The sequence below is a fragment of the Stegodyphus dumicola genome, chromosome 5 (assembly GCF_044657685.1).
Source record: "Stegodyphus dumicola isolate Sdum_Otavi_A_Nest chromosome 5, ASM4465768v1".
Lineage (NCBI taxonomy): Eukaryota > Metazoa > Arthropoda > Arachnida > Araneae > Eresidae > Stegodyphus > Stegodyphus dumicola.
The window spans coordinates 162,062,518-163,215,950 of NC_140772.1; the positions used below are offsets into that span (position 1 = coordinate 162,062,518).

The 1,153,433-nt window shown below is 32.9% G+C and overlaps 5 protein-coding genes, 5 long non-coding RNA genes and 2 other non-coding genes across 23 annotated transcripts; 6 read left to right on the forward strand and 6 right to left on the reverse strand.

Moving 5' to 3' along the window:
• The first annotated feature begins 31,141 nt into the window (after positions 1 to 31,141).
• Positions 31,142 to 54,493, forward strand: LOC118184863 (uncharacterized). Its single transcript, XR_004757497.1, has 3 exons — positions 31,142 to 31,300; positions 36,877 to 36,959; positions 54,291 to 54,493. It is a non-coding gene; the product is annotated as an uncharacterized LOC118184863 (long non-coding RNA).
• Positions 54,494 to 87,854: 33,361 nt separating this feature from the next.
• Positions 87,855 to 157,639, reverse strand: Rab5 (RAS oncogene family member Rab5). Of its 2 annotated transcripts, XM_035354590.2 has the most exons (7): positions 157,474 to 157,639; positions 144,029 to 144,165; positions 139,761 to 139,931; positions 116,763 to 116,914; positions 116,524 to 116,646; positions 101,204 to 101,297; positions 87,855 to 89,466 (listed from the first exon to the last, which is right to left on the reverse strand). In XM_035354590.2, exons 3-7 carry the CDS (start codon positions 139,921 to 139,923, stop codon positions 89,348 to 89,350), a joined length of 651 nt encoding a protein of 216 aa, XP_035210481.2. In that variant the 5' UTR covers positions 139,924 to 139,931; positions 144,029 to 144,165; positions 157,474 to 157,639; the 3' UTR covers positions 87,855 to 89,347. The 2 variants fall into 2 exon arrangements, with proteins under 2 accessions (XP_035210481.2, XP_035210480.2); XM_035354589.2 differs by lacking the exon at positions 144,029 to 144,165 and having other exon boundaries at positions 157,474 to 157,636.
• A 293-nt stretch (positions 157,640 to 157,932) lies between these two features.
• Positions 157,933 to 252,702, forward strand: LOC118184865 (EF-hand domain-containing family member B-like). Of its 3 annotated transcripts, none has more exons than XM_085817323.1 (10): positions 157,933 to 158,242; positions 161,465 to 161,633; positions 180,222 to 180,306; positions 188,778 to 188,942; positions 196,632 to 196,812; positions 213,844 to 214,036; positions 219,301 to 219,405; positions 225,221 to 225,405; positions 244,045 to 244,151; positions 247,865 to 252,702. In XM_085817323.1, the coding sequence occupies exons 1-10, from the start codon at positions 158,216 to 158,218 to the stop codon at positions 247,968 to 247,970; spliced, it is 1,323 nt and encodes a 440-aa protein (XP_085673449.1). In that variant the 5' UTR covers positions 157,933 to 158,215; the 3' UTR covers positions 247,971 to 252,702. The 3 variants fall into 3 exon arrangements, with proteins under 3 accessions (XP_085673449.1, XP_085673450.1, XP_085673448.1); XM_085817322.1 differs by having other exon boundaries at positions 157,934 to 158,242; positions 196,629 to 196,812; XM_085817324.1 differs by lacking the exon at positions 244,045 to 244,151 and having other exon boundaries at positions 196,629 to 196,812.
• A 340-nt stretch (positions 252,703 to 253,042) lies between these two features.
• On the reverse strand, positions 253,043 to 952,279 carry by (focal adhesion protein tensin). 8 transcript variants are annotated; one of them, XM_085817318.1, is made up of 35 exons: positions 951,930 to 952,279; positions 650,111 to 650,216; positions 600,791 to 600,828; positions 415,809 to 415,850; positions 343,839 to 343,885; positions 340,212 to 340,273; positions 340,004 to 340,101; positions 339,820 to 339,870; positions 335,083 to 335,205; positions 329,144 to 329,208; positions 328,872 to 328,955; positions 326,994 to 327,106; positions 326,841 to 326,901; positions 323,476 to 323,678; positions 323,199 to 323,264; positions 320,527 to 320,637; positions 318,227 to 318,256; positions 315,252 to 315,410; positions 308,103 to 308,598; positions 304,079 to 304,304; positions 299,598 to 299,758; positions 298,531 to 298,799; positions 296,781 to 296,908; positions 291,741 to 291,876; positions 285,941 to 285,986; positions 285,545 to 285,634; positions 280,651 to 280,796; positions 276,672 to 276,758; positions 276,234 to 276,359; positions 271,738 to 271,830; positions 266,568 to 266,645; positions 258,090 to 258,152; positions 254,970 to 255,138; positions 254,612 to 254,722; positions 253,043 to 254,526 (listed from the first exon to the last, which is right to left on the reverse strand). In XM_085817318.1, the coding sequence occupies exons 1-35, from the start codon at positions 951,984 to 951,986 to the stop codon at positions 254,367 to 254,369; spliced, it is 4,101 nt and encodes a 1,366-aa protein (XP_085673444.1). In that variant the 5' UTR covers positions 951,987 to 952,279; the 3' UTR covers positions 253,043 to 254,366. The 8 variants fall into 8 exon arrangements, with proteins under 8 accessions (XP_085673444.1, XP_085673443.1, XP_085673445.1 ...); XM_085817317.1 differs by having other exon boundaries at positions 315,252 to 315,422; XM_085817319.1 differs by lacking the exon at positions 951,930 to 952,279 and adding an exon at positions 762,300 to 762,440 and having other exon boundaries at positions 315,252 to 315,422.
• On the forward strand, positions 528,727 to 548,644 carry LOC118189611 (uncharacterized). Its single transcript, XR_004758292.2, has 3 exons — positions 528,727 to 528,953; positions 529,779 to 529,882; positions 544,407 to 548,644. It is a non-coding gene; the product is annotated as an uncharacterized LOC118189611 (long non-coding RNA).
• On the forward strand, positions 762,430 to 826,174 carry LOC146997308 (uncharacterized). Its single transcript, XR_015041317.1, has 2 exons — positions 762,430 to 762,566; positions 825,659 to 826,174. It is a non-coding gene; the product is annotated as an uncharacterized LOC146997308 (long non-coding RNA).
• Positions 848,532 to 848,613, forward strand: TRNAL-UAG (transfer RNA leucine (anticodon UAG)). Its single transcript has one exon. It is a non-coding gene; the product is annotated as a tRNA-Leu (tRNA).
• LOC118197407 (uncharacterized) lies at positions 924,099 to 930,540 on the reverse strand. The gene is made up of 3 exons (XR_015041018.1): positions 930,470 to 930,540; positions 928,804 to 928,884; positions 924,099 to 924,493 (listed from the first exon to the last, which is right to left on the reverse strand). It is a non-coding gene; the product is annotated as an uncharacterized LOC118197407 (long non-coding RNA).
• Positions 952,280 to 1,056,858: 104,579 nt separating the features above from the next.
• On the reverse strand, positions 1,056,859 to 1,065,740 carry LOC146997309 (zinc finger Y-chromosomal protein 1-like). Of its 2 annotated transcripts, XM_085817326.1 has the most exons (3): positions 1,064,101 to 1,065,740; positions 1,058,282 to 1,058,553; positions 1,056,859 to 1,057,295 (listed from the first exon to the last, which is right to left on the reverse strand). In XM_085817326.1, the coding sequence occupies exons 1-2, from the start codon at positions 1,064,237 to 1,064,239 to the stop codon at positions 1,058,306 to 1,058,308; spliced, it is 387 nt and encodes a 128-aa protein (XP_085673452.1). In that variant the 5' UTR covers positions 1,064,240 to 1,065,740; the 3' UTR covers positions 1,056,859 to 1,057,295; positions 1,058,282 to 1,058,305. The 2 variants fall into 2 exon arrangements, with proteins under 2 accessions (XP_085673452.1, XP_085673451.1); XM_085817325.1 differs by having other exon boundaries at positions 1,056,859 to 1,058,553.
• A 4,081-nt stretch (positions 1,065,741 to 1,069,821) lies between these two features.
• On the reverse strand, positions 1,069,822 to 1,083,691 carry LOC146997310 (uncharacterized). Its single transcript, XR_015041318.1, has 3 exons — positions 1,083,208 to 1,083,691; positions 1,073,653 to 1,073,891; positions 1,069,822 to 1,070,276 (listed from the first exon to the last, which is right to left on the reverse strand). It is a non-coding gene; the product is annotated as an uncharacterized LOC146997310 (long non-coding RNA).
• Positions 1,083,692 to 1,109,174: 25,483 nt separating this feature from the next.
• TRNAT-GGU (transfer RNA threonine (anticodon GGU)) lies at positions 1,109,175 to 1,109,249 on the forward strand. Its single transcript has one exon. It is a non-coding gene; the product is annotated as a tRNA-Thr (tRNA).
• A 14,635-nt stretch (positions 1,109,250 to 1,123,884) lies between these two features.
• Positions 1,123,885 to 1,143,982, reverse strand: LOC118184057 (zinc finger protein ZIPIC-like). Its single transcript, XM_085817327.1, has 4 exons — positions 1,143,613 to 1,143,982; positions 1,142,367 to 1,142,498; positions 1,132,286 to 1,132,531; positions 1,123,885 to 1,128,093 (listed from the first exon to the last, which is right to left on the reverse strand). Exons 2-3 carry the CDS (start codon positions 1,142,392 to 1,142,394, stop codon positions 1,132,320 to 1,132,322), a joined length of 240 nt encoding a protein of 79 aa, XP_085673453.1. The 5' UTR covers positions 1,142,395 to 1,142,498; positions 1,143,613 to 1,143,982; the 3' UTR covers positions 1,123,885 to 1,128,093; positions 1,132,286 to 1,132,319.
• Between the last annotated feature and the right edge of the window lie 9,451 nt (positions 1,143,983 to 1,153,433).

A 1,153,433-nucleotide genomic window follows, 5' to 3' on the forward strand; every position in this document is an offset into this window, starting at 1 on the left:
ACTCATCCCAAAGAGATTCCAAGTGTTTCAAGACAGCCTTGTGAGGATCCAGCCCTTCCCGTATGGAATGATTACATGGACTTACAAAATTTGATGGAACAGGAAGAAGAAGAAAATAATCATACGGATGGGTGGGTCAAAGACTGTTTAGATCAGTTAACCTCGAATGAAATTGAACTGTTATGGAATTGCATTTCTGAAATCACATCAGAAATGGGATAAAAACCAAAACAAAAAAAAACATTTTTTTTAACAACAAATGGGAGGAGGGTCATGATGTCAATAAAAAAATATTATATAGAGTCCAGTCTTGGTGGTTCACTTCAGTTTTCCAGCATGAGGTGATCCTCGTTTCCCGAAATATGGATCCCATTCCAAGAGAGATTGTGTAGAGCCTTCACTTCACTTCTTTTTTTTATATACCAAGATGAGAGGGTCCCCAAAGGGCTACCCATGTCCAAAGAGAGAAAGTGTAGAGCATTCATTTCAGTTTTTTTTTTCAAGTTTAGGGAAGGGAGGTCTCAAAATGACACCCCCCATTTTCAAAGAGAGATGGTGTAGAGCGTTCATTTCTGTTTTTTCCAAAGTTAGGGAGTTTTCAAATGGCTACCCATTTCAGAGAGAGAGAGATGGTGTAGAGCGTTCATTTCTGTTTTTTCCAAAGTTAGGGAGTTTTCAAATGGCTACCCATTTCAGAGAGAGAGAGAAGGTGTAGAGCGTTCATTTCAGTTTTCCAAGGTTAGGATGGTGGTGGAGAATCATCCAAAATGGCTACTTATCTCAAAGAGAGAGAGAGAGAAGACGTAGAGCGTTCATTTCAGTTTTCCAACTTTAGAAGGTCCCAAAATACCTTCTGAATTCAAAGAGAGATCGTGTAGAGCGTTCATTTCCAGTTCTCCAAGATCAGAAGAAGAGGGTCCGCTTTTCCCAAAATGGCTTTCCGCATTCAGAGACAGCGGGTTGCAGACTTCAGTTTTATCCCTCCCCAAGAATAGAGGGTCCCAAAATGGCTTCCCATTTCAAATAGAGAGGGAGAGGCGTTTATTTCCGTTCTCCAAGATAGGGTCGTCTGCTTTTTCCCAAAATGGCTTCCCAATTCAAAGAGAGAGAGAGAGAGAGAGAGAGAGAAAGGGTGTGTAGAGCGGTCATGTTCATTCTCCAAGATAGGGTCGTCAGCTTTTTCTCAAAATGGCATCTCCCCATTCAAAAAGAGATCGTGACCAATTTTTTCCAGTTTTTTTTAAGATGGGGGGGGAGATTAAAACCTAGGACGGAATAACACGACACACAGAGAGAAAGAGAAAAAAACGCCATCTTGTCATTTTCTGATAGAGTACCGGTGTTCGAATACTTTTGTGACCGACTGTATATGTAGTGGCCTATATAATGTATATAATGTATATGCATATTATTAAAGACTTAATTTTCTTTTTTAACTGTATTTGCTAAATTTACTGCAATTTCTAGGACTGCCTTCCGCATTATTTCCATGACAATCTCATTAAAGCCGCGAGGCTGGTGCCGGACAAGCAATTACGATAATGGTAATGGTGAGGGGGAGTTATTTAGTAGGAGAAGCGAGAAGAATGTTTCCCAGCAACAGAACATTCAGAATCAAAATCGGTGCTGCTTACTCTACCACCAGAGTAATCAATGCTGGTGTCCCACAGGGTCGGCACTTTCGCCGTACGTTTTTAATATTTATACACAAGACATCCCTAAAGACCCTTCTGTTCATCTTGCACTCTTTGCTGATGACACCGCCATACTTACTAAAGCCTGCTCAGTTATCGCCGTAAGAAGCCAACTCCAAAGCTATCTCATAAAACTGGAAAAATGGCTTACCCTTTGGAGGATTAAAATTAACACTAATAAAACTAGGGCAATAATTTTTCGTAAAGGAAACATGAAATACTATCCTCCACCCCCTGAAATATTTGACGAAGAAAGAGACTGGATTAATGAAACCAAATACCTTGGAGTCACCCTTGACCAAAAACTTACCTTCAGAACCCATTTCCGGTCCGTAGTACAAAAAAAAATCGCCACAGCTACTATGCGACCTCTTCTTGACAGAAAAAGCAACTTATCTACTACAAACAAATTAATTCTATATAGCTGCATACTGCTCCCAGCTCTCCTGTATGCAGCACCAATCTGGGGACATGTAGCTAAAACCATATTACACAATTACAAATTCTACAAAATTAAAATTCTACGAGAAATTATCATTGCCCCTTGGTATATTCCCAACATCTATATTCACAGAGACCTTCGAATCGAACTTATTCAAGAGTATATTAAACGATTAGCGGTCAAATTCTTTTATTCAGTACAAACCCACAGTAATAGACTTATTAGCACTTTCAGACACTCCCCGCGTCCCAGAGAAAATCATCGTTACCCTTGTGACATCCTTCCCACATAAGAATCACAACCTTAATTGACTCATTCACACAAAACTGACTCCATCCGCGGCTACATCTTATAACGACACTGAACTTGACACCCCCCTTTTTTCGCCGCCGCTAGTGCGGACCTCACTCTCTTTCATCCACCTCTCTTACTCTCCTTTCACCCTTTTCTTTCTCCCCCCACCCGATCTTTATTAGAAGCCGAATAAAAAGATGTTTCTACATCTTGACACTCGAGAATAAAACACGATCTCTGTGTGTGTGAAAAGAATGTTCTTCACGTGATACAGAGTAAAAGGAACAAGCGCCTGGCCCCAGCCACCACCCCTGTTCTTATTGGTTGCCGTTTATGACGTCAGGCTGAAAAGATTCCATTATCTGTTTCGTTTGAGTTGTGTCAAGGGGAACTTATAACTACTTTGGATTTGGTTCTCTCCTGTGTTAATGTGAATTTGTGCAATTTAACAGAATATTTGCAATTAAAAGGCACCTAACAGTATAAGAAAATATGTCGGCACGTTTTATATAAATTGTTTAATCATGTTAATGGAATAGATAAAACTTTATAATGCGTAAATAGTGTTTGGCTAAGCAATCTGTATTCAATGCAATTCATAGCGCTATACTGATATTAAGAAATGTATTTTATAATTTCATATAAAAGAAGACCATTAACAAGATTTGCTTCGTCAGGAATGTCAAGAAATAGCACTTAACCCTTACTGTGTAAATAATGTCTGCCGCAGTTTTCATGAATTAGCGGTTTATTTTGAAGAAAAGTGTTTTTAAAAGTGATATAAATGTAAAAATTAGTTATTTCTTTATAAAAATGAACTGTTTGATAATTAAATAACCTTCCTTTCATTTATTGCTTGTTATATAGAGATTGTTTGGTATCAAAATTGTTCGTAGTCAGATTAATTTTTTACTTTCTAATCCTAAGCATTAATTTCTCCTCATTTATGGTTAAAAATAAGATAAAGTGATAAGATACTTTTAAATCGTAAAATACTTATAATATCGTTTATTTGACTTTGTCAATTGGAGTTATCATTTTGTTTTTTTATGTATTATTGTTTTGTTTCTTAACTTTTATATCTTATAAAAAGTGTTTATTGTCAAATGACCAAAATACTGCTAAACGGTTATCGACTGCACATCGAATTGCACCTTTTTTCTAATACTATGTACAGTCGGTCACAAAAGTATTCGAACACCGGTACCCATCCAGAAAATTTACTTTTCCGTTGAGAAACAAAATTGTCTCCAGAGTCCATCTTGGTTCGATAGAAAAAAAAAACAAAAGGATGGCTCATGTCCAAAATTGGCTAGCTGTATGAAACAAAATACAACATGACCTATCTGGGTGAGATGGGAAACAAAATGGCTGCTCACGTGATCCATTATTGCGCTCAGAGAAAACGCAAAGTGTGGCTGCGGCTCGTCTCGGTTCGCGAAGAGTGAAAACCCAAAACGGTCTGCAGTGTCTATCTTTGTTGGATGAGAAAACAAAAGGATGGCTCATGTCCAATTTATTTAGGTGTGGGAAAAAATATAACGTGACCTATCTGGGTGAGATGTCTCCAGCGATCCAGTATACACTTTTTCCCCATCTGCAATAGGTGACATCTATAAACAATTTCATTGAAATCTCCTCGAAATATAAGAAACAGCTAGCTCGTGAAATTGTAAGGTATTCCCAAAGAATTCCACTTCTTGAAGAAGGAAAAACATCCTAGATGCAGATGAGGTAGAGAGAGAGAGAAAAAGCATGTTGCACTATGGAGAGCCCGCACGGTTCTGAACAGAAAACGTGGAATGCTTTTATAGAAAAGAGTTGAAAGTGAAAGTAAAAGCCGATTGGAAATTTTTCAATTGGTTACCGACTGGGAAAAAATTTTCAGAGCTCAAAAAAAAATTCTGAGATGTAAAAAAAAAAAAAAAAAAAAAAAAAAAAAAAAAAAAAAAAAAACACTTTTTGAGACATGATAAAAATTAACCCTACCCCCCTTTTGTGTGGGAATATTGTCTCACTGTTTCTAAAAATAGACCATGACTCATTCTAGGAATTATATGTTTTAAAAAGGATGAGTTTAAAGTTTATAAGATAAGATAAGTTTTTAAAAAGGATATGTTTTAAAAAGTCTTTGGGTTTCTCCATTCCAAAGTAAACAAAGTGAAGACATCAAATTAATAGAAAAAAAAGGAAGAGTTTTTTTTTTTTTTTTTTTTTTTTTTTTTTTTTTTTTTTTTTTGGCTCTGGAAATATTTTTCCAATTCAACAGCCAAGAAATATTTCCAGCCAATACAATTTCATTTTTACTTTCACTTTCAATTCATTTCTTAGATCTATAAGAACATTTCATTTTTCTGTTCAGATCAGTGTGGGTTGTTCAAGATGCAGCAACTCTACTCCATCCCACAACCAGGAAAAAAAGATGTTCTTTCATGAGATGTTCTTTTGGCTTTCGAAAACAATGATGACATGATGATTGTAATGCATTTCGGTTCTCATGTCCCATGCTTGAACTCAGAATTATTTCCAGAACTCTGAGAATTTTTCCTAGTCAGCTCGATAACCCAACTTTCGTATATTTATTTTTTAAGCCACTCGAGTTTCGACTTCCCATCCGTGTGTGCTGTGCATTCAACCTGGAGACACATTCCCTGAGCTCTAAGAAAATGTTTCCCAGTAGACTCAATCCCTGAAATGGATTAAAAAAATTCTTTCATACATTTTTAAAGCTCAAGATTGTTAGGTGTCATGGAAACAACCTTTTTTTTCCCTGAACTCTAAGAAAAGGTTTCCCAGCCCACTCAATCGCTGAAATGGATTAAAAATAAATTCTTTCATACATTTTTAAAGCTCAAGAGTGTTAGCTGTCATGGAAAGAGCCTTTTTTTTCCCTGAGCTCTAAGAAAATGTTTCCCAGTAGACTCAATCGCTGAAATGGATTAAAAATAAATTCTTTCATACATTTTTTAAACCTCAAGAGTGTTAGCTGTCATGGAAAGAGCCTTTTTTTTACCTGAGCTCTAAGAAAATGTTTCCCAGTAGACTCAATCGCTGAAATGGATTAAAAATAAATTCTTTCATACATTTTTAAACCTCAAGAGTGTTAGCTGTCATGGAAAGAGCCTTTTTTTTCCCTGAGTTCTGAGAAAATATTTTCCAGTAGACTCAATCGCTGAAATGGATTAAAAACAAATTCTTTCATACATTTTTAAAGCTCAAGCGTGTTAGCTGTCATGCAAAGGGCCTTTTTTTTTCCCCAGCCCACTCAATCGCTGAAATGGATTAAAAATAAATTCTTTCATACATTTTTTAAACCTCAAGAGTGTTAGCTGTCATGGAAAGGGCTTTTTTTTACCTGAGCTCTAAGAAAATGTTTCCCAGCAGACTCAATCGCTGAAATGGATTAAAAACAAATTATTTCATACATTTTTTAAACCTCAAGTGTGTTAGCTGTCATGGAAAGAGCCTTTTTTTTACCTGAGCTCTAAGAAAATGTTTCCCAGTAGACTCAATCGCTGAAATGGATTAAAAATAAATTCTTTCATACATTTTTAAAGCTCAAGAGTGTTAGCTGTCATGGAAAGAGCCTTTTTTTTCCCTGAGTTCTGAGAAAATATTTCCCAGTCGACTCAATCGCTAAAATGGATTAAAAATAACTTCTTTTATACATTTTTAAAGCTCAAGCGTGTTAGCTGTCATAGAAAGGGCCTTTTTTTTCCAGCCCACTCAATCGCTGAAATGGATTAAAAATAACTTCTTTCATACATTTTTAAAGCTCAAACGTGTTAGCTGTCATAGAGCTGCAGATGAGGTAGAGAGAGAAAAAGCATGCTGCACCATGGAGAGCCCGCACGGTTCTGAACAGAAAACGTGGAATGCTTTTATAGAAAAGAGTTGAAAGTGAAAGTAAAAGCCGATTGGAAATTTTTCACTTGGTTGCCGACTGGGAAAAAATTTTCAGACCTCAGAAAAAAAAAAAACTTTTTGTTAATTTTTATCATGTCTTCTAGACATGATAAAAATTAACCCTACCCCCCTTTTGTGTGGGAATGTTGTCTCACTGTTTCTAAAAATAGACCATGACTCATTCTAGGAATTATATGTTTTAGAAAGGATGAGTCATAGTCTTTGGGTTTCTCCATTCCAAAGTAAATAAAGTGAAAACATCAAGTTAATAGAAAAAAAGGAAAAGACATTTTCCCATTCAACAGCCAAGAAATATTTCCAGCCAATACAATTTCATTTTTACTTTCACTTTCAGTTCATTTCTTATATCTATAAAAACATTTCATATTTCTGTTCAGATCAGTGTGGGTTGTTCAAGACGCAGCAACTCTACTCCATCCCACAACCAGGAAAAAAAGATGTTCTTTCATGAGGAATTCTTTTGGCTTTCGAAAACAATGATGACATGATGATTGTAATACATTTCTGTTCTCATGTCCCATGCTTGAACTCAGAACTATTTCCAGAGCTCTGAGAATTTTTCCTAGTCCACTCGATGACCCAAATTTCGTATATTTATTTAAGCTACTCGAGTTTCGACTACCCATCCGTGAGTGCTGTGCATTCAACCTGGACACACATTCCCTGAGCTCTAAGAAAATTTTCCGAGCCCACTCAATCGCTGAAATGGATTTAAAATAAATTGTTTCATACATTTTTAAAGCTCAAGAGTGTTAGGTGTCATGGAAAGAGCCTTGTTTTTAACTGAGCTCTAAGAAAATGTTTCCCAGTCGCCTCAATCGCTAAAATGGATTAAAAATAAATTCTTTCATACATTTTTAAAGCTCAAGAGTGTTAGGTATCATGGAAAGAGCTTTTTCTTTCCACAGCCCACTCAATCGCTGAAATAGATTTAAAATAAATTGTTTCATACATTTTTAAAGCTCAAGCGTGTTAGCTGTCATGGATGAAATGGATTTAAAATAAATTGTTTCATACATTTTTAAACCTCAAGCGTGTTAGCTGTCATGGAAAGAACCTTTTTTCCCCAGCCCACTCAATCGCTGAAATGGATTAAAAATAAATTCTTTCATACATGTTTAAAGCTCAAGCGTGTTAGCTGTCATGGAAAGAGCCTTTTCTTCCCAGCCCACTCAATCGCTGAAACGGATCAAAAATAAATTCTTTCATACATTTGTTTAAACCTCAAGACTGTTAGCTGTCATGAAAACTGAAATTTATGTCACGGTTTGTGTGTCACACTATCAGGTTAAATGTTTCTTCTAACCTTCTTCGGAAACATACAAGGACCTGACTAAGAACAGAGAGCTTACTAAAGCTATGTTCACTAATTGTAGTAAGTAGACAGGATACAGACGAAGGGTATACAAAACCCTTTATTTTTTTCTTTATATACAATGACTTCCGTACTTCGGAATACAATGACCCTCCACTCGGGGTCTAACGTAAAAGATATCAAAATAAAACTAAACTCTAATTTAACTTTAGAATAATACACGTGTAAGATTGGCCTTATAATAACAGGAAGCGTATGTAGCACAGAGACTGTGAACACTACAATACGTTTAATTTATCAAGAGGATTAAAACCTCTGGCCTGGAAGGCAAATAGCAACTGCGTAACTTCTAAGGTAAGCGGCCTGCTTCGAACTCACTGCTTCCTCTCTTTCGCTTGGCAAAAAGGCCACACTTAAATACTTGGCGTTCGCCAGACAAACTTTGCATAAAATCCTTAACGCTTATAATTCTGGCCGGAAGTAGAAAATAAGAAGTGATAGTAAAGATTTAAAATAAAATAAACGTTATTAAAACTTAAGATCCTTACATACTTCCCGCCAGATTTAATTAGTTTGAAACTGAGGTCTAAAACGACCTTGTTGAAAACTTTTAGCTCTAGAATGTAACGCGAGGCCAACCTTTTACAATCATAACTTCGTTAGAAACTAGAAAATTTAAAAGAAAGAAATTTGTTACAATAGCAGCTCCCAGGATCTACAACAATCTTTTTTTTTTTCATCTGTACTGCATCTAAACAGGAGCTTTATTCAATTCTGGTTCCTTCCAGAGATCTGGAAGGAAAACTAGTTTAATGAAATGTTACAGAATGACATTGCAAATAACATATAGAATATACTTCTCTTAACATTCTTATTTCATTCATGACTATTTTAATTATCTCTCCCCTTGCTCTCTGACATGTGTTGTAAAAGAACACCAAACACGAATGTGTTTATGTCTATGTGTTCAACACTTCCTCCTACAATCAAAACACTAACGTGTTAAAATTCAACATAACGAGACCTCTTAACACACCCTACTTTCAACTCTAAACCCTGAGGTACTATTCTAAAAGTGGCTAACTCTAAAGTGTAGCGTCAGAGAGCCTAACTACATCATTCAACCTTTAACATATATTCGCCATGATTTAGTCTTTACAGTCACACGAATAACAAATTTTTAACATTACTTTCACTTTTACCATATCACGGTATTTCTTAACATTTAAAATAACAGAACACATGTATATAAGAACATATCAACATGCCGTTAATTTTACACATTTGAAAACATACATTAGTAGTACATTGTTAACTTCTATTCTTTTCAAAGCAAGTGCCAATTCTTTCTACATTGAAATACTACATTTCAAAAAGTCTTTCAGACTAAAACTTCTTTCTTGCTAGAATGTTTTAAATAAAATTTATACAATAACTTTTTACAATATTTAAGTCTTTACACAACGCTATTATATATCAACTTTAGTTTTACGCACGAGTAATTTAAAAACATAATACGAAAATCGGTCACAACTCATTTCTCGCCCTTTTGGCGATAAAGGTACACCTCGCATGAGGTAAAACTTCTTGAAATCTGCCACTTGCAGTAAGAATGAAAGATTAACTTAAGTTTGCAAAGTAACATAAAATTTTACTTATCTTTGTAATATTCGGACATCCTTTTCTGGGCCCAGTCTTTAAAGGTACTGCAGACCGTAGCCTGGTTTATCCTCCTTCTTGTACGGGCTCGCCCTTCAGTGCTTTCCTCTGGAAGCTTCCGTTTTTCACCAGTACGGCCACCCTTGAACATCTTCCTTTTCTCCTCTGCTTGTGGTCTTGGCCGTTTAAAGGCAGCTGGTCTTGGCGGAACCGGGAAACTTCTGTCGTGATCCTGCTTGGACCTCGTTGTTGGCCGTTCAAATTTTTCTTGTACTTTTTCCTCCGCCGCTGATGGCCCTTCCGCAGTTCGGCGACTTTTGCTGCGGAGAGTTCTGTCGGATGAGTCGATCCTCCGTTTTAAAGCCGGGTTATAGTTGCCGTCCTTTCTCCTGGTCCTCTTCACATACGTCGTCCTTCTCCCTTCTTCATTCTGGGGGTGTTCGTGAACTCTGTTTTCTGGACGGTGGAACGGCTTCTTTTTCTTTTTACCTTCAATTTTTCCGCGGGGCAATTTTCTTTTCACTTGCTTCTGTCTCTCATTGGCTTGCCCTTGTACTTGTCGTTTTCCCACCTCTGGAACTTGTACCTGCGGTGTCTGCCGTGCCGGATCCTGCAAAAGGTCTGAAAAGATTTGCATTTTATTACGATGGAAGTAGGGCTTAATTTGATCAATATTTGCGGAACAAGTTTCACCATTTCTGGCCTTTAACACTACAACAGCGTGAGTTATTTTTTCTATAACATATGGTCCTTCAAATCGTGGAAAAAATTTGGCAGTTTTATCTTCTGGTGCTGAAGAAAGTGAATGCTTAATTTTTAAAACTTCATCCCCTACTTTATAAGTTACTCCCCGTCGTTTCAACTCATAATACAGTTTTTGTTTTCTTTGTGCTACTTCAGTATTCTTCTTTGCTTCCTTAATTAGTTTTTCTATATCACCCATTTTAAATTCTGGGGCTCTTTGTTGCACATAAAATAATTTATCTAACGGTGTTATAATCTTTCTGCGTAGAAATAACTTAGCAGGAGTTTTGCCCGTTGTATCATGTTTTGCGGTCCTAAGGGCGAAAGCAAATTCATTGACATAGTTATCCCAGCTTTTATGAAAATTTTTAACATAACTACGGATAATTTTCACTATATTTCTGTTGACCCGTTCCGCTATATTTGATTGCGGCCGATACGGGACCATTTTTAAATGACGTATGCCCAGTTTTTGGCACATGTCTTCAAATATATTACTTACAAATTGAGGACCATTATCCGATATAACTTTTAGGGGCGCCCCGTATTTTAAAATATATTTATTTAAAATAGAATCAGTAACTAATTTCGCGGAGGCTCGTTTTAAGGGAACAATTTCGGTCCATTTACTAAAATGATCAACCATAACAAGGAGATAACGACTTTTATTTAACTGACTTTTTGGGAAAGGGCCCAATAAATCGATGCCAATTATTTCATTTGGAAACTCGGATTTAATACTATTTAGAAACCCGGCCGGGCGGAAATTAATATAATTAACGGCTTGACATGTTGGGCAGGACTGGACATACGCCCTTGTTAACTTTTGCAGTTCAGGAAAGTAGACTGCCTCGCGTACGCGTTGGATAGTTTTTCGAATACCAGCATGAGAAGCTAAAGGGCTGTCATGGAGCTCTTGCAGGATATTTAATCTAAGACTAGCTGGGATAACAGGTCGAAATTCGTTGTTGGAATTCGTAGTTTTTGTATAAAATAATAGACCATCTATTAGTTCGTAATGGGCCGCCCTATTTCTTATCGCCACAATATCTTGGTGGCTAAAATTTTCAGGATCCTTCAAATACTCATAAATACTTCCAAACTCAGGATCCTTACCCAGTTCTGTTATTACAGTTTCTCGGGAATTTATTGTACACGCTGTAAGCATTGCAACTTTTACGGTATTACCCTGTTCGTCTAATTTAATTCGTGATAGGGCATCTGCTACGATATTTTCCTTTCCGGGGGTATGCTTGATTACCAGATTATATTCTTGCAGCTTGAGTGCCCATCTTATTAACCTTGGGGATAAATTTTTCCCTGAGTACAATCTAGTTACCGCCGCATGATCAGAATATACTGTTATCGGCGCCTTTCCAAAATAGACTCGGAACTTTTGCACTGCTAACAGAACTGCAAGTGCCTCTCTCTCGGTCGCGGAATAGTTTCTTTGTGTTTGATTTAAAGTTCGGCTAAAAAATGCCACGGGCTGCTGATTTTGCGAAAGTACCGCTCCTACCGCATAATCCGAAGCATCCGCTGAAATTTCTAAATTTTCATCCTTTTCAGGAAATTTCAACACAGGGGCTTGCGTTAATGCTTGTTTTAATTTTTCGAAAGCACTATTGGCTTCGGCCGTCCACGAGAATCTTGCCTTTTTCCTTTTTAATTTTAACAATGGCTCAGCAATAGCCGCAAAATCTTTTATAAAGGACCTATAATATGAACAAAGTCCTAGAAAAGAAGAGAGCTTCTTTGCCGTGTTTGGAGTCGGATACTTTTGTACAGCGATTATTTTTGATTCATCTGTCTCGATCCCTTTTTGCGATATTTTGTAACCTAAATATTTTAATTCAGGGGCTGCAAATTTGCACTTTTCGACATTAACTTTTAGACCGGCCTCCTTTAATAAAGAAAACGCCTGTCTTAAATCCTGTACATGTTGGTCTAGATTATCACTAGTAATAATGATATCGTCTAAATAGATAAATGTGGACGTTCCAAGAACAGGTCTTAACACAATGTCCATGCATCGCTGAAATGTTGCTGGGGCCCCTGAAAGGCCAAACGGCATACGCTAAAATGCATAAGTGCCAGACTTGGTTATAAAAGCAGTCTTAGGCACGTCCTCAGGCCTGACCCCTATTTGAAAATAACCATTCGTTAAGTCTAAAGTCGTCATAAATTTGGTTGATTTTATGTTCCTTAAAATTTCTTCTATGATCGGTAACGGATATACCGGATATTTCGTTATGGAATTTAATTTACGGTAATCAATAGCGAATCTCCACCTTTTTGGATGCTCCAAAGGATAATCATTATTTTTCTTACATAAAACCACCGGGCTAGCATACTACTTGAGATGGGCGTTATGATCTTTTTACGTAGCATATCGGTTATATGCCATTCTGTAATTTTTTCCTTATTCTTATCATACCGGTATGGTTTTTGACGAACTGGCAATGCATCTCCGGTGTCAATACTATGGTTAGTAACCTGAGTAAATCCTGGAATATCACTAAATAAGGAAGCAAATTCACTTACCACTTGTCGGATTCTATCTTGCTCGTCATTAGGCAGGTGGTCAAGATTTAACCTTGGCGGTTCAACCTTTTCTACACGCACTGGTTTCATTGTCAGCCTAAGGGACGCTTCATTAAAATCCAGTGTAGCTTGTGCGTCTGAAAGAAAGTCTATTCCTAGGATTAAATGTGCTTGCAAATTCCTTACTATAAAAAACATCACCTTTACTTGTTCGTCCTTGATACGGATATATAAAGGTACTTTACCTACGCACTTACATTCTTTTCCTTGCGCCGCTAATACTGTCGTATTATCCGCATTATATATGCGGTATTTGCGAAAATACTTTCTAAAAAAGACTTCTGCCACACAGGAACACTGCGCGCCGGTATCCAGGAGTGCGGTGGCCGGGATATTATTTACCAACACTTCAATCTTCGGAAGAGTCAAATTTTTCACCATTACTGTAATTAACTTGAAGGAAGAGGGGTTTTCGTGGCCTTCGGATTTCCGCACCCTCTCGTCAGCAGAAATCCGTTTTAGTTTAAATTGTTTTTCCTTTCCGTGCTTTCCTTCTTTTTCCCCTGGCCTTGAGACTTTTTTCCTGGGTTGCTATTGAACTGTCGACGTTCGCCGGCTGTTTTTGAATGCTCGGGTTTCCTTGCCCACTGATTCGCTTTTTCTCCGTAGCCGTATGCTTGAGTTTGCTGTAGTCTTGGCGTACCAAATTGGTTTCGCTGTTGATATTGGCGTCTTCTCTCGACGTCCGACGTTCTTCTACTTTCAAACTGGATTGCTAGCTCAAATAACATTTACAGTGTAGTCGGATTTCTTAATTCAATAAAGTCTTGCACTTGGGGTAGTAACCTCGGCAAAATCACTTGAATTATTTCAGGAGCCGGACGGTTTCCATACAAGAGCTTGAAAACGTGAATTTTTCTTAAAATAAAGCTCGACAGGTTTTCGATTCTTTGTTGATATATGCTAAAAAGTTCCGTTTCTAATTTCGCACGATCCCTTACAACAGGGAAGGCTTTTAGTAGGGCAGTCTTGAAAGTTTCATAAGTATAGGTGGGACTTCCTGCTTGACCCAAGAGACTTCTGCCGATACATTTGAACCAGTTAAGCGCTTGGCCCCTCAAAGCGCTGGTAGCTAAGGTAACTTTTTGAAACTCGTGCACGGGGTAGAGCATGAAGTGGTCATCCAATTTTTCCAAAAAACTGGTTACCGGTGAGTTTCCATTAAACGTTGCTTCTGGTTTCATCGAAGCGCGCATGGTCTGGACGATGTACCCAAATCCTTCCAGGGCGGCAGCTGGCATTTCTGGATTCTGAGCCGTTTCTGCAGGCAGCACAGGTTCTTCTTGAAATTCGGCCATGTTTATTCTTCGTCGGGCGCCACTATCAGGTTCAATGTTTCTTCTAACCTTCTTCGGAAACATACAAGGACCTGACTAAGAACAGAGAGCTTACTAAAGCTATGTTCACTAATTGTAGTAAGTAGACAGGATACAGACGAAGGGTATACAAAACCCTTTATTTTTTTCTTTATATACAATGACTTCCGTACTTCGGAATACAATGACCCTCCACTCGGGTTCTAACGTAAAAGATATGAAAATAAAACTAAACTCTAATTTAACTTTAGAATAATACACGTGTAAGATTGGCCTTATAATAACAGGAAGCGTATGTAGCACAGAGACTGTGAACACTACAATACGTTTAATTTATCAAGAGGATTAAAACCTCTGGCCTGGAAGGCAAATAGCAACTGCGTAACTTCTAAGGTAAGCGGCCTGCTTCGAACTCACTGCTTCCTCTCTTTCGCTTGGCAAAAAGGCCACACTTAAATACTTGGCGTTCGCCAGACAAACTTTGCATAAAATTCTTAACGCTTATAATTCTGGCCGGAAGTAGAAAATAAGAAGTGATAGTAAAGATTTAAAATAAAATAAACGTTAGTAAAACTTAAGATCCTTACAACACGTCGTCAACGGTATGATTTGAGGTGAAAATTGAAAACCCGGTATGAAAAATCTCTTTAACTTCACTTTAGAAGAAGGTGTGGGATAGAGAGATTCCGTCATGGGAAAATGTCTTTCAATGTCTTTCAATGTCCGTCATGGGAAAATGTCATCTCCTTTCAAATAGGATTGAAGGATTTTTCTTAAACTATGTTGAAATCTTGATGCATAAAAACCACGGATGGGAAATTGGATGATCCATGGATGGATCATCCAATTTCGCTAGACCCTGATAAACGGTTGCTGATAAAATCCAAAAGAGGGGTCCTAGCTTTTCAAATGGGAAACATTTTCCCCTAAAAGGAGGAATGATTTCTATTCTCTGAGAAGTCAAAAATTGGAAAAAAGCTTGTGTTCACAGAAGCTCTTTCTAGAAGAGTGGTCCTGGGTCCAGATGATGTAGAGAGAGAAAAAGCATGCTGCACCTTGGACAGCCCGCACAGTTCTGAACAGAAAACGTAGAATACTTTTATAGAAAAGTGTTGAAAGTGAAAGTAAAAGGCCAATCGTCTTGGCTGTAGAATTTTCACTTGATTGCCGACTGGGAAAAATTTTTCAAAGCTGAGAAAAAAAAATTTGAGATGTAAAAAAAAAAAAAAAAACATTTTTGTTAATTTTTATCATGCCTTCTAGACATGACAAAAATTAACCCTACCCCCCTTTTGTGTGGGAATGTTGTCTCACTGTTTCTAAAAATAGACCATGTATACCAATATACTACAAACGGACTTGAACGCGTGTTCTCAGTATGTAGCTATTCAAATTTGAAGGTAAAATTAAAAAAAAAGACATCTTTTTGGGGAAAAGGGAGTAAATTTGTATAGGAATATACTACAAACGGAATTTAAGGCCTGTTTTCAGTATATAGCTATACAAATTGGAAGGAAAAAAAAAACGGGAGGGAAGGCAGTGAATTTGTATAGGAATTTACTACAAACGGACTTTAAAGCCTGTTTTCAGCATATAGCTATACAAATTGGAAGGTAAAAAAAAATTAAAAAAAAGACATCTTTTTTTTTCGGGAAATTAAGTGAATTTGTATAGGAATATACTACAAACGGAATTTAAGGCCTGTTTTCAGTATATAGCTATACAAATTGGAAGGTAAAAAAATATAAAAAAAAGACATCTTTTTTTTTCGGGGGGGGAAGGCAGTGAATTTGTATAGGAATATACTACAAACGGACTTTAAAGCCTGTTTTCAGCATATAGCTATACAAATTGGAAGGTAAAAAAAAATAAAAAAAAGACATCTTTTTTTTTCGGGGGGGGGAGGCAGTGAATTTGTATAGGAATATACTAGAAACGGACTTTAAAGCCTGTTTTCAGCATATAGCTATACAAATTGGAAGGTAAAAAAAAATAAAAAAAAGACATCTTTTTTTTTTCGGGAAATTAAGTGAATTTGTATAGGAATATACTACAAACTGACTTTAATGCCTGTTTTCAGTATATAGCTATACAAATTGGGAGGTAAAAAAAAATAAAAAAAAAGATATCTTTTTTGGGAGAAAAGGAGTAAATTTGTATAGGAATATACTACAAGAACATCAAGAAAAGAACATCATGGGTCCAAGAATTGAAAGTGAAAGTCCAAACACGAAATGTTAACGACTGGGAAGAAAATTTTCAAAGCTAAAAAAAGTTTAAAAAAAAAAAAAAAAAAACTTTCTTTTTCTTTCTTAATTTGATGTCTTCATTCTTTTGACCTTGTAGAAATAAAAAAAGTGAAGACATCAAATTAAGAAAGAAAAAAGGAAGGTTTTTTTTTTTTTTTTTTTTTAATGTGTGAAAATTTTTCCAGACCTCTGAGAATTTTTCCCAGTCGGTTTCTAGAAGCAACTCGTTAATGTATTTAAACCACTCGAGTTTCAGTTTCAGATCACTCTGTGCTGTGCACTCAACGTGGATACACGCTTCTCACTCTCCTGGGAAGAGCTTCTGTGAAGGTATGTGAACATTTTTTTCTTACTCTTTTGTATTTCATAGACTACAAATATTTATTGAGTCACCCATTTTATTGAAATGTATTCTTATTTCCTTTCAATACTTTGAGGTAGGGTAATATTTTTCCCCGTGCTACTGTTTTTGCTTTTCAAGGCTAGAAATGTTTTACTCAATACCTGTTTTTATAGAAAACATGCTATTATTTCGTATACTGATATATTTTGTGAAACTTTAACAAATCCTTTTCAACAAAGCAAGATCATGTGATCCACAGCTGGCTAGACCCGTCAGTGTAATCGGATCACGATTGTTCCATCATATACTGATATATTTTGTGAAACTTTAACAAATTCCTTTCAAGAAGCCAAGATCTCGTGATCCACAGCTGGCTAGACCCGTCAGTGTAATCGGATCACGATTGTTCCATCATATACTGATATATTTTGTGAAACTTTAACAAATTCCTTTCAAGAAGCCAAGATCTCGTGATCCACAGCTGGCTAGACCCGTCAGTGTAATTGGATCACGATTGTTCCATCATATACTGATATATTTTGTGAAACTTCTTTAACAAATTTCTTTCAAGAAGCCAAGATCTCGTGATCCACAGCTGACTCCATTAGTCAGGAAAAACGGATCACGATTTTATCAATCGTATACTGATATATTTTGTGAAACTTTAACAAATCCCTTTCAAGAGGGCAAGATCTCGTGATCCATAGCTGGCTAGAGCAGTCAGGATCAATGGATCACGATGATTCCCTCGTATACTGATATATTTTGTGAAACTTTAACAAGGCAAGATCTCGTGATCCACAGCTGGTTAGACTAGTCAGGATTAACGGATCACGATTTTATCAATCGTATACTGATATATTTTGTGAAACTTCTTTAACAAATCCTTTTCAAGAAGCCAAGATCTCGTGATCCACAGCTGGCTAGAGCAGTCAGTATAATCGGATCACGACTGTTCCCTCGTATACTGATATATTTTGTGAAATTTTAACGAATGACTTTCAAGAAGGGAAGATCTCGTGATCCAGAACTGACTCAATCAGTCAGGATTAACGGATCACGATTGTTCTATTGTATACTGATATATTTTGTGAAACTTCTTTAACAAATGATTTTCAAGAAGGCAAGATCTCGTGATCCACAGCTGACTAGACTTGTCAGAATTAACGGATCACGATTGTTCCATTATATACTGATATATTTTGTGAAACTTCTTTAACAAATGACTTTCAAGAAGGCAAGATCTCGTGATCCACAGCTGACTAGACCCGTTAGAATTAACGGATCACGATAGTTCCATTGTATACTAATATATTTTGTGAAACTTTAACAAATCCTTTTCAAAAAAGGCAAGGTCTTGTGATCCACAGCTGACTCCATCAGTCAGGATAACGGATCACGATGGTTCCATCTTATACTGATATATATTTTGTGAAATGTTAACAAATGACTTTCAAGAAGGCAAGATCATATGATTCAATAGAATTGTTCAATCGTATACTGGCATATTCTGATAAAACAACAGAATGATCCAATTTTGAATACGATCCCAATATGTTTTTATAAAATCCATTTCATATTTTGTAAAACGTGAACGACTGACTTTCAAGCTGGCTGCATGGGTGTTTTTTTTTCGTGGTTTTTCCCCATGTGTAACGTGAATACGAGCCAGTTTCCCTTCCAAAGTCCTCCACGAAGGCATTTCTTAAGGCAAATAGCCCTCAAATGCTTTACCGTTCTCCGAATCGACTTGAGCTCTCTCCAACTTCCACGGTGTCATTTGAACGATCGAGTCGGCTGTTGGAAAAAAATGTCTGACAGCTGAAAACAATATCTCCACACACCTTCACAAAACCTCTTTCCAGGAGGAAGAAGCGCGTCTTCAGCTCCAGTGCACAGCACAGACTGATTTAAAGCTGAAACGCGAGTGGTTTAAATAGATGAGAACCCTCTATAGAAATAATTTGAATATATCTGGTTTTGTGAATCAAGCCGACTGAGAAAAAAAATTCTCAGAGCTCAGAAAAAAATTCTGAGATGTAAAAAAAAAAAAAAAAAATCTTTTTGTTAATTTTTATCATGTCTTCTAGACATGATAAAAATTAACTCCCTTCTCTTTTTGTCTGGGAATGTTGTCTCACTCTTTCTAAGAATAGACTATGACTCATTCTTGTGGAATTCTATTGGGATTTTACTTTCGATTGGGTTTTGAATTTGTTTCAATTCCCCAGTTATCTATAAAAGCATTCCGCGTTTCACTTCAGATCCGTGTGGGCTGTGGAAGAGGCAACACGTCTCTCTCTTTACCCAATCTCATGATATTCTTTAAGAATTTCTTAGCCATTTGTCAAAGAAGAGGACTATAATTGAAGAATTTATGAATTTGGGAACATGTCACCCCTGGCAAATCTAAAATCTTGGAAGTGGATACTGGAAAGCCCCGCTCTGATTTTTTACATCTCAGAATTTTTTTTCTGAGCTCTGAAAATATTTTCCCAGCCGATCTCATTTCGCTTTTCGACTTTCACTTTCAACTCTTCTCTTTTCTATAAAAGTATTTCGAGTTTCTGTTCAGAACACTGTGGGCTGTTGAAAAGGCAACACATCTCCCTCTCTACATTAATCGGGAATCCAAGATGTTCTTAAGAAGAATTCTTTGAGAATCTCTTAACCTTTCTGAACTTTAGACGAGCTAGCTGGATGTTTCTTCATTTCTTTTTCAAGTATGGGTTCAAAGGATTCTTTTAAATAGTTGCAAGACGTTGTATTATTTTCTGTTGATCATGAATCTATTAAAAAATTTCAATGCCTAATTTTAGGGCTACCTATACCCGGCATGATTCATATGTTTTACTCTACGTTTTAGATGAGACCCTCTCTTAAAAACATGATTTTCCTATTCAAGGTTGAAATGAGTTTCTAAAAGCATGATTCTTTTAAAAAAACATGTGTGTTTGTGTAGGTGTGGTGGGACGGTTAGATTTCTTCTCTTACGAGATAGTCATCTCCACCCTCTCGTGGTCGCTGAAATCTCGTGATGGCTCAAGTGAAAAGGGTTCGTTTATTTTGACTCACAACCACGTTATATTTTTTTGGATATCTCCTCCAACGACTCGTGGAACTCTTTTCCCTGAAATCAGGTATGTTTAGCAGTGCACGCCCTCTGAAGTGAAGCTCGGAATACTTTGACAAATCCTGTCGAGTGGATTATGAAACCATTTTTAAAGGACCTCAGAGAAACACCCATGAAGACGATACCAACGTGTCGTTTTTCAGAAAGCATGAAGGTGGTTCATGGTGAGAGATAAGATGGTAAAATAGTTTTTTTCTTAGAAAGTTGAAAAAATGGAGAGTAGTAAGACACAGTCTCTTTTTTTCGAAACTGAGTAGGAGGGTCATTTTGAGATGAGCTGGAAAATATTTTCTGAGAGATTTGAAAAAAAATTTTAAAAATAAAAAAATATATATATTATATAATATATATATTATATAATATATATTATAAATACTTTTTGTTCATTTTTATCATGTCTTCAGACATAATAAAAATGAACGACATCTCTCTTTTTTCTTTGAAACCTCTTTCAACCTATCTCGTCCTGTTTCTCAAGTAACATTTCTTTCCTGAAAAGGTAATTTCTTTAGAAACCTAAGACAACTCTTTTCCTGAAAAGCTAATTTCTTTAGACACGTAAGACAACAGGTAGAGACATCCTTCGAACCAAAAAGAGAGTAGAGATCTTTTTGAATAATGTCGAATAGACAAAAGACGAGTAGCCATTTCCGTTCTGTGCTTTTTCCTAGGGACTATCCACAAAAGGTTCCTCTTTTGTTCACGACCCGTGGTTAACCCATGAATTAAACACATAGGCTTGAAGCTTTCTAACAACTCTACCTCCACGGTGCAGTTTGAAAGGAAGGTGACCCACCCATCACCCCAGCTATGAAATGAAACATCAAAACAGTGCACACGTTCTAGAATAAGAACCCTTGTAGACATTTGGGGGCTCTACAGCACAGACTCAACAGAAACAAAACGATTAAAACTTTCATAGATTCCAGAGAGTGGATGCTTAAAAATAAGGTGATGTCTCGTCAATCAAATCAGCTGTAAATAAATGTCTAAGAGCTGTCAAGAATGGATGGCCTACCTTCACAAAAGCTCTTTCTAGGAAGGAAAAGTATGTATCCAAGCAGAATACACAGCACAGACTGATGTTAAGTCGAAACTGGAGTGATTTCAATACACAAGTATGAATTCGTTCTAATAACCCTTTAGATAGGTCTTGTTTGACTCATCGAGTCGAGGGGGAAAACATTGACGTGTTGCTTTTCCAACAGCCCACACTGTTCTGAACAGAAACGTAGAATGCTTTTATAGATAAGAGAAGAATTGAAAGTGAAAGTAAAAAAACGAAATCAGATTGACTGGGAAAATTTCTGAGCCGAGAAAAAATTCTGAGTAAAAAAAAAAAAAAAAAATCTTCTTTTTTCTTTATTAATTTGATGTCTTCACTTTTTGACATTCTACAAGGTCAAAATAATTTTTCCATAATTTTTCCTGAGCTCTGACCGATCCCATTTCGTTTTTTGACTTTCACTTTCAATTCTTCTCTTTTCTATAAAAGTATTCCACGTTTTTGTTCAGAACAGTGTGGGCTGTTGAAAACGTAACATGTCTCCCTCTCTCTTTACCCAAATCTGGAACCCATGATGATCTTAAGAAGAATTCTTTAAGAATCTCTTACCATTTCTGAATCTTAGACAAGCTGAATGTTTCTTTTTCATATTTCGAAGCTATTGATGGATCAAAGAAGAAGATTTCAATGGAATGATTTCATCGTTCTAGGATAGAATATTTTTCGAAATCTCTTCCTACTTTCGTCTACACAGAAATGCTTTCAACGAAAGTTAGGTCCTCTTTTACATTTACTTTTTAAATAGTTGTTCAAAGATATTTTCGTTCTACTGATTCAGGTTTCCCGCGCTTCACGCTACCCATCCTCACCCATTCCTAAAGGATCTCAGAGAAAATTGAAAGGGAGATCGCGAAAAAGAAATACCCTCCAGTGAACACAGTTCCAACGACAGTGGATAGATTTTTTCGGTCCTTCCAGAGATATCCCCGGTGACCGATAGGTTGTTCAGCCACATGGGTGTCACGAAAAGGCACACCATGCCTGTTTCCCTCCCTAAAATGTTTCTTCGGAAAAGGGAAAGTTTTTTTCCCACCCCTTTGGAGATTCCTTTTCCGAATCGATACCCAAACCCATCGGCCAGAAAAATAAATTTTTTTAAGAATTTGCCGTTTCTGAAATATATTACAGATATACGTATTCATTCTAATATTGTTAACAAATTGAATGAACTAGTCTGTAAACTCTAAATTTCTTAACTGATTCCAACAACATGAGACTTAAGTGTTATTTCATCAATCTTTTAAATACTATTTGTGTCTCGTCAAATCCTTTTTATTTGAGATGGATCATTGCTAAACAAAATGGTTGAAATAGCATGATAAGAAGGAAACGAAACACGTGTTAGCAAATATTTACGTGACATAAATATTATCTAATTATTTCCACGGATCCAGCTAACTCAAACTGCCTATGTATAAATTGTTTTGGGGAGTTAAACTCATATTGTCACAGGCTTTAGCTAAATACACAATGTATTAGAAATTCCTTAGAAACTTTAAAAAATATAGTTGTAAGAGGTTAGAAGAAAGAAATAATAATACGGTTCTTCCAAGCTACTTTACGTAAGATTCACGAAGCATTGTAAGAAACAATAAATAACCTCGTAAAATACATGTATGCATAATTTATTAAAAATATTACAATGAATACGTATCTTATATTGGGTTTCAAGAGTAGAAAGGTTCTTAAAAAAATTTATTTTTCTGGCTTTGAACAACTATTTAAAAAGTAAATGTAAAAGAGGACCTAACTTTCGTTGAAAGCATTTCTGTGTAGACGAAAGTAGGAAGAGATTTCGAAAAAATATTCTATCCTAGAACGATGAAGTCATTCCATTGAAATCTTCTTCTTTGATCCATCAATAGCTTCGAAATACGAAAAAGAAACATTCAGCTTGTCTAAGATTCAGGAATCGTAAGAGATTCTTAAAGAATTCTTCTTAAGATCATCATGGGTTCCGGATTTGGGTAAAGAGAGAGGGAGACATGTTACCATTTCAACAGCCCACACTGTTCTGAACAAAAACGTGGAATACTTTTATAGAAAAGAGAAGAATTGAAAGTGAAAGTCAAAAAACGAAATGGGATCGGCTGGGAAAAAATTTTTCAGAGCTCAGGAAAAATTATGAGATTAAAAAAAAAAAAAAAAAAAAAAAACTCTTCCTTTTTCTTTATTAATTTGATGTCTTCACTCTTTTGACCTTGTAGAATGTCAAAAAGTGAAGACATCAAATTAATAAAAAAAAGGAAGATTTTTTTTTGATTCAGAATTTTTTCTCGGCTCAGAAATTTTCCCAGCCGATCTGATTTCGTTTTTTTACTTTCACTTTCAATTCTTCTCTTATCTATAAAAGCATTCTACGTTTCTGTTCAGAACAGTGTGGGCTGTTGGAAAAGCAACACGTCAATGTTTTCCCCCTCGACTCGATGAGTCAAGCAAGACCTATCTAAAGGGTTATTAGAACGAATTCATACTTGTGTATTGAAATCACTCCAGTTTCGACTTAACATCAGTCTGTGCTGTGTATTCTGCTTGGATACATACTTTTCCTTCCTAGAAAGAGCTTTTGTGAAGGTAGGCCATCCATTCTTCACAGCTCTTAGACATTTATTTACAGCTGATTTGATCGACGAGACATCACCTTATTTTTAAGCATCCACTCTCTGGGATCTATGAAAGTTTTTATCGTTTTGTTTCTGTTGAGTCTGTGCTGTAGAGCCCCCAAATGTCTACAAGGGTTCTTATTCTAGAACGTGTGCACTGTTTTGTCGTTTCATTTCATAGCTGGAGTGATGGGTGGGTCATCTTCCTTTCAAACTGCACCGTGGAGGTAGAGATGTTAGAAAGTTTCGAGCCTACGTGTTTAATTCATGGGTTAACCACGGGTCGTGAACAAAAGAGGAACCTTTTGTGGATCGTCCCTAAGAAAAAGCACAGAACGGAAATGGCTACTCGTCTTTTGTCTATTCGACATTATTCAAAAAGATCTCTACTCTCTTTTTGGTTCGAAGGATGTCTCTACCTGTTGTCTTACGTGTCTAAAGAAATTAGCTTTTCAGGAAAAGAGTTGTCTTAGGTTTCTAAAGAAATTACCTTTTCAGGAAAGAAATGTTACTTGAGAAACAGGACGAGATAGGTTGAAAGAGGTTTCAAAGAAAAAAGAGAGATTTCGTTCATTTTTATTATGTCTGAAGACATGATAAAAATGAACAAAAAGTATTTATAATATATATTATATAATATATATATTATATAATATATATATTTTTTTATTTTTAAAATTTTTTTTCAAATCTCTCAGAAAATATTTTCCAGCTCATCTCAAAATGACCCTCCTACTCAGTTTCGAAAAAAAGAGACTGTGTCTTACTACTCTCCATTTTTTCAACTTTCTAAGAAAAAAACTATTTTACCATCTTATCTCTCACCATGAACCACCTTCATGCTTTCTGAAAAACGACACGTTGGTATCGTCTTCATGGGTGTTTCTCTGAGGTCCTTTAAAAATGGTTTCATAATCCACTCGACAGGATTTGTCAAAGTATTCCGAGCTTCACTTCAGAGGGCGTGCACTGCTAAACATACCTGATTTCAGGGAAAAGAGTTCCACGAGTCGTTGGAGGAGATATCCAAAAAAATATAACGTGGTTGTGAGTCAAAATAAACGAACCCTTTTCACTTGAGCCATCACGAGATTTCAGCGACCACGAGAGGGTGGAGATGACTATCTCGTAAGAGAAGAAATCTAACCGTCCCACCACACCTACACAAACACACATGTTTTTTTAAAAGAATCATGCTTTTAGAAACTCATTTCAACCTTGAATAGGAAAATCATGTTTTTAAGAGAGGGTCTCATCTAAAACGTAGAGTAAAACATATGAATCATGCCGGGTATAGGTAGCCATAAAATTAGACATTGAAATTTTTTAATAGATTCATGATCAACAGAAAATAATACAACGTCTTGCAAATATTTAAAGAATCTTTTGAACCCATACTTGAAAAAGAAATGAAGAAACATCCAGCTAGCTCGTCTAAAGTTCAGAAAGGTTAAGAGATTCTCAAAGAATTCTTCTTAAGAACATCTTGGATTCCCGATAAATGTAGAGAGGGAGATGTGTTGCCTTTTCAACAGCCCACAGTGTTCTGAACAGAAACTCGAAATACTTTTATAGAAAAGAGAAGAGTTGAAAGTGAAAGTCGAAAAGCGAAATGAGATCGGCTGGGAAAATATTTTCAGAGCTCAGAAAAAAATTCTGAGATGTAAAAAAAAAAAAAAAAAAAAAACTTTTGTTAATTTTTATCATGTCTTCTAGACATGATAAAAATTACCTCATCCCCCTTTTATCTGGGAATGTTGTCTTACCGTTTCTAAAAATAGACCAGAACCCAATCTTTTCTTGGAATTCTATTCTTTAGAAAGAATGAGTCATTGTCTATTTTTAGAAAGTGGGAGACAACATTCCCAGACAAAAAGAGAAGGGAGTTAATTTTTATCATGTCTAGAAGACATGATAAAAATTAACAAAAAGATTGTTTTTTTTTTTTTTTTTTTTTTTTTTTTTTCATTTCAAAATTTTTTTCTGAGCTCTGAGAAATTTTTCCTAGCCGATCCCATTTCGTTTTTCGACTTTCACTTTCAACTCTTCACTTTTCTATAAAAGCATTCCGCGTTTCTGTTCAGAACAGTGCGCGCTGTTGATGAGGCAACATGTCTCTCTCTACCCAAATCTGGAACCCTAGTCACGAGAGAATATGAGACTAGAAAAATAGTTTAGCTTATTGATTTAAAAAATGTTCCATGCTAGAACTCAGAATTATAATCAGAGCGGGGCTTTCCAGTATCCACTTCCAAGATTTTAGATTTGCCAGGGGTGACATGTTCCCAAATTCATAAATTCTTCAATTATAGTCCCCTTCTTTGACAAATGGCTAAGAAATTCTTAAAGAATATCATGAGATTGGGTAAAGAGAGAGACGTGTTGTCTCTTCCACAGCCCACACGGATCTGAAGTGAAACAGGAATGCTTTTATAGATAACTGGGCAATTGAAACAAATTCAAAACCCAATCGAAAGTAAAATCCCAACAGAATTCCACAAGAATGAGTCATAGTCTATACTTAGAAAGAGTGAGACAACATTCCCAGACAAAAACAGAAGGGAGTTAATTTTTATCATGTCTAGAAGACATGATAAAAATTAACAAAAAGATTGTTTTTTTTTTTTTTTTTTTTTTTTACATCTCAGAATTTTTTTCTGAGCTCTGAGAATTTTTTTTCCCAGTCGGCTTGATTCACAAAACCAGATATATTCAAATTATTTCTATAGAGGGTTCTCATCTATTTAAACCACTCGCGTTTCAGCTTTAAATCAGTCTGTGCTGTGCACTGGAGCTGAATACACGCTTCTTCCTCCTGGAAAGAGGTTTTGTGAAGGTGTGTGGAGATATTGTTTTCAGCTGTCAGACATTTTTTCCAACAGCCGACTCGATCGTTCAAATGACACCGTGGATGTTGGAGAGAGCTCAAGTCGATTCGGAGAACGGTAAAGCATTTGAGGGCTATTTGCCTTAAGAAATGCCTTCGTGGAGGACTTTGGAAGGGAAACTGGCTCGTATTCACGTTACACATGGGGAAAAACCACGAAAAAAAACACCCATGCAGCCAGCTTGAAAGTCAGTCGTTCACGTTTTACAAAATATGAAATGGATTTTATAAAAACATATTGGGATCGTATTCAAAATTGGATCATTCTGTTGTTTTATTAGAATATGCCAGTATACGATTGAACAATTCTATTGAATCACATGATCTTGCCTTCTTGAAAGTCATTTGTTAACGTTTCACAAAATATATATCAGTATAAGATGGAACCATCGTGATCCGTTATCCTGACTGATGGAGTCAGCTGTGGATCACAAGACCTTGCCTTTTTTGAAAAGGATTTGTTAAAGTTTCACAAAATATATTAGTATACAATGGAACTATCGTGATCCGTTAATTCTGACGGGTCTAGTCAGCTGTGGATCACGAGATCTTGCCTTCTTGAAAGTCATTTGTTAAAGAAGTTTCACAAAATATATCAGTATATAATGGAACAATCGTGATCCGTTAATTCTGACAAGTCTAGTCAGCTGTGGATCACGAGATCTTGCCTTCTTGAAAATCATTTGTTAAAGAAGTTTCACAAAATATATCAGTATACAATAGAACAATCGTGATCCGTTAATCCTGACTGATTGAGTCAGTTCTGGATCACGAGATCTTCCCTTCTTGAAAGTCATTCGTTAAAATTTCACAAAATATATCAGTATACGAGGGAACAGTCGTGATCCGATTATACTGACTGCTCTAGCCAGCTGTGGATCACGAGATCTTGGCTTCTTGAAAAGGATTTGTTAAAGAAGTTTCACAAAATATATCAGTATACGATTGATAAAATCGTGATCCGTTAATCCTGACTAGTCTAACCAGCTGTGGATCACGAGATCTTGCCTTGTTAAAGTTTCACAAAATATATCAGTATACGAGGGAATCATCGTGATCCATTGATCCTGACTGCTCTAGCCAGCTATGGATCACGAGATCTTGCCCTGTTGAAAGGGATTTGTTAAAGTTTCACAAAATATATCAGTATACGATTGATAAAATCGTGATCCGTTTTTCCTGACTAATGGAGTCAGCTGTGGATCACGAGATCTTGGCTTCTTGAAAGGAATTTGTTAAAGTTTCACAAAATATATCAGTATATGATGGAACAATCGTGATCCGATGACACTGAAGGGTCTAGCCAGCTGTGGATCACGAGATCTTGGCTTCTTGAAAGGAATTTTTTAAAGTTTCACAAAATATATCAGTATAGGATGGAACAATCGTGATCCAATTACACTGACGGGTCTAGCCAGCTGTGGATCACGAGATCTTGGCTTCTTGAAAGGAATTTGTTAAACTTTCACAAAATATATCAGTATATGATGGAACAATCGTGATCCGATTACACTGACGGGTCTAGCCAGCTGTGAATCACATGATCTTGCTTTGTTGAAAAGGATTTGTTAAAGTTTCACAAAATATATCAGTATACGAAATAATAGCATGTTTTCTATAAAAACAGCTATTGAGTAAAACATTTCTAGCCTTGAAAAGCAAAAACAGTAGCACGGGGGAAAATATTACCCTACCTCAAAGTATTGAAAGGAAATAAGAATACATTTCAATAAAATGGGTGACTCAATAAATATTTGTAGTCTATGAAATACAAAAGAGTAAGAAAAAAATGTTCACATACCTTCACAGAAGCTCTTCCCAGGAGAGTGAGAAGCGTGTATCCACGTTGAGTGCAAAGCACAGAGTGATCTGAAACTGAAACGCGAGTGGTTTAAATACATTAACGAGTTGCTTCTAGAAACCGGCTGGGAAAAATTCTCAGAGCTCTGAAAAAATTTTCACACATTAAAAAAAAAAAAAAGAAAAGAAAAGAAAAAAAAACTTTCCTTTTTTCTTTCTTTATTTGATGTCTTCACTTTTTTTATTTCTACAAGGTCATAAGAATGAAGACATCAAATTAAGAAAGAAAAAGGAAGTTTTTTTTTTTTTTTTTTTTTTTTTTTTTTTTTTTTAATCTTTTTTCAGCTTTGAAAATTTTCTTCCCAGTCGTTAACATTTCGTTTTTGGACTTTCACTTTCAATTCTTGGACCCATGATGTTCTTTTCTTGATGTTCTTGTAGTATATTCCTATACAAATTCACTCCTTTTCTCCAAAATAGATATCTTTTTTTTTATTTTTTTTTACCTTCCAATTTGTATAGCTATATACTGAAAACAGGCATTAAAGTCAGTTTGTAGTATATTCCTATACAAATTCACTTAATTTCCCGAAAAAAAAACATGTCTTTTTTTTATTTTTTTTTACCTTTCAATTTGTATAGCTATATGCTGAAAACAGGCTTTAAAGTCCGTTTGTAGTATATTCCTATACAAATTCACTGCCTTCCCCCCCCCGAAAAAAAAAGATGTCTTTTATTTATTTTTTTTACCTTCCAATTTGTATAGCTATATGCTGAAAACAGGCTTTAAAATCCGTTTGTAGTATATTCCTATACAAATTCACTGCCTTCTCCCCCCCGAAAAAAAAAAAGATGTCTTTTTTTTATTTTTTTTACCTTCCAATTTGTATAGCTATATGCTGAAAACATGCTTTAAAGTCCGTTTGTAGTATATTCCTATACAAATTCACTGCCTTCCCCCCCGAAAAAAAAGATGTCTTTTTTTTAATTTTTTTTACCTTCCAATTTGTATAGCTATATGCTGAAAACAGGCTTTAAAGTCCGTTTGTAGTATATTCCTATACAAATTCACTGCCTCCCCCCCCGAAAATTATTTTTTTTTACCTTCCAATTTGTATAGCTATATACTGAAAACAGGCCTCAAATTCCGTTTGTAGTATATTCCTATACAAATTTACTCCCTTTTCCCCAAAAAGATGTCTTTTTTTAATTTTACCTTCAAATTTGTATAGCTACATACTGAGAACAGGCGTTCAAGTCCGTTTGTAGTATATTGGTATACATGGTCTATTTTTAGAAACAGTGAGACAACATTCCCACACAAAAGGGGGTAGGGTTAATTTTTATCATGTCTAGAAGACATGATAAAAATTAACAAAAAGTGGTTTTTTTTTTTTTTTTTTTTTTTTTTTTTTTTTTTTTTTTTTTTTACATCTCAAATTTTTTTTTCTGAGCTTTGAAAAATTTTTCCCAGTCGGCAACCAAGTGAAAAATTTCCAATCGGCTTTTACTTTCACTTTCAACTCTTTTCTATAAAAGCATTCCACGTTTTCTGTTCAGAACCGTGCGGGCTCTCCATAGTGCAACATGCTTTTTCTTTCTCTCTCTACCTCATCTGCATCTAGGATGTTTTTCCTTCTTCAAGAAGTGGAATTCTTTGGGAATACCTTACAATTTCACGAGCTAGCTGTTTCTTATATTTCGAGGAGATTTCAATGAAATTGTTTATAGATGTCACCTATTGCAGATGGGGAAAAAGTCTATACTGGATCGCTGGAGACATCTCACCCAGATAGGTCACGTTATATTTTTTCCCACACCTAAATAAATTGGACATGAGCCATCCTTTTGTTTTCTCATCCAACAAAGATAGACACTGCAGACCGTTTTGGGTTTTCACTCTTCGCGAACCGAGACGAGCCGCAGCGACACTTTGCGTTTTCTGTGAGCGCAATAATGGATCACGTGAGCAGCCATTTTGTTTCCCATCTCACCCAGATAGGTCATGTTGTATTTTGTTTCATACACCTAGCCAATTTTGGACATGAACCATCCTTTTGTTTTTTTTTCTATCGAACCAAGATGGACTCTGGAGACAATTTTGTTTCTCAACGGAAAAGTAATTTTTCTGAATGGGTACCGGTGTTCGAATACTTTTGTGACCGACTGTATATTAACAATATATTTCTGAAGCTGCTTTTTATTTTTGTAATTTTTTCGCAAATATAACAAATTATTCCATTGCTTCGCCTGTTTCAGCGCTAAAATACCTCGAGCTCAAGCTTTTGGCGCACAAAAATGCTGCAGAGAATTCTTTTCGTCACTGTATGACATCAGAAGTCGTGTCCAATAAGAGCTTGGGGTGGTGGCTGGCGCCAGGCGCTTGTGTAAAAGGAGGCGCTGCTTTCTAAAACTCAAATTCTCTATATGTTCTTAGTTAGTCTGCGAATAACATGCTCCCCATACGCTAGAGAAATTAAATGATAAAAAAACGAGATGTACAGCAAAGCTACCTAAACTACTAAAGTAAAGCTGACTAAAGTAGCGTCGGTGCCTAAGGAAGGATTCGATCTTAACTTTTGTGAAAAAATTTAAATATTTTAGTAATGGATATGAGGGCTGAAAATTCAATTTTCTTAAAATCTGGGTGGAGAATTTGAAGAAATACTATATAGAAACGTCTCCTTTATTTCACACATGAACAACCATCCTACCATTCATCCCTGGGAGAAGAGAAAAATTCGTACACGTATTCAAATGCAGTTCAAAACAATTTAAATTAAAAGTGCAGTGTTAAAAATTTGAAATTGTTTGGCCATATTATATATAACCTATTATTATATTTCAACTGTAAAGGAGCAGTTAAATTTAAAATGCATAGTATATCTGCCATATGCAAACTAATATATTTCAATGTCTTTAGGCAAAAACTGGTAATGATAGAGAACTAAAATCTCCTCGAAATTTTCTTCTAAAATATACTTCTATTTAATAATGTAAATACATTAGCTGAATATTTCGCAAATGTTTCCCTTGGCGGAAATTTCAGTTTTAACTGTGACCATGAAATGGTTATAAAGCAATCGTAACCCCACAAATCAATTACTCCGTTCGTTTCGTGTGAGCGGTAGTGGCATTTGTCTAATCTCTCTCAATCTTCCCGTTTTTCCTTCCGTTTAACTTTGCATTTACTCTAAAATTAATAAGTTATAATGCGAGCTAAGGTAAATATTATTAGTTTTTCATATTTCTTTATTTTATTATTATTATAATGATTTTTGTGAAATAGATGTTCTATGGTTGCCTTATTTTTTTAAAAATCTTTAGTCTTAATATTTTATTCTATATTCTTAATATAGACATTCTTAATAAATTATATTCTTAATAACATTTCTTATTGTGACAATATTGTTTACAATAAGAAAAACGTTCTTTTCTGAATAAATTTACTTCAGTAACTTCACCACGTGGTCGCTATCCTTATATCGAAAGATATATCTAAATGAACTGTTATTCTAATTCTGTATTAGAAGTCATATTTGCATGACTGTATTACTTCAAATAAAACCCATGTTTTCTGTATTTCTTAAAACTGTCTATCAGACAATGCGACTCATGGTACTGGAATCGCGTATGAAATGTGGTAATTACTTAATTATAATGTGTGAATTTGCATACAAGGTGTATTGGTAGTATATTGCATTCTTTTGTTTTCTACTTTGATTTTTTAGGACAGTTACCGAAGAGGTACGTATAACGATCCAGACGTTTGTTCCTTAATATGTAACAGAATTCTAGATGAAAGTTACTATTTATTGTAGCAAGTTTAAAGCAAACTGAATGTTTGCTTTAAACATTCTGTATTGTTAACCCGGCGGAAGTCGCACCAAGAAAAGTTACTAGAGTGGGCGCGTGGGGTATCACATACCCCAATGTTTAAAATACAATAAAAATAGTATTATTTAGTTTTAATACTTTTTTTTTGTTGTTGTTGTTGTTCTCGTGTATTATAAATAAGTGAATAATAATTGGGTTTCAAAACATTAATTTCCGAAATAATCTTAGAGTTAAAATTAAGATAAATGAAAATAATAAGCATCATGCCTCTAAGTTTCATTGCATCTCTAATACACATTGCTTATTTTATTTCTTCACACTTTGAACGAAATACATTCATGTGTTCTTGGCACAGAATGTTTTCACATTTTAAACATTACACTCACGTTCATCTGTCCTTGGCGCGAGGGCAAAAAATTTAACACATCTTTCATACTTAGTTGTCTCGAATTTCATGTATTCGTTTTAATTCTTCATCAAAACTTCTGCTTTTTGTTTTGCATGCATTATGTCAATTTCGTGGAAAAGTATTAATCTGTGATCTTTGTTCAATACTTTTTTCATTAATTGTAATGCTAAGTCCTTCAAAAACAGACTTCTGTTTCTTGTTGGTGGATTAGCAGTTGAATGTAATATAATTCAAGCATTTAGTCATACTATTAAAACATAATTCGTGACGTTTTATTTTCTCCAATAGTATCTTTAGTATGATCGTTATATAATGTTGAAAGCATAAGAACAGTTTTTCCTTTTTTAGGAACATCAGGAATTAATGTTTTATCTTTTTCAAAACCAAAACATTGTAGAAAATATTCTTAGTTTCATCTTCAATTTCCGAAATGCAATCTTCATCGCTTTCAAATATTTCTAATAAATCTCGCATGCGTTGCATTTCCAGTTCATAGGGACTCATTCTTTTTATCATAACGCAGTTAAAAATTTTTAAGAATTGAATGTCAAGTACTTTGAAATAACTTGCGAGTAGAAATATTTACTTGTTGCGCTCTAGAAATAAATTTCTGAACTAAATATTCAGTCAGAAAAACACTTATACGAACAGGCGCGTGGGGTGTGTCATGCCCCAGTTCCAACAAAATAACGATAAATCTTTTTCTGAAACACACAGGCAAAGAAAAAGTTCTGAAAGTCAACCACAACTAGAAACTCAGCTACTGAAAGCAGCACAGAATTTCAGTTTCACAAGTTAGGAATATTCCACTTTTATGTAGGGTTGGGGTATGATACACCCCACGCGCCTTCCCACGGGTTAATAACTGCTTCAGCATATTTCATTTTTAGTAATTTTATACCTTGCATATGCACACATAGTATGTAAAACTATATTAATGTTTTGAAAAATGTGTACTCTTAAAAGAGTAATGCAGCCATTTAAAAAAAATACATTAGTCTGTCTGAAATTAAAATCGGAACAGTTTTAAATGTAACTCTTGTATATATTCAGTTAGTATTTGATATTTTGTGTTGCAACTGTGATTCCGGTAGTCATCTGCAATCTCTGAAAGGTGATGAGATAATGATCAATTCATAATCTGTCCTGTATAGAAATATAGCTTTAATTAATTAGCAAGTGCATGAAAAGAACTAATTTGCATTTAAACTCTGGTAGAAATCATTTTAAAATATAGGTTGTGTTTATTGTCTTGCAATTCTAATGTTACGTGAAAAGGAATGAATCTGGAATTGCATTTTTTAAAATGAATTTAAAGATAGCTTGCAGAGATAATGCTTGTTCAAGCCTAGAATAATTATGCATCTAATATAATATGTATCAAGGTATACATTTATTAATGCAAGCCCTGTTGGCCAATATTGCTGATTTATTCAAACTGTAAATGAAATTAAAAATAGCTATCGGGATTCAGCGAATATGAGATTGCACTGTTATGGTATATTTGGTTAAGATAGTAAGATATTTATAAAATTTTATATCCAGAAAGCATAAACAAAAGGGTGGTAAGTTTTGTTATGTGTTTCACCCATCTAATGGTAGGACACTACAATTATAACCCATCAGAATGGGCAAAATTCCTGAAAAAAATTCATAAGGTAACAAACAGGTTTGGTAGTGGAAGTATTGAAGCTTGTATCCATGTTACACATGGGAAACCCATAAAAATGTACTTGCAGCCAGCCTATTTATTTGAAATCAGTTCCAGGTCAAACTTTCATTGCTAAGCGACTTTACAACTTTGTCATTGATGGACCCACCGTGTTAAGGAAATTTTTTTTCATTTGTAGCAGTGTGCAATTGAAGCGTATATTATCTGGAATATCTAAGTTTGCCAATCTTCCAGTAAAGAAAATTCGTTGTATGTAGAACATATTTTGGATTATGGTAACTTGGCAAAATTTTGGCGACCAACTCTGCTACAGCAAACCTCTATTTTTTTTTTCCGCCGCCATTTTGTCTTCATGAAGTAAAGAGACATGTTTCTTTTTATTTACTGAACACTTTTTCCAACAATCTACTAGCCAAATTACACTTATACTAGAAATTTTATCTAACAAAACTGCTTAATCATGACAAATATTCACTGCAAAATTGGGAAAAAGTGCACAATCGCAAACTCCTTGCACGTTTTTCACAATAACACATACACATAAACCATGTACACGTCGACTTATTTTTACTTATAAAAACATCCCACAATTGCACAAAAATGGCATTGCGCACACTCTTCGCTATATCCATGTACACTGCTTTTTTCTCATAAATTACAAAAATTTCACGAAAATGCATGAAAATACTCAACGTATACTACTCAAACATATTCCAAAATACTACAAACATATAACTCATAAAATCACGATCATTAAAATATAATTAAATTAAAAAACTACTTAAAATATAAGTAAGCACATACATTAAATTAATAAAAATTAGATTACAATCCTAATTACTTTAAATCATTGCTAATAACAATTTTCAAATAATACCATTTTAATTTATTTACTCCTTACATTTAGAACAATGCATAAAAATATCCTCAAATGATTAAAAATACTAACTTACCTGATCTTCTTCAGAATCTTCATTATGTCGCTGCAGTACTACTGCTAATTTCTAAATCCTAAATCCAGTAGTCAACTGGAAGGCTATTCACCAAGTAATAAGAAATTAATAAAATTTCACCTATATTAAAACTACTTTCAGCAAACCATGTACTTTTCCTTACACTCCTTTTCACAAAATGTCCATTTTCACCATATTTCTTGCACTGCCATTTAAACTTGTAATATCCTTCCTTTCACACAATCTCAACTTATTATTATCATCATCAGATAAACACATTAAAAATTTATAATTCACTTTACATAGCACCATGCAATCCGAAAATTAATCAGCACTATTTCACACAACACACAGTGAAGGTTTTCCAAATTAACCACCTTTTCCGATTAAAGAACTGTAATTCGTCCATTAATGTCCAGTTTCGCACAAAACAGAATATAGCTAAATACGAAATTTCCAGATTTCCCCCCCTTGTCCGATTAAACAACTGTATTTCGTCCATTAATGTCACCTGACATATCTCATGATCTCTCATTTCCCTCACATAAAATAATGCGTAATCGGAGCTGAGTGCTCACATTATTACCAAAGTCCTAGGTAGTAACCTTTATCGCCTCCAAAATGTTGCCAAACTACCAGTTACCATATTCCAAAGATCAGCCCATATTTCTTATAAATTTTAGTGCTAGAAATATACTTGTTTTATAGGCTTTAGTGGAAAAAAATATTGATCTTATTTAATTCATTTGTAGCAGTAGCTTACTGAATCAAATTCTTTTATTTTTCTGTGTAAGCAAGCCTGAATTGTGAAAACCTTTGTTGGTGATGTACAAATGTCTATTTGGGTAATCTTGAGGTTTCTTTCACATGTAAAATTAGAGATGTCTGAAACTATCATACATCTGCAAAGAATCCTTTTGGTGACAGTGTATTTAAATGAAAAGCATTTAGTGCATAGTGTTATAATAATGCGTGTATGTTAGAGAAATTCCTCTTGCTAACAAACACCAGGGTCCACTATGGAGGCTGGTAAAATAAATCAAGAAGAAACCCCCTTTGGCAGGTTTCCATTGACTTGCTTTGTTAGTGTAAAAAAGGAAGTTATGTCAAAAAAATATCCACATCATGAAGTTGTCCTTATAGTGCTGTAATGTTACTTTTTAATTAACCAAGAAACCTGTTAACTTTTTAAACAAGATTTTTTTTTCTACCTTAGGAGCTCAGTAATATTACAGTAGGCTTAATTTAGATGAAAATTGCCTGATTAACCCTTTGACAGGAAAGTTGTGTGTATGTTTAGACATTGTCAAGTAGCCTGAATGGCTGCGTTTTTCTGCCTGATGCCTTCCTGCATCACATTAGTAAATGGTTGCTTTTGGGACTTGAATGACATGGCAGTCATTGTTTTAAAGCAACTAGTGTCTTATTTGAACCTTCCCTCTCCTTTGTTTAGCATCAACGTTTAGCTAATGATGCTAGCAGTTGTCCTTATGGGAAACTGCACAACTCCAAGATAAAAAATCACTTAATTAGGTTATTGTTAGTGCAGTAATGTTCTATTTAGCAGGGGAGGAAATCTATTTGAATAGAAATTCATTAGTAACACAGATGTCCCAGATATTTGAGAGAACAGAATTTGGCCTCTCAGTGCAAAAGAATCTTTTTTTAAACAATATTGATTGCAAAAATACGTAACTTATTTTTAAACAATGCAGAATTAAATAGAATTGTAAGGATGGTATAATAAAATAGACCATTCAAATATCTTGGAAGTTGACAAAATGTGAAGCATTTGTTAAGATGCATGTTGGAAGGATATGTCAACTTTATTATATGAATACTGCATAGGGTAAATTTTTTTTGGCAATAGATTTTATTATAAGCAAATAGCCCTACTCTTAAGATTTATTTAAAATTTTTTATCTCTAGTGGAGAAAGAAGAGAATGCGAAGGCTAAAGCGTAAAAGGAGGAAGATGCGTGAAAGGTCTAAGTAGATGGCTACCTAAAATAGGTAATTTGATTTTTCTATATTGTGTCTATATAAAATAATATTTCTTGATATTTAAAAATTTGAACAAAGTAAAGCTGCTTATAATCTATTGCATCCTCTGGGGATACTCAGATAACTGGCACTTAGCGAGGTTCCAGAAATCTCATTTGCCAATTTGGCAATAGTTGCCAAACAGTGGGAAGAGTGTTCAGGTTGCTAGCTCAGATGTTAACTAAGATAGGGAAAACAGATATTTTCTTTTCTGTATGTAGGTACTTTGCATTGGGTGTCATGACTTAGCAAATAAATCTTTGTGCTGATGATCACATGACTTTGTCAGTAGATGTTTTGAATTTGCTGTTAATTATTTTCTTAAATTAATTACACCTGTAATTAGAATAAGATAATTTCTCGGAAGGATTTTTTTGATGCCAAGAGGGAAATGACGTCAAAAGGCGCTTTCCAAAATTTCTCTCCTGAGCTGGACATAAGGGAGAAACCGGTGCTAGGCGAAAATCGCCTGAGGCTAAATACAATAATGCGTTTGCGTTAAAAAGGTATCGCCTGAGGCTAAATACAATAATGTGTTTGCGTTAAAAAGGTAAACAATGTACATAAAACTAATTTAGTTGTTGATATGGTAAAGTTAATCTACATACATTTTTTCACCTTACTATTTTAGATGAAGATATATATAACTCCAACATTATTACCCTTAATACTTCTCTTTTTTAATTCTGACCATTAATTTCTACACTTATCTATAATAATAGTTAAATATGTTTGAAAACATGTTATTCATTTAAATGCAGTAAAGATTATGCAAATGGAATATTTATCACGAAAGTAACGTTAAAAATTTTAAAAGATAAAATATACATCAATATATTATTTGGAGATACTCAGATAACTCGATGACATTTTATTTTGATGAACTAAACCGCTCGTTATAGATTTACTTTTACTCTATATTAAAATAAACTTATGTTAGCATTTTATGTAGAATAAATATCTTATATAAAATTATCCATTCACATTATATTACCAACAAATTTATAATAAAATATATGAATGAATGAATGCAAAAATAGGTACAAGAATTTTAACTTACCCCATTGCAGTTGTGCATAACGTATTGTATATCCTTTTATTATACTTTTGTTGATATTTGTAGTTGTTCTAAAAAACAGTTTCTTGAAATATTAACATCTGAGGTTCATGTTTTGAAATAATTAATCCAAATCACTTTGTTGTACACTTATGAAATGTTCACACTGCATGCAACACAAATCTAGTAGTTATAATCCCTGTTTTGCATTATCCTCCTCATATCAGGTCACACACTCAGAGTCGTACTTAACATTCTTAAAAACTGGCTTCAGCATCTGTTTAAAATATTCCATAATTAAAAAGGTGGGGATAAATAGATTCCATTTCCACATCACGTTAGAAGTAGGTTTGCACTTGCTTTAAAAAACAGAAACTGTAAAATACTCTTAAAGAAGCATGCTAAATATTTCAATTGTTACTTTGAAGTATTAATTTCAGTTTTAAGGAAATGAAAGTTGAATTATAATCATGAAGAAATTGGTTATTGCGAAGCATGACATGCATAACAAATTAAGCAATATGATACATTAAATATTAAAATTTTTGAAAGTAATTATGTCTGTACATCAAGTGCAAACCTACATCAGGAGGTAGGAATCGTGATGCGTTTTTTTTTTTTATGGAGGTGTCGCCAAGAGCCATAATCCTCCGAACCTGAAAAATTCAAAAACCAAGGGAGGCAAAAAATGTTTTTTTAAGTATAACAGTCAAGATATTGTTGCGTGCGTACGGGTTCGTTATGAAATGAATGCACAAGTCCGATGAAAAATGAACAAAAATTTATTATTATCACAACAAAAATGCTTAAATATTCTCAAATTATCATGCAGTATTACAATATCTCAGTAGTTATCTTTTAACTACTCAAATATCCAATAGAACGTAATTCAAAACAGCTAAAGAACGCGAATTCGCTACAATCAACGAGCAGTTTTCTAAATAACAACAAACTAAGCAACTACTACAAACTGAGATGTTTTCCTCCTTTTATAAGATTTTAAAATCACGTGCTAGAATTTTCAGTACTTTCTCGAAATCAAAAAGAGATATTTATTTATTTAATGCGCGCGCTCTTGTATTTTCAATTTCCGGCTTAGCTTTCTTTTAATATTCGTCACGCGCTGTACTGCGCGAGAAATAAAACCATTTAATTTGTAATTGAACTAACATTAGCCTTTTTAAATACCAAATTCTTAACAATATAAAAATGAAATCACTGTTACAAGAAAAATAAGATACATAATAAAGAAATGATATACAAATAGGGTATTTACATATTTTTAGAATTTTGATCAGAATTTTAAAAAAAATCACACGTGGACTGTTGTGCCTCTGATCTCATAAAGAGCTAAGCTTTCTAAGTGCAAAGCCATCACAACAGATGGAATCTGGAAAGTTATGGACGAGGAATAAAAATCAATACCCATGGAAATATTATGAAAAGCCCTTCTTTCGGAGAAATCATGGACATTTTCTGGGCAGGCTTGCCGGAAAAAAAGCTATCATATTGAACATATAAAAAAAATACTCTTTACATTTTAAACATAATTAAATGGCCTCCAAATTGTTCTAAAAATGTGTAAATGCCTTCTTTTGTATATATTTACATTTAGTGCTTCCCAAAAATACTTAGGAAATAAATTACATTTTCGAACCTGTAATTCTGCTGTATTTATTTATGAAAGGGCTGCAGGATTTTTAATTTCCATACTCTGAAATGCAATTGAAAAACATGCACTTATTACTTTTTTTTGCAAAGCTCTTTCTATATATATATGTACAGGGCGTAACAGAATTTATATCACAAGTTTAAGGGATGACAGAACATGGCAAACTTAATAATTTTCAGTATACATTGTCAAATGTCATCACAGGAACACAATAGTATGGAGGATGAAAGATTTTCGTATTGATGGTTATTTACAAGAATTATTAAAATTAAAAATGGTCAACTGCAATATATAAATCATAACACTGAAGAAGTGTCTGGCATAGACTTTAAAAGATGCCCACATCAAGTACTCTTGAATTAACACCAATTGTGCTGATACATTTTTCAAGAGAATCAATGTATGTCTCTTAAAAGAAATCCGTCATAGTTGTGGTGCATGTATCACCATGCAGTTGCTACTTGTACTTTTGAACAGCTGTTGTTAATACCAAATGCTATTTTTAGTAATTATCTGCTTTTAAAAAGCTGTCTGACTTCTGCATTTACATTGCATTGTGTTATGCAAACTGTCTTTTTTGCCATGGTTTATCAGCCTTTAAAGCTGTCATATTTATTGCTAAATGTAAGCCGATAATAATAAAAATGCTATATCTTATTGTTTACTTTTTATGATGCATTTTAGAAAAAGAATCAAGTTCTTAAAATAAATTAAAATGAAAAATTGCTTATTCTTACCCCACATATCATCACCATCTTCAATAAACTGCATTTCATCATCTTGACGAGCAGCTTTTTTTGGTGGCATTAAATCTTCAATATCCTCACTTTGTACTGTTGGCTCATTTATAAATTTCAACTCTAAACCATTTTTTCCACTGTTGGGCTCATTTATAAATTTCAACTCTAAACCATTTTTTCCATAGACAGGATATACAATTTTAATATCTTGTAGGAACTGGTAATTTTTTTCGTCCGGATATTGAAATTGCTTCAAACGAAAACGCTTGTAATAATGAAGGGCCATATACTGTCTCAGACTTTGATCATTGCGTCTATTAACAATTGTTCTTTTAAAAATTGTTTTCATTTTCTAACTGATTTATCGTATTGAATTTATCCTTTTTAGCTACAAATTCACCTGTAATGGAAATATGTCAATAAGCTTTTGTGTAGATTCTTGAGGAAATTATTTAACATTAGAAAATTTCTTCATAAACATATTTTTTTAACAAGCTGACTGTAACCGATTAACCAATCACATGACCTGTAAAATAAGTATTCACAAATTGTTAATTTATTAACATATTCAGATATGAAAACAAAGTGATTTAATTATCTTTGCTGTGATTTGTTGTCTTGTGAACAGCTCCAGAGAACATGCTTTCTATATTTTTATACTGTTTAGCTGAATCTGTACAAATGACTGAAGTTTCTGGATGAACATGATGCTTTATATATGTCCATATATCTCGCTTGCTTTTCCCATTAACTCTAAAAAAACAGCCCTTTGTCTTCTCGACAATATATTCCTTAAAACAGTTATTGTCATGTTTTTGGTAACCCACCCACTGTTAAACTTATGCTTGATAAGAAATGTCTCATCAACTAAAATGGTTTTACCTGCAAGGCAAATAAAAGGTAAATGAAACATATCACAATTTTGCAATAAAATGGTGTCTGCCAGGCGAGCAAACTGTTTTCATAATCTTCACCATGTGTACATCGAGTATAAGCCAGTTTCCCTCAAAACGTCCTTCACAATGGCATTCCTCCTTTTACACAGATAGCCCTTTTGACTTTAATATGTTAAAATGTCTTAGCGTAACTTAACCTGCAGCTTTCATCCACATGAATTCTCCTGCATAACTAGGCAAGCAACTTTCCACCAACCAATTCCCAGCTCAGTTACATCTTGAACAGTCGATAACATTTCCATTATACGATTTCTATCATCTGCAATTTGAAGCATTGCAACTGGAATATTTGCTGTTCTTCGGCAAACTGAAAATTAAATAAAAATGTTTATTATATTTTAACAATTGGCATCTTTCTGGAACTATTATTTCGGAACATCTGCAGTATTCTAAAGAAAGCATCACTGCAGTGTATTGTTAGCAGTGCATCTGTAAGTATTGGCTAATACATAAGTATCCTGAAATATAACTAATTATTATTTACATTATAGGAATGCAATAAAGGGCTATTTGCCTAAAAGGAGAGGTGCCTTCATGGAGTACTTTTTAGGGGAACTTACTTGTATTCATGTTACACATGGTGAAAACTGTGAATACTCTTGGGAGTGAAGCCAGCCTGTTTGCTAGGATCTTCATTACGGTTAAACTACGAGTATTCAGTCATTTTATCACTCAACATGTAAGGGACTTAAAATATAAGGTAAATGCATATCTCCTTAAAAGTTGAATTAAATACACTCATGTCCAAAATTATGTTTACATGCATAAATTCACGGATTTCTCAGAGACTATGACTTAAAATTTAATGAATTTTCGTGGAATCATACATAACATGATGACACATAAATGCAAAAGAAAAAATTGAAGATCTCCTCATATGATATAAAATTGTAGCATGAAACAATAAAAATGGTAATAAAGTATGACAAAGAGAGTTAAGAAAAAAAGGAATGATTCAGAAAAAGAATTAAGTCTTACAAATTTAATATGGAATATGATCTCCCCTGACTTGTACACACATATCACAACGTGTTTTAAGGCTGGAAATAACGTTGTTAACCACAGTTTGGGGAATTAATCTCCACTCTTACAGCAATGCCGTCTTCAGAGCATTTACATTTCTAGGAGGAGGATGTATATGTGCAATTGCTCTTCCAAGGTAGTCCCATAAGTTCTCTATCGGGTTAAGGTCAGGAGAGTTTGGTGGCCAAGGTATTCGCTTAATGTCTTCACTTTCAAGGAATTCATCGAGGTTTGCTCAATGTGGACGGGCATTATCATCCATAAATAAAAAGTCAGGTCCATATGCACCCCTGAAAAGTCTTACATAAGGATCTAAGACCTCATCTCGATATATCTGGCCTGTCACATATCCGCTGCTGAACACGTGTAGGGGCGTACGTCCATCGATCATTATTCCACCCCATACCATCACACGTCCACTGCCGAAACGGTCACGTTCCACAATGTTCGAGGGATCATTTCGTGTTCCTGACTCCCTCCAGATGTAAACACGTTTAGAATCACCAGTTAAACTAAACCGCGACTCATCAGTAAAGAGAACATGGGACTATTGATGTTCAGTCCAGTTTTGATGTTCTTTACACCAATTAAAGCGATCCCTCTTTTTCTGTGAAGACAGTAAAACACATACCCTTGGCTTTCTGGCATAAAGGCCTTTTCCATTAAGCCTTCTGTATATTGTTTGCCGTGATGCAACAGTTCCAGTGGCGGCTGCAAGCTCTGAACTTAACTGGCGAGCAGTAGCCTGTTTCTGTTACGACGGGCAGTTAATGCCAGATACCGATCTTCAGAAGCAGTTGTCATTCGTTTCCGATCTTGTCCAGGCCTCCTTACAACACTTCATCATTTTGAAACTGTTTCCATAGCTTAGAGACTGTCTGTCTTGAAATATTCAGACATGTGGCTGTTTCCATGATTGACTGCCCTGCTTCTAAACGGCCGATAATTCGCCACTTTACAGATTCTTCCAAATGATACTTCGAAGCCATAACAAACCGCTTTGAGTCCCTACACACTGAAATCAAACGCTATGTTGAAGAAATTCACTCAAATATTCAGTTTGCGCAAAGCGCTTGATTTACCCTTGGATGACGTAATGCCTAGATTTGCATATCACAAACTGTTTGATTACTTTTGATTGGATAATGCTAATTAGGCTTGGTTTTCAAACATTCCCTGCAAATACGGATCACATTGATTCAATATTTCATTGAATATCATCATTTTTGGGTATGTAAAGATAATTTTGGACATGAGTGTACATGGCTCAGTTAATTTGTGAGACAAAATAAATACAGGAAAAAATTAAGAATCCTTTACCTGCTCCACCAAGTTGTGTACTGTGATGAGAAGCAGAACGGGGTTAACCATTCCTGGACACTTGCCTCTATTCCTGTTGCTGCAAATCCATCTCCAGCCAAGTTTTGCTTTTTTCCTGGAATTGGCATTCATCTTATGACCACATTTTGGGCAAGGTGGGGCCTCCTCTTATTTCGGAAGCAAGCCAGCTTCTGTTGCTAAAATAATTGCCTTTTCTTCATCATTAATCAATGACATTCCTGTCATGTTGAAGTATTTCAATTTCTGCATTAATGATGAAGTAGCCATAGCAAAGGAAAAATAGAACCTAACAAAATGAAATTAAATAAATCAAATAAAATATTAAATTAAATGTATTATTTTTAAATTAAAAAAGATGTTAAATTTAAGCTAACAATATATCAAACTAAAACACTGATAACATACAGGAATAAAGGCTTAGGTACAGGGGAAAAAATGCAGAAATAAATATTAATAACTTCTGAAATATGAAAAAATTACAAATATTCCTAAGTTACAGAAATAAAAATTAGTAATTCAAATATGCAAATATTAATAGATGCAAATAGATAAAAATTTAATTGAAAAAATACTTGCTTTGGCAGGTGATTCCTTTTGAAGTGATGCACACAGAGCACTCAACCAAAATGATGTAGGTTCAGAGTTGTGAGAGGTCAAAATTCGCGGGCTTTTGCGCCTACGTCATTTCGTGAAAAATCGATTCCATGTTAATAATCGATATTTTGTAGAAAAATTAGTTTGATCAAAATTACTTGCATAAACAGTAAAAATGTATATAAACGTATTTTATATTTTTATTAACATAATTTTGCATTGATAAAGTAGCAGATATTTTTTTCAATAATAAAAGTTTTTGCAAAAATTAAATTTGATAGATGACTGTGTGAAAAAAGTGTTTTAATATGTGTGTCTTTAATGTTGTTTATAAATGAACTGAATGAAAAGGTTATCTGAATTTTGTAACTAAATCGGCAATAAATTGGATACCACTGTGGCGAAATCATTCGTGTTAATGAAGCCTTAATGCAAATACTGTACTAACCCGAAGACTGATTTTTTTGTCTGTGTGATTCTATTATCTAAAAAATGTAAACAAATATTAATCTTATTGGGGTAAGAGCAATGTTTAACATTTCCTATGTTCAAGACATGCACAACCACAAAGCGAATCCAGTGCAGCTTAACTGTAACCCTTCATTGAAATAATCTTGACTTAACCAACAGAGCAGGTGTCTGTCTCTCTCTCCCCTTCCTTTTTTTTTAATTTTCGCGTTTTTTTACAGGTTTTTCAAAAACCAGCATCTTTTGAATTTATTAGCACGGAAGCAGAACTTTTTCCCCTTCCTCTTGAAACAAGAAAATAGTTTTAATGTAGGTAAACAAAGAAATGTAATCCTGAATTGCATACTGCAGGGAAACAAGATTTCTAACATATTTCAGGAATATATTTTGGTTATGTATTTGTTGCAAATACGGTGATGCAAAAATTTCAATATGTATATTCATTACCATTAAAAACTAACATGAGTAACAACACAGCAGAAAAAACTATGAAGATAAATCGTATTCAAAGGTTTAAAGATATAAATTTAATTAACTTTTATTTGTTTATCTAAGAAAGAATTTTGCTCATGTTTTGTTTAATAGTTTAAATTTTTTACTGATACACCGAACTTTAATCCGCAAAATCCTCTATGTAAAGAAATCGGTGAAATATACTTGACATAGAAAAGTAGCAGAATATTGTTTCTTTAATATTTTACATTAACTTATTAGCATTTCAAAGTCATAAGTTTTTTTATTTTGATATAAACTTGATTAGAAGGGATTAAAAAATTGCTTGTATGATACAGAGTGTCTGGCAGCAAGATAGTAGTAAAACTGTTGCACCCTAGTAGTTCGTCTTGGAGTTCCGACTAACCCAACTTGTGCAAATAACCCGCGAGTGCTTTTCTTATTCTAAATAATTCGTGTTAGGAGTACAATTAATTTATTTAGAAATTAATTCCAGTTTGTTATGGCATAACATATACTTAAATATAAGTAAATAGTTTTAAAAAATGTGCCAATGCGAAGATAAGTTAGGAAAAGACCATATGTTATCTACTTTGTTTTATTAAGGTAATTAATTTATAAGGTCATTAAGTTTTTTAGAAAATAATTTATAAGGTAATTAAACGACAACTGGGAGCCCGTCTCCTGAACTTCGTTTCTGGGATAAACCACAATTCATATTTAATTTAATAATAATTATGAATGAAATATAATTAATCATATTTAATTTCTTAATTATGAATGAAATATAATTAATCATATTTAATTTATTAATTATTAATAAAATATAATTAATCATAATTATGAATTGATTATTTAATTTTTAAGTCATTAATAATTTTAATAGTAATCTAAAATTTTGTTAAGTTCTTTATTTGTTCTAACAAAATAATTAAATAGCGAATGATCACATGTAACAACAAACAGCTTATGAGCGTATTCACCACGTCTACTGACAAAGTCAAGTGATCAGCACGAAGATTCATCTGCACATGACAGTCGAAGTATAGTGCGTAAGAAAATATCCCTTCTCTTTTCCCTCTCTCCCTAGCTTAGTGAAGGTTTAAGCTTGCAACCTGAACTGTCCGCCCACTGTTTGGCACCTATCGCTCAAATAGGTGAACACGATTTCTGGAAGTTCGCAAAGTGCCGGTTATCTGAGTATCCCTGAAAATTTTAGTTTAAGACAAGAAAATTATAAAATATGCTCCTTTTCCAAACTTATGGCTCACATTATTCCATGTGTATTATCCCTATCAATTAAGGTTATCCTATTCTATTTGATTGGTCTCTCAGAAATTTAAACAATTGTAGAATGTTGTGAAAAGCTTGTTACAAATCTTATTTCCCTGCAGTTATGCAGTTCAGAATTATTTTTTGTTTACCTACATGAAAACCATTTTCAAACTTGAACAAAAAAATAATAAAATTAACTCTCTTAACTTTATTAAGTGTAATTATGTGCATATAAGAATCCGAAATGTCAAATGTGAACTAGACTGGATGATAATTAGATGTCTAGGAATACATTTCGAGGATGTTATATTTTGGAAATACAAGCATATTTAATTTTTTAAAACTTTCATCTTTAACTTGTGATATATATTGCATTTTTGTGATCACTACTGCATTTATATAAAGGTTTTCAAACATATATAACCATTATTATAGATAATTGTTCAAGTTAATGTTAAGTATTAACAAAAGTATTGGAGTTATATATATCATAATCTAAAATACTAAGATTTAAAAAAAGTACGTAGGTTTACTTTAATCAAAGCAATGACTAAATTTTTTCCATGTGTATGGTTTCGCTTCTTGGCGCAAACACTACACTTTGCCTTACGTAATTTTCGGCCCAATATTAAGCTATAGAGGAAATTTTTAAAAAGCACCTTTTGATGCCATTTCCCCCTCAAATCAAAAAATTCCTCCTGATGATGTGGCAATTTATCACAAATCAAGATGGATAAAATTGTGTAAAGTGCTGCCTAGCGAAGATTTCCCCAAATTTTTGGTTGGATCCTAGCAGAGCCCACACCCTTGGCACGAATGCTTTTGGTTATGGCATGTATCGATGTGGATAAAGTCAAGGGAGTGTGCAGTGCTAATTTTTTGCAATTATTATTATTTTTTAAGTAAAACTAAGTTGATGTGCACATGGATACAGAGTTTGTGCAATTCTTTGACTTGTTATTTTGAAGTTTTCGATTTTGAGAAATGCACGAAGCAGTGTGCACTTTACCAGCTTGTTGCCAAGGGTGTAAGCTCTCCTAGGATTTTTCCATTTACTTCATAAAACTTTCAAGAGTTAGTGTATATTGTAGGTAAATAAGTATGGCCTCTAAGCCATATTACTTCATTATATAAAAACAACTTATTTCCGAAATAATGCAATTTGAATAAGAATACAGTCTTGGATAAGCAGGACTTGGCGCATTTTTTTCCACCATTTTGAATTGTGAAAAGTCACCAAATCTTCTAAAGGAATTTTTTAAGACTCCAAGAAGGAAATGGCATTAAAAAATGTAACTTAATGTTACATCATCTGGAAAGCTGAGTCGTGCCAATAGCTGATTGGTTGCCGTGAGATGACATCATGTTTACTTCAGGTAGGTATAAGTATCTCGCATCGCTCTGGCTTATTCCTTCTGGTTCCTGTTTGTTTGCTCCTTGGTGTGCCATTGCAGCACCATTGTATCATTAATAGTGTAATATTCTTTAAAGGAAAAACCCTTGGGAGTAATGAATAGTCAACTAAGTGTAATTTGACAATGATAATGTTACACTCTTTAAGTTTCTGGTGTGGATTAAATTTATTTATTGTACTTTTATATATATTGTTACTAAATTGGTTAAGTTGAAAACTTTTGTCTTCTATGTCTGCACAATATATAATCTTAGGGAGCTTCTATTGCTATTTCTGCTAGATGTTTTTATAACTTTAAACTTTGCTTATGCATAAAAAAATGCTTTTAAAAAATTCCTGCTTCAGTTTAGTATTGGGGTAAAAGCTCTGCTGGATGAAAAATTACGCGAGGCAAAGTGTACATTGAGGAGACTTGATATGATTGAGTAAATCTATGTACTTTTTTCATCATAGTATCTTAGATTATGATATATGCAACTCCAGCTTTACTTTCATACTTCTCTTTTTTATTCTTCATTAATTTGAACAGTTATCCATAATAAGAGTTATATATTTGAAAACATTCTTTATCTAAATACAGTAATGATCACGCAAGTGCCATATATGCATGTATTTCCACAATGGTATTATATCCTCTAAATGTATGTCTATTCGGTCATCATCTAGTCCGGTTTATGTTTGACATTTCGGATTCTTTGATGCATATATTTCATTTAATAAGGTTGGAGGTAATAGACTTTTTTTCTGAAGTGTGAAAATAGTTTTAATGTAGATAAACAAAGGTAATTCTTAATTAAATAGCTGTAGGAAAACAAGATTTGTAACAAGTGCTTCTATGGCTTTTAACGATGTTATGCAACTGCTTAAATTTCGGAAAGGGACTGATCAAATAGAATAGGATAAGGCTAACTGAATTTGTCTATTTATTCTTGCATTATAACTTGTCTGTTTGAATTTATATTACATTCTGATAAAAGTATATTTTAGGGTACCCCTTGGCGATTTTTGGCGGTACATGGATACCGATTTTGTGCAATTCTTTGGCTCGTTATTTTAGCTTGCGAAGCGAAAATCGCCGCTACACAAAGCAAAAATAACAAGACAAACAATTGCACAAACTCTCTATCCATGTACACATTGACCTATTTTCACTTAAAAAAAAAGTCCTCGAATTGCGCAAAAATGGCATTGTGTACTCTTTTAATTTTATCCATGTACACATTGACCTATTTTTACTTAAAAAAAATCCCAGAATTGCACAAACTTGCATCGCGCACTCCCTTTACTTTGTCTATGTACACATCGATATATTTTCACTTAAAAAGTCAAAGTAGCACCAAATTTTACAATATAGGCAAACAAAAAATACAATCTCAAAATACATTTTAAACCAAACAATAAAATAACATAAAAAAGGAAAAACATGTTATACATTTAAGTACTACCAAAAGCGAATGTTCACTTACCATGATTTTCGAGTTCTTCGTACACCCAGAGCCATGTAAAAATCAAAATACCAGTCATACTCAAATGACTTTTTCAAACCAGGTACTTTTTCTAATCAAATGCTTAACATAGTGACCATCTAAACTTTTTTACCTACAAACCCATCTAAACTGTTTTTACGTTCGACTAGACTCTTATCCTTCTTATATACAGGACACCTGTAATGGCTACTAAGTAAACCTTCATTGACACACCAGTCAATTAAAGCTCTTTTCCTCCCTCTAAATTGAACAGAAACTTTATATTAATCTTACTACATTCGGCCATTTTACCGTCTAAAGAATCAAACAACACACCACAAAAACGCTTAACATCCCATGATTCAAAATTTCCCAGAATCATACACCCGATTACGTCACAATAGGGTTTACATAACATTCAACTACTCAGACTACCATAAATGAAACAACTTGGCGATAAATCAAACAACTTTGCCATAATACAAGGGGTAGTCTACATTCTATACTATTAAACATGAACATGAGTAACACATCTGAGAAATCTAGATATAAATCTTATTCAAGGATTTGAATATATAATCAAGAATTGTTTACTTGCTTTTTGTGAAAAAAGAAACTTTTGCTCATGTTTTGGATAATGGTTTAGATTTTTTAGTCCCATATCGCACACGCATTTGTTTCGCCCGAACAACTGTTTCGGGCAATTTTTTTCTGCCTGATTATCTGAGTATCCCTAATAACATAAGTTAGTCATAAGATAAACTCTAGTAATCTGTTGATGTATTCAAGGTGTATACTTTTCAGTGAAAATAACAAAATCTGCAATAGTTTGTATAGAAGACTGACATGGAGATTTATTAAGATATAATTTAGGTAAATTGATTTTGTGTCTTAAATAAAAATAAAGTTAAAAGGATTGCTCGATATGTGAAAATTCTCAAATGCATACCTAGTAAGTGCAAAACTAATTTATTTTCCCACTTGTGAGAAAATATTTGCAGTTCAGGAGCATGTCCCTGAGCTTTAAGTTAAAAGCTGCACTTGGGGCAGTAATCATCCTTAAAAAAATCTTGTAAAGAAGGGGGACCTGCAACGTAGTTGCCCTAAAAATCTATAAAACATAAGTTGCTGTTTTGCCAAATCATGTACATGCATTAGGCAATATTCTAATTTTTGTTAAGTATGCATGAATGTGGTAGTCAATTATATTTTGCTTCTGTTTTTAAAGGTTTAAAAATAATTTGGAGAATTTATGTAGAGCTAGGCAGAATTGTAACTGAATAGAATTTTATTTTGTATTTGGGAACTAGGTTTTCAATAGCTATTAACTCAAAGGTTTTGCAGACATGAGCAATTTCATGCGAATTTTCAGATTAATTCTCTGTACAAAATGTAATCAGTATTCTAAGAAAATTTTATGTAAGTGCAGTACAAAGTCCATACCCTCAAACCACTGGGATTAAAAAGAAATATCCTACCTTTTCCCACTGAATTTAGGAATTGAGAGTATAACAAAAAATAAGCAAGTGTGCTAGAAAAAGTTTTTTTTTTTTCCCTGAACAGATTTCTGCATGTCACTTTATTGGCCTGGAAGTTGTGCTATAGCTAGTGACAATACATTGACATTATATACCGGTTATCATAAATTAAGGAAAATCACAAAAATAATGATAACTCCTTCAAAATAAGCCAAACCATGTAAAATTTGAATATGCTGCCAAGTAAGAGTAGCCGAGTAAACTGCAATATGCTTTTGGAATACGTCATCTGCGAGGAGCATAAAAGTCGCATGTCTGAGAGCAAGCCCACATATTTCACTGTGACATTAGAAATCTGAGATAGCCAATTCATAACAATGACCTCCAGGCATCATTTGCCTGCAGAACTGCGATGGAAAGCCATTGGGAGACAAGCAGGACAAACAGAAGTGGCTAGGTGGTTAAATGCAAGTCCTTCTGTGGTTCTATGAACCACAGATTCGGCTTGTAGGAGGTGCAGCCAAGGATGGCCAACTGCTACGAGTGCCGATGACCGACATGTGCACGCAGGAATAGAACCGCTACTCCGACTCTTCTTGGATCCTCTCTTGCTGCAGCCACTGGAAGGTTCATGCCAACGTCAACTGTGCGTAGAAGGCTTCATAAAGGTTGTATGCGAGGTGACCAGCCATTTGTGTGCCGCTCACGTCACACCATAGGAGGGACCGTTTTCAGTGGGCATGACAACATCCACTGGATGCCTGATCAATGGAGGATGTTTCTCTTTATGGATGAGTCCAGGTTTAGTCTAGAAAGCGATAGTAGACGTTATTTGATATGGAGAGAACCTAGAATCCATTATCATCCGTCAAACATTCGTGAAAGAAATGCATACGGAAGGAGCAGTGTCTGTGTTTGGGGTGGCATCTCTTTGGATGGATGCACAGACCTCTGTCTTTCCAAGGGGGACGGTTAATGCTCAGATTTATAGAGATGACATCCTTGATGTTTATGTGCGCCCATATGCCAGGACAATAGGTGATGCTTTCCTGTTACAGGACGACAACGCAAGACCACACAGTTCTCGTATCGTAGATGATTATCTTCAACAGGAAACAATTATGCGCATAGTGGCCAACTCGATCCCCGGACTTCAATCCTATCAAGCAGGTTTGGGATGCTTTAGGAAGACATCTAGCTGCTCTCAATCCGCCCCCTCACACCTTTGTTGCACTTGCAACTGCTTTGCAAGAGCAATGGCTCTCGCTTCCTATGGAACCGATAGACCGCATAATTGAAAGCATCACACATTGCTGTATGTTCTGTATTGCTTCTAGAGGCGATCGTATTTCATATTGAAGGTACTTTTCCTATAGCAAACTGATACCTTTGATTTGTTTATTTTATACATGTGCTGATTTCTATACTATCATATTTGTCTGGAAATTTCTTATACAGTCAAAAGTCTTTAATCCGGGCTCGTCGGGAGTTCGGCGATAGGAACTATAAGCTGAAGAAAATAAAAACATCTGCGCAGAAGATAAGGATAGTGCTGGCAGATCAACTACCAATTCATTGTGCTCCCCTCCCCCCCGGCAGAGCAGCGTGAAATCGATAAACAGATTTCGGAATGGTTAGAGAAACAAAGGATATGCCTTTATCCATTTTTTGCAGCAATTTCACTTTTTGTTTGATGGACATCGAAACATACTTTCGCTTTGTAGATCCTTTGGCAGCTCCAGCATTGGAAATTCTATTTGACATAATCGAAAGTTCACGCCTACTTTTATAAAATTGCTCTAACAGTCTGCAAAAAATAAGCCGGATCCAATTCGAAGATTAAGGAACTATGCAATCTGCAACATTAACTGAAATAGATAATTTTAGCTTATACCGTCCATTGTACATTAAATGCGCATGCATAAACGCTTATGCGAATGCTTGAACGCTTAATGTGTTGACGCATACGCAGAAAGTCTGTAGCTTTGAGGTCCGGATTATGGGTGTCTGGATTAACGACTTTTGACTGTATTTGATACCTTACTATGTGTTGTATATTGTGGATAAGTTTCATTAAATTTTACATGTAACTTTTCAGTAATCGTGATTTTTCCTTAATATATGATAACCAGTATATTTATCCTGCCGGCGATCACACTTTCAGCCTGTGGGGGTTAGCGTATTTTCTCCTAAACAATAAGTGTCACTTCTACCTGTCATCATTTTACAAGATTTAAATTTGATTCGGAATTTCTGAAGTCCTAATGATTCTCCTCCCTCATACCTGATTTTTCAGACTTCTCTGTATTTTTCGAAGATGAAATGTTTCTTGGTTAGTTATGGAATTTCTTATTGTAAGGCATCTAAAGTACTTTTTTTTTTTTTTTTGGCTGTGTTTATTATATATGTCAGGCTCGGTATTCTAAATAATTATAGCTTTTCTTGTAATGAAGCTGAAGTTTTAAGTATCTTAATGAATTGCCATATATATATCTGACATAAATTACTGGAATTACTGACATTGAGCTTAAAAAAAACTTAACCCAGGTTAAAAAAAAATAGTGTCTAAGATATTTCAGACGTTTCATATAAGAGTTTTTCATATTAGCTGATCAAGAAACTTAACAAAATTGCCAGTTAACAAGAATTTGAGGATACATAATGTAGCAATTATATATTGTGCACATATGAGGGATAATTTTTGCTTTGTATTTCGTCTTGTAATCAAAAATTGTAAAAACATGTTTTTAATGCATACTGCCATACGAACAAATAGCTATATATATAATAGCAAAAAATTGATAGTCAGCATTTAAATGTTGCTGTTATAATTTTATCCTGTTTATATAACTGGTCATTTTAGCATTGAATTAGTGGTCTGTACTTGTCATATTTCATATGGTATATGAACAATTGACTAACAAAAGTATGTTTCAGATTTTTAAAACCCGAATTTCGGCTCCCTTTGCTTGATGCAGCAGTATATGTAAATCCCCCCTTTTTAGTGAAGGTTACCCGAGTTTTGTCTTTGAAATTAATTCTGATAGTGGTTCACTAACAAAATTTGATAATATAGGTGTATGCTGCACATTCTTAGTCATTGCATATGCTGTCCTTTTGGCTGCTGATGCAGAAGTTAATATACCAATTTGATATTTTTTAGTTGGCAGTAATAAAAATTTGAAGTAATCTGTACTTCCTTCTGGACTTATTATTGCTAAACAAGGGAGAAGCTATTTAAATTAATACCTAGTAAAAGCTGCCAAAATTTTATTAGAGTTCTTGCATTTTAATATTGTTATTTATGAAATTCACTGCTTCATAGTGGAATCATTTTGTTTGAAATAATTTAATTATATTTCAGGTGAATCTTTGCCAGAGACATTCATGACACTGATATGAAGACTTCTTAGTTGGATGTGTGTGATGGTGAACCTGGCATTTTTTTTCCTTGGACTTTCCACCCGTTTGGAATTTTAAATACGAGACTCCGTTACTTTTTACAAGGCTTGTAATTAACATCTCTTGAAGTTTAATAAAGAGTTCTCATGAATGTTTTATTACATATTTTGAAGATATGATGTAATCTATTTCTATAATATATATTTCACTGAAGCTTGCAGAAAATATGTGGTCAGTCTAACCTTAACATCCCATAAAACAAAGTATGTTTGACAAGAAAATAATATATTTCATTAGTCTTGCCAGTTTGTTTTGGACATTGTACTGTAAAATTTTGGTATTTTTCAGTGAGGGCTGGATACAAAAGAATATTTTGTTTTTGACTTTTAAAATACCAGACATTTGACTGTTGGCAATCATTCTGTTTTTTTGGAATAATAGGCAAATCTGCTAAATATGCCATCATTAAGGGTGAAATAAGTGAAATGATATGTTAAGGAATTATTTTCTTAAAAATCTGATATTTCATTGATAATAGTGTATCATAAGGATTCCAAGTTTTGTAATAAGTCTTACTGAAATTATTCATTGGAACAATTTTGGCATTTTCTTTGGAATTGTTTTTACCCCCTGCTTTATTGGTTGCAGTGAAATTAAGATGTGTGTCTGAGAGTCAAAGAAATTGGTATTTTCCTCATAAAAAGTACTTAAACTCTGCAGAGTAGTATTCAGATGTAGTTCTAAAATAATGATCCAGCTTCTTTGTAAACTAGTAGCAAGAAGTGTTAAAATATGAAGTTTAATGTTGAATGAAGGCAGAGAATTATGATGCGATTACCCAAGTATATGTAATATTTATATATAAAATGCTTTTGCCATTTATTTTAAATGTAGTTTCAAAATTTTTACAAAAAGACTTGAGTATCATTTATTGTAAAAGAAAATTGTCTTCTGTGAAATGTAATAATCTTAACTTTAACTATATATCTTAATTTTATTAATCTTGAAAAATATTCAGTAAACATTGATTTCAAAGAAAAGAAAGCTGTTATTCATATTTAAGTAAATGTTTCTTGTAATAAAATATTGGTATAGCTCTAAATTGTTTGCATAAGAAATAAATATGTACACATAAGGTAGTTTCTAAATTCAGCGTTTAGTAGACCAGGAATGTTAAGTAAAGACAGCAAGTCTTTCTTAAAATTCAACATATTACATGAAGATGAAACTTATATTGGAGAAAAGAAAGATCGAAATAAATTATACTCCTATGTAGTGCTTGCATTCTTATTTAAGATATTCGGAACTGAAGAGGAAAGGATGACACTCAGAAAGCTGCAAATGAAAAGTGTGTTGTAGTTTGGTCAGAATAATCCTACTCAGTTTGTTTTTTGTGGAATTTTGTTTATTAAGCAAGTTAACAGCACAGGATAAGATTGAACAGCATGCAAATGCATAAATAAGTTTTAATCCAAATTTAATTTTGTAGAATTGTTTTGAAATATAGTGTGTAGAGAGAATTAAATGATTTGAAATCACCATCTATATAATCATATTTTTATAATTATTTCGTCTTTTTCTTGGCTGGCTTGTTTATGTGTAAAGTAGTCTTAAAGCGTAAATTTGATTATTCTCTGTATGTTATATTACACATATAAATTAAATGAAAAGTTTATCCAATCAAATTTATTTGTTCCAAATTTCAATTTAATGGCTTATAGAGAAAGTTGCATTCACTGCAAAGGATTAAAATGAAGTAATTTTTCTGTAAAAAGAAAAGGTAAACACTGTTTTTATGGAAAAAAATGTAAATATGTTTTCGATTTGTAGTTGCATACTGAAATGATGTCAATTTTTATCTTATTTTTAAACAATTTTGAATTAACCCCTTGGGTACATTTGATGACATCATGTACTTGTTTTGCTTAAGTTATGGATAGTGAATCTCAATCGTCATTCAAACTAGGACAAAATTAAACATGTACATTTCGGTACATGTTTAATTTTGTCTTGTTCTTGTTCATGGCAAAAGTGATTTGTTTGAGTTATAAGAGCAATTTTCTCTGGTGAATGTTGTGGAAAGTCAACAGAAGAATTTTTTTCAAATAAATCTGTACCCTAAGTACCTTAATATTAATATGCTTGTAACTAAAACATAACTGTATTAAAGTTTATATGCCCTGTGAATAACAGCTTCCATTTACATTCATTCTGTAAAAAGTTTTCTTAGGAAATGAGGCTATAATTCTTTAGATATGTCTTTACATGAAATATATAAAATATTCAAGGGATGATAGAAAAATTTAAGTTTTCTGGTAATTCTAGTAATTTTTCCAAGCATTTAGTGATTAAATTCATTACTCTTCTTTTTATTTATTTTTCTTATTGACACTATTATCTTAACAATTATCATTTGAAGATTGTTGGTCTTTGATGCTGCCAAATTAATATGTAAATTTTATTGCCGTCCATTTCATATTTTTGAATTGTTTCATGCAACGAGGTAATTTATTAGACATGTAGATATATCGTTACATGAAGGGTTACTAGTTTCTATGTAGAGAGCACATTTTAAAACTAGAATTGAAAGCAACTATAAAATGATTCATGATTAAATAAAAGAAAAAATGTTTCAAAAAGCTAACGATGTACCGAAATTCGCTGAGTTTATAAAAAAGGTCTTTGTGTTGTTGTGAGCAAGCATCAAATTTTTGACCACTCATCTGTGACTATCGTTCTGGGTAAAAATGATGGAACAAGTAGAAGTTACTTCCAACAGTAATTTAATATTCAGTAAACGAATACTCTGTGTTTGACGTATTTGATATCGACATACCTACAGAGCTTGTTATACATGAAATAGCAAAGATTCTTAATAATTGAGAATTTGAATTTGTAAAAATTGTACTTTATCTAGGTTCCTATTGCTTACGGTCTTATATACAGTTGAAGCATATGTTATAGAATATACAATAATTAACTACTACTACCTCATCTATAAATTTTGGCTTATGTTTTTGTTCTTTTTTGCTGAATGCCAACAATGAATCTTATTAAGAAATATATCCTTTAGTTTTTTGGGGGGGGAGGTAAATGTGTAGAATGCAGTGTTTTCTGCTTGTATTGTTGTGTATGTTAGCAATGCTAATTTAAGGCTACATTTTAACTAAATAGTTGTTTCATTCATATGGATGATTTGAAAGGCGTCCAAAAACTTTTTGTTTGCAATTCTTTACGTTTTCTGGTATTTGCATCAGAGCATTACTTCTGATTTGAAACAATGTTTCAGGCATCAAAAAGATTTGAGAGAAAGGACCTGTATGTCACGGAAGAAATTGGTGCAACATTATCTCAAAAGATCAGTCACAGTAATAAAACTGAAAGAAATTATTTTGCAGAGTAAGCAGCAGTTGGACGATCTATAGTTAGTTACAAAATTTTTTGGTAATGACTGTTAGTGAACGGAGACGAAAACAAAACATGAAGATAGGCAAAAACAAATATGATGAATGGGAAAAGAAAGCGCAAACTGGAATTGGTCCAGATTCATGCGAAACAGCCGTTGGCAGTTGAGTCTCAAAACTCTTGTTACTATCTCCGGATCTAAAAAAAAATTTAATTTATTAAAATTGTAGATTAGACAATTTCATTGTGACATTTAAAGACTTGCTACCCTTTTGGAGTAAATCTGAAATTAAATTTCAGTACTTTATTCAAGCTACTGTAATTGTATCCAGCCTACAAGAAGTTGTAGAAGTCCTGCCAACAGGAGCTAATTACACCAAGGCAGTTGTGATAGTTTCAAAACTCTGTTTGAAAGGGATGAACGTTTAGTAGATGTTTTATATTAAAGTTGATAGTTTCATTAATAAAAACATGAAAAAATTTCAGTGACATTTCTGTATGATAAACTCAAAACATATTTTAGAAGCACAGGGAGTGACTACTGTTGAATGTGCTTTGATACTTTTTATCCTATGGTTGAATCTTGTTTTCAAGAAGAGTTCCTAAAAGCATGGAACAGAAGTGCTTTTTCCACAACCTCAACTTATACTGACTCATATTAGTCAACTTAAACTAAAGAATAGTTGACTAATATGATGTCCTTTTTTTATGCTGAGACTGAAGGGAAGAAAGAATAAATTTAGCTATGTTTGGTGTGGTTTATGTTAAAGTGAAAATAGTCAATCTTTTAAGAAAAGAGAGAGTATTTGACAACAGGAAGTACCTACAGCTTCAAAGTATGTGAAGAAAGCATCGGACTGTTTTTCTGCTCGAAAGATGAGTTTAGCTTAGAAGCAGAATATTTTAAGGTAATGCTGCTTTGCTTGCCTGATAGCTGGACATCCAGTTCATAAGTGCAAAGTGTTTCTGAAATGTGTAGTATGTGGTAAAAACGTGCCACTTATGTGTGATACTCTATGCTTAGTATAAGAAATCAAGCAAGAGTTATTAAAGGGGTCGAGTTCTGAAAAAGTGTATACATTCTTTATTTAGAAGAACTGATGCTGAAAAATCTGAACACGCATGTTATATAATCAGAATAAGGTATCCACAAAATGGCAACTTGTAACGTGGAAGCTTTGGGGCAGCCCACTATATGTGATATTAGACTTGTTAGTTCAGGTCCATGGATCAAAAAGCTTCAAGAAATGAAGATATTGATATAACTTTTATGTGGATAATTTCTTGAATAGCGTCAGAAACATCAAAAATTTGTAAACAGAAGATTACCTTTTTTTTTTTGCTCTAATTTTTAAAGTCCTAAAAATGGTTACTTTTTTCAACAACTTTTCCAATTTCCAAGTGAAGAAGAGTACGAAATAAAGGTAGACAAAAATATTAAAAAAAAAAAAAAAAAAATTTTTTTCGTTGGGAGGGGCATATCTTATATTACCACACCATGTCCTGTGTCGCTTCTGCACTGAGTATTTGTATGGATAAGAAATAAAGACGTGTATGTATACATTATGAAATATTCTTCATTAATAAACATAGTTGCAGATATATATATAATAAAGCTGATAAAAATATCTTGTTGATTTTCAAATAGTTTTTAATGCAGTTCATATTCTGTATTCATTAGTTTAATGTGTTTCTAAATTTTTTTAGATTTTAGAAAATTTGTCAAGTAAAACAATTTTTACATTAATATGTGAAAAATTGCTAAAGAAATCCCATATGTTTAGTATGCAGTCAAAAGTCGTTAATCTGGACTCGTCGGGACTTCGGCGATTTCGGATTATAGATCATCAGTTTAAATCTCGTAAGATGGCATGCAGAAATTCTAAAATTTAAAATATGAAACCATAATTTATGAAATAAAGAACAATTATGATCTAAAGGATATCAAAATTTACAAAAAAAAGCTTAATATTTATTTGTTTACTTTATTAAACATTTCTTTCAATGTAAGTTGTTTAAGTTGCTTCGTTTTATGTGATAATACTCTCTTTAATTCTATAAACAGACACAAAGTTCCGCTGTTCAAGTCCCGTAATTGCTGTGTCGAGAATACTGACTAACTTGTCAATTAAAATTTTTTCGTTTTCACTAACCTCTCTGTCACCCACCTTCATGTCTTTATCCATTTTTTGTTTGATGGACATGGAAACATACTTTCATTTTGTAGATCCTTTGGAAGCTCCAGCATCGGAAATTCTGTTTGACATAATCGAAAGTTAAAGTTTACTTTTATAAAATTGCTCTTACAATCTGCAAAACATAATAAGCCGGATCCAATTTGAAGATTAAGGAACAATGCAATCATCAACATTAACTGAAATAGATAATTTTAGCTTATACCAGCCATTATACATAAAACGCGCACGCGAAAACGTATTCTGCACTTGCGCACAAGTATAATATAAGATGTAAACATAGGTCTCCTGTTGGATAATATAAGAAAGTCACACTTTCTGGTATTACTATTATTTTTTATTATTTGTAGGACCTTAATAATTAAACACTGTGTAGAGAGTAAAAAGCATAATGCAGAAACTTGTTGAAAAATTAACATGTACAGTAAGACCTTGTTTAACGCTGTTTCGGTTTAGCGCTCTTTTATTTCAACCCGGGGATTCCACGAAATCGCTTGCAGCATATGGGGATTCCCCGAAATATTATGCAGCGATAGGTTTCAAATACGTATCCGAAAGAGTGTACTTGTATTTCTTGTTTGGTGTGGTATTGTACAGACATATTTTGAAGGCGTAAGTGTGGAAGATGTCGAAGAAATAATTTAAGAAGCAGCGGCTAGTCTTTCTAATGATGACCTCAAGGAATTAACTGAACAAGAAGAAAACAAAAATGTTGACAGCAGTGATTCAGAAGAGCAAAAAGAACTTTTGATGGCGTTTGTAAAAAGGAGTTTGTCTACCATAACTGAAATAATGGATCAATTCATTGAAAATGATCCGAATTTTGACAGGAGCTCAAAAGTAAGGCGTGGTGTTAGAGATGCTCTATCCGTTTATGAAGAACTTTTAAGAGAACAGCGTAAAAGAAAAAGGCAAACAACATTAGATGCTTTTGTCACAAAAAGGCAGAACACTGAAAACGCGGAAGGCTAACTAAATATGACTGACTTAGAATTTTACTTATTTATTTTTTTTAAGAATATTCGTTTTGTTATTTTTGTTTTTATTTTTGCAAGAAATAATAATGTGGTATTAATTTGGGCTTTAAGAAATAAATGTTTGGTTTTATTTTTATTAAAAAAAAATACTTTTTAAATTTAATACCTAACCAATTTCCTAGCCATCTTCCCCTAACCCCAATATTTACATGTAAAGATAGACTCGTTTAGCGCTGTTTCGCATTACGCTCTACTTTGATGGAACGTATCCCCCGCATTAAGCGGGGTCTTACTGTATATCGCTTTGCCCAAGTGTTATGGTCAGAATCCCATTCTGTATAATATATGCATTTGACATTATTAGGTATTGCTAATTAAATTAACATTTAAATACTTCAATGGAATATTAAGAAAATGAGAAAAATTATGAATACTACTTACTATATGATATGAATTTTTTAAAAGTGAGCTAATTAATAAACAAAGAGCAAAATATATAGTTCCATATTCTTTATGCTGAAGTCTACTTCATGCTTATTATATTATCATTAGTTATGAGGGCAGAATATTTGTGGTCTTCACCTTGCAAAATCATGAGGAAAATTTTGATAATATAGGAAAATTTCATATAATGACCAGTAGCTGAACTGAATGAAATGAGTATTTTAAATTCACTAGAAATTTAGGGTCGTGTAATGTTTAAATATTTCAAGTTTTGGAAGAAACTATTTAAAATGTCTTCTTTTTTGGCGATGGGTTGCTTTAACTGCTTTTGGGCTACAGATTTCAACTATATAATCTCATAAATAGCATTTAAAGATTAATTTTTTAACCCAGGCAGATCATATTTCCTCATATGAAATTATTGTTCAAAATTTATTCACTGCCTTACTTATTCATTACACACAATATATTCATATACTAATTAATCATATATTAATATAATATTCAAATACTAATAATTAAATCCTTAAAATATTCCTCTATTAAAAGGAAAAACATTTTAAAATGTCCAATTGAGCAGTATTTGTTTTACTCAAAATATGTCACTATTGTATTATTTTTCAAATTCATTATTAATACACGAATTAAGTAAACTCAAGTATTATTTAGAATCGAGGATTAGTGATATGGGATGTTTAGAATGTTCAGGGTTTTATGGAAAAGTACTACTGAATGGTAAAAAGGTTTATTAAAATTCAAATACAGTGATTCAATGATGTAATATATACACATATAATTAATATGCACAACAAACAATTATTGTATGAAATGCATGACAGAGCAAGAATGAAAACATACATGAATTTACAATAACATGAGCTGCAAAATAAACAGAATACAAGAAAACTCACATAAATTTATAATATGAAACAATTAAGTAACAATATTACTCAGATTTTTCCTTATAGTTCCTTATATCTTCATTTTTATTGCTCTTTTAATATCTTGTGTTGGTGGTTGGCCTGCACGCATTCTTTAAGCGATAATCTCTGTGGCACTTCATCAAACCCTAAATTGTTGAAACAAACATTACCAAATGCTAACTTGTAATGACATTAATACATGCATCATAACAAATACACAATGAATATTAAGAAAATGTTAATGTACCAATATTTCTTGTTTCAGTAGTATCAATTCTTGAAATATCATAAAAGAGGAATTAGACATTTTCGATTAAACATTCAATTATACATCTATCAATTTCAGTGTTATAGTGTGGCACCAGGGTAACTATGCGAGACACACTAATCCCCTCGAAGATTTCAGATTTACAAAATAATTTTGGCAGTAACTTGTAAAGGCTAAAAAAATATTATCAAAAAGATACAATTCTTAAGTAATTACGTATATTTTGCAGAAATACTTTGGAACTGTTTGAGCTGGTATTCGTGAGAATCCTTCAGTAATTTTTTGAATGCAGAATAGTTTAACTGAGAATCAACAGAATGCAGTCAAATGATATCCCTAAGTATTATTTCATTTCACTTTCTAATGCATGCATAATAGCATTAATTAAAAATTTAATAAAAACATGAAAAATAATTACATGAAGCAAGATCTCTAAAATTGCGTATAATTAAAATATAGTTTAATATCTGCAATACATTTTTAACTCATATTTTCATAAATTTAACTTTACAATCTAAGACTAATTACAATAAAGCATACTTTATGACACAAGAATATGAACTTCCAGATAATGTGTATCATTTAGTCTGAGATTAAAAACTATGCTAGGAAACATTCTGGAAAACCATATTTAATAGGTTTTAAACTATTTTACTTTCCTAGATAATCTCATCAAAATTATTAAATATTCATCAATCTTTTGATCGTCAGTTTCTGTTACCTGCCAGCGAGGTAGAATGTATTCACCAAGACACAAAGCATATGTATTACATACATGTAAAATATAGAAAATACAATGGCTTTGCTGTGCGCGAGCATGCAACCTATAATTAACTTACTGCAGTTTCAGGATTTTATCCTAAACGAGTACTTTCGAGAACATTCTGGCTCTATATAACCACTAGTACACATACTGAATACGTGCCATTTTTCGTCAGACTGCTTTCTTCTACCGCTGCTACAAGACCTTGCAGCTGCTCCTCCCATCTTGTTCTTTCTTTTGTTAAAAGAAAAAGACATATGACAGATATGACATAAAGTCTAAATTCAATGTTACTTAGTTTAAATCAATATTGAATATATAATTTTGAGAATTTCATCTAAAGGCAAAATGATCTGCTGAGAGAATTGAATAAAGATGTGGGATGAAAAAGCTAAATCCTTCTTTGTCGTCATTTTGCAACCTTCTATTCAGCCATAACAATTCCCGGCCTATGATGTAGTTATATTGTCAAGTTTTGGTCATTCCTGTGCCTTTCCTGTTAGAGCAATTTTATAAAAGTAAGCTTGAACTTTCGATTATGTCAAAAAGAATCTCCGATTCTGGAGCCGCCAAAGGATCTACAAAGTGAAAGCGTGTTTCGATGTCCATCAAACAAAATGTGGAATTGCTGCAAAAAATGGATAAAGGCATATTCTTTGTGTCTAACCATTCTGAAATCTTTTTATCAATTTCACGCTGCTCTGCGGGGGAAGGGAACGTCGTGGTGTGCAATGAACTGGAAGTTGACCTGTCAGCACTATCCTTATCTTCAGGGCAGATGTTTTTATTTTATTCGGCTTATAATTCCTTACTAAATGTAGTATTTCATCTCGATGTACTCCATCTTTGATATGATTTAAATCAAATTCATTGTCATTATAAATATCACGAATACACATCAAATAGTTTTCTGGTAGCAATTTTCTAATTTTGACTATGCGTAATGTATGCTTTACGGATGCGCGTGTTGAAAGAAATGTTTAATAAAGTAAACAAATAAATATTAAGGTTTTTTCTGTAAGTTTTGATACCTTTTAGATCATAATTGCTCTTTATTTCATAAATTACTGTTTCATATTTTTAATTTCTGCATGCCATCTTACCAGATTTAAATTGATCTATAATCCGGAATCGCCGAACTCCCGACGAGTCTGGATTAAAGACTTTTGACTGTATTAATATAAGCTACATAATATAATATACTACGATTGATTTGTCACAGTAATTAGAATAAAAGTCTGAAATATTGCCGTGTCTTGCAAAATATCAACTAAATCTACACTGGTGTGCAAAAATTAAGGACAAAGTCGAAAAATTGGCATATCAGCTGAACGAAGAGGCAGAGCGGACAGAAAGACCAATCAGGAGATTAAGTAAGGTGATGTACGGTAGCACATGCGCAGATATGTAGGTAGACGTAATGGGGGAGTGTCTGAGTAGTATAAAGCATGTTGTCGGTGTAAGATCAGTATTTCTGGCAAAGAGATTTCATGCCGTATAGCAGTAAAAATCACACAGAGTTGCTGTCTCAGCGAGAAATGGCGAATAATCAATCTGTTAGACACCATCTGGATGCTTTTACCCGAGGTGGAATCATTGGGAAGTTGGAGGAAGGCCGCAGTGTGACAAGTGTGGCTGCAGAGTTCGGAATTGCTCACAGCATCGTTTCACGACTTTGGAGACAATTTCAAACTAGGAACAGCTATCCAGGGATTTAGTAGTGGTCGTCCACAAGGAACCACACCCGCAGATGACCAGTATATTGCCTTACAGGCCAGAAGAGACAGCGGGAGAAATTGCTAGACACACGACACAGGCGACTGGACGACCGATATCGCGTTTTACTGTGGCCAGAAGACTGCACGGTGGTGGTCTTTTTCCACTACGCCCTGTAAGGTGTGACCTCTAACGCCTGCCCATAGGAGAAGGTGTTCTATGTGGTGCCGGGAACACCGGAATTGGAGAGACAATGAATGGGGACGAGTACTCTTTACAAATGAGAGCAGATTCAGTCTGAGTAGCGATTCTCATCAGATACTCCTCTGGAGAGAGCGGGGAAGCCGCAATCATCCCTCGAACACAGGTATGGAGGTGGTGTTCTCGTTTGGGGAGGCATCATGCTTGGTAGTTGTACAGACCTTGACATCTTCGACAGAGGTTCAGTCAACGGGACCCGTTATTGTAACGAGATTCTTCTTCCATATGTGCATCTTTTTAGAGGCGCTATGGGTCCGCAGTTCCTTTTCATGGACGACAATGCACCCATGTCATCGCACGGTAGCTGCCGAACAGCTCTTAGAGAGTGAGGATATTGAACGTATGGATTGGTCGGCACGATCTCTGGATCCTCAATCCCATCGAGCATGTATGGGATTTTCTAAGCAGACGCTTGGCAGCTTGTACCTTACCACCAGTAACGATTCCGGAGCTTCGATTGGCGCTGCAAGACGAATGGGCAGCAATGCCTCAACAACTCATTGACACCCTCATTCTCAGCATGGGCAGATGCTGTGAAACCTGCCTAGTAGTCAGGGGAGATCATATCCCCTATTAAAGACCGGATGTTTCTTGCTGGACACCCATCACAGGGATGTTTCGGCCTTCAGTCGCATTGCGCTCCATGCTACTCTTTCAATAAAGCTTCTTTTTATCCCTCTGATTTCTCTTTTAGTAAGTGTTGCTTACATTACTCATGTCCTTACGTATTGGGGATCTTACAGTATTAATTGTGTTGATTTGGAAAGCTTTTGTACAAAGTTATATTGAAAAAAACGTCTCGTCCCTAATTTTTGCACACCAGTGTATACACAGAATTTTCCATTAAAAATTTCCTGATAATCATTATATATACTGCTCTTTGTATAATGTACTGAACTGTAAAGCTCCAGGTATACAAAACATTTCAAGACACTCGATATTTATTCTTTTGCAGAAGCAGACTGTTTATTTTCAATATATATAATAATAAGCAAAGATGATACGTGACAAATCTTTCAGTTCTATAATTTTTATATCTAATATTCAGTGCACTATTATGCTAATGAGCAATCTTTATTCTCAAATCCTTGCATTATATGTTGGTGATTATGGGTGGTCTATTATTCATCTGTTTTCTTATCCGTCATGGCGACTACACTAAGTCTGTTAATCAAAGCTCAAATGTATGCCTGTCTCCTATAATTTTAAAGAAATATTTAAAGGAAAGATAGGTTAAATTACATAATTATACATACTTTGCCTGTGTGTTTACAGTCAGACAACTAAAATGCTTGAAAATGTCCAAGTGGGATTTGAATGGCTTCAATAACATATACTGGAAAATTAAATAAAAGTATTATAAAAATATTGCGCGGCTTAAATAATAGTTGTGTAATAAAAGAACATTTTAGGTATGATATTAACTAATTAATTTTTTTTTATCTCTTTGACCTTTAAAATGAAGAGGTAATGTTTCTAGTTGATATTATGTGAAAACCTGAAAAGCAAAAAAAAAAAAAAAAAAAACTACACTAATTCTAAAAATGTTTCCAAAGTTCACACATCTGCAAGAAACTAATAAGGTCAACAATGCTTGATTAACTGAATTTGTTGGCAGATGATGATTCAAATCTGAATATAAAAGACATGTAAACAGTATAAAAGCATACCAAATTTATATCAGTGTACGAGTCATCATATGTGTAAATGAGTGCATACTATAAAATTAAGTACAAGTCTTACTCTGAACTACTTAGTATGCTTATACACTAATTTTTGCATTTTCTTAATTCATATTTTTAATTAGCATTATTACAAAATTAAATAATATCTGTAATAATTGTAACTGAAACAACTGTATTTGAAATTTCACCTCTTTCATAATAACCACAATTGCCTAGTACATATTCATTAGCAAAGCATACACTTAAGTGCTTCACAGTATTATTAACAGTAAGGATGCTATCACACGTCGGTTTGTTTTGGAAGAACAACTGTTTGGAACAATTTTTCTGCTTTGTCACAACAGCCAATTATCATAGATCACTTTGGGGTTAACATGGGAAACGTTCCCCATTACAAACAAGCTGATAGCTGATTGATTGAAAACGAACAAATTGAAATTTTTTTAGAAAGGAAGGAAAAAGTCGCATGTCTTTCTTTCAATAGTAAACCAGGCAGAAAAATTGTCCGAAACAAGTTGTTCATGTGAAACAAATGCCGTGTGATAAGGGTCTCAGACATCATTACTTACATCTAACATTTCACTTCCAGAAACAAGAGTCAAAATTTTTCAGCTGCCATTCACTGTACCAATGCCTGAAATTAAAAAAAAAATCATTTTATAAAAATCTTTGAAAGGATGATTCAAGTATTGAAAAATCTTAGATCATAACTTGATCATACACACAAAATATATTATTTTTTATACCAATAAAATAATATGTTGTTCAGTGCTAGGAGAGGGTCAATGGTTGTGAAATCACATCATAATAATAAGAGAATTTATAAAAAAAAATGAAATAAGGGGTTTTATGAAGAACTAATTTGCAATAATATATAGAACACATGAAAACAAGCCAAGCATACTTTACATTAAAGTGCAATGTTATGTAATCATTGATGAAAATTACATACATCAAAATATACTTTATTGGTGACTTTACTATTACTTTAGGATTATTAAAAATCATCAATTCCTACATGCTGTACAATCATCTGCCTTTTAAAAATAGAACATGTTACATTTAATATTTCAACAGGTTTTTCTATTCAATAGATATTTGATAATATAAGGAGTTAAGTAAATTTGAACTAATTATATTTTATTTTTACCAATTCTTTACAGTTATATCACAATTCATTACATTACGAGCTCATTACATTATTTTATATCATGTTAACTTCAACCAAAACATTTCAACACATTTGGAAATAAAAGGCTCGAAAAGTACCTTGCATCAGTTTTAGCTGTAATAAAATTACGCTGTACATACTAATAACTTTCTTCTTGAAGTTTCTCGAAAATGATGTTTCTTTTCGAAAAAATTAAAACAGTAAGGAAACAAATTATTTCTTAAAACATCTTTCTTAATGATTCTTAATAATTCTTTTCTTAATACAAATTTAGGAAATGTTAATGAACTGTATATGTGTTAAAATACAATATATCATATATTGCACATATAACATATCAAATTTACTGAAATAGGAAAATATATACATACCTGAAAGCAATCTTGCAATAGCATTTGGTTTGAAGCTCGCGCTATCCACTGAAGCATCTGCATTTACGCTGATTTCCTTTACCCATTTTTTGCACTCTTCAATCGAATTTAAACTTGATCGTATCGTTCAACTTTCCAGTTGTTGGAGAAGTACAGGAAAAAAATCTAATTTTACACAGTAATTACTTTACATTGCACATATACTCTACGAAGACTTAAATGCCGGATTTGTTTACAATCAGATGGCGGTACATCTACCACATACTGTATTTATCCTCTTTTCAAATCGCGCCAAGATAATAATTACGCCAAATTCTGCGACATTCGTTTAACACCGTTCAACTCAATGTGCGGTCTGCCATTACGCATCCGTCTCTGAATGGTACGGTGTATGACTGTTATGAAACATTTACCACCTTCATGTTCACTGGAACCATACAGCGCAATGTTTTTCATCTGTGCTTCATGAGCAGTCAATAGCAGAAAAAATTGTTTTTTAACTATATTTCCAAGAAACCAGTGAGCTAATGTTCAGGACCGCTATACTACTAATTCGAATGTAATAAGAACACACATCTTCGCACATTTCGTGGCAAAAGACGAACTACTTCCCACTCGCACTATGATCAAGCAGAAAGTGTAATTGTTGCGAAAAACATATACAGACATATCCATCTCAAAATAAAGAAGTATGACATTGGAAAAAGTGATATTTTTGTGGCTTCTGACATCTCAGAAATACAGAAAAATATTTGCTATGCTTAAAGTCACAATCAGAATTGATGATTAAATGGATGAAAACAGCGTTGCAGCTAGGGAACGCCATTGACAGGTCCTACATAAATAATAGCTCAAATTACAGCAAGGAAATAGATTTAAAAAGTGAATATTCGACAGATTGGTTAACCAAATTTCAAATTTAATATCAAAACTTTTGTAATTACAGTCAAAAGTCGTTAATTCGGACACCCATAATCCGGACTTCAAAACTACAAACTTTCTGCGCATGCGTCAAAACGCCTGTGCGTAAGACCTTTACGGCTGCGAATATAGGCATGCGCGTTTATGTATAACGGACGGTATAAACTAAGCTAAAATTATCTAATTCAGTTAATGCTGCAGCGTTGTTCCTTAATCTTCAAATTGGATCCGGCTTATTATTTTTTGCAGACTGTTAGAGCAATTTTATAAAAGTAAGCTTGAACTTTCGATTATGTCAAATAGAATTTCCGATATATATTTACTAATATGTAAAAGATCTACGAAGCGAAAGTATGTTTTGAAATCCGAAATCTCTTTATCAATTTCACGCTGCTCTGCGGCAGGGGGGGGAGGAACGTCGCGACGAGCAATGAACTGGAAGTTGATCTGTCAGCACTATCCTTATCTTCAGGGCAGATGTTTTTATTTTATTTGGCTTGTAATTCCTTACTAAATGCAGTATTTCATCTCGATGTACTCCATCTTTGATATGATTTAAATCAAGTTCCTTGTCATTATAATTCGCTTCTGATAGTGAAGAAAGTGACACAGAGGTTGTTGAAAACGAAAAAATTTTGATTGACAAATTAGTCGGTATTTTCGACATAGCATTTATAGGACTTGAACAGTGACTTTGTAACTAAACAAGAAACTATGTCTGTTTAATAGAATTAAATAGAAAGTATTGTCACATGAAATGAAGCAACTTACATTGAAAGAAATGTTTAATAAAGTAAACAAATATTAAGCTTTTTATTTTTGTAAATTTTGATACCCTTTAGATCATAATTGTTCTTTATTTCATAAATTACGGTTTCATATTTTTAATTTTGTAATTTCTGCATGCCATCTTACCAGATTTAAACAGATAATCTATAATCTGGAATCGCCGAAGTCCCGACGAGTCCGGATTAACGACTTTTGACTGTAGTATGAATAAAACACATTTGCAATTAGGATACAGTATTATTAAACCTAATCTAATATTTAACTTAAAATCTTTTTATCAAGCAATTTCTACCATTAAATTATAAAAATTTCTTGAAACACTTTTATTTTACACTTATTAAAGTCATGTATATTTTATAGAAGATTAGTAACTTTTTATTAAAATTTTATAAATAGTTGGCTTTATACTGATTCTTTGAAGCTTCATTTCGTCATGTACTTGCTCAATCTCAATCCAAAGGTTTATGCAGAGTTTTAATTTAGCATACGTGAGAAGTAAAATAATAGTCAGCATGACTAATAGAACCTTGGTTCTTGAGTCGCTGAACACTGGTAGTTTGGTCCGAGGTTCGAATTCCGCGAACGGGCTGGCTGCATGGGCGTTTTCCCCATGTGTGATGTGTATACGAGACAGTTTTCCTTGAAAAGTCCTCCATGAAGGCAGATAGCCCTCGAAGCTTTGCCGTAATTAACGTAACCGAACAGAACAGATGTAAACATCTGACATTGATTAAATTTTGTTAAAGTTGAAAGTTATCTGCATTTTGTCTGACCCAATTGGTGTCATAGCTTCCTGGAGTTGTAACCCAGTCAGTATACAGTGTTTAATAGGAAATTTTATCTTGTGACTGTAGTTAGTTCGACATAATTAAATTAGATACTCTTAGTCATCACAGATTTACAATGCCACTATTAAATTAAAAAAATTTGTTAAAAAAGCACTATGAAAATGACAATCTAATAACATTTCAGTTTCAAACACATACAAATGACATTGATTCTTAAATGATATTAGGGCATTAAAAGCTACAAAATATTTATGTTTTGTAGCAACAATACACAACAAAATATTTTTGCATCTTTTTAATTTGAAGCCTTCCCAGAATTTGGCTAATTTGTATCAATTTTCTATTAAAGTATGTTAATAAAAATAAAAATAATATAATATATAGTTTAGATAAGTTCGGCAACAGTGAGTGTTGTCGTCATCAGGAGATCGTGCTTCGCGATACTGTCGTTCAAAAAAAAGCTATAGTTTGTAATTCCAATAGAAGCATCGTATTTTTGCTCTGCTATTCGTTTTTCTCTTTATTTTTAGAAATACCTTTTTAGGTTATGTATTTGTAAGAAATACTTTTTTAGGTTATAGGTCAAGCAAACTCCCATATTGCGTCAAATGTTTTGAGTTGATGTTTTCTCGAAGAAACGGAACTCGTTAAGCCTAATCAAGTAAGTGTTTTGTTTTCGTTATAGCAATCGAAAGTTGTTTAGAAATCAAAGTATGGAATTATCTAAGGTCCAAGTAAAGCCTTTATTAGGTGAAAGCGATTGGCTTATATGGAAATACAGGATAAAATTTGTTTTAAATTATCATCCTGGTGCTTTAGAAATTGTAGAAGGAACTATAGTGAAACCAGAAATTCTTCCTGTAGATGCTCCGATTACTCAACAAGAGAAATATAATGAAGCTGTTAAGAAGTTTCAAAATGAAAACACTAGTGTTATGATGGTATTAACGAATTCCATGACGGAAGAAACTCTGCAAAAAGTTATGAGATTTCAGACTGCTAGAGAAGTGTGGTTGGAATTACATAAGTTATTTGAAGCATCATCAGAAAATCAATTGTATAATATATGCATGCAATTTTTTCAATTCAAGTGGAATGAAAATGATAATATGGCGGCTCATCTTTCCAAATTAAAAAACTTATGCAATGAGTTGAATTCAGGACTTGAAAAGAAAAATGAAAATAAGTTACCTGACATGCTACTCAATTGCAAGATTTTAGATGTCTTACCAGAACAATACCATTTGTTTAAGTCAAGTTGGTTACTCTTGGGTGAAGACAAAAGAACAGTTGATGAGTTAACAGCACAGCTTTGCTCTCATGAAAGAGAATTTAAAAGTCATGAGAAAGGCAATACAAATGAACAAGTGGCATTAGTAATGTCAAAATCTGAAAAACAAAAGCAATATAAAAAAGACAAATTCAGAAGAAAACCAAGAAAAGAAGATATTTGCAATTATTGCAAAAAGAAAGGACACTGGGTAAAAGATTGTAAACAGTAGATTGCTGATGGAAGACCACCCAAGAATAGGTTAACGAAAACCAATGAAGGAAATACAGGCAGTGTAATACTGATGTCCATTGACGAAGAGGCTAAGACTGATCAAACATCTTTCTGGATTGATAGTGGAGCTACAAGACATATCATGAATTGTTTCACATACTTTATTGACTTTATGAAGTTTGATAGTCCCTGTAGCATCAAGGCTGCTAGAAAAGAAACTTTAGTTGCTCTTGGTAAAGGTACAGTATGTGTCAAAACAACTATTGGTAATAAAATCCAAAGAATTTACCTTAAAGATATTTGGTATGTCCCTGAGATAAACAGAAATTTATTTTCTTTACTTGCTGCTCAAGATAGAAATCCGAATAGTAAATTTATTTCAACAGTTACAGAATGCTGGTTAAAGGTTAATGGTCAAGTAGTGCTTTTTGGAACTCGCAAAGTATATGGTACTTTATACAAGGCAGCTATCGAACCTATTATGCCTGATAAAATTATAGAAGTTCATGCTGCTGAAGCAGACAATTCCTTGTTATATCATTAGAGATGGGGACATCAAGATAAACGTCACATTAAGAACATGCTTGAGAAAGAATTAGGAATTAAAATCCCATTTGAAAGAAAATTGTGTGAACCATGCATTTTTGGCAAAGCACACCGTTTACCATTTGGCATAAGAAAGCCAACCAGGAAGTCTGGTGAATTAATTTCAGCTGATGTCTGTGGACCTTTTGATGAATCTTTCCAGAAGAAAAGATACTTAGTTTTCTTTAAAGATAGCTACACAATGTTTCGTTATGGGTATTTTATCAAGGAAAAATCTGCTGTTGTAAATATGTTACAACACATGCTTGCACACGCTAAAATTTTAGGACATTCAGTCAAAGAATTTCTCAGCGATAATGGAGGCGAGTTTGACAATGACAAAGTGCGTGCTATTTTGCATTCTGAAGGTATAACTCAAAGACTAACAGCACCTTATTCTCCTGAACAAAATGGCTCTAGTGAAAGAGACATACGTACAATAATCGAAATGGCAAGAACATTTAAGTACTCAAATTCTGAAGCTCATTTTCCTGCAGCAATATGGGCTGAACTAGTCAACACTGCCATATATGTACTAAACAGAACTGGCAAATCATCAGTAGAAGGCATGAGTCCTTATGAGCTATGGTTTAAAAAGAAACCTCGAATTAAGCATCTTCGTATAGTAGGATCTGTGTGTTATGCCCATATTCCTAAACAAAGAAGAAGGAAAATGGATAATAAGGCTACAAAAGCTTATTTAATTGGTTATGATGGAGACGAAAGATACCGACTATGGATCAAAGAAACCAATAGTGTGATCTGTTCACGGGATGTTATATTTAACGAAAAGCTCACAAATTGTGAAGAAAGGGTGCAGTTACCTATTCAAGATCAAGATAGCCTAATTTCGGGCTCTGAACATCAACAAAATTCAGAAAAAGATAAGTCAGAAAAGTTTCTTTGTGAAGAAGACAATTCAGAAAAAGAATACAACAAAGAAATATCTGGAAATATATCAGAAGAACATTCTGAAAGAGAAGAATGTGAAGATATTAATTTGCAAAATAATGCACAGTCAAGATTCCTAAGAGATAGAGCTGACTTGAGAAAGCCAAAGTGTTTTGAAGATTATATAATGATAAGTGAAGCTTTTATTATTGATTCTGAAGAACCTGAATCTTATGAAGAAGCGATCAACTGTAAGCAAAGTGTTAATAGGAAAGAAGCTATGGATTCAGAGATGAAATCATTGATAGAGAATGAAACATGGAGTTTAGAAAAATTACCAAAAGATGCTAAAGCTATACCATGCAAGTGGGTTTATAAGATCAAAAGGAATCCTGATGGATCTATTGATAAATTCAAGGCTAGACTTGTTGCCAAAGGATGTCCTCAACGTTTTGGAGTTGATTATGATCAAACGTTTAGTCCAGTAACAAAGTTAGGAACTATTCGTTCAGTTTTGAGCATCGCAGCCAATGAGAAAATGCATCTTTCTCAGTTTGATGTCGGTTCAGCATTCTTATATGGAAAACTTGAAGAATCTATATACATGCAGCAACCAGAAGGATATAGTGACGGTTCGAAGAAAGTCTGTAAGTTGAAACGCAGTTTGTATGGACTCAAACAATCATCACGCTGCTGGAATAAATATTTTGGAGATTTTGTGTCACAGCTGGGCTTCAAGACAAGTGAAGCTGATCCATGCTTATATATAAGAAACAATAACGGCAAGAAGCTAATCGTATGTTTATATGTAGATGATGGTTTAGTAGCATCAACAGATCTACAAGAATCTGAAAAATTTCTCAGAGAATTGAAGTCGAGATTCAGAATCACAACTAAACCAGCAATATACTTTCTTGGACTTGAAATTAAACATCTTGAAGATGGAAGTATTAAAATTAGTCAGCAAGCTTATGCAAGAAAAATTCTTCAAAAATTTGGAATGGAAGATTGCAAGCCAGTGTCAACTCCTATCCTGAAGGAAGGTCTAGCTGAAAAGAAAAAGGAAGATAAATCAAACAGAGAAATTTTTCCTTATAGAGAAGCTGTAGGAGCGTTAATGTATCTTATGTTAGGCACAAGACCAGATTTAGCTTACTGTGTTGGCATTCTATCACGTTACCTAGAAAATCCTTCGAAAGATGATTGGAAAAAAGTGAAACGTGTATTCAGATACATAGCAGGTTCTCTAACTAAAGGTGTTACATACAAGAATAAATACAAACCAGGAATTCTAGAATGCTATAGTGATGCAGATTTTGGAGGCTGTCAACAGGAAAATCAACGAGTGGAGTAGTGATATTATATAGTGGTGGAGCTATATCATGGATTAGCCAAAGGCAATCAGTTGTTGCAACTTCGACGACTGAAGCAGAAGTAATTGCAGCTAGTGAATGTTCTAGAGAAGTAATTTGGTTAAAGCGACTATTTAGTGATGTAACCAAGTTACGTGAAACTCCAGTAATTCAAGTAGACAACGCCGCTGCAGTGAGACTGTCACAAAACCCGGAGTTTCATCGACGCACAAAACACATTGATATCAAGCACTTTTTCATACGAGAGAAAGTTCTAGAAAACGAAATCATTGTGCAGCAGGTACCTACAGAGGCGCAAGTTGTTGACATAATGACTAAACCTTTATTTAAACCGAGACTGTTAATTCTTTGTGATAAGATGGGACTGAAGATGTGACTTTTTTTTTTTTTTTTTAAATTTATTATTATTATTTTTTTCTTACAAGGGGAAGTATTAAAGTATGTTAATAAAAATAATAATAATATAATATATAGTTTAGATAAGTTCTGGCAACAGTGAGTGTTGTCGTCATCAGGAGATCGTGCTTCGCGATACTGTCGTTCAAAAAAAAGCTATAGTTTGTAATTCCAATAGAAGCATCGTATTTTTGCTCTGCTATTCGTTTCTCTCTTTATTTTTAGAAATACCTTTTTAGGTTATGTATTTGTAAGAAATACTTTTTTATTTTCTTCTCTATAAGCATCTAACAGTTAGATATTTGTTTCAATACAAAAACCAACGTTCCCTCTAGTTTTTGCTTCATCGCCTAACTTAATCGTCAATCATCGCCTAATCGTCAATCTTTCGACAGTGGATCAATGAGGTTTTACTTATGGATAAAGGATTAAATAAATCTCTTTTTTATTTAAACAGAACTTAGAATATTCTTATGCTAACAAAATCAAGTACAGCTCGTGCTAAACAGGAAGTCAAATTGAAACTAAAAATGTGGACTGCACAATTTAATTTTAATCTAAGCAGGCTCAGTAGTAGCAAATTCAATTGTAGGCAGCAATAACTCAAAGAGCAGTCATTAGAAATTATCAGAGCTTGCAGGAATTAATGCGGCGTGCAAGCGGAGGCCAGAAACACAGTGTCCAAAAACCAAAGATTCAATACTATCTGACTTACAATCCAAAAATCAAAGTTTTAATACTATCTATCTGACTGATTTGCTTTCTGATGAGGAAACGGAAGAAATTATAGTAAAGGCTGAAATTGTAAACAACTGTTTAATTTACATAATAATAACTGTACATAACTTTCCGTTACTTTCTTCATTTTAGAATTTTTCGATTAATGATTTCTGTAACTCTAAAATGCTACATGCATTTTGAATATATAGTAGAAGCTGCTAATTTTATTTCTTTAGTAATATGAACATTTAGAACTAATATGAAATGATATATGGTCAGGGCCGGCTACAAAGCCACAGTAGCAGAATTTTTAGAATTTAGTGATGCACTGAGCTACAAAATTTAGAAATGGCAAACTTTTAGAGTTTAAGACACTCACTGCAACAGAATTTAGGACTCACTGAGACTGCATCAGGTGGGAAAATGCTTAGTACCAGCCCTGTGTATGATGCATTGAGATATTTAAGATGAATCTTTTAAATAGTCTGTTTTCAGTTTTTTATTAACCGGCGGGAAAGTGCGTGGGGTGTATCATACCCAAACCCTACATAAAAGTGGAATATTCCTAACTTGTGAAACTGAAATTCTGTGCTGCTTTCAGTAGCTGAGTTTCTAGTTGTGGTTGACGTTCAGAACCGCTTTTTCTTTGCCTGTGTGTTTCATAAAAAGATTTATCGGTATTTTGTTGGAACTGGGGTATGACACACCCCAAGCGCCTGCCCGCGTAAGTGTTTTTCTGACTGAATATATAGTTCAGAAATTTATTTCTAGAGTGTAACAGTAAATATTTCTACTCACACGCGATTTTAAAGTACTTGGCATTAAATTCTTAAAAATTTCTAACTGCATTATGGTAAAAAGAATGACTCCATATGAATTGGAGATGCAACGTCTGTGAGATTTATTAGAAATATTTGAAAGCGATGAAGATTGCATTTCGGAACCTTTCCTGATGTTCCTAAAAAAGAAATAAAACTGTTCTTATGTTTTCAGCATTATACAACGAACATACTATAGATGATACTATTGGAGAAAATAAAACGTCAGGAATTATATGTTTTTATAATATGACTAAACGAGCAGTGGATATGGGGAATGAAATGTCAGCCAATTACTCAATTCCCAGAATAACAAGGAGGTGGCCAATGGTAATTTTCTTTCCTGCACTGAATGTTGATGTAATAAATACTTGAATTATATTATTCAACTGCTAATCCACCAACCAGAAATAGAAGTGTTTTTGAAGGACTTTAATGAAATTAACTTTAATTACAATTAATGAAAAAAAAGTATTGAACAAAGATCAGAGATTAATACTTTACCAAGAAACTGACGTACTGCATGCAAAACAAAAGCAGAAGTTTCGACGAACAATTGAAACGAATACATGAGATTCCAAACAACTAAGTATGAAAGATGTGATACATTTTTTGCCCTCGCGCCAAGGACAGAAGAACGTGAATGCAATGTTTAAAATGTGAAAACATTCTGTGCCAAGAACACATGAATGTATTTTGTTCAAAGTGCGAAGAAATAAAATAAGCAATGTGTATTAGAGATGCAATGAAACTTAGAGGCAGGATGTTTATTTTTTTATTATTTTCATTTATCTTAATTTTAACTCTAAGATTATTTTGGAAATAAATTTTTTGAAACCCAATTATTATTCACGTATTTATAATACACGAGAAAAAGAAAAACAGCTTTAAAACTAAATAAAACTATTTTTATCGTATTTTAAATATTGGAGTATGTGATACCCCACGCACCCACTCTAGTAACTTTACTTGGTGCTACTTCCGCCGGGTTAATAGAGAAATTCCTCTCTATGTATGCCTGCCCTAGTTATACAACACAAACTTTAATGAACAGAATTATTTACAATTACAGAAATTGCAGTTACATTGTTTCGTACCGAGAACAGAAGTATCGTTGCTTAATGACTGCGTAGGTCAAGAGTGAAACTCTCTTCCTCGATGCCTAGACGATCTCCACTCGCGCTTGCGCAGCGTTGCCACAAAAGTTCAGAGAAAGAAATTTTTCAAACTCTAACACTCCCCGTCTATTGGATTTTTCATCTAATATTTCTATCACTTATAAATAAATCTGAGAACTCGGGAAGATTAATTGACGGCAATTTTACTTTACAGTTGCTAGAGGACGGACTACTTTTAACATTTGCAATTACACTCAAAATACAATAGTAGTATTAATTGCGATAAGATTAGAAGCATTTTTGATATTTTCCATGCTAGTGTCTAGTGAAAAGAAGAGAAAATAAAGGGAAGATAAGCATATTAAGAAAGATTTCTAGAATCAGAAGTCAAACATTCACATATTGGTCTTGCAAAAGTTCTCCAAAAAGAAAAACTTTCTTAAAATATATCCATTATATGTTAATACTATGAAGATATTTTTCATTTTGTCACATTTTTTGGAATCTTCTAGAATCATGGGTCTGTAAATCTTGCCTTCAAAAGAATGCACATCCCCAAAAGCAAAATGTTTAAGAGCTGTTCATTAGATAAGATAAAGTAACCCATTCAAAAGATAACCATATTTATCAGTGAATTGCCAAAAACATTGCTCCAAAATGCTCACAATGGCAGCTGTAAAAACAGACAAAAATTACATATGATTAAAATGAAGGACCTTCTGCAGATTTTGGCTGAAATTAAGAGTCAAAAATCGATTCTAAAAAAAAACCTAAGGACGCTTAAAGACCATACAAAGCCTGATTAATTAATCTACGGTGAAATTTGCAGCTTGGTTTTAAAAGCAGAAAATATCCTTACTAATACTGAAGAAAGTAATAAGAAGATATTGACTGATAGTTGGAATTCTCGACACGGCAATTGCAGGAATTCAACGACCAAACTCTCTGCAACTGAACAAGAAATTACAGATGATGTTTACACATTTTTAAAACGATTTCGTTAAAGAAGCCAAAAAAAAAAAAAAAAAAAAAAAAGTTTTGGAATAAAAAAATTTTTGGAGCCTATTACTTTAAATGAGAAATTCTGTACACTACTTTTATTCTTCTTCCAAAATATTGCAAGTAAGCTGTATATTGAAGGATACGTTTTTGCACTTTCTGAAGAAAAATATTACTATCCTAAATTTCAAAAACATTGTGAAATGCATAGTATTAAAACGTAAGTGAAAAATAAGGAACATTATTAATCAGAAAGGGATAACCTGTCAACTGTTATGTCTACACAGAAAGAAGACTCCAAATGAATACCTGAAAAAGGTATATATGATAACGAGAAAAATCTCGCGAGGCAGAAATCAACTGCAATGTCTTTAAATATATCTGGGGCAACAATAAATAAAATAATAACCAAAATTTACAAATTTTAGCTAAAAAATACAATATTCACCAGCTTCTGCCAAGCATGTACTTACTTAAATGACTACTACAACAACAACAACAAAAAAAAAAAAAAAAAAAAAAAAAAAAAATTATTTATTATTGAAAACAAACAGAAAAAATGTGCAAACCTGGTTGTTAATGCAAAGATAGTTTGAGGAAGGGTTTATGACTATCACAGAATTCTCTTCTGGTGAGAGATGGAAAATAAGAATGGGGTGGGGAATATTGAAATCAACTCAACATCTATCAAGAGTAAATTTTACATCCGCTGTATACAAGAGGAATTCCATTTCTTTATCCCAGTGACTTTCAGGAGTGAAATTTCATTAAGAGAAAGCAACAAGTCATACTCTGAAATGCACCACTGCATTCCTTGAAAAAATGAAAATTGATACAGATATTGCATATATATATTTTCAACATATTTCTGCAAAGTCCCTCAAGGTTTCACCTATAGGCTATCGTGCTTTTGTCCCTTGAAAAGAGCTCCACCTAAGCACAAACCCATCATGATTGATGGACTCCAGAAAGTAATACAAATCAATATCCCTGAAAATTTTACAAAAAGAAGCCCTTCCATTATGGAAATCCAAATGCAGGCTTTTAGTTGATAAAAAAAGGTTATATCAAAAAAAAAAAAAAAAAAAAAAAAAAAAAAAAAAAAAAAAAAACCCTACATTTTAAGCATTAATTATACGGCCCCAGATCATTTTAAAAATGTGTAAACACTATGCTAAACAATATAATTGATTCGTTGGCATTTATTTTAAAATAAAAACATCTTAGTATGTCATGATGTATAAAAACTGCAAAGCGACATTTAACTGAAAGAAAAATTTGAAAATGTTTCATTACTGGAGTTTTACAAAGATTACCTACCCCTAGATAAATATCCTAATTTTTACAATCATACTTTATTAATATCTTCAGTTTTTGACAGTACCTATATTTGTGAAGAATTATTTTCAAAAATGAAGCATACAAAAAACAAAAATAGGACAAAGATCTTGAAAGAGCATTGCAATCTCGACTATTGAACCCGATATCGATTTTCTTGCCCAGCAAAAGCAAATTCATCCATCCCATTAATTTGAATTTTTTCCATCTTTATGAAATCCAAACAATTGAAACAAAACTTTTAAAAGAAAGCTTAATATTTGTTTACTTTATTAAACATTTCTTTAAGTTGCTTTTTTTGTGCTAATATTTTCACTTTAATTCTATAGACAAACATAATTTCTTGTTCAGTTACAAAGTTCCATTGTTCTTGTTCAAGTCCTGTAATTGCTGTGTCAAGCATTCTGACTAAGTTGTCAATCGAAATTTTTTCATTTTCAACAATCTCTCTAATCAATAGCGGTATTTTCTGGATATAGAACAGATTTCACCATCCCTTAATTGATTAATGATTGGGGTTTCATCCCAATAAAAATGTTCTGTTATATCATCTTTATTTATTACCGCTTCTCTACATTTCTTTACGAATTCCATTACCTGGAAAATTTCACCTTTGGTTTGCAATATCCGAAAACCTTCAAATTTGCGGCTATCATCTTCATCATCCTACCATGAAATATGGTAGCTGGCCATAAATTATGCCAAGCACTTTTTAAAGTATCTGGACACACATACTCCCGCAGTCTTGCGATGCACCACACAGCACATTTTACACTTAAATATTAAAAAAACTCTCCAATAGTCATGCCATTATTCAAGAAATTTTACATGGATTTTAAAAATGCTTCTTGATATTTGCATTTCAGCATGTGCACTATTCTGATATCTGTAGGCTGAATGGTGTACATACAGTTTGGAGAAAAGAATAATATGGATACATATCTTTCACTACATATACATTCAGGGCAAATTTTGCGTCATTAGGTAAACCAACCGAATTCAAATGTTGCAGAGCCTCAGGTATGATATGATTTTCAAACCATTCATTCATTAACACTTGTCATCCACATGTTTTATTTGTTTGAAATATAATGAAGAAAATCTTTATTCCTTTCAATGCTCGAGGTCGTGTACTTTTCCAATTACGAAACGTTTACATTCGTGCAGCATCTGAACATGCTAAAATTGTTACAGGGTTCGTACACATTTCCTTACATGAAAATTAAGGACTTTTAAGGACCATCAAAGAAAAAATTAAGGACCTATCAGCAAACAAAAAAATGAATAGAATAAAGCAATTATCTATACAACCGACTTCATGCTTGTAATTTCACTTTAAGAAACTAACAGAAGTGTGTATTATGCACTATTATTAAATTCACTTTAATACTTACCATAAAACAATTTTGAAAATCAAACTAACTCCCTACAAGTTATTGGAATCCTCCAAAAATTCCTCTTCTCTTTTCTTATGTCATATACGAGGGTTGGAACTTTAATAGTAGCAACTATTTATTTACAAGGAATACAAAAGTGATTCATGTCACATTGTGTACAACCCGTTTCCAACTATGTGGAAGTCGCAGAATACCTGTAGCAGCGCCTGTTTTGTTGATAGTTTGAATGGACCGGCCTACTGCCGCAAGAGTCTCAGGAACAGTTTGGAAGCGAGTGCTACAAAGTGGTTCCTTGATCTTAGGAATTAAGTCATAGTCACAAGGGCTTAGATCTGGGGAATATGGTGGATGGTAAACCACTTCCCAGCCCCATCGCTTGAACAAATCAGTCACAGCTTGCGCTGCGTGCAGCCGAGCATTGTCATGCAAAATGAGAGGAGCGTTCTGCAGAAAGTGTCGCCGTTTTTTTCTCAAAGCTGGTCGGAGATTGTGCTCCAAAAATGAGCAGTAATACTGTGCAGTGACAGTCTGCTGTGGGAAAACGGTATGCGTTAGGATGATTCTCACCATAACTTTCACATTGCTGGGGTTCTGCCGAAATTTCGAACGTCATGGTGAGCCGTGATAACGCCATTCGTTTGATTGGCGTTTCAGTTCTGGCTGGTACGATCGGGCCCAAGTCTTATCCAGCGTAAAAAAGCGTAAATGATAGGGCATAAAAAAGCATCTCCTTCGCGCTCATAGCACTCCAGGTGGGTTCGGGCAGCATCGTCTCGTAGCCATTTCTGCATTTCCGTCAATTGATGTGGAACCCATCGTGAAGCAATCTTTCTCATGGACAGGCGTTCCTTCAGAATGTGCAGCACAGTCGTATGCACTAATCCTGTTTGTCCGGCCAGGTGATGAATCGTTTGGTGGCGATCACTGTCCATTAGTGCGGCAACAGCTTGCACATCTGCATCGCTGACACTCGGACGACCTGGCCGCAGCATGTCTGCCACGTTTTGGCGTCCTTCATTGAATGCTTTCACCCATCTTGCTACGGTTCTGTAAGGCAATGCAGATTCCCCGCAAGCCTCTTGAAGCCCTTGATGACACTGTCATGCTGTACGACCTCTGGCACATTCAATTTTTATCCAACATCGTTGTTCTTGTTTTGAAAACACCCTGACAACTCTTACTTTAGACCACGGGCTAATACAAGTATTCGTTCTTCGCGTCACTCCGCATGCACGTGACGTAGGTAGGACGAGTCTTTTTGCTGAGAGGTAAAGTAGATATGTAGTTCACGTGTAGTATACGCGATATTCTTTGGTTTTGTTGCGTAGCATTTTTTAGCTGTGTTGCCACTATTCAAGTTCCAACCCTCGTACAGTTGATTTTCCCATGCCATACTCTTTAAGCCATTTTTTGCAGCAATTCTACTTTTTCTTTAATGAACATCAAAACATGTTATCACTTTGTAGATCCTGTTGCAGCTCCAGAATTATTTTGGCATAATCAAAAGTTCAAAAAATGCTGTAATAATAACCACCTGCAAAAAATAATGAGCTGGATCAATTCAGAAGGTTAAAGAACCGCACAATCCACTATATTAACTGAAATTCCTTGGAATCGGTAAAGTATAATTTTAGCGTAGCTTAATAGTGTCCGCTATACATTATTGGTTATGTATCATGAGACTGGCGATAGAAGACGAGGTTGTTCCGCTAAATTTTGTCGTTTCTATCATGCACTGAGACAATTAAGCCTAAATTTTATTAGTTTAATTAGTTATTATACTTATGTCTATTTCTTGCACATGCTTAAGGGTTATCAGAGTCCTGAATAAATAAATCTTCACATATACTTAAGGCTTATCGAGTGATGGATTTATGTATAAGCTACACAAGCTATAGCTTAGAGCCTCCCCAAAAAATTAAAATATTTAACAGACTTATAAAGGGCCCCATACCTCAAATAGCTTAGGGCCTTATCAAGTCTAAATCTGGCTGGCATTAGATATTTGACCACCTAATGCAGTCTCTGCAGGTCCTAAATTCTACTACCAAGTGCTTCCCTAAGTTCTAAATTTTTGCCGCCCCAAAAATTTCGCGTTCCAGCGCTCTCCCCAAATTCTAAAAATTTTGTCATCCTTTAATTTTGTTGCTTTGCACTTCTCTAAATTCCAAAAATTTTGTCTTCCCTAAATTCGGCAATACAACATATTAACATTGGCGCCGGTTCTGGGTTTATGTGAAAACAAATCAGTTATTTTTAATTCAAATAGCACAAAATGTAATCTTTTGATTTATGAGTATCACGAATAAAATCTATTTTTAGTATATAAAAAGAAATTTTAATTAAATTTTTCCTCGTCAACATTTCTTAGAGCATTTAATCCTCACCAAGTGTAATATCAACATAAAAGTTACCATACTCTTTACTTTTCAGTTAAAAATATATAAAAAAATGTTTAGGCATTGCTGCATGTGTCGTGCTGATAAACATGCAGTGATGGACATCAGTTCTAGGACTCTTTACGTGTTGTATGAAATTGGGACTTCTAACACAGTTTACAATATTGTGCTTGCGATACTTTTTTACAAACTTCAAATCAATGAAATATGTTCATTAATCCGAAAAAATTAAGCTACCATTACCAGATTAAAAAAAAATCTCTACAAACTCATATAATATCACACAGCCCTCATGAACAGCATTTGTAGATCACATTATCAGGCTAAGTTTTTTTTTTTTTTTTTTTTTAATTTACTGTTAATTTAGGTATTAAATATATACTGTCATTTGTATCATGTTGGACAACCTGAAACAACTATTTATAGTCAATATCAAATGTTTCTAATATATCATGTATATTACAAAAATAAAGACAGTCAGCTAAACTCAGTTTTCATTTACAGTTGTTCCACTAGCAATCTGATAAATTATGGATAACTTATTCACACCATATAGGATACTGTTAAAGACATAACTTAAAATGTTAATAAAATTTTAGTTAGCAAATCAATAGCAGCAGATGGGTAAATTATTTTCTTCAAGTTTATAGAAAATGATGAAATATCTTTCCTTTAGAAGTTTGTGTCAACTTCTAAATGATGTGTTTTACAGTACATAATTAAGGAAGTTTTTCTCTCATACTGCAAAGTTAATTAAAAGTGGTTGTATTCTCAATTTAACTCCATTAAAAACTTAAGAGCTGAATATTTGTTTATATTTTATAGTATTTCTCAATACTATAAAATATAAAGGTTAATGAATTAAATTTCTACCTTATTTCGAAAATCCTTCCAAAATAAATTATCACCCATAAAAACTATGGAATTAGGCTGCTTTTGCTTACCAGAATGCGATCTAATCAGATTAAAGGCAACATTCACCAATGGTGAATACTAAAAAATCCAAGATATCCTCACATTAATTTTTAATGTCATACATGTCTTTTCTGTGTGTATATATGTTATCCTGACTTACCTATGGAAACTGCAGGGGGTTCCTTGTGTTCTATGTCTTTGATGTTGCTCTTTATCAAGTAATTTTTACATCATCCTGCACGTATTTTGCTTACTTTTATATATATTTATTCATATTAATATTAGTAAAAAATGGACAAATATATATCAGTTCTTGTAGGAAATGTAACTACACATGGGAAGAACATACAAGACAGCTAATAAATCAAGGAAGACATTCTTTGGATGTTAATGACAACCAAAGAATGTCTAAGCACGGAAGTGGTATTCGATTGGTCATTCAATATTTAATCATTGTGCATTGATAAAAAAGAATATGAAGGAATAAATTTTATTAATAAAACCATCTGAATTCCAGATACTGTACATGAAAGAAAATGCATACTGTGAAGCTGCATTAAGACTTATGTATTTTACAGTATTGTAGAATTTGAAGTTATTAATTTTTGAGTTGTATAATATTTCAAATAAGAATTTATTATTATCAGCATCAAACTATGCATCAGTGTCAATGCAAAAAAATTACCCAAAAGGCAACAGTAATGTCACAAATGATCTCTGTGAAAACAAGATGTGAAAAATATATTGAAAATCTAATGTTCACACACTGTATGAAGATATATAACAGTTTCATCTTTTCCTATTCTACAAGTTAAATTTCCTGTATTAACATATTTTTCTGTAATAAAAAAATAACCATTCCGCACTCTGAAAAATTCTCAGTGTAAGCTTAATGCAATTCAAACGAAAAATTATTATGTTAAGACATACAAGAAGTTTCATAACTGATGGTAGCAGCTATTTTCAGATATCACAAGGAAACCCTTAAACATAATTCACACCTTGCACAAAAAAGGAAGGGGGCTGTTCTATATATACCACAAGAGATTTAACTTGAATTTCTCATGTCTCAAATGCACGACTTAGGATATATACGAGATTTATATGAAGCATTCTTCTAACATAGTTTTCTGATATAAAATCAGACTTTTTCTGAAGTGACTATTTTTCCCTCATATCTTGATTCTACGACTCAAATTATGCCAACATGCACAAGTAGATTTAAAAAAATTAGCTCCTCAGTATGAATTGAATTTAGTATATATTTACTGCAATTTTTTTTTTTTATTAAACATGATTTCTTCTTTTACAATTCGAAATTTAGGTTAATTTTAAATTAAATTTGCAATTATTTTCTGATTTGTTTTTAAAATTTGTATTTTTAATTTATTTTTTAAAAGTTTTTTTTTTTTTTTTTGATTATAACCTAGAAATTTTTTACTATCACCTTAAAGTATTTCTAGGCGTACCCGAAAAAAAATTTGAGTTTTCATTTAAAATTTTTCAAGATGTAAATGAATTTATATAATGGTGCATTTTGAAACTTGGCATATTTGTTATAAGCAATAATAATGCCAAATGTCGTATAAACACTAAAGAATGAACGATAAACTCTTTTCCCCGCCCGCGCACAATGATAAAGTGTACTGGAAAATAGGTTACTATAAAAGAATTACGCTTGGTGCAAACTCAAAAAAGTGCACCAAAATAAATTTTTAAATTTCTTGGTAAGTTTACTGATCAAATTTTATATTTACTAATTTTACCAAAATAAAAAAATTTACATTTAGTAAAATTACCAAAATTTAATATTTAGGCATAATTTTAGGCCATAGAGTTTAAATATGAAAAAAAAATAGGTATGTTATTTAAAGAAAAGTCTGATTTTGTGTCAAAATATATGTTAGGATAAATATTAGATTTATATAAAGCATTTTTGTAAGTCCTTTTGAGACATGAAAAATGCAAGTTAAACTTCGTCAATCAGCCCAGTAGAACGAGAGATACAGACTTGTCTCCCCTTTTTTTTCTGTACAAGTGTACAACATATCAACAATTCCTACCAAAATTACTTTCAAAAATTGATGTTTTTGTCAAACTAAATAATGCATTCTGTATGACATCTCATTAATTCTCCTAATAAGTCCACAAATTATACATCAATTGTTTCAAGCTTTGTTACATGGCAAAAAAGAATGTATGTTTATAATATGAAGTAAAACTGCCTGATTTCTAACATCAAGCTCAACCTGAATCAAATAAAGACTTATAAACATTCTTTCACGCTTTTAATATAGGCCTCTTCCTTTTTAATAGTTACACTGCTGGTAACTGCATTTATGAATATGTTTCATGTTATGTCCAAAGTGTTTATCAGCAAAATAATACGCCTACAATGCAAATATTTTATAACTTTAATAATTCCATACAACATGAAGAGAGGTACATAAATAAAACCCAAAACATTTTGATTAGCATAATCCAAATAATTTAATAAGTAGCTATAGTGAAAAATAATTCACAAATGCAAGAATCAAAGGGATAAATTTAGATGATTACAAATTTAAGTCGAATAGATTTTTTTTTTTTTTTTTTAACTGGTTTTCTCTCGCAAAGCTAATAAACTTTGCATAACTGCTAATTGTTGAAAAACTAGCCCTACTAACTATTTCAAAGATATTTGTCCATATTAAAAAATGGTCCACTAAAGAAAATAAAACACAGGGCATCATCCCCTTTTATATCAAAAATGAGTTTACAGCATATTTATAATTGTGAGTATTTAGAATAATCTAAAAGTGGTGAACTGTTATCGTTTAAAACAAAAATTACTAAAATGATTTTCAGATGTTCTGCACTTAAATACAAATTAAAAATCTTAATGTATATTAATGAAAAGAGAGAAATGTCTTTTTGAGTTTTTTTTTAATGAGCCTTTACTGAGTTACATCATGAATTGCATAGCATGCTTCAAAATGCAACACACATTTTTTAAACTTGCATGAAAAATCTATGGAATGTCTTGAGAAACAAAAGCTTCACATTTTTATTTTAACAGGAAAGTGACCATACAAGGCATGAATTATACTAAATTTTTTATTACTCTTGTAAATATAGAATACTATGATTGCATATTTGAACCAGCCAAATGAATACTGGATACATATAAAATAGGCAATATTTTTTCCAACAAAACAATTCCATACAGATCAATTAGATATATATTTTTAAATATTCTTTTTCAGTGCCAAATAGAATACAAATAATGTTATTAGTATAATTTTATAGTAATATAACAAAATAACAATATAGACATAATACAGACATTCAGGGTCTACTTAAGAAAACAATGCCCTCATATAATGATTTATATTCTGAAATATTTAATTTTATAATAGCATTATGACATGAATTTTTCAGGTGACATGCAACTACACCCCATTCGTCACATACAGTGTAACTGATAGTAAAAAATTTTTCTCCTTTTGCAAAAAGTAACTAGTCAAATCAAAATATATTTATAACATAAATATCAGCAAAATTTTCCACAACACTATATAACATTGCTCAGCAGTTTAACTTGACAATTCCACTTTAAAAAAAATCATTCATGCTGGCCAACTGAGATTACAGGACTTTCATTTACTCACATAGAGGTGTGTGGACATGTTCCTCATTGTTCTTTTTGCTATTTTCTAGAATAAGAACATGACAACACACAAGATGCTATGAAAGAATCAGTCTCAGTATACCTTTAGAACATTTTGTCAATGGCCAAAAAACTTCAGATAAGTGTTATATATATACAAATTGTCCAATGTACATTACTTTTGAATTTTTCAAAATGAGGAGAATGGTTGTTGGATTGCTGCCAAAATTTCAGACCAGCCTATGATTTGCAGCATCCTCCGCCAGACTGCTGTTGATTCTCACTCAGGTCTACACCTCTCCTTCCATCACTTGCACCTCCATTACCTGAAGTTTGGTCATTTTTAGGTAATTTCTTTGCTGCAAAGAACAGATTTAGTTCATTTAAGGCCATATAATATATATATATATGTGTGTGTGTGTGTGTGTGCAAAAAAATAAAGAATATGTAAAAGATTAAATTAGCAGCGTAAATTAATTTCCCTTCTCTATTCTAAAAATAGCGACATCTATTTGCACTGCGTCATTTCGAGAAAACTTTATGTCATGTGACTCATGTAATTCTAGTGATGTAAATTGAACTAAAACTCAAGCGGCCAATAATAAATTTACAGCAATATTAACTATCCAAACAAAATGCTTTGAGAACCAAAACTAACTCAGTTTGACTTAAGATTTCATCCTGAACATTACGCACTTTTTTCCTATGCTTTGCCTTAGCTGGACTGCAGTCTGTCAGCTTCTTTTCTGCTGTAAATCTATAAAAAGTGTAAGCCTTTTGGAACAGGCTCATTTAATGTGCTGACTTGTGTGTAGCCGTAAAATGCTGCTGAAAATAAAACTGAAGATTTAATCTGCCTTCGCCTCCAATTTCCTAGTCATTATGAATCAACACTTCTACGCCATCCTAATTCCTGCTTCTGAATTTATTACATATATATAACGAAAAGTAAATCATATATATGAAAGTACTTATAAGGGTTACATTAAACATTCTGGCAACTCCATTACTAACACAAAAGAAAAATATGTCAAAAAGAGATGCCCTGACTTTTTTAAAGCAACCCCCCCATCAGTTGTGATCAAACCGTTAGTATTCCTCCTTCCTTCTGATTTGATGATAATGTTTTCATGAACCTTGCATAGATATATAAACTACGAATTAAAACATTTGAAGGATGCTAATAATAAATCAATCTTATTTGAAAACAATTCTTTGGCATAAATACGAAAATAATTTTGCCAAAGAATTTTGTATGAAAATAATTTTGCCAAATTTTGGTTTACACTTGAATATTCATAGTAATGAGCTTGGTGCACTTGTTTACTTAAGAGTAGAGTTTTTTTTTTAAACTTTTTGCAGAGTGGATTTTTCTTCTTTTTGATTTCATAAACATTAACGTAAGCTAATTGCTTTGATCACGCATCTTCAGCTTTCCAATAGCTACTAGTAGTGTTTTTTTATGTGCATGAAAACTGTTGAAATTTTCTTTTATACATAATGGAGTTTGTGAATAAATGGTACATTGAAGATGCTCTTTTCAAAAATGGAGGGCATACGTGAAAATACGAAAAAGAAATGACCTGTTGCAAGGCTGTTAATAATTGAACTGCTAACAAGTTAATAACTAATTTACAAATCATGTTCTGCAAAAGGATTGAAATAATCAAGGAAATAAATGAATTGAAAGGCTTAAATTCGGATTCTAAAATTAAGCTCCCTCAAGTCAAGAATATCAACATAAGGCTACTATATGGCAAGGGAGCAACGATTTTTGAAACAGACATCGGAATATTTTAGAACTGTAACTTATTAAAAGAATGTTACATCTAGGGAAATCTCCATACTTGTAAATCAAACTTACTAAGGATATGAATGGTTGCACTTTCAGAACCAAAACACAAAATATAATTTATAATAGCAGTGGACTGAGAATAACTAAAATATTGCTTGATTGCTTACTTAACAGTAACACGTTAGCTGCCATTTGTGGTTTCACTTTAAGTAATTAGAATTATGATACACCAAATGGAAATATTGAAAAAACTTCTTAATACTCAGAAACAAGGCATTCCAAAATACAGTTTTGTCAACAACTAGATACAAATGCATATTTTGTAATAAAAAAAAGGACCCTACAAAATTACAAATGTACAGAATTAAAAACTAGAGAGTGACATTAATTTTTTAAACATATTAGAAGGCATTTACTGTGTTTTCAACATTTAAGAAACTGCTCAAAATTGGATTTAATACAGGGTGATACTCTTAGAACCGATCTATTTCCCTGGGGTGTAGTTTTTTCTAAAAAGTATTCAACTTTAATGAGTTTTGCCGCAAAAGATTCAGGAAGGATGAAAATTTAAAAATTTGAAAACATCACTGACGACACATTGCAGAGTGTTGTAGCCAAGATGGAGCAGCGAATTCAATTTTGCCTGTGGTAGAAGGGTGGTCATTTTCAATACCTACTGTAGAGTAAGTGATTATAAACCTTTACCACATGGCAATCAGAGTTCCCAACAATGTTTTATAGGTGCAAGCCATCCTTCCTTGTATAGCATTTGGTGGTTTTCGTTATGTCTTCTTTATTCAGCGTTGCACGTCAAAAAACAGTATGGACTACTAAATTTTCTTCATTCCTGAATCTTTTGCCACAAACTGCATTAAAATAAGATACTTTTCAATAAAACTATAGCCCAATGAAATAGATCAGTTCTAAAAGAATCACCTGGCATTATGCTTCAAATAGTTCATGCTGTGCCTGAAAGTGTATTATGACCAAATGGAATTCAAATTCAGATACTTAAAAGAAACAACATAAATCAAATGACTTAATCAACTTTAAACTGCCATACTGCGATTCTTCCTTAAAGGTTTTTAAGTGGGATTCTAATAAGAGATTTTCTGTTTTAATGCTCAAGGCATTATAGCTTTTATCCTGTAAAATGATCACATACAGCACTGTGGCTTTGAAAGCTGCTTCTAAAAATTTTTTTTATCCAGCTGGACCTCTTGCTCCGTGATTCAAGCAAAAATTCTATTTTAAGATTTATGTCTTACAGATATCAAATGGGATAAAATTATCCCTTCATAATTACAGGACAGATGGAGTAAATGGTATATGCAACTATGTGATTTGCTGAATATTCACACAACTTCGTGTTTAATGATATTAATGAAATGTCTCAAGCATTAGATAAATGGTACAGGCAATTATGTGATTTGTGGACTACCCAAGTATCTCGCTATTTTTTTGTTGTATTAATGAAACAATGTCTGAAGTATTGAAATTATACAGTTTTACTGTTTTTTTTTATTCATCTCAGTGCTTAATGGAGCAGCTGTGTATCTGAAATTCTAGAGCTTTGAATGTTCCAAAGTAACTGCCAAGAGCACAGACGTTCCCCTTCCCAAAAATTTTTACCAAGACTCAAAATCATCGCTTGGAGTTTTAGGTTACCCGATCGATAACTACAGTTTCTTTTCCTTAAGCATAAATTTATTTGCAGACAAATTCTCTTACTGTACTTCATTGGATAAAGAACTTACACCGATAGATAATGAAAATTTAAAATAAAAAATCACTAAATATGTGGTATCACTTGCCTTCAATGAGACAAACCTACCAACGAAATCATGTCGCGTTTCCATGAGGGAACTTTCAAAAGACTAAATGTGGTGGACACAGATATATCAAGGTGAAATAATTTGCATCTAAATTGAGCGAACTCTGCAACATATCTAATGATACTACTGAAGAGAAGCTTGCAACTCAAGTTCCAAGCAGTATTCAACACTTACAATCCATGTTATAGAAAAAAACTTTAGTGGCCTAGGTAAACTTTTAAGAGTAATGTCAAACATATTTAGATTCATAAACTAAGACTTGAATTAGCACAACTGGCCTTGCAACTAAAAATGAAACATTTAATACTATGTGTTATTAGATTAAGTTATCCAAGTTATCACAAAGTGATTTTTTTTGGGGGGGGCAAAAAAGTTAAATGTAAAAATCCATTATATAACATTTAAAATTATTTGGGTTAAATCAAGCAAGTAATGAAAATGACTGCAGAGAATTAGAAGTACATCAGTAAAATCGTCATTAGACATAGATGAGATTCAACTTACAATATTACCACACAGTTAATTTTTTTCATCATGAAAAAATAGATGGAATAGATGATAATGGCATAGATGAAACTAACATAAGTAACAGAAACTTTTTTATACCTTTTAAAAGCTTAAAGTTTTATAAAATCTTTATTTCTATGACTACAGATTTTGAAAATACTTTTTTGTGGAAGAACTACAAATAGGCATGCATGCAAATGCAGTTTGGCGAGTTACGTAAATGATTAAACTCGTAGCAACAATCAGCACTGTAAAGTGATACAACGAGTGTTTGAAATGCGCAGCTGGTAGAATGTAAAAGGGCACGTTTGGTGAGTAACAAGCATTTACCACCATGCCGACAGGTATATAAAATTCGGTATACAAAACTGCAACGAAAAATGCCTCTAAGATTGTTTTTATTGGAAATACTGCGACAGGGAGAACGAAATGTCTAAGAAAATATACTTACCAAACAATGATGTCATAATTACCAAATAATGATCATAACGGAAATACCAAATTATTTACATCATGAAAAAAGTTTTTTACCCTCCAATCTGTATCAAGGTAAAAAATAAATCAGAGTTTCTGGAAAACATTCTTTCAGATGACCATTCTAGTCAAAGCGAAAACTTTGTGATTATAAAAAAAATTCACCACCAAAGACTGCATTTATTTGTTAGCAAAATCATGGAATTCTGTTTCCCATTAGTAAATGTCTAGTGTAATGTATGGCCATCTTCTCTGTTTATTGAAACTGAGAGTGATGACTGTGAATTTTCAGGTTTTAGGGTCAGTGCATCAAGGGTTAAAGCAAGAGAATTACTTTTATGCTTGAAAGAAAGAATAAACAAGGAGGCTTTGCAAGAAGATATCATTGAATGTGTGTGTTCAGATGAGCCAACACTGGTGTATCAGATGACGGATGATGAAATCACTGGCTCTGTTTTGAACTCGTCACAGCAAGAAAACAATTATGAAACCAACATTGATAGTGAATTTCACAGGAGTGAGAATATATCTTTTTATGAGGGTTTGAAACATGAAGAAAGATACCTAAAATTTTTAAAACAACAGAGCAAGAAATCATGACTCTATACAATAATAATAATAATAAAAGCATTCTAAAATTTTAAAACAAACCTCTACCATAAAAATGTTTGAATCATTAAAAAAAATTAAATATATTATGCTTTATTAATATCCCTTTTTTTCATATACTTAATGCTTTTAAATATCCCTGTAATCTTACTAATATAAATGAATAAAATAGGATATAATAAGTTAATGCAATAATGTATATGTACATTATTGTAATAATGTATATAATAATTTAATTAAATGTATTTAATATGCCTTATTTATTTTGCACTTTTAGTCTGATTATGATTTATCTTTTCTGTCCTGAAATTTGCACAACCTCTGGTTCCAAGCATGATGAAAGCATTCGGAACTTTTACTGATTATTTATACTGAACCGAATTTTCTTGGTGGCAAAGCATTTTTCTTCAGTGACATTTTGGGAAGTTTTGCAGTTTCTTGTCTGAATTTTTTTTAAACACTTAGAAAACAAATCCTTTGCAACAACAAATTGCATATTTTGTTTTCATCTTTCAGTGTACTGATTCTCTTGAGCTGCAGAGTATGAACCTATCACTTAAAAACACGGCACAAAACTATGACAAAGAAAAATTATACTCCATGGTGTAGTGATTCGGTGCTCCAAGTTGATGCCACACATGACAAGATGCTGGTAAACATCAAAGCTTACAGTTACTGATGATCTGTAAAGAATACAGAACATCATCAACATTTGCAATGATTTTACATAAGTGTTGCCTGGACTTCTTTAGATTTAGTGGTTGAGAAGGAAGCCAAAATAGCTATGATAACAAAGTTTCATATGGATATGGTCCCAAGGGGCCTTAATTAGGATCCAAATGGATTACACAACCTGTAATATAACATCTCTAGGTCATTAAGTAACTACGAACCTCCCAAATGAGAACTGTAGAAAGTGATTCTGCTCACTAAAAAGTGAAGATGTAATATACACTATCAAAAAAAGGATTAACAAAATCAAAAAAGCAGCATAATCTTTTAAGATGGGCTTGCCACATTAAAAGCAGCAATTATTTAAGTAAGTTATAACATCTAAAAAAAGAAAACAGTTAACCCTTCTCTTGAAGGGATCTAGCTAGTATTAAATAGTATCTACCAAGATGAGCAAAACCAAAAAACTTTTCCAAGAAATGTCAGGTCAATGGTTGTCCTTGAAGATGTCAAAGTACTTTGATTTTGTCTGTTACCTTTTCTTCACTACAGTATTTAAACATTTAATTAATACTGAACAAGCAAGCATAGATTAGAAAATTTTCTGTCAATGATACCAGATACTCATAGCTGTCTTTCAAGAGTTTCGTGCTCACCACTGTTCTAGCGGTAAAATTGCCGAAAAAAGATATTTCAACATCTTTTCAAATAACAATTTTTGTGACTTTCCCTTGCATAACGTGAAACAAGCCAGTTTCCCTTGAAATGTCCTTTACTAATGCATTTATTTCTTAAGGGTCTGGTAGGGTTACCAAAATCCCATTGAATATATTTGTTGCCCCCCCAAAAGGCCTAGTATAACCAATAAATATCTTTTCTGTCCTGAAATTTGCACAACCTCTGGTCCCAAGCATTGAGAAAAGCATTCGGAACTTTTACTGATTATTTATACTGAACCGAATTTTCTTGGTGGCAAAACATTTTTCTTCAGTGACATTTTGGGAAGTTTTGCAGTTTCTTGTCTGAATTTTTTTTAAACACTTAGAAAACAAATCCTTTGCCACAACAAATTGCATATTTTGTTTTAATCTTTCAGTGTACTGATTCTCTTGAGCTGCAGAGTATGAACCTATCACTTAAAAACACGGCACAAAACTATGACAAGGAAAAATTATACTCCATGGTGTAGTGATTCGGTGCTCCAAGTTGATGCCACACATGACAAGATGCTGGTAAACATCAAAGCTTACAGTTACTGATGATCTGTAAAGAATACAGAACATCATCAACATTTGCAATGATTTTACATAAGTGTTGCCTGGACTTCTTTAGATTTAGTGGTTGAGAAGGAAGCCAAAATAGCTATGATAACAAAGTTTCATATGGATATGGTCCCAAGGGGCCTTAATTAGGATCCAAATGGATTACACAACCTGTAATATAACATCTCTAGGTCATTAAGTAACTACGAACCTCCCAAATGAGAACTGTAGAAAGTGATTCTGCTCACTAAAAAGTGAAGATGTAATATACACTATCAAAAGAAGGATTAACAAAATCAAAAAAGCCACATAATCTTTTAAGATGGGCTTGCCACATTAAAAGCAGCAATTATTTAAGTAAGTTATAACATCTAAAAAAAGAAAACAGTTAACCCTTCTCTTGAAGGGATCTAGCTAGTATCAAATAGTAATAAAAGTAATAAATAGTAATTACAAATAGTAATAAAAGGATTAACAAAATCAAAAAAGCCACATAATCTTTTAAGATGGGCTTGCCACATTAAAAGCAGCAATTATTTAAGTAAGTTATAACATCTAAAAAAAGAAAACAGTTAACCCTTCTCTTGAAGGGATCTAGCTAGTATCAAATAGTATCTACCAAGATGAGCAAAACCAAAAAACTTTTCCAAGAAATGTCAGGTCAATGGTTGTCCTTGAAGATGTCAAAGTACTTTGATTTTGTCTGTTACCTTTTCTTCACTACAGTATTTAAACATTTAATTAATACTGAACAAGCAAGCATAGATTAGAAAATTTTCTGTCAATGATAGCAGATACTCATAGCTGTCTTTTCAAGAGTTTCGTGCTCACCACTGTTCTAGCGGTAAATTGCCGAAAAATGATATTTCAATATCTTTTCAAATAGCAATTTTTGTGACTTTCCCTTGCATAACGTGAAACAAGCCAGTTTCCCTTGAAATGTCCTTTACTAATGCATTTATTTCTTAAGGGTCTGGTAGGGTTACCAAAATCCCATTGAATATATTTGTTGCCCCCCAAAAGGCCTAGTATAACCAATATCTTTACTACTTGATATTTGATATTTGAAGTACAAATGTTGCTGTCTTGTGCATATAATATGGAGCAACGGCTGCCAGAGCATTCTCCGAATGAGGGAGAGCACACGGAGAGGAATTCGAGGTTCTCCCACCCCTCTCCCCTTCCACCAATCCACACGAGAGGACTTTTGGCTCACCGCATATTAAAGTGTCACCATGCCACAGCAACACTATTAAATTTACAAACATCCATGTCTTTTCCGGGACCGTAGCAGGCTTCCTTAACCACTATACCAGGGGTGGCCAATTTTTTGCGAGCCGCAATTAACTATGGTAAATAAAAGGTATGCAAAAAAAAGTATTTAATTTTTTTTACAGAAATTATATTTATTGTAAACATAAATAAAAGTACAAAATATGCATACTGAATTTAAAAATTAAACACATTTATTTTACTTCTTTTGATAATTCTTTAAAATTTGGTGAATAATTAGTGACAGCAATTCTCAGTAACTCTTTAAGATGCTGGTTAGTTAATAATGATTGGTGTTTGGATTTTATGAATTTTAAAGTGGAATTAAATGATTCTCATGAGTACGTTGTTCCAAATATTTAAATAATCCAACAAGCAGCTTTTTTTAATTCAGATTCGATTCTGGTACAAATTTCCAAAATTCAGTAATCACCGTCGACTTATATTATAATTGTAGAGCTTGATCTTCTTGCATCTCTATTAATTCTAATTCTCCAGATGCTTTTTGGGTCATAATTATATTGGAAATGGAAAACTCACCTTGAATTATGTTAATTTCAAATGGATTCAAAAAAAAAAAAAAAAAAAAAAAAAAAACTAGAGACGATTTAAAATATTTCAAATCTTGAAATCTATTTTGGAATTCCACCTGGCTTTTTTATACACTTGTTGAGTTTTCTTGTTTAATATTGGAACAAACAAATATATTTATTTTGAGGAAAAAGATAAAATGTTTTATTTTTTATGTCCTTTTGAAAAAGTTGTAATTTAGTTTGAAAACTAAATATACACCGTGAGAGGTCAGATATTATTTTATCTTTCCCCGGCAATTGTAAATTCATTGTTTGCAAATGTTCCATGATATCAGTCAAAAACATTAAGTTTTGTAACCACTTATCATCATCTAATTCTGAATAGGTTATTTCCTTTTCTTTTAGAAATGCAGTTATCAAACAAATCTACAAATCGATTTAATACGTTGTAGCTAGATATCCACCTAACAATGGAATAGAATAATGACATTTGGAAGTTCTTCCTCTTTTAATTCTTCAAGGAAATTTTTGAATTGTCGATGATTTTTTGCATTGGTGCGAATGCAATTTACAATGTGTAACACTGTTTTCATAACATCAGGATATTTTAAATATTTTGTAACGAGATGATGTTCTCGGTGAATTATGCAGTGAATAGGTATGAATTGTGGAATTTCAGAATCATCTCTTAAACGCCAAATAAGACCAATTTTTTCTTACTCAGCATTGCCGGAGCTCCATCGGCACATCAAAAGATTTTATTAAGGATTCTAATGCATTTTTAATATTGACACCGCGGGTTAACTCCGGGCAAGTGCTACTAAATCTAATAATTCTTCTTTAACAATGAAGCCAGGTGAAACAAAATGTATGAAAACTGCCAATTGCGGAAGATCTGCGATATCAGTCGATTCGTCAAGGGCTAAGCTGAATGCAATACAGTTCTTCAAAACATTTTTAAAATTATATTCAAGAGATGTGTTCATTGCAGTTATGCGTCGTTCTGTTGTGTTTCTCGAGATGGGAATTTGCAAAACAACTTTGTGCAATGCCGCATTATTTGGATCTAAAACTTTAAGTACATCTTCCAAGTTTTTTTAAATAAACTCTCCATATGGGCGTTTTGCACGAGCAATGTTCCAAGCATTAACAAAATTGGCTTCAGCCACATTATTGCTAAAGGTCATCAAAATTGACTGTTATGTATTTAAAGTTGATTTTAAAGAAGTAAGCTTCTCCACAAAATACATCCCTCAAGAATTCCAAGTCCCACCCACTACCATAAATTACTTCACCCAAGTCTTACCGACTGATATTATTCAAAGCCCCTACTGCCGCTAAGAATTTTCGGACACCCTACACTTCCGAGTCAGACACGAAGAGAACACTTTGCCAACTCCCCCACTAGAAAGAATGTAAGTTACTTAATACCTTTCTGGCCTTTATATCTTCATGTACATTCACTGATTTTATTTATATTACTATTATTTTTATATTATTTTTATATTTTCTTTGATTTGTTTTTACAAAGTTTGCATTATTTATCTTTTTTATAATCTTCTATGTTTATTTCAACTTTACTTTGAATTCGATTTCATAATGACAATTTCCAATGTTTAATTTCTACAAATAATATAATACTCAAATGCGTAACGATGAAAGTGTCGGGGACGGTTACTCGAGTTTTACAGGATTTCTCTACAGTAATTGATTTTTACTCCAAATTGAATTGACTAAAATGCTTCATGAGAATAAGTTCTTTGAGTATCAGCATTAGTTCATAATTCCTACTATTCGCGGAAATATTTGGCCTGACTAGAATTGCCGGTTTGGCTTTAACTTATAACTCGAGTAAAGACGAAACACTTTCGTATTTACGTATTTTTATGAATTATTGTTCAATGAACGGGAGTTGGTTTGTTCCCCTTGAAAAGTCAACTAATTTCCGATCAATGACAATGATTACATGTTTTAATTTTTCCTTTTACAATTGAAATATTATTCTTCGTGATGATTTAACTCCAGTCCCCGTTAAAACATTATTAACATTTTGCTTTCAAATTACTTCAAAACATCTTTCAAAATATAACTTACCAGTATGGATGCACACTTTTAAAATAATTCTACTTTAATTAAACTTAGGAGATAATATAATCAATTAATCAATACTGTTTAGGAAATAAATTATTATATATATATATATATATATATTATTTTTGTTCTCTGTTGTTATATTTTTAAAATAATAAAGAACTGTTTAAAGAACTGGAAATATATAAATTTAGAAATACAAGTTTTATGTTATTAAAACAATAACACGTGTTACATACTACGAAATAAATTATAGTTAACTTATCCAAAATTTCAGATTACAAATTATATCCATAGCAAGAATGATACAAATTGTTTCCTTCAAAGCACAATGTCAACTGCCCATTGCAGCGAAAGTTTACAAATTCAAAATCGGTCTGGAGTCGGTTGATCACATAGATCGCAGATAGTCATTCATCGAGAAGCAATCGGCCGATGAGTTATATCATTCTTAACTTGGATGGAAATGAAATTTGTTACAATGTTGCGCTTACTCTTGCACATTTGTTGCCAGACATTTTGAAACACATACAGAACGATAAAATTTTTTAAAAATATAATAACACAACAACGAAAAGGGAACTCAGGTACATTTATTGAGAGCCACAAATAATCCTTCAAAGAGCCGCAGGCTAGCCATCCCTGCACTATACTGTTTGAGCGACTGAAGTACAAATAAATTAGTTAAAAGATGGACACAAGTCTTTAAAAATAAATAACTTAAAAAACTGCACAGCAATTCAAAAGACGAGTTTAATTTTTTAAGCCCCCCAAAAGAATTAAAAATAACAAAAGCATGATTAAAAACCAATCAGCATTTCTAAATGACTTGCATTAAGTTACACAGTTTACCTGGATTAGCCAAAAAGTGAAGTAGATAGATTTAAAAATATTTTTTAAAGTAAGAGAAGTTAGAAAAAATAGTAAAAAAATTTTTCGCAAATTTCTTTTAAAGGTTCTGCTAATAGTTACAGATATAAAGCACATGCGTCAAACTGACGAGGTGCTAATGTACATAAATATGATAATAAAATAAGAACTTTTACCAATAGCAAGGAAAATGTCGTTGACATTCATGGCTGTTTTTGCAGAAGTTTCCATAAAAAGTAGTCCGTTTTCATCAGCATACGCCTGAGCTTCCTACATAATAATAATAATTCATGAACTCATACATTATTTATTGAACTTTAATTCACTCTGTCACAATAATTACATTTGTTACATATTTATATACCATAATTCAAAACCGGATTTCAGAGGTTAAATTTCCCAATTTCTAACTTGCAAGCCCCCCTTTTTTAAAAAAAATAATAAAGGTATGATTAACCAATTACATAAAGAGGCAGATAATTTTTACTAGGTTTTTAAAGTTGTATACCGAAGCAATATTTTGAATGACATTTTGGAAAATTTTTTTACAGAAAATCAAACTTCTCGTTTACTGCATGAAAATATAAAACTTCTACACTAAGATTAAAATTTATACTGGAAATTAGCCTCATCTACAATCTACCAAGCAGCATTTTTGGCTCATACAAAATTGTCAAAGCTTTCTAGAAATGAACACTTTTGTTACGCCGCAAAAATGCTAAGCTTTGCTTTTATGTATACTTTTTATAACTCCTGCAAAACACGATTTTATTTCTGCTCAAAAGAAAAATATTTTCTGCAAACAAACATCTTTAAATTAGAATGCATTCATACTTTCATAAAATACACTGTAAAAAAGTACTGCTGCTTGCAGTTAAGCACGTATGATTTTGCAATCCATATTTTCAGGCAATAAGCAATTTTTTTTACTTCCTGAAGTACATATTTGGTTGATTTTTCAATCTGTGGGTGGGGTTGCCTGGCTAGATGAACATAATTATTTAAATTAGAGGGCATATATAGAAACACCTATTACGAGCAGGCAATCCAGTTTAAGAAAACAGAATCAAGAAAAACAAGTTATGTTATTAAAAAAAACGTCAGCCAGTCGGCGACATATATTCTTAGTCTTGTAATATGTTGACATATCATGTTCATGCATTCAAAGGGTGCCAGAAGCTTGGTTAGAAGCAAAAGAGTATCTGCCTTTAATTATTTAAAATTTAATAAGAACACTTTCATTTGTTAGTGACTACGAATTTATCAAGAATAAATGGCAAAGTTAAACTTGATATTCCACCTGTTAAGTTAGAATACAGCACCACCTATTGGACAGAGAGAGAAACTCTCACTTGGCCATCTGGATTCGGCAGAGCAACATACCAGAGCATGTATTAGATCTGAATTTAGTTAATTACTGTAAATAAATTAGTTAGTTCTTTTGCTATACAGTTCACTCATTAGTTTAGAATCATAATATATGGTCAGCAGAACCGGAGAAATGAACAAAATACTGGCATTAGATAGAACTAAAACTTCGTTAAAAGCGAAACTAGGTTAGAAAATGTAGTGAAGGAATATGATGATAGTTCGAATAAGAATGAAATTCAAATAAAGTATCAATCACTTCAAAGCATTCAAATAGATATTAGAAACTTAAGGAATAGACATTTCGAAAGCGTTAATGAAGAAGATGTCACAGCTATTGATGAAGAAATAGAAAGAACTGAAGTACTAAAGGTAAGAATTACGGAAATTCTATCATCTATCGCTCGTTCTGAAAATGAAAATGATTGTAGTAAATTTGATCCTAAAGTACAAGTATGTTTGCCAGAATTACAAATTCCTAAATTTTCTGGTAAATATACCGAATGGAATAATTTTAAGCTTCAATTCGAAAACATCATAGTGAATAACACTCAACTGACAGAAGTTCAGAAACTCTACTATTTAAAGGCTGCATTAACGGATGAAGCAAAAAATCTTGAAACTGTTGATGATACTTTTAATTCTCTATTTAAAGCTCTTCCAAGATAGGTATGAAAATAAAAGAATATTAATTGAGACGCATATAAAGTCAATCATGTATTTACGTATTTTAACATTCGAATCGTCTAAAGGTATAAGATATGTAATAGATAATGTTACTAAAAACATTAGGGCTTTGAATGTTTTAAAATAAGAGAAAAATAATTTATCCGATATTCTGTTATTAAATATTGTACTTCAGAAACTAGATTTTGAAACGCGCAAACAATTTGAACTAAGCATTAATGCTACGGAAGCTCCTACGTTTGATGAATTAATTTCATTTTTAGAGAAAAGATGTCAGTTATTGGATAACATTGACCGTAGTACTAATAAAGTGAAATATCCGTTAGAAAAAAGTTCGAAATCAAAGGTTCTGATGGTTAAAAACGATAGTGTTTCGATTTGTGTTATATGTAAAAATAACAATCATCCGCTGCATAAATGTGATTCATTTTTAAAACTAAATCCAAATCAAAGATATGAAATAGTTAAAAGCCATAAACTGTGTCTAAACTGTCTCAGTAATGAACATTTAATCGCAAAATGCAATTCTAAGTTCAGATGTTCGGAATGCCATAAAAAACACCATTCATCAATACATCCCCTGCTCAGAAATGGCTCCATCTAACATAAATTAGACAAAACAAAAACAGGAGTGACAAAATTAAATTATAAACAAGAAATGAAATTATAAACAAGAACGCAGATGTCTCTAATAAAAATCAATCAAGTCGTCTTTTGACAGGCAGAAAAAACATCTTATTGGTGACTGCAATAATATATGTTTGCAATTCCGAAGGAAAAAGAATCCCAGTTTGCACAATACTTGATAAGGGCAATTAATGCGAACGTTATAAATATTAATTATCAACTAGATGTACAGATTTCGAATAAGGATTTAACATATGTAAGATCAGTTAATTGTTTAGTTATTTCTAAAATAACCAGTGTAGCTCCATCAAGGAGTTTAGATGTGCAGTCATTAAATATTCCCATTGATATTGAATTAGCGGATCCGCAATTTGGAACACCTAACAAAATAGATATGTTATTACGAGCCGAATTGTTCTTTGAGATTTTAAAACAAGGAAAATTTCAATTAGAAAATCAACCGTTGATATTCCAAGAAACAGTTTTTGGATATATCGCGTCTGGTGCATGCAAGAGTAACTCGGAAGTAAATTATTGCGGTTTAGTTCTATATAGTGAAAAAAGAGTCAAGAAATTTTGCAGAGATTTTGGGAAGTTGAATCCATTGAAAATATCAAGGATGCTTTGAGTGAAGATGAAAAATACTGTGAAGAACATTTCAGGCGTACTCACTATAGACAAAATGACGGAAGTAGTTCAATTACCCATAACGGAAGGTGTAGAATTAGGAGAATCAAAAACGCAGGCTGAGAAAAGATTGCATCAAGTGTGGAATCGACTAGAAAGTGATTCGAATATGAAAACATTATATAAGAATTTTATCACGGAATATAAGGATCTAAATCACATGGAAGAAGTTCAGGAAATTGAAACATCGACTTGCAATTATTTCAGTCATCATGGAGTTTATCGGCCAGAGAAAACCTCTACCAAGCTTCGCGTTGTGTTTAATGCATCAGTGGCTACTAGCAATGGAAAATCACTGAATTCAATATTAATGAAGGGGTGAATACCTCAAAAAATTTATTTTCTATTATTAGATTTCGAAAGTACAACTATGCATTAGGAGCTGATGTTCAGAAGATGTACAGACAAATACTTATTGAACCATCTCAACGAAACCTGCAGTTGATCTTGTGGAAAGAATCAGTTGGTAGTCCTGTGCAGACTTATCGTCTAAGGACTGTAACATACGGAACAGCAAGTGCACCATTCCTTGCAACAAGGGTCCTGAAGCAGTTAGCAATGGATGAAGCAACTGACTTTCCTCATGCCTCAAGAGCCATACTGAAGGACTGTTACGTGGACAACATTATCACTGGCGCTAATATGCTGCAAGAAGCCAAGGAGTTGCAGACACAGTTAACCCATCTTCTAGAACATGGTGGAATGCAGTTACACAAATGGTGTTCAAATAATGCAGAATTATTGAAGAATAAAGAAAGTGCAACTCAGGATTACACCTTTCAAGTTACGGATAAGCCTCAGATTACAAAGGCCTTAGGAATGTCAAGGAATACGTCTACAGACTGTTTTTCTTACGATTTAAAGATACTTTGAAGAAACAGGAACGAAAAGAGATGTCTTATCAACAATAGGTCGCCTCTTTGATCCATTAGGTTTAATTGGACCTGTTATGACAAAAGCTAAAACATTTCTACAAAAACTTTGGCTTCTAAAATTAAATTGGAATACACCTCTTCCTAAAAATTACTTTGAGGAATGGAAAAAATTTCTGCATAGTCTAAAAATAGTCAACGGTTATCGCATCCCCAGATTTGTTCTAACCAATGGATTACAGCAAATAGAAATTATAGGATTCTGTCATGCTAGTCAGAAAGCCTACGGTGCTGCAATTTATGTGAAATGTATGCCATCTTAAATGAATGTTCATCAAGACTTCTGTGCAGCAAGTCTCGTGTGTCACCTCTGAAGTCAATTACCATTCCTCGTTTGAAACTTTGTGGTGCAGTTCTGTTGGTAAAACTAATGAAAAGAATATTAGAGGCCATTCAGCTGCCTACAGTCAAGGTTTATTACTTCACCGATTCGTCAATAGTGTTATCATGGATTAAGAAGGAACCTTATCAGCTAAAGACATTTGTTGCTAATAGAGTATCTGTTATTCGAAGCATGACTGCTGTTCATGAGTGGTAGTTTAGCACTCACAATAATCCAGCTGATTTGATATCACATGCAGCTGAACCTAAAGATCTTTTTCATAATGATTTATGGTGGTATGGACCAACTTTCTTGACTAAGGAGAGGTTTTTGACTAATCCTCGTGAAGTAATTTCATCTGATATGGATGATGTGGAATACGTCAAAGAACTCAAACTTAAGGATAATGACTTAGTTAATTTAAATGTGAACTCTAATTCCCTTATTTAAGATCATGTTAAATATTTACATCTTGATGCTCAAGCGCTATTGCATCAGGTTCGTAGTAAATTTTGGGTTATTAATGGTCGAGATATAGCTCGAAAGGTTGTACATGAATGTGTAACATGTTTTAAGGTTGAACCAGTTGTATGTGAACAACTTATGGGAAATTTACCTGGTGAGAGAGTTAACCCAGGATTTGTATTTAATACTTGTGGACTCGATTTTTCTGGTCTATTCCTCATTAAGTATAAAAATCAGAGAAAAGGTAATTATTCAAAAGTGTACGTTGCTATATTCATATGTTTAGCTACTAAAGCAATATATTTAGAGGTAGTAACTGATTTAACCACAGATTCATTACTTGCTACGATTAAAAGATTTATTGCTAGACGTGGAAAATGTAATACCATAATGTCAGATAACGGTACTAATATGGTTGGTGCAAAATCAGAACTAAATTGCATAGAATAAAAAAAATTGCATAGCTAAGTCCTTAATTCTAATTCTGACATAGCAGATTTCTTAACATCTGAAGATATAAATTGGAAACTGATTCCACCTAGAGTGCCAAATTTTGGCGGTTTATGGGAAGCAGGTATTAAGTCATTCAAATATCATCTTCAGCGTACAATTGGCAGTTATAAATTAAATTTAGAAGAATTTTGGACTGTTGTCACACAGATTGAAGGTATTCTCAATTCTCGTCCAATTTACCTTTATCAATAGATGCAAATGACTTTGAAGCCTTAACGTCGGGTCATTTTTTAATTGGACGTTCAATTACTTCATATCCTGAACCAGATTTGTCTCATCTTACAGATATTAGACTTTCTAAATGGCAAGTTATTATCAAATTCATTCAGGTTATTTGGAAACGTTTGCAAACTGATTATATAAACATATACTATGATTATAAAATAATGAGTGGACTGTATAGCAAAAGAACTAACTAATTTATTTACAGTATTAACTAAATTCAGATCTAATACATGCTCTGGCATGTTGCTTAGCCGAATTTAGATGGCCAAGTGAGAGTTTCTCTCCCTGTCCAATAGGTGACGCTGTATTCTAACTTAACATGGCGCCGCCCGTTGAAATTATAAATTTCAACATGTAAATTACAAACAAACATACAATTTAACATTCTAAAAATAACTAATTCTACAATGCAATATGAAAGCTAATAGATAATCTTTCACCATCTATATCCTGAATACCTGAAAAAAAAAAAAAAATATGCTTCTGGCCCAAAACTTAACAACATGCTGTCATTGTGGCAAAGTTAAATTTGACACTCCACCTAATGTTTGCTCTTATAATTCTGCATATGCCAAACCAAGGGTTCTCAACACTTTTTGCCCCATGCACACTTTTCAAATTGCCAGTTCACCAAATTGGGATTTTCCCATCGACCTGCAAACGCTTACAAAAATGCTCAAAGCCTTTTGAGCCAACATAAAAGCAATTTCCGAAATAAACATTCTAAACACATTAAATTTATTAAATAAAAACATAAAAAATAAGAAAGGTTTCAGGTGTTAAATTACGTCCAAAGGGGCTTTTTTGAATGTTTTATGTGTTACCTTTATTTACTAAATACCATGTTCCTCGCACTTAAACCATAAAATTCAGTTCAACAGCATTACCGCAAAACAATTTTAAAACGAGAATATCTTTACAATTTCCTATGCACAATTCCGCGCACTGGAGATAAAAAGTTCCCCCCTCCCTGTATTGCCGTTGCTGGCTTTTAAATCATTGAGTTTGTTATTCAAAAATTCGTTAAAGTTTTACAAAATATGAAATTGATAATAAAACTAATTCCAAATTTCAAATTTGGTCTTCCACATGCCCATATTCGTAGGAGGATTACGTCACTCAAAATTTGATGGCTCTGTGTACCGTTGTTTTATCACAACGTGAGAAACATACATGTATTTATGCAGATTCTTATTTACTTAATTTTTTTAAATATAATACGGAGCAATAATATTTGGCGGCAACAATTTGAAAAGTGATACAGTCTTTTAAAAGTTTTCAACGTAAAACGCCAAAATGAAAATTTGCCCTGAAGGAACCCCTTTGGACTAATAATAATAATAATAAAATGTAAGTATACTAATACAGTCAAAAGTCGTTAATCCGGACTTGTCGGGACTTCGGCGATTCCGGATTATCGATTTTTCCGGATTATAGATCATCAGTTTAAATCTCGTAAGATGGCATGCTGAAATTCTAAAATTAAAAATATGAAACCGTAATTTATGAAATAAAGAACAATTATGATCTAAAGAGTATCAAAATTTACAAAAAAAAAAAAAAAAAAAAAAAAAAAAAAGCTTAATATTTATTTGTTTACTTTATTAAACATTTCTTTCAATGTAAGTTGTTTAAGTTTTGCTTCGTTTCATGTGATAATACTTTCTCTTTAATTCTATTAAACAGACATAATTTCTTGTTCAGTTACAAAGTTCCGCTGTTCAAGTCCTATAATTGCTGTGTCTAGTCAATCGAAATGTTTTCGTTTTCACTAACCTCTGTCACTTTCTTCCCTATCGGAAGCCTGGTAAGGAATTATAAGCCAAATAAAATAAAAACATCTGCCCTGAAGATAAGGATAGTACTGACAGATCAACTTCCAATTCATTAGGCGCCGAGCGCCAGCGTGAAATTGATAAACAGATTTCGGATTTCAAAACATACTTTCGCTTTAGATCCTTTATATATTTACAAATATATATCCGAAATTCTATTTGATATAATCGAAAGTTTAAGCTTACTTTTATAAAATTGCTCTTACAGTCTGCAAAAAATAATAAGCCGGATCCAATTCGAAAATTAAGGAACAACGCAATCATCAACATTAACTGAAATAGATAATTAGATAATTTTAGCTTATACGTCCATTATATATAAAACGCGCACGCGAAAACGTATTCTGCACTTGCGCGCATATGCATGTGTCAACGCGGCGCATGCGCAGAAAGTTTTTAGTTTTGAGGTCCGGATTATAGATCATTCCGAATTATGGGTGTCCGAATTAACGACTTTTGACTGTACATAATAAATAGAATCAAAAAGTAAAAACTTTTTTTTTTTTAATAATTACACACTGAATTATTCTAACCACATATATTATTATAAACCATTTCGGCCGCCAAAAATCCGTGATAGCTTTTAAACAGTACACACATGCACTCTCCGTCACATAAATGCGTTTAAATATGAATCCAAGTGTTTTTGTGGTAGTTCTGCAGTGTTATTTATTTCTTCATTTTGACAACCTCCACAATTGTTTTATACTTTGTGTATGCGTACCAGTTTCAGGATCCACAAAATTATATCAGCGATTCACTTTAAAGTGTTGGAATCTCGCTGCTTCCAATTTATCAGTTTTTGTAACTTTACCACAAGTCTGAGAAAACTGCAGTTCCTTCTGCAATGTTGTTCAGCCACTAGAGTTACTGCATTTCGATTGGGAACCTTTATCATGAAATACTCATTGGTCTCTCGGCAGAGTCCCCCAAATATCCATTGTTTTGGAAGAATATGACCGACCTGGTTTTTGCACTTTGTAAAAAGGCTCTCGCCCATTTCTACAATTTTGTTTGGACCTGATTGTTTAGTATCATGTTGTAGAAGGCTACAAGTGCACACTTCCCTCATTTAATTGTTCCAATCAACAATTGTCTTTCCTGTTAAATCTAGCTATTTTCTCCTCATTCAATCGATGTTAACTTTTGTGACCAGTAGTTAATAAATCAGAGGGCAGCCAGAAACGGGAGTTGTAAGCCTCCCAACCACGTGCCTTTTCGAATAGCTACTTGTTTATCGCACTACCATTGCTTATCACTTTTGATATACAATGTCATATCGTGGCCATTGATTCCATATTCTTGAAAATATGCCACTACACTCTCTTTGGTGCTAGGCAAATCCCTAATTCGAATAATTTTGTAGCAGATTTAAAAAAAAAAAAAAAAAAAAAAAAAAGAGCAGTAATTTTAACATGCTAAAGAAAGCTAACTTGCATAGTCAAGTATTACACAGTTATTTGTGGTTATTGGCATAGAAGCTACCTTTTGGCGATAATACGGGGTTTGGTGAAAATAATCGATGGGATAATCCCAAAATACTGAGAAAACTATTTTTGTTTTGGAAACCATGATATGCAATGTGCTTCAAACCACACACTAAATTAAATCGGATATTATTTGAAAGGCATCACACAGGGTTCATAGCCACATTTTAGTTAAAAAAATAAGCACCTATAAGCACTTTTCAAGAAAAAAAATAAGCACCTGCCTAATTACATCATACACAACTGCATAACCTTAAAAATTAGACTTGTAATTTAAAATATGAGAAATGAAGTACTTATTAACAGAGAATAAGCATTACCTCAACCATGGAAAATAATTAGTCCAAAGGGATTTCAGTCCCGAAGGACTATTGCTTTCGTTTTGGCATTTTGCGTCGGACTCATAAACGTCGGTTCACTTTTCAAACTGTTGCCACAAAATGTTAGAGTCCTGCATTATATTTGAAGAAATTAAATAATGAAAAATCTGCATAAATGATTGTCTATTTCTCGCATTGTGATAAAACAATGGTACATAGAGCCATCGAATTTTGAATGACGAAATCCTACTGCGAATATGGGCATCTGAAATCCCAAATTTGGAATTTGTTTTATTATAGATTTTATATTTTGTAAAACTTTAACGAATTTTTGATTTACAAACTCAATGCTTTAAAAGTGAGAAATGGCAACGTTATATAGAAAAAAAATACTTTTATCTCCAGCTCGCGAGACTGTGTATATCGGAAATTCTAAAGATATGCTTAATTTAACATTATTTTGCGATATTGCTCTTGAACTGAATTTTATGGTTTAAGTGCAAAGAACATGATATTTAATAAATAAAGGTAACACTCAAAACGTTAAAAAAACGCCCCTTTGGACGTAATTTAAAATCTGAAAAATTTCAGTTTTTTTTTTTTTTTTTTTTAATTTTTAAATAATAGTTCAGTTTACAATGAGAGAAAAAAAAACTATGAAGAACTTAACTATATTACAAGATTTAATGATGAAATTTCAGTTCAAAATAGAGAAAATAAATAATAATAAGGCATATTTATTGTATTCGCTTGGAACCTACCTAATAATAAATACAATTTATTTTTCCACTCATATTGATATTTAAATAATTTAAATCTAAATTCTGAACATTTTCTAAATTTTCATTGTAATTCTGTAACATTTCTGTAATCAGAAGACAGAAATTTGCTTCATGCAGTCATCTTTAACAGTAAAAGCTTAACTAACCCGCATACTTGGAAATTGGCGAATATTCGGACAGTCGAGCGTTAACTTGAAGGAGCGGAGTGGGGGGGTAGACTGTAGCCGCTCATTAGATTTTTCCACTAAATAAATGCTTTTGACATTTCAATATGTGCATCATATAAAAATAAACCAACGGAACTAAAAAATATTCCGCTTGACAAGCACAGTAAAACTCTTTTAAGTGCTCATAAACAAATCTCGGACTGAACATCAAAATTAATTGTCTCTGCAAAATATCGCAAACATTATTGCGCAATACGTGCGCCGTAATTCTTCCCTACGTGATATTACGCACTCGGAATCAACAACTGCCGGTATTGGGAGAAAAAAGAACTAAATAACTGGGGTGTTTTTCATTCAAATTTTCAACAGATGGCGTTAAATTTCCGGAATAGAATCATTCTTCGCTTGGGTTGGTAGACCGCAGAACTTTTAGTCCTATTCAATCCAGATTGGAAAGTGATCCCCCCCGAAAAAAAAGTCCGTTGCTTGTTTTGCAGCGAACTGTAACAGTTTCAATATTCAAGATTTTGCGGAGAAAGGGGAGACCTCCCAACCTTCGTACTGTATAATTTATTGGCCAAAAAAAATGAAATTATTTTGACTATTCGATTACTTTCCCTTTATTTAAGCCATTCCAAATATTATTCCTTAGAAAGCTAATCTGTGTTAAATCACAACCATTAATTGGAAGTTTACTATACTTCAGCAGTTACTGCAACTATGTTATTATAAACATTCATACATATGCTCATAATATAAGCATAATGATCACAATAAACACGAATATGAACTGACCAAGCAGAACGAGAATGCAAATTTTTAAGATATTGATAGAAATTCAAACGTGTGTAGTATTTGGGTGGGAGGAAAGGAATGCCGAATGTAGCGGAATTTTCTACTGCTTTCGCAATTCTTTGACCAATAGAACAACGGGCACTTGTGTGTACTCTTCGTGCACAAAGTTTAAAAAATAATAAAAAAAAAAGGACTGAAGAAAGGGGGGCACTTTAAAGAAAAAGTAAGCACCTATAAGGGCCTTTATATTTTATTTTCAAATATAAGGACTTATAAGGACCGCTACGAACCCTGTCATATATACCCAGATGAGAATAAGTGCTTAGAATTTCAGCATTCTGTTGCATCATATATACAAAAATAACTTTTCCTCTCTTCCCTTTCTCAAATAATGTTTAGGTAAGCAAAGACACAGGAACAAGTAAACTGCATTTCTGGACATTAAAAAGCAGGCAGTTCAACCCTTAGTATAAAGAATCTGATTCAGCATTCATATTACTTGAAACCAATTACATTTCATTAAAAAGATAATACAGTTACATTTTTTTAAATATCACTACAGGATGGAAAAATGTATACAGTCAAAAGTCGTTAACCCAAACTCATCAGGACTTCGGCGATTTGGGATTATAGATCATCAGTTTAAATCTGGTAAGATGGCATGCAGAAATTACAAAATTAAAAATATGAAACCGTAATTTATAAAATAAAGAACAAATATGATCTAAAGGGTATCAAAATTTACAAAAAGAAAAAGCTTAATATTTGTTTACTTTATTAAACATTTCTTTAAATGTAAGTTGTTTAAGTTGCTTCGTTTTATGCGATAATACTTTCGCTTTAATTCTATTAAACAGACATAATTTCTTGTTTAGTTACAAAGTCACTGTTCAAGTCCTATAAATGCTATGTCGAAAATACCGACTAATTTGTCAATCAAAATTTTTTCGTTTTCAACAACCTCTGTGTCACTTTCTTCACTATCAGAAGCGAATTATAATGTCAAGGAACTTGATTTAAATCATATCAAAGATGGAGTACATCGAGATGAAATACTGCATTTAGTAAGGAATTACAAGCCAAATAAAATAAAAACATCTGCCCTGAAGATAAGGATAGTGCTGACAGATCAACTTCCAGTTCATTGCTCGTCGCGACGTTCCTCCCCCCCGGCCGCAGAGCAGCGCGAAATTGATAAACAGATTTTGGATTTTGAAACATACTTTCACTTTGTAGATCCTTTACATATTAGAAAATTTATATGAAAAAATCTATTTGACATAATCGAAAGTTCAAGCTTACTTTTATAAAATTGCTCTAACGGTCTGCAAAAAATAATAAGCCGGATCCAATTTGAAGATTAAGGAACAACGCAATCTGCAACATTAACTGAATTAGATCATTTTAGCTTAGGTTATACTGTCCGTTATACATTAAACGCACATGTATAAACGTATTATGCACATGCGCACACGCATATTCGCAGCCGTAAAGGTCTTACATGCACGCGTAAATGCCAACGCGACGCATGCACAGAAAGTTTGTAGCTTTGAGGTCCGGATTATGGGCGTCTGAATTAACGACTTTTGACTGTACTTAATTTTTATAGATAGCAGAAACACAACCATACGGTGGCAATGGTATTTATTTCATGCCTATGTGGTATGCTGATGAATAGATGAAAGCATGAAAAGACATTTAAGAGACTGACATTGTTCATAGATGACAGAATTCTGCACAAAAGATGTGTGAGAAGTTATATTTGTACTATGTTATAGAGTTTCATAAGAGCAATAAGTGTTGGAACTCCAGCAAAAAAATCTGAGACATGCATTTGGAATACAACAAAACCTTGGTGCAGGATTTTAATTCATTTCTGAGGGCTGGTCACACACCAATATAAATTTGTCCTATAGGAATTAATTAAAAGACTAAACTGTTCTTGGGCCATAGATGATTGCTTATGTAAAATTTGCAACAGTACTTTTGTGCACAAGCTAATTTTTTCAATTAATGTTAAGAAAGTAGCTCTTTAAATACTCTTTTCCAGGTTCAAAAACATTTTCCCAAGCCTTTACCCCCTTTTCCCCAAAGAAAAAAAAAAAAAAAAAAACACTACCAGAATTGCCTTATGTCTTGTCTGCTCCCTTAATGACATATTAATTTTTAATCTAAAGTCAAGACATTTAAAATATGCTCATGTATTTATCAGTTTAATTTTATTCATCATAATAGATTTACCATAATATCTGGACACAACAAACCCCCCCCCCCAAAAAAAAAAAAAAAAAAAAAAAAAAAAAAAAAAAAAAAAAATTTTCAAATAATAGTCAAAATTTTATCACTGATTGTTTGAAGGCTTCCTTATGTCTCCTTTTTTTTTTTTTTTTCCCGGGGGGGGGGGGAAGTCGCTGCATATCATTTTGCAGAAAACTGTGTTGCCCTATAATAGAAAATACGCCACTGAAAATTATAGCACGAAATTAAACTTCTGAAGTTCTTTTGTGAAAGGAAAAACAAACATACTTCTTAAAGGTATCCCAAGCTACAGTAAAGCAAATTTTTAAATAGTAAGATACAGTCCCTAGCATCACATTTCACCTGGGAAACACAATACAGTACAAAGTTCGTAATCCGGACTCGTTGGGACTTCGGCGATTCCGGATTAGAGGTTTTTTCCAGATTATAGATCATCAATTTAAACCTGGCCAGATGGCATGTAGAAATCATACTATTAAAAATATGAAACCGTAATTTATGAAATAAAAAGCAATTATGATCTAAAGGGTATAAAATTTTACACACACACACACACAAAAAAAAAAAAAAAAAAAAAAAAGAGAGAGAGAGAGAGCTTCATATTTATTTGTTAACTTCTTTAAACATTTCTTTCAACACGCGCATGCGTAAAGCATATGCGCGTAATGTATGTGCATTCTTTACACACATGCGTTAGTTTGTGGCTTTGAGGTCTGGATTATAGATCATTCCGATAATGGATGTCCGGATTACGGACTTTGTACTGTATTTTTTTTACCCTTGTGGAAACAATTTTATTTAATTTAACCCATTTACCTACATAAAAAAGGGGGGGAATTAATATTTGATTTTACTGCAGCCACATGAAGGAGAATGGACACCATAGATGGAAAACGAGAAAAATGTAATCGTTCGGATGAGAAAACTCTTTTCATAAAAACATAATGTAACTGTCTTTCTGGGGCATTTTCTTGTTTCTTTTCTTTGGTTGAGACCATGACTCGACTTTCTTGAGATTCCCGGTGTGTCTGTTTCATCTAAATGTGTCCAATATGATTTGTTATCACCTATGTTTTACTGTCTAGGGCCAAGTATCACACTGTCAATGAAAATGCTCTGCTGTTGCTTGACGCTGCTTTGTCAGCGAATATCATTGCATGATGTTTTGTTCAAACTTCTTTCATCTGGTGAAACAACTGATGATGAACTAGTAATGTGAGCAATTCACCAAACTCAATTTGAAAATTCAAACTTAATGTCTGGTTTTAGCTATTCAAAAGGGTGCCTGCATGCTGCAAAAGATGTAAAAATTGAGTTTCTGTGGCAGATATCAAAAGCTTCTAAGAAGAAGGAATTCTACAGCTTGTATAACACCAGAAGACATTTGTAACAAATAAGAGCATTTATACCACATATAAAAAAAAATCTTGATTTCTTTCAGACATTATGACCTTTTTTTTTTTTTTTTTTTATTTTTTTTTTTTAATACAACGTGAACTGATTACCAATTTTAGGTCCTTGAAATGATTCCCCCCTCAGAGTATCTGATCTACTTTGATTCATTCAATAACATTTACAGCTACTTTATGCTTAACAAAAGGACAAATGTATATGCAACGCTGAATTTCTCTCTATGTATCATAAATTCTGCTATTCTATTACAACAAAATTATAACAGATAGTAAATTTTTTAAAACTTCCTTTATCATTTTAACAGAATTTCTCCCTCCCCTACTTGTTTTGTTCAATTTTAAATGAAATACTAAATCTTCATACTAAACAATACATAAAAATCTCCTAATCTCCTAGAATAATTTAAATGCAGTTTTGCTTTGCTGGAAAGCAACTCTGAGACCAAGGTTAAAATATTAAATATATTTCCTCCCCCTTTCAGATGGTAAAATTTCTCAATTATTATCAAAAGTTCTCAAAATAACAGCTGCCAGCTCACCATTGGCGACGAAGAAATTGCAGCTGGCAAGGTGGAAGTGATAACCTCAGAAATGTGCTATTAATACTACTTACCTCATGTTCAACTGCCCTTTTTGCTGTTAGATCAGCTTTATTACCAGCTAATGCAATGACAATATTTGGACTTGCCTGACGCTGAAGTTCTTTAACCCAAGTTTTAGCCCTGCTAAAAGTATCCTAAAACAGAAAAGTTTCATAAGTAACTAATAAAATGAAAAAGCATAAAAATTAATATGTGAAGAAAAATTATATTTTTGGAACATTTAAAAACAGAAGCTTTAAAAGTTTTATACCTGATTAGTTATGTCATATACAACAATAGCAGCCTGAGCTCCTCTATAATACATAGGAGCCAAGCTATGATACCTTTCCTGACCTGCAGTGTCCCAAATTTCAAATTTCACTGTAGTGTCATCCAAGCACACAGTTTGTGTCAGGAATGCAGCTAAGGAGTAAAAATGATAAATGAGTTCATAATTAAAAATATGACAGGTGACTCCAGGATACAGTTTAAGAAGTTAAAAAAGCTATGCAGCAAATTATATTTTAGGACAGCATTAATTATAATAATTTGAGACAAACATATTTATCACATTAATATTTAAAGTCAATGAATAAAATCCATACACAGGTTAATTTATAAATAGATTCTATAAAACTACCGATAGGTGTTTATAATACTGAAAATTTTACTTCACAGATAAGAATACAATTCAGAGCTATCATCCCTCAAAAAAACAAGGAAACTTTTAATAAAACATCAGAATACGTTTAAATGAATCTTTAAACAATATTACTAAGCTTTTTAACATAGAAATGTGTAATGAAAGCAAGAAAATTAATATTAAAACACATATTCAGACATGTCATAGTTCAGTTTTTGATTCACTCGATAGCTAAATATATACATCAAGTTTATAATTTTTGCATGGACTTGCGACAAATATTTTATTTAGTAGCACAGCTTACCTGAAGATGATTTTACAGATATTTCTATAATAGATGATGAAATATAATTTTGTGAGAAATTGTAAAAAGGACAAACCTTGACAGCAAACTATAGAAATATATATATTTTTAAACAAAAGATTTCTATAAAACAAACTTTTTCTTAAAAATCATAAAAAAATTAACAGGGTTCGTACACATTTCCTTACATGAAAATTAAGGACTTTTAAGGACCATCAAAAAAAAAAATTAAGGACCTATAAGCAAACAAAAAAATGAATAGAATAAAGCAATTATCCATACAACCGACTTCATGCTTGTAATTTCACTTTAAGAAACTAACAAAAGTGTGTATTATGCACTATTATTAAATTCAATTTAATACTTACCATAAAACAATTTTGAAAATTAAACTAACTCCCTACAAGTTATGAAGTAGATAACATTAAATTAGGGACATAATTTCTTTAAAAACATGTATAAGTGTATCTTACACTAATAACAGTCACTATTTTAGAGATTTACATGATTATTATTTAACTTATTTGATATTTATTTAAACACAGTCAACTACTATTATAATCACAATGTAAGAATATTTTGCAGATTAAAATAACTGATTTGTAAACATACAACTTATTTCCTTGGTTTTTTGAAAGATACTAGAATAATAAACTGTACAATAAAAGATACAAAACATTTGTGCTTTTTTTAAACCTGAAATCTTTTCAGCTATTTTAACATCTAATTTATTTATGTCTATTTCCTTTTCTTTAACTATTCTTCTAAGTTCATTTGCTTTGATAAACAAATCAATGTTTCTGCTGGTCTCAGCTTCATCTGCTATAGCATCTACTTCTTCATTAACATCTTTAATGTCCCTTTGAAGAAATTTGTTCTTCTGCTTCATATAATCCAATTTCTTCCTCAATAATATTTCTTTTCCTCTTTGAATTTTCAGATTTAGTTAAAGATTTTTGTTCTTCTAAATACTGAACTTTTAAATAACAAACTCCACTTCTTGCAGAAGCTGCTGCTGATCTCATTTCTTTATTAATTTCGATATTAAGAACACCTCCAGAAAATTTTATGTAATCAAATACTGTGCATTGAAAAATATATGATGAGTCACTTAAATTTTCAATTTCAATTGCTTTATTTACAGAGAAGCCCCTTTCCACAGAGGCCTGTTCATAAGACAAGATAAGATTACTTGTCACAGTGAATACTTGAATAGTGAAAATATACATTTTTTACTATATATATATATATATAATTTATTTCCTAAGCAATATTGATTAATTGATTATATTATCTCCTAAGTTTAATTAAAGTAGAATTATTTTAAAAGAGTGAATCCATACTGGTAAGTTATATTTTGAAAGATATATATATATATATATATATACAGTACAAAGTCCGAGATCTGGACATGCAATATCTGGAATGATCTAAAATCCGGACCTCAAAGCCACGACCAACCAATTTTTAGGGCTTTTTTGAAGGGAAGGGGTATGCTTTACGCACGCGCATTAGATTTTTTTCCTCATCATAAAAAAAATGCCGGAAATCCCGATTCTTAATCTCAGTTTGGCGCTAAATAAAATATCTCATTATTGAAGAAATAATTATTTTAGTATAAATTTGTGTGATTAGTAACTTGACTCCATAGCTGCGTATCTGCTTGGCATAATCTCAAACCGAAACATTTGTTAATTTTACACCAACTAATATTTTATATCCTTGATGCCGAAATCGCGAATCATTATTTATTGTATTTTGCTTTCATCACCGCATGTTTATCAACGGATGACAACTTGAGTGATGAATCGTGCAGCGACGCCAAATAATAGAGTATTATCCAATTACAGATTTAAGTTTAATGCGCTAAAATGTTGACAAGGGGAGATTTAGCAGAAATTTCTTTCCTTCTGATAAAAATAGATTTTGTTAATGATACTCATAGGACAAACGATTATATTTAGTACTATTTGAATTAAGAATAACTGATTTGTTATTCACATAAAGCCAGAACCAGCACCAGAGCTCGCATGGCCGCACCAGCCGGCAGAATTATAAAGTTAAACAGAAGTTTTTCATTGCGATGACAATGCCCAATCATCAATCAATTAACGGAGGGCGAAATCTGTAGTATGGTTCTAAATCCAGAAAATACAGCTACCGATAGTGAAGAAAGTAACAGAGAGGTTACTGAACGAGAAAAAATTTTGATTGACAAGTTATTTGGAATTCTCGACACAGCAATTACAGGACTTGAACAATGGAACTTAATAACTGAACAAGAAATTATATGTCTATAGTATTAGTCTAAAGTATTAGCAGAGAAAACAAATCAAACAACTCACATTGAAAGAAATGTTTAATAAAGTAAACATATAAATATTAAGCTCTTTTCTTCTGTAAATTTTGATACCCTTTAAATCATAAATGCTTCATTATTTCATAAATCACGATTTTGTATTTTCAATTTTATAATTTCTACGTGCCATCTTAGTAGATTTAAAATGATCTAATATCCAGAAAAATCTCAAATCTGGGATCGCCGAAGTCCCGACGAGTCCAGACCTCGGACTTTGTACTGTATATATATAATACGGAATGTATATTTTCAGTTAAACTTCTACCCAATAACTTTAGTAATTCATGAAAGTTAATTTTGCGTCTAGTTAATTCATGAAAATTAGTTTCAATTAGTTGTTTTCAGCTTTAAAAATATTAAAAAAATTTTAATTAGTTATTTTCAACTAATAATTGTATCGCCATTAGCAAAAATTATGCATTACTATCAACAACATAGGTTTAAACCAAATACTTAATTGTCTATTGAAGCTTCAAAACGTATTTCCGAACTTCACATTTTCTCGGCTAGCGTTACCGAATTTGCCCTTGGCGACCTAAAATCGAAATGGAGCCAACAGATTTCCCGCGAAATCGATAACAGACCCTCTGCAGAAATAAACTCATAATCCCGATATCCCATACATATAGTATGTGCAAAAGAGAATAAACTTCGTAGAAGGTGATAAAAAATTAATTTATGGCTTAATTCAAACAAACACAGAAATTAAGGTAGGGAAAACCATGTAAAAACAAATTGAAATGATAAAGCGAAACTTAGCTTTCATGTGAATTTTCAGCGCTGACTCTCCCATTCTAGAAATTTCAATTTGTTTCAGACAAAGACCACATTTAAGGATTGCCATCCATCAATATCCAGTCTTTGTAGTCAGCTTGATGAAGCCACAGTTTATTGAAAATGCACTTTCCAGGCATCTTGTTCCTATTGGCGTCGGAAGGGTTGTGGCCTTCCAGGTTGGGATTGCTCTAATTTTGGCAAATATTTTCAGAACCCCCCCTTTTTTTTCTCGAGCACCTTCATCATCACTTTCGCCTCTTAAAGAACTTCCGGCTTTGCGCTTTCGTCACAATCTGCCTAAATTTATGGATAACACCTGTTTCGAAAGATTGGGTGAATAGCCAATCAGACACCGATACTTTCGTTCGAGTAGCTAATTGTTTTTTTTTTATCGTTTGCAACGCAAATCCGCCAACATATTAGTTAAGAGCCATGTAATTTTAATTCCATATTCATGAGAAATCGTAATTCACACTTAGAATGGCAATCATTAGAAATGATAAGAAATGTCAAATGAGCAAAATTAAGGACCGTTTATTCATTTTGGCCAAAATTAAGGACTTTTAAGGACCAAAAATCATTTTTGAAAAAAATAAGGACTTTTAAGGACCGTACGAACCCCGAATTAACACATTAAAAGGAGAACAATAATTTATCTTATAGTTTTAAGTAAATCTCTTCACAATGTTCTGCTGCAATTCTATAACATGAATAATACATACATGGGTTTTCCTTGATAAATGCGAAAGAGTTAATGGTTTACACTTTTGATAACACAATTTAATTATTAGGTTTTTGTCATTTGGGTGCCAATGCTTTTATTATTCATGATATAAAATTGTAGATTAATTTTGTAAAGAAAATTATTTTATCTCTTGTTCTTATTAAACAATACGATAAACATTTTTAATGTTAGTTCAATAATTATTTTATGAAATTTAAATAAAAGCTCATTTTCTCAACAGACGTGAAAGATGGCGGAGATTACCTCTTATCAGTGTTTTATTTAGAAAAATCACTACAGAACATTTTTAATGTGAACCTTTGTATATTTTATATTCTCTATTGTTATTACACTTTCTTTCAGCCTTTTTGCCCCATTCCATACAAGCTATTTGCCTTATAGTTTTCAGCCATTTCATTTTAAAACTGAAGGTTTTCATGTCAAAAAATATAATAACTGGCAAAGCAAGACTGGATCAGAGTTGCAGGTGTTATCTAGAATCACTTCAATTCATGAAAATTGCGGCTCGCGCCAGAGTATGTGTGACTGCACCAGACAGCAAAACGTTTAGAATTTAGGAAGGAACTGGAAAGCAGAATCTGCTCCGGATGGTAAAAGGTCTAGTGCCAGTCCTGTTTTAAAGTAAGTAAACTGTTCAGTAAAGAAACTATTTGCCTTTTTCCATACCAATAACACAGCATTTAATTTCCTTCATGATTTCTAGAAATGAAACTCCTGTTAAAGCACCTTTAATTATCTTGAAATTTGGATCACAGATTATTTAACTATGGCAAAAGACAACAAAACTATCTCCTTTCTAGAGTTATTAATGAAGTATGCCTTATTAGAGAGCTTAGTATTACAAAACGATGCAGCAAAACAACGAAAATTTCACACAAAAATATAACCTTCAGTTAATTTAAAAAAATTTTGTGAAAAATTGTGCTAACTGATGAGCCTCTTAAAAGTCTGAAGGAATCTAAAAACTGAATTCTTATATCTTCAGCACAGCTAGTTTTCCCCCTTCTCCTTTTAATTATCTGCATTTGTCACTTTTAGTTTAGGATAATTACTACCAGCATTTTTTCAGTTGCACAGATTTTTGGTCAGCTATTTATATTTGCCTCGATTCAGAAACTCTCCTCTATAATAAAAAATATTTTTTAGCATCTAAAATAACTGAAGCATATAATATTTTCTTCCTCAGATAGAGCACATTCAGAAAAACGATGAGCTCAAAGATGTTTCATGCAGATAGGTTTAACCCTCCAGGCGGCAAGGCCGTATATATGCGTTCGAAAATAATGGCTCTCGAAGCGGCAAGGCAGCATATATGCGTCCAAATATTTTGGTCCTCATGGCGGCAAGGCAGCATATATACGTAAACTTAAATTTTGGCCTGAAACTGCAAAGCAGCATATATACGGCCTGTCTCAGAGTGCCCTCCCCTCTCTGCGGTAATTGAGGAGAGGAAACTATCTATTCGCTAGGGGCAAATGGGTTTTATCGTTAAGTTTTGAATAACAGCTTGGAATAAATAGCTCGTTCAAAACTTCCAGCTGTTCTGTGCTTATACCAGCTATAGTAAACTTAAATGTTTATGTTTGTAAAGAGAATTTTCATTTTCCAGCCTAATTATTCTCCAAATTTTAGATGCAGTTTGGCAAAATGTAATTGGAATTAAAATTAAAATTGCAAGAAACTGCAACAATATTTTGAAATATGTGATTTCAATTATATTGCAATTGTACTTAGCTTCGCAATTACAATTAGAAAGTAAGTACTTTTTAAATGCAACAATAATGTATGTAATTGCATTTTAATTCTTAAGTCTTACAATGACAATGCAATGATAATCACAAACATTATAATTATATAATCTAATTACAATTACAAATTTTATTGCATCTAATCACAACTACGGTAATATTAGCTAATTACAACGTAATTTTAACTGCAATTGCAGTAGGTAATTATATCTACATAATTAGGAAAGTAATTGTCTCTGATAATTAGAATTACTTAACATAGTGAAATTATGATCATAATTGTAATTCTAAGTGTAGTATGCAATTGTAATAAAATTATGCAATTACTAAGTAGTTATAGTTAAAAAGTAGCTGTTTTTTTTTTAATTACAATTACAATTTACGTAATTTCATTTAAATTACAATTACTCTATATTTGTGAAATCCAATTTCATATTCAATGCAACTGCAAACATATAATCTAATTACAATTACACTGTCATTGTAACTCCAGTAAGTAATTATAATAATGTAATTAGGATAGCAATTGTTTCTGATAAAAGCAGTTACGTAGCCCAGGAAAATCATGATCTTAATTGCAAATGTAATTGCAGAATGCAATTGAAAACACATAGTAATTGGAATAATATTATGCAATTATCTTGTAATTACAATGTAACAGTTTTTAATTATATACAATTTACTCAAATGCATTTTAATTATAATTGCATTTTAATTGTGAAATCTAATTGAGTAAACGGTATAACTGTAATTATATTATCTAATAAAAATTACAATGCAATTGTAATAACCTCTTAATTAAAATTGTGCAGCAGATGATTGTAACTATTTCATCAGAAAAACAACTGTCCCTTATAATTTCAGTGACATAGGCAAAGGAAATAGTGATAATATTTGAAAATTACAGTCAATAATATTATATTCGAAATGTTTCTGCATTTTGGATAATGAGTTTTTAAATAATACAACGGGATAATCACCTATGAGAAAAATATTAATATTTTCTGTCATGTCTTCTGAATCATCTTACATATATTGTAGTTTGTGGTACCAGCATAAATAGGAGTTTATTTAAAGGAAATATTTTATATAGACAGAAATGCACATAACGTTAGTAAGCAAATATGTATGTTTATGATCTTCGATATACATGTGAACTTAAATTACAAGATTAAGGGAAAGCAAGCAAAGAGTTTATGCCAATGCAAAAGGGATGTTTCCACAAATGATTTGCTACGGGACGCTTGTCCAACCTATTGCTTTAGCTGGTAAAAAAGGATTCTGATCAACAATCAGTATGCTTAATTGCTGTGTGTATTAGACATTTTACTAAATCCATTTATTATGAATTACCGCCCAGACAGTAAAGCGGTTCGTGACTCTGGTTGCCGTACCGAAGAGCCTGGGTTCGAATCCCGAATAGGGCATGAATGTAATTTGTTCGTCCTCTTCATAGGTGGCAACGGTGGCCAACGTATTAGTTCCCTCCCTAATAACGTGACCGGCCTTAGTAGTGATCAATGTCTATAAACGGCTACTCCCTGCCATTGGAAAAAAAAATTACGAATTGGTCTTTTATTCAACATAACACACATTTTCCATAAATAGTTAAAATGCATTATTCAGTTACAAGTGAAAGTACTTGCCTGAACTATTTTCCATCATTGTTTCACGTAAGAACAAATAAAAGTACAATTTTCTTGTGCACCTGTGATTGTCATATTATTTGGATTACGGTAAAGACTGCAAAGATGCTTCTATGGAGGACTTTCTAAGGGAAACTGGCTCATGTTCACATCATCCGTTAATAAAAGCAGGAAAAGATCTTTATTTAATTGAATGCAACGAAACGTTTAAGAAGAATGATGTACTCATAGAGAACTTTCTAAAATAAAATGATTTGTATTCATGTTACACATAAGGAAATCCACGGAGCTATCTAAACATTTAGATTGTTTGCCAAAATGGGCATCCGATTTGAACTTGTAGTATTCAAAAGACGACTTATTACTCTGCTGAGTGAAAAATCTAATTGCTTTTGAAGTTATATTGTAATTCGAACAATCATTGTATTACAATTATTATTATTATTATTTTTTTTTTACCAATGGCAGATTGGGAACAGTTACAGTGCAACACAGTCCATTAGTCTATACAAGGCCAGAAGTTGCAGTCACTTTATTATGGAGGCATCTAATATGTGGGCCACCATCGCCTCCTATGAAAGGACAAACAGTTAAAACCATGCCTTCTCCGGGATTCGAACCCAGGCCCTTCGGTATCGCAGTCTGGCTTCCCTAACCACTATACCATCTGGGCGGCACAATTACAGTTATAACTGCATTAGTTGTAGTTTTAACTACAAAGAATTACCAGCTTTTCTCAGTCAATAACAGATAGCTTAAACTTTAAAGATAAATGGAAGGTCTTATAATTTGTCGAATGCCAATATTCTAAGAAAGTGTAGTCTCCAGGATGGTCGAAGTTTAATTACAGTCTTACATTTCGCATACTCGCAGCACTTGCCCAAAGGCTGTTCCAAGATTATTTCTGTTCACCTCATTCATTAATTTTGGAGACAGAATCATGTCTAGAGACATTTTTTTCTGAGGACAGTATTTTATATAATAGAAAAAAAAAAAAAATAATAATGCGTCTCCCTCAAGGTGCAACGAGTACTGATAAATTTAATTGAAATTACAATTACAATTGTAGTTAATACAAATACAATGTTACTTTAACGGTTAGAATTACATTATAGTTCCTAATGGCAAAAATATCAAATGAGTGTTATAGATTAGTATACTTATCACAATATTAAACTTTTAATACCGTTTTATTTTATTTAGCTTATCACAATATTGAGCTTTTTAACACCATCGGTACTGAAAAAATGTTTTACTACTGTCATGAAATGTATATTCGATAACAGTTTCTCATTGATTTTTTTCTTATATATTTTTCTGCACAATTCATAAATGTTTGCAATGGAAATAATTCTGAGGCTTTTATAATACTTCTAAATTTTCATGAAATAAAGTTCCATTAAGGTTTACTTGAAGAAGACTCTCAATGCAAGCACTCGAAAAGAAGTTATGCTACATTTACATATTATGAAATGGTTGAATGTACAGTATTTACTTGTAACAGCGGTGCTCAATATATCGCGTTTTCTGAAAGAATGCATATGTTGCCTAAAATCGAATTTAAATCACTATAATCAGAATAATTGGCTAAAGTATTAAATTGTAATTTTTACAGCATCAATCGAATTAGTGGATTTATTGAAGATAAAAATGTGTTGATATTGACAAGCTATATTAGTTTTTGTACTATAATGAATGCTAGCTAGTAGCTATATGAATATAATGAATGTACTATAATGAATGCTACCTAGTAGCTACTCTAGCTAATAGCTAGAGTAAAACTCAGGATATGGTAACATTAAATAAATAAATAAATAAAATTTAAAAAAAAAAAAGAAGAAGAAGAAGAAGCAGAAAACAAAAGCGAAAAGGAACTGAATACATTCAGAAAGAGAAGGCTTACTATGGTGAAACATTAGAAACGTGTAGACAAAGTGTTAATACTTATATGTGAGAAAATACTAAGGACAAATTAAAATACATCATAACTACGTTTGGTGCTTCCTATATTATTTGTATCAATATTAATATAAGTACCGAAAAATACTTAAAAAATAGGTATTTTCGAAAATTTAAAGGAACAAAATTGCAGTCTGAAAATTTATAGCAGCGGAACTTTTGAAGTAATTTGATGCCTTCTGAAGGTCGCCATGAACATAACAATTTATAACTGTCAGCTTTTACAACTTGGAATCAGATAAACTCTATTGTTTGGTAAACCGGACTGTCTAGTAATGTTTTCGGTACTGTCTAGTTTCCGGGAATGGCGATGTATGCAAGCTTTTTACTTTTTCTGCCCTAAGAATAAACAGCTCATAGGGGAATTCTGAACGGAAAGCAAATCATCACTTACGGATAGAAGAATGTTCTAAGAACTACGGGATAAATTTATAATGGGAATAAAAGAATGAAAGAAATCGGAAACTCTTTTCTAGTAATCATTTTACTCCTCGAAAGTTGGTTTCAGTATCACCTTTTTAAGGAAATGACACATGAAATGGATTTCAGAAACTGAATCTCGAAATCATCAATAACTATCCAATATTCTGCATTTGTAAATATTTATTTAATTTGCATTTCAACCAAATGTTGAAAACAAAGCGGAAAAAAATCTCCTTGCAAAAGGAGGAAAAAAAAGATTCCCTTTCTTTTACAGTGATATTCCATTAAATTATATCAGAAAATCATATCACTGTTGGATGCAATAAATACTAATTTCAGACATGTTACCTGTTTATGTTGTTAACTCTCTTTTGCAACTGAACACTGGTAGTTTTGCCTAAGTTTGAATTCCGGCGAATGCGTTCGTTGCTTGGTATTTTGGTGAATTTTAGGTTGAATATACCAAACCAGTTTCCCTGAAAAAGTCATCTACAAACGCATCCTTTTCCTCAAGCAGGTGCCCATCGTATGCTGCCTGACGAATATGCAAGAATTTTTCTTCTTTTACACAGCTTTCATAATCACATATTACCCACCAGCGGCCGAGCAGTAAAGACGCTGAACACTGGTAGTCCGGTCCGTGGTTCGAATCCTGCGAACGGCCTGGCTGCATGGTCGTTTTCGTGGTTTTCCCCATGTGTAACGTGTATACGAGCCAGTTTCCCTTAGAAAGGCCTCCACGAAGGCATCCCTCCATTTAGGCAGATAACCCTCGTGTACTTTGCCTTGAATAGTACCATACCAATAATACCATAATCACATATTATATTATTGAACATTTTTAATTTGCAAAACTATAAGTTATGGAAAACTCTATGACATATTTATTTAGATTAATAAAAAGATAAAAATTAAATGCGTCATCGGCATCATTTTGTTAGTAATATCATTATATAATCTATTGTATTTTTTTTTTTAGTGTACTGGGGAATCAAAGAAAATTTCTCAAAAGTATCATCATGTTTTCGTAAACTGATATATAGTGTTAAATTATTATATTAAATTTCAGTTTATTATAGCAGAAATCGTAAATAGCTGCACTATGTATAGCTCTTGCTTCACTGAGCTTTCGGAAGTTAATCTGCGTCCATCCGCATAATCGAGAAGCAGGTCGATTTGTTTCTCAGTGCAATTGCTGTGGGATCTTAATTCTACTGACCGATGTTCTATAAATTTAAAATATTTTGCCCTGCCTAAATTCTGTAGCTCTCTACATTCTAAAACTTTTGCCGTTGTCAAGTGCCAAATTCTTAGAATTTCGCCATCCCTAAATTTTCTTGTTCGATACCTCTTTAAATTCTAAGAATTTTTCAGCCATTAATCTGCCTCCTGGCCAGACGTGTTTTTCGATGCCACATATGTCACTGAAAAAGTTGAAAAATCGGAATTTTAAAAGCAAACTTCCTACTTTTCATCAAATAAATTTTATCGATTAGCAGTGCTATGGAAGCATTAAAACATTTATGTAATAAATACACAAATACTTCAGAAACATTTTTTTCTCTCTAATGAAGAAAGGCCTGTCTCTGACTACCTGCGAATTTGATTAAGTTTTATCCAAAATCTACGTCAAAGCGTTTCTTTTTGGCCTAATATTAAATTTTACATTGGCATGTTCCTGTCCCTGCTTGATGTTGACAAGATTTATTCAAAACTGACTGTTCTTATTTTTTATTTTAAAACAAACAATTTAAATGGAAATCCTCAGCTTGCTTTTATTTATTTAACTAATAACATTTGATAATGTGAATTGAGATCTCTAAGTAATTTGCGTATTTGAAAACAAAAAAATTTTAAACACCAATTTTGAAGCTTTTGTTTTGGTTTGCTTTATTTTTCCTTCAAAGCAAGGGAGAGCTATCTGCCTAAAGGGAGGAATGCCTCCATGGAGGACATTCTAAGAAAAACTTACTCGCGCCCACATTATGCACAGAGAAAACCACAAAAATTCCACTTTGAAAGGTAAAAGTGTCTAATTTTTTAGAGCGCGATTTTCCTAACAATGAATTTTAGCAATTTAATACAAGTGCTATATTTAATTAAGAATTAAAACAATGTTCTTTTGTGATTTATGTAAGGTAACTCTTTCTGTCAAAAATAATCATATGAAAATGCACCGAATTTCAGTACCATGTAATTTAGTTCGGAAACTGAGAGGTATCTGTGACATCTTGTCTATATGTAGAAAATTTTTAATAAGGTTATTATGACTGAAATTTGTTTCAAAATATTCAATCAACCAATAAATGCGATGAAGGTAAACTCCCCTTTTATAAATATGAAACAAGATAAACGAAATAAATTTGTGGTAAAATGAATTACAAACATTATGTCGAAATGACTGACATTGAGCATGTGTTTGTTATTTTAATAGTAATTTAATTATCAATTAGATATAGCTTTCAATAGGAATTAGGTATTTTAAGCCTCTTATAAATTTTTTCTTAGCGTTAAAGCTCGATAACATGAATCAAAAACAGAAAATTAGTTAAACTACACTGTCTCACTAGTCGTAAGATTATATTACTGAAATATGCATATAAAAACAAATTAACATTCTATAAACGTACATTAAAATACCGAAACGCAATAAAAATTAATAACATTTATACTTAAAAAGCAACAAAGCCGGGCTCATGTGAATCACTAGAAGAGGCGCCAAATTGGCTATGCGAATTCGAAAATTACTTTAATTATTAGGGGAAATAAGCTTCGTCAAACTTAAATCAATAAAACAAACCAAAAAAATTGCAAGGAAACCTGGAAATTAATGCAATATGCATTTCAGTGTTATTTCTTATTTATCAAAAACGAATTTTTTAATGTTTTCATTTGAAAATTATAAATAATTGGCTACATTATTTCTCTGAATTTATAAAACTACGATTAAAAAATACTTTAAGAATTATGGTATAATTATGCTATAAGAGTTAGGACATTTTGATTTAATACAATTACTTTTCCTTAATACAAGTGTAGCTATTTTTATATTTATATGGACGCGCATTGACCTTTCTGCCTCAGGTGAAAAAATATCTTGGCACGGCTCTGATAAGCAATTAAGATTAGAAATATGCACAAAATTAGTAACAATGCAATACAAAACTTCCTTTTCTGTTTTGGATTTTCAGAAAAAAATATCTTTTTTCGTCTAACCAAAGCATGGACACAAAACGTGTTCCTTCCTCCGTAAGGGCAAAAGCAGCCCATCTGCTTAATCGCCTCTAGGCGGTAATGAAAGGACAGTAGGAAGCCATCACTTAAGTGAAACGACTTGTTGATCGCCCTACAAGGAGGGGGGAAGAAAATCTAACAAAGGCCGTTTTCAGGACAAATTTGGTTCACTCCAAGTGAAAAAAAAAAATTGTAAACATGGTTAATTTTTACTGCAGTTTTCGAGACGTAAATAGATTTGAATGCGAGCCGCCCGGTGGGTTAAAGGGTCCAAGTTAATTCTATTGCATATTAGGCATATGGCAATGCTATTGGTATATTTATTTATATTATTTTATTTTGTCTCAACTCGAATATCAAAAGCCTTCATTTGAAATTATATAGGATTTTTAAAAAAAAAAAAAAAAGGTTTCAGTCATATAAGGCAATGCATTTTAGATTGTTATGATATCCTGCCGAACATGAAATTTGGTGGTGATGTTGCCAATCATTCCAGTAGATGTTTAAATGAAAAAAACTGTTTGGTTAGATAATAAAGATATACAAATTACAGACATAGCATGTAAAAAAAAAAATTTAATCGCTTATCATAATTTTTCACATTACATAGCCGTTGCTTATCTGTTTCAAAGTTCATTTGATGACCAGATCCTGTATACGGTACTGCTCTGTTATTGGGACCGGATTCAGATATTACCAAAAACTGATGATCTGATGAAAAATTCGAAACAAAAATTACTGCCAAATAATATGCTTTAGTTGAAGAAAAAATCCAAGGAGAAAAATAACAGATATTCGTAAAATTAGAAAGATTAATGCAGAGGAATGAAACTTCGGATATCATTTAAAATGTCTGAAACAATTTGCCTTTTAAGATGCTGCCGCTGCCACATAAGTCTCAAAAAAGAAAATCTAGGTGGTTATGGTCAGTGCGGTGTTAGGCCGTGTTCAGATGAGGGCATAAGGGGTTAAAGCCGAACTGCACTGCCAAGGCAACCAGTCTGTGCTACGTCACATAAAGTTTCAAGTTTTCAACTTTACGCCGAGTTTGGGATAAGCGCCGACCAGAGCAAAGGTAAAACTAAGCGGCTTTCTTTAGATGATTTCGCTGTCACTCAAAGCCGATTTTTTTTTTTTTTTTTTTTAAATATGGAGCGCATTGTATCCAAATGAGTTGTAATTATATCCGAACAAAACAATGAGTTGATCTCACAAGAAATCTACGATGATGACATGCATTTTTTAATGAGTTTTCACAATAAATTGAAAAATATGGATGAAACACGTAAATCGAAAGTTAAGCATAGGATCATGCATGCTGTGTATGATCCTGTAGATGATTGATTCCATCCATTATTTTTGTTTTATTGTAAAAATTCTTTAAAAAATGCATGCTTGCTCTTATTATTATTATTTTTTTTTTGTGTAAATTATTATTACTTTCTGTTTATTATTTTTGTATAAATTATTACTATCATTTTCTTCCTGTTTAATTATTTTTGTATTTAAGAATACATTTATTGAAAAAGCTGGAAATACTGTATTGCTATTTCTTCCTTCAAATGCTGATTTTCTTTCTAAACTTCATGAATTAATTTTAATAAAATATCAAACCAATATCAAGAATCTACTGTTTTTTTCAGTAAGAATATAACTTGGAAAAAAAAATATTTTCACCTTTTTAAGATTAGTCACAATAGTCAATTCAAAGGTGTAAGCTTTGTATAAGTAATAAAAGATTAATCCTTTGAGAAAATGCTCTTATGAATTCCAAGAAGGAAAAAATGTACTGAAATAGCCTTAAAACAACAGTCAACAGATTAGAGTTTTGTCTCCTGTTGATGTTCTGTTCTGTTTTTTAATTACGTTCTCCATGAAAGGAATTTACTTTTCATGAAACTGAATAGAACATATAATTCATAACATGGACTATAATTTAATAGTATTTGTTATTATTATCCACTCTTTATTACTATCATTTGAATGGAATTTTGATCATTAAATTCATGCTATTTCTCTGGTAGAAATTCCTGGATAAGGTATGAATGTTTATAATTTTGTTGTATTTGAAGACTTGGGTACCTAAAATTTGTCAATGTGAAATTACTTTTGAGGTATTGGTCATAAATAGAAATGACAGCATATGTTGAAATTAAACTCTTTTTGGTGCTTTAATGAGCATGCCTGCTAGTGAGTGAAGAATTGTCATAATCTGTCAGCAAATGAAAAATCATTAAAAGTTTCTGACAACAAACGTGGATGAAACACATCTATGACATCTCACAGCAGAGCTGAGTTTAATTTGAATTACTCATATGATGTAAACATACCAGTTTGCAGAATTATCCACAAAAACTCCTGAAAGTTAGTGTTTACTATATACTGTAGTCTCTTGAGTGTAATCCCAGGGCTGGGTCATCCCTTTGAGAAGAACGATGCCGACACGAACCCCTCTTGGGGAGCATACGGGATGTTATGTGACGTCACTAGGTTCGTCCCGTCGTCGACTGACCAGAGCATCAGTGCGAAAGATTGAATCTTTAGTTCTTGGATTCTCTTTCTTTAGCCTTGTTACTTTCAGAGAAAGAGTTTTTTTTTTTTTTTTTTACTTGAAAGTTATAACTGATGATACTTTTAAAGGGATTTTGTATTTAGAAAGTTCTTGTAATGAGAAACCATTGAAAAAATGGTATCGTGTGCCGTTGCTACTTGTAGCAATACATATCATAATACGAAAGAAACTAGCGTGGTATTTCATAGATTTCCTTACAAAAATATTCAGTTAACGAAAGAATGGTTGCATAGGTGTCGAAGAGCGGATATTATTAACACAAAGAGTGCTCGAACATGCAGCAATCACTTCACTGAATCTGATTATGAGGATGATATGAAAAATAGGTTGCTAGGATTACCGACAAAAAAGATACTGAAGTCAACTGCTTGTATTCCTGACTTGGTTATTTATCAGAATACACCAAGGCAGCAAAGGCAACAAAAAAGAAAAAATTTACAAAGTGCGTTTGAAAGAATTCAGAATTTAAGTCCTAAAAAGGCATGTCTGGAACTTCAAAACGATAACAATAATAGCTATGAGAAGCTCACTGAAAATAATATTACTCAGCAATGTTGTAACTGTTCCAACCTCCAGAAAAATGTGAATGATTTAATCACAAAATTATCAGCTCTTGAGAATAAGGTTTCTGTTTTACAGACTGAGAAAAAGCAGCATTTAAAAACTATCTCCCAGCAAAGAAAAAGATTTAAAAGGAACAGAAAACTAATATTAGAAGAAGTTCAGAAACTGAGGAAAGACATTAAAAAAGTGAATCACGGAAATGAAAAACTACGAAAAATGAAAACGTATATTCAAAACATATTTACCGAAACTCAAATAAATGCATTAATGAAAAAAAGCGAATTAAATGGTCTCCAGACGATATTTCAAAAAGCATAGTAATCAGATCGTTATCCGTAAAGTCATATGACTTCTGGAAAGAAAAAAAAATGGGTATTCCGCTTCCAAGTGCAAGTACATTGAAAAGATGGTGCTCAAGATTCAGTTGCATTCCCGGCATTTTAAATGACGTACTGTTATTGATAAAAAAAAAAAAAAAAAAAAACTTGCCAAAATGCAACTGACGAAGAAAGATTATGCGTATTAAGTTTCGATGAAATTCATATAGCTTCAAGACTCTGTTATGATTCAAAATTAGATCAGATATTAGGTCCTTTTACAAAGACTCAATTTGTATTGGTTCGAGGACTCATTTCGCAATGGAAACAGCCCATTTATTTTGAGTTTGATCGTCAAATGAAGGAAAATCTTCTGTCTTCCATTTTGTTTGCACTTGAATCGTCAGGGCTTCGAGTCAAAGCAATTGTATCTGACATGGGAGGTAGTCAGACCCTTTGGAAAGAATTACAAATTTCAACAAATAAATCTTTCTTTTACAGTCCTAAGTTCAGCACCAAAATATGGGTTTTCGCTGATATGCCGCATTGCATAAAGCTTTTGAGAAACCATTTTCTTGATAAAGGTTTATGTTCGGAAATGGTACAATTATAAACAAAGACGTTATATATGAAGCACTCAATAAAGATAATGGAGAAATTAAACTGTGCTATAAACTGAAAACTCAATTTTTATCTGTAAAAGGGAACGAGAGACAGAAAGTAGCACCAGCAAAAGCATTATTTTCCTCCACAACGGCTAAAGCAATTATGCATTTGACTGGTAATGCTGCAACAAGTAATTGTTTTTTAATGGTTGATGATTTTTTTGACATTATGAATAGTAGTGTACCATTACCCCCTAGCAATAAGCCTTTAAAAGCTGCTTTCGACCTATCAAGCTATTATGAAGTACAAAAATAAAAATTAAATGAGATCAAGCAAATAATTTTTGATCTCAGAGTATGCGGAAAGCAGACAATGCTACCTTTTCAGAAAGGTATTATCATATCGATAAATTCGCTTTTCGGTTTGACGACGTAAAATCTATAAATGTGATATGTATTTTAACATCAAGACTGACTCAAGATGTATTAGAAAGCTTGTTCAGCCAGATTCGAGGTCTAGAGCGTTTTAATGACCATCCGTCTCCATCAGACGTAATAATTCACCTGAAAAGGTTGCTATTGGCAAACAAATTGCCTAAATTGTCGTTAAAGACAAATGCTAATTACTGTGAAGATGTGAAGAAAGTGGAAGCATATTTGACAAAAGAGCTGTTAGAAACAGCTTTTTCTTCAAATGAAAAAGCACAAATGTTTGAGTCTTCCTTATACAAAGATGATTTAATTAATTACGAAGACATCTATGATGAATGTACGTCACTTCCTTGGGAAACCGAAATTTATGATTCAATGAAAGATATATCTGCATATGAACACGAATCGCTCGCTTATGTGGCAGGTTATATTGCATATCGTGTGAAAGATAAAGATCCTACTTTGGGTGAAATATAAAAAAAATTCGTAGATATTCCTAACGACTCAAATTGGATAGTTTTATTATCTAAAGCAGGATTAACTGTACCATCACCAGTTTGGATGGAAACGATGATGAAAATGGAAAATGTTTTCCGTTCTTTTCGAAAAGGTAGAGGTGTAATTCAGAATCTCATTTCTTAACTTGAGAAACGTTTTTCCTCCGTGGATAAGAGTTCAATTCGTTTATTTTGCCTTTTACGAACATTTATAAGGGTTCGGCGCTTGAATAGGAATACAACCCTTGTATCGGCAAGAAAAGCTGACCAGAAAGCAAATAAATGGATGAAGAGTAATAGAGGATTATCAAACCAAACTATATAAGAAAAAAAAATCATGTAAGTTAATTCATATTATTCCTACCAAAAATAATAATTTGAATCATTACTTTGTTTATTATTCACTTAATTTGTGACCTAATTTATGCAAGTTTCAGATAATTATTTGGACTACTATATAAAATATTATATATTATTACATACTAATTTAGACTGCTAAATTTTACTATATTAAATAAACAATGAAATTCTGCATAAGCATAAATTAGTATCAGAGCATATACTTTTAAAATGTAAGAATACATGCTATTATTCCAAAATATATAAATACTATTTTAAAACATTTTCATTATTTTTTGGGTAATTGACGTTAATAATACTGATACTGATATTCCATAATAATGCTTTCATAATAGACATTGCAAAAGCTTACAAAATTCTACTACTCATTATCAACGCTAATTGAAAAGCAAAAATGGAAGAAGTGAAATTTGTTTCGTTTTAATGTGTTATGAAATCTAGTATTAGCATTAACTAATTTTTAATTAGATAGATGTGTAATGTCTTTAGCATGTATTCTCAAAATGTATTTGCATATTTTTATTTAATATTTCTATAATACAAATTACTTTGCGACTAACTTATATTTTAACGCAAAAAGAATTCTTCGTAAATGTAGAAATTTACGTATGTTATCGGTGGGTTACTATTTACATACATTTAAAAAGATGATTATGAAAAAGAATTACTACATTTAGAGTACACTCGACCTAAAAATTAGTTATGTTTACGCATATGTGTTAATTAAAAAATAGTTATGTTTATGCATGTTTTACTTACGTTTTACACATATTAGAGTTTAATTTGGTATGACATAAATACATTTCTAGTTCATCTAAATGCATGTATATTGCAATTTCATGAGCTAAAATCTCGGCTCATATTGGTTATTAAACTATTTTTCAAAGCGTTTTGATTCTCAAGCAAATGCTTAAGAAACTGGACAGCAGAACTCACCAAGCGAGCCCATCTACGTCATCAGTCTCTTCTTTCGGTTTCAGCCGCGAAAAGCTGATGAGCTAGCCCTTTAGCCCTGGTGTAATCCCCCCTTTTTTTTTCAGAAAAAGCATATGAAGTTCAGGGGTGTGGCTTATACATGCAAAATGATTAGAATTAGATGTATAGAAACAGCTGGCAACACAGCAAAATGTATTTAATGATTGAGCATAAAATACATTGTTGGGTGAACGTTTCATATTGCACTAGTTGTGGTTGCTGGTTATGGTGACCGGTTGTGGGATACTAATACTAGTGATAATTGATACTGGTAGTACAGCCAACTACTGTAGTGATCGACAGCGAATAAGGAGTGCTAAGCACAGAAACATGTTCCTTTTGATTGAAAATTTAAAAAATGCATGTTAAGTACTGTTTTTCGCTTAACTAATTTCACACCTGCAAAATGGAAAAATATTATATACAGGCTATCTGTCACTTATCCTAAAAAAAAAAAAAAAAAAAAAAAAATTTTTTAATTAGGCATATTTAAAGTATTGTATTTCTCCTAAGAGAAATTATATACAAAAATTGAAGAAGGTTTTATATATATAAATATGCATGTGCATGTTTATAGTATAGAGTACAATGCAGAAATATTCCATACTGCTTTGCACAGAAATACGTGCCAACCAAGTATTGGTCATTCCAAAAAAATATCTCTACACCACTTTGTTCTTACCTTCTTCCATTGCCTCTTGGCTTATAAGAAGGGCAGATAATAGAGCATTCTGTTGAACCAGTAAAACTTTGTGGTGAGCTGAAAAAGCCATGACACAAAATAACGAAAACAAGCAGAGCGAGCGCAGGAAATCAATCGAGCTGGAAAACAGCATGCGAAAGGTGTAGACACATCTACGCATGCGCAACTTCAGCTTCTCTCATTGGCCACAGCTTAGAGCCATGTCTCGCAGGTGTGAACGGAACTCCCGTATTTTATGCCCTTATGACTATGCTTCTATGCCGCTGTCTGAACGCAGTCCATTTCACACCACCTCATAACTTTTCTACAGTTTTACAGGGTTGCCACTCAAACAAGAGAATGAAATTCCCCAACTTTTCCAGATGCGTTTCAAGAAAAGCCCAAGCTATCCGCGTATACACTGTGCTGAAGGTAAATTAATTATGGTACCACTTCAAAACACAAAAATTTTGCCATTTGCATATAATCCCCAAAGCATTACTTTTATATCTATAATAGTAGTTTTCTCCACTGAGGATTGAATTAGGATCTGCCCAATCGGGATTTAAAAATGTCTTTTCTGCAGACATTTTGCAGCTAAAGGAAGAAAGAAATCTATTTTATGATATTTTTAAATAAATTCAAGTACTTATATTTATTAAGCAGCATACATAGGTAAAAAATACGCGCCCTTAATTTCGCGATGGTATGTCATATTACTGCTAGAATTAGTTTCACAAGTATGCAGCGAAAACTGCCTGAAATTTGAAAGCATTATTAACTAATAATAAATAAATTTAATAGGAAGAAGACACATTAAATGATACGAATAACATTAAAATAAAGTTAATTACTTAAGGATTGAATTGCAAAAATCGACGGTATTTTGGCAAATATATATAAAATGATTAGCCTAGGTGACTGATTATTATTATTATTTTTTTTTTTTTTTTTTTACAGCAAAATGACAAATAAGGTATTTAAAAAAGAAGAAAAGGTTTAAAAGAATTTGTTTTATATGAGAATGGAAAAAATTTACTTTTGTTCAACATGAGCCGCACATGCAAATGTCTGGATTTTCAAGATTCTTAGAAACTTGCTTTGCCTCTCCAAATGATAATGTGAAAACGGTGCTGAGAAAACTGAATCTAGGTCAGCTATCCGAATGACGGTCAATGCAATACACGATTTGCCAAGGTGGGTGATCGCTCCTAACGCTGGTGTAAAACTTGCTTCTTTGGGGATCGCAGTACGAAATTCCCTGATTTTTTCGGTCAATTTTTGAATTCTCTGACATTTCCTTGTTTTCCAGGTAGTGTGGCAACCCTTGTTCAAGTATGACAATTAGTATCGGGATCGATAAAATTACATTTACGGTTAACACATAAACGTTGAAATACAGATTTTTACATCTCCATTCCACTGCTTCCTTTAACTGAAGTAGAACTTTATTTTATAGCTTCTGTGTACTCTCTTCCAGATGGAACAGTTCCTCATTCCTGAAGAAATTGTATGGAAGATTTTGAACTATTAGGGAAGTCCCAGATTTCCAAATCCATGATAAAGATAAGAATAACTGTTACAATCTTTAGAATTTGTATTCTTGTTGCCAGTTGCTTTTTTTTTTTTTTTTTTTCTTTCAAATGCACTCCTTTTTTACATTGTAACAATTTTCAAAGTAAACATTCGTGACTTCACATGAATCAATCTCTTGGCGAGTTTAGAAAAACATTTGGGCGACAACTCTGTTCCCAATAACAGAACTGAACCCAAAATACTTCACTTCACGCAGTCCCAAATCTTAAGCTTCTTTCTTTTTTTTTTTAAATGTGAAGGGCAAATTCCTTCCATTACAAAAATTAAACTGACTGACTGAGAATTAATCAAGTTTACACTTTAAGGAAAACAAACTTATGATTGAGTTGGGATGTACTGTTTATCCATTGCTGGCACTAAATATACTGTTTGGCGACAACATGTATGTGTTAATAGTAATATGAGCTCTAAAATGGCATTATAAATCTATCATTTATTAAATCTTTTTGAGTGGAACCCCCCTTCTTTCAAAGTTCTAAAATATTGCGGTTATTTGAGCTTCCTGGTTAGCTGAATAGCAGACAGTTGGGTTTTTATTGTAACGAAATTATATAACTAATTTGAATTTCCATGCTGCTTTAAATTTTACAATTTAAAACATTTTTTAAATTGCAAAGCCATAATATTTCATAAACAATATTAATAACAAATATTTCACCAGAATAATATGAAGAGATATGCTGGAAATTGATTAATGACTCACCCAAATAATTCTGAAAAATTCATGAATTATGTACTAAATAATCAACAAATCTATTAAAAAAACTTAATGTACAAATATTTGGTCTTGCATTTAAACTCATCATTTCTAATAAAAATAATACAACTTACCACCAATTGTACTTTCTTGATATTCATGAAACTGCCCCTTTACAAATCTTAAGACTAAGCTAGATTTGCCTACAGCTGATTCGCCAAGCAACACAAGCTTGAACTGACAAATTTTGCCTTGTGACGAATTATTAGGTCTTTGAGCTCCACCCCGACTTGCCATCACAGGGTCTATCAGAAAACAAATGTTTAGAACATGAAACAGTAAAATATGCAATAAAACATTAAATAAATGCATAAAGGGCTACAGTCTACAAAAGATTTTATATATATTTTTACTTTCATTTTTATTTTCATTAAAAAGTCAAAAGCATAAACTGAACTTATTTTAAACATAGATAGCTAGTTGACCTAGTTCTGGAAGCCTTAATAATCATCATATATTAAATACTTACCTAATTATTCACAAATTTTTTAGAAAAAGAATGTTTTTTCGATGTTTACAAGCATTAAAAGGGCAGAAGCTTTTGTTGTAATGAAAATACATCACCATCTACAACTCGTAGTAAATAAAAATTTTGGAATTACTGGCCAAAACAGTTACAATTTATTAAAAACCTGAATTCTAGTTATGTTTCCCAGTCAGTCATATAATAAAATGTAGTAAACAGTGGTCTCAAAACTCGTACTTTTTTGCGGGCTGATTGCCTGAAACTGAAAGCAGCAGATAAATTTTTGGGGGGTACTTTCTGATTATCTGTATCCTTACTGAAAACTAGCAAACTTATTGGTGACTAAGAGCATTCTCAAACTTACTGGCAACTAAGTTTTTGACAATTAAATCATGAAATGAACAGTCATTTTTAAAATGGTGGCTTACTAAGAATTCCATACAACAGTCAATCAGTAAAATTAAAAAACATCAGTAATAGAAACTCATTTTGAAGAAATCCTATTTTGCACTATGCAGTTATCTAAAGAGACACACTATGCACATATCTAGTATTCCTTTTTGCACTGTTATTCTCCCCATGTGCACCACTTTAAAAAAAAATCAGAGAATTGCAAAAATTTGGGACTGCACACTGGCAAAAAAAGAAGTGCTATGTGGATATATGGGCTGCTCTACCACATACACACTTTTTGGTTACATTGAAATTACCATAACTATTTTACATCATGAATACTTTGCTGCGACTTTTTGATGGATATGGACAATCACAAAATATATTATATGAAATATTTTTTAAATATAACGAAACTTTATTTTTAAGAAATTAATAGTCAAAATATGATAAACATTTTATCTCACAAAAGTCTTTGTACGCTTCAAAAAAAAAAAAATCTTGATATATAAGTAAATATTTCATTTTTCGTCAAATTAATATTTAGTAGAATATCCTTTAGCATCCACAACAGCTTTTAAACATCTGGGAATAATTTTACTAGTTTTTTTTTTTTTTTTTTGTAATTTCTATATCAATGCTCATCCATTCTTCCGTCATGACTGTTTCGATTTTGCTTTTCGTTTTGATGTCGTGTTTTCATACTCTAACCTCCAGTTCTTTCCAGATGTGTTCTACGAGGTTTAAATCTAGCAAATGAGGGGGTGTTTCAAAACCTGTGGACAATTATAGAGACACCATAGGCGAATACTGAGAGCCATATGCCTAGAATCGTTATCATGATTAAAAATAAAGTAGTTTCCAATACCCAAATTTTGGGCTGATAATTTTAAATTGTCTCTTAAAATATTTAAATAAAAAGAATAATTCATTATGCCATCAATAAGTACCAAATTATCTAGTCCTGATGCTGCCATGCACCCCCACACAAGAGCACCTCCACTGCCATGCTTAACTGTTCCCACCAAGTTCTTAGAATGAAGTTCCTCATTTTTCTTCTCCGTTATTCGACCATCGGAACCAAAAATGTTAAATTTGCTTTTGTGAGAAAATACATTATTCCAGTACGTTTCAGGTGTATTTATCATTGATTTTGCGAATTAAAGTCAAAGCTTTCCGTTTTTCTCACCAACAAAAAAATTTTTACTGGCAGAACGCCCATGTAATCCAGCTTCTCTGAGAACTCGTCGAACAGTTTCAGGTGAAACTGAAGTAGACAACTTTGCATTAAATTCTGCAGAAACTTTTAAGGTACTCAAACGTGGGTTTTTTTACAAATTTTCTAGTAATAAATCTCTCATTACGTTTAGTTAACTTTCTAGGTCGACCTTTTCTTACCTTGTTTTCAATCCAATTTTTTTCTTTAAAGCGGTTTATCACATACTGCCCTGTAGAATGGAATAAATTAACTAATTTAGCGATATTTTGAATTGATTTACCACTACTATGTTGAAAAATTATCAATTTTCGAATGCTGTTTGCAATTTCTTTACGACTGCAACCCATTTTTCAATAATAAATAGATTATGAATTAAACAATAAAAAATTAAAGAAAAGATTTCTTAAATGCCACCACAATGCAAAAATTAAAAAAGCAGCGAACGATAATTCTAATTTTGATTTTATCCAAAAATATTTCGGTGTACGAACACTTTTGCGAGATAAAACGTTTGTCATTTTTTTATTAATTTCTTAAAAATAAAGTTCCGCTATATTTAAAAAATATTTCATGCAATTTGTTATGAATAGATTATAGTTCTTATTATTAAAATCTCATTCATAAAGTTTACTTTTAATTAATGGATAGAACCCTACTTCAATGAAAATATAAGTGTACAAACACTTTTGGGAGCCACTGTTCTTTGGCTAAGGTGTTGTTATATTATATTGTTGTTCACTATATTGTTGTTATTTGGCTAAGGTGGTTTGTGTGCGCGATTGTCGTGTTTCGGTGGCTATTTATTTTTTTTCTCATATAAGTGACATTACCCGAGGCTCCATTGAGCATTTGTCATGCCAAAACGAAAGTCAAAATTCAACAAGGAGTTACTAGGCGAATTTCCTTTCATAAAGAAGATTAGAAGCAACATTGATAGTGACGTGAGGTGCGACAAATGTGGATCACATTTCTCCGTCGATTACAGCGGGCGTGGAGATATGACGCATTTGAATACAGATTGTCCCAAAAACGTCAGCATCGTCAGGTACAATTACGAACTATTTTTCAAGATCTGAGTTAAGCTGAAAGGAAGCTCGGTTGACTGCTACAGAAGGCACCTTTGCGTACCACACGATTTATCACAATCATAACTTTAGGTCGGTGGAATGTACTTCCAAATTAATGAAAAAGTGTTTTAGTAAAAAATTCACTTGCACGTGAACAAAATGTGAAGCTATTACCACAAATGTTCTGCATCCATATGTAATGAAAAAAGTCAAGGCAGAATTAAATGTCTCGAATTTTGTGACAGTGTCTACAGACGCATCAAACCATAAGGATGTCAAGCTATTTCCTGTAATAGTGAGATATTTTGTGTCACTGTCAGGTATGAAGGTTAAAATCCTAGACATGCAATCTCTTTCTGTAAAAACAGCACAGACGATTTGCAATTTTCTTGTAAACGCATTACAACGCCATGGTCTGACAAAAAAGGTCATTGGCTTCTGCGCAGACAATAACATGAATTTTGGGGGGATTAAAAAGAAGAGGTAGAAACAATGTTTTAGCAATATTACAAGATGCCCTCGAGAGGCAACTGCTAGGTATTGTTTCTGCTGCTCATATTGTTCACAATGCAATCCAAACAACAGGGGATTGCTTGCAAATTTATATGAAAGAAATTGTTATGAAAATTTATTATTATTTCTATATCTACATTGTTCATGTTGAGGCATTCAAAGAATTTTGCGACTTTGCCTGTGTAAAGTACCAGCACATTTTAGGATATGGGAAAACTAAATGTTTATCACTGATGCCTGCAGTAGAGAGAGTGTTAAAATTGTTTCCTGCACTTTCTTGTCAGAAGGGAAGTGCCCCACCCTATTGAGAATGCCTGTGCTGAATTGTGGTTTTATTTCGTACATAATATCGCTGCGCGTTTCAAGTGGCAATTCTGCACTTTGAAGCACATACTGTAACAGCATATTTTCACCTTTCAGGGGGGGATGCCCTCTCCCACCACCCAAATTTGCATCCCTGCGTCCCGCTTTGCCCTCCGGAAAATCTGGTCACCTTATTTACTTAGAATACTTAAATGGCTGGTTATGTCAAGAAATGCTAAATCTCTTACCTCTTGTATCATTATATAGTTCTTTGACGGTTTTATTTATTTATTATTTTTTTTTCATATTGGGAAAACTTTGATTTCACCTATTTAAAAAAAAATACAGTTTTAATACAGCTCCTTGGTTTAACCATCTTACCTCATCATAATAACTTATTTCACTTTCAGTTTCTTCAAGAAATGCAACATACAGTCAAAAGTCGTTAATCCGGACTCGTTGGGACTTCGGCGATTCCGGATTACACTTTTTCCGGATGATAGATCATCAGTTTAAATCTGGTAAGATGGCATGCAGAAATTATAAAATTAAAAATATGAAACCGTAATTTATGAAATAAAGAACAATTAATATCTAAAGGGTACCAAATTTACAAAAAAAAAAAAAAAAAAACTTAATATTTATTTGTTTACTTTATTAAACATTTCTTTCAATGTCAGTTGTTTAAGTTGCTTCGTTTTATGTGATAATACTTTCTCTTTAATTCTATGAACAGACATAATTTCTTCTTCAGTTACAAAGTTCCACTGTTGAGGTCCTATACTTGCTGTGTCGAGAATACTGACTAATTTGTCAATTGAAATTTTTTTGTTTTCAATAACCTCTGTGTCACTTTCTTCACTATCGGAAGCGAATTATAATGATGAGGAATTTGATTTAAATCATATCAAAGACGGAGTACATTGAGATAAAATACTACTAAATGTAGTATTTCATCTCAATGTACTCCATCTACTAAATGTAAGGAATTATAAGCCAAATAAAATAAAAACATCTGCCCTGAAGATAAGGATAGTGCTGACAGATCAACTTCCAATACGTTGCACGCCACAGCGTCTCCCCCCCCCAGCCGCAGAGCAGCGTGAAATTGATAAACAGATTTCTGAATGGTTAGATAAACAAAGGATTATGCCTTTATCCATTTTTTGCAGCAATTCCACTTTTCGTTTTGCTATATATGAAACATACTTTCGCTTTGTAGATCATTTACTTATTAGTACAGTCAAAAGTCGTTAATTCGGACACCCATAATTCGGAATAATCTATAATCCGGACATCAAAACTAAAAACTTTCTGCGCATGCGCTGCGTTGACACATGCGCAGAGGCGTTCACTCGTGCGCGTAAGACCTTTTACGACTGCGCATATGAGTGTGCGCAAGTGCAGAATACGTTTTCGCGTGCGCATTTTATGTATAATGGACGTATAAGCTAAATAATTATCTATTTCAGTTAATGTTGATGATTGCGTTGTTCCTTAGTTTTCGAATTGCATCCGGCTTATTATTTTTTGCAGACTGTAAGAGCAATTTTATAAAAGTAAGCTTAAACTTTCGATTATATCAAATAGAATTTCCGATATATATTTGTTAATATGTAAAGGATCTAAAGCGAAAGTATGTTTTGAAATCCGAAATCTGTTTATCAATTTCACGCTGCTCGGCGCGTAATGAATTGGAAGTTGATTTGTCAGCACTATCCTTATCTTCAGCGCAGATGTTTTTATTTTATTTGGCTTATAATTCCTTACCAAATGTAGTATTTCATCTTCGGATAGCGAAGAAATGTGACAGAGGTTATTGAAAACAAAAAAATTTCGATTGACAAATTAGTCGGTGTTCTCGACACAGCAATTATAGGACTTGAACGGCGGAACTTTGTAACTGAACAAGAAATTATGTCTGTTTAATAGAATTAAAGAGAAAGTATTATCACATGAAACGAAGCAAAACTTAAACAACTTACATTGAAAGAAATGTTTAATAAAGTAAACAAATAAATATTAAGCTTTTTCTTTTTGCAAATTTTGATACCCTTTAGATCATAATTGTTCTTTATTTCATAAATTACGGTTTCATATTTTTAATTTTAGAATTTCTGCATGCCATCTTACGAGATTTAAACTAATGATCTATAATCCGGAAAAATCGATAATCCGGAATCGCCGAAGTCCCGACGAGTCCGGATTAACGACTTTTGACTGTAAATATAAATCGGAAATTTTATTTGACATAATCGAAAGTTCAAGCTTACTTTTATAAAATTGCTCTAACAGTCTGCAAAAAATAATAAGGCAGATCCAATTCGAAGATTAAGGAACAACGCAATCTGCAACATTAACTGAATTAAATAATTTTAGCTTAGCTTATACCGTCCGTTATACATTAAATGCGCATATTCACAGCCGTAAAGGTCTTACGTGCATGCACAGAAAGTTTGTAGCTTTGAGGTCTGGATTATAGATCATTCCGGATTATGGGTGTCCGAATTAACGAATTTTCACTGTGTTCTTTGATGATACAGATTCATCCATAGATAAAGTTTACTATTTCCATGACATCACATACCAGTAAACTTATGGCACAAAATGCTTCTTGATGAATAATACAGATATAGTGCTTGATTTATACATGCACAGTGCAAATATTATACTGAAATATTTCTCCTTTCACTATATTTCTTAATTTCTCTGCCATTTCATTTTTTACCAACCATAACAGCTACACTACCCTGAAAATTCAATCCCAATTTTATCTGTTACAGTTTTTAATTCAAAAACATATAACTTTTACTAGTTTTCCCTTTCATAGGAAATGGTTCCATAAATTCAATTGCTTCAAATTCATCAGAAACACCTTGTACAGAAATGGAAGATGTGCTATATATGCAGTGTGATGTGCTCATCAACTATTTTTAAGAATGCTACAAAATCTACATATATTTTTAAACCAACATCATAAATAGCTGGCAATTTCATTAATACATTCCATTACCATGTTGCCTGGCAAACTCGTATTACAAAAGCACTGTCAAAAAGTTCAGCAGACTCAATCAATCTTTAAGGGATTTGCCACCAGTGAATGGCTTTAATCATGCTGCACTGAAGCACATGAGATCAAAACTTTCATGAAGCTGTTTAGCTAAATTTGTTTCAGGAAAAATAATATATATTAGATTTTTAGAAATGGTAGGGAAAAAATCCAAATGCACAAATACCTACTGTAAAATATTTATTTTTTAAGCGGCTATAAAGTTCTTCTAACAGCTGTCAGGAATGCAATTTTTGAAGCAATGAAGCAACCAGCAACACAAAGGCCTTTCTCTTTTTGGCCATTTTGTACATATGGCTTCCACAATGGTGTATAATATCATTTGTTGTCAGTTTTCTCAGGTGCAGGTCAAGATAAAACACCATAAATTCAATGTAAGAATGTAACAGATTTGTTTTCACTTCATGTTGACTTAAACTGTCATAACTTTGAAAGAAATGATTTCACAAATCACATTACTTGGGTTTGCTGTATCCTTTGGCGATAAATGCTGCAGTTAGCCAATCACTGGTAAAACTGAAATGCACCATTAATTTTATTTAGTTTATAAAAATTTTAGGTTAAAATGTATTTAAGGTTGACCCTTGGCGAAAATTGGTGATTGGCCAGCAAGGCATAATTTCAAGATGGCCACTATATAAAACCAAAATAACAAGTCAAGAACTGCATAAATAAAACAACTTGGCAATAATCTAAGGGGCACCCTAAAATATAAGCCAGCCAAATTTTACCATTATGCTGTCCTGTAACAAAAAAGAACTGAATTTTTAATTAAATTTTTTTTGTTCAAGTTTAATCTGTTGAAGGGTGGGAGGAATTCCAATTTCTGCTCTTAGTAGTCCATTCAGGCAAATGTATTACCTCCAGTGTTCAAATGGTATTTTTAAAACACGTTATATGAAATTTCAAAGTGCAGCTTATACAGTAAGGAATTTTAATAATGTTTACTTTTATTGTGAAAAGCATGCAATACTGCTTTACTAGTTTTCTTATCTGTTAAGAATTATATCTCAGATATAGATAATTTGGGACAATAAACCTTTTAATGGTGCTTTCCCATCTTTGTCATGCTGATAACCAACTACTGTAGAATCCAGCAGCATTGCCAAACTAGTTTTAACTCTTTGCTTACTATCTCCCAGATGATAACGAAAGCCTTCATAAAGATAATCCACTGCTTTAAAAAAAACACATTTGAAACGTACCTTCCTTTTAATAGTAAACCTAGCACTTAAGTTCTAAAGAACATTTGACTACCTGAAAATCGTATTTAATAAAACCTCAAGTAAAAATTACCCAGACTTCTGGCAGATATCAATGCACATATTTATTGAAATAATCCCTATATATAACTAACCATAAACCCTTCCTTCCTATCATTTTTACATTACAATAAAATTTATATAGTGAAAAATAAACTTATCATTAGATACTGTTTCATTGTAAAATACCTGTTATTGCATTTAGTTTTTTTTACAACTTTATGATCATTTTGATGCCTTCTTCCTAGCTGTTTTAATATTTCAGATGTTTATGGTACAGAAAAAAAGATATATACCTAATTCATTATGCAAAATAATTGGTTATAAAAATACTATCCCTCATAGAAACTCATTTCTACAATAATTTACTAGTTAGTCAAATTATTTTTACGTCAATGAAGCTAGGTTGTCCTAATAATTTATGCAATGAAAAGCATCAAATATAAAATTCAACAATTTCTCAAAGTGTCAAATCATTTTTTTTCTGCTGACTAGCACATACCTGCCAACCTCTAAAGATAAAAATTCAGATTTCTCCAAAATTCAGAAGAACACGAAGAATTAATATCATGCTTTGATATTAAAAAAATAACAATTTATACAAATAGAAAAAAGAAAATTGTACTTACATTAGTAAATCTCAATTAAGTAGTAACTAAAAAATTTATTAGGAAACATAAAACAAGAACTTAATGTTACACAAAAAAATTATTGCAATGAATTAAGAGTGCATTTTTTGGCTTTAGCCAAAAATTCTTTGGAAAATTTCCTGTCATAACAATTAGTTTCCTCATAACATTTAGCAATTAAAATGTTTTCTAGAGTTTTTGGTGAAATTGAAGAACGAAACACAGTTTTGTTTTTCTTCACAACACTGAAGACTCTCTCGCACTCAGCATTACTGTGTAGAATTACGAGAATAGCACATAAAACTCTTGCTAGTCTATCATATTTTGGTGTTCCATCAGCTCTTTTTATTCTTTTTAAGGTACCAACGAGGACATTAAGTCTTATCTTCTCCAGAACTGGCAAAGTCTTCAAACTGTGCAGCAGAAAATTGGTTCTGTAGTTCACCTAAAGCATCATTATGGCATTCATTTTCTTTAATTGTTAACAAAAATGGAAATTTATCAATAAAAAAATGAATCTTTTCAAAAGATGAATTTTCACTTTGTTTGAAATTTGCCACTTCAGCATTTAAAAGAACTTCATTTTGCAAAGGAAAATTCCTTACAATGTAATCACAGGCTGAAGAAAAGTACTTTCTAACACATTAAAAAAATTCTTTTTTCTTATGATCTTTCAAAGAATTTACAAGTTCCCTGGTTTGATTTCCAATTATAAGATCATTGTCATCCTTTTGATTTGTCAAACTATTATACGCAACACGAATCAACACACTGTTTTTCACAACTGACGGTTTTACAAACTTAGTATAAAGTTCTTTCCAAAGATCATTAAGAATTTGGATAAGCAGGGGAGATTTTGGCGAAGCTGATTGTAGAAGGGTATTTACACTTTCAAAAATCTTAATGGTACTTAACACAAAACTACAATATGCTTTGTTCAAATCCGAAGAAAGAAGATAGAAAATCCTTTCCTCCCGGCTAATAGAAGACTGTTTCTTCTTCCCTGTTTCTTTACAACAACTGCAGTTTTATATTGGGATGTTAAGTTGTTTCAACTCATTAATTACCAAGAAGGCAATATTTTCCCCCATAGCGTCTCCACTTAACAATGGAAGATGCAAAAGATGAGTTTTCATTTCATTAGAAACATCACAGAAATATGTGACAATGATGGGGTAAAGCTTCCAATCGCTGCCATCGACTGACACCAAAAATGCTGAATTCTGGAATGCAGCTATCGTTTTACTTTGTGCATCGCAAGCAATTTCGTTCACAATAGAAGATGTTTTCATGCGAGCACAAGCATATTTCTGAGCAATCTTGGAGTCGGGAAATATCCGTCTGAAAAGTTGACCGGCATGATCGGCAGCGCTTAGCGGCACGTTGTGTTCGATGAGGAATGCAGTAAACAAACACTCTGCCAAAATGACATCAACATCCAAATTCTTACAAATTTTGAGGGGGGAAAAAAAAAAAAAAAAAAAAAAACCAATCCACTTTCTTTGACGTTGTTGAAGCCGAAGCATTAACTTCATGCTTTTTAGACTTAACATGCTTCACAATGTCGCTTCTTCCACCGTGACTTATTATGAAGTCACACACGCACACGTTGCAAAATGCATAGTTATTTCCTTTGAAGGATTCTTTAATTGTTGGAAATTCGGCTTTGTAGGCAGGCTGAAAATATTCAGAATACGGTTTTTTTTTAACTCATTTCGTAACAACGACGTATAAAGAAAATTCGTAGCACGTGCAAACAACAAAAACAAAACAAAAAAAAAAAAAATGCAACAATCATGCTAAAAAAATAATCTGGTGCCCACAAAGAAAAGAGTGGGAGAAACAAGTTCAGCACATTGGATTGGCTGGTTAAGCGGTGAGTTGGGAGAAACCGCAGGTTACTGGATTCGAAGTAGTCGGTAGTTGGCGGTAAAACACGATGCAATTGGCGAAAAATTCTAAAATTTCGACAAAAATCACTAAAAACACTTGAAAAAGGAAAAAAATTGTAAAAAATTGATTACGATCGTAAAATCGCAAAGACAAATGCATTTTCGTAAAAATTATGAAAAATTCGTAAAAGTTGGCAGGTATGCTAGCATTACCTCATTGATTCAACATTTTGGCCTTAAAAACGTAAGAATGAAAAGTAGATACATGGTACAATTATTTCTTTTAAATAGCTGGTGATTTTTGCTTGACACAATCTCGTTAAACATTTTCATGGTAAGGAGAGCAAACTTTTTTATACCTCTCAAAAAGTGTCATCTTTCTTCTTTTGAGTCAATCTCCATTACAAAATTAGACAGTTCCTATGCATTTTTTAAAAATTTGTTTAACTTCTTGTATGTTAACCCTTTGCGGTTGTATATCCACTCTCAGCCACCACAGTCTTTTTTACTGTTCTGGTCATATGTCTGTTCTCAGCCACCACAGCAAGGAACTATATAAATCGTATACTGTATGCATTTATATATCAGTTTACACTTTTCCTATACAAACCTCAATGCCTAAAGAACCTATTCAAGAACCAATACGGTGCTCCATCGATTGGAGATAACGTAATCTAAACAAAAGTTATGACCCAGCACACGAAATCAACAACGTTCGACGATACCTTGTAGAATTCCAAAGAATATTTTATAAATTGTATTTAACAGTAATTAGACATTCTCTCTTTTTAAAAAATTCCAAAATAATTCCCCGAAATGGCAAAAAGAAAGTTACCGCAAGAAGTGTTCAGTGAAACTGACAATAGCAATGAAGAGTTTAATTTTAGCCTCTTGAATACTGACTGATAGAGAAAGTGATAACGATTGCAGTGACTCTGATAGTGACATAGTTCTCATGAAGAGACAAGTAAGGCAGTTAATATCCAGCAACAGTGAAACAGAAGAAATGACAATAGTAATATAAACGAATTTACTACTTGGGAGAGACGTTACGTACACAGATCAGCCATAATCAAAAACTAATTTTTGAACGGAATCAAAGAAAAATATCACACGAAAGAGAATTATAAAACAGAATTTTTATACAAAAACATATCACTAGATGAGTGTACTGAATAAAGATATATCTTATAGTTCACAAAAGAATTACTAAATCTTGTTTATCCATCGTAACCTTGCGTGTTATGTATCCCTGCTCTATCGACGGAAATTAATTCCGACCAGTATGATACCCATCTCCAAATTTAATTTGACCACAAAGAGTTAAAGGCTCTTCATCTTCTTCACTATTGTTGCTCTCTCCATCATCCAAATCTTCATGTATCATTTTAAACTATTTCTTTTTCCTTCGTCTATACTTAAAAATCCTTCACTACCTATTGCTTTTGTAATCTATATAATTTTCTTGGCTTCATTCTCAATTAACAAAACTCCTTTAAAATTATTATCTTTTAGCCAGTGCTGATGCCAGCAGGCATTCAAGGTTGACATATTTAATTCTCCCCAAGCAGATTTAATCATTTCTATGTAATGTTACTTCCAAAATGACATTGGTATCTTAAACTTTCCTTTGTTTAGTGCTTTTTGCAGAGAAATAAAAAATGCCTAGCATAATAGGCTTTGAACGTTTTTATGATTCTTTGATTCATTAGGGGAATTAAGGAAGTGGTGTTGGGTGGAAGGAATACAATCTCTACATTTAGATGCAATTCTTAAGCACTGTATAGGAACATTACCGAGAAGTAGAACTTTAAAAGCTAAAGTTTTGTTGTTCTAAGTAATGTTTAACTTCTTTCGTGAATGAATTTTCAAACCAGTCAATAAAAAAGAACTATTGCAATGCAGCTAACATTCTGCAGCGTACTGCATAAAATTGAAATTCTACTGCTGGACAAATTAAACGGAGACAATTACAATAATGCGGATATGTAAAATCTCATTCGGTAGAGGTTTACTGGATTTTAACATTTTCTATTCAAATGCACTTACCAGTTTTATCAAGTTTGGATATATACACACATCACACATATAACATATGATGAAAATTCTGATATAACGATGGGGGAACACGATCACAGAGAGATGAAGTTTAAAGCATAAGACGATAGGAATCATAGCCAATTTAATACCTTTTATTTTTCGAAAAAATAATGCTCAACACAGCTAAATCGGCATGCGATATGCTCATTCTTAAAAAAAATTGCACATTTTTAAAGTAAACAAGAAAAAAAAAGTGACAGTAAACTGCAAGGATAGATAAGCAAAAAAGAAATATGCAGATATACTTCAGAGGTTAGATAGATTTTTGGTTTGATTTCATTCTTGTTAGTTAATTCAGTCTGTAATTTTAACATCATTACGTTCTGAAGTGTTAATAAGTATATACATAATAAGCATTACATAAGAATCACAAAACAAGGATTAAATTTAAAATGATACAGTTTAGGTTGATTTTGTTACTATTTTTAGAATAAAAAGAAAATAACCAAATTAAAGAAAAACTTTAAGGGACTATTACAAATTATGATTTAATTTTAAATATAATATACAACTTATAATTAATAAACATGGGCAATGATCGATCTCATTATTTATTTTCAGGAAAGGTGGTACATGCATGCAAGAATAATTTTCAATTAATGAAAATCCTTTAAAATTACTGTCCTTCAAATAATTGTTTCCCCATAGTTATGCATTTCTAAGAGCACACGTAGAGGTCTTGCATGCTTTGGGGCAAAGGCAGCTTGTGAGATAAGATTGAACTCAGCGTGCTATTTCTTGGGACGTTTAAATATAGTTGTCCTTTTATGTGCTTCTTCAAGTGAGGGAAAGGGAAATAATTGACAGAGGTCAGATCTGGTAAATTGAGGGTGGAGAAGGAAAACAACCTCCTTATGAATGAGCAACTTCTGCCTGATTATGGCAGTTATAGGAACACTTGTTAATGTGCAGCAGACACCACGACCCATTTCCGTTACACTGGGAATGCATACATTTAATCTCACGTTCACAGAGCTGGCTGCATTCAGCATTTTGCCCTCTGGGAAGGTATTCTTTATGAATGATCCCTCCAACATCAAAAAAGCTAATCAGCATTGTCTTGATAGATGACTTCTTGCACCTAACCTTTCTTTTGGTGACCCTAGGCCTTCTGCTTTGCTTCTAGGTCTTATCTTAAGATACTACTACTTATCCTTAATTATCCACTAAAAAAAGGTACAATCACAATTCAGCTTGCTGATAAAGTCTCTGCATGCCTTCATTCTGTCTTGTTTCTGAACAGAAACCAAATCATGAGGCACTAACCATACATACAGTTTACACTTACTTATTTTTTCAGTTACAAATGAATAAGCAGTCTATGACACTCCTGTATATTTAGCCAACATTTGAAGTCCATTAATAATTTTATCCCGAGCTGGGAATTTTGATATTTCTGTCTGTAATGGCATGACAGGCCTATTTGCCATTGCAAATCCTTCATGTTGTCCCAGCAGCGGCTGAACCCACTCATACATACATTTTTTCGATGAAGCACCATGTGGTGAAGCACGTGGTGACATTCCCTTAGTTTTTAACAAGCTAAAACAGACTTTACATTTGTACATTTTCCCATTTCACCTGAAACAATCTAACTGCACTAACCTTAATTCCACAATCCAAACTGCACATCAATTATGTGGCTTTGCAAACGATGACCAACAGACCTCAAGCTTCACTAGCCTGACTGTCAACCAGTAGTACTAGCTACACTACACACCAGCAACTCATTCACTGCTTATTAGCAAACTAATCTAAATTTCCTAAAAAATGCAGAAACTACTGAAAAACTGGAAATGATTAAGAGATTTTACTTTTCAGAAAAAACTGGAAATTATACCCGTTTCTTGCACATAAGCCAAAAATTTGAAATCCACACATTAAATATCTCACAAAGTAACTTTTAAAGTAAGTAAATTTAATGGACACTCATAAATAATGAAATATCCTACAAATCATTTGTTTAATTTACTAAACAACCATATATCATTAAGATCATGTCAATTGGCTTTTTGGATAACAGCAAAGTATACCAGACCTATTCACTCAATCAATGCTTTCACAGATTTTTTAAAGGGAAACGGCTTTATTTATGGGGAAAACCAATGAAAATCCCCATGTGTGTTAGTCCAAATTTAAACTGTCAATGTTCAAGAAACTTAATGCTTGGCTACTGATAGGCCAAACAGGTTTGAAGTAAAAAAACACATTTTTTTATGAGTGATAAAATAAATCTGAAGCTCCTCTAATTTATATATATAAGATATGCCAAGAAATAAAATCATTGACAAACAAGGAGAAAATTTTAATTACTTTGGCACACCTTAGATTACCAAAAGGGTGTATAAATAAGTCATATACATGACCATAATTTCATATTTGCTACATTTCTACAATTATTAATTAGCTAACTGACCCAAAAGTGGGATATCTTAACAATTAATATAATAATGATTCCATAAAAATACATGGCTCTAAAACTTCAAGCTGTTTCCCTGAATGCACGTAATTTAACTTAAAATTACTGGTAGCCAAACTTTAATTAAGTAAATATAGGCACAACAGAAAAATCCAAAAGCAGACTAGCAAAAGGGAAATAAAACAAATTGATATACACCTACAACAAAATTTACCTAAGGTAAAACTGAACTTCAAATTTAGTTTTAGAACTTGCACATAAAACTGCAATTAAGTGAAAAATTTTAAGACTGAAATTCAAAATCTGCTCTTAAGTACTAAAAAAGGTTCTGGTAAAAGAGTGATAGTCTTCTGCCTCATAACAAATGATTCGAGATTACATATTCAAAAAAATACTAATATATTTACTATTTATGCATTTAAATTTCTTTTTTGTGTAAATGTTTACTTATGACTCATTTTTGTCTACTTTCACAAGCTCTTTGTAAAGCAGTTTCTTAAAAGAGAAAATGACTTTTTTCCTAAACAAGCAGCAATGGTATTCTACATTTAAGAAATTATTATTATTTTAAAAATGTAAAATACTGTACTTGATTTCACTCTATGTTACAACTGTATCAGTATAAGACTTATTTTGAAAAAGTTGAATTCATATAAAAAATTAACTATGCAGTGAATCATAACACCTTTGTGTACAGCCCCTAGTGATTATCTATCTTTAGAAGCAAGTGTTCAACAAGCGGAACAAACCGTAACACCTGACTGGTTATGACCTATAAAATTTTACTGAAAGGAATCGATTTGTTATGATTTTTATTCTTTTTCTGGACAGCACATGTACTCCAGCCAAAAATGCCTTAATAAGTTTGATATGACATTTCAGAAGTAAGAGCACAGGCTAATTGTGGTAAATTTTACAACAGATTTCTCCCTTTAAAAAATTTCTTCTTATTATTCCAAATTTACATACTTTTAGGAAATTGGATTCCTCACTTTGCAAACAAAATATTGTACAATTTTAATGTCATAACAGATGAAAAAGAAGATTTAAAAGCCATATTACATACAAAAATATTCATTTAAAGGACCATAGTAATACAAATTTAAACACCTGTATCACATCTTTCAAAATAACATTAGAGTTATTAATTCAACTTAGTATAAACATGAAATAAAACCATTGCATAACTCTAGCTTCTATAATTAAAAATTCTTTGCAAAATTCAGTACATTTCAGATGAAACAAAGGTAACCCAAATAAGCTCTTATTAATATATAGATGGGAAGATTTAACTATTCTTAGTTGAGATATTTGATATATATTTAATATTACTTTCTTAGTAATAATTAACGTTTCTAGCTCATTACCAAGAAGATTTCACTAGTTTATTTAGTTATAGCATTTCGTTTATACGGATTTAGTGATTACTTCCATTGCTCACTGTTGCAGAGATTTAACTTACCTATTTAAAATATCAAATAAATATTTAATACTTTTTTTAACAACGATACAATAGTTCTTTTTACATTGCTTACTGTTTCTTCTAAGTTGCAGAAATAATGTTTATATTCACAAAAAACAGTTGGCAGTTCAAACAACTTCTGTATACTTTAGAGATAAGACACAACAGACACCTTCTAATCGCTTATTTATATATTATCAAAATTAAAAAAATAATAATAAAATAAATAACACCTTACAAGGAATTATCTAATCCACACAGTACCTTTACTTTTTAACAACTGTGTACTTAATTTTATTAACATAAAAAATCTAGATAACTCAAACTTGCTTCAGAGTAAATTAAAATTTAAAGTAAAAAAAAAAAAAAAAAAAACTAGCACAACTAATACAGCTGATTTAAAAGATTTAACTCAATCAATAATGCTTTATTAGTTTTAAACACAAACACTCGCCCACAAAGTTTAGTCACAACATAGATTAACGAACTGTTAACATATTGATTTGACTATTTTTAATAACAAAGGAATATATGCTTTACATATTTCATCAGTTGTTTTATACAAATATAATGAGAACATTTTTTTTTCACCAATTTATTTTGGGCGTATTCATTCAAGTGCGACGGTAGCCTTAATTAAATTAGTAAGTTCGCGCTTTATCTCATTCATATAACGTAATTAAGTAAAATCTACTATACGATGAACCTTAATAACAAATGATATTTAAGAATTATTTTTCTCTAACAGTATACATTGCACAACTTTCAGTGAATTAGGCTTAATAGATAGATTTTTTCCAATACGTAGTTGCATCAATTAATTCTCAATTTTAATAATGGCCCATTTATTATCATATACAAAATAGACTACTCTCCTGATTAAACAATGACTTGAATACTTATTAATATAAATAAACAAATCGTCAGAAGAGTTAAAAAGAAAGTAACCCTAATTTTCTAGTAAGGAGGCAATGAATACTATACATACTAACCTTTAGTACAGGACTAGTAAAGCGTTTATGAAATAACTGCACACACAAAATCTTAAAAAAAAAAAATCAATTCCAAACGCTATAAAAAAAAGGAATCCACGGTTTTGTTCAAAGAAATTATTCTCGTAAATAACCTACGTCATTTGCAGAAAATCACAAGCTGAGAGTTCAGACATGAACCACCCTCAGCTCAATAATACCACATTACTACGTGATTTGACAAAATCTAAATCCGCCATTACGCTAACACCAAAATATAAAACTTTTATATTGTATATCAATAATAATAAATTAATCTAAAATGCAAATAATTTACAGCTGTCTTTTTAAGTTTATGAGCTGCTTAAATGATTTACTTTCGGAATTTTCACATTAAAATTTAGATATCCAAAGAGGGTACTATATTTCCACTTTTCTGCTGCACTATAGAAATCAGCTGTGTTTTGAGTTTGGTAAGGGATACATTATAGTTTCTTTTATTAAATACTGTCTAGTTTATTGAGTAAAAAATATTAAATTTCATTAAGAAGAAGTGTATTAAAGAGTTTCACGGCCCTTACATCACGAGATGATATTTTATTATTCTTAGCGGTTATTTTGAATGACATTGCAGTGACGTCGAGTTACTCTCTTTAATTTTAATCATTTAAATAAATCTTTATAGCATTGCTATGATTCCGTTAGACATATAATTTAATGAGTATTTTTTGGATTATATTGCACAGTACTTGATAATTTATAAATGGAAAGACGTTTTCTGTCAACGAGAGTGAGTTAAATCCTATTTTACTTTAGAGTTTAAATAAAAATAAGTTTTTATTTTTATCGGATCTTTTTCATGAGCGGGTATTTTAACATTTAGTCAAAATGTACTTGAATTAGCATGTGTGTGTTTTTAAGTTGAATTGCATATTGTGATACTTTAGTGTTTAATTTGATAATTGAAATACATCTTATGTGTTAATATAGGTATTCACTCTTTAACAAATAAATAGCTTAGCTGTTTGTCGTTACTTTACCAGCTCCTGTATCCAGTTTTATTTTTACGTGTCATTTGTGAATATCATGGAGTTAGACTATGTATTAATTTTATGTGGCAACGAATTTCAGAAACTTTTTTTATCTATTATATTTTTCATTGTGAGTTATTCTTCTGCCAAAAATGTGAGAAAAATAGAATGAACTATAAAAAGTTATTTTAAACATTTCAATATCACTTGTTTCATTGTTACATTATTTAGAGGTAAAAACATTTTTATAACAAAAGCAAATGATCGTGGTGTATTGTTAGGTAAAAATAGAGTAATGTGTACAGTGGCATAGCTAGGGTGGTGCAAGGGGGGGGACATCTGTTCCTGGGTACAACATCAAGGGGGTGACAAATTGATGTAATGAAATTTTAGAAGGAAATGTTCATTATTGGTACATAAAAAGGGACCCAAAATCTTTCAGTTGTTCCCGGGAGCTGAAAACCCTAACTACGGCTCTGGCTGTGAAATAAACCTCTCTAAGGAGATGTCTCCAAATAATAAATTTTTTCCAAATTTTTTCATAAATTGCATCAATTAAAATTATTTTGTATTGAGTTATTAAACATTTATAGGCTATCAGAAAAAGAAAAATCGAAGGTTTCTGAAAATCACTTAAAAAAAGGTCATTACATCTTGTTATGAATTAAATATTATGGGATTTTAGTTTTTTTTTTTCAAAATTTACAACTTTTTTAAAAAATAATTACTTGTGTGTTGAAATAATAATGCTACTTTTTTTTAATCATGCATTTACCTTTTTTACTGTAATTAATGACCAATATTCATCATAGAATTTAAATGAAAATAAAATATTAAAAAATGAAATGGAACTTTGAAATAATAGTGCTACTTGTTTTAATCATACATTTACCTTTTTTACTGTAATTAATGACCAATATTCATCATAGAATGTAAATGAAAATAAAATATTAAAAAATGAAATGGGACTTGGTTGTATATGAGTGGCACCTAGTGCTACCTTATAGTAATACCATCTATGATAACATTCTAGGATACTTCATTATTAAAATGGCCATATTTAAATAAATCCTGTGGTTGCTGATATTCCTTATGATGTGCATGTCAGGTAACAGTTTGTGAATTTTTTTTTTAAACTTTTCCTTTATTGTAAATTATTATATCTTTGTTTTTCATATCTGTCTCTATGTCTTATGTATATTTTCAGAACAAACTAAAAAAAAATGTATCTACTTCCTTGATTACGTGATCTTGCATTTAATCACCAAGATTGGCAAATTTAATTGCTTCATCTGTATCATGACAATTTCAAGTGTTGTTAAATATTTATTTCATGATAAGGAAATACAAAAACAATTTGTTTATGATCAGTATCAAAGCTTGTATTTTATTTTGTGCTGCCTTTTAATTTAACAGTAATTTTACACCACATGCATTTCTTTGTAAAATTACTGTAGTGAAAATGTTTTGATGAGAAAAATCTGATATTATATTTATCTAATTGTTGCTATACTAATAATACATATCTTTAATTTTTCTAAGATTAGAAATGAAGATTCTAATTTTAGATTAATTAGAATTTTCTAATTTTAGAATTGAAGCCCTATAGAAGGCAATCAAGAAGGAGGGAAAATATAAATAATTAAAATAACCAAAAAAATAATGAATTAAGGAATTATTAAAATAATAAAGTATTTAAACTGAAATAAAATTAAATGGAATGTAAAGAGATTAATAAAAAAATATCAGACCTCGTGTTGTTTGGTATGTTGGCTGGAATTACAGTTACATTCATTTCTAAGAAATAGCTCAGCTATCCTCCAGCTGAATGCAAGTCCTGAGTATATGGTATAATATACCAGTTTAAGGGATGCTTTATAGAAGAACCATTCTTTTTTTCAGAGCACATTAAAAAAAATAAAAAGAATGAGAACAGAGATAATGCTAGAAACAATATGAGAATATGGATGAAAATTTGGACAAATGTAGCTTCAAAATCAAAGAGGGAGAAGTCCACCACTTTCTGATGCCTTACCAATATAATTTTAGTCAAACAGAATGCAGCAAGAGAAAAATTTGCCCTGAATCTGACCCCATAAAAATGTGAGAATAAACGTAAGGCTCCTCTGTGCAAGTGACAATTTTCATCCTCCTTGTTTGGTTATATCGTTCAAAAAGTCTGCAGGAGCTCTGCATTGTAAAGCAACTAGAGTTGTTTGTGCACAACTTGGGTGATTACTTTTAATGCTTTCAGGAATATAAAATTTATCTTTCATAAATTTACTCTTCTTTGTGGAGAATGAGCTTTTGATGTGTTGGTGGGGAATTCAGTGCTGTTCTGTTAGTGGGACCAAATAGAAATGCATATATGGATGTATGTGTTCATGTATGTATAAGTACATACATATGTATGTGTGTGTATACAACCACTTATATTCATACATATATTTCTGAATTCAGTCCCAATAATAGAAGAGTACCCAATTTTCTTTTCATAAAAGTTTCAACCTCTGTCCATGGTTTCTGTCTGAAGGAAAGACAGGTGTGCATTCAGAAGTTAAAATTGACTTTTAAGGCACATTTATTGTTAAGATAAAATTTGTCTGCTGAAATTGTGGTTCACTTAGATGAAATAATTGGCAGAGTTCTGTTATTTTAGGGTTTTGTCACACTCTATCTTGAATTATGATTTATCTAAAAAATTGAGAACGCCTTGAGTACACCTTAAACTCTGTAAGTTTATATCAATAATTTGTGCACAGAAGTTATGTAGTAACGAGTTCTTTCATTCATGAAGTGTGCTTAAATAGAATCCTTTCTTAATAGCAGCAATAGAAAAAGTAATCATACAAACATACATACATTATTAAGAATTTAGAACAACTTGAACATTATAAATGTTTTATTTATTACCTTAGAGGTTTATGTTAAACATATTTTTGAAAGTTTATAAATGAACAGTGTTTATTTTTTATCCACAGGTTTCAGCTTTATTGAATTCACCTGTTTTGCCAAAATTTGCTCAAGTTCAAGAAGATTGTTTAGAAAATGTGTATAAAACAAAACAATTAGGTCCATTGGGTAGAGCACCTTCACCTAAAATTCCTGCCAAAGTTGTTAAGTCATTCTTTGGAAGGTCTAGTGAAAAGGGTATGTAATACATTTTTTGAATTCTTTTAAACAGGCAAAAGAGTTGAAATATAGAACCAAGCTGTTAGTTCATTCCGTTGCTTCTGATATTGTATTTTTATTTACAGCATGCTTAATTTAAAATAAAAAACCTTCCTTTCAGGTAAATAATCTTGCCATAAACACTTAAACAAATTGACTTTTATGCTTAGTAAAGAATTCATATGAGAAAATCCACATTTGCTGTTTATTTAATTATGGTAATTATTATCAATTCCATTTGTAATCTAAAGATGCATAAACTGTTTTATTAATAGGGTTTTAAAGCTAAAAATAAATTATAAATAATTATTACCTATCTGTTGTAAAGATGGTAGAATATTCCCTTAATTAGCTTTATGACCTTGAATTCATGCTGTGTACTAACAGTGTCTGATTAAGCTGGCCACTTAATTAAACAAATCCAGGAGGTCAAGTAGCCAGATGGCTACTATGACTACTAGAATGTGACCTGAAATTTCAGCATCGCAAATAATCTTTACATGGCAATGCTGATGTGCTTTCAAAAAGATCCTGTATGGAAAAATGCAATCACTGCATATAATATGCTCTTGGTCATCAATATTTTGTGAAAGAACTGTTTCGATCACTTCTTTGCTGACATTTTTATCAAGAATAAAGTCATAGGAGTGATCTCGGTGTTCAACCTTTTTTCCACTTCAAAGCAGGAATGTGTCTGCATGATAGCAGAACAAAATATCTGTGTTCCTAAGTGAATCGAGGTGCATGAAGAAAGTCAGCTGATCAATACAAAGCAGTTTATTCTGAATTTCAATATGCCTGATTTGTCAAAAATTAAAAATTCTTATGTATTAACACAACCACCTTGATACCGTCTGGTGATATTTTATAGATGAAAGAGCGGAAATTACTTATCAATGATTTTCATGTCTTTTTTTAAAAACATATTCCCAAACTATTGATATTTATCGTAAGTCTTCACTGACATTATCAGTGTATGAAAAGGAAACATACTGTAAAAATATTAAATACAAATTTTAATTATTAAATAAGGATTATATAATGGATTAAAAAATAAAATACGTAGATTTTTCACACAAACTTTCTTCAATTTTTTTTACGATGTTCTCCGGTTTTCACTTAAATCAGAGAATTGCACAAACACGGCATTGCAGATCAGTTACCTACTAAATCCATCTTATCGTTCTTCTCATCAATTGATTTTGAGACAAAATACTGCATTCCTGCAGAAATTTTAATGCAGTTTCTTCTATTGTTGGCAAAGTCCACTTGTGATGTTTTAAAATTAAAATGAAGGCAAAAAGTATCACAATTTATCTATAAAAACAATTGGACACTGCAATACAACCACTGCTTGCTTGATGACGTTACTTGACTGAAGGATTGGGCGCATGGTTGCCTGAGAAATGGGTATGTGCATTGTTGCCAGAGTTTGGTGCATTCTGAAAATTTGGTGACTTCTATTAAGGCGGTTGTGATAATACGAAAGTGCTAAATTACAAAGGATAAATATTTCCATTGTTTTTTTAAGATCAGATGGCACCTAAAAACAATTTTATTGACTCCAAAATGTAGAATAGCAGACCTTTAAAATGCTGTTTAAAACTTTAACATTGTTTAAATTGTTTTAGATTAATTTAATGTTGTGCTAATGATTTGACTTCAGATTATTTATTTCTGCTTTATCTACAGCATTGGCGTATTAACACTGCAAATGTTAGCAATAATGTAACTTAGTTTTATTATAACTTTAGTATGGCTGTGAAAATAATTTTCATTAATTGCGCATTTTTGTGTATTCATTTACAATCTTGAAAAATATGCAAAATTTAGCAAATTGACTCGATCCTAAATTCTTTTTTAAAATTTTAAATTATTTTAGAACTTATTTCATATACTGGGATAATGTTCCTTCTGATTTTAAGTAAGTAACTCTTTGATAGAAAGTCATATTTTGTCAGTGCAGAGTAAAAATTGTATTGTTTACTTCTTTACTCAATATCTCTCACTTATTGCCACCTCTTTTGCTCAATATCTCTTTATATGGCTGCCTGTAATTTTCAGACTCTTACCATCTCTAGGCATCATTTGTGCAGATTTATCTCTGTATTGTCTGCTGTCAGCTACTTCTGCTCCCCAATGTTCAAATTAGATTTCTATAGAAAGAAATTGTAGAACTTAATTGAACTTTCTCATATAATATTAATTTCTTCATAAAACAGTTATATGAAGCCATTTAATAATGTAATATTTTAACTATGCTTTGCAAACGTCTGACATCAGGATGTCAGAAGATTATGTAAAAGTTCTAAATAAATATGCATAAAAAATAAACTTAATGCTAGTAGAACAGATATGCATACGCTATACCAGCTGATGAATGCTAGCAGATTGAAATTATTCACATGCCACTGGCTAATGTTTGCTGTGAAATGAAGTCATGTTAAAATGAGGGTTGCTATTTATATTTCTAGCCTAATAATGAAAAAACAAATGTTAATGATCAAAATTGATTTTATTGTTTTTCAAAATATTCCCCATGTATATCAATACACTTCAGCATGCATTTGAACCAATTTTCGAAACACTTTTTCCAGTCTGATTAAGATAACTCTGAAACATGCATTTTGAATGCATCAACCACTTCTTCGGGTGTTGCAAATCGCTGACCATGTAATCTATTTTTGATGTGTGGGTAAAAAAAAGTCATTGGGAGCCAAATTGGCTGTGTGGTGGATGATCTAAAAATTCAATATTTTGGCCTTCAAGAATTCATTTGTTTGACTCGATGTGGGAAAGCTTGCCTTGTCATGGTGAAAAATGATTTGCCTCTTATGCTTTTTTCGAATTTATACAATGACTTCTGGCAAACAAATGGTCATGTACCATTCGGAAATAACCATCCTGCATTGCTGTAATGTCATTTTCGCCACATGATCGGTAATACCAAAGAAAGAGGCAACCGTTTTCTTCGATGTGCTTCTTCCATGAACAACTTTTGCTTTATTTGGCTCATCTTGGAAGATCTATACAGTCAACTGCTATTTTGCTTTGTGCTTATATGCATAGATCCATGATTGGTCTCCTGTGTAGATGTTATACACAGCCTTTGATGAACATTAAACATATTTTTCCAACATTTCTTTGCACTAATCGACACAAGCCTTCTTTTGAGCATTTGTCAGATTATGTGGGATCCAACGCTAACAAATCTTTTTTATGGCCAAATGTTTCTCAAACTGATATATGCATAATATAAAGAAATTACATCAAGATTTTAACTGATGTGAGCTATTATTATAAAGTCATAAATCTGGACATAAATTATGAATTTCTTATGTTTAATTGCTCAGAATCTGCACTGGTACCTTTATTGTATGTGCATAAATGCATATTGTGTCTATGCTGCGGTTTCTCAGGTCTTATGTTTAAAAATACTGCAGTGAAAAAAAATTGTGTAAGTATTACAAACATATTGTAATAAAAAATTTTTATTTCTAAGAATGAAGGAATTTCTAAAAATTTCTTTGAGTTTATTAGCTGAAGAAAATATTTTGTAGAGCATGATTTTCTTTCTCTCTCTTTTTTTTTAACTCAGAAATTTTTTCGCTCTATAATCTGTTTTATTTTTGTAATAATTTGTATGATTATATATGTAAGGCTATATTGTCCATGTATATGTCATTTTACGTTATGTGTTTTCAGAATGGTGTTTCACTATTTTTCATTTTTGACATGACTTGACTGGCATGTTTCGGAAAATGATTCAAATCCTGTATGGTATTGCTCTGCATTTGCCTAATTACAGGTCCGCGCCAACAATAGGCACAAGGTCGTGCAGGGCATGACGGCCCCGAGTCAAAAAGGCGCCGGGCAATCATTAACACTAGCAGTTCGTCTTCCTGCCTGTCTGAACAGGAAAATTCTTGTTCGATTTGAATGCTCCTCCAGGAGTTGAGTCATGTAAAACCTGGGAAGCTACTGATTAGGATTTGTACCTAGGCAGTCTCGGCCACGGTTGTTTAAAATCGGTCTGCATAGGACTAAAGTCATCACTGGTGATGGTTGTTTCAGGCTCGGCAGGGACCGTATAGTACTGTCTTGTCCATTTCGTTGGTTGTGGGGAAGCTTTATAATATGATATTCATGGTTGTCCGGGATGAAACATCCCTGTCGATAGAGTTGGCAAATTCAGTATGCCTTTAAACTGCTTTAGATTTCCAATGGGTGTCTGGAGCCTCAAAACTGCGTATTCATATCCTTCCTTGGTTTCCACTGGGGTAGCCTGAAGCCGACATCTGTATATTATGACGTAGTGTGAGCAGGTTAGATTGGTGGCCTGGTCTGTCTGACAGAGTTTAAGTAACTTTGTTCTGCTGTCCGGGGCTCCTGTTGATGGCAATTCTTTTACCAGGATGGAGACGTGGAATGTGTGTTACTGAGTTTTCCTGTCTACTCAGTTCGTCAGTTCGATGGATAGGTTAGTGACCTCTTGGATTGCCTCTTGGGGTTGAGGCGTTTAACTGTGTTAAGGCACCCTCAAGCTTGCCAGGTCTGAGTATCCCTTCCTCGTAGCATACTGTTTTATTTGACCGAAAGTTATAATCAGGGCAGGAGTTCATATCTGGTGTTCTCTTCTGTCTTATTTGATCATAAAAATACTTGATGCTGATGCATGTGTAAAGGTAGACGCATTCGACAAATTGCTTAAGCCTTATTTTGTGTCTGCTGTTGCAATCGTAGTAATTTGTACAACATTTGTCTTTTTTGTGATTGCTTGTTGTTATTGTTTTCTTACATTAAAAAAAGGTAAGTGCAGTTACATATTATGTTAAACTTATGTTAACTTTGATGTGCATTTCCGCTACGCATGCGCATAAAGCCAGTAAAGCGTTTACCCATGTGCGGCCTCTGATAGTGAAGAAAGTTACATTAAAAGAAATGTTTAATAAAGTAAACAATAAATATTATGCTTTTTTTTGTAAATTTTGATACCCTTTAGGTCATAATTGCTCTTTATTTCATAAGTTATGGTTTCCTATTTTTAATTGTATATTTTCTGCATGCCATCTTACCAGGTTTAAATTGATGTTCTTTAATCTGGAATCGGTGAAGTGCCGACGAGTCCGGATTACGGACTTTGTACTGTATATCTTAAACACTTAAATCATTGCTTGGAAAATGTATGAACTATTAGATCAATACCAAATAATTCAAGGAGGTGGTGGTACGCTTTTGTTTATTAAAACAAATCAAATATAAAGTACGTATTTAAGACGTAATGAAATAATGAAACATTTTCCTTCCATTTTCCATATAGCTAAAAATCAGAAAATGGCCAATTTTTGATTTCCGAATACCTTGTGCAGTTTTATTTCACTTCAAATTTCAAATAAGCATATTTTAAATTTAAAAAAAAAATAGAGTAATTGTGCTCAAATCATCGCTTTTGTGAATTAAAAAGCTAACCTAAGTTTACCATAATAGGTAACTGCACTTACCTTTTTTTTTAGTGTAGAATAACAATAACAAGCAATCTCTAAAATAAAATCACAAAAAAGATAAATGTTGCACAAATAACTACAATATCAATGGTAGACACAAAATAAAGACTAAGCAATTTGTGGATCACGTCTAAGTCGCCCCCCTGTACCTTGCATACGCATCAGCATAGCCTATTTTCGTTCATATATGTTTACAAGATCAGCTCAACTTATGTCAAAAACTGTAAAAAGCGTTAACTGATAAAAATCAAAGCAATATAAATAGTACAGATCTTATGCACGAACTTCAGTTTTCGCAAGCTTTTGGAGGAAATGTAGCATCGCCGGTTAAAACTCTAAGCTATATCGTTGTCAACAACATAGCGGTGTGCAGAAAAGAATTTTGAATATGTCCATAGATATTAGCCCTAGAGCATTTCTTGTGCCCTGTTGTAATCACTGTTTGAACCTTGTTGTAAATTATGCTGCGAACAACAATTTATTCAGTGCAAATATATTAGATATGTATATTAATTTGCTTTTAATTTTAAGATAATAAATAGTGTTCAGCAATATATTTGGTATCCAATGCATTTAGTATATTATTCGCTTGCAGTTCTACTTTTTTTATAACTTGTTGTTGATTAATGCTCACTTGTCTGACCTACAGTCAGCCCAAGCCCACGAAATTCATCATGGCAAGATACGCTTATCGTTGGCAACAGGCAACAGCTTTGAGCACTTTACAGGTGCCAGAGCGATTTAGCTCAGTTTCACTTCCAATTTTGATGGAGAGTACTCTGGGGGGGGCAGGTCCAAGCATTTCCCACTGCTTTTCTTCTACCACCAACCTTTTGAGAGGAGTTTAGCCTCGCATATTTACAGTGCTCCCATGCCGCATGGACAATATACATTTACAAACATCCATGCCTTCTCCGGGATTCGAACCGGGCCCTTCAGCATGGCAGTCAGCAATGCTAACCACTATACCAGTTGGGCATCTTTTGATAGCTTAATTATATGTAGAATTCTTCAATAAATATGTTTGAGTGTGGGTTTTAACAAAGCACAAAATGTTTGCATATTTAGACAAAAGTTAATTTTATTTCTTTTTCATATTATTATGTTAATAATGCTTCATTTTAAATGTTAACCATAAGCAATGTCCTTTTAATATCATCACTACAAAAAGGCATAGACATTCTTTGATAAAGGCACTCACTAGGCATTTGTACGACGGTGGCGATTAGGTTTGGCACGGGCCTGCCTAACTCTTACATTATCACTTTCTGTTGTGTTTTATAGCATCGGTATGAACAAGTTTGGAAAAGTCTGTTAAAAATCTTATTGCTGATTACAAATTATAAATTTACTAACAATATTATAAACCAGTTGAAACTGCAATTGCAAAAAGTTAAGTATATCTTCACTGTGTATCTTTTTTGCTTTAAATTATTGTGTATTTCTATAATACATATTCACAACTATATAATCATTTTAAATGTTTGCTTTCAAATTTGATTAAAAATTACAGTATTTTAAATAAATCTGGAAACTCAGCTAGATTTTCATTGTCTTGAGTATGGCCTCAGTTAGTCATATATTAAATTTTCTGATGCTGTTTTTTAATAACAATATTCCTTTTTCTTAGCATTCTGTTATAAGCAAGCTTTTAAACCTCTATTTATCTGATATCTAAAAAGGAAAGACTCATACATGAATCATATTTAAAATTTTAAAGCCTACATTAATTTAACGAAAACAGTTATTTGATTTAGATCAATACTAGTTAGCAGTGTATGATAGTATAATCAGAAAGTGGCATTACGCTTTCATTGACTAACACTGAGGATGTATTTCATCATTTATGTAGTTGCTTGTTATAAAAGTCGTAAGTCATTTTTAAAAAAAAAATTGATATATACCTTTTTATTATTTATGATTTTTTAATAATGTGAAGCTTATATGTGTAATGTATGTTTGATATATTAAATTTTTAATTTATCTGTTTTATCACATATGTTTTGCCGTGTGTAAAGAAAATGTACAGTAGCAGAATGTTGCAAAATTATTGCTTATAAATTCATTTCTTTTATAAATCAGCATTTTCAGTACTGTATATAAATATTTGAAACAGAAGTAGGTAAAAAATAGTACTTTATATTGTTTTATTTCTTTTAAAGCATGGCAAAGAGCGTGTTTAATTTTGATAGATAAAAATATTAAAAACATATCATATAATTTTTAAAATATCAGTCTTTTTTTTAAGCTGTGTTGACTGTTTTAACTGGAAGCATTGTAACATTTTGTTGTTTATGTAGTATCTGTCAAGTAAAACATTTTAATTGCTATAGATACTATTAAAAACTTCACTGTTTGTGTTATGGGAAAAGGATTCCTACAAAATTCTTTGTTCATTTCAAACAAAATATTTATTTCAAAATTTGCTAGTTAAAAATAAGCTGTATTATCTCATAGATACATTGCAAGAGTATCTTAGATTTTAATATAGTGATTGAAATATGTTATTCAGTTATATATTTAAGGGGGAAATTTTCCCTTCGGAACACAAATTACATTTTCTATTTGATTATTTAAATTTAAAATTTCTGCAAGCATGTATTCTCAATTCTGGTGTACACCTTGCACAGAAAAAGGTTGGCAGCTCTATACCTTCCATTCTACTTAACCGATTGTCAAAATTTAACTTGCATTTTCCATATCTAAAAAGCACGACTTAGGATATATATTAGATTTATATATAGCATTGTTCTAACATAGGTATTTTGACACAAAATCCGACTTTTTCTCAAATAACATACCATTTTTTTCCATATTTTGATTCTGTGAATCAAATTATGCCAAAGTGCCTGTTTTAATCATATTAATAATTATTGATCTATCTTATATCTCCCCTCTTTTGGGAAACTCATAGGAATCAATGCATTACATAATTATCATATTTGGATGGTCGATATACATTACAACCACTTCTTGTTTTATATACACAATCACAATTAATATTATTGCTATTATTTTGATGGTGAGGATCATTATGTATTTTTGGATGTTCACTACTTATATTTTCCTCATTCTCATTACATAGATCATAATAGTCTAATGTCACTAAATTCTGATTTTTAGTTTTTCTTAAATGGAATTTATTCCATCTAATTACCTTATTATCTTTTGTTCTAATCCAATATGATCTAGGAGTTGAATGCTTTTTTTAAAACTATAGCAGGCATTTATTTTCCCATCTTAACATTACCTTTTCCCCAGCAATAAATTCAGGTCTTTCTCTTGCATGCTTATCATAATAGATTTTAGCCTGTTTCTGCTTACTCCTCACCTTTTCTCTATATTGATCTTTTACAGTTGGTTTCAATTCTGTTTGTGTAATTGGTAATCGTGTTCTTAAATTCCTACTTAATAGCATTTGACTTGGTGATAAATTTATACCTGAAATTGGAGTATTTCTATATTCCAGTAAAGCTTCATTTAATTTATCTAATCCTACTTTTCTAAATAAACTCTTAGCTATACCTACCAACCTTTCTGCAAATCCATTGGATTTAGGATATCGAGGACTGCTAGTGATTATTTCAAATCCCCAATCCCTTGCGAAACTCTTCATTTTCCAACTATTAAATGGTACGTTATCACAAATTAAAGGTTTGGGTATTCCATGTGTTGCAAATATCGATTTCAATTTACTAGTAACTTCCACTGCACTTTTATTTTTTAGAGGAATTATGTCTACCCATTAAGTAACAGCCTATTACTAGATAACTTTTCCCTGCACGTTCAAACACTTCTGAATTATTAATAATTAATAATAAATTGATCTTTAGATGGAGGTAAAACAATCGTATACTGATCCAACTTACCTTTAATTGATATTCCAACCTTATTTATAAACTGAATTAAATTAAGTTTAACACATGCATCAATTCCTAATAATGGACGTATATGCTTGCTAGAAACAATTAAAAACTCTAGAGTATGATCCACACCATCTGAGGAACATTGTAACATTAATGACCCATCAGGTTTAACCTTGGACCCCCCAAATGCTTCTAATACAACATTACACTTGTTTAAAATAAGATTAGAGTTCTTAGCACTCAGTATTTCGTAAGTTTTCACAGGCAAAACATTCACTTCAGACCCTGTGTTCAACTTAAAAGTCACAGTTGTCCCTTCAACAATTAAAGTTTTAGTCCACTCTTTTGTAGATGATGTTGAGCACACACTTTTAGTTCTTTGAACATTTATGGAATTCACGAAGAATTCATTATCAGATTCCCTATATGCATCTGCGTTATCATGCTGAGAAACATTTTGGACGTGCTTCAGTCTGCACATAGTCGAAAAGTGATTTAGTTTGCCACGATTAAAGCATTTTTTCCCATATGCCGGACACTGTCCATTAACGTGATGTCTGTTGCATTTTTTACATAAAGATGTCTCAGTATTTGAAGTGTCATCACTCCATCCTCTGTGCTTCCTCACTGCTAAGGCTGCATTGGCTCCTCCTGTCCGATGTTGCTTCACATTTTCTCTAGTTACGCTGTCAACATTGTGTTCTCTTAATGTTTGAGCACGAGCTTTGCTCAATTCAGCTGCTTTCCCTAATTCAATTGCTTTTTCCAAACTCAGATTATTTTCTTGCAGCATCCTCTCCTGTAAACTGGCATCTGATACTCCAAGGACAATGCAATCACATATGACAGAGTCACACTGCTCACCAAATTCGCATGATTTTACAAGTTTTTTCAGGTCAGTTACGAAACAATCAAAAAGTTCCCCTTCTTGTTTTCTCTTATTGAATAAAAATCTCTCCACCACAACATTTGTTCTAGGTGTCGTGAAAGCTTCAAACCTCTCAAGCACTTTTTCATAGTTATCCTGATCTCCTGTTGAAAGATTGAACGTGTTGAACACTTCAACTGCTTCCTCACCAGCGGCATTTAAAAATAAAGCAACTTTCACATCTGAATCTTTTGAAGCATTTCCTGAAGCTTTCATATAAATCTGGAACAGCTGCTTGAATCTGCGCCAGTTTTCAGCCACATTGCCGTCCAAACTTAGGCCTCGCGGTGGGTGACAAAATTCCATCTTGCGTCTGCTGAGAGGAAAAACAACCAAGGGGATTGATTGCCTGGCAATTAGTTGTAATACTATTCCATGCAACTACGCCATGTTTTAATCATATTAATAATTATTGATCTATACTTAAGTTCATTACAACACTTTCACATAGCACATTGTTTATTCCACACGAACATTAACTGACAATTACTTCACTTCAGTTTGACCAGCAACTAGTGTGTTGCCACATATATGTAACAGTGCCAAGTTTTGTAAAAATCGCATGATTAGTTTTAAAAAAATTAGCTCTCAAAATTTTAGCTCCTCCACGTTAATTGAATTTGTTATATTATTTGATTCTTCTTTTCACATTTTCAAGTTTAGATTAATTTCAGGTAACATATGCCCATTTTTATGATTTATTTTTAAAATTTGTATGTTTAAATAATTTTTATAAATTTTTTGAAAAAAAATTTTAAACATAACCTATAAATTTTTACCATCATCTTAAAGTAGATGTATTTCTAAACATACCTGCAAAAAATGAGAGTTTTTTTTATCCAAAATTTCCTAAGATATACATGAATTCACATATTGGCACTTTATGAAATTTGGCATATTTGTTATAAGCGATAATAACGCCAAATGTGGTTTATACACTTTTTTAAAATTATTTGAAAGTATGAGTGATGACCTTTTTTCCGCTTTTGTACATTGAGAAAAAGAAAAGGAAAATAGGTTGCTGTAGATTAAGAGATTTGCCAAATGAATTATTCTTGGCGCAAAATGAGAAAAAATTTTTTAATTTCTTCATAAATTTTTCACCAAAAATTACAAAATTTAATATCTAGGCATAATTTGAGTCGTAGAATCGAACTATGGAAAAATATTGGTATATTATTTCAGAAAAAGTCCAATTTTGTGTCAAAATACCTATATTAGAACTATATGTAAATGGAACAAGTGGATAGGAGAGCCATTCACGCCCTCACACCCTCAGGTAGAATGAAGCGGCCCTCTATTTCACAAGTGTGCGAATGGATAAAAAGATCTTGGGAGGACATAAAGGCTGAAGTAATTGTTAAGTCCTTTAAGAAGTGCAGAATCAGTAATACTCTTGACGGAACAGAAGGCGATGCATTATTTGAAGAAGGTGAAACTAGAGATGACGGAAACAGTAGTGATGACGATAATCTCGTTTTCGATGATGATGATAGTGAAAAGGATTTTTATGGTTTTGAAAGTTATTAAAGTCTAATTTCATGATAGGCAACGTTTTCCTTGAATCTGTGTGTTTTGTTGTTTCTGCGTTATTTTGTATTATGTTTGATTGCTTCCCGTTCATTCATTTATTCATAATTGAAATTTACATATCATGTTCAAAATAGCTTGCTGTTTGTTAATTTTCCTTAATAAAAATATGTTTGGTAATTGCATTCAATAATTGTTTATTTGCCTTTTACGAAACGTGAGAACTAAAAGAAACCACATTTTAAGTTATTGTGGTATTGAAGCTTTTTTTTCTTGTGTGTGGCTTTCTAAATAAGGGCGCGTCTTATATGCCATCAAATACGGTAACATAAGAACTTTTTAATAGCTTTTTCTTTCATTTTTCCCACCTTTGTGTTGTAAGTGTAAAATATATGTTTTTCAAAAAAAATTGTTTGTAGTTTAGTGTTAATCACTGAACACTTATAGGGAGTTTTAGAGAGTCACTTTTACCAGGTACCGTTTTTTCTTACAATAATGTGAAAAAGGGAGTTGATATATCTGACCAAATGTGTTCCTATTATAAATGTTTACGGAAAACGGTAAAATGGTATCAAAAAGTTGCCATGGAGCTAATATGTGAGACCTCTTTAGTAAATGCGTGGTACATCCACAAAGAGTGGGGAACCAAGCTTTACCAAATTTTAAAATTTAGAGAAAAAAAATTATTGATTATCTATTGAAGAGTGTTGAGAATCCTCCTAGTGAAGAATTAATAGTAAGTAGACGGAAAAAACATTTTTTAAGTTCAAACCAAGGATCTGCGAGGAAGATGAGGAAAAGATGTAAAGAGTGTTACCAACGCTTAACAAACTTAAAAGGTACACAGTATGCCGCAAACAAAACAAAAAAGTAATGACCTTTTGTAGCAGTTGTCCAGATAAGCTGGCACTTTGTTTAAAATGTTTTAAAAAATTGCATTGGTATCATAAGTAGTAGTTATATCTAATGTATTTATTAAATTATAAGTTATGTATTTTGTGCTAAAAGTTTGATTATAAGGTATAAATGTTAATGTATAATGTTAAATCAATAAAATTGCATTTTGTACTACTTATTTTTTTATATACAAACATGGCCCATCAGTGATGCGCCGTCTCAAGGAACAATGTAGCATGGGCCACCGGTGGGTCATGCCGCCGTCAACGTGTTAATAAGAGCTCTAGTATGTGAGCAAAATCGTTAATGAAAACTCTAAGCCCCAAAATGATGCCAATTTTTTTGCCTGCTTAGGTGGTGGATAATTTTTTTATACCTGCTGTTTTCGAGTCTTCTGTTTCTGTTCCCTTCTCAAAATATCTCATATCCCAGATATCGGATTTCTCTGGCTACAAATTTATATTTGTCCATATTCCCATGAAACCTGCTTCTTTCAGAAGTGAAAAAACTTCATCTAAATTCTGAATATGTTCATCAATAAGCTCGCTTGTGAATATAATGCCATCTAAACGAATAAGTGTTGATTTTCTGAGGATGGGTCTTGGAATTATGACATTCTTTAAAACATTGCAGAGGCTCCACATAGCCAAACAACATTCTAAGGAAAGCATAAACCTCTGATTTCATAATAAACGATGTTTTTGGCATGTCGGCGAGTTTCACACATATTTGAAATATCCAATTATGAGAACTAGAATCTTCATGTATTTTGAGAATTTAATTTTTCTTCATATTTCCTCAGTTACTGGCAAGTGCAGATATTTTGTTATACTGTTTAGTTTTCTGGAGTCAATAAGGAAATGACATGCTTTAAAATTAGTGTGTGGCAGATGGCTTTCTTCTGGCATAATATTGTATAGCTAGCTTAGGGACTATTTATGGTGATTATAATTTTGTTTTTTAGCATGTCTGTAATATGTTTTCTATCATTTCGTTCTTTAACTTTGTTGTAGCAGTAGTGTTTTGCTCTACAAGGATGGTTGTTTTTAGTTTATCAAGTATCTGAGCATATGTGTCAAGCAGGGATATTATCAAATAAATCTGAAAATTTCTGATCAACTGCTCTAACTTGATTTTTTTTCTTTTGAATTCAGCTCCAGTAGGTCAAAGATCGGCGACTCTGTTTCTTTTTCAACTAGCTTATTCGTCTCTAGTTGTATTTTATCTTCTTGAAAATTAGTTTTTACACCAGCAGATTTTAGAAAATCCAACCCCAGTATTAGGTTTGTTTGTAAGTTTCTCACAATGCAGAAACCACCTTCTGGTGTTCATTTTTAAGCCATCACATCTGAAGTTATTCTGCATATACATTCACAGTGTTTCCCTTGTACCACTTTCACCTTAGTTCCTGCTACATCAAATAATCTATACCTCCTAAAAGTTATCCTGAAAGGTTTTTCACCTTTTTTCAAAAAGGTAAAAAAAGATTTTTTCAAAAAGTTTTTTTTTTTTTTTTTTTTTTTTTTTTTTTTCAAAAACTACTTTGTGCCCACGTGCCCAATAAAACATTTGAAGGTATGACATTTAACACAATTTAAATAATATTGAGAGAACTTTTTAATTATTGGAAGCTTTTCTCATATTAAAAAGTCTAATTACCATTGTTGTGAAGCTGAATATGAATGTGAAATTTTGTGGTAATCTACTGCTTTGTTCTAGATATGTTCGAGCCTACCAGCGGCTGAGTGTTGAAGTCTCTGAATGCTGGTTGATCAACCTGAGTTTGATTCCAGGTGAATGGGCTAGCTGCATGAACATTCTATTTAATTTGGTAGAGCCCTTTTCATTTCTTTGGAGTGATTGTCCTTTCTGACTCACGGCACCTCAGTGTAGTCTAAAGATTTCTTTTTAACTTCCACTGCTTTTCTGTATTGAGATTTATCTTAGTGCAATCAGTGAATGAAAAATTTTCTTTTTTACCAAATTGTCTCTTGCTATCAAACCTAGGACCTCCTTCAACTACAGGTTTTAAAAAAATACCACTAAATAATAGGCATACTTCCTGACATCCACAGACTTTCAAAGTTCACCACTAGCTCCAAAAATGCTTCTAACATACTAGAGTTTCTTAGCTGCAGAAAACCCTGAATCTATTGCAGCAACTTAGGTAATATTACCTGAATAATTTCGATACCGATTTTTTTTTTTTTCCCCATACACCAAATTACCACATATACTTTTCTAAGAACTCATCTGCTTTAGTCTAAAAATGACCATAAAGTTCAAACTGTAACTTCACCCTGTGTTTCACCACAGGGAATGCTTTTAAAAGGACAGTTTTTAATACTTGAAACTTTTAATTTTCACTCTCTGGCTCACCTAATAAATACTTTTTATGGCTTCACTAGCTCAGGACCTGACCTCGAAGCGCTACGGTGTAGATGTGATCACCTTTTGTAACTCTCCAATAGAGTATGTAAAAAATGCGTTTCTAAATGTTCCAAAGAGGTCAACATTGAAGTTCTCCTGTTGAAAGTGCTGGGCAGCTTCATCAATACGTGCGTAGTGTCTTAAATAAAGCCACAACCTTCTGTTGGAGTCTTAGTGGGGGCAGGATAAAAATGCTTTATCTTGCAACATAGATCATGCAAAGTTGGGCACCAGATGCAAGACTGATATTGTAATTAGGAACTAGATTTAAAGTCTTGCACACTCTATTATGTAGATAGCGAGTTATTGGTACATCTTAAACAACTCACAAAAACAGAAGATGGTTTTAATAAACTTTTTTGTTATTTTAATTTTAAAATTTATATAAAAGCGTAATCTTTGTATTTCCATCGCAGAAATTCGGCAAACATTATGGTGCATAATTCAAACACTGGCTAGCAGGAATACTAAGGCCAGGTTATTACCTTTAAGCAGAACTGGTGGAAAATAATAACAGCAAGATGTTATTGTTAGAAGCTGTTTTAAATTAAAGCATCAAAAACCTTAGCTTAAAGAAAACATGTGAAGCTAATTTGCATTCCCATGAGGAATAGAAAAGGAAAAGTTACTGGAAGGACTTGGATCATAATAACTGGATAATTAACATTAGATAAAGATATTTTACACAGGTATTTTTTTAACTTAGAGTAAAGTGTTTTTAATATTGTAAAAATTTCAAACTAGTACAAATGTTTTTAATTAATATACTAAGATATATCTGTTTCTTCTTTATGTTATTCTTATAGACTTCAGGACAGTGTTTTTGAGTTTTTTTATTCCAACTTGTTTTTTCTCATGGCATGTACATTTTATAGATCCATCCACTGTAACCATATGTTAGGTGTATCATGACTTAGCAGGCTATGCACTACAAAGCATCACCACCACTCCTTGGGCTGAGCTTCTCATTATTTCTCATAGTGATGGAAAGAAGATATTGATATGGTGTACAGACAGCTCTTTGCAGAATGTAGATTTTAAGACAACCCTTATGTACCTTCATACATGTGGAAGTTTGAAAGTTAGTGATCATACTCAGCTGACATTGTAGTTGGTAGCAAAATTCATAGTTTATTCATAGTAAAATATTTTCATAGTTTTTCCCATGTGTAACAAGTCAGTTTTCCCTTAGAAAGCTGTCCTTTAAGGCATGCCTTCCCTTAGGATAGCCCCTTAGTCAGATATCCTATGGTCTTTTGACATAATTAAATAAGCCAAACCTAGATGCATTAGTGCAGAGGGTACTGAGCTGGCAGATATTTTGCAAAGTTTGCCGTTGAAAACATAATTTTCCTATATCTTTGATAGATGTCCAAAATATCATTAAGCAGAAAGTATTATCAAATTAGTAGCAGCACTGGAACACTTGAAAAATTTATAATAAGCTAAGGGGCATAAAACCTAGTTTGAAAATGAATGGCTGAGTATGTAACATAGTTGAATATTGGTAGTTAAACCTTAGTTTAAATCATGGGAGATGAGCTGGTTGCATGGATGGTTTGGGGTTTTTCTCATTTATAACATAAATACAAACCAATATCCTTTAGAATGACCTCCACAAAAGCTTTTTCTGGTCTTAGGCTTTTCTGTTTGACCTTTTAAATCGGAAACTGAAGAGAAAATATTGTTTTAACTTGCTTAAGCCGCTAACAACTGTGGAATGCTAGAATTACCATGTGAAGAAAAATGGGTCTTGCTTAATAACTGCAGAATTAAAGTTTCATTTTTGAATAGGTAACACAAGCAATCTGTAGCATTTTGTGGAAGAGAGGAGGGGGAAAATGCACAATTTTATTTAAATAAGATCCAGTTGTAAATCTATTCTAAACAACTGATATTCTCAAGCTGTGTGATGTATGATGTTACTTTTAGTCATATACCCTGTGCATACTAATTTTCACCTTTTTGGATAATTCCTTGTTCTTCAGATTCTCCATTAAGTCTAACATATGTTTTGGCTTTACTCATTTAATAGTTGAGCTTACGTATCTTCCAAATATTTGTGAGATTTTTTTTTCCCTCCAGTAGCTAATCAAACTTATTACTTCATTGTCATTTAGTCAATTTATTATATACAGTCCAGTCATATTAATGTTACTACCAACCAAACACCAGAATAACTACTTTTCACAGTGCTGACTGCTGCAAGAACGCAGGAAGAGAGTCAGTGAGATTCCGGAAGACACTTGTGGGAATGTGTAGCCATGCTGATTTAAGTGTCATGGCCAGCTACACTAACTTGTGTAGCTGAGGATCCATGGCACAAATAACTCGGTCAAGGTGGTACCATAGATTCTTGATTAGGTTTAAGCCCAGAGCATTTGGCAACTAGGGGAGTACAGTAAACTCATTCTGGTGCTCTTTGAACCATGACATATCCTGCAAGCTATTTGGACCCTTCTGGCAGTTGTTGCTGGATGTTATTTTTCAGATGTTTCATGCTATATCTGCCAACTTCCATCTGTCTGATAGAGCATAACTTGAGATTCTTCAGAAAAAGCCACCAGTCTCCATTCAGTGGGCATCCACTTGCAGTATCAATTTATAAATTCCAACCTTTGTTGCTGATCAACAACAGCCAGCATAGGTGCATTAACCAGGCATCTGTTGTGGAGACTCATATACATCAATTATTCGCTAAACTGTTGCTGAAGGCACCCTGTTGGTAGCCCCTTGGTTCATATGGATAGCTGGTTAGTGCACAGATTCACATCTATTCACCTGAATGCATCTCTGCAGCTATCATTCACCTGTGTCATCTATGGCTTGTGGTGTACCACATCGCTGGTTTTGGATAATGCCTTTTTGCCATACACCACATACTTTTACCACAGCAACACATAAACAGTTCACAAAATTAGCCCCTGTTTCAAAAATGTTTCCAAACTTGGCCTAGAAGCCAATGATTAAGCCCTTCTTGATATCCGATAAATCACTATATTTCTGCATTGCACCAACAACTACTCTCTCTAACACCCTTTATATACCTTTCACTGCTAGTGCTGCCACCTGCTTTCTGTGTTATTTCAGGTTGGTGCCGAAAGTAGGTGGTTACATTTATGTGACTTGACTATGTATATGTCATATAGAGAATGATGCATCATTTACATTTTCTCAATACTTTAGTTTTAGAAGAAAATTTAGTATAATAAAATATCCAATGAGTATTTATTATAAAAAGTGCAATGTATATATTTGTCTACTATTTTAAATCCATAATATATATAAGATTTACAAACAATTACAGATTTTTAATGTATATAATTTAAATCCATGATGATACTATAGGATGGATGACAGATGTTAGCCCCTGTACATTATCGTTTTGAATAATAAATGTTCTCTTCAACAGGTGATTCAGCTGAGCAGTGTATGTCTCCATCTAATGAAATATATTTTCAGTCTGAGTATTCAAAAGCTTTTAATCCATTTTGTAAGTAAGTATTAATTCATTTTAAATACTTTCACAAAGTTGTACTAATCTTAATTCTGTCATAAATTACGTGTAATAGGGAGTGTATTTGAATATGTATTATATACACCATCAAAGTTTTTAATTTCAGAATGTTCTATGCATATGTATGTATTCTTGTAGTTTCAGAGATTATGCAAACATAACTATATATACATATATTTATATATATATATAGTTATTTAATTTAGCCATTCCTGTTATATATATATATATAACAGGAATGGCTAAACCTCTCATCTTTAAGAATCACATTTCAAAAGTCAGGAAAGCTGAAGAATCTCAGTTAAATTTACCGAAAGTTACAACTAGATATTTGTATCATATTAAATGCTGTAAAATAGTTTTTGAGTAGAAAGAAATGTTTCAAATAATTTAACTGTGATATGGTATTTTGTATTTAATGTGTTTATTCAATATAAAACATAGCATTTTCTTCAAGATTCCCCAAATTGTTTCCTTGATTCTAATAGGCAACTGATTTTAATGGGAATAAGTTGGAGAAGAAGATTTAACAGTCCTTATAATTATATAATGGGTAATTTGAAAAGTTCTATATTTCTCAAATTGAAGTACATTTTCTTTTTTCTTACCTCTGATAAGGAATGACCTTGATTGAAAACGATGTTTAAAGATGTTCTTTTCTGCTTATTTTAAAGAAGGAAAAAAATGCTAGGCATGTTGCTTATTGGACTTTTTGATGGACTTTTTTGATGTGTAACTTGAGAAGTTTTAGGTATGGAAATTTTAGCTTTGAAGAATAAATAAAAGATATAGCTAATAAAAGAATCTATCACCAAGAATTCAAGTTCTACAGTTCAGGAACTATCAGACAGAGTAAATGTTTCAAAAAGTGTGATACAGGATCATTTGAAAAAGATTTGGTATATAAGCTGCTACAATGTATGGGTATTCCATACTTTAACAGAGCAAAATACTTGAAGTTTTGGCAAGTGATTTTTTGCTGAGAAGAAAGAAAGAAGCTCCTTATTTGAAATGACTCATTACTGGAGATGAGAAGTGGATACTATACAATAACGTTATAAGAAAAAGATCACAGGGTAACCAAAAGAACCTCCTTTAGTAACATCGAGAAGGGGATTGCATCCCCAAAAAGTAATACATTGCATATGATGGAACTGCAAAGAAATTTTATAATTGAATGAAAATATGAATTGCTGTCACCAAATCATAGTTTGTGAAAAATACCATTCCCAAATGGCAGTTTTTAAAGCAGAATCAAAGCCAAGAGCCCAGAACTGGCTAATAAGCAGAAACAACCTGTCTGTCAACCAAACTGTCACATGTCTGTTTTATTTCCTTCCCAGGGGATTGCACAGGAGTTAATAAATTTAAATCGGCAAATCCACTTTTCAAGTGCATTATTCTTCAGACGAATGAAAAGCTATATACATTGTGATACTCGTTTGATTTCAGTCTATTTCTCCTCAGAGAAGAAAATGCTTGAGTTTCCATCTAAAAAAAAAATTCAGTTGCATTATGCAATGATTTCAAATCTATATTTCATAGAAACTTACTTTCCTAACTAGAAGAAAGAAGAATTATACACTTATATTTATATGAAACCATATTAATGACATAAAAATGGGGATTCATTATAAGCAAATATTTAGTTTTCAAAATTCATTTCACTGCTTTTAAAATGATGTACTTTATATATTATTATATATGCAGATTAGCATAGCATATATATTTGCATATAAACCTAAAGTGTGTTTTTTTCCTTCAAAAATTTACCCAAAATTCAAAACCTGTTTATAAGCTGTAATGAAAAAAAGTTCCTGTAACATTTAAACTTGTAATGAGGGCAAAAATGTTGCCAAGCAGATAAAATGGATGGAATATTTTCCAATCAAATTGCTGTAAAGTAAAACGCCAGACACCAACAAAGGTAGTTTTAATTCTATTTGAAGTTAGTACATTTTTTTCCATTCATTTATTTGTCTTGTATATTATTTGCTGTTTCTGCTCCAGTCTTATTTTTGGTAACATTTTATTTGACTGAAAGATTAGTGAGAAGAACAATTCCTGTACTACAGCTAAATTTAAACTATGGGTGGTAGTGTTTAGAGAAAATTCCAACAGTATGGCTACTCTCATTTTTCTGTGAATTAAACCCAAGTTTGAGAGTAGAGAAAAAAAACAACAGCAATACAAACAATTTCTAAAATAAAACAACTAATTTTCATAAGACGAATAACTCATTTAAAATATTTGTTTTTGGAAACTTAAGGAGTATAAACTAAAGAAATGGCATGGTGCTGTATTGGTGATTTATCATTCACCCCTGATCATCTTAAAAGTTCCCATGTTTTTTGCAAGATTAGCAGATCTGTATATAGGCCGAGCCCCATAATTTAGCTTTAGATAAAGTTCCAAAAATTCTTGGCTTATTCATGGAATATGCTATATGGAGTTACAGCTCTTGAACTTTCTCGAATTCTAACATGTGGCTACTGCAATCAGGAAATACAGTCAAAAGTCGTTAATCCGGACTCGTCGGGACTTCGGCGATTCCGGATTATCGATTTTTCCGGATTATAGATCATCAGTTTAAATCTCGTAAGATGGCATGCAGAAATTCTAAAATTAAAAATATGAAACCGTAATTTATGAAATAAAGAACAATTATGATCTAAAGGGTATCAAAATTTGCAAAAAGAAAAAGCTTAATATTTATTTGTTTACTTTATTAAACATTTCTTTCAATGTAAGTTGTTTAAGTTTTGCTTCGTTTCATGTGATAATACTTTCTCTTTAATTCTATTAAACAGACATAATTTCTTGTTTAGTTACAAAGTTCCGCTGTTCAAGTCCTATAATTGCTGTGTCGAGAACACAGACTAATTTGTCAATTGAAATTTTTTCGTTTTCAATAACCTCTGTTACTTTCTTCGCTATCGAAAGCGAATTATAATGACGAGGAACTTGTTTTAAATCATATCAAAGACGGAGCATATCGAGATGAAATACTGCATTTGGTAAGGAATTATAAGCCAAATAAAATAAAAACATCTGCGCTGAAGATAAGGATAGTGCTGACAGATCAACTTCCAATTCATTACGCGCCCGCCGCGGCAATCCCCCCGCCGAGCAGCGTGAAATTGATAAACAGATTTCGGATTTCAAAACATACTTTCGCTTTAGATCCTTTACATATTAACAAATATATATCGGAAATTATATTTGATATAATCGAAAGTTTAAGCTTACTTTTATAAAATTGCTCTTACAGTCTGCAAAAAATAATAAGCCGGATCCAATTCGAAAATTAAGGAACAACGCAATCATCAACATTAACTGAAATAGATAATTAGATAATTTTAGCTTATACGTCCATTATAATAAAACGCACACGCGAAAACGTATTCTGCACTTGCGCACACTCATATGCGCAGTCGTAAAGGGTCTTACGCGCACGCGTAAACGCCTATGCGCATGTGTCAACGCGGCGCATGCGCAGAAAGTTTTTAGTTTTGAGGTCCGGATTATAGATCATTCCGAATTAACGACTTTTGACTGTATAGCTGCACCTGCTTTATAGAATCATAATGCTATTTGAAAGGAAGGTAAGATATTAGATGTCATGCTTTTTTTTATCAAAGCAAGCAATGAACCGTAAGTTTGAAAGACATGAATTTTATTCATAGCTGAGAGACTATAAACATGAATTTGATGCTGGTAACTCATACCTAGTAATTAAGATAAAATAACGTGCTGAACAAGCATTAATTCAAAAGTCAAACAACAAAAATCAGCTTTATATTTGCAAATTTTCACTGGGCAGATTCAAAAAAATGATTCTGTTCTAGTTAACGACCCTAATTCCAATCAATCTTTGCCTTCAGCCTTTAAAGAAATTATGTTTTAGTTCTTGTTTCATCAATAGATGGTGCCAGTACCTTAACTCCTGTCCAGCCATTCTTATCTTATCTAATCACTATATCTTAATTTCATTCGTTTGTACTTTGGCAGCTGAAGATGATGTTCGGTAAAACCATCGAAACTAATCCTTGAAAATTTGCAAATGCTGGTTTTTGTTGCCTGACTTCTAAATTAATGTACCTAGTGGTTGAATTACCTTTCAAAGTTCCTTATCCTTTTCTCATGTGCAATGTAAATATAGGTCACTTTGCCATGAAAACCTTTCTACTGATGCAACAAACAATGCCCTTTAACAAATGCCATATTGTGTTCTTCATTAAGTGAATTTTTTAAAAATAAAGGTAGAAACACTAATATTTTAAGTAGATTAAACTTAAGTTGCAGATTTTTTTTCTGGTTAATTTCAGTTGTAGAATCAGAATTGCCCTCCTATATTGTGTTAATGGTTAGAAATTTGAATTGTGCATGCATGTTGTATCGATGGTTGACGATTGCTATGAGAAGACAGACTAGATATTGATCTGTTCATTTCACCATGTTGTAACTTATTTTCACATTGATAAGCAGGAACATTGTATAGTTTATAAATCTTTTTTTTTTTTTTTTTTTTTTTTTTTCAAATCTGATAAAGATTTTGGGATTTTGATAAATTGATTTTAAGGGAACTGATAAACAGCAGATATTTGGGAGGAACTGTGTGTGCGAAACTTCGACATATCAGTAAAATTTCTGAGCATGTATTGAATTATGTTCTTATTTGGATACTGTGTATACTGATGCTTCATTAAAAAAATCTGTGCTATTGTTAAAATAGGTTTTATATCAAAGAAGCAACTTTTCAGAAAATGTAGATACAAAATAATGTTTTAACCATGTTGCATTGTTAAGCTATCTGTGTATACAAACTTTCAGACAACAGTTTTCATCAAAGCGCAAATGAACCTGTGTAGAAAAAAAAAAGTATCATTTTGTAACTGGAGTCCAACTGAACCCATACACTTTTTTAAGCTCATGCATTAAGTACAAATGTTTTACAAAATTTATCACTTTATGACCAACTTCATAGCTTAGCTAATAGCCCCTTATTATTATGGCTGCCATTATTCAGTGGCACCAAAATAAAGTATCAGTATTAATTTATGAGGTTTTACTTCATTTGAAACCGATAACCTTATCAGTTATGAAGCAAATCATCACTAGATCTGATATAACTACACATCATAAAGTGTTCATAACCTTTTAATTAAACAGAGATTTGAACATAATTCTTGCACTTAATATCAACCTATAGCTTATAGTGATGGAACTAAATGAGAACAGTCAAAATCAAATTTAAACATGTAGTAGCCAAAGATTACACAATTTAAATTGTAGTCAAAGACTACACAATTTAAATCGTCCTGGCTTGGTAATTCTAACCAAAACTTTAAAATCAATTTATTGGTAGTGAATAACACAAAGCCAGCAGGGTTAATAAGTCTGTGTGGAGTCAATCGAGTTGTCAGTTGGGCAGCGATTGCCGAGTGGGTCGTCGAGTGCATTGAAAGAGTCTGTTACTGTATCGTGGTTTTTGCATCATTGAGAGAGTGTGTTGAGCTCCAGGAATGATTGAACCAAGAAGTCAGGAGCTGTGCTTTGTGTGTCGTCAAGCGCATCAAGAGTTGTCGCGTGGAGAGTCTCGAGAGTACAGGGAGTTCCGAGAACGACCGAGCAGAGTCGGGAGCTGTACTCTGGTGCTTTGCAGTGAAGCTGTCTTCATCGTGTTAGCCTGATAACCTGGAGGCTGTATCACTGATTGTTCCAGCGAGTTTATAGTAGAACTTTGATGACTGTAAATGTGATATTCGAGCTGTCTTGAATAATACTGGCCAATAAAGGGTGTTTTGATACTCCATCGAGTGCTGTTCTCATTATTCCCTCCAAATCCGCACGAACCCATACCGTAATGAACATCATGAGGAGGAAAATAACGCAACAGTAACCTCACCAATAATCATGTTCTGTATAGTGATCATGTTCACAGAAGATAAAAATTGTTTGAAGGTTTATGAAGGTTTTATTGTAACATATGAGGAACTAAAGGAAAAAAAACCTCAACTAATTGTATGGTTTGTTTGAAATAATAAAATTATGGTTCAACAAAGTATTTATTTCATTTAAAACACCAATACAGTTTTTCTTGCTCTGATTTTGAAAAGCCTTTCCACAGCTTTTCTACCATGATCTTATTATTACAGTACAAAGTCTTTAACCCTTTCAGGACGGGCGTCCCATATACGCATTCCCTAAGAACGTCTCTTACAGCCGGGCGTCCCATCCACGCATCAGTAAAGATCGCGTTCAGAGGACGGGTGATGCGTATACGCATTTTAAGGTGGAACATTTTTCTGAAAGCCACTAGATGGCATCCTGTGTCCATTACTTTTGAAATGAACACATGAGTTTGATATATTCTGCTTGACTTTGGTATTTTACTCATAAGCAGTTCGAGCGTGGGGGGGGGGGGTGGAGGGAAAGCGTAAACAGAGGTGGGCTCTTTAAATCGCTGCGTGCTAATGAAAACATTCTCGTATCTGATTTATATCAAATTCCTTTTTTTCTTCTATTTTTTCCTCTACTATGTACGTTCTTTTAGGGTTACTGTGCGGAGGTTTTTTACGTTTTGCATTGCCTTCAGATATATTACTGTTCCTTCTTTTTTTATTTAGGAAAGCCTCACCTCCAGTCTATTATGGCGGGAAGGCGCTATTTGTCAGAGGAAGAATACCCTCATATGGTTAGTGAACCATTTTCTAACACAAATGAGAGTACTGATTCATTTTCTAAAGAGTTAAAAAGTGGTACTTTTTCTAAGAGTTACAAAGTGATACTTCTCTGTGCTTTGAGATTTACCACACTCGTTTTCATTTTAAATTTTGCTACTTGTTACTGTAAATAATCTTTAGTGTGTTCTTTTTATTAATTTTAAACTTTATTGATGGATTTTATCAATTAAAACTTTGGAATAATTTGAATAGCGCTTCCGAAAATTATTTTAGAAGATAAGCAATTTTTTAAGTATATTTTCATGTAAAATAAAGAAAAAATGTTTTAAGGGCTAATTTTAACATATATAAGAGCTCAAGTAATAATCTAAAATGATACCAAAAATTACAATGCTACAAAATTAGGCTTAGTGATGCAAAACCTCCGTCCTGTATGGTGACTGCCTTTGATTCTCTTCCGTCCCACACGAGCGTCTTAAACAAAGGTGCGCCATTGCGAAAAGGTTAATCCAGACTCGTCGGGACTTCGGCGATTCCGGATTAGGGGTTTTCCGGATTATCGATCATCAATTTAAATCTGGTAAGATGGCATGCAGAAATTATAAAATTAAAAGTATGAAACCGTAATTTATGAAATAAAGAGCAATTATGATCTAAAGGGTATCAAAATTTACAAAAAAAAAAGCTTAATATTTATTTGTTTACTTTATTTATTAAACATTTCTTTCAATGTAAGTTGTTTAAGTTGCTTCGTTTTATGTGCACTTTTTATGTTTACTTTCTCTAATTCTATAAACAGACATAATTTCTTGTTCAGTTACAAAGTTCTGCTGTTCAAGTCCTGTAATTGCTGTGCCGAGAATACCGACTGACTTGTCAATCAAAATTTTTTTGTTTTCACTAACCTCTTTGTCGCTTTCTTCATGTCTTTAACCATTTTTTGCAGCAATTCCACTTTTTGTTTGATGGACATCGAAACATGCTTTCACTTTGTAGATCCTTTGGCAGCTCAAGAATCGGAAACTCTTTTTGACATAATCAAAAGTTCAAGCTTACTTTTTATAAAATTGTTCTAATAGTCAGCAAAAAATAGTAAGCCAGATCCAATTAGCAGATTAAGGAACAACGCAATTTGCAACATTAACTGAAATAGATAATTAGATAATTTTAGCCTAGCTTATACCGTTCGTTGTACATTAAACGTGCATGCATAAACGTTACGCATGCGCAGAATGTTTGTAGCTTTGAGGTCCGGATTATAGATCATTCCAGATTATGGACGTCCGGATTAAAGACTTTGTACTGTATTATTCAAATCTGTCATGCATGAAGCTTTTTTAGTTTTAGACAAGCTTGCTAAACTATGATTTATAACATAATAATGGAAATTTTAAGCAGGATTTTTTTTTTTTTTTTTTTTTTTTTTTTTTTTTTTTTTTTTTTTTATATTTAGTATAAAATGAGGTAAATAAGGTAATTAATCATTAAAGCAAACAGTCATTTTGATAATGCTGAACTGGTTAAGAATGAGCTGCAGTAGTTTTTACCCAACTTACTACAGTAATTATTTCTACTATTAGTTTTAAAATGTCAGATGCATAATTAATTTTTAGTTTAATTTAAAAATGACTATAGTTTAGATATTATAATAACACTGCTGCTATGCAGTAAAGCTTATTATCTTTTGTTATAACTGATAAACGCAGGTAGGTGCCTATCACTTATAACTGTGTAACTGCATTTTCAATTTTGATAAATATTTCAGATGCCATAATGCAGAAGTTGCTCCTGCTGGTATAAAATTAAAAACTCCTGACAATAATGGCAATCATATGAAAGAAATTTTTACTATGAAGACTAGAGGAGAATCTGCAATCATTATTCCCATATCTAAGACATGGAAACTTAATCCTGATGCTGAATGCAATTTGTGAGATTTGTTTCCTTGCTTTTTTATAATAGAATTTTACTTTATTAAAATTTGTGTTTTTAAAAACATGCTAAATAATTTTGTTAAGTCTTTCCTGTCTATTTTTTCGTTTAGTTTTTACTTTTCCTAAAGATATCAGTGTATATTTTAGAAATGAAAGTGTGTTTTATATATTCATATCTTTAAAAATAACATATTTCTAATTTATTTCAAGTCTGTTTTGTAAGACTGTGTAAGCATAAGTTATGTCTCATTACTAAAGTTTGAGAAAAGTGTCAGAAGTTTAACTTAATTTGTGATCTCTAGTATTTTTCAATGTACTCTAAGCAAAAATTAGTTGGCACATGTAATTTAAATATGTAATAAATTAATGGATAAAACTGATTTGCATGCTGTTAAGAAAGCCCAAATGTCATGGTACAAAAATGTTATTAGAAGTAGATTTTAAAAAAATTGTATTACCTAATAAACAAACCATCCAACATCTGAATCTACTTTACCAAGAGTACAAAATGAAATATGATTTATTATAAACCAATTAACAATCAATGTTTCTTTTGATTTGTTTTCTTTTCATGTTAATAAGATATCTCTTTTCTGTTTTTATCTCAAAAAAGCTCATAAATTCTGCACTACACCTGAATTATAAAAAGCTGAAAATAAATACTTTCAAGAGTTTGCAAAGAATGGTACATACCATAAGATTTTTTTTAAAAAAAAACTTCATTATCAGTGCAAAGGACATGCCACAGGTACAGTAATGCTGCAACTCATTCACTGTTGTGGGTATAGGCCAAATGTTATGGCAACAGTTATGTATGGTAAATAACATAAATTCTCCACAAGTAATTAAGAGTAAATGCAACTAACCCAATTGCTAAAAAATACTAGAATTATCCCCCATATGACTTGACATTCGATAACATTAAAACAGTTTTACTTACTTGTATAATGCCATTTTAGTTTACATATGAACACGCACTGAGCATACTTTTACCATTTTGCTAATTTTATTTATTAGTAGCTACTATATTAATTTCTTGATTATATATATGTTTATCATAGTTACACTAAAATGTTCATTCACATTCTGATTGTTCTTTACCATATGACATCATAGACCTGAGCATGTGTAACGCTAAGGAATCCTATTTCACCTTCATCAAGAATTACAAAGACACTAAAATTATATTAAAAGATTTGCTCTTTAAAGCATATATGTTAGTTTCTCCACACACGAAGAAGCTGCTCGACATTACACCTGAAGCATTTCACACACAGCACCTGGCAAAGATAGATAATGCTGGCCAAAAACATCGGAAGGAAGACATGTTTCCACAAAATAAAGCTGTTTTCATGGAATTGCAGTTAATCTCTGTCAGTTTTGTCAGATTGCGATTAAACACATTATAGCCTGGGGAACTCCCGCATCATCTTTTTGTAGAAAGATTGGAATTTGAAGACTATGCTATACACACTCGCAACGTGTGAAGAAGAAATAAAAATGGCAGTGAGGATGAGGCAAGAAGCCCCGTCCCTACCAGTGTGCTATGAAATAATGCACCACAAAACTGGTTCGGTCAAACTTTATGCTCTCACACTGAGCAATGAAGATTATTTCAGTGAAATCGCAGTGTAAAAACTTGCTTTTACATTCACAAACAAAAGAGATAAATTAGCCTAAAGTGATATTAAGATAATAGCTACATGAAGAACATATGTATATAGTATCCACCATTTATTAAACTCACTGGTTAATAAAATCATCTGCCTTTTACATTTAAATTTCCAGGAACCAAATCAAATATAAATCAATGTTTATTAAACTCATCTTCGTCACATATAAAACTTGAAATGGCAAATAATAATTTAATTCTTCAGTTCCAGAAAAGGCTACTGGTATCTACCAAAGCTTCTTGTAGCTCATTCATTTTACTTATTGTGGGTTGTGGCTTATTTATCATTCAATTACATAGTGCAACAATAAAAATGGATTTGAATAAAATTTTTCTATGCCCGTATTCCTGAACCTGTAAGAGTCCTTGGACTTGTAAGAAATTTTTTTATAGCTCATTGTTCTCACTCAAAATTTCCTTATCTTAAGGTTAACAACACCGTTATAAATGAGTGAGTGTTATTTCTCAAATACCAGCAGATAAGAAGTTGATGTTTTTTCCCTTCAAAATCTTCCCTTTGGATCACACAGAAGGTTCACACATTCAAAGTCTTCCCATTGGAATACACACACAAATTATTTTTAAAAAGTTCATTAATTGCCTTCTAGCATTACCATACATTAAACAGCTTTTGAATGGAGAGGGAGTTATGAGTGATAATTATAGGCTGAAGAAAAAGCAAAGAAAATGTTGGCCATACCTGTAATCATTAAGTGGCAAATCAAATCAACATACAAAATGCAAACTTTCTGCTGGCTAGAAACGTGGTTTTTGAAGTTGTATAAATCATTGGAAGAAGAATTTTTTAAATTTGTTTTGTGCTTAACTTGTAACATTCTAAAAATGCTTAAGTGAAAAGTCTTAAAAGAATAAAAGCATAAAAGAAAAGGATAAACTGTTAGAAGATCTTGATGGGCTTGATAAGTACAGCTAGGAAAAAATTGCATTTAGACTGTGAATTTCGCAAACATTATGTAGTAGACTTAAACAATGAATTATAATTGATGAACTAATAAAAAATAATGTTTCAAAGAATTGCAAAAAAGACAAAATCATGAGACATTGAAATTCCTTTTAAAGAATTGTTTCTAATCGTGAAAATAGAAAATGCTCCTATTTTTAGAGCTACTACGAAAGTTCACTACAAAAGCTCTGGAATTCACCGAAATGCTAGGAGAGAATTTTGTATTAACTGACAGATGTCTTACAGGATGGAAAGAGAAAATATCTAACATTTTTCATGCGAAATTGCATGGTGAGAAGTATGAGGCAGCTCATTATGTGGTCGATAACTAGATAAAAATATTGTTACATTATTTTCTTCTTCTTGACGTTCGTATGGGTTCATACTGATTTGAAGTGATTAATGATGACAGCTCTTGATGAAATATCAAAACACAATTTATTAGCCAGTATTATTCATGACAACTCCAATAACATTTTTACAGTGGTCAAAGAACTACTATAAACATGCTGTAACAATCAGCGTCACAGCCTTCAGGCTATAACGGTAAAGACAGCTTCACGGCAAAGCACCAGAGTACAGCTCTGTTTGGTCGTTCTTGGAACTCTACGTACTCTCGAAACTCTCCATGCTACAACTCGCAATGCACTCGACGATACACAAGAGTACAGCTCTCAACTCAGCACACTCTAAGACAATGCACTAACTCCCGATATGCTAAAAGACTCTCTCGATGCACTCGACGACAACTTGGCGCTAGACTTGAGACAGCCACTCAATGACCGACTATCAACTCGCTAGACGAGGCACCAACTCTCCGCATACCAGCAGGGTTCATATAGCTTTTTGCTTGTGTTCGAGAACATTCGGGGCTAAACCAGTAAGAATTTGTTCCAGAAGGTTCTCCATCAATCTATGGCATATCGCCAAATGTGGCAACCCTAAACCTGCTTTGTGGAGAAGCTATCCTACACGCCTGGACATATCGTAACACTGCCCCCTCCCAAGGACTGCATGTCCCGGACAGTATAACCTTTGGTCAGAAGCATAATTCGATGCAAACAAAAAGTAATAAAACAAACAAATAACATAACTAAAGCAAGAAATGAACACATAACAATTTTAAATTGTACAAATTAAAGTTCAGAATAGATTTCAGTCTTTTCATTAATTTATACCCTGGTCAAATACTTTTCCACTGCAATTCTCAGATGTTTTCCTGTTTTTTAGGTCACAGTTTGAAGATTCAGTCCTTTCAGACTTTTCATCCATTGGAAAATCTAAAACAGTTCGTTCACCACTCTGTAGTTCATTCACAGCATGCATACAGTTTATTTTCTCGATATTTTTAGCAGAAGCTGCATGCTTATTTACCTCTATCCTGAAAGTCAGTTCCAATGTTTGCACTAGGGTCATGAATAGAATCCGATCCTTTACAAGCGGAAGTTTCCAGGTTTAGAATAAAGTCCTTGTCTGCACAACCTGCCCTATGAGGCACACACATAGTGTGCGAAGTGGGTGAATTTTCTTGTAATACTGGAGCACTCTGTGTAAGTTGTACATCAGCTTCTTCCATCTCAGCATCACATGAACTTTCAGATGGTTCACTACTTGCTAACTGCGACTTCGTTACTTCACTATTAGTTTCTACCAACTTAATAGTTGCATTTTCACTTTCTTCCGCCTCTATTTCAGGCACTTGAGAATCCAGAACTTTATTTCCCTGAATTATTTCTTCATCTCTTTTTCAGAAGCTTTACAAGCACTTCTTTTATTTCTTCATCTTTACAAAAAGTGTTGTCACTTTCTTTAATCTCGTTAGACGGTCCATCCTTCATTTCTCCATCCCTTGATTCTTCATATGCCACTTCTGTCCACATATTCTTTTATTTCCACATCGTCTTTTATGGCTCCACTTTCATCCATTGGAGTTGCTCTGGCACCTTTTCTTGGCCAGCTTTTATCTCTTCTCGTCCGGTCTTCATCTCTTCCGGTCCAGCTTTTATCTCATCATATCCAGCTTTCATCTTAGCATATCCAGCTTTCAACTCTTCCTGTCCGGCTTTCATCTCTTTCAGTTTGACTTTAATCTTGGCTAAAAAGTCCATCAAAGTCTTCGTGTCCTCCACTATGGCTTCTGTAGGTGGTGGAGGAAACGAAGGCGGGTCACTGGTATTCACTCCCAGATCCCACTTCTGACACCAGTTGTTATGTTATTTTCTTCCTCTTGACACTTCTGACACCAAGTTTTACGTTATTTTCTTCCTCTTGGCATTCGTACGGGTTCATGCAGATTTGGAGTGAATAACGATACACCAGAGTACAGCTCTTGACTCGGCACACTTTAAGACAAAACTAGACGATGCACTAACTCGCAATACTCTCTTGATGCACTCGGCGCTAGACTTCAAGACACTCGCTCAATGACTGACTCTCAACTCGCTAGACAAGGCACTGACTAACTCTCCACGTACCAGCAGGTTTTATATAGCTTTTGGCTTGTGTTCAAGAACATTCTCGGCTAAACCAGTAAGAAATCGCTCCAAAAGGTTCTTCATCCATCTATGGCATATTGCCAAATGTGGCAACCTGCCTTCCCTTGCCATTTTCTGGCAACCCTAAACATGCTTTGCAGGGAAGCTATCCTACCGCACTTAGACATTTTGTAACAATATATTTTACTTTAACTGCTAATTGAATTAAATTTATGATACAGATGAATCTGGAATGTATTACAGAAAATTTCCAAAACACACATTAATATTTTATAATGAACCAGCAAATGGTTTAAGAAACTAAAGGAACACGTTTCGGTGTTACTTTCATGCAGTATGGACCCAACAGTTAAGAAGACAGCACTGGATATTGACAAAAAGAGAAAACCTTGATGTTTGAAAGCAATCAGGAATTTACCTCTAATTTAACCTAGCAACAAGTACTCATTCACGACAAGTAGTAGTTTTACAGATTTTCTTTTGAAATTAGACAGCAAAGTGAAGAATGAAAAAAAAATAACATTGCTAATTAGATATTACACCTCTGATCTCTTTCTAGACAATGATATCTCCTTCCTGCAAGTACATTCAACTATTTAGCTTTTAGACCAGGAAGCTTGCAAATGTCATTATGTGAAAGATGTGAAAAAATAGTTAACTGAGCTGAATCTCGTGAAAATGCTGAAAGTCATACATATTATAGCCAATGCGGGGGGCCAATTTCTTAAAACGCAGATAAAACTTTTTTTTTTTTTTTTTAATTTGGCTTTTATGTAGAAGCTTCAGACAAATTGCAAGTTACAGCTGATATTTCAGACATGAGTGCTGAAAGTTACGAAGATTCATCTTTAGAATAAGTGGCGAATTGATGACAGTAATGATTCAGTATGTGTAAAACCGACTATGGTATTATAGAAAATGTTAAAAAAACTGCGGAAACTGATAATGAAAGTAGTACCCGATGGCACAGATGTTGAAATGTACTATTGAAATACTTCAAAGTCACAATGATGATGCAATAAGAAGTGGTGATGGAAGAATTAATATTGCTTTTTATTTCTCATTAACACTCATTTGTAAGACAATAACCTAACTTTTAAGAAGTAAATCCGTGCCAATATGTTTTAAAATATAATTCTGATGTGAGCAGAAGTATCAGACTTGTTAGGAAGAAGTGAAAAGTGATGTAATCTAAGACAGAGGCTTTTTGAGGAAGAAAAAGATTCTGATTTGAAAATTTTGACTTTCATTTCCAAATTAACTGCATCATCCAGCAAAAAGGAAGGAAATGGGAAATTTCCAAATTAAAATAAAGGGTTATTACTAATTTAAGCTAGAATTTTAACTTGTACATTTTTTTATCTTGCACGCGTATACATTGGGGTTCTAAAACAGCAGTTGCATCAATAAAAATTTTATATCGTTAATTAAATACATTCAAGATAATCTATATTGCATATACAAATCTGCAAAGGAGGAAATCTGTGCAAGGCCACATATTAGTAATGAACTTGCCTTCAATCTCCTGCATGTTTAGAAGGCTATTCTTAAAGTACAACAAACCAAACCTTAAAAGAAACTATAGTAACTTAAACATAAGAAGATGCAGCCCAGCAATAAAGGAAGGAAAACAAATGAATTGACATGCAATTTGGATTCTGGTTGAAGAAATATGCAGGTTATCTGTAAAAACTTAACTTATATTAAACACCTAACCTAGTTTTAGAGTGTGTGGCTTAATGATATCTGTCCGTTTTTTTAAATAGTTTTGATCCATCTGTTTTATAAATAACTTAAAAATGTAAAGCCATTGCTTAGTCTAGAAAATAAATGTTGTGGCAAATATAAATTAAAGAATAAAAGGAACAAAGCATTGTTATATAAATTTTATTAGTATGATAATTTCAATTCATTTCGTTTGCTCACAGAATTGTACTCTATTTATTGTAAAAGAATTAATTAAAGAAATTGGAAAGATTGATGAAAAAACATTGTGTAATTCGTTGTAAAAATTAGACACTTAATGTTACTTAGTACAATTTTCATGCATTTTAGTTTTCCTGTAATAAAATATGGTACAGAGTGATAAGCTGAAAATATGCTGAATTCTGTTGTTATCCTTTTTACGACTAATATCATTTTTCTTAGTACTTGTGTGTTTGTCAAGCACAAGTGATAAATTGTACCCGACTAACACATACCAGCCACAAGCCATATCAACCAACCAACCAAACATATGCTCTTACAAACACCAATGATGTTGGAAATTCAAGTTATTAATTTAGTAACTCTAATAAAAACAAGTAAATTTATTAAATAGACTAAAGTTATTGTAAACTGGAAAAACACTGGCTCATAAAAAACCTTTATTAATTTTCTTTTGAAATTATTTTGAAGGACATAAAGATTTTTGACTTCTTTCTAATTAAATAATAACTAAACAGTGATGTCATGTTGCTTAAATAAAATCATTTCATGCAAGAGTAACACACTGTTATATTATATTCTTTGTTTTGAAGAGTAAAAATCTTGTGATATTTATATTTTGTAGCAGATATAAGCAGCAACAGTCTGCAGGTCATGATAGTATTCATCATGGGAGTAAATATGGTAACTGTGATCTAAAATGTGACATGGAAGAAAAAAAAATTATCCATCTTTTATGTAGTTTACTTAAAGGGAATACTGCAAGTGATTCTGAAGATCATTTATGTGGATTAAAAGGCTGCTTCCAGGTAAATTTCACCATTATAATTAAACACAAAATTTGTTAAAATAAGCTTCAAATCTGAATATATATTAATTCAGAAAAATTGCATGTTTAATATATTATATTGCAAAGTTCTGTGTCAATGCAACCTTAGTTTGGTTTAGATTTTGAATAAAACTCTATTGATTTTGAGAATAATTATACACAAATCCCTCTTCTTCAACTTTTTTGACCTGTGTCTGATATTTAGATAAAAGGGCTAGTCTTCAAAGCATTCATTAATGGACTAAATAAACAGAACCTATCTGAATTTAAATTAGGCAACATTTAAGCTTAATAAGGTATTAATTCTTGAGGAAAATAATGTCTGCAAATTTTGAATTTGACTGGATTATTCTTGTTCCATTGAAGAAGAGACATTTGTGTCAAAATCAGGTTGGTATGTATAAATACGCAACTTAAATCTAATTTTGCATTCGCTATTCTAAAACTCAATATTCAAATCAAATAATAAAGAAATTTTGCTTACCTGTCAGATGCAGCATTGATCTCACATTCTGTCATTTTATCCAAATTTTATTGATGACACAAATAAATACATTTACAATAAAGAGACACATATATTTTTATTTTGACTTTTGCAACTTAATGTACTTTCTTTTTTCATTTCTCACAGTCAGCAATGTTCTAAACAACTCAAAAAAAAATTCAGGTGCACACAGTGCCATCTGATGCAATACAGTTTCTATAGCATGCTTTTTATATCTGCGAAATCATTGAAATTTTAAAAGGCAAGAAATGTTTTTTAATTCATATGATCTGTAATTTTTGTATTATTAATTCAAGCTTTTATTATTATTATTATTATTATTATTATTATTATTATTATTATTAGTTTCATGAATCATGAGTTTGAATCACAGTATTCATGATGTAAGAGATTTTGTGTGAAAAATCCCTAGTTGTACAATTACAAGGGTGTCATAGTTGTATTGACTTTATTTTTTTTTTTTTTTTTTTTTTTTGTGTGTGTTTTACAATATCATTTAATGTTGTTAGATCATATAAATATCACTGGAATGATGAATCACAGTAGGTCCTCCTATAATAGTACAGTAGAGGTCTCAGACACCATGCTTACCGAATGCACTATCCAAATTCCATGCCTTGAAGTGCTAAGTGAATTAAGCTCATAATCTCCCAGTAGTATTAACTTTCTATGGCTAATCTGATGATGAAAATCATAGATTGGGAGGTTTTTAAATATAATCTGGATGATTTCAATGCCAGTGCAACACTTAGCTCCATAGCTGACATAGAATGCAATTCTATCTTCTTCATATCAAAATTAACAATGACTTTGAATGTGCTGTATATATCAAGTTTAAAAGAAATAACAGCAAATTTCCAAACTACATTCTGGGTGCAATAAAAGATAAAAACAAAATCATCAAATTGTGGGGCCCACCAGCGGCCGAGCGGTAAAGTCGCTGAACACTGGTAGTTCGGTCCGAGGTTCGAATCCCGCGAACGGGCTGGCTGCATGGGCGTTTTCGTGGTTTTCCCCATGTGTAACGTGTATACGAGCCAGTTTCCCTTAAAAAGTCCTCCACGAAGGCATCCCTCCCCTTAGGCAGATAGCCTTCGTGTGCTTTGCCATAATTCAATACACACTGTAAGGATCTTAAGTTTTACTAACGTTTATTTTATTTTAAATCTTTACTATCACTTCTTATTTTCTACTTCCGGCCAGAATTATAAGCGTTAACGTATTTATGCAAAGTTTGTCTGGCGAACGCCAAGTACTTAAGTTGTGGCTTTTTACCAAGCGAAAGAGAGAGGAAGCAGTTAGTCGAAGCAGGCCGCTTACCTCAGAAGTTTTACTCAGTTGCTGGTTGCCTTCCAGGCCAGAGGTTTAATCCTCTTGATAACTTTAAACCTATTGTAGTGTTCACAGTTCTCTGTACTACATACGGTAAATTTCACCATTATAAAATTAATATAAGGCCAATCCTATTAATTAGTTCCTATTAATATAAGGCCAATCTTCCACGTTTATTATTTTAAAGTTAAATTAGAGTTTAGTTTTATTTTTATATTTTTACATTTAGACCACAAGTAGTGGGTCTTTGTATTCCGAAGTACGGAAGTTATTGTAAATAGAGAAAAATAAAGGGTTTTGTATACCCTTCTTGTGTATCCTGTCTACTTCCCACAGTTATTGAACATAGCTTTAGTAAGCTCTCTGTTCCGAGTCAGGTCCTTGCATGTTCCCGAAGAAAGTAAGACGGAACATAGAACCTGATAGTGGTGCCCAACGAAGAAGAATAACCATGGCCGAGTTTCAAGAAGAACCTGTGCTGCCTGCAGAAGCGGCTCAGAATCCAGAAATGCCAGCTGCCACCCTGGAAGGATTTGGTTACATCGTCCAGACCATGCGCGCTTCGATGAAACCAGAAGCAACATTTAATGGAAACTCACCGGTAACCAGTTTTTTGGAAAAATTGGATGACCACTTCATGCTCTACCCCGTGCACGAATTTCAAAAAGTTACCTTAGCTACCAGCGCTTTGAGGGGCCAAGCGCTTAACTGGTTCAAGTGTATAGGCAGAAGTCTCTTGGGTCAAGCAGGAAGTCCCACCTGTACTTACGAAAATTTGAAGACTGCCCTACTAAAAGCCTTCCCTGTCGTAAGGGATCGTGCGCAATTAGAAACGGAACTTTTCAGCATATATCAACAAAGAATCGAAAATCTCTCAAGCTTTATTTTAAGAAAAATTCACGTCTTCAAACTCTTGTATGGAAACCGTCCGGATCCTGAGATAATTCAAGTGATTTTGCCGAGGTTACTTCCCCAAGTGCAAGACTTTATTGAATTAAGAAATCCGACTACACTGGAAAAGTTATTTGAGCTAGCAGTCCAGTTTGAAAGTAGAAGAACGGCGGACATTGAAAGAAGATGCCAATATCAACAGCAAAACCAATTTGGTGCGCCAAGACTACAGCAAACTCAAGCACACGGCTACGGAAGCAAAGCGAATCAGTGGGCAAGGAAACCCGAGCATTCAAAAACAGCCGGCGAACGTCGACAGTTCAATAGCAATCCAGAAAAAAAGTCTCAAGGCCAGTGGAAAAAGAAGGAAAGCACGGAAATGAAAAATAATTTAAACTAAAACGGATTTCTGCTGACAGGAGGGTGCGGAAATCCGAAGGCCACGAAAACCCCTCTTCCTTCAAGTTAAATACAGTAATGGTGAAAAATTTGACTCTTCCGAAGATTGAAGTGTTGGTGAATAATATCCCAGCCACCGCACTCCTGGATACAGGCGCACAGTGTTCCTGTGTGGCAGAAGATTTTTTTAGGAAGTATTTTCGGAAATACCGCATATATAATTCGGATAATACGACAGTGTTAGCGGCGCAAGGAGAAAAATGTAAGTGTATAGGTAAATTACCGCTGTATGTCCGTATCAAGGACGAACAAGTAAAGGTGATGTTTTTCATAGTAAAGAATCTGCAAGCACATATTATTTTAGGAATAGATTTTCTTTCAGAGGCACAAGCAACACTGGATTTTAATGAAGCGTCCCTTAAGCTGACGATGAAACCAGTTCGTGGAGAAAAGGCTGAACCGCCGATGTTAAATCTTGACCACCTGCCTAATGACGAGCAGCGAAGAATCCGACAAGTGGTAAGTGAATTTGCTTCGTTATTTAGTGATATTCCAGGATTTACTCAGGTTACTAACCATAGTATTGACACCAGAGATTCAATGCCAGTTCGCCACAAAGCATACCGGTATGATAAGAATAAGGAAAAAATGATAGAATGGCATATCACCGATATGCTACGTAAAAAGATCATAACGCCCATCTCAAGTAGTTATGCTAGCCTGGTGGTTTTATGTAAGAAAAATAATGACTATCCTTTGACACATCCAAAAAGGTGGAGATTCGCAATTGACTACCGTAAATTAAACTCCATAACTAAATATCCGGTATATCCGTTACCTATTATTGAAGAAATTCTAAGGAGCATAACATCCACCAAATATATGACGACTTTAGACTTAACGACTGGTTATTTTCAAATAGGGGTTAGGCCTGAGGACGTGCCTAAGACTGCTTTTATAACCAAGTCTGGCACTTATGCATTTTTGCGTATGCCGTTTGGCCTTTCAGGGGCACCGGCAACATTTCAGCGATGTATGGACATTGTGTTAAGACTTGTTCTTGGAAAGTCCACATTTATCTATTTAAATGATATCATTATTACTAATGATAATCTCGACCAACATGTACAGGATTTAAGACAGGTGTTTTCTTTATTAAATGAGGCCGGTCTAAAAGTTAATGTCAAAAAGTGCAAATTTGCAGCCCCTGAATTAAAACATTTAGGTTACAAAATATCTCATAAAGGAATCGAGACAGACGAATCGAAAATAATCGCTGTACAAAAGTATCCGACTCCGAACACGGCAAAGAAGCTCTCTTCTTTTCTAGGACTTTGTTCATATTATAGGTCCTTTATAAAAGATTTTGCAGCTATTTCTGAGCCATTGTTAAAATTAAAAAGGAAAAAGGCAAGATTCTCGTGGACGGCCGAAGCCAATAGTGCTTTCGAAAAATTAAAACAAGCATTAACGCAAGCCCCTGTGTTGAAATTTCCTGAAAAGGATGAGACTTTAGAAATTTCAGCGGATGCTTCGGATTATGCGGTAGGAGCGGTACTTTCGCAAAATCAGCAGCCCGTGGCATTTTTTAGCCGAACTTTAAATCAAACACAAAGAAACTATTCCGCGACCGAGAGAGAGGCACTTGCAGTTCTGTTAGCAGTGCAAAAGTTCCGAGTCTATTTTGGAAAGGCGCCAATAACAGTGTACTCTGATCATGCGGCGGTAACTAGATTGTACTCAGGGAAAAATTTATCCCCAAGGTTAATAAGATGGGCACTCAAGCTACAAGAATATAATCTGGTAATCAAGCATACCCCCGGAAAGGAAAATATCGTAGCAGATGCCCTATCCAGAATTAAAATAGATGAAGAAGGTAATACCGTAAAAGTGGCAATGCTCACAGCATGTACAATAAATTCCCGAGAAAGTGTAATAACCGAACTGGGTAAGGATCCTGAGTTTGGAAGCATTTATGAGTATTTAAAGGATCCTGAAAATTTTAGCCACCAAGATATTGTGGCGATAAGAAATAGGGGGGCCCATTACGAACTAATAGATGGTCTATTATTTTATACAAAAACTATGAATTCCAACAACGAATTTCGACCTGTTATCCCAGCTAGTCTTAGATTAAATATCCTGCAGGAGCTCCATGACAGCCCTTTAGCTTCTCATGCTGGTATTCGAAAAACTATCCAACGCGTACGCGAGGCAGTCTATTTTCCTGAACTGCAAAAGTTAACAAGGGCGTATGTCCAGTCCTGCCCAACATGTCAAGCAGTTAATTATATTAATTTAAGCCCGGCCGGGTTTCTAAATAGTGTTAAATCCGAATTTCCAAATGAAATAATTGGCATCGATTTATTGGGCCCTTTCCCAAAAAGTCAGTTAAATAAAAGTCGCTATCTCCTTGTTGTGGTTGATCATTTTAGTAAGTGGACCGAAATTGTTCCCTTAAAACGAGCCTCCGCGAAATTAGTTATTGATTCTATTTTAAATAAATATATTTTAAAATACGGGGCGCCCCTAAAAGTTATATCGGATAATGGTCCTCAATTTGTAAGTAATGTATTTGAAGACATGTGCCAAAAACTGGGCATACGTCATTTAAAAATGGTCCCGTATCGGCCGCAATCAAATATAGCGGAACGGGTCAATAGAAATAGAGTGAAAATTATCTGTAGTTATGTTAAAAATTTTCATAAAAGCTGGGATAACTATGTCAATGAATTTGCTTTCGCCCTTAGGACCGCAAAACATGATACAACGGGCAAAACTCCTGCTGAGTTATTTTTAGGCAGAAAGATTATAACGCCGTTAGATAAATTATTTTATGTGCAACAAAGAGCCCCAGAATTTAAAATGGGTAATATAGAAAAACTAATTAAAGAAGCAAAAAAGAATACGGAAGTAGCACAGAGAAAACAAAAACTGTATTACGACTTGAAACGACGGGGAGTAACTTATAAAGTAGGGGATGAAGTATTAAAAATTAAGCATTCACTTTCTTCAGCACCAGAAGATAAAACTGCCAAATTTTTTCCACGATTTGAAGGACCATATGTCATAGAAAAAATAACTCACGCTGTAGTAGTGTTAAAAGATAGAAATGGTGAAACCTGCTCCGCAAACATTGATCAAATCAAACCCTACTATGATCCTAATAAAATGCAAATATTTACAGATCTTTTGCAGGATCCGGCACGGCAGACACCGCAGGCACAAGCTCCAGAGGTGGAACAACGACAAGTACAAGGGCAAGCCATTAAGAGGCAGGAGCAAGTGAAAAGAAAGTTTCCCCACGGGAAAAATGAAGGTAACAAGAAAAAGAAGCCGTTCCACCGTCCAGAAAAGAGAGCTCACGAATACCCCCAGAATGAAGAAGGGAGAAGGACGACATATGCAAAGAGAGCTAGGAGAAATGACGGCAACTATAACCCGGCTCTAAAACGGAAGATCTACTCATCCGACAGGACTCACCGCAGCAAATGTCGCCGAACTGCGGAAGGGCCACCAGCGGCGGAGGAAAAGTTACAAGGAAAATTTGAACGGCCAGCAACGAGGTCCAAGCAGGAACACGAAAGAAGTTTCCCGGTTCCGCCAAGACCAGCTGCCATCAAACGACCAAGACCACAGGCAGAGGCGAAAAAGAAGGTATTCAAGGGTGACCGAACTGGAAAAAAAAAGAAAGCTTCTAGAGGAAGGCACTGAAGGGCGAGCCCACACACGAAGGAGGATAAATCAAACAACAATCTACGCTACTTTCCAGGACCGGGCTCAGAAAAGAATGTCCGAATATCACAAAGATAAGTAAAATTTTATGTTACTTTGCAAACTTAAGTTAATCTTTCATTCTTACTGCAAGTGGCAGATTTCAAGAAGTTTTACCTCATGCGAGGTCTACCTTTATCGCCAAAAGGGCGAGAAATGAGTTGTTACCGATTTTGGTATTATGTTTTTCAATTACTCGCGCGTAAAACTAAAGTTGATGTATAATAGCAATGTGTAAATACTTAAATATTGTAAAAAGTTATTGTATAAATTTTATTTAAAACATTCAGGCAAGAAAGAAGTTTTAGTCTGAAAGACTTTTTGAAATGTATTATTTCAATGTAGAAGAATTGGCACTTGCTTAGAAAAGAATAGAAGTTAACAATGTACTACTAATGTATGTTTTCAAATGCATAAAATTAACGGCATTTTAATATGTTCCTATATACAATGTGAACTGTTATTTCAAATGTTAAGAAATACTGTGATATGGTAAAAGTGAAAGTAATGTTAAAGTTTTTTTTTTATTCGTGTGACTGTAAAAAGACTAAATCTTGGTGAATATGTGTTAAAGGTTGAATGAATGTAGTTAGGCTCTCTGATGCTACACTTCAGAGTTAGCCACTTTCAGAATAGTACCTCAGGGTATCAGGTTCAATGTTTCTTCTAACCTTCTTCGGAAACATACAATGACCTGACTAGAACAGAGAGCTTACTAAAGCTATGTTCACTAATTGTAGTAAGTAGACAGGATACAGACGAAGGGTATACAAAACCCTTTATTTTTCTTTATATACAATGACTTCCGTACTTCGGAATACAATGACCCTCCACTCGGGGTCTAACGTAAAAGGTATTAAAATAAAACTAAACTCAAATTTAACTTTAGAATAATACACGTGTAAGATTGGCCTTATAATAACAGGAAGCGTATGTAGCACAGAGACTGTGAACACTACAATACGTTTAATTTATCAAGAGGATTAAAACCTCTGGCCTGGAAGGCAAATAGCAACTGCGTAACTTCTAAGGTAAGCGGCCTGCTTCGAACTCACTGCTTCCTCTCTCACTCTTGGCAAAAAGGCCACACTTAAATACTTGGCGTTCGCCAGACAACTTTGCATAAACTCCTTCACGCTTATAATTCTGGCCGGAAGTAGAAAATAAGAAGTGATAGTAAAGATTTAAAATAAAATAAACGTTAGTAAAACTTAAGATCCTTACATACTTCCCGCCAGAGTTAATTAGTTTGAAACTGAGGTCTAAAACGACCTTGTTGAAAACTTTTAGCTCTAGAAACTAACGCGAGGCCAACCTTTTACAATCATAACTTAGCTAGAAACTAGAAAATTTAAAAGAAAGAAATTTGTTACAATAGCAGCTCCCGGGATATACAACAATCTTTTTTTTTTTCATCTGTACTGCATCTAAACAGGAGCTTTATTCAATTCTGGTTCCTTCCAGAGATCTGGAAGGAAAACTAGTTTAATGAAATGTTACAGAATGACATTGCAAATAACATATAGAATATACTTCTCTTAACATTCTTATTTCATTCATGACTATTTTAATTATCTCTCCCCTTGCTCTCTGACATGTGTTGTAAAAGAACACCAAACACGAATGTGTTTATGTCTATGTGTTCAACACTTCCTCCTACAATCAAAACACTAACGTGTTAAAATTCAACATAACGAGACCTCTTAACACACCCTACTTTCAACTCTAAACCCTGAGGTACTATTCTAAATGTGGCTAACTCTAAAGTGTAGCGTCAGAGAGCCTAACTACATCATTCAACCTTTACCACATATTTACCATGATTTAATCTTTACAGTCACACGAATAACAAATTTTTATCATTACTTTCACTTTTACCATATCACGGTATTTCTTAACATTTAAAATAACAGAACACATGTATATAAGAACATATCAACATGCCGTTAATTTTACACATTTGAAAACATACATTAGTAGTACATTGTTAACTTCTATTCTTTTCAAAGCAAGTGCCAATTCTTTCTACATTGAAATAATACTACATTTCAAAAAGTCTTTCAGACTAAAACTTCTCTCTTGCTAGAATGTTTTAAATAAAATTTATACAATAACTTTTTTTACAATATTTAAGTTCTTACACAACGCTATTATACATCAACTTTAGTTTTACGCGCGAGTAATTGAAAAACATAATACCAAAATCGGTCACAACTCATTTCTCGCCCTTTCGGCGATAAAGGTAGACCTCGCATGAGGTAAAACTTCTTGAAATCTGCCACTTGCAGTAAGAATGAAAGATTAACTCAAGTTTGCAAAATAACATAAAATTTTACTTATCTTTGTAATATTCAGACATCCTTTTCTGGGCCCAGTCTTTAAAGGTATAGCAGATAGTGGCTTGGTTGATCCTCCTTCTTGTACGGGCTCACCCTTCAGTGCTTTCCTCTGGAAGCTTCCGTTTTTCACCACTACGGCCACCCTTGAACATCTTCCTTTTGTCCTCTGCTTGTGGTCTTGGCCGTTTGAAGGCAGCTGGTCTTGGTGGAACCGGGAAACTTCTGTCGAGATCCTGCTTGGACCTCGTTGTTGGCCGTTCAAATTTTTCTTGTACTTTTTCCTCCGCCGCTGATGGCCCTTCCGCAGTTCGGCGACTTTTGCTGCGGACAGTTCTGTCGGATGAGTCAATCTTCCGTTTCAAAGCCGGGTTATAGTTGCCGTCATTTCTCCTGGTCCTCTTCACATACGTCGTCCTTCTCCCTTCTTCATTCTGGGGGTGTTTGTGAACTCTGTTTTCTGGACGGTGGAACGGCTTCTTTTTCTTTTTACCTTCAATTTTTCCGCGGGGCAATTTTCTTTTCACTTGCTTCTGTCTCTCATTGGCTTGCCCTTGTACTTGTCGTTTTCCCACCTCTGGAACTTGTACCTGCGGTGTCTGCCGTACCGGATCCTGCAAAAGATCTGAAAAGATTTTCATTTTATTACGATCGAAGTAGGGTTTAATTTGATCAATATTTGCGGAACAGGTTTCACCATTTCTTGCCTTTAACACTACAACAGCGTGAGTTATTTTTTCTATAACTTATGGTCCTTCAAATCGTGGAAAAAATTTGGCAGTTTTATCTTCTGGTGCTGAAGAAAGTGAATGCTTAATTTTTAAAACTTCATCCCCTACTTTATAAGTTACTCCCCGTCGTTTCAAGTCATAATACAGTTTTTGTTTTCTTTGTGCTACTTCAGTATTCTTCTTTGCTTCCTTAATTAGTTTTTCTATATCACCCATTTTAAATTCTGGGGCTCTTTGTTGCACATAAAATAATTTATCTAACGGTGTTATAATCTTTCTGCCTAGAAATAACTTAGCAGGAGTTTTGCCCGTTGTATCATGTTTTGCGGTCCTAAGGGCGAAAGCAAATTCATTGACATAGTTATCCCAGCTTTTATGAAAATTTTTAACATAACTACGGATAATTTTCACTATATTGCTGTTGACCCGTTCCGCTATATTTGATTGCGGCCGATACGGGACCATTTTTAAATGACGTATGCCCAGTTTTTGGCACATGTCTTCAAATATATTACTTACAAATTGAGGACCATTATCCGATATAACTTTTAGGGGCGCCCCGTATTTTAAAATACATTTATTTAAAATAGAATCAGTAACTAATTTCGCGGAGGCTCGTTTTAAGGGAACAATTTCGGTCCATTTACTAAAATGATCAACCATAACAAGGAGATAGCGACTTTTATTTAACTGACTTTTTGGGAAAGGGCCCAATAAATCGATGCCGATTATTTCATTTGGAAATTCGGATTTAATACTATTTAGAAACCCGGCCGGGCGGAAATTAATATAATTAACGGCTTGACATGTTGGGCAGGACTGGACATACGCCCTTGTTAACTTTTGCAGTTCAGGAAAGTAGACTGCCTCGCGTACGCGTTGAGTAGTTTTTCGAATACCAGCATGAGAAGCTAAAGGGCTGTCATGGAGCTCTTGCAGGATATTTAATCTAAGACTAGCTGGGATAACAGGTCGAAATTCGTTGTTGGAATTCGTAGTTTTTGTGTAGAATAATAGACCATCTATTAGTTCGTAATGGGCCGCCCTATTTCTTATCGCCACAATATCTTGGTGGCTAAAATTTTCAGGATCCTTCAAATACTCATAAATACTTCCAAACTCAGGATCCTTACCTAGTTCAGTTATTACAGTTTCTCGGGAATTTATTGTACACGCTGTCAGCATTGCAACTTTTACGGTATTACCCTGTTCGTCTAATTTAATTCGTGATAGGGCATCTGCTACGATATTTTCCTTTCCGGGGGTATGCTTGATTACCAGATTATATTCTTGCAGCTTGAGTGCCCATCTTATTAACCTTGGGGATAAATTTTTCCCTGAGTACAATCTAGTTACCGCCGCATGATCAGAGTACACTGTTATGGGCGCCTTTCCAAAATAGACTCAGAACTTTTGCACTGCTAACAGAACTGCAAGTGCCTCTCTCTCGGTCGCGGAATAGTTTCTTTGTGTTTGATTTAAAGTTCGGCTAAAAAATGCCACGGGCTGCTGATTTTGCGAAAGTACCGCTCCTACCGCATAATCCGAAGCATCCGCTGAAATTTCTAAATTTTCATCCTTTTCAGGAAATTTCAACACAGGGGCTTGCGTTAATGCTTGTTTTAATTTTTCGAAAGCACTATTGGCTTCGGCCGTCCACGAGAATCTTGCCTTTTTCCTTTTTAATTTTAACAATGGCTCAGCGATAGCCGCAAAATCTTTTATAAAGGACCTATAATATGAACAAAGTCCTAGAAAAGAAGAGAGCTTCTTTGTCGTGTTTGGAGTCGGATACTTTTGTACAGCGATTATTTTCGATTCATCTGTCTCGATCCCTTTTTGCGATATTTTGTAACCTAAATATTTTAATTCAGGGGCTGCAAATTTGCACTTTTCGACATTAACTTTTAGACCGGCCTCATTTAATAAAGAAAACACCTGTCTTAAATCCTGTATATGTTGGTCGAGATTATCACTAGTAATAATGATATCGTCTAAATAGATAAATGTGGACTTTCCAAGAACAGGTCTTAACACAATGTCCATGCATCGCTGAAATGTTGCTGGGGCGCCTGAAAGGCCAAACGGCATACACAAAAATGCATAAGTGCCAGACTTGGTTATAAAAGCAGTCTTAGGCACGTCCTCAGGCCTGACCCCTATTTGAAAATAACCATTCGTTAAGTCTAAAGTCGTCATAAATTTGGTTGATTTTATGTTCCTTAAAATTTCTTCTATAATCGGTAACGGATATACCGGATATTTCGTTATGGAATTTAATTTACAGTAATCAATAGCGAATCTCCACCTTTTTGGATGCTCCAAAGGATAATCATTATTTTTCTTACATAAAACCACCGGACTAGCATAACTACTTGAGATGGGCGTTATGATCTTTTTACGTAGCATATCGGTAATATGCCATTCTATAATTTTTTCCTTATTTTTATCATACCGGTATGTCAATACTATGGTTAGTAACCTGAGTAAATCCTGGAATATCACTAAATAAGGAAGCAAATTCACTTACCGCTTGTCGGATTCTATCTTGCTCGTCATTAGGCAGGTGGTCAAGATTTAACCTTGGCGGTTCAACCTTTTCTACACGCACTGGTTTCATCGTCAGCTTAAGGGAAGCTTCATTAAAATCCAGTGTAGCTTGTGCGTCTGAAAGAAAGTCTATTCCTAGGATTAAATGTGCTTGCAAATTCTTTACTATAAAAAACATCACCTTTACTTGTTCATCCTTGATACGGATGTACAAAGGTACTTTACCTATGCACTTACATTGTTCTCCTTGCGCCGCTAATACTGTTGTATTATCCGCATTATATATGCGGTATTTGTGAAAATACTTTCTAAAAAAGACTTCTGCCACACAGGAACACTGCGCGCCGGTATCCAGGAGTGCGGTGGCCGGGATATTATTTACCAAGACTTCAATCTTCGGAAGAGTTAAATTTTTCACCATTACTGTATTTAAATTGTAGGAAGAGGGGTTTTCGTGGCCTTCGGATTTCCGCACCCTCTCGTCAGCAGAAATCCGTTTTAGTTTAAATTATTTTTCCTTTCGGTGCTTTCCTTCTTTCTCCACTGGCCTTGAGACTTTTTTCCTGGGTTGCTATTGAACTGTCGACGTTCGCCGGCTGTTTTTGGATGCTCAGGTTTCCTTGCCCACTGATTCGCTTTTTCTCCGTAGCCATGTGCTTGAGTTTGCTGTAGTCTTGGCGTACCAAATTGGTTTCGCTGTTGATATTGGCGTCTTCTTTCGACGTCTGCCGTTCTTCTACTTTCAAACTCGATTGCTAGCTCAAATAATTTTTCCAGTGTAGTCGGATTTCTCAATTCAATAAAGTCTTGCACTTGGGGTAGTAACCTCGGCAAAATCACTTGAATTATTTCAAGATCCGGACGGTTTCCATACAAGAGCTTGAAAACGTGAATTTTTCTTAAAATAAAGCTTGAGAGGTTTTCCATTCTTTGTTGATATATACTGAAAAGTTCTGTTTCTAATTTCGCACGATCCCTTACAACAGGGAAGGCTTTTAGTAGGGCAGTCTTCAAATTTTCGTAAGTATAGGTGGGACTTCCTGCTTGACCCAAGAGACTTCTGCCGATACATTTGAACCAGTTAAGCGCTTGGCCCCTCAAAGCGCTGGTAGCTAAGGTAACTTTCTGAAACTCGTGCACGGGGTAGAGCATGAAGTGGTCATCCAATTTTTCCAAAAAACTGGTTACCGGTGAGTTTCCGTTAAATGTTGCTTCTGGTTTCATCGAAGCGCACATGGTCTGGATGATGTACCCAAATCCTTCCAGGGCGGCAGCTGGCATTTCTGGATTCTGAGCCGTTTCTGCAGGCAGCACAGGTTCTTCTTGAAACTCGGCCATGGTTATTCTTCGTCGGGCGCCACTATCAGGTTCAATGTTTCTTCTAACCTTCTTCGGAAACATACAATGACCTGACTAGAACAGAGAGCTTACTAAAGCTATGTTCACTAATTGTAGTAAGTAGACAGGATACAGACGAAGGGTATACAAAACACTTTATTTTTCTTTATATACAATGACTTCCGTACTTCGGAATACAATGACCCTCCACTCGGGGTCTAACGTAAAAGATATTAAAATAAAACTAAACTCAAATTTAACTTTAGAATAATACATGTGTAAGATTGGCCTTATAATAACAGGAAGCGTATGTAGCACAGAGACTGTGAACACTACAATACGTTTAATTTATCAAGAGGATTAAAACCTCTGGCCTGGAAGGCAAATAGCAACTGCGTAACTTCTAAGGTAAGCGGCCTGCTTCGAACTCACTGCTTCCTCTCTCACTCTTGGCAAAAAGGCCACACTTAAATACTTGGCGTTCGCCAGACAACTTTGCATAAACTCCTTCACGCTTATAATTCTGGTCGGAAGTAGAAAATAAGAAGTGATAGTAAAGATTTAAAATAAAATAAACGTTAGTAAAACTTAAGATCCTTACAAGGAAGGGTGTGTTACGAGGTCTTGGTATGTTGAATTTTTAACACGTTAGTGCTTTGATTGTAGGAGGAAGTGTTGAACACATAGACATAAACACATTCGTGTTTGGTGTTCTTTTACAACACATGTCAGAGAGCACGGGGAGCGATAATTAAAATAGTCATGAATGAAATAAGAATGTTAAGAGAAATATAATTATACATGTTACTTGCCATTTCATTGTGTAACATTTCATTAAACTAGTTTTCCTTCCAGATCTCTGGAAGGAACCAGATTTGAATAAAAGCTCCTGTTTAGATGCAGTACAGATGAAAAAATTGCGTGTCCTGGGAGCTGCTGTTGTAAAAACAAATTTCTTTCTTTTAAATTTCTAGTTTCTAGCGAAAAATGTTTGTAAAAGATTGGCCTCGCGTTAGATTCTAGAACTAAAAGTTTTCAACAATGTCGTTTTAGACCTCAGTTTCAAACTAATTAACTCTGGCGGGAAATATGTAAGGATCTTAAGTTTTACTAACGTTTATTTTATTTTAAATCTTTACTATCACTTCTTATTTTCTACTTCCGGCCAGAATTATAAGCATTAACGTATTTATGCAAGGTTTGTCTGGCGAACGCCAAGTACTTAAGTTGTGGCTTTTTGCCAAGCGAAAGAGAGAGGAAGCAGTTAGTCGAAGCAGGCCGCTTACCTCAGGAGTTTTACTCAGTTGCTGGTTGCCTTCCAGGCCAGAGGTTTAATCCTCTTGATAACTTTAAACGTATTGTAGTGGTCACAGTTCTCTGTACTACATACGGCTTCCTGTTAATATAAGGCCAATCTTCCAGGTTTATTATTTTAAAGTTAAATTAGAGTTTAGTTTTTTTTTTTTTTTATATATTTTTACGTTTAGACCACAAGTAGTGGGTCTTTGTATTCCGAAGTACGGAAGTTATTGTAAATAGAGAAAAATAATGGGTTTTCTATACCCTTCTTGTGTATCCTGTCTACTTCCCAAAGTTATTGAACATAGCTTTAGTAAGCTCTCTGTTCCGAGTCAGGTCCTTGCATGTTCCCGAAGAAAGTAAGACGGAACATAGAACCTGATAACACCACCATCAAATTGTGGAATGCAGCCAAACCCATTCATAAAAGTCTTCTCAATAGTGAAGCTCATGAAATTAATTACCTCATAAATGACGTTTCACATCATTTAATTTGGCAGGTCTTCAATGTTATCTTTTTCTTTTATTTTATTATCTCATGCAAGTGCAAATTATGGAAATCCCTTTATAATTACATTACTGTTTTTTTTTTTTCCTTCTTGTTTTCCATCAAGGCTGTTAAATTCATTTGCTCATTCTTGCATCCTTATTATATACAAATATAAGTTATCCTAAGGCATCCTAACAAATTCTGTCTCCAGTTTCCCTTTTTTGTCTTATTATTTTTCCCTAATTTTTAAGAAATCGGAAAATTCTTAAAGATCTGTTTCTAAAATGCTTTTTCTTCTTTCATGCATCTTATTTTGATTATGTTAATGCTTGTATTATTTTTTTTTTGTGTGTGTACACTGTTACCAATTGGTCGCGGACACTTAACCGACACGAGTTAGCCGACAGGACATTTAACTGACAATGAGTCTCACTGTTCCCAACGCCTTCAGATTTCTGATACTTTCATATTTTATTACTACTTTGCTCAACACATCATGCTATAATCATTCCTGTACAAAGTCGTTTGGCTCCTCCCACTAATGTAATTTCCTTTCCCTGTCAAAAGCAGAGCGATTCGCCCTAATCCTCGCCACACGAGAACTACCTTTTTTTCTGAAATGCTATTTATATGTTGGGCATCGTCAGGCTTCCTTTATACATTGGGCATCGTCAGGTTATTTATACATTGGGCATCGTCAGGTCCATCCAGGCTTCCTCAAGAGCCTGGATTTCCCAACCATTCCAGAGTTCTAAAACTGTTTTCATATTGCAGAAACTGTATCTTGAAATATTCACACATCCCACTGTTTCCATTATTGTCTGCCCTGCTTCTAAATGGTTAATGATTTGTCACATCACATGTTCTGATTCACATCATATTCACGTCACGCATTCACACTCTGAAATATCATTTCAAATGATACTTCAGAGACTTAACAAACCCTTTTGAGCCCTTACATACTGAAATCAAATGTTGTATAGCAAAAATTAATTCAGATATTACTTTTGCACAAAACACTTAATTCACTATCAGTTGATGTAAAATCTTAATTTGTGTATCAAAAAACAAGTTAATCATTTATGATTGGATAATGCTCAACTTTCATGCATTCTCTTCAAAAATTTATTACATCAGTGCATATTTCATAAAATATAATTATTTCTGGATATGATTTTATTCATTATTTTTGGAAGATCAATGATGAGTGTATTTTCCATGTGGTAAAAAATTATTTTCCCTTTTTTAGCCTACTTTAAAAAATTTACTGCTTGTATTAATAATTAAAAATAAGCTTAATTGCTTAATTTAACCAAGTAAAATTACTAAATAAGGTTTTATAAAAACATTTTCTTTTTAATTACAGAATCAAAATAGAATTACAGTTTCTGATATACAGAAAATATGCAGTAAATTTGGCATTTCAGTTCCATTGCATGTGCTTGAAAAACTAATAGAGAAGAGTGGCATTACATTTAAAGATGGAATTAGAAGCTGTGATGCATCTGCATTTGTTGCTAACTGGAAGGACATAATAAATGAAAAACATAACTTTAAAAGTACTTTTTTTATTAAATAGTTTTTACATTTTTCATATTCTCAACATTTAGAACATATCACATTTCTTTTAATTAATATTCTGACAGAAAATGAAAAGAACAGCTATAAAAACTCATGTAACTTGAGTGATTGTGCAAACAAAGAACTTTATACAAGATTTTTATTTTGTCATGCTTGGCATATTTTTAAAAATGCAGAACTGCCCATTTCTTCAAAATAAATTTCATTAAGAACATAGCAAATGTGATATAAAGTGGGGTAAGGAAAATTTGGTGTTACAGCTTTTTAGAGATCCATAGAAAAATTTAATAAGATGTGCCATCGTCCTTGACTGAAATGCAAGTTTGCGGAGATTTTCCATGTTATGTATTAGATTGTCCAGATGTTCCTGCAGTAACATGTGTATTCATGGTGAGTAGCAACTTGAAGCTTCTAGTAAGTGTTACGTGGCAAAAAGTTGCCATCTTAGTATGTTCCCTGCATGTTTGTTCTATTGGATATACTTCTGGAGAATATATAAAGTTGCCATCTTAGTATGTCTCCTGCATGTTGGATGTACTTCTGGAGAATATATGGATTCCTTCATCCTCAAGATAATTGATCACTAGTGCAGCATAATGGAAACAATGAGCGTTATCCTTCATGAGGAGGAAATTATTACCAATTCCACTCCTGAACAACTTGTCATTAGGCTCAAAAACCTCATCTCTGTATATTTAAGCATTGTTGTGATTGCTGCTGTTGTGACTTATCTGAGAGTAACATCAGAACAAACCCACGGATCATGGCAAGGAGTGCCTGTTGTTGGTAAGAAAGAGCCTTGAGCACTATACATGTGACGCTAGGCCTATTCTTAGTTCACCCCTAATTTTGATGGTGAGCACTTTAGGGAGAAGGTCCAAGGGTCTACCACCAACCTCTCGAGAGGACTTTTGGCTCGCCACATATTTAGAGGGCCCCCATCCCACACGGACACTATACATTTACAGACATCTGTGCCTTCTCTGGGATTCCAATTGAAGCCCTTTGGTATGGCAGTGAGTGTTGCTGGATCAATAGCCTGCTTGGGTGACCATATTTAAGCATTCATAGCTGTATTGGTAAAAATATGTATGTGACCATTCAAAATGCTGGTCACTCATACTATGATTCCACTGCCTTCATACCAATGCTTTAATATGAATATTTTCAGCCTTATTGCATATGTTTTGTTGCTGGAGATCGTAACATGTTTGGAATCCCTCTCCAAATTAAAACGAGAATCATCAGTAAGTAAATTCATGTTTCCAGTTCATGGTGCTGCAATCATGATCTCTGCAGCATTGCAACCGAGTGCATTTCACAGCCTGGGGTTAGTGGAGTACAAGTCACATGTTTCCATGTATACAGCCCTCTTTTGCATAGCCTGTCACTCATGTTATATGTGGGTAGTCAATTTCCTGTAGCTGTAGTGAATTAGCTTGACATCTGAGCTGACCTTAGTTGTCTGTTTCTTTTCACAGTTGTTGCAAATAACGGTTCCAAGAGTTCGCTGTGGCTTGTTTTTGAACTTTACCTGGTTGTCTGCATGCATCACTAATATCTTTAATTAATTTCCAGATTCTTGACAGAACACTTTCGAGTTCCTTTAGGTTTTTAAAGGACTTGTGTCAGAGGCTGTCCTGCTTCCATTCTCCCAGTTGCATGCTGTTTCTCTCAATCTGTCTTCTCAATGGCATGTTCCAGCTTCCACATGCAAAAGTGTTATCCAACTACTCATGTGATCCTGAAATTGGAGTCTGAATAGTTCATTTGCAATCTTTTCTACATGTATCGAAAGGAGAAAACTTGCATATTTTTATGCAGCAAATGGGAATGCCATTGGACTACATTATGTTGAACTACCAACCAAATACCTTTCGTTGGACTTAATAAAATTAACACATTTTTTTTTTTTTTTTTATATATAATTGTTCCTTTAATTTTTCTAGCCAGTGTATTTGCTATATTTTCTTAATTTACTAACTCATAGTATATAGCAAAAGTAGAATATTTCAGTCATCAGGTTTAAGAATAAAGAAATTTGAATTTAATTCTTTATTTATACAACCTTTTAAAAAAAAAAAACTGTAATTTTAAATAAGAGGCTTTTAAAAATTTCTAATTACTTTTTCACTTAATTTCATTTGCTAGCTCAATTTGATCATCAGCTAGAGAAATCAAAATTATATCTGTGTCTTTTATAAAAAGTTACCATCATGTATATCTTTATTGCTTTACTGTGGATTAAGAACTTGCATTTGAAAATTGGTATCTTCAGCAGAATATTCTGTAGATGGTCAGAAGGTAATATGAAAATATACGAAAAAGTGATTTAACAAAATGAATTTTATCATATTAAATTTTTTCTATTCCTGGGTACCAATTTCCCTTAGAAAGTCCTCCAGGAAGGCATCCCTCCCTTTAGGCAGATAACCCTCGTGTGCTTTGCCATAATTGAATAATCCTAATCCTATTCCTGGGTAATAAATATATTTTCTGCTCTAGTTTATCTAAATTTTATCAGCAGAATTTCTTCATGAATTTTCAGCTGTAAGAGTTTTTTTTTTTTTTTTAATTTATTTTTAATCTTTATTTTTTAAATCTTAATTTCCAAACTTGAGAAAATCAAGCAAATTAGCAGCTTTCTATATTGCTAAAAAATTTTCCTTTTTTAACTTTTTTGAAATGAGTTAATTTAAAAACAAATCTTTTATGTAATTATTCTGATTGGATCAGTTAATTATAAATGTTACTTGCTATTTTCATGAGTATTATTATTCTAGTTTGTAAATTGTTGATCTCCACTTTCCTCTTAAAACCATGTAGAAAAAAGAAAAGTGTTTTTGCCTGCTTTTACTACTTGTTTTTTAATGAAATGTCTAAAATTTCAGTTCATTTTCATCTGCAGAATGCTTGTTTTCTGCTGCTAATTTTAATATGCAAATAAGGCTCCCTTTGAAACAAGTTATTAGCACTTGAATTTCTTTTATATGTAATTTTCAGTTGTGCATGTTTCATCTTTTGGTACGCAGTTGGAGCTAAATATTTTCCCATCAAATTCCATTGTTTTGCCTGCCAAATGCCATTAATTTTTTTAGTCCAAAGGGGCTTTGTTCCTGAAGGACTATTGTTTTCGTTTTGCATCGAATCACTATAAACGGCGTATCACTTTTCAAATTGTTGCCACCAAATGTTAGAGTCCTGCATTATATTTGAAGAAATTACATAGTTTATAATTAGGTTGTTTAAATTTGAATGATTAGTAAAACAGAAATTTTTCTTGCACTCCTTTATTTAGTTTTTAGTTTGCTTCTGTAACTTGAATCTTTAGTATCACTCTGTTTTATTCCTTCTTGTTGAAATTTAATTTGGTGAGAACAAGATTTTTGGCATAATATGAAACTTGATTCCTTACCAAAAGCTGCAATTACATGCTGCAAGTTAAACATAAACTTTAAAAGTGTTTTCATTGAGCTTAACAAAACCGATGAACAGGGTATGTCAATCTATGACATGTGAGGAATAAACGTAACAACTTGATGAAAGTGGGAGTTGGATAGCAGATGATTAACTTGACTGGTATGTTGACAGACACTTGGCTGCTATAATTTCAAGTTATACTTCATGGAATATTTGGCTACATTCCTATTTCCACTGTAATTTTTAATAGCTCCTTTCCATGTTAGGATTCTGTACATCATATCGCTTCACCACACTCAAGAGAATCACAGCTGTTGACCAGGTTAATTATAGGACGTCGGGTGGGTACAGTGTTTTCACAGGCATGCACACACCTTCTTGGCTTGTATCGTGGGACTATATAAAGCGTCGAACTTCGCAAATCTTCAGCAATGCACAGCCATGGAAGAAATGCAAATTTCCAAACACTGAATTTAGCAGTGGTGATTTTGTTCATTTTTTTAAGTGTTTATTGAATGTCAGTGATACATTTAATTCTTAATTCTATTCTTTAACATTTCATTTCAAAAACCTTCTCTTATTTTTTAATTGCTCTTTTGTGGATAACTGATGCATACTGCATCTTATATGAATGTATGTTCATGTTGAATATCAGTCAGTCATCTGCATGAGTTAATGACATTTATTTCTGTGTTCTTCTTAACAATTACTTTCATTGCTTTATATCTCATTTTGTAAAGGAAGAATTACTAATGTTTTTTTTAACTTCTAGCATCTATTTTTTTATTCATACAAATTTTTTGTAATTTTATCTCAGTATAATTTTGCTGAGTATAATTGAGAATTCATAATTAATTTAGAAATACAGTATGTTAATTCCTATACTTGTGATTTGTGCCATTTATGCTACATTAGCATCATTACTAGAGGTGGTTTTCTTTCTACCATGTAAGAACGGTGGGAAAATGACTGAGATCTATTTTTGAATAGTTATATTCAGTGCTTTATTTGTAATTTTTTTCTTTCTAGTAGCCACAGATTTTTTTATTTCTAGCATTTAGTAGTTGATCTTATGGTTTTCCCTCCCTTGTTATTAAAAATTGCCAAAACTTGTTTTATTTTCATTGTCAAAGTCAAATGCATAAAAACTTCAGTCTTGCATGTTAAACTGCTGTGTGATTAGGCTAATGCCATTAATTTTTTATGCGTGCACACATTTGCTTTTTTATTGATAATGAAATAAAAACCTTTTCATAGTCCTTAAGAGTGTTCAGAAAATGAGAAAGGGTAAATTGTTTTATTTAAAGTAAATCTTTCTTGTAGAATCCAAAAGCATTATTTTTTTAATATTATTTTTATTTCTTTCCTAGCTATACACAGTAGGACCATGCCAAATTAGACAAGTAATTATTTAAGTTTAAGAATGTAAAGTAATTTTAAATGTAGATGTAGACATTCTTAAATTTTAAGTGTTGTTGTAATTATTTCTTCAAATAAACTTAAATACTTAATGCTGAAATATATATAACAAGTCTTTTTATATCTTAAAGTAGTAGAGCATAATATTCGGTTTATTTTCAAAAATACATGTATATAACACATTTTAACTTCAGCACCTGCCTTAAATTTTCTATTATATATATTATTGAAAAATTCTGTTCCTTTACATGCTTCCTTATAATAACATTCATAATTAAAGACATCATATTTGTTTTCACAAACATATTCTATCATACTAGATACTGTGATAACTGCTAGTTGCATATATGGAAATAAAATGTTGTTATATAGTGTTAATAATTAATAACTCTTTTAATTTTAGATCTCAAGAATATGTGTAATAGCTGTCAGATAATGAATTCTAATCAAGATATGATAGACCATTTTAAAACTTCTGCATCTGCTATTGGTGATCACATAGCATCAGGTCTATTTTATTTATTTAAATTAAAATTTGCTCAGTTAAAACTTAAATACAGTTTTAAAACTTTTGTAATATTTGTAGTTAAGTTGATTATCATATGTCTGGTGAGTGAGTGCACCGCTATGATGGCTTCCGACCACGGACATGAACCAAACGGAATTATATACCATCACGGCGGGGAAGACTCCAGAGTAACAAGGTTGAATATTATATACGAATGACAGTTTTTACATATTTTTAACTGCAAGGCACTAAGCATTATTCTGGTTATCTGCTTTAAGTTCTGAACATTTGAAACATTATAATATTATCCACGGTTGTTTCTGCTTAGGCAGTGTCCTGAGATTTTCTCTATTTTATCAAGAGCTATTCTGTTTTAAAGTGTGTTAATCGTCCACATTGCCCAGGCACAGTCCGCTGGTTTCTTCAAGTGCCAGGTTTTTGTATGTACACAATGGAAGTAATAATGGTCCGTGTCACCTTCCTCTCCGCATTCGCAGAAAGGAGTATCCCTAAGTCTGAATCTGTTCAAGTATACTGGGAATGGTCCATGACCTGTCAAGAACTGTGTTAGGCTAGCACAGGGGGTCTTTATTTCCATGTTAACTTTTGGCAGTAAGCGAAATGTCCTTCGTCCTACCTCTGCCTCTGTCCATCTACTTTGCCAATTTTGTAGCAGACTTGTCAAAGTTGTTCGCTTAATATGAGACCAAGGAAGTTTAGTTGGTCTTTCTCATACAGTGTGCACAAGCATTCCTCATTGAACATGGAAATGTGTAGTAGAATTTTATGGTAATTAATGAGTTATTATAATCTGAAACTTAACTTCCTCTTTCTGTAGTTCTCACCAGAATGCAAATTATTTGTCAAGTAAACTGCTCAAAACAATTAAAGGATATTGTAAGTTTTATATAAAATAAAGATATAAGCGAAATTTTTTTTACCGAAAATGGAAGAAGAGAATCACAAATGCAAACTTTTCTGATTTTCAAACTGTGGAGTATGCTAATTTTGAGTTCGACGTCAGAAACGTCGCTTCAGCGACAGCGAATGAAATTTGACTTTCAACTGAATAAAAGACAATGAAGACAAGGATGATCGGCATTCAGTGACTGCTTTGTTTCGATGAGTACGATGTCTCAGCGAAGTCATTTAACCGATTCAGAAGCTTGGAGAGTTGTTGGTAGGTTAGAAGGGGGCCAAACTCAAGCGCAGTCCATTGGAGTGTCACAAAGTGCGATTTCCAGGATCTGGAACCGTTTTTTGGAAACTGGAAGTGCAGGCCGAAGACCAGGGCAAGGTCGTAGATGGGCAGCAACGCCCAATGAAGATCGTTATTTAGTGTTAACAGCTCAGAGACATCGAAATATGAATGCTACTCTTCTCCAACTACACCTTCGCTCGGCTACTGGCACCACGGTTTCAACTCAGACTGTCCGAAATCGACTCTATGGTGTAGGTCTGTATGCTCGCCGACCGATGTTATGTGTTAGACTAACATCATGGCATCGTTGCGACAGCAGGGAGTGGGCAACAGAGCATGTGAACTGGAGGAGAAATGAATGAAGCAATGTTCTTTTTTCTGACGAGTCCCGTTTTTCTGTTCATTCTGTTAATAGGTGTATTTTCATCTGGAGGGACCGTGGCAGTAGGAATAATCCTGTGTTCGTACACGAAAGTGTCAGATTTGGCGGTGGGGGAATGTTGGTGTATGGTGGCATCTCCATTGACGGGCGCACAGACCTCTACTTATTCAAGATGGAAGATGGACCTCTGACTAGTCGCTGATATAGGGATGAGATCCTCAGACCTATTGTAGACCCTTACGCTGCAGCAATCAGAGATGACTTTATTTTAATGGACGAAAACTGCAGGCCACATCGTGCTAACCTGGTGGAGGATTTCCTTTTCGAGGAAGGAATCGTACGAATGGAATAGCCAGCGTGTTCTCCAGACATGAATCCAATAGAGCACGTTTGGGATGCTCTAGGAATCCGAGTTGCTGGCTGCCAACCACCTCCCATAAACTCTCCAAGAACTGGAAAGAGCTCTTCTGGAAGAGTGGGACAGAATACCCCAACTCATGATTAATAGCCTCATTGACTGCATTCCTCAAAGGTGTTTAACGTTGCTGGCTGGCTGTCAGTGGAAACCATACCCCCTACTGAAAATTATTTCCTTTGAAGAAAACACCTTTTCTTATTCTTTTTTTCTCATATGAACAAATTGTGTTTTTTTCTTTTGTACACAAACGTGCAATAAAATGCATTTTTTTCTGCCAAACATGTGTAATTTATTCTCATATAACCTACTACGTCTGTCGACCATGTATCAATCAGCTAAAACGTTTTCCAGCCACAAGATCCACCTAAAACCGCAATATCCTTTAATTGTTTTGAGCAGTGTATTTAAGTCAAAGGTTTCAATGTTTTGGAGTTGGAGTTTCTGTCAGCCTTGCTTGCAGTTATATGCTGTTGCCACTCTGCTAAATTTATTCAGGCTTCATCCATTTTGCTAGCTAATATGTGCCATTAATTACTTGAGCTAGCTTAAGTGGATTATTTTGCATGTATCCTCAGATTACATTACTTGAATTAAACTTTATCTTATTTTAAATGCCTGCAAGCAGTGAAGTTTTATGTGTAACTGAAATGGTGTCTTCTGTTCATTTAAAGAGCTCAATAAAAAGCTTGTTTTAATTTTTATAGTACTTTATTTAAATTAGAGTGGCAACTCAGTTGTTAGTCTAGTAGAACATTAAGTTAAATTTCTAGACATAGCAGAACTGCACATCTAGCACCCAACTGTTTCTCACAAACTGTCTGGTGACAATGCAGCTGCTAGCCTGCCCATCCCAATTCCTACATTAGGATTAGTCTTTGTTGCATACATCAATGAAACTATCCACTTGTTTTTACAGCAAAAGTTTGTTTTTCATATTTATAGCTTGTAGAGACATTATGATGAAAAATAGCTGGAGAGATGAAAAATAGCAAACACCTTTGCAGGGAATCGAACCACGGACCTCTGAAGTACCGGCTCACTGTGCTGACCACTACACCACGAAGGCACGTTAATAAGGCGGAAGAACTACCTTATATACTCCCCCTTTTAAAGGGTGACTAGGGTTTTAGAGAATCCTGGGTGAGGGGAATCATCCTCCAACACCCTTTTAGTTTGGGCGCCACTGTAGAGACATTAGGTATTTTTGGAACCAAGCAAGATAAAAAATATGCAACGCCTTCGCTGGGAATCGAACTATGGGCCTCTGGAATACGCGCCCAGCGTGGCGCATAATGAATTGGAAGTTGATCTGTCAGCACTATCCTTATCCTCAGGGCAGATGTTTTTATTTTATTTGGCCTATAATTCCTTACTAAATGTAGTATTTCATCTCGATGTACTCCGCCTTTGATATGATTTAAATCAAATTCCTCGTCATTATAATTCGTTTCCGATTGTGGAGAAAGTGACACAGAGGTTATTAAAAACGAAAAAATTTCGATTGACAAATTAGTCGGTATTCTCGGTACAGCAATTATAGGACTTGAACAGCGGAACTTTGTAACTGAACAAGAAATTATGTCTGTTTATAGAATTAAAGAGAAAGTATTATCACATAAAACGAAGCAACTTAAACAACGTACATTGAAAGAAACGTTTAATGAAGTAAACAAATAAATATTAAGCTTTTTTTTTTTTGTAAATTTTGATACCCTTTAGATCATAATTGTTCTTTATTTCATAAATTACGGTTTCATATTTTTAATTGTATAATTTCTGCATGCCATCTTACCAGATTTAAACTGATGATCTATAATCCAGAAAAATCGATAATCCGGAATCGCTGAAGTCCCGACTAGTCCGGATTAACGACTTTTGACTGTATTAGTTAAAAATATTTCACTTTGAACATTCAAATGATCCTGAATAGAATCTCATCAGATGCTTTGTTGGACACAGGGGTGTAAAGAAGTAGCTTTTTGGTTGAAATTTTTTTTAAAAAAAATAGAAAATGTAGGTTTTTTAATGTGGCAGGAACAGAGGTGATAACAAGGAAGAGATGAATATGTAGGAAAAGCGACTTTGAATGCGCAAGTTAAAAATGAGCTGTATGAATTATTTTTAAGGGTGAACTAAAGAGTATATCAGAAAACTAAGCAGTGTAACAAAATATCTGGTTTACCACTTTCCAGTAATTGAGGATATCATAAGAAAAATCCACAGAATACATGATGACACTGGACCTCACATCTGGATATTATCAGGTATGTGTGAAATTGGGGTGCTCACCAAAAACTGCACTTTTTACGAAATCAAAAGTTCATGTGTTCTTAGAATGTTGTTTGCCCTATGCAGGGTTCCACTACATAGGGAATAGATATACCTTTGAGGTCTTACATGGTAAATTAACAATGGCATACCTAGATGACATAAGTAACACAACCGATGACCATATTAAGGATTTGTGTGAAATTTTTATTTGCTTCTATGGGAAGCAGGTTTAAAAGTGAATGATGCAAAATGTAAATTTGCAGCCCCCCAAAATAATTCAATACTTGGGCAGATATATCTGATATCTGAATGGGAACTAGAAACATAAGATTCAAAAACTGCAACAATAAAAAATTATCTAGCACCTAACACGGCGAAGAAACTCGCATCATTTTTTGGGCTTATGCACCTATCAGAACATTCATTAAAGAATTTGTTGATATAGCTCCTTTGGTAATTTTAAAAAAGAAAAAAGGGTAGATTCACTTGGTCAGTAGAAGCAAACATAGCTTTTGAAAAATTTAAAGTGGCGTTACTCCAAGCCCCAATCATGAAATTTTCTGAAACATATGGCAAGATACAAATCACCACCAGATACACCTGATTTTATGGTAGGAGCCATGTTTATGCAAGACAAACCAGTGCCAAGCGGGTATATGTGGGAATATAAACCATCGGGACTCAAATAAGCCTTAAGGATATGCGGGAAAAAGACTTCGCGTCCATCAGCGGCTGAGTAGTAAAGTCTTTGAGCATTGATAGTTTGGTCTGAGGTTCGAATCACAAACAGGTTGGTTGCATGTGCATTTTCATGGTTTTCCTTGTGTGTAACATGGATTCCCTTAAAAATCCCTCTATGAAGGCATCTTTCTACTTAGGCAGATAGCCCTTGAGTGATTTGCCATAATCAAATAAGCCACTCCATTGCGATGACAATGCTCCAAACACCAGTCAGCAAACGGATGGTGAAATGTGTAATTATGGCTCTAAAGTGAGAAAATATCACTACCAATTGTGAAGAAGGTGGCACAGGAGTTGCTGAGAACAAAAAAAATTTTGATCTATTATTTAGTGGGAATTCTTGGCACAGTATTTACAGGGCTTAAACTTTGTAACTGAACAAAACATTATGCTTACCTATAAAATTAAAGAGAAAGAATTAGAGGGAAAAAAAGAAATGTTTAATGAAGAAAACAAATATTGAGACATTTTGGGGGGTAAATTTTGATTTTCTTAAGGTCATAAATGCTTCATTATTTCATAAACAACTATTTCAGATTTTTAATTTTATAATTTCTATATATCATCTTACTAGATTTAAACTAATGATCTAAAATCCAGAATCGCCAAAGTCAAACGAGTCCGAATCGCGGATTTTGTATTGTACTGCTTTGTAGAATAAATGTTTAAAATGTTCTTGCTAGTTCATAAAATTTCGATTAATTTTCAAAATACATTTTAATAGGAGTATATATGCATAAAATATTGGGAAAAACTGAAAAATGGATTTATGATTAAATTCAATGTGGTAAATTTTTTTTAGTGCACAGAAAACCTGCAGGACTCCCAACTATACGAAATGACATGAAAAGACCTAAATCTAGAAATATTACTGATTTAAAGGATTATGGTGACATAAAGAGTTGTACAAGAACTATACAACCCTCTATATTTGAAAAGCATGCTGTATCTGATGAGGATCTAGGAGCATTAAAATACAAGCAAGAGGTGATTTTTTTTTTTTTTTTTTTTTTTTTTTTTTTTTATGTTCTTATTGCCATATATGCAGAAAAAGCTTTTATAGGTAACTATTAGAAATTCAGTGATTGCTCTTTAAAAATCGTTTAGCCAGCCTCTGCAAATGTGCAATTTTAATACAAAGTAATGTTAAAAAGGTCCATATGTTCTGTAATAAAATATTACACAGTGAATGGATTAAATTTAATACCTATTAATCTCTAAACAATATTATAAATGCATCCATTTCATCTTATCTAAAGCCCAATAAATACTAGTACATTGAAGGCAGCTTGGAATTTTATATTTTATGATTCATATAAGTGGTGACAAATTTATGGCTCTCAATCCATATGGAACACAAATTGAAAACAATATTCATTGTGCTGTGTTAGTGCCACTCTTATTAATCCATATTGTAAGAAATATTTCAGCAAATTGTTTTAGCAGCATGTTCCATAACAACTGTAACATGTACTGAAGAGCCAAAATATTATGACCACCTACCGAATACTGCATTGCGCGACCTTTGGCCTACAAAATAGGTGCAACTCGCCTTGGCGTGGATGTCACAAGTTCTTGGACGAGGACTTTAGACAGGTTGTACCAAATGTCTAAGCAGTGGTCACGAAAGTCGAGATATTCTGACAGTGGTAGTGTTTGTGCTCTGAGCTGCAGCTGCATGAAATTCCAAACATGCTCTATCAGGTTAAGATCCGGTGAGTTAGGTGGCCAGGATATTAATTAAAATTCATCCTTATGCTCTTTAAGCCTTTCTAACACAGTTTGAGCCTAGTGACATGGAACATTGTCCATTTGGGAAGACAGGTGCCATGTAAGGGCGCAACTCCGCTGTTACGTTCAGTTAGTCCGCAGCTTTCATATTCTGTTCTACTACAACTAAAGGTTCCAGAGCCATGCAGAGAACATCCCCCAAAGCATAATACTGCCTCCACCAGCCCTTGTATGACCTGTGCAGGGAGAGCAACTGTTGGCCTGGAAGATGGTGCAGCCTGACACAACCATCAACGTGATGAATGAGAAATCGCAATTTACTCGACCAAGGCAACTGCCTTTCACGTGACCATGGCCCAGTCTCGATGTTCCCGGGCCCACTGCAGGCATAGTTGACTGTGACAGTAGGTCAACAGAGGCACATGAGTGGGGCGTCTGCTGCGCAGACTCATATCCAGCAGTGTCCACAGAAATGTGTGTTCTGAAGCACTTGCACTTGAGCCTGCATTATATTAGGCTGTCAGTTGAGCCTCTGTCTGGTACCGATTTTGATGTACCAAGTGGTATAGTCTCTAACATAATTTTTCTTATGACGATGCATGGACGTCCAACACCTTGGCGTCTACTGCTGCGTTCACGATCATTTACCAACTTAACATAAATATTAACAATGGCAGATTGTGAATGAACTACCAGTCATGCAGTTTTAGAGATACTTGTTCCGAGTCTTCAGGCAATTTCAGCCTGCCCTCTATCAAATTTGCTTAGATCAGCAGCTTTTCCCATCACTTGCAAAAATCAGTGCAAGAATGATTCCTTACATTCTCCAGCAGGAGTTAAATACCATTCCCACTTAATCATGTGCTCTGCACGTCAACCAGAGGAGTTCATTGAAAAATGTGGGGCTAAGTCATAATATTTTGTTTCGTCAGTGTATGTGGTATAAAATTGATTATCACCTTAATATATATCGACTTAAACAGTTACGTGTATAGAATAGCTGATAAACAGATATCCATCTTTTCCATATTTAGTGAGATGTGAGATTCCCCCCCCCCCAAGTAGGTTAACAGACCATCTCCTTCCTTTAGAAAATATCGTGCACTATGTGAGATTCTTGTCGGATCTTTTTAGAGTGGGTCTTCGCTTAATTATAGTAATCCACAGTATCTGTGAATAAGTAAGCCATACATGAATCTTGATTCATACACATGAGTACAGAAATTGAACTGTTCTCTGAATTGTGTAATCTTTAGTTTTAATACTATAAGTTCTTACCTGTCGTCCATCATGGCCAGAAAAGTATTTCAAGATCTTAACCCATTTTCTAGATGTTTCGTGGAAAACATTTATTGCCTATCAACATCAGATCATTAATTTTGAAATTTTGGACTTCTTTCGAGCTGTGCATTGTGTGTGCTGATCTCAGGTTCATAACATATTCACTTCTCCACATCTTCCACAATAAATTTAGTAAGTTTTCTCTATAATAAAACATTTCAATAAAATATCCTTGTTTGAAAAATCTCAATTGCTCAGTTTTACATAAGGTAAATTTGAATTTTCTGCCAAGGAAGAAATTTGCAGGTGGTAAGGGAAATTGTTCTTTTGGCTTTGTATAGGTTATACGTTAAAGGTTTCTAATTTATGACTCCCTAAGTTATGACTTTGATCAGAATTGTCTCTAATTCTTTTACGGTCAATGAAGATCTTCCAATTGCTTTCATCAAACTTTTTTATTGATGCGATCATCTTTTCATAAAAGCCACCCCACCATGCTCCTCTTTCAAGAATGTATTTTCATTTGATTTGGTGGGATGAAAATAATTGCTTTATATCAAGGTGATTAATCGGTCTCTGTATCTGGTGTAAGTCCAGCTCGTTTGAATGTTTTAGCATTATTCGTGTAGATGATGGAACCCAAACCTCTTCTTTTTCTCTCTTTTTGATATATAAAATTTGAAAGCGAGTATGTCTCGAACTAATTATAAATATATTGCTCGCGTCACAGTACAGGTAAAAAAAGTATATAAAATTTACTATCACTGTTTTTCACAAAGAGCAGACCAGCAAAGTCCATTTCCGTTATCCCAAAAGGTGGCGATTCTGCAATTATATCAGCTGGCAATGGTGCTGTAACTTGCATTCCTGGATGAGCATTATAACGTTTACACATTATGTATCCTTTTATAGCAAACTTTATGTACTGTCTTCCTCTTATAATCCAAAATCTTTCTCGAGTTAGGACTAGCGTATCGGAAATTCCTGCATGGTATGCCTTCTCATGAGCATCATTGATTATAAGTTCTGGGAATCTGTGCTTTACAGGCAGTAGCATTAGATGTTTTTTATAAAACTTCATATTTGATTCTTATAATCTCCCACCAACTACAATAATTTCTTTCTTATCTAAAGCTGGATTCAAATTTTAAACCTTTGATTCTTTAAAAATAAATTTTCCTTCTTTCAGAAAGTTTTCCTTCCATATTTCCTTGAATCAATAGATTTCTGTGTCGGAAATTTCACTTAATTCAGCTTGATTTTTGTCTTCCTTGTTTTTGCTTCTCACTTTAAATATGAATCTCTTAATATAGGCTGTTATTCTGTACAGTTTTGTATCTGAACGAAATTTGTTCAAATCTAGGAGATAATATTTCTCTTTCTTGTTTTCGTCAAATGTGGCATTCACTGATATTGTAAACTTTGATCTTCTTTCTTCCATAGTCAAAAGAACAATTTCAGCTTTACTGTGACCATGTTCAATTTGTTTTAACTATTTGAGCCTTTTTTCATTTTTATCAAAATCTGCTGCTGTGCACCCTCATGATATTACACCTGCTGAATTATTTCGACTGCTGCAATGTCTCCAATTTGATGAATCAGATATTTCTTGAATTTCACTAACTCTGTTCACGATAGAAGACTTCCATTGTTTGGTATTTCCGCAGATCCAGCTGAGAGCTGCTGTGGAATCTGTCCAAAAGAAGTAATTATCCCTTGTTTTAAAAATGGGTTTAAGAAGTTGAATATTCTTGCATCAGTCAGTGTTGCCATCAGCTCTAGCCATGCGAAATTTAACCTCTTTACTGGTGCTACCCTTAATTTAGATGTACAAAGGTAATTTCAAAATTTTCATTTGAGGTTTTGTAGCACACATATGCGATGGCTCCGTATGTGAATTCACTAGCGTCGACAAAAATATGTCATTCGAATTCGGTGAAATCTGTTTTGAAATAGCATCTAGGTATTAATAAAGCTTCCAGTTTAGAAATGTTCCTACACCAGTTCTCCCATTTAAGTTTCAAATCCTTTATTAGATATTCATCTCATCCTACACCTCTCACCCATAATTCTTGAAATATAATTACAAATGTTATAATTAATCCCAAAGGGTCATAAATTTTAAATGCTAATTTCAAAACGCTTCTTTTTGTGTTCTGTATATCCTCTAACAATGGCAAAATAAAGTAAATTTTGAAACTAAATTATGTGTTTCAGTGTTCCGTACAATGCCCAATACTTTCAGTGGCACTGTGCAATTTTTAGAAATTGAATGATTTTTCAAATCCTGTATCATTCTAGATTTTTAGAAGCTCCTTTGAATTCATTCGCCATTTTCTCAGATTCATAGCTGCTTCTGATAAGATGAATTTTGCATCTGTAGATCACTTTCGAGCTTCATATACAGAATCTGCTCCAACCAACAAATGATCGGTATATAAATATTCATTTAAGATCCTATATGCTTCTTAATTTAGGTCCTTGTATTTACTTATGTGGTATTTTATTGTCGCTGCTGAGAGGAAAGGGCTAAAAATCACTTCAAATGTGACTCTCGTGATTCGGTAAATTTTCTGTTCCCCGGAAGCCAACTCATCAAACCATAAAAATCTCTGATAATCCCGATCTGCTTCTACAGAAATTTGTAAGAAAACCTTTTCAATATCAGCCTCAAATGCAATTTTATTCAGAAATTTAGAAGTAGTGCCAAAATGCTAGAATACAAATTTGGTCCTTTTAATTTTAATTTCATTCTAAGACAAGCTGTTTAGCTCTTTGAACAAAGCATCATAAACTCATCTTAATTTTCTAGTTTCACTATCTTTCTTAATAAAAGGATGATAAGGCATATAATACATTTTATTTTGAAATACTTCTGTTTCAGCATTTATTTCCTTTATGATACCTTCAACTATTCATTTATGATCCTTTTATATTCTTCATAAAGAGATAAATTTCTCTTAAACATGTTCTTTAAACTGCGTTATCTTCGTTTTGTAATATTAAAATTATCGTTTAAGTTTGGCTCCTCTTTAAATAGTAATCTAACTTTGTATCTTTTATCACTAAATTTTATTTCTGTAAATATTTACAAGCTATCAATCTGCCAAAACCTCTTCAGTTCTTTGTTTATTTGACACTCATTGAATCCATCATTAATACTCTCTTGTTTATTTTCGTAGCTATGGATGAATGCTCCATTGCTGCACAAATATTACCAGCATTTTTTCATTATGGCAAACATTACATGCTTGACCTTGAACACATATTCCGAACAAAGCCTTTACAGCGACTAAATTACTGTTTATCTTTTCACATCTACCCAAATTTATTTCCCAGAAGTATGCCACCCCTGTCAAAACTTAAGAAGTTTAGTGCTGTCAGCAAAATATACTAGGTCAGATTAATCATAGCAGCAGTTTAACATTTTCTGTACCAATTTATCATGCGTACAAACATTGCATATGCATTTGTAATTTTCTCTGTGATTAACATTTCAAGTTTTATTTTTGTCTTAGGGTCATTACATTTTGTAATTGGATTCTTGTTACTCCTAATCATTTTCCCCTTCCTCCCTAATCATTTTCCAAATGTATAAACAATTAAATTATTTCCTTATAATTGGAATTATAAGGAAAATCTCATCTCGTCTTATAACTAATCGGCTAATCATTTCAGGATAAGCACATTGAAGCATTATCAAATAATAACCTGATGATTTTCTATCTATGTAAAGAGTTACAATTCTCACAGGGTATGTTAAGTAATAGAACTGAATTTGAGTCATATACTTGCTTGCAATGTGATACAGACGAAATTATCGTTCAGGGTTTATTTTCTTTTATTTTAACACTTACATTGGGTTCAGGTCCGTGCAGACAATAGGTGCAGGGTCGTGCTCTGCATGATGGCACCGAGTCAAAAAGGCGCTAGGCGATCATTAAAACAAACAGTCCATCTCGCTGCCAGTCTGAACAGAAATATTCTTGTCTTATTTGAACGTGTTTTTGTGTTGTCTTATTGATACTCAAGACATCAAAAAGGAACCTATGAACTTTCAAACCCTTTAAAATAATTCTATAAACTCCTAAGAATGTGCTAATTGAACTTATGTACTTAATATCTTTATGAACTCAAATCCTTATGAACATGTTCTTTAAACTTATGAACTGTTCATAAACACTTATGAACTCATAAAAACTTTAAATTCATCTCCGCAGCTATTACAGAACTTTCTAATTTTATGTATATATATCAGAATTTTTCTCATAACTCATAAATATCTAAATATAAATATACTCATAAATATCTCAATATATAATTTTCTCATAAATATATACATAATTTCATTTAATGTATATATTTATGTATAATGATTTAATGTATATATTCAAATTTCATATATTGTATAGATTATAAAATTTAAATAAACATGGTCTTATTGAGTGAGCAATAAAGCTGAATGTCTTCATGAGGGCACAGCTGCCCACCCAGTGGTATCTTGCCACCTGTCTTATTTGAACGCCGTTCCAGAAATCGACTCAGTTAAAACCTGGAAAGCTGCTGATTAGGATCTATACCTAGGCAGTCTCGGCCATGGGTGTTTAAAATCAGTCTCCATAGGACTGGAGTCAAGGCTGGCGATGGCTATTTCAGGCTCGGCAGGGACCATATGGTACTGTTTGGTTCGTTCCATTCATTGTGGTGGAGCTGCGTAATCAGATATTGAAGGTTGTCCAGAGCAAAACACCACCGTCGGTGGAGTTGGAGAATTAAGCGAGTCTTTAAACTGCTTGAGGTTTCCAATGCCTCAAAGCTACATATCCATATCCTTCCTTGGTTTCTCCCTGAGGGCACCTAAAGTTGATGTCTGTATACCGTGACGTAGTGTTAGCAGACCGGATAGGTGGTCCAGACTCTCTGACAGTGTTTAAGTGACTTCATTCTGCTGTCCAGGATTGGGTCCAACTGTTGATGGCAGATGTTTTTACCATCCCTCCAGGACGTGGACATGGAATGTGAGTTGCCGAGTATTCCTGTCGACTCAGTCTTAGCTCGTCAGCTCGATCGATAGGTTAGCGTCCTCTTGGATTGTCTTTGGGGTTGGCACGTTTAACTGTGTTAAGTCAGCCTCGAGCTTGCCATGTCTGAGTGCCCCTTAAGTGTAGACGTATTCGACAAATTGCTTAATCCTTATTTTGTGTCTACTGCTGCAATTGTAATAATTTGTGCAACACTTATCTTTTTTGTTATTGCTTGTTGTTATTCTACATAAAAAAAAAGGTATGACCAGTTATATATTATGTTAAACTTAGGTTAACTTTTTTACTTGGAAAAGCAACGATTTGAGCATAATTACTTGAAAACTGTTTACCTCCCATGTTTGAACCATTGTCGTATTCCTGGCCGCATAAATTACTAATATATCTAAATCATTTTCTTCTAAAGTTTTTAATAAGACTGTTGTTCATCCGTCACCGGTCGTATCTGTTGTAACGCAAAATACTAAAAACCTTTCTTCAATACTTATGTCTGTATTTTCTAAATTATGATACCTCATACAAATTGATATCTGCTCTTGATAGCTGGCATCGAGGGTACAATCAAGTAAAATAAAAAAAAAAAGTACTTTCCTTGTTTGACCTTATTTAAAATAATTTGCCTTATATTATCCTCTGTTAAGCTAGATGTTTCATTTTGAATTTTATCTCCAATTTAATAAGGCATATTTTTTTAGTTTGAATTTTATTAATCTACAAAGAACTGATAGGGTCAGATTTTGTGATAATTTCTGTACACTGTCTTACATTACAATGTTTTTCGAATAATTTGCTACTGGAATCCAATTGCATAGATCATATTTCAGTAACATCATGCCAATGCTTAGTCTCTTTTTTTAATAAATTTTGAAATTCCGAATCAACAGGTTTATTCTTTCTTAATCATTCTAAGAAATCGAACCAAAGATGCAGATTTTGGAAATGCGTTAAATTTACATTGATTTTTGTCTTTCGGAAAACTGGAACTGGATACCAGGTTTTCATCATATCCAGGATCATTTTCTATTGAGGCTTGACCTTGGGATTTTAATTATAGACTTAAACATAATCCAGAATGATCAGGCACGACAAATGCGTGTATACTACAGAAATTGTAGATTAACTAGTGTTTCTTCTGTTTCTTTGACCTGCTGTATTGAAGTTAAAGGTAATTCTTGGCTGAAAATGCTTTCTAATTCCTTTTTATTATTAAGTTCTTTTGGTAATTTCAGTGGTAGCTGACACGTTGATGGACAGCTAGTACTAGTAGCGTCAGCTTCGTTATTCTCTGAATTTTGCAAAAACTGAGTAATTTTAAAGTTCTGGTTCATTAAGTCTTCCTCACACTTTCTTTTTCTTCATTAAATTTTGATACCCAGACAGTTTTTTCTGTTTTTCTTCCGACATCTAGGTGAAGATGAAAACAGAAGAAGTAAAACTAAAGTAGAAAATAACTATTATAAGAACTATTGCGTAAAACACTTCTTCAAAGCACTCGGAAAGTCACTGTTTGAAATATTTAGCCTTACTTCTGAAAAACTGAGTATATCTTAAACCATTGCTTGGAAAATATGTGACCTGATAGATCAATACCAATCAATTCAAGGAGATGGTGGCAATCTTTTGTTTAAAGTAAATAAATCAAATTTAAAGTATCTATTTAATACTGAATGAAGTAATGAAACATATTCCTTCAGTTTTCCATATCGCTAAAAATCGGAAAGTGGCCAATTTTTTACCTTGAGTATCTTTACTTCACTTTAAATCTCAAATTGGTATATTTTAAATTCAGTGGTACTTCATAAATATGTCAATCCTTTCTTCTGGAAAGATAATAATTTTTAGTTTAATAAACAAATGGTTCATGTAAAAAAACAGGCTCACCAGCGGCCGAGTGGTAAAGACGCTGAACACTGGTAGTTCGGTCCGAGGTTTGAATCCCGCGAACGAGCTGCCTGCGTGGGTGTTCTCGTGGTTTTCTCCATGTGTAACGTGTATACGAACCAGTTTCCCTTAGAAAGACCTCCACGAAGACATCCCTCCCTTTAGGCAGATAACCCTGTGCTTTACCGTAATTGAATAATCCAATCCAATCCATGTAAAAAAAAAACATTTTTCGAGTAATTATGCTCAAATTGCCACTTTTCTGAATTAAAAAGCTATCCTAAATTTAACATAATTTGTAACTTCACTTACATTTTTCTATGTAGAATAACAATAACAAGCAATCACAAAAAAAAAAAAAAAAAAATCACAAAAAAAAAAAAAAAAATTACAAAAAAGATAAATGTTGCACAAATTACTACAGTTGCAACAGTAGACACAAAATAAGGACTAAGCAATTTGTGGATCATGTCTATGGCACCCCTATACCCTTACAAATGCATCGGCATCACGCATTTTCATTCATATATATTTGCAAGATCAGCTGAACTTATGTCAAAAACTGCAAAAAGCATTAATTGATAAAAATCAAAGTGGTATGAGTAGTACAGATCTTATGCATGAACTGCAATTTTTGCAAGCTTTTGAAGGAAATGTAGCATCACCGGTTGAAACTGTAAACTATATCACTGTCGACAACATAGTGGTGTGCAGAAAAGAATTTCGAATATGTTCATAGATATCAGCCCTAGAGCATTTCTTGTGCCCTGTTGTGATCACAGTTTGAACCTTGTCGTAAATTACGCTGCGAACAACAATTTATTCAGTGCACATTTATTAAATATGTATATTAATTTATTTTTAATTTTTAGATAATAGTGTTCAGCAATATACACTGCTCGACATTAAAAATGCAACACCAAGAAGGAGTGGTCAGAAAGTGACGAAATTTGGAAAAAAGAGACAGCAAGCAGCAATAAGTGAATGCATGAAGAAACACGTCTAGGCATAGAGTCAATAAGAGTGTGGATGGTGTCCTGAGGGATGGCTCTCCATTTCCTTTCAACCATTTGCTACAGTTCATCTTTTGAACGAGGCAGGGGCAGAGTCTGCAAACGGCGTCCAATCACATCCCACACATGTTTGATTGGTGACAGGTCAGAAGAGTACGGTGGCCGGAGAAGCATCTGTATACCTTGCAGAGCATGTTGGCAGATGCGAGCACTGTGTAGGCGTGTGTTGTCTGCTGAAATATTGCATTAGGCAGTCTTTGAAGGTAGGGGATTGCCACCGGCTGCAGTACATTATCCAAGTATCATTGGGCCATCATAGTGCTCTGAATACGAACTAGAGGTGACCTGGAATCGTAGGCAATAGCACCCCAAACTATTATGCCACGTTGTCGCACGGTGGGGCGTTCTACAGTTACTGCCGGATTAGATCTGTCTCCACGTTGACGCCACGCACGTATGCGGCGACTGTCACTGGATAAACAGAAGCATGACTCATCCGAGAACATGGCGCTTCGCCATTCTGTCATCCACATCGCTCCAGTCCAGCACCATTCTAAACATTGGCGTCTATGCTGTGGGGTCAATGGCAGTCTTCTTAACGGGTGTCGTGAGTGCAGGCCACGTTCAACCAATCGACGGGAAATGGTTCTGGTTGACACGGGAAAATCCAGGGTATCTTGCACATGCTGCAGAATCGCGGTACAAGTAACTTAAAGGACTGCCACAGCTTGTTGGCGGATGTGTCGATCTACGTGTGCTGACGTCACTCTGGCTGCACCTGCACCCCTCCTTCTTCAAGCACTTCCTTGTTCCAACCATGTTCACCATAGCCGATGCACCGTGCTCACATCCATGTGGGAATCAGCTGCGATTTGATGTAAAGACCAACCCGCCCTTCTCAGTCCGATCACCATAACACTCGTATAATCGTCTATCCGCTGGAAGTGCCTTCGTTGACGGCGGCCTGGCATTCTCTCTTGTTACGCGTATCCTCCGGGATGAAAATGAACTTTCTTCGATAATTTGTCTGGCAGAAATAATGACATGAATATTGCCCATTCTGCACATTCCTTCCCTTAAATCTTACTTCACGCACATCGGAGAGCTGCATATTTCACATCATTCGCATAACTCAGTTACGTGTGTCTACTCTAAAATTTGCATAAATTTCTGACCACTCCTTTTTGGTATTGTTTTTTTAGTGTCTAGCAGTGTATTTGGTATCTAATGCGTTTAGTATATTATTTCGCTTTGCTTGCAGTGCTATTTTTTTATAACTTGTTGTTGACTAATGCTCACTTGTCTGACCTAAAGTCAGCCCAAGCCCACCAAATTCCTCGAAGCAAAGAGCTCAAGATACAACTGTCGTTCACAACAACCTTGAGCACCTTACAGGTAAACAAAATATGTGTAAGAGTCTAATAATCAGACTGGATCGAAAGTAAAGTAATAAACAGAGGAGCGTTATTCCACACAACGTCTATTGACGAACACCAAAGACGAACTGATACATATACATAATTATGACATCACAGTTTCTTTTTACAAACAAACAATACCGCCATCTGTTGGCAATCTAAGGATACATAATCATAAACTTAACAACAGGTGACAGTGTGATTTAGCCCAGGTTCGCTCCCATTTGACGGTGAGCACCTGGGGGGACGGGTCCGAGTGTCTCATACCCCTCTTCGCCTACCACTAACCTCTCGAAAGGACTTTCAGCTCAACACATATTTAGAGTGCCCCCATGCCGCACAGACACTATACATTTACAAGCATCCATGCCTTCTCCGGCATTCGAACCGGGCCCTTCAGCATGGCAGTCAGCAACGCTAACCACTATACTGATTGGGAAGCTTTTTATAACTTAATTATATGTAGAATTCTTCAATAAATATGTTTGAGTGTGGATTTTAACAAAGTGCAAAATGTCTAAATATTTAGACAAATTAAAAGATAAAATGCATTTTTTCGTTTTTTATGTTATTAGATTAATAATGCTTCATTTTAAGCGTTAACCGTTACCAATTAACCTTTAATGTCGACACTGCATAAAGGTGCTCATTAGACATTTGCACGATTAGGTTTGGCCTGATTGGGTGAACTTTCAGTTTGTTTATTCTTGAAGCAGATGCTCTCATGATTATTATTCGGATTACATTTTCTACATGGATTTAGTTTTCATCTACAGTTAACACTCAAATGTGATTTTTTGTAGCACTTAAAATGTCTTTCGGCTTCTAACTTGTTTTGTTTATGCGCCGCCGAACGAACATTCCGTTTCCAATTTTAAGATTTCAACTAATTCTAAAACATCCGATTTTGATTTTCTTTTCCTGTTGTATTCTAAAGCTATCTCTTCTGGAATCAATTTCATTAAAATTGGCTTAACTTAATAGTTTTTCAACATCACTACCCAAATGACTGTGTAAATCTCGCTTAACTATTAATTGTTCAGGTAATTCATCTAAAAATTTGGATACTGATAGAGGATTTTATATAGCATTTTCGATTTATTAAACAAGGAAAAGCTAGCTAATTACTTAAGCTAATTAATTAAGTAATTAAATAGATAAAGAATGCATTGTTATTTTTTTCTTTTTAAGAAATCCCAATTCAAGCTCCATAATTAAATAATAAAAATTCTCACTTACCCTTCAAAACGAAAGCTTACTGGTCTTACTACATTGGGTGCCAAAAATGTTAGATTCCTTTTGAGATGTTCGTAGAGTGTGTTTTGTCCTAAATAGTAATGCACAGTAACCATGAATAAGTGAGTATGTATGAAGCTTGATTCACACACGCAAAATAAAAGATTTATTTGAGACAAGCAATTCCTGTCGTGACAGGCCATCAACTTCTTTTCCACTAATCAAAACAGAATATTTTATTTCTGAATCAGGACTGATTCAGAACTGAATTCAATCAAGACTGAATCAGGACTGATTCAGAAATGAATGAATGTATGTATGCATCAACGTACATATGTGTGAATATACACACACATATATATTTGCTTATACGCATATATACATTCATGAATCCGATTCCAATAACAAAAAAATATGCACTTCTTTTGCCAAATTTTATGCGAAAGCCATTTGGGAAACAATTATAACTACGATAATGCTATTTATAAATAAGAATGAAATAATTTCAGATGGCAGATACTTTTAAAATTCTTTTTGTCTTAAAAATATGGGAAAAAATCTAATAAAATAATAAAAATATTTTTATTAATGATGTTAGAATATTTCAATATTTCCTTTGCATTGTTAGTAAACATTACATTACTGATTTGAAAAATTTAAAGATGGAACATGTTAATTACTGAACTCACAATTTCGGTGCTACCATTTTCTTTTTGCTGGTGCTTTTACTACTGTGGTGATGGTATTTTATATGTAAAAATATATGTATGTATAAACATAATTAACATGTCCATAAAGAAATACAGCTTCAGATTGTATTTAATATTGGCTAAACAAAATATATTACATAGCCTGCAGAGCTAGCATATATCTTAATTTGGCCCTCATGTGGGCAGAACTTTGCTACCACTTATTAATATTAAACGTACAATTATTTATACTAATATAATACACTAATATATTTCTGAGTTGCTAGTGTAATTTCTTCAAGTAAAGGGTTTATTTCCGTAAATAACCCGTTAGCAACAGTGCATTTTTGGTCATTAAGCCAAAGAACGTCTATGTACGTATTCTTTGTTTAAGCTCGTCATAGGTAATGGTTTTAGCAGATTGCAAAACGAAATTAGCCCTTCTGAGCAAATTGTGCTTTTGGGCTAAACAAAACGTAGGAGTGAGTGTAAGTGGACTGGGTGGACTTTTTAAGCTCAGTGAGAGCTTAAAAAAAAAACTTAAGAAACCTTTTTGGGCGACCATTAAAATCTTAAAGGTTTCGGAGTTTTTTAATGGCCCTTAAAAAGCCCCTCTTTTCTCAAAAACCTGTGCCATTAAGTAAATTGCTGGAGACATATTATCCTAAAAGGATATAATCTTTAACTGCATTTAAAGTTTCTGTGAATGAATCTTACCCTTATATTTAACGACATGCCGAAATATGTGTTTGAGTACGTGATTAGCTAGCTTTTCCTTAATGAAGACCACTTTTTTAAAAATTATTTTTCCGAGGCCACCTGTAAGAATAAATATGGCTGTCATTAATCAATCTTGTTATTTCTTTGCCATGTGCTTCTTAATCAACGGCATTAGAATCTGCTGATCTATTGTTTGGTGAGAACAAATTTTCATTGAAAAGAATATCCTTTCTGAGATGCACCACTGCAGACAAGCATCTGTCTCCGATAACTTCTTAATTGAACGAAAATAATTTATGGTTAAAATTTCAAAAAAGACAGCATAGAAATCAGACTAAATAATAGTGAATCAGCGAAGAATAGATTGCACGTGCAAAGGCGAACAGTGAGTTTGATATTTCACCGTGCACAATTAGTTATAAATAGCAATCAATGTTAAGGGGGAAAAAAAAAAAAGGTTGCTACCTCCGAACAAGCGAATTTGTTCAGTTACCTGGGTTTGAAATATTATCGCCATTTTTGGTGGTGTTTATATTTTTAACGGATTCTATGTGAAAGTGTTTCCAAAATCTTAATTGTTTTTAGGCATAACAGATTAGTTTGCATTTAAAGAAATTTGTTAAAAAATATAGATTGAGAAAAAAAGATCCGAAACTTTCAGATTTTATGTTACCCCCAAACAAGTGTCTTATTCATTTACAGACACATATGGATGCTGTCTGAAAAGTTTCAGACCTAACAAAGAAAAAAGATATTTTTCTCCAAAGGTACCTTTTTTTTTTTTTTCAAAATAGTCTCCTTGTAAGTTTATATATTTCTTTCAGCAATGCTCCCACCCTTTTAACCCGTCCAAATTTAATATGTGGAATGTTTCTGTGTAATATCCCCTTATTTGACGAAAATCATTGTCCTCCAAGTACTTCTTTTAGCTTAAGGAACAAAAAAAAAGTCACTTGTGACTGGGTCTGGCAAATAGGATGGGGGTCAAGCAGTTCAAATCGTAATTCATGGATTTTCGCTATTGCAACTGCTGAGGTGTGCGATGGAGCACTTTCTTGGTGAAACAAGTTTTATTTTTCTTTTGCAAATGTGGCCATTTTTCCATAATTTCTGCCTTCTGCTTGTCAAGTAGCATTGCATAATATGCTCCAGTTATGATTTCTCCTTTTTAAGGTAATCTATTGAGATAATCCCATCACTTTCCCAGCAGAAGCAACAGTTTTTGCCATTTTTGGAGCCGATTCTTCCTTTGCGGTCTAATGTTTTGATTGTGTTTTTGTTTCCGGGCTGTAATAATAAATTCAAGTTTCATCTACGGTGATTAATAGTTGAAAATACTCCTATTTATTGCGCCAACAGAACGGTGAAAATTTTCATTCGGACACGTTTTTGGTCCAAAGTGAGCAAACACGGCTCCCAGCGTGCAGCCAGGTTGTGCATAACTAAGTCTTGGTTCAATACGTGGCAGACACGTTCTTTGGACATAAGCAGCCGTTGTCTCAGCTATCTCTCTGACCTTAATTCGATGGTCATCGGCAGCATTTGGTGGATTTTAGCAATGCAGTTTTTGGCCATTCTGAACATTCATCGTCATCCAAGCTGGTATGCCCACATTTAAATTTAGCTGCCCAAAATTTCACAGTAGTAAATGATGGTGCAGAGCCCAAGTACACTGTGTCTGACTCTCTTTAATCTGAGTAGGCTTATTACCTTAAAAACAGACAGCTTGAGGCTCACCAGCCCTGAACACTGGTATTTCAGTCCGAGGTTCAAATCTCGTAAATGGGCTGGCTGCATGGTTTTTCCCATGTGTAATTTATTAAAACAAGCCAGCTTCCCTTAGAGAGTACTCCTCGAAGGAATCCCTCCCTTCTGTGTAGTGCCTTAGGGTGGAATACGTAAATAACAATGACAGCACGATACTCGATTTTTTCCATTTTTGCAAAAACGGTCAGGTCACATCAGCTCAGAAAAATAATTGTAAAAAAAAAAAAAAAAAAATCGTTCCAATAACTAAAATTTTTATTGGTAGTTATCAAGTGATTATCAAATCCCTTCCCCCTTTTTAGTTGATTTGAGTTGCCATCTACATACTGAGATCAGAAACTTTTCAGACAGCCCTCGCATACGTTTCGAGAGCATTTGGGCTAGAAATATTTAAAAACATCATATCTTTTGAATTTCCGATAAGACAGTCTTGCATGCTGGAAATAAAAATGTTTTATTTCCTACAGTGTTGCCACTACTTGCTTTGAAATTGTTGAGTTTTTTAATCAAAAATTCGTTCAAGTTATACAAAATATGAAATAGACAATTAAACAAAACTCGAAATTCCGAATTCGGGCTTGCAGGCACCGATGTTCAGGTGGAGGACTGTGTTATTCAAAATTTGATTACTCTAGGTACCTTTTTTTCCACAATGTAAGAAACATATACATTCATGTAGATTCTTCATTCTTTGAACATGATACAGGGCGATAACATTTGGGGGCAACAATTTGAAAAGTGATTCAATGTTTTTAGTGATAATACGCAAAGTACCGTTTCCAGACTAATAGCCTTTCTGGGCTAACAGTATTCAAAAATTATATACAGTCAAAAGTCGTTAATTCGGACACCCATAATCCGAAATGATCTATAATCCGGACCTCAAAGCTACAAACTTTCTGCGCATGCGTCGCGTTCACGCACGCGCATAGGCGTTTACGAGTGCGCGTAAGACCTTTACGGCTGACAATATATGTGTGCGCATGCGCGTTTAATGTGTAACGGACGGTATAAAAAAAGCTAAAATTATCTAATTCAATTAATGTTGCAGATTGCGTTGTTCCTTAATCTTCGAATTGGATCCAGCTTATTATTTTTTGCAGACTGTTAGAGCAATTTTATAAAAGTAAGCTTGAACTTTCGATTATGTCAAATAGAATTTCCGATATATATTTATTAATACGTAAAGGATCTACAAAGTGAATGTATGTTTCGAAATCCGAAATCTGTTTATCAATTTCACGCCGCGGCGCGCAGTGATTTGGAAGTTGATCTGTCAGCACTGTCCTTATCTTCAGGGCAGATGTTTTTATTTTATTTGGCTTATAATTCCTTACTAAATGTAGTATTTCATCTCGATGTACTCCGTCTTTGATATGATTTAAATCAAGTTCCTCATCATTATAATTCGCTTCCGATAGCGAAGAAAGTGACCCAGAGGTTATTGAAAACGAAAAAATTTCGATTGGCAAATTAGTCGGTATTCTCAACACAGCAATTATAGGACTTCAACAGCAGAACTTTGTAACTAAACAAGAAATTATGTCTGTTTAATAGAATTAAAGAGAAAGTATTATCACATGAAACGAAGCAACTTAAACAACTTACATTGAAAGAAATGTTTAATAAAGTAAACAAAAAAATATTAAGCTTTTTCTTTTTGTAAATTTTGATATCCATTAGATCATAATTGTTCTTTATTTCATAAATTACGGTTTCATATTTTTAATTTTGTAATTTCTGCATGCCATCTTACCAGATTTAAACTGATGATCTATAATCCGAAAAAATCGATAATCCGGAATCGCCGAAGTCCCGAAGAGTTCGGATTAACGACTTTTGACTGTATTAATAGTATTTCAATTTTTACTTCTTTGCACGATTTGTACAAAGTAAAGAAAATATTGCAGTCGCAAAAATTTGAGGGATCTCGTATTTCAGCAAAAATATCTATTTCAGTTACTCTCGAAACCATCTGAACGATGTTTTTGCTTAACATCTGCATGCACGGACAGAAAAGGGGCTGTTTTTGCTAAAAAGGATTGTGTAATGGATTCAGAAGTTTTTTTTTTACGTCCGACTTTATCAGTGAGCTCACTTTTTTTTAATACTTATATGCTGGTAAAGTGTCTATTTTTTACTTTAAAAGTGATTGAATTATGTGGTGTTTAAGCTCCGGTTAAGGTTTTATGCCTTTAAGTTAATCTGCATGCAAAAGTTGTAGAATTATCAACAATTTAAAAGTTTAAGTGGTGAGTTAAGAACGAACCACCATTTATTTGCATTTGAAACTTGGTAGAATAGTGAATGAAGAAAGTTTCTGCATTTTCAATGTCTTTTTGCCAAGTGGGACCAAAAGCAAACTTTTAGTTTTGTGCACCGAAAAATCTGCCTTTGTGCTTGTTTTTGTGTAGTCACTCTAATTTTAATCACGAAAAAAATTTTTTAACACGATTTTTATTATTTGTTTTTCTGTATTTTTTACAATTTGTAATGAACATGTTTTGAGTTTTTATGTATTTTTGTTCTGCCGTGAAGTGAGAAGTGAATTAGTTGGATAAAAATATATATATCCAATGAAATTCAAGGAAATAAGTTTAAATGAAAATGCAGCAAAAAATGTGTATAATTTAATAAGCCATACAAGGAAGTCATGTGGTGTCCACATCAGATTTCTGTAAACTGTTCATCACTAAAAATCCATTTTCAGTGTTTCATTTTGATAAATAAAACATTTTATGAAAATTTGGAGGTTTTGTGAAGGTTAAGTAAATTTTGTAATAAATAGCATATAAAAATGCATAGAATTCTTAACTGATATTAAGTACAGAAAATGTTTTTCTCACAGATTAAGAAAATTCTTATCAGAAGTGGAATATCATTTAATGAAAATATATTTGAACTGGTTTGGGAAGCTGTCAAGCAGCAAGACAAAGCTAGTATTGGACGAATTTGGTACGCACTGAAATATTTGTGCTTAAAACAAAATAAGCTTTAATATGTATAAACTATTTTCAACTACTAAATAAATATATTTTTTATTTGCTTCACTATTTCTTTTTTATCTGATAGCTTTGTGCGCTATTAAAGCAGTGGTAGTATAAACAAGCAATAAGTTCATTCATATATAAAACAATGTTAAAAAACAACAGACAGCATGATGGTATATTTGAAGATATCTAGTTCCTTCCCCACTTTCTTAAAATTAGAAGTTCACTACTTATAATCCCAATTTAATATGAAGATATGTAACTTTTTATCTTTTCTCTGGATAAAAGATAAAAATCTTTCTAGTTGTGTGATAATATTTTTCAGTCTATTATTTTGCTTAGTGTAATGCTATTCTTACTAAGTAGAGCAAAATCTAAACGAAAAAAAACTTATCAAAAGTTAAATAAAGCATCTACAGAGTTGCCAACTCTCCCAATTTAGAGAGGAGACTCCCGATTTTCTACTGCTCTCCTGCCAACCCGATTTACAATATATTTCTCCTGACTTTTTCTTATTCTTTAAATTTCTCACGATTTTTATGGAACTTGGCTTAATATTTTGTTATATGAACAAAAAAAAGAGTGATTTTGGATGCCTAAAAGCAATTGAATTTCCTCTAGATTATATCTAAAACAAAAACTTGCGAATTAGATAACTTCTGCTTTGTGAGTGAGAGCATATACGTATCCAGAAACATCATTCTCCAATGGATATCGTGCTCCACTGCGTGTCACCTGACATATGTTAACCAACGAGGACAAAGCAAGCTGTTATTTGGATGTTCTTCAGTTATTTCGCTTATTTTGTTCTTAGTTGTGCGCAAATACACGTGCCTTCAGAAAATAGTTTTAGAAATTATCATCTTTTGTTATGTCTGCGAGAAAGGTGAAATACTCGTGTACATTTCAAAAATCGTACACAGTGACTTTTCTTCCATTATTTCCTCAGGGAAATGTAATAAATTTGCGATTTTTCTATTTCGCATGGTGGAAGGGCGGATGTTCTCAAACATGTGCGTACACAAAAACACAAAGACAACATAAGTTGTTTTGAAAAAAAAAAAAAAAAAACGAAAAATTAAATTTTTCTTCAGAAACAAAGGACCAAAAAGTTATTAATGCAGAATGTCTGTTCTCTGTCTTTTTACTGGAGCACAACCTGCCACTGAATGCATCGGATCATGCTGCAGCTTTATTTAGAAAAATGTTTCCCGATAGTGAAATCGCTAAGCAATACTCAAGTGCAAGAACCAAAACAGGTGCAATTGTTAAAGAAATGGATTTGAAAAATAAATCTTCAGTTATTGATAGCATTAAAATAGCTCCGTTCTCCTCTCTACGGATGGAAGCAATAATACTGTTTCAAAACTGTATCCAATTAGTGTTTCTTTTTTTTAATCCAGAGTCTTCAGAAAATAAGTGCAGTTTACTTTCTGTCCCCACTTTAGAAGGACATTTGACTTACTGTAGCACAGCTAATTATTAAAACTTTAAAAGAAAATGTAGTCCCTCTGGATAATTGCTTAGCACTTGGTGCCAATAATGCACCAGTATTGGTAGGCTTGGAGACTGGTGTTGCACGCATCTTAAGAAAGGAAAATTCAGATTTGCAGATTATGAGGTGCACCTGTCACCTCTTAAATTTAGCAGCTGAAAAAGGGGCAGCTTCTTTAGCAATAAATGTGGATGAACACATTGTTGATATTTACTATTATCTTGAAAGAAGTTCTAAAAGGAAGGAAAAATTGAAACATTTCCAACAGCAGTTTACAATTAGAAAACTTGGATGAAGTTATAAAATCAGCTAAGATTGACACCCAGTGGAGTTTAATTGGAAAACTGAAAGATGCTGATGGAATTTTAAAATATAGTGAACTGTCTAGAATTATGTTGGCCATCTCGACAGTTCCCCATAGTAATGCAGAGTGTGAGAGGATTTTCAGTGTTGTTTCGAAAATGAGGACTTAAATCTAGATCTAAAATTAGTGATGACACATTAGAAAAACTTTTATTAGCGAAAGCAGGCCTACGTGGCAATTGCTATGAACAAAATTATGAAGTTTCTTTCTTAAAGAAAGCAAAATCTGCCACTGTTTATAACATTTGTACGAAAACTGATTAAAGTTTTTTTTTTCCTTCGTTTTCTTAAACGATGCAAGTAATAAAAATGTTTTTCATGTGTAAGGTATTTTTGCCTTGCTTGCATTTAAGAATTAGTTACTATTTAAAGTTAATTCATTATTAAAAACTATATTTTCATTATTTAAAAAGTCTTTTTAACATTGTGAAAAATCTCCTGATTTTTGAGTGTCATAGGTTGGCAAGTATGCATCTATAAATATACTGTTATGGTGTGAATGAAAAACATTATGATTACCTCCTTTATTGATAGGATGTATATGAGTGTGCATGGTGTTTATGCTTTGATTTTTTAATAGTACAACTTTTTTTTTTTCATTCCTCTGAAACGTGTAATTTTTCCTACTTTGGGTAAGGAAAAATTATGACTATTTGTAAAATTTAAAAAAAAAAAAAAAAAAAAAAAAAAAAGGTTTTTGAACTGGTAAATTTGTCCATTTTGTGATAATGCTGTGTCCATTTGTGATAATGTCCATTTTGTGATGTCCTTATGTAATAAATACTACATTTAAGCAATCGTCAAACTCAAGATATTGTTAAAAACAGAAATTAAAACATAAAATTTCAGCTTTAACAAGAAGGAAATTATTTGTATATTTTCCATTTTATTCACAATAAGACAGTGCAAATGTCAATTTTCTGACACATTTTTATTACTTAATTCAACCATAAATACCATGCTTTATCTTGCTCCTACTGAAAGCTTTCATGATAATGAAATGAAATGAAATATGGGAAATGCATTTGAAATATATCTGCACTTACATTTTCCTAAGAATGCAAAAACTAGCAAATTATGATTCATATGTTAGTGTTGGAACCTTTATCCTAGAGATGCCAATTCTCCAAGTTGAGGTGGGAGACTCCTGCTTTTTTAATGTATTCCTACCAAATCAGTTTACAATGTTTCAGTTCTCTTATGAACATGAAGTACTGTGGCCATTCATCTGTTTAATACTGGCCAGAACTCAAAGCTAACAGCTGATTTTTATGTTCTCTTGTAACTAAATGGTGAGAAAAACTCTTTTAACTAAATGGTAATGTGTTTCAAGAACTGGTTTACAAATTTGCAGTTATTTTAGTTATATCTGTGAAAACAAATAAAATGTACGATTACTAAAATCCTATGTGGATAATTTAATATATTATTTCATCATTTGTGATGCATGCCATTTGTAGTCATTTTTTGATTTCATGCAGTAAAACAGCCACCACTCTTACTAAACAGGCCTGGGCAAACATTTTAGCTCAGATGCCAGATTAGAGAAAAAATATGATACTTTGAAAACCAATCTGCCACTTTTTTCCAGTAGTTGTATAAAAACTAAAATATTATAAAAGTAATAATAAATTTCATGGATGCGTATTTTTGTACCAATTACATAAATGAATAAGTGATTGTATTTTTATATTAATTTGGATAACATTTAAAATTCGTTCCTTTTTAAAATTCTCTCTGTATATTTTTATCATTCAAATATTTTAGGATTAATCTTCAGTTGAGATAAAAGAAAATTGACAAGAAGTTTCTTATTGCAGCACTGAAGCAAAGAAAGTGTATGTAAAGAAGGAAAGGCTCCATAGACGTAATGTAAACCAGTTTGTCTTCTACGCAAGAGGGACAATTCGTCAAGGGATTTGGTAACGGAACCTGTTGGCAAGAATTTCCCGCTTTGTGATGTACCTGGCTGAGATTTTTCATCTCTGCCACGTGTACAGGAAATTGAGGAAGACGGGTTAAGATGGAATCGTTCTTTGACTTTTCGTGATAATTTAAACTCGAATTTTCATGCTTTTTTGTTTTACTAGTTGAACTTGTATTATCCATATCGCACTTTGATGTCTGTTTTATATCTGTCAATATGTAGGGGAAAAAATTGAGTTACACAGCTTTAATACTCTTGATAAGCGTGACCATCAAACCCTCTTTGAACTTCCATATCAGCTTCAAGCTTTGGCGCTTTTTGGCGACAGATATTTCATGCATGCGCAGTTGTGTTCCTTTTCGTTTGGAGGGAGCCACTCCTGCTGCTGTGAAGCTTTCCTTCTTAACAATACATATTCTTCGACTGAAGCAAGCTACCATACTTAACTGATTATCCGCGATTCCAGCGCTCTGATACGCCACCTAGTGGCTAAAAGGTGGAAACATTAAAAATCGGTATTTACATTTGACAATACTACGTAGTTTGTGAAACGTGTTGTGATCAAAAAGTAATTAAACGTTTATTTTTTACTGTTGTGGGCATTATGTGTTCAGTCGTTTTTACCACTTGTAGGACAAATCTAAAGAAAATGCTTGTAATATCATGTAATCAAAAGTTAACTACATGTTATGTGTCGGGATTGCTTTCTCAAGTACTGAGGGGTAGGTACTTTTTTTAATGTTTGGTCACGATATTATTCATTGCATGTATTTTCTATAATACATATACAATACTAATATTTCTATTACAAGTGTCTTTTTTTTTAAGTGCTTTGCTTGTTGATATTCTCAAAATTGCATCTGACAATTAGTACTATTATGTATATAATAGATATAAGTACAATAGACGAATATAATAGATCAATATATTTTTAGTATATAATGATTCAATAACATTTTTATGGGGGGGGGGAAAAAGGCACTTTTGACTGCACAGATTTTCTGGAAATCCCAAGTTAAACACATATGAAATCATTTGTTTACAATCAGTGAATGTTAAAATCAGCTACCTGTCGCAATACAATAAAACAGTGACTCAATTTCCTACAACAGCAAGCAGTTCTTCCTTTACATGAACAAGAATTTTTTTTAATGTCCTTTGATTTCATGCGATCAGGACGGTTTAAATAGGAAGCCAAAATTTGTAAACTGGATTTTTCAAGTAAAATTCCGTGCATAACCAAATAATCCGCTTTTTAAAATTCTCTCTGCTTTAGTAAAACACCGAGAATTTACGCCTCCTTGAACAAAATGAAAAGTTTCAGAAAAGCTAAGCAACTCCATTTTTGAGTGTATGAAGTCAGATCACAAATCAAAATACTGGTTTTTATCCTCCACATTAATGTGTGAAAGCGCCATCTATAGGTGAATTGAATCGCAGATCACCTTTATACTGTTGCGAAATAAATACTTCTCCAACTGAAAATTACCTTATTTTGTTGTTGAGAAAATTCTTCTGATAGTAAGTAGCAATTTTTCACTCTTAGATTATGTGCAAGGTAGTGTAGTGAATGCTTGTGTGTTTTTATTTGCTGCAAAATGAGAAAGGCTGAAGTGCAGTACAGTACCACTTTTGCCAAAACCTTGACAAAAATCAAACATTTGTTGCATTTAGTAGAATGTCAGGCTTTTGTACAAATATAGCAAGCTTTTATCATCAAAAACTTTCTGCAAAGGAAATTCATCAAGCCTCCAACAATTATGCCACAAGTCTCGCACAAATTTGAGATGTATTCGTGATGTAAAGCAGTATGTTGTCAAAATAATTCTGTGGCAGCACATGATGTCGCCAGTGGCCAAAAAGTATCAATCAAAGTCTCATTGTTTTTTTAAGCAAATACAGATCACCGGGTATATATGGAGATCAGCAGCACAAAAGGAAGGACTTCTTGGAAAAAGTGTTTTATTTTTGTTGTTTCTTACTTTTAAAATTTTTTTTGATTGGTTGCCCTTGTATGCAGTTCTTAGCATGCCATCATCTTGTAAATGGCTCTTCCCTTTCATGTGTTAGCTTGGTAAAAAGTTAACTGACAACAAGTTCATGATTTTTTGGTGGGGGTGCAGAAGATTAGAAAGTACTGCAAAATCCTGAAGGACTTAATGACATATGGGGATTATAACTGCTACATTGTGAGAACTAGTGCTAACTGGTGAGTTGTGGATTCATAGGTACAGTTTTATAATTAGAAATAGTCACCATCCCTAAGACTAACAAAACATAATTTAAAGCCAGTTAAATCATTTTCTTCAACTTCTAGGCAGTGATGCATCGTAAATACGTAAAACAAGGCCAAAGCATTACAAAAGAGTACTAAATGAATATATTTACTATATTGTGCAATGCAAATTACTGGATCTGTAGGCTGCAAAATCTTTGTAGCTGCACTACGTATTCTTCTCAGATAATTCATGCTTTTTTTGTTAAATATAGTAATTGTATGGTTTTTAGATTCCTAATAAAGCTCCTTTTGATTTCTAGTTGTACATAGACTCAAATTAGACATATACAGTACAAAGTCCGTAATCCAGACTCGTCGGGATTTCAGTGATTACGGATTAGGGGATTTTCCGTATTATAGATCATCAATTTAAATCTGGTAAGAGGGCATGCAGAAATTATACTATTAAAAATATCAAACTGTAATTTATGAACTAAAGAGCAATTATGATCTAAAGTGTATCAAAATTTACCAAAAAAAAAAAAAAAAAAAAAAAGCTTAATATTTATTTGTTTACTTTAGTAAACATTTCTTTCAATGTAAGTTGTTCAAGTTGCTTCGTTTTTTCTGCTAATACTTTCTCTTTAATTCTGTAAACAAACATAATTTCTTGTTCAGTTACAAAGTCCCACTGTTCAAGTCTTGTAATTGCTGTGTTGAGAATACCGACTAACTTGTCAATTGAAATTTTTTCGTTTTCAATAACATTCTCTGTTACTTTCTTCACGATCGAAGCGCGCATGGGTAAACGCTTTATGTGAATGCGTAGCGAACGCATAAGTTTGTGACTTTGAGGTCCGGATTAACCGGACGTCGGATTGGCCAGACTAATAATAAAAAGATTTATACATCATAATAGCCTCACCTGTATTCTGTTCACAAAAATGTCTCCAGGATTTACTCTAAAGAATACACATTTCAAAGGAGTCTGAGGAGTTTTTTCAGATATTCGGATGATTAATAGGTGTAGGTGGGGGGGGGGGGAATCTGCCCCCAGGCACAGCAGCCAAGAGGTGCAAACTGATGTTATGGAATTTTAGAATGAAATGTATTTCCATTCTTGGCACAAAATCTTCAGCTGTCCTTAGGAGCTCAAAACCCTAGCTACGATTCTGTCAATGAACTGTCTTTACCAGCTAAAGATCAGATACTTTTTTTAACTGACATAGTATTCTCTTAATGAACAGATATTTGAAATATACTTATAATACTTCTTAAGAATTTGTTCAGTAAATGGCATTGGGGCTGGTTGCATTGGCATTTTTGTGGTTTTCCCCATTTGTAATATGGATACAAAACAATTTCCTATAGAAAGTCTCAATGAAGATATCCATTTCCTTAGGGACATTTCCATTTATTGTATTATGGTATTTTCATTTATTGTATTGCTTGCATTCAATAAATGCCTTCAAGTAATACTTTTATATTTTAATAAATTTATTCTTTTATCAGATTTTTAATGCAGAATGCCTAAACATAATGAAAATGGATTTTAATTAAAGCTCATTAAAGACTTCTAAATATTTTGTCCTATCTCAGTCTGATTACATAAAATGCAACCATTGAATTAAAGTTGTGTAAACTTTCTTGTCTAATTTTCCAGCATGTTTAAACAAAGTGTTCAAATCAATAGAAAATAATAACCTGTATTTTGAATTTCTTCTTATGCTGCAAATATATGTATAAAGTAATGTTTGCAAAATGTATTCAGAATAAACACACTGGCCAAATTGTTCATAATGGTTAATAATTCGTATATGTCAGCTTAGAATGTGCCATATAAAATAATTTACTGCATATTGATTTAATGACTATTTACAGTATTTTAGTAAGATTTCTTAAAGTGGACATTAAAAACTCGAACATTAAAAAATGAAAAGAACTAGGACGTTTTTTTAAATCTAGTTTGTATTATGTATGCATCACCTTAATAGTAAAGGTATGCATGCATAAGCATTCTGATGAAAAGAATAATACTGAATAATTAAACTTTATGAAAAAAGTAATATTGAATAATTAAACTAAAACTGCATTTTTTTGGAAGGAAGCAAGTAAAAACTTCCGTTCTTTGAATGCACTTCTTTTATTTTAACAAAGTTCATTTAAACTGACAGGAATTTTTCTGTTTGTGTAAATTGACTTTTTTTTAAAGCCAGTTTTTAAAAGCAAAATTGCATTTTCAACTTTAGATACTCGCATTCTTTCTTCAAACTGATTGTTCAGATTAATACTTATGATGAAGTGTAATCGTGGATGGATAATATAGTGCTTGCAGTATTTCTAGTTTTGATACATTTTTTTACCCAAATTTAGATCTCTGGATTAGTTTTTAAAAATTTAAACAGCTCTCTTATGTTATTATAAATCTAGAATATATTTAGTTTAAAATATTCAAATGAGTTTTTTTGCCCATTTTAAATTTTGTTTTGAATAAAATTTTAATAATACTAAAATCCTGTAATATCTTGTATTCATTAATTACCTTTCCCCCCATCTGTATTTTAATATACTGTAAGAGAGAACATAAAGTAAAAGATACACTTCTTTTAATTAGATTTCTTAAAAAATTTGGAGAATTTAATTAATAAAAGACTGTTATCACTGGAATATCTTTAAATGAGAATGATATAGTATATTACAGAGAAGATTTACTACTAGGAATATACAATAAAAATTTAGATTAATTAAATGCTGTAATTGATCTGTTTCTAAAATGGTAATGATTTCAGTTTTTCACATGGATTAATGCATAAATAAGACTGTTACTCATAATTCTTTTTAAATGAACAAATATTTAGTAGCTGCAGTTTTTAATGTCATTAGTAAATGTTTAAAATAAACACTAGATTCAATGAATAACAATGATAATGTTGACACTAAAATATTTTCCATCAACAACATACAGTTAGATACAAGGAAAGCAACTTCAAATTTAACCACAATCAAATTCTTACAGACAAAAAAGAATTTTCCATTCAACAAATACCCTGAACAACAATGATGACATTGCCTTTTAAACAATTTTTTCATGAACAGTTTTAAAAAAAAATGACTTGGCGAGAATTTTGCAACACCAAAGAATGTTTTAGATAAACAACAAAAGATAAAAAACAAAATTAATTAACAGAACCAAAATATATTAAAATACACGATGCATTTTATTTTTTGGTAAGTTTCAAATGAATTAAATTATAGAAACACTTTTAGGGGAGAAAATACGCACCCTAAACTACATGCTGCTTTATTTACTTATTTAAATTCCCCCCCCCTAAATTTACTTTTAATTTTTCACTTCTCTGACCTCACTACAAATTCTGATGAAATTACACGTACAGAAAATCACTGATAATTTACAATTTGGTAACAATTATTGATATTATTTTTTGTACAACTAACATACATAAAAAAACTCTGATAATGTACAGTTCAAATTGTTCCCCTCCCCAACTATATTTTCAAACATCTCAATTTCCAAAACACACAAATTGCTGCACGACAGTAGCCATAAAAGCTCTTAAATGTACAAAATTCACTCTCACACAAAATTAGAAAACGGAAGTACAGAATTATTAATATGAATGAATTTTCAACAACTGATTGAACCTTCAAAGAAATTCTTTCCTTATCCAATACTGTTGAATCATTAATGCTTCTAAGTAAATATATTTTTTATTAATTTTTGTCCAAAATACTATTTTAAAAATTGTCTTGCTAATTCTCTTAGAAATACAAAAATACAGCATATTTACTTTTAAAATACTGTTAATGTACTTTTAATCTTTTTATTTTAGAAATTTAAATATACATTTTATCTACAAAGTAATGTGATTTTCAGATACAGCTGCCATCATGAAAAGTAAGATGTTTAAATGTGTTAACATTTATTTATAAAGCAGCATCCCAAAACAGTTGACTAAAAATAAAATTAGTACATGTTCATATCATAATAAGCCTTATTAACTGAATACTTAATAAATTCCCTGTGCAACACTGGTTAAAAATTGTGCCTTACGAAGCATTTATATTCAATCAACTTTTACAAAAGCCTGTAAATAGCTTTGAAAAATGTCCAAATATTATTTCACAAATGCAGAATGAACTTATTCAGCATATTAATTCAAACCATTTGAGATGTCTGCTGAGAACCAGTCATCATGACTTTGGTTACAAAATTGACAATTGCACTTGCTGGCTGTTCAGGTTCCAGTTCGGCAAAAAGGTGGCATTGGTTGTCAGTCAAACTAGTAGGTTTACGAGCAACAAATCCAAACATACGGCTGAAGATGAGGAGGAAAGAAGTTATTAATTTTTTATCTCAGATGCTAAAATGGTTAATTCAGAAATTTAGTTTTAGTTTCTTACCAAGTATTTATTGGGACACCATCTTCATTTGTTTGAGTCCATTTTCTGTCTTCTAAATCTAATCCACAATGACTGATAGTATTCACTGGGTAATGGCGTCTGAAGAATAACCTATGAATACATAATATAATAATAGTAAATGTCTGTATAAATTTTAGCTTTCATATACAGTTTAAGTATTTATGAAGTTCTGATTTCTGTATATCCACTTTTAGAAGTTTTAATAGCTGATAGGTACTTCATGAACTTAAAAATGATCCTGAATTTTCTACGCAATAACAAAATTAGCAAAATACCCATACTGACCACTAAATTTAGAGTTTAATTTGTTTCAATTAATGTTTGTTTGTATACTTACTTTCTTGTATTATCTGTTAATGTAATTCCTTGCTCAGAAACTTTAAAATGTACAGGAACTGCTGTAGGTAAAGGCTTCACAGCTAAGGTTTCAGTCAAAGCTTTCTTTACTGCTTGTGGCCCTGTGAGAGATTCCATCTCAACACTGTTTAAGTAAAGGACACTGCAAGCTGTTCAAAAAGATGAAACAATTATTAATAATGATAAATAAGTAATTTTACAAGTGATAATTTTTTTACTAATGCAAAACCCAATAAACACTAAGAGATATAAAAACAATTAATTATTAACAATGATAAGTAATTTTACATATCAATTTTTACTAATGCAAAAATCCAATAAACACTAAGAGTTAATGCAGCACAATGACACTTTTAGGAACAAATAAGTATTCAGTTTAAATACTATGCTATGTGAGAATATAGAGACCTGTGTCCTAAGTTTCATAATGTTGAAACACAGATGCTATTAAAGTAAAATCTTTCTATAAAAATATACTTCTACCAGTGCTGATAATATTTATGCTTCTACCAGATTACTGTTGGACCTCATTCTTTGAAACAGATTTCAGTTCAACTGGCGTTTTCTTTTTTGGCTCTTCCACTTGTTCTTGTAACTGGAATGTTGACTCTCAAGTTAACCTAGGAGCTCAGAAAACAGAAACTTTTCATTTTAAGTCAGAAGAATACAATAAATGTGGAAAAGTAAAGAATTTCTGATTTGGTAACGAATTTTTAAACCACATATCCCCTATAGTACATTATTCAGTTCCAGGTATTGCACTTTAGTCAAAGTAGATACTGAAGACAAACAATGTCCCTGATGTCAAAAATATCTCAATGCTTTAATTTCTGAATCTTCTTATTTGGGAATTTGTAGATTATTCGATAATTACTGGAACACAAAAGATACTTGACAATCTCCAAAAATGAGACAAATTCCAGATAGTAAATCTGCTTCAATATTCTGTAGGTTTCTATTAGACATATGTCCATCTTCAAGAAGGACTTACTTTGCATAAAATGCCATTTCTTACACATCACTCAATCATTAAACATTCAATTTGGAATAGCCATGCATTTGAAGAATCACATGACATAATGAAACTACAACTCGGAGAAGCCGTATCAGGCTAAAATTTAGTCGCATTTAAGATCCCCAAAGACCCAGCAATTTCAGTTTTGTTGTGCATTGCATTAAAAATGATGCTTTTGTGATTTAATAATTTTTTCAGGCAGTATTTAATAAAAATGGGAACTTCCTGGGCCTTTCTTTTTTGAAGGATAAACTATATAACTGGAGAGTGTCCTTTCTTCAGATGTTGCTGAACTAATTAGTGTCACTGCTGCTGAATCAGAGAACTCTGTCCTTCAGTTAGATGAGTTTCCTGCATTTTCACTGTTATATTAGGGCATATCTGAAAGCACAGCTACCCACTCATTAGACTGGTCATGATGGAGAAGTTATACTAAAATGATCTTTTAAGTCTCCAGATATCATCCCTTATAATTTTTATGGGGTTATGTATAGGATCTTGTACTATAGTATGTCCCATCTCTTCCACATGATGCTTTGGTTAATTCAAAAGAATTATAGAAATAACACTCTTAGAAAACATGCTGGGTCATGTTATCCAATAAACTATATTTATTGCATTGACATTTGTCAAATCACACATGCTTCCCACACAAAGTGTTTGAAAAGAGAGTGCTACTGAAAAAACTCACAACTTCACTCTTTAGAATGATGTACTTTGTCATTTTGTACTCATTTGGTTAGAATACATTTTTAAAAAATGTCCCAAACTTTTGTTACATGCACTGCTGGACTATATTTAGAATTTTTTTATAAGATGACAGATCCAACCACATACTGCAAATCAGTAAACTAAAAGGCATTTAAGAAAACTTTTATCATTTCAAAAGCTATTTTGGAACTACTCTTATATGCGCCCTCAAGTCGCCAAATGCAGCGACTCCACGGTGCCATATTACTATTTAAATTTTTTGTCTATATTTCTAACTTTAAGTCTAAAATGTCTCCATGTTTTGAATGCACAATTTAAGCTAAAAATCCAAAACAAAAAATTTAGATAGCAAAAACGTAAAGTTTCTAACCAAAAATATTTGACAAGAATCAATGTACACAGCAATATGTTTTAACTTTAAGAAACATCTACGAATTGCACAATCTAGACTACGAACTACGCATACCTTGCTTTAATAAATTAACAAGAATACATTTCAAAGAATACCATGTACACAGTATCCTGTTTAAAGTTAAAAAAAAAAATCTAGGCATTGCGCACAAATCAACAAAATAAACTAAAATTACAAACAATTCAAAAACAAAAATAAGAACAGAAATTCATAGTAAAAAAAAAAAAAAAAAATGAACAATGAATGCATTTTACAAAATAAAATACACTTACCATAATTATTATTGCATAATAATACATTCGTTAATAAAATTTCTCCCGTCACACAACATCTGTGAACAAAGGTGTCACCATTTTGCTATATCACGTCTTTCCGTGATTCAAAATTTTGAAAGTAATGATAAATACTTCCTCCAAAGTTAACTTACTACACGAAAACCACGATCCAAATCTTAAACTCCACTGACAGCCACATACTTTACCAGCAAGCATTTGACTGCAAATCCACACAAGAACTATCAGAAATGCCCTTCTTCGTCCAAGTTTTCAAAGCAGCTCCGCATTTCGCACTCCGTTTTAAAAGTACCACAGAAATTCCAAAAATACACTTTGATCCTCATAAACACACCCATGAACAAAAGACTCATTCACAACTCCAACATCGTACCTTTTAATACTACGAGTAAATTTACTTTCCACACAATCTAAAATACGTGACTGAAACCTCACCACGTCTATCATTGCAACATAGGCCATTTCAAAACATGCACGACACTGCAGCAAAAGAGTTAAGTTCCAACGTCAAAAGGGTTGCCATATAAATAGCATCGTTCACCAAACCATCCAACAGCACGGAATCGCGCCAAAAACCAATATCGCCACATTTGGTGATCTTAGGGCGCATATAAGAGTAGAGCCGCTATTTTTAATAATCACAAAGCATTAAATATTATGCAGTCTTACCAGCTCCTTGTGCTAGAAGTGTATCATTGTTGGTGTTCTGTGGTTCAGGCCCAGCAACTAGATCTGGAAGAAATGACAGATCTAAATGAATAACTTTCTTAAATATATAATTTAATTAATAAAACCTACATTTTTAGCATGTTCACTGCCGATCGCTTGCTAGTGCCCTGATGTAGTAGTATCATCTAATGGCCACATGTATCATGCCGTATTGTTATATTGTACAGTCAAAAGTCGTTATTCGGACACCCATAATCCGGACCTCAAAGCTAAAATCTTTCTGCGCATGCGCCGCGTTGAAGCACGCGCAAAATACGTTTTCGCGTGCGCGTTTAATGTATAACGGACGGTATAAGCTAAAATTATCTAATTATCTATTTCAGTTAATGTTGATGATTGCGTTGTTCCTTAATCTTCGAATTGGATCCGGCTTATTATTTTTTGCAGACTGTAAGAGCAATTTTATAAAAGTAAGCTTGAACTTTCGATTATGTCAAATAGAATTTCCGATGCTGGAGCTCCCAAAGGATCTACAAAACGAAAGTATGTTTCGATGTCCATCAAACAAAAAGTGGAATTGCTACAAAAAATGGATAAAGACATATCCTTTGTTTATCTCACCGTTCCGAAATCTGTTTATCAATTTCACGCTGTTCTGCGCGGGGGGGGGACGTCGCGGCACGCAATGAACTGGAAGTTGATCTGTCAACACTATCCTTATCTTCAGGGCAGATGTTTTTATTTTATTCGGCTTATAATTCCTTACTAAATGTAGTATTTTATCTCGATGTACTCCGTCTTTGATATTATTTAAATCAAATTCCTCGTCATTATAAATATCACGAATACAAATCAAATAGTTTTCTGGTTGCAATTTTCTAATTTCGGCTATGCGTAATGTATGCGCTTTACGCATGCGCGTGTTGAAAGAAATGTTTAATAAAGTAAACAAATAAATATTAAGCTTTTTTTTTTTTTTTTTTTTTTTGTTAATTTTGATACCCTTTAGATCATAATTACTCATTATTTTATAAATTACGGTTTCATATTTTTAATTTTATAATTTCTGCATGCCACCTTACCAGATTTAAACTGATGATCTAAATCCGGAAAAATCAATAATCCGGAATCGCCGAAGTCCCGACGAGTCCGGATTAAAGACTTTTGACTGTACCATGCCAAGGCATGGTACGATAAGCTTCAGATACCTACTCTGGCAGTGAATATGTTAAATTAGCATGCACACTCATTACATATTAATTTGTCACTCTAGATATGATTTTCTGCTTGCAATTTCACATTAATATTTTTATAGTTCATGTTTAGTTTTATTCCAAACAATTTTCAGCACAACACGATTCACAAATCAGCGCAATATTATACATATTATATTTTCTCACAGATTTTTTAGTAAATGTTTATGATCACCTGGATAATGAGTGATGGCCACACAAAAGATTTAGAATCAAGACTTTATTATTCATCTTAATAAAATACATGATGTAAGAAGTAATACTAATATGACAGTAAAATTAATCAAGATCTGCCGCAGACAAGTAAATTACAAGCTCTAATTCTACATTATCTTATGAAACTTTTAATTATTATTATTATCTGACTTGGGAAAAATAAGTGTGCATCATCAAAATCATCTAAATTAACTTAAAATTAATCAATCATCTAAATTAAAGTGTGAATATGTCATTCATTACTATATATCTTAGTGGTTAAACGGAAATGAAATTTTTAATGTATATCCCAAAATATTCAATCCTGCATGTTCCTACATGTGTCAAGACAATGGGTAAAAATTTCTTTTCTATATGATATCTGGAACAGGATTTAAAGCTTCAACAGGAAAACATTTCAGAACAGAATTCAGTTGCAGTACCAGTTCACAAGTAATTTTATTTGTTACTTTGCTTCTTTTACAGCTGCATTAAATTTATTTTAAGAACTGATGTTTTAGATGGCATAATCTGGACGCCTATTCTACGATCACGGGATATCTATCACTTCTATAGACGCGCGCGCTTACCCGGGACAATTCCAAGAAACGAGATTCTAGTAGCACGGCTTTAAGCGGCAGGCTTCCAAGAAATGTTTCGTCTAGCTAGGAGGAACCTGTTCCGGCTACGAGCAACATTTGAAAACTTTCCCAAAATGTTCCGGCTGGAGACGTGTTCCTCGAACGTTCAACCAATCAGACAAAAGGTCAGCTTCTGAAGGATCACGGGTAACTTTCAATATGGCGATGGCTCTCACTGTGAAGTGATGGACGGTGGAAATAGAGGCCGATTTAATTATTGCTGTTTTGTTGTAATACAACTGCCTGAGTCATTTTTTAAATAATTATATATTCGTGGAAATTTCAGAGTTGACAGTATTTTACGACGTTCTTGCAGTTCGGATTTGTTTACAAATTGTTCGTCGCCAAATTTGTCGTATTTCGTGCTGATCGTGTATTATCACTGTTATATAATAGAATTTTATTTCTTAAATTTAAGTTGAATAATTTTTTAAAATCCGTTTGTATATGCGCGGCTTTTCTCCTAATTACTTATCTTTGAAATTGTTAATTGCATAATCAGTGATACATTTTAAACAGCATAAAAGATGTATAAAAAAAGAAAAGCATAGCTTATGTAATAATAAGAATACTCATTAAATTTGTCTATTATTTTCATGTTATTAATGAAATACTTTTTGGATTATAAATACATTAGAAACTATACTTTTATTGTAAATGCTACATATTGAAACATTGGAAATTTATGGATTTATTATTATGCATGATGAAAAACATTTGTATATACATTCATTAATATAAATCTTATTCATTACATTAATACTAATAAATATATATTAACAACTTCTAAACCATCGCATCTTTCTATCTGTATGTAAATATATGACTTATTAGATGTGTATATATATATATATGTATGTATGAATACAAAAATGAACATTGCCAAGAAGTTTATTTGAAGTTGCTTTTAATTCAGATAACGATTATGTAATTGGCAGCAACTATAGTTATCAGTTCTTTGCAAATTATTATGGGTATGTAATAATCAGTTGAAAAATAATTGATGAGTATTTGAGTACTAAAGAGTGTACACATTTTGTTATTGGGTAAATTCATAATTATATCATACGTATGATCTACATAATAAAAACATGACTAATAAATAATAAGAAATGTAACAGCTGTGCATTTATAACATTTGATTACTTAAAACAGTGCACAAATGATTATCACCTTCATGTCTGTTTACATAATGAATTGCACTTTCCAATTAAGTGCACGGGCCTACTAGTGGCCGAAGCGTTGTTGAACACTGGTAGTTCTGTCTCAGGTTAGAATGCCGCGAACGGGCTGGCTACATGACGTTTCCTTGGTTTGCCCCATTTGTAACTGGTATACGAGCCAGGTTTAAAAAATCTTCTACAAAGAGATCTCTCGATGCTTTGCGGTAATCACATAAAACAAACTGAGCCCACCAGCGGCCGAGCGGTAAAGTCGCTGAACACTGGTAGTTCGGTCCGAGGTTCGAATCACGCGAACGGGCTGGCTGCATGGCGCTTTCGTGGTTTTCTCCATGTGTAACGTGTATACGAGCCAGTTTCCCTTAGAAAGTCCTCCACGAAGGCATCCCTTCCCTTAGGCAGATAGCTCTAGTGTGCTTCGCTGTAATCTCAATAAATCAAACCATAAAACAAACTCATGATGTGAACACCTAATTTCTAGAGTTTGTATAATTAATGTGTTTTAGGTATATTACCGAGTGTTCTATGGGACAGTAAACAACTCGCACATGTTTGATTACTCATGTATTCATATGCTTTATTTGATCTTCATTTTGCTGAATAGTATCTGCTGGCTTTGAGGAGGTAAATATCAGCCATATAGATTTTTGTCATAGAAGGTCTTTTTTTTTTTTTTTTTTTTTTTTTTTTGTCTGTTTGTTTGAATGGACAGAACAGTAATTATGAGCCATAAAGTTAGTCAGAAAATACTTTCACCAGGTCACAAATTTTCCAGTGAGCCATCAAATTTTCATTGAAATGCAGACAACAGAAAATACACATAAGCGATGTGTGATAGACTTATCCAGCACATATTTTTAAACTATTCTTAGTGTATACAGAATTTGGCTATTACTGATGTAATTGATTGCTATAACCAGAAGTGTGTTTATCTGTTACATGAAGTGCCAGAATGGAAATCAAAGTGATTAACTTGATAGCAATCACCTTTCTATTATCTTCCATTACTAACAATAAAGTTTAAAACGAAAAGCATGTGAGCGGTACAAAACAACACGAAGAAGCGAATGTCACTTGAAAGGAAACGTCACTTTCGCCAATATGAGCGATAACTGATTCTTGTTTGGCTTTCAGCCTGTTTACCAATTGAAGATGGTAACCCTATTTCGCCAAAGGCCATTTCTCAGAACTGTTGCTGCAAACATTTTGTTCTGGCAAAAAACAGCTAATGTGATAACGCTTTAACTCACACACTGCATTTGTAGTTCGAAAAAATTGCACAAAACAATATTATGACCAACATTTTCCTTCACATAACACAGCAGCATATTCTGCTGCGTTATGTGAAGGAAAATTCCGTTTTTTAAGGGGAAACATAACGCAGGAATTTAGAGCTAAGAAATAAAGAGTGATATGGGATACCACGAAAGCAACGTTAAATAGATAAAAGTAAATGAATTAAGCTTACTTCAAACCCTTTTAGAAATAAACAATTTTAATCATTAAGTTCCCCCCCCATGCTTACATTAAAACTGTTTTCCCGCAATTTATTTTATAGTTACTATTGGAAAAATATTTCTTTAAATAAGAAATTAGAAAGAAATTATTTCTTTCTTAATATTTCTTCCCCCCTTTTTTTTAAATTTTCTTTTTCTATGAAAATTATTTCTTTCAGGAAAAGAAATAAAATTCATTCGCTATTACAGTATGGCCGATTGCTGCTGCGTTCAACTATCACACATGCATCAAAATGCTTTATTTTAAATAATTTATTCTATAATTAACATGAAAGAAAATATTTTTTCAATATAAAATATATAACCAAAATTAAACTAATCTATCCTGTATGTGTGATTAATTCGTTTTGCAATTTTTGTCACACAATTACTAATACCTTTTTTTTTAATATTACATTGCTGTTATTTGAATTTTTTATATATATAAGAACTGCTCAGTTTAAATATTCTTCCTTCTGAAAAGATTTTATTCTGTGAAAATAATTAAAAGATAGTAATATTTTCACAGTGCAAGTACTAAAGTAAAAATAATCAGTGTAGGTCTCCTGCAGTTGGAAGTCCTTGTCAAATCAGCATTTCGACACATTTTAAATAGAATACTACTAATAATCAATATCTCTTTTACAATATAAAAATGAGAATGCTATGAACAATATATTTTTTTTTAATTTGCAAAGAAACAATTATTTTTTAATACTATAATAGGTTACAAAAGTACTATTCCATGAACAAACCCTCAGTCTTATAACATTGTTACTTTATAGCATAATACAATAATAATGCAGTATAATTCTGCTAACAAGCCCACCAGCCGCCTAGCAGTAGAGTGGCTGAACGCAGGTAGTTTGGTCCGAGGTTTGAATCCTGGGAACGAGCCGGCCGGTGTTTTCGTATCTTTCCACATGTGTAACTTGTATACGAGCCAGTTCCTCTTAGAAAGTCTCACTTAGAAACCAGTTTTAAAACGCAATAAAATTACACACACACACACACCAAAAAATAAATAAATAAATATGAAAGCCTTCAGATTTTATATTCAGACTTCCAAAGGGCCATTTTTTTAACATTTTGCGTGTTATCTTTATTTATTAAATATAATTTTTTTTCGCACTTAAACCATAAAATTCAATTCAACAGCAATATCATATAATTTAAAAAAAGCATATCTTTAGAATTTCCGATACATAGTCTCCCGCGCTAGAGATGAAAATGTTTTCTTCCGTACAATGTTGCCATTGCTCGCTTTGAAATCATTGGGTTTCTTAATCAAAAACTCATAAATGTTTTACAAAATATGAAATAGATAAAACAAAATTCTCAGTTCCAAATTTGGGCCTCCAGATGCCTATATTAGGATGGAGGATTACATTATTCAGAATTTCATGGCTCTAGGTACCATTGTTTTATCACAGGGCGAGAAACATTCATACATTCTGCAGATTCCTCATTATTTAATTTCTTTAAATATAATCATTGCCACCAAGTGTGGAAAAGTGAAACGCCACAAAATGGAAAAACGAAATTAATAGCCCCTCTGGGCTAAAATTTATTTTTAAAAGTATCACACTAGTAGTAGTACAGCTACTGAAAAAGATATTATAAAGCTATTTTATAGTTTTATAATTTTTTTTTTTTAATTTTATTTTACAGTAGTGTAAATTTCGCATAATAATGAACGACATTCCTTTTTGTGCTCACAGTATTATTCGTAAGGTATTCAACTGTTAGATTTTAAAGTAAACGTAATTCTTGCTGTACATAAATCGAGTAGAAGCTTATCGGATGTCTATATTTGTATTAAATGAAGAAAGTTTATGTGCTTGATAAACTTATTATCTTCTATATTTTTAAAGCATACAATTACAATTTATATCTATAATTTCAGGAATAGTATAACCTTTCTTTCAGTAGAAATTGCGTTCTTGTTTTCTGAATGTGGCTCCAAATACTCTCTCATTTCATCGCAAATTAAAATAACTATAAATTTTCGCCACCGATTCAGAGATCTACAACCGTATTCTTCGTTTAAATATGAAAAAATCAGCAGCGAAAACACATACAAAGCCATTGTCTACTTAGTACGTCAACTGCACAACCCTGATTGACGACGCGGCAACACTTTTTCACGCGCTTTCGACAACTTCTGTACTCAGAGAATATAGGCTGTCAGGCAGACCTGTTTTTTACTAGTAGCGACATCTAGTGGCCCACAACTTGCTGTTGACTCTCGTAGCGTAGAATAACCGTCCTGATAAGACAATCATTTTTCTCTATCAGTTACTTAGATTATTTAATTACATAATGCATGCACACCCTTTCATCGTATCATCAACCCTCTTTCCATCTGAATTTAAAAAAAGGACCAAAATTAAATTTTAATGTTAGAAATTCATACCAATATATATTATAACATATATTCATAACAGTAAATATCATGTTCAGTATGTCTTTCAGAATTTTGACAGCAATGAACATAGGTGGGGGGGACAGTAGATATGTTTGTGTATAAACCCATATGAAAAACCTTAGAACTTCAAAGATTTGAAAGCTCTATTTTAAATCTTATATGTGAAGCAAGATTTTCTGTTTCAGCCCTTTGCAAAAAGATGCAAACAAAATAGGGAGAAAATTTTCTTTAAAGATACACAACTCGTTTCATTGGTACTTTCAAAGCGGAAGAATCGTTAGGCCAAAAAGTATGGTCAGCAAACATCTTTTGTGTTCATGGCATTCCTAAAGAAAAGAAAGAAAGATCCAAGGTCATTTGCCACTTCCCCTCCCCCCTCTGCATATAATCCTATGGAAGTGAATATGCACAAAAAATGAGTTCGCAAGAGTTGAGACTATGTTATTTTGCAAGTAACTTCGCTTTCAGTTTGGTTACTATAATATGAATTACAAATGACTTGAAATTGCCAAAAAATGCCTTAAAAACTATAAAAGAGGAAAACAGTATTAAAAAAAACCAAAATTCAAATAAAAAATCTGGGCTTTGCTCATAACCTATGAACTCACCAAACTTTGACCGCAGAGTAAAGTCTAATCAATTCCAGAAAATTTTGTGTCTTCTCATCTGAATATTTGCATTCAAAGATAAATAATAAAATAACGGCGAACTACAGTTCATATGAAGAAAAGACAGAATATAAATTCAATTCACAAATTGGAGGGAAAATCAGCATTAATTTAATGGGATACTTTTCAGGGCCAGCGAGATACTTTATAAAAATGAGCAATTCGTAAACTGAAGGTTCGTAAAATTGTGATTCAACCGTTATAAGTTACTGCATTCAATACACTGTAGATGAGTTTTACCTGTCAAATTGATATACAGCACTTATAATTTTATTTCATTATATAAAATATACAGACTGATGTTTGAGGAAAGAAATACAAAGCATGAGTCAATTTCTATGTGTAATACGAAGATTTTAGATGAATTATATCTATTCTTTTAGTAATTTAAGTATAAAATTACTACTGCATACTGTCATCTTTAGGCCTAAATTCCCCCACCAAATTTTCAGCAGAGTTTCTTAAAGAAAAATCTTTCTAAAACATTATTGATATGATCACTTTAATATATAAATTTTCAGGTGAGTTTTCTGTCTAAAACTATAATTTGGAACTTTAAATGCTTGAGTATAACCATTTTAACTGCTTACTGTTCATGGAATGCATGAAATCTTACCTTCCTCAGGAAGCACCAACTTGCAAGGCAAAGCTAATGGTGTGATTGAATGCTGGTAAACTAAAGCAGACAGGCTTCCTGAAAAGCGAGTACACATTAAAATATATTATTTACAATTTAAATTTAACAAACATTCTCTATTCGTAAAAAGCAAACTTAAAGTTAATTAAATGTTAAATAAAATTGAATTACAAATACATGATTAATTATTGCTGCGAACTAATCTACAGTATCATTTAAATTCTGAAAGCATATGCAAATCAAGTGCAAGTATCAAAATCTATGAAAAAATATATAATTCCAAAAACATTTTTAATCCTAAAAATTTATAAAAATGCATAAGTGAATAATTGTTGAGCAGGCAGGAGACAGACTTATCAAAGGAAGGTTGCCTCCAAACCTAACTTTTCAATTATTCATGTTTCATCATCCATGTAGGCAAGGGCAAAAGCAAAATTCAAAATCAAAAGTAAAACCAAATGCTGTGAATTACTAAAAAGAAATTTAAACAAGTGGAATTTTGAGAAATTAGCAAGTAAAGACAAGAATAAAATTTAAAAAATGTCAATTAAGAATAAAAAAAACCCACTGTAATTTAGAGACTCTTGCCTACAGAAAACTTCACTGACATGAATTATGAAAATAAATCAAAAAGAAACTTAATAATATTTATAAATAATACAATATTCAGAATTCGTACACATTTCTGCACATGGAAATTAAGTACTTTTAAGGACCATTAATGAAAAAATTAAGGACCTATGAGTAAATAGCAAATTTATAAATTCAATTAAAAATATTATCTATGCCTGAACTTCACTTTTGTCATACCATCCAAAAAATAAAATATATCCGTAAGTATGCTACATTATTATTAAACATAACTTAGTTAACATTAATTACTAATAAGTTTGAGAATAACTTTATGAAATTTATCAAATATCATTACATATTTTACACTTATAATAGTTCGGCATATTTGAAGGAAGATAAGTGACATTTTATTTACGTTTTACTAATAGTTTCATACTGATTTTTTTAATGTCTCATTTTGTCACATACTTGCTCAGTCTGGAGGTTTGGTAAATAAGAGGTAGGTTTTATGTCAAGCGGGATAGGTTAAAATGAGAAGTAAAATCATAATCAGAATGATTTATAACAAAAGACTGGCTGCTGTGACCACTGCTCCTTGTCTACAGAGAGACCTGCTGATCAGAACAAAACTGAAAGACTTGATGTGCGCACAGTTGGCATGTTTTGAAAGTTAGTTGGGCTCTGTCTGATGCAGTTACTGTCGTAGCTTCATGTAGAGTTCCAGGGGTTGTAACCCACTTAATATACTTTAAGGTTTCAATAAGCCACTAAAGCACCAGAGGTGATACTAAGTTGCTTTGTATTATTTCAGGTCTCGCTAGATATGAAGAATAAGTTTTATATGAATTTTTACATTTTTGTGTTTTATCTTGTACTATGATAAGGTTTAATGAAAGGCAATAACTCGCTTTAATATATGATAGATATTTTTAAGGGTAAGCAGTTAGTTATAAATAATTAAATTAGGTAGTTAGATAACCTTAATCATTATGGATTTACATGACCACTATTAAATTTTACTTATTTAAGAATATTTCTTAAAAAGCCCTATTAAAATCACAATCCAATAAAATTTCACAGTTTAAAATACTTGCAATTTATGCCATTGATATAAGAATAATTATACATTAAAAGCTACAAAAGATTTATGTTTTATAGCAACAACCCTCAACAAAACATTTATACGTCTTTTTAATTTGAAGCCTGCCCAGACATTTTGGCTAATTTACATAGATTTCCTTCTCTTTAAGCATCTTTTCTAAGAATTAGAAATTTCTCTCAATATGCAAACTATTGTTCTCACTAGTTTCTGCGTGCTTTATCTCCTAACTTGTCAACCTCTCCACAATGTACCTATGAGGGTTTATTTGATCTGGTAAAAGTTAGATAGTCCAAAACCCCCCGATAGATGTGAAGTAAATTATTGCTATGTCTAAAAGTAACTACAAAGGTTTAAATAAGCCTCTTATTTAAAAAGAACTTAAAGGCATGGTCTTATGCTAACAAAATCAATTGCAACTTGTGGTGATGTTATTAAACAAGAACGGTCAAATTCAAACAAAAATGTGGACCAGTGGTCAAAGACTATACAATTTAATTTTAATTTAAGCTGGCTCAGTAACTCTATTGTCATAACAAATTCAAATGTCAGCAGTAATAATGCAGAAAAAAATTACAAATTATCAGAGCTGGCAGGAACTAATGCAGTGACCAAGCGGAGATTAAAAATACATTTTCTGCCTCGCGCACCAAAATCCTCAGTCTAAAAACTGTCTAAGTGATTTGCATTCTGGGGAGGAAATAGAAATGGGAAATTATAGTAAAGGCTGAAATTATAAACAAGTGAGTAATTTACATAATAATATCTGTATATATATTTGAAGAATAATTTTCTTTCTCTGTATGTATTTGTTTTTTTTATTCAACACGCATCCTTTTCATTTTAGAATTTTTGAATTTCTGTTATTCCAAAAAAACTAGATGCATTTAGAATGTATAGAAAAAGCTGCTAATTTTATTTCTTTAGTAATACGAGCATTCAGAAGAAATATGAAATATATATGGTAAAGGCCGGTTACAGAGCTGGTGTGGCAGAATTTTAGAATTTAGTGACACACCGAGCAAAAAATCTAGACATGGCAAAACTTTTAGAATTTAGAGCAGGCACTGGAAGCAGAATTTTGAAAGGCACTAGTCAGCAAAATTTTGGATCTACAGAGATAAGTTTAATGTTCCACATGACTCCACCAGGTGAGGCAATGCCTAGCGTCAAACCTATGTATGATGCATTAAGACATACTAGATTAATCTTTTAAAACTGCCAGCTTCAAATTTCCTTATTAATCAAAAAATTCCTTTCTATAATGCCTCTCCATGTGATACTATTAGAAGCATTTTCAATATTTTCCATGCTTGTATCTAGTGAAAAGTAGAGAAAATAAAGGGAAGACGAACACGCTAAGAAAAAGATTCTAGTACCAGAAGTAAAACATTCAAATATTATGTTTTTCATTGTTCTTCTAGATGTTCTCCAAAAAGTAAGAACTTCATTGCAAACTTTCTGTGAAATACACCCATTACATGTTAATACCTTTGTGATATCTTTCATTTTGTCACATTTTTCTAGAATCGTGGGTCTATAAAAATCTTGCTTTCAAACCCTTGTAAACTTTCCAACTTGCATCCTTCTTCAAGTTGTAATGTCTAATGTCCCGAAGCAAAATTACCCCTACTAATTTTGTAACAGCAAACAGCCAGAAATATTTAAAAAAAAAAAAAAAAAAAACAGGATAAATGTGCAAAATTAATTTTATAGAGAAAACTGATGCATAAGAATTCTGAATATTCTGAGACAATAACATGAGAAAACTCTTATCATGGGAAAATTAAAAAGAAGATAACTTTAATTAATTACACAGCTATTTTAATTTTGCTAAGAAATGTTTCATAAATTGTGCTTTATAGTATTATAACTTGTTTATTTTTCAGATTCAAAATATAATAAGTGATCAGATATAATAAGTGATATAATATAAATGATAAGTTTTCAGATATAATAAGTGGTCAAAATAGAACTTTATAATATGACAACAAAAAATAAAAATGTTACATTTTAATGTTAATTTTTAAACATAATTTGGTACTATTCGGGCTGTAAAAAATCGCCAAACTATTGTTGATGCCAATGCTGCCAAAAATAATTGCGGCAAGAAAGGAAGTATAATAGTAAATAACTATTTAAGATTAATGTTTTAATTTAGATGAAAGGTTAATTTTATATGAAAAAGGCTAAACATGACTGAATGGAAGTATAATAGTAAATAACTATTTCAGATCATTATTATAATTTACATAAAAATTGCTAAACATAACTGAATGGATGCCTTCATCGCTATTTCGCTACCGACTCATCGCTAAAGCATAATTTCATCTCGTTGGTTGTTCTAACGTAATTTTCTATACTGAATGATGCCTTTTCTTTGAAAATATTCTCGGTAAAGTGCAGAATCGCTCACTTATTTGTATGCCGCTTTTTAGAAGGGTAAAAACAATTGGATTTTTGTTAATTTTCTTTTACTTTTTAAGTGAAAATAGGTCGATGTGTACATAGATAAAGTCAAGGGTGGGCGCAGTGCCATTTTTGTGCAATTCTAGAATTTTTTTCAAGTGAAAATAGGTCGATGTGCACATGAATACCGAGTACGTGCAATTCTTAAAAACGCGTCAAGCAGTGAGTGATTCTGCACTTTACCAAAATTCTATTGCCGACTTTTCGTCAGGGCAATTCCCAAATTGTTAAATCCATAGAATATCAAAAAAGGATTTAAAAAAAAAAAAAAAAAAAAGATTTAAAAATTAAACTAGTATTTCAATGGCGTCTTAAGAAATATAGAACTATATAAACTTACGCAATCTGAAATCAGCGCGTACGCTAGATTTGGCGCGCTGTTAAATGGGCGCGTTTACTAGATTTGGCGCTTTTGCGCATACATTTTCGCTGCAATTTTTTTACGGCCCTCGAAACCGAACAGTACCTATAATTTCAATATATTACCATTATTTTAATGAAATTTATGAATGTTACAATGTTTGAAAAAAAATCATAGAAAATTCCCTGGTCTTGGAATTAAAAATTTACTATAGAAATTGATCTTAAAAATCGCCAAAATGTTGATAAATTGCCAAATTTATAGCCGTTCAATAAAAGAATTCACATCTCCAAAAGAGAAAAGTTGTTTAAGATCTCTTCATTAGAAAAAGTGAAATAATTTCTAAATGCTTATGTTTCATTTCTTGCTCAAAAACTAGAGTATCCCACATTTACATTAGAAATAGGAACAAATTATAACCCATTCAAAAGATAACCATATTTATCAATGAATCGCCAAAAATATACCTCCAAAATGCTAATTCACACTAAAAAAATGGCAGTCGTAAAAACTGACAGAAATTTCACATGATTAAAATTAAGGACCTTCTGCCGATTTTGGCCGAAATTAAGGACTTTTAAGGACCGTACGAACTCTGAATATTGTTCTCTTTTAATGGGGGAAAAAGGATAAACTAAACAACTTACCAAACACAGGCTCATTGGGACATCCCTTCAAACGAACTCCTTTGGATGTTGGTTCAATCAAGAAGTGTCTCACAAGTTCATTAGACATATCTCCTGCGTAAAAATTTTCAGTGTGATTTATATTTGATTACATGTTAAAAACACTACAACTGATGACAAAATTATGCATTTGAGTTTTAAATAGTATATACCAGGGATGGGCAAACCTTTTTCAGTCGCGGGCCAAGATAAATTTTTCTAAAATTTTAAAAACATACAAGTATTGCAATTTAAATATGTTAATGAGATGAATGAAATCACGATTTTATTTTTAAAAGTTCCTTATAATGATGAAATCTCGATTTCATTTTTAAAAGTTCCTTATAATAAGGTTCGAAGTAAGATATACTGATTCTAATGAAGAAGGCTAAATGCTCATCTGTCAGTCTACTTCTGAAATAATTCTTTCCGAGGTTCATAGTTGAAAACACTTGCTCACAAGTATAAGATGAAGCAGATTTTCTGGGTGTGAGATGAGATATTAAATTTGGGAAGTTTACTTTCGATAATGATTTGTAAAACTCTAACTTTGGCATGTTTAGAAGCAACTGCTTGAAATGATTGTTAGAATGTAACTCAGTTAATTCAAGCTGCAAAAGCTGCAAGTATGACCTCACTGCTTCACAATGTACGTTGAAGGGCATGGTAAAAATATCATATTCTGTTTGAATGGCACTGAAATCTTGAAATCTACGTTCGAACTCAAAATGCAGTTTTTTCAAGCTATCTTCATAATTCTTAAGCTTCTCTTCATTTACTATTTGAATTTAACCTCAGGAAATGAGATCAGCCGTTCTTAGCTAGCTGCCCAGCAAACAGATTAAGTTTTAGTTTAAAAGCTTTGAGATGGGGGCAGATATCGTCGATAAATTGATTTTTCCCTTGCATCTCAAGTTGCTCATATGACAAAGATGTGTAAAAAATGCAAAATCCCAAAGCCATTCTGTATCTTCTAGCATTTCGCACTTTGTCTCATACAAGATTGACACAGTTTTGTCTTTCAGCTGCCAAACTCGCTCGAAAATGCATCCTGCACTAAGCCACCTTACTTTCTTGTAATAAAGTACATCAGATTATTCAGATTGCACGGACTGAAGAAAATCTTGAAATTGCCTGTGAGTAAGCTCACGAGAACGAATAGTATTTACAAGCTTCATGACTGCATCAAGCACGGGTTTCATATTCAATGCATATTTACACATAGCATCTTGATGTATAACACAATGTAGAAAAACAACATTGTTCCTGTGACAGTTTTAATTAAAGAGTCCAAGAAATCCAGATTTTTTTTTTTTTTTTTTTTTGTCATATTTGGTGTTCCATCGGTCTTAATATTACATATATTTGTTATAGGCACTTTCAAAATTAAAAGCTCTTCCTGAAATTAACGAAAAATATCACTTCCCGTTGTAGTTCCCTTTAAAGAACGGATGCACGCCAGTTCCTCGGTAATTTCAAAGTTTTCATCAACACCTCTTAAGTAATACCAATTCCCAGCAGTATCATTGATATCAGTGCTTTCATCCATAGCTGTGGAACAAAATTTAAACTGGCCAATCTTTAATTGTGATATCAAACTTTTACCGATGTCTTCGATTCTAGAAGTCACCATTTTTCGAGATAAGCTTACAATCTCAAAATTACTTTTCTTGTATGGACATAAAACATCACAAACTTGGAGCATACATTGTTTAACAAACTCCGCTGAGAGCTTTATTATTTTCTGCAATATTGTATGCTACAATGTTACTTGCATGTGTAGCTGCTTCTTGGATACTGTTTACTTTCTTGAACAAATTTTGTCGGCCTGATAATTTTTTATAAAGACTTTCTGCATTTTGTTTTCTTTCATATTCGGACTGCTTCGTAATTTGAATTTTTATGCTTAGATGTGAAATGATGGGAAATATTCTTTGAAGACTGCTACAGCTTCATTGCAGATGAGACACAGTGATTTATCTTTTACAACTGTAAAAAAATATTTCAAAGTCCATTGACCAATAAAAGCACGGCACTCTGAATCAACTTTACGTTTTTAGTAGCCATTTTGGGATTGAAATATTTTACCAATAACCAATACAAGCACTGGCTACGCTATACTTTTAATAATTTCACTATTCACAATGATGCTATATGTCCGCAATCTTTCCATTACGCAATCAATAATATTAGAATGCGCGTCAAAAGAAAAAAACGCTGGCTGGAGTCTTAAAATGTGCAGTCTGCCTTATGTGAGGTCTAATTCACATTGGATTTCCATATGTCTGCTCCCGAGAAAGAGAAAGCATTTGCTAGTGCCAAACTACAGCTATAACTAACAAAGGACTTCCTCTTTTAACACTTTACCGATTGAAAGCTGTCTGTGCTTGCTATTCCAGTCGATTTATGTTTTGTAGAACAAAATTAGAGAAAGTAAAAAAATCATCAGTCCTTTGAAAAAAAAGGAAGGAGAAAAATGATATTTAAACAAAGTAGAAAAGGACATGGATATATAATATATAAATATATATTTCTTTTAATTTGCCTCTATCTACGAGCTGTATAGAACTTTCCGTTGGGCCACAGTTGGCTCGTGGGCCGTAGTTTGCCCATCCCTGGTATATCCAGTTATATGCAATTTAATTAGCACCAATATACTATAATTTGATTTATTTAAAATTGTATTTATTTTATTATTGCATTAATTCCTCTTCTTTCAACATTATTAACCTTTGAGAAGTTTCTTGCCAAGAAATTAACATTTATTAATGATTCCACTATATTTCACACATTTAATCCTTAAAAATGTCTCAATACAGCATACATACGGATAGAATACAAGACAGTTCAGATATTTTTAAAAAATATATTTTACATTAATAGTATTACAAAATGTACAGGCGCAGTAAGATGGCTTCCCCGCAAAGCAGTTTTAGGGTTGCCATAAAATGGCAAGGGAAGGCATGGTTGCCACATTTGGCGACAAAATTGGTGATATACCATGGACAGATGGAGAACCTTCTAGAACGAATTCTTACCGGTTTAACCCAGTATGTTCTCGAACACAAGCCGAAAGCTATATAATCCCTGCTGGCTCGCAGTCAGCTAGTGTGTGTGCCTCGTCGCAAGTGCGATTTAGTATCGAGTTGGTGTCTCTCGTCTAGCGAGTCAATCGAGTTAACAGCCGGGCAGCGAGTGCCCAGTGGGTCGTCGAGTTCACCGAAGGTGTCTCTTAGTGTATCACGGTTAGTGCATCGTCAAGAGAGCGTGTTGAGCTCTGGGAACGACTGAACTGAAAAGTCAGGAGCCGTGCTCTGTGTGTCGTTGAGTGCATCGTGAGTTGTAGCGTGGAGAGTCTCGTGAGTACATGGAGTTCCAAAAAAGACCGAGCAGAGTCGGGAGCTGTACTCTAGTGCTTTGCAGTGAAGCTGTCTCCGCAGTGATAGCCTGATAACCTGAAGGCTGTGTCGCTGATCGTGTCAGTGTGTTTATAGTAGTTCATCGATGACTGTAAAACATGTTTTGGAACTGTCCTAATAATACTGGCAAATAAAAGTGTGTTTCGATACTTCATAAAGTGTCGTCGTTATTCACTCCAAATCTACAAATCCCGTATGAAAGTGAAGGAAGAAAATAACATGACAATAGTTAGGTTTTTACTTTCTTGAATTCTCATCAGTTATTAAAAATTTTCATTAAATTTCAAATTAAAATTCTTAAGGTTTGTTATCCGACTTCAAAATAGTATTTTCACTAATGATAAGACATTACTGGAATATTGTTAAGCTCACACAGGCTATATGCCTCAGTAAAACACTTTCAACAGAAAATAGGCTCATATTCACATTACACATGGTACAAACCATACATAAAGCCAGCCAGTTCACCTGGGTTTGAATTCAGTATGAACTACTGGCATCAACAATCTTATGTGCTTGACCACCGAGGAGGCAATGGTAAGTGATGATACACTTTTTAACACCAAGTTTCAAAGAGAATACAATGCTGTATTGCTTTCCAATAACTTATGACACAGATTTACATCCATAAATAATCCATCAAAAATTGAAAATCTTTACCTCAATGCTGATTGGAAATTTAGCTTTTATAATCCTTCACAAAGCTTCAAAGTTCTAACAATTTTTTTTTTTTTTTTTTTTTTTTTTTTTTTTTAATCGAAGAGTTTCACATCATCTATATATTTCACACATTGTTATTTTAAATTCTTTATTACTCTTTGTACATTTACTCTATGTTCATTACATTTACTGTTAGAATAATCTTCTTCTTTATTACTCTTTGTATATTTACTCTATGTTCATTACGTTTACTGTTAGAATAATCTTCTTACAAAATTTGTAATTACAGAATCTCTTAGTTTTTTTTTTTTTTCCCCCCAATGGAATAATAAAGTATCTTAATAAATATGTTACATAAAATTTTTTAGTGATATTCAAGAGATTTTAGCTGCTAATTACCTGATTTATTCTGCACATTGGGTGGAGGAGTAGCTACTTTCAAGGCTAAACCATAAGCACCAGGGAAAGAGTTGCTATCTCTCACAACAAAGGTTCCAGGAGGTTTGTCTTTTAAGATGCTTATAGCTTAAAAAAATTAAAACTTATAACATTTAATTTCAAATAATGAGGAACACAGAACTTTAAATAAAATACTTAATGATAAAAGTATTCAATAAAACAAACTATTATTATTTCTAAACTTTTCATATTCATAAAGGAGTTCACAGATTTTTTAATTCAAAATTGTAGCTCATAAAACATTTTAATACTTTATTTTTAAACTGGTATAATAAGTAAAAATTTATGAGGAGACAAGGCAATCAAAATCTTTGCAATGAACACAAGAAAAATAGACATATTCTTACAGGTTTTATATATTTATAGTAAGTAACCTACCTTCTTCTCTAGATATGTTTGGCTTGTACCAGAATTTCGAAGTATCTTTTACAAACATAGGATGATGGTGTATTACTTCTGAAGGTTCTGAAATTATTAAATGTTACCTTTATTATTTTAAAAAAAGGATGTTGAGAGAATATTTTTATACATATGCTAGTCTTGTGATCATGCATGCAGTATAATAAATTCTTTGCCAAAATAAAACAATTTTTTGGAGAGGGAAAAAATAGAATAGAACTGGTTACAAAAGTTACAGCCCTACGGAAAATAACTGTACATGCTCATATTTTCCCCCACTTTACTGCCATGTATAAGGTTTAGCAGAAAACTAAACATTACTTTTCTACCATTTGATATTTTATAGGGATACATATGAACTCAAAATATGGCGTCCTTAAAACTGAAAATAATACTAACCATACCTTTAATTGATTTTGTAAAGTTCTACTAATTTTCATTTTGAATGTATGGGATTTACTAAACTTCATCAAAATTTACTTTTTGTTACTGAAAAATATATATTTTCAGTCTGCATGCACATAGCAGTTACATATTCAAATACAAGATCATCGTAATTAAACTCAGCAGCTGTAACTAAAATGCGGATTGACTCAAAACTTTGTAGACATACAATTCAAAGGTTGCACTGAAAGATTATGGGGGGGTTAAAAATGTTTCACCAGGGGGCACATTACAGCTAAAATGTTTGAAAAGGCATGCAATAAATAACTGTGGGCTATTTTAACATTGTAAAGCATTATGGGACTTAAAACATTTTCATATTTTCAAGCATTATAACAGTCAAAGAATGATAATTGTGGCCCTTGAAGGTGAAGAAGAAAATCTGATTTGCATGAGCAGATTGATTGGGCATGAGTTCTGAATATAAAAAAAAAGATCAACTAAGTAACATTCTTCACCTCATTCTCTTTTTTTTTAAACTACGCATTTCACCTGTATCCTGTATTTTCTGCATTTGTTTCAGCAGAAGTGTTAAAAAATTTTCCGACTTCACCAGGTACAGGTAAGAGTATTGAGAACACCAGAAACTTCATTAAAGATCAAACAGGTATAGTTCCTAATCACTAAGTTCTTTAGAGGGAAGTTCCGACTTCAACAAGAAAACGGTGAGAAATTTTCAAATGCCCATATCAAATGACCCAAAAGGGCCAATGAATAACTTACAGCAAAAAATACGAATTGGCTCTCACAGTCACACGACTCTACTTCAACAGTTTCAACACATTAGATTACTTGTTTTCCCTTCCTAAAGGTAGTAGTTTTTCTTGTCTCTCAAAATATGTTTTACACACATTCTGAAGTGATAGTGATTCCGTGATAGGCCTGACAGAACTGAAATCCTTTTTGCATGATGGCTTCTAAAACTCCAAAAATACTGCAGACCTAAATAAGCTAGAAAACAAATTAAATAGAAACTTTCTCCTTGAGGAAGCCACACTTGTTATCCAACTCCAACAGGAAAAATGATCAGATAAATCTCTTACGGAATGCTCCTTTAATAACACAAATGCCAGATTCTGATGCTATGCAAAATAAAAACTAAAAAAGCACCACCTGCAAGTGTAAATGTGATGGGGAGAAAAATTCGCCAAATAGCAACACTGACTTCTCTAGCCAAACCAAGTTCCGTATACTTCAGCAAGACCAAACACTTGATGATGAAAACACAGCAGAAATGACAAATGGTACAAGTTTTAGTAGCCTAAAAATATGCAGGGAGGATCCCTCCTTTGGTTACTATGCAACCAACTTTAAATTGAAGGAACTCTGAAAAGAGATAAAAGAAAAACCTTGAGTCAAACAGATGGAAAGCAAGAATAAGGATGAAAACCTGAAAGTCAAAATTTTTAGTGTTTCAAGACGAAAGAGAAAAGATACCATTTTATACACATCTCTTAAATCCTGATAAATACATCAGAGTTGTTATCAAAGGTCTCTAAGAATATCCTGGCAGATGAAATCAAAACTGAAATGGAAATCCCGTGTTATTAAATGCAGACAGCTTGAGCACATGCCCAGTACAGTCCCTGTTAACTTGCCTGAATTTTTGTGGGAAATTCCACGTACTAAACAGGGAAAGAAAAACTACCATACTCAATTTATTTTAGACATGCAAGTGTCTTGTTGCTTACAAAAGTTGACAGATCCTACACAATGTTTCAACTGTCAGCACTATGGCCATATTCAATGCACTTGCCACAGTAAATCAAAATGTGTTCATTGAACATAAATCTTCTGAATGTATCATGAATCGCTGCCAATTGAGTGTCATATAAGCTAGAGCAATTTTGCTCATCACATTTAAAATTCTGTTGTTGTAAATACTACTCTCAGCAATAACTCAGTTATTGGTACACCTTTCATTTTATTAAATATCAAAATTCAGAATGCCTTTAACAATCCAAAATTTGGATTGGCATAATTTCATGGGCAGTTTACACCAACCATGGTATGTGTGTGTGTGTGGAAAAGGCCATTAAAAAATATCTGCTAAGTATATCCTTTGTATTGGTCAGCATGTTGGCAGTAGCAAAGACTGCCCAAAATGGTCGGGAAATTTATAAAAATATCGAAGGAGTCAAAATCACCCATGCCATGAAGAAGATTGAAAATTCGACGGGCTCAATCCTTTCACAGCACCAACTAATTTGCATTCATGTAACAACAAATCATTTGCAACCACTGTTAACTGCACCAAAAAGGGGGGGGGGAATTCAGGAAAAAAAAACAGAATAAAATATAAATGAATCAGGATATTCTTAGTTAGTTTAAAAATTTAATTCACAAACTAGGAAATTTGTATGAAAAGCATCAAATGCAACAATGATAAAATAGATTTAGCTCTTGCAACAGCAGAATTACCACAGGTCCTGGGTTGGATCCCTGGGCTGAGCAAGGTTGACTCAGCCTTTCATCCCTGGAATGGGTCGATAAAATGAGTACGAAGTTCGCTAGGAGACTAAACACTGGGGGTCCTGCGACAAACTGACCACTTGTCCAGGCAAAGATGCGCAAGCACCCTGGAGCCCACAGTCTAGAAAGCAGACATCAGGGCACTTGCCGGCCATGGCTCTCTTAGGGCTGTTTGTGCTGCTGAGTTTAGTTTAGTTTAGCAGCACAATTGCTGACATCATGTGACTATGTATAATACACCTAATACTAATAATAGAAATAACATGCTGCATATTACATATGCTAAATTTGCCTTTTTTAACTGCAACAGCATCAAAAATCAGGTTCTTCAAATGAAACGATACATCTCCAAAAATAATCTGGACATGTTTATGCTACAAGAAACACATCTCAGACTGACTGACTCATTTGAAATAGCTCACTATGACATCCACATCTACCACTTTTATGTAGGATGGTGGCCCTCCACATTTATGGCAGCATTTTACTAATAACAAGAGTGATTAGCTGTTCATTTTCCACACCTTAGGCAGCCTGTTTCATGATCTTACTGTAAAAGATTTTTGGTTATGGGGTTATTTAAACAACATGGAATTTGGCTGATATGAAGGAATCTTTATTGTTGCATGTGAGAAAGTTCACTGATGATCAGCTGTTGAACAACACTGTTCAATGCACATTTTACATCTTAATGAATGGGCTCACACTGAACAATATGCTTCACAATGCTAAATAATGTGCAAGTAATAAACAATGCTTTCATTGGAATTCGTAGCTTGTTTGCATTTTGATATAATGCACCCCTAGGAGAATTTTTTTTTTTTTTTTTTTTTTTTTTTTGTTTTGTTTTGTTCTCTCCCCCCAGGAATCTTTTAGTGGATATGTATTTTAGTTACAGGCCAAATTTAATTATGATCACATTGTAGATATTTACAGTTTCTATAACTTTGTTTTACAATAATGCAAGCCAAATAATTATAGTTGTAACAACATCTGAATATCAAAAGGCAAACACAGTTTAAAATTTAAAAATACAACTTGCCAGTAAGTGAAACCATGCTAGAAGGCCTTGACTGTCCATAATATACTGTTGGTGAACTCTGACCATTAGTGCTGCTGGCACGAATTATACCAGGTGTATCATGATGCACATTTTGTACTGCTGCAGGAGATGGACTGCGATCCTTCCTAAATTATTATTAAATCATTTAAATTATTCTAAAAATTAAATGGCACAAATAAACATAAAAATTTTAAAACTACTATATAGGTTAAAAAGTTTCTTCTTTTTTTATTTTACCTTTTTTAAATTTTTTTACCTTTTTTTTATTTTACCTTTTTTAAAACTTCTGCATTATATGAACATTTTCTGTCATTAACTATAACAAACATAATCATTTACAGGTAAAATCAATTTTAGTAAATCAGATTTTTTTTTTTTTTTTTTTTTTGCCAGACTGCAGCAGCATGCAGTCTGACATCTGTTTTGTGGGGTATTATGATAGCCTGTGATAAACTGTAAAACTTAAAAAGTATGTCAGCTGAAGTAGTTAAGAAATGGTGATCTAATGAGTATAAATGACTATCACATTCTCTTACATCTCTCATAACTTAATGTTTAATAAATTAAAGCAGCAGTAATACCAGTAATGCTTAAGTGTGTTTGTGATTTTCCTAACTTTTAAAGATGCAATTACACTGTAAATGTGTGTAAGCAGCACCTATATGTATGCTATAAATGCTCGCAAATGCCTAACTATTATTTTTCATGCAAATTAATTGCCAGTTTGACTTACAACAGGTTTCTGAAGAACACTTTACTTTCCAGAGAGCAAAGGGATCTGTATTATCAACAGCATGTGCTGAAAGGAATGGCTTTCTGCATTGTTATTTTATATTTGCTTCATTCTTTTAATCAATTATAAGATATCTGTATCATGCTTGATAAAACATGAGCCTTCAACCATTATTCAGATCATTATTGAGTATTCAGATTGAAAATCTAGGGTTCCACTGATTTAAACTGAATTCTTTACAGAACTACTCTTTTATTACAGAATTACATTTTTGTACAAAACTAACATCAGAAATGTTACAACAGAACAGAAACTATAAGGGTTGCCCAAGTGAAAAGTGGACAAGTTGAAGAAAAATAATACCTTTATTGTAATTCAAAAGAAATCGCCATGGGCATTGAAACACAGGTCCCAGCGTTGTGGCAGCAGCTTGATGCCGTTGCTGTAGCAAGATTACGGTTGATTCCTGAGAAAGTCCTGCACGGCTTCCTTCACTCCATCATCTGAATGGAAATGTTTACCCTGTAAGGCTCTCTTAAGTGGCCCAAAGATGTGAAAGTCACAGGGTGACATGTCCGGACTGTACCGGAGGGGTGCTCTAAAACCTCCCAACAGAATGTGTTTAAACCTTAAAGGTCCTCTGGGTTTCCTGGGAGACGTATGGGCGGGCATTGTCATGCAGAAGGATGACTCCTTGTGTGAGAAGGCTCGGCCATTTGTTTTTTTTTTTTTTTTTTTGCCTGTCGCAGTTTTGTCAGAGTACTGCAATATTGTGTGGAATTGATAGTGCTCCCTTGGGGCAGGACAACTGAAGAAAAATGAAAGCATCACTTTCCATGCAGTTATCACTGCTTTCGATTTCCATGGTGGAGGAGATGAGCTGTGCTTCCATTGCATACTCATTTTCTTGGATTCGGGTGTGTAGTGGTGGCACCAGGTCTCGTTGCCCGCAACGATACGATCCAGAAATGTGGGATTCTCCTCATAATGGATCAAGTGCTGGAGACAGAAGCCCATTCGTTGTTTCTGATGATCAAGGGTCAGGTACCCATGCTGCACACACTTTGCTGTACCCCAGATGTTTGTGGATAATGGTGTTAGCCGTTCCTTTACTCAGGTTGAGTTCGTGACTGATTTCACGGGTCATAACCCTTCGATTAGCTTGGATCATTTCATTAACGGAGGCAATGGAATCATTGGTGATCACTTTGTTTGTTTGGCCCGGTCTCGGCAGATCCGATGTCGTTTCACAGGATGTCGCCCTTCACGGAAACTTTTGCATCATTTGTTTACAGCTGTACAACCTAAATAGTGGTCGCCATACATTGTCACCATTCTTCGATAGATGTCCACATTACGCTCACCTTCCGCAACCAGAAACCATACTACCGTGTGTTGTTCTGATCTGGATGCATCCATGGATAGCACGACTTTACTTTCGCACAATTTAATCTCCTACAAACAGGTTTCACGGGTAAACGCCATCTGAGATGGCGTTTAACCGTGAAATAACAGGTTTAACAGTATAACATAATAACAGGTTTAACGGCGTTTAACCGTTAAACCTGTTTGTAGGTGTGTAGTGGTGGCACCAGGTCTCGTGTGGCAACGAGACCTGGTGCCACCACTACACACCCGAATCCAAGAAAACGAGTATGCAATGGAAGCACAGCTCATCTCCTCCACCATGGAAATCGAAAGCAGTGATAACTGCATGGAAAGTGATGCTTTCATTTTTCTTCAGTTGTCCTGCCCCAAGGGAGCACTATCAATTCCACACAATATTGCAGTACTCTGACGAAACTGCGACAGGCAAAAAAAAAAAAAAAAAAAAACAAATGGCCGAGCCTTCTCACACAAGGAGTCATCCTTCTGCATGACAATGCCCGCCCACACGTCTCCCAGGAAACCCAGAGGACCTTTAAGGTTTAAACACATTCTGTTGGGAGGTTTTAGAGCACCCCTCCGGTACAGTCCGGACATGTCACCCTGTGACTTTCACATCTTTGGGCCACTTAAGAGAGCCTTACAGGGTAAACATTTCCATTCAGATGCTGGAGTGAAGGGCATACATCATACCGCCCTTTATATACATGTGCAGTGGTCCTGCTATCGATGCATTCATTCTGATGTTATCGCACGTGTCCACTTTTCATTTGGGAAACCCTTATATCATCAGAAATATCTCATTTAGCATATCTTGATCAGAATGTTGAGAGCAGGGGAAGAGAGTAACTTATTAATGAAGAGAGACTACTCTGTGAGAACTACTATCAAAAGAGATTAAATTAGTAAAATTTCGTGTGAATAATTTTAAAAAATTCTATCAATGCAGACAATGCAAATCAGAACATTCTAATATCATTTGTTATTAAGTGCACTTAGTATATGTGTAAATATTGCTATCAACGGTAAACATAAAAGTTCTTAAGACCAAGTAACTACAAGTGATATCATTCTTGCCATAAAACAAATTACATTTCAAAAATTAAAAATATCACATTTAACCTCTTCGTGCCGAATGTCACGTCTACGTGCCAGCAACGAACACACTCACCTCCCAGCCGACACGCAGGCATGCCAGAGCATTTTCCCATTCACTACCGACTGTCACGTATTTGTGCCAGTGTCCTGGAACGTTGTAAAAACTATAATTTCTGCCACAAGATGGCACTGTATGTCCATATGGTTTCAGATACATGTACATTAGACCTTCTACTCGAAATGAGAGAAGCATGACTCACATACACGTGTTTTTGATTATATAAACAAAAGGGGAAATAAATGTTTCCGAATGGCGTGCTTTATGATGTCTCTTTAAATCACACTTTATTCGCACGTGGTAGTTGTTTATTTAAGTAGAGAAGTTTTATTTGCACTAAAACATTGGGTATTTCGGTTTGCAGTTCAGTTTTTAGAAAATAATTAGATCTTGTTAGACGTGAATTCTTTCTGTTTTTACTGTTGCAATGTCGAAGCGTCAAAAATGTTTAACAGAGCATGAAATAGCAGAAATGATGCAAAATATTTCAGATATTGATTCTGAAATTCAGATATTCTGATACTGATTCTGAAAGATTAACTGAAAGACATTTTCCAAAACTTTGTTCAGAAGAGACTGATAAGAAAATTGGAAGACGATGCTTCGTTTGTTCACATTCCTGGAAAAATCCTCCAAAATGGCAAATGAGTTATTATGAGTGCAAGGAATGTAACGTAGGACTGTGTGTAGATCCCTGTTTTCAAATTTTTCACACGAAAAGAGAATTTTAAGTAATATATTTAGTTTTCAGATGTATAATGTTAAAAGTCATCAAATGGTGAGTAATGAAAATAAAATGTGTAAAATATGCATTTAAACAAGAAATAAGGTAATTAAAGTATATAACATAAAAATAAAGCATAAGCCGTTTAAATACTCTATAGAGCATTATTAAACAATGCGTTGATACTTCGGAAATTTCATGGATTTACGCTTAGTAGCAAAAAAGCCCCCAGCCCTGGACAAGACGCTCGCGTAAGACACTGCCGGCCTCCGCGATAAGCGCACGTTTGCGCTATCCGGCTCGAAGGGGTTAAACTTTGTTTTTAAAAACCCATTTATATTTTAACATGGTAAATCATAAAAGGAGTACATAATTTTCATCATAAAGATGTGCTCATATCAATGAAATAAGAGTACTGTAAAATTTTATTATATAATTATCATAATTTAACAAACTGTGCAGTTTAAATAGTAATCTAAGTCTGCTAAAATGTTAAAAGATTTCAAATATACTGATGTATAGTAGTAAACAATTTAAGAAAATTAAAGACTTCAGCAGAAAATTTAAATTTTCAATTAGTTGATCTCCGAACACACTTCCTAGGTTCACAGTTCTAAAATTATTCACTTGATCAACAAACAGTACTTTCCCGTAGCACATTTCTCATTTGAAAAAAATTATGTCTGCCTTTGTCCGGGAGGGGTAAAGATAAGATAGAAATTTTTCAAAGATACTGACAAGATCTGTTTTAGTTTCAAGAATAGCAAAGAAAATTATTTCTGATGCTTGTCACAAAAACTTGAAAAATGCATTAAAAAATACTGATGAAAAGTTAAAATATTTCAAGCATGCATCATGAAAAAACTTCACTTACTTCCAATCACTTTCATATAAACAAGACCATCTGCGACAATTCAGAAAACTGGAAGAATCTCTCAGAGCTAATCTGTAGCTGGGAGAGAAGCTAGTTTCCAGAAAGTGTTAGTATGTTAGAAAAGTTAGGGGAGTGACAAACAAAGTTAAGCAAAAACAGAAACACAAAGACAATTCAAATCTATGTTAAGCATATGACAATCAAAATTAGGTTTTATTCTTTAGAAATGATAGTTCAGAAGCACTTCAGAAATCTCTATTTTCTGTTGTATTATTAATTCCACAGCTGTATTAATTTTTGTAGTTCTACCAGATAATGCAGTGGACGGAAAAGGGTAAAAATACAGGAAATATTTTGAAAAGTAATTAAAATAATTAAGCATCATAAGGCAATTACCGTGACATTGAAGGACTTTTGGGAGGCAAAGCAGAGCTTGTGCTATCTGGAACAAAAAAAAAAAAAAAAAAAAAATCATATAATAATTATTTTAGCCACTTAATGTTTCAAATTAAATAAAACCTGAAATTAATACAGCAACGCATCTCTTAACACTGCGCTATTATCCTGTCTACACATTTGTCACTTTAGGTGATACACAAGTGCATCTGCTGAAAACTTATGCATGAAAGTTAAAAAAGTAACACTTGTTAAAGCAAGCTGAATATGCAATGAAGATTTAATTAAGATTTATTAATTCATTGACTGAAGTTGATATAATAAGGAAAAAGAACTAAAAGAGAATTTAAGAAAATAAATTAAGTGTTGAAAAGCAGGAGGGGGCACACTGACTGACTACTCTCAGCTCAGTTTCAAATGCAATATGTGCGATTTTATGATAATATACAGTTCTGCTATAAGTATTCATATTTACATAAGGTATTCCACACAGCAAAATAAAAGTCTGCATATAAATAAAATAATTACGTCTTTTGATCGTGTACAACTACATAAGACATAAAACATATTTTTTGCTTTAAGCCTTGCATATCTCATTCAATGTGTTCTCCAATAGCAGTCTTACTAAACACATGATGCAAATAAACTCCACATGATTGCAATAACATTAACTTACTAAAGTGCAGTACGCTATCAATTTACAAGGTGGAATTCTTTGAATATCATGACATCTTTCATTTTCTTACTTTATGCTTATCAAAAGCTTATGGAGCTTTTGAAAAATTCTTCATTTATGTATTAGTTTCTGCAGCTACTTCTAAAAATCTACCAAATCACACTCAGTCTGCATCTCTCTGATAGCCGATTGGCAGTATTCTTTGTCTAAAAATGCCATACTCACACAAAGAAGAAAAATCCACTGTATACCCAAAGAAAGGTCTAAAGATTTCAGCCACTGATTATTCGCTATGAAATCTCTAATGTAAATGGCAATCCTTTGTGTCGGTGGTCTCAAACTCAAATTAGGCCAAGAAGAAGGATGGGTTGTTTTAAAATGAATGAGAGTGATATAATGTGTATGAGCAAGATACATGTATTTTGCACCATATACGTATATCCCTAATGTATGGATACCACACCTTTATAATTCAATTTTAGGATTGATGCACATGAGATTTTACTTTCAAAATTTATAATACTTTACATAACATTTAGTTTTAAAATGTCTCAAACATGGTTTAGTATAAAATTTATTTCAATAATATTCAATTCTATTTTTATAGTGTTTTTCTTTATACTAACTTTTTATTTCTTAAATTACTATTCTCTCTTTCTTTCCCTGGCTAAAATTATGACTCTCATTTTTTTGGTTATTCCCTCTTCCCCCCCCCGTTTTCTTTACATGTCTAGTTACTTACAGATCTGTGTAAAAACACAGAAAAAGAAATAATAATGCAAAGGAAAAGAAATTCAGATTAATATTTATTTTCAATCTGAAATCTAAAGGTTGGTACCTGCAAGAAATCTCCATTGGCTGCACTTCAAAATTCAAATGTATTGATAACTAAGTGTTAAAATTTTGAAATTAAAGTGTATTTCAAATTACTCTACTATGTTCATTAACCACTAGATAACTTATTTTTAATTTAAATTAAAAATAAAATTTAATTTAAATTAAAAATAAACAAATTACAAAAGATTTCAGCCACTGATTATTCGCTATGAAAAGTTGGAGTTTAAAGTTGGAAAAATCTTGAGTATGGCAACCATCCTTTTTTCTTTTTTTTTTGTTTATTAAATTTTTCTTTGATACACAAAGAAAAAATACACATTTTTGTATGTAATAATTACAAATTTCTTTATTTCTTGCTACAATTAAGCACTGGATGGCATTTCGATTCTGCTAAAGTTTCTAGCCTTCAAAAAAATTTCTTGAAACTGTCTGCTTCACAGATTGTAGATGCTCACTGGTCATTCATGTTTTTTTCTCAGACATTAATTTTCAACTACAAGAAACACTGTTCACATAAATGTACTCCTGAACAAAGTGATAATTTACACTGCAGAAATTCATAACTGAGGGTATTTACATTTTGATCAGTATGAATAAAATTTAACCATATATGTATCTTTGAATATTGTTACAAATTTTGTACTTATGTAAATAATTTTAATGAAATTATAGTTTTTTTTTAGGGAGGGTTTATAATGTAACATGAAAAGTGAAATCTTGTCAGAAAAGTAGCAGGGGCAAACATCGAGTAAATGGCTACCTCGCCAAATTAAGAACATATCGCTAAGCTGGCAATGATTTTGACGACTAATTGTCGCCGAATTTGGTGAGAAACCGCCAAAAGACGCCAAACTTGGTGATATTTTAGTCCAGTCCCTGCATAACTGTAATAGGTATTGTAATTGGTCTTATATGTAGCTCTAACCATATCCAGCCCTCATATGCTTTCCAGTAATTTCGAGAAGTGGAAGGTACTAGCAATTTCTCGGTGGCTGTGGAAAAACTATACTATAAGAACGAGAAGAGCATTAGTTTTTCTGAGTTGTTTAATTCAGCGTGAGTTTGGAGTGTTGAGATACCTTCATGTCAGCTTCGCTCTTTAGATGCACTGCATTTTGTTTTACGTTCTTAGTAATTTGTAGTGTAACTACTGATTGAACACTTATGATACTGACTGTAAAGAGCTGTGTGAGTATTCTTGTGGAAAATTCTAGAACTGTGAAGTATCAAGCTATCATTGGTTCTATGTGCATTCATTCTATTACAAACCTGTATGCACACAACAATATTATTTGAAATGTACTGTAATTAATTAGTTCCATTTTTAGATTTTGTTATGCATTACTCTTTTAATGGTAATGAAATTAATGTAAAATTGGATTCCAAATTATTAAAATCTCTAAATATGTCTTCAAATTCTTGTAGTAATAATGACATTTTTCTTGCATATTCTTGAGATTTTTCATTTCAAATAATAGAGCAGGATTTAAGATGTAAAAAATTCAATAAACATTTTGATTGCTGTTGTGTTCTCCCAAACTGCAATTTAGCTTTAAGAGCTTTAATACATACATATCAGCATTAAGTTTATTCTTTATCAGCTTTAATACAAACATACATGTCAATGTTAGGTTTATTCCTTAGTTTTAGTTCTTTACTGAAAATATTTAAATGGCTGGCTAAGTAAATAAGAAATACTCTATTATTCATGTATCATTATGTAGCTCTTCAATCATTTAAAATTTATAAATTTATTTTTTGTGTGTATCATGAAAATTTCAATTTCATTCATAAGTCAAGGTCCATTTTAATACATTCTAAACTTTACCGCCTCTCCTCATAATATTAATTATTTCTCTATATTCACTTTCAGTTTTTTTGAAATAATGCAACAAATTCTTAATGACTCAGAGCTTATCCACAGATAAAGTTTACTGTTTTATAACATTATATATCTGAAAGTTTTGGCATCAAGTGCTTTGTGAGGAATAATGCAATGTAAGAGCAAAAATTATTTTGAAAATTTTCTTTTATTTTTTAATCTTTCTTCTATTTTGTAATTTTACTGCTTCCCCCCTTTTTTCAATTACTAACCATAGCAGTTGCACTATCAATAGCAAATCATACAATTTTATCCCAATTTTATTTATATTTATCTGTTTATAGTTTTTATTTCAGAAAAAATATTCTGTGTATCAGTTTTTTATTTCAGAATTATTTCCATTCATATTTATTACTTGAAATTCAGCACCACCATCTTGTTCTAAACGGTGAGTTGCACTATAGCTATGCCTGTATGCTCATCAACAGCCATTAGGATTGCTGCAAAATCTATACTTTTTTCATCTAACAGATATAAATTACTTGTGATTTCATTAATACATTCCCCTACTGTATTGGTTGACAAACTAATATTTTTAAATAATTGTTGTTTGTCAGAATAAAGAAACTCAGCAGACATTATCAAATAATCTGAGGAACACAATCAGAAAATGGTATTAATCGTTTTGCAATGATGTGCGCGAGAGCAAAATCTGCATGAATTGCACTAGATTTATTTGCTGTGTCAGAAACTGTAACTTTTCTTCTCTCAGTTTCTTATCCAGGATATCAAGCTTTGATTTATCAGTTTCGTAATGCTGACATAAATTGTATTCTTTTGGCCTGATATTCCCTTATTAGATATAAAACATAACAATTTTAAAGCACACAACATTATAAAAATACTCTTTTTTCTCATTTATTTTGAAAAGATGTCTTCGTCCTCTTTTTACCCTTTATCAAAAACCTTGCCTGCAGTTTAAGCTTTTAACTAAGATCTTTTCAAATTTTAATTCAGTCTGATGACTTTTCATATCAAAACAAAACTCAAGAGTTATGCAAAACTCGTCTAACTTCCTTTATGCATTAAAGGTTCTTTATCTTCTTCACTATCTTTGTTTCCACCATTGGCTTTTGTTAGAGATTGTGACAGTTTGATTGTAACTGAACTTTTACTACGTTCCAACTATTCATTCAATTGCATTATTTTATGTACCTAAACATTGGATTTATATTAATTATAAAAAAAATGCCACCAACATTAAAAACGATGACATTTATGTTTGTTATCTAGTCTTGCTGATAAAGGGAAATGACTATTTGGATTGTTTTCCCTTATCCACCTTTCTAAAAGTTTGATTAATAATTGAGGTTTTCATTAATTTTTTAAACTATTATTATACATTAAATCAAGTATTTGAAGAAAATTTTTTACTACTCTGTTGTTCAGAAACTTTAAATATATTTAAATGCTGCAGAAGATGCATGGTGAAAAAGATGAATGATGATGATGGATGCATTTTTACTCAGATATAATTTCGTTGAATAAAGAACACATCAAAGCAATATTAGTGCAGATATACAATTACAGAAATATAAAGATGCATGCAATATTTCCATGATTACAAGTACACATATTTATGTAATAATTGCCAATAGAGATTGTATATTACAGGTTAGTACAACAAAAGTAGGCATAAGAAAATCTAGCATTACGGTACTGATGTTAGACCAAAACACTGATGAAGTTTCTTTAATTCTCAACAAAAGAGTATAGTATTGCCTTATTATTACAAGTTAATTAAATGCTTCAATTTTATTACAATTAAAGATAAAAGAACTCAGCTTCATTTAGTTGTTATGTAATTATTTGCCTCAGCTACATTATGTAAGAATCATATGATTAAAACTTAAATTGATATTTTTCAGAAGAAATTGTTATAATTATATAAGTTCTCCCTTCTGTTTTAAAATAAGTTCTTATAACTCTATTAATACATAAATATACACATATCTAATGAGAACTGTAGTTATATGTTTTGAGGAAATGTAATATTATTTAATATAAATAGAAGATAAATCATAGTCATTGTATCTGAAATTAGATGAAGAGCCAATTATGAAACTTTTATTGTTTAATGCATTGTTAATAGTTATGAATAGCTCAAATCTTCATGGGAAAATCTTCATGGGAAAATCTTCATCTGAAAGATTTTAAAACACAATGTATCAGAGGAAAAATCAATACAAGAACAAAACAACAGTATTTATGATTATCGAATTATATGCGTAACTTAAAAAGAAACTGACAGGTAGAATACTTAGTTGAGAATGAACTCTTAATGTTATTTTTCAGAATACAAATTCATTTAGGTATAGTATTACAGTACTTTCCTCTGGATCTATAATCTGCACTACTAGATTACAAATGCATACTCAGTAAAATAAATTAACACCTTAATTTACCTTGATTTTGATATGGTGTTCCAGGTGGGACAGGAAAGGCTGGTGTTACTGGCCTGTCCATTCTAGACGGACTGCTAGGAGGGCTGGAACCAATGACTGAAGGCGACCAGGAAGCAACATCACTAACGTAAGTTGTCTGAAAACAGTAATATATTCAGTTTTAATTATAAGTTTATAATTAAAAACAAACAATATTTCAGATAACTAAGAAATACATTTATATATTTTAACCAGTTTCACGCATTCGATTATGAAACTTTTAGTTCTCCAACACATGTTTCTTGTAAATAAATACAATTTGAATATATGTTATTTTCCAGAAAATTTAAAGGAAAAAAAAAAAAAAAAAAACTATGTTACCCTTCTTTTTTTTAAATTTTATTCATGAATTTAAGACATTTTAGATTTTACAATATTTACATAATTCATAAAAATTTAGCAAACTAAATTTTGTAATAATAATAATAAAGGCGATGCACTGTGTCTATGGATCAAACTAAATTTTGTAATAATAATAATAAAGGCGATGCACTGTGTCTATGGATGATCACAACCTCACTTCTCATTGTTTTATTAGTATTTTAATTAAAAATCGAATCTATCTATTTATTAAGGTACTACGTACATTGAGCAATATTATTTATTGGACATCATCAATAATTGATAAATATGTAAGAATGTGACAGATAATACATAAAAGTCAACTACATTATTCGAAAGAAATCTAAAGTAGCTCACTAAATGCAATTAATGTAACATGTTTCATCTCTTATTAAACCAGTTAAGTTATACATACAAAATAATAATGAAAATTCAATTCCAGTGAAATAGCAAAAGAAGAATAAAAACAAACAAAGTAGTGAATAAACCACTGCAACTAATGATAAGCAAACATAACATTATTTTAAAAAATTAAAGGATCATAAAAAAAAGAGATATTTTTTACATTTCTTATGATATCTTCATCAGGTGTTAATGCCTGAGAAATGTAAAAACCTTAGTTAGTCTGTTTCTGAGTTAATTCATGAGCAATTAAAACTTAGTGAGGTCTAATAATTTAAAATTATTTGGATAAAAACTTAAATTGTTCATTAGTCAGCCAGCTCTAATAGGCTATGAGTGTGAAAAATAAAACTTAGCTAAATACTTTCTGAAGTACAGAAAAACAAAAGAAACAGTTAAATTTCTAAAAATATACATAAAGCACTAACCATGCCAAACTTGAAAAATAAAAATCACAGAAAGCAAGTACTAGTAGCTGAAGCTTTTTTGTGATATATGAATGCAGTTTGAAGTATAATTTATTAAAAATAACAAAAGTTTGCAACAACAATCAGAAGGTAAAATCTAAAAATGATGATAAATTGTATAGGTAATAAGCTGAATAATACTATCTCTTAAGCAAATGTTGAAATGTTCTCCATTTGCTAAACCACCAAAATCCTCATTTAAAGGACAAATTTAAAACAAGAATACGTCAGACATACTGTACAAGTTAAAAGAAGTAAAACTTTTAAGCAAATCATGAAATTAGAAATGTTATAAGCTCATTGATTTTGAAAAAACTAAGAAAAATTAGTAGTGTTTTATCACAACAGAATTAAAATGTAACAAGGTTAAGCAAATTAAAGAATTTTTTTAAAAATTATTAAAAGAAGTAACACAAATTTAGAAACAAGCGTTAACTACTATATATAAGTTTTATACACTATTTTTTTCCCATTTTTATTCTTCTGTTGATTTTCAATGGAATGCAAATTTAAGTTTTTACATTTCTACTAAATTACAGAAGCTTTCAGTCATATACAGCTTAGTTGCCAGTTTTTTTAAGACCTTATTACCTATCAGTTACCAATTTCTTTTCTGTTTACACACATATAATGGAATGATGTGGAGAATAGCTGTAATAGATTGGCAATGATTCTTTACATTGTTTTGACTTGCAGAGGCTTTGCTGCACAGTTAGAAGGATGACACAAAATGATGATGATGCCATAATTTTCACACACAATTTTATTACTTAATAACTAATTCTTATGACACATAATATTGTTCCATACATATCGTCATTATGGATATGCTATGCACTCCGAAATTTTATATGGATTATATTTTTTAGGTCACTAGCTAGCAGAGGCTAAGTGACACGTCTAAGTGGCAGCAAGCAAAGTACAAAAGAAGTGTACAACAGCAAAGCACTAAATATATAGTAATATTTAATCTGACTGGCTACAAGCTATCACACTGCATCTTCATTACATAAGACATATGGATTAATTTTCAGATGATACACTTTAGACTTCATCTTAGTGTTTTTATGACAGGAAGGGCACATAACTAAATTAAAAACAAGAAATAAAAGGATTAATGATAAAATTAGTAGTTTACTTTATATATATGATAAAAACAAACTTCAAAGTAATGATGAGCAGAATTTTTGATGGCGTAGAAGTGTTGATCCATAATGAATAGGAAATTGAAGGCGAAGCCAGATTAAATCTTCATTTTTTATTTTAGCATCATGTTGCGACCACAATTAAGTATGCACAAAGGTTACATTTTTGACAAATTTGCAGTAAAAAAGAAGGAGCAGACAGACTGCAGTTCAGATAGGCCAAAGCGCAAAACAATTGCGTTATGCTCAGGCTGAAATCTTAATTCAGACTGAATTAGTTTTGGTTCTCAATGCATTTTGATTGGATAGTTAATATTGCTATAAAATTACTATTGGCTGCTTGAGTTTTAGTTCCATTTACATTACCAGAATTATGTAAGAGTCATATGACATGGATTAATCTAGATATGACACAGTGCAAACAGAGGTTACTATTTTTAGAACAGAAAAATTTTAGAACAGAAAAGAAAACTAATTTATGCTGCTAATTTAATCTTTTACATATTCTTTATTTTTCTTACATATGTATAGATACATTCCTGCTCAAAAAGTAAGTAACAAAGGCAAAAATGAAATAAAAGATATGTGTGCTACTGATCCAAGATGTTGGTGTGGCATTGCTAGACTACATAATAAAAAATAAAGGAAAGGACACACAAAAACATATGTATTAGGCCCATCACATCGTAAAAGACGAAATGGATCAGAAGAATGTGAAAGGGAAACAGGTATGATACCCTCTAGCTGAAATGCATGCTTGATAGTGGCGAGACAAGCTGTCAATAGTGTCATTGATGGCTTGTTCTGGCAGTAGCGCCCATTCCTGTAATAATGCATGTTGGAGCTCATGGAGAGTGCCTATCGGCACACTGCAACCTGCTTTCCATCATCCCAACATGTCCGAAACATGCTCTATTAAATTGAGTTCCGGTGGTTTAACAAGCTATAGCAGATGTGAAATGGTTTCACTCTCACTAGATCACTCCATACCAATTATCCTCTACGCATCTGAGTGTTATCGTCCAAAAATATCCCATCAGTACCCACTGAAACAATAAAAGGACGCACAAATGGTTGTAGAATTTTGTTGCAATATCGGATGGCTGTGATTAGAAAGTCCAGAAATCACTTAGAGGTTGGTGTGGCTGTTTGCTGTTATCCCAGCCCATACTAGTAAGCCCATACTCTGTAATTATCTCTTTGGATGATGTTTGATGCTCAATAGTGTGTCTATGGCTCTCACCATATCACTGCCCTTCAAAAATCGTTCTGGATGCTAAATCGAAGACTCATCCGTAAAGTGTATATGGTCTCACTGGCTCTGGTGGTCCAAATGCGATGTTCGAGGGCCCAATTCAACTGCACTCTGATATACGATGTACACAAAAGAATACAAACCACAGGTAATCAGGCATACAATCCACCTTCATACATGTGGACACGGCATAGTTTTGCGAGATATGGGCCTTCCTACTGTAGGAGAAAAATGCGACAACCAGCTATCACACTGTTAGTGATTTAGAGCATCTTGCATATAGCAACAGGAAGAGATTACTTGCTGTTGTGGTAATCTTTCGGCATCCAGACCCACATATTCCACAGAAGTTTTGATGCTTTTGATAACAATGCCATAGTCTACTGATTATAATATTATGCAAATTCAGCTCTCTCTTGCAACAGCTTGTCTTGCACCAGCTTGAATCATTCCAATAGCTATACAGTGAATTTTACTGTGTATATGCTGTCTCTGGGTCATGCTTTCTGTTTTGGCTATCTTGAATTGCATGCAGTTATTGCTGCTTGTGAACTGACACATAGGTCTGTCATGCCCCTTTTTAAGGCGTTGTGGTTGACTGCAGGATGTCTTTGGGTCATGCTTTTCGCTTTGGCTATTTTGAATTGCATGCAATTATCACTGCTTGTGAACTGACACAAACCAGTTCCAGTTCCAATGTTAAGCCACGAGTAGCTTGCAGATTTGCTCACTTTGTTCCGGCTGTCATCACATAAGGTGCTACTAGGAGCGACGCAGTGGGTTGAATGCTCAGGGTGGGTCCAGAGGACAAACTAGGGGGTGGAAGGGGCATGACCAATAGTCATGTGTAATGCGGCAAGGCATCGGGTTGGCTGTCCAAAACTAAGTATCTAAAATAAACTGACACATAGGTCTGGCAGGGCCCTTTTTAAGGCATTGTGGTTGTGACTACAGGATTGCATTTTATGCTAATTTTGGTTGTCTATTTGCTTTTGGCAATGCAACTTCTTAGCATTTGCTGTATATTTTTGAGTACTAATGTATGTATATATATAAGAGGAATAACTGTCACTGGTCACTGATCATACCATCATATGTACGGCAAAAGAAAAACTAGACATTCAATTAAATCTAAGTACCTTATAACAAGTTTGGTTAAGCTTCTCTTGGCTGATATTTTAGATTGACAAATGACATATAAAGTGTCAACAGTTTGGCTACATTTACATCTATGAAATAATAACTTATCTCTTCTATTTCTATATTAATTTAACAAAATCCACATTAATTTAATTAGTAATTTCCATATTAATTCCACATTAATAAAATAATGAGGATTATACAGAAAATACTTCCAGTAATTTCATTTTGAATCTCATAAATATACTACCTTATTGGGTGTTGACTGTGAATATAATAATGGTGAACTGCGGGCTTCATGTGGGCTATTTGCAGAGCTCTGTGAAGATACTGACATGGCTTGAAGGGACTGCTCAAGTTTATCAAGCTTCACACTTCCTACAGAGCATCAAATAAAAATATAGTAACAACATAATAAAATTCTCGATGATAATAATAATAATAAAGCCTTTTTTTATATTTACTATTATTAAAAATTTTGAATATTCAAAAAATTTTCCCAATTCCCTGTTCTTAATTCTGGAAGAAGTAAAAGGAATTATTGAAATTCCATCAAATTCTTTTATATTTAGTTTAAATTAGCTATTAATTATTTATGAAAGAAAAATCTGATCACCAAATACTCTTCAAATCCTATTTGCTTAAAAAATAAATAATGGCATTATCACATTTTTTACACTTATTTTCTCAATCTCATGTTACATGTGCAAACATTTATATTTTAATCTTCCATTAAGTGGATTGAAAATAATTTCAAAACTTGGAAAGACAAAGAGTTTGTATAAAATATTTTAGTACAATAAATATATTTCATGTAATGCTGTAAATCTCCATGTCCAATATAGTATGGCACCCACAAACAACCTCATAAATCATGGGTTACAAAACCCGAATTGGCTAACACCTTAGACATTAGTAATGAATGACTTTTATGCCTGCTTTTAGATGATGCCCAACCCTAAATTTTTCATTGATTGTACACTACTAATAAAATTGAAGCACAGCATACCTCTCTTTCTCCATCATCAACATTTTCAAAAGATTGTTTATCTAAAGATTTTATCTTATTCAGCAAACAAATAAATGCCCATGTTTTATTTAAGGATTTTAAATTAAATCCAGCAGTAGGGTTGTTGGTTTTACTATGCTCTGCACCATCCCACAGGAACTTATTCATCCGCTAAAAATTGTTGATTTTTAAAACAGCATGATATAACAGATTTTACAGACTAATGAGAGTTAGAAAGATTATTTACTTCATTGGAGATGATCCCTATTGAATAAATTATGATCTTAATGCCTTCCATAGAACTAGAAGTATTACACCTAGATATGTAATTTGTCCAGCCCTTAATAGAATGCAATGGTGGGCCACTTGTTTGGTGCCTCTACATTTAAGAGACCATTGCTTCTGGCCTTAGTACTGGCCAATGCCCAGAAATGGCTACAGCCCACCATTGGGCTGGGGGGCAATAACTATACTACACAGTAATGAAAAAAATTATATTCACATTAATTTCAATTTATCTGAATGAAATATTAATTACATTAACATAACTCCACAGGTAGCTTTTTACATGCTTAATCTATACATTCAGCTAAATTTTACTGATTGAATACTAAATTTTACTGATTACTCTCAAATGAAATACAAGCTTATGAACAGAAATCATTATTACTAACTAAATATTTTATTAACAACTAAAAGTGATTTTTGACTCTTGTCTAAGATATTTTCAACTAATACTGAAACACAACAACTTAATAAATTACATTAGTCACTATTACATTACTCACTATTCAAAAATTAATTCATGCAAAATTACATTCTCACTATTCAAAAATTAATTCATGCAAAATTACATTCTCACTATTCAAAAATTAATTCATGCAAAATTACATTACTCACTATTCGTACTTTGCATGAATGTATTATCTAAGTGCTACTCACTTAAAATTTGTATGAATAAATATCACAGAATACTGAAAATTTCCAGTACCTTGATCAGGGGTTTCATTAATTTTACTGCCAGGAGTACCAAGCAAACTCAACAAGCCTGGGTCAGTCGATTCCGATTTTGGCGGAGAGATATTCCCATAAATTGTAGAGGATGCAATTACATTATGTGGTGAAGTTTGATTATTTGCAATCTGTTCTTTAGCCAATTGATGTGCTTTTTTTGTTGAAACAAATGGCCTTTCACGATCATATGAAGTATCAGATTTTTGCCTCGTAAGAGTTTTGCTTTGGGTTTGAAACTGAGGGTACCTGAAATCAAATTCAAAATAAAAACAGTACTTTACAGGAAAAGTTAAGCTAAAAATAAAATGAAGTCATCAAGTTGCAGGTTATATATATATATAAGTACATTTAAGTGGACTGGCAGTACTAGAACTAACATGATGAATATGTAGATAATGTGTTCAACATACAGCACATAATGCCATACTGTAAAGGATTTTGAGTTTTTATAAAGTTTCTAGCATAAGGTACATTATACAGCAGGTAATGCCATACTGTAAAGAATTTTGAGTTTTTATAAAGTTTTTAGCCTAAGGTACATTAGGCTTACAATAAATCTTATGAAAGATATATGGGAATTCATGCCCACCAATGAGTAGCTAAGGTTGCTGAATACTGGAAATTTGACCCAGATATGAATATGGTTGGACAAATGATTGCTTTGATATTTTTCTGCTTTTTTCCATATGCAATATAATAAACATATAATCCTTATGTGCTTTATCATATTTAATTAACAAATAATCCTTGTGTGCTTTGTCATATTTAATTAAACAAACATATGTTACCACAATTCACTTAAACAAAATAAACTAATAAAATGAAAATAACAGATAGTATTTTTAAGGCAATTTTATTGTCTATGACATATTTAAGATCTGTAATTTTGCCCCATTTAAATTTAATTATTGATATCTACACGTATGCATACGGTCTGTTTCAGTACATATGCACAATTTTGATAATTTTACTAACAACTTTATAAAATCAAGTAATAGTTTTACTTCTCAAATCTAAAGGAAACATCAAGTTTTAAGCACTTACCTGTAACGTGTCACATCTTTACTGCTGCTTCTTTGTGGAAGCAGTGGTGAAGAAGGAGCACTAGTATTTCTATACACTGAAGGTTTAACTGGGGCAGTAGAGGTTGCTGATCCATGCCCATTATATGTATTAACATGTAGAGGCAATGTATAACTGAGACCCTAAATTACATAAAATATGTTGATAAGATAAAAACACATAAGATGGAACATAAAAATATATAGCATATTACTAAGTAGGTTATTGCCATATTTTCATAAGTCACATGTGCCTATAATCCACATTCTTAATTTTTACCTCTAATTTTGAAAAAAAAAATTCTTGAGGATAAGCTGTGGATAGCCTGTCTATTATCTACAATATTATTTTTTAGATGAAACAGCAGCTAAAATGAAAACAGTACTTATCAAAAATTCTTATTATTTTCAAAAGATACAGGAAGATGTTTCTGTGTTTAGTACCTCTTATTCACTGTCACTGTCAGTAACTAGAGTAGATGCCTGCCACATCTCTATCACTATTGTGGGTACCGGTATTCCACAGCATGTCAACCTTAGAATCGTCTAGAGCACTGAATACTCCACACTTCAAACCTTTAACCTTTTCTTTTATTGTTCCAGCTCAACACTTTCCAAGATCGCCAGAATCATTCACCACACTGTATACTTATTTGATTCTTCCTTTTCGTGGAAAATCATGGTTTCCTGTACACATCCAATTATTACAAAGACTCTAGAATGAAGTTTTAAAGGAGCAATTCCAGGGGCTGGAGCATGGAAGTTAGGTTTCCAGAAACCACAGCTACAGCAGCTTTTAAACTCATTTATTTTCTCCTTCACTCGAGAAGTTTAGTGACTTCGAAAGCTGTCCCAAACTAGCAAGCTTTTATATTTCAGCAAACTATCAGATCTTCTACTCCAAACTGCATTTTTTTTTAGCCCACCCACAGTGCACTGCTCTTCTCACCATCTGCAGTCTTAATCCTTACTGCATATGAGCCTCTTGGTGCAGCTATACTAAACATAGGTATGCCTCAGTAAATGCGTGTTTGATTCACATTAACAATTTCAGACAAGATATAACCATTAGCTTGTCGCCTGTGAATAATGTACCTCCAAAATTTCATTGTCAAAGTCTGCTGGAAGATATTGTGCAACTCTTGTCCTATGATGCAGTGACAAACCATTTCTTTGCATAGATTGTTGTGCACAATATCTGCACTTGCCCGAATTCATGGCTTATCTCCATCTGATCAGCTTCTTCATAAGCTTGAATATCATATCAACAGTTACACTATAACTAGAACTTTTTTTCTTAGTTACATATGATAAAGCATTATCTTACTGTGGATAGGAACTTAGCTGCTTTTCAATGAAACATCTCTTGCTGCTTGCTCCTTGAAGTTCATTCTTCTGCTTTTTCCACTGTCGCCTGTTAAATTCATCTACATTAAAATTATATGCTGCAGTTTAGCTCCCGTTTTCTTCAGATTCAGTTAATACATCAGTGGCCTAGCTAGGGTGGGGCGAGGGGAGACATCTGTCCCCAGGCGCAGCATTCAAGGGTCGCCAAATTGATGTTATGAAATTTTAGAATGAAATGTTTTTCATTCTTGGCACAGAGAAAGGGGCGCAAAATCTTCAGCTGTCCTCGGGCGCTGAAAACCCTAGCTACGCCTCTGAAATACATTTTTAGTTTAAAATGTGTGTTGTAGCTAAATAATTTGCCTGGCATTTTCCTTTGAACAATCTGCAACCATAACTAGTACAATTATATGTATCATTCACACAACAACAATGAAGTTTATACTAAACAGTTAAGTACATGCTGCTGTACTGCGACATATTTGTATGAACCTATTTCTCCTTATTGACTAAATTTTCCGATTGTAATGCCCAATGAATGATTGAGGGTTCTTTTCATCCGTTTTTTGGTGTCAAACATCAAATAAACTTGTACCTCTTTTTCAAGGTTTTTATTCAGAGTATTACAACACGCTATAGCCTTCATATATATTTCGCAAATCTGTTGTAAAGTTTTTTTGGGGGGGCTTGTTTGTTTTTAATTTTAAAACCAATTAATTTATTCCAAGTGATCCGTTTTGCTGTTTTTCCCTGCATTTCGCTGGCATCCTCGCTCTCCACCTCAGGGTGCCAGTGCCTCACACTGATATACATTTCAAACTTATTCTTCCATAACACAGAGGGCATTAATATATTTCATCCATTGCATGAAAAGTACAAGCAGGCTTTGAGAATCTGAATTGTTTTCCTGAAAGATTGACTTTTATTGATACACTTAAAGGTTAATCTTTTAGGAAAACAATTTGATGAACAACTGGTGATTATTCGAAAAGTCATTTCATTATGAAAAATGTGCAAAATTCAATGGAAAATATCATGGAATTAAAAAAGATTTTGTAGCCTAAGACTTCTACCAAATATTTCACTACTGAGGTTCTTATATTTGAGGTTACCAGATAGGAAATGTAATATAGGTATAAATAAAATTACATAATATAATTATAAATCAGTCAGGTTCAGACAATATTGTTACCTAAGGATAAAATTTCTTATGGATTGTTTGTTACATTATATTCTACATACGGCAATTTTCATCTTTAATTAAGTTTGTCTTCTGTAACACTTACTTAAATTTAAAAAAGAATCTTTTGGTGACGGTTAGGGAGTACCAGTAATAAAAGATAGCAATATCATATTACTGTTACGTTTAACTTCCCCAGTAAAACATAGCCCTTTTTAAAGGTCATTCAAAGTTATTATTTTGAGTTTAGAGTAAAGCTTAGTTTAGTATGTAGCCATAACTAAATTATACTAAAGGTGAAAAACGGTATTTATGTAACGTAACCATCTGAGTACTCAAATTTGCTTATAAGTACATGCCAAATCCTGGCAACCATGTTGTAACAGCTCTTTCCTTTTAGCAAGCAACATTTCCATTCTCTTACATGTTCTTTTTCTTGTATTTGAACAGCTTTTATACAAAAACCGTGAATTTTTTGGTGTCAATCTCAGTTTTAAAATATATGCTTGTGGGATTAGCCTGCAGTGGAAGAAATTGCTCAGTAATTCCTGCAAGAATACAGTATTTTGCCATAAAACTAACTTAAAGAGAGCAATTGCTTTTAATTCTTTCATACAGTGATAGTCAAGAATTATCCACCAGAATGAAAGAGACAAAAATTTGCTTATAAGTAAGCTTATTGACTGTTTTCAGCATATATATGATTATAATTCCATATAAGGACATATATACATAATACCTATAATTAAAATGTAAAATATGTATGTATGTAATAAATTTTTTTTTGCAATTATATGACATAGTTTACTTTCTTATGTAAAAAGTCTTCCAATTGAGCCAAGGTGGTTGTGCTTATATGAAAGTACCTGAAAACAATCAGGGAAAAAAATATTAAAGTTGAAAATTTATTTGATTTAATGGGAATTTTTACTTCTCTTATATTTGATGTTTTCAAACAAAACTGATATTTGCAGATATTGAGAAAATAATAAAATTTGTAGAAATTCACACTGAGAAATATTACACTGATTACGATAAATTTACAGCAATGCGTGTATTTTTTTATGTAATTATAGAAACTCTTTGTCCACGAAATGTATGTTTCAGAAATGAGGAGGAGGGAAAAACATTACTCAGTATTACTTTTTAAAAGTTAAAGAATCATATACAACACTTTTAAGCACTATGATCTGTATCCTCCTCCTCCTCCCAAAAATGTTCATATTCAGCTAGACTTTTACAAATAGAAACCATACAGAGCAGGGGAAAAGTTAACAGTAATAAAAAATTCTGCTTAGCGTGAGAAATTAACATCACTTTTGAATTCTACATTTTGAAAGTTTCATTTATCAAAATTTTCATCTCATGAAAATATGAGTAATCACTTTTTCTACAGTTCAATTCAAATGAGTATTTTCCAAACGTGAAATTATAATCAAAAATTTTTATGATATTTATGATATATGTTTTTATGATATATAGTTTAATATAGTGTAGCATGTATTTAAGATTATGATACCAGATGCTTAACAGAAACAAAAAAAATTTCTAAGTGTTTTTAAATTGAACCATACAACAGAAATTCACACTCCTGTTGAGAATACAAATTATACTTATAAATATTTTTAAGCCTCACTACTATTTAGTTCATTAAAATTATTCCCATTATCAGTAGTTTAACTACAAATACTATACGTATATTTTTTCTTGTTATAGTCTTCCCTTCCCCAAGAAATATTTCATTTCCTAAATAATTACAAGGTATCTGATGCTAGCAAGAATAGTAATTTTATATTCCTAAAAACTTCAGACATTTATTAAATATATGTCATGCAAGCTGATAGGTTATCTGCTTTAATTTTGTGGTTTAAGTCCACATTTTATACGAAACACTTGCACGATGAACATTATATTTTCAAAATACATTTCTAGAATACCTTGGGAGGTGATGTCTCCCTTGAAGAAGAAGAAAAGTCTAGTCCAAGACTAACATCATCAACAGAATCTCCATTAGTTAATGTTTTCTTCTGAGTTTGTCGGAGCTCTTCCAATAATAACTGCTCTTTGTGATGTCTTTCTTCCCATCCTCTACCTTCTCTACGAGCTTTCAACTTATCTTGCTGTCTTTGAAGCCAGGAGCCAGAATTATAGTCTCCTTTATACCTGAAGAAATTAAATATCACAAAAATTCAATGAAATATTAAAAGAGCTGATCATTTATATCAGAAGAAAACTAATAACAAAAATTATTACATTAAATATTATTCAGCTGATTAAAAATTATAAAATAAACACTGTCAAATAATTTTATGATTCTGTCTCTCAAATTCCCCATAAACTCAATAAATACAAATGCTCACATTTACAGTTTAGAACACCAAATATTGTTAATTAAAGGAAAAAGTTTCTTTTTACCCCTTTTTTAACATGATTACATGACGAAAAAACAATACTGTATATGTTTTTACAGAAATTATATTATCATTGACATACATTTGCATTAATAATTTCCATCAGTTTAATGTATATGCAAAAAACTGAAGCATGTACATAAATATACGTACATAAAGTAAGAAACACACAAAAATAAAAAAATACATTTAAAAAAAAGTTGACATATCGCACAAGTAGTTTTTAAAAAATTAACTCTCAAAATTTTAGCTCCTCAGTGTTATTTGGTATATATTTTATTAATGTGTCTTTTTATTATTATTAAACTTACTTGAATCCTTTTTTCACAGTTCGAATTTTAGTTCAATCCAAATAAAATTCATGTTTGAATTATAACCTACAAAAGTTTTACCATTACCTTAAAGTAAACGTGTTTCCAAGCATACCTGCAAAAAGCTGAAGATTTTTGGTTAAAAACTTCTTAAGATATATGTGAATTTACATGCTGGTGAATTTGAAATGTGGCATCTTTGATTTCAGCAATAATGACACCAAATTTGGTTTACGGATCTAAAAAATAACAACTATGATTAAAGAATATAAACAAAATGATTTGAAAAGATTTTCAAAGCACCTTTTCTTCCATTCGTGCACAATGAGAGGAAAAGAAAAATAGGTTACCATAAATTCAGAATTTCGTCATTATTCTTGACATAAACTGAAAAAAGTCCGCCAAGATAAATTTCGGAATTTCTCGATAAGTTAATCATTAAATTTTACAAAACTTAATAACCTAGAATTACTTTACAAAACTTAGGCATAATTTGACTCAGTCGAAATATGGAAAAAAATCAGTATGTGATATCTGAAAAACCGTGATTTTGTTTAAAAATTCTATGTTTCACGTGATTTCATATTAGAACAATGTTATATATAAATATAATATATATACAGGGTGTTTCATAGATCATGGAACAAACGTGGAGGGGTGGTGGAGCATACTAAAACATGCATTTTTTGTATAGGAATGTAGGGTCTAAAGTGACGGGTTAAGGAAGGAATGCAAAAAAAAATGACACGAGAGGAAAATGCGTTTATGTACAAAATCAATGCAATGTGCTTCTTTGCAGCAATACAGTATTCACAATAAATGTTCAAAAAAGGGAACACTAACAGTAATAGGAACTACAGCTGTGACTGGGTGGCAATGCAGCAGTAGAGGGCGGTAGTGAGCCGGACAAATCACGATCCGATGCTTCAGAGGATCATTCACAACTCTGATGTCGAGCATGATGGGTGAGTTTATGCACAGGGAAAAAGCTGATATGCATCTCATGTATGGTGCTGCTAATGGGAACGGCAGAGCAGCGCTACGGTTGTACCAGGAACGGTTTCCAACCAGGCATATGCCGAAGCACACAATGTTCGAGCGGTTGCATCGGTCTCTGCGTGAAAAACGGGTCATTTGAAGCCACCTCTGACACCAGGAGTGAAAGAAATGCACGACACCTTGCATTGAAGAATCTATCTTGAACATTGTGCATGAATCACCTCAGACAAGTACAAGAGCTATTGCACGTCGTCTGCAGCTAAGTCATTCCACAGTTTGGAGGATATTGCGTGAAAATGGTTTGCACCCACACCATTTGCAGAGAGTCCAAGCATTGCAAGAAAGAGATTACCCTCTTCAAGTTCATTTCTGTCATTGGTTCTTGCAGCAGTGTGTGGCGCAGGCAGGTTTCCCATCGGATGTGCTATTCACGTACAAGGCAACTTTCTCATAGAACGGCATCTTCAATAGCCACAACATGCACATGTGGTTAACTCATAATCCACATGCACATCCACATGCATTCCAAACCCGCTTCTTGGTGAATGTGTGGGCGGGTATTGTTAACGACTACCTCACAGGCCCATACCTTTTACCTGCACGTACAAATGGCTTATGTTATCCTATTTTTCTGCAAGGGGTGTTACCGGAATTGCTGCAGGATGCTCCAGCTATCGTTCGTGATTGCATGTGGTTCCAGCATGATGGTGGACCAGCCGATAACCACGTGCTAGTCCGTAACTACTTGGATGGGACATTTCCAGGCCGTGTTGGACCCGTTCAATGGCCACCCTGTTTGCCAGATTTATCCAGCTTGGAATTTTTTATGGGGCCATCTGAAGAGCATCATTTACAAGACTCCTGTTGACTCACTGGAGACTGGAGAACATCATTGCACGGTTATCCATTGCGGCTGCAAGTGTGCGCGAAATGCCTGCCATTTATCAAAATGTTTGTCAAACCCTTCTGCGACATTACTAAGCATGTATTACTTCTGGTGGTCGCAATTTTGAACATTTATCGTGAATACTGTATCGCTACAAAGAAGCACTTTGCGTTGATTTTGTACATAAACACATTTTCCTCTTGTGTCCTTTTTTTTTTGCGTTCCTACCTTAACTTGTCATTTTAGACCCTACATTCCTATACAAAAAATGCATATTTTAGTACACTTCACCACCCCTACAAGTTTGTCCCATGACCTATGAAACACCCTGCATATCCTTAAGTCGTGCTTTCCAAACATGAAAAACGCATGTTAAGTTTTATCAGTGGACCCATTACAGAACAGGAGATACAGAACTATTTTACTTCCTCCCCCAGAGTGTACTTTTTTAAACAATTAATGTTTATTGTTGCTGCATTACTCTAATTTGCAATCAAGATTTATACACATCACTTACAACAACACTAAACCTGACAGCTATGAAAATTCATCCTGATTGCTGTTCTTATGAAAAGCAAATTTGATTAATGCAAAAACATGCACCCCAAACAGTTTTATTATCTCCTGATATAGAAATAAATATCATTTATTTAAAAAGAATGTAATATGTTTTTTTTTAACCAAGATTATTAAACACATAAAGTTTATATATTTTCTGAAGTTAGATTACAGCCTTCATGATTTATAAAAATAAATGCTGCTTCTGATCTGTATAATAATCCAGTCTTACGAAACATTGCATGATTATCACATTTTGCTAATTAAGCATAAATCAGGAATGGCCCAATTGATCAGACATTTCGCTGCATCATCACCGAGAATTTTACACAGGCAGGGACCAAATTACACCCTACACAAAGGGAAAACTGCACTCCAATTTTGAATGAGACCACCAAAGTCTTATCGAAAGAAAAAGTAATTCTACTTATGAATCCTAAAATACAACTCAGGATTTACATTTATTAATGAAGAACAGCTTTTAGTTCTAGTAAATTTAAATCAGACTAAAAAATTTCTTTGATTTTTTTTTTGAAATTTTATTTTGAATGGTTATACTAGGATATTGTGGTAGATAATTACTTTAAATATTACTGAGCAGATAGGAAACTATCAGTGAAAACAAGGTTTTTTTTTTTTTTTTTTTTTTTTTTTTTTTTGTAATTTTTACAGTCAATTTACTATTAAGAATAAGAATTCACTTTGTATTTTTTGTAGTTTTAACACTATTAATGAATCATTACCTAACTTTTTTTTTTTTAGATCTCAGCATGCAGAATCAGCATAAATCACATACCTGTCTTGAAATCCAAGGGGTTGACTGCCATCCGATAAAAGTCTTCTTCGTTCAACAACAGGACTCTGCATTCCATATGTAAATGGTGATGGAGATTTCCTTGCATGGTAAGGTATGTTTTCATCATCATCAAAAATGACTTCTCGTTTATGTGAATAGTAAACAGTGTCAGGCTTAACAGAGCTTGGACTGATTATTTGCTTATTTCCATTAACACTTATTATGCTAGTTGGTAAAGTAGAATTTCTTGGGACTGAATAATCGCTGGTTTGCACTGTAGTTGTAATGCTAGAAAAATTTTTAGTTTTCGGTGATTGAGGTGCTAGAGAGGAAGTAAAAGGTCTTAAACTACTGTAGACAGGTGTATCCGGTATGGACTGAATTTCTTTCAACATTCCATGTACTAACTCATCTAATTCTGCTTGTTCATCTTTAAAATTTGAATATGGTGTACTTCGAGAAGCTGACTGTTCTGAAGGGTTGTGACTATCTATATCTAAAAATTTTAAAAAAAAGTTTAAAATAAATATTATATAATTATTTTGGTATATTAATTTCATTTTCGTTTTCTAATATACTTATCCAAAAATTTCAAATCCTTAATCCCCACTTATGAAATTAAACTGTATACAGAATAATACGGCTATTTGAAATCAAGCTAATATACATACCAAAAAGTTACAAATTTAAAAACATCATACTTGTGTTTTATTTCATGCTTAAATGACTTTACTCTTTTCCCAAAGAAAATTTTCTACATTTGAACAGCATTTTCCAATACATAGAAAGATCAATGAAAAGCTTCAAAAAATTTATAACTATAATGAACTAAATATTCTTACAGGCTAAACTGAGAGTTCTAAAGTTATGATGCAGTTAATAAATTTTCAGTACTTCCTTTTTGTAGCGACCTTGGCAAATGGCATTAGCATTTCAGGTTTAAGAAACTGTGATTTATTACCAAATTTCATAGAACAAAACTGTGATTTATCGCCAAATATCATGAAAACAAAACTGACTAAACAGTGACCAATGCAAACTGCAAATCAGATATTCATTCAATATCTACACAACATGACCTATTTAATATATACATACAAAACAATTTAATATAAATTTGCATTTATATTTCATTTAATATAATTTTGTAGTCAATTTATTATTTAAAAAAAAAAAAAAAAAAAGATGCATACAGTGTGATTAAAAAATATCTGGCAAAAGTATATAAGAAGACTGAATAAGGAGATTTTGGAATGGTGTAGAAACCACTGTGGTATCTACATGATCCTTGTTGTTCATATCACATTAAATGATCTCACTGTATAAATCAAAGCTTTAACCAGACATAATATACAATAAAAATTAATCTTTATTTTATTATTAGATATGCATACTGCTCTCAAAAACTTCTTCTTAGGTTTGCCGTATTTATCAACAGACACATGGGCACAAGATGCTTTCCCTATCGCTATCACCACAGAGTTCCACACCCCCCCCCCAGTTCTTTGATGACAACTCAAATTATGAAATTCATCAGATTATGAAATAATTCAGAGAATCCGTGCTGTCGAGCCCTCCCCCCTTTAATAACAAAATTAGGATATAAAATTAGAAAAATCAAAATGGGATTCAACATATGACAAGGTAATAATGCACATAAATAAAAATGAAATACTAATAAATATTTAATTTCATTCGATTAAATATTTCATTTCGAAAAAGCAAATTTCAAAAAAAATTTCAATTCTAACGTAAGAAGCAAGTTTCTGTAGAAGTGAACCTCTCTTCCTGATATTGTGCCAGTTAGTGTATTATAAGTTCGTTTGCTCAGATTTATTCTGTTGTACTGTCTTTAAGTTTCTGTCTAGTTTCAGGTCAAGCAAATCAGAATTCGAAAGCAAATAAGATGGTTTTACATGATCTATAGAAACAGCAGACAAGGGCATTTATTTAAATTGTGAAAGTTTTGTCCATTCTGGTAAAGACTTTATGCGGACCTGAGTACGGCTGGCGGAGCAGTGGCTTTACTCGATCGGTATGTAAGTATACATGTGTACACAATATTAAGTTAGAACTTATGTAATATTTATCTTGACAATGCGCAGATGTCACTATTGGGTGCATTTCTATGCTGGAGATTGGTGATGAATTGAGTGTGACATGGAGATATCTTAGATGGAGTTATCCTATATCACTAGGCAGCCTGACAGTTGTGCCGTACACCAGTTTTGCAGAAGATGTCTGCAGATCCTCCTTAACGGTGGTCTGTATACCAAGCAGAACAACTAGGAAGTGTTTCAGTTCCGTTATTGGTCTCATAAGCCTTGAGAAAGGATTTTAAATGCCAGTGAAATCGTTCAACAGTGCCACTTGACACTGGATGATAGGCTGTCATTGTGATTCTGTTTGTACTCAAAATGAAGGTAAACTCCGCAAATATTGTGGATCGCATTTGAAAACTTTGGTCTGATGTTATGACTGATGGGCAGCCAAATCGAGATATCTGTGAGCTGAAAATAGCTCTGCAAATAGTTTCCGTTCTTATAGCAGGGACAGGTGTGGCTTCAGACCATCTGGAAAATCTACCTATTAGAGTCAAAAGGTACATGTTGCCTTTTGATAGAGGTAACAGGCCTACAATATCCATGTGGATTTCTGAAAATCATAGTGTATCTTTCCGATCCTCATTGTCCATATCACATTAAATATTCTTGCTGCATTAATCAAAATCTTAACCAGACATAATACGCAATAAAAATTCATCTTTATTTCAGGGACAGATATGCATACCATTCCTGGACAGCCAGTCTCTATTCTCCCTCTGTGCTTCTTTAAAAACTTATCCTTAGGACAGCCGTATTTATTGGCAAACAAAAAAAGATAGATAAAAAAGGTAGATAAAAGTGTTCTGCTGCCATAAATCAGTATTCCCCATGCAGCTTTCAGGCTGTATGCATCACTACATGAACATAGTTCACTGATGTCCAATTTATCAAAGAGACTGTGGACAGAAATGGAAGAACTGCAGAAATGGAAGAAAGCATTGATAAAATGCGTTTCAGTGAGTTCTATGTTCATGTAGTGATGCATACCACTTGAGATTCACAATAGAAATGACAATTTACACCACCAAAATGTTTACATAACATAATTTCTGTGCACATGTTCCACTACAAAATCTACTTGGTTCAGTCACCTCTATCTGCCTTTACATTTTTACTGGCTATTTTTGAATCAATCTTCTATAAGCACATCCAAAATTTATCTTTAAAAGACACTTTCTGGTAGTAACAATTCATTGAATACGCTTCATAATGTATACAGTTTTATGGTTGATGTGATTGATGTCTGAAAAGTAATTCTGCTAGGTACGACTGTATGTGACAGAGTATGCCTTTTTCTTCTGCCATTTCATTAATCCCCACTTGCGTTCTGCTTTCTGGATATAACATATTTTTCAATCAAAGGCAGATTAAAAACAGTAAGCATATTAAATATTTAGCAATGAAAACTAATATATTTTAAAGAAGATAATTTTCAATAGCTGAAGAAATGTAAACCATATGTACATGTGTAAATCAGTAACTGTTTTGTTCTTCCCAAGGTAGAAAGTCACTAATTTCTTTTTCTTGAAAAGACCATGAAAATATGAAAGTACCAAATTATCTAAGTGCAAAAATCTCACATATTTGTTTAATAAACCAATATAAAGAATACTTCTGTAAGTAAATTATAAAGTGTGATAAATTAAATGTTAATATATTAAAACAGGTTTTAATATTGTGTGCGTACAGGTTTGTAGTGAATTAAATGCACACAGAACCAAAGATAAACTTGATAAAATTTATTGCTCCAAAAGAAACATTTTACAGTTCTGGAACTTTAAAATGTTTCTTTTGGAGCAATAAATTTTATCAAGCTATCTTCGGCTCTGTGTGCATTTAATTCAATGGCACAATGGCTTTGGTTGCATTCACAATGACACAATGTCTTTGGTTCTGTGTGCACAAAAGTACTCATACAGCTCTTCTCATTATGACAGAGCAAAATCAACAGTTAGAACTTCAAACCGCGGCAAACTAAACCTTCGCTGGCATTCTGCCAAAATACTTGGAATCGTCTAGATTGGGTGTTCATTACATATTACAGTGTGAGAAGTCATATGAGGATTCTCTCTTCCCCAGGAGGTGAATTTACTACCTAAACATGGAATATCGAAGGAGCCTGTCATCAACTGACTTTTGTGCATTTGGTTCACATGTGCAGAAATAAATGCTAGGATTCATGCTGATGAGCAATCTGGAAACCTAGAACATCATGGACAATGAATACTTCAAAACTTTTTTTAACTTCCTTGTTTTGAAAATAAGATGACTAAAAAATCATAGAAATATAGTTTTAGTGGAAGTTTTCTTTTTGTAACATTAAAATAAAAAAATGGTCAACAGGTTTCCATCCAATTTGAGATGGATCTTCCCAGGGTCTTTTATACAAGAATTTTTTTCTCTTTTTTCTAAAATAAATTTCATGTCTCCAACGCCAACATGTATAATAATGCAGAGATTTTAGTGCAAAAATAAAAACGAAATGTAATAATTATTTATTATGTTTAATTAAATAATTAATAATAATTTATTACTGTATAATTATTATAACTAATTACTACAATTTTTTTAAGTATGTAATAATGCACATACATTTTAGCTCAGAGATAAAAAATATTAATTATAATATAATAATAATTATTTGCTGTCATAAAATTATTAACATCAGTTATTATAACTTTATTAATAAAAAATGAAATTTAATAATTAATTTTAAATTGTACAAAAAATATAACAATTGTATAATTATAATGAAAATTATTATAAAATAATTGTTATAAATTAGCTTTATATCAAACATAATAATAAAATTATGTATAGGCAGCAAAATTAAGTTTAAAAAATTCTCATATTTTTTGCTAATATATAAATAAATAGAAAATTAATAAATGCACAAAATTATAAACAGTGTAATTAAACAATATCATGATTATTTAAAAATAATTTTCTGCCTCCTTAAGTCCTTTTTGAATGCTGTGAGAAATGGAAAAATTCCTTATATGATGCACGTCCATCTTCTCTATTTCATGAATAAGTAAATCCGAATGGCGCATGTGTGTTTGCAGTCATGGTTGCGGCTAAGGCGGTCAAACTATACTAAGGATGTTAAACACAACACAATGTAAAACGCATCTATATAGACAGAAGCTCGCACGGACATTTTTCAATACACCAAAGTTAAATCTAAACTGAGAACTGATGCACTCTCCAGTTTTATATAATTTTTCCCCAGCTGACGAAAAGTTTCCAGTACCTTCCATTTCTCGGAATTACTAGAAGGCATATATGGTTGCAGTTACATACAGGGTTTGTCCGGAAAGTAGTAGAACTGATTTTTTTTTTTTTTAATTTATTCACAATTTTGACACATTGATTTAGTTTTTAAAATATGCCCATTCTGCATCAACACAGCATTTTCAGTAACTCTGGCAATCACTGAAAGCTCCCTGGAATGCTTTTCAGCTCCCTCATAACGGCCTCTTGAATGGTCTGGACTGAGCCGTGTTGCTGTCCTTTCATGACCTTTTTCAGTCAGGAAAAGAGGAAGAAATCTGAAGGTATAGTCTGAAGGGCTGTACATGTACTTCAGAAAACGAGTTGCCTGTGTCCATCCAGCTATCGCTGGATCAAGGAGGCTCCCCAGTTACTCTATAGCCCAGATGTTGCTGCTTCAGACTTTTTCCTCTTCTCTGAAAAAGTTCATGAAAGGATGGCACCATGGCTCGGTCCAGGGAATTCAAGAAGCCGTTACGAGAGAGCTGAAGAGCATTTCAGGGATGTATCAGTGATTGGCAGAGTCGCTGGAAATGCTGTGTTGATGCAGAAGAGGGAAATTTTGAAAACTATTAAGTCGATATCTCAAAACTGTGAATAAACTTTTTTTTAAAAAAATTCAGTCCTACTACATTCCGGACAAACACTGGATACAATTAAAGTTATATAGGCATTTAGGCCAATTACAGTTATACAAGAGCTGGACCAATGTGCGACCAAGTTTAGCGGCATTTGGCGTTTTATAGCAAAATTTGGCGATAACAATTAGTCGCCAAAAACTGTCATCAGCTAGGCAAAGTCTCGCCAGTTTAGCGACATAGAAATTTACTTTAATATCGAACAGACTTGCCCCGGCAATCTTATTTTTCCAGGAAAGTTTTGTATTTCTTGAGGCTATTCATGTTATATTATACAAATTTGTAACACTACACAAACGTTTCATGGTACGTAAAACCGCTGTTCTCAGAGGCAATATAATGTGCTTCAAAACACACCTCTTTTCAATCCTTAATTAGTCAAATGAATTAGCTGTATATATCACAGCAATAAGGTGCTGGGAATCTTTTTATTACATCACTGACAAACAGAGGTAAAAGAAATCACAAATTTAAATTGACTACATTTCAGACTATTAATTCAGACTATGGAAAACTATCACACATATTCTGCATAAATGTTTCTCCCTCTCTCTCTCTCCATGTGAAATCCAACTCGTAAGTGATTTAAAAGCATTTTCTTTCCATTCCATACACCTGTTACTTAAGTTTCTCATACACATTTTAACTGTATTTTTAAAACTAAATTATCAAATATGCTTAGTAGAAATTCACCATCATTAAATCACTTTTCAAAGGATTTTCTTTCAGTACAGTAAATTTAAAGGGGAGAAGAGAAAGCTCAGGTTTTTAACCAAATGGTCCAAATAATAATAAAACATGGCTATTCATTAAATAATAATAAAATAATCATTTAACATTCCTTCATTTACAAATATAAAGTATGTGGGTGGCTTCATGGGTATTAGATGATTGAAATCAAGCATTGATATTAATTCATTTCTCTTTTATTTCTACTAATGTCTGCAAATATAGATGTGTAAAAATTAAACATTTATATCGGTCTAGTCTAAGAATTTTTTCACATGCTTTAATCTTCCAGACAAAGTACTACACAATATCACAAGAAACATTAGTATATGAAAACCATGCAGGAGAAAAAAATTGACATGCAATTACAATAAGCAAATTCAAATATTAGTACAGCAACTCACCAACATTACGAATACCAGAACTAGATGAAATTCCTGAATCAATACTATGAGGTCCTTCCACATCAGTAAAAGTTTCTCTATTCATGTGTGGGTGAATCAGTACATCAGTGTATTTCTTCTTAGAGACAGTAGCATATAGACTACCGTCCAAAGGCCCTTCTGTGTAAAGAACTACTATAAATAAATCTTTGTTCCCACATTTCACTGTTTGAGATACTTCAATATTTTGGGGAAAAAAATGAAGATTCCATACTTCAAGTATTAAATCAAGTATGACAGAATATTCTAAATCTTAATTTAAGCTAAGAATGACCCTTATAGATTAACTATTATGGTAATGGTTTTTAAATATATTAAAAACGATGAAATCATACACTGATGAGTATTTTAATGAAATTACCTTTTTATCTACAAATTTACATATTTATGCACAAAAATATGCTTACATCAGTGGCATAGCTAGGGGTGAGAAAGCGGGAACAGCAGTCCCTGAGTTCAGCATCCACAGGGCACTAAACTGATGTTTTCAATTGCACTTTGGCAAATTGGAAAAGGTACAAAATCATCAGTTGTCCTAAGTGAAAACCTTAGTTATGCCTCTGGCTGACATCAACAGCATAAATATGAATTTTCTATTCTTAAAATATGTAAACTATAGACAACTGCCTACATAATTATCAAAAATATTCTGTAATATATAATTATCAGTTTAATTAAATAAGAACTGCCTTTTTCTTATTTGACATGCCTTTTTTAAAAATTAGACAGCATTTAGCTTTCTAACGACAGTTAGGAACATGTATTTCATATCTGATCACCAATTATATTCTATAAATTATATTCCTCACCAATTATATTCCTGTATAATTCTATAAATGAGAAAATTCCAAACAAATTAAAACAGCAAATTTTAAGTAATGCTAATTACATGTTATCATGTAAAATTATTTAGCTAGCTGAAATGTTAATACATAATACAAATAATAATTTCTATGTATTTGAGGATAAAACTTTATACAGTAAACTCTTGACGAGCATAGATTTACAAAATGCATTTTTTCACACATACAATATCTTAATTATTTCATTCATATGGAAGAATGACATCAGATATGGAAGAAGTCAAAGAATTAATCAAGAAATGACAAACGAAGAATGGGATGATCTTATAATACCAGCAACTTGCATAAAGCAACAGTAGTGAAGAAGGTAAAACACCTTTATCTTACAAGAAATTAAATGAATTGTTAATTAATATCATAAGAACTGTCTGATTTTGCAATGCTAGATTGACCCAAATGAATAAAGAAGAGAGCACTTTAGAAGAAGCATTGGAAAATCATGTACTGTTTTCTGGAAAACTTTAAAAAAAAAAAAAAAAAGTTGTGCAGTTAAGAGTGCTGAGTTAACCTGGAAGAAAAATTATCCGCTTTTTAAAAAAATAATTTCATCAGGGACCTATTTAATAATACTACAAATAACAAATAATTACTTAATACTACTAGGAATAAAAATGTTTCTTTTTCCCTTTTAAATTACAATATTCCAGTTTGTTTAAATTATACATATTATAGCATACAAATTAAACAGGAGAAGAAGACAATTTATATACATACCTTCATTTACAGTTATAAAATTAACCAAAAATATGACCTCCTTTAGCACAGATGACCTCTAGAATGCAGTTAGGCATTGACTGTACTAGCATTCTGCCTATAATTTTACTTCTTTATTATGAAAACCATACTTTTATAGTATTCTTAATCATGTACTTTTGTCATACAATTTATTTTACTAAGATATCTTCCAGGTTTTCTAGGGAATTTAATTTTAGTGAATTTTTAGGCCAATGTAGCATAACAATTTTATTTTCCAGCATGAACCTTCCGACAGATTTTGAACTAAAACGTGGTCATGTTGAAATGTCCCTGCACAGGTTTTTGACAATGGCACCATTCTATGTTTTAAATTTTCTAGATACTTCAATGAATTTATCATTCCGTCAACAGGAATTAGATTTCCAGTGCCATCTGCAGTGAAAAAAACTCGAAAAAATTTTTGTTTTTGAGAGCATTTTATGGTTTGGTAATGTAAGGGTCTTATTAATTAACTCCTGCTTCATTTAACAATGTTACATGTGTGTAACCCCGAATAAATAAATGAGCCTCATCGCTGAAAAAGACGTTTTTCCAGTCATTTTGTGGACCAAAATTTGTATTTTTTGGCCCATAGTCCTTGTTTTGCTTTATTTCATGTGAAGGGGAAAAAAAAAATTTTTTTTAAACACTTTCTCGCCTTTCCACCACCAGTGAGAAGTCTATGCTGCACATTTGAAAGATGAAACGATGTAATAATTCTAATTTATTGCCCAAACCAGTTTTAAATAGTCAAAAGCAAACATCCAGATGACATTAAGGCAGATAAACTGCTTTGAGGGACTTGGTGCCAGATGGCAACCAACCATAACTTTTGTGGAAAAAATCTTTGTTGCAATTAATTTTCACATTATAGTATTTTCTTAATTTGAATCATATTTGATGCATTTTTTCCATAAAAAGCTTTGTAGAATGTGAGTTCCCTGTGCATGCAATGCATTAATGGCATAACCTTCACATTCAGCAAGGGTTTAGTGTACATTAAACTGAATACCAAATTGATACACAAAGCAAAAATGAACTGCGTTAACCATATTTTTTTAAAAGCATGCAATGACTTAATAATATTGTATATTACAAAACATAATTGCTAGTATAAAAAGAACACTCATGATCATATATAACCACCAAATTTCAGCACAGTTTTAAAGGAAAAGAAAATACCAAAAGGGAAAATTTCATAGCAATACATGCAATTTGTATGCAAAACTTCACACATGCATGAATCCAAATATATTCTGCATTATAGAAGTAATTAAAAATTATATCAGTAATATAGGAAAACTGTAATTTTAAAAGAAAATGCGGTTTATTACTCACCATTGAAACCACCATCAAGAAAACCAACATCTAAAAAAAAAAAATATATATATATATATATATATGTTAGCTTTTGAATTTCTCAATAGTATTTCTATGTTCATCAAAACAGTAATAAACATCAATTTGTTACATACTCTCATCAGTATTTTATATATTCATTTCGCTTTTCAAAGCTAATAAAAGTCTATAAAGATATCAAAATGATAATATGAAGATGATTTTCAATGTTAGAGGAAATGAAGATTTTGAAAAATATGATAGAATATTTTTATTAGCATAATAACAAGAAATTAATTTATAAAACCCAAACCAGGACATAAAACTAAGTAAGTGACAAAGTAAGATAACAGCAATAAAGCAATATAGTACATGACAAAGCAGCAGAAGAAAATGGAAATACTGGATTCAAAGAGGAGGAACAGATTTTACATCCTTGTCAATTTGTTACTTCTCGCATAAAACATGTCACACATTCCCCGATGGGCAAAATATTGAAGTTTGTGATATCAAATAATTTTTTGCAAGCAACTTTTATTAACCAACACAAACAAAAGCAACAACCAATGTCCTACTACGTCCGTTTTTACTAATCTACAACTTTGGAATAACTCATAAGAGATCAAGTCTGGGAGGCCATCAAAACACAACACACAGTCATCTTAATGCATGTTGATCAATCAAGTGAACAGAAATAGTCATGTCCAAATAGCATATTGTGCATGACTAAATGAATACATTTTTTCTTTTTCCTCCTATTAGATGATATACGTCAAAATTTTTGCTCTGTAGTACAAAATAATTTCCAAGCATAGAAAAATCTACTCCTTTATGGATCATGAATGAAAATTTTGATAAGCACTTCCATTTTAAAATTTATTTCAATATTTACTAAATATAAATCTGTATTTATTTTTATTTATTTATTTATTATGGGAGGCTACTGTTTACTTTCTATAACAATTTACTGTTTATACAGTTATGTAGAATCTACAGTGAAGGATTATTTTGGTAATTATGTACCACATTTAGTCACTTATTTATTTTTAAATGGGAATACTAAACTTGGTTGTAATATTTTTCACCTAATTACAATTTAAAAATAGCATTTTAGTGGCCACATCTAAGAAATAAATAAAACATCTAAGAAATAAATATGGAACACATGCTACAGCGTTACCCTCACGTTAAACCTATTTTGATGCATAAATACTGTTTTCTCACAAAAATGTTTTAGAATCTGTTTCGATGCATAATACAGTTTTCTCATAAAAATGCATTTTACAGTCATCAAATTATTTTATGCTTTTACAATACATTCAATCTTTGCACATTTTGATGGTAATTTTGTTATTGAAATAGTGCCTCCTTTTCATTTTTTAATTATTTTTTATTTTTTTAAACTTCTGATAAGCAACGAAATAAATTCGGAAGTACAAAGAATTCTGAAATGTGACTGTGACAAGGACTAATTTTTAAAAATATTTTTTAGTTAATGGAAATAAGGATTTTAGCTCTGTTCAGAGAATGAAACTAACAAAGATATAAAGTTGAGAAAGATTTATAAAAGTTTACCCAGTTTCAATTTTGCAAGTATTGACAGCATTAAAGTACAGATTACAAGCCAGTTTGTTCTTTTGATATACTTTTTTTAGCTTATTTATGATGATCTTGAACATCCTATCTTTTAAACAAAATGAATATTCTGCTGTTAAAAACATATATTAATTTAAGAGAAAATGGCATTCATGAACTCACCATAATCTAATTTCATTGAAAGTGAGATTCTGCTCTATTAATGTTCCAAAAAACATTATGGTATGCAACTTCAGAAAACACTTCACAGAAGGATTTCCTTTCCTTTTCTTTTTTTTTTTTTTTAATATATTCCTTAATGTGTCATATAATTTAATATGTATGTGATATTAATTGTTATATACTTATATTTTTAATTACTTCACATTGTGTGCAGCAATGGTTAAAAATTTCAACTAAAGCAATTTAAGTTCTACTAAAAATATATGAAACTCAAATATCAAAAGAATTACCATCAAATGTTCTGTAGTGTTATTGAATATGAGTGCCATTTAAAAAGCAATGGGGAAAAAACAGTATTTCTGAATAGTACTGATTTTAACCTTCCAGTTATTAAATTAATAACACATTTTAAATACGAAACAAAAATAGTTCTTTTAAAATACAGAGAAATCAAAAACACCAGTGTAAACAGAGAGAAATCATGGAAGCTGAACACTATTTCTTTAATAACAAAATCACCTGTGCAGGCTAAAACTACTTACCATCTATATTGTCTTCTGGATTTATATCAAAATTTTCATAAGAATCACATCTAACAAGAGGGTCATTTGCACTTTCTACAGGCATAGTAGAATCCTGAACAGATCCATTCCCTTGATGAGAAAGGTTCAATTTGAAATTAAAAAGTATTAATTTTATTATTGCAAGAATTTATTAATGATGCTATTTTGTTAGCTTCAATTCTTTTTCCACTTTCTTTAACCAAATAAGTACAGAATTAAAAAGGCTACTTGAAAAATTAAACATGAAAAAAGCAGATTTCATAAAAGTGTTGCATGCTTACCATTATTAAAATACATAACAATTTAAAATTCTATTTAAAAAATATCTAAAAATTAATTTTTGTAAAGAGCCATACAGAGAGGAAAAAAGGAAGGAGTAGGCACAGGAAAGTCAAATAGGGCCAAAGGCATGAAGCACTGTCTTGGTCACGTCCTTGACTCTGTGAAAAGAATGTCTATGATCTAGTCATTGTCAGGTTGGAAGAGAGCCACTGCAATGGCAGGACAAGGCAGGAGATTTCCAAGATCCAGCTGTTTGTTCGGGCAGTGCCTACACTCTATGTATACCCTGGTGCCATCAGGCCGGATCTTCATGCCTCTCAGGTCTGAGTCTTGCGATTGAGACATCTTGGGTGCACTTTAACTCAAGCATTGAAAATTTAGGAATAGGCAGAAAGCATCCACCTTGCGACAGCATTAGCATCAGTAAGTGTGGTGGACAAGATGGCAGGTTCGAAAATTCTGGCTTTCTTTACGAGAGAGTCAGCTTGCTTGTTCCCCTCTATGTGTGTGAACATAGAACATAGATAGGCTAGGATCCACTGAAAGATGCATGATTTCTTCTCTTCTGCAATTAAATACAAAAGTGTATTCATGTCTTGGGAGAGTTTTTGTCTTGCCATTTTGAATGGCCTCAAGTACAAATTTGTAGTCTAAGAAAACAATGATGCCATCAAAGAAAGCAGGTGTCACAAATGTGAGATAGATGTTCAAGGCCTCTCTAACAAGTTCGCTCGTGAAATTGGAAGCAATCTTCCCTACTAAAACTTTCGGTTTGAAGGTGCTGTTATCCGGATAGATAAAAAAGCTGCTGGCTCTTCCTCTATGGCAATCCGAGTTGGAAGAGCCATCAGTGTAAATCATGACCAGTTGTGGTTTCATGAGCTTCGATATAGTCTCTATATAGTCTTCAATATAGTTGATATAGCTTCGATATAGTCTACTTTCTTTTGATAGTTTCTTGCGATTAATTTTTTGAGCATGGTTTCAACCGATCCTAATTAATTTTGACAGAAGAGGGTGGCCTGACAGGGAACATGGACCCCTGCGGAATCTCAAAATATGTATGTTCCAGATTTATTTCTTGCCTGAAGTCTCTGTCATACTAAAGCATGGATTATCTTTTCAGCCTGTTCTTTGCTGTCCAAGTCTGGCAGGTGACATCTGAGATGTTTTCATCAGCACTGCTCATGATTTTGTTTGTAAATTTCAGAGGGGTAAGTTTTCTTCTGTTTTCCAGCATGGTTAATCCACATTCGGTCTCAGCCTTTAAGTTGTTTGTGGAAGAGACAACTCCAATAAGAATCTTGGAGGCTCTGAATTGGACACAATCGATCTTTTCCTTTGCTGAAGAAGATGCCAGAGCCCAAATAGGTGCAGCGTATTCCAAGATCATAATTATAATGTAGTCAAGTACAATTAACTAAAAGTGTAATGGTGCCCACCAGCGGCCGAGCGGTAACGTCGCTGAACACTAGTAGTTCGGTCCGAGGTTTGAATCCCGCGAACGGGCTGGTTCCATGGGTGTTTTCGTGGTTTTCCCCATGTGTAACGTATATACGAGCCAGTTCCCTTAGAAAGTCCTTGATGAAAGCATTCCTCCCTTAAGGCAGATAGCCCTCGAGTGCTTTGCCGTAATCTAATAGTCTTCTAATCATCTTCTTCTAAAAGAATAATGGCGAAAACATTCTGAAAAATTATGAAGTTGCTTGTATAGTACTTAACACCAACTTATTTCATGCTTTATTCACTTATCCCTACTTGTTCCAATCATCATTTTTTACTTAATTGTTTTAGTGTATTTTAATGAGGGGGAAAAGAAACTTATGACTCAATACTTTAAATTTTGTTAATACTTAATTTAGGGTAATAAAAATGACTAATGATTTGATTTCTAATTAGTACGGAATTAAATTATATGACTCCTTTATTGAATCTGGAACTGGTAATTAAATGCTTTTTGTTGAGAAAAGGGCAAGATTCTAATGCATTAAAATTTTATTATTTTATGTTTACTATATTTGTATTAGTATAAAATTTTAAAGAGTAAAACCTTCAAAATATTATAAATTCTTCTAATTTTTATCAGATGCATATTTTAATGCAAACAGTAATGATGTCAAATAATCTAAACTGGAAAACATGTGTCCAATTTTTGAAATAATTACTAATTACACATGTATTACAAAAAGATCATCATCTTATTCTGCATGTATTATATCACTATTCATTTATGCTCAACATTAATACAATAATATTCAACAATAGAGGAACCAACTGAATGAATATCTTAATTAATTAATATGGAAAAATAACTTCTATAAAGTACTGTTAAACAGTCTTTTATTTCCATATCAAACTTAATAAAATACCTCGAAAGTCTTCTCGCTGATATGAAAAAAGAAGTTCAACTTTTCCAGTGGTAGGAAATCGAGAATCTAAACAAAAAATAAATATAAATTTTAGGTTCTCGCAATAATAATAACATACTAACGCTAAAGCATTTATATTTTTAAAACTATGCTTAAAATTGTAACATAATAAGAAAACGATATACTAAAAATTCAAAATAAGACAGAGAAACTGTACAAAGGAAGAATCAGAAGAATGTAATAAATGATTTTTTAAAATATATCTTTAATTATTTACCTGAACATGCACTATCTAGTTCACTTTTATCAAATGTCATATGATCTGATTCAACCGTACAAGTGTGAAACTGGAGTTGAAAAATTGTATATCTGGCAAGTGGCCTATTACTTTTATGATAACATTTTATAAATACATCTCCTCTAATCTGCAATCCTGAATCGAAGGAGACAATAATTTTTTTTGATTTCTCAGATGCTGAGCTGAAAAGAAACAACCAATCTATATTTAAAATTGCACTGTGATAATGAAAGTTCTGAGTATTTTTTTAAATTATGCAAATGCAAAAAAAATTATATTGTAAACAAAAAGCATACAATAGTTATTTTTCTTGATTTCTGTGAGGAAACTCATTCATTCGAAATCATTTTTGCAAAACTACATACATTTAAATACATACATTTAAATTAAAATTTCTCTTGTATTGCATTTATATCTGTATTGATTGGAATTATTACGAAAATTACTTTTGCTCAACATGAACGTATAGTCTTCTTCACAGAAGCACAAGCCAAGTATTACAGTACATACTCAGAGCTGGATCTTTATTTAATAATTGCAACAAATTTACAGGAACAAAAATCATATGGGGAAAAAAAAAGTTTCATGTTAATTTGCTGTAATTTTTATTAGACAGCACCCTACTGTAATTAGTTTACTACCATAAACACTTATCAAAACAAATCACATTGCCTCTACCTGAACTTCCATGTGCATAAAATCACCTAGTAGGACTTTTAATGTGTACATATCAGTTATTCACTGGAAAGACAATATTTAAGAAGGTAAAACCATAAAATAAGTTTAATTAAATTTATATACATATTTAAAAATATTAAGACTTTATACTGTTGCTCATTTCTTTCAATCATATTCCCCATCCAAGTTCACTAGTAGTACAGCAGTAAAGTCACTGAACACTGGTAATTCAGGCTGGGTTCGATTCTAGACAAATAGGCTGGCTGCACGGGCCATATTGTACACAGATTTTCCCATACGTAATGTGGATATGAACCAGTTTTCCTTAGAAAGTCTTTCTTAAAAGCATCCCTCCCCCTAAGCAGATAGCTTCTGCATGCCATAATTAAATAAGTCAAACCAACCCTCACCCCTCTAAAAAAATAGCTATTAACATATTCTATAATTTGCACAATACAATATCTTGGCAAATTGTAATAAGTGTGAAAGAAAACAGCATCAACTAGGAACTTTTGATTGAATTTTAAAACAACTATATGAGACAGCGATTCATTATATGTCCTAAGAATTAATTCACTTAGAATTGAAGATATTCCTGACCACAAAATTCCTCTCCAGTCAATTGCAGTTGCTCAGTCCAATGGAAGCGGACAATGATTTGTCATATGTAAATGTCAAACAAAGTAGCAAAATATGAAATGTCTTATGAAAAAGAAATGAAATGTTATTCAAAATGTCAATTTAAACCTACCATGTTGCAACAATTCACTACTTTAATTCTACTTTCTTACCTTTTATATAAAAATTTTGCATTCTTTGATAAGAAAGGCATGAATTTTGTTTTGTGCAACTTTTTTTTTACATATTTTGAATGGCACTCTTTCATTATTTTTTCAAAAGAACACTTAAACTTTTGAATAATCCACATCATTTATAGCTTTATCTTGACCTTTTTCATACTTTGCCTAAATAAGCATTTATCATTTTATAAAATGCCAGGGTATTATATACAACACCTAGGGAAAATGTATAATAATTCTCATACTTCATACTTTGCCTAGAAATGCCTTGGTTCTTTAGAATACCAGCATATATATATATAGTACAAAGTCTGTAATTCGGACGTCCATAATCCGGACCTCAAAGCTTCAAACTTTATGCGCATGCGTAAACGCATAATGCGCATATGTGTTTACGCATGCGCATAATGCACCCCCCATGTATAATGGACGGTATAATCTATGCTAAAATTATCAAAGGCATTTCAGTTAATAATGCAGATTGCGCTGTTCCTTAATCTTCTAATTGGATTCGGCTTATTATTTTTTGCAGACTGTTAGAACAATTTTATAAAAATTAAGCTTGAACTTTCGATTATGTCAAAAAGAGTTTCCAATTCTGGAACTGCCAAAGGATCTACAAAGCGAAAACATGTTTCAATGTCCATTAAACAAAAAGTGGAATTACTGCAAAAAATGGATAAAGGCCTACCCGTCTCAAAATTATGGGAGAAATATGGCACTGGACAGTCCACTATATATGACACATGAAAAAGGAACTTTTTGAATTTTTTGTGGAAGTATCTTAAGCAATTTACATTGAAAGAGATGTTTAATAAAGTAAACAGATAAATACTAAGCCTTTTTTGTAAATTTTGATACCCTTTAGATCATAATTGTTCTTTATTTCATAAATTATGATTTCATATTTTTAACTGTATAATTTCTGCATGCCATCTTACCAGATTTAAATTGATTATCTATAATCTGGAATCACCAAAGTCCTGATGAGTCCGGATTACGGACTTTTTACTGTATATATATGTATGTTACTGGCAATGTATGAAATATATATAGAGAGAGAAAGAGTATGTGTGTGTGTGTGCACATGAGATCTATGTCTCAGTCTAATATCTGACAATAATAATTTTACCTGAAGATAAGACCAAAATTATTCAAACTTCTAATACTCATGTTAATACTGTGGGTATGCTTTCAGAAATGATGACCTTAAGAAAGAACTGCCCTATGTACAATTATAATCAAATCAAAGTACCTGGATGCAAAGAATGTTACACAATTCTACAAAAATATGCCACTATTATTGTTTAAAAAATACTGTTCTCTGAATTTAAAAAAAAAAAAAAAAAAAAAAAAAAAAAACCACTTTTAGCAACTTGTGGTAAGAATGTTTACTGTATATGGGTTTTTGATACCAGCATAAACTTAACTGTTTGACTTAAACTATTAGATTATTTGGGTTATGGTAAAGCACACGAGTTGTCTAATGGAAGGGACTCATGCAGGGCTTTCTAAGGGAAAATGGCTCATATCCATGTTACACATAGAAAAAGCAGAAAAATTCCCATTCACGCAGCCATTTTGCCAGGACTTGAGTGGGGTTGAATTACCAGTATTGAGAAACTGTACCACTTCGTTGCTGGTAGACTTGCAGTTAAGCTAGTTAAGCATCATGTGTAACATTATTACAAGTCAATTTCCCATAGAAATTTCTCCATGTAGATCTTTTTTTACCTGAAGACAAAATGCTCAAGTGCTTTGTCACAATCATATTTGAGAATCCAAACCTGATAACAAATCATCTTTAAAAGGTAGAATTCTAATTACTTTCATATTTACATTTTCAATTAATATAAGAAAACTTACTAAACACCAGATGTGTATATCTGTTGCATTCCTTGATATATCTTTAAAAAAGGCCTACATCCTAAGGAAGTAAGATAATGAATCACAATTTGCAAAATTATACAAAGTACTTAATTTTATATGTAACACAGAACACAACAGAGACTTACATACCTCCTCTAGAATCAAAATTTGGCACACCATGTACAATAAGTCGATGAAGGTAAAGAGGATTGCTATTCATTCTTATTGCACCAGACAACAAACCTGTGAAATAATTAACATACCTAAAAAGAATTTAAAAAAAATATTAGTATATTTTCTTCATCAAATAAAATGTATTATTATATTTTATAACTTAAAAAAACTAATTTCTTTTGAAAAGACTCTTAGGTAAAGATAAGATGCTAAGCAAAAGCTAATTCCAAACATTAAAAAAAAGGGGGGGAGTAGAAGAAGTTCCATTAAATAGCAATTTATCATTCAACGGATAAAACAAGAATAATCCAAATAAATTTAAGTTATAAAACAAATTAATGTAATGCATATAAAAAGCATTAAACATTTCACAGCATACACAAAAATGAAAACTCAACTTTATCACTGATTACTACATATGTATTACACATATTTCCAGTTGCTAGTAAAATTAGATTTATATTTTATACTGTACACTGCACTATTGGCATAAAGTAAAATAAATATAAACCAAGTTTACACTCTAAAAATTTATTATAATACAAAATAAATGCTGTTTCTTAAAAAGTTCTAATTAAATAACTTATACATAGTTTGTTTTTATGGATGAAAATTTTTTAAAAATTTATTAATCATGCTATGGAAAATTAATTTTAATTCAAACTGGTAAAATGTGTTGCAACAGAAAAGGCCCTTACACTTTTCTTCAAATCATTCTTGAAAAGATCAAAAGTCTACTATATCACAAATTTAGAACTTACAATTTACATTCCCTCAAGATATATAATAAAAATCACTAAATTTTTTGGGGAAAAAAGGACGAGGGGGGAAGAAGCAGAAGAAAATATTTGATGAACTCATGCATAAAATATCAACCCTAAAATACTTGAATTTAATCCAAATATTTGTTTAAAAAAATTTGAAACAAAAATAATAATAACTAGTCTAATACTAACTTGTTAATAAAATAAAAATGAAATGTGATTACTTATGTGTAAATCTTTGTAGCCAAGGCACAGGATTCTAAAAATTGTCCTACTTTACTTCTTTGATTATGTTTTATACACAATACATTTTATATATATACATGTATTTCATTATATACGTGTGTGTAATGAAATTGGAAGAAACTTGTAGTAGTAACTTTGTGTGATATGAGGCTGCATAAATCAGGAACTTGGAGATGTGGCCGAATTCAGTTATTTCCTTTTTATTAATGGCTGGCATGCATTTTATTTAATCCAACACAAATGAAATTGGCACTACTGGATTAAGATTCAATCTCATTCCTGGATGCACAATACAGATCAGATGATGTATCACTCTTCCGAATTACAGGAAGTAAAGATTATAAAAGTTATTGCTTTGCTACTTTTAGAATGATGAGCGGAGCATGTTCAAATTTTAAAAAGAATTTAAAGGGGTAGGTACTGTTAATTTATTATTCAACACAATGATTGAACTTAATTGGAACCAATTGGCAACAGATCTTTAAATTCATAAATTTTAAATTAAACACATCCTTGCTTCAAAGGATACACTTTGCACCATTTTGCTGCACTCTACAGCAAGTTACGTGTGATTGTGAAAAAATATTTCTGTAGTATTTTTCCTGTTCAAAATAAAAATTAATGTTTTAATGATCAAGCCAGTTGTGAGTTTCTGTCCAGTCATCTATGCAGTTTTTCTTGAGTATGACTAAAGAGTGAAATGCTTTTATCTTCGGCAGAAACTACATCATATACATACTTCTAAAAGTATATACTATATTAAGCATAAGGGGAGGAAAAGATATAGTATGCTTCTAAAGGAAAAACCACAAACAACAATAAAATACATAGAATTGTACATTACCTTTGCTGAGAAGGCTGCATTGAATTTGCTAATTTATCTTCAAAGAACTGTTTCATTGCAAACCTGTCAAGAGCCTGGTCCGCACTGAAATTAAAGAAGGCACATGCTACACCTCAAAACTCTAGTGATATCATTACAAATATTTAATAGTAGTCTAAAAACCTTTAGGAAAATAAATATTTCATGAAAGAAAACAATATAATGATAAAAAAAATTATGAAATAGATTAATTCCAGTGAGTCAAAATCCTGCTGCAATGCAAATTTCCTTACCTGGCGCAAATGTTACTATAATGCATATAAGCTGCAATCACAATACCAGCTCGGCCTTTATCACCCTAAAAAAATTTTTTTAATTTGTAATTATGAAAGATAATTTTTAATTAAATAATTATAAGTATTTTTAAAAATGGAAAATAAAATAGAACTTTCTTAATTATTAATTCAGATCACATAAATACTAGTGGATAACCAAAATGAATACAAAGCACCATAAACACTGCTCCATTATCTGAATTAATCCTCTACTGTGGCTCTAGTGACCACTTCTCCAAAAAACCAGTAGTTCTAAGATTGAATGTCATCTCTCTAAATTGATCATCTCCACAAAAGATCAAAATCATCTGGAATTTTGGGAGATCATCTCACAAGAAGTTCTGGGCAAGCCTGATATCATAGCAAAATGAACATGAACTAAATTATGATCACGGTGACATTCATAAGGCAGAATTCCTTGTTAAGTGATAAGCATTTCAGTTTTATTTTTGCTTTTGCTACAGAAACCAAAATTGGAATGTCGAAGGGTGGCCCTTTTAAACTTTCGCAGTTTATTAAAAAAATACAATCTCCAAAATACGGTTTCAAGTATTGTAAATGCTGTTGAAAACTTTTCTTACAATTCCTGCTAGACGTGAAAAGAGTTTTCTAAATAAAAATCATTTTAGAAGTATTTATCAACTATAAATATTTATTTTGCATTTAAGAAATCTTTTCATACTGTCTATACTAGAGCGTTTGGAGCAATCAAGTAGACTCAATAATGACACCGATGATTTTGCAAGCAAAATAATAATTTAGAATGTTGGAATAAAAAAATTTTCTTAAAAATTTCATGTAGTTTAAATTTATTTCTCTATATGTCATCTTGATATTTTTTAGTTATTTGTTTGTACATAAAGATGGGTGGCAAATTCATCGGCACTTTCCTTGCAGCAACCATTGCTGTCAACATCTTTGCACAGCAGTGTCTGTACGTTGCATATGGGGGCCTATTGCTCCGAATGACCACCCAGCTTCACGCAACCCTACAATGCGACCACGTTCGAAGTCGTTTAGTTGTCTGTAAGGTCTTCGATATCGTCGTAATGGCATCTTTAGTTGCTTCTTTACGGAATTACAATGGCAGCAACAAAAAAAATACAATTTTCCGCCTCTGTGACTGGTTTTATACTTTGCTAATTGCGCTATGATCGCATTTCCTGTTCATTTGCCTTGAAACTTTGATCATTTGCATGTTCGATCAAGATGTTTTTGCATACCAAATTTCGTCACGATCGCAAAAGTCCTTGGAGCATCGATTTTTTTGCAAAAGACTGTATAAGTTGTGAGTACAAACATTTGACGTAGTTTTTCAGTAAGTATGCAAGAACTTACTCTTGAAGATAAAGTATATTTCAAAACGTGCTTTTAAGTCCTTGAAGCATCGATTTTTTTTTTGCAAAAGAGCGTAAAGTTGTGAGTACAAACATTTGACGTAGTTTTTCAGTAACTATGCAAGAACTTACTCTTGAAGATAAAGTATATTTCAAAACGTGCTTTTGGCATCGCCATATAGTACACATATTCCTTATATATTCATAGTTCCAATTCCTAAAACCCTCTTTTTTTATTTACGAGATCGTCCTCTTTAAAATTCTCCCCATGGTTTAATTTCTAAAATTAGAAGTGCCGAAGTCCTATGGAACGGCACCAGAAAGATGAACAAAAATAAATAACTAAAGTAATTAATAAATTAGTAAAATAATTTATAATTAAATCATTAAAATTCAATAAAATGTAAAGTGATAAAAAATGTTGGAAGAGAAGCACAACTAGACAAACTTATTTTGGCATAGTTTTTGAACAAATCTCTATTGATTTCAAAGGTGATCAGACTGACATCCCTTTTCTTCAGAAGCAAAAAGAATCCTCCTTACTTACACCAAAAACAGATTGCTGTATTGTAAAATTTTGAGATAAATAAAAATTTTATACATTATGAAATTTATAATAAATAGCATTAAATAACAAAATACTGGATATCATTTTATTTGGGGCTGCGGTTGAATTACAATTTCACTCAAAAACTAAAATATACCGGAGGCAGATTCTGGCCGAATTTTAGCCACGAATATGCTATAATGTACTATTTCAAGAATAACAGACATGAAGAGGATTCTTTTTCCAGTACACCAATGAAAAAGTTAAAAATGGTTAAAGCTTCCCTAATGAGAACAGAGAGGTTGCTATAAATAAAGTTGAAGGAAATTTTAACAACAGAGGCTATATAAATATGAAAACGAAAATAGTTGAACACTTCTCTGAGCAGGATTATCTGCCGATGTAATTCTAGATCTTAAGTATCCATCTGAGGTTTAGCTAAGAACAAGTACAGCTTAACTACAAGTGACAATTTTCGTTCCCCCATATGTGGTTACATCTTTTCAAAAGTTTGTCTTTCAGTTGAAAGTATCTAGGTCTGTAAGAGCAGGGTGATCACTTCTAGCACTTTCGTACAAAATCCTTTATCTTGGACAAATTAAATAGTTACATTTATTCCCTCCCCCCCTCCAGGGGCTTAGATAGAGTTTCCAGTACCCGGGGACAACTAAAGAATTTGCGCCCCTTTCTGTGTGCCAAAAATGGAAAATATTTCATTAAAAAATTTCGTAGCATCAATTTGGCGCCCCTTTGCTGCGCCCGGGGACAGATGTCCCCCCTTGTCCAACCCTAGCTACGCCACTGGCCCCCTCCCATATTATCTTATTTAGATTTAGTTTTTTGGAGCTGCACAGTGTTGGTCTCCTTATTTTTTGTGAGTACCTTTCACATTTGCTTAGCATTCAGACATTAGCAATTTCATTGTAAATGCTCCATTTTGTCTTGTATTTTACAATTTTTTGGCCACTTGTCAAACATTCTAATTTTTTTTATCTCTAACTTTATAATCTTATGTTAATGCATTTTTACTTTTTTCATGTTCGTACATTTTTGTAATTGTGAAATTAGTTCTGCTCAAGGGAAGTTCACATTCGCTGAAATAATCACATTGAAATCATCACGTTAAGGAAGGAATTTCCCAGGTTCAGCCCTAGCCACTGAAATTGTTATTTCTTTTATGATTTATCTCGGCAGATGGCACCACCAGCAATGTATACTCCACCAATGAAATAGAAACTTGTCGAAAACCATAACATTTCCAAGAACAGGAGCGACTTATCCTGTTGAATGCCATGAAAATCGTCAAAATTTCCCCGCTCTTAGTATCAAACCTAATGCTGATCTGTCGTCTTCACCCTACTCCCAGATATAGCTCACGATGCCGCCATTACAGATCACAGCGCCAAGATCGACTGTCAGCCACTTTACACCGGCAAATTTCGTTCTACAGCCATAGCTTTTACGTTGCTTGTAATTCAAAATTCCTCATGCTATCATAATAAATCCTTTACGAAATGCTATCATTGATCGAAAAATAATTTCACGCAAAATACGAACAGTGCAAAATAGACCAGAAGTTGATACTTCACGGGACTGGACAGACATTCAAGTATTACAACATGACTTACATTGACCAGATGAAATAAAATTTTTCCGAAAATGCTCATGAATTACAGATCACATCAGCAGGTGAACGGTAAAGTCGCTGAAAACCTTACCCGGGTTCGATTCTGGGCAAAAGGTTGGCTGCATGGGCATTTTCATGGTTTTTCCCATATCTCATAGAAAGGTCCTCCAAAAAGGCATTCCTTCTCTAAGGTGGATAGCCCTCGAGTACTTTGCCATATAACAAAACCAAGCTGATCATCACAGAGAATTAAATAAGCGACCTCTACAATTTAAATTTTTTTCACTCCTTAAAACGATGTCAAGAATTTGAAAGCTATCATAAAAGGCCTGCGCAGTAACATCGACAAGATTACAATGCAAGATCTTCAGAACAGGAATTTTCCTTTAATTAAAGTTCGCCAATTCACCAGGAACCAAGACGACGAAATCCTGAAGTCGTCAAATTTCATCACAGAGCTAGTTACGTTTAAAATCAGTAACACGTTTTCCCTGAAAGTTTTTAGAGTCATTAAGTTAATTGGAAGCCAGAGAGATGAAAAATATGCAACCGCCTTCGCCGGGAATCGAACCACGGAGTCTGGAATACCGACCCAGCGTGCTACCACGAAGGCACGCTGGAGAAGTGGGAGAAATACCTTATATACTCCCCTTTTTAAAGGGCGAATAGGGTTTTAGGGGACCTAGTCGCCAAATCCTGGGTGTGGAGAATCATCATCTACAACCCTTTTAGTTCGGGCGCCACTTGTAGAGTCATTAGGTTAATTGGAAGCCAGAGAGATGAAAAATATGCAACCGCCTTCGCCGGGAAGCGAACCACGGACCTCTGGAATACTGGCCCAGCGTGCTACCGTTACACCACGAACGCACGCTAGAGAAGTGGGAGAAATACCTTATAAGTTAAAGTTTAAAAATTCAAACCAAAGCCTCGAATTATGGCTAGAGACGAAATTTCCTCCAATTATCGATAAGGACATTCGCGAGATACGTGCTACAATGAAGATAGATGTGTAAAATGTGCAAAAAGCACAGAGCCTTTAGAACTGTGATCTCGAAAAGGAAGAAAAACCCAAGCTATGCATATATCCAATGCAAAATCAGTTATATATATCTCGAAATTAAATAATAATGTAACTGTCAAATACCTCCCAACAGTTCAAGGAATACACACACACCAAAGCAGTTCAAAATAAAAACAGCAGTTATCTTTTCTGCGGCGAAGCCGAACATATCAAAGAATTTTTAAACATGGCAAAAGATAGAAAATTAAAGACAATAGCTCTGCAACTGAAAGAAATTTTTAGAAAATTGAAAGAAACAATGGACGTTTCCGAAAAACTAGATCGTCAGGTCTAAGCCATCATAACTGAATTAAACTGACAGTTAAGTTTAGTCCTCACGTAAACCAGCTCAAATAGTTTCTCAATTATTTTTCTTTACATTCAAATACGCGATTTTGCGTTAATTCACTCCAGATAAGACGTATCTTGTGATTTATAGAAAGAAAACTGCATGATGCCCAGCGAACAGTAAGGAGCTTCAAGAAGAGAACAGGTTATCGAAACGGGACTACCGTTTTCATAACCTGATCTGTTTTTCTTGAAATGACTGATGTGTCTGCTTATAAGCATCTCACATTCTGGGATGGACTTTAATATTAAAGATTGAATATGATAGCTTTCTTGGATGCTTATCATGGAATAGATAAACGTCATTTATAGCCGCGCAACCCTACTTAAGGCTAAAAAAGTTTTTCAAGAATAGGTGTTGTAATGAATACTACATTACGTACAAATATTCTTAAATTCCTTGACACATGTTTATCAGTATGAACTTAACAATACAACTTTCCTAACAGTTACACTGTTGATAACATTACAAATATCGTATCTGGATCCCAGACCACAACAGTGGGTCAAAGTCTTCATGCTGACGATTTTCAGAAAATTTTCAGAAGTCCGATCTTTAAAATTTTACAGTCTCACCAGTCTCAAAGTGATGGTAACTTTATCTGAAAGCTCTCAAACAGGTTACTAGCAAGAATAGGTGATTATCACAGTATTTGATTTAGATTGTGGCTGTAAATGGATTCAAATGAATTTTTTTTGTTTCTAAAACATAAGTGTGGTTTCTTCGAAAATAATACAGTTTCCTGATATATTAACTGTTCGTCGAACTTCCCCATGCACTGCTTGATTTGGCACAATAAATCACTTTTATTGCTCATCTATACGATAATTCAGAGAACTTGACGTAGGTATTTAAAATCTTATACACGAGTTGCTTTACATGCATTTGATTACATTAGTATATCACTTGAAGCTGAAATACGACAAGGCAGTACACAATAAATATAATTGTAATAAAGGAATTAGGAGTCAAATTACCTTAGAATGTATAACAGCAATATTTTGCGGATCGCTATTAATCCACGAGTCGATAGATTTACAAATACTACAAAGCCTTTCCAGTGGTGGTGCAAGATTTTGCGGCCATCCAAATTCCAAAACCTATTTTTTAAATATAAAGAGTTAAAATAATTGCCAATGTAGTATAACTGTTCAAAATTATTCACCATCTCTGTCGCACTGCTACAGATTCTTATTAAACGATTACGTTATATAATAATATTAAAATATTGCATTCTAGAAACAAACAAAATACAGTGAAGCTTCGGTTCACGAATTTAATTTGTTCCTAAAGGCCGTTCGCCATCCGAAAAGTTCGTAAAACGAAACTATTTTTCCCAAGGGAATTAATATCAACTTGTCCTTGGAGTACACATGGTTACTCCAAGGTCCTTGGAGTACACATGGTTACACACATGGTTACTCCATTAATATCAACTTGTCCTTGGAGTACACATGGTCCTTGGAGTACACATGGTTATTTAAATTTTAAAACAATACTTTGTACGTAAGTTCATAACATAAAAGCAAATCATTAAATCTATGTCAAGAAAAATGAACGCAACATTAAACAGATAAACAGACAGAAACTTAGTTTAATTTTACTATACGAAAGGAAGTGAGCGGCATAAGTGGAAAGTGATGAAGAAGAGGAAGGAAAGAGATATTACTGTTTATATTAGCGGGTACTTTTCCATAAAAACACCAGTTAACTTCCTTCAGCATCTTCCTAACATTAGTTGTCTTCCTAGAGCATCAGCTTTCATTTTTCTCTTTTTCTTAGCCCCACTTGACTGTGCTTGAGATACACTGGGCCTCCATTTGACTCAAAATTTGCCTAGTGAGATTTGTTTTAAAATGTTTCTAGAGTGTGACTGAAAATACATATACTGTCGCTAGTTGCTGTTTTATAATGATGTTCGTCAAATGAAAACTTTGCATCTGGGTCCAAATGCACAAATTTCGCGATTCGAAGAACTAAAACAACCACCCAGTTTTAAATCTTGATCTGAACACATTTCTTTCATAATCGTCTTTTGTTGCTGTTTCTAAAAATGCTGCAGATCTAATTTTTTCTGTTCATTTTTATGGTCCTCTAGTAACTCCTCCACATGTTCATCCTTAATTTACAAGCCCAGTTCTACAGATTTCCCAGACTATCGTAAATAACAAAAACTGCCAAAGAGTCAAAGCTCTCAAAGTCTCTGCCTGTAATATTTACTATCTCTTCATAATTTCCTTCAGGCCGAATTCATGGTCCTGTAAAGAGGTTATCACACATGGTCCCTGCTAGACACAAACATCCCTGCTAGACGGGACGTTTCTGAGAAACGAGATTCTGGTAGACTGGTTTAAACAGGAAAACTCCTAGAAAAAAAAAAGCCTCGCCTAGCTACGGAAACCGTTTTGCGGCTACGCGGGATTTTTTCAAACCTCACCGGAAATGTCTCGGCTGGACCTCAGTCCCGGATAGAGACAACCAATCAGACGAAAGTTCTGCTTCTGAAGACTCACGTGATCCCAATCTGAGCAATAACCGCGATTAGTGTTTGGCGTTCAAGTAACCTTTGTAGTAAGTGAAAATGGTAACCTAGCTACGTAGTGAAAATGGTAACCTAGCTTTCCTGGAATTGTGTGGGTTCTGAGAATTATCCCTTTCGACGTCAAGTCCTGCGTAGCCGAAACATAATGTGATTGGGACTTAAGTCACTTGCTGCCACGCTTTCTTAATGAGAATTAAACATCGGAAAATATTAAAACGATCTTTCAAGAAGTCATTAATTATGTAGCATACAGAAACACCAATGAAAATAACATGCTGACGACTCAGATGTTCGTAACTGCAGACAATGAAGCATTTTCTCCGTTCACCCAGGCTTTCCAGGGCCGATGCTATTCGCACCAACATTAACCACGCATGCGCATTGAGTTGTCAAAGACGGGTTTCTACCTTGGCGTAGTTTATCATTTTTTAAGCGTTGGCAACTTTCAAAAGTTTAGAAAGGAAAATGGGTTCCTTTTCTTATAAAAAGAAGGAACACATTTTCTTTTATTAAAGTATATATATAAAAGGACCAATTTTTATGTTCGGAATGTTTATCCTTTTCCTGAACGGTTTGAATAGTTTAAATGACTTATTTGAAGGGAGGGGGGCAAAATCATGTTGACATTTTTTGTACTTCTTAAAATACATTTAGCTTTAAAGATGTGTTTTGCTCAATCAAGCTTTTAATTCATTCCTCTTTGAAAAATTTCGTTCCATAAAAGATACTAAAAATTAGACAGCGGATTTCTGTGTAGAATATTTAGACATGATATAAATTAAAAGCGATTATATGAACTATTAAATGAATTATTCTGTAGGCCTGCTTATTTTTTTTTATGGAAATATTTGGCATTTTCAGGACACAAAAAGTGCTCCAAAGAACTTTGAAACATTTGTACAAACACATTAATCAATTAAATTTAAATACATAATGGGATGTAATTTAAAAGACAGAAATAATTTAATGTAAGAGATTCAGATTTAAAAATTTGCACACTCAAATGATTTATCAGATTTTGTAAGGTTTATTTCATAAATAATTTTGATTTTGAAATATGGCATTTGAACCCATAAACCTGTGCGCAGTGGCTAATCGCACCGACGGTGCGAATAGCTAACAGGCTATTCACACCACCTACGTTCGCGCATGCGCACAAGCACCCCAGGTACAAGGCAGGCGGTAGTGAGAGCGAAGGTTGTTAACCCTAACTCAGCAATAGAAAGGGTTGTTAATAGTTCACCAGCAACAGAATAATTTGCTAGTAATAATTATCAGTTACAAAGACGAAGTCAATCTATATACATGATAATGTTCAGGAAATTATTAGATAAAATAGGGATTTAATGATGGTTCTAATTGCAAGCGAAGACGAGTAATTAGTTAAAAAATCTTTAGTGTATTGACAAAAAGGCTACAGAAATTACTTAAATTCTTTTATTTAACAGAGGAATTTTTATGCAAACTTAGACCCTATTCTTATAGCACAGGACTGCCAGAATTTATTATTCAATAAGAAAACTTACTGAAAATGATAATATTCTTATATATTCATCACTTTTTCAGTATCCACACAGGTTTATAGGTTCAAATGCCATATTTCAAAATCAAAGTTATTTATGAAATAAAATCTTACAAAATCTGATAAATCATTTGAGTGTGCAAATTTTTAAATCTAAAAAATCTCTTACATTAAATTATTTCTGTTTTTTAAATTACATCCCATTATGTATTTAAATTTAATTGATTAATGTGTTTGTACAAATGTTTCAAAGTTCTTTGGAGCACTTTTTGTGTCCTTAAAAATGCCAAATATTTCCATAAAAAAAAATAAGCAGGCCTACAGAATAATTCATTTAATAGTTCATATAATCGCTTTTAATTTATTTCATGTCTAAATATTCTACACAGAAATCCGCTGTCTAATTTTTAGTATCTTTTATGGAACGAAATTTTTCAAAGAGGAATGAATTAAAAGCTTGATTGAGCAAAACACATCTTTAAAGCTAAATGTATTTTAAGAAGTACAAAAAATGTCAACACGATTTTGCCCCCTCCCTTCAAATAAGTCATTTAAACTATTCAAACCGTTCAGGAAAAGGATAAACATTCCGAACATAAAAATTGGTCCTTTTATATATATACTTTAATAAAAGAAAATGTGTTCCTTCTTATTATAAGAAAAGGAACCCATTTTCCTTTCTAAACTTTTGAAAGTCGCCAACGCTTAAAAAATGATAAACCACGCCAAGGTAGAAACCCGTCTTTGACAACTCAATACGCATGCGTGGTTAATGCTGGTGCGAATAGTTTAAGCAGCTAATCGCACCGGTGGTGCGAATAGCATCGGCCTAAACCTGTGTGGGTACCGAAAAACTGATGAATATATAAGAATATTATCATTTTCAGTAAGTTTTCTTATTGAATAATAAATTCTGACAGTCCTATGCTATAAGAATAGGGTCTAAGTTTGTTCCTCTGTTAAATAAAAGAATTTAAGTAATTTCTGTAGCCTTTTTGTCAGTACTCTAAGGATTTTTTAACTAATTACTCGTGCTCGCTTGCAATTAGAACCATAATAAAATCCCTATTTTATCTAATCATTTCCTGAACATTATCATGTATATAGATTGACTTCGTCTTTGTAACTGATAATTATTACTTGCAAATTTATTCTCTTGCTGGTGAACTATTAACAACTCTTTCTATTGCTGAGTTAGGGTTAACAACCTTCGCTCTCACTACCGCCTGCCTTATGGAAATCAGCGTAAAATGCTCGTACCTGGGCTGCTTGTGCGCATGCGCGAACGTAGGTGGTGTGAATAGCCTGTTAGCTATTCGCACCGTCGGTGCGATTAGCCACTACGGGCTTTCCAGATACTAAAGCGTTCATCATTCGAGGCGTTTTCTGTGCAGATAATTTATTCGTGAGCCGAATTAGTCGCGATGAAGCGTTGGTGATCCGATATTCCACTGCATTTACGCATATAAAATTGTTTGCACTTCATGTTACATTGTTCACAGCAATACGTTATTAAAAGATTTAATATCATTTAAAAACAACTAAAAAACTCTTTTACGATTTAGTAATTATTACATTAGTTTAGCAAATAACAACATGCTACTCAATCGGAACAATATGATGTATAATAGCTTATAAAAATTTTCTTACTCTGTTATTGAATTTAGCCAAGTCATACCGCTTCTCTGACAAGTTAAACACCTAAAACAGGAAGAATTATACACTGCATTTTTCTGTAAAGCAAAGTTTGTGGAAAATTTTTTTTAATATGAACAATTAATCTAAATCAACAGAAAAATCATTTAATGTTAACTGAAAGAACTAAGTTACTTACCATATAATTTGTTCCATGTTTTGTACGTAACATACGTGTCACATCTTTCAGATTACTTTTGTATGTTGTATCTGGCTCTGTTCTTGGAAATACAATCACTGAAACAATAGATAAAACAATTATTTTCGAATATAGATGGTGGTACGATATAAACAGTTGATAAATACTCACAAACTGATCATCGCATTACCAAACTTAAAACACTTACCAATAATTCTTTCCGTAACGTACGTTATATCCATGGCGAATGTTGGGTGCCTATCTAAACTCCTACGAGCAAGACGGGAGAAAGCAGATATTATTATCTTAAATACAGTAAAATCAAAAATAATAAGCAGAACATACGGAAGGGAATCATTCGAATGCAAAACATAAAATTAGAATTTTCCAAAGCAAAACGATTCCACTTCTCTTATTCTAGCCTTTGAAAAATTAACATTACTTAACATTATGTATAAATATTTCTAAGACTTTTCGTACCAGTAGAATTATAGCATTCGAAATTAACACCAACACTTTTAAAAACGACACCATCAAAAAGAATATTTCGAGCACTGAAACTACACTTTGCAAATAAATACATCAACAGACTGATCATCTACGGTATCTGTGATATTGTTTTACTAGGCTTATTGAAAATATTGTTAAATACGTCAATAAAATTTTCCTTCTTGCAATTCTCTGAAACAAGCAACCCCAGGAGACTAATTAACGGCAATAAGACAGTCAGCAATTCTGATTATATCCCATTGCGTAAAATATGTCATAAACCTCTTCAACATTTTCAAAAACTACCAATACTTCATTGAGATATTCTTGGAGAAAAAGGCTTTTCGCATGGCAAATAAAAAAACTACATACATTGCACGAGCTATTTAAATGAAATGGAGAAAAGAAATACACTGGTGTGCAAAAATTAAGGACGAGACGGTTTTTCCAATATAACTTTGTACAAAAGATTTCCAAATCAACCCATTTAATACCGTAAGATCCCCAATACGTAAGAACATGAGTAATGTAAGCAACACTTACTAAAAGAGAAATCAGAGGGATAAAAAGAAGCTTTATTGAAAAAGTAGCATGGAGCGCAATGCGACTGAAGGCCGAAACATCCCTGTGATGGGTGTCCAGCAAGAAACATCCGATCTTTAATAGGGGATACGATCTCCCCTGACTGCTAGGCAGGTTTCACAGCGTCTGCCCATGCTGAGAATGAGGGTGTCAATGAGTTGTTGAGGCATTGCTGCCCATTCGTCTTGCAGCGCCAATCGAAACTCCGGAATCGTTACTGGTGGTAAGGTACGAGCTGCCAAGCGTCTGCCTAGAAAATTCCATACATGCTCGATGGGATTGAGATCCGGAGATCGTGCCGGCCAATCCATACGTTCAATATCCTCACTCTCTAAGAGCTGTTCGGCAGCTATGTGCGATGACATGGTGCATTGTCGTCCATGAAAAGGAACTGCGGACCCATAGCGCCTCTAAAAAGACGCACATATGGAAGAAGATTCTCGTTACAATAACGGGTCCCGTTGACTGAACCTGCGTCGAAGATGTGAAGGTCTGTACGACTACCAAGCATGATGCCTCCCCAAACGAGAACACCGCCACCTCCATACCTGTCCCTTTCAATGATGTTCGAGGGATGATTGCGGCTTCCCCGCTCTCTCCAGATGAGTATGCGATGAGAATCGCTACTCAGATTGAATCTGCTCTCATCTGTAAAGAGTACTCGTCCCCATTCATTGTCTCTCCAATTCCGGTGTTCCCGGCACCACAGAGAACGCCTTCTCCGATGGGCAGGCGTTAGAGGTACACACCTTACAGGGCGTCGTACAAACAGACCACCACCGTGCAGTCTTCTGGCCACGGTAAAACGCGATATCGGTCGCCGAGTCGCCTGTTTCGTGTGTCTAGCGATTTCTCCCGCTGTCTGCCGCCTGTTTCTTCTGGACTGTAAGGCAATATACCGGTCATCTGCGGGTGTGGTTCCTTGTGGACGACCACTACTAAACCCCCGGATAGCTAGCTGTTCCTGTAGTTTGAAATTGTCTCCAAAGTCGTGAAACGATGCTGTGAGCAATTCCGAACTCTGCAGCCTCACTTGTCACACTGCGGCCTTCCTCCAACTTCCCAATGATTCGACCTCGGGTAAAAGCATCCAGATGTCGTCTAACAGATTGATTATTCACCATTTCTCGCTGAGGCAGCAACTCGGTGTGATTTTAACTGCTATACGGCGTGCAATCTCTTTGCCAGAAATACTGATCTTACACCGACAACATGCTTTATACTACTCAGACACTCCCCCATTACGTCTACCTGCATATCTGCGCATGTGCTACCGTACATCACCTTACTTAATCTCCTGATTGGTCTTTCTGTCCGCTCTGCCTCTTCGTTCAGCTGATATGCTAAATTTTCGACTTCGTCCTTAATTTTTGCACACCAGTGTTTACTGTCCATAAACGAAAGAAGGGATGTGGAAGATATTTCTGGCAATTTTATTTTCAACCTTATAACCATTAGATGTTTCTGATAATAATTTTTTAAAGATGGTTTAACACTGAATGATACAGCGGATAGTGGAAGGTAATCAATTTGACCTCTTGATAGAAAAACGACTCCCAGTTTGAAAAAGAAGTGTGAATGGATCAGGAAGTTATAGACATAAAGTTTACCTAAAATAACTAAGAAATTTTAAGAAAAACGGAACGTCTAGTGATGGGCGGTTTTTAATCCAGCAAGATGCTGCGCGAAATGCTGTGGGTTCCCCATGTTTAAGTAAATACGCACACAGCATTTTTACGCATACATCATCTGAAAAAACGTTTTGAATCGAAGGTACGTATAAATTATTTGCGTTACCATTTCTTTGGATTATACACCTGGCAATACAGTAACTCTTCAAACATCCGAGTAACCGAATTATTAGCGTCCTTCCCGGAAATCGGTTCTTTACAAGTTGCAATAAGTTTCTTTTTATTATTTTTATTATATTACAGTCATTTTCAATTTCTAATTAGCATGAACTATGGAGAAAGAAGATAAAAATGTGCAAGAGGTGGTGCTGAGTTTCACTAACACTTACTATATAAGAGGGCTGTCTGAAAAGTTCCCGTCCTAGATTGTGTAGACGGCAACCGAAGTGTGTGTGTGTGTGGGGGGGGGAATTTGTTTGGGCATTACTTGATAACTACCAATCAAAATTTCAGCTATTTCGAACGCGAATATTTTGTTTGACAATTACCTTTGTCAGTTGATGTGACCGTTTTTGCAAAAATGAAAAAAAAACGAGTATCATGTTGTCATTACATACTTGTTTTTAAAAGGAAATCAGATATCTTTACAAAATTCTACGCGCAATATAAAATGATGTAAACTATAAAAAGGTTTTTAAGTCTTGGAAAGTTTCATTTCCAAGCCAAGCAAAATTCAACCCCCCTCCAAAAAAAAAGTTTTTTTTTTTTTGTTTTGTTTTGTTTTTAAGCAATTTTTTAATGTGGTGTGCTCAAACAGAAAGTAACAAATGTAACGTATTTATAGTATTATATTTGTGATTTGTAACAGTTTCGCGAATATATATTTTTTTCCTTCAATTACAGGTCGAAAAAAATTACAGGTCGAAAATCCAATGTTTGTCAAAATTCTTTTTTAAACGGTCACGAATTTACGATCAACTAAACATATTTACATTCCTGCATAACTGAACATATTAATAAATATAACATTTATTATATAATATAATATATTTATAAATAACAAGTAAAATATACGTTATATACGAGGTTAAATTTAAAAAAAAAAAAAAAAAAAAAAAAAAAAAACATCTTACCTTGATCGTCTGATCTTATCCGGAGATCGAACTAAAGCCGGACTTTTCTAAAATGAATAAAAATTACTATTGAGATCCAACACTAAACTAACATGTGCGTATAATAAGAAGTAATACAACAATGCAATATAATGAATATAACGTTATAAAATCTAATATTTTAAGTTGCTTGCATCATCATTTTAGTCGGCACTCTTTTGTTTCAATCATAAATTGTGTATTGTATTATTTCTACATGAAAGTTCCAGCTCAATCTGCATTATAATGAAAATATTTTCTATAATAAAAATTTGAAAGGCTGTTATTGAACATTTACTTTGTGGAACTATTTCCGTCAATTTCTTTACAAAAATTTTTTATTGGACACTCAAAAGACACTGGACATATTAACAACTTGAGGACTTTAAAAATTATATTTATTATTTAGTTTTAATTAGAAATTATACTGTTGTTGTAATACTTGTAAATTATATGTTAAGTATTTTAAAATCTGTGTATGAGGAAGGTCATGAACATGACGGGGCATAAGAAAGCCTGCAGACTATGTCCTTACGATACCTCGTATGATAAACTTTCTCTTGCTTCGTTAATATATTAATGCTTCTCTGCCATCCTGCTCTCCCAATCTTTCTTTTGAAGGGGGGATATATAATATATAACAAAACACGATAGCTGCCTTAAAAATAATTGGCGACCTCAAAGTTAATTAGTTTAGTTTTTCCCCCTAAATTCATCTGTTCTCCTAAATTCGAGATCTTAACATGTTGCATAACGTCGCTTGAAAGAGGTAACTAAAACTAAAATTAGCCGATCATAGCTTAGAATACTTTCTGCAAATATCCAGAATAAATAACTAATAACTGCGTAGTCTCCCTCTCTTTAGTCTCTTCGCCTGCCTGCTAGCTATTCGCCATTAATTAAACTGTAATTGCATATCTAAAATTATGGGGTGCTTAGTTAAGAAATTCTCATCATTCAAGAATAAATTATGTTTAACTATCAAGCTGGCCATGCTTCTAAAATTCCAATCTGATCATCCATTACGCCATAATGTCAAGTCACGCAGCAGTCATAACGCAGCAGTGTTTTCGGCCATAACTAAACATGAATTATTTTCATCTTCCTCCAAAAGTACAACAACACCATATATATATTATACAACATATTGTTGCGTGCGTACGGTTTCGTTATGAAATGAATGCACAAGTCCGATGAAAAAAATGAACAAAAATTTATTATTATCACAACAAAAATGCTTAAATTTTCTCAAATTATCACGCAGTATTACAATATCTCACAGTAGTTTTCTTTTAACTACTCAAATGTCCAATAGAATGTAATTCAAAACAGCTAAAGAACGCGAATCCGCGAATTCGTTACAATCAACAACAGTAGTTTTCTAAACAACAACAAACTAAGCAACTCTACTAACTGAGATGTTTTCCTCCTTTTATAAGATTTTAAAATCACGCGCTAGAATTTTCCAGCACTTTCTCGAAATCAAAAAGAGATATTTTTTTATTTAACGCACGCGCTCTTGTATTTTTAATTTTTCCGGGTTAGCTTTCTTTTAATATTCGTCACGCGCTGCACTGCGCGAGAAATAAAACCATTTAATTTATAAGTGAACTAACATTAGCTTTTTAAATACCAAATTCGTAACACTGCCCCCTTCCCAAGGACTGTACGTCCCGGGCAGTACAATCCCTGGACAGGAAGCTAAACTTACAACTGTGACATAAATGCATTAATAAGCATTACATTACAATAATAAACAACATGAACAATAAATGCAATAAATAAAACAAATCAAATGCTATCAAATACAAATCAAATACAAAATGCAAATCAAATACTAAATACAAATCAAATACAAAATACACATTTAAAAACATAAAGGACCATGGTCTGATACTATTTACAATTATTTACATTACGTACTATGGCCATAGTAATGAGCTAACCTGTCGTAATGAACGACTTTAGGTTTACAGTTCGAAGACTTACGGATCCGAACCACGACGTCATTCAGCCTGTTTAGGACTCTGTACGGGCCATCCCAAGGTGACTGTAATTTCGGACAGAGTCCCTTCCGTCGAGTCGGATTCCACAACCACACCTTGTCTCCTTCGTGGAATTGATGTTCAGTAGCTCTTGTGTTGTATCGGGTTTTCATCTTCTCCGTCGCCAAGTTGACTCGCTCTCGTGCAAAGTTGTGCATCACTTCAAACCGGGCCTGGAGATCTTGACTATATTCCTCAGACAAAGAAGGAGCATCCGGAGGGCGGCCAAACAGTAGATCACAAGGCAGACGAAGATCACGACCGAAGAGCATCTGTGATGGAGAATAGCCGGTAGTCTCGTGGACAGCACTGCGGTAAGCCAGTAAAAAGAGTGGTAATTTCTTGTCCCAATCCTGTTGGTTTCTGGAAACCACTAATGAGAGGTTATTAAGGATGGTTCGATTGAACCTCTCTACCATGCCGTCCGACTGGGGATGCAATGGCATCGTTTGAGTTTTGTCAATGCCGAATAGTTTGCATAGTTCTTTGATTACTGCCGAGGCAAAATTCCTTCCCTGATCGGAATGTAACTGAAGAGGCACTCCAAACCTGGAAATCCAGTGCTGTATCATTACGTCAGCTACTGTGACAGCCTCTTGATCAGGAAATAGGATAAGCTTCAGGCCACTTGGTGAAGTAATGAATGACAACGAGTATGTATTTGTTGCCATCAGCAGTTCGTGGCAGAGGTCCCAGGATATCAAAGGCGATACGTTTAAACGGCGCACCTACGTTGTAACGTTGCAGCTTGCCTCGGCTGCGTTTCCTCGGTCCTTTCCGACCTGCACAGGCATCGCAAGATCGGCACCACTTTTGCACGTCATCCTTTGCATTATTCCAGTAAAAGCGCTCACGAACTCTCTGTAAGGTCTTCATAATTCCAAAGTGACCTCCTGTAGGGCTGTTGTGTTGTTCTTTAAAGACATCAGGAATCCGGGATCTTAGAAGTATCAGTTGCCATCGGAACGTCTTCCCATCATCCGATTCGAATTTCCGGTATAAGACGCCGTTTTGAATGTGAAGTGAATCCCAGAGTGCCCAGTATTGTTTTGTTGTAGGACTACAGATAGAAATGTCCTGCCAAGTAGGTTTTCTGTTTGATGACTCCATTAAATCAATTATGGGTTTAATGTCGCGGTCTTCCAGCTGGTCTTTCCTGACTTCATCATCACTCCACGGATCTCGATCAGCCGATGTTGATGTTGTAATTTGTCTTGCGACCGGAGTCAGCAGCTCGTATTTCGCTTGGAGCAATATCGGCAGCTTTCTGGGCAAGGTCTTCTTCTAGACAGGGCGTCGGCGTTCCCGTGTGATGATCCCTTTCGATGACGGATAGTGATGTCATATTCTTGGAGTTTCTGTATCCACCTGGCTATTTGACCCTCAGGATTCTTGAAATTTAAAAGCCAGGCCAATGAGGCATGGTCCGTGCGGAGGAGGAATTTTCTGCCGTATAGATAATGGTGGAAATGTTCTACAGCTTTGACTATAGCGAGCAATTCTTTCCTGGTGACACAGCAATTCCTCTCCGGTTTAGACAGGCATTTGCTCCAGTACGCTATTACACGTTCTTGGCCGTCTATTTCTTGGGACAAAACCGCACCGACACTTTCATTGCTCGCGTCCGTGTCGAGAATAAATGGTCTGTCGAGCTGAGGATACGTCAGGATTGGAGCAGATGTTAAAGCTTCCTTTAAGTTGTTAAATGCTTCTTCGCATTCTTTTGTCCACAAGAACGTTTGCTTGCTCTCTGTCAGCTTGTGAAGGGGTCTTGCGATGGAAGAAAAAACCTTCACGAATCTCCTATAGTAGGTGCAAAGCCCTAGGAAGATTCTCAGCTGATGGATATTTTCGGGACGTTTCCAAGATTTAACCTCTGATACCTTTTCAGGATCCGTGCGTACACCTTCTGCAGAGATGATATGTCCCAGGTAAGTCACTTCCTTTCGGAACAATTTGCATTTAGCGAGACTCAGCTTCAGATTGGCTTCTTTCAGTTTCTGAAGCACCTTCCTAAGATTTTCTAAATGTTCTTCAAAACTCTTTCCGACGATGATGATGTCGTCCAGACATATCAGGCAGACTTCGTAAGAAAGGCCTTTCAAAACAGTCTCCATAAGACGTTCGAATGTTGCCGGCGCATTACACAGTCCAAACGGCATCACTTTGAACTGCCAAAGTCCTTGTCCCGTAGTAAATGCCGTCTTTTCTCGGTCATCAGGATGGATTTCTACCTGCCAATACCCACTCTTTAAATCAAGTGTTGAGAACCACTTGCTTCCAGAAAGAGTGTCTAGAATATCATCAATTCTAGGAAGAGGGTAACTGTCTTTCTTCGTAACCTCATTCAACCGGCGATAGTCAACGCAAAATCTTGTTGAGCCGTCTTTCTTTCTGACGAGAACGATGGGAGATGCCCATGGACTCGCTGAAGGCTCGATGACATCGCCTTCTTCCATATCTTTTAACAGTGTTCGCACCTCTTCCTGTTTAGCAAACGGTAGACGTCTTGGATGTTGCTTGATCGGGGGATGATCGCCGGTATCTATTCTATGTTGCGCCAAACTAGTTCGACCCACGTCAGAAGACGAGCGGGAGAAAACAACTTGAAGATCTTTAATGACGCGATCGGCAGCATTTTTCTCTTTATCGTTTAATTGTGCATTCTGCAATAACTCCGATGTAATGCTCTCTGAGGACACGGATTCTGGGATGTTACTCTTTCTTTCAACGCTGGTTACTGGGGTACATGTTGCAACCACTTCACCTTTCTTAATAACTCTCGACTTTTCAGTTACATTGGCGACTCTCACCGGGATAACCGTTCTGGATAGGTCGACGAGTGTTGAGGCTACTAGTACTCCTTTTGGGCTATTACAGTTATTGGGATATTCTATGATGCCGTAGCGGAAATTTCTGTTTCCGGTTATGGATCCAGGAAGTAAAATTTCTGTTCTTGCCGGTATTGTGATATTGTCTTGTGCTATGATTTTATGGACAGATTTAACTTCTTCATCATTAACTAGAAATAACACTATGTCCTCAGATGTAGAATGCAATTCGTTATTTTTAAAGTTCAAGGAAAAATTGTATTTCCTTAGAAAGTCCAATCCGAGTATGCAAGAATCAGTGATCTCTGCTACATATGCCGTGTGATGGTAAGCGGCACTTCCAAACGTGATGTTAACATTTACTTTTCCGTCGATGTCGATCTTCTCACCGAACACAGTCTGGAGGGTAACGCAGGGCGGCGTCCAGATAAGTTTGTTTCCTAGTTGTTGAGCCAAATCTTTTCGGATGATGGTGACGTTGGCTCCTGTATCTATAGTCATATTGCACGGAACTCCATTAATATGTCCTATTATGAAAAGTCCATTACTGCCGCCTCTCACTGCAGAAATCTGAAGCGCTTTAAACGGGGGCTTTTCATTATCTGGCAAGCTCCGCCCCGCGAGATGGCCACTAATTAGTTTCCCTGCTGCTTGTTAGAAGCGGTCTTAACATCCGTACCCTGGGGTGTTTTGCAGTTTCGTCGTATGTGTCCTTCAGCACTGCAGTTCCAGCACTTAACGGTCGGTTTCTTCTTACCAATATTCCATCTCAAGGCGTTCAGTTGTCTAGTTAAATCGTCTAGACGAGCGATGACTTGATCCCCTGGTTCCTGGACTTGAGCAGCTCTGACTGGGTGGCGGTCTCGACGAGTGGCTTGCTGGGCTGCCTCAAATTTCATGGCGTACACTAGAGCACTTTTTAAATCTTTTACATCCGCCATTCGTAGAGCTTTCTGTATTTCAGTATCTCGGATGCCGTCGATAAAGTATTGCAAGAACAGGATTTCCCTTGTTTCTGTCGGGCATTCCGAAAAGGCGAGATGGGACAGCCTTTCAACATCCGTGGCGAGCTCCTGAAGTGTTTCGGTAGGCTTCTGTTGACGAGATTTTAACTGGAGCATGCTGTAGTCTTTTAAACACTTCTCCCCAAAGCGCAACTCCAAGGCGCCGGACAGAGCTTCGAAATCTAACCTTTTGTTTTCGGGAAGAGTCTGAAGGCGCTGCGTCGGCTCTTAAAGAAGCGGCGAGATGACAGGCCTTAGCTTGGGAATCCCATCCATTCGCATCCGCCACGATAGAAAATTGTGTCTTATACACTTGCCAGGAGGTCTTCCCATCATATGTGGATAGCTTCAGAGGTGGACGAGCAGGCATTGGTAAAAATTTAAAATCATCACTCCTGCTCCCTGCCGACGCTACGAATTTCTTTAAAGTATTCATTTCTTTTGCAAATGCAGAAACTCTCTCATCAATTTGTTGTTCGATTTGGTGTTGGACGGCACAAACTCTTCCTTCAATTCGTTCCTCCACAGCAGAAAGTCTCCCTTCTATATGTTCTTTTACAGAAGAAACTCTTTCTTCTATTTCTTCTTTCACCGAAGAAACTCTTTCTTCAAATTGATCTTTTACGGAAGAAACTTTTTCTTCAATTTGTCCAACTGTATTTTCAACTGCGTCAATTCTGCCTTCCATAGCTTCAAATTTATTTTCTATTATGCAAGTAATTTCTCTTTTCATTTCTTCTTGACCAGCTTGAATGGCTTTCATTTCGTTCCTTAACGGAGTTGACGGCCCCTTCCATCTTTCCTTGGCTAAATTTCATCTCTTCTTTCATTTCTTCTTTAAACGAGGCAAAGGCTGATATCAACTGCCTTAAGTGCTCTTCCATCGCTCTTGTTATTGGCATTCAAACCCCACTCCTGACACCAAAAATTGTTGCGTGCGTACGGGTTCGTTATGAACTGAATGCACAAGTTCGATGAAAAAAATGAACAAAAATTTATTATTATCACAACAAAAATGTTTAAATTTTCTCAAATTATCACGCAGTATTACAATATCTCACAGTAATTTTCTTTTAACTACTCAAATGTCCAATAGAACGTAATTCAAAACAGCTAAAGAACGCTAATCCGCGAATTCGCTACAATCAACAACAGTAGTTTTCTAAACAACAACAAACTAAGCAACTCTACTAACTGAGATGTTTTCCTCCTTTTATAAGATTTTAAAATCACGCGCTAGAATTTTCCCGTACTTTCTCGAAATCAAAAAGAGATATTTTTTTATTTAACGCACGCGCTCTTGTATTTTTAATTTTCCGGCTTAGCTTTCTTTTAATATTCGTCACGCGCTGCACTGCGCGAGAAATAAAACCATTTAATTTATAAGTGAACTAACATTAGCCTTTTTAAATACCAAATTCGTAACAATATATATATTACGCATTGCAACAACACTAAATTTGACATGGCCAGATAAGGGCTTTTAAATCGGGTAAGGGCAACTGGTGTATATACGAAAAATCCTTTTTGAATCCATTTTACAATCTATTTTGAAATGCAGTCCTTTATTCCTACCGTACGAACAAACATCACTGGGGGGGGAGGATATTTCCTTTTGAAATTTGATAACCGAAAGTTTTCGCGATTATATTACTTCCTTTAGTTCGGACAAGGAGGGGTAAAAATAATATTTTTATGAACTGCATCTCTACTTCTTTTAAGTATTTAATGTGTAAACTAAAAACAGACAGATTATATCTGAAAGAACAATTCGCGTTTTTCCGAACGGCAACAGACAAAGTGAAACAACGCAAAATCGCGTTTCCAGATTCTGAGATTATAAATGAATCAAATAATTGCCTAGGTTATAGGGTATAAATAAATACGAAAGAAAAGAATTTTCACAATCAAATGAAAATTTTCATTAAAATTAGTGAATTCTCAAAAATTGCGGTGATGACACGAGACGAGGCTAAGAAGGACCATTCTTGAATATTAGCATTTTTTGAGGAAGCTGATAATGGAGCTTTTTTAACAGCACAATGACAGCCTTTGGAATTTCTGTGGTCATTTATTTACTCCTTATACACATTTATAATTTACATAAAAATGCGAAAGTGGTAAAATTCATAATCACTGATAGAATCTATTATTTAGTTCTTGAGAGAAAAATTCAGGAAGCATAGGCGGAGCATTTTTCTCTCTTTCAATAACCAGCCGCCTAAAATAGCTATTATAAAAAAGAAGAAAATATATAATAATTTTAATGAATTCAGCTAATGTAATTTCCCAGGTCCTTAATTCGTTAATAAATAGCAAAATAAATTTGAAGGAAAAATTAAACATTATCTTAAGCTTTGCTGAACAACAATGCACTGCCATGTGGAAGATAAAAATAATTCAGGCAGTGAAAACACAAAGCGTTTTGTCGAGTGGCAACACACTTCTTTTATATCGCTGACTTTGTTTATTCAATTTTAAATATAAATATCTTACGGTTGGCAAACTGACAACACAAGACGTTTAAATCTTCGAACCTGGATGGCTGGTTTTTCGCTGTGTTTCCCATGCATAATGTGAATACATGCAAGTTTCCATCAGAAAATTTTTCACCAAAGCAGCCCTCCTCTTAGACAGATATCCATCGCGTCTTCGCCATTTTCAAATAATCTAACTAAGCGAAAATATTAAAAGGGACAGAACATTGCAATTTTATTTTCGAGGAGCTCTTTGTTTTTACATTAATTGTGAAATTAATAGGCTTGCGAAATATCGCAGATCCCAAGATCCTTATGAATTTTGCTATTTTTCACAAACTTTAAGCAATTAGTAATTTGTTCTAGTGAATTAATTTGAAGAATTTCAGTAAAGTATTTCGGTTATGTAGGTGAATGCTGCTACTAACAACAAAAACATTAAAATTTAGACTTAATCTCACTTTAAAATTTTCAGCATTTCATAATTCTGTTTTAAGGAGAATGTCAAACTAAAGGATGGGAGCTACCATTCTACGCACTCAGTTTAAGTGCCTTAAAAATACATTTTTAAGTTTCTATGAAAGCTGAAGGTATTTGCGCCACTTACACGAAATCGCTTCTACTCCGATAGTAGCGCTAATATTAGAGGCCACTAAGAACGTGACAAAGCAAACACTGGGGGTTGTTGCTCCTCTTCAACACTAAACGAAAGGTCACTCTGCGAAAATGAATATGTCAGATGACGTGCTTTTTAAAACATACAACACAATTACCTTGATCGCCGAGACAGTCAACGCGTGGTAAATGATGCAGAAAATAATTCGTATCACGATATTTTGCTTCACTTCTCTTAACACGAGATTATTTTTGTTGCTCAGACGAAGTCGTGATCACCGTGAGGAAATATCGTGATTATGATACGGATCGAATTTTTTTTTTCATATATTATACAAAATACATAAGAACTAGTATCTCGACATTGCCCACGATTCAAATACTTTTATCTTCAAGATAATTAAGCTTCCAAATATTTGAGGACATATGCAAAAAATTTATGGTTTTTTTTTTTTTTTTTTTTTTTTTTTTTTATTTATTTTTTTTTGAAATAAAATCTCTAACCTAGTCTTTTGATTTTCTAATAGCTGTAATTACGAAAATCGTCAAATATTCAAAAACATACCCAATAATTTTACTATTGGAGGCATAAATTTCTGTCTCTGTAACCAATGCCCGTATATTAGAGAGATAAATTTCTGTCAACCTATACCATTTTGGATTAAAGACAAAGATTTATTTTCTAGAGAAATGCCATAGTATCCCAAACAAAGCACTTAGTTGCTTAGTTGCTGCGGTGTCACACTGACGTCCTAATGTTACGTTTTCGTGGCATTACGTTTGTGAAAACGATACAACGTCATAGAGCTACAAAGTCACTGTGATGTGGATCTCTGTGACGGATGTCACGTATACGTCACAGCAAACATTTAATGTGACTAGAGGAATATTCTCAATCTTCCCCACCCTGACTTTTCTTGACCTTGCTCACGTTAATTCTTTAATGAGAGGTATCCCTGCGCTATGACTTTGCCCTACCCCTATTCTTGGTTAAATGTTTTAACAAACCTTTAAAAATACCATGCTGGCCACCGTAAATGCAACACCCTGAAGGAAGCATGCAAATAACACGAAATTTACAACCTGTATTAGCGGAGGTGAGACATGCAAATGATTAGAATTTCAGCGCAGACGCACATCACGCGCGCCTGTGGCGCCACTTCAAAGCTCTATTTAAGGCTTGGAGTTTTTGGTAAATGTGTTTTTCTTGTGGGTTTTTTCAAAAAAAAAAAAAAAAAATTTCCCTCGTAATAAACAGCGATCATCTTTTGATCAAGTATCCGAGTTCGACAGAGGAAGGATAGTGGCTTACCGACAGTGTGGATTATCTTTCAGGAAAATCGGTAGTCGTGTTGGACGAAACCAAACAACTGTAATGCGGATATGTGACCGTTGGATGCGGGAGAGTACGATGGACCGACGTGTTCGATCGCATCCACCTCAGTGCACCACTTCACGTGATGACAGGAACATTATGCGCACGGCAGTGACGGATCGCTCAGTCACATCACGAACCCTAGCACAGCACATTTAGTCTGTATCGCATCATCCAGTGTCTGCGCGTACCCATTCGACGCCGTTTACAGCAGAGTGGTCTGTCCGCAAGACGTCTATTGCTTCGTTTATTCTTGACGCAGAACCACAGACGTTTCCGCTGCCAATGGTGCGATGAAAGAAGGATGTGGACGGCAGAATGGAATGAAATTGTCTTTACTAACGAGTCACGCTTCTGTCTGCAACACCACGATGGTCGGATTTGAGTCTGGAGACACCGTGGAGAGAGGATGTTGAACAGCTGCGTTATGCAGCGCCACACTGGTCCTGCACCGTGTATTATGGTATGGGGCGGTATTGGATATCACTTTCGCACTCCTCTAATACGCACTGCCGGTACTTTAAACAGCCAGCTCTACATCTGTGAGATTTTGGAGCCAGTTGTCCTTCCTTACCTTCAGAGCTTGCCCACAGCCATATTTCAAAAGGATAATGCGCGACCACACATGGCACGCATTGTCCAAGGGTTCTTCGTCAATCGCCAGATTAAATTACTTTCCTGGCCGGCTCGCTCTCCGGATCTTTCGCTGATAGAAAACATGTGGTCCATGATTGCTGAACGATTGACCCAGATTACATCCCAAGCTGCCACACCAGATCAACTTTGGCAACGTGTGGAAGCTGCTTGGTCTGCTGTACCCCAAGAACACATCCAAAATCTCTTTGAATCAATGCCGAGGCGTGTGGCAGCGGTGATCTCCAACAATGGCGACTACTTTCGGCTACTGATTCTGGAAGTAACCACACTTCACAGAAGTCTATAAATTTAATCATTTGATACTTGGTCAACATGTTATCTACTAAATAAATTTTGTTGTGATATCTCTTGTCTTTCTTGGTGTTGCAATTAGGGTGGCCAGTAGTGTAAATTAGTGTTTTATGCTAATAGTCTCCGTTTCAGTTACTTCGTTTTTATTTAAAATTCTGGTAGTTTCTATAGCGTGTTTTTATTTAGGGTAACACTAAGAAGACGTGGAACTATATTCTGCGATGGATGCATACACATCATAGTGTTATAAGAGAGGCTTATTAAAGAGTCTATGTATAGCTTTCACATCATAGTTGTTATCAAGAGAGGCTTATTAAAGAGTCTATGTATAGCTTTTTTTTTTTTTTTTTTTTTTAGTCCAAAGGGATTTCAGTCCCGAAGGACAATTGCTTTCGTTTTGGCATTTTGCGTCGGACTCATAAACGTCGGTTCACTTTTCAAACTGTTGCCACAAAATGTTAGAGTCCTGCATTATATATGAAGAAATTAAATAATGAAAAATCTGCATAAATGATTGTTTATTTCTCGCATTGTGATAAAACAATGGTACATAGAGCCATCGAATTTTGAATGACGAAATCCTACTGCGAATATGGGCATCTGAAATCCCAAATTTGGAATTTGTTTTATTATAGATTTTATATTTTGTAAAACTTTAACGAATTTTTGATTTACAAACTCAATGCTTTAAAAGCGAGAAATGGCAACGTTATATAGAAAAAAAATACTTTTATCTCCAGCTCGCGAGACTGTGTATATCGGAAATTCTAAAGATATGCTTAATTTAACATTATTTTGCGATATTGCTCTTGAACTGAATTTTATGGTTTAAGTGCAAAGAACATGATATTTAATAAATAAAGGTAACACTCAAAACGTTAAAAAAACGCCCCTTTGGACGTAATTTAAAATCTGAAAAATTTCAGATTTTTTTTTTTTTTTTTTAAAGGATTTTCGCCACTATTTTTTACTTCTGTTCCTTCCGCTAGTCGAAAACCACGACGCTGCTAAATTTTCAGGCAAGCATTGTTTACTGTACATTGACGTTAATAATACCAGTAATAATTAATATATAATAATAAGAGCGTAATTTAAAAGCTATGAACAAAAAGAAATAATGAATTGACAATCGATTTACTTTCATTTGCATTACCAAGAGTGCAGAAGCAAGGGCATCAGCAACAGTTAACTCCGCTTATGCCTCACTGCTTAAATTTTAATTTACTGAATTTTAATTTAGGGAGTCAATTTTATTTGGTAGATAGAATTCGAATTTGGTTTAATATTAAAAGATAATGGGAAAAAGGAACTTATTTTATGCATTTTATTGCAGTACTTTGCATCGTGCTCTGCTGTTTTTCAAAATTAATTGAGTAAATTAATTAATTAATTAATTCCTCGTATGGTACCTTAAATCACATTACAAACGATGCCATACTTCCATAATCAAGTTCTAGTTCTATATAATGAGTTTTTTTAATTATTATAATTTTAAAAATGGCATATTACTTTTCATATAACGTATTTAAGCTGTGTTGTTCAAATAACCCAGTTTCTTTATTAAGATATTCAATTAGAGAAAAATCATTTCTTAGTTTAGGTTTGCCGCATTCAAACAAACAAACAAATTTCTATGGGAAATTTGCTTATAGCAGAAAACGTCGAAGTATTTGAAAACTCTGATAATTAGGCTGCCTTTTACAGTAGGACAAAGAAATATTTCTTTTAACGTAATAGAAGGAGTTTCATATTTTCCTGATTATTTTACTTTTTATTTTAACAACAGATGTAAATTTATGTAGTTGAAAAATGAAATAATTTCTTGTACGGTAAATAATATAAAATACGCCTTTTTTTTTCCGATAAAATTATGTAGTGGAATTACTTTTATTTTTATCAATAAGGAGAATTTCCACTTCAACTAAAAAAAAATGAAATTAAGATTATGGCGTAGATTCTCGTAAAATGAAAGTGTTTCTATGTTTACTGTGCTATAAGTCAATAAAAATTAAGTTTTACGTTAAAGAAATTATTATCTATTTCTCTTCAATTAAAATTTTACTAAGAAAATGTTTCTTTAATTGCTGTCTAGCAATTAAATAATAAAATCAGTGCAAAAATCTGTATTAATGCCTTTTTACAATTTGAAACCACTTCTGATTTGAATAAAAAAAAAGTCAAATGAATACGTTAAAGAAAAGTTCACCTTTCCAGCATAGCCATGCAATCAGATTTTAATATCTCAAACAAATGCCATAATTGCTTCTTATTTACGTTCTAATCCTTATTAATGCAGTATTTGCGCCCCATTATTGGCAAGTGCTTGACACACCAAAAAACGGTGCGGCTCTCTTAACAACTGAAAAACTATGCATTGCAAAATATAATACTTTCATATTATTTAAATCCCAGCAAAAAGCTGAAATCATATAAAAAAATGAAATTAATTTAGGATAATATAGATAAAGCCAGGTAACTGGGACTTTTCTTTGTTTTCATACTTAAGTTAAACGAGAACAGCAGCATGAATGCATATATCTCACGTTACCTCATCGATACTTCAAAACATATTTCCGAATCCTACTCTTTGCTTCGTAAAATCATGTTAAAATAATTCCAAATGCCAAAGTTCAAAAATGTTTCTGATTTCATTAATTATTTGCAGAAATTTGTAGACAGCAAAGAAGCTTCCTTAATTTTTTCGCGCTTTTGCAAAAAACATGCATATCTGGTTTATTTTTTGACGCTAATTGCTTCATTATTAATGATAATTTTAAAATTTAACTTTTTAATATTTAAAATTTTTAATTATATAATAATTAAAAATTAATTATTATATAATAATTATTACTGCTATCATTCACGTCAATATACATTAATTGTTTATTCATGTTGTGTTGATTAAAATATAGATCTTATGCAGTTCATCACAGAACAGCTGAGTTTCATTCAGTTTAACGCGTGAGCTACTAATAGTATTTAAGCACTGCGATGAAGGTTACAGTACAGTTTTTACATAGTCTCAGAAGTGATAATACAGTTTTCTGTTATTCAGCTTTGGTAAGAATAACTGTTTCATGAACTGGAATTATTAATTCATGCAAATTTGCTATGTTTTTGCGCAATAAACTGAGTAAAACTGTACTCAATTTAAATTTTAACTATTAAGAGAGCAGCAAAATGTGTTTAGGAAATGCAGAAATTTTAAAATACGTGATTAAAATTAATCAGCTAATGAAACAAATTATACGGTATTTTTATATTTAACACAATTACTTAAATATACTGGAGCTCTGTGTAAGAAAGATATTTTAAATTTATAGTTTAGTATAACTGATAAAACTGTAATTTGTAAATGGAGAAATAATGATCAAAGAAAACGCCCGTTTTATATAACTAAATATAAATTTTCTGTAAGTTAGTTTCCACAGCCACGTTTTCGATCCACTGAATTTTGTACCCCACACTATTTGTTGAGTATTACAGATTAAGCAACAAATCGCTAATTTGAAAACTGTTATTGCATTGAAAGATTGTGTGGATTTAGAAAAACGAAATATTTCATTACACAAGAAAATATTCAAACAGGTAAATGCCATATAAATGTAGTCCTAAATGGGTTTTTCTTTCATCTAATTTTCTTCAAATCTAATAATTAAGTGCTCTGTCTGGAAGAAAAAGCAATTAAGGAAGAGAGAAATGGAGAAGAAAAAATAATAAAAGCCAAACAATTTTTAAAAAAATATTGCAAGCCAAATAGAATTTTTTGTTTTTGGAAATATTTCTATTTATAAAAGAAAAAAAGAAAATTAAGAAATATAGATAAGTTCTTATTAAACTATAAAAAAGAACTCGGATGTTTTTAAATAGCAAATTCTAAAGAAAGAATGGATTAAGACACAATAACACACCGAATAAATACTATTTCAGAAGTCAAACAACAAAAATCAGCGTTATATTTACAAAATTTTCACAGGACTAGTTTCGATGGTTTTATTGAACCGCCATCCTCAGCTGCAAAACCGCAAATGAACAAGATAGGAAAAAATGATTAGATAAGAAAGCCTGGACAAAAATAAGCAAGTGGCGCCATCTGTTGGTGAAACCAGAACTAAAACATAATTTCTTTAAAGGCCGAAGGCAAAATTGGATTGGAATTAGGATCGTTAACTAGAACAGAAAGATTTTTATGAATGTGAAATGCCTCTAGAAAATCCAGTTCTCCAATGGAAGATGTTTTTTGAATAATTTTGGCAGCAAAAAAATTGAAAGTATGATTTTCGGACCAACAATGTTGCGCAACAGAAGACTTCTATGTTTCCTTTTTTCTAACATATACCTCATGTTCCTTGACGCGAAATTTTAAGGCTATCTTAGTTTGGCCAATGTAAATTAAGCCACACTGGCAAGGAATCCTATAAATACCCCAGGAATTCATATCCGGAATGGGGTCCTTAGGTATGGAACTCGGAAGTTTATTGATGGAAGAATAAACAACCCGAAAGTTAATTTCTGCAAAATATGTGCAACTTTATTGCTAATTGATGGAAAGAAGGGAATGACAACAGAGCTTTTATAATCTAAAACAAGAGTGTGCCTTTTAGTGTGTTGAGATGAGAGTTTTTTAACTGCTTGATTAATAATGTTGGGAAAAGCCCCTGTCAATAGCTATTGCTTTTAAATAATTTAGTTCTTCATCAAGGGCTAGTTTAGAGGAGCAAACTTGAAGAGCACGGAAAACATAGGTATAAAATGAAGCTAACTTTTGTTTAGTCGGATGACATGATTTAAAGTGTGGAGGAAGGCAAACCGATGAAGGTTTACGGTAAACCGTAGTACTGAAGTTGGATGTATTACGTGTGACCAGAATGTCGAGAAACGGAAGAGAATTGCAAGTCTCAAGTTCAAAAGTGAACTGAATAGCAGGATCAATAGAATTCATTGTTGAAAGAACTTTATTTAAATCATCTTTATTACCTTCAAATAGGGTAAAAGTATCGTCTACGTAGCGGAACCATGCCGGGAAGTTTAAAGTTTCAAACAATTTTGATTCATAATAATGCATGTAGATATCAGCCAGGATGGGACTGAGAGGGCTTCCCATGGCCAATCCCTCAGTTTGCTTGTAATATTTTTTTTTGGAAAACAAAATGTGTTTGTTTCAAACAGAGTGAGAGAAATTAGCTCATCAATTTCGATGCAAGAGAAATGAAATTCGCGAAGTCTGGTTTCTATACATCTTAATGCACCCTCCACTGGGACATAAACCATGAGTAAATTACTAGGAGAAATGTTTTTAAGAAACAAACTCTATTTCTTTTTTCTTGTCTTTTTTACAAACTCTATTGATTTTTTTATGGTGTAAATGTTATTGTCTAATAGAGTGGAAAATGTAGAAACCAAATATTTAGCTAATGGATACGAGGCAGTACCTAAATTTGATACAATAGGGCGGAAAGAAATACCACTTTTATGAATTTTGGGAAGAGCATATAATCTGGCACAATTCGCAACAGATGGGATAAGTTTTAAAGTTGCTTGAAATGATTTGCAAAGATTTGATCGCAGTTCTTATTTTTGACAAGTCGGAAGGTGAAGGATCTTTAGGGAAGTTTGCTCCTCTAAACTAGCCCTTGATGAAGAACTAAATTATTTAAAAGCAATAGCTATTGACAGGGGCTTTTCCCAACATTATTAATCAAGCAGTTAAAAAATTCTCATCTCAACACACTAAAAGGCACACTCTTGTTTTAGATTATAAAAAACTCTGTTGTCATTCCCTTCTTTCCATCAATTAGCAATAAAGTTGCACATATTTTGCAGAAATTTAACTTTCGGGTTGTTTATTCTCCCATCAATAAAATTCCGAGTTCCAGGGGTATTTATAGGATTCCTTGCCAGTGTGGTTTAATTTGCATTGGCCAAACTAAGATAGCCTTAAAATTTCGCGTCAAGGAACATGAGGCATATGTTAGAAAAAAGGAAACACAGAAGTCTTCTGTTGCGCAACATTGTTGGTACGAAAATCACACTTTCAATTTTTCTGCTGCCAAAATTATTCAAAAAACATCTTCCATTGGAGAACTGGATTTTCTAGAGCCATTTCACTTTCATAAAAATCTTTCTGTTTTAGTTAACGATCCTAATTCCAATCCAAATTTGTCTTCGGCCTTTAAAGAAATTATGTTTTAGTTCTGGTTTCACCAACAGATGGCGCCACTTGCTTATTTTTGTCCAGGCTTTCTTATCTTATCTAGTCATTTTTTCCTATCTTGTTCATTTGCGGTTTTGCAGCTGAGGATGGCGGTTCGGTAAAACCATCGAAACTAGTCTTGTGAAAATTTTGTAAATATAACGCTGATTTTTGTTGTTTGACTTCTAAAAAAGCATGGATTATTAAATTATGGCAAAGCACACGAGGCCTATCTGCCTAAAGGGAGGGATGCCTTAATGGAGGACTTTCTAAGGGAAACTGGCTCGTATACACGTTACACATGGGAAAAACCACGTAAACACCCATGCAGCCAGCCCGTTCGCGAAATTCGAACCTCGGACCGAACTACCGGTGTTCAGCGTCTTTACCACTCGGCCACTGGTGGGCCAATTCTAATGAAAGAAAGCAAAGTTATATAGCTTCCTCACAGGTAATACTCAAAAGTATTTGCAATGTAATACGCTTAGATAATGATCATATGATTCCTTTTGGATAATATAAAAAACGTTCCACATTTGCACGTACACTACGTTTTATACAGATATGTAATAAATCATAAATGGGTTACAGCTATAAAACTTTTAACGGGATGAGACAATTTCACATAATTATTTTGAATATTTTCATTAATTTAAAAATTTTGAATATTATGAAAATATTTTATCTTGAAGAATATAACTTATTAGTGAAATGATAAAGCATCTTTGTAGTTATCTCTTTTACTGAATGACCTCTCTGAAATAGGAGTTCTGTGACATTACATTAATCATTTAAAAGTAATTCAATGTTGCGTAACATACATTCACACCTTCAGTTATATTACATTCATGCCACTTTATAACATTACATCTATGTCACCGTAGGACATTATATCAAAGTCGCAACGTTACGTTCGTAAGGTATCGTTTTAGTTCTTTGACCAGTTCTTTTATTTTAATCAGCTTTCTTAGCCTCATTTCCATTTTACCGCCTGAACGTACATTCCGAGCTCGCATGATATTCATATGAGGTAGAAAGAAAAGAGTATTTAAAGGAAGTTTCCAGAAAGTAGAATTACAGCGTGTTCTGCCTGCTGAAGGCCACGTTGCTAACCTGATTCATTCTCTTGCTAGCAGTATTCTGCGGCGTTGCGTTGTTCTCATTATTAGGCTTGCTATGCCGCCCTTAGGTCAGAGAAAACTTGTGTGCTACTCTGATTGTGCGGCCGTTAGGCTTAAAAACTTAAGTTTTGTTAGCTTTACTTAATTCATTACCTTTAACTTAAGCTGTACCTGTTGGCCTTTGCAAGCAAGAGTGGTGGCATCTGTTAATTTTTATTTGAGTCAAATAACAGAATCCTTTACACCAGCGGTTTTCAACCTTTTGACTAACACGTACCATCTATACAAAAACTGAAAAACTTTACTACCCCCACTACATTTTACAATGATTTTTCCCCCCTCAAGTTTCTTAATGAAATAGTCCAAAAAAAAAAAAAAAGATATCTTGCCATTTGCACAACCTACTGGCTATCTGTATTAAATATGCACACATAAAAAAATTGTGATTAAAAAACTAAATATTGATTAACATTTTAAGTATCAAAATTTAAGTTATAATACTTGAATTCTAAAACTTAATGCAAAATTTGGGCCTATTTAAGAGATAGCAATTTCTTTGCCTAGTCTTATTTCAGTTAATTTTAACGGTAAATTAGGAACAACTTTTAATTTTGCTCTGTATTTGTTTTTCAAATATAGCATGGATGAAAATCCCTGGTCACACAAATAGGCTGTGCAAAAAGACAATAAAAATTTAACAGCTTTATTCGAAATGTCTTTAAATTATATTTTTCGATTCAGACAAAAGTCAACAAGTTTGTATTTTTGAAATCTCCTGATAAGAGTTCGATTACAGGCAATTTTTATCAATCCTTCTTTTTCCAACAAAACCTGATTCCTAACCCAATTTTCGTTTTCATAATCCTCGGGAAAATACATGTTCTGTGAATGAAAAACAATGATTTAAGGTCAGATGCTAATTCTTCTTTTATTTTCACATTATTCTCGGCTAGAAAACTTTCTAAAAGCGGTAAAACGCTTAAAATATTATTATACAATTCTTTGATTATTCGCTCGAGGTTTTATATCATTGCATGCATTGACAATAAAACCATGCAGGTAACACGTGAGAGCAGGTTCGGAAATTGCATGGCGTCGTAGACAAACAAGTATACTAAAACTATACAGCGAAATGTAATTATTTTAAATTTTAGTGACAAAAACTAATTTCTGAAATATCCCCCGCTACATATGCATATAAATGATTCTGAAGTATAGCTTGAAATTTTAAGAAACAAGAGAAATATTCAGAAATGCAACTCTGAAGTTAATTTTAAGAACTGCGAGAACCATACGCAAGTCGACAATGAATTTTTCCAAATTTCCAGCACCAGCTTCTAGGCAAACAGAAATTGAATCTGCATGAATGTGAGGACATAGCAGAACTCATCACAAAATCAAGTTTCAGTTACACTTCGACTGACAGCAGCTCCAACAGGCACTTAACGGGACGTATTGCTGAATGCGAATAGCGCTAAAAGGTGCCACGCTAATAGATGTTAATAACACCTTTAGGAGCATATCATTAGTTACAACAAAATTCACAAAATAGCTTAGCATTATCAAATAAAGGAATGCGATAAATGTCTGGCAAAAACGTGTTTTGATGGCTGAAAAAAAAAAAAAAAAAGGGGGGGGGACTCTCTTGAATGTCAATCTATTTCTTCAAAATAATCATGGAGGTAGGAAAGGGAGGAGGGGCCATTCCGTGCTAGAAGTGAAGCACTGCTTTGAAGCAGATTCTTTGGCTTGGGTCACCAGACAGGGTGTTCTTTGTTTACATTCAGAAGCTCACTTGACAAGATTCTGATAGTATTTCGACACACGGCAGTTCCATAGAAATCGAAAAAGGGACACTCTCGAATGAAACATTCATAGTGTGATGGGTAATAGCAATTTGTATAGTTTACTGACATTTACGCAAAAATCACATCTTGGTTATTTTTCGATAACTAACAACAGCGATTTTGATTATGAATTTGTTTTATAAAATTCTAAGCTGTTGCACTACAAAAATATAAATTTTTAAGAAAATTGCTAAAAGAGATCTGCCAAAATTTATTTTCTAGAAGATTTGAAAAGTTTGAAACTTGATGGCTAAATGTAAATATAAAATTATGTATGTTAAAATATTTGTAATTAGGCACATAGGTCAGATTAAGCTTTTATTAAATAGAGTAACGCATGCAAGGGCTATCTGCCTAAAGAGAGAGATGCCATCGTGGAGGAATTTTGAAGAAAAACTGACCTTTGAGTGGGTATTAAAAATAATACTTATAATTTTCATTCAAATTATATTCATATATATTTTTTATGTAAAACTTTCGTGTGTATGCTAAATTAGTGTAAATTACTTTACACGAAAAATATAGTGAATGCACAGAAATTAAAGATTTGCACATGCCGGAAATGATAAATGGGAAATATGTATGGGTATTTATGCATGTGCTTGCAAAAAGCATGTATCTGCCTTTGACAAAATACTTAAATATTCATTAAATTATTTATAAATGTATTTGAAATGAAGCATTTATTCACTTATAAACAACTGTGAAAGTACTGTGAAGAAATCTAATGATTAAATGTATTTAATTTATAATGATTATAAATGTTATCTAAATATATAATAACCTTAATATTGAATTGTAAACATAAATTGAAATCCTGTTGACAAATACGTTATAAAACTATTTAAGCAAGAATTGTTCGTATTGGAAAGCAATCTGTTAAAAGGTATTGTAAAGCAAATGCTATGAGATGCGCACTTAAGAACGTAATAAAGAGTTTTGGAATATGTATTGTTGAAATGAAGGGTAAAAAAAAAAAAAATCTGATAAGTATAATTTAAAGAATTATTCCCTTTACATTTTATAATAACTCAGTTACGAGTTTTAAATAATACTTAAAAAAAAAAAAAAAACTTATTTTATTCCCTTTCAGAAATGTTCAGAGAAAGTCAAATACTATTTAATACCTATTTAATTATTAGGAATTAGCGAAATACTTATTTAAAGTATTTCGCTAATTCCTAATAATTCTCTAATTTAAAATGAACCGAATAGAGCATTAATTAGAAATTGACTTACATTTTTCGATTTAAAAGAAGCCAAAAAATCATGTCATATTTAAGAAAGTATTTTAGGAAGAAGCTCTATAAATAGAAAAGAAATAATGCATAATTTTAATATTAATAATACAATAAACTTTGATCTTAATTTTTGTACCTTAACCGAATAAAATCGAATTACCTTAATTTTTTTTTTCTAATGTAATTAACGAAAACATGTGAAAATATTTCATTCAAATTAAACCATTCTGAGAAAACTGTCCTGTGAAAAGTATAGCATTTAATTCCGTTCAGAATGAAATGTTGTTCAAAAATACGTTGTTTTCACATACTTAGGACTCTGAAGTGTTGTAGAAAAAGAAAATATAGACATTTATATGTATATTTGCGACGTAATTACAAAATATTTACACCCGAACGCGTCAAATCCCATAGAACTCAATGGTAAATGACCCAATGTTTTGGTCACCACGTAGGGATCGCCGGTGCTTCAGAGCAGGGTACGGAGAAACTTGTTTAGGGCGACTCCATCTTACTTCCTACCTCCATGAAAATAATCTAGGGGGGAAGGGAGTGGGTGTTAGACTTCATTGAGTGGTCACAGGAGTTTAAATAATGTCTCTGCTACATAGTGAGACATTAAAGAAATTGTGAATGAAACCAGTTTAATCAACAGACAATTCCTTACATGCTTTTGTCTTTGCGTCTAATATTATCTCCGAAAATCTGGATTTTATTCGACTCTGTAAAAGCTCTTTCTTTATTACATTGGTCTGGGTTTTATTCCATTTTTAAAAATAAATAAATTTAGAAAAAAAATTTAAATTTAAAAAATCTTAAAGGTTTCAGATTTTAAAATTACGTCCAAATAGGCGGGTTTTTTTTACCGTTTTGTGTGGTACCTTTATTTATTAAATATCATGTTCTTTGCACTTAAACCATAAAATTCAGTTCAACAGCAATGTCACAAAATAATTTTAAAATGAACATAGCTTTAGAATTTCCGATAAACAGTTCCGCGCGCTGATGAAAAAAAGACTTCCCCCCCCCGTAAAGTGTTGCCATTGCTCGCTTTTAAATCGTTGAGTTTGTTAATCAAAAATTCGTTAAAGTTTTACAAAATAGGAAATCGATCATAAAACAAATTCCAAATTTCAAATTCGGGCTTTCAGATGCCCATATTCGCAGTAGGATTACGTCATTCAAAATTGGATGGCTCTAGGTACCATTGTTTTATCACAATGAGAGAAACATACATACATTTACGCAGATTCTTCACTGTTTAATTTCTTCAAATATAATACAAGGCGATATTTGGTGGCAACGATTTGTAAAGTGATCAGCCTTTTAACATTTTCAACGCAAAATCGCAAAACGAAAACAACAGTCCTTCAGGTACAAGCCCCTTTGGACTAAAAATTAAAGAATGACAACGGTGTATAAAAAGACATCACTTTTAGCATGTACAGTTAAGTTACTATTCTGTACTATTTTTTACTTGTAATAAATAATGACAACTTGTCTAACAACAAAGAATGTTATTCTGTTCTCTACTACAAAGTTTCTACCTGGGCCACAACGATGAAATACGAGCGTGGAAAAATCGATGTACTTCAAAATAAAATTCTGAGTCATGGAAAGTTTTCAAGACAAACCTTCAGACCACTTTTTTCGACAGCAAAGAGCTGCTCATTAAACGACGTGAAAACTTTATCGAGGTACAAGGAGATCATATTGAAAAATAAACTAAAATCTTTCTATTTCTTTTAAACAGCATTTTTGTAAGGTCCCAAAACCCTTTGGCTCTACCTGCGTATATTTGCCGCGTTCTCCGCGGAAATGCTAGAAGTACTTCCAAAAACATGATCGGGTGAGATTGAGAGATGATTGTTTGCAGAAAATTCGGCTGTCACAGCTACAGTGATGAATCTAATAATTTAGAAGCTTTGCATTCAAAAATTGACAAATATTTAAATTCCAGTTGGATTGATAAGTCATATTTTAAAAAGTAATCTTTGAAATGCTCGAATTGTTCCTGGTTTTTTACAGTAAAATTCGTGCTGATATGTGTCCAAGTAGTTAACACTGGCATCTAGTCCTGGTACACTTCATCGCGAACGGGGTTGGCTGTATATATATTAGGACTTTTCCCATGTGTAACTTGAATACGAGACAGTTCCTTTGGCATATTCTCTATGAAAGCATCCTTCCTAAAGACTTTTTACTTGTAATAAATAATGACAACTTGTCTAATAACAAAGGATGCTACTACTCTGTTCTCTACTACGTAGTTTCTACCTGGGAAACAACGCTGAAATCTGAACATCGAAAAATCGACGTACTTCAGAATAAAATTCGGAGTTATGGAACGTTTTGAAGACAAAACTTCAGATCACTTTTTCAACAGCAAAGAGCTGCTCATTAAACGACGTGTAAACATGCTTCATTGTAATCGATTAATTAAAGAAGTAGTCTTTAAAATTCGTGTATCTTCTATCAGATGAATGAGTTTTTCAAGGACTTATTTGAATTTGAGCAGAATACCATGTTAAGAGTATTACGTATAATAGTAGCAACAATTCATTAAGAGGGCATTCAATTAAGAGTATTATGTATAATAGTAGCAAAATTATTATTAATGGCCCAACTTTTAAATTTTTAATTATTTGTCTTGCATTTGTTGTATATCTATTGAATGTGCACGGACATATATCAGTTACATACAAACAATGAAAAATACATATAAGCTTAAAAACAGCTGATTCTGAAATAAATCTTTCTTAGGATAAAGAGCTGTTTTAATTTAGATTAAATTAACTGCATTATCTGTTAGAAAATAATTGTACTCAATCCCCAGTTAGCGGACCTGTCTAAGAGAGACTCTTATAGAGTCATTAGGATTTTTGAAGCAGGAAACGTGAAAAATGAGCAATGCCCTCGCCAGGACTTGAATCTGGATATCTCCAATACGCGCCGAGTATGCTACCATTACAGCACGAAGGCATGCAGAAAGGAAGGAGAAAATGCCTTATATACTCCCCCTTTTAAAGGGCAACTGTGGATTAGAGGACCCGATCGTCAAATCCTGGTAGTGAAGAATCATCACGCGCCACCTTTCTGTTCGGACGCCACTGTAGAATCATTACGTTATTTTAAAATAGACGGAAAAAATGTGCGATGACATCGCCGGGACTCGAACCTGGACCATTCGAATACGCGCAAGTGTGGTATTACTATTACTTTACACCACGAAGGCATGCTGGAAAGAGGAAGAAAATTCCTTATAATCTTTAGAAAGAAACATGTACTTTTCAGAGTATACACAAAACCTGGAAATGAATCTTACCTTTCTAAGACATCCACATAATTCCAAATAACTTATACATTTGCATTTAGCTTATTTTTTATAGCTATCAAAATAAGCTAAACGTAACTGCCGCTTTCATAATGAATTCTAAAACATCCTCCAATTTCATCTCACCTTAAATCTAACTAATTAGCTAAAACTCAACTTACCAATTTGGCATCATAATTCTGACTTGAGTAAAAAACGAAACACCTTCCCATTTATTAATTATTGTTGATTAAGGGGGAGTTGGTTTGTTCCTCTTGAAAAGTCAACCAATTTTCGATCAATGACAGTAATTACTTGATTTATCGATTAATTTTTCTTCCATTTCAACTTTTTCATTTTCAATATTTTCCATTCAAACTTTTTCATGATGCAAATTGAAATTCCTTTAAAATTTTTTTTTCTAAATTCAATTTTCAATGCTTCAATTAACTTCATTCTACTATCCTTATCTCAGGAGATAATATACTCAATAACCCATTAGTAAATAAATTATTATTTTATTACTTTGCAGCTTTTGCGCAAGTATAATGAAATCTATTTTGATTTCTTAACGTATTTAATTCAATCTTTGATATATTAGAACAATGCTCCTAATTTTTCACCCCGCATTGTATATTAATCTTAATTGTACATTTGTTACATTTTTATTTCCTTCAAAGTAGCGATACCGTGGTTGTTTTTTTTTTTTTTTTTTTTTTTTTTTTTTTTTTTTTTTTTTTTTTTTGATGGATCCAATTCGAAGATTAAGAAACAACGCAATCTGCAACATTAACTGAATTAGATAATTTTAGCTTAGCTTATACCGTCCGTTATACATTAAACGCGCATGCGAAAACGTATTTTGGGCATGCGCACACGCATATTCGCAGCCTTAAAAGTCTTATGCGCATGCGTTAACGCGACGCATGCGCAGAAAGTTTGTAGCTTTGAGGTCCGGATTATAGATCATTCCGGATTATGGGTGTCCGAATTAACGACTTTTGACTGTATTCGCTTTGTCGGGAATGAAATGGTACTAAGTCATTCACATTTTATCTTCTCAAGCTCATCTAACAGAGCAGAACCTCACCAGAGTAATAAATCTCAGGGAAATAAAACACTCAAGTGTGTGTAGGGGGACCGTACCATTTTTGATATAAAATTATCTATTTTTTTAATTCCCCACATCATCTACCGTGCATTTATTCAGTAGTTAAACAATAGCTGTAAGAATACAAAATGCGTATTATCATTTTTACATATATGAATGTTTTATCTTGACGTTTAGTTTGTCATTACGTTTTTCTAAAGCGGGAGACATGAAAACTGTGCAATGAAACCCCGGATTGGAACACCGGACTTCCCGATTGCCAGACAAACGTGCTATCCATTTACACCACAAAGGCACGCAGTAAGGAGTGAGGAAATACCTTAAAAGTTAAAACCAAATGATAAAGGGTAATACAACAGGTAAAATAATAATTTATTTTTTAGAGCTTTTTCTAAAATACTCTTTAGTATTTTTTTAACTGCTTTATAGTGTTTTATCTTTTTTTCATAATTGTTATGTGTTCTACTTGTCATAAAACAAAAGTACCGGCATGTTTTGAGACTTCTGTTTGCTGCTCAGTAAACAAATATGCTGTTTTCTTACTGGCATTTAAATAATAATTTGCAAGATAAAATTTACCTTCGTTTAAGATAAGACAAAACCTTGATTAATAGTTCTACTGTTTCAAGCAAGTAATATTCTAGTGTACGTATTTTTTTACAACATTTCCATTCATAGTTTTTTAATGTAGGATTATCTTTAACTCCGATTATTGATACTCATGCAAAAAGGAACATATCTTATCTAGTTATTCTCAATATTAATGCTCAGTTGAAAAATGGGAGGATCTATTTACACATATAAACCTGCCAGACTCCAAAGCAGTTTCTAATTTAAAATCATGATGAAAAAGCACAAAGTGACATAATACAGATGTGAAGTATTAATAGGTGCTTCATGGCAATTAATGGCATTCGACTGAGTAAAAAGTGTTCGCTGAATAGCAAAAGACCACCGAAGATGAAAGTGACATATCTCCCAAAAGGAAGGGGGGGGGCAAGGCATTTAAGGACAGATAGCAAATGACCTTAGTATTCACTGTTACTCACTGAAAAAGACAACAGGCCACCCAAGCAGTATGAAACAGCAAAATAACAACGTCAAGAGCTTCAGAAAATTTAAGATATTCATTATAAAATATGTGTAAATCTTAATAGTGAAACCTTACCTTTTTTTCGCACATATGAATGAGCAAAAAATTTAAGATATTAGGAGAACTTATGGGAACAGATATACGTAAAATTTAAAATACCGTTTTTAAAATATATCAAGAAAATCTCTACAAATCTACCAATCAGAAAAATAACTAACTGATTTGAATAATTAATATCAGATATCAAACACGTGTGCATCAGACTATCCAGTACCTTGTAAAAATAGTGAATCAAATCTGTCTTATACACGCGTATTGATAAGAATGTAGAATTAAAAGGTGGATGAGCCACGAACGAAATAATTTGCGCGGGTACAATGTTGGAGTATGTCCACAGGAGCGACTTTATTCGAATCCGTGTCTGAAATCAAAAGACTGATGCCATGGATCCAAATGTAGTCTCAGTCGCTTAGGCTAAAATATTTAAACAAAACAAAACAAAACAAAAAATACGAATTGTGCTTGACAAGGCATGAAACCAACCTGGTACTATGTAGTGAATAATTAATATCTCAGTGGCATTAGAATTTTCGAACTACGTGTTGACAATGCATACTCTACAATGCTATAGTTCTTTCCATATGCAATGATTTCTTCTGAATGAAAATTTATCATTCTTAGGGGGTTTATCTGCTGCAGAACAGATACTAATGCTAAACTTTCTAAATAATTTTCAGTCCCCCCAATCTCATTTATCAAACCAAATACTTGAGAATTATTTTCAAAATAATAACGAGAAGACAAAAGCTTCTAAGTTCTGTTCTAAAATTATAAGTGACAATTAAACCAAGATCGTTCCTTTGTAAAATACTACGAAACCATGCCGACTAAACAGAGTTCTTAACCTTACGGGGCTCGAACAACTGCCCTCTGAGTGTAAGTGGATTCACGCATTACAATTTCGCGTTCTTCAAAACTCAGGTATAATATTCGTGATAATGCAGGACAGTGAAGTAAAATCCCACGATATCAATGCACAACTGAATTAATATCAAGGGCGAGTTGAAATAACGTCAGCGATTAGAAACATTATTGAATAAAACTACACTACAGCAATAGGAAACTTAACAGTACACAAAACTGTAACTGAAAAACAATATTTGAATTCGAATTATGAAAGTATAATTCGAGTACTCTGAGACGCACATCCCACATCAAAATGAAGCCTAACGTCTTGCTACACTTCAAGACTAATCTTTCCAACAGCAACGCAAATATATCATTTCAGGCGAAATGTAAATTTTGCACAGCCTCAATAAAGTAATAAAAATAAATCTCTGCAATGGAACTCTAAGACACACCCTTCGACCGATCTATCCATCAAAAAGTTGACTGTTCAAAAGGAACAAAATTTCATGATGCATGTTTTAGCAGTGTCTATCTTGATGAAAGACAACATACGATCTGTCGCTCAAAAGATGCAGCAACAGTCATATTTCTAACGCACAGTTCCGGTTACGGTTTTTTTCTCCAATATGAAAATCAAAGCATTAAATCGTTTGATTTTTTGTTTCAAATATAGCCTGCCGCATTTCCTATCACCAATCATTTTTTCTTTTGAAATCACAAATCGCACATGATATTCTGAATCATTGCGTATATGTTACTCTTCAATTTTCGCGAATATTCATTATTGCAGTGTTTTTTATCACGTCAAAATATGAGAAAATTTTATGACAACTCAACAGCACGGTAATCTGAAACAATTTAGTCATATAAATAGGTTTCATGTTTTAAAAAGTCATAAGTTTTACAAAATTAAATTATTAAACGTTTGAAGTTATTATTACAGAATTAATCTACGATTCATTATGAAATGAACTAATTAACTGCGAGAAATATATATGTTTCGATTTCCTCGTTCTTTTGAATATTTTTGCTGACTCAAAAGTTAATGAAAATACTTAAAATGCTTTACTTACTAAAGCTGTCTTAAAAAGTGAGCTGTTAACAACAGCCATGTGAATAAATAAACTAAGAAACAAAAAGAGTATCTTTTATGTTTGACCAAGCATGAAGGCCTGTACTCGCAGCAGTTGGAACGTGTGCATCAGGCACTGATGCATAAAGAGCCAGCAATGGTGAATCTTAAGGGTGTACTCCTTTCCCATGACAATGCGAGGTCGCATGTGGCTCGGGAGGTTAGGGACACTATCCAGCGACTGGACTGGCAGAAACTACTCCCATCCACCATACTCCCCAGACCTCGCGCCGACAGATTACTACCTTTTCCATTCCCTGGACAACCACCTTCGTAGAAAATCCTTCAACAACCAGCCAGACCTCGAAAAGGCCCTCACGGACTTATTTCCGTCCAAGACTCCTGAGTTTTACCGCGATGGCATCGCACAGCTAGCCACTCGTTGGCAAAAGGCACTGGATGCCAATTACTTTGAGGATTAGCGGTGATTATTATTTGTTTAATGATTTTTTTCTCTCTGACTGTCCAAAACGGCACGAACGATTTTGGTTACCTTGTATGAAAATAGATGACTGACTTCTCGTCGTACGGTAGTGAAACATCATTTGATTTTAGAATGACGAATTTTTTGGCATGTATCTTCATAACTGATGTACTAGGGATGCTAAACGCGCTCCACCATTTTACATATGTCTCAAACAGCAGAGAATAGCTAGCAGAAACTAAGCGAAACGTTGCCAGCAGGAAGGCGAAATGGAGAAAGAAGGATGCGTAATTGATTGCGGTATTTTTATAAGCTTGGAAAGTCTTTGTTTTAGTTCTGGATAGCGTTCGGGCAAAAGCTTACAGAAATGTGGATACTTCAGGGAAAGCGGAAATGCCTTGAAATGGTTGTTCTTTAATAAAAAATTAGTATTTTAAAAAGCTATTGTCGATTTGTTCAAGTTAAGTTTAATTTGGTTATAAATTTTCCTTCATATCTTGCCTTTGTTCAAACTTGAGAGCGGTAGTATGTATCGATTAATGGAGAAGCTTTACAGCAAATTTAAGACTAATCCTGAAAGTTTGCTCAAAGACAAAATCCACCTGAATTACTGAAAGGGGGGATAGTAATCATAATTAAGCACTGCTGAAGCCAGCACGCTTCAGCTTGACGCATGTTTATAGGCTACATGCCAATGAACTTTATCTTATCAATTGATTACACGTTTTATACTTTTTTTTTAACTTTTAAGGGGAGAAATTGAAGTACTTAAATTATGCAATCTTAATGTAAATGAATCAAAGAGGTGTATCAATCAAATGAGGAATTAAGGGGCTATTACTAATTTAAATTATAATTTTGATTTGCATATTTTTTATCTTACATATTTATGCATATAAGTTTAGCATTGCTGATTGCAATAGAAAAGGGAGATGCCTAGCTTGATATTATAAACAGTCCCATATACAAAATTTCAACATTGTACGGCTATGCGAGATACATACATATGTGTACGTACGTACGTTCGAAAGTACAGACGTCAAGGGAAAAATTCCTTTTGAATCCATTTTGCAATTCTTTTTGGTAAAAAGAATCCTTTATTCTGCACAGATGCCATGTAAAATAATCGTGCAAACTGATTCCAGAACGGTCAAAATGGATATTTCCGTTGAAATATGATACCCGAAATTTTCGCGATAACAATGCTTCCTTTAAACTCCGCGCAAGGAAATAAAAAAGAGACTCCCAGAATCATCATGGAATTAACAACACGACTAACAAATTCTCAAGTTATACAATAAGTAAAACGATTTTATAAAATTTAATTTTAAGATTAACTAACAGAAGATTTTAGTTCATTTTTTTGCACTTGAAGAGCGAGAGATACAATTAATGATTTTAAAAATAACACCCCGAATGTCAACCAAAATTGAAATTTTATGAAAGTTAATTTACGAAGAAAGGAAACATATAAAGCACACTAATGAAATCTTACGATCTGAGCCCGTTAAAAACAACCATAGCTGAACACGGTTAACCTCATATTAAATTAAAATTTACAATAATAAGCAGAAATACATGCAGTTCTTCAACATTATCACTTGTTTACTTTTAAAAAATAGTATTAAAGTTTTTTTTTATTCTGAACAACAGTTGACTGATCATCAGCATGAATGCTGTTAAGTCTCAGTTGGCAAAACTTCTCGTGTTTTACAAAAAGAGGCTTGCTTACGCAAGTACGTTATAGCACTAACAAAATAAATAAACAAATGTACAACAGCACCGCAAAGGTGGAAATAATTTTTTTTTTTAAATTTTAAATAAAAGAAAAAAAATTAAAATCTGAAAGCTTTCAGATTTTATATTACGCCCAGAGGGGAGTTTTTTCATTTACACACATATACACGTTTTGAGAGCATTTCGGTTAACGCCCCTTTTGGGCTAAAAATATATAAAAAGAGCATATCTTAGAAGCGTTGAAATTTTTACTTAAAAATTCGTTAAAATTTTACAAAATATGAAACAGATAACAAAACAAGTTCGGGCCCATATTCGGATGGAGGACTACATTATTCAAAATTTGATGGCTCTAGGTACCGTCGTTTTTTCAAAATGCGAGAAACATACATACATTCATGCACATTCTTCATTATTTAATTTCTTTAAATATAATGCAGAGCGATAATATTTGGCGACAGCAATCTGAAAAGTGATTCAACGCTTTTGGGCTAAACATAAAAAGAAATTTTACATGAAAAGAAAAACTTAAAAAATAAATAAATAAAATAAAAAACGCAATAACCTAAACTGAGAGTGAAATACCGAAAAACAGAAATTTCATCTAGTCTGTAAAAGACAACGATGATTAAAATTGCGCTATTCTTCGCAACAGAGCTTTGGCACAGTATCAACAGTTTTCCCTCCGAAACTCTTCCAATGACAAAGCAATCTCCCGCCCCCGATTTTTAATGTAAATAACACTTAACACCTGGTTTCCTTATGTTACTGTCCTCGACAACTTTAATAAAGGTAATTTACCCTTCACCTTATTTTTCTTTATATTTAGAAGTTAAAAGTTTTAAGACGAAAAATTTGTTTTTCAGTACCTATAGCTATAAATTTATTGTTTCACAAGTAAATACCAAGAGAAATATTAATATTAAATAGGTTATTAATAATAAAAAAATCTGAAAGTAGCAAAAAGAAATAAAACGGTAAAATTTGGTATTAGAGGTTTTTTTTTTTTTTTTTTAAGGCAGTTACATCTTTTGTATCCTTTCCGTTATGGCCCAAACTACACCAGTTCTTATTAGATAGCGAAATGCAGCACTGATTGAATTTTATTTGATTTTCATATAAAGTCATGGCAAGACCTCGTAATAAGACAAAAGACATAACAGGACTTATCGACATTGTTGCCTACTGATTATCTTTAAATTAAAGGTGTTGTTCTTTTCTTTTATAAATTTGGTTTATATGATTACGGCAAAGCACGCTAGGGCTGTCTGCTTAAGGGAGGCGATGCCTTTGGGGAAGATTTCCTTGGGAAAATCGGCTAGTATCTACTTTACACATTGAGAAAACCGTAAAAACGTCCATGCAGCCAGCCCGCTCGCCTGTAGTCGAGCCCAGGTCGAACTATCAGTGTTCAGCGACTTTACCGCTCGGCTCTAGTGAACCTTTTCTCTGATAAAAATATTCTCCTTCTTGAAGTACTGTGAAATAAAAATTTTAAAGTGTATCGTTTATTTTAGTTCTTTGTCAGCTGAAATTACCAGCCTAACAGACGTATTTCTGATATTTAGAAAGATTTTATAACCATCTTGTATGCAATGGAAAAGATCTAATCTTTCAATCTTACTAATTTGCCAAGCAACTCCTATAAAAATGGCATCATTTAAACACGTAGTAGTTCCAAGATGGTAATACGGAAAACTATTCTTAAAACTTTAAAAAAAAAAAAAAAAAAAAAAAAAAAAAACTCTAGAGCTGGTGTTCTTTCCGTTATTATTTCTGGATGAACCAATAAAATCTTACCACAGTTTCTACATATTTATATTTAAGTCTGATTTTACTCGGTCGCGTTGAATTATGTTATTATGTTAAACGTCCTATATACATATTTTTTTTTTCTAAGAGAGGGAAAACCTTTCTTCCTGGAACACAAAAAACTCTGGGAGATATTATATATATATATAAACCACAAGAGTGGATAATAGTTTTTATATTTTACTTCAGTTAATACATTTTTCTAACTTAATGGCTCTTTAGGAGAAAAAAATTCCATTAGGCTTTAGTTTTTTCACTTCCAATGAACATGAGACAATTTTATTGCCCTATACAACCTTCTTCAGGCAGGACAATCTTTAAAGAATTTTTTTTTTTTTAAATATTCTTTTTGTACTAACTGCTGCTATACATTAAAGAGGCAGCGACATACGGCCATGAGATCGACCGGTGTACGATCCAGAGATCAAAATGGCTTACCATAAGCTGTCTAGCTATAAATAAATCTGTGAAATGTGCGGTCAAGTTGGTAAATTCTGCTTTGGTAAAAGCACATTAAATGTGCCGTTTCTCGTATAACGCAAAAGAAGATAGCTTAAGTAAAATTATTTTGGGTCTCGAAAGTATTAAAGTACGAATTTTGCCTTCAAAGTATTAAAAAACTTCGTTACCAATAATGTTAAATCCTCATTAGAATTCTTTTCACATTCAAGATTTTATGAATTAACTGAGCGTTAATATAACCCCTGTTACATTAGCAGTTTGATTAAATTACATTTTATGATAAATAGAAGCTGTATATCGCATTATTCTCTATGTGCACAACGGTAATTAATCCCACCACAATTAATATTTTCCCTTCCATAATCTGTTTCTTTTTTCCTTTACCACATTCCTAAAAGTTTTTTTAAGATTGACTTCATAGATATTTATTTTCCATTACGCAGCACTTTAATTATTTTTTTTAACATATTGATTACACTGGTGGTTTATCCTATGATTATCCCAGGTGTATAGAGATAACCTGTTCCCATTTAAACTAAATATTTTTATGAATTTTCGAATTTTTTCCCCTCACAAGTATATTCCAAGAATTGATAAATACTTTATAATGCTGAAGGCTGAGTTCATTTTGCTTTAAATGAAACTGACTAGCAAAAAAAAAAAAAAATATTATGTACTTAAGAGGAAATATTTCGCTTGTACTTTTGTTTGCTTGTTTGTTTATTTATTATTATTATGAACATCGCTAAATGCATTCTTCTAAAGAATATATGCAATATCGGATGGCAAAATATGTCATTGTCTAAACATTAACTCTTTCTTATTAAGCAATCCAGATTTTTTACGAGTTTTACAGTTTCTTTCTGAAAACTCTTCAAACTTTATTTTTAGATTGTTGAGATTCGCAGTCAGCTTCCTCACTGACAGCCTCAAAAATCCAAGAATCCTACTACTGCTAACTCAGTAGCAAACACAGAGCTCGAACTGCCACTTCCATAACAGCTAACATTCTAATAATAAAGTGCTCCGTGGCACAAAGCACACTTTATAAATGCTCACCCCTCGACATGGTAAAAAAAAAAAAAAAAAAAAAAAAAAAATTCAAAACGGTAAAATAACCTGCAAAGAACCCCCGAAAGGAATTTCCTCCAATGATAAACGATGCACTATCTTCTACAGTTAAAAGCCAAACTGGGGTGGTCCGCCGATAGCACATTCGTTATTGAAAAGCGTTTCAACACAGAGAGTTTCATTCACTAGTTAGTATTTATGGGGTGCTATCTTATATTCGACGGTTTGTATGGTGCTTTGCTGTTTGAGAAGCGGCTTTTGTCCCAGGATTAGCCCTCTCCAAGCAACCCTCACCGCGTATGATAACAAAATATTACTTTTTTCCGAGAGGGTAAGCTTCATTTGAAGCACAAAATTCCATTACAGATCCAGTACTCGAGAAAGTAATGCAAACAAACGCTTCCCAAATAGCGAGATGCATATTCTGCTGTATTTTTTTGGGGGGACGGGCAACTGTACCATGTAACGACGCCAATCAGGAATCCCTTTGATTCTTATTTAAAAAAATTGTTCGGTTGAAACTATATTTTTAAATCTTTCAGAGGTATCAATCACCCCAAGGTCTATTATAAAATAAAATAGAAACCTTGAGTATTCCCGTGGGAAGAAAGTATCTGAAAAAAGTTTGTGCAGATATGTAAACTGAAAAGCTTTTTTATATGTGTTTTTTAAAAGTGTAAAGGGAAAACACTATACCAAATTAAAAGAATAAATATACAATATAGATTAAAAAAAACTGTTGTTAACATGATTAAAGACCGCTACACACTGTTACGATAAACAAGCTGTTTCACAGAATAAACTATAAAGGATGACGGAACACAGCAAAACAAATTCTTCGTTGCAGAATGCATGGTCGCCCGTCAGGCGGTTAGCCACTGGAGGAAGTTTCTCCTTTTCCCTCACACGCTATCTTTCGCGAAACCAAAGCACTTTCAGGCATTCGTACAAAGGCAAAATGATTTTTCAGCGTGGCGCGTACAAATGCGGTGGTTTTCGAATGCATCCCTCATTATTCTTTTTATACTGATTCTTCTTCTTTACATTTTGCACCTTTCCATGTATTTTGTTTTGTATGTGCTTTCCGGCTTTGTTTTTCATTTATTTACTTTTATATATTCAACATTTTATATATTTATATATATATTTCGAATGCATAATGATCTTGGAATTCTCTCAAACCATCTATCGGGCTTCGGGCTAAGACAAAATGTTCTCTTTCTCTTACACCATCCTCCATCTTCACTGAGCACCAGACTTAACGTCATGTTTTCAGTGACCTTATTTCTACTGAGTTGGGAAAGTAGCCGCGCGATACTCTCGGTTACATCGGCAAGTTCATGGTTCAGACACTTTAGCAGAAGCTAATTGCTAACTCAGCGGTCGCTCTCTTCGACACAGTCTCGGCAAAGTTCTCATATATGATATGAATATTCGGCTATTCCCGACGAATGCTTAAGAAGTGTTGGGCAAAAAATAAGTAAATACACTTTGCTAGTTGGCTCACCATTTCCCTGCATTTAATTATACATATATTTATTCATTCTGTTAGCATAAACAAGGATATATACTTTTTAAATTATTTCGGTGATTTCTATGTTTATATCCATTTAATGGAAAGCAAAACTTCCTTCCATTTGTGAGTACAGACTCCGCAGATATAATTTATTTTTACAATAATATATTAAAACGGAAAAATAATATAATTAATATATTAAAACGGGAAAATCCTGAATACCTTACATGACTAAGGACTCAAGGTTAATGAAAGAAATAAATTTAATTCATAACAAAAATAACTGCCGCTGGTCTTCGAACCCGTGGTAGTAGCTGCGTGGGAGAAGAGAAATGGAGGAAAAAACATGGCGCCCTGAAACTCCGTTGTAAAAAATAAAGCGATTCAAAAAGTTCCCAGCTTTAAAACATTGACGTATACAATATACCGCAGTAAGCATATGCAAAGAATAGCAAGATCTCATACATGAGTTTCCAGTTTAACCACATGCAGTTCCTTTCCTTTTCCTAATTTTTTAATAGTCTTTTTTTTAAGTTACTGATGCTTTTATAAAAGAGATTAAAATAATGACTTTTAATAATTAAGTTGCACAAATTTCAAATTCTATTAACTGTTAAGCGCAGCAATTATTTCTTCATATATTTTCAGATTCTGAATGCTTAAGTTTCCTTCTTGCTTTTTCATTAAAATTTTATTACTTAATTCAAAATTATGAAATATAGAGTTAAAATTATTTCTCATTTTTTCTTGCGCTCTCGAATTATTATGCGAGTATGTGCATTTTAATTTTAAACTTTTGGAAGTCTCTAAACATATGTCTGCGATATTACCATCCTGGGATAATTTGCAGGTACTTCGTTTTTTACCACGATATTTTACACGAAGTTTTAATCTGCGAAGTTTTCAAACCGCTTTATTTTCTACGAACGATAATTTAAGAACTGTAATGTTTTCTTCGTTGCTTTTTTTACACATCCACGATATTTTGTAAGATATTTTCCCCTTGCGTTGTTTTCTCCGGCATGTTTTCACGGATACCAAACCGGTATGCTTCCGCAGCGAAGTAAGCACAGTCTCTTTTCACGGTTCCTATCCTTCGGAAAAGAAGAAATTGGTCATCCTTAGGCACATCTGCCACATAGCGAGGGTACGATAGTTATCCAGCGAGCATTCTCTTCTACTTCTCTACAGAACTGCGCGGAAGATCAGGTTCACCAATGGTCGTAAAAGTATAGTCCTGCTGCATTAAAGAAAGAGCTCCGCCCCAGTTTTGAGGAAGAATACTCCTGGGGGGGCGTCCGAAAACCTCTCACACTCCTACTCTACCACTAACCTCTCGAGAGGATTTTCGGCTCTGCGTGTATTTTGAGGGCCCCTTACCGTATGGACATTATACACTTACAATCATCCATACCTTCTCCGGGATAAGGAGAAACAGAATCAAAGCAGCTTGTCTGAAAGCCTGACGAAAAGGAGAAAGGAGAAAAATTAACATTTTTTTCACTCATTTAAAAAATTCATTTAAATTTTTTTAATTATGTTCAATACTTATTTAAAAATTTTTAAGCATGAAATATTAGCATGACAAGTATTTTAATCAAGAAATATTAGCATGACAAAATCTTATTTTCAGTGAAATAACTACGATGCGGATATGAACAATATTAAAAAACAATAATACGTCTAGGCAATTATACATTGACTACCAATAAGTATTTGGACACCTATGCAAATGAAGACATCTGTGGTCCTAAGGTACGTCACGGACTCCGATGGTGTATAGCGTGTAGGAAACAGCATCGGCTTTAGTCGCATGCAAGATGCCTCGCAGTTCGGAGCTCTCTGATTTCCAGAAAGGTATAATTATCGGGTATCACAAATGTGGCCGATCCTTAAGGCACATATCTAGCGATATGAAGTGCCCAAAATCGACAGTGGCCTATGTGATTAAGAAGTGGAAGGTGAGCGGTGATTGTTGGAATGTGCCCCGAGTCGGCAGACCAACGAAACTGGGAGATAGAGACCGACGAGTGCTGTCCCTCATCCGCGAGGAGTTTCAACAGGAATCCGGGAGTATTGTTTCAATGAATACCATCCGTAAGGAAGCACATCTGCTTGGTTTTCATGGTCGTGCTGCTGCCCATAAGCCTTTGATCACAAAGTCCAACCGCGCTGCTCGGTTAATGTGGTGCAAAGCACATCGAAATTGGACCGTCGATCAGTGGAAACGGGTTCTTTGGAGTGAAGAATCAAGGTTCACCCTTTACCGTTCGGATGGCAGGGTCTGGGTCTGGCGTGTACCTGGAGAACGTCTCCTGCCAGAATGCATTGTGCCAATAGTCAAGTTCGGCGGAGGTGGAATTATGGTCTGGGAGTGTTTCTCCTGGTATCCGCTGGGACCCTTGGTCCCCATTCATGGTAAGCTCAACTCCGATGCCTACTACACTATTTTGGATGACAATGTGCTTCCTACGTTGTGGCAGTTTTACGGGTCGGACCCCTGTTACTTTCAGGACGACAATGCCAGTTGTCATGTTTCGACGTTAACCAAGGCTTGGTATGGTGCCAATGGAGTTCATCGAATGGACTGGCCTGCCCTGAACCCTATCCAGAACCTCTGGGACGAGTTGCATCGCCGAATTCAGGGCTGCAATACCCGTGCAAAATCGGTGAAGGAACTTCTATGTCTTGTCCAAACCGAGTGGAAGAAAATATCACTAGCTGTCATACAAAGACTTGTGGAAAGTATGCCCCGGAGGGTCAACGCTGTAATAACCTCTCGTGGAGGCTCTACCAACTATTGATTTTGAATAAAGTTAGTTTTTCTTTTCTATCACAGGTGTCCAGATACTTATTGGTAGTCAGTGTATTTTAAGATCGCAGCTTTTTTCCTTAGGCACGTCGCACATCCATTACATTTATAACGAACGATGAAGAGCTAAGATATCACAAACTACAATAGAATCAAGTATAGACGTCAAGTTCTTTAAGTTTATATGAGTGTTCTGCGGGATTTCTATCAGCTTAAGAAAAGGAGGAATATGAATAATGTTTCGAGCATATTCTGCTTAAATTTAAGTACAGTCATTCCTGTGCAGAAAAACTAAATGTTATTACCTACTTAAACATTATCCCTTCATAATAACACTATTTCGCTTCAAAGTGCATTATTTCAGTGGTGAGCCTTTCCACATTAAACCACTGCAGGTATATGCAGATTATTCCTAGCAAGTAATTTATCCGAACTCTAGTTAACTAGGAAGAACTCTTCTAACTAATATTTGGGCTCCAGTTTTCCAAGCATCACATTTATATGAACTGATATTTAATGTCTGAAATAAGTAAAGACATTCTTCCTGTTCTCTAAGCTGAGGGTATTGCATTCTATTCGCAGCGAGTGCACAGGCAAGTTTCTAAGATTGCTAAAGCCCCCCCCCCAACAAAAAAAAAAAAAAAAAAAAAGACTGCACAGTATATATTCGAAAATAAAATGCGGTAAATAACTTAATTTGGCTGAATGGCTGTCGCTCCCCCTCCTTTCCCAACTGCTCTTTATTATTATTCTTAAGGGAGAATGTAAGAAATTTAACGTATTCCAATCGCGTATTCTTCAGATGGTAACTGTCAAATTATCAATGCAACCAGCTACGTACTGGAAGATGCAGGTCTTAGATGTAATTCCCAGCAACCTCACGGTTTTTTTTTTTTTTTTTTTTTTTTTTTTTTTAAAGTCCAAAGGGGCTTTGTCCCTGAAGGACTATTGTTTTCGTTTTGCGACTTTGCGTCGGACTCATAAACGTCGGTTCACTTTTCAAACTGTTGCCACAAAATGTTAAGAGTCCTGCATTATATTTGAAGAAATTAAATAATGAAAAATCTGCATAAATGATTGTCTATTTCTCGCATTGTGATAAAACAATGGTACATAGAGCCATCGAATTTTGAATGACGAAATCCTACTGCGAATATGGGCATCTGAAATCCCAAATTTGGAATTTGTTTTATTATAGATTTTATATTTTGTAAAACTTTAACGAATTTTTGATTTACAAACTCAATGCTTTAAAAGCCAGAAATGGCAACGTTATATAGAAAAAAAAAATACTTTTATCTCCAGCTCGCGAGACTGTATATCGGAAATTCTAAAGATATGCTTAATTTAACATTATTTTGCGATATTGCTCTTGAACTGAATTTTATGGTTTAAGTGCAAAGAACATGATATTTAATAAATAAAGGTAACACTCAAAACGTTAAAAAAACGCCCCTTTGGACGTAATTTAAAATCTGAAACGTTTCAGATTTTTTTTTTTTTTCCCTTTTTTTTTTTTTTTTTCTTTTCAAACTCGAGGGCAAGACTTATGCCCCCAGAACCTAAAGACTAATTTTGCCAGGATCAGGGCTTACATATAACAAGAAATTAACTCTATACAAAATACTGTGATAAAGGAAGAATAGATAGGGCTTAAATTGAATTGATGCCCATGGTAGCCCAGCTCCGGCATTTCTCAGTTTAATAATCAAATCATTATTTAAACTGAATCCCCAAATAAGGTGAGCTCGGATATTTTTATTACTTCAATATTTAGCCATTAATTTGTTATTTTTTCCCACTTTATTAAAGTATTCATCATTTATTATTTAATTTACTCATTTTTATTTACGTGTCCTAATGTCCTTCCATATGGATCCGACGCTTTTCATTTTAGAAATCAAGTCCTAAAAACAGATGAATCAAGAAGTTAATATTTTAAAATCAAATTTTACTTTTGACATGGTTGTAACGTGTAAAACGATTACGTAACTTTAAAACTAACAATTAATTTTTTAAAATACATGAAAGAGTCTTTCGATTTTATCGAAAATCTTCTACGTATAAGGTCAGATGATGGGAATGGCTGAAATGGAGCTTTAATGCTAATAAACCTCAACTCTTACAAAATTTTCTTAGTTTAAAGTTCTTTTTAAAGTGTGATAAGTTTCGTAACCAACTCTTGGTATTCAACAACTCTATTTTTAAAAATATAGCAGTAATCGAGGTGAAAAGATGATTTCGATTAGCAATGAATATTTTCACACAAATGAACGGTTCGGGAAGTCGTTTAAGCTCTTACAATAATTAACAAAATACTCCGAAGATAACAAAAACTGCATCCCCCAGAAATTCAAACGGACAATTTGAAAAAGAAACAGGCAGCAAAAGATCCTTTGTGGTTAAAAAAAGTTTCAACTGATTCATTTGCCAAAGGCCGCTTCTACATAAACAAACATGGAACCATCCCGTAAGTCAATTCACGATTCGTTCGGGCGGAGGAAGGATGAAAAAAATACGACGCGGGGATTTTTATCTCTGACCGCAATCTACAAGATCCTTAAAGCCGCTAAAAAGATCCCAAAGCCAGATAGTCACGGTTGTAGTTAGGGAGACTACAGAGAGTAATCGATGTAGAAATGTCAAACAGAAAGATTACCACTGGGACACTGTCCGGCAAAAAAATTGGGTACCACTCGAAATTTCTAAGTTTTCCCACTAAAACATTGAAACGACGTTATCACTTCCTTTAACGTATTTAATCAGGAAAACGGATACTAAATTTTGGATTGTAAAAAATAAATTGGCCATAAACGTAAATGATAAGAATATCTTTTGATATAGATAAGCATTTTTCTTTTTCCTACATCTACATTAGCTTAGTCACATATCAAAGTTCTTTTTCCACCTTAAAAGACATAATCTGTTAATTTTGGAACTAACAGGAGGCTTTAAACATTAGACTAACAGGAACCTCTTAATAGTATCTTTGTTTCATAAAATATAAGCTATGTATGTAAAATTAATATGTAAATAAGATACGATGTAAAGGGAGAAATACACATTTTTTTTTTTTTTTTTCCTTTTTTTAAATAAAGCAATTCTTTACATTGCATTTTTACTTCCTTGTACGAAGTAAAAAGGAAGTATTGTAATCGCGAAAAGTTTCAGGCAGCATATTTCAACGAAAATATCCATTTTGACCGCTATCGAAAAGCAATTTAACGATGTTTTTGCGTGATATCTGTACGTAAGAACAAAATAAAAGACTCGTTTCCTCCAAAAAAAATTATAAAACTGCTTTAAAATTAATTCTGAAGAGAATTTTTCGTGGCGTCTGTACGAACGTACATAACGTTGAAATTTTTTATATAGGACTGCTATAACATGTAGATGTGCACCTCGTATTTTGGTTGCAATCGGCCGCACCAAACGTATATAAATACTATATTTATATATATATCCACTCTGTTACTCGGCACAGTGATCTCAGTTTCTTTACTCTTATATGTTTGTAAATTGTACATTTTTTGCTTTAAAAATGATTGAATTATGTTGTTCTTATCTTCCGGTTAAGGTTTTTATGCCTTTCGTAATTCTGGAAGCAATATTTTTAGAATTATCAACAATTTTAAAGTTGTTTAAGTGCCGCTAAGCCTTTATTTTCATGGCGGCCATTGATTGTTTACATTTGAAGCTGCATTTTAAACAGCAAACTAGTGGATTTGTTGCCAATCTAGAGAAACTTAGCTTTGCAACAACAAAGATAACGCCTTCATTTATTATTGCCAATTAAATCATGCTTAATCCTTTCTGGAATTTTTTCGAGGAAATAATTGTTTAAGATTTATTTCGTAATTTTTAATATAGATATTTTGAGTTGATATGTATTTTTGCCTTCTCGGGAAGTGAGAACTGAATTAATTGAATGAGAAATACTCAATCGTCTGCGAAAAACTGTTTCTTTTTTGTTTTGTTTGCTTATTTCTTTTATACATCATTCTAGCTTTATTATAGCATTTGAATAGAACATGTGGCAACGATTAGATAATTCTATTCTTTAAATGATATAAATTTTGTGCATTATGAGTTATAATATGAACGAAATATAGTACTGTTAAGTGAATCTAGCGCCAGAGTGTCGCTATGGTAAATACATACTAGAGTGAATTTTAAAGAAGGCACTTATTCTATTGTGGTTTATGCGGTGTCGGCGAAGTATATTTAATTCAATCCAATAAGTTTAAATGAAATGCAAGAAAAAATGCGTATAATTTAATATTCCGTACAAGGAAGTCATGTGGTGTACACATCAGATTTTTTTTTTTTTCACATCGTACTGGAACTTTTGCCGAAACATTTTATTCTTTTGATATTTTCACTTACTTAATGTCAACACATTCATGGCGGAAAGGATTTCTTGCTTTTAATTATATAACGAACTGTAATAGGTATAATTATTTGACATGGAAATTCATTCGGTAGTAAATTTCAAGATTTCTTCAATAAGAGTTCGGGATTTCATCAACAGGATTTCCGATAATACAGGTGTATCCTATATTTAATTAAATGAATATTTAATTACTCTGAATTACTGACTGCAATTAAAAGTGTTTTGAAGGTCCCTTTAACATTCATTAAATACCTTTAGATTTCTTCTCATAGGACACCTTGAATCAATTGCTCATGTTAACCATCACAGAACAAATACAAGTACTGCAGAATAATATTAGAACAAAATTTGAAGCCATAAAAACAAAATTTTGCATGCTAAAATTATGCAAAGGTCTCACGTTAGAGTCAGAATATTTTTAAAGTAATTAATGAATTAAATAATAAAAAAAAGTACTTTATGGCTTCTTCTGCTTTACCTCAGAGCCAGACTTCAGAGATACTTTACTTTAGACGGATTATGGAAGCCTTATTTCTTCAACTGATAAGTATGTTTCAGGGCTGAGAGTTCACAAAATAAGAGGGATAATTACAACAATAACCGAAAAATTCATTTGAAAAATGGATCTTAACATAAATAATCCACTTCGACGTATGTAAAGATACCGACTCAACCTGGATGTTCTTGATCTGTAGGTGGGCTAATGCCGACATTTCCGTTACCTGCAGATAAAATTCGATTGCAAACGTCACCACAACAAGTGTTTCAAAACTGCAATTAAAAACAGTAAGCCTTTCACAGAATTTAAAATGAATAACAGGAAACAGTTTTAGATGACTGAAATATTACACAGTTGCCGCAATAAATATGAAATAGCAGTAAAATATGCTTTATCAAATAATTAATAAAGAACATTTGTTAGGTTTTAGAAGGTTTAAGGTTTTAGAAATTACACAATGATTACTGTGAGGTTTTAAGAAAACAAGAACAAACTCTGGGGACGTTTTGGGGAAAAAACAGGGGCGGTACTCAGTTAAAATAGGTCGAGAAGTTAACCATTCCAAGTAGGTCACCGAACTCTCAATGAAAATTTAGCTCTCAGAGAAGATTTAAAAGAATCTGGTCAAGAACAAAGACCTGTTATATTTTGTGAAAGGGATCTATATTAACTCGCAAATATTGACAACAGAATTACCATATTGCTGAACTATAAAATCGCATTAAAGCTTTTCTATTTCGCACAAAATTAATATTGAAAAAGTATAATAATTATTTATGAGTTCATACTTCAAATGCTAGTTCACCGGAAAGGAGATCATATTCACTTCTTTTTCCACCTTCCTGCATAAAATGTCTTTTTATAAAAGCAATTATTTCAAGAAAAAGTTCAATCTTTAAAATTAAAGAATTTAATTTTTCAGTTACTCACTACGTATCTTTGCTAGCGAACAAAAACATATCAGTTAACTCTTAACTATCTTTGAAGCAACGGAAAGATTCTCTCATGAAACAAGTCCCCTCTTATCATCTCTGGTGGCGAAACAGGAATTTTCACTAGCAGACAGCAGTTCTACGAACTTAATTTACTTCTGGATTAACAGCGTATAGGTTTAAAAACTTCTTCAATAATCATACAAAATTTTATAATTTCAATCTTTTATTATTCACGCACAGAGTATAAGAAAAGGTGACGCTTAAAAATATTACAAGGGAACAAAGTAACTGAAAAGTTATAATTTAAAATGGCAATTAATGTTTCACAAATTTAATTTTAATCGACAATTTTTCACTTTTTGATACTGAGAGTATATGATCTATATTCTGTAAATTTTGGACACTGGACATACATAACTGTATTGTCTAAATCTGGACCCTGTATATATATATAAATACACATACACACACATATATATATAAGATAAAACTTGTAAAGCAAACTTCTAATTTTAATTAGCAATAGTCCCTTTATTCTGCATTTTAATTTAGGTACTTCCCCTTTTGGACCTAAGTTTCGGTAACTGTTTGTAACATACGAATCTACATTGCGTCAATTTAGAATTAATCCACATCATAAGAGCTTACGTAACCCGCAATGCAAAATATCTTTTATCCAATCGCATATCATATTTTCTATTAAAGAACCGAAACTTTTAACATTCTCCCGCGCCTCAGCTGAATACATAGTAATCCTTCTGCTTTGCTTGGAGCATGCAATCTGCTTACCTCTCTATCATCCATTGCGTGTCTTAGGAGGGATGTAAATTTTAAAGGATGCTATGAAGATCGTGTGCAGATTGTGCTCTGGATGACGTGTGAATCAGTTTATGCATCGAAATAATAGCTACTTTACTACTAACAGTGTTACTTTATTTCTTGTTATTCAGTAGAGAAATTAAGTCAGTAGAGAAGACTACGTCTTCTGCAAGCGTTGCATCATGCTCTATATACACAATAAACTATCTCTAATCCAATACAGCTACTTCCACCAAACCTATTGCATATATATGCAGTATGTTATATTACTGGTTAATAGTATGTATGTTAATGGTAATGCTTATGTTATCTGGTAGCGAAATTATTAAAGCTGGAAAATTGCTATATTATTAAAGATGTGAAAATACATTTTAAAAATATTTCCAGCTTTAATATTTAAATTAACAATTTCGCATTTCACAATTAATTAACATATAACAATATCAATACCCTAAACAATTTTTCCTAGGACGGGATATTCTTATTGATAAAATATTTTTAAAAAATTCTTATAAAGATTTATTAAAATTTTAATACTTTATTCCAGCTTAAGCGCAGGAATTAATTATTTTTCTACTTTTTTTTAAAATACGACCTACAAATATAGCTCAGAAGGAGACAATAAAGTTCTATTAAATATAAAAATACATCCAAATCTATATGCAGATAAGGGAAATGATTATTACCTAATAACTGTATTGAAATTAGTATCACAATAGCAGTTTCCATTATTAAATATTGAAGAATCTTTACGTATATATATGTATTTAGGTTCTTTGCATTGCAGAAAAACGATGGCGTTTACGGCTACTATATTTTCAACATATTGTAGTCCTCCATCCTACATATATATGCACGTCGAAGCCTGAATTTTGTTTTGCGAATTTCGTTTTACATTTATTTAATGCCTCGTGTGGTGTGAAATTATTAAAATTTCACAAACTCAGTGATTTAAAAGCAATATGTTGTCACTCGGTAAAGCATAAAATATTTATACTTGAAATTTTATTAGAAAGTTTAGCTGTGTGCTGCCAATCGGCAAAGTGTACGATATTTGGCTTTCAGATGCAATCAAGAAACTTAGCAATTTAAAAAAAAAATGCGTCCGGAATAAAATATTTTTACTTCTACGAGCCAGTGTGTTATTCGGAAAAGTTTAAGTTATTTAATTTTTCTTTTCAGACAAAATCTGTCTGTTCCTGATTAGCAAACTAAGAGATTTTAGAGCTATAACTGCTATTTTTCATCTTTAGGATTATTAATTAGTACATGAACCAGTAAAATTAAACTAGCTTGACTCATTTTAAATCAGTATATATTTTATCTTTTTTTATAATAATAACTAATGTTTTGGGTGGCGCTCGGCTGTCCACCCAATAAAAATAAAAACGCCGTAAAAAATAAAAACGGGAAAAAATGATTCCTCATTAGTAATAAAGTGGAAACATTAGTAATAAATGTAATTCAGATAACCGAAATCTTCCTGTTAACAATCTTGCATGAAATAATAATAAAAATCGAAGTAAATAACTGAAGTCATCCAATTTGTAAATAAATCTACATTTAAAAAATGAGTTTTTTTATCACTCATTTTTATCACATTTGAAGGAAATGCGATTCAACAGTTCTTATATTAATTCAAAGTCAATATACTCGTTAGAAAATGCTTTCTAAGCTCCTGGGTGGGGATGTTTTCAACCCGGTAATGTAAAACTTTTGTATTCTGAATTAGCGTCATCATTATGATATTGCATGGTCTTATATTTTCCGAAAAAGATGTTATCAATTTAATCCTTAAATCTCAATGAATTTTTAGTTTCACGAACTGATCAATAATGCTACGGTGTGCAATAACGATATCGCTTCCACGGTCTTCTTCAACAGTTAATAAAAAATTATTTCACAGGAATAATTCTTAACCCGTCATTTATGCAACGAATACAATTAAGACATCTTTTTTAAACAGATAAATTCATATTTTGTAGAACCGTGAAAATATTCTTCGCAAGATTCTAAGCGTTTACTAAAAATGTTCAAATAATGACAAAAAATATTCCTGATTAAATTTTCAAAAAGTCGACAAAAATGGAAGGAGGGGGCAAAAAATCGAATGTAATGAATAATTATTGCAGATTGCTCGAAGCACAAAGTATGTGCAAGTATGACCTTTATAATTATGCACCTGCCACGAAACTCCGTTGGTCAATTATTTGCATTTAAATCTAATTGATTCCCTTGATTAGGTTTCCTACTTCAAAAATTGCGCCTTTGCCATATTATGATATAATTGATTGATTACATACCTAATCGCATACGCTTCTTCTCTACGAAACTCCTTTTTGATAGGATTTGCTATTTATAAAGGGAATCGTCCAAATAGCAATTTAACGTATTTTCCGGTCGCTTTTAACAAAGTAGCATTTCTCCGAACTAATAAGAAAAGAGATATACAGTCGCTTCAATTATAAAGCAGCGGGCATTGTTCCTCTTTTTTATTCGAAGACGATTATTCGCTAATATTTGTAATATACTTGCGGTAAATTAGATAATGTTTCCATTCTCTCTTAATTTAAAGAATTATGATTGAAAATAAACTGTAAGTCATTTACTACGACAGTAATTATCTTTTCCCCTTCTTTAGAAAAAACTAATAAGATTTCGCAATTTTAATAACAACTGCAGCTAATGAAGCCGTTGAAAAATTTCACCCCCTTTACGAGACCAAGAGAGATTCGGAGCTCTTATAAAGAAGACACACAGCTTACACAGTGACATTTACAATGCAAGAAATCGCTGTAGATGTTTTACAATATAACTTCTTATGGTAAATCTTCGGTGGCGTAGCTAGGGTGGGGCAAGGGGGGATATCTGTCCCCGGGCGCAGCATACAAGGGGCGCCAAACTGATGCTACGAAATTTTTAATGAAATGTTTTCCATTCTTGGCACATAGAAAGGGGCGCAAATTCTTCAGTTGTCCCCGGGCGCTAGGAACTCTAACTACGCCCCTGTAAATCTTAATGACTAAATGACATAAAAATATTTGGCTTGCACTTTGAACTGGTTCAGCAGTAAGTAAAGTGTTACATTAGTTCCTACAGAAAAAAAAAAAAAAAAGAAAAAAAAAAAAAATAGAACGTAACACTGATTCAAGACTTTTAATGCATAGCATAGTTTATGAGGATTGTTTAAAATATTTATATCCTAACCAAAATCTCCTTACTTATTACATATTTTAAGACTTTTTAAGTTATTAATTTTCACTTTATTTGATAACAAGTTCTTTCGGAAAAGATACTCGAAATGTGAAGTATGTAATACTCACAAGTCATTATTTTACAATCACTTATAAGCACAAACAAACATAATGCTTTCTTTTACTATATAAAACTTCAACATTTCTAAAGCATAAAAATAACATTTAAAAAATTGCAGTTTATTGATATCTGAAACTTCAGTATACTATTAGGATTACATTTATTTAGAGATTAGGGTCGAGAAAGCAAATTCTTAATGAAACTTATAAATTTTGTTCAACAGCAATTTACGGGACCCAATACTATCAAAGATCTTTTTATAGATTTTTGCAATTTTAAATTATCTACCACTAGTAAGTACAATAAATATTACTGCTCAACTTCCTACATCCGAACTATGACAATATTCAGTTCAACAAAATTTTCAGAAAATGTCAACAACAATTTCCAGCTACTAAAGTTCAAATCTCACCAGCTTTCAAGTATCAAAAACCTCTTAGCAAATTGCTGATTAACCACCATGATTTAGCTTCTGCAGCCCATTGATACTGCAAAGAACTTCAATATAAAGACTACGTAGACAATTTTCATAAACATATCGTTACTGGCAATTTAACAATAGTTAAAAACCAGTTTTTAAGAAATTTAATGAAAAAAAGCACAAAATTTCGACTTGTACTGAAAATTGGCAAAAATCTATGTTTTAGAAGTTTCGAAAAAAATCGACGAGTTCATAGTTAAAACTAGTTCCAAATTCTACCTTTAAGGCTTGGAAACATGAAGTGTTAGAAGAAGTGAAGCAAAGAATTCAAAGGATTGAATTTAACAGCAATTTACCATGGAATTTTCTCAATCCTCTGATACAAAATTTGAAGCAAAAATTGACAAAGCCAGTAATAATTTCAGCCTTATTTGAAAATTTTTTTATGTCTCACTAGTTGATACTGAACTGAATAATGCCATTACTTACAAACTTACCAATACACAAGAAAATGTCATAGCAAAAAAGCTTAAAGCAATTCATAAGAAACTACAAATTACACAACCATCTAACTGCAATGGATTAGCCAATCTTTATGCTCTTCCAAAATTCTATCATCATTCACATTTAGATTTATAGCAAATGGTACAAATAATTATAAAACGAATATAGTTACATATTTGCAATTAAGCTTAAAAAAATCTGTATTTTAATTCATCAACTAGTTAATAAGCAGCACAACTACTGTTGTATTATTTATAATAACGCTCCAGTTCGCAACAAAGTTTAAAAGTTTAGAAATCAAGAACATTAACTGCTATCACTTGGAAACTTTTATACTTCTATACCATTGGACGAAATTTATACTAGTTTAAATGCAACTCCCATAAGTTTTTCCTGACATGCTTAGCATCCTCTGAATTGAAAGATGGAAAACTTACCTGCAATGCGCGTTATTTAATAATTACATTAAATTCAATAATAAAAGTTTTCAGCAGGTGAAAGGAATTCCAATGGGAGCGAACAGTTCTACACAAATATTTAACCTATTTCTTTTTGCTAATGAATATAAATTCCAACTTAGTTTGAGTAAGACTGAATTAAAGTTATTTTCAAATACATTCAGATACATTGATGATATTACAACTTTCAATAATAATTCTGCTTTTGAACAATTCAAAATTTACCCAGATAGTTTAACAGTTAATAGTTAACACTTAATAGTTTAACACTTAATAGTTAATACGAATCAAGATAATATTGAATACTAAACCTGCTCATAATTAAACAAAACGAAATTAAATTATATGACAAAAGGAGGACATTCCAGTTTGAAACTATTAAACTAATTAAATGGAACTCTAATATCTCTAAAAAAGTAATAGGTAACATTTTTCATAGCCAAATAATTAGAATTAAAAATATACGTACTGAAATAGAAGATTTAAAGGAAGAAATAATAAAACTAATTAATGTTTAAGTTAATAACCAGGTTCCAAAACATTTTATTAAATCCTATATTAAAAAACAGGCATTAACGTTTTTTTTTTTTAACTCTTTATGGTATGATAATTACCTTAACTAGAGGGTAATGGAGGATTTTGAGAATTAAAGGATTACTTGCAAATATAATTTTGTATAAATGTATGTTTTATCAATACTGGATTCTTTCCTTTTACTAATGAATGGTCAACTCTTTTCAAAAGTCTCATTTATAGCACGAATTGAGTGAAGATTTTTATCTAATTGTTCTAATTTCCTTACCTTTGGCCAGTATTTAGATGAAGTCTTGATTGAACTTGTAACTTCAGTTTTAAATAATGCAGTCTAGCACAAAAAAGTTTCTTACAATAATTCTCTATTTTAATTCGTAATTTTCTAATTCAAATTCTAATTAAATTGATTTAATCAAAATTCGAATTTTTATTTTTACTAAAAATTTATTCACAAACCATTTTTTCAAAAACATTTTTACATCTTTAGAAGTTTGCAACATCTAGTTTCACAAACAGTAACAGTTCATTTTTTTAAAAATTTTTTTACACTTTTTAACATGACTCAAAGTTAGCAATATTTTTGCACACAAGACAAGCATTGAAAATTTAAAGTATAGGTTTTTTACAATGGCTCTCACAGGTAGCAGCTTTACACTCAACTTTATATTGCATTAGAGCCATCTATTTTTACAGTTAGCAGTAATAAACTACTCAACTCAACTAGTTTAGCAAATGCTTGTAAAACTCAGAAATTCAAATATGTAGATCTAGGTACGTTAAACTAAAACTTCCTATTTACTGACCTTTTTATTTTTATATTTTGATAGTTGTATATAATTTATTTTAAGTTTACATGCATAATTCGTGGTGGGGAAGTTTCCAGAAGAGTTTCTAAATTACCTTGGTTTTCTAAAAAATTTGGTTTTCTACTCTTAACTGACTTTTAACTAATTTTAACTCTAGTCATTTACTTGCTATTTTATCAAAATTACACTGTTTAAATTTATTTTTTAGTAATTCACAACATTTGGTTTTACTTTTGGTTTTGAATTTTACCCTTGCCTATATGGATGAAGAAACACAAATTGAGTAATTGAAGAGTTAGGTTAGGAGGCAACTTCCCCTTGATAAGTGTGTCTCCTGCCTGCTCAACAATTATTCACTTATACAATTTTTTTGCAATAATAAATTTAATTTTTTGAAATAATACATTTTGTCATGGTTTTAGATACCATGCTCCTAGAATTTAAATGATATTATAAATTAGCTCACAGCAATAATAATTATTTTTATTTCTTTGCAATTTAAATTTCTTTATTAAATTTTAATTTTATATCTGCTTTACACGAATAGAGAATATTTGTTAAATTCAAAATATCAAAATATATTAAGACACAATAACACGCCGAAAAAATACTAATTCAAAAGTCAAACAACAAAAATCAGCGTTATATTTACAAAATTTTCACAGGACTAGTTTCGATGGTTTTACCGAACCACCATCCTCAGCTGCAAAACCGCAAATGAACAAGATAGGAAATAATGATTAAGAGATAAAATTCCGAGTTCCATACTCAAGGACCCCATTCCGGATATGAATTCCTGGGGTATTTATAGGATTCCTTGCCAGTGTGGTTTAATTTACATTGGCCAAACTAAGAGAGCCTTAAAATTTCGCGTCAAGGAACATAAGGCATATGTTAGAAAATAGGAAACACAGAAGTCTTCTGTTGCTCAACATTGTTGGTCCGAAAATCACACTTTCAATTTTTCTGCTGCCAAAATTATTCAAAAAACATCTTCCATTGGAAAACTGGATTTTGTAGAGGCATTTCACATTCATAAAAATCTTTCTGTTCTAGTTAACGATCCTAATTCCAATCCAAATTTGTCTTCGGCCTTTAAAGAAATTATGTTTTAGTTCTGGTTTCACCAACAGATGGCGCCCCTTGCTTATTCTTGTCCAGGTTTTCTTATCTTATCTAATCATTATTTCCTAACTTGTTCATTTGCGGTTTTGCAGCTGAGGATGGTGGTTCGGTAAAACCATCGAAACTAGTCCTGTGAAAATTTTGTAAATATAACGCTGATTTTTGTTGTTTGACTTCTGAATTAAAATATATATTAAAAAATAAATTACCGTTTAAAAAATACCTCCATACATAACTGCAGTCTACACATTACTACAAAATTTCATTATCAGCATTCGATTTTATTTTGGTTGTTGACGACAATATACAGAAGAAAAGATTTTACAACTGACACAGCATTATAAATTATTATCGATATCGTATTACTGCACGAGTGATACGGTACTAATATTACGAAACGGTACAAATTTATATTTGGTTCAAAATATAATAAAGAAGTATACATAAAAAATAGCTTTCTATTAAATTCACTTTTTTATGTTGATGAACAAAGTACTTTTATAACAGCGAAGGTAAATAAAAGATTCTATGCACCGCCGACTGGCAAGAACTCTTTACGTTTACTTACTGAAACTCTTATGTTTCAGTAAAAGACTCTACAGCTGATAAAGAATAGAAAAACCGCAAATGAACTTGGAGAATTAAAGAAAAAAAAAAAAAAAAAAAAAAAAACAGAGAGAAAAGAAAAAAAAAATGGGGAAGAAGAAAAAAAGATTTTTAACGTCATTAAATTAAGAGGAGCTGAAGCATCCTAAAATATTTGCACTTTGATGAACTTATTTTTTGCATGCATATTAAAAAAAGTAATGACAGCTAACATAGAAAACATAAAGAGTTTGCGATTCTCCTCCCAAATGGGGGGGGGGAAATTCCGTGTTACATTCGAGTGAAGCTACCGCTACCACTCCATGCAACGCCCCTGTCACATCGACAAGAAAAAGTACAGGAACTTTGAGAGCCTGTCACCTGACATCCACCAAAGGAAAAGGGTGTTAACGCATTGAAAGTAATTGCAAAGTATACACGGAAAGAGGAAGGAGAGTGCTGTTTAATATAAGCCAGTCACGTAAACAAACACCAGTCATCGTTCTATTCTACTCACTATTCCTCATTTTAATTGCTTTTATAAAACTATCCGAAGCTGTTAGACACTACGAAAATCAATTCCATACTACAACAAACATACGGAGAAAAAAATCTACAAAAAATCTAAATTCTTAAAAATAAATAAATAAATAAAAATAAACAACTCTAGAAGATATCTATTTCCTTCAACAGCTTAAATGGTGACATATATGCAGTCTGTCCTAAAAGTTTATAGACTCAAGACTGTATTACGTGTTTTCGAAAAATGGAAAGGAACACAATCATCAAATAAAAATCTGCTTATTTACATGACATGCGACTTGCACTCCAGTAAATATTGAATTAAAATAGCAATTTGTGTTTTAGAAAAAATAAATATACAGAAGAATATGCATCCCAAAAGTTTAACATTTTTAACAACTCGTGATCAATTTCAAATTACTTATCACTTGAAAGTCGCCCCATTATTCCATATGACGTCGAATATGCGGTCCTCCATCGAGAGAACTAAGTTTTGAAACCACACCATGCGCTCTCGATGGATGGTTCGGACATTTGAAGTTTCACCTTATTTAAAAATTGTAATAAACCTTAAAAAAATTTTAACGGCGGCCAGCAGCTACGCTGCCAAATACCTGGCACCTTTGTTGAGGGTTCTTATATGTTTGGCTGAAAATGCTTTTTCTCCTTTTTCCGTGTCTAATGTCAACAACCAATTTCATTTAGAAAACGTTCCACAATAGAATTAGTCCAAAGCATTAAACCCTTGCAAATTTTTGTCATAATTAAACATTTACCTAAGGGACCAATTAATTTTTTAATGACAAGAAATATTTTAATATTATCGTTTAATTAATAATATCCTTTTCCTTTTTTTAATAACACACAAATTTTTTTAATAGCATCCTTTTTAATTATACTCTTAATTAAAAAGCTATTCATACGATAAATAAATTTAATAAAGAAAACTAAATGAGAGATCAAAACTTAATGAAGAAAAAAATGCCACGCATTTCTTATACATTCGGGATGAGAGTAATTAACATTAATACACAAAGATTACACGCTTTATTTTGATATAAGTCAATCCCTATTAATGTTACGGCATTGTTAGTATTATGTATTAACAATGACTATTTAAATTATCAAATTACTGAAACAGACATTCGAAAGAAAATAAACGTTAAAAGGTACTTTTGGAAACACAGGTACACTAAAAATGTTTTGAATTACCTAAAAAATTATACAAAACAAAAATAACATTGGATATGACATTTCAAGAACATACGAAAAGTGACCACTAATGAGTCATAATGTTCAAATTTTCTGTAAATAGGAAAAATGCACAACTGAAAAATACCGTTAACAACTCACCAAAATGTCTACTAAACAAAGCCCAAAAATTATAAATAAATAATAAAAATGGGGATTTTCAGATTAGAAAATGAGGGTTAGAGAGTGATAATAGCAATAAACATAAACTTTTATTATTTTACTATTTTTCTACCGAATTACTACTATAGAATAGTATCTATTAGATACTATGTAAAGACTATAGAAATATTTTTTTACTTATGTAGGGCATCTTTAGAACAGAAGATGAGAGAACATTAGATCAATATGCAACCAGAAAAGGCTAGAGAAAAGTTTTTCATTACATGCAGTATGTTCCTAGAAAAGACAGAAAAAATACAACCGGGAATTAATACTAAATAGTTTATCAACATTTTAATGAAGTAAAAGATATTGCTAGTCTTGGACAAATGCAACTATCTGTGGTTATCCAACACGCTTCTTCGACTTTCTACTTTTAGGCGTAAAATGTTATAAACACGTTTCCTCTAGCCAAAAATTCATTAAAACATGTAGCTTAAAAAATAGCTGCGAAAATGGCTCTTTCAGAAGCTTGAATAAAGTTTCCTAATTACCAAATTCCAGAGATAAATAATACTAACCAATCTACTTCCTCTTTTTTCCATTAAGTTATAAGATATTCTCTCCATCCCTTCGTGGTGTAACTGGAAGCACGCTCAGGAAGTTAGGAGTTTGAATCCCGGCCAGTGCTCTGCGAATTTCTTCAATTTTCTTACTTGGAAAAAATTCTTATCACTGTACAAAGTTACCATACAAGAAAATAAACTGACATTTCTTACCACAACAGAACTAATCTAATTAAAGAATGTTTTATCCCCCCCCTTTTTTTCCTCTTTCGACATATTTTTTAAACTCTTCCTTTTAAACTCGACTATCTGAGGAATAATTTACACGAAAGTCAAATGCATCTATACATTTAAATCAGAATTCTTCAAACACCTCTAACAAAAATCTCAATTTCTGGAACTGCTCACACTTCATGTAGATAGGACATCCATTATCAGGATGCAAAACCGTTACCTCCCATTCGCAAGGAACTCATTCATTGCACCCTACAAGGAACAGGAAAAATTTTCGATTGCTGTAATTTTGCTTCTGTTGCGCACGTACTGAATCAAACCCATTGATATATTCCTGCCTTGCTAAGATCAGTTTCACAACAAAACGCCTGGTCAATTATAGCAGCACTTGAAAAAGATGTATAGGTAATTAAGGCGGGAATCGCTACGCAAGTAAACAAAACCACGTGGTTTCAAGCAGTACCGATACATGGAACCAGTGGATGCGAAGACATCGGGAGTGTTTGATGTTAAAATCTTTTATGTTGCGGCGTTTTCTATGCGTTAAAAAAGGCACCGATATCTTCGGCGTGGGTTCAGGAAATTCATTAATCTTCAGTGATAAGATAAATCGCATAGGAAGTGAGGAGATATTTATTTTTTAAATACGAATTAACATATTATATAGCATTTATGAAAATGCAACAGCTTCAACTTCAGCATTAAAAATCTAAAGTAAAAAGCACTGCCATGCTTAAATCTTGGGAAATCTCACCTTCATTTTAAAAGATGAAGCAGGATACAACATATACTTATAAAACTACAAAATGGGACAGTTTACAAAAAGTAAAAAGCAACGTTCTTACTATCCATAAAATTACTAATAACGATCTCAAAGACAAGAAGAAAAAGACGATGAATTTCACATTTCTGTAACTAATCTTAATCTGAAAGAATGGAATTCGTTGACAGCAAACTAATAAAGAAATTACAGTCCAGAATTACAGAAATTTCTTTAAAAATCACTACTTTCTCGGGGAAAATATAATAAAAATCTTTAAAAAGAAATGAGCTCTTTGTTTCGGTTTCAGAATAAAAAGTGTTCATTTAACTTCTCAGTATCAGTTACCTGCACTTAAAACATGGACACGACAATGTAAACTGAAATTTTTATCCACATAAGAAGTTCACTATTCATAAAACTGTTAAAATAAAATAAATATTGATATCCAAATAAAATAGCAAATGATATTACACTACGATGATTAATATAGAAATGTTGCGTATTTTAAGTTTCCTATGTATGAGGGTAACTACATATCTACAAAAAGAGAATAAAGAACTACCTAATTTTTCACGAAAACTACGAATTTTCTCGCTAAGCAAAATACAATTTTGGCATTCAAGCAGAATTGCAAAAAAAAAAAAAAAAAAAAAAGATGCATATGTTAATCAGAAGCCAATGCGGTACAATGAATAAAATTATAATGCAAAAAACCAATATAATATATTAATGAAGTTGATGAAGCCACTTCTTGTATTAATTTTTTTTTAATTTATCTTCCGCAAATGTTTTTAGTTAAAAACATACTTCTTGTAGCAACTGAATATATTGGTTAAATGACAAACAATAACGTTGTAGCATCACAATCCAAGCCAACAGGAAAGTGTCCTCTGAACAATGAATGAAATGGCTGATAAAAAGTTGCTCAGCCACACGTGCGAGGGCATAAAAATGCTCGGAAATAAAAGAAAGGGGGGTGGGTGAAACACGGGTGTTGTCATCAAATACTGCCCACGCTATACTTACTGCCTTCAGGATACACTATAGCACAGCACTTTTTTTAAAAGTTTTATTTTGCTTAAAAAAGTCATTGACTTGATTTTTTTTCTCCAAGTAGTCGAGGTAGTACCAAGCATTCCACTCGCCTGGAAATTTCTGACTTCATGGCAAGGTCACAAGTAAACAAGGAATTCCGAATTCTAGCCTACCTCCTTTAAAACCTTTATTCTTCTTAGATCGTAAGTTCTTCTTGGAAAAATTAGCTGAAATGATTACTGAAGCATGACAGTACCTGTAAGTGCTGACTTGCAGATATGTTTCAATTTGCAGATTAGAATTAATTTCTTTACATTCTTTCGTGAGATGATGAAAGAACGATATGTGACGATAAGAGAAATACCACCTTTTTCTTTTTAGTATCTGCTTCTCTGCAGAACTCCAAACGAAATCCGAATGATCTTTCAATACTACCGAATACAAATTATATCATTAGGCCTTTATTTCAACAAACGGAACTTCAAATACTTAATTGGGGGGGAAAAGGAATATAAACAAAAATCATTATTACTTAAGAAGAAATTACTCGTATGCCTTATACAATAAAAATACATAACTAGGCTTCTGATTGAGGAAAAGATTTAATTAATTAAATTTACTTACTTATTTGTAATAATTGCAAAATTATAACATTTCACGTTCACTGTACAAAAATGCAGATCATTAAATGATAGGTATATTAAAAGTACAGTTTATAGAATTATGAACATAAAAAGAAAACTATTAACGATAGTTGAAGACCATCTACATAAAGCAAAAAAGTAACTGTAGCTTTAACAAGCAACGCATATTAAACACAAAACACTTCAGTACTAATATTATCAATGCCAAATGAAGTGTTACAGCATGAATAAGACATCCAGATGTAAAAAATATATACAATATAAAGTCCGAGATCTGGACTAGTTGGGACTTCGGCGATACGGGATTTGGGATTTTTCTGGATATTAGCTCATCAGTTTCAATCTAGTTAAGATGGCATGTAGAACTTATAAAATCAAAAACACGAAATCGTGATTTATGAAATAATGAAGGATTTGTGATCTAAAAAATATCAAAATTAAAAAAAAAAAGAGAGAGAGTCAATATTTATATGTTTCCTTTATTAAACACTTCTTTCAATGTATTAAGTTTTTTGTGCTAATACGTTTTCTACAGACAGATACAATTTCTTGTTCCTTGTTCAGTTACCAAGTTCCATTGTTAAACTCCTGCAATTGCTGTGTCGAGAAACTTGCCAATCGAGATTTTTTTCTCTTTTAATAACTTCTCTTTAACTTTCTTCTTTATCGGTAGCGGTATTTTCTGAATCTAGACCCATACTACATATTTCGCAGTCCGTTAATTGATTGATGATTCGGACATTGTCATTGCAATGAAAAACTTATGATAACTCCTCATTTTCCTTAAATTCTGCTGCTTAGTGCGGCCATACGAGCTCTGGCGCAGGTTCTGGCTTTATGTGAATAACAAATCAGTTATTCTGAATTCAAATAGCACTAACTGTAAATCTTTGGCCTATGAGTATCATTAACAAAATTTATTTTTAGCATATGGAAAGAAATTTTTGTTAAATCTTTCCTCGTCGTTTCTTAGCGCATTTAGCTTAAATCTGTAATCGGATAATACTCTTTGTTATTCAATTCCTAAATATTAAAAAAAATTGTTTAAGCATCGATGCATGAGTCATCACTCAAGTTGTCATTTGTTGATAATATGCAGTGATGAAAGCAAAGTATAATGATTCAGGATGATAATATGCAGTGATGAAAGCAAAATATAATGATTCAGGAAGATTGGCGTCAAGGATATAAATTATTAGTTGGTGTGAAACAACAATATTCCTAGAATGTTTCGGTTTGAGATGTATGCCAAGCAGATACGCAGCTACGGAGTCAAATTATTGATCGAACAAATTTATGGTAAAATGATTATTTCTTCAATATTGCGGTATTGTATTTAGTGCCGAAGTAAGATTAAGAATCAGAGCTCTCCGCATGTTTTATTATGAGGGTGGGAAAATTAAATGCGCATGTGTAAAGCGTTCCCCCCCCCCCAAAAAAAAAATGGTCAGTGGTGTCTTTGAAGTCCGGGTTTTACATCATTCCGGATATCGGACGTCCGGGTCTCGGACTTTGTACTGTATTAGAAATGCAAAAAGTACTACTCGACTTGTTATACTAAGAGTTATTTACAAAAAGACGCTAAAATGATTTAATATTTAATTGAAATAGTAAATTTGAACTAATTATTAAATATTGGCAGATGCGGGGAATTACAAAAGAAAATTTTTCAACACATGAAATTTTCTATAACTTCGGTACAGAAAAATTACACACTTTCAAGAATTTAGATGTAAAATAGCATTTAAAAGCTGAATCATAAATTTTACTTACGCGAAGAATAATAACTTGGACAGTTTGCACAATTTTGTAACTATCTGAAAGAAAGAACCACCTAACGTACAAATTGTTAAAACTGTTTAAAAAGAAAGTTATTGTCTATTACTAAAAGCAGATATTTCTGGGAGAAAAATGATCAAACTAATGCAAGCCCTTTTTTGATAGGGTTGTAAAAATTTACAACACATGTATAAATTCACACACATTACAACATGCAGCAAAATTAAACTATTTAAATAAAACTTCTTTTATCGCTTTCATAGAGTGCACTATTTATATATGTAGATTATCTGCATTCTTAGTACATTCTGCTAGAAAAATCGTCTTAAGAAAAGTTACTAGAAGCCTCTCTAGAAAGTTAAGCATCAAAAGATCGATCTAAAAACCACCATCAGGTCTAGACCAGAGTTTCTAAAACTGTGGGTGGCGAGCCTAGGGGGTCGCGGGACCTGCAGCAGGGGTCGCCAAAAATTTAAGCAGTTTTGATATTTCTTTAACTCATTATAATAATTTTACAATTACCAAAGATTTTTACACAATGTATCTGAAAATAAATAAAGCTAAGACAATACAGACAAAGAAAAAAACGAAAACGTTTCGACGCATCCTTTTTAGAATATAAACGTTATTTTACTTTCTTTGCTCGCGCTGTCATTTCGTCTGTTACTTATTTAAAATTTTCACATTGTTCTGTCTTAAAATTCGAAATTAAAGTTAACGAACTAAAACTGCAATAGTATATTACAGTACAAGTGAAAAAATTGACGGTTTCACTCATGCGTGTGTCGGATTTACGCAATGCTTATGGGGTCCCACAAAATTTTCGTAAATATTATGGGCTCCAGGAGTCGCGGAGAAAAGTCTCAGTGATAAAAAGGAGTCGCGACTGAAAAAAGTTTAAGAAGTCCTGGTCTAGACAGTTACAAATGAATAGAAAACACCTCAACCACTGTCGCAAAGGAGGCTTATCCTTTGCTACTCGAGTCTCTTTACTAGTTAGAGATCAATCGACAAGTCATCATTAACCATGGTTAATGATTTTAAAATTGTTAAACACCAATCCACGTGTCAAAAGGCGTCGCTATGTAAGGTAATACCGCTAACTACGATATTATAAAAAAAAAAAAAAACATATATTAAACGACAAAAGTGTCACTGAAACGTTAAGAAACGCTTAGAAAGCTAAATTCAAAAATGTGAAACTTGTGAGACATTTAAATTCTACGCATACAGCCAATGACAGCATATTTTAATTATCATGAAATTTCTCAAAGAAGTTTAACTTCGATAACTGAATCAAAAGAAGATAATCAATTTCTTTTTCCCAGAATGAATCAGAAATTTCGTAAACAATAGCACACTGTAGTAAAGATAATGAATGATTTCTTTTAATAAGAATGATGCATTGTATACATTTATCTGCGAATGAAACTGATAGTAATTTTCAAAAAGAATTGACAGAGAGGACATTTCCGAAATGTTAAACGGCAATAATTAAAGACATTTAAAAAGAGATGAGAATTATATTATAATTTTATGTCAAAGAACTCTAATCAAGAAAAAAAGGTTCCCAACTAAAATATAACATCGCATCATAGAAATTTTTCGACTTACCGCATCGTAGAAAATAAACAGTGAAACAATAGTTTCACTTTTTACCCTCCCTCTTTTATTTTACTATAATAAAGCAGGTAGCTAACCCGTGTTAATTCGTCATAATATTAAGATTCCATAATAATGGCACGCGACATCATTCTGCTTTTATTCAGAGAAACATCTGACTTTAAAAATATAGATTTAAATTCGAACGACTCATCTATCAAGTCCATCTATCTATGAGAACTACGGCCATCAAACCAAATAAAAAAAAGAGAAACTTTTTTCGAGATATTCAGAGCGCAATTACTTTCCTCTTTTACTTTCGAGGTCCCATGCAGGATATCAAACGTTCTTTTTAAAGCGCTGTAACAGATACAAGGCTGGGAAGAAATGGGGAGTATACAGGCTACTATAATATCAGGGTATTAGCAAAAAGCCCCATTTAAACCCCTAAATTTTGACACACCCTCAACACAGCGTAAGGTCAAGAGTTCCAAAAGGTTATCTTCGGGGTCTTTTCATTTTTATCTTCGTGCGGAGTTGAAACCGCTTTCATTTTTTTATTCTTTCTCCAAAATAAGCAGTTCAAAATCCTCCGCAGTATTTTTACATAAGAAGGAGCAAAGCACAATGGGTGTTTTACTTCAAACAAAGAAAATACGGTACTTTTCCGTTTCGCCGGCGCAAATCTCGCCAAGCAGACTTTATTGGCGACAACATACAGTATATACACATAAAAAATATTAAAAAAATGTTAGTTCTAAGAATTCCTTTTTCGAAGGCATAAACATTTTAATATCGCTTAAAATTTTATAAAAAGCCAATAAATAAAGACAATAAATTTGTAAAAAGCATTAATTTAAGAATTTACTATGCTTTCATGGTTCAACATCCTGATTCGCCGGTTTATATCACGTGACACCAAGCGATCTCATCTCACGTAAACTACTCTACAAAAATCTAATGCTCTCAGTAATTATCTACATTAATTTCAAGTTAAATCTTAATTTGGAACACAAGTTTAAATGCAAGAAATATTTCAATTCGTACGAATAGCTTACTTAGAAATTATGTAAAACTGCAGTGCTTTACTTTGCTAATGCATTCTCGTTAGAATTGATGAATTTAACACTTGACTTTACCTTTTCTATATTTTCGGCTTCGGGTTAAGCGCTGTGATTGCATCCTGATTGACTTAATTACCGAAAATGGCCTTAGACATAAAACTGAACTATCTGATAAAAATTCTATGTAATTATATGCCAGTATTTGAAAGAAACAATCAATCTAATAAGAAAAAGCTGCGACTTGTTTTGAAAATGAGGCTTAAAAGGTTACCAGTGGGAATATTCCGTTTGGCATCGGTTGTACCATTATTGGCGACTTTATCGCTTGCGCCGGCAAAACGGAAAAGTACCGAAAATACTTATTTCGGAATCAATATCAATTCAGAAGACATTCTCCGCCCTTTCGCAAAATATATAAGCATTGTAATGACAGCCTTTAACAGATAGGTCAGTACAAAACAAACAGTGCTTACAGTGCTTTCTTAGAAATTAATCAGAGCTAATATTTAATTTTAGTATGAAAAAAAGAAGAATTATTCTATTTCTTGCATCGTCTTGCTGGTATGGCAAGCCGCAATATTTTTAATAATACTTTTTGGCAATTTCATTCTTTATATAGAAATACATAGTAGTTTATGATGAAACAAGTGATCTCGAAATATTGCATGCAAATAAACCAGAACTGTGAATCTATGTTGTCAAGGGACGACTTCCGTAGTTACAACGACTGCTATATCGCCATACAGCAACTCAAGATCGCTGATTATTTTAACACATGATTCATTTCGGATGAACGAGGTTCTACAGTATGTTGACCGAGTCATAAATAAATAAATAAAAAGTTATCTGATAGAAGTTTTTTACGACACAAAGAAAGAACATAATAACAATAAATACCAAAACTGCATACAAGTAAACATACGAGGTTTTTTTTTTATTCTTGCAAATATAATCAATACAAAGATATTATATACCTTCACATATGTGGATGTGAAATCTATCAACATGGCATAAGGCTACATGGGTAAAAATTTCTACACTTTTATTCCGATACTTAAAGCATGACACATATAATAAAGATGAATTAAAAACAAATGCAGCGAGAAAAGAAAGAATAATATACTCAAAATCAATTTCCTTAACTAAGTAATAGGTGATTAATAAAAGTTGCCACCGTAAAATAAGCAAAAGCAATTAAATCTAGCTGGTATACTACGAGGTATCTTTCGGTTCTATCATTCACATTGTAATAATGCAGAACACATTTTAACAACAGTTGTATAAAGAGAATTAAAAAAAAAAAAAATCTGAAATGTTTCAGATTTTAAATTTCGTCCAAAGGGGCGTTTTTTAACATTTTGTGTGTTACCTTTCTTTATTAAATATCATGTTCCTCGCACTTAAACCATAAGATCCAGTGCAACAGCAATATCGCAAAATAGTTTTAAAACGAGCATATCTTTAGAATTTCCGATACAGAGACTCACGCGCTGGAGATAAAAATGTTTTTTCTGCACAACGTTGCCATTGCTCGCTTTGAAATCCTTGAGTTTGTTAATCAAAAATTCGTCAAAGTTTTAAAAAATAGGAAATCGATCATAAAACAAATTTCAAATTTCAAATTTGGTCTTCCACATGCTCATATTCGTTGGAGGATTACGTTATTCAAAATTCGATGATTCTATGTACCGTTGTTTTATCACAATACGAGAAATATATATACATTTATGCAGATGTTTCATTATTTAATTTCTTCAAATATAATGCAGGACTCTAACATTTTGTGGCAACAGTTTGAAAAGTGAACCGACATTTATGAGTCCGACGCAAAATGCCAAAACGAAACTAATAGTCCTTCGGGATTCAAATCCCTTTGGACTAAAAATAAAAAGTGAAATCAACTTGTTATCCAATGAGAAAGGATGTTTTAAGGGCCCCGTTAATTTTATTTCCCAAGGTTTCCCCCCCCCCCCGCCTAAATCAGCGTCCCTAAACAATGCAAGGTGTACGGCACTTGATGACCTCCAAAATAAATTTTAAAAAATAATAATGAATATAAAATATACTAAAATAAAAAAAGAACAAAATATATTGTATTACACACATACGAGTTAACTACAAGTGAACACTTTTATATTCCTTAATGACAATTATTTCAAATGATAGAGACCAATGATGCATATAATGAATTACAGTTTTGAAACGAAAAGCACTAAAAATAAAACTATCTTTTTTTTATAAATGGTAAATAACATTGAATAGTAATAACAGTATACAGCGTAAATAGCTGTAAGGTTCACTTTAATATCACAACCCGTTATTTTATGCTAACTTCCTTTCCTATCAAGCATTGTTTCATTTCCCTGCCAGAAAGCAAATTTCCAGTGCGCGAAATATTCATATCAGGTAGAAAGCAGGAAGTATTCAAAGGAAGATTTTCGAGGGTGCAATCGAAGCGTGTTCTGCCTGCTTGAGGACCACATTGCTCACTTTGATTCTCTAGCAATTAGGATTCTGCGGCGTTGACTTATTCTTGCCATTAGGTTTGTTTATGCCGACTTCGGTCAGAGCCAAATTGCGCACTAGTTAATCTGCGAAACCGTTAGACCAGACTTTAATTTAACTTTAGTTTATCATTTATTTTTTTATTTAAAGCCAAAAGTGTTGGCTTCTGTAAACACGATTTGGTGCCATCTGTTAAACTTTATTTGGATTAATAAAAGGGTCATTTACATCCTTTCCCTGTGGTCTTACAAGACATAGCAATAATTCGCCACTTGTCTTTCAGAGCTCTGGTCTAGTGTATGTTCCCTAAGAAGACCAAAATTCTAATATAAAAGGTTTTTCATTGATTTTTCTTGCATTTTTAACAACCTCACTTTTAACACATATCAAATATCAAATTTTTAAGAGATACTCTCCTGACTGAGGGAAGTTTTTTAGCAACTATTGAAAAATAATTCTATGCTCCTAGTTATTTCTTTTATTGCATATTCACCAGTTTATGAGTAGACAACTCTGGCATTTTGTCCTGACATGATTTATGGAAAACGAGTTGGTTGAAAATATTTTTCACACTTTTTCCTATGTGTAGCTTGAAATACGGGACTTAAAATATCCTCCACGAAAGCATCCCACCTAAACTTAGCTTAACTATAAGTGATTAACAATCTACGAAATACTCACTCTCTTATGTCTTGCAGTCAAATAAATTTTTATTATACTCGGCTTGGCGTTCTGCTGAAGCTCAATCAAGTAAGCCCTTGAGCTTCAGCAGAACGCCAAGCTAACATATAGGTTTTTTTTTTTTTTTTTTTTTTTTTTTTTTTTGAAAAATGACCTACTTAAGCTCTCTTGAAATTGAAGATAAAATATTATATGACAGCTACCTCTAATTTATTGTAACTACGGTCAAAAGAACGGCTGTCGGATAATATTTTTATATGTTATCTGTCTCATCATAGCCCTGCAAAATAAGCAGTTTTAAAACTAATAAGACTTAATGATGCTTTAATTTACCCCCCCCCCCCCCTATCAATCAGATCAGAGGACTTCAATGCGTTAAATTTCGCGAATAAGCACTTGTTACTATTTTTTATTCGCAGCAATAAACAGGTTTGCCACTAACTGATTCTGATATTTAACTTCAGTTTTTTTTTTCTTTGGGGGGGGGGAGGAAGTAAGATCGTATTCATTTGTTTCTCTTTCTTCCCAGTTCGGTCTTTCCGAAACAGCATTTTTTAAATTCCTTACGCAAGAAACATATTTTTTTAAATATACTCTTTATATATTGTATAACAATTTGTCATAAGTCGTAAATTAAATATAGATACAAGATAAAACTTTAAAACAGGCGTGTCGTTCAACAGTAGTAAAAGCCTGATTATACCAAGGATTCTCAATCATTTCTTGCACCGATCCTTTTTAAAATGATGATTTTCTTTATCGACATCCTTACATTTTTCTTTCTAATACACAGCAACCATAATCATCATACAAATTATTGCATATAGTAACTTAATTAACCTAAGAATATGAACTAAAAAAAGTTTTAAAAAAACACAATAACTGTTAGATGTTATTGTGTTTTAATATTTTTTATTTTATAAATATACACAAGTTTTTAGACAGAAAATCGCAGATTCTAATTGCACAAAATTTTATTTAATAAATATGATGGCTGCGTTAATATAATGGTAGAGGTGGGGTTTTTTTTAATATTTGGCATGAAATTTAATTTAGTCACCTCGTTTAAAAATATTTAAACTTGTTTCTTGTTTTCCGTAGCAAATTATTGACTAAAGCGTATTTCCGGTAGGTAAGAAAAGGGAAAAGTAATTAATGTTGGTTTGGCAACCGCTTTTTTTTTTGGGGGGGGGGGGATATTTTTCTCTGTTGAGTTTTTAAGTCCCAAGCTTAGTGTATTCATGTGTTTTGAAAAGGATTTGAGCTTGAACATCCTCCTTCAGTGTACTCAACTAAGATCGAATACATCTTAAGTCAGCGATTCTATGAGCTACGCTGTCACGTTGTAAATTCGAATGTCTTGGAAGCAATTTCAGATACGGTTTTATATATCACAATATATCTTGCGAGGAACCTCTGAGGTCTTCGTATTTTTGGGCTGTGTTTTCTTGTGTTCCTGCGTTTTCCTTTCCTTACTTTGCACTTACTGCACAAAAGAGCATTTATTAAAAAAAATATTATTAATTTTTTTAAATCATTAGATTTTCTTTTATGTATTTTTGCCTTATGTTTATTTTATATGACTTCATGATATAACTTTATGAACAATTAATTATCAATTTTTAATACATATTTCTTTGAGGGGGGAATCTATAGAATCTTGATATATGCCGATCAGTTGCCGGTGCATATTGGGTAATCGACTCTCATTTGGCACCGTGATTAACAATGACCCCTTTTAAAGTTTCGACTCCTAGTCGGTCAATACCAAGTTCGTTAGGAACCCTGAGATAATACAACGCATTTCATTTTCAAGCATTCTCATTTAGTCTCTCGATACATTTATGCGTCAGGTCTGCTGCAACGAACTGTGGGCATTGTTTACTCCGTGCTCATTTAGAGGACTTTGAAAAGCTTGTTACCACGGAATAAGAGCTCTTATTCGAATTAAAGTAAAGTAATAAAAAATTACTAATGTCGGCACAGTGCTTCTTATGCAGTTTAGTTTATACTAGTATAAACAAGATTAAGTTAACATTAGTACATTAGTTCCAACAGTAAATTTTAACGTTTAGAAAGCAGTACGCATATTGCAGTAATGTGAAACCTCAGCATTTTTACAATTAATTAATTAATTTTTCTTTCAGTCTAACAGAACAGTTTATAACACACAATTCTTTCGATATTTCTTGATGTGTTGCAAAGTTGGAAGTCAAAATCTTTTTAATTAATTTCTTTTTAAAAATGATTTTTTAAATTTTCGTAGCTAATCTGACGTTCTTTCTAGCTGTTCACCTGAGGCTACTGCCTCACTTGTCTCATGAGAACCGTAATAAATAATAATTGTAATCATTAGTATCTTTTTATTATTGTTACCTATATAATAAATTATCTAAATAATAACTTAGTTATTATATTGCTAATAATTAAAAAAAAATCTCAATATTTCTTTTAAGTTCCTTGAAAATATTAACTACGGAAATTTAAAAAAATTAAATTAAAAATATGCTAATTAACAGGATTTTGGAGATTTAATTTTAGATTTTTTGACATTCAGTATATGAATTCAGTAAAGGAAAGCATTTGAAACAGATAAGAGTATTTTTGAATTAGTAAACGATAAAAAATTTACGGAAATTTTCCTTTGCCTTATTAATTATTAGTTTTCCTTAGTTACATGCTAATGAATAAACAGTATATAAAAAAAGTGAAATTCTAACTACAACAGAAATTCGGAGAGCTAACTATTAAAAAAAGGCCAAACCTGAATAATTTGTAATAAATTAGCACAGGAGTTACTGCAGCAGCCATTTTAATTACTATACCTGCCAACACTTTACGAGGAAAGTTTAGGGAATGGCAATTAATCTTAATACTGGATTAATTAAATTTATTTTATTCCGAATTTAGCATATAAATTTACTACACACAGAATGCAGAGAAAGAAATTAATTCTAAAGTGATATGAAGTTTTTGCTTCACCATTTTTTGAAATAACAGTGCGATGAACTGCAGATATTACTTTTAGAAAATTTACGAAGTTTGACGAAATTCTTATGCAATAAATACGCAATTTTGATTTGTCTCTTTCTAGTCCAATTCTTATTTTAAAACGAATTATATTTGAAATACTTTCCCATAATATAAATAAACGGACATTACGATCCGGATTTTCAAAGCACTTATTTTTCCGTGCTCTATTTGCGAATGAAATACTGCCCAACCGCGTTCCAACGCTTCAATTTCTACGCTTCACGTAAGCGATTTATTTTTAGGGTGTGACAAATCCCTTCGCCGCATGCACAAAAAAAAAAAAAAAAAAAAAAAAGCACTGCCGAAAAACAAAAATTAAAAATAATAATAAAAAAGGAAATAAATGCTGATAGTGCCCACACAGTTTGGCCCCGTATAACCTACATACACACACTCTTAAAGCGAAAGGAGTCGCTAAATTTTGAAGATCCGGAGCCTACGCGTAGGTGATGAGTTGCAGATTGCCTCGGGAAGAGCATTTTTGTGTTTGTTTTTTAAGCAATGACGCTTTAGTTAAAACCGTAACGGTCTCAAGATTCATTGGCGTGGAAAAAAGCATCATTATTTGTGTCACATGAAAAATTATGAAGAAAAATTTTGTTCACAGACATACATGTAGATCTTATCGTAATGAATTTTGTAAAACAAATCCTTGAAGCAAACAGACATAATTTGCTTACTGTCAAGAACTGTAAGTTAAATTTCCGATATCCAAGTTAACAGCATTTTAAGCAACCCCTTCGAGCCGGGTAGCGAAAACGCGCGCTTATCCGTTGTTGAGGCCGGCAGTGTCTTACGCGAACGTCTCTCCAGGGCCGGGGGCTTTTTTGCTACTAAGCCTAAATCCATGAAATTTCCGAAGTATCAACGCATTGTTTAATAATGCTCTATAGAGTATTTAAACGGCTTATGCTTTTATTTTTATATATATACTTTAATTACCTTATTTCTTGTTTAAATGCATATTTTACACATTTTATTTTAATTACTCACCATTTGATGAATTTTAACATTATACATCTGAAAACTAAATATGTTACTTAAAATTTTCTTTTCGTATGAAAAATTTGAAAACAGGGATCTACACACAGTCCTACGTTACATTCCTTGCACTCGTAATAACTCATTTGCCGTTTTGGAGGATTTTTCCGGGAATGTGAACAAACGAAGCATCGCCGTCTCATTTTCTTATCAGTCTCTTCTGAACAAAGTTTTGGAAAATGTCTTTCAGTTAATCTTTCAGAATCAATATCAGAATATCAGAATTTCAGAATCAATATCTGAAATATTTTGCATCATTTCTGCTATTTCATGCTCTGTTAAACATTTTCGACGCTTCGACATCGCAACGGTAAAAACAAAGAATTCACGTCTAACAAGATCTAATTATTTTCTAAAAACTGAACTGCAAACCGAAATACCCAACGCTTTAGAGCAAATAAAACTTCTCTACTTACAGTAAACAACTACCACGTGCGAATAAAGTGCGATTTAAAGAGACGTCATAAATCACGCCATTCGGAAACATTTATTTCCCCGTTTGTTTATATAATCAAAAACACGTGTATGTGAGTCATGCTTCTCTCATTTCGAGTAGAAGGTCTAATTTACATGTATCTGAAACCATATGGACATACAGTGCCATCTTGTGGCAGAAATTATAGTTTGAAAAACGTTCCAAAGTACTGTCACAAATACGTGACAGTCGGTAGAGAATGGAACAATCCTCTGGCACGCCTGCGTGTCGGCCGGTAGGTAAGTGCGTTCGTTGCTGGCACGTATACGTGACAGTCGGCGCGAAGGGGTTAAGCAATGCATGCAATTAATTTATTTTATTTACCTGGAAGAATTTCAGTCGTCTCTCACAAATTAAATTTCCCCTATAACTACGCTCTTATCTTATCACCATTTACTTATTCAGGTAGGTCATTTATTAAGGCAAAGCAATCACACGCTATCTGCCCCATTTATTCTCTAGACTGAAAGTTAACACAATGAACATCATGTTCAGTAAGTGCGAATGACGCGGAATTTCTGTCTATGTTGTTTCGGTCACAAAATTATACAATACAACATTAACTAAATAAGTAAGTTAATTATCTAAAATTGCTGTTACTTTCAAAGAAGTAACAATTTTCTTTCGAAAGTTATTTTACATCAGTAGCTGTTTTAGCTTAGAAGGTCACACTGCGGGGCAAAATGTCTGCTGATTGGTGTTCATAAGCAACCGGCGAACGGGCTTGCACGGGCGTTTTCTTTCCCCCCCCCGTGGTTTTCACTATGTGTAACGTGTATACGAAGCAGCAAAGTTTCCACTGACCATCCCTCCCTTTCCGTATAAGGGCTCAACAAGGGATCACATAAAAAAATACTTCGAACAAAAGCAATATTGATTCACATATATTCATGTTCACATTGCGCTTCTGCTTATTAATTAGTCCAAAAGGGCATTCGCACACAAGGGCCACACGTACAATAAAAAATGTTAGAGATTATTATTTAGTATTTCTTTATGACAGTATGAACTTTCTAACGATTATTTTGAAATACAAGTAGCTTTACGAATTACGTAAGTACTACAAAAAAAAAAAAAAAAAAAAAAAAAAAAAAAAGGAAGGAAGGAAAAATATGAAAAGCATATTTCTTCTTTTTTTAGCAAGGAAGACAAATTGAACGAATTTTACATACCAGTTCATAGTTTGATGTTGGAGCTTCACAACCAGCTACCACCTAGGAAAAAGAAAATAGATTACTCAAAAATTCCTGTTACACAAATTAAAATAAAATAACAACATTATATTAAACTGTAGACATAAAGAACACCTTAAAAACGAACGAAACTTCTTGTAAGGATTCAAAATAAGCTTCAGATTATTCTATTAAAGAGTATCTCGGACAACTTATCTTTGAATTTATCAAGAGAAGAAGCCAAAAAAAAAAGTACTCGATGAGTTTTTATCTCTCGCAAGCACCTATGATAGGCCGTTGCGAACGAGAATTGTTTATGTTATTATTTTACAACAGTGAAGTTTTACAATACTTTAAATGCAGTGCATGCTCTTTCCATATAATTTGATAGAGATGAATCTCATCGTTGCCCTGGATGGCACCGGTCTTTTTATAAAATTTAAATATTTTGTAGTTTAAAAAAAATTTTTTTTACCATAGTGTTTACAGTTTGCTGAAGTGAAAGACTTAGCTTTTTACAAAACTGATTGGTTACAGTTATGTTTTTGATCACCAGTTAAGCATATTTTTTTAAGAATGGATCTTGAGTGTTTAGAAAACAGTAGTTGAGAAATGTAAAGCGTATTTATTTCCATTAGTAACACGAATGTTACAAAGAATTTTATATAGAATCAAAATAATTTTAGGAATGCCATGCATATTTCAGGATTTTGAAACTTGGCTCACAACACTGTGATGCCACTGGGTATAAAAATCTTCAAACCTTCTTAATTGTTGCTAGAACATGTGGTTTGCTACACTGCGGTCTAAACAGTCACACTACTATAATTTTCATATATTTACGTAGGGGTGGAAAATTTTTGTATTTAACAGTGCTGTTTCTACATGAAATTTTGCAGTCAAAACCGAATGAGACATAGAAATAACACTACTCCAATCGAATGAAGCATTAAGTCATTATAATTCTAAATTAAAGATATCCCAGATACATCTAAATAAGACTTTGATATCAAAAGATATATATCGACAGGGAGAGGGCCAGTGTTCCCCCCTTAACGCACACAGAATCAGTATCGCAATAAAATGCTTCAGAAATTTACACAATAGTAAAGACGCATTACAATATTCATTATTTGAAATTTCCAGATTAATCTTAAGACATTATACAGAAGTAAATAAAAGAAACCATTATTCAGATACAAAACACGCACAACGTACGCACACTGCGTTTGGGTGTGCGCGTAAAATAATAACAAAATATATTAAAGTATAATTAAAAAAATCTGAAAGGCTTTAGATTTTAAATTACGTCCAAAGGGACATTTTTTAACATTTTGTGTGTTAAATTTATTTATTAAATATCCCGTTCTACGCACTTAAACCATAAAATTCAATTCAACAGAAATATCACAAAATAGTTTTAAAATAAGCATATCTTTAGAATTTCCGATATAGAGACTCGCGCACTGGAGATAAAAATGTTTTTTTCTGCTCAACGTTGCCATTGCTCGCTTTGAAATCCTTGAGTTTGTTAATCAAAAATTCGTAAAAGTTTTATAAAATAGGAAATCGGTCATAAAACAAATTCCAAATTTCAAATTTGGTCTTCATGCCCATATTCGCAAGAGGATTACGTCATTCAAAATTCGATGGCTCTTTGTACCGTTGTTTTATCACAATGCGAGAAATATACATACATTTATGCAAATTTTTCATTATTTCATTTCTTCAAATATAATGCAGGACTCTAACATTTGGTGGCAACAGTGTGAAAAGTGATTCACCGTTTGCAGTGAATCGACTCAAAATCGAAAAGCGAAAACAATAGTCCTTCAGGGACAAAGCGCCTTTGGACTAAAAGTGCATAAATAAATAAAAATCGGCAAATAACGCAAGTTACCTACAGCCAGTCCACTCGGTCGCTGTTCGATATATTAGTGCTCTGCTGCTTCAGCCACTTCGGAACTTTTTCCAAACTTAAAAGAATAAAACGACATGGTTCCCGAAAAATGCATAGCTTTTTTATTAGATTTTCAACGAATGCCACTGATATCCTTCGAAATCTTTAAAAAATGTTGAAAAGATATCAGGCTCTCTTGAACTATCTTCTCACCCAGAAAATGCGCTCATAAATATATAAGCTCATAATTACAGCCACGTAAAATGTGTTACAAAACTTTTATCATCAGAAGTAAAAATTTTCTAACTTAAAGTGTCTGACTTTCCTTGAAATGCAAAAAATGAAGCTTTCGCTATTCTATTACAAACTCTACAAATTAATGCAATTAGAAAGTAATGTGTTTTAAATGACAATATACATCACTCGTCTTATCCTTGAGCGAAACAGGAATACCAGCGTCTTCGGTCATGGTCTCTGACACTTTGAATTATAGATCTCTTAACGTTATCTTACACCTGGAGTCTTAGCACGTCTAACAATCAGTACAAAGACTATCTGTTACAGACTGTCTACTACCATAATTTACATACTCCAGACTCTCTAATGTACATGGGAACATTTAGTTGTGCAATGCTTTTAAATGCTTGTTTCTTAAAAGTATTTTTTTAATTGCTTTGTTTTTGTTCGAAATATATAAAGTTTAGAATTTTTTTTAACGTTGAAGAGATAAATAAACGATTTTAAGAAAAAGTTATGTTAAATTTTAAATTTGCAGAATAACATCACTAGGAAATCGGATAATGGATAAGATAATTTTAAAGATGCTGTCGTTTACTCAGACATTTGCTTAAAAACTTCTTAATTTAGTTTTACTAAATACTACCACAAATCTAAGATGCGAATAAATATGTTATTATCTGAATTACAGATAATTTATCTCTTGTTAAATTAAAAATTTATGAGCAGTTATCGCTTATTTTAAGAACAATCAAAATGATTTTTTCCCCAGTTTTGAGCCTACCAATTGCAAACTGAATGAAGACAACTATGAACATTTAAAGCAGCTCTGAGATGAAGAAAGGTTCAGTACCAACGAGTTAACAGGTTGGCTGCACTAAGTTCTCATTGTTTTACCACACCGAAACTAGAATATGATCCATTTACCCCTAAAATGATTTTCACAAATGCATCTTTCCCAAATCAGGCAGACTTTGTCCTATTCGATAATCTAATTTAAGTCATATGATACAAAGACGACCTTTTAAAATCCTCCATTCTCCCAAAATTTATTAATGGTAAAGTAAGCGACGATTGCATCTGAGGAAGAATGCTTTTGTTGAAAACACTTTCCGGAAATATGTTCATAATTGTATTATAAGGAAAAGTCTCTCCCTCCCCTCCAAATAAATCTCTAAATCTGTAGTTAGCATATTCTCTGCAAGGAAGGGGGAAAAGAGAAAGAAAAAGAAACAAAAGATCATCTACTATTTAAAAATTCAAATAATTAAAAATTAAATTATAAGAGACTCTTAAACCTGAAAAGAGGAGGGGGCGACTTGTGAGGTTAATATTTAAACTTCAGCATTTAGTAGATTAAATTATAAGCATTGACACTATAAAATTTTCCTTCGTAGAAGCTGGCTAGAAATTTCGGATATTCTTTCAAATTAATACTTACTACAAAAATTAAAAAAAAACGGTATTTTATGATATTTTTAAGCAATGGTAACTCTTTTCACTTTTTATTTCTTTAAAACTAAGTAAGCAATGTATGTCTCTGCTGTTTCCTGATGACTAATTACTACTACTAAAATGACACAACACGCACGATCAGAAGAAAGAATTTTTAGTATGCCAATTCTGACAGAGTGGAACTTTATCATATCCAAATATTTTAAAAACTAACTGAAAATTTATCAAATATTTTGACAGAAAACAATTTTTCCTCTTCTACATTTATATTTGTGAAGCAGGGGAACTGTCAACTGTATTAAAAACTCAAAACTAATGATCGACAGGGAAAAAATGTTTAAACGTCATCTAATTTAAGTAAAAAAGTAAAATCATGGGAGATCAATAATAAATTTCTTAATTTCGTGATGTTGGAAAAGTTCTTACAAGGATTCGTACAGTCTTATCCTGTGATCTCATATAAACTCGATCAAAAAAATATGGGATTTTATGAAAAGAATTTTGAAAGATATTTGGCAGGAGACGGAGCATTTTAATAGAACTCGGACGAGTATATGTGGAAGAAAAAAGTATTGAATCCCTTTAAAATATAAAAACAGTATTTCATTAACTACTGACAAACAGCTCAGTATGCTTAGCTTCTAAATTTTTAATCTTTTTAAATATTTTATGCTGAAATATAATTCTTATTCCATGCATCAAATATTTCAGTGTTTCAGAGGGACAATAAAAACAAAATCTGATGTGTACAACATATGACTTCCTTGTACGGAATATTAAATTATAGGCATTTTTTCCTGCCTTTCATTTAAATTTATTTCCTCGTATTTCATTTGGAGATATATTTCTCATTCAAATAATTCAGATCGGACTTCGCGGCGAGGCCAAAATACATAAAAACTCAAAATATCTTCATTAAAACGTGAAAAATGTAAAAATAAACATAAAATACCGAATATACTTAAAGCAATTAAAAAAACATTTGTTACAATTAAAGTTACAATTTACATGCAAAAACAAACAATTATTCGGCCAGCAGGCAAGAAGGCAGATTTTTCGGTGCACAAAACTAAAAGTTTCCCAACTCGGCAAACTTTTGGCCCCACTTAAAAAGAGACACTCAAGGTTCAAATGTAAACAAATATAGCTGCTATGGTGTTCCGCCCCCCTTAAATTAGCCCACTACGCTTAACAACTTTTAAATTGTTGATAATTCTACAATTACTACATGCAGATTAACTAAAGGCATAAAAACCTTAACCGGAAGATATGAGCAACGTAATTCAATCATTCTTAAAGCAAAAAATGCCCAACTTGCCAACATATAAGAATAAAAATTCTAAGCTCACTGAGCTGAGTAACAGAGTGGAGTGCGGCCGATTGCAATCAAAAAGGGGGGAGCACAACTACATGTTATAACAGACCTATATATAAAATTTCAACGTCCTAAGATTACTCGTTTTTGAGTTCTGCGATATGCGTACGTTCGTATGTACGTACAGACACCATGAAAAAAATCTCTTCTGAATCCATTTTAAATCAGTTTTATAATTCCCGTTTGGGGAAAAAGTGTCCTTCATTCTGTCCTTAGGTACAGATGTCAAGCAAAGACATCGTTAAATTGCATTCGATGGCTGTCAAAATGGATATTTTCGTTGAAATATGTAACCCGGAATTTTTCGCGATTACAATACTTCCTTTACTTCGTACAAGGAAGTAAAAAGCGAGTTAATATTAATAATTTTTGAAAAATTAAAGTGGCCCTAGTTCTGCACTGACGATCACGCTCACGAGAAACAAAATAAATACTTAAAATCGTTATTCGTAAATAGGATGAGAAAGTGAAGAAAAAAATTATTTTTATTTGATTTACATTACATTGGTTACCTTTAGTGGATTGCTATGTTTATATTTCTCTTTTAACATTTTCAGTCGTTTGAGGCTGATTTAAGTAAATATACTTGCTTATATGATTTACGGAAAAGAGTTGCACTAGGTTCACTAAAACCCCTCGGTCTAATTCATTTCTCTCTTTTGTCTCTTTCTACACATGATAGCACACGCTTATTGAGCATATGTAAACAAGAAACTCATCTTTTTTCAACAAACTTTTCTAAAGCCAATCAAAACTCTAACTGTAACGTGTATAAATAGCTTTAAAGCATTAAAATACTAATTCGATTCTTAGTTTATAACACAGCATTCGTTGAAATAGTAATTTGATAATGTTGTTACACAAACCGTTTACTGATTGATAATCTATGCTTTTGACAATCATTTTGCTTAAAAAAATTCATGGTTTTTGTCAAGGTATCATTATGCAATAATAACAGAAAACAGAAGTGACTGTTAATGAACGTCATTAAGTATGAAAAGAAAGCTAAAGAAATATTCGGCCGAATCGTTCCATGCTAAATTCAACTGGAAAGATAACTTAAGATATTTTATTTAATCACTTTTCTATGAAAATACATGCATACAGCCTGAATTATTAGAACACAGTTTAGAATGTCAACTGCAAACAAGTTTTGAAACGAATTTCATCGTACAGAAGATAACAGCTTCCCATGTTTGAAAGCGAAAAAAGAATGATGATGATCTCTAAAAGTCTATTTCCGTTTTGAAGAAAAGCAGAGAACTAGGACCAAAAGACAAAACAGGAAAACTGGACAGAAGCCAAAAAAGCACCGACAGAGACAATCTAAACATCATGGTGCCGTTTGTTTTCAACCATTGTACAAAAATCACTTCATAAATAAAACCTCAGCCTTAACAAAAGGTACAATTTAATAAAGAAACACAGCAAACGCGACAACAATAAGGAAAACCATATAAGGAGAACACAGCGTCATTACACAGTGATGTTTTCTTCTCTCATGTTCAAATTCATAAATAAATAAATCACTAGTATTTTTCTTAATTAAATTAACATGAATATTCTTCCTAACAATATATATATGTACAAACAATAAAAGAAATTATGCTGCAGATCTGATAGCATTTTTCTAACTAATAACATTTATAGTTTATTTTGGAGGGATGGATCCGCAGTTTCGAATATAATAAAAGTCATCGCCTAAAATTTTATGATACTGGAAAGACGCGCCAACAACAAACCGCATTATTTAGATTACAGCAAAGGTGTGGTGTGGTGTATTTAATTATGGCAAAGCACACTAGGGCTATCTGCCTAAGGGGAGGGATGCCTTTCGTGGAGGACTTTCTAAGGGAAACTGGCTCGTATACACGTTACACATGGGGAAAACCACGAAAACGCCCATGCAGCCAGCCCGTTCGCGGGATTCGAACCTCGGACCGAACTACCAGTATTCAGCGTCTTTACCGCTCAGCCGCTGGTGGGCGATTACAGCAAAGGACTAGATAGCAATATGCTTAGGAAGAGGGATGCCGTCGTGTGAAATTTTCTTCGGAAAATTGCGTTATTACATTATATATCTAGTTCGTTCGGCATGTTTTAAACTCGCGTCGAATATCAGTAGTCAGTAGTTTTACGAGTCGGCCGCCTACAGAGGAAACGTGACTTCAAGTTTTATATATAATGTTCATCATGTATTTACTTTCTATGTATTACACAGCATTACAGAGTCTCAAATATCCGACTTTTCGTTTTATCCAACATATCATGAAAATAGTAAAAATAACTTTTCACATTAATTATGTCTTTCATAATTAATAACAATATTTCATTTATATTTCTTATTATCATCATCCCATAATGATCATCATCAATATTTATTATTTCTTTTCTTCTTTTTATTATTATTATCCAGGTACGCTTCGTGGATAATTAATTACCCCGGCAATCCCACCAGATACAAAACATGATCCTTTTTGTTAGTCAAATTGGACTTTGCGACCCTGCCAAGGGGCTCATGGGGCGCACACCAGCCCCCTTTTTTCTGTTTGTGCTGTTGAAGTCAATCTGCTTTTCATCACAAGTGACGATACGGTCCAGAATTTTGTCCTTGATATTCGGGCACATTAGTGCACGCCCGAACACGTCTGCCTTTATCTGCTTGAGTCAGCACATGCGGCACCCAACTATTGAACTTGTACGTGAACTTTATGGGATGCATATCGCGACTAATGGACATGACACTAACGTCTAAATCCTTAGGAAGCTCTCGAGTGGTTGTATTCTTCTTCCACAAGTTCTCGAAGGCGTGCCTTGTCAACAGAACATCAACGAAACCTGCCGGAGCGCTCTGCTTCTTGAATGCGATAATCATTGTTTTCGAACTTTCAATTTCAAACCTTCAAGAGTGTCATAGGATACAACATTAGTACCTTATGCTGTGCACGTGATTTGGTGACATTTTGCAACAGAACTGGAAATAAATGATGATTCTAATCTGGTAGCGTGATAGTTCCATTTCAGACACCTTGTCCTTAATGATAACGATATTTCTTTTACAAATTTCAAAGCACAGTGTTCTAAAGCAAGTGTCTGCCACAAATCGTTTGACAAAATATAATTAATCACGCCAACGCGAACTGTTTGCGCAGACGATATTTGCGATGGCGGGAAACTTTCGTTAAATCCGATATCTCAGAATTCACGCTGTTAATGGGATTACAAAGACTTTGAATAACTAGCTGCCTTTAGGAAAATTCTGTGACAGAAAGTTGTCGCTTTAAGAATCTGCATATCAACGTGACTGCGTTCATTGGCTATTTAAGAAGCTGTTCATGAAAATGACTATTCCTACAATTAGTTTGTCTTTAAAAATGTGGTTTTAGAAGAGCTTTAAGTTTGGCTTCAAAGCTAATGTAAAATACTCGCGGCTACAGATGGATAAAATACCTGCCAATGTGTTTTATAGAATTCATCTACTATGTACTGCGTCAGTAGTACATACAGTTGCTGCTGCTGTCATCAACATTTTTATTCATTCTAACATTTTGGCGCCCAAGAGCAGACTTTAAATGATCTAACTTGGATTTAACTTAGAACTTTAATGAACTAACAAGAGAAGATTTCAAATGATCTAAACATCAACTCCACAATACCTCAGCGAATGTATAGTCTGATATTTCTAAATTCTGAATTAGTTTCAGAACTTTTTTAACAAATTCAGAAACGAAAGCCATTTGAATCCATATCTTTATGAACTAGAATTTCCTGTACTTGAGTTATCATAATTTTCATTGAGAAAAGCAAAAATATGCTATAAATATATACAGAGTGCTCACTAAGTCCGGTAGTCTTTAACTGCTGAACGGCTGCAGCTATAGTCATAAAAGTGATGTCAACGTAAAGTGGCTATGCGCTACCAGATGAGATAGCTTACAACGCCACGTGGTGGAAAACGGCGGAGTTAGCGTCCCTATCTCGAAAACGACACGAGATAGGAAGGAAAAGTGAATTACAAAGTTGTAGAGCATCGCCGATTGTTTTAAACGCTCATTTGTTTGTTCGCGATTTCCTACACTGTGACGTCACGAAACGACCTTAGAAAGACAATTAACTATATTTTCGACGTTCAAACTTCTCTGTCAGCTGAAACGCACATATGGACCCTTGTGTTAGAACTTCATGTTGCACGCGTTGTAGCATACCGCGTGACACAATTACACAAGCATCTGTAATACGTCGTTAAAGGTCCTGCAATGTTTGCAGAGGGGTCGCATACATCTGCTGTTTGACTTATCCCCACAGGAAAAGGTCCATTGGAGTCAGGTCAGGAGAACGTGGAGGCCGCTCTTTGAAACCACCATATTCAGATTATTCGTTCTCCGAATTCCAGCCATCAGGTACTGCTTCATATGTGACGTCTTGAGCGCAGGCGCGCCGTCATGTTGGAACCATCCGTTCCGGAGTTGAAGCAATGGCAGGTTCTCAACAAAATTGGGTATTCTGTCTTGCAGAAGTTCTAATTATCGTGCGGCCGTTAATGCACCGTGCGTAAAATATTGGACCGATTAGCTTGTTATAAATTCCACACCAAACTTTAATCGAAAACCGAAATTGATACTGAACGTCGCCAGAACATGATGAATTTTCCAGTGCCCAGTAATGGTTGTTCTGCCTACTGTACATTTCATTCCGCGAAAAGTATGCCTCATTCGTCCACACTACAGCTGCCAAGAATGTTAGTTGGACCTATATCTGATTCATGACGAAGTTGCAACATGCGAAAAGTCTATCGGCATCCCCGTGCAGTAATGCTTGATTAGGTGCTAGCTGGTATGGATGAGCACCTAATTCATTTAGGACTTTCCAACGTGACATTTTGAAAGGCCACAGTTTTCACTTATCTCTGTTGTGCTGTTGTTTGGATATGTGAGGCGTATGATAAGACATCTTCCGGCTGTACTTTCCGTCCTACCTCAGCTGGTCTGCCGAATCAAAGTCGGCTAGTCACGCAGTACACGTTTTACAACTTGTTTACAACGTTTTACAACTAGTTGACGCAGGCCGTCATGTAGCGCGCGGAGTATAATGCCAGGCTTCTTGATAAAGAATATTCTATTTCATACTCCTTTGACGTGTCAACTACTGCTTAATCACTTCCGCTACGACTAAACTCCACAGTTGCGGTGCCGTGCGCTACAATATAACAAGCGGTAAAGTGTTTCATTTACGCCGCTCCGCGTCTCCGAGTGCAATCCAGAGCTGTAACTCGAGAAATAAACAATCTCCTTGTTAGGCGACGTGTGTACCACGTTATTTTCATTTTTGCGATAAATGCCTATCGACGTGGTGTTCACGTCGCTCGCGGTTTGAGACAAGAACATATCGACGTACATGGCACGTCTTTTTAGCGCAAGTGGTTAAAGCAAGTAGAAAAATTAGAGAGTAAAAAAAAAAATTTGCTGTTGCTCCCTCAACCCGCCAATAAGAACCCTCAGTTTCTGAATGAACAATCTTCAACAAAGCTGCAAAAACAATTTTCTCTTGTATGTCAGATGCTTCTTCGGCCACTTTAACGACTGACGTATCCGACAGCTACCTCTCATTATTTCCTTTTCTGAATATGCGCAAAGTACGTCTCAAAGCATCTACTACGTATTTAGTCCAGGTAATTAACTAAATACGTATTTTACTAAATAATCACACACAGTTGGGCGATCTAATTTATGGAATGGAATAAATCAGACATTTGGCTTTTAAATACATTTCCTCGTATTTTCAAAATTTTTGCTCCCCTCCATTTCTTACTTAAAAACTACCGAGAGCTCTAGCCACTTAATGCTGTATGGGTCTGGGGTGAGTAAACTTGTCTTCTATCTAAAACAGCCCTGAGAATAAATTTTTCTGAGTTATTAAATCCATAAGAAAAGAGGGTTAAGATAGAAACAAATTTGTGGCTACCAAAAAGAACACTGATAAAGCTATAAGACAAATTGAATATTACGAACTTTCGCAGAAGCATTGTAAGTGCAATAATAATAATTAAAGCTTCACTGTTTAAGTTGCCCGCCTTACGCTTCGTCGATGAATTTATATTCGTCAGTCAATGAATTTATACCTGTTGTGGCGAGATGCAAATAAAAAATCTGATGTATACACCGCATGACTTCCTCGCGTATGGAGTACTAAATTATACGCTTTTTACCCTGCCTTTCATTTAAACTTATTTACTTGAATTTCATTAGAGATATATTTCTCATTCAGTTCTCGCTTCGCGACAAGGCAAAAATACATAAAAACTCAAAATATCTATAGTAAAAATTAAAAGATATAGAAAGACATAAAACACCAAATATAGTTAAAACTTTTTTCCAACTACAGTTTCTACGCAAAAACAAGCAATTCAGCCAGCGGGCAAAAAGGCGAATTTTTCGGCGCACAAAACTGAAAGTTGACTTTTGGTCTCATTCGGCAAAAGGCGTAGAAACTGACTTAATTTTTTGTGGACGCTATGCTGAGTCTATACATGGGATAATTTAATAACGTAAAATAATAATTCCAGAATGGATTAAGCATAATTTAATTCGCAAAATAATGAAAGAAGACATTGCTCTGTTGTTGCGAAGCTTAGTTTCTCTAGATTGGCAACAAATCCACTATTCTGGCTAAGTTTCAAATGTCAACAAATATGGCTGCTGCGGTAAAAAAAAATCCAACTTAGCCTCACTTAAACAACTTTTAAAATTGTTGATAATTCTAGAACTATAACATGCAGGTTAACTAAAGGCATAAAAACCTGAATCGCTTAAAACATGGCAGCAAAGATGGGATGAAGACTCTACAGGACGTTCGACTTATGCCTTTTTTCCACAAATTTCTCTCTCTCGTATACAATCAGATCACATTTTAAATCATGGTAAATTTCCGCAATATATGTAAAGAAGATAAGTTTGACAGTTACCACCGCGATATCGCGCATCGCGCGACGTTTCCGCCTCAGTCAGATAGAGCCACATGGGCACATAACGTAGCAAGGTCATAACAGATGAGATCCACGCTAATAAAGTAGCAGGGGGGTGACTTAGGACATGCAGTAAGATTGCAACGATATTTATAGTAAAATTTTGCATTACTTTGACTGGCTAAAACTTATAGGCAATGCAGAAGTTTCAAGATGACATAATGCGGAATACGTTTTCAGATATGGCGCAGTTTACAGAAGTTATTACTAAAGAAAAAGTATCCAAATTAAAAATGAGCAATTAAGAAGTATTTTAAATTATAATTTTAATTTGCATTTTTTATTTTACATATATATATTGAAAACCCTACTTTTAACTACTGAAAATATGTACTCATAGGCAAGGAAAATTATAAATCTGAGTTGAATAAACCCTCAGACTCCGCAGAGAAGATTTCACATAAATAATCTCGCAACGAAGTATTTATACTAACATCACATTCTTGGGAACTACGTGGCGATGGATCTATACTAACATTTTGGGATACATTCTTGCAATTCTCACATCTACACATTCTTGAGAACTACAACATCACATTCTTGGGAACTACGTGGCGATGGGTCCATACTAACATTTTGGGATACATTCTTGCAATTCTCACATCTACACATTCTTGAGAACTACAACCATCATATTCTTGTACTCGCGAATGACCTATATTAACACCACATTCTTGGAAACTAAATGAATATCACATTCTTGTACGCATGCACATTTTCACGATTCAAACTAAGATGACTTATTCTTTTCATATTAAGGATCACTCACTACTACCTAGGTATTTTACGTGAGCTATTTTCACCTTAACTGTTCATTGGAGCGGTGGCATGTTTCCCAATACACGGGAATTACTTTAACGTTCTTCCAATTTTTCATGATTCGACCACGACCAGATTCCATGGTTTCGGACTTAAAAAGGTACAATTTGTGCATCATTTGCATGGGAAGCACTTATACGTATTTTGTTGAGAATGCTTGAAAAATTTCCTGTCTATAAGTCGCAAAACGGAGGTAAAAAAATATTAAGGCTACAATTATTAAAAAAAAAATCTGACTTTACTAAGCTTATAAATGTAAAGGTATTACCAATCTAGTGTTGATATATGAAAGAGTTCACAATATTTATATATAAATAAATAAAAGCCCCAGACAATGAATATTAATAAACCAAACACTGTTCCATCAAACAACTGAAAACATAACGAATGATATACGAAGCATTCTCCTCCAGACCATAAGACAGAAATCATTCTCAAAAAGAATTCCTAAAATAAATAACATGAAACAAAAGAGCTCCATATGAATTTATAATATAATGTTAGAGACTGACGAAGAAGCCGGTGTTAGAAAATTATTACAGCTTTTATGCAAAGCAGGAGATGGGTCTATCTGACCTTAAACCTTCAGGAATAACGCAGAACGTGCAAGAAATAAGCAAACGAGCACGAAAATAGAAGCCAGCTTGAATGCAGAATGCAGCCGAATAAAAAGACAAGATGGTAGTGTTGTTCTTTACAACCTACGAATAAAGTATAACTTTTAGTATCGCTGTAGAGTTTCACAGCGATCTGACCGGCTCTTTCAAAAATGAAACTAGTGTGGTTTTTCTTGATTACTCATATAGAGATCTGATTATAGAAACAGAAGTAAAAAATTAAACTATTAAATTGTAAAAAAACTGCCCCAAATCTTCTGTTAAGAAGCAAAAATTATATCTATCATTTATTTTACGATAGAACTGCCTCGAAATAGTAGAGGGTCCGGCAGGAAATACCTGCCATTTTATTATCCTACAGTAGCAATACATAGGGAATGTAAAGGACGAGAATAGTAATGCTAAATAATAAGATGCCATTTTATGTTTTATGATGTGTTTATTTTTTGAAAATCACACCTGTGAGATAGCCACCTTCCTTTACGATGCACTGACGGAGTCTACGAACTAAACTGTTCATTACCTTTCACCAGCATTTGATAAGATCTTCATATCACAAACAGAATTCATAAACGCTAGCAATAGACGAAAGTCCAGCTGCTTTCATTTTTCAAAAGAATTCATCTCCTTGAAAGTATGACATAAAGAGAAAATTACGTAAGGCACAGGAGTTTTCCAGAACCATCAAAATAAAAGAAGCTTTCGATATCACATTGATTGAGAAGGAGGTATCAAATTTCTCAGTTACTGAGTAATTGCTTTAACATTCTCCTATTTAGTAATTAGAGGCGGGATTGGAAAACAGGTTCCTAACTCAACACAAAATCATAAAAAAGTAACATGTGCTCGAAATGGCAACGCATCAAAAAGTAAGGCGGAAGGAAAATAAAATATTCCCATGATACCATAATAATGAAACAATGTAAAACGTTTTCCATTAATCATTCTAAAAATAATTCTGAAAATCGAAATACATTATTTGTTGAGCCAGAAATATGTTTTATTAATTACAGTAAGCGTAAAAATGTTTGTAAAATATCAATTTCAAGCAGTAACACTTAGTGTAATATATACAATACTTTCATATTATTTAATTTAGAAAACCAGTAATGAGTTTTATTTTAGTTCATGATTCGTACTTTAGTCTAAAGATACCGTTATTTAAAATTTTAATCAATGAAAAATCCTACCACAGACTTATATTCTTCAAAATTAATGGCCGCATCCGCCTGATCGAACGAACTAGTAATCTGAACAGCGACCAGCTGAATAAAAACAAAAAGTTCTGAAAGGGTTCAGATTTTAATGGTCGCCCAAAAGGGCTTGTTAACGTTTTTTTTTTTACGTTCTCGCTGAGGTCGTATAGCCTACAAGTAGTCTGCTGCTGCACTCACTCCTACTAATCCATTTCTTTTTGTCTCTTTAGCTTTATTCACCATTTTCTTCGCTTTACGCCATATAAAATGCAACAGCAAAATCATAAAAACTTTAAAAGCAGCATACGTTTAGAATTCCCAATGCAGAGTTAATATTGTTGCGTGAGTACGGGTTCGCTATGAATTGAATGCACAAGTCCGATGGAAAATGAACAAAATTTATTATTATCACAACAAATAAAACAAAATGCTTAAAATTTCCTCATATATTCGTTCAGCATTACAATATCTCACAGTAGTTATCTTTTAACTACTCAAATGTTCAACAGAACTTAATTCAAAACAGCTAGAGAAAGCTAATCCGTGAATTCGCTACAGTCAACAAGAGCAGTTTTCTAAACAAACTCTTTAAATAACTAACTGAATTGATGTCTATGTCTATGTCGTAACACAATTCAGAGGCAATCGCCATAGTGCGGCCATTACCAATATATTATAAGTAGGGTGTCTTTAATGATGAGTTGAATCCAGTAAGATGGAATGTACTTTTTGCACCTAGTTCAGAGTCTCTAGAAGAGAAGTAAACGTGGCTCCACGATGTAAGGATGCTTGTCTTGACAGAAGCTGCGAATTAATCTTGATCTGCAAAGTTCAAAATAATCTCGATGGCCTGAAAAGCTAGACAAAGTTTCTGCATATTTGATTTAGCTGATTTAATTATCTGAGCTATTGTGGTTATTGATTTCATGAGATAAAAGGTTTTATGATCTTTGAAAATGTTAATGTTTTCTGCTAAATTTTCCTGCAGTTTTTCTGCTTAACTTTGTCACTGTAAAGGTTTTTAGGCATTTCTTGATTAGTTTGGCCTGAAGCTTGAATGAATTCGGGGAAGTCATCTTTAGTGGGAATTTCTTGTGGTTTTTCAATCTTCTCTAAATGATTGAATCTTTTTCTGTATACCTTACAACCACGATAAGAAGAAACGCGATTTTCGTGACAGTAAATGCAAGTTGGTTTTTCATCTGGTTTTAATTTACAGGTATTGGATCTGTGATTTTGTCCGGACTTACAGCACCTGACCTTTTCCTGGCAATTATAACGTTGAATTTGGGCGTTTTCTGGGCTGATATTTTTATATTACGATTTTGAATCGGAAAATATTGTTTAATTGATGAATTTTCTCTCCTGCAGAATTTCTTTTTAGTTCAAGGGAAAATATAGGTAAACGGATAATTTGGTCTTCTGTTTTCTTCGTGAATTGCTTTACTTTAATTATAGGGAAGCTACTGCGTTCTAAATCTGAGTGACTTGCTTGCTCTGTGTTGGATCTTGGGGTATTCTTAAGTATAACTTTAATTGAAGAGGCTGAGGAAATTTGGTACGTATGAAAACTAATCTGTGCTTTCTGGAATTTATCAACTGTAGCTTTATAATCGGCTTCGGTGGTAAGTGCAAAGGAAAATCTATCTGGCTTTGATTATAACTTCAAATTCGTTTTTACATATTTCTCTGAGCATTTTGTCTATTTCAGGCCAATCAACATCGTTTTCTGGAATGACTAATGGGGGAATTTTCGTTTTATTTTCTGAGTTATTCTGTGCTGTAGTCGTCTGCGTTTCATCTGTAACTTCCACAGCTTCGTTATTTTCGTTAAGAGTTTCAAATCTGTTATTTTGCGGAATATCTGGTGGTGGAATAGACTTGGAATTTTTTGCTGTTTTCTTTGGAGTTTGTTAATCCTTCTGATTTATTGTTTTATCATCTGTTTTAGAATTTGCGAGCTTCGGGGTGTTCTGAATACTTGCTAAAATGAACTGATTTTGTTGAATTTCTTTTTGTAACTTTGAACGCATTTCTATCGCTGGTGGGGAGCTCAATGTCTTCATAGACTCAATACAGTTTAATTTATCGGCGATTTCGTTTTCTAATTTGAGTGAGAGATTTTTTGGGTTAGTCGGAAGCTGAGTATTAAGATATTCTTGCAAGATAGCTTCTGTTAAATTAGGAAAAAGTTTTCTGTGTTTGTCAACTACTGCTGCAAAATTGGTTTGAATTTCTTAGTATTATCGGCTATTTTCTTAGGACTTCCTACGGTTTTCTTTTCTTTTCTCTGGGATTTGCTTTTCTTAGTAGAAATTAGAGTAGCAATTTTACTTTGAAGCGCCGGGTCATCTGAAGCAATTACAGGCATCTTTTTGGATGTAGTCCATTTCCTTGAATATTTCGAATAAGTAGATTTCATTATCGCTATCATAATCGCTGAAAGTAGCATGCCAAGGAATTTTGCCCCTATCAGGTGCTTCGCTATTACTGGCTATATCCGAGGAGAACAAGCAAAAATGATATTTACCAAAAATCAAAAAGAGCAGTCGTCGTCGCAAGAGAGAAACTACCTCATGATGACTTTTTCTCGTTCATTTTTTAACTCAGAATCTCATATTATAACTCAGAATGCGTGCCATTTTTTAACTCAGAATGCAGAAAATTTTTCATATTATGTCCTATTATAACCAACTGAATTGATAGGTTTTCCTCCTTTTCAAAAGCTTTTTAAATCACCCGCGAGATTGTTCTAACAATTTCTCGAAATCAAAAAGAGATATTTATTTATTAAATGTTAAAATGCACGCGCTCCAGTATTTTTAATTTTTCGGCTTTGCTTTCTCTTAATATTCATCATGCGCTGCGCTGCGAGGGGAATAAAACAATTTAATTTATAATTCTACTAACATTAGCTATTTAAATACCAAATCCGTAACAATATTTTCTAATTCATCATATCAATTTTCAGTTTTCGTAGTCAGATGGCTTGCAAAACTTTTTTTTTCTCCTTATTATTAACGTTTTGTATGCTAAAATTATTAATTAAATATCATTTTCCTCCCTTACATCCCATAAAATGCATTTTAACAGCAAAACAACAAAATAATTAAAAACTGTATATCTTTAGAATTTCCGATATAATCTCTCTCGCTGGAGATAAAAATGTTTTATTCCGTATAGTGTTGCCACTGCTCGCTCTCGAATCGTTTAATTTGTTTAAAAAATTTTAAGTTTTATAAACTATGAAATATAAAATTCGAAATTCAAAATTCGAGCTTCAAAATTTCGTCGTCTTTTTACAATGCGAGGAACATGAAGATTCTGCATTATTTAATTTCTTTAAATATAATATTGGGCGATATTAATTGATGGCAACAATTTGAAAAGTGATTCGCCGTTTATAGTGGACGACACAAAATAATTTTTCGAGACTAATAGTCCATTCGGGCTAATGCGTTTTTGGGCTAACTATACAAAGCTTTTTCTTTCTACCATTGACTAATAACACATTTTGTGTTAGTATGAAAGAGCTGCATGCTCTATTTTTCCATATATGATAGCTCACAATTTAATACAAAATTTAGACAAAATTGGTGAAAAACAAGGTTGTCAAGCCCCTTTGTTAACAAACAGGTTTAAATTCTTACAAATATAAAAATCTCATATAAAACTTAATCGCTTCCAGATGTTTGATGCATATCCGCGTATACGTTACGTCAGCTGTCAGAAAAGAATTCATCTATTTGATAACAAGAACAAAAGAGAAAGGCACATTAATACTACAATCCATAAATACATCCACACACACACAAAAAAAAAAAAAAAAAAGTGTTAAGGTGAACGTAAGTAGTACTAGAAACTATAACTGTACCGCAATTACATCAGTATATGAGCATCTAATACTTAGAAAACTACACCTACACTTAATAAAGATAACTCATCACAAATGCTTATCCAATTCAGAAAATAACTGAGTCAATAAATTACTATACAAAAAGATGCCGCATCTCTAACAAGAGAATACAACACAATGCAACTGTTGAACGCTTGACATCAGCACATGTGTATGCATTATACACTTTCCCCCTTCATTCACATTCATCACGGCTTTCACTTTCGTTTCTCATCACTCATGAAGAGGGAAAGAAAGATGAAGAATAAAAAAATTAAAAAAAAAAAAAAAAAGAAGAAGAAGAAGAAGAAAAATAAATTCAAGGGACAGATAGGCAGATATAAAGGGCTAAGTGTCAAAAGGCAAACATCTGGGAAAACAGGCTAATAATGCGGAGGGGTCCACTCAAGAACGGCAAAAGTTCATGGTTACGGTTAAGCTGAAAAGAGCCAAGGAAACGATGGTATCGCGTTTCATTGTTACGAATGACGCAGACATATTTCATGTCAAACTTTCCCAGAAACAGCATAAGCAGTTTTTATTCGTTTAGTCAGCTTGTCATAATGAAGTCGATTTGAGACAAAGACGCCCGAATTCTTTTGTAGAATAAAATTAAACATAAACTACTCGGAGAAGTATTCGCCCTTTTCGAAAATTACATCAGTAACTAAAATGCAGAACTTTTTATAAATATTGCCATGGAGATCGTTCACCAAGAAAAGCCCTACTTTTGGGTAGCGTTTCGCACCCGGCTGAATCTTGCGAAGGGGCTAGCTGCATGGACCTTTCCGTGGTTTCCCCCATGTGTAACGTGTATACGAGCCAGTTTCCCTTAGAAAGACCTCCACGAAGGCATCCCCTCCCTTAGGCAGATAGCCCTCGATGCTTTGCCGTAATCATATAAACCAAATAAATCGAATCCCGGCTAAGGCATGGAAATTTTGTAATTGTTATGCGTTGCGGAATGGACGCATTTCAAATGTATTTACAGGAAAAGTTCTGTCGTGTGGCAAAGCGAAAGGGTACTGGAATTTCATACCCCATCCCCTTGTGTATTCTCAAATAAAATTGAAGTGCAGCTTAGCATGAAGTCGTTCTGCGCAAGTAATGCTTAGCGCTTCTTGTTCATCCGTAGTATGTCCGCAACTACTTACGAGACCGTCTATACGCAGCATTATGCTTGTAAATGGGCTAAGTAACAGCATTAATTAATTAGGAGCTACATCCAACAACAATAAATCATTTTTTACTCACCACAAAATACAATAAATATATAGAATTTTTAAAATTTTATTTCTCGAATTCAACAAATTTCCAAAATTTTATTTGTTTTATTCAACGAATTAGCGGACTGGTTGGTTGGCTGATTATGGTAATGCACACAAGGAGTATCTATCTCATTACGGTGTATTCGAAACGCATTTTCCTTTCTTGTCGTAAACAACCATCTATTTCGCAGAGTATTTTGCGCTCTGAAATATAAAACAGCAAAAGCGCTATGAGAAGACAATCTTTCATACTTAAATGGTAAGCAAGATTTTTTAACTCGAATGCATATTTTGCATTATCGAAATGCATATTTTCAGCTGCTAATCTTCTAAATGCATATTTTTAACTGGACTGCATATTTTGCATTATCGAAATGAAACTTTTTAGCTGTTAATCTTCTAAATGCATATTTTTAACTCGACTGCATATTTTGCATTATCGAAATGCATATTGTTGGTGTTAATTTTCAAAATGCACATATTTAGCAGTTAATCTGCATTATCGAAATGCATATTGTTGGTGTTAATTTTCAAAATGCACATATTTAGCAGTTAATCTCACTGACTAAAATTCTATTCATGATCCTTCCAATGAATGATACTTCCACTGAATGAGAACTTGTTCATCCTGAAGATAACAATGTTTTTTCGTTTTTATTTCTTAACTGCTATTGTTTAATAATACGCTTACCAAGGCTTAACTGGAGAAACTGGCTTTGCGGACAACTTTTTAAAAGGAAATTAGCTCGTGTCTATGTTACACAAGAGGAAAATTACGAAAATACCCTGACATCGATTATGTATTGCGGGAAATTAAGCACTTGAGCACACCGATCATTTGCGGGAAGGACGGGCAATGGAAAAACTTAAAAAACTTAACACCACGACTCATGAAGTGTGCCAGATTTTTAAAAAAAAAAAAAAAAAAAATTATGAAGAGGCACTGCCCAGAATATACTTCACAAAATACAGAAATAAATTAAACTCAATCATTCAATGCTAGAAAAAATTTTTTAAAAAATGCAGCATGCAGTCAATTTCTATTGATACGTTACCACAATCAAAAACCAAAATGGTTCATACAGCAGCAAAAAGATGTGTAATTAAAGGAAATATTACGCTCTTATGAACTCGCAAATACAAACACAGCAAGAACTTTAAGCAGCACCTTTATTAAGAATAGCAAAGACATATACGTAGGTCTTTACATGTAATACAGCTTTGTGATAGAAAATGGCTCTGTTCTACCATTAATGCCTAGCAAAATCTTCCCCACAATACAGTAATGCCACAATGTTGTACTTGTATTACTAACGGTAAAGTCCTAGTGCCCTGTTAATTCGCTTCTATCCGAACGAAAGGGTTAAAGAAGCGTACAAGTACATAACTGACATTACAAAACAATAATTTCTTTATTTCCTTTTTTGTTCGTCAACTAAGTGTTTTTTTATTAATTTATTAATAATCAGCGAGAACAATGAAGCATTGACTTCAAATCACTTGTTAAAAAAAGTGCTCACACTACGATTTATAATATAAAAAGGATCTTGAGAAATATTGCACAATATGAAATTTATCCAGAAAAGATATTAAGATACGCTTGAAGAATTTCTCGCAAAAGAAAATTTTTGCACAACACTCATTGAATCGAAAGCTTTCTCCCTCGGTAACTTTCAATAAAGTTTGTGATGATTTTCAGTTACTCTTGCAAAAACACTCGCTGCCCTTGGAGTTTTGGGACTGAGTGAGAAGATAAGTGATTGTTTCATTTATAAAACTATATACATAACAAAAGTAGAACTCTCAAATTATTTCACCCAGAAATACTAAAGTCATAAACATTCTGCCAGAGAAACAAAAAATAAGCAACTAGTATCGTGTAAAGTGAATAAATTCTGATTGCTTAATTTAATTTCTTCAACATTTTGTGCATTAGTATAATACATTTTCTGTTTAACAATTAATATACGTAGTTACGCTTCCAATTAAGACATCGAACTGAAGGGCTATTAAAAGTGAAGTGCTCATTATGTTACGATTTACTTTTGAATATTCAGAGGTTACACTTTTGAACGCAGTATCAATGGATTTCGGAATCAGTTGAAACATTTCCAGCCTACATACTAGTGAAATGGCTCACCAGTGGTCAAACGGTAAATTCCGTTAAATATTGGTAGTGCGGTCCGAGATTCTGAGTCCTAGTGAACGGGCTAGCTGCACTTGCGTTTTCGTGTTTTTTTACCGTGTGTTACGAGGATAAGAGCCAGTTTTCTTTAAAAGCATGTAATAAAATACTAGAGGGAAAAAGTGATCTGACACTTTTCGTGTACCTATTATTTGGGAAAGAAGTCCAAGGAAGAATCTGGGAAGTCCAAGGAAGATTTCTTAACAGTTCTCTAGAGACATAAAGGTACTCATGAATTCAATTAAAGATTTGCAGATAGCGATAAAATAAATGGCAATAATGCACTATTTAATAATTCAAGCTGCCACTGAAAACAGCCATCACCCAAGGTACAACTGAAACTCAGTGATTTTCAGGTTTCTTTAACAAAAACAGAAAAACAACTACACTTCTTGAAATTTATTTCCAATTAACATTATCATAAATCACACGCTTTTAATGGAGAAAATGACGTGAATATTTGGAAGCTCTTAGTTGTATAAAAGTGCATTCCGTAACACAACCGCTACAGAACGCTGTCTAATACACTGCTTTTAAACTACACACACTGCGGTTTGAACATGGTCCATGGGTTTGAAACAGCAGAAATTAATGTGAATATATATGAGCTTTGTTGGCGCCCGGCTCTCTCCTTCTCTGAATTGTTTGTCTATTGATGCATGTATAACATATATGTTTTTAAGTTGATGTAATACAGTATTCTATAATTTACTTATGAATTCCTCCGAATATTACACAATTGATGATTGATTATCTGTTTCCATCATTACCGTTCTTCCACGATTTTGTTTGCAGACGACCATGTTCGTCTTTCGTTTGAGCTGCGCGTAAGCTAATAGACCCATGGCTACGAAATTTGGTACATAGGTGCATTTAGACAAGAGCCAATGCACCTCGAAGCGATTTTTTCGAAATTCGAATTCGATTTTTTTAAATTTTTTTATTTTATGTTTTGTGACGAAATCGCGTCATTTTGACATAATGGGCTATAGGAAAGCGAGATTTTACTCTACACACTCCATTTTCACATCGTCATGAAACGTAAACACTTATCTATTTTACGAACTTAAAATATATTTCGTGTTTCAATAAATCGATTGAATACGAATTTATTTAACAAAGGGAGCTTATCACCTTTTCAACGGGATTTTTTTCTAAAAAAATTTATTTTTAAAAATGTACAGTTTATTTTTCTTTGATTTTTGGACACGTTAAACATTCATCCTTGCGATTGCTTTTACAAAAAGAATTTTGGAAAAATGATAATATTTTGTATTTTAAAAATTTTTTTTTAAATGAAGCTTCCAAGTACACTTCTCACATCTCACATCTTTAAAAATGTGATGTTGGCAACAATTTTCCTGTCTTATTGTTGTTGATAGATTTTTGATCAAATCGCATCATTTTGAATAGTTTCATTCTTTTAGAAATATGGGTTTGGCAAAAATTTTTTATCGTATTTCTTATGTCACTGTGTTTAAGAGATTGGCATATTTCATTGTCATTTATATATATATATATAATACATTTTTATTGATTTTTTTTTGATAAAGTTGTTCTGCAGAGTAAAATTCTGCGCGGAATGTTATGTTTTTTGAGTTGCTTTCATGTTATTTTTGCTTATTGCACTGTTTGTAAGGTATTGAAAAGTTTTGCATGATTTTTTCCTTCAATGGGAAGTTTTTTAATTTTTTTATTACGATAATTAATATTTGTATTAAGGGATATAGCTTAATATTAAAAATTGAAAGATATAGAAAAATATAAAACACCAAATACAGTTTCAACAATTAAAAAACAATTTTTACGATTAAAATTACAATTTCTATAACTTTATTTCTTGTGGACGCTATGCTGAGTCAATATGTACGATAATTTAGTAACTTCAATGATAATTCCAGAATGGACTAAGCATGATTTAATTGCAATAATAAAAGAAGACGCTACTTTGTTGTTGAAAAACTTAGTTTCTCTAGAATGGCAACAAACCCACTATTCTGGCTAAGTACCAAATGTAAACAAATAGCTGCTATGGTTAAAAAATTAGGCCTAGCCTCCCTTAAACAACTTTTAAATTGTTGATAATTGTAGAACTATAACATGCAGGTTAACCAGAGGCTTTAAATCTTAACAGGAAGATAAGAAAACACAATTCAATCCTTTTTAATGCAAAAAATGCACAATTTAACAACATATAATAATAATAAAAAACTAAGCTCACTGAGCCGAGTAACAGAGTGGGTATATAGATACATATATATTTATATACTTTTGGTGCGTCCGATTGTAACCAAAAAGGGAGGTGCACAACTACATGTTATAGCAATCCTATATACAAAATTTCAACGTTCTGAGGCTACTTGTTTTGGAGTTAAGCAAGATGCATATATACATACATACATACATACAGATGCCACGAAAAAAATCTCTTTTGAATCCATTTAAAATCATCAGATTTATATTTCGTTTCGGGGGGAATAGTCCTTTATTCTGTCATTACGTACAGATGTCACGCAAAAACACTTTTAAAAATTAAATTCGATAGCGGTCAAAATGGATATTTTCGTTGACATATGGTTATAGTTTTTCAGGAATTTTCCGTGATTACAATACTTTTACTTTACGCAAGGAAGATAAAAAAAAAGTCAACAGAAAGTTAGAAAAATACTAATATATATTATTAGCAATAATAAATAAGCAACGGCTTGTTGTTCATCTACAGCCAGGAGGAATTAATTTCGGCAGTATATAAAAGAAAACAGTGAATATAAATTAATTTTCTTTTTCTGGATCCATTCACCAAAACTACTGGTTGATTTCTTTTATCAGAAATGTGAGGTTTCATTCGTAGCGGTGACGTATACTTTCTTGAGAGTTACTCAGAAATGTTATTTATTTATTCTTTTCTTTTTTTTTTACAAGTTCTCATATCCGGAATACTTCCATAAGTTGTTAGAGGACTCTGGTTAAGTGGCGACCTCAATTACTTCATATGCTTTAACCACGTTCGGATATTAAGAGATGACAGAGGTTAAATGCTATTTCGCTGTGAGAATATGAATGATTATCAGTGTTCAAATTGCCTGTGTATGCGATTTATGATGTAATTTATGATTCTTTTCGTAAAAGAATACTGAAAATCTCAACCAAACAACACAAGGAAAAAAAGTACTAAAAGGCTACTATCATAGTTCAACATTTCAGAAAACCACAGTCCATTAAAGCGTCTTATCATTTTTAAGTTTCAGAAGTGTTTATACCTTTACACTTTTCAGAAAACAATTTATAAATCAGGTTCAGCAAAAGATAAATAAATAAAAAATTACACATTGTTTCTCTTATTTATGAATTTTTCTGCTTGTCAGAGTAAGATAACAAGATTTCTTGAATTTATTTTCGAAGTATGTTACTATACTGAAATGACGCAAATGATCGAATAACCGATATCTGCTATTCATAAAGCAGAAATGTGAATTCTCAGAGAAAAAAATATCAATAAAATGTTCGGAGATTTTGATTTGCACTCTATTGCTATGAATATTTCCTAACTTAAAAAAAAGAGGAAGAACGTTTACATCTGATACGGTGACAAGTCACTGATACGGTATCAATCCTGGAGAAAGCACTCCTGATTTTTTCATTCTTGTTTCGAAAAGTCTGAGAAATATTATACTCTTCGAGAATTCTGGCTGTAAAAGTATGGAAATTTTTGTACTTAACTTTAAAAAGTATAATGAATATTACTAATTACAGCGTTTTCGCACTGGGGACCACATATAACTAAATAAGGAAATTTGTATTTACAAATGAATCCCGGCTCTCCGGCTAAAACTATTTCAATTAAAATCCTACACTGTTTGGAGACACCATTAATATTCAGAACAATATTAGAATATTAAGTTCTTATATGTATATGTTATGTTTATATATATGTTGTATATGTTCTTCTACGAATTTCTGGCTGTAGAGCATATTACTTACATAATTTTTACTTTATCACTGACTTATTTGAACCTGCAGCCATACCGCTATTTTATAAGAAATGGCATTAGAATGAATAATATTTTAGGAAAATCATAAATAGAATATATATTATGCGCAAATATGTGATGTGAAAAAAATGGGGGGGGAGGAGGAGGAGAGATAATTTGTTCCCGTTCTTATCGCTTTGTACCAAAAAAAAAAAAGAACAAATATATTGTCGTAAATAAGTATGCCGCTTACTATCAGCAAATTTATTTATTTTTTAATTATTATTATTCACCAAACGGGAGTTTAAACAAATCCTTTTTTAAAGGAACACTTGAGTCATTATTTCTTCAAAATTAAAGAGGGTAAAAGATCTGCAAAGAAACCACTTTAATGAGACTATACAAAAAACCATTCTAAAATTATCCCAACTTGGCTTCTACTATTGCTACGATACGAGAATTTTTCATGATCAAAATGGAATACCTACAGAATAATTATTCTCAGATGCTAAGTATACTCAGATAATATATGTGTTATAAGAGTTATACATAGTTAGAAAATTTAGAGTTCAACCTAACAGCGGAATAAGAATGTAGCTCTTCCTCCGTTCAGTATTATGGTAACATATGAAAAGTGAATAACTAATATTTGATATAGTAATATTCTGGTTCATCAAATTACAATTCGAGCTTTGAGCAAGTACTAAATTTTTATTCTTCATTATCATGATGATATTTTGTTTGCTATTATAAAGGATTCAGCCTCTCATCATCCTTTTCTGGGAGGTCTGTTACTATCCCCTATTTGTTTTGGATGACTCAAGCTTGTCTTGGAAGTCAAGTCTCCAAAGAGTTCTTTCTATGTACTTCTGGTGGAACTTCTATATATTTCTATGTGCTTATTTTTTAGGGTGGAAGGGGGGTTAAAATACTTGGTTTAAACTTGTTGACACAACTTCAGTGAATATTTTGTATCGTGCAAACTTTAATAGTCTCTTAGAAACTTCATTTCAGTAGCTTGCATTTCTTTCTGATGTTTTGTCTAAGTCATCTTCATTCCCAAAGGAAAAAAATTGCGTTGCTGAAATTTTATTGACAAAAGAGAACAACGCTCCTTGAGCACACAGAAAGCTTTTGTTTGATTTCGCCAATAACAGTATACAGACTCAAACTTTTGTCTGAACACTTACGTTGTATACTTTTATTTCCACAAAATTTTCCGCTTCATTCATTCCGTTCTTTGTCCAAACGTGACAAGGCATCGTCCTGCCAGGTTATAACAATTTATCGAGGTAATGACAAGCATGAAATAGTACTGCTTTCGAAAACTTTTCGAATGTCAGTTGCGAAACACATTAACTATATACATATACTACGCTATTTTTCATCAGTCTTCCTGAAGAAGGGGGTTGAAGCCCAGCCGAGATCGAACTTCCTGACAAATTCAATAGGGAATAATTTCGACTGTAATTTAATACCTTCTTTCTACTCTAAAAAGCAATTACTGATTAAAAACAGGCCTTTAACAATGAAATTAAAAAATTTAAAGGGGGGAGGAGAAATGGCTTTTTTTATGACCTACGCAACGTTCCTTCTTAACTGCGTATAAGCGGCCACGCACTGTTTATTTGTTTCTCTATTTATTTTCGTGTGTTTTTGCGAAACATATTTCTATTACTACGTACACAATCGACAGCAGGGTGTACAACCCATTAACTATTAATAATCAAATAAATAATGTATCACACAGTTATACTTTTATACCATAACAACCCTACTTTGCAACGAAGAGCTATATGAGAAGGTAAGAGCAAGATTCCCAACAAAATTCAACTTTTAACTTCCCTCATTCATTAAGCAGAGCAAATAAACAAAATAAACTAGTTATCGATTTTGTTTATTTGCTCTGCTTAATGAATGAGGGAAGTTAAAAGTTGAATTTTGTTGGGAATCTTGCTCTTACCTTCTCATATAGCTCTTCGTTGCAAAGTAGGGTTGTTATGGTATAAAAGTATAACTGTGTGATACATTATTTATTTGATTATTAATAGTTAATGGGTTGTACACCCTGCTGTCGATTGTGTACGTAGTAATAGAAATATGTTTCGCAAAAATAAACTAGTTATCGATTTCGATATAAGCAAATCAATAATTTTATTAACTTAATGTAAATGTAATTTAATTATTAAGAAAGCATGAAAATTTTATTAATCTTATTTATTACAGTGAAAAAAATTATGGAAATATACATAGGAAATAAGCACCTAAAACATTCAAAATGTAGCTAAAGTTTTTAAAAAATGCCATATTCTGGGGAAAAAGTTTTCACGCTTTATAGCTAATTTTAATTAAGGAAAAAATTTTAAATTAAAAATATTTATAGCACTCACTGCTAATAAATATTACTCTTTCGGTGTTTTGACACAATACCGAGAATCTTTGGGGAAACAATTTAAATAATATATTTATTTAATATAATATGTGCAACGACAAAATTTAAGAACTTCTTAACTACTAACTAATTACACTACAAGTTTGAAAATCCAGACGTCCAATATCTCCGGAATGATCCTTGATCACCAACAATCGCCTTTTTATCAGGAAAGGGGGGGGAATTTTTTGGCTGTACGCACGCGCATCTGATATTTTTTCATTATAAAATTTGTGGAGAGGCCTGATTCTTAATTTCACTTTCACTTATCACAATTTTTAATTCACGGCATTAAATAAAATACTTTTATACAGCAATAACAATCACTTATTTGTATAAACTAGCATGATCATTAAATTAACTCCTTTTTGTTTAGCATACATCTCAAACCGAAACATGCTACATCGAAAAATCGTCGATTTTAAACTTAAAGAATAATTTACATCGCTGACATCTATCTGGCGATTCGTTATAATTTTTTGCTTTCATCATCGCATGGCAGTTTGAGAAATGACTTACGCAACGATGTCTAAACAATTAAAAAAAATATAAATGAACACCAAAAAGCATTGCAACCTTTTATATCCACATTATAACGCTTGGCGATGATTACAAGCTTCAGATAATTGCGCTGCGAGGTGTCGTTGCGTGTGCGTTGACGAAGAGAAATTTAACAGGACTTTCTTTACGTATGCAAAAATTATATTTTATAATTGATATTCATAGGCCAAATGATTAGATTTCGTGCTCTTTGAATTAATAACTGATTTGCTGTTAAAATCAGCCACACAAACGTGCGTGTGAATTTATTTATTCGGGATTCAGATAAGCCTTAGGCATATACGTACAGACGTTACGTATAATATGTATAGACGTTAAGTATAATAAATAACTAAACTAATGTAATCCCGGCCTTATTTCTTCAGCGCGCGATAGAGGCAAGTGAAAATTTAGCGAACAACACGTTTCTATTGGCCAATCTCATTATACTTGTACTTCGTAAATAATGTATAGCAGAATCTAGCTAAGCTTTATCGCAAAAAAACGGCGAAATTTTCCAAGTAAGGGTATTTGTGAAGAAATGTGGAAAAAATGGTAATAAATGAAGATAATATAACATACGTTTTTCATTGCTATGACAATGCTCCAATAATCAATCAACTTAGGGATGGCAAAATCTCTAGTACGGTTCTAAATCCAGAAAATATGGATACTTATACTGAAGAAAATGACAGAGAGGTTGTTAAGACAGAAAAAATTTTGTTTAACAGTTTAGTGGAACGGTTATTTAGAGGACTTAAACAATGGAACTTTGCAAACGAATAAGAAATACCGATCTACAGAATTAAAGAAAACGTTTAAGCACAAAAAATGAAGCAACTTAAAAAAAAAACTTGCATTGAAAAAATTTTTAATAAAGCAAACGAAACATTATCGATGTTTCTTTGTAAATATTTATATCATAAATACTTCTTATTTCAAAAGTCACTATTTCACGTTTTAACTTAATAATTTCTTCATTTCATTTTATTAGATTTTTAACTGATGAGCTAAATCTAAAGTGATATGAAAAAAATTCCAAATCAGGAATCGCCGGAAAAAGGTCCCAACGAGTCCGAATCTCGGACTTTGCACTGGGCAAATTAAACCTCTAAATATAAAGGTAATAGAACAATTACATTGGTAAAATGAGAAGTGAACAGCAGCTCAGCCAAATCAGAAGAAAGCTACTAGTTTGATAAAATTGCATCAGAAGTGGATATTTTCTGCGAGAAATATAAAGAATACTTTTTATTACGTTCCATACTTTTATTCCACATTCAGTATAAAGCCTATATAAAACGAGAATTTTAAGAAAACAGTGTGAAATAAATCATCTTCTGGCTAACGCAGGTACCGATTTATATGTTCAATAAAAGATTTTATCGACTATTAGAAAATTATTAATAAAATACAAACGTTTAGTTTTAAAGAAGAGTTTTGGCACATATCACTTTAACACCTCAAATCGGTCAATTTGACCAATGGGCATCTTTACGTTCTAATTTTGGCAATACTGACTGAGGAAAGGAACTGAGAGAGTTTGCAAACTTTACATTACACCAGTATATAATATGGCAATGTTTGGTAACAACAAGTTCTCTGCTTTTGTAAAAGTTTCAAAAGTGTAATACATTTTTATTATCAGTCATGTTTAATAATCTTTGTTTGTTAATTTAAAAGTCCTTAAATTTTTTATTCCCTTACGATATTTTTTAAATAGTAAAATAGGTAAAAAAAACATTAAGAATGCATACACGGTCAAAATAAGCGCGTGTGTACCTTTGGGTTACAACGAACATGTGTGTTCTTACAAGTGTTAATGCTTTTAGGTTAAGTTTTTTTTTTACGATCCAAAGCGACTAGCATTATATATATATAGGTATTGGAAAAAAAGTAAGATTTATTGATTTGGACGGTTTAACACGATTTGCATGTTATCTTGTTCAAGATCACACCATAAAATTCAACATCTAATAATTACTCATCTAAACTCTATATCTTGCATGTTAAATGATCATATAACATATGCGTGTAAGAAAAATAAAGAATATGTAAAAGGTTAATTTAGCAGCGTAAATTAATTTCCCTTCTCTATTCTAAAAATAGCAACATCTATTTGCACTGCGTCATTTCGAGAAAAATCTATGTCATATGACTCTTACGTAATTCTGGTGATGTAATTTGAACTAAAACTCAAGAAGCCAATAATAATTTTATAGCAATATTAACTATCCAATCAAAATGCTTTGAGAACCACAACTAAGTTAGTTTGACTTCAGATTTCATCCTGAACAATACGCACTTTCTTTCTACGCTTTTTAGCTGGACTGCAGTCTGTCTGCTTCTTCTTTTTTGCTGCAAATCTTGGAACACACACATTTAATGTGCCGACATACGCAACATGCTGCTGAAAATAAAACTGATCTGCCTTCGCCTCCAATTTCTTAGTCATTGTGGATCAACACTTCTACGCCATCAAAATTCCTGCTCTTCAGTTACTTCTGACTTTGTTTTTATTACATATATATATATATATTAAATAAAATACATTTATAGAATCAGTAAGATTAGTAGTTAAGATATCCATTATATTTTATGTACTTGAATTCTAAATGACCGATCCTTTTTTGTGAATAGTAATATATAACCCCCAACAAAAGGAAACTTTTAAGTACTTAAAACCAAATTCTTAAAGTATTTAAAACGGATCATAACAAAAAAGTTATGTTTAAATTAAAGACTAGAGGACAAACAAGATTAAAAAAAGGTTTGGTTAGTGAGGCTATACATCAAACTGTTGCGTGGCACCAAAAATAACTCAATGTTTTTCTACAAGATTTACATTTTTATGATCAAATTAAGATATGGCTGTCGTCAGGTGATGCTCTAAGCAATTAGATTTTTTTTCTTTTCGAAAAGGCCATCAGATACAGTTGAGGGAAATTCCAAATATAACTTTAAATAACAGTTTATCAATTGTCAGTTTGTTTACATTTTTTCCTCTATTACTTTTGCAATAGTATTTCCCGGTTTGATTCATTAACACGTGAAATAAACGTTAACTTTTAGCAGAAATTATTCTTTCATATTTAGAGGAGATATTAACAGGAATTTTTTTTTAAAATCTTATTTAAGGTGCGCGTGTATGTAGGCACAGTTATTTTTATTCTGACAGGACGTAATTTTGACTTTGACGCACGCAACATTCAAAGTCTTATTAACAGGATGTTCCTGAAACTAACGCATGAAAACCATTTCAGTTACTTGCATTCCTTAAATTATAATGCTAAATAAAGCAGACGCCTTATTATTCGAGGTATGGGGAAGTTTATTTCCGATAAAAGGAACAGCCATTTCGTGTTAAAAACGGATGATGGTGAAGTATTACTTTTCAAGCTGCATTCATGCCTCTTTTGAGTATATGATACATAAAGAGAGGAAAATATGAATGTTTTTATTCGCATGTTACATCATATTTATGATTCTAATACAGGCAAGTCTAAGAATAAAATGGTTTTTAAGGTAATATGAATAATTTCTATCGTTTAAAAATTAATAATTACATAAAATATTTTAAAAAGTGCTGATCATTTTGAGCTTTCTTACAAACATATTTTAGAAGCTATTGTGTTACAGCAACTACTTGCTTATCTGATGCATTGTTCCGCGTCAGCCTTACCATAAAAATTGACACGTGTATAAATTTCTTGCTTATTAAGTACGCCAAATTTATATTTCGACAATATTAAGATCGTGAGTGTGACAATCTCATATGATACTCAGTGCGCTCGACTTAGTATTCTCAGAAATGCATTTATGAATCACAACGAAACAGTATATTTCACTTACAAATTATTTAAACCTATTTCATTCAGATAATGAGCAGCATCGGTTAATCAGGTTTTGTAAGATTACACAGACCTATCAATACACCTTATTTGATAAAAATTTTCATGAAAAATTTGATTTCTGAATCGATGTTTTGTATGAAATATTTTATATTATACATGCATATCCATAAGAATGTATTTAAGATCTGATTTGTGAAAAAAATGTTCACACAGTTCATGCAGCTGACAATTTAATAGTTAACTCTTTCTCTCCTTCTCTTCGCCCAAATCGTACATTTTACAACATTTATATTAAAATAACTTTCTATTGTTTAAAATAATTAACAATAATACTCGTAATAACAAAATCAGCATGGCTTAAAAGAAAAAGTCTAAAAATATGTACATTGGAAGTACACATTACATAATTCTTTACATGGTAGCCCTATTATATTTGACAGATTATGTGAGAACTTGCTCCTCTGAAACTGCTTAAGGAATTTTTCTCTTAGAAAAAAAAATTACCATGAGGTACCATTTTGTTTTATCCAACATTCTCTTCCACTTCATCTCAGATTTCAAACAAACTCTTTTAATGCCATGGTCGGGTACGCGCAAAAGAAAAACACTCGGAATTAAAGAACGCAAACAGATAACTTAGAAATATAGGTATGCAATATTTTAAATCCTAGTTCTCACTGTAAGTGGGGAAAAAATTCTGTTTATTGTCTAAATTCACTCGTTGAAAAGGTCCAGGATGAAAAATCTTTGAACACATGTACGTTGCAAACACTGTACTAGCTACAAGAATCAAGAAATGTATATGGAATCAGTCAAAATGAAAGTGTTACTGACTCAAAACCATCAAAATTTAGATCAAGGGAAATAAAAATCACTTTTTTCAAGTATGTTTCCACTGTCTCGTCTCATATGTTTAAGAGCTTATTTTATTATGCTAAACATCATAATGATACAAAGAAAACGCCTGTTTTCAGTAGCATAAAATGCATTAATTCCTTTAATAAATATTATTGCTGAAACATAAAACAAGTTGTTTCTTAAATTAAAGTAACCAGATAATTATTTCAACAATAAGCAATCCATCGTATTAAATTCGCTGAATTTTAGTTATGTTACTTATATTTACAGATCGTTTCGGAAGGATGTCAAAAACGTTTAACTTACAACTTCATCAAAGCTTAAATCCGCCTTATATGAACCTGTAAGCGTATTTCTTTGCATTATATTTCAACCTCAATGATATTCTAAAGCTTCAAAACTTAAAGGGATTTTGTTTTAAAACGTGGTATTAATTGTTGCCTACTGAACGAAGTATTAAAAAAAAAAAAGAATTTTATACGCATAATTAGAAATTCTACAGCTCTGGAATGAAGAATGAAAATTAGTATATTTATGGTACGTCATTAGTTACTCAGAATTTTAATAATTTAAAAAAATCACCAAATTAATCATCTCTCTCGAACTCTGAAATAATGTATTAGACACATAATTTTAATAATAAGATCTACCCAGTTCACATATACAAGAATTCACGAATAATTAATTAACACAAGCCACATTAAATACTGACGGAGATAATTTTCATACTTTAATGAAGGCAAATCCAGGATAATTTATCAATTATGTTAAATAAAATGTTTTTACAATTTGTGATATTCTTTTCTTCCACTAGAAGATTCAGTTTTAAACATCTTAGTGTGTTTCAAAACATTACGCCGCCTCTTGGCGAACTAAACCCATCCAATACTAAGAAGGTAAAAAAAAAATGAAAAACAAGGAGGGGGCGGAAAAGTTCGAATGCTAATTACTATAGCAATTGAAAAGTCTGGCGAAAAGAGAAGGGCAAAATGTCCACGAAACGCATATCTCCTAACGAAGCTAGATAATACTTATTTATGTACTATATATGTGTGTGTGTCTTTTTTTTTTTTTTTTTTTTTTTTTTTGTTACTTAAATCCAAAAACCTTGACCACATTCCTCAACCTCCTTTAGAACCAGCAATCCGCTTCAAAGAAATAATTGGCGAACAGTGTGCCCAGAAACGAAACTACTGCAGAGCATGAAATCGAGGTGGAGGAAAAAATATGAAAAAGCCACTTCAGAAATTTGGTGGTCCTCGCTTAGCTTGTTAGTGAAATACTTTGATTTGTTACGACATGCTTCAAGCGCCTGGCAGGCTGGACCATTTTCATAGTACATTGGTCTTTCCTAACGTTAAAAAATAACGTGCTCTCGCTTTCGCAATGGTAATTGGCCAGATGACTTTTGAGCTGATACAAGCAGGATATGGCCCCCTCTTTTCTTACGGGAAAAAATGAGCTGCGGGTACATAAAAGCAAATAAACTGACAAAAGAGCACGCATGACCATGAAACAATTAACAGACATACTCTATTTAATACGCTGGTGTATTTAGTTTACAATTTCGTGTTTAACTGAGAAAACCGGCTTCCACGCGGCCTTGTACTAAGATTTGGGTGTGCTCAATTAAATAAAGGAGGGAGGGGCAAGGGGTGTGTAAACTAATTGGCTAAAGAGGCTGGGGAAACACACAACGAACACAAAAGATACTGCGTGCATGCACTATATTACAAAATGTTCTGCTGTTCACGATCAAGATATTTATTATTACTTCATTAGAGTTTACAATCCATCACATAATAGTTAGTGTGTCACTTGGTATATTTATTTTTTCCCTCATACTACATCCCACGCCAACGCTAAGAAGCACAGACATGAGTTCTGTACACTACGAAAATCAAGCATTACCATGATCTATCTCGTACCATTGGCAACAAAGTCAACGCTTCTCTTCTTACAAATTTTCGACTCCATATAGTACTCAGCAGCATACAGCATAACAAATTATCTAAAATAATACTTGTCGCCTAACAGCTGAATAAATTGTTCCAGCTTTTATATATGACGGATTTGCTTTGATTATCAATAACCTCAATTAGTCACACTGAAAATTAAAAATTGATAAAATCATCAAATTAATTCATCCTTTACTGCACTCGTTCCTTTACAGAACTATCAAAACTTAGATAATTATTTCCATCCCAAATAGTTATCACTAATTGTTCTCAAGATATTCGTCCTGCATTTACGTTCGATGCAGGATGAATATCTTCAGATAAAATCGTCACATCAGTGAACCCTGAACGTCAAAATATAATGATGGCCAATTTCTGCACGCACGAGAGCAATTTCATATGTGTGTTGGCGACGTTGATCACATGACATTTTACATAAGATTACGTAATATGTCCTGGAATAATTTAAACGAGTTAATGCAATAGAATAACTACTATTGAAGCTACTTCTGCCAACAATTTTTAGAAAGGACAATATACGAGTATAAGATGAAATTAAAAATCACATGCATTAAAAAAATAAAAAATGACGTTGTAGAGACATCAGATTATTTCGAAGCAGGAGAAATGAAAAATGAGCAATGCCTTCGCCGGAACTCGAACCATGGGCCTCTCGAATTCGCGCCCAGCATGCAGACAACTACACTACGAAGGCATGCTAAGAAGGCGGGAGAAATACCTCATAACGTTTCAAATACAAATTTTCCCTGCAATTAAATTTCAAGAGTTATAAATTAATAAGTGCTCATCCAATGCAACAAGTTCATAGACAGTTTTCAGTTGCACGTAATTAGATAAGTGAACCTGAACTGTATGCCTGTAGGTATTAGAATATAATACATTAGGAAGTCCTTTATCAATAGTAATAGCAATAAATTTTATTAACTTTTTAGTCGCAAGTTTTTGTGAATTATTTCAATTCCATTTTCTTGAAATAACATAGGATGAATGAAATCTGTATTTCATCAAATGTTTTATACTTAGGATTACCATAATATGTTAATGCTCAAACCGAGAAAATTCTGAGAAAATACACCAGAAAATCAAATCTGCTAGGATAAGCACCTATGATTGAAAAGAATAAATAGAAAAGATAACTGAACATACCTTATTACGAAGCTATTAGCATTTATACTAGTGTGGACTTGCTTTAAAAATTCTTCTGTTACTTTAAATGACATAGAAAAGCTCACCGCAATTTAGTTCAACTGTTAACTTTGTACCTTAGAAAAGCTTTAGTTCAGTCACTCTACTCTCTTTCTTCAGAGAGCATACGATATTCATTTCCACTTGGCATGCTGAAAAGGTATTCTATTTTTGAATATGACTGGGGAAAGAAATAATTTTTTCCTTCGAAATGACTGAAAAGATGTATTTGTTTTAATTCACAATTTAAATTTTTTTTCAAATTTAATAATTAGCAGATCAAAAAGCTTTTCAATCACTACTTCATCAAAAAGCTGATCCATATTTATTGTATTACTTGGTTTTAATAATAGCTCCACTAATTTTTACTTCCTTGTACGAAGTAAAAGGAAGTATTGCAATCGCGAAAAGTTTCAGGAGCATATTTCAACGAAAATATCCATTTTAACAGCTATCGAATGCAATTTAACGATGCTTTTGTGTGACATCTGTACGTAAGGACAGAATAAAAGACTTCTTTTCCTCCAAAAGAAGTATAAAACTGCTTTAAAATGAATTCTGAAGAGAATTTTTCGTGGCGTCTCTACGTACATACGTACGTATCTCGCATAACTCAAAAAAGAGTAGCCTTAGAACATTGAAATTTCGTATATAGGACTGCTATAACATGTAGATGTGCGCCTCATATTATGGTTGCAATCGGCAGCACCAAACGTATATAAATATATTTACATACTTATCCACTCTGTTACCCGGTTCAGTGATCTCTTATATGTTTGTAAATTGTCTTATACGTTTGTCTCTCTTTACTTTTATATGTTTGTAAATTGTGCATTTTTTGCTTTAAAAATGAATAAATTTTGTTGTTCCTATCTTCTGGTTAAGGTTTTTCTACCTTTAGTAAATCTGCAAGTAATATTTGTACAATTATCAACAATTTAAAAGCTGTTTAAGTGCGGTTAAGCCTAATTTTTAAATAACATGACAGACATATTTGTTTACATTTGAGACAATAAAATAGTAGATTTCTTGCCAATCTAGAGAGACTAAGCTTCTCAACAACAAAGATAACGCCTTCATTTATTATTGCGAATTAAATCATGCTTAATCCTTTCTGGAATTTTTTCGAGGATATAAGTGTTTAAGATTTACTTCGTAATTTTTAATATAGATATTTTGAGTTTTTATATATTTTTGCCTTGTCGCGAAGTGAGAACTGAATTAATTGAATGAGAAATCGTCTGTAAAAAAACTGTTTCTTTTTTGTTTTGTTTGCTTAATTTCTTTTATACATTGTTCTAGATTTATTATAGTATTTGAATAGAACATGTGGCAACGATTAGACAATTCTTCAAATGATATAAATTTTCTGCATTCTGAATTATAATATGAACGAAATATAACGCTGTTAAGTGAACCTAGCGCCAGAGTGTTGCTATGGTAAACAAATATAATGAATTTTAAAGAGTGCATTTATTCTGTTGTGGTTTATGTGCTATCAACGAAGTTCAATCCAATAAGTTTAAATGAAATGCAAGAAAAAATGCGTATAATTTAATATCAGTACAAGGAAGTCATGTGGTGTACACATCAGATTTTTTTTCATATGCTGCTTAAATTTCAGAGCATGTTAATTCACTGTTTATCGAAATAAAAGATTTTGCTCCATAAAAACTGTTTTCCAAAATTAAATGTAAGAAAGATACCTCCCATAAAATGTGTAAATTCTTGTAGAATTTCCATTATTTTCATGCACTCTAAAACTTTTTTTTCTTCTTGAGTACGGTTCGCTCTTAATTTTTCAATTTCACTGACACTATCGGTCGCACTCGCTTTTGTTGCACCCATAATCATGAGAGCTGTATTAAATAATCTGAGTTGATCTTAAACAAATCACAACATTATTATAAGAACCATCACTTTTAATAATGATTAATCATCACTGAACAATGTTCTTGTGAAATAAAATAAGATTTCAATCATTTATAGATTCAAGTATTTTGTCTATAGCTGGTATTTATAGATTCAAGTATTCTATAGCTGGTATTTATAGATTCAAGTATTTTGTCTATAGCTGGAATAATTAAAGAAAACTGGTGTTATTATGTTAAAGAACTTTTTTATATACTACACCTACAAATTCACAGACCTCTTTTAGTTTAAGGACTCGAATTATATAAATGAGGAAAAATACGATGTCTATACTTCATAGATTTGAGTGTTTTGTCAATAGCTGTACTTAATGAATTAAAATAGGTGCTGTCATGTTAAAGAACCTTTTTATACCCCACACTTAGACATTCACATACCTTTTTTAGTTTAACGACTAGAACCGTATAAATATGGAAATGTGCACAAAATTTTGACTACTATATCTTCTGTTTGAATAGGCAGAATATCAACTGCAGTTTGATGGCAGTTGTGCACGATCTGAGTATCGCTACCAATGCCAACAATATTTCTTCGTGGTTCCTTCTTCAATCTATTGTCAATACTGTTTTCTCTTCTTACGTTTTTTGGCTATATTATTAGCCTTCATAAATGACATTGAATAGTTTGTCAGCAATCTGCAATTTCACTGAGAACTAACCTAAAATTTGAAAGTTTAACTTTTAACGCCGCTATCTGATATATAAAAAATTACCACACAACAGTTCGCAGTTTTAATTTCTTTCTTGTTAGAAGAATCTATTGAAAAATCTCACAAAATTTGTTTTATTTATGTTCACAAAACTGCTGAAACAAGAGTGGCTCAATCACATTAACAAGATAGCTTATCACTTTGTTCTGGCGGCCCACCAGCGGCCGAGCGGTAAAATCGCTGAACACTGGTAGTTCGGTCCGAGGTTCAAATCCCGCGAACGGGCTGGCTGCATGGGCGTTTTCGTGGTTTTCCCCATGTGTAACGTGTATACGAGCCAGTTCCCCTTAGAAAGTCCTCCACGAAGGCATCCCTCCCCTTAGGCAGATAGCCCTAGTGTGCTTTGCCGTATTCTCAATACACCAATACACTTTGTTCTGGCTAGTCTGGATTTTGCTTCAAAGAGCTTAGAAATCAATTAAATGAACTAGCTTAAATGGCTGGCTTAAAGATGAGATTGTGACATAAAATGGAAAAGCTGCTTCTTTGGCTTTTTGAAGATTATTAAGAATTCATTGTCACTTAAATCGGTACTTTTAAAATATGATAATATATAACTATTTCAGAAAGTTCCGTTGCTGCTACTAGGCTTACCTCTTATTTCGGACATTTTAATTGATTTGTTAAGTCCGAAAGCTCATAATGAGCTACTGAAAATTCTGAAATACACAGTTCACATTTCACTTTAAACGTTTTTTAACTCTTCAGTAAACAAACGGCATTTTTGGATATGAAATTAATTAAATGTACAGTACAAAATAATCGCAAATGGCAACTCGCAACTCTTCAGTAAACACAGTTCCTTTTCGGCAATTTGGAACTTAATTAAATGTACAGTAAAAAGTCATGGCAAATGCCAGCTCGCAGTTTGAGTTCAACTAAAATAGGACATGACCAGTGTAACAATGAACGCCACTATTAAAAACTGCTATTCGCAACAGTGAACGCGGATAGTGTTAAGAACAATCTCTATTTTTATATTCGGAACTTTAGAAACTATATCCAGGACAAAATGACAAACTGGCTAGAACGTAGGAACCGTACCATCAAACCAAGACAATCGCGGCTAAAGCGAGGCATTTGGTAAACCTATTAACAAATAATATGTTTAATAATGATCTGAAATTTGATCAATAAAAAAATCTCCTCCAACCCACAATGGCGATTGTTTGATGTCGAAATTTACTCGTAAATCACTGGAAATCAGTGTATAAAAATTAAATAACAGTTGATACAACAGCAATGACTGCCTACGGGAAAAAAAGATTAAAAATTGTATTCGAAGTAGATAAACCCAACAAGAGGTTATTTATCCACATTTCCTTCACTAAGAGAACTGACAACAATGAAAAATATTATCGATTTTATATACCCCTCGTCAATGCATACATACTAGAAAGAATAGAAAGCTCTTTTTATTATTTAACAATACAACACTACGCTTCAAAATAAAAGCTACCAACTTCATAACATCGGAATTTACAAAAGAAACGAACCACAGGCTCTCTCTCACGGCTGATGAGCAAAACTTGCTAACGAGTCGCACCGATTACGCTATCCAACTTCATGCATCATTTCCATAGCTACACGACCGTTAAGTTTCCCATGCCAGAACACGCACAGATCTGAATGCTACCGCACTCAATATAAATAAAAAATTTAGCAGGTTTGTATGAGTTCGAATGGATTTAATTTTCCGTTACACATTTTATCTTCGGTTTCTGTATCAATATTTCAATCACCACGGGCTTTGGATACGTCGAACTTCTCACGCTTTTCATCATCATCAGATACTTCAAAATAGACTTAAAACCCAATTACGAAACGGAGCAGTTTCCTAGAACACATTTATTGCTCCAAGGCGTGGAAACTTTGTTAAGAATGAAAGCATTTGCTCATAAGTAAAAATCTCATTAACTTTATCATAAAGTTATATTTGGAAATGAATAATAAAAATACATTTTTTCCTTTCATTTAATTTTAGATGTCTAAGAATTTTTATTACGACACAGAATTATTGATTTTGTAAGATTTTATCTCGTGATTAGAACATACTGTAATATCATTCTGAAATAGTCTCACTTTCACTTTCTGTAGCATAATCCCACTGATCATTCAAATTAAATAGAAGCTGCAAGGCTCAAATCCACGAATTCCAGTTCCGATTTCGACGATGACCACACCGTCCGTACAACAGAAATACTACATAATGATCTCGTACCATTATACGGTGTTATAGTACAGTTCTGATTTCCGTTGCTCAAAAATATTAACCATGGAGATGAGCCCGGGTCTTTATTTCATACGTATTTAAAAATATATTTTTAGTTGAGGAGCTTTCTATAAAATAATTTTGGGTGTGGCAGGTTTAAGTTTATTACGTCACACTGTCACTGTCTAAGCTTGTGAGAGAGTATAATTGAACCCCGGAATACGTGGGGCGGAACTGCGCAGTTCCGCTTATATGCAATTGTTTTAAATAAATGCATTAGATATATTTTGGAGATTTACTTCAATCTGAAAATTTCAAAAAGACAAACTAATCTAAAATAAGATAAGCATAAAATCAATTAAAATTTAGGAATTACAAAATCGCTTAAATTGTATGCAAATACTAATCTACTGTATCACTTGCAAGCTGAAAAAAATACATATTTTTAATGAAAAGATAAAATATGCCAAGATTTAAGGACATGAATACTTGCAAATTTTACACGGCTTTAACTAATACACAGAAAGAGGTAAGAATAAATTTATTTGCATACAATTAACTACACTAATATATTACGCGCTGCTGGAATAATTTTCAAGTAATTCATTCTGTAAACATTGCTTTGAGTATTGGAACAATTCTCTAGCATGTCTTGTTCTTAATATTACTGTAAAGCAGGGATGTCAAACTCATAGGTACACTTGGGCCAAACAAACAAGGTTTAACTTTAGGCGGGCCGGGGAAAAAAAAAAAAAAATCAATATTCATAGAAACGTAGATTTATTTCGAATAATACAATAATAAACATATATATATATATATATATATATATATATATATAGAAAAGAACAAGAAAATTTTAATGTTTACGTCCTGATACTTGACATCTCTTCCCTGCTATTATCTTTTCTATTTCGGGAGAAATTTTGTTTGCAGTGATAACTTTCAACGCTGACCCAAGGTGAGCATCATTAATACGGTTTCTAATAGGAGACTTATTACCTTTCATGACTGAAAATAACTGCTCGCACCGATAAGTGCTACCAAACATGAAAATAATTTCATATGCGAATTTTCGAGTATTTTCAAACCTGGCTGGTAAATATTTGTAAAATTCAGGCACGCCAACTTCAATGAATTTTGCTTTCAAATTTGAGTTGCACTTAATCTCGATCACCTCCATTTGCATATGGCTGGGTACTGAGTCAATACTTATTGAGAAAATCGAAGAAAAAAAAATTGTCTTCGAGGGAACTAAAATCATTAAACCTCGTTTCAAATTCAGTTGTTAAATTTGCAATTTTTTCTGCGTATTTTTGATACGAACAAGTATCATCTAAACTTGATTTATTCATGCTGCACGTTGGGAAGTGCGTCAAATCTTCATTTTTAAGTTGTTTTTCCCAAAGAACTAGTTGACATTTGAATGCTTTAATTATGTCAAACATGTTCGTAATGATATGATCTTTTCCTTGTAACGATAAATTTAAATCGGTTAAGTGTTTGGTTATATCAACCATGAAAAATAAATCTTGTATCCATATTGGATCGTAAAACAAACTTACGTCTTGATTTTTCGTTTTTAAAAACTGACATATTTCTTCTTTCAAATCCCAGAAATGTTTGAGAATCTTTGAGCAAGATAACCAACGTACCTCGGTATAGTAGGACAAACCCGAATATTCACTAACTCACTTAAGAAAGCAGTGAATTGACGCTGATTTAAACCTCGATATCTTATAAAATTTATAACTTTTTTTTATATATGACAAAACATTCTCCATATTTATTACTTTCGTGCATAGAACTTCTTGATGTATAATACAATGCATATGATGAATGTTTGAACCGTGAATTTCACTAAGTTTTTTTCTTAGTAATGCTACGAAGCCCTTGTTTTTCCCGGTCATTGATGGAGCGCCATCTGTAGCTACAGAATTTAATTTTGCCAAAGGTAGATTGTATTTCTGCAGAAGTCCAAAAACACAAGTAAATATATCTTCTCCTGTGGCCAGCCAGGTAACCCGGACCATTATGTCATCTTCTGCCCACTAACACGAGAGTGGCACATGCCGTTTTACAACACAGATCCAGCCTATAAAAGAAATATGGTAGAAGAATCTCGTTACAATAACGGGTCCCGTTGACTGAACCTACGTCGAAGATGTGAAGGTCTGTACGACTACCAAGCATGATGCCTCCCCAAACGAGAACACCGCCACCTCCATACCTGTCCCGTTCAATGATGTTCGAGGGATGATTGCGGCTTCCCCGCTCTCTCCAGATGAGTATGCGATGAGAATCGCTACTCAGACTGAATCTGCTCTCATCTGTACAGAGTACTCGTCCCTATTCATTGTCTCTCCAATTCCGGTGTTCCCGGCACCACAGAGAACGCCTTCTCCGATGGGCAGGCGTTAGAGGTACACACCGTACAGGGCGTAGTGCAAACAGACCACCACCGTGCAGTCTTCTGGCCACGGTAAAACGCGATATCGGTCGTCCAGTCGCCTGTGTCGTGTGTCTAGCGATTTCTCCCGTAGTCTGCCGCCTGTTTCTTCTGGCCTGTAAGACAATATACCGGTCATCTGCGGGTGTGGTTCCTCGTGGACGACCACTACTAAACCCCCGGATAGCTGTTCCTGTAGTTTGAAATTGTCTCCAAAGTCGTGAAACGATGCTGTGAGCAATTCCGAACTCTGCAGCCACACTTGTCACACTGCGGCCTTCCTCCAACTTCCCAATGATTCGACCTCGGGTAAAAGCATCCAGATGTCGTCTAACAGATTGATTATTCGCCATTTCTCGCTGAGGCAACAACTCGGTGTGATTTTAACTGCTATACGGCGTGCAATCTCTTTGCCAGAAATACTGATGTTACACCGACAACATGCTTTATACTACTCAGACACTCCCCCATTACGTCTACCTGCATATCTGCGCATGTGCTACCGTACATCACCTTACTTAATCTCCTGATTGGTCTTTCTGTCCGCTCTGCCTTTTCGTTCAGCTGATATGCTAATTTTTCGACTTCGTCCTTAATTTTTGCACACCAGTGTATTATGGACAGACTGCAAGCAATAGGCCAGGACTTGTGTGATTCGGCTTAACCACAACTCTATCCTTTCCACATAACCAACCTTTATATCCAATGTACCTATGGCAATGTGCTTATGTATCGTGCCTTCATTAATTGTCACTTATTCTTACCTATGTTATTAATTGTCATTCATTATTTCATTAATCACCAGTGCATCTCCAATAATTGTTGCATACCATTACTTTAGTTTTAACTATCTAGATCAGTGCACTTTTGTATCCAATGCACATCATTCGTTTAAATGTACCATCCCTGTCTATGTATGTAAAGCCATGTAGAATAACACAGGATTTTGTGTTATGACTAATCGTCATATATCGTTTTACTGTACAAGTACCATTTTCAGTGCATCATTTGTAGAAATGTATCAGTATCTAAGCGTATCATTTCTACTAATAATCTATATTGCCATGTAGGATAACACACGAGTATATATAATCATTAATTGTCATTTTTCGCATTAATACACAATTCAGTGTATCAGTTTTATTATTGTATAGGTGTTAAAGGTTTCATTTCTAATAATGTATACATAGCCATGTAGGATAATTTATGTTCATGTATTTTTATTAATCGTCATCTTTCATATTTATCCACAAGTACCATCTTCAGTGTGTCGTTTCTAGTGTTTAAGTGTAGCACTTCTACTAATGTATGTATAGCCACGTAGGACGATACGCGATTATGTGTATATACTAACTGTCATCTCTCGCAATGATACACAAGCATTACACTCAGTGCAACATTTCTGTCAACTTACAGGTGCTTAAAATGTCTTATTTCTATTCATGTATGCATAGCGCAGTAGGATAATACATGATTATGTGTTATCATTACTCGTCATCTTTCGTATTAATGTGAAAATATCATTGTCAGTGTACCATTTCTATTAATGTATAAATGCATCATTTAACATGTTACAAATGTATATTAATGTGTAAGTGTATCATTTCTATTACTGTATGTATAGCCACTTAGGATGATACACGATTACGTGTTACCATTATTCTTCATCTATCGTATAATGTATAAGTGCCATTTTCAGTATTTCATTTCCTTAATGTATAAGTGTATCATTTGTACTAATATATATGTATAGCCAAGTAATGTAATACACGAATATGTGTAACCATTAATTGTCATCGTTCACAGTGATACACAATTTTCATTCTCGGTGTATCTTTCTGTCAACGTGGTTATGTATCGTGTTTCTGTAGGTGTGTATGTATCATTTTTATTGATGTGTGTATAGCCCAGTAGAATAATGTATGATTATGTGTTTTCATTTATCACCATCATTCGTATGTGTTTATGCATATCATTTCTAGTAGTTTATGTATAGTCATAAAGGATGACACACGATTACGTGTATTCATTGTCATATTCTGCATTATTGCGCCAGTTGCGTCAGTGTTTCATTTCTTTTAAATGTATAAGTGTTTATTGTTTGCCTATCTCATTAAACACTTAGACCAATATACATATGTATCCAATGTACCTGTGTATGAAACTTTTTATTAATTGTATACTGAAGCATATATATGCACACGCCCTTGTTTGGCCACGTCAATACCACATATTCTCCATTAATATATTCCCGATGCAGCCCTCTCAGGAAGTCGCCAGGGTTGAGTTGTTGTAAATAAATGCGAGTACCGGACGACACCCGATTTGTCATATTAAGCCGTCCGGGTGTCCGGGCCCTGCATTCACCTGTCACCTGTGGTAGTACCAGGCATCGGTATTAGTTCCAGTAATTCCTCAAAAATGTTAAAATTCTTGTCACAAGAACGAAGAAACACTGCTAATTGAGCTTTGCCACTAATGCCCGTGCTCTCGTCACAGGCAATGGAGAAACTTTCGAAACTAGATGATTTTGCTTTGATCTGATCACTTAAATTCGCGGCTAAATCAGTAAATCTTTCAGAAACTGTATTTCGAGACAATGAAATTGATTGAAAAGCCTTCACATTTCCAGGACAAACAATTTCTCCAGCTTTCATTAGGCATTCCTTGATGAAATCGCCGTCAGTAAAAAGCTTCGAATGTTTAGCTATCAACTCGGTAAAGACGTAGCTTGCATGTACCGCCGCTTCACTTTCTTGCAATACTTTACTAAACATGGACTATTGCTTTTTCACTCCTAACTTGAGCTTTTTCAACTTTTCTCTCATTAATCATTTGTAATTGTTATATTTCGATTTGTGCTGTTCGTAATGACGTTTAATATTATATAACTTTGGTACATTCATAGTATTATTACAGATCAAGCAGATTATTTTATCTTTTATTTCACAGCAAAAATATTCCCATTTTACTTGGAATATTCTATGTTCGTCAGCGATTTTTCGTTTAATTTTACTACCACTTGGTTTTGATATAGACATACTGAATACAAAGGGCTGGAATAAATACGGTTAACGTTAAAAAGTTACCAAAAATTTATTCTTTCCACAAGAGATAAATCAAAATGCTGAAATATTTCTTCAAAAATATTCTAACAATATTACAAAATGTCAAACGTTCAGCAAAAATCAATTCAAAACATAGAAACTAATTCTATCTCACAGCGAAATCGCTACAAATCAATCACAGTGTTAAGTAAACAAACAGTTCGCTAGAACTACAGCTACTACTGAGATGAGTTGTTTGTTCTCGTCTTTTATAAGCTTTATAATTAATTTCTCGAATATACTGGAAACATCTATAAATATCTGGATTTTTGTGGACGGCAACAGCAATTACGAGATATTTATTTATTAGGTATTAAATGCACGCTCTGTTCTATTTTTAACCTTCCAACGCAGCTGTCTTTTCAAAAATCGTCTGCGTTGCTAAGGCAACATGAAGCAAATCTAATTACAATTCTAAATAAAAAAAACTAAATAAATAAATAACTATGAAATCCGTAACAATATGAATTAAGTAATAATTAATAATAAAGCAAAGTGCATGCACATGCATGTATATATATCATCAATATATCGTACAAAACTATGATTGGAAAACTGAGACCATGAGTTCGGCCACATTCGGCTATGGAGGATGCGTACAAGTTCTGCGTGCACGTTAGCTGAACGCAAGCTACTCACACGCATTTGTAATTTAAGTAGCGTGTGTGTCAGCTCGCTGTGAGTAATCTAACAACACTGAATAAATTATCGTTAATTACTTCGCAGTAAACATTTCATTTTTTTCTTCGTCGATATGTTATTTTATTATTATATATTATTATTTGCCGATATATTTTATCTTTTATTTCACAGCATTTGCCGATATATTGGCCGGGCCGCAAAAATATTTGTTGTGGGTCGCATGCGGCCCGCGGGCCGCGAGTTTGACATCCTTGCTGTAAACAATTAATATACTGTATTTCTTTGTTTTAAGCTTGAATGGTTCTTCTCTCAAAATATATATTGAGCACGCGAATTTAAAAAACGAAGTAAATATTGTGAAACACAGGAAGATCTAGTGAAATAATCATGCAAACTCTGCGCAAGAAGCATGAGAAAATTATCTGCATATGAAGGGGAAAATGAACAGCATAATATGTACGAGCTGCATGGAGGTGATCTCTGTTAATACAGATATTTATGAGTAGAAATATAATGCTTTAAGTCACACATTGATATGACGTTTGTAATGATTTATTACAATATAAAATAAGCCACAGTGAAACAACATTCATTAAATTTACTTCGCTGCTTTATTATCAATACATAATCATTGTGTCCATAAACTAAAAATTTAGCATATTTTATTTTAAGAATACTACATATAACACATGGATTCTCAATCAGGCGAAATTCCCCCCTAGAGGGAACTTCACAGTTTAAAGGGAGAATGCTGTTAGTCTTTTAGTTACCTGTTAAGTATTTAGTTCTAGTTTACAAATATAAAAAACTTCTTTGATTCAAGTTTTGGTATTTATCAACACTTTCTATGCTTTTATTGTTTATAAATATATTTTTCGAATATAAATATATTTTTCGGAAATGATCAGCTATGATGACAGGGGTGTATGGGGCAAAAAAGTTTGAGAACCATTGATATGACAGATGTTACAGGCAAAATATGTATTTAATCTACAGTCTTCATATTATGGGTACGACCTCTTATCAACATCAGACTATTAATAGTAATTAAAGTTTTAAAAAATAAAAATTTTCATCAGATTTGGATTTGAGTATGCTGGCGCTCTTTTTTACTTCCTCGCGTAACTCAAGGGTCAACTATCCTCTATTTTATCCTGTTTATATTCCATAACGATTACGATACAAAAACAATGAATCCTCACCAACACACGGTTCCGTATGATTTATTCTTGTCTCCATATTATACAATATCTATGTCTATTTACGTTCTCAGAAATACTGGCTATTCTCAGAGGTAATCGCCACAAGAGAGTTAAAAGATATAGCGTTTAAGATTTTTTTAAAAAAATAAATTGCAAACACTGTCAATTTACGTTCCACATTTTTCAGAATCTTATTGTCTATCATATCAGTATTAAATCGGCTGACGCTGAAAGGAGAAAAAATTATTTATTTTTAGTGTAGTAGTACAATTTGCTTTGTTAGGATTCTAAAGTTTTTATGACAAACGTACTATATGCAACGTACAATTTTTTTTAGCATTTCTCTCTTAGGCTGCACCGGAAGTACTACTAGTTCTCTCTATATTTCAGAATTTACTATGTATTAAAAGTGCTGTACAAAAACAGCAATAAAGATGTTATATAAACAGTACAGAAAAGTGATAACATATCAGAACAACATACATGATAAAGGACTATTGTATAATATTTATGTCCTCTTAGCAGTGTGAAATTATTATTGTTACAGCATGAACAGTCTAAGCTGCATGAACTGTTATTAAATTTCTGCTTAATTAATACAAAATTTTCCTAGTTTTGCTTTTATCCACACAGCAGGGTCCTTATAATAATAGAATGTTTAAAAAAAGGCCGCTTTTTTTATATTAACACCAACTTTACAATAAATAATTTCTTCATGCAGTGTTAATAGTAAATAATTTGCTGGTTCTAAATTCTCCGGCTAATTTTACTTCAAAAAACTGGCCAAATAAATTGATGCTTTCCTGACATAGCCGATGCTTCCTGGCCAGACAAACTGAGGTCAGACACTATCAATACTTTACATATAAATGAGATATTATCATTCTTTCTAGCGGTCCATACTAACAACCCATCGTTGTCCATCCTGTTTAGCCATTAAAAAGTATAGGAGTTTCACTTTATACTGTCATCTTTCAAATAAAAATATTCACAATACAGGTAGGAATACGCTACTGGTATTTCTCAATACAGGTAGAAATACGCTACTGGTATTTCACAATAGAGGTAGGAATACGCTACTGGTATACAGGTAGGAATACGCTACTGGTAATTTCAATTTCTGATTTTCTGCAAGATTTTTTATTCTTCTGGTCATCCCTTGGTCAAATAGAACAAATATTGTTTCAAATAGAACATGTTTCAAATAGAACAAATATTGCATTTTACAGTGTTCTTCAAATAGAACAAATATTGCATTTTACAGTGTTCTATCATTTCTTGGTTATTATGCTACAATGTCAGATTGTCATTGCAGCCTTATCCTTAACTGCCTATTTTCATATGCACAAAAGACAAAATTCACGGTAAACATGCAATATATCATATAGTACCGTTTAATATTTTATTTGATGGAACGTATTAATGCACGAAATTCAGCAATTAATTAAATGCTGTGCGTTTGCATGTTACCCGAATATCGTTTTATTTACAGAGCTCGCTATTAACAGCACTCTGAATGCATTGTCCACGGGTAGGTAGCTGTACTTATTGACATAACAATCACAATCTTTTATGGCAGAGGTTCTCAACTTTTTGTCTAACGCGTACCATCTAAACAAAAATTTAAAAACTTGAGTACCGCTGCTACATTTTACAATGATTATTTTTCAATTTCTCAATAAAAATATTTTAAAAAATATTTTGCCTGGTTAGAAAGTGGTTACCATCTTGATTTTCAAAATTTAAATTATACTTTAATTCTAAAAAAAATGTGGGCCCGTTTAAGAGAAATCAATTCCTTTATGTCTGATCTTATTCTTATTTCACTTACCTTTAACCGTAAATTACGATCAACTTTTAATTTTGTTCTGTATTTATTTTTCAAGAAAGAAAATCCTTCTTCACAGCTATGTTGCACAAAAAGGCAATAAAAATTTAATAGCCTTATTTGAAATGCCTTTAAATTCTTTTTTTCGGTTCAGCCAAAAGTTAACAAGTACGTTATTTTTAAAATCTTCAGTTAGAGTTCAATCACAGAAAATTTCTATCAATTTTTTTTTTTTTTTTTTTTTCCTTACGAGATTTTTGAATTTAATAGTTAAAAATTCTTTGTTTCTTTGAGTACCATCTACTTTTTCTCTTGGGTACCACCAGTTGAAAATCACTGCTTTGTGGTGCATTTTAATCGATGCGATACTTCTGCTTGCCATTTTCATAAAATGAATTGCAAAGGCGAGCCTCCCTCCTTTCTCCTTGACATGAAATTTACGTTCTTCGGGTGAGAAGAAAGGAATGCGAAAGACGACAAGAGGATAAGGGCCTCTCATTTAAAAGGGCACGGGTCTTTTCGGTATCTCTTGTCGCGACTGTAAATCAACAACTGGTCAGGAGTTTGGCCATTTGTTCTCCCGCCGAAAATGAGAAAAAATGAAGTAGCTTGTAAAATGTTCGGGAAAGCTCAGATAAAGCGAGGGTAAATTTGATAATGGGGATATGCAGTGCGGAGGGGCTAAAAAAGGGAGATTCCCCTTCTGTCTATGGTGCGGTTACAGTAAAGCAACTGTTTCTGACATATGGGTAACATAATACAGATCGCTACTCTACCCTTATTCTAGAGCAGCGGTTTTCAACCTGTCGTACGCGTACCTATCGGGGTACGGAATGACACAATCAAGGGTACGCGAAAAAATTATCAGTAAAGGTGGAAAATAACGAAGTGTTATAGTAAGTGCTGATGAAAATCAAAATATCCAGGAAATTAAAATTTGACTTGATAAATTTGACTTGATAAAATTTGACTTTAAAATAAAAATCAAACTAACGATGTGAATCTTACCATTAAAAACGTGTTTAAAAGCAAAAGCAATATAAGTTGTGAGTAATCCCGTTCATATTATTAGATTCCGTTAGCAATTCCCTTCCTTATTTTGTCACAACGTGCTGTGTATGGTGACTGCATTTTCAGCATTTAGTGAATAATCAAATTAATTATGTAGCTCTCTTTCTTTAAATTGTGATATGCAACCAGTTTGAGGGTCGAGATTTGTTTTAAATTCGTGATCTTTCAAAGTTGCGAACTGTAAAATATTATTTACATAAATTATTGATAAATAGTTAAGAAGCAGATATTTGCATAGAACAGAAAGGTAATCGTGGCAAATAGTTCCGATTTGATGTATGCGCCAAGTAAATTCTGAGAGACCAACCATTTCAAACGAGCTTGAAAACTCACAATGATGAATGTCTTCAAGGACTTGAATAACTATCCGATATTTAAAACTGGATTCAAAGCATCTGATAAAACTGATTCTATGCTCAATATGCTTAAACATTTATATTTCTGTGCATCATGCATTGAAAAAGAAAATGACACCTAAATATTCGAGACACTTCGCAAATTCTTGTCAGAAAAGTAGCAACCGAGGACAATCGGATTTCAGATCTTATCAATGAAAATTCCCTTAAAGCAACTTAAAAATTCACATTCTACTACGAAGAACTTATACTTTTCTGATTTAATTCATTCAGTTTACTAATTTTATGGAATCAAAATAAAAGCATTGAAGGTGTGTATACTATTACGAAAATATTGAAGGAGTGTTAAAAAAAAAGGGGGGGGGGGGTTAGAGAAAGAAAAAAAAGGTAGAGAACGCTACTCTACAGGAAGAAATACTACATGGAGCACTTGAAATGCGTATTAAAATACATGGTTCCTTTTTCTTTACATGTGTTTCGAATCTTTACAAAGATAAGTATAATTTCTGAAATGTTTTATTATTACATCAGTAATCACAATTTTTTTGTTTACTGAGATACCTAAAAATACACAGGCAGAATAACTGGGAGGGTGAGAAGCGAGCGATTTCATACAAGATTATATTTTCTGAATTAGCTTAATAACTGAATAACCATATCAATAACATATAATTTAAACATTAAAAGAAATAACCTTTTGGAGAGCAAATACTTAAAAAATATCAAACGCATCAATTTTAGAGAATCAAACAACGAAAAGAGTAATATCCATCCATTGCTATGCCTATTTTCAACATTTTTTAGTACATTAAAAAGTTGGTTATAAATAACTGGAGAAATACTTTAATACATAAAGTTATTAGTATGCTATGATAATGTAATAAAATAGAATAACGTTATTATCAGATTATAAAACCGGTAACATCTGTACTGAACACCCTCTTTCTCGGAACAACAAAATCATTTGGAACCCAGGGTGCTTACAGAAGATTCACTTTTCCAGTCTGAAGGTTCACTTAGACAAATCTGTTCACAATCTAAAGTACGTCCTAGACTATGCGGGACAGTTCTTGCACTTCGATGTAGTACACCGCTTTAGAAGAAAGAGGAGGTCTCAGAAAATATTACACACATTGTAAATCTTCAACGACTACGCACTCTGTAAATCTTCAGCGGCCATTTCAGAATTTGAAAAGTATTTGTAGAACATAAACAAGCACTGGTACTGAACATCACTGACAGGTGACTGCCTTAACAGACGACCTGTACTGCTTGCTCCTCGCTGGCTTTGAAAAAAAATCTGTCACGAATCTTATATCACACGTTAATTTTATAGTTTAAATTAAGCTTCTAACTACAAACAATTACCATGCTCTTTTTATATGAATTAGAGTTTCAGCATTAATTACTGATAAAGGTGTACACTTTTAATTACACGACTTACTAAACAGAGCATTCAAATAAAGACATGCCAAAATTCGTCTATCTTTTATGAATGACAACAATTTCATAGGCAAAATCGAATGCCCATTATGTCAAAATTATTTGGCCGTCATATTCCTGTATTCGCAAAAAATTTGAAAATTGAAGATACAAATAAATGGTTTGCGAAAGGCATCCCGAAATCTAACAAAGACTAAATAATCATGCAAAGAACAAAAGAACCAACGGAGCAATGGGATTTGAAATTAATTCCTAATAACACAAGCTAACTGAGATTTCATAAATTCTCTAAAATATCACTTTCTGTTTTTCAAGAACTTATACATAACTCGAAAGCGTTGCTCAAATCCAAGCTTATTACGAGACAAGACTCAAAAAGCTTTCCCGTGACCGCAACTTTTAAAGATAATAAGGCCAATAATTTTGATATAAAAAACAGTCTAATTTACTTTACTTTCAATGTAAGAATTAAGTTTATTACGAGACAAGACTCAAAAAGCTTTCCCGTGACCGCAACTTTTAAAGATAATAAGGCCAAAAATTTTGATATAAAAAACAGTCTAATTTACTTTACTTTCAATGTAAGAATTAATTAACAAAAATCTAAATATTTTACTTTCTGAATACATTTCATGCTATTGAATTGCGTCAGTATACATACATATTTCTTTCAGTCTCTGAAAACTAATAAAAGTAATGAATGTTGCATGAAATCAGACAAGCAAAGCACAATATCCAAATATACAAAACATAATGAATGTTATTCATCATTCCATATGGAAAGACACGCATCCTTACGTCATCAAAACAACGTATGAATTATACAATCGAATTTCAACAAGGTGAAAATACATCGCAGAAAGCTGCAAGGACCAAACTTCAGTTATTTTTCGACCCATATAATTATTACATTTTTTAAAAGAAATTAAAAAAAAAGTAACTTTTTAGGGATATTAAAGTTTTTAGGGATATTAAAGTATTTTAGGGATATTATAGTTCCTTTGTTCATATCACAGATGAAACAGATGTAACTCGCCTTCAAGAAAAAAAAAAAAAAAAAAAACGCTACGACTCTCCCAAGCTCGAGATTATTTTTTAGTGGCTTTTATCAAATTTCAGCTTACAAGGAAGAGAATCAGTTTAAATAAGTATTTAAAAATACGGGTTTTAAAATACACATGTAACAAAATTAATAGTTCTGTACAGGTTTCATTTATAGTGCATTTAAAACAGGAATATTTCTAATGTGTTACAACTTCGGTAACTCGAAATAAAATTCCATATTTTTTTCAAAAAGCGAAAATGAACATAGAAATACATAATCCGAAACATATGTTAACTTTCTAGGCAAGTCAAATTTTAGATTAATCGATTTTTCTCCTTTGATTCTTCCCTTTTTGGCTAGTGAAAATTCTACTGTATAATTGCTTTGATGGATGCGTGTCTGGTGTACGACGCAACAACGACGGGGAAAAGAAAAAGTTCGTACAAGATTATCAAATTTTGATCTCATACGCATTACCTTTATCCCACTGACCTCTGATCATCTCTCACTGACCTTTAGTCCGCATTACTTTCTTCGAAGCGAAGATGAGGAACAAAGAAATTATTGTTCTTTAAAAAATATCCATATTGACTATTTCGAAGATGACCGACATCAGAGTGCTGATAGATAAATACCACACATTCGACAACTATTAACAGTGTAAAGTCTTCAAATTCAGGAGGATGCGCCAGTTTTCAAACCTTTCTAAAACCGATTTCCATCACAAGAGGCACAACAGGCAATAAACAGAAAAAACTCTTACGCTGTCAAGCAAATGTAATTTTTAATTTTGGGTAATAATACTATGGCCTGTTAAAAAAAGACTTCAAAGAAAAAAAAAAGGCTAACAAATATAAATGTCTATTATTAGGAAAACACACGGAGGAAGGAAAAGACAAAGAGAATATCTGGAATAATTTTTCACGCAGATGTTTTTAATAGTGCTGAACAAACTCCCCAGTTGGCTTCTCGTGTAATGCTGGAAGAAATGAGCCCAATAACAAGCCGAGTGGCTAATGCTACTGAGTAACAGTATTTTGATCCGGGTTAAAATCCTGGCAAATAATCTCGTCACTCGGGTCTTTCCGTGGTTTTTTCCATATGTTAATGTAAATGCGAACCAGTCTTCAAAAAGAAGGTACAAGGCGCTCATATGCTTCCCTGCATCCACATAGCAATAAACACGCAGGATAAAGCATAATAAGCTGAAACAAAACTGTAACGGAAGTACGGGATGACACCTCTAAAGGGTTTTTTTGATAACACTGCTGAAACATGAAGTGTTCCGCACTTGAAAAAGTAGAAACGCCTATCGACTTTAATTTGAGCTATCAAAATTCGAATAAACTGATGAAAACTACCGAAGGAGAATTTTACTGAAGTTTGAACATTCGCTGTGCCCGTGGCAGTTTACTTTGTCGTTATTCAACTGACTCAAAAGCACGCCATAGCAAGTGATCTACGCATATCTAAATAAGTGATGAATACTTTCATGGTTGATTTTAAGTAGAAAACTGGATCAGAATCCAATGCATCTAGCTCATTAACGCGCAACTGAACCTATACAGAATTATCAGTGCATTCGTTATCCTCACTTTGCCCATTCGTTTAGTGCTTACGGCTAACTGAACAATTTTGAATTTAGCGTACAGAATTCAAAATTGAGTTCTCTTTAACAATGAAATATTTTTTGTAATGATTATGTGCAACAATATAATTTCGTTTAGATATTTTGTATTTTCGGTATATGTTTGGCACAGAAATTATTTCAAAACTGTCACTATCAGAAGTCCGTCACATGATTCTTTCTTATTATTTAACAGAGACTGAAATTAATTTTTTTTTTTTTTTTTAGAATTTTGAGAACAAAAATCGAAGTTCACGATATTAAAGGAATATTTAATTTCATCACGTCTCAAGGGGGGAACATTTTGAAGTTTAATAATAAAACGCGCATTTGTTCTCACTTGACCCTCCTTCGCACAATTAGAGGATAACAAGAATTCATCATTTTAAACTGACAAATTGGGAGCCTCACAGTAAAAGAGAGACTAGAGAGGGGGCTGCAAGAAACAGACTTGCTCAGTACGTTTCTTTAAAACCAGCAGGCCAAAAAGAAAGGGGGAAAATAGGAGGAGGGGAAAAAAGAGAAATTCTTTCAGTTTCCTCACACAACGCAAAACAATTTATCATTTAGCCATGCAACGATTAATGACCATTGCAAGAGCTGCCAGAGGTTCTCTTTTGTTTGGAATATTCTTCCTCAGACAGCTATGACAATGTTAAGGATGATTTTGGTAAGTTGATGATTCGACACAAAGCATTTGCCGCAGTAGGCGGTGCTTTACTCATTCAGCGACATCTGGAAGTTTAAAGCCGCTTTACGTTATGGACAGAAGTAATAATTAATTACGTTTCAATACTACACTTTATGTAACTTATTATGACAAATAAATTCCATTTCAGATGCTCAGTAATATAATCAAGAGCTGTCTTCCACCTTTAATGCAAGGATACTGGTTTACGAAAAACGGAATAAATTCGTCTTCATACAGATTTGCCTCTCAAAATTTAAGAGCTGGCTTACTTATACTTAACTCAACAATCTATAAAATTCTTCTAGGAAATGATAACTAGACCTTATACCCACACCCTTATACGCATAACAGAGTATCTAAAGGCTCGAAAGATAAATAAATAATTTTCCAACAGTTCAGTAAAACCATTTATTCAGTTCAATAATGGAATCAGTATGCTTTCATATTACGAAATCGCTGCACGCTTTCAAATTACGAAAATGCAGGTCACGTGACATCTTAGTAAAAATGTTCAATAGAGTATTTTAGGACAGCCCTAAGAGACTGCCAAGAAACATTTTTCGCAACTCAATTAATCAAACATACGGATTTCATACTATCAAAATTTCCCGAGCCATCATTATATCAGGGTTTTGGGAGTCATATATAAATCAGCACTTATAAATGACTATAAGACTGCTATGCAAGTTCAGTTTTCTAATGCGGATTTCTGAAAACCGCATTACATAAAACGAAAAGATACATCATGTACGAGTTTCAGATTCCTTAAGATTCGTGAAATTCTAGCTCACAAAAATCAATTTTTAGAAAGTTTTGAAGAACAAACGGCGATAAATTCATGTTTTTCTCTGTCTCCTACAGGGAATATAAAGTTTAAATCACTAAACTTCTAAGATAAATCTTGTGGAGCATGTGCACTAGTATTATTTTCTTGGAGCAAATTTTACTTCTGTAAGTTACAGAACTGGCTTATATATAAATACTATATACACACAGAAATATTCATAATGTAAGAAGGGGTTTACTAACTACGATATTTCTTTCTTTTTTGTGGGGGGGGGGGCAGGGAATGTGCAAAATTTTTTACTTTGTGCATTTACACTAAAAGGGACTTAGTGATCAAAACTGTTGCAATCAGAAAGTCTACTTTATGTGGTTCACTTCTTTAACTGGAATAAATCTAAGAGTAAGAATTCAAATATATTATTTAGTGATGTAATTTTCTTGCAAAACCTTGTACAAGAATACTATAAACAAGAATATGGTTTCGAACACCCTCATCTCAGAGAAGACGTAACTACCAGTCAGATATACGAGGGTCACTCTGAAATTTTTTACATACAACTTGTAGAGTCATTAGGTTTATTTCGGAAGCAGGAGAGATGAAAAATATGCAACGCCTTCGACGAGAATGGAACCACGGACCTCTCAATAACGCGCTGAGCGTGCAGACCACCACACCACGATGGCACGCCAAGAAGGCGGGAGAAATACCTTATAAGCTAAACAGTTAATCTTGGGAGTGTTCAAAGTAGCTCCCTCCAACATTAATGCACTTTAGTTGGCGAATTTTCCAAAGATAAAATACTTCAAGTCTTCCTTTTTTGGGAATTGATGAATACAGAGACATCAATCTCATCTTCGGAATGGAAACAACAGCCACCTATTATAGATTAAAAAATAGCAAAAAAATCACACACAGCAAGATCGGGAAAATAGGACGAATATTCCATCACTTAAATGTAAGAAATTTATACGTCAATTTTGTTGAATGAAAAGATGTATTATCATGCTTTCCCTAATTTTCCCTTCTAGAAGAATTTGTATGGGATCGTGGTGAAACAGTCCCCTTAATTTGATGGCTTTTATTAGTCTTGTACTCCTGAAGAAAACAGCATACATTACTTTTTTCTATTCTTGTTGTCTTTTCACCATTGCTATTTAAGGTATTCTTCAATGAACTATACTTTACGTTTTTGAAGTTTTGTAACACCAAAAAATGGTATGTGCATCTCGTCAGCAGTTAATATTTTAGAAATAATTCGATATCCAGTATCACTAAGCAATTATATTATAGGGTTTCTTTAATGATTCTGATACGCTCTGCGTTTTGGTACTTTGTTAATGTATGAAAGGACCCAACAACGAACAAACGTTTTCACAAGCAGTTCTTCATGGATAAAAGTACAGCTCCGATCCAGTGTTAAATTACTTCTGTATCACTTAGTCGGTTCAGGGATTATCACTTATTAACATTTTTCGACACATTATGCCCGACGCATTCCTGGGACTACAGCTGACATATGTTTGCAGAGTTATTAGTTTATTTTGAAGAGTACATCAAAAATAAGCAGTGCCTTCACCGAAACTCGAACCTACACCTTTCGAGTACGCGTCAATATGCTGCCAATTACACCACGAAGGCATGCGGAAAGGAGGGAGAAAATACCCCTTTTAAAGGGCGATTAGGGATTATGGGACCCAATCGCCAAATCCTGCTGGTGCCGAGTTATTGTGCACCACCTTTTTGTTTGGGAGCCATTTTTAGATTCATTAAATTTACTTTGAAGCAGGAGTACATGAAAAATGAGCAGTGTTCTCTCCGGGTCTCGAACCTGGACTTCTCGATTACACGTCGAGTGTGCTAGTTCCTCGCTTCTTTTGCATCAGCGTTTCTCAAATTGTTGCATCAAGATATTTAGCATATATAGCGTCTTTCTGTTGCTTAATACATCAAAATGCTCTATCGGCAATTTTTAAACCGTCGCTGACTTTGTATGGGCCGTATGCGCGTCCATTACCAAAGCTGTCGAAGGAAAACAGCGAGAGGATTGCATGCACAGTTTCCCGTAGAACATACGTAACTAGATTAATCGAAATTAAAAAAATCAGTATTATAATGCATACATTTCCCATTAATGTAATAATTATATATATAATTCTCATTTATGTGTATCCATTAAAAATATGCAGTGGCTGCACATACAGGTACATAACTGCAATAAAACATCATTTCGGCTGGATTCTCTTCCTACCCATTTTTTTCCTTTATATTTCCAAAATTTTCAAGTTCAATTACAAAACAAGTTATGACCGGTAAATAAACCTGTGTTACTTAATGATTTTAACAAGCCATATACTTTTTATATGACTTTTATTCATCGGCTCTGTGATACTAATTTAAATCAAATTTTATTCTACATCGAAAAAACAACTAAATCATCAAACAATCATTTGGTTACGTTATTCGTTCATGCAGTGAGTGTAATACAAAAGACAATCAAATACACATTCAAGTTTCGTGATTTTTTTCCCTTCTTTAACTCGTTACATTCCTGCCTCATTTTACACTTATAATTTACATCACTTATATACCGAGAAATTTTTATTGAGCAGAAAAACAGTAAAAAATTATGAACATTATTTTGATTGTTCTTTACTTCGTTGCTTTTCTTTAGAGACTAATTTAATGTCATATTCACTGGGCCATAATACAAAATATTAGCGCTTGAGCTGTAAGATAAGTATTCGAAATACGCAATTTACCCAACAGCTATCTGTTTAATAGTGATTTTTTTAATGCACACTGTACATGAAATAGCACATTTTCGAACGCGAACATAAATTATCCTAATGCAGTATTGTACTGAATAATAAAACTACATCGTTACACAAAAATCTATAATAAGTGCTTTTGCTTCAGTTTTTACGTTTATAATTAATTCATTCGAAAAAAGAGGTGTAGTGCCGTATGAAAAAAAGGCCTTCGCAGAAGGATTTCTTGAATAATCTTTGGTCATGTTTAAATGAAAATACACATACTGCCAGCAAAGAGGGAACCCGAATCCTACCAAAGTTTAAACGATAAGTAACCTCCCCCCTCCCAAATTTTTCGTGTAACAGTGCGGTATAGAAGTTACCAGCGCGACAATCTTCATTCGAGACTAAATATGTACAATGTCATCAAGAAGGAATACATACATACCTGTCACAAATTTACATCTGCGTGTGCGTAAAATCCAAAATCACACGCAGTTTTACAAAAACCAGGACGCATTCGTGCACTTAAAACGAACGTAATTTGTCTCAGGATGGAGCAGCTAAAAAGTTGAGCGTTCTTTACATATACTCATTTGACCAAAAAACTCAAACAAAATATCAATTTTAGATTGATCAAACATCGTAGATCTTTGAAGAACATTTGATCAAATATCAGTTAAGGGTGATTGTAAATAAGATGAATTTAAAATATCAAGAATCTAAGTTTCAAATATCAATCTTAGATCACAAAAAAATTCTATCGGTTCCTTCTCTTTAAGAAGATAAATAGTCGACGCTATATAACCAATGTGAATTTAAGGCAGATTTCTACATGAAATCGTATCTAACCGTAGCATCGTTTTCTTCGGTATTTATTCCTTCTATTATTCAGTTTAATCGTTTTAGAGAAGCAAGCAGTTTACTTAGCGGCATAGTGCACTCAATGCTCTTCCGAAAATTATTTTCCGCACAGGTCATTTTCCAAGCTCTTTAGAATGTATAAATATTCAGTGGTTTTATTCAATCATTAAATCACTGAGGGCGTACTCTTAATAATCTGGTAAAATATTAGCATCAATTCCAAAGAAAATTCTCTTCTTCTATGGACTAAATCATACAAGAAGTATAAAAAATAAACACGTGTATTAAATCTAATAAATAATATAATAAAATCAACATATGTATTAAACATAACGAAACGTTTTATAATTAAAAATGAATATAAAAATTCTTAAATTTGAATGCAAAATTTTCTTATCTCGCATACAAAATTCCCTTCAAAATTTATGATTTGGTTCCTATGCATTAAAAAAAGTTTATATAATCAAACGACATTAATACTTAGTTAACACTTTTACACAATATTAATCTTAACTAATTACTCCGCATTGCTTTACGTTTATTAATACTTCATCTTATTATTTTGCTGTACTCTCACTTCTACTTTCGTTGTTTCCAACCAGGATGCAAATTATAACGTGTAAAAGAACAGAGAAAGTTAGGAGAGAGAACTTGGCTGTCTCACTATCATTTTCATCTAGCTTTTAAAATAGTTGAAACTGCTTTGCCTTTGCCAGCCGTGCTTGTCCGCGCGAGTAGAGGGTCTGAGCCAAAATTTACAGGCCGACTTTGTCTTGTACATTTTATAATCTAATATACTTGAGTTTAAAGTTTGTTTTGTGTTAATCCCACAAATAACACAACCTTTCTTTACTACACGAGCTGTTACGCTGAAGATCTAATTAAAAGACCTTATTGGAAGATTTCGGATGGAGCGATACGTCGCCTATGATTAAGGAGTCAGAATTTCACATACTTATATTCCATGGTCTATAAATGAAAAAAACAATTTCCCTCACGATGTCAACTTATTCAATAGAATATTACTTTCCGCTTTTTAACGTTAAAAATAAATGTTACTACATTAAAAAAATATCATTCGCAAGTTTTCTCCAAGCTCACAACAAATATCATATTAAAGAGGGGAGGCAAAAAAACACTACTAAACTCACCTTTCTTCTGTGACATGAGCACCGACAGTTCGGAGAAGCATCTCGTGTAGAATTCAAAGGTACATACGCTCGACCTGTTGATTTCTTTCGCTTGAAACATCCCATGACTCCAAGTTTATAAAGGCGTAAAAATTTACAAAAATGCTAATGAGTCTTTACACGAAATTATTCTGCAGATCAATTTTGTACATATCTGCCATAATTTACATCCAAGTTCAGCAGTTTTAGACTAGAAAGTGATGTAACATCTGACGATCGATTTTGAGACTTAGTTATCCTTCTCAGAAGGCACAGTATGTTTAAAACTCGTAGCTTTTGTACTATACTTGTTTAAATTATTCATGTTCATTCCACAGAATATTATGTTCATGGTTTTATTAGGACGAACAATACCTAAAAAGCACTTTTCTTATCGAATACGAAATCACAGCAATATTAAAAGATTCAAAACAAAAGATATATTAAAAGATTCAAAACAAAAGATTTTTCATCAAGTTATTATCTTTAGCGATATTTTACTCTCGCAAATCTTATTACATAGGAGAAAGGAATCCAGCCGATACAAAAACAAAAATATTAATGGGCAGTAAATTAAATTAACAAGAGATTCTCTACGGTTGTTTAAACCAAAATTTCTTTTCTTCGTAATAAGATGCCAAAAATTAAAGCTTGGATTTCAAATTTCCTCCCTGTTTTAATAACTAAAAATAATTATACAAAGGATCACTGTGATTACAATGTTTTTTTTTTTTTTTTTTTTCTTTTGGAATATGATAAAAGATGGAAACAAAACTGAAAACAATTAATTTTGCTACTCAGAGCAGTTACAAGTTGTTGAATATTCACGTTAATAAAAGCAACGTTCAGGCAAATGAAAGAAGAGGCACAATAATTAATGAATGATTGTTAATGTAAGCATATGCCTCAGGATCTGTGAACAGCAAACAGTTCTCTCAAATATCCGCGCCGGAGCTACAGAGCAGTTTTCGCAGAACATCCCTCGCACCCACGTTTGCACAGGGTCAGAATATCAGCATCGCAACTGCCGTTCCTCTACTCATCATTCCTCTTCATCTCTCGACACCATTATCCATGTGCAGATATATCCTTTTTTAACCCTCGGCAAGCCGTCACCAAACGAAGACAATTCAAAAAAACAGAACGGTGCGCTATTCATTTCGAATGAACGACAGCAATCCAGTATCTGACTGATTTCTTGCGCGGGAAAAAGAAAAACACACACGACTGTCTTACTGTGTCCGGCGCGGGAGCATGCGCGCAGCGGTTTGCGGAACTCTCTTCTCGTGCGTCTGCTTCTCTCTTCTTTCGGTGGACTCCCCCCCCCACTCTCCTCCCTTACCTCCATTCCGTCAAGGTCAAAGTTAAAAGAATTGGATCGTTTACTTCTTTTTATGAGTATGCTTTTATGAGGAGTATGCTGCTTATTCTGAGGAAAAAATATCAGGTATATTTTGATAATTTTTCCGATCTTTTCGTGCGCTAGTGAAGCCAAACGTAAAGGCAATCATGTACACGTGGTATCAATTACAGTCTCTTTTTTGATCACATATTTCTACACGTAGCTTCAAAATTACTAACTCCTTCCCCGCCTTTCCTTTCAAACCCATCAATAAACAATTGCCGATGAAGTTCAAGGAAATCCATTGCCAAAGTTGGCGTTACAGCGCTTTGGTGATTGTTCAAGCATTGAATCTGTAGCCAACTGACGGAAATTTATATGAAAAAAAAATTATATATATATATATATATATATGTATATATAAGAGTAAGCAAGATATAACCTCCTAGAAACACTGTTGATTTCGAAGAGTTAGGGAAGGAGAGCAAAAATATTCTGCAAAATTTTCGCAAAATAGTTAGTTTCTTGAAAATGAAAGTTTCCGTTCCTGTCCTCTTTGCTCGTAGGAGAAGGAAGACCGCTCCTTCTCTCTTTCTGGACGCTACTTTCTCATTTATCGGCTTGGTTCTAACTTAATTACAAATAAAATAACACCAATTTTAAATAACTTTATGACTGCACGCTTAGGATTATTGTTCAGATATTGATGCCTGAAAAATTTACACCACTATTTACTAAATTTAGAACAATTTGTTAACTCTAGTCCATTAAAAATTTTAATTTAATATTTAAAAACCAAATCTTAAGTACACAGAGGAAACTATATGTTATAATTTTCACTGTTGGTCTCCCAAAAGTATACAAATCCATCAAACCTTCATAATATATTTTATTTATCTAACTTTTTAAAAAACCCACAATTTAAGCAAATGGTACACGTAAAAGTAGATCATAAATATACTAATTTATAAAGTCATTTATATATTATATAAGTCATGTCTTTTATTATAAGTCATGCGTTCTCTGACTTATAACAAAAGTATCTGTCTATAAAATTCTGTCTATTCCAGTATTTTATAATATGGAGCACAACTATGGTACTTTATAATAGGTTTCTAAAATACCATCAGGATACTTGTCAGTAAAGAGAAATCTAAAATTTAAATTTAAAATATTCAGCATGAAAATTCTAAAACCTAAAAATGGTTTCATAATCAATAAACAACTCAATGGCTGCATGAATACACCAGGAGATGAAAGTATTACCATGACTGCCAGTAAATCTGTTTTGATAAATTAACCGCTGAGATCTCATAATATAAAATAAAAAAATTACATTTCGAAAATTTAAAATGCATTTAATTATCTAAAAAAATTAAGAGGAAAAATTAGATACACTTTAATGCTTTTGAAGGAAGTTAAGAGACTGAATTATTTTCATGTTCCAATAAGGTGATGCTACGAACAGCGAAAATAATAATCTGGCCGCAATGACTTGCTTCTTTAAATCAGTATTACATTTCTAAAATTTAAATAATCCTTACACATTTCTAACATAATAAATATTTATTTGCCTTATAAAATAAAACACGGCTCATTGAAAATATCTGTAAACTGTACGTAGGCTTAAATGTTTAAAAGTTAACTTCCTGATCCGGAAGTTGTACTCAAAAGTACAGATGATTAATGGGCAGCATGAGCTTTAATTATGATGATAAATCATACACCCTACAGCAGATTATAGTAAGTTCAAAAAGTACTTCATCATCTCTAGTATGATCTGGCTGGCGCACAGCCTTAAGTTTAATTTGCAGAGTACCGGGCATTATAGAATAGCTCTTAAGGCAATTATAGGCTAAAAAAAAAAAAAAAAAAGGAAGACAACAGTTGCAGAAAGAGATGATTATCATTTCAAAAGTAATTCAGGGTAATTTGGACTATCATTCATACATGAATTCATTCAAAATATTATTTATACTCCGAAAATCTTTGAAGAAAAAGAAGAAACTGGAGATAAGAGTGAGCAGTTTCTCGACAGCCGTTTAAAGTTACAATCTCACCATAAGGCCATTGTTAAAATTTTGTTATGAGTTGATGCAATAATACATATCTTTTAGAAAGCATCTGCATTGCTACTCTCAGATACTGAGTTTGGCAGATTTTTTCATTCCAAATATTTTATCCTATCTGTATATGGCGGCAAAATATATTCATTTCGGAAAAACATAAAACAAGCAAACAAAATGTTCATAGTAACGGCTCATATGGTAATGAAATAAATAACTGACTGGTACATCTGAAAATACATTATCAAGGTTGATCTGAAAATACATTATCAAGGTTGATCCACAGCGCTTGAACGGTAAAATCCTGAATACAAGTAGTTAGACTCGGCCTCAAACACCAGCGAACAGGCTAGCTCTCAGTGGTTTTTTTGCATATGTGAAGTGAATACGAGCAATTTTCCTTCATAAGTCTTCTATGAAGGCATCCTTTTCCTTAGGCTGAAAACCATCGCGTGCTTTGCCACAGTCTATTACATCAGGGGTCTCTAAACCACGACCCGCGGACTGGATCCTGCCTGCCAGCGCTATCAGAGACCATCAGAGCGCTATCAGCGCATGACCGCCAAACGTTTTTTAAATAATATTTAAAATAAACTCTGTAACACACACATTAACTGCTTTTACATCCATCAATCTATAAATACATTGGCTATCATGCATGTTCTTTATAAAGCATATCATAAGCATTATGCAGTTTCAAAATTTATAATGAGTAAAATACAGTAACACTCTATTAAAAATTTCTTATTGTTTAACTTACGAGAATAAAGATTTCCATGTTATCTTATAAGGTATTTCTCCTGACTTCCTAGTGTAGTAAAGGGGTATTCCAATGGTCCGTGTTTCGATTCCCGGCGAAGGCGTTTGCTCATTTTTCGTCTTGCCTTCTTCCAAAAAATACCTAATGTATCTACAATCTTTATCTAATTTCCTATTCGTATTCTAGGTTTGTTCATAGTAATTTCCAGGAGCGATTTTGCTTTCATCTTAATTTTTTTCTGCATATTTTATGACTTATTTTAATTTTGAAGTTTCTCTCCCACATAAAACTTGCTCAAAATATGAAATACCTACTACCGAAAATTTGCACTGACAAAAACGTAAACAAAATGTGTTAATTGATTTTTACAAGGGGAAGGTAAAACCATTTAAAAGGAACGTTACATTGAAAAACGAAGAAATCTGTGATATTCGCGGACAAGAATATTAGTAAAGGTTTAAACAGTTTTAAGAAATTTTTGGTAGATGAAACTTCATGAGTCTTAAAAACAAATCTCTTCGTATTATTTATTACATCAATACTGATCCAATCGCAAAAATCTTGTTTAAAAACATGTGCATGCTATTCACCATAATTATATCACCACAGTATGATGAATTGGGTCTTCAAAGCTTCGTGAAAGAGCCAATACGGCCCGCGGGCTAAAATGTTTGGGGATCCTTGCATTACATTATTAAGTTCCCCCTCCTTTAAGAATTATCTTTGCTTCACAGGATATTTAAATACATATAATGAAGTCTATTAGTTTTTTTTAAATCTGATTATCAAATTTCTTTGGGTCTCCTATCTTGGTTAAAATAGACAGGAGTCTACTAGGAAAGTAATAATTCTTTAGGGCACATATTTCAAAAGCCTCTGTGTTCTTTATACCTTACACTATATTCATTATTATTGCAGGCGAGTACCATTTACGTTCTTAAAGTTAATTAGTAGCTGAATATACTCAGTAATGAACATGATACATGCAAAACGTATGTTTTTATAAAAAAACAATTATTGCTTAAATGTATATGTTGTCTGACTAACACAAAAGATATGCAAACAAAAGTGATCATAAAAAATTTTTTCACTATTTTATATAATATTTATTTTAGATATCAAAATGTTCACTATCATTCCTGGACTGTAACGCATGATCTGCAGATCAGGATGACGTTTTTATTCATAAGCGATTGTCAAGAAATTTTCAATAAGCTGAATCCTGTATTTTGATATTACAGTAACTGAAAACACAGTAACTGAAAACCCGGCCTTCGCCGGGAATCGAAACACGGACCTTCGGACCATTGGAATACCGGTTTTTTAAAATCCCAAATCCTCTGTAAAAACACATCGCCTTCCTTCGTGGTGTAATTAACTGGTTCGCATTAACTGGTCGCACTGGTTCGTGGTGTAATTAACTGGTCAGATTTTGGTCGCATGTCCGATTAGCATTGGGAGGCACGGGGTTCGATTCCTGACAAGTGTTAACTCATTTTCATGTTTCTTGAGGGAGGAGAGAAAACCTTCAATGTCTCTAGAGACTTGACTAAAATGCAGCGAACGATAACTTTTTATTATCTGGATGTGGTACTGGGTCTCGTCTCTTTTCCCCAAACGTATTTCAAGTGAAGGAGAATATAAGAAATTATTGGCTTTCTCTTCATGTGTGCTCTCGTGGTGCAAGTGGTAGTACACCATGACCACGTGTTGCAATTGATTCATGATAGTAAATTAGTCTCGAAACTCGTTTTCGAGATTACGATTTTAAAATACCAATAAAATAGACTAATGGTACATTTTATAAAAATAAAAAATATCCTTCTTATGATCAAACAGCTCGGCTCATCGGTGGCCTGAGTGGTTAAGACCGCAGAGTACTAGCTGTTCATTCCCAGGTGAACGAGCTGCATGGGTGCTTTTTGTGCTTTTCCCATGAGTAACTTGAATTCGAGCGAGTTTCTGTAAAGTCCTCCATGAAGGAATCCCACCATTTAACATATAGATAGCCCTTGATTGTTTTGCCATGCATGAATACTCTAACCATCAAGGAGGTTGGGAAAAACAGCACGTGAGAAAATGTTGGCTAACAAAACAGGTCACATTTATTCTTAAAAAGAGTTTACTGGTGCAAAAAATTCATATACATTAACTAATAGCGTATGCGATGAGAATGAGATGATAAAATTGACAACAGCAGAGAAGATTTATTTTTATATCGTAAATTCTCGCTCAAACCAGACTCGTAACTCCATAGCGGCAGTCATAAAGTAGTTCAGATTTTGGTACCCCCACATGAAAACAAAAATACGCAATAAATCACAGTGTATCGGCAAATAAAGGAAATACGATATGACGTCATGGCCCTTTAATGTTGACAGTCTCTTCGTCACCCCCTGGGAGGTAAGGATATGGCTTCAAGCTGCTTCCGCAAAAGCCCGCCGCTCTCATAACGTCTCCTCATGCATCCCTAACAGGGTTCCCCAATATAAACGGAACTTCGGTGGGACGCTATGACATCATGCATTCTGAAACGTCAATTCGCTGGCAGGATGAACGGCAATTCACATAATATTTGCCAATTACATGGGGGAAAGAGGATTTCTCCGAGTCACGGCCAATGACCTATTTTTATGAAATGATCAATTACTTTAAAAAGAATCCCAATGATTCCCTAGGGAGAGGGTATGAGATGAAATAATCAGTTAAACGTGAGCCGGAGGACTAAGAGATAATTATGTCCGAACATAATGCCTGGAGTTAATCAAAACAACGAGAACTAATATCAACGACTGTTTTAGATAATTAAAATGGATGCCGTCATCTCTTCGACAGAAGTATAGTTAGTACTCCGAATATGCAAGCTGATTGGAATTTAACAAATATTGTAATATATATCTCAATAAAACTGTGGAATTTAGTTTTAATATGGTCGAATAAAGCAATCTCTATGTAAGCGAAGATCAATTTAAGACGTGTTCTGGCACCATTTTTTAATCAGTTTATTTATTTATTTATCAAGAAACACATTCTGGAATAATAAACACTCTTTTAATGTAAAATTCTAGCGATGTGATTTCAAATTAGTATTTAATACCGGGACCAAATGCATGATTAAAATTTAAAACGCCAATTTGAACACATTTTACATTACAAGCTTTATGTTCTCAGAATGTAATATAAATATTTGGGGAATTTTGCGAACAGCCCACCAACAAACATATCCAAGTCAATTTTCACACATATTGTTGATAATAAAAATCTGATGCGGACAAGACATGACTTGTACGGCCTATTAAATTACGCACATTTTGGCTGCACTTCATTTAAACTTATTTCCTTGAAGTATTCTAACTTAATTAACCGATCCCTCAAGGCAAGTTGAAAATGGCATCAAAAACTTCACATTTTTAAATTAAACAGCTTTTGTCGTACGGGAGTCAAACTTCTTATAAATTTATTTTTCATAAAGATCCTTTTAATACCCTTGTATTTGTATTTTATTATAGAGATAAGTGAAATTTTTATCAGATTCCATAATTTTGAACCAGAGTGTCACTTTTTCATGTTAAAACTATCCACCTAAAAGTAAAGAACTTTTTCCTCATTGAATGGCAATAGTTTAATATTACTTTATTGTTCAAACAGCTAACAACTTAACAGAGTTTAAATTTATAAATTGGGGACACGAACTAGAAATCTTACGATTTTTTAACGAACTTCAAGGAGTTTATATTTCAAAACTAAATAAAATAAACCATGTACAGAGTTAGAAGCAACAATGGCTTCTTCGAATAAATGGAATGTAGCTTCGTTTAGATACATGATTACGAAAAGGACACGGTTAGTAGGAAACAGAATTTCATTAGAACAGGCCTTCATTTATTTACGGATTTACATTCATTAAGCATTTCTTGTGAAACTATCCACGATTGCAGATGACTACGAAGGTCTTAGTCAGCATAAAAAATAATGATATTCAATACTGTTAATTTATGTTCTCAAAAATACTAGTTATTTTCAGAGTTAAAAAGACAGTCGCCATGTGATATTCCACAGCACATGGTACCTCTGCAAGCGCGCACACATACCTAATCGCTTTATTATCCTTTAGTTGCAAAACTTCGCAAAAAAAGTTCTCAAGAAATAAACAGTTTGCTCATTTCAGTGCATGCCTAGGAAAGTTCTCACATGATACGAAAAATCTATGAAATCAAATTAGTAAAAAGTGTTGGAAAAGATAAGATCGGACGAAAATAACAGCAAACCTTAGTTTCCATATCTCCTCAGAGGATGGGGAGAGAAGAAAATTCGGCCTGACGTACGCATGATTTATTTTCATGTTTATTGACACTGTCAAACACGTGCTGAATGACTACGACTGCAAAAATTCTGCTATTATTCGGCTTATGTGGGAATGGTGTGCACGTGCAATATCCTGCATCGACAGTTAGCTAAGTCAGATAGGATGAAAAGTAAACAATCATGGCTGAACCATTTCGAAATGCTATGAAGGTCCGTATTTTTTTATGTTCATATTCCCCATATTTAAAACTGTATTTGGTTAGGCCATTTATTACTTTTGAGCATTTTGCAAGATATTACAAATATCGATATCACAAAGCTGTCCGATAAGATTTTACAAATGGTTTTAAAATATTACATGTGCCATTAAAAAAGTAGTCTAAGAAAAGTAATGAGAGTAAGCGCGGAAAGTGGGTGTTTTCGCAGAAACATTAACCTATCATCTCAGTGAAACGATAGAAAAATTAACCTAGTGTTAACAGAAAATTAACCCACCGAGAGAAAAATTAACCTATCGTATCAGTTCTCATGATAGCAAATAATTCAGATTATAACTATCATGTATATTATAGCGAAAATATACAGTAATAAATTTATAGCAATAATGAACTACTGAAAAAAATCTATTATAAAATACAGAAATTGTATCGTATTAACCCGAATACAAGACGATGTTTTCCTGCTTAGAATGTTCTTTTGTAAACCACACATGAGCAAGTCAGTATTTAATAAATAAATCAAACTAATTTACTACTCATCCAGTCATCCTTCAACTTTTACGATAAAAGAAACACATTTGCTTAGTTTCCGTTTAAGTTACGGCATTTAGACCATTTAATTATGAATTTCTTCGATACATCCTGCTCATACATGAGATGCGGCCTTCAACACAAGCAACTTTTCTTTCTACATGAGGCCTACCAACGACGAAGCGGTAACATCGCTGAACCACGGTAGTTCAAGCTAATGCTGGAGAGCGAGCGAACTTGCTTCAAGGGAGGTTTCGTCTTTTTTCCAAGTATAACGTTAATATGAGTCAAACTCTCATAGAAAATCTTTCACAAAGGCAGACAGCCCTCGAATACTTCGTCGAACTCTAAATAATTCTAAATCCCTTTCCCTGCGAAATATTTACAAAAATTCAGAAATGTCTTTAACTCGACCTAGATCTTACACACAAAACTGGCAGATGATGAACTACAAACGGTCAACGTGATGTACATGTTTTATATACTTGATGACTTAGATAAAATATGTTAACTGGATAAATTAAAGGAAATCTGAGTTAATCTTAAGGTCACTTCGAATACAGAACTTAGTTAAAAATCAGGAATTAAAAATGAATTAATCCCAAAATTAAAGATAGTAAGAGAGGAAAGCCAAAATGATGTTATGTTGCAAATGAAAAACGTTTTCTGGAATGTAATTTTAAATAGAAAAAACATAGCTCTAAAATGAAAGCTAGTTCTACAAGTTACTATAAACAACTCTTGCTGGCACTACTGTCAACTTAATAAAAGTTGAAGAAATTTTCAGAAGCTTACACGATTTCTCTCTGTACCAATAACAAAACAAAAAACAATGGAATTATTGCGCATAAAACTATTTGGCAGATAAAAACACATCTCAGATTACATAACGTTATCCATATCTGGCAAAGACTTAACATAAAAAAAACACTGAAAAATTATTTAAAAATACAAGTTTATTTTTTTCTTGCAAGACTCATTTCAAAGTAACGACTTATAAAGTTGAAATGGCAGAATAGTTCAATTTACGAGTTTGGCCATCATCCAAATCAAACACAAAACATTTTGAGTAAATACTACACGATTCAGGAAATAAAAGTAGTCTCTTGAGTGTAATCCACAGCCAAGTGAAATAAAAGACTCGAAGGAATAACTTGTCTTTCCAGCTTCAGGTCATTGCTGTTTAAAAGCAAAAATAAGAAATGAAGGGCCATGGGGACATCATTTCTAATTTTTAAAATTGTCGTCTACATTTCATGCATGGTACCCAGAGGACAATCGTCTCTAAAAGCAGAAAAGTCTCCCAAAAGTAATTTTTACTTAACTAAAAGTTGAATATCATAAATATACTTGAATTATTAATCAATAAAGCTACTGAAATCAGCATGCAAGTGAGATCCAACCGATGCATTTATGAAATTAAAATGAATAAATATAGCGTCTGAGGGAAGGTTTCTCTTTCTAACTTATAGGTGAACCGATGTTTTCGCTTTAAATGAGGAACATTAACTACATACAGATGGGCGACATATTCTTCTAATAAATATACACTTGTCTCGTAATATCTAAAAAAGATTTTTCCTCCGTTTTTAAATAGATATTAACATAAAATGATACTTTTAACATTTTTTCTGACTTTATCCAAGTGCAATATGCAATGGAAAAAAAAGTATTTTAACAGTAGTAAGTAACCTAAAGGTTATGATGGTTATTATTCTCACCAAATGTCACTACCTATTTTGTACGGAAATAGTCCTCTGCAACTCCTTTCAATAGATATTTAATCTGAAAGCCTGCAGATAACATGAAAATCCGCGAGTTCCGTGTTCGTAAAGCGATGCATACTGCTCGGAATTGGCACGGGGAACGACAATTTATGCCATGCACACGTTCTTGCCTACCGTTCAACAATGCACAGTATCACCTCAGCGTCCGATTTCAAAACGCATTCCATGATAAAATTTGCTTGTTTCGGTTTCCTCTATCTCTGGTAGCATTTACATTTCTGCCAGCTATTTTTTAATTAGCCTATATTATTAAAGAACATAATTAATAATTATGAATTATTATAAAAATTATTATGAATGGATGACAAATTCAAGTTCTGTGCGATCCCTCCAACCCGCATGAACTAGATTTTAATTAGTATAGTGTAACAAGAAGAACATAAATAATTAATTATTAAAGGACATTATTAATCTTTACGAATTATCATAAAAATTGCTATGAAAGGATGACAATAAATTCAAATTTAATGCTCCCTCTAACCCGCATAAACTAGATTTTAATTAGTACAGTCTAACATTCATAAATTAACGACAAAAAGAATTATTTGAAAAAAATTTCATGAAAGTTTTAACTGACATTAATTATCAATACAATAATGAACTAATAGAGTCACGACATTGCATGTTCTTAGGTATGCACTTTTCTTCCCAGTTGATCCATTTATTTTAACACAACACTAATGAGGAGTATTTGCGGTTGAGCAGTATGTAAATATTATGTAAATCCTACAACACTTCATTGAAATTACACAATTTAATAAAACGATGAGTTAGAAATTTTTATTCTTAAAAGTTCCAAATCTTGAAGGGTGAGCTTCAGAAATAAATATAAAAAAAGACAAAATTATCATTCCATCAGAACAGCATTTTGTACAAATCGTAGAAAAATAACCGTTAATACTATACATTAAAGTAGTACTTCGCAATCGAAAAAGTGAACGAAAATCGTAGAGTGAAAAAATTTAAGGAAAACAATTAGGGGTTTCAGATTAACTCTGCTCACAAGTGAGACCGTGCTCGCTCAATCGAATCCACGCCAAGCAAGAAAAACGCCCCCAGCTGCATGACTGCTTTAACATAGAAGGGAGGGTATAGAAAGAATGGTAAAGGCAGAGGAAAATAAAATGGCATTTTTTAACGGAAATTAAATTTGCAGTTAAACCGGGATATATCCTGTACTCATCAAAGCGAAACAAATACGCGGATTGCTACAAAGAAATAATTCACTTTGAAGATAAGCAAACAATGCATTAGCTACTATAAAAATGATAGTCACATTATCGCAAAAAGAAAAGGAAAATGATACGCAGACGCCATGATTCTTCCAATAAATTTTAAAAATAAAAGGATTATTAGGTTGAATTATCAGTAACTAAAGCTAGAAAATAAATCCTTCGAAATTAAGTTCATAAACATATTGCACCTTGGATGTTATCAAAACATTTTTCAATTTCACGCCAGTTTCTCGGTTTTATGGTATTGACTCCCACCATATGAGCGGCCCACCACCGGTCGAGCGGAACTCTGGTAGTTCGGTCCGAGATCAAATCCCGCGAACGGGCTGGCTGCACGGGCGTTTTCGTGGTTTCCGCCATGTGTAACTCGTATACGAGCCAGTTTTGAAAGTCTTCCACAAAAGCATCTCTACCCGTAGAGGTTTGATTACCGTATACCACAAGAAAAATTTAAGAAAAGTCGACAGTTTATTAATCAAAAAATCCGACGTAGTAAGCGCAAACCATGTCTTAAATGACAGCAAGCTTTAAAGTGCCGCTTGTGAACAAAATCCAGTCTATTGTTCTAATAAGTAGAAAAGTCTGTAATACAAATTTTTGGATTATAATTTATTAGGTATATTTGGATATGTGTAATTTTTCGTTATTTATATCAATATAATCAAATGTCTGCGCTTTTTATTATAAACTCTTACTTGATTGGGCAGTTGAATAACAATTTAATTGGATTTTAATTTTTAAAAAAATCAGTGTTCATAAAATATTTAAAATAAATACTTTAAAACGAATACCAGAGCATTAATTTTCTTATGTGTTATTTCTATACTATCAACAAATCTAAATTCATTTTGATCTGAGACATATCGCCTCGTGATATTTCGACATCAGAAAACTATGCTTCCTAGTTTTTGGAATTAAAAGCTAAAGTGCGACTACCTTGCTTTCCGGGACCAGTAAGAAGGTAAAGCAATGGGTGTTTTCGATTTTTCTATTTATTCGCGCGGCTCGTCGTCATCAACAGTGCAAGAGAATAACAAATGCATTTTTTGGCAGCATGACTGCCTTACAATACCTTTTAAGGAAACGTTCTGGAAATAAAATGCTGTCATTCTTTTCGGTGGTCTAATATAAATAAATAGCATGTCTAGCTATGTAATAGAAATAATGTTAATATATGCAGCATAATTTTAGATGAAACTCTTATTACTGTGATTTTATGCTCTATTAAGAGTTCCAAGTAAACTGACCCATTCGGTTTATCATATATAATCAAAATCTAAAAATATGTTATTCTCAAGCTTGATTGTATATGCATCGTACACGCATACGTGAGTTTTAAATACGTTTTGGATTATATTATATTTGTTTTACGAAAATCAGTTCAGAGCGTCAAGTAAAGAGCTATATAGTTGTAATATTATGTTAAGTTATCTAACAGTTAAATTTTGAGTTAAACTTCCTTTCCTATCATTTCTGAATTTCAACTTCCGGTCAGAAAGTATTTTTAGAATCCAGTTTGAATGCAAATTGAGGAAGAGCGGTACTTAACCGCGAAGTTCTACTGTCTTAGAGAGAACCAGGGATTCTGGCTAGCACGCGTCCGCCTTTTTAGGCTACTCTCTCTTAAGCTATTATTACGCTCGGTCGTACTTTAGGCCCTTGATAGCTTCGCAGTCAATTAGCGTTAAGGGGCCAACTCCGTTAAAAGTTTGATAGCTTCGGCTATATCTTTTTAACTAAGATTAGTTTAGTTTAGCTCTTTAGTCTCTCAAGTTCAAGCCCGAGTGTCGGCTTTATTGTGCAACTCCAAGACGGGTAGATAAGGTATTTCTCCCGCTTTCCTAGCGTGCCTTCGTGGTGCAATGGTCTGCACGCTGGGTCGGTATTCCAGAGGTCCGTGGTTCGATTCCCGGCGAAGGCGTTTGCTCATTTTTCATCTTGCCTGCTTCCAAAAAATACCTAATGTCTCTTACATAGTAAAAATAGCAAAAACGTGTTGTGGAGACCCTAATTCATGCTTATTCACTGAAAACTTACTATTAAATTTTTGGACCGATAAACATTACCTCCCTCACCTATGTAATATAATTTGATGAAAGGTAAATAACAAAATAAAAAATGAAACTTTCTTTGTTTCAGAAAAGGAGCTAATCGGTTATTCTCGAAAATAAGTGATTGCTATATGCGGACTATAGCCGATACAAGAGGACATAATAACTACGGTGGATGAACTACGGTGGATGAACTACGGTGGATGAACGAAAAAATGAGTCTGCTTCTCATTGTAACTCATTTTCTTAAGAATTCCTTTCATATGATGATCTCTTTTCCTGTTCTTTTCTTTTCATTTTCTTAAAAATTTGTACATTATTCTAATTTTACGCTTGGTAATATTAGCTGCATATCTGTGTTAAATATTAAACCCACACACTTTGTAGTGGCACATAATGTGCCAATTCAACTTAAATCAAATACAATTTTATATGCTTGAGAATTTCCAGTATAATAAAGAATGTACCACATTATTTAAAACCTCATTCTCAAGCCATTTATAGAAAAATATAATAATAATAATAATTAAAAAAAAACCACGTTAATTTTCAGTGAGAATGGGCCGTTGATGAAATAAATATAGCTAGCTATTCAAATTCACCACTACTGTGTGAACCATTCTCGCTTCAGACCAATGTAACCAAGTACGGAAAATAGGGACAAAAATGCTGTTTATGCAATTCTGTGTGTGTGTGTGTTTCGGACTACAAGTCACCTATCAAGCCCGCTTTTTAATTAAGCTTTACACGTGTAAAGCAAGGGCAAAGGGTTGCCTCACGCTTTTCATAATTTGACTCATTTTTTTCCCCTAGCTTACACACCTAAATGAATTAAAAAAGAAAATTTTTTGTCATCCTTTGAAAGAGCGGCAGTACCTGTTTGCTTATATTCTTTATTGCTCTGTCGCCATCGGAAGATCAGGCTGAATTCCAGAATCCGCTACATCTATATGTATGAGATACAGAAACGGTATACTATGCTGTTTAAAATACTATGCATTACTTAGTAGTGCAATACGTGATGTAATGAAAAATGTACCTTATTCAGCATTAGCAATATCTGTAGTGTCTAGCCATCAATTAATAGTACTTATTACGTGAATATACGTTTTTAGTATATATATCTGCAGTTTCACGTTTCTGCAATAAATCTTGGAACGTATTACGGACGAATAAAAAGACAGCGTTGTTTTATCACAATGTATATTATATCAGTGCTCCGCAACCTTTTCTCACCTGCGACGCACAAAAAAGTCTTTCTGGAATTTCGTGGCACACCAAAGAGTTCCGAGTTATCAAGGAAGTGCCGAAAAAATTCAAATGCTGACACACTTACAATCACTCACACAACCACACAACAGTGAAATATATAAAAACATTTAAAATAGACATTATTAAGGGGAAAAATGTCATTGTGTATTAAATACATGATAAAAAATTGCAAAATGTCAAATACATGTATTTGATTGCGGCACACCTATATCCTACTCATGTCACACCGGTTGCGAAGCACTGTATTATATGTTTTATCACCTACAGTATTTTATTCTCAGTGAAGAACATAAAAGGATTTTCGTAGCATGGTACAAAAACTTTTACGGAAAATAAACCGTGATTGCAGTATGCTGAAAAAACGCATACGAATTTCAGTTCTTCCCCCCCCAATATATGTTATCTTAAGATTAATTTAAAAACTTTTTTTGCATCATTATATGGCAATATCTTGTATTCTTGTCAAGATTCTGCAGCCGATGGTGGTACTTGCACAGGTGTTCCAAGCACGTACATCCCTCAGTATTTCCCCCTATATGTACGTGAAACTGCGTTGAAGGAAAGGTTTACAGCATCACGATGTCATCCCATGTGACAGGTAAAACGACAAAACACGCTAATAGACAGCACAGGGAGGGATGGGAAACATCTCTGTTTCTGCTAGAGTTTCGACTGCAGGAAGAGGATACACATTTTTCTCGACTAATAGGAATTCCGCTTGAAAATGCTGGGGATCTTTTCCTGCGGAAGTTGTCGAAAAGTGAAGGTGTTAAGGGCTGGCTGGTGCCAAACCGAAGACGTCTGCGCTGATTAGATACAGCCAGTGTTACTCACCAGGGGGATCTACTCGAGCTAATGAATTTTTTTACAATTTTCCATTCTTTTGAAACACTACAGCCACAATGTTTGCGTCTTTTGAAACTCATTTCTTTTAAAACTCATTACTTTTAAACTCGCAGAACACCAGCGGAATGATTTGGAAGACAAAAAATTCCTATAAATAAAAATTTTAAATATTAATAGCGAAAAGAAAATTTTATTTGAGCAAGATATTTCAGCAACGCGTTCAATCCTCTTTTCTGTTTATAGCTGTCACAGAAGTTATATAATCTTTCCAATTGTATGCGCTAAATGATTTTCTCTTCACATAAAAGAACACAGCTCCCCTTTTTTATGGCTTACTGCATTGAGAGTGGGAAAAAATTCTTTTTTTGATTTTTCGAAGTCGATGTTCCAGTTACGAAAGACAAGGTTAGGACCCCTTTATTAGGTGGGAGGCAACACCACAAATCTAAAAAAATACAAAAAAAAAAAAAAAAAAAAAAAATAAGCGGTACGGTTGGGAGGGTTATCAGTCGTAATCGAAAAGGGGCATGCTCTTCGAGTCTCGTTTCCCAGTTTAATGTGCGAGAAATAAAACTCAATGGATATGTGATGATGGATTTCAAAGCCGTCAGCAGCCCCGAAACTTGACATACGTCTGGTTTTTCCACCTTCGCAGGTCATAAAAAAGTATCATCTCAGTGCTACCATTACAAGTCTTCCTCCCACATTATCATTCTGAAAAACCCTCACTATGCTTAGTTTCTACGCAATTTTTCACTTCATTTTTTAGCTCTTGTGGGAGATAAAAAGAAATTCAGTACTTGGAAGTATTTCTGACACTTCAGCAAAGCGAGATTGAGCTTAGAGAGCCTTTTTAAGGATAAGCAGCTCCTCGCTTCAGAGAAACAAGGCTTTTGTTGGAGAGGAAAGTGCAAACAGGTGATATCGGCGGTCAAATTTTACTTTTAGGAGAAATGTCGCAATAAACTACACTTGCACTTTTTCTTGCAGATATTAGACTGAATTTCGCTTATAATTTACACATTTAAAAGATAAGGCAATATCAAAAGTCTTGAATTTCGCGTTCAATCCCTCACGAAACAAATAGCTCCGAGGAATATTTTGAGCTTGAAAACATATTTCGAAAGAAATGAAATTACTTAACTGTAGTAGAAAGAAAAACAACATTCATTTTTTTCATATTTTTTAAACGATACCTAGCAGATGTTCCTATGTTTCCAAGACAATTTTGAGCTAAACCAAGTTTGTTATTACGAATCGAGATGCATAATATATGATATTAGAAAAAAGGCTTAGTTTGTTAACAACTACAATTATAATTTGAAATATAAATTAAAGATGCTATGCATTATCAAATTTTAACAGTCTAAAAATTTATTGTTAGCAACACCGGTGAAAGTTAAATGAAAGATTTTTCCATTTTTTTTAATGGCGATATTTGGTCTGGGTCGTACGGATTCTAAGTAAAGTAATGATCCCCAAAATTCCAAATCCGACGCAGTCGTTACCAATGTTAGTAAGGTAAATACTATGATGGTGAGTACTACATAAATAAGATGTCCTTATTGCTCTTTCCAAGCTGCAAGAATAGACCTCATGAAAAATAGGTGGGTGCGTTGCGCTTGTTGGTAATCATACACCTTTAGCCTGACTTTACACCACTGAGTAGACAGGTGAACAGGTGACAGCAGGTCCGGAGCAGGGCGGCTAACATAGACTGATCGGATGTTGTCCGGATCCCGCAACTGTCTACAGCAGCACTTCCTGGTGCTTACAAGGGCCGCATCGGAAGTTTATTGAATTTAAATTCTACATAGCCATTCACATAGTACTTAATAAATTCTAATGGACATAATAATACATTAACGCACATGATAGATTAATTACAATAAAAAATTTAAATATGATACAGATTATATGAAATAACTGAACATTATACAAAGCACAATACAAAATTACTTCATAACAAAATTTACTGTTGCAATACATTAAATTAAATGCAGAATACAGGAACACACAAATCAGCATGACACAGGTCCCGCCCTAGTGCCTCTAGATTTTCCATTATATTTTTTGGTTGCTTAAAGGGCGGCTAGCTGCTTGATGAAGAAGTACAGAGTAGTGGGGACAGCTATCCATAAAAAAAGACTGAATAAGCAGCGGTCATAAATGCACATTTCAACCCACATGTTCAGTCAGTACCTCTTCTAATGCTGAAGTCGGTGCATTGAGGATAAGAATAAGCGAAGTGCTACAGATTACGAGAGACCATACAGTGAAGATACAGATATAATCGTAGCAATGTTACGCTGATATATACAATGTTAGACATGAAATCAGGTGATCAAAGAAATTGCTTTATTAGGATGCATAGCGCATAACAGTTCTCGAATAATATACTCGGTATTAGAGCTGTAGTGATACAGTGCGTTGCTGTGACGGTCCACCTGCCCTATTGGCTTAAGACATGCAGCATCCTTCAGGAAGTCTTAATTTCTGGCAGAAACAAATTTAATATACTTTTACAGCCTAGGGTATCAGAGTACGGATCTCAGCTGTGCAATAAAGGTTGCCCAGGGTTGAGGAACTTGCAGTAACAATATGAATTTGATCAGCGCCATCACGGTCTCGTTTGTGAATACTTAGAAACTTATTAAGAGGATTTTAAATTAATTTTTCCCCGATCTCTCAAGACAACAGATTGTAAATTCTCCGTTAAGTAAAGACATTAAGCTCACAAACGTTCATCTTATCTAAACTTGAAAATCGGACTGAATAAGTGAAAGTTGCCTACTCAAAGCACATAGTGATCGGGGGGGGGGGTTCGAATACACCATAAAAAGTAATAACTGTATTTCAAAACAATTGCAATAAACAAAACCTTTCTCCGAATTAAATAAGGTTGTGGAACTCTAAAAGAAAATTTCGTAACTATTATCACTGCGATGTTCCTAAATTTAACTTGCTGGAAATATGAATGTGCACAAAATGTGCAACAAAACGATAAAAGCAACTGCCAGAATAGAAATTTGCTAAAACAAATAACAAGACATAGGGCGCCAGGATTTCACCATTGTTTGTACTTATATAGTTTCACCACACTAACTATAGAGCTCCGCCCTAATTTCGATGGAGAACAAACCAGAAGGGGATACAAAAATATCCGTCCCTCTTCCCCTACCACGAAACCACTCTAAATGGTTTTCGGCTCGCCACTATTTTAAGCGCCTCCATGTCGCCCAGACACTGTGTTTTACTGAGCATTTTAAAAATAATCATAGACAAGGTGAAAGTTCTTTAAATTTTTACAAAAATAATTTTAATAAAAATGCGCTCCAAAAGAAAAGTATTTTTAATTGCTTTATTGTTCCCAAAATTATTTATGAAATCGGTGTTTGGGGCTGACATGTAGAGGAGGTAATGAAGAAAAAGCAAAAGTTGGATTGCGAAGTAACTAAGCCTGTTTCTGAAGAGCTGGATGCTGGCAGTAAAAAAAACTTTTTGCACGATCTCCACTGAGGTGGCCTATATTTTTGGGTGGCATTCCGCCCTTCTGTTTACAATACAGATACCTCCAGAGGAATAATAACTGTTTACACTGCAACTCCTATGGTGGCGGCAGGCACTTCGTGCAGGAATGGATGTGTGTTGACCGCAGAGCAAGGGAGAAGTATGGATGATTCACAACAGAAAATTTTGGTTGAAACAAAGTTAGTAAAAGAAGATTAAAGATTTGCTATGGAAATTAGAAATAAAATTAAAGAGGCTACTGGGATTTAAATTTTAACATGTGGATGAGCTTGCATGATTGTATTTATGTACATTGTGATGTTTTTTTTTATTATTTAATAAACCATTTTTCTTTTTAGTTCATTTGTTTGGTGGTATTTTGGTGTGACTGGATCTGATAAATGCCTTATCATTCATCAGTCGTTTTTTATTACTTTGTTTTATTTCCTTATCTCAAACTTTTTGTTATTCGGTCCTGGGGTTGGTTTCCCAGGTATTAGAGAATATTAATTTATTAGAAGTTTAACTGTAGTTTGTTTAGGATGCGGCCGGATCGCTGGTTGCCTTCGTTTGTTACATGGGTTTCTGCCCTGTAAGCTATGTGGCCGGGAAATTCCAGACAGGTCAGCTGGGACTTTGCCCCTTTACTTTAATTTACCGATCAGGGTGGCGAATAATAATAATATGAGAAATGCGCCGTAGCCATTGGCAGAGGGTTTTTTAATGTCTGGAGGCGTGAAATTGCAGAGACTAGTATTACCGTTGATAGCGCGAACAACAAAGTTTGTAACTGAGATCAAAGCAGTAGCTAGTGTTTTCAGTACCCTGGGACAACTGAAGGTTTCGTGCTCTTTTCTGTTTGCCAAAAGTTATCAGGATTTAATGTTCTGTGCCTACTTTTGGCAAACATAATGGTGCTAGTATCAATGTCCTGACCTCGAACAGTGAGCTGAATGCAGCTATGTTCTTAAGAGTGCTAGAAGAATTACAACGTAAGAAGGGTGTAAAAGACCCTTTTATTGAAATCACTATTTACAGCAACTCCCAACTCGGGAGTGATAACAGAACAAACAATAATCGCGCTTGGGTCTTGAACAATCAAGCAAGTGAAAAGTAAAACTTCAGTAGACATTTAAATAGTTGTTGTCACAGAGCTTAAACGCGAGATTGGCCTATTTATGGTGCGTAGCAAGCCTTTGCTAAGTATTAACGCACTTAAATCACTTCCATCAGTATTTGAGGAACAGCACTAAGGCGTAAGAATTTAAATACTAACTATTCTGGCGAACGTCCACCGAGCCGACGTGGTCTGAGACTAAAAGCTCTCTCACATTTGAGAAGTTTCTCACTAACCTTAAATACCGAAACTTGGCTCCAAAACAAATTAGCATTAGCATAATAGTTTCTTTGTGAAACTTTTAAATAAATCAAGTGTTACGAAGTCAAAAGCTGATGCATAATAAATGCATTTTATAATAATCATAAATTTGTGTTTCTTAATTTTATTCAGAAACTTCTTATAAATTATGCTGTCCTTCGATTTGCACTTTTCTAATTAATTCTTTTATTTTCCTTTATTCTTATAAGATGAAAAATACATATACTGTACGAATTTGTTAAGTCTAACATTAAATAAATCACAAATGCAGGCAATATCGTACAAGTTTCGAGTTTCTGCTAGCACGTTACCATGTATCATATAGCCTATATGTTGCGTACGTATTTTTCTAGCCCTTTCCCTACTCTTCACTTATTTCCTACAAAATGTACAATACGTTCACCAGTAGAAATGTATAATAAGTTATGTGAGTAAAGATTACGGAAATGCATTACTCTGCTTAGCGTATAAGCTACTCTGCCTTGTTAATCCAAATTACTGTTATGGTATACAGATAATAATTCAGTAGATTTGAATATTCGAATGAGATCTCGTAAGCAAATTATTTTTTAATGGAAGGGAATAGAACAGGGTTTTCAAATGAGTGCAATCAAGATTTTTAAAATTAGAACTGACTTCACTCAATCTAAATTATAGCCGCATTTTTTTTACAAATACCAACATTATCCTTTATGGTTCCAGTCCCCCAAAAGACAGCGAAACCCTTAATACATTGCACTCTAAATAATTTTAATTGCATTATTCCGTTAAACAGGATAAATATACTATTTATGTAGTGATAGCGAATACACAGGAGACGAACATGTTGCACTTCTTTCTTTTTGGGATCGTGTTAACCTTGAAAAAATGCTTCAAAAAAAGGCAAGGTCATTTCATTTTGCACCAAAGGCCAAGGCGTGAAAACACCTAGCGATATATTAAACACCGATAAGCAATCACTTGCCAAGACCGTGACATTCGAATATTTGGCAAGCAGGTGTTGCTCCAGCAGCAACACCCATTTGCATAACATGAATTTTAAATAGGTTGTCTTACAATAGAAATGGGAGAGACTCATGGGATAGTTATTGTGTGACTGGCGCCACTCGTCTGTTTAAAAATTTAAAAAAGCTTCTGAAATATGAAAAAAAAAAAAAAAAAAAAAAAACATTCGTGATCCTTAATGCGAAAATATTTTGTAACGAAAGCTTTTAGCAAGCTCCTTTAAATTATAAAGTCCTACATTTTATACAAATATATCACGGACTATTTGCCCCTCAATTGCTTAAATGTTTCTGGAGTAACAAAGGCGCAGAAAACAATACCAATAAAGCAAATTCTTATTTGCATTACAAAATATATGCAGTAAAAATTAAGATAACTGGACTAATATCACTTTAATTCAAACTAGCTATTAAAAAAATTCTGTCGTAAATTTTACTGCCAATAAAGTAGCATAAGCAGCTCGCTATCTTGTATTAAGACAGTAGTGTCCAGACATCCCTACTCTTGAAAATAATTTCATTCCCTACTCTTGGCAATAATTTGAAAAGCGTTTATAATAATTCGATGCAAAATGCCGTTTCAGGACTAATAGCCCCTGTGGGCTAACAATAAACTGCATAAAATCGTGACCTCTTAGAATCAGATTCTGCATAGTCTGAGAGAAGAAAATCATCATGAGTCCATCCTGTTGGCCATTGAAGCAGTAGCTGTCTTTAGGATCAGCACTGATAAGATTTGATGAAACAGCATGCATAGGCACTAGAATTTTAATGAAAGATTAACGCTGTACTGACGACGGGTTTAAAATGAGGAAGATTGGATGTGTAAAATGGCGTACTCATTGAAATGCAAAATGAAAGAGATAAATGGAATTTATCGTTGTTAGGGAAGTATGTCACATTTTGATGAAAATGACTGTCTTCTTTTAAGAGAAAATTTATGTACTGACTGGAAAGCAAGGAAAATTAAGATAATGATTGCATTCCTCTTATGAAAACCTTCTTAGAAGAAGAAAACATTGAGATACAAGGAAAAGGTACCGAAAAAATGTTTAAGCCCATCTCGAAGTTTTAAAAGACTCGTCTGAACCCTATTTTCCCACAGTTCCAAGAGATGGTGCTTGAATGATTTTGAATGGATACTGAATATGAAACCTCTCCTGAATGAAAACCTCTCCAGCTTAACTGAGTACGCGGTCCTTATAAATCTGAAATCTCACAACAAATTTAAAATTTAAGTCTACAGGAGTTTGGGCTGCATATAAGATGAATTCAAAATCTTGTCTGAGAAAGCAGAATTAGTGCTGTCTTTCTCAGCTGCACATCCCCGCAAAGCAGGATTCTCTGCCAATACAGATACTAAAACAGTAAACAGAATCCGTGTAATAAGAATTTCAAATGACAAATATTGAATGAATATGTATTTTAATTGAATTCACATAATGATTCACTTGAAGGAACAGAATTTATTGAGCATAAAGAATTTAACGACCTTGATGAAGCTTACAGCAATAATATAAAATACCTGTTGTCTAGTGAAATTTATTATAAAAAAGGCTCTGCAAGCTAAAATGTGTGGAAAACGATGCACAAACATGATCAGAATGTAAAGGCTGCTGATGAACAAAAAGGGTTTCCGAAGATCATAATATCTGGAAATTCTCAGTCTTGATCACGCCGTCAAGAGGAAACGTTCCTTTTTTGTTGTTACATATTTCTCACGCCAGGCTGGCTGTGTTCCTATGCTCAGTGGCAGGTGAGATGTTAAACATACATAATGTGGAAGGCCTAGTAGTCTAATTATATATCCTCATAATCATTTAATTATTGTTTATTTGTTGTTAATAAATTCCATGTTATTTGGAAGATAGTTCTTGCAGCATTAGCGACACGGAAGCATCATATGCATTATATGTCCAAATAATACTCCAAAACCACTCAATAAAAAACGCTATGTAAACTTATTGTCTGTAAATGTATCTTGATGTTTCCAGTGTTGCACTATTTGAATGGGGTACGGATACAACTTTAAACCAAAACGAGCAAAACCTTAGTCACGGAACGAACAGATCTCGTGACAGTTTCGGGAACTCACTCCACGTGTATTTGAGCCCCAGCTGTAGCAAACACACTTACCCAGTTACCTTTTACAGTTTGATGGTTTCAATCCACTCTCAGCACAGACTCATTTCCTAAATTCTTCAAAAGATATTATTATCAAACAGCATCATAAATAATTCTGCTATTTCGACAGAATAACGTCATTAGAAACCTGAGTTTCTTCTTATCTGAAAGCATAGTGATCAAGGCAGAAACTTTCACAACTAAATCATCTTTTTTGTATAGAAAACGTAGATATGATTCTAATTTTGCAAAACTTTCAGCTGAAATCTACCAAATGATGACGAACATTTTATCACCTTTCTTCTCTTTCTTCTCTCCGAAATATCTCTTCCTTAATCTACATAAATACACATTCCAAATTTCTTCAAAATTTCTTGACCAGGATAGGCTTTAAAAGGCTATAAGATGGACCAGTTAATTATAGGCTATGAATAGGGCTTATTTCTAAGTTATTGAATAATAATAATAAATGCAAAATATTTAAAACAATCGAATCAAACAATCAAAATCAAAGAATCGAATTATATTTCTCATACTACACACACTGTGATAAAAAAATATTTGAACTTATTTCTCCAAGTAGACGAGAAAATGCGAGTTATGGTGAGGCGGTTATATTCGTGACTAATACTATTAAGTTTTACTAACAATTAAGCTGAAGTTAAACACCGCCTTATTTTAGTTCATGTCCCATATACATCAGATAGGTTAATAGCAACATATGCCTATTCACGGGAACGCCGCGTATTGCTTCGAAGAAGCTTAGCACCAGTTGTATCTGGATTATGGCAGGGGCCTACCTGCCTAAAGGAAACGATGCAAGGGAACTTCCTAAGATACTTTCTTCGTAGAAGATTATCTAAGAGAAACTTGCTCTTATTCATATAAAACCATAAAAAACTTCTATGCAGGCATTTCATTCGCCGGGAATTGAATCCGAGTCATATTACCAATGTTAAGACGTCTTACTACTTGCTTACTCCTGCTTCCAGTGCGAGTTAGTAAATTATTTTTAAGTGCTTAGTACTAGGAAAACGATTAACCACGAGCGGGACTTAAAGCGAAACTTATTTTTGCACTATAATCGTAAGCAAAAGAAGTCACCTCACATTTGTTAACTCATCATCGATAACGACTGAGTTTTGTGCTGAATGTATTCATTTTAGTAGTAACCCACCAAACCACTAAATACTGTTATTTCGTTTTAATCTACCTATGTCGGAAGTTAGACAATGATTAAGGCAGTAACTCGTCAACATCTTAAGAACAGGTTAGCTTGAAAGCACTGACGGGATAGCAATTACTGGGAAAAATTGTATAATAATTAAAATTTTAGTTATAATATTACAAACCCACAATTAAAGCTAAATTATCAGAAATGGAAACTTTAATTCCCGTCCATAACTGTCAGTACATACATATAATGCTTACTGAAGCCACATGAATACAAGCCATATTATTAAAATGAATAAAATTTCTATATTTAAAATCGATACACATTTTATTTATCAAAACTATAACGGAGACAAATGAATTCCAATATATTATTTCAGTAACTAAGAATTTCTATAATACACATAAGAATAAAATAAAAATTTTAATTGCATTAATCAATATAAAATTTTATTCATGAATTATTTTCGTTTAGAAAGCCCAGAAATTTTTTTTTATTGTTTTTATCATTAAAATCAAACGTACAACTCTAAATATTTTACTACACATTCGTCCAATTTTTAATATTTTGTTCCCAAAATTTGATTTTAATACATTGTAAAGACATTAGGATTTTTTTGGAAACAGGAGACAATAAAAATGAGCAACGCTTTCACCAGGAATCAAAACACAGACCTCTGGAATACGCGCCCAGAGTGCAGACCACTACACTACGAAGGCATGCTAAGAAGGAGGGAGAAATACCTTATATACTCCTCCTTTTAATGGGCGACTGGGGTTTTTAGGGCACCCAGTCGCCAAATCCTGGGTGTGGAGAATCATCATCCACCACCCTTTTAGTTCGGGCGCCACTGTAGAGACACTGTAGGATTTTTTTGGAAGCAGGAGACTTGAAAAACGAGCAACACCCTCGCCGGGAATCGAACCATGGCCTCTGGAATACGCGCCCAGAGTGCAGACCAATACGCTACGAAGGTATGCCAAGAAGGCGGGAGAAATACCTAATAACATATAAAACTTTAATAGTTCTAGTGCCCATATTAGAGCCTGACAGATATAAGGGAGTCCACAACTGTGAGGAATATGGAAGTTCTTAAGTGGAACATCGAAGTATACTGAATTGAATCGAAGAATAATAGTATATCGTAGCAACTACCTTCTAAAGACGACCATCTCTGAACCTGCTCAGAACCTGGAACCATGGATTGTTTTCTTAGGCACATTTCATTGTATTTTTTTTAATAGGAAATTTGTCTTTATCGTCTGAACTTAGTCTATTAAAATTTAATGAAACAGGAAAAATTAATTTTTCTCCATTTTTTGTAACTTTAATTGATTAAACATATAAATAATGAATGGGCAGGTTTTATTCAAGTTCTTGTCGAGAATTTCAAACGAGCCTTAGGTGGAAAATACCATTCCATTAGTTTTTAAAACAGTACTTTCAAAAGCAGCTCCCAAAACAAAGTATTAAGGAAAACGTTTTTATAATCAACTTCGGCCTCAGCAGTCGTAAAAAAAGGGGCGCGACGTTTGATAGCGCACATATATATTTTTTTAAATTGGCGCATATTCAAATTCACTATACATTCGAAATCAGAAACAGAAGTCAATACTATGCTGATTAAATCAGTATGTCCGGTAATTTTCCATATTATCCAATAGACCAGGAATTCTTAACCGGGGTTGGTATTCGACTCTCTGGGGATCTATAAAATAATAAAGGGGACCCATGATAATCAAGGGGATAACTGAATATGCACCGGCAAAATTTTTTTGATCGGCATAATCAAGATCTATTGATTATAAAAATATTAATAATAGTGACAATTAATTGCTTATTGATACAGTAAGCTACATCATACAGTAAGGAAAATTCATATAAAATAAATATGAGAGGGGAAATATACGAATGCAATTACTCATTATTGAAAGGAATTGCATTTCCTCAAAAGATATATTGTTACATACAAGGTACTTGTAAAATTTAAATGAAGATTTGAATATTCTCTTTTAAAGAAATTGAAAATTTGGATGTGCTAGCAGGGCTTATAGAACCGTTGAACTGTGATTGCTCTGAAGAGGAATATTCAAGCATAACTTTTATTCAAAACACATTGGGAATGGTGGTAAGTTTTAGAATTTTAAAGTCATACGACAGAAATGTCCCAAAACAAAAGTTGTTACCGAACCAATATTACACGCTTTTCTCTCCTCTTATTTAGTAGAAGCAGGCTTTGGTCAAGTCAATAATTTGCTAAGGAAAGCAAACAGGTTGAATATTTTCAAACACGGTGATTTAAGAACAAGGTTAAGCAGTTTTATGCAAAATATTAAAAAACTGAATACATCAAACGCAGACATCACATTAAATAAAATCAAATTTTTGTGCAATAAGAATCTGTGGATTTGTTTTTGAAAACTTGTTTATATTTAGAGAAATAATAAAGCATAAAATGTAATAAAACATTTTCAACAACTTTTACTTATATTCTTAGTTGTTATTTTTAAGTTATTTATGCGCAATTATTTGTATTATGATTATGTTGCATACTGTAATATTACAAAAAACGTAAAGGGGTCGAACCATGCTTTTAGGTAAAAAAAAGAAAGAATGAAAACCATGCTTTTAGATGGTAGGGTCTTTAGGGCTCTATGTAGGAAAGAAGGTGTTCATAAAAATCTTTGCAACAGACGCTTGCATGGAGTAAAATAATTTTTAAAAAAATATTTACCATTAACTTTTGTATATACACATTTATCTTGGTAAATTTCGGAGACATAGCCTTAAAACTACGATGGAAAAAAAATGTGCGATTTTGAAAAGTAATAAATGGGTAGATTAACTTTTCTCATCTGGGATCTCTTTTCACAACGACAACCAGGAAACGTGAGTGTCAAATAAAAATGATCCAGCTGTCAAACTTCCTTTTTCAACAAGTATTCGAGATATTAATACACAGTTTCTTTATTTGCGATATAGTTTCGCGCTAACTCTACTCACTTCGTATTCAACAGAATTAGTCCCCTCTTTTTTCTCTCATCAAGTGACCGAAATAGCATTTTTTTTCCGAACATAAAATTCTCCATAGATAAAATTGGCGACGACGGGAACTTTCTTTTCCCCTCCCCCCATCTTCACGCGTTCATTTTTTATTATTATTCTTAATTCTTGTGTCATCGCGATTTCAAAATGGCTGCTAGAAGAATGTAGCTTATTTCGTAGGTGGAGTTCGATTTCCGCCCAGGTTGTGACGTCACTGATATTAAAGCTTCATATATATAAACAAAAGAGAGATAACGCAATGTCAACAAACAGGCGGGGCCTATTTTCATGATCTTAACAGCGCTGGTGCTTGAGACTTTGTAATCTCAATGAGCGCGACGCGTTCTTAAAAATATTCTCTGAAATTAAAATACACGAAAACTTCTTATAGCTAGAGAACTGTAGAAATATGAGTGGAAACGTGTATTATTTTGACGCTATGCCAAATACAATGCTCTCGGAAAAAGGGATGGTATAAATGTCTATGAAACGTTGAAACATTAAAAATTCTATGATCAGATAAATTATTAAAATGTGTAAAGTGTAAAAATTAATATAAAATATTCATACTAATTTTAAACTAGTGATTTATCGAACTATATGTAACGTACTTTCGCAGTTACAAAAATTAAATAGATAAATTAATGTTTAATTAGATAACATAAATTAAAAATTTTTTGCCCCAAGCTTAGCAATAATCTTAGATTTGGAAATTCGTGCGAGAACGATTGGCAACAGCTGTTAAGAAATGAAATTTTTTTTAACAAGCCGAGTGCATTATTAACGCTAGCGTACTGTTACGAACGTAACACGATGTGAAAAATAGAAATACTTGCCAACATATGTTTCTACCGTTAAAATATTTTATTATAAATTATGACAAAACTAACAAAGAAATGCTTCTATTGCTTTTATATCTCTTAGCTTGCTAAGCAGTTACAACTTAATAGACATAGCGAATTTTTGACTTAGCAAAAACCTTCATTCTATAAAACTACTGCGTCAGTTCTTCTAAGAAAATATTCCGAAAAAAATTAAAAACTGCAAGCATGAATTTGAACTCATAAAGAGAATTTGACCGATCCAATCATTCACATTTGCAGCTTCCCCATTGGGAAGAAAATTGAAATACTTTCTTACTGCCAGTGGTATGAATGAATGTATATTTCATATGAGATGTTTGAATGTCTGAAATTCTCGAGTTCCCTACTCGGACAAATAAATAAATACAGTCATTAAATTTTCGCCCTCTAAGATTTTCATCCGTTTCGGAAGCCTAGGAGGCAGACAGAACGCCCGGTGTTAGCTTTTTGTTGTCTCCCTCGTATGAAAAACCAGCTAAAAAAGAGATGCGCTTCAAGATATGGTACACTAATGCGCTGTTTTGATATTTTTAGAACACCCAAAGGAACTTGAGAAAAAACTCCACACAGTCTTTTTGTATGTGCACACTTTCCTTGAATTCCATTTATTGCTGGACAGGGCGCAAACTTCCAAATAAATGGAAGGAAAGTTAATAAGGGAAAATTAAAAAAATTTCCCAATCTTTTCACCTTAACACAATTTATGCTGAAGAATGTTTTATTTTGTGATTCACAGACGAATCACACATTCGGTTTTTATGTCTAGTCTTTCTTTTATAAAGCGTGATACCCGATTTCTCAGCCTTGAAAGTGGCCCCACAGAAGGCTTCTTGATGTTTGAAGGTTGTCAACTTTAAAAGACTTATGTTCGTATGCAGTAGACAGTTTTACAAAATAATTTTAGAGGCATGAATTAATTCTGCCTTAAAGAAAAAGTTGTGCTCTTGAGCGAGCGATTGCTTCAATAGGATAACAAGTTAACATATCATTTACCCATTGGCGACAGCTAGTCTGTTGCTACTGTTAAGATATGTAGTGGCCTTTAGGGTGAACTATACGCGATTTATTCTGAAAGCGACAATTCTTATAAAGAATCTGTACCATAAATGATATTAATTTCTAGAAAGCTCATAAAATTTTTCTGTACAGGAGGGTATTAATTTACACAAAGACAATGTGTCTCACCATACGATTGTGGTAATGTAAATTCAAAGATCCTTGTTCAAAACACTAAAATGCAAACTGCTGAAATTTAGCAATATAGTTTTATTATTAACATATTTATTTTTTATAACACATACAGCTGTGTTTCCACCACAGTCAAATGTTCTTTGTGCTTGTATCTATTTATCTATAGTTTTCATGGTTTTCAAATCTATAGTTTTCATAGTTTTTATTATTAGCTTGTAATTATCATTATGTTTTTCTTTTATTGCTTTGTAATTTAATACACATTTCTTTATTGCTTATAAGAAATAAAATGCTCTTTACAAATTGCAATTTGTAAGCTTTTATTTGAACTCAAATAATGATTTTGCATTGCTCGGCTAACTGAATTAGCCACTGTTGCTTAATATTACACCACTGCTATTTCAAATCACTGAATGTCAACTGCAGAATTTTGCTAATTGAAAGTTTTTTTTATTGATGAAGGTCATACTTTTAAGCCAATCCTTAAGAAATGTTCAAAGAAAGATCAAAAATCAAAAAAGATCAAAAAGTTTTCGGATTAGTTTGTAGTGTGCCCACAAACGACAGCACAAGGTTGTGCTAGCAGCTATAATAACCATCAATTTTGACAAGACAGTATGCCAAGAAACATCGCTGTGTTAACATCGTGGAGGTTTTTGATCAAGTTCGGGTGATAGTCTGGGATTAAATCATGCACAGAAAGGTGGAACAAGGAGCCATGAATTTATTTGTTTGTATGTCACGAATTTTTAACATGTTACGGAGAACGTCCAGAACTATGAATTTCTCAGTAATTGTTAGACATGATTTGAGACCCAGCTAATGTTATAAAGCCATAAGAACACAACAGTAAAAAGCTTTAACATCGCTGATAATCAAAAACAAGTAACTCCCGTTCAATAATTGATTTCGTTCAATAAACTGTATAGAGTGTGAGATGAATTTACTAATGTTTTTGTGATATAGATGTTATAGACCTGATCCTTCAGGTCATCAAATGTCAATCATTTGAATTTTTCCTTCGGGAATATGTTAAGGATGTTATTTATGTACCTAATACTTTCGTGCACAAAGCTGCATGATGTCATGCTACGAAGATATAAATATTGGAGAAAATACAATTATTGTCTTTGCAAGGTTAGTTTAAATAAAGTATGTGACATAGAAATTTCTTTCCATTTCATGATTTCATTTAAGTTGAAAGGCTGGCTTCGGCTCATCACGCATTTCCCCATCAATCTATGTTTGTAAATATTATAAATAAAACCATTCAAAATCGGGTTCATCATTTTGAATGATTCCGTATTTTTCTAAGACTAAGTGGCCTCGATAGCTGGAAGAACTATTCACTTTCTGTTTCGTAAAGCGCTCACGCACTTTAATAATTATTTCGTAAACCATTTAAGGACAAAGTACCTTTCACGTATCTTTCTATGACAGATACAAATTCGCTATTTGTGTTTTATCAAAAGCTATTACTTTCGAACAGTTTTATAAGAACGAAATGAACTAGAAATAATCACAACTGCTACCTATAACTGCTTCCTCCTCTTCACAATTATCACTCTTAGCTAAGATAAAACTACATGAACGCATTTGCAGCAAGTGCCCACGCCTTTTCTTCCCTTTCCGAGGGCCTCCTCTTTCATTTTCGAGTCTTCATCGTAGATGTCAAAAGCGCTATAGCTAATGAGTTTTGGTATAGTGACCGACCACCACCACTTCTTGGTGGATACACTTAAAATGTTTTCGTTTTAGTTGAGCAATTTATCACTCTTACGATGCTCAAATAGAGGCCTGGTTCAAAAGGAACCAAAAAAGGAAGTCTCTTATTTAATAGTTGCTTTAAATATATGTGGTTCATTTTATCGGAAAATCTTTGTAAAATATAGGACATACGATTAAACAATGCGGCGGGAAGGGTAACACTTTAACTGCAAGAAAAATTAAAAAGAGAAAAAAAAATGGCGTAAAATCGAATACAACCTAAGACTACATAAACTTTCTATATAAACCAAAGGGAATAAGATATTCATTATAAGCATGTTATGCTCCTGTTATCTTTTGGTTATCCTGTTACTTATCCATTATTTATATCCCGTTATTAATCTATTCATTACGATTTGTCTACAAATATTTTGAATGCATGACAGGAAAATTACAGTAACAAAATTAGATATGTAGCAACGCAGATTTAAAGTTATGTTTTTATTACGAGGAACACTAAATAGTGCATTAAACTTGAGAGCGAAAATTAAATGTGAAATCAATATTTGAAACGTAAAAAAGTAAATAAATGCTCTTTAAATCGTGTCCACTAAAATGCAAATGCTACATACATTTTTGCTTGAGGGGCTATGTTCTGATTATTTAATTGATACTTTTAACTTGTTACATATATATAGCAGATAAAACAGGTGGCTAACCATGGTCTCGAAAATTATTCATCGTGAACGTAACGTCAAATTCTGCTGTAAACTCTCAAAAACATAATCTTTAAGCAAAGCTATCAAAAAGAGTATCCAGACCTAATTAACAAAAACATTTACCCTACCTCTATGGATATCGTTTTCGAGAAAACATCCACATGCTTGAGTTAGCTTTCATTTTCATAAAAAATATGACGTGGACGCTAATGTTATTACATGACTTCCTTGACCTATGGCCTATTCATTTATACATACATATTTTTGCTGCATTTCATTGAAACTTCTTTCCTCGAATTTTATTAGAGATATGTATTTCTCATTCACTCAATTCAGTTCTCACTTCGCGGTAAGGCAATATTACATAAAAACTCAAAACATCTTCATTAAAAATACAGAAAAACATAAAATACCTAAACAGTTAAAAAACAAATTTTATAATTAAAAATACAGTTTCTACGCGAAAAGAAGCAATTCGGCCAGCGGGAAAGAACACAGATTTTTTTCGGAGCATGAAACTGAAAGTTTACTTTTGGTCCCAGTCGGCAAAAGTCACAGAATTTGGTATACAAATAGACTTAATTCACTATTCTACTAAGAGTTTCAAATGTAAACAAATGCTGGCCTCATTAGGCTTAGTACCACTTAAACAACTTTTAAAGTGTTGATAATTCTACAACTATTGCATGCATATTAATTGAAGGCATAAAAACATTAACCGGAACATAAAAACAATATAATTTAATCACTTTTAGAGCAAAAAAAGCACAATTTACCAACATAAAAGAATAAGAAAAGTTCAGCTCATCGACATGAGTAACAAAGTGGGTATATAATATATACGACTGGTGCGGACGATTGTAACCAAAATATAAAAATATAAATACAAATATAAAATACAAAAATATAAATAACAACTATACATTATAGCAGTTCCATATACAAAATTTCAACGTTCTGAGACTACTCTTTTTTGAGCTATGCGAAATACAAGATGTACCTGCAAACATCACGAAAAAAATCTCTTCTGATTCCATTTTTAATCCCATTGTACAAACTGTTTTGGAAGAGAGAGTCATTTATTCTGACCTTAAAAACATCGTTCAAATGGATACTTTCGTTGAAATGCGATACCCGAAATGTTTCGCGATTACAATATTTTCTTTAGACCACCAATGGCCGAGCAGTAAAGTCCCTGAACACTGTCAGTTCGGTCCGAGGTCCGAATCCCGCGAACAGGCGTTTTCGTATTTTTCCCTATCTGTAATGTATTAATACGAGCCAGTTTTCCTTAGAAAGTCCTCAATGAAGGCATTCCTTCCCTCCGTTAGGGCGGAACACGTAAATAATAATAAAAGAATTTCTTTACTTCGTACAAGGAAATAAAAAATATAGCAAGGTATGTTGCAAAGGAAACACATATTTAACTAACTTATGTGGAAAGGTTGTAGGGATTTATATTTATTTTTAAGCAACAAGTTAAGTATTAATTTTAAGCTCTATAAGTCTTTATTCCCTAATTGTCAATGACAGAATATTTAAATTTGGTAGCGCGCGTGAAGGAATGCAAATTTCACCTTGGGAAGAGAGAGTTTAAAAGCCGAGGTTCAGTAGGAAATTTTAGGCTATTGCCGTCGCCTCTATTGTCTAAGCTTCTGCTCCCGAAGTTATTTCGGGTTTTCGTGGCATAACAGCATTTACCTCCTGCCACTAATTCCGATGCAGGTTTAACCCTTTCGGTTCATTTGACAAGTGAGACTCGTCATCTGCTTACTTGGGCGAAGTTACGGTGGACGAGTCTGACTCGTCCACCATAATCAGTGTTGTAACTAAAATGCTGTTTCAAAAATATATTTATATCACCAATATAAGTACATTCCAAATAAAATATATTACTTTCACATAGTAATCCACACAGAGACAAATTAAATCCGTTCCATGGGCAAAAATCTTCAAATAATTCAGTACTCAAAGAGTTAAAATGCACGAATTATCTCAGCCCTGTAGTTTAGTTCTACTACTTGTGCTTATCTTCAAATTTTTAATTTAGTTCTGTGATTTCAGTTACCGCCCAAGAAGAGGCGTAGTGTGTTAGCATCGAGTTGACGCATTGTAAATTTTAAAGAGTGTAAGGGTACTTTTAACGCTTCTTCTGTGCAGTTACTACTCTTCCAGTTCTCACTTAGAAGCCAAGTGAACCGTACAAGGTAGCATTGAGCATCTACAAAATTACAACTTTTTAATTACAAAAATGCCTAGTTTAGTTTGTTAAAATCGTATCTTAATACCTCGTTTTTATTTACTAATGAAATTTTTGAAATAATACCAAGTTTAGAAAAGTGCTTTGAAATAATTCTGTGACTCTGATGGTCTCATACAATTATATCCGATAGCTTTCAGTATTAATTTAAAATCCTCTCAAGTAAGATGAATGTAGACAAGAAATCATGAACAAAGAAAATTACAGTATAAACTGCTATAGAGCTATAGTTCAGATACGTTTCACGAAATGATGAAAAAAAATGCCTAACTAAAAAGGACTCAAGGTACTGTAACATCACAACACGCTCCATGCAGTAAACAGATCATCAGTTGGTCTTTTAATATTTATTACATGGTTTTCATTTACACATATTAATATTGTTAAGGATTTCGTATTTAATTAGCTATTTTTACTAGAATTATAATTAAAATTGTTCTATATCCCCGTGCAATGCAACACGAGACTTATTTTAAGAGAAAGCTTCGCCGGAAAAGTAAAAATACAGGAGCACGCGCATTTAACGTTTAATAAATAAATATCTCGTAATTGTACTCTTTTGCTTTCCAGAATCCTCGAGAAAACATAAATTACGAAAACTTTCTCGTGACATTAAAAACTTTTAAAAAGCTCGAGAGAAACATCTCAGTTCATCTGTTTACTCAGTTGTTGTTGCTTACTTAGATGCTGTAATTTTGAGATCGGACTATCTCTCTCTGCGCTTTGGATTGCGTTCTATTTAACGTTTTAGTAGTTTAAAATATAACTTCTGTGTGATAACGTGATATTGTACGAATATCTTTGAGGAAAAACCTAGCGTTTTGTTACATTTCTTGTGATAAGAATAAATTTTATTATAACCTTTTATCGGACTTGTGCATTCAATCTATTACAAACCCGTACGCACGTAACAATATTTACATTTGTCCTATTATTAGGTGTAACAACCTTCACAGAAATTGTATTGTACAATGAAACGCGGTTCCCTTCTTGTTCCTACATTACATAACTTTCCCTGTCAATACAACTTTGAACCCAAACTTTTTTTTGTGAACATTCACTCTGCTGTGCAAAGCAACGCCATCTACTTTATCTTACAACAACGGTAATTAGCTGAATACAACGGCAGTCGCTAGTTTACTTGCGTCTGTAAAAGAGTTTTCTCCGCAAGTCAGATTAAAATGCTGAAAGGCTATCTAAGTATATTGCCAAAATGAAAATTCAAATTATAGTTACTCATTCCCCTAACAAAGCAGAAATAATGGAAGTGTTTTTCAACTACGATTATTATAAACATCCTTATAAACATAAACCCAAACTCCATTTTAAAGGAATACTGCTTAGATAGTGATGATGGCTTCTCAGTAGATAACTTTTTGAACCTCATTTCTGAAACCGCTATTGTTCAAAGATTTGTTAACAAAATGATGTTCACTGTAAAAAAACCACGTATATTTTCTTTTGCAAGTCGACAAATATTGACACAAACTGCAAAATTTGCATGTTGAAATGTATACACATAACTAAATTTTACCCTAATAAAAAGTGAGCTTTCATATTATTATGACATTTAATTCATTGTGAGTATTAAAGAAAACTAAGATTATATTACTTATTTCGTAATACGTGGAAAAGAGATACTCGGCTGTTCCCCCACAAACGTATAAAGCTGATATTAAGCGCTAAGGAATATTTCAGTGCTTTATATCGCCTTTGGCATTTTCTCTCATTCATGAATTATTTATTCTCCATCCCTTCAATACCAGAATTTTGTTTTAATATAAATTATCATTTATTATGTCTACCAAATATAGTATGCAATTATATAACCAATTTTTTAATTATTAAGTCGCAAGACTTAAGACTAGGAATAGATTGTTCAGCTAATAACGTCAAATAATTCGATGATTTTCAAAATTATTGTATGCATGCGACCAATGTCAAGTTTCCGTATGAAAGAGTTACACTGAAACTTCACTTCATATGTAAACTTTATGTTAATCTCACGTGAGCTTTTAAGAATTCTCTTCAGCACTTTAAAAAAAATGACATTGCATAGTTTATCTTCACAGTGACATACAAAACTATACACAGTTTTTCAACTATTATCTAAACATCTATATTAGTACTAAGGGTTATAACCAAATCTTCATCTGATGTATCTCGATTTATTTTCCAGTTGCCACTTTCAGTATTTGAAAAATGGGATGTTTTGGAGCACTATATAGTTTTTATTTCAATCAATGTTTAACGTATGTATAGATTAACATCATAATGCTCGTCCAATGGGATTTGTCTTTGCAAACAATTGGTATCTTTACAAAATTAGCAAACCATTATTTACAGGCTATTAATGACACACGAGAGAATTCGCAGTATAAGGTCTATCTTCTCACTTAGAAGCCAGTTCAAGAGAGCAAAATAAAGACTTTAAAAAAGTAAGTAAAAAAACTCAGACAAGGTTGCTAAATATGCGATTTCTGTATAAATTGCCTGACAATCATATGTCAGTTTGGCATTTAGCATCGTTCTTTCCACTCGGACATCTGCAGCACTTAGAGTGTACCATTAGTCAAACTGACAAAATAATGGAACCATACTAGACAGGATAACAAGATATTTTTACCCATCCATTGCATTACTTCCACGTAAGAATCTAGTCTTGAAAGAAGCAATAACTTTCATCAAGAAATAAATAATTAATCAAAAAACAGACGATCAAGTGCATACGAAACTGTCTACGCTCTTATCAGCTGGCCAGCTAACATTAAACAACAGGAATGTTATTTTATATAGTTCATATATTTAATCGTTTATTTCAAACGTATATATGCTGTAGAACACACGGTGAAGCAAACTGCACAGTGATTTTTAATAGCGCAGCAAAATAGACATCCTGCATCAATGCGCAACACGTTGCAGCATTCTTTTGTTAATTAGAGGCCATTTTGTTTTACTCAATATGCAGAGTTGGACTGCTGAGTAACACACCTCTGCCATTGAAACTTGTTTCAAGTACAAAAATTCTATAATTTCAAGAATAAAAATCTATGGTTTCTTATAAGAAAGCAAGCAAATTTTCAAACATACTGTGCCGTCATATTGGAACTGACAGGTTGAATTAATTTGACCGTTAGCAACACTCCTAACAAAAGATTACGAAGTGTAATGTGCAACTTAAACACCGCTAAGGATGATAATATTTCTCGCATTGTGATAAAACAACGGTATATAGAGCCATCGAATTTTGAACGACGTAAGTCTCCTACGAATATGGGCATGTGGAAGCCCAAATTTGAAATTTGGAATTTTTTTATTATCGATTTCATATTTTGTAAAACTTTAACGAATTTTTGATTAACAAACTCAAGGATTTCAAAGTGAGCAATGTACAGAAAAAACATTTTTATCTCCAGCGTTGTACAGAAAAAAACATTTTTATCTCCAGCATTGTACAGAAAAAAACATCTTTATCTCCAGCGCGCGAGTCTCTGTATCGGAAATTCTAAGGATATGCTTATTTTAAAACCATTTTGCGATATTGCTGTTGAACTGAATTTTATGGTTTAAAAGGGAAGAACATGATATTTCATAAATAAATGTAACACACAAAATGTTAAAAAAAGTCCCTTTCGACGTAATTTAAAATCTGAAACCATTCAGATTTTTTTGTTATTAATATTTGATATAGGAGATAAAAACAGGTGTTCTTTCGCTTATGGCATGTTTCCTTGGTTGCTTGCTTAACTATGGCAAATCACGGTAGAGATGTCAGCCAAAGAGAAGGGATGCCTTCGTACAGGACTTCCTAAAGAAAACTGCCTTACAGTTAGTTGTCTTACATATCGAGAAAGCTGCAAAACATCCAAACGGTCAGATGGTTTGGCAGGATCTTCTTATGGTATGACTTTATTAATACGCTATCAACGCTGCTGCATCCTGCGTTTTTATTAGAAATAAAGGCACTTCTTCCCGTGATTCTTTAGTTTGCGCAGTATCTTGTAAAAGTATGGAGAGTATATTTTCCACTTCTACAATAACTATTGCATTGTTTTTCTGATAAATTATTAAAAATTCTAAAATCTCCTGATGTTTTAAGATTACATGATCTTTTGAAACTTACTAAGATTTTTAAGTCAATTCCGAGAATGATTTTGACACATGTATTTAAGTTTTTCTAGCAGTTTTAATGATAGTGTAATTTATGTTTCACAGAACTCATAAATAACATATGCACATGCAACGGCATTAAATTACAACATTAATTAAATTAGGTAAAACCTTTTCTATTTCCTCATACACAAAAGTTCATGAAGAGATAGAGATATTTTCAAAAATTTTTTTTTCTGAAAAATGTGAAGTTTTAAAATTTATATTTAACTATCGCCTTTACATAAATCGAATTAATTTTGTTAAAAAATTATAATTCAGAGATTTCAAAATATTAGATCACATTCAAAATTAAATCATTTACCTTTTCGTTCATAAAATTGAAACTTTTGTTTATATTTTTATTTGTCATTGAATGTGCATTTCAAGTTATCATGCTTGAATATATTCAGAGACTCATCATCAGTCAGTGGCCACATGGATAAGACATTGAGCATTGATAGTTCGTCCCAGGTTCTGTTTCCGGCGAAAAAGGTTTTCGTGAGTTTCCTTTAGAAAATCCTCCACGATAGTATGCCTCCAAAGACAGATAGCCCTCGCGTGCTATTCGAAATTCAATTATCAACTAATCAAGAAAGAATTTTCATAATACTTTTAAACATAAAGATGCTAAGAGCGATTTGTAAATTAGTAAATGCATCTAAGAACTTAGCATCAAGGAAGAATGCTTAAAGAATTTAGAAAAATTAATTTGAACATGTAAAAAGTTTCTTGAATATATATTTTTCCGTGAATAATTGCTTGAAAGCTTACCTCTCAACATAAATACTTTTCGACCTCAAAGAACTCAATACATCTTGGAGAATTCTACAGCAACCAAAAAGGTGGGGGGTATTTCAAATATACGGAAAATAAATTATACCATTTTATTATTTTTTTTACATTAGCAGGAAAGCCAAGTTTGGAAAAAAAGTAAAACTTATCAACACTTCTAAATGTGGGTGGCAGAAAGGAAATTACATGTATAGAAAATTTACTGAATATTAATAAACATAATCTAATCCATAAAAATATTTAAAAGTGCATAAAAAGAAAAAATACTCTATTAAATTATTATAAAACTTTTTAGTATACTATTAACACATATTCTAATAGATTTTTTTTTCCTTGGGTTATACCTGCTTACATCAACAGTCTCATTTTTGGTTTAACTTGATTTAAGAATTGTACCTATTGTGAATGAAATGAAAATAGTAACATCTGAAGCATATATTTCCTAATTTATTCAGTTAGAAAAACAAAATGTCTCAGTACTTGGGCATACAGTTTTGACACAAATAAAGAAAAAAATTAAATACCCAAAGAATATCCAAAACATTTTCTCACATAAAAAAAGCAAATATATCTTTAACATAAAAAGTACCAAAATACAGAATGAATATTGAAATTGTGAAAAAAAAATACAAGAATAAAGCATTAAATAACAATTATTTCAGTAAAACAGATAGAGAGTTATAGGGTTATCATTATTTTAATTATTCAGTTATTATGATTTAGACCTTTATATTTAACTTCTCCCTTTCCATTCCCTCACTGGAAATGTAAATCAGTTAGAGAATATTCATGCTTACGTTTTCTTGGATTTAAGACACAGCGTGTTTCTGCCTCTGAAATTACTTAGTTTACCCAGTTACTTAGTTTTGCCAGCTCTGATTCAGATTGTAATTATTCGGCCTTGTGTTATAGTTCCCGTCATTTAAATTGTTATGCCGGTTGAATTTCTGAGCCAACTTACTATTATAGTTAAATTGCGTAAGTCTTGACTACTTACATTTGCACTTTAAATACATTATATTTACAACTTACATTTTAAATTTTGAATTTGACCATTTTTTTAAGTTGAATTACCACAAGGGGTGGCTGGTTATGTCCTCACGAGGCGTGCATTTTATGTTCAAGTTTTGATTTTAAAATTAAATAAAAGGTTTGTTTTACACCTTTTCAAGGCTCTGTAGTTCATTTCAGACACAACGATAATTCGCTTAATGTTTATTAGAGGTTTGATGCTATTAGTTTATGCTCCAAAAGAAAGTCAAACTCTAAAATTATCATCGAATCACTGTTTCACGAAACGCAGTATTTTACAAAAATGGTAAACGCACAAAATGGAATCACTGTTTCGCAAAACGCAGTATTTTACGAAAACAGCATCAGTTTAAACAAACAAAATTAATGGTTTCGGGGGGGGGGGAATTCATAACGTCGTACTCCTCAAAAATAATAAACATATGAATAAAAGTAAAAAGGAAGTTTTCAAAAAAAGAGTTGATGAATGGGAGTTATTTTAGTTTTCTCAACCCACGCATGCGTTCTACAAAGTTGAAGAGTTGAATCACTACTAATCTTATCCTTCTCTAGGGCAAAAAGAATTAGATTGTTAGAAACACAGGACTATCCAAAAATAGTTAATATTTATTTTTTTTATTTTTTATTTTTTAGATCAGAAAAATTTGACAGAGATAAAAAAACTTCAGGTACAGTGTATCCGAAGCGTCAAGCTAGAAAACATATTTATCATCGTTTTCAAAAGAACCGAAGATTTCTACGCAATAAAGCCGTCGAGGAGGCTATTTTGATTGTCATAGATAATCCATGATTTAGTAAAATCGGTCTTTTTAGGACGGTTCGTGTCGTTAAACCGACAGAACATGCAAGCTCATGTTTGCTGAACAAGACTGATAAAAATCAGCTAAACGTAGCTTTAAGAACCGCATTGTGGATTCTCCTCAAACATTAGAATACTTATTGCACATTAAAGAGAAATTAAAGAAAAATCATCATTATATCAGATCTGCAAAGCTTTCTGGATCTTTTTTAACATGATGGTTCTAAGAACCAGTTCTTATTTCGTTAGAGTAAGAAAGGAAATGTACGCATAAAATAAGGAAACTGCAAGTCATCAGAATTATAATGATAATTTGTAACTGAACAGTATTTTACAAGCAGAATGTAGAAACTAATTGCAAAAGTTAATTTTACATAACTATTTTTTAGATCTCTTTCTTAGAGTAAATCAGAAAATTTCATTCGTTTCGAAGAACAAACACAAAATTTATTTAAAGCGAACAAATCAAATTATAAAATAAACATAATCTTTAAAAGATATAACACTAGTTTCTTACCTGCTAAAAAGACAATCAAATACTTATTTTCATGTTTACCCTGGTTACTAGAAATTACAAAATAGTCATGTAAAATAACCTTAGTTCTTCACAGTTGCCAGCAAAATCATATTTCGTAAATGTTAAAGAACTGTGTACACAGGACCTTTTTTTTTACCACTGATTCACAGAATACGGAAAAGCTCCGCTAAATGGAAGTTATTTACGTGAATAAAGCAACTCACAAATAGATTTGAGATTACTCAAAAGGCGCATAAAATGAAATTCTACATCGAAGTATTTTCCTTCTCAACTGAAACATCTAACTCGAGAATAAGTAAAGTTGAAGAAAATACCATTTTACACCACTATATTCACTATATTCTAAATACCACTATATTCATTAGTAAATGAATTTATCTTGCTCACGTTGCAAAAATTCATAAAACGCATGTTCAGTTAATCTTGCTCATAAAATCCCAAAATATAATATTCCTCTTTCAATATACTACTTAGGCCCACCAGCAGCTTAGCGGTAAAAGCCACAGAACAGTGGTAGTTTGGTCCGAGGTTCCAGTGCTACCGAACGTGATAGCTGCATGGGCGTTTTCGTAGTTTTGCCCATATTTAATGTGGATACGAGCTGGTTTCCCTTAAACAAACCTTCACATTCCTCCCTTTCCGTGTAGTGCCTAAGGGTGCACGTAAAAAGGAAAAAAAAAAAGAGAGAAGCTTCTTAATGTATGATTAAGTATTAGATGTAACTAATGTCATATTCAAAATTAGAAGAAAATATCACGTGAACTACAAAGAAAATCATCAGGCGCTTATAGTAATTAAAAGTACAGAGAATTATCACACTTCCCTGTACGTGATTTCGAGTTGAAGGTAATTATCAGGTCCAGCTACAAAATGAAAGATTCGTGGTTCGAATCCCGGCGAAAGTACTGTTGGATTTTCATGTTTCCTGCTTTCAAAAACCTAATGGTTTCAATAAAATTATTGCAGTGATAGTCAAGTCATATACTCTATCACTACTGTAAAGTATTAAAGATTTTAATAAATCTATTTGTAAATTTTATTATTTTACCTATCGTGAGTAAGAATAAAACATCAAATCTCACTATCAAAAGGAAAAATATCCAGTGAAATTCGCATACAAAATTTAATCTATTAATTCTTCACTAAGGCTTTTCAAGATGAACTTATTTCTTCGCTAATTTCTGCGTCGTCATAATAAATCAATAATTTTATTAAATATATATATATTACTTTACTTTTAGAGGCAAAACAGACTTTCGTCTCATTTAAATATTTTAAGCATTGGAGTGACGTTTCATATTATAACTAAAATCAAAATAGACTTTCAATTTCTGTCTTTACCGCAGAACACGGCTTAATCAACACGGTGGTGAAGTAAGTAAGCTGAGAAAAAAAAAATATTTTATCAACCAATTCATTTACTTTTTACCACTCTCTCGAAGAAGATACATATTGAGACGCCGGTAGTTGCAAAATGAAAAGACATTGCATTCTAAGGCAAGAGCTTCATTTTTAACACATTGAGCGCCATGTCAGCCATTTGTGGCTGACACTAGACTTTCCGTTTAGGCCGCGTCAGCCATATTAGACTTTCCGTTTAGGCCGTGTCGACCGCCGCTGGCTGACAGCGTGTAGCATGATATATAACTATACAATTTACACTGTTTTATGGAATTACAGAAAAATTATTTAAAATTTACTTAATTTTGATTCATTACAGGAATAATGGATTTCATTGAAACACGGTAAGCATAAAAACGGTTCTCCATTACAGCTACTACAAAATGTGACAACTGTCTTAGTCTTTTTTTCTGGCCATTACTCTACCAGCTTCAGTTGTATTTTTATCATAACATAATTTACAATATTTCCGTAATCCAAAGGCTTTTCCCGGTTTTCTTTGGAGTTTATGTTGTCGTTTTTTAGATATTCTTGCACTTCTGTTCGATGGAATACCTTTCACAACTTGTAAGGGATAGCGCTAATTCTTTCCGGACTTCAGTAATGCTAATTTTCTGCTTCGTAATATCTTTGCATAGAATGTAACTATTTAGAAAACAGACTTAGCGCGTAACGTGTTGAATGAATGCCTATAGGAATCACGTTCCAAACGTAAACTATCTTCTACTGCGATAGGAATCGCTGGCCCTACAATACCAGCGCTTTTAAGCGGCGCGCGTGGCCTTCACGGGATTGCCTAAGAAATACGCTTGGCGCTCAACGTGTTAAAAATCTCTTTTTAAACATGTAAATAAATTTAGGTTCTTAATGAGCATTTTATGTACATGATGATGTCATTTTGCAATTTTTTTCTACACTTATACTTCTATAATAAATTTGTAAATTTCGGTTTAATTACCTAACGAAACAAAATATTTATATATTACGCACAAGAAAAGCAATTATCGTCATTATTTTCAAAGAACTAAGAGTAATTACACTTTTAAAAACGCTTAGCATGACGTTTCCTTAAATCAGTGTCTTAGAGTAAATATATATTTTGTGAAATTCAACTGTAATAGAGACAGTTTTATTTTACTTCCGTTCACAATATGTACTAACAACAAATGGAAGGCTCGCCCTTTCAGTCTTCCTTAAAGCTCTATATGCTACAGTAATAGTTATTTTTAATATAAGTGACTGGCTTAGTGGCATTAATTTTTTTCCATACGGTCAATACGAAATGCTTCTTCCAGATAACAAAAATTGTTGATCTATGTTTCATTTAACGTTATACAGTGATTCAACGAAGTTTTTGAGCATTTGCAGCTGCTAAAAATGATACATTTCTTATGGTAATTGCTTTACATTTATGCCATGAATCAAGTGGAGCGGTATCGTTAGAAGTGGTATATTATGATAAAAATTCCAATTAGACCACGTGCGCCACTTAATTCCAATACAGATCATGATGTAGTGATTCACATTACAAGAGACTGATTAAAGCCTAATGCGCAGTTTCACTTACAGGGCTGCCATTGAAGTCGTAGATTAATAACATACAGTGTGATGGATGGGAATAGAATGACATCTGGAAGATACCAAGAAGACTGAGCCGGTATAGTATACTCGAGGAGCAGGTTTAAAGTTAACCACAAAATAAACAGGACTGTCATCTTTTATTGATTAGCTATCACGATATTTTGCAGTCTTTCAAGAAGAAAAGTCAATTTTTTTTTTATTAAGTAAACGGCCTTCTAAATTTTGCTCTGTTACTGTTTGCAAGAATCTATCTATGTATGCAGAATATACTGTTTCTTTGAGTTTGGAGAAGTTTCACAATAAAATTTCTTCACGATATAGGAAAAAAACACATTACACTTATGGGTTCATGGGTAAGATATCACGTAACTTCGGTTTATTAGTATTTTACTGCCATATGATTACAAACAAAAGGCCTATATGTAACTATTAGCCCAGTACTAGGAATTAAATTTCACCACAAAGCAACCAATGAAGAACTTACAGTATTATAATTTCGAACATATATATTCCATAAATTAATTGAAAATAATTTTTTCAAGATTTCTATGCAAATAAACTGCAAAGAAAACTATAGAAAATATGTCCTTTAGGTAATAAATGTAATAACTACTGTGAAACTGATTGATTATTTAGGAATCAAAATAACATAGAATTTTTAATTAGAATGAATGGCAGCAACTTTTCTTTGATAACTAACACAGGCTGCAATTTCAGAAGCAATAAGATTTCGCGAAGTCACATGGAACCAACGTTTCACTGCCTAAATCTGGCATGATTACTGATTTGCTAATATGCATAGAAAGTATCATGAGAAGCAATAGGTATTCTCAACGTCGCAAAGGTAAAGGATGGAAATACCTGATGAATTCTGATACGACACGGCAACGACTGGATTGCAAATAGGTGAAAGAACTCTACCAAGGTTACTTAATACTCCTGAAGATAACGCACAAAATAAAAACAGATTTCAGATTTGTTTATGATAAAGGAATGACGAAGGAATATTACATTAGTGAAATTGAAATGCATTTTTCATGCAAATTGCTTGCATGTATTTTGATTCAAGAAAATAACATGGGTAATTTCTAATGATAAATGTTTCGAAGAAACAAATCGTGATAAATATTCAGCAGAACCTGATAAATTTGCTAGTATTTATTTTTAATATTCCTAAACTTATACAGTACTTAGCTACATATTCAGTCGTAATCAATACATTAACCATCTCTTAAATCTTTATACTTTATTTTTGTAATCGAAATGTGTATACATATAATATTATACCTAAAATGAAGGCTATTATATTTTATTTGTTACATATATTTTGATGACTGATGTGTTGTATGAATAAGATTTGTTCAAGGAAGAAAAGAGATTCTTACCTCCATGGTTAGTGCGACTTTGCCCAGTTCTGTCCTAATTTTGAATGAGAATACCCCCGGAGGACATATCCAAAAGTTCCCCCCTCTTCTTTTGCTCCAAAGTCTGTCGCAAGGGTCTCGGATGGTCGTGTTTAAGCATCCAAGACGAAAATATATTATAAATTTAGAAACATCCAAGCCTTCTTCTAGATTGATTGAACTGGGCGCAACGATAAAACAGATAGCATCGCTAACCACAATACAGAATAGAGCGGCGATAAACTCTGTACACATCAGTTTGCATTTCTGAGTAGAAAAAGTAATGATTCAGTTGCTTCGTAGAAGTTACTTTTGCCCTTAAATTTTTCTTTTATCTTTCCACTTCACTTTGAATTTTGTCTAAACAACAAAATTACTACTCTGCATTTCCGACTTCGTTTTACTGGATTTGCTACCTCCCGTAATATATATATATATAGCTGCATACATAGCATTTGGATTAAAAATTCGATAGTAAGTTCTCAGTGAATACGCACAGATAGATTACGGTCCCCACAACACGTTTTTAGTTTTTTAGAATGATGTCTGGCTGTCTGTGTGTGAGGTGGGGGTAAAGATTTTTTCGTCAGTAACAGCTCTTATATGAAATTTCCAAAAATTTCGATTTTCAGTGTTTAAGCATTCATATAAAACGTTTGCTGGATTTGAGGGAAAATCGCACAAACGGAAGTGGTACTTTACTTGAAGCCCATAAGTTTTTAATGGAATAATCGAATATGATACTTACTTGAAACTCATATAAAAGTTTTTAATGAAAAAACTATATTAAAATATAATCCAAAACTTTAAAATTTTGGTATTTAAAACTTTTATATCAATGGTAACAACGTATCAGATTTTGGCTAAAACAAATACAACGGAAGTGGTACTGAAATTGAAGCTCAATAAACTTTTATAAAAAAATATATAAGACAATCCAAAACTTCTCAAATTTGGTATTTAAAACAGGTATGTGATTGAGAACAACGTATTACATTTACAAGCATTAAATGAATTCTTTGAACTATGGTAAAGGCAACGAGAATAAACTGATTGTGAAGATGAACTCTTGTTATGGAGCAATTATGTTAGCCTCAATTCTCAATTTTGTATCCATTTAACTCTTGTGTCGAATCACTTTTCAAGTAAAAGGATGCTGTCACCAAATGTTATCGCTATATATTATTTTAAAGAAATAATGTAACAAATATAAATACTACGCGATATAAAAAGAAATGTATGGCAACACTTAACACACTATCGGGAATTCTACAGATTTGGTTTTTTAAAAATTTTTATGATTTTTAAGTCACTGATTTGTGAATCTTACTGCATGACCTGAGCATATAGTACGATTAATGTGATATTTCCAAATCAAGACAGGAAAACTGATGTGCAAAGGTGACAGGTGACGGAGGACGGGGACATTGGTGTCTAACAAAGGTAAGTAGGTATATGTCCCACGCCCTGATGTGTACATGAGCACGTACATGTAAGATTTGTACATGAGCACGTACAGTTAGATACTTTTGTCCATTGTATCGGAGAATAGAACAATAAAAAAATAGAAGTGTTTATCATTAACACTGTTTGTTAATAAACAAATAACATTTTATTTACCAACGATCAATGGGAAGTGATAGTTTACTTAAACTCATTGCTATTCTGTCGATTCTATCTTAACATGGAACTGGCGACAGGCCATGTGCTGCCCACATCAGAACGGAAAAGACAAACTGAAAAATTACATTTAACTGAAAAGTGAATTATTCCCTCTTTCAATATAAGCAATCTGTGCAAACTTCACATTAATTTTTTTAACCATTTATTCTCGTCCTCCCTCACTTGACACCATTTTAAAACAGAAGTATAGTAAATAGAACATTACGCATTGGTGTATTAGGGAACTTTCGCATTAAAAGTATAGTTTTCTGAAAAATAGATAATCATAATGGTAATACAATCGTCAAACAATTTTTGCTGTGGTTAGTTTTTGTTATTATAAATAAGACAAATAAAAACTTTTGCAATTTCTATTTATTCAAAAAACATAATTACCGAAAAGACGAACAAAATACAGAACTAAAGCTAGCAATTTAGACCTAAGCGATTTAAAAAGTTTCTCGTTAAAGCTAAAATTTAAAAACTTAGAACTTTTATTACTGAGAGTCAGCTTGAATCCCTGAAAAGTCTATACTGGATTATTTAGGTTATAGTAAAGCACACGATGCCTTCGAGGAGGACTTTCAAAACGAAATTAAATACCTTCTTTGAATGGAAAAGACAAGAAAACTCTCATTCAATAATCCAATTGGTTATGATTTAAACCAGAGTCGAACTACCGTCAATTTTATCACTTGGGCTGATGGGCCTAAGTTGTCTGTAAATAGTTTAAAACACTTTTTCTAGAGTATAGTGCTAACGTTTTTTTTTTTTTTTTCTAGAGTATAGTGCTACCGCATTATATGACCTGATACGTACGGGTTTACGTTTACTGCAGGATAGTTTCGAAACTTTTACATTTTTATTTAAAACATCGCAAGGAATTCATAATTAATGTCCCTCACAAAAACCATCTATGTAGCACAGACAACTTAAGAATTTCGCATTTAACGCCTTTAATTAAAAGATGATGGTCTGGGTTTCAAATATACACATGCTATATCCAAGCGGAAGCGCGCGCGCACACACAGAGAAAGGCGGGGAAGAGCATATTTACAAATTTCTGCGTTACGTCAATTTTACAGTTTCGTATTATAAAATCCGGAAGACTTGCTGAAACGTTATAACTAATATTTAATAATAATAAGATTCTGTCTCGAATTTTAACACATGGAAATATTTTAAGAAAATTAACACCACCTTTTCTCTTCCGACACACCTAAACTGTAACAATGATGGACTGAGTATCGGAGATGGAAACACTTCTCTTAATCTTATTGCTTTGGGAAATTATTTCGAAACACCTCTTTTTATCAACGGAATTTCACAATCGCTGTCTTATTAATCATTTTCCCCATCATCTCTGAAGGGGGTCGTCACTCCCAGAAAAACAACTCAAAATACTTAATGTAAATAAATAAAAAGATCAAAAAGAGGCCCAAAGGACGATACCATCGAGAACATCACTCATAGCAGATGGGTGTTACTTTACTAAAAAAATGTAGAAAAAAACTTCACCCTCCAGTTCCTGAGTTGCGAAGCGAACTTTTCGCTCCATTTTCTTTTCTAATTCTTTTAACTTCATACAGAGGAAAATTCTTTGGGTGTGGCACTAAAACTAATTTTTATGATATTCAAAGGCTTTGTTATTCGATTCGATACGGTGCGCGAATGTTTAGTTAACACCCACCTGCTCCAATGAACACCTTTTTCTCGCAGAAGGCCGGGTAAGTGATTTTTATTTTTATTTATTAATGCATTTATTCATAATGTATAATACGTGATTTTGCGATACATAATTATACGCTGTCAGATGAGTATTAGGGCTAGTTTATCTCATACCATGCGCGTGTGAAAAGATAATACATTATGAGGATTCGTGAGAGTAACACAGGGGTTACAGAAGTGGAAAAAAAAATAAATTGACATAAGAAGAAATGTGCGAAGTGATATCACAAGATAAGTAGATAAAATAATAAGAACACTTGTGAAATGGGCAAATAATAACCGAACTTTGGCTATCTATAATCTCTTTGTCTTAATTCCTTCTGTATATCGGTGGGCGGCTAGGGGGGGGGAACATTTCCAGCATTAAATGGTATATTTTCCTTAGCTTCCTCTCCCCTCCGAAGCATTTTTTTTTTTTTTTTCCGAAACCCTTGCTATTCCGAGTTTCCTATTCTTCTATTATAGCAATGAATAACCAATTTAATATACACCGGTTTTTACCGAAACACTGAGTAAACCAAAGTGAAAACCAAAGGCTTGCCTGTCCGTAATCCCCTGGTACTTTGCCGATGGGCATAATTCTTAGTGCACATCGGCACCGCAACCAAGAAAATGACACTGAGTACAAACCAATAGGCCTTTATTCCTCTTGTGGCACTGAGTACACTGTTGTTTACATTTTACGTAGCATTTGTGTCTCAGTATTAAGTTAAGTATTTCTATTCTTTTCAAATTCTTTCACCCAGATAATGAAATCTTCACTTAATCTAACTTTGCATTGAAAATTTTCACAAAGAATTCACTATGTTTTAATTATTTTTTAGAAAACACTGGAAAGGGCGGGGAATTCAACCACTCTTCTTAGGTGGCCGCAGACCCGCAACATGGGTTCCTGGCCGGAGCCCTATCCCAGGCTAACAAGATATGTGTAAGTAATAAATGTAGCATGAAAATATAACTTATATTCAACCACTCCGCGACTCCACTTTAAGCCTAACAAAGGTCATGTGACACAACAAAAAATACTACTAGAAGTCCATTGGTCCGTTACAGAAGCTCCTCCCACGGTTGCGATACAGATGTGAAATTACGAATTATGCTGTCGGTGGACCTACTTATTTGCTCGTTTGTTAATATTCTAAAAGGTAAGACATTCATAGCCAGAAACGGTGTTCTCGAGACTAGCATATGCTACAAGAAAAATTACGAAAAGGCTCAACCTTGAGTATAATTATAGCTGCCAACCTATAAATAAAATTATTGTTTCTTACAGATGTTCATACAGTTTGTCTATCCCCTGCAGAATTTAATTTTATATGGAAAGCCAAAAAACAAAATTATACATCTCTGATTATTTAACAGCATTTTATGCCGTTTTCTTTTCGCAATAGCATCCCAGATTCTAAATTTGGATAGCAAAAGGTTTTTAAAGATTTAAATAAGATTTAAATATTAAAATATAAATTATGTAATTAAAAACCTACATATCTTGTATGCCTCCGTACTAAATACGACGAATATGAATAATCAAAATAGTAAGAAGGCTATACAACAAGTACAAAAAATCATATGTTAAGCATCACCCAGTAATTGCAAGTGAAAGAGAAAATCATATTTATGCCGTTCATAGATACAATGACATTTTTCAACATAAATTTTGTACCTTACTCACAAAATGCACCAAATCTCAAACTTTCCAAATTTCGATCAGCATAGAAAATTGTTTACCTGTAAAAGAAAATAAAGAGGTATTAATTTTCTTTACTCTTACACAGTAGATTCAAGTACAACAAGCAAATGGATATTAACAAAGTAGTATAAAAGTCCCCACCCCTGAATAAAAACTTTACACGGAAACAACTTAGACTAGTGAAGGCAAGCTTATACTTAAGAATAACAATCGAATTTTGATAAAATGAAACTGAAAGTGACGAAGCAGGAGGGTTGGATACTCAGAAATTCCGTTTATTGAGGCCCGCTAGCGACCGAGCGGTAAAGTCGCTGAACACTGGTAGTTCGGTCCGAGGTTCGAATCCCGCGAACGGGCTGGCTGCATGGGTGCTTTCGTGGTTTTCCCCATGTGTAACGTGTATACGAGCCAATTTCCCTTAGAAAGTCCTCCACGAAAGGCATCCCTCCCCTTTGACAGATAGCCCTAGTGTGCTTTGCCATAATTAAATACACCACACCACACTACACCGTTTATTGAGACGAAAACTAACATTAATTTCGAATTCTACATTACCTAAAATTCGATTTCTCGAAGTTTTGGAAATCAATCTGTCCCAAGCAATTTCTCTGATAAGGTAAATTTAATTAATTACAAATAGTTTATTTTTTTGTTAATTTTTGTTAAAAAGTGTAGCAATTTGTTAATTATAAAGTGAGATACAATATAGCCTACTAACAATTACGTATTAACTTTTAGTTATTTACCAAATTTCTTTCGATATGCAGTACAAATTTATGACTCCATTTTACTAACATTTTATGATTTTGTTCCTCGCATTTTTAAACGAAGTGAATACTTTATTAAAAAATAGTGAATGTTAAGAAATTTATTCGTTTGGTTTATTTAGATTACGGCAAAGCACTCGACGGCTATATGACTAAGAGAAGGATGCCTAGTGGAGGACTTTCTATGGGAAATTGGCTCGTAGTCACGTTACGCGACTGGACAACCAGGAAAGCTCACATGTAGTGCACCCGTGTGACTGCATGACCGTGATTTAAACTAGGAGTGAGCTCCTGGTGTTCCTCGACTTCCACCGCTCGAAAAAGAAAATTATTGAATGTTTTCCCTTATAGGGCTTCAAGTAGTATTTTTCTTTTTTATCTACAAAGATATGAGCCCCAATTTACAGTTAGAAAACATACTTTAAGCATCAGTTCATTTCGAGTGTCACAAAATTTAATAAATGTAAAAGATTTCTCTCCTAGGTTGGTTATTTAGTCCAATAAATAAAGAACGAAATCGAATGACACTTAAACAACTTTTTATCGACAACAACAAAAAAACTTTTGAAAACAAGAACACTATTAAAAGAGATTCGAGCAGCAGACTTAATTTAACAGATCTGTAGAAAATTCTTTGAAGCATGTTTTTTCATATAGGAAAGGATCCAATTATGTTTTTTCCCTTTTTCGTGCTTATGAGTTCTGTTCAGATTTCACTCTTAATGTAAATCTCAGAGGCAAATACCATTCGTACTTATATTCTTGTTAGTCTGTATATTTTAATTCAGCAGCCGGTCACCAGCAGCCTCGGCCTAGGCTCAAATCCCGGCTAACGGCTAGCTGAATATGAGCTTTTGTAGTTTTCCATAATATGTAACATGAATACGAGCCAGCTTTTCTTAGGAAATCTTATGCGAAGGCACGTCTTCCTAGGCAAATAGCCCATGTGTGCTTTCCAATAATCTAATTCAATTCATTCAAATTAGTGTTTAAAATTTTTAATATCTTACATTAATTGTTTGCTAAATTTTCAAATTAATTAATGTTATACTAGTTTGCATAACTTTTTTTTAAAATTAAAAAACACTTCATGCGCCACAGTATTACAAAATGATTGCGTAAACAAGTAAACCGTGAAACAAAATAAAGCATATAGACGCAAAAATATACACACATAAATGTATAACTTACAAATATATAAAATACTCCAAAGAAATTTTAATATTATTAACAAAGTATCAGAAAGAGAAAAAAAAGCCCATTTTTTCCCCTAGACAAAATTCAAACATTTCAAGTTTTCTTTAAAAGCACTTAAAAGGGTATTAAATACAACAACCAACAGTCACTATTCCAAATCCGTCCACATATTACAGTGGATGAAAAACAGAGTCTGAAAAGATAAACTCTTTATAATTGGTTAAACAATGAACCGTTTCATAATTTTTCTAAAAATACTTATTTTCATTTATCTATAATACAGATCACATCGCCTCTTCGTATATCGCGAATTTCGTTGGATTGGATTTATGGAATTATTCGACTATGGCAAAGCATTCTATAGGGCTTATTACCGGAAGAGAGGGATGCTTTCATGGAGACCTATCTAAAAGAAACTAACTAGTACTTACATTACATGGGGGGGGGGAATCTCGAACATTCTCATACAGCCAGCTTTTTTATCTGGATCTGAACAAGATCAAACTACCAGTGTTCAGCGGTCTTGCACTCGGTCACTAATGGGCCGCAGTAGCAACTTATAGAATAAGAATAACGAAACTGAAGCAGAATAACGAAAAACTTAAGTTCTACTAAGAGTTTTTATTTTATTTGTTATATTACTTTAAATAATTACTTTAAAGCTTGGTTCGATTCATGTAAATAATGTAATTTTAATTTTATTCGCTTCTTGTTAGCTATTTCTTCTATGAAATTAATCAAAATTATTTATTCTGACATACAAAAGAATATAACATTAGTTGCTTTCCAATTTTGCACTTGCTACTGTTTCATTACAAATATTTCCAAATATTCTCTACTATTAAATAATGAAGAATCTGTATATATGTATATACGTATTGAGGAACAAAGACAGCATCTAGAGCCAACTAAATTTTAAACTCATATAGTCCTTCAACCGAACGTGTACCGAATACTGAATTTGTCTGATTTACTTCGTATTTTGTGAGAATTTAATAACATTTTGTTTGATTAAAATATTCGACGATTTAAAAGAAATGTTTTGCTATTCTGGGCAAAGCATTAATATTTATGATTCAAATTTAATCATAAAACTCAGTGATTTAACAGAAATGTGTTGTCACAGCCCGAAATAAAATGTTTCTATCTTCCTAATGTGTTGCCATTCCGCAAAGTGTAAAATATTTAATTTTTAAACTTTAACCCGACTGCTACTAATTAACAAACTGATTAAAAAAATAAACGCAATTTGACATCTCTATTATTAATAATTATTAACTGGACTCGCGAAGTTACACTAGCTTGACTCATTGAAATTATTCAGATTTTTTTAATTAAATATTTGAGGTGGCTATCCGAACAAAAGGCTAATATATTAAATTTATCTCAATGATAAAGTAATTTCAAATTAATTTTTAAGTTCCTATTAAAAAAAATTCGGGAAATAAAAATATTTGGTCAGAAATTTGAATGGCAAATGAGTAAGTTTTAAAATACAAATAAAACTTTTAGTCTAATCATTCAGATTCCGGCTTAATATCCACTATATTGCTCACCAGCGGCCGAGCGGTAAAAGTCACTGAACACTGGTGGTTCGGTCCGCAATTCGTGTCCCCGCGAATGCTGTTTTGCGTTTTCGTGGCTTTCTCCATTTTCAACATGGATAACAGCCAGTTTTCCTTAAAAATTGCTTCACGGGATATCCCTCCCTTTTCGATGCACTAATTTGGGGGGAGCATCCGAAAGTTATTATTATCTGGTATCTTTCCAGCGGAACATTTTTATAACGAGGAATATTCACTGATATGCAGAACGGGGTAACAAAATCCAATTTATGACAAGCGAACTAAAAAAGGGGGGAAATCCAGCATCTATTTACGATTAATAAGGGTAAATTGTTACAGATTTAGACATTTACAGTACGTTAATTAAATAAGTGTCGTTGATTCTTGAATTTAACGCACACTGTACAATTTACATATTACGAACATACATTGTACATATTACAAACCGAACTTTGCTGAAATCTAAATCAGCTTGACATCAGAAAAATGTTTTGCTTATCTTTTCAAATAAAAATAGTTTTGACCTAATAAAAATCAATATTTAAATAAAATTAAAAAAATAAGACGTATACCTGCAAATTAATTCGGTTTACATTAGAGTTTCTCAAAATTTTTTTAGCCGGAATGTCTTTTATAAATTAGCATTCTTGCCCCTTCGAAAACAATTTTTTTAGCATATGTTACTACTAGTATAATTATATTTTTAAAATACATTTAATTCATTAAAATTTATTAAATTACATTATTTATTAAAATACATACAAGTTCAATTAATTTTATTCAGTATTAAGTAATTAAGCTAATCAAAGAATTCGTTTTTAATAATTCAAAGCTATTAGCTGCACTGCGATGGAAGCTATTAGAGTTTCAAAGATTAGAGATATTAGAGATTCAAAGATATTAGAGTTTGCAAACATTTTGAAAGTTCTCTTGCCTCTTTATTTTATTAATTAAAAATTAAATGAATGATGGCATTCGCGTTGATGACATGGATGAGCATGCCGATTCGATACTTATTTATTAAGGAGATTTTTTGCAGATGAAAAGGTAGAAGTTACTTTTAAGTTCCAAACTGGTAATTTTCGCGTTTTTTTTTTTTTTTTTTTTCGGGGGGGGGGGGTTGTTTGTTTGTTTGTTTTGTTCTGTTTTTTAAATTCAGAAACTTTTATAAATCGGCAAACATTATAAAAACGTGAGATGAAAACATACTTTAGCAATTTAAAATATAAATTTTAGTTATTAAATAAGGATAACGTTATACATTAAAAAATAAAAAGCTTATATTTGTCTTCAGATTTTTCAATAATTTGTTTTTGCACTAATCTTCTCCCCAAGTACACGGCTATCTGTTTTCGTTTAAAAAAATATCAGAAAATTGCAGAAACTCGGCATCGCGCAAACTTCGGCAAAAATAGGTAATCTATCAAACGCATTTCCTCGTTATTCCCTTTCGAGATTTTGTGGCAAAACTCAGTATACTTGCAGAAATTTTACCGCAGTTTCTTTCAATGCTGAAAAATTTCGCAAGTTAAGTTTAATGCAAAAAATATCATGGTTTGTTTATAAAAGCGGTTAGAACTTAGAATACAACAAAAAAGACCGCACCGCATAAGAAAATGGCGACGCTGCTTGACTGAAGGATTATTATGAGCATTGTTGCCTGAAACGTAAATACCACTAATTCTTGCACGACTGCTCTGTGGTTGTGTATATGCTGGTAAATTTAAATCTGAGATAGGACACGCATCAAGTCGATTTCAGCACTTTTGTTTTTATTTGAGTTGGTGATGAAACTCTTTTTCTCACACAGATACGTAGAAGCAAATTGAATTATAATTTTAAAAGCACAGTTGTACAGTATATTCAGTTTCCACTGATAATGAGTCCAGCGGCGCCAGATGTGCAGCGAAATGATGGCGAGAAGCACCACAATCATAGTGCTTTAAATTCCTCTTTTGTTGTTAAGACTACAGTGTTAAATCCATACGTTGAGTAATAGGTGAAGAATTTCACAAAATTTCGATCATAAATTCTGTATAAGAGATTCATCATATAAAATACCTAGAAGCACTTTTTATTATTTACGTTAATTCCATAAAAGTTACTAAATTTATTGATATCGGAAAAAGTATCAAAATATCATTAAAAAGTACATACTGTTTGTTCATAAAAGTTAGGTTTTAATTTACCAAGGTACGCTATGTTATTATAATGTGGAAGCTAATGAAGAATTTTATATCATGGGGATTGGCAACAGTTTCGTTTATGATACATGATACGGTCTTAGAGGAATTAATATCCTTTATAGGTTACAAAATCGAGAAGGGGGTAGGTAGAAATTTAGTTCGGATGATAATTATTTTTATAAGATAAATTACTAAAACATATTGCAAGTTTTCTTGTTTTGGGAAAAATAATTCGTCAAAGAAGTGTTCTGAATATTTTCATCATCAATGAATTAAATCTCTACTATGAATTATGAACTATTAACATCAGTTCATACATAAATTCTGTGCTAGATCAGATAATATGCTCCCCTATTATACCCCCGTGTGAATGCATATACTTAAAGATATCTTGATACAGGATATACCCTCGAAAATTCGATGACAGCTTTCTTTCCTTTTCTAATCCATTAATAAGTTCATTATCAATGCAGAAATCTTCAGCGTTCTCACATTTCAGATTTCCTAGCGGCCCAAACGAGAAGCGATGTTGAGTTGTTTGTATGCTGGAGTAATGTTTTACAAGTGTAATTGAAGACTATCGCGGTCCTCGTATCTATTATCGATGTCCGTTGCGATAATCGCGTGATGGCATTTCTGGTTTCAACAACATAATTTTTCCCTTCTGTTTAAAGAGAAGTCACGGGACTAATGACTAATATCTGTGTGAAATCTAATCTAACAGTTGTGATGATTGGGAAAGCTTTAGATCTAAAGAGAAATATTTTTTTTCCATAATTGGTGAATGGGAAACAATAATAAGAGGGGATTTCTGATGATAATAATATATATTGTTGCAAGAATTTGAATAAAGTTACTACAGTATACTTTTCCATTACAGCAAAAGCAATGAAAAAGGAACACTTGTGAAGGTTACATAAGGTTAGGATATTTACGATAAGTCCTCTACGATAAGTATTTGAGGACTTCAAAGCAGGGATACCAGAGAAGAGCTTTATTTAAAACGAAATAAGAGTACGGGAGTAAATAAGAGTACGAGAAATAAGAGTAAGAAAATAATTTTGGAATACGTTTTCATTATAAAAGCTCTGGATCTAGGTCACTACTATTTTACCAAATCAAACGACATGAAAGAGCAGTAAAAAAATCTTGAGATATGTGAAGTATTTCTTCGAAATACAATAAAAGGATGAATCAGATAATGTCAAAGACCGCAACTGTATGTGCCTAAGAAGAAGAATACATTCTTGTAGGGCCCAGGAGCGCCTGAGCCGTAAAGTCGCTGAACGCTGGTAGTTCGGTCTGACCCGCTAACGGGCTGGCGGCATGAGCGTTTTCGTGGTTTTCCTCATGTGTCACGTGTATATGAACCAGTTTTCCTTAGGAAGTCCTTCATGAACCCATCCCTCACCCTAGGCAGATAGCCCTCGAGTGCTTTGCCATAACCAAATACATCAAAACCAAACCAAACCTTCGTGAAAGTTTTTAAGAGGGAGGAACGGTCAGATGTTTTGTAACCTAAGTAATTTTCGGAAATGGCCGAACATATTCCTCATTTAGCCATTAACAGAACGTTAATCAGAGTGCACCACAGGGCGTGATCGAATTACACTCACAAGATGGGGGAAATTCTAACCCAATTTTGAAAAAGAATACTCAAGGAAAGGATCCGAGGATCGCCTTTCACGAAATTCTTGAGAGGACTTGCGGCTTAATAGTATTTTAAGTGACTTCAAACCGCAAAGACACTTTACCTTTACAAACATCCATACCATCTCCGAAATTCGAATCCAGGATTAATGCTACGACTGCCGATTTCTTTACCATCATGCAAGCAGGACGACTTGAAACCGGCTAAGATACATGTCACGTATAGGAAAACGCCGAAAACACCCAACCGATTCGCCAGGATTTGAACCCAGATTGAATAGTCAGTGCTCAGTGATTTTGCCGCTTGACCGCTGGTGGACCAAAATAAGAAAAAAATGAAGTCTTTACATTTGTTTGAAAGCAAAATTTCTATCCGAATTTTCATAACATGAAAGAAGTATAAATTCATTCTGATTCTTGCTATTTAATATTCCACTGACTAACTTATGATGGGAATAGATCCTGCAACTATGGGAATGACTTGCACATGAAATTAATTTTCAGGAGGAGAGATAATTTAGAGCTTAACTGCTATTTGCTTGCAAATCAAAAGATTCAATTGTAGCAGATTACATGCACGCGAGATTAAAATTCGCTAAATTAATTTCTAGTGGTACCTATTTCTGAAAGTAACCAGTCTTTCTGAGAAATCAAATAAACACAGGTAATAAATATCATTCACCCCCGTTAATACAACTATCTCCACAGAAGATTTTCAAACTCTACATGTTGGACCTCGGGTTATCGTCTTTAAAAAGGATTCATTGTAATTCGGAAAAAAAAATTACATTAACATACTGAGAAACATCCCAAGACGACTATCTCTTCAGACTTTTACTGAAAGTGCCTACTATTTCTGATAACATAAATGAACACTGGTATTAAACACTACCAATAATGATATCTTTCCACAATTTTGATCTTCGAAGAAAAGCAGCACTGTAGAAATATTTTACATAAACTACTTTTTCTTTTTAACTTTGTAGTTAAAGCACTCCAATTAAAATAAAAAATATAAATCTTCCCGATATTCAGAGTTGCCAGGATATATACACGTAAAATTCGTTATTTAATATCCCCCCCGCAAATGTTATAGCAATGTAGGAGGATGTCTTCGTGAATAACGTTTTAAAGGAAAACTTCCTGTTAAACTTCCTGTGTGTTACGTGAGGGGTGACGAAAATACCATACAATCAACCATTTTAGTACCGCTAGTAAAGTCGGAATGAAACCATGAGTATTCAGTGATCTTATCGACTCGGCAATTTATGGGCGTTTAACACATGTTAAAGCAAAATTATTCCGTAAACTACAATTTATGGTCTGTTTGATAGATTACACCAGTTAACAAGTGTTCTGCCGTACGGATAAAATTAAGCGTCTTAAGTCAAATTTTATGCATTTGTGAAGATTATGAATACGAAAATATTCTGCCACCTTCCATTTTATAAAAATACTTAACACAATTCCTTAAAATTAGTGCTCTCCTCTAGTCACGAGTCACGTACAGTCATGTTAATCGCACAGGTACTTCGTTTTATTTTCATTCATAAATCAATCGGCAAATTAGGTATTAAGCTGCCAAATTAGACAGAATTTTCGAAATTTCTCAACAAAAATCTCTCTTCAAAATTTCGTCCTTTTTATCACAACGAAAGCGATCCACTCATGGATTTTAAATTGCATTACAAAACTACTCTATTTTGTAGCCAATAAACATGGGAAGTTTCATACACATAAAAGGGATTTGTTAGAAGAAAAGCAAATTATTTATTGGGAAATCTATGCTATCAACACATTCTTGAAGAATGGAGGTTGTTTAGAGATTCATCTAAATGTGGCCTTAAAGCAGAATTAATGCACATCTGGAATACAAAACCCTCAACACCTGTGGCTCATGCCATAGTAACGTATGAATTCTGTCTATTGTTGAAATAATTCTTTATAAATTGTATGGCTTGTAGATACATTTGGTATTTTTTGGAAGCAGACAAGATGAAAAATATGCAGCGCCTTCGCCGGGAATTAAACCGCGGACCTCTCAATTACGCGCTGAGCGTGCAGACCACTACACGACTGGCTGAGCGTGCAAAAGGCTGGATGCCAAGTATTTTGTACAATAAGAAATAGAAGACGATTCTCACTTCTTTAAAAAGGCAGGACATAATTACATTATGTTCCATTATGGAATTCGGCAAAGGTTGTAGAGTCATCAGGTTAACTGGAAGCAGAAAAGATGAAAAATATGCAACCGCCTTCGCCGGGAATCGAACCACGGACCTCTGGATTACCGGCCCAGCGTGCTACCGTTAAACCAAGAAAGCATGCTTGGAAAGCGGGAGAAATACCTTATAAGGTACTGTTACCATTTTTACATATCAAATGAAATCTAACCTCAAAACTTTAAAAGTATGAACAAGAATGGAAAAGATTTTTGCATATTTTAGATAACCATTTCCAAGCAAGTGTGAAGAAATATTCGTTGAACTCCAGATTTCATGATTCTTGAAAAATAAAACTTCAGTAAGAAGTTGAAATATGAAGCACTATGGGGCCTAAGACGTTTGGTGTAACCGTACCTGAATTTGTTTGGGCAATAATGAAGCAGAAAATTATCGACAACTCCAGAATTATAACCATAAGGGAGAGGAGACAGAATGTATTTGAAAATTTACATGCTACCGTTACAGATATTTATTTCCTTGAGAATTTAAGAGTTGTAAATCACAGAGAACAAGCAAATTTCCAAATGCGTAGAAAGAAATAACTAGAAGTGTGAATAAGATTTCTCATTTTTAGAAATTTCTTATACTATCTGCACGTTTCTAGATTATCTGCATTAGTACATACATTGTATGCTAATAATTCTGTAATTTTTTATAATATAGGTCAACAATTCCATCTATTATTTCGTCTGTACCAAATAAATCTGTATTTATTAAAAATTATTCAGTGAATTATTTTGTAAAGTACTGCAAATAAAAAATAATAGTATCACATTAAATGAAGTAGAAAGTTTTTAAATTTTAGGTATAATGCTATAAATGTTCGATGGGTATTTCTCTTGTTATATAACAGGTATCCAATAGGTACGCCATTTTTGCCCACACGCATCGTAACGTGGATGGTCATCAAAGCAGCTGTAATATGGTCTTGGAGCTCCAAAATTGCATTACAGCATCTTACATGTTACAAGGAAATGTTTGTCATAAAATTAAACACCGAATAAGGAGAAATTTTTTTAAAAAGTGAGAATTTACAAAAGAAATTATTATAAAACTTATATTTGTAATAGGATAAAATCGTTAGCATTCCGTAGCCACAGCACCAGGCTTTGAATACAATTCATTTAATACCTATGGATCTTCAAAATTCGAAATAATTAACTGCTTAAACTAATTAAAGGTTTAACTGCTTTAATGAGCTTGTTCTTCATTTGAAAATTAGTATAAAGTAATACTTTTATTTAAAATACTGAACGTAGCAAGTGTTGTCCGTGAAAGAAAATTACATTTAAACTTGAAACAGAAAGAAAGGAAACCTATAACTATGTGCACACTTAATTTAAACTTGGCACGTCAATACATAACATTAAAATAAACCAAGACAGCCAATTTTAACTTTTTTTGTATAGAGATAAAGCATTCTGATAAGACGAAGAAATTTCTCATTATCTTGACGACTATTCGAAAACGCGCAAGTTAATGAATGGTCGCGAATTTCTACGCCCTAACCCAGGACTTACAAGCACGAAATTCGTGCTCCGGTAGGCAATCGTGATACAATAATCAAATTCTTTGTCTGATAAATAGGCGGTACAGGAAACAGACGTAGATACTTGTTATTATCATTTTATAGGGATTTATATACTTATTTTAAGAAAGCATTATCTAAAATGAAAGTTTTTGCCTTGTCATTTACATTGATCGATTGGTTGATGATTACGTTGATCGATGAGGGAACATATCAATATGAAATTTACAAAACCATCATAACCGTGTATAAAAAGAAGAATTCATAATAAAATAATATATTTCCTTATATTTCATTCCTTTCTCTTTGCTTTTCCATTAATATATTGCCACAATAAAATTTGTCCTCTTCCAAACAAGCGTTTTTTAAAATTATTTTTATAATTAAAGACAACATTCACAGATTTCTACTTTGAATAATATAAAAAATACTAACTGAATTTCAAAATAGATCTTATGTAAATAGCAGTTAATCAGATTTTATGACAATGCAAAGATCATCCTATCAGATTTGCATTCATTTGAGCTCAAAAAGATTAAATGTAAAAACGAGGTAAAAATCAACTTTAAATTTTTCAATCTGGATTGATTTAAAATTAAAAAAACTTTGCATTTTCAAAATAATAATCTTTCCATTAAGGAAAGAATACTCCTTCTCGCAGAAAAGAGATATAAATTATCTCGAGTAAACGCAGAACCTTTTATTTGAGTCCAGTGCCAATCCAGGGTTTGAAATGTCTTATTTTAAAATTCAAGGATGCACGTTTCTCTAAATCCTCATTAATTAGCACTCCCCTTTATTGGTCCACTTCAAGGTGGCGTACGGTCAATGGATTCGCTCTCTGTCAATGGCTAGAGTTTAGTACGGCAAATGTCTACAGTCCCTCTTTACACTCTTCAAATGAAAATACAGAAGGACTCTGGCCGCCCAAACCGAAACCTACTGAATAATTCTATGCAACTATCCAAATTGATCTGAAACTATACATTTGATCATGCCTGATTGCTTTGAACTGTATTATTGTGGTGTTGCTGTGGTTTAAATTACTTGCCACAACATCATATCAAGGTCCATGAATTCATGAGAACTGAAACATTCCAGAATTAAATCTTGATTAGATTAAATTTGGTTTTTAAGGCAGTCAATGCACAAAAGAATACGTGAAGGAATGGCCTGCCAAGAGCTACATATGGGAAACAAAAGATAAACCTTGCATCCAAAAATGACATGGATGCAGTGATCAGCTGGTCGTTCAGTCCACAGCCGCTAGACCATTGCGGAATCTAGCTAGTAAAGTCTGGGCCTCTCGGCTGCTAGTTTAAAATAGGGTGGCACTAGCTTGTTCGCAAGCATACTAATTACGATCAGGGGTCCAGGATGAACTGATCTCAAACCTGAGCTTAAAATGAAGAGAAGAAATTATATGGTGCATCCTTAAGGCTACCCTCCTTAGGCCACTTTATTTCCATAGATGTCTACACGCGATGGTAACCATTAAAAAAAAAAAAAAAAAAAAAAAAAAAAAAAAAAAACCTATGGATTTTAATTTTTGGACAATGTTCATAGTAGTCACTGTATTCAGATAAATGCTGAATCATCCACCACTGAGATAGATGCTACGGCTGTCGCTCAAATCCAGACATCTTTGTGGAGATTAGTAGTCACGCAGTTTATGCTTTCATCGATATCTATCAACTTAGATAAAAAAAGTAGTAATTGAAGTTTCTCTTACTAATTTTAATAACATCAATCACCTTCTGGATGAAAATTCCACTACTTAAAATAGCTCTATCACCCCTACTTCCGTCAATATCATTCTGTACTGAGTTATTACGTACTGCATAAGGTGGTCTAAAATGGAACAAGCACCCAAGGAGAAAATTATAGCGAAGAAAAAAGGCATAGGGTGCAGGTTTGGTAGAGTCGATAGCGCAGTGAAAATGAAGGTCAGGCTTTCGACGTCGACAAAGCCTAAAGTGCAAACTGCCACGTCAATCTCGGACAATTCAAGGAAATCTAACATAAAATTCAGTGATTAGCTTTTCCAGCAGTGGAAGACGTAGTTGAGGCAACTCGGTGACAAGCGAATACCAATCAGATCTACAGATTCCGTGACGCCAGAAGATGGGAGGCAACAATACGAGAACAGCACTAGGCAGTCTTCCAAAGAAAGACGCACCGAGTACCCAAGTACCCCGTGGAAGGAAAACGTCAGTCCAAGAGGCACGCCAGGGGGGGGGATGCTCGCCGGAGTCGAAGGTTTAAGCCAAAGCTTACAGGCAGATTTTTGTCGTTTGAATATCATATTAAGGTTATTTTAACTCTAGTGTTCTGTTCATCCCGCAAGCAGCAGAGGTCTTCTGAGATTACCCGACTTGTGTAAATTTGTTATACTGAAAAACTGATAAAGAAACTTTGCTTTAAACCTTTTCCTGTGATCGGTATTATTTCACTGAAAGATTCTATGACGAGGTGATGAGTTGTCTGGATGCCTTTATGAATCCAGAATTTGACGTTTCAGATAAATTCCGTACAACCTTATTAATTTTTTTACTTATCTCTGAAACTTTATAACACTTAATTTGCCCTATCTTACTCACTTTATATCACATTTTCGATGATCCTATTTAATTTTTTTTTCCAGGAACAGGCAGTTATGCACTTTGAAGATATGTCAAGCATGAAGAAGTAATTGTCAGCTCTGATATCCCATGCCTTGCCACAAAGAATTTCGAAATCCACAAGAACTTCTGAACCTATGATGATGAGTAGCAAATGATCCATATAAGTGCAGGCATACATTCAAAATCGAAACTTCTACCGTAAACGACTAAAACGAAAGTCTGAAATCAAAACAGCTCAAAGCTGCAAGATGCAGGAATTTGAAAACATTACACATAATTAGAAATTACTGTTGTTAAAATGGTTGACTTTTCTTTACAGAGTAAACTAACTATACTGTAAATATCTCTGCTTGTCAAACGCTTTCCTAACAGAAGCTGTGCTTAAGATAAAATTATATAAACAGAGAAAAATTTCTAGTCCTCCGCATTCAAGTATTTATCTCTGTTGTTTGAACACGGGAAAGTTTAAAAATGAATCGACAATAAAAATATATACTTAGCAATTCCACTAAATAATGCGCTTGACAAAATTCAGTACGGAAAATTACATCTGAATTATGCTTAATTATTATACAGTGGAAAGAAGCTTGGCTTGTGGGAAGTACGGAAATGCAGCTCATTTTATGAAAGAATGTAAACTGACCGAGAGTGTGTGAAAAATAAATGAACAAAATGTAATTGAAAAAAAGAAAATTCTTGAATAGCTATGCAACAGAAATTATGAGGATTGTGAATGAAAACAAGACTATCATAGGAATAGGACTTTAAATATTTTAATCTTTTATTTATTTATTTCATTATTATTATTATTATTATTTATTTTTTTTAATTATTTTATTTATTTATTTATTTTTTGTTGTTGTTTGTCTGCGTCGGGTGTGCTGCGTTAACCATAAGGCCGATTATTGTCGGCCAGGAGAGTTGCAGTATACTCGTAAACTAAACTAAACTAAACAGTGGCAAGAAGAAAAGCGGCTAATCAACTCTGATTTCATAAAAGCATACATTTTATGCATCGATACTACTGCATTCATTAAACAAATTAGTTTCAGTACCAAATAATAGTAGATGCACAAAACTAATAGGAGATATCTTCTTAAATATCTATCACAACGAAAATTTCCAAAACAAGGGCATATCCAAATAAAATATCATCTACATTTCAAAGACATCAAAAGTACATTAAAATTTGAGAACAGCACAGCATACAGTCAGATCTCCAAATTCAAATGCACCGCATACGTTTTTCTATTCTTAGCAAAAAGAGTGCACAATCATTTGAATACGAATATCTCCACTACAAAAGGCACAGTGCAATCATGCGTTCGCCACGCTTCTTGCGATCACCGCGATCTGTAATTTCAATATCCGGGGATATATTTGCCTAATACTCCTTAAAGATGCAATAAGCAAGCGTAACATCGGACACGAACTGAGATAATTTTCTGTTATAGACTCAATCCACACAGAAGAGACAACTATCAGAGACAACAATAGAATATAAATGAACATTTCTCAGGAAGTGAAAAAGCAGACATCATCATGAAAGGAAGGGCGACTGCCTTTAGAATTTAAGGTCGTCAAGATTTAACGAGGTATATGATGAATGACTAGTATCAAGGCACAATGTGACAATGGAAATTCACAACAATGGTGATGTCACGTTCAGATGAGGCTCAAGAAAAATACGTAATACGCATCAAATGGCTCTTTTTCTGAGTAAATATATGAAAAAAAGCTCTTGTCAGAAAGGTACTTAAATGTGCAGAAAGCTTTCAACGCAAAAGCAACATTAAAATGTTAAACTTAATTTACAATCGTTAACATTATTAGTAATAGAGGAGTCTTCAGTGGTAGCCTAATATTTGACAACAAAGTGACAAGATCTTTAAAAAGAGAATACAGTATACTACCAACTTTTATACAGACTATCAAATTTCATGCATATTGCATGTAATATTTTTTTCTCAAAAGAAAAAATCAGTAATTTTACTTTGTTTTTGATAACAATTAAATATTTGTCGAATTTATTGCATATTTTTCGAAGTGCTATTTTTATCATTTTATTCAAACTACCTTTGGTCGAGGAAGTCCAATAAAGATTCAACAGAAGTTATTGGCTTTCGAGACTAATGAAATAGTCAGTATCTTCTTCGCTTGTAGTTACAGTATCACTCTGTGCCTAATTTTTCTTGTGACGCGCTAAACGATATCCAGAAGCACTGAAAAGCCCGGTCAATCGAATCGCTATCGAACCATTCCCCGTTTTTCCCGATCATTTTCAAAGCATCTTCGATTTTTTGGCAAGAAATTTCAGGTACTACCCCGACTTCTTAGGAATTTAATAACTATCCGATTCCTATATTAAGAAGAATCTTGATGATCGAACTCGCACTTGTTTTTTACACACTCTCGCATACCGTTGAGTGTGCAAGATTGGGCACCTCCAAGCACGGATAATCCGCAAACCGGATGATAGAGAGTATACTGTATAAGGAAATTGTAGCGTACTTCTCCGGAATAAAGTACGGCAATATTATTGAAATATTATTGATCTTTACATCTTCCACGAATAATAAAAACAAACAATTGATAGGCAAGAAGGTAGATTAACGAGTATTAACTTAAGCGTCTTCAGAGTAGCTGATCTATAAATTACACCTTCACTCATTCAATTATCCAAAGACAATTTACGAAAACAGCCATAATCATACACAAGTTTCCCGCTCCAGCACAAATTACAAGAGTAATTTTATAGCTTTACCTAACCTAGATTTCAGTCCCCCATTCTTTTAAGATCTTCGAAGAACATAAACACAAACTTCTGTGAATCAAAAAATAAAAAACTAAGCTTCCAATTTTTGCTTTTCCTTCTAACTTCTTTCTCCGTCTTCCCTCCCCTTAAACAACCGAGTCAGAATAGCCGTCTGATGCAGACTGATGTCTATTTTCATCCTGCTTTTCGGGATATTTGCCAAAAACCACCTCGCCCGAAGAACACATGAACTACCATTTTTTAACTTTCGTCTCCCCCCCCCCCACAGTACACCAGCGTTAACACCAGTTTCAAGCACTTTTTTGGAACAATTTTACTTTTTTCTCACAAAGTTTAACCTTTTGTTTTTGGATACGAAGATGAATTGCTAGTGTCTTTGTCTTCTTTCGGAAAGATGTTTCAGAGTTGATGCTGTCGGTAGAGATGCTAAATACTAAACTTGCTGATAAAGAAAAGAAACTTGAAAATAAAGAAACTTGCTGATTCTGCTCTGGAAGCTGGGAACAAAATGCATATCGGCTTCAAATTTTGTTTTTTAAATTAAGTGTAATGGTTCACATTGGAAAAAGTGTATTAAAAGAATTATTTTAACTATTGTCTAAAGATTAATTTTAGATATCTCTAGGGCAAAGTGTTAATTTTAGATATCTCTAGGGCAAAGTGTATGACGGCACAATCTTTCAAATGTAATATAGTCGATTCCTGATGTCAGACTTCAAATAATTGCAACTCAGAATGAACAGACTGTGGTAATCATATAACAGGCAATTTACACAGACAAAAACTTTACTAATTGTTTTGAACGAGAATTTGCAATGAAACCTTTACCTGAAATATACTTAATTTATCACAGAACACTTTCAATGAACATACTTCGGCATCTTTCTTTATGACTTATGCTGCATCCTTTACAATTGCACTGGTACGGCGCCAACTACGCTTCTCGTCTGATTAAACTTTCAGAGCACAAATGTGAAACACAAAATCAATTGAAAAATTAAGTTTAACACTCTCTGAATTACAGGCAAGAATACTAAACATCCAGGACATGTTTGTTTCATCCACCAGCGACTGGGGCTAGGTTGAGCCACTGTACAATCGCATTTCAATAAAGATTCACACTAGAAGCTAGCTTCAGCGCCGTACTACAAGGCGAATAAATTCGACAGAACATAAATTACAGAATATTGATATTTCATACTCAATCAATTTTTACAACTTGTAAAAAACATTCATATATAAAACATTTTTTAAAGAAAAATTCTGACGAGATTAACTGTGTGACAAATCATAAAAGAAGAGAGGGGTAAAGTTAGACTGTATTCTATACAAATAAAACCCTTTTTCTCTTTTATGTGCTCTGAACTACATTAAGTTTAAAATAAACAGATTGCACATTTTGATTTTGTACACTGAAGATGAATATGGCAATTAAGCCACTCATGTTCAAAGACAGACGACCAGGGCTTAATTTCTAAAAGTAAAAGTGCCGGAGCCCTATGGAAGACTGTCAGGAAAGAGTAACAAGAGTAAATAAATAAATAAAATGACTATTAAAATCATTAATAATTAAAAAATTAAATAGTTAATGAGTATCAAATTAATTAATAATTATTGAATTGGTATTAAAAATTAATATTAATTAATTATTATTCAGTTTATAATTATTTAATTAATGCATACTCAATTTATTAAAATAATTAAACTATAAAAATTAAATGAAATGTAAAGAGATAAATAAAAATTTAATAAGCGATTTTTTTGTATAATTTTATTGCTAAAAGTAGAATTTTCTAGATGAAATTTCTACTGAAATAATTGTTCAGTTACATAAAAAAAGTGCCGGGCCTTCTGATTTAGGGCTCCGATGCTCTCCGACTATAATTAGAATATGTGCCAAAAACTAAGAAGTACCGCAGCCGAACTCTGGTGGGCTCCGGCGCAATTTAAGCTCTGCAGACGACTGAAAAAAATGTTTGATGCTATGACACGAAAAGCAAACATTTTGCTCCTAGTGCAAATATTAGCATAATCGTAAATTGTCTAGATAATAATTGAAGTATAACATATATTTAATTCTTATATCTTTTTAATGTATTCTGCGAATGAATTTAGTTATTAATTATGTGATTTCACGAGAAATAAGTTTGCATCTCATCGAGATGTTAGTTTAAATATGGGATAATATTCGCTGAACCAGTTCGGCGACCATCTGAGAACTTAATGAACTACAAAATTATACCCTTAAAACGGTCATTTTATTGAATTAATTTAACAGTTTTTATGGTATTTCACTATTAGTTAATGTAATACCGGTAACTAATTTTACATTTTCATTTTAAGCACTTCAGATCCCACAAAGGAATGTATTAAGTATATCAAGAGTAAGTATAAGATATAATTTGTTATTCAGGGATATTACTGCTAGCTTTTGTAAACATCCCACTCTAGATCAGTAGTTTAACACAAGATATTTAACACTAGAATTAAGATTCTGTAAAAATGGCGACTTTTAAATTTGAGAAAGCTAAGTGCACCTTATAAGCATAATAGTATTTATAGCTGGTACTACTAGTACTCAAACAGTATGCAGGAAACTTGGTAGGGACGATAAATACAGTGAAAACTTTCATTTCCCATAGGCAACTAGGCCTGGAAGAGATCGAAATTTACACAAACATTGACACTAAGCTGATCTCGGAAGACATTAGAGATAAACATAACTACGATAATCAATCTCTAAGATGAGTCGGTCCACCACTAGCTGAGTAGATTATTAAACGCTGGTAGTTTGACCTTGACCTGAGTTCAAATTTTGGTAATCGTATGGTTGCATGGAAGTTTTCCCCATAGCTAACATAAATACATCCTCAGTTTCCTTCAGACATTACTTTACGAAGGCATCTTATTCTTTAGCCAGATAAACCTAGCATGCGTTTTCGTAAGCCAATAAATCTAATTCAATCTAAAGATCTCCTCTACAAAAGACTTACTTCTCCGAAAATGGAGGTCTCCTTAGAAAAGCTTCAATGTCAAATTAGTTATGATTGTTATCCCGCCCTTTCAAAAGCAATGGCTATGGCCGATATAAGGTTATTATTATTTTAATTAACCAGTTATTATGATTTAGAGTTATACTATAACTTTTTTACCAGAAATGTTAATCACTTGTATTTATGCTGACGTTTTCAGATGGTAAGACACAGCGTGTTTCTGCCTCTCGAGGCCACGTTCCTAGTTTACGACAACTCAGATAAGATTGAAATTATTCGGCTCTGCGTTACAGCTTCCATCATTTAAACTGTACATCGGTGAGAAGTTCTGAGCCAAATTACTATCTGAAATCAGTTGTGTAGTCTTTGACTACTAGACTCAGTTTAACTCTTGAATTTGACTGTTACTTTAAGTTACATCGCCACAAGTGGTAGTTGATCTTGTTAAGCACGAGAAATGCGTTTCAATGCAAATTCTGATTTAATAGAAAGTTTGTTTGTTTGTTTGTTTTAAACATTTTTAAGATTCTGCGATTCTTTTTGGACACAGCAATAATTCCCTTAACGTCTGTCAGGAGTTGGGTACTAGTTTACGCTACCAAATCAAGTCAGCCTGTAATATCCTAGCTAAAATATATTTCCTTAGAAGCTAGAATACTGAAGAACTATATAGCGACTATTTGCTGAGTTCTTGCAGTGTAATTAACAACTCCGGAGAAGAGTCAAATTACCCTTTATTCCATCACAAATTCCATCTCGGGCGTGCTTCTCAGAATCTGGCTTTAACTCAAAATATAAACTAATCAATACTAAATAAAATGAATCAGCCGAAGGTTCATAGAATCAACTCGTGGAGTTGGCCCTTATTCAAGGATCACTGACGTAGACTAGCAGGCACGTATTAGGTACGGTCGTAGAATAGCAAGCTTAAACAAACTGCAACAACGCGGCCGAAGGACAGAACACGCTGCCCTACTGAAGTAACCGCGACTTCAGCTTAAATACTCGTTTCTACCTTATTTGCGTAAATCGCAATCCTGAAAACTGATTCTGGCATGGAACTGTAAATAGAAAATTCGAAAGCATGGGAAAGACTTATTCCAAAATAAAAAATAACTATTAGAAAATTAAAGTAAAACCATACAAATCTATACAAATTACGTTCAGATAGGTAAAACGCACGTTACTCTTTTGTAGTTCTAATATCCAAAATCAGTATTCAAGCGATTGTGGTATATTGTTTCAAAAGAATATAGTAAAGTTAAATTTAATTTAAAGGTTATTGTTTTTTACGAATAGAGAATGTTTGTTAAATATATAAAAAAGTAAAGTAATTTCCGATTAATAGCGATAATTACTTGCTTTTAATTTAATTTCTTTTTCAAAGTTTGAAATTTTGTTATTCATGATTTAATTCAAATCCCCGTAACACATTTTTAATCATTTACATTCAAGTTCCTGCATACAATTTTCGGAATTAAACTTCCTGCCTATGGGATCACTCTTTTTTGATACTTCTACTAAATTTATATTAGGAGATAATGTAATCAATATTTCTTTAGTAAATAAATTATTATTATCTTACTTTGCAGCTATTGCGCAAGTAGCAAGTATTAGAAAAACTTGTTTTCGAACTAAGTGAATTTAAAATTATACAACATTATATATATATAAACATGACTATCCAGTAATACGCGGTGTTTTTCACGTCACGTACCTTAACCAGATGCATGATGTCGAACGTTATGATAATTTCCTTGCAGAACGAAATAAATGGGAATGATTTTAACGCAGTTTGTTAAGGAGTAAAGGGCATTCTTTCTCGCTCTCTCAATATATATATATATATATATATATATATATATATATATATATATATATGTAATAATAAAATCACAAAGAAAAGCCGGAGCAGTGTCGATGCGCGCTTAGATCCATATTCAAGAAGAATTTTGACTACGTAGTATGCTAATAATGTTAACTTGGTAATATCTAAAGAACTTGGCAGTCGAGGCAGTTTTACTTCCATTTATATTTCCAATTGATATTTGTGGCCACAATCACTTGTCGTACCTTTCCACAGAAGATTTAAATTTTTGATATTGTTGAGATAGAAAGCAAGCCAGCGAAATTACATCTTAGCACAGTACAGAGCAAAGCTGAGGTGCGTAGTTATGCAAGATGGAAGCACGCGAAGAGAAAAGTTTTGGTTTGCAATTTGGTTATTGGTCAAGAGTCATCTGCATTAAGGGTTACGTAAGACCGCATGATTAATTTGAATGACACAGTTTAGACTTAAGCGCTATTTTTAGGACAGATAGATGAAGTTCCCAAATGAAATAGAAAATAAAAGAGGTTATAGTGAATTAAATAGAAAATAAAAGAGGTTATAGTGAATTAAATAGAAAATAAAAGAGGTTATAGTGAATTAAATAGAAAATAAAAGAGGTTATAGTGAATTAAATTTAGAAGTTTACTTTCATATTTTTTTTATCTTACATATATACGTACGATTTTTCTTTATATTCCTAGAAGATAATCTACAGACCCATTGAGAGTAATCTGAAATAAAAATGTGATACAATTCCTATATGAACGAGTTCTTTTTTACATCAACTGTTTAGTTTGAGTAAGGTTACAAGAGTTATCAACAGCAATTTTTTACAATAATGATAGCATTTATCCCACATAATCGTTAAGATGGAGAATAAAAAATCATTACATTTAATAGTTAAAGCACGCGGTTTGAATTTAATTGTTATCTACCAATTCAGATCGTCTGGAAAAAGACACCGCAACCCTTTAAAGCTAAAATGTCTAAACATAATTTGCTGCAGTAAATAAACAACTACTCAGTGTAATTATTATACATGATAGCTGTTTGATCGAGTGTGTCCTGTTCTCATAGACCGAATCACTTAACACGCCATTTGATGCAAATTATTATACAACTAATGGATGGTAAACACCATTCATTTCATCTTTTATACTTACTATTCATCTCTCGACACTTTGGAGACGCAAATGTTACTGTGGCAAAGCATTAGTGCCACAAGAGAACGACACCAGCTGATCTGTAGTCAACATTTAAACCTGTCACATGTAATCAACCTCTTCCATCTACTGTAATTGGTTTAGAATAATAAATAGGGCGGCACCTTTTCCATCCGAGGAAAAGGTCTCATGCGAGGGAGAAAATTAGATTGCAAATGGGTATTTAAAACCACCCAAGTCGAGTTCAGCTGGATGCAATTCGTCATTGTCAAATAATGCTTACCAACAAGTCAGTAAAATTATTTATCAAATCAGGAAATGGTAATTTTAATTATTCATTCATATAAATTTATTATTTAAGATCCGAATAAGAACTATTATAATTTGATCCTTTCCAGTGATCTATAAAGATTAGTTTGTAATTTATTAGGGCTATTACCACAAAAGGGAAATGAGAAACCATATAACAGTTTATGTCTTCCTACCCAACATTATGCCGTAAGATTTATGCATAACGGTACGGAGTTTATGCCAGCATAAACTTCACACCCAACATTATGCCGTTATTTTTATCTTCACAGCAGATCAAATTCCTTGAAATTTATTTCAGTAGTTTCAAACTGGAGCCTGCAGATTCCATGCGGCACCCCGATGCTATTATACACGTCCTGCGACTACATTTCGCATAAATTAATTTTAACATTATTATGATACTAATTGTTATGAGAATGATGTGAAGAAAACATTCTCGTTTAAATTTGTATGATCTGGAGTCCAATTTTACATTACTTTCATTACTATGGAGGGGAAAAAGACAGGTTTCAGATTTTAAATTACGTCCAAAAGGGGCGTTTTTTTTTTAACACTTTGTGTGCTACCTTTATTTATTAAATATCATATTCTTCGCACTTAAAACCATAAAATTCAGTTCAAGAGCAATATTTCAAAATAATTTTAAAATGAGCATATCTTTAGAATTTCAGATACGTAGTCTCGCGCGCTGGAGATTTTTTTCCCCCTGTACAACGTTGGTATTGCTCGCTTTGAAATCCTCGAGGTTGTTAATTAAAAATTCGTTACAGTTTTACAAAATATTAAATCAATAATAAAACAAACTCCAAACTTCAAATTTGGGCTTTATTCTCGGGAGAATTACGTTATTCAAAATTTGATGGCTTTATGTACTGTTGTTTTATCACAATGCGAGAAACAGACATGCATTTATGCAGCTTCTTCATTATTTAATTTCTTTAAATGTAATACAGGTCGACAATATTTGGTGGCAACAATTTGGAAAGTGAAACAACGCAAAATGCCAAAACAAAATTAATAGTCCTTCCAGGAAAATTGCCCCTTTGGACTAAACAAACCGTGAATAATGTCCCAGAGAAACTAGAAATGAGGTTAATTAATTAACAGTGTGACATAAATCTTGTTTAAAGATCTGAAGATAGAGAGTTCATTATTTTGTTTCGCACCTGTCAAAAGAGGGAATTCTTGCAAGAAGAATAATCGCTTTGTTTGAGAGTACATTTACATGTGAATAGTGTTTTCCGCAGTTGAAAATTAAAAAGTCTACGAAAGGAATCAAATTGACCGCCAGTTCGTAATAAAATTAGTTTCTAGTAATCGAAACACCATGAGTCGTTGTAACTGAAAATTGTAGTAAGAAATAAAGAAGTTTATAATTAAATACATATGAATTAAATTATATATTTTTTCTGCATTCGACAAACAAAAGTTTAGTTAAATTACAATAAGCTGTCATTATTAATTTTCAAGTTTCGCGCAACTGAAAAGATTTCGTAATTTTTTTATTTTTAGTAAGTTATTTAGTGGTTAATTTAACACATTAAAATAATTTTAATTAAATTTCATTCTGAAAATTAAAAAACTTTTCATTATGTTCAAAACATATTCGCCCGTCAGTTGCTATCGTGCATTTGGCCCGCATGCAATTTGACATTGGCAATTTATGCCTTATATAATGAAGTGACTGCATGGACCATATCTGTCCAAGAACTCCCAAGAAAAGGTTAATTATTGAACACAAGCAATATTTTAATAAAAAAGCAGGATTTTCTCCAAACTGGATTCTGTTTTATCAGAGTAAGCAACAGAATACATTATTTCTACAGAATTTCGATTCTCTACGAAGGTAAAAACTCTTCCAAATCTATAAAAGCCTTCATATTTATCAATACTAACTTGTAAAATAGACCAACTTGAGAGCTAATATCTAATTAGTTTTCTAGTTACACCTCTTCGACATAATATGCATTCCAACTTCTATGATTAAAAACTATTTTTATATCAAAAAGTGCGATTTCGAAGTTCACATTTTTTAACATTCTAACCCTGAAATATTATCTAGTAACATTAACGATTCCATAACTTGTTATTTCGTATAAAAAAGTAAAAAATTTTGCTTTTACATACATGGTTTACAGAACTGTTGTTACTGCAGTAAGCAGTATGCCCCAAAATTGCAAATTTTCAAAATAAAATACCGCTGCATAAAAAAAAAAACTGCAAAATACCTTACGTAGCATCACGAAATGTAAGTGTGCTGTATCAAATGTAACTAAAATTTATCAAATCCATTATATTCTTTTCTTCTCTTGAAAAGTTTTGTTTTTTATACGATTTTACAGTAACAAAAAATATACAGTTTGATATATACAGTAGTTACAGATGCACTTGTTATGTACATCTGTAACTATTACTGTAACTATGACTGTATATTTTGGTTCAATAAACGTCCGCCATGAGAGCTCCTGCTTGGTTAAATCCTTAGGTCGGGAGCTCTCATGGTGGTGATCAGATCAGTAACAACAAATATACTTACGTCGTTCATATTTAAGGGAATTAATATATTTTCTCGCATTTCTCAAAGCATAACGAGCAGAATTTAATGAAAATAGAATATGGATTTTTTGGAAGGGGATAATAGGAATAGTGCCTTGAGTAATAATTTAATATTCACTTATGTTTCTAGAAGTTTAACTCTCTGTATTATTACTGTATTTGAATGACGCGCAATACATGTTTGTAAATTTCTGTGAAGTCTGTAAAGTGTTGTCTTTGTAAAGTTTATCTGTAATGTGTACTTCAAGCACCTCAGCGAATTTTCAGTAAGGATGCCATGCAATAAATGAAAGTGCAAAGCTGGACAGCTGCCGGTAAGTAAAATAATCTGAGGCGCACGAATCGTGAAAATCTTTAGCCCTGCCGTTGACGAACAGAATTATTATTTTTTTCGTAACTTGGACTTCAGAGAGAGGTGGAAAGTTCTCCGACCCATCAAATAAATTGTGAACAACATACAACTGCTTTTTATATACGCCACTGTTCCAGCGCCACATACTGTAGGATTACGCTATTTGACACCAGGCTATTACATTATTATTTTACCGCATAATTTCCTGTTTTAGTTCAGTACTTTTTTAGGAAATTCACAAAACTGGTTTTCATTCTCTTAATTTTAAATACCGTTTTGCAAAGTAAAGCGGTTGCACAATATAAGACGACGTCACAGGGAATATCGCGGAGATGAGGCTTCAGAATCCCAAAAGATGTCAAAAACAAAGCATGTCACAGATGTCAAAGACAAAGCATGTCAAAGACACGCTGAGTGATCAGCACACTTTAGTCCTCAGAGTTACCTATCTCTTGGTATTCACTGAATCAAAAACTAAATAAACGCTCGGTCACCAGATCTTGGTTGTGCATCGTTGGAAATCCAGATAGGAACTCAACACCCTATTACTAAATTACCTGCAAACAAAATAAAGCATACATGTATGTACTGGGGGGGGGAGATACCGTATGAACTTTTTCTGATATAAAAATTGCCATATGCCTGATAAATATTCAGTAAGCTGTAATACCCCGTTGCCGTATATCAGATATCTCGAGCCTCATCCGAATGAACTGAAATTAAAAATCCTGTTCAATATAACATGAAATGTTTAAAATTAGAGCCCATTATTCAGAGATAAATTCAATTTTAATGCTTGAAAAAAAATTTAAGCCCTTTCTGTTTTCAGCTGTCTAAATTAAGAATGAGTATCACTAAGATTTCATTCTCATTTTCAGTATTATAATCTAACAGATTAACATTCAATATTTTATTAAAAAATGACTTTACATTTTTAATAAAATACTGATTATTACATTACACGATTATATCTAAAACTATACATTACATTATACGATTTTATCTAAAACCATGATTTAGTCTTTTAGGCATATTTATTAGTGGGTTAAGTTACGATGATAAGTGTATTAGATGCCTTTCAGACTTGAGATGTTTTAAACTGACGGATGTGAGCGGACATAACCATATTCATAGGTCCGATGGTAAATGTATAGGAAAATTAGTTTAATATGTTATGGAAAAAACATTCGAATAATTTATTTTTGAAAAGCTATAAACAATAGCGGGTTCATTTACGATTTATCTATCTTATTCGATCTTATGTTAACATTTTAATGACAACAAATATATTTTCAAACTGCAGTTCTGTTACAAATGTAGAAACGTCCACGTTGGAAGCACATGATCTCCCGCCCAAGAGTTTTAGTAGGCGACTCTGGTCATCGCCTACCAAAACTCAGGCGTGATATCACTTTAAAGTTATTGAAAATTGTGTCTCGCCTCGTATTTGTTGTGATAATCAAATCATATTTTCGCACACCTAAATAAAAATATTTCCTCTTTAGGATACTTTTGATGCATTAGCTGTGTACCTCAGACAAAAACCTGAGGAAACATGGCTGCAGGCCAGGCGTAGGCGACGCGAAAGTCTACATGTGAAAGTAACGGACATAAATAGAGGTTTCTGTACACTTGAGGGATTTCAGAAAAAAGCACAGGGTCTTTCACTAGTGTTTCCTGTTTTGATTTGTCTTGGGGAGTTGCCAGAACTTTCATGCATGAGCCAGAGTATTGCGAAAATCAATGTCTAACCCCAATACACAACACGGTGAGTAAGCTTTTAAAGAGTGACGAATAAATACGGAAATGATATTCAAAATCCGTTTTTATAAAAGTATTGTCATAATTTATATCGATCAAAGTAAAATAAAAAACAGTATTAGCGAAAATACTAAAGAACAGTTGCTCAATTCAGTTAATGGAATACAGCACTACTTATTGGTATTTCCGTTTTATCACATGATGGCTAAACTTAAATTATAAATATTCAAGTGAAGTTATCAAAATGTTTTTAATTTGGATATTCAGATGCAAAAATGCAAACTTATGATAAATATTTTATATTTGCCATTAACCCGATAATTATTTCGTGAATGAATGCTCCTGATTATGCTATAAGGTACTATTTTCCTCTTCCTTTCCTCATGTCTTCGTGGTGTAATTGGAAGTATACTCGACGCGTATTCGAGGCCTGGAGAGGACACTGCACATTTTCCCCGTCTCATGCTCGGGGGAGGGGGGAAATCTTATGCTTCTACAACGCTTAAATATTATTTTCTCCGCATCTATATGAGAATTACATTGTTTTGGAAGATTTAAAACGATTATAGTATTATTAAGTAATTAATTGGGTTGGTGGATTGATTTTAAATTGCGCAAAGTAATGAAAGATATCTTCTAAGGATAGGCTGTCTTCGTGAAGGACTTTCTAAGGCTAATTGACATTTTAGAAATATTTTAAATTTTTAACTTAATTTAGAAAGGTAAATTTAGTTTACGCGTATGCCTTTGATAATTAGGAAAATAAAAGCTACTTTTCTCAACATTTAAACAAGCTTTATTTTGTTTAATTAATAGACTAAATAAAAGTTGTCAGGATTCCTGGAGCGAGATTTCTAGAAAAATTCCCTATGACCTCGCCCAGAACTGGACTCAGATCTTCAGTGCTTCAGACCACTATGCTGCCACAACACATGGAAGGAATGTCTTTCATTCCTCATATTTCCCTGTCCACGCACATACATATAAAGGGGCTGGTGGAAACAGGAGACCCTCTCCGTCGACAATTACAAACTGATGATGCATTATTGGTCACCCTCTTTTAGATCGAGTTCTATTCTAGAGGCGTTAAGAAGCGAAACAAATTCAAACATTTTAAAATCATTCACTAAGCCAAGTCACGAGAAGGTTAGATCTGGAGATCTTGGCGGTCATTCCCGCTGGAAAGAGCGACTAAGGACATGGTCATCGTCAAATGTTTATCGCAGCAGGAGCTAGCCAGGACCTGCTGCGTGTGTAAAGGCGCTCTATTCTGCATTAATTTTGCATAATGAAGCACTCGTCTCTGTCGCAATTCTTGGTACTGTGTCTTAAAGGACAACGATACTGTGTCTTAAAATTGCAAAATAACGCTCGACTGTTATAGAAGCAGTTCAAAATGCACTAATGTGAACTTCAAAGAAAACGAAGCCTATAATGAATGATGTCGTCAACCTGCACTAGACTGTCGTCATTTGGCCGAAGCAAAGAGGTTTACACAATCGCGAGTGGCATTTCTCTCACCTAGATGCCGCAGGTTTGTGCATTTACACTTTCATTACGTTAAAGGTGAGCTTCGTCGAACCACAAGATCTCTTGACTTCCACCCCATGTTTTCGGCCATCTACTGAAAAGCCTAATATGCAAATTCACAACATCTCTCGAAATTAGTTGGTTTCAGTTCCTATATGTATTGGATTTTTTAGAATACCTCTTGAAAATGATCATGAGGAGTCGTCGTACAGTCTCGTCCGAGTGCCAATTCTCCAATACTACTACAACACCAGCTGCCGGTCGACATGTAACTATTTTGACAGTAAAATGTTTTCTAATTAAAACAAAGCTCATGTCTTTCTATGAAAACCTTATCCTGCTACCATCACTACTTTTCGAATAATTTAATTTTCAGTTTTTCTGTTACTTTCAGATCACCCTCCACTTTGCTTTTGTCCACAGTTCAATCACTTTCCTTCCTAACTAACCAAACATTTACACTTCATGAATATTTTGCTATTTATCAGCATTTATTATAACATTTTGCTGTTCTTCGCCATTACTGATAATTTCTTAATGAAGTACCCCCACACGTAGGCATACCACAAGTTGGGACCCATTGGATTAACACAGGTTAAAAACAGTAATGCATAAGTAATTATAATTTGTATATAGGCTTTCGTGAGACATAATAACATTTTGGACTTTTTCTCCTTTTACTGCAATAGCGATAGCAAGCTACATCGTTAGTCTTAATGTTCCTATATAAATCTCTTACCTCCGCCACAACGCTTGATGTTAGTTTTCCACGTTTTTATTGCTGTTGGTAGGTGTATATGACTTTTATTGCAATTTCAATAAATTATCTATCGAAAAACGGCCAGTAAAATACCCGATAAACCCTTTTTAAGCATACTGAAACTCTAAAGGCCTTAGTTCGAAAGTGTAAAAGTTAAACTATGCGCAGAAAGGAACTATAACACATTCAGAACAAAAGATAATACTTTGAAATTTCAAATGCGTGTATCTTTTAAATTTCAAATGCGTGTTAAAGACATATATCTTTCTCACAGCTTTAACTGATTAAGAATTAAATTAAAAATGACTTCAGCTCCAGTAGCCACATTTAAACTTTCATTTGCCGTATGTGGCTAATGGCTGTTGCAATGCTAATAGACAGCACATTAATATACAACTTATTTTTCGCACATTTCTGCCTCTTTTTTTTTTTATTAATCGGAACAGAGATGCCAGTATTTATTGTGGCAGAGTACTCTGACTGACACACAAAATCATGATTAAAGCACTAATTTTATCGCGGACGGGAGGGGTGGGGAAGGAGGCGAAATCCACGGGGTGGTCGTAGAGTAAGCATAATGAAAACTAGTGAAATAAATATTATATACATTTTTTAACCGAAATTTACATTTATAAACCAATCAAATTCTTGAATTGTACTCATTATTTTAAACAAACATTACCATTTCAATGAACAATATTTTTATATATTATAATTGTACACATACAGATTTTCTTCGTTAAGTAACACGTTTTAAAAGCAGAGTAGGTAGACATGAAAATTATTGCATTGACAACTTTAGCTGCGCTAAACGAACAGCTAGCTGTGCTAAACGGAATTACCGAAATTTAGGTAACTTCGTTTATCTAAATTTAGGTGACTTTGAGATATGCCCTTCTTCTCGCATTCCAAAATTTCTTTCAGAAAAACTTAGCGTTTAAAATCCTGATTTGGATTTTTAACAGAATTAATTTGTAATTCATTTTGTAAAAATTCTAATAGACATCAACATAAAAATGATTTAAATAAAAATATTAGCTATTATAATAGAAATTAAAATATAATAGGTAAAAAATGCGAAATGAATCGCTTTATGGCATATTTGCGGAAAAATCTGGTATCTTGAATTAGAAAAAAACTGCCTAAATTCGTACTTTCGTACAGCTGGAATAATGCGAGAGATTTAATATTTGAAAATTTAGCACTTGTGTTCAAAGTAATTTAGAATTTTCTCAGTAAACATAAAATAAGAAGACTTCAAAAGAAATAATTAAAAAATGGAATAATGAACTTTCCTGCTGTATTGAATTACGTAAATATAATTATTAATAAAGCCCTAATTTTCTTGCTCTAATGCATCGCGATCCCTGTTTGATGCAACAGATTCAAAGATGTCATCATTTTCCGCATCTTCCCAGATTAAATTTTAACGAGAACCATGCACGAAATTAAAACCCTTTTTCTTACAACTTTCCTCAACCACATCCGTTTACCTTTCTCAGACACCCATCTTTATTCTCCATTAAATTGTCTCCTCTAATCTATCTAATTCCGTATTACCCATCTGAGAAATTTTTAAAAGTTAAGCTTTTCTCCCAAAATAAATTGTAGAAATAAAAGTGCAAAATACAGGCGGTAGCGAAAAGCACGTGCAGAAATAAATATTCGTATCTCAGCCGGCCTCTGCAGAAAATTAGGAATGTCGTATTAAGCTAAAAATTATTCAAATACACTGACATGTTTGCAAAGTTTTGTAATATTTCTCCAGGAATCTCTCTGTTATAGAGGCGTATTAAGTAAGGTTTTCGAGCGCGCGGTTGCGTAATTATGTAATAGCCTAATAAAAGTACTTTCTAAATTAAAATAAATAAGAAATAATTTATCGTAAAAAATTAAAATTTACTTTGTACTAACCATAATTTGAAGCTACTACAGGCAATGCATTTTCAAAGAATTTTAAAATTTCCGATTTCTTCTGAAAGATATTTTGTTTGCTAAAAATTGTTAGAAATCGTATTGTAAATAGATGGTTTACTCATTAACACAACTCCAAAACTGTATGTTATTCATATCTTTATTTATATGAGCCTCAGAGCATACAGTTTCCGCCTTAGCCTGCTTTATTTACACATCCATTAATCTTTATTTCTACGGACGTTTTGGTACTAAAAATAATTTTTTCGTGGAAGAAATCTAAAATTACTTATATTACTCACTTACAACAGACGCTGTTGACAGCAAAATTTCTGTTTCCTAGTATTCAATCTCATAATTTGTTAAAAAGAGGATCGCAATTAAGATCACCTTTTTTTTTTTTTTTTTTTTTCTTTTCAGAATCGAGTTTGTAAGGTGAATGAATGGAGCTATTTTAATTTAATTCCTTATTTATTTTACACTTAACAGAACTGGAAATATAAGCGTAACTTCGTAACCATTTAATGCGCCTCGGTGAAACTGCAAGATATAAGAAACGTCACTTGCAGAAAGAACCTGTATAATAGCATTATAATGACCATTTTCAACAATCTCCTTTGCAAGATACACACAGCCAGATTTATTACTCTGTTCTACTGTTTACCGGGTCCCCAACAAGTACTTTTCTCTAAAATTAAAAAAAAAAAAAAAACTCTTTGACTAAAAATGTCTACGCAATCTAAAAAAACTGTCCGATAATCGTAGAACATAAAATACTACATAGTCGAGTATTAAAATCATAAAAAAAGTGCTCAATCACTGAATGCAGGTATATCAGAGTGCGTATACACAAGGCAAGAAACATATGAGAAGCATTGCTCACCTACTCCCGTTAGATCTAGCGTGATTACGCAGTTTGCGGTATAAATGAGAATACTGTAAGATCCACTTGACAATCTGTAAAGTATTTTCGACTTCTTTACCGCATGACTTCGTGGTATAATTGGCAGCTGGTCCAGCTAGCAAATGGGAGGTCCAAATTTCGAATCCAAGTGACAGCGTCTTTGATTTTTCCTATATCCAGTCTTATAAAAATGCTTAAAAACCCTACAGTGGCGCTCGAACTAAAATACGGTTAACGATAACACGTTACCACCAGGATTTACCGACTGACTCCCCGCCTCCTCTACCCTTTAATGCAGGATTAATGCAGGGTATTTTCTCCTTCCTTTTACCGTTTGTTACCATTGGAAGTACATTCGGCTAGAAAATGGAAGGTCCGAAGTTCGAAACTCGGGCGAAGACATTGCTCATCTTTCATATTTAATACTTAAACCTAACGACTCTAGAAACCAGTTCAGAGTGAGTTTGATAGTTTCTCTCATTGGCGTAATAGAAGTGGAATGACCATATAATAGAATCACTGGACATGGTTATAGAAACGACGACAAACTCAAGCCTGGTCTACATAGACTATCTTTCAGTATGATAATAGGTCGCAACTTAAGAATGTTCCAAGGCATTGTCTCCGCAGAGACACAACCCTCGTTATTTTGTCAGATAAGACTTTTCTTCAATCGAATATATATGGGGCCGGTTATAACCATTTTATAACGTGTATGAACTTACTAAAAATTACACACTATTCTTTTATTACTCAGTAAGTTCATTGCCAATATGAACCAGTACGCCAGTATTCTGAAATTTTCCAGAATCCAGCATCAGGCCATACCGGACTAAATATCCTCACTTACTTTGTCGCCAAAGGAAATGTCCAGGATATTCATAGATAGCACTGCTCGGCTTATGTTTTCTAAATAAACAGACAGATTGCTATCCAGTTTCAATTACTTCTTCATATTTATCTTATCATTGCTCTTGTACTGTTTTATCGTGATCAAAGAATTTTTAAAGGTGCACAGATCTTCTACTCTTTTTAATCACAACATATATATTGAAGTAAGTCTGAAAATATGGTATAAATAATAAAATCTGAAAATACAATCTATAGTAATGAAATGGTGATTAAGATTACTAGTCAAGAAATGAAAATATCTAATGCTATTATTAAAATAATGCCTGTACGATGTATCCAATTATTATCGATTTTTAATTTTTTTAAAAATTAGAGCTCGAAAGAAATGGCAACACTTTGTTACAAACATCATAAAACTTTCATTATGAATTTATTTATCGTACATATTCATAGTAGAGGTAGAAAATAATGTAAATAAAATCAAATTCTGACTTTCTCTAAAAATTATTCCGTGGCATATTTCTTGTAGTTTTTAATTAAATACAAAAAACGGATCAATAGAAACATCCAGAGTCTATATTAACAAAACTCAAAAATCTTCCCCGTTTTTAAAGGTCGTGACAATACAGAGAGCAGGGTGACAAAACAGATACTGATATCAACAACGAAAACGTAATAACATCACTAACGGCAAAGCACATAAAAGATACGACGCTGAATAACTCTATTAAAATTTTGGAACGAAACAGAAGTACTCATTGTAGCATTTTTAATTCCACATTGAATCTTTAATATTCTATTTCTGTGCTCACGTCTTAATGTTACAGCATTTAGTAACTTTAAGACTTGGCAAGTATGGCCACTCATCCGTTTAACAGCGTCGTCTAAAATTTCAGCTGGAATTTAATGCCTAGATAAAATAATTTATATTCAAGAAGAGGAAATGAAGATTAATGAGAGAAATGAATGACAATTAGCAACATGCTAATGCACAATTCGGGCGAAAGGCCAAGTAGTAATAAGATCTAAAAGAAAAAAACTAAAAATTCCACGGAAAGATTATAAACATTGTTTAAGGTAAACTTCAGAAGTTGATTTCTATACTAATTATGTATATCCTATAGTAATAAAGTACATTCTCTAATATTATATATTATTAGGTTCTAGTACGTACATTATATCGTAATCATACCTTAACTACGCGATCAGCGATTCTATGACTGTGAAAATGTGTTTTTAATCTTTAGATAAAATTGGTTCATTATCATAAAAATATTTTCCAATGGATTCTTCAATAGATTCCCTCGCCCCTGCTTTTAAGCTCAAAATCATTTTATATAAAATTTCATATATAGCCTGGCACTAATTCTGAACGAAACTGTATATCATCCTTAAAAATTAAAATCTAAACACAATGAACACTCTTAACACGGTAATATATAAATAACTTCGTTTATCTGCCTAGATCAAATTCTGAAGTTAAATATCGAGGTTATAATTATGGCAATAATAAAAAAAGCAATACTATCATCAGATAAGGGGGAGATTTCTTTATAACAGAAAAATCTAGTTAATTTAAAAATTTTGAGAAATCTTTTTTTTTTTTTTTTTTTTTTTTTTTTTAATAGCTTTTGGACTGATGTAAGTTAAGAACATCTAATAATATTATCTAGAATAACACTTTGGAAGCATATACATTTGTGAAAAAGTTATTCCTAACGAACTCATTATGACTAATTAAATTTTCAAATATTAAACCCAGTTTTAGTAACATTTTCCGAATGAAAAAAATTATTGCTTTAAAAACCCATATTTCATTAAATATAATTTGTAAATTAGAATGATTTTGTTGTTTTCTGTGCTTTGCAAGTTTTATTCTTGTGAATGAATTATGTGTTCTACAGTTCCTTAAAGTTTTCAAAGCTTGTTCATTAAAAGTATCAAAATGCAGCTAAACTTCCGCGATGAAAGTAAAACTGAGAAACACTAGCATAAGGTGATGTAAGAGGATTGGACTGGATAATTTAGATATTGTCTTTTCAAACTTTTAAAATTTTGTTCCGCATAAATAAGAATAAAAAATATACCTACCATCATGTACCAATACATTTACAACTTTATATTCATTTGAATCATTTTGGCAAACATTGTTCCACCAAAAATAATAATTGACCATTAAAGGTACATGTGGATTGCGGGAAAAAAAGAGAAAGAAAAAAAAAGACGGTTCTATATCTTCCGTTCTACTGGCCCGATTGACGAAATTCTACTTGCTTTTTCATGTCTCTAAAGTGCGACTCAGGATATGTATTAGATTTATATTTAGCATTGTTTTAATATAGGTATTTTGACACAAAATCGGACTTTTTCTGAAATGACAATCTTTTTCCATATTTAGATTCTACGACTCAAATTATGCCAAACTGCCAAATTTTGTGAAAATCGCACGAGTAGTTTTAGCAAAATTTTAGCTCCTGTATGCTAATTGAATTTGATGTATATTTATTTAATATCTCTTTTTTTCTAACGTACTTGATTCCTTCTTCCAGAATTCGAAATTTAGGCTTGATCCAAATATAATTCGCGAGTTTTTTATTCAAAATTTCCTAAGGTATATGTGAATTTACATCTTAGCGCGTTTTGAAATTTGGCGTATTTAATATAAGCGATAATAATGAAAATATGGTTTATTCAAAATTTCCTAAGGTATATGTGAATTTACATCTTAGCGCGTTTTGAAATTTGGCGTATTTAATATAAGCGATAATAATGAAAATGTGGTTTACTCACTTTATTAAGATTATTTAAAAGAATGAACGTTCCTCTCGTGCATCAATCAAAAATAAGGAAAGTAGGTTACTATAAATTATGAATTCCACCAAGTGAATTATTCTTGGCGCAAACTGAAAAAAATCTGCCAAGATAAATTTTTAAATTTCTCCGTAAATTTCTCACCAAAAATCACAAAATTTAACATCTAGGCATAATCTGAGACGTATGATCGAAACATGGAAAAAAATTGATATGTTATTTCATAAAAAGGTCCGATTTTGTGTCAAAGTACCTATGTTAGAATAATGCTATATAAAAATCTAATATATATCCTAAGTCGCGCTTTCGAGACATGAAAAACGCAGTTTGAATTTCATCAATCGGCCCATTAGAACGGAAGATACAGAACTGTCCTCCCCCCCCCCCTCGCGGTGTATCTGCCTTGAAAAACCCTAAATTAGATTAGGGCAAAACACGTGAGGATATCTACGCAAGAGCATGGGCTTTTGTAGATAGTTGATGTAGCACATAGAATTGTGCTCACTTCATCAAGTGCCCAGCATGTACGTGTTGGAAAAGTTCACATAACAATGTTCATCACTGATGCCGCTACATATGTTCCAATTTATAATATGACATATGCTTTCATATAAATTCTACCAAGTTAAGTAATAAATTACTTGATTTTAAAAAAAAAACTTAAAGTAAAAATACAAATAAAATTAAGCATACATTTAAATAAATTTAAGCAGAGAGGAAAAAATGTTTTCCTTTCTGCATGTAACAAAGATAACACACATTTAGTTTAAATACTGCATACACTAATTACAAAAGCATTTTATTAACATATAAGATAAATAACATATGATAATTTACGTAAAAATGCTATTGAGTATTCGAAATTTAAGAAACAAATTTATATGAAGGTGACTGCAATTTATTTTCTTTGGCATTACGATTTCCACTTAGTCTTTCGCGTTATTGTCACTATCAGAAAAGAATTAACCAGTGATACAGTTTTTTGGTACGTGAAAAACAATTATCGAGATGTTTTCTTTTAATTAACGCCAACAAATGTTTATAAAGTTATTGCCTTTCATTCAGCTAGTTTTGAAATAATGATGTGACAGGCATAGCTAACAAACGATGACTTTCCCCTCACACGACAAATTTAGAGAACTATTCGACCAGTCACGCAGGTTATAGTGTACAGATTTACGAGTTATCATAACTTACCGGCAGAGTTACTAATATATCAAGTAAAATTTATACTGATCGCTTTTTCACACAGGATGAGGCGATAGAAAAGGAACCCTAAAAAAGCATTCATCAACCCTGCCACTTAACCTGGATATATATATATATCTTCTACAACTAGAGAAAAGAAGGAATAACATTCGATATTCAGTATTCCTCCAACTCCCTGCTGCTTCGCCAAACACCAAACGCTGCCTTCTAGGCTGGACGACTGTGACACTCTAGAAAGCTGTATTGTAACTAATAGCTTCTCCCGAAAGATTGATAGCATCCATAACTCAAGATATTCGTTATAAGTTTACAGCAAAAAGGAAGGGAATTCAAGACACCATATATAAAAAAGGTCACTGTGAAGCTATCAGCACGGCTGACAAAATTCAACGAATGTACGCTGGGCTGGCCATCTGTCCAAACGTGATGACAAGTTCGTTTATTACAACATAACCTTTTTTCATTGGGTTTACGGTGAGAAGGGAAAAATGCGATTCGAGACTTTGTCGCTGGAACACCTATTGTGAAAGAATATGTAGTGAGGATGGGGTGTAAGATTCGTGGTTGGTGTAAGTTGGATACGCTCGAAAGGATCGGTGATGTAAATTTCAGGTACTGCATGATGTATGGAAAATACAGGTTCTTGTAAATGGAAGAAAAGAATTTCATTCACTCACGAATTTAAAAATTTCAAAGTACAGAAAGATCATTTTCAGGAAACATCGCGAATCAAATATCGTATTATCAAGTTTATTAAGAAGTCATAAAAACATCCATAAATTTACAGCACAATCAAAACAGAGAAAAACTACACTAAAAGAAGTAAGCTAATAATTAAAAGTAATTACAATAAATATAAGTAATCGAAATTTACGTTATAGTAATAATCATGTCACTGCGACTTAATTTTCAATAACTTTACGACGGAAATATCGGTATTTTAGTATTTCATCTAACAGAAACTAATGTGTTTCTCACCGTACTTCAGTGGGTTTAATTAAACTCACTAGATGTATGGTTTTTGAAGAACAAAAAGATAACGTTAAGCCACCAAATAAGAATCATTTAGCTATCAAATTAAATAGCTAAAAGAGGTTGAACATTTCAGTGCAATAATTCAGCCACTATTAAAATGAGAAGAAAATAAGCGGAAAAAAAAATTTAACTCTTTCCATTTATATAAAATACTTAAATGCGCCGGATTACAGGCTGGAGCGTTCGCAATGATAATAGAGCTTTTTTCTGAGATGTGACAAAATTAAAGTAACACTAAGTCACCATTCAAGAAATTAAATAAATAAGATTTTTATAAAAATAATAATTTAAAAGAATTTTAAAGCTTTCAGATTTTATATTACGCCCAAAGGGTATTTTTTTTAACGTTTTGTATGTTATCTTTATTTATTAAATATCACGTTCTAACACTTAAACCATAAAATTCAATTCAACAGCATTATCACAAAACAATTTTAAAAGAGCATATTTTTAGAATTTCCGATACACAGCCTGGCACGCTGGAGATAAATTTTTTAACAGTACTGCCATTGCTCACTTTGAAATCGTTGAGTTTGCTAATCAAAAATTCGGTAAAATTTTACAAAATATGAAATAGATAATAAAACAAATTCCAAATTTGGGCTTTCAGATGCCCATATTCGAGTGGAGAACTACATTATTAAAAATTTGATGGCTCTAGGTACCGTTGTTTTTTCACAATGCGAAAAACATGCATACATTCATGCAAATTATTCATTACTTAATTTCTTTAAATATAATTCAAGACGATAATGTTTGGAGGCAACACATTGAAGAGTAATCCTGAACTCTATAGTGATTCAACACAAAATCTCGTTTTGAGACTAATAGCCCTTCTGGGCGAACGCTCATTTGGGCTAATAAAAAATAAATACAGATGGGAAGTACATTATGAAATAATATAATGCAGTAAAAGATTACGAATGAATTACAAATAATTGAAAAATAATTCCATCATACAAATAGATCGATTAAGCCGACGTTATAAATGAATCGGTACGCTGTTTTGTCTTGAAATGAAAGAGGATATAAAATTCACATAAACAGAAACTTTCAGAAAACTGAACTCATTTTATAAAAAATTTTAAAAATCTGAAAGGTTAATTACGTCTAAAAGAACGAATACGAAATTTTACATTACGTCTAAAAGGACGTTTTCTTAACCTGTGTTACCTTTGTTTATTAAATATTATGTTCTTCGCACTTAAACCAAAATTTCAGTTCAATAGCGATGTCGCAAAATAGTTTTAAAATGAGCCTATCTTCAGAATTTCCGATACACAGTTCCGCGCGCTGGAGATTAAAAGGTCCTCCCCCCGTAGATTGTTGCCACTGCTCGCTTTCAAATCGTTGAGTTTGTTACTCATAAATTCGTTAAAGTTTTACAAAATATGAAATCGATAATAAAACAAATTCCACACGCCCATATTCGCAGTAGGATTACGTCATTCAAAATTCGATGGCTCCATATACCGTTGTTTTATCACAATGCGAGAAATATACATAGATTTATGCAGATTTTTCATTATTTAATTTCTTCAAATATAATGAGGGACTCTATTTGGAGACAACAGTTTGAAAAGTAAAACGGACATTTATAGTGATTCAACGCAAAATCGCAAAACGAAAACAATAGTCCTTCCGAGACAAAGCCCTTTCGGACTAACAAGTCAAACAAATTAACAAGCCCAAAAACCACCGAGCTGTAAAAGACGCTGAACGATAATAGTTGAGTTCGGAATTAGTCTCGGCGAACGGGCTCGCTACATGGGTACTTTCGTGTTTGTACCCCATGTGTAACATGGATCGGGCCATCCCTCCCTTTCCGTGTACTGCCTAATGGCGGAGCATGTAATAAATAAATCAAAACGTAATAAAAATAGTAATTACAATTTTTTTTTTTTTTTTTTTTTTTGTAGTGATATTTTCTAATAAAATCTTTTTTGCTTCCTTGTAAACACAAAAAGTAGGCAATGCACTTTATGAATTCTTTTTTTTTTTGGGGGGGGGGGAAACACTTTCTTCAATAATGCTAGTAACTTAATCTATGACTTAAGGCCTGGTGGCGCAGTGGCTAGCGCACTGCGCAGCAGCAACATCACAGGTCCGGGTTTCGAACCCCGGGCTGGGGAAGGTCGACTCAGTCTTTCAACCCTTGATTCCCATCCCTCGGGTCGATAAAATGAGCACCAAGTTCGCTTGGGGGCTAAACAATGGGGGTCCTGCGACAAGCTGACCACGTGTTCAGGGCATATGCTTACGCACCTCGGGGCCCATGGTCATTACACCTCTGCATCCCCACCTCCAGAATAATTTTAAAGTGGGGGAGGGGAGATTAAGATTACGAATTCTAACAATTTTTTTAATCTGATTAGCAAAAGGTGCGAATTACATCCAAATACTATAATGATGCGTTAGAACGTGGTGTCTTCAACTATCCTTTCAGCAAAATAATTATAAGCATAATTGCAATACCTAAATTTTAATAATAATAAATAACAGGCACGACAGAGATTGATTTTAAAAATTAACTGTTTGGCGATGTTATTACTTATTTCTTCACTGTAAGTCATTCGATATGAGTATTTTAAACTCACAACTACTAAAATTACACTAAAATTAGCGTATGCGGAACCCCTATGGAAGTTCCACACATGCTTCTCCACCGCACACATAAAAAAAAAAAAAAAAAAAAGACTGTAGGATAACACTATACGTTCTTTTAAGTGGGCGTGAGTAGATGATTGCATCGCACAGTTACATCTTCGTCCCTTGCAACCATGTAAAATCTGAAGAAATACTGCACAGGACTACGATTTGGGAAATTTTTTGATTCTGCAGCCCCTGAAATTGCCGTCAGTTGCTGACGAATCAAACTCGTTTTGCTCTCATTGCTTGAGAGCATTAATGAAATGTAAGCAAAATATATAATTATAAAATGGAACAGAATCCTCATACACACATGCTTCGATGTGGCTAATAATTTTGTTCTTCTGTGGAAGCAGTTGTCTTAAGGCGCTCAGTATCAACATTTATTTACGCTCTCGAAGATGCTAATCACTTTCAGAGGTTATCATCTCATGGAGTAGGTTGCCACAACAGAGTTCAGCTCTACTCCTTATTCAAAACGCGGGGAGAACAGAAAGTTATGTCTAGAAATTAGTTCTAATTATTCGCATTTTTCTTCGTAGAAAGGATTCCAATAGCACTTATATCATTATCACGAAACATTATTGAAGACGATTTCACCATTTTTTCAGAAATTTGAGCGTTCTTAGGGAAACCACGTGCTGGTCAGACAAAAATCAGCTTTAATTTCGATTCCAACAAATAAAAAAATACTAATTCAGAAGTCAAACAACAAAAATCAGCGTTATATTTACAAAATTTTCACAGATACATTTCACAGATATATATTTACAAATTTCATTTTTTGCGGTTTTGCAGCTGAGGATGGTGGTTCGGTAAAACCATCGAAACTAGTCCTGTGAAAATTTTGTAAATATAACGCTGATTTTTGTTGTTTGACTTCTGAATTAGTATTTATTCGGCGTGTTGTTGTGTCTTAATTAAATAAAAAAATATATGTCAGAATTTTTAAAAGCATGTTTAATACGAACAATGTGAGTGAAGATCTTTAACTAATTCTGAATATCAAGATTTTACGTGATAACTATCTTAAGATTTGGTTTCGATTTCATTTACTTGGATACTGCGGTGATTAAAATTTTAATGGATATCGCAATTAAAAACCTATAAAAACCTATCTCAAGAAAGTATACAGTAACATATCAAAATCACTGAACAGCTATTTTGTTAAAACAAAATAATAATCATGGCGATATTTAAAATAAACTGAGGACATCTATTAAAAATTTTAGATAGATTTACATATTTCAGTCATTTTTTTTTTAAATGTTAACTTATTTACGAAGCAAAAATTTAATAACTGCTCACACTAATTAAAAAAAAAGTAAATTTTATTCTATTGCAGTTTATGCATTTTAGTGAATCATTTCAGTTAAATTCACGTATGAATTGAAAATTTGAGATGATTTATGATTGATTCTCCCAGTCCAAATTCGAAGACACTAGTAACTGCTTCACATCAACATATAATTTATGCATTTTCTGTTTTCGCTTTAAATATTAAACGCATTAATGTTTTGAAAATTTATCAGCAGCTTTATAATTAGTTTTAATTTAGAAAACATTGCTTCATATTTTAAGTACATACTCATCCTATAGAAGTCATAATATCATACCTTTTAAACTAATAATTTTAAATATAAAATTCACACACACACAAAAAGTCTCAGACCAGCCTATATTCAAAATACGTTTCTCCCCCATTTCCGATCTATTTTTACATTTTACATTGGTATGTTTCGCTTTGATAGAGAATAATTATAATATTCATAAAATTATAATAATCATATTAAAAACAGTAGCATTCACTTAACAAACAAACATTTTTCTACGAAATGTACCGTACACCTACAGAAAACAAAACACTTTTTTTTTTCAAACAAATACCTATTCAAATGAGATACAAGAGATTACACACCTTTTCTTGCGTCTCCTATTTGCACGAATAAACGTCCAGTAAAATGCACAAAATAATATTTCTTCTGACAGCTTTCTCTGTTCTATAATCACACAATCCAATTTCAGTTAGGTAGCACGTGCGTAGTTCACGAAAAATCGGACCATTGGCGTCGTATTTAAAAAGCTTCCAACAACTACTTAGCGTCTGTAGTGAGAGGGTTCGGTAGCGTACAAGTTGCTCTTGCCTTGTTACCTAGATAGAACAGTTGCTCTTCCCAGGATGTTGCTAAAAATAGCTACTCCGCTCTACATATATGGGAGGGGAGGTACGATGGGAAGTTAAAATTTTTTTAATGTGCCTATTTTTTTTCACCTTTACTTTTTTTAAAAAAGGGATACGGAGAGGTGAGTTGAGTCACGTGGTGGCCACGCGACCGGAAGCGGATGTAGGGAATTTTTCTTCGGGGGATTTCTTCTTTTCCTGTTGGGTGTTAGGGAGTATTCAGCAGCATCTTTCATCCAGCGAAAAGACGACATTCGTCTCTCAGATGCTGTTTAACCTGAAAAAAAGACGTATTTGTAACTATTCTCGATACCCAAGCCCGATTTTGTAACCTTTGAATTAAATGTATAAATTCCTTCTGCAAGTATCTTGATGTAAAAGACAATCATGCTTTTATATGGGAAAGTAAATTAAAATGGAATAAAAGACGCTTAAAATCGGTCTACGATATAATCATTCTATACTTTGGTTTATAAATAGATTTTAAATAACAAAAGCATAAATATGATGTGTAAATATAAATATGGTGTTTAAGATATATATTAGGAATACTAGCAGACTGCCTGCAGAAAAAATCAAGAATTAAAAAAAAAAAAAAAAAAAATATATTTACTGTGCCTTATGTTTATTAGGTGCATGGATTTCCATGAACTACGTAGACGTTTCCTAAAACATAAAGACATATTCAGAAAATTACGCAGTAATTCAAAATTCACGGAAATAACTATTTTACGGCAAATCACGCAATGAATCAATTAAGTCGCTCGCAAGATTTCAAATTCCCAAATCTTGTGCCTTCGAGATTAATTTCCAAACGCTTTCTAAGAGCATGAGCATGCAGGGGAGTTTTTGATTGCCAGTATACTTCTCCCGCTTTGTGGGGCTGCAGTAAATCTACCCGTTGTAATCACCTGACGTTGATGACCTTCCCTAAAAGTGACCAGTACTTTTTAGCACATATTATAACTATCACATCTCTACGACGACTAACCCTGAATAATCATCTTAGAGAGAATTTATTGAATACAGTTTACCCTCTATAGTTTCCCTTCAAGTGAGATATTTCAGGTATTGTCGCGGTAATTCTTTATCATTTAAACCGTTCCGAGAAGAAATAATCGTTAGCAAAACCGGCAATAAATTGATAAATTCAGTTTCGAATCCCTGAGTACGCATAGACTTTTGAAATCATAATGCTTTTGTATGAGGACTTTTAAAATATTTCAAGCCGACAGTCCTCTCGAAATCTTGATGATAAGAGACCCTCGGATTCCATCCTGTAGCAATATTTTAGAGCTGCGTATAGATTTAATTTTCTCATCTTCAGTATCCGAAAGCTAAGACCGAAAACAGGCAGTTTATTTCCTTTTTGGGTGATCATTTTTGAGATCATTTTTGGGGCACTCCAATTTAAACATTAACATCGGCATAAACCACAGGGTATAAATACGTTTTCTTTTTAATACAGGAAGGAGGGAACTATTCTTGTAACCAAAATAACAGTTTTTTTTTTTTTTTTTTCTAAAGTATAAAATAGCCAAATTCAAGCAAAAGGTTGAAACCTAGCTTTAAATCATCGAACGTCAATAAAACCGAAAATCAAATTAAAATTATAAAAAGGTAATGTAATCCATGTTGAACTATTTCTCTACATTGATGCTATAATTTTGCTGTAATCGATACATTGATGATTTTGTCGGCTGTAAAATTATACATCACAGTTTTCGTTTAAATAAAATGAGAAAAAACTGATTTCATGTTGTTTACGATTGTTTGTTTGATATAATTTTTGTAAATGTTCTATTCAATGCGAACTTTTATTTACAGAGAAAAATTAACATCTGTCAGATCTCTGTCCTAGAGACCTTACCTAACCATAGGTAAGTACCTATGTTCACTGAAATCTATTTTGGAGAAAATCTTTAAAGACTTAGGTTCATTGATGTATTATTTCAATTCAAATTTGTGCTACACTAAAACCTTCCTGAAAATGTATGAAATTCCACACATGAGCACATGAAAGTCTTCCATCAAGTATAAAAAATATCTTAATTTTAAATGAATGCTTGCCATTCTGTGAAGAGTGGCACCATTTTCGCCAAAACCTCCCAGTTGCCACTTCAGTTAAAAATGGAAATTTGAAAGATTTTACTCTAAAAATGTTACAAAATAATATCTATACGTGCAAAAATGGACCTTTTAATTTTTAATAAAGACAAACCTAACCATAAGATATCCACGAGAAGAAGAGGAGTGCTATTGAAAATTGCTTCATTTCCAATTACGAAAATTTTGATACACAGTATACCATTGGAAAAACCCTTTTATCTTGTTTTGATCTTCTTTTGTTTATCAAATATATGAGATACGATAAAGTCAGTAATTCATTTTGCTTTTTGCTTTTCTAACCTTAGGAAGTGAAGTCTTGCTCATTTGCAGCCACGCCTTAACTATATCACAGTCACACTTTGCTGCAAGTCAAATAACATTATCATTATTTACCCTCAGCTGGATATTCACACCACTGCAATTTCTAATATTCGATATCAGAGACTAGAAATTAAACCTGAGATAAATCTGTCAACACTCATATTCCATTCTTATCTGTTTTAATACCCATTTTTCTAAAACGGGCAAGAATATCAAGCAGAGAATGGACGTTTCGCACCAATAACGTTGGCTTTCTCTTTTGATTTTTTTCCCCCACCCAAGGTGTCATCCTGACATTAAACCACAGGTGTCACGACACAGAAAGCACCTCCCAAACCGTGAAGACTTACTCATTCACTTTGTTCGAAGCCTTGGAACGATTTTAGAGAGAGAGGAATGGGATGGGTAGGAGGACGCCGAGAAAGCTTCAGAAAATCTCGCACTGCACCTATCCAGTAGAAATGCTGCCAAATTTTATATTTCGGGTTTCTGGCAGACAGATTTCACTACTCGTGAAACAGTACTGACTTTTAGAAAAAAAGGGGTTATATGATTTAATGTATCTTCATCTCGAAGCGCTGTGACATGATGGAACGGTTGCGCGTGTCAAACGATAGGTGTTACAAAAACTTTTTTTTTTTTTTTTTTTTGTCTAGTTTAAATCGTTTCATATATATCAGCAAGGTTGTACTCAAGTTTTGAACTTTTAATCCACCCAAATGTGAAATTATGTTATAGAATTTTTGCTAATTTTAATGTCCGAGGCCAAGACAAATCAGCTGGTTGTACTCTTTCCCCTCCCCAGCGTCTTTATATTTCAACCACCAAAAAGTAGACAAAAGAATTTAAAGTAAATTTATGCATCAAGAACACACACACACACACAAAATCTGCGTCATTGAAAAATTTAAGCAAATCTCAAAAAGTACCAAATAAAACTTATGCTATTATCTAATTATAAAGTTTTGGATCGTTTAATTGATATCAGTGTAATTCAGGGTTCTTTGTATTCAGGGAAAAACAAAATCTCCTTCTATTTCATGCTATAATAAATATTATTATGACACTAAATGACTTCAAACTGAAAAATGAACGTCATAGGAAATAAATTAGAAAATAAACTGCGAATAGCGTTAAATTAGATTTGAAGTAAATAGATAAATAAAACCTGTATTTCGATACAGCAAAAAATATAAAACAATTGAAAGTTTTTTTTTTTTTTTTTTTTTTTTGCGGGGGGGGGAGACGAGGAGGACTGAGAATCTTGCATTCAATTTTCTACTTTTAAAGTTTCGAAGTAACATGATAGGCGAGACAAGACAAAAGGTCTCTAAGTCAGCGCAACCTGCGTGTCTAAACTTTAAATACGTATGTACTTAATTAAATAAGACTAAAGTCTAAATAACACTTGTTTAGCAAAAACGTACGTAATATAGAGTACAGTTTTCATACATATCAATAAAAAATAGTACCAAAATAAATGTGCTGCATGAAACACAGTTACAGTTATTTCGACAGCTATGGCTCTATAAAATTTTCATCTAATAACACAGTTCCTAATTATAAAGTGGAAAAAAAGAAATCATAAAAAATATCAGATTTCGAGGCAAAATAAAACACAGTGAGCGCAATGTTTATATAAACTTAGAACAACTGTGTTGCTTGCGAACAAAACCAAGTGTAATTTCGAAAAATTGCACATCATTTTATATGTTTTAGAGCCACGTTTAGAGCATTTAATGTGAACTATTTTGCTTTGATACATATTATTCTTTAAACTAGTCTTAATATAGATGCAAGCAGAATATAGCGTTTTCAGATATAAATTTCAAAATTTTCTGTTATACATTTCAAATGCAAATTGATTGCAAGAATAAATGCGTAAAATTAAACAAGGAAAATGCCGAACCGCGTAGCTTTGAATTCACATAAGCCAAGTATTACTGTACTGAAAACATATATGTAATTTATATTAATAATGAAAGCAAAACCAAAATAAGGAAAAAAGGTATATAAAAAGATATTAGTCAGAAAGTTTCAGAGGTACGTAAAAGGACTATAAGAACCAGATTTCATTTTTTTTTGTGGGGGGGAGGCAGCAATTTTTTAAAGCATTTCATTATAAATATTATTATTAAAGAGGTATATGTTTATTTGTAAAAGAGCATTACTAAAAAGTATTAATAATGAACACAGAGGCTCATCTACACGGTTTTTTTTTACGGTGCATTTATTATTTCTAGCGCACCATGAAAAAAATAAAATAAAAACAAAAATAAGAGGCCGAGCGGAACAGTCGCTGAACACTGGTAGTTCTGTCCGAGGTTCAAATCCCGCGAACGAGCTGGCTGCATGGGCATTTTCGTGATTTTTTCCATGTGTAACGTGTATACGAGCCAGTTTGCCTTAGAACAGTGTGAGTCAGATTCTTTTAGAAAGCTCCATCCTTCCATTTCTGCAGATAGCCATTGTACGGTTTGTGCCCATGGGCATACAGATAAATAAACAGATGTTATATAAGCAGATTCATTCAGATAAACAAACAAATATAGATTAGTGGTAGGTATCCTTAGATTAGGCATTTGGCGATTTTTCTTCCAAATGACAGCACCTTGGACGATTTAAAAAAAGAAAAAAAATCTCTTAGAATAGCAAGAAAGCACATTTTTTAAAAGTAATTTATTGACCTCTGATGCTCTCTTTTCTGATAATTCATTCATTCACTTTTAGAAAAATCTATTAAAACAATCCAAATTTTATTCGTGTAATATATCACTAAACGAAGAATCAACTCTAGGACAGAGGTTGTGAATTTTTTTCGCAAAAATATACTATGATTACTTGTTTACATTGTAAAATATTTGTTTACTTTTGATTAATAAAAGATTGAAAGTAAATTTCATGTAAAAGAAATTCGTAAATGTCTGTCGCTCGGGATTACTAAATCAGTATAAATTTACTTCACCGTTTTTGGTTAATCACAGTTTGGTAATAAATTTAATCATTTTTAGGTGATAGTTTCTTAACCATTTTGACAAACACTATAGAACCTACCCCAAACTTGAAAAATACATATATACATTTATTTAAATTTAGATTATTTTTCAACATGCTTTACATATTAAACAACAAAAAGTAAAGGAAACGTTAGTAAATACCAAAACTTGAATAAAAGTAGTTTTTTATATTCTTGTTTATGAATATAAAAAACTACTTTTATTCAAGAAACTAAACTAAGTTCAATTCAATTATCTTAATTCGAGAAACTATTGAAACTAAATGCTTAACAGTTAAATAAAAAACTGTCTACATTCTCTCCCCACCTGAAAGTATGAAATTGTCCCCCTCCTCAGGTGGACAATTTAGGTGCTATGAAAAGATCATGCAAGTATTGAGAACCAAACCGTGAAAAGTAATGTATACAACAAATTTCTGAATTTTAAATTCTCTTTCACAAATAATCACAACAAAAATTAAATGATTATGTATGTGACACAAAGTGCAAGAAACAAATATCAAACCCCGTGTACCTTAAATGTACAGATTCTAAACAAATAGCCTCATATGTTTCAAAACAATCAATTTACACCCATATTCATGTATTTAAATAACATTATTTGAAAAAAAGAAGTAAAAATAAAAATGATTTATTGCAAAATTTATGTTTGCTCACCATATTTAAATAAAAAATTACAGCGTGTTTTTATTTCAGCTGCACAAAGCTTTTATGAAAACAAAGCATTAGAATATAATCAACTACTAAGACGAATACCTAATCACTTCCACTTATTTGGGGGCGCTGTTATTAAAACAATTACACATATTTTTCGACGGTTTCATTACAGCGTCTCAAGGTCTAAGAAATTATAACTCACAAAGAAATAAGATGAAAATAAGTTAATAAATAAAAGCACTATTTCATCATCTGGATCGTTTCATCTCACTGGTTAATGGAGACTGAACAATTTTGGCAGGCAAGGTTACAGTGAGGGCGTGTGTAAATTTTTTTTTAAATCTTGTATTATTATTGTTAATATTATTTAATTCGTTCCCCCCCCTTTTTTTTTCTCTTTCAATTTCGCCAGTTTACCTTTAATCGCTAAAGAGTTCTTTCGCTCTGACACAAAGGCTGCGGTCGCAGTTAGATGGAAACGCCGCTGCGCATATTAATGATGCTGATGCGACGGTAAAGGTATAATCATAGCACAGATAATCATATATAGCTTTGATAACCAACCTGCTGAATGAATGTTATTACACATCAGCCCTATAGAGTCCCGTCGATATGTATGTAAATAAGATGTATTTTAACAAGTGTGAACAGAATAATATTAACATGTACGAGTGAGAATGTTTCCCACAGCTATGCTGATAAAATAGCTGCCGAAAAAATTGAAGGAAGGATAATATACTGTTTCACGCAATCATAAAGGTAATGTTAAAATTGCTTTTCCAAGAGTGATGAAATATAACATCTGTCTGCATCAATGTAATGAAATCCATAAGGACCTTACAACAGAACTATAATTTTTAGTGACAGATCAATTAATTTGTAACATTAAACCAGGAAAATTCAGATGGACTGGTATCACAACACATATAAACGAACGCAGTAAGTACAGGAATGCTTCAGTTCAAACACTTTTGGGAGGAAACCAGATCAATCGTACTATTATAAAATGAAATAAACGAAGACAAAATTTGCCTTTATTTATGAATAATGAAATGAAACTTTAACCAATATTTTATTTTATTGTTTGGTCACTAATGCAACAACAAACGGAGAAAGTAAGCAAATAAAATAATTTATTTAATTATTTATTTTAATTAACATCGGTTTACTTATTTTAATTGCTATGATTTACTTTACCTCATTTTATTATTGTGCATAATGAATTTTCTTGAAACCAGGTTAGCTCATTCTTACAGCTGTGTGCTGCGCAAAGGCAAGAAATGCATGCACAAAACTTTACTAATTTGTAATATTCAACTTTTTCACAGTTTCCATATGAAATAAAAAGTTTCAGCCCATTTAAAAAACTACCGCTTTCCTTTATTCCGGAGCGAATTATTCAATTTAATATTTCACTTGGCAGAAAAATTTTATTCTGAATAAGGATGACAACGCCATTTGTCTCACGAAATGCATTGATTATTGTTTTAAAAAAGCAAGCAAAAACTAAATTTGCCAGCTATTGAAGTCCAATAAGCACTCGAAGATTTCCATTGCTTAACATCCTTCTTCAGGTCACTTCTGACCAATTTTTTCTTTAAAATTGAGAATTTGGCATTATTCACGATAGCATGAAGATGATTCGTTTCAAAGAACAACGGTTGCTTTTAAAATATGATGAAACACGAAAAGTATTTGCTTAGCCTGATGACTTCCATTACTATATCGCTGACAAAACACTGTTTTTGATGGTAAATATGTCTGGAATTTGGAGGGAGGAAAAACTAAGTAGAATTAATCACGATTATGTGTATGTTTGGAATTACGTTATAAATATATGAATAAAACTCCTTAAAGCCGCCAAGTAAGCCATATTAAGGAAGAAAAGTTTGTCATAATACAAACGATGAAAAAGAAGATTGCGCAAATAGAATTGCTGGGCATTCTTCTCCCTAAGCCATATATAGCCAAACATTTGTATTCTAAACTCAAGGACGCATATAAACTCATGTCAGATATAGAGTTCATATTAGGAGAAGGAAAAATAGAAGGCCAAATGCATCTATCATGTTTGAAAACTTACACAACAAACTAAACAAGTTTGTAATTGATTCTAATATAAATGCTGTGGGGTTGGCTAATTTAATCGTATGATAATATATATCCAGGATAAACATATATATTGATAATAATAGTAAGAATAAATAAATAAAATCTTTTTAAGACAAATGTTAAATGAGATGCTTATTTTTCGCCTCAGAAGAAATGAAGACTGAGTAAGATAAAAACAAATATGGTAGTGATTAAAAGGCGGATTTTTATCTGATCCGAATCCTCCCTCCTCCTTCTCTGCTATACTCTAAGGTTCACATTGATCAAAGTGATGGTTCAATCATAAGATGTGATTAAAAGTCTCGAGGGACATCCTTATCTAAACAACTTTATTGATTTCTTCAGCCTTCCCCGACAGTAACTCTAAAATGAAGATTTAGCGATTGTGCGACTTGCTCGTAAGCGAAAAAAATCTCAAACCGAACCGGTTCACATTTTATTGGATTTAACCCCTGTAAGATATTCGGTTTGACAGCAGGTGGGGCCGACGCATGAGGTTCGAAAATCATCTCCTTTTTTTTTAACCCCCCCATTCTTCTTCTTTTGTTTGTTTAACTATTTGCATACTTTTTTTTCATTATATCCGAAACAGCACGCAGTGGATCGAGTTTATTTCATATATATCTAGTTTCCTTATACTGTGTGGTCACGTCTGTTATAGGAAGGGCTTTGATTATGTACTCCATTTCTTTCGAGTGCATTTTCCAATCGTATTAGAACTTCAACTGCAGATATACAGAGGATTAATTCAGAAAAAAAATTAACAAAAATATTTTAATACAAGTATATATCACATGTCTTTCACTGTAGATAATACAGAGGATTAATTCAGAAAAAAAATGACAAAAATATTTTAATATATATCAAGTGTCTTTCACTGTGGAGAATACAGAGGATTAATTCAGGGGGGAGGATAACAAAAAAAAAAAAAAAAAAATTTACCCGACATCACGTAACTGATTTCCTCAGTTATTCTGGTATATTCTTTAATGTAGCGTTCGACAATATTCGAACACACGACCATTTTAAGTAAGTATTATTAAATACTTTGCTATTCTGCACCTTATATTGAAAATAATTTCTTTTACACACAATCCCAGTATTTTACTTTCACATAGAAGTAAATTTTGATACTTTGTGTATACATATATATGTATATGTGTGTGTGTGTGTGATGAAACTGATATTACTACATGTAATGTTGATGCCGTAGAACGAAACAAATATTCACCTTTATTTCAATTGACATTTGCAGCCAGATTTTACATTACATTTTTGATTTCATTTATTTAAGAACATTTACATTTTTGATACCGTTGCGATAGGAAGAGAGCAAAACGAAACAGCGTCTTAACGGGAAGAGAGGTAGAAGCTTGAGTGCGCAATTATCTAGTATGGAAGTTCACCTAGAGAAGGTTTTGGTTGCTCATTAAAAGAAATGTTTCAGTTCTCGAAATTTTGAGTTCAGGTTTCGAATTAACTATGTTATCAGCATTATGCATGTGACATAAACTGATCTAGAAATGACGCAGTCCAGAAAAATTATCACTATCGTTAGAATAGAGAAGTGGAATTAAGAGCTATTGCTAGTTTAAATTATAATTTTGATATTAACATATTTGTTTTCTTACACATACATACATATATATGTGTAATGATTTTAAAGTGCGTAGATGAAAGTACTGGAACTTTAAAATCTTACGATACTGCGTAGATGACCGAGAAGACCGTAGTGGCTTGAAGGTGGTAGAGTGGAAAGCATGACGACGCAATTTAGCACAAAGTATCTTGAAAAATCACAATATTTATTTCTTATACGTATATCAAATCATCCTTTTTTCAGACAAGATGTTTCCTAATTATATTTGAATAGAGAAGTTGCATTTTGAAGTACGACGCCATCTTAAGCATTTAAGCGACAACAGCATGGACGAAAAGCGTCTTGCCAGTAGGAGAGCTTATGCGAAAAAGGGCAGAGTATCACACAACAGAGGAAGAAGCGTGGGAGTGGGAAAGTTTCATTTCAGAGTTTTGGTTTACAATTAATTTGATTGGACAAGAGGCATCTGCATTTAAACGTTACGTAAAATAGAAAAATCTGGAACCTGTCAGAAGAGATGTTAATTTTGAGGTCGCCAATTTGTTTTTTAAAACAGCTATCATATTTTGTTATATCTTACATATATATTTATATGTGATAGTTTAGCAGTCTGGCACATGAGTGAAGAAGCTTGGCATCAGAGTCCGGGCATCGTTTGGCTGAGTGAAATACAGTAGAAATGATGACACAGAAGGATTTCACTTTTTACTATTCCATATCTTTATTTCAATTTTCACCGCATATCATTTTTACTTTAGATGAAATTCTTCAAATTACATATTCAATAGTGATTTAAACTAAGTAAGGTTAAATTTAGACTTTCTGCGTCATAACTATTCTAACAAAGGAAAGATGGGTTAAGCAGCAGCAAACGGTTGTAGCGCAGGAGGAGAGAAGCAGTCTAATGCAAAATGGCGCGACTTCGTTATTTATAGAAGCGGTTACGTAATAGGCTTGAATGTTCTGGAAAATACTGGTTTAGGGGGAAGATCCTGAATTTCAGAAAGTTAATTAAAGGTTGCTGGTTCGCATAGAGCAAAGCCGTCCTATTTTTTATATTTTACATATATATATGATATTTTGGCAGTCGTGAAACTCGGCATAAAAGTTCAGGCATGGCTTTTTGCATAGTGGTAAGGAGGATATCGAAAGACGACACAAATCGATTAAGCTTTTAATTGCCCATTTTTATTTACTTCAGTTAGCAGATCATTTTCCTTTTAGATGACACTCTTTAAATTACATATCCATAGTGGTTTTAACTAAGTATGATTGAATTTAAACTTTATGCGTCATAACTAATTCTAACAGAGGAAGAAAAGATGGACAGGGCAGCGTGAAGTCTTGTAGCAACGAGATTAGGAAGCGATCTGACTGAAAAATGGCGCGTACTTAATATTTATAGTAGCGATTACGTAATAGGCTAGCAAATTCTAAAAGGCACTGGTCTAGGGGAAAGATCCTGAATCCTGAATTGCAGAAAGTTAATTAAAGGTTCGTGTTCGCGTAGAGCAAAGCCATCGTATTTTTTTATATTTTACATCTCCCCCCCCCCACACACACTCAAAGACAAGATGCCCGGTGTACAAAACATTAGCAGATTAGTGAAGCAGGAAGTATGAGGAAAGACATGAAGAAACATCCAGGACATAGCTTACAAGCTTTAACTATGTCCTGTCATAAATCATGACCTTTTCTCATATAATTGTAAAGTTTTTGAATTATACAATTGTACAATGATTTATAAACATATAACTAAATTTTATATAGAAGAATAATAATAAATAAATTAAAAGCATAAAAGTCCTGAAATTTTCTCAAAATGTCCATTAAACAGTCCTTTCATTCAATGCCTCATTCCAATTAATCATGCGATCTTACGTAACCGTTAATGCAGATGCCCCTTAACCGATCACCAAATTGCAAACCAAAACGGTACTCTTCTGTTTTGAAGGCCGTAAAAAAATTGCAGCGAAAATGTATGCGCAAAAGCGCCAAATCTAGCAAACGCGCTCATTTAACAGCGCGTCAAACCTAGCGTACGCGCTGGTTTCAGATTGCGTAAGTTTATATAGTTCTATATTTCTTAAGACGCCATTGAAATACTAATTTAATTTTTAAATCCTTTTTTGATTTGAAATCCTTTTTTGATATTCTATGGATTTAACAATTTGGGAATTGCCCATGATGAAAAGTCGGCAATAGAATTTTGGGTAAAGTGCAGAATCACTCACTGCTTGACGCGTTTTTAAGAATTGCACATACTCGGTACCCATGTGCACATCGACCTATTTTCACTTTAAAAAAAAATACCAGAATTGCACAAAAATGGCACTGCGCACCACCTTGACTTTATCTATGTACACATGGACCTATTTTCATTTAAAAAGTAAAATAAAATTGAGAAAAATCCAATTTTTTTTTACCCTTGTAAAAAGAGGCAAACAAATAAGTGAGCGGTTCTGCACTTCTGAATTCCGATTCTGAATATTTTCAAAGAAAAGGCATCATTCATTATAGAAAATTACGTTTGAACAACCAACGGGATGAAATTATGCTTTAGCGATAAGTCGGTAGCGAAGTAGCGATGCAGGCATCCATTCAGTTATGTTTAGCAAATTTTATATAAATTATAATAATGATCTGAAATAGTTATTTACGCTTATGCTTCCATTCAGTCATGTTTAGCTTTTTTCATATAAATTATAATAATACAAAAGTATTATATGAAATTAACCTTTCATCTAATTTAAAACATCAATCTTAGATAGTTATTTACTATTATACTTCCTTTCTTGTCGCAATTATTAGGGTTGCCGCAATTATTTTTGGTAGCATTGGCATCAACAATAGTTTGGCGATTTTTTACGACCCTCGAAACCAAGGAGTTGCTCGAAACCGAATAGTACCACCAAAACTTTTCTCTCTTCGCCTGCTTCCATCTTGCATAACTACGCACTTCAGCTTTTGCTCTCTACTCTGTTAAGAAGTTTATTTTAAAAAAAAAAGATGGACAGGGCACGCAGAGTCTTGTAGCAGCGAGATTAGGAAGCAATCTGACTGAAAAATGACGCGTACTCAGTATTTATAATAGCCGTTACGTAATAGGCTAGCAAATTCTAGAAGGTTCTGGTCTAGGGGGAAGATCGTGAATTGCAGAAAGTTAATTAAAGGTTGTGTGTTCGCGTTGAGCAAAGCCATCGTAATTTTTTTTTTTATTATATTTTACATATACATATAGTATATATGTAATGCAAACCTTGTAATGTTATATGTAAAGCAAACTTCTGATTTTAATTGGCAATAATCCCTTTTATTCTTCATTTTAATTAGGGTATTTCCCCTTTCTGTCCTAAAAATACTAAGTATTTGCGATACATCCATCTAGACTGCTTCATTTTCAAATTAATTCATATCACACAATCTTACATAATGCTGCAATGCAGGTACGTTTTAAACAGTCAACGAATAATATTTCATCTGAAGTCAAAACATTTTTCGAAACCAACACCTTTTGAAACTCTCAGGTTTCCTTCTGAAAGCATCGAAATTCCTCCCTTACTTTCTTCCATCTAACATGTAACGAATTACTCCTCTGTATCATCCATTTTCTTACGATGTACTAAGCTTATGGAGGACAAAATAATACGAATACCTGTGAAATAATGGAAAATCTTTATTAATAGGGGGTTGGACCACCCTTTGACTGAAGTACAGATTAAATGCGACGTGGGATAGATGCATAAAGATCATGGACACTATTTAAAGGAATATTAAACCATTCCTCCTGCAGAGCGGTCTCTAATTCCGACATTTCGGATGGAGGTGGAAATCGGGAACGAAGTTTGGACTCCAAATATCCCCTTAAATGTTCAATAATATTCAAGTCCAGAGACTGGGGGAAGGGCAAGTGAGATGTTTAATTGCATCGTCATGCTCTTCGAACCATTTTTGAATACACCTAGCAGTGTGAATAGGGGCGTTGTCGTCTTGAAAAAGCGGTCGCTTCCCAGGGAATACAGTATGGATAAAAGGATGGAAACGATCCCCTAGAATGCTTAGATAGTGATTGGATGTGATCCTCCTATGCAGAATAACAAGTGGCCCAAGACCGCGCCAAGATATCGCACGTCATACCATGCATCACCCATGCTTCACAGTCGGGAAGAGGTAGTCAGGATGAACGCTTCTTTGCGCATTCTCCAGACATAAACGCGTCCGGTCATCTGAAATAGGGTGAATGACGATTCATCTGACCATATTACCATGCCACTGCTGTGGGGACCAGCCTTTGTAATCTCCACACCACTGGCGTCGCTTGAAAGCATTAGTTGCTGTCACCAAGGGTTTACGAATTGCCACTCTGCCATAAATGTTCGCAGCATGAAGTTCCCCTTTGACAGTTTTTGTTGAAACGGGGTCCTGGAGATGATTGTTCATTTCGGATGTTATCTCGGATAAGGATTGCTTGTGCTTCCGGGCTACTATGCGCTTCAAGACCCGTCTATCCCTATCAGCCAGCTTTGACTTTCGGCCACTGTTGTGCTTTGAAGACGTCGTCTTACTCTCTTTCGTGTACGCTGTCATAACGGCTGATACCCTACTACTTGCACACCCCACAAGGTTTGCTGTTTCCGTAATCGATGCTCCACTTAAACGCGCTCCAACTATCATTCCTCTTTGGAACTCTGACAGGTCTGACATTTCAACTTCTCACAGACAGTTCGATGGAAGAATGCAGCCCAGGTGACTGGTGTTGAGAGACTGATACCTTTCTCTTCACGGCTCAACTAGGTGGCAGACTTCTGTTGCAGGTGGCGCGGCTGTACTGCAGGTGTGAAATACGTCATACTTTTCATAGGTGTTCGCATTATCAAGTTCCATCACTCTATCTACAGAATACACCTCGCCAGGCTATAACATATATAAATTCAAAATAAAGTAATTAAAACTAAATTAAAAAGCCTAAAACTTGCGCAGATTTAATAAGTGCTGCACAGTAAATTTTTTACTCTGCAGCACTTATTAAATCTGTTAAATATACGATGAATATTTGTTTTCGAAAAAAGAGTAAAAATTTTTGAAATCACTATTTAAAATACTATTTTAATTCTAAAAATTTTTTTATTCATGGTTTTAAATTCAATTTGTATACGGAAAGTTTTCTTATTATAAATTATTATGAATTATTAGTGTATGTATATAATGCAAAATAAATTTTAAATTTTTGCAGAAAAATTTAATACATTCAAAAATAATATATCTAGCGCTAAAGCAGCTTAAAACTTATATTGTATGTTAATATATTCAAAAATATAAAAGTTACTGACATAGTTAAGAATAGGCGCACTCACCGCGCCATTTACTCCAATGCTTGCTTAAAAACTGTTTGCCAATGAAAATAACGAAATATTAGACTAGTCATGATTGCAAATATCCTCCGTTTTCTTCTCAAAATAATTACTTATATATAAAAGAATGTGAAATACACAGAAGATGATTTTGTTTTTCATTTCTGTTGATCCCACGGGAGAAAAAATATTTTCAAGTTGTTTTCATTTTGCAATAAAATGGTATCCACGATAAACAGACGCTGTAGCGAGTCAACGATACGTAAGATCTTTCATTTCTATTCAATATTATAAAAGTGCATTACTCAATACAGTGTAAATTAATCACGAAAAATATATTTTTATTTCGATATTTCAACAATATTTTACAACAAAAGTTATTTTATACCGCATAGGTCACAAATAAAATACTAACTTTTCTAACACTCTATAATCGGCCGACTGTAAAGCGTCCAGCTCCACTTCATTAATCTGTTTCTATTAATCTTTTAAGGAATCTATAAGATGCAACTAAGCGATGTATAAATAACCAATCTAAATCAGAAACCTAATGGAAAATACAATCAACCTAAAGTTCGAGCTAATTTTTGTTTTCAAATTCACACAAAATTTTCTCGCTATAGTTGCACTGAGTATTGTCTGTAGATGATAGCGGCAACCATTTATAGAGTATTTATTATGACTAAAATTATAAATTACTAATTTCCCTAATTTGACAGAAATTAAAATTAATAAGGCTTTCTGTCTACCTAATATTTTAATTCTGTTCCACCTAAGAATCTCTAAGGTAGATAGAGAATAGACATTAAGTTGTCATGACTTTTAGTCTGTTTACAGAAAAGAAGCAACTGTTATACCTAAGCAATGTTAGAGAAGTTAATAAAGAACAGACATGTATAGTTATACTCCTTCCTCCCCCCCAAATGATGTTTAAAATCTAGACATTTTCCAAATGCTATGTGATGACGTGTTTTGACGTGTTTCGGATATCTAATGAAATGTTGCTGCATTAAATAAGATGAATTATATGATGCTTGTTTTGTATTTTATTAGCTGTTACTAATTGCTTTCTAATAATATGCCATGCTTTCATCAAAATTAATTTAAAAGCTTCTTAAAAGATATGCTGTATTGATTTATCTTTCTGTATTATTTAAAACAATGAAAAATGGAAAAGCACATATAAAAATTGATAGGAAAGTTAATTTTAAACGGTCTCAGAGAAGCGGTACAGATAATGAGAATTTTACTTTATTCGAGAAAGCTTGAAATTAATAAAGTCCCTTCCCCAGATATATAAATGTAGGGTGGTTGAAAAGGCCTTACAGTAGAAATGGAATAAATAGTACATAAACAAAAACGCAACCGTATTATTTTAGAGGTACAAAAGAATAAAAGTGAAAGAATAAAATAAGGTAATATAGCATGTTTACAACAAATACATACGCTTTCTACTTCATAGGAAATACTCATAGTTCATTCTTTCTGCTGCAATATATTTCTAAAGCTCTGAGTTTCACAAAACCTTTGATATAAACCCGAAATGTCTGATAATGAAGCGTGCATTTCGTTGGCAACCGTTCGCGATACAATCGCAACTGAGCTCGCCCACTTCTACTCGCTGCCTCATAAACGGTGTTAGCCATTTCAGTATGGTTAACATCAAAGAGGCTGGAAAGACAACACTCACACTGCTTACAGAAATTTCTAGCAAACAACATCCTTTTAACACAAGCATGTGGTGTTTGTTGCTACACATTCCAATGTGAAAATGATTCATTTGGGGGTTTCTGACTTAATTTTAAAATGTGTGTATGATTTTTGGACTGCTCAGTACGTACTGCACAGCTTCAATTATCCATACTCCGACTATACGAATCACTGATTATCCGAATCGCTTTCAGAATTTTTCAGAATCAACCGAAGAGGAGAAGGAAAAGGAGAAATAGGAAAAGGGAAGAGACAGGAGAAGCTGATGTGTCATTTGAGGAATTTTTTTCTTTTGAAAATTCCTGGATGTTCAGAAGTTAGTGATGAGGATATAGCAGAATGAATGGTGTGTGATTCGTCAGACCCTGTGTTTCAAATTCTAAATGATGATGAACTTATTGAAAGTGTGAGAGAAGAAAGTGTCGAGGAAGAAGATGACCTTAATATTGAAGCTGAAGCAGACACAAGATCATCAGCTTGTGAAGCGTTTGCCGGCGTTGAAACTGCGTTGAAGTGGATGGAGAGTCAGCCCGAGTGTGACCACATGCAACTTCCGCTTGTAAAGCGGATGCGAGACTTGGCTGCCCGAAAACGGACGAAGAAAGTCAAACAGCTTACTTTGACCGAGCTGTTCAGCAAGCACTGACTTTCAGCACTTGTAAGTACTGTACAGTACGCTATATTACATGTAGATAAAAGTGATGCCTTTTTATTTGAATTAATTAAAACCTCTTTTTCTTTAAAAATAGTTTTTTCTACTATTTTCAACATACAGTAATTAATTAAAGTATACATAGATCCTTTTTTTCGGAAAAAATCCAATTATCCGAATTTTTGATTATCCGAATGGGGTCAGGTTATAAGGTATTTCTACCGCCTTCTTGGCATGCCTTCATGGTGTGGTGGTCTGCACGCTGGGCGCGTATTCCAGAGGTCCGTGGTTCGATTTCCGGCGAACCGTTGCATATTTTTCATCTCTCTCGCTTCGAAATAACTAAATATCTCTACAAGGTCCCAATGAATTCGGATAATTGGAGTTCTACTATATAACTTAAAAAAGCTAAAAATGAAAATTATTAATAAATCTGTTTCACCTAAAATATACATGTTATAAATTTACAAACAAAATATGAAAGCGTGAAAAAGCAGTTCAGATATAAACGCATTATTGTCGATGATAGTTTTTAAAAAAATTATATCCAGTATATTTTATGTCAATAAACACTGCTCTATCAGATTCACTTCATTTGCGGCAATAGGTTCACTGCCCCGATTTCAACTTCCGCAGTGACACGCAGTAGATCAAATTTCAACAGTGCGTTGATTTACTGAATTCAGATGGCTTCAGACTACGTATCGCTGATAGTGAGAATGACATTACATTAGAATCACAGTCTTCACTCGCAAAGGAACAGAAATATAACACACATCAAACGCTTTCATTATTCTACATTAAAAAATCTAAATCGCCATTTGGACATTTATTTTATCTTCATTTATTTATGTTGCTTTAAAGACCATACGGCGTCTAAACTGTGCTACTCCATGCACCAATTCCCGTGCATCCATAGGTTTAAAATCTACTCTTTCTACTGAAGATACTTTGCTTTAAAATCGTGAATTCTTTATAATACCGGGGGGGGAGGGGGAAATGCGGCTGACGGCAGAAACTGATGAAACATTGCTACAGGCACCACCTTTAACGGATATTTCACATTGTAACAGTGTAACAGCACAGCTGCAGGAATAGCTTGCATGCATTTTAACAGTATTTTGATATCTCTCACTGGCAACACAGCAACAAAATCGTTAATAAATTTTCTGCACTTTGAATAATCGCTTTGAAGAGATGGTCTCACTTCTGTTCATAAATCTCAGTATTACTTTTATTTATGCTCCTAAAATACTAGGCATAAAACTAAGTTTAGGCTATTTGAATACGGCAAAGTATACCAGGCCTATCTGCCTAAGATGCCTACATGTAGCGCTTTCTAACGGGAAACTGGCTATATTCACGTTATGGGAATATCACATCTAGTGACATATGAAGCTAGAACAGTGGTTCTCAAATCTGTTTTGTACCATGCATCACTTTCACTACCTATATGTTCATTTAGAATGTTTTTAACGGCATAACAGGAAGCAGCTGAAGTCAAGCTGACCTCATTCCCCTTCCCTGAAGATATGAAGTCCCCTCTCGTTAAGAACTCCTATGCTAGGACTTTCTAAAGGAAACTGGCTCGTATACACGCTACACACGGGGTAAACCAGGAAAACGTTCATGCAGCCACCTCGTTCGCCTGGAATCAAAACCAGCTCTGAACTACCACAGTTCAGCGACTTTACCGCTCGGCCACTGCTAAACCTTCTACTAATGGATGGTTCTTAGATAAAACATATTTCGTTTAAACCTATGTCCCGGCTAGCTATGCAAAATTTTTGAAACTGAAAATATCTCGCTGTAGCTTTGACCCCTGTACGATTGCTCCAAAGAACTAGTTTTCACATACCAATCAAACATCCCCAAAACGCAAAATTCAAGGAAATGTTTCTTTCGACGCGCTGTTGAGGGTAGCTTGCAAATACCGATTTTACTCACGTAGAAAACCCACTATGCAGCCATCCCGATCGCCTAGGATCGAACCGAAGGTAAACTAGTCTTACCGGTCTTAACCCTTCATTCATTGGTGCGGGCCATCAAATTTTGAAGACAGAGTCCCAATAGGTCGCTGGGGTTTTTTTTTTTTTTTTATATCCCCTTGGTAATTATTAAAATTATTAAGGGACGTTAGGGCTATTAGTCTCAAAACGGCATTTTGCGTCATTTCACGTTCTGCGTTCATTCACTTTTCAAACCGTTGCCACCAAATATTATCGACACATATTATATTTAAAGAAACTAAATAATGTAGAATTTACATGAATGCATGACTGTTTCTCACATTGGGAAAAAAAAACAACGGTATGTAGAGCCATCAAATTTTGAATAACTTTATTATCTATTTCGAATTTTGTAAAACTTTAACGCATTTTTGATTGACTAACTCAACGATTCCAAAGCGAGCAATGGCAACACTGTACAGGAAAAAAGATTTTTATCTCCAGCGCACGAGACTGTGTATCGGAAATTCTAAAGATATGCTGTTTTTAAATATTTTGTGATATTGCCGATGAATTAAGTTTTATATGGCTTAAGTGCGAAGAACATGATATTTAATAAAGTTAATATACAAAATAATAAAGTTAACACACAAAAAGACGCTCTTTTGGGCGTTTTTTCAGCGTTTAAGCGTTTTTTTATAAAATCTGAAAGCTTAAAGATTCTCTTTTCTTCCTTTTTTTCTCCCCCTCTTTTTTTTTCCAAATATATTATTGAAATGATAAATCATATGTATCAGATTTCCAAAAAAACAATTCTCGTTTTACCAAGTGACGCAGTTTTTCAGAGTATATTAATTATTACCTTAATAAAACTATATTTTGATGATGAAATTCTTTTATAAGATACAGAAAAATTTGCTATGTTGTTAAAATTTTCAGATCAAAAAGCACAGCTAGTTAAAGTAAAATTTAGGGACAGGGCCAGGAGGTACTGACAGGGCGGACTCCAGAGTAGATGCGGCCGCATCGAGAAAAGTAGCGAGCTTCAAAATTTAGAGATGCAAAATTTTTAGAATTTAGAGGAGATTTTGGGCACCAGAATTTAACAGGGGCAAAAGTTTCAGAATTTATGAGGTACTAAAAAAAATACTAGTGCTTACTAGCAGGCAGCAGAAGTTTGGATCAGCAAAGAACCCACTAGACGGCAAAATACTAGTGTTTGCCTTGACTACAGAAAAATCCTCCTTTTTCACAATAATTTAAAAAAGTTCCTCCTCCGCTTATGTTGAGTAGCAAATTAATAGTGCGAAATTTAGCATGAATAAATACTGAACATGCTATCCAAGTACAAATTAAGAAATTCATTCAGAATTAAACTACAAAATAAGTGATGTACAACTTTTAAAATTGGAAGAAATGAAAACTTTTTCTAATAATACTTTCTTTCTTTTCTTTTTCTTTCTTTCTTTTTTTTTTTTCTTTTTTTTTTTTTTTCCCCCATCATATTATTTTGTACATATATATGCTTCTGAACACAACTTCTGTTCTGCCGAACTAATTCTTTTACTCGAACTACCCAGAAAATGATAATGGTCTAGTCTCGTGGCGCCATCTATACCTTACAAACAGAATTAAGTTGTAAAAAAAAAAAAAAAAATGCAGATTTTCTCCTCTTTCTCTCATTTTGTCTTCCTTTCCTCCCGTTTTGGGGGACAGGTAATTTGTACTTTTAGAGATTTTATTACATTTCTATATAAAAATAAATAATGGATAAATTTAATGCATAGTACTTTTTCATTTAACACACTATTTTTAAAAAGCACATCAGATTTCGTTATACAGATTCCAGTTTATAAAAAAAAAAACATACAAAAATTAGTGTGAAAAATTTGGATTTAAAAATCTTTTATATAAATGTGTAAAATGCCTTACTCTATCAATTTTTTTAAACTTTAGATTGACTGGTTTTACCAAGATTTTTCCACAACACAGATGAAATATTTCACGAACTAATTTAATGTTTCAGCAATTTATGTTGTCTAAACAATAATCAAGGAAATTTTCGGGATCTCTTCAGTTTCCTCCCTTTTCTCTTTAAAGCAAGTGGATGTAATTTCTTTATTTAAAATGAACAAATAAAAAATCCTAAAGCTTTTACATTACACCGAAAGGGACTTTTTTTAAGTTTTGTGTGTTACCTTTATTTATTAAATATCATGTTCTTCGCACTTAAACCATAAAATTCAATTCAACAGCAATATCGCAAAATAATTTTAAAATGAGCATATCTTTAGAATTTCCGATACAGAGTCTCGCGCGCTGAAGATAAAGATGTTTTATTCCGTACAGTGTTGCCCTCGCTCCCTTTGAAATTGTTGAGTTTCTTAGTCAAAAACTCATAAATGCTTTATAAAATATGAAATAGGTAATAAAACAAATTCCAAATTTGGGCTTCCAGATGCCCATATTCGGGTGGAGACGTAAGTTATTCAAAATTTGATGGCTCTAGGTACCATTGTTTTATCACAATGTGAGAAACATATATAAATGTATGCATATTCTTCATTATTTAATTTATTTAAATATAACACAGGGCGATAATATTTGGTGGCAACAATCTGGAAAGTAATTCGCCGTTTATAGTGAATCGACGCAAAATGCCAAAACGAAATTAATAGCCCTTCTGGGCTAACGTCTTTTGGGCTAAAAAGGTGGGGGACAGCTGTAATTTTTAACTAAAAATGGTGGAAAAATATAGATCACAAATAATAATAAATTAAGGGAAAAGAAAATTAATTAATTGTAGAACAAGTTACCCAGATTTTTACAAGCTAAGATATGAATTAGGTCATTGCTTCTAAATGTTAAAATAAATTTATTATCATTAATATAAGAATTATTCATTAAAAACTGTCTTAATTTCAATATATATTTCAACGCTAGGTAAAAATATGTATATAACATATAACTTTTTCTAGTTACATTTCAGGACTTTTTTTTTTTTTTATTTTTTTTTATTTTTTACATTTGCAGACATTGCTTGTGTTTAATAAAACAGTTTTTACTCCATTAATAAAATTATAACCACTTAAAGAGCATTTAATACGCATAAAAGCCTAGACAGTTATTAGATTAAGAAATTGCACAGTTATTAGTTTCCAAACGATTATCAGCAATTTTAGTACAAAAAGAAAGCTGACATAGAAACATATGAAATTTTAGAGAAAGCTAACTATCCGGGGATATCGCTTCTATATATTTGTTTCCTGATACATAGTTTAATGTAAAAATAATGCTGCTTTCTAGATTTCTTATAGCTTTAGAAATTCCATACATAGTATATTCACAGATAATATGGTGACTAACCTAACAAAAATATTGTCATTATATTATGCCAAGCAATTCTATCATCTGTAGTGCTTAAATTCAGTGAAGCCCGAAGGAATCCAACTACAGTATTTTATTCATCAGTTTTCTTAATTGTCTTAATAATTATAATTAGTAAGTAAAATTTATGAATTATTAATTATTAATATTAATAATTATATTTAATAAGTAAAATTCTCCTTATTTTGAATACTAGATCCCAATATAGATGCAACTTCAAGCTCTTTAAAAATTATTACTAAACCAGAAAGTCGTTGCTGAGTTTTTGTACAAAGTGTACGTACAGAGTTTAAATTGAGACAGAGACCCACTCCGGTAATACTCAAGTTTAAAACTAAATCGTAGTTCTAGCCGGAAGGCAATGCAGCTTTAAGTAAGAGTCCTTCTTTTATGAAACTCAGCGGCATTTCCAGCAGAAAATTCTTCTTTTCTCCTAAAATTTGAGTAATAAATACGTCGTACAAATCGATTCTAACTTCATAATACATGCCTCTCTTTCCCTGGGAAAGAAACCCTCGGACGGAGGTTGAGACTATTAAAGAAAGAAAAGCCTCACGTTACATGCCAAAACCTTATTCTCTAGGAATGAGTTTATGAGAGCCTGTTTCAGAATGGGTAAAATTTTCGTTCAAGAATGTATTAGAAGTGATCACCCTGGTTGTACCGTCGTATCTGCTCATTCGGTATCGACGGTTACAGTTATTTGTGATTTACAACAGAACGGGGAATGAGAACCGTTACTTATATTCCTAAATGTGCTGCAAGTTACAAGAATCTTAACATAGTGAAATACTAATATAAACGGCTGAAAACGTCCAACACGCTAGTGAAATCCCACGGAAAAAAACGTCTATTGACTTTCTGGAAAGATGTAACCAAATATGGGGGATGAAAATGGTTATTTTATACAGAACCTTACATTTGTTCTTAGCGTACAGATCAATACTCGATATCAGTTGAATATTTTACCCCTGAAACATTTTGCTTGACAGCTAGGACTATATCAGCAGGGGATCGTGGCCAGAAAGTGTTGGACTCTTCTTTCTGTTTTCATAACTACTTTTCTTCATGAAAATTTCTTTCCATATTCTCATACTGTTTCTAACGCTCTGACTACTCTCATTAGTGAGGCTTTAACTGTTTCACCGTTTTTCATAGGTCCATGTGAAAAAAGAATGATCTTTATTTCTTTCAGCCCTTGAACTAACAACAATATACTATGTATTTAGGATTAAAATGAGAAGAGCCCGGCTCCACTATTTCTTAGTTTTTGAGTGAAATTGTAATTCCAGTTGTAAACCAGAACGATGTCCAGTATTTATTATATTATTTAACATTTTTTATCATTGATATAAAAATTTAGAAATTTCACATTTCATTGAATTTAAGTTATTTAATTATTAATTATTTTCTTTTATTCATCATCAATTTTTTATTGTTTATTTATTTTTGTTCCTTTTTCCTGACAGCCTTCCATGGAGAACCAGCATTTCTAATTGTAAAAATTAAGTCTTGTGTACGTTAATTGAGAAAACTCTGTCGGAATTTGATACCGATGTTAATAATACTGCGATCATTCTCGGAGCAATAAATGTAATGCATTTGGAAAACTATTTTCTGGGTTATTTTGACATACGTGCAATACATATAATGAAAGGTTGCCGCCTTCCCCAACACACTTTGCTATTTTGTGTAATTCACTAAACAAATTTCTTCCATCAGCACATTTAGAATTATTATGTTTAATACTTTTTAGTACATAACATCAGCCTTTATTTAACAGCTCTGCTGAAATAATTTTTATGATTCATATAAAAAGTGAAGCCAACTTTCACTCATTATTCAGCAAATATTATTGCGGTATCAATAAAAAATAATTCTATTTTAAATTTTTACTTTAAATAGTTATATTATTTGAGTCTGCACTTTTGTCAAACCAGTTATCTGCTGCAATTAAAAAATTAAAACCATTAAGCTATATTATCTCTCTTTAGGCGCCTCGTGAATCTTGGCATTACATATGTGGTTCCCAAAGGCGGTCTCGTGCTCAGATTTTTCCTGTATTAATATATACATTTCTAAGTTACACGTTTTCTCTTCGAAGGGGCAATAGTGCATCTCTGCGACACTTATCCAAAGAATTTACTAGCTTACTGGAATTCGCTGATGTAATCTCTGTGAAATCTCGGCACCTGGTATTCATAAAAAGTAAGTGAGTCATCATTTGTTGATTTTTCGTGGCAAAGTCGACCGACTTCCGGGTAATGAACACAATGTCTTTTTAACTCACCACCAGAAAGAATACGCAACTTTTTCGGGAAAGACCTTGACTGGCGAAGCCGGCACGAGTGCGCTAAGATAAAGAAAAGCTATGCAAATATAAACAATGTTAGAGGTTTCGCAGGTGTGCTTTCAGCGGTTTTTCCAGTATTTGGATTTCGCGGTCAGTAGAGTATTGCGCAGTTAGACAGCACCAAATTCCGTTGCTTTTTATAGTTACTATTTAAACCGGGAACATCACTTTTATTTTCCATCGTCAGAACTTTTAGCTATGTACAGTTATTCTCTTCTAAACCAAAACGACCTATTCATAATGGGCTCACCAAACTATAAAGTGCGGTTAAAAATTCCGGCAGCGTCTTTTCCAGTGATCTATGTGATTAATTAGTAAATCTTGCAGTAAAATGAATGAAGCTGCCAGCTTTACTATACTGAACGTTTACTAGTACGCTATACATAATGTATTTTTCCCTTAAAAATCACAGCATTTGATCTTTAACTTCCTGCTGCATTACAACTGGCAAATAGATTATAGTGGACCTTTTCATGTTTACCACTTCTGAAAATGATTTTGAACATCTCCTCTTTACGACAACCACTTCCACAGAAGATCAAATCATATACACCTTTAATAAACGTCTTAGACAAAGTTCACTATATTTTTTTCGTTAATACTCAGTAACATTTCTCCCCCCCCTTGCAGGCCCAATAGAGGTCGATGAGTAAGACTGCTGAATGCTGGTAATTTGGCCTGGATTCAAATGCCACTGCACGGACTGGCTGCATCGATGTTTTCGTAGAATTCTCTATCTGTAATGTAAACACAAGACGGTTTCCTTCAGAAACCCAGCCACAAAAGCATCTTTTTCTTTAGGCACACAGCTCTAGTACGCTTTACCGTAATCCAAACGTTTCTCTTGCATCCATTTCATCAATTTTGGAATATATAAAAAACCATATTTACAAATAATGGCAATATAAATTTATTTGTGTAAAAGGCCATTTTTTTACAATTAAAGTAATTTTTAGCGTTGCTAGCTTTCATTTTCAATTCCTGTCACTGTCCAAGCTTTCACTGTGCTTTCAATGATTTAAAAACAATTTCGTATCTTTGGCAGTTTCAATATCTTTCTTCTACAGGTACGTAACATTTGAAATTATCAATGAAATGTATGTTTATGGATTGTTGTTGAGTGTGTGCGCATGCGTATTTTTTAATATCATAAATAAACCTATAGTGCCAATTTTTATTGATGCTAAAATTTAAGAAAAAAAAAGATTAGAGATTGAATTTAGTACACATTCTACATATTTTGAATTCATAATCTGAACTTATATAATTCAGAATATTTCTGCTACTTTATATCAGTTTTGAATTTGAAAATCGCTTCTGAAACGACAGATTCTGTATGATATTCATTTGAGATATAACTTTTAAAAGATGAACTACTACACGTTTAATGAAATTAAAATGCATATTATTTGGATTTTAGAAATGCAGTACTAATTTCATTATTCTCAACTCATTTTATCATTACAGAGCTAGAAATCATATAATTTTTTCAAGGATATTTTTTGACCAAGCTTCAAAGATATTTTTAACCAAGCTTTACCCTTTATTGTTCTAAAATGCTAATACGAATGTTAACACATAAAAGATAAATACTTACCTTAATTTCACATTCTTTATGGCAGGCATACTTGCAGGCTGTAAAAGATAAAATGCATATTAGCAACAATGTCTTTAATAACATATTGATAAATATGCTGTTTGACACATAACACATGCATGATACATAACACAAAACCAGTGGCAAGTCCAGGGGTGTGCTATGGGGCTGCAGTCTCACTAAGAGCTAAACCAGAAATATTGATTTTTGTTAATCACTTCGTTCTTAATCTCCTTAAAAAAAAGGTGGCAACATTGCTTTGTGGCTAGAGAAGCTCGAAATTTTTCCCGCCTTTGTAGTCATTCCATTCCACTCGCTGACGCGGTCCAAAATATTTCTTAGCTAGCTAATAGTGTTTTTATTAAATTACATAAGGTACAATAGTGTCCTCTGCCTTTAACGAAACTACGTCCCACAAGATGAGTGGAGAAGTATGATTTTCGTTGAGCTTCAGGATCTATATTTTGAGCTCCCGCCCCGTTCAATGAAGACCACTGCAGGGAGCCCTTCTGGATACTGTATGCCAGATTTCTTAAACTTTTTTCAGTCGCGACTCCTTTTTATCATTAAGATTTTTTCGCAATCCCAAGGACCCCATAATGTTTACAAAAGTTTTGTGAGACCCAACAAGTATTGCGCAAATCCGACACACGCGTGAGTGAAACTGTCAATTTTTTCCCTTGTACCGTAATATACTATTGCAGTTAATTATTTCATTAAGTTTAATTTCTAATTTTAAGACATAGAACAATGTAAAAGTTTTAAATAATTAACAGACGAAATGACAGAGTCACGTGCAAAGCAAGGAAAATAAACGTTTATATTATAAAAAGAATGTATGGAAACGTTTTCGTTTTTTCCTTTGTCTGTATTGTGTTATCTTTATCTATTTTAAGATACAATGCGTATTTGGTAATTGTAAAATTATTATAATAAGTTAAAAAATATCAAAGCTGCTAAAATTTTTGACGACCCCCTGCTGCAGGTCGGTAATTCGATGTGCATGTCAGCCGAGGTAAAGGCGAGGGTGCTGCATAATTTTTTGTAAGTATTTTTGGTGGCATTCTGCGATCCATTTGACATGATTGTTACGTTCCTTAAGACGGTAGATAATTTTTACAGAAGATTTCGTCCCACCGCGTTCTGATTCTACGGTTTGTTTAAGGTCATGATGTTGAAGAGTTATGAGTTGCAATATACGGAAGTCAGGCTGATGATGTCTTTGTTCTGACCAGACTTTTCCCTTTTTATTGTGTTAAGTGTGTTGGCTACATTTTCGATATCTTTTATGATATATGCCACTGTGATGCCTCCTTTGTTTTATTTGTCGGATTGCTTGCACATTAATGCCACTACTGGGTAAGGGAAATTCTTCAGCCACTCTCTTTTAACTTATTACTGAAAATTACCTGCTGTGGGTAAGTGAGCAGCGTGGGATTAAATTTTATGGATGTGGCTTCTGCTTGGGAATAGGTTTTGACGCCTGGAGGAGGTGGAAACGGAGTGTTTTCAGCGACGTGTTCCGCTACTAGAGTGTCAGTATTTATTGTCACGTCTTTTGCAGGATATGCTATACAGGCTTGCTTTATGGTGCTTTGCAGCTCTTATTAATGTGTACAGCGCTTTCTTTAGCTCTTCCCTAACGCTACTTGGGAGAAGATGTCTTCCAGAGCTTTTTATATGTGCGATTTCCAGGCAGGTTTCGACGAGATTATCCATCAATGCGCAACAGTCTTCTTCTTGCCGCTCATTGGGTTCGCTTGTTAGTTCATTATGACCGCTGGAATTATAGGAATTATTATCAAGTTCTTTGTTTAAGTCAATAACGAATAAATTCTCTACGTCAAAGTTGTTCTTATTATATTAGTGATTGAGCTTACTGTTGATCAATTTGAGGAGTTATTGGATTTATTTCCTGATTCTTGTAGAGATTCTATAACACAGGTATTGTTTAGAAATGGAATATCTATGATGATTTTTGCATGATTTCTTGATATACTAACGGAAGACTTCTTAGATTCCCTAGATTTTGGCAATAGTGTTATTTAGTAGTAAAATTTTAAAATCCAAAAGTGTTGTTATAGTTGAAATAACTTTAATCGAGTTTCCACACAGAATGATTCTTTCGATGTCGGATAAACAAGCATCAAATTAGCATAAAAGAAGCTATTAACAGAAAGAATTAGGTTCTTTCCAATGAACTAATTGCTACGGTAATATTTCATAGGCCTTCTACCTTTTGCTATTGTTTGCAGGTGCCAAGAATTCAAGAGTTAGTCTATTGTTGTAAATAAATATTAAATACAATTTGATGGATAACTACGTGCTGATGAGATATTACTGTTGAGTTTTTGTAAATTTAATATTTGTATTTATTAAGATGTTATATTAATTTCATTTGAAAAATGCTTATAATAAATTATTTTACAGCATATACAGTTATTGCAGATATTATGTTTCAAAGCATGTACTGTTTCTCAATACTGTAGATAATAGCGGATGATATTATACTATTTTAAATTTAAAAATATTGCAAATTCTAAAGGTTTAAAAGTTACAAAGCTATATGAAGTTATTGATATGTTCAATAAATTTTACATCAGAATTACGAGAAAAATTTACGCAGTCGTTTATTTCAAAATATATTTTAGCATTAAATAGCTATTTCCAAAGATTATTATGACTAAGGTCCAAACCTTGTTATTTCTATTGTTAATTGCTATTGTCAATGAATTTAAATTTTATAGAACTGGATGCTCTTTACATTAGAGACCGAGTTGAGTCAAAATATTCCTCTTTACGTTGAAATAAAATTTATAATAAATCGCTTTTCTACTGCATTTATTAAATGTTGTAAAATTTAATAAATGTAAATATATTAAATATAGACATGCAAGATGGAGTTCAATGAAGCGCTAATTGTGCAGAAAATAATCAGGAATACAACAGGGGAAAATTGACTAACCGTTCTGGCAATTACGAATATATATTATTATAATATAGACATAAATGTTAATGAAGCGCTCAATAGGTTAGGCAAAAACAGCCATCGTATGAAAATTACCTTATAATTTGTTGTCATTTTCTAACCTATTCAGTTCAATGTTAATATATTTTGTTGTAACATTTAATAACAGAAAAATCAGGTCTTTAAAATATCACTTAGATTTATATGACTTTACAATAACATATTAAGAAAAAAACCTTCGTTCGCTCTAGTAAAATTTTTATAACCTCAGCCCCCTGACCAAAATCCTGGATTCGCCACTACATATAATAAAATAAAAAGATGAATGCAAGCACGATGAAAACTGGTGTATGCAATTTACATAAATAAGAAAAAAACAACATTTTTATAAGTATTTTGCTCAAATACAGCCATTTAAGAAAAAAATTACTATAATAATAAAAGAAGTTAGTATCTTTCAACAGAACTCTTGTCTCAGATGGAAATAGTTTAGATCAAATGTTCCGAACAGGGTTGGTATTGACCCTTTAGGCGTCGATGAAATTTTAAATGGGTTCAATGATGATAAATCGGTCGACTGGGGGATCAATAGCCGAACATACACCGGCAATTGATCAGCATAATAAAGATCCCATTCACAGCAAAGCAAAATATTAATTAAATTAATAACTATTTGTTTACTGATATAAAGCTGTATCATACAAGAAATAATATAAAATATATATAACAAAAAAAAATCTAACATGATTTGAAAATCAATACTATTTTTAAAAAATATAAAAAACTTTTATGCGAGTGCAATATAAAAAATTAAAAAGCGAATACAGGACAACGCAACTAAAAAAGAAGAATGAAAAATGAAGCTCACAAAAAAAAAAAAAAAAAAAAAAAAAAAAAAAAAAAAAAAAAAAAAAACACCAACAGATTGAATATTTTAAGTGACAACAGATTGAATATTTAAGATTTTTAAAAATCAAACTAAGCAATTTTATGTTAAACATCAAAAAATAAAATTGAACCAACACATCAAGCGCTGCCATTACACTAATCAAAATCTAACTTTTGTTCGATTAAAATGTGTGATTTTGTTTCTGAAAAGTTGTTTACATTTGTAAAATTAAGAATTATAATACAAAAATAATTAAACATATATCTAATAAACCACTTTTTTCAAATTTTTTATTCACATTCTTAATCTTATATCTAACTTACGTTACTCATGAGTATTTATATTACAATTTTGTTGTATACTGAATATTATAGAGAAATATGTAGCAGTGTCCATGAAGAAAACCATTCCTTTAAAAGGGGTCGATGCAAGAAAAAGATAAGAATCCTTGGTTTAAATATAAGGAGGTGGATACAGACAGCTTCTTAAGTCTATAACGTCCCATAGTTATACTACTATCGCATACAAACCTTACTATGTGATCCTAGTCTTTCCAATTTTGGAAAGTGAAGCTTTACTACGAATATACGATATTTTTATTTATTATTCTGTTTATTACATATGTTATTTTTATTTATCTTTACTGCGCTGCATGTTTACCACATCAAATTCTTGTTTTTAATTTTAATTTAAGCTTTACGGGTTAATCTGTATGATTTTATAAGTTCTTCTGGAGGCCTGGTAACACTGACAAGTGTTGCCCGCAAAAAATTAATGATACTTGTCTTTTCGCGTGTTACAACTTCAGTTTACAAAGAAAATTTTACTTTCGTAAAGCAGGGCAAACCTGTATAATAAGCCTGAAAATTCTCTCTTAAAAAATACTTATTTCTGTTAATATTATTTTCCCTTAAATAATGCTGAATTTACGTGTGTCAAGTTGATTTTAGGTACCATTGGACGTGCATATACATTTAAACAGATAAATAAATAACAGCATGCGTCAATTATTTGAAAAAGGTGTATACGAAAGTATACTCTCAAAATCATACGGAGGAAAGACGTATGCATACAGAGGCTGTTCACACATTTTTTTCGACGATGTATATTGTATTCACAAAACTAAATTACATAAAATTCTTGTGTTTTAAGTGTTCTATTTGACATCCCTTATTCTGAACTATTTTTCGACACCGCAATTTCCAGGACAATAATGCCTTTTGAAGTGGCAGAAGAGGTATTCTATCCCATTCCTCCCGAACAGCTTTCCAGAGTCCTGTTAGGGTTTTGGGACAACGTTTGGATAATGCAGTTTTTAAAAGTCCGAAAGCACAAAAATCCATAGGTGACACATCGGGAGATTTAGTAGGGATATCAGATTAGTAGCCTTGATACCAGTTTTTTGTTCCATTTCTTTTAGGAAATTTACAGTGGATTTTGATGTGTGACTGCTAGCTTTGTCCTGATGGAGTCTCACAGATTGGTGGCACTGTGGGTAAAGCGATGGTATTTCATTCAGAAAAATTGGAGATAAAATATGTTTCTGATAGTATTTGGAGTTAATCTTGACATTTTTTTGCACTCTCTTTATTTTTAACTTGCCATTATAAGAAAAACCAGCAACAATCATGAATCCCTTAGAAAAACTTTCTTTCGATTCTTTGAACCATGTGCTTAAATTTTTTTCTCCCTTTTATGATAATAAATGTCTCTTTTCTTGTTACGATCATTTAAATACAGCCATGCTTCATCCATTGTGACAATTGTTTTCAATTTTTCTTTGGATAAGTGTTTCTCATATAGAATTCTGCAGTGTGTCCTGCGTTGAGCAATATGCTTTGGAAGAAGACGATGCACATTGCGTTTTTTCGCTTTCTTAAGATTTAAATCAACGTTTATCATTTTTTTTGCAGTGGATACCGAACATTTTAATGATTTTGCAACTGTGCTTTGACTAGGGAGATTTTCTTTTAACATTAAACAACGTACCTTTGCAATAGTCGAAGATGTCCGTTTTTTCCTTGGATACTTGTTTGGAATTTTTGTCCCACTTCAGGCTCCAATTTGACGTTTTTTTCCTTTCTTGTTGATAATATTACCTATCGACGCTTTAGATATCACAAAACCATGACTCTCACATCGTTTTTGGATAACGGAGTATGCATATTTCTCTTCGGAAAGAGCGTAAATGTAGCCTTCGAACCACTGCTTTGTTAAATTCGCCATTTTGAATAAAAACAAAACTTTCAAGCCACAGACGATAATTTTGACTTTCAAAAACATAGTACAATTGCAATTACTTCTTTTGCAGCAAACGAGTTTTTATTAGCGCTTACCAAAATCGTCTAAAAAATGTGCGAACAGCCTCTGTAAATTTCGATCATTAACATCACAGTCACATGTAAGTGAAAAAGCTTTAAAGAAAAACAATAAATAAAAAATATTCGCGCAAGTGAAAGAGATTATAAACCCCTTCCATTTCTTTCTCCTTAAAAAAAAAAAAAAAAAACACCACATGACAAATATATTTTGTGTTCATTGCCTGCCTATTTGTCACTCTTTACGCCCTCCCTAAAGCCGTGACAAATCTACTTGACCTTTCGCAAGGAAAACTCAGCTACTTCACTGAATTTTAATGAGGATTTAAAGGCATAAACATATGCGGCCTCTTTCATTAGACATATATCGAATAATATGAATTTTATATTCTTACCATGGATTTCTGATCTGATAAAAATTGAGCTCAAAACACACTACGTGCCTATCAATTTCGCATATGATAAAGCCCCATTCAACCGACTGGGGTGAAGTAGTGTTGGACAAAATTATTTTCGGATAACCCATGGCCGTCTCCGTGACAAAGAAAGAAAAAAAAAAAAAAGAGAGAGAGATAGATAGGCTCAAGTGCGTACAGGTAATTTTCGACAGCAATGTCGCTATTACCAAGACTGGGAGAACGATCAGACAATGGAGCTGAACAACAAGGGTAAGCGCCTAATTCTCAATAAAAAATAAGAAACTAATAAAAGAAACGAAATTACAATAAACAACATAATTATTTAAATACAATTTAGTTAACGTAGTGATGACCAACTGGTGACCGGCAGACCGCAAATTTCTTAAATATGAATTAATTACTTTATGTCAGTGCTGGCCAACTTTTAAGCCACGGCGTCACATTCTGCGATCTAACCAAAATTAACATAATTTATTTAACATTTTTAGGTTACCGTTATGCCAGTTTTATACCAGAGAAAACAGAGGAGAAGCCGCAAACCCGATTCGCCCAGAATTCGCTAGCAAGTGAATTATCAGAGAAAATGGAAACAGTCTTACTCCTGACTTTTCAAGGCTAAGATTGCCAAAAATTCCTAAATAAATTTCTGCATGCCACCCACGGGTCGGCAAACCATACACAACAAACAAGATAATATGCTGCAATATGGTGTTGAAATCTTAGAATAAGTTTCAATATGTCATCTAGCGGTCGGAAACAGAAAATTGAATAAGGACGAAGAGGAAGTTCTACAGGCTAATTTGCCCAAGCTGAAGTAGTAATTCTGGCGGCATGCAATAAAAAAAAAAAAGAAAGAAAAAAAAAAAGAAAAAATCCGGCTTGATTTAGAGGCCGCATCACACTAATGGCACAATTACTGGTTTTTTTCACACGTTTAAACAATCTTCAGTTATGGAAACAAAAGAGGTCTAATAATTTATGCTTGCACTCGACTCCTCTTGAAGAGCAAGGGTCTGAAACCGTCGGACCCAAAGCAATTGGATATGACACGCAAACATGAATTATGTACCTGTTGCAAATTGTGATAACTCTTTCAAATAGCTTTCGCTTGATTAATCATTAAGCAACTTACCTTAATTTAAACAAAAATAAACTAATTATGACAATTTGCCAAGTGGGTTTAACGGTTGCCAAGTTTTAAGAAAAAATTTGCCAAATGGGATCCAAGTCTTATCTTTCTCATGAAATCTTCCTCGTATTTATTAAATTTTTCTTCGACACATGAATAAAAATACGTATATTTGCATGTAAATAATTATGCAAGTCTTTATAAGATTATCTTCATAAATTATATTCAGGTGCAATCGGTTTTGTTTCTTATTAATTTTCAACTGTGATAAAGAGCTGTTCATATATACATGCATTTCCAACCAAAACGATTGTTCTTGGTGCAAAAATTCGTTAATAATACTATTTTTTGATAAATACGAACAAAAATTAATAAAACACATGCATTACGACCAGCAGATCGCGAAAGATCAAATGTGTCGTAAGAATGTGCAAAGGAAACGTCAAGCTAATAACGGGTATTATACCCTCTAGCTGAAGTGCATGCTTGACAACGATAAGGCAAGCTGCCAATAGTGTCGTTGATCGCTTGTTGTGGCAGTAGTGTCCATTCCTGTAGTAATGCATGTAGGAGCTCGTGAAGGGTGCCTAGCGGCATGCTGCGACCTGCTATCCGTCGTTCCAACATGTCTCACACATGTTCTATGGGATTCAGGTACAGTGATCCGGCAGGCCGCACCAGATATGGAATGGTTTCACTCTCCAGATAACTCCGCACCACTCGAGCTCTATGCGGGCGGGCGTTATCTCCATTAATATCGCGCTGGTACGCTTTGTAGAGATAAGAGGACGCACAAGAGGGTGTAGAATTTCATCGCGATATCGGACGGTATCACGTAATGGTCGGTGTGGCCATTTGTTTCTATCCTTGCCCATGCAAGTAAGCCTTTTCCTCCATGATGGTCTCCTTCGACGTTGTTTGGTGCCCAATAACGTGTCTGCGGCTCTCGCTATATGATTGCTCTTCGGAAACCTTTCTAGATTTTAAACTGAGATTCATTGTACACAGCACGCGGCTCAGTGTTCTGGTGTCCAACTGCGATGTTCACGGGCCCAATTCAACCGTGCTCTGATGGACGCAAACCACAGGTCATCAGGCGTACAGTACACCTTCATGCAGTTGTCGCGACACAGTTTGGTGAGATATAGGCCGCCCTGCAGCAACAGAGAGATGCGACGCCAGCTGCCATGTCGTTAGTGATCTATGGCGTCTTGCATATAACAACAGGAAGCGATCGTCTGCTGTTGTGGTAATTCTTCGACGTCCAGACCCACGTCTTCTTCAGAGGTTTTTATCCCTTTAGTAACGATTCTAAAGCCTGTTGATGACACTACGATGCACATTCTTCAGAGGTTTTGATCCCTTTAGTAACGATTCTCCAGCCTGTTGATGACACTACGATGCACATTCAGCTCTATCGCAACAGCGAATTGTCTTACATAAGCAACATTCCGACAGCTCTACAACGCATTTCAACTTGAAGATGCTGTCTTCGGCTCAAGCTTTCCGCTTTGGATATCTCGGATTACACGAAACTATCGCTGCCTAACTGATCCATAGATATAGCATACCTCTCTTAAGGCGCTGTGATGTGACTGCAGGATTGCGTTTTATGCTAATTTTTAGTTGCCTATTTACGTTCGGCAATGCAACCTCTATCTCGAAAATTGTATGTTTTAATTCCTTTTTTTTACACTGGTACCTTTATTTTTAGCGTTTGTTGCTTATTTTTTTAGCACGATTGTACAAAACTGAAATGTCTTCGTGGGCTACACAAAACTGCTTCGGGCCAGTATTCCAAATTGCATGCTATTAAACTGGCAGCCAAATGAGCCTGTGACAAACACTTTCACGGCAAAAAACAGTTATACTTTATTAGGTTTATTGAAATGGCGATCAATACAGGCAGCCTGATAATTTAGCTTACCGCCTGCAAGTGACGGCACATCAAAATATGTACTTGGGTATGATATAAGCACCTTACTCTCTGCCAGCAAAGGAACGACTGTGCTTCAATGGATTAAAGAACAGGTCAGCCACATAAGCATCGAAACTGCTGATAAGACGCAAGTATTCCTGAAATATAAATTCCAAACCAGCCACATCTTTTAAGCTTTGTTTCAGAGAAAAAGGTAGGACTGACTCTTATCCCAATCATTTCTGTATATACATGTGCACAAGGAAGCAGAAAGTTACAGTGGCACAGCTAGACAATTTGGGTCCTTAGGCAAATTTAATATATATATATACTTAGAAACTAAATATCATATTAGCATAGATAATTATGTATTGAAAATACATTTTAGTCAGATAATTAAGTATTATTTAATGTTTTTAAGCAATCCAAGACTTTTTTAGTAATAAAAAAATTCAATAGCAAGAAAACCACAGAGAAACAATCTTAATAAACATAACTATCTAAAAAGAAAAAATACGAATTAAATTACATTCGAAATAATAAATGGATTTATGATACATAATCACAACAGTCTATTGCATGCATTTGTTGTGGTAAGAGAATCTATTATACTTTTTGGGCCCATTTTATTTGCTCTTCATGTTCGATGATAAGAAGCGAAAGCTAATTTAACGCGTTTGTCCAGTAGTATTTTTTCTATAATCTTTAATGGTTTTTAGCTTTGAAATCTATATTCTTCTGCAATGACAGTTACAGTCGCTTAAAAAAAAAGTAAGAAAATTATTACATTATACAGAAATAGCTTTACAGCGGACGGTATTTTTAACATTAAGTTCCCAAAGTCTTGAATGGGCATGTTTTCGTTAAATTCATTTTTACACAAGTGTAGTGCGTTTCTAAATTGTAGACAATATTTCAGAATAAATATCTACTAAACTTATATTTCTGTATTAGTTCACATATCTTAGCACGGGTTAAAGCCTGAGTAAAATCTTTAAGGCCAGTAAAAATTTTTGAGAAAATGGAAACATTTAAACTGAGGAATTAAAATACCATTTGATTGATAATTATTGAGCTTAAAAAATTAAAAAAAGTAGAAAAATTAACTTGCAAATATTTTATTATTAGAAAATATTACAGAACACACAGATGAATATTTGAGTCTGAGTAAAAACTTTAAAGGCCAACATAGAAAATAACATATACGAAAAAAAGTAAAAATTCTTAGAAGGTTGTGTAGGAGCCATTTCTTCGAATTACTTCAAATATTCTTGTTTTCATGGATGAAACGAGTTTTTGATAAAGGGTGGGGTCGGTTTTATACTATTCATCTTCGATAGTAGATTTCAGCTCTGTTGATGTAAAATGTCTCTTATTTGCATAAACTCTTCTTGCTAAGTCACCCCAAAGGTTCTCGATTGGGTTGAGGTCAGGTGATATAGCTGGCCATTTCACAGTTTCAACATTGTTGACTTGGAACGAATTTTTTGTGCTGTTACTCGAACGGATCGATGCATTGTCTTGGTGATATTTCCAATTTTCTCCAGCAAGACATTCAGCATATGGCAAAAGATGATTTGTTAGGACATTTTGGTATCCTTGTGAATTCATTCTACCTGAAACGAATGCAATTGAGCCCACACCATTGTAAGCAAAACAGCCCCAAGTCATGACAGACCCTCCACCTAATTGGCGCTTGGAGAATATTTCTTTTTCATTTCTTATATCAAGTCAGTAGAAATTCCAGCCATCTGGTCCATCCAAATTCCATTTTATGTTTCGTCAGAAAAAATAATTTCTATCCATTGTTGTCCCAGGTCATGACTTTCTGGCCAAAGTTCAAACGCTCTATTTTGTATCTCTGCAGTAACTGCGGCTTAGTCAATTTTGCTGTATAAGTGAACCTTCCAGATCTTCTAATTGTGTTATAAATCGTTTTTTGACAAACTTTTAAACCTGTCGTCGGAATCAGTTTCCTGGTTGAGTACTTTCCAGTAGATACAAGTTGGCAAACTCTTCTTTCATCTCGCGAAGACAAAGCTTTAGGTCTTCCCCCAGTATTCTTTTTACCATAATTGTCTTTCAATTTAAAAAAATTGTTGACTACAGTCTTTGATCTTCCTATCTTTATCGCAATAGCACGACTACTCATTCCTGTTGAAGACAAAGCTTCAATCTCTCCTCTTTCACGATCAGTTAACTTCTTACCCTTCGCCATCTTCACAAAGATCACCAATACTTCGAAGAAATGTATGACAAATATGAAAATTGCAGCGTTGTCACAAGCTAGTAGTTGCAATGGTAATTACAGGATTATATTATATTTATTTTTAAAAAAATGACTGGTGGCCTTAAAGTTTTTACTCAGGCAGAAATACTAACTTTGTAAATAACCACATGTTTCTCATAATTATATATTTACAAATTATGTTTATAGCATTTATTTCTTATCAATGAACTTTAATAATTAATATTATTTGAATCCCTTTTATTTCATTTTACATTTTCTCAAAAATTTTTACTGGCCTTAAAGTTTTTACTCAGGCTGTATAAAAAGAGGTTCCAAAAAAACCAAATCGATCTTTCGCTTTGTCATACCAATAAATCTATTATTTATTTGCGCTAAAATAACGTCTAAAAAGTAATAAATACACTCACTTTGAAATATTTTTCATATGACTAAAATTTATGATTTGTCAAAAATTCATCAAAATGATATTTCGTCTCATTTTGCCTCTTGGTTAGAAATTCCGAAGTTATATACGATTTCAGGGCCATTTGTTTTTATTCTGCTAAAATAAATTCAAATTCGTTTCGTGTTTTCTTTGTCATCATGATAACTATTATTTATTCCTTAAAGAGTATAACATTTTATTTATTTTTCGTCAATATTTTAGAATAATTTATGTATGTTTAAATAAAAATTGCGCAGCTTCATCTAGATCAGTGACGGGCAAACTTCTGTGAAAGCGGACCAAAAAGTAAAGAAAAAAAAAAAAAAAATTCAGCACGCCAGTATAATTTATTCTGAAAGTTTAAATATTAATGAATGAAACTCCAACTAAATTTTAAAAAGTCCCTTAAATTCAGGTTCGAATTCCAATGTACTAATTTTGAGAACTGATGTTAAATGATCATCTGTCAGTCTATTTCTAACAGAATTCTTCCTAAGGTTCATAGTAGAAAACATTTTTTTAAATATATAAGATGAAGCAAAAAACATAGCACTAATTTTCGAAGCGTGATATATTAAATTTAGGAAACTTGCTTTCAATAACTATTTGTTATCGAAAATTTGAGAAATTAAAAGATCTAATTTTGGGAACACTAAGAAATAACTGCTTAAGAGGATCTATAGCTTGTAACTGGGGGATATTGAACTTAACCTCGGGAAGCGTAATGGCAAACCGCACATTGAGTTGAACAGTGTTAAACGAATGTCGCATACTGCATGCCCAGAAACAAATTTGGCGTAATTATTATGTTGGCGCGATTTGAAAAGAGGATAAATACGGTATGTGGTAGATGTACCGCCATCTGATTGTAAACAAATCCGGCGTTTAAGTCTTCGTAGAGTATATGTGCAATGTAAAGTAATTACTGTGTAAAATTAGATTTTTTTCCTGTACTGCTCCAACAACTGGAAAGTTGAACGATACGATCAAGTTTAAATTGAAGAATGCACAAAATGGGTAAAGGAAGTCAGCGTAAATGCGGATGCTCCAGTGGATAGCGCGAGCTTCAAACCAAATGCTATTGCGAGATTGCTTTCAGGTATGTATATATTTTCCCATTTCAATAAATTTGATATGTTATAAGTGCAATATGTGATATATTGTATTTTAACACATATACAGTTCATTAACATTTTTTAACATTTCCTAAATTTCTATATGATGTAGCATTAAGAAAGATGTTTTAAGAAATTTGTTTCCTTACTGTTTTAATTTTTTCGAAAAGAAACATCATTTTCGAGAAACTTCAAGAAGAAAGTTATTAGCGTAATTTTATTACAGCTAAAACTGACGCAAGGTACTTGAGTCTTTTATCTCAAAATGTGCTGAAATGTTTTGGTTGAAGTTAATATAAAATAATGTAATGAACTCGTAATGTAATGAATTGTGGTATAACTGTAAAGAATTGGTAAAAATAAAATATAATTAGCTCAAATTTACTTAACTCCTTATATTATCAAATATCTATTGAATAGAAAAACCTGTTGAAATATTAAATGTAACAAGTTCTATTTTTAAAAGGCAGATGATTGTACAGCATCTAGGAATTGATGATGATTTTTAATAATCCTAAAGTAATAGTAAAGTCAACAATAAAGTATATTTTGATGTATGTAATTTTCATCAATGATTACATAACATTGCACTTTAATATAAAGTATGCTTGGATTGTTTTCATGTATGCTATATATTATTGCAAATTAGTTCTTCATAAAATTGTATATTTCTGCTGTGGAAAAGTATGTATGCTGTAAAGATCGTGACTTGTAAAGATCATGACTTGTGAAGATCGTGACTTAAAGAGAACGTGAAATATAAATAATAGGACAAGAACTTGCATTTTACGGTGTGGCAACAAGAAGAGGATTCGAAAGATTTTTATATATATTTTGTTTTAGAGAGTTTAAGATTTTTTAATATTTTAATAGTTGTAAGAGTTTTAACTGCAGTAGTTAACAGTTTAAAATTTTGATAGTTTAGAGCTGCAGTATTTATTTTTTTTTGGTTCTGTTTTAAAATTTAAATAAAAGTATTTTGTTTATTCTGAAAAATTAGCTTTATTCTTCCTACAAGATTCAATATTCATTATATTGAAATGAGGAAAGGATTTTTACTGGCGCAGTCGACAGGATCGGAGTTTCCCCGCATATAATTACGAACCAAAATAACTCAGGTGAGAGCTCAATTTACCTTGGAAACGTAAAATAGTTAATTAAGATTATGAAAAGTTAATTATTGTTTCCGTCATGGAATCTTAGTTTATTTACTTGTCAAAGTAATGAATACGCCAGTGTTCAAATGTAATTTTCAAAGTAATGAATACGCCAGTGTTCAAATGTAATTTTCAAAGTAATGAATACGCCAGTGTTCAAATGTAATTTTCAAAGTAATGAATACGCCAGTGTTCAAATGTAATTTCGTTTGACTCGCCAGAGTAGGTGAACAACACATTAAGTATTGATTCTACTGATTGATTTTCGTGTCGAATAAAATTAAATTCATTGTGAATTATATTTAAATAGAAAAAGAAAAGAAAAAAAATAGCTTTTCATAAAACTAAGAGTCTATTGGCTGAATAAAATCGAGACATGGCTTTTATGGGACGTGGGAAAAAAGAGGATTTGCTGGCTTTAGCTGCTGAATTAGAAATTGAAGTAGATCCAAGTATGAAAATCGTGGCGATAAAAAATGAAATAATTCAAAGTGATACATATGATGAAGCATTTGCTAAAGAAGTGTTTTTAACGATTATTGAAGAGAGGAAAAGAAAAGAAGAGGAACAGCGAAGAAAGGAGAAAGAAGAGATTGAGGAACAGCGAAGAAAGGAAAAAGAAGAGATTGAGGAACAGCGAAGAAAGGAGAAAGAAGAGATTGAGGAACAGCGAAGAAAGGAAAAAGAAGAGATTGAGGAACAGCGAAGAAAGGAGAAAGAAGAGCTTGAGGAAAGGCGAAGGAAAGAAGAATTAGAAGCACAGCAGAAAAGAGAGCAAATGGAGTTTGAATTGAGGAAACTCGAAATTGAATCTCGTGTTCGACTAACACAAACTCCACCAACAAATGAAAATGGACATCATAATTTTGATTTAATTAAGCTTATTCCCAAATTCAATTTAAGACACGATGATATTGTGATTTATTTATCCTTATTTGAAAGACAAGCTAAAAGGACAAAGATTAATCCTAAAGATTGGGTTTCATGTTTATTGACTTTAATGCCATCTGAAATCATTCAATTAATTGGTAGGGAATCTGAAGAAAATTTTGAAGATTATGAGTACATTAAGGCCATTTTATTGAAGAGATTTAAATTAAATCCTGAAAGCTTTAGAAAAAAATTTGTGATGCACCAAAAGAGCGCTGAAAAATCATGGAGAGATTTTTGCTACGAAATTACAAGTTATTTTGAAGAATGGATCAATGGTCTTGAAATCACAAATTTTGCCGCGTTAAAAGACTTGATTATTACTGACCAAATTAAGAAAAGAGTACCCTATGAAGTAAGAGACCATCTTCTTGACGACTGGGCGAAGTTCGTTTCTCCAACCAAGTTAGCTGATAAACTTGACGAATATGACAGTGTTCGTAATATCTCAAAACGGACTGGTGGTAATCCATCAACAGACAGAACTAATGAAAAATGGCAACCTCGTTCTCTTCAGAAATAAATCGCTGTCTGCTGAGAAAACGCCAAGAGTGTGCCCATCCCGTAAGAGTGAGGAACCACAAAAGCCTAGTTTCAAACTAACTTGCTATAATTGTGGAAAAGAAGGTCATACATCTAAGTTATGTACCAAAAATCGGATACCAAGAAGTGCTTCTGTAACAGCACAAAACAACTTAATACAAACACAAGCACCCCTTACAGAAAAAGAAAAACCAGAAGTGCTAACTGCCAAGATCTCTATTCCTGTCTCAAAATCAGTAGACGTATCTAGAAACATAGATGAATTAAAACTGGTCAAAGTTAAATGTGGAGATATTATTCTAAATGGAATCGTAGACACGGGAGCACAAATTTCAGTAGTCCGTGAGAAATTGGTTGACAACATACCTTGCGAAGGAGAAAGTAAAATAGAGATATCTTCTGCTTTTGGTGAAAACGAAATTACTCCACTAAAGATTTTCCAGATGAAAATTGACGATGATTTTCACGGTAGTGTCCATTAAGTGTGCTGTTTCAAAAAAGCTAGTTACCGACTTGCTATTGAGTTCTTCAGCTTATGAAACACTCTGTGGAAATATCGAACTGTGGAACTGTGATCGTCATTGGGATGCATCCCCCTTAGAGTACAAAGAGACAGATGATAAACCCTCACCAGTTGAAGACATTACTACAAATTTGGCTGTTGTTAATCAGATTTCCCAAGAAAACATAGAGTCTCTGAAAACAACGAACAAGGTAAGACTAGAATTCAAGACACATCAAGAACAAGACGAAACTCTGAAAAAATGCTTTGAATGGGCAAATAAAAATCAAAATTCATATACTTTCGATGATGGCATATTACTTCATTCCGAATATATCTGTGGTGAAAACATTAAGCAAGTTGTATTACCTTTAGAAAAAAGAAGGGAAGTCCTAAGAATGGCACATGAAATCCCTCTTGCCGGCCACCTCGGTGAGAAAAAGACAATTCAACGAATCAAGTACTCATTCTTTTGGCCTACTATTAAGCAAGATGTTAAAAAATTCTGTGAAAGTTGTAAAGAATGCCAATTGAGGAGAACAGTTACGTACAAAGATCGAATCCCAATTCAACCTATTGTTAGGCCGGAAACACCCTTTGAAGTATGGAGCGTGGATTGTATCGGGCCATTAGAACCTCCATCCAGGAGAGGTCATCGGTTTGTGATATGTGCAGTTGATCTATGCACCAGATGGGCAGAAGCCACCCCCGTCAAAGACATAAGTGCGAAAACAACATGCAACGTTTTGATGAGGTTTTTTACTCAAACTGGATTTCCAAAAGTGATTTGTTCCGACCAGGGAACTAATTTCACAGCCAAACTCACCCGAGCCTTTGAGAACTTACTTGGTGTATCTCCACGATTCTCCACTCCAGGGCACCCCGAGAGTATGGGTGCTGTCGAGCGTTGGAATAGAACCTTAAAAGAGATGATGAACAAAAATATCCAAGAACATGGCAGAAACTGGGATTTGAATCTTCCCTATCTCCTGTTTGCCTACAGAGAAGTGCCACATAGCACCACTGGTTTGTCTCCCTTCCAGATGGTATATGGAAGAATACCACCAGGACCATTATCTTTGCTGAAAGAAATATGGACAGGTGAACGTAGCATTCCAGTTACAGCTTCCCGTTCAATTGAAAATTATCTACAAGACCTTTTAGAAAAATTAAGAAAAGCTCATGACATTGCATCAGCAAATTCCAAAATATCTCAAGAAGAGTACACTTCAAGATACAATTTACGTTCTCAAGAAAAGACTTTCAATGTTGGGGACAAAGTCCTCGTGTTAATGCCATCATCATCACATAAATTGCTCAACACGTGGCAAGGACCAGCTACCGTGATCAAACTTACCAGGCCACACTCTGCCAAAATCGAAATGGAAAACGGAAGTATTAGGGAACTCCATATAAATAAGTTAAGGCCATATATTGCTCGTGTAGATCACGTTGGTATCATTTTTGACCAAGATGAAGAGTTTGGAGATATCCACTATGCACCAGCAGATCTTATGAATAAATCTGCTGATGATATCTGGACCCATTTACAAAATTCGAAAGGTGACTTAAAATATTACCAACGGGAAGGACTATTTAAAGTACTAAAATCTTATGTAGATGTTTTCAGTAGCAAACCTGGTCAAGCCAATGTTGATGGTCATGACATCAAGGTTACAGAAGGATGTAATCCGAAAAGATTGAGGCCCTACCGTGTTCCTGTTTCACTTCAAGAGGAAGTCGATCGTCAAGTTAAAGAACTGTTAGAATGGGATCTTATAGAACCCAGTGACAGTAACTGGGCACATCCTATAGTATGTGTTGCAAAAAAGAATGGCGGCGTTAGACTGTGCATAGACTTCAGGCTTTTAAATAGCTTCACAATTCCGGACGCCTATCCGATGAAGATTGCTAAAGATTTACTATTCGAAATAGGGAAAGCCAAATTCATAACAGTTCTCGATTTAACCAAGGGATATTGGCAAATTCCTATGAAAGAAGAAGCTAAACCCTACATAGCATTTATCACTCATTCCGGCCATTACCAATGGAAAGTTCTCCCTTTCGGTTTGAAAAATGCTGGAAGTACCTTCCAAAAATCGATGGATAAGGTGCTTGCAAACCATAAGAACTACTGCCGTTCATATATTGATGATGTGGCAATATTTTCTGAAACTTGGGATGGCCACCTCTATCACATCGACCAAGTGTTTCAGAGACTGAGAAGCGCAGGTCTAACCGCAAATGTAGAAAAGTGTGATTTCGGAAAGAGCCACGTGAAGTTTCTAGGACATGTAATAGGTTCTGGCACTCACTCTCCAGATCCTGAGAAAGTAGAAGTCATCAGAAATCTGTCTAAGCCTACCACTAAAAAAGAAGTCAGGAGTCTTTTAGGGCTAGCAAGCTACTATAGGGATTATATCCCAAATTTTTCTGAGATTGTTTTACCTCTAACAAACCTTACAAAGAAGAGTGTTCCAAATAATATTCCATGGGACTCTGAAAAAGAAGCAGCTTTTAACAAACTTAAAGAAGAGTTGATTAAAATGCCATCTCTGCATACTCCGGACATCAGCAAGCCCTTTCAACTCTATACGGATGCATCTGCTTTCGCAATTGGAGCGTGTTTAGCTCAAAACGACGAACATGGCAAAGAAATGCCCATAGCATTTTTCAGCAAGAAATTAACGCTCTGTCAACAACGATGGTCAACCATCGAACGAGAAGCATTTTGTGTCATCGAAGCCTTGAAAAAATTTGACACATGGATTTTCGGTGCCAAAGTGCAGATTGTGTCTGATCACAATCCCCTCACCTACTTGACCCAAAGCGCCCCTCATGGTGCTAAACTGTCTCGTTGGGCCTTAGCGTTACAACGGTATAACATGACTGTGACATACCGCAAAGGAAGTTCACATGGGAATGCTGATGCTTTGTCAAGGTTAGCTGTTAACTCTTTCTCTCTCAATGAACTCTGAGCAACATTGTCTCTACGGTGACGAATGTGCTTCTTGTGGGGAGACTTGTAAAGATCGTGACTTGTAAAGATCATGACTTGTGAAGATCGTGACTTAAAGAGAACGTGAAATATAAATAATAGGACAAGAACTTGCATTTTACGGTGTGGCAACAAGAAGAGGATTCGAAAGATTTTTATATATATTTTGTTTTAGAGAGTTTAAGATTTTTTAATATTTTAATAGTTGTAAGAGTTTTAACTGCAGTAGTTAACAGTTTAAAATTTTGATAGTTTAGAGCTGCAGTATTTATTTTTTTTTTTTTGGTTCTGTTTTAAAATTTAAATAAAAGTATTTTGTTTATTCTGAAAAATTAGCTTTATTCTTCCTACAAGATTCAATATTCATTATATTGAAATGAGGAAAGGATTTTTACTTATGCAATCATGCAAGTTGTAGGAAAACATGTACGTGTACTGCACATGTACCAGGAAGACAAGATAACAATTATGAATGCCAATCATCATTTGCTGACTGTATCTGTCAAGCTGACTACACAGACTATAGTAGCCAAAGATAAGTTGTAGAAAGTGTGTTTCAGAGTTGAATGTATGAATTAAAGTTAGTAGGATAATTATTCTTAACTAAATAATAAAATTTAAATAAAACCCCTTATTTCAATTTTTATAAATTCTCTTATTATTATGATGTGATTTCACAACCATTGACCCTCTCCTATTGTTAAATAATTCATTCAGCACTGAACAACATATTATTTTATTGGTATAAAAAATAATATATTTTGTGTGTATGACCAAGTTATGATCTAAGATTTTTCAATACTTGAATCATCCTTTTAAAGATTTTTATAAAATGATTTTTTTTTTAATTTCAGGCATTGGCACAGTGAATGGTAGCTGAAAAATTTTGACCCTTGTTTCTGGAAGTGAAATGTTAGATGTAAGTAATGATGTCTGAGACCCTTATCACACGGCATTTGTTTCACATGAACAACTTGTTTCGGACAATTTTTCTGCCTGGTTTATTATTGAAAGAAAGACATGCAACGTTTTCCTTCCTTTCTAAAAAAATTGCAAATTGTTCGTTTTCAATCAATCAGCTATCAGCTTGTTTGTAATGGGGAACCAGTTTCCCATGTTAACCCCAAAGTGATCTATGATAATTGGCTGTTGTGACAAAGCAGAAAAATTGTGCCAAACAGTTATTCTTCCGAAACAAACTGACGTGTGATAATATCCTTACTGTTAATAATACTGTGAAGCACTTAATTGTATGCTTTGCTAGTGAATATGTACTAGGCAATTGTGGTTATTATGAAAGAGGTGAAATTTCAAATACAATTGTTTCAGTTACAATTATTACAGATATTATTTAATTTTGTAATAATGCTAATTAAAAATATGAATTAAGAAAATGCAAAAATTGGTGTATAAGCATACTAAATAGTTCAGAGTAAGACTTGTACTTAATTTATAGTATTCACTCATTCACCCATATGATGACTCAAACACTGATATAAATTTGATATGCTTTTATACTGTTTACATGTCTTCTATATTCAGATTTGAATCATCATCTGCCAACAAATTCAGTTAATCAGGCATTGTTGACCTTATTAGTTTCTTGCAGATGTGTGAACTTTGGAAACATTTTTAGATTTAGTGTAGTTTTTGTTTGCTTTTCAGGTTTTCACATAATATCAACTAGAAACATTACCTCTTCATTTTAAAGGTCAAAGAGATAAAATAAAAAAAATTAATTAGTTAATATCAAACCTAAAATGTTCTTTTATTACACAACTATTATTTAAGCCATCCAAATGGGCGCAGTATTTTTATAATACTTTTATTTAATTTTCCAGTATATGTTATTGAAGCCATTCAAATCCCACTTGGGTATTTTCAAGCATATTAGTTGTTGAATATTATGTCTGACTTTAAACACACAGGCAAAGTATGTATAATTATTATGTAATTTAACCTATCTTTCCTTCAAATATTTCTTTAAAATTACACGAGACAGGCATACATTTGAGCTTTGATTAACAGACTTAGTGTAGTCGCCATGACGGATAAGAAAACAGATGAATAATAGACCACCCATAATCACAAACATATAATGCAAGGATTTGAGAATAAAGATTGCTTATTAGCATAATAGTGCACTGAATATTAGATATAAAAATTATAGAACTGAAAGATTTGTCACGTATCATCTTTGCTTATTATTATATATATTGAAAATAAACAGTTTGCTTCTGCAACAGAATAAATATCGAGTGTCTTGAAATGTTTTGTATACCTGAAGCTTTACAGTTCAGTACATTATACAAAGAGCAGTATATATAATGATTATCAGGTCTGCACAGAAATTTTTAATGGAAAATTCTTGTGTATAGATTTAGTTGATATTTCTTATCTTGTGTACAGATTTAGTTGATATTTTGCAAGACATGGCAATATTTCAGACTTTTATTCTAATTACTGTGACAAAACAATCATTAGAAAATTATACACATATGAAAATTATTAATATTACATTATGTAGCTTATATTAATAATTTTCATACGTGTATATGTAATATTTTGGCAGGCACAGGAATGACCAAAGCTTGACAATATAACTACATCATAGGCCAGGCATTGTTATGGCTGGATAGAAGGTTGCAAAATGACGACAAAAAAGGATTTAGCTTTTTAGATCTCACATCTTTATTCAATTCTCTCAGCAGATCATTTTGCCTTTAGATGAAATTCTCAAAATTACATATTCAATATTGATTTAAACTAAGTAATTTAGACTTTACGTCATATCTGCTTTAACAAAGGAAAGAACAAGATGGGAGGAGCAGCTGCAAGGTCTTGTAGCAGCGGTAGAAGAAAGCAGTCTGACGAAAAATGGCACGTATTCAGTATGTGTTGTAAGGATCTTAAGTTTTACTAACGTTTATTTTATTTTAAATCTTTACTATCACTTCTTATTTTCTACTTCCGGCCAGAATTATAAGCGTGAAGGAGTTTATGCAAAGTTGTCTGGCGAACGCCAAGTATTTAAGTGTGGCCTTTTTGCCAAGCAGAAGAGAGGAAGCCGTGAGTTCGAAGCAGGCCGCTTACCTTAGAAGTTACGCAGTTGCTACTTTGCCTTCCAGGCCAGAGGTTTTAATCCTCTTGATAAATTAAACGTATTGTAGTGTTCACAGTCTCTGTGCTACATACGCTTTCTGTTATTATAAGGCCAATCTTATTCTAAAGTTAAATTAGAGTTTAGTTTTATTTTGATATCTTTTAAGTTAGACCCCGAGTGGAGGGTCATTGTATTCCGAAGTACGGAAGTCATTGTATATAAAGAAAAAAATAAAGGGTTTTGTATACCCTTCGTCTGTATCCTGTCTACTTACTACAATTAGTGAACATAGCTTTAGTAAGCTCTCTGTTCTAGTCAGGTCATTGTATGTTTCCGAAGAAGGTTAGAAGAAACATTGAACCTGATAGTGTACTAGCGGTTATATAACATGCCAGAATGTTTTCGAAAGTACTGGTCTAGGATAAGATCCTGAAACTGCAGTAAGTTAATTATAGGTTGCATGCTCGCGCACAGCAAAGCCACTGTATTTTCTATATTTTACATGTATATAATACATATTCTTTGTGTCTTGGTGAATACATTCTACCTCGCTGGCAGGTAACAGAAACTGACGATCAAAAGATTGATGAATATTTAATAATTTTGATGAGATTATCTAGGAAAGTAAAATAGTTTAAAACCTATTAAATATGGTTTTCCAGAATGTTTCCTAGCATAGTTTTTAATCTCAGACTAAATGATACACATTATCTGGAAGTTCATATTCTTGTGTCATAAAGTATGCTTTATTGTAATTAGTCTTAGATTGTAAAGTTAAATTTATGAAAATATGATGAGTTAAAAATGCATTGCAGATATTAAACTAGATTTTTATATGCAATTTTGAAATTTTAGAGATCTTGCTTCATCTAATTATTTTTAATGTTTTTATTAAATTCTTAATTAATGCTATTATGCATGCATTAGAAAGTGAAATGAAATAATACTTAGGGATATCATTTGGCTGCATTCTGTTGTTTCTCGGTTAAACTATTCTGCATTCAAAAAATTACTCAAGGATTCTCACGAATACCAGCTCAAACAGTTCCAAAGTATTTCTGCAAAATATACGTAATTACTTAAGAATTGTATCTTTTTGATAATATTATTTAGCCTTTACAAGTTACTGCCAAAATTATTTTGTAAATCGGAAATCTTCGAGGGGATTAGTGTGTCTCGCATAGTTACCCTGGTGCCACACTATAACACTGAAATTGATAGATGTATAATTGAATGTTTAATCAAAAATGTCTAATTCCTCTTTTATGATATTTCAATAATTGATACTACTGAAACAAGAAATATTGGTACATTAACATTTTCTTAATATTCATTGTGTATTTGTTATGATGCATGTATTGATGTCATTACAAGTTAGCATTTGATAATGTTTGTTTCAACAATTTAGGGTTTGATGAAGTGCCACAGAGATTATCGCTTAAAGAATGCGTGCAGGCCAACCACCAACACAAGATATTAAAAGAGCAATGAAAATGAAGATTTAACTATAAAGAAAAATCTGACTAATATTATTACTCATAACACTTAATTGTTTCATATTATTGTAAATTTATGCGAGTTTTCCTGTATTCTGTTTATTTTGCAACTTATGTTATTGTAAATTCATGTATGTTTTCATTCTTGCTCTGTCATGCATTTCATACTAATCGTTTGTTGTGCATATTAATTATATGTGTATATTACATCATTGAATTACTTTATTTGAATTTTAATAAACCTTTTTACCATTCAGTAGTACTTTTCCATAAAACCCTGAACATTCTAAACATCCCATATCACTAATCCTCAATTCTAAATAATACTTGAGTTTACTTAATTCATGTATTAATAACAAATTTGAAAAATAATACAATAGTGACATATTTTGAGGTAAAATAAATACTGCTCAATTGGACATTTTAAAATGTTTTTCCTTTTAATAGAGGAACATTTTTTAAGGATTTAATTATTAGTATTTGAATATTGTATTAATATATGATTAATTAGTATATGAATATATTGTGTGTAATGAATAAGTAAGGCAGTGAATAAATTTTAAACAATAATTTCATATGAAGAAATATGATCTGCCTGGGTTAAAAAATTAATCTTTAAATCCTATTTATGAGATTATATGGCTGAAATCTGTAGCCCAAAAGCAGTTAAAGCAACCCACCCCCCAAAAAGAAGACATTTGAAATAGTTTCTTCCAAAACTTGAAATATTTAAACATTACACGACCCTAAATTTCTAGTGAATTTAAAATACTCATTTCATTCAGTTCAGCTACTGGCCATTATATGAAATTTTCCTATATTATTAAAATGTTCCTCATGATTTTGCAAGGTGAAGACCACAAATGTTCTGCCCTCATAACTAATGATGATATAATAAGCATGAAGTAGACTTCAGCGTAAGGAATATGGAACTATATATTTTGCTCTTTGTTTATTAATTAGCTCACTTTTAAAAAATTCATATCATATAGTAAGTAGTATTCATAATTTTTCTCATTTTCTTAATATTTCATTGAAGCATTTAAATGTTAATTTAATTAGCAATACCTTAATGTCAAATGCATATATTATTATACAGAATGGGATTCTGACCATAACACTCGGGCAAAGTGATATACATGTTAATTTTTCAACAAGTTTCTGCGTTATGCTTTTTACTTTCAACACAATCTTTAATTTTTAATTATTATTTTTTATTATTTGTAGGACCTTAGGTCCTACAAATAATAAAAAATAATAGTAATACCAGAAAGTGTGACTTCTTATATTATCCAACAGGAGACCTATGTTCACATCTTATATTTTGAATTTACGGTTTTCTTTTGTAGATGACAGACAGCATATATTCAAAAGAAATTAACATGCTGCTGGATATATGCATGTGTTTTTCATATTTACAGCTGTTGCATGTGATGTTATGTAATCGGGTAAAAAATGAAAGAATTAAGTTTATTGACACCAAAACAAATGCATACTTCGATATAAAGGCTGCATAAAAATGAAAATGGCTAAATTAAAATAGTGAATTGAGGTTGTAGAGTTCTCATTTATTTTTATTAACGAGCTATTTTATGATAATTAGCTTTTCTTTCTTCCTTTCCCTTTTCCTGCCAGAATGCTAATTTTGAGTGTATTCAAATGAGGTGAGTTCATTTAGTTACTTTTGATTTACGCCATAAATGCTGGCTGATTCTGTATGAACAAGCTGTGCACTCTGTTAATTTGTCCGAGTCTATAAAAGGGTTTTTTTACACCTATTCCAAACCTCTGTTGTAATTTCCAAAACATAACGAGAAGTTGCTTAAGTTTTCCAGAGTTCTCACACAGTATATATTACCAAAGTGGGTGAAACTCGTATAAGGTGTAAGAAAGACCAAAAGGAGATTTATTAAATCAAGAAAAGTTATCGGTGGAAAAGGCATTTAATCTTAATAATGAAAAATCGAATTTTACACCAAATATTCAGACTTTTGTAACTGTTTTATATTTAATTAGCGAGAGTTAAAAATAAAAATTACCTTTATATTCATAACATAGGTTACATTCTGTTAATTTCCCATAAATAAACATAAAGAATACATTGACAAAATCATTGTACTAAGCTATTTTGGTAAAATAAAATCTACTATTTTCATTGTACTTCAAATTTAGGTTGTTTTCATGAAATTCTTTTATTAAACATTAACTTATACTTGATAATCAATTTTCAAGTTCGAAAATAAGTTAACTGTAATTGCATTTGTTTTATGATCAAATATTTTAATTTGGCATTTGAGCATTTCTTTTTCTGTTTGACATCTCTGCTCTGTTAAGGTTATAACCAGTTAAATTGTTACTGTGTCTCTGAAAAATCAACAGCATTCTTAAACACCATTTTAAAAATATTTCTGTGTGTAGTATTTTATCAGTAGAATTTTTCCTAAATAAATACAGAAGTTGTTATGAAAACATTTGAGAGTACATGTCTTGAAAGAGAAACAGTATTCGTAGTGTTTAGTCAATTATGATATATTAACAGCTATCATAACTTTGCATGTATGTTGTATGCATTATACATATATATATATGCATAAAGACCCAATTTTGGCAATAAGTAGAGCTGTTACAAAATAATCATGAAGTCTAAAGGAACGTACTCGTCACACATACTGGGGGGGGGGAATCAAATTTATGTACGTATTTGCCACTCTTAAAGAATTTTTGGAGGGAATTACAAATGTACCAATTTCTTATTAATATATAATCATTTGATTCAGAAGTCAAACAACAAAAATCAGCGTTAATTCACACAAAATTTTCACAGGACTAGTTTCGATGGTTTTACCGAACCATCCTCTTCAGCTGCAAAACCGCAAATGAACAAGATAGGAAATAATGTTTAGATAAGATAAGAAAGCCTGGACAAGAATAAGCAAGTGGCGCCATCTGTTGGCGAAACCAGAACTAAAACTGGTTCGGTAAAACCATCGAAACTAGTCCTGTGAAAATTTTGTGTGAATTAACGCTGATTTTTGTTGTTTGACTTCTGAATCAGTATTTATTCGGCGTGTTATTGTGTCTTAATATAATCATTTGTTAATATTAAAGAAAAATTTTTTTCTTAACTTAACTAAGCCAGCTAAGTCATAGACCGAAATATGTGTTTCTGCAGATATTCAGAACTTTCGGAACTACGAATACATTTACAGTTACAAAATATGTAAAATATATTTCTTTTAAATGCTTGGAATATTCGGAAAAATATCTAAATTCAAATAAATGGTAAAATACGTTTCACTTGCAGATTCTTTGTTATTTATTTGATTATATCACCATTAATAAGAATGTTCACCCCCCCCAGAATAAAAAATATATTGTTTATGTACTGAAGTCTTGGTTTGTTTCCCTTGACAAGTCAATCTATCATCAATGACAATAGCTACCTTTTAAATACTTTTTATTTTGGCACTTAAAATGTTTGCATTTCAAAATAATATTTCCATGCAGCTTTTAAATAATTTTTAATGCAACAGAAATCTAAATAACTTCAAATGCTGGCTAAAATTCATTCCAATAATTCATCGCTTTAAATTTCTGTTCCTTGCAGATGATACAGGAAAAACCTTTTCTAATAATATATTTCTAATTCTACCAGGAATTATTGATAAATAACCCGATGAAAAAATTGATACAGGCATAGATGGATGAGATGTAAATAATTATTGCGAAATAATGTGAAGCAGTGTTTGCATTCAAAATGTAAGATGTTATACTTATGAAATTCTGCACTTCACTTTGGAACTGTACGAATTTTCGCTCAGAAAAAGACTGAAATTCAGGATATATTAGTTACACTTTTAAGGAATAAAAACAATTCAGAATTTACCATACGTTACATTCGTACATACGCAAAGAAACACGGACATACGTAAAAAATATAGCAAGTGTTTGCAAATAACATTGAAGAAATTTTACAATTCCTTAATGCTGTTTATTTAATTCTTTTAAATAAGAAATAAAAGCGCGAATATACGTTAACAAACTAAGCGGGAAAATCCAGTTTACATTACTGAGAATTACAACATGTAAACAAATTACATCTAAATAACGAATTATTAAGCACAATATATGGTAACAATTATTAAATGCACTGTTAGACAAATTAAAATGAAACATATATTAGAAAAATAAGCAAGTGCAATCGGTATGAACGTTAAAATAACTAATAAACAAAGTTCCACAACATTGCAGTTGTACACATCACTCGACCACACTCGACAGCCATGGAGATCACGAACAAAGAATCTCTAAGGAGATACAGAATACTTACAGAGTCTTTGTCACGAATGAGCTAGCGTAGGGTTGCTTTTAGTCGCCAATATTTCTTCCCGCGCCAAAGGAACACCATCAAGCATGCGCAGTAAGCGAAATTCGCTTAACACTGTTCAACTCAATGTGCGGTCTGCCATTACGCCCTCGGCGTATGACACAAATCGTTCTTGGCTAACTGCACAGCAAACAGATCATGTTTTAGTTTAAAATCTTTGAGATGGTTCTTCGTCGATAAACAGGTTTTTCCCTTGCTTCTTGACATTTAAATTGTTCATATGACTGTAAGATATATTCTAATTTTATAACAGTTATTTTAATTTAGCTCACCTTTCCTATCTCTTCTATCTTCAGCTTGCAATTCCTTACCAGAATGAGTTTTTAGAATCGCGTTAAATCCAAATGAGAAGTAGAAAGTATTTAAGTCAAAGTTACACTGACTTCGAGAGAGAGAGTTAGGATTCCTACATAGTGCGTGTTTGCCTTTTGGCTACGTCTCTCTAACTGTTACTACGCTCGGCCGTATTACGTGCTTTTTGATAGCTTCGCTGGCTAATTTAAGTATTACGGGCCAACTAGTTTAGAATTGTATTAGCTTTGGCTAAATCTCTTTAGTTAGTCATTAGTTAATTCTTATTTCTTATATTTTGAGTTTAAGCCCAAGTAGAGGCTTTGTTGTACGTTCTGAGAAAGAGGCCAACTGTAAATCTTTATTTTGAGCAAATAAAGAGTAATTAGCCCTTCCTGAATTGACATTTCTGTTCTTGGACTCAAGCGATTATTCGCCTAGTAGTTAGTTCACTAGGTTCCTCAACACTTAATTTAGTAGAATAAAAGGAAGGACCACTACATGACAAAGAATGTCAGTGAAAATTACAACCCATTCTGTATCTTCCAGTATATCATACTCCACAGAGCACTGTGTTTCATGGAAGAATGACATAATGTCGTCTTTCAGCTGCCACACTCGTTCGAAAACATATCTTGCGCTAAGCCACCTTACTTTCGTGGAATATAGCACACCAGATTATTCGTATTGCATAGACTGAAGAAAATCTCGAAACTGCCTGTGAGTTAAGTCTACGAGATCGAATAGTATTTACAAGCCTCGCGATTGCATGAAACAGAGGTTTCATGTTCAGTGCAGATTTACACCAGGCCATCAAAATGTATAACGGAGTGTAGAAAGACAAAACTGTTCCAGAGATAGTTTTGATTAAAGAGTCAAAGCAATCCAGATATTTTTCCATGTCATACTGTCTACTACATCACTCATAATATTACAGATATTTGTTACATGTACTTCCAAAGTTGAAAGGCCCTTCCATAAATTTACGAAAACTATCAGATCCCACTGTAGTTCTCTTTAACGACCGTACGCATGCCAGTTCCTCGGTAGTTTCAAAATTCCAATCGACATCTCATAAATCCTAGTAGTTAAGCAGTATCACTTATATAGCGCTTTCATCCATACCTATGAAGGGAATTTAAACTGGCCAGCCTTAATCTCAGGTTTTTTTATTGATGGCGTCGACTCTAGAAGTCATCGTTTTTCGAGATAGGCTTACTGTCTCAAAATCCTTCTTCTAGCCTGGAATAAAATATTACAAACTTGGAGCATGCAACGAACTCCCCATCACTGACAGCTTTATTATTTTTAGCAATGTGGTATGCTACAATGTAAGTTGCATGTGTAGCTGCTTCTTGGATACTGTTTACTTAAAACAAGTTTGTCGATCTGATAAGTCTTTGCAACGATTTTCTGTTCTTTTTTTTTTTGGGGGGGGGAGGGGTTGTTTTGTTTTCTCTCATATTCGGACATTGCTTGATAATTAGAAATCTTATACTTTGAAGTGAAGTGATGGAAAATATTATATTCTTTGAAGACGGCTACAGCTTCATTGCAGATGAGACACACTGATTTAGCCTTTGCAACTGTAAAAAAAATAATTCCAGATTCATTTATCTTTAAAAGCACGACACTGAACCAATTTTAAGTTTTTAGCAGACATTTTGGGGTTGAAATATTTTACGAATATCCACAATAACTCAAACAAGCACCGGCAACACTATAACTGACATGCGACATGCGACGGAGAACGTGGGCACCATGCCTCTACCATTGAGGTTAATTGGTATAGCGCCACGTTCACCTATATCTAACACTATTATGTTTAAGACACTGTTATTGCAATGCACACATACATTTTACACATACATTTTGCTTATATACATTACGTTACACATTAGAACCTTTTAAAAGCACTATCATTAATTTATAAAACGCTCTTGCTTTTACATCTACTTGTTTGCACACTATAACTGACACAACACTACACAGAACATGGGCAACGGATAAACTATTCCCACTGCCCCAACTGTCTTTTCATTTTGAAAAGGTCTTTGTGTCTGGCGGGTTACGGCAGCGCTTATTCATTAACCCTATCTTTTTTGAAGAACATAGGTCCTGCGATTCTAGTTACCTGTACTGTGAATGGCAAACAGTATGAATCTCTTTCGCCAGATCAAAGCTGTTCTTTAGTAGCAAGATCATTCCAGCACTTACCAGCGTGGATGTGTGGGTATGCAAGATAGCGTTCCTCCGCGCATTGTAAGGTAAGTGAAGCAGCTGCTAACTATATCCATTTCGGGAATAACATAATTATCAGCCGTCATTTTCTAACAGCCTGGCCGTGATCATCTTGTAAGGACTTTAGTTTTACACTAACCAGTTTTGTTCAGTTAACTGTCCCTTCTATTTTTTCTCATTTTCATTTCCTGCCAGAATGATATCGCAGTTTCGTGCGTTACGCAAAGTAGGGTAGAAATATACTATTTAAGCTGGAGCTTGAGTTACTTCAGACAGAGCGTGTTCTGCCTTTCTACCACATTGTTTCGCTGATATTTAAGCTTGCTATTTCATGTCCGTGCATATTAATAGCCGGTTTGTCTACGTCGGTGGTAGGGCAAAAAGCCAACTCGCGTTAATCATCTCTGCGCAGCTTCGGCTGATTACTTAACCTAGGCTTAGTTTTAATTTTATATTTCGATTTTGAGTTACAGCCAAAGCATTGGCTAAGTTCTGTAAGCACCAGAATATCGTAGGTTGTCCGAGGGAGATGGACTTCCCTTGGTCAACACTTGAGGACGTACAGTGTTTGATTTTGTGCGCTGACTTATTAAGTGATTTATTAAGCGTTGAGAATTTTATAACTCTAAGGTATTTGAAGTCTGCCTGGGTTGACCGAGGGCAGTGGCGCTCTGTCGGATGACCTGTGGAGGTTGGGGCATTAATATACCATTTTAAGACGGCCTTGAGCTTGCCGGGTATGGAAGCCCCCTCCTCCGGTCAACTGCACGCATCAGAAGTCCTGACTGTAAATTATTGAGTTGAATAAAAGAGTCTTTTCACCCTTCGTACATTGATACGTTTTGAAAGTAGCGAATAGCTGTTTCACAGTTCAAGTAAAGATCTAGCCAACAAGTAAAGGTATTTTAGCCAGGATCTTACAACCTGACCTTGAGACTTCGGGCTTTTGGAGTTTCACCTGAAAACTTTTGTTTACAGTGATGCGATTGTGAACTTAGCTGAACTGAAAAACGCATTGCATTCACAACATCAGCACGGTTTCACGCCGATCTGTCATAGAACATGCTGTTTTGGGATTTCAAAACGTGCAGAAAATGTTGACAGCATCCTGGGCATTCGTTAAGCAAGTCTCCAGAAAATTAAAACCGAATTACTTACTTCTTTTTATACGATTTTTGTCCTAGAGACAATTAAAAATCTGTTTTCTGATAAAATTGCAGACAAACTCCCACGGCTTCACGTATATTCAGGCCATTTTGACCAGTGGTTCTTTTTTTAAAATTTTCTGAAAGGCTTATAATCGCCATGTATATATGTAAATGCAGACATCCTTAGTTGCCACCAAGACGCATACTCACGTTACCTTTTATAGTGTTTCCTTTTTACAATCACAACTTTCTTTATACGGCTGCACTTTGCCCTGATACTGGAACTTTTTCTTGAGGTACAACATAAATATTTGATTTAATTTCACAATCATCAATTCGTCTGGAAACTTTAAAATAACCAATAGGTATTATTTTATTATTACCAAAGACTACTAGAATCAAATCGGAAGAATTAATACGAGGTGAACCAATTATTTCATAATTTTTTCCGTTGCTAGGCAGGTTAAGAATTATCGCGTTGTCTAGAAATAGCACGACAAACACTTACAAAGGTTTAAACAACCTTTATATTAAGCTGAATATTTAACAAAACAGTGTACGGCACGTGCTACAGATAACCCCGTTTTGTGGAGAAGAACTCTCTCCCTCTAAGATCCAAAAATTTCAGCTCAAGTACATTAAAAGCTAATTTGAACTCTGGTGAGGAATACGAAAACTAGATATAAAAGTAAACATCAAAATCATATTAACTGGTTAGTTTAAGATAAGAACTTTACATCTTGCTTAAAAACATATACACGTTAACAAGAAATATGTAAAGTATTAATCAGACCTTAATAGTCTGATACTTAAAACTCCTTGGGCTATCTTTTAAATTATGCACTATCTGTTCCCTTCTTTTCTACTTGGTGTACTGAGAGAACTATTACTATGCCATAATTACTTTTGTCTTCAATTAGATATGGCATGATACCTAAAACTCGTTCCTCGAGGCTTCAAGGTAAGCAGACAATTTTAAATTTATTCTTTTCTTTTCCTAAACTTTTAATTTGTTATGTACTGCAGCAGATATAAGAATATTTACGACAGAATTTTAACTTTAATTTGCAGTAGCCTTTTAAGTTTTAATTTTACACTCATGTCCATAAATTAAGGATAATTCGGAGTCACGCGGAAATCGAACTCTAAAATAAATATATCACCTGTAAAATCACTACACACATCTTCAAGAATCATATGCAAATTTCAGGAAGTAACCAGATGACACCGATGGTACGTCACAATGACAAGAATGTAAGAGAGTGATATATATAAGGAATACAGGCAAAGAAGTAAAATTGTTCGCAGGCGCTTTATAAGCATTTCAGTGCAATAACCGAATAATTATGACACAAAGGACGCATTTGGATGATTTTTTACGTGGTAGAATTATCGGCCGTCTGGAATGTGGGCGTACCCAGCTGGAAGTATCAGACGAACTTGGAATTGCCCAAAGTGTCATCTCCAGGGTTTGGCAACGATTTCAAAATGATGGTAATGTGAGTAGACGTTACAGCACAGGTCGCCCCAGAGTTACAACGCCGAATGAGGACCGGTATTTGGCAGTTACTGCCAAAAGAAACAGGCGGAACACAGCCTCAGACCTGTCTCGTCAGCTCTCTTCAGCCACTGGTACGACAATTTCAAGGCAGACCGTGTACAGACACTTAGGGCAGATTCGTCTATATGCTCGTAGACCTGTCAGATGCGTTCCACTTACTGCAACTCACTGTTGCCAGCGGTTAGCCTGGAGTAGACAGCATGCATTGTGGACACCGCAACAGTGGGCTTGTGTGATTTTTTCCGACGAGTCCAGGTTTAGTTTGCAGTCTGATTCTCGCCGGACTTTCATATGGAAAGCTCCAGGTATCCGTTACCACCAAGAAAACATCATTGAACGACACCGTTACGGTGGTGCAGGAGTGCTCGTTTGGGGTGGAATTATTCTGGGTTCCAGAACTGACCTGCATGTTCAAATTGTAACCATGACAAGCCAAATCTATCGGGACGTCATTCTGGAACAACATGTACGTTTGTTTCGGGGCGCCATGGGCGCACAATTTGTGTTTATGGATGACTCACCGTGATTTGTGACTCACCGTGCAAACATCGTAAGCGAATGCGTTCAATCGGAGGATATCACCCGTATGAACTGCCCAGCATTCTCACCAGACTTGAATCCAGTAGAGCACGTGTGGGACATGCTTGGCCGACGAGTAGCAGCCCGTCAACCTCCTCCTACATGTCTACCGGAACTTCGGAGAGCATTGCTTTTTGAATGGTGTAATATCCCCCAAGATTAGATCGGTAATTTGATACTCAGCATGCCTAGGCGTTGTACGGACTATACTGCATCGTCTGGGAGACATACAACGTATTAAAAATCATATCAACCATGTAATATTGTTTTTTTTTTTGTATATAGGTTTTTTTTGTGTGTAATTTGCTCCAGGGAGAAAAAATCACTAATTTTTTTAATAATATCAAACATATAGCATCTATTTTTGCTCTTTACCTTTTGTTTAATAAATAAGCTTTACAAATAACTCAAATTTGTTTTGCTTCTAACTCTTCCTTTGCCTGATTTTGCATTATCCTTAATTTATGGACATGAGTGTAATTTGATAAGTTTCCTTTTCTATCCTGGAAACAGTAATATGCTTATAATAAATCTCTTCAAACTGCATCATTAAGTTCAACCCGTTCATATGATTCTTATGTAACGCTCATGACTCATGTACTTACAAAACGCAAGATTTCAAATCTTTCAGACAGTAATAATATTAAAATTTAAAAACTGAAATCTTAATTGAGCATTAGAAATAAAAGGAAACTATTAAGTTCGCTAATATTCATATTGTAATCTACGTTCTCTTTTCTCACTTGGCGGTATCCTGCTGACGTCATGTCTGCCATTTATGTTCTATTGTGATTTCCATATCTCTAAGTATAAAAATCTGCGCGTATGTTCCTTTACTGTGTCATTATTACAAATAAATCTCTCTTATTTGAAAATGAATCCTTATCATATGATTCTCATGCAATGCTTGTATATAACGCATATACTTAGAGAACGCTTCAGCCAATAATAATAACAAAATCTGCAAACTATTACTTTAATGAAGAATTAGGAATAAAGAAAAACCATAATTGTACTGTTCTTAAACTAACCTTGAAAGTGAAATCCACGCATTCTCTTATCGCTTGCTGCTTTGCTAACACGCCACTTATCTTAATTGAATTTTGTTAAAAAAATGCAAAAAAGCATAAATGTAATTATTCAAAATGGCTGCGCAAGATTCCGCCTTTAAGGCTGCATATTTTAAGTTCAAAACTATTTTGTCAAAAATAAAGAAGGTATTCAATCAGCTATAAGTGCTGCTACCATTTTTATGCACCAAGCTCCATTATCATTTGTTTACATTATTATCGAAAAGCATTTTTACCACATACACTTACATGTGTGTATCTTGGCGCACGTGCGTGCGTGCACTTTTTAAAGGCTATAAATTTGTTTTGCAAATTCGACATTTTTCCAAAATATCTGACAGCTGGAACAAAACACGAAAAGCAACCAAATATGATTAAACAGGCAAAAATGATTAAAAGCTGATGTAAAATTCCAATATATGTATGGTAAAAAAAAAAAAAAAAAAAAAAAAAAAAAAAAAAACTGGACGCATTTAGATTTTATATTACGGTCAGAGGGGCGTTTTTTTAACGTTTTGCGTGTTAACTTTATTTCTTCGAACTTAAGCGATAAAATTCAATTCAACAGCACTATCACAATATAATTTAAAAACAGCATATCTTTAGAATTTCCCATACACACTCTCTCGCGCTGGAGATTAAAATGTCTTTTTTTCGTGCAGTGTTGCCATTGCTTCGTTTCAAATCGTTGAGTTTGTTAATCAAAAATTCGTTAGTTTTACGAAATATAAAATGGATATTTAAAAAAAAAAAAAAAAAAAAAAAAAAACATTCCGGTATCCGGTAGACAGTTTGGAGATAAAAGTGTTTTTTTCCCTACAGTGTTGTCACTGCTCCCTTAATGTTGAGTTTCTTAATCTAAAATGTTTGGGCTTCCAGATGCCTATATTCGAGTTGAGGACAACGTTATTCAAAATTTGATGTCTCTAGGTGCCTTTGGTTTTTCACAATGCGAGAAACATACATACATTCATGCAGGTTCTTCATTATTTAACTTCTTTAAATATAATGCAGGGCTCTAATACTCGTATTTGATGGCACAATTTGAAAAGTGATTCAGACTTTTATAGTGAACCAATGCAAAATGCCAAAAAGAAATTAATAGCCCTTCTGGTGAAATTGTCCCTTTGGGCTAAAAAAACTACAAAGATTTGGACTTCTGCTGAAAATGCTCCCCATCAAAACGCTATTCGCAGCCTTATTTTTATATTTTGTCTTGTTTAAGAATCATTTTGAAATCAGGCATATTTTAATGAGAATAGGACCACCCGTGGGCCGGTCATTAAACTGGTGGTTTTGACGATAATTTCGCTCCCAAAGCTGAATGGGCTAGCTTCTTAGGGTTTCACGCTATTTCGCCCCTCCTCAAATGTAAACATGGTTTAATTACCACTGAAAATTACCCCAAGAAAATACCCATCTGCCTAGGCAGATAACATTCATATATTTCATCATAATTAACAGAATCAAATCTAATCTAATTAAAAATCATTTTCGAAATTTATGTACTAAGGAGTGCATTTACAATTTTAATCCATCCAAATAATTCTGATACGGAAATAAAATCTACATTATTGTATTTAGCATTATAAATACAGCGTAAATATAAAGCACGACTTTAATTAAATTCATACAGTTGTAATTTTGAAATTACAATAATTGTGCGAAAAACATTTCATTTATCATAACTGCAATAAAAAAAGTCAATAAAACTTCACCACGGGAATCCAAGTGTAATTTGGACGAATAGTTTTACTTGGATCATTTTACCTCAGAAAGAACTTAGTGCATTTTTACTGCAGGGGGGGGGGCAGAGGAACATGCCATTTTACAATAAGATTTATAGCCAACTCAAAAAGGCATGTGATCTTTTTTTACTTTCTTGTACGAAGTAAAAAAGAAGTATTGTAATCGCGAAAAGTTTCAGGCAGCATATTTCAACGAAAATATCCCATTTTGACCTCTTTCAAATGCAATTTAACGATGTATATCCGTGATATATGTATGTAAGGACAGAATAAAACACTCTTTTCCTCCAAAAAAAATTATAAAACTGCTTTAAAATTAATTCTGAAGAGAATTTTTCGCAGCGTCGAACGTATGTACGTACGTACGTATCTCGCATAACTCAAAAACGAATAGCCTCAGAACGCTGAAATTTTGCACATAGGACTGCTATAACATGTAGATGTGCACCTCGTATTTTGGTTGCAATCGGCCGCACCAAACGTATATAAATATATTTATATATATATCCACTCTGTTACCCGGCTCAGTGATCTCAGTTTCTTTACTCTTATATGTTTGTAAATTGTACATTTTTTGCTTTAAAAATGATTGAATTATGTTGTTTTTATCTTCCGGTTAAGGTTTTTATGCCTTTAGTAAATCTCTATGCAATATTTTTAGAATTATCAACAATTTTAAAGTTGATTAAGTGTCACTAAGCCTAATCCTTTTCTTGATGGGGGCCATTGTTTGTTTACATTTGAAACAGCAGACTAGTGGATTTGTTGCGAATCTAGAGAAACGTAGCTTCGCAACAACAAAGATAACGCCTTCATTTATTATTATTGCCAATTAAATCATGTTTAATCCTTTCTGGAATTTTTTCGAGGAAATAAGTGTTTTAAGATTTACTTCGTAATTTTTAATATAGATATTTTGAGTTTTTATGTATTTTTGCCTTGTCGCGAAGTGAAAACTGAATTAATTGAATGAGAAATACTCAATCGTCTGTGAAAAACTGTTTCTTTTTTGTTTTGTTTGCTTAATTTCTTTTATACATCGTTCCAGCTTTGTTATAGTATTTGAATAGAACATGTGGCAACGATTAGATAATTCTTTAAATGATATAAATTTTTTACATTCTGAGTTATAATATGAACGAAATATAATAGTGTTAAGTGAACCTAGTTCCAGAGTGTCGCTATGGTAAACAAAGTTGAATTTTAAAAGAATGCATTTATTCTGTTGTGGTTTATGCGGTGTCGGCGAAGTAGGTTTGATTCAATCTAATAAGTTTAAATGAAATGCAAGAAAAAATGCGTATAATTTAATATTCCGTACAAGGAAGTCATGTGGTGTACACATCAGATTTTTTATTTCTAAGAAATGCATAGCGTATGAGAAAATCGACCATTAAAAATTTTTTTTTCTTTACTTCTTCTTCTTGTTAATAACATTTCTCAACAAGTATCGAAACGTTTTACTGTTGGTGTTATCAATAAAAATACTTTTCAATTAAAACTTCTAACTTCATTTTCTATGTATAATATCTTTTACCGAAATGAAATCCCAAATAAAATTTTGAAGTAATATAGAGTCACTCGTCACATATTTCTTTTTTTTTTTTTTTTTAATTTTATTTTATTCAAACATAATTTTTTAAGTAAATAAGAAAGGAATTAATTTTATTATATTCGGCTGCTTTGTATTATTTCAGCAACAATCTTTTCCTGGAAAATTCTTTATAATTCTTGTTTCATTTGTACCATTACAGACACATACAAATAAACACAGCTTATTAAAAAAATCAATTTCACTCTGCCCCTTCTTACTAGAAACATGTAACAGGAGCTATTTCTGCTTATTGAAAAAGTCAATTTTTAGATCGAGTCGCATTTTCCACGCTCCAGGAAAGTTTACGTCACCTCTCAGGCGTTAAGCTAGAATTAAAAGGATTAAATTGCAAGGTTCTCTCCCCCCTTCCTTCTGAGGAACAGAAAATACTTCTTTTCAAAAAATATTTATCTTCATTGAAATGGTGAAAAACGTCTAGCAATAACAAGGCTTTTAAAAGTAATAATAGTTCTTTCAGCTTACTACTGACAAGTCTAGCTACGCCATTGATGGCTACGGCATTTTTAATTACATTTACAACCTTAACATTAATTTGCTATGGTACACCTTTCTTGCATTTTACAACGGATGTATCTCTTTCATAATAACATGAATTTACACACATTTTGTCACATAACCGGCGGATGTTTACTAATTTGGGGGTACAGATCACGAAAATGACATTAAAACAGTTCGATTGGCTTTTGTTTCGGTGTAAAACGAGAAGAGACGGGTGTTTAGCTATCAGAGTATGACTACGAAAAGAAGAACTATTGAGCGCCTGGCAATGAAACTGTAACTCGGCAACATTTGTGAAAATAATGCATAAAGTAATCATTTAAAAAAATTATGACTAATAAAAGTAATTTAATCCATGGGTGTAAACAGCGCAAAGCCAAAGAGCATAACTACCCAAAATATGTAAAATCAGTACTGAAAACATGAAAAATTGCAGTACAACGAAAAAAAAAATATATTTTATAATTTGCGAAGTGGCATACTCTAGGCCATTTATGTGACTGATTTTAATTGAAGATAAAAATTTCTGGGTAACGTATTTAGCTGAAAACCGTGATTCTCACAGTAAGAAATCTACAAAAGTTATGTTGAGTTCTCAAAATACGGATAAAACATTGCTTATAGACGTTAAAATATAACACGAATTTTGTTGTAAATTTTTAACAAGATTATAAAATAAGCTGTATATTCGTGTTAAAGAGGAGAAATTCAGTAAGCAAAAGTTTATTTAATTTTTTTAATTTCAGTTTTTCCTACTTTTCAAATACAAGCAAAACAATGGTTATGGATGTTTAATCGTAACATGAATTTTGCTGTAACTTCTAAACAAGATTCAATCTTAAAGTATTTATTAATGCTCAAGATGCCGAATTTAGTAAGTAAAAGGCTTATTCCATCTCAAATGTAGAACAACGTAATTTATATCATGTTAAATCATAATTTTTTAACTGATAAAATTAAATGCAGAATTTCATCATTCAATTAGAGCTCAATTATTATGTTCGAGTTATTATTTTCATAAGAGAAAGCAGTTATCAAAATGCTTAAATTTTTAATTTTAAAATATTTTGAGAGTATTCATACAGCCAGCCACTGCAGAGTTTTGGATAAGAGGAACAAAATATTATTATAGCATTTGCTATCTTACACTTCTTTATAGTTTATTATTATAATAATAAACTATAAAGAAGTGTAAGTTCTAGGAAGAACTTAATTTCTTATGAGAAACAAAGTCTAACTTTTCTTATTTTATTATGAAAAGGATCATACAAAACTGTATTGCATATAGTTTCTTTCTTCTTCGTGATCATGTATTTCTTAAGAAGAATGTCTTCAACAAAAGTTAATAAACTAAGAAGAATATGCCTACAAAAATATTCAAAAACATACATACCATTTCTTAATCCCGCCATTTCGGCCAAAATATTTCTATATTAAAAAACAGGTGGCTGAGTTACATTTTAGCTTGATTTTCACATGGTGGAACGGGATATGAATGCCGGTTTTTAAGTTTCAGGTTTTCAAAGACTCATTGCGTTTCATTGGTCAACAAAGAAGCAAAATAATTAATTAGGTTTGAAATTAGTTTGCAACTACATAATTTACATATCACATCATTAAATCATCACAAATTTAATAGACTTTACAAGCAAAATTTTAATGGCCGAATAAGCTTAGATGAGTTCTTCAATTTATATTGTCGTCAGTTCACCAAATAAATGTACGAACACCATCTGAAAGCCGATAGACGATTTTCTTCTAACCTCTGTAAAGCTTAACCTACTAGACCTGTGCCCTGATATTAACACGTTTAATTCATATCAGACAACAACGAATGAATTACCAACAAATTGGAGCGCATGAGCGCCACCCTCTGGCGTAGAATTCAAAAATCCCACACCCCTCCGCTACAAGGGCTCTGAATATCCTTTCTAGAACCGGTTTATCTGAGAAGGCACCAATATTTCATTGAGATGGATGATAACGGTACGCTTATTTAAAAGAAATAGAATTCCTGACATATTATAGATCTGATGAAATGGTAGGTTTTCGGAAATTTATTTGTTAACATTCTCGGAGGGCGTCTTTTCAGCGCAAAGATTAAAGCGAAATAATACAGAAGGTAAGAAAGAGATTCCACTTATTTTCCGTGTTCTTTTATTGATAAACTTCAACATAAAAGCTCATTATTTAATATTTTTTATACATTACAGAAACCAGTTAGTTGATGAATAGTTTGAAAAAACGAAATCTAAAGAAATTTTTCAGTAACTGGGAAAAAAAAAAGATTTTCGACGAAAAACAGTTTCGAAAACGAAATATTATGTATAATTTTGAACGGGAAAGAATATTATGTTAGACAGAAAAAATTACAACAGCAATAGACTGCACAATGGAACTCTGTTATAATAACAAATTAAGACTTTTCTAAATGAGAAATTCCGAAAATAAAACATAAAATTATAGGTGCAGAATTCCACGTAAATTAAGATAAAACATACAATAATGGCTGCTATCAGATTCAAAATAAATTTTATATACCTTTTTTAATCACATATAAATTTTTAAATAATTTTTATCACTACTTCAAATTTCTCAAGGTGCACAGCTGAGTGTGCAAACAATTACTGTGCTTCTACAGTTAAGGATCATGCCAAGTCACAGTAAGTACAGAGTCAAAGTAGTCTTATAATTCCCACTAACATAGTCATGCTTCGTAATCTTACAATTTCTTCAGTGGCCGAGCGGTAGTTCCAACCTGGTCGCTGAACACTGGTAGTTCCAACCTGGTCGCTGAACACTGGTAGTTCTAACCTGGATTCGATTCCAGGCGAACGGTTTGGCTGCATGGCGTTTTCGTGGTTTTTCAAGTGCGTAACGTATATACAAGCCAGTTTCTCTTATAAAGTCCTCCACGAAGGCATCCCTCCCTTTAGGCAGATAATCCTAGCGTGCTCCGCCGTAATCTCAATAAACCAACTAAATTTATAAGTCCTTCTGATAAACTAATAACCAAATCCGATATAAAGGCTACAATTATACATAATTTAAAGGCTAGAGTAATACGATACTATCTGGTAAAAGCAATAGTATTTTCAGGAGCAAATACGAGACTTATAATAATAACCAAATCCGATATAAAGGCTACAATTATACATAATTTAAAGGCTAGAGTAATACGATACTATCTGGTAAAAGCAATAGTATTTTCAGGAGCAAATACGAGACTTATAATAATAACCAAATCCGATATAAAGGCTACAATTATACATAATTTAAAGGCTAGAGTAATACGATACTATCTGGTAAAAGCAATAGTATTTTCAGGAGCAAATACGAGACTTATAATAATAACCAAATCCGATATAAAGGCTACAATTATACATAATTTAAAGGCTAGAGTAATACGATACTATCTGGTAAAAGCAATAGTATTTTCAGGAGCAAATACGAGACTTATAATAATAACCAAATCCGATATAAAGGCTACAATTATACATAATTTAAAGGCTAGAGTAATACGATACTATCTGGTAAAAGCAATAGTATTTTCAGGAGCAAATACGAGACTTTTAACCTTCAGTTTGTCAATTTTTGCAGAAATATTTTTTTATTTCTCTCAGTGCAGGTAATGAAATACCAGCCAGTGTCTCTTAAAAAATCTTCCGTGTGCTTTTCCAAGACTATCTGGTTTGAGGCACATTCATATTTCTGTAACACAGTGTTCTGTGATTCGCCAATGATTCAACAGGTTTTGAATCTACACCATTTGTAAATTTGTCCCTAGGCGACGCTGTTATAGTAGCGAGGGATTCAAAATCTCTTTACACTGCAACCCAGTGTTTTGGTTTCACACAACTGAGCATTTCATAAAATACAGTTGTATATACAGTTTTCAGGGCGCCAACTAAAAAATCAAAAGGAGAAAAGGATGGAAAGTCTCATTCAGAAGAACTATAACCAAAAGGAAAATTTTAAGGACTTTTTTTTCTTTTTAAAAAAAATCTTAAGAGGTCTTATGTGCAAGATCAAAAGAAAAATATATAGTTTAGCAAACTAAATGTTATTCGCATTTCGATACTTTTACGGGAAAATACAGAAATTAATAAAATTAAAACATTACTTTCGACTAGATAATAGTATTCACACATAATTGCATGCGTGAATACGAAAACAATTACTAAATAAAATCTTATTTCATAGTCTGGTTAACTATGTCACGGATTTTGCTTTTATCTGATCTCTCTAAGTAGAAGAAAACATTCTACTAGCTAGCTCGTATTCACGTTACATTGCTTTCGTGGAAGACTTTCTAAGGAAAGCTACATACACATAGCACATTACACATAGGAAGAACACGAAAAATCATCAATTATGCAGCCAGTCCGTTTACCTAGGTTCGAACCCACGACGAATTACTAGTATTCAGCAATGTTTAATCCCTCGGCCACTAGTGGAACTAGTTTCCGAATATATAACATGAATTATACCTGTTTACCTTATAAAGTCACTCTCAAATGTAGATAGCCCTTATGTTTTTCTACAATCGATTAAACAGTGAGCCATTATTATCTAACTGAATTAGATAGTGATGTCTAACTGCATTAGATACTTAGCTTCTTTCAAGATAGCAATGAATTTGCCAAACTACGGTTTTCTATGATCGCGGAATCCCTATGCAGTATCCATAAAATTGCTCATACATGAAAACGGCTTGGAAATTTGACTTCCATGATAGCACAGTGCTGAATACTTTAGACTAGCTTACCTTAGCATAATGATGTCCTGAAAGTTCGAGAAGGAGAAAAATTAATGAACACTGGCATAAGCAAAATACGATGTTTCGCTCATTGCACAAGCGATGCCATGTTCAGTATTTAATGTTTGTGAATATTGCTGATAAAAGATAAAATAAGAAATAAGGCTGTTAAAGAAGAACAGTTATTAATCCTACACTACTTTCACATACAAGTTTCAAGACGTTACGTGGACTTTACTGAACCTGACGGATATTTAAAGTTCGTTTTAGTTTCGCAAAAGCATTTTGCGAAGCCTGTTGAGACCTCTTCAAACAACAGAATTGAAAGACGCAAAACGTGGTTATTATATACATGCTTCTGTTATTTTGGTTTCATGCACCTTCCAGTCGATAAAGAGGAACGAAGTTTCATTTTATAAAATAACAGATGAAATCAACAAGGCCAGACGTCAAGACTACTACGAAGGGTCACCAACTGCAGCAAAGTAGCGTCAAGAGAAACAGTCAAATCAGATAGTATACTAATAATAATTATGCACGACCAAAAATCAATCTTTTTAGATTCAGGTATAAATTTTGTACTATTCTTGAACAGCAACTCAAAACTTAGACTTTAAGAGGTCTCATTAAGCAATGCTGTGTTCAGATGTGTTCGTAGAGTGGTGTAGATAAACAGTAAGTAAGTAGATAATAATTCCAGAGTGCAGCTGTTTGTACCCTTACCCCGAACAGGTATTTGAATCAATCGCAGATATAGAAGAAAACGAAAGAACCTTTTTCGGGAAAGATGTCGGATGCAAAAAAAAATAATATTTTAGTAAAGTTATTTCAGTTAATCAAATTGCTGAAACACGTGTAATATATTCAAAAGGCTTTACACAGACACATATTTTGCTTTATATGTAAGCAGTCTGTTAATACATCTTGTTTAAAGTACGAAAGATTATTTGTTTAAAGCATTCGGAGAAAATGAAAGCTACCTAAAATGTCTGCAAATTATAAGTCAACGAAATGAGCACTGCGAAAGAATGACACAAAAACTAAAATGTCTTCTAGACTTTAACGTTAAAAGAAAGAAAATATTAATTCCAAAACATTCTCATTCTGAGGTTTAAAAAAGCAACACATTCCACATAGCAGTGTGATTTTTTAAAATTCATGTTATGACGATTAAGGATGTCTAACTGCTTAATTAACTACATGCTACCTCTATGTGTTGGCAAGTTACCGATTTTCCTTAATCCCAGCTGTGAGGACGAGAAAAATAATACGACACAAATTTTATTACTTCTGGCGTTTAGCAAGCTGCTGGAACTTTATAGTATACTAGCTGGGTTACAAATGCAATAACTCTATGCGAAATTTATATTAACTGGATCGGGCAGACAAAGAGCAACTAATTTTTAAAACTTACAACACGGGCCAAAGTCAGGCGTTCACGTCTATTCTGATCAGTGACTCTCTCTCTCTAGGCAAGCAGCACTGGCGGCAATAGCCAGACTAATTAATCATACCGTCTAGAATGATTTTCTTTCTCCTTTACCTACGCCACTAGCATAGAGTCTGGCATAAACCTCTGGGACTGAGCAAGTACACATGACGAAACAAGATATGAAGGAAAGAATGAACATAAAACTAACTGTTATAATGCGATTGTTTACAGCTTCTTTTTATGAAATGTAAACTTCAGTTATAAGTGAAGAGGTATTATTCCCCATTTTATCGATCTTTTATCAATATTTAAGTTTTGTGATTCAATAAAGTTATGCACTTGAATCAATCAGATATATTATGAAATATCCAGTTATTTTTCAAAACAACTGAATTTCAAATTTCCGTTGCAACATATGAATGATAGTAGTAACGATCACTTCAAACTACTCTCTTTTGCGCTATCCTAATCAAATTACACTTATTTTACAGTAATTTTTAGATACAGAGAATATACTAAATAAAATAAGAAGGCAATTATAGCGTATATATCATGCTGATCCTCTTTACTCAAAAATATATGCTCATATCCGCATCTCAAAGCAAGTTTTTTCAGCCACAACAATCCTTAAAAGGTTAAGAAAAGTAAAAATGTGTATTTTCTCCAAAAACTTGCTAAATAAAAAAACAAAAAAATCTTTATTTATTTTTTTTTTATATGTCACATCAAATCTTTATTAAAAGGGTATGGAAATTTCCTTTCATGATCTAAACGCTTACATCAAATAGTAAAGATCAAGAAATTTGGCATTAGAATTTTATTCTAAATTTACACATACTCAATAAACACGGAAGAAAAAGTTACTACGAACCATAGTAAATGTCATATTTTCAACAAATTTGACCCTCTCCTTTTATGGCAAATACAGCACAACACGTACTTAATTTATATTTAGTCAGCTAACACTTTCTGATGTGTCAGAACTAAAAAAACGAAAGTTATGGCATCCAAAAAAGTGCTCTAAATCTTATAATTTACAACGGCAGCCAAAGATAACCAAGATATAACATACAGCTCAAAGAGCGGTGCGATAATATAGCGTTACTATTTGGATGCTCCGCTCTTCTCCTCGTTAAGAGTCATTTAGAGAAACTTCTTAATATCTTTCTGTCTCTTAGGTTCACTGGGTCAGAATAACATACTTGAATGAAAAGCATAAAAGCAGCGTTGTAGTAACTTGGCGGCATTTTTGGACAAAATATGACGAAGAATGCCATCTTGTATCATCTTTTTTCACTCCTCATCTAGGATGTTACTAGCTCTATAATTTTCTTATCTCGGATATAGTTGTTTTTCTGGGAAATAAGCGTTGCGGTAAACGGCAGGCGCCAATAACCGCACGCTTCTACAAATCTCAGTTATACAAGCATTAGTCTTGGTAAAATGGGTGATACTACAAGGAAAAGAGATAAGGATTATTTATTTCTGGGCAAAACTGCATTCTTGATGCTGCTTGAACTTTAGCAATTGCTTGCTGAACTAATTTTCCACTAAGTTCTTCATGATAGAGTCCCACTGAATTTCGATAAATTTATTGCAATAATTAATAATAGGATATTTAAAAGGACTAACGGATGCTATTCAGCTCAGATGCTTATCAGATAAATACAGTAAAACTTTCCTAAAACAACATCATGCGATGGCAAAATTGAGAGATTATATTCAACACTTACAGACGTACTCTAGCAGATTCCCTAATTAACCGGAATAGCACGAGAGATGACGTCCTCGATTAACCGAAAATCATGGTTAATACGACAGCATTCGGAGGAGGGGCAGGAAAGAGAAATAATACATATTATAATAATTAACAACAAAAAATACTATGAACAATTTATTTGCATTTTAGGTAGTATAATTTGGAAAATAAATCCACTTGATTATGAAAATTACAACAGCATTTAAAACAAGAAAACACTTTAAAAATATTTTTGTTTACCGTTCTTTTGTTTACACTCTTGTCGACAGGAGTCAATGGGAGACAGAAAATAAAGCCCGTACGTTGAATTTATTTTTACGAATTACCACTTTATTTTTAACGGATGACTCAACAATGCTTTTATATTCAAGATTATAAGATTATATACAAATAAATTACGAACTGATGAGGACGAAAATAATTTCTAAATACTGTGATATCATATGCTTTCACTGCTATTATTCGACATATTTTCTTTTCTTATTTATAGTTCCTATGCATATCTTGCTTTATTCGAAAGGTTTGTGAGAGTAATTTTTTCATTATTTGGAAATCAACAAACTTAAAAATTTTCAGACAAAGTCGGGGAAATCCCCAATCCGTTACTCGAGAGCTGACTGTATATCTAATGTGTCCATGATTCTCGAATCTGAAGGAAGTGAACAAGATGATTACACATACAAACAAAGCAGCAAACACCCTCGCCAGAAAACCAAAAGACTACTTCTACGAATAAGAGTAAATAAGAGGGAAAAAATTGACTAACGGTTAGGCCTACAATAACATATTTCGTTTCATGAGCGTTTATAAACAAACTTGAACAAACATGTTCGCTTGCGTATAAATAGATTTAAAAAAATCAAGAATTCTCTTGAAGCATACCAGTTAGTTGGATGACATCATAATAATGTAAAACGGTGTAAAACTATCATCCATTATAATTATTACATCATTACCAAATAATTACATTGTTAGAAATTTTCTCCTTCCTTACGGGATGTAATTCGAAGCACATCCGGCTAGCAATCCAGGAAAGAGCATAGTCGACTTTTCATTTTCCTGCTCCGGAAATAACAATGTTATAACAATTAACGCTTCAAATTGAATTCCCCCCTCTGAGCTCAAAGAATGGCAAAAGAGCACTTTAGTCTTCTAAATTTTTAATGCGGGTGTCATTCCATACCATAAATATCCTTACCATAAATATGTATGATTTCTCTATATTTTTCTGCCACTTTAATACTGTAAACACGATATCTAAATCACATATCCTTGCATTCTTGAATTTAGTTTTCAAAAAGTACAGAACTACCACATCTGTCTCTTGTTCGAAACCACTTTTCGTATGAGAAAGCTAGAAATTCATTCGTCAGTATTTATAATTCTACATGTCATGTATAAAGGCTCAGTATCATTACTTTCTTACAACAATGTAAGCGTTAAGAAACCGCATTCAATGCAACCAAAAACAAGTACTTAACTGTATGAAATATTTTGCGGCTTTGATTTTAATAAGAAAACAGTACCCGAATAGAGTAAATTTAGGCAAAAGTGCACAACGGCTACCTGCCTAACCTCCTTCCCACTTTTGATTGAATGCATCCTAGTGGATAGAATCTGGAGTTCTCCGATCATTAACTCTGCAGAAGACTTTCCGATCGACGTTCCTATTTCGCAAAATCTTATCACCAGAAACGTTCCTGTCTTGCCGAGTATATGGAATCCGGGCTCGAACGTGCATTCAAACTCCTCTAAATGGGTTTAGTTTAGGGCAAGTACACAGTAATATTCAGTGTTAAAGCATATTACGATATAGGCAAAATAGTTTCCAAACAAATAAGTTTCATTTCTTTTGGATATTCACTACTTTATTCTTCAGCTGGTTAGCCGGATTATGCGAAAGCACGCAGAGCTGTCGAAATGATATTTGATAACATTTTTAATTAAATGCATTTTTTATTATTTTAAAAGCAAAGATATATTAAAAGAAAATAAAATATTAGAACAAAAAATTTAATCATTATTAGGGGGCAAGATATACGAACACTAATGCACTAGAAATGCAGGCTTACCTTTACAAGAACTTCCATGGAAATCGATCGGCAGTTTGCAGTGATCGCAGTACCTAGATTTTCGAAAACTTTTCGAACGAAACAAGTGCGATGAGTCTTCGGGTTTCTGGAAGAAAAGAAAAACTTATATAGTTAAAAAAAGAAAATTTTTTATTATCAAAATAACAGAACAGAGAAATGATCAATTTCAAGAAAGCGAAATATATTTATTTCTTATAATATTACAGTTAGAAATAGTGTCCTTAATCCTTCGTCTCCACGGTTAATATCTCCATTTGTTTGAGTATATGAAAGTGTTTCACAGATAAAGTGCATCAAACGAGTGGTTAACTAACGATTATTCTTTCGTATTTTCAAATCCCATTAAATATTGAAGGGGGACTAACTTTCATTTAGATGTGATCCCTTCTAGTGTAATCTTTTTCTACTAAACTCAAGATTTGTGATCATTTACAGCTAATCTAATTCATTTATTTTGATCATGGAGGTAGGAAAGGGAGGAGGGGCCAACCCGCGCTAAAAGTGAAGCACTGCTTTGAAGCTTGGGTCACCAGATGGGGTGTTCTTTGTTTACATTCAAAGAAGCTCGCTTGACAAGATTCTGATAGTATTTCGACACACGAGAGTTCCATAGAAATCGAAAAAGGGACACTTTCGCATGAAAGAAACATTCATAGTGTGATGGATAATAGCAATTTGTATAGTTTAGTGACATTTATGCAAAAATTGGGTTTTTTTTTTTCGATAACTAACAACAGTGATTTTGATTATGAATTTGTTTTATAAAATTATGAGCTGTTGCACTACAAAAATATAGATTTTAAGAAAAATTAAAGAATGAAAAATACCTTACGGTACATTTAAAATTGTATACGTCTTTCGATACCCTTGATAGAGTATTCGCTACTTTTATTTTATTTTCCAAACGTCAAAATGTTTTAAATAAAACAAATTTTTTTCACATCCATATATTATTGTAACATGTACCTTTTAAAATTTCTTAGAGGAGAGGCTTTACTGCAGCTCATTTTAAACCCATCGTTTTAATTTTATACATCTGAAAAATAATCACTTTGGGCTTACACGTTTTATAAATATAAAATTATGTATGTTAAAATATTTGTAATTAGACACATAGGTCAGATTAAGTTTTTATTAAATAGAGTAACGCATGCAAGGGCTATCTGCCTAAAGAGAGAGATGCCATCGTGGAGTAATTTTGAAGAAAAACTGACGTTTGAGTGGGTATCAAAAATAATACTTACAATTTTGATTCAAATTATATTCATATATATTTTTTATGTAAAATTTTTGGGTGTATGCTAAATTAGTGTAAATTACTTTACACGAAAAATATAGTGAATGCACAGAAATTAAAGATTTGCACATGCCGGAAATGAAAAATAGGAAATATGTATGGGTATTTATGCATGTGCTTGCAAAAAGCATGTATCTGCCTTTGACAAAATACTTAAATATTGATTAAATTATTTATAAATGTATTTGAAATGAAGAATTTATTCACTTATAAACAACTGTGAAAGTACTGTGAAGAAATCTAATTATTAAATGTATCTAATTTATAATGATTATAAATGTTATCTAAATATATAATAACCTTAATATTGAATTGTAAACATAAATTGAAATCCTGTTGACAAATACGTTATAAAACTATTTAAGCAAGAATTGTTCGTATTGGAAAGCAATCTGTTAAAAGGTATTGTAAAGCAAATGCTATGAGATGCGCACTTAAGAACGTAATAAAGAGTTTTGGAATATGTATTGTTGAAATGAAGGGTAAAAAAAAATTGATAAGTATAATTAAAAGAATTATTCCCCTTACATTTTATAATAACTCAGTTACAAGTTTTAAATAATACTTAAAAAAAAAAAAAAAAAAAAAACTTATTTTATTCCCCTTCAGAAATGTTCAGAGAAAGTCAAGTACTATTTAATACCTATTTAATTATTCAAGTTTCGACTCCATCTTACTTCCTACCTTCATGATTTTAATATCCCTTCATATTTTTTCCTTGAACATAGAAACGGTCTTCTAAACGGTATCTTCAAATATATGCGCATAGAGAAGAATATTCATGGCAATGCTTTTGCGAATTATCAAAGAATTCGAAAATGACATGCAAAACCCTAATAGGGTTCTGTTGCATTTGAAATAAGCGTTACGGTTTATAACAAAGTTATTTTCGTTATATTTATAAGGTAAGGAAAAATTGCAAAAAATTCTCCACCTTCGAAATTTCCATGAGTGAAAAATTGATCTTTTCCTAAAACAAACACTAACGACGCAAATTCAACAAGGCAGAACAATTTTTAAAAAGTCCAATAATTTTCTGGTCAGCGTAATATTTTTTTTGGTAGTAGAGGGCATGAATTAAGTTTTGGCATTCAAGGATAAAATAAATCATGAAAAAGAAATATTTATGATGTTCATCAACGCCTTCGTATTCCTTCCAACACCTTCGAAGTCGAATTAAAAAAAAAAAATTACTCCTTTTTTAAATAATGCCCCTCATCTTGATGAATGCATGGAAAAACAATACAAGGCACGATATATATTGCTTAAAGTCACCCGCCCCCTTTTTTTTCTCTTTTGTTACCAATACCACCTGCGCACGTTCAAATCGAGCGGCGTCAATTGCTCGGGTTACGTAAAAATTCACGACCAATAGTTGCAGACACGTAAGACACCAAATTTGGAAAATGGCCTTCGAAAGATCTCCATGAGAGTAAATAAAACAAACATCAAAGAGAAAATTTGCAAGAAAAAAGAAACAATAAAATATCGCTGCAAGCTACAGAACTGGTTCTTCTTTGCCTTGCCACCGCACTCTTAAGAGCTCTGTTTCGAGATGAATTGATTGTTATTGACAGTGACAGTGGAACTATATCTTACTCATCAAGTACAAAAGCAGTAAATATACAGCGGGTAGAAAGGACACGAGAATAAATTGTTTCATATGTCGCGAAATGTGAACAAATTCTGTTTTTAGAGATGCTTTTGAGGTTACTAAGAATGTGTTAAATGTATACTTAGATGTATATAGATGGAAGAATATATCGCTGACATTTCATTTTCATTCGGAATAAGATATTCTGAACACGAAGATTAAGATCTTGTAATATCTAACGTAAATTAGCCTGTCTTGCTGGGTGGTGGGAAATGTGCAAAGACAAAAGCAATAATAATAGCATTAACAATAGCCGCTAAAAATATGAGGAATATAAGAAAAATTTCACATTATAGTCTAATACATCTCAAAGTAAGATTTCCCACTAAAAATGTTAAAGAAAAAAAAAAAAAAAAAAAAGAAGAAGCCTCTGTATAACTCAAAAAACGAGCAGCCTCAGAAAGTTGAAATTTTGTATATAGGACATTTAACGATGTTTTTGCGTGATATCTGTACGTAAGGACAGAATAAAAGACTCGTTTTCTCGAAAAAAATTATAAAACTGCTTTAAAATTAATTCTGAAGTGAATTTTTCGTGGCGTCTATACGAACGTATGTACGTACGTACGCATCTCGCATAACTCGAAAACGAGTAGCCTCAGAACGTTGAAATTTTGTATATAGGACTGCTATAACATGTAGATGTGCACCTCGTATTTTGGTTGCAATCGGCCGCACCAAACGTATATAAATACTATATTTATATATATATCCACTCTTTTACTCGGCACAGTGATCTCAGTTTCTTTACTCTTATATGTTTGTAAATTGTACATTTTTTGCTTTAAAAATGATTGAATTATGATGTTCTTATCTTCCGGTTAAGGTTTTTATGCCTTTCGTAATTCTGGAAGCAATATTTGTACAATTATCAACAATTTAAAAGCTGTTTAAGTGCGGTTAAGTTTTAAATAACATGGCAGACATATTTGTTTACATTTGAAACAGCAGAATTGTAGATTTGTTGCCAATCTAGAGAGACTAAGCTTCGCAACAACAAAAATAACACCTTCATTTATTATTGCGAATTAAATCATGCTTAATTTTTTCTGGAATTGTTTCGAGGAAATAAGTGTTCAAGATTTACTTTGTAATTTTTAATACAGATATTTTGAAGCTGAAGATGATGGTTCGGTAAAACCATCGAAACTAGTCCTGTGAAAATTTTGTGAATTATCGCTGATTTTTGTTGTTTGACTTCTGAATCAGTATTTATTCGGCGTGTTATTGTGTCTTAATTATAGAAGCCCCAAACAGGCTTACATTTTGCTTTATTTTTTGCTTTCTTTTTTGCACGTGGTGTGGCCGCCATTTTGTGATTGTAGGAGTTTCGGTGAGTACATTTTTGTAATTTTCAAGTTATGTTTATGTTTTGTACATTTGGATATTGTGCTTTGCTTGTCTGATTTCATGCATTTTGCTTACAAACATTTTGTTTTCTATTCATTTCAGTGAGGGATTTTTCTGCTATTTTGTGTGTACTTTATTATTGCTCAGTTAATTTAGTTTGATTTTCTGCATTGTTTATCATGCCTTCATCCGTTAATCGTTTCACTAAATTACGCCTGAAACGGCAAAAATTCCTGAATCATCTTGACTTTTTACTTAAATGTAAATGTAAAAAATTGATCCCCAATTTTATTCAAATCAAATCTAATCAAAAACCTTCGAGTCGTGTTTCAAGAATTCTGTTGAGTTGCAAACTTGCCTTACTTCGGTCCGTGATAAGGGATACACGTCAACAATTGTCCAAAATTGAACATGAACTCTATAAGCTTCATCTGGAACTCGCTAAAACATATCCAAAATTCACTGCCCTTGAACAAAAGTCTTGGTCTAGAACGGAGAATGCAGTTAACCGTCATAAAAACACCCTTAAGTTAAATTCGAAAAACTTCTTTTACAGTCTTCCAGTTCAAGTAGTTCAAAAAATCTTCCCATTGTAAACATCAAGCCAATAGTTAATATTTCTAATGTTAGTCTTTCAGAAGAACAAGAGAGAATTCTAAAATATAATTTTAACTTCTCACAAACCTGTAAACCCTCGATTCCAAAGATTTTGGCTCCTATCGAAAAAGCTTTCAAGTTCAGTAAAGTTTCAGATTCACAGAAAGAAATGATTAGGCATCTTATCGCTCATAATGTGAAATTCAATAATAAACCTTTGAAACCAAATCTAACTGCGAGAGAAAGAGCTACAATGCGCGAGATTCATTCTAACCCGGATATTGTCATTTCAAAGGCCGACAAAGGTGGCCAGATAGTCGTCATGGATAAGAACACTTACATCGATGGTGTCACTAAACTCTTAAACGAAGGACCATATAATCCGATCCCTAAAGATCCTTCACCTTCGGACTTATCCAAAATAAAAACTGCGATCAAATCTTCGCAAATCATTTCAAGCAACTTAAAACATTCGCTTATCCCATCTGTTGCGAATTGTGCCAGATTATATGCTCTTCCCAAAATTCATAAAAGTGGTATTCCTTTCCGCCCTATTGTATCAAATTTAGGTACTGCCTCGTATCCATTAGCTAAATATTTAGTTTCTAGATTTTCCACTCTATTAGACAATAACATTTACACCATAAAAAATTCAATAGAGTTTGTAAAAAAGGTTAAAAACATTTCTCCTAGTAATTTACTCATGGTTTCTTTTGATGTAAAATCATTATTCACCAATGTCCCAGTGGAGGGTGCATTAAGATGTCTAGAAACCAGACTTCGCGAATTTCATTTCTCTTGCATCGAAATTGATGAGCTAATTTCTCTCACTCAACTCTGTTTGAAACAAACACATTTTGTTTTCCAAAATAAATATTACAAGCAAACTGAGGGATTAGCCATGGGAAGCCCCCTCAGTCCCATCCTGGCTGATATCTACATGCATTATTATGAATCAAAATTGTTTGAAACTTTAAACTTCCCGGCATGGTTCCGCTACGTAGACGATACTTTTACTACCCTGTTTGAAGGTAATAAATGTGATTTAAATAGAGTTCTTTCAACAATGAATTCTATTGATCCTGCTATTCAGTTCACTTTTGAACTTGAGACTTGCAATTCTCTTCCGTTTCTCGACATTCTGGTCACACGTAACACATCCAACTTCAGTACTACAGTTTACCGTAAACCCTTCATCGGTTTGCCTTCCACCACACTTTAAATCATGTCATCCGACTAAACAAAAGTTAGCTTCATTTTATTCCTATGTTTTCCGTGCTCTTCAAGTTTGCTCCTCCAAACTAGCCCTTGATGAAGAACTAAATTATTTAAAAGCAATAGCTATTGACAGGGGCTTTTCACCCAACATTATTAATCAAGCAGTTAAAAAATTCTCATCTCAACACACTAAAAGCTACACTCTTATTTTAGGAGATTATAAAAATTCTGTTGTCATTCCCTTCTTTCCATCAATTAGCTATAAAGTTGCACATATTTTGCAGAAATTTAACTTTCGGGTTGTTTACTCTCCCATCAATAAAATTCCAACTTCTATACTCAAGGACCCCATTCCGGATATGAATTCCTGGGGTATTTATAGGATTCCTTGCCAGTGCGGTTTAATTTACATTGGCCAAACTAAGAGAGCCTTAAAATTTCGCGTCAAAGAACATATGGCATATGTTAGAAAAAAGGAAACACAGAAGTCTTCTGTTGCTCAACATTGTTGGTCCGAAAATCACACTTTCAATTTTTCTGCTGCCAAAATTATTCAAAAAACATCTTCCATTAGAGAACTGGATTTTCTAGAGGTATTTCACATTCATAAAAATCTTTCTGTTCTAGTTAACGATCCTAATTCCAATCCAAATTTGCCTTCGACTTTTAGAGAAATTATGTTTTAGTTCTTGTTTCGCCAACAGATGGCGCCACTTGCTTATTCTTGTCCAGGCTTTCTTATCTTATCTAAACATTATTTCCTATCTTGTTCATTTGCGGTTTTGCAGCTGAAGATGATGGTTCGGTAAAACCATCGAAACTAGTCCTGTGAAAATTTTGTGAATTAACGCTGATTTTTGTTGTTTGACTTCTGAATCACAGATATTTTGAGTTTTTATGTATTTTTGCCTTGTCGCGAAGTGAGAACTAAATTAATTGAATGAAAAATACTCAATCGTCTGTGAAAAACTGTTTCTTTTCTGTTTTCTTTGCTTAATTTCTTTCATACATCGTTCTACCTTTATTATAGTTTTTGAATAGAACATGTGGCAACGATAAAATAATTCTTCAAATGATATAAATTTTGTGCATTCAGAGTGTCGTTATAGTATCAGGTTCAATGTTTCTTCTAACCTTCTTCGGGAACATACAAGGACCTGACTAGGAACAGAGAGCTTACTAAAGCTATGTTCACTAATTGTAGTAAGTAGACAGGATACAGACGAAGGGTATACAAAACCCTTTATTTTTCTTTATATACAATGACTTCCGTACTTCGGAATACAATGACCCTCCACTCGGGGTCTAACGTAAAAGATATCAAAATAAAACTAAACTCTAATTTAACTTTAGAATAATACACGTGGAAGATTGGCCTTATAATAACAGGAAGCGTATGTAGCACAGAGACTGTGAACACTACAATACGTTTAATTTATCAAGAGGATTAAAACCTCTGGCCTGGAAGGCGAATAGCAACTGCGTAACTTCTAAGGTAAGCGGCCTGCTTCGAACTCACTGCTTCCTCTCTTTCGCTTGGCAAAAAGGCCACACTTAAATACTTGGCGTTCGCCAGACAAACTTTGCATAAAATCCTTAACGCTTATAATTCTGGCCGGAAGTAGAAAATAAGAAGTGATAGTAAAGATTTAAAATAAAATAAACGTTAGTAAAACTTAAGATCCTTACAATAGTAAACAAAAATAGTGAATTTTAATGAGTGCATTTATTCTATTGTGGTTTATGCGCTGTCGACGAAGTATGTTTAATTCAATCCAATCAATTTAAATGAAATTCAAGAAAAAAATGCGTATAATTTAATATTCCGTACAAGGAAGTCATGTGTACGCATCAGTTTTTTTTTTTTTCTTCGGTAAATGCATTTTGTAACATCGTTCTGTGCAATCATCTAAATTCGATTTCCGTATGACGTTTTGGAAAATCTGTAACACTATCTCTTCGCTTAGAATCCATTGTAGTCTCTCAAAACAAACCTCCCTTTTTTATATAAATTTTCTGACCACACTATTTTTTTGACAGACCTGTGGCCCGTGAATCTTTGTGAATTTATTGATGTGGCTCTCGGGCGTGAAAGGTTGAAGACCCTTATTGTAAGGTATTAGAAAGACATTTTATTAATCGCAGTTATGGTACAAAACAACGCTTGTTGCGCAATGTTCTTAAGAAATACGGATAAAATAACTGTTAAATGATTTACTTTGTTACTAAGATGAGCAACGTATTTTTATAATATCGAAAATAAATATATCTTACACATCATCTACCGACAACAACATGCTCTAATGTTTTTGATCTTAAATTGAAATGCAGAAAATAAAATTAAAAAAAAAAAAAAAAAACCTAGGAAAGAAAACACTGCTTTACATTATTATCGGCTAATTTATGTTTTGTGCTTTATAGAATAATCTCCCTCTATATATATAAAGAAGAAAGATTGCGTGTTTTGTTTTCCACTAATAACTCAGTCACTACTATAGGTATCGTCACCAAACTTTCTACAGCTCTTTTCTGGGTCCTGAAAAAAGTCGACGTCCACCTTTTTTTTCAAAAAAAAAAAAAAAAAAAAAAAAAAAATCAAAGATATTAATTAAAAACTCAGCTAAACGATCATATTCGCCCTCACTTTTCTGAGCGGTAACAGTCTCGCAAGCTGAAGATGAAAATCTATCTCCTTTATTTCGAAAGTTGTTGCCACTGCTCGCTTTCAGATCGTAGAGTTTGTGAATAAAAAAATTTTAAGTTTTACAATGAAATAAAAATAGCATTGACAAACATTAAATACATTATTTCCGATTCCAAAAATTCGTGAGGAGCCATTTCGACTGCGTTGGATTTCAATCAGCCGAGATATTAATGAAAAACTTTGCAAACACTAATTTTCGCACTCATTTTTTCGACTGGCAACAGTCTCGCGCGTTGGAAATAAAAGTGCTTTACTTCGAAAAGTGTTGCTACTGCTCCGCTTTCAGATCGTAGAGTTTGTTAATCAAAAATGTGCTAGAAAGCAGAAAATCATTAAAAACTGCGTGCCATTGTTGCTGATATAATGAGAGAGACTAGCTTATTTTTCTATCGAATTTTTTATGTGGGTTCCAACCGCATCAGACTCAAAATTGTATAACTATGAATCGTATTTTTTGCATCGTTATTAGAGACGGATTACAGCGGTATCGTTCTCTCTGTCGGTAGATACATCACTCTCAATCTAACTTAAGTGCCATTGGGTACTTCCGCTAGTAAATAATAATTAATAATTTTATATAAATTATGCAATTTATTCGTTAAAAATAAATTGCTATAATCGTAAAATAGATTAAATGTACAGCTACTACCCACTGACTTTGAATGAAGTACAAAATTAATATGAACAATGACATGTTATTCTATCTTCCTTGTTGCCCTTGTTTCAAGTGCTAATTTAATCTACATACCGAATGTGTAAATTTATTCCAAAAATTTAATTGCTTAAAAATCCAGGTAAATTGTTAAGAGCATTTTTTCATTGTTAATTATAATATGCTTTATTCTGTTTCCAGTGTTATACTAGCAGATTAAAAGTATTCTGAGATAGCTACGGACAGCGCTCCCGATATTACTCCGATTAATCTGAAGTCTAGTCGGATCGCACTAAATTTTAACCTCATAGATTAAATTTAGTGCTGTTATTAATAGCAGAGTGCGAAGTTTCTTTCTTACGATTTTTAAGAAAGAATTTAAAAAAAATATGCAATGAAACATACATATTATTATAGAATGACACCCCTAAACTCATACTTTTAAAGTTACTTTATCCTTGTTTAAAACTTTTACTACATCGTCTTTTATTTAAAACTTATTACCACATTAACTGCATGAAAGCGTATAAAAATGGATTATATTTTATACGCCTATCTTTCGATGCCTTACCTAATTCTCCTATTGCTGGAATTATTGCATACCATTACATTAAAACAAATTTACTTCATTAACGGTCTCAGAAAACTGCCGTGAATTTTTTAAATTCCCGCGAAAAATCTCTGAAATAAATATATTGGAATCTCGTAAAAACAGTCTAATTTTCATTTAAAATTCAAACTGTTTTCTTGATAATTCTATGGGGGAATAAAACATAACTTTAGGACATTTCTCGACGTAATACAATTTCAATGCGACGGCCGTCTTAAAAATATTTATTCAAGAAAGAAAATTAACATAAAAATCTTAACAGAGACATCCATCAAACTGTAAGCATAACTTTTATCTTTCCGCCTGATTCACATGTACATCCTTATTTAAAAGCCACACCTACAACATAAAAATAAAAAAGTAAAATTTCGCTGTTAAAAAAATTTCTCACATGGTTCTCTTTTATCTCTTTACATACAACATATTTATCTTCCACAGTAATCTTCCGAACCATAACAAGGAAAATTTTTAATTTTTATTCATGACACGTACTAGGAACACGGTCAACTGGCACCATAAATCGATTTAAAACCTTAACTTCTACGAGCCAAATATTTATTCGAATGTTAATTAGCAGAAAGAAGAAACTGGAAAGCCTCTCGATAAAACATTAGGTTGGTAACTATGATCATTCACAAGCCATCTGTATACCTGACTGGAATTTTGCTAGGATCATTACTTGATTTCCAGCAGCAGACGCAACCTTAGACCTTGACCAAATTCCACAGAAGATCAACTAATTCGTGCACACACAATCGTCCCACACAATGAACTATTAACTCATTGCAAAGCTTAAGCTTAGACCCCCTTTCCGTTAACTGAACTATTACGTAGCCATTACATATTAAACTATCATATTTAAACATATTTGACATTCTTCTTGAACTAGTAGAGATCTCAACGATGTTAATATGATATCTGTATTCCAACCATTTTGAACAGAAAGATTAATAGGTGACACGAAACCCCAGCGCCAATCGAATAGTAAGCAGCAAGCTAGTTAGCTTTGCCAACATGACGCAGAGAGCTTACAATCGCCATCAACAGCTGATTAAAAATGACTTTTATTCCACCGTAAATTCTCATTTCTCAAACGTTTAGCCCTAGAAGAACCTTTGAAGTATTTTGTAGATCGAATGGATCCCAGTATAAAATACTATAACTATAGGTCATAGTATACTGCATTAAAAACATTACGTCTACAGTTTACATAACATATTAATAAGCTGTACTTACATAATCGGAAGACAAAAGTTTCGTGAGATTTCAGGTGTAAATGAAATGTTAGTTGATTTAGCCGACTACTTTCTAGTCAGTAATGTACTGGTGATATCAATTAATTAGCGCCTAAAATCAATCAATACATACGTGTGAACATATACTACCATCTGCTGCTCAAACTGCGATAAGTTAATAAGCACAGTGCTAAGGTGATTTCTTGTACGATGAGTTAGTTCTACTAAAATTGAAAAGATAAAGTAAATTTCATTGATCACTAAAAAAAATTCTCAATTTCTTGTTTTGATACTTTTGGTAAATGGCATCCTGCTCGTTATTTATCCAAATATTTTTAGTAAGTTTTACCTCTTAAAATTTCAAATCCTTGCAAAACTTCTTAATAGTGTTTGTTCTACTGTAATTTTACTTATTAAATAAGCTATAAAACGAAAAATGTCTGCAATATTTTCAATAAAATGTTACGTATAAAAATAATTAAATATTAACTAAAAGTAATAAATTTAATGAATAGGCTACAGAATTACACATTTTTGTTAAGAACTTTTAACTAAAATATAATAAATATTTTAAAGCAATTTGTACACGAATGGTTATTTAGATGCACTTATACAAATGTTCACAGACAGTTAAAAGTTTCAAGAAAAATTTCATTTACATGCATCTTTTTTCTTCTTCATCTGTTCCGACAATATCAATCATTTTTAAGTTTATTTGTAACCAAACCATTCTACAAATCACTGCACAACTGTCTGGTAATATTTTTTTCCCTTTACTTCGGAATACGGGTGGGAAAAAAGAAAGAGTTTGTAACTTGAAAATGTTAGATTATCATCTAGTATTTCAAAGAAAATTTACTATTCTAAATATAAACAAATAAATAATAATATAAACATTTTCGATAAAGTAAATATTTTTACATAGTCCTTTTCGAACCGCTAAATTCAGTATTTACAAATTTATTTACGTTTGAAACTTAATATTCTTAAAACTGTGTTTGTTGAGATATAAGTGATGATTCGCTACATTTTAGAAAACATATATATTAGTTTTGAAGCAATTCTTCAACACTAAAACTAACATTATAGTAATATAAAACTGACAATCTTTTGTTAAATAACATAAAACTGACACACTTTTTCGGTTGTTGCTAACACAAATATATATATTTTTTTTAATAAAATGATATAATTCTAGGTTTATGCTCCTGTGCCAGTAACAACGTTACGATACAATAAAAAAATTAAGAAGTCGCTTTACTCCGATTTTTAAGATGCTCCTTCATTTTGCGAAAACTTAACAGCATCTCAGCAATTATTTTTATTATTATTACCCTCCGCCGTTTCTTTCTTGTTCATAAAATTTCTTGGAAACAGCTTCAGCTTCAGTATCTGTAATTGACGGATCTGCTGTTTTCTGCAAATCCGTTTCAGCACAATTTACACTTTTTCTAAATTTAAAAGTGCATCTGCTTCAGTATCATTTCTATCTCCTTTTACGATAATTTAGTTTCCTTCTTCTGCAGTTTCAGCATTATATGTATTTTCGTTTTCAGATGATGGTTTCATTAAAAGAATGTTTCCTTCAGAGATAATCTGCTTAACTGTCCGCGTTGCAGTATAAATTGATACTAGTATTGAAAACTGCATCATTTTATTTTGTTCTATGGAAAGTTTGGAAGAGCATTACTTGTCACGTTGTCTATAAATATTTTAAAAATTCCTTTAAAAATCGAACTTTTTTAATCGAACTGTATCTGGAAGATCTCCTTTTTCACAAATCTCTTGCTATCCAAGCATTTTTTGCTAGTTCCTTAATTTGAGTACAGAATATTGTTGGTAAATTATTAAAAAACTTTAACTTGTTCAGCACTTGCTATATTCTAATGCTGAGCCTATGGTAACATCCGAAGCACTTGTAGACAATGACAGAGATAATTCGGAATTAGGAAACTACGAAGAGGCTCCATACACTAAATCTTCTTTGCATTTCTCAAATTGTTTTTATCTTCTTCGCTACATCGCATTTTTCGCTTATCTTTTTTCTCAACACTGATGAGCTTCAAGTTTTTAAAAACCTTTTTACTAATTATTTAATTTGTAATCAGTGTCTAATACATTTAAAAATTTTGACATAATTTTTGGAAACTAAAAGTACGAGAGAACTCGTATCTGATCACTTTGGTAATACACTTAGCATTGAATAGAGAAAAGATTTAACTGCTAGGGTTGAAAATTTTTTTCTTCCGTATCCTTACGCTCAAAACTTTCAGAAAATTGAAGTGAAGCGGAAGTGGTATTTACATTTTAAGGCATGAAATTCGTCTAGTGAAACCAATAGCATCCTTTCGCTTATGTTTTAAAAAAGGCTACTTCAAATTCGAAATATATACAGATAATAAATACTATACGTAAAAAAACCTACCTGTAAAGAGTTTTCACTTTTTATCTATAATGAACTGCTCTCAGTAACATTTACTGCTGACTAATATTAACCAGAAAAGATCTAGAAAGAATTACGTCTATAAATACTTTAACAAAATCACCAAATTATACCAACGTTTCAAAAATTAAATACGAATTATTTTAATAAAATGACTGAGATAAACGCGTCCTCAAAATGCAGCTACTCATTCTACGGTAATTGATTTGAAATGGTTTAAGCATTATATGTTCATGACATCAGCTGAAATTGTATTTGTAGGTAGCCCCTAAAGAAAACGGTTACAGCGAAGAGAATACAATAATTAGACAGTCCATGAGGTTAGCAGTGACATAAATAACCTAATGAAGGCTAACTTATTTAAACTGGCGTCTGTCCTCAGAAAAAAGCATACGCAGCAGTTTTTGACTTCCCATACTCCCGATGCTGAGAACCTATTAAAGATTCGTAACGCACTAAAATGGCTCGTTTAGAATGGCGCTAGGGTTTAAATAAATTGTCTCTCATCATAAGTATCTACTGAAAATTTAACAGTTCTTTTCTTAAATTATTACTTATATTTTTCTCCTGTTGCTGAGCTTTAAGAAATTAGACAGGCAGTTTCACAAAATCGTATTTTTAGAATATAGTTATATCAGATCGAAATACCCTGCCATAATATGCAAATAAACAATGAAATGTTTCGAAATTCGTTAATAAAAATAATGATAATAGTTTCAACGATTTATGAAACACATAGGAATTATATGTTGCAACGAAATTCATTTTCGAGAAATGAGAACGCACTACGAGACATAAAAACTGCCTTATTATTACTGGCTGGGAAAGTAAATTGTTTAAAAAAAGTTATTTTATCTTAGAAATCTTTGTTATGAATCAAATTTGACTACTTAGCATAAGAAAAACATGTCCAGGAAAATACATGACAAGGTTAAAAGCTAACTAATTTATTACAGAGATTATCAGTTATCACCACATTCCGAACATTTTGTAATTTCAATGCCATTTGAAACATTCTCGTTTATTTAATGAAAATTCTTCCTCATCATTGAATCTGTCGTAATGTATCATGTGATTCGCTTAATTCTGTAGCTGCCTATTTCAGTTAAAGAATTTTATAACATGCGATATTTTATTTTATACTGCGCTCAGACACATTTCAGACAAATACAATGTAGAGAAGAGGATGAAAACATATGCCAATAAACAAGAATTATCTTAAAAATACACTGTTTCTTTTCTATTCAGATAATAATGAAAGATAAGCTGCAGTAATTATAACAAAAATTTTATTATCATCTTGACATTTCTCGCACAAATAACAGTAGTAATATGAAACATCGGTTCTTGTTACATTTTATATATGCTTTATCTCTTAGTGTTCGTAAACTGCAAGCCATTTAAAATATGGTAAATCAAGACAGAAGGGAAACATGCGAAAGTAAAACTTACAATAGCAAAGACATAACCTTGTGTTTGCCTATGATTTTAGTCAAGACTATCGATTTCGACAACAAACAAACGACAGTAGAATTTAAAGAAGTTCGAGTAGTTATCATCAGCTATCAGATGGAAAAATTCAAGAAAATTTAAAAAAAAAACCCTCTATATTAACATTCCTTTTCTCTTTGATTTGCGTGCGAAACAGAAAATACCTCGCATAACCCTCGTGCCCAGAAACTGACTAAGGCAAGATCATACGGGGCAGTTGCCCCATGCCCCCACATGAGAGGGAGCCCCCAAATTAAATAGGAAGTTTATTATTATAAAAATTTAAATGTCTCCTTAAAATTCGGTTCTTGATTAATGAAGTAGTGAAGCAGAGGGGGCCCCAAAGAAGTCTTTGCCTCGGGCCCACATTATGCTAAGTCGGGCCCTGCACGTGTCTGAATATTTGTCCAGAATTTTAAAAGAAATCTGTTTGGATTCAAAAAAATAGACAAAAAATGAATAACGTGATTCTGGCGCAAAAGTTGCCAGTTAATAATGGTAACTTGATAAAATATGAAAAATCATGCAGACGAGTCATCAAAGCACGTTTCCTAGACCCTGCAATATTTATCGCCTGTTTCAACGCACAATCACTTTTTGAAGGTCCTGTATAATGAATCTTTCCCTTTCTGTCTCTTTGAGCGTAACCTAATATTCGCAATTAAGCACCTTATTAAGCATCTTATAAAATGGAAAACTGCTTCATGGTGATCTAAACTTGCTATATATAAAAACATATCATAAATTTATCTTATTTTAAACCACGCAACCTTCTTTTAAGTTACAGACTTTAGTATAAATTATACAAATTACGCGAGTAAATATGTGTTAAAACAGTTAAGAAATTTTTTGTGCATTAAAAATTCCACGTTACCTTCATCAAAACTAATATTATTTTTGGATTTAAAATTCGTAGAGTAAGATAATAATATAAGTGGGAATAAATTATTTTATTCGATTTCTTTTCATAAAATGGCAGCCCTTTGAAGAACGCATTTATAAAAATTGCATTACTATTGCAAAAAAGACCATAAGCTTTAAAAACTCTTGCAAATGTTTGCCTTACAAATTTACAACCCTTACAAATTTTGAATTGCGATCTTGAATGCTGTCGCAAATCTTTTCTTGATGACATTTGAAGTAAGAGATTAAAATTATTCGCTTACGGCAGTGTTAAATGTTCCAATCCAGAACGCGGGAAGAAAAAGGTAAGAATAAAACATACTAGGTGTGCAGTCTAAGCTACAAATCAAACCCGAAAACAAAACGATGAAAAAAATACCGCTCCAAAGATGACCACGAAAACAATTTGACTGCTTCGATTTTTCTGATAAAGAGAAGCTGAATGCCTATAATCATCATCTGCAATCGTGATACGGCTATTTAAAAAGGTCGTCATATTAAATGTGCCCTAAACTGCATTCAACAGCTGTCAACAATAAAACCCAGCTTCTGATTGATGATTTGTGCCGACGATCTTTCAGTCAGGTGGAAGATAGCTTCTTGATTTCCTTTAATAAGTCAATTTTTATGCTTTATTTGCACAAAGAAAGAAAGTCACCCTTAAGTTAAATTTTTTTTATTCACATAAATGATACAAACTATTATGAAATGATATAAAATAATTTTCCACGTTTTTATTTTATTTAATTTTATTTTTAAATTTAAATAAATGTATACCAGTCAAATTATGCTCGCACGTGTAGCATTCGCCGTAGTTAACTACTTCAGCTACTGATTTATATAAGATTCTACAATGCCATTTCCTATACATTTTGGACAAGCTCGTAACTGATGTATTTCCTGAAAGAAATCACTACTTTGAAAACCCTCCAATAATTTATTGATTATTATTACAGATCCATGAATATCCTCTTTTTACTTCCTTGTACGAAGTAAAAAGGAAGTAGCGAAAAGTTTCAGGCAGCATATTTCAACGAAAATATCCATTTTGACCGCTATCGAATGCAATTTAACGATGTTTTTGCGTGATATCTGTACGTAAGGACAGAATAAAAGACTCTTTTCCTCCAAAAAAATTATAAAACTGCTTTAAAATTAATTCTGAAGAGAATTTTTCGCGGCGTCTGTAGGAACGTATGTACGTACGTACGTATCTCGCATAACTCAAAAACGAGTAGCCTCAGAACGTTGAAATTTTGTATATAGGACTGCTATAACATGTAGATGTGCACCTCGTATTTTGGTTGCAATCGGTCGCACCAAACGTATATAAATATATTTATATATATATCCACTCTGTTACCCGGCTCAGTGATCTCAGTTTCTTTACTCTTATATGTTTGTAAATTGTACATTTTTTTGCTTTAAAAATGATTGAATTATGTTATTTTTATCTTCCGGTTAAGGTTTTTATGCCTTTAGTAAATCTCTATGCAACATTTTTAGAATTATCAACAATTTTAAAGTTGTTTAAGTGCCGCTAAGCCTAATCCTTTTCTTGATGGGGACCATTGTTTGTTTACATTTGAAACAGCAGACTAGTGGATTTGTTGCGAATCTAGAGAAACGTAGCTTCGCAACAACAAAGATAACGCCTTCATTTATTATTGCCAATTAAATCATGTTTAATCCTTTCTAGATTTTTTTCGAGGAAATAAGTGTTTAAGATTTACTTCGTAATTTTTAATATAGATATTTTGAGTTTTTATGTATTTTTGCCTTCTCGCGAAGTGAAAACTGAATTAATTGAGTCAGAAATACTCAATCGTCTGTGAAAAACTGTTTCTTTTTTGTTTTGTTTGCTTAATTTCTTTTATACATCGTTCTAGCTTTATTATAGTATTTGAATAGAACATGTGGCAACGATTAGATAATTCTATTCTTTAAATGATATAAATTTTGTGCATTATGAGTTATAATATGAACGAAATATAATACTGTTAAGTGAATCTAGCGCCAGAGTGTCGCTATGGTAAACAAATACTAGAGTGAATTTTAAAGAATGCATTTATTCTATTGTGGTTTATGCGTTGTCGGCGAAGTAGATTTAATTCAATCCAATAAGTTTCAACGAAATGCAAGAAAAAATGCGTATAATTTAATATTCCGTACAAGGAAGTCATGTGGTGTACACATCAGATTTTTTTATCTTTGGGTGAACGTATTTACGGTATTCAACAGTGCACTGAAGAATTTTAGATCATCGGTTAATTATCATTGTCTGAAAGTACAGGACAACATACAATACTTGACTGTTTCGAAGTTTGATCTGTAATTATGATTTCTGGTGAACTGGCTGTTTTTTTTCCCACAAGTAACATGACGAGTCAATTTATCTTAGACAATCCTCCGCAAAGGTATTCTGCCCTTATACAGATAGGCCTCCTGTACTTTGTTATAATCCACCATCAAACAAAAATATGATGTTTTTCCTTAATATTTCTACATGCCAATTAATTTAAAAGCCATTGCATTCAGTTAATATTTTCAAGCTAAAATTTTTAAAATTATTATTCGTATTACTAATTTATTACCAATTAGTTAGGCGAAAATATAGTTATAAAGAGGATGGGATTCTATAAATACTTTTTGACATATTTTCACAATGTAATAACTATGTCTAACTTTAAACATAATCTTCCATTTATGAATTTATTTGTATTCTATATTCATAACTCTAATTTCTATTATGTCATTAAATGATTATAAAGAGTCTTTTCATAGTGATCATTTTCTTAGATGAACATTTCTGAAAATGACAAATATCTGACGAAGTAGTTCAGTAATAATAATGAACATTGCTAATAAACATGTTCACTACATAGAAGATTAAATGCATATGGAATCGCCGATGATCGTATTTGTAATCTCAACAAATATTATTTCTTTGCTGAAACATATTACTTAAAAAACTAGATTGTAATTAACGACAAAAATTTAGTTAGTTTGTAAAAATGAAAAAAAATTAAGCAATTTAAAAAAGTTTTTTGTATATATTTTAAACTGAGCTAAAACAAATATTGAAAATGATAAAGTTCATAAAACATCAACAGTCTGTTTTTATTATAAAGATAATTAAAAAAACATATTCATTTGTCCATGTGAATTTTCTCAGCTTACATTCGAGAAATCCTTTAATAAAGCCTTTTGTTTTATGGGGCTCTCGGACACTTTACGAGGCTCAGCAAAACAACGTTTGCAGGTTTCTTCCCTCTCTTTTTGATGGGAAAGGAACAAGAAGCATAAACATGTCATGGCTAAGTGAGCATTAGGAAGACAATGAGTTTCAATTTTGACACAAAAAGTAATAAAAAGCAGATACAAAATCAAAATCCGGTTGAACAGCGTGTTATGTCTCTGAGATCCGTTGTGATTTATATGCGATTCTTTCAAGGCATTTTCCTTTTGACTACTACATGCTGTAAATCCCTACACCGGGTGAGAACTTAACTTTGTTTCATATAACGGCAAACGTGATCGCAATTCGAAAGTTCAGTTTAATTGACATCGCAAAAAAAGAGCTTCTACACTAATTGCTGAACTTCTGGGTGTTCCCATCATGATAGTAAATTGAATTCGAGCGAGGCTTTTTCTTGAAGAGCTATCTGCAAAACGAAAATAAAGCAGATGTTTCGTAATTAGGCTCAGCCTATTTTAAAAATAATTTTTCATTGCTAATAAGCTGCCGTACCTCTACAACTTCCTTCTCACGTCAGCAGAACAAAAAGCAATTAAGAACAAAATCCATCATCAGCTTGAACTTTACTAAAGCAGCAGGATGTCCGACTGTGTGAAGTGAGAAATACAGTACAGAAAATTTCATTTCACTTTCACACATATTGATTGCAGGAATCAATTTGCTGCATCAGAATTCATTTTAATGTCAAAAATATGTCACATAGTCACATGCGCTTAACAGAAGCGATAAAAAAGACCTTTGATGATTTACTTTATAAAGTTCGAGTCGTTTTGGTAGCATAAACTAAGTCCAAACTCCTAACAGACCAGAAGCGTATTATTGCTGCGTCTGTAGTTAACGCCAGATTCTCAAAGGTTTAAATAAACCATTTTATTAAATCAGAACTTAGAACATAAAATGCAGACCTCGTGCGTACAAACCAGCAACCACCTGTGGTGGTGAAATTTAAGTAACAGACTAATTCAAATTTAAAACTAAGACTAGGCCAAAAGCTGCATAACTGATTTAAATCGAAGTTGGCTCAAACTTCTCACCGATGTAACAATTTAAATATCGACAACTATGATGTAAGCTGAAGAATACAATCTTATCTGAGCTAACTAATCTAATAACGTGGCTTCGAGAGGCAGAAACACGCTCTGCGTTACAGCCGAAAATTGCACGTTATATACTCTCGAACTATTTTACATTCTGGTACGGAAACAAAAGAAAGAGGTGATAGTACTGATCTAAATCCTAAAATAACTAGTTACTTAAAGTAATAGGAACATTAAAACTCATCTGGAAAATTTTCTTCCATTACTCTTTTCGGTAAGCCCCCAGAAAAGGCCGAATAATTAGGACTGCTGAAGGCGGGTAATTCGAACTGGACTCGAACCTAGACGTACAGGCTGGCAGCATATTTGGTTTTCCCAATATGTAACGTGGATACCAGTCGATTTCGCTTATAAAGTCCTCCACAAAGACATTTTCCTTTAAAGGTAGATAGTTCTCGTGTGCCTACTCTTTCCGATGTTTTATCGGACACAACTGGAGTTACCATTCATTTCTATTAAGATGGCAAAAGATAATGAGTAGGACGCAAAACTTTAAAAATGCAAACTGTCATGTCAAATTTGGAAAGTATACACACGCACAAATAAAAGAAAGACAGCGCACTTTCTGCATATATGATTTACTCTGAATTCTGCATATGGATCATCAGACAATGCAAGCAAAGCTAATTTTAAAAATTTATTCGTTTGTTAAAATTATTCTAGGAGGCTGCGTTAAAAAATGGTAATTTAAATAATAAAAATGCATCGAAACCTAATCCTTTAATTTCCCTTTAAAAGTCAAATCAGGCTTTAAGAGTTTTTATTGCAGTCAATATATATTTGGAATTTCATTTAATAACCACTATGTAAGCATAGCTCTACATCTGTCACTATTCTTACTTACAACCTACAGAATGACTAGTCTAGCGATGACGTATAGGAAGTAGTTATTTTCATATCGGTCTCCTGCGAACCTATTTTCATCTTATTGCTAATTTATTACTAATTTACTCCCTTTTTTGTATTTATACAGTTATCCCAATTTGTAATGAAACGCTGTGCCACTCGCGTATTTCATTTCCTTTACCAGATGTGCCTTAAAACCGTAATGTCTTAGTTTAGCCTAAACTGAATGGTACATAGAACACAAGATATCAAAGAAATACTATATACATTACCCTATATTTATTAAATAGAGTAAATAAAATCAATCTTACATCAACTTAGTCAGCGTGTAAATATTCTATTATGTGCTCCTGTTTTCTAAGAAAACTTTTACTAAATATGCTCTCTATGACTTTTTCTAGAATTATTGCATTTTCAATACTCTATTTTACATTTTCTATGCATTCTAGGGACCTTTTCTTTACAAAAAAAAAAAAAAAAATTGCATTGTTATAAATGCAAACTTTGATTACATTTTCTATGTAATTAAAATTACAAATAATGATAAAAGATTTAGATTCAGTACATTCATATGTTCAAATGAATGAATTTTTTGGAGGTGACCGTATATAATGGAATCAAATTAAAACAGACAAAAAAAGGGGGGAAGGAAGCGTTCACGTAGGAATTATCGACAGTAATGGCCCAGGTGGAATAGCGACACATGTAGGATATTAGATGAATATGCATTCAGACTAACATGGAAACATCATATAGCTTCTATATATTTAAAACGTTAAAATATATATAATGTAATTCTATAAATATGTTTAATGTTTTTAGTCAGATTGTAACATCGTGTATTCTTTGGCATCATAAAATGTAGCGACGATGAAAAACTGTTTAGTTCGTTATCACTAAGTCTTTGCAAGTAGTACAAAATCAGGAGAAAGTTATATAGAACCCTTCATTCATCCAAATAAAGTTTAACAGTCGGCACCAACTGGTGCTTACAGAAGCCAACACTTTGGTTTAAATCAAATGGTAATGGTTAACATAAAATTGATGAAGTATAGCCTAACGACTTCTCAGTTTATCTAGCGCGGAAGTTCACTAAGACCGAAGTCGGCGTAAATAAGCCTAATGGGAAAAATAACTCAACGCTGCATGATTCTAAACGCTAGAAAGTTAGCAACGTGGCCTTCAATCAGGCAGAACACGCTCTGATTTCAGCCTTCCAAACTTTCCTTTAAATACTTCCTTCTTCCTACCTAGTTTGAATATCGCGCGTGCTGAAGTTTACATTCTGGCAGGAAAATAAGATTTGATAGGAAAGGTACTTTATCTTAAAATAACTGTTTAGAAAATTAAATGATACTTACTCTACAAGATATATCATGAATTAAATGAAAAACCGATTAATGAATTAAATGAAAAATAAAGGATAAAAAAAATAACAAATTTAGCTTATAAATGCTCTTTAAATACAGAACTTCATCAGCAGTTCCCCAAACTCGTGCCCCTCAGAGGGTTCAGCATCGTTTTCCTCCAACTTTTGTCACACACAATTCAATAGCATAATCAAAAAAATTTTAACAGCAGCATACGTCTAGAATTCCCGATATAGTGACAATTGTTGGGATACACTGTTCTATTGTTCTTTTTTTAACCCGGTCTTTTCTCAGATCATCGTTTCAATGTTAAGTTTTTTTAATAAGACGACTTACATAACCTTTTATGTTGTTTTACTACTAACTTTACCTGTTTTTAACTTTATTTATTAAAAAACACGTTCTTTACACTTTCCGCAGAAATAATTTAGCAGCAAAATATTTAAAAACAACACAGCTTAAGAATTTCCGGTAGAGTGTTAAAGTGCTGTCACACTTCCTTTTTTTCTTTTTTTCGCTATATTATATCTTTAAAAACTAGCTCTCTAAAATAGTTATCATAAAAAAGAAAAAATATATAATGATTTCAATGCATTCAGCTAACATAATTTTATAAAAATATTTAATATTTCTAATTAGACATCTCAAGATTTTAATGCATTTTTATTTTAATCAATCGTATTAAAAAGTAGAAAAATATTCTTAAGACCTGTGTTTATTGCATTTGAGTCGCTTAGTTTGTTACTCAGTAACTTTTTAGATTAAAGTTGAAGGTTAAATATCGTAGACTTTATTCAATGGCAACATGCTGGCGCGCGGAAGATAAATGTATTTTATTTCCGGCAATGGCAACACATTACTATCAGATAGCCGAGATTGTTAATTAAAATTGAAAGATAAATATCTTACATTTTTCCGGATTAAATTTGTTAGGGTGAACAAAACTGAAATCAGATTTTAACGCCCGCCCAAAAGCGTGTTTTAAGGTTTTTTTGTGCTCTCCATGAGCTTGCATTCTACCAGTCTGCCGTTGCACTCACTCCAGCTCTGCTAACCTTTTCTTCATTTATTTGTTTTCCTAGCTGTACTATTAAGCATCGTTTTCTTCGCACGTACACATACAGTTCAACAATAAAATCGCATAATTTTTAAAATCTGCATAGTAGTATATGTTTAGAATTCCCGACAGTGTTGCTATTTATATTTCGAACAGTGTTGCCACTACTTGCTTTCAAATTCTTGAGATTGTTAATAAAAAATTCATTAAAGTTTTAAAAAATACGAAAGAAATAATAAAACGAATTCGAAATTCAAACTTCCGTCTTCCAGGTGCACATGTTGGAGTGGAGGAGTACGCTATTCAAAATTTGAGGGCTCTAGGTACCGTAGTTTTTCACAGTGCCAGGAACATACTTACATACATGCATATTCTTCATTACTTAATTCCTTTAAAATTAATACAGGCAGTAACATTTGGTGGCATCAATTTGAAAAGTGATACGTCCCTTATAGTGAACCGGCGCAAAATCCCTTTTCGAGACTAATAAATAAATAAATAAATAAAAAATCCGAAAGCTTTTCAGATTTTACATTACACCGAAAGGGACTTTCTTTAACGTTTTGTGTTTTACCTTTATTTATTAAATATCCTGTTCTTCGCACTTAAACCATAAAATTCAATTCAACAGCAATATCCTAAAATAATTTTTAAATGAGCATATCTTTAGAATTTTCGATACACGGTTTCGCAGGCTGGAGATATTTTTTTCCCTGTACAGTGTTGGCATTGCTCGCTTTGAAATCGTTGAGTTTGTTAACCAAAAATTCCTTAAATGTTACAAAATATAAGATCGATAATAAAACAAATTTCAAATTAGGACTTCCAGATGCCATATTCGGTGGAGACGTACGTTATTCAAACGTGATGGCTCTAGGTACCGATGTTTCATCACAAATATACACACATTTATGCAGATTCTTCATTATTTAATTTCTTTAAATATAACACAGGGCGATAATATTTGGTGGCAACAATATGAAAAGTGAAACGGACATTTAAAGTTTTCAACGCAAAATGCCAAAGCGAAATTAACAATGTTTCTGGGCTAAAGCCTTTTTGGGCTAAAAAGATAATTTTTTAAAGCTAAAATTAATTTTTGGGCTAATAAAAAAAAAAAAAATCCGAAATTCAAAATTCGTACTGTTCGGATGGAGGACTACATGTATTCAAAATCTGATGGCTCTAGGTGTCGTTGTTTTTCCACAGGGCGAGATACATACATACTGTATATATACACAGATTCTGCATTATTTAATTTCTTTAAAAATAATACCTGCGGATAACATTTGGTGGCAACAATCTGAAAAGTGATTCGGACAATAAGTATGTTTAATAGATTAATACACCTCTGGTGCTTAAAAAATAAATAAATAAATAAATAAATAAAAATTTAAAAAAATATATATATATTTATCTTTTTCAGGTACCTTCAAAATTTCAACGAATATCTGAGTTCCTCTTTTCCGATATAGTGTTAACTTTTGCATTAATTTTTTCGAATGTTTAGTTTCTCACTAAGATGACGTGCAAAACTTCTTTTTACTTTTTAAAGTTCATTTATTAAACATCGCTTCCTTTGCACTTGTGCCACATAAAATTCGATAGCAAAAATCATAAAATATGTAAAAACAGCATATATTTAGAATTCCAAACAGAGTATTAAGTGTTGCCATACTTCTTTTTATATTTGCTAGTTTATTTCGTCAAAAATAATATGTGGCGATGGCATTAGGTGGCAACCTCCTTTTATTTGAAAAGTGATACCGGTAAAAAGGTGAGGATCGAAAGTGAAAAATAACGTTAAGTGCCCACTCATAAACTAATCTAAAAAAAGAGATAGAATATTTATACCTAAATTCAAGTTTTCATGTAATCAAGTACGTTTTCTTTTGTTTTTCTTTTTTTCTTCTTTCTTTTTTCCTTTTTTTTTTTTTTTTTTAAATCTTTTGATAGAATAAAATATTTTTTCCTTTAGTTTTCTTTTGAGCAATTTTAAATTGACTTATTTATCGCATATAACTATTTTATAATTAACAGTGTTTAATAACAAATTAAGCCAAAAACATAGTTGAGTGCTTACTGCTGTCTCAAGGTCAATCCTTATAAAGCTTGCATGCTTATTTTGTTTTGGATGTTAATAATTCAAGGGGAGTAAAACTTTTAATTTTCTCACACCTTATTAATTAACACTGAACTGATTTACAAGCAAAATAACTCGTAAAATAGGTTCGAGTCTTTACTAGATAAAGGCTCTCCAGCTTTAAATTGCAATTGCCTATAATAAAAAGGATTAAAAAATAATTCATCAGAAAGCAAAGTAATCAGTTCCTTCTTTTCCCTATGGCGCCAGATCTGTCAAATGCTGAGGCTGATTGATGATCTGTGGACATTATTAACATACAAATATTATATACTCTATTTTGCACATATGCAGGTATAATGCAAATATACGACAAGCCGCTTAAGTTGTAATCAGATGGAATTTATTAAGCAAGGGCAGGGAATAGCTCCATCAATTATGCATTCTAAAGAGCAAATTAGCATTTTATCTATTAAATATAAAAAATCTGATGTGTACACCACATGACTTCCTTGTACGGAATATTAAATTATACACATTTTTTCCTGCATTTAATTTAAACTTATTGAATTGAATTACTAAATCTACTTTGTCGATACGCATAAACCACAATAGAATAAGTGCACTGTTTAAAATTCACTATATTTACCACAGCGACACTCTGGAGCTAGATTCATTTAGCAGCGTTACGTTTCATTCATTTTATAACTCAGAATGCTGAAAATTTAAATCATTCTAAAGAATTATCTAATCGTTGCCATATGTTCTGTTCAAATACTACAATAAATCTAAAACGATGTATAAAAGAAATTAAACAAATAAAAAAGAAACAGTTTTTCACAGACGATTCAGTGCCTAATGCGCATGCGCTACTCGTGAACATTCTCCTCTGTCCGAGACAGACTGGCGACAATATTTGCTGCTAATACCGAACACTTTTATTTCCTCGAATGTCATTAGAGATATACTTCTCATTAAATTAATCAAATTCTCAGTTCGCGAGCCGAAGTGATAACTTTAACGTATCATTTATCTAAACCAATTTCTGAATCATATCTTTTTAAATCTATCTTTTCACTAAAATAGTTTCAGAACCGTTAAAACAGTTATAATATCACGCAATGCTTTTTTTCTTGTATTGTTTCAGATTTACATTAAAATTCCTCGCTTCAAAACAAACGTTCCTTGAAGCTCATCCAATGTCCAATACAATGCGTATTGATATAACTGAAAATCTAAATCTATTCTTCATCTAAAGGTAATATGCATTTTAAAATGGATTGGAGTGGCGGCATTTAAAAGAAATAATATTATTCGTGTCTAAATAATAAAAAACGCGATTTTAATTTTTTTTTTTCAGTTTCTTAAATAATCTGTGCAAAAATCACCATTAAGAGACCTTTGTGAAAACTGCATTGATTAAAACTGAACATTGACGTAAAATTCAGTTGTTATTGCAATAAAACAACTGAATTTATTTAATGGAATGTTTATATAATTAAATTATACTAGTAAAAGTAATTTTTAACGTGACTATAAGATTAAGATACAAGAGACTATAAGATGTAAATAATATTTTTATGAAAGAGACAGCGTTTTAATCTATAACTAATGGGGGATTATTTGATTATTACCATATTATATGTGGTTTATTTAACGAAAGCTTTCACTTAATACAAACATTTTTTCAAATTAATTTCTTTGGATGGCATAAACAAAGAATGTCTCAATAATCAAGGTTCTGCTACACATCTAATGACTAATTACCAGAAAAAGTAATATGATTTAGTATTACATAAAAAAACATTTTTTGCACAGCAATCTGAGAAAAAAAAATCGGCGCCATTAAAATCTGAAACACCTATTCAAAGACTTCTCTTTGCATTTCACGTTCAACAAAACAATGTTGGAAACTTGAGAGATCACAGTCCACGTTGTGACCTCTACCACTTAAATAGATTTCGGAGCACGCGAGGAAAAGAGTTGTGGAACGTGATATGCCCTGAAACCGTTTACTCGGTGATGGATTGCAGTGTCTGTTCCTGTTAGGATGTTGCATGCAACTCCGTACGATCACTGTGTTGTTGTTTTCGGTTTTATTTTTAGTATGACATATATTATTATACTTTTTTTCTCTCTTTCAGCTGCATCTTCCTAGAATTCGCTCCCCCACTCGTTTTTACTTAAGAAAACACGTAATGATTTACCATCTAGGGTGGTTATCGTAGTTTAATGCTTTTTTTGTGTAATTATTGTAATCTGATGATAAATATTTTGTAGTAAAAAATACACACGTTGTTATTCATATCAAAATTTGACTAAAACTATTTAATTCTTACTTTTTATTGACTTATTAGGCAACTGACAAATAATCTGATAATAATAATTGACAACTGAGAAATAATTAATGGCTTAGAAAAAAAACTTCTCTGAGAGTTATAAAGAGTTTCAGATAAATTAGAGGATTTATCAAAAATTTCAATAATTTAGCACGAAGTCAATTTAAGATTTAAAAAAATAACAGCTTTCTCCCTATTTGCATATATTCTAAACATAAACAGCATAATTCTGCAAAATGTATGATTGTACAGCTCAATTACTTTTATTTATAATTATTTTAATTTGCTAGTCTTTTATTTTTAAAAAAAAAATATAATTATTAATATTTCCTTCGCGTGTCCTCGCCAGTTTGTGAATCAGATACGGTGAAGAAGAGTGTATTTCAACTGAAGTAACGAAAAGTTTAGTTAGAGAGTGGTTTCGCAAGTTGTTATTTCTACAAGCTGTTGAACTTTGAATCTCGGCTTCGCAATTTTTCCGCCAAATTGTTATCTCCCCCGTGTAGTTTTCTGAATTAACCTAGTAGTTTTAATTGAATTGTGTAGTCTTGCACCTTTGAATTCAGTTGTCACATTATATTTTAAGTTCTCACTGCAAGTGGTCTGTGTTTGTAAGTATGGAAGTTCGTGCCTTCTGTAGACTAGCGTGTTCAAGAAAAGGGTCTTTTTTACAGCCTTCTTATATTGTATTCATGGTCGATACTTTGCGAGAAGACGCAACATAGACCTTTTTTTTTTAAGTAGATCTAGTTACAGCGTATGTTAGCTAAGAATACTAGATCCAACAGTATAAGCCTTAAATTAATGTGATCTTTAAGAACTGAACTCAGGTCATTTCTTACTTCCTTAAACGTAATAGGACTACACTACGTTTCGCAGAATATTACTGAGTTTAAAAAGTTTCTTAACAGAATAAATCTAAGCCCTTTTACTATGGGATGAAAACAGTTCATATTCCTAAAAATTCATTCTGTAATGATACTCTTTTCTACATATTCTAGAAAACTTGCTTTTAAATCTAAAATGCATAAATTTATTGCACAGACATACTGCATAGTCTATTTCTAATTTTGATTTTTTATTAAACAAAAATGTTAATACCCATGCATGATACTGTTTATATGATTTATTTGCATTAAAATGAATATAATACCTTTGAATAGTCGTTCTAAATTGGACTGCATATTGAAATATCCTTTAAATGAGCTAGTCATACATTTTTCCTATATCTACGGCTTAACATTTTTTCGTTCCGTAGAACTTTTATTATTCGCTCGTTACAAATTGTTTTGCAGCGCGATATTTTGCAGAAATTTTGTAGTCTTTGTTGCAATAAAAATTTATCTCCAAAACATAAAACTGCTGATGTAGGGAAATTTAGAAGAAACACCGCTCTTTTAAAATTTCAGTAATGAATGAATTCATTTGATGTCATTAAAATATTATCATTAGATGCATTCATCACTGATAGCTTAAACGGGCACTGTTGCATTTAAAGATTTTAGAGTTAAATCAATTTAAATAACTCATTTAACTAATTCGAATAATTGTAGATAAAAAGTTAAAAAAATTCTTAACCACTAATTCCCATTCCCTATTTAGAGAAGAAGAAAGGTAAGATTAAAGAAAATTTTAATAAAATGCATAAAAACATATATAAATTGTTTTATTTAATAAAATGCAAATAAAACAATTTAATAAATGCATATAAACAAATGTACTACTAAAATACAAACATAAACATATTATTGTGGGATGGCATCGTTCATTATAATCAGATGACGCGACAAGCTGTGAAAAATAAATTTTTACTTTTCCGATGATAGAAGGCAGACGATTCCGCCATTAAGACGATGACGCGATTAAAAGATGTTTGAATGTAAAGATGATTCCTTCTCTTCATCTGTAAATAATCTCACCTATTTCCTTCTACGTATGTAATTACTTTGTAGTTTGTTGCAACTTTTCATGTTTCATTAAATATTCAAGTTATTTGTAAATCGGACTAGTTTATTATCCCCTAGACAGCCACCTAAGAAGTAAGTTTACAAACATCATATTCCTAGACAGTAAGTACCGATTCTACATTATAAATAAAATTTTAACACGAAAATAGGTAGGGAAAAAAAAAAGAACAGTTGTAAAGTAGCTAAAACGTAAGAAAATATTATTGTTACGAATTTTGCATACATGTAAATAGTTTTAGTGAAATTAAATTTCAAACAGTAGTATCTCTTGTAGAATGTAACATGAAAGAATGTGAAACTTCGCCGGAAATATAAGATTACAGAGGCAAGTTTTTAACACAGAAGTAAATGGCTAGCTGAAACTGAGTATTGTTTTGGCGACTAATTTTTGTCGAGAAATCACCAAAATGTCGCCAGATATTCGCCAAGGCTAGCGACGATTTTTTTTTCTTTTGAAATTTCTCGCCAAATCTGGAGACAAAAATTAGTCGCTAAAACAATCGCCATCTCTTTTGGCGAGATTTACCTTCATGTTAAACGGACTTGCCCCTGTAACCTTATTTTTCCAGAGAAGCTTCACATTCTTGAAGCCTTTCATGCTACATTAGACAAGAGACAATTTATAAGACTACAGTTTTACATATAATTTCACTAAAATTATCTACATATATACAAAAATGGCAACATTATCAAATGAAAGCTTAAAGCATACTCATTAATGTTTTTCAAGTTCTCAAAACAATAATATATATTGTTGCATTTCGTAATTAAATTAAAATATTTGCGACGAGTCTTTTCGTTTTAAGTTAAAAAATAAATTTAGGGGAAAAATAATGAAATAATAATTCGAGGTATTCACAGCAAGACACCTCTTTCAATTTACTAAAAATCTAAAATCACAGTTTGGGAGGGGGTGAGAAATTTTAAAGAGTCAAACAATTTTGTTCGTCAACACCAGTTATGGAATTTATGATTATTTAATAAAAAGATTTTCAACAAGAATAAAGACAGTGTATTTCCTATTTATATTGGAAATGCGTAATTAGAGCAAGCAAAAAATAAAAAACATGAATCATTTCGGGAATTAAATAAAGCATGCAAGTTATACTTTCTTCAGAAAGGGAAAGTCTTTTTTTTTTTTCTATTATTATCCAAAACAGATTCCAAGAGAAACCATTTAATCACGTGGCTTAGTATCAAGCACTCTAAATGCAATCTAATATGATTAAATCTTGAACTACTTAAACTTCTGCTGCTTGAGGAGTCAATGCTGCATGCTTGTCACACGACGCAACTTTAAATACTCGTTAGTAACTTTAGAGTAGCTATTTAGTCATGACTTGCAGCAGAAGTTGTCATACTTTCTGCTTTGACGTTTCGCTTTTATTGCAGAAAATCCTTTGTGATTTAAAAAAAAAAATTACTTTTAAAGAAAAGCATATAAGTCAACCTTCAATATCTCCACATTTTACATAGATTTCCTCGGAATATCGAGAGAAAAAAAAAAAAAAATCTTTGCATTTCCAGCTTTTATTCAACGAAATTTTCAGAGCTGTTTTACAGCATTTTCTTTACTTGCTTTCCACCCTTTACCAAAACTCACAAAATAAATATATATTTGTAATGTTTTTGAAGCATAGAAGAGGAATCAGCTTGCAGTCTTTGTGGTTTACGGTTAAGGCTTACAGATGAAGATAACAAAATATGAACTTGACGAATTCACGGTTTTTGTTTCCACGCATATAAAATCATCTCAGTAGATATTTATCCAATCTTAATGAAATCCGATACACTTCTGTGATTCAATAATAATGAAATATAATAAACTGCTATGTACATTGGTTCCTTAAAATGAGACGCAGGCATTTTAGACGGGGAAGCAAAGCGGTGAAATAGTATTAGCAATGTAGTAAAAGCTAGCAGAAGAATGACGCAGTTAGCTCCCCGAGGTATTTATACCAAAGTGGATGCGATTCTAGAGACAAACTATGATTGGCTAATATTAGTTTCAAGTACCGTTAGAAAGATCTCGAATTTGGGAGAACAAATGAATTTAGGGAGAGATCACTAAATATACAATGTTAATTTTGAGATCGCCAATTATTTTTTAAAGCAGCTATCGTATTTTGTTATATCTTATATATCTAGAAATATATATATATATTTCTAGATGATTTTTAACGCGTTTTATAAATTAAATAACAAAAAATGTAGGTAATGTTGATAAATATCATAATTTGAATAAAAGAATCTTTTAATATCCATACACTAAAACTAAAACTTAACAGCTAAATAAAAAGTTGAGAGCATTCCCCTCCTGAAACTATCAAAATCCCCCCAATGTAGAACTGCCCTTTGGTTGAGAAACCTTGATCTAGAATTTCCTGAAATTATGGAAAATCTCAATATTCTAAAAAAATTTTAAAGTTAGAAAATCACCTTAAAAGGAAAAAAACTGAATTGACCTAAAAAAGGTAACACAAAGTTATGTTTATGTTAACCATTACCAAAAAAAAAAAAGTTTTACAGTTTTTTAATTCCTCTTCTAATTAGACTCCACTTCTTTTAAATTACCGAGAGTTTTTATAAAAACAGTTTATTTTAATTTCAATGTTAAATAAGTCCTCTATACGGACACAAAAATTCCACAAATGGAGCTCTTCTTTTTCTCCTTTATTATGCTCTGCTTACATGATCAAATTATATATACTGAGCAAGCTATATATAATTTGAAATTCTGCAGCTTTGTGAAATTTTATTCTATATAATTCTAAGTAATAACAAGTAGATCAAGCTGCATTCACGTTTACGTTTCAGGAAAACTCTGCTTTTATTCAAAACAACTGCTAATAGCATTTAATAACATTTCGATCCATGAATGTTCGCGAAAACTCATATCGCATTTAAAAAATTGAATTTAAATGTTATAATTTGAAATTTCGTTCCTATATTTTTCAGTACTATTTTGATTACTTCATTTTAAATAACCGAATTATTGTTCCTTACCAAGAGTATATAGTTTACATGACTACTGAGAAAAAGAATTTTCAAACTTCCAAATTTAAAAAAAAAAAAAAAAAAAGTCAATTCTTAGATGCACGACCTTTAAAAAAAATTTCAGGTATTTAACGAATCTTTCCTCACAATCAGAAACTCTGCATTTCAAAAACATTTGAGTATCAAGATTCGAGATTTTCTTGCGCATTTCGAGATTTTTCGCGAAGGGATTCTCGAATACAATCGATAAAACAAGTGACCAGGAGCACAACATCAATCTTGATTGGTATTCTGTTGAGAATTCATTTCGCACTAATTGAACGAAGGGACGGATAGAACCTATAGATGGCAACTTGCCCAATTAAATGTGCCAATCACTTCTTCCTAAAGCTATGATTAATGGGCATTGTAACCGGTAATTACGTTCCAGTTCCCTATAGGAAGACACAGATGTACGGAAAGTACATCTGTAACCGCCGGGAAAGGGATAAAATCTGGAAAGAAAATGCATATTTTATTCTTACAAGGTTATTCCCCCCCAAAGAATACAGCACTATAATACTTCAGACGCATTAAATAACAGTATAACTTTCATTTCAATACAGTCAGAAGAAAACAACCTCGCTTACAGAATTCAAATTGTTCGGACTCGGAAGAAGACATAATTAAAGGCAAACAAAAATATTACTATCATGGAAACAAAAATGCAAAAATAGTAGGCATATAATGCTGAATATACGATTGTTTATGTAAGTATCGTTTGCTTCATTTTATTGTTGCAAACAGCGTAAATTCCTTTTGTTTTTCTTCCTTTAGTTTTGAACTTTATGTGTGGCAACAAGATAATTGATTGATAGAATTGTGTTTGTGACAGCCATGTAGAATGGCTCGCTTATTTTGTATCAATTATTTCGCATCGCTGACAAGTGTAATAAAATAAAAGTGTAGGAATACAGTCCATTTGTTGATTGATTATTGTTTGTGAAACGTATTAAGTTTAAGAACATTTATTGTTGGTCAAAAGTCTAGCCGGAGGGCTAGTGAAGATAGTGACTGTTCTAAGTGTATTCTAACAACGCAAACATGCATATGGTTGGTGAAAATTATCCACTTTGTGAGGTAAGTGTGTAAGGATCTTAAGTTTTACTAACGTTTATTTTATTTTAAATCTTTACTATCACTTCTTATTTTCTACTTCCGGCCAGAATTATAAGCGTGAAGGTTTTTATGCAAAGTTTGTCTGGCGAACGCCAAGTATTTAAGTGTGGCCTTTTTGCCAAGCGAGAGAGAGGAAGCAGTGAGTTCGAAGCAGGCCGCTTACCTTAGAAGTTACGCAGTTGCTATTTGCCTTCCAGGCCAGAGGTTTTAATCCTCTTGATAAATTAAACGTATTGTAGTGTTCACAGTCTCTGTGCTACATACGCTTCCTGTTATTATAAGGCCAATCTTACACGTGTATTATTCTAAAGTTAAATTAGAGTTTAGTTTTATTTTGATATCTTTTACGTTAGACCCCGAGTGGAGGGTCATTGTATTCCGAAGTACGGAAGTCATTGTATATAAAGAAAAATAAAGGGTTTTGTATACCCTTCGTCTGTATCCTGTCTACTTACTACAATTAGTGAACATAGCTTTAGTAAGCTCTCTGTTCCTGGTCAGGTCATTGTATGTTTCCGAAGAAGGTTAGAAGAAACATTGAACCTGATAGTGGCGCCCGACGAAGAATAACCATGGCCGAATTTCAAGAAGAACCTGTGCTGCCTGCAGAAACGGCTCAGAATCCAGAAATGCCAGCTGCCGCGCTGGAAGGATTTGGGTACATCGTCCAGACCATGCGCGCTTCGATGAAACCAGAAGCAACGTTTAATGGAAACTCACCGGTAACCAGTTTTTTGGAAAAATTGGATGACCACTTCATGCTCTACCCCGTGCACGAGTTTCAAAAAGTTACCTTAGCTACCAGCGCTTTGAGGGGCCAAGCGCTTAACTGGTTCAAATGTATCGGCAGAAGTCTCTTGGGTGAAGCAGGAAGTCCCACCTATACTTATGAAAATTTCAAGATTGCCCTACTAAAAGCCTTCCCTGTTGTAAGGGATCGTGCGAAATTAGAAACGGAACTTTTTAGCATATATCAACAAAGAATCGAAAACCTGTCGAGCTTTATTTTAAGAAAAATTCACGTTTTCAAGCTCTTGTATGGAAACCCTCCGGATCCTGAAATAATTCAAGTGATTTTGCCGAGGTTACTACCCCAAGTGCAAGACTTTATTGAATTAAGAAATCCCACTACACTGGAAAAGTTATTTGAGCTAGCAATCCAGTTTGAAAGTAGAAGAACGGCGGACGTCGAAAGAAGACGCCAATATCAACAGCGAAACCAATTTGGTACGCCAAGACTACAACAAACTCAAGCATACGGCTACGGAGAAAAAGCGAATGAGTGGGCAAGGAAACCCGAGCATTCAAAAACAGCCGGCGAACGTCGACAGTTCAATAGCAACCCAGGAAAAAAGTCTCAAGGCCAGGGGAAAAAGAAGGAAAGCACGGAAAGGAAAAATAATTTAAACTAAAACGGATTTCTGCTGACGAGAGGGTGCGGAAATCCGAAGGCCACGAAAACCCCTCTTCCTTCAAGTTAAATACAGTAATGGTGAAAATTTGACTCTTCCGAAGATTGAAGTGTTGGTAAATAATATCCCGGCCACCGCACTCCTGGATACCGGCGCGCAGTGTTCCTGTGTGGCAGAAGTTTTTTTTAGAAAGTATTTTCGCAAATACCGCATATATAATGCGGATAATACGACAGTATTAGCGGCGCAAGGAAAAGAATGTAAGTGCGTAGGTAAAGTACCTTTATATATCCGTATCAAGGACGAACAAGTAAAGGTGATGTTTTTTATAGTAAAGAATTTGCAAGCACATTTAATCCTAGGAATAGACTTTCTTTCAGACGCACAAGCTACACTGGATTTTAATGAAGCGTCCCTTAGGCTGACAATGAAACCAGTGCGTGTAGAAAAGGTTGAACCGCCAAGGTTAAATCTTGACCACCTGCCTAATGACGAGCAAGATAGAATCCGACAAGTGGTAAGTGAATTTGCTTCCTTATTTAGTGATATTCCAGGATTTACTCAGGTTACTAACCATAGTATTGACACCGGAGATGCATTGCCGGTTCGTCAAAAACCATACCGGTATGATAAAAATAAGGAAAAAATTATAGAATGGCATATTACCGATATGCTACGTAAAAAGATCATAACGCCCATCTCAAGTAGTTATGCTAGCCCGGTGGTTTTATGTAAGAAAAATAATGATTATCCTTTGGAGCATCCAAAAAGGTGGAGATTCGCTATTGATTACCGTAAATTAAATTACATAACGAAATATCCGGTATATCCGTTACCGATCATAGAAGAAATTTTAAGGAACATAAAATCAACCAAATTTATGACGACTTTAGACTTAACGAATGGTTATTTTCAAATAGGGGTCAGGCCTGAGGACGTGCCTAAGACTGCTTTTATAACCAAGTCTGGCACTTATGCATTTTTGCGTATGCCGTTTGGCCTTTCTGGGGCCCCAGCAACATTTCAGCGATGCATGGACATTGTGTTAAGACCTGTTCTTGGAAAGTCCACATTTATCTATTTAGACGATATCATATCATTATTACTAGTGATAATCTCGACCAACATATACAGGATTTAAGACAGGTGTTTTCTTTATTAAATGAGGCCGGTCTAAAAGTTAATGTCGAAAAGTGCAAATTTGCAGCCCCTGAATTAAAATATTTAGGTTACAAAATATCGCAAAAAGGGATCGAGACAGATGAATCAAAAATAATCGCTGTACAAAAGTATCCGACTCCAAACACGGCAAAGAAGCTCTCTTCTTTTCTAGGACTTTGTTCATATTATAGGTCCTTTATAAAAGATTTTGCGGCTATCGCTGAGCCATTGTTAAAATTAAAAAGGAAAAAGGCAAGATTCTCGTGGACGGCCGAAGCCAATAGTGCTTTCGAAAAATTAAAACAAGCATTAACGCAAGCCCCTGTGTTGAAATTTCCTGAAAAGGATGAAAATTTAGAAATTTCAGCGGATGCTTCGGATTATGCGGTAGGAGCGGTACTTTCGCAAAATCAGCAGCCCGTGGCATTTTTTAGCCGAACTTTAAATCAAACACAAAGAAACTATTCCGCGACCGAGAGAGAGGCACTTGCAGTTCTGTTAGCAGTGCAAAAGTTCCGAGTCTATTTTGGAAAGGCGCCGATAACAGTATATTCTGATCATGCGGCGGTAACTAGATTGTACTCAGGGAAAAATTTATCCCCAAGGTTAATAAGATGGGCACTCAAGCTGCAAGAATATAATCTGGTAATCAAGCATACCCCCGGAAAGGAAAATATCGTAGCAGATGCCCTATCACGAATTAAATTAGACGAACAGGGTAATACCGTAAAAGTTGCAATGCTGACAGCGTGTACAATAAATTCCCGAGAAACTGTAATAACCGAACTGGGTAAGGATCCTGAGTTTGGAAGTATTTATGAGTATTTGAAGGATCCTGAAAATTTTAGCCACCAAGATATTGTGGCGATAAGAAATAGGGCGGCCCATTACGAACTAATAGATGGTCTATTATTCTACACAAAAACTACGAATTCCAACAACGAATTTCGACCTGTTATCCCAGCTCGTCTTAGATTAAATATCCTGCAAGAGCTCCATGACAGCCCTTTAGCTTCTCATGCTGGTATTCGAAAAACTATCCAACGCGTACGCGAGGCAGTCTACTTTCCTGAACTGCAAAAGTTAACAAGGGCGTATGTCCAGTCCTGCCCAACATGTCAAGCCGTTAATTATATTAATTTCCGCCCGGCTGGGTTTCTAAATAGTATTAAATCCGAATTTCCAAATGAAATAATTGGCATCGATTTATTGGGCCCTTTCCCAAAAAGTCAGTTAATAAAAGTCGCTATCTCCTTGTTATGGTTGATCATTTTAGTAAATGGACCGAAATTGTTCCCTTAAAACGAGCCTCCGCGAAATTAGTTACTGATTCTATTTTAAATAAATATATTTTAAAATACGGGGCGCCCCTAAAAGTTATATCGGATAATGGTCCTCAATTTCTAAGTAATATATTTGAAGACATGTGCCAAAAACTGGGCATACGTCATTTAAAAATGGTCCCGTATCGGCCGCAATCAAATATAGCGGAACGGGTCAACAGAAATATAGTGAAAATTATCCGTAGTTATGTTAAAAATTTTCATAAAAGCTGGGATAACTATGTCAATGAATTTGCTTTCGCCCTTAGGACCGCAAAACATGATACAACGGGAAAAACTCCTGCTGAGTTATTTCTAGGCAGAAAGATTATAACACCGTTAGATAAATTATTTTATGTGCAACAAAGAGCCCCAGAATTTAAAATGGGTGATATAGAAAAACTAATAAAAGAAGCAAAAAAGAATACGGAAGTAGCACAAAGAAAACAGAAGTTATATTACGATCTGAAACGACGGGGAGTAACTTATAAAGTAGGGGATGAAGTACTAAAAATTAAGCATTCACTTTCTTCAGCACCAGAAGATAAAACTGCCAAATTTTTTCCACGATTTGAAGGACCATATGTTATAGAAAAAATAACTCACGCTGTTGTAGTGTTAAAGGCCAGAAATGGTGAAACTTGTTCCGCAAATATTGATCAAATTAAGCCCTACTTCGATCGTAATAAAATGCAAATCTTTTCAGATCTTTTGCAGGATCCGGCACGGCAGACACCGCAGGTACAAGTTCCAGAGGTGGGAAAACGACAAGTACAAGGGCAAGCCAATGAGAGACAGAAGCAAGTGAAAAGAAAATTGCCCCGCGGAAAAATTGAAGGTAAAAAGAAAAAGAAGCCGTTCCACCGTCCAGAAAACAGAGTTCACGAACACCCCCAGAATGAAGAAGGGAGAAGGACGACGTATGTGAAGAGGACCAGGAGAAAGGACGGCAACTATAACCCGGCTTTAAAACGGAGGATCGACTCATCCGACAGAACTCTCCGCAGCAAAAGTCGCCGAACTGCGGAAGGGCCATCAGCGGCGGAGGAAAAAGTACAAGAAAAATTTGAACGGCCAACAACGAGGTCCAAGCAGGATCACGACAGAAGTTTCCCGGTTCCGCCAAGACCAGCTGCCTTCAAACGGCCAAGACCACAAGCAGAGGGGAAAAGGAAGGTGTTCAAGGGTGGCCGTACTGGTGAAAAACGGAAGCTTCCAGAGGAAAGCACTGAAGGGCGAGCCCGTACAAGAAGGAAGATAAACCAGGCTACGGTCTGCAGTACCTTTAAAGACTGGGCCCAGAAAAGGATGTCCGAATATTACAAAGATAAGTAAAATTTTATGTTACGTTGCAAACTTAAGTTAATCTTTCATTCTTACTGCAAGTGGCAGATTTCAAGAAGTTTTACCTCATGCGAGGTCTACCTTTATCGCCAAAAGGGCGAGAAATGAGTTGTGACCGATTTTCTTATTATGTTTTTCAATTACTCGCGCGTAAAACTAAAGTTGATGTATAATAGCGTTGTGTAAAGACTTAAATATTGTAAAAAGTTATTGTATAAATTTTATTTAAAACATTCTAGCAAGAAAGAAGTTTTAGTCTGAAAGACTTTTTGAAATGTAGTATTATTTCAATGTAGAAAGAATTGGCACTTGCTTTGAAAAGAATAGAAGTTAACAATGTACTACTAATGTACGTTTTCAAATGTGTAAAATTAACGGCATGTTGATATGTTCTTATATACATGTGTTCTGTTATTTTAAATGTTAAGAAATACCGTGATATGGTAAAAGTGAAAGTAATGTTAAAAATTTGTTATTCGTGTGACTGTAAAGACTAAATCATGGCGAATATATGTTAAAGGTTGAATGATGTAGTTAGGCTCTCTGACGCTACACTTTAGAGTTAGCCACTTTTAGAATAGTACCTCAGGGTTTAGAGTTGAAAGTAGGGTGTGTTAAGAGGTCTCGTTATGTTGAATTTTAACACGTTAGTGTTTTGATTGTAGGAGGAAGTGTTGAACACATAGACATAAACACATTCGTGTTTGGTGTTCTTTTACAACACATGTCAGAGAGCAAGGGGAGAGATAATTAAAATAGTCATGAATGAAATAAGAATGTTAAGAGAAGTATATTCTATATGTTATTTGCAATGTCATTGTGTAACATTTCATTAAACTAGTTTTCCTTCCAGATCTCTGGAAGGAACCAGAATTGAATAAAGCTCCTGTTTAGATGCAGTACAGATGAAAAAAAAAAAAAAAAAAAAAAGATTGTTGTAGATCCTGGGAGCTGCTATTGTAACAAATTTCTTTCTTTTAAATTTTCTAGTTTCTAACGAAGTTATGATTGTAAAAGGTTGGCCTCGCGTTATATTCTAGAGCTAAAAGTTTTCAACAAGATCGTTTTAGACCTCAGTTTCAAACTAATTAACTCTGGCGGGAAGTATGTAAGGATCTTAAGTTTTACTAACGTTTATTTTATTTTAAATCTTTACTATCACTTCTTATTTTCTACTTCCGGCCAGAATTATAAGCGTGAAGGTTTTTATGCAAAGTTTGTCTGGCGAACGCCAAGTATTTAAGTGTGGCCTTTTTGCCAAGCGAGAGAGAGGAAGCAGTGAGTTCGAAGCAGGCCGCTTACCTTAGAAGTTACGCAGTTGCTATTTGCCTTCCAGGCCAGAGGTTTTAATCCTCTTGATAAATTAAACGTATTGTAGTGTTCACAGTCTCTGTGCTACATACGCTTCCTGTTATTATAAGGCCAATCTTACACGTGTATTATTCTAAAGTTAAATTTGAGTTTAGTTTTATTTTGATATCTTTTACGTTAGACCCCGAGTGGAGGGTCACTGTATTCCGAAGTACGGAAGTCATTGTATATAAAGAAAAATAAAGGGTTTTGTATACCCTTCGTCTGTATCCTGTCTACTTACTACAATTAGTGAACATAGCTTTAGTAAGCTCTCTGTTCCTAGTCAGGTCATTGTATATTTCCGAAGAAGGTTAGAAGAAACATTGAACCTGATAAGTGGATTTTGAACAAAAATTCGTTTAATTTGTTGTTAAATTTTAAGAACAATGTTGTAATACAACAGAGAATTCGATTTCATTTTAATAACAGTGTTAAGTGATTTAAGAAAAATTTCTGTTTTTGAACTGATCAATTATGAGTGAACTTATAACTTTTAAAACAAAAAGAGCGGTCTTAAGCAGGAGTGTTACTAATTATGTAAAGAAAATTGAAACTATTTTAACTGCAGATGAAATTAATTTAATAGAACTAGAGGAATGTGTCGAATTATTGACACAAAAAGAAACTGAGTTAAGGAAGCTTGATTCTGAAATCGAAAGTTTAATTACAGATACTAAAGAATTAGAAAACGAAATAGATAATGTTCAGGAGTACACAGATAAAATTTATTTGTGGAAATTTAAAGGTGAAAAAATATTAAAAAATCAAAATAATAAAAATAATTCTAATGGTGTAATTTCAGAACAGGTTCTTGACAATATTAAATTACCCAAGTTAACATTACCGACTTTTGGTGGTAATATTACAGAATGGATAGCTTTTAAAGATCTTTTCAGTGCTTGTGTAAGAAATAATACAAATTTATCTAATGCTCAAAAACTGCAGTATTTGAAGGCTTCGTTGAAAGGTGAAGCATATCGCATTATTCAAACCATTCAAATTTCGGATTGTAATTTTGAAATAGCATGGAATCTGTTAGACGAAAGATAATCAAATAAGAGAGAACAAATTTTTGCATATATTAAACGTTTTTTAAGTTTACCAACTATTCAAAATGAATCAGCATTTGCTATTTTAAATTTAGTTGACAATATTAATGAAGTAATTCGTTCTTTAGAAGTATTGAATCAAACCATTGATAATTTTGGTGACACTTTAATGACTTATTTAATTTTGCAAAAATTAGACCCTTCTACAAAATTATGGTGGGAACGTCAGTTAAGATCTAATGAAATTCCAAAACTTACGACTTTAATTGAATTCCTAAAAAACTATGCAAGAACACTTCAAAATAGCAAATCAACAAGTAATAAGGTACCTAAATTTGTGTTTCAAAAAAAGAATAATGTTCTGGTTGCTACTTTGGGTTGTGGTTATTGTAAAGAAGATCATAGTTTAGCCAAATGTTCGAAATTTCTAAATTTATCGGTTCAGCAAAGGATAGATTTTGTAAAATCTAATCGTTACTGTTTTAATTGTTTATCTAATATGCACTTGCTCAAAAAATGCAAGAGTTTAAATACATGTCAACATTGCTTTAAGAAGCATCACAGTATTTTGCACATTGTAAATAATTCAAAGAATAAAACTCAGTTAAACAGTATATCTCCGCTTACGCAATCTATCATTAAAAGAGATGAATTAACGAGTCCTAAGGACGTTTCAGCCACAGTTTGTGCCTCTCATTATGATTCGAATGCAAAAGGTAATCAAACCAGTCACATTTTATTGTGTACTGCTTTAATAAAAGTTCAAAATTCTAAGCAACAATTTGTGAAGTGTAGATGTTTATGTGACACTGGATTTCAGAGATCATTTATTTCAAGGGATTGTGTGAAGAAATTAGGATTACGAGTGAAAGATAATTCCATTTCTGTATCATGTTTAGGAAACTTTAATACTATAAGTAATGGGGAAGTCGATTTAGTATTCACTTCTCATTTTAAAAGTGATATTCGTGTATCAACATCAGCGTTTGTACTGGACAAGGTGACAGATAACATTTTCTATGTATCTTTGCCATCAATCATCTTCGATTACTTCAGTGATTTACAATTAGCTGATCCATTATTTTACAAGTCACAACCAGTTGACATTTTATTTGGAGTAAATGTATTTCTGCATTTAATGACGGGAGAAATTGTCAAACGTGGTCCTGATCTACCATTTGCTCTAAATTCGAGGTTGGGATGGATAATTTCGGGTACTACAAATTTTGAATCTACAAATTTTGAGCCAGTATATGTAAATCATTTGAATACAAACACAGATGAGTTAGTAAATTCTTTCTGGGAGTTAGAAACGTTTCCAAATGTACAACCTTTAACAAATGAAGAAAAACTTTGTGAAGATCATTTTAAAAACTCGCATTTTAGAGACACATCAGGTCGATATTCAGTTGCATTACCATTCAAACATAATAGAGATATTCTAGGTGACTCCCGTGAAGTGGCGTACAGAAGATTTCAATACTTGGAGAAGAGACTGTTATCTATGAAAGAAATTTACAACCAGTATATTCAGTTTATGAAAGAGTACTTTTCACTAGAACACGTAGAATTAGTGCCAGACACAGATTATGAATTAGAGAAAAACACTATTATATCCCACATCACTTCGTGTTGAAGGACTCTAGCTTAACAATAAAACTGAGAGTTGTTTTCGATGCGAGCGCTAAAACAACCACAGGTGTTTCTTTAAATGATACGCTAATGACAGGCCCAAAAATACAAGATGACTTAATTTGTATTTTACTAAGATTTAGACTTCATAACATTGCAATAACCGCTGATATTAAAATGATGTACAGACAGATAAAGGTTCATGAAAAAGATAGAGATTTTCAAAGAATATTATGGAGAGATAGCCCGTATAAGCAAATACAAGTTTGTCGTTTGAAAACAGTTACATATGGAACTGCAGCTGCTCCATATCTTGCAACCAAAGTTTTGAGTCAGTTAGCGATTGATGAAGGATTGAACTTTCCAAAGGCAAAGAATATAGTTTTAAGAGATTTTTATGTTGATGATATGTTAACTGGTGTAAAAGATAGTTCGGAAGGTATTGCATTGATAGACGAATTGCAACATCTGCTAAAAAGTGGTGGCTTTGAGCTTCACAAATGGTCGACAAGTGAACCGTCGTTGTTAAAAACCTCTGGCTTAACAAACACAGATAGTGACAATATTCATCGTGTAATAGAAGACAAACCATTGAAAGTTCTGGGATTGGAATGGCATCCGGACAATGATGAATTCAAATGTAATGTCGGTGTAATAGAGTATCAAAGTGTTCCGACTAAAAGAATTATTTTGTCATTCGTAGCAAAACTATTCGATCCATTGGGGTGGATAGCTCCGTTTGTAATTCTCGCTAAAATGATCCTTCAGCAATTGTGGAAATTACAGTTATCATGGGATGATCCTGTAACAGAAGAGATTGATCGAAATTGGAGAAATCTATGTAGAGAAGTTAAACTTTTGAATTATATAAATATACCTAGTAAAATTCTGCTACCTGATTATTTTCGATGTGAACTTCACGGATTTTGTGATGCGTCTGAAAGAGGTTATGCAGTAGTTATTTATATCAAAACTTTCAATAACTCTGACATTAATGTTAAACTCGTAACAGCTAAAACTCGTGTAGCACCATTAAAATCTATTACGATTCCAAGACTGGAATTATGTGCAGCAGTGTTATTGGCACGCTTGATTCAGTCTGTAAAAGCTGCATTAGTTATAAATTTTGATTTAGTGCAAGCTTGGAGTGATTCACAAATCGTGTTGTCATGGCTAAGGTCAGATCCTAAAAAATGGCAAGTATTCGTATCCAATAAAGTTTCTGAAATACAATCCATCTTACCACCTGAGAACTGGAGTCATGTTGATGGAAAGGAAAATCCAGCTGATTGTGCTTCACGTGGATTATTTCCTGCAGAATTATTATCTCATCAATTGTGGTGGAATGGTCCTTCTTGGTTAAAGTGCAGTGAGATTGCCTTGTCTAAAAATATTCTTATAGATGAAGAGGCATTACCAGATGCACGTAAAACAGTCTCATTTGTAGTTTCTGAACCTGTACAGGAACTTGCTATTATATCAAATATATCTTCATTTCCAAAGTTACAACGCATATTTGCTTGGATATTAAGATTCATATCGAATTCTAAAGTAGCATATCTAGAAAGAAATACGTCTTATTTTTTATCTAGTAATGAAATTCAAGCAGCAACTTTCTGTATTGTCCGAATAATACAGCGATTTCACTTTTTTAAAGAAATTCAATGTTTGGAGTTGGGAAAGGACTTACCTACAAACAGCAACCTCCTTAGCTTGTGTCCAATTTTAGATGACAACAAAGTGTTACGTGTAGGAGGAAGACTGAAAAATGCGCAATTATCAGAAAATGAAAAACATCCAATCTTATTACCTTCAAAACACAATCTGACAGAAATCATAATTAGACACTTTCATGTCAAATATCTGCATGCAGCACCGGAACTTCTTCTATCTTTAATTAGCCAGCAATTTTGGATCATAGCTGCTAGATCTGCTATCCGAAAAGTAGTAAGATCTTGTATCACGTGTTGCAAAATTAGAGCTAAAACTGCAAGTCAAATAATGGCTGATTTACCGGAATCTAGAGTAACACAATCGCGACCATTTCATCGAACTGGAATAGATTTTTCTGGACCGTTCATGATTAAACATCGTGCAGGACGTGGACAAAAATCATTTAAATATTACGTATGCTTATTTGTGTGTTTTGTAATTAAGGCAGTACATCTTGAAGTGGTAGAAGATTTGTCAACAAAGGCATTTTGAAGTGCATTGAAAGGATTTATTGCAAGAAGAGGGAAACCATTTGAGATTTATAGTGACTGCGGTACTAACTTTAAAGGTGCAGACAAAGAAATCAGAAAATGTTTTTTGCAATGTAAGCAAAATCAAGAAATTCACAAATTTTTGTCTTTAGAGGAAATAAAATGGATATTCAACCCGCCATCATCTCCCCATTTTGGTGGACTATGGGAATCGGCAGTAAAGTCAATGAAATTACATCTAAAAAGGACTGTTGGTGATACTGTGCTGACCTATCCAGAATTTCAGACCTTGATAGCGCAGGTTGAGGCTTGTCTCAACTCTAAGCCATTGTGTCCAACTTCGGCTGATCCAAATGATTTTCCTGGTCATTTCCTAATAGGAACGTCTTTAACTGCCATACCTGAACCAGACCTAAATTATAGTTCCTTCAATCACATTGACAGATGGCATGTGAGACAGTTTATTTTTCAGCACTTCTGGAAAAGATGGAGTCGAGAATACCTGTCTCAGCTTAAACAAAGACCTAAATGGCAAAAATGTCAAAACAATTTAGAAGTCAATGACTTAGTCCTCATCAAAGAAGACAACCTTCCGCCTCTTAAATGGAGGTTAGGGAGAATAATTGCTGTTCATCCGGGCTCAGATCAAAGAGTCAGAGTTGCTAGTATTAAAACTGGTCATGGTGTCATTAAACGACCAGTCGTGAAATTGTGTCCTCTTCCTATTCAGACTAAAAAACCATGAACTGCTTCGCATATAATATTTTGTATTATTTTTCTTATGTTTATCTTTATTACAGACTAAGAAGTTTCAAAATGCTCCAACTGTTGAAATCCCAATCCCCTGGGATTTCAACGAGGGCCAGGATGTTTATGTGAGTATCGTTTGCTTCATTTTATTGTTGCAAACAGCGTAAATTCCTTTTGTTTTTCTTCCTTTAGTTTTGAACTTTATGTGTGGCAACAAGATAATTGATTGATAGAATTGTGTTTGTGACAGCCATGTAGAAGGGCTCGCTTATTTTGTATCAATTATTTCGCATCGCTGACAAGTGTAATAAAATAAAAGTGTAGGAATACAGTCCATTTGTTGATTGATTATTGTTTGTGAAACGTATTAAGTTTAAGAACAACGATTCTCAAACACAGCATATTTTAAACTTGACCGAAGACGGACCTAGCTGTAATAGGGAAAGCGCACTACGTTTTCAACCCCTTAAAGCAGAACAAAACATTACCTTCTAAACAATCAGATGAATTTGTTTGAACTAGGTCAAAAAGCAAGTTTCAAGCGCAATTGACTAGTTAATTAAAATCAATGTATATACTTGGACAGGTCAAGCGTTTAACACGAACAATTTTTCAAACATGTGCTACTACCTTTAATTGCAATTTAGGTCTTCAATAATTTATTCATATTCTTAATAATTCTTAACAATATTCTTAATAATTGCATGGAATAGTTGCAGAACTATCAACAATTTAAAATGCCACCATACCTAACGAAAAGCCATGTGTTTACATTTGAAAACTCTTAGTGAATTAAATCAGTTTCTGCACCTTCAATGTCTTTTTGCCGAGTAGGACCAAAAGGAAACTCAGTTTTGTGCACCGAAAATTTTGCCTTCTTATCCGCTTGCCGAATTGCTTGTTTTTACGTAGAAACTCTAATTTTAATTGTAAAAATGTTTTTTTTAACTGTTTTAACTGTATTTGGTGTTTTATGTTTACTGTATTTTACAGTTTTTAATAAATATGTTTTGAGTTTCATGTATTTTTGCCTTGCCACGAAGTGAGAACTGAATTAATTGAATAAGAAATATATCTATAATGAAATTCCAGGAAATAAGTTTCAATGAAATGCAGCAAAAATGGGTATAATTTAATAGGCCATACAAAAGAGTCGTGTGGTGTTCACGTCAGATTTTTTAATAATAATTATGTAACTATATTTTGACACATAATAAGAACATATAAATTTACAGGAAAACCAAGAAAAATCCCTGGTGCGAGAGAGATGTGCACTAATTTGTGCATCGGCTAAATATTGGAAGATCTATTTGTTTTAATTATTTATTTAGACGGACAATAAAAAATAATAATAAATAAAAACAAAATGGTCTAAGAAAGTAAAATCGTGATGAACTGTAATATTCGGATATCACTTTTCCGTAAATACCACTAGATTAACAGTGTTTTTCAATTATTTTTACTTAAAGGAATCTTAGAAATATTTTTATATTTTCTCAGGAAACGCCTAAAATGAGTTAACATTATTTCGATCAGTAAGCTGCTTGTATCATATAACAGAATATTAATTATTAGAACTGTATGGGTGGATAATCATGCTATTTTTATACTCATTTTTTCAAAATCGTTCAATGAGCTTACACCTTTCATATAATTTTTCCCTTTAAACACAAAGTACTACGAGTATATTAACGCTAAAACATTTTAGATGTGAAGGTAGATGGAATTTTTAACCTCTAGGTCAAGGGTTTTCAACCGGTGGTACGCAAGAGAAAAATAGGCGGTACGCAAAGAAGCAAAGTATTTTTAACTATTAAATTCAAAAATTAAACCCCCAGCATCCTGATTTAGTTTTTTCTCTAGCACTCGTAAATTGATGCGATCTGAGCTTTATTCAAGAGTGGTGGTGTTAGTAGTACTTTGTAGTGGTGGTATTAAAGGTTTTCAATTTTTGTTTAGATGCTACGCATTAGTCAAAAGGTTGAGAATCACTGCATCTAGATCATATTTCCATCATACTTCCATATAAAGCACACAAGCTTTCGACAAAAGTGTATATTTTACATGACAGAACATACTGTTCTGCATTAAAAAATTTTTATTCTGCTTATAACTGCTAGGAGCATTTCTTACGGACTCACATTGCTGATTTCAATTATGACATTTATTTTTCACTATCACCTACGGCAAAGAATTAAAGTCACTTCTGTAAAAATTTCTCTTACAGCCCTAATCCTTTTTTGCTCGTAACAATTTAACTATGAGCCGGGCAGACGGTACAGTGGTTAGGGAAGCCGACCGTAGTACCAAAGGTTCCGCGTTCGAATCCCGGAGAAGGCATGGATGCAAATTGTCTGTCCCTTTATAGGAGTCGAAAATGAATAGTAATGTGTCATATTGTCTAACGATGGCCGCCTATTACCTTCATGATAAAACGAGCACCAATTCTGGCCTTAGTAGTGGCGAAAGCCTAAAAATGGCTAATGCCTGCCATTAAAATAAAAACCCAATTTTACATGAAGCTGAAATAAATAAATTATCTCGTTATTTTTCTGTGTATTAAAGCTTCCAATGCCATATTTTTCTATCGTTCAGTGTATTATTTTCCCATACAGGGAAATTTTAATGATGTCCTTTGCTCTACCTGTCATAGAACACAGGGAAGTATATTCTCAGTCCTAGCCGTCCAGACAGTACAGTGGTTAGGAGAGCCGATAGATTTCTATAATTAATTACAATGGGAGATTTGTAAATTAAGTCTATCATAAAATCATTGGTTTTTAACAACAACTTACAATTTTAACAGCAAAATTTACTTTAATAAATGCTTAAAAATGCCGTTTTCCTTGTGTCTGTGTGCGGAAGAATGGCTCTAAACAGTAATCGGTGATGAAATAATTTTAAAGCCACGTTTGAAGTAAATAATATTAGAACTGTACACAGTTTCCTTGAGTTCGTTGATTGATGCATTTTGCTGCGAAATACTGAAAATTATATAATGTTCATATTTTTCATTTATATAATAAAGCTAAAAGAAATTCGTAATGAGCTTTTTCCATGAATATAGACAGTTACGGTTAACTCATCTTTTCTCAAATTAATATCTTTCTTTCTTTGATGACGTAAATTACTAATGAGATAAAATAAGTAATATGAACCGAAAGGTAAAAAACGAGTTAATTTTTAACCCCCACCTTAACGAGTTATAAACTAATCTCATTTCGCAATGCCACTACTGAGACATCTAGCGGAAATTACATGTAAATTGCTCACTAGTTTTAGCGATCGATGCTTTCTAGTACTGGCAGTAGCACTACGCGGTACGCCATATTAAAAAAAAGGTATAATATCCTGCAATCATAACTATAGCCAAAATCACCAAATTAGCGGTAAGATAAAAAAACACGCCTATGTAGATTTGGAAAAAAAAAAAAAAAAAAAAGAAGTGTAGATAAATTTCCTTCTGGTTATTGCACCTATGCAGTGACACGAATCGGCGGAGCAACCAGTTTGCATCGGCCTAACCGATTATGCAAGTATGTCAGGCGCTAAATGCGAACCGAAGGATGGGTCGCTCAATGGAATAAATACCCTTGCACGTAAAAGGAGATTTATCCAAGTAATGCGGTGTATAAAAGAGGGCAAAGGAGAGAAAATTAAGGCGGTATTCGAGAAAGATGTGAAACCGTAGGAACAAAGCAATTAAGAAATGAGGGAAAATATATTCTTTATTCGAATACAGTTGAATTTTGCGAATGTAGAAATCTGTAGTTGTAAACACAGAATGGCATCATAAAGATTTTCATCTCCAACTGGAATGTTGCAAAATTATTTGGCTTTGCATTTCACAAATGATAATTTCACTAAATGTTAGAGAAGCAGGATCTATTTCTAGTTTACGTTACATTTTCATTACATAAAAATATTTTAATAGAACTTTATACTACAAAATTTACTGATATATATGTGTAACTTAAGGGGAGAAAGGCACACAAATGTTTTTCTTTTTTCCATTTTCAAGCAATAAATGAAGTTACGTCTCCGATTATCTGAAATAATAAGGATGGTGATACCTCAGATAACTGAAAACACGAATAAAATAATAAATCGTAGACATTTCGGATGAAATATTATACATACAAGATACATTAAACACAGAACAATGCACGTTCACTAAGGTATATACAACATACATGAAACTGTTTTGAAATTAAAAATATACACATCAGATTCTTTTCCATTTAGGAAAAGCAGTGAATTCGTGCAATTTTGATACATCCAACTAATAATTTTAAAGGACATTTGCATCATCGCTTTAACTAAAGGTAATTTTGTATTTCACAAGAGAAAAATCGTTCGCACGTAGGCTAACAATGAGTTTTAAGAATAAAATTACATATTATAGTTACCTTTAAATAGGATGCTCTATCTCACTCTAGGGGATGGGGAAGAGGTATAAGTTAACAAAAATAGATTACAAAAATAGATCAAGCCCGTTTTGTCATTCTGAATTTTAATAAAAATCTTTATGATTCTTTGTGTTTTACAGCGGTTCTTCGATTTTCTTTTGAGTCAATGCCTCACAATCGGCATTAAAATATTGGCAAATATAGCATTTTATGGCTGCTGTTTGCTATAGCACTCACAGCAAAACTTTTATGAACTATAAAATACCTTATGTGAACACCACATGACTTCCTAGTACCTCCTATTAAATTATACACATTTTTTTCGCTACATTTCCTTTAAACTTATTTCATTCAATCAATTCAGTTCTCATTTCGCGGCAAGGAAAAAATACATAAAAACTCAAAACATCTTTATTAAAATTGCTAAAATACAGAAAAACTTAAAACAAATAAAATTCAAAGCAGTTAAAGAAAAAACACTTTTTACAATTAAAATTAAAGTTTCTACGAAAAATAAATAAATGAAATTAAGGGGAGAAAGCAATTCAGCCAACGGGCAGAAAGACCAAATTTTCTGTGCACAAAATTGAAAGTTAACTTTCGGTCTCATTGCAAAAAAAGACACTGAAGTTGTAGAGTCATTAGGTTAATTGGAAGCAGAAAAGATAAATAATATGCAACCGCCTTCGCCGGGAATCGAACCACGGACCTCTAGAATACCGGCCCAGCGTGCTACCGTTACACCACGAAGGCACGCTAGGGAAGTGGGAGAAATACCTTATAAAGTTAGTGCTCCAACTGACTTAATTCACTATCGCACTAAGAGTTTCAAATGCAAATAAATAGCGACCACGTTAGGCCTAGCGCCACTTATAAAATTGTCCACAACTATTGCATGGAGATTAACTAAAGGCATAAAAACCTTAACCGGAACATGAAAAATATAATTCAACCACCTTTTAAAGCAAAAAATGTACAATTTATTAATATATAAGAATAAAAATACTGAGCTCACCAAGCCGAATAACACAGTGGTAATATATGGTGGCTTGGCGCATGCGGTCAAGAGCAGGAGACTGACGTTAATTACGGGAGGGGAAAGTAAACGGCTGTGTCAGGGATCATAAGGGGAGATATATTAAAAAAAGTGTTTTTAGGTCTCATTCAGTATCAGTATATCATTAACGTAATTAATGAAAGCCATTTGAAACCAAAATAGGATTTGCATTAGTAAATTATAGTTAAGAATAATGGACTCCATTGTTCTGGTTATTACTAGAATAATTTAAAGATTAAATCCGATAGTATCTTAAGATGTTTTTGCAGTTGGAAAAACAAGAATATAACTCATTTTGATTCACCTTTCTTTTCTTTACGAATGACGAATATCTGTTTGCCATACACGTGATCAAATAGGGAATAAGTGTTTAATCCGTAAGATTATAAGTACTGATTAACATTTCCTATAACTACTTCTAATTGAGGCTTTCTAAGAGCAACCCCCTTAATTTTGACTCGCAGCTTTTAATTTTAGACTAAAATATGAGCATAGAATCTACCTTTAAACAATGGGATTTTTTTTTAAACACTGTGGCATGAGAGTGCCTAGTAATAATAGTTTTAGCGTCGCTAAGAATCATTTTCTGGATTCTCATATTGATTTTTTTCCAAGAGATATTAAAAGCTGCAATTGACGAGTATGAGCAATGCATAATACATACATATATAACATAAGCATACTATAAAGAAAAATGAACCCCCAACAAAAGCTGATCGACTGCTATTGAACTCTAAAGAGGGGTTTATCAGAGGGAAAATGGCAATTAAAATCAATTAAAATTCCATTTAATTGATTTTAATTATTTATTTACTGTATCGATTTATTACTTATTGTAATGGATTGGAATATTTGAATATGAATTAGCTGAATATTTAAGAAAAATATTATGACTGCGAGAATAGGAAAAAAACATTTTTTGAATATTTACTTTCTTATAGAATGCAGATGAATTCATTTTTACTCAAAGAAAATCAAAATTTAGTAGCTAATTAATCTGTCTTGTATCGAGCACTTTAGTTCAGTGATCTGTATTAATGTGCGCTTTTTTTAAAAAAATTTAAATCATTCAAGAATAATTAGAAAAGGGTATAATTCTCTTCTTACCCTTAAATTCTTCAATAAAAAACTGCATTTTCAGCTATAACCAAGTGAAATAATTTTCTAAATATAATTCAAAGCATGAAAAATAAGGTACATAAACAGCTTGGAAATGGAACTAGCATTGAACTTCTCTTTAAGAAATATGGTGAAGCTTAACAAAAAGTCTACGAAGTGAAGGAATTCCGTAGAATATTTTCTAACTCTTTATGATTAAATTGCACTCAATTATACTTTATAAACGACATGTAAATACTATTTAATGTATATGTGAGGATGTGTGTGTGTATGTGTGTGTGTGTGGCTCACTAGCGGCTGAGCTGTAAAGTCGTTGAACTCTGGTAGGTCGATCCGGGGTTCGAATCCTGATCGACGGGGATGGCTGTATTGGCGTTTTCGAGGTTTTCCCCACGTGTAACGTGCATAAGAGTCAGTTTTGCTTAGAAAGTTCTCCACGAGGCGCCCTTACCCTTAGGCAAATAACCGTCGAAGGCTTTGCTATAATCAAACAAACCAGACCAAACAACATATATATAAATAAGTAGCTTAAAAAACTGCTATACTTTATGTATACTTATAAAGTAGTATTTAAATATATATAATGATTAAAAGAAAGGAAAAGTCGGATCTTAACTGATTGCATATAATGTAATCCCTATGAAGGCCCTAACAATTCTTTCTTACTTAAAGTCGTAACCCAAAAAGAGAACAAATTAAACTTCAGATACGTATACAATACTGAATCTAATACAAAAAATACAAAATATAAAAATAAATTATATATGTACGAAACCTAACTAACTATTTATATTGATATTACGTAAATATACGTATGGTAATGAACATTGTATAATAAAGATATTTTATACCTTGTTCTATATTTGGTTCCATTTATATATACCTATACATAGATATATATAATTTAAGGATTCCATTTAAGGATTATAGTAGTAGTTAATACTACTACATATAAAACACAAAAGTGCATCAATAATGTATTTTTCAGTATTATTTAACTTCATTCTTAAGAATTTTCTGCAGTCTAGTTTGCGTTTTATTCATAAGTCTCAAATAAAAACAATTATTGTTTATATGTCATTAGAAAATTAACCAAAAAGCAGCGACCACAATGTAATTGAGAAACAGTCCTTAGCCGTGAAAAGGTTGAAAGCCATTCGGTTATGACTATTATCTCACATACTCAGCTACTTCGCATACATGGAACATAGCATTCGAAATGAAAAACTCAATATTTACTTCAAATTCATTCGTGTGACAAATATCTGTCTTTCTACACCTATGGCTTTAAAAAAAGATGTTATTTATCTTACAGTTTATCGCTAAGTAATACATTTTCATTCTACAAAATTGCATTCATTCGAAGAATTCAATTTGTATTTTCCCCTGTATAAAACTGAATGTAGAGAAGTTAGATGTTTAAACGACCCCCACATTTTCTCAAGACCACGAGCAAGATAATTCCCTCCTTTTCAGCCCCCCCCCCGTGAAAAAAGAGGTTCTAAATTTACGACCTGACCGCATATGAGGTGATTTCGTAATATATATATACTGGCCTGTTTCAACGAAAAAGGGAGGTTCACAACTCCTTGTTATATCTATCAGTCTCATACACAAATTTTCAACGTTCTACGGCAATTTATTTTTTAATTATACGATGTATATCTCGCATAATTCGGTACGTACATTCCGCTTTGGAGAAAAGGGTCTATTGTTATAACGGTAAGTACAGATGTCAAGCAAAAAAAGCATTCAAATAGATTTGAGAGCGGCCAAAATGGGTATTTTCGTTGAAATTTTGTTGGTACCCGAAATTTTTCGCGATGACAATGCTTCCTTTACTCCGTACAAGGAAGTAAAAAGGTATTTTACCATATTTTTAGGTTTTTTACGGACGATACGAAGCCACGAATAATCGGTATTTCGTTACATTACAGGAAAATTAAAATGAAAAGATGCATGAATTTTGTAACTGAAATTGACTACTGATTTCATATAAAATTTTTAAAACGTCTATGAATCAGCGTAGCTGGAGTTCTGCACTCAGAAATCCCAAGTTAGCGAGTAGAAATTTCAAGGTATAGTATCGAATAATCCTTTTCTGTGAACGAACAAGCAAAATAATTTATATATAATAGACAACTAATGAATCCCTTTACAGACTGATCAGATTTGAAAATTAAATTCTAAGTAAATTAAATTAAAGTCGATCTTGAGCTAATTGTTAATACTATCAGCAACCATTTTATCGCTTTTATGCTAGTCAATAAATGGCACGTAATGTATCACTACTTTTTACACACATCGAACAGTCAAGAACACTTTATAAGTATTATATTGATTATGTGAGTCTAAGTGAAATGCACCTCATACATGCACAGCAAATTCATAACAGCAAGTTGGAATGCATTCTGCTTCCCATGAAACAGAATCACAGACGAGGTACCTCTTACATAATTTACATAATATATAATCTTGAAATTCCTGAATACAGCTGAATCGCAACATTCTGAAGGAAAGCTACAGATTAAAGAAACTTAGGTTGGTTAGAAATTGGTCAGATATGCAAGTGATCATAAATTTCAGGAGTGAGAGCACATACCTTGAATAAAAATACGAATGTTTACTTTGCGAGAAATACCTTCAAATAAATGACTAAATATCTAGAAGAGCGGTGGTCCGTGATAACATTTTGCTGGTCCGCAGAAAAATTGGGACATTTTATGAAGATTCAATTCAAGAAATGACGAGTAACAAAACCTATTATTGGAATATGGATTATACTTTTTTTTTAAATTTTAGCTACTACTTTTAGCGAAAATCCTTCTGAATTTACCGACTTTTTAGCTACTTTTGAAGCTGTATTTAGCGACATTTGAAAGTGAGAGTTGGCATCCATGGATATGCTACTGTTATCAATATTAGTGCGAACTGGAATTCTCTTTCCTTTTTAATTACAAACATATGCTATTGTAGTCGTTAATAACACAGTTTTTCTCCGTGTCAATAGGCAACTTGATGAATTTTTTATGAGAACCATCTGCATTCTTATTTATAACTGCATCACTGGAAGTTTCCGCTTTTGTTTTGTCTAACTGTTGATCGATGGCGCCATTGCGAGTAAGAGATGATTATTATATTTACAATAATTAAAAATTGGCGGCATAACACTATCAATTTATTGATATTGCTTTGCTTTTGCCGATCTGTTCTTGCTTTTTGTGAAGTTCCTTTTCAGTGACATGGAACTGTGAAGCTTTCTGTACAAGAAGGTAAGATTTTTGTACTTTTCATGTAATTTTTCAGTGTGAACGAAATATGTGTAGTTTGCTGATTATTATTGCAAAACGTATTTACCTTTTTTTAAAATTCATATTAGTGGTCTGCCAAATATACAATTATATATGTAGTGGTCCGTGAAGTTATAAGGGTTGACGACCGCTGATCTAGAACGTACTGTGCCATGCAATATCTGGTCCAGCAAACTAATCAGAGTTGCGATATGCTCAGACTGAAACTGACGTCTAATAAAATTCCATACATATTCTAGCAGTGATTATCCGGGACATACAAAAATGCATCAACTTCAGTGTCACTACAGCGCACAGCCACTTGCAAGGGTACGTTATCCTGTTAGTTTCTTCTTAAATATATGGTTATACTTCAAGATTCACAATCAAATGAATGTAGGGCCGCAAGACAAATTGCTTGAAATATTCATGTGTAAATGAAATGCCACTCCACATCATTAATGCTCACTATTCGTCCACTGATATATAGTTCGATTATCACATCACTATTAGAGTGCTGCCCTGGATGCCTCCAGACCATTCTTCGACATCAGTTTGCCAAAGGCTAATCAGACTCTTCAATAAGGAAAATTTATCTCCATTTAAATGTTCAATATCATCTATACTTGAACTAGTGTCAGCATAGGACGCGCTATCCTGTAATTAAACACGCTGACTCCTGGTCGTCAAGCGCGGAATTCTGTATCATGCAAATGATGTCTGATGTTTTGTACAGGCAATTTTTCATCCGATTACTTCCAAATAACTGCTCTAATTCAAATTCTGCTTGCAAATGAATCTTGCACAATCCTCTGTCTAATGCAACTCTCAGTTCTTTCAATAACGTATCGATGAACTTCACTGTATTCGTTAATGATCCACTATCCCATTTAAACAGCTCTGAACTGCATTTGCATTTTTTCGCAAATGACTGATATGGAAAGTCGTTTCTTACAATTTCAGAAATCTACATAATTCTGCGTAGTTTCTTTCATGATGTTTCGGTTTAACTATTCAAGAATATTTAAAATCAGACCGCAAACGTTCCAGAAAGAAATAGGACTATTTTTTATATTCTGTTTCTATGCTATTCGTTTAGAACAGTAGTTTGATTATCTAGCATTTAAGCGAACACTTCAGACTTAGAAATATATATTCATGTCACTGAACAAAAATAATGCACAATAAAAACGTGCCGAAGAAACGCCTTGCTCTTCTATAGTATTATAATAATTAGTGTAAATATAGTGAACCTCAATAAAATGACCACCCAACGTTCTAGACAATTTTAATCTTCTGTAGAGGTGATCTTAAAAACTTCACTAATACTCAATGCCGCAATTATAATGAAACCCCTCATTGTGACCACCTCCGAAAATAATCCTTATTTTTTAAGACATGAATATATATATACATATCAAACACACCTCAGACAAACAATCGTTTAGAATTTAGGTTCGTCTTAGGCAGATTTCAATGCATTTAATTATGGTTGCAAAAATACGTGAGAGATTTCACTGATTAGTTTTGCATTTTGTAACTTTTTTTTCCCTTTATGTGCCGATGTGTGTTTCAGTATACCTGTTTCATTTAACAAAAAGTTTTTATAAAGGATAAACTTGAGTTTTATATATCTTACATTTATTTTTAAGAGTCAATTATTGAGTCTGAAACAGAACTAAACATGACATTAAGATACAGTGAAAAATAAATAATAATGAGAAGCTTTAGTTTAAAAAAATCTCAAGTTCTAACATTAAGTTCTGCGTTAGACATTTAACGATTACTGAGATCTCGTAAAACGTCGTAAAACTTCCAACCATTAACAAAAGCAAAGTATCAAACATAACAAAGATATCTTAACAGAACAAGCACTTAAAAAGTTCGCTTCATTTTAAATGCAAACCATTGTCTAACGAAAGGTGAGGAGGGTGGATAAGCTGTCATCTCACGAAGAGTTTTGCTTTTTAAACCAGTTTAACTTGTCTTTTAATGTCAAAACTTCAATAAAACTTAGATAAGCTCCCCACCTCTCTCACGGTCACGGCTATAAGTAGTATATGATCATACAGCAGTAACGACAGACCAATCAGGAAGAAACAGACACATAAATTTGTTCATTCTTCCACTTAAGACTAGTTTCTACACGTAAAATACTACAATGACTCTTTCTTCTGTAAGACAAAAAATATTGATGTTAAAGTTATTTTATGCCTACTGTCATGTAGAAACAAAACACAGACAAGAGCCCTTCTGTAAAATTTTGCTTACACATTCCTCAGGATCTTTTAAAAGCGTTGCTTGTTAGGAACAAAGCTTCTGAAAACTAAACTAAGAAACATTCAGGAATAATTAGTCTAAATTTCTGCTCATATAAATCTACATCATTTTATTGTATTCAAAATGCATTTGTATAAGAATGCAACGTACGATTTTCACTGAAAAAAAATTGGTTGAAAATATTCGTTAACTTGCCTAGTAACAAAATGAAAATATTTTAGTTATTATGACATTTTAGTTTTGATTATTTATGATTACTGTAAGTACATTCAAGCTATACCATTTTAAAAGTTTATATGGCTTGATTTACGGTTTACTCCATGACTATCTGCGTAAGGAGAGGGACGTCTTCATGCAGCATTTTCTAAGGAAAACCGGGCTGTATCTACGTTACACAAGGCGAAAGCCTCGAAAGCGCACATGTCGGTTCGCTTGGAATCGAACTCAGCTCTAATTACCAGTATTCAGCGACTTTATACTACTCAACCGCTGGTGGGCCAAAACTTTATGTGACAATGAACATTGTTAACATTATATGCGAAAAACAAGAACGTGGAAAATGAAGCACATGACGAAACATCTGTACTTGTCAGAGTGCAGTACCAGTGTTGAGGCACCAACATATCTGGATCTGCCAGAGTGAGTTAAAATAAATAAATAAATAATAATTTTGGAATGAACATTTATTTTTTTTTCGGTTTATATTCAAACTTCTCTTTATTATTAACATTGTCGTTACACATCACGTCGAATTAATACTGTAATCTCTTCGTTACTACTCGCGGAACCGGAAAGAAGTTGGCAGATTAATGTCATATGTATACATTTTTATTCATTATATTAGTTATCGAAATTAATATATACATAAGTAACTATTTAACAGGAACTGGTACTGTACAATTGGCGAAAAACGATGAAAACATAGATTTTTCAGTTTTTTGACAAATATATACTTCAACAACTTTACTAAACCGAGAAGAAATTTTAAAACCATCTGACGATATAAATGGCATAATCATAGTAGAAGAGGAACGTAGTTCTTTAATAGCGACCGTAACTACCAGCAGACTATACAGTTTGTTTGATTCTGAATACTGAATAAAGTTGCATTAAATATTTTTCTGCATTTTTTTTTTTTTTTTTTTAAATTTCCAGATTGTTTTTTCCTCTTTAGCTCAGCAAATATTTCTGTGTGTATTATCAGTCAACTTTGATATGCCTAGTCAGAAATGGAAATTATTGGTGATGGACATGAACAGAAAACGAAGGCCTAATGTAAATGATTAAGTTCTTGGCTGCACTTGCTGAAAATCGTGCTGAAATAAACACTAGATTTTTTAATTAATTAAGAGGATGTACAAGTTGTTAAGCAAAGTGAACAAGTTGTTAAGGAAAGGAAATCACGTATTCTACTAGGCAGTTTTGAATGAGAAGATTCTCTTTTAGTTAAAATTTCAATTACTTTGAAAAATATTATATTAGTTTTAAATATATTAGTTTTAAAATATTGTTGCGTGCGTACGGGTTCGTTACGAAATGAATGCACAAGTCCGATGAAAAATGAACAAAAATTTATTATTATCACAACAAAAATGCTTAAATTTTCTCAAATTATCATGCAGTATTACAATATCTCACGGTAGTAATCTTTTAACTACTCAAATGTCCAATAGAACGTAATTCAAAACAGCTAAAGAAAGCTAATCCGCGAATTCGCTACAATCAACAAGAGCAGTTTTCTAAACAACAACAAACTAAGCAACTACCACAAACTGAGATGTTTTCCTCCTTTTATAAGATTTTAAAATCACGCACTAGAATTTTCCAGCACTTTCTCGAAATCAAAAAGAGATATTTATTTATTTAACGCACGCGCTCTTGTATTTTTAATTTTTCCGGGTTAGCTTTCTTTTAATATTCGTCACGCGCTGCACTGCGCGAGAAATAAAACCATTTAATTTATAATTGAACTAACATTAGCTTTTTAAATACCAAATTCGTAACAATATTAATTAACATCGTATTAATATTATTAATATAGATTACAAATGTTTTAGTAGAAATATTATAATTTATTTATGCATTAAAATTGTTCTGAATGTGCTTTACAAAACCAAAGGAGATACAGAAAAATAATATTTACATTTTATGATTTTTCTTGCAACATTTCTGGTCAGATAAGATTTTACATAAAAAGTTATAATTCTCACTAATATTGCATAATAATTCTACTAATGCGTTTATTTTAAGAAAGATATATATGTAATAAATTCAGGAGCAGGAATTTTGATTACGTAGAAGTGTTGATCCATAATGACTAGGAAATTGGAGGCGAAGGCAGATTAAATCTTCAGTTTTATTTTCAGCAACATGTTACGGCTACACACAAGTCGGCATATTAAATGTGCCTGTTCCAAAAAGCTTACATTTTTAACAGACTTTATAGCAAGAAAGCAGCAGCAGCAGAAAGACAGCAGTCTAGATAAGCCAAAGCTTGGAAAGCAAGTGCGTAATGTTCAGGATGAAATCTTAAGTTAAACTGAGTTACTAACAAAAATCAGCGTTATATTCACAAAATTTTTCACAGGACTAGTTTCGATGGTTTTACCGAACCATCATCTTCAGCTGCAAAACCGCAAATGAATCATTCATTTGCGGAAAAATTTTGTGAATATAACGCTGATTTTTGTTGTTTGACTTCTGGTTTAGTATTTATTCGGCGTGTTATTGTGTCTTAATTAAATTGAGTTAGTTTTGGTTCTCAAAGCATTTTGATTGGATAGTTAATATCGCTGTAAAATTATTATTGGCTGCTTGAGTTTTAGTTCAGTTTGCATCACCAGAATTACGTAAGAGTCAGAGGACATAGATTTTTCTCGAAATGACGCAGTGCAAACAGATGTTGCTATTTTTAGAATAGAGAAGGGAAATTAATTTACGCTGCTAATATAATAATTCACGCTAATTTTTCTTACACATATACGTATATATATAATTAAAATACATTGAAATGGTTCATCGGCTAATTCTGGATACAGAAAAGCAAAGATTTTTGTGGAAGAGAGATTTCAATGTTCATCCCTGATGAAGTGATGAGTTTGATTGAATTCCTCTTCTGTTTTTGTTCATTTTTCTTTAAATTTTATTCATTTTTTGAAATGAGGTTTTGCTTGTTTGAAATGTTTTGGTTTTAACATTTTTAAATTCGTTGTTGCAGTTATATGATTATTTGAAATTTATTAATTATGAATTTTGTCAAATATTAGTTCTAAATTTCTTACTTTGTCTTTAATCATATACTATATATAGTGTTACGAAATGTCCAGGCGCGGTGAGATAGCTTCCCCGCAAAGCAATTTTAGGGTTGCCATAAAATGGGAAGAGAAGGTAGGGTTGCCACATATGGCGAGAAATCGCCCATTTGGCGACACAATTAGCGATATGCCATGGACGGATGGAGAATCTTCTGGAACGAATTCTTACCGGTTTAGCCCAGAATGTTCTCGAACACAAGCCGAAAGCTATATAAACCCTGTTGGCCCGCAGTCAGTGAGTGTCCCTCGTCGAATGAGAGTGCGAGTGAGTGCCTCTAATCTAGTCCGTGCGGAGCCAGCGACAACCGGCCAGCGAGTGCCGAGTGGGTCGTCGAGTGCATCGAAGAATCTCTTAGTGTATCGCGGTTAGTGCATCGTCGAGCGAGCGTGTTGAGCTCCGGGAACAGCTGAACCGAACAGTCGGGAGCTGTGCTCTGTGTGTCGTCGAGTGTAGCGTGAAGAGTTTCGAGAGTACGTGGAGATCCGAGAACGACCGAGCAGAGTCAGAAGCTGTACTGTGGTGCTTTGCAGTGAAGTTGTCTCCACCGTGATAGCCTGACAGTGTGAAGGCTGTGTCGCTTATTGTTCCAGCGTTTTTATAGTACATCTTCGACGACTGTAAAAGTGTTTTGGAGCTGTCCTGATTAATACCGGCCAATAAAGTGTGTTTCGATATTTCATTAAGTGCTGTCGTCCTTATTTACTCCAAATCCACACGAACCCCGTACGAACGTGAAGAAGGAAAATAATGTAACAACTGGTATCAGAAGAAAAAGGTAACTATATATATATATATATATATATTTGCACAGAAGAGGAAAGTTTAAAATAGCTAATGCTTTAAAGTGCATTTGATACTGCAGTTCCAGAGTAAAAAATTTACATCAAGTATAAATAATAATATAATACTAAAGCAGTAAAAGTTATCGTGAAAAAAACAATAAAAACTACAAAACGATATAAAATTCAAATACAAAAAGGGATTAGAAAAGACAAAAAAATTTTGAAATAAAAAATGTTCCTATTTTGTACACAGACAATAAAAAAATTTCAAAGACAAAAAAATTATACACAAAGAATTGCAATAAATTGTAAACTAGCTCAATTCGAGGTTTCACACGGACTTATCAAGAGAAATGCGTGAGAAAACTGGAATCTAGCTAATACCATAGGCCGTTTCGTCAAACGAAAACTATTGAGACAGAAAGCGGAAGTTCATTAATAGAATATTTATATGTGTGTATACACTGAAGTAAATAAAAACTTTTAATAATTGAAAATGTTTCAGTGATTATTTTAAGAAATAAAATTTTTTAATCTGTGGTTTTTGTTTCCAGTTTTCCGAAAAATCCTCTTATTTAAAGCAACAAAACTATACAAATATCTATTAAATTGTTTGATGTTATTTTAATTGCATGTATATTATTATGTAATAGAATCAAACATGAGTTTTGCTCTATATTAAAAAAAGTATTGGACATGAAAATATAATTGCAATTATGTTTTTTCAACCACATATAAAACTTTAAATTCATATATTTGCATATATATGAGTGAACATTTTAGTTTTTCTCAAAAACTAATTCATTAACTGCAAAATCGATTCTTAAAGTTATCAAGAACATTCTAATAGACACAATAAAAACATCTTAGCGCATTAATATTGCAAATAAAACAAGAAAGGTACCTTAATTGTTCACTTTTTAAAAATTTTAAATTGAAAAAAAAATTGTCAGAGTTTATTAAAAAAATAAGTTTGTCTGAACAGCAACATTTAATAACATTAATGTTAAAAGAAAATTAATAAATAAAAATGTATTTTTAAAAAAAATAAGTTTGTCTAAACAACAACATTTAATAATGTTAAAAGAAAATAAAAAATAAAAAGTTATTAATAAAACAAAATTATTAAATAAAAAATGATTCAAAAGGTACCAAATGTCCTTAATTTACAGATCCGATATATCATTCACGCTCTATAACGGTAGATTTCAAAAGATCAAACACGCCTTGATGGAACACAATGAAGGTACTTTTGGTAAGTAGGCAATAAGAACTTACCTGAAAAATTTGAAATTTTAAATGCTATTTCAACATGCACTAGACTGTACAATGTTGCATTAACCAACTAAGTATTATGCATTAACCATAAGTTTCTTATCAAATCATTCATAAACGCTGCTCCAAGTTGCATATATGTAAGATTGGTTTTCTTTCCCAAAGAAAAATAGAAGATGGAAATTATATCTTAGATACAACACTTAAACAGGTATTTAAATTCGTTAATTTATCTTACAGCTTGCTAACGATATGCATATGAAAGATGGTCTACATAGTTTTTGTCTGTATTATTAATCATTATCATTGATTAAGACATTATACATAGGGCAATCCATTAATAAAATAATCTGAAAACAAAAGGAATATACTACACAATATTAGTCAATAATGAACTGTAAACTTGCTACTATTTATTAAGACACCCTTCGTATGATTCACGCAACTTTAAAAAAAATTGAATATGTAAATTCTAGTCCGGATATTTTTGCCGTTCCTTTAAAATATACATAAATAACATCAAATGAATGTAAACACGCCCGCCCACATATAAATTTTAATAGAACCATTTGCAAGCGGTACTGCAATCTACAAAAATACTTCATCAACAAACACATCTCCTTTTATCAAAAGCTGGTCCAAAATGAGTATTATTCTAACCAGAGCAGTTTTGAAATGTAAATGCCAGCAATAAATCACGGCTTAAAATGCACTTTTAAAAACTGCATAAAGGAACGCTGATAAAACATACTTCACTTAAGAGTTGTTATCGTTGTAGAATTTTTTTTACCATTTTGAGCGACATGACAAGTATGACCAATATGACCATGACGCATTTCGGGAACTGTTCATCTTATTTCTTTAGCTGTGAAGTACCGTGTGTTAAAAAAAAAAAAGAACATAAAGAAAAGATAAAGACAAGTGCGATATATGGCGTTGCAAACAATTTTTCTCACTATTTGCTATCAAAGAACTGCACATAATAATACTGTTTACTTAAATGCACATAGATATAGATTTCTTTTATACTGCAATTTTCATTTTTTATTTTTTTTTAAATTTCAAAATTAAAATTAGTTTTTAGATGAAAGGATTACATAAAGCAACTTTGAACAAAACTGTTATATATCAGCTTTGTTATACATGGATATTACAATATAATGAAGCTGAGAAACAAAGTTAACCGAAATCATTATATTTTTCTCACGGTAACACGTTTTATCGGGTTAGATATAAAGAAAGGTAGGTTTTAATGTAGAAATAATACACAAAATTCTTGATTGGAAGTTTCCATGATAATAGCATTTGAAATTCGTTACTAATTTAAACAGAATTCATATTTGAAATAGTTTTTTTTTACTTGTATCTTCTGAAACAGACATATACAGTTACTCGTAATCCCACAAATTAATAATAATTTATTATTAAATAAACTGTTCGTCAATACAACAGAACAGAATACAAACAAAACAATAATATAAGCTGATAGAATAATACTGAAAAACATGATACTTTATGTTTAATCCTCTTTATAGAAATAGTCTGATAAAAAATTTAAAGATTCTTAAAATATTTACTCCCCCCCCCCTCAAAAAAAAAAAAACATTAATTGCACTCTTTGGCTGTTCTCTCAGTACTCTGTCCTTAGTGTGGGGGGGATAGAAATGCAATTTTATCATCATAGCAAAACATTTTCTAAATTAAATTTATGTTGTTTTTGTTGTTGTGACTATCTCACTTGTTGGCTCAGGCAAACTCGATAAGGTTCGCTGTTACGGGTGCCCGCGTGTAGACGCTATCCCGGCATAATGATTCCCGATTTTCGTTTCTTTGAGTGTTCTAACAGTTTATGAAACACACCGAAGAAAATGAAAGTTCAGGGAGAACAGTTCCGCCCCCAGATTCTAATGGACAGTACCCCGTGGGGACGGGTCTGAGGGTTTCCTATCCCTCTTCCCCTACCACCAACCTCTCGAGAGGACTTTCGGCCTGCCGCATATTTAGAGTGCCCTCCATGCCGCACAGACACTAATTTGCAAACATCCATGCCTTCTTCGGGATTCAAATTCGTTTTCTTCATTACGGCAATCAGTGTCACCAACCACCATTACGGTTGGGAGGAGAATTTAATTAATACATATATAAGGGAAAAAATATCTTTCCTCAGTAAACATTGACTCTCTCTCTCTGTCTATATATATACATATATATATATATATGTGTGTGTGTAAGATATCAAACGTTTTCTTCGCATTCGTTCCAGCTAAACTTAGCTGGAACGATCTTATAAATTCTTAATTTCAATTGCATACATCCCCTCTTCAAGGTTTTACACTGCACCATATTACATCACGCTTTCCCAGCAGTCATAGCAATGCGCAATCTTTGGCCCAACCCTGCTCAGGATTAAAAAAAAAGCCTTTCCGACCTCATAAATACTACTGCAATTATTACGCATCACTTTTTTGCCTGCTTGCCCTGCCTAGGAAAATAATGTCTCTTACTAATCTTCTTTTTCTATTATTTAAAATACAAATTGCGTATATAGAAACAGTGAGGCGAATTTAGCAGTTCTAGTGTTGTACCAATTGTAGCAAAAATGTATTTCTGAAGACTTGTTCCTGTTCAAAATCAAAATGATCTTTAAACGATCAAGACAGTTGTGATTTTACCTCCAGTCATATATACGCAGCAGTTTTCTCGGCTGTGACTAAAAAGTGATTGTTTTCAAAGTTCTATCGACGGACCAACGAAATTATTACACACACGCACAGATAATATATATTCAGATATGATATAAAAACTGAAAAATTAAATAATTATTCATTTGTGTTTTTATTTCTTAGTTAAAAATTTTCAGTAGTATGATTTTAAAATCAGATTATATTTTTTTCAGGCCGATTTCCACTACTGTTTACTGTTTGAGAAAACTGATATTACCTCATGCTAAGTACTTAACTAACTAGTTTTTAATATCATACATTTGTTAGGAAGTATAAGGAACAATATAGTTTATTACCTCTCAAATTATTTTATCATTAATTTTTGGAAATGGATCTAAATGAAAACATATATGCGGAAACGTATAAGCATATAAAATACATATTTTATGCATGTTATTGCGAGTAGATAAGAATATAAAACTTTTCACATTGTAATAAATGTAACAGTAAAAGAAAAGAAAAGTATATTTCACTTGTTCAGTAATTAAGAATCTTTCTATGGAATGAATTAGTTTGAAACTTAAGAAATGAATGCTATAAATAAATAAAAGGAAATTCCGATAAAGAATTTCCTATGCTAGCAATAAGTGAACTCTAAAAAATATAATTTTCGTTTTTAAAGATCTCTGTGTCCTTATTTCCGATCATTCCACCAAAAAAGTAGAGGAAAAAAAATTGTTAGAAAGTGTTGGCGTAACCGAAGCAACCAACGCAATTTCTTCCCACCATCTCGGGTTCTGTGCTGACTGCAATTTGCATGTTTTTCTCCACACTTCGTATTGGATAACTGGGTTAGCGGTCACATGTTTTATTCATCTGGTTATCGAAAGTGATGTCAATTTTATTGTGGCGAATTCTCACTGTCGTGCAAGGTCGAAATATTGCGCCATAATGGTAGCTATCAGCCGTGCTCGGTTGCAAGAAGAGCCGCAGTATTCTACGGCCACTTTTCGCCATTCAAGGCAATGCTTTTAGTATGCGTTACTTCGTTTCTCTTCCATTCATCTTTTTAAAAATAAACCGTCTCTTGTGATTGCAATTGTTTTGAAATATTTTTTGGATTGCATTGTATGTCTTTCTTGAAAAGCCTGCGCGATAATAAAGAGTTTTTAAGAAATTCACCAGCCACTGTCAGTGTTACTGTCCCGACTTTAAACTATTAATTTCATCAGAAAAATGTTCATATTGAACTTCTTTTATCAAATATAATTCTGCGGCAAAAAGTTCTTCCGCTATCAAGGGTCCGGTTTTCTTGTCAGTTTTATTTTTCAGATTGCGAATAAACCTAAATATCCATGCAGTTACTCTAATAGCTCTAATTAATTTACTATAATTTTCAAGATTCAACAGAGAATTAGATTTTTCTGCAATAGACGGTAGTATTGTCGTGTCATTTATACACTTTTTGCGCTCTAATTCAGCATCAGAAAACTCCGTTGTCACGATAAATTCACTAGGCCAAGCACTCACTGATTCAACTAACCAGTCTGGTCTAGACTGCCATAATCTTGAAGACAACAAATATTCGGCTGAACATCCTCGAGATAAAATGTCCGCTGGATTGGACTTCCCATTACAATGTCTCCAGTTATTTGGGCAGGTTAAAGATTGTATTTCAGATACTCGATTTTTTACAAACATTTTCCATCGTTCAGGAGCACTATGAATCCAGTGAACCACTATCATACTGTCAGTCCACAGATAAATATTTTCTTCATGAATTGAAAACAGCTCTTTTAAATGTTTAGCAAGTCTTGCTGATGTTAATGCTCCTAGCAACTCTAACCTTGGAAGTGTGAGTTTTTGTTTTATTGGCGCAATTCTAGATTTTGCCATAATGAATGCTACCTGTCCTTCTTCAACTGACCTAAAATATGCAACTGAACCATACGCTTTAATAGATGCATCACAAAATAAATGAAGTTCGATATCCTTATTTTGATTCAATTTGCCGGAGAAATATTCTCGAGAAATTTCAAATTTCTTTAACTTTTCAATTTCACCGCTCCACTCGAACCACAACTGCTTACATTCAGTTGGAACTTCATCGTCAAATTCTAAACCCAACTGACAAAGGTTTTGCATAATCAATTTTGCACGTAATACAAATGGCGCCAAGAAACCTAATGGATCGAAAATAGTAGCAGTCACCTTTAATATATTTCTTTTTGTGGTTTTTCTACAACTATTTAATGTTTCGCACAAGTTGTCTATGTTCAAGGAAATTACATCTTTACTCGTACACCTGTTAAGCCCTAATACTTTTAAAGAACTATTTAGTTCATTTTCTGATTTAATTATTCCACAATCATCCCAAAGTTTCTTTAGTTTCTCGGAATTTGTATTAAATTGACGCAAATTCATTCCGGCATCTTTAAGCACGCAATAGGCTCCAGTACTTAACTTAAAAGCCTGTTCCACAGAATCTGCACCATAGAAAACATCATCTACGTAGATCGAACAGTTCAACATCTCAAAAATATCTGGATTTTCTAACTCTATTTTCTTTATATGCTTTTTTATAGTGCACGCCAGAATGAAAGGGCTACATGATACACCGAGAGGAACGCGAGTCATTCTATAATGTTTCAAATTGTAATTATTATCAAAGTATAAAAACCGTAATACATCTCTATCAATTTCAGAGATTCCAATCTGGAGAAAGGCCTTTTCAATGTCTGCTGAGAACGCACGTTTGTATTGTCTGAACCGCAATATCAAGTCCAAAACAGAAGGATTCAATTAAGACACAATAACACGCCGAATAAATACTAATTCAGAAATCAAACAACAAAAATCAGTGTTATATTTACAAAATTTTCACAGGACTAGTTTCGATGGTTTTACCGAACCGCCATCCTCAGCTGCAAAACCGCAAATGAACAAGATAGGAAATAATGATTAGATAAGAAAGCCTGGACAAGAATAAGCAAGTGGCGCCATCTGTTGGTGAAACCAGAACTAAAACATAATTTCTTTAAAGGCCGAAGACAAAGTTGGATTGGAATTAGGATCGTTAACTAGATCAGAAAGATTTTTATGAATGTGAAATGCCTCTAGAAAATCCAGTTCTCCAATGGAAGATGTTTTTTGAATAACTTTGGCAGCAGAAAAAATTGAAAGTGTGATTTTCGGACCAACAATGAGAGGGCTTCCCATGGCTAATCCCTCAGTTTGCTTGTAATATTTTTTTTTTTTGGAAAACAAAATGTGTTTGTTTCAAACAGAGTGAGAGAAATTAGCTCATCAATTTCGATGCAAGAGAAATGAAATTCGCGAAGTCTGGTTTCTAGACATCTTAATGCACCCTCCACTGGGACATTGGTGAATAATGATTTTACATCAAAAGAAACCATGAGTAAATTACTAGGAGAAATGCTTTTAACCTTTTTTACAAACTCTATTGATTTTTTTATGATGTAAATGTTATTGTCTAATAGAGTTGAAGGGAAGCCCCCCAGTCCCATCCTGGCTGATATCTACATGCATTATTATGAATCAAAATTGTTTGAAACTTTAAACTTCCCGGCATGGTTCCGCTACGTAGACGATACTTTTACCCTGTTTGAAGGTAATAAAGATGATTTAAATAAAGTTCTTTCAACAATGAATTCTATTGATCTTGCTATTCAGTTCACTTTTGAACTTGAGACTTGCAATTCTCTTCCGTTTCTCGACATTCTGGTCACACGTAATACATCCAACTTCAGTACTACGGTTTACCGTAAACCTTCATCGGTTTGCCTTCCGCCACACTTTAAATCATGTCATCCGACTAAACAAAAGTTAGCTTCATTTTATACCTATGTTTTCCGTGCTCTTCAAGTTTGCTCCTCTAAACTAGCCCTTGATGAAGAACTAAATTATTTAAAAGCAATAGCTATTGACAGGGGCTTTTCCCAACATTATTAATCAAGCAGTTAAAAAATTCTCATCTCAACACACTAAAAGGCACACTCTTGTTTTAGATTATAAAAAACTCTGTTGTCATTCCCTTCTTTCCATCAATTAGCAATAAAGTTGAACATATTTTGCAGAAATTAACTTTCGGGTTGTTTATTCTTCCATCAATAAAATTCCGAGTTCCATACTCAAAGACCCCATTCCGGATATGAATTCCTGGGGTATTTATAGGATCCCTTGCCAGTGTGGTTTAATTTACATTGGCCAAACTAAGAGAGCCTTAAAGTTTCGCGTTAAGAAACATGAGGCATATGTTAGAAAAAAGGAAACACAGAAGTCTTCTGTTGCTCAACATTGTTGGTCCGAAAATCACACTTTCAATTTTTCTGCTGCCAAAATTATTCAAAAAACATCTTCCATTGGAGAACTGGATTTTCTAGAGGTATTTCACATTCATAAAAATCTTTCTGTTCTAGTTAACGATCCTAATTCTAATCCAACTTTGTCTTCGGCCTTTAAAGAAATTATCTTTTAGTTCTGGTTTCACCAACAGATGGCGCCACTTGCTTATTCTTTTCCAGGCTTTCTTATCTTATCTAATCATTATTTCCTATCTTGTTCATTTGCGGTTTTGCAGCTGAGGATGGTGGTTCGGTAAAACCATTGAAACTAGTCCTGTGAAAATTTTGTAAATATAACGCTGATTTTTGTTGTTTGACTTCTGAATTAGAAGGAATCAAATTTGGGCCAGGTATCAAACAATTGTTCAGATATACCCCATTACACTTCGAAGAAGCGTCAAACACGATACGGACTTTAGTTTTTGATACATTTTTTTCTTACAACTGGAGCATGTGGCATGTAAAACACTTTACTACTATCACAACTTTCAATTTCGCACTCTTCAATTATTTCATTTTTTAACTGTTCGTTTATTATGCTATCATAATTCGCCCTAAGACATTCATCACTTTTTAGTTTATTAACCAAAGATACTAGACGTCGCTTGGAATTTTCTAAATTATTACCCAAGTTTGCATGATGTGATTTCCATAACAAACGAGCTACATATCTACCATTAGTAAAATGCAATTCTTTTTCAAATTTCTCAATGACTGATTTATCGTCAGGATTCTCGTTCTCCTCTAAACCCAAATGGTCTAGACTCCAAAACCTTCGCAAACAGTCATTAACTGAATTATTATCTTCCTTCAAGCAATGAGAAGCACCAGTTGTAAAAATACAGGCACTAGACTGATCACCTTCTAAAGATCCAACTAAGGACCAGACAAATATAGAAGACACCGCAAATAATTTATTAGTTACTCTTTTCTTTTCGCCTGTTTGCACTTCCCAACATGAATCAGATCCTAACAATATTTTTATTTCAGCTGCTTCACCACTATCGGCTAATTTTAGATTTTCTGATTTTAATATTTCTAAAATGTTTTTGGAGGGAATTTTTATGATCGCTTCAGAAATTGTATCCGTAACAAGAGCTTCAATAGTGATGGAGTCATTAGGGAAATGCATACTTTTCAGGGTAATTTGAACAACATTATATTCTATTAGTCTACCTTGGCTATACCCAAATGAATAAATATATAACCTTTCTTTCCTTAAAGTCCTTAATTTTAGTTCTTTAGCCAAATCAGATCTAATATATGATCTCTGTGATCCACCATCAATTAAGATTTTTACTATTTGGCTTCTAGTATTATCTGTATCTGAAGCGTTAACAGTGCAAGTTTGCAAATATACACCTTTATCAGCAGTTTCAGAAACAGTCTCAGAGTTAAACGACAGGGCTGCAAGTACATTCTGCTTAGAATCTGATACTGTAACTACTTTCTGTTTAACATCTGAAACTGCTTCCACTTTAGGAAGAATATTTTTACAAAATAGCTTATTATGATTTAAACCATTACACAACTCACAAGGTTGAAGTTTCATTTTACATCTGGAAGCTACATGACCTCTCTTAAAACATCTGTAACAACGTCCATGGTATTTTAATATCGCTCTTTTTTGCTCACTTGTTTTCTCACATGTTCCTACATCATGTGTATTTTGATTACAATAGAAACAATACGGCTTAGTCACTGTAGCTAACGCCGAAGCAGTAGGAACGCTTGCCCCTTTTAAGTAATTATTTTTATTCTGCTTAACACCGTAATTTGTGTATCTTTTCTTTGAGTTTATTATTAAATTAGAAGCTTCCCGACTCTCAACTTCCAATCTAATGAATTCGAGAAGTTCTGTTAGGCTATATTGCTGTTTAGAGTTTCTTTTTCTATTAAACTCCAGATTCATATCATCTGGTAAAAGTTTTAAAATAACAGGTCCTAAAAGGGTTCCGTAAGCTTCCGACACAATACCCAATGAATTTAAGCTTCTTATATTGATTTCACAGGAATCGTATAGTGTTCTTAGTGCTTTCACATTGGACGAACTTCTAACCGGTTCAAGATTCAAGAGTTTATTCATGTCCGAAGATATTACCAAATCTGTTCGTCCAAATCTTTCTTTAATTAAACTTATAGAAGCGTCATAATTTTCATTAGATAGTGCAAACCCGGATACTGCACTTAAAGCAGGTCCTGCGAGTAAGGATTTAAGATAGGTAAACTTCTCGACCTTTGTTAACTCATTATTATTACCAATAGCATTTTCAAAGGAATTATAAAATTCCAAAAATAAACTAGGATCACCATAATATTTAGGAATTGAAATTTTAGGTAATCGAATGTTAGTTTTGTTTTCGACCTTTACGGCAGCAGTATGGTTACCAGGCGATTCACTTTCAATGCTCTTTATCTGAGAATTTAAATTAAGTTTCTTTTTAGCCCTAAAAATACATAAACTTATTTTTTCATCATACTCTAACAGTATTACATTCTTTCTCAATTTCAGACTCATCCCCTTTAAAACAATCCAATATTTTTTCATTAATTTCTTTTAACGCAGACTGTTTAGAAGTAAGTAAAAACACATTTTCTACTACCAAATTCTTATCCCAAATGTCTTTTTTAATTTCAGGTTCTACAACATTTATTAGTTTAGAAATAGCTTGTCTCAGGACTTTTCTAGCAGATTTCAATTTAATAATATCGTCTGCCATAATAACAACAAAAGTAATTTTTATTCTCTTACCTAGTGCAGGTTTCAAATGGTATAATCCAAATTTAGGAACTCACTTTCCTGGTGAAGCACATTCAAAAGTATTCTGAACGTTAATCTTGCCACGTTCAGTGCAAAGGAATAATTTTTCAGTAACACGAAAAACACCGCATTCTAAATAAAAAAAATTGTTCGTGCCACACGTTGGGCGCCAAAAAATATAAAATATTATATTAACTGTCAAGAATTGCAAGATATCTTAGTTCAAAAAAACACTAATTCTAATCACACATAACATCAAGATACATGAACACTACAAATCAGGTTTCTAAACTCCTAAGTTTATTCATGTCTAACACACATTCAACTGGCGGTGCCAGATCCAAGAACAAGAAGTATATATACATCATGAAAGATTTACGCCCTCTTTGGCGATTAATATATTTCCACATAAAATTTCTTACAGTGATGGTTGTAGCACGTATGAATACTTTTCGATCTCTTCTTAAATATATGCATACAGTCTTTATATTAGTTTAAGAACACTGCATATCGTAAGAAAAAAGAATAACTACAGCTTTGATTTATTTTCTACAATTCAATTACAGTTCCTGTAGTTTTTTAGTATAGGGAGCGGAATAATGACATTATATGCCATCGAAAAATTACAACATCAACTGAATTTATTTTATATATTTATTATGATGCATGTATCCTAATATCGCACACGTAAACAGAGATAATAATTAAACTGATTTAAAAATAAGATACTATGTGAATGTTGTGTTTGGAATGTGTGTAGTGTTATCACAGACTGATTGTAATCAAAACCATTAGTTAAAGCAACTCAAGTTAAAAATATAAACGCATAAAACTGACTTTACCATAACTTAAAAAGGTGACAACCGAAAGCTCTTCACAGTATCTATGAAATGGAGAAGTTTTAAACTCTTTGTCAAACTCATTTTTTTTAATGTAAGATCGATTTTTAATTTAAGAGAGCCTAATCTTAAACTCGTGCATTCAGTTTGATTTTTACTTAAATTTCTCTCAGTTTTTCTAGCTTTCATATAAGCGTTTTAATAATACTATACAAATTCAAGTCCACATAAAACCACACAACTACGCAAGTCTTAATTTACTTTAACCCATATATTTAAGAGTATTTTTAACATTTACAATACATAAGATTAGAAATATTATATTAAATGAAATAATTACAATATATTAAATTAGAAAATTCAGCTTGCATCAAGACACACAAGTTGTTTACAATTTCTTAGCATTTCCTCAAATCAGTCCCCTTTTTTCTAAACTAAATTTAGAATGAATATGCAATTTAAATTCCGAGCTTTGCTACTTAAGCAACTGAAATAATATCATTTAAATATCACGCGGGTAAGAAATTTACATTCTGGCAGGAAAATGGAAATAAGGAGAATAGGAAAACTGATTAACATAAAATAACTGGTTAAAGAACTAAAACGATACCTTACACAATGTTCGTAAATCAAAAAAAAAAAAAAATTTAATGCGTTGTCAGTTATATCTTCAGCTGTTATTTCTCTTGCTGAAATCCAAAAAGAAGTAGTATGCATTTTCATAAAGAGACTTTCAAGTACAAATCATTCGAAAACGATTTTAAGATTAAAAGAGAAAATTCCTTTCTTCCTTCATTCACTGATGAATTTAAGCTTTCTAAATATTTACTTTTCTAGCAGCATTTATTATAATTCTTTGCTGTTTTCCACCATTGGTCATAATTTGTTCGCATATCTCTGATTAAGCCGTCATGTGCTCGCAGTGGTACCGCGTGCCGCAGGCTGAGACCGCTGCTCTAATGGTATAATATAAAGAATTCATTTTAAAATACTTCAAGTTAATTAGATTCTGCGAATGGAAACTTCGAGGTAATTGTCAGATAAAGTCAAATATATAGCTATAATTTAGAGTTAAGAGCGCTGTTAACTTAATTACAGTTTAAAAAATTTTTACATTGGAATACAAACATCACATTTTCTCCTACTGAGAAGATTAAAATTAGTTGTGGAGATTTTACATTCTACTGAACATAAATATAGTATTTATTTCTCCCCCTCACGTAATTTTCCTTTCAGTTTTTTCAACATATGATTCAAAAGCTTATGATTTATGGTAACAATGTAAAATGCATGCACAAACAGGAAAGTATTTTATGTACGTAAAAAAAAGTGTTATTGAAATTGATAAGTTTTTTTAAATGCATAATATATTAGTGTGTCTTTATGCGTGCATTTTAATGTATTTAATGCTTATCATTTAAGCCGCCTCTTCAGAAACAGAATACACGGCGTGGTTTGCTCCAGCCGATTTACAAGTGATAAAGTTAGTAGGAAAAGGTAGAAAAATACGCCAGTAAATATGGTATATGCAATGCGTAAGTTACGTTAGTAGCATTGCATTCGAAAAAATATACACCACTGCTTTGGCAAAAAATAAGCAGAACAAAAACCGATACAGGAAAAAAGATATATTCTTGAGCAAACGAAAGAAGAAATATTTTTTCAGTGTTTACCTCTTTCATCACGCAGAGTAGCTGAAGCTTTTCAGCTATAAACACAGTGCGTATACAAAGTTTTGAGGCTGATTTCATAAAATGTTGAGCTATGAAGAGAACAACTGTTTAACCTTCCGTATTTAGTCTCTCTGATGTTATATTTCTTGGCACGTTTTATATAACTTCTGGTTTGCGTATTAAAAGTCAACTCTTGGAACCCTCTTCGGGCTCATAATCACAGCTTTTTGAATTTTTAAAATACTCTTCAAATGGTGCCCTTTAAGATGAGAGTTTACTTCTGAAAACACACAGTAAACTGCAACTGTGTAGTGACAATTTAGTTTGCAACTGTCAACTTGCCAACAGCTGGGAGATGCAAAGAAAACTTTTCAGTCTGTTCAACTGCGAAATCTGTAATGGCAAGTATCAACTGCGTAAAATCAAACTGATAGTAAGAACATTCAAATTTCTTTCCGTAAACAGATAATATTTTAATGGAAGTAAACTGAGATGAATTTCTAACCATTGCCACAAGCTACCGTCTCTTACACAAGTTTCTCGAAAAATTTCAGTCCTAAAACTTTGTAGACTGTGCATTCAGTTTTCTTTTTTAAAATCTGGTAATATGGAGAAAAAAACTGTTATTTTGAAAAATTATAAAGCTTATTTATAATCACGGGGCGGCTGTAAAGGACAACTTGCAAACATGATTTACAAATTTACATATGACTACAAACTTAAATCTGCGTCTCAGTAGCCCAAACAAAGAATTCAGAAAAAACTTTAAGCCAAAAAGCTCAGTTCTCAATATATATACGCTACGTTCATTTATTGAATTGAAAGCGTCAAGCACACAATGCTAAGAAAAATTGGTATCTTCATAGGGAACTTTCTCAAAAAAATGGCCCATATTTACTTGGGAAAACCACAAAAATAATCATCTGATCAGTTCTTTCGTCGAGATCTGAGCCCAAGTCGAATTACGTTTGTTCAGCAATTTTATCGACTTGGCCAATACTGGAATTTTCCCACCCCTCTAGAAGGTGTGAGAAATTAAAAGGTAAACTGACGCAGAAAAATCTGGTCAGTTTATCTATGATACTTTTTTGATTTAAGAGAAATAAAAATATTTTAATCATGTTACATCAACTACTTTCATCTGCACTGTAAAACGGCTAAGCCTTACATTCAAACTTTAAACCAGTGGCATTTAGAGACATCTTAAAATTTGACACCAGGTTATACCGTAACTCACATTAACTAAGAGCAAACATTCAGCACTTTTCTCCTCAAAGTTAAATATACAGGATGGCATTTTATTGGATGTCAAAGATGACAAAATGTGTCTGGAAAAATTTAATTTTCCATTTAAAGTATTTGAACAAAGAAAAAATTACAGTACAAAATACTTTTTTTGTAATATTGGGCTAAAATATTTAAGAGATTCCACCAAAGGTACTGAAGAATGGATTATTTTATTTAGATAAAATATACCAGGGGAACTAGCTTAAACTCTACACCATTTTACAAAAAGCACCCCAGCTGTTCCCTCAATTCAGAATTTAGCGAAATTTATTCAGGTATCAGTCAGTTTGGAGGATCAGAATGCAAATTTTAATTTTTTCGAATGAACATGAATGACATCTTTTTAACCCTTTGATGATCTCACAAACCATATTATGTCCCACAAAAGACTAATTAATCTTTTAATCACCCTTTCTCTTCATTAGTTTGATGTATTTTTATCTAATCGGTAAATTACATCGCTTGCAACAAAGCTACTGTTATTACTAATTTCTGTCATCCTTCATCGCCAGCCTACATCAAAGAGAGGTTTGTAAACTCCGACTACTTCCTGCATTTGGAATTCCGCTCGCTTCTACAATCATTACAACCACGCGCTTATATGAAGAGGTGGTGGGAAAGAACACACACCTGTTATTCCAGTCAGGCTCCGAAGCGTGGTCGTCACCTACATACTGAACGATTGGGACACATTCTTCATCGTCTCCTACCCACGCCATGCTATTGACCATGTGCTCCATTCTGACAATTTGTGCAACGAAAGGCTCCTATTTTAAATGCTTACTTACGACTTCGCATCTCATTAGAAGACATACATTTCGAACTTAACAAAAATAAAATCGCTTAAATATAAAACTAACAATACTAATCATTTATGAAAGGTATGCAAATGAAAAAGTAGCGTACCACACGGTTGTCGTATTTAGCGATGTGGAAATTTAGATTGCTTCAGTTTTACATTTGTCAAGTGTAACGAATATTGCTACCAACTACAGAGATGTAATGCTGTTTGCTCCACAAGCGGCCAAGCAGTAAAATCGCTGAAAACTGGTAGTTCTGTCTGGGACTTGAATTCCAGCGAATGGGCAGGCTGCATGTGCATTTACGTGGTTTTAATCATGCGCTACGCGTATATGAGACAGTTTCCCTTAGAATGCCCTCCGCGAAGACATCCCTCCCCTTAGGCAGATAGCCCTCGAGTGCTTTGCCATAATCAAATAACCCAAAGGTATAATAATGCCGTCGAGGGCTGAAAAAGAAATCATGGATGTATTTGGAGGGTTGGCGTCAGAAAGCTGAAAGGGCAAAGACAATGGCATTTCAGATTTGTAATCTTATCAGTGAAAAAGTAAAAAACGTTAATACCTCCCTTTGTGAATAATCTACGAGAATCCATGATTGAATAAAACATTCGCAGTTGGCAATTAAAAGCAAAGACTCTTTTAGTGCATAGCAAAACTTGTTCTCCTGCTGCTAAAATTAGAACGACTTTCCGAAGACGTTTTCATGGAAGAAAGCAGACTCTCTTACAATCAATCAACAGACTCTCTTACAATCCTGATCTATCACCTTGGGACGCTTTTGCATTCGCCGCACTGTAGAAACGCCAATGTGGAATTTCAAGTAGAACGATAATCTCAGTCTCTTACCATTATGCTTTCAGAAAATGAAAGTACTTATATATATGTGTGTATAATTTATATATATTTTAATTATGAAAATGGAACAAAATTGCAGAAATACATCCATAAATTTGCTACCTGAGATCTCCCAGTTTAACAAATTTATTCTCTCTAATTATATTACAGTCACTTTAAAATTCTGCTTATTATGAAAATACATTTATATACGCTTACATACGTTTATACATATACTATTCGTCAAAAGAACGTTTTAGTTAATATTAAGCAATCAAAGGGCATGTGTAATAAGCTGCTTTCCTTCTTTTTAATATCGTTTAGAATGACTATCAAAGTTAGGTTGCTAAAACTATTATTTTTCCTTAGACCGCATGCCGTGTCAATACGCCTACTTTTAACACATTTACAGCCTTAAATCATTATCCTTCCAAGCTCTGGCATTTGTTGAGGAAAAATCGAAAACAAATTTCGCTCGGATTGGGAAAAATCTGTCTAGGATCGCAGTTGCGTCATGCATAAAACAGCACAAGCAAAAGCAGTAAGAAAATATATTTCGCAGTTATTTCTCAGTCAGTACTCCGAACAGTAGTTTCCGGGGTATATAGATCTTAAAGAATCCAAAAATGTAATTCATTTTCTTCAATAGTTGTTCACGAATAAATCTGATGCATTCAATTTTGATAAAAGAGGTTTACTGGTAAGCCTGCCAGTAAGTATTTTGTACTAGCATTTTGGATGAAGCAAATTTTCTTTATATTAATGAATCACTTTAAAGCGAGGTTTTCAGAACTTATATTACTTGTGATACATTTTACCAGATGAAAGAGCTTGCCACCTCCTAATCTGAATAACAACATAATTAGCTCAAAATTGCAACATGTAAGATTACGAGGTTTATTTAAAAAAATGAAATGGAACAAAATTGGAATGCAGAAGATTTACGAAGTTTATTAAAAATGGTGATGTACATGTTAAAAACAAATACAACAAAAAATTAAGTTAGAAAACAGACAACTTTGAGATATTTTTATAAATATGAGCAAATATAAAAAGTAAATAATATAATTTGCACAAATAAAAGCTCAGTTATCTGATTATGTATAAAAAAACACTTCTTTAATGCTTGTGCTGTCCCAAATAGGCCTCTGGTCTTTGCTTTCAGAACCTTTCTACTAAAAATTACTTAGACACGAATCTTTTACAGATTAATAAAAGACAAAACAACATATCATTTGCAATTATCATTTGCATGTATCATTTTTCAGATTGCCAGGGCTGTCTTCTTCGTCCATGGGACTATTTGAATAGGCTTTATCACAGACACGAAAAATACAATAATATATCATTAAAATGGAAAAGGTTAAACATTTATTATAATATATCATTAAAAATGGAAAAGGTTAAACATTTATTATATCATTTGCATATATCATTTTTCAGATTTCAGACATCTTATTTATTTTGGACAAAAAAAAAAAAAAAAGTATATCGGCAGATATTCATTTGCGAAAACAAAAAAAAAAAAAAAAAAAAAAAAAAAAAAGGATATAAGCTTAATTTTGGGATTTATATTCTTTAAGGCAACGACAAGGAACATTATAAAAAAAATGTGGCCTACATTTATGAAACATTACTGCGGTTAGCCTAGAGAACAGTATATTATGTCAATTAACTGTCTTAAAACCATACTAGAATATCAGTTAAATTATTGCTAATAAACTGAATACAGCTTATTATCTTTTGAAAATGCAGTTTATAATAAGTTAGGTTATTTGAATAAAGCAGAGGCTATCTGCCTAAGGGAAGGGATGCTTTCGCGGAAAACTTTGTAAGGGAAACAGGCTTATATTCCTATCACACATGGTGAAAAACACAAAAACTTACCATGCAGCCAGCACGTTCCCCTGGGTTTGAATTCGAGACCAACTGCTAGTATGAAAAACTTTTAACTGCTTGGCCACTGGTGGAGCTTGAAAAAGCACGAATATTTTGAAGTTTTTTTTAACAGGAAACTTCATACTTGCAGTGAAGCATATACCATTATTTATGTTTATCATTACGTTCTCAGAAGCACTGGTCACTTTCAGAGGTGTTCGTCTCATACAGATGATCACCGTGAGAAATTTAACAGTATATATCAAGTAAAAACAATAGCTTAAATTTTTCCATATTAAATACTAATCATTGTGTCAATTACAGCAATGCTATAACTATTTAAGAAACAAATTTCATATATAAACATACGCTTTTTTTATAAATAATGTATTTCAGTTAATCGTCTTTTACACGCAAACAATTCTAATTTGCTTACATTCTACTCAAGACAAGAGATATATTTATATAGCAAATCTCTAGAAAAGACACCTTCGCCATTTAAAGCGTACATCTTCTATCACCCAGTCGCACCATTCCAAACATACAAAGAAAGAGCATTCAAGCTTATAAAATTAATAAAATTATTACACTTATACATAAGTATACTGTTTTTAATTACACTGAGTTCTGAAAATACATTTGTGAGGTGGGAAAGAAAGTGGTATGCAAGATCTTACATTTACTCAAATTAAATACGAACGGACTTCCGTTTCAACGAGACAATAGTGACCGCCGTTTCTGCGTGTGTGGGATGGAACCATTAATCTAATAAAACTAACGGAAATAGGTGCTTGAATCCAAATTCCTTCTATTTGACAATTCAAATTTTTCAGACTGTTATTCTATGAGATCTGAACTACTAACATTGACAAAGATTTGTCTAGTCTGAATGACAATTTAAACCTTTAAAATAATCATAAGTTCGACGCAGTTATTTTTATTTATTTATTTTATTATGTATATGATAGTCTTGGAAAGAATCTTACGCGAGTGCCTGCCATTCCAGATTTTACAGAATAAGTTGTATATTTTTAAAGCAGGAAAGCCGGCGGCACTAACTGAAGACGATTTTAATTTTAAAAATTAGGAAGTGGGTAAAAGGCTAGGATTTCTTCTCGCTGGATGACACTCTTATCGAATTTTAAAGTAATAGCAAATAATGATACTAGACTATTTGCATTTGGGATTTGATGAAAACTATGCATACTGTGATGTATTAAAAAGAAGCACGTATTAAAAAAGGGATACGTATTAGGAATTATTATTCGCAGCAATAAAATCATTAAATATAAGCATACACACATAAACTACGAAATTTCGTAAAGATTATAACGTTGCTGATGACCTGCATCGAAACAAAATAAAGCGCAATAAATGTCTCAAAGTACTAATTATTTGTAATTTTGCCTAACGGTTTGGAGCACGTTCTAAGTTTCTGCATTTTTTAGAATAGGTGATCTTTCCCACTTCTAATACACCTATTTTTAGTTAAAAAACATCTAAAAAGTCTGATTTCTTATCTTTACGCTGCAAGCCCAGAATGTTTATTATACGATGAGTGTCCACTTGTCAGTACATTTATTTCACTAAATATATCTTTTACCGGCTAATAAAATTTTACAAAACGAAATTTTCATGTTCACATCAGCATTCTTGGAATGAAAGATTAGTATCACCACACCTATTCTATTAGCAAAAGTCACAGATATAACGTATTATTATAACTCTTCCTTGTTACGTTGATTAATTGAATCTGAAAGTAGCTCTGATTCATATATCCCCGAACAGAGCCCCTACCAACCTAAGGCAATATATAATTCTATTGTTACTATTACGGGAATAAGCCCCGAGTTTCAGGGTGCACTGCTCTCAATGAAACTAACCCACTAAGAGAGGCCTCGTCAGGGAAGAAAGATAGTAGCACATATTTTTATGTTGATCGTTTCCCGCCCTGAAATTCTCGGATAAGCAGATATTAAAAGTTCGCGTAGATCAGAATTGGCGCCAGAGCTGCTAGTAGAACAGAAATAAAATTCCCTACGCAATTTTCTATTTTCCCCTTTACTGAAACAATTTCCCTCAAACTAGTAGTTTTATATATTCAAACTTTATATACATGTAAGAAAAATAAAGACTATGTAAAAAATTAAATTAGCAGCGTAAATTAATTTCCCTTCTCAATTCTAAAAATAGTAACCCCTCTCTGCAATGCGTCATATCGAGAAAAATCTATGTCATATGATTCTTACGTAATTCTGGTGATGTAAATGTAACTAAAACTCAACCAGCCAATAGTAATTTTACAGAAATATTAACTGTCCAATCAAAATGCTTTGTAAACCAAAACTAACTCAGTCTGACTTGAGATTTCATCCTGAACATTACGCACTTGCTTTCCACGCTTTGGCATAGCTAGACTGCTGTCTGTCTGCTAATGCTTTCTTGCTACAAAGTTATCAAAAATGTAAGCCTTTTGGAAGAGTCACATTTAATGTGCCGACTTGTGTGTAGCCGCAATATGTTGATGAAAATAAAACTAAAGATTTAATCTGCCTTCGCCTCGAATTCCCTAGTCATTATGGATCAACACTTCTACGTCATCAAAATTCCTGAATATATTACATACATATATATTAAATTTCCTTTTAATATAGTATTTGTAATACCACAGGACTCGATTATCAAGAAATGTTAAGGAAAAGGAAGAATAATTTTAACAAATATAAACAAATATAACAAATATAAGTGTTATAAAATTCTTATATAATTGGTGGTGATATTTCGTTTTCATTTTGTTTAATTTTGAGAAGTGAAATCTCAGAAATAAATGAAAAGCTCTTGAAAGATGAGAATCTAGAAACATCATTAAAAGAGCACACTAAAAATACCCAAAAATTCCTAACTCATCTTTCTGGACAATTTTGTAATCCTGCTTTTTTTTAACATTTTTGCAACACGGAAATGCGAGCTATCATATTCATAAACGCGAGGTAAGAAGTAGAAAACTGAAGTAATTATTAACCAATCTAAGTTGCTGACATTGAGCAAATGAGGACATGTGCTTTATTTTCATCTACAGCAAATATTTCATGAAGCAAGTTTCCGCAAACATTCGCTTACACAAGTATGGTGAAATACAGTTTTGTTCACTTAAATGAGCTGAAAAATCTTCGTATTCCTTCATCGTTTACCCTGAATGTTCCGTAAATATTTTCCAGACCACCGATTCTGTTTCGAGATTCACTAAAATTTTCCCACCACAATACTCACAAGAAAATTATTTATTAGAGATAATATATAAAATCATAAAATCCACACTGAATTTTTAAGCAACTTTTTGGGGAGGAGGAGAGCATAAATTTACAATAGTTTTAGCCACACAGGGAAATAACTGAATATGCTTGATCTCACGGGTCTTCTTATCTCCTATAGAAAAGAATCTGCAAGAAGCTAGGTATTGCTAAGGTAGCTTTTTTTTAAAAAAATAGGCATTTTTCACTTCGGCGTACTCCGCAGCAACATGGACATACTTCAACAATCCGTAAAGATCTGACTTTAAAATGGAACTCGAAATGGGGACATGAACAGTACTATTATTCTACCCATACTGGTATCTACTGCATTAATATTATACTGAAGGTTAGTCAGCCCTCCCTGTGTGCCCTTCCAGTTGTACATTTAAAATTCAGGATTACTTATTTCTATTTCTTAGCCTCTTGATCATTTTAAATTGTACGAATCTTATTCGCTTTAAATTGTTTTTCCAGATCTTTAAAATTCTTCTCGATCATACAAATGTTCCACAGTACATCAAGAAGAAGTAATCATCGTTTCTTGCATTATATTTACTATAATGAGTAATCAAGAAATATATTTGCATCTGTCAACTGTACTCGTGGACAAAACGTTACTCTTTTCGATAAAACGAAGTATTAATTAATAACACATATTTTTCATCACTAAAGGAATTGTTAGTTAAAAACGAAATTATTCCTGAAGCAATAAAAATATTTTTTTTTAATTTTCTTATTTGATTTTATTTAATACACTACATAAGCCTTTTGATTTTTTAATGTTTTTAAATAAGAAATATGAACTAATTGACTTTTATTGAATGAACAAAACATTGCTTGAAGAAAAAATTCTTGATTTTCAGTCTTCTTCTTCATGCCCATACTATGATACTACGATTTATAGTCATACTAAGATATAATTAACAAACGTAAAATAATATAAAACAGGTGGTAATGGAATAGATATGGAACAAAATATCACGTTATGTTTGCTCAAAATTAAGCGGAATGTGTCTACCAGACCTCTTTTATTTTTAAAAAATAAGTTACCTGTGTCTACCAGACCACTTTTATTTTTAAAATATAAGTTACCTGTGTCTACCAGACCTCTTTTATTTTTAAAATATAAGGTATCTCATCAAAAGAGCCGGATTTAATGTATCCAAGAATGTGCTTTATGTTTAGAAAACAGAAAATATTTTTACATATCTACAACATATTCCGACTGCACTCATTATAAGAATTGGAAGTTAAGTGCAAACTGTTAGGAAGCTTCGTGCAATATTGAGATAAAAGTGCATCTAATGAAACAACAGTTCGCAAAGTGATAACGAGCTCAAGACACAGACTTGATAGCTGACATTAAATCATCACACTCTCGATCCAGAAGGTCTATTGTTAACACTACTATTGGGCATGACAGTGTTATTGCAAGTCTTGAAAAAATCCGAACTTAAAGAGAAACAACAAAAGAACTTAAAGAGGAAACTGAACGTATCGTTAGACATCGCGATTAGCAGATACATGAAAACGTTGTAGAGACATCAGGTTATTTCGAAGAAGGAAAAATGAGCAATGCCATCGCAGGGACACGTCGCGCGTGCTGACCGCTACACCACGAAAGCATTCTAAGAAGGAGGAAGAAATACCTTATATACTCCCCCAGGGTTCATAGCCACATTTTAGTTAAAAAAATAAGCACCTATAAGCACTTTTCAAGCACATTTTAAGAAAAAAAATAAGCACCTGTCTAATTACATCATACACAACTGCATAACCTTAAAGATTAGAATTGTAATTTAAAATATGAGAAATGAAGTACTTATTAAGAGAGAATAAGCATTACCTCAACCATGGAAAATAATTACTTTTTTTTTTTTTTTTTTTTTTTTAATAATAGTTCAATTTACAGAACTAGTTTACAATGAGAGAAAAAAAAACTATGAAGAACAAAACTATATTACAAGATTTAATGATGAAATTTCAGTTCAAAATAGAGAAAATAAATAATAATAAGGCATATTTATTGTATTCGTTTGGAACCTAATAATAAATACAATTTATTTTTCCACTCATATTGATATTTAAATAATTTAAATCTAAATTCTGAACATTTTCTAAATTTTCATTGTATATCAGTTTTCTCTTAACAGAAATTTCAAGCAAAGTAATTTAAGTAAAAAAGAGGAACATTTCTGAAATCAGAAGACAGAAATTTGCTTCATGCAGCCATCTTTAACAGTAAAAGCTTAACTAACCCGCATACTTGTAATTGGCGAATATTCGGACAGTCGAGCGTAACTTAAAGGAGCGGAGGGGGGGGGTAGACTGTAGCCGCTCTTTAGATTTTTCCGCTAATAAATGCTTTTGACATTTCAATATGTGCATCATATAAAAATAAACCAACGGAACTAAAAAATATTCTGCTTAGCAAGCACAGTAAAACTCTTTCAGTTAGTAAGTAAGTGTTCATAAACAAATCTCGGACTGAACATCAAAATTAATTATCTCTGCAAAATATTGCAAACGTTATTGCGCAATACGTGCGTCGTAATTCTTCCCTACGTGGTATTACGCAATCGGAATCAACAACTGCCGGTATTGGGAGAATAAAGAACTAAATAACTGGGGTGTTTTTCATTCTAATTTTCAACAGACGGCGTTAAATTTCCGGAATAGAATCATTCTTCGCTTGGGTTGGTAGACCGCAGAACTTTTAGTCCTATTCAATCCAGATTGGAAAGTAACCAAAAAAAAAAAAAAAAAAAAGTCCGTTGCTTGTTTTGCAGCGAACTGTAACAGTTTCAATATTCAAGATTTTGCGGAGAAAGGGGAGACCTCCCAACCTTCGTGCTGTATAATATATTGGCCAAAAAAATGAAATTATTTTGACTATTCGATTACTTTCCCTTTATTTAAGCCATTCCGAATATTATTCCTTAGAAAGCTAATCAGTGTTAAAACACAACCATTTTTGAAACTTTACTATATTTCAGCAGTTACTGAAACAATGTTATTATAAACATTCATACATATGATCATAATATAAGCATAACGATCATAATATAAGCATAACGATCATAATAAACACGAATATGAACTGACCAAGCAAAACGAGAATGCAAATTTTTAAGATCTTGATAGAAATTCAAACGTGTATAGTATTTGGGTGGGAGGAAAAGAATGCCGAATGTAGCGGAATTTTCTACTGCTTTCGCAATTCTTTGACCAATAGAACGACGGGCACCTGTCTGTACTCTTCGTGCACACCAAAGGTTATGTTAATGCAGAGAAAGGGGGAAAAGCTATTTCCGGGAGTATGACTCACCATCTGACATTCCATATTAGGAAGAAAAGTTGTTTATTTAGTTTCGGCTTTGGTACGGGGAAAAAAACCACTAAAAGCAAAAAATAAGCACTAAAAACAAAAAATAAGGACTTTAAAGAAAAAGTAAGCACCTATAAGGGCCTTTATATTTTATTTTCAAATATAAGGACTTATAAGCACTTATAAGGACCGCTACGAACCCTGCTTCCCCTTTTAAAGGGCGACTGGAGATTAGGGGACCCAATCGCCAAATCCTGGTGATGAAGAATCATCATTCGTTCGGGACGAATTATTATCGCAAACTCAGTTATGCCAGATAATAATATGCATTTTTATGTTATAAATCAGATTAAAATGTACAAAAATATTATATATTATTAGAAACTGAGTTAATTGATTTCAAACCGCTTATCTTTATCTTGTTAATCAGTAACAGATAGATTAAATTTGAATGTTATATATCTTACGCTTTGCCTGATGATAACACACTGGCGAATGGACGCTAAAAATGATTGAAGAGACAGTTTTTATTTAAATGATTTTCAATTCTGCTTTTAAATTCACATACCACAAACCCACTTTGTAGTTACAAATTTTCTTTGAATCACTGAAAAACATAACACAATGCGACTTTACTAAAAATTCCATTATTAAATCCTACTTTGAAGGAGTTGCAATTGAAGAATGACTATTTAAAAACATCTAGAAAGTTACAAAGTTCTTCAATAAAACGTTGTCTTTCTTATCGCGCAGCAGTGCGAAATATATTGCTACTAAATATTTATATACGATTATTCTCACAAATTGAACAGAAGTTACTCTTTCGTAAACTTTTCACGAATCAGTTATTAGCAGAGATTTCCATACAGGTGGCATTCTCACGATCACCTGGTTCGAACCTTTGCACTTCTGGATTATTTAAGTTTTTCCTTAAAGTCTAATACCGACTGAATGTGACTAAATTTATATTTAAGTTTTCATGAAAGCGACTATACGTTCTGACAAAAGTAAAATTAAACTTTTTCTCCAAAAAAGATATGTAAAATGCTATTGCTTCACACATTATAATTATATAGGTCATAAATAAAATAAAATATGTAAATTACTAAAAGACTTAATTCAGAGCTACCTGTTTTGGAGCAACTAAATCGGAGTACTTATGTACAGGAAAATAAAACTGTATTCATGTTACTTGGCGAGAAAACCCATAAATCCGGCAAGAGCAATTCATTCCATCGAATACTTAAATCCAGACTAAATTAACTGTAAGTTTCATCTATCAAAGCTTATAAAATCTGATTGCGATAAGACGACCAGTCGAGGGTTGGACGACTGAAGTTATCTGCCTCGAGTAGAAAACGACAGGAGGAGAAATTTTTTATATAATATATTAAACAGCAATGTACTTTTAATGTTAAACATCAAGGTGGACGCAGTTTTGAAATTTTTCTCACATACTGAAATCTATTAGTACGGCTCTGATTCGAGGTTATGCATCCTGTTATTTATTGTTAATCAAGTCAAATGCGAAATGTTCCATATAGTTTTCATTTCAACACTTCAAAAATTCACTCGATAATTAAAAATCACTATTACAAGTAGGGTGATTATTCTCTGTCTTCTTTTGAGCTCAATTATCAGCAGATGCATCATTTTCTATATTGCAAATCAAAGGGATTTCTTTTACGCTTTCAATTTTAATAGTTCTGCTGCAGTTTACTCATTTTTTTAATGAATGCCCTGTATGAAAGTCTTCTTAGAATAAAAGAGTTTTAATGATAAGTCTTTTCCATTATTAATATTCAAAATCATTTTTTTCGCTTCCACTTCATTTTCTTATTTGCTAAATCACAAAGTATAAAGATTTATCTTTTGTTAGAAGAGCAGGGAGGTAGAAATATGTCAATACATGCCTCTGAAATTTTCAATACATTGATTCTAAAATGGTCCTTATCACTGTTTTATAAAAAAAAACCTTCTTAAATCACTTAAAATTTTTAACAGTTATTTATTAGGAAGTGCAAGTTAAACATATGAAAATCACTTTTTTCCCGCTTTTTATCTGAATATTTTTCTTGTAAATATCTATAAATTCTAACCCTTTTTTAAGCAAAATTTTTCAACAAAACTTCGGTTGCATTCCTGTTTTGAATACTAAGATTATAAGGCAGTTTCTCCTTCCTTTCTGCATGCCTTTGTGGTGTAATAGTAGCACACTCGACGGGTATACGAAAGGTTCAGCTTCGAGTCCTGGTGACGGCACTGTTCATTTTTCATGGCTTTTACATCAAAAATAAACCTAATGACTCTACCAGATAACTACATAAAATACCTACAACATATACAAATTTAAATACAACTGATTTCTAGATATCCGGTTAAATGAAATCATAGTCCACTCGTATATTATTAAAAAAAAAGACCTACATAATCTGAATTATTATTCTCTAGCTCAAATTCGTACTTATTGTAATGCAAGTGACAGAATTTTATTTTATCCTATTTTACGAGTAGTTTAATAAAGATCGATTAAAAAAAAATATTTTTACTTGTGTGAAGCAAAAATCTAAAACATCTTCTCTTGGAAAAACACTGGAATTATAAGTAACATAGATTAAAATTTTCTTGAGTGGAAAGGTAACTGACAGAACGTCATCGCTTACGTTGTTTTGCATATATGATGTTCGATTAGCTAGTTTTAATGCACATCTAAATAGCACAATCAGTATATTAATGAAAAATCAGTGAATATTCCAGGAATAATCTTCCATTTTAAAAGCTCTTTGCGTTAGCATACAGAAAGGAACACGATGAAATAGAGATGAAAATTGTTTCTATAAATAAGTATAGCACAGCTAACCTAGAAATATAGGCATAGAGGAAAGATTTAAAGGCAGAAACAGTATATCCCTTAAAAATAGAAAAGAAGTTACGTCTAATTTTAAACACAAACAGAAGGTTCGGAGACAAATTTTGATTCTTAACTTTCAGCGAAGAACACAGAACGCAGAAAAACAGCAGTACAACTAAAAAGAAAAGTGAAACTCAGATTTCGGAAAAAGGTTGCAAAGAGATATTTTCAAAAACGAGGGGAAGGGACATCGAAGACACTTGTTTCCTGAGAACCTGTCCTGAGTTTTCCTCTAAATGTCTAAATAATTTTCGTTTTTTTAAATTGTCTAAATATTTTTTTTTTTTCGAATCATTTCCAATTATCACAACGTGGATACAAAATACACATTTAAACACTATTAACTATTTCTTTTTAATTAACAAAGTTATACAGTTATAATAATATCATGAAATTGTGAAAAGAAAAAAACCCTTGCGAGGACACCAATTTTTGCATTAGAACCTCATCTAATAACTGAGAAACAAATTCTGCAGCATGATAAAAGTAATTATTTCCCTAGGTACACAGGAAGTCAGGACAGGATTCATATAAATAAAATTCCTTAGATTTCGCACTTAATGAAAGAAAAACAGTGCACATATTACATTTTAAAAATATTTTTGGGTTAGATTAGATAAGTAGAATATGGTAAAGCAGACGAACGTTATCTGCCTATGGAAAGATGGATAGCTTCGTGGAGTACTTTTTAAGGAAAGCTGGCTCATATTCAGGTTACATATACGGAAAACCACACAAGACAATCATGCAGCCAGCTCATTCGTTTGGAATCAAAACTCCCAGCATTCAGCGAAGTAATACATACGCACTCAATAAAAATCGTATTTAGAATTTTGATCTTTTCACGGGCTGACAATTTCAGATATAAGTACATTACATTCAGTCATGTGGATAAAGACAATGACAGGCAGATACAAAATGCTCATATTTACGAGGGACATATAATGAAGAGGAAAACTAATTTGGCACAGTCAAAATTTTACTATCTTTCTAAAGAACACTGCCTTTGCTAAACCTACAATAACGTCGAAGTTTCATTGTACTATTGACATATTTTTTAACTTCTCCAAAAGAGAAAAAAAAATTAATAATGGAACACCTTCATAAATCCTATCTCCTCATAACGATGCCGGCATCTTTCAGCAACTCAAGCAGCACCATTCAATAATAAAGATGTCTGAATTTTTACGAAGGTCAATTTCTAATAATAATTTCAGTAAGGTTTTTATGTCAAGCAGCTGTTGCAAGAGTTATTTTCTGGTGGTTGCTGGCCGATTCGACAACTTTACGATGAGGCACAATTATATAAAGTCCTTATGGGCACTTTATTACAATATATTGCATATTTATCATCAAGCAATTAATTTAAACTCGATATTTTCAAAATTCAATGGGTACAGTAGCCTTTCACCTATCTATATTACCCAATCGTTCCTTTTTGCACTTTCAGTATAATAAGTCCATAATTCTCTGTACAATAGTCAATGAATTCTTTCACATAGGTTTTTATATTAAACGATTCAGCCCGACAGCTACTTAATGTAAATAAATCTACGTCAGAGATACATATCAACGTCAAGTTAAGCAAATTATCAATTTATGTTGGCGTTGAATTTATGATGCCCTAGAAAGGATTCAAAAATATGTAAATAATCGAGATAAACTGAAAATGTGGAGCCACGTTTAGTTCTAAAATTCGTTTGTTTTTCGGTAGAGCAGAATTGCTCCTTAAAGACTGAATCTATCGAAACTGATAAACTTTTTTACAAAAACTAACGTTAATCTCAGGTGGTTTCTCTGTAGTCTTAAATCGCTTAAGTCTTCTCAGCACAATAAAGGTGAGATATTACGTTTAACTGCTTAATATACATCTTATTTTTAGTGCTTTCTTCGAAAAACGCCAGATGTAATAAGAAGAATCAGTTTCCAGTGATAATAAAGTTATAGTGATTTATCTGAGAGATAAAACATTATATACGAGTTATTACTTCATGAAATCATTACAGTTTTACACAAAAAATGGCAGGCAAAAATAGCGTAACCAATAAGTTTAAAATATCGGAAACAGAAAGGCAGCAACCAACACACTTTATGATGCGCAAAAGTATCATGAAAATTGATGTTTTTCAGAAAAAAAAACATTTTTGAGGAATTCCAGATATTTATTTCACAATTATTAGCTGTAATAGGTCATTGGCCGTAGTATAAGATTCTCTTGGGTTAAAATTACAACTGTTAATAAATATTACTTTCCTGATTAATAATGTTAATGTTTAACCGTAAACCTTTTAGTTCTTGTCCACTTGCTTGTGTTTATTCAAAAGGCTAGCCAAAGGAAGTTTGTTAGAAGAACTAATAAAGTATGTTATGGAAACCTTGTAGAGACATTAGGGTTTTTTTGGAAGCAGGAGAAATGAAAAATTTGCAACGCCTTCGCCGGGAATCGAACCACGGACCTCTCGATTACGCGCTGAGGGTGCAGACCACCACTCCACGAAGGCATGCCAAGAAGACGGGAGAAATACCTTATAACCCAATCAGAGAATAATACGAAGGTAGTCAAAATTAGGTGCTATTGTCTTCATTGCTTTTCTGTATGCTTCACAATTTTTCTCACGTTACCTTTCATATAACTGACTACTTTTAGAAAAGATAAATTAGCATACTTAATGCAGGTAAAATATAAATACAATGACTATTATACCGACACATTGCGATGTATAGCATATACACGCTAGTCTCTACTTTTACTTAAAGGAGCAGGTGTACAAACACTTGACAGTAACATGAAGACCCCCAGAAAACGAATAGTCTGTGTATTTCGAATGGAACAAAATATTTTGAAATATATATTTGTGTTGATACGCATTTCTGTCTTGTATTCTTAAAAAGTAACGGTAATTATGAATAGCAAATATAATGAATTGGCTACTTTAAATATTTATTACTTTTTGCTTTTTGAATGGTGTGATGTGCATTTTATGTGGGATGACTATTTAATGCGACGCAACATTTAATATACCAACTAATAACAGAGGATATTTATATACTTTTAGAACGATTTCGATATAAAGGTGGGAAAGCAAGTGTTTTGGCAATAGTTCATTATTTCAAATGAAAAATATCGTCTGCTATTTTTAAATTTATTTTTGTTTGAAAATATTGCATGTAAACAAGTGTGGATTGAGGGATGTGTTTTTTCGCTTTTCGTAGAGAAATATTCCTATTCCATAATTCAGAAACGTTGTAAAATTCCTGGTATTAAAGTTCCTCAATGCAAAATAAGGAACATTATTAATCAGAAAAGGAAAAACCATCAAATTACTACTTCTACATGGAAAGAAAATTCTAATCAAATACCCGAAAAAAGGTACGTATTCGTTCTAATGTTCCTTATTAAGTTAAATCAGTGGTAGCAAGTGAGAATCTGTCGATGCTGAAATCAAAGTATTTAAATACATCTGTAGCAAAAATAAATAAAATGAAAAACCAAGATTTACAACTTAAGCTACAAACATGGTGCTCACCATCTTTTGCCGAGGCATGTGGTTCAACGCAGAACAGTTTGCAGAACCCTGCATAAAAATTATTTAGCAGGAGATAAATGGAAATCCATTGCGATTTTTGATGAAGCACGAGTTTACCTGAATGACTGAAACAAAAGTCTATTTATTATCGAAAACAAAGAGGAAAATATGTACAAATCTTGTTCCGTCAATGCAAAGGAAAATTCAGTAAAGGATTTCTCGCAGGATTCCCTATCAATGTTAAATTAAAAATATGAAAAGTGAGGAGAAAAAAAAACTGTTAAAATCAACTAAAAGTACAATCAAGAGAAAGCTTTACATCCAATATTTATAGAAGAAATTCTATTTCTTTATCTTAGTGATTTTCAAAGAGTAAAATTCCATCAAAACAAAGCAACTAGTTATACTTCGAAAAGTACCACCGCATTCCTTGAAAAAATAAAGACTGCTACAGGTATTGCATATATACCTTTTCAACATATTCCTGCGAAATCCTGTGATTTTTTTCACTAATTAGTGTGCCCTTGGTCTCTTGAAAAGCGTAAAGCGGAAAGACCACCACGATTGATGGAATCTGGAAAGTAGTGAAAGAGGAATGAAAATTAATACCCTTGGGAAATTTTACAAAAAATCCTTCTATCATAGAAATCACAATGCAGTTGTACATTTCAGAAAAAACAGACTATCAGGTTAAAAAAAGTACTGTTTGCATTTTAAACATTAATTAAACGCCCTTGAAATCTTTTTAAAAATGTGTATATATCTAGGAAGATTTCAGTATTTTGCAGTACAATCACAGCCGAAGAGAAAAATATGAAAACAATTTCAGATATTTCCATTACCAAAGACAGAGAGTATTACATAAAAAGTCAGTTTTCTTTTTTTTCACGTTACAATTATTATATTCAAATAATTTATCTACAGAGGTACATAAGCTTTTGTAAATCTACACCTTCTTCATAATTTAGTTATGAGGCTTCAAGTTTGAATAATAATCCAAGAATTAGCCTAAGGAACTTAAGAAACTTACTGCAATATAATGTGCTTTCGAAGAAGGAAACTGGGTTATATATCTCTGGAAATACTCTGATCCTACACATTTGTAGCTAGTTCGAAAAAATGGTGGAATTTTACTGTTATTATTGTAGACATAATCTGCCTTATCTAACACAAAATTTCGAAAATCTGGATTACACGGAGTGTGAGTCAATTCGGATTTTCAAGCACTACTTCTACAATTCAGCTTTTAATGTGAAGTAAAAGGAGGAGAAGAAAAGGAAAAGCAGTAAATTTTAGCATTTTTTCAATTAAATAATAAAACAGGAGCTTCATTTTTGGAAGCAAGTAATTTTAAATAGAAATAAAATGAATACCTGGTACAGAGACAAACGTAAAAATTTCAGTCACTAAAAAGTGAAAAACTTAAACTGTATTTTAAGAGTGAACAATGTAAAATAAAATTACTGAACATAAATTAGAGAAAAAAAATTAAAATTTTATTTGGTTATAATTAAAGTTACCCTACTTAGACCTACATCGAGCCCGTTCTCATGTCCCGGCAGTGTCGAAACCTTAGATGATAAAATTAGCTTACTGTAGTACTATAGTAGAAGAGTCCTTAGTATTAAAGCCAAGAGATGTTAATACTATTCTGCAATTTCTAAAATTCAAAGGGGTTATTAGAAATAGTTTTTGAATGAATATTAGTATATATTGTGACAGAAAGTGTGAAAATAAAATACAGTATACTACAATACATTGCAGCTAATGTTTCTGTAAGAAATGAATGTGAGTATGAATTAATTAATGAATGCATGTCAGGATTATAAACAGAACTTAATGCAGTACAATGCAAACATTTTTTTTTTTTTTTTTTTCTGAAAGCAGTAATGAAAGCTTGTTAGTAATACAATATAACACAAATAATGTTTAATAAAATTTTTAGATGTTGTACGAAATATTATATTCGTATTTTAAATATTCAGGCAAAATAACGCGAATCTTTTATGATCAATAAATTTGCACAAAAGGCCGATACTAGAAGTGAATGTATTGTTGCGTTTTTTTTTTTTTTTTTTTTTTTTTTTTTTTAAGGTTTTGCGGATTTAGAGTGATTGATGACAACACTTGATGAAGTATGAAAACACACTTTATTAAGCAGCATTACTAAGGACAGTTCCAAAAGCACATTCACAGTCTTCGAAACCTACGACAAGCACGCTGAACAATCAGCGACAAAGCCTTCAGGCTATAACGGTGAAGAAGGCTTCACTGCAAAGCACCGGAGTACCGCTCCCGACTCTGTTCGGTCCTTGCCGGAACGTACTCGTGAGACTCTCCATGTTTTATCTCGCGGTAGACTCGATGATGCACTCGCGATACTCCGACAACCAACTCGCTAGACTAGGCACTGACTGACTGACTCGCTAGACTCTCACTCACTGACTATTCACTCCGCGTTGACCCAGGGTTTATATAGCTTTTCGGCTGCCTTCGAGAACATTCTGATCCAAACCGGTAAGAATTCGTTCTAGAAGGTTCTCCAGTCATCTACGGCATATCGCCAAATGGGCGATTTCTCGCCAAATATGACATCCCTGCCATTTTTGGCAACCCTAAACCTGCTTTGCGGGGAAGCTATCCCACCGCGTCTGGACATTTCGTAAGAGTATGTATCAACAATGTCGCAACAAGTATTAGTGCAGTAAAATGCAATGGCAGAGCATTCTCGCACAGTGTAGCAGGTCGTATGGCTTGGTTCTTGACCGGCATGGAGCGGTCCTGGCGCTTCGTGGGAAACCCGGTTCTGGATATGGTGGCATATTGGAACTACGCCAGCTCAACGATTTGTATTAGGTTGTCCCTGTATTTAATACTGTCTTGTGTATCCGTGTATCATATGCTATAAGAAGAAAGCACTAAAATAAACATGTATTTAGGAAATTCAAAATAAAAAATAATAACAACCTTTCCTTTGTCAAGGACCACAGAAATGAAAGAGGCCACAGGGTTTGCAAGCCACTAGTTGGTCATCGCTGTCTTAGAATACTACTGCACTTTAGTTACCTGCATAGAAACAAATTTAAAACTAACTTATATATGATGTTCTCACAAATGATTTCCTTGGCATGCTATCTCCTAAGCTTAGGGCACTCGTAATTCGTGTTTAAACAAGTTGCAGGATTTCTGAACACTATAAATGAAGCATACGAAGTACAGTATAAAAACGACATGATTTCTGATATGATCATTTATCTATATAAGATACATTTCCTTATTTTCTTCTGTCAGCAGCTTTTGATGACTAACTCATCCTGTCAGCGTTGATAAATACTCCTATCGTAAATGAGGGAATATGTTTCATTGCGTGCAACTTCCCCTCTCAGACGAATAGGTTAAAAAAAATTGAAAAACAACTTAAAAAATTGTAACTCAGATAAAAAAAAACGTTTCTTTTCCTTATCAGTACATTTCTGACGACATTCTAAGTCGATAAAACTGAGATGAGCTACATTCGTCGCAGTCAGTCAAACAGATAATAGACGTGAAAAAAATCCCGGATGTGAAGAATAATTACGTACTTATAATGGCAGAAAACATTCCAAACGATATTCATTAAAAAATACAAAAGCTGCACTGATATCTGACTTCGCACGTCATATTTTTTAAAAAATGCAGAAGTTGTATATTACTGACTCATTTGAATGATTCACCATTCGAATATGTCGTCTGCACGTGCCATACAAGCTAAGTTTTTTGCGATTGAAGCACCGACAGCCCCCTTGGGAAAAAAATGTTGATCTAACGTCATTAAGATTCCGCACAGTTTGAGTAGAAATGCTCAAGATAACGGTACATACAAAAAAGGACAGTCCAGTATGCTCTGAGAACTGTAGCAGATGGTATCATATCGTTAGCTCGCGTCATTAAAACCACCTGGAACACATGTGCAACTTGAAATATTAAAAATGAAATCTAATTTTAAAGTCTTTAGCACACAACAACACCATGTGGCCTCTTTCAGCTACAGTTCCTAACGTTATAAATCATTTATTTGTGCTACCGAGTTCCAAAATGATAGATATCACGATATCATGAGAATAAATTAGCAGATAAGAGAGAGATGTTCTCATGTAAGTTGCGTTGTTTGTCCAACATTTAAAGTACAGGCTGTTACCAGACTTTTCGCGCGATTATAGAAATGGGTGACATGACTATGTAAGTTTTTCGGATGCTGAATTAATGACTTTCATAACAACAATAAGAGTTTTCTAAAGCATGCCCAACGTTGTTGCATTCACACAAATACATAATTTGGGCAATTTTAAATAAAATCAAAAATGCCATTAGAATTCTAATTCTTGAAAACAGCATTCACCTATAACTTAACCTTTTAACAATCTCTATTTCCATCCACAGAAATACTGCACGATTACATTGCGTGTTAGCTCGCGTTTTATTTGGGTCTCGCACTTCTTTGGTGGCGAATCACGAGTAGCATTTTAGGCATTTACTGGATTCTTAAGCATTTATCGATATTTGAAATAGTTTTGTGTATCTAGTTTTTTAAACTTTCCTCTGGAATAGAAATGAAATTCGGAATGCTTGATGACACATGTCCTTATCTAGCATGTTTATCTATATGCAAATTTTGAGTAGATCTGTTTGCATGTTCTAAAAGAAATTCAGACAACATACTTTATTTTGCTGCCAAATTATCATGTCTGAGCAAGAAGTTGTCTATTCAAATATTTAAGCAAAATTTAGATATTTAAGAATTATGTTAATTTTATTAACAGTTAAATTTTAAGTTAAAGTTCCTTTCCTGTCAAATTCTTAACTTCAACTTACTACTTCCTGCCAGAACGTAGTTTTGGAATTTGCTGAATATTTAATGAGAAGGAGCGGTATTTAAATCACGAAGTTACTTACCGAGAGAGAAACAGAGTTTCTGAACTACGCGCGTCTGCCTTTTTGGCCGCTCTCTCTCTCAAAAGCTGTTATACGCTCGGCCGTACTCAGGCCCTTGCTAAGCTTCGTAGTAAAATAGGTTAAGGGGCCAACTCTCATTGTACCTTCATAGCTTTGGCTATACTTAGTTAGTTAATCTTAGTTTTAGTTTAATTCTTAGTATTTTAAGTTCAAGTCCAAAGTGCGGACTTTATTTGTTCACTCCCAGGCGGAGTTTTGTTAAATCTTATGGAAATAATAAAGGGTTATTTACCCTTCTCTCTTGTTGTTTCCTGTCTTCGAACTCTAGCGATTATTCGCTTATCAGTTCCTAGGTTCCTCACTTCCAACATTAACTTAGAATTTCAAGTGAGGGACCTTACATTCTTTTCCCAAAATTTCTCTTACCTCAACTTCTAAATTACGAGAACATATTTCGCCTTATTATTACGCTTGATTCACTACCAAATTATATTTAAAATTGCTCAAATGCTCAAAATGTATCTTTACATACTATGTTGCAAAAAGATGTATAAGGAGGTATTTCATGTTGATGTATGTAACGTGAATAATCTCTTAAAACCCATGGTTCCAGATGATTTTGATCTAATATGAAGGTGAGTTTGATGATTATTGATGATTGCAGTAATCGATTTCTAGAATGGATTTGCCTTGTTCAGAGTTCTAGAAATCTCTTACACGAAGGCGTTATCAGTCACATTTGTATTAACAATATTACGAATTAAGTACAAAGATAAGAAGCGAATAATGCAGGGAGGGAAGACTTGAAACATTTTTATCTTATAACTAATTTTTTAAGAGTGTATGCGTGATACAAAACAACAACAAAAAAATGAATGTATTAAAGTTTAAAAAAAACACACATTATAAGTTCTGTTTAATAATTTCAGAAGCACTTACACCTGTATTCATCCAGCTTGTCTTTATATTTTGTTTAAGCACTTCTTTTTCTAAAACAGTTTGAACTTCAAAAAGTAAAGATCTTATTTATATTCAGATCTTATTTAGATTCCAACTGTTTAACTTTGTTTAAAAAAATCGAGTGCTTTTTTTTTTTTTTTGGAGGAACTGCCGAGATTTATTCACTTTATCCCTCCATTAAATTTTCTTCCGCGTTTTTATAGACAGTAGCATTTCAAAAATATTTTCCTACTAGTGAGTTTCACCCTGAAGCTCATAGCTGTTTCAGGGTCATTTTAATATCAAACCTAATGTTTTTAATCTAGCTCTTAAGATTTTGTTTTCACTGCGGATCAAAATTTATTGTTTGTACTTTCATGCAACATTTAATTAATAACATTTTCTAAAACATTTATTTATTATATTTTTACCCGCACTTCTCCGTGCTCTTTTTTACGCATTCAACTGCTTATGCCAAATATATTTTCTTAATTAGTTCGTTTACATATTAGTAATGTGTAAATATATTGTCTGTTATAATACTCATTGTAAGACACAGAAATTCAGGTTTAGAGGATTCACAAACTGCAAGATCAAAAGTAAGTGTCCTACTAGGTTTATTAAGACAAGAAAACAACAGATGAATATTAAATAAATTCCAGGGTGGCAAAGGCGCCACTTGAATGTGTTACCAGCTACGCAGAAAGGAAATAAAAAGGATAAGTTACATACGAATTCAATAAACCATTTAACAATGACTGTTGTGCACGAACAGCAGAATCATGCTTATATGACAAATCCTGCCGTGTTGAAAAACTATAAATTTAGTGATTTAAAAATAATTTACGAATAATTTAGAATTAAATAATTTAGAAATAACTTAATTCCTATTTTTGATTAAAAAAATAAGAATATGAGATATATAGTAAATACAAAGCATTTTGGCTTAATTCAGAAATTAGATATTTTGATGGTCGCTTTGATATACACTTAATGTCATCTTACGGAATAATACTGAGGTGAGCGTATACGGATGGCGGTCTTCCCGAAAGAGTTCACTGCCTTTACGAAAATAAGAAGACAAACAGGAACGGCTCGCGAGACAAAAATCATGACAGGAAAACGAAAACTACTTTTCTAAATTGCTTCTAATTTGAAAATTTGAAATGTGTATAATCCAGAGTATGTGGAGAGATCAAATTATAATATATGTTTATAAATGTATTTACTGTTATTATGTATGCATTATAAATGTATTTAAGGTTATCTACAAATGATAACGGTAAATAAATTTGCAACACTACTACCCGTATAAATTTTGAAATGATACTGCATTTTCGCATTTCTTACATGCAGTTAGCTATATTTCAATAGGAAGATATACAACATCATCGTCTATTCATGCACTCAAACTGGTTTCAATTTAAAAATCCTAAAAGATACAGCGCGGATATCACATCAACACCTACAAAGAAACGCTTGTGGTTAACAACATAAAGCGCCTACGTTCGGTAGTGGGCTGATAAACACATTTATATCATTATTTGTGGTTTATCCTTTATAGTTAGCGGCCTTTTGAACTGTGCCAACCAGTTATGAAAAGTTTCTATATAGCCTGAATGTAATTACGACTGAGACTAATTTCTAGGTAAAACAAAAAGTCGTCTAAGAAGTCACTATACCTTTTCACCTAAATATTCTGCTTAATTAAAGTTTAAATTACTATTCTGAATAATTTACCAACAAATAAATTCACTACGATATACTTGGGTTTGATTTAATTCTAAACAGAGAATTTGTGTGCAAGAAACACAGTTCAAGGTCGTAACAATTTAATTTAGTTTAACTAGCAAATTATATTAATTTACATCTTTACTGTCCTTTTGTACTTCTGTCACGCAACTCGTTCTTTCCAGAAAGCTTATCTAAATTTTAAATGACAAGCGCTTATGCATAAAAATAGACTTATACGAAACCGTAGTGAGGGGGGGGGCATATAAGCAACTTCATAATCCATATCCATATCGTGGTGAGTGAGAGAGAAAATGGAACAAAGCTCGAAATTAGTAAATTTGGCGAACAGCTAATGTTCAATCTTGCCTGTCCTTTGGAATAGCTGCCCAAATCGTAAACTATAACTGAAATTTACAAACGTTATTATCCGCTAGAAAATTGTGGCTCCTATTAGATTGATACTTCGAACTTAAAATTTTAGTCTACAGATAATGTCAAGTTAAGTGGACTGGTGTCTTGTTTTATTTTTAAGTTAAAAATCTCAAGTAGAGGCTTATTAAAGGTAATTTGATTATATTGTTTACATTTTAAATGAAGTGCACTGCACACCTTTCGCGAAAACTCGTCACAAGGGATCTTATGCTTTTTAGGACTAGCACACAACTGTAAGGTGATTTTGTTACACATAAGTGCTTCAGATTTAATAAAAGTGTCATAAGGTAAGCCTTGAAGCGCATAGAAGAATCAAAATACAAAGGATTAGAAAAAGGTTGATAGAAGCTGCAATTCTTTAAATATTCATCCTCTTTATGTTAAAATTCACGGAAATGGTAGAGAAAAGATGTAATGACTTGGATCACATTTCAGTGTCTTAACAACACTTAATTTCCATCTCTTAAATTTACAAAGGAATTAAAATATAGAAGTTGCTTGTTTCATTGATGATTTCATTGATGATGATAATGATCATTGGTTTCTTATTGGGTAAAATAACATACATAATTGAATTCGTAATTTGCCCCTTAAAGAGTAATTTTACACAAATGCATAGAACGTTTTGTATTTCACACACAATTACAGCATACTGATAATATCATTAATTACAATTTTTATTCAATGGAGATCATGCAATAAGTTAGATCTGATATTTATGGAACATTTTCATCCGTATAGCTGAGATAGTTTTGACAAATTTTCTACTTTGTTTCGAGAAATTTTTATTCGGAAGTGTAGCTTTATAATCATTGTTTCATACTTGTAGTCACTTTTGTTTGTAATAAATTTCAAACAAGAACTTGTGGTTTTCAAAATAATTCTGTCTTAGAAGATAACGTTATACCGGACAGTTAGGTAAAACAGCTATGATATAAAAGGTAATCGTACTGGGAAGAGACTGGTTTGATTACACATTAAACTGTCTTTCAAATGACTGTGACTTCTGAACCCATGAACTGCACTTAAAACATTACGTGAAATCAATAAAAATCAAAATTCTTTAGCCTTTTCCCATATCGCGATTACTCCTACAATCTAGTTCATTCACGCAACTACGGTAGGAAAATTACATTAAAAGGCAGTCATTTCCAGTTACTTCGAAGACCACAGATTTTTGTCCAAGATATTTCATGCTTCTATACAATCCTGAAGTTTGTCAAAAACCTTAATACGCACGATCCTTATTTAAATATATATACAGAACCTGATCGTCGTCTAGCTGCAAAAATTCAAGGCCTGTTCAGATTTCAGAAGGCTGCAAAATCACATTATAAGTTCCTTATAATGGCTATTTTTTATTTTTATTTTTTTCCCTCATAAAACAAGGAAAGAAGGTGTAAACAACCTTTTTAGAAATGCTGTTCATATGCCTGGGACTAGCCTAATGAGCCTCTCAGTATACACACACTGGTATAAATTTCTTTGATGACATCTAGCAGTACATAACATATTAATATATGCTGTGAACTAGTTCTGAGGGATAAGTTAATACTGTATTCATGAATTCATGATATAGCTATTAAATAACACATTTCTTCGAATTTCCTTCTGTCTCAAACAAAAGAAAATGCTCAATGTTTTAACTCATTGTGTAACAGATGCGAATATAAGCTGCAAGATATTACCTCCCCCCCCCAAAAAAAGCAATTATCGGTTTCAGTCCGTAAGTTCGTGCGCATTAAGAGTGTGCGTGGAATTCACTATGACGCATTTACTAAACAATACAATTTTGAACCTGTTGAAACTTGTCAGTTTTTGACTAACATATTATTCAGTTCATCACCAACTTCCGGAAATATCGAACGCATTTTAGTACCCATAGAAGACGAATATAAATAATCAGTACAAACGTGCTGTGCTAATTTTTTATTTTCGTGTGGTGAATCTGCCAGGTTTGCAGCGATCAAAATTAATAGTGTACATAGTGAACACGCTATTAGTGTAAGGCCTTCCCAAAAATGGTTTAAAAAATTTAAAGTTGGAAAAAGCAGCATTGATGATGAACCCCGTGCAGGACGTTTTTGAACTGTTAGAACCAAATCAAACGATTAATTCAGAAGTTTATAGTGAACAACTTTGCCATCTAAACTCAGAATTGATCAAAAAACGCCCACGATTGGTGAATATCAAGAAAATGTTGTTTTATCATGATAAAGCTAGACCGCATACGGCTCGAACAACGCTTCAAAAAATTAGTGAATTTAATTGGGAGCTTTTGCCACATCCTGCTTACTTCCCAGATATTGCCCCAAGTGATTTTCACTTATTTCGTACCTTACAAAATTTTTTACTGGGAAAAAAATTCTAAACAGGATGTACACAATGAACTTTCAAGTTTTTTTTTGCATCAAAACCAGAGTCTTTCTACAGCAATGGCATAAAAAAGCTACCTGTACGATGGCGAGACATTGTAGATAATGGAGGAACATACATAATTGATTAAAATTTTAAATTGTGTTTTTTTATATTATTTAAAAATTTCCCAAAAAATGCGCACGAATTTATGGACTGACCCAATATATTTATTTAGTATATTTAAATGATTTTCTAAAAGATTTTTTTCACTCAAAAAAAGTTATTACACCTACTTATTTATTTTAAATACAATATGCATATGTAGTCTTTCAAAATAATGTAATGCGCAGATCTATAGTGCTAGTTCTATTTTCTAGAACTAATATTCTTAAAACACTAATTACAATAAAAAAACGTAAAAAGAAACAGAAAATTCACAGATACAATTAATTCTTTTGACAAATAGTTACAGATACTTAGCCTATGAACTATAATTTTCAATCAAATACGTAATTTCTGATTATTTGAAAACAATACTAACAGAAAATTTACTAGCAAACATACGAAATTTACATAATATATAATCATTACATAAATTTCATAATTAAATCACGTATTAGACATAAAAAGCTAGCAAAATATTTTGTCAGGTTTAGAAATAAAGAAGAAAAAGTGAACAAGTGCTTTTCTGTTTGTAAACTGATCCGGTAGAACTGGAGATAGGGTATTTCGTTATCTGGAAATTCTGGGCGAAATGTTGTTCTCTCTGAAGAAATTTCGAAGCAAATAAAAACTGCACCCGTATGGATGTATGAAGAAAGAAAATTTCTGAAAACACTCTCTCAATACTTTTTACAAGGAACAGTGGGACTCTGAGTCGATCAATCTTACTGAAACTGCATTTCAATAACACACTAAAGTGCGATTTAGTGCTACTTATAGTATTAACAACAGCATATATTTTCTAATGCACGCACATGTTTCTACTTCAGAATTCTTGATTATAGCCCATATATAAGGAATAAAATATTTTTTTTCTTTTTATATCTTCAACGAATACTAGTCCTGTCCATTGCTATTGCATATTGCTAGTGGGCGTACAGCTTTAAAGCGTAAACAAAAAGAAAAGTTTTTGAAACTACCGACCAGCTGGTCGTTTTGCCCAAAAAATTAAACTCGAGTTTTCACCCTGCACTTCACTACAATTCTTTTTAACCAATACTATTTAATCACTTCAATAGTTGGGGGGGGGGGAATTGAATCAGAATAAACCCAATTATCCGTACTTTCTGTTAAACGAATCTTGAAAAATAAAAGCACCTTACATATTTTGCCCCACCTTACCAGGTATAACATGTTGAGGTCTACTAAAAATTATTAGTTAATAAAATTCGGGTTGCTAAAAGGGAAAACGCAGACACGAAACTTCAAGGTCATCAAATTTTCGTTTTTACTCTACCCTTCACTCTGACCTTTAAACTAATGAGACGGCGGAACAATTTAATACGCAAGTAGTTCGCGAACCCGTATTGCTTAAGATAATCTTATATAACAGTCTCACGCTACATAAATACGGAAAGAATTTGTCCTCTGCACTCTGAACGTTATACGTCTAATGCCACAGACCCAAAAATTTATAAGATATCTCAAATAAAATTAATTTTGCTTATGCATTTTAAAATCTTTCATCACATTCTGAATTCAATTTATGCAAGTTATAAAATATAATAAATATATTTAGGCATGCCTGTGCTCAGCACGAGAAATATATTACAAATGAAATGTGTACTTATTTTATTATAATGACATTCGATGCGTATAGAGTTAATAAAATTTTTGCGCTTAGAAACTTAATACTAACCCATATAATCTGCAGTATCTTTTGCGATACGTGAAACTTCTTCCCCCTCCCGCAAAATTTCAAATGCATTGTAATTAATGCATATATTATGCTCCTTACACTGTAATAAAATCAGCACTAATAATATATGTATTTAAAAATTATATTTTTAACATTTATTGATAAAAAATAGGAAAACTGCAATAATATCCGTTTTCAGTTGCAACATCAAGCAACTCTTTTGCTAATATAAATATACACCTGTAATGTATGAGCGTAACTACCGTATGTATGCATGTACAGGCCACATGTGTATCACCTGCAACAATCACTAAGCCATAAATTAAACAATACTATACAAATTAAAATCATAAATTGCATTTTAATAATGTGAAAAGAAAATGTTGAGAAATATATTTAAATATTTCTACCACTTGACTTTGAAAATCAATTATAATCGTTTGTGTTATTACTTTGCTAAGCAGTATTAATAAAGAAATATTTACGCGTGACAAACTATTACAGTAATTACCAAACAGGCAATTACTACAGAATAATTACCTTGTAATGCTGATCAGGGGGCTGACAAAAAAAATTAATATGGGTAGTTTGGAACTTATAGCACAAATCACCTCATCTGCGTTTAATTAGCAATACAGACACAGCTAAATAACATTACTTGAACTACTTATTGCATTCAACAACGGTTCCCCCCCCCCCCACCTGATGTTTCAAGTCCAACGACAGTTCTCGAAAGTTATACGAGCTTTTATTTGTACTTTGTTTTATACGAGCTGTATTGTAAATTACATGAATTACAATTACAAATTACATGAAGTAGAGATGATATTAGAAACTGACATATAGATATGAGTCATTGACACATCTGTACATGGCTTTAAAATTAACACAGTTTGTTAAGCAATGTGTACTATTAAAAACGTTCGGCCGTTTGGAATGGCCGCTCTGCGATCTGGTAACAAGGCTACCTGGATAAAAATTAAAAATTTGATGTAACTGGAATACCAGCATTTCTGAGAACTAGCATTGCCAGTATAAATGGATAAACTCTGTAGTAATGCACCAAAATGTACATAAGAAGATATGAAAACTGGAAAAACTAGAATACAGATATTTTGTAGTTAAAAAAAAAATGAGCGTCTAAAAACTCCCCAAGAGTTGTTGTAGCATCAATATCGCTGACATTCAGTTTCAGAAATGTTTTATTTCAGATAAGAATTTTTTAATAAATTAGTTACAAGATTTTTAAATAAATCAAAATCAAGCCTTTAATAGATATTTGGACGTTAAGGAAAGTTCTATGAATTTTGTAAAAAATTGCGACTCAAATACTTGAATTCTTATTCAAAAGCAAAAATATTACAAACATTATAAATTATAATCCCTCTTCATCGAAAAATAAAAAAATATTTCTCGTAGTACATCTTACATTACATAAGTTGAAAGATATATTATTTACCCCAAAATATTTAAAAGTCATATTTTATAAAGTAAATTCTTTCCCTTCAATTTTGTTTAACACATCGTGTTATAACTGTTGCCTCTTTTCATTTATTTACATAGTTTTACTTTGCCTAAATGTCTGACGTATTTTGCACAAAAAAAGCGCAGAATACGTTTGTCTTCAAAACAACTATCCATTAAGGATTTCATCCAAATACACACAATTTTTCTGTAAAACAATGAGAATCTATCATTGAATTTTTCTCCTCGATTTTTAAAATTTAAAAATGCCATACTGTGAAAAACGCTATTCGATTCTCAGTTATCTGCAAGATTTACTTTCGTAATACTGCAAGTTTTACTTTGTTATGCACAGGAAAGTGAAAATTTAAGGATTACTGTTATATAGCGTTGCGGGTGCCTTTCAAACATTACTGTTTATATAGTCACCGTACAGAATCTCAGTTACTTTTAATTTCGAGCGTCCGACAATCCACTTTATTCGACATATACTGAAAATTTAATTCATATTAGAAATTATTGTTATGATACTGATTATCAAAACTATTATTATCATCATCAATATCATTATTCCTGATCTTGCTTTATATTGCTTTCAATTAAATAATTCTGTAGGCCGAATTCCTGCTGTCGTCATGGTGAGACTTAAACTACTTTTTTTTAGAAAAGCAACTTCTTGACCTTAACAAAATACAAGTTATCATTTTCGTTAATAACTGCTATACATATTACTTTTTATTGTGCAGCTTTTATATAATTACAAGTGCACTGTGTATTTCGACATGGAATCACCATCTTTACTTCCCAATAAAATAATTTTACTACTGTAGCCGTTTAAAAAAAAATTACACACTGCTTTTTTTTAATGTGAAAATTTATATTTAATTGTTGCTCTTTGTTCAGAAGGTCAGTTCTTCGATAGTTCCCGTTATCCAACATTCTCGGCTATTCAACTATTATTCACTAACGTTTATGTCATATAATATGTCACTACGCAAGATTCTTAATTCCTGAAAATGATGTAACGAATAAGTCAATATTGTTTGGTTTATTAGAGAAAAAGAATAAGTAATGGAAATTTATCTTAAATTAATGTGCAGGAACTTCTTGATATATTTATTCACATCTGCTTCAATCTGTTTTTCAAAGAACTTAACGTATCACCATTTCCTGTAATAGCTTCCGATAGTCAGCTTTTCTTTTCATACCCCTTAAATAAGTCTCTTAGATATTGTATGGAGCAGGGATGGGCAAACGTTTTCGGTCGCGGGGCCAAAAATCAAAAACAAAAAGTTTGGAGGGCCAAGATAAAATTTTCTAAAATTTTAAAACAGTATACAAGTATTACAATTTAAATATGTTGATGAGATGAATGAAACTGCGATTTCATTTTTTAACGTTCCTTATATTGAGTTTCGAAGTGCTGATTCATCTGTCAGTCTACTTCTGAAATAATTATTTCTAAGTTTCATAGTTGAAGACACTTGTTCACATATATAAGATGAAGTAAAGATAGCACTGATTTTATGAGCGTGAGATATTAAATTTGAGAAACTTAATTTCGATAATGATTTATAAAACTCTCACTTTGGCATATTTAGAAAAAAACTGCTTGAGATGATTGTTAGATTGCAACTCAATTACTAATTCAAGCTGCAAATCTGACCTCACTGCTTCACATTTTATGCTGAAAGGCATGGTAAAAATATCCAATTCTATTTGAATGACACTGAAATCTTGAAATCTTCGTTCGAACTCAAAATGCAGTTTTTTCAAATCATCTTCATAATTCTTAAGATTTTCTCCATTTACTGAGGGTATTGAGTTTAACCTGGAGAAATGAGACAAGTCGTTCTTAGCTAGATGCCCAGCAAACAGATTAAGTTTTCTTATTAAGTTTTAAGTTAAGATAATTTTTTTTTTCTGACAGGTCTAATTCACCTATATTGGATTCCCATATGTCTGCTCCCCGAGAAAGAGATAACGCTTGATGGCGCCAATCTACAGCTATAACTAACCAAGAACTTCCGCTTTTAACACTTTACCGATTGAAAGCTGTCTATGCTTGCTATTTCCGTCAATTTATGTTTTATAGAACAAAAATAGAGAGAGTAAAAAAAATCTTCACCCCTTTGGAAAAAAAAAAGAAGAAAAAAATAATATTTAAACAAAGTAGAAAAGGCCGGTGGTATATAATATATAAACACAATTTCTTTTAATTTGCCTCAGTTCAGCAAATTAAAATTATATCCGCGGGCCGGAGTTGGCCCGCGGGCCGTAGATTGTCCATCCCTATTATAGACACAGCTTAAGATATATGCTTTGAACGCAGAAGTTTCTAAACCGTAATCTTCTAGGCAGGTTCCAACGTATCTTGCACCACTTCTATTGCAATAAAACTTTCGTATATTCAATTCAAATTACCAAAACTTTTGACTGATGGAAGTTCTACTGAATTAATTTCATTATAGCTCTTGAATTATATTTACACATATTTTCTTGTATTTTTTAAACCATGTGACGAAATAAAAAAAATCTACCATCCGAATATATTATGAATATATTCAGAGTATTTATCTACCATTTCGTACGGATTTGCTATTCTGAAAAGATGACTGACTGAAAGCATGATTATCGACGCTGATCTCAGAACTACTGGTCACTTTCAGATAGAGTTGTCTACTTGAGATGGAAGTCATCACATATTTCACTGCATTTCTAATATAAACAATTACAAAAATTTAAAAACTACACACCTCCCAATGATCACTGCATTTCACAATAATACAACAACAAACATGAACTTCATAACCTTCTAACTAAAATGAATATTAATAAATATTTTCCATCCATTAAAATATTCAGTAGCTTTTAGATAATAATTTATTTCTAAGATTCACAGAAGAACTTACATAAAATAAAAATACATTCTGATTTTAAAACCATTGAGAGTATAACTTTAAAAAAAGTTTATAATTTCCGCATTAAAATCATTAAAGAGAATTTTAAATACAATTATACTTCAATAGGGCACAAAAGAAGGAACTAGGGGGAAAAAATTTCCTTTAATCGAAAGCTTACATTTTAGAAAATTTAACATTAATTTCGAATAACATATTTCAATATGCAATTAAAAATAAGAAAATTTCGGCTGACCATAATTCTATTACATTAAGCTTTTTCACAGATTTTGAACGATGTTTTTAATATTTTTCTAATATTTTTAAGAACACGAGACGAAACAATATACTTACGCTAAATACAAGGTTGTTTTTACGATTTTGATTGTCACATTAGCGTGTTTCTCTTTTAGTTAAGTCTAAGATTTTAGGTGTTTAATATGAATGTATTCGGAGTTTATATTATCAACAGTAAGTTTTCGAAGATAATTCATAACAAAATATTTAAAGCGAAAATTTTATAAAATGTGAAAAAGTAAAACAACACAGTGAATAAAGGTGCATGTGTTCCAAATCGCTAACACGCAAAACGTACATTCATAACAAATAACATGAAAAGAGTGCATTCGTAGTAAATCGTCAATGAATATAGTATATGTATTTTTAAAAAATTGTAGTTCTGCGTACCTACCGACGCACACACATACACACAGAGAGAGAGTATCCATTTTTTAATACTGAAGATAAAAAATTCAAATTCATTAAGAATGAAGAAACATTTAAACATCTATGTGTACTGATTATGTCTCTACGTAAAATGCGGTATCTGAATTTTTTAAATTAATAATCGATAAAACAACACGTTTTAAATAAGAGATTATTTTATAAAAATATTTGCATATGATACAAACTCAAAATAATCTACTATTCCATTTAACAGATAATATTAAAATTATAAAGATTAAAAAGTAATAAATAAGTTCGATAAACCTGACACATCATTTTAAAAATGTTCTAGAAATTCATATAATTTTTATTTGCAACAAGCTAAGTATAATAATTTATGTATCCCCCCAAATCAGAAACAATAATAATTTAATTAATTCAATTTCGCAAAGTATTTTACAGTAATTGTGATAAAATTTTAAAATACAAATATTTCTTTCTTTCAAAGAATTATAAAAAAGTTCACATATGCTATCTAAAAGTTTCTAGAATAATTCACATGTTTAAAAGGAATTTCAGAGTAAATGTGAGAAACACTGAATTTCATTCACAGATGCAAAAGTAAACAAACTTTATTTACCTGGTCAAGTTTCATCCCGCAACGATTACGGTTGAGAAATAATCGATGATGCGGCAACAGATATCGTCTGCTTAATGATAACGCTAATCAATAACACTGTCCTGACATTAGAGAACGTCCGATTCTGTACGTTCAGTCGAAATTCGAGTAGCACCGCACGTTGTTTTAGAAAACGAAGAATAGTTGACGGTCGGACGGAGCGTTAGCGGAGGCGCGCCTACAGTAAAGCTACCATTCGAACATGACCTGACGCCATTGGATGTAGAGGTAACTTTCCTTATTAAGTCAAAGGGCGCAGGCGCGCATCTGTGTGACGTTGCGGACTAAAAAAGGGAAAAAGGGGATTTTCTTTTTCTCGAGATAGGGAAAAAATTATCTTCCCGCAGCAGACGACTTTCGCTTCTGCTTGACTCGATTTTCCAGTGGGATAGCTAATTTACTTCTGATCTTTGAAAAGAAACGTACATGCTGATGCATATATAATTATATATTTTAGAGATTTGATTCATGTTCGTAATTATTTGATTAATTGAGTTCCGAACAATAAAATTGGCAATTTCAAGAAGAATGATTTACGAGTTTGTTTCGGAAGCACTATTCGATATTTCGAGAAAATTGGATGAATAATTTAGCCTCTAAGAATAAAATGCTTTTTACATGAGATGATTTACGAGTATTTTCAAAATAAAAAATAATTTTTACAAAATTACGGTAAAAAAACTTTTATATAAATTTTAAAATTAAATGAAAATAAATTAAATGAAATTATATATTTTATACATAATTTCATTTCAATGGTCAGAACTTAAATTTTAAAAAATTATAACAAATTAAACAAAAAGTATCAAAGAAAATATAATTAAGTTATTTACTATTAATAATATCAGCAATGAAAGAATATTTTTCTTAATTTTAAATTAATTCTTTTTTTTTTTTTTTTTTTTTTTTTTTTTTTTAAGTTATCCAAGAAAATTAAGAGGACTTTTAATATTTTCCTTTCAATAATATTGTTAATGTGAATATATTTTCTTTACTATATGCTACATGCAGCAGAGATAAGTAAAATATATATAGTTCTTTTTACTTCCTTGTACGAAGTAAAAAGGAAGTATTGTAATCGCGAAAAGTTTCAGGCAGCATATTTCAACGAAAATATCCCATTTTGACCTCTTTCAAATGCAATTTAACGATGTATTTCCGTGATATCTGTATGTAAGGACAGAATAAAACACTCTCTTCCTCCAAAAAAATTATAAAACTGCTTTAAAATTAATTCTGAAGAGAATTTTTCGTGGCGTCTGTACGAACGTATGTACGTACTTATCTCGCATAACTCAAAAACGAGCAGCCTCAGAACGTTGAAATTTTGTATATAGGACTGCTATAAGATGTAGATGTGCACTTCGTATTTTGGTTGCAATCGGCAGCACCAAACGTATATAAATATATTTATATATATATCCACTCTGTTACCCGGCTCAGTGATCTCAGTTTCTTTACTCTTATATGTTTGTAAATTGTACATTTTTTGCTTTAAAAATGATTGAATTATGTTGTTCTTATCTTCCGGTTAAGGTTTTTATGCCTTTAGTAAATCTGTATGCAATATTTTTAGAATTATGAACACTTTTAAAATTGTTTAAGTGCCGCTAAGCCTAATAATGTTTTTGATGGCGGCCATTGCTTTTGTTTACATTTGAAACAGCAGGATAGCGGATTTGTTGCCAATCTAGAGAAACTTAACTTCGCAACAACAAAGATAACGCCTTCATTTGCTTAATTCTTTCTGGAATTTTTTCGAGGAAATAAGCGTTTAAGATTTATTTCGTAATTTTTAATACAGATATTTTGAGTTTTTATGTATTTTTGCCTTGTCGCGAAGTGAAAACTGAATTAATTGAATGAGAAATACTCAATCGTCTTTGAAAAACTGTTTCTTTTTTATTTTGTTTGCTTAATTTCTTTTATACATAGTTCCAGCTTTGTTATAGTATTTGAATAGAACATGTGGCAACGATTAGATAATTCTTTAAATGATATAAATTTTGTGCATTCTGAGTTATAATAGGAACGAAATATAATACTGTTAAGTAAACCTAGCGCCAGAGTGTCGCTATGGTAAACAAAGTGAATTTTAAAGAATGCATTTATTCTATTGTGGTTTATGCGCTGTCTGCGAAGTAGGTTTAATTCAATCTAATAAGTTTAAATGAAATGGAAAAAAAATTCGTATAATTTAATATTCCGTACAAGGAAGTCATGTGGTGTACACATCAGATTTTTTCTTCTTGTGCATGATAAGGAAATATAAAACTGATTCACAAGCGATGCGCGAATAGTTATTTATTAGAATAAGTATGCACACAAATAATAGATGACACTAGAAGTGAAATGCATGATTCGAAAGTAGCTGATGAGCCGGATTTTTATTTTTAACAAAATAAAAAGTTTTTAGTTAAATTTAAATTATTCTAAATATTTATAAAAACATGCATAAACAGTATTAATAATGCCACAAAGAAAAATTTAAATGTACACTTATTTTGCGTCTGAAATCTAAAAATTAGTATCTACAAAAATTTCACACAGCCTTATATTGCATATTCTATTAATAGAATATATGCTTAACTAATAATACACATGCTTATAAAACAATTCTTTTACTAGTTCCCAGAGGTAACAATGTTTACCTATTTAAATTCAGGTAGTCTATTTACTATGAAATGTATTATGTTTCATTATTAGGTGTCATATCAGATGGAATGGTTCATGGGACAAACAAGTTGCATAGGAGGGAAGGGAGAATTACCCGCCCCTCCTCTTTTAAATATGCAATGCGGAAAAATGAGCAGTAAATCTGTAGTTAATTGTTGCAAAACTAATGTTCTTTTAACAGCTATTTATATTTTCCAAAGCAAAGGTACTTATCACTAAATCGTTATGTTGCTAAAAATTATTGGGCACAAATGAACTTAAATTTTGGATTTCTAATGAAAAATACATTATAGTAAATTAAAATTAAATTAAATTTATAATTTAAATAAATTTAAATTATACATTATGAAATTATAAATTAATATTACAGGTTTTAATAATGAAACACATTTATAAAAAAGAATAATTTTATGACAATTTTATATCATTTACTAGCAGCTTCGCTGCCAGCCTTCGTCTGGCTTTTAAATGTACCGGAAAAATGGCTGAAGGAAACACCAAACGTTAAATTTAAAAACTGCGTAGAATTTTACTCTGCAGAACAACTTCATAAAAAGTTATTACGTATAACAAAATTACAATGAAATAAGCAATATCTCTGAATACAAATATTAATTATAGTAATAAATAAATTAACTACCTTCCCTTTGCAAAATCTTAAGAACTCAAAAGGTATAAAGGAGGTAAGAACTTTGTTTCCTAAAAAAATCACTCAAAACTTTTCAATATCTTAAAAACAGTGAAATGAGCAATAAATAACATAAAAGAATACAGAAAATAAAAAATTCTAAAAAGCAAAGTATAATTAATGATATTTTATCTTATATTTTCAAGAGAAAAAAATTACAATGAAATAAGCTATTTCCCTTAATACAAATATTAATTATCCTTTTAAAAAAATTAACCAACTTTCCGTTGAAGAAAAAAAAATCATGCAAAACTTTTGAATATCTTACAGACAGTGAAATAAGCAAAAAATAACATGAACGCAACTCAAAAAACATAAATTTTCGCGCAGAATTTTACTCTACAGAACAACTTTATCAAAAAAAATCAATAAAAATGTATTATATATATATATATATAAATGACGATGAAATATGCCAATCTCTTAAAAACAATGACATAAGAAATACGATGAAAAATTGTTGCCAAACCTATATTTCTAAAAGAATGAAACTATTCAAAATGATGCGATTTCATCAAAAAGCTATCAACAACAATAAGACAGGAAAATTGTTGCCAAAATCAAATTTTTAAAGATGTGAGATGTGAGAAGTGTACTCGGAAGCTTCATTTAAAAAATGTTTTAAAAATACAAAATATTATCATTTTTCCAAAATTCTTTTTGTAAAAGCAGTCGCAAGGATGAAAGTTTTACGTGTCCAAAAATCAAAGAAAAATAAACTGTACATTTTTAAAAATAAACTTTTTTAAAAAAATCCCGTTGAAAAGGTGTTAAGCTCCCTTTGTTAAATAAATTCGTATTTAATCGATTTATTGAAACGCGAAATTTATTTTAAGTTCGTAAAATAGCTAAGTGCCTATGTTTCATGACGATGTGAAAATGGAGTATGTAGAGTAAAATCTCGCTTTCCTATAGCCCATTATGTTTCAAAATGACGCGATTTCGTCACAAAACATAAAATAAAAAAAAATCGAATTCGAATTTCGAAAAAATCGCTTCGAGGTGCACTGGCTCTTGTCTAGATGCACCTATGTACCAAATTTCGTAGCCGTGGGCCTATTAGCTTACGCGCAGCGCGAACGAAAGACACACACACACACAGAGACAGACTCTTTCTTTTATTATATGTAGAGATTAAACTATAAACTTTTTACAAATTCATTTTCTGGAGCTGGAGGGTGAATTTTTTTTAAAAATTATTTTAGATTAATTGGTATTATTCCGTTTTGAGGATCGTAAAAAAATTGCAGCGAAAATGTATGCGCAAATGCGCGAAATCTAGCAAACGCGCCCATTTAACAGCGCGCCAAATCTAGCGTATGCGCTGATTTCAGATTGCGTAAGTTTATATAGTTCTATATTTCTTAAGACACCATTGAAATACTAGTTTAATTTTTAAACCCTTTTTTGATTGTAAATTATTTTTTGATATCCTATGGATTTAACAATTCGGGAATAGCCCATGGAGAAAAGTCTACAATAGAATGTTGGGTAAAGTGCAGAATCACCCACTGCTTGAAGCGTTTTTAAGAATTGCACATACTCGGTATCCATGTACACATCGACCTATTTTCACTTTAAAAAAAATCCCAGAATTGCACAAAAATGGCACTGCGCACACCCTTGACTTTATCTATGTACACATCCATCTATTTTCACTTAAAATGTAAAAGAAAATTGACAAAAATCCAAATGTTTTTACCCTTGTTAAAAGCGGCAAACAAACAAGCGGGTGATTATGCACTTTATCGAGAATTATTTAAAAGAAAATTCATTATAGAAAATTATGTTTGAACAACCAACGAGATGAAATTATGTTTTAGCGATAACTCGGTAGCGAAATAGCGATGCAGGCATCCATTTAGTTATTTTTAGCAATTTTTATATAAATTACTAGCAGCTTCGCTGCCAGCCTTCGTCTGGCTTTTAAATGTACCGGAAAAATGGCTGAAGGAAACACCAAACGTTAAATTTAAAAACTGCGTAGAATTTTACTCTGCAGAACAACTTCATAAGAAAAAGTTATTACATATAACAAATTTACAATGAAATAAGCAATATTCCTTAATACAAATATTAATTATCCTAATAAATAAATTAACCAACTTCCCTTTGCAAACTCTTAAGAACTCAAATGGTATAAAGGAGGTTAAGAACTTTGTTTCATAAAAAAAAAAAAAAAAAAAAAATCACTCAAAACTTTTCAATATCTTATAAACAGTGAAATGAGCAGTAAATAACATAAAAGAATACAAACAAGGAAAAATTCTGAAAAGTAAAGTATAATTAATGATATTTTATCTTATATTTTCAAAAGGAAAAAATTACAATGAAATAAGCTATATCCCTTAATACAAATATAATTTTTCCTACTAAAAAAATTAACCAACTTTTCGTTGAAGAACAAAAATCATGCAAAACTTTTCAATATCTTACAAACAGTGAAATAAGCAAAAAATAACATGAAAGCAACTCAAAAAAACAAAATTCCGCGCAGAATTTTACTCTACAGAACAACTTTATCAAAAAAAAAAAAATCGCTAGAAATGTATTATATATATATATATAAATGACAATGAAATATGCCAATCTCTTAAAAACAGTGACATAAGAAATACGATGAAAAATTGTTGCCAAACCCATATTTCTAAAAGAATGAAACTATTCAAAATGCGATTTCATCAAAAATCTATCAATAACAATAAGAAAGGAAAATTGTTGCCAAAATCACATTGCCAAAATCGGAAGCTTAAAAATTTTTTTTAAGAATTTAAAATTTTTTTTAAAAATACAAAATATTATCATTTTTCCAAAATTCTTTTTGTAAAAGTAGTCGCAAGGATGAAAGTTTAACGTGTTCAAAAATCAATAAAAAATAAACTGTACATTTAAAAAAATAAACAGTTTTAGAAAAAAATCCCGTTGAAAAGGTGTTAAGCTGCCTTTGTTAAATAAATTCGTATTTAATCGATTTATTGAAACGCGAAATTTATTTTAAGTTCGTAAAATAGCTAAGTGCCTACGTTTCATGACGATGTGAAAATGGAGTGTGTAGAGTAAAATCTCGCTTTCCTATAGCCCATTATGTTTCAAAATGACGCGATTTCGTCACAAAACATAAAATAAAAAAAAAATCGAATTCGAATTTCGAAAAAATCGCTTCGAGGTGCACTGGCTCTTGTCTAGATGCACCTATGTACCAAATTTCGTAGCCGTGGGCCTATTAGTTTACGCGCAGCGCGAACGAAAGACACACACACACCATCTCTTTCTTTTATTATATGTAGAGTAGAGAAGAGATAATAATGATCTGAAATAGTTATTTACTCTTATTCTTCCATTCAGTATTGTTTAGCCTTTTTTATATAAATTATAATAATAAAGTATTATATGAAATTAACCTTTCATCTAAATTAAAACATCAATTTTAGATAGTTATTTACTATTATAGTTCCTTTCTTGAATTAGGGTTGCCGCAATTATTTTTGGCAGCACTGGCATCAACAATAGTTTGGCGATTTTTTACGGCCCTCAAAACCGAATAGTTCCGATTAATTTAGATATGGTTTAATTAATAACGGGAAAGTGCAGGAGGGACCCTTTTAGAAATATTTCTCCTTTTTCAGTTATTATCAAAATTCGCACATGCGAATTCTAAATCGTTACTTCTACTAGTCTATAAATTGCATATATTTTTGCATACAGGTTTCATTCTTGCTGTACTTTGTGAAGTATGCAGCAAATTTAAGGGGAGTGAAAAACACAACAGTTTTCTATTTAAATCTAAGAAATATAGAACCAAGTCCATAATCTTAAGAAATATAGAACCAAGTCTTGAGAAATCTGAATGACAGAAGTGCATCAAGGGGATAATCGCAGTATACGAAGAGGCAATGAATATGTTACAGAATGAATCACCGAGATCTTTATAATTATTTCACAGAATGATTCCCTATAACATTTACGTGTGTTTGTTATTAGCATAGCTCACAGTCAACATAACGTCACTACTAGCTGACTCAATTATTACCAACTATGTAGATTATTTGTTGGCAGTGGGATTGATCACAGAAACTTCTACGTGACTTCGAGAGCCACAAGCTTTCAACTCCAAAAATATTATATTCTGATTTCTCTATACACTTTTTTTTGCTATATGTATCTTTAGATTAATGTTCTATGCAACATCTGTTTCTCAATTTCCGCACACATTCACTAAGGCTCATTTACATGCTCCCCATATGGATTTGTGAGTTTTGAAAATATTTTTGAGTATACATTTCGGTGATTTCAGTTATTGGTATTATTATTCTTGCTTACAACAAGCGAGGCAAAAGGTCTTAAATATCAAGTTCGCTTTTCTTTAGCAGAACAATACCTAATTAAAAACTTGTAGTTACAACAACAACAAGAACAACAAAGAAAAAAAATATCTGAATATTTCATAAATTCCAAATTTTTGTAAATATTAATAAATATTTGCTGTTTCAAAGTATTTGCCTATCTTTGCCTAACACTGAATACAGTTTAGGATTTCAATGATATGCAGAAAGCAAAAGTGACTTATCGCCATTGCTTATTTTAGTAACATGTAACTTATAACTAAGAAAGTCATGTCCTATATAAATTTTCTAGTAATTCTACAAGGCCCAGAAATTCCAGATCCACTTTCATTAAAAATCTTGAGAGATTCATATAGCAGTTCTGATTCACATATTGATCATGAATACGTTTTTCCTGAGTCTGAACCAAAATAAAGAAAGAACGAGAAATATTAATAATTAAACATTTGGATTACTATTGGCTATAGAGTGCCTTAATACGTGCAATGTTTGTATGTTTATAAAGTTTAAAAATATGTCTCTCTCTCACACACACATATATATATCACAATGACTCTCTTGATTCTCTGCAAGCAATATACTTTTGCTTGCTGCTGTTCTTATCGTACCCTCTTCAAAAATGTAAAAGGTTCGCAATATATCTTTAGTAATGGTCCCTTTGCCACAGAAAGTTATGAACCACTGATCTGTGTAAATGTGGGAAAAGGGAAGATCCTGACCAGCAAGTCTTTACATGTCCCCAAATAGTTGTAATATCAAATTTAAAATGTTCCAGGTACAACATCTAAAGATTATTTATTTATTTATTATTATTCCGCCTGCTTCACCCCTCAATGGGCACTACAGGTAAGTCATGTTATTCTGATCGTTGCTACAGCAACCTACTTTGGTTATTTATCTTTTCAACCTTATCATAGATAAACAGATTTAACAATAGTTATTTCTTTTCTTGGGTGCTCCTTACAATTTTTTGGGAATGTTAATATAAAATTAGCAAAAAGGGTTAGTTAGCTTAGAGATATTTACATATATACATGAGATGAGGCTTGCTGGCTTTGCATTTCGTTAAGTGCTTAGACCTGGTTATCTGCTATGATTATGCTGCTCTTAGAATAGACATACTCTATGATAGTTCTGACGCCCCGCTGTCTGTAGTAATCCTGAAGAAGATCTTTGAGGCTATGTGATCCCTGGAGCTGAGGAAGGAAGGCTCTGTTGGGAGAAGTGAGTGGACAGTTGTGGATGTAATGTGAAACGTCTGCTGAAGAAGCTGAAGCACCACAGGCGCATTTTACGTTTTGATGGCAGAACCAGCTGAGGTACGCGGGAAATCTTCCGTCATTTGTGAAAGCTTGTTGTAGATAGAAATCTGTTTTCAGCTTTTTGGTGGAAACCGCGGAAAAGATGGAGTAGGTGTGTCGATCGGTGTCTGAGTCGTCCCAGCGAGCTTGCCAGATGGACATGAAGGCGCAGAAGATCTTGTGTTTGGCAGCGACTATGGAAAGTGGTATCTCTGAGTCAATGAAGGGGTGAATTATGGCTTCTTTAGCTAAAGAGTCGGCCCTTTCTTTACCTTGGGTACCTTGATGACTACGTACCCAGTATAGAGGCACTTGCCTGGAAGAAGACAAGATAATAAGCACTTCTTTTAATGAAGAGATGTGGAAGGCTTGTGTGCCGTTCTTGTTCAGTGCCTGTAGGACGCTCATGCTGGAATCCATCAGCTTCTACACGAACTCATGCTCTGTCCGTGTAGAAGTGATGGATGGAAAAATGGTGTTGCCTGCCCAGAGAGCTGCCTTCTTTAAAGCGAAGGACTCAGCCTGGAAAAGCGTGGCGTGGTCGCTAAGTCTGAACCGTGCTGAGTGAATTTCTGTATTGTTGTAGAAAGCGACATAGGCTGCACCTACTTGCCATGAAACTTTAGAGCCATCAGAAAAGATTTCTAAGTCCTGCCCTTTTGGTAGATGTTTAAGCCATTTTATATCTTTCGTGAGAGATCGGTGGAGGGAGTATAGTGGCACTGTGGTTCTAAGAAGCGCTGGTCTATGAATGAGGAGTCATCGAGCTGGAAGGAGTCCTTAAAATAAACTAACCTATAAATACCATACTCAATTTCTGCTTTTAGATCTAAGGGAAGAACCCCTGCAAAGATCTGAAGAGCCGCTGTGGATGTGGTAGTGAAACACTTAATGATCTTGAGAAGGGTGATGCGTTTAATTTGGAGTAGCTTCTGACGAACCCTAACCGTGCCAGTCATCCAGATGGGGGAGCCGTAATTGATCATCTTTTCAATGCCCCGCAGATATAGTTCTTTCAAAAGTTTCCCTTTTAGATTCCATTTATCTGTGACAATGCGATTTAAGCTATTAATAAGATTGCAGGTTTTATCTCGTATCATCGTTAAGTGCGGTACCCAGGTGAGTTTTCTATCAAGTAAGAATCCTAGGTATTTTAAAGTAACTTCATTTTTTAGTGCACGGCCCTGCCATTTAATACGGGGTGGTTTATTTACAAGTTTATTATCCTTTGAAAAGGTGACCATTTTTGTGTTATCGATGCTGAGTTTGAGGCACCAGTCAGTGATAAGATCTAATGCCTTTTTCGCTTTGTTTTCTATTTCAGTGCGATTGTCTCCTTGAATGATTAGGATAAAATCGCCGGCGGGCGTAGACCTGGATTTGTGCATTTCCTTTGAAATCTAGATCTAATGCAGTATTCGCAATGAGATTCCACAATATTGGGCCAATACTGGAGCCTTGGGGAGCGTCTCTGTAGTAATCGTTAGGTAGTAATCGTTAGTGACACTGACCCCGTCTCGCTGGTAAGTGACTTTACGATTATGAAGATAACTGCTTATGATCCGAAACAGATTATTAGGACATTGAAGATGTTTGAGTTGATCCCTGAGGGCTGGCCACCAGAGTTGGTTGAAGGCCGAGGACACGTCTAACACACGTGTGGAGACCTCGCTGCTTGTTACGGTGTATTTGCTCTTGTAGAGTGTGAAGAGCGTCGATGGTGCTCTTTCCCTTCGTGAAACCGTATTGCGCTTTGTTCATGAGGTGATTTTTCTCCAGGTAGAAAGTGACACGTCTGGTTATTAGTTTGTCTAGCACTTTTCCCCAGGTGGAGAGAAGACAGATAGGTCTATATGCGTTCGGATACTTACTGTCTTTGCCCTCTTTTTTGAAAAGAACAAGCTCAGCATTCTTTCAAGCATCTGGAAATTAGCCTTTTTGAAGGCATGCATTAAAGTGATATGCTAGTTGGTCTTCGTTTGCGATTCTCAACTCTTCGACGAAGTCTATATTGAGTTTGTCCAAGCCTGGGGCTTTGCCCCTTTTGGTAGTTTCTATGATAGTGAAGGAGGGATCATTTGCGGTGTTTGGAGGGCTGCTTGCTGATCTCCTTACCTCCCTGTGATGTGAGGTGTCTTCGTCTTGAGTATCGTTGGGAAAGTGATATTTGACAATTTCTGCAATAGTCCTCAATGTTTTTGGTCTGCTCAAGCTGACTTTCTAGTTTGTCTATTCTACAGTTTTTTTTCAGTAACGAGATTAAGAACTTTCATAAAGTGGTCTTTGATCTTTTTACTTGCTTTTTTGGATATATCGTATGTGCTAATAAGCCGTCAAGTTCAGTGACATAATAAAGCATTTCTTGTACTCTATTAGTGTCATATGTTGTCAGAATGTGTTTATTTCGCATTTGTGAAATGACCTGCTCTGTTGAAGAAATATCCTCATTTGACATCTCCAAAGTGTCCTACTCTGTTGGTGGAGCGGTGGCTGACTGCTTTTTGCTGTCAGGGCATACTTGCCTCTTTGGCTTCATATTATTACGACGAGCCATTTTGCTTTGTGCTTGTATATGAGATCGCTGCCAAGAAGCAATATTGCATAAACACAACAGTTAGGTTTAACCAAGAAGAAAAACCACGTGTGCTTCAGCACTCATCACAGAAATGAATACGTAATTTTATAACAATCCACTTTGAATTTCAGAAGTAACAGAAATACACATTTGAACTGCAAAGAATGCCACTTATGTGACATAGTGTGACTAGCTTATCATGCAAAGTCCAGAAACAGTAAAATCTCAATAAAAACTAGCTAAAACTGTTTAAAATGCAAAGAAATAATTTTTAAACTTTAGATTTTTAACTTGCAGATTTTTAACAGTGAAATTGACCAAATTGGTCAACGGGCTAAAAGACGTCGAATTCAGTTCACCAAAGTATTTCAGTCCCTCCCCCTTTTCCGCGGGCAGAAACCCTACTGTGCGTGATGCACCCATTTACTTAATTCACTTTCACTCCAAGTTGTTCTAATATCAACAAACGTCCGCCTTGTTAGGCTTAACAGTATTCAGAAAAAGAACAGTTCATAATTCAAAAACCATGAAAGCTGGCGTTATGCTTTTTGGTACAGATATAAAAATACACATATAGAATATAAATCGACAAACAGAATCGAGTTGCACAGTATACGAAAATAGAAATCAAGAAAAAGCCAAACTTAAATACATAATTGAATATCTACATCAATAGGCCTCAGCTTATGTTATCCAAGTCTACTCTCATGTGCAAAAAATATGACAAACTTCTTGTGGTATTTTTATAAACTTCTTATAACTTTTGTAAATTTCTCCTAACCTTTGTAACCATCTCGTAAACTTTGTAACTTTCTTTGTAAACGTCTTGTAATATTTTTGTAAACTTCCTGTAATTTTCCTTGTAACCTTTTATAAATTATAAACAAATTGCCAGGGAACCCTCAGCTGGCAAGGAGCCAGATGGTTAGAGTGGCAGTACTTTGCCAAATTTGTCTATGACGTTGTTTTGGTGCCGTACACGCTTGTACCTGACCTGACCTGCATCTACAGGGTTTCAGCTTTCTATATTATTCCATACATACATAAAGTGGTGAGCCATGAAAATCTTAATAAAAGACCTCGCATGTTTCTTATACTTTTTCATGTAATTAACATTTATAGATTTTTTTTTTAGAAGTGCCTATTTTAAACTAACAAACTACAGCAAGTATTATTTCGTACTTAATAAATGTTTAACCGAAATAAAGATTTTGCATCTAGGATGCTGGGTATCATGAAATTTAAACTCACGAATTTATATAACATATTCGTTTGAAAAACTCGCGTTCATTAATAACTGAAAAAGTTGATACCACTGCTTTTATTTTATTTAATATGAAATAAAAGGTATTGTATGAATCATTTGTTTATTCTTTATTTCAATGATAGAATTTATAAGTGGACTTTTTTGTTTTTATTTTAAGCTGTGATTTTTATTCATTAATTTTTAGCTATTTACTTACACAGATGTTTCTATAGATGATTCTTTTGGATATAGCGTTTCCCAAATTACAAATGAGTATGTGACAAGTATTTTGCATTATGTGAGTGGCAACAAAATACACACAGGACAAAATGCTCTAAAAGATATGATAATATTCACATATGATATATATGATTCATGATTGTTAAGCATTCCTATTAAAATAGTGGTTATTTTTCTTATTTTGTGTGCATTTAATGTTTAAAATGTTCTAATGTCTTTGTGACTTTTTAATCATTTAATAGCGCAACAATGCAATTTGAAATCTTTAATTAAAACTAAAAATATAAAATAGTTTCTCAGATGTATTTTAAACAAATCACCAGCCAATAAAAAGGATGCATCCTTTTTTTCGAAAGCTTTACTAAAAGAAGTCTTTACGGGGGGGGGGCTGACCTGGTTAGTTTGACTATGGCGAAGTCCGTGAAAACCATCTGCCCACGGACAGGGATGCGTTCGGGGAGGGCTGTCTAAAGTATGCTGGTTTGTAATTGTGTCGCACATGGGGAGGAATCACGAAAGCGCATATACAGGCTCCTCTTTCGCCGGGATTTGAATCCGGGTTGAGCTAGCAGTGTTCAGAGACTTTACCGCTCGGCCGCTAGTGCAGCCTTCCTTACGGAGGAATAGAATAAACTGGAACATTCGTCCACGAAAACGTTATCAAAATCATGAATCATGAATCATTATCAAAATCATAAATCATAAATCATTCCCAAAATCATAAACAAAATCATGAATCATTCCCAAAGCTCATGAAAACTGTAATTTTAAGTAAAGGATATCCAACGAAATATTGAATGACCCATTACTTTTTACTTTTTTAAATTAAATTTAAACTATTTGTATAAAGTGTTCGAATACTTATGTGATTTTTAGAGTTTTAGAATTATCATTATCATTATTATTATTATTTTACCTAACAACATTTCGAATAACGTTTCTCAAAAAAGCAGGTTTAAAAAGATAATCAATAATATACGAGAAATAAAAATACACATTTCGTTAATATTTAGCAAATGATGTTCTCAAGTTAAACTGAAAACATTAGTGGATGAATACAAATATGAACTATAATAATTCTCTTACAGCAATTCTTACCACGTTCACCGATTGCATGTACGTAAATATAGCGGCAAAACTTTCCGCCTGTGATACATTAAACAATAATTGCTAGATCGTATCTTCGCATTCGCTTTCCCAACCACATATTAAATTTGTGAATTAGTGCTTTTTCCTGCACGTACATAGTTTCTTACAGAGGTAACAGAAAACACAATTAGCCTTATTTCATTGTACGGAACATGTTAAATGATTTTACCACTTTTATTTACTACAATTAAGTGTTAGTACTCCTGAATGAGAAAGCTGGGTCAATTATTATTCTTCCCCAGTGCTTAAAAAAGCCTCCTGAAATGCAGATTGTAAGATCAACGTTTTTTGAGACGAGATAAACCCAATTTAATGTATCGATATATAGTTTGAAGACATTCTTACTAAAGCTCAACACTTTTTTTTAATAACTCTGAGTTAACCAGCTACAGATGGAATTAAGTTACAGTTAGAATTTTCGTCATAACTTTTCCGTAATTAAAGCGAAAGGATATTTATTACGAAAAGAAAATGCAAATAAAATTCAGATATCTCTGACAGTCGCCGAGGCTAAAAATCTTTTATTTACCTTTCATATTTTAAAACAAAATAAAAGTAATAATTCAAAAGCTAATTTTATCTATGATTCTCAGTTAAATTTTGAAATGTATATGGTTTTATATTATCCCTATAATAAACCTAAAGCTTCTAATGTCGCATAATTTGTCAAATGGAAAAATTTCCAAATGTTATCGTCTGCCATCTCGTTGGTAGCAAGTATAAAAACCTAAATATTTTTTTCAAAAGCTAATATACTATTTAATATTTCACTATTTTCTAAATTATACCGTTTTTAATTTATAATCAACAAAAATCTAAGAGAAAAATAAAAATTAAATCCATGAAAAATAGAATTTGTTAAAGCTTTCAAGCAAATTCAGTTTTCCTCAAATTAATTATTTTTCTTTTTAACTTCCAGTTTCTTTCTCGCAATTTTGTTTGCTTTCATTTATCTATTTTTTTGGGGGGAGGGGCGGGGGAGAGTGAAAGGTTTCACATTTCTGCCCTTTAGATATTAGAATTATTCATGACTTTTATCAATAATTCATTCTATTTTCTGCGGTTATAAATATGAATTATCACTTTGAATATTTAGCAAAAGGGGAAATAGGTACTTAAAAATATTTCTTTCCTATTCATTTCATCAAATATAAAGCAAAAGAGGTGTCTGTAGAACATCTTTCTATACACTACATAACTAAATATGAGTTTATAAACTAGTTCTGTTCATTAAACCGGTTCCAAAGAAGGTTCCCTGTTGTTTCAATCCGTCAAACGTAAATTAAAGCTGGATGTTCTAATTGGAAAGAAAGGAGAATTGCGGAAATGAATAACACAGCATGAAGCAACGAAATAGGGAAAATTCTAGTTCTAGAAGTATAAAGAGTTCTGATGTATCAAGTTTGACTTTATCTATCAGTTCCCTTTTTTCTCTCCCACACTCAAGAGAAGATAGATACGACTAACGCTATGGTGCTTTAAGTAATAACGTCATATAACTGCATCCTAAATTTAGGATATTATATTGAGTACTACATTTAATCTTTTCGCCGAAAAACATAAGTAGCTTCGAATTCTTTTAAAAATCTATTAAGAACTACATATTAATACATACGGTGATAATGGGACAAAGCTAATTGTCTTTAGACATATACTGTTACTATACTGTTCCTAAAAAAATGGGCCTATTTCATGCCTTTAGTCTCTCTATCAGCTCTTGGACAGTGAAAATTCCTTTTTCCTTTCTTAAATTCTTAATCATTGCGACACGACAATTAGCCAGAAATTAATTAATTTCCATTCACTAGTATTTTCAAAAAATCCTAACAGACGGTCTCTCTCAGATAAGAACTCCACAAAATACATCCCTCAAGAATTCCAAGTCCCACCCACTACCATAAATTACTTCACCCAAGTCTTACCGACTGATATTATTCAAAGTCCCTACTGCCGCTAAGAATTTTCGGACACCCTACACTTCTGAGTCAGACACGAAGAGAACACTTTGCCAACTCCCCCACTAGAAAGAATGTAAGTTTCTTAATACCATTTCTGGCCTTTATATCTTCATGTACATTCACTGATCTTATTTATATTATTTTCTATATTATTTTTATATTATTTTTATATTGTCTTTGATTTGTTTTTACAAAGTTTGCATTATTTATCTTATTTTGTAATCTTCTATGTTTATTTCAACTTTACTTTGAATTCGATTTCATAATGACAATTTCCAATGTTTAATTTCTACAAATAATATAGTACTCAAATGCATAAACATGAAACTGTCGGAGACGGTTACTCGAGTAAAATATGATTTCTCTACAGTAACTGATTTTTACTCCAAATTGAATTGACTAAAATACTTCATAAGAATAAGTTCTTTGAGTATCATCATTGGTTCATAATTCCTTCTATTCGCGGAAATATTTGGCCTGACTAGAATTGCCGGTTTGGCTTTAACTTATAACTCGAGTAAAGACGAAACACTTTCGTATTTACGTATTTTTATAAATTATTGTTCATTGAACGGGAGTTGGTTTGTTCGCCTTGAAAAGTCAACTAATTTCCGATCAATGACAATGATTACATGTTTTAATTTTTCCTTTTACAATTGAAATTTTATTCTTCATGATGATTTAACTCCAGTCCCCGTTAAAACATTATTAACGTTTTACTTTCAAATTACTTCAAAACATCTTTCAAAATATAACTTACCAGTATGGATTCATACTTTTAAAATAATTCTTATATATATATGTATATATATATAATAATAATAATTTATTTACTAAAGAAATATTGATTAACTAAATATTGATTTACTAAAGAAATATTATTTATTGTATATATATAAAATAATAGCAAGAAAAAGACCGAGCAGTGATGATGAAGCACGTAGATCCACACTGAAGAGGAAGCATTCTGATTGCGTAGTATGATGATATGTTGATTTGGCAATATCTAAGAAACTTGGCAGTCGAGGCAGTTTTAATTCCATTTTTATTTTCCAGCTGACGTTTGTGGACCTATTACATTCAAAAACTTTGCGGCAACTCCAAATCAGCCTTAACATTTCCTAGAATTCCACTTATGAGTTAAATTACCTCTTCAGTTAGCAGCTTTTGTCGTACGCCAAATACACACCCACTAGCAGCCGAGCGGTAATGTCGCTGAACAGTGGTAGTTCGGTCTGAGCTTCGAATCCCAGAGAATGGACACGCTACATGGGCATTTTCGTGGTTTTCCCCATGTGAACGTTCATACGAGTCAGTTTTCCTTAGAAAGTCTTCCACGAAAGCATCCCCTTTCCCTTAGGCAGATAGCTCTCATAAGATTTACCAAAATAAAATAAACCAAAGCAAATAAACCAAAAGTACGCCGAATTCAAATCCGGTATAATTCGCTTTGACGAAAGAAGGCTCCAGTCGTCCTCTAACTTTCCACTGACTAAGCAAAATCATCTGCAACATCATGCTAGAAGTAACATATTTTGTGTCTCTTTAGTTAAAGCAGCACTTAAGAATCTATGGTTTAAAATAGATAACGGGTTTCCAGAAATTTTTACGAATTCTCTAGTTCTGCTGAATCTGATGGCCCTTTAATACTTCCTTATGATTTAGAAATTTAGAAATCCGAATAAACTGGGCGCTTTGAAATATTTTAGTACTAAGAATGCAAAATGTAGTTAACTTTCGCACAGTGACTCTCTCCTCAAGATGATTACCTTTGAAAGAGATCAGTACTTCAAAAAATATAAATAATCATCCGTACTGAAACATCCTCATCTCTCAAGACGGCTGTCTCTAAGGAAGACCGATATCATCGGAAATAATGAATGATCGTCTTAAAAGAATTCACCATATTACACAAATAAGTGTTCAAAATTGAGAAATAGAAGAATTTTCAAAATGGAGGAAACGGAATTGCATCTGAAATATAATATTTTAATTAAATTTTAACTTACGGAATAATACTGTAATTTACGGAAGATAAAGGTAGAATCAAAAAAATATCTTACGGAAGATAAGGTAGAATAAATAAATAAATAAAAACACGTGAATTAGTGAATTAGTGAAATAATAAAAAAGGTTAAAATTTGTAACCTTTTTTTCAAATGAGCCGAGACCTTCTGTTAAGTCTGCAACTGCCAGATGGTTTTATGGTTGATCTGGATCTTAACAGCGGCGTCTTCAGTAGAAATTTGCTCTCTACGAGCTCACTGAATCTCTTCAAGCTCATTGTCAGCTTTTTGCTATGTGAGTCCAACAACTCGCTGACTAATCATCATTACCAACTTCTTGTCTGGCACGATCGCAACTTCTTATGAGCGACTTCGTTCAGTTTCTGACATTGTTTTCGTCCCACTGTTTAAAAAGAGTAGACAATTTTTATACCAGACATCGTTCAAGGTTTTTTGAAAATTTCATTCCAAAATTTTCTAACAGTTCTTCCGGCACCTAAAACACGGAATTGTTCCCAAACTTTTGTATCAGATTTTAGTTGCTTATTTTCCCTTATATAATTATTTAGGTGAACAAAAGACCGTTTCATGTAACAAACCCTTGAACGTTTTGATGATTCCTTGGTCCAACAGTCGAAAAAAAAAAACAAATTGTGTTTGGCAGTAAATAAAATTACGTTTACACGTAACTGGAAATCGGTTAAAATGACAGGTACAAATACAAGTGGGCTATGCCCAAATAGGATAGTAGTTACGGACTCATGACTACCGTACCGTGCTCGGGTTCAAATACTGGAAATGGCATGGATGTTTGTAAACGCATTTTAGAAATTTAATAATAGTGTCCTTGCAGCAAGGGGTGAACTCTAAATATATGGCGTAATGAGAGTCCTCTCGTGGTTTGGTAGTAAGGAAAGTGGTGTGGTAGACCTTCGGACAATCCCCCGACGTGCTCTTCCTCAAAATTGGGGTGGAACTGGGGCAAAATCGTATTGTCACCTGTATGGTGTCCAAGGCTCTTGCCAATGACAGGTTACTCCTAGCCACGACGAATTTCATGGACTTGTCCTGATGAGGTATGACAAGTGAGATTAGTCACAACAAGTGGGTGGAACACCAGAATTTCACCATTCGTTGTACAGGTATAATTCCACCACAGTAACTATGCGGCTCTTCCCCAATTTTGATGGACAGCACTCGGAAGACGGTCCAAGGGTCTCCCACCCATCTTCCTTTGCCATCAAACCGTTCAAGAGGACATTTGACTTGCTATTATTTCAGTGCCCCTATGCCGTGTAGACACTATATACTAACAAACATCCAGCCTTCTCCGGGACTTGAGTTCGGACCCATTGGTACGGCAGCCAGTGTTACTAACCACCATACCGATCAGGACGTCAGTTTAAATGACGGGAGAATGATGCAGTGCATTTCTGATAGGAAACGTCCTTTTAAATGGAATTTCTTTAAACAAAGCGGATGGGCTTTGTTTAAACAAAGTAAGAAGCCGTCTAACTTCGAGTTCGCATAACTCGGTATATTATTGCACTAGTATTTGCTTCAAAATGCACTCGGCTTTCTATTGATACCAGCACCCAAAAAAAGTTTATATATTTTTGCCAGCTATTAACATCTCAGTTTCGTTTAAGAAGAAAAGCTATCTTAATAGGAACTCCTGCTTGTGATACTTTTATGTTACTTCTCAAATTCATTTTCCCATTTGTATTTCCCATTTCTGAATTCGCATAGTTTTTGAGAAAGCAAAATCCCGAACTGTAAATATAGAATATCATGAACTGATGTGTAAATAAACTAGCCCTTTCTGTTTTAATTTTTTGTATGTGCCTGAAGATGGAAAGATAAACTTTTATAACAGTTAAAATGTATGTTGGATGTGTACCAGACGTTATTGTTCCCATTTTTGGCCTCTGTTTAAATTAGTTGTTTGAGCAAGTAACAAGAGTTCGAATTATTTGTACTTACATCCAGTTTTATGTAAATATATTTGGAAAATATTAACTCTTTGATCAGATAATGGAGAGCATGAAGAATTATTATAAAAAAATTACGCCTTAAATAAAGATTATTTTTTTCTTCTGTTTTGGTTCAGAGATAGATTCAGTCCTATCCTGATCTCTGTGGTACAAGTAGTTGATTATGGTAAAAGCATGTCAGCACTACATACATTGGTTGGAGGCTTGTTCTCATGACGCATTTTTTAAAGGAAACTAATTCATATCGCATTTTTGGAAATCCCTGGAGCCAGTCCAGCTCTAATCAGATGAAATTACCAATATTTAAAACTTTACAAGTATTTGAGAATAACAGTTTTTGCATCAAAGAAACCAACTGATGTAACATGTGCTGACGGCTACGTAATGTGTAATGACGCTACCACCGATGCGCAGAAACTCGGATCAGCCGGAGAGCATGACATTTTGTAAAACACATTTTCTCAGCTATAAAGTACAATATTGATTTTAAACCTTTATCTAGCCTTAGTGAATTTAATGTTACAGGAAAACCAAAAGAATTACATGGTCATACTTTTTGTGCTACATCATAACTAACGCTTAAGATTAGTTTTAGGAATTAAAAAAAGAAAAACAAAAATCTGAAAGGTTATTTAAAAGTTGTTATTCAAAGTTGTTATTTAAAAGTTGAAAGGTTTCAGATTTTAAATTACGTCCAAAGGGGCGTTTTTTTTTAACGTTTTGTGTGTTACCTTTTTTTTTATTAAATATCATGTTCTTTGCACTTAAACCATAAAATTCAGTTCAATAGCAATGTCGCAAAATAATTTTAAAATGAGCATATCTTTAGAATTTCCGACACACAGTTCCGCGCGCTGGAGATAAAAAGGTTCCCCCCCCCCCGTAGAGTGTTGCCATTGCTCGCTTTGAAATCGTTGAGTTTGTTAATCAGAAATTCGGTCAAGTTTTACAAAATATGAAATCGATAATAAAACAAATTCCAAATTTCAAATTTGGTCTTCCACTCGTAGGAGGATTACGTCATTCAAAATTCGATGGCTTGGATTCGTGATTCAACGCGAAATCGCAAAACGAAAACAATAGTATTTCAGGGACAAAGCCCCTTTGGACTAAAAATGTTAACTGTTATACTTGAATATGATTGGTTTGATATACCTTAATTTAAAAAGATGATTAAAATATAATAAAAAACCTTTTGCAAAACTTAAATGTTTTTGGTTATTTTAGAGAAAATTCAATACAAGCAGTTCCTCGCTTCCTAACCGCAATGACCTACAAACCTGAAATATTAGCGGATGTAGTGTTTTTGTTATATTCTATAAGAAAAGTATTCTTTAGGCCCTTAGATACGTGTACAAAAAACATTATTTATCTAGATTTCCTGTGGCTTCAGCGTACTTTTCAAAGAAAAACATTTTAATGAAATGTAATGTGTTACACTCACAGGTGGGCCTGTGATCAAGTGGAACATCGTTTATTTGGAGTTTGAATAATTGGAATTTTATTATATATATATATATATATATATATATATATACTATACAACTTTTGTCATTGACTTTTATTTCACAGAGCTTCACATGGTGAATTCTTTCAGGTAGTATTAAAGGAGGACTAAAATTTAGAGAAGTATATTTATTAAGAAATCTCTTTGACAATATGAACGCAGTATTTATATCCGGCGGCTGACCTAACATCTGTTTCCTGAGTTTTAGTTTCATGCATTTCCCTGGCGGCTCGTTTTAAGTGCTTATTATACAATCCAGCGCCAAGCTACTCCAGCCCAGATGGGCAGTATTTTTAAGCGTAATGAAAGGAGGGAAGGATGAGAGAGAGAGAGAGCTTCGTTGTTTTCTTTACTTCTTTTAACGCTAAGCGGGCAGGAAGTTGGCATTAGAATTCCAAATGTAGGTAGACCCCTTATTATTTCATTTCACGCTGTTGCTTAATTTTATTTATGACCACACTGCAATTAAGGAGTGAGGGAGAATAATTATAAAACCGTTGTAAAAAGACGCAGAAAATAATCATCAAATTTGCACAAAAAGATCCTATACATCATCTTCATTTTTATCTTATCATCATTCTACAAATTCATATTGTAACAAAGAATTAATTTCTTTTTAATGAGATTTCATGATCAGTGTCACCAGATTCTTCTCACGACGGTCAGAGACAAGTCAGTTTTGAAGATTAAAAAGAAACTAGTTTCACACATAACACATTTTATTTCAAAATACTAATTTTTAAAATTTAAATTAATATTAATTTATTTAAAAATACTATTCTCCCCCTATGTACATTTTATAACACGCAGTAAATCATCAGCTATCCCAAAAACAGCACATGTTAAATTTTTTTAAAATTCAATTACCTAATACTTATGCGCCGTGTGATTTCTTAATTAATAATTCTTCAACTCTCTCTATCGCCAATTCGAGAGCTGTTCAAACTCATTTAATTACGTTGCATTTGTAATATCATAGCCTTTAAAGTATCAGATGTAATTCAATTATAACATTTGCAGATTTTTCAAGAAACATGATTATATTGAATATATTGAAAAATTTCAATCCATTTGGAAGAAATATCGGTTATATTAACGGATCAATTTTGAATTTTTCAACTGTTACAACACCCCCCTCCTTTATTAAAATATTCCCAACCTTGCAAGGTTTAGCACTAATCGAATTAACAACGTCCCTTTATAAATTCGGAAACTGTTCAGAATCAGGAACCTTTTCTGGAAACATTGCAGAAACTAGATATTGCTTTAAAACCCTAAACTGTCCCGTAGAATCTGGTGTACTTGGTTATCCTCTTTATGATCTAAAATGCCTTACACGTCAAGATTTATACATTTTTAAACATACTTATGGCATGTTTGAGTTATACTCGCATTTAGAAGCCAACAACAACAACAACAACAACAACAAAAAGTTATAATTAACATAATATTGCCTGCGTACGAGTTCGTTATGAAATGAATGCACAAGTCCGATGAAAAATGAACAAAAATTTATTATTATCACAACAAAAATGCTTAAATTTTCTCAAATTATCATGCAGTATTACAATATCTCACAGTAGTTATCTTTTAACTACTCAAATGTCCAATAGAACGTAATTCAAAACAGCTAAAGAACGCTAATCCGCGAATTCGCTACAATCAACAAGAGCAGTTTTCTAAGCAACAACAAAAACTAAGCAACTACAACAACTACTACAAACTGAGATGTTTTCCTCCTTTTATAAGATTTTAAAATCACGCGCTAGAATTTTCCAGCACTTTCTCGAAATCAAAAAGAGATATTTATTTATTTAACGCACGCGCTCTTGTATTTTTAATCTTTCCGGCTTAGCTTTCTTTTAATATTCGTCATGCGTTGCACTGCGCGAGAAATAAAACCATTTAATTTGTAATTGAACTAACATTAGCTTTTTAAATACCAAATTCGTAACACTGCCCCCTTCCCAAGGACTGCACGTCCAGGGCAGTACAATCCCTGGACAGGAAGCTAAACTTACAACTGTGGCATAAATGCAACTGAGGCATAAACATTACATCACAATATCAAACAACATGAACAATAAATGCAATAACTAACTTAAATCAAATGCTATCAAATACTAAATACAAAACGAATACTAAATACAAATCAAATCAAATATACATTTAAAAACAAAAAGGACCATGGTCTTATACTATTTACAATTATTTACATTACGTACTATGGCCATAGTAATGAGCTAACCTGTCGTAATGAACGACTTTAGGTTAGAGTTCGAAGACTTACGAATCCGAGCCACGACGTCATTCAGCCTATTTAGGACTGTGTACGGGCCATCCCAAGGTGACTGTAATTTCGGACAAAGTCCTTTCCGTCGAGTCGGATTCCACAACCACACCTTGTCTCCTTCGTGGAATTGATGTTCAGTAGCTCTTGTGTCGTAGCGGGTCTTCATCTTCTCTGTCGCCAAGTTGACTCTCTCTCGTGCAAAGTTGTGCATCACGTCAAACCGGGCCTGGAGATCTTGAATATATTCCTCAGACGATGAAGAAGAATCCGGAGGGCGACCAAACAATAGATCACAAGGCAGACGAAGGTCACGACCGAAGAGCATCTGTGATGGGGAATAGCCGGTAGTCTCGTGAACAGCACTGCGATAAGCCAGTAAAAAGAGTGGTAATTTCTTGTCCCAGTCCTGCTGGTTTCTGGAAACCACTAATGAGAGGTTATTAAGGATGGTTCGATTGAACCTCTCTACCATGCCGTCCGACTGGGGATGTAATGGCGTCGTTTGGGTTTTGTCAATGCCGAGTAGTTTGCATAGTTCTTTGATTACTACCGAGGCAAAATTCCTTCCCTGATCGGAATGTAACTGAAGAGGCACCCCGAACCTGGAAATCCAGTGCTGTATCATCACCTCAGCTACTGTAACAGCCTCTTGATCAGGAATAGGATACGCTTCAGGCCATTTGGTGAAGTAATCAATGACAACGAGTATGTATTTGTTACCATCAGCAGTTCGTGGCAGAGGTCCCAAGATGTCAAAGGCGATACGTTCAAACGGCGCACCTACGTTGTAACGTTGCAGCTTGCCTCGGCTGCGTTTCCTTGGTACTTTCCGACCTGCACAGGCATCGCAAGATCGGCACCACTTTTGCACGTCATCCTTTGCATTATTCCAGTAAAATCGCTCACGAACTCTCTGTAAGGTCTTCATAATTCCAAAGTGACCTCCTGTAGGGCTGTTATGTAGTTCTTTGAGGACATCAGGAATCCGGGATCTTGGAAGTATCAGTTGCCATCGGAACGTCTTCCCATCATCCGACTCGAATTTCCGGTATAAGACGCCGTTTTGAATGTGAAGTGAATCCCAGAGTGCCCAGTATTGTTTTGTTGTAGGACTACAGATAGAAATGTCCTGCCATGTAGGTTTTCTGTTTGATGACTCTATTAAATCAAGTATGGGTTTAATGTCGCGGTCTTCCAGCTGGTCTTTCCTGACTTCATCATCACTCCACGGATCTCGATCAGCCGATGTTGATGTTGTAATTTGTCTTGCGACCGGAGTCAGCAGCTCGTATTTCGCTTCCACCCTGGAGCAATATCGGCAGCTTTCTGGGCAAGGTCTTCTTCTAGACAGGGCGTCGGCGTTCCCGTGTGATGATCCCTTTCGATGACGGATAGTGATGTCATATTCTTGGAGTCTCTGTATCTACCTGGCTATTTGACCCTCAAGATTCTTGAAATTTAAAAGCCAGGCTAATGAGGCATGGTCCATGCGGAGGAGGAATTTTCTGCCGTATAGATAATGATAGAAATGTTCTACAGCTTTGACTATGGCGAGCAACTCTTTCCTGGTGACACAGTAATTCCTCTCCGGTTTAGACAGGCACTTGCTCCAGTACGCTACGACACGTTCTTGGCCGTCTATTTCTTGGGACAAAACCGAACCGACACTTTCATTGCTCGCGTCCGTGTCGAGAATAAATGGTCTGTCGAGCTGAGGATACGTCAGGATTGGAGCAGATGTTAAAGCTTCCTTTAAGTTCTTAAATGCATCCTCGCATTCTTTTGTCCACAAGAACGTTTGCTTGCTCTCTGTCAGCTTGTGAAGCGGTCTTGCGATGGAAGAAAAGTCCTTCACGAATCTCCTATAGTAGGTGCAAAGCCCTAGGAAGCTTCTCAGCTGATGGACATTTTCGGGACGTGTCCAGGATTTAACCGCTGATACCTTTTCAGGATCCGTGCGTACACCTTCTGCAGAGATGACATGTCCCAGATAAGTCACTTCCTTTCGGAACAATTTGCATTTAGCGGGACTCAGCTTCAGATTGGCTTCTTTCAGTTTCTGAAGCACCTTCCTAAAATTTTCTAAATGTTCTTCAAAACTCTTTCCGACGATGATGATGTCGTCCAGGTATATCAGGCAGGCTTCGTAGGAAAGGCCTTTCAAAACAGTCTCCATAAGACGTTCGAATGTTGCCGGCGCATTACACAGTCCAAACGGCATCACCTTGAATTGCCAAAGCCCTTGTCCCGTAGTAAATGCCGTCTTTTCTCGGTCATCAGCGTGTATTTCTACCTGCCAATACCCACTCTTTAAATCAAGTGTTGAGAACCACTTGCTTCCAGAAAGAGTGTCCAAAATGTCGTCAATTCTAGGAAGAGGGTAACTGTCTTTCTTCGTAACCTCATTCAACCGACGATAGTCAACGCAAAATCTTGTTGAGCCGTCTTTCTTTCTGACAAGAACGATGGGAGATGCCCATGGACTTGCTGAAGGCTCGATAACATCGCTTTCTTCCATATCCTTTAAAAGTGTTCGTACCTCTTCCTGGTTAGCAAACGGTAGGCGTCTTGGATGTTGCTTGATCGGGTGATGATCGCCGCTATCGATTCTGTGTTGTGTCAAACTAGTTCGACCCATGTCAGAAGACGAGCGGCAGAAAACAACTTGAAGATCTTTAATGACGCGTTCCGCAGCATTCTTCTCTTCATCGTTTAATTGCGCATTCTGCAATAACTCCGATGTAATGCTCTCTGAGGACACGGGTTCTGGGATGTTGCTCTTTCTTTCTACGCTGGTTACTGGAGTACATGCTGCAACCACGTCGCCTTTCTTAATAACTCTCGCCTTCTCAGTTACATTGGCAACTCTCACAGGAATAACCATTCTCGATAGGTCGACGAGTGTTGAGGCTACTAGTACTCCTTTCGGGCTATTACAGTTATTGGGATATTCTATGATGCCGTAGCGAAAATCTCTGTTTTCGGCTATAGATCCAGGGAGTAAAATTTCTGTTCTTGCCGGTATTGTGATATTATCTTGTGCTATGATTCTGTGGACAGATTTAACTTCTTCATTATTAATTCCAGATAACGTTATGTCCTCAGATGCAGAATGCAATTCATTATTTATAAGTCCAAGGAAAAATTATATTTCCTTAAAAAGTCTAATCCGAGTATGCAAGGATCTGTAACGTCTGCTACATATGCCATGTGATGGTAAGCGGCACTTCCAAACCTGATATTAACGTTCACTTTCCCCGCGATATCGATCTTCTCACCGGACACAGTCTGGAGGGTAACGCAGGGCGGCGTCCAGATAAGTTTGCTTCCCAATTGTTGAGCCAAATCTTTTCGGATGATGGTAACGTTGGCTCCTGTATCTATTATCATATTGCAGGGAACTCCATTAATATGTCCTATTATAAAAAGTCCATTACTGCCGCCTCTCACTGCAGAAATCTGAAGCGCTTTAAACTGGGGCTTTTCATTATCTGGCAACCTCTGCCCCACGAGATGGCCACTAATTAGTTTCCCTGCTGCTTGCTAGGAGCGGTCTTAACATCCGTGCCCTGGGGTGTTCTGCAGTTTCGTCGTATGTGTCCTTCAGCACCGCAGTTCCAGCACTTAACGGTCGGTTTCTTATCACCAATATTCCGTCTCAAGGCGTTGAGTTGTCTAGTTAAATCGTCTAGACGAGCAGTGACTTGATTCTCTGGCTGCTGGACTTGAGCAGCTCTCACGGGGTGGCGGTCTCGACGAGTGGCTTGCTGGGCTGCCTCGAATTTCATGGCGTACACTAAAGCGCTTTTCAAATCTTTAACATCCGCCATTCGTAGAGCCTTCTGTATTTCGGGATCCCGGATGCCATCGATAAAGTACTGCAGGGACAGGATTTCCATCGTTTCTCTCGGGCACTCCGTAAAGGCGAGGTAGGACAGCCTTTCAACATCTGTGGCGAGTTTCTGGAGTGATTCGGTGGGCTTCTGTTGACGGGATTTTAATTGAAGCCTGCTGTAGTCTTTTAAACATTTCTCGCCGAAGCGCAGCTCCAATGCGCCGGATAAAGCTTCGAAGTCAAGTCTTTGGTTTTCTGGAAGCGTCTGCAGGATATCCGCTGCGTCTGCTCTCAGAGAAGCGGCGAGATGGCAGGCCTTAGTTTGGGAATCCCATCCATTCGCATCCGAAACGATAGAAAATTGTGTTTTATACACTTGCCAGGATGTCTTCCCATCATATGTGCATAGCTTCAGAGAGGAGCGAGCAGGCATAGATAGAAATTTAAAACCTTCAGAATTGCTTCCTGCCATCGCTATGCACTTCTTTAGGCTGTCAACTTCTTTGGCGACGGCAGCAGAAACCCTATCATCAATTTGGAATTCGATTTGTTATTGAAAGAACAAACTCTTCCTTCTATTTCTTCTTTGACAGAATCAACTCTGTAACCTATTTGTTGTTCCACTGCCGAAACTCTGTCTTCTATTTGCTCTTTCACAGAAAAGACTTTTTCTTCAATTTGTCCAACTTTAATTTCAACCGCGTCTATTCTGCCTCCCATAACCTCAAATTTATTTTCTATTATGCAGGTAATTTCTCTTTTCATCTCTTCTTGTCTTGCTTCAATCTTTTCTTGTCCTGCTTCAATCTTTTCCTGATTAGATTTCATATCTTCTTTCAACGAGGCAAAGGCTGAGATCAACTGCCTTAATTGCTCTTCCATCGCTCTTGTTATTGGCATTCAAATCCCACTTCTGACACCAAAAATTATTGCGTGCGTACGAGTTCGTTATGAAATGAATGCACAAGTCCGATGAAAAATGAACAAAAATTTATTATTATCACAACAAAAATGCTTAAATTTTCTCAAATTATCATGCAGTATTACAATATCTCACAGTAGTTATCTTTTAACTACTCAAATGTCCAATAGAACGTAATTCAAAACAGTTAAAGAACGCTAATCCGCGAATTCGCTACAATCAACAAGAGCAGTTTTCTAAGCAACAACAAAAACTAAGCAACTACAACAACTACTACAAACTGTTTTCTAAGCAACAACAAAAACTAAGCAACTACAACAACTACGTACTACAAACTGAGATGTTTTCCTCCTTTTATAAGATTTTAAAATCACGCGCTAGAATTTTCCAGCACTTTCTCGAAATCAAAAAGAGATATTTATTTATTTAACGCACGCGCTCTTGTATTTTTAATTTTTCCGGCTTAGCTTTCTTTTAATATTCGTCACGCGCTGCACTGCGCGAGAAATAAAACCATTTAATTTGTAATTGAACTAACATTAGCTTTTTAAATACCAAATTCGTAACAATAATTTGCATAACTTTTGGCTAGTTCTTCTTTAAACCATAATTTCAAAATTAAAATCAAAATAGAATTAATTGTCTACGAAGCAAATGCATTGAGTTAAATTTATTTTCCTGAGGTAAAAAAATTTCTACTTACTACAGAGCATGATTTAAATCACGACATAAGCTTATATACATTGTAATAACACAGCACTTGCATTATAACCATGTGTTACGAATTTTGTACTTAGGATTTTTTCTTGCATTTCATTTAAACTTATTATATTGAATTAAACCTACTTCGCCGGCAGCGCATAAACCACAATAGAATAAATGCATTCTTTAAAATTCACTTTGTTTACCATAGCGACACTCTGGCGCTAGGTTTACTTAACAGTATTATATTTCGTTCATATTATAACTCTGAATGCACAAAATTTATATCATTTAAAGAATTAGCTAATCGTTGCCACATGTTCTATTCAAATAAAGCTAGAACTATGTATAAAAGAAATTAAGCAAACAAAATAAAAAAGAAACAGTTTTTCACAGACGATTGAGTATTTCTCATTCAATTAATTCAGTTTTCACTTCGCGACAAGGCAAAAATACATAAAAACTCAAAATATCTGTATTAAAAATTACGAAGTAAATCTTAAACGCTTATTTCCTCGAAAAAAATTCCAGAAAGGATTAAGCATGATTTAAATAATAAATGAAGGTGTTATCTTTGTTGTTGCGAAGCTAAGTTTCTCTAGATTGGTAACAAATCCGCTATTCTGCTGTTTCAAATGTAAACAAAAGCAATGGCCGCCATCAAAAACATTATTAGGCTTAGCGGCACTTAAACAATTTTAAAATTGTTGATAATTCTAAAAATATTGCATACAAATCATCAATATCGATCTCACTGCGATGTGAAATATATTACCGGCCAAAGCAACGTATATTAAAATTAAAAATCCACTATATAGAGAGAGAGAAAGAGGGAGAGATTTTTATGAGTGGCATAAATCTTCCAGTTCTTCAGCTGCATGGCCTTATACACTAGTATATATATAAATTATATATACACTAGTTTCAAGCAATAAGTCAGTGTTATGTGAAACAATTCAGCCCTTTTCCAAACAACTAATTAAATGATATTTACATACAACCTGCAAATAAAATAGTCTAAAATTTAAGTCTAAAATTAAGCACTGAAATTTGCACTGAAAATCTCCCTGACATATGAGAAGAGATATTTATCAAGAATGCACTTCAATCAACCTTGAATGCAAATGCTTTTTGTATTACGTCTCAAACATATCTAGTTGATTCAGCAGGATGAATAGTCGTGGAACTGATAAACATTTTGCCAATCTCAGACTCTCCTAGAAAAGTACTAGAACAAGCATTCCACGCAGATATTCTGATAGAAATCTAACAACACTGGTTGGATGAAACGAATATAAGGGTTATCCACAGAATATGCTAACGAATGATGATCATGTCACAGTATATTGTAACAGCTTTCATATAGCGAGGACACCTTTTACAGACTATTTTTCAACTACTAGATTAAGTAAATCAGACTCTTCATAACAAGATGACCTACTAATCGAATCTCACAAAAGTTATTATTTACCTTCTGTAAGGAAATCTGTTACTACATTTCAGACTGAATGGGCCAGTTTCTTCCTAAAAAGAATCTTATTTCATTTACAAACTTTTCATGCTCTTCCTACAACCTATAATATTTTTTTAAATATGCAAGACACAGACTGTTTGTTGTTCAGCGTGAAAGTTAAGCAAAGATAAGTCTCTTTACTTTTAGAATTATTGTCCCGACAGTCATTTTCTTTCATTGAAAAATAGTTCTCAAACGTCGCAAGGGTCAGTTTGTCAATGACTTTCTACCCAGAGAAGATACTGAGAAAGAAGACTAACTATGCAGCTGTATCTACAGGCCTTACCTAAAATGCACACTTTTTCATAACTACATCAAGTTTCAAAATCAACTTTTTAAACAAGTCAGAGGATTGCCAATGGGCTTACATTCCAGCACCTCGATCTGTAATATCTTTTTATTTGTCAAAGAATTTAACTTCCAAAAAAATCTACAACCACAACAGTTAAATTACTACAAACACACCTACAGATATATTGATGACCTTATTACAATTAATAATTTTGGTAAAATTGAAAACTCCGACATTTATCCGAATTGTCTTAAACTTAATAAAACTAATAATTCACAAAATAGCATAGACTTTCTAGATCTTCAAATCATTAACTACAAAAAAATTTTACTTTTTGACAAAACAAGAAACTTCAATTTCAGTACTAACAAATTAATAAATTGTAACTCCAACATATCCAAAAAAGTAATTAACAATACTATAATTAATCAAATACAACGAATTAAAACTATATGCACAGATACAATAGATTTACAACGCGAAATTTTGATCCTTATCAAAATTCTCAAAAATAATCTAATTCCCTTTCAATTTATCAACCATTGCCTTAAAAGAGCAGGCGTTAAATACTCACTCTAAATCATTTAACTGATAGGGATAGGATAATTTATTCCTAAACCTGAGAAGGCGGTATAAGTTGGATGACTGTCAGTTGAAAGATTTGTATATAGTGTAATTACTCAATTGTATATATTGTAAAAAGCTAATTGTCTTCAGACATATACTGTTACTAAAAAAATGGGCCTATTTCCTGCCTTTAGACTGTCCATTAGCTCTTGGACAGCGAAAATGCCTTTTTCCTTTCTTAAATTCTTAATCATTGCCACACGACAATTAGCCAGAAATTAATTAATTTCCATTCACTAGTATTTTCAAAAAATCCTAACAGACGGTCTCTCTCAGATAAGAACTCCACAAAATACATCCCTCAAGAATTCCAAGTCCCACCCACTACCATAAATTACTTCACCCTAGTCTTACCGACTGATATTATTCAAAGTCCCTACTGCCGCTAAGAATTTTCGGACACCCTACACTTCTGAGTCAGACACGAAGAGAACACTTTGCCAACTCCCCCACTAGAAAGAATGTAAGTTACTTAATACCTTTCTGGCCTTTATATCTTCATGTACATTCACTGATCTTATTTATATTATTTTCTATATTATTTTTATATTATTTTTATATTGTCTTTGATTTGTTTTTACAAAGTTTGCATTATTTATCTTATTTTGTAATCTTCTATGTTTATTTCAACTTTACTTTGAATTCGATTTCATAATGACAATTTCCAATGTTTAATTTCTACAAATAATATAGTACTCAAATGCATAAACATGAAACTGTCGGGGACGGTTACTCGAGTAAAATATGATTTCTCTACAGTAATTGATTTTTACTCCAAATTGAATTGACTAAAATGATCCATGAGAATAAGTTCTTTGAGTATCAGCATTAGTTCCTAATTCCTACTATTCGCGGAAATATTTGGCCTGACTAGAATTGCCGGTTTGGCTTTAACTTATAACTCGAGTAAAGACGAAACACTCTCGTATTTACGTATTTTTATCAATTATTGTTCATTGAACGGGAGTTGGTTTGTTCCCCTTGAAAAGTCAACTAATTTCCGATCAATGACAATGATTACATGTTTTAATTTTTCCTTTTACAATTGAAATATTATTCTTCGTGATGATTTAACTCCAGTCACCGTTAAAACATTATTAACATTTTGCTTTCAAATTACTTCAAAACATCTTTCAAAATATAACTTACCAGTATGGGTGCACACTTTTAAAATAATTCTACTTTAATTAAACTTAGGAGATAATATAATCAATTAATCAATACTGTTTAGGAAATAAATTATTATTAACTAACTTTGCAGCAATTGCGCAAGAAATAATAACTTGTATTCGCACTAAATGGATTTAAGATCATACAACATTATATATATATATATATATATGTATAATAAAATCTTGGACTCAGAGAAAGAGGCTGCAGGTCTTAGAGCTCTTGGTCGCAGAAAACTAAGGAAAGCCCTCATTTATTTATTTGCATCGGAGGTATTCAGATGGCCGTGCAATAAGAGCGAATCCGCATTCTGAATATTGCATCCGTAATACTCAGAATGCCGTAATTAGATGCGATAAATCAGAATACGATCCAAGAGGTAATTATTTTTCTTATGAAATAGTTTTTTGATGCAAAACATCATCATTTTAGTTATTTAAGAATGTATTAACACCGTATACGCAAGAATCCCGTTAACGTAAGAAGTGCCCGTTATTTTTTTCATTGGCTAAATATTTCGCATATTCAATTAGCTACCTTTATATGCCAAAATTGTTTTCATTCTGTTGTCTATCATGTTGGTTTCTCTATCAGTTTGTCAAAATTAAATTTCGGACATGATTTTACAGATTAACTTTCCACCCATTCATCACAGGAAAGCCTACTGTCCTAGAGAATTAAACGTATGCCTGCACAATGAATACGAGTATCAAAATAAAATATCTGGATATAAGTGATCTCAAATGCTTGCAATGCACTGCTGCATTCCAGTTTTTAACAGCATTCATAGGCTAACGGTAAAACTTTTACATGTTTTCTCTATTTAAAATAATCCATGATCTTCAAGGAGTTTTTTTAAGATTTTGTAGAAGATATTATGCTACTAATTCGTTCTAACCGTGATCTAGCGAATAAAAGTGTCAAATGGGTGGATTGGATTATGACTTTAACGGCGCATAATCTCACAGGGTTATAATGCGGTCGCGGATACTTAGCCGACAAAATACCTGGTCAACACGCGCATTTACCCGACACGAACAACTCTGTACATGTGGAAACTGAAATTGTTCTTCTCACCCGCATTGCATCCTTCTTCCATCCCTGAACCATTCACTCGTCTAGCGCTCTTTTTTTTTTTTTTTTTTTTTTTTTTTTTTTTTTTTTTGCACACAAACACCATTCTCTCGTTAACACTCCTTCCCCCCCTTCGTCCAGCAATTTCTTGCAAAAAACCGCACAAAAGTATTCTGTAGACTTTTGAAAAGGGCTGAAACACAACAGTTTGCTTGCTTCTCCACCAAACATAGGCATGTGGAGCCTACATACTTTTGCTGCATATCTCTAATTTCGTCAGCGGTGCCACCTAGTCAATATGCTAACTGCCCCATTAAATCAGCTGTCCCACCCTCAATGGAAAGGAAATTAGCCAACAGGACATTTAACTAAACACGGACATTTAGCCGACAGGGACACTCAGCCGATGGGACATTTAGCCAACACGAACATTTAGCTGGCAGTATGTTTAACCGTCAACATGTTTAACTGACAACGCGTACAAGTAGTTAGAAAAAGTATGTGAAAATATTTTAGCAAAGTTAGTCCATATTTATCTGACAAAAGGCTGTTTCCCAGATACGCAAAGAGAAGTTTTGTGGACTAGTCGGACATTTTTTTCTTTATTTAATGTTAAAGAACCTTTAGATTTTAAAACTAGAACAGAAAAGCAACTTTATATTTTCAAACATTTAAAATCAATTTCGAGAGATTTACCAAATAAACAAATAAATCTAATTTACTAACTGAAGATGTACGGATAATTTTCGTAGATTGAAAGTCAAAATTATGATTAAATTGTAGAGACATTAGGCTTTTTTTTTGGAAGCAGGCAAGATGAAAAATGAGCCATCGCCTTCGCCGGGAATAGAACCACGTACCTCTGGAATACCGGCCCAGCGTGCAGAACCACTACACCACGAAGGCACGCTATAGGAGGGCGGGAGAAATACCTTATAAAGTGTCCAATTTTATTAGCTAACAAAATATAATTTATTTCTCCTTTACAATACATTATCCACGCTCCCTGGCGAGAAATTTCAATGCTCTTTCAGTTTGGTCTATTATGCCAAACGACACAGACATGAAAAACCGCACAGAGGTAAAATTCCAAATAATAGATGACAAATCAGATTCAGCTAAAATTCTACAAGAATTAAAATAAGAAATGGGATCTTTAAGAACTGAACAACGAATTTTATTGATGGTTGTAAAAATAAACTGAAAATTAAACTAGTACCTAATCTGAGCAATTTTATAATTGACAGAGATATGAAATATTAAGACGATAAGATTGTTATGATTACTTTTAATAGCTGAATGTCTTTTATGATAGCAAGAGAAACATTTCTGAAAGGCTTCATTACCGCCCTCGGCAGAAAATCTCAATAGAAATTGATTTCATATAATTAGTTTCAGAGAAAGCAAGTATTCTGAAAAGCAGATTTTGGGAGCACGATATAATGTAATTGTAAAAAGGGCAGTAGCGTAGCTAGGGTGGGGCAAGGAGGGACAGCTGTCCCCAGGTTCAGCATCCACGGGGCGCCCAATTGAAGTTATGAAATTTTAGAATTAAATGTTTTACATTCTTGGTACACAGAAAGGGGCGCAAAATCTTCAGTTGTCCCCGGGCGCTGAAAACCTTAGCTACGCGTCTGAAAAAGAGATTCCCGTCTGAAATACGCGTCTGAAAAAGAGAAAGTTGTCAGGGAGACATGATTTTACCTTGGGAAGGAGAAAACAAATAGAAAAGATTTATGGTAAACAATTTCGGTTCTAGACCAAGAGCTGCATTCAATATATGAAAAAATTAACTCGAATTGCAATATCCACTACCTGAAAATGAAACCCGTCTAGGAAATGGCGACCATATTTGTGAGATCGGAACATGCCTATAAGCCTTTCCAGTTCTTATTTTAAAATAACCAGAACTGGATCTTTACTTTAACTTCTTTCCACATTCCTCACCAGAATGCAAATTTTTTGTGTATTTCAGCTGAGGTTTTTGGATCTTGAAAGAGAGGGAATTTTTGGCATGCACATTACCCGGCTGAATTCTGCCAGCTCTACTTAACTGTAACTATCTCAGCTGTGCATTCTTTCCCCGCCGACACTTTGAACTTACGAACCGTTAAATGATTCAGCCAACTTGTCACACAATGTCGTGCTTTTATGTTCAAGGTTCTATTTAAAATAAAAAGGTTGTTTTAAAACCTCCATAACCTTTTAAAACTTTTGTCGTACTACCTCAGACATAGCGATAACTACCTACATGTCTGCTAGGGTCATAGGACTTATCTTATATGCTGATGAAATTTAATGTTTGTAAGGCATTCGTTAAATAGATTTTTAAGTGATAAGTTATCATATTTTTTAATGAAATATGAGGCCCACGCTATCCTTAATGAATAAAATTAAACACCAAGCATGTGCCACCAATGAAAGATATAACGCACCATATGTAGGAAATACCGGGAAATAGGATGTTTAACGATATTTATGGGTATTTTACGAAAAAGAATTCTCCTTTTACTTTGCTGCTAGAGCCGTTACGTTTTGCGGCTAACACAAAGCAAACATGGAAAAAAAAGGGGGGAAGAAGAAGAAGAAGTATAAGGTATTTCTCATGCCTTCATAGTGTAGTGGTCAGCACGCTAGAAGCGTATTCCAGAAGTTCGTGGTTCGAGGACGTTGCTCATTTTTCACATCTCTCCTGCTTCTAAAATAACCTAATGTCTCTACAGAAGAAGAAAATAAATAGCTCTTTCGCTCTTCTAACAAACCGAAAATATATTAATTATAAAAAATACAGGTTGTATAAATTTAATACAATTATTTTATTGTTATAAGTTTAACAAACTTCGTAAAAGTATTTATATTATAATTAAACTTGACTAAAAAATTAGACATTTAAACAGTTTAGGATTTATCTGTTAAAAATGCTCAGCTTTGATAAATTAGCTTAGGAATTAAATTTACTTTCTTTAATTCCTGAGTTGCATATATAATTATGAATCTTTAGCATATAGTAAGGAAAGTTACATTTTTCTAAAATGCGTTTTAATAGATATTTACATTAAAAAATGTATCACAAATATTAAAAAAGAAAGAAAAAGGATAGCGCATAACAGTACCTAATAGGCAAATAAAAAGCACCTCTCGTCATCATGAAGTACATTTCCGCATTAAAAATATTCTTAATAGCACTGCCAAAATACTGTTTAACCTTTCTATCAGTTACGAAATTGCTTGGATTCTCCATAAGTTCAACTTTGAGTCATTTTTTCACCTATAAGTAAAATTCGTTGTTCAATTCTTAAAGATCCCTTCTTTGATTTTAATTCTTGCGGAATTTTAGCCTTTCATGTCAATATGGCCATACTGGCCAAACTGAAAGAGCGTTAAAATTTCTCGTCAGGGACTGATTACTAATTCCGTGTTTGAAAGGAGAAAGAAATAGATTTTTGATAGGTAATCACAGCTGGACAATCAATCATGACTCTGACTTTCGATCTATAAAAATTATCCGTGCAGCCTCTTCAATTGGTAAATTAGATTTTTATAAATCTTTTCACATTAACAATTTATTTACTTATTTATTTATTTTATTTAATGACATTAATTTTTCAACACTCAAGAAACATGAATCGTATGACTGAAAGGAGAACTTTTCAACATTTTCAAAATTCTAATATCTTAGCTTTTTCACGTTTCATTATTATTCATCTCGACAGATCACGTTACATTTGTTTTCGCTTTGCTTCAGACATTTCTTTCCATATAAAAACATCTCGCTCCTCTGAATGCTCAAATTTTCTTTCCCCCTTCTGAAACAGAGAGACCTATTCCTGACCGCTCTCGAAATTGATTTCAAAATTTATGCCAAAATAAGGTTGTTTTCTGTTAACATTAAAATCTATAGACTCTTTAGCATTAAATAACGACAAAAATGTGGTACTTGCCCATAAATGTTCTGTCAGCTAAATACCTGTATCGGCTACGTGTCCAGTAGGCTTAATGTTCTGTCGGCTAACTGTTCTTATTGGCTAAATATACCTGTCGGTTAATGCGCCAAATATTTAATAAGAAAATAAATGAGAAATGAATTAAGTTCATAATCGGATAAAGTTTAGCACGTAGGATACATCTTTAATACATGTATGAATTGGAGTAATGTAAATAGTCTGTGAAATAATACCACCTTCAGCTCAAAGTTCGGCTTTACCACAGTCGCATTTGAAGAATAAAGTATTGTTCACTTTCAAAACTCGAGTACTTTACATATTAGTTGCATTATGCCAATCCCTATACTTAAAGTTTATCGCCTTTCTACGTATTATTACCGTATACACTCGTTCGCCTTCTGCATATTACTACCGTATACGCTCGTGCAATGTCCGCACCCCAACTTTACAGATAAAATTTATGTAAAAAAAAGGTGACCCCGCACAATGTCCGCACCCCAAAAACTAAAGAATTTCTTACTTTAAAATAATATTTTTAACATCGCCTTTTCCCCTTCAGTCAATAACATTAGTCAATAAGCATCTTTAAAGAAAGAATATGCATTTGTTTTGTCTTTGGTTGGCGGCAGGATGGGAAGCAGGAAATTTATACCCAAATTACTCACGAGAAAAAGCGCGACATTTGAACGACCCGCGTAATGTCCGCACCTGCATTTTAGTCATGTTATTTTAGTAAAAAAAGTGCGGACATATCGTGAGCGTTTCTTATTACTATTCTGATAGTTAATCTCATAGGTTAACCAGTAAGATCTGAATATTGGCATCTTTTAGTGATTATAGTTAACCACACAAAGTTCGTGCAATTTCTGCTACGGATTTAAACAACTTTTCAAGAGATTTACGCGGCAGTATATAAAATCGTACAGGTAAAGATTTTAAGTACCACAATAAGCAAAGTTGCTGCAGAATGTACATAATCTGCATTAAGTAATTAATATAGTTATTTCGTTAATTAACAAATTCAAACTATAAGATATGTCAAAGATTTTGAATAATCTCCCATAAATGTTATTAAAAAAAAACCAGACAGTCATGTTCGTCGTGGGTTTGGAATCATGAACAGAAAAGATAAGACCAACGTATTTTCGAAAACCACATCCCACGCAACTGAAGATTCACATCCTACTTTCATATTTTTTCATCTTTATTATCTTCTTGTTTGTTATCTTTCCGGTGAAGAAGGTGTACAGAGGTGTTTGTTGAGAGGAGAGGTGAACAACATATGCTTAATGCGGAGCGGTATTTTGGGTAAACATATGAGTTAAATGACAGGTACTTGCACAAATTCTGCAATCACAGGCCGTGGGATTTCGTTCCCAGTCACTTCCGGTTTATCGTCAGAATGGCAGCGTTAAATATTAATTGCATTTGATTAATACCTAGAAATTTATCTGAAAATGCTAGGTTTTTAAACTTAAAAGCACAGAAAACTTAAGAAAGATAGCAGCAAAATGATAACAGAGAACTTTCCCAGCATTGTAGGATTTTTCTGGTAGTGCAATGAATAAAGATTCATAGTTTACATTTTTTTTATTGGAAAGGAAAGTATTCTAGAAATGATTTTTTCCCCTTTTTTGATTGAAATTCAGAGGAAAGGTTCCGCATGCAGATTATAAATTCTAATGATTGCCATCACAATAAACAATTATATGGATGTACTTGAAACGCGAACGTTCATTTTATGGGCAAAATATCTTATCACGAAACGATCAAATTTCACATCTAAAATTTTCAGGCACACAAAGCCCACCTACATTCGCTTAGTTAGGCCATTAAACCTCACCCCGTACCTCACTGCTTTGCATTGGGTTGATATCTGCAGCAATGGACTGGCTGTATTTATATTTTCTTGTTTTTTCTAGAACGTAATATAAGGTGTTTCAAAGAGATTGCCAGACTAAATATTTCTAATCTTATTGGTCATAGGCCCATGGCTCTAATTTAAGAAATAAATAAAATAAATTAGGTTTGAGATTTGAGGCAATTTTTGTTACGTAACAGCTTTTAAATAAAAACGTATAAAATTTTAATTTTATACGAGCTTTCTAAAAGGAACGCTTCTAACAGTTTTCTACAAAAACTTACCAATATTAAGTTTTTTCTAAAAAAATTAAATTTTATACGGGCTTTCTAAAAGGGACGCTTCTAACAGTTTTCTACAAAAACTTCCCAATATTAATTTTTTTCTAAAATCAAACGTCAGTTTTAGCTTTGTATAAAAACTGAATTTCTTTAGGTAAAAAAATTTCTAATTATAGGATATCTACAAAGCGTAATTTGAAATTTACAATTTTATAAATAATATTCAGAATTTTCTCACGCTAAAGGCATTCTTTAGAAATTTCTGATTCAAATCTTAACATTAGACTGTTTATGGTTTTACAATGGGAATAAATTTGTTATATTTATACATTGTAAAATCCAAAAATACATATATCTCTTTTTGTTGCGTTATTCTTGTTATTAACATGAAATTGAACAACCGAACATGTGCGCCTTGTAAAAGCCTTCACATATATACATGTATATTCTTGATAGGTATGCCTACGCTTCTAAATTGTCACACAAGGTATGATCGAATATAATTTAGATGATAAATTCTTCAAATAAGAATTTTATACATATTTTTCGGATATTAATTGCTACAAAATGAAGAATATTCTGAGTTTCATAATCTTTAGCATGTAACATAAACGAGTGCATGTAACTTAAACGGTACTTACAAATACTTCACATTTAAACATATTTTGAATACAATTTGAGAAACTGCAGAAGCTTGTACGTACGACAAGTGTGCGGAATTTAATTATATATAACATATGCTATTCGCTTCCTAGCCGTAATTCCTACATTTTATTTTAGAAATTATTTATAAACATTCCTCGTCGTCTTTATCTAAATTGGCTAAACAAGCACCTCGAAACTTATGTACGTAGTTATCAAAATTCTCAGTCTTCTTGATATTTTTTTAATTTTTTGTTTTTCATAACTTCTTTATGTTTTAGAACTAAAACCGATTGTAATGAATGTAAAAACTTATCACAAGGTAGCTCTAAACAGCTGAATTACTAAAACGTCATGTCAAACCGTTATAATTTTATTATAATAGCTCAGCCGAAATAGAACCACTTAGATAAATTTTAACAAGTACAAAATATTCAGTTTTAGCTTTAGCATGCAAAATTAAACTTCAAAAGGGTCTATCAATTGCAAAAAAATTTCTCATTTAAATCGAAACAAATCAAATTCATTACCTGTAAATTTCGGAAGAAAATCCTTCTTAAAAATCAGTAATCTTTAATGCAGTTTCTCTTTCTGTTATACTATTTTCAGCAGGGATGTATTTTAGAAGTTAGCTCCAACTAACTCTTATCCTTTATGTTTCATTGTACTCACAAAAAGGGAAACACCCAAATGCTCTCTGGTGTGTGATGACTTCGTGATTCTGTCGTTCATGTAGGAAGAGCTAAGATTCTTCGAAGGCCATAAAAAGTAATGATTCCCGTCGAGGGTGTATTCACTGAAAAACTTCCAGATCATTCATTTCGGTAAATGTTTTCTTATAAACTCTTCAAAACCCTATTTCTAAGATTTAAAAATCTCCAACTAACATTTAATAAAATGGCACGATTATTTAATTAGGAAAATTTCTATGAGCAAAAGCAGACAGTTTAGCACTGCGAAGCATAAAAAATTAATTTACTGCTTGGAAAAGAAAAGAAGCTTCATGAAAATGTCCTAAGGTAAACTGTTTCGAGTTTAAGTAAAACTCTGAAAATACAGTCAACCCTCTCAGCCTATCTCCATAAGACAATCAGTATTTTAAGAATATAAATAAACATCGGTACTGAACATCGGCTGTCTTAGACGCGCTTCTACAGAGAACCAATATAGTCTGATACCCTGCTTGATCCTGTAATAGAGGGTTTTGTGTATTTAAGCAACAATTCCGTTCCTCTGGAAATTAAATCCCGAAAGATCACAGCTACTTTAGTATTATCTATGCTGTTACTAGTAAACCATACCATTATGAGCCAAATTTTTCGAAATCAGTATGCTCTGTTTAAATATTCATGAACACACAGTTCTTGACACGAAATATTTCATTAAAAAAGAGAGAGAGAGAGAGAATTAAAGATTTTCATAAGAATGGCATTAGTAACTATACTTCAACATTACTGAGATATTAATATATTTAGCTAATGTAAACAAATTTTTTAACAACAAAGGCATATCTCTCAGGATATGTAGCCTTCACATGAATTGATCAGAGTTATATAATGAGCTAGATACCTACAACTGATAATTATCATAAATTAGCTCTTCAGATTCTCAATTAAGCTTGCTGCAGGAACATTTTTGTGGTTTTTCTCCATGACTCAGTTTTTCTTAGAAATTCTTCAAGAACACATTCATCCCCTTCGGTAGATGGTCATGATAGTGGTTTGCCATAATCGGTTAAACTACAAACACAAACTAATGCCGATCATCTAGAATAGTGGTTAGTGACTCTGACTGCCGTACCGAAAGGCCCAGTCCGAATCCCAGAAAAGGCATGGATGTTTGTAAATGTATAGCGTTTGTGCGGCATGGGGTCATTCAAAATATGCGACGATCCGAAAGTCTTCATGAGAGGTTGGCGGCAGGACAAGAGGTGTGGGAGGATCCATCCACTCCGGAGTGCTCTCGTTCAAAATTGGATATGTAACTGAGCAAATTCGTACTATCACTTGTATGATGCCCAAGGCTATCTTTCAATTGCATTACTTTTTATTGAGATAGTTTTCCAATCCAACCTTATTAAAATCTTTCTTTGGTAATTAGTTCTAATAACTACTTGAAATTTCTTCATTCCAAGATGCATATTTTTTATGACAAAATTTCTGCTACAGCCCGAAAATAAAATTCTCTGGTAGAAGTAAACAGTCCATTAGTTTCAGCATCGAACTCTTTGAAAGCCAGGCTGGATAATAAATTTATGATCCTAAAATCAAAACAGTTTATTGAAAATAGTGTAAAAACAGAATGTAATGTACTTTGAGAAAAAATACTAGATATTTATAGTGTATTTTGACTACGTGTACAACTGAAGAACCCTTGGAGTGTTTTTATTGGAGAGTTTGATGAAATTATTCTTCGTCTGGAGTAGGCAAAGATGTGATTAAAAATGCAAGCACACCTACGTCCATGCAAAGGTGTGATTAAAGTAGACACAAAACGTTTTGATCAGTTTTTCAGTGTTTAGAAATATGTCACAATTTCTGGTGTCACAATTTGATCAAAATTTAATTCGTAATGAGCAGTGGTGTAAATTTTTCAAAGCAACAGTAGCATTAAAACATTCAGTGAACTTCTAAAAATTTGTCAGTTTTTAACCAACACCGAGCAGTAATGCAGAAAACGAAACAGTGTTTCCCTAATCAACAGTTGCCAAAACAAATACAGTCAAAAGTCGTTAATTCGGACACCCATAATCCGGAATGATCTATAATCCGGATCTCAAAGCTACAAACTTTCTGCGCATGTGTCGCGTTGACGCATGCGCGTAAGACCTTTACCGCTGCGAATTTGCGTGTGCGCAAAATACGTTTACGAATGCGCGTTTAATGTATAACGGACGGGATAAGCTAAGCTAAAATTATCTAATTATCTATATAAGTTAATGTTGCAGATTGCGTTGTTCCTTAATCTTCGAATTGGATCCGGATTATTATTTTTTGCAGACTGTTAGAGCAATTTTATAAAAGTAAGCTTAAACTTTCGATTATGTCAAATAGAATTTCCGATATATATTTACTAATATGTAAAGGATATACAAAGCGAAAGTATCTTTCGGAGTCCATTAAATAAAAAGTGGAATTGCTGCAAAAAATGGATAAAGGCATATCCTTTGTTTATCTAAACTTTAACGTTTGTTTATCTAAACTTTAAAGTTTGTTTATCTAAACTTCTATATATCTTTAACGCCGCGGCGGCGTGCAATGAATTGGAATTTGATCTGTCAGCACTATCCTTATCTTAAGGGCAGATGTTTTTATTTTATTTGGCTTATAATTGCTTACTCAATGGAGTATTTCATCTCGACGTACTCCGTCTTTGATATGATTTAAATCAAATGCCTCGTCATTATAATTCGCTTCCGATAGCGAAGAAAGTGACAGAGATTATTGAAAACGAATAAATTTCGATTGACAAATTAGTCGGTATTCTAGACACAGCAATTACAGGACTTGAACAGCGGAACTTTGTAACTGAAGAAGAAATTATGTCTGTTTATAGAATTAAAAATAATGTATTATCACATAAAAAAACGAAGCAACTTAAACAACTTACATTGAAAGAAATGTTTAATAAAGTAAACAAATAAATATTAAGCTTTTTTTTGTAAATTTTGATACCCTTTAGATCATAATTGTTCTTTATTTCGTAAATTACGGTTTCATATTTTTAATTTTATAATTTCTGCATGCCATTTTACCAGATTTAAACTGATGATCTATAATCCGGAAAAATCGATAATCCGGAATCGCCGAAGTCCTGACGAGTCCGGATTAACGACTTTTGACTGTAAATCTCACAGTAATACCCTCAGTTAAAGGTTAGGGTAAACTATTATTTCAAACATATGATGTGTAAAGAATTTACAAATATTTGTTGCAAGAAATAATACTCTTTTTCTGTCAGAAGTGAGTATTGTAGGCAAGTATTCTGTTCTAGAATAAGAACCAACATGCCTTCATTGTAAACACAATCATGATATAAACTGCAGTGACATTCCATGAAATTTCAAAAGTTCATTATTGAGAAAATATGGAATAATATACAGATGGAAAGTCTATCAGCTGAGTAAACAGGTAGGATAATATTTTCATTATTTTTATACCAGCGTTTGCTTACTTTAATGAAGAATATTTTACAAAAACTTCATCAGTGATAATGGTCCTGCGAACAAAAGCAAATTATTTCTTCTCGTATGCAAATGTTTATAGTAAACCCTTTAGCTTAAACTGTGAAACTGCAAAATGCTTATGTTACATTTATCTGTTATTTCAGCAGTTAAATTGGATTTTTCTGGGAAATAGAAATAATTAATCTGCTACATTAACATGTGGAACTTTTTTCTTTGAATATTTTTCCTCCATGCCATTAGCTGCATCTATTACAAATTAAATATTAACAAATGTAGCCGTTCCTCAATAGACACTAATGCCGGCTAGCTTTAAAAGGATTTATTAACAGAGCACACAGGAACGGTTACAAACAAAAGAAATATATATATAAAATGAAACATAAACGAAATGGAACATCAAACATTGAGAATAACATAACATAGTAAGCTATCATCATGGCGGCTGGAGGTCGACTGACGTTTTTTCATATCGCCACGAGATGGCGTTTAAATAAAATAGTTCGGTTACAGTTCATGAGTTCATGGCGTGAATAAAATAGTTCAATTACACTTAAATAGGTCTGTTACATCCTCCCCCTCTGACTTCGTAGACGTCTCGGCAAGAAGTCAGGAACTGACATTTGTCTACTTTGTGCAGCGGGCGGAGAATCAGATGGACGGGCTCCAGTTTGACGAGGAGTAGATTTTGCGTCACCAGCACCTTGTGCAACAGGTGCAGATTCGGATGGTATTACACGTTTCGGGCGTCCTCTTTTCTTTAAGGGAACCACTGGAATTACACGAGCTGAGTTTTGCTTATTTCGATCTTGATATGGTTTCAAGGCTGAAACATGATACTTGCCGAGAATTTTGTCTGGTTCATGAGGATCGGCAATATCATAAGTGGTTGGAGATCTTGTAGTCACTATCAAAGGACCATCTCTCTCGGGCATGAATTTAGCAATTTTCTTCAGTGGAACTTTGCTGATTGGGTGGAGGGTGACCCAAACTTTATCTCCAGGAACGAATTTCGGTGTTTCTCTTCGTTTTCTGTCAGCATAACGTTTCTGTTTATCTTGATGCAATTCGACTCTTTCTCGTACCTGTTGTACATTTCTTGCAAAACGTTTCAAATATGGAGTAATTTCGGGAACAAAATTATCGTTCTCAATTACGGCTTTTATATCATGCTTTACATCATCTAAGGTTCGTAACTCTTGTGCAAATTGAAGAAAAGCAGCAGAATGTCCAGTTGAATCACATTTGGCTGTATTCAAAGCAAACCTTATTAATGGCAGTTTATCCTTCTATGATTGATGGTCGTTACCAACAATTATTGCTAAACGTGGTTTCAGATCTCTATTCTTCATTTCAACTGGGTTAGATTGTGGGTGATAGACAGGAGTAAGACTTTGATCAATGTTCAAGATATAGCATAGTTGTTGCATAACAGCACTAGTAAACTGGGTACCATTATCACTTATTATTTTCCTGGGTAACCCAAATCGAAGGGCGACTTCTTCCAAAAGAATAGTGGCACATTCTCTGGCCGTGGCTTCCTTTAAAGCAAATAGTTCTGTCCACTTCGTAGCACAGTCCTGCACAATAAAAATCCATTTTTCACCAGACGGTGTTTCAGGAAGGGGACCGAAAAGATCAATTGACAAGGTTTCAAAACGTTGAGCATAGACTGGAATTTGAAGTAAGCCAGATGGCTTTTGATTAGTGGCTTCTCCCCCTACTTTGAAGACAGTGTGATATTTGTTAAGCAATGCATCAGTTGCAAGCCGTTGGGCTGTAGTTAATTGTTGTCCTTCATTTTCTCGTAGTTGGCAGTTGTTTACAACAACTGGGGTTTCTTCCAGTACTTGGGATTGATGAGGTTTCACGAAGCTATATTTTCTTCGAGGTTCATCAGAAAAGTTCCACTTATTTTCAGCAAGATTTAAAACAATTTTAGCTTTTTGAAGAAAGTCAGTTCCTAACAGAGTCGAGTTATTTTTGGCATCAGGCAACACAAGGAGCGGAGTTTTGAACTCTCTGCCTTCGAGAAGAATGATTTGTTCGGTGCGAAGTACCTCTTTTTCAGATACCAAACCATCAGCGAAAGACACCTGTAGTGTTGTCTTTTCAAATACTGCATCTTGTTTTTGCAGAATATGATAGAGGGATTCACTTGCAATTGAGTGACTAGCACCACTGTCGGCGAAAGCTGTACCGGAAACACCACCAATACTAATTGGAAATACAGCAGTCCGAGTGGAAGATAAACAGGATCGGATTTGGATAGTGCCAAAATTTGATGAATTTGAAGTCTTTGGGGGGTTACAGTCTGGACATTTAGACTTGATAAAACTAGTTTTTCCGCACCCATAGCACGTTAAAGGAGGTCGCTTTTCCTCTGTTTGTTGCTGAACACGATTTGAAAAGGTTTTACGAGTTTCCTGTATGTCACTTGTTCGATTTTCTACTTTGTGTTTGGATGGATTAGTCGGTTTGTAAGAATAGTTTCGCCTGCCAGGAAGCTGAGTTTTATAGTTCGTATTTTTAACACGTACAGCTTCATAATCATCCAATTTCTGTACTAATTCAGATGAACTCTTTATTTTTCCCCAAGTATCAATAAAATGCTCCTTAACGTCACTACTGACTCTTCTTTTAAGCTGATCCGTCAGGACCAAGTCTTTCAGTGATTCAAAGTCTGTAACATCGAGACTATGAAGCCACTCTTCGAGATAATTGTTTAATTCGTAAGTAAAATCTTTCCATAAAGGCCCAGGGTGTTTTTGGTGTGTAGTAAGTTTAATTCGAAATGATTCAGCATTTAATTTGAATCTTTGTAGCAGAATCTTCTTGATGTAAGAATAATCTTCTAATTTGTCTTTTGGTTCTCTTAAAATAATTCGCGAAATGTCTATAGGCAGAAGAGGTAGGAGATGAGTGATGTAATCTATTTGTTTTATATTAACTTTCTCACATTGTCTTTCAAAAATTTGCAGGTAGGTTGCAATATCAGAAGTTCCCGCAAATTTAGGGATTAGGTGTTGAATATTTGTTTCAGTTGCTGCATTTGAAGCAAAGGCGGCATAGTTAGGGTTTGAGCTAGCAGCTGCCAGGTTTAATTTTAAACGTTCCAATTCTAATAAAAGTTCTTGTTCTTTTCTTTGACGTGTCTCCAGATCGTTGCTTTCACGTTGTTTTTGTTGTCTAGTTTCGATTAAAGTTTCCAGAAGATTCCTGGTAAAAGCCTCATCATAAGTGTCAGAATTGACAATAAGATCTTTAAGATCTATTACTCGCATAGTGTCGTTTACAGTGAAACCCAGTTCTGCAGCGAGAGTTTTTAAATCCTCTTTTCGTGCTTTGGCAAGGTAAGCCATAATTATATGAGAGGTCAGGGGGGAGGGAAAAGATGAAGTTGAATTTGTTGTTATTTCGATTTTATTCACAATACAGTATTTTAGAATTAATAATTATACCTTTAAGTAAAATGTATATACCCCTATTAAACAGCATGTATGAATGTAAACAATGTTACTCATACATTTATATACCACTATTAAACAGTATTTATAAATGTAAACAATAATACTCACAAAGTTTATTATTTCGGAGTCGTAAAAATATCATAAAATGCCCTCATAAATTCAACTTATATCAAGAAAATAACATATAATAAATTGCTCAAAAATTGTTTACTACTTAGCAACATACATAAATGTCTTACCATAAGCTTTTATATTTAAGCTGAATTCTTCGAAATCTTAATCTTAAAAAAATATTAAGCTGATTAAGCAACACACACTTAGTAACTCTTTTACTTTATTTAAATGGTCATTCGATGTTATTCATAATTATTTTCTTTCGCTTCAAGAAATATTTTCAAGACATGCATTCATTAAAGGAAAACAATCGTATTTTCTTAAAGTATTATACTATAATCATTTTCTCAAAATGTTCGTCGAAAGATAAATCAACAAGTACAATATTTTATTTTATGTAGAATAAAACATTTAATAAGGAACAACAGCACTCAAAGGAAATAAAAATAATAAAAGATTTGACGTAAACACATCATAAATCATCGCTAGTCTAAACATTTCCGCGGGGGGAAAACATCTGCTGCTGTAAATCAGAAGCGAAATTCTAATAAATTCCAATGAACAATGTCCATAAATATATTCAAACTTTAACATCAAAACATATATTCAGTGAAACAATATTATTCACAAATTAATTTACTATGCGCATTAACATTTTAAAATAACAAATTACAATTCAAGAAATAATGTTTGGTTAACAGAAAGCCGTTTGCTTTCGTTTAATACTCTTATGTAGTATCAATAAATGAGATTTCAGTAAAGAATTTACATTTGCTTTAAGAAGCAGCTTATAATAAATAATCAGTTTAAAAGAACTTTAAACTCAGATTAAACGATAATGTAAACGAAACTTATCTTTTCCGTTGAAATTGTCCAGTTGATGATTCGATGTGCTAGCAGCACGGTATGACAATTTTAATTCCAGAATTGGTTTCCAGAATATTTGACCAGTAGTCCACACCTGAAAAGAAACTGAGCCGATCTCCAGCAACTAAAAGTTAAATTCGGGAGTAAGAGCTTGTTAAAGCCAAACAGAAATTCTAAACATTTTGTTGCGCCATTTCGGATTCAAATTTAGTTGGGCGCCAATGTGATGTAGCCGTTCCTCAATAGACACTAATGCCGGCTAGCTTTAAAAGGATTTATTAACAGAGCACACAGGAACGGTTACAAACAAAAGAAATATATATAAAATGAAACATAAACGAAATGGAACATCAAACATTGAGAATAACATAACATAGTAAGCTATCATCATGGCGGCTGGAGGTCGACTGACGTTTTTTCATATCGCCACGAGATGGCGTTTAAATAAAATAGTTCGGTTACAGTTCATGAGTTCATGGCGTGAATAAAATAGTTCAATTACACTTAAATAGGTCTGTTACACAAACTATTTTATAACATTTTGAATTCAATTCTCATATTGATCTGTGAAGCACAAGATTAGTAAATTTTTAGTACGTTATTGAAAAATAATATTGTTGCGTTTTACATGGGTTCGTGGATTTGGAGTAATTGACGACAACACATGATGAAGAATGAAAACACAATTTATTAGCCAGTATTTCACAGAAGAGTTCCAAATACACGTTTACAGTCGTCGAAAGACTATGACAAACACGCTGAAACAATCAGCAACACACACTTCAAGCTACCAGGCTATAACTGTGAAGACAGCTTCACGGCAAAGCACCAGAGTACAACTCCCGACTCGGTTCAGTCGTTCTCGGAACTCAACGTACTCTCGAGACTCTCCACGATACAACTCGCGATGCACTCGACGAAAAGCATTACAATACAAATCTCGGTTCAGTTCAGTCTTTCTCGCAGCTCAACGCACTCTAAGATAAAACTCGACGACGCACTAACTCGCGATATACTAAGAGACTCTCTGACGAGACACACTATAGACTCGCGATCGACTGCCAACCCAAGTAAGGGCAGGGTTTATGTAGCTTCTGGGCTGCGTTCGAGAACATTCTGGGCCAAACCGTTAAGAATTCGTTCCAGAAGGTTTTCCATCCGTCTATGGCATATCGCCAATTTGTCTCTTAATGTCGCCAAATGGGCGATTTCGAGCCAAATATGGCGACCCTGCTCTCCTTTTCCATTTTCTGGCAACCCTAAACCAGTTTTACGGAGAAACTATCTTATCGCGGCTGCACATTTCGTAACAATATTTTATGTAACCAAAAAATGTTCAGCCATGAGATAATTTTTTGTCAATTATGAATCTGTTTTCAAAACTATGAAATAAATAGCAAGTAATGAAAAGGAAATTCAGTTAAAACATTCTAAGAAAGTTACTTTGATTGAATTTTTATAATACAATACATTTTATAATGATAAAGCAAACTCCAATATATAAACCATCTGAATTTTATAATAATGCCTACAGTCTTCAGAATTTCGTATAACCTACATGCAGGAAGATTTATTAAAATACAGTTTATCTTAGTGATGTTTTCTTTTCTCAAAAATAGGTTAAAGTATGCAGTTATATAAAAGAACACATTTTAGACGCTATGCTTAAAAGCGTTAGCAAGTGAATACACCAAGTTCGTTTAAGTTATTGAGCATCTTTTCAGAACTTAAATACGATATATTTAATCACTAAGTAAATTTTTATACCCTTCGGATGGTATTTCTCAATCCGATTTACTCGCAGGACTGCTCAAATATTTTCAGTATTTTATCGTGGACCGGTAAGGTTTGTAATTTGGACTACTGGCATAAGCTTTACATACACAAAATCGGGGAACTCAAACAATTGGAAGTACCGCCGGTGTTTGCGGACCGGTGGTTGAGAAACACTGTTCTAGGATATCACAAATCGTTGGAATTTGCAAATATTCTTAATTTATCAACTTTTATCAAATTGCTAGCTGATGTGTAAACATATAGTGTGTTTACATTTCTTGCGAGAACTTTAATACAATGTTTATCTTATTACGTATGTTCAGCCCATTATCTCCTTTCATAATATCTAATATCTTCTTATACCAATGCAAAAATGTCGCCCTTCGACTGCTTAGCGCATGCGCAAGAATTCTACAAGCGAAACGTGTTTCCGTGACATCAAAAATTCACAAAGTGGGGTAGGATTTGGAAATACGCTTTTCTGCATACAGATTGAAAGTAAAAAGACTTTAATTTCCCTTTCATGAGATAAATGGATCTTTCACGTTCTTCATTTCGAGAACATATCAGTTTCTCATGATCTACTTCTTAGTAGCAAGGGGACAGAGGTTCTCACTCATTTTGAGCACTGCATTACTGATATATGCAAGAAGGTTAGAATAAATGGAGTAGGCTCTTCCCGTATGTCCCTTACGATAACATTGAAGCCATGAAACGTCACGGTACCATGGACCTTATAAGAGAGAGACTAACCCAGTGGGCGGGGCGCGCGTCACCGACATGTCGGCAAGAAAGATTAGGGACGATCTGTTTACTTTAACACTGAAACCTATGGCGTTTGTATCACATAACTCTTCTTAATTATTAAATGTGATACGTTGTATAGTGAGGAGATTATGAAAGCCACAGTTTTTTCCAAATAGGATTTAATATATCTCATTAAAGCACTTTTTACTGCATTTGGCGCATTTTTTTTTCACGCGTAATTCTTTTACAAACATCTTTACTTTAATAAAACGGTAAAAACTCTAGGCACAAAATTTATGAACTTAATTTTGCGTGCAAATAACGTAAAATTAAATAAGAATGATAGTACGTCATGCTTTGAAATAAATAAGGTAAAATTAAACAAGATCTGATATTTTTTTTTTATTTAATAACCATTTTCAGGCAGTAATTTTCAAAACTATAATAACATTACAAAACAATCATTTATTTGATTATATTATCATTAACTTATTCACATTAAAGTGGAATATTTATTTTAGTAACTTATAAAATTCGGAGCATAAAGGTTTCTGAGTGTAATGAAGGGGGAAAAAAAGGTAAAATAAAATCTAGAAGCACTCAGACTTTATATTTCACCCAAAAAGAACCTTTTTTTAACGTTTTGTGTGTTACCTATATTTATTAAATATCATGTTCTTCGTCCGTAAACCACATACATTTAAAAACAAAATATCTTTAGAATTTCCGCGCTGGAGATAAAACTGTTATTTTCCATACAGTGCTCTCTCTGAACTCGTTGAGTTTATTAATCAAAAATTCGTTAAAGTTTTACAAAATATGAAATAGATTAAAACAAATTCGAAATTTAACCGTCCATATGCCCATGTTCGGGTGGAGGATTACATTATTCAAAATTTGATGGCTCTAAATACAGTCGTTTTTGTCACAGTGCGAGAAACATACATGTAGTCATGCAGATTCTTCATTATTTAATTTCTTTAATAATATAATACAGGGCGATAATATTTGGTAACAACAATTTGCAAGGAAACATGGACATTTACAGTAAAACAGCGCAAAATGCCGCTTCGAAAGCCTTTCTAGGCTACCGCCCCTTTGGGCTAATAAATTAAATTAACAGTAAGTAAAAAAAATCTTATGCAAAACTAAAAATAAATTTAAAAAATAATCACTATAAAATACAAGCAAAATTAATTATTACGGTTAAATACAATTTTATTATTAGAATTAAATGTATAAAAATGATTAAGGAATCAAAAGTGTTTATCACTATGATGTATTATGAAATATAATTGAAATAAAATTCCTTTATAGAAATTGTGATATAATATTCATCTACAATTTTAAAAAAGCAGCACAATTAAGAATTTTAAACAAAACTTTAAAAAATTCTTTTTTAAATTTTTAAATATTTTAATACTTTTTACTTATTTACACCAATAAAAAGCATACAAATTGCAAGAGAAAATTGCTTGGTTGAAATTTTCTATTAGTTCAGATTTAAAATATTATTTTCTAAAAGAAGTAGTTACAAATTTCTTTACAGCATAAGAAAAGCTAAAAAAATATCCAGCCCTGAAAAGATGCAATAGCTTTATAATTATTTGGAACGTTAATTATGCTTGATAAATATGCTAAATTTTTAAAAATCAGTCTCAATTTCAAAAATAAAATTATGGAGAAATTCTAATTTGTGAAATGAGGCGCTATAACCAGCTTTTTTTTTGACAATTATACACGCTGCAGTAGGCAGAGTCGCAGCTAGGGTTTTCAGCGCCCAGGGACAACTGAAGACTTCACGCCCCCTACTGCTTGCCAAGGATGGAAAACATTTAATTCTAAAATATCGTAACATCAGTTTGGCGCCCCTTGGATTCTGCGCCCGGGGACAGATGTCCCCTTGCCCCCCCTCTAGCTACGTCCCTGGCAGTAGGCAACCACTGTTAAATTTCTGCAAGTCGTCCCTACTGCTTCGGATGTGATCAAGGTGACAGCCGGGAACGTCTCAGACGAGGGAGAAAACCCATTTGGGTTAGTCTATTTCTTATAAGGTCCATGCACGGTACTAAGTCGCGACCTATCATGTCCGCCACCATAGGTGGACTTCTGGTTGGTTTTGTTAACACTTTAATCGGTATTTGTTTACATGCTAGCTAGGTACATATCGCTGAACGTTTAGAAGTTTCATGTTCCAATTTTAATCTTTAACATAAATGATTTTCTACTTAGTACATAGAAAAATCACATCAATCCCTTTCACAGGTTTTTGTAAGGCTGAAACTTCTAATAACTTCCAGTTTTCAAATTTACGAACACAGAATAAACAAAGCCTTTGATTTAAGAATTGAGTTTTACTAAGCAAAACTTGAGGTGTCTGAAAAATGAACCCAAGTGTTGAAAGTGTTGTTCACAGTTTACATGTAATGTCTAAGAATGTGCAGCGCCATTCTTAAACATTACATGTTTATGTCATAAATGCACATTACTTGACTTTTAATACTAATTTAGCTAGATAACAGAACCAAATTCGCAATCAGTTACCAAACAAATGTAAACACATCTTAAATTTCGCTTTTTTCCATATATTTTCCTCTTCTTCCTATCCTTTGCCAAATTGTTGCCACCGAGGCCGTTCTCCGAAGATCATCCCGTGGAAACTCTGGACTCTACGAATCACGAGCAAAAGAAAGGACACTACTCAACACAGCTCCGTTAAATGTTTGTTTACATCTTTCATTGGTTTCACCGAGTATACTCCGTGATTGGTTCGTATATTTGTATTTGAAAAAGGCAACTAGCTGTTAACTACAACTTCTTTACGTAATATGTCTGCTTGCAGGTTTCAGGCACATTGTCCTTTCTTAGCATAAATTTAGAATCGGCCTATTCTGAAGATTATTTTGCGCAATGTGCTACTAATGGAAATTAGACATCCCGTTGGTCTAGGAAACGAAGCTTCAGATGAAAAATCAGATTCCTTTTGAGAAAACTATATATATTTGAGTTGAAACATATGGAAGCAATAATTGAGTGAATTATTAGTTTTCTTATTTCATGTATTCAAAATTACCTCAAGTTTTAAAATATTATGAACTTGGTTACCAACTTCTTAAAATAAAATTAATTTTTATAGCATCAATTTAACGTGTACTTTTATTTTTATTTATAATATAGATTAAAAGTTTTATATAATGGAATTTTTAAATTTTCTTATTTCAATGACCTTTTTTGATTAAATATAAAACCTAAGTGTGATGGGAAGAAGGGGGAAAAAACTTGTAGTTTTATTACTGTTTCCTGAAACATACTAAGTATTTATTAAAAATTCACAGTTTAATATAATATGTATAAACTAATTAATGCAATCTTGGGATTAATAATTTTAATATAATTATTTTTAATATATCTTTCATGCTGATAAATGAATTAAGCTAGTGTACTGAATATGTTAAAAATTAAAATTTGCTAAGCTTGACTAAAAGGTACATAAAGTTTTCGTGATTTAAAAATAGATAAATTTACGTTGATTTAAAAATATGTAAACTTACTTTGATTTAAATATCGATAAATAATAAATCGATAAGTAATAAATTGAATAAACAAAGCAATAGTTTTATTTATTCCACCTCACTGCTTCATTAACCTCTTAAGGACCAGCGTGCTGAGAACGAAGCGCAGTCACAGGACCGAACCCGCTGAAATGGATTGTTGCCACTACCCCGCCCTTTTTCAGCAGTTAAGTTTAATTTTACAAATAATAATAATAATAATAATAAATCGTATCAAATCAGCATTTTGACATAATGACTTCAACTTTTTAAATTGCGTATTTAATGCACTTGTTTTTTAATATGTATTAATATAAAGAATATCAAGTTAATAGAAATAAATTAAACAGGCAAAATACTAAAATCATAACTGTCCACACAGAAATAAATACTATAAACATGAAAACGAAATTTAAAAAAAAACTAAGCAAGAATTATCTGTAGATACTTAAATTCCGATTTAAAAATTCTGCTGAATTTGGAATAATTCAAAGCAAGGATCGACACATAGTCCTGCATTGCATATTTTGCACTCAAAAGACATTGTTTGCTTTCGCTTTTCCTTGTTTTTAGTGCACACAATGCATCTTGTCCTACCTTTATTCCGTCAACGCAAATTTTCGGAATTTCTACCAGTTAGACAGTATCTAAGTTAGGTATCTCAGACTCTTAGCCATGGATAATGGAATGAAACTGAATATAACCCCAAAACTTCTTCAAAAGACACCCAGAAATATTTCATCCTCAAATCCTATGTGACAACAGGTTTATATTAGAAAACTTCCTGTGTTTCTACATGGAAAAACAGTGTCCGCCACGATGACCGGAAAGTGATCAAGGAAAGATCCCCCACTGGCGGGATATCCGTTACTGATAAAGTCAATATATACATTATAAGTAAAGTAAATACATTATATATCATAATATATTGCCAGAGTCATTATATATAATGACCATTCAAGGCATTATATAATCAAAGCATTACCTATTAAATCGAGCAAGAAAAACAAACCCTCTTTCCTGAGAAATGCAAGTGAGTAAAAGACGCATTACGCGACGAGAAAGCTGATAGTCTTTCCCCTTCTGTAATAATGCTGTAATGTTAATTTTTAATTAACCAAGAATGCTTATGTTAAGTTTCAAAATAAATAGAAAAAAAGGACAACTGGTCTTGACATTTCTATCTCGGAAGATCGGCAACGTTATACCTGCTATAGTCAGCTGAATGCTTTTTCCTAACAAAAAAAAAGCAAATAACATAAATGAAAACAAGAAGCTGGATACGCTTACCTACATTCTAATAATAATAATAAAAAAATAAATAAATAAATAAATAAAAAAAGAAGAAGAAGAAAAATTTCTAATGAAATAAACAAAAATGCTTGTGACCCTTTAATTCACAGGCGCACTTACACTGTGATTCCCAGTTAGTTTATACCAATAAATCTATCAAAACCAGAAACTAATGCCAGTATACGGAGATCAAATCCATATGAATCAACCCATGTGAAAACAGTTACCATTTAGCTCCATATTCTGGCTTTTAAAAATTCAAATAAACCGTTCTGTATTAAAGTTACGTATACGCGACGCTGGGCTAAAGAGATTGATCAAAGCTCTTCGTGTATATGTGATGCTGAGCTGGTAGGAGTGGAATCATGTATATGTGACGCTGGTCCTGAACGGGTTGAAGAACTGCTAGTTAAATGCCTATAAAGCTTTTTTGACAGTTACATATCGGGAAAACTTAGTTTTGAATACTATGTTAATAATAATTGACATCATTAAGTTTATTGGAGGAGTTGAAGCAACAAGGGTCTGTGTAATATTGAAAAATTTGCTGGACTAGTTTCGAAGGTTTAAATGCAGAACTTTTTTTTTTAGCTGCAGAAGTGCATATGTAGCATTAACTCCTCCAATAATCATTATTTGGCATGTTATTTTAACTGAAATATAATTAAACTTATTTTTAATGCCTTTTACCAGCAAAAATAATTGAACAAATCTGTATTTTAATTATTTTTCTCCATAATATGCATTAATAAGGTTGAAGATATTCCTATAACTGCTATTAGTATTAATTAGGGTAATATCCAATTATGCACACCCCCGTCAAAAAATTTCAAACTCACTGGTGACTTTGGTGGGAAGCATTTGTTTGGGTATCTTTACGTCTATTTTAGTGAAGTATCTAGTGCTACACCAAAATTTATTATTAACTACTATTTATTATTTTTTCCATTCTCCTTTTTTCTGTACAAAATGCACCCTTCTCGTTTTTTATGTATTTATGTATTTTTATGTATTGTTCTTCCCATGTACAAGCAATTTATTTTTACTTGAAAAAAATCAGAGGACTGCACAAACTTGGCATTATGTACAATTTTGGCACCAAAATCTTAAAATGAGAAAGAAATGCATAAAGCCATTAAAGGAGTCGCATTACACTGTTTGCATGCAGAAACTAAATCCAAGGTTTTACTGAAGACTAACAAAAACTGTAGCATGAGGTAATTGCTATGCTAAAATGCTGAAATTCCCATAGAAAGGATCATAATCTACAGTCGCACTGGGGAAAATGTCCAGGGAAATGGAAAGCTGTTTGGGGGGCATGCTGTGTGCATACCTAGGCTGCCATATATATACTTTTTGGCAACACTTTGCATTACCTTATCAATGCTTTTCTGCAGCTTTTTGGTAGGGATGGATAATCAGCAAGTACCACAATGAGTTTCACTTGCACTCTAACCTTTTTCATCAAAAATAAATATTAGTGAAAAGTTAGTTTTGTGAATTAGCTTTGCTTTTTGTGTACATTTTGGCTCTTCTTTATTGAATTTAATCTGTATATATGGCATTTTAAATTTTAAAATATGATTATATAAAAAATAAAATTTTAAATTTCAGTCTATGTCTTGTCTCAGAGTGAAACGTTTGGTACGTGTAAAACATGCTGTATAGCTGAGAAACGTCTACTTCCCTGTTGCAGTTATGTTCAGAATTTTTTACCTTTTCTTTTGCACTTGTGATGGCATGGTCAGTTCTTTTGTAGGTTTCAGTTTGATGTCATCATAGATCTCTGGGGTTTACCAAATAGTTAGATGGAAGCTTGTGATTTTTTCCTGTTACTGTTCTAAATACTGTTTGGAATCTAGATTGTTAGCAATAGGTAGGTAGTATTCTTCAGAATAGAGAAACATATTCACCAGACCACCAACATAGTCACCTCAGCATTCAAAATAACTGGTACTCAGACTGTTGTCCAAACTAACTTGATGCCTACTGAACAAGTAAGATATAAGCACCAATTACAAAAATACTTCTGCAGTATTTATTTGAAATAATACATAGATCATATGAACATGTATCACAAAAATTAAGGAACATTTTAAGCCATAATTAAAAACTGGAATATGTAAAAATACCAAAGCAATAGATTTATCAACTTATCATATGGGGAATGTCCCAAAACCAGTATTATGGCATCTCAAGCATTATTATGATAACAAAATTATTTAAAAGTTTCTGAAATATTTCCATTCACAGTTTTTGTATATTTTTAAAAATATTCCAAATTAATTCAGTTTTATGGATTGTAGTATTTCACAAAAATATTAACCGTTCGAGCATTATAGATTTAGCCCTGAAATTTCAGAGTTCCTCAAAATGTCATGAATAAATAGTATTTTCTTGAATATAATTCAAAACTCTCTTACTTTGTACCTTGATTCCTTTCCTTCCAATATATATCCAACTCAAAATCCAATACATTAAAAGCTGGCAGAAATTTTCATGTGTATTAAATATGAAAGCCATCATTCTATACAGAATTTTCACTCCATGATGCTGAGAGGGTTAAAACTAATGCCATATTAGAATTTTTGTACATTTATGATTTACTTTTTATTCTGTAGCATGGTTTCATATTGCAATTTTAAATTGCCATAAATTTATCTATTTCAAGGAGTGATCTGATGCATGTCTCTCTTCTTCAAGGGGTACAAGGGATCTTCAACTTTTACACAATTCGCTATTTTGCACATCTTTAAAAATTCAGTTTTTTTCCAATTGTATTTTCTTGTTGATATTGGGAAGAAGAAGGTACAAACATTTTCTTTAAGCCTCGAGAAAGTAAAGACATGCTGTACTTCTGGTTACTCCGTTAACATTTAAATATTACGTTACTTTTCATTTTATACAGGCAGTTAAGCAATATTGTAAAGGTAAAAAATTTACAGTTTGAAACATTGTTAATTGTAAACAATATTCCAGGACAACCCAAATTTCTGCAAAATTTATACTTGGAAATCAATATTGCATTTCTTCATCCCAGCACTACCTGCTCATACAGCCTATGGGCTAAACAGTGATAATTATGTTTAAATTATATTGTATGAGGACAATAATGAATCAGACCATCAAGGCAACTTGCAGGGAAGGTGGGGCTACATTAAGAGATTTTTGGAAGACTATAATATATAGAACACAGTAAAAAATGATGAGTGATTTTATAAATTTTGAAGAGACCCTGAAAACTATTACAGATGGCATAGTTAGCCTAATAAATGAACTAAACTTAGACATTAATAAAGAAGATGTTAATGTGTTGATTGAATCTCACTCAGTACCTTTGTGAAATGAGTCCTTAATTGAACAACAGTTGAATTAAATGCACGTTGAAAGTGAGGAAAACAAGGCTGATGGGTGGCATTTAACTAATTCTTGACACGTTTATAAAGAAAACATCTGAAAAATGCTTAAAGGAATCTGAATCTTTTTAACTTAATTATGTATATTGATAAATAAATATTTTAATATATATATTTCTATATATATATGTTTTTTCTTTTTTTAATTTCCTCTACTTTCAAACATTCACACATATTTTCAGGAACCAATTATGTGTGAAAGTCAATAGCCATCTGTAATTTTTTTTGCATATTCACTCTAAGAAAAGTTTGAATAAAAAGAGAGATTTAGATGACATAATGTATAAATCAATGCTAGTATAAGTTTGATTTTTACCAAAATTTACCTGTTAAAGCAGCTACGACATGCCAGTTTTGCAGCCTGTACAGTTCTGTATATTGTTGAATAATTTTATGAAGAGTAATTGTATGTATTATATTTATTTATAATTAAAATTTAACTTGTATATTTTTGTTTTTTATCACATTTTTTTTCTTTCTTTTTATAACTTCAGATGACTTACTTTTTATTCTTCTTTTTCATTTTTATAGTATTCATACTTATATATTCAGTTTGGCATCATAATTCTTACCTGAGTAAAAGGTGTAACACTTTTTCATTTATTAATTATTGTTAATTGATTGGGGGTTGGTTAGCTTCCCTTGAAAAGTCAACTAATTTCCCATCAATGATGATAATTACTTGATTTGTTGATTAATTTTTCATTTTTAAAAGTTTCCAATTTTAATTTTTTCATGATTCATATTTGTACCTTTTAAAAGATTTTTCACGATTTATTTTTAAATGCTTCTAAGTTACTTCATTCAACTACAATTCTACTAACTTTCTCAAAGGAGATAATATACTCAGTGCATTAGTAAATATATTATTCTTTATATATAAATTATTGTAATTATTAGTAAATATATTACGATATATATATAGTATAGGTATTTAGTTTTGTTGTTAATTGAACAGCCTATATTTCATGCCATCAAAACATGTTGGGGAAAAAGTTAGTTTTAATTACGGATGTTATGATTTTTTATACTACATATTTACGTGAATATTCAGAAAAAAAAAAAAAAAAAAGATAGCTCCTGAAAACAACTTTTAAATATAACATATTGTTTGAAATACAAAAAGTCAGTTTTTTTAATACAGGGACTTCCAAGGAAAATACAAACATGTAATCTTCTGTTCTGGGCAGGAAAGTGGGGAGCGAGTAAAAGTATACATGAGTTTTCACTGTGTTTCTAAATTCCTCATAAGATTTTTTTTTCTTTTCTTTTTTCTTTTTTGTCTCTTTAGAAGGTTTGTTCTCTTGGAATAGATACTGCACATTCTCTTGGCATAGATACTGCAATAAATAAAAATGTACTGTTGTTTCTGTTTTCTGTGTTTCAGATTTATGAAAGTTTATTACGATTGAGTTGCTCACAAATTATATTTTTCTATGTAGTACTTTTGATTTACTTATCAGAAGTTTATATATTTAGTTTTCTTCATAGGCTATCAGTGCGATAGATGTCAAAGAGTGTTAACTTCTCTACAAGCATTATTACGCCATAAGAAGATCCATCGTAATGAAGACCCTAGGAGACGCTTCACTTGCAAAGAATGCCCCTATTCTACAAACTCTGTAACAAGCATGAAAAATCATTCACTTATACATTCGGGAGAGCGCCCACATAAATGTTCTGTATGCAACCGTGGTTTTACACAAACACATGTTCTTAAAACTCACATGCTTATTCATACTGGAGAAAAACCGTATAAATGTGAAGTTTGTCTAAAATCATTTCGACACTCTAGTCCACTGAATATTCACATGCGAAAGCACCTTCATATGTATCCCTACATGTGTAGATACTGTGGTAAACTTTTTGTTGAAAGTGGGCAGTTAGGTGTTCATGAGGGCACACATCTTTCTTCAAAAATCAATAACTTAGAACAGACATCTAATTAAAATGTATTTATTTTAACTGAAATTATTGTATAGCGAAATAAAGATTGTGATTTGTATTTGTATTTATTTTGTAAACTCTAACATTTTGAATAGTTTTTTCTGGATGAATTTATATTATAAATGTTAGTAAATAGAGAAAATATTTTTCTTTATAAACAATGTAAAAATTTTTATATACTTTGAAATAATTTAGTGGTAATTATTAAACTGTAATACATGCATACTAAGTGAAATATTTATCTTAAATTTTCATTTCCAAAACTGAAATTAACTAACCAGATATTACAGTTAAAAATGTAACCTCGATTTAAATGAAAAATCTAAAACAAATATCTAACCTGGATATAATAACAACATTTTTCATTACCTATAAATTTGTAGCAATATATTAATATAATTATATGTTTCATTATGATAATTAAATTAACTATACATATTTGATATTTACTCTTGCATACTATTTCAAAAATCTTCAACCGCCTCTGTCTAAAGATTTTACAGGATGTATTTGGTTTTCGGAAAATCTTTCACATATTTTCAGTTATATGTTTTCTGATGTTTCGTAGTTTTAGTTTTAGAAATTCTTTGCACTTAGTGTTAGAAACCTGAATTTATGACTATGTAAGCATTTTCATATCTTTTTACCTATTTATAGACTTTTAAATAACATATTAAAATATTAGAAGTACAAAATGGATGCTCCATAAAAATAGAACAATTATACTTGCTGATTTCTGCTACATATAATAAAAATTTCATTTAAAATTGTTGTTACTTTTATTATCATAATGAAACTAAATAAAATGCATTAATTGAAAAAAACTAAAATGCTATTGATAAAATTAAAACTCTTTAAATACCTGAATTATTTTTATATATAATATTTAGAAATAGGAAATACGTTTGTAATATATTCTACAAACTTTCTATTATTGTATGAATACATAATTATTGCATAGTTTGTTGGTTTTATTTTTTTTATTCATGTGTTATTTTTTAATTTATATGCATTTAATGCCTTACCCTGTAAATTGTTATGTATGTTTTTATTGCTATTAGTAGGATTAAATTTTCAGTACAGTTCTTATTAAATATGTGTATTCTATTTGTTTCAGAAACAATTGGTTATTCCAATTTCGAAATTAGCAATGGACCAGCATATAGTATTCTAAATTCAACTCTGAGAAACAAGTATTTTCCTACAAAATGTTACCCATGTTTCGAATGTAATTACTCAACAACAAGAGTGGACAATTTGAGAAGACACAAGTTAGTGCATACTGGAGACCGTCCTTTCAAATGTACTTTTTGCACAAAATCTTTCACTCAAAGAACTCATTTAAAAAAACATATCAAAACACACTGTCCTTAATTTAATAGTTACATTATATTTCACATATTTAAGAATAGAAATGAATTCTTGCTGCCATTTTATGGTGTCAGTTTATTCTATGATAATGATCAGTATTTGTAGTTTGACTTCCTTTTGTGCCAAAATACTTTGAAACTTGTATTTAATTAATTGTATTGCAAAAATATGTGAAAGTAAACATTATGATGCCATTTTGTAATTGTGTAATATATTTATATATTATTATGTTCAACAATAAATATTAATGCAAGTTTGTGTATTTATATTGTTAAATAACTTTATATATATATATATATATATTTCAGTTAATTTGCATAACCTAAAGCAGTCATTTTTTTTTTTAAATTTTGTGTGTGTGACATAGAGAACGAGACATATCTGACAGGGTTATTGTACAGTTATTTGGAAAAAAAATGCTATGGCAAAGCACACATGGGCTATCTGCGTAAGGGGAAGTATGCTATCACGGAGGACTTCTGAAGGGAAACCTGTTTGTATTCGCATTATACATTGGAAAAATTGACCATGCAGGTAACCCGTTCGCTTGAGATCAAACCTGGATTGAACTCCCAGTATTCAGTGGTCTTAATCACTTTATCACTCATGGGGCTTACATTTTACATTTTTTAAAAATATTATGATGCAGTGATTTAAATTTAGAAATGTTACTGTTGTAATTATCCAATCTTGTTTATGATTACTGAATCAGTGGTAAGTTACTCTACCATGATAAAACACTTTGTGCAATGTGCCTTTTTTTCTTCTTTTCTCATTCTGACACCAAACAGAAGAAATAGACTAAACATTCTATTCAAAACACACCTTTAATTTGCAGATTAGAGTTCCCAGAGGATTTCTGCACCTTTAAAAACTGTCAGTTCTTGCTAATAAATTAAATTTATTGTTTCTTTGTTCACTCTTAGTTTTTAAAGTACTTAATTTTCACCTGAAGGCTCTTCAGTGGCCAAGTGATAAAATGGTCCTATACAAAAGCATGCAAGCAGAGAATTCTAGCATGATTTGCTTCAAAATTAAATCAATCTTATCTGAAGTAGGTCCACCAGCAGCCAGATGTTAAGATCGCTGTACATTAGCAGTTTGATTTGGATTTCAAATCCTGACAAACTGGCTGGTTGCATGGAATCGTTTGTGGAATTTCCACCTAATACAAGCTAGTTTTAATTTAAAAAGGTTTCCTTTCCTTAGTCAGATAACTTTCATAATTTGTGATAATCCTAAATTCAATTCTTGTTTGAAGGGAAAATATTAGTGTGAAATAAGGCAAAAAGTATTCTTAATTTGGCATAGATTTTGAATAAAATTCTAACAGTTTCAAAGGAAATCTAACTTTAAGTAAGTCTTTTTTTTCCCCCAAAACTGTCTGGCAGAAGAGGCAGTGTGGAATCACCCTTGTATACAATACGAATTTTATTCAGAGTTTTTGCTAATCTAAGCTGCTTTTTTTTTTTTTTTATCTAGTTTTAAACTTGATTCTTAGTTGTTTTACATTCACTTTATTATCAGTAGATGATGTTGGAGTGTTTGTTTCTATGAGCTAGAAATTTTTAGAAGGTTCTTTGGAGCTTTTACTTAAGCAGATATTTCTATTAATTTCATTTATTCTTTTTGGAATTTATAGAACTAAAATTGAACATTTCATTTAGATTATATCAATTTCTATGGCTAATTTAGTGATATTCATTATATTAGTGGCGAATACCATGGAGCTGTAGATGTTTATTATATTTGTTTGTCTTGTTTCAGATTATCATCATATTACCATGTTGAGAATTTGGTATAAACTCTCTTAAAATAAAATAAATTAATGGCACAGTGGTAAATATATACAGTACAAAGCCCGAAATCCAGACTCATTGGGACTTCTGCCATTCCGGATATTAGATCATCAGTTTAAATCTAGTAAGATGGCATGTAAAATTAAAAATATGAAATTGTGATTTATGAAATAATGAAGTATTTATGATCTAAAGGGTATCAAAATTTACAGAAAAAAGCTTAATATTTATTTGTTTACATTATTAAACATTTCTTTCAATGTAAGTTGAGTAAGTTGCTTCGTTTTTTGTGCTAATACTTTCTCTTTAATTCTGTAGACAGACCATAATCTCTTGTTTAGTTACATTGTTGAAGTGATGTAGCTGCTATTTCGAGAATTCCCGACTAACTTGTCAATCCAAATTTTCTCGTTTTCAGTAACTTCTCTGTCACTTTCCTCACTATCGGTAGCGGTATTTTCTGAATCTAGAACCATACTACAGATTTCGCCATTCATTAATTGATTGATGTTTGAGAAGCATTGTTATCACAATGAAAAACTTCTTTTTTATCATCTTCATTTATTATCGTTTCTCCACATTTCTTTAATAAATCCGTTAATTGGATTTTTTTTTGCGATATTCGAAAACCTTTAAAATTAGCGGCTATCATCATCAAATTTAGCTATTCTTCACTATACATATTTGGCTTTGCATCATGAGCTTGGCGACTAACAACAGGTTGTTCCGTTAAATTTTAACTTTCTTCTATCGCGCACTGAGACAATTACGCCTGAATTGTATTAGTTATTTATTACATTTATGTCTATTTCTTGTACATGCTTATCAGAGTTCTGAATGAATAAATTCCCATCATACATTTGTGCCCTATTGAGGGTCGTCGCTAGATATCTTACCGCCTGATGCAGTCAGTCTCTGTGGGTCCTAAATTCTGCGACTCGATGCGGCCATACGAGCCCTGGCGCTGGTTCTGGGTTTATGTGAATAAAAAATCAGTTAATTCAAATGTAATCCTTAGGTCTATGAGTATCATCAATGAAATCTATTTTTAGCATATGGAAAGAAATTTTTGTTTAATTTTTCCTCGTCAAAATTTTTTAGCGCATTTAACTTAAATCTGTAATCATCGCCAAGCGTAATGTCAACATAAAAGGTTACCACACTCCTTTGCTCAATTACTAACATAAAAAAATTGTTTAGGCATTGCTACTGATCACGAGCTACTACACGAGTCATTACTCAATTTGTTATGTTTTGATAAACATGCGGTGATGAAAGGAAAGTATAATAAATAATGATTCGCCAGTTTGTCGTCAGATCAACAATGTATCTGCGTGGAATGTTTCGGTTTGAGATGTATGCCAAGTAGATACGCAGAAAAGGAGCCAAATTACTGATCGTACAAATTTATGCTAAAATGCTTATTTCTTCAATAACAAGGGAGGTTCGAATCCCGCGAACGGGCTGGCTGCATGGGAGTTTTCGTGGTTTTCCCCGTGTGTAACGTGTATACGAGCCAGTTTCCCTTAGAAAGTCCTTAGGCAGATAGCCCTAGTGTGCTTTGCCGTAATTAAACAAACCAAACCAATAACAACGTGTTTTGTTTAGTGTCGAAGTGAAATTAAAAATCGAGACTCTCCAGATGTTTTATTATGCGCGGAGGGAGGAATCAAATGCGCAAACGTAAAGCCTACGAGAAAACGTTGGTGGTGGTTTTGAGGTCCGGATTTTAGATCATTTCGGATAATGGGCGTCCGGATTTCGCACTTTGTACTGTAGTATGTTTATAAGCAAAAAGAGTAGGATTAATGTTTTTGCAGAAGCTTACAATTTGTTCCAGCCTGTTTTGAAATAAAATGCATTTTAATTCTTAATAAACACCGATGCAATCTTCTGTTGAGCATTTTCTAAATGACGTGAAAACCATATTTAAATCTGAATCTATTGTAACATGCTTATTTTGAACGTTTCTCCTAAAATACCAAGTTAATTTACATAGAGCAAAATTTTTGTATGTATATTTTTTACTATTAAAAGGTGAACTGCTGATAAAGAATTATCGAAAACAAACATTTAATCAGAGGTGTAGCTAGGGTTTTCAGCGCCCAGGGGCAACTGAAGATCTTGCACCTCTTTCTATGTGCCAAGAATGAAAACAATTTCATTCTAAAATTTGGTAGCATCAATTTGGCACCCCTGGTTGCTGCGCCTGGGGACAGATGTCTAGGGTGGGCCCTAGCTACGCCACTGCATTTAATGCTTCAAATTTATCATTAATTTTTAGTAAAACAGTATTTTCAGTTATCTGTGATATTTTTATTTAATATTATTGCCTTCACTAGTGTAAAGAAATGTAATAAGCATCACTAATCATATAACAACCAAGTATAAATTCAGATTAACATAAAAGATTGTCATATCTGCTATATATACCATAGCTTTAAAACAAAATTGAAAACATTACACTCCTTTAGGCTGTATTATATTCCGGATTAAAGAAACTTTTAAATGAATAAGAAAACATAGTCACATATTTATACTTGGGACCGAATTCTCTAAAAAATAAACTGTTTTAGACTTTTTTTTTTTTTTTTTTTTAATTTGGCAAAATAGTTTACCTGTGCTTGGTGGTTGATTTTTGAATTTGGTTGAATTTATTTTTTATTCAGAAAAAATTAATGGTTAAACATAAAAATTCAATTAACGTTTATTTATTTTAACATTGCTCACAGAAGTTTGCAGGCAACCCTAATTTTCCAAAAATAATTGATAATTTAACTAGGAAATAGAATTAATAAAATTTATTTATAATTTTCCTTTCACTACAAAGAATTTAAATTCATGCCTAACAACGACCAAGAAAATATGACTTCTGATTACTAGTAGTTTATTCCCTGGTTGGAGATAAAAATGCTTTATTTCGAAAAGTGTTGCTACTGCCCGCTTTCAAATCGTACAGTTTGTGAATAAAAAATTTGTAACTTTTACAAAATCTCTCTCTATGTATATAAAGAAGAATGCCTGTTTGCGTGTTTGTTTTGATTTCTGATCAATTATGATAAATTTTTTACCACGTATAATCGTCTAAGATTAAATATAGGATGGAACTTGAGCTTTTACGACCATTCGATGAGAAAGACGAAAATCATTAAAAGCTTGTGCCATTGCTGCTGACATGAGAGAGAATTAATTAGTTATCCTATCGAAATTTTTTATGTGGATTCCATATCACATCAGACTGAAAAATGTATGACTATGAATCGTATTTTTTGCATCGTTATTAGACAAGATTACAGTGGTATCGTTCTCTTTGTTGTTAGATGCATTACTCTCAATCTAACTTAACTGGCATCGGGTACTTCCGCTAGTTTTGAATAAAAATAGAAGAGACATCCGATTTCATATTGAATGAAATAGGCAGAGCAAAGCGAACACGAATGTAGCGACATCTTTTGAGGTAAATAGCAATGAAATATGAAAAACTAAGATATTGGAATTCTGAAAAACCTTACGAAGAACTAGATCGAATTAATGCCAATAACTAAAGAAGATACATTTTTTTTAAATGTGAAATGGTTAATGAAAATCCATTTTACCTACTGAAAAAGTTTTACACAAAGCTTTTGATAAACCACAACACTTCTTTTTTTGATCGATCATTAAAAATCTTAACACAACTAAGGTTGCTTAAAAAAGACATTAAATTGTTTCAGTAAGCTCGAGTTCGATTCCGACATCACCATATAGAACGTGAATAACATTCCTAACAGATGGGCACCAGTCCTTTATCGGCGGTAAACATGAAAAGCATCTGTATTTTAAGGAATAAAAAAATAATCTGAAAGCTTTCAGATTTTATATAAGCCGAAAGGGGCTTTTTTTAACGCTTTATGTGTTATCTTTATTTATGTCCTTCACACTTAAACCACATAAAATTCAATTCAACAGCAATATCACAAAATATTTAAAAACAGCATATTTTATACTTTAGAATTTCTGATAGACAGTCTCGCGCGCTGGAGATAAAAATGTGTTTTTTCTGTACATTATTGCCATTGCTCACTTTGAAATCGTTGATTTGTTAATCAGAAATTCGTTAAAGTTTTACAAAATGTGAAATAGATAATAAAACAAATTCGAAATTCGGGCTTCCAGGAGCCCATATTTGGTTGGAGGATTAAATTATTAAAATTTGATGTCTCTAAGTACCTTTCTTTTTTTTTCACAATGCGAAAAACGTACACATTCATGCACATTCTCCTTTATAATTTCTTTTAAAATAATACAGGGCGATAGTATTTGAAAAGTGATTCAACGCAAATTCCGTTCAGAGACTAATAGCCCTTCCCATCTGATGCTTCTTTGGTGTAAAATCTTTATATGGTGACAAAGCTTAAATTGCCCTGGACCCTGGCTCATTACTTTTAATTTTTTGGTAGAATGCGAGCTCTAAATAAAAGGGTTCCGGCACTTCTTTTATGTAAGGGAACCACCACAATTTCAGCACATAAATTTTATTTTAATTATAAATAAGCCTTAAAAATCTTTTCTAGCTTCTGAAGACATGCTTGTTCTTTTCTAGGAAATAAATCTCTTGATGGAGGATGAGACTTTTAAGTAATGTTAAGGCCCCGTCCTTGTCATAAACATGTTAAAGACTAATTCTCCGGAATGTATAATGAACAGAGGGTAAAATTTTCATTTCCACAAGTACTAAAAGCGATTACCCTGGTCATGCGTGTCCAACACTAGTGACTTCCTACTGCATAGCGCCTGCAGAATTTTTGGAACGATGTAATCTAATATAAAGACAAAAACTGTGACTTGCACAAAACCGAATCGGACTGAATTCAGAGATAATTTTTTCCCTGTCACATTCTGATTGATAGTTAGAATTATATTGGCGGGGCCTCGCGGTCACAAAGTGTTGGATTCCTCTCGTTGTTTTCAGTTTAACGAATAAGTTATACTTATTCGTTAAAATTTCCTTCCATACTCTCATACTGTTTCCAGCATTCTCCCTATTCTTTTTAAAGAAGCTTAAATGTTGTACGTTTTTTCTTTGGAGTGCTGAGAAAAGAATGGTTTTTTTTTCTTTCTATAACAGCTTGAAACAGTAGATCAGTGATACTTTTAACTTGGCTCGAAATGTTTTAGAATTTAAAAAATTTTGGCAAACCATAATTATATATTGCACTTTTAATATTTCATGTATATAACACACAAACTATAAAAATGTGTGAAAGAAAAGAAAAAGTGTAATTATGTACTTCTTATGTTAAACATTCAGTAAGATGCAAATTAAAAACTGGGAAAGTATAGTTTAATGTGAAAGCCTGACACTGCACGTCTTCTACGAGTTTAGGGTACTCTGATACATACGATGCTATGGCTAAATTCATCCAGTCCGATTTCCGTTTATTATCCTGAATCTGAATTTTGATTTAAACAAGTTCAGTGGTGAAAAACCCCTTTCGCTCCTTAAGAGTTTTTAACCTTTGAAAAATCTCTTTTAAGAGTAGATACTCTTAATTGTAGATCAAAGTGAAAATTAATTATTTTCATTTTTTTACTAATAGCTTAAAAATAATTTCGAAATTAGATATTCTCTCTAATTTCGATTTAATTATGATTTTACTTTGCAGTCATAGTTGCTTAAATTTCATAACAAAATTCAGATGGCCAAAATTACTACTTTATTCGTAACCTTAACCTTCCCCCTCCCCCGCTGTAGAGGTTTTCTTTACAGGGATTAATGAATATAGTGGATTTATTACACAGATGTGAAGCTTTGCTTGGCTCCAGCAGTCATTAGACGAGATCACTTATTTCGCTGCAATGTCGTCAACTTTTTTTCTTACCTACCTTCTTATTTATAAAAGACGTATAATCAATGTAAGCAATAACCCAATAACTACTGGAAACAAAATGTATGCCTAATTTCTGGTGGCGCCATCTCTTAAGGACTCTAAACAACTGAAATGCACCGAAATTGATGCCACATACTGCGAAAGTAATAGAGAGCACTAGTCTAAAATTAAACGCAACTAAGTAACAATATATATATATATATATATATATATATATATAAGCTATTGGAACTGAATAAACTATTTTATTAACAGTATGTTTTCAAACTATTTCTTTTTGTTGCACAATAGAGCTAATGCCATAACAGACAAGAACCTAATACTGAAATAATACTGGATAAATAATAAGTCATTTTAACTGCATTAATTATAAGAAGTACAAAAACGGAGACCAAATTCTCGAAATTTTGGTGATCTTGGATTTGCTTTTAATTTATACGAAACTGAAGGTCCAAAGACCGCTTATATTTACAAGCATCCTCTCGCCTTCGGTAGAAGGAGAATTTATATCTGATATGGCAATAGAAATATCCAGTATGAAAATGCATTCATTACACACAGTGAACATTCTTCATGACGACCACCTCCTGAACGTAGCCAGTATTTTTGAAACCATATATAAGTACCATTAGTGATAACTAAAATACTATTTAAGACGCCCAATCCATAACTCGACCGAGGCCATCAAATATGTGTTAAACTGATTATTAGAGGTCCCCCTTTGCTTTCAAAGTTAATATTTTTATATTAATAAAATCAAGTTACATTTCCAATTCTTATTATAATAGCAAAACTATTTCTATGAAAAACAGTAATTAAGTAATTAATCGTTTCTAAATCATTAATTTCGTCTTGGTGTAATTTATGAAATAGGTCAAAGTGACCACCACTAATAACTTATGAAATCCTATGAAAAGTGAAAGATTTAGTACTATGAAAAGCACTAGCTCAAGTATTTGCCATAAATTTTTAGTAAAGTAGTATGATCGCCATCAGATCTAGCACTTTCTCTTTGCCAAAGAAATAATAAAACAACACAAATATTAAAATATGAATTCAACATTTTATCATGAATGTATCAGAACATTATAATGAACAAATCAAATGAGTTTATTGGAATTAAAACCCTTTATACGTGCAAAATTAAAGTTTTTTTTTTTTTTTTTCAGCATTTCATCTACCAGAAGTAATAAATTCAAATTTACAATACTAAAGCAATCAATATCGCCTTCTAATTTTATTAGAAGATGAAATGTTGATGATTATGATAATATTTTATAAAAACGTAATATATATTAAAAAAAAAAAAAAAAAAAACAAATAAAAAGATACATCTATCCGATAATGGTCAGTTTTTAAACTATTATCGGCTTGATCTCTTCTTAGAAATCCCTTCTAAATGAATATACGCAAGAGCAGGACCAGCGCTACATTTTTTGCTGCCCTAAGCAAACTCCGCGAATCCAAAATTCTGCCGCCCGATCGATTCTTAACTAAATTCTAACAATTTTTTCGCCCTTAAATTCTATCGCCTAGTGCAGCCGCACCGGTTGCACACGCTTTGGCGCCAGCCCTACGTAACAGACAACTTCCAGAGAGAGATAAGAAAATTTAAGAATAATTTCTTGTCTTGAGATCTGTATTTAATTTTATAAATAAATTAATTTCGAACCTCCCATACTAAGAGGCTTAGGCGTTAACTAATTTTAAAGCATGGGAAGGCTATTTGCTAACGAAGATATCCCTCTCTAGGGAAAACTTGTAGAGACATTAGGTATTTTTTTGGAAGCAGGAAAGATGAAAAATGAGCAACGCCTTCGCCGGGACCTCTGGAATAAGCGCCCAGCGTGCAGACCACCACACCACGAAGGCATGCTATGAAGGCGGGAGAAATACCTTATAAACTGACCTGGTTAAAGCACGTAAAAACTATGAAAACGCCAGCAATCATCTACTCTTGCCATTCCAGCAATCATCTACTGTCCCAGCAATAATCTACTCTTGCCCACCAGGTTCACCAGGTTCAGCGAGGCTGAATCCATAAATGTGTAAATCAGGCTTTTTTCAGAATCATGCAGATCTTTATAGTGTTTTAAAATTTCGAATGTAATTTAAGAAATGGTTGTGAAGAGCTTGAGTAAGAGTAGAAAATATTAAAAATTGTAGTTGCTTTGAGGAAAGGTCAAATATTTGCGGTTTTTTGGAATAGAAGTTTTGAATTTAAAATGCTACAAGGAAGCGTTTCCTAATTTAACAATATTGATCAATGTTGTACTGTCCCTCTGTTGGTCTTCAGTCATACATGGGAAACTATTTCCAGCAGTGGTCATAAATCAGAATGAAATAAAAGATGAATTATTAATCCTTTGCTAAAATTATTCTGGACCAAAAACCTTGCCCTGGATTTTCAGCACAAACTTAGCAAAAAACATGTATAGTTTTATCTGTTGTTATATGTTCGAAAATAAAACATGCAACTGCCAGGACTCGGTATACTACGGCAGGAATCAAGAATTCTGGCGAAAACAGAAGACAAAATCCTTCCGCTCAAATTAAATTTTGTGTATTGAATTCGTGTTTTGCATTACTAAAACTATTGGAAATTATTTTTATAAATATTAGCCAAAGATCATCGTTTTCCACGCAACTAGAACGCTGCACTTCTGAGGAACTGTACAAGTTTAGCTGCAGTTCGTTAAATCTTTTGGCCAGAATTCATTATCAGTTTTTTTCATAAACCGTTGTATCTGAATGAAGCTTTGTACCATAAGGCTTCAGTGGTAAATTAGGTTTCTTTTAAATACGTCCTCATAATATTCAAAAGTTCTTAATCTTTGTATGTCTACATAATTTAATTAGCTTTCTTTTCAGAATTGTTTATTTACGTTAATTCAAAAAATTTTGCTGATGTGCGTGTACCCTCATCAGCATCAAAATTATTAAATATTTTTACAAAATAGAATTGATTACTTGCTTGACAAGAAACTACAAAAGAAAAATGAAAATTAATTCCTAATCTCTTTCTTCTTCTTAATGCCAAGAAATAACAAAATAAAAATCGAAAACTAATTTCTAAACCTTTAAAAAATTACCAAGAAAAATAAAGATTAATCTCTAGAATCGAAAAGCCTAGAAGAAACTGCTAAAGGAAATCTGAGACCAATTCCAACAATGAAAAAAAAAAAAAAAAAAAAAAAACTGAAGAACCCACAAGAGAAATTTAAAAAGGAAGAAGGAAATAAAAAAAAGCAGAAAGGACCTTTGGAATATGAAAACTAATTCAAAAAGTGACATTAGATTATCTAAAAAAATAGCATAATTTCTTATGATATTTTTTTGACTTTTTCCCTCGTTATCTCATAGGTTGAAGTCCTGCGGAAAAAAATAGCTCACATTTTTTAAAACATTTTATTATTTTATAAAATTTATTATTTATTCCTTTTAAAAATTTATTACTGATTTTTAAAATTTTAGTATTTTTACTTTGCGAACTTTTCTTATGATTATATTTGTAAAATTGTCTAATTTTTAAAATAAGATATTAGTATTCGTTGTATTTTAATTGTATTCGATTTAATTATTCCCCTTCCCCCCAAAAAAATTGTTAAAGCATTTGCGATTCCTCTGCCAAACCCTAAATACGGAGTTAAAATAAACTCAATAGCAGCAACTAACATAAAACAACAGAGCACAGTATAATTAAAAATAACAACTACAAAGATGAGCAGAATGCTCATGAGAAAGGTGGATCTCTCCGAATAGCTAAAATACTTTTAGTGCGCCCAATTCCCGAAACCGACATCATTCATTAGTGATCGTGCTTTGTGTGGAATTAAAACGTATATTCATTTGCATGATAAATTATCAGTCTTCTCTAATAATCTAACAATCCGGAATGGCCCTCTTCAAGAATCACTTTTGGGGTTCGATAGTAATTTGTAAACGTTACTAATGAGAAAAAATGAATTTTTAATTTTTTCAGAAGTGGCTTTGTTTGTTGTTAAATAAATATAAATAAATACACTTTATTTTGTGAGAGAAAATTTAAAAAGGCTTGTCTTTTGCTAGGATAAGCTAGGAGTTTCTTATAAAGGCTACATACAGTTTTTATCCAAGATTTGCAAATTCTCGGTCTGGGTGAGACATTTGAGGAGCAGAGACAATTTATAGACAACCCCTATTCGTAACTTATTTTTCTTCCCTTTGATAAAAAGAAAGTCTACGATAATATTACGAAATTCCTCTTTAAATTCAGAGATCAAAGAAGAAAGTTATCAAGCGAAAACCAGTAGCTGAAGATAAGAATACACATACTTATTGGTTCCCCTTTTTCTCACAGTTCTCTAAAATACGAGAAAAAGGCGGCGATAAATCGACGGGTTTACACTCTTTTTTTTTAAGGACTACAGATAAGCTCAAACTGCTGAGTTGGAAAACGTTGCAAGTAAGTTAAAGAAAGTTTGGTTTCCTGAGAAAAAAAAAATAGTGATCTGTAACTTTTAAAATTTTATGTTTCGTTTATTAGAGTTTTCACGTTTGATGAAGAAATACATTTGCCGGCAAGATAACAATATTGTATGTGCAAGAATATTCTGAATTTCAAGTGACCTTTTCAGAACTAAGCAATACGCATAAGCATTTTGTTGTTAATAACATATACAAGGCACTTAAAAAGGATTGCATAGTTGGATGTCTCTTAGAGTCAACTGTTCATAGGCCTATGGTTAGTTTTGAATCAAATAAGTAGCCATGAAAATATGTCACATCTGATCACGTCGCTTCTTTAATAAAAAAAATATAGAACTTAAATTTCTATACAAATTATAATTTTTGGAATAGTAGGAGGAAATCTAAAAATCGCTTTATGCAACGGGAATTCATATGAACGGGGAATCCTCATATGATCAATACTCAGTTCTCATATGATCAGTCAACTCAACGGAGAACCTTCATATGACCAATATTCAAAATAATAACAGTTAACTTTTTTTCAGTAACTATACGAAGATTTGTACAGGTCTGCAGATTTCTGAAAGCTGCCTTCATTCAAAACGAACGTATAAGAATGGATTTCAAACTTACATTTGTAGGAATATTAAAAACTCGGAAAATTTTATCTAAGGTAATTTTTATATGTAATCTTAAGTGGACGTTTTCTACTGTTTATTTTCAATACGAAAAATGCTTAAGATGTGCAATTTTGACAATATGTTTCGGAGTAAATCTTGCCAATTAGTTTTTTTCCTTTAGAAAGAAGCCTTAAGGAAGAATGAAAGATTCATTAAAATAACCTCATCCAAAAAAATGTATAACACTTGGAATCCGTGTATTTTAATTTGAACATGGCACGTGACCGAAGAGATAAATAATTATCAAAAATTAAACCCAAAATCCAGCTTTATTTGATTGACTTCTTAATGGGTCTACGGCCTATCATTCAAGAAGTAGACGTGCAGTATTTTGGAAATAGTCTCTATAACGCCATGCACCAAATGATATAGCATAAGCTTAGAACAAAACAATTGTAACATTATCAGGACAAGCTTTTGAACTGAAAAAATATATACTACTGCACAACGAAACCAGTAACACAGATAGACACCCCCTAAAAAAAAGTTCAAGTTACTATAACGTTAGCAAACATTTAAAGAAAATACACATCAAAATACAGAGCTGTAAAACTCAAGGAAACAATATAATAGCAATTTTTGCTATAATAGCACTTACAACCTTAAGAAAGAGTGTTGGATGCAGTTGCAATATTTATTAAAACTCAGGCATTTGGCAAACTCCGATGGCCGGATTCTTTGAGAAACGATCAACGTGTAATTTCTAAGTTACAGATTGAAGAAATTAGGTTATCTGCAGAAGAAGAACAATCGAATAGCACATATTTTATTATACAATTGCTTCAATAAGCATCAGCAGCAATAAATACAGTACTACTAGTATTATTCTGCTAGAGAATGCAGAACTTAACAGATCACGATTCATCTAATGGGGATAATTATGCTCAACTTTTTCTCTACCTCGAAAGCATTTTCTACGTGTGAATATGTGTTTATTTTAAGAAAGATTATATGCTTAATAAACAATGCAGCACTTTCATGTTCATAATCGAGTGGTTAAGATCGCTGAATACTGGCGTCCGATCCCAGGCGAAAGGGATGGCTATATGGTTGGTTTTCGTAGTTCTGTTCCGGCCTACCAGCGGCCGAGCGGTAAAGTCGCTGAACACTACGGTTCGAATCCCGCGAACGGGCTGGCGTTTTCGTGGTTTTCCCCATGTGTAACGTGTATACGAGCCAGTTCCCTTAGAAAGTCCTCCACGAAGGCATCCCTCCCCTTAGGCAGATAGCCCTCGAGGCTTTGCCATAATCACACATACATACATACATTTGTGAACAACAACTTTTAAACTTCCTAGTATGCTTAATTTTAATTTAAAAATATACCTATGTTTACAGCTCCATCCATACTTGAGACTCACTGGTTCATTCTAACAGACTTCACGCTATAGGCCCCCAGTGACAGCAGCTTTGACAGGCATCTCTTTGATTTCATTTTTAACTACTTAAACTTACTGCAACATCCCATAATATTGACCTATACGGGTTGACTTTCAAGTGACCCACAACCTATAGGACGTCATTGACAAACAGTCCCGACAATGGTGTCCACCGATTCAATTTTAATTCTTAAATCTATTTAAATTTACTTCATTACCTCAAATCGGTAACCTATACGTTCATATCCAGTGACCATCAACCTGTAGGTTACTAGCATGGCCAATTTAAGAGCCCCGCATGAGTTTTTACATTTACCGCGAACCTGATGCCCTTTGCCGATTACCAGTTACAGTGCCTCATAGCCGGTAATAGTGGATGTTGATGTCGAAAGTTGTATTGACGGGTCTAGGTTCGAATCCTGGAGAAGGCATGGATGTTTATAAGCCATGCCTTCTCCGGATAGTATAGTATCTGCGAGGGAAGGAAGTGCTAATATACATGGAAGTCCTGTCGAGAGGTTATGATACGGGAAGAGCAGTGGGAGATCCTCGGACCACTTCCCAGGGCGTTCTACTTACAAAACGGGGGCGGAAGCTTAACAGTTTTCAAGACCAGGTGATACTAATACATACTTACGGGAATGTGCAAGTGCCGGCCTTGCTTCAATCTGTACCTATACCAATTGCAGTGCGACAAGCATACTCAAATATTAATAAAATTAGGTTAAATTTCTTACTAAAACAGTACTTCTCTACTTAAAATATCTGAAATGAAAATTTTCAATCACTAGTACTTATGGCAGCTTAGTAGTTTCCTGCTGGGCAGAAGCTAAATGATAACTGTTGTTCATTCTTCTGGTCTGATATACATTAATGCCACTAAAAGAGATTACTGTAGTTCTTGAATCTCTTAATATGTCACAAATGAAATGCTTTCCGCTTTGTTACTAAATAACTCCCATTTACATTATTACATTTTAAAAAAGAAACTTAGTATCTAAAATTAGGCAAGATTGGAAAAAATTCAGACTATTTGGCGAACCTTTGATATTTTATATTCGTTATCTTTTTTCATCAGCACTTTAGTTTCGTACTCTAATTATTTCTTGCTTTAACATTTTTTTAATATTTCCCCTTATTAAAATTAATAAATAAAAAATACAAATTTTATCTAATTAAAAAATTTAACGAAACTGAAAATTTAATCTTGGTGTTTTTTTTTATAATTTTAAACTACTTGAATCATTGTTCTAACAATGACATGAAGCTAAAATATGTTACTGATTTTAATATATGAGAGCAATTTATAGACATTAGGACTAAAATAGTTATGAATATTCTTAATTTGAAGATCTTCAAAATAATTTATATCTTTTTTTATACCAAATTCGTCCTTTATTCATATCAGCATTTATATTAACTCAATTTGATTTCCTTTATGAAAATCTTATAAAATCCAGTTAATTAGATGCTATAAATATGTAAAATATAAAATATCTATCTTTCAAATAATAAATTAGTAATAGCCCTTTAATTCTCATCTTCATTCCAAAAATAATAAAAACATTTCTATATTAATCTATGTCACGGAGCTTGCGTATCGTTGATGACGTAGTAATTGGGAACCTAAATTTTGAGAACTGAAACTTTTCTAACTTCAACCAAAACCTCCTCTTCGCGTACTTCCATATTGGATAACTACGCACTTTAACTTCTGTCTGTGTACTGATTGTATGTAATTTCGCTTGGCTCCCTTCCTATCGCAAAAGTATCGAAAATCTATGTTCTGGAAATAGGCACGATTGAGTGTCAGTGAATTGTGGCTACAAATGTCAGTTGGAAATAAAAATGGAATTTAATCTTACTCGGCTACCAAGTTGACTCTTCAGTGTGGATTACGCCAAACAACATTGCTATCTTTCTACGTCCTTCTCTGGAATTTGCTTTTATTACATATACGTCAGTTTTGGCATTTTCTGCATTTGTTGTAATATTCGTTTTTTAATTAACCAAATTTGCATTGCTTCCTTATTAGCAATAACAAGTCAAACATAACATTTCTCGAAACTTTTAATTTATATATAGTGTAACGTAGACCAAAGAGAGGCATCACATCGTTAATTATTATCAAAGATCATGCACATTCGATAGCCATGCAAATGATCTTTTATTTTGTTTCCAAAATTTTTTCGCAACGCTCTTTTAGTAGCAGATTCCCCCCCCCCCATTTTTTGAAGATTTTCCTTGAACAAGGACATTAACAATCATTAGTAAAAGATGTTCCAACGCCATATAATCTACATATTTTAACGACTCCAAAACTTTTTTTTTTAGTCTAAAAGGGACTATTAGTCCCGAAACGGAATTTTGTGGCGTAACATTTTATATGTCGGTTCACTTTAGATGACTGATTCAGTTTTCAAATTATTACCACCAAGTGCTATCGCCTTGTATTATTCTTTAAAAAATTAAATAATGATGAATTTGCATGAATGTATGTACGCATGTTCCTTAAAAAACAAAGGTACCTACAACCATTTGCATAATATACTCCTCCACTCGAATAGATGCACCTGGAATCTTGAATTTTGTATTTTCGAGTTTGTTTTATTATTTATTTCCTATTCTGTAAAACTTTAATGAATTTCTGATAAACAAACTCGACGATTTGAAAGCGAGCAGAGGCAATACCCTTCGAAGTAAAACATTCTTATCTCCAGCGTGTGAGAATGTTGTTCCCACTCTGAAAAATGCAAGATATTTATCTTTTAATTTTAATCAGTAAGCTCGGCTCTATGAAAGCAATGTGTTGCTCGGTTGGAAATAAAGTACAATATGCAAATGATCAAAGTTTCAAGGCAAATGAACAGGAATTGCGATCATAGCGCGCAATTCGCAAAGTATAAAACCAGTAACAGAGGTGGAAATTTTATCTTTTTTTGTTGCTGCCATTGTAGTTCCGTAAAGAAGCAACTAAAGATGCCATTACGACGATATCAAAGACCTTACAGACAACTAAATGACTTCAAACGTGGTCGCACTGTAGGGTTGCGTGAAGCTGGATGGTCATACCGAGCAATAGGCTGCCACCTGTAGCATACAGATACTGCTGTGCAAAGATATTGTCAGCAATGGTTGCTACAAGGAAATTCCCGACAAAATGAAGGCTCTGGAAGGCCAAGGGGCCCAAATGTGGAGGCAAGACAGTTGATTGTTCGGTAGTCCCGAACCGCCGCAACGGTAGCATTGTCGACTATTCAACATACTACAGCCACGTCTATACCTTCCGTGGTACCGTCCACCATCTCACGGCGCTTGTCTAAGGCGGGGTTACGCTCACAGAGCCTTTAAGACGTTTGCTTTTGACCCCACAGCCTTGGCGGAGTCGTCTGGAGTCAGCCGATCATCATGACTGGCATCCTATAATGCTCAGCGATGAATCCTACTTCACTCTTGAAGCAGATGACCACCGTGTTCGTGTCTGGAGAGGACGCGGCCAACGGTCCAATCAGCCTTTGTTTTACAAAGGCATACACCCATATAACCCCTGCTGTAATAGTGTGGGGCGCTATTTCTTATGATAGCAGGTCATCTTTAGTCATCTTCCGTATATCTTTAACAGCTCAACGATAAGTTGATACCATCCTGCTGCGGCCGGTTGCATTTCCCTTCATGGCACGTCATCCTGGGGCCATTTTCCAACAAGATAATGCTAGGTCACATACCGCTCGCATATCTCTGGACTGTCTCGTTGCGGTTGATACTCTTGTAAGTTGCAGTTGGTCACGAAAAACACCAGACCTTTCACCAATCGAGCTTGTCTGGGGCATAGTAGGCCGCCAGATTCCACAAAAATATCGCAGATCTGGAGCGACAACTGATAAATGCTTGACAGAATGCGTCGCAGTATGACATTAGGAACCTCTACCACTCCTTGCCTCGACGAATTCAAGCATGCATTGCCGCCAGGGGCGTTTGACCAACTACTAATTGAATACTCAATGGGTGATTGTGAGCCATGAACAGGTACTATGACCTTGATTTTTTAATCATTTTATTATCTGTGTATGAGCTATACGCATATTCAATTTCATCAAAAACAACCACTTCCTTCATGCTGCTTCAATTTTTTTGCAAAAGAGTGTATATGCTACTACGCTGCACATTTTGTGATTTATTTTTTATGAAAAATTTTGTGATTTTGCAGTAGAATTGTATGCGGCGTAAGCGCGAAGAAAGCGATGTTTAATAATAAAGTTGAAAATACAAAAATACACAACAAGAACAACAAAAATCTGAAAGGTTTCAGATTTTAAATTATGTCCAAATTTTTTTTTTTTTTTTTTTTTTTTTTAAGTCCAAAGGGATTGCAGTCCCGAAGGACTATTGCTTTCGTTTTGGCATTTTGCGTCGGACTCCTATAAACGTCGGTTCACTTTTCAAACTGTTGCCACAAAATGTTAGAGTCCTGCATTATATTTGAAGAAATTAAATAATGAAAAATCTGCATAAATGATTGTCTATTTCTCGCATTGTGATAAAACAATGGTACATAGAGCCATCGAATTTTGAATGACGAAATCCTACTGCGAATATGGGCATCTGAAATCCCAAATTTGGAATTTGTTTTATTATAGATTTTATATTTTGTAAAACTTTAACGAATTTTTGATTTACAAACTCAATGCTTTAAAAGCGAGAAATGGCAACGTTATATAGAAAAAAAATACTTTTATCTCCAGCTCGCGAGACTGTGTATATCGGAAATTCTAAAGATATGCTTAATTTAACATTATTTTGCGATATTGCTCTTGAACTGAATTTTATGGTTTAAGTGCAAAGAACGTGATATTTAATAAATAAAGGTAACACTCAAAACGTTAAAAAAACGCCCCTTTGGACGTAATTTAAAATCTGAAAAATTTCAGATTTTTTTTTTACTTTTTGTGTGTTACCTTTATTTATTAAATATCATGTTCTACGTACTCAAACTATAAAATTGAGTTCAGCAACAATATGGCAAAATAAATTTTAGAAAAAGCATATCTTTAGAATTTCCGATACAGAGTCTTGCATGCTGTAGATAAAAATGTTTTTTTTAATAGTGTTGCCATTGCTCGCTTTGAAATCGTTTAGTTTTTTAATCAAAAATTCGTTGAAATGTTACAAAATCTGAAATCGATAATAAAGCAAATTTCAAATTCAAATTAGGGCTTCCACATGCCCATATTCTATGGAAGATTATTCAAATTTTGATGGCTCTAGGTACCATTCTTTTATCACAGTGCGAGAAACATACATACATTTACTTAAATTCTTCATTACTTAATTTCTTTAAATATAAGACAGGGCGATAATATATGGTGGCTACGATTTGAAAAATTTTAAAGTTTTCGACGCAAAATGCCAAAACGAAATTAATAGTCCTTCAGGGCAAATTGCCCCTTTGGACTGAAAAGTTTGGTCGAAATGACTGCAAGACCAGGCTGATAGACTGTGAGTTCTGCGACAGCGTAAAACCTTAACACAGCCCTTTTGGGTGAACGTTAAAAGCTGAAACATTTAAGAAATTTCTATCATCACTTTTGCCCTATCATTTAGATCAGCGGTTCACAAATTTTTTCATTCGCAGAGCCTTTTTTAGAATGAATACGTATGGCAGAGCTCCTTAGGCCTAATAATAACAATAACTTACAATTGTCTTGCAACTTAAAAGTGTTTCGAAGTAATGAAAGGTAGAGAGGGGATAGATAGTAAAGTAATATAAAGATATATCTAAATAATTACACAATATCCACAATGAAATTCTTCAAAAAACTTTCCATTTCACAAAATATTTCAGTTTTTTTCTGAACTGCAACAAATACCCATACTATTGCCATACAAAGGAGGTTATTTCACAGTTAAATAAAACAAAGCATTTGCGTTACAAATGATTATTGGCAACAGTAAAATCAAAAAGGTCCGTACAATAAACATAGCTTCTTCAATTTAACAATTATCCTGAATTCATTTAAAATTCGCATTCGTTCATTATTTATTATTCATTACAGAAAACAATTTCAGTTTAATTTTATTAACTGTAGTGCAACTTGCGCTCACTGTAAGCTTAAATTAGGATAAAAAATAAAATAGCATGTAAACGTTTAGTGAGATATTTGTGATTGAATTTTTCGGGAGTAGTTTCGGGATTAGTCTTATTTTAGGTTCAACTAATGATAATTGCAGATGATACTTTGTCGGTATGCTGGCTTTCAGCATGAGATAATTTTCCCTGTTCTTACCAGCTCCGGAAACAGCCCATTTAGAACCTGACGTGTATAAATTCCGTAAAGAAGTTTTCTCTGCGTGAATTAGATCTGAAGGTACAACTACAGGCGAATGTCTAGTTCTGCATTTATATGCGGCTTCTGTACTTTGTTTTGGTGCTTGAACAGGTGGAGAAACCCCTACGTATCAAACGCTCACACGTAGCTTATTCTCAAATCCCAATAATACAGATGAGGGTGTCGGCATCAACAATCGACAACAGTTAATCGGTTAATCGGTTAATCAGTTAATCGGGTTATGATATGACAGACATTTGCAATATGCCTTTATAAAAAACTAAAATTAATAAAATGGCTTGTTTTATTTTAATGAAAGAGCACAGAAAAGACTGTCTGCCTACAAGGAAGGATACTTTCGTGGAAGATCTGTGTTTTCAAGCTGGCAGTCCCCAAAGCAAATTTACACAGCACATGAATACATTTCCCTTATTATGATAAGAATTTGAAGAAAACGTTTAAAATTGTAATGTTAATTTAATTTTTAATGTTTAAGGGAGTCAAGTTGTACATTATATTTATTACCGAAGACGACTATAACTAACGCTCTAGAAATTATTTTTCATGTTTCGTTATGCTGTGCTGCACTATACCTCAGTATTAATAAATGTTATGATATAGCATTACCAAGCCTGGCATAGCATTATCAACTGTGGTTATAGCATTGTGGTAGTGTTGCCAGTCTTGCAAGAGCTCTTCAATCACGCGAACTGACAAGCTGTCAGTTTTGTTGCAGATGACATTAAATTTGCTTTTAAATTGAAAAAAAATTAAATAAATAAATAAATAAATAAAAATAGCATAACAATGTAAGCTACTATCAGACTGACAAACGAATTCCCGCTACACCCTTGGAATGTAGCAATTCAAGGAATCTTTAGGTTCTAGAAATTTTATATAATTAGCTTACGTAGCAAAGCTTGGTGATACTTCTTTCCTTCTCATTGGTTAAAAACAAGCAACACAATGTTTCGCCCATTTTCCCTAGGCTTTTAGACTTTAAAAGTATATCTGTTCACCAATGAGATATTAAAAAACAGTAATTCTTGATAATTTTTAAAAGATATTTCTGTTTGATATAGTCTATAATATATTTAACTGATAATATTATTCTATTGATGCAATTAATAAAATATATTTCTACATGCCATGAAGATAAATTTCCCGCTGCCTAACATATATATGTGATGTACCAGCTTTTGTCGTAGCTTAAATTATCAGACGATAAGTTTAAAAAACAAGATCCATTTATTATTACTCAGGAGAAATAGCAGTTACAAAATCAGATATCGAGTAAATAAAAAGAATTACAAATAACTTTTTGTATGAAGTTTACTGCATCGTGACATTTAAGAAAAAGCCCCGATATTCTTTTGCGAGTCCTTTTATAGCCTCTGGAAAAGCGGATTTTCCAAGAAATGACGTCAGCCAATCCAGTTCGCTTTAAATATTTCCAGAACATTCTATAACTGTACGTGTAGAAAAGTTGTTTTTCCCGCCTTTTCTACACGTAATGGTTTTAATTTCACGTATTTTCAAATAAGAGACCGTCGCCATTAAAAAATGAAAAGAACATACAGTTAGAATTTTAAGTGTATTCTTGACTATGGAATTTTATTATTACATATATATATATATATTCTGCTAATAATTATATATTACAAGAAAATTCCTTCACAGATGAAAATTAATTAGCAAAATATATCCATCGCAATAATGGTCTGGATTCTCTTACTTCGTTTTTCTCCTTTTCCCCAGCTAATTCTAGTCTGTATATGAAATCACAGATACTATAGACTGTTTCTTTAAAACAGTCACTTCAAGGTCTTTCCGACCCTCATTCATTTAGTAACGCATCTGATCCTCATTCATTTAGTACCGCACATCACTTATTTTCTCCACCGCATTTGAAACTCGTAGTTCATGTCAGCCTTAGCGCGCTTTTCACGCACGAAGGTTTGATTCGCGCGTTTTTCACAAAGACATGCACACTAAAGGAAATGAAGTGCAAAAGAAAAATAGAGTACCGACTATCATTTACAGCATGTTTACGAAGGAAGCTGGCAAGCGAAAATGACACTGAAATTTCTATTCCAAAGTAAGCAGTCTGAAACGTGGTAGCGTGGCCGAGTGGTCTAAGGCGCTGGTTTTAGGCACCAGTCTCTTTGGAGGGGTGGGTTCAAATCCCACCGCTGCCAGGCGTTTATTATAACAAGGGGTAGTTAAGGAGCATATGTTCCTGCTTTGATTTTTTAACATTCTACGTAATTGCTATATTTTTGCAGAATGGTGTGGTGTATGGTGTATTGAGAATAGGGCAAAGCACACTAGGGCTATCTGCCTAAGGGGAGGGATGCCTTTCGTGGAGGACTTTCTAAGGGAAACTGGCTCGTATACACGTTACACATGGGGAAAACCACGAAAACGCCCATGCAGCCAGCCCGTTCGCGGGAATCGAACCTCGGACCGAACTACCAGTGTTCAGCGATTTTACCGCTCGGCCGCTGGTGGGCTTTTGCAGAATGAAACCCCCCCCAGAGAAATTTCTTTGTTGCATTATTAAATTTTAGCTTTTACGTGCTTCCTTCATGCATTTATTTTAAGTTAATATTTAGCATAATTTTAATAATTGACTGTTACTAATTAAGAATTATATTTAATTAAGTAATTTTTATTAAAAAAAACTTGTTTTTGGAAGCTTATTATTTCAATGGATGCTTACGTAAGGAACCTGACCACCTGAATGGATACATATGGATATTAATTAGGAAAACTGGATTAGGTCCCGCAGGTTATGAAGTTATGCCAGAGCTCTGATGAAAATTCCTAGTTTGAATCTGTTGAAAATGTTCCAAATTATCGGTTACAATTAGGAACAAAATCCTCGCTATCTATTCTGCGGATCTTCTAAAGAAATATTTTGGTTTCCGAGCCTCTGCTACGGTCCATTTTTTTTATTGCGGTGATGTTTTCATATTTTTATTGTTAATATTAATTACTTTTTTTCCCATTATGTCCCTCCATTTTAATAATTTTTATTGAAAAATAATCCAGAACAACTAATAACTTCTAATTGCTGATGCTAGTACATATCTAGGATTGAGCAAATTAAATGGAAACAATTAAGATAGCACGCATATGCGAAATAGCATTCCGTAAATCTGCGCTCGGCAAGGGTTTATTGTAACTGGAAGCACACCCGGTTGGCAATCGGAAGGTCTAGAATTCGGATTCCGGTAAGTGGTATAGCTTCCTGCTTCAACAAACTGCTTTTACATGCTTCTTGTTTTGATGCACCTAACTACTCTATAAAGTACATTGCTTCTGTAAGGCTACTGCCTGCACTGAAGATCAAAAGCGTCTGAATCCATGGGTAGTCGTTGTTAGAGAAGTGGTATCCATGGACTTCAGGAAAAGAAAAATATTCTGGTTTAGATTTCTGAATCGAAACAAAATTTAATAGCGAGACTGGCAGTATACCGTTTACACTCCGTATAATGTTTCAAGTTTTTATTCAAAAATTTCAACACAAATTTTTAGGTACGGACATTACGCCGACCATTCAGTTTTCAGTTCCTAAGTCAGAAAACTTGCATTTAATCTTCTCCTGTTGAAGGATATAGTACGTGCAAAGAAAGAAGAATGAAAGTTCCGATAAATAAAATTAATTAAGCAGAAAATTCAGAATTCCAACATGTATACTTAAGTAACTTTGAGTTTTCTTCAAAATAGGTCGGAAAACATATGCAGTCAAACACATTATCTGAAATAGATTTTATTGTTTGTCAACAACATATGCACATACTGTCTACCATATGTACAAGAGCAGTTTTTGTTTTCTGATTGTTATTGTTTATTGGTTTCATTGTGTTTTTCGCTAACTTCATCGGAAATGGTTTTTCTTGCAGTAAATCATGTTCATGTCCATCCATATAAAACATAATCTCAAATCATTTGAGATTCTTTTTTATTTTAAAACTTTTCTGAATAGTGTTCCAAAACACATTCCCATGATGACACCAAGCTCACATATTTCTTAGTGCGCAAGATCGTAGCCCATCTTCAAAATTTTTCCTTCAATAACTCCATGTTTTCCTTCACAAAAATGCAGATATTATACTAGTTAATACTTTTTCCTTAAACTGTATTTTCCTGAAAATTAAGATACGAATATTACATAAGTGTGGACATGACATGAGCGTATATGGTATGTAATATTTATAATTCTTCACACAGTCAACGTTTTAGCATATAAATAAGACAAAACTTAGAAGTATGCAGGAGACTGCTAGAGGTTTTACATTAGATTGTTGCTAGGTCTGAAATTTTCAACATTAGCGACTATTTTCTCTCAGTAGGTTTCTTTCTAAAGCAATTCTGCAACAAACACTGAATCTACCAATTTGACCTTGACGCTTTCACAGAGTGACTTACAACTTAGTACCTGCTTTTATGGAGATTATGGGAGGAGTCTTTTTCGTAGTAGGGGCTCAAAGAAGTCTTACTGCGTTCAAGAAAAGCATAAAAAAAAAAAGCGAAAGGTACTAAAGGAGAGGGAAGGGGAAGAAAAAATATAATAAGAATGCTGCAATGCAATCTACTTTGCTCGATGACATTGCAGGGCGTTCACTAAACCATCACCAAATACCGCTTGTTCGTCACCTGTCACTTTTATCTCATATTCATAAGCGTGCTGCATAAAGGGTTCTGGTATTATAGACCGCCTTATAAATACTTAGTCACAAAGCATTGCTTTCCACAGCCATAACACAATTGAAGCTGCAGAGTTCTCTGGTAGAAGAATATGAAAACAGTGCCGGGGGGGAATAGGACAATGAAATTTCCTAACGGCTGCTGCCAGTTCTTTTGATGGCAAGTTCGGGCCATGCTGAGTTAAGCCAAATCTTAGTAATAAAAAAAACTTGAATCCTATGAATTCACTTTCAGCTCAGCAATGAATTACACAAATGAAAAGAAGGTTGCCGAGGAAATAAAAGTTAAAATGTTTGAAAATGTATTTTTGAAAAGTTTTCGAGAAACTTTGGATTTAGAAAGACTGGATAAGTTTAACGAAATAGAATAATATTCTTTTAAATTCAGAAAAATGATTTTAAGTTGGTATTATTTTCTTGTGAATGTCAGATATGAAACATGCACTTGTTATCATTAATTAAGGAAAAATCACAAAAATGATGATTACACAAAAAGTTACATGTAGAATCTAATGAAACTGAACCATAGTATACAACACATAGTATGGTATAAAATTACATGATAAGAAAATACCAGACAGTCATGGTGTTACAGTGGAGTATTACTGTTAATTATGGTGTATAAAATGAAAAAATCTGATGTTTCAGTTTGGTATAGTAAAATTACATTCAGTATGGAATTTGATCTCCTCTAGAAGCAATACAGCATATACAGCCGATGTGTGATTCCGTCAATTATACGGTCTATCTGTTCCGTAGGAAGTGAGAGCCATTGCTCTTGCAAAGCAGTTGCAAGCGTGGCAAGGGTCTGAGCAGAAGGATTAAGAACAGATTATACGTCTTTCTAAAGCATCCCAAACATGTTCGATAAGATTCAGGTCCGTGAAAGAGGACGTGCCGTGTTTGTCAACCAGGGACGTTTTAAGGCATGGGGCAACTGCGCCTGGGCCCAGGGCCTCGGCAGGGTCGTTCCTAGGCCATCGCGTACATTCCTAAGATTGCCGTCCCCAAATTACAATAAAAATGCTTAATGATTAATAAAATTTTTATTTCATACTCACTACTTACATATGACAAAGTGCATAAAAAATACTTAATATGACAAGTTTTTATAATGAATTAAAAATATTTAGGGGTGGTAATGCGTGAGTCCAGCCGCTCTAATTTTCTGCGCCCGCGTACTTTTACGCGCTGCACCCCGGCTAGGAAAGGCCCTGGGCCTCTGGTTAGAGGAGCCTTGTCTCGTTCTTGACTCGGCTTCAATAAGATCATGATGCGAATAATTTTAATTGGCAAATGTTACTCTGGGACATTTTTTCCAAAAAAAAAAAAAAATTTCAACTATATGCTAATTGGTAACAGTGGCAAGATTGCATTCTTATGTCATGTCCGTGACTAGGCCTAGTCCTACTGCCATACACCATCATTACTAATTTAGTCGAAAAGTGGCAATCAGTCGCGTCGGTTTGTGAGATTGTGAGTCACGGACATTTATTACGGGTTTCCATTTATACGAGTATTTACACTGTCAATTTAAAATCTATAGGTAAGAAGAAAGTTATACGTATCTATTTTAAAACATCACAATTACTTTAAACATTTGTTTTAATTATTCCAGATTCAGGACAAGTCAGAATGAAATGTTTGAAAGTGGAGCTGCGAAACATAAAATATCGATGGAAAAGAAGAAATCTATTGATAAATTACCGAAGCTGACCCAATTTTATATTAATACAAATTCTGCATCTACATAAACCTCTACCACTTCTACCAGTATATCCAACAATCGCAAAATGAATAAATAAATAAATAAAAATAAATAAATAAACATAAATAAATAAATAACAATAAATACATCAGAAGTTGAAAGACAGAGTCAGCGAGAAAGCGGCTATTTAAAGGTTGAAGAAGAAACAATAAGACCTACTGAAATACGAACAATAACTAATGAGGTTATGGATGTTTCAAATGTTTTTCCTGAAAGTACAAATCCAGGGTTTTGGCCTTCATATATAGACAAAAATTTACAGTCGTACCAGGTTGAGAAAGGTCCGCCAGTTTGTTCCAACAAACATAATGATTTTGAAAAATCAGCTCGTACATACAACGAACGAAATGATACAACTAAAACAAAATACCTTTCTGCGATATTGTTCAAGAAAGAGTTAAATAACGATGGGGATGTAGACCGCGAATAGCAAATATATTTTCCGTCACAGAGAACCGTATACTGTTCGTATGTACAGTGGAACCTCGAGATACGAGTTTAATTTGTTCCAGCATTGAGCTTGTATAGCGAATTTCTCATATCTAGAAACAAACTTCCCCACTGAAAATAATGGAAATCCAATTGATCCGTTCCGCACCCTCCAAAAATCTCATTGCCATATCACCTTCAGTCGACGTACCCTGGTGTTTTTTGGAGAAGGTCCAAGTACAGATTCTTAGCCTTAGCTCAAATGATAGCTTCCGATACTGAATCGCCTTTCAACTGTTTCTCCACACAAACAACAGCTTCTCAACATCTTCTAGCAGTTTTGGACGGTGCTTGGAAGTAATGGTAACTCCTTTAGCTACAAAGTTTCTTAATTTCTTCCTGCTTCTTCAAAACACTGCACATCGTCGATGTCGAAAGGCCCTAAGTCTTCGCAAATTCCGTCACTCTTACACCACGCTTACGTTTTTTTTTTTTTTTTTTTTTTTTTTTTTCGTAATTTCAACAGCCACGGCTTCCTTCGTTTTCTTTGCAGCACTATCTGAGGCAGCACTGTTCTTGGGAGGCATCGTGAAATAATTATTTTCAAGTTAAATGTAAAAAACAATTAACTCACAAGCGCGCAAATACGTAGATCAAAGAACACTGAGTGATCTGACGAGGGTATTCCTCGAGTCGAACCGGATCGGGAAACGCGCCATGCATACCAACAGCCTGGCTCGTTACTCGAGTTACTGCTCGTATTTAGAGACGAAATTTTCGCTCATACTTTCCTCGTATCTCTATATATATATATGTATTTCACATATATAGAGGTGCTCGTATCTCGAGGTTCCCCTGTGAATTGTTTTCATCAACTAATTCTGCATTCAACACTAGCGGATTCAATGCCTTGAAAGAAGCAAATACGGCTACTTCACAACATGAAAACTCACCTGGACACAGAAAGTGTATGATGAGCTTACCACAGTCGTTTACAATATCTAGTCGTGTAGATAGCCAACTTATCATACAGTTCAATGATGAATGTTAAAGAAGTGCTGAAGAAAATATCGCGAAAGGATGGGTTTAATTTTGGAAGACGAGTGAATTTATTACTTTCGTTTTAGGATTCTGTAACGGTTTCATTAGCAATGTCCCTACTTGCATTGTCCAAATTTTCGAGCTTATTCAATTCTTTTAACTTTTTCTTTCCTCTAAACTGCCACACTTGAATTTTCTCTTCATATTTCAAAACGGATGAGATTTCAACTTCGTCCGCTTCGACTTTTAATTCTCGTTCTATTTGAGCGTCTAAATTGCTCAAGGATTTTGATTTTTCGTTTAACTGGTCTAAAATTTCTTCTAATACATTTACATTTATACTACTATCATCATTACTCAGTTCGGTTTCAATTTTCTTTAATATCTTGGACACTGCGGTCCCCAATACCTTTAGTTTTGATTTCAGTTTAGCAATAAGATCTTCCATATTATATAAAAATAGAAAATACAGGCTTACCTTGGCTGTCTTCGCATAAAATGCTATCCAATTTAAAAAACACAAAATTCTAAATTGGCCAAAGGTTCCCGGCCGTTGTGCACCATATTGCGAAAGGTTGACTTAATTCTAATTGAAGCTAAATACTTCAACAATCTACAAAAATAATCATTTTATTTTACAAAGCAACCTGGATTGCATCGATGGTTTACTACTAGCTACGTCGCAAACTGAAAAACTAACCTTCATTCTCAAAAGCGAAGCGCCCTCTAACGGCGATACAGAAATCATTTGTAGAGTTTTTCTACAGAGAATAATTGGCTGTCATAAAGTTTTTAACATCAAAAGGACTGCTTCTCAGAGGGGAAAATTAAACTACTGGTTCAGTGAAAAACGGAAATTATTTAGGTATTTTGGAACTTCTAAGTAAGTTTGATCCATTTTTGGATGAACATGTCAAAAAGTACAGCAATTCTGGAAAATGTAATTCCTCTTATCTGCATGCTATTTGTGAGAAATTCATAGAAGTCATGGCGTCAGAAGTCCTGGCAACTATCGTCACTGAAATACAGAAAACTAATTATTACTCTGTCTCTGTTGATTCTACCTAAATGTCATTCATTCCGGCCAATTAACATTTATAATACGATATGTGATATATTCAAAATGATGTACCAACTGAGAGATTTTTGCAGTTTAATCATAGTTTTTATAGACATACTTCAGAGAATTCATTTTTGGAAAATAACAACATTTCACTCAGTGACTGTAGCAATCAGTTAGTTATACGACAATGTCTCGAATATGTCTGGAAAATATTCAGGATTGCAAGCCCGACTTCAAGAAAAAAATAAATACCCTGTGTACGCACCACGTTTAGGATATTCTTTGAACTTAATTGAATTAACTGTAATGTAACAATTTATTTCGAATTTTTCCAAATCTCTGCGATTTTGTTTTATTATCAACCCATTGTTGAGATACACTGACCTTTTAAAGTTCAATTCTGATAAAAAAAAAAAAATATATATTGAAAAGCTTATCAAAAACACGTTGGTCTGCACGCGCAGATGCAATTAAAGCAATTTACGCGGAGGATGTACAGAAATTGTCATAAGCCTTGACTGTTTAATTAATGATGAATCACAGGCAGCGAATACTCAACTTTCTGTAAAAAACTTGAAAAACAAGATGAATGAATTGGAAACTATTTTTTAAACTTTCTTTTGAAATGACATTTTGACTCGTATTTAAAAAGTGGATTAATTCGTCCAGAGTAAAAATATTGATTTGTCGAAAGCACTGAAATTGTTAAAATCTTTAGTGAAGTATATAAAAACCAAAAGAGAATCTTTTGATTTTTATGAGTCAAAAGCCAAAGGAATATCCTTTATAAAAGAGTATCAAAGTGTTCACAAGCGTGTAAGACAAAGCAATGCTAGTGTAACTTTCCTTGAAAGAGATAAAGACACAGACGTAACTTTTGAAGGCAACTACAGCCAGAAATTTAAAGTAGAAACCTGTCTATCAATAACTGACCGTCTAATTTACAACATACAAAAACGCAGTAAAAAATAGAAGGAGGTATTTGAACAGTTTGGGTTTTTTGAAAATATTTGTAACTTGGATGAGAGGGATATTAAAACAGCATGCGAGAAATTGTATTGTATGATAAAGATTTGTATGTTATTCGAAATTGTATGATAAAGATGAATGAGATATAGGAAGGAACTGAATTTAGTTCTGTTCCTTATAAATTGAACTGACTTTAGTCCGTTTAGTATTTTGAATTGAAATAGTTATTTAAGCAGTTATTAATTTTATACTCGAGAGGAGAGATTTCCAAATTGAAATGAAGAGTTAAGGGACAATTGCTAATTTAAGTTATAATTTTGGTTTACATATGTTTTATCTTAAATGGTATGAAACATACACTTTTGCTCGGTGAAAATCTTCTGAAACCTTCCACGAAATTCGGCTTTAAAATTGTGAAAATGCCTTTTGTGGAACTTTCGAAAGTATCGCAACGTTCACAGGAAAGTGCCAAAAACTTTCCTAATATAGCGACATTTTAAACACTGCTAATTTGTACTTAAACTACCTTTACAATTTCAACTTCAACACATGAAATAAAAACACGCAAACATATAATACAAGAAATACATCCATACAAACACATATTTTACATAAAATAAATGCCTACAAACACAACAAGCGGCTGCGGATTCAAGATTAAATAAAACACAAGATAAATAATAAAAAAAAAATCCCTGCACGGAATGCCCTAAATAAGTGAATAAATAAATATAAGGAAATAAAACAAAAAATACCTAAAAATCCAATTTAGAAATATTTATATAATTTATTACAATACCTTTGTTGGTTTGGTTTTTACCTCTTATAGTTCCTCGAATCTTTCTGGGAAAATTTAGGCAATATGCAGCATTTAATCCTACTGAGTTGTGGTCGAAATGAAGAAATTTTATATTCAGTTTTGAATACGAAAAACAGGAGTGGTTTGATGAGACATAAAGACATGCGCGGAAGATAAATTAAAGATGGAAACTGTTAATAAATCACCATACTTTTCAGGGTCATATGTAGAAATTAAAGCAACTATGTCAGATTGAAAAGATTATTTTTCATAATCTATCAACAATGCATTCGTTTAATGATTTCTGACCAGAAATAAAGTGACAGATTATAAATCTCAGTTCATTTCAATACGTCACATGCGTAAAGTTGTTTTACAAAGTCATATACAAATATGAAACTTTTAAAAGCGCTTTAATATTATTTTTCCTTCTGCTCAAAAGCATAGTAATATTAATGATAATAAGCTCATACTGAGAGAGAGAGAAAAAGTAAGGAGGGGAAAAACTTCTTTAGATCGGAAGACCTTGATTTATTTGAATCTGTTAATAAATTAGAAAAAAAAATAGGGAGTAAAAGGATTCCAAGAAACACGAAAAATTCAAGCAGCGATTTTCAGAAAATATCGAAAAATTAAAAACAAAAAAATAACAAGTGTAATCTTTACACTAAAATTTTTATAATCCTCGCATGAATACCAAAGACTGAGGTCAATATGAAAAAAAAATTAGATTACAGAACTAATGTAATTTTTCTAAATGTTAAATCGCAATGCTGTAAATGCATAATATTGTTACGAAATGTACGGGCGTGGTAAGATGGCTTTCCCGCAAAGCAGTTTTAGGATTGTCATAAAAATTACAAGGGAAGGCAGCGTTGCCACATTTGGCGAGAAATCGGCGACAAAATTGGCGATATACCATGGACGGATGGAGAACCTTCTGGAACGAATTCTTACCGGTTTAGCCCAGAATGTTCTCGAACACAAACCAAAAGCTATATAAACCCCGCTGGTCCGCAGTCAGCTAGTGTGTGTGTCTCAGTGTGTCTGCCTCGTCTAGCGAGCTGATAGTCAGTCATTGAGCGAGTGTCTCGAAGTCTAGCGCCGAGTTGGTCGTCGACTGCATCGAGAGAGTCTTTTAGTGCATCGCGAATTAGTGCATCGTCAAGTTTTCTCTTAGACTGTGCTGAGTCGAGAGCTATACTCTTGGGAGCTGTACTCGGGTGCTTTGCAGTGAAGCTGTCTCCACCGTTATTGCCTGTGACAGTGTGAAGGCTGTGTCGCTGAACGTGTCAGCGTGTTTATAACAGTTCGACGTTGTAAAAGTGATTTTGGAGCTGTCCTGATTAATATTGGCTAAATAAAGTGTGTTTCGATACTTCATCAAGTGTCGTCGTTATTCACTCCAAATCTACAAACCCCGTACGAACGTGAAGGAAGAAAATAACGTAACAACTGGTGTCAGAAGAATAAAAAAAAACGCAACAATATCATAAATACCATTGATAACCATTGATGCATAGTTAGAGCATCAATCCATGTTGCATCTTTTTTTCTTGAGACTAAAATGTAGTAATAGCGGTTCACTTTCACTAAGAACAGTCACAGAGATCTCCAGACCTGAAATTCTGTGTTTTTTTACTATGGGAGGTACTTCAAGTTATGGGTATAACAGAGAGCATCCAGCGTTTTCTAGCAAAATGAAAGGATGCCATGCAATCGAATGTATCAGTGATTCTACAGAAATACATTTTGGGCTCATCTTACGTCTTCGGGTAGTACACAGTAAGGTTTGGTGTTCTTTTAGTCGGCGGAAGATTAGCCGAAAGGGGAAATCGTGTACTTTTGAGCCGAAATTTCTTTCCCCCATGCAGAAGGAGAAACAAAGTAGGTTGCAAATAAACTCTCCCCACTTAGCCAAGACATCGCAACTACCGCCTTATTCAGGTGATAACAATTTCCAATGTCTTTGATTGGCTTCGATTTGGCGGTCCTTTGCCAAAATTAGCATATTAATTAATAGCACTAACTTCCACAGAGCAGACTACTTAATTTTTTCTCCGTTCGATCGTATTTTCCTCGTGCTACCATTAGGAAAATTGGACACTCGGTATCTTTCCCAAGCTCTCAAAACATTTTCAGGAAGACAAGAGGAGACAAGAAATCTGCAAACTTTTCTTTAGATCTTCCTAACGTATCTAAAGCTCTTAAATGTGATTCCAGTTGATTGTATAAAATAGTTAAATCTGTAAATTTCCTACCACTTACAGCATTTTCCCTAACCATTGAGAGTAATTCACGAACATTTACTTGTACTGATAAATCTTCTCTGCCAAATCTTTCTTTCAATAATTCAATGGCTTTAGGTTAATTCTGAGCCGTAGGGGCAAACTGTCTATTAAACTGGCAGCTCAAGACCCAGGAGTAATCGCCTGAATCAGGTATTGAAACTTTTCTTCAGCCGGCATTTCTTCATTCTCATTCAGCCTCCATGAATTCTGGAAAACGGATTCCAAAATCCCAAAAAGGTTTTAATATTTCCATTAAATTTCTTAATTTCCAGTTTTGGCAACCGATAATTTTGATGACCTGGCGACTGAATTGACTTATCATCAGAATTTTTTTCAAAATTTTCAACCTTTAACTTAAAAAGAAAAGTTGTTTTCTCTATAATTTTCAGCTTCGCTGAAATCCTTAATGTACTTCTTTTCTTATTTTTCGTCGCCCTCGCCAAGCATAATTAAGTAATTCATAAATCGCATGTTGAACACTTTCTAAGTGCTGGAATTTATCATGTAACTATGAATTGAATTCACAAAGTCCGGAAACATCCCCTTTCGTTTTCGTAATTTCTTTGGTAATAGCCTTTGTCGAATTCGTAAATGTTGTACGTAAAATCTTACGTTGTAATTTTCAAGCATCCATAGTAAAGTTGTAGAGACATTAGATATATTTTTGGAAGCAGGCAAGCCTTCCCCAGAAATCGACCCACGGACCTCTTAATTACGCGCTGAGTGTGCGCACGAAGGCATGCTAAGAAGGCGAGAGAAATACCTTATAAAGTAGTAGTACTTAATAAAGTTCATGAGAAACTAAAAGCACAAAAAAAAAATCTGAAATTTTTCAGATTTTAAATTACGTCCAAAGGGGCGTTTTTTTAACGTTTTGAGTGTTACCTTTATTTATTAAATATCATGTTCTTTGCACTTAAACCATAAAATTCAGTTCAAGAGCAATATCGCAAAATAATGTTAAATTAAGCATATCTTTAGAATTTCCGATATACACAGTCTCGCGAGCTGGAGATAAAAGTATTTTTTTTTCTATATAACGTTGCCATTTCTCGCTTTTAAAGCATTGAGTTTGTAAATCAAAAATTCGTTAAAGTTTTACAAAATATAAAATCTATAATAAAACAAATTCCAAATTTGGGATTTCAGATGCCCATATTCGCAATAGGATTTCGTCATTCAAAATTCGATGGCTCTATGTACCATTGTTTTATCACAATGCGAGAAATAGACAATCATTTATGCAGATTTTTCATTATTTAATTTCTTCAAATATAATGCAGGACTCTAACATTTTGTGGCAACAGTTTGAAAAGTGAACCGACGTTTATAGAAGTCCCACGCAAAATCGCAAAACGATAGTCTTCAGAGAAAAAAGCCCCTTTGGACTAACAATCAACATTTAAATGCAAATTGTACTTTGCTTATGAAAACTGATGAGAAACTAAAGGAACAAATATTAAACGTATAAATTCAAATCGCACCTTGCTTATCAAAGCTCATGAGAAACTAAAAGAACAAATATTTAACGTATAAATTCAAATCGTACCATGCTTATCAAAGCTCATGAGAAACTAAAAGAACAAATATTTAACATATAAATTCAAATCGTACCTTATTTATTTTGCAGTTACTCCAATTTCTTTCCCGGACGCCATTTTATTTGTTGTGACTCCTTAAGAAAAGGAACATATAGTCATAAACTAAATATTTTATTTCGTACTAAGACATTTTTACTAACTTAGAAGCCTTACACAAATTACTCTCAAAAACATTTTCTCTGTATTATAGAACGTCTCGTTGCCATGGATACATACAAATAAAAACTTTATTCTAAAACCGATAACAATGAATATCAATATGCAACAGAAGCATCGTCTGACGTACATAAATATAATTAAAACAATCTGTATAGTAAAATTCCTTAGAAGAGAAACAATCTTTACTATACATAAAAACTCGTTAAAAATTTTTAAAAAAATTAAAAGATTACTAACGTTTTGATCACTCTGGGTTGAAATATTCAGCATACAAATACTTATTCATGTGCTAGTTTTAATTTTTAAGTTGCTTTAAGTATCACAAAGTTGCTGATTTTTAACACTTCCAGCTCTAGGTTTTCATTATTTCGTATTTAGCGTTGTCTAGCAACATCGTCTGAGGTATTTCCCTTTTTAAAACTATATAGTTTTCAACTAACCGTGTTTAAACAAATGCCATGAAAGGACTGCTTTAGGTGTTATTGCTTCTGCTTCAAAGAATAATGGCTTCCGTTTTGTTTTTGCATAATGTATTTGTTCATTAGGCATTTTATAATTTTGAAACTATGCTCCTCTGTAACCAGTATAAATGTACCAGATAAAGAACAGAAGATATCACTTACGTTCGGAACCCCAGAATATTTTAAATACGAGACTTGTTTGCAGTCTTCAGATTGTAAACAACAGAATCATCAGTATAGAATGTATGCCGCAGATTACTTGGTTTAGAAAGACCTAACGCTATAGAAGAACCAAACTTTTCAGAATCAGGGAAAGGAAGGTCAGTAATGGAGTCGAAGAGTAAGAGTAAGTAAAGTTTATAAAGTGCAAAATTGCGTTATCTCTTATTCACTTTTAATAATTCTCTCCAAATACTGCAGATATTTAGTTTATAAAGTGCAAAATTGCGTTATCTCTTATTCACTTTTAATAATTCTCTCCAAATACTGCAGATATTTAGTTTATAAAGTGCAAAATTGCGTTATCTCTTATTCACTTTTAATAATTCTCTCCAAATACTGCAGATATTTAGACATATTAGCAACATTTTATACTCTTGAACATTTTATTTGTTATTGATTGTTTTCATCATTAGAGATTATTTAACGCTTACTTCAGAAAAATTCTAAAAAAAAAACCAAGATCATTTTTACACATATGTGTCATGAACATCATGTTCCAAACACATAAAGACATTTGAAAATGTCCTTATGTGTTTGGAAGGGAAAATTGTTATAGATTTGTGATTTTATATGAACTGAATAAAACTGGTTAATGTACGACTAAACTCTATATAAGTCGAATTTTAAAAAAACTACAAATGGATATCGTCACTGAATTACAATCTAAATTTATTGCTCGCATGTATCATAAAAATTTTTGTTTCCAGTTCTCCGCAATAACACGCCAGAAGCAGCAATACGCAGTTCTCGCTAAACAACACTTTAAATATTCCAGATCACCATTTATAAACCTTAATCTTGTTGGGAAAGCTTTTAATCTTCTTTCTTCAAGCAATATTTTAGATTCAACCACCTAACTCAAGCCTCATAAATCAGGTAAATGTATTTCAAAAAAATCATTATAACGTTTGACACAAGTAGAAAAATCAACAGAGAAAATCATTTGGATTTACTGCCTGCAAGACATAATTCGCATCAGGATCAGGTTTTCGGAAGGCCTTCAAAGGAAGATGAATTTTGACGCCAATAGCTATAATTTTAAGATTCATTATGAGTATTTTCTTGCGGTAAAATTAAAAACTTATGTTTGTAAAGGTTTCAAAGCTTTATGATGTAAGAGATAAGAATAAACTAGAAGAAAAACTTATCTGTATATTTCCTTATCGTTTGCGTTAATACAGCAAAATTCCGATTACTTGAAGTAATATGTTAACCGTTGTTATTTCGAATAAATGGAACGCTTGGCAAAACGAACTGCTGCAGCCACTTTTAATAAAATTTTGTGGCTATAAACATTCGTCATTACTTTGCGGATTAGAAATAAACTAGAAGAAAAACTTATCTGTATGTTTCCTTATCGTTTGCGTAAATACAGCAAAATTCCGATTACTTGAAGTAATATGTTAACCGCTGTTACTCCGAATAAACGGAACGCTTGGCAAAACGAACTGCTGCAGCCACTTTTAATAAAATTTTATGGCTATAACATTCGTCATTATTTTGCGGATTAGTAGCCCTTTTAAGTCTCCTTAAAAATCTAACAGGTAAAAAAAGAAAGCAAAATACACATTTACCCCTATTTTTGTGGTATACTATGTGATGAATTCTCGCAATGGTTAGTATATTTACCGAAAATCCCAGTTCAACTCCCAGTAAGAGCACAGGCAACCTTACCTCATCCTGGTCTATATATCTGACGTAAAAAAGATGAGTTATACTAGGAACTGTAAATATGATGGACAAAAGGGATTGCTATCTGGCATCCCCTTTAGGTTGTGGGATTTAAGGGATTAAAAAGGTATTCCTCCCATATGAACATTTTAGGTTTTTATGAAACTATTTCGGCAAATAACAACATTTAATAACATGTGTTAATAAAAGTTCTAAATACAATAACAAATTATTATAATTTATAAGTTTAATGGGAAAAAAGTACAGAATTTTTACTTGTAATAGGATGCTATTTAATTTCCTAATCCATTTACAGAGTTCTCAAATAGTTAATTACATGAGGTCTGTGTAATAGATATCATATCAAATTGCGCAAGGTATATAATGCAAGGCGGTCCAAAATTATTGAGCGTTTTTCATGTTTGGGGAGGGATGAGGTAATGTACACGTTTTTGTTTACTTGGAAAGACTATTCAAAAAACAGTTTTACACAACAATTTTACTTTCCACGTTTCTGGCTACGTTAACCGTCATACTATCGAATCTGGGTTATGTTAATCGTCATAACTGTCTGAATCTCCTCATGCAGTAAGAGAAAAAGCACATAGTAACCCGAAAGTAAATGTTTGGGGCGCACTGGCTGCAGATGAAATCTTCGGGCCATTTTTTTTTTTTTTTTTTTTTTTTCATCAAACAGTCCGTAACAAGCGTTACATATCTGGACACCCTAGAGTGCTATGCTTTTCCTCAATTTGAGCGCCGTCAGCCTCGAGCTATCTTTCAACAAGACGGTGTTCCGTAGTTCGAACGGAGCTAGAAAAAACATTTCCTGAGCATTAGATTTATCATGGGGACTCCTTTTCCTTTTGGGGGTATGTTGAGGACCGAGTGTACGTAAATCGAGCTCAGATTATCGATGACCTAAAACGACGAATCACTGAAGTCATGGAGTTAGGAAGTAAGATATCTTTCTTACCTTCATGACTGAAGTCACTGGAGGAAGAACCTGCTCAAATACTGCCAAACACTTGGCGTGAAATTGAATATCGACTGGATGTTTTGCGTGCCACAGAGGGCTAATGTGGAAGTTATTTAAAGTTTTGTTTAAAATTGTTGTGTTTAAAATTTTGTTGTGCAAAATTGTTTTAAATTGCCTTTCCAAGAAAACAATAAACATATACGTGCCTCATTTTGATCATTTTTTAAATTTTTGACCACCCTGTATTTTAAAACCGATATACTCAAAGCATGATAAAAACAACTAAAACATGCATATACATGTAATGATTTCATTTTTGACGGCGTAGAACAGAAAGGAATAGATCATGGTAGATGAATAGCGATCATTTTTGTTTAGGTAAAACTTCGTTGAATAAGGAACATAATATAATAATAAACAAGCATCCCATGTTCAACTATTTGACATGCAGGTTTCAAGTATGCAGCTTTACGTCTGTGTTGTTAGCATTATGAAAGTGTTATATGAGAAAGATTAATTTTGAAACGGAGCATTTAGAGATATCTACTACAAGCAAGTTGCTTCTTTTAAAACAGTAAGAGGAAATAAATAAATTAAAATGAAAGTTCAGTGCAATTGAATAAGCTGTTTTAATAAATTAAAAGTTATGAGATGATTGCAAATTAAAGTTAGTATTTTAACTTACGTACTTTTTACCTTAACATACAAGTAGCATTGAAATGCCCGATATTAATCAAATCGCCCAAAATCATTGCCATATTGAAATGCCTAAACTCAGTCACTTACCAGCACTTATCAAAATGATTTGGTAAAAGCTCAAAGGGAAACACACTTTTCAGACTGTTACCAATTCATTCAGGTAAAACCTAGGAATTGGTAACAAAATTTAGAATTTACGAACCGAGCTTCTAGAACTAATAGATATATTTAGCTCTAGAATTTTTTTTTTTTTTTTTTTTAATATTTCAAGGAAAACATTTGATTGTTAAGTGGATTTGGTGCTCTGGAAAAAATAGTAATGTCCCTTGGGGAAGCATTTGTTGCAAAGTTTGTGTGCAAACGATTCAGTATAGCAAATGCACAGCTACATCCTGAATAAATCTTTTTATCTTTTTTAAATCAAATAAGCACCTCAGTCTCCACATAGCGATAATTTATGATGACATAATTTCCTAATAAATTTCCTTTTCTAACATTTGGCACTCCGGTTTTCAGCAGTTCTTTTTAAATATATGATTTTATGCTACATAGCATAAATTTCTACCATAAATTTAATTCTTAAACTAGTAGGCTAATTGTAACTTTATACCTTAAATGTTTTTAAGTATTAAATTGGAATCGGTCTTTAAAGATAAAATTTCAGTTTTTAAAATGTTTGAGATTTTTATATTTTAAAATACCTTTTAATTTTTTGGATCTTCAATAGCCAGTTCTTTGAAGTTTGTCTATTGTGATTTCATACCATACCAAATGCTTTGTGAAATTTTGTTTCATTTTAACGTATTAAAAATTTTACTTCAACATCAATTGCTCTTATTTCAGGAGCTATTAAACCGGAAAAGCATTTCGCAGACTTCACGTCACAGCTGTTGCTTCTTGCTAGTGTCAAAAGATAACGGCAGAATGCTCCGAGTACAAATTAACATCAATAGTTAGAATGAAAAGCGCATTGCGTCTGGTAATTGGATCCATTTACAGCAAATACACGGTTGGCATTTAAGAGTATATTAATTACGACCTTCAACTTCTATGTCAGAGTCATTTGACTCTATTCGTGACGTGGCGACCGGAGATTGAAAAACAAAGCGTTACTAAATAGATATGGCTTTCGTCTATGTTTATTCATTGTCAGCAAAATTAAAGGAAGTAGAATGCTGATGAATAGCGACTTTTCGTACGTATTTCTAAAGATGAATTCGAACGAACATTTTACTTCTGATTCTGTCTGGACGTTAATTGATTTGATAACGAGTAGAAGAAAATTCCTCATAATACGCAAGAGGATGAAAAAAAGAAATCTTCAGTGTAGAACTCGTAATTTTCAAATCATTTCCTTTTCATGCGACCAAGTTAAATTCTGCCTTAAACAAAACAAAACGACGACGATAGCAACAACACCACACACTCACAAAAAAAAAAAAAAAAAAAAAAAAAGTGTAAACTGGTAAATGCCCAGAAGGAGGAATTTTGCCTTCTTGCTTCCACAAAAAGTTCATCCTGGAACGGTTTCGTTTATTTTGTCTCTTAACGAGCGAAATATATATATATAATACTTCCTGAAGCGGGTGGAAATTTCTTTCGTTATTTTTTTTCCTTTCAATGCGAGAAAAGTATGGATTTTAAATTTTAATTCGCAGCCGTGGCCTAGTATACCCAATTATACCCAGTATTGACTGCACTAAGTCAATACTGAGTATAACTACCATTCCCAGCACAAAACGTCCTCAAGTAATCCATTTTTCCCGATGATGGGACCCTTAGTATAACGTCCTTTTTTTTTGTAAGAAGTTATAAACGAATGCCAAGTTATAAGCGTACAACCTACGATTCATATTCTATATTAAGAACAATATACGATTCATATTCTATATTATTTATATCGATAATATTGTTGCGTGCGTACAGGTTCGTTACGAAATGAATACACAAGTCCGATGAAAAAGGGATAAAAATTTATTATTATCACAACAAATATGCTTAAATTTCCTAAAATATTCGTGCAGTATTACAATATCTCGCAGCAGTTATCTTTTAACTACTCGAACGTTCAAGAGAATTTAATTCTGTTTGGGTCTCGTCCCAAATAACACACACTAAATAAATTCGCTGGTTCGATTCTTTATTAATTCTCATAATTAATTACAATTAACTCATAGCTGTGACCAGCCCTCTTATACCGTCGATGGCGATTCTCAAACTCGTTTGATCATCACATTACAGATGCGCATGCGTGGATTACATTACAGATGCGCAGGCGCGAACATGCCGCCCCGCGTTGCAATGCTTAGCATTCAACTATTGTAATTAAGATATAGCATAAAAATTAAACAAGTATATCATAAACAATTTTGAATAAGTACTATTACATAAAAATCATTTTTATAATTAGACATTTACCATATACATTAGCGTACAACTCAAAGCAATACAATATAACATTTCAGTTACATAATGACATTTTATGTGAAACACATTCAATACTGTACAATAACTATAAAGACAATACTCATTTTTGTATTGGTAAGACACATAATTTGGTAATCGGTCGTTTGAAAGTTCCAGTTTGAGTTTTTACATTACACACGCGAACCTTTCCATCTTTACCATAAAATACTTCTATTATACGACCAACCGCCCAATTACAACAAGGCAAATTATCTTTAATTAAGACCATGTCTCCAACTTGTATATTGTTTTTAGAACTTTGCCATTTAGATCGATTTTGTAAATGACTTAAATAATTGGAGTTCCATTTTTTCCAGATAATTTGTACTAATCTTGTGATCTGTTGCCACAATTTTAACCTGTTAATGTTAACTTCCGTGATATCTGGCTTAGGGATCGAATTAATTGCTCTACCAATTAAAAAATGCCCGGTGTTAGAACCTCTAAATCATCAATGTCCGAAGACAAGGGTGTCAATGGTCGGGAATTTAAAATTCCTTCAATCTGAATCATAATTGTTAAAAATTGTTCAAATTTCAATTTTGCATTACCTACGACACGTTTGAAATGGTACTTAAAAGATTTAACTCCAGCCTCCCAAAGGCCTCCAAAATTAGGTGCTCTGGGAGGGAGAAATTTCCATTCGATATTCTCAGAACTCAGATAACCAGCTAAAAGCTCATCTTGTTCGTTCACTAGTTTGTTTAACCTCTTTAATTCTGCATTTGCACCTACAAAATTCGTAGCGTTATCACTAAATAGTGTTAAACTTTTACCTCTTCGTGCAAAGAAACGTTTCAAGGTGGCTATTAATGCTTCAGATGTTAGATCTGTTATCAGCTCTAAATGAATGGCCTTAGTAACCATACAAATGAATATACACACATAAACTTTTTGATATATACCTTTTCTCTGGTTTTTGTACTTAATTAAGAATGGGCCACAGAGGTCAACTCCAGTACAATTGAATGTAAGATTAGCTGTGATTCTTTCCTTGGGTAAATCACCCATGATTTGCTGAGCTACAATGGGATTGGCTTTAAAACATATTATATAATTTTTTACAATTTTTCTACAAACATTTCTACCACTTACAATCCAAAATTTTTGTCTTATATGATATAACAAAGACTGAGGACCCACATGCAAATATTTTAAATGATAATAATTAACTATTAACTCTGTTAATTTATGTTTAGAAGGCAGAATAATAGGAAATTTTTTCTCATAAGTTAAATTGCTATTTTTTAATCTACCTCCAACTCTCAACAGTCCATTACTGTCAATGAAAGGGTTAAGACTTTTAATAGAACTATTTCTTGGAACAATACCTGATTTTTTAAGATCATTTATCTCATTTATAAAATACTCACCCTGTACTAATTTTATTAAAGTTTCTTCAGCTGCTCTCAATTCTCCCACTTGTAAATTACCTACCTGCTTTTGTTCTTGCTTACAATTCTTGTAAAACCTAAAACAAAAACTTATAATACGAATTAATTTTAAATACTTATTACTGCAATTCAATAAATCATTAATGAAATTATTCACATTCAGATTTAAACATGTAGATAGTTCAGAATCAGCAAAGTTTTTAAGTTCATTACTGTCCTTTTCATTAATTGCTTCAGGTATAACTCTTATAGGGTACTCATCCTTCATTAAGAAGTCAGGCCCGTTCCACTACAGTTGACTTAGTTGCAGTTTTTTGGCAGACATACCTCTAGATATGAGATCTGATGGGTTTTCTTCAGAAGCGATATGATGCCACTGTGCTATTTTAGTCAGATCCTGTATCTTTGAAATCCGGTTTGCAACAAATGTCTTGAGAAGGTGTGGCTCTTTGTTGATCCATGACAGCACAATCATAGAATCGGTCCAAAGGTGAATAGCAGTAAGCTCCAATTTTAATGATGATTTCACTCGATGCATCAGTTTAGCTAATAGCACTGCTGCGCAAAGCTCAAGTCTTGGGATTGTAGTCTTCTTTAGGGGGGAGACACGCGATTTACTGCACACCAACCTCATTGATGTATGGTTTGTTGCTGATGTTGCCAGTAGATAACTGCTCCATAGGCGGCCTCTGAGGCATCACAGAAACCATGTAATTCAATCTTGATTCTATCCGGTAATAAAATACATCTAGGGACTTCAATGTTGTTAATTAGCTGCAAGGTAGTGGAGAATTCTTTCCATTCTTTAGCCTCCTTTTCTGGCAAAACATCATTCCAGCTCAATTTTAACAGCCATAATTTCTGCATAAATATTTTTGCTACAATTATAACTGGAGAAATGATACCCAACGGGTCAAAGATGCGAGATATGACGGATAACACTTGCCGTTTCGTAACCTTTACGTTGTCTTCGATTTTAACGTTGAAGCTCAAACAATCTCCTTTTGACTTCCATAAAATACCTAATGCTTTAGATTCTTCTGATTTACCAAAGGGATATGTTTTGTCGTTTGTTTGACACAGTTCAGTAGCATTACTACACCACTTATGGAGTAACATACCTCCACTCTTCAAAATGCCTATTAACTGATTTTGAAGTTCTAACGCAGAACTTAGCGACTCAGCTCCAGATAGAATATCGTCCATGTACATGTCTTCTCTCAGTACAGGTGCTGCTAAAGGAAATTTATCTCCTTCATCCTTTGACAGCTGTACAAGTGTTCTCATTGCTAAAAATGGTGCACTCACAGTTCCATAGGTTACAGTGGTTAGCTCAAAGTTTTTAACTGGCTTATCAATGCCTTCTTTCCATAAAATCCTTTGCAACTTCCATTGATCTGGATGGATAGAAATAGCTCGATAGATCTTTTGTATATCAGCAGTGAAAGCAAAAATATATTTCCTGAATCTCAGCATAATTGAGAATAAATCATCTTGTATCACACCTCCATTATACTGTATAGAATTTAGAGAGTTTCCTTTGGTTGTCAAAGAAGAAGCGTTAAATACTACCCTCAAGGGAGTCGACTTACTTTTCTCTTCTCCCCTATATACTCCAATATGAGGAATGTAATATGAACCTCGTTCCTCCTCGCTTTCACTCACCTCAACCATATGTCCTAACTGTTGATATTCTTTTAAAAAATCTGAATATAATTTTAAATATTCGGGATTCTTTACTAAGCGTTTCCATAAGGAATTTAATTTACTCGTTGCAATTTGTTTAGAACTTCCTAAAGTGTCCGGATCCTCCTTTAATGGCATTTTAACAACGTACCTACCGGTTTTATCTCGTGTATAATTTTCTACGAAATGTTTCTCGCAAATTAAAAATTCTTTGTTTTTGGGTTTATCAGTTTCAATATTTTCTAATTCCCAAAATTTTCTAAGAGTTTTATCTAAGTTGTCTTCTTCCTTTATCAACCCACAATGAACCCTGTTTTCAGTCTCTGTTGGAATACTTCCAGACACGATGAAACCAAAAACTGTATCTTGAAAAATAAGATCAGGATTATTCATTCGAATTTGACTCGGTTTCAAAAGTTCATAAAAAACTCCCGCTCCCAACAACATATCTACCCTTTCTGGAACATTAAATCCTTCATCTGCTAATTTTAAATTAGGAAGATCTTGCACTGAAATTTTAATTTTGCGCGAAGGTGTTAAATCAGCAGTTATTTTTGGAATTACTAAAAAGTCCAAATTCTTTATAAAAGTTCCTTCTTTATTGCATATCGAAGCATTAATTTTATGCTTTATTGTTAAAGTAGCATCATTTATTCCCGAAACGGAAATGTTTGTTTTTTCTTTCTCTAACTGCAAATGCTCAATAAAATTCCGTGTCAAAAAGTTCGACATACTGCCCCCGTCCAGCAGACACTTCACTCTGTGTTTTTTTCCCTCGTTATCAATTAGAAAACATACGACTGTTGAAAGCAGAACTGTACTCTGTTTATTCGAATAATTGCTAATAAATGCCTTTTGAATGAACTCCTGCGCATTAACATTCAAGGTCGATGAGTCATCTCGTTTGGGAATGTTGCAGGCAGATACATTTGTTTTGTTTTTATTTTGTTCCGATTCCTTTACGATATTATTTGCTTTCGGAAAGTGAATAGTTTTGTGGTGCCGTTTTTGACAAAAACAAGAATATTTCGATGGGCAATTTGATACTGAATGCATGTGTAGACAGTTAAAACATAATTTATTAGATTTCACAACCTGTACTCTTTCTTGTACCGGTAATTTTAAATACGATGGGCATTTTGCCAATCCGTGATTCTCGTGGCATAAAATACAGTTCTCTGTTTTAACATCTGATAAAAACACTTTAGCTACACTTTTTGAGCTATTATACTTACGATTAACATGAGAATTCTCAGTAAGAGGTTTTCCTCGTGACGTGAAATATAAATCTATTTCTTTACCTAACTCACTAGGTGAAAACCATGAATCACCTTGCCTCACAGCAATGTGAGAAGCTGTTCCCGTATCTAAAGATTGGTATAACCTATCTGAAACTATTAGTTGTTTGAGGGTCTCGAAGTCAGTTACCTTCCTTAATTTTAAATAATAATCCCAAGTAGTTACTAAGCGAGAAGCAAACTGCACATGAGTTTCATGTGGTTGTTTAACAGTTTTTCTAAAGTTTTCTAAACACGAATATGGTGTTGGCTGAAACTCCTTCAGAACTACTTCTTTTACTTTTTCATAATTCGCGATATCCTTATCATGTAAATAGGTTATTATATTCGAAGCTTTGTCTCCTAACAGATTTAACAGAATTTCTGCTTTATAGTCCTCCGAAACATTTTTTGTAATAAACGCTCGTTCTAATGACGAAAAGAAAAATCCCCAACTCTCAGGCCGTATAGGAATTTTTACAGTTAAGGTTCTGATACTTTTTATTAATTGATCTAGTGACTCTGATTTTGTTTCGGTTTCGCTTACACCATCAAGTTTAGTTTCTGCTTTAAGCTTAGCCAACTCTAACTCATTCTTTGATCTCTCAAGTTTTATTTTTTCTAACTCGACAAGTTTTTGCTCTTTTTGCTCTTCCTGTTTTCTATTTTCGATAATAGAGTTTGCTATCTCTTTTACTAAATCTTGTTTAGTTTTGAAAATTTCACTATTCTCAATAATATCAGTCAAATCTGCTATAGTCATTTTTTCGTCAACATTTAGATTTATTTCTAAGGCAATAAGCCTTAAATCTTCTTTTTTAGCACCCTTAAATAACATTGTTATTTATAACAGAACAAGCACAGAAAGTACAGAATTAACAAGAGAGGAATCACTTACCTCTGCAGTGATTCACTTTTGATGAATATCCGTATCCCAAATCAGCGATATTCGTTGAAAAGAACAAGCTGCGAATACTGGCAAACACAAACACTCCTGTGTTCTCAAAAACGAAACACTATTTACTCACGCTCCGGCTCGACGGACCAGATATGTTTTGGGTCTCGTCCCAAATAACACACACTAAATAAATTCGCTGGTTCGATTCTTTATTAATTCTCATAATTAATTACAATTAACTCATAGCTGTGACCAGCCCTCTTATACCGTCGATGGCGATTCTCAAACTCGTTTGATCATCACATTACAGATGCGCATGCGTGGATTACATTACAGATGCGCAGGCGCGAACAAATTCAAAACAGCTAGAGAAAGCTAATCCACGAATTCGCTACAGTCAACAAGAGTAGTTTTCTAAACAAACTCTTAAAACAATAACAAACTAACTAAAATACAACAAATTGAGAGGTTTTCCTCCTTTTTATAAGATTTTAAATCGCGCGCGAGAATTTTCTAGAACTTTCTCGAAATCAAAAAGAGATGTTTATTAAATGTTAAAGGCACGCGCTCTTGTATTTTCAATTTTCCGACTTAGCTTTCCTTTAATATTCGCCACGCGCTGCACTGCACGGGGAATAAAACAATTTAATTTATAAGTCAACTAACATTAGCTATTTAAATACCAAATCCGTAACAATATATATTAAAGAAATTCATATTCTATACAGGAATAGAAGCCAAACACGTTTTAACATCTGAAGCAAATTTGAAAGCTGCGTCACTAACATTTTTGGGTTACTTTCACATTAAAGCGCTTGATTTATTGTATTTTAATTTTGTGAGGAATTGTTTCGCTTGTTTTAGCCTCGGCAAAGCTCTGAATACCTCATTTTCCTAAGCTTCGAAAATCATTTGCTTGCTTTGTGACTCTGCATTATATTTTAAAGGATTCGAAAATAACTATGGATTTAATATGAAAAACCACTTTAATTGCAGATATCTCCAAAAAATTTAGAAGCAGTTATTCTTACAAAAACGATAGAACTTATTTTAAAACATAAAACCTAAAACAGAGTTGAGTTGTAGCTGGTCTTACTCAAACAACCTCCCACCTTGCAATTTGTAGGATACCTATAAATTGCAATAAAAGTTATAAATCAAGTCTATTGGGAATTTTAACACGTCGGCCAGCTCTAGTAACAAAATCTTGGACTTTGGGTGAGGAATCATCATCTTCGCTGGAATCTGAATCATTAGCTGCAGGGAGTAGAGGCATATTCGTAGAGGCACTTTCCTCCCTTCGAGCATCTTGGGCAACGAATGGTAACTTTTCCGAACTGTTGATTTCTAACGGATAAAGTCTTTGGAATGGTCTCAACTTCTCTCCATCAGCTGTTCTCACTCTGACAACTCTTGAGTGCCCATCTGCTCCAGAAAAGACTTCAATGACGATTCCTAAAGGCCAGTTGATACGCTTGCCATGTTTCTAAAAGAACGACCTCTCCAACTCTTAAAGATTCTTCCCGACTCTGGATTCAAACTGATTTGTAAAAATGCTTTTTTGATGTCTGACGTTACGCCAATTGCTTTTTTCCGAAACTGCGTTATCAATTTGGGTACCAATTCTAATAAATTTGAACCCTTTTCTAAACAATTATTCAAGGAATTTCCTTTGGAATCTTTCGTCGACGCATCAAAAACCGGACGAATTTTTGTTGTTGTTACACAGTTTTTATCCCAGGACGATGTGGTAAATAGTGTCCCTTTTTCTCGTCTTTATCTACAATTTCAATAATTCTATCCCGAACCCACTCATTAAACACATCATCGTATTCTCTCAAATGTCCAGATCGTATGAGATTTTTGGTAGTTGACATTAACCGTTTAGTGGCTAATTTCTTATTTGTTTCCAATTCTGGACGTCCACTTTTCCATGGCAAACATACTTCATATCTTTTCTCTTCGTTTCTTTTAATAGTTTTACGGAAAAAATCTACCTTTTCTTCATCGGTTACCTGCCTTGACTTTACTTCTGCAGGACATCTTATACCGATGACATCTAGGCTCCATAATTCCGTCAAATCCAAATTATTAGCATATACAATACTCTCCAAAGATTTTGAGTAGTTTCTTTGTTTACCTTGAAGCGTCCATCCAAGTTTTGTTTTAATAGTTACCAAATTATTATCAATGAGCTCAATTCTCCCAGTCAATAATGCGCCAAGATAATCAGCTCCTATTAATAAACCTATTTCAGGCACATATTCTCCTGTATCATTTAAGCGTATATTTTTCCTTTTCAAAATTGGATAAATATCAGGATCCTCTACACGTGGAATCGCACCACATATCTTCTTTTCGTCCAAAACTTAAATAGTGTACTTAAAATTTGAACACAAGCTTTGCAATGTAATATTGTAGACATTATGGGACTCTTGTTTAGTTTCACTGCCCCCAAAAAGTCCATGACTTATCATTTCTTGATCTACAAGTTTCAATCCTAGTTTCTCCGCAATATCTTTTCGTATGAAAGAACTCTGAGCTCCAGTATCAAATAATTCACGAACGATTCCGGACTTGTCACCATTGATGATTTTCACCAATACAGTTAACAATAACGTTGGAGATTTTTTTGGTGACAAAAGAACCTGTGCATCCGATTCAGATTGTTTGTCTTGTTTTGATTGATTTATATTTAGACACATAATGCTATCGTGTTTTTTCTTGCATATAATACACTTTAAATAAGCTTTGCAGATCTTAGAATTGTGTCCTGGTTTTAAACAGACGAAACAAGCTCCCCTTTTCTTCAGTGTTTCCCTTTTTGCCTCCAATGACATCTCGGCAGCCTGAAAACGTTCTGAGGTATTATGAAACGACTTATTACAAAATAAACAATGTTTGTCATTTTTCTCAGCTCTTTGCTTTTCATTAGATACAATACAAGCTGCAGTAGGAATTTTTTCTTTCGTTTTAAATTTTTCAAATTGATCATTCGCAAACCCTGATCGAGCAAGTTGAATTCGCTCTTCACTTTCGACTTCCAAACGAAGAAATTCTAATAAATTTCCTAACATGTTCATCTTGTCTTTATTCTCTGCACGGTTGTGTGTGCGTTCCCACTCCTTGATAAGAGCTTCTGGCAGAGCTGATTCTACTAAAGGATATATAACATTGCTTCATATTTTTCAGACGTTACCCTTAAAGTCTCTAATGCTCGCAGCTGAGTCTCCAATTTATCATAAAGAATCCGCAAAGTAAAATTTTCGCCACTTTTCGCTTGCGTTAAAACTAGATTTAAAAGTTCACGAACATAATTTGAATTAATAGTTCATCTTTAGCAAAACGAGATTTCAGCTGTTCTATAGCATTGTAATAGTTTTCGCCAAATGGTGGAAAACTTGCAACTAAATCTCTAGCCGATGAACCTTCTTCAGTTGCTAGTAAAAGATACTGAAATTTATTATCTACATCAATGCTATCATCATCATGAATCTTTTTAAATTGTCCCCAGAATCCTAGCCAGTTTTTAATATTACCATCAAAACGTTTCAATTCTAACTTAGGAAGACGGAAATTTCGCTTGGTTTCATTTACTACACTAGAAATATCGCCCTTTCATTCAATGGTTGATAACATTAAATCCATTTTCGTTTTCATAGCAACCCACTGATTTCGATAGCTTTCCGTTAAATCCATATCATTAGAAAATTCATCTTCATTAAAATTTTCCATTTCTAGCCATTTTACTCTAACTTTTTCATCTAACTGAAACAATCTGTCAGCTTTATCATTAAATATATTAAATACAGATATCAAATCAATCTTACTTACTGCTTCATCTTTTAGAACAGTGTGCACTTCTTTCAAAGAAGTTGTGAAATATCGCCGTAATTGTGTTCTTTCCCGTTTTAAATTATCCATAGTCCTGTTCCACGGACGCCAATATTTTAAAGGATTCGAAAATAACTATGGATTTAATATGAAAAAACACTTTAATTGCAGATATTTCCAAAAAATTTAGAAGCAGTTATTCTTACAGAAACGATAGAACTTATTTTAAAACATAAAACCTAAAACAGAGTTGTAGCTGGTCTTACTCAAACATTATATTTTGTTTAAAACTCATGATATTGCAGTAAAATTTTGATATATATTGATAGTAAAATTATTATTTATTTATATATTGATAGTAAAATTTCTATCATTAAAGTACCTGAATGTTTGGTACAATCCCGGGAAGAAAATACAAAGAAGATACAGATGTGATGAGCGAAATTCTTCGTAAAAATCCCACCGTTTGCTGTTTGGACTTCAGTCCCCCCCCCCAAAGATTGCATCACTTCTTATTAAGTTACCTAAATGGAAATCGTAGATCGTCTATCTAAAAGACGTCTCCGTCTGTATTTGAGCCTTTATATTCTTTAAATCTCTTTTCACTAGTAGAAACGTAAAATCCGGACAGGGACGGAAGGACATGGAAGCTTGAAGCAGGATTCCCAGGTGAAAAGTCGCAGTTTGTACAGTCATTATCTTTGTAGATGGCATGGGTAGACAGCTTCGTGAATAACAATATAAGCAATTAAATAGCATTTCTCTGAGTATTTGCAGCATAAAATCCGGTAGAAACACATAAACGATGAGATGTAAAATAAAATTAACATACGCAAGTTCTACTAAGTTTGGTTGGTTTGGTTTATTGAGATTATGGCAAAGCACACTAGGGCTATCTGCCTAAGGGGAGGGATGCCTTCATGGAGGACTTTCTAAGGCGAAATGGTTCGTATACACGTTACACATGGGGAAAACTACGAAAACGCCCATGCAGCCAGCCCGTTCGCGGGATTCAAAATTCCGACCGAACTATCAGTGTTCAACGACTTTACCGCTCTGCCGCTGGTGGGCCTTTCCACTAAGTTTGAAGCTCACAATGAGAGTGAACGTGTAGAGACATCAGGTATTTTTGGAACAGCAGAGATGAAAAATGAGCACCGCCCTCGCCGAGAATCCATCCACGGACCTCTGGAATACGCGCCCAACGTGCAGACCACTACACTACGAAGGCATGCTAAGAAGGCGGGAGAAATACCTTATATACTCCCATTTTAAAAGACGACTGGTTTTTTTTTTAGGGGACCCAATCGCCAAATCCTGGGTGTGGAGAATACTCATCCACCATTCTTTTATTTCGGGTGCCACTGTAGGATCTAATCTAGTTTATGTGGAACAGGAGAGAAAGACCTTATAAACGTAATTCTTCAAAATTGAGAAAATATCACAGAAAACACTGTAATCTTGAATAGAATAAAATAAAGATGAAAATATATACAAGTCTCAGAAAAACTTCCATGTAGTTCCTACTCGCAACCTCATAACTAGTCAGCGACAACGGCTTATCTCGCTGGGCTACCGTACACTGTTCAAATCAGCACTAAAATAAAATTAGTAGTCAGCACTAAAATAAAATTAGTAGAGTCCAAGAATTACCATCTGACATCGTGATGAATAGTTCTTGCTCTCTTATGTGGTTGTTCGTAAAGTAATCATAATCACTTATTTTCCTGACAATTTCGTGGGAACGTTTCTCACAGTTTTGATAGAAGTGTGTGTAACACTAAGAATTTCCGTGTTGATAGGTAGAATATTCAAATCACTATGAATTACGAATTTGCATTTAATTTGAGAATAAGGATTTGTTTTTTAAAAAGGTGAAACAACAGTCACTTTGGCTGAACATTATAATGTGAGAAAACTGAGGGTATTTTTATAGGTATTATATTTTTCATGTGCAGTTTACTTAAAATTGTAATCTAATTCCAAAACAGTTAATACTTAAAACTAAATTTCCAGTTGCTTATATACGTACCATAAACTACCTCTTATTTAGTCTCGCTTTAACCATTTCGTTGAAATTTCTGTTCTATGAGTTTAATTATTTGAAGCAAATTCTAGTCTCAGTTTAAATATTTAAGGTTCTATTTCAGAGGCGTCCAACCTTTAAGCTACCCTGGGCCACACTGGAGGAAGAGAAGATATTTTGGGCTATACAAATTATTTCTAACACCAGCTGCAGCTCAAGACCTTCAAAATAAGCAAATGCCACAAGTGCATAGGTTTTATTGAAATTTTTTCTCAGGTTTGACCGCTGAAAGAAATTTTTAAATTTTACTTTTAGGAGATAAATGCACGGGTTTGACCGCGTTAGTTTAATTTTGATTAATGTATACTATATATAAGAACGTTCATATATTATATAGAACATTTTTAAGCGAATCAGTAGTTCACTTGGTTCATATGGCGAACTGCCACAGCCTGCCATTAACCATGGCTGATCATCCCCCCCCAAAAAAAACTTAAAAACAGATTTAAGTAATTTAAACTTTATTAATTATTTTTAATACAACGACAGCAACATAGATTTTCCCCCTTATAAGAGCGACATAGACAAAGATAAACAATATATCAAAATGAAGATATCACTTTGCGCAAGTCAAATGATTTAGAACCGCCACTCCAATAAAACGCATTTTACTTCGCTGAAAGTTAAAACTACAAATAATTCTTCCGTCCATGCTAAAAGCCAGCCTCGAACCTTGATCGCAACAGTAAATGCCTCATCGGGGTCGGAACCTGGATATTTCTTAAGCGCTTCACGCTCGCTTCTTCGGCCGCATGCGGCCGCTGTTCACGGTTTGCACACTCCCATTCTATTGCATATTGAAATTAGCTGGAAAAAAAAAAGTAATTTGAAAGCCTTCAGATTTTATATTACTCCCAAAGGAACTTTTTTTTTTTAATTTTGTGTGTTACCTTTCTTTATTAAATATCATGTCCTTCGCACTTAAACCATACAATTCAGTTCAAGAGCAATATCGCAAAATAATTTTTAAATGAGCATATCTTTAAAATTTCTGAAAAATGTTTTTTCTGTACAACGTTGTCATTGTCCGCTTTGAAATCCTTGAGTTTGTTAATCAAAAATGTGTTAAAGTTTTACAAAATATGAAATCGATAATAAAACAAATTCCAAATTTCAAAGTTGGGCTTCCAGATGCCCATATTCACAGCAGGTTTACGCTGTTCAAAATTTGATGGCTCTAGGTACCGTTGTTTTAGCACAATGCGAGAAACATACATACATTTATGCAGATTCTTCATTATTTACTTTCTTTAAATATAATACAGGATGATAATATTTGGTGGTAACAATTCCAAAAGTGATTCGCCGTTTATAGTGAATCGATGCAAAATTCCAAAACGAAATTAATAGCCCTTCTGTATATGAGAAGTTCGCTGTACATTGCAGCACATAAATCTGGTAATAACAAGCACATATATTAGTGGCTACTTACTAATAGCCAGTTTGGTGCATGCAGCTCTTACTAGATTGTGAGAATTTCAGCAGCGATTCATTGCAGCAAGTGCATACCATAGTTCTTAATATGGTAATATGGAGCATGAAATTCATTACAATTTTCATTCACGTCGAATTAACCACCAATTCACATGTAAAATATCTGACAAGAAAATTTCCAACGTCTCAATATTATATGATAAGTGAAACATTTTTGTTTCGTAAGATATATCTATTTCTAACAGGTAAATAAATCTTTTCAGAAACGCCTTTTTATTACTACGTTTCTTTCCTTTATTTTTATGCGAAGGCCATTTTGGAGAAAAATAATAACTATAATACTAGACCTTTGTAAATAATAATAAAATCGCTTTTCGAATGGCAAAGGCCTTATTAATAGTCTTGATATCTTTAAATCAATCTTGATACTTTTAATATCCAAATATTTTTGTATGGGCATACATACTGATTTACACTTATTAATAGTTTATTAATAGTTTAACAATGCGATATTAGTTCACAAGGTTTCAAGATGATCTGTGCTTAGCAATGAATTAAAATTTTCCTGTGTAATTACTGTTTTTTTTTTTTTTTTTTTTTTTTTTTTTTTTTTTTTGTAACTGGAGGGGGAAAAAAATGCTGTGGTGATTTCAAGTAAATTGAACCTTCTCTAAGACGGCCATTCACAGTTTTAAAAGATATTAACCTTCTGCGCAAGTGATTGTCTTAGACAGCTGATATTCAATTACCGATATCTGTTTTATTCTCAGAAATACTAGCCAGCTCTAGAAGTTGTCGCGACGAAGGATTTAATGTATTTTGTATAAAGAGAATAGCTATGTACGGATATTGCCTCAGGATGTCCTCTACAGCTTTGGCAAAACAAACTGTGCTGTCAAATCACCCTTGCATCTGCAGATATTGCCACCACTGATGAAGTGCATAATAAAAGCCCGTAGTTAATGATAAGAAGCTATAGTTTCAATTTATAGATATTCTTATACAATAAGTTACTTTTATGAGTAGTGTGCGACTTGGATACAGCATACTAATTTTGGTAATTATGCAAATGTGCATTTCTCGGGTTACTTAAATTGTTCGTGTCTCGCATTCATTTCGTGTAATACCACAAAAATTAAAAAGTTGTTTAACATCTTCCCTTCGGCAAGAAAAGAACAGACTTACATTATGAAGTCTCAAATGCGTTAAGTGTTCTACGAGAAAAATAAAGAAACAGTAAAAAAAAAAAAAAAAAAAAAAAAAAAAAAAAAAAAAGAACTTGAAACAAATATTAATTTTTACATTTTATTTAAAAAAGTATTGAAATATGATTCATTATTGATTTGTAGTACTTTAATTTCAGATATATGAGAAAGAGAAACTGAGTTGACATATTTCATTATGGTTTAACTGGAACTATATTAATGCTAGTAATGTGTAGTCTGAGAATTTTTCATATAATAATGGGAAGAAAAGGAAAAAAGGCGGAAAATATGCAAATAGTCAATATAAGTACCGTATTTTTAATAATTTTTTAGCTTTTGGAATATAACTTTTATCTTTCTATATAATCTCAAATTATATAGAAATCTTTATTTCTATGCAGGAGATGTGAAAACTAAGCAATGCCCTCGCCAGGATTTGAACTTCAGACCTTTTGATTGTTACCCGGAAGTACCTTCCAATTACACCACGAAGGCACGCAGTGAGGAGGGAGACAAATGTCTTACAATGTCACTGAAAATTTAAATAATAGATATAATTTTAATTCATCATTCATATAATATATAATGACGGTGACAAAATAATTTTCCTGGTTCCTAGTACATGATTATAACTAAATTCGAGCATGCTGTTATGCTTTGATTTCAATAAAAAAAATGCATTCATTTATGCAGACCATGTTAAATTTTATTGCAGAGGATTTCTGAAAAACGAAATTATCAAAAGTATCAGACGCTACTGAAGATTAGTATACGGACGGAAGAAGGAGCGGTAAGTTACATACCGTATTTACTCGTGTATTTTTTTCCCCTTCGCACGAGGTTCTGAATTTTTTTTAATATTCATGCAATTTCCCCCACCCCACCCCCAAAGCACATAAAAAGCCAGTTGTAAACTTTACAATGGATTCGCCCATTTAGAAGTTGTTTTCATCTTACTAATTGATTTGCTCGTAGATTTGGGGTGCATGGGCTCTCACCGATGAAACAATAATAGCGAAGAGCTTCAAGAAAACGGGGATATCTAAAGCTCTTCATGGTTCTGGAGATCTGAAGGAGCAAGACTAAGTATAAGATCATAGTAAGAAGACTGACTGAACGACCAAAATGATGACAACGGTGACGAGCGCAACGACCTGCAAGCTATTGCGGACGATGGCAGACGTTAGTTGTGGTAACATTAAATGATTTGAGACATAGGAAATAGCAGTGGACAACGATGCTTACAAATATCCATTCTCCAGGGTTCCAGCCCGTGCTAAACGAATGATACAGCAACCAGGAGCACTAACCACTATACCGATTAGGACGATTCATCTTCATAATTGAAAATTCTGTATAAGAAAACACTGTATTTGTTACTGCTGGCTACCTGAAAATCTATTATAACTTTGTTCGAGTCATTAAGCTTCCAACTGGGATGTATTCATTGAGAAGCATTTCGATTCGGCTTCACCAGAACAACTAGAACTTATGAACAGAATTTTACCAAAACGGCGATACTTACTATTCAATTATTTTTCCCAACAGTAAACAACTTTTCAGCACAAGAGTTACTGTAAATATATAAATTTGAAAATTTATTCAATTCACTGCCAAAGTATCTTATACAGGTCAATGAATATTCTGACTGCTTGATAAAAAATACTTATCGAGATCTAGCTCTCCCGCTCAACTAAGCATTTGCTGTATTTAGAATATGGCAAATATTGTACAGTAGCTACTACAAATATTATTTTCGTTTTGTTCTGCGTTATTTAAGTGCACGAACTAGTCCCATGGACTGGAAAGCAGTTCATGTTATTTTCATCACTTACATATTTCTTGTTACAGAGAGTATTAAAAAAACTTTTTAATCGTAGAATAGAATAAACAGTCACTTAGAAATAAATTACTATTGCATAGCTATCCTGCCATTTCCAATATGGTGATTAAGAAATTGCAGTTTTTAGGGGGTGCAGCTAAAAGGTTTACGGTATTTAGGAGAAATCATCGGCGCTATTAAGATCGTGATCTCAATGATGGAACAAGTAATACGACTATCTGCTAAAAATATGGTTTTTTGTTTAAAAAAAGATCCTGTACAGTTCCCTTCATATCATTTGCAGCCGAAATGCTTTCTAGGAGTTTTTTTAAAGAACAGAACATTAAAAAAGGCTTATAAAGAGAGATCCGGATTGTAGAGTCAAGATCTATTTCAAGGCGCACAACTTCATTCGCAACATTACGGGGCCATCGTCGTGCAGTATAATGACATTTTCACACACGCATCAGAATTTTCGCGTCATTTGCAAGTCATAAAAAACAAATAGGCGCGAGAGATTTTAAATTCTTCCGCAGCCAAAACAAGAATAATTTCACACAAGTCTTGCACTTTGTAGCAAAAACGTCATTTATGTTTACTATATGCTGTATATAAAAATTTCAATACAAGGAAGACCTTATTTTGACCACACGGACCTTTCATGGTTTTTATATTGGCTAACCTTGGATACATATTAATATTTATTTACGCAATAATTATTTGTACATTGCTGTGTACTGCCTTCTGTTTATTTATTTTGTATTAAATTGCATATTTTTTACTTCTTTACTAGAAGTTTTGTATTTTACTTTGCTGTAATCTGTGCACACTTTTTTAAAATTTAGCTTTGTGTAGTTTATCGTACTTTCATGCGCGCAATTAATTTTCCAAATATTAAATTTTGGGCAATCCTAGAATTTGCTGCTTTGGAATTGCATAAATAGCTGAAGTAGAATGCGAGATATCGCTGTGAAAGTCTGCCGGGTCTTAGCAACAACACTAGTCGTCAAGTTTGCAAGATTTGATCAAATCCTGCCATATACGGCGACATTTGAAGTTTTTTTAAAAAGTTTCTATGGACGCAGGGAGAGCTTCAAAAGGGATTTTTTACCTCCTCAATTATTCTCTTTTTCCTCATTATATCCCTGGCGAAATTCTACAAGAGTACAGAAAACCAAGGAGGTTTAAAACTGAAATGTAGAGATCAATTTTGTGTTCAATAATGAATTCCAGTGCTGTTTGCAACTTTTGCTCAATGGCATAATTAATAAATTTGTATCTTTTAAACGGTTCCGCTAGCTGCCTTCTAATTTTGGAACTAAAACCTGCAATATCTTCATTTAGCAAAGAGAAGTTTGGTGCTGCTGGATTTAAAACTGGCTATTTTCTTCACAGCTGGAATTCGTTATTTCAAGTTTATTATTGGAAAACTGCAATAAAAGATTTAGCTATTCTTTCTCCTCTTTTTTCCTACCTGCTCTTACAGACACCATTTTAACAATTACATGAGCCTTTAAGCATTACCACACGGAATGAATTCATCACCTTTATATTATCAAAAATATTTTACTCTGCATCTAAATGTGCAAATAAATAGACACAAAGAAAAGAAAACATAACAGAAATTTGTAGCGAAAAGAAGTTTTGTAGGCGGAACAATGAAGTGAACAAATCCCATTTCTTTCTTTTCATTCCCTTCATTCTTATCAACGGCTATGAAGTCCATTTCGGTAACAGAAGTTTGGGTTTCTGGCATTTAAAGGGGGAAAAATAGTTAAAAAAAACTGTTTCTGTAACCACGAAAATACAATTTATAGATGTTAGATCAAGACATAACTTCTTTTTGAGATAATTGTACTCGATACGACTTTATGCTTGAAACAGTAATATAAATGAAAAAAAGAAAAATATATAAAATGGGGAAGAATAAAACAGTTTGTGATTTTTATCGAAAATCGTGATTACTTAACTGTAAATGTTGAAATGCTGCAGCTTTGATGCACTTTTAAAATCACATGCTTGGATCTCTTATTCTGTTTCATTTCCTGCGTTTTAACTGCACTAAAGTGAGCATCCTACAAGTTCCCAAAAGAATCATTATATCTTATAATTAGCTCTTACGTGATGTACACTTCTGCATACAAACATGCAATTTGTTCTTTAAAAAAATTGCATGTTTAGATCATAAATGAATTGAAAAAATGATATGATCTCAGAAAGTAATAACGTTAACGTTTTTAAATCCACAGAACGACTTTTCTTTCTTTATCTCTGCAAAAGTAATTTTCTTCCCCATCCCTCTAATAATTTGCAGGCCATTTGAAAGTAATTTAACGAAACAAAACTTTTATGAAAGTACTCAGCAACATTTCATGAGTAGAAAATGGTTAAAGCGAAGAAGCAATTATAATAAGTTTATAGAAGAACTTCGCGTGCTCATAATGTCTAGTTTTCCAAGCGTACCGGGTTTTGTCTCGAAACCGTAAAGTTTCCCATAATGCTATAAATATGAGGAATTTTCTTGACTATAATTCCAAAATGACCCACTTACGTTGTGTCTTGACTCCTTTTTTTTTTTTTTTTTTTAAACAATATACATCCAATCTGAAATCTTATCCGCGGCACGGAATTTGAAGTCAATAACACTTGGAGGGTGTAACGTCTTTGCGTTGCTACGCTACCAAACTAAACATCGAGTGAGAAATGTAAAAATCCTCGCGCCTAAAAAGATGCTCGAAGATGTGTTGAAGATCCTAGCGCTGGAAATGTTTATTTTGAAATTTTGAAACAATAAAAGGTTTGATGTTTGACCAAAGGGGTGAATTTTCTTTAAAAACACATTATTAAAGGACTAATGAGCACACTGGGCGATTTAAAAGTGGCAGTTTGAATTAAACTACGCTGAACGTGTGATAGTGGAAAATAGAGGAAGCTGATAAAATGAAATGTTATTACCATAGTTTGCATCTGTAGAACATTATGTCTACCCCATTGTTAACAGTTGAAATTTGATGTCTGCTTTTAGATGATGGCTTTAAATAAAACAATGCGAGTCAAAGTATGACTGAATATTTTGACCGACATATTTCTATCTTAGAATTCTTCGTAGGCAATTAAACCACCTACAGCTTAAAATTACTCGCTCTTGTAAAACTTAAAACATGATCTTCATCTATCTTGCTTAAAGCAAATTACAAATGTTAAATTATTACAAATTACAACATCAATTTAAAACTATAACAGATTTAAAATTTATATTTAGTCTCGGAGTTAATTTATAAGAATTAGGCAGTTCTGAAAATTCCACAATACAAAAGAAATCAGTTCATGTTTTGTAATCGAAGCATACTTTCCGAACGCTTAATTTGATTCCTCAGATAAGTTGTCCTCTCAGTTCAAATAGTTTAAAATGTGTGCTTTTGGTTTGCTTCTGTTCCATCTAGTATTTAAAAGACAAAACATTAAATAAAGCGACGTATCTCAGCAAACCTGACCACCCCTGTTTCCCCCCCCCAATCTAGCATCGGGAGGATCTAGTTTTTCTTTTAAAATACATATCCCCTTATGATCGACACAGCCGTTTACTTTCCCCTTCCGTAATTAACGTCAGTCTCTTACTCTTGACCGCATTTGCAAAGCCACCATGTAAATTATAGGTGCTCAGATTCGACTCGCAGCTGTCATCGCTCCGACGCTCCGTCTCTAGTCGCGGGTCTGGTTCCTACAGGGTATTCGTTATTCGCTCTTTTCATCGTTCAGGCGCTTCTTTTCTAGCCGCAAATCTGGCTCCTGCGGAGTCATGATTATTTGCTCTTTCCGCTTCCTCGGATCTCTTCCTTTCAGTTTCATTTCGATTCTTCGAATATTGTGTCACAGAATAGCTATGTATATTAGGTATTACCTTTTTTATGCAATATTATTATCACATTTATGTAAAATAATAAATCATATTTTTATTAATTTACTTATTTTACTAACTATACTATTTACTTATTATATTATTACTATTTACTGTGAATTTCTCTTTAACTTTCTTTATAATTAGTATACATTTATAAATAACATTTTTTTTGATCTAATGCATTGTTTCAAAGTAGCAGAAAAAATGTCGACCCTACCGCATAGAAGAACCATGAGCGTTATTTGCATCATTTTGTCACATTAGATAAAAAAAAAAAAAAAGAAAATGCCGGTATTGTCAGCAGACAATTTCCTGTTCTTCGAGATATGTTTCCAATCTAAAAATTTGTTTTTACACTGTGCTTTGTATAGTAGCAACAAAATATCAATTATAGTAATAAAACAATGTAATCTTTAACAAAAGTGAGTATAGTTTTTGTTATTTAAAAATTTTTTTATCATTTTTTATTTTAAAATTTTACTTTTAGTTCTACATAGAAAGGTGTTTTTAGGGAATCTTGAAAGTACAGTTGAATGAAATCAGTTCACAGAGTGAGATATTTGACTGACTCGATTCCACTCCTTGTTCGATTCTTTTCGCATGTCCCCCCTCTCTGCACACCATGGAGGTAGGAAGTAACATGGAGTTGCCCTAAACAAGTTTCTCTCGTACCCTGCTCTGAAGCACCGCCGATCCCTACGTGGTGACCAAAACATTGGGTCATTTACCATTGAGTTCAATGGGATTTGACGCGTTCGGATGTAAATATTTTGTAATTACGTCGTAAATATACATATAAATGTATTTATTTTCTTTTTCTAAAACACTTCAGAGTCCTAAGTATATGAAAACAACATATTTTTAAACAACATTTCATTCTGCACGGAATTAAATGCTATACTTTTCACAGGACAGTTTTCTCAGAATGGTTTAATTTGAATGAAATATTTTCACAAGTTTTCGTTAATTACATTAGAAAAAAAATTAAGGTAATTCGATTTTATTCGGTTAAGGTACAAAAATTAAGATCAAAGTTTATTGTATTATTAATATTAAAATTATGCATTATTTCTTTTCTATTCATAGAGCTTCTTCCTAAAATACTTTCTTAAATATGACATGATTTTTTGGCTTCTGAGGCATCTTTTAAACAAAAAATGTAAGTCAATTTATAATTAATGCTCTATTCGGTTCATTTTAAATTAGAGAATTATTAGGAATTAGCGAAATACTTTAAATAGTACTTGACTTTCTCTGAACATTTCTGAAAGGGAATAAAATAAGTTTTTTTTTAATTATTATTTAAAACTTGTAACTGAGTTATTATAAAATGTAAGGGGAATAATTCTTTTAATTATAATTATCAGATTTTTTTACCCTTCATTTCAACAATACATATTCCAAAACTCTTTATTACTTTCTTAAGTGCGCATCTCATAGCATTTGCTTTACAATACCTTTTAACAGATTGCTTTCCAATACGAACAATTCTTGCTTAAATAGTTTTATAACGTATTTGTCAACAGGATTTCAATTTATGTTTACAATTCAATATTAAGGTATTATTTATATATTTAGATAACATTTATAATCATTATAAATTAGATACATTTAATAATTAGATTTCTTCACAGTACTTTCACAGTTGTTTATAAGTGAATGAATTCTTCATTTCAAATACATTTATAAATAATTTAATGAATATTTATGTATTTTGTCAAAGGCAGATACATGCTTTTTGCAATTATATGCAACAATAATATATGGATGTGAAAAAAATTTATTTTATTTAAAACGTTTTGACATTTGGAAAATAAAATAAAAGTAGCGAATACTCTATCAAGGGTATCGAAAGACGTATACAATTTTAAATGTACCGTAAGGTATTTTTCATTCCTTAAGCATAACATTTTTCTTAAAATCTATATTTTTGTAGTTCAACAGCTTAGAATTTTATAAAACAAATTCATAATCAAAATCGCTGTTGTTAGTTATCGAAAAATAACCAAGATGTGATTTTTGCGTAAATGTCACTAAACTATAAAATTCCATCACACTATGAATGTTTCTTTCATGCGAAAGTGTCCCTTTTTCGATTTATATGGAACTGTCGTGTGTCGAAATACTATCAGAACCGTGTCAAGCGAGCTTCTGAATGTAAATAAAGAACACCCCATCTGGTGACCCAAGCTTCAAAGTAGTGCTTCACTTCTAGTGCCGACTGGCTCCTCCTTCCTTTCCTACCTCCATGCTGCACACCGCTTTTGATCCACGCCTGTTCTGAGCGTATTCATCAAGGTCATTGTTAGTGCGCGCTGAACGGTTAGTGACGCACAGATACTCAGATAATGTGATAGCACAGATACTGTGGGTCTGATTTAATTCATCGCAACAAAGTAAGCATCGCAATACAAGAGGGTAAAACAGTCGCAAAAATTTTCAGTTTCTCATTGCATATGAAAATCAAGCATATAATGCTCATACATCAATTTATAAAATAATGATTCCTGCTCATAAGGTTCCTTCATATTTATAAAATAATAAGGTTCCTTCTCTGTCTTACCACTGTTCACAAGATTTTAAACTTTTTTATGTATCTTTCTTTGAATTTCCAAATACTATAATGCGACTAACTCTTCGACGCAAGAGTTTATCCCACTATTTCCGTATTCGAATAAGATTAAACAATTTAATCTTTTGATATTAAATGAGAAAAAACGACACTTTCTTTCACTTGCACATTTAAAGTAACTGCAAAAACATTAATAGACCTAATTCCAATAAAATGTTAATGAAAAACTTGAAATATCGAGCGAATCAATGATTAAGAATAAAAAAATTAAATGCGAAGCATTAAAGTGTTAAAAAGAAAGTTCCGTATTTGCTGGCGTATAGGACGCACCGGCCTATAAGACGCACCCTCCTTTTTCATACGCATTTTTGAAGGATAAAACTTTATTACTGATCATTACAATGAATTTACAGTATTTTAAAATCCTCTTCCTGATTCCACCAAGTTCTTATCATTTTCTCAGTTGAGGGTGGTCCGAAATGCCTCTTTGCAGCCCTTTTTCCATGATATTTAGCATACGCAATCACACGTAGCTCGTATGCTTTGTTACAGTAATGCCGCCGTTGTTTTTGAGCCATAACTTGCCAACAAATTTAAGAAAATTGAACAGTAGAAATTTCACATACTTAAAAGTCGTTCACGAAAACTGGAAAGTTTAAACAAATAAAAGCTGTGATAGTCAAGGATAGCGCATGCGTATTCACTGAACTCTACGTAACTGTAATATTCCAACACTCCGCAAGGAAACAAGGAAAAAAAAAATTACATAACTCCGAATACAGTAAATTTCCAGAAACGAATGTAATCAAACACTGAGTATCGACGTATAAGACACACTCCGTTTTTCAGACCTATTTTTAAAGAAGAAAAGTGCGTCTTATACGCCAGCAAATACCATATATACCCATCGTTACAGTACATGTTGTAAGACATTAATTTCTTAAATAAAGACAGCATTGACCCACACCAAGAAGTTTGTTTCGTCTATTTTTAGAAAAGGATTTATTACGATTAAGGAATGAACTTCAGAATAAACAAAAAAAGCAAAAAACATCTGCAAAAAGTATGTAATTATTTCTCTAATAACTTACATAAATTATATTTATATATTTGCCAATCTAGTTGTCTCACACATTCATCTAAATTAATTTTGCAATGTCTTAAAAGTATGTATTGTACTCTAATATCACTTTCGGTTATTTAAATTAAAGAAAAAAATAAGAGCACATTAACAAATTAGCAATAAATATAATTCAACTTTGCCTAAAATGGAAAACAAGCGGGTAATTGGAATGTAAAATATATAGAGGGCAGATGGCAGACATTCTGGAGTTTTTTTAAATATTTATGCCAGTTACATAGTGCTAAAAATAGGAACTTGAAAATAATATCAGATTAGATTCATTTATTGAGTGGATAAGAAAGTAACGCCTGAAATGCAAGAAGCGAATAAAATGATACTATAAGTAAAAAACTAATCAAATCAAACTCTAGTCGCCCTCTCTTGTTCTATATATTTCCACTATTTGGGCAGCGTACCGTCCTTATAAAATCTGTAGAAATAAAAGGCTTGGATGGTTTAAAAAAAAAAGTTTAGACAGACAGTTAGTAAATGCTCTTTGACACTGTCTTGATTGGCAAACTGCCGTTCAGGAAATACGACATAGGCAGGAAAAGAGGGCTGTCGCTGGGAGCAATGTCCGGGCAACGGGCTGGGTGCGGCAACAGTTCGTAACCTAGGTCCCTGATCTTATTCACAGGTCATCTTCGCTGTGTAAGAGTTCATTCCTTTCAAGACGCTGTTATAACTAGCAGTGAAAAATCATTCTGATGCGACGGAGGCACGTACATCGTCCAGCTGACCGATTGTTCAACAATAGTTTATGAAATTAAACCCGCGCATTCCTCTAAACTGAATGCAAAGTGTTCAGACTGATATTCAGTTTGGTTTAAAAGTTGGGATGGGCCTCTACTTACGGTCCATCTACTGTTTCAAACCGCTGAAGTTATTAAAGACGACATTATTTTTCATCATATGTCATAATGTGCTTCAACAGTGGTACAATTTAGCTGCTTCCAAACAGGAAAAACGCCTGCATTAACACAATTTGCTTTCTGCTTAGTTGTGAATTGGTAAGGATATTCCATTTCCTTCTTTTTTCATCAAGCTGTTATATATACTTTGTGGATATCCCTGATTTTTTTTTTCAAACTCTCGCACAAGCTTTTGAGTGGTTACATGAAAGTTAATCTCGACTAAGATCTTCGGCATACCCATGTAATTGTAATGAGTCTTCGGCTTTGGAACGGACTAGCAACTCAATTTTTTTTCTTTCTTTAAACCGTTCGAATCAATAATGAGCATATGCTATGATACTAAGATGTATACTAGTAATACCCTTGTAGAACTTGCCGAAATGTTGGCTCGACAACACATTGCCTGTAATAAAGTGGCGTTTTCTTTATGAATTTCCATGCTGAGAACGTGAAGATATCCTGAGCAATCTTGCTGGCTAATGTGCATTTTAAATGCCTTGAGCCTAATGTATCGGTAGGATTTCGATTTTGAATGCTTCTTTATTGGATATTTCTTTCAATCTAATACAATACAATTATTCTCACATTTTCGCAATGGAAATTTTTTCCCTTCTCGATTCAAGATATTTGATTGCAAATAAATAGTTATATTAATCTAACAACAAATAAGTAATTATACTAATCGAATATCAAGTAAATAATTATATTGGCTTCCAATATTTGATGCAAAGAAATCATTATACTAATCGAATAAGATAAGACGCCAGTAAGCAGGCATTATTCTGAATATAAAAATATTTGTTAGCTTAGCTTTATTTTCAGTTTCGTGGAATGCAGCTCTCACTAAAGATACTGCTGCAATAGTTCCTTGAGTGATATCCTTCAGTATCAAAAAGATAAAAAAAAAAAAAAAAAAAAAAAGGAAAATGTCCCCAAATTGATCTGACATGACAATATTTAAAAAAATCAGCTGAGTAAACTCATAAGGGATAGCGCAGAAAGGACATCAGTATCTCAGGTTTTAAAGTAGGTATCTCAGGTTTAAAGTAGACTATTATCTGTCTTATAAAAATAAGATGTTTCAAATCATAAAAGGAGGAATGTAAAAGGTGCAGCATCGTAAATATTTCATATTTAGTATACTTTACACGAATTTTATTTTTTTTTCCACACATACAGTTATGCTATTTAACTGCTTTCGAATTTAGCAATACGGAGAGTTGTGGGAAAGATGGAAATGGGCTAGTTTCATCTATAAGATGTATTATGTGTTAACCTCAATGCATTTATAAGTTATGGAACCAGTTTTGAGGCTTACATACTTGATTAATTGATTAAAACAAAAACGAGAGTCTATCTGCCTATAGATTATTTGCCAAAAGGAAAAGAAACCTTTGTCGAGGACTTTATGGGAAACTGATTGTTATTATTTATTGATAGTTACACAATTATTTGTCGAGCTACCAGTGTTCAACGATCTTAACCACTCGACTACTGTGGGGTGAACTAATTTTAAACTGAAAATTCAAGGAGACTAGAGCCAAGTTTTCTTTTTGATATAGTCTCTCCCGCAAAGGCTTTCCTTTTCAAAAAAGAAATAAGTAACTTTGGAAATTTTACATAACGAGAAAGAATTCAGTAGCATCTAAGCTAGCAATACAGTCTCAGCAAATGCAAGAATACCTAATAGTACCATACGAAGATGAGAATGCATCGCCTGAAAAACACAACATTTGAGGTCTAAACTATTTAGTCAGCCCAGGTTCATTTTGCATTTTCACACACTTCATAACTAGAAAGAAAGCAAGTTACAGTATTTTTAAAAGAGACAATCATGCAGGTACACCATAATGTTATGATTTCGGTAAAGTTATCTCTGGGCAACAATGCTGAATCTACATATTTACACATGTATATGTTCAAAGGCACTGCGATGAAATTCTTAATTAATATGCCAAATGCCAATGCAGTATAAACTAGTGTTGTTTGATGATACTTTCCTAGTAATGAAAGTTTATAGCCGAGCTCAAGCAATAGTTATTATCGTCAGTTTATTTTTAGAGATAAAATAGATTATTAAACTATTCAGCAAGTCAATGGTCCAGCTCACCAGACTTAGTCCTACAGAGCTCTGTAAGGTTACCTACAGGTATATAATATACTACAAGTGTAGGAGTATATCAAAAAGTTCCCACACTAGGCTCTAGATAAATGGCAGTGAGAAGTTGCGCTCATCATAGGCATTGTGCCAAGAGGTGCTTCTGTGATCAAGTGTGTGTGATAGTCCGCATTATATCATGAACAGAAAAGTGGTACAAAGAGTAAACCCGAAATTCTGCATTAAATTGGCAAATCGGCTATAGAGACACTGAACAATATTCATCAACAAATTTATGGCGATAAGGCCTCAAGTCGTAAACTCACCGCAATTTTTCTCGTTCAATTTCGGAAGAACGTGCTTAAATAAAAAAAACCTTCAATGAGCATCATCTCCCAAAATGTGAGGATTCGGGAGCTTATGCATGTGGATAGTCGGAGAATAAACAATGACATTGCAGACATTGTTGGCGTGTTCATATGGGTCAGGGCAGACAATCCTATCGTAAGAACTGAACATACAACGTATCGCTGCCACTGCTGACTCCTCAGCATAACTTCTCTTTGCAATGTGTCAAGATCTCAGAACTTTTCTTTGTAATGTGTCAAAATCATCACGAGCGTGCCATGGATAATCTATTCTTCACGTTTTAAGGATCATCAGTGGAGACGAGATGTAAGGTGAATTGCAAAAAAATATTGGATTCACTTCCACGAAATGACTTCGAGGCCGCAATTCATTGATGGCACGAACGCTACATTGTTGAGTAAGATAATTTTTTCGAAGGGGACAAAATTCAAATTTAGACAAGTAGTGCACACTTTTGTTAGGTTTTCTGTTAAGTAAGCATTCAATTGCGTTCATGCTACCATTTTCCTCTGGTACATTTTTTATACATCTTTGAACATACTTTCTCTCCTAAAACATTTAAACAAGCTGGAACGAAGATTAGACATATATAACTTTTACTGACTACCTCAGATCAAGATATATTATATTAAAAATCATTTCTATACTTATTTTCTCTTTTTTAATACAATCCCAGAATCTTAAAATAATCAACAGCATTGAGCACCTTACAGGTGACAGTGCGATTTAGTTCAGTTCCGCCCCCAATTTTGATGGACAGCATCCCGGGAGGACGAGTCCAAGGGTCTCCCACACCTCTCCCTTACCACTGAACCACACGAGAGGTCTTTCGGCTCGCCGCATATTTAGAGTGCCGCACCGATATTATACATTTACAAACACCCATGCTGTCTCCGAGATACAACCCCGAGCACTTCGGCACGGCAGTCAGCGACGCTAACCACTATACCGGTTGGGCGGCCAGTGAATTATCTTCCTTTTATTTATTGTATCGTGAACCGCTCCTGTTAAAATTTCGAAATATAACCTTTTGAAACAGAATAGATCATTCCGAAGAGTTATCTGATAATAGTAGAAAACAAAACAGCACATAAAATAATACTTGTTCCAATTTTTCAAATAAAATTTGAAAAAGAATAGAAAGAAACTGTTACTTTTGTCTTCAATTCTCGCAGAATAATTACTTTCTTGTACAAAGTAAAGGAAGTATTGTAATCACGAAAAATTCCGGGTATCATATTTCAACGAAAATATCCATTTTGACCGCTATCGAACGCAATTTAAAGATGCTTTTGTGTGACGTCTGTACGTAAGGAGAGAATAAGGGACTCTTTTTCCCCAAACGGATTATAAAACTAATTTAAGATGGATTCAGAAGAGAGTTTTTCGTGGCTTCTGTGCGTACATACGTATGCATGTATGTATGTATCCCGCATAACTCAAAAACGAGTAGCCTCAGAAAGTTGAAATTTTGTATATAGGACTGCTATAACATGTAGTTATGCACCTCCCTCTTTGGTTGCAATCGGCTACACCAAAAATATATAAATATTTATATATATGTGCACACTCTGGAACTCGGTTCAGTGAGCTCTTATATATTGGTAAATTGTGCCTTTTTTGCTTTAAAAATGGTTGAATTATGTTGTTCTTAAACTTCCGGTTAAGGTTTTGATGCCTTTAGTTAATCAGCATGCAATAGTTGTAGAATTATCAACAATTTAAAAGTTCTTTAAGTGCTGCTAAGCTTAATTTTTGTACCATAGCAGCCAAATTTGTTTACATTTGAAACTTAGCAGAATGGTGAATTCAGTCTTTCTGCACCTTCAGTGTCTTTTTCAAGAGTGGGGCCAAAAGAAAACTTTTAGTTTTGTGCATCGAAAAATCTACCTTCTTGCCGGCTGGCCTAATTGCTTGATTTTGCGTTAGCCCAAAGCGTCAATTTTTCCAGAAGGGCTATTAATTTCGTTTTGTCATTTTACGTCGATTCACTTTTGAGATTTTTGAAAATAAAATTATCATGTGATCTCTGGCGATCGTGCGTTTGCAATCGTCTAATACCTTTCTCCCGCCAGGAATTGCGATAAATGTTTATGTAAACAAATATTTAAAATGCGGAATGGCGCGGATATTTTTGCTTACTAGGGTTAGTTTATTTTTTATTCTTTTTCTCGGATTACCCAATTAATTGTACTTGGATTATATTTCAGTCTAATATTTTTATGTATAAGATCTGTTGTGAATAAAAATAAGAAAAACTTGGACAACATGGTCTTCATGCCAGAATCATGTTTATTCTTTAGTGCGATATAATATATTTTGTGATATTGCTGTTGAACTGAATTTTACGGCTTAAATGCAAAGAACATGATATTTAATATTTATATACACACAAAACTTTAAAAAAAAGTCCCTCTGGACATAACATAAAATCTGAAAACTTTCTTTTTATATTTTTCTATTTTTAATAAAGATATTTTGAGGTTTTATGTATTTTTGCCTTGTCACAAAGTCAATACTGAATCAATTGAATGAGAAATATATCTCTAATGAAATTGGAGGAAATAAGTTTAAATGAAATGAGGCAAAAAATGCGTATAATTTAATATTCCGTGCAAGGAAGTCGTGTGGTGTAGACATCAGATTTTTTTAAATATATGAGTTTGTTTTTTAAACATAACATTTTTATTATTTTTAAGTATGTAAATTTCGAAATATATTTTTCATAATTAGATGTAATCTTAATGTCTACGTAGATGCCTACGGAAGAGCATCAATATCCAATAATAGTAAAATGAAAAGTTTCTGATAATTAATTATCTAAAAAGATTCGTTCTACGAAAATTTCCAATAATAATTATTAAAAAAAAAGACTGAAAGGGTTTAGGTTTTAATGGTCGCCCGTAAGAGCTTTTTTGAAGATTAATATGATTTACAGTACAGATTTTCTATACAGATAGATGCCCAAGTGAAATAGCGGAACACATTTTAGGATACTAGATGAATATAAGTTTAGACTAACCTGGGGATGTTATATAGAAAGTAAAAAATATATAACGTAATTCTACGAAATATTTAAAGTTTTTAATTAGATGTATCACCAGTTAAATGCAATTTCATTTAAATCAATCAGATTAAAAATGTAAAATAAAAAATAATATTCTGAAACATTGCTGTCTTTAAACAGCTTAGTTTGTTAATCAACAATAGAAATTGCCGTCTTTAAACAGCTTAGTTTGTTAATCAACAATAGACAGATTAAATTTGAAAAATGAATATTTTACATTTTGTCAAATGGCAATAGACTGCAATGAAAAAAAAAAAAAAAAAAAAAAAAAGACACATTTACAAAGGGTAACATTTAAAGTGAATTAACGCAAAATCGAGTTTCGAGACTAATAGCCCTTTTGGGGTAATAAGGAATTCTATTAAAAGCAAAGAAAATCAAATGCAGTTCTGAGCGGATATTTTCCTGACGTCAGTGGTTTCGCAAAACGTGCTAATAAAAGACATGACATAATTGAAAAGCTTTTTGAAATACAGCATTGCAAACTACTGTCCTTGATAATGTCTGCATTTATGGCCCAGCAGAAAAAACATCATCTTTCCCTTTTATTTAGATGCAGCACTAATTTATGCCACCTCACACTGAACCACTGTTGAAATGAATCTTTACAAAGCATCTCTAAGCGTTCATTTCTGTTTCGGGATAAGAATTAGATGCATAATTAAAATCGAAATAATAAAGCTGTTTGGGCGCAACTGCTTTTGGAAAAAAAAATAAAAAGCAAAACAAAAGTTACCAACATAGAATTTCCATTTGTTAAAATGTAAGAAGGCAATATAAATATAAATATAAGTCAACTGCTTTTCTTCTTACTTAGTCTTTAACAAAAATAATGATCATAAATAAATTCAGTTTAAGTTCATTCAAATCTAAAGATGTTGTAATACAACCCGTTCGTTCAAGGATAACGTCTCCCAGCTTTATACTAGAGATGCGAATGTAGCATTATCTTACATGAACATGGAATAACCAGTTCTGGATGTTTTATCTTGCTTTTACATGCATTTTTTAATGAAAATATCTCTTTGATAAATTTAGGTGGGACCATTCGTTACATTGCGTAGTTATGCAAGTTATGCATGGGTAGATTGATAGTACTGCTAAGCATTCTAGCTGAAGGAGAACTACCACTGTATCCACTCACGGCTCTTGTTTCTGATCAAGATTAACAAAATTAACTACTTGCTTTCAAATGCCTGTACTGTTGAAAGTCACTGATATACGATATTTAGAAGTAACAAAAACAAGGTCATAACTAACGATTTTGGGAAGATGTAAGAGATGTGTCGAACAGGTTTTTCCCGCTTAACGAAAGGAGTAAAGCTTTTTTGTGAATTCTTTTAAAACCCGAAGAGATGTAAAATAAAGAGAAAAGTACCATTTAATTTACACAGTACATAAAAGTACATTAATATCTAATCATCCCGAAGTCTTTCTTTTCTTTAAAAAAAAAAAAAAAAAAAAAAAGACAGAGAGAGAGAATAGAAGAGATAAAGAAAGAAACAAACTGTAAAATAATATGAAAAAACACTAAAAGCGTGATACAGCCAATATAAATAAAAATTTCCAAAACTGTAAGAAATTGAGCACAGTGGAAGCTTTACAAATGGTGATTTGATGGATATTCGATAAAAAGAAATGTGGGATATTTAAGGTGTAGCAAAAAGAGAATTGTCTTTTGCAACTGTGAGATAGGTCACTAAGTCTGCAGATTTTCCATATGCCTATCTGAAAATCTCGCTTGCCATTTCATCTACTTTGATTAATGTGGAAAGTTCGAAACACGACAATAAGTTTCACTGCTTAAACTGATGTATATTTTTTTCTGCCGTTCACGCGTTTTTAGACAATCAAAACAACTGGCAAAGCTACCTTAAACTTCTATGATTTTTTTAAGAAGATTATTGTGTTCTTTTATGATTTTTCCACTTTTAACGTTTCTTCCTAAAAGCAAGAATCATGCTCGAATTTCTTTCGTAAACCAAAAAAGATACTAATGTAGATATTTCATAAAAACGAAGCGAAAGGCGATTTTTTATGAAGAAGGAGAATACTGTTTACAATACACACACGTTTTACAGAAAAAGTTCGCAAGTCAACTTCGCAGATTCAAAATTTCGAAGATCGTGCGAGAAAGTAATATGAAATTTCAGTAAGCGAGATGTTACTATAATGGACTCTCAAAAGCGTCAGCAAAATAATTTTTGAGAATAAAAACTAATGATGCTTAAATATATAAAATTATTTTGTCTAAGAACTGCATTAAGATTTATTTTGATATTTTCTTTTTCTTTAAATAAAAACACAAAATTTTACAATTACCGAAGTACAGGTTTTTTTCTTTTTTTTTTTTTTCTTTTTTTTTTTCTTTTTTTTTTTTTTTTTTTTTTTTTCTGCATTGAAATGGATCACAGTCGCGTAAAATGGACTGAAGACGTATTTACGAGATGAGTTTAGACCTATGATCAAAGTAACATGCTTCACAAAGACCGTTACAACATGGGTTACACGTGCAATTTGAGATGGCACTCTTTCTGATGAACTTACAGACTTCAGTGCATCATAATGAAAACGTCGATGTTTAGATGCATACAGACGATATAACGAAATTTTATGATTGTCTTATGAAGCTCCAGTATGAGAATATACATATTACAAGATGATACTTCTCGCCCACATTGAGGCCGACCAGCAGAAGGAATTTAAAAGAAGACCACTGGATGCATAGGATGGCTAGCTTGATTTATTGGACGAAGCGTGTGCTGTCGATTTTGGACGACATGTTCCTATTCTCAAGTTAGCAGGCCAACAGCAGCAAAGAACTTTTCTAGCTTGTTCAAAGGAATAATAAACATTCATTACTATATATATAGAGCAGACAGACATTCTGATTAACAGCGTGGAATATCGCTACTGGTCTTAACATATTCTTGCAAGAAGTGATCACACTCCACACTGCATATCTTCATACATTATAACATCTTACTCTGGCGTAAGTCTTTTCAGCAGCTGATTTTCTGCTACGTAGTATATATTGTTCAATATACAACGAACTTTCTTGTCGTGACCACCTTTCTCTGATGATCACCTCATAAATTGATCACTGTTTCTCAAAGCACAAATAAGTTTAGTGAGCATCAACATTGCTCATCAGTGGTTGAGCAGCAATTAATATGCAGTGCGCGTCTGAAGTTTGCAAATTACGTTTAGCATTATAAGCTTGTCTTATGATGTAATTAAAAAGCAAAAAGAATTTTGCTTATTTCTGCTGTCATGTAAAAAGAATTTCAATATATTCGAGTCTACTCCACGATATCGCTAAAGTTAAAAAATAAATAATTAAATAAACAAAGCCTGAGGCAGCTGTCCATAACATAGATCGAAGCGGAAGGGAAGTCTTGCTGGAAGACCAACATTAGTTTCACTGAAAGGAAATTCCTCCAATAAAGTGGCTTTTAGTATGATTTTGTTACTCTTTCTCTGGCAGGTTTCGAATTAAAAAGAAAGGGGGGAAGCAGTCATTTTGAGACAGAGGTGCATTCACCCCTAATGTAAAGTCTTAAGGTTGAAAAGCTTTCAAGGACGCAGTATTTAATAACTGTTGAATGCACATTTTCTTTCTTTCTCATGAGAAGTTTTATTTCTCACACATGCAGTTTTAAAATAATTTTGATAAAATAATTTTTTATTTTTGAAATGGAAGATAAAGAAATAAATGCAGCAAAACTCATTTAAGAAACTTTTCCTGCTTAAAAAGCTTACTTCATAAAATCCAATAGATTTTTCATAATGTAAATTCTCTTGCGCAAAATATTTTATCTATTTTTCCTTTCATCAAAAATATATTTTTCTTTATTTTCTTAAAGAAATTCTTATCAATTTTCCAGACTATTTCCCTAGTCTGAAATAATGGAAGTAACTACTCTTGTATTCAGAGCATTGATAGCCATTTTCTGTTCTCACTTCGCTTCGATTGATCTTATACACCTTCATCATAATAGTTATTGAGACCCCCAGGAGAGCTAGACATTTAAGGAGGCAAGAAAATCCCTAAGTTTCTCTCCAACCCCCTTCTTTTTTACTTTGTAATCTAGATAAGAGGACTATTTAAAATGGGGGGAAAACGTAGTCCATCTTTTCTATCTCTTTTAAAATGGTATCTCCCATTTCTGAGAATTTTGAGATCATTCATAAACTTCACGTATATGTAAGTAATAAACGGTTTTTCATTAAACATATTATTCCATCGTGAAACATTAGATTTCCTTGAAGAATTTGTTTTAAAAATGTTGCAGGCGTTTTTTAAATTTACTTACGCATACACGTTTCGAGAGCATTTAGGCTAATGCCACATTGGACTAAAAATATTTAAAAACAGCATATATATAGAATTTTCGATAGACAGTCTCGTGTGCCGGAGATAAAAATATATTATTCCCTGCAAAGTGCCACTGCTCGCTTTGAAATTGTTGAGTTTTTTTTTTTTTTTTTTTATCAAAAATTTGTTAAAGTTTTACACAAAATATGAAGCAGACAATAAAGCAAATTCCAAAGTCCAAATTCGGCCTCTCAGATGCCCACATTCCGGATAAAACTACGCTATTCAAAACTTGATGACGCTAGGTACCTTTGTTTTTTCACAATGCGAGAAACATGCATACATTCACAACAATTATTCATTATTTAGTTTCTTTAAATATAATACAGGGTGATAATACTTGGTGCCAACAATTTGAAAAGTGATTTGACGCAAAATGCCGTTTCGATACTAATACTTCTGGGCTAGCGGCCATTCGGGCAAAAAGGTTTCAAGACTCCTCAAAAATGTGAAATTTTCAGAAAAGGGAATAAAAAATCACCCTTATCTGAGATTCAAACTGCAAGCAAGTGAAATTTAGCAATGAAATTAGTGCGAGATGTTAACAAACTTGAACTATTACGAGATGTTAACAAAATGGAACTGTTGCGAGATATTAACAAAATGCTATTTGTATTGCGACATCGTAGAAAAATTAAATATGAAGATACGGAAAAAATATTACTCATATGCTTTGGAAATCGAATTTAATCCATCTAACGGATGAGCTGAGAAGCTGGCAAATCGTACCGACTTAATCTATTGGCAAGCCTCCAGAAGTGGCTGGGGAGCAAAAAGGCAGGGAAATACCGCAAATACGATGATAGCTATTTGGACTTTGGCTTTATTTCAGTACAAGTAAATAATAAAGAAAGACCGCAATGTGTGCTCTATTTGAAAATTCTATAGCCCAAGAGTATGTTCCCAAGTAAGCTAAAACGAATATGGAGACCATTCACCCTACCACGGTTGCAAAATCCGGCGATTATTTTAGTAGCAAATTGCAACATTTACAAAAAAAAAAAAAAAAAAAAAAAAAAAAAGAATAAATAAATAAAATAAGTGTTCACCCAAGCTTCAGTACCTAGAAACGTACTGCTAGCATATTTCAAAGTGGTATACAGGGTGGTGAAATGAAAGAAGACTTACACCATTGCAGAAGAACTTATTTTACCGGCTGGCTCTCAATATGGTTAATATTACGGTAGGAAAATCGGCGGGAAAACTAATTACAAATCTTCCTTTATCTAACACCATCAGTCGAAAAGTCTATCATATAGCCGAGAATCTCAAAAACCAATTAATAGAGAAAATTAAAGGCAAGGAATTTGGTCTACAATTTGACGAGGCTACTGACAACAATAAAGATGCATACCTTATTTGTTACGTACATTTCCTAGATGATAATATAATTGTTGAAAACCTTCTTTTCTGTGAAAACATCAGTGAAGGCGCCAAAACTTGTTTGAAATTCTTATCAAGTTTATTATAGAAAATAATTTAGATTGAAAAAGTGTATCGGTATGTGTGCTGCCGATGCTCGATCAGTGCCTGGCAGGTATGGAGGATTGCAAGCTCTTATTCGTGATAAAGCATCGCATGCTATGTTGACCCATTGTATCATCCATACGAAAGCACTTGCATCGAAGTCAATAAGCTGTGAATTGAATTTGGTATTGGAACGTATCATAGACGTAGTAAACTACATAAAAACTAGGCCGCTGAAAGCCAAACTATTAAAAAAACTTTGCATGGACATGGGAGTTGAACACACAGCCCTGCTATTTTATTGCAGTTCATGATTGCATTCACGTGGAAATGTCTTATCCCGCGCATTCGAGCTACATCAAGAAATTCACACTTTTCTGTAAGAGGAAGGACATGTAAACTCCAGATACTTTGACGAACTAGACGTTTTACTAAAACTGGCATATTTGTGCTATATCTTTGACAAACTGAATACCTTGAAACTGTCTCTACAAGACAATAATACATCTTGAAAGTAGTATTGGAGAAGATTGAGGCGTTTAGAAGAAAACAGCTGTTGTGGATAAGAAATATTAATGAGGATCGCAGTCAAGATTGTTTTCCCGAATTGCATAAATATGCGTCTTCTAATGAGCTCGTTGTCTCTCAAAAATTGCTGTTTCTTTTAACAGAACACCTTTCGAAGCTCACTGAACGATTTACAAAATACTTTGCAGAAGAAAATATCGAAAAATATTCGTGGATCCAAAATCCTTTCTATGCTCAACCTCCACCAGAATTCACTTCACAAGAAGAAGAGAATCTCCTTGAACTCTCTTGCGACAACTGCCTTTAAAACAAAATTCGTTCGTTCCGATTTGGTGAAGTTTTGAATAATCATAAAAAATTAATATCTATCTCTAAATTGAAAATCTTTAAGGATTCTCATTTCTTTTGCAACATCATACTTATGCGAAACGAGATTTTTTCAGATTGCCCACGTCAACCAGATTCAGAAACCAGATTGCCCGCGTACTCTCCTAGGAGAGTACGCGGGCAGCCAATCGCCTAGGAACGGCTCTAGTGATACACTCACTGTTATGCGAAATATGCACGTAACTGTTAGATTCTGTTTACATATGTGCTACCAGTCCGAAACAGCAAGTTGAACCTGCTGTTAGAGGGCGAAATAACAAATCAAATTTTAGCTTAACTGTCTGACCACCACGAGTCAAATTCTGGGACAGACTATAAGAAAAAGAATCAAGTTTATACCTAGTTGAAATTTATTTATTTTTTCATTTCTATTTTTCACTTGAAATTTATTTATTTGTTCATTTTGTTCACTTTGTATTTAAACACGAAAGGATTAAATTTTCTTATGTTCCTCATTAAGTCTTCCTTACTTTCACATAAATGATGTTCTGCAGTAGACTGGGAAAAAGCGCTTTAAACGAAAATAGTTAAAAGTAAAAATAAATAAATAAATAAAATCTAAAAGTTTAAAATTTTAACGGTCATCTAAAAGAGGTTTTTAACCATTTTTGCTGAGCCTGCAGTCTACCGATCTGCTCTTCCACTCACTCCAGCTAATCCATTTCTTTTGTTCTTTTTAGCTTTATAATAAAGCATCATTTTCTTCGCACACAGTTCAAAAACAAAATTATAGAAATTTTAAAAGCAGCATATGCAGCAAGATTTCCGATGCAGTATTGGTATATATTTTTATATTTTTTCAATCTTTTCTCAGTTCATCATATAATTATTCAGTTTTCTTATTAAGACTGATAATAATTAGTTCAAAGGGGCAATTTGCCCAGGAGGACTATTATTTTCGTTTTGGCATTTTGCGTTGACTCACTTTTCAAATTGTTGCCACCAAATATTATCACCCTGTATCATATTTAAAGAAATTAAATAATGAAGAATCTGCATAAATGTATGTATGTTTCTCGCATTGGGGTAAAATAACGGTACCTAGACCCATCAAATTTTGAATAACGTAATCTTTCTTCGAATATGGGCATCTGGAAGCCTAAATTTGAAATTTGGAATTTGTTTTGTTATCGATTTCATATTTTCTAAAACTTTAACGCATTTTTGATTAACAAACTCGAGGATTTCAAAGCGAGCAATGATAACGTTGTACAGAAAAAACATTTTTATCTCCAGACTGTGTATCGGAAATTCTAAAGATATGCTCATTTTAAAATTATTTTGCGATATAGCTGTTGAACTGAATTGTATGTCTTAAGTGCGAAAAACATGATATTTAATAAATAAAGGCAACACACAAAACGCTAAAAAAAGCCCCTTTGGACGTAATTTAAAATCTGAAACCTTTCAGATATTTTTCTGTTGTTGTTGTCTTTTTATTATTAAAGTTTTACGTGTTAACTTTATTTATTATATATCACATTCCTCGCACTTAACGCCACATAAAATTCAATTCAACTGCAATATATTTAAAAACGGTATAACTTTAGAATTCTCAATAGAGTAGTATTAGACGTTGTCATACGATTTTTATATTGTCTATATTATTTTTAAAAACTAGCAGCCTAAAATAGTACCTTAAAAAAGGAAAAGATTTTAATGAGTTCAGCTAGTGCAATTTCATAAAAATACTAAATATTTTTAAATAGACATCTCATGATTTTAATACTTGTTTATTTAAATCAATCACACTAAAAAGTAGAAAAAAATATTTTAAGAACTGCGTTGATTGCCTTTAAATCGCGTAGTTCATAACTCAGTATCCTTCCAGATTAAATATGAAAGTACCTTACGTTTTACTGAATGGCAATACCCTGACGCTTTGAAGATAAAAATATTTTATTTCTTGTCGCGGCAGCACATTGTTTTCATACACCTAAGTTTGTTCATTAAAATTGAAAAATAAATATCCTACATTTTTCCGAATGGCAACAGTCTTGCACACTGGAGATAAAAGTGTTTTTATTTCGAACATTGTTAATAAAAATTTATTAAAGTCTTAAAAAATATGAAAGAAGTTCAAAAAAAATTCGACATTTAAAATTCGGGCTTTCTATGTTCACATGCTATTGTCGATGACTACGTTATTCAAAATCTGATGGCTATAAGTACCTTTGTTTGTTTTCACAATTCAATTAACATACATACAAATGTGCAAATTCTTCATTTTTTAAATTTCTTTAAACTTAATACAAGGCAATAATATTTGACGGCAAAAATCTGAAGAAAAAAAAAAAAAAAATACGCCGTGTATAATGAACCAACGCAAAATCTCATTTCGAGATAAGTAGCCTTATTTGATAAAAACAAACTTTCGTTTTACATTGAAAAAACTTTAAAAAATTCAAAACAAAAATAGTATCTGATATATTTTAACTCAATAACTCCTCCATTAAGTAAAATTGTTTTTATTCAGTTTCAAAAATTTTATACATACCGTTTACAGCTTTAGAGTTACGATGGGCGAATTTAACAACTTGTGAGGTATCAGAATCTTCGCAATGAATGAAAACGAAGATAACAAGGCGATGTATCTTTTCGAGTGCTCTTCCCTCGGCTTTTCTGAAGTTTTGCGAATAATTTGGAATTCAAATAACGAAAATACGAGTATTTCCAGTTTTACGAAGAAGTTTCTATCACCATGAATTTCAGCAGTACGGCAAGTATCTTAAACTTTCCTCTATGTTTACTATCAGCGGTTCAAAGCATTAGTTAGTGATTATTTTCATATATAGAAAAAGTAAAAAAAAGTTTCTCCTCGAAAGTTTGTAGAGTCATTAGGTTTATCGATGCCGTAGACATGAAAAATATACAGTGCCCTCGCCGGGATTGGAATACCATACTTTCCGATTGCTAGCCGAATATGCATTCTAATTATACTATGAAAAACGGAAAAGAGAAAAAAAGTACCTTATATCATAGCTGTCAACCTCTCGTTTTACCGGGAGATTCCTGGTTTTTATATCTGCCAGTCTCCCATGAAATCTTTAAATCTCCTGGTTTTTAATTTTCAGCCTTTATTAAAGAAAATGTTTCCCAACAATAAATAAAATGTATTGAACTAATAAAACTTAAATTACAGAAATTGCCTTCCCCCACCTCTAGTGATTTTTCATATTAAATTTTATTTCATCTGAATTGTATTTTTTATTATATTTTTATAGATCTTATCAAATTTTATTTGATCTGAGTTATCTTAATCTACTTGTAGACATTTGAAGATTTTCATATGAAGATTCAAGCAATGTTTAATCTGTTCATATTTTGTTTTACTTCAGTATATGCTACATTACTTAGTTTATCCAAACAAATACTAGGCGCATTAATTATTAATTTTATTTTCATCGTATTTAAAGGTACTTTGATAAATCAATAATCTTTTAATAGAAATTCTTATTATTAAAATGATTATTTATTAAACTTCAATTAATTCATTTTTAGATACATAAAACTGACTTTTTGTTTTGTTTTGTTTTTTACTTTTTGTTTTTATTTCGTAACTACTTTTGCTATTGAGGAACAAAACAAATGGAAACTTTTACTCAAGATTTCACGCTTAATTTCATGATGTGCATAAAGGTATGCGTAAACTTTGATAGAGTTTACACGGTATAAATTTTATTCCACAAAAATCTCATAGACGGAACCTAAGATTTCTTACACGAAGGCTATTAGCGATTTGTACATAAAATTTTATCAAAGACTGCACTACATACAGTGGATGGACAAAAATATGGAAACACCTTGTGAAATGCATGTTTGAAAAGAAAGATTGATTTTAATGAAATATGTAGGTGGCGCTGGCGTTTTTGACTACCGACGCCACCTATACAACTTCGTAAATGTGCTAAACAGTTCAGTTGTTGTCGGAGTACTGTTATATGAGGTTGTCATTGCATTATGTCAGAGTTAACAGACTTCGAACGTGGGCAAATTGTTGGAGCACGTATGGTACGTATGGTAGATGCTTCCGTAAGCAAGGTAGCCGAGGTTTTAGTGTTTCAAGAGGTACTGTATTGAAGATTTGTTCCGCATATTTGAAAAGCGGAAAAACATCATCTGCTAAATCACAGCGCGGACGAAAATGTGTCCTGAGTGATCGTGACAGACGATCATTAAGGGCAATTGTGACGAAAATTAAGAAGACCACAGCTACAAAAGTTACTGCTGAAATGAATGTTGTGTTACCGAACCCTGTGAGTACCAAAACAATTAGAAGGGAGCTTCATAAACAGGGAATTGCTGGCCGTGCTGCAATTGAGAAGCCACTCATCAGTGATGCTAATGCCTGTAACAGGAAAAGGTGGTGTTTAAGTCATAAAGCCTGGACTATAGAGCAGTGGAAGCGAGTAATATGGTCTGACGCGTCTTCTTTCACATTGTTTCCCACTTCTGGCCGAGTTTACGTCTGGAGAACGCCATCTCAAGCCTATAATACAGACTACTTGTTGCCAAGAGTGAAACATGGCGGGGGTTCTGTTATGGTTTGGGCAGCCATATCGTGGTTCTCTGCTAGCCCCATGATAACTGTGTCAGGGCACATGACTGCCAAGACTTATATGAACATTTTGCCGATCAAGTTCATCCCATGGTACAAACTTTGTTCCCCGATGGTGATGGTGTCTTCCAAAAGCTTTCACATTTTATATTACGCCCGAAGGGGCGTTTTTTCATTTACACATACATACACGTTTAGAGAGCATCTGGGCTAACGCCCCTTTGGGGTATAAATATTTAAAAACAGCGTATCTTTAGAATTTCCGATAGACAGTATCGCACGTTGGAGATAAATATATCGTATACCGTACAATGTGTTGTCACTGCTCGCTGTGAAATCGTTGAGTTTCTTATTCAAAAATTCGTTAATGTTTAAAAAATATGAAATAGATAATAAAAAAAATTCGAAATTTAAGACTCGGGCTTCCAAACGCCCATATTCGAATGGAGGACTACGTTGTTCAAAATTTGATGCCTCTAGGTATCGTTGTTTTTCACAGTGCGAGAAACATACATATATTCATACAGATTTAATTTCTTTAAATATAATACAGAGCAGTAAGATTAAGATTTGGTGGCAACAATCTGAAAAGTGACGCAGCCGTTTATAGTGAATCGATGCAAAATGTTGTTTTGAGACTAATAGCCCTTCTGGGCTAACGCCCTTTTGAGCTAATGATAATTAGGTTTTCAGTTGACTGTATTATTCGTCTAAAGCGTATTTTTTCTCTCTTTGTAGTGCTTCTGAAACCAATGAATGCCAATGTTTCATCTGAATTTTCAAAAGAGGAAACTGAAATTTAAAAAATCTATACTTGTAGTTCACTTGTATACTTATACTGACAGTATCATATAAAGTTTCAAGACATGACAGAACAAAATAAAAACCATCGTATCCCATCTAACAATGTATAAGAAACATTGTTAGATGGGATACGATGATTTCAGTATGAATCACATATGCATATTTAGGTTCGCAGTCGGAAGAGCTGTGAAACAATACCACAGAACGAATACCCAAATTGCTGTATTTCACTTTATCATGCCTTTCTTTGGCCGGTTTTCATTTTGAAAATTATAAACCGCTTAGAATTTTAATTTTTGAAATCTGAAGGAAATGCAATAAACCGTGGTTAGTTGAAACTATAGACATGATATAGCGCTTACAAAGGCATGCCTGTAATACGTTTCTCACGGGATATAACAATCCTGCATGAAATTCAAGAAAGAAACATAAAACTGAGAATAACGTACAGCACCTTTTATGACTTTAAATTAAACTTCATAAATTTAATGACTACAAACTTCTTCTTTGTTTCGTATGTTATAAAATATAATTCTTGGGATAACGTCGCAAAATATTTATCCTACTTGATCAATGTTAATTTTTAAACTTTTAATGGTGATGTTTGATGTCCTAAAGCTGAAATATAGACTAATGATGTTTCGTACCATGAAAAGGATGCATAATATGATACATGATTCAAACCATGTGGCCGAGCGGTAAAGTTGCTGAACACTGATAGTTCGGTCCAAGGTTCGAATCCCGCGGACGAACTGGCTTCATGGGCGTTTTCGTGCTTTTCCCATGTGTAACGTGTATCCGAGTCCTCCACGAAGGCATCCCTACCCTTAGGCAGATAGCTCTTGAGGCTTTGCCGTAATCACATAAACCAAACCAAAATATATGATTTTGGGAGGATTAATACCTATTCTTGCAAATACATAAATCGAAACTGATGTAGATTTCTCGAGAAATTCGATTGCAATGAGGAATCTTACAAGAAAATTTACACAAAAATCCATAAATTGTCAACTGGCATGACCATTCTTGTGCTCCATTTCTTTCCTTCGTTAAGTAATGACTGGCGATTCAGGGCTGATAGCTGAGAAAAATGGGTGGAGTTATGGACGTAGTCTTCGAAATATCAAACTGTCATTAACATTAAGGCAACCAATCCTACATGACAGGTTTTAGATGTGGTCGGCTTTGGTACCCATTCAATGCTGGCATTTCCAATGTTAAGGTTAAACTATAATTAAATACCTTATATCAGAGCTAGCAGCATTACGTGTACGCTTGATTTAATCCATCTCTTTGGCTACTTAGTTCTTCTAGTGTTGAAATTAAGCATACTAGAAGATGCAAAGATTTGTGCTTCCGGCAGTTTACTGTCTGTTTTATCAAAAATGACAAAGCAAATTAAAAAAAAACCATCTCCCTAGGAAAGTACCTTCGTGGACTTTCTGAGACAAGCTAGTTGACATTGATATTACACGCCAGGATGCTTAACCGCATTCTTACAGCTGGACTATATGTCTCTATATATGCCTCTAGAATTTAGCCCGAGGCAGTTCAAATATGCTTAAACCCGCCGAAAGGACTTAACAAATTCATATGCGTTTCCTTAGTGGACCCTCTTCTCCTGCCGACGGTGAAATGTAATTAGATATATCTCCACACCAGTTTAATCAAGTTGTAAAGTCGCGCGCTTCCAACCTGCACGCAACAAAGTGGTGACTGCTGAAAACTGGAAATTAGACAGAGTCTGGAGAAGGGTTTAAGTCCCTTTTTATTCAACTTTAGAAATTACAAATGCGTGCTCTTGATGCTCACAAACTACGCCGACCCGGCGGTAAAATAAAAATAAGAAACTGAAAAGAGATAATAACAAGTGACTAACTACGAGGCTATCTAAACGTAACTGACCTCACCGCGTTCTACAATACCGCTGATAATTCAGCAAACTCTGAATATTACGTTGAAAGATTAACAATTTGCCGAGGCAAGCACACAGGCCGAAACGCGTGGTTATTCAATTTCTAACTAGCCACCTCCACACTCGAGAAGCAAGAAAGCACACTTCGAACTCGTTTCCTTTCTATTTAACTCAGAATACTTCCGCTGATAATTTGAATCCTTGCGCGTTCTACTAAAATTTACATACTCTGGCATTGGCAATTCCAGGGGAAAGTAAGGCTTGACAGGAAAGATAGTTTAAACTTAACTGTTAGTTAAAATAAATATAAACCCTACAAAGTTTACACTGATATGAAACCGCGTAAAAGATAGCTTGCTTTCGTGGAAAACTTTCTGACGGAAATCGTCTACAATTGCAAATGTATAAAAAAACAAACAGAAACTCCATTAGAGCTACTTTAGAAATCATCAACATAAATGCTGTTAGTCATTCGGTTGATGAAATTACCCAGTTTTTCGAGATGAAATGCAGCGCAAAGTTTTTTTTTAAATGTTAGAATTACCGAATATGTCAATTAATTGATTTTAAAGAACTGTTTATCGAAAAAACTTAACATTATAAGGAATTAATAGCTTCTACCATGGGTACTTGTGATGCACATGAGAAACACTTTTAACAAGTAGCTAGAAATTCATGGTTCGTTTGCGGGCGGTAGCCCAGTTGATTTTTTACGTTTCCGGCATCGTCAAAAACCTTATGTTATTTACGATAATGCCTAAACTAAAATGTAGCAAGCAATAAGTCATCATCACTAGGATTTTGGAAAACCTAAGTCTTCTCTCTTGTCAAAATGATTATTTACGTAGAGTAAATGTGAGGAATTAAAGGTATTCCTTTACAGTTTCCTAAAGGTGCAATAGTTAGCATATCCAGCTAATAGGTTAGAAGGTTAATTGATTAAGGCAAAGCAACTCGAGGGCTATCTACCTATAGGAAGGGATGTCTCTTAAGAGAAGGACTTTTTAAGGAAAACTGGCTCGTATCCTTGTTATACATGGGAAAAACCATTCATGCAGCCAGGCTATGCACCGCAATTCTATCCCACGTCAAATTACCAGTGTTTAGCAACTTTACCACTCGGCCGCTGATGGGTCCTGACTAGTAGGTACATGGTTTGGTTTAAGCATACGGCGCAACTGATTTTTCGAGTTTCTCACTTCTTCTTTACGCTCCCCTCCCAAAAAGAAAGTCTTCGCTATCTGATTTTTAATGTATTTTTCAAAAGAAAGTATTCACTTTGACTTACTGAAAATTCGGAATCACAAAATTGTATTTTCCCTCTACAGATACTGCTTAACAGCGGAACGAGCGGTAATGGCGTTGAACACTAGTAGTTCAATCCGAGTTCAAATTTCTGTAAACGGACTGGCTGCATGAGCGTTTTTTGTGGTTTTTCCCTTCAAAAACTACAAGATGTGCAGTTTGTTTTCCTTAGAAATCTTTCAAGAAGGCATGCCTCTCCACCAGCAGATAGTCTTGCTGCTGTTTTGCATTAATCGATTAACCTAGTCTAACCCTCTGTGCACAACAGCGGCCGAGCTTAATAAGTGCTGAACTTTAGTAGTTAGAATCAGGTTCATATCATACTAAAATAGTTAAGGGAATTGGCGTTTTCCCTTGAGTGTTATGCAAACACAAGCCGGTTTCCTTTAGGAAACAACCCCTAAAGGAATTTCTTCCTTTAGGTGGATTACTTTCGGATGTTTTGTCTTAACCAATTTAACTAACATACCTACGCGGGCGAAGCTGGGTAACACAGCTAGTAAAATAATAAATCCGAGAACTAAATCAGGCTTTCATTCTTACTGAGTAAAACGTTACATCAATAGCTGGGAGATAAGAAAGGGGGGAAATCGATCAAGAGATGCCTTTTCCCTCTGGATTTAACCCCAATGAACTTCTTTACGGGGTTAAGCAAAGGTCCTGGTTTCCCAGCTTTATCCTCGTATACACAGCAGCTTTAGGAAAGGAAGATAATATATGTCAGATGCATTTATTCTACAAAATGGTCTATCTGACGACGCATCATTGGCGATGCGTTTCAAAACTTCCAGGTGTCGCTCGAATCCTTGAATTATAGATTTTTTCTTTCTTTATTTTCTACGAAAACTGAACCAACGGTGAAAGAAGATTGAAAGTGCAAACAGCACTTAATTTTTTTCCTCTGTCAGCATAAGCGGCATTTGGATACTTCTTCGACACTTTGACAGATTAATACGAGTATTCTCACACGTATATGTGTACACGTATAATGGTTTCTAATGTCTTCCCCTTCCCAGGATCATACTAAAAGAGATATAACAGCGTTCTGTTATTTCGGGTAAATTCGCTCATTAAATTATATTATTTATATAATGTTCCCATTTCTGACAAAATCGTTGTACTGCCCCAGATGTGACATGATTTTTTTAGCTTAAAAATATTCTGGTGTAAACCATATTCATCTTAAACGTTCAGCCTGACATTTAAAAAATATTCTAAGATACGTTATCTCTTACCCCTTTAGTTTAACGCTAAACATAAACATGTTCATTTTATTTCATTTCAAACTATTCTATTCGGTTTTTATTGCAGAATATTTTTAATGCGTGACGCTCATATAAGTGAGGTCTTCTTTTACACAAGCCCTTTATTTTTCTGGTAAAGCACTTTTAAAACTGTACGATCTTCTTATGCACGAATCCTTTTCATATTCACATAAATATCGCGCATTTCAGCAGTGTAGTCTGGGCGTATGAGAACTGCCAGGGAACCTTGCGTATTTAGACGCCCGTAATTTGGAAAAATTTATTGTCATTCTCGAAACAGCTGGTTCAAATAGACTCCTAGAAATCCACCAAAGACTGAAAAGATTCAATTAAAGCACCTTGCAGTTCAGATACCCGAAAAAGAAGTTTGCTTGAAATTACATTATCCTTTTACCTGCTGTTAAGGAATACATTATTTTTACCACAGAAATAGTGTAAAAAATTTTTGAAGTGATAAAAATTCATTGATTCTTAAATTTAAATAATTTTTAATTTGTTAAAATTTCAGGTCGCTTGTAAAATTTCATTTCGTTCATAAAAAAAAAAAAAAAAAAAAAAAGGGAGAAGGGAGAAGAGGGGAAAATTTGAGTTCAGTCGAGTGCAGCGAATCGTGCTCTATAACCACCGCATCACAGTTACGGGAGATTTCAAAACGATTATTTCGTTTCTTGATATGCATCATTTTGATTCATAAAAATTCACATGTCTGGAAAGAATAATAACCAGTGGTCTCAAACTCAAATTGTGTAATGGCTTCGTGGTTCAATAAAGCACCATTTAACAATGTGAAACAAAACATTTATTAATATAACATTCAAAGCACAGTAGTAAACTCAGAGCAGTACGTTGCTCCTACAGCATAGCAAAATCGAGCACCTTCTTCTGAGGCTAACATTCAGCTGTTCTAAAATACAGTAACCCTCCTTGGAAAAGAGGCTAAACGCGCCAAGTGCGCTTTGTTGATCGCCAAACAGTCGCCAGATACTACAAATTGTACGTAGGCCGAATGCTCTGTATGGAATCAGATAACCGGCCTGAAAGTTTTCTTTTTACTTCCTTGTACGAAGTAAAGAAAGTATTGTGATTGCGAAACTTCCGGGTACCATATTTCAAAGGAAATATTCATTTTGACCGTTCTCGAATCCATTTAGAAAATTTTTTTTGCACCACGTTCTGTACGTACGCACAGAATAAAGTAATTAAATGTAAATAATGGATAATGCAAATAATTTAAATCATGAAATCTTTGCATCACCGTATTTGAATCAAAGTACAGCTGAAAAACTGCGGGATGCGAGTTTGAGACCACTGTCATAAATAACTTTTCCGATGCACTTAACATTCTTTCAGATAACGTGAAAAAATTTGGAAAAGAAACACGCACGTATAGTTTATCATCAATGGAACTCTACAAAGTTTTATAGAATGAAAATGCAAAGTGAAAAGTTTTACCCAAGTATTTAGTTTCATTCAAATATCGTTATGCGCTGCTAACAATACTTCACTTCCAATAAAGCTTTATATTTTATTTAATTATGAAATGACGCCGTTTCAAACACTCTCCAGTTTAAAAAAGAACCTAATATATTGTTACGAATTTGGTATTTAAAAAGCTAATGTTAGTTCAATTACAAATTAAATGGTTTTATTTCTCGCGCAGTGCAGCGCGTGACGAATATTAAAAGAAAGCTAAGCCGGAAAATTGAAAATACAAGAGCGCGTGCATTAAATAAATAAATATCTCTTTTTGATTTCGAGAAAGTACTGGAAAGTTCTAGCGCGTGATTTTAAAATCTTATAAAAGGAGGAAAACATCTCAGTTTGTAGTAATTGCTTAGTTTGTTGTTGTTTAGAAAACTGCTCTTGTTGATTGTAGCGAATTCGCGGATTAGCGTTCTTTAGCTGTTTTGAATTATGTTCTATTGGATATTTGAGTAATTAAAAGATAACTACTGTGAGATATTGTAATACTGCATGATAATTTGAGAAAATTTAAGCATTTTTTTGTTGTGATAATAATAAATTTTTGTTCATTTTTCATTGGACTTGTGCATTCATTTCATAACGAACCCGTACGCACGCAACAATTTTTGGTGGCAGCAGTGGGATATTGAATGCCAATCACAAAAGCGATGGAAGAACAGTTAAAACAATTCATGGTAGCCTTTGTACTTAATGTAAATGGCCATAGTACTTAATGTAAATTTGCTACATTTAAAGAAGAAATGAAAGACTCTGTTAAAGAAAAAATTAGGTCCGTTAAAGAAGAAATGAAGTTGGGCCAGGAATCCGTTAAAGGAGAAATGAAATTGGGCCAGGAATCCATTAAGGAGGAAATGAAAGTAGGTCAAGAGGAATTGAAGAGAGAAATTACTTGCATAATAGAAAACAAGTTCCAAGCTATGGAAGGAAGAATGGACATAGTTGAAGACAAAGTTGGAGAAATTCAAGAAAGAGTTTCTGCGGTAGAGCAACAAATTGAAAAAAAAAGTTTCTGCCGTCCAACAACAAATTGAGGAAAGGGTTTCTGCTGCTGTTGCAAAAGAAGTTGACACTTTAAAGAAGAGCATAGCGACAGAAGGAAGCAATTCTGAGGGTTTTAAATTCTTATCGATGCCTGCTCGTCCATCTCTGAAGTTATCCACATATGATGGGAAGACATCCTGGCAAGTGTATAAAACACAATTTTCTATCGTTTCGGATGCGAATGGATGGGATTCCCAAACTAAGGCCTGTCATCTCACCGCTTCTCTGAGAGCAGACGCAGCGGATATCCTGCAGACACTTCCAGAAAACCAAAGACTTGACTTGGAAGCTCTATCCGGCGCATTGGAGCTGCGCTTTGGCGAGAAGTGTTTAAAAGACTACAGCAGGCTTCAATTAAAATCCCGTCAACAGAAGCTCACAGAATCACTCCAGGAACTCGCCACGGATGTTGAAAGGCTGTCCCACCTCGCCTTTACGGAGTGCCCGAGAGAAACGAGGGAAATTCTGTCCCTGCAGTACTTTATCGATGGCATCCGTGATCCCGAAATACAGAAGGCTCTACGAATGGCGGATGTTAAAGATTTAAAAAGCGCTCTAGTGTACGCCATGAAATTCGAGGCAGCCCAGCAAGCAACTCATACAGACCGCTACCCAGTCAGAGCTATGCGAGTCCACGAGCCAGTGGATCAACTTATGGCTCGTTTAGATGATTTATCCAGACAAGTCGACGCTTTGATACGGAGTAGCAGTGAGAACAAAGTGGCTCGAAGGTGTTGGAGATGTGGTTCTGAAGGTCACCTACGACGGCATTGCAGAACACCCCAGGGCACGAATAATAAAACGGATGAGTTGGCAAGACCAGTGAATGCCTTGAGACGGAATAGTGGAGAAAAGAAACCGACCCTAAAGTGCTGGAACTGCGGTGTTGAAGGCCACATACGAAGGAACTGCAGAACACCCCAGAGCACGGAAAATAAGGCATACGATTTAAGCAGACAATTAAATGCCACGGGAAGGAAAAGGACTGACAAGAAACCAAAGTGCTGGAACTGTGGAGCTGAAGGCCACGTACGAAAGAATTGCAGAACACCCCAGGGTACGAAAATTGAGACAATTTCTGAGCAACGACGCAGGAAACAAATTAATGACCATATCAAGGAACGGAGGTTGCCAGATAATGAAAAACCCTGTTTTAAAGCGCTTAAGATCTCTATAGTGAGTGGCAACAATAACGGACTGTCCATCAATGGGAATATCGATGGAGTTCCTTGCAATATGATCATTGACACAGGAGCTAATGTTACCATCATTAGGAAAGATTTAGCTGAACAGTTTAAAGATAAACTTATTTGGACGCCATCCTGCGTTACCCTTCAGACTGCGTCTGGTGACAAGATCGAGATAGCTGGGAAGTTAAACGTGAACATCACGTTTGGAAGTGCCGCCTACAATCACACGGCATATGTGGCGGATATTACAGATCCATGCCTACTCGGATTGGACCTTTTTAAGGAAACACAATTTTTCCTTAGATTTCAAAAAGAATAAGCTGTTCTCAGCATCTGAAGCCATGACGATCCATCTTCAAAAGGAATCATCGCCTGGAAACGCCGACGTCTCATGTCATTCAGAAAGCTGCCTAAATCCTCCTAGGGTCGGAGAGAAACACCAGACTACCGGGTATTTACCATCACAGATGCTCTCCGGTCGAGACCTTCGTCTGCCTTGTGACCACCTGTTTGATCGCCATACGGATGCGCCTTCATCGCCTGAGGAACACATCCAAGATGTCCAGGCCCGTTTTGAAGTGATGCACCGTTCCGCACGAAAGCGAGTGAACTTGGCGACGGAGAAAGTGAAGACCAAATACAACGCGAGAGCTACTGGACATAGATTCAACAAAGGAGACAAGGTGTGGTTGTGGAACCCGATTCGACGAAAAGGAGTCAGGCCTGAATTACAGTCACCTTCGGATGGTCCATATACAGTGCTGAACACGAATGACGTCGTGGTTCGGATTCGTAAGTCTTCGAACTCTAAACCTAAAGTCTAAACCTGATATTACGACAGGTTAGCTCATTACTATGGCCATAGTACTTAATGTAAATAATTGTAAATAGTATCAGACCATGGTCCTTTTTGATTTTAAATGTGTATTTGATTTGTTTTGTATTTAGTATTTGATAGTATTTGAATTGTTTAAGTTAGTTATTGCATTTATTGTTCATGTTGTTTGATATTGTAATGTAATGTTTATGCCTCAGTTGCATTTATGCCACAGTTGTAAGTTTAGCTTCCTGTCCAGGGATTGTACTGCCCGGGACGTGCAGTCCTTGGGAAGGGGGCAGTGTTACGAATTTGGTATTTAAAAAGCTAATGTTAGGTCAATTACAAATTAAATGGTTTTATTTCTCGCGCAGTGCAGCGCGTGACGAATATTAAAAGAAAGCTAAGCCGGAAAATTGAAAATACAAGAGCGCGTGCATTAAATAAATAAATATCTCTTTTTGATTTCGAGAAAGTACTGGAAAATTCTAGCGCATGATTTTAAAATCTTATAAAAGGAGGAAAACATCTCAGTTTGTAGTAATTGCTTAGTTTGTTGTTGTTTAGAAAACTGCTCTTGTTGATTGTAGCGAATTCGCGGATTAGCGTTCTTTAGCTGTTTTGAATTACGTTCTATTGGATATTTGAGTAGTTAAAAGATAACTACTGTGATTGTAATACTGCATGATAATTTGAGAAAATTTAAGTATACTGGAAATTCTTGCAGCCTCAAGAAACTTAGAAACGTCTGCAGAAAAAACGCTTAGTCTAGAACTACAGAAAAAAATTGGATGTATTATGAAATGCAAAATATAAGCAGATACTAGATTATTTTAAAATTGGCCCATCAGCGGTAAAATCGCTGAACATTGGTATTTCGACCTGGGTTCGATTCCAAGCGAAAGGGCTTTGTTGCATGGACCTTTTTCGTGGGTTTCTCCATGCGTAACACGGATACCAACCAATTTTTTTTGCCCAAGGGGAGGGAAGTCTTCAACGAAGGCATAATTCCCCTTGGGCAATAGCCCTAGGTGCTTTGCAGTAACCCAAACAAACTACCTTGAAATTTACTAGCATAAAATATTAAACACAAATCTATGGCGAAAAACTGTTTATTTCCGGTGTTTAATATCAGTAATACGTATAACATTTACAGCAGTTCAATTTGTATCGTATAAGACAATATTGACTCTCAAGATAATCTCCCATACACCTTGCAATCAGAGGTCATAAACACAGATATCAGTAAAAGTATTACAGTATTGCAGATCTGTTTTCTCTTTCCAATGACATTTTTAAATATTTTTTCTTTTCTCCTATTTACTTTATTCTGAGAATACATATTTAATGCGTAAAACATACAAATATGCGTTATTGGAATTTTTTTTTTGCTATCGTTTAATCAACAGTAAGCCGCTAGTAGGCTAAGTTTCTAGGAAGTTTAAAGTTGTACGAGGGTTCTTGTTCTTAATAACACGAAAGATCAGCCTCATAACCGCTCTGTTATTCATGGATCTTCGAAATTTTCACAGCAGTATGAGTATAAAAAGGAAATGGCAGCCTGCCGGTATCAGCTTCTTAATGTCTGATATCGATTATACAATATAAATCGAATCATTCTAGAGGTATTACCAAAAGCAATTAATTCTAACATTCAAATGGACCTAAATATCTATTTCATATCTTCCCGCATCTTTGGACGCTCGATTACATCCAATCAATTAAATTCTGTTATCACCTAAAATAAAATTTAAGCTTAAAAAGGAAACAAATGTGAAGCTAAGCCTATCAAAAATGCATGTAATTTGACACTTAACAGTGAGCTGCCAAATTTCCACGACCGCTATTGCGCAACGAAATTCGATCCGCTGTCAGATCCCAAGGAAAAGAGGGAAAGAAGATGAGAAATATGTGAAAAAAATATTAATTTACCTAAGACCATGAATGATAGGGAGCATGTAACTTAATGCGAGGTGCATTTTTTTTCTTATCTCCAGCTATACTGGGAAAGTTTTAGATCTGTTCACGAAAATGCGGTATAGAAAATTCGATAATCATGTCAAGGACAAATGATGGATATGCTAACAGATGGTAATAAAATAGCTTTTATAAGGATTGCAAGTTGCAGAGGAAAGAAATTTAGGTACTTTCTGAATATCCGCACTCCAGATTTCAGTGTTCGGTAGAATTTTGTATTTTTTGTCTTATTTTTGAATATACACGCGAGAATAGCAAAACCACGCATGGCGCATGGGTGTATCACACACGTACTTGAATACACGTGGATTTACACGCTTTTCGTAGCTGCCATTTATATTGGCATTAGAAATATAAACATCGGCCATGCAGATTTTCGTCCCCCCCTTTCTAAAAATCTATTTCTTATGCTCCTTTTTACTTCCTTGTACTAAGATAGTGTTGTAATCGTGAAAAGTTTCAGATATCATATTTCAACGGAAATATCCATTTTCACTGTTCTCGAATCCATTTGGACGATTTTTTTGCGTGACGTGCACGGCTGTAAAATAGCCAGCTGAAAAAACAGCGAAACAATGTGGTCGAACGACAGAATAGTCTTAACTCAGCCACCAGCTTAAATAGTATTTCTCTACCCTACTTTGCATAACACGCGAAACTGAAATACCATTCTGGCAGGAAATGGAAATGACAGAAGATAGAAAAGATGAGTAACTAAACAAAATTGATTAATTTAAAACTAAATGCTTCTTTACAAACTGACTTCACAAATTATAAATAAAAAATAGTTATTCTTACTGCATAGGAGACATATTGTTACGGATTTTGTATTTAGTTAGCTATTTTTTTTAGTAGAATTATAATTGAAATTGTTTTATATCCCCGTGCAATGCAGCACGAGACTTCTTTTAAGAGAAAACTAAGCGGGAAAAGTAAAAATACAGGAGCACGCGCATTTAACATTTAATAAATAGATATATCGTAATTCTACAGTTTTGCTTCCCAGAAATCTTGATAAAACGGAAACTACCAGAAGTTTCTTGTGACTGATTAAAAAGCTTTAAAAAGCCGGAGAAAAACATCTCAGTTCAGTTGTTTACTGAGTTGTTGTTTGTTGATTGTAGCGAATTCGCGGTGAGATCGGATTAGCTTTCTCTGCGCTTTGGATTGCGTTCTATTTAGTATTTTAGTGGTTTAAAATATAGCTACTGGTTATTATTGATTATTGCGTGATACTGCGATATTGTACGAATATCTTTGAGGGAAAATTTCAGCATTTTGTTGTATTTCTCATGCTAAGAATAAATTTTATTAATATTTTGCATTCAATCTATAACGCGTGTGCATTCATTCTATTACGAATTATACGCACGCAACAATATTTCTCTAAATTCGAAAGAGTCCTATCCGACTCTAAAGGAGTGATATCCCACCTCTCTCTAATGCCAAAATGGCAACAACCTCGAAGGAGCAATATTTCACTCTAGTAAAAAGCGGTCCCTTTTCACACAAAAACAGGAGTGACCCTTACTTCGTTCGCTCTTCTTCGATAGTCAGATATCGCCCGATATTCGGGTGAAACCACACACATTACAAGGAGTTATAATAATAGTCTGCTCACTCCTTGATGGTGCGATTTTTATATAATTACTTTATAGGCAAACTGAAAATTGGTATTTGCTATGTAAACTTTATAGCTGATGTATTGTTTTAGATATCTGGTTAATATTATCTCTTGAAAAAAATATTTTACACTACTTTTTAACATGCTATTGTGATTTTAATTATCTGATATATACATCTGTTTTAGATTTGCTACCTATGTACTTACTTAAACATTTATTAGCGATGAGATTTCTTTCCAGATCTAACGAAATATACATATAAAAAGAAATTACATCCATATTAAAATATTGGAAATTCGGTGTAGTTAACATTCTGAAATACTTAACACTATCACTTTCTCACAGAATATATTTTATTTTACAGAAACATGGCTTTTGCCTTTATGTGTAGTAAGCAATAAAAATAAGAACGTCAATGCAACTTATATATAAAAACTGGATTATGAATCAAAGTAGACCATCACTGAAATAAAAAAACACAGTTTAAAGACAATCATATCTTCATTGTTTAGACATATAGTTTTTCTTTCCAAATCTAACGAAATATACATATAAAAAAATTACATCCATATTAAAATATTGGAAATTCGGTGTAGTTAACATTCTGAAATACTTAACACTATCACTTCCTCACAGTACTTCTGATGTGAAATTACTTTGAACTCACAGAATATATTTTATTTTACAGAAACATGGCTTTTACCTTTATGTGTAGTAAGCAATAAAAATAAGAACGTCAATGCAACTTATATATAAAAACTGGAATAGCAAAATATTCGCAATGAAAAACTTAACTTTTGAATAAAAAATAAGGTTTTTCAGGTACTTAAAACTTTGAATTAATATTTCAGATATTTTCAAAATTTGATTTGAGAAATCAAAAAATGCTTAGTTTCATAAAAGAAATTAAAAAAAAAATCATTTTAGATTAATCATATATATATATATATATATATAGTGATATACATTCTAAATTTTGTATACATATTTTAATTTAAAAAAGCAAATTATGCTTATTCACAAGATTTGGGCACGTAATCATGTAAATTGTAAGCTAAATTTTCCATTAAATAATCATTCTAGTTGGAAAAGTAATTTATTAAAAATAGTTCTTGATAAATTTTATAATGAAAATTTGAATGTGTTAGAACAGCTGATCATATATATATATATATATATATATATATATATATGTCAGTAAACCTGTATCATAATCTGACAGATTTAACTTCTTAAAATGCTACTTATAAGTGACTATATTAATACAATTTGTGAATTGATGTTACTAGTAGTTTGTCTACTTGAGCATAATATGCATAAAAAATCGAATAAATTTTAATATACTCGTACATTGAAGTAAGAAACAAATGCGAATTTAATTTCCCTTACATGAAAACTATTCAGCTTTATTTTTAATGTATGAGATTCAGAAAATAAGTAACCATAAAATACTCTCATGCTATTGTTTTTAGCTTCATATATTGCACAAAATATTGCAAAAGAAATGTTTCTATTTCTTATTACATAATTATGAAGAGCTTAAAATTAATTATTACCCCAAATTATGAATAAAGTCTAAAATCTTCAGTTAGCTTGTTACGCTTTCTATTTTTGAGAAGTTATATGCATACAAATTCCTATACATTAATCATTACAGGTGAATAAATGCTTATATATACTTTTAGACTATAACTTATTTTTATATATGCTAATTCCAAGTCTCATTTGGGAAAAATAAATTTTAAAATGAAATAATATGGATTATAGCTCACATGTGTAAGCTAAAAATTCATTTTTCATAATTCTGCTGAAAATTATTATGTATTTCATTTATTGATTAAATCCGAATAGGAATCATTACCATAACTGCAGAATTATAATAATTTCAATGAACAAAGTATTTTAAATATAAGTGAAAACAAGCATTGCATGAAAAACTCTTTATTAGGAAATATATGTACATATATATACATATATAAAAATGGAAAATATGACACTAAAATGACATTAAAAATATGAAATGTAATGCATGTACAAAATGCAATAAATTCAGACTCGAACATGTATTTAAAGAGTCCACACAAGCTCTAGGAGTGCTGACATTATACAAAAGGCTTGCCACAAAATTATAAAAATTTGTTGATGTATGTGCATATTGAACGCTAAATACAAAATTAGTTTTAAATAGAATGTAAAATGCCTTCATGGCATGATTTGGGCATGCTTTTAAGTGATTTACTGCTTTAATATAGAATGAACTTGTAATGCACACTATAATGGGCTGTTTATTCTGAGCTGGTCCAAGAGATTCCATGTCTTCTATTCCCTGAAAATAAATTTCTTTATTAAGAATACATCCATTACCTATCTATTAGGACAAGTCAAATACCAATGAGCCATACTAGAAAGTTTATCTTTCCAATTAAAAAATATCGCCAGAAAATTTTTTCTTCTTTCAAAAATAAGTAATTCCTAGTAATTTTATTCACATAGAGGTTTTTTGCTTTTAGTTTCTGTAAAAATGCAGTATAAATACATATAGGAATATGTAAATATTATATTGATGCAAATATAAAATAGGATAGTCTATCTGTGCGTTGCTTCTTAATGAAAAATGTAATAAATAATGTATATAAAAATGTAAAAAGAACAAACTATATGGAGAATTAGTCTGTCTTTTCCTTATGAAAACAAGTATCATCCCTTCATAATAAACTATTGTTGTTCATAATAAACTATTATTATTGTAAAGATGTTTGTTCTTGATTTCATGATCGCTATAGTCTGGCTGGAAGTGTATCTTTTGAATTTCACCTTGAAGCAATTTTTCCATCACTTTACAAGTTTAAAAAAAAAAAAAAAAAAAAAAAAAAAAAAAAAAAAACTATGTTCACTGTATATACATGCATATATATGATTAGTGTCATGCTTTAGATTTAGATCATATAAAGGCATCACACATATTACAAACCATCTTATTCTCTCGAAATATTTGCTAGTATGTAGGTGACATTCAAATCAATGCAATTCCAATTCTACAGAAATTAGCTAAATGACCATGCATCATCTGTGGGTACAATAGTCGAAAGCAGCCTGAGAAGATGAATTTTAGCAACATGAGGCCAAATACATTCACTGCTGTAAAATGGCTCATTTTAATATAATCTGCCCTCTTAAAATGAAAGTTAGTGCAAAGCATATCAAAATTCCTCAATACTTACATTTAGCAAATATTAGAAATGCAGAATTTGGATTTTTTTTTTTTTTTTTTTTTTTTTTTTCAAATAACAACCTGATGCTAAAATACTTGCTTTACCTTTACCCTACAAAAATAAAAATAAAAGTATATATAAAAGACATATACTGGATAAAAATTGCATGTGAAATGCAATAATTAATTGAAACTATATAAATATCACACATGAACCTTTCAAGATAGAATACGTAGCAAATTTCAAAGTATATGCAGCTCAGCTCACTTACATATAGTATCAATAGCTTATTTACATATACATACACTGCAAACTAAAAATATTATCCTATGAAAAGAATTTTATAGCTAAGCATATGAAATTATTTTTTATGCATAGACTTATGCCAAATATTTACTCATTAATAATGAATAAAACCTTTTTCCCTCTTTCTTTCCAATAATTTTAGCTGAGCAAAAGTTCTGTGAGCAAAACTAATGCTTTTAGGTCATCTCTATATATATATATATAAATACACACGTTTATTACATAATGATTACAAAAATATCATTAAAAAGGCCTTTGGCACTAGAGGCACATGCATTTACCACTTATCTTTAAGAGCCAGAAGGAAAAAACTATAAGCCATTTAAGAATAAAGACCAATGTGAGTAATAGATGCAAAATTACTTTACTCTAGGTAATTAAAAAGTAAACAAAGAAAAGTTTTAAAGTATTCTATCATTTATAATCCTAATTAAATTCTATCATTTATAATCCTAATTGAATTTTTAAAGATTTTTACCACTGAAATCAGCAATACTTGGTACCAGAAGATCAGGGCGTTTTGTTTCCACATATTTCAAAATTCTTGGGACATAAAAAGATGAAAACTGTTTTTTAAATGTCTATCATTAGAAATTGTTTCAGTTTCTATACAATTTCTTACATGGCTATTAGCTATTAGACAAAACCATTTCAATTGTTTTTATGACTGAAACATACTGAAATGTTTCTTTTACAATTTTGGTTTCAAATTGACCTGTTTTTGTATTCAGAGCTTGATCCAATCTACTGCCAAGCATAATTTCGACAGCTTTTCAAAGCCTTTATTTGTCCTTTAGTTGCTGACATGCCATCAAAAATCTGCCTAATGGGAAGGATGCCTCCGTGGAGGTCTTTCTAAGGCAAACTGGTTCGTATACACGTTACACATGGAGAAAACCACAAAAAAGTCCATGCAGCCAGCTCCTTCATGCGATTCAAACTCTGGACCGAACTACCAGTGCTCAGCGACTTTGCCGCTGGTGGGTAATATTTAGGGGATGTGCATTAATGTTCGGAGAAAAAGCATGATATTAAGCATTTGTAAGTAAACAGCCTGTCAAACATGGTATTTAGGGCATATAAATTAAAATGAACGCAGGGGCGTAGCTAGAGGAGGGCAAGGGGCATCTGTCCCCGGGCGCAGGATCCAAAGGGCGCCAAACTGATGTTACGGCATTTTAGAATTAAATGTTTTCCATCCTTGGGAAGCAGTAGGGGGCGCGAAATCTTCAGTTGTCCCTGGGCGCTGAAAACCCTAGGTACGACTCTGAATGAGCAGCAAGAAATATAATATTAAGCATACGTAAGTAAAATTTACATAAAGTAAATATTAGTTACTGAAATCAATTTGGCCTTCCCCCATTTTCTCAAAATTGTTCCAAAAACTGTTCCGTTAAGAAAATTTTCGGCAACATATTATCTTAGAAGGAAACATTCTTTAAACGCAATTTAATAGTTCTTTGACTGTATATCAACCATTATGCTTAATTTCATGCCGAGACAAGTACTCGAGTATGCAGTTTTGTAAATTTTCTTTGCAAACACTTTAAAATCACTTTTAGGAAACATAGCACGGAAATCAGACAAAATAATAATAAATTGAGAAAAAATGACACATGCAAATAAATTTTGAACAGCAGCGAAAGAAAGCGAGGAGGCCGCAAGAGAATTCTACCAGCTTTGTGCTTTTGCAGCGTTTACATTTACTGGATTCTTTGCAGTAGTGTTTTCGAAGGCAGGTGGAAGGATGGTAACTTTGAACTTCTGCAGTTCATAAAATTTCAGAATGCAGTTCCAAATACTGATATACATCTGTAAATTTTTTTCATGACTGTTGCGAGAAGAATTTTGCAAAGTACAAATGGATTAAAAAACACCTAAGACTGAGAAATTGTACCATACTGTCTACAAATCAGCTGATAGAATAGTAAATCAAACTTTTAGAATACTATTAATGATTTTGTGTATAAGGAAAACAAACAAAATAGTACTTTACGGTATTAGAATTAATGTTTTATTTCCAAAATAAACCCAGATATTTTGTTTTTATATATATCATTTTGACATTTTATAGACTTTTTATTGTGCACTGAGTGAGGCAGCAAGAACTCTGGCTACACCTCTAACAGTGTTCACATAACTTAGTTATTGAAAATGTAAACAAGCTGTGTTACCTGAGTCTTTAAATCCTATCTAAACCAGAAAATGAATTCATATGAGTTTATTAAAATCAGGTTACTTACATTTCTTTCCTACTTTAAAGGACTGTGGATAAGAAAAGGTTTATAAGACTTGTTTGATACAACAATAGCTTTTGCTAATGTAAACAATTATATTATTTTGAACATTACTTCATCAGATCCTCACTCATTTTAATATCACTAGGAGAAGATATAATAACTAATTGAAATGAAAAGGCAATAATCTTGAAAAGTAATAAGTAAATGCCATTAGTTTAACTTTCTAACTATTGAGTTGATGTATATGAATTAATCTATGAATCATTTTAGAATTATCGTTTAAATTAGTATATATTTCGACAATTTTGAAAGTATGCCTGACAAGTTTTCTTAGAAGGGGGAAATAAATAAATAAAAATAACCCGTCGAATTAGGTTTTCTCCCGCAATAGAAGGGAGGGGAAGCTGTTTTTTAATTGTGCATTCTATTATCTGTTAATAAAATAAGTTAATTTTTTAAATATGATAGGCGCTGCCACAAATATAAGGCAATATTGCTTAATTTTCATATTATAAAATAAAAATGCATCAAACATTTAGGTTTTATGGCTTACATATAAAAAGTCGTTTTGTTTCAGTTGAAATAAAAATGTTTAGACATAAACGAATTTTACTATTTAATTAAGTCTGAAAAAAACATGCCTTACATTTTTTAGAAAAAAGTACTATTTTTTTAAATTTTCTTATTTGCATTAAAAGAAATAAACATTTGGTGTACATATTATATATTGGCATATACGTATATTTGTCAGTAAATACATATTTAGCATAAAATAAATACATGTATATAGCATATAAAGTCAACTGAATCTCTGGAATTTTCAAAAATCCGGACTAGGTATAGTTTTTAATTTAAAACAGAGTAGAAAATAAAATTACCTTTTAGGACATTAACAGCATCTTCGGGAACTTCTTGCAGTTATAAAAATCTGATAATTTTGAACTATCATGTAACGCCTCCTGAAAAAAGTATTTTATTGTGCTACAGTTTAAAAAAAAGACAAGGGGCAGATAAATTTGACAATTTGCTGTGGCACAAGTATTAGGAATATAGAACCTATGTAGAATGGGACAAGGTACTAAAATTTTATGCTTGGTCTTTGATTGAAAATGAATTCTCATTAAATAGTTATCTGCATGAATTACCTGGAATATTTAATAATACAATAGTTTTCAGTTTGTCATCAGAAAATCAAAACTTATTATTTTTTTTTTAAATAGCTGGGTTTTCTTTTAGCCCAAAGGGGCAATTCTCCCAGAAGGACTGTTAATTTCGTTTTGGCATTTTGCATATATTTTGCATTTTGCATATTCCCGATATGTTTCATTTCAAATTGCTGCCACCAAACATTATATTTAAAGAAATTAAATAATGAAGAATCTGCATGAATGTATGTATGTTTCTCGCTTTATAATAAAACAACGGTACCTAGAGCCAACAAAATTTGAATAAGGTATCTTCCATAGAATATGGGCATGTGGAAGCCCTAATTTGAATTTGAAATTGGTTTTATTATTTGCTTTATTATTTAATATTTTGTAATACTTCAACGAATTTTTGATTAACAAAGTAAACGATTTCAAAGCGAGCAATAGCAAGACTGTACGAGTAAAAAAAAAAATATATATATATATATATCTCCAGCTCGCGAGACTCTGTATTGGAAATTCTAAAGATATGTTCATTATTTTTAAATTATTTTGCGATATTGCTGTTGAATGTTTTTATGGTTTAAGTGCGAAGAACGTGATATTTAATAAATAAAGGTAACACACAAAATGTTAAAAAAATGCCCCTTTGGACGTAATTTAAAATCTGAAGCTTTCAGTCTTTTTTAAAGAATGCAAGATTTTTTTTTAAATCGTAAACGGAAAGCCGTCTTTCAGCTTTATTGGCCTCCCGGACTTTTGAATGTTCTCGAGAATAACAACATATTTGCAAAAATATAAGTTTTAGAATGCTGATATGACCCAGGTAGTGCTAGTATTTATATTTTGGAAAAATTCAGCTTTGCAACAGTAAGTGAATTTTATTGTCACAAACTATAAGCAGAATTTATAAAAAATGAAAGTTAAAAATCTATTAAAAACTACTAGAAGCTGAAAACGATATGAGTTCAATAGGAAATTCAGTAAAGTATACGGTTTTTATTTCTTCCAATACTACCAAATAATTTACACACTTGTGTTATAAAAAAAAAATCAAAACTTTAGTATGCATTTTTTTTTTCCACCGCTGTTCTTCCTATTTGAAATAGGAATGCATGCAAAACTAAATTTAAATAATTAAATTCGATAGCTTTGTGTAAATTGTTCAAAAATAAAAATAATGTTAAGAATTATTTACAAAAAGTACCATCCATACGTACAGCTTTCATTGTGTTAGCAGTACGTAATAAATAAAACTACGTTACAGCATTACACTCTTAAAGCAAATTTACAGACACCTAAAAAAAAAAAAAAACAGCAAACTAACTATAATTTATAATAATTAAGATATTTATATTAAGAAATAATTGTATATATATTTTAAAAGCGAACTTACTTTTGGCAAAGGAGCTGTATCCATTGTTACGACTGTCCTCGCTTGAAATGGTGCTTAGCCAAAGAACAAACTTGTTTGGTCAGTCTGGGTGGACGATGATAAGACAGGGGGTCGTCCTGCTCCTTCAATTCACTCCCTTCCCCAAGGTTATTATTGCAAGTGGGAAACATGTTCTGCTACCAAGACAGTAAATTTGGGTTGTTTGACACGCAACGGAGCGAAAACTGCTGTCACCCTCCAAATCCCACTCTGCGAGATTTAGAGTGTAATATCATTAACAAAGGTTGCTCATGAGCACTGTAGCAACAAATATAAATTATATTCGATAAATTCTTTGTTCTGAAAACGTTCATTACTGTCTTAAAGATAATTTAGATGAGAGGCTTCAGCTGTTTGCTCAGAAGACACAATGTTTACATGGATAAAAAAACTAAAAAAGATGTTCATCTGTTTTAAAGCCTGGAAGATGCTTAGTAGATGCTGGAAGATGCTTAGTAGATGCTGGAAGCCTGGAAGATGCTGAACCGGGCGAATTAATTAAGGCAAAGTATGCAAGAGCATGCAATCCCTGTCAGTAGCACAAAAAAAAAAAAAAAAAAAAAAGTAAAAAATAAAAGAAATATTACTAGTTTTCTTCAGTTAGAAAAACAACTGGCAGGTGAAACAGAATTTTACATCAGATTCATACTGTGCGTTCAGCATCCTTGTTCAATTATTTTCTCGAAGTTATGACAATGGTCAGTTTGGTGGTTTTGGATTTTTCCTTAACATCTTAAACAGAATATGGTTTGTTGTCTTTTTTTAGCCCCAAAAGGACGTGAGTCCAGAATGGAATATTAGTCTCGAAACGGCATTTTGCGTTGAATCACTTAAATGCGTTGTATCACTTTTCAGATTGTTGCCATCAAATATTATCCTCCAGTATTATGTTCAAAGAAATTAAAGAAAGAAAATCTGCATGAATGTATATATGTTTCTCACACTGTGAAAAAACAACGGTACCTACAGCCGTCAAATTTTGAATAACGTAGTCCTCCACCGAGCATGGGCACCTGGGAAGCCCGAATTTTAAATTTTATTATCTATTTCATATTTTGTAAAATTTTAACGAATCTTTGATTAAGAAACTCGACGATTTCAAAAGTGAGAAATGGTAGCACAGTAGCAAGAAGTGACAGTGGTACAGTGCTGCACGGAGTAAAACATTTTTGTCTGCAGCGCACGAGACTGTCGGAAATTCTAGAAATTTTAAAGATACGCTGCTTTAAAATATTTTATGATTTTACTATTGAATCTAATTTTATGTGGTGTAAGCACCAAGAACGTGATATTTAATAAATAAAGTAAACGCATAAAACGTTAAAAAAGATTAAAAAAAAGTTTTCTAAAACCATCTCAGGAAGAAAACGTTGCTAGGATAAACTGAGAAAACTTGAAAAAAATTAAAAACATTTTTTAAAAATCTGAAAGGTTTCAGATTTTAAATAACGTCCAAAGTGGCGTTTTTCTAACGTTCTGTGTGTTACCTTTATTATTTATTAAATATCATGTTCTTTGTACTTAAACCATAAAATTCAGTTCAAAAGAAACATAGCAAAATAATTTCAAATAGAGTATATCTTTAGAATTTCCGATACAGAAGTCTCCCGCGCTGGAGATAAAAATGTTTTTTCTGTGCAACGTTGCATTGATCGCTATGAAATCCTTGAGTTTGTTCATCAAAAATTCGTTAAAGTTTTACAAAATATGAAACCGATAATAAAACAAATTTAAAATTTGGTCTTCCACATGCCCATATTCGTAGAAGGATTACGTCATTCAAAATTCGATGGCTCTATGCACCATTGTTTTATCACAATGTTAGAAATATACATACATTTATGCAGATTTTTCATTATTTAATTTCTTCAAATATAATGCAGGACTCTAACATTTTGTGGCAACAGTTTGAAAAGTGAACCGACATTTATAGGAGTCCAACGCAAAATGCCAAAACGAAAGTAATAATCCTTCGGGACTCAAATCCCTTTGGGCTAAAAACGGAAAAAGTGTGTGTCAACACTTAACGTTGCATCGGGAATTCAAAACATATTCTGCTATGCTGCTTTTAAAATTTTTGTAATTTTGCTATTGAATTATATATGGCGTTAGTGCGAAGAAAATTACGCCTAGTAATAAATTAAAAAAGAAAAAGAAATAAAACAGTGAGCTCAGCGAGAGCGTGAAAAACCTTAACAAACCCTTTTGGGCGATCGTTAAAAATCTGAATATTTTTTTTAAAGGTACCGCTAGAAATAATCTCGGAAGAATATTTGAGTCTGACTCTAGAGTCATACTACTATCTCCAACCTTTTTGCCTAAACACTACTCAGAATCGTTTCTCTAACCTTCTAAAGTAATAGCTGCAGGAAGTGATACCAGAAACTATCTTGAGAGATAATTTAAGGCGATTTAATTGCCAAACGATTACAAAACCATCGCATTATCCCAAAGTTACAGAATTAACGTCTTCCTTGAAGACCAATCTGATACTCGGTCTGTAGATCTTCACTGGCACTGAAATTGTAAGATATATTCAGAAATAATAATCACGGGCGGGAGAATGGGATAGTATGGAGTTCATTCGAATCCTAATTTATAGCAGCATTCCAGAATAACAGTATTATCTTTTCTGAATATAGCTGTGGTACTGTTTGTCGGTACCCTGATTGTTTACACATGTACACATGAAACACATGTTTATTTCATACACACTTCTCCCCCGTCAGTTTATAGGTAATCATTTAGCTTAAATGCGCACTGCTCAATGTATTCTCCGAAGCTTAATATGAGAATAAAATCCAACAAATTATTTCAAACTACCCATTATTCACGAATACCAACAATTACTCACGAGTAACAATATACACTTCCGTTAAAACGTAATAATCTCATTATTAAGAATAATGTGGGCAAATTTGGTATTTTATGATTCAACTTTCAGCATTTATTTAAAAAAATGAATAGGTTTCTTTACACATGTGGGGAAAAAATAGCTAATTATTAGTAAACTATTCAAAATTAAATCACAGTGAATCTCTCTAAGAAGACTACCAAAAGATTTTGATCAGGCGGTTGTATTGCAAAAGTAATGTTCGCTCTTTCTTTGTATTTCCTACTAATCTCTTTCAGAAGTGGTAACCTTACGAAGGAAATTGCCGCGAAAGGAATCATTATGCTAAAAAGGAAAGCTATCTGACTTCCCGATGATAGTCGCCACAAAGCTTTCAGGGGCATATCAACAAATTGTATTTTATGTTCCAAATATCAAAATGTTTTAAATAAAATACATTTTTTTTTGTCCTCCACATAATATTTTAACATATACTTTTTTAAAACTTTTAGAGGAGAGGCTTAATTGTTGCTTATTTTAAGCTCATCATTTTATTTTTATATAACTGAAAAATAATCACTTTGTGTTCACTAAAAAATGAAATTGCCACCAAAACCTGTAACCCTCGTCAAAATTAATAAATATATTAAACAGATATACTAATAAGTCAACTTCCCCTTCATTTGTAACCACACATTTGTATAAAATTATACACAATTTTACACAAATATGTGGAACAGAAGACAGAAACATGTGCCATTTAAGCGGAAGTACCATGTGTGGTCAAGATGATGTGACCATGTGAACGTGCCTCATCATTAAGATAACTTGTTAAGAATTTGAAATAGGGTGATCGTCGGAGGTGAAAACATTTGTCTATCCTGCCGAAGGAGGTTCCATTATTTTTTTCAAAAATACTGTAAATAGTTTAGTATCTGTGCATCAGTTGTATGCGAAACTTATCTTATTTCATAGTCAGTGATTAATAGAGTTGTAAGTAAAAAAATAAAGTTCTGCCTCTCTTTTTTAAAATTTTATTTAGTAACATGTTTAATTGGTGACCAAATGTGATACAAAATTATGAATGAAAAATCTTTTGTTATTCAATACTTATACTTGAGTAGTGGTCTGCTAGTTTTTAAACAGTTTCAAGACATAAAAACAGCATCCTCAGTGTTATTAAACGGTATATCAATATACTTTGCATGGGTAAATGTAAAATTATGTACGTTAAAATATTTGTAATTAAGCAGGTCAGGTTAAGTTTTGATTAAATAGAGTAAGGCATACAAGGGCTGCCTGCCTAAAGGGACAGACGCCATCGTGGAGAAATTTAGAAGGCAAACTAACCTTTGAGTGGATATTTTGAGCAGATAAATTTAAAAAAAAGGCATGTAATTTTCATTCGAATTATATTTATACATATTTCTTATGTAAAAATTCTGATATATACTAAATTATTGTAAATTACTTTACTCGAAAAATGTACTGAATGTGCAGAAGTTAAAGATTTGCACACGCCGTAAATGAAAAATATTAAATATATATGGGTATTTATGCATATTCTTTCAAAAAGCATGTATTTGCCTTTAACAAAATACGTAATTTTTTTTAAAATTATTTATAAATGTATTTGGAAATGAAGGATTTATTCATTCATAAACTCTCGTGAACGTTGCTGCGAAATCTAGTTATTAAATATATTCTACATTTATAATGATTTAAAATATTATCTAAATACACTGCTGGCCACCCTAATTGCAACACTAAGAAAGATAAGAGATATCACAACAAAATTTATTTAGCAGATAACATGTTGACCAAGTATCAAATGATTAAAGTTATAGACTTATGTGAAGTGTGGTTCCTTCCAGACTCAGTAGTCAGAGTAGCCGGCATTGTTGAAGATCACCGCTGCCACATGCCTCGGCATTGACTCAAAGAGACTTTGGATGTGTTATTGGGGTACAGCAGACCAAGCAGCTTCCACACGTTGCCAAAATTGATCTGGTGTGGCAGCTTGGGATGTAATCTGGGTCAATCATTCAGCAACCATGGACCGCATGTTTTCTATCGGCGAAAGATCCGGAAAGCGAGCTGACCAGGGAAGCAATTCAATCTGGCGATTGACGAAGAACCCTTGGACAATGCGTGCCACGTGTCGTCGCGCATTATCCTGTTGACATATGGCTGTGGGCAAGCCCTGAAGGTAAGGAAGGACAACTGGCTCCAACACCTTGGAGATGGAGCGCTGGCTGTTTAAAGTACCGGCAATGCATATTAGACCGGCAGTCCGGCATATACCGGCAGTGCGAGAGTGATATCCAATACTGCCCCATACCATAGTATCCGGTGCAGGACCATTGTGGCGGTGCATAACGCAGCTGTTCAACATCCTCTCTCCACGGTGTCTCCAGACTCAAATCCGACCATCGTGGTGTTGTAGACAGAAGCGGGACTCGTCAGTAAAGACAATTTTATTCCATTCTGCCGTCCATATTCTTCTTTCATCGCACCATTGGCGGCGGAGACGTCTGTGGTTCTGCGTCAAGGGTAGACGAAGAAATAGACGTCTTGTGGACAGACCACTCCGCTGTAAGCGGCGTCGAATGGTACGCGCAGACACTGGATGATGCGTTATAGACTGAATATGCTGTGCTATGGTTCGTGATGTGACTGAGCGATCCGTCACTGCAATGAGCACAATGTTTCTGTAATCACGTGAATTGATGCACTGAGGTGGATGCGATCGAAAACATCGGTCCGTCGTACTCTCCTGCATCCAGCAGTCACATATCCGCATTACAGTTGTTTGGTTTCGTCCAACACGACTACCGATTTCCTTGAAAGATAATCCACACTCTCGGGTAGGCCACTATCCTTCCTCTGTAGAACTCGGATACTTGATCAAACGATGATCGCTGTTTGCTACGAGGCATAATTGATCGTTTTTTTTTTTTTTTAATTAAATTTTTTTTTTTTTTGGGGGGGGGGGAAACCTCAAGAAAAACAGAATTGCCGAACTTGAAATCGTCGAAAACTCCAAGCCTTAAATAGCTCTTTGAAGTGGCGCCACAGGCGCGCGTGATGTTCGTCTTCGCTGAAATTCTAATCATTTGCATATCTCACCTCCGCTAATGCATGTTGTAAATTTCATGTTATTTGCATGCTTCCTTCAGGGAGTTGCATTTACGGTGGCCAGCACTGTATATCTTAACCTTAACATTTAATTGTAAACATTGAAACTCTGTTAACAAATACGTTTATAAAATTATTTAAGCAAGAATTGTTAGAAAGAAACCAATGTGTTAAAAGGCGTTGTAAAGCAAATTCTATGAGAGGATTAAGGAAATAGTAAAGAAGAATTTTTAGAAAACGCATTGTTGAAATAAAGGGTAAAAAAAAATCTGATAAATATTAAAAGAGTTATTATTATTTCCTTGCATTTTATAATACTCAGTTACAAGTTTTAAATAATAGTGTTTATTATGACTATTATTGTTATTCCCTTTCAGAAATATTCATAGAAAGTTAAGCACATTGAAATCTCCAGTAATATTTAACGTATTTCACAATTAAAATAAAAGGTGCTCATATTTGAAATGAACCGAACAAAGCATTAATTATAAATTGACTCAGATTTTTTATTTAAAAGATGCCTCAAAAGCTAAAAAATCATCTCACACTTGAGAAAGTATTTCAGGAAGAAGCTCTGTAAATAGAAAAGAAATAATGCGTAATTTTAATATTAGTAATACAATAAACTTTGATCCTAATTTTTGTAATCCTTAACCGAATAAAATCGAATTACATTAAAAAAATTTTCTAATGTAATTAATGAAATCTTGTGAAAAAATTTCATTCAAATCTAAGCAAACTGTTCTGGGAAAAGTATAACATTTAACACCATTCAGAATGAAATGTTGTTTAAAAATATATTCTTTTCACATACGTAGAACTCTGAAACACTGTAGAAAAAGAAAATATATACAGTTATACATATATTTAAGACGTAATTGCAAAATATTTACATCCGATCATGTCAAAGGCAAGTCACTGAATGTTTTGGTCTCCAGGAGGGGATCACCACTGCTTCAAAGCGGTGCATGGAAAAAACCAGTTAGGGCCTCTCCTCTTACTTCCTACCTCCATGGATCCAGATAACACGCATACATAAGAAATAAACTGTCATAATAATGATAGTTTCATTAATAAAATACAAAGAAGACTAAGATCTCGGTACAATTTTAATTTAATAACTGGAAAAAGAAATACAAAGATAGTGTTAGTTTAAATAAAAAGATCCAAAGCACATGCAGCGACAAAACGAGTCTTCTCCTTCAGGGATAGACAAAAGGGAAGACGTGTGCGGTCTCTCAATCGAATTACTTCGGATCTTAAGTCAATCAAAGAAACAACATTTAAAGAGATATGAAGTACTATTTATTCTTGATTTTTGATTTATTTATTTTTCATTTGCCTTAGCAGTGTTAAGCCCTATAACAAAGCGTATATACACTAACGGAAAATGAAATCCCAGCGCCTGTTCGTATTGAAGAAGACATCTTTCTTCCCAGGTAGACAGCTTTGCTATAAGCCAACAATGCAATCCATGCTGCTAATTTTATAATTTTTCTTTAAGCGAAATAACTTAAAATGGATGTCGCAAAATGGGATATCTCTGTGGATTGCCTGATATAGATCGATGGCTTAGATAGAATCTCGATCTGCCTAAAGTACTAAGTCAACCAGACTCAGACTTTTTTCTCTCAGGTCCCATACATATTGCGTATTTTTCTCCTGTCGTTTTAACGCCAAATTCTGAAAATCTGAAAAATATTCGCGTCATTTACCCTTTTTCCAATGCATTTAGAGAATGAATTCCCCCAAATTTAAAGTCATTCATCCATGTGGTAATTCTTTTCGTCTCAAAGACAAATCTTCCCAAACTACCTGCAAAGGTCCCGACGAACCTTTCCCTTCTAATTTCTGAACTTACTGCCTACGTACTGAACACTAATAGCGATGCAAACACGAACCACACATAGACATTGCTGTGCACATAGACTGGTTGGTTAATTCATGAGATAACGGTTCAAAATTCAGCTGATAAGTGAATATTTTCAAAAGCTGACAAATAATAGTTTTGGGTTGATAAAATACAGTTCAAATAAATAAATAAAAGTATGCGTAAGGAAATGTGGCTTGTTTTATATGTATCAGATGCATCTAAAACAGCAGGCGATGGAAAATAAAAAGTTACGCAAGAAACTTATAAATTTTGCTTACATGAGAGCAATAAAACATCTCCCAACGCAGCTCATCCTAAGGTCATTTGCTTTTCTTTATATACGACACTCCAGCCAAACTCTTTTATTACAGTAATAAATCTACTTTTTTTGCCAAAGCTAAATGACTTATATGTTTCGAATTTCCTTCTATTCCTTTAATGGATAAAAAGTAAGCTGATAAACACAAACCTGTAATTTTAGTATTTAGTAATCTATCTGCAAATGACAATATTTAACATTTAGTATTTAGTAACTTGTGAGTTTGAGTGCAACCGAACTATGTTAGTACTGCTGTGTTTCGTAATGTATAATATTCCAACTATACACTCTAGTGTATAGTTAAAGTATAGTATAATATTCTATCTATATTATAAGTCTTGTATAATACTCTGGTATAATATTTTATCTATACACTTATCAGGTTCAATGTTTCTTCTAACCTTCTTCGGAATACAATGACCCTCCACTCGGGGTCTAACGTAAAAGGTATAAAAATAAAACTAAACTCTAATTTAACTTTAGAATAAGATTGGCCTTATAATAACAGGAAGCGTATGTAGCACAGAGACTGTGAACACTACAATACGTTTAATTTATCAAGAGGATTAAAACCTCTGGCCTGGAAGGCAAATAGCAACTGCGTAACTTCTAAGGTACGCGGCCTGCTTCGAACTCACTGCTTCCTCTCTCCTGCTTGGCAAAAAGGCCACACTTAAATACTTGGCGTTCGCCAGACAATTTTGCATAAAATCCTTCACGCTTATAATTCTGGCCGGAAGTAGAAAATAAGAAGTGATAGTAAAGATTTAAAATAAAATAAACGTTAGTAAAACTTAAGATCCTTACATACTTCCCGCCAGAGTTAATTTGTTTGAAACTGAGGTCTAAAACGACCTTGTTGAAAACTTTTAGCTCTAAAAACTAACGCGAGGCCAACCTTTTACAATCATAACTTAGCCAGAAACTAGAAAATTTAAAAGAAAGAAATTTGTTACAATAGCAGCTCCCGGGATATACAACAATCTTTTTTTTTTTTTTTCATCTGTACTGCATCTGAACAGGAGCTTTATTCAATTCTAAAACTAGTTTAATGAAATGTTACAGAATGACATTGCAATTAACATATAGAATATACTTCTCTTAACATTCTTATTTCATTCATGACTATTTTAATTATCTCTCCCCGTGCTCTCTGACATGTGTTGTAAAAGAACACCAAACACGTATGTGTTTCTGTCTACGTGTGCCACACTTCCTCCTACAATCAAAACACTAACGTGTTAAAATTCAACATACGAGACCTCTTAACACACCCTACTTTCAACTCTAAACCCTGAGGTACTATTCTGAAAGTGGCTAACTCTAAAGTGTAGCGTCAGAGAGCCTAACTACATCATTCAACCTTTAACACATATTCGCCATGCTTTAGTCTTTACAGTCACACGAATAACAAATTTTTAACATTACTTTCACTTTTACCATATCACGGTATTTCTTAACATTCAAAATAACAGTTCACATGTATACAAGAACATATCAACATGCCGTTAATTTTACACATTTGAAAACATACATTAGTAGTACATTGTTAACTTCTATTCTTTTCAAAGCAAGTGCCAATTCTTTCTACATTGAAATAATACTACATTTCAAAAAGTCTTTCAGACTAAAACTTCTTTCTTGCTAGAATGTTTTAAATAAAATTTATACAATAACTTTTTACAATATTTAAGTCTTTACACAACGCTATTATACATCAACTTTAGTTTTACGCGCGAGTAATTGAAAAACATAATAAGAAAATCGGTCACAACTCATTTCTCGCCCTTTTGGCGATAAAGGTAGACCTCGCATGAGGTAAAACTTCTTGAAATCTGCCACTTGCAGTAAGAATGAAAGATTAACTTAAGTTTGTAAAGTAACATAAAATTTTACTTATCTTTGTAATATTCAGACATCCTTTTCTGGGCCCAGTCTTTAAAGGTATAGCTGATAGTAGCTTGGTTGATCCTCCTTCTTGTACGGGCTCGCCCTTCAGTGCTTTCCTCTGGAAGCTTCCGTTTTTAACCAGTACGGCCACCCTTGAACACCTTCCTTTTGTGCTCTGCTTGTGGTCTTGGCCGTTTGAAGGCAGCTGGTCTTGGTGGAACCGGGAAACTTCTGTCGTGATCCTGCTTGGACCTCGTTGTTGGCCGTTCAAATTTTTCTTGTACTTTTTCCTCCGCCGCTGATGGCCCTTCCGCAGTTCGGCGACTTTTGCTGCGGAGAGTTCTGTCGGATGAGTCAATCTTCCGTTTCACAGCCGGGTTATAGTTGCCGTCCTTTCTCCCGGTCCTTTCCACATACGTCGTCCTTCTCCCTTCTTCATTCTGGGGGTGTTCGTGCACTCTGTTTTCTGGACGGTGGAACGGCTTCTTTTTCTTTTTACCTTCAGTTTTTCCGCGGGGCAATTTTCTTTTCACTTGCTTCTGTCTCTCATTGGCTTGCCCTTGTACTTGTCGTTTTCCCACCTCTGGAACTTGTACCTGCGGTGTCTGCCGTACCGGATCCTGCAAAAGATCTGAAAAGATTTTCATTTTATTACGATCGAAGTAGGGTTTAATTTGATCAATATTTGCGGAACAGGTTTCACCATTTCTTGACTTTAACACTACAACAGCGTGAGTTATTTTTTCTATAACATATGGTCCTTCAAAGCGTGGAAAAAATTTGGCAGTTTTATCTTCTGGTGCTGAAGAAAGTGAATGCTTGATTTTTAAAACTTCATCCCCTACTTTATAAGTTACTCCCCGTCGTTTCAGATCATAGTATAACTTCTGTTTTCTTTGTGCTACTTCCGTATTCTTTTTTGCTTCTTTTATTAGTTTTTCTATATCACCCATTTTAAATTCTGGGGCTCTTTGTTGCACATAAAATAGTTTATCTAACGGTGTTATAACCTTTCTGCCTAGAAATAACTCAGCAGGAGTTTTGCCCGTTGTATCATGTTTTGCGGTCCTAAGGGCGAAAGCAAATTCATTGACATAGTTATCCCAGCTTTTATGAAAATTTTTAACATAACTACGGATAATTTTCACTATATTTCTGTTGACCCGTTCCGCTATATTTGATTGCGGCCGATACGGGACCATTTTTAAATGACGTATGCCCAGTTTTTGGCACATGTCTTCAAATATATTACTTACAAATTGAGGACCATTATCCGATATAACTTTTAGGGGCGCCCCGTATTTTAAAATATATTTATTTAAAATAGAATCAGTAACTAATTTCGCGGAGGCTCGTTTTAAGGGAACAATTTCGGTCCATTTACTAAAATGATCAACCATAACAAGGAGATAGCGACTTTTGTTTAACTGACTTTTTGGGAAAGGGCCCAATAAATCGATGCCGATTATTTCATTTGGAAATTCGGATTTAATACTATTTAGAAACCCGGCCGGGCGGAAATTAATATAATTAACGGCTTGACATGTTGGGCAGGACTGGACATACGCCCTTGTTAACTTTTGCAGTTCAGGAAAGTAGACTGCCTCGCGTACGCGTTGGATAGTTTTTCGAATACCAGCATGAGAAGCTAAAGGGCTGTCATGGAGCTCTTGCAGGATATTTAATCTAAGACTAGCTGGGATAACAGGTCGAAATTCGTTGTTGGAATTCGTAGTTTTTGTGTAGAATCTATTAGTTCTATTAGTTCGTAATGGGCCGCCCTATTTCTTATCGCCACAATATCTTGGTGGCTAAAATTTTCAGGATCCTTCAAATACTCATAAATACTTCCAAACTCAGGATCCTTACCCAGTTCGGTTATTACAGTTTCTCGGGAATTTATTGTACACGCTGTCAGCATTGCAACTTTTACGGTATTACCCTGTTCGTCTAATTTAATTCGTGATAGGGCATCTGCTACGATATTTTCCTTTCCGGGGGTATGCTTGATTACCAGATTATATTCTTGCAGCTTGAGTGCCCATCTTATTAACCTTGGGGATAAATTTTTCCCTGAGTACAATCTAGTTACCGCCGCATGATCAGAATATACTGTTATCGGCGCCTTTCCAAAATAGACTCGGAACTTTTGCACTGCTAACAGAACTGCAAGTGCCTCTCTCTCGGTCGCGGAATAGTTTCTTTGTGTTTGATTTAAAGTTCGGCTAAAAAATGCCACGGGCTGCTGATTTTGCGAAAGTACCGCTCCTACCGCATAATCCGAAGCATCCGCTGAAATTTCTAAATTTTCATCCTTTTCAGGAAATTTCAACACAGGGGCTTGCGTTAATGCTTGTTTTAATTTTTCGAAAGCACTATTGGCTTCAGCCGTCCACGAGAATCTTGCCTTTTTCCTTTTTAATTTTAACAATGGCTCAGCGATAGCCGCAAAATCTTTTATAAAGGACCTATAATATGAACAAAGTCCTAGAAAAGAAGAGAGCTTCTTTGCCGTGTTTGGAGTCGGATACTTTTGTACAGCGATTATTTTTGATTCATCTGTCTCGATCCCTTCTTGCGATATTTTGTAACCTAAATATTTTAATTCAGGGGCTGCAAATTTGCACTTTTCGACATTAACTTTTAGACCGGCCTCATTTAATAAAGAAAACACCTGTCTTAAATCCTGTATATGTTGGTCGAGATTATCACTAGTAATAATGATATCGTCTAAATAGATAAATGTGGACTTTCCAAGAACAGGTCTTAACACAATGTCCATGCATCGCTGAAATGTTGCTGGGGCGCCTGAAAGGCCAAACGGCATACGCAAAAATGCATAAGTGCCAGACTTGGTTATAAAAGCAGTCTTAGGCACGTCCTCAGGCCTGACCCCTATTTGAAAATAACCAGTCGTTAAGTCTAAAGTCGTCATAAATTTGGTTGATTTTATGTTCCTTAAAATTTCTTCTATGATCGGTAACGGATATACCGGATATTTCGTTATGGAATTTAATTTACGGTAATCAATAGCGAATCTCCACCTTTTTGGATGCTCCAAAGGATAATCATTATTTTTCTTACATAAAACCACCGGACTAGCATAACTACTTGAGATAGGCGTTATGATCTTTTTACGTAGCATATCGGTAATATGCCATTCTATAATTTTTTCCTTATTCTTATCATACCGGTATGGTTTTTGACGAACCGGCAATGCATCTCCGGTGTCAATACTATGGTTAGTAACCTGAGTAAATCCTGGAATATCACTAAATAAGGAAGCAAATTCACTTACCACTTGTCGGATTCTATCTTGCTCGTCATTAGGCAGGTGGTCAAGATTTAACCTTGGCGGTTCAACCTTTTCTACACGCACTGGTTTCATCGTCAGCTTAAGGGACGCTGCATTAAAATCCAGTGTAGCTTGTGCGTCTGAAAGAAAGTCTATTCCTAGGATTAAATTTGCTTGCAAATTCTTTACTATAAAAAACATTACCTTTACTTGTTCGTCCTTGATACGGATGTACAAAGGTACTTTACCTACGCACTTACATTGTTCTCCTTGCGCCGCTAATACTGTTGTATTATCCGCATTATATATGCGGTATTTGCGAAAATACTTTCTAAAAAAGACTTCTGCCACACAGGAACACTGCGCGCCGGTATCCAGGAGTGCGGTGGCCGGGATATTATTTACCAAGACTTCAATCTTCGGAAGAGTTAAATTTTTCACCATTACTGTATTTAACTTGTAGGAAGAGGGGTTTTCGTGGCCTTCAGATTTCCGCACCCTCTCGTCAGCAGAAATCCGTTTTAGTTTAAATTATTTTTCCTTTCGGTGCTTTCCTTCTTTCTCCACTGGCCTTGAGACTTTTTTCCTGGGTTGCTATTGAACTGTCGACGTTCGCCGGCTGTTTTTGAATGCTCGGGTTTCCTTGCCCACTGATTCGCTTTTTCTCCGTAGCCATGTGCTTGAGTTTGCTGTAGTCTTGGCGTACCAAATTGGTTTCGCTGTTGATATTGGCGTCTTCTTTCGACGTCCGCCGTTCTTCTACTTTCAAACTGCATTGCTAGCTGAATTATTTCAGGATCCGGACGGTTTCCATACAAGAGCTTGAAAACGTGAATTTTTCTTAAAATAAAGCTCGAGAGGTTTTCCATTCTTTGTTGATATATACTGAAAAGTTCTGTTTCTAATTTCGCACGATCCCTTACAACAGGGAAGGCTTTTAGTAGGGCAGTCTTGAAATTTTCGTAAGTATAGGTGGGACTTCCTGCTTGACCCAAGAGACTTCTGCCGATACATTTGAACCAGTTAAGCGCTTGGCCCCTCAAAGCGCTGGTAGCTAAGGTAACTTTTTGAAACTCGTGCACGGGGTAGAGCATGAAGTGGTCATCCAATTTTTCCAAAAAACTGGTTACCTGTGAGTTTCCATTAAACGTTGCTTCTGGTTTCATCGAAGCGCGCATGGTCTGGACGATGTACCCAAATCCTTCCAGAGCGGCAGCTGGCATTTCTGGATTCTGAGCCGTTTCTGCAGGCAGCACAGGTTCTTCTTGAAATTCGGCCATGGTTATTCTTCGTCGGGCGCCACTATCAGGTTCAATGTTTCTTCTAACCTTCTTCGGAATACAATGACCCTCCACTCGGGGTCTAACGTAAAAGGTATAAAAATAAAACTAAACTCTAATTTAACTTTAGAATAAGATTGGCCTTATAATAACAGGAAGCGTATGTAGCACAGAGACTGTGAACACTACAATACGTTTAATTTATCAAGAGGATTAAAACCTCTGGCCTGGAAGGCAAATAGCAACTGCGTAACTTCTAAGGTAAGCGGCCTGCTTCGAACTCACTGCTTCCTCTCTCCTGCTTGGCAAAAAGGCCACACTTAAATACTTGGCGTTCGCCAGACAACTTTGCATAAAATCCTTCACGCTTATAATTCTGGCCGGAAGTAGAAAATAAGAAGTGATAGTAAAGATTTAAAATAAAATAAACGTTAGTAAAACTTAAGATCCTTACACACTTTTGTGTAGAAACTCTTATTTTAATTCTAAAATTAGTATCTATACACTTTAATTTTAGAATTAAAATTAGAATTTCTACACAAAACAAGCAATTCAATCAACGGACAGGAAGACAAAATTTTCGGTGCAAAAAATGAAAAATTAACTTTTGATCCCACAATGCAAAAAGACACTGAAGTTGGTGCACCAGCTTAATTCACTATTCAGGTAAGAGCTTTAAATGTAAACAAATAGCGGCCACATTAGGCCTAGCTTCACTTAAACTTTTAACTCATAGATAATTCTAAAACTATTGCATGCAGATTAATTAAAGGCATAAAAACATTAACCAAAACATAAGAACAACATAATGCAATAATTAAAAAAAAAAGTTTACCAACATATAAGAATAAAAATCATTCAAATAGATTCGAAAGCGATTAAAATGGATATTTTCATTGAAATACGATACCTGAAATCTTTTCGCGATTACAGTACTTTCTTTATTTCGTACAAGGAAGTAAAAATAAAACCCTGGCTTAAAATATACTTGAAATATATAAGCTTATGCAGTGAAACTTCTACTACCCATCAGCCTTAGGACCATCCTTCCTATATACTTTCCCAATATTTAATTTAAAGTTTCTACATTTTTCTTTGTAGATGAGACTCAAGGAAGAGGAAATGGCTTTTAAAGGAATGCCCACTTCTATCGTTGCTCTTTTAGCAGCTACATGTATCATTTATTTCTCGTTACGCCGAGCCAGTGTAGTGAACAGAACAGCGGTGTCTCCTTACACCGAGCCAGTGTATTTCATGGATTGCTATCATAGTCGTCATTCGAACAAAAATACAAAGAAAAAAATATGTCAATCTAAGATGTTCAGCATACGATCACATTTCGAGCTCCCGCATAAGCCGCAGATGACAAAGCTCAGATTCATCACTGCTGAAGGCAAATCGAGAAACTCTAAGCTGGTACCAGGTAGATAGAAACAATGATGAGATGTTTATAAATTATCCTCGCCCTTTGGCTTTAATTTTATATCTGTACCTTTTAATACTGAACTTTTGATTACTCCACTTAAAGCACCATCATCATCTTCCACTGTGCTTGGTGTCTTAAAAAGACTGCGTATTTACCATATCGCTCTTGTTTTTAATATTACTGCAGGTTTTTTGCATTATTTGACACGATTTGAGAGTCCTCTCTCTCTCATAGTATTAAAATTTTCCGCGTGTAAATTAATGATAATTGTTTCTTCTCTTTATCATTTCTGTTTGCCGAAAAACTTTACAGAAATGCTGTATTTTCGCAAAGCAGCGTCAATTTACATTCGGTACATTCTCCCTAAGACGACCACTGAAGATTTCATATGATTTTGATATGTGGAATTGATCATCTTAGAGAGGAATTATTTAAAGATGATCAACAATCACGTGCATTTTAGAAATAGACTTTCATAACAGAACTCTTTTTTTTTTTTTTTTTTTCCAAGTAACGGAATGTCAACAAAGAATGATTTTTGAAAATATTCTAGTGTAGTCCCGTTTCATATTTGCAAAAATAAATAAACTATAGAATCTGGTTATATCTAGAACTTTTAAGCAGATCACACTGAAAAGGAGAAACTTTAATTTTTGAAGAAATTTTAATTTTCTTCAAAAATTTAAAGTTTCTGAAAATGAATTAGCCATCGATTTATCGAATTTAAAATGATCGAAATTGTCTTCTATTTCCCGAGTGACATTATTTACATGAAATCAATCAGTGCAGTAATCTCTGAATTTACATAATGCGCAACTTACGTTAATTCTCAGTTACGTAAGGGCACAAAACACGTAGTATTCAAACTGAAACCTAATTATTAGAAGCAAGAACTCCATACACAATTTCTCTTTCCCAGACTTGTAATTCTTACTTGAAAACAATATTCGCACAGTTAGTTTAATTACTTGTTTATCATTGTTAACATTTATTGTTTAACATTATTTTTGAATATCTAAATTGAAATCCAAAATTTTTTAATAATCATTTTTGAATATCTAAATTTAAATCCATGAGATAAAAAAATACACAACGGGCTAAATTTAAATGCAGAAAACATTTAGATTATGTTTCTGAAGCCCAATGTAACAGGTTTATCCAACCAATGAACTAAGAAGTATCTAAAATATCAAGATGAACTAACTACTGATCTATTTTTATGCATCGATGTATGAATTTTGAAGTTAGAGTCCATAATTTCTGGAAACAATTTGCATTGAAACACGCCAGATTTACTTTCTCCCTCGCTTAGAGAAATGTAAAGAACATTACTTTATGTCGTTATTGGCATACATTATATCCCGTGATCATGTTTATAGAAGAGGAGTCAAATGACAATGATTTTCTTGGTTTTAAAACACGTTCAGCGCCCACGGCAGAAATCTTGAATTTAGTTACAGGTTCGGAAAAAGGTAGTGAAAAGGTGCATATTTAGGTGGATGTAGGAAATGTTTCCGCCACATTTTCTCAAAAGGACGATAAAATTTCTGTCATGTACTGGAAACGAGAAAGAAAGATGAGGAGGAGGTAGATACTGAAGATGAAGGCGAGATGTATAGCAAGAATGTTACATGAAAGGAAGCCGACGAAGTATTTGCAAGCTTTCATAAAATTTGCTGTGAAATAGTCATATATGTACATAAAGTTATGAAACTTCATTGTATAACACCTAGAATTTTTTAAACTACTGCGACATTCTTCTAAGCAGGTAGATTTTTCGAAGTTTTATGCCGTCACACTAAGAAAGTCGTAACTTTTATATGGTAATTTTAAAATGATGTTCAATTTTTTTTGTAATATAAAATGATGTATATGTGTTTTAATTTTAAATGATCAGCCTGATTTTGGGGGTACTTACGTATTATCGCGAACACCTTAGTAGAAGCCGCCAACGTTTCCGAATATGCCAGACTCTGTTAACCATGCGTGTAGCAATTAATCAGGCAATCATATGCATGACAAATATTCGATTTTCAACATCACCGTTTTGGTATGCGTTCTTTTTGCTGCATTTATAGAAAAACTATGATTATTTTTTGTCTTAAACACAACTTTAAAATTCGTTCTTGTGGAATTTTCCTATAATAAAAGAAACAGAGATGAAATACATTATTTTGCGCAAAATCGCTATAGGAATAATGGTTCGAATCTTTTCTAAAAGTTATCGCTACGGAAGTTCCGCGACAACAAAAACTAATACCCGTTTGTAACTAGGTTTACTGACTATTTTGGGGGGAGGGTTATAGTTGAAACGTAAAATATGTGTATGCTTGTACTATACAATTTTTTCAGAACAAAAGGAATTGTCCTTTTTCTTTTGTAAAATTTGCCACCCGCGCGAAAGTGGTCGCAATTATACGTAAGTATCGACCTTTATATTATTTATTTAATTGTGATCGATAGATCAAACTCGAGGCCGACGGACTTCGCATGCTTCATTTTCTACAGATGACATCACAAAGCATGAAAAAGTTCTAAAAATATATATTTAATTATCCGCCAAAACCTTTTACCAGGAATCGGTGAGGTTCCGTTGCTTGTCGGCTAAAAGCCATTCTATTATATGTACACATACATACACACATACATATACTATAATTTCTTAAGAAGATACACTTAAGCTAATTCAGAAATTTGACTTACATGAAGTTCAAGTTATGTAAAGATTTACGAAACGCATTTTTTACGTTACTCTTCCAATTTTCTATCTATCAATCTATTTATCTCTCATTATATACACTCTAAGAGACGCATATATTAAAATGCCGCATTTCCTTAAGGAGAAAATACGTTTTCAGTGTACAATATCGCGAGAAATGGAATTCAGTGTACAAAATTTAGCGAACAGGGAACTTATTATAACTTTATGAAGTTGGTAATACCTTACTAAGCGTAATTTATAAATTGAAATTATAATTATTATTGTACTGTTTTACATCATTACTACGTTGTAGTCACCTGTTATTTGCGGCATTTGTCTTCTCTGTCATGCTTGGTATTACGCATTGGTGGCAAGTCTTAGAACGTTCAGTCTACGGATGTGGTGGACAACGATAATAACTTTTAAGTATCTGCTAATGTGATTTTAAGTGGTATGATTTGCAATTACTTAGCTGTTTTGTTTCATAAAATATTAACAGAAGAATAACTGTTCAGCTAACTAATCGAAAAAAGAATACATAATGCGTCAAAGCAATTTTTCTTTTCTAAAAAAATTGCCAATGTTGCTTTGTCCTACATCACTGTCAAACAATTTTTTCTCCTGCTCATTCGGTTTGTAGCGGAAATACTATGCTGAAGATGTTGAAGGTTTACCGCTATTTAACATCGCCTTCGACAGAAATGCAGATGCCCATATTTGTAAAATTTCTGAGTGATCTATGTTATAGAGGGAGGAAAACAAAACAATACATGACTAAAATATAAAAAAAGGGGGAGAATTTTTAGAACTGATTTAAAAATTTCAACAAAATACGCTTTGAATATGCAATAATTTTTGATATATTGTTCAGATATTCTAGAAGCAAAATTTATTTAATAACTGATATAGAATATATGTAGAATCTATTAAACTTTCGGGAACAAGAAAGAAGAGAAATCAACTGTACTCACGACGGGATTCGAACCACAGTTGAACATGCCAATTGCTTTGGCCTTGATAGCTTGCATGGAGAAACTCGGCGATTCCTTATATTCTCTCCCATTAAAGGACGACTGGAAAGAGACACGATGCCCCGTCGACCGAATCGAAGTGATGATGAGTTATTGACAAATAGTTTTAACCCCAACAGTTTTTCATGTTAGAACAGGAGCCATGAAAAATCAACCGTACCCTCGTTGAGATTCGAGTCATGGAAATGCTAATCGCTTACACCGCTATGCAATAAAATTTCATTGCTTAAGAATCCAAAAATCTGTGTACCGCAACTTCAATAATTCGACGAATAATTCGACGAAGATTCGTCAACCGAATCGAAGTGATGATGAGTTACTGACAAATATTTTTAGACCCAACAGTTTTTCATGTTAGAACAGGAGACATGAAAAATCAACCATACCCTCGTTGAGATTCGAATCATGGAAATGCTAATCGCTTACACCGCTATACAATAAAATTTCATTGCCTAAGAATCCAAACATCTGTGTACCGCAACCTCAATAATTCCCTAGGTAATGAGTTTACAAGTAGTCAATGGATTACAAACTTCAAAATGAATCATAATTATTTCCTCTGTAGCAAACTGCAGCTATTTTGTAGCGAGAGTAAACTAGTACAAACAGTCGTGGATATTTTTAGAAGTATACTGAAACGACAACAGATCATTAACGGTGTCAGACCCAAAACTGTAATTCTCTTTACATTCGCATCTGAGTTTTAACTGATTGGCCATTGCAATTTAAAAACAAATTTGGCATGAATTTAAAAATTAATTAATTCGTTCATATAGTATTCATATATTATTTGATATCTATAAAAATTAAAGAAAATCGCTTTATATATACAAAGTTTTGTAATTTATTTCAGATTAAAAGATGATAAAAATTTTTATCAGTGTAATAAATTAGATAAATAACTGATCTAATCTTAAATCCGAAAAATAAGATTAATTGAATTAACTAACTAACACGCATTAGAGCAGTGGCGTAGCTAGTGTGGGGCAAGGGGGGACATCTGTCCCCGGGCGCAGCATCAAAGGGGCGCCAAATTGATGCTACGAAATTTTTTAATGAAATATTTTTCATTTTTGGCACACAGAAAGGGGCGCAAATTCTTCAATTGTCCCCGGGCGCTGGAAACTCTAGCTACGCCCCTGCATTAGAGACTTAGATACTTAAAGTCTTTAATACAGCAAATAAAATAAATTGCCTAAATTGTTACTTCAGACTCTGCTCGAGTTCGGATGCAACTGGAACTTCTCAAAAAGGATTCAATTAAAATACATTTAATGCATATAATAAGTAACTATTCTTACTAAAACAGTACAGTTTTCGAATGTCAGAGCTTTCCCAACCAAGAGAATATGAATTAATATCAGTTCCAAATATTGTTACAGAAACAGCTTCTGCAGTTGTTGAGCGCAAGTAAACAGAGAGGCTCAAGCTTTTCTTTCTTTTCTGTTTCTTTCTCATTTTTAAAAATTCTAAAGAACAATTCAGTTTACCTACCTTATATAACTTGTACCTGATATTACAAGTATTTACTCATCTGCAAATAACAGAAATTGTTAAATATCGATATTTTAAAAACGGCATGCTAAAAGGTAAAAAAATAAATAAATAAATAAATAAATAAAAATAGAAACTTACATATGCTCCTCGATGTTTGGCAACAGGGGAACTCTTGCACCAACACAATGCCAGCATGTTAATGAACACTCACAATATCACTTATTCTTAAAAAATATGACGATTAACATCGAGAAAACAAGTACACCTTTGGCATATCAGCTGAAAAGTCGTATTCCATAAATTCTTTTTTAAGGCATGACTGCACAGTCTCCAGCTGCACATATGGCACATTCCACTAGTCCAAACATCGATCTGAACGTAAACAAGCTAACAAATACCAGAATAAATATCACACGCTACTCATAAAGATACAAAGAAATTCTTCGACATGCACGTGAAATACCGAAGTGACTTCACACTCATTGCTCGAGTTCCGATCCAATTGGAGTTTTCTTTTCTCCTCTTCGAACAGGGCTTTTTTTTTTTTTTTTCCCCGCCAGTTTTTGCGGCTCTCGCTGGAAGGAAGAGTAGTAAAAGTGCTAGTGGTTAATAGCTCATTCAGGTGCCGGTATTTTGACCCTCCTCTAAATCAGCGTAGAAGAGGTCTGTCAGGGTTATTCGGATTCGGTTCCCACAATTGGCAATTTATCGCTGTTATGTATGACGATACATGCATGAGAGTTCTTAATATTAGACCAGTTGGTAATGCAGAGTTAGATAAGCAGCGCAGTTGTTTTTTTTTTTTTTTTTATTTTGAAAAACATGTTTATTACTGCAAAAGTACTAGAATGCATTAAGTTCAGCTGTAAAAGAAGTTTAAATTAGAATAATTTTTACCAGTATTTCTTATGTAATGTATTCATCTTTGCGAAAATTATGCACAACTTTTATCAAGATAATTCAATATATTTCATAATAATTTGAGATGCGGATAAAGAAACATGGTATTTGATGAAAAACTAAACTTGAATCATTCTGGAATAACAATGAAAAAATTTTGATGCAGAATACAGAAAAAAGTTAATTCAGGTTATGCCAAATAGGTTGATATCTGTAATAAAAGAAAATGATCCATCAGGTACCTAAACCAGGTTAAAAGTTAATATATTCCCTTCCTTTTTTCTCCCAGTGTCCCATGATTTTGGTGGACAGTTTCTCTTAATCCTTTGCGGAACAGTGTGTCCGGTCTGGACACACCTAAAAATTTCCTTCTGTACGCACAGAAAAATTGAATGAAAAAGGATTTGTAGGTTACTATAGGTTACTCTGAACCTTCTTTATTTATATAGTACATAGCAGCTCAACACAAACCAGTCCATATATTTTAGCCATGTTTAGTTTTTTAAGACCCTCATTTTTCAAAGAAATCTTCCAGATTTTGTTTAGGGTATAAAAGGAATTGTTTGAAAAGAAATTTCTATGTTATTTTTTTGGCTGTATGCTAATCTCCTTATTCTATATTAGTTTTAAATGTTTACCTTGAAATCTTGCCTAAAATCAAACGGCGAACCTTTGATTGTGCCCAGACCGGGCTCACCGATAATCTAGGACAACTGAGATTATTCTATATTCTTTGTTTCTCTGTATCTCATCGGTCAGTTCATTGACAACAATGCTCGTTTCAGCACTCTTTTCGAAGCTCTATTCAATCAGTGGGGCACACCCACAGAATTAAAAGATAAGTGCTATCTTCACAAAATTTTACTTATGTACTCCGCTGAGCCTAATTAGACTGCCTATTTTTTTTTTTTTTTTTTTTTAAATCAAAACTCTAACTTTAAAAGGTAGCGTGCCGGAAATGGTTAACAATTTAGTAACAATCTACACTTCTTAGCTTCTCTTATACTTCATTACACTTAAAAAGAAAATAAATGAGTAAATAATAAGATCTACGCTGGCATTTGAAAAATCTATAATATGTTAATTTCTGCAGTTCGAAAATTCTGTATTGCTCTCATTCCCATACGGGCTTAAAAATGGCTGTTTTTGCTATGTCAGCAATCGCATTATCATTTATTCTGAGATAATAATCCGAATTTTTTGTATATGTAAATAAAATAACTATAAAATAACAAAATTTTTAAAATAACAAAAATAATAAAATAACAAAATTTTTAAAAATTAGGAGGGGAAAACATAAATGACGTTTCAAAAACGTAATTGTTAGTTGCTTAAAAATGATTAACTATGTTTTTTTAAATGGCAGTAGAATTTTCGTTTTTTTTTTTTTTTTTTTTTTTTTTTTTTTTTTTAAAGCAGGTAGATATTTATTCCAAATACACGAGCTCTATGTTCCTTGTCGGGGAATAATTCTATGGTGAATTTCTAGGAAAAACTAGCTTGTATTTACATGATATATACGGAAAATAACTAAAATAGGGATACACAGCCACAATGTTCTATCACCACAGGAACCGTAAGAGACAAAAAATTCAGCGATAAATAAGGATTTTAACTACTAATTTAAACTGCAATCTCTGTAGGCTAAAACAAGATCCTGGGGTAAAGAAAAAGAAAAGAAAGAATAAATAAATAATAAATAAAAATATAATCTATATAATATAATCTTTCAAATTTTATATTACGCAAAAACGGGTGTTCCCTCCCTCCCCCCCCCCCGAAACACATATACGTTTTGAGAGCGTTTGGGCTGACGCCACTTGGGCTAAAAATGCTTAAAACCAGCGTATCTTAAGAATTTCCGATAAATAGTCTCTCGCGCTGGAGATAGAAATATTTTATTCTTTACAGTGTTACGACTGTTCGCTATGAAAGTGTTGAGTTTTTTAATCAAAAATTCGTTAAAGTTATATAAAATATGAAGCAGACAATAAAAGAAATTCCATAGTTCAAATCTAGCCTATCAGATGACCATGCTCCGGTGGAAAGCAATGCTATTCAAATTTTGATGACGCTAGGTACCTTTGTTTTTCGACAATGCGAGACACATTCATACATTCATGAAGATTATTCATTATTTTATTTTCTTTAAACATAATGCAGGGCTATAATATTCGGTGAGATCAGTTTGAAAAGTGATGCATCACATTTAAATGATTCGACGCAAAATGCCATTTCGGGACTAAAAGACCTTCAAGGCTAATGCCCGTTTGGGCTTTAAAAAAGAAAAAAGAAAGAAAGTAAGTAGTAATATATATCATACAAGTGTTTGTTGGAAATCCAGTTAAAAATCTATGCAATTAAAACACAAGTTAAAAACCAATTTAACTTCAGATTGGTTTCATATAGAAAACTATGCATTTGAAGGGGTCGTGACACGAGTCCCTCGAAATCAGTATTCCCTCTTAGCTGTTTGATAGCGCTGCCGCCCTCTTATTTCTGTGAATTTGCTCAGAGGCTTTTACTTCTAGCACATTCTCAGCTGCAGGACATTAGCATTCAAACTATTCAGGATGCTTCAAGCAATGGTCCTGCGCAGCTGTACTTTCGTTTCGTTATAACCGTAGTTTTTATTCCGAGTAGCAGTAGTTTTATTCCGAGTAGTTTTATTCCCGTAATCTGCAGTCTTATTCAGTGCAATTCAAAAAGAATATTGCTCAAAATAAAAGCATTTTCCCCCTAAAATTAACTGAATGCAAATTGTATTTCGCTTTGTGATAATCCCATTAGTGTACTTTTCTTGCGTAGAATAATGCAATACTTTGACAATTCTATCACTCATAGAGGGAATACTTACAGTTTCATTTCAAATCCAATAGTTAGGGAGAATGATAATGGTTGCTTAATTTTGTTTTTCGAATTCTCCTTTTCCAAGCGACGTAAACATGCACTGTTCAGATTTGAAATTTTTTCCTCGTAGATTCCTTAACCGAAATAATACTTCGCTTTGGATTAAAATAAGTCACAAATACTTCTAATAAAACTATAGTACATTCTATTTCCTTTAAATGTAAATTTCATTACATAAAGAAATAAACTTTTCCAAAAAATATGTTAATGATAAATAAAATAATTTATTAAATCTAATTTTTCAGAGTTAGTATATAGGAAAATTTTACAAATGTATTTAAAATTCTGTATGCTTTTTATCTCGAAGTGAAAAATGATCCTCCTTCTAGTTGCCCAACATTAATAGTAAAAATTTTTTAAGTATCAAAAGAAGTACTTTTAAGCTATTTCCAATTAAGAAATACTAATGTAAAGATGTCTCTCAAATGGAAATAACTGAAATGCATAAAACGCTTTGCAGAGGGTGTATAGGGAGTAATAAAAGTATTCAGACAAGATGCGTAAAACTTTTTAAGAAAATTTATTTTATATTAATTAGCTTAAGCTTAAAATCAGAAATATTTCAGTAAATTTCAGTATATTTATGTAAAAATATTTGTTTAAACATCGAAAATGCTTATGTAAAGGCAAAAAATATTCACACATTTAAAAAGTTTCAATTTTCTGCTATGCAAATTTTTTGTTACCGTAGTAACAACTAGGAACGTAATCCACTGTTTATTTCGGCTTGTTTTTTCAAGTTAATGACGTGAATCTGTGTCTTTTTTGTGGAAATGAGCATAAAAACAAGTGAAATCTCTACTGATGACAGAAATCGTATCTGTTCAAAAATAATATGAATTTGATCTTAAATTAATTTTAATAAATAAAATAGTTCAAAAATAGAAAATCCCTGCGTGAAATAGAAAGTATAGTAAGCAAAAAGACATGCTGCTTTGTAATTTAATTGCAACTAAGTTTAAAAAGACTGGGATTGTAGAAAATAATTCTGGGACAGCATCGAAGTTAAACAGGAAAGACGAACAATTCATTTTGAAAAACAATAAATAATACTCTCTTGTAAGCTCTTCTTTGACTGTCTGAAAACTTTGGTGAGCTGCTAGAAAAGAAGTTATTTTAGAATAATAAAATTGATAAAACTTCTGGATATTAAGCTCAAGTAGCTACGTGAAAGCCATTTATAGATAAAGCTAATAATAAAGAATTCATTAACAAGCCTAAAGAAATCTGACACCATATAATTCTTTTGGAATGAAAGAAAACTAAACGTTCGCCAATCAGATGGACGTATATTATTCAGGAGAAAATCTGGCGAAACCGTGCCTGAAGGAAAATATACAAGAAACGGTAAAGCAGAACCGGGGATAAATATAATGGTGTGGGGGGTGTATGGCTAAAAGATGCGCTTCAATCTTCTATGTAACTGTGGCGTCTTGAATCATTACGATTCTCTGAACATTTTAATTTCAAAGAAAGTGCTCAAAAACGAGATTTTTCTGGAAATTTTTACTTTCAATAAGACAATGACCCAAACACAAAACTCGAATTGTAAAGGAGTGATTTCTGCAGAATACACCGTTATTCCGGAAACTTCATCACAGTCAACAGACATTCATCCAGTCTAACGTATTTTAGAAGAAATGAAAAGGAAACTTCAGAAGCGCTCATTGTTGAACAAGTTCATTCTTAAACATCATGTAGCACAAAAAGGAGAAAAAAAAAATATAGAATTGTCCTTCAATTTGCTAAGTTCAGTGCCTGAACATCGTCAAAGCATTATTAATGCAAAAGGACACTGCGATAAGCTTTAGTCTTAGCATAATATTATGAGTATGAATGCATTTTTCTCACTGAATGTTTTACTAGATGCAAAGTTAGTTTTCTATTTTATTAAATGTCTACGTTTATTACGTTAAATAAATGCTGAAATGGTTTTCAGTGATGATTTTATTTATATAAATATAAATCAGCATGTTTAAATTAAAAATTCTAAATTTAATTTTAAATTGATACCAAATCATATAAGTGTATTTTTTTCTCATTACATATGTCCCTTACAAAGTCTTTTGGGTCTGAATTTAAATTCAGCCTTCTATAGTTTTGGCAGATGCTTTTATTAAATTCCATTTAAGTCTCACCAATAAAAATACTTACGTCCATGCATACAGAATATTATTCAGAAGCAAATAAAGAAAGCTTCAGATTCTTATTGTTTTCTGAATCTTAATTATGTCTAAAGGAATTTCTCCTGTGGACAAAGCGAATTGAGCAATTGTAATCATCAATGCCTTTTGACATCTTGTAATTAAGGCATCTTAATAATTTTGATACCCTCTAATTATTGAGATATCTTTCTTTAATTTCTGCCAAAGTTATACTTCTTTAATTACCAGATGTCATGAGCTATTAAGATACGTGAGTCATGATATTACTTTTTATTGTCAGCTTTAAGTATCGATAGCACTCATCTTAAAAATGTGATTGTATTAAGCATTAGGTTAATCATTACTTTCATCTCTTGAGTCAAGAAACTATTCCCAGGGCTGAAGGCAAACCTTAAATCACATTGTTTTTCACTTATCAATTTAGAATTATCAGCTTTTAATCTTCTGTAGCACCAAGCTGAACAAACGAAGTCTGCGAAGCATTTCCCTTTAATTTGTGATGTCATTTGCAGATGTATTTATTAATTACTATATAAGATATTTCTCCCACCTTATTAGCGAGCCTTCGCGGTGTAGTGGTTTGCACGCTCAGAGCGCAATTGACAGGTGACAAGTGAGAGCAGGGTCCGGACATTCGGGCGGCTTTCACTGACTATTCGGGTAAGCGCGTAATTGAGAGGTCCGCGGTTCGATTCCCGGCCTTCAAAAAAAAAAATCCTAATGTCACTACAGTGGCGCCCGAACTAAAAGGGTGTTGGAACTAGACCGTCAATCTCGGAACGCCTGCTATTGTTAGCTGGGCGAGTTCAATATACGCAGGTGAGAAGAATAGAAAGGAAAGGTTCAGGAATGGTTTTCAACGGAAATAATTAGATCGTGGAATGGCTTTCAGTCGGTATTACGGAAAAAAGGGATATTTTCGCTGACTTATTCCCGAACCGTGTAAGGAGTTTCACTGCTTATTTTTATGCTCTATGTGTTATTGAACATTTTGTTTAAGGCGAGATTAATTTTTATCAATTTATGAAGAAAAAAAAAAAAAAAAATACTTCGTAGAAAAATACGTGTTTGCAATGTAAAATTGTATGCTTATTTAAAATTTGCTTAAAGGCATAACGTTTTGGCGAAATTACATAATTTTGTTTATTCCAACGGAATTTAATATTTATTCAAACTCTTATTACGGTAAAGTAACAGAGTATTACATGAAGTTACAATACTTAACTGTAAATTTTTTATTTACTTAACGTATTGTAGAAAATTGCAACTGTAAAAAAAAGGGGCAGACGATCAATAAGAATAATAAATAATACACTTACTAACGAAACGCTAGCTACCCTCACAAAGCAAGAGCCCGTTCATAGTAGGCGCTCAATCAGGGAAAGACTGAAATTCCCTGTACTCAAAATCCCTTTCTCTTTCTCCTCTTAAGCTCATCCCTACTTTCACGTACCATACCTACAGATCTTGGACTCTTCCAGCAAACAATAGAATTCGTTCCTGGATTGAGCGCCTACTGGGTGTTGGATGATGATTCTCCTGACCTAGGATTTGGCGATTGGGTCCCCTAAAAAACCCCAGTCGCCCTTTAAAAGGGGGAGTATATAAGGTTTTTCTTCCGCCTTCTTAGCGAGCCTTCGTGGTGTAGTGGTCTGCACTCTCAGCGCGTAACTGAGAGGTCCGCGGTTCGATTCCCGGCGAAGGCGTAGCTAATGTTTCATCTCTCCGGCCTCCAAAAAAATCCTAATGTCTCTACAACTATATAAGTATACCTTGAAAAATTTCAATGAAATTTTGCATAAAGAGTGAACCCTAAGACGACCGCACGCATTGCAGAAAATTTTAGTGTTCTGTGGAGGTGTTCATCTTAGGAAAGTGATTTTAATACATGAATACTCTCACGACGACCACCTCTGAAAATGATTATTGTTTCTGAGAACATAACTAGTCATCCGTGCCGAACGTCAGCTCTTTAAAATAATCACCTTTACAAAAGATTAAAATCATTCGAAAACGCGAGTGGCCGTTTTAAGGAGATTTCTCAGCTTAGTGTCCTCAGCTCAAAATAAGGCCACTTCGTCCGCTGCCTTATCCCACCAATATCTATCTACTCGAAGAATTACTTTCTGATATCATGAACTCTAACTTTCGTTAAACAGTTTCGAAGAGGTGGCTCTAATTACTCTGATCTAATTCAACTTCGATTTTTAAAATTGATTATTGAAAACTAAAATTTAAAATATTAATGATAATTTTTCCATTATTATGCGTAGTATTATAATTTATGAATGATGAATTTAGTTAATATTAAATGCACTTAAAATGAAGACGCAGAAATCTGAATTTTACAACTCATATAATTATAAATATATATTCATATTATTACAAAATTTTATAAGAATTCTGTGACAGACGTAGGTATCATTTGTAATCTTCAAAAACAAATATAACATGATGCATATTTATCACCACATGTCTAGCATACTTAACATGCTAGAATTTGCGTTCCGTGTTTCAAGTGTTCAACTTCTCTATGCATTATTCAGAAGACAAGACTTATCTTTTACTAAAAAGTGAAGATACGTTTTAAACAAAAAATGAATAGAATAAATAAATAAAAAATATGAAAGTTTTCAGATTTTAAATTACGTCCAAAGGAGCTTTTATTTTAACGTTTTGTGTGTTACCTTTATTTATTAAATACCATGTTATTCCGCACTTAAACCATAAAATTCAGTTTAACAGCAATATTGCAAAATAATTTTAAATGCGTCACCCATTAGTGCTCAGCCTTGTTTTATTCTTTTCTGAAACAGAGCGCCAAGACACCCCTGTCTGAAGGTCATCGCTCCCCTCATGTTTAGCGGAAATATCTTTACCTGCAATGCCGCGCCCAAAACCACCCACCCTTCATATAAATACCCTCGTTTATCTTACCCTGAGGGTTAAGGGGCAAGTACTCTTCTTTAAAAGAAGAGCTCTGGGGAATATTTAAAAATATCTTTAAAAGAGCTTTATAAGTACTTCTCCTTCTTTACCCTGTTGAATTCTTTCAAGTATGATTCCACTTTCCAGATTTATTCAGAATACTGGAAGTTTTCTTACTAGACTTTTAACTTGAATTTATAATAAGATCATAAGGAACGTGTTTTATTAAGATCTAATAAAGCGATGACTAAAAATTAGCAGTGTCTATTCGTTTGTTACGCTAATGCATCCAAGTTCGTTTTGTGCAACCCCTGAATTAATGTGAGATTGCAAATGCATATTTTAATTTTCCGTTCTTTTTAAATAGCCCAAAGGAAATATTTTCGAGATATTTATAGTTTTCAATTTCCAATAAATATTTCGCGAAAAATTAGCTCTGTTGTCAAGCGACATAGCATAATATTCCTCCTCTGTCTTCATGTATGACATCATTTAAAATGCCATTGAGACGGAATCTTAGAGTCTCATATAGCTACCTCCCTACCTCGAGAGAACTTTCAGTTTGACAAATTTTAAGTTTCCCCATGCTGTAAAGCGTATACGTTCGCATGCATTCATGGCTTATGCGGTATTTTAACCGGAATCCTACCATGAAACATTCTATATTTTAGAGAGTCCTCGGTTAAATAGAAAAAAACACATAAACTCATAAACAAGCACATACCGTGATGAATTAAGAATAACACATTTTAACAATACACAGGCTACCAAATAAGCATAAATTAAATGACCAGATGTGTAAGGTAACTGAGCATTGCTCGTGGAAACGGAACAAAGGAACAAGAATGTTAAAAACTAGGATGTCGTATTATACCTGAAGTAGTGACTATCGGCATGCCGGTATCGTGACATTTCAGGGGTACTGAGGGTATCGTACTCTTCTTCCTTTGCCTTCAATGACATGGAAAAGCTCTCCGGCTGATAGATTTATTTGTGTGTCGCATAAATTTTATCAGTCACCAGACGTCCATGTCTTCCCAGGGTTTCGAAGCCCTACCAACCACGAAAAGTTACTTCAAGTAACTATTCAGTTATACTTGGTAAGAATCATAAAATTTTACGTTAAAAAAGAAGAAGTGAGTGTGATTATGGCAAAGCCTCGAGGGCTATCTGCCCAAGAGAAAGGATGCCTTCGTGGAGGATTTTCTAAGGGAAACTGGCTCGTATACACGTTACACATGGGGGAAACCCACGAAAACACCCATGGAGCCAGCCTGTTCGCGGGATTCGAACCTCGGACCGAGCCAGCAGTGCTCAGCGACTTTACCGCTCGGCCGCTGGTGGACCTAAAAAAAAAAAAAAAAAAAAAAAAAAAAAAAAAAAAAAAAAAGTGCCTATGGAAGAAGTACAGAACGCAGCCAAAGTCCGACAATCTGGCATATTCGGAACTTCAGCGATAACGGCTTACTGAGCTAAAACTGCAAAGTGCCGCATTAGAATTTTCTTTCTTTTTTTTTTATCAAATTATTGAAAACTGAAAAAATTTGTATAGTAATTCAGCAAACAAACTTAATGAGTAAAACTGATTTACAATTTAATTATATTTAATAATTTTTTGCTTTAACGACGTAAACAACAGTTTTAAGCGCACCTGAAGCCTAATTCTCTTCATAAAGGTCCCGTCTTTAAAAAAAAAAAAAAAAAAAAAAGATATGAATATGTGTTATTCTTCCAATATTATATATATATATCGTGAATTTCGCAAATTTATTTATCGGTTCAACTGTGAATCTTGGTTGAATCTTCGTTACTTCTAATTTCTTTTGCTACATTTCTCAACATGCTTTGAATTATTATATCACCTATAAATTCTTTCTCAAATGGCTCGTTTTTATCACTTGAAATCAAGTCAATAATTTCATTTTCTGAAAACGTGATGTAATGATTGTTCGAAAGCAGACTTTTAACTGTTTCTTCAATAAATCAAGTGACTAATCATTGGATCAACAAATTTTCTGCTTTCTTAAATAAAATTTTGCTTCAGGATATTTGGCCTCAATTTTCGCCAGGCGTTTTTTGTAACATTGTGCTGTTTGCCTGTTTCAAACAACAAATTTTAGACGAGAAAAATCGGCGCCAGCTTCTAGTGAATTCTTAAAAACATACATTTCACTTTCCTTTCCTTATCGATAAGTTTTGAAAATGTTTTTGATGAAATAAAGCAAGCAAAGTTTATACAAACAAAAAAGTTGTAAACAAACCAAAAAAAAAAAATTGTAATCTGAAAATTTCCAGATTTTATACATGCCTAAAGGAGCGTTTTTTTCATTTACGCACACATACACATTTCGAGACCATTTGGGCTAACGCCACTTTGGGATAAAAATATTTAAAAACAGCATATCTTTAGAATTTCTGATAGACAACCTTTCATGCTGGAGATAAAAATGTTTTACTGTGGACAGTGTTGCCACTGCTCGTTTTGAAATCGTTCAGTTTGTTAATCAAAATTTGTTAAAGCTATACAAAATATGAAATACATGATACATTCCAAATTCGGGCTTCCGGGTACCCATATTCAGGTGAAGGACTGCGTTATTAAAAATGTGATGGCTCTGGGTACCTTTTTTCTTCACATGTGATAAATAAACATACATTCATGCAGATTTTTCATTATATAATTTCTTTATACAGGGCGATAATATTTGGTGGTAACAATTTGAGAGGAGACTCAACGATTTTATTGATCCGGTTTTGAGATTAATAGCCCTTATGGGCTAACTCCCCTGTGGGCTAAAAATAAAAATAAAAATGAGAAAAACAAACGATATAAAGCAACTGTTGAGCTTTTCCGAATATTGCTGAGCCCACCAGCGGCCAAAAGCCGCTGAACACTGGTAGTTCAGTTCGAGTTTCGAATCTCGAGAACGGGCTGGCTGCATTGGCGTTTCCGTGGTTTTCCTCATGTGTAACGTGTTTAAAAGTCAGTTTCACTCAGAAAATCGTCCACGGAGGCATCCCTCCCCTTAGGCAGATAACCCTCGACGCTTTGCCACAATCAAATAAAAAAAAAACCGAATATTGCTGAATGAAATGTACCAGTACCATCTTACCGGAAGAATGGCTGAGAAACGTTTACGGGATCGTCAACTGTGACGACCCACTAAGTGATAGACTATCAGAATTTTGCTGCATATGACACAGATGGTCGACAGGGAAGGCTTTTACTAAGGCATCTTTTACACCAGCCTCATTTAATAATGAAAACACCTGTCTTAAATCCTGTACATGTTGGTCCAGATTATCACTAGTAATAATGATATCGTCTAAATAGATAAATGTGGTCTTTAATAGAACAGGCCTTAGCACAATGTCCATACATCGCTGAAATGTTGCCGGTGCCCCTGAAAGGCCAAACGGCATACGCAAGAATGCATAAGTGCCAGACTTGGTTATAAAAGAAGTCTTAGGCACATCCTCAGGCCTCACCCCTATTTGAAAATAACCAGTCGTTAAGTCTAACGTAGTCATATATTTTGTAGAAGTTATGTTCCTTAAAATTTCTTCAATAATAGATAATGGATATACCGGATATTTAGTCATGGAGTTTAATTTACGATAGTCAATTGCAAAACGCCACCTTTTCGGATGTGTTACCCTATAGTCATTATTTTTCTTACATAACACAACCGGGCTAGCATAACTACTTGAGATGGGCGTTATGATCTTTTTATGTAACATATCTCGAATGTGCCACTCTATAATTTGTTCTTTATTCTTATCATACCGATATGGTTTGTGGCGAACTGGCAGTGAATCTCCGGTGTCGATACTATGGTTAGTAACTTGAGTAAATCCGGGAATATCACTAAATAACGAAGCAAATTCACTTACCACTTGTCGAATTTTTTGTTGCTCTCCCTTAGGCAGGTGGTTGAGATTTAACGTCGGTGGTTCTCTGTTTTCTTCTCGAACTGGTTTCATCGTCAGCTTAAGGGACGCTTCGTTAAAATCCAGCGTTGCTTCTGCCTCTGAAAGAAAATCTATCCCTAAAATGACATGTGCTTGTAAATTTTTTACGATAAAAAACATGATCTTTACTTGCTCGTCCTTGATACGAATAATAATGGTATTTTACCTATGCATTTGTATCTTTCTCCCTGCGCAGCTAACACTGTCGTATTATCCGAATTATATATGCGGTATCTACGGAAATACTTCCTAAAAAATTCTTCTGCCGCACAGGAACACTGAGCGCCTGTATCCAGGAGTGCGGTGTCTGGGATGTTGTTCACCAAAACTTCAATCTTTGGAAGAGTCAAATTTTTCACAATAACTGTATTTAACTTGAAGGAAGAGGTGTTTTCTTGGCCTTCGGATTTCCGCACCCTCCCGTCAGCAGAAATCCGTTTTAGTTTAAATTTTCTTTCTTCCTTTCCATGCCTTCTTCTTTTTCCGCTGGCCTTCAGACTTTTTTTCTGGCTTACTATTGAACTGTCGACGTTCGCCGGTTGTTTTTGGATACTCAGGTTTCCTTGCCCACTGATTCGATTTGCTTCCGTAGCCGTATTCTTGCCTTTGCTGTGGTTTTGGCGCACCAAATTGGCTTCGTTGCTCATACTGGCGTCTTCTTTCAATGTCCGCCGTTCTTCTACTTTCAAACTGGATTGCTAGTTCAAATAACTTTTCCAGTGTAGTCGGATTCCTTAATTCAAGTCTTGTACTTGGGGAAGTAACCTCGGCAAAATCACTTGGATTATCTCAGGATCCGGACGGCTTCCATACAAGAGTTTAAAGACGTGAATTTTTCTTAAAATAAAGCTTGAGAGATTTTCAATTCGTTTCTGGTATATGCTGAAGAGTTCCGCTTCTAATTTGGAACGATTTCTTACGACAGGGAAGGCTTTTACTAACTTTACTGCCTTTACATTTGAACCAATTAAGCGCTTGGCCCCTCAAAAGCGCTGGTAGCTAAGGTGACTTTCTGGAACTCATCGACTGGATACAGCATGAAGTGGTCAACCAGTTTTTCCAAAAAACTGGTTACAGGTGAGTTTCCATTAAATGTTGCTTCTGGTTTCATCGATGCGCGCATGGTCTGTACGATGTACCCAAATCCTTCCAGGGCGGCAGCTGGCATTTCTGGATTCTGAGCCGCTTCTGCAGGCACCACAGGTTCTTCTTGAAACTCGGCCATGGGTATTCTTCTTCGTCGGGCGCCACTATCAGGACTTGTATTCCTCTTTACTTGCTTTGGAAATATGAACAGTCCTGACTCGGAACAGGGAGCTTACTCAAGCTATGTTCAATAAATTGTAAAGTAGACAATACACACAGGAAGGGTATACGGAACCCTTTATTTTTCTATCTTTACAGCGATTTCCGGAACTTCGGAATACAGAGACCAACCACTTGTGGTCTGAACGTAAGAATATAAAAATACTAACTAAAAACTCTAACTAAAACTAACTTTGGATTAATATACAAGTGCCTAACTTCAAGATTGGCCATTATTTAACAAAATCCGTATGTAGTACAGAGAGCTGCTAAAACTACGATACGTTTAAAATTATCAAGAGGATTAAACCTCTGGCCTTGAAGGCAACCAGCAAACGAGTAAAACTACTATGGCAAGCGGCCTGCTTCTAATAACTCCTTCCTCTCTCTTGCTTGGCAAAAAGCCACAACTTAAGTACTTCGCGTTAGCAAGACAAATTTGCATAAATAAGTTAAAGCTTTTAATTCTGGAAGTAGAAAATAAGAAGTGATAGTAAAAATTTAAAATAAAATAAACGTTAGTAAAACTTAGGATCCTTACAACCTGTATTATTATAATCCAAGCCAAACGGACCGAAAAAAAAAATTCAGACGTTATGGGTTATCCAGCTCCTACGTATCAGTCGCTAGGTTCATAATTTTTGGTACGTAATCTATGCATGTGTTCATCTTATTTACACCGATTCCTCCACATTTTGAACCTGGTATTATTCACTGCATCTGCATTTGTACCATTGTTTACTCATGTTCATTTTTCCCCTGTGAAGTCTGATCACCGATGTAAGGGCCTCATTATCTCTTTTGCATCTCCATATAGAAACATATTACTGAGTTAGATTTCCCATGTCTTCTTGAATATGTAAAGCACTAAATTTTGAATGTCAATAGCACTAAATTTTTGGTCCTCAAGCTAAGTATCCAAAGGCACTCGGTGTAAACTGGTAAGTTATCAAATCATGTGGATCATTAATGAGTGAGACGAGGAAAATGATAGCGGTTTGATTGCAACATTATGCAAAAATGTAAAGACCAAGTTTTTATCGTGTTTTTACTACTAATAATAATGTACTGCTGTTTGTCTCTGTGTCTAAGGATATACATAACAGAAGAATTCACTCTGAAAATGAGTAGGCTACGTTAAAATAATCATTTCCTTTAATATTTACAAAAACATCCAAAATACAAAAATTAAGATTAAACCGTGTTTTTCCACAATGCGCCATTCTTATCCAAGCGATTGTCATGAACAGATAGCGTTCGGCATTAGGTGACGCTTCAGCCATCCTTTCTTTGGAATATTTGAATACTTGCCGGTGGAAATGCAGTCATTGAAGGTGCTAAGCCTACGAATACTGAAGGCGTGCCTAAGAATTTAAATCGTTGAACGCTGTAATTACGTAAATAAAGGTCTGTGTTTCTGTCAAGATTACTCATTATTTATGGCAGTATCGCTTACATATGAATTAATGCCTTTTGCCGAAACGAAACCATTCGTTATTGTAGCCACAACCACTACACCGTGATCTCTCTCAATTGACAACCGAGCTGACTTTATACAGAATACAATACTCTGGAACTCACCACTGCAGTGTCAAGCAACAGATATGCAAAAGCAAATTACAACAATAATGATAAAAGGTTATGGAAAAAATGTGATGGGGACACTACATGACTTGTACGGAATATTAAATCATACGCATTTTTTGCTTCATTTCATTTAAACATTTCCTCGAAATTTATTAGAGATATATTTATCATTCAATTAATTCATTTCTCCCTTCGCGACAAGGCAAAAATACATAAAAAATCAAAATATCTTCATTAAAAATTGAAAAATATAGAAAAACATTAAATACCAGATACAGTTAAAGCAATTCAAAAATAACAATTTTTACAATTAAAATTAGAGTTTCTAAGCAAAAGCAAGCAATTCGGCCTGCAGGCAAGCAGATTTTTTCGGTACACAAAACTGAATGTTTACTTTTGGTCCCACTTGGCAAAAAAACACTGAAGGTGCAGAAACTGACTTAATTCACTAGTCTACTAAGTTTCAAATGTAAAAACATATAGATACTATGGTAAAAAAAAAAATTAGGCTTACCTGCACTTAAACAAAATTTAAATTGTTGATAATTCTACAACTACTGGATGCAGATTAGTCAAAGACATAAAAAACTTAACCGGACGATGAGAATAACAATTATTTTGAAAGGCGGAACAAAATGTACAATTTACCAACATAATAAGAATAGAAAAAATGGAACTCACGGAACCGAGTAACAGTATACTTATTTAAATACCTTGGTGCGGTCGACTGCAATCAAAAAGGAAGGTACACAAGTATATGTTATAGCAGTCCTATATACAAAATTTCAACGTTCTGAGGCTACTCATTTTTGAGTTAAGCGAGATACATACATACAGTGGTGGCCAAAATTGTAGACACTTTGGAAATTTTTGTTTTTCAACTTTGTATACTTATAGAAAATGTTACGTTTCGCAAAATGCAAACTTGTATATATCATTTTAAAGAGAATTTATTACTGAATTCAATAGAAAACACAAAATTCAATTATTTGCAATACAAAAAAGTTATATGTACTTTAATATAAATAAAAAATACAGTTATGAAGTGGTTTGTAATGTCTAGCTTTTCTGGCCAATCAGTATTCTTGTTCTGAGAACCAATCAAATGTTAGTAACTGCCAGTAGAAGCTGACATCATGTTTATACTTGAAACAATTCGTTATTTTGCCTTGTTCTGTAGGAGGAGGACCTGTTTCTTATACACTGCAATTACAAGTAGGAATTTTTGTAAAAATTTTTAATATTTAGTCAAGAAGCAATGACATCAAATAAAAGAGTAGATTGGACACCTAGAAAGAGATGTAATATTATTGTGTTACGAGAAAGTGGTCTTTCCTATGCTGAAATTGCAAGACAGGTGGGTGGTTCAGTGACTATATCTGGAGTCCGAAAGTTTTGTTTACGATATCAGGAGACATATTCAATAAAAAAACAAAGAAGGAAAAGGCCGAAAAAGGTGCACCACATCTATTGATGACAGAAGAATAAAACGACTATGTCTCCAAGATAGAAAAATGTCATTAGCGGCCATCAGAAGTGATCTGAATGATGCTGGTGTTTCTGTCAGTTCAAGAACAATCAGGAGAAGATTAACAGATGTTGGACTGAGAGGTAGAATTCCACGAAAAAAGCCTTATCTTAATTTTCAGCAACGAAAAAAAAGAAAAAAAAAAAAAAGACTACAGTGGGCAAAGGAACACATTAATTGGACAGATGATCAGTGGTCACAAGTTATATGGAGTGATGAAACTAAGGTATCGTTATTCGGTAGTGATGGGCGAAAATATGTAAGACGTAGAATAGGAGAAGAGCTACATCCTGACTGCATTCAAGCAACTGTGAAGAACCCAGTTAGTATTATGATTTTGTCATGCATGTCAGCAGATAGTATTGGTCAGCTTCATGTCATCGATGGGACACTGAATGCCAGAAAATACATTGACACTATTCTAGAACCAAAACTTCTACCTTCCATCAGAGATCTCATTCCCAACAATGCTTCGTTTATTTTTCAGCAGGATTCTGCTCCTTGCCACACGGCCAAAATATCGAAAGAGTGGTTTCGTACAAAAAGCATTAAATTGTTGTCATGGCCAGGAAACAGTCCTGACCTCAATCCTATCGAAAATTTGTGGCACCGTTTGAAAACTCTTGTCCGAATGAGGCACCCATCAAATAAAAGGGAACTAATTGAGGCTATAATTGTTTCCTGGCATCATGTAATAACGAAAGAAAAGCTTAAAACTCTTGTCAGCTCAATGAAACGTCGATGTGAAGCTGTAATCAAAAATAAAGGGTACCCTACTAAGCACTGATAACTCACTGCAACCATCACTATGTAAGGATCTTAAGTTTTACTAACGTTTATTTTATTTTAAATCTTTACTATCACTTCTTATTTTCTACTTCCGGCCAGAATTATAAGCGTTAAGGTTTTTATGCAAAGTTTGTCTGGCGAACGCCAAGTATTTAAGTTGTGGCTTTTTGCCAAGCGAGAGAGAGGAAGCAGTGAGTTCGAAGCAGGCCGCTTGCCTTAGAAGTTACGCAGGTGCTTGTTGCCTTCCAGGCCAGAGGTTTTAATCCTCTTGATAACTTTTAAACGTATTGTAGTGTTCTCAGTTATCTGTACTACATACGCCTTCCTGTTAATGTAAGGCCAATCTTCCACGTTTATTATTCTAAAGTTAAATTAGAGTTTAATTTTATTTTTATACTTTTACGTTAGACCCCGAGTAGCGGGTCGGTGTATTCCGAAGTACGGAAGTTATTGTATATAGAGAAAAATAAAGGGTTTTGTATACCCTTCGTCTGTATCCTGTCTACTTACCACAATTAGTGAACATAGCTTTAGTAAGCTCTCTGTTCCGAGTCAGGTCCTTGTATGTTCCCTAAGAAGGAACATTGAACCTGATAGTGGCGCCCAACGAAGAAGAATAACCATGGCCGAGTTTCAAGAAGAACCTGTGCTGCCTGCAGAAACGGCTCAGAATCCAGAAATGCCAGCTGCCGGCCTGGAAGGATTTGGTTACATCGTCCAGACCATGCGCGCTTCGATGAAACCAGAAACAACATTTAAGGGAAACTCTCCGGTAACCAGGTTTTTGGAAAAATTGGATGACCACTTCATGCTCTACCCCGTGCACGAGTTTCAAAAAGGTACCTTAGCTACCAGCGCTTTGAGGGGCCAAGCGCTTAACTGGTTCAAATGTATAGGCAGAAGTCTCTTGGGTCAAGCAGGAAGTCCCACCTATACTTACGAAAATTTCAAGACTGCCCTACTAAAAGCCTTCCCTGTTGTAAGGGATCGTGCGAAATTAGAAACGGAACTTTTCAGTATATATCAACAAAGAATCGAAAACCTCTCGAGCTTTATTTTAAGAAAAATTCACGTTTTCAAGCTCTTGTATGGAAACCGTCCGGATCCTGAAATAATTCAAGTGATTTTGCCGAGGTTACTACCCCAAGTGCAAGACTTTATTGAATTACGAAATCCCACTACACTGGAAAAGTTATTTGAGCTAGCAATCCAGTTTGAAAGTAGAAGAACGGCGGACGTCGAAAGAAGACGCCAGTATCAACAGCGAAACCAATTTGGTACGCCAAGGCTACAGTAAACTCAAGCACATGGCTACGGAGAAAAAGCGAATCAGTGGGCAAGGAAACCCGAGCATTCAAAAACAGCCGGCGAACGTCGACAGTTCAATAGCAACCCAGGAAAAAAGTCTCAAGGCCAGTGGAGAAAGAAGGAAAGCACCGAAAGGAAAAATAATTTAAACTAAAACGGATTTCTGCTGACGGGAGGGTGCGGAAATCTGAAGGCCACGAAAACACCTCTTCCTACAAGTTAAATACAGTAATGGTGAAAAATTTGACTCTTCCGAAGATTGAAGTGTTGGTGAATAATATCCCAGCCACCGCACTCCTGGATACCGGCGCGCAGTGTTCCTGTGTGGCAGAAGAGTTTTTTAGGAAGTATTTTCGCAAATACCGCATATATAATGCGGATAATACGACAGTGTTAGCGGCGCAAGGAGAAAAATGTAAGTGCGTAGGTAAAGTACCTTTGTATATCCGTATCAAGGACGAACAAGTAAAGGTGATGTTTTTTATAGTAAAGAATCTGCAAGCACATTTAATTTTAGGAATAGATTTTCTTTCAGAAGCACAAGCTACGCTGGATTTTAATGAAGCGTCCCTTAAGCTGACAATGAAACCAGTTCGTACAGAAAACGCTGAACCGCCGATGTTAAAACTTGACCACCTGCCTAATGACGAGCAAGGAAGAATCCGACAAGTGGTAAGTGAATTTGCTTCGTTATTTAGTGATATTCCAGGATTTACTCAGGTTACTAACCATAGTATTGACACCGGAGATGCAATGCCAGTTCGTCAAAAACCATACCGGTATGATAAGAATAAGGAAAAAATTATAGAATGGCATATTACCGATATGCTACGTAAAAAGATCATAACGACCATCTCAAGTAGTTATGCTTGCCCGGTGGTTTTATGTAAGAAAAATAATGACTATCCTTTGACGCATCCAAAAAGATGGAGATTCGCTATTGATTACCGTAAATTAAACTCCATAACTAAATATCCGGTATATCCGTTACCGATTATAGAAGAAATTCTAAGGAACATAAAATCAACCAAATTTATGACATGACGACTTTAGACTTAACGACTGGTTATTTTCAAATAGGGGTCAGGCCTGAGGACGTGCCTAAGACTGCTTTTATAACCAAGTCTGGCACTTATGCATTTTTGCGTATGCCGTTTGGCCTTTCAGGCGCCCCAGCAACATTTCAGCGATGCATGGACATTGTGTTAAGACCTGTTCTTGGAAAGTCCACATTTATCTATTTAGACGATATCATTATTACTAGTGATAATCTCGACCAACATATACAGGATTTAAGACAGGTGTTTTCTTTATTAAATGAGGCCGGTCTAAAAGTTAATGTCGAAAAGTGCAAATTTGCAGCCCCTGAATTAAAATATTTAGGTTACAAAATATCTCAAAAAGGGATCGAAACAGATGAATCAAAAATAATCGCTGTACAAAAGTATCCGACTCCAAACACGGCAAAGAAGCTCTCTTCTTTTCTAGGACTTTGTTCATATTATAGGTCCTTTATAAAAAATTTTGCAGCTATTGCTGAGCCATTGTTAAAATTAAAAAGGAAAAAGGCAAGATTCTCGTGGACGGCCGAAGCCAATAGTGCTTTCGAAAAATTAAAACAAGCATTAACGCAAGCCCCTGTGTTGAAATTTCCTGAAAAGGATGAGACTTTAGAAATTTCAGCGGATGCTTCGGATTATGCGGTAGGAGCGGTACTTTCGCAAAATCAGCAGCCCGTGGCATTTTTTAGCCGAACTTTAAATCAAACACAAAGAAACTATTCCGCGACCGAGAGAGAGGCACTTGCAGTTCTGTTAGCAGTGCAAAAGTTCCGAGTCTATTTTGGAAAGGCGCCGATAACAGTGTACTCTGATCATGCGGCTGTAACTAGATTGTACTCAAGGAAAAATTTATTCCCCAGGTTAATAAGATGGGCACTCAAGCTGCAAGAATATAATCTGGTAATTAAGCATACCCCTGGAAAGGAAAATATCGTAGCAGATGCCCTATCAAGAATTAAAATAGACGAACAAGGAAATACCGTAAAGGTGGCAATGCTTACAGCATGTACAATAAATTCCCGAGAAACTGTAATAACCGAACTGGGTAAGGATCCTGAGTTTGGAAGCATTTATGAGTATTTGAAGGATCCTGAAAATTTTAGCCACCAAGATATTGTGGCGATAAGAAATAGGGCGGCCCATTACGAACTAATAGATGGTCTATTATTCTATACAAAAACTACGAATTCCAACAACGAATTTCGACCTGTTATCCCAGCTAGTCTTAGATTAAATATCCTGCAGGAGCTCCATGACAGCCCTTTAGCTTCTCATGCTGGTATTCGAAAAACTATCCAACGCGTACGCGAGGCAGTCTACTTTCCTGAACTGCAAAAGTTAACAAGGGCGTATGTCCAGTCCTGCCCAACATGTGAAGCAGTTAATTATATTAATTTCCTCCCGGCCGGGTTTCTAAATAGTATTAAATCCGAATTTCCAAATGAAATAATTAGCATCAATTTATTGGGCCCTTTCCCAAAAAGTCAGTTAAATAAAAGTCGCTATCTCCTTGTTATTGTTGATCATTTTAGTAAATGGACCGAAATTGTTCCCTTAAAACGAGCCTCCGCGAAATTAGTTACTGATTCTATTTTAAATAAGTATATTTTAAAATACGGGGCGCCCCTAAAAGTTATATCGGATAATGGTCCTCAATTTGTAAGTAATATATTTGAACACATGTGCCAAAAACTGGGCATATGTCATTTAAAAATGGTCCCGTATCGGCCGCAATCAAATATAGCGGAACGGGTCAATAGAAATATAGTGAAAATTATCCCTAGTTATGTTAAAAATTTTCATAAAAGCTGGGATAACTATGTCAATGAATTTGCTTTCGCCCTTAGGACCGCAAAACATGATACAACGGGCAAAACTCCTGCTGAGTTATTTCTAGGCAGAAAGATTATAACACCGTTAGATAAATTATTTTATGTGCAACAAAGAGCCCCAGAATTTAAAATGGGTGATATAGAAAAACTAATAAAAGAAGCAAAAAAGAATACGGAAGTAGCACAAAGAAAACAGAAGCTCTATTATGATTTGAAACGACGGGGAGTAACTTATAAAGTAGGGGATGAAGTTTTAAAAATTAAGCATTCACTTTCTTCAGCACCAGAAGATAAAACTGCCAAATTTTTTCCACGATTTGAAGGACCATATGTTATAGAAAAAATAACTCACGCTGTAGTAGTGTTAAAAGCCAGAAATGGTGAAACCTGTTCCGCCAACATTGATCAAATCAAGTTCTACTTCGATCGTAATAAAATGCAAATATTTTCAGATCTTTTGCAGGATCCGGCACGGCAGACACCGCAGGCACAAGCTCCAGAGGTGGAAAAACGACAAGTACAAGGGCAAGCCAATAAGAGGCAGGAGCAAGTGAAATGAAAATTGCCCCGCGGAAAAATTGAAGGTAGCAAGAAAAAGAAGCCGTTCCACCGTCCAGAAAAGAGAGTTCACGAACACCCCCAGAATGAAGAAGGGAGAAGGACGACGTATGTGAAGAGAACCAGGAGAAATGACGGCAACTATAACCCGGCTCTAAAACGGAAGATCGACTCATCCGACAGAACTCTCCGCAGCAAAAGTCGCCGAACTGCGGAAGGGCCATCAGCGGCGGAGGAAAAAGTACAAGAAAAATTTGAACGGCCAACAACGAGGTCCAAGCAGGATCACGACAGAAGTTTCCCGGTTCCGCCAAGACCAACTGCCAACAAACGGCCAAGACCACAAGCAGAGGAGAAAAAGAAGGTATTCAAGGGTGACCGAACTGCTGAAAAAGGGAAGCTTCCAGAGGAAGGCACTGAAGGGCGAGGCCGTACAAGAAGGAGGATAAATCACACAACCATCTGCGATAGCTTTAAAGACTGGGCCCAGAAAAGGATGTCCGAATATCACAAAGATAAGTAAAATTTTATGTTACTTTGCAAACTTAAGTTAATCTTTCATTCTTACTGCAAGTGGCAGATTTCAAGAAGTTTTACCTCATGCGTGGTCTACTTTTATCGCCAAAAGGGCGAGAAATCAGTTGTTACTGATTTTGATATTATGTTTTTCAATTACTCGCGCGTAAAACTAAAGTTGATGTATAATAGCGTTGTGTAAAGACTTAAATATTGTAAAAAGTTATTGTATAAATTTTATTTAAAACATTCTAGCAAGAAAGAAGTTTAGTCTGAAAGACTTTTTGAAATGTAGTATTTCAATGTAGAAAGAATTGGCACTTGCTTTGAAAAGAATAGAAGTTAACAATGTACTACTAATGTATGTTTTCAAATGTGTAAAATTAACGGCATGTTGATATGTTCTTATATACAATGTGAACTGTTATTTTAAATGTTAAGAAATACCGTAATATGGTAAAAGTGAATGTTAAATTTTTTTATTCGTGTGACTGTAAAAAGACTAAAGCATGGCGAATATGTGTTAAAGGTTGAATGATGTAGTTAGGCTCTCTGACGCTACACTTTAGAGTTAGCCACTTTTAGAGTAGTACCTCAGGGTTTAGAGTTGAAATTAGGGTGTGTTAAGAGGTCTTGTTATGTTGAATTTTAACACGTTAGTGTTTTGATTGTAGGAGGAAGTGTGGAACACGTAGACAGAAACACATTCGTGTTTGGTGTTCTTTTACAACACATGTCAGAGAGCACGGGGAGAGATAATTAAAATAGTCATGAATGAAATAAGAATGTTAAGTGAAATATAATTATACATGTTACTTGCCATTTCATTGTGTAACGTTTCATTAAACTAGTTTTCCTTCCAGATCTCTGAAAGGAACCAGAATTGAATAAAAGCTCCTGTTTAGATGCAGTACAGATGAAAAAAAAGTGTGTATCCTGGGAGCTGCTATTGTAAAAAAAAATTTCTTTCTTTTAAATTTCTAGTTTCTAGCGAAGTATGTTTGTAAAAGATTGGCCTCGCGTTAGATTCTAGAGCTAAAAGTTTTCAACAAGGTCGTTTTAGACCTCAGTTTCAAACTAATTAACTCTGGCGGGAAGTATGTAAGGATCTTAAGTTTTACTAACGTTTATTTTATTTTAAACCTTTACTATCACTTCTTATTTTCTACTTCCGGCCAGAATTATAAGCTTAAGGTTTTTATGCAAAGTTTGTCTGGCGAACGCCAAGTATTTAAGTTGTGGCTTTTTGCCAAGCGAGAGAGAGGAAGCAGTGAGTTCGAAGCAGGCCGCTTACCTTAGAAGTTACGCAGTTGCTTGTTGCCTTCCAGGCCAGAGGTTTTAATCCTCTTGATAACTTTTAAACGTATTGTAGTGTTCTCAGTTATCTGTACTACATACGCCTTCCTGTTAATGTAAGGCCAATCTTCCACGTTTATTATTCTAAAGTTAAATTAGAGTTTAGTTTTATTTTTATACTTTTACGTTAGACGCCGAGTAGCGGGTCGGTGTATTCCGAAGTACGGAAGTTATTGTATATAGAGAAAAATAAAGGGTTTTGTATACCCTTCGTCTGTATCCTGTCTACTTACCACAATTAGTGAACATAGCTTTAGTAAGCTCTCTGTTCCGAGTCAGGTCCATGTATGTTCCCGAAGAAGGTAAGAAGGAACATTGAACCTGATAACTATCTAATGTATATCGATAACTATTATCGTTTAACTTTTTTTGTATTACAAATAATTAAATTTTGTGTTTTGTATTGAATTCAGTAATAAATTCTCTTTAAAATGATGTATACAAGTTTGCATTTTGTGAAACGAAACGTTTTCTATAAGCATACAAAGTTCAAAAACATAAAAATTTCCAAAAGTGTCCACAATTTTGGCCACCACTGTACATGCATGCGTACGTACGTACAGACGTCACGAAAAAAAATCTCTTCTGAATCCATTTTAAATCAGTTTTATAATTTTTTTGGGGGAAAAGAGTCCTTTATTCTGTTCTTACGTACAGATGTCATGCAAAAACATCGTTAAATTGCATTCGATAGTGTTCAAAATGGATATTTTCATTCAAATAGGATACCCAGAATTTTTTGTGATTACAATACTTCCTTTACTGCGTACAAGGAAGTATAAAGTGTTTTCATAAATTCATGGAAAATCAGAAATTCTTTGTACTGCAGAATTTAAAACACTGTCAAGGACAGAAAAGCCAGTACCATACTGTAAAACTTATCATGTTTACCGTTTTTAAACGAAATACAGTGCATCCTCTTTATGATGACCATTCTTGGTTCCAGACGACGTTCTATGAAAGTAGAAAGGTGACGTTCAATACCGATTTTCTCAGAGTTACTCGTAGCTTTTAGAGGTGATTATCTTAGAGAAGTGGTCGTCAAAAAAAGAATCACTGCATTCAGTAGCAGTTAAGAACGAAAAGGAAAGCAATTAACTGTGACTCCCCAAACGTTTTATTAGATTTCACACTGCGATATGCTCGTACATTAACAAATAATATACAGTCGACGCTTTAAAACTACGAAAGGAGTCTTCAAAACTATGATTATTTATTAACTAAGCAAATACTAAAATTCCATTTATAATTTTTTATCAATATTTACTTAAAGTTAAAAAAACTATGCAGCTTGGTCCTGTCACAAATTCGTGGGTGGCATGGATTATCAATCACAACACTTCCGCAAGTTTTCATTTGGGTATAAATAATTTTGACTCAAAGTTACATTAGGGAAAAAAGAAAGAAAGAAACAGGCATCACGGAAATGATTTCGGAGACTTCCATGCATTAACACCAGAAGCAATAGGTGATACTTTTTTTTAGCTCCGCCGTGTCACGTATTCGCTCGCAACAAACAAATATTCTAGATATATATCTTAAGAAAAGATGCTGCTAATGAGTTCGACTGCTTTGTAGTGATGCCAGCACCCGTTCGCTCTGAAATCCCACTGTACTGTAGTTTCATTTATCTTTTGTTTTGTTCCTTTCGCTTTTATAAAATGTAATCACGTAGTTATTTTCCTTTTTTGTTTTCTTTTGTAGAATTCACTCTCTAAGCCTCGAGGAAAATTTAATTATCCATTGTTTTATGTAAATTCTAAAGGAATCCGGATACCAAAAGCTTGAATTTTTTGAACAGATGTGTCTGTTAGCTGCTTATTTAAATGGGATGGAGACCTTCCATATTGATATATTGTACGTGCAAGCAACAAAATAATTAACCAGTCTTCAGTGAGAATAAAAAACGAAAACTTTACGGTATTAGCCTTCCTTCAGGAATCAATTATTTTAAATGAAATTTCTGAATAAGGAATATTTTTACAGGGAAATTTCTAAATAAGTTTAGCATTGCAAAGTGCTTTTCTTTTCTTTCTTCCCCCCCTCTCTACTCAATTGCTAGGAATATTTTCCTATATGCCACTCATTTTAGTATTTCCATACACGGTGATTTAAAATTATGAAGTTATAAGGTATTTCTCCCGCCTTCTTAGCACGCTTTCGTAGTGTAGTGGTCTGCATGCTGGGCGCGTATTGCAGAGGTCCATGGTTCGATTCTAGACGAGGGCATTGCTCATTTTCAATGTCTCCTGCTTTCAAAAATACCTATTGTCTCTACAAAGTTTTAAATCAAAATTCATTTTTCTCTTCTTTTATTTTGCATTTCAATTTAATATTCGAAATTTTTTTTCAAATGCTACTGTCTCAGTGGGCAGTATCTTTAAGCCCCCAAACAATTCACGCAAAGTAAATATACAAGATATATAAGAGAATGAATTGCAAAAAGTGCAAAAAGAAAATACCAAATATAATCGCATATTTTAAGAGCAGACGATATTAAGACGTATTACTTCTCAATAATGGTTAAAAAGAGGCACTGCACGGCAGGATAAAAGATTGCTAGAATCAATTGCAGACATCTGTGCAGCGAAGTCACAGAAGATTTTTCAAAACTCCGACACGAGATAATCGTGGTCAGTAGCCAACCTGAAAGCAACAAAAGCCTCTGCTCTCCAAACTGTCAGTACAGCTGAATGTATTTGTTTCAAAAAGAACTCTTCTTTTATCGAACTAACTCAAATCAAAATAAACTCCAACAAAAAGTTAAGAATAATAAAACTCTTCTTAAAGACTCAGATTCATATTATCAAAGATGATCTCTTTATTTGCCCCCACAGGAAGATATTTCTTCTCAGGCTTTGTAATTTTAGACTACTTCTTATAGTTGTCATTCAAATTGAAATTCCAATTGGAACTGGAAAAACCTCCTCCTCCGATGAAACCTCCAATGGACTGGGATTTTGAGCAGTTCGAAATAATTCCCCACTCTGCATTTTTAACTCTGGCACATCGTCTTATTTTATCTGTACCAAGAAACAGTTCCAGTATTCTACCGAGAAACCAAAATAATCTTTTTCTGTTGTAAAGAACGCTTCTGAACTCTGTCATCACTGCTTACTAAAACTGTGTCCCGTCTTTTAGATCATAAACTCTAGATGTCTTTTTTGATATTTTTAAATCTCCAAAATATTCTAGGCGAAACCTCTTTCTAAAAGTTTCGAGCACATTTTGGACGAAATGCAGTCTACATTTTAAAAAAACCTGGTATTAATATCGTGCGTGAAACTACGAATTGAATCATTTTCACTTTCTTTTAAGAAGTTTAAAGATGTTATGGTTGTAAGTTTTGAATCTGTGGAAACAACGGTTAGAAGTCTATCTATATGACACCAAACAAACGCTTCCACAAGCCTCCCAACCATGGAGAGACAGAAGGTATAAATTTTCAGATTTAATCCGCTCATCATCTATCTGCTTAGACACATATTTGAAATCAGCTAGGGAAAAAACATTACTTACACTAACGAAATTATGTTCAGTGCTTGTATAAACTACTAATGATCTCCCATGTCTTGAAACAAAACGACAGAAACCTTGTAAAACTGCTTCTGTTGATAATGAAGTTACAAGTTCTAGTTGAACGCAAAGCTATCACAACTGCAAAAAGACAAATGTACATCTTTTTTTTTTGTCTCTTATAAGATCTGAAAAATCAATTCCAGTAATCTGAAAAGTAGCAGCATCTTTCACTCGATCTGATGTCGTTGCTGGAGGATTTACCTTTTTGGCAGAATAGCATTTACAAACAATGAAGTCTGTGTGACAGATACAGCAGTTCTTCGCCCAGACAAAATCCATTATTTTTCTGTTACAGAATTGAAGACTTAAGAAATTCCAACACATGCTTTTATTTTTCTCCTCCTCCTGTTATTTATTGGTAAAATGGCTAGAGTTATAAACTGTAACTTCTCATTTCTTTGAAGTACTGCAGTTTTAGAACATATTACATCTTCTACAAAAGGGTTTAGAGATTCTAGCCTTTTATCTTTTATTCCTAATTAAGTACTGATTTGAATAAAAAGGATAACTTCTTTTTCTGCACCATTCAGTTGAATGGCAGTAAGCTCACCTTCCTCATGTCGCTTATTTTTGCACTTATTCACAAATAGACAAACCCACTTCATCATTCTAGCAATTTTTCTAAATCTTGAAATACAGTTATTTAAAAAAATCATAGCAATCGATATTAATCATAGATGAAACAATGTTTCCTTTCTTTGGTAAGTCTTCTTCGTCGCTTATGAAATCATGCCTCGTTGACTCTTCAGTCCTCTGGTGGTAAATAAAGATACTGGGGTATTTCCCACCATTTTAATTTCACTAAACTTCAAGCAGAGCAGCCTTGATGGGCAGATCGGCTGGATTTACTATCCCTAGAACATGTACATGTTTCCTAAATTTTTTAGTAGTTAACTGTCTAGTTTCTCGTACAGTGCTATGAATAAATACATTGCATACTTCATCGCGCTATACTCAGGCTAGTATGGTAGATGAATCAGTACGGTCCAGAAATAAATTTTTTTTATGGGGTATGATTTTTTTTTTCAAAAGTGTGTAACAAGACGTGCTAAAGTTGTAACTTCAAATAACAGTAAGTTAAAAATAGGTCTAATGATACGGTCCAGAAATAAATTTTTTTAAGAGGTATGATTTTTTTTTCAAAAGTGTGTAACAAGACGTGCTAAAGTTGTAACTTCAAATAGGTCTAATGATACTTCGCTTAATAATACATTAAAATGTATCACTTTATTGTAATTTTTTGCTTTCCACAGGGAGCTTATAACAAATGAACGTGAACGGAATTTTTAGTTTCAACAATGGATTTCCATCGATGAATGAATGCAATAATATTCCACTTTTCAAAGAAGCCTGCTTTAGTGTACAAATCAACAATAGGAAGCTTATCAAATGAAGAGAATCTGGCACTCCGCATAATCCTGCATCTGTGTATGAAAGTATCTGTACTGAGTGGAGTGATGGTCTGGGCACTATCGCTGATAATGGGTATACAACCTTGCAACCGTCAGAAATGGATCACTGAGGTCTCAGCGATATAGGGATGACATCCTCATATCATTTGTGGTCTCTTACACTGCAGCAATTGGAATAAATTCGTTCTCATGGAGGATAAAGCCGGTCACATTGTGCTTGACTAGTGTACGAATTCTTTTCGATGGAAGAATTGTTTGAATAGATTGGAACATGGTCTAGACATAAACCCGAATCGACATATCTGAGAATATCTAGAGAGAAGTGTTTTACTTGTTGCTACCAAAACTAGAGGAAACAATCCAGCAATCGTAACCATTTTTTTTTACAGAAATGGGAGAGACTATCTTAATCCCTCCTTAATAACCTCATTGACTTCAAGGTTCATGGGTGTGCAATATTGCTTTCGGTCAAGGAAAATCGAGCCTTTTATTAAAGCTCAATTTAACTGAAATATCACAATTTTTGATCTTTTCTAATGTCACATACAAAACAGGTATGTTTTTGCTTTCCCACAGAAAACAAAAGCAAAATTTTTTTTTATTTCTTGTTCCATTTTATTTTCTGTTACCTTCAACACCTGTATATCATATACCAACCAATAAAAAAATTTTCATTAGCAGTTAATATCCTTATCTCAATACCTTCTAATTGTTTTAAGCAGTATATCTGCTAATGATGTGCTCCATAGAAAAAATATTTCGGCTACACTCACGTACAGTCTTTTGCTCATTTGTCTGCTTACAGAGCTTAACACATAAAAATCAACATACCTCGAAAAAGTAGTTTATTTCTAATAAATTATGCAAATATCTTTCGATTTCATATGTGAGCAATTAAAATTAAATGCCCAATGATTGAATAGTCGGAGCTTCAGGACTCGGAACTGACCATACAGAATTAGATATCAAGCAGCAAAAGTTTATATCTAAAGCATAACTTCCATTAGATTTTGATTCCGGATACGCGCTTGAATTGTACCAATGTCTCCCCAGTGGATCTGTATTCATTACGAGCATACATCACAATTTGAAAGAGGCTAGGCCATTGGAATGAGGAAACTGAATGGACAAATAGAAGAACTGCTCGATGTTTGGATTGGAGTAATACGACGATTAAAAATGATACTTAAAGGAATGGGTGCAAAGCGCCAGATTTCAATACCAAGAGAGCAGTAGTTGATCTACGGCAATAGCAGAACAGGAAGACAAATTGTCACAGCACCCAAGTCTTCTGTATCAACAATTTGACTTATGACCTGCACCATGAATGAGCACCAAAATCATTTTATAGACTACTTTGAGAGTGTTCTTTATGCAGCTTACCAATGCAACAAAATACCTATAGTATTAACGCTCTTTCCTGTTAATACGAAAATTCATTCCTAGCGGTTCAGTATTCTTACATTATAGAAAATACCATATTTCAATATATTCTTACGAGCATGTATATTTACTAGTGCCATTGTTTACTGTTATCATTTTATTTGTAGGGTTTTTATTATTTTAATTATATGATTTAAACCATTACTGCTACTTCTTTGAGTACTTTCTTCTTTGAGTAACTTGAGGTTTTTAGATTGTAAAACAGAATGTTCTGTTCCTCGAGATCACGTTACTAAGTATGCTAGCTCTGATAAGATTTGTAGGTTTCGACCTTGCATTATAATTGGCGATATTTGAATACCTAAGCCAGTAGGTTTGTGAGCCAACTTCGCATTAAGTTGAATTGTGTGGTCTTTGACAACTAGCTTATTTAAAATTTTAACTTACTGTTATTTGCGTCATCTCGTTATACGTGTTGGCTGAGTTGTAAAACTAAGCAATAGAAAGCAGCAGGTGTGCTTTCTATTGCTTAGTTTTAGTAAAAGGTTCTTTTACACCCAATCTCAATTGTTGTCTTTTACACCAAGTCTCAATTGTTATTTTAGATTTAATGATAATTCGCTGTCAGTCTGTCTAACGTTTGGTTACAATTTATGATAGCTAAGAAGACTAAACTTTCTATATTAATGTCAATATTTTGACGAGAGAAACAATAATGTCAAACAATTTGATGGGGCATAGCAGCATATTGCTAGAATTATACTTATTTTTATAGAACAGGACTTTTCGGTGGAATGAAAACAATAACATGTATCTCAAGGAACATTAACATTATTTTCATGCACAGTAACTTAATAATTCACTGTACAAAACGTACACACAATGCTTTTCAGCGACTTGTAAAGACATAGCACTTTTTTTATCTTCTTACTAGAAGCCGTAATTTTAGTTATATGCTTACTATGCCACATGAGATTATTGTTTGGCATCATTATTTCTCTCCTATCTTTAAAATATTAACATTAAGAAATTATCATAGTAAATAACGGTACTTGTGTAAATCGATTACATATGATGTAAAAGCAGTATATTTAATTTAATTCATTAATAAAGACAGAAAGAAATATTTTAAACTTCAAATCAAGACAGGCACAGGGAAAGAAACAGAAAAAATGTTTTAAAAAGAAAAAGAGAGAGAAAAGAGAATTTTTGAGAGAAAGGAGAATTCTGAAGTTTGCTAACTTTAGAATCCAGATCCGGGTCTTTATATATGACTCAGACGCTTTAATATTAGATGACGCAGCGATATTTTGCTTCCTCTTTTACATTTTGGTTCGATCATAAGAACAACCTTCCGAAATGAAAGGCATGATGATAAATATCTGCAGAGTTATCACACAAAATATGTGCTTTTAGTCGAATTGTATTTTTTCCCTCAGCGCTGTTTAATAGCCGAATAGAAGTTAACATAAACAAACTTAAGTTTACCTTGAGTTAAGTACAACCTGCTATATCTTTCAGCAATATCTGACTCACATTTTTTCAGGATCTAATAAACAATATCTGTAAATTTTACTACAAATTTAATTGGGCAGTTATAATCAATAGATACTTTGTTATCTGCTCGAGTCTTTCTAAGAATCGATTTGTGATACAATGCCAATGTTTTCTTAAATCACTGGTTTTTCAAAATATACTTTCGTTATTTTTTATACATATTCAAACGCTTATAAAATCTAGGATTAAAACTGTAGGTTTCAGACCTAAGATAATTTCAAATAAAGTTTCAGTTTAATTTATCTGGAAAATGTACTACTGTGTACCAGTAAAGAAAAGTTTGTGAGAATTTATATTATCATTGCTATTATTCGTATATTTTTGCGCCATAAGCAGGATAATAGGAAGTATCCTTAAAATCATATTCCAATCTTATGAATTTTCTGCTACTTTTTTCGTGAAATTTCTGCGAGATCATGTGCTTACCTAGAAATTTTTAAATCTTTCTTTGTCTCGAATAAGCAGAGAGGAATCAATGTAATGAAGAACGCCATGTTAAAGTATACTCGCATTAATGCGATATTTACTCACTAAAATAATTTAAACATGAGCGAAAAAAAGTTTAAAAAACGGTTAAAGTACGTTTTAAACGTAAAAATATCTTTAAGGGCTAATGTTTAATAAGGACAGTATTATTATGCAGATTATGCTTATTATGCAGATGGAATAGATTGCGCTCTTGCAAATGTTTGTTACGCTATGAGTAAACGACGTCGCCTTCCCTCTCTTTATCCTCCAACACTATATGTTGAGCATACGAGCGCCGTGTTCAATGATTTCTGTTTAGTATTTTTAACAACAGATGATATTCTCCAGATGATTAGAAATCCATAAGATTTCTTTTGAGATCGCTTATCTGCATTTGCATGTGATACAAATAACCATATAAATAAATGAAGAGCTTAACGTCCTGTTTCGTTAAAAGATGCTTTAATGCGGTCATCTGAAACAGGCGGCCCGCAAGCTGCAATCGACCTCCGAAGTAATTTTATGCGGTCCGCATAGATTTCAATTATGTATTAGTTGCAAATGCGGTCCTGCAAAAAAATAAGGGTCCTTTAAATATATAGCATTTTAAGATTTTCTACATTTAATGTGGCAGCTGGAACCAAGTCTCGGAATCTAGCTGCAAACAAAAATTATGTGTATGTTGAAAAGGAAAAATTTTCATTTATAATAATTTTAAATTTAACATTAGCCACATTTATGCCCAAGACCTTAGCAGGCATTTTTATTGTTTCCCTTCTCAACAGCAAAATTCGCAAAATCTGACGTTATAATATTCGCTTGGCTGTACCAGTCAACAAACAACGGCCTTTACTATAATAGATATTTTGAGGGTTCCACACTCAAACTATGGCAGTTACCAAAGTATAGTTATGTGTTTGTGCTCATTTGGAGTTGAAAAATTCTGCCATTTCTTCCTTTAAATCTGCCGTTTCATTTACCGGAGGTACTACTTCTGTCTACTGATGATGACTAGTAGGTGAACATTCCGACACTTAAGAATATAGTTCATTCGGAAGATAATTTTCTTGATTGCGATGCAAAAACGCATTATGTTTGCCATTACAAAAATTGCAAATATATTTAGGAGTATAAGAATTCAATTTGTACGAAACCTTTAAATAGCTTAAACGCATTTTATGCTTTTTGCAGCATCGAATTTTTCCATAGGTTTCATTTTAAAAAATAATTAGATGTATACAACGGATGAAAGGCTTTAGAAAGCGCACTCTTAAGTGAAACTGATTTCACAACAAAATTATGATTCTTTATGTGATTTGGCGCAACTTTCTATTTTTGTTAACAAGTAACCGACATGCCTGCAAATTCTTCAGATTCTGACATCTTTTTTCTAAATAATCTATGAAAGATCTCCACTCAGGTAGGTCTGTCGACGTCAAAGACATTTCAGTTGACGTCTTGATTATTTATTTAAATTTTCTCACATTAAATTGATTAATATTATATCCGTTTGCGGGTTAATTTTTAATTCCGTCGATTTTAGTGAGCATAGATGCTTGTGCACTCTGTCAGTTGAGATCCTCAATTCTTTTCGTGATTCGTGGTTTATTTTATGTATCGATAGCAGTTCGGTAACGTGGTGATTGACTATTAATAGTTTATTTTGAAATCTTACTGTTTTTCCCAAAGATTCATAAATATAATCCGTAGTTTGAGTCCCCTTTGTCTTGTCAATAACAGCCGATTGCAAATAATATAACTTTTGTGAGTCGGTCAGATTCTCATTGTTATCGATTATTAACTTAAACTGAGCTAAAAATAAACCATCCTTGGTAGTTTTCATTGAATTTATGCAAGGGTGTCTGCCAGTTTAATTGAAGTTTGTTTACTTAATGCTACAACATTACTATTAGAAATACTAGCTTTGCCACTGCAATTAGTATTCAATTACTTTAAAAAACGTCTAATAGTTATCTCAACATTTTCGAGATCGTCATCCATTTCTGGGAAGATAGTTTCGTGTTCTTCACAATCTTCATCTTTTGAAACCCCGGAAAACTCACTCACCTTTAAGTTCTTCAGATTTATTTGAAATGATTTTAACGTTGTCCAGCCTACATTCCAATTCTGTAATGTCGACTTTTGGTTGATCATTTATCACAAATCGGGTTATATTAATGAATCGCGTTTGTGCTTCCAGACTGTTTAGTTGCGTTATTTGTGCTTTCGCTTAATCGCGTTATTTGTGCTTTTAAGTTATCTCTTCGAATAAAAGCAGAAATAACTGATGATGCCAATTTCGGGATTCTAACTATAAAATAACGAAATTAGGGAAAAGAAATAAAAATATTTTATTATTATTATTATTATTTGTCTCATAATCTAACAGCTCAGTTAGCAGTCATTCAAAGCGAAAACGAGAGAAAAATATGCAAAATTATAAAGCACAAGAAAAAGCTAGGTTTGCGCAAGCGCATTACAGGCTTCGTTGCTAGACAACGCTGGCGAAGGAAAAAGGCGCGTGCTCATGCGACAGTCTGGCGCCAAAGGAGATGTTATGTCAAATTTTATATCTTATTTCGCAATCATTTTTAAATATATGTAACTATATGAACATGCACATATATAAATGTATGGTTCTATGTATTCGCATATTTACATTAAGAAAATATTATTTTTATAATTATATGTTAATGTTTATTAACAGATTAATATATTAGTATATTTATTATATTATTATTATTATATTAATATATTATCTATTTATAAGATTCATTATCTATTTATAAGATTCATTAATAAGATTCATTATCTATTTATAAGATTAATTATCATCATAAATTAACTATTAAAACTTGAATTTATAACATTTCCCATAATTTTGGTACTGTGCTCTTCTACCTAACTTTATTTCTTTATATTTTTAAAACTTTTTCCTGTCTCTTTTTTTAACCAATATTACTTAATTGTTTTTATATAAAATTACTTAAAAGTAAAAATAGGCCATTTCTTCTTGAATTTTTATAATAGTTTTTCTTTGTCACCATTTTAACTGTAAAATATGCATTCTTAATTAGAAACAGAATATTTTTTTTTTTTTTTTTAAAGGTGGAGCAAGTAATTTATCCGATACATCTGCGTTTGGAGAAGAAAGTGCAATTTCATCCAAAATGCAGGTGTCATCGAAGAGCGTCCGAATATGACCAATGGTGAAATTCTGGTGTTCCGCCCACTTCCAGACTGAAGTAAGGTTCAAAGGAAAAGTATTTTCGAAATTGTTTGAACTGCGCAGTAAGTTAAGCTTCTTTTTTTTTTTTTTTTTTTTTTTTTCTTTTTTTTTTTTCCCCATCAAATAATTTGAAGCAGCATTTCATGGAATATTTAATATATCTTAGAAGGTTAATGCGTGTTGCTCACTTAGCAAATATATTTACAAAGTGTAATTCAGTAAATTTATCATTACAGGGAAGAAATATTTCCGTTTTTAATGTAAAAGATAACATTGCGTCTTTTAAACGAATTTTGATATCTTTATTTCATCACAGAAAAGAATAGATTTTACTGTTTTCTTACTTAGATTGCTTTTTAAACGAAGAAAGTTTAAAAACAGATAGAGTAAATTTTATAATAAATTTGTTGCAACTTTTGCGTTGTTTGACGACGACAGATAAATCGACGGTTACGAGCGCACCGGCTGATTTTAAAAAAATTAGTTGATTTGACAATTGATCCCCGCATAAAACAAAAATTTTAAGAAATACTGTTAAATATTCATTTGATAATCTAATATATCTGTGTTATCATTTATTATAATTAAATATCCAAATCTATTCTAGCGTTCCTTAAAACCTCTAAAACTTCAAATGTGTTTCCCGAAACGTTCTCATAGTTTAGAAAACGGTGCTATAGAAAATGAAATAAATGTATCAGCCAGAAACAGATAAAATATCTTGATATGATATGGAAAGCACTTTTTTTTAATCCTCGAATGGATTTTTACAGGAGAAACATGAACTGTCTAAAGCATGCACAGAGTACAATAATACAAAACAGGGGCAGCTTATTTTGCATGCTGGTAACTTTTCCAAGGTTATTAGTGGGTATTAATATATTAGTTTTAAAAACAATGCTTACTGTTAGTAGATATGTATAATAAACATTGGACAGGAAAAAACTACATAACTAAAATCAGCATAAATGATATATGGTAATAGCAAAATACTTTTATTGAAAATCAGTTTGTAAAAGTTAAATCTTTGAACTAAAAATTAAAAACTTAAATTTCAAAATAGTTTCTGCATCAGTTACTCAAACAATAGCTGCATTTGTTTAAATATTATGCGAATTCTCTGATAGACGTGTCAGCTTTTAGATATTTCTTACACGCAAAGTTGAACAATATAAAACACAGACCGAAACAATAAACAAAAGATTGATGTGGCCAGCTCATGACCTCCCGTCAATTAAATTTTAAAACATGGAACTGGTGGAATAGCAACGAGTTTAAATAAACTATCAACTTCCGGTGGATGGTTTATAAATAAAACCTAATTTGTTTATATATTTTATGCCTGAGTGGTAATTATAAACACTTCTAACTTTTTATTATTCTATTCTCCCATACAAAGCATATGATAACTATACAAGTCATGTATATATCCGTTTTCATACTTTGATTTGAAAATAAGGCATCGACAATAGTATATCTACTAGTCTCCCCCCATTGGTTTGGGATTCACAAATTAATGGCTTAATGATGGCAAAATTTTAAAAGCAGCATATCTTTAGAATTCTCAATAAAATGTTAAATATTCTCATTCATTTCCTTTAATTTTCGCTATATTATTTATATTTTTGTATTATTTCTTTAAAAATAACATATAGCATAACACGGGTGGCAGCATCCTTGCATTTGAAAAGTGAGTGGACACAAATGCGAAACGAACACAAAACTGAGGACTGAGATTAATGAATTTAATCTTTTCATAACAAGAGCTGGTCTTTATAATGAACTAATTCTCGTTGCATTTAGCGTAATTGCAAGACTGCATTTAATGCTTGTTACAATTGCAAGAATGAATTTAATGCTTATGTTGTTACAATCCCATACCTATTTTAAATACCAAATTTGAGAAATTTTGGATTATCTCATATTTTTTTTTTAAGGAAGTCGGTTCAGAATTTCACTTCAGACATATCGCTTCCGGTGTATGAATTTTAGCCAAAATCTAATATGTAATTCCCATTGATATTAAAGGTTTTAAATACTAAAATTTAGAAGTTTGGGATTATACATTAACGTAGTTCAACATTAAAATCTATTATGGGTTTCAAGTAAAGTATCACTCCTGGCTGTCCATTAAAGTCTGTTAAGGGCTTTCTGTGAAGTACTCTTTCCATTTATTCAGTTTTACTCAAAATCTGATGAACTTTTTATGTGAATGTAGAAAATTCAAATGAAAAACTTCATTCTGAACACATCCTTAATCTTTCTCGTTAGAGTTCTGATGTATTCCCCCTCGTTAGAGTTCTGATGTCTCTTTTCAAATAATGTAGCTTCATCAACAGATTTTAGTCTACATTGATTTACTAAGAGGTCTTGTTAATTCAAAAATTATTATGTATTTCAAATTTTTATAGTTTTAAGAATGAAGAACGAAGACTGATAAATAATATATGAGCATAAAACAAAAGTGCTTAAAAGTGCTGACTTTCTTTAGTTAAAAGGGAATATGAAAACTCCTGCCAAACCCTTACAATGTGTCAATAGTAACTGCTTCTAAACCATCGACAGAAATGAGTAATTTAATATCGCTTATGTCTGCGGTCTCAGTTGATGCAATCGCCTGATATTCGCATAAACAACACAGAATTATAGAACCAATAGCGAAATTGGAGTGCCATTCTCTTCATCTTGTCCTATAATATTGCCAATTTATTGAAAATTGAAAACACTTCCAATTTATTATTTAGAATCACTTTATAATAGTGATTCAAGCTTAAATAGAAATTAGCTCAAATTATTAGATAGTGATGATTCAATGTGAATTTAGTAATTTTTTATGGCTCAGCTGGTAACCATTTTGTAACAAATTGTCATGAATTTAGCGCGTTTTTAGAAATGAAAAAAGCATTAAAAATTGCTGTTTTAAAGTAGATAACAAAATGAAATTAAACACCAACTTCTACTATTCCTGCTGAAATATAATTCGAATTTGAATATCGTCCAGTATATCAATATCTAACATTTTATCATTTGTCATCATTATGTCGTGATCAATTTAATTTTATTATCAAGTACCAGCGTTTATCAACGTGGGTTGGGTCATTCCAACAGACGACACATTTCGAAGTGAACGCCCATGAGGAGGATATTTTAAGATTATCACAAAGCTGAAGAGCAATTTGTAATAATCAATGTCATTTTTATCCTCATTTTGGTTTTCTGCGTGGTTGTGATCTTAACTGTCTTTGTTACATATGCTACTACGCAAAGTTCAATGGTTTATGATAACGTCGCATTCCCCCCTGCATCAAACCTGCTGACCATTTTGCCTGTTAAACTTATTTTTTGTTCAAAATGCCTGGTACTTTTTCTCGTAAATTGTTAAGAGAAATACATTCTAACATTATCACTCCAAAAATTCAAAATAACACCCCCCCTACATGACGAAAACAGATAAATTATTCGTTCACTAACCTGTCACGTATATTTTTGCTTTTGTTTTGTCCAGCAGAATAATGCATTTCACAAAATGACACAGCCTGTGTTTTATACCAAATCAAATGTTTTAATAAACCATGTATGAGAACAGTGTTTTCCAGTTTCCAGAACAGTGTTTGATGTTAGAGCTCGATCTACAATTTTAATCCTAAAGGAAAATTTTATTTTAGCTTTTCACTATAATGCTCTTTCACAATGGTACAGCTACAACCATAGTGTTTTGTTTCATAACACTAAGCTTAATTTTGATTTATTATGGAGAGTAAAAATATTAATACCTAAAAAACAAAAAAAATTTAATGAACCATAACTAGCCTAAAGCCTACTTGAGACTGAAACCTAATTGAGGCATTTCGAAGTCCATTAATCATTTCAATAATGTTGTATCTAATAATTATGTGTTTCTTTTGTTCACTTAGTCAAACAGAGCGATTCATATCAAGTAATTTGATATTATGCGAATTCTATAAATTTCCAGACATAAAGATCTCTGAATCTACAATGCATAGTATTCTAGAAGAATGTAATGTTCTCCCTCATCTAATTGATCATCCTTGCGAAAAGTGATTAACTGGACCAAATATCATGGAATGAGTACAAAACGAATTTGCTTGGGCATGGCGAGAAACCGTTTCAGTTTAGATGGTCCGACGGCTAACAATATTTGGAGCGATTTCATTAAAAGATCATTTTCCATGATGTTTGGTAGAAGGCCTTTAACTTTCTTATAATACATTCATGTTCAGTCTATAAAAATGCAATGCATCATAAATTTAAAGATCTTGAAGAAAAATTGCACTTGCCTTTGTAATTTCTTATACAGCATAACATGGTTTTCGTTTAAGACAATTCAGTAATAATGTATTAAACTTTAAATGAATAGAAACTAATTTAGATTAACGGAGACTTCCAATATGTATCGAATTCGTAGTTCCTTCCAGTACAATTTATCAGATTCTCGTTGTTCATATTTTTCGCATCCAGTCGGCTTAGATTGTATGCGAATCGGCTTAGATTTAGGAAAGGTAACTGAGATGTGAAATTTTAATGAAAGAACAATATTTCTTCACCAATCCCACAGCATAAAATTCCCGACAATCAGCCTGTAAAATATGTATATTTTATGCAAAAAGCTGTGCCATTTTGAGACAAAGTTACAGTCAAAAATCTGAATTAAAAGAGATTTTGATTTAATATAAAACATGACTTTAGAATAGATATATCATTTTGGATTAATCTTTTTACAAATTAAAATTATTTTCTTTAAAAAAATTTTTAGTTGCTCGTTGGTTCATTAGTTACGGGGAAACAGATTAGGGTAGGTAACTAGCATTTCAATGGAAGAACCCTGAAGGGTGTTTGCTGAAAATATCGTCGAGAAACAACGCAAGGGGAAAATATCGTTATGCAAAACATGTTGGTAGAAAAGAAAGCAAGGACAAAACATCGTAGTTCTAAGACGCCGTGATAACAACATCAGAATAAGAACAACGTGGCTCAAAAACTCTGTAGCTTTAAACCATCGTTATAAAAACATCGAGGTAAAAAAAAAAAAAAATAAAGCACTTTCAAATCATCGCTTGACGATAGCGTTGCAAACATGTGTTTTCAGACTTCAAAATTTTTAAATGCATGTTCGCTGTCGGAAAGTGTAACGATCTGTGGACACAAAAAGTGCACAGATCTGTGGGCACAATACTTTTGCCTCACTATTATAGATTCTTGAATTTGCATCACTACTACAGATTCGTGAATTTCCAGAGTCATTAGAATTTTTTTTGAAGCCAGAGATGTAAAAAATGAGCAATGCCTTCGCCGGAATCGAACCACGAACCTCTGGAATGCGTGCCCAGCGTGCAGACCACCATACTATGAAGGCATGCTAAGAAAGCGGGAGAAATACCTTATAAATTAACTAACAGGCTGTGCAGGGGAAAAAATAACAGGAATGATATTTAAATATTCAGAATTTGAAAATGAGTAGAAATTAATATCACGTAATGCAGTTAAAACCATTTTAAATTACGTAGTTAACTGCCGAAAGTAATTATTTAATTCATTTTTTTTTACAAAATCAGCAGCTTTTCATGAAAATTATAAAATTGTTTCATTCATTGTCAAATTTTAAATATTATTTTCTTTTACTTTTGTTATTCTGATATTCTTTTATTAAGAATTATCTTTTTTTTTATTTCTGTTTATTCGACATTGTATAGTGTCATTATCATTTTAATTACAGTGTAATTTTAATGCGCAGTAATTAATTGTTTGCTCGTTGGTTTATTAGTTACGGGGAAACAGATTAAGGTAGGCAACTAGCATTTCAATGGAAGCAATTCAATGGATACTAACATGAAATGGTTCGTCTTTATATCATACTGTTTCCATCATCATCATAATTTTGTTGAAGTAGGATAGCAAAATTATGAATAGGAAATATTAAAGATAAAAATGACCTCAAAACAAATTTAAATATGGTTAGCTGCCCCTTATAAACGCAACATTTAATCATCACTCCTCACTTATTTGCCCGTCAACTTAAAAACTTGGTAACTATGCCTTCATCTATACCTGAGATTCATTTTAATTGATGAAGCTTGCCAATTGTTGCCAATATTAATGAACTGAAAGTGGCCATTAGATCAAGTCGTATTAGCTCAGTAAACAGAATATTTTGATTAATGGAGGAGGTTCTTCGGTCCAAGGTTTGTCCTTTACCAACCTTCTGTCTGCGTTAAGCTTATATAAGGCCATTTCATGCCATCTGTATTCAGAACTGCCATCAGTTTTAATGAAAAATTAAGAAACTCTTTTCATGTGACATGCTTCAAAAGCTGCCCATCATTGGGTATTTTTTGTTCTTAGAAGTTCTTCCTTGTATTATAAAATTCACATATCACAGCAGTAATTTATATAAAATGAAATCTTCAATGAATTCACAAGGGTTAAATTTGTTTCTCAGAATTTAATTTTCGAGGAAGATAAAGAAGAAAAAACGTTTTTGAGTTAATACTTTCCCTCTCACTTGCTTTCAATTACTTCGTCAATTGATCTTTTTCACAGTTACACTGTTGACTTATATATTTATTATTAGAAATCATACAGGTTTACAGATCTCTGTGATTGTGGAAGACAAATAACGATTCAATATTTAGTGCGTAAGCATTCATAAAATCAGAAAATATTAACTATAAAACTGAAATAGAATTTGTATAATATGAAGAAACCTGATGATTTTTTCCATGCCTGGTTATATAGTTAGACTGTTTACTCACAACTCCCAGGTGGGATTAAAATGGGAAGACAAACTAATAACCCGAAACCCAAGTGTAAATCCGATTCTTACGTAAGGCTTGGTTGTTTCTGAGTTCGTTTTTCATTCCTGTGGGAGCAATATCAATCCCCCCTCCAAGATCATGTAGGGTACCGTTCTCGAGATGAGACAGTTAACGACTTATAAAATTTTAAAAATAATTTGAAAATAGACTGTTCTTTATCTTCCGTTTTACTCAGCCGATTGAAAAAATTCAGCTTTCGTTTTTCATGTCTCGAAAGCGAGACTTAAGATACATATCAGATTTATATATAGCGTTGTAAACTGCATTAACTGAATGAATCATAAATAATAACGATTAAACGATTTTTAAATTAAACTTACTTAATTTAGAATTATGAGGGAAGAAATTTCTGGAAAGAAGAAAATTCTTATAATTCGAAATTTAGGTTTAATCCAAATGAAATTTATAATTTTTTTCTGATTTATTTTATGAATTCGTATTTTTAAATAGTTTTTTCGATGGACATTTGGAATTATAACCTGTAAAACTTTTGCCACCATCTTAAAATATATGTATTTCTAGGCATACCTGCAAAAAAGGTACAGTTTTTTTTATTTAAAATATCCAGATATAATGGAATTTATATACTGGTGCATTTTGAAATTTGGCTTATTTGTTACGAGGGTAAGTTGAAAAATAAGTTTCCCCCTGTCGACTGTGGTCAGAGTTGTGTATGAAAGTCAAAAAATAGAATGAGATATTAAAGATTTGACATACCTTTATTTTTTCACATAGGTACCAAGTACATTGAGACATTTGTCATATCGCTTGATAAGCTTCAAAAAGCCCTCCAGGAAAAAATCAGGGCTTTGCATATGGAAGAAGCGTTGAACGGCTTGTTTCACTTCAGTATTGCTTCCAAAGCGCCTTCCCCCGAGATTTTTCTTCAAAGCCGGAAACAGATGGAAGTCGCTTGGTGCGAGAACAGGACTGTATGGCGGATGGTGTAGGCGCTCCCAACCAAGAGTTGCAATATAGTTTTGCGTTGCCGTCGCCGAATGTGGTCTGGCATTGTCATCCAACAGCAGAACGCCAGATGAGAGAAGGCCAGGCCGCTTTTTCCGAATCGCCTTTTTCGATTTCGACAGGGTGTCACAGTAGCATTGATGGTTCCAACCTAAAAAAAGTCCAGCAACAAAACTTCTTGGGCGTCCCAGAAAACTGTGAGGAGCACTTTACCTGCAGAGGGAGTTGTCTTGAACTTCTTTCGGACAGGTGATGACGGATGTTTCCACTCCATAGATGCGGCCTTCGATTCTGGCGTGAAATGGTGGACCCACGTTTCATCCCCCGTCACAATCCGAAACAGAAAGTCATTGCCATCTTCATGGTAACGCACGAGATGTTCCAGGCTGATCCCCATGCGTTGTTCCTTGTGTGTCGAGGTCAATTGTCGGGGCACCCATCGTGCTGACACTTTTCTGTATCGAAGAATGTCGTGGATGATGTTTTGAGCTCGCTTATGTGAGATTCCAAGTTCTTCCGCTAATTCCTCGATGGTGATACGCCGGTTCGCTCTAATACGCCGGTCCGCTTTGCGCAGGCACTGCAACAGCGCCATCTGCTTGATTTGCAGCGACCTTTACCCAATGGTGTATCGGTGACTTGCTCGTTTTCCTGCTCTGTCGCCTTTCGCCCATAGCCGTTCAATGCTTCTTCCATATGCAAAGCGTGAATTTTTCTTGGAGGACTTTTTGAAGCTTATCAAGCGATATGACAAATGTCTCAACGTACTCGTACGAGAATAATAAAATAATCGTATGTCATATCTTTAATGTCTCATTCTATTTTTTGACTTTCATACACAACTCTGACCACAGTCGACGGGGGAAACTTATTTTTCAACTTACCCTCGTATAAGCGATAATGGCTTATGAACTCTGTTACAATCTTCGATGAATTGCCATAGTTATATACAACATTAAATTTCCATATAAACGTTTACTGAGAATTATTCATAGGGAATTTCTTTATCCTCATTTTTATTGATGAGATAGATAATACATATTTATTAATAATATATGGAACGCAAATTTTAAATTCATAAAAATTATTGATTATAAATTATTGATTTTTTTGTCTGTGTGTCTATGTGTTTGCCTGTGTGTGGGGTCGGAGTGCAAGAGTAAATTTTTACCTTCGCGATTTGGTCCTCTGTTATTTTGGTTTATTTTATACGCAACGAAATTCCTTTGCAGATTTCAAAATGGTGTATCATAGATATATTTAATATAATCTGAATATTTAAAATAATACACCAAACATATTGTAAATAAAACATGCTGTCTGCTGCTACAGAAATATTTAACAGCGACAAATTTACACTTTTCTTTTCTTTTCTGTGTGCAGCAAATAAAAATTATTCTGGAGATGTTTTACCTCCAAACATATTTTGTAGCATTAACTATCTAATATATTTTAAAATAAACTGTTGTTTACATTTGAAAGAGCTGCTAATATTATCAACAAAGCTCTTTTTTCAAAGCATGATATGCATTTATATAATCAAAAGTTTTGTAATAAAATCGTTTCATAAAATAAAATTGGTATACAAACATTCAATCCTATAGAGATCGAATTAATAGTTACTGAAGTTCAACTATGTAAACATCCTCCACAGTTATTCTGGATTCGATAGCCAGCGAAAGCACGATCTTCATTTAATAACTAAGAAAAAAAATTTTTAATAAAAATGAAACTAATTTTTATCCTGAAATGCATTTTCCTATATTACATATTTTCATTATGCACTTAAAATTCTAATTTAAAACCTATTTATCAAGACCTTAATTCTGATAAATAGTAATATAATTAAATGATTATTACTGCTACGTTTATTTTCACATTATTATTATATCTTTTACATTAAAATTCTTCTTGTAAAATAATTTCAAAAATTTAAAAATTTTGATCTTTTCTGTGCATATATTTGCTAATTGTATATCAATCAAAGTTTTAACGCGTGAACTTCTACTCTTTCCTTTAATTTCATCGAAAAGTAAAAATGAAGTTATTTGTCTAACGAATCTGAGTTTAGAAAGAGAGTATTGGCAATTCAACCATCTCACATATTACTCCCGACTTGATAACTTAAGATATATTTTGCCGCCCAACCGGTATAGTGGTTAGCGTAGCTAACTGCCGTGCCGAAAGGTCTGGATTCGAATCCCGGACAAGGCATGGATGTTTGTAAATGTTTAATAAAACGTTGTAAAAACGCTTGTTGTTAATTTCAATATCAACCTTCACGAACTGGAGGAATCGGCTTTCGCCAAAGTCCTCATCTCCTTTTATCTTGCTTAAAAAGCAAGATTGATATAGACAACAGACTGGATAACTAAACCGGTTTTCGGGGAGTTTGTGGCTTTGCTAGTTTAGAAATCCCGCATAGGTTAGATTGGTTGGTTATTTAAATATGGCAAAACGCATACAGGGTGTCTGCCAAAAGGATCGAATGCCTTCATGGAGAACTTTTCTAAGGGGTTCGTATTCAGGTTGTAGACTAAGAAAATTACGAAAACTAACCATCCAGCCAGCTTGTTCGTCTGGGTTGGATTCTAGAATATATTACTAGTAAATTCAGAAGACTTTAAAGGCCCAGCCATTAGTGGAATCATCTTAATTAAGAGCCATGCTAATAGTCTCTAATTTACTGTTTGATTTGCGGTATTTAAAATATTCTCAGTTGCAAAAGTCATATATTCTCAGTCACAAAAAACTGAGTTTAAGCTTTGATAACACATTCGTTTTTAAACTACAAAGTCGTAGTGCGAAAGAATGTTCAGTTACATTTGCTGCTATTGTGTTTACTTGGTACTCTTGGAATCTAAGTTAAAAACAGGACGGTTACCTTCTAAGGTAACAACGGGATCTTCCTGCGATATTCATCCTAAATTTACTGTTTAATTTGCAAGTATTTAAAATATTATTATATTTATTCTCAGGCACAAAAAATAGAGTTTAGCTTAGAGAGGTGGCTAGCAGTCACAAGGCCAGAAAAAAAAAAAAAAAAAAAACTTGAAAGCGAAAAGGGCAAGGCAAGAGCAGAGCAGCGTAGTCGTAATGTAAACATAAAATACGTCAGAAAAATAGAATGAAAAAAGCACGTACAGTGCACAGTTAGTGGAAAATATATATAAGTAAGCTAAACATGTTCAAGCAAAACTAGTGCAAGTAAAGTAGTGGCAACAGGACTTTAAGTAGGGTAATTATTGTCACGAGAGAGGTGAGCAGTATAGAGGCGAATGTCACTGTCTTCTGCTAAAATCTTGTAGTTGAGAATCTTGAAGGAGTTTCAGATGGGCATAAACCTTGGCCTTGCTGTAGAAGTTTCTATTAGCTTTATTTAAAAAGTCCTCAATACTTTTAATTTTTAGGTCTTTGTGCAGCCTTTCATTTGACACGTAGATGTGCGCATTTATGATCACTCTAAGGAAGCGATTCTGCAATTTTTGCAGCTTGACTATATTATTCTTAGAAGCTGTCGCCCAGGCGGGCGAAGCATAAGCAGTAATTGGCCTTAGAAACATGATGTACAGAAGTCTTTTCTTATTTAAATCCAGTTTTGAATAATTTCCAATGAGGGGCATGAGAGAATTCATGACACCTATAGCTTTGCTGTGTATCTTGTTGATGTGGTCATTCCAGTTCATTTTATTGTTTAAAGTTATTCTCAAACACTTTGCTTTGTTGACTTGTGGAACTTCGACCCTGAAGAGGTAAAGTTTTCTGCGTGTTTTGTGTTGTTTTCCGTTGAAGGGATTTGCAATTTCTTTACTGCATGATTGGCCTTAGTACACTTCATGGCTAAGGCTGAGTCGTCTGCGTAGCATCCCAAAACTTGATTATGATCCAACTGTGGCTTGGGGAAGTCAGCGATAAAGAATAAATATAATATGGGGCTAAGGATGGACCCTTGGGGGACCCCAGCATTAATGATCCGGAGATCAGAGTGTTCCTTCCCGTATTGCACATAAAAATTTCTTCCTGTGATGAAAGACATGATGAGTTAAATGCCGACCTACTCGATATCGTTTATTCCATTCAAACACACGCGCACGTGACATACTGTATTCGTCATACACAGCAGACATTCGTGCATGAATTTCACTTCCTTACTTTCCTTCCTCAGTCAAAAACGTACTACGGCAGGCTTTTTCTCTTTCCCAGCCTCTATAGTGATGGCGGGCGAACACACTTTACTCGCTGATCTCACTTTGAGCACGGCTAACAGACAAATGACACAACGGTGAGAGTTCAGGCTGTTCCTTCCTGTTTCCCAATAAAGGGCACTTCTATACGCAAATCTACCTGCGTTACAAATTCCGCGCCATGCTCATCTGTCTCGTTTTCATTCGACTGACCTTTATATAAAATCGTAGTGCAAATGAACTTTCAGTTACATTTGCTGATATTGTATTTACTTAGTATTCTTGGAATGAAAGCTAATAACAGGATGGTTATCTTCTCACGCCATTCATCCTTATAAGATTAAACACCTGTTTAGATTAAGTGACATCAGGTTTATCTTACAAGTTAAGCTGTCAAAGCAACTTTGCAGTATCAAATATCTGTTGCGTAGTAAATTTTGAAATGGTTGAGAATTAAGCACACAATTTTTAATTTTATATTATTTAGCCGGATTTAGTTTTTCCGTACTGCACGATAATGCATTTTCATACCGGTCAATAACCACTTCGCAGAGCCGATCTCTCTTCAAAACAAGTATACATGTGTGTATATATATATATAAGTTTAAAAGTTATGTTAGACCCAACTCATCAGCAAGAAGACATGACTTTTACCAAGTAAATTAATACATGAACTACATTAAAGCAAAAATCTAAAGTACTAGGACATTAATCTGAATGAAGAAATTAAAAAATCTAAGATACTAAGTTACAAAAATTTAGAAAATAGCATCAACAAATTTATCGTTAAGGCCAGATATCAGCTTAATTTGCCTATTGATACCTTTTTAAAATGGAAAGATTAAGCAAATTACTACTGAGCTAAAAATCAATAAAATTTAAGTCAATTAAATTGATCTCAGCTGTTCTCAGCTATTAAAAATTTAAACCAACTATTCACTATTACCAAAATTGATAAAGCAAATAATAACTTTATCATTATATGAAAATTTTTCTACACAGCAGTTATTAGTAAAGAACTTTTAAACGCCAATACTTATAAAGCAGCAAACACTACAGAAACCACTATAATTAATAGAATTAAAATTTTTCGTAAGAAACTCAAAATCTCTGTAAATCCAAGGTACAACAAATTTACTAATCTGCATGCTCTTCTCCAAATTCCATGAAACACCACTAAAATTCAGATTCATTGCAAATGGCACCAAAAATTAGAAGAAAAATCTAGACCAACGGTTCTCAAATTTTGACTAACGTGTACCATCTAAACAAAAATGAAAAACCTTTAGTACCACCACTGCAAAGTACTACTACCAACTACCAAAGTACTACTACCACTCTTGAACAAAGTTCAGGTCACGTAAATTTACGAGTGTTAGAGAAAAAACTCAATCAGCATGTTGGGGTTTTAATTTTTGAATTTAACAGTTAAATACTTTGTTTCTTTAAGTACCACCGGTTGAGGGCCCCTATTGTTTTGCACTTCTGCTTAAAAAAATGTGTAAATTAATCTTCAATGCTTGTAACACAACATAATTATTGTTGTATCATCCAGAATAGCACTCCTGTCATTAATATTGTTCAATCTATTGACGTACAAATTATTAATTGCTATGACTTTGAAAACTTATATACCTCGCTTTCATTAGAAGAAATCTATACTAGCTTCCTTGATCTGCCTAAACTCTTTTCTGCTATTCGCACAGTTATAGACTTTAATAAATAGAAAACCTTTTTCAAATGCACTGTCTTTACTAACTACTTTAAATTTCAAAATAAACTTTTTAATCAAGTTAGAGGAATCCCAGTGGGAACTCACACAAGTACATCCATTCGTAATATTTTTTATTCGTTAAAGAAATTACATTCCAAAAAAATTTACAGCAACCCGATTTAATTTACTACCCCCATACTTACAGATATATAGATGATCTTATTGCCTTTAATAATTTTAACAAGATCTAAAGTTCAGAAATTTATCCAGAGTACCTTACTCTTAATAAATTTAATACTTCACAAAATGTAGCCGACTATCTAGATCTTCAAATAATTAACTACAAAAAGATTCTACTGTATGAGAAAACACGCAACTTCTATTTTAATACTAACAAATTAATAAATCTCAAATTTACGATCTCAAAATGTCAGTTTGCGATCACGATTTGCCTTCATATTTTATATCCTAATACTTTTGTGTGTTGCTGTCGACGGTTTTTCTGCGATAGCTCCCAAGAACTCCTCTACCTCGATAGGATTGCATTGCTATGGGATTCCGAGTCGTCTAGGTGTACCCTACCCCTCCTATAAGTTGGTTCTTCTAGTTTTAAATCAAACTTGTGTAGGAGATATCTATTCCTTTATATGAGCTATCTATACCAATAAATCATACAAACCGCTATATGATTTATTGGAGATATATAAACCTATGTATTTGCACTCATATTTTTCGCTGACAATTTGCATAACATTTACGTAATTTTACTTCCAATGTATGATTATACTTCAAGCATTCGATCATTCAAGAGATCGCACAGAAATTACTCTAAAGTTTTTAAAATAAAAAAGAAAGAAAGAAATGAAAAAGCATAAAAAATACGTCACTATAATTGAAAGGGCGTAACTAATTCCCCTATAGCTCTCCGTTAAAAGAGAAATATCGTATTAAATATTGCTGGTTTCGCATCTCGCAACGTCAACAAAACTTCCAGAGAAATCATTTGTGAATTCAAGCGAGAAATTTCTGCACATATGAGTTTTCATTTTAGTTGAAATGACGTATTAGTATTATTTCTTTTCCGAACAGAATCCAATTCTGAATGAGAACAAAGCTTATGAGCTTCCAAAGCCATTTTCTTTTTGTCTTTTTCGTATATCTCATTATTTTTAAAATTTTATTAATATAACATTTTTTTAAGAATACTCACTTTGCATTGTTCACTAGGGAGTGCGTTAAAAACATTCTTCAGTTAGCATTCAGAGGTTAAATTTGAATATATGGTTAAAAAACATTTTGAAGCTATTCATTGCAATTTCAGAGAGAATATTCTAATCTTAGTTTGCTTTGCCCATCTCGTATTGCCATGAGGAAATAATAACGCAGAAAATTGGTTGCATAAAAGGTTCTAGCGTACCCTAAGTAAAAATAAAATTTCCTTGCATTTGATTTAAAGTAATAATAATAATCAAACGGAAAACGAGAAGTCTTCACTCTTCAAGAGCAAAATATTCTACAAATTAATTTGCCTTTCGGTATTAGACTGGATAATTTATTCATTAAACTCCCTTTAATTAATCGCAGTGGTAAGGATTCTACAGAATAATGGAGAACTCTCTGCCGAACAGTTATCCCAGTTTAGGTGAAAATCCCCTTCCGTATAAATATCAAACTTCTAAAAATCTGCTCTCAATAGGATAATTTGCTTCAGAAGGGAAAGAGGCGCTCGTTTTTATCGCGAAATCTACTGAACAGAATAGAACTCTTAATTTATCTGGGATAACTATGAGCAGTCACTATCCGAAATTTGGATTATTAGATTAATTTTTATTTTGAAAGCTAAATATATACAGTGGCTCCTAAAAGTGCTCGTACACTTTAAGAAATCGTAGGAAAACGCTGTAACCCGGAACTGAATTCGAATATAAAGCCCAATATTTTTTCATACTACCATCTTCATGCGATTTTCAAATAAAATTAAAAATTTTAGTAATTTTCTTTTTCTAAAATTGAAAAATGTAAGAAGACATAGATAAAACACGTAACAAATGTGATCGCACACTGAAACATTTTCGTAAAATTTTATAAATAAAATTATCGCCTGTCATTTTTTTTTTCGCTTCGCTTTATTCTTTGTTTGCTTACTTCGTTATATTTTATTTAGTATTTAAAAATGGATCGCAGTGGTAAGGAAACAGCAAATATCATTCGAAAATCATCCTTTTTCATCATCAGGGTGAAATTCGATTCGGGATATCTCTAAATTAGTAAATTTATTCTATTCTGTAGTGCAGTATGGTATAAAACGTTTTAAAAAAGAAAATAGGATCGAAAATAAAGAAGAAGTAAGAAGAGGTCATCCGGGAAAGGTAACTCAACGTGATCAGAGATTTATAGTTAGAAAAATCCACGTTTGAGTGCTGTAAAGGTTTCTACGGAATTTACTGAAAAATGTTTTACTTCAGTTTCACCTGAAACTGTTCGACGAGTTGTCAAATCAGCTGAATTACATGGGTGCTCTACTCGAGGAAAATGTTTTGTAAGTGCCAAGCATAGAAAGCTTTTCTTTTTCTTCGCAAAATCAATAAGCGCGAAGTGTATTGGAGCCTTGTCTTATTTGCAGATAGAGGCAAATTTAACATTTTTGGTTCCGATAGGCATATAATTGTATGGAGAAGAAAAAATGAAGAACTTAATTCCAAGAACTTGGTTGGAACAGTAAAGCATGGCGGTGGAGGTGTCCTTGCGTGTGGGTATATGTCAGGATCAGGATTATGTAATTTAGTAGTCATTGATGGCATAATGAACCATGCTTTTTATTTAAATATTTTAAAAGATAACTTAAAATTACCCACCCAAAATTTGGGTATTGGAAACAACTTTATTTTTTATCAGGATAATGACCCTAGGCACACTGTCCTCAACGTTCGCCTTTGGTGTGCCTATAATTGTCGTCCACAAGTTCTAAAAACACCACCTCACTTACCATATTAAAATCCAATAGGACGCATTTGGAGGTTAGAGTACAAATTTTATTAAAGTACAAAGAATCGACATAAAAACAAAAACAGAACTAAAAATAGGAACGCTGGGAGAATGGAGGAACATTGATGCAGATATTACCCCCCCCCGAAAAAAAAGAAGGTGAATTCTATGCCCAGATGCTTTGAAAGCTGTCATAAATACTGCAAGGTATCCTACAAATCGCTAACAGAAATTAGACAATTTCTACAAATATGTGTAGATTTCTTTAACGTGTACGAGACTTCTTCATGACTTCTACTTTTTGCTCATTGATTTTCGTTAAATAAAAATACTTTTACTATGTTCATAGAATAACTAATGCTTTTTTGCTAAGTGAAATTTATAGGTATTATTAAAAAATTATCATTTTCAAATTATTAATTTTTATTAATGTATAAAGCAAAATTTCGCTGAAACTACTAAGTGTATGAACACTTTTGGGAGCCACTGTACTTTTAATTCTCTTAAGCTAAATGTAAAAACACTTATTTCCACAAGATTTCCCGAATAAATACTTTTTATTGCACTTCATGCTCAAGAACAAGTAACACTTTTTTCAGAGGGAAGGGACATACATTTTGGGGCGGGTTTGTCAATGTTCATCGAAAGCTAATAGAAAGGGATACTCGCTAGACATTTGGATATAATACTGCAGTCTTAAAGAGGCATCCGTATACCGGTAGCTCGGAACATATACACACATATAATAATTTTTTGAAGATAATCGAGTTAGAAGAGATGATGAATAATGTTTTTAAATGATAATATCATAGATGCATGAAAATGGAACTACGCATAAAGAAAAAGCAGATCACAGATCTTTTTTGCTTAAACTATATTTCATAGACAAATATCCTGAAGCAGTACCGACACAGATTTATTCCACATACTCAGAGAATAATACAAAACGGTAGAAATGAGGCAGCGGACGGCACTTCAACAGCGCAGAAAAGCGGAGAAAAATTGCGCAGATTCCTGTATAAAAGTTAGATTAGAATAGTTTTGATATAGTTTTATTTTTTCCCACTGGTTAATCAAATGTTTGGTTCGCAAATTTTATTATTATTACTAACTGAAAGTGGTTTTATTATTATTATTATTATTATTATTATTATTATTATTAAAGTACATGCGCCATGAGACAGTACATAATTCTTAAGTGCACATCGGTATCGCAACCGAGGGAGGGACTTAGAATACAGACAAATTGATTTCTACAGTTTTAACACTGGATCTTTAAAAGTTGTTGTTTATCTTTTATTTCGCGGAATTCACCATGTATTTGTTTGTATCCCTTTCAAATTCTTTCAAGAGATCTTCACAATTGTGAGAATGATCTTCACAATTACTTATGGTTTGTATAATTTCGCACTGGAAATTACCTCACAATTGTGAGATATATCTTCACAATTACTTATAGTTTGTCTAATTTCGCTTTGGAAATTTTCACAATAAATTCACGGTATTTTAATTATTTTGTAAAGGAAACTGGCCGGCAAATATTTTTGAACCATCCTTCTTTAAGCAAAACTCGAAGGTGAAGTAGAAATAACGTGGCACGAGCCGCTCAGACTGTATAGTCGTTAGGCGAGCCAGAGCAAAAAATGTGTATTGTACATAGACGTTCTTTGGACTGAGTGTGATACCGAAGGACCCGGGTTCGAATCTCGGAGAAGGCATGGATGTAAAATTTTCTGTTTCTTCATAGGAGGTAACAGTGGCTGCCTATTAGATTCCTCCACAATAAAATGGCCACCACTTCTGGCCTTAGGTGTGGCCAATGCCGTTATAGGCAAGTGCCCGTCATCGGAGAAAAAAAAGTGACACGATAAAAAGTACTACTGAAAGCCCAGTGTTTTTTTTCTAAAAAATCTTCTCTCTCGGTTGCGATACCGAGAAGCACGTAAGAATTACGAGACAGGAATTAATTCTGATATGACAGAGTTCAGAAATATTTATTATACGTCTGTTCATATTTTTAAGATGGAAAGGGAAGTTAACCAAATGAAATAGGAGACTTAAAGGTGCCATTAAAAATTAAAGTTAGAACTTTATCTTACATATTCTTAATCTTACGCACACACGACAAAAAATAAGTAAGATAAATTATAATTTGCAATAGATTTCTAAATCTTCTTTTTAATTTGTTTATATTCAGGAATTAATATTTAATGTTTGAAACAGCAAATACTTGTGGAACGATGTAAAAAATTCCAGCTTTTTTTCATAAAATGTTTGAAACTGTTATTTAAAAAATAAATGATAATAAAAGCGAAAACGTTTCTTTGGTATATTGAAACAGCTAACTATCATAATATCGGCTAGTCTAGCGTAAAAATCCCAGATAAATATAATGCATTTCCAGCAGCACTTGATAACTTCAAAATAATACCTTCGAATTCTTAATTTCCATGTTAGAATAAGTTAAAAAATATTGTCATCTTGTTTGTATATCTCTTGAAGTTATATTTTGCATGCTTGAGAATTGAAAAGAACTAAATTGGTTGAAAACTGTGAAGAAACAAGAGTAGCGAATTTTTTTTTTTTAATTATATTTCAATGAGCTTCATTTGATTGCTAATCCTTTAATATAGGAATTAAGTGTAATCTCGATGAAGATTTTCCTATGGCTAAGAAACGGATTTTGTTAACATTCATTTGCCAACATTTACAGAAGATAGAAGAAGAAAGGAAAAAAAATACACTATACACAAGTTAAAATAATCAGATATTTCAAACCTTCTTTTAAAAGTGGAAATTCCGAAGCGCATAGTCTTGAATTATCACGTTTTTTGAGCTCTTGAACTGTTAAGCTCCTAAATCTTTAACATTTTCAGGGTTGCGCTTTCGAGAATCACAAGCACGGGGGGGGGGAACATTTCAGCAAGAACTTTATGAGACCATTAGGGCGGAATACAAATGTTAGATTTCAAAGATCTCCTTTTAAGTCCTAGCGCAGCGGGAATATTCTGATGCGTTTCTTAGAAACATAAAGTATCCGAATTCTTTCGTCACATAAATATGAGTGAAAAACTTTGAATGGCATTTCATTATATTTAGAAAGGTTGTATATTCTGAATTTTAAACATTTGTTTGGAAATGTTACAAAGAGGGCTGCACAACTTAGGCGCTATTGATTTCGCTTAAATTTCGTAAAATTCGAGAGAACTAAAGTACATTACATTTGCTCCTTTGAGAAATTTTTCAGAAAATCTAAAACAACATGTATATTATAGGTAACCCTAAATTTACATGGTAGATTGGTTTTCTGAGAATGCTACGTAAAGTGAAATCGTGCAGTTTGAGTTCACAAATCACAGTGAAAAGAAATACACATGCTTTTATAAACTTTATAAATCCATGCGAAAGAGAATTATTTATTTTTTGTAAGATAAAAAGGAATGTACTTGCATATTTTTAAATGAAAATACATTAATTCAAGAAGATTCTATATATAGCATAATTCTCTCCACCCCCAAAAAAAAAATTAAAATCGAAATTAATGTCTTACATCATGTTTCATTTACGCGTGTTAATAACATAGCAGTGCTTCTTTTATTTCTGAATGTTTTAATGCGCAAGATCCGTTTTAATAAAGCTTGTAATCGAGATTATTTAAAGTTTTTACTCAGTTCCTTACACATTCCTGATAAGTAGACAAGCAATTATACAATTCTTTTCCAATTTTTAAACTTTTTTCCCTGTTCGGATCATTTTCAACGGAAACTTTTTCCAGTTCTTTGGCTCAGGCAAACTCGACGAGTTTTCGCTAATCGGGTCCCCGCGTTATGACGCTATCCCGGCGTAATTGTTTTTTGATTTTCGAATCTGTGAGGTTTCGAATACTTGGTGAAAAATTCGAAAAAAACAAATTTGAGTTCATAACCGTGGAAGTCTGGGGGAGAACGATGTATGAGTCCGAGGAAAATACCCCTGTAACTGCAGGCCTTGACGGAGATAAGCACGCATGGCAATGGCATGTGTAGAATATAGATAAAAAGAAATTGCCTATTCTCACTGAGTTTTAGAGTCTAAGTGCGACCAGAAGTTTACATAATTGAACATTTAAATATACAGTGGGAAATAATAAAATATACAAAAGAAAAATATATACAATATTTACAGCAGTCAACATCCAAAACAAGCGCAGAAAAGTAAGGAGAGTGTACATAAATAAATTTTACATAACATTATGGTAAATATCTTAAGACTGCAAGCGGTCGTTTGCTATTTGTTTCATTTCTAAAGTCATACTGTAGGACACGTATTGTGCTATTATTGATACTGGGAATATTCCAGTTCTTCAGACATTGCAAGTTCTTTATTTATAGAGTACTACAATGAACCCTTTCATCATAAATCTATTTCAAATTCATAGGATGCGTTATCAGTGGCGAGTTCTATTAATTCATCATCATTAAGTACAGTACCTGTCATTAGTTCTTCAAATCCATTGGAAGTGATATCATCGAATCCTTCTCCTCCTACTTGGTATGCCAACCTTGTAATATTCCAATATTTGTCCTGTAATATTGCGTGTCATATTCACTTAAAACTACCACATCAGGCCAAATGATTTCCAGCGGAGATTTAGCTCTTTGATTTCTGTTATAGCTAACTTAATTATTTTTACACAGATTAGAACAGAATAATTTTTCCATACGTGTATAACGCTAACTGTATTGTCAGAATCTAGTTCATCTAAAATCTTTTTGAAAACATGTTTCAAATAATATTGTTACGAATTTTGTATAATTTAACATGATAGGCTTCAAGAAAAGCGAAGCTCCCCCTGAAAAATAAGATTATAAGGCCAAGTCTATCTAACATTAAGATCGAAAATGTCCATCAGCTGCAAAGTTTCCTGGGACTTCGCACCTACTATGAAAGATTGTAAAGGACTATTCATACGTGTCAAGGCCCTTTCAAAAGCTGACTGAGAGCAAGCAAAAGTTCTTGTGGCAAAAAATTGTGAGGATGCATTTAACAAAATGACGGAAGCGGACGGAACTGACGGAAACTGACATGTGCGGTAATCCTAAGGAATCCTCAGCTCGAAAAACCATTTATTCTTGAAAAAGATGCAAGCAATGAAAGTGTCGGGGCTGTTTTGTCCCAAAAAATAAACGGTCAGGAACGTGTCATAACATACTGTAGCAAGTGACTATCTAAGCCGGAGAGGAATTTCTATTCCATCAGGTAAGAGTTGCTCGCCATAGTTGAAGCCGTAAAATAATTCCGTCATTACCCTCTATGGAGAAAATTCCTACTTCGTGGAGATCATGCATCGTCATAAATTTCAAGAATTCCGAAAGTCAAATAAGCAGATGGATATAGAGATTCCAATTGTCTGTCATTGGAAAGGATAGTCACTCGGAAACGCGTATGCCCCAGCTAGAAGACAGCGGCCAGGAAGCTGCCGATATTGTTCCAGGGTAGAAGCGAAATAATAAGGTGGTTAATCCGGTCGTAAGTCAAATTACAAATCAGCATCATCTGTTCCAGACACATGCAGTGGCGAAGAAGTCCGGAAGAACAACTTGCAAGACGGCTGCATTAAATCAATAATTGACTTTATGAAATCTTCAGATAGGAAATTTACCTAGCAAGGCATTTTGATCTACTCTGAAGTGGCAATTCGGGATAGCAAGTCAACAACGAGTTGGGCCTTCTCTGATCTTGACAACTTGACAAACTTCCGTTTACATGGCCTTGTAGCCGCTCTGCTTCACTGCACTTGAAGCCGCTCTGCTTCAAGTGCGTTAAACCGAAATCTTGCAAATCAAATCCTATGCAAATCGAGGGTTATTTGAATTTCAATTCTGATTGTTTTAATCAGCTGTGGCTTAATGATAATGTGAATCCGTTCATATGAAAATTTCAGAGTTTAAATCCCACATAATTCACTATGTTATTTTTACCTTTATTTTACTTTAAGCTATGATTTATTCAAAGAAGAGTATATTTTTAAAATAACAAAAACTTCAATAAATAAATAAAATTAATACGTTATACCAAGACAAATGAAGGGGAGTATAGAAATTAATTTTTTTTCTTTTATGCCACAATAATGATGTATATTTTTAAAGCCAAGATAAATTTTTTATCAAGAATACAAAAAATTAGAAATTTTAGATTGTTCAAAATCGTAAAATCGGCAGTACATTCGCCGAAATATGTAAGTAAGACCAGTTTTTGATACTACAATTCCGTGTTCCTCTCTCTTTTTTTTTAATAAATGTAGCTCACATTAGGATTAGGCAAAGAATAGAAATACATATTTATAAATATTGAATAAGTGTGATTCTTCCTCTTTAAAATTTCAAAGGAAAAACATTAATTCTTTTTTGCAATCACATCAGAATTAGCAAAATGCAGAAACATACTTCAAAACAATAAATAAATAAATAAATAATAATTCTTGTTGGTAATCAGTGTGAACAATCTCGTTTTGACTGTTTCCGTAATAAATAATCTGTTATTAATTTTAAATAAATTTGCACTAAAAATAAAATAAAAATTGGAAAACAAAAGAAATAAAAACTGTCTTTTATTATATTAAATTAGTGTGAAAGTGATAATGTAAGATATTTTAACTGATTTTTTAAGACAAATTTAAATCTCTGTTTTCTTCATTCCTGCATTTCAAATGTATATTGTGAAATGTATGTATCGCATTAAACATACAAGTAACTGGATTATTGACATTGAACACAACGTATTTTAATACTATACAAAATATTTGAATGCAGGAAAGGTGACTGAGTTAGGTAGAACAATACAAATTAATTTACCTCGCCATCAAATGCAGTGGAAGTGATTTCAGAATATTTTGGTTAGTTCCGTATACTGTAAAATGTTAGGCTTTCAAATAATTCAATAATTTGAATTATTTGAAAGCCTAACATTTTACAATATTTTTTAGACCTGGTTAAAATTATTCAAATAATTTTTTGAGCGTTATTTTTATGTCTACTGGTGTTAAAGTAGAAATAATAACTTTCTCTTTTATAAGTATGTTTATAGCTACTTATTTTTTAAACGCTGTAAAAATTTGCCTTTTCTAAAATGCACAACACTACCTTTTGAGAATAGTTATAAGAAAAATTACATATTACTTCAAAATAAGAATTATTTTATGTTTTGTTCACTAATCTCTAGAAACGTAGAACGCATGTTACTGTTCTCACTAAATTAATTTGCAACCAGTGTGGCATACAGAATACAAAAATGCTTGAAAATTTGAAAACTTTCGAACCTTAAGGTGATTTCTAACGAAGTACACAAAATATTAACCGAAACAAAAAATTATAAGCTTTTTCTAAAAATATACGAGGAAGAGAAAATCGTCTCCTATTCTAGAAATCCTAATTTGTTTGGCATCAGTTCATAAATGTAAATTATTTTTCTTTTAATAAAATAAGGGAGCAATAAATTCAAAGTAAGCTTTGAATCTCAAGAGCAAATCTTGTCACCTACTTCAGTAAGTAAAGCTAGACCTCCCACAACGCACAGCGCACCTTTAACACGCTAAGGTGCATAAAGGTGAGGATCAAAGAGCGGACCCATTGGGGAAGGAACCTTACTCGAGATAAAGCGAAAAGAAAAAAGAAAGATTTGTCTCTGCGGGAATCTTGGGTTGGCACATCGAAAATAAAAATTCACATAAAGCATCGCAAATACAGGCTTTGATAAATAAAATTTCAAACGCATTCTTCCAATTTCTTCATTCATTCAGAAAAGGAGGGCTAGTTCGAGCATAAATTTTCAAAACGATTCAGTCAAAAAGCGCCCACCATTTCCTCCATTTTGTTCAAGTATTTACTTGCAGGATCATACTTATTTATTAAGGAAAGAGTGAATTAAGAAGTTGTTGTTTTCTAGAGCAGAAAATTAATTAATTTAAATAATTAAAACTGAAATAACAAAAAAAAAAGCGAATTAAATAGAAGTTATTTTATAGAACACAAAAGTTAGATTTTGATTTTTAAAATTATTTCTCATTGAGAATACATAACTTACGCTATTTAATTTCATCAGAAGAGTATAAAAATTTGCCTTTTCTAAAATGCACAACACTACCTTTTGAGAATAGTTATAAGAAAAATTACATAATCCAGTCAATAATCCAGTTACACAGAAACAGTGTAATTTACTCAGTAAAATAAAACTCTACTGCTAATTGTTTCAGCATATTTATTATATTTAAACAGTCTGGAACTGAATGGGATCATTATTTTTTAGATGTGATTAAAATTATGCAAAGCGGGAAAAGAAACTAATTTCAAGCACATGGTCCAAAATATTTAACTCTTCTTTATCACTGAGGCTTTGTTCAGACTAGAACTTTGTAGTTTAAGACATCCTTCTAAAAATATATTTAGGGGTTTAAAGCTGAACAGTCATTAAGTTCGTTCATACCTCTGTAACGGGTTTTAAGCCGAAGCCAATCAGGAAAAGTAAAACTGTACATGCCTAAATATACAGCTTATAAGGTATTCCTCCCACCTTCTTGGCATGCCTTTGTGGTGTGGTGGTCTGCACGCTGGGCGCGTATTCCAGAGGCCCGTGGTTCGATTCTCGGCGAAGACGGTGCATGTTTTTCATCTTTCGTACTTCCAAAATACCTAATTTCTCTACAAGCTGACTTGGCGAAACGGTCGATCGAACGTTAATTCGTCTTTGCTTAGCTCTGATTGGTCGTTTCCTATACCAAGTTGCCATAAAGCCAAAAATTTAGAATATTCAGGCAAAATTTTTAAACCACTTCTGTGACGTAGCAAGATCTGGTTGCCTAGCAATGAAATTGGGCTTAGACCTCTTATGACAGCAAAGCTTCCGTCTGAACCAAACTTAGATGCAACCAGCCTGTAAATTATTGTACATCAATATAAGGAGGTAACAGTTTTATTGAGTAGCCAAGAAAATGCTTATTAAGATGGTCAACATATATATCAACATATATATATAACATATTATAAGATGGTCAACAAGCTCGTACTTAAAATTGTCAGAATAATTTACCTCCGCGTTGGTGATGGCTTTCTTGAAAAAATTATTATTTAATTTATTGATGAATAACGCCAGATTTTGGAGTTTAAGGTCTCTGTGTAGCTGTTCATTGCGAATGAACCATGGGGCTCCTGTGATTTTTCGTAAGTAGTTGTTTTGGAAAACCTGCAATTTATTTAATATGGAAGGGGGAACAGAGCACCATGCAGGGGAGGCACATGTAAGGACGTGTCTTAATATAGTATAAATGTGCTTCTTGCGAGCAAGATCCAGTGGTGAGGAGTCGTCAAGAAAGTTTCGGAGCTTCCTAGCGACTCCTATGGCTTTCCCGATGGTCATGGAAATCTGAGGACCCCATGTAAGCGAGCCGTTAAAACGAACTCCCAAGTATGTAGCCTCTCTGATTTTGGGCACCGTTTCATTAAAGAGGGTCAGATCTGCATCGTGTTTTGTAATTATATACATATATATATATGCATATCAAATTAAACTTATTACAGTTCAACTGGTGACTATAAGCTTAAAGCATAAGATTTTATTTTTAGCCTTATCTGACCGGACATGTTGCAAGAAAAATCGTAAAATGTAAATAGTACTTTTTTGTATCAGCTTTTGTTTCGTAAACCATATTCAAAACAATTTTATTATATAAATAAAGTATAATATTTCTTGTAAAATATTTATAATCAATGCCAACTAATATTAACGTCCTGCTAAATTTAGTTTTTTCAAAAATATAATTTGAAATGAAGAAATATAAAATCTTTTTACTCAGTACTGCCCAGCAGCATACACGACTTCCTCTCCTTTTTGAGTGATTGCCTTTTTTTTATTACTTAGGAATCTTAATTAATTAAGAATCTAATATTTGTTCCAACATGATGTTCAAGAATGCTATAAGAATTTAATCATTTGCATTTTGCCACTGCTTTCTATTCATGTCTTTCACAAGTAATTTCGATTTCTGATGAGGCATATTGAAATTGACTAATTATACATACAGAAACATTTGCTAAGCTAAATAATAATAAAAAGAGACTTTGAGCTCAGACGTGAAAAATGGAGGCAAAAATATTGATTCAAAGTTTAATCATATTCAAAATCAAACACTCTGCACATACAAACAGAGTTTGCTGATAATTATAGTCACAGCTAATTATCTTCCATTTCTTCTACATTAATTTTTAATAAAAAAAAGTAAAGGTAATTAAGAAGTTAAAAAAATAAACACTTATGGGGCATTTAAAGTGCTATCAAAATGTTTGAATACCATTTTATACCATTTATTATCGCCAAATCATTTCAAAACTTCTTGGCGTAATAAAGCTATTAAAACATATTTTGAGCAAAAAACTGGAAAATCATATTTTTCGTTTTTTCCCAATTCATAGAGCACCCCCTTCCCCTTGAGCAGCTGGTAGTCCCAGGCTGTTATCTGCATTACTGCTCAAGCATTAAACAGCAACGAATAAAACATAAATAAGAGTTTTGAATCAAACTTAAACAAACATCCATAGGTATATAAAAAACAAAAGGCAAGAGCATGTGCAATTAGAAAGAAAAGGTGGTGTGTGTACGGTGTATTTTAATTATAGCAAAGCACACTAGGGCTATCTGCCTAAGGGGAGGGATGCCTTCGTGGAGGACTTTTTAAAGGAAACTGGCTCGTATACACGTTACACATGGGGAAAACCACGAAAACACCCATGCAGCCAGCCCGTTCTTGGGATTCGAACCTCGGACCGAACTACCAGTGTTCAGCGACTTTACCGCTCGGCCGCTGGTGGGTCAGAAAGATAAGGAAAAATAATAAATAAATAATAAATTCATTCTTTGACCATTGAATGCGACTCTCCAACAACAAATAGTAGTTCTATCCTTTAAATACCTTCTGCAACAGAAATCATACAACGATAGCTTCTTTATCAATTAATAATTTAATTTCTTAAAATTATATTACGTTATGTGTGCAGGAATTTAACTTATTTCAAACGGTCTGCCGTTCGGTAATCGTCAGAGTAACAAATAAAATAGCAAATAATGGCGTGTCTGTGAATTACAATAATAAGCCATGTTATTTTTAAAGTAGGTAAGGATAATCGGAATCACACAATCCAGAGCTCATTTAAAAAAACTATGCACCTCGAGTTTTATTGAGACATTCTCTCCTTACAGACCTTCTTGCCTCGGAAGATTAGCTTTCGTTCCACCTTTACAAGATACTGCCTTAGTTTTTTTTTTTTTTTTTTTTTTTCAGTTATAAGGTGAGTGAGTGCACCGCTCAGTTATAAGGTATTTTCTCCCTGCTTTCCGCATGCTTTCATAGCGTAATTTGAAGCACACTCGAAACGCATTTGAGAGGTCCAGAGTTCGAGTCCTGGCGAGGTCACATCTCCTGCTTCAAAATAAGCGAATGGCACCCCGAACAGGGACCGCAACTTGTAGAGTCATCAATTATTTATTTATTTACTGTTTAAACGGGCAATTTGGAAAGTATGCAATGCCCTCGTCGGGACTTGAACCTTGGACCTCTCGAATACGCTTCGAGTCTGCTTCCAATTACATCACGAAGGCATGCGGAAAGTATGGAGAAAATACCATATGCAGTATTCGAATGGCTTGGAAAATTGCTGAAGAAACTTCTTTCAAGGAGGAAGATGTAGTTTACTTTAGAGTCCCTTAAAAGTGAAGAAGTAGATGAGATCTGGTGAACTTATTTGTAGATTTTACGGCGGATGAGTAAAACTTCTCATTCCTCCTCGGTTCGCAAATCTATCATAACCCTTCCACGTAGAAAAGTAGAACGGCAGTAGAAAATCATTCCCTAATCAAGCTGCTTTTGTGAATTTTTCTGTATGAGTTTCCCAAGCTTTCGTAACAATATTTTGCAGTCACACTTTATCCAGCTGGAGTCATATTCGCGAGGTGGCATTTATATACCACTCTATGACTTTTTAGGAACATCGAAGACCTAGTCTTTCTAGATTTTCTATGACCAGAATTATCAAAATGATTCTAGTGTTAATTCCAAGAATTTTCGAGAAAAATCAACGCACCAATTACTTGAAAGTTCCGAAGGATCTCGTTGCATGGCATACCGAAACAGCGTGGCACTCAGCTAGTAATCAGCCGTTACAAGCTGATTTTAGTTATTGAATTACCATTTTAGAAAACGATTTACCATTACAATTGCAACAGTCACACTTTTTTTTTAAGTTTTTACTAAACGCCAAAAAAACTAATCTTTACAAAGGTATTGAGTTAAAATGTTAGGCGGTTTCTTAGATTTCTTAGGTTAGGATCTGGATGATAAAAAAGCGCTAAGATTCTAGTATTGAAAATTTATATCTTCTTGCAAATTCGCGGAATCTGAGGATTATAATGTCTCTTTTTTGGAAAAAACAAAATGTAACTAATCTAGTTCTCATCATCTAAGGAACAAAATCATTTTGTTTAATCTCAATATAAGAGTTCTCATATAAATTGCATGGCGAAGCTAAATCATAATTTTTTACTTGAAATCGTGAAAATGATGAGAGTTTATTTAAATTTTCTTTTTCTCGTATAGCGTATATACAAGCAAGTTTCCGTTAGAGTGTACTTCGTGAATGCATCCCTTCCGTTAAGCAGATAACTCTGATTCGTTTTGTCGTGGTCAAATAAACAAATTAACAAATTTTTTGCCAAATAGCAATTTTTCCATAGAATGCGCTATTACATTTCTCTTATTTCTCCTCTAGAGGAGAGCTTATAAATTAAAAAAGAATTCATAAATTTAGGTTCACCTCCTTGAATGAAGTAAAGGGAAGTATTGTACTCACGAAAAATTTCGGGCACTACTAACTAAACTAAACTAAACACAAACAGCCCTTGGAGAGCCATGGCCGGCAATGCCCTGACATCTGCTTTCTCGACAGTGGGCTCCGGGATGCTTGAGCATCTTTGCCTGAACAAGTGGTCAGCTTATCGCAGGCCCCAATGTTTAGTCCCCAAGCGAACTTGATACTCATTTTATAGACCCACTCAAGGAATGAAAGGGTGAGTCAACCTTGCCCAGCCTGAGGATCGAATCCCGGACCTGTGGTGTCGCTGAGCGACACGCTAGCCACTGCGCCACCGGGCCTCTTTCGGGTATTATATTTAAACGAAAATATGCGTTTTGATCGCTCTCAAATCCATCTAAACGATGTTTTTGCGTGACGTCTGTACACACGGACAGAATAAAGGACTATTTTTGGCAACGCGGATTGTACAATGGATTTAAAATGGATTCGGAAGTGATTTTTTACTTGACGTTTATATGCATACGTATATATGCATGTATCTCGCATAACTCCAAAACGAGTAGCCTCAGAATATTGAAATTTTGTATATGGGACTGCTATAACATGTAGTTGTGCACCTGCTTTTTTTTGTTGTAATTGGCCGCACCAAACGTATATAGATATACATAATTTTTCTAATAAATTATATATATATATATATAATTAAAGAAAGGAGAACAAACTAAAACTCTGTAGCTGGCTCGGTCGGCTCATTTTTTAAATCTTATACGTTGTTAAATTTCACATTTTTTGTTTTAAAAGTGATTGAACTACATTGTTCTCATGTTCCGTTTTTCTGACTTAATTAATCTGCATGCAATAGTTGTAGAATTATCAGCAATTTAAAAGTTGTTTAAGTGGTACTGAGCCTAATAAGGCTGCCCTTTATTTGCATTTGAAACTTTTAGTAGAATAGTGAATTAAGCCAGTTTGTGCACCAACTTCAACCTTAGGTGTCTTTTTGTCGAGTGGGACCAAAAGTAAACTCTCAAATTTGTGCACTGCAAAATTTGTCTTCCTGCCCGCTGACCGAATTCTTGTTTTAACGTAGAAACTAATTTTAATTGTACATTTTTTAACTGTTTTTAACTGTATTTGGTGTTTTATGTTTTTTTGCATTTTATAGTTTTTAATGAAGATGTTTTGAGTTTTATACATTCTTGCTTTGCTGGGAAGCGAGAATTAAATTGATTCAATGATTCGAAAAACCAAGTTTAAATGAAATGCAGCAAAAAAATGCATAACTTAAAAGGCCGTACAAGGAAGTCATGTGGTGTCCACATCAGACTTTTTAAATTAGTGCTTTGCTCTTCATATAGCTGAGTTTTTCTCTTATTGTACTCGCGAAATGCAATATTTTTTCTTTTTTCAATTTGAGTTGACTACTCCTAAAACCAATCAACAATTATAAATGTATGGCGGGGAAGAAACCAGAAAAAGTATTTGATTTTTCTATCTAAGAAAAGGATGTTCAGTTGCCTTTTACAGTAGTTTCAAATTTGGATGTAGTAGGAACAAACTTTTCTGAATATAGACCATCAGAAATAAGAATGATTTATTTATATTTATATGTAGCCACAATAATTACATAAAAATATGAAATTCCCATTTATTTTCTTATAAATTTTCTTTCCATGAAAATCTGTTTCATTGATTTTAAAATTATGTGAATACGGAATAGCAACTCTCGGAAATCTATTTGCATTCTCGAATTCCTAAATCCTTAAATACGGCTTTTGTGGTCATGAATATTGGTCACCCCTGATCTCCCGCGTCGAGCATATAAATAACGACCATATCAAACAGTAATGGCCTTCCACTTACAGATATTTAAAACAGAAGGCGTTAATTTTAATGATTATTTTACAGGCAGTTCATGATGTAACAGATCTCTAGGCATAAATAGAAATTGCACCTAAAGCTGCTTCCGATAATCGTCCTTACTTTTGTTGGAAGATCGTATAGTCTCCCAACGCATTCGATCACGCAAACAATTCCGTCTACTTATCAAATTAAGACATACACGACAGTCAAAATGAGGCATATTTTATATTTAATTTTTTTCTTTTTGCAAATTCGTTACTGTTTCGCCTCCCCCTATTCATATGTAATATATACAAATCTGGTGGATATGTATTATTTTTTGTCACATATTTACACATATTTTTATTAATGAACTTTTTAACATCAGCGTATAGTTGAACATAAAAATATGATCTGAGCCAAAACTTCATAAATCCTTAAAAATAATTAAATCTACTCCTGCTGAAGTCTTTTCGAGCAGATAAAGCTAAATAAACATCTGCGATAATTAGCAGATGGAAAATTTTCGAATTAAAATGATAACCGAAGCATTGGCTGTTGATTTAAGCTCTGTTATATGTAACTAAAAAATATTCCGTTATATTGGCAACCTGCATACCTAACTCACGCCATTGTTGCATGAAATGGAAAAAGTTTTCGGTTGACTTCTTAATAGCCTCATTAATTCTGAGTACTTTCCTTTCCTTAGAAAACTAGCTTCCATCTGCAGCATCATTTACACTTTTAAAATTCTTTTGCTCTTCTTCCGTAAAGCATTCCTTCCCCCCCTCCAGCGGAAGGATCAAAGGACGGCTATTCGTATGTATATAATATTAAAGCAGGAGTTGGTCTACAGCTATTTGAACTTCCTTCGGGAATGAAGAAATGAAGCAGGCTGGTGTCCGTGAGTGTGATTGAGAGCAAGATAATAGCGCTATCAAAGAGAAAATAGCGTAACTGTAAGATTTTTATCGGAGGACATAATACCACAGCAAAGAAATTGATTAATAGAATTTTTTCGGGTGGGGAGGGTTTATCAGTGATTGTATATATGATATACTTTCGATTCTGTATGAGATAAAACTTATTCAGGCTAAACCCGGTTGAACTGTTTCACTTCTAAGATATTCAGCAATTTCACTTACAACATGAGTAGGTATTATGGATATAAGTTACATTTTCTGCACGTACATATACCCGTAATTTGTTTCAAACGGTAGAAATGTTTTAACATTTGCGAAAGAAATTCCACGCAATAAATATCCTACTTTTTGGATAACGTTATGAGAAGCAGGACAAAAAGTGAGGTAAATTAATGGCTAGGAGGGGGGGGGGGCAAATTAGCTATAAAAAGTAAGAAATAGCTTTTTAAAAAAGAAATTGAGTGTTTAACTTTAAACTCTGAAATGCATGAAGAAGTAATAACCTGGTAGAGTGACACATGATCTGGTAACTATTTTAGTATAAGTAACCCTAATAGACACGAAGCTAATTATCGTTATGTCTGAGAACAATGATAATGTTCCGAGAAGGCTAATAATAATCTTTTTATTTATGCAGAATTTAGAACATAAATGCGCTGTCTTGTGCTACAATTTCCACAAATCCTGATGCAACATAAAATAGAACAGTCGAAATTAATTCAAATGTTGAACAGTAGTCAAGGGCTACACAATTAAATACTACTAGAAGCTGGCTCACTAACTCTAACATCAGAATTAAAGTGTCGGCAGCGAGAAAATGCAAAGCCGAATAATAACAACTATCAGAACTGCCAGGAAACTAACAACGCATATGCGATGCCAGAAACACGCTTTGTCTCAAAACCAAAAATCTAAGATTAAGTATTCGCTACTCATTTGAATTTTAGTGAGGAAAACAGGGAAAGGGGAAATTATAGCAAATGCTGAATTACTTACTGTATGCTAGCTATCGGATCTTGATAATTTTGAAAAAAAAATTTCTTGCAAGAATATTTTAACATTGGCCATTTTTATTACTAAAAGATGGTACTTGAAGACTTGATACATGAAAATGTTACATTCACTCTTATCTTGCCAAAAATTTCTGCACAAAATTTTCTAGCCTTGAATAATAAAATTTGAACTATCCGCGTCAAATATAATTTTGTTAATAACGCTCACTTTCGATTGAGACACATGTTGAAGCAAGCAGCCAACTTTATCTTTTTAAACATCTGATAGAGTTCCGCACGCAAGTCTCTATCACAATTTATTCTTCCTGGTTCAAAAGTCGTTATGTCATTGTTAAGAGATGTAAAAGCGTTCTTTCATACTGACAGTCTAGTCCGGAGAAAGAGGATGTCACTTCCAACAAGACAGACAATTTAGAACAATTTAAAGATAATAAGATGGTAATCTTTGGTAAGAAATACTGTGTTCAGATCTTGATGTAGATATCAGCGGACAGTTTAAATAAAGAGTTGATGACATATACGGTTATGTAACTAAGGTGTCACTAATTATGCAAAGATTTATGACCATCTAAATATGAATCTGCGATGTATAGAATTGATATACAATCTTCCATTTTTAGAACGCATAATCAAATTTAAGTCATTGGCATGCTTCAGCCTTCGTTATTTAAGACACTTTTTTCTACACGCCGAATTATTTTTAGATAATTGCATCCAGTGGCAAATTTATAAAGTGGGGAGCATCTCATACTTGAAGTTTTCGGGTTCTTCAATTTAAATGGCAGGGTATGCTCATGTGCCGTAAGAAGCTCGTGGACCCGGGGGAAAAAAGAAAATAGCCACACTTCCCACTCTGTATAAATTTTACAGTATTCCTATATATATATATATATAAAAGTGGCAGAAAAATTTAAAAGTTTTTTAATGACTGTCTTTTGTCGAGGCTGGATTAATTATTAAGCAATATAAGCATGCCTTTCTAGGGTATCGAAATCGAAAGTGATAGCAGAAGCTTTTTGCAGGAAAAATTATGAAATTTTCATCCCTTCTTTTTTTCTCTACCTCTAATTTTAAGCGTTTAAGGAGAGTTAAAATTGGAACCTCATTCGTGACATCAGCTGGGTTTTATTTCAGTTCTGCTGCTTCTTGGGATTAGATTTTTCGTTCATCGGTGTATGTATCAGGCGAAAATAAATAAATTTATAGAAAAAAATAAAAATAAACATCTGAAAGGTTTCGTATTTTAACGATTGTCCAAAAGGGTTTGTTAAAGTATTTACGCTTTCGCTGAACTCGCAGTCTGCCAATCTGCTGTTACACTCCCTCCTATTCACCACACTTTATTTCCTTCGCACTTACGTCATATACAATTCAACAGCAAAATTAAAAACATTTTAAAAGCAGTATGTGTTAGAATTCCCAATGAAGTGGCAGCATGTGTTTAGAATTCCCAATGAATTCCTAATGTTAGCATTATATTTTTCTATTCTCTTCAGTCTTTTCTGAATTTATGAAAACAATGTACAGTTTTTTTTTTTTTTTTCTAAGATGGCTTTACAAAACTTTTTTTGGTCTTTTCATTATTACCGTTTTAGCCCAAAGAGGCGCTAGCTCAGAAAGGCAACTACTCTGGAAACCGCATTTTACTTTGAATTACGTATGTTTCTCGCATTGTGATAAAACAACAGTACCTAGAGCCATTAAATTTTGAATAACGTAATCTTCCACTGAATATGGGCATCTGGAAGTCCTAATTTGGAATCTGAAATTTGTTTTATTATCTATTTCTTATTTTGTAACACTTTAACGAGTTTTTGATTAACAAACTCAACGATTTCAAAACGAGCAATGGCAACAATGTTGGGAAAATACTTTTTTTTTTTTTTTTTACCTCCAGCGCGCGAGATTGTCTGTCAGAATTTCTAACCCAAGTAGCACACGACGTAGCAAAGACGTTGCAAATTGGTCCGAGAGGTTACAATGTGGTCGTGGTAACTTTTACGACTTTTTTTCAAGGCTGCGAAGACGCAAAAAATTTGCCGTTGCATCTTGGCAATTTGTCGACGTCGCTGAAACGTTATGATATGACTGCTTTTAGACGTGGTCGTTTTAGCATTTTTTTTCATAGTTCATCAGGGTTACTTTTAGAATGAAAAGAGACTAAATCTGCCCTTTCAACAATCTGAAGTCCGCATAAGATTTACTTTGCAATGTTTCATTACTTTATTCCCTCTAAATATATTAATCTTCTAAATATATTAATCTAAGGTAGATTCATCTAATGAAATATAAATTTAATATAAATACTTTTGAATTATTACATTTAATTAGTACTAAAAATAAGTTATTATTTAAAATTTTGTTAAAATAATCAATACTTAAAATATTTTTTATAAATATTATAGCAAAATATTTAAAAATGAAACTAATCTATAAAGTAAGTTATTAAGTTATGCATTTTATATATTTTAAAAAATCATATTTCCGAAATCAATGGAAATCACAAGTTAGTAATTATTTCATTCCTGAAATATGACTTTATTTATTATTTTTGAAGTAAGGACGAATTTATTTGAATGAATATGATGACATAATATGAAACATTTTACCGCATACAGTGCAAAATGTAAAATTTTCGCGAAGATATGATTGTGCGTGAAAATGTATTCACGGATAAAAATGGGACGATTTTAAGAATTCCGAGAAAACGTCCAATGTTAAAAGACAATTCATATCCATGCATATTTAACGACTGGCCAATATATATGACGAAAACTCACCGACAGTCAGGAGAAACAGAACGGAAAATTAATGGAAAAATACAAAGAAATGTTAATACTTTTCATGGAACTCGACAAAATTAATGAATTTGACAAATTACTAATAAATGTTGACATAAAAATTAAAGAAACTGTGAACAAACCCGGGTATAACTTAATGGTGACCCGGGTTTAACTTACTCTTCCTTGGCCAGCAAGGTCACCAGACCTTTCACCAATCGAACATGTCTGGGCCGCCAGATTCGGGCACCACAAAGTATCGCAGATCTGGAGTGACAACTGATGAATGGCTGGCAGAATGTGTCGCAAGATGACATTAGGAACCTCTACCACTTCTAGCCTCGACGAATTCAAACATTCATTGCCGCCAGGGGCGGTTAGACCAAAGACTAATGATTTGAACTGAACTCTCAGTGGGTGATTGTGATAGCCGTGAACAGGTACTATGACCTTGATTTTTTAATCATTTTATTATCTGTGTATGAGCTATACACATATTCAATTTCATAAAAAACAACCACTTCCTTCATGGTACTTCGATTTTTTTGCAAAAGAGTGTATAAACCTCTGCTGAAATTGCATACTCACCTTTTTTTTTTTTTTTTTAAATCGCTATTGCCCTGCTAACGCTTGCCTCTAAACTTCGCTGAATTGTCTATTGTTTCGACATGTGATATGTTGAACATAAAGTGTAGTATGCTTATCGCACCCACAGTGATATGTTAATCAGGTGTCCTACAACCAATCAGGTCAGAAAATAAAGTTACGTGGTTTTACGAATTCTGTCCATCTATTACGCATACTGTTTGTGTGCGAGCTACATCTCTCTAAAACGTTTCGGTTATAAGTAAGAAGTAATTGGTGTTCATTATTTACAAAATTACTATACCTCTTTCATCTACAAAATTATTACGTCAGCCTCTTTCTATTTTGTTCATACATTAAAAATTTAAATATCAAAATCTAGTTGTTCAGCAGAACATCTAAGGACCCTCTAAAAGCTTTGGCCCCTATGCAGCTGCATCCCTTGCATACTCCTATTTACACCATCGGGTATGTTTACATTTTTTTTTAATTAATTAATGGTTTAGCGACATTTTGAGTCACGGAGTTCTTCCCAATAGTGAACTTCGTATCCCGAAGAGCTGAATATTCATGAAACAAAATTTTGTTTGATTTAATCTCTTTAACGGAAGAAGTTTTAAATGCATAGGGTAATTTCAGTCATTCAAGAGAAACATAATAAATTTTTAGATAAAAAAAGAGTAATTATAATAATGACTGATTGTATTTGTATACATAACTGCAGATGGACATAGGCAGCGGATTGCTGGAAGGTACACTTGCAACCCCCTAAACAAATGCACTTTTTTTCTGCTCTCAAGTGTAGCAGCAAAAACTGCCGAAAACTTTGTTCTCTTTCTTATTATTCTGTTGAATTCCTTCAATGCAAAAATTCAAAATCCTCTACACAGAAAATCTTTTTCTCACCTCACAGCCTGTCATGAAATAACAAGCAGTCCTCCATGAAACTTGAACATCGGGATAGCCTTTTATCTAGGCTAACCTTAAAGGAGTAATAGGTAATTGGTTGTAATTTTAGGGCTTTTTTGTAGACATTACTGGCTTTTGTCCCATTAGTTGACAAATGACTATATCATTTCCTCCGTACCCTTTGAGGGAAGGTCAAGGGAAGCTTCTTTGGAAAAAAAATAGTGACTGTGCCATTTCTCGGATCTCTTTGCTGGGTTAATGAGTAGGGCAGAGAAAATGATTGCAATCTAAACCTTAATTTCATTCATTACGTTTATTCATAATTTGTAGAGACAGGAAAAGCACTTATCGTTAAATAATTATAAAACCCATACACTATAGAGCAGCGGTTGTCAACCCTTAGAACTTCACGGACCACTACATATATAATTTTATATTTGGCGGACCACTAATATAAATTAAAAAAAAAAGTAAATACATTTATACAATAATAATTAGCAAACTACACATATTTCATTTACATTAAAAAATTACGCGAAAAGTACAAAAATCTTACCTTCTACAGAAAGCTCACATTTCCATAACACTGAAAAGGAACTTCCCAAAAAGCAAGAACAAACCGGCAAACGCAAAGCAATATCGATAACTGACAGTGTTATGCCGCCAATTTTTAATTATTGTAAACATAATAATCATCGATTACTCAGCAATGGCACCATCGATCAACAGCTAGACAACAAAAACAGAAACTTCCAGTGATGCAATTATAAACACGAATGCATATGGTTCTCATAGAAATCCATCAAGATGCCTATTGACACGAAGAAAAAAAAACTGTGTTATTAACGACCACAATAGCATATGTTTGTAATTCAAAAGGAAAGAGAATTCCAGTTCGTGCTATTATTGATAACAGCAGTATATCCATGGATGCCAACTCTAACTTTCAAACTTCGCTAGTAGCTAAAAAGTCGCTAAATTCAGAAGGAATTTCGCTAAAAGTAGTAGATAAAATTTAAAAAAAAGCGTAATCCATATTCCATAATATGTTTTGTTACTCGTTATTTTTTTAAACTGAATCTTCATAAAAAGATAAATAATGTCCCAATTTTTCTGCGGACCATCAAAATGCTTCACGGACCGACCACCGGTTGGCGACCGCTGCTATAGAGTATAGCAGTTCCCTAAATCTATCGTAAAGCACTTGTACGTGGAGCTCTCTGATTTTTGTCAGGCAATTAGAATCTAAGAATGGTCATGAACATAAAAAATATTTGTGGTTATTACTACATTTTTTTAACTAAATGGCCGGTCACTTGCAAATTACTGTTTGTAACTAAAGCGGGTATAAAGTAAATCACAACTTGTGCTTTGCCCAGGATCAGCCAGAATAAATGTCTGTTATAAGTCAGAATAAATGTCTGATCAGCCAGAATAAATGTTCATAAAAGCCGATTATCACAGTCCTCTAAGTGTAGCGCGCTTTCGGAGTCTCCCAATTCCCTTCAGCGTCACTTTCTGTGCAAGGAGAGAATCAGAATCATAAGAAATTTAGAGCCCTCTAAAACATGGCTGAAGCTTGGACTTTTTGGCCTAGGCAGTGATCAGGCCCTGTTGTTCGATTTTTAGTAAACATTCTGAAAATACACACATACTTTTTGTGATTAATAATTCAAAACTAATCAGAAAATATAGTTGCAGAACTTGGTAACTTTGGAAAAATTTAAATGATTTACGTTGTCGGGATCATTATAATGATGCTGTTCGAGAATAAACATACTCATGAAACACAAACACTAAGCTTTAATGGACTGTAGCTTTATTTCTTTTAACTTCTGTTTGGATGGACACTCTTGCCATCGCATAGGTGCACCTCTCAGTACGCAATCAAGCACAATAATAATGGCCGCTAGCTAACCACGTTGTCGTTTTCTCCCATCGTGGTTGCCAGATCACTTCTGCCTTAACATACCGCCCGGGTTGGGCATTTGTTACATAGTTAACAATGACCAAAATTAAACAGTTTTAAATCACCATATAGTCCAAATCATATATCAGAAAATTTAAATTGATACACATGAACAAAAGCAATAAACATAATTAACCACAGAACATGAAATGCACAACATCTAAATTAAAATACAATGCATATATATAACAATTTTTTGAACTCAGGGAATATACATGAAATTATGTAACATCTACTGGTAGTACAGCTAATTTAGTTATTGGTCTTTTTAAAAAACCTGACTTGGTTCTTACAATACAAACTCTAATCTTTTTATCCTTACCATAAATTACCTCTTCTATTTTACCCAGTAACCAAGTCGAAGTGGGCATGTTGTCTTCCTTTACTAAAACTATAGTGCCCTTTTTAACGTTATCCTTAGAGAAATACCACTTAAATCGTTGCTGTAAATGACTGATGTAATCATTTTGCCATCTTTTCCACAAATATTGCGTTACTTTAGTAGTGCGCTGCCAGCGCTTTAAAGAACTATCAGAAAAATCAGTTAAATCAGGCTCTGTTATTGATGTTAAAGGTCGCCCGACTAGAAAGTGTGCGGGCGTAAGAGCTTCTAAATCATTGGTGTCATTTGACAAAGGGGATATTGGACGTGAATTTAAAATTCCTTCAATCTGGTTCAAAATTGTAAGAAACTCCTCAAATGTAAAAATCAATCTCCCAACTGCACGCTTAAGATAAAACTTAAACGACTTAACACCTGCCTCCCAGATACCTCCAAAGTGAGGAGCCCTGGGAGGGATAAACTTCCAATGAATTCTTTCAGATGTCAGATATTTGGTTAAGAATTCATCAGGGTATTTCAACAAATTGTAGAGTCGCTTCAATTCATTGCTAGCCCCAACAAAATTTCGAGCGTTATCGCTAAATAAGGTTGCGCATTTACCCCTTCTAGAAATAAATCGCTTCAAAGCAGCAATAAATGATTCTGTAGACAAATTTGAAACGATCTCGAGGTGGACTGCACGAGTCAAGAGACAAACAAAAATTGCAACATAAATCTTGTGCACTACGCTCTTCTTTTGAGTTGTATACTTTATACCAAAAGGGCCACAAAAGTCAACACCAGTATGGTTAAAGGGAAAGGATGGGTTTAGTCTCTCTAACGGTAAATTTCCCATCTTTTGATCCAGCAATACTGGTTTTACTTTGGCACACGTAACACATTCTCTTACTATCTTTCTAGCAAGATTACGCCCACTTATCGGCCAAAATTTTTGTCTAACACTATGCAAGAGCGCTTGTGCTCCAGTATGAAAGTTTCGAATATGGTAGTGTAACATAATTAAATGAGTCAGTTTATGATTTTTTGGCAGGACAGCAGGGTGCTTTGTGTTAAAGGGTAAGTTAGCTTCCTGCAGTCTACCACCTACTCTAATAACTTGAGATTCATCTAAAAAGGGACATAAAAATTTTAACTGACTATTTTTACATACTTCCCTTCTCTTACTTAAGTTCTTGAATTCTTCAGGAAAGTTTTGACATTGGACTAAGGAAAGTAATTTATTTTCGCTTAACGAAACCTCATCTACTGTCAGATTACCTACTTGTTTTTCCTTGGATCTACAATTTCTTATAAATCTTAAAACATAAGCAAAAACATTAATTAATTTAGCATAACAATTAGTAATGCTAAAAACATAATCCAAAAGAGAATTTTTAACAGTTACGGTCAAATTTACATTAGAAATAAGTTTCAGTTCGCGCACATAGTTCTCATTTGAATTTTCAAAATTATTATTAACACTATAATTGATGACCTGTTGATGCAGAAAATTTGGTCCTTGAAACCACAAAGAGTTGTCAGCAATAATTTCCGGTCTCAGACCGCGAGAAATTAGGTCAGCGGGATTGTCTGCTGTTCTGACATGTTGCCAGCAGAAATCCTTAGTTAGCTCTTGGATACGAGCTACTCTATTTGACACAAACACTTTTAGAAGATGAGGAGATGTAGCAATCCAAGCTAACACAATTGTTGAATCTGTGTACAGAATAACTTTGTCAACATATAAACTCAGATGTTATTACCTTACACACAAGTTTGGAAAGGAGCTCTGCTGCACACAACTCCAGACGAGGAATGGTTATTACCTTGATAGGCGATACTCGAGATTTGCTGCAAAGTAAAGTCACTTTAACTTCGCCAATTTTAGAGACACAGCGCAAGTAAATTACTCCACCATATCCAAACTTTGAAGCATCAGCAAAACAGTGGAGCTCAGTTTCTTTAATTGATTCTATTAGAGTGCAACGAGGGACTTTGATTTGTTTCAACTCTGGTAGGGCCTTTTGAAATGTCTCCCATTCTTGTTGCTCTTTGAAAGGAAGTGGATCATCCCACTTTAGATGTAAAAGCCACAGCCTTTGCAGGAATATCTTAGCACGCATGATTACAGGCCATGGGAAACCTAAAGGATCAAACAGTTTAGCAATATCAGCCAAAACCGTGCGTTTTGTACAGATTTTTGACGAACTAGACACAGTAAAACTAAAAGAGTCTTCTTCTGGATTCCATCTTAAACCCAGAGTCTTTACGGTGCTTTGTGAAGATTCTCCAAAACGATACTCTTGTTTTTCGAATGGAACTTGTTCTAAAAGAATTTTTTCGTTTGAGCACCACTTGTGCAATTCCATTTTCGCAGATTGTAGCATGTCTATTAACTGCCGCTGCAATTCTACAGCAGAGGTGACATCTTCTGCACCAGACAAAATGTCATCAACATAAAAATCGTTGAGAGTCGTTTTAGAAGCCAATGGATACTTATCCTTTTCATCTAAGGCTAACTGCTTCAACACTCTTGTTGCTAAAAAAGGCGCTGATTTTGTTCCATATGTTACCGTAAGTAATTGATATAATTGAAAAATATGTTGAATGATGCATTTAGATGCATCATTCAACATATTTTTCCAAAGTATGCATTGAAGTTTTCGTTGCTCAGGATCTATACGAATCTGCCGATACATCTTGCATATATCAGCAGTGAAAGCCTCTTTGTGTTTTCTAAATCGTAGCAAGATAGCAAACAGGTCATCTTGAACTACACCTCCATTCATCAAACAGTCGTTTAATGAAAAACCAGACGATGAAGGAGCCGATGCGTTGAATACCACTCGTAACTTAGTTGTACTGTTGTCTGCCTTATAAACACCATGATGAGGCATTATGTATTTAGGAGTTTCCGTCACACTCTGCATTTTTTGCATATGCCCTAACGCTTCATATTCACTCATGAACTCACAATACATCCTAGACATGTCAGGGGTTTTGCCTAGTCTCTTCCACAAATTATTTAACCGCTGGGTGGCTAATTGCGAAGAATCACCCAAATGAACATCTTGCCTTAATGGTAGCGTCACTACATATCTACCCTCAATATTCCTCTGATGGGTTTTTCTAAAATGCTCCTCACATTCTACTTCTTCTTTATTTTTTAGTTTGAGAGATTCTGTAACAGCCTCAATTTCCCAAAAGGACTTGATTAGTGAATTTAAGTCTTCTTCGACTTTCATAAATTCGCACTGAATCGTATTGCCTGAATTTGAACCAACATTTACACCGGTAGCAATGTATCCAAATACGGAATTTTGAAAAGTTAAATTAGAATTTCGTGGATGAATTTGATCAGCCTTCAATAGTTCATAAAAGCATTCTGCACCTAACAAGGCATCTATTTTCTGGGGCTTGTTAAAATGAGGATCCGCTAGTTTGATCTTTTGCGGAAGCTGTGAAAATGAAAATTTAAAATAATTCACTGGTACCAAATCATTAATTTTAGGTACAACAAAGAATTCGAAAGCACGGTGGTAATCACGCTTGTTTGATATCACAGCAGTAAGCTTGGATTTTACCGATAGAGCTTTTCCATTTAAACATGAAATTGATATGTTAATTTTACTCCCTTTTATTCCAAGCCTATTAGCGAAATCATAGGTGAAACACGAACACTGACTTCCGCAGTCAAATAAAGCTCGACAAGCAATAAAATTCCCGCAAGAATCTTTAAATAATAGCAGTAGATAGTAATACCTCCTTCGAAATCACTTGTGAAGCAGTTACAGACGAACCACTAAATTCCGAATTGTTTATTTGGTTGCAATTAGATAACATTTCAAAACATCTGGCGTCAGGGTTTAGATTCGAGTTATCTACTAAAGGAGGGTCAGAATTATTAGCCGGTGCTTCCTCCTTCCCCACACAACTCGCTATAGTAGCAGGTGAATGCGAAATGTCTTGATTGGGAAAATGCAGTAAACTATGGTGTTTTTTCATGCATTTTGAACAGCTGAATTCTGAACTACAGTTCTTTGCAGTATGAGTCGGATTAAAACCCAAGCAATTAAAGCATAATTTGTGTTTCTTAACAAATTCAAGACGTTCACTTACAGTCATTTTCAAGAAAGAATTACATTTATACAACTTGTGAAAATTGATACTTTTACAACAAATACATTTAAAATCTTGACCTTTAACATTTGACACTAAGGCAGTCACTTTTTGAATAGGTTGACCCTTTTTTGCATTAAACACATTAGATGACTTTGACGACTGCAAAGTTCTAGCATGATTTTTTAGAAATGTAATAAGCTCAGATAATTTAGGTAACTCACTTGTTTTTGAATCTCTTTCCCACCAAAAACGAGTGGAAACATCCAATTTTTGCAGCAAAATATATGCAAGAAATGTTTCTGCGAATCCCTCTATTTTTTTGGTGTAATATTTCCAGAGACTTTACACTTTCATTCACTGTGTCTACTAATTTCAAAATAGAAGACGGGCTTTCATTTTGTATGGGAGAAATTGACATGAAACGCTTTATCTGAGCGAAAACCTGATCACGTTTATTGGAGTATCTCTCTTCTAAAAAATCCCAAGCAATTTTATAGTTATTGTCACAAATTGTGACTGATTGAATAATCCTAGCTGCTTCGCCATGAAGCGATAACTTCAAATACGAGAGCTTTTGGGAATCCGATAATGCATTATTATTATGAATGCTTGAAATGAAAAGATCCCGAAAGCTTAACCAATCTTGAATATTTCCACTAAAGGACGGCAAGTTTAATTTAGGTAATTTCATACCTTGTGCACTGGTATTTTCAATCTTTACATTACTTGCATCTTTAGCACTAAATTTTGACATTTGTCGTTTAACCTTAACCCACAAAGTATCAATACTGTATTGAGCAGTTTGTTGTTCAGTTACATATTTGTCAAACTCTTTTTCATCAACTATTACAAATAATTTATCAAAAATATCTGAACATTCATTATTAAATTTTGCACATTTATTTTCAAAAAGTTGTAACTGAAATTCATCACAAGTATATTTTTCGAAGTCTGATGTCGCTTTCGTTATATTTGACTTTAAAATTCTTTTCTTAATTAAAAATGCTTCCATAATTAACGTTAATTAATAATACCGAACATATGAGCAAATTCACTTACCTCCGTTTGAGGTAATCCAAATGAACCCGCAATTTGTAAATCCAAACACACACTAATTTTTATGTCGAATGCGAAGTAACATATCACACTTTTTTATTAATTTAACACTTACCCTTTTTGGTTGATCTTTACATTACGGTAACTGGTAGTTTGGCGACATTTTGGAGGCGATAAAGGTTACTACCTGGGACTTTGGTAATAATGTGAGCAGTACTGAGTTCCGATTACGCATTATTTTGTGTGGGGGAAATGAGAGATCATGGGATATGTCATGTGATATTAATGGACGAATTACGGTTCTTTAATCGGAAAAGGGGGGAAATCGGGAAAAAATCTGGAAATTTTGTATTTGGCTTTATTCTGTGTTGTGTGAAATAGTGTTTGTGAATTTTTGGATCCCATGGCCGTAAGTAAAGTGAATTCGAAATGGGTATTTAGTGGTATTGAAAAGGATAGTAAGAAATGTTTTTTAAGGTTGTGTGAGAGAGAAATAAACATGTTTTATTATGTTATTTATTTTACCTGGTATCTTGCTTTGAAAGATAAGTATGATTTTAAAGATTCTGAAAGAGAATGAAGAAAAGTGTATCCGCCACGTAATGAAGATTCTGAAGGAGATTAGGTAAGTTAGTATTTTTAATTATTTTTATGCATTGTTGGAAATGTAAGGTGGAAAGGAATTTGGTATTATTGGGAAAATTGTTATTAGCAATGATTTAGTTTAAAGTAATTAGGATTGTAAGGTAATTTTTATTAATTGAATGTATGTGCTCATGTATATTTTAAGTGGTGTTTTTGAATTTAATTATATTTTAATGAAATGATAGTTATTTTGTGAATTTTATACTTGTAGGAATTTGGTGTATGTTTAAGTTGAAATAAATGTGCATGGAAATAATTTAAATATTTGATACTAAATATTTGTAATGCTTCATGTATGAATTCGTTGGTGACGTGTATAATGTAATAGATGATTTAGAGGTAAAAGTTTTTGGATATTTTATTTATTTTATATGTGGAAATGTTCATATTTGTAAAGGGTAAATACTTTTTCGCGATCATGTAATTTCATATATGTTCTTTTTACCGGGTTTAAAGATTGAGAAAATTGTCATGTATTTTCGTGAAATTTTTTTAATTTATGAGATAAAAGCAGTGTACATGGATATAGTGAAGAGTGTGCGCAATGCCATTTTTGTGCAATTCTGGGATGTTTTTTTAAGTAAAAATAAGTCGACGTGTACATGGTTCAGTGATATTTTAATGAAATGATAGTTATTTTGTGAATTTTATGCTTGTAGGAATTTGGTTTACGTTTAAGTTGAAATAAACGTGCATGGAAATAATTTAAATATTTGATACTAAATATTTGTAATGCTTCATGTATGAATTCGTTGGTGACGTGTATAATGTAATAGATGATTTAGAGGTAAAAGTTTTTGGATATTTTATTTATTTTATATGTGGAAATGTTCATATTTGTAAAGGGTAAATACTTTTTCGCGATCAGGTAATTTCATATATGTTCTTTTTACCGGGTTTAAAGATTGAGAAAATTGTCATGTATTTTCGTGAAATTTTTCGAATTTATGAGAAAAAAGCAGTGTACATGGATATAGTGAAGAGTGTGCGCAATGCCATTTTTGTGCAATTCTGGGATGTTTTTTTAAGTAAAAATAAGTCGGCGTGTACATGGTTTATGTGTATGTGTTATTTTGAAAAACGCGTAAGGTGTATGGTATTGTGCACTTTTTCCGAATTTTGCAGTGAATATTTGTCATGATTAAGCAGTTTTGTTTGATAAAATTTCTAGCATAAGTGTAATTCGGCTAGTAGATTGTTGGAAGAAGTGTTCAGTAGATAAGAAGAAAAGAAACATGTCTTTACTTCGTGAAGACAAAATGGCGGCGGGGAAAAAAAAAATAGAGGGTTGCTGTAGGGGAGTTGGTCGCCAAATTTTCGCCAAAAAATCGCCAAGTTACCGTAATGTAAAGATCAACCAAGCTTTTTAACCAGCACTTTATCCATAGGCACTAATCTTCCTCCGGCTCGACGGATCACAAAATATGTTCGAGAATAAACATACTCATGAAACACAAACACTAAGCTTTAATGGACTGTAGCTTTATTTCTTTTAACTTCTGTTTGGATGGACACTCTTGCCATCGCATAGGTGCACCTCTCAGCACGCAATCAAGCACAATAATAATGGCCGCTAGCTAACCACGTTGTCGTTTTCTCCCATCGTGGTTGCCAGATCACTTCTGCCTTAACAGATGCTAATATATGAGGGGACGGGATAATGGAGATAAGGTGGTTTCTAGATTTAACCCCCTCTCATATCACTATTTGAAGTTACCAGTAAGTAAGCAATGAGACTAAATGTAACAAAGTAATTCCCCCCACTTTTTTGTGTGTATTACAGAAGCTGTAGAACTTTTTTTAAATGTATATTGTCACTATCATCGTCAACATCATGGATGTCTTTTGAAGAATCTTTAAATTTTAGATACAAACCAGAAAATACATCTTGAAGAAATAGGACTGATTAAATATCAGCTGAAAGTATTTTATATGCTTTAATTGTAATAAAAAATAACGAGAATATGAAAGGAACACATTGCTACCAAATAACGAATGAAGCTGATCTTCTACTAAACTTTATACTATACGTATAGTATACACAGGGGGATTAAAAATTATTTGGCAAAAATATAAAGGAAGGACTAAAATAAGCAGATTTTGTAACGAAATATATTACCCGAAATCGCACAGTGAGTTGGTACAGGACATTGTTGAGCAGTAGGTAAAAGCATTGCTGGCGTAAGTATTGTTGCTGCCTGAGGGTTCGTAATGGATCGAATGCACAAGTCGATAAAAAGTTAATAAAATTTATTCTTATCTCAAGAAATAAAAAGGCTGAAATTTCCTCAGAGATATTCCTACAGTATTTAACTGCAGTTCTACTAAAAATAGCAAACTAAATACAAAAACCATAACAATATTTACTCCCTGTGCGATTTCTAGTGGTAACATCTCTGCAAAAACGTGGAGCGTACCAACATGCATTTCAGCTATGGAACTGCAGACGGAAACGGAGCAATTGCTTAAAGGAGGTACTTTTTTCTGTAAATTCTTTAAGTAGTTGCTCCGTTTTAGTCGCAGTTGCATAGATAAAATTTAGATCGCAGAATGCCGTGTTTGCATAGGGATGCATACCGTTCGAAATCCGAATAGTGTATGATGATTTTTTACCAACAAAATGCTTTTACCACTGCTCAACAATGGCCTATATATCTGGCTGTTTTAGCCCTCAGATTCTATTACAAAATCTGCTTATTTCGGTCCGCTCTATCTGCCCTTACATTTTTGGCAGGTATTTTTTAACCACTTCACCTATGTGTGTATAAGCGGGCATAAAATCAAAATTAATTTTTAATCTCACACTCTTTAATTTTAACTTGGAAACTCTTCCTTTTCAAATCACATAATATCCGAAGCTCTATTTTATTTTAATTAAAGTTTAATGCATAAATATTGACTGTTGAGACTCTTTTGAGAAAACGCTTTGTTAAATAAAAATATATAATTGCGAAATGTATCTCTATAAGCCGCTGCACTTAAGGAAAAAATATGAAAAATTCTTGGTAATATTTTAAAACGCAGCCAGCTCTTCCAATCCCGAATCGATTAACATAATTAAAAACCACTTTAAATGCCTGCTGAAATTAAAAATTTTGTGTAATTTAATATCCATGACTTAAAAATTATATACTACTAAAAATGAAGAATCAAATTTTTCACTTCAGAAATCTGTTCATTATTAACAACATTGTGATAATGAAAAAAATTAAATGATATTTAAAAACTTACCAGAATTCGATAAATTATTTTAAAAGTTCCAAAAACTCTTTATCTGAAACATTATTTTTCGATCTATCTAATGCGACAAAAATCGAAATTCTACGACAGTTAAAACAAACATATGAGAGAAAATATCAACCCAAATAATAATAAAAAACCTGCTTTAAATTTTGAAACATATCTTTGGAATAGTGTACTCTCATCGCAGGTATGTGAAAATTTTCAAGAAAGTCCTGTTGGTAAAAAAAAACAAAAACTGGTTTCGAGATTTGATCCATGTAAATAGAGAAAGCAAGTAAAATATAACTCTTTTAAAAAAATTAACACTTTGATATGATTTTTTTTAACTATTTGTATGAATTTTTCCCACCTGGAACTAGTATCCAATTTCTTTGCGTTCTTGGATTCCCCAGTGCCGAGTAGATGACGCAAGAGTAATTGGCTTTAGGTAATTTGGCTTGTTTGGAGTTCCGGAGCACAGGTACTTTTATGATTCTCTCCATGTAGTATAACGTAAAACATCTACAAACGCATCACATTCAACAAGTAGATAACTCTTGTCTGCTTTATTGCCAGTAAATAAATATAAGAATCTAGTTCCTTATATGCTTCGTTACATTTTTTATGGGAATGATTTTTTTTCCTCAAGGATCCTTTCTGTTATGTTAAAATTAAAATTTGGCGTGTTTTTGTATTTTATTTTCATTTTCAGAGTTTCAATACTTTAAAGCGATCCCCCTATCTCCGATTGCTTATGTTTCTATAGCAGTAAATCATCAGCAACCTAAACCAAATGGAACACCGGTTTCACGTAATAATATGGTTAATAATAATACCAAACGTAGCAACTTTATTACTGTGGTAATTTCAATACGTTAGTTTTTTCCTTTATGTGAAACTACAAATTGTTGATCCGAATCTGCCGTTACTTTATTATTATGAAAAATTGTGTTATCATATCCTATTAATTTCTATTTCTCTATTTCAAATTAATTTAAGTTCTCCTAAAACAGAGAAAGTCATTCTTTGCTCATTAAAGTTTCTACACTTTGCTGAGATCACCGACAGTTTTTTTAATTTGAATAGTCGCTGAAAGTTTTAATATATGTATCAGCGATTTTTTGCATTTTGAATTCTTTATCCATGGTTCTGCTATTTCATATTTATATTACCTTCTGCTAATACTTTACTATCAAGAAATCTGAATCTTTTACTATGTATGGAATAAATTAATAAGATGTTTAGCGCTCGTGAAAGAAAATCGTATAGCAACGGGTGTTTTATGACAGGATATTCTGTTTTCCGACAGCTCAAAACACTGCCATTGAACTGCAAATCCTGAGGATTATAAATGCAACAACATCTTTCAAATGCTCCAACATCTAAAATTAAAAATAATTTAGAAATGATTTCTAATAATTATGTTTTTTGGGGTTCTTTATAACATCACTAAGAATGAAAATATTTTCGAGCGGCTGCTGAGTGCACATCGAAAGCTAGTTCAAGAAAGAAAAATCGACATAAATAGGAAGTTCTAGAGCAATTTAGTGCATACAGAATTAAAATTATGGCATTATAAGTTAAAAGACGAAAAAAGTTCCAGAAATCTCTTACTCCCATTCCCCAAATTTCAACAATCTACTTACTCACGCATTTCGAGTCCATTGCTTATTAACTCGTTTATTTGATTAGGGCAAAACATGTGTATGGGAAGGGATATCTTCATGGAAGAGTTTTAAAAAGAAAACTATCTAGTATTCATCTTATACGGATACTTGCGAAAACTCACGAAAATGGTTATGCACATAGCCAGTTCGCCGCGACTGGAGCTCTTGAGCTGGATTACTAGCACTCAGCTGTTTTTCCATTCGACCATTAGCGGGTGTATTCCAGTCCAATTTAATTTCTGAATCTAAAGTTAGTTACAAACCCCTGCATCGGATTCTCGATACGCCCATGAAATAAGTTATCAGCTCATTTATCTTGACATAAATGTTAGTTATAAGTGAGTTATCTTGATATATATGCAACAATATGAAACACTATATTAATCGTCATAAATTTTATATATTCTATCAATTTTGTATTTTGTTTAACTACTGATATTAAATCAGCTAACATGCTAAAAAAATTATATCGGTAAAAATTTGAAAACCAGAGAAACTGCTTCAATTTCGAATTTAATATTCGAGATATGTGTCTGAATAAATTGTTTCATATACTATGTCGTATTTTTTTAAATTCAGTATTCTTTTTTTTTTCTTTTTCTGGGAAGAGGGAGGGTGTAGTGCAAGCAGAAATAAGTCATTAATTTTACATTTTAAAGATTAAGCTCTGTGATTTTAAATTTATGATCATCATTGTTTCTCATAGCACGACTTATGAAAAGGCTACCTGTTTTCTTCAATGCTAATACACGTTATCCTTTTTTTTTCTTCAAAAAGCAAATATATCATGAGACTATAATTTTTCTCCTTGGATCGGAGCGATATTTCCTCGAAATGCATACAGCTATTCTCTAAAAACCACCGTGAATCTAAAGTTGAATTTGCTTCATTTTTAAGCCGTCACTCCTATTTATTATAATTACAGGTGTTTAAAATTTATTTCCATGTAACTATGTTTATTTTTCATTATTTACATTAATGTAATTCTAGAAAAATAAAACAAAATCAGCTTTCAGCTAATTGTTTAATATTTTTATTTCATTTTTTTCGCAGTAGGATATGTAAATTTGGAGAATATTTCCAATCATAAACTCATTTTGGGTGAGAATATATTTACTATAGCTTTTATTGCAAATATCAGTCATATTAATTTTATTGAGATATCCGATCAGATACCGATGCAGTCTTCATTTATGTTGGTTATTTTTTTCTATAAGTTCCAAGCGTTCTGTAGAGTACTTTCCATTGCTATTACATAGGAGGTAAATTGGTACAAATAACAACTTCTTGTGAAAATACACCGAAATATTCAGAATATATTCGAGGACTTGTAATCATGTTTCGAAAAATTAAATTTCAAATATATCAGAGAATACTAAAATTATTTTTCCATGCAGAAGAAATATTTCCATTCAATAAAAAGTATTTATTTTAAGTTTGTGATACCGAACGAGCCCCAAGCATAATAAAATATTCCTGAAAGGTTATTGGAATACACAACGTTTCGCTAAACACTTTTTGTATGATGCAGATAAGAGTATATTAGAGAAAAAACTAGCAAACTAGTATAAATAATCGTGTTACTTCATTCCATTAAAATTCTAGTACTTTTATTAAAGGAGATAATATACTAAATAATACACTAGTATATATATTTTTTGCCTCGGTCAAGACAACATAAGTTTGAATGATATCAAAAACTGTAAAACATGAAATCGAAAATCCTGTGTTGATTAGTTAAATAATTCTAGAGTTAAAATAAATAATCGTATATATTACTTCGAGAGTAAATAGAGCCGCGTCTGTATACTTTCCCCGTGAAGTAAAAGGGCAAATGCAGGCCTCCATACACAATCAAATTAACTAACGAAATCTGAACATTTTTATGTTCAACACAGATAATTGTATAAAATAATTGTTTCTTCTAATGTTTCTAGTCGTAGATTTATATATTCAGAAAAATAATGCATTTAATAATTTACAGTTTTAAGTGTAAAACGTTAAAAAGTACCTTTTGGATAGATAGAAACAACATTGAAATAATACAATTTTAAACGTATTACATTCATTTTCAAGTTCTTTATTATTATTTTTTTATCTTTTATCAAAGTAAAATCGACATATGTTTCATACTGCCAACAAGAGATTTCAAAACCTAGTTGATTACTTTATTTATGCTCTATATAAATAATTTTGTTTGAAAATGTCTGAAAGCTTTTTACGATCCCAAAAAAAGTTTTTGCATTATTTATTTATTTTTTATCATTTTAAGTTTGCTGAAGCTTTCATCCTCCTACAATAGTAAGTAGCAACATTAAAAATACTTTTTTAGAAATTTCCGAATTCGATTCGAAAGAAATAAAGAGTATTACTGAATTACTGAAATTGCGTAGTTTTTAAAACTAGATATTTGTGCTGAAATTTATATATCATTTGGTGGACATTTAACAGCTAAGCCTTTTTTTAATTAAAATATCTAAATCGAATGGAATTCAATTTTCACGAATTAGAAACCGAAAACTATCTCGTTTAATTTTTCGTACCTCAGTTTTAGTTATGAGATTAAAACATGTGCAAAGATATAAGATTTTTGAAGCCAGGAAACATGAGAAATCACTCGCGTCCTCTCCGGGATTCGAATTACGAATCTTTCGATTATTAGTTGGATGTACTAACCATTTGTTTCAAGAAAGCACGCATGGGAAATGCGATAATTCTTCCCTACTTAAAGAGTAACTACGAAGAACCAGAGACCCTGCCGATCAAATCCAGGTGACAACGAATTCTAACCATACGCTACAGATACAAAATTCACTCACCAATCCACAGGTACCATATAATTGGAGCAGTAATTTCTTGGCAAGGAAAAAAGGGCAAATGCGCAGCCTGGGATTAATACTAGCAATTTTAAAACAAAAGCTTCACATAAACATTTCGACGGGATGTGTACCAGAAATGAACAATGGCACAAATAAATACAAAATAATTAGATACAAATTATTCATTTTTAATAGAAATTTACATTTATCAACCAGTCGAATTATGGAAACTTTAAAATAAAAATTACCATTTCATTTGGTGTTTGTTTGTTGTTGTTGTTTTTAAACTTTAAAAGGCACCGCCTTAAAGTTACTGCCTTACTTATAACCAACGAAACGAGACCACCGGATGAAAATGGTACCATTAACAATTATTCCATAACAGTGAATATTATACACATTAATTCTTTAGTAAAAACCCTTTATCTATGCAAATCGGTGTTCATGACGGCTCTTTGCGCCAACGCATGTTCGTACCCACCTAAAGAAAAAATGAGAGAAAAGTGTGCGAATCAAGAATTTTTTAAAACTTCGATAAACTTGGCATCTGATTTTTAAGTTTGTATCCAGCAGGTTACATTAAGGATAGCGGAGCACTTTACTTACGAGTTAGAGAATTTCATTGCATTTTATACTGAGTTTTAATGTGAAAATAAAACAATACCGTTGAGATTAAAAAATTATTCTCTTTAAAAGCGAATTGAGCAATAGTACAGGAATCTAATCTAGCCCTCAATGGCTAAGTTATCTGCAGCACAAGGCAGAAATAGGAAAGAAAAAAAAAAAAAAAAAAAAAAAAAAGTGGAGGTAGGGAGAAAGACCATTTTATCAGATTTTTACATTTCAATTTTATTTTATTTTTCAGTGAATAAAAACATCTTATTTACTAAGCATTACATACGAATCAATTTTCCTTCATCTCCGATAGTACCATTTCAAGTACTTTTATTTCTTTTTTCGTTTCTCAATGCATACTAGCAGTATGACGCTCAATTTTTTCCCCTCTGTTTTAATTCAATATTTCGATGTTATAAGATATAACGTTTAAAAAAAATGTTTCATCAGAATATTTTATTCAGCATTACAAAAAGGGAAGCTTAATGGTAACTTCGTAATCTATAAAACATATTAGGTGGATTACATAATGAGAATGATATATTTCCAAGCTAATTATTCGCACGAGTCTAGTTAGAAAGTACTATATTTTATTAATTAAAAAGGACGTATTATTATTATTTTCCATTTAAAAACTTTACAGCTAAGAAACATGTGTCTTTTCTTTAATTATCGCAAATTGAGGGTGAAGACTTGCAAAAGCTATTATAAAACTTATAAGCAATGATATATTAAGATAATTAAAAACTGTCACATACTTGTGAATAGAACCAACTGCCAGAAGTTGTTGAAAAATCAAAGGTTTTTCAAAAATTTCAAAGAAAAAATTTGTTGCACTCATAAAATGGCATCACCACTGTAACATATGGAAGACGCATGGCATGTGTCACTGATGCCAAGCGATACAGAAAATCATCTGCATCCCGGATCAAAGGAAGAACTGCAGGAATGCAAGTGACGCCGTCTGGACTCAGTGTTCGTTGCTATGATACGACGTTTTTCGTGGCGAAAGGAAGTTGAGAAATAAAAGTTGCATCCGAAAATTGCTCCTTAAACTCATCTGTATCATTTTAAGTTTATTACTGTGTGCAACCAATTAATAGCATATTGTGTTATGGATTACAAATACCAATGATAGAAATGAAAGTTTTAAACTATTGCAATCTGATACCAATGTTTAGCTAAAATTGATTTAAATCAAACTTAAATAACTTCTAATTAATGAATCTATATTTTTCTTTCTCGCTGTTTCCCCCCCCCCCTGTTTTACTGTTACAAGTCTTAAAGTAACATTATTCTTTTTCATAGGTATCACAACCAATGATACAAATTTTCATACATTGAAACTTACGGATACTAACTATATCATCAGCCGTTTTCTCCCGACCGTCAAGTGTTTTGCATTGGTTCGCATTTTCTGCTGCAACAGTCGATGCTTCCTACAGAATACTGCCATCTTCTAAGTTAAATGGTACACTGAAATCTTTGAAGTTTGTTAAAGCTCTAAAATACAGCACAGTCTTTAATCAAAATCATTGCATGATAACATGAAATTTAAATGTCCATCTAATACTTTACGGAATCTTGTTTAAATAAATAATAATAATAATAAAATCCTATAATGTATTTCGTAAGATTTAGTATCGTGAAATGAAGCTTACTTCAAATATGTCATTTTGAATGCTTAATGTAAACAAACCTAACAAATACTCTATCTTAGAAAGAGTTTCAATTTTAATGATTCGAATGCTAATTTCTGTGTTTGGAAGTAAAGCGGTTTCACATTGCATATTCAATATCATTAAAAGTTCTTATTTTCAAAGTAAAAAAAAAAAAAAAAAATCGTTCTCAGGTTACTTAGTAACATTTAGTTTAACATTTTACATCAGTAAATACACTAAATTATTTTTACCTGACCAAAAATAGCAGTCTCTTAAAAGCTGTTGAAAAATGAACGAATTTATTTTGGATGACACATGGCACACATAAATATATATATATATATATATATATTAAAAAATGAATCCATCCAAAAAATAAAAAATATGAATACAAAACTATATTGTTACGAAATGTACATGCACGGTAAGATGGCTTCCCCGCAAAGCAGTTTTAGGGTAGCCATAAAATGGCAGTGAAAGCGGGGTTGCCACATTTGGCGATAAATCGCCCATTCGGCGACAAAATTGGCGATATGCCATGGATGGATGGAGAACCTTCTGGAACGAATTCTTACCGGTTTAGCCCAGAATGTTCTCGAACACCAGCCAAAAGTTATATAAACCCTGCTGGTACGTGGAAAGTTAGTTAGTATCAAGTTGGTGTCTCGTCTAGCGAGTCAATCCCTGCGGAGTCGATCGAGTTGATAGGCGGGCAGCGAGTGCCGAGTGGGTCGTCGAGTGCACCGAAAGAGTCTCTTAGCATAACGTCGTCGAGAGAGCTTGTTGAGCTCCGGGAACGACTGAACCAAAGAGTCGGGAGCCGTGCTCTGTGTGTCATCGAGTGCATCGCAAGTTGTAGCGTGGGAGTACGTGGAGTTTCGAGAACGACCAAGCAGAGTCGGGAGCTGTACTCTAGTGCTTTGCCGTGAAGCTGTCTCCACTGTGATAGCCTGATAACCTGGAGGCCGTGTCACTGATCGTGTCAGCGTGTTTATAGTAGTTCATCCACGACTGTAAAAACGTGTTTTTGGAGCTGTCCTGACAATATTGGCCAATAAAACGTGTTTCGATACTTCATCAAGTAGTATTGTCATTATTCACTCCCTCACGAACCCCGTACGAACGTGAAGGAAGAAAATAACGTAACAACTGGTGTTAGAAGAAAAACGCAACAATATCATGAAAAAATGTAAGGTACTTTGACAACCAAATTAAAAAAAAAAATCGATATCACGAAAATAAAAGAAAATATTTAACATTAATGGAAAATATGATCTTCCCTAACTTGCGCACAAATATTATAAAATGATTTTATGCTCTCGATAATTAAATATTTTGAAAATTAAGTATATGATGGATAGGTTCAATTTCTTCGCGAACATAATTCTCAAGGTAGAACTTCGTACAACAATTCTTCCAAAGTTCCCACAAGCTCTCTATGCAATTCAAGTCAACAGAAAAATTAGCCCAATTTATTCGTTTAGTTCCTTCAGTGTGATGAAATTCATAAACCAACGATTTCTCAGTATGGACGTGCATTGCCATCTATAAAAAGAAAATCAGATTCACATTCACTATACCTATGGTTGCCGCTGTAAACTACCACATTCCTCAATACTTATCAGAATATTTTGAGCTCTAGGCTCGCTCTTTTTATAACCCCGTTTAGAGTTTAAACCGCTATTATTGAATATCACTGAACAGAACTCAAGTCATTATAGCAGATATCAGCTGTAAATTCTCTGCACCGTTTCTACCAGGCCTTCTTTTATTACGCAGTTTAGCGAAACCCTATACACTGGATTTCTAGCATAAAGGTTTTCCTCATTAAGTCTTCTGCATAGTTTGCCGTGATACAAGAGATCTATAGTGGCTGCAAATTTTTTACATTCAAATACCTTTGACCTCAAATTCCTGTCGCATGGGACAATTATGGAAATAAACCGATCCTGAATGCGGTTGCTTTCTTTTTACGATCGCGTCAAGTTTCCCTAGTGAATGCTGCGGAATCTTTAAATTTCTTTAAGGAAGCACTATTTGTCTCAAAATTTTCCAAATTATATTTCAATGTGATTTAAAAAAATATCTGTTGATTCGATGAATACAGAAATTAAACAGCAGATAGCAGAAGTATGCAGGAAAGCGCACTTTGTACCATTGGATTTGGATGACTCATGTCATTATTTATATTTGAGAAAGAGACTGATCAAATTGGATTGGACAGAGATATCAAATACGCCATTTGCTCATTATGTAAGAGAAGGGGGAAAAAAAGGAGAGAAGAAGAACGATAGTTTACCTCATAAAATATCAATTATTTTTGTGCACGCAAAAATTGTTTTACTTCCTATATACTAGTAGTAAAAAAAATCATTACTGAATTCTTAAGCAACCTATTTAGGATTTAATTTTTCTTTTATTGTCTTAGTTCCACTAAAACTATTTAAAATAATTTTTACCTGTAAACCAGACTTCTATGAAACATTCCCAGTCAAAAAATACAATTAAATTCTTTTAGTTTCAGTTTTCTTCCTAAAATGTTTAAAAGCCTTATCTCATATTTTTTCCATTCTTTTTTGCAGTAATGCAACAATCGCTACTTAATTTTTATTGGTTATTTTAATATCGTCGCATTTAGAATCTTATTTCTGCAAAATCATGCAATATTGTTTCACTCTGATGAAGACGTTCACATCTTGCATTAGATTCTCTGAACATGATGGCTGAAGCTTTTCTAATTTTAAAACCGGCTACTTATTTTAAATATTAACAAGAATTCTCTAATTTCTGTATCTTACCATGAAGATATCTGTGACAAAGAAAAATGTAGTATAATAAAATTTAAAATAAAAAATTATTTATATAGCTTATGCACTAAAGCTTCAAATGAATAGCAATCTCTACATATAATAAAAGTAAGAGTCTGTTTGTGTGTGTCTTTCGTTCGTGCAGCACGTAAGCTTTGTATTCCGGACTGCTGACTGTTGAAAATATAAGATAAAATATTCCTTATTTCACTGTTTTTAAGATACTGAAAAGTTTAGCATGATTTTTTTTAATTGGAGTTTGGTTAATTAATTTATTAGGATAATTAATATTTGTATTAAGGGATATTGCTTATTTCATTGTAATTTTTTTATTATGATACATTTTTATTGAATTTTTTTTTGACAAAGTTGTTCAGCAGAGTAAAATTCTGCGCAAGTTTTAAATTTAATGTTTGGTCCTTTAGGCACTTTTCTGATACATTTAAAAGCCAGACGAAGGCTGGCCGCATAGCGGCTAGTATAAGATACAGCAAGTATAATTTGAAAAACGCAACCTATTCCCAAAATAACAAGTTCCCCCCTCCTCACAAAAACAGAAAACTGAAACATATCAATTTGCCTTTTCTTTAATTTACTACATAATTATACATACGGAAATTGTGTTTTAAATGGGAATAAAAATAAATAATAAATAAAAATTAAATATATATATATATATATATAAACTTTTTGTTTCTCTATATATATGTGAGTATATTATGCGTGTGTGTGTGTGTAATAATTCGTTGGTATAGATGATTTGTTGATTCCGAAACTGCGCACATAGACTGCGAAAGCCGAGTAGATAAAAAAATGAACTTGCAGATAGAAGTAGACGAATTCAACATGATTCTATTATTGGATAAAGCATTTTCGGAGACAAAATATTTGCTTCACAGAGAATTATTAGTGCAGTATGTGTCCTTAAAACTTAATATGTTTCACAAACAATAATCAATCAACAAATGGACTGTATTCCTACACTTTTATTTTATTACACTTGTCAGCGATGCGAAATAATTGATACAAAATAAGCGAGCCATTCTACATGGCTGTCACAAACACAATTCTATCAATCAATTATCTTGTTGCCACACATAAAGTTCAAAACTAAAGAAAGAAAAACAAAAGGAATTTACGCTGTTTGCAACAATAAAATGAAGCAAACGATACTCACATAAACATCCTGGCCCTCGTTGAAATCCCAGGGGATTTCAATAGTTGGAGCATTTTGAAACTTTTTAGTCTGTAATAAAGATAAACATAAGAAAAATAATACAAAATATTATATGCGAAGCAGTTCATAGTTTTTTAGTCTGAATAGGAAGAGGACACAATTTCATGACTGGTCGTTTTATGACACCATGACCAGTTTTAATACTAACAACTCTGACTCTATGATCTGAGCCCGGATGAACAGCAATTATTCTCCCTAGCTTCCATTTAAGAGGCGGAAGGTTGTCTTCTTTGATGAGGACTAAGTCATTGACTTCTAAATTGTTTTCACTTTTTTGCCATTTAGGTCTTTGTTGAAGCTGAGACAGGTATTCTCGACTCCATCTTTTCCAGAAGTGCTGAAAAATAAACTGTCTCACATGCCATCTGTCAATGTGATTGAAGGAACTATAATTTAGGTCTGGTTCAGGTATGGCAGTTAAAGACGTTCCTATTAGGAAATGACCAGGTGTTAATGCAGTTAAATCATTTGGATCAGCCGAAGTTGGACACAATGGCCTAGAGTTGAGACAAGCCTCAACCTGCGCTATCAAGGTCTGAAATTCCGGATAGGTCAACACAGTATCACCAACAGTCCTTTTTAGATGTAATTTCATTGACTTTACTGCCGATTCCCATAGTCCACCAAAATGGGGAGATGATGGCGGGTTGAATATCCATTTTATTTCCTCTAAAGACAAAAATTTGTGAATTTCTTGATTTTGCTTACATTGCAAAAAACATTTTCTGATTTCTTTGTCTGCACCTTTAAAGTTAGTACCGCAATCACTATAAATCTCAAATGGTTTCCCTCTTCTTGCAATAAATCGTTTCAATGCACTTAAAAATGCTTTTGTTGATAAATCTTCTACCACTTCAGGATGTACTGCCTTGATTACAAAACACACAAATAAGCATACGTAATATTTAAATGATTTTTGTCCACGTCCTGCACGATGTTTAATCATGAACGGTCCAGAAAAATCTATTTCAGTTCGATGAAATGGTCGCGATTGTGTTACTCTAGATTCTGGTAGATCAGCCATTATTTGACTTGCAGTTTTAGCTCTAAGTTTGCAACACGTGATACAAGATCTTACTACTTTTCGGATAGCAGATCTAGCAGCTATGATCCAAAATTGCTGTCTAATTAAAGATAGACGAAGTTCCGGTGCTGCATGCAGATATTTGACATGAAAGTGCCTAATTATGATTTCTGTCAGATTGTGTTTTGAAGGTAATAAGATTGGATGTTTTTCATTTTCTGATAGTTGCGCATTTTTCGGTCTTCCTCCTACATGTAACACTTTGTTGTCATTTAAAATTGGACACAAGCTAGGGAGGTTGCTGTTTGTAGGTAAGTCCTTTCCCAACTCCAAACATTGAATTTCTTTAAAAAAGTGAAATCGCTGTATTATTCGGACAATACAGAAAGTTGCAGCTCGAATTTCATTACTAGATAAAAAAGACGTATTTCTTTCTAGATATGCTACTTTAGAATTCGATATGAATCTTAATATCCAAGCAAATATGTGTTGTAACTTTGGAAATGAAGATATATTTGATATAATAGCAAGTTCCTGTACAGGTTCAGAAACTACAAATGAGACTGTTTTACGTGCATCTGGTAATGCCTCTTCATCTATAAGAATATTTTTAGACAAGGCAATCTCACTGCACTTTAACCAAGAAGGACCATTCCACCACAATTGATGAGATAATAATTCTGCAGGAAATAATCCACGTGAAGCACAATCAGCTGGATTTTCCTTTCCATCAACATGACTCCAGTTCTCAGGTGGTAAGATGGATTGTATTTCAGAAACTTTATTGGATACGAATACTTGCCATTTTTTAGGATCTGACCTTAGCCATGACAACACGATTTGTGAATCACTCCAAGCTCCAAGCTTGCACTAAATCAAAATTTATAACTAATGCAGCTTTTACAGACTGAATCAAGCGTGCCAATAACACTGCTGCACATAATTCCAGTCTTGGAATCGTAATAGATTTTAATGGTGCTACACGAGTTTTAGCTGTTACGAGTTTAACATTAATGTCAGAGTTATTGCAAATTTTGATATAAATAACTGCTGCATAACCTCTTTCAGACACATCACAAAATCCGTGAAGTTCACATCGAAAATAATCAGATAGCAGAATTTTCCTAGGTATATTTATAGAATTCAAAAGTTTAACTTCTCTACATAGAATTCTCCAATTTCGATCAATCTCTTCTGTTACAGGATCATCCCATGATAATTGTAATTTCCACAATTGCTGAAGGATCATTTTAGCGAGAATTACAAACGGAGCTATCCACCCCAATGGATCGAATAGTTTTGCTACGAGTGACAAAATAATTCTTTTAGTCGGAACACTTTGATACTCTATTACACCGACATTACATTTGAATTCATCATTGTCCGGATGCCATTCCAATCCCAGAACTTTCAATGGTTTGTCTTCTATTACACGATGAATATTGTCACTATCTGTGTTTGTTAAGCCAGAGGTTTTTAACAATGACGGTTCACTTGTCGACCATTTGTGAAGCTCAAAGCCACCACTTTTTAGCAGATGTTGCAATTCGTCTCTCAATGCAATACCTTCCGAACTATCTTTTACACCAGTTAACATATCATCAACATAAAAATCTCTTAAAACTATATTCCTTGCCTTTGGAAAGTTCAATCCTTCATCAATCGCTAACTGACTCAAAACTTTGGTTGCAAGATATGGAGCAGCTGCAGTTCCATATGTAACTGTTTTCAAACGACAAACTTGTATTTGCTTATACGGGCTATCTCTCCATAATATTCTCTGAAAATCTCTATCTTTTTCATGAACCTTTATCTGTCTGTACATCATTTTAATATCAGCGGTTATTGCAATGTTATGAAGTCTAAATCTTAGTAAAATACAAATTAAGTCATCTTGTATTTTTGGGCCTGTCATTAGCGTATCATTTAAAGAAACACCTGTGGTTGTTTTAGCGCTCGCATCGAAAACAACTCTCAGTTTTATTGTTAAGCTAGAGTCCTTCAACACGAAGTGATGTGGGATATAATAGTGTTTTTCTCTAATTCATAATCTGTGTCTGGCACTAATTCTACGTGTTCTAGTGAAAAGTACTCTTTCATAAACTGAATATACTGGTTGTAAATTTCTTTCATAGATAACAGTCTCTTCTCCAAGTATTGAAATCTTCTGTACGCCACTTCACGGGAGTCACCTAGAATATCTCTATTATGTTTGAATGGTAATGCAACTGAATAACGACCTGATGTGTCTCTAAAATGCGAGTTTTTAAAATGTTCTTCACAAAGTGTTTCTTCATTTGTTAAAGGTTGTACATTTGGAAACTCTTCTAACTCCCAGAAAGAATTTACTAACTCATCTGTGTTTATATTCAAATGATTTACATATACTGGCTCAAAATTTGTAGTACCCGAAATTATCCATCCCAACCTCGAATTTAGAGCAAATGGTAGATCAGGACCACGTTTGACAATTTCTCCCGTCATTAAATGCAGAAATACATTTACTCCAAAAAAAATGTCAACTGGTTGTGACTTGTAAAATAATGGATCAGCTAATTGTAAATCACTTAAGTTATCGAAGAATCGAAGAACACTGAAGTTATCGAAGATGATTGATGGTAAAGATACATAGGGAATGTTATCTGTCACCTTGTCCAGTACAAACGCTGATGTTGATACACGAATATCACTTTTAAAATGAGAAATGAATACTAAATCGACTTCCCCATTACTTATAGTATTAAATTCTCCTAGACATGATACAGAAATGGAATTATCTTTCACTCGTAATCCTAATTTCTTCACACAATCCCTTGAAATAAATGATCTCTGAAATCCAGTGTCACATAAACATCTACACTTCACAAATTGTTGCTTAGAATTTTGAACTTTTATTAAAGCAGTACACAATAAAATGTGACTGGTTTGATTACCTTTTGCATTCGAATCATAATGAGAGGCACAAACTGTGGCTGAAACGTCCTTAGGACTCGTTAATTCATCTCTTTTAATGATAGATTGCGTAAGCGGAGATATACTGTTTAACTGAGTTTTATTCTTTGAATTATTTACAATGTGCAAAATACTGTGATGCTTCTTAAAGCAATGTTGACATGTATTTAAACTCTTGCATTTTTTGAGCAAGTGCATATTAGATAAACAATTAAAACAGTAACGATTAGATTTTACAAATTCTATCCTTTGCTGAACCGATAAATTTAGAAATTTCGAACATTTGGCTAAACTATGATCTTCTTTACAATAATCACAACCCAAAGTAGCAACCAGAACATTATTCTTATTTTGAAACACAGATTTAGGTACCTTATTACTTGTTGATTTGCTATTTTGAAGTGTTCTTGCATAGTTTTTTAGGAATTCAATTAAAGTCGTAAGTTTTGGAATTTCATTAGATTTTAACTGACGTTCCCACCATAAATTTGTAGAAGGGTCTAATTTTTGCAAAATTAAATAAGTCATTAAAGTGTCACCAAAATTATCAATGGTTTGATTCAATACTTCTAAAGAACGAATTACTTCATTAATATTGTCAACTAAATTTAGAATAGCAAATGCTGATTCATTTTGAATAGTTGGTAAACTTAAAAAACGTTTAATATATGCAAAAATTTGTTCTCTCTTATTTGAATATCTTTCGTCTAACAGATTCCATGCTATTTCAAAATTACAATCCGAAATTTGAATGGTTTGAATAATGCGATATGCTTCACCTTTCAACGAAGCCTTCAAATACTGGAATTTTTTAGCATTAGATAAATTTGTATTATTTCTTACACAAGCACTGAAAAGATCTTTAAAAGCTATCCATTCTGTAATATTACCACCAAAAGTCGGTAATGTTAACTTGGGTAATTTAATATTGTCAAGAACCTGTTCTGAAATTACACTATTAGAATTATTTTTATTATTTTGATTTTTTAATATTTTTTCACCTTTAAATTTCCACAAATAAATTTTATCTGTGTACTCCTGAACATTATCTATTTCGTTTTCTAATTCTTTAGTATCTGTAATTAAACTTTCGATTTCAGAATCAAGCTTCCTTAACTCAGTTTCTTTTTGTGTCAATAATTCAACACATTCCTCTAGTTCTATTAAATTAATTTCATCTGCAGTTAAAATAGTTTCAATTTTCTTTACATAATTAGTAACACTCCTGCATAAGACCGCTCTTTTTGTTTTAAAATTTAGTTCACTCATAATTGATCAATTCAAAAACAGAAATTGTTCTTAAATCACTTAACACTATTATTAAAATGAAATCGAATTCTATGTTGTATTACAACATTGTTCTTAAAATTTAACAACAAATTAAACGAATTTTTGTTCAAAATCCACTTACCTCACAAAGTGGATAATTTTCACCAACCATATGCATATTTGCGTTGTTAGAATACACTTAGAACAGTCACTATCTTCACTAGCTCTCCGGTTCGACGGACCAACAATTTATGTTCTTAAAACTTAATATGTTTCACAAACAATAATCAATCAACAAATGGACTGTATTCCTACACTTTTATTTTATTACACTTGTCAGCGATGCGAAATAATTGATACAAAATAAGCGAGCCATTCTACATGGCTGTCACAAACACAATTCTATCAATCAATTATCTTGTTGCCACACATAAAGTTCAAAACTAAAGAAAGAAAAACAAAAGGAATTTACGCTGTTTGCAACAATAAAATGAAGCAAACGATACTCACATAAACAGTATGTATTCCCCAATTTTAAAACTTAGCTCATCTTCAAACAATGGCCCACCAGCGGCTGAGCGGTAAAGTCGCTGAACACTGCTAGTTCGGTCCGAGGTTCAATCAGGCGAACAGGCTGGCTGCATGGGCGTTTTCGTGGTTTTCCCCATGCGTAACGTGTATACGAGCCAGTTTCTCTTAGAAAGTCCTCCACGAAGGCATTCCTTTCCTTAGGCAGATAGCCCTCGAGGCTTTGCCATAATATACACACCCCTTCAAACAATGGATGACACAGCCACCGAACAGCGAGTGGAAGCTCGAGCAAGTAACGAGGGCGAAAGATAGTGCGTAGTTGTATCGCAGCGGTGTTTATAGTGAACATATTCGTTAATCTGATTGCCTAATAACTATATGCAGTGCAGATGACATAACGCAAAATTAGTTTTCAGATATAATGCAGTTTCAAAAAAGGTACTACTGTTTTTAGAATAGATGGGGGGGGGAAGTGCCCAAATTAAAAAGAGGAATTAAGGGGCTGTTGCTAATTTAAAGTATTATTTAAAGTTACATAATTTTTACCTTACACACACACACACACACACACATATATATATATATATATATATGAACAATGAATAAAATTATAATAAACTCAGATTAGCATTACCAAAGGAATTATGATTATGTCTTGCTTTAGAGCTGAAACAAAGTCTTATTTTTGAAAAGCACTCTTTCAACAAAATATTATGTTCTTAAAAATCACTTGCAGGCAAAGAACTATAATTATAAAATGCATATATTGTTACCACTTAAGGGTTAAAATTACGTATTCCTAATTTTATGAAATATGTAAACAGAAAAAAAAAAAAAAAAAAAAAAAAAAAAAAAAAAAAAACTATGAACATAACACAAGTCTGTAATATGAAGAAAAATAAATCTATTTTCTGTAATGATATAGTATGCAATATCTACCACTTTCAGCTGGTTATTTTCTTTTTTAGATGGTGTAGTTAAACCAATATTTTTAAATATGAATATAAATAATTAAGAATACATAAATGAAAAAAATTCCATTGATTAGTTTAATAACCTAATAAATTTTTAATTCCATTAACAGAAGCATAAATGACCTTAAATAGGGCAGTTTTTATGAGTCGTTCAGCTATACATTAAGAATATGACACCACATGCCTAAAAAACCAGTCATTACTATTATTAACGGATTTTCACCATGCTCCTGTGATATAATGTAGAAGGAAGGATCTGCACATGTTGCTGGAAATTGTATACTACATCATTACTCTTTTTCCCAACCCATTCAGTTTAAGAGCTTTTCTCTAATTAACTAACACAATAGATATACAGGGTGATTATAATTAAAGTTTAAGTTTCAAAACGCTATAAAAAAAGAACCACTCATGAAAATGACGTCAAATTTGAAAGGAATGTTATTGAAGAAGGCGGAAAGCGTATGGCAGAAGAAAAAATTTAGTTTCAAAAGTTAGCAACAGATGGCGCTGCAAGCGGAAGAAGACGTAAATTAAAATGTTAGTTAAATTTCAGTGTTATAAAGCCGTCAGGTATCAGGCTGTTCCTCATTTTGCGTCTCAGACGTTCGCCATGGGTGTTTCACTGCAGGACCGCGCTCTGCTGGTAAAGCTGTATTACAAGAATGATGATTGTGCAAGAGTAGCTCTGCAAAAATTCAGGACACTGAAGGGTATAAAAGAAGGCATTGGTCCAATGAGTGTCGTAGGTCTAAAGAAAATGATGCAAAAATTCGAAACGACAGGTTCGTTTGATGTGCAATCTGGTAGAGGGAGAAAACGAGTGCATTCGACGGTAGTTGAAGAAGTGGCCCCAGCATTACAGGAGGGGTCGGCCGGTGGTGTGCAACCGTGCAGTGCACGAGGAATTGCCCGAACATTGGACAGGCCTACGAGCACGGTGCTGAAAATTGTACGAAACATCCTGCAATGCTATCCATACAAAATTGGCTATGTGCAGGAGTTGCTTCCGTCTGACCTGACAGCTAGGGAGACGTTTGCGTTAGAATTCCTGGCTCGCATGGAAGTGGATAATGAATGGCCGTGGAAAATTTTGTGGACAGATGAAGCCCATTTCTATCTGACAGGATACGTGAATACCCAGAATTGTCGAATACGGGCAACAGAAAATCCATTAGCAACGCACCCCGTACCACTTCATCCTGAAAAGGTCACTGTATGGTGTGGCTTTATGGCATCATTCATCCTACAACCATATTTTTTCGAGCAGACGGGTGCTTCCGGTCCTGTTACCGCAACCGTCACTGGTCAGAGGTATGCGTCTCTTTTGCGCAACCACGTGATTCCAGCTCTGCAACAGCATAGATGTGTGGATGAAATCATTTTTATGCAAGATGGCGCTCCTCCGCACATTGCACATCCCGTGAAGCAGCTGCTGAGGCGCCATTTCGGAAATGCTCGAATTATCAGCCGTCATTTCCATACAGCCTGGCCGTCCCGATCGCCTGATCTTACTTCGTGTGATTTCTGGCTGTGGGGATATCTGAAGGATGTTGTGTTCCGTGCTCCAATTGCAAATTAGCGGAATTAAAGGCACGCATTTCACAACACATTCTGAACATCACCCCGGAGACACTGCGATCCGTTGTGGAACATGCTGTTTGTCGCTTTCAACTTGTTGCACACAATGGTGGACACCATATTGAACATGTTTTGCGCCAGTCTCGTGACAGTTCCGAACTTCTTTGATGAATGGTTCTTATGCGGTACGTCGCCGCAAAACTCTTGAAACCGATTTGTCCCTTTCGATGTGATATGTACAGTCATGCAAATAAAATTATTCAACAATTCTAATTTGTCAATACGTTTTAATGTGTAACTTCCACCTTAGCCGTTGTTTTACGAATCATTTCTCGTCGTGATTCTGCCGCTTACAGCGCCATCTGTGGCTAACTTTCGAAACTAAATTTTTTCTTCTGCCATACGCTTTCCGCCTTCTTCAATAACATTCCTTTCAAATTTCACATCATTTTCATCAGTGGTTCTTTTTTTATAGCGTTTTTAAACTTAAACTTTAATTATAATCACCCTGTATTAATGTTGTTTTCAAAGTCAGAATTAAACAGTAATAATGATAATAAAAGGGAACTTATAGTTATGCTAAATGAATTTTCACATTAATTGTAAATTTTCATATGAAAAGATTCTTCAGCTATTAGTGAATTTTATAAAACATATTTAAAAAAAAGAAGAAAAAACTCTCAATGCACTTTATTTAAAAATTATAGGATTAAATATGTTTTTCATTTAAACATTGCAACAAAATTTTTGCTTTCAATTGCTATTATTACACTTAGTGATGAAACATTTTCTAAATTATTAATGCACAGACTTTTTATGTATTTTCAAACGATATTTTTCCCTGTAGCTTTTATTACATATTTCACACACATACGGTTTTAAGCCAGAATGGACTAACATATGCAACTTCAGATTATGTTTTTGAGTAAATCCTTTGTTACAAATTTCACAAACAAATGGTCTAGCTCCTGTATGTTTCACCAAATGTTTTTGAAGACCAGCGTTACTATATGCAACATATGAACAATATAAACATGAATGATTAGATGCTTGTCTTTTAGTTCCTCCAGGAATAAACTGATACATTTCCTCGTTTTGTCTTCTATATAAATTAGCACCTAACAAAAAATTATTTCATTCAATTAGATTCCATTTAATTAATATGCAATATAAATACATAAAATAATTATGTATTTTACCATATATAATCATTTTGTTTAAACACATACATATGCATATATTTCTGCTATTGGATAAAACAATCTTGATTAAAAAATACGTATAAAAGTGGCATATATTAAAAACTACAACTTTGTGTAACATCCAGAAACACTATTATTTGTGATGCCTCTTCATCTTGCTTTATAATTCCCAAATATGAGAAAGTTTTCTGCGAAAGATAAGTTCATATAAATTTTGCATCACCCCAAATACTTATAATGTTCTTAAAAATAGTTGTTCCGCATATATTGTTTTACATAAAAGAATAAAACAAAGCCTTTCCATCAATTCATAATCTCAACAAAATGATAAAAATTTTTAAAAGACTCGGTTTAATGGACAGAAAATTCAAAGCAAGAATTAAACATTCATGATTAAATTTCAGTTATTTAGTGTATAAAACTCATATACCAGAAACCCGGAAATTATTTTAAAATGGTTTTCCACATATGAAATTATTTTAGATACAAACTACTTTACATTATTTTAAAGTAAGCTTATACTCAGTATGAATTTTTTTATTACCGCTTTTATTACAGATCAACTGCAGAAGCTTGAATCAAAGTGTTAATCTGAGCTAATCGTCCTTTTATGCCTCTTTTTACGGTTTATGAAAAAGAAGTTTCATTTCATTGTAAATTACACAACATAAGAAAAAGAATAAGCAAGAAATAATAAAACATAAATAAATTATAAAGTATAAATTTAAAAAGAATAAGCACAAATCTGAAGTTTCTAATGCTTTTTAAAAATAATAAATAAATAAATAAAATACCTAATCATATATTAAAAATATATTAACAACATACAAACCGCAGCATTTTCCCAAATTTTAATTACAAATAATTTTAGTAACACGACAAAAGTTAGCAATTAGACTAACATAAGATAATGAATGCTATGTCATTTATTTCCTTGAAAAGTTTCCAAAGTTTTCCCCACAGTGCCGTAACTTATGAGTAATTAGATTATGCTTCTGAGTATATGATTGTTGGCAGACATCACAAATGTATGGGCGAAGTGCAGTGTGGGTAAGCAAATGCCGTTTAAATGTTCCAGTATGATGAGAAGAATAGGAACAAGCACTGCAAACAAGAATCTTAAAGCTATGTTCATCAGAAAATGACACAAACCTCCTGCTTCCGTACACTGCACCTGTAAAAAGAGACATGTTTAAAATGGTGAATTACAAATACGCAAATGACATGCTGTATCAAAATAATATTGTAAAATTCAAAACAATTAGAATTAAAATAATTCCGTATATAAACTGTATTGTAACATACAAATAACAAAATAAGGGTATGGGTAAAATTGAGTTCTTAATTAATACTGACTCAGTTGTTACTTTAACACCACATTTATAATAGAAAGAAAAAATTACTAAGGAATGAAGAGGATTAAAGTTTTAGACATACTCATTTATTACACAGAGTTTTACACATTTACATATATTTAAAAAGATTATTTATTACACAGAATTTTACACATTTACATATGTTTAAGAAGTTATACATATCATGAATAATTTCAAATGAAGTGTAAACTTTTTATAATGTCAACATATAATTTGAAGATTCAATTCAAAGAGCTTCAGAAAGTTAACAACAAATATATGCGAGATACTAGAGGCTTAATCTATAGAATGTGGCCTCAAGAGATTAGAAGTACATAGGCATCCCTATTTAAGCATTATCAATGCTGTCTGCGAATTTGTCGCATAATCTATAGGGTGTGCTTCAAGAGCTTTGATAAAATATACGCATCTCTTTGGCATATATACTGAACAGAAAATACTTAAATTAAAAAAAGTTAAAATTGTAAAGAAATGGCATAATGCTAGAAATTAAATGGCACAACAGGCTTCAGTATAATTCAGACAAATTAAAAAATCATAAAACTGTTTTATGTTCTAGCTTTCTTCTCTCCCCCCCCCCTCTTATCAGGACAGAGAGAAATACTTCAGTAATGTATATATTTCCGTGTATAAGCCAAGAATTTTTTGAACTTTTCCTAAAGCTCAGTTCCAGGGGTCGGCTTTATACACAGATCCGCTAATCTCGTCAATTCTCCCCCTCCCCCCCAAAAAAAAGTAGGTACTTTTCTGTTAAGACGGATGCAAGCGATAAATCGCTAAATATCCTGGGCATCGCCTTGGTACCTGACTTCTGTGACTGCGTCACTTTATAAGCTAAATATCGTACTTATTTCTTAAGTTTATGAAAAAATTAATTTAAAATAAAATGAGTTATTTGGTTTATGAAAAGGAGTTCTTTTATTTTCGAAATTCTTCATAATCCTGATTTGTTGCGTCGTCGCCAAAACGAAAGAGCTGATACTGGCGAATTTCTCCAATCTCGAACTTCATTTTCATGTACGGAAAAATGCGGAGCAGTCATATTGTTATTAGAATTTTCAGCAAAAGCGATCATCTTTTAGTTTGAAATCTACTGTATAAGAATTTTCCTTCCCGCTTATCTTTGAGACAAAAAAGAGAGAGAGAGAGAGAGAGAAACCGCAAATAATAACACAGGATTGCATACAAAACAACAAATGAATGGAACAAAGCCGCCTAAACGGTGCAGTGGTTAGGGAAGCCGACTGCAAATTCGAAGGGCCCGGGTTCGAATACCGAAGAAGGCATGGATGTACATTGTCTGTCCCCTCATAAGAGGTAACGGTGGCCGCCTGTTAGGTGCCTCCATAATAAAACTGACCACCGCTTCTGGCCTTAGTAGTGGTGAAAGCCTGAAAATGGCTAGTGCCCGCCATAATAATAATAATAAAAAGGGGGATGCATGTGCTAGCTTCAGATAAGGTTACTAGAGTTAAAACATATTGTCTTGGCAGTCTAACGTTTTAATTTACAGAGATTTGATTGGAAAACATTCCATCTATTTTACCTGCATGGCAGCATTTTTACCCTCATGGTGACATGCCTGAACGTTACAGGTTTCCCCCCGTCCCTATTTCGGCTTATATACGGGTTTTGAATTTGGAGTAAATTTTTGAAGAAAAAAAATGCACTCTCGACTTATATTCGGAAATATACAGTAATTATGATTTTTTTTTTTTTTTTTTTTTTTTTTTTTTTTTTTTTAAGGAGAAACAAATAGAATGCAATTATGAGACACAGTGGCTGCTTATAAAATTTAGACTGCATTTTTCATTCTTCTCTAGATGATCCATTTAAAGTTCCTCATGCAATAAGAAATGCAATAATAAAAAAATTTAAATATTGCTATGTCATAAATGTATTATTCTAAGATTTTTAATGATAAAAGTAAGATTATATCTTTCCACAGATAGATTTATGAATCTTATATGCTGAGGTGGGATATTATTTAAAATGTGATAAATTTTCCTAGACTTTATTTTAATTATTAATTAATCATCTTTTTCTGCTTTTACATGAAATATTATTAATATTTGTCATTATTAATATTTGCATTTACTTGCACTGTAATAATTCATGCCACTGTTGAATTTATACACTTGAATTTTTATCATGAAGTTTTACTATATACAATCCTTGAACATTTTGTGCATTTGACATTTTTATGAACAGTTCTATAAAACATCAACTACACTGATAGTTAAATAAATCTTGATCCTGTCGTACGTTTCAATCAGGGGAGATCTTCAAAAATTTTGTAAATGCTATTCACTTTATAAAAACAAAATATCAAATTTTAATTTCCTTTTACAATTCCAGAAAATAGAAATAATTGTGCATGAGCAAGAAAACATTTTAAAATTTAAGAAATATATGAGATGTAATAATTCCTGTAGGATTTCGATTAGGTCTTAAAAATTTCAAATTTAGGAGTCGGTTTGAAAAATCCTTATTTTATCACTTGATGCAAAATGCTAACAATAAGCTGAGTTCCTTGATGTAGTAAAAGCTGTTCATAAACTACCTGCTGCCTACTGTGAACCAAACACATGGCTAATTTTTAATATTTTGACATAGATCTTTAACAATCTCATTTAATTCTTGATAATTTATTGTGGGGGGACTAAAGATAAAAAGCATATACTTTCTCACGAAATATTTCAAAATGATTAACTTCATTACGTTTTTCATTGAATTCTCTATTGCTAACTGTAAACAAAGAGCTATGCAGTTACAATATTAAGAAATTCTGTAGAAATTTGATCGAAATGCCTTTTTTTTTTTTTTTTTTTTTTTTTTTCTGATATTATACCTCATTCATTGGAAAAAAGTTTTCAGAATAGTAATATGAATTTAAACCATTAATTACACAGGAATATATGTATTTACTGATTGCAATTTCTAGCTCAAAAAAGGGAGGGCTTGCATATTGAACATAAATTAAACAAAGGTTTCACAAGAGCTTCCTATAGCTCACCACTAGTTACAATAATAGAATTAGTCTTTGGATATTCTTAATAAAGAGAAGACAGAAATTTTAAAACTATTTCTGTGAAACAATTCATAAACCTTTCTCATTTAAATTATGCACCATTTCTTTAAGCAGTAAAATAGCATAATTATACAAGTAAATGAATATTTACAAAAAATAAAGAAGTGTAATTTCTTTAGACAGTAAAATAGTAGTATAATAATATAAGGTAAATGAATATTAAAAAAAAAGACAATCGCAGGAAAAAAAAATTATACTATTAAAAGCTAATCTGTTCAGAATAAATAATAATAATCAAATTTGTTATATGTAAACTGAACATATCACGATTTGTAAATTGAATATAGTATTAAAATCAAAGTAATTGCGAGCAGATATGGAGGGGGAAAAATAAGAATTTTATTCAAATCTCAGTTAAAATTATAGTTCTTCACATATTTTCTTATGGAGAAAAACACAACTGAGATTCACATCAGTTACCAGTCTGTTTAAAATAATGAGCCTGAAGAAAATTAATTAATTCCTCCCCCCCCCCAGCTATGCTATTATGTTAGAAGCTTGAATAAAATAACTGAAAAGGAGGAATTGAATACAAGAGCTTGTGTAAAATATCTACCTTATTTTTCGAATTTGTAATTCTAATTATCTTAATACAGATATTAGCTTTTATTTGTTAAACAGAAAGTATATATGTCATATAAGCCATATATAAGCTATTCATGTGAGAAAAAAAAACTGAGCAGGAGAAATTCTTTTAATGCCTCACATATTACAAAATTCAGATTCCCTAATATAATAAATGCAAGGAAAAAATATTACTGTAATTACAATTCTTTATGCATTAGTCTGATAAATTTTAGACAAAATTTAGACAACAAAAGAATTTATTCAACACTTCCTTTTTCACTAATTACATGATTTTTAAGTACTTTTAAGATAATTAAATGAATTATGAACAAGCATTGCTTCATATAAAACATCTGTTAACTTACAAGGTTACGTATGGAAACTTGTCACTTTAAATTCCTCTGCGGAAGTATCTGTAAACATTTTAAAAGAGAAGGAATTTTATCATTAACTCTGTCTGTCAATAGGAAAAATCACATTTTCCAAATTATCAAGTTCTTCTTCCTATAAAATCATTCTATACATGATTAATGAACAAGCATTAAAAGTAATAAAATTCTATTGTAAGTGTAATAAAATTCTAGTTAATTATTAATGTAGCTATTTATTTCCTTATAAAATTTGCAATTTTAAATTCTTAAAATTTGTTTATTTCAAATGTTTTCGTGAAGATCTTTCCACAAACTCTGTTGCATGTTTTAAAACTAAACAACTTGGTGCATTATTAAACAATAGATTGAAATCCCCCCCCCCAAGATTTCAATGAAGCCAAAGATGTAATCCCAAAATATAACAATTTCAGATGCTTTATATTCTGAGAGCTTTTTTCGAATCAGGCAGTTAAAAAATTCCAAACATTATTTTGGAAATGTATTTGGTCATTAAATAAGAATGCATAAATAAAAATGTGAAGGTTACAGACATATTTTAAATTCTATTTGCAGCTTTAGTATGTGGCAATTGATGAAAATCTCAGATAAAAAAAACCTGTTTAAAAAGCTGATGTATATTTTCAAAAATATAACTAGAAAATTTCCCAAATTTTCATACATTTTAACTTAACGGATAAGGAAGCGATATCAGACACTTTTTAGAAGTGAAATATAAATAGCATTCTATTTACTTTCCCACAAAAGACAAGAAATTTATGATTTTTTAATTCAACTTTTAATCAAGTTATTTTAAATAATCCTTTCATATATAATAATTACAAAAGCATAAAATAGTTCGTGTGTCACATCCAGCATATATAAACTGAAGTTCAATGCAGAAAGTTTGCTTATTAAAAAAAGTGTTAAGTGTTAATTAATACACAGTTTCCTTTTAAAAAAAAATGTAAAATGTAATGTTTCAGTGCGTGAAAAATGCCTTCAGAGAATCTTCTGATTCAGAATGATAATCTTCTCATTAAAATTCTGATCTGTTTATGGCTCTGAAAATTAGTACTCAAAGCTCTGAATACTTCATAGTGTTCAAAACTATGAAACTATAAACAAATTTGTAAAGATGAATAGATAAAGTAATACGCACAAACAAAAATTATATTAACTCAGAAGATCATCATAGACTTTCTTATTTTAGAATGAGTTCTCTTTGAGATGGAATAATAACAATTATGAGATTAAATTTTCATTATGATTTCGAACATGAAATTTATAACCAGATCTTGTTCGAAATTCTTTCTTACATAGTTTACAGACGTATGGTTTTAGTCCTGAGTGTGAAAATGAATGAGACAGAAGATTATGTTTCTGAGTGAAACTCTTTCCACAAATCTTGCAAACAAAAGGACGTTCACCAGTATGTCTTCTTAAATGTCTTGTCATGTTAGCCTTGTTATATGTACCATATGAACAAAAAGTACATGAACGAAAAATTCCTTTAAAGCCCACTGACGTTTTCTGTTCAATATATGCTACATAATTTCCAGTGGGAGATATAAAGGAATCAGGATCTGAAAGATAAATAATTTAGAAATAAAATGCTAGACAGGTAACAAAGCACTCTTATTTCCATAGTAAGCTACAATGAATTTACATAGTCTTAAATTAAAAATTAATACTTTTTAATAAATTTGAAATAATTTATTTAAATAACATTGATTTAATTCCATTTTTAGAATAAAGGCATTTTGTTAACACAGATGAAATTAAAATGATTAAGCTCAGTTATACTGCACATAATTTTTTTTATTATTCTAAAGGTAATAGTAAAAATGTATAAATTAAGTGTTTTGATACATTTAACCTATAGGTGGAAAAAATTAATAACAACAGAGAATGATAATATGAAAGTTCACAGCTTACATTAAACAAATTTGCGAGAATGTTGAAGTACATACAGAGGCATTTATGTATTGGGTGGCCCAAAGTAAACTGAACACAGAAGTTAAAAGTCTCCCGTGTCTGGTTCGGTTTTTCTTAAACCACCTGGCATAATGATGATTTTACATTCATGGATTAATTTCCTAATAAAAGCTTTAATGAATGAGTAATAAGAAAAAAAGAATATGCGCTTCAACGACGCTGTGTAGTCTAGCTGCGTTTAAAAACAATTTTTTAAGAAAAGTAAATTATATAAATTAATACTATCAAATAAGCAGAAACTCAATTATCAATCACTCTTTTAACTATTAGTTTTTATTATTCATCAGACTCAATTGATCATAAAATAAATTATGAAAATACAATAGAATTCAAAAAGCCTTGAAATACCAGTCATTGTGGTCACTTTTGGGTGGAAACAAATGAAATTTCAATTTTCATAAAATTCAGCATGATAATCATGCTGAATTATTTAGACATTTTGCCCCTATGTACATGTAAATAAACTTTTCAACTAAAGTACTATATGTTGTAACATATTTTATTTGAAGAAGCACATTAATTTTATTATACAAGTTATTAATATTTGATGATATAATGCAATGAATTTAAAATTCTAATCTTTATTTTTTATTTGCACTGTTCAACATATCATAGCTGCCAGCCTTGAAATATGAAAAACTCGGAAGTTTTGTGTGTCAAAACACAAGAATTCCTGAGCGGTTTTTGCATTGCTTGGAGGCATCATTCCAAAAGAATGCAAACTGATTTAAATTTTCTTATCGCACGATATAAAACTCAGCTAAACAACATCTGATAGGTATCTGAAACTTCATGTAAAATAACAAATTAATACAAATATATATACTTTCAAAGGAAACGTTCATTACGAAACTAAATTTTACCTTTCAGTTTCATATTATTCAATTAAAATATACCATTCTATTTCATAATCAGTTTAAAGTTAAAACATTGATATATCTAAAATAGAGATAAATAAGAAGAGAACATTTCATTTAAAAAATAAAATTATGCATTGTAAATATTTTTCAAAATTTTCAAAGTAATACATTTAATATTTGATACTATAAAATTAAATTAATTAATTATACCTATTAAATTATGTTATTCATTAGGGTTTAAATTCAGGAAATTTGCCTAGATGTAAAATGAAGTACAGTGTTAAACGGTTTCGCCCTGGTTTCATTTACGAAATTATTAGATATAAATAATTAATATTAAAAATACAAAATTTTTACCACTGAATTTTTTTATTGCAAGAAGTAAGAGTTACATTGTTTTCTTTTCATACTGGTTTACCATTTTATTTCCTATATCAGCTGGAAAAAATAAGAAATTATTCACATATTAATAAAAAAGAAAACTTTTTTGTATCTAAATAGGTGCTTTAATTTTAACAACTTAAAAAGTTCAAACTTTTTTTAAATTCTTTTTAGCTTAAAAATAAAAGGACTAAATGTGTGAAACAGTTCAAAACTAGCAAAAATAATTAAAGCAAACAACATGTTCATTTCTATTATCATTGAAAATTTTTTATGTACATAATAATAAAATTTAATAGAAGAAAATTTAAATGGAAGAAATGTGTCACATGAGCCTACTATTATGCTCAGAAAATGAACATTAGCTAAACTGTCTATCACAGTCTGTTTAATATATAGACATCACCAAATCACAAATATGTGTTAACTAATTTTAGCTTCAGATAAACAGCATTATGCAGAAAATTGTAAGTTTCTGTTGCATAAGTACCCAGGGACAAGCTTGACGGAGTAAGGGGGTATGCTTGTTTCCAGGCGCAGCACTCGGGGAGGGGGGGGGGGCAAATTGATGTTAGGAAATTTTAAAATGAAATTTTTTACATTCTTGGCAAACAGAAGGGTGCACAAAATCTTCAGCTGCCCACAGGTGCTGAAAACCCTAGCTGCATTTCTGTAAGTATCAAATGGAAAGGTCTACAAAATGCCGGTTTCCATTTTAAGGCAATTGAAAATTAAATGCATTTTATCATCTTTTTGAATTTGTCTTTTTATTTGAAATTTTAAAGGGAAAAACAGCAATAATTACATTAAAAATAATTATGAGATGGGGGAAGGACAAAAATCATCCACATTGAAGAAAGAAAAAGTTATACATTTCATATTTTCCAATTTTATTATAATTTAATGGAAGACTTTATTAGAGTATGAAAAATAAACAGAAATTAAAAATTAAAGCAAAATAAGATTCTTTATTCTATTACATACATTTCATAGAAAAAATCCCTGTCTGTAATACAAAACCTTCAGATTAAGTATTTTTTCCTGAGAAAATAAATTTAATATATATTATATCACAAAAAAATATCCAGATTATGTATGTTTGCAGATGACATAGCACTGCTAGCCAGAAGCTAAAGATATCCAATAAAAGCGTTTGAAGCTATTGAAACGGACGCTAAACCAGTGGGCCTTATTATTAACCACGATAAAATCAAATATATGACTATGTACTATTGGAAATACACCCCACATCATCTCTTAATTAGGGATTATAAATTTGAAACAGTTACACGTTACATTTATCTGGGACTGATGTTTAACAAAAACAATGATATACCTAAAATAAAAAAATGTATTGTTGTGCCTAATAAAGCCTTTTATGGATTAAAGCATTTACTTAGATCTGGCTTTTTATCTGGAAAGACAAAGCTATTACTCCTAATCCATCCTGTCCTGACTTACGCTTCAGAGACCTGGACTATGACCGTGAAGGATGAAGTGATCTTGGGTACTTTTGAATGCAAGGTTAATGAGAAGCATTTTCAGAGAAATTCGGGAAAATGGTATCTGGCATAGAAGACACAACACCGAATTATACCGAATGTTCAAACAGAAAGCTGAAGGTTGTTCATTACATTAAATTAAGCCGGGCATGTTATCCGTATGAACGACAATAACATACTAAAAGAAATTTTTTCATCTAGACTAGGTAACACAAGAAGAAGAGGACCTAGACTTCAATGGATAGATGCTGTAGAGGAGGATTGTTTAGTTCTTGAAACTAAGAATTGGAGGAGTTTGGCTGCTAGTAGAGGTGATTGAAAATGTCTAGTTTAGAAAGCCTAGGCCCATACTCTGCTGTTGTGCTATGGATGATAAGTATGTCTCTTAAAAATTTAGAATGACATGAAAAAAATTAACCCCATAAATATGAATTATTACGCAAAACCTTTTAGGAAGAATTCAGATTTTAATTTTGCATTTTTATAATCTGAAATAATTTTTCATACTATTTAATACACTTAGATATAAAACATTATATAAATGGCATCAGTGTCACCAGAGAAAATATAGAGGTTGCTTAGAATAGACCTCAATAGTTTCAAAAAACGATGAAAAATTGAAACCTCAAACATTCTGAACTCTTTTTCTGAACTTCGTCTTTTTAAAGACTTTGTATATTGTTTCAAGGTTCAGGCAACTTTTGATTAGGATTTTACTGACAAAGCACATACAGGTCATTCCCTGGCGACCATGACAGCCAGGTCTCAACTCGTCCGATTTTCTTCTTTTCAAGGTATGTAAAGAATAGAAAGTAGATTAGATTTAGAGCATAATGATGCTACAGCTCTCATGGTTAATATCTATGTATGAAAACAAAATAGTCTTGAAAGACTATTTTGTTTTCATACATATGTAAAGAATAGAAAGTTTATGTAAAGAATAGAAAGTAGATTAGATTTAGAGCATAATGATGCTACAGCTCTCATGGTTAATATCTATGTATGAAAACAAAATAGTCTTTCAAGATCAATGGAATCCAATAAAAAAAATTTACATAATATGAATTTATTACACAATTCAACTTTACTTTTTTAGTAATTTATAAAATTCACTAACCCATTCCCAATGAACATGCCTATTTTTCTTCATTATTAGTTGCTTACAATTTCCATCCTAAGGCTGCAGTTAATTGTTTTTCAAAATCTTATCCTACACGCAAAAACAACATTTAATGTGCATGTATGTGGGGTGGGCAATAGAAGATTTCTTAAGATTTCATTTAAAGGAAAACAATGCTTGCAAGTAATGATAAAAAAGCTTTTATTAATTAATTATCAGAAAATAATTTTTTAGCTATAGCAGGGTTTCATTTAAAGGAAAGCAATATTAGCAAATAACAACAGAAAAACTTTTTTTATCTGAAATGACAGTTTAGTTAAGGAAATACAAGCTAAATATGCTTAAAATGCTGTAAAAGTATCACAAATAACAATTCGTACATAAACAAATACCCTCAACTTAAAAGAAAGATGTCATGATAGCAAGAAAATTATAATAAATGCAAAATATATGATTAAATTACTGATTCTTTATAAAACTATATTAGAAAATTAATAACAATGAAATCATAGGAAAATATCAGATAAAAAATATGGCAAAATCAGTATTTCAGTTTGCTGAAATGTCCAAGCACATTCAAGAAGATGCACATACCCAAGCACATACACAGCAAATGATCCAAGCACATACACAGCATTCACTTAATACACAGTGTATGTCTACTCTTGATAACTGTATGGATATTTGAAAAGATATTAAATATAATACAATGCAGAAAATAAAAATAAGAAATTAATAATAATAATAATAATAACAATGATAATAATAATAATAACATAACTTAAACACACAATAATGTTATGCAAGGAAGCTGAGCAACATCTGAGGACATATTGGTAACTTAAAGCATATGCGTAAATAGTGACTGAGAAGAGGTATAAATTAACATCTTTCTTCTCCAGACAATACAAAAGACAAATGATATTTTTTTGAAAATGCATACATACATAGAATGAAGAATATTTGGATCATACACAATTAACAAATTTACTTGGTTATTTGTTAGCATAAACTTACAATGGCATATTCTAAGGCAATCAAATATCAGTTGGATCATGCAGTACAAAATATAAAACTAAAAATTTTTACATAATGCTAACAAAAATTGTTAGTTACATAATATAAACAATTTTTACATATTCTTTTTTAAATTATTCTCATTCGACTTTTTTCCCACAAAAGAAGGGCTATATGTTACAACTTATTGCATGCTTGTATTTTCAATAGAAATAATAATTATTACATATATCAAGGATGAGCAAATACTTTTAGCACTGCGCAAAAAAGGTCTTTTCAGCACATCATGTACCAGACTCGCAAGTGGTATAATAGCACTTATGTGACGATCTTTTGAAGTGCCAACCCCATCCTCCCTGGTAGAATTGAATAAATATCTGATGGGCCACGAAAAAATATCTGCTGAATCCATTTTAAATGAGTTTTATAATTGATTTGGGGAAAAAGAGTGTTTTGTTATGTCCTTACGTACAGATGTCACACAAAAACATAGTAAAATTGCATTTGATAGCGGTCAAAATGGATATTTTCGTTGAAATATGGTATCAGGAGTTTTCTGTGATTACAATACTTCATTTACTTCATACAAGGAAAACTGAGCTCATCAAGCCGATGATCTGTAACAGAGTGGCAGTGTATATATACATATATATTTATAATTACAATTTTTTAGAAACTTAATATAATCATACCTAGTATTTTCACATACTAAGCTGCTGAAAAATATCAGTAAATATATAATGTAAGAAATTTAGGATCAATTTTACAAAGACCAAAATTTGAAATTAATAAGTAATAAATTTCATAAAATCCTATAAATGGAAAAAAGAATTTAATCAAATTTTAATTTAAAAAAATTTTTTAAACAAGTAATACGGTAATTTTAATAAAATGAAATTTAAAGAAAAAAGAACATAACAGAAGTGAAATTCAATCAACCTCATTGCTACTCCGACAGGAGAAGGAATGTAAGGCGAAGGTCATTTGATAAATTTGATTTCAGGAGAAGGAACACATCAGAAATCTCTCTGCCACAAAAAATCCTTGCTTTTCTGTATCCAGAATTAGCCGATGAACCATTCCAATGTATTTTAATTATAACAATTCATCCGAAAATTCTGGCCCCTCTCCAAAGAAAGGTAAAAAACAAAGTAAATTCTAAACATACTTCTACTTTTAAACAAAAAGTACTCAATCCATAGAATTGAAAACGAAATTGAAATAATAAAATACTTTAGTGGAAAATTCAAATCAAAATTTACCTTTAAACAAAGAGAGCTAATGTAAAGAATTGAAAGCGTATGTGAAATTACTAAATTCAAATGCAATTCAGTTTCTTTATGCCTTTAGATATATATTTATACAGTCAAAAGTCGTTAATTCGGACACCCATAATCCGGAATAATCTATAATCCGGACCTCAAAGCTAAAATCTTTCTGCGCATGCGCCGCATTGACGCTTGCGCATAGGCGTTTTACTCGTGCGCCCAAGACATTTACGACTGCGCATATGCATCTGCGCAAGTGCAGAATACGTTTTCGCGTGCGCGTTTAATGTACAATAGACGCTATAAGCTAAAATTATCTAATTATCTATTTCAGTTAATGTTGATGATTGCGTTGTTCCTTAATCTTCGAATTGGATCCGGCTTATTATTTTTTGCAGACTGTAAGAGCAATTTTCTAAAAGTAAGCTTGAAGTTTTGATTATGTCAAATAGAATTTCCGATGCTGAAGCTTCCAAAGGATCTAGAAAACGAAAGTATGTTTCGATGTCCATCAAACAAAAAACAAATTGCTACAAAAAATGGATAAAGGCATATTCTTTGTTTATCTAACCGTTCCGAAATCTGTTTATCAATTTCACGCTGCTCTGCGCGGGGGGGGGGGAAGACGTCGCGGCGCGCAGTGAACTGGAAGTTGATTTGTCAACACTATCGTTATCTTCAGAGCAGATGTTTTTATTTTATTCGGCTTATAATTCTTTACTAAATGTAGTATTTAATTTCGATGTACTCCGTCTTTGATATGATTTAAATCAAATTCCTCGTCATTATAAATACCACGAATACAAATCAAATAGTTTTCTGGTTGCAATTTTCTAATTTCGGCTATGCATAAGGTATGCTTTACGCATCCGCGCGTTGAAAGAAATGTTTAATAAAGTAAACAAATAAATATTAGGCTTCTTTTTTGGTAAATTTTGATACCCTTCAGATCATAATTGCTCATTATTTTATAAATTACGGTTTCATATTTTTAATTTTATAATTTCTGCATGCCATCTTACCAGATTTAAACTGATGATCTATAATCCGGAAAAATCGATAATCCGGAATCGCCGAAGTCCCAACGAGTCCGGATTAAAGACTTTTGACTGTATATGTTTAGTTCAACCGATTGCAAAGAAAACGGGAGGTGCACAGCTACATATTATAGCAGTCCCAAATAAAGAATTTCAACGTTCTGAGGCTACTCGTTTTTTGAGTTATGATACATACGCACAAAAGTCACAAAAAATATCTTCTGAATTCATTTAAAATTCATTTCACAAACCGTTTTGGAAAAAAAGAGATCTTTATTTTGTCCGTATGTACTGATGTCAGGCAAAAAACATCATCCAAGCAGATTCAAGAGCGGTCAAAATGGATATTTTCGTTGAAATACGATACCCAAAATTTTTCGCGATTACAATATTTCCTTTATTTCGTACAAGAAAGTAAAAATACTATGAATTAAAATAGCATTTTATGCACTTAATATTTTTAATATAAATAAATCCCAGACGGCGAACAGTGGGTTACAATCAGTCATTTAATGAACTATATAATGTACACATAAATCTCGAAGGATACGAAGCAAAAAAATAGGCACTGATGGATTAATCAAATAATTTTATAAACTGATAGCTTCGCATACATTTTTATGTCTGTTACAAATAGTATATCGAAAAACAGTTATTAATTAATATGTTATTTAATGTGAGACATGAAATCTCAGATGTTGCAATTATTTCATTCAAGTTAGATTCCAACTTTTATGAAGCAATCCTTAACATCGAATGTAAATTTTCGTCAATGATTTTCATTCATTTTGCAGCATGCTGCATAATTTTAATAACCTTAATTTTGAAATTTCTAAATTCTTGTTATATATATATATATATATATATATATATATATAATCAAGAGTAATTTTTCATTACTTTTTAGATAAGATTTTTTTCTGAAATAGCATATGAGAAATTTTCTCTTTTAAAATTTACGCTAAATATAAACTTTTTCTAAATACTTAAAGAATTCTCTATCATTTTTATCCGGAATCAAAGGACTAAATTCTCACCAGAAGGAATACTCAGATTCTTGACCATTAATTCTAACAATATGGTACTATATTAAGTATGTCTAAGCAGCTGTTCAAGACAACATTAATAAGATGACATTTTGTGATTAATAAACACTGATTTAATTTACTGCCTTTAATTTTCGCATAAGTACATTTAATAAATTGTTAAGAACAGGTTCATCTGTAGTTTTATAATGTTATCAGAGTATTGCACATTATCAATTATGCCTAAGTATACACAGTGTATGCTATCGTATATGTCGTCAAGAATTTGAACATTGCTTTTAATAACAATTGATTTTCATAACATAAATACACACAAAGGAAATGCATATAAATGAAGGAACATAAAATTATTAAGGTTCTAAATATTTCATTATAAATATAATTACACAAAAATATTGTATATATAATATAAATTTAGATATTGTCAGAGGAAACAAAGTAAAAGAAAAAGAGACAATTGATAATGACATTTACAAACTATAAATAAGACTAAATAACTTTTTTTAAATGGAGAAAGTTAAACTACTAAGATGAAAACTTTATGAAATATTTATAACAAAGACAAAAAATATTAAATAAGAGATTAAAAAAGTCATAGCATACTACTAAATAATGAAAGGGAAAAGAAAAAGTAAAATTTACTTTGTCTCATATAGTTCAAGGAATAACTTTTCCATAATGTATAAACATATGACACAGTAAATTTTGCTTTTGTGCAAAGGATTTCTGACAAACATTGCAAACATAAGGACGCACACCAGTATGAACTAGCAAATGCCTTTTAAAAGTTCCTGAATGATGTGATGAGTAAGAACAAACATTACAAACATGAATCTTCATACCATGCTTTTTAGCTGGAGATTTCAATATGGAATCTTTACCTGAAATTAAAAATAAGCATTTTGGATACTTTTAATGATTAATGCAATACCTTAAGTTAAACAATTTCAATAATTTAAAATTAACAAGCAAGATAAAGCAAAATATACAGTCATATACCTTGAGTAGCTAATATATTAGTCAAATAATTATAATATCAATAATGCATAATACATTGGTCCACTTTTAGATTTTATCACAGTTGATATTCTAAAGGGCATGGATGCAACAAGCAATATAAATTCAAAATCACATTTTTCAAACCAATTTGAAACTAAGTGCATGTGGTAAACAAGATGCAATGTCCTTCTGAAAGTGATGACCTGTATTAGGAAACATTACAGCCATAAATGAGCACACATGATTGACAGTGATAATGAGGTAAGCAAGCTAAAAGACTGACATTTGTTTACAGACATATCAAGGGACCCACTCTGCTCGAAGAAATTATTCTCCATTCAAAATCCCACCACCGCCAGTTTAAAGAGTTATCATTAAGCAAATGAATCCATGAATTTAATCCATTTGCAGCATATTTCTGACACATCTGCACGATGATGCAGGAAACAACATTCATTAGGCCAAACAATTCTTTTCCAGGCATCAGAGATATAATTTTAGAACTCTTGGACCTATAACAACTGTGATTTCCTGTTTTTTATGATAGCAAAGGCACTCATGTTAGTCTTCCACTACTAAATCCCATCCATTGCAAAGGTTATTGTGTTGTCGATTCAAATATGCTTTTTGATGCACCTGAATGTACTGAGCTGCAGCTTATCATGTTGCTGTTCTTCTGTAGATCAATTGATCTATGATAGCTGTCGTTCCGCTCTTTTATTCACTACCATTTTCTGACTAGAACTGTTCTTATTACCTGAAGTTGTTTGCTCAATGGCTACTCTCTGAGTCCCCAAGATTGCACAAAGAAATCTTACAACATTAGCCATTCAAGAAACACTAGAGCTATGATTGTGAGTAAGTCTTCCTATACCCACAATCACAACTCATTCAAAATCACTTAAATCTTTTGTCTTACTTGTTTTTACACTAACAGCAATGATAAACATTTCTTCTCAATATGAGCATAACTTAACCTACTCATAACCAAAATTATAATTCATAAGCATAACCAAAATTATAATTCATAGCCACAAACAAGATTCATCCTTAATTATCTTACAATTCCTAAGAAACGTAAGGCTAAAAGAATTAAACTCAATAAGGCTAAAAGGATTAAACTCAATAACAATTTTATATGAGTTTAGATAGACAACTTGTAACAGAATAATCTGGCTAGATACATGTTCTCTTGTTCTTATGTGTAAAAAATATTAATACTGCTCCTGGCTATTATATCATTGTACATGTCGATCCATGTCTAAAAAAAAAAAGGTGTCTTTAATATTTTGGCAATTCATTCAGTCTAGATATACAAATATGAACACTACAGATGACATAAAATTCATCAGTACATGAGTATAAAACACATGACACTTAAAATAATATACACCTTTACATTTAATTTTTGGTAGTTTCCCATAGCCTACAAAAGTGAATATAAGGTTTTTAATCCCCTTAATTTAGTCATATAAATCAGAATGAAATTAATAATAATTAAATAAATTACAATCAAATTTATCAAATACAACATTAAAAGAATAATTTTAATGGAGTACTGAAGAGGAAGAAATATTAAAGAGAAGTTAAGGAAAGAGTAAATGAAAAGTACAGCCTTTGCACATTTTAAAAAATCAATTTACAGCTGTGAGGGATAAATATTTTGGTTAAATTACTTTACATACAGATAAATTTTAAAAAATCTCAACTAACATGCAAATAACTATGAAGAAAATGTGTTTCTTGAATTATAAAACACAGATATATGAAATATGACACTTGATACAAGTTTGTTATCTGTTTTAATTCATGTGCTTAATTTTGCTACTTAAAGCTGACAAATAAAAGAAACATTTTAAAAATGCATTTGCAATTTACTCACACAATGAACAACATGAGATAATTTTTAATATCCCTAAATATATGATATAACATATATTAAAGTATAAACATTTTGCAATACAGTAACAGTACGGTAAAGAATCACATTAATGTAGCATAAACAAAGGTAACCTCATGTACAGTTTATCTATTTAAAAAAATTTACCTGCAGTAATTCAGGAAATGGTAAAAAATTTTAAACTAATAAAATTAGATTTTCATAAAATTTCTCGGATATACCTCAATTTGTTGAATTTGGCGATAGAAAAATATTATTATTTAAAACATTTGTTATGCTGATTTTATGTTATGGCTTCTAAAAAAAGTATGAGACACAGCTGCATTACATATACACACATATGAACACTTAATTTAAATCAGAAAAATACTATTCCACTGGAAAGATTTAAGTGCCAGACTTGAAAAATATAATTAATTTTTAATACTTCTAAATAACAATTTCTGAAATAGTACAGGTTAAAAAAATTTAATTTACCCATGCTCCCTGTTTAATATATGTATAAAGCCTCCCTGAATAAGCCTGCATAAAGCCTTCCTAAATGGTATAATGGTTAATGAAAAATGACTGCTATATCAAGACCTAGCTGTTTATATCATCTCTTGGAGGAGCAAGTCCTTTCAAGACAAAGATGAACTGAAAAAAAAACTGGACTGTAGTTGGTCCATTTACTAAGCATACATATGCCCAAATGCAGCTTCATATTTGCTCAAAACTTAATCTGAAAGGAATTGCCAGTGTTTGGTTCTCTTATCCACTTAGCTACCAGTGGACCTAAAACTGTAACAATAAATGTAACTTCTTATAAGAAACTGTTACTTATTATTATAATTGGATTATCTTTGGAAGAAATACACAAAGATTACATGCATACAAATTGCCTGAAGCGGCATGGAACATCAAATACTCTACTACAGAATTCACGGCCAGGCACACTGATTGCTCAGTAATTTACATACATGGGAGATGTATGTAACTGGTATGTACTACCATGTCCTATCCATTTTTGGCTGGAAAAAAATATGAAGATCTCGCTAAAAATATTGGTGTTGTGATATATGCAACCAGTCTTTGGAGACCTTTGTTGTAGGCAGACAGGTATTACCTTTACTGAAATATGATTCAAGAAGAGAATACAGAATTGACAATATAACAATTTTCAGAATGCCTTTTATTCATTTTTGAGCCATTAAAAAACTCTAAAGGATTACTAAATCTGACCAAGTATTACAGATGATGACAGCGCAAATAACAGCATGGTATTAAGACCAGGAATGCGACTATTCACCGCTACTGTTTCGCCGTCTCCATCATACTACTTCACCTTTGGGCTAGTTTGCTATCGGGCCAATTCGCCATTAAGGTATATTTTTCTTTACATGCCTATATTATATTTATATTATTTACCTATTTTATACCTCTGGCTGTCTTAAATTTTAAAAGAAAAAAACCTTTTGTAATTAAATGCATCTTCTTGAATTATTAAAATCTATTACAATAATAAATACTTTCATGATATGAGTTATCTAGTTAAACTCAAATCAGTAACTAGAAGCATTCATAATTAAGATACAATATAGCTACAAAAATAATACAGTCAAAAGTCTTTAATCCGGACCTCAAAGCTATAAACTTTCTGCGCATGCGAATATGTGTTAACGCATGGCGTTTAATGTATAACGGACGGAATAAGCTAAGCTAAAATTATCTAATTATCTATTTCAGTTAATATTGCAGATTGCGTTGTTCCTTAATCTTCGAATTGGATCCGGCTTATTATTTTTTGCAGACTGTTAGAGCAATTTTATAAAAGTAAGCTTGAACTTTTGATTATGTCAAAAAGAATTTCCGATTCTGGAGCTGCCAAAGGATCTATAAAGCGAAAGCATGTTTCGATGTCCATTAAACAAAAAGTGGAATTGCTGCATAAAGGCATATCCTTTGTTTCTCTAACCATTCCAAAATTTGTTTATCAATTTCACGCTGCTCTGCGAGGGGGGGGAATGAACTAGATGTTGATCTGCCAGCACTATCCTTATCTTCAGGGCAGATGTTTTTATTTTATTCGGCTTATAATTCCTTACTAAATGTAGTATTTCATCTCGATGTACTCTGTCTTTGATATGATTTAAATCAAATTCCTCGTCATTATAAATATCAGGAATACACATCAAATAGTTTTCTGGTTGCAATTTTGTAATTTTGACTATGTGTAATGTATGCTTTACGCGTGAAAGAAATGTTTAATAAAGTAAACAAATAAATATTAAGCTTTTTTTTGTAAATTTTGATACCCTTTAGATCATAATTGCTCTTTATTTTATAAATTATGGTTTTAATTTTATAATTTCTGCATGCCATCTTACTAGATTTAAATTGATGATCTATAATCCGGAAAAACCACTAATCCGGAATCGCCGAAGTCCCGACGAGTCCGGATTAAAGACTTTTGACTGTATATAACATTGAAATAAAGGATAATATTAAAATTAAGCATAATATAATGTAACATTCATAATAAAAAGGAAATTATATTGAGATTTCAAAATAAGTTTACCATTTCTGAGATAATATTGAAGGAGTATTGTCTTTATATAAGAAACAAAATTTTGTTTTATATTTTATATTGAAATTCAATTTTCTGCAAGCATTTTAAAACCAAAATAATGGTAAAACATCTTTCTACACTTCTGCCATTTAAAGAATCAAATAGTTTGTCAACATTTACATTTCAGCAAATTCCTTGTATTAAAACCTTTTGAATAATATATAAAATGATTTCATACACAATTTCATGCAAATATATTGTTACGTACGCCATAAAAGTTAACTCGTTTGAGTAATGTGTTAACAAGATTCAAAAATAATTTCATTTATAAGTAAAGTTTCGTAAAAATATGAATTTTCTGCTTAATGAGTTGTTTCACTAAACTGGTTGATTTAAATTTCAAGAAATTTTGATGAATTGTGTATTCGCTGTTTAGAAATGATAATATAATAGAATATCTCTGAGCCCATAATTATGAAATGTAATAATTTTCTTGTATTTGATATTGAGATAACTTTCTAATTCTGAGCAATTTCTTTATATATCCTATATTTGTAAAGAAGTAATTATATATATAATTACAATACTCCTTCAATATTATCTCAGAAATGATAAACTTATTTTGAAATCTCAATATAATTTCCTTTTTATTAAGAATGTTACATTATATTATGCTTTATTTCATCCTCTATTTATTTTTAACTATATTGCATCTCAATTATGAATGCTTCTAGTTACTAAGTTGAATTTAACTAGATAACTAGTCAAAACTACAAACTGCCATAACATTTGTTGATCTATACATGTTAAATTGCCATCAATAAAATATATCTGATAAACTGTTAACCCTGTAAATTTAAAACTTCTTGCTTTATGACATTACAGGGTTTATCTTGCTAAAAGAACAGCTACTGGGTAATCAGTTTTGAATTCGTAGATTTTTTAAATGTCATCTTGCAGTTGATAAGCATCATAACATTCATAAATACAGAAGGTGTTTATACATGTTTAAAATGATTTCGAAGCCGTTTAATTAACCTTTAAAATTTAAAGAGTATTTTTAAAACATTCTATATGGTAGCCTTTATTTCGGACTATAAGGCTGTATTGTAATTTCCATGCTAGAAGGGCTTTTCGGTGTTTTTTCTCTTGTCATCAACGATTTAACTTTAGAAACATTAAAAACACTAGGTATTTGTTTGGTGCCTTTTCTTCGAGTAATGATTGATTTTTTTCTCTTTATGATTAATAATGCTGCTTACTTCGCATTTAGAAATTTTGATACATTTCATAACGTTTATGAATTACAGAATAGGAATATATTTCTTTGGAAAGTGGAAAAACATATCTTTCAATCCACAGCTTGTTTACATGTGACATTTTGAAGGAAGAATAAATTTAAAACTAGCAGACAATATTTCTCACTTCAAATAATAAGCTGTTGCTAAAAATTTTTATTCCTGAAAATTTCCTTTAAAAAAAATTCTTTATCAAACTCGTTCTAAAAATGTGTAAGCACCCTCTGTATGAAACACTAGCTCTACTTTAACTGCTACATGAGTTTAGGACACTAAGTATAAAATCTCTCAAAAAGTTTCTGGTTAATGCATTTTATTTCAAATACTATTTATATATAAAAAAATACGCAGCATAGTTGACAAGAATACATATTTCTTAACACAAGCATTTATGAAGGCTTATGTAAAACTTTACACATTCACACATGGCTTCAATTAGCATAGAAACACAGAAGTTTATTTGTGGCTTGAAATCTCAATGCCTAATACAGTTTTTTACGTAGTTATAATTAAAATAAAATTTTTACTCTTTTCACATTCTTGAAAAATATCAAAAAGTTTGGACAGCTATCATGGATGACATGTGACTTTTATTTGGAATAGCCAAATATCAGGACCTTAAGGTTTATGCAATGCATCTGATTTTTTTAATAGTATTTACATTTTAATTTTTAATAATTTTATTTAATGGTTTTAATAATATTAATATATTTTAATCATAGTATTTAATAGTTTTTAGTTAGTGTAGTAACCTATTTAACAGTTTTTAACACTATTTTTAATTGTGGTATTATAATTAAATCATTATGAATTGATTATAATGCCATTATTTAAAGGCACAGATAATAAACTTAACATTCTTCTCATTGTTACAAGTCTTTTTATAAATATAATTTGATCAAGAATAAAACTGCAGAAAACAAGCCCAAATACACTCTTTTGCAAAAAAATCAAAGCATCATGAAGGCAGTGGTTGTTTTTGATGAAATTGAATATGTACATACATAGATAATAAAATGATTAACAAATCAAGGTCACAGTACCTATTCACGGCTCACAATCATTTATTGAATGTTCAAATTAGCAGTTGGTCGAACCCCCCCAGCGGCAATGCATGCTTGAATTTGTCGAGACATGGAGTAGTAGAGATTCCTAATGTCATTCCGCGACACATTCTGCCAGGCATGCATCAGTTGTCGCTCCATAGCTCCAATATTTTGTGGTGCCTGAATTTGGTGGCCTACTATGTCGCAGACATACTTGATTGGTGAAAGGTCTGGTGACCTTGCTAATCAAGGAAGAGTATCAACCACAGAGAGACAGTCCAGAGATATGCGAGCAGTATGTGGCCTGGCATTATCTTGTTGGAAAATGGCCCCAGGATGACATGCCACGAAGGGTAATGCAACTGGCTGCAGGATGTTATCAACATATCATTGAGCTGTTAAAGATGTACGGAGGATGACTAAAGATGACCTGCAGTCATAAGAAATAGTGCTCCACACCATCACACCAAGGGTTATAGCTGTATGCCTTTATAAAACAAAGGCTGATTGGGACCGCTGGCCTCATCCTCTCCAGACACGAACATGGTGGTCATCTGCTTTAAGAGTGAAGGGGGATTCATCGCTGAACACTGTATGATGCCAGCCATGATGATCAGCTGCGATACCACTCCAACCACTCCAGACGACTCCGCCTATGTTGTAGGGTCAAAAGCAAATGACTTAAAGGCCTCTGTGAGCGTAACTCCACCTATAGACGTGGCTATAGTACGCTGAATAGTCAATAATGAGACCGTTGGGGCGGTTTGGGCCTGGCTAACAATCATCCTGTCTTGCCTCGCATTTGTGCTCCTTGGCCTTCCAGAGCCTTTATTTTGTCGGCAATTTCCTTGTAGCAAACATTGCTGCCAACATCTTTGCACAGCAGTGTCTGTATGCTGCAGGTGGCAACCTATTGCTCGGTATGACGACACAGCTTCATGTTACCCTACAATGTGACCACGTTCGATATCATTTAGTTGTCTGTATGGTCTTCGATATCGTCGTAATGGCATCTTTAGTTGCTTCTTTATGGAATTACAGTGGCAGCAACAACAAAAGATAAATTTTCCACCTCTGTTACTGGTTTTATACTTTGTGAATTGTGCACTAGAAATGTGGGCAGGGGCGTAGCTAGAGTTTCCAGCGCCCGGAGACAACTGAAAAATTTGCACCCCTTTCTGTGTGCCAAAAGTAGAAAACATTTCATTAAAAAATTTTGTAGCATGAATTTGGCATCCTTTGGATTCTGCACCCGGGGACAGATGTCCCCCCCTTGCCCCACCCTAGCTACGACACTGAATGTGGGCTATGATCACAATTCCTGTTCACTTGCCTTGAAACTTTGATCGTTTGTATGCTTGATCAAGATGTTTTTGCATACTGAATTTTGTCATGATTGCAACAGCTCTTCTTGGTGCTTCGATTTCTTTGCGAAAGTATGTATACTAAAGCCAACTAATTATGTATGCACGTATACTGATGCATTTAAAGTCCATAATTTATTGAATCTCAGTTTTATAAAGATTATTAAACTTTTAGTAATCTAGAATGTGTATCTTCTACTCATACTGAGTTGAAACACTACTTAATTTTGCACACTGTAGGTAACAGTTTAATAATGCATAACAATTTTGCCTATGAGCCTCGAAAATAAATTGCTATGAATAGAATAAATTTCACTACATATTAAAAAAACAACCTTATTATTCATAAAAAATCAAAATATTTTAAAGCTTCGTATTTTTTAATAGTATGTTGTGAATCCCAGCTTAATAGAAGATTAAAAATATAAATATACTTCATGAAGAACAATTACTTATATGTATATGCCTTCATGAAACAAGGACAGAAAATATTCAAAATGCAATAGAAAGTTCCTGTCAGGATAATTTTACCTCTAGTATGCCACTGCATATTTGATATACTATTACAGGTACAAATTACATGAAGAAAGCAAACCTGCACAGAGTAAGAGAGGATTCTATGACTGGCTCTTTCACCAGACAATTGGAAAAAATATTTAGTAATTTAACTGGAGAATAAGGAATTAAATACTTACAAGTTTATATTGAAATAAAAATATAATAAAAAGAAACTGCGATTGCAGATTTTCAATTATCGTAATTTTATGCAAATATTGAAATGATATGACATTCTAAAGCTTTTTCTCAAATGATTCCCCTTCGAATACATTATAAGATGCAACAGAACTCTTTTATTTTATAAAATTAAAAATATGTTTTCAGACATTTCTTTTGATAACAAAAGACATTTAACTAAATCGAGTTATAGGAGGATTTTAAATTCAAATGTACAACTTAAAAAGGTTATAAATATTAAACTAATTAACTATTATCCATCTTATTTTCATTATTCAGAACAAAGAAACTTTTAAGAAGTTCTTACCTTCTACTAAATTTAACACAGAAGTTATAATTAGAATAAAAATAAGACTACAAAGACATGCTGCATATTGAAAGAAGGAAACTATATTCTGGCATTTTTGGCACCCTATACACACATTGCCTTCATTTAGTTGTCATTTTTTAGAATAAATTTGGAAATAGGTGCTCTAGATATCTGTTATCACCTATGCTTAAAACCAGCCCAGCTTAGCACTCAATTAAACTTCATATGATTTTCTTAGAAAGTTTCAAAGGCTAATTTTTGTCTGTAATGTATGATCTTGTGAGTACGCAGACTTGACTTTTGTGTAAATGATTTCTGACAAATTTCACATACAAAAGGACGCACTCCAGTATGAGCTAGCACATGTCGCTTAAATGTTCCAGTATGATGAGATGAATAAGAACAAAGATTACATGTGTGAACTTTCATAGCATGCATTCTTCCTACCACTTTTAAATCTGATCTCATCCTTTTACATGCAGCATCTGAAAAGGACAGAACATTTTATATTGCAAATGAAATACACATAATACCATGCATAAAATATCCAAAAATATTTTATCATTAGATTAAACAAAAAGAACTGTGATTGAGTACAATACAGCAATAATCATAAGTTGTTTGATGAATTCATATGCATCTGAAAATAAACAAAATTACTGAAAGCATTACAATAATTTTATCAGCTTTTATTACTGGAGAGAGGAGAACTGTTAAATGAAAAGTGTTTTCATAAAGAAGACAAATATTGTGTTTCATAAGCCTTTAATGGAAAACTGTATTTTTTAATGAGTCTCATTCAAGTTACATTGAATTAGAATCAAATGTATTGATTAAAAAAAAACTGCTTTTTAATTCTAATATTTTTTTGAACATTCATTTTTTAAGAATGTTATTAATTCTAACATTCAAACAAAATAAAGATATAATTATCTAACTTTTTTTTGAACAAATTCTGGTTTTTCAAAGAAATCGCACATACTGAAATTTTATACACAACACTCTTTTTTACCAAAAATGCATAAATTCTCTAATAAAATTATTTATCTAATTTCTTCTAAGCTATCTTTACATAATATAAACATTAAAAAAAAGCATCTGAACCCACAAACTGTAATTTTAAGGGAATTAAATATAAAATAGAATTTTTAGAAAGAAGCTTTAAAATTTTTTGAAAGAACAAGATAATGATAAATACCAGTGTATTATTCAGTTTTCAATTCACAAAGTGCTTCTGTCAATTTAAATGATATACTTAGGTTGAAATAATTACAAACAACACTGACTTTGCAACAAATGAACAGAATATCACATGCAAGATAAAATTAGATTCATCAATTCAGTATGTTGAATGATTTAGAGAAGAACCAAAATGACTAGCAACTTTTGACATAGAATTTTTTTTTTTTTTTTTTTTTTTGAACTGGAAACAAAATATGATTACACACAAAAGAGATTTTTTGCAACATAAGCCTAATTTCTGTTTTCTTTTTTAGGGGAAAAAAAGAAATTAATCTTTAAATTAAATAACATGTTTCATGAAAAAAATTTAATATTTCTTTTTAATAACTTATATAATGAGTAAAAAACTAGTAAAGGAAAAAAAAACTCGTTCTGTATCTTTTTATATACAAAAGGAATAATAAATGCATTGAAAAAGATTAAATAATATCTATGAAGTTGTTGAAGTATGCATGTTACAAAAAAAAGAAATTTAGTTTGGCCACACTTATCTTTATATAAAATTGGGAAAGGGAAGGAACCAGCTTGTATAACAGAAAGCACTTATTATTTCTATAATTCTATAACAAATATTGGATATTTGTTGGGTCATGACACCTTATTTAAAATATATTACCCAAATATTATTCATTTAAGATGATACATGAGACAGTTTTTAATATTGCGTTAGATCTATGTAGCAATGAAATACTAATAAATCTTAAATAGGTTCACCTGTATACTTATCTTATATACTTATCTTTAAAAAAAGCTTCTAAAGAGGATTTATGATCAATGACTTCAATTCAGTAAAAAGTTATGTTATATCAAAAGCATTGCTTATAAATATATGCATTAGTGACTGGTGAATGACAAAAACTCAATCGAACTTGTGATATTGCTTGGAACTTGCTTATGGATAGTCAAATATTCCGTTTTCAATCAAAACTTTAAAATTAATTAAATTGAAACTAAAACAGGTCTGTGAATGTTGCTAAACTGATATTTTTGACAGCTCAGTAAAGTTTACATTAATCTTCCAATAAAATGCAAACTTTTAGCTGGCATAATCCATCAATTAGCATATATACTTGAAAGATACATGATCCGATTTCACTGATCCGATCATAGTTCACTACTTTTGCATACAGTATACTGAACCTCATTTATTGCCTAAAGTACATATTTACCGCAAGAAAAAATTTATTTAAAACTTTTGAGATGATCAATTTTCAGATTTATTTACTTTTTTTTTAACGTGTTAGTTGAGCAGGATGTTAACTGTACTTTTACAACTGGAACGCAATGGTTTTAGGTATGGAATATAACAATAAATCTTTTGAAAATAAAATTATGAATTATATTTTTTGTTACTTTGTTCTGGCCATTTACACACTTAGCTACTTTTCTTCCTAGTTTAATTTACAATTTGATATGTTTCTCACGTTATTCACTAGGGTACATTCAAAAATATTTTTTATTTTACTTTATCATAATATTCTTAGTAGCATTACTGAAAACATACTGATGATTTAAATTTGAAATATGTCACGTAGGTAACATTCCATTTCATTAGCTTCAACATTGAGAAGGGTGACTTTAACTTTTTCAGACTTTAAGAATACTTAAGTGACTTTTCTTCTTAAACAACAAAACAGAAAAATTGAATTGATATTCTCTATATCTTTAACTGCTGATGGTTTATAAAACAATAACTAATATTCTTGCTCTTGCGGATGCATTCATAAATCATACATTTTATTATTCAAAATATTAATTTTAGCTGTTTCATTTTTTAAATTTATATAATACATTACTAAACTGAAACTCAATAAAGTGCTTAAACTAATGCATTTTGCTTTGTTCTATTAAATTTTGTAATCTAAAGCAAAATATAGCATATTTTTCTACAATTAAATAGACAACCAAATTCAAATTAACTGAACCCTATATTAAAAAATGGGGAGAGAGGAAATAGAGGAAGTGCTAAGCCTGTTTATTACAAAAAGATGGAAAAATTACTACTCTACATAACAGGAAATATAAAAAGGGAAATAAAAATATGTGTAGTAATAGCAGTGATAAAATATAATATCTGCTCAAAATTCGAATAAATTTTTTACCCAAGAATAAACTCGATCGAACTGTTCAAGTTTCTTGTGTAAATGTAGTTCTTTAATGCAATTTAGAACTTAAGTCTCTTAATTTTTACTATTCTTTTATTATTTAAAGTATGTTATTTCTGTTTTGAAAACTGGTTTAATTCATATAATCAAATGAATTTATTTTCCACATTAAGTAGTTTGGAAATAAGATTATTCCTCTTTCCTGTGTTTTTAGAAAATAAAAAGGAACTGAATATGACATGCATGCAAGGGCTATTGGAGAGAAAAGTAATGTCTTAATGATACTGCCTTTTATCAAACCTTCAAAACTCTCTCATATTTTAAAATTTTGATTCATAACAGTAAACACAACAGTTTTTTAAGTATAAATTATCTTCTATTTTATACTAATATTCATATACTAAATTCTAATATTCATTTTGCATAATACTAATATTCATTTTGCAGTTTCCTTTTACAGTATTAAATTCCTAGCATGTGGCTTAGCAGCAACTTGAACAAATAAAGTATGACCTTGCAACATAAAAAATTCCCCCACCCCTGTTCTATACCACTGTGTATTTCAGCAAAAATAAAGAATGCAAATTAAGGGAAGGGATATAATCATTTCTAAGATATATTTATATTATTCATTACTTCCTAAATTTGGTTCAGAAACCTTTATTTTTTTACAATACCTTAAAATATTGAAGGAAACACTATAACACATTATAAACAAAATGATTTTGAAGTAACACATAAAAATATATGTGAGAAGTATAAGCAGTAAAACAGTATAATGAATAATACACAGAATAATTTTAAAATATTTTAGTTTTTCTTCTGCCCTTTTTTCCCCTTGGATATCTTTTTAGCATTTGGTTTAATAATATCCAGTCACTATAAAACTGAATAAAATACTTCCAAATCCTCATGTAAACTAAATTTTGAAATACAATTCTTGAATGTAATTGTTGGCTGAAAAGAAATGTTTTTCTTACTGTTGATAAAAAATTTTGTATCAACTAACTAAAATTTTCCAGTGTTTCTAGCAAATACAAGACTCTACAAAAAATATTTGGATACAAATAACTTATAAATATTTTTTGAAAAATAACTTCAAACACTTTATAAATTTGAATTTAAATGAATATAAATTTTTGAGATTATCAGTTACTTAAAATTGCAAAGATTTTCTTAAAAAATTCCTTGAAATAGCTACAAAAATATTTTTAATAATTTAAATCAGCTAAATTATTTTTCAAAATACATAAGCTTATAGAGAATAGGATAAAGGAGACAATACAAAACCATGTTTTCTTACAACAATGTGTAAACTCATGTGAAGGTGAGATACTTGCTTTAAGTTATAAATAAGTAAATAAAAATAAGGGAAGGCACAAAATTTAAAAGGCAGTAAAATCCAAAGTGATTTCACTCTCTTGTAGAGATGGTCATATTAGAAACAATACTATCAACAATTTAAATATTAGTGTTTGTTCATGTTCCTAGAAATACTTGGAACTTTCAGAACTGGTCTTTTAAGACAAGGAGCTGCCATAAGTGGTTTCACTGTCTAATTAATTAGTTAAATATTACTATGAAAATGACAAAACGTAATTAGGGTGCAACTTAGAAATTTACTACAGGTGTTAAAAACTGTGAGCATAGATATGATTTACTTTAGAAAATATTTTGTCGTGGTCTCCGAAACAATAAAATTATTAAAATACAAAAATTTAAATTTACACAGATTACACAAATAAAATGAAAGCAGAGACAAATAGTAAAAACAGAAAAGTTGTCGATTAAAAAGATAATTAGACAAAGTGATTTATAAATAAATACACAGACAATAAGGGGAAAATCAAAGAATTATTTATTATTCCAAAATGGAATAAATTACATTTTGTTTTCCTTTTAACAAAAATTCAAAATGATAAAATTCCCTTTTTTAACCATGTTATCAATTTCACTTTTAATACCATAAAAACAAATATACTAACACAGAGAAGAGCACAGGAAGTTGTAAAATAGAATAATATGCATAATACTTTAACTGGAATAATCAGCTGATCAACAAACACAATTGAAACTCACTACTGAAATGAAATTTAGAAAGTTATTTAAAGAATACATAAAATCATATACATTATACAATAACTTTTTTTATATTAAAATAAGCTTTATATAATCAAAATAATGTACAGCACACTGCTTCATTTACATTTTCAATCAATATCATTTAAAATGTTTAAAACATATTCAAAAAAGATTATTACAAACAGCTATTTAGAAAAATAAGTACTTGAAATTTATAAATACAATAGATTTTCTCTCATACATAGTCTCACCTTAATCAATTATATTTTCATTACAATTTGATGCATCTTTATAAAAAAAGGTTACTTATTTTTGCTTCAAAATAATAAAATGAAATAAAACATTTGGTACATTTTAATTAAACAGATATGCATAAAATAAATACTAATGTATAATACCAAAACACTCTACTCTGTATGCATTTTTGAATTAATAAACCATTTCTTTATCTAACCTTATCTAAAGTCAATTAATTAAAAACTGATTGTAAATAAAGTATTCAAATCAAGCAGTAAAGCTTTCTTACATAAAAATACACTCAAAATTTATTATAAATGAGTGCGAAAATGTGTGACCAGATTATGTTTTTGAGTATAACCCTTTCCACATATCTTGCAAACAAATGGGCGTTCACCAGTGTGTTTTAGTAGATGATGTTTCAAATTAGTTTTCACCCATGTCTTGTATGAACAATATGCACATGAATAATACACAACTTTATATTTCGCAGCAAGATTTTGCTCAGTGTGACATGCATAATTCTCAGATGTCCTAGCAGATAAGCCAGAACCTAGAAAATAAAAAAAAGCTTTTACAATAAAATATAAGAGTACATAAAAGATATGAATTTTTGGTAACAAAATCCTTACATATTTCAAAATTGAGAGTTGTTCCCCTTTCTCACCAAAAAAGTGTTCAAATTCAAAACAGCAGTAACAACTTTTATAAGAGGAAACTTGAGATAAAAAAATTGAAATTAAAACCAGAGTTTCTAAAACATACAAATGGCATCACCATTTTATTAATTCTAATATCAAATTATATGATTAGATAGTATTATCATAGTTGTCGACCTTAAAATGGGAAGGTTTTTAATGAAGTCTGTCGTGTGACTTGAACAGGACTCCACTGACAAATTTGATTTAAAGATCACTTTAAAATGCACAGCAGCGATTATTATTACTATAAATAGTCCTAATCCAAAATATATTAATTCAATATTTAGTCCTTTATTCTTAATTTCATTTTAAGTTTTTTGGTTATTTGCATTTGATTCTATAATTTTCTTAACATTTCATATTAATGAAAACCTGAATTGGGAAGACTTATTTTTCAAGGTGATACAATCAGAATAGAATTAACAATAAATGAACATATAATTGCACAGATAAAATGAATAATTTATAGATTTAAAGCAAAATTAAAAATAAAAATTTAATGATTTAACGTTAATTAAGTCTTCAAAAATGACATACAAATCTCTATGAAGGATTAAAACAATTAAGATCAATCAAAAATTAATCAGAAAAAATATGCTGAAAATCACCTGGAAAAAAAAAATTAACTTGCATTATTTTTGTTTCATTTAGAAATAATATTGTTCACATTATTTTTTCAAAATTTTCCTTTTTTTTTAATCATTCACCAGCAATTCTTTTAGAATTGTGTTTCGAATTAATGGATGATTTCAATTTAGATTAATTGAAAAATGGAAGATTTATTAGAGGTAGTAGGAATTGGAGAGATAAAGAAAGGAGTAGGAAGTGTTATAAGGAGGTAATACCAAAGATCGAGAGTCTTGATTTAATAGGAGGATTAGCAGCTCTGAATTGATATAATTACTTTGTTTTGAAAATTTCAGAAATCAAACAGAATCTCATTTATTTCCTATTTCTTTTTTTTTTTTTATTAAATTTTAGTTTTCTTCTGTAAAAAGTAATGAAGTCCAAATTATTACAATTTTAAATTTAGCACCTCCTTTTAAAAACTTTTTATTCAAAAAGATGCTGTAACTCAACAGCATTTACCGAGAAACCTCAATTCAAATTTATTTCATTTCTGTCTGATATACAGTTTTCTATTTAAATAAAAGCTTAAGAAAATTCTTTTCGAATTAAAAGAACAAAATTTTTTCTATTCTTCATTACTTGAACACAGATTAATTATTTTGTCTCAGAGTTAATTCTGATTATTGAAATCATGCAAAATTATACTAAAGTAATTTATTTTGAATTAAGATGTAATCAAAATACACCAAATTAAAGGAAAGTGGAGGGAAAACTGAGTTCAGGAACTCAAATGTTTTCAGTTATATTTGTTACTATGATTATGAATAATGGTAGGCAGGATGCAGTGGCCTTAAAATGCCTATTTTAAAACAACATCTAATTTGCAAATGCAATTTGTGTAATATATTGTACAACAAATTTTGGACCTGTTATAGTGGAAATTCTGATCTATGTAGATAGGCCTATATTCAGTGCTTGATGCTGATGAACTACAAAATAAGAGTATTAATTTCTCATAAAGTGTAATTAAAGCATTTATTTACTAATTTAAAAATGAAAACAGCAATAACATTTTATAACTATGAAATAGTATTTCTTAATAAAGATAAATAATTTGAAATGATAACTGAAAGTATTTCCTTATTTCACAACATAAAATGACAACAAACTCTTAATAGTTAAGCTAGCAACACCACACTATCATTAATAGCAAAAGAAAATTATTTAATTAATGTACTTAGTACAGCAGATTATTTACCAATGTAACAAAATTTAATTTTTCTCTTTAATAATACTTTTCACCTCAATTTTCGACCCTTTGAAACCTTCTTTTACTGTGAAATTTTGCATTATGATTATAAAAAAAAAAATTATGCACACATTGAATTTATTCAATGATATTCTTCCTTCCAGGAATAAGAATAATTTAAGATCCAAAAGTGATCCTAATTCCTACATATAAAAAAGTAACATACATTGGAAGAACATAGTATGTTATTAAATACAGAAATGGAAAATAAGCTTACGAATGATTAAATTACAAAAGGAATATACAATATCAAATGCAATAATTTCAAATTACAGCTTTATAGCTTAATATTGAAAATATTAAACTCATTGATGATTTGTAGAAGCTGTTAGTATATAACAATCCTTTTTCTTGCCCTGCAGGAGGGCATAAGAATCAGAGAACATATTTGTATCAAAATTTATAAAATAGAATTTAAGAAAATTTTATATTTTTAAAATTATAATTCGGTTTTAGGTTTGTGAAGGGTCTTGCTTTATTTATAACTTTCACCGCTTACCTACCATTTTCATAGTTATAAAATGAAGAACAAAAATTATAGACAAACATTTTATAACAAAGAGCAATAGTTAATCACACTAAACATCCTGGAAGTACGAAAAAAGTAAAATTCCTAGGGACTGTATGTGATCCTTATTATAGTTACTATTTGGATATTTGTATTGTGAATTGTTGCTTATTTGTATATAAAAACTTATGGAATTCATCATTCAGTATAATCAACAATTTGTTAAATGTGGTCAAAAGATTACAATATACCAAACAAGGGAATGAAACTCAATCTAATTCCCTTGTTTGATGAATGGATTCAAATGGGATATTAAATGAAGAATAACATAGCTGACAACCTCAATATGTGAAAAACTAAGATTTTCAAGCTATGGAACAATGACATTCAGTTTATTTTATAAAGTAAGGTTCATTATTGAACTACTTATAACATGATCCTGATGTGAAATATATTAATATTTAATTAATTAGCCTAAATTTTATAAGCTTAGGCTAATTTTATTTTACAATTTATTTTTTTTTAGGAAAATATCCTAGGTAGGGAAGGAAAGTTTTATTTATCAAAGTACTTTTAAATAAAATAAAAATAAAACTTATGATTAATATTTATGCTGCTGTGTAGATAAACAATAATATACCATACATTGATGTAAAACAAAAGTTAGTACAAATATTAGCTGATTACACATTGGTAGAAGCTTCATAAAAAGTTCTACAAATATCTACAGTAAATTAAAACAATTCCAACCAATGTAAAATTTAATGAGAAAAATTGTACTATAATTGTTAAGAGTGAGGAAAGAAATTTGAACAATTTAAGCTTCATAAATTCAATAAATTTCATACTGTTGGGAAATAAGTTTCCGTAGTGAAGGCTAAAAATTAAAAACTAGGAGCTACTGCGAACGATGGATAGATCAGAAAATGTGATGGAAAATCAGAGAGCTGGCAACTATGAAACAGTATCCTTCTTTTGATTGAGACTTGCACAGCACGCAACATAAGTATTTTTCTAAAATTAAATGGTATTCCATACAGCCCACACTACTTTGTGATACATACTAATGCAATCAAACCCACACTAATGCAATCAAGAAATTAAGCTAGTAATGAAACTTTATTAGTTTTCATAACATGTAAAATACAGATTCAAGTTCAAATGAGCTTGTATAGAAAATTAACTCCTTGATGTTCTGAGTCATATTAAACAAATTGCTGAATATATGTCTGAGTATTGCACCACAGGAAAGATAAACAACAAATATTGTAGAGACATTAGGTATTTTAGGAAGCAAGAAAAATTGAAAAATTAGCAACGCCTTTGCCGGGAATCGAACCACGGACCTTTGAAATACCAGCTCAGTGTGCTGACCACTACACCATGAACGTACATTAGGAAGGCAGGAGAAATACCTTATATGTTTCCCCTTTTAAAGGGCGACTGGGGTTTTTAGGGGACCCAATCACCAAATCCTGGGTGGGAAGAAATCATCATCCACAACCCTTTTTTTTTTAGTTCGGGCACCATTGTAGAGACATTAGGTATTTTTGGAAGCAGGAAAGATTGAAAATTTAGCAACACCTTTGCCGGGAATCGAACCACGGACCTCTGAAATACTGGCTCAATGTGCTGACCGCTACATCATGAAGGCATGCTAGAAAGGCGGGAGAAATACCTTATAATATATAATAAAAGAGACAGAAAAGAAGAAAAATAGAGGAAGTAGAAAAAGAAAATGCAATGTCTCAGCCTAAAAGCTGAACTATCAGAAATTTGAAGCTTGTATGAATAATGATAGAAAGAGTAACAAAACTGAGTATACAGACATCAACTTTCCAGATAAATCCAGGCATAATAAATGAGAAACTCTCTAATGACAGTGATGATGAATTCCCTCTTAGCACTGCGATAAGGAAGACTTGTCACTTTTTACTCAATACTAGTCAGAAAATTTACAGACACACTATGAATACAAATAGTTGTAACAAAACTTCTGTATAACAAATGCAAGTTGTGCAGTATAAATTAACATTTACAATTTTTATTATTAATCAAAAGCTTGAAAGAATAAGAATTTGTATGTTTCTATCACATTTTCTTTAAATTAATTATCTAAGATTACTGAAAGGAAATTTTTCTCATTTTTGAATGCTAACATTCAGCTAATAGTATCAAAATAACAATGAACAAAAGTGATCACATTAAGGAGCTTCTATTGAATAAAAACAACAAAATTTCTCAATGAAATATAAAATTTCTACTGAAGGTTCATTTTCCTTAATAATGAAATTCTGCCATGAAATTGTCGAATAAAAATTTCACGATTGGCTATTACCTGAAAGACTGATAGTTAGTATCGAAACTTCTTACGCTAAACATTAATCCTTTTACTGAAACTATACTGTAGCAAAATAAAGAAAGAAAATCTGTTATTTTTAAAGTTCTTATATAAGAAAAACCAAATCATTTATATTCCTATGATAAAAAAGACGGCAGATTTAATTCAATAATAATATGGAAAGTCAATTCTTAATGAAGAAAGAATATTTTACCTTTTTCTATTAAAATTGCCGCAAATTATGACTTATGATCAAAAAGTAGGCAGATTTAATTAATAATAATATGAAAGGTCAATTCTTAATGAAGAATGAATATTTTATTTTTCTATTAAAATTCCTGCAAATTATGACTTCGGCAATTTTTAAACAAAAAATAACAAGATAATAGCCGTAATAAAGAGATTTCAAACATTCTGAAAAGTTACCATATTCATACAACTAAATAAAATAAAATATTGATATACAATTTAATATACTGAGATTATGTATTTGTATCACTAACATAAAATATAACTCTTATGGCTATTTTCTCCAACACTGCTTCTTTCTGCAGTACTTATATAAACGACTGCATCAAAGCTAATATTTATTCAGAAAAAAATAGTTTTGAAAAGAACAGCCAATAAAAAGTTCTACAATTATCAAGTTACATTCACCATGAATTTTCCTTAAGAATTAAATCCCTTCATTTGTTTTCAGTAGCTATACAGCAAATTATACTAGCCACCAATAAGCAGCTCTTAAATAATGCAATCCAGATGAAGTCTTGACCTAGTAATTAACTGTTTTCTATTCTAATATACAATGCTAAAATTCTAATTTCAAATATTTCTTATGATTAATAATTATTTAAATCCTTCAGAATTAATTATAAAAGTATTAGTTTACCTTTAAAATGCAAAAAGAAAAGTAGGTTATGCATTCAAAATGATTTCGAATGGAAAAAAAAAAGTGGGTATGGGAGGTTCATAATTAAAAAAAAAAAAAAAAAAAATCAAAGTAGCACTACCCTAGCTTTTTCATTTCTCTGTGTTTTTGTTTCTATGAATTACCAATATTCACAATGCAAAATGAAGTCTGTCTATTCCTCCATTCAATAACTTTCAAACTTAACTTATATTAATACAAGATTAAACATATGTTCAACAATTTCAGAACTTGGTGTCTTTCCATGTTGATAAATGACAAAATTAAATCTTATAAAGGTAGAAATTGTAATTAAAATAAAATACACTAGAGGTATATCAAATGAAAGCAATGAAAGCATGGGCCTTTTTCAGTTAAAAAACTTTTAACATTCCTTTAATAGTAGAACAATAATTGAGAAAAAAAAATGGGGGGAACAAAAATAACATTCAAAAACCAATTAATATCAATAACAAGAAATGATACTGCACTTAAAAACCTTATATTTAAGTATGTTTTTATGGATAAATATTTTACTCACACACATAACAAACAAACAACAACAACAACAACAACAACAAAAAAAAAAAAAAAAAAAAAAAAGTGGGGATGTTAGTCTATAATTTTTTAGGAGGAAACACTTTATTATTAATTTTTTTTCTCTCTCTCTCTCTCTATATATATATATTTTAGCAGAGCAGAGAGAGAAGCTGAAGTGTGTAGTTATGCAAGACGAAAGCACACGAAGAGAAAAGTTTTGGTTTAAAGTTTCAGTTTCCAATTATTATGTCATTATAGCTGCACAGGTTATGCAAAACGGAAACATCTAGAAATGACACAATCCAGAGAAGTTATTAAAATTTTTAAAACAGAGAGGGAGAATGAATGTTTTACCATTAGTTTAAATTATAATTTTGATTTACATATTTCTTATCTTACGCATGTAACATCAAGAATTATTATTAAAGCTCAAAATATTGATACTGTAATATAATAAAAGTAAAAAAAAGTAAATGATTCTCAAATTACTTTATTTCTTTAAAATTTTATATGAAAAGAAAATAAATACACAAGTTTCATATAAAAAGACAATTACATAACAAGTAAACAAAAAAGGTAAGTCAAATCAGTACATGTACACATATGTTGCAATATCATACTGAATGAGTAAGCAAATGTGTTCTTAAATTATGCTTTTGAGTATACCCCTTTCCACAGATCTTGCACACAAACGGACGTTCACCAGTGTGTTTTCTTAAATGCTGTGTTAAATTGGCTTTGTTATAAGTCTTATATGAGCAATAAGCACATGAATGAAAAACAGTTTTAAATTCCATTGATATACCATATTTTCTAGCTGTACCAACATAGAATCCTAAACCTAGAAGGTAAATAATTCTAGTAATTAAAAATGCATATATATCAAAGGTATTTATTTTGAGAAGAGCAACATATTTTAAACATTAAATTTAATATTCATATGTTTAGTATGACATTGCAAATAAAGGTAAAAAGTATTAAAAAACATTTAACATTTATTATTCATGAACATATAAATGCAACAATTTTTGAGCAAATAAAATTTATACCATTGGCCAGATTTTGACAGCATACAAACTAGTTAAAGAAGATAGCAAGTAATCTTAAAATTTCCAAACACTGATACAAAAATTTATATTATGTGTAGGATGACTTCTAATTAAATTCATGCTTTTTTAAAAATTTATATTACAAAATTCATAATAAAAAATTTTATTATGAATTTTGTAATATAAATTTAGTGAACTATAAGATGTACTAAGCTTTTAAGTACATCAGTGAATGCCATGCTTATATTATACTGTCACCTAGCAGCTAAATTTAAAGTTATGTGATACGGCTTTCTATGCAATCTGTTTCTATGAAACAGACTGCAATGATTAATGCATAATTTATAAGAAAACACATAGCCATTTTATTGTAGGAATAATATAGAATCTGTACAAGAGTTCCATGAATGTACTGGCATATATTTTAGCCAATTTATTGCTTTTCTTGACAAAGCTCATGCAAATATAAAGACCTAGAATACTGCTAAAGCCAGGGACCCATGATTCTGTTAAGGCTACCCCAATAAAACATACCAATTTTATGTTAAAATTTTCATCCATAATAACAAATCAAATGACAAATAAAAATGACAAAACAAACTAATTATTAACAAAATAATAGCAACTAATGCAAAATAATATTTTAATGGCTTTTAGAATAATTTAGAGAAAGAGCAAATTAGATAATAATAATAAAAACCAGCTAAATAAATATTATTTTTCAGTGATTTTAAGAAACCTTACTATCAATATATTGCATTATTAATAGTAGTAATAAAATAAAATGTTCAGTGATTTTAATAAACCCTTCAATCAGTATATTGCATTATTAATAGCAGTAATAAAATAAAATGGAACTCATTTGTTCATTCTATTTTAAAGTGTACAAATACTTCCTCATTTTGATACAAAAGAAACTGTGTTGATACTTTTACTATGATGGCAGCCTCTACACAAATTTTATCAAAAACAATCAAACTGCACCTTTACTTGGTTGGTGCATATCAATTAGTTTTTTTGGTGCTTATATATTAGCCCATCGACCACTCAAGTAGCGTGATTTAGTGCAAATTGTAGAAGATTATGCCTTTTAGAATTCCACAGTAATGACCGGTGAATGGTGACAGTTTCTGAAATTTCAGCCAATGGTTGACGGGATAATATGTAAGTAAACAACTTATATATATATCCTGTTTTTTGAAAGTCTAAATTCCTTTAACTGAACTTGTATAGGTATTTATTTCCAGGCTTTCTGACTGTTAGATTATCCTTTTACCTTCAAGTGTGCAAAATACTTATCAAATAGAAAAATCATTCTATATTTTTTATAATTTGATTACAGTACGTCATGGTTAAACAAATTATTTGATAATAGTCAACATTTTAGGATTTACCTCTACCATCAATCATTAAAAGAGAGATTTGTTTTAAATTTCATTAAAAGAGTCTAGTGAAATGCACTACCTCTCACACCACACAGTAGGTCATTCGCACTTCATGGAGACAATTTTGATAGTTAATTTTTATACTTAAGTGGAATATTTCTTGCAGCAATTTACTTCTAATAGGCTTAATTTGGCTATAGCTCTAGCTTGAATTTTCCATGTATCCAGGCTTTCTCTCTGTCAATTTATCCCATTCCTCTTGGGCTGTTTTTCTAAGTTCATTCAATGTTCTTGGATGTTGCTTTCCTGTGGTTTATTTTAATTAACCAGAAAAGTAAAAGTCATAAGAGAATCGTCAGCTGATTTTACAGGTATTTTAATAAATAGATTATATTATATTATAAACAGGATACAAATCACAAATTTTTCATTCCATGTTGTTTTTACTTGCATGGATTTTCCATAAAAGGAGAAACATTTTTGTTCCATAAAAGGAGTATCTTTGAATTATTAAGCAACACAACATGATTTAGTTTCCAGCAATAAATAACTACACTTTCTCAAAACAAAATATATACCAAAATTTAAATATGATTTTAAATTCATTCTAATGCTTGGTAAGTTTCCCTTCAAAGCTAAAATTTACATCATATATACAAGTATTTGTGTATATTCTTTCTTCTACAACATTTCTAAATATTAATAATACAAGCTAGGACGTTTTTTCGACTAAATGTCTTCACAAATATTCCTTCAGGTTACAACTGCTTAATATAACTAAAGAAACCTAACGTGTCACATCATTACAAGAGAAGCAAGCAGAGATTGTTTCATTTCTCTCTCCAAAAGTGTTCATAGTATTATACATACATATACAACAGATTGGAGAGGTTTATTGCATAGATAGAATAATGAAATTAGAAGTTCACTTTACAAATTTTTATCACATATACATCAATATATATACAGGGTGTCTTGAAAATGTTGCAACAAACTTCTGGGAGAGGTAGGGCACATCATAAGGATTAAGAATTGCACGGGAACCCAAGGCCAAAAATGTCAGGGGTAAGTGGCAGCAGAGGTAGAAGATTGGAAGGGAAACAAGAGACTGTTTAATTTGAAACATTTATTGGACATGAATACAAATGGTATATGACAACTTGAATGTTAACAAAAGATGCTTGAAGTCTGCACCATCAGACGACAAACATGCCTGACATCGACAGACTATTGATTGCCAGACATATTCAAACATACTGGGAGGTTCTTCGATTGTAGCAGCTGCGAAGGCGAGTCTCTCTATGTGACCTACTTCAGACACAACAGGATCATGAAACACAACACTTTTGATGGCTGCCCACAAAAAGAAAACAAGGCTCGATATATCCGGTGAGCGTGGGGGTCAGGGAACCAGTTCATCACATCCCATACATTGACGCAAGAATGATCTGTTCAAATGGCTACAAACAAAATGAACAGGCGGCCCATGATGTTGGTACCACATGTTGTGCCTCACATTTTGTGAAACATTGTCGAGCAATCTGGGAAGAACCTACTCCAGGAAGATCAGATAATTCGCGGCATTCAACCTGCACGGTAAAAGGAATGGCCCAACTAAGCAGTTGCCGACCAAACCGCTGACATTAACTTTGAAGCATTGCTGTGCCGTGCCGTGCGGTGCTGCACACTGTGGGAGTTTTCTTGAGACTACAGATGGTGATTGTGGCGACTGAATAAGCCATCTCTATTAAATGTGGCCTCATCCATGAACAACACATAAGCTGGGATATTAACATCATGGGCACTTTCTTGCAGAAACCACTGTGTGAAACACACAAGTTCAGGATGGTCAACATGGAGCAGTAAATGACTGTTTGGAGATGAAAGGCATGGAAAGATTTGGCATTCAAGACACGTTGGACACAGTTACGAGACATTTTTAATTGAGAGGCAATGGCACGTATGTTGGTCCTTGAATTACTCTCCACCGTATCCAACACACTTTCTTCCCTAACGACTGAGCAAGTTAATCATGGCCTGCTGTCACTTGTCCTGCCACTTCTTAGTCACACAAATTTTTATGCAGATACACAAACAAACTGTGGTGTGGTTGATGTCTGTCCAGGAAGCGTTCTCGATAAATGTGTGCAGTGGCTCGTCCATTACCCTCAGCTATTCCATGCACTAAGTGCATTTCTGCAAACTCTCCGTTCGTATTGCGTTCCATGCTCTTCATACAGAGCCTGCTGCTCGAATGAGGCAATCCTCACTTTCCACTAGCACTCTCCTATACAGCATCCCCTGGCAGTGCACAATGATGTTGCTGGGCATGGGTTCTTATGCAATTCTTAATTCTTATGATGTGCCCTACCTCACCCAGAAGTTTGTCATAACATTTACAGGAAACCCTGTATATTGATCAACATCTGTTGTCACTTTTATTTGCAAATATAAGTTACTAAATATTAGCAAAATCACTATTTTTTTCACATATACTGTTGATCATCTTTTCTAAAACTTGCTTGTTTTGAAAAACACTATTCAAAATGTTTTTGATCAAAGAATAATTTATTCAAAAAAGTTTTGAAAACGAATTCACATAAATATTTAGACACTTTAAACAAGGGGGGGTATGAAAATTCTACATTTCCTTTAAATGCCAAAAGAACCAAATCTATACACCTTTAAAGAGTTAGAAAATTGTTTGGCATTATTGATAGGGGGAAAGGAAAATTAGCAAATTTTCCAAAATATTAGGTAATGTAATGAAGCTGTCATACTGTAAATGATGTGATACCATAAGGGAATGTTTCTGAAAATGTTCACTATACTATTAATTACCATACTGAATTATTTCTCTAATTTTCCTTTTTATGAAAAAAGGATTTTAAATGTGCTTGTGCACATCTATATGAATAAATGTGCAAGAAAATATTTTTAATTTAATTCCTACTATAACTGTATTTATTAACTAATGAATTACACAGTGTACTCTCTTTAGATAAATTACTTCTGAAAGTGAGCATTATTTTTTCCAAAAACATAAATGAACTCCCTCTCTCCAGAGCGTGACTAAGGCAGGGGTATACGGAGCAATCGCCACGGGCCCCCACATCAGAGAGGTGCCCCCAAATTGAATATAAAGTTTATTATTATAAAAATTTAAATGCCTCCATAAAATTCGGCTCTTCATTGTTGAAGTATTGAAACAGACGGGAGCCCCAATAAGGCTAAGTCTGGCCCTGTCTCTCTATATAAAAACATCTTTACAGAAGGCCAAAATCATCTGGAACCAAGGCTGGTTGTCTTAATGAAGGTTCATTATACATTAAAAAGATGCATTTATTTTAATATTTATTATTGCTTAGTAAAAACTACAAATACAATCAATATATAATATAGTATATTTATTTCCTCTGTAATAAAAATACATGTACCTGCTATCATACACATGCATTAACAATAACAGAAATATAATGAAATACTATTTGTATTACAATAAGAACATTTTAAAATTTAATCAATAGGATGAACAAGTTTTGTGAATGATAACTTATCATTGATTCATTGATAGCAGTGTTAAGATTATATAAAAATAATTGTAAATTATCATATTCATAAATCTGTAGGAAATTTCTTTAATTTGTTAGGAAGAAGACATACAGCATTAAAATAACTTTTGACTAAATACATTATTAAGAATGATACTTTTTGGTTGATTGGTCAATTGATTAAGACAAAGTATGTAAAGGGAAGGAAGAGAAGGAATATTTTCACTGAACACTTTCCAAAGGGAAGGAATGTTTTCACTGAACACTTTCTGCGGCAAACTAGCTAATTATGCCACAGTTGTAAAAAACCATGCAAATGCCAATGCAGCCAGCATGTTTGTCAGTTTTCAAACTTAAATAAATCTTCCAAAGTTCAGCTGTCTTTCCACTGTTCCACTGGTAACAGGTACGTTTTGAAGTAAGAAATGCAAAATGCGATACACAGTAATGTGTTCAAGTTATTATGTAAATTATATCTATATTTATTTTCAAAATATTGCTGGTACTGCTCTGTGGTTCCTAAACTATAATTTTATCAAAACTCTAAAAATTTCTGCACTTAATCGATTAATATCTATCAAAGTTCTCCATGAGCATAATTCCGATAACTGAAAACTGAATTGCAAATCTTTTCTTTTTAATCAATGTATTATACACGAGAAAATGTTTTAAAACTTAAAGTCTTAATGACATCAAAATTAATTCCTAACATTTTTTTATAAATCTGCACATCTGGATAAGGTTACATAAAATTATGAGTGGGAGATGAATGCAACTGCTACTACTCACCAACCTAAAGACTGGTAGTGACAGCTTCGCTCAACATATCTTCTCAATGAATTCTGTATGAGAGCATTCTAGGTATCCTAATACATGTCTTTTTACAATTACTTAGTAAAATCTCCTTTGAGTAGTAAATTCAAAATATTCAGATTGCAGATAACCACGTTTCAGTTGAATTTTTAAGATGTTTTCCCTTGATTTATAAGTATTCACTGTATACAAATATTTTCTGTTTTCATATATGAACAAGATGTATTCAACTAATGTCCAGCATCACTGTCAGAAAATTCTTCAGCTATTAAGTAGCAGCCAGATCCAAGTGATGACACTACCAACTTTCTCCCTCTCATCTAGTATAGGAGAGAATTTGAGACTAATCTCTGACATTTCATCTCTAGCAGCCCCAAGTGAAGTGTCGAATTGACCTCGCTCTGGTAGTGCAATACCAACTGACTTTCCTGTGAACTAGTATGTGTGCTATTTACATGGATTAATTGTGATTACTCTTTAATTGTGTTGAGCAAGCCACATCAGATATTCATTTTTGCTATCTATGTGATAAACTAATATATTTTTTAATTTAATTAAAGTAATGGGTATAAAAACAAGTACATCATCTTTATCCTTACATTAAGACATATCAACAGAATAACTCTACTATGGTAAAATACCACTATCACTATACACTATACCTTAAAACACCATAAGTTTTTACGATTCACATGAAATAAAATTCTTCTTGACACTTGTATCTATTCATTTTATACCCAGTTCTTTTAAGAATTTATTGTATTTTTCAAGTATAAATATTTGTAAAGAAAATTTTCTGATTGTCAATACACATGAAAGGACTGACAGTGACTAAAAAAAATATAGATATAAGAAAATTGAAAATTTATCTTGATATGTGGAAATGTATAGGTTGCATGAAACTTTTTTTATTTGTAAAACAAATAACAGCCATTTTCTCTTAACAAGTAATTCAAAAGACACCTTTGCCTAGTAGATGGAGTAGCCGAGCAATTATGAACTTTGGTGGTTTGATCCAGGTTCGTGAACAGAAAACAGTCTAGCTGCATGGGAATTTTTGCCATTTTTTCTGTGTGCAATGTTAATCCAAGCCAGTTTTCCTTAGAAAGTCTTCCATGAAGGCACTCCTTACTGCAAGCAGGTAAGTCTTATTATGCACTGTTATATCCCCAAACTTAGCAGAGTTGTGCATTGCAATATTTAAGTAATTTAATCATGCACACAATAGGATTTTTATAATTTTCTCAGCTTCCCAAAATACTAAACAGACAAATAAAATACACCTCTTTTTCGGGAAAGGATCACAGTACGTTATACATCGTACTCCCCCAAAAAAGATCTACAGCTATTGTAATTACAACATAAGCAAACAGAAAGTGATATCAATAAAAATAAGTGAATGGAACCAGCATTCAATGTCAACATGTCATCTGTTATAAAAACAACTTTTGATTTTAAGTGAAATTTTAATGCATACTTCAAAAAACATTATATTAATTATAATATTCATTTTAAACAAATCTATCTATTTTTTAAGATCTTGCACTATGTATCCAATTGAATATCTGTACAATATAAGACAAGAGCTAATCCAAATTTAACAACTTATATAAAAATGGGAAATCGATCTATGGAACATGTAAAATCAACCATTTAAAAAGTCACAGGGATATGAACATTTTGATTCAGATTTCATGCAGTATTCATTTAAGAGAAAACTTAAGTTATAACATCTAATTAACAGAGAGCATTAAAAGGCATAAATATACAATGGAATCTACAGATTTTAAGCAAAATGTTTCAATACGGAAAATTTCACAGAAAATAAACAACCAAACATTTACTTTAATGTAGTATAAAAAAGGTTGACTGCATTTTCAGGAGATAAAAATTCAAGGTATTTTTCTATTAAAAAAACACCAGTATTTATATGATACACACACATCAACTAGTGTCTCTTTAATGGAAAAGTACCAAATTTAAAATGCAATAATTTAAATAATAAAAAAAATTCACAAAACATATTTCTAATTAGGGGCTCATGGTTTACAAATTTTTTAGCATCAGTTTTGATGTCCTTAGAGAAAACTCCAAAGTTTCATATAACCTTTTTATTTATTTACTTATTTAATCCCATGTGTCAGATGTTGAAATTAAGACAAAAACAAAATAGCAAACTAATTAAAAAATGAAAGGTTTCTGCAGATATTCAAATGATTACCTACCATACACATGAATTTTTGCTTTAATAATAATCAACATAATTCTTAAGAGCTAAAATGAACCAGAACAAAGAAATATTTATATTCTTCTTATGCATAGAAATACTGATTTTTGTAAAACTATTTTAAAAGAAGAAAAACTATCATTTGACACACAATTTCTTTATCATGGTCAGGGCTGGTATTAGATTTTTGCCACATACTCTGACCTCTGCAACTTCTAAATTCTGCCACCCAGTTTCTTCCTAATTTCTACAAGTTTTACCACCCCTCACATTAGTTAACATATTAGGTTTTAAAATAGTTATACCTCCCTCAAAAAAACTCTAGCTTTATGAAGTAAAATTAGGAATAAATTAGTTCATAAAGACAAGAAATACTAAATGCTTGAGAAAATATAACAAACAGAAAGAATATATACACTTACAAATAAAAATATTTCAATTCTAAAACAACAAATATATTTATTTAATTATGAAATAATCCAAAATAACTATACACTATACAAATTATATGTCAGAAATTTTATTATGATTTTTAAAAAGATGACATTTATAATCACGCTTATTATAAAATCCTTTATTACATAGTTCACAAACATACGGTTTGACTCCTGAATGCAAATATGAATGTGTAACAAGAACATGCTTTTGCGTAAAGCCCTTTCCACAGACTTTACAAACAAATGGACGTTCTCCAGTATGTATTCGCAAGTGTCTGACCATATGATCTTTTTTACTGGTGCAGTAAGAACAATAAGGACAAGAGTGAAAATTGCTTTTCCATCCACTAGGTGTTAAATTATTTTTAACAGAGCAGGGATATCCTGAAACAAAGGAGATATTACATAAAAGAATGAAAACAATGGAGATATTACATAAAAGAATGAAAACAATGGAGATATTACATAAAAGAATGAAAATAACTATTTATTCAATTTTTGATATAATATTTGCATTAAATAAAATCTAACAATGACACAAACAATTCTTAATTTTCTTGCACACTTATATGTTTCTAGATTCTTTTACAGAGATACTTTAAAGAAAAACTTAAATCTATGGGCCAAAGGTCATAAAATAGAAATACTTATATATTCTTAAGAGCCATAAAAAAAAAAAAAAAAAAAAAAAAAAAAAAATGTACATAATGGTAATATTAAATCTTATGAGTGTTGATCTCTAGAATAAGAATATTGGCAGCTTTTAATATTTTTTCCAAAATTTACAGCCCTTAAGCTGAGTTTAAAAAAAAAAAAAAAAAAAAAAAAAAAAAAAAAAAAAAAAAGATATTCTAATTGAGAATTTTCTTTTTAAAGCAAAGTATGCTGTTTTGCTTATGACAAGCACAACATTCCACATAACTAAGCTAAACCTATCAACTAAATGATATTGAACTTAAAATGTTAATGCAACACAATAGCTGCAAAAGTGAAAAGGAAAAAAGTTTCTTCAGTCAAAACAATGGCCTGTTGCAATGCACCAAAAGGCCAGGGTTAAAATCCCAGAGAAGGCATGGATGTAAATTGTTTATCCCTTCAGAGGAGGCAATGGTGGTCTAATTATTAGGTGCCTCCAAAATAAAGTGACCACTACTTCCAGTCTTAGTAATGGCCAACATCTATGATTACTTGTGCCCGCCAAGGGCGGAAAAAAAAAAGGATACAAGATTAACAGAAATATGGTTTGAGTAGGTTGGAATGTTGAATGGGATAGTTAAATGCTGACAGTTTGAAATTTTAACTTAGCAGAACAGCTTATGAACACATGAATAACTAACTCTCAGGGATTACCATGGAGAACAGTGTATTTGTGAATGATATAGGAATTCTCATTTGATACCTTCTTGGGGTGTAACTGATAGATCTGGAAAAGTGTATAATCTTCAGGAATAATATTTTATTTAGTTACACCATATGGTGAAGTAGTACTAAAAATTTTACTGTCATGACAAATGACAGGGATGACTCATCAAGCATAATATGGTACCCTTTTTTCACCTGAGAATATGAGAAATAATTATGAAATGATGAGAGCTAAGGCTCAACATGCTAAACTTTCAAAAATATAAATCTAATTAAGTACTTTTATTTATTAAAGCCCAAATTCAATACTTTGCCTTCCATAACTCCCAAATCATGACAAATAGCATATTTTTTCAGTTAAACAAATACTGATTATTAACTGCAATCCCTGTTGAAAAAATTTTCTTTGGATGCTTGGATTTCAAAAGCATTATTCTTTATGCTATGAACAGATAATAATCAAACTTTGCCTCAACTGTTAAATGGTAGTTTCTCTACATGCTGCCTTTTTCAATCTAATTTTCAGGTCAGAATGCAGTCTCACTCCTCCAATCCTTTTTTCCCAGTGCTTGTCCATTCAAGTTAACAGTACTTTAAATTTATGATTTTCCATCTGGTTATTTTTCTTATGTAATTATTATGACATAAATTCTTTCATATATTTATAATGCAGTGGAATGTTTTGCTTTTTTATAAAATTTCAGTATTAATTTTATTTTATAATAAGAATTCTTATCAGATATTTAAAATGATAGACACTAATAGTCAGAGAATGAATAAATCCAATTAACTATTTTTTAATGGAAATTAACGCACATGAAATCAGAGAAAGGAAGAAATGCGAGTATTATGTAGATATTTATATGTTCTACATTAAAAACTGTTGATCTAATTATCTTGCAAATAAATCAAAAATAAAGAAATTCTTGCAGATGATCACAACGGGAACACACAACCATATAAAAATCAGAAAATCATTGACAAATGGCTAAATTTATAAATGATGGGAAGAAAAAAAATTTTAGAGCAATGCATATAGAAGATTGATAGATCCTATGTCATGGCAAAGATTACTGATGTAATCATATTAAAAATAAATCAAAAACATGGAATTATTGCAGATGATCACAATATTATTGCATGGTTGGATCAAAAATCATAATGTCATTTATAAATCAGACCATAAAATAAGTTACCAGTAGAAACTACTATAATATCATCTTAATGACTACACAAAAGCAAGTTAATTAAAAATAATACTAATTGAAAATCATGCTGAAAGAAAATTACAAAATAAAAATTAATATAGCATTAACATAGTATGTAATTTTAAAAACTGTAAAAAAGTATTCAAAATGAAGAGCATTACATAAAAACAAATATCGCAATTCAGTTCATAGCTGTACCTACAAGATTTTATGCAAATAAAATAGAACTAAAAGCTCATATAATATCAACAAATAGTATGCTATAAAATAAATAAGTTTTATAAATCTTTAAATATATCAACTTTTTTAAGATTATGCTACCTGATAACTGGCACTACTTATAAGATTATAATATCTAAAAGAAAATTAACAGGACACTGGTATTACAAAGTAACATTGAAGAAACAGACTTTAATATCTCTAAAATAATTACAAGTAAATTGTGATGACAGCTGCAAGAAATTAGGAATATCTTAATAGACCAAATATCAAAATCCTACAAAATTTATTGCACATAACTTCCCTCATAAGACAATAACAAAACATCCAAATTCTTTTGTCTCCTTCAATAGAGTTTCAGCAGAATGAATTTAAGAATGCAAATGAACTCATAACAGATTTACATACCAAAAAATTAATGGTTTGAATTTCTGGGATTATGCTTACAATAAAAACTACCTTAATATAAACAGCTCATGGATAAAGACCGCTGAATAAAAGCAAAGAATGTAGATGAGGAATGCTGCATAATAATTTTGAATACATTTCTATTTGGAAAAAACACAGAACTTGTAGTCATCTTATAATATCAACTGTACAATAATGAAAGAAGTGACATAAATGGTATGGGTTAGTATAATAGCTTTTTCCACTTTATGTTCTAGCTGTTATACATAAGAAAATGAGAGGTTAAGAAACATGAAGGATTTTCAAGGCTAGTAATGTCAGTTCTCAATTTTCATTAATTAAATAATCATTCCCTATACTTTTCAACAATTATTAACTACAATAAGAACATTTTGAGAAAGAAACATATAGAGACTTGAGATATATATACTAGTAAAAAATTTCGATATACACATTAGATTTCATTTAAGATGCAAACAATAGGATACAAGTATAAGGTATTTCTCCTGCCTCCCTAGCGTGTCTTCGTGATGTAGTGATTCTGTACGCAGGTCCATGGGTTCGATTCCCGATGAAGGCAATGCTAATTTTTCAATCTCTCTTGCTTCCAAAAAATCCTAATGTCTCTACAGTGGCACCCAAACTAAAAGGATGTTGGATGATGATTCTCCTCATCCAGAATTTGGCAATTGGTTCCTCTAAAAACCCCAGTCGCCCTTTAAAAGGGGGAGTATATAAGGTATTTCTCTCGTCTTCCTAGCGTGCCTTCGTGGTGTAGTGGTTCTGCACGCTGGACTGGTATTCCAGAGGTCCGTGGGTTCGATTCCCTGTGAAGGCATTGCTAATTTTTCAATCTCTCTTGCTTCCAAAAAATCCTAATGTCTCTACACAAGAAACTACACAAGAGTTAGAAATCCTAAAATCAGTTTACTACAGGATGTTCAAAATCTATTTTATTTATGATACTCATGGTATAAAATAAAATAACATTTACTGCAAAAATACTGTTAAGACCACATAAAACGACTTTTAAATGATTAACTTTGTTAGACTCATGAGCAACACACTTTCATAATAACAGAGACAAATGAGAGACATTATGCTTTGTCCAAAGGTAATAATGTCTATCCATTCTAGAAATTTATCATTACTTGACAACAGTAACCGCATTTTGAAGTATTAAAGAAAAGGGGTAAAAAAAGTAAGATTGATGAATGAAGTATATAGGTGTGAAAATCATATGTTAAAAAAAAAAAGCAGTTTTTTATTTCAACAATTCATATTCTGCATCTGCCAAGGAACTAATACATGTTTCCTTCCTTGATTACTTCACTTAAAATGAAGGTTTCATAATACAGAGCAATTCAAAATCTTATCCAAATTAAAATGACTTTATTCCTAAAATTTAAAAAGAAGAAACAAATGAAAAGGAAAACTATCCAAATTTTACCTAGAACTATTTTACATGACTTTGAGTTACATAAGCAATAAAAAGGGAATAATGCAGTGTGATTCAAATTACTGATTTGATTCAAGAAGATAAGTATAATAAGAGCTAGATTAATAATTAAGCAAAATAAGCACGTGCTTAGGTCATCAAGGAATAGGGACACCACAAAAAGGTTATTAGAAACTCAAGGAAAAGGGACACCACACATACACACAAACAAACAAAAACAAAACAAAAAAAAAAAAAAAAAAAAAAAATTCCATTGCCAGTTTACCATGATGCAGGTAAACTAAGACCATGGAATAGGATAGGAAAATAGGCATAAATATGTCTGGGAGAACCAAAATCTCCTTTAAGTAATTTTAGGGCCTCTAAAAGTATTAATCCGACCCTGAGTATAACCCTATAACTATTAACCATGTATCAGTGTAATTTTATATACAAGAAATGAAAAATCTGATGTGGACACAACAAGATTTCATTGTATACCTATTACATTATACACATTTTTTACTGCACTTCATTTAAACTTGTTTTCACCAATTTTTTCTAATTTAATTAACCGATCAGTTACAGCAAGTTGAAAATGACATCAAAAACTGCAAATTTTGAATCCTGAAACTGCAAATTTGAAATGAAAAAGTATCTTGATCCATTTTTGATTTTCAGAAGCCAAACTTCTTGTAGTTTTATTTTTTCATACCGAGTATAAAACCTTCTTAAATATAAGTATAGGAAGCAGCAGACCATATTAAAAATTAAATTTGAAATTGTCAAAACATGAATATTTTTGCATTAAAACACTTCTGTAATTTGAAGAATATGGCTATGACCAACAACTGCCAAAATAAAGGCTGGGTAAGGGGATGGATACTTATAATAGTGTATATATACATACTTTTGTTATCGCCAATTACAATAAAAAAGGGAGGCGCACAACTAGATGTTATAGCAGTCCCATACATAAAATTTCAACATTCTACAGACGTCATGAAAAAAAAAAAAAAAAAAAAAAAAAAAAAAAAAAAAAAAAAAGAGTAAAAATGGATTTGAGAACAGTCAAAATGGATATTTTCATTAAATCTGAAACCTAAAATTTTTCACGATTACAATACTTCTTTTACTTCATCCATGGAAATAAAAAAGGAGTTTAGAATATCATAAAAATATTGATCATGTTTTCTTATTGAATCAGTCACAGTCGACCCAATGACTTAATTTTCACAACCTCCTAGGTCACTGAATATTACACGACGTGAAAAATTCATTTGAGGCTATGCTTAAGATGTATTGTTGTTCCATAAATATACATGATGTTGAAATTGCCACTGCTATTGGTCATGATAACAAGGGATACACTGGAGCAAGTATGGCAAAAATATGATTATACACATATTCAACCCAAAAGCAAGATTCTAATTTTAATTTGTAATAGTCCCTCAACTTTCCATTTTAATTGGGCTGTTCTCCCTTTCTATCCTAAAAACAGGAATTGTTTACAATAAATCTTTTTAAACTTCCTCATTTTAAAATTAATAGCCATTATATAAACCTTACATAAAGTTCGAGATGCAGGTAATTTACATAAAGGTTGCACCAAAAATAATTTTTGAAGTTTAAATATTATCCAGTTCACATAAAACTCATGGATTAATCATTAATTCAAGGCAAACTTAACTCATTTGGATACAATAACTGTTCACTCTGAACTAAGTTCCTCATAGATACTTTATATTTTTACTCTTACTTAATGTTTTGATTCTTGTTGGCTCATTTTCAGTATAAATACTCTCCAGTTCTATGTTCCAAATAGCAGATCTGCTTTCTTTAGGTCATTTGGAATACATACGATGTTTTTTCTAAATGATATTGAAGCTGTGTTGTAACTATATATCTCAGGGAAAATGAGTGCATTCTCATTAGATATTGGATAAGACATGCAGGTGACTAAATTATCTTTTTTTTTTCATATTTTTCAGGAAAGCACAATTTTTACATATTTTTTTTATAACTCTCTGCACTTTGTTTTCATGTCAAAAGTTCATTCGTATGCAAGCTGCAAACATAACACTTCTGCTTTGAAGATAACACAAACATTATTTGAAAAATACAAAATGGATATAGCCAATGTATTATCTGCCCAAAATATAATTAATTCAAATTTACAGTTGGTACCATATGAACAATCAAATCTCTAGAATTTTTGCTCAAGGAAAAAATTTGAGTATGAGAAAAAAGTCAAAGGTGAAGCATTCTGCCACTATCTGAACAAATGTTTCAGACAAAGGCCAATGAATTTGTCATACACTGGAAATGAATGAACAACAAATTTAATAACTATGTGTAATAACAATTACAATTAAATCTTAATGTGATTTTTTTTTTAAATTGGATTTATTATTTATTAACTTCTTTTGATAAATGTGAAAATGTTAATCAGTTTTATCATTATTTGTCACTCAATTTTAATGCATTTGTTATTTGTTTTGTTAGACTGGATACAGAAATAAAACTTTTAATCCCTAGAAGTTCATTATAGCATGATTTGACTGTATACTATCTTCCTGTAACAAAAAAAAAAAAAAAAAAAAAAGAGTCATATACTAAAACATTTGTAGGTAAAACTTAAAACAATTTTACTTTCATTTTATATACTTGTCCCTACGCACACATTTCTGAAATTGGGTAAATCAATACATATAACAGAGTTTTGACAATCAGATTTCATTCATAAATTTAGAAATTCACCATTGACCAAAAATTACACTCTACTTTTGTTCGTACTAAGAGTCCTATATGGCAGTTATATGGTATCATGAAACCATTTTGTAACTATCTAATTAAATATGCACTAAACATTGTTGAATACAACTTATGCTCATGATACTAGTAATCTTCCCAATTTATAATTTTTTTATTTTCACCATGAACAAATATAAACTTACAGGAATAGAAAAAATATGAACTAGTATTTTTAATACTGCATACAAATGGTTAAGTGTTTAAGAATATAATATTAATATAAGCTTCACAAAACTAAACCAAATTTTTTTTTTTTTTTTTCAGAGTTATATTATATTAGTAATGTACAGCTAACACCAGAACATTCTTAGAAACTGATTAATGCACAACTACTTTCATTTCATGTACTTGTCCCTATGCACTCATTTCTGAAATTGAGTCATTTTCACTCATTATATTATAAGGTATTTCTCCTACTTCCCTAGCATGCCTTCGTGGTGTAATGGTAGCATGCTGGGCCGGTATTCTTAACCAGAAGTTTTAACCAGAAGTTCTGCTTTTTCAGCACTTTTCTTTAAACAAAATTTTTCTTTTTTACCTTCTAATTTAATTAAAAGAGATTATATGGTGTCTTATAATAGCATATATGTTATACTCAAATACCCAAGATTTACCATATCAAGGCAAATCTTCATAAATAAGAAACATTTAAGAACAATCTACATAGCCTTTTGAATGAAACCTTCACCAGTAAACTACAAATCTAGAATTTTATGAAAATTTATTAATGTTGAAGAGCCAGGAAGTGGTTACAAGAATTAAAACCTGATTATCAACCATTTTTTCAATATCAGGCTGATTTTAAATAACTAAGCTACATGAAATGTATTGACAAGAAATAATCTTTTCCTTATTTTTAAAATTTCCTTTTTCCAAAATATACGCTACCTTTTAGATCTGATAACTAGGAATATTAGTTTAAAAGTTATTTACTTAAGTAATTAAAATTTCTGAACTAATAATTAAAGATTTTTATTAACATAAACTTTGCAATTTAAAAAATTTTGTTCACTTTGAATGCAAATTCTTAGTTATATAAAAAAACATACGGGAAGAATGCCTATCATTTAAAAGGATTTTCATTCAAAGACTTAATAATAATAATAATAATAATAATATTTAACTAACATTTCTTTTAAATGTGCAAAGAAAAAAAGCTGACAGATTTTGCTACTAAAATGATACACAATTTATTCTATTTTTACAAGATTATACCATGTTATGAAGCAAATTAAAAAATAGGCAGTGCACTATTAAAAAAGTTAAAAAATAGAACACTGAATTAATAAACGAAAATAATGTTTGTTTCAAAACATATACACTGCTCACCATTAAAACTGCAACACCAGGAAAGAATGATCTGATGAATATCAAAATCATATAAAAGGAAGAAGTTGGGATATGCAAATGATTAGTATTTCAGCACATTTAGGAGGACGCAGGAGGGAGAAACAACATCTGAAGCACTAGATAAAAGAAAAGTTGTATAGTGGATTTCTCATTCGGAAAGTGCTTTGTAAAGTTGGAGTTTGCTTAGAATATTGTGTTATGCCTTGAATAAGAAGAGGAAATGCTTACCTCTTCTCTAGTTTTGAAATTTGATAGAGGCAAGACTGTTGACTATTGAAAGTGCAGATTATTGTTCCATGATATCGCTGGTTGCACTGGTCGACATCCAACCACTGTTATGTGAATATGGAATGAATGGGTTGCTGAGGGTCATACTGAATGCCATGTAGGATCTCAATGCCCTCTCATGACTAATGCCAAAGAGGACGGACATATTGTGATGTCAGCCCTGCAAACCATGCAACCACATCACGAATTGGGCATGTTTGTAGCACGCCCAGTATCAGCTTGTAAGGTGCGTCAATGTTTGCAGCAGCATGGACTATCGGCAGAGTGACCTGCTGATAGTCAGCTTTGGCTTTCCCTGACAATGCAACATAGAGTCAGACGGTGACTCTGATGCGCCAAACGACAAAGCTGGGTGCAGGAGTGGCACAATGTTGCCTTTTCAAACGAGACCCAGTTCTACATGCAGTACTCTGATCGCTGTATATGAGTCCGGAGTACCTGAGGAGACCTCATGTCACCCACTTGCACTCGATATCGGCATAGGGGCTCCACACCTGCTGTGATGAGTTGGGCAGCCATTAGATAAACGACGGGCACATCTCTAGTTCAGATCAAAGGTAATTTGAAGGCAGATGGGTACATTTCTGACATCTTATGTCAAGTGGTTGTGCACAATCTGCGAGGCTCCCTAACACAATGTTCCAACAAGATAATGCAATGTTGCATTATCTTGCCACAATTATCAATGCCACATATTGCACATCATGTTCTGACCTTCTTTGATACACAGGATATTCGATTGCTGCCCTGGCCTGCACGGTCACCAGATCTGTCACCCATTGAAACCATCTGGCCATGGGTTGCTGACAGACTGGCCCACCCCCCCTCTCCAGCTAACACAGTTGATGAAGTGTGTCATAGACTTGAAACAGCATCAAATGAGTTGCTCATTTCTGTCATCCAAGCCTAGTTTGAGTCCATGCCAAATGGGGTAAGGGCCATTTTAGCTGCCAGGTATGGCAGCTGTTTCTAATGATTTTGCACCCCTGTAAACCTCAAATGCTTACAAATTTAATAATTTTGTTTTCATGCATAATGTTTACGTGCAATAAATATCTTTTTTGTATTTGCTTTCTTTCATGGTGTTGCAATTTTAATGGCTAGCAGTGTATCTTAAATATTTTATAAGACAATATAAATTATGAAACTATTACAGCATAAATAACAAGAAATACATTTATCATTAGTGTTAGTTTTCAGATTTCATTTACATAATTACAGTTATTGTTTTACATTATAAAATAAAGTCAATTAATAATAATAAAAAATAAAGCTATGGTTTTCTGTATTTTGTTAGTTCTGCTTTTGAATACTGGTAAAATGGGACCAAGAATTCAATGAAAATTATATAACGATATCTGAAAAAAATCTGATGTGTACACCACGACTTCCTTGTATGGAATATTAAATTATATGCATTTTTTGCTGCATTTCATTTTAAACTTATTTCATTAGAGATATGTTTCTCATTCGATTAATTCAGTTCTCATTTTGCAGCAAGGCAAAAATACATAAAATACTCAAATACATAAATACTCAAACTATATTTATTAAACATTTTAAAATATAAAACACTACATAAAGTTTAAACAATTAAAAGAACAGTTTCTAAGCAAAAACAAGCAATTCAACCAGTGGGAAAGCAGATTTTTTGGTGCACAAAACTGAGAGTTTACTTTTGGTTCCACTCAGCAAAAAGAAACCGAAGGTGCTGAAACTGACTTAATTCACGATTCTGCTAAGTTTCAAATGAAATAAATATGTCTGCTATGGTAAAATAATTAGGCGTAACCACACTTAAACAACTTTTAAATTGTTATAATTCAAACATTTTTAAAGCAAGAAATGCACAATTTATCAACATATAAGAATTTTAAAAAACTGAGCTCTAGGAGCCGAGAAACAGAGTGGGTAATTATATATATATATATACTATATATTATTATATAGTATATATATACTATATATTATTATATAGTATATATATACTATCAGGACAATTTATATAATTAATTAAAAATTTCGTAACACAAAAGTTTCAATTGTCTGTTTCGGCGAAACGTATAATGGAGTTAGCTTGGTTCGATGTTTAACCAGAAATTTCGCTTGAAAAGCCAGGTTGGACCTTGAATTGAGCTAATTTACCATTTTCCACTTTATAATTTTTATAATTTTATATGTTTTTATTTGTTTTAACTTGTTCCCTCGATTGATTTTTTATATGTTTTAACTTTTCACTTATTACATCGATAGGTGTTTTACTGTATTTTTTGCCATTAACTTGTTTCCAACGATTAGTATTTTACCGTGTTTTATATTTTACATTTTATTTCGCGTGTAACCTTATTTTTTCACCATTCAATGTCCTTTTTTTTTTTTTTTTTTTAACTGTGTTGAACTTTTTCTTGGAGCCACAGCTCCTGGTAACTTTTGGTGAGCTAACTACAATTTTTCTTCTCATTTCCTTAATTTTGCAGCATATTACGCAAAAAATGTTTAGACCAAATTGGTCTTTTTGTATTGTACTTATGCCTTGCTTATTATATATACACTGCTCAAAACAATTAAAGGATATTGCGGTTTTTGGTGGATCTTGTGGCTGAAAAACGTTTTAGCTTATTGATGCATGCTCGACAGACGTAGTAGGTTATATGAGAATAAATTACACATGTTTGGCAGAAAAAAATGTATTTTATTGCGCATTTGTGTACAAAAGAAAAAAGCACAATTTGTGCATATGAGAAAAAAAGAATAAGAAAAGGTGTTTTCTTCAAAGGAAATCATTTTCAATAGGGAGTATGGTTTCCACGGACGGCTAGAAACGTTGAACACCTTTGAGGCATGGAGTCAATGAGGCTATTAATAATGAGTTGGGGTATTCTGTCCCACTCTTCCAGAAGAGCTCTTTCCAGTTCTTGGAGAGTTTGTGGGGGTGGTTGGCGGCCAGCAACTCGTCTTCCTAGAGCATCCCAAACGTGCTCTATTAGATTCATGTCTGGAGAACACGCTGGCCATTCCATTCGTACGATTCCTTCCTCGAAAAGGAAATCCTCTACCAGGTTAGCACGATGTGGCCTGCAGTTATCGTCCATTAAAATGAAGTCATCTCCGATTGCTGCAGCGTAAGGGACTACAATAGGTCTGAGGATCTCCTCCCTATATTGGCGACCAGTCACAGGTCCATCTCAAATGATGTAGAGGTCTGTGCGCCCGTCAATGGAGATGTCACCATACACCAACACTCCCCCACCGCCAAATATGACACTTTCGTGCACGAACGCAGGATTATTCCTACTGCCACGGTCCCTCCAGATGAAAATACACCTATTATCAGGATGAACAGAAAAACGGGACTTGTCAGAAAAAAGAACATTGCTCCATTCATTTCTTCTCCAGTTCACATGCTCTGTTGCCCACTCCCTGCGGTCGCAATGAAGCCTTGATGTTAGTCTAACACATACCATCGGTCAGCGAGCATACAGACCTACACCATGGAGTCGGTTTCAGACAGTCTGAGTTGAAACCGTGGTGTCAGTAGACAAGCGAAGGTGGTGTTGGATAAGAGTAGCATTCATATTTCGATGTCTCCGAGTCGTTAACACTAAATAACGATCTTTGTTGGGCGTTGTTGCCCGTCTACGATCTCGCCCTGGTCTTCGGCCTGCACTTCCAGTTTCCAAAAAACAGTTCCAGGTCCTGGAAATCACACTTTGTGACACTCCAATGGCTTGCGCTACTTCGGCTTGAGTTTGGCCCCCTTCTAACATACAAACAACTCTCCAAGCTTCTATATCGGTTAAATGACTTTGCTGAGACATCATACTCATCGAAACAAAGCAGTCACTGAATGCCAATCATCCTTGTCTTCATTGTCTTTTGTTCAGTTGAAAGTCAAATTTCATTCGCTGCCGCTGAAGAGACGTTTTTGACGTCGAACTCAAAATTAACATACTCCGCAGTTTGAAAATCAGAAAAATTTGCATTTGCGATTCTCTTCTTCCATTTTCGGCAAAACAAATTTCGCTTATATCTTTATTTTATATAAAACTTACAATATCCTTTAATTGTTTTGAGCAGTGTATATATTTATAAAACTTTCGCTTTTGAATTATGAAAGATACATACATACGTATGTATGTACAGATGTCCCGAAAAAATCTTTTTTGAATCCATTTTAAATCCTTTTTTCCAACCCGTTTTGGGAAAAAAGAGTTCTTTATTCTGTCCTTACATACAGATGTCATGCAAAAACATCAATAAATTGCATTCGATAGCGGAATGCATATTTTTTGTTGAAATATATGATGACACGCGAAACTTTTTGCGATTACAATACTTCGTAGAAGGAATTAAAAGGAAGAGAGACTCTACTAAAGGGATAAAATATATAAGATTGACAGCTGTTATGCATGTGGCAATGAATTAAAAATAGGGCATGTAGATTTTACAGTAAATAAATATGTATGTTTGTAAGTTTAAAAGATTAACAGAAGAATTACAGAAGAATGATTAGAAAATAACATTCTTCTGTTTTAAATTTTTAATGTGATAAATTCAGAATTCTAGATATACCCAGAGATTATATTTGCTTTTTATACAAATTAAAATATGCAACATAACTTTCATAAAATTGCCAAATTTTTAGCACAACAAATTTATACAAAATCATCAACAGAGTCTTTACATTTTAAAGGACAGTTGTAACACAGATAAATGTCAAACATCTGCTTACATTATTACAACATGTTGCAAACATATAGCTCACATAAAATATGCCATTTGCCGTACATTTGATAGTATACATCCAGAATACATGAATTCATGAAAATTATTTATAATATATTAATTTATGAAATAGTTAATTTAATGACAACTGCAGAGATTAAACACAAGCTGATAAAATTAATATTCACATATCGGTATGCACTTACAGGGTGCATTTGGGAGAGGGAGCTCAATAGAGGAAATTGCTAGTTTCTTTTGAAACAAAAAGAAGGGAGGGGGGGGAATGAAAATCAAATGGTTCCAAGCAGCATGTAGCTTTTTACTTGAATAATGTAGCTTGAAGCAATGTAGCTTTTTTACTTGAATAGTTCAGAAATATAGTTAGGTTTTGTGAATTTTTTACTTACTTTTATGAATTTTGTGGAATTAAGATGATGTAGAATTTCATAGATGGACAAATGACTAAACTTTCATTGTAAATTTTTAACTTAAAAAAAAAAAAAAAAAACGCTGCCACTCAGATTTTTATTGAAAGTTCAATTTCTGAAAAGAAATTTATTTTAAGAAGAAAGTTCTGCAACATGATCTTCAGATTTAAACCACAGTAAATGTAATAGTAGTTAAGGTATGAATGGGAGACAATCTTCAGGTATAAAATGAGGTTTACATAATTAGAAATGCCACAAATAAAAAAACTATCAACAGCAACCTTAAAATTATTTAAATGGTATCTGCTTTTAATTATCCATCAGATCCTTGGCAAGGTTTTAGATAATTACCTTAAAAAATTCACACTGTCCAACCTCTAAACTATATTCAGAAAAAAGATTTCACTTCAGTAGTAGACTTGGACATTTAACCTCAATATTACCTAAATGGCTTCATCAACAAACAAAACTTTTGGCTTTGGGATAATAAAAATCCACATGTAATAAAGGAAGTACATCTTTACTCAAAATGAGTTAGAATCTGAATCATTTTTAATGCTGATGGGATTACTGGACACCTCTTTTCTAGGAAAAAAAAAATTCAGTATCAGTTAAACATTCTATAAAAAATTACACCTCATTACTACAATTACGTTTATGTTATTCATTGATCTCAGGTTCCCAAAACAGAATCAAGGTACATAGAATCAATTATAGCGTTCAATTTTTACACCGTTACTTTTCTAAATCATTTATATGGGCTATTGAAAGCTTTTTGTTCAGAAAATTGGTAGCCTGCTAAAATTCTTGCCTTCAAGTAATGCTTGCTTGTAATTCCAGCCTTCAAGCTAAATATTAATATTTCAGATTGGCATTAATTTCAAATAATTCTAATATATTTAATTAATCATTAAATAACTTATTTTAATTTAAATTAAAAATAAGCAAACTAATATACATTATAAAAATTTTCTAAGTTTTCAGAGAAAACTTTCCAAGTGGGACAAAACTTGAGAATAAATAATGACAACCTAGTTTATTTCTATCATTTATTAAATTTTTCTTTGACACACAAATTAAAAGATCTATGTTTGTATAATTATAAATTTTTATGTATTTAGAAAATTTATTCATAAAATATCTGTGCATTAGAGAAAAATTACTAGAAATTATCTTCTTCATTGATTGTAGATATTCATCAGTTAATCAGGTTCTTTTCTTATTAATTTTCAAAGAGCTGTTCACAAATAAATGTATTCCCAAACAAAATGATTATTAGTGCAAAATTTCATAACTGGGTGTATTTATTTTTTAACGAGTATGAATAAAAGTTAACCCAATTTGTATCTTAAAATTGTGGAATAAGATTTATTGCCCACTGTACATTAATTAACTCAATTTACAGATTTTCTGGTATATTTTATATAAGTTTTTAACAGAATGAAAAAAATATAAACTTGGACTTCAAAAAATTAAAATCTTGAAATCTTTACAATTTACACTAGATTCATACACTAGAATATTCACTAGATTTTAAGCTTCTTTCTTCTAATGCACCCTGTATGAGCTTAAATACAATGTAAAAATGAGTGACTCTGCAAATGATGCTTTTGTTTGAAACTCTTTCCACAGGTGTTACAAACAAATGGACGCTCTCCTGTATGGATTCGCAAGTGCTTCATCATATTAAATTTTTTATCGGTAGAATATGAACAATAATCACAAGTGTAACAAATTCTTTTATACTTTCCATCTAATATAATATGGTTTTTTATGTGATAACTGAGTCCTGTAAAAGAAAAATGGTTTATAAGTAGTATGCTAAGCACAAGTAGATACATAAATGTTTATTACTAATTATAAAGATACTACAGATAAAATAACAACTGACTGAAAAACTGATGAAATAAGTTAAATAAAAAAATAACATATAACAATGAAAGAAAATATTATATATTTATGAATATTTTTGTTGGGAAAATGAAAATAAATAAATATGAAACAATTTTAAATATTTTTATAACAATATAACAGCTGTTTACTTAAAAAAATTAAATAACAAAAGTTGTATGCTATGTTGTAAAGTTCTATGCAGTTTAATTTTCATTTATCATATAATTTAGCACTTACAATGAAGACTAAGATATTTTTAAGTTCAATTCAAGACACAAAACTTAAGCCATAAGTAGATGATCAGAATCATTGACATTTTTGTATACAATACCATATATTTAATGGGAAATTTATTTCAGGTGTAATAATGCTAATAATGAAAGTAAAAAATGTATTGAATGAAATAAATTCTACATTTTAATAATAATTGTTAATAAACTAAACCGAACAAAGGATTTAAAAGCTACTTTTGGTTAAATACAGGTTCTTTGTTGATTTCAATCCTAAACATACACACAGTCTGAAAATCTGTACACAGGAAAAACATATTAAAGATAAAACAGACTGCATAGTAAAACTTTAATGTTTAAGAAGATGAATGCTAAAAGCACAATTTTTTTGTAAATTACTACTCTTACAAAATCAATAATTTTCAATCCTCTTAAAATGCAATGATTATTTATCATATAACAACAATAAAATATATGCAGGTGTTACATAATACTATGTACTTTATATTGTGTATTATATTACAAAAATAAACTTTAATTTAAAAAAAAAACTCAAAAACAGGCTCTGATTCAAAAAAGATTTTACTTACTTAGGACTTTGATTTGCTTATACAGTTATAAAACTGTGACATAAAATTATAACTCAGAAAAATATGCAGTATAAAAAGCAGTTATATTTGCTTTATACTACACATTTAAAATCATTATCACTTAATATTTGTGAATGAATATTAAAAAATTTGCAAATATATTGCAAAATATATTAATTTGAACTTAATATATATAAATTTAATTAAACATTAGAAAGCAAATTTGATTATACAAATAATCAAATTTTTTTTAATTATACAAATAACAAAAAACCCTCACATAAATGAGGGTTGAAGGGAATGTATTTTCACAATAAAATCTGCAATAGAGATAATATGTGTATTTTCTCAGACTTAAGCATTAACTACATCAAAAAATAAGGCTTCGTAATTGATAATAAAATTATATATAATGAATCAGTTTGTCACCCTCATAAAAAAGAGGTTATAAAGTTCTAAAATAATTGATAAATGTGTGACTCTATGCACATTAGACTTTAGAATTTAACACACATACTTCATTATAATAATCATAAATATCTCCTTGTTTTTACAAACCTTGAATTTATTAAGTATCCAGTTGTCTAAAAACTAATAATTTTTATGATGCTATTGCCTTTGATTTTATGAATACTTTTTTGTCAGAAATTTGCATTACCTTTACAATCATCCTGTAGTGGATACAATAGTAGACACGCATTGTCCATCAATGCCTACCTATTGACAAACCTAATCACAACTTTATGGATCCAAATGCCTGCTGCCATCTACCAAGATATTCTTTGAGGATCTGTTTTTCATGATGTGAAGTCACCATTGTCAGCATTACTGTCTGTTTCTCTGTACTATAAGAACGGTCTATCTAAGCTAGTTTCCATAGCCACATGTATATACATGCTTAGCATCCATCTTTACTAATCTAAAAACACTTCTCAACAATAAGGATAAGTTAAACATAACATACTCTTGATTTAACGTTGTGGTCTCCATGTGCATATCCTGCTACTCAAATAATTTTGCAGTTCATAAAATTGAGAATCCATTGTACAGTTACAGATGACAGATGAAAAACTGAACTAATATATTTTTAATAAGAACTACAAAATTAAGCATACCATTTATTATAAAATATTTAATTGGTGAACTTTATTATTTAGGCAGCTTATCTTCATTTCACTTTGCATTTATAAAACTGTGATATAAAATGATAACTCAGAAAAATATGCAAAATAAAGAAGCAGTTATATTTGCTTTTTACTGCATATTTAAAATCATCATCACTTATTATTTATGAATGATTATTCAAAAATGAATAATAAGACTGTTATAAATAAAAACTGCTGATAGCTTAGGTAACAAAGAACAAATTCTTTTCCTCCAAATGTGTTAAAAGTGAACATTTTATGCATCTATTTCATCATAAAAAAAATATGTTTTACGGTTAATCTTAAAGAAAAAATATTATAATATTAATTTATTAAAAACTAAAGGGAAAAGTATACATAGAATTATATTGTAAAGCAACTCGTTAGAAGAAATGATACAGTTATAATTAAAAATTTAACTTATTAATTGCATTAACATAATTTTACAAAATAAATTTAATTTGCAGAACATTTTTAAAGAAAGATAAAATACTTACTTATTCTGCCAATACATATGAGAAAACAGTTGTTTCTTAAGCAAAAAACTGCAAGCATATGGAATGATAAAAATTTCTAATTATTTTATTTTTGAATCGCATCCAGAATTTGCATTGCATATACATTAAAAAATTGCAGTACATAAGCTGAAAGTTAGACACTTTCAAAGAAAAACTACAATACACGCGTATAAAAATTGTGAAACATCAGCTGAAAATAATACAATTTAGAAGAAAAGTATTTTCAATCTTTTAAGACGGACAAAAAACATGCTAGTGGCAAACCAATTTTAACATCATATCCTTGTAATTGATATCTTCTGTAACTGAAGTATATAAGTAAATATAAGATATATTCATAGATATATTTGAAACTTCTTATAAGAAAGATAACACGGCACAGAAAATCAATGAAAATTTGATAGCAAAGGCCACATCAGTGCAAAACTCAATTTTTTTAGTACACTAATTTAAGCATAGTGAAGCTACATTAAATTAGGAATGGCAATCAAATAAAAATGCTCTAGCAGAGAATGTTGCCGGACACACATTGAAAAAACATCAAAATTTGGGCATGTTTTCTTTCTTCTCCTCAATGTTGCTTTTCTTCTGTATACTTCAAGAATCAATAGACCACTTAAGTCAATGACACCATACCACAAGGCTCTGAACATACCTCGAGGAATAGAACAGGATAATAGTGGCTAAATGAAGGCATGAAATGTATTCAGTTAACATGTATTAGGTTAACATAATATAATCATTCCTCATGGTTTGTTAACATCTACCATGCTTTGATTCAGGTAAAAGTATATTCTTTCAACTTGACAATATGTTACCACACATGACTATAATCACAAAGTTTTAATGCAAAAGCACTTTTTATTATTTTAGGCCTCATATTTTGAATTTGAGTCCCATGCATTAGGCTCATACCAGAGAGTATCAGAGAAATGAAGGCCATTATTTAGGAAGTACAGTGAAACTACACTGTGAAATCTATATCTAGTCAAATTGCTGCAAGTCAGAATGAAAGAAAAATTTATATTGCTAGATAAGTTTTTATTGCACATAAGTATCTACATAAAGGCATATCTCTCAAAAATTATTTCAGATGTAAACAATTTTAGGAAAAATATTTTGCCATTAAAAACATTGATATCACAGGCTTTCCTAATCTGGAGGCCATTATATCATGTTATGCTTGTCTACGCAACCTAGCAAGTGCAGAACCTTCTACTGCTTACCATCGCAGCAGAAGGTTCTGCACTTGCTAGGTTGTGTAGACAAGCATAATATAGTTATTGCAATACAACAAAGCATATAAAGGCTATCTGCCTCAGAGAAGAGATATCTTTGAGGCCGCTCACCTGAGAATCAAACCTAAGTTGAAATCCCAATAGCAGATATGATAACATGGCAGCAGATAAGAGACTTTTAATTTAATATTCAAATAGTTTAGCAAGCAGCTGGTTTTTAAAGTTGTTGTCTTTTAATGCTCTGGAAAACTTTGACTTTCAAACTACAGTACAAATTCCTTAATCAGGACTCGTCGGGACTTTGGCGATTCCAGATTAGGGTTTTTTCTGGATTATAGATCATCAATTTAAATTGGGAAATGGGAATCATATAAAAGCACTTTTCTCTTTAATTATCAACTAAAATATAGAAACTAAACTCACAATTTTTTATTCATTTTTTAAAAAACGTATAAACATTATTTATTAACACAGCTTTTTGTAATTTTCAATAAACTAAAAGTTTTATTGGGGAAAAAAAAGACTGATTTCAAAATATAAATATATAATTTCCAAGGTGATACATAAAGTAAAATATAATAAATTTGACAAAGACAATGCAACAAGATACACTGATAATTAATTGCTGGGGAAGAAACCATAAGGATGCTTTCATTTAAAATTACCCAATACAAGAAAAACAAGAGCTAAAAATTTAATAGTGATCAGAGTAGTGCTGGAGCCAACTGGTGACATGTGCAAACCTGACAGTGTTGGCATATATACTGCTTGATAACAGCTAAGGGTTATTTTTTCTCATACTTAATAATAGACATTGCTCAAAAAATAAGACTTGGCATATACAGTCAAAAGTCTTTAATCCGGAATGATCTATAATCCGAACCTCAAAGCTACAAACTTTCTGCGCATGTGTTAACGCATGCACATAATACCTTTACGCATACGCATGCGCATATGCGTCTACGCATCCACATAATATGTTCACGCATGCGCATTTAATGTATAACGGACGGTATAAGGTAAGCTAAAATTATCTAATTATCTATTTCAGTTAATGTTGCAGATTGCATTGTTCCTTAATCTTCTAATTGGATCCGGCTCATTATTTTTTGCAGATTGTTAGAGCAATTTTATAAAAGTAAGCTTGAACTTTCGATTATGTCAAAAAGAATTTCCGATTCTGGAGCTGCCAAAGCATCTACAAAGCAAAAGCATGTTTCGATGTCCATCAAACAAAAAGTGGAATTGCTGCAAAAAATGGATAAAGGCATATTCTTTGTTTCTCTAACCATTCCAAAACCTGTTTATCAATTTCACGCTGCTCACAGGGAGGGGGGGATGTTGCGGCGCGCAATGAACTGGAAGTTGATCAGTCAGCACTATCCTTATCTTCAGGGCAAATGTTTTTATTTTATTCAGCTTATAATTCCTTACTAAATGTAGTATTTCATCTCGATGTGCTCCGTCTTTGATATGCTTTAAATCAAATTCCTCGTCATTATAAATATCATGACTACATATCAAATAGTTTTCTGGTTGCAATTTTCTAATTTTGACTATGTGTAATGTATGCTTTACGCATGTGCACGTTGAAAGATGCGTGTTAAAAGAAATGTTTAATAAAGTAAACAAATAAATATAAAGCTTTTTTTGATAAATTTTTATACCCTTTAGATAATAATTGCTCTTTATTTCATATATTACAGTTTCATGTTTTAAATTTTATAATTTCTGCATGCCATCTTACCAGATTTAAATTGATGATCTATAATCCAGAAAAACCCCTCATCTGAAGTCCCGATGAGTCCGGATTAAAGACTTTTGACTGTATTTAATTGAAGTTGTAAAATATTGTTATCATGCAACACTACAGATTTTGGCACATGGCAATACAAGATAAGCAAAAGAAAAAAAGGCCCTCTATACAGCTATTTTCAACAGTTATAAAAAATGCTCATTCTGCTCGAAATAAGGAAAAATGCATCAGTATGAAACATGATCTCTTCAGACACTGATGTATATTTAGTACAGTACAAAGTGTCCATAATCCGGACTCGTTGGGACTTCGGTGATTCCAGATTAGGGTTTTTTCCGAATTATAGATCATAAATTTAAATCTGGTAAGATGGCATGCAGAAATTATATAATTAAAAATATGAAACCGTAATTTATGAAATAAAGAGCAATTATGATCTAAAGGGTATCAAAATTTACAAAAAGAAGCTTAATATTTATTTGTTTACTTTATTAAACATTACTTTCAATGTAAGTTATTTAAGTTGCTTCGTTTTTGTGCTAATACTTTCTTTTTAATTCTCTCTACTATAAACAGACATTATTTCTTGTTCAGTTACCACTGTTCACTCGACACAGCAATTACAGGATTTGAAAGTTCCACAGTTCAAATCTTGTAATTGCTGTGTCGGGAATACCGACTAACTTGTAAATTGAAATTTTTTAATTTTCAATAAACTCTCTGTCACTTTGTTCACTATCGGAAGCGCACATGTGTAAATGTTTTACTGGTTTTATGCGCATGCGTAAGTTTGTGGCTTTGAGGTCCGGATTATAGATCATTTCGGATAATGGACGTCCAGATGACGGACGTTGTACTGTATGACCATAATTTCTTAACAGCAATTTAAAAGTATGATGTAACTTTGGAATACATCATTAATCCATTCCAGATGCTTGGGCTTCCACCAAACTTTATGTAAATAAAGAAAAGACACTTAAACCATTTAATACTAAAATACAAATGCAGCGGGTGAAACATATACCATATATTAATGAAATACTGTACATAAATGCTTTTCTGTTATCTGGATCAAAAGGAATTTCTCATTATGTCTCTCATCTTTGATTTCATCCCCTTCATAACATTAGCCTACTTTAATAGCATCTCCATTTTTCACAATCATAGGTACCATCTTCTTGTACACACTATACAATAGTGAATGTAAAGTCCTAATGCATGCCATTATATTTTTGACAGTACTTTTTTCATTTCCATGGTGATGTGATTCTAAAAAAACAATAGAAATTAATTTAAATTTATTAGATAAAATGAATTACACTTAGAATGTCAGAGGTATCAGAATGGATAAAAAAAGAATGTGTTTCACCTTCTAAAAGATATGCTTATAAATAAGGATATCATGCTTATAAAACTCATTTACATATATAAAGATTATAAGTTTTATAAGCATTTCATGGTTATAAAACTCATTTACATAAATTTAAATATTGAATTTTATATGGAAATATTAAAAAACTATGCTGTTAATTCTAACCATTTGCTCATTTAAGATAAAAGTATTTAATGGATTTCAACTACATTAAAAGTAAGGGCAAGATAGGTTTATTTTTACTTAAAAAGAGAAAATTTTGCTTTTACAGTTCACCAAATGTACCAAATAACTTTTAGAGTAATTATAAATATTGTCTAAAAATGATGCATTAAGCCTGAATAATTAAAAATCCTGGAAAGTGACAGGACATTAATATAAAATGATGCTATCAAAAAAGTTCTTTTAAAAGCAGGCTAAATAGAAGATTTTGGCTCCTTTAAAAGTTCTGAACTTTTAATTTTAAAACACACAGTGGGAAAAATTATTGTATAATTAAACAGTTTGAGACTTATTCTGTAACTTTGGGCTGTCCGTAAAGTAATTTTTTTTCGGGGGGGGGGCAATGCAATTTCAATATAATGTAGAAAAATTTTTCCTGAGTTATATATTGACTATTTTGTTTAGTACCTTTTGCCATTTATCTGGTAGTAGCATGATTCCACACACATAAAAGTGCTGATCTTTGACTGCAAAAAAATGACCCAGAAAGAAAGAGAGAAAAAAAGAAAAAAAAAAAAAAAACTTTTTTTAAATCCCATCAAACAGATAGCACCTCCCCCTTTTGTTTTGGATGAATACAGGCTTATGAAGTGCTTTGAGTTGGCTTATCTCTTCTGCTCCATGATCGCTTGCATTTGATATTTTTGTAAACAATCAGTTTCTCATAAGTAGTTATGATTTGCTTCAAAAATGGATAATTTTCTTAACATTAGAGATGGATCACAGATGGAATGCTGGGTCATTTTTTTAAATTTTTGAAAAGTAAGACAAAATAAAATGGCAGCATAACAGAGCAAATCTCATTCTTTAAGAATATATGGAACTTTGAAATAAAATCAAGTCTTTCCATGTAATCATAAATGGTTTAATTGGACAACTGTGATCTCTTAGTGATTTCTCATGTTGTTATTTAGCAGTTTGCTTCAGTCAGTACTATTACTTTGTCTACAACTTGAAACTGATTGTCCAGAACATGGTGCAAATTCAATATAAAAATTCTTGGAAAAAATTTTTGTAAGCCATGACCAACACTGGCATTCTGTCAACTTATCTTCTCAATATTCATCACACAATTATTTTTTGTTTGAATAACTCAACTTTTCAGTAATAAAAAAGCAAAATGCTAAAAATGCTGCTTTTGATTTTCTACATTTAGTGGGACATTGGAAATATATTGCACAGAATCAAACAAAATTTCTTGCAAATTAGCATTAAATTATAAATATATTATATTATAACTATCACTTATTTATTACACACAATGTTACTATAGATTAATACAAATAAATTTTTTGTCAAAAATTTTTTTTTTATTCGATAAAGCTGGGAAATTTTTTCTAATCTCATTTTCAAATTAATTTAAGCAAAAATATCTCATATTTTTCTTTAAGTTAAAGTTTAAGTTTTAAGTTAAAGTTTTTTTTTAAATCTGATAATCACTTCTTAATTAAATAACATACAAATTCATATTTTGAATGTAAGAGAGCCAAATATTTATTACTTAGATTACACATTAAAAATTTGTACTGCACTTAAATATATAAACTTTAGTGTATGTGTACATATATATACACTGATGAGTTAAAATATTATGATGACTACCAACTCAATAATGTGTTGCATGATCTTTCACCTGCAAAACAGCTGCAATTTGCCTTGGCATAAATGCCACAAGTTCTTGGTAGATGACTGGAGACAGATTATACTAAATGTCTAAGCAGTGGTCATGCAAAGTCGAAATATTCCGACATGGTTGCGTTTGAAGTCTGAGCTGCCACTGCATTACATCCCAAATGTGCTCTATCGGGTTAAGATTCGGACAGTTAGGTGGCCAGAGTATTAATTGGAATTCATCCTTATGCTCCTCAAACCACTCCAACACAATTAAAATCTTGTGACATAGGACGTTGTCCTGCCGGAAGATTCCATTTCCAATTGGGAAGACAGACACCACGTCAGGATGCAACTGATCCGCAATTATGTTCAGATAGTCTGAAGCTTTCATGGTCCATTCTACCACAACTAAGGATCCCAGAGTCACCCATGCAAATTTCTCCCAAAGCACAATATTACCAGCCTGTGTATGACCTGCTGTATAGAGGGGAGGAAATGTTCTCCTGGAAGACAGCATACACTAACATGAGAATTTATGTGATGAATGAGAAATCGAGATTCAGCCAACAGGCAACTCTCTTCAACTTATCCATGATTCGGTCTCGATGTTCCCTAGCCCACTGTAGGTGTAGTTAACCATGACTCTTGGTTAACAGAGGCACAAGTGTGGGATGTCTGCTGCACAGCCCCATAGCTAACATAGTCTGCTGAACTGTGTGCTTTGAAGCACTTTCACTTGGACCTGCACTGTATTGGGCTGCCAGTTGAGCCACTGTCTGGTGCCAATTTTGCTGTACCCAGCAAGACAGTCTCTAATATCCTTTTTCTTTGATGATGCATGGATATCCAACATCTTAGTTTCTATCCCTGGTTTTACAATTATTTATTCACCTTGCATAAATACTAATAATGGCAAATCGTAAACAACCTACCAGCTGTGCAGTTTCAGAGATACTCATTCTGAGTCTTTGGGCCATTACAATTTGCCCTCAATCAAATTTACTTAGATCAGCAGCCTTTCCCATAACTCACAAAGGTAAGTGCAAAAATAATTCCTTACCTGCTCCAGCAGCAGTTTACTACCATTCCCACTTAATCATGGGTCCTCCACGTCATCCAGATGATTTCATTAAAAATTGTGGGGATGATCATAAGGTTTTGGCTTGTCCGTGTGTGTGTATATATATATTTTAATTATTAATAAAGATTATCCCATTGGAAATGAATATTAAAAACAATCACCTAAAACTTAGTATACAAGTATTTGAATTTTTAAAGTACTGGAATTTTAAAAAATAAAAAATCTAGGAGAAAATATAAGATAATAAAACAAAATAATTATTGTTGATTCAAAAAAGGCTGACTGTTTAAAGGGAATTAAGTCTTTCTCCATAAAATTACTAATAATTAAGAAATATGATCGTGCTTCATCTCTTCCACATATTTGAAAAAATGCAAATAAATATTTTAAACTGATTCATTTTCAAACAGATGAAAGAAATATATATATAATTAAGTTAAATTATAACCACACAAGCAATCTTATGAATTTATAAACAAAACTAACAAATTTTTTAATTATTAAAGAAAATGAAAAAAAATTGCAAATTTAGTATATGTATGAGAATAATAGTCAATAATAGAATAATAGTCTTCAACTAAGATTGACATTTAAAAGAAATTTCAAAATAAATTCATGGAAAACATTAAAAAACAAAAAATATCATAGCTGAATTATCATGATCAGATTTTTAATGTCTTCAGGAGGTGGTAAAATCTGACAGTAATACTATAAACTATATCTGGCCTACTAGATACTTTTCAGTCTTGCCTAAATTAGCAGAGGTAATTAAAATCTTTTATATTAAAATTATTTGTTCTTCTGAAAATTAAAGACACCATCCCTACACATATAGTTTGTCAAATCAAAAGTAAAGCCAATATTCATAATGAAATGTAATGCAACATATATTTTAAATAGGGTAAAATGCACACACACAAAAAAGGCCAAAATAAAAATTTTATATAAGAAAATTATAAACAAATGTAAATAACAAGTAGCTATTCTCAGTTTTAGTTGCAAATGGTTTATTAATACAAAATTAACATAACAATACAAGTAATACACAACTTTTCAAAATTATTTTCTTATGTTAAATGGATAAAATTTTATTTTCGTAGTATTTTTTACACAAAGACATTCATATAAGAATGAGTTTATGTTTTTCATAAAGCTGAAAACTCAATTCCTACCATTATTTAAGATTCTTTCATGTATACTTAATAGTCAGTGTGAAAGTAAATGCAATTTAAGATTATGCTTTTGCGTAAAGGCTTTTCCACAGATACTGCAAACAAATGGACGTTCACCAGTATGGCTTTGTAAATGTCTTTTCATATGATCCTTTCTGTAACTGCGATATGAACAATAGTTACACGAATGGAATACTAATTTATCTAGGCCAGATGTTATGAAACTTCCTATACTGTAATCTGATCCTAGAAAAAAAAAATTACATGAATATTGAATATAAGCACATATTTTGGAAATGTTACAAATGCATATGATTTTATTGATATCGCATATACCCAGAAGAAGATAAAAATAGGAATTACACACATACTAAACAAAAGCTTAGTTAAAATCTCAATCTTTTAACATCATAAAAAATGTTTAAATAAATTTTCATTATCATCACAAACTACATTTCTTTATTGAGATCAAATCACAAAAATAAATATAGAAAATTTAAATATATGCTTATGCATTAAATCTGCAAAAGTCAGGACTATTAGGCAAGGAAATTAGATTAAGCCTAAACTATTACTATATTTCGAGCTGAGCTGGTAGAAAGCTAAGAAAATTTTAATATAAGAAATACAAATAGTTCAAAGATACGTAAATATACATGAATATTTTGTAACAAAGAATGCACAACACCCCCCCCCCCAAATAAGAGAGAGAGATAGAAAGAAAGTTATAACATCTACAACAAAGTTACAACAAACTGGGATGACTCCAGTGTTTTCAGCACCTCAAGCCATTAGTTTTTAACCATATGGCAAACCATATGAATAAAACTTAATATTTCAAACCAGAATACAGTAAGACCCCGCTTAATGTTGTTTCGGTTTAGCGATCTTTTATTTCAACCTGGGGATTCCACGAAATCGCTCGCAGCATACGGGGATTCCCCGAAATATTATGCAGCGATAGGTTTCAAATACATATCTGAAAGAGTGTACTTGTATTTCTTGTTTGGTGCGGTATTGTACACACATATTTTGAAGGGGTATATGTGGAAGATGTCGAAGAAATAATTCAAGAAGTAGCAGCTAGTCTTTCTAATGATGAGCTCAAGGAATTAACTGAACAAGAAGAAAACAAAAATGTTGACAGCAGTGATTCAGAAGAAGAGCAAAAAGAACTTTCGATGGCGTTTGTAAAAAGGAGTTTGTCTACCATAACTGAAATAATGGATCAATTCATTGAAAATGATCCGAATTTTGACAGGAGCTCAAAAGTAAGGCGTGGTGTTAGAGATGCTCTATCCGTTTATGAAGAAATTTTAAGAGAACAACGCAAAAGAAAAAGGCAAACAACATTAGATGCTTTTGTCAACAAAAAGGCAGAACACTGAAAATGCGGAAGGCTAACTAAATATGACTGACTGAGAATTTTATTTGTTTTTTTTTTTAAGAATATTCATTTTGTTATTTATATTTGCAAGAAATAATAATGTGGTATTAATTTGGGCTTTAAGAAATAAATGTTTGGTTTTATTTTTATTAAAAAAACATACTTTTTAAATTTAATACCTAACCAATTTCCTAGCCATCTTCCCCTAACCCCAATATTTACACGTAAAGATAGCCTCGTTTAGCGCTGTTTCGCATTACGCTCTACTTTGATGGAACGTATCCCCCGCGTTAAGCGGGGTCTTACTGTATATATATATATTGGAAGATTTGTATATAGTGTAATTACTCAATTATATATATTGTAAAAAGCTAATTGTCTTCAGACATATACTGTTACTAAAAAAAATGGGCCTATTTCATGCCTTTAGTCTGTCTATTAGCTCTTGGACAGTGAAAATTCCTTTTTCCTTTCTTAAAGTCTTAATCATTGCGACACGACAATTAGCCAGAAATTAATTAATTTCCATTCAATAGTATTTTCAAAAAAATCTTAACAGACAGTCTCACTCAGATAAGAACTCCACAAAGTACATCCCTCAAGAATTCCAAGTCCCACCCACTACCATAAATTACTTCACCCAAGTCTTACCGACTGATATTATTCAAAGCCCCTACTGTCGCTAAGAATTTTCGGACACCCTACACTTCTGAGTCAGACACGAAGAGAACACTTTGCCAACTCCCCCACTAGAAAGAATGTAAGTTACTTAATACCATTTCTGGCCTTTATATCTTCATGTACATTCACTGATCTTATTTATATTATTTTCTATATTATTTTTATATTGTCTTTGATTTGTTTTTACAAAGTTTGCATTATTTATCTTATTTTGTAATCTTCTATGTTTATTTCAACTTTACTTTGAATTCGATTTCATAATGACAATTTCCAATGTTTAATTTCTACAAATAATATAGTACTCAAATGCATAAACATGAAAGTGTCGGGGACGGTTACTCGAGTTAAATAGAATTTCTCTACAGTAATTGATTTTTACTCCAAATTGAATTGACTAAAATGCTTCATAAGAATAAGTTCTTTGAGTATCAGCATTGGTTCATAATTCCTTCTATTCGCGGAAATATTTGGCCTGACTAGAATTGCCAGTTTGGCTTTTACTTATAACTCGAGTAAAGACGAAACACTTTCGTATTTACGTATTTTTATCAATTATTGTTCATTGAATGGGAGTTGGTTTGTTCCCCTTGAAAAGTCAACTAATTTCCGATCAATGACAATGATTACGTGTTTTAATTTTTCCTTTTACAATTGAAATTTTATTCTTCATGATGATTTAACTCCAGTCCCCGTTAAAACATTATTAACATTTTGCTTTCAAATTACTTCAAAACATCTTTCAAAATATAACTTACCAGTATGGATTCACACTTTTAAAATAATTCTACTTTAATTAAACTTAAAAGATAATATAATCAATTAATCAATACTGTTTAGGAAAATTATATATATATATATATATATATATATATTTAGACAGTTAAAAATATTTTTAATACATGCAACCTGTTATAAATGAACTTTATATGCTTTTTGAAAGAGAAGCCAATAATGTCATTTTACTGTAATTCTTTTAGCAGTATTATTTTCTATTGAAGAAGTGCAAGAGAAATCAATTGTTCTTGACTTAAAAATGATCTCAGAAATATCTTTATGAACTTCAGCTTTGAAAAACTTTTGTTGGTGCACCTACTCATAATAGAACTGTGAAAAAAATTTGGACATCTCTGGATCAGGATTTTATGACAGTGTATTTGGCACATATGAATGTATAAGATGGCACTTAATTATAGTTATGATTAAAATAATATATAGTTTTTTTTCGCTTGTTCTCAGCTTTTTTCCTTTTTAGGGCAGTAAAGCTAACACTTGAAGATTTTATGATGGAAAGTTTCACCCTCAGTAAAGAACAAAAAATGTTCAATTTTATTTTGAATATCAATGTTGTTATTTTGATATTAATGAATGGAAATACCCAACACTCCAATGATTTCAGTGACAAACAAGGGCCTTCATCCACTGCACCTCAGTCTTTGCACCATATATCCAGATATTGGATTTGTAAGTATGCTTAACAATGCATTATTTTAATATTTTACACCTGTTGCCCAACCAAGATATTGTTGCACATAAGAACTTAGTTGAAGCCCTCTGTAAATCAATGTCCAAAACAGCTGCCTAGATCTCCTATGCATGGAGCTGAATCTAATAGAAAATAAAAAATTAATTTGATTGTGTTTGAGTCAAAATTTAAAAACATTTAAAATTTAATTTTTATTAAATAAAAAATTTTCATTTTCTTGTAATTAAGTAAAATATTAGTATTGTTATTATAATTGTGAAATTCTAAGCATGGATACTTGAATATTACTTAGATTGATTGATTACATTTGCAATTTGGCTATACACTAACCCAGGGATGGGCATACAATGGCCCGCAGGCCAGCAGGCCAACTCCGGCCCGCCATGGATACAGTTTTAATTTGCTGGTTTGAGGCAAATTAAAAGAGTAATTAATTAATAAAGTTTTGCTATATTTAAAAAATATTTCATGTAATTTTGTTACGAATAGATTATAGATCTTATTATTAAAATCTCATTCAGAAAGTTTACTTTTAATTAATGGATAGAGCTCTAATTCAATGAAAATCATTAGAGTACAAACACTTTTGGTAACCACTTGAATATATTATATACCACACTCCTTTTCTTACCTCGTTTAAATATTATTTTTTTTTTTACTTTTTTTCAAAGGACTGATGATCTTTTTGCATTCTCTATTTTTGTTCCACAAACATAAATCGACAGAAATAGCAAGCACAGATTTCAATCGGTAAAGTGAATTTTTCGTGAATTTCAGAAAGGGCTCTTAACTTTGAAAGTGCCTTTAACAAATATATATAATATTACGACTGATGGAGAATCAAATATGACAGGAAAAATATTCTGGATTTCTTGTATTCTTTAATCAAAACTATCCTGGGAACAAAAAAAATTTTTTTTTTTTTTTACAAGATACTCTGTTTAAATCTGCATTGAATATGAAGCCCGTGCTTGATGCAGTCGTGAAGTTTGTAAATACTATTCTATCTCATGGGCTTAATCACAAGCAATTTCAAGATTTTCTTCAGTCCATGCAATCTGAATACTTTGATGTAGTGAAATACACGAAAGTAAGGTGGCTTAGTGCAGGATGTGTTTTTGAGCGAGTTTGGCAGTTGAAAGATGATATTGTGTCCTTCTTCCATGAGAAATAGTGTGCTGTGGAGTGCGAAACGTTAGAAGATACAGAATAGCTTTCAGACTTTGCATTTTCACAGATCTTCTTTGTCATATGAGCAACTTGAATGCCAAGATGCAAGGGAGAAATCAATTTATCGACGATATCTGTGCCCATTTCAAAGCTTTTTAAATTAAAACTTAATCTGTTTGCTGGGCAGCTAGATTAAAAACAACTTCTCTCATTTCCAGAGGTTAAATTTAATGCCCTCAGTAAATGAAGAGAAGCTTAAGAATTACAAAGATGGCTTGAAAAAAAACTGCATTTTGAGTTCGAATGCAGATTTCAGTGCCATTCAAACAGAATTGAATATTTTTACCATGCTTTTCAATGTAAATTGTGAAGCAGTGAGGTCAGATTTGCAGCTTGAATTAATTGAGTTACAATCTATCAATCATCTCAAGTAGTTGTTTCTAAATATGCCAAATCGAAAGTTTTACAAATCATTATCAAAAGCAAGTTTCCCAAATTTAATATCTCACGCCCAGAAAAGTGGTGCTTTGTTTGCTTCATTTTATATATGTGAACAAGTGTTTTCAACTATGAATCTTAGAAAGAATTATTTCAGAAGTAGACTGACAGATGAGCATTTAACCTCATTCCTTAGAATCAGTACATCTCACTTCGAACTTCAATATAAGGAACTTTTAAAAATGAAACAGCAATTTCATTCATCTCATTAACATTTTAAAATTATAATACTTGTCTATTGTTTTTAAAATTTATCTTGGCCTTAAAGTTTTTTTTTTTTTTCGATTTTTGGGCAGCGACTGAAAAAGTTTGCCCATCCCTGCACTAAACCAACTGAGCATAAATTATGAGAAATGGGAATCATATAAAAGCACTTTTCTCTTTAATTATCAACTAAAATATAGAAACTAAACTCACAAATTTTTATTCATTTTTTAAAAAACGTATAAACATTATTTATTAACACAGCTTTTTGTAATTTTCAATAAACTAAAAGTTTTATTGGGGAAAAAAAAGACTGATTTCAAAATATAAATATATAATTTCCAAGGTGATACATAAAGTAAAATATAATAAATTTGACAAAGACAATGCAACAAGATACACTGATAATTAATTGCTGGGGAAGAAACCATAAGGATGCTTTCATTTAAAATTACCCAATACAAGAAAAACAAGAGCTAAAAATTTAATAGTGATCAGAGTAGTGCTGGAGCCAACTGGTGACATGTGCAAACCTGACAGTGTTGGCATATATGCTGCTTGATAACAGCTAAGGGTTATTTTTTCTCACACTTAATAATAGACATTGCTCAAAAAATAAGACTTGGCATATACAGTCAAAAGTCTTTAATCCGGAATGATCTATAATCCGAACCTCAAAGCTACAAACTTTCTGCGCATGTGTTAACGCATGCACATAATACCTTTACGCATACGCATGCGCATATGCGTCTACGCATCCACATAATACGTTCACGCATGCGCATTTAATGTATAACGGACGGTATAAGGTAAGCTAAAATTATCTAATTATCTATTTCAGTTAATGTTGCAGATTGCATTGTTCCTTAATCTTCTAATTGGATCCGGCTCATTATTTTTTGCAGATTGTTAGAGCAATTTTATAAAAGTAAGCTTGAACTTTCGATTATGTCAAAAAGAATTTCCGATTCTGGAGCTGCCAAAGGATTTACAAAGCAGAAGCATGTTTCGATGTCCATAAAAAAAAAAGTGGAATTGCTGCAAAAAATGGATAAAGGCATATTCTTTGTTTCTCTAACCATTCCAAAACCTGTTTATCAATTTCATGCTGCTCACAGGGGGGGGGATGTTGCGGCACGCAATGAACTGGAAGTTGATCAGTCAGCACTATCCTTATCTTCAGGGCAGATGTTTTTATTTTATTCAGCTTATAATTCCTTACTAAATGTAGTATTTCATCTTGATGTGCTCCGTCTTTGATATGCTTTAAATCAAATTCCTCGTCATTATAAATATCACAACTACATATCAAATAGTTTTCTGGTTGCAATTTTCTAATTTTGACTATGTGTAATGTATGCTTTACGCATGTGCACGTTGAAAGATGCGTGTTGAAAGAAATGTTTAATAAAGTAAACAAATAAATATAAAGCTTTTTTTGATAAATTTTTATACCCTTTAGATAATAATTGCTCTTTATTTCATATATTACAGTTTCATGTTTTAAATTTTATAATTTCTGCATGCCATCTTACCAGATTTAAATTGATGATCTATAATCCAGAAAAACCCCTAATCTGAAGTCCCGATGAGTCCGGATTAAAGACTTTTGACTGTATTTAATTGAAGTTGTAAAATATTGTTATCATGCAACACTACAGATTTTGGCACATGGCAATATAAGATAAGCAAAAGAAAAAAAGGCCCTCTATACAGCTATTTTCAACAGTTATAAAAAATGCTCATTCTGCTCGAAATAAGGAAAAATGCATCAGTATGAAATATGATCTCTTCAGACACTGATGTATATTTAGTACAGTACAAAGTGTCCATAATCCGGACTCGTTGGGACTTCGGCGATTCCAGATTAGGGTTTTTTCCCAATTTATAAAATGTGAAAATACAGACACTAAAACAAGCTAAGATAAAATGTGAAATACAGACACTAAAACAAGCTAAGCGCTATACTCCCATAGCTATCAAGAGAATATATAAATGCATGCACTATTACAACAAATTTTATTGCAGCTTCCTTGGTCAGAAATTTCTTATTTACACTACAATGACTTCTAAGTTTAACAGAAACCATATGTGAAGACTGGTAGGTTTTATGGTAAGAATGAATCTTTAATTTATGAAGTGCTGAATAAGAGAAAAATTCCAGCTAGTTTTTCTGTTGCACAATTAACTAAAGGTTATTATAAGTGTGGGATAAAATGATAATGAAAATGGGAAAAGCCTTAAAAATTTATTTTTTCTTCAGCTTCAAAAGACGATGACACTTATACTATTTCCTCGATATAATACAGGCACACAATTATTCTATTTCCTCCCCTCATCATGAATACTGTACTAATGTCACATAATTATAGATGTCACTAAATATCATAAGCTAATATGCCTTTCTAAAAGTGAAATTTCCTTAATGTATGTTATGTACAAGTATGTACACGTAATTTCCATTCTAATATTTATAGCCATATTTTTTTTTATTGCTTTGGTAGAAAAAGAGATTTATTATTTCCTTTTGAAACAGAACAAGAAATATATTACACAGTACAGGAACTGTATGTCTAAATTTCTGATTTATCTTTTATGGATCAGTTTAAATTTTCACTCTGTTATTTAAAGCCGAGAGAGAGAATATGACATAATATAGAGTAAATTTTGCATTACTTTATTAACAATGCAATACATGCATTAATACACTGTGCAGTGTATATTTCATGATTGCTTACTGATATATATTATGCCATATGGTGTAAAATTTATCGATTAAGTTTTATCAAATTTATGCATGCTATAGGAAAATTCTGTTCTATACACCATTTTTTATTGTCTGAGGCATGTCTGGAACAAACTGCCAGCAGACAAGGAAAAACTACTGTATTTCTTGTATTTTGATAAATAAATTAAAAATCCATACGTATATTTATATAATACCTGCATTTTCTGGTGGATAACTATTAAACACATAATGACAAATTAGATAAATGTGGTGAATGTTCAAACATTTCAAGCTGCTTTATGACGAAGTTAAAAATCTATATTGCCTAATGTAATACATTTCTGATATAACACATAAAATTTCAAAATTTACGAGAACTTTTTCATTTTACGATTTGTAAGTTCTTAAAAAAACTATTTTGTAACAAACACAATAGTTGCTTCTCTTCATTTGGCTTTCATGAACACATAAATCATTTCAAAGAAAGCATGAATATATATATTAGTACAGATTATATAATTATTACTTCATAAATATTACAATAATATATTACTATTCATTTATTAGAGATATTACTCAGTATTCAGAAGGATGCACTAATTATTACAGTACAAAGTGCATAGTCCGAACTCGTCGGGACTTCGGCGATTCCGGATTAGTGGTTTTTCTCGAATATAGATCATCAGTTTAAATCTGGTAAAATGGCATGCACAAATTATATAATTAAAAGTATGAAACCAAAATTTATGAAATACAGAGTAATTATGATCTAAAGGGTATCAAAATTTACAAAAAAAAAAAAAAAAAAAAAAAGCTTAATATTTATTTGTTTACTTTATTAAACATTTTTTTTCAATGTAAGTTGTTTAAGTTGCTTTATTTTTTGTGATAATACTTTCTCTTTAATTCTATAAACAGTCATAATTTCTTGCTTAGTTACAAAGTTCCACTGTTCAAATCTTGTAATTGCTGTGTCGAGAATACCGACTAACTTGTCAATCAAAATTTTTTCGTTTTCAATAACCTCTCTGTCAATCAAAAGCAGTATTTTCTGGATCTAGAACCATACTACAGATTTCGCCATCCGTTAATTGATTGATGATTGGGGCATTGTTGTTGCAATGAAAAACGTCTGTTATATCATCTTCATTTATTACCGCTTCTCCACATTTTTTTACAAAATCCAATAACTGGAAAATTTCACCTTTAATTTGCGATGTCCGAAAACCTTCAAATTCGTGGCTATCATCTTCCTCGTCCTCACTATGAAATATGGTAGCTGGCCATAAATTATGTCAAGCATTTTTTAATGTATCTGGAGACACAATCTCCCAAAGCGCATGCGTAAAGCATAAAAAAAAAAAAAAAAAAAAAAAAAAAAAAAGTTTGTGGCTTTGAGGTTCGGATTATAGATCATTCCAGATAATGCGTGTCCGGATTACGGACTTTGTACTGTATATTGATCTTTTTTAACAATTCTAGCGTCTACTTATTCTCACACATTCTGCCTTCTTAGAGCATTAACAAATGGCTAATCCTACAGCAAATAATCTAATTAAATATAACAGTTTACTGCATTACATGTTACCCATTTTTAGTTTAGTAGCTTTAGATAATAATATAAAATAAAGCATGACCATTTATTTCTTTGTAGTTTTTCACTAATGTGCAACACTGAAACTTTAGGCAAACACACACAACGTATTTTCAAATAGAAAAATGATACGAAAAAATAAACTTTAATGCATAGGACTGATTTGAAATTTCATCATCAGAACCTAAAAATAAAATTTTACAGCAATAAGGAACACTAAATTAACTTTGATCTTCAGTTAGTTATTTCATCTGAAATGTGAAAATGAATGTGACACAAGATTATGCTTCTGTGTAAAGCCTTTTCCACAAGTCTGACACACAAAAGGTCGCTCACCAGTATGTTTTCTCAAATGCCTTATCATGCTATCTTTTTTGTTACTCCTATATGGACAATAGGTACATGTGTATAAAATGCATTTATTTTGTCCAAATGATGCTATGTAACTTCTTTCATAGTAGTTAGTGCCTGAAAGAAAAGAAAAATTGAATAAATGAGGTATAAAAACACAAGCACAATCTTTATAAGACTTCCAAAAGCTAAGGTATAATAAAATTATGTTTCTCTAAATGAAACATAAATTAAAATTTTACAAAATGTCCACCAATTTTCTAACTTTATTATAGAAATACTTAATATATTTGAATACAAAAAATTTCACGTATAGAAGAAATTTATATAATAGGAGAATTTATTTATATAGAATTCCATCAGATTATGCACAATATGATATCCAACACAATATAACCAATACAATAATATAGACAAAAGCAATCACAGTACTTTTAGACTGAGAAATGTTAATTTCAGCATTATCCATGACAGAGATGATTATTCCAGTTAAATCTATAATAGTTATCTAATAAGTTATTCCAGACAAAGCTATAAAAATGAAAATCATATCAAATATTATATATTAAAAATTTTTTTAAGTGAGGAGTCTGAAAACTTGGAAAATTGGTTAAATATAACATTCTGTATTCTGATAGACACATTGAAAAAAAAAAAAAAAAAAAAAAAATCACACAAAAAAGAATACCGAATCACCTTAATGAACTTGTATTTTGGGCAGTATATACCATATTAAAATAATAAATTTTTTCTAAGGTTAAATTTTTAAGATAAAATAATGAATATATAAAAGAAAAACAGAAATAGAATTTAATATACTAAAGTTTGGAGGGAAAATATATGAAACTATTACAAGGTAGCTTCAGCCATATATTGTTTTCATTACATTAATTAGATTTAATCAATGATTTATCTTCATTCATATATCTAATTAGCATAATTTATTTAAATGAGCTGTAACTCTTCTAAGTTTAAATTACCAAATTTTCAAACAGCAGTACCTTTCAAAAGAAAAGATTTAAAAGCTCATACACTTATTTTCATTAAAAATATAAAATTTACATTCAAGCAAAAATAATTTATATATTTCTAGTATGTTCTTAAACAGACTAACAAAGCAATTATATACATGACACTCGACTGTTTCATTTTGTCATATTTCATCAATTTTATTTGTCAGATACGAAGTGAGAAAATGAATGTGACACAAGATTATGCTTTTGTGTAAAACCTTTTCCACAGATCTTGCAAACATATGGTCGCTCCCCTGTGTGTTTTCGTAAATGCTTGATTATATGATCTTTTCTGTAGGAGCAATATGAACAGTACGTACATGAATGAAATGTACATTTATTTGGTCCAATCGATGTTGTGAAACTAATAATATTGCTGTTAGGTCCTGAAATGTAAAAAAGGTTTGCAATTAATTTGAATCCTTTAACATAAGCACAAATACGTATGTAACAATATCTATATCTTAACAGTTAGTGAAGCAATATTCACACTGTATCACATTTATAAATTATTTACACTAAAATACTAAGGAAAGAAAACCTTAAATATAAAAGTAATATGATGTTAATAAGAAAAATTTATAACAAAAAATTATACGATTCAAACTATCATTTATGAAGTTTAATATGTGTTAATATTTATTGCAATAGTCATACTGAAAAAAGCACGAAAGTAAATTCTTTATAAGCAATACGTTTAGCACATTTAATACAAAATATTTGTAAATTCAACTTGGGAAGACTTTTCAATAGAAAAGAAACTGTAATTAAAATCACATTTTAACAATTCAGTCAATGTACATTCCTGAAATTAACTATACAACTACTACTTTCTGCTGAAAGAACATATACTTCCCCATGTCCGAAGAAATATACAATAAAAATGCTTTTATTTTGAAATTCAGCCTTGGAAGAAAACATAACTGCTTTCCCCTATTAAAGAAATTTTATGCAAATTTATTTCAAATGACAAAATGAGAAATTTTAGTAGTAAAAGTAAGGAGACAAATATTTTCTTAATCTAAAAGCAATTTAACAGTGATAGTATTCAATATAGTGAATATTTATGCATTTTCCCCAATAATTTAATCTTCTGAAAATCAAAAGTGGAATATTATGTACTGTATATTATTCTGAGAGAAAGAATTAAACAAAGAATAAGGCACATATCAGTAGACAAATTGATATTACTGTATTCTGTATTTCAAAGAAGTCAGGTACAATTATTACTTTCAGTAATTTTCTTTTAACTTGCACAGTGTATTTTATTTTCTTTATCATTTATGTTACTATATATTAGAAATTTATATGTCATATGCTGAAAAAGGAAAGAAGTAAAATATATAAGGTTTTTAAAAGCAAGTAAATATAATATGTATCTTTTGACAATTATTGTGTTAGGCTACAGAACTCAATATGCATGAAAAATTCAATACATGTTTATTTTATTCATGTATTGAATTTTTCATAATATTTTCCACTCTGAAAATACAATTTTGCAAATTAGTATATGCAGAAAGAAGAAACAAAGGAAAAAAAAGTGCCATCAGTGGTAATTTTTAAACTATTATTATTATTATTCAACTTAAAAAGAAATTTCTCCTTATTTTTTAAACCTTTTAGTTAAGAAATTAGTAAATTAATATTAGAGATAATATAAGCATGTACACATTGGCTGTTGTAACTATGCTTTAATTAGATCCAGTTTTAATTTTAAAAACATTAATTAGTAACAAAATTAACAATTTGTTACAAATGTTATACTAGTGGTTATCAATATTCTACTTTGGCTAGACAATCACCCCCCTTTCCCAAACTAGACAAATGCAAATATATTTATATAAATTGAGATTATTTTTAATGTGCTTTATAAATTAAAACTGAAAATGTATAGAAAATATTGATAAATATCAAATAAATAATAGTAAAGAATTTTTTTATATTCATTAATTAAAGCTAAATACATAAGAAGTAAATTAAAGGCTGACTGCATTCCCCCTAAAACTGTGAAATTCTCTGCCTGGAGGAATTTCCCCTAGTTGATAACCCCTGCACCATACGTGTGTGTACAAAAACATTAAATATGTATACAATTATTTCTTTCAATGTGATATGCAAATATTTCCTTAATTTTTGAGAAACTGTTTAATAATGAACCATTTGAGGCTTTAAGGATTTAAACAGGTATGAAAGGAAAATAAAGTAATGAAATATACAAACTATGAAAAATAAATATCTTTGTTATTTCAATATATCATTTATGATTATAAAATGACTTTTATTTTCCACTTTATTTTTTTCAAGACTTAAGCATTACATTTTTAAGTAGAAATTTTCTCACCAAAATACTGTTTTAAGAAATGAAAGTAAATAATGAAAAATACAAGATGCATTACAAAACAAAACTGAATACTCCATTTCTAAAACATAATCGGTTTGAGAAATGGTTTAATAATATTAATATAAATTAGAATACAAAAGAAAGAAGTAATACAGATGTAATAGACAGCTAGAAAAAGAGTACTCTGTAGGTTGAAACAAGTGTCCCAGTAGTCAACAAGATGATGGATACCCTGAGTGAAAAAGCTCCTGGAGTTGATTGTGGAACCAATTTTCAATGGCAGCTTGGACCTCATTATTGTTGGCAAATCAACAGATTTCTTGAGTGGATGGAAGATGTGGTAGTCACACGACGAGAGGGTCAAGCTGTAAGAGGGATGTTCGAGAACCTCCCAGCATAATTGCTGTAACATTTAGCATGCCACAGCCACATGAGGATGAACATTATCATGCAAGAGGATAATCCCGTGTGACAGCATACCACGCTGGTGGTTCTTGATATTCTGTCTCAGTTTCTGTAATGTGGCACAGTATGTGGCAGCAGTGACAGTCGTGTCGTAAGAAGCCCTTCCAACAATAGTGGGTCATCAATGTCAAAGAAGCATGTTAACATGAATTTACCAGCTCTGGTGGACGTGCGAACCTTCTTTGGGCATGGGGATGAAGAGTGTCGCCATTCCATGATCATGCTTTTGGTGGCTGGATCAAAGCGATGGCACCAGATCCTTGAGAGGAATTGGTTTCCGCTTTCATGATAGCACATGAGGTGTTGCATGGAAACAGACATGAGATGAAACTTCTGCTCCTCTGTCAAATGTTTTGGCAACCATTGCACACAAACCTTGAGGTAGCACAACCTTTCATACAGTATTGGTGCCGATAGACATTTCCTCCGATATTTCTCGAGTGGTTGATATATTCATTTTCACGATATAGTCCACATCTGCAACTACTTCCCGGGTGATCACCATATGCCCTTGACCAGGTTGTGCCTGTCATCAGTACTACTTCTTCCACTACAAAAGTCCTATACCATTGGAATACCAATCCGCATTTCATACACTCCATGCCATACATATTTTGCATTCGATGATAGATTTCAGAAGCACTGATGTTAAAAATTTTTCTGCTGTTAAAAATTGCACGATCATGCATTGACACCATTTGGAGGCATTCATTATGCGAACAATGCCTTTTAACATGCTCCGACGTTATCACACATGCATCTGGTGGGATCTGACAATATCACATGCACTCCTACATGCCACTTCTTCTTCGACACTACCTCGGTCTCTAGTGAAAAGACAGGGGAAAGCAGGCGAAACACCAGGATTTCACCTATGGTTTTACATACATAGTACCTCTGCCCTAATTATTCAGTCAAACAATATGGCAGACAGCTTTGTTAACCACTATGCTGATCAAGGTGGCATTAAGTGACAAACTGGCTATATGGATTCAATGTTAACAACCAGTTTGCCAAATTGAAAATGTTTTAGATAATGATTCTGTTAAGCAGATGCAAAATAGCTGAATATCACTACTGCTTGTATCCAAGTAGCACATGTTCAAAAGTACGTCAAAATAATAAAATAATCTATACGGATCCATGCCGCCCAGGCAGAAAAGTAGTTAGTGACTTTGACTGCCATATCATAGGGCCCGGGGTCAAATCCCGGAGAAGGCATGGATGTAAACTATCTATCCCTTTATAGGAGGCAACGTTGCTCCACCTATTAGATGCCTATACAATAATGTGACCACCGCCTCCAGCCTTAGTAATGGCTAACACCTATAACAGCTAGTGCTTGCCATTGGAAATAAAAATATGTACAGTCAAAAGTCGTTAATCCGGACTCATCGGGACTTCGTCGATTCCGGTTTATCGATTTTTCCGGATTATAGATCATCAGTTTAAATCTGGTAAGATGGCATGCAGAAATTATAAAATTAAAAATATGAAATCGTAATTTATGAAATAAAGAACAATTATGATCTAAAGGGTACCAAAATTTACAAAAAAAAAAAAAGCTTAATATTTATTTTTGTTTACTTTATTAAACATTTCTTTCAATGTCAGTTGTTTATGTTGCTTCGTTTTTCATGTGATAATACATTCTCTTTAATTCTATAAACAGACATAATTTCTTGTTCAGTTACAAAGTTCCGCTGTTCAAGTCCTGTAATTGCTGTGTCGAGAATACCGACTAATTTGTCAATCGAAATTTATTCGTTTTCAATAATCTCTGTCACTTTCTTCGCTATCGGAAGCGAATTATAATGACGAGGCATTTGATTTAAATCATATCAAAGATGGAGTACGTTGAGATGAAATACTCCATTTAGTAAGGAATTATAAGCCAAATAAAATAAAAACATCTGCCCTGAAGATAAGGATAGTGCTGGCAGATCAACTTCCAATTCATTGCGTGCCGCTGTGGCATTAAAGATAAACGTTAAAGTTTAGATAAACAAATGATATTCCTTTATCCACTTTTTGTTTAATGAGCTTCGAAACATACTTTCGCTTTGTAGACCCTTTACATATTAATAAATATATATCAGAAATTCTATTTGACATAATCGAAAGTCCAAGCTTACTTTTATAAAATTGCTCTAACAGTCTGCAAAAAATAATAAGCCGGATCCAATTCAAAGTTTAAGGAACAACGCAATCTGCAACATTAACTGAAATAGATAATTAGATAATTTTAGCTTAGCTTATACTGTCCATTATACATTAAACGCGCACTCGTAAACGTAGTTTGTGCACGCGCACAAGCATATTCGCAGCCGTAAAGGTCTTACGCGCAAGCATCAATGCGACGCATGCGCAGAAAGTTTGTAGCTTTGAGGTCCGGATTATGGGTGTCCGAATTAACGACTTTTGACTGTATAAAAAATTTCAAGATATATAAGTAAAAGAATCAATTTTCTTATGAAGATGATCAAAATGCCACAGGAGCTGTACAAAATGTTTGGTCAACATTAAAATGAATGCTTACATGATTAACATATACTTAAAAAATAAAAGGTTGAGGTAAATTTTACATAACTATATGAACATAAAACTTTGTACCAAAATTTCCTTGAAACAGTTAACCCTTGCCTGAAACGTCAAAAACATTATCTTAGAAATAATTAGAAGAAAGCTAAGTAAATAAATAATCTTTTGGTGAAAAAAATTTGGGCTTTTACTTTCAATACTTAACCCCAATTCAGAAATATAACGAAGATCCTATCATTACCAAGACTAAAGAAAATGTAACTACAATTCAAACCATGATGGTTTCCAAGGGTTAATTTAGAAATGTTATGATACAGTTTCAATGAACTAATACTATAATCAACAGTAAAGCACAGACAAAAAACAGACTTTCAGGAAGGGAAGAGCAAATCAAAATTCAAGTCTAGCAACCAGCCTGTTAATATATTAATAAAGCTACACTTTAATTTATATGATTTAATGCTTCTATGTATCAACAATCAAACTTACCAAAAAAAAAGTAAAAAATTATTTATCTTGCATACATAGCTACTTGTCTTACTCAAGTGTAAACTGAATTGTGCACGAGAAAAATTCAAATTGTAACAACAAGGTTAAATTGCCCACCTTTCAATAAAAATTACAGAGAATAAAAAGACCCAAAAACAATTTTTTTAAAAAACTGAAATTCAGAAAATAAAATTTGCTAATAATTTGTTACAGAAACAAGTTAACTATTATAAGTTATTTAATATAAGAAATGATATGGACCATATTAAAATACACCAGATCTGGTTTTTGAAACTTGCTGAATCTTAAAATTAAAAAGTAATAATTTTTTTACTATAAACCTTTGGCTAAATGCAGGAAATTTATTAATGTACTGCCATACAGCAAAATTGCATTCAACAAAGTTACCTTGCTATGAAAAAAGTGCTTCAGATCTAATTTAGATTAAGTATGTATATATAAAGTAAACAAGAACAAATATTATAGTAATTAAAATGAACAAATGCTAATTGAAAGGATTTTTATTCTTGCTTAGTAAGTATGTGATACAATCCTTTCTTTAAAAAGTTAGTGATTTTTGCTTGGGATAATGACTGATGAAACTTTATAAGTTTCGCTGCATGAAATGCAAAGTTTTTTAAGACCTTTGATGAAGTTTCCTCTTTGTTCTTTATTTCGATCAATCTCCAGCAAAAAACCAGGCAGTTCCTGTGTCTTTTTTAACAACTTTTAAATTGTTTTTTTTAAAACATTTTTTTAACTTTTTATAAGCTTAAAGGAACTTTATCTTCTTCATTATCAATGCTTTCACCATCATCTAAGATCATCCAGTTCTTCATTTGTCATTTCGCAGTTATCCTTTAACTTTTCTTCTGTGTCTGACAATCCTTCAACACCAGCTGCTTTTGCAATTTGTACAATTTCTTTGGCTTAATTTTTTAATCATTGGAAATCGTTTAAAATTACTTATAATTTTTGGCAATAGCTGATACCAGCAAGCACTCAGTATTAGCAAATAAACATTGAATTGCATATGAATGAAACTCAAGCATTGGACAGATTAATTGGAACAAGATAATGCACACATGTGAAACTAAGTTCTTCAAATCTACACTTGGCAAGGTTTTACTGCATTTGAAATTAACAAGAGATAAGTTGTATTTGAATAAGACAGAAAAGAACAGAAATAAAGAAAATAATCTACTGAAGTAAAGGAAGTAAATTTATAGAGCAATTACAGTCATATTTTGAACTGTTTTAAATTAGGTAAATTTATAAGTAATTATTAAAATATTTTATTAATTATATAATGTCTTCCAAATTTTAGTAAAATTATTTTATTCTTTTAATTTTATATTTTCAAACAGAAAGTTGAGTTAAGTTGAAAAAAAATAAATCATAAAACATTTTGAAGTTATCATTAACAATGAAAAAGGAGGGATCTGATAAATAAATAAATATAAAATGACCATTGAACTCATTTACTATTTGAATAATGAACTTAATGAAATATTTTAACAATATACAATTTTACATTCATATTAAGAATTAAAGTAATAATAATATATTTTCTCTAACTATGAATATTTGTTACAATGTATCATTTAATTTTCAATATTTAGAAAGAAGAAATAAAAAATATGCTATTAACAACAAGAAAGAAATATCCAACAAATTGATAACTACCAAAAAATAATCTCTAAGTAAAATCTCTAATATATTACAATGATTATAACTGAAAAAATATTCAAGTATATATATAATAACATAAACAAAAAAAAGGTAGGACTATTTTAGAATTCTGCGCCTTGGTTGCAAAGATTTAATTAATAATCAAATTAATGAAATGGAAATACTCCTATCAAAAGTGCAAATTTAGCCAAATCTAGGAATTTAAATTCCAAGTCAACATCAATTCCAATCAATAAGTCAACATCAATTCCAATCAACTAAGTAATTTAAGTACCAGTTAAAAAAAACTGAAAATAAATAAATTGAAAATAATACTTTAAAAAAATGAAAATTTGTAAAAGAAAAATAAATATGAAGTGAAGAAGGAAGCAAAAATAAAAATTATCTGTCAAGCATTACCTAACAGTAGTGGTAAAGCAAATTCAATTGAAATGAAAATTAAAACCAAAAATTTTGCAAAAATTACAGAAAAATGAACAATTGAAAAGTTAATGCGATAGTGCTGACTCATCAAAGGGAATTAGCTTACCTCACACTCTCCCCAATTGATCAGAGATCGTGTTTCACCCTTCTAATACGTAATCTAAAAAATTTTTCATAACATTTTTATTCATTTTAATTATCAATGTACCAAAAATTAGCAAACTCAATATGCATGTTCAAGAATTCCTCTATACGATGGAAAACATTTTAATATGGTAATTTAAAAACGTAAAAAACACTAGAAAAATATGCAAGTACCTAATCAATTCGTGATATCAGAACATGTAAATAAAACAAGTACATAAAATTCTTAAAAGAAAAATAACCGATATTATGAAAATATTCAATTAAATGAGTGGTGTCATATTTAAAATAATAAAATAGGCCTGAAAAATCCCCTGATGTCTTACTAACTTCCCAATTGTTCAATTTTCTGTAATTTTTCTAAAATTTTTGTTTGCATTTAACTTGAATTTGCTTTACCACTATCGGCTAATGCTTGACACGCAATTTTTTTTTTGCTTCTTTTATCACTTCACGTTTATTTTCTTCAAAAAATTTTGGTTTTTTTTTAAAAAAATTCTTTTAAATTTTTGTACTTAAATTAATTAACTTATTGGAATTGATTGTGACTTCAAACTAAAATTCCTAGATTTGGCTAAATTTGCAATTTTTACAGGAGTATTTTCATTTCATTAATATAATTATATACATAAAGTCACTCATTTTGCTTAGCACTATAATATTAATGCATATATATGCTACTCTTTTGTGAAGGGGCCCACCAGCAGCCGAGCGGTAAAGTCGCTGAACACTGGTAGTTCGGTCCGAGGTTCGAATCCCGCGAACGGGCTGGCTGCATGGGTGTTTTCGTGGTTTCCCCCATGTGTAACGTGTATACGAGCCAGTTTCCCTTAGAAAGTCCTCCACGAAAGGCATTCCTCCCCTTTGGCAGATAGCCCTAGTGTGCTTTGCCGTAATTAAATACACCACACCACTCTTTTGTGAAGATCTTTACTATTATTGATTTATTTGAAAAAAAGATCATGACATGAAAAGAGGAACCGGAAGTAAAACGATATGTTATTTTTTAAAATGCCACCAAGACATAAAAAAGACAAATTATTCAAAATGACAAGCATGAGGAAAGTGCAAAAATTAATGAAATGAGAACAGATCTGAAGAAAAGAGATAATAAATCAAAGGTCTGTAAACACACCAAAATTCTCTGTACATAAATTAAGCCTTTGCGGCACAGTGTGTCCAGTCTGGACACACCTTAAAATTTCCTTCTGTACGCACAGAAAAATTGAATAGAAAAAGATTTATAGGTTACTCTGAAACTTCTTTATTTATAGTAGATGGCAGCTCAACACAAACCAGTGCATATATTTTAGCCATGTTTAGTTGTTTAAGACCCTCATTTTTCAAAGAAATATTCCAGATTTTTTTTAAGGTATAAAAGGAATTGTTTGAAAAGAAATTTTCATGTTATTTTTTTGGCTGTATGCTAATCTGCTTATTCTATATTAGTTTTAAATTTTTACCTTGAAATCTTGCCTAAAATCAAACGGTTCACCGATAATCTAAGACAACTGAGAGTCTGTATTCTTTGTTTCTCCGCATCTCATTGGTCAGTTCATTGACAACAATGCTCGTTTCAGCACTCTTTTCGAAGCTCTATTCAATCAGTGTGCCACTTTGGGCACACACACAGAATTAAAACAATAAGTGCTATCTTCACAAAGTTTTACTTGTGTACTCCTCTAGGCCTAATTAGACTGCCTACCTTTTTTTTTTATTTATTTTTTTATCAAAACTCCGACTTGAAAAGGTAGCGTGACAAAAAGGGTTAAGAAGAGAGGATGTTAAATTTCTTTCATAGAGTATTTGATTACCAATTTCTTGTACCTTGTACCAGTAAATGATGAAATCTAACACAATGAAAAAAGTTATTTTATCACAAAGAAAAAAAAAAAAAAAAAAAAACTTTCACATGCTTTTTTTTTAATTAATTGTATTCAACAA

What these genes read in the sequence shown, in the direction of transcription:
- Rab5 (XM_035354590.2), bottom strand. Translation starts at nt 139,923, where the DNA reads ATGGCAAGTCGGGGTGGAGCTCAAAGACCTAATAATTCGTCACAAGGC. An exon ending in AAAGGGCAGTTGAACATGAG is followed by an intron (nt 101,298 to 116,523) that starts GTAAGTAGTATT and finishes ATTATTATGTAG; the next exon opens with GAAGCTCAGGCGTATGCTGA. An exon ending in CGACATTTTCCTTGCTATTG is followed by an intron (nt 89,467 to 101,203) that starts GTAAAAGTTCTT and finishes TGTTCTTTGCAG; the next exon opens with CAAAGAAATTACCTAAAAAT.
- LOC118184865 (XM_085817322.1), top strand. Translation starts at nt 158,216, where the DNA reads ATGGAAAGACGTTTTCTGTCAACGAGA. An exon ending in GATTAAAAGGCTGCTTCCAG is followed by an intron (nt 196,813 to 213,843) that starts GTAAATTTCACC and finishes TTTTAATTACAG; the next exon opens with AATCAAAATAGAATTACAGT. An exon ending in GCTAGTATTGGACGAATTTG is followed by an intron (nt 244,152 to 247,864) that starts GTACGCACTGAA and finishes TTCTTATTGCAG; the next exon opens with CACTGAAGCAAAGAAAGTGT.
- by (XM_085817317.1), bottom strand. Translation starts at nt 951,986, where the DNA reads ATGCTGGCATTGTGTTGGTGCAAGAGTTCCCCTGTTGCCAAACATCGA. An exon ending in TTGCTGTTATACATTCTAAG is followed by an intron (nt 329,209 to 335,082) that starts GTAATTTGACTC and finishes AAATTTTTTTAG; the next exon opens with GGTGATAAAGGCCGAGCTGG. An exon ending in CCCCTTGGATTTCAAGACAG is followed by an intron (nt 304,305 to 308,102) that starts GTATGTGATTTA and finishes TAATTTCTTCAG; the next exon opens with GTATAAAGGAGACTATAATT.
- LOC146997309 (XM_085817326.1), bottom strand. Translation starts at nt 1,064,239, where the DNA reads ATGACAAGACATTTAAGAAGACATACTGGTGAACGTCCTTTTGTTTGC. An exon ending in ACCATACGTCTGTAAACTAT is followed by an intron (nt 1,058,554 to 1,064,100) that starts GTAAGAAAGAAT and finishes CTCTTTTTACAG; the next exon opens with GTGCAGTGTACGGAAGCAGG.
- LOC118184057 (XM_085817327.1), bottom strand. Translation starts at nt 1,142,394, where the DNA reads ATGATAAGGCATTTGAGAAAACATACTG. An exon ending in GCATTTGAGAAAACATACTG is followed by an intron (nt 1,132,532 to 1,142,366) that starts GTGAGCGACCTT and finishes TTTTTTTTCTAG; the next exon opens with GATCAGATTACAGTATAGGA.